We start from the raw sequence: 899,371 nt of genomic DNA, 5'->3' as shown, positions 1-899,371 counted from the left end.
CCCCGACCCAACGTCATCTGGTAGCCACATGCGATGTATCGGAAACCACAGGAACAACAGAATTCCCGCATGTCCATGGCATGATTGCTCAGACCCGGAAGAAGTGAAAGCAAATGCACACAAGAATTCGAATACCTTTACCTCAAGGAGCATACGGGTCTAGACTGGACTCTGACGTGGCGAGACGAGTTGAGGATTTAACACTCAAAGCTACAGAAGCGAGAAAGACCTCCCTCTTCTGACAGGTCACTTTGGACATAGTTTCAATGCCGAGTTTGCTCCGAGTGAGGGAAGCTACTGGCAGCGATTGAGTCAAAAGGATGAAGAGTCTAAATCAATAAGCAGTCGCCACGAAATGACGCAGAAGAGCTAAGATTAGAAGAGTGGATCACTTTCCCCGGATTCTTACGGTGCTCTTCATCCGGAATTTGTTCGATGTCTAGTTAAAAAGAAGCTGGGAAGGTCTAGATGCGGGTGAACCCGGCTGGTTCTCGGGAAGGACCGTCAGCGGTATGGGTTCTGAGTCAGCTGGCATTTGATGGCATACCGTAATGGAACGCTCGGATTGCGCGCCAGCGGGTGAGGAGAAAGTGGGATTGGGTGGATCGTAATATTATCAATGCACCATAGGAAGTTGAGTCATACGCTGATAGTTAGGTATGTTATGCGACATTGTACATACATACACCGAGTACATACTCGGCATATCTTGTAGATATGGAGTACTTTGGAGTATAGTTAAACAAGTAACAGTTCGTCGTCGAGATAAGAATCCCTGTCCATAGTGCAGATAATTAAGGCCTAGAAAAACGGAGGAACGCTTATTGAGAATCCCTTTCCTTCTGTCCGTCATTATTGTAGGGAGCTGGTTTAAAAAGAGAGCTTCATACCCACTGTAGGATCTCCATTGCAGATAATTCTTCCCCTCACAAGGCGTGTCGAGTGCTTCTCCTCACTAGCAGAAAACTCCCCCTCATTCTCCAACCCCCTACAGGAAAATCGATTATCCCACAGGGAAGAGTGTAAAAAAAAATTAAAAAATTTAGGGTCGGAACCGGACCCAGTTGATCGGGAGGGCGTCTGGCCCCGGCGGTATCCTCAGGCTGCAAATCCCTTTGGACCCAGTTTTTTTGCCCCATTCAGTGCTTTCACAGGACGCGGAAAAGCTCCTAATTGGGAAGGCATAAGCCCGGCGGAACTTGGAAAGAGTCGAAAAGACACCCGACTTCCAAGGCTCCAAGGCAGTACAAGTCATTGACACACCGATTCGCCCAAAACAGCTAATTTCTTATCGCGTCACTGATCCAGCGCCTCCGAAAACTTTTTTTTTTCTTTTTTCTTTTTTTTTTTATTTGGGTTTGACGAAATTGATTTGACTCAATTGTCAATTGGAATCCAGTTCAGTTTCCAGATTCTTTCTCTTTCTCTCCCCTCTCAACTCTCCTCTCCCTCTCCACTCCTCCCCCATTTGGGCGACCGCAACCGACAATGGTTGGAAGTGCGCTTGCTATCCGGTCCAAGATGGCCACGCCATCAGTCATGTCGTCGCTGTCGCGCAGGTCGCTCTCGACGCGCCCTCAGGTCCTTCGCTCCGCTCGTCCCTTGAGATCCAGCGGTTTCTCCCAGCAGCCCGTTCAGCGCACTGCTCGCCGTTCTTACGCTGACGCCGCGCCCGCGCCGAAGCCCAAGAAAGGATTCAGGTTCTTGCGCTGGACCTGGCGCTTGACCTTGCTCTCCGGTCTCGGTCTCACTGGTTATGTGGCATACAGCATCTATGAGCTCCGTCATCCAATTGAGCAGATTGCACCCGACCCCAAGAAGAAGACCCTGGTGATCCTGGGTAGGTTACCCCAAGTCCTGTTTCTTCGCCATTGATATGGTCACACAATGTGGACATGCGATTAACCCCGCGCAGGTACCGGATGGGGCTCTGTTTCCCTTCTGAAGAAGCTGGATACCGAGAACTACAATGTCGTCGTCATTTCCCCCCGTAACTACTTCCTTTTCACCCCTCTGTTGCCTTCCTGCACCACGGGTTTGGTCGAACACCGCTCGATTATGGAGCCGATCCGTAACATCACTCGCCAGAAAAATGCCTACGTCAAGTTCTACGAAGCCGAGGCGACCAAGATTGACTACGAGAAGCGTGTCGTGTACATCAGCGACGACTCCGAAATCAAGGGTGACATCTCCCAGACTGAGGTGCCTTTCGACATGCTTGTTGTTGGTGTCGGTGCTGAGAATGCAACCTTCGGTATGTAACTTACAGTAGCCCCAGTGAAGTAACCAACGCTGACTGCGTATCAATAGGCATCAAGGGTGTCAAGGAGCACTCTTGCTTCCTGAAGGAGGTCGGAGATGCCCAGAAGATCCGTACGCGTATCATGGACTGTGTCGAGACCGCTATCTTCAAGGATCAGACTGAGGATGAGATCAAGCGTCTTTTGCACATGGTTGTCGTCGGTGGTGGCCCCACTGGTGTTGAGTTCGCTGGTGAGATCCAGGACTTCTTCGAGGAGGATCTCAAGAAGTGGGTTCCTGAGATCAAGGAGAACTTCAAGGTCACCCTTGTTGAGGCTCTTCCCAACGTGCTTCCCATGTTCTCCAAGCAGCTTATTGACTACACCGAGTCGACCTTCAAGGAGGAAGCTATCACCATCCGCACCAAGACCATGGTCAAGAACGTGACCGATAAGTACATCGAGGCTGAGGTCACTAAGCCCGACGGAACCAAGGAATTGGAAACCATCCCTTACGGTCTCCTGGTTTGGGCTACCGGTAACGCCGTCCGCCCTGTTGTCCGGGACCTTATGAGCCAGCTCCCCGCCCAGAAGAACTCGCGCCGTGGTCTCGCTGTTAACGAATACCTGGTCGTCAACGGTGCCGAGAACGTTTGGGCCGTCGGTGACTGCGCTATCACCAACTATGCCCCCACTGCTCAGGTTGCTAGTCAGGAGGGTGCTTTCCTTGCTCGTCTCTTCAACACTATGGCTAAGACCGAGGCCATCGAGGATGACCTGAAGCAGCTGTCGGAGGCTCAAGCACAGGCCAAGAGCCCCGAGGAGCGCAACCAGATTTTCGATGAGATCCGCGAACGCCAGAAGCAATTGCGCAGAACCAAGCAGATTGGTCCCTTCCAGTATTCCCACCAGGGAAGTCTGGCGTACATCGGAAAGGAGCGTGCGGTTGCAGACATCAGCTGGCTGAGCGGCAACATCGCAAGTGGTGGTACCATGACCTATCTTTTCTGGCGCAGTGCTTACCTGAGCATGTGCTTCAGCAGTAAGTGATCCATTCACCACACCTATTAGAAAATGGTACCTGTGCTAACATACGTAACAGCTCGTAACCGTGTGCTGGTCGCCGTCGACTGGGTCAAGGCCAAAATGTTCGGCCGTGACGTCTCTCGGGAGTAAACCAATCTCTCGTAAGATAGATTTGGAACCAACTGTACCACCAAAAACAGCAGATATGTTACGTCTATGATTTCGGAGCGAGATTTTTTTGTGTTTTCCCCGGTTTATTCTACCATTCTACCTTTTGATGCCCCGTTCACATGACCCTTTACCATCTCTCTTTTCTCTTTTCTTTATACTCCCCATTGAAAAATGAATGGGACACTCATCATCCACTCCGCCAATGCCCATCTCCCTCTTTCCACATCTATCTAGAAGGTCCCACTTGATATTCCCACGAGACCCGCCTTGAAGGATATCCCCAAGGCATGTTGGAAATGGAAAAAGAAGAGAAGAACAAAAAGCATTAATCTTGATCTCTGTGTACGAAATAGATAGACCGGTTGTGGGGTTACTGTTTGTTTAGATTTGTTAGATCTGGCCATAATCATCCTATATTCTTTCTTTTGTTCATTTTATCTTCCTTTACTTTTCCTATCTTTGAATCGTTATTTGTCGTTGGTAGGGATGTGTATTATCTTGATTCATACATCGGTTCTTTCCACACTGACTGGGAATTTTATTTAGTATTTATGGGTTATTTTGAGCTATGTGGTAGGTTTGCATTATATGGAATGTAGATATTTCTATCGATGCTAGATAATTTTTCACATGAACGTCTGATAAGGGAGAGGTACAATGAAAGAATGGATAAACCAAGCACTCGCTGTGCTAACGCCTATCCTGAAGTGATTCTTGAGCTATAAACAGACCCTATTGGTGGTATGGTATACAGGAAGCTAGGTAAGAGGCGGAAAGAGAGGGAAATCGAAGGGAACGTGATGTAAGGTGTCGGGAGCAACGAAAGAGAGGAAAGAGAGGGAGCGAAGTAGTAGGTAGTGGAGGAAAGGATCTAATGAATTAAAACAGGTTCCATCCACGATTTCTCTGCTCTTTGGACAGCGGGCGGTCGGCGTTTCTATGCTTGCTGCGACCATCCAACTGGCGGATGCTTTCGATCTTTTGAAGGGCCAGTTCGAGGAGCTCCTTCTTCTTGATGACGTCGAGATGTCTCCGGATGCGAGGGTCCTCGCGTGCGAAGCGCTCTACTTCTGCGTCGGAGAGGTGACGGCCTAGTCTCATGTCCAGTTCTCGGGGGAAGTTGTAGTAGAACTCTGACAGGAGCTCGACGTTGAGGAATAGTACCGCGGTTGAGGTGAGCTTGTCTGCGACGACGTCGAGGAAGACTTCGGGGCAGTGGTACTTGTTCTTCTTGCTGGCACATTGCTTGGAGCGGACGGCGAGAAGTCTCATCTTGAGGAGATCAGCCCGATCGCGCAGGAAGGCGCTTTCCCGGCCTGTTTTTGATTAGCTTCGAGTCGTATGTTGGTAGCATGGGGGATGTAGACATACCTGTGGCTAGCAAGGCAGAACTGAATCCACCTGCACCACCAGCGCCATCGCCTTCCAAGACCACTTCGCCTTTTCTGACCTTGTCTATGAATGACATTACATCCTTGATCTTTCTCCTTCCAACGGAGTCCTCGACACGTTTTAGAGCCGCCTCGCACGCCTTAAGCTCATCTTTAAGCACTCTTGTTATGTTTTCCCTTCCCTTCGCCCACTCCGGGTCTTCAACTTCGATTTCGTATTTATAAGGCTTGATGCAGTTCTCGACTTGATCGCTGGTACTGAAGAACCGATCATTCAGGATGCTACTGCAAGCATCCACGATCTGCTTTTGAGCATACGGGTGAGAGGCGAAGGTAGAGTTGGCCAACAATGACTCAACATGGTTCTGGATTGCATTCGCAACAACAGTCGTAGCAAGTCTGCCGATTCCCAGTTTCGTCAATGAGGATGTGGACGCGTCGAGCTTACGGTGCCAATACATTGACTCCGGGTCGGCCTTAGGAAGGTCAATGAGGGGATCCAACTCAGGCATCGGAGGGTTTAAGTCGTCGATTGGCTTGTTCCAATATCTCTGAGCGAGAATGTCCATGACGCGTTGATCGAGTTCATTTTTCAGCATCTCGCGCACTTGGGGACGGCCAAAGTTCTCCGCGAATGCCTTGAAGGAGTGCTTGAAGCTGTCCAAGCTCTCGGCGAGATAAGACTCTGCGCTCAGCGGACGATCATTATATTGAACCTTGAACTCGTACGTCGCTTCTTCCAGTTCCTGGCTGATAGCGTCCCTAGTACCCGCTAGGCTAGATGCCATCGTCTGTTCAAGAACATGCATAAGCTTGGTTCGCAACGTTCCAACGCCAACCGATACCTCTGACTGAGGTCCAAACTCGGATGGATGAGAAGAGAAATAAGCATTTTCATTCTTGATGATCGCGCTCGTGATGTTGCCACTTCCTCGAGAGGAAAATAGAGCGGTCGTCTGAGGGATTCGTGAGACTACACCCACGTAGCCTAGGCGAAGAGGGTATTTCTTATCAGTAAGAATGCTGTAGCCACGTTCCGGGTCGACAAGATCCATCTTTGTGATGACACCGATCGTCCTTTCACCCCTAGGGTCTACCCTGCGACTTGCTCTCAATGCTGTCGAATTAGCAAGATCGACATCTGCCGCAGATATGGCTAAGATGACATTTGGCGCTTGGATGTACTTGTCACATAGATCAGAGATCTTTTGCTTCAACTGCGGAGGTTGACCTTGGCCGGACACCTGGATATAGCCTGGGAGATCAATGAGGGAAAGATCGGGGACATTAGGAGAATAGATGGTAAGTTGAATCGGGTCGTCACTGACACAATCCCTCTCAGGGACTGCCAAATTAAGGTCGGTCAAGGTGCGTTGGATCGAAGAAAAGTCGGTTATCTTTCCTAGACCGAGGGCCGGAAATTCTCCATATTCTGCTTGTGCGTGGGGAGTATTAACTAAAGTAAGTTCGATCGGCCGCCGGGTAACCATATTCGAGCCTTTGGGAAGAAATTCATGTCCGACGATGGCTTCGAGAACGGAGCTTTTGCCCGAAGACTGCGAACCAATGACAACAATCGATGGCAATGTGAGCGTGTTTGACTGGCCAACGGCTTGAAGTATGTTCCTGATCTCGATCATCTTACGAGTAAGGAGCATCATCTGGTCGTCCTCCGCATTCCTGGTCAATCGGGCGTGCTCATCACCTTGGTCGTACCCCAAAGCCGCCGCCCCAGCAGCTGCAGCGGCACCCGCCCGGCTTTCTCTTGGGGGTTGTCCTCCTCCTCCTCCTCCTCCTCCTCCGGAACCGTCGTTTTGGGAACCTTCACTGAAACCTAGAATGTTTTGCAACCATTCAGGAACTTCCACACTATCTGTAGTCCTTTGCCAGCCACGCTGTGTCTGTTCGGCCACATTTTGGATTTCGGAGAAAATGGATGAAGCAGCGTCACCGGCCGATTCCCCCGCGCGTTTCAACACATCAATAGCATAGTTTCCTGCCTCTATAGTAATCAAGAAAATTAGATTAGTAGGTCATGAACTTGGAGGATAGGAACGTACGCGTAGTTTGATATTGTATATAAGCTAATCCAGCTACTGTAGCCGTTCCAAGCATAGCGGGCACCTTCACTAATTTTAGTGCCAGCTTCGGAAGGATCCTCGCAAAAGAGATCCCCCGCACAGCGGGGACATTATGAATCGAGTTCGCACCGACAGGCCAGGCGCGTCCTCGAAGTGCGGCGCTGCCATCTGAACGTAGTAGACCTCCGGTCCTTGCACCAGCGTTATGGACATGGCGGGCCAAAAAGCCTGTCCGCAAGAGCGGAACAAGACGGTGGGAGAGAATTCTCCCGCTCATGGTTCTCGAAATCGCATACACATTAAGCGGATTGAAAGGATAGAATCGGTCATCTCCGGGCTAGAAGCCACGGCGGTAGACTTAGGCTGCTGGTGCGTCGAACAATAGCAGTAGCACAAAATAATCGGATGTCATCGATGGCGGTCCCACGCGAAGACGAACCGAACCCCCGGCACGGAGAACCTCGTGACCTGCGTTAATGGCCGCTTCGTCGTCCGTATAATTCCAGTGTGAGTCACGTGTGGATGAAATGGCGACATTGATGCCTTAGGTACTACTGAAGCACAGACGTACATATATTTATATGTCTGACTCCTGAAGATCCTTAATTATTCAATTGAATCAATTCTATACTTTAACAGTTTTCTTCTTGTTTCGTGGTTGTTGGGCTTTATCTTTGCCAATCGTGGAGCAAAACGCATCTTTAAACCTCGCAAGAAGCTGCGACTTCGGCCGCCGGGCAATAGCACTGCTACACCGTACTCCGGCTACGTAGCTATATCCCTTTCTTGAGCCAATTTATCGTTGTTTTCTTGGTCGCAAACATAGTAGCTCCTCTAGAGAGAGCTTCATCATTTCTCCCGTTATGTGCCGTTTTCTGGTAAATCAATCTATACTATTTTTATGCGTCATACAACTGACCGCTATTTTCACCAGGTATACAAGGGCCGACATGAGATACGTCTCAGCAAACTAGTAACAGAGCCCAGTCATTCAATTTTGACTCAATCCTATGATTCCCGTCTTAGACTGGTAAGTTACAACATGAAGCATAATCTGGAGACCTTACGCAGCACTTTTCTGTATAAATGAACCATAATTTAACTCGCTGATTACAGGATAACCGCCGTCCAGTAAACGGCGATGGCTTTGGAGTAGGGTTCTATACGGACCCCAAGCTCGGCCCAGAGCCATGTATCTTCACATCCACACTCCCAGCCTGGAACTGTGAGAATCTCGAGCGGTTAGCATCCAAAACCTGCTCCAATCTGATCTTCGCGCATGTGCGCGCAACCACAGAAGGAGCCTTATCAGATAACAACTGCCACCCGTTCCAACACAATACTTTGATGTGGATGCACAACGGTAACGTTGGTGGCTGGCAGTATATCAAGCGGCCGTTGGGCGATTCGCTCGCGGATCGCTGGTATCTGGGCGTGAAAGGTGGCACAGATAGCGAGTGGGCTTTTGCGTTGTTCCTTGACCTTTTGGAGAAGGAGGGCGTTGATCCGAGCTCGGATCCCGGACCGGAGGGTTTCGGACAGGCGCTCCTGCGACGGGTGATGGTTAAGACAATCGCAAAGATCAATGAATTTATTAGGGATATACCCAAGAGACATAATGTCTCTGGTATTGAGACCCGTAGCTTGCTCAATTTTGCTGTGACGGATGGCCACACGGTGGTTTGTACGCGGTATATCAGCAGCAAGACGGATGAACCTGCCAGCTTGTACTTCTCATCGGGTACCAAGTGGAAGGAAGGAAAGGTCAAAGGTCACTTCAAGATGGAACGTCACGATAAGGGAGCCGACATTGTTCTGGTGGCAAGCGAGCCGATTACGTTTGAGAGACGTAAGTTACAGCCTGCCTAGTCCACAAAATTGGAGGCTAACTTCTCTAGATAATTGGGTTTCGGTTCCCGCGAACTCGATTGTCACTATCCATAAGCAGACGGTCCTTCTACATCCCATCATGGATGAGTTTTACAGTGAGGACTTGAACCACGACCGCTCATCCTGCTATGCCGTGTCGAAGGGCCTCGTTAGCACGGCACCGGGTACAACAGTCCAACCTCAGAACACTGAGTCGAAGGCTCCTGCAATTAGCGTCAACGGTGCCAGAGTAGACGATCACGCTGGACTAGCCCAGCACCAACTAGAGCTCGCTAACAAATGTGCTATTTCACATTGAGGGCTTTCGCACGCTTCAAGGTATTAAGCCGGACTTAATGATTACCCAACACTTGTGGTCATTGGCGTTGGTATTGGTTGGGGTATTTTTCTTTCTTGTCTTTGATACGGGGTACATCATTTAATCTTAGCACACATAGCTTTCGTGACGGGGTCTCTTCGGGGTTATAGTTAGAAATTAGGTTATCACATTGGATGTCTTGAGTTTCAGATCTGGCATCGTGGCGTTTAAAACATTACAATACAAAGATAAAGGAATGGTCTTATACAAGAACAGTAGACATTATGTATCGTCACCCGATATATTGGCATGCTTGAAATATTTCATGCCCACCCATGCAACCACAACCCACACCCACGACATGACGGCTGTCAAGATGATCAGAGCAGGATAGTACCCAATGATGGGGAGTGTCGGGTCATCCTCAAGCTCCGGAGGCGCGTATGGAGTTTCTCCAACATCCCAAGCCCAGCTCCAGACACCAAAACAACTGCCCATTCCCACGACAAAAACAAGCCATGTCACTATCAGGATAATCCAGCCCCACCACTCCGTCTCCGAATAATCCCAGTTCATATCCTGACTACTGGTTATATCAACCGCATGCGTCGCAAGAGGAGACTTGGTACGATGCATAGATCGGTACGTAGAGTCCGCCGAAAGCGCATAATAGGAATCCGAGCTCGAAGAAGCGGACTGAAGATGTAAGCCCGCGGCGGCAGCAACGGCGGCATTTGTATTTTTCGCACGAGGAAAAGACACAACATCCTCATCATCAGTAGTTATCTCTCCGCCAAGGATACTATTTTGGGAGTGATTCTGCCGGTGATGCTGAGCGGATTGATCCAGCGACTTTGGCGACGCATTCATGAAACCTTCCCATACCATGTCGTCCTGATGACTATCTTGTTCCGCATTTCCGTGAGGTACGACAGCCTGGTCCAGGGAAACTGGGCCAGGCAACGGCTGTTGCATTCGCGACCCAGTGACAAGCTGTTGCTGTTGGTCCATCTGTTGCTGATGTCCAATGACATCTGCCCGTGGCATGTCGATCGGTGCTCGGGTGGCTTTTTTATCTCGATATTCGAATCGCGTGCCTAATAGGGCGGTTTTTCGTAGTGAGCCCCTCCTCCTTCGTGTTCTTCGCTGTTGTAGCGCGCTAGCCATTGCTCTGCCTCCCCGTGCACTGGAACCAAAACCATCGCCATCGTCACGGTCGATGCCGGAATGAGCCCGCTCCGGGGTGTTATGAGTCGCTTGTATCACGCGTAGGAAAGAGAGTTTGGATAGTAGTGAGCCGGACGAGCTGCGCTTGTGTCCGCTGCTTGCGCTCTCTGAGCGCGTCCGTCCGGAGAGCTGGTCATCGTTATCCAACGATAGTGCCTCTCTGCTGTTGTCGCTTGCATTTTCCATTGACGCAAGCTGGGCGTTATTAGCTCAGCTGGCCATTAGCCACCGACATCCAGATTTATGTTTCTAGGATTGTACTTCGTGGTTAGTGCTGGCAGATTCCATTAAGTAAGATGGTTATGGTGAGAGTAAGGAAGGGGGCGTGACGGGGCCCGAGCCAAGCCAGTCGAGCCGCCGAGGCGGTACCCTCATCTCTAGGTACTAATCATCCATGGGTTTCGGCTAGCTTATCCGAACCATTGCCAATGTATATATTCTACTCATACGGCAGACTTATCTTGAAGGCGACCGCTACTACTCAGAGAACTATCGTGGAAGAAAAAGGTCAAGTCATTATCCATACAGCAGTAGTTCTCAAATTGTACTTGTTGCCGATAGCTGTCATGTGTCTGCTAACTAAATGATCCAAGGCAGTAAAAGAGAAAAGATATCCGAAACTCCAGGGCATCAAGTCGTAATCTGGACCGAGAATAACAATGGTCTCAAGGATGGTATCATAAAGTAAGCATGAGAAAAAGTACCGTCGAGATGCAACGCATAGAAAGGCCTCGGGATTCCGGGGACGCGTTAAGCTTGTTAGCGAGGTATTGATAAACTTGAAACGAGAAAGGTCACTGAATAGATGAGCTGAGAAAGCAAGACCGCTATCAAACCAGAAAAGGAACTTGGCATGTGAGCGTAAAGACACAAGGGCCCATTCATAGGCCAGACATACATACTAAACGAATACGATATAAACTCATAGAAAGCGACTTATCAAGAAATAATAATCCAAGATAGATAGGGAGCCAGAGACATAAGGAAACAAGAATAGGTACTTTTAGTTTATTCCGCAGAACGCTTGAATGGAAAGTCCAAGAAGCTCCTAATAAAAGTAGCGCACATTCATGGAAAGCAAAGAGCATGAGAAAATTGACTCAACGAAGTGGACTCGGGGTATTGGGTGTACGATAACACACAAATTTCATTTCAAAGAGAAGCATTTGAGAATGGGAGATGCGCTTAGAAATCCACTTAGTAAGGAACAGTCATGAAAAAAGGGAGCACGATAAAAAAAAATAAAAGGTGAAGACAATGTAGTAGCACGAAAAAATTAAACGGGAAGGGAAAGGAGAGGAGAAAAGTAAAAAGGGAGAAGGAAAGAGCCTCTTCTTAACAAAGTTGTTGACACAGGCAGCCCTGTTTATGCTCGATTGTCCATCTAAGGAACGTTCGATAGGGCCGGCATGCAGCGAAGTATACTGGACGATAGGCTACGCTTGGTAGCCTCCAAAGCCATTCCCAAAATTAGCGTTGTTAGCCTGGTTCCAGCCAGAGGCAGGGGCAGCTTGTCCGCGGCCATAACCTGCATTTCCTGGGACCTGGCCATAGTTCTGACCGCCCATTCCGGACTGATCCCAGCCTCTTCCAGCTGGGTTCGGACCTACAGTTTATCACATTAGTCATAAACCGAAAGTTGGATAAGGATAGGAGCAAATTCACCTTGAGGGGTCATAGGTCCACCGGGTCCGCCGTACTGGGGGAAATACGGGGCTGGACTATTATTGAAGGGCGAATTGCCCTGTTGACCAGAGAAGTTGTCAAACTGGCCAGTAGGAGGACGATCCTTACCCCACTACGACAGTTAGCCAAACGACATCAAGGTAAGAGAAGTAGGGAAGACCATACGCTGCACTTCAAGGGACGCCCGTTAACATTATACCCGTTGAGCTGGCAGATAGCCATAGCGGCATTCTCGTGACTATCCATCTTGATGAACGCAAATCCGCGATCCGCTTGCAGACGAGTTTCCAGAACATAACCAAAGTTCTGGAACAGCGGGACAAGGTCGTTCTGCGTGGTGTAAGGGGTGAGATTACCCACATAGCACGTGGTCTGCCACTGTGGGGTTTGCTGGACAACCATGTCGTAGCTCTGAATGCCATGAGTAGGGAAATGATGATGACCAAAAGCCGTTGTCGGGGTCATTCCCATGGCTGCCATCGCTTGTTGCTGAGAAATGGAGGGTTGTCCTTTTTGATTCGCCCAGTTACAGCGAATAGCACGAGACCCGAGCCACTCGCCGTCCATCGATCCCAGTGCTTTATCTGCATCCGCACGGTCGCGGAAGGCAACAAAACCGTAGCCACGGGAACGACCAGTTTTCATGTCCCACATAACACGCGCCTCGGAAACCGAACCGAAGGCTGAGAAAGCCTGTTGCAGGATTTCGTCGTTAACTTCGTTGCTCAGATCTCCAACGAAAATGTGGAAGTGGTTCGAAGTATCTTCCTTGTTCGTGCTGTTGGACTGGTAAGCCCAGTTGACACGGATTTCCTGCAAATCCCGTCAGATGTGGTTCTAGAACGTATAGGTGGCTCGAATGACTATACCGATTGGTGAATACGGCGCCCGTTGAGAGTTTGCATGGCTCGTTCGGCAGCGCCAGGATCGTCAAACTCAACGAAGCCGTAGTTGTATCCTTTACTGTTGAACTTCTGCGAGAGTTAGTACATGAGTTGATGTACCTTGGGCTGTTGACAAATATGCCGAAGACGACGCACAGAACTCACGTTCTTATCAGGGATGATCTTCACGCTGACAACGTGTCCAGTAGTCTCAAAGATTTGTTTCAAGATATCCTCAGTGACCCGTTGGTCAAGACCGCCAACATAAAGAGCTCTTTTGTTTGGCTCTGGGGCAGCTCGGCGCACGTACCCGCCGGCGCTGGTTGGGGACATCATGTTCCCAGACATCGGAGATGTGATCGCCGTGGGAATAGGATTGGTATTCTGCGGAATCACAACCGGAGGACGAGGGGGCGGCGGCATATGAGAAGGATTGGCCTGGCCGTTACCCTGGGCTCCGTCGTACTGCTGACCTGGAGCAGCAGAGGTCTGCGGAGGCGGAGGGAGAGTCGAAGGAGTTTGGGCGGGTACGTTATCAGCCATTGTTGAAAGATCACAAGCCGCAATATACAAGGAAACTGATCACTGAAACAATATAATGCACAAGTCAATGAATGTTGCTAGCGCTTAATGGGTGAGGGTGAGTGATGAGAATCTTTTTGAGGACGGGGCGATGCAGAACGTTACGCAGTCACCGAATTGGTTTAAGGTCGAAAGGCGGAAAGCGACGCGGGGATCTAACGCCCAGAAGAACAAAAAAGGACAAAACAGGGAAGGGGAAAAAAGGGAAAAAAGGGAGAAGGAAAAGAAAAGGAAATTAGTGGAGCATACAAGGAAGCGCAGTCGTCAAAAATAACGACAGGAAAAAGAAAAGAAATTAGAAAGGGTGAGGCAACAGCTTCGTGACGGATGAAGAAGCGCTAGAATCCAGACGACTCAAAACACGGCTTTCTTCCCAACAAGTTAAACAGGAGGAAAAAAGCTTAAGATTCGGGGGGTTAGAACACGAGAGAGCTGGAGGAAATGGATGCAAAAAGAAATAGGAAAGAAAAGAGATAGGAAAGCAAAAAACAAAAGGGAAGAAAACCCCAATCACTCAGGTCTCGACGCCAGCGAAAAGTGCGATATGGACAGCGTGAGAGATGAAATGAAATGGAAATGGAAACAGGGGAAAAGAAAAGCTGCGATGATCTGACCTGACGGGAGTCTGAATGGAGAAAAGAACGAGGAGTTTGGATGGTCAAGAGCCGCTTGGGGTGAGGGGCGCACTAATCCCCTTTGCGTTAGTCCTCCCTTGACGGGTCGCTTTCCATTGATTCCATTCAGGTAAGGCGCTTAATTCCTCCACTGCTCATCGATTCGACCTATCGTTCGAAAACATCAGGCCAGGGTCCTTGGGTTCGCTCTTGTGGTAGGTAATGATATTCTTTGTCCTTTCGTGCAGAACGTCAAAATTGCCTACGATCTTACATCGTCATGATTGCGCTCCTCCTGGCCCTTTCATTGGTCTCATGTGGTCTCAGAAACCAGTGGTACCTACTCAGGTACCTGCCTGGCGGGAGTGCTATTGGAGTTGCTGCGTTTAATCTATCTCCCGTCTCATTCCAGGTTTTCAGGCACCCCTGTTACAACTTGCGTCAGCTGCGGACCTGACTTGATCAACTAACAGAACCCCTTAGCCTCGGAGTAGTTCGTATCTTTTGCTTTCATCCAGTCATCATCCTCCAGCAGATTACATCCAATACAGCGCGACACTGCCACAGTGGCTATGGCTACTTCGAATTTTTCAAATCCAGATTCTCTGGCTGTTTTAACGGCAATGGTCAATCAAACGGTAACATCCTCATGGACAAGTTTATTGTAGCACAAAAGCACTGATCCTCGTCAGCTTATCGAAACCGGCCGCTTTTTCCGATCAGGGGGCTCTACGCAATCCAGGGCCCAGCTCAAGCGCTCAATTCCAGTTGCTCATGAGCAATTTCAAAGCGCGCTGGACAACCTGTCCGAGCAGATTGTATGTCTTTTACAGTTCCGTAGACCAACGGAGGGCACATGGTTCGCTGATCTTACTGACCGACATTAGTTCATCGCTAAGACGTTCCTGGAGAGGGACTACGAGGCAATTGCAGCCCAAAAGGCCGCACTGCAACCAGCCGAAGATGTTGTTATGAGTCAATCAGAGACCATACAAGACCCCGAAACTGCGCCACAGGCGGAGGCAACAGCAGTTGACACAAATCAAATCCAATCAGAACCGTGCAAGGCTGACACCGTGCAATCACATACAAGCGTCGATGCTGGTCAGCAGAACTCCAGTGAAACCCTTGTGAAAGAAGAGAAACCAGCCGAATCTGCTGCACTTGGTCCCAATCAGTCTCAGTCTGGTCCCAATGATATCAATTTTGATTCAGTTCTCGATGATACTGGTGGGGCGAATGACTTTGATCTGAACTTAGACTTTGGGGATGACGACCTTGGGAACGAGAACTTCTTGTCGGGATCCAACCTTGGTACTACAAATACAGCTGGTGCCGCCGAGCAGGAGAAGGGGGTTGACCAGAGTGGGAACACGACTACTGAAGTCCCTGATATGGAGAATGGTGCGGCCAACATTCCTACTGGGGGAGATATGTTCGACCTAGAATTGCAGAAGACCGAGGCATTTTCCGCTCCGGCTGGGGCTCCAGAGGGGCAGCAAGGCAACACCACCGAAGATATTATGGGCCCGGGGGAATCTAGCTTTGATGACTTATTCATGGATAATGATAACTTTGGCAGTGGAGATGTTGGAGATCCCAGCATGCTGGAAGGCGATAGCTTGATGAACATGAACGAGCTTGATGACAGCTGGTTTACTTAGGGCTAACGCTTATCCTATGGACGACGGGGAGGGGTTTTGGCGGGGGTTTAACTACTCATGATAGCAACGATTATTGGTTATAGACAACGCTTCATGAAGGCAAACGAGAAAACTCTACTTTGTTACCGACCTTGATCTCCCCTCACTCGCCGAGACACATGGCAAGGTTCATGCAAGGGGTGGCCATCGTACCTGAGAACGTAACGATGCATGATAGTTCGTCACGATCTACCTGGTATGTAATATCAACTCTAAGTAAGATAAACTCTACCGGAGCCACAAGGCTGGGCAGACATGTTCGCTTGGGTCACAGGTCACGTAACATTGTTGGCCTTGTAGAACCGCCCCAAGGGGCTTCGTGTACGTTCGGACATGGGTAGCTTCGTGATGTTTTCCGAATTGAGCACTGCCATTGAGGGCTGAGGTTGGTGAGGTTGGCAAGGGGAGTAAAAACGTTGGGGGAAAAAGGAAAAAAAAAAGAAGACAAAGAAAGAAACTATTCCCAAAACGTGTGTTTGTTTTGGATTCCAAAAAGTAGGGACTTCAGGTATAAACTGCCCTGAGTTGGGCATGAACATTCTATGGACATTCGATGAGGTCATCGGCTCGTGGAAATCTCGTGGGAGATCAAACCAGATCAAACCGCTCTCGGCTTCTAGAAAACAGATTAACTCATCTTCGGAAAATAATTGCACGATCCTGGAATGGAATGCAATTCCTTCATTCCAATCTGGCGGAATTATGCGGTCTCATCTACGTCCCGTGTATCTTCTGGCTCGATATGTACTACTGTAAGTCAATGGATGTCTAAATCATCTTCAAATGGTCCAAAGCAAGGGACCTTATTCAGCAATTAACTAAAGCACTTGATCCACCGTATTAGACCATCAAGCATTTAATTCTAGCGTTCTTCTTTTGTCTTCTCTCTCTATAATTCATTTTTTTTCTTTAAATCTTTATTTCTTTATTTTTTTACATTTTAGTATTATTATTATTATTTTTTTTTTTACCTCTCCCTAAAACCCTACCTGGATTGCCCTACCAAAAGGTACCGACGATGTAACATAACTATCCAGACTCTCATAAGGTCCCAACGCGGTTTGATTTGCCATGACTAACGGGATCAGCACATCTGACAGTCACTAGACAAGCGATTAGTAAGGGACTACTAGCGTTAGTTAAGTACTAGTAGTTATGGTGACCGAGGCGTCCGAACGGCGAAATGAAAGCGATGCATCTCTTATGATATCACTGCTCGATTTGCGCTGCAGTTATGAATCACACGCCCACTGGAGACGCATCCCCGCACACACACGACAGGTCAAAGTACCGAAAATGCTTGACAGATGGACTCTCAGACCCTCTCCTCGCCCTGTCATGTTTTCTCTTTAAATTTTGTGTTCTTTCTTCCGCGGAAGTTAACAGTCTTCACATAGGCTCTTGGTCCCATGGTGCCGTAATATCCGCCATGGATGAATCTGGCCACCATCTGTGGTCTCTGCCTTCTCGGCACCGAGAAATCTACGGTTAGAAACGTCATCACCCTCCCACTTTTGAGGTTGTCAGAGGGACTTGGTTCACTCTTGGCTCCAACAGACTAGGGAAGAAAAGCCTAATCCAATACAGGAATGGGTTCGTCAAGTCGACCTGTGAGTTTTCTCTGTCAAAACTTTTGTGGAAGTATTACTCCGAGTTACCTGAGAGGAGTATGTAGTAGACTACTAGTAGCAAGTACTTAATTACATGAAGGATGCAGAGATCGCTGTCACATGCTCTTTTTAATTTCCCTGTCGCGTCATAGGAGATACAAGAACAAGAACAAGAACAAGATTGGAATATTGGATTGAGTTATATGGCTGTGACAAGACGCTGGTTAGAACCACGAGGCATCCATAGTATTACTATGATTACTCCGTGTACTTCCGTACACTCTCAATTAAAGAAGACAACAAAAGCTTCCTGGTTATTAACATGGAGATGAAAAATTTAATTCAAAATTGAAAAAATAAAAATAAAAATAAAAATACAACTCAAAGTGACTAACCGATAGGATTTCCCTTTAGCGTACCAGTAAAAGTCCAATGAGACGAAATAGGGAGAACGAGCTTCAAGGGAATCCGTCGTCAACGAACTCGGAATCGAGAGCAAAAGCAGTTTAAATCATTATCCACGGATCGCCGGCAACAACGAACCACTCCGCGTCATCGTCTGAAATCTTATTCAAATCATTCGTTCCCTGCACCTTTTCCCTCTGTAATTTGCTTTTCTCTTCCCCCTTCACCCTGTTTGAAGTTCTTATTGCTCGTGTCTTGTGCCCAAGGAATCAAAGCGCACCGCCTCATTCTTGTCGCCGGATCGGTGCCGTCATCAGTCGGTCTGGTCGCCCATTGGGTTTGGTAGGGCCATCGCATTGGCTTTGGGGGAATGATTCGTAGTATCAACAGACAAGGACAACGACTGAACATTTGCTCCCCGCACTTTGTCGGCCCTTCTGGACTGGTCCCTGGGTTGATCATTTGCTACGAACTGATCATCCTGTCATTCGTCTCCAATTATCAATTTATTCTTCTTGTCAACGGTACTCCATGAGTACTTCTCCTCTTTTCCTCACTCACAACACCCAAACTCTCCGCATTTTTCTTCCTCGTACTGCCCCGTGTGTCTGCTCCCTTGCGTTGGGCCGGTCGATCATCTGCCAAAACGGAAAAGATTGCAATAAAAACGAAGGACTGTAACCAAAAAAAGAGACAGAGAAAAAAAGAAAAAAAAAAAAAAAAATTGAAAGGCCCCCCAAGTTAGTCGCATTGAATGCGCGTCACGACTGCGCTTTTTTAACCTCTGCGACCTGAAAATATCTGGTACCTCATATTTACTTTTGGGTTTTGCTTTTTTTCGTTTTCAACCCTTGTTCTTATTGCGAGCCGCCGAGGACGGAGTACAGGGTAAGTCGTTCTTTTACTTACTCCCTGCCTGGCTCTTTCTCTCTTCGTTCCTTTTATGTCCTTTTTTCACCTTCAATCCGGTGTTTCTCTTTCTTTTAGCCCTGCTTCGCTTCCTTTCTTTTGAAACTGCTTCTAGAAAGTGAGGCTCGTTTCAGTTTAGCCCCATCGCTCCCTTCCCTTTCCGTTTTCACTTAAAAGGGACTGAGACGTCGATGATCCGAAATTGTTTCTTCGTTTGAAAAATAAAAACTTCCGATCAATTATGCTTCTGAATCGGCGTCTTCACAATGACAACCGCTCATATTACTCCTCTACAGCAGGACCTTTCGGTCACGACCACGAGTCCGGTTGTCCAACTACATTGTAGTCCCCCGGAATCTTTATCGTCCGGTCATACAAGTCCTAGCGCGGAACATCGTCGGTCAGTCGACCCATCGGCCGTCGTTGGCGCCAATTTCCCCAAACAGACCAATCGCCGCGCTTCAATTTTTAGGAAGTTGGCGGGTCCACGCGAGAACGCAAAGCGATTCCTCCGCCTGGGGGGTTCCGTCCGCGCTCAATCGCCACCATCGATCCGCTCAATGTCCCGTACACAGCGTCCCCGTCCGGTCTCCGAGATCGTATTGTCTCCCGAAGATGCACGAATGCTCGCCTCTACTAGTTTAGGAGCCGGTTTAGGAACGGGTAGAATGCGCTCCCACTCCTCTTCTACCGGATCGGTAAATCAGTCTTCTGCGGGGTCCGTAACGAGTGCGCCGTCATCGGACTCGATGGGACCGTTTCCGACGCTACGCCACGAGAAAATTGTTGCAACAGGAAGTGGTATCACGGTGGGCATTGCCCTCACGGAGCCTGTGCTATACCTGCAGGGATACGATCATAATGACCCGAGCACCAAGAAATTCGCCATTCTACGCGGTCAGTTGCATCTCAAGGTCACCAAAAGCGTCAAGATCAAGAAGATATCGATCTGCTTCCGTGGCCATGCACAAACCGATTGGCCTGAGGGTGGGTTTCCAACAACCATGGTTCATTTGATTTTCTAAGTGCGCACGCTGACTGGACTTTTTCCTCTCTGCAGGAATACCACCTAAAAAGGTACATTACCATGATAAGAAGGACCTGGTCACCCATGGTATGATGTATTTCAATCACGGTGATTCGGTTCTGCCGCAGAATGACTACGGAGCAAACTTTTATCAGCATGCTAAACCGGTCGCCTCCGTTACTGGCAAGGATGGTAGCCCAGTAACTATTACCCGCGAAATTTTCTCAAAATCTGGATCCTCAACCTCTCTCGGTAATGGCCACCCTACGAGCAAGGAGCTTAAACGCCTCTCTCTTCAATCCAATCACTCTCGCAGCTTCGGGAAGAACGATCCGCCCCCTAGCGTAGTCGCTCATCCACAGCGCAACTACCGCATGTTTCCCGTCGGTGATTACCTGTATAATTTCGAGTTCACGATCGATGGCTCCCTTCCAGAGACCATCAAGACAGATCTAGGTTATGTTCGGTATGATTTGGAAGCCATCGTGGAACGATCAGGCGCGTTCCGCCCTAATCTTCTAGGTAACCTTGAAGTGCCGGTCATTCGCACGCCGGCTGAGGGCTCCTTGGAACAGGTCGAGCCGATCGCTATTTCCCGCAACTGGGAAGACCAGTTGCACTATGACATCGTTATCTCAGGGAAATCCTTCCCATTAGGCAGCCAGGTCCCCATTGCATTTAAGTTAACACCGCTAGCCAAAGTCGAATGCCACCGGATTAAAGTCTATGTAACGGAAAACATACAGCATTGGACGGCAGACAAGAGCGTCCACCGCTTCCAGCCGGCCAAGAAGGTGCTACTGTTCGAGAAACGAGCTGATTCAGCCAGCACGAGTACATACCCAGGCAGCTCAATGCGCGTCACGGCAGGTGGTGGGATTGACTGGGATCATCGTGCAGCTGCTGCGAGGGGCGATGAGATTGTGGACCGGAACCGAACAAATCTCTTGGGAAATTTGGCTAGCGACTCCGGCGTGGGTCCGACCGAAATGGAGTTTAATGTCCAACTCCCGAGTTGTCATGAGATGAAAAACCGGGATGAGTCTCACAAGCTACACTTTGACACAACGTACGAAAACATACAGATCAATCATTGGATCAAGGTAAGATAGGCTTCCACCTGTTAGGTTCTGAAAGCAATATGACTAACGCAATTCGTCCAGATTGTCCTTCGTCTCTCTAAGGTGGACGAAAGAGATCCGACTAAGCGGAGACATTTCGAGATCTCTATCGATTCTCCATTTCACCTACTTTCGTGCAAGGCCACACAGGCCAACATTTATCTCCCAGCATATACCTCGCCAAATTCGGATCCTGCGCCGCCTGCCCAGGAATACGAATGTGGGTGTCCAGGAGCCGCCGCGCTCAATAGAGCCAGCTCGAACGGCCACTCTCCGTGCTCTGAGGCAGAGGAACCGCCGACTAGAGCAGTTAACCGAAGTTTCACGAATGGCTCTGGCGGCTTGGCACGACCTCCCCAGGCGCATTTGGCCCACGAGCCAAGCGACCGTGCAGATGAGCCTCCACCGCGTCCTATGCATCTTCTCCGCGCCCCGTCATTTGCTCCACCGGCATTTGAAGATGTTCCACCACCGCCACCTCTCATAACACCGCCTCCTGAATACACTTCTATAGTCGGCAATAACGACCGGGAGACGGTGCTGGAGGATTATTTCTCTCGGCTATCGTGTTATGAGGAAACTGCCGATGACCCACGGGGCCTCGGACGGGTTGATGTGCCTTTGACCCCTGGAGGGCGGGTGAACCGCAGTATGGACGTCCCTCGGGAGTGGGTTCGCCTGGACCAGTCGACCGTCTAAGCCGTTAGATGGTTCTCGGCTAGATATCAGTCATGGAGTTACGATGTCATGAATTAAATGTATTCTTTTCATCTTGAAGGGGATTCACGGGTGTTTGATCTTACACCTGAAAACTCCCCTTAACGGTATCATACGATTAGCGCTGTACGCTGACGGGTTATATTTGTTACAAATCGGGTTTACAGGGTTATAAGGCGCAGAAGGATAAGGATGATGGCCGGCGCTGGATTAAGGAAGGCATCATCAAGAGCGAACTTGATTGTTTTGGAGTTTCTTTTCTATGCTATACATTTCTCAAGTTCGTTATGTCTATGTCCCACAAACATATTTGAACTAGCGATTGATACAATTATTTTCAAACATTTACATGTTATCAAAGTATATAGACCGCTGTTTCATTATTACGATCTTGTAAGTACTTCATATGAACGCGTCGCTTCCAACAGCGCATCTACAGAGACTACAATCTGGCGGCTATCTCCATACACAGGTATCGATTGTTCCGGATAACTTTCACGTCAAATATTATGCAATCACAATTCTCTTACCGGGGAATCAATAGCATCAACAGGTACATATGAAGAAGCTATAGGCGTGTGATATGGGAACATCCCCTTCGAGATTGCCTCGGCACAATGACTGTGAAGGGAAAGTAGCAAATCTTATTCGAAGACGCACACTACTAGTGTTAAACTTTAGCCGGTGAGATGACAGTCCAGACTGAGCAGATTAAGATTTCCGGAACATATGCCGTTACAGACTTGGATGTCTGGTTATAATTGCCGGAAACCAAGCAATATTTACCTACGTGATAGGACGACGCTAACAGAGACCAACCCGACTAGATCAAGGGCCGTTCCGCTGACCTTCTATATGACCGACAAGAGAATCTTGTGGCCTAGAACATGCATGTTGGCTGTCAGGCCATGGCTGATGAGCCCAGTTCTCACCAGCCGAAGTTATCTTGTTTGGATATCAGTTTAACCGGGTAAAAATGTGGAGATTAAATTGCGAGGTTGCAGTCCCCGGTGGCTATACTAGCACGTGGTCTCCTGCATGTCAGACTGGAGACCATCACACTTGGATATGGCACCTCAACTCATTTCCCCAGTTTTCCTCTTAGATTAATTGAGGGGTCATGAACAGCCACCCAGCAGAACTGTGTGGCGGAAGCATAGCTACAGCTTAGATGATGATATCCGATTCAGTATGGAGGAGATGCCATGGGTGGAAATACCAACCTGTGGCCTTGCTCTCTGGCTTGAATCTCGATGGTTATGAAACAGGGCCGCTGTTTCTTGACGATTTCCTCTACCGCACGACGGATCATCTGATCGATCATCTAATAGACGCCTGGCCCAGAAGTGCGAGAAGTCCGTATGACTAGTCCATCCCAAGATTCCGCAACCTTTCCTATTACGATGAGGAGCAAGAGACTACGGGGCAAAGTGTCCAGATTCTGCACAACGTGAAGCTCGCCGCTAGGTCTTAGCCACTGGAAATACGAACCTGTTTAGGCTCAGTGCGAACTGATTTCCGCTCTTTTCTTTGCTTCAATAGAGGTTATTCTGTTTTCATCACGGAGAATGAGCTGCTTGTGTCTCCAAATATTGTTCCTCCAACGGACCGGCGGTCCTTCGATCCGGCGGAAAAATCCTCAAGTTTGCACGATACGATGATGTCTGAGCCGGGCAGGGCATCTATATAAGGATGACTTCTTTCTCGAGTTCTTCGATATCTCTCATGAAATCCAAGCACCGGCAAAGCTTTGTGGAGTCAAGATGGCTTCCCTTTCCCTCTCCAAGATCTGCCGCAATGCCCTCATCTTGTCCTCAGTTCTGTCAACTGCCCAGGGTCAGCAGGTTGGGACTTACCAGACCGAAACCCATCCCTCGATGACCTGGCAGACATGCGGTAACGGCGGTAGTTGCAGCACCAACCAAGGCTCCGTTGTCCTCGATGCCAACTGGCGTTGGGTCCACCAAACTGGAAGCTCTAGCAATTGTTACACCGGCAACAAGTGGGATACTTCCTACTGCAGTACCAATGACGCATGTGCCCAGAAATGTGCCCTGGATGGTGCCGACTACTCAAACACTTACGGCATCACCACCAGCGGCAGTGAGGTCCGTCTCAACTTTGTCACCAGCAACTCCAACGGAAAGAACGTCGGTTCCCGTGTCTACATGATGGCCGACGATACCCATTACGAGGTTTACAAGCTGCTGAACCAAGAGTTTACCTTTGATGTGGACGTCTCCAAGCTCCCATGTGGTCTTAATGGCGCTTTGTACTTCGTCGTAATGGATGCCGATGGAGGGGTTTCCAAATATCCAAACAACAAAGCGGGTGCTAAGTACGGTACTGGTTACTGTGACTCTCAATGCCCACGGGATCTCAAATTTATCCAGGGACAGGCCAATGTCGAAGGCTGGGTATCGTCAACCAACAATGCCAATACAGGCACTGGAAACCATGGCTCCTGCTGCGCGGAGCTGGACATATGGGAGTCCAACAGCATTTCGCAGGCTCTCACTCCTCACCCATGCGATACGCCGACCAACACTCTATGCACTGGGGATGCCTGCGGTGGCACATATAGTTCCGATCGCTACAGTGGCACGTGTGATCCTGACGGTTGCGACTTCAACCCATATCGTGTGGGCAACACCACCTTCTACGGCCCTGGCAAGACAATTGATACCAACAAACCGATCACAGTTGTGACCCAGTTCATCACCGACGACGGCACTTCCAGCGGCACCCTATCCGAGATTAAACGGTTCTACGTGCAAGATGGCGTCACGTACCCCCAGCCCAGCGCAGACGTTAGCGGTCTCAGCGGCAACACCATCAACTCTGAGTATTGCACCGCGGAGAATACCCTGTTCGAAGGCTCGGGCAGCTTCGCGAAACATGGTGGGCTCGCCGGTATGGGTGAAGCCATGTCGACTGGCATGGTGCTGGTTATGAGCTTGTGGGATGATTACTATGCCAACATGCTCTGGCTTGACAGCAACTACCCCACCAACGAGTCCACGAGCAAGCCCGGCGTGGCCCGTGGAACTTGTTCCACGTCGTCTGGCGTTCCTAGCGAGGTCGAAGCCTCCAACCCTAGCGCCTATGTGGCCTATTCCAACATTAAAGTTGGCCCTATCGGCTCCACCTTCAAGAGCTGATCTCCGGGGCGGATCTCCATACCTTGCAGGTGATGAACTTTATCTACTTTGAGTGCTTCTCGCTCACTGTGGGTGGTCGCTATGATCAAATGTGTTTCGCCATCGCTATGTTAGGAGGAATATCAAGTGTATTGAGAAGCAAGAGAAATGTACGGTGACGCTGTTGTAGCCAGGAGAATATGCAATGAATATGACGTCGTTGAGATCTAAAGTCCTTACCGCCCAGAACCCTGTGGAGAATCCCGCATAGAGCTTCCTTTTCGGATCATGCCGAGCGGATGCTTTCTCAGCTGCTGTCATTCAAAATGATCCAGTGACCACCGGCCAATTTACCTCAATTCTCGTAGATTTCTTTCCTTTGCCGTCGCCACATTTTCCTGCCGGGAATAGATCATACTGTACCTCAGAACAACCATATCTATCCTCACCCGGTAAGTCTATTCGCCCATAGGAAGTTCCCGACGCTCATCTGTATTTAAGGTTGGCACCCACACGAGTACAATTCAATAAACTCAAATCCATACTCCCTGTCACTATGACCGTGGAAGTTGTTCCCCTCACAGAAGCCGACATACCCGAGGCGATCGAAGTTATCCAACAAGCGTTCGCAGAGGACCCATATTTCCAATGGGTTTTCGATCCCTCCAAGGTGAGTTCTGATCAACGGACAAAACCACCATTTCCAGAGTCCCAAAACTCAAGCCCGGCTATCACAACACAAGGCAAGCAATCCCACCACAGAAACAATAGCTAACGAACAGCGGCCCATCAACGCGGTCGAGGTCAACCACCGACCGACGTGATGGACAAGCTATGCCTGGAACACAGTTCAACAAGCAAAGAAACTATGATTCTCTCGCAGCACGGTGCCTCTGGGGGATCAACAACGCCCTGTTCCACGTCGCCAAGGAAACCGGGGAGAATGGCGTCGACCGCGTGGTCGGCGTGTCCTGCTGGCTTCCGCCGCATGCCGCCTCCGAGCCGGAGAGCTGGTACAGCTGGTGTCAGGGGTGGGTGCTGAGCTGGCGACAGATGCTCAACAACGTGTGGCATCTGGGACGGGGCGGGCTCCGGACTAATCGGTACTGGATCTGGAAGGAGAGGCAGCAGGAGGCGCAGAGCGTAATCTGGGATGATCCGCGGGGGTACTATTTCTGCAACATTGTGGCTGTTAGTCCCAAGGCGCAGGGGGGTGGGATTGGGAGGAAGTTGTTCGAGGCAGTTACTGATATGGCGGATCGGGAGGGGGTGAAGTGCTATTTGGAGAGTTCGCGGAATGTGCCTAATGTGCAGATTTATGAGAAGATGGGGTTTAGGATGAAGAAGGAGATGGAGTGTCGGGATGGGGAGGATGTTTGCATGGTAGGTTTCTTTTCTCTTATCTTTGCTTTGCATCTTGAGAGATGGATGTCTGATAATGTGTTTGACAGCTTTATTGCATGGTTCGTGAGCCTAATTCGGAGAAGTGAGGGTTCGGGCGGTTTCTATCTGTTTTTACTGTATGCGGTATTTGATGGCGAATCGGGATGGCAGGGTTTACGGAGGCCTGCTGCTTTACAATTTCTTCGATTATGAAACGAGGGCATGATACTCATACATATATGTAGCATTCATTCATTAGCTAAATTATAAGCGACTGCTTCAACCCTATAACACATTCTATCCCACCCATAACAGTATGAAGGTAGTATACAACAGACACTACCACCACCCACCAACCAAAAATCCTCTAGACTAACAAAATCCTCTAGACCAAAAATAAGGGCGAAAGAAAAGATCAGAAATAATAATAAAAAAAAAAAAAAAAAAAAAAAAACCAATCCTCAAAATCCCCACTCTATCCATCACACCCCATCCCATCACAAACAATCACAATCACACCCATAGCCCAACCAGCAACATACACAACCAAAACAACCCAGAAAAAGGACACACGGAGCCTCTCCAACTCCCGATAGTACTACTAAAGCAACGACTACTATCTTAGTGACAAAGCTTAGTCCCAACCTAAACCACCTGACCGTTTCCCCCGCCAAGCAATTACTTAACCACTACCACGCTGGAAATTGAACGTCGGTTCTGGCCGACGACTTAGCAGGCCGTGTTATTATAACTCTTTCTGTTATAGGGGTGCCTTCGTCCGAAATGAGCATTGCATTGGTGAACTGGGTACCGTCTTAGATTTTGTGTTTTGGGTCGGGTTGGAGGGGGGTTTTGGGTTTGTCTTTTTCTGGTGTGTTCCGGGTAGGTCCAGTGTTAGTGGGGGGATTTGGGGATAGGGTCTGTGTTGTTCATGTGATGTGATACCTAGGAGCCATATGTATGGAGTATGTAGGTAGATAGACAAGGTAGGCAGTATATACAGACTGGTACTTTTGTCTATAGAGCATACAACATATAAATAACCGCCTAATCAAGCCCATCCATAAATAACATCCAACCACCAACCTACCATAACTCCGAAGTATTACTGTAAGCACAGTAAATCCAGTACCAACCTAATCTCCGCCCTCGCCACAAAGCCATAAGCACATGTATCAGAACCCTTAATCACCTACACTAACCCACTCTATCTATCCTAACCCCACCACAGGCACACGCACACAGCACAATAACAGCCCTAATAAGAACACGGATCGGGCCGGAGAAAAAAAGACTCGGGACAAGGGACCGATAAAATCAGTCCATAAGATGTTGTGATGCCGGGATCAACCGCCAGGGGAGCGGTTTAGAATCTGACGGGCGGGTGGATGTTACCTACTATATGTGCAGGTGATATTGATAGTAAGGGTGTTAATGGGGTGTGAGACGGAGATTGATTTCCGAATGGATTTGGTAATTGGTTGTGTGTTTTGGGGTTGGGGAGGGTTGGATTTGTTGGTTTGTGTTTGTTTTTATTGTGGACTTTTTTTTTTTTTTTTTGTTTGATGTACTTTTGGGGGATGTATGTGTTTTGTGTTTACTGTTGTGGGAGTTGGTATGTACGTATCTTGAGTCTGGAAATAGATACATGTTCTCTGGTTATGGTTGATATAAGTATCGGTATAGAATTTATCACCATATATAAAGGACATTGATAAGTAACCTTTGCACTGTCAGTGACTAATAACTGTAGTTATTCAATCAACGGTCTACACAGTATACAATCTGTAAATCGATGCATACAATGCCTATCCCTACTACATTCCACCAGTGAAGTATACCACCAAATATACCAAAACATAACCTCAAGTTCCTTACCACAACACCTAGTCAAAGCAAAACCCTTACTATTTCCGTCAAACTTACAACCCCAATTTGACATATCGTACATTCAACATAATGACATCAGGATATTGTCATACATTGAATACGTACACTCCGCGTCAGGTAGTAGTCTCAAGAGTTAGCATTTCGGTCTAGACTAACTCGGTGGTTTCGATACGAGCTTCTGAGGTAGATCAGTGGGTATGAAGCTAGGCCAACTGCCTTGAACTAAATCCAGAGATGATATACGAATCCATAGGGTCAAAAGGAAGGGGTCGTGGTGTGCTGTTTGAGAATCTACTTCAGTACTGAACTCGGTGAGATCGTTGTGAATCCATGTTACAAGGCTGTTTCTCTTTATTATCAGGATTTCAAAGATCCTTTTTTTTTTTTTTTTTTGGATATCCACATAGATAGTACTTCTAGATTAGTCAAGAGACCAGCACGTCGATCGATTTGATACAAATCAAAACTGCTACAACCACTTAGAAAGATGAACGTTACGAGAGCTCACTGGTCTATCAAAAGTACATGCATAGAACAAACCCAATCGATATATCTACACGAGCGCTTTCCAGAGCTTAGGGTAAATGGCCCCCTGTGCTGTATATTGAGCAAGTAGACTACGGTCATAGCTCCAGGACCGCTTCCCCACTAGTTGGTAACTAGCCAGGCACTGACTTGGTCTTGTCTTGGCAGTACTGCTGTCTCAAATATAAATCAATAAAGAATAAGCCAAGTTCAGACAAGAAACAGAACCGGAAAGACCAAAACGTAATGATGATATTCAATTCTTGGTAGAAAAAGCAAAGAGTCCAAGCTGACTCGATGGTCGTATTTTTCCACAAGTAGGGATCCTGAAGATTAATATATAGATCCATGGTTAGTGCGAAGAGTGAGGCGGCAGAGCTAATTTATCGCTAATTCGCGTTGTTGTTGCCGCTTACTCTGCCGAGCCAACGTAGCAGGGGGCTTATTGCTCCTCGAGACTGTACCTTTGCAAAGAGCGGGCCACTGGACAGGATCCTGTACATCCTAGTATTTGGCTGCATGCATGGTACTTCAGGGTAGAGTACAGTATTCTCATACTAATTAGGCAATTAACTCCTGAATCTCATTGAACTTTCTTTGATCGACTGTTTGGTCGGTTGCCCCTTTTCTTTTTCTTCTTCTTGGGAGGGAGGAATGTAATTAACTGTGGAGGAATGCTCGCATAGGGGAGTGCACGTGCCCTCGACCTACTATAACTGTGGGGATTTCTAAGGGTCTTTTGGCTTGAGGATGTCGGTTTGCTCTGTTTGCTCGTACTTTTGAAAATCTCGATGAAGTATACGTATATACTCGGTTGGAGGCCAGATCATACAGTTTACAGGGGTTGGTCGAGGAAACTGTTCCCCGACATCTCTTGGCAACTTTGATTAACTGGCGCCTCTACACACGTCCGCACCGTCAAAGGCGTTTTGAGGTGCGCAGTTGTGCCTCGAAAATCTGCATGGTCTGAGCGGTGATGGTTCAAGGCCACGTAAGAGTACTAAGTGCTTAGTGTAATCAACGACTAAGAACCAAATACTACGGAGTATAATATAGTATGTCCGAGTAATACTCCGTAGTGTGTGATAAGACAAGTTCGGCTTTCGTGTAAATAGCCCGGAATGGAAATGGACAACCTCATGTAAGGTTTTCATGATATGGTGAGATGCATCATAGTCTTGGGTCTTAATCTGTTAAATTTTTTCAAGTTTTCTGCTAACCTTGGGTGAACATGATCATCATAGTATCAGGCCATGACATGAGTGACATGTGCTACCCGGGCTTCGCTTGTACCCGCCCGAGCGTTAGTTAGCGAGGAGGTGATGCTCCGTAGGATATATGATGAGGATATCTCCATAGGGCCTCGGTTCGGTTCGGTTCGATCACCGAACTTTGACTGACCGTATGGTGCGATGAGGTGGAAAAGAGCTCGCATACGTGCCACTTCGATGATCCACGTCCCTGGCGTTAATGGTTCCCTCTCATTGGACCTCCGGATCTTCAGGGCGACTATCGAAGTGGTTGTGCAATGACTAGCTGTCACGCTTCTTCAGGTTTGACTCCTAGCCAATAGTGAGCGATGTATACAGAGGATATGACGACCACCTTGGATCCAGTCCTCCCCCTGAACTCTTTAGTGTAGCGAGTGGACCGGCTATGTTTTAAGCTTGCCCTGCAGGAATGCACATTCGGCCCGAAATTGGGCTTAGTCAGAAGGTAAAGTGGCCATACACAATGGTATCTCTCCGCGTTCCCTAGCAGGCATCGGAGATTAAATTATTAACCGTGGTGCGAGGGAGAAATGCTGCAGTTCAAATCCCTGGGCAAATGAGAAAGGATAGAATTGCGGGGATAATATAAGTTATGCAATATGCCTGTTCGATGGCCGCCATCCGAAAAATCCTCGGCCTCCCCACTCCCGGGAGAGAAGTTTGGCGACTAACCTTGGAGACCTCCACCCGTCCATGCAATTTCAGCACCAACTGATGGTTGTTTGGTGCTAATAGACTAACTAAACTAACGTCTACTCCATATTCTTGTGTCACTACACCACATGGAGAGGGGGACAGCGTTGATCACATTGCATCGGTCGTGTCGGTCACAGAGTGGCAGTCCCTTGGCAAGGTTCATAGGGGGGAAACAAGACCAGGGTAGAACAAAGAGAACCAGAAAAGAAAGTAGAGAACCAAGACCAAGCCGTTAATCCTTGTTCGTAACTCTCGAGCTTGTTGGGATTTTCCGTGTGACTGTCAACCGCCCATCGGGGAATAATGCAGGCCAGCCTCCGGTCTGACAACTAGCCGGCTCGAAGAACCACTAGAATCCACACCACTCGGCCGGTCGCTTTTACTTCGTCATAGGACGGGGGAGCACAGACTCTGTCTGGGCCTCCGTAGATGCAGGACGAGATATGCTTGGCAGGCAACGGTTCTGCTATCATGCACCGCATTGCGTCAAGTGCAATGACCACTGGTTGATAACAAGCGGTGGCTAGCGGTATAGCGTTATCCTCTACCCTCAAACCTGAGTACTGTTGATGCTAGTCTAAGAGAAGGTCAAGGCGGGCTCTTGTGCACTGTAGCGCTTTCCCCCCCTAGTTCCCGCTTCTCTGACTCGTCAAAGTGGTTCCCCTCGCAAGTCAGTCCGTTCCCACCTTGGGGTGAAGAAAAGAATAAAGCAGTTCGGAAAGTCGCCCCCATTTGGAAGCAATAGTAACCCCATCCAAATAGGCAACAATGGTGGTAAATTTAGTCTGTTTTCCTTCTTGTGACAAAAACAGAGTGGTGTATAATAACATGACTGAAGCAAAACATGAATGGAATCTAAACAGGGGAGAGGGAAGATAAAAGGCGTCAAATCAGATCAAATAAAATAAAATAAAAAAAGCCGACCCTCTTTTGTTGACTCCTTAAAGCGCCATACATGATATCCGTGCCAAATCCAATATACATGTGACAGAGAAATTTCGCCTGGAAATTCTGGAAGATGCAGAAAAGGATAATGAAAGAATAAATAATAAGAAAAGAAAAAAAAGGGGGGGAATTAGATAAACAGATAGGTCGGACAGAAAGACGACGAGAGAGTAAATAAGGCGTTCATGGAACAATCGAAGAATGATTAATGGTGGTTCTCGAAAAAATTCGTGAGATATGCCGTGAAGATATGCCGCCTTCTTAAGTTCGGAGGAGGCCGTTGAGGCCATATAGTGTTTGGTTGACGTCGATCCATATCAACTCAACGACAAAGTCGACACTTGCCGACCACCACAATAAATCGATCGTGGGGTCCGTCGTTACAGCGGTTTTCTTTGGATCCATCGATGGAGGTCCGGATGAAATGCACACTGGGCTCACGACAGGTGCTATATATGTAGTAATTTTTGAAGTAGTTGCACATTGCTGCCGCATCCACTGCCGCCAGAGAAGGAATGGTCTTGGAGGAAAGGAATGTCGTCTCAAATTTCGGAAGGATAGAGAAGTTCAATTGTGTGGATGGTTATGATAGTAGTATATCGAACAATGCCGACCTCGGATGTGAAGGTGGTCTAAGTAGGATCTGTAGGCACGAAGAGGGTCGAGGGATTTAAAAGAAGATATACTGAACAAGTCTGTATGAAGCAATGGTATCAAGATAGGCCATATGAGGCAGGGGAGGAAGAATAATAATATATGTCCGTTGCTCATGGAGGGCAACTACAGCATGGCTTGTTTGCTAGTAAGTTAGAAAGAACCACCAGGGTTGTGGCCCATCACAAGCCGGCAGCCGAAAGGTTAGACAGGGGAGTGAAGAAAATTAGAAATTCATTTATTTAGCATTATTTGAAGAAAAATCAACAAATACAAGGCAAATAAAAAAATAAATTGAGAAAATACTAAAAAGAAGGTAATGCCCGACGATCCATTTTCAGAGCGTTGGAGTAGTCCGGCATCAAGAACAAGAAAAATAAAAAAAAAAAAAAAAAAAAAAAAAAAAAAAAAGGAAGAAACACAAAAAAAAAAATATTAATCCCTGCACTGTGACCGGCCCATCTCCGTGAAGCGTCATTGGAACTGCAGCAATCGAGAAAATAGTGAAACTAAGGACGTAGACTAACGACGCGGCAGCTAACTTCTCTAGTAACATTAGAGGAAAGTGTCCCACGCGAGAGGAGAGAAGCCTCATCTGCTTTAGGACCGATCGGGGCAATGGGAGATCGACGTGGTCCCTCGCAGCCGTTGATGCTTCATCTACACGTGGCGCTAACTAGGATCTTCATGCATGACTGACGGTAAAGTCCTGGACGTGTCGTGGGTTAGACCACCAGTAAGTCTGGAGTAGGTCTACTTAAAGCAAACAACCTCGGTGGAGGTTAATCCGATCAGTAAGGTACCGATGTAACGGTACGAAACCGTTGGGATTGTCTTGCTCAATGTCGAAGACCCTCCTCCGCAGTTCCTCTCCTAGGGGGCTAAGACCACCCATAACCTTGGAAGGTAGATACCTGGAGGGTCATTCATTGTCAATAATGAGGAGGCAGTTGCTCAATTACATTATCATATCCGACAAAGCCTGTTGGTTCGACACTTAGGGTTCAAAATATTTCCGCAGAGGCGGTAGGTTTTCATTGGGTGAGTATCATAAGGTTCATGGTGCCTGACTCGGCGGATTTCATGTCCTATTCCTTCCGCTCCACAGCGTCATTTTCTGAGAAGAAAAAAAAAAAGAAAAGAAAAGAAAAGAAAAGAAAAGAAAAAGGGAATGAAAAAGAAAATAAGAAAAGGAAGGAAAAAGGAATAAAATTGTTGGGTACCCATATGCCTCCCTTTAATTAGACTCGACCCCTGATGAAGTGACTCGATTTAAGCTGAGCTGTATGCACATTCCCGTCTCCTTAGAGTCTTAGACCTACTACTACTACTACTACTACTACTACTACTACTACTACTACTTCGGCGCCGTAGTAACAGATCGGCTCGTACCCTAATCTGCTCCGCACAACCGGGAAAAGCACCTGGACGTACTCCCGTGACTTGAGTAATTTTTCTCCGGGTTTCACTAGAAGGATTTGGAGCCATGAAATTCACCGAATGGTACTAACTATAGCGTAGTGCCGTTCGGGCTCAAAGTTTAAACATCCGGTTGGTGCCTCAGGGTCTGAAATCCGTGGCTCGGAACTAAATCCGACCACTGGTTAAAATCCTATTATCCTCTTTTTTTTTATAAGAATTATAATTCTTACATAGTATTCCTAATCCCTTAGTTCCTGATATTATGATCTTAGCCCCATCGGACAAGAAACCATGATATCATAAGATAGTTGCATCTCTCTGCAGACGGGAAGAGAGTATGACCCGCCTGTTGGTGATTGATATCGCATACGTAAGCTGATTGAAGAAACAGTATGCCAAGAAAACCACGGTAGTTCTGCCTTGTCCTTTTGAAGTTTAGTAGAAAATATTGCAAAGTATACGGTAGGGGGGTCGAATCCGAATCAGCCTTCCTGAAGTATGTCGCGGGATCGTGGCCCACTCGGAGTACGGCATGTCTTGACAAGGTTACAACAGCCCTCCGTCGGGCTTTGACTACGGCTAACGAAGAATCGATCCACGGCTTCGAGAAAAGTTAAATCGTCCAATCGTCGAAGTGAGCATCGGATAATCAAGTCATCCAAGACTCAAAGTAGTTCTAGTCATAAGATTAACAATGGCATTATATCACCGAAATAGTAACCTCAACGAGTGACAAAGATGTGACTCACAGTCCGGGGACAATCGGAGGCTGCAGGAGACGGTAAGGGAGAAGGGAAAAAATAATAACAAAGAAAGAAGTATAATGCATGTGGGGTTCGATACCTGTAAAACCTAAGGGAAAGCTCGTTTCACTTTCTCCCACTCCGCAGATGTGATGTAATACATTTCAGGGATCTTTTTCATACTCACGCCCAACAGGCCGGGATCAGTAAAGCGGTATACTCATTCTAGAAGGTGCTAAGACCTCCAGCCCTGAAGTTGGTGGCCACTCAGATGCATTGTTGTGGCATTTTCCACCACCTGTGGCAGTGGATCGGCTTTCCTGACTTGGGTTCGGGCTAACATTGCTTTTTACGTCCACCGTCAATCATGTGCCAGAACAGTCTGTTGTGTTGGGCTTAGTAAAAAAAAAAAAAAAGAAAAGAAAAGATGGGCCCCTGTCAAAATGACTTTGTGCGCCTACAGGCTTAAAATTATTCCCCGATTTTGCAAATATGACGGTACGTACGATTCCAATGACGTTTTTTATCTTAAGGGTATAGCAGACGATCTGCAGAGATTGGTCTTCATCACAACCTATGTAATACCTTCTCCCGGCAAGTAGAATACATATGAACATACTAAGGCTCTTGGCAGCTTTTTCGAACAAGGGTCAAATGCTTCGTTGCCTACAGGCAATTATCGCAGGGAAAAACAAGGCCAATAACACGAGGAACTGTGCGCGGCACACACTCTTTGCCTAGATCACTCATGCGGCCACACTTGCATGGCCAGGCTTGTCTGTGACCTCCGGTGGCCTCATTCGACATCTCTGGAGAATGTGAACTTTGTATAGCTGGAAGGCTGCCCCAACCTAACCAGAGGCGGTTAGCATGCTGCTTTAGGGCCTCCAGCTCGGGCTAGATAAACACGTTACCAAGATGGGCTAGCGCGAAGGTGGCCTATCCGGGGAGACGCACTAATCCCAGAATAGCAACCTCGGACTAAGCTTATCTGGGCTAGCCTTGATCTGGATTTAGCGCACCTCGTGATTCTTGTTCCAGAAGCCTCAAACCAGGAGAAACAAGGCCAGAACCCCTCGTCGGACGCTAATTGTCGTTCGCCTCACTATCGGGATCTCACTCGTCTTGCTTCATTTCCCCGGAATACACCAGTCATTCGTTGCATACACTCCTGTGGACGCCGCGGAAGTCCTATCTGGATCATTGGAAACCCGTCTCCGTCCGTCGTTGTGGAGACGGCTCGGATCCGCTCATCTTGCGATATCATCGGACGACCCAAACAATCCCTCAGCTATACTACACCCAGCTTCAACGGGCGCTCGAAATGGGGTTCGGTGACTTCGACACGATCTGTCAGAAGGCAGCGCTGCCACTGTGCTCTCTGGTGGGCCCGGCCTCCTCGATATCAGGCGCAACCGGCATCATCCCCAATTGCTATGCGCGAAACATTGAACTGGCCAACACAATCATCTTCGAAGGCGCCGCATCCTTCGTTCATATCATAGCGCTGGCTATGACAGTCATTATGATTCTACACATTAGGTCCAAGTTCACCGCGGTCGGTACGTAAACCAAAAATCGCAATTTACTCAGAATGAGAGAACAACCACTAATCCCGTTCGCGACTATCCAGGTCGCAAGGAGATCATCACGTTCTTTTACATCTACATGCTCCTAACAATGTGCTCCCTGGTCATCGACGCCGGGGTGGTTCCGCCCAGGAGCGGCCCGTTCCCTTATTTCGTCGCTGTGCAAAACGGCCTAACCTCCGCCCTATGCACGAGTCTACTCGTCAACGGATTTGTGGGATTCCAGCTCTACGAAGATGGAACAGCGCTCTCAGTCTGGCTACTCCGTCTCACCTCCACAGCGATGTTCGCCATCTCATTCGTCATCTCCCTCCTGACGTTCAAGTCATGGGGCGGGCTCAGTCCCACCAACACCGTCGGCATGTTTGTAGTATTATACATCCTCAACGCGATCTGTATAGCAGTCTACCTCATCATGCAACTCCTATTGGTCATGAATACGCTCGAAGACCGTTGGCCACTCGGCCATATCGCGTTCGGCCTCCTGGTCTTCATCTGTGGTCAGGTGCTCCTCTACGCGTTCAGTGACACCATCTGCGAGAATGTCCAACATTACTTGGACGGTCTGTTCTTCACCACCATCTGTAATCTGCTCGCCGTCATGATGGTTTACAAGGTACGTTGGTCGCAGTTTCCGTTATCTAACCCCTACTCCACACTTAATGTATGCGGGTGCTGATCATCCCCAGTTCTGGGATTACATTACGAAAGAAGATCTCGAATTCTCCGTCGGTATCAAACCCAATACATGGGAGGTTAAGGAATTTCTTCCGGAAGAAGATCGTCGCGCAACAGTCTACCAGGACACAAATTCGGAGTACGCCGGAAGCATGTATCACCATCGAGCGTCGGCTTATAACAATCACAATTATTAGTCACTATTAGGTTTGATATATTTTGTGACGATCATATTCGCGGATTATCTATTTGATTTTTTCTAGTCTTTCAAAGTTAGTCATTGATTCGCGTTGTTGCGGCCTAACGAGTTAATGCCTGAGTTTGAGCGTGGCTGAATATCATTTTTTATTTTTCTGTTATTTTTTTTTATTCTTGTAACGTTTTGCCAGTCGTGTGTGGAACGTCGACTGTTACATTCTCAATGATGTTTTCTTTCAATTTCTCATGCGACGGTAGCGTTGATTCATACGACGTTTTCTTTGATATTCCTGACCACTTCTGTGTGATGTGTACAGTGGATAAGCCAACTCAGTTTTGTATCTAGACTAGTTACACGATTAAAGTGATCCAAGCTGTTCTTCAAACCTCCTGTTTGCTTTGAATCATTGAGAACATTTCACATGGCATATATAGCCTTTTGTACGAGACTGCCAACCATGCAGTGTAAGACGAAGAATAAATGCCATCGGTTAAAATCAACCCTGACGCTTGGCCGGGAATAAGGAATGGAGGGATGATTGTGGTGTCACTAATGTGCCTAGGAAAATAGTTCCGCGGCTGTCAGGAGCCTAGGACAATAATCGGTGGAGCAGGGGATCGATCTATGACCGTTCCTCAATCCCCACAGTTCGATCCCGTGATGGATTGGGTGGAAAACCCATGGCGATTTCGGAGACAGTCCGTGGCTAAATTAACAACATAATCTCAACCCCCCACCTTGTTATTGTATGGACTATTTATCGCACCATTCTTTGCCCCCTCAACCACCAAGGTGCGATCCGTACGGAATAGGGGGTGTAACACCGGAAAAGATGGAACCGTCATAAGCGATATCATGCGTCGGCTGTGCCGACTGGCATAATTAGCTCAAATTCAATCCTGCAGAGGCCGTGCAGGTGGTCCAAACGGTGGTCCTGCGTTCCCGAGAATAGGGCGCGTAAGCGAGTTACGCTCGAATTTGGAAAGAGTCGACGACCAATCGTAGCCTTTATTCCACAATTACGACATCGTCACCATCCATGAAGCCACTATCATGGTCGGCAGGGGTCCTGGCGGTCTCGGTCCGCGGCAGGTCGCCGTCAACTTCCTCTACAGGCCCCGTCGCGGTCGAATACCATCCCTGGTCGACCGACGCCACCACGATCTTGCACGCTTCATTGACCAGTTCATAAAAAGCAGGGTTTTCCTTTGGTAAAAACATGCTAACGTGCGCCTTAATTTCGTCTGCTGCCTTATCATTCACAGCTTTGACCCATCCGAGTCCTGCTTTCGGGTCGTACGCGGCATCTTCGTTTTCCACTTCAGGAGGGAGGGTGCAGAACGTGCGATATTTCGAGCGAATAATTCTTTGAGTCAGTGATGTCTTCCCTTGGCTCGAGGTCTCTACCAGCGACGTTGCATTCTTGCCCAAGGCTGTAAAAAAATTGGTACAGCCAATTCCCCGTTCCCTCTGTACCTCGGACAAGAGTGATATGCGGTGGCGAAGATCTGAGGGACGAGCCAAGCACCCAACAAATGCAAGATGAGATGAGACCCAACCCCATCCGTCGGTCAAGCGTTGGCGTTGAGAATACATTGCAGCCGCTCCTCCTGCTGCCACAGCCCCTGCGGCCCCTGCAAACATAGCATATCGACCCCACCGCTGCCAAGATGGTGTCGCCGCAGCATCTGAAGATGGACTGGCAGCACTAGCCTGCTGTGGAGGTAAGGATTTATTGCTTGTGGCCCCCTGATTGGCACTTGCTGCCTTGGTAGATGAGCCGCTGCTGTCCCCAAACCCGAACAGGCCTGCTACTTCCGTGATCGCATTGTACGCAGTCGTAACATTCTTATATTGTCCTTCTGCACCGTATGAGACGACTCCTGGGGCTATCCCCAAGAATGGTGTGTCGAATGCAAGTACTCCTTGAATATGAGGGAACATGAACGAGCCAGATTCAAGAATTTGCGAATTGGCGGCCGTTTCCGAGTTTGCGGGTGAGATTTTGGCAGGAATCGGCTGCTCTGAGGCTAGTAGAAGAAGCGTTTCTCCGGCGACAATGCCCCCCATCGAGTGCCCAACTAGAAAGACATGAACTGAAGGATCAACGGTAGGTGAGGCTGTTCGGTTGGCGACTTCTAGATCTATGACTTGGTCTTGTAACCTGTAGTGAAGAAACACTGTCAGTGATTTGGGATGCCACAAAAACAGCAAATCTATAGAGTACACAGCATGTAAATGGCACATACCATTCTCGAAAATGGCCCACACATTCTTTCAGGTCTCCTCTGGTTTGGTACTTAGGGTACACAACTGTAGCGACCGTTATAGCAGGAAGGGCACGACCGATGAGTGCACGTACATGCCCCGGGAAATTTCCGAAGGTATCGTCATCTCCCTATGACAGGTCTATCAGCGTCATGGCTCTACTGGTATGACAATCAATGTTGACACATGCGGGGTAGAACGATCCAATAGTTTAAAGTATGTAGTGAGGAATCGTACCTTGAAGCCGTGGATAAAAACAAGGAGCAATGTCTTTTTCATTTTAGTGATTCAGAGACAGTCCAAAAGGTACATCTTCAGTAAGTGAACTGGAAGTTGAAGATAAAGACAGATGGTTGTATCCGAGAGTCCAGACTCTCAAAGAAAATCAACAGATGCTCTTACGTCATATTCACGTGACTATCCTAACTAAGAAAAGCTATATTATTGGTCATCCACAGCTTAGTCATACCTATACTAATCTATAAAACAGACTCTTAATCCTTGTACTATACAGAGTATCTATAAAAATTATACGGAACTATCCGACCCACTGCGCCAAAGGTGTTTCCTGGTCCTGATATCTTTTATATACAGCCCACAAGATTCGTAAAACGGAAACGATATACAACCACAATGAGCGCTGACTGGATTTAAGATCCAAGGCTTCATGAGTGTTTAACCCACAGCAAAACTCCGGTCCACGATTTGAAGCCTTTTAAAATTCCGAAATTAACCATCTCTTCTGTTCCGATGGATCCATGGCTTTGAAATCATCTGCTTCCCTTCGTTTAATCATCAAATAGACTCGCACGAGCTGCTCATTAAGCAGGTCTATCAATTCTTGATCGCATTCCAAAGCTGCCAGGCTCTCTTCAAGTGACGCAGGAAGTACTTTATGAGCTCCTGTAGCATCCCGTTCGTCTGCTGACAGCTTGGCCGGGTCCATTCCATTCGCGACACCAGTGCCTAATGAGGCCTTGGTTTGTATTCCCAAAATTCCTGCGGCTAAGATAGAACTCAGGGCTAAATACGGGTTGGCAAGGCCATCCATCACTCGGATCTCAAATCGATTATCCCGCATGCGTCGAAGCGGGGTCTCCTTATTGTACCAGCCCCACGTCGCGTACACACCACAGGCACGGCAACCAGCTGCCACACGTTCGTAGCTGGCGACCTGTGACATGCAGAAGACTAGTATAGACGGAAGGTGGGCGATGACCCCGGCAAAGAATGCATCTGACAGAGGCTGGGTGGCCTGTGTTACTGGGTTCAGTGACATATGGACATGACTGCCCGTTGGCGATTTGCCAGTATGCGGCCGGGGGCTTAGGGTCGCGCGTAGCCCGAATGACTCGGCTACGCAAGTAATAGTATGTCGGGCCTTGGCAAGATCGTCGACAGCTTGCACTGGATCTGCTGGGGGCAGAACAAACTCCCACTGGCCCGGGGCGCACTCGGCATGGACATTGTCGACGAATAAGCCCACGGCGGATAATTCTCGCACAATGCACTCGATCATTTTCAAATATTCTCTATCATCTGCTGACATACTCCCCCAGGAGTGATCCTTGTTGATCATCTCAAATTCGCGATCAGTGCTGTCCCCCCGTTACAGGACGCATGAAAATAACTTCCACCTCGAGTCCTACGAGAGCTGAGAAGCCGGCAATATCCGAGATAACATGGCACAGCCGTCGCAGATTTGAGCGTGGACACAATGGAAGGGGATCTTGAACTTTGTCCACAAAGTCTGTGGCCAGTATGGCTCGAGTGCCATCAGAGCCAGTCTCAATATAAGCCGTGTCTAAGTCCGGCTTGAGATAGAATGGACCGAAGACATCCTTCACGGATCGGCCTTGTGCGGTCCAGTAGAGCGCGGCTAATGGCGCTGAAAGAAGCTGATCATGCTGGAGCATGTCTTGGAACTTTCTTGCCGGTATGATTTGGGTGAAGGTGTTGGCCGAATATCCCATGAATCGTAGCCAGATAAACTCAACTGCCCTATTTCCGACAGAAAGTCCCCTCAAGTGTCCCGTCCGGTTGCCATTTCCGTCAATTTCTTGACGAGGTTTGTGCCGTTTGAGAATGACAGCATGTTTTCTGTGGAAAGTTTATAGTCGATAGCAGCGTGTGTAGACTGTGCCTGCCCAGGTTCAGCAGATCGAGTGGAATATACTGTTTTGCCTCCTGGGTATATATGAAAACTTCCATTCCGGGTCCGACACCCCCAAAGGGCGATATAAAAACTTAAAAAATGAACGCTTCGCATGCCGAGAAGTCCTACCAACCAACGGATCTTACTTAGTTAGTCCAGTGCCATCAGATAATCTTCGGGCTGGCTGAGAATGTAAGTACAAATGCCTGCCGAGCCCACTTGTTGCTTTGCAGCGGGGATCAAGGATACGTGGCTAGCAGATCATATTGGATACAGCCGATATCGCACAGGATCTACGAAGGTCCAGCGGAGCTGAGCTGAGTTCTCCCCTTCATCAGCCAGCCGGGGAGTGGGCGGGCAATGTCCATGGAAGGAAATGATGGACACACAGACCACACGGGATCGGCACATTAGGGTAAACCTTCGGCCTAGCGCGTTCGACACCGACGAGATTCTATGCAGTAGTCGCATCTCTCGGGTGTTCAGGTCAAACCTCAGTACGTATCACGTAATGTTCTGTCTCCGAGAATTTTTCGGACGAAGACATAACAGCGAACCGGTATCAGAAAAATTCAAGCAAATTGTAAGAACATGTTGAGAACATGAGTCAGTCCAGGAAACTAACATCTGCCACAGCGCCGGATGCCTGCAACCCTGCAGTGTCTAACCTCTAAGCTAATAACTCATATAGGTGCCACACCTTAGCTACCAGAGCTTTGGAGTAAGGAATTGTCATGATCTCAGATCTTACTGCTGAAGTTGAGTATGTGATAAGGTCTACCCACAAACAAACCCTTATGTGTACCTACAGACCTGCAGCTAGGTTGCATCAGCCACCCATCATATTCATCGAGGCAAATAGGATCCTTTAGATGAGGGTTTGTCTCATCGGGAATCGAATGGCCACAATCGATCAGCTTTCTCCACTGTCAATTCATCACCCTTAGCCTCCACGTTTCTTGCTGTTTCCATCCACTCATTATAGGCAGCCCTATGTGCATCCTTGGCAGCCTCCCAGACATCATTCGGAACCCATCCGTCTGAGTCTGTTCCGAGAGAGTCTCTTAACCACATTTTAAGTCTTTGGACCGTCTCGAAATCTTCATACAGTTTTACATGAACGGCGACTTGCTGCTCATCTGGCAAATACGAACATGACCCTTGCATCCCCAAATCTGACCACCTAGTCGAAAGTTCCATCAGTTTCTGGCGGAAAGTGGTGGCGCTATCCCTCCATGTTGTATGACAGTAAAGGAAGGGTCGAAACAAGGCAGGGTCAAGTAGCATTGCTTGCCGTACTTTAGGGACAAGGCCTTTCAAACACACATCGTAGGTTTGGTGGCAAATTTTTGCATCATTTAATTTCTTTTTCTGGTCATCGGGTGCAGACTCATCGACCTCTGCCAACTGGCTCTCGCTGGGGAGTGAGGCGAAATCTGGTGTCTCATTACAGTAAGTAAATGCAGGCTCAACACTTGTTGACTGCCAGTCGATAACACCCGTTACCACTGTTGGGTCATCGGGTGAAACGTAAATATTGCGTTTGTGTAAATCCGCGTGTATCAGTGCGGGAGATGCAGCTTTCTGTATCCGAGGATCTTGAATTAGATAGTCCAGGACTTTCTGGCTTGTTTCCAGGAGCTCAGTGTGGTCTTGAATTGAACCTTGGTAGGGGAGCTGTTCGTCTTTGACCATATGGCCTTGGGGAATACGTGTATAACCTGACTTTATCAAGCCAAGGGAGTAACTTGAAAGATCCATCCCTATCATACCATTAACCTCATGGTTCGATGCGCATATAACTCGCTGAAAAGTAGACCAGGTAACTCACAGGGACCGCAGTCAACACTTGGTCCACCATAGGGTTCCAACTCGCCAGGGCTGGTATTCCAGAAGATAGGGCAGCTTGGACCAATACAAAAGCGTTCATCTTGGAGAGGGACTTTTTTCGACTGGCGACTCAGAGAAATATAAGCTCCCAAAAGCGGGAAAGTCAAGGGCTGCCATCCCTTTGATGAGAAAAGAGATAGCCTTGGTACAGAGCATATGCTAATAAATAGACATAGAAGGCCATGTTTCATGTAACTGGACGCCTTCTACATGTTCCTGGATAATGTATTCCGATCTGACCGGGTTCGAAGGATCGTCACTCCATGTTAAAACCTTTGGATTCGGGATTGAGGTCTTAAGCCGTACTATAACAATGCGTGTCAAGGAGTAGCTCAAGTTAACAGAGTTAATGACATACTTCGCATACAGTATCCCATGGTCGCTACCTCGGAATTGATTGTCAACCTTGAGTGGCGGGCGATCTTAGTTGGGAGTTTCGCCGCAAGGCGATGACCTGAGTCCAGTGTGAGAACGAAGACCCTGTTAAAGTCTCCTTCCTTTTTAATGCAGCTGACGACTTCAGTTGCCTCTGGATATTATTTGACGGCAGTATTGCAGAGCGCGGAAAAATCAAACTGGATGAAACGTGACTTTCGCTGCAGATCGTCACGATTAAGCCATCGTCCACTGGTGTAAGAATATGGGTCAACTGCTACTGATGTCAGATAAAGTACTATACTGACGAATGGTAACAGACTTACAGCTAACAGGTGATGAATTATTTGCACCGATTGTTTGATTATAGGCGGTGGGAAGGGACAAAGATCGTAAAAATTCGCGTACTGATGTAGCAGAACCAACAACTGAGGGTTGCAATATTGGCTTGAAAGGAGCGCGTTGTTTCGCTGGATTAATAAAGTTCAGGCTATGGTGTGAGAACCTGAGTTGCTTTATATGTTGCATGGTGGATGATTCTTGGACAAAAGACCCCTTGAGAACAAATAGATGCAGGTTATGACAGGAGCAGAGAGGTTTGGCATCCGTCGTTAGGAATACTTCTCTCAGATGTATCATGAGGTTGGAGTGTGGTGGTTGCGTGAAGTTGTCCTTTCTCTATGTAGCAAGTAACCCAACAGTGTAGTTAATGTAGGATTGCTACAATCGACATCACTTGGATGCTCTTTATTGAGTCTACTGGAAACAAATGCTAGAGCAAGAGACCAGCAAAACTTATACTCCTCTAGCAAGTGGAGAGGAATCAGAGGATATACACCTCTATGTTTAACGTGGTCACATGATGGGCGATATGCTGGCGCAGTCCCTAGGGGGAAATCATACGCAGGATATTCCCGATGCACAATTCGAGTCAAACGAAGACAAAAGAACGTAATTATATCCTATTCTATATGCAGAGCAAATCTATACTAGCCTCCTCAAGGTAATGTGATCTCCAAACCGAAGGCAATTTGAATGTATATATCCTCGGCATCTCCCGTCTCCACACCAATGATTTATGATCACAATAGCCGAGACAGGCTCCTTCAAAAGCATATCTCCATCACAGGCGACACAGACAGTCTGATATATTCAAATAATACCAAGATACACCAATACCAATAGTACCTATCAATCAAATCCACACTTTCAACCATGACCAGCGGCGAATTCTATAACATCGTGAAGCTCGTGCCTAAGCCGGGCAAATTCAACGAGGTATGAACAGCTTCTTCTCATTCTAATAAAAAACCATACTAACATATATCCAAGCTTCTGGAAGCTTTCAAATCATTCTCGGAGCATGTCCAGGCAAACGAGCCCAAGACGCAAATCTACTGTGCTCTTCGTCCTGACAAGACCGAGGAGTTGGTGTTTATTGAGAAGTGAGCTTTATGTAGATCGGGTCCTGAATGAAAGTTCGCTAACTAGCTTGTTTCAGGTATACCGATTTGGACAATCTGAAGGCCCATGGGACGTCCCCTGAGTTCAAGAAGTTCTCCAAGGCCATTGGGCCTTTGCTTGCAGGGGCTCCGGAGATGACGAAAGCTGACTTTGTTGGTGGGTTTGAGGGAAGATCGAAGCTTTAAGAGTACTTAGAGTCTGCTTGAGTGGTCTGGATTAAATGAGTATGATGAGTTGTACGGTAATCAAGACGATAGTTGACCGATGGGCTACGCTACTGCTTGAGTTGCGTCCTTTGAATGCATACTAGTTTTTCTATTCATCCATGTTGGTACAATGAAGACTGCGGAGACCATTAGGATGCAAATAGACATGTAAATATCATCACGAAACACTTGTATAAATAGTTCGCGCTGCATATGTATATACAGTGTATTGAATCTCTGCAGTCGGATACTCTATATTATATACAGGCCACATCATAACTTCCCTTCTCGGTCGTGTTTTCTGAGTCTCAACAGACTATCTTGATAACTGGTAGCCACCAGTTTTCCATCCGGGCTCCAGAGCCAGCTCTCATGAATCGCCCGGTTCTCACCAGAACGAGGTGTCCACCCCTCTTGCACGAACCACTTTTTCGGCAGATCCGTGCCATCGTGGCTCGACACTGCATCCCAATCAATCATCCTTAGAGCATTACCACGCTGGTGAAAGATCACTGTGAGAGTCAAGCTAGCCATTGCAGTCCAGTTCTTGTGCCCCAGAGCGCGCGGTATCAACAGCAAAGAGTTTCTGTCGCTCGCATACATATGTGCACATGCGTATAGGTTATCATATTCCCCTGACTGCTCTTTAACCTTCAGTTCTTCCCTGCTGACCGAAACCGTAGAATCTTGAGGCGATCCTTTGAGCGAGTACTGATGAAGTTGGCGATACTTCTCAGGGTTCTGCTTTATATCCTCGGTAAGGTTGTACCCCTGCATATCGGTCTTGCGCATATCTAACCCCGGGAACTCCCGCTCCGTGACACCCCCTTGTTCAACCACTTCGATCCACCAGTCGGCATCCACACTAGGACTGACGATTTGATCTTCCACGCGTTTCGCTTGGAGAATGGACTTGAAGCGCTCCTGTGCTGAAGGAGGCTGATGTGCAAACGTCTCTGGCCCTTCATCCCTTTTAAATGAGCATAAGCACGAGAAGCAAACTTTGCCTTCTTGCCGGGCGTCTACTGCACGAGTACAGTACATCTTGCCATCTCTCACATGGCGCACTGTGTACACATACGGAACATCTAACCGGCCCGCCAAGATGAATGTGCCAGTCATATCCTGATTAATGTCAGTCCGATCTGCCTTTAAGAATGGGCATGGGTAGCTAGGGACCTTACGTGGATCACAAAGCCTTTCTCTACAGTCTTTGATGCTGCGTATGCGGACTGCGCATAGACGTGTCCACCAAAGGCCATTTTGCCCTCACCCGGTGGATACGGGGATGCGAGCGATTGGAAGCGCTCAATCTTTTCAGGCTCATCAGAGGAGATACCGTGTAGGTGGCTGGGGCTATCGAGTTGCTTTAGAGCCATCAGCTCGGCAAATGTTGGTGGGGAGGCCACCAGCTGGGGATCGTCGTCGCTTCTATCGGGTAGCATGGTGGCAATCTGGTAGGAATTGAGGTAAGGGGGATTAGGGTGATGACCTCGAGGGATTGTTCCTCTGGATATCTATAAGCAGGAGAGTGGAATAGGGGATAAGCTAATCCGGCTTACAGTTGATGTGTTACTACTATATGTAAGTCCACAGATTGGTGCGACGCATGACCGCCTTACCCGATGCGACTATGGCGAACCTCGGCTGATCGGGTGGAGGTGTCGACTGCCTTCATGGCAATTCTCAATATATACATGGCTTTTGCCAACGTGTGGGGAATCAAAACTTATCAAGTAGCCACCCTGAGAATAAGCTGCACGTTCCAAGTGTAACATGGCATATTTACATCAGAAAGTGATTTGGCATAATGGAATCGGAAACCACTTCCGGAAAGCACATGTTGCCAACCAAATGACTTTCATGCGACGATCTCATAGAGGCGACAAACTAGCATAAAGTCTAATAAGCGAAAGTGAAGTCCTTTCAAACTGGGCCATGATGACACTGTTGTTTGAGACCTAGGATCCTAAGTCACGTGTCCTGTTGAGCAACCCGTAGAGAATCTGGACAGGTGTAGAATAGCACCTCAAAGTGAAACCCGATTAAGTGATATATATGTGCGCCTGCGATGCTGGTATGATAGTACAAAAATACAACCCTCAATCCCAATAATACAGTGAACTGTCAATGTCCATCAATGTCCGAATGCAAATCAACAACTTAGACGAGCTGTACAACGGCTCTTCTTCATCTCATCCATCCAATCCGTAACCAAAGAAGCGTCGACTTTTAGATAGACTCGGAGATGTTGCGTGCGTTGTTCCATTCAACCTTGCCCTGGACATCCTTTATGTCCTCAAGCTTGTCGCCCAGCTTGACCACCGAGAAGCGGACCATCCGGGGATCGAGGCCGAGGGTTCTGCGGACAGCCATCTGTACGGGGCCGGAAGCATCGAAGCGCATAATGAAGTGGTGACCTTCCGTGTATCTGGCCTGGTGCTTTGTGGTGGGCTTGGGGAGTCGGAAGGTGCCCCAGTTGGTGTATCCGCGGACTACGCCGCCGGAGCGCAGGACCTGAATGCCGGCATTACGGGCGATTCTGAAAAGAGTTAGTTATCCTCGTCGTTCAAACATGTTTCTCAGATGGTGAATTTATCAGATCCAGGGTGGTAAGGGAGGCGTCTCAGATGGACACGGAATCGCGGAAGGACATACTCTCGGACCTCGTGGAGGCTGCCCGGACGGACCTGTCAAAGAGTTCAATTAGCTTGTTTAACACAGACAATCAACTGAGGAAATCCGTAGGATATCATACAACGGCAATTAACTCGTACAACATGGCCGCAACCGGTGTGGGGGTAGATAGCGTCGGAGACGAACAACGGGATGGGGACGATGAGATTTTCCCGACTTGCGGCCAACGGATTGTAAAGGCGCTTATCAGCAGTCTTGGCGCGCCTATCAGTCCGGGAACTATGTAAGCTACTACTTTAACCTGCGCAATCTCTCCGCGGACTCCAACTTTCCCTCTTCTCTATCACTACTTCTTGCCTTCCCACACTTTCCCTTGACTCAATTCCTATTCATTTCACTCAAGACTCTTCAAAATGTCTGCCATCGCCAGATCCGTCCGCCCCTTCGCCTCTCGCGTGCTTTCCCAGAAGCTCCCTCTGGCCGCCGCATGCAGGGTTTCGCCCGCAACTGCTTTCCCGCGGGGAAGTGTTAGGAACTTCTCCCAAAGCCCATTCAGTAAGGATCTTTCCGAGTTTCCTTCAGAAGGGCATTGAGATGTCGTATATCAGTTACAAATACTAATATTTTATGAAATGTTGCAGTGGAGCTGAAGAAGTACACCGAGTCTCACGAATGGATTGAGTTGGCCGCTGACGGCAAGACTGGTGAGTTCATAAACGGCGACACATGGCACATTCTAGCCTCAATGCGCATGTTATGCTTACAATGAATGAATAGCCAAGGTCGGAATTACAGAGTACGCTGCCCATTCCTTGGGCGACGTTGTGTTCGTTGAGCTTCCTGAGGTCGACGCCGAGGTCAGCGCCGGGGAACCCGTTGGAGCTGTAGAGTCTGTCAAGTCGGCTTCCGACGTCAACTCTCCTGTCAGCGGTAAGGTGATCAACGTCAACTCAATTCTGGAGGATAAGGCCAAGTTCATCAACGAGAGCCCCGAGGGTGACGCCTGGATCGCTGAGATCGAGGTCAAGGACGCCTCAGAGCTTGACAACCTGCTTGATGCCAAGGCCTACAAGGAAACCCTTGGTGATGAGTAGGGGCGCATGCTCGGATAAGGAAGATGCGTAGATGCGATGGTATGTCAAAATGAAGCGCTCGGTGATCATGGTTTTTTTAATGTCGGATTGTTCTGTTTTACCAACGAGGAACCAAATTATTGTCTCTTTTGATGAAATGTTAGACTCGTGTATAAGCCGTCGACGGCTGGGCCTGTTATTCAACAACACTGGCCCGATGGAAATAATATACATGTTGCCAATGTCCTGTTTGGAAGCTTACCGATGACTCGGTGCAATTAACTAGGATCTAATGCTTATGGCATAGGGCGAAAGCCTGCTAAGGTACATGGCTGCCATTGTGCCTCCAAGTATCAAAGAAACACTTCTTAGTGGGAGAGTGGCTATGCTCAAAGCCGGGGACTTAGACTCCGACAGGGCTGCATACGACGATTCTTCTGCGTAGTAGTACCCGTCCTACGTTTCCATGATGACTGTGACTCAAATATATAATAAGATTAATACAGTCTAGCTTTGTGTACACTTTTCCCTGGGTATGTCCACCATCATATACGCTATACAGGAGGGATAGACTCTCGGCAAATAGGGCACTGGAGCCGGAGTCGCATCCAGCTCTCTAAGCATGTGCTGTGAAAGATATGTCGACAAGGAGTGACCATATACGCCCGACGGCTAAGGATACTCGTGGCTCCATCTGTCATGCTGCTGCCTCCAGCACCACCGGGCGCGGCGAGAACGGGCACCTCAATTTCCTGCATGCATATCGCACAGTCGAATACCGCTTTCTTCTTATCCTTCGGACGCTGCTTGTCATCCTCTTTGGTATCAAAATCCCTTTCATCTGCTCTCAATGCTCCAATTGGTAGAACTCCACCGGACTCAAGGTCAGCATCCGATCCGGCAGCATCTCGTACAATAGGGTGATAATCATAGGCCGGTGGTGCCCAGCCTCGAGGTACGAAGAAGCGCGGACCTAGAATGTCCTGGCTTGCCAATATCCAGACCTGTATCCACACCCACCCGGCCAGTGCCAGGGCTGTTGTCGTGTCGGGTCGAATGAATAGCACGTTGCCGGACACAGTCAAGAAATACATGAAAGGAAACAGACGCAGGAAACTTTGACCAACCACAAAATCCCAGCGCAGGGCCTTGCGGCAATTGCGCATAACGTTCCGATAAATCTGAGGGGTCCAGAATGACAGGTATACGAACCCGAGAGCTCGGGCATAGAGCGCTCCCAGGCGATTTGGCCATAGGAAAGACCAAATAGAAATGATGAGCATCACGAATAGGATAAAATAAAACCGTGCATACATGGCTCCTACATCACTGCGGGTCTCTCGGGCTGTCGGCGTGGTGCTACGATTTGGAGGCGGCTCATCTTCTTCCTCGGGAGGATCTTGGTCTGGTGTTAAAATGATAGGTGTTGCACCGGTGTCTCTAAGTCGTGTGGTGGCTGGCAATGGTAGAGTAGCCGGGCGAGCTGTTGTTGCCGAAGGGTTGGATCGGCGGTCCTGCTCTCGCCGTTCCGGTGCCTGAACCGCCCATATTTCCATCATGAATTTCATTCCGATATAGCTGACTGAAAGGAACGTGAGGAATGATGCGGTCGTCAAGAGTAAGAAAGAGACTGCTGGATACAGTTCCAGTAACATGAATACGAGCAGAAATGAGTCTCCAAAAGCCATCAATGCAATCGTATAAAAACTAATACGGCTCCTGGTGGAGGGCGTTGAAGCCTCCTTGACCTGCCGCATAAGTAGGGCAATTTGTGCAACGGAGATACCGCATATTACGAATATTAACCGAGCTGAGTATTTCCCGAGCTCCTCCAGCTTTGGCCCGGATAGATACAGTGCTTCAGTGGGTGGGTAATCAGGCGCACCCTTGGTCTCCAGGACGTACCCACAGTCGGGAGAAAATACAACAGCTGACATGACCATAAGTGGAGGGGAGGGAATTGGTGCGCCCATGGGGTATCTGAGCTCCTGTTCAATCTGTTCGATGACTTGCCTGTCCGCAAGGTAGTCATGGACGGCAATCGGATGCTGTTGTAGATAGACTATGTGCTCACACTTCGGCGCAGGGAACTCCACCTGCTCCGCCCCAACAAGCGAAGACCAGGGAAAAAGTGTAGGTGCCCGGTTCTGCTTCTCAGATATTGCATCCGAGAGAGACTTCATGAGAAGCTGGTGCGAAAGGTCGTATGCATCTGATGTAAGTGCCAAATGTGGCAAGGTAAAAATGCCACCGAACTTCTCGCTCGTTGTAGTCAGGATAATACCGCCCGTTTCAGGGAAATGGATACCGAATAAAGGAAGGTACCATGTATTTCCCCAAAAGTCGCCATTTTCCACAGCTAAAGTCGCTCGAATTTCACGAACGTGGCCATTGCGCAGCCGAAGCTCTTCGCCACCTCCCTCACGCAAGTCTAGATAGAAGGACCCCGTATTGCCAGTGACATTGTGGCTAAACTCGTGCGTAAAGTACTCATTCTCGAGTGCGATGGCAGTTGTATTCAATGGGCGATGAGCTTTTTCCAGCTTGCGCCGCACCCAGTCTCCGCGCAGTTTACCAGTCGCATTACGGTAGACGGGGAGAAGCAATTCCGTCAGGTTGAGCGCCTGCGATTCGGCCGGGTCGTCGAGACCCTTGGGAACCTCTAACCCAGCATTTGAAATAGCCGACCGTAGCTGATAGCGCGCCCTATCCTGAACTTCCGAAAGAAGCTCCCAAGCATAACTGTCGTTCTTCCTCACTCCCGGGAAAGGCAACCATCGATCAGTCGGTGGGTTGAAGTCCCCATACTTGGACTCATTCAGCAGACGAAGCGCATCCTTTTCCCTCGCGATTTCCCGCTGACGTTCCCGATCCTGAGAAATTAAAGGAGGATGAGACTGGGAGCTGAGGAGCAGGTAGAAAACGACCAAGAAGAAAAAGAAGGAACCGCGGTGATCCATAGATGCCGAGGAAATGCGGGCATCGGAGTTGGAGTCTCCTCAAATGGAACGGCGTACGTTGTGCTGCATTGCCAGTCCAGGACGTGGCGCAGCAATGGAGAATAAATATTATGTTGTGGAAGTAAACGCGACCAGGGTTCAGGACGTGAACAAGGCTGTCATGAATGACGACACGGACAGACTGGGAGTTGATGATGCGATGAGTGAGTCGAGGCCTCAGGCTTCCCCGGCACCAACCTCCCCGCCTTTCCGCCTCCTGATTTATCGATAACTCGGGAAGATCAGCCCGTGACCCTTCCCTATCTATCTCTTGCTCTGCGCGGCGGCTTGCTTTATCCTTTCTCCATCCCTGATCCACAGCACACTGTAACATTCCTCACTTGACCATATCCTTGGTTCGGCGCAGGCGCCATTGATTTGTTTGGTGCAAATGGCATCAAACCTTCCTATTCCTCTTCCTCCGCGCACCCCTACTCCACCCCCCGATGATCCTCCAAGCGCCCCCGACAACTCCTCCCGCCTTGATGCGCAGGACAAAGATTCCTTGTCACCATTGGTCGACAGTTTTCCCCCACAAAGGGGCTCCTTGAATACTGAAGGCTCTAATCGCCTGAGTCCTACACGAGCGTCCTTCACACTCAGCCCTTCCGATAATGTACCGCAGAACAGCCAGGGTGACAATGGCTCAGCTGGACCATTCAATTTCAAGACCACCACCATGGCGAAGAGCCCGGTGGTGAAGTCTGTAAGTCCCTCTGTTTTCTTCAGATGGAACTGCATAGGAAATGATGCTGATTGTTGCTCAATCGCATATAGAACATTGGCCAGCGACGTGGACATAAGTATAAGCATAGTAGTATATCGCACCAGATATTCCTTGAGCCACCACCCAGGGCCCCATTGGCCCTGCCTAATTCGTTGCCGATACCGACTTTCAAGGAGTGCCGTGCGAGTATGTCGAAAGAACAGAAAACGCGGTTTTGGTGGAGTGTGTGCCATATGTTTGTCGCCGCATATACTCTTTGGAGTGCGCACGGGTCCCTGGCTATGACGGCTTTGTCCCACCTCATACTGTTCGACTCTCTTGGAGCGTTGCTGTGTGTTTCGGTGGATGTATTGAGCAATTTCGAAGTATGGAAGCGATCCAGCGTTCGCCATCCGTTTGGGCTGGAACGGGCCGAAGTGCTCGCTGGTTTCGCAATGTGCGTGCTTCTGCTTTTTATGGGAATGGATCTTATCTCCCATAACTTGCAGCATTTTCTCGAATCATCTGGCCACGAGCCTCACCACTCTCATGCCCATGAACGTGTGTCTGTAGGCAGTGTAGATGTCACTGCTCTCTTGGCCATCTCATCCACGCTGATCTCTGCAATTGGTCTAAAGAACCATGGCCGGATAGGAAAGGCGATGCGATTCGGATACATTGAATCTCTTCCTTCAGTGCTCAGCAACCCGTCTCACTTTCTTACGCTTTCTTGCTCCACACTTCTCTTGCTGCTTCCCCTGGTATCCGTGCGCCTCTATAACTGGCTTGACGTTCTCTTGTCCAGTACGATTGCTATCTCCATGTGTGTCATCGGTGTGCGCTTGGTCAAGACACTTGGTTCTATGCTTCTCATGTCATATTCTGGCCCGGGAGTAAAGGACGTCATCCGGGATATTGAAGCTGACCCGTCCGTGTTCGGCGTCGACGACGCCAGGTTCTGGCAGGTCCACTACGGATTATGCATGGCAAACTTGAAGCTGCGTGTATCGGGCTCAGAAGAGAGTATCATTCGACTTCGAGAGCGTATCTCCAGCCTAATCAGAAACCGATTAGGTGGTGGATATGGGTCTGGTGGTCAGAGATGGGAAGTGTCCTTGCAATTTACGATAGAGAAGTCATGATTGCACGATACGGCCATGATGACGGAACTTCTTTCTTGAAACGTTATACTCAACTGTACATTAATGTAACACGTATATGGATTGTTCACTGTGTGAAAATTTCACTACTATATACTCGACTGTTTTTGGCTGCCCACTTTGGGCTAATTAGAAATCGTTCAAACCAACAACCTTGTCGGTGGCTGCGAAATGATCGAAGGTTTCACTGAGGAGTCAAAATTTGATTCTTGGTGTAAATGTATTGTAGATGCTAGCCATCTTAATCCACATCGTTTATGTGAAGCTTAGCTTGTATGATAACCGGGAAACAGAAACCCTTACCACAAATGACATCTCGCAAGATGACGGGAGCTACTGAGCAACGACATCAACATGCAGATACAATCAAAAAGCAAACGAAAATCTGCTATTGCAATGCGAACAGTGGAATAAAACAATTGAAAATAAACACATAATCTAGGTCTTGCTCATAGGCACTAAAGCCGTCATGCCTTCCCCTCTTTCGATAACAGGAGCCCGAGCATAACCGTTCGAATTTTGATACAAGAACGACTGGACCGTTGGCCAGTCAAGTCGACTAACACAGCCATCGTCTTCTAATCCTGTCCTTCAACCACCTTCTCCAGAACTCAAAATATCACATTCACGACGTCGCGGCAAGAGTGCCGGCCTCCTCAACCTTGCTCAATGTGCCCTGGTCACGTCTCCGACGCTTTTCGATGATAGCCTCGCGGCGCTGCGCAAGGATCTTGAGCTGTCTGTCCTCAACGCCCTGGAGCCAGTATCCGAAGCTGCTACCGACACCGGCAAAGAGAGGGTACACCCAGAGAGATTCCTTGGCGAGAATGGGACGCATTTCGATACCGAGCTGCCAGAGACGGACTGCGATGCCTGGATGTACTGTAAGTGGAAGGTCCGACAGCCCAATTCGGGACGGTGACATGTCCCAATGGGGGTTTATCATGGAGTAAATATGCAGTACATACCGAAGCCGCCCCAGAAGAGGACTTTGTGGACCATGATGATGGAGGGTGCGGAGTGCGCGGAACGGGAAAGGAGAACGTCGGAATAAGGGTCGATAAATAAGGGATTGGGACCGGGTCCGCTTCAATCGAGGATCAAGCGGTCACTGCGTAATCTGAGCTCCGAACCGGCGATTTGGTGAGCTTGTTGCGGGCGGAGATGAGGTTGATTCTCATGTTCTCCCACTCCGTCGAATCACGGGGCTGCAGTTCCCAATCTCGTCACGGAAGAACTGTTCCTCCGATCACAGGACCCCCGGCCAACAACTCGCGATTCTAGGATGCGGGCCGCGCGACATAGATCTGCGCTTCCTTTTTGGCCGACCTTGGAGGAACGTCAGAAATTCCTTGAAGTGGGGTTAGCTGAATTTTTTGATTATATCTTTCTGGCTTCTCGGCATGGCTGGTCCAGAGGAGATGCCGGATGTTCAACCTACTGACGTTAAACGGCCGTCGGTGGATATTGAAAGCTTGCAACGGAAGAAGTTCAAAACCGAAGAGTTACCGTTGTCCCCCACGCAGCATAGGACTATTGAGGACCTCCTACACGCTTTCAAGAAAAGGGGTGGCTTCGACACTACGCGAAAGAAATTATGGACGGAATTTGATGAAGGAGTATGTTTAGTAGTTAATTCATTCTACATTCTGGTTCTCAGTCGTACAAGATTGTTCCCTTGCTAATGCGCTCAAATGTAGGAAGGGAAGGTAGAGTTTACCAATCTATTAGTCGAATTAGCGGAATCTGAGATCACTCGCGAACCGGAATTACTTTCCCGTGAACGCGGAAAAGCTGCGACGTTGATTGAAGGAGCTGTGGATCGTAGCGACATCTATAAGACCGTCGAGGCATCGCTCGATGCGCTGGCTTCGAAACATCTTCCAGCTATCCTAGAGTCTATCCGAGAGATTCGCCGCGAGCAGATCGGCGAGGAAGCTGCCGCTCGCGAAGAGCAGGCTGGAAATAAGACGGACGAGGACTATGCCGCACATGTTAAAGCTAAGCGAGAGGAACGCGAGAAGGTGTGGCAAGAGACTTTGCGCAAACAGAAAGAAGCCGAAGAAGAGGAAGCGCGACGAAAGGCGGAAGAGAAGCGCAAGCAACGTGAGCTAGATCGGCAAAAGGAGGAGGAAGAAAGGGCAAGAAGAAGGGAGCGTGAGGAACAGCGTCGCGCAGAACAGCGAGCACAGGATGAGCAAAGAGAAAAGGAGCGGCAGGAACGATATGAACGACGACGACGGGAGGAACGTGAAAAATATCGTGATTGGCGTGACCGCAGTCGCACGAGAGATAGAGACTCCGAACGAGATCGGGATAGGGACCGCTCCCGCTATCGTCGTGACCGCTCGCTAGGCCATCGTTCTGATCGTGGGTTATCTCCCCGTTTACGCGATTCACGGCGGGATACGTCTGCAACACCAAAGGAGCCCACGCCAGCACCCCCGCCCCCGCCTCCGCCTCCTGTGGATGAGAAGTCATTAGAGGAAGCGGCTTTGCAGCTTCTCCTGAAAGAGGGTGAAGAACTTGCGGCTAAAGCTCGACAAAAACCCGAATTTGACTTCGAGGAGGCAGAAGCAATTGAAAATGGCCTTAAACCGCCACCGACCAAGCCGAAAGGTATCGCAGAATCAAAATTCTCTAATACGCCAACCAAGTCCGGAAGCCCAGCGGTAGAAACTGATCAGAGTCGGCGCCGTGGTTCGACTGCAGATGAGCGCAATCGCACTCGGAGACGGGATGACAGTCGTAGTCGTTCAAGGAGACGGTTTACGTCTCGATTTGACGAGGACCGCCGGAGCTCACGAGACATGTCCGCGCGGCCGCGAGACCGCGCTTCTGATGATAGACTAGCTATTCGTGATTTCCGGGAAGACCGGTATGGTGATCGAAGTTACCGGCCTAATCGTCGGAGTAGGAGTAGATCTACCACCCGTGGACAGGACCGGGATCGGGATCGGGACCGCAATCTGGACCGAACTCGTTCTAGGCCTCGATACCGGGAGAGAAGCACAGAGCGTGACAGAGAGCGAGATCCTGAATATCGCCGGAACCGCAGTCGCGACCGGGATAGGGAGAGAAGAGATAGGGACCGAGATCAGGACAGGGACAGGGACAGGGAAAGGGACCGGGAGAGAGACAGGGAGAGGGAGCGAGACAGAGAGCGAGATCGCGCTCGCGATGGTGACCGCGATGACTATCGTCGACGGCGTTATTCTCGGTCCCGCTCGCGCGCTAGATACCGATCGCGCTCTCGCTCTCGTCAGAGGCATCGGGAGCGCGAGCATGACCGTGACCGTGATCGTGATCGTGGTCGAGAGCGGGATAAAGAAAGTGATAGTAAACGTGAGCGAGATAAATCTGGCTCCCGTGTGTCCGCCTCCTCGCGGAGAGGGTCTCGCTCACGCCGGCGATCCCCGAGTGTCCTTGATATCGACCGTTATGTACCCCCAACTAGCAATCGAAGTCGTTCCCCTCGTCGGCGTGTCCGATCCCCAGAAAGAGCGGAGCGTGACGACCGACCGCGCTTTGTTGAGATTGATCGATATATACCCGGCGGAGAGCGAGACCGTGAACGTGAGAAAGATGCGGATCGAAGTCGTGAACCTAATGATCAGAGAACACGAAGGAAAAGTCCTACTAGGAGGAGCCGAAGTCGGTAGGTCTGCAGCATGTTAATAATATAAACAAACCGTGTACACTACTTCTAGACTTCAAAACGAAACATGTATCATAACAGAAGAACGGAAGGCAATAATGATAATCATGTAATGAACCTGTTATGGGCAACATCAAGATAATATAGACGCTCTAAAAGGAAGTTTTGCGGTTCAGGAGTTGGGCCAATCTTAAGCAGCGCTATGCCAGCAGCGCTTGAGTAAAGATGCCCCAAATTGCGCTTGAACCAGACAGGAGTGAGCAAGAGTATCAACTATTCTAGTACAACACAGCATATTCAACAAAGGAATCCCTCAATCCTTCAAGGCTGTTCGCTCAACCGCTTCTTGATATCCTTCGTTCTCATCGTGACGTTTATAGAAATACGCATTGGACCCCGTCCCAGTGGGTCGTAGTTCCGGCGACAATCGGTCGAGGATAGTTCTTTCCAATGCTTTGATGGAACGTTCGTTGGAGCCCAGCTTGTTCCAAACCGAGATCAGATGAGTGTTGAACCGGACTGAGGTTGAAACTCCGAGCACATGGTCATGTTCTATATATAGGCAAGTTAGCTATTAAAATAATATCTCGGGAGCCCCGGAAAAGTAGGAAAGAAACGAACCCTGCTCAAGGACAGCCTGAAACTCATTTGCCATGCAGAGAATAGCAATCTCATGAAAGAACTCCTGGGCTTTACTCTTCGGCACGCGGAATCTCCAACATCCTCCCTTCAGGTTTTCCTGGTCTTCCCAGACGGGACGAACCCCCTTGCGGAAGATATGCACCGTATCTCTGAGCCGGATCTTGTCCCATGGGTAGTTGTTGTAGACTCGGTAGAAGGTCGCAATGTCGGCGACGTCTTCGTGAAGGACGTACAGTCTATTATCGTAGTCGGTGGAGTCGGAGTGCTTGTCATACCAGACTGTCCAGTGATACTGGAAAGGCAGAGGACGGAGCTTCCCGAAGATGTTCTGATGCAGTGACTTTCTTGTTGGGGCAATTATTTGTGCCGATGGTCGCTTGTTGATGTCGCTGTCTTTTGGGTTGCTGTTCTCGGACAGGGGGCTTTTGTCATTGACATGGACTCTTGGAAGGGCCATGCTGAATTGTGGTTAAAGGCAAAATTGCGTGACTTTAGAAGAGTGGTACACCTCCTTAAGATGAGGATAGGAGATAGGTGCAAGAACTCATGCCAAATTCCTGAGTACCATGTAGTGAAAGGATGCCTTCCGTGGCGTACAGTCCCTGCAGGGTAGGGAGAGTCCGCTTCTCTTTCAGTGATTCGTGTTAAATAGGTAGATCTCTCAACCGCCTATTCCTCAAGTAAGCGAAAGTACACAGGTAATATATATGGATGAATTGGTAAGATGTGTAGAGCTGGTCTTGAACGGATGCGGGATATAGTTCACATATGGAAGCGATCAGGATTATTTGATAGTGATCGAGGCATCGTATATCTTGAGATTTAAAAGTTGTAGGTGTATATGCTTACCTAGAGGATAGAATCTTGTAAAAGCGACTGATACTTCAAGGATCAGGAGACAGCTTGCGAAAGACATCTGCAGGAGCCAAGCCTAGTGGTAAATAATATAAATCACCAGGCACGGACCGGGCAACCAAGGCAAAACCCAACGAGCGGGGTGTGAAACAACCTTGAAGAATTAAAGTATGAATAGAAGAGAAACAGAATAAGATCTTGAATGCAATACGAAAAGCGAGATCACATTATGGCCCCCATTGGCCCCCTCCGTCCAAAAATATCCCTGTCATGCTTCTTCAATGTCAGTGACAATCCGGCATGAGGGACGATGTTTGGTTCTTACTACTTTCTAGATTATCCTTAATCAACTAACCTCCGTCTTCAAACAACCCCCTAAATCCACTCTTCGCACCAATTATTGCCCACCCTTCCCCTGGGAAATCTAGTTGATTCCTTCGAGCCGCCCCCCCACATCCTGCGCGAAACGCCGTGAGGTGCAAAGGAGGGGAAAAGTGACTCTTTATTGGTAGGGCGCAATCATGGCTGATAGTGATCGGAAGCGCCCGCAGGCCGACGATCCCCAATCGCAACTTGCATGCGATGCTGGTTCTCCCTCTCAACGGTCAAAGAGCCATTCCAATCAGAATAATGGCGTTGGCGACGAGAGTGACGAGCGGCGCGTATTCTCGCTAGCCCTGCGTGACAACGCCCAAAAGGCACATGCTCGTCCCGACAAAATTGATGACGACAGTGACGATGACGATTACACCTCATCCTCCGGGAGTGATAGTGATGAGGACGACGTTGTTGACGATGACGAAGATGCCCAAGATCGTGATGTAAAAAGTGACAATGGTTCCGATCACTCTTTACCGCGCATACCTGCTCCACAAAAACCTCAGATACATCGTATCGAGAAAAATCCCGATCTCCTCTCCCGATTGTCTGCGTTTCTCCCACAAATGAAAAGTGCCAATGATAAACTACAGCAAGAGATAGAGGCTGGGAGGGGAAAGGATTTGAGGTTGGATGAGGTGGATGATGAAGCTGATGGTCAATTTATTGAAATGGTAGGCAAATCTTTCGCATTAGTTTCTATGTACTTGAGCTGATCGACGATTCCTCTACAGAATCTTGGCCTAGGCGTCCTCGAAGAGAAACGCCCCGCCGACGGCGTCGCCCCTAGTGCAAAGAGCGAGGGTTCGGACGAAGGCCCTGCATACAGCTACGCAGAATCACATCCTAATGCGCCATCCGAATCGAACGTTTTGGAAACACTGATGGGCAACAAAGATACTACATCGTCGAAAAAGCCAACAATTGAGGAAATGAACGAATAAGAGCCAGGAAACGTGGATTTGGGTTTCATGGACGGCGCTTACGGATGTGATATGTTTTCACCTACATATTGGATGAGCTTTCTGTACGATATATTGTCTGTTTGGCCTTTGGTTAGTCCTGTACGTGGGATCTAAAAGTTTTTGTTATTTCGTTTATAGAAGAATAGACTAGAGTAATTTTATAGCTTGTCTGAAAGATTATACTAGTATATGAATTCTAGCAGTATCCAGACATCAATTGCATTTCCATATCTTTTTGCTATACCACACAGGGAATTGGGCAAAGTCTAATAGCGACAGTAACAATCCATATAATCGACATGACACAAATCTAGCCATATTTGCAGGAAAAGAAAACAGATGTACACATGCCATCTGATGTGAGAAAAATTCAATACATCACCATATCGCCATATCCATCATATTTAAGAGACTTCCTTCACGCGGCAAGTCCATCCCGACTCTTGGCTTAGAAGAGGCAAGCTGTGATAGAATATTAGCACAATTTCAAACAAGATAAAGCGATGAAAACAGTTAAGGGGTTATTTACCTTGCGCCTAGACACCAGCCAAGTTCGTTGTTCTTGATCTTCTTGGCGATCTTGACTTCTCGGGACAATGGCATCTCGTAGCCAGAGTGCAGCAGTGCAAGCATGAAGTTCAAATCCAAGCACCACTCAGGACGGTCGCGTAGCTCGGCCATGGCTTCTCCCATGCCTTCGAAAATCTTCCATGACGATTCGCCGGCACAGACGGTGGATGTGAGCTGGTGCAACTCCTCCAGAGTGAAAGAGTCAGGCATGCCCAGGGGCTTAGTGCGGTCAAAGAAGTAGGAAAAGATATAAACGTCTTCTCTGGAAAATGTCTTCTCAAGCGAGGGCTGATGAACACCATTGAAAGAGCAAGGTGCAAGTTTGCATTCAGCGTCCTTCTTGAGAATCTTCTCCGCGAAGCCGCGGCACAGGGCAGGCGAAGAAGATCCATCCTGCGGGCCAACCATCTTGACAGTCACTTTTGATCCAAGTGGGTGTTCCTTGTCAAACTTCACCTCCACATCGCGCTCCATTCCAGGTGCAATACAAGGATTAGGGATGGGCTGATTCAACCAAGCCATATCGTTTCCACTGGAGGCCATTTTACCCTCAACGACAGCTTTGTGAATGGCTTCACGTGCAGCCATGAGACCATATCCAAGGTGGGAGTGCTGGTACAGGTCGAAGCCCCGTCCACCAAACTGGAGCTCATACTTGTGATCGCCGTCCGCTAAGCGTTCCGGCATACCACCCGACTTGCTCTTTTCGAATGTGGGCTGGAAGACAATTTGAGTAGAACCACCACCTAGGTCAAAGATCGCAGCAGTCGGCGTTTCGTCTGGACCGCCAATCTTTCCGAGAAGGTAGTTAGTTGTGATCCATGCGTAAACACCCTCGTCCGATCCATCCATAATCTCAACGCCTCCTTTCTCACGAGAGACGACGGGGAATGGATAGACAGTCTCCAGGCGATGCCTTACGGCTTCCAGGATGTTCTGGCTCATCTCTGGCCCGAGCATTCGCAAACCGGCGGTGGCTTTCACAGCGACTGGAGAGCAAGACTTGTACTCTTCGGGAACGGTCCTCATCGCAACCTGCATGAGAGGATCAAGACTCTTGGCCGCTCCTTCGGCATCTTCCTTATATGAGCTCAATCCAGAACCACCCTTCCTCTTCTCGGTCTGTTCAAATTCCTCGTGTTCAAGTTCGGGAGTAGGGCCGCAGTTATTGAACCGGTAGACATGGATCCGAGAGCCTTGACTACCAGCATCGATCATTAGAGCGTACTGAATCAACGGTTTCGAGGGGTCATGAGGCTTGGTGCATTTATCCGTTAGAGGAGCGACACCAGTGGGGGATTTCTCTACACGGCCTATTAGTTGACATAGATAGTCGACGAACAATTTTATGCAACATACCGCGGCCAAAGCCTGTCACTGCTGGCTTCGATGGAGAGAGCCAAAGAATCATCAAGAACAAGGCGCCTACGATGGCGCCGGTCTTTAGGTACCGGGACCTCTGGCTTTGTGCCATTATGTCGGTTGACGGACTTTGACAAGTGTCCGGTGAGTAGCTTGGTGTGTTATTCGCGGGTTGGGATGCCCGCGAATTGGAGCGTCTACTGACTCTAGAGCCTGGCTTCTGGATAGATGGCGCGTGGTTTATATGTCGACCGTCAAATCCAGTCGACATACAAGAAATAAGACAGAGGACGAGCTAGTGACGTTTCTTTCCGGGGAAACGCTGTTATAGTTTCGACCGAGTTGGAAAAGAAAGATAGGTTAACGGTCGAAATGAAGAGAAACCATAGATCCTCCAGGAGCCTCCGGACCAGCCCAAAAAGGATCGTGGATGGTAAAGCAAAACCAGCGAAACGAGGGTTGATAGATGTCAGGAGAAAAAAAGGGCGCAATCAAAAGGAGATAAATTGCAGGCGGCCTGTCCCAGGGTCTCGATCCCGCCCCCGTGAGTGTGTGGCGCACGTGTGGCTGGTTCGCCGCCGAATGCATCCGTTGAATGACGGGACGTACTACGGAGTACATACCTGGGGTTCATCATACATTCCAAGCTATATCTCTTTTGGGAGTGCCCCTCTCGATCCTTTCACGCCCGATTAGACCTACCTGGCGCTATTGTCAGTCGCTTCGAGAGCGATTTCATTTTTATTATTTTTGAATACCCACAGCTCCTGAACCTTCGATTGTGAGCTTCCCTCAAGTCCTTTACGCCGGACTACAGCTCAAGATGAAGCATATACGTGGTTTTATCTCAACCACACAAGCTTTGCGCCGTATATTTCTCGCACCTATTGAAACTCCTAGACCCCAGTGTCTTCGTCCCGCTTTTCTCCCAACCTTCACGCAATCCCGCCTTCTTTCCATCCGCCGCAAGCCTCAACAGCAAGATGCACAGCCCCAGGCAAGAGCAAGGCAGGTGAAAGATGAAGAAATCCGGTCAGAATATATCCAGCTTGTGAATGAAGATGGCAAACTGGATCCACCCGTAAGGCTTCATGATGCCTTGCTGACAATAGAGCGCCCGGACAATTTCATATTGCAAGTCTCCCCTGGCTTTCGCGGCCGCGCACCCGTTTGCAAAGTCGTGAATCGACTTGAGATACGAGAGCAAGAACGTGCGAAAGCAAAGGCTGCGCACGTCAACAAGAATTCGCTCAAACAGATCGAGCTGAACTGGGCTATTGATGCCCATGATCTCTCCCACCGACTGAAGCAATTGACAAACTTCCTCGACAAGGGCCGGAAAGTAGAGGTTATATTGACCAAAAAGAGAGGCAAGAGGTCACCCACTGTGGAGGAAGTCAAGCATGTGATGGATAGTGTGTTGCAGGCTACTAAGGATGCCAATGCGATGCAAGTGAAACCGATGGAAGGAGAACCTGGCAAACATGTGGTACTTGTTGTGAAGAGAAAGGATCTGGGTCAATGATTTCTTTATGCGACCTTCTTTGGTGTATATTATGGATACAAAGTGGCAGAGGACTCTGTAAATATAATGGATGTGCTTTCCCGAGCAGCTGCCGGCGCCATGATACTGTATTACATTGACCTCAACCTCAATTCCGTATGTGAATAAACAAGAACCGGTATCTGCTATCTGTCAAGGTCCTAGAACCGATCCTCGATAGTATAATATACATAAATACTATACGACATAAGTATAGTTGTTCCGCTAAATAATTATAGACATAAAGTAGTAGTACTCTCAGCGACGCTTACTCCGGACAGGTACCAATAGCTTCCCACCCAAGTTGATGTTCCATAATACTCCGTAGTTGGATGGGGAAAGCCTCCGCAATTCGGCACCTGTGATTGGACAACAGATGACTAAGCATCTCCCTAAATTTTTCGGGGGACTGGAGATCTTCTCGACCCTCAGACCAGCTCCGTTTCTTCCATTCCATCGCGTTTCCTCTGGTTCATCTTTCGTTTGTCATTACACTGCAGGGCAGTCAACATGTCTAGCATCTCCAGAACCGCCAACCTCCTCTTCCGCGCTAGCAGGGCCTCCCTGCTGCGCCCTCGCGCTGTCAACCCTGTGCAGCATGTTTTGGGTAAAGACAGACTGGCTGCCCGTGGTATGGCAACTGCCTTCGAGCGCTCCAAGCCTCACGTCAACATTGGTATGGGTTGATCTATTACAAAATCTTCTGCTACCATCAGGGCTATTGCTAATAACAGCTTACAGGTACCATTGGTCACGTCGATCACGGCAAGGTAAGCCGGAGACTGGATTTATTGTGTTTTTTCCCGAAGTAGCCCGGACTTTAACACGTTGCTGTTTAGACCACCTTGACTGCCGCTATCACCAAGCACCAGGCTTCCAAGGGCCTCGCTCAGTTCCTCGAGTATGGTGCTATTGATAAGGCCCCTGAGGAGCGTAAGCGTGGTATCACCATCTCGACTGCTCACATTGAGTTCTCCACCGAGGACAGGCACTATGCCCACGTCGACTGCCCCGGTCACGCCGATTACATCAAGAACATGATCACTGGTGCTGCTAACATGGACGGTGCTATTGTTGTCGTTGCTGCTTCGGATGGTCAGATGTATGGACAAGCCCTTTGCTACTGAATGGTTTCAAGATCTCGCGCTTACACGTATTATAATAGGCCCCAGACCCGGGAGCACTTGCTGCTTGCCCGTCAGGTCGGTGTCCAGAAGATCGTCGTTTTCGTCAACAAGATTGATGCCGTTGAGGACCCTGAGATGTTGGAGCTTGTCGAGTTGGAAATGCGCGAGCTCCTTAGCAGCTACGGCTTCGAGGGCGAAGAGACTCCCATCATCTTCGGTTCTGCTCTGTGTGCTTTGGAGGACCGTCGCCCCGACATTGGTGCCGAGCGTATCGACGAGCTCATGAAGGCTGTTGACACCTGGATCCCTACCCCTCAGCGTGATCTTGACAAGCCTTTCCTCATGTCTGTCGAGGAAGTCTTCTCCATCGCCGGTCGTGGTACCGTTGCCTCCGGCCGTGTCGAACGTGGTATCCTGAAGAAGGACAGCGAAGTCGAGATCATCGGAGGTAGCTTCGATGCTACCAAGACCAAGGTCACCGACATTGAGACCTTTAAGAAGTCTTGTGACGAGTCTCGCGCTGGTGACAACTCTGGCTTGCTTCTCCGTGGTATCCGTCGTGAAGACGTCCGCCGCGGAATGATCATTGCTGCTCCTGGCAGCACCAAGGCCCACGACCAGTTCTTGGTGTCCATGTACGTTCTCACTGAGGCTGAGGGTGGTCGTCGTACTGGCTTCGGCTCCAACTACCGCCCCCAGGTGTTCGTTCGCACTGCTGGTAAGTCAAGCCTTTTGCTCACTTAACGGTATTGATTAAGTTCTAACTGTTGTATCCTAGATGAGGCTGCTGACCTCAGCTTCCCCGACGGTGATGAGTCCCGGAGGGTGATGCCTGGTGACAACGTCGAGATGGTCCTCAAGACTCACCGCCCCATTGCTGCTGAGGCTGGCCAGCGCTTCAACATCCGTGAGGGTGGCCGTACTGTTGCCACTGGTCTCGTTACCCGTGTCATGGACGGAAAATAAATGCCAGCTCGTTACGGTGACTGATGAATTGGCAACCTTTGTACTATGAAAAATTTATGTCCGGATTTGTTTTTCTTGCAGCGCGGGAATCAGCGAAGGGATCCGGGAAACGTTGATACCGGAGTTCGTGAGTCATGCCATGTACCTGTATTGTATTTAACCATGTAGACTTTTTATTTTTCTCTTTTTTCTACAATTCTCCCCTCATCTATATCTAGGTATGTCGTTGAATATGAATCCGATGATTAATTTAATGTACAAAACTCAGTCCATGTACCGACTTCCAACGGGTAAAGTGTAGAACACCTTATCCACGGAGTATAAATCTAGTCCGGCTAGTGGCCATGCACTAGAGGTCTATAATTATCTCTCCAGCTCTAATCCTGCGGCCACTTGTGCCCTACTCTAGAGTTACTTTGCCTAGGCCTTGTCCCGGAGCTTTGATTTTGTTTTTCTTTGAGACCTGAGGACAGCTGTACAGCGTCCTAATGCCTACTACTCATAGGAGTTGTAAGAGACATACAGTACCTGACGGACAATAACCCAATTGGAAGCACATTAGCAACCCACTATCCTGACGTATCATGCACCCAAACGTAGCACATGCCACTTGTTGCAACTCTTAAGTTTGAGAGCTATTCATACGTTCCAGGGGTTATTGGGCAAACTAGGGTGGAATATGTTGCCCGATCTCGAGAGCGGTCATGATGTAGACACTGGTCGGAATTATGTTCAAGGTTAAGATATAGCAAGGTTATGCTGAGGTGGCTAGAAAGTGCATCGCACTTCTCACTGCCTGCCTTATTTTATTTATTTTGGTTTAATTTTTATAAGACTCCCCTTAATTATGTACTCCGTAAATAGGAGTGGGCCATTGTTTTCGGTATGTACTATGTAGAGGGGGCTCGCTGTTGTGTGTTCCACATGATAGATGGATCGATCGTCACTAAGCCCGAAGCAGCAGCGCCTAGGCACGCGGTGGATTCGGTGGTGTGGCCTGGCCGCTCAGGCGTCAAGGGTACTCCGGACGACCAACCGACAACCTCCCTATCCACAAGACCCCAGCCGACCCTCGGGCGTAGTCTCACAGGACCGTCTTAAAGTCTTGTGATTCTCCTTGCTTCTGGGTGATCTCCCTTTTATCTCATACTACATGTACTTAGTTGACGCTCGACCCGCCTCATACGGTTATTTGTCCCAACACTCGCCACCCTCCCCACACCCTGACGTTGTCCTTCCCACTTCCCCCAAGTGCGACATCATCCGCAAAACAAACACAGCGTTTAATATCTTAGAGCAACCCAATTCTCGCAACCATAGTCGGTGGAACTTACCTACACCAGACGGTCCGTTTGACCATGGCTACGAACGGTCATTTCGCCTCCATTGGCAATTCTGCCAGTGATACTACAGCGTATGAGCATGGAGTACAAGTAATAGATGAGAACAAGGAATTCAAGTACGTCTGCCCCTGTCCTCGGTGCTATTCGTCTATGCCTCAATTATAGCTTCCCATGCATACTCGCGTTGCGCCACGATGCGCCTCTTCACGGATCATGTGAAATGGGAGTATAGCTTCGAAAGCTAATGGTGATCCTAGCCCGAATCTGTCGCAGTACCTGAGCCTTGAAAATGTTACCCCCTCCGGCTTCAATTACCACCTTATTTCCGTCTTCGGATCGCAGTCGACGGGTAAATCTACGCTCCTTAATCACCTTTTCGGCACGCATTTCTCCGTCATGTCAGAGTTGGAGAGACGGCAGACGACAAAGGGAATCTGGATGTCAAAAAATAAAAATGAGAGCTCCTCTATGGCTAGCAACATCTTAGTTATGGATGTGGAGGGTACAGACGGCCGTGAGCGGGGTGAAGACCAGGACTTTGAGCGCAAGAGTGCCCTTTTCGCATTGGCGACCAGTGAGGTTCTTATTGTGAACATCTGGGAACACCAGGTCGGATTGTACCAGGGTGCAAATATGGGGCTTCTAAAGACTGTCTTCGAAGTCAACTTGCAGTTGTTCCTTAAAGATAAGAAGTATAAATCCCCAGCGCCGACTCCGGATTCTTCTCGTGCTAATCTTAACCGCTAGTACTACTCACCGATCGCTTTTGTTCTTCGTCATTCGTGACTATTCGGGAATGACGCCGCTCCAGAATTTGCAGAAGACCCTAATGGAAGATATGGCTCGCCTCTGGGATTCGATATCTAAGCCTGGTGGCCTGGAGAACTCGAACGTACATGATTACTTTGACTTCCAGTTCTACGGCCTGCCACACAAGGGCTACCAGCCGGAGAAGTTTGTGGAAGAGACACAGAAGCTCAGTCTTCGTTTCTGCGACGGTCAGAGGGACCCTAACCTAGATGCGCGGAAAGGCGAGTTCTCAGATGGCGGTGTTTTCCTCCCGGAGTATCACCGACGTATCCCTGCGGATGGCTTCTCGAGATACGCTGAAGGCATCTGGGACCAAATTGTCAACAACAAGGATCTAGACCTGCCCACACAACAAGAGTTGCTTGCACAGTTCAGGTGTGACGAGATTCTGAGGGAAGTGATGGTTGCCTTTGATGAGACTATCGTCCCCTTTGAAGATAAACAGTCGCAAGCCGCTCGCCTTGGAGAGCCGGAAATTCTTGGGGGTCTAGGAGCAGCGATGCGGTCGTCACGCACCAAGGCTGTCAAGGCTTTTGAGTCTGAGGCTAGTCGGTACCACAAAGGCGTCTACCAGCGCAAAAGGGCAGAGCTTGAAAGCAAAGCTGATACCCGTTTGAAGACCCTTTTCCAGGGTCAGCTGAATGCGGCGCACAAATCGGGGATCAGTGAGTTCAGCGAAGCAGTGACGGCCGCTGTGAAGTCCGGCCAGAAGAAGGGCACCGGCTACGATTTCGCAGAGATTGTCAACGAAGAGGCTAAGAAGGCCGTGGACAAGTTTGAGGAAGTCGCTCGTGCCACCGTGGTGGATGGTACTTCTTGGAGTGACTATAAGCAAGAGCTAGCCTTGTATGAAAAGGAGCTTGCGGAGGTTAGTGCGCGGCTTAGAAGGGACGAGATGAGACGTCTTGCCAGCCGGGTGGAACGATGGGTTCAGTCTCGACTGGGCGAATCTGTTGGACTTGAGTTCAACGCTCTCGGCTCTGGACGAGCTGGTGGTGGTGCACCGGAGAAGGGAGACCAGCCAACGGAAAAGAAATTCTGGGATCGCGTGTGGAATGTGTTTGTCGAGACAGTTCTGGATGCCGAGAGGCGATTTACAGACCGCGCTAGCAGTTTCGATGCCAGTCTTGAGGAAGTGGACGTCGGACTCTGGAGACTGCGGAGGAAGTCCTGGGGCGTTCTGCGCGCTAAGATTGATGAAGAGATGATCGAAGGCAACCTGCTGTTGAAGTTGCGCGAAAACTTCGAAGATAAATTCCGCTACGATGATGCTGGTGTTCCTCGGATCTGGCGCCCGACCGATGATATCGAAGGGATATACACTCGTGCTCGCGAATCAACCTTGACTCTCATCCCCCTTCTGTCCAAGTTCCGACTCGATGAGACGTCTGCCCCGCCTCCTCTGGATCGTTGGATCGGACACACGCCTAGCTCCGCAACCTCTGCTGATGAGGAAGACCTGGCTCCCATTGGCGGGGTGGACGAGGAGGAAGGCAAGAGCTTGGAAGAAGAAATGACTATTGTCAGTGATGCCAAGCGACAGGAGCTCACCGTTCGCTTTAAGAAGGCCGCGGATGGAGTGTATGTTGAGGCGAAACGGAGCGCCATTGGAGGCATGACTCAAGTACCCTTGTACTTCTACGGCCTTCTTCTCGCACTGGGATGGAATGAAATCATTGCCGGTGAGTATCACTTGAGTTGTTTTGCTTTTATACGATCCGTTGAAGACTAACACCTGGAGTAACAGTGCTCCGCAACCCGGCTTACTTCTTCCTCCTTTTCGTCTGTGCTGTTGGAGCTTATATAACCTACCAGCTCAATCTATGGGGTCCCATCATCAAGATGACAGAGGCAGCCTCGAACCAAGCAGTAACAGAAGGCAAGAAGCGGCTGCGTGAGTTCCTCGAGTCGTCCGACACAGGACGACAAGCCATCGCAATGTCAACTCCCGGAGGTTCTGGACGTGGGGGTGAGGAGCACGAAATGTCTCGTCTCAATCAGCAGGGTAAATCTGCAGCTGCCGATGAAGATGTGGATGACTTGTAAGCTGGATAAAGCTGTATTCTTATTTCTTTTTCCGTTTTCTGTATTTTTCATTGTTTGAATACACCATATTGTAGAAATTGCACAGTCAAGTCTTAACATCAGGAGCCTGCAAATAGCTGAGATGGGGTCTTTTGGCAGAGATCCACTCTTCCATGAGCAAGGATGTATCCAGTGTACAGTACAGTACACATGTATCCGAACGTGTCGGCGGGCTTCCTGTTCCAAACTTGGGCATCTCTTTACCTGTTTAATTCATCGCTCTCGGACATGGTCCGACCGATTGAGTTTCCCCACTTCTGCAATGCTATAAAGTCCAGAGGGGCATTCGCCCGCAGAGCGGTTGATCGTTAGATCGATACACTTTGACCAACCCCTCCCTTCACCAGCACCATGACAGTCGGTATCGACGATCTCCCCGAGAAATATGATGATCTGCCCAACAAGAGACAATACTGGCCGGCAGCCGCTGGATCCCCGGAAGAGGGACTAGGCATGCTTCGCATCCTCACCCCGGAGATTGTAGCAGACGCCGCGCGTACACAGATTCAAACCGGTTTGAGAGTCTGCTTAAACTGGGATTTGGAACAATTAAACCCACCAGGTAGGACTATCACCGGCATCAACCACGGAGAGTCTTATGTTGTGGCTGAGATGAGATCCAATAGTTTGCTCGGGGCGGTCCATTAACTAGCTTACAGGATTCGGCCGAAAGCCTTTCGAGCATCGCATCAAATGGGTGGCTCCCGGTATCGCATTCGACGACGAGTATCATTTCAACCCACAACAATCTTCTCAGTGGGATGGACTCCGACACCATAGTGCACCTGCCCCGACGCCCGAGGATCAAGCTCGCCGCGTATTCTACGGTGGTACTACAGCCGAAGAAATCCAGGACTCGAACTCCCCGCGGATCGGTATTGGATACTGGGCTAAGAAGGGAATCGCCGGTCGGGGCGTCTTGATTGACTACTTATCCTGGGCCGAGAAGAAGGGCATTACCGTCAATGGGCTCAGCCAGCATGTGGTACCTCTCGACGACGTGCTCGCCATCGCACGCGAATGCAACATCGAATTCCAACGAGGAGACATCTTCTTTCTCCGCGTGGGCCTCACCAAGACCTGGTCCTCCTTGAGCGACGCCCAAAAGCAGGAATACAGCCAGCAAACGGTGCCCAAGCATGCGGGACTCGAGCAGAGTGAGAACGTGCTCCGGTTTATGTGGGATAATCACTTTGCAGCGGTAGCATCCGACGCGGTTAGTTTCGAGGTCTTCCCCCCGCTCAACCCGGAGTTTGATCTGCACCATCATATGCTTGCCGGTTGGGGATTGCCGATCGGCGAGATGTTCGACCTGGAGGAGTTGGCGGAGACCTGCAAGCAACTGGGGCGCTGGACATTCTTTATTTCCAGTAGTCCGCTGAATTGTGCCAATGGCGTTTCGAGCCCGCCTAACTGCATGGCCATATTCTAGTTTTAGGCCGGAATCATCGCAATTTATGACTGTTATGATCCCATTCTTGGGACATTAGATAAGCTATACTTCGGTCCGTGCACGTGATATATGCCTCGGTTTCTATTTCCCAACGTTTCAACAAGCTGAGTGGGATTACTCCGTACTGCCGTAGCTGAAATGTGTAATCTTGGAGTTTAAAGTCCTTTAAACCCGTGTGCTGACTCGTTGCACGATTTAGTTTTGATTTTGTCGCGGTGTCGCTTGTACAACTGCAACCGGAACGGCGTTATCGATATCTCCTCCACACCCCTGCACTCCTTTTTATTCTATACACGCGGGTCCCGGGATTAAGAACAAAGATAGAGAACAACGACAAAGAATAAGCACCAAATAAGCTCTAACCCAACATGGGCCTACCCGTATCCCTGCGTGCGGATACAATCCGCGACCTCCTTCTAGGAGTCTCATCAATCATGACCTGGAAAACACTAGCACTCGTCCTGGCAGTCATCAATCTGAAAAACCTCCCACTAGTCTGGCACGTAAGTATACGCATCCTAAACCAAAACAACTACACCAAGAACCATCCCCAGAAAAACTCCACAAACCCCCTTGAAAAAATGTTACCCCGAACTAACCCCCGCGACAGCTCCGCATCCTCCACCACCTCTGGTGGAACATCCGGCGCAAGCCCGGAGACCCCCATTTCCCACGGGGCAAAGCACTAGTAACACACACGGGGAAACCCACACACCCAGTGTTCGTGCCATACGCGATCACATCCCGCACCCCCATTCTAGAAACAGACTACAACTTTCACAAGTCCAACAGCACATATTTCTCAGACCTGGACATCTCGCGGACGGCGCTCGTCACGCGACTCTACACGCCCGGTCTCCGAGTCGTGAGCAAGGAGCTCGATGTCGAGCTCGGTGAAGCTGCGCGCCGGGAGGGGAAGAAGCCGCCTGCGCACAAGAACATTTATGTTGCGCTGGGGTCGGTATTTTGTTCTTTCAAGAGAGAGATCAAGCCCTTTGAGCTTTATGAGATCGAGACCAAGGTGATTGCGTGGGATCAGAAGTGGATGTATGTCTTGAGTTTCTTTCTCAGGCCGGCGAAGGCCGGCGGGAAGAGGACGCTTTTTGCTACGGCGGTTAGTAAGTATGTTGTTAAGAAGGGACGGCTTACGGTTCCGCCTGAGAGAGTGCTCAGGGCCAGTGGGTTCTTGCCGGAGCGGCCGGAGGGCGATGTCTTAGTGGTTCCGGATAGTTCAGTCGAGGGGTCTGGGGTTGGGACGCCCGCTGGGGAGGGCATTACGGCTACGGCTGGGGTTGATGGGGCGTTGGTGAGGGAGGTTTTGAAGGTTAGTGAGAGTGATATTCTGGAGACGAAGTTGGAGGAGGAGAAGAAGGCGAATGCGGAGTCATGGAGTGCGGGTGACTGGACTTGGGAGATGATTGAAGAGGAGAGACGACGGGGGTTGGAGGTGGTGGAGGGCTATATTAATATGGATGTGAAGCTACATGATGAATGGGAGCGGTGATAAGTCGTCTTGATATAATGTTTTACGTTCTCGTCTTCCGGGGTTTCTTTGTATCATGTTTATGTTCTGTATAGGTCGCTCTCGCATAGACTAGAATGTATAGAACGCAGAAGATTCAACACACAAGCTAGTAATATATCAGAATGATCCATCATATCAACACTCTCTAACATCGTGATAACATACATCTCTCTCCAACCACCCATCCCTCCCAGATCCATTAAACCCCCTAGAATAGAACCCTCCCAGCTTAAACCTTCTGCTGACCACAAACAGACCTCTGGAAATCATAAGCAACTACCGATACAATTAGCCCAAAGTCCTGCGTTTGAAGCGCTTCTACGCGACGCCAAACCTACTGTCTTGGTCCCCCTTAGAGCACTTCCCACTGTTTCCATCATTCCCGCCCATACACTGTCTCATTGCCGCCTGGAAGTCCCCTCTTTTACAGAAACAGAAAATATCGATTCCTTTGCAAATTTTCACCTCTTGTACGCAGGCAGCCTGGATCCTTTAGTTAGTTTTCAATACTATGTACGATCTATAGGAACGAGGAAAGAAACATACGAGACACGGGGGAACATTCTGGGCCATGACGGCGGCCACCAGGGCTGTGAGAGAGACGGCGAGGGAAAGCTTCATTTTGGTATGGATATTTGTCGTGTCCTGCAGTACTCGCATTACAGGTGTGAAGCTGATCTTTATAGTTTGGGAAGCTGAGCCTTCCTTATTTTAAACCCTGGTATAGATAACCCTGGGGATAGGTTTACTTCTGACTATATGCCATGCGAACTGCCAGGGACGTGCCCTCCTAGCGTCTTGCGATGCCCAGTATGTATCGATAGGGAGACGTTTTTGTGGGGACATTGGGATGTAGCTGCAATAGTAGATGCGAAAAGCGTAATTTAAGGCTGCACGGATACCATGTATGGGTCGCTGTGCAATACATGTCACATTGTCAGGGTTTTCTGCAGGGGTGATTGCTGTCAGGACCTGTTTTTTTCTATGCACTGATAGAGCTGGAGGACTGCGAGGTAGATGATTGTTGTGTGTTATTTAATTATCTGATAAACATAGATAGCCATTATATAACTGTGCATCAGGTGACTCCCCAGATGACTGACATATACTGGGATGTTTGGTCACTGGTCTTTCATAAGGGGCCTTTTTGGTTGATTTGGGGGAGGAGGGATCTGCAAGGGATGCTTGTTCTATTGGTTTCTTTCTTTTCTTTTTTTGATCTTCATGTATCTGTAGGGTAGGGGTGTTAAGGTTCCATGGTGGTAGTAGTGGGTATGAGAACTAAATTGATTGTATATCGTAGAATTAATAAAGAACGAAATAAACCCCGAAATTTATGTTCAACAATAGCAGATGAAGAACAGTTTAACTCATAACTCCATAGAACCATAAACTAAGCTCAATCCATTCAGTTCTTCAGCCTGCCTTGTGAGTCTTTCCCGTTCAAAAAGCTGTTCAAGTATCCAATGCAAACCCTATAAATTCATGTCAGCCAAACCAGTGACGCAGAGGACAATATTCAAGTATAGGAGGGAACATACCCCGAGCGAGTCGTATCCGCAAAAGTTTCATGGTCAGGCATGACATTCTTCCTGAACTCCGGATCCTCCCAGACCTTCTTGAAATCCTCGACGTCCTTCATTACAAACTGAACGATATAGTCATGGTCGGAGAGCTTCTTCGACATCTGCAGGTATTCGGCATGTGGACGGGCGGCGCTGAAGTTATCGATCTGTGATATCAAAGTCACCTAGTTAGCATGCATATACTCATGCAACTCTCACAGAAGTCAAGAGAGGTGAATCATAAACTAACCACATTATATTCCAAAATACCATATTTCTCCAAAAAAGGCGAAGCCTTCGGCGCATGTACTTCACAGAGGTGATGATGGAGCTCTTCCTCCGTCAACCCAGGCTTGCGATAGCCATTGATAGTGATGACGATCAAACGCTGATTAGTCTCCGACATAGCTGGCCGTTGGTTCAAACAAAACTCTGCACAAACAAGTGATAGGTGATATGTCTGTCGGTCGGAACACCTAAGAATGTACGGACCGTCTGGGGAGGCTGGCCTTTTATTTAGGAGTCGTGCAGTAACTTCCCCCTTGCGTCACATATGTCCGTCCAATGGAATTACGACCACGATTCTGGACTCAATTTCAAATGTCTAAAATTCCCTTGTATTCGGTTTCGGGGTTGCATTCATAGACAGTCATTGGGGTCTTATCAATTGGTCGGACAAGTCCGTTCGAGCCAAGAGTGATTGTGGTTGCATCGGGACGACGCTTTCGGAAATACCTAGGTGCTAGCCAGCCACTTCTCGTTTTTATTGGGGCGATGGTGGGTGTTTTCTGGCTCTGTGAACAGTAATCGGGGAGATTGGGGCAATTGCCGATTCATAATTGCTCGTGTGGTGGTAATGCTGTTCATTATCTTGATGGATTGTGCATTGAGTAGAGGTGAGGTGGCGATGCGTTGCATGGACTTGTTGCTTGTATTAGATTTAGGCTTTGGGGTACCACGCTTTGGTTTACTTTCGTTCTTCTTCTCTTAAACTCTGATTATTGGTGGTATTTGCTTTTTAAAGGCCTGTTTTTGTTAGTATGTGTCGCATTGCATTGGTATAAATAAATTTATACAGCGAAGAGAAGTGGTCCGTTGTATACTGCCGCATTTGGAAAATGTACATGCATTTATGCATAACATTCATTAGGGCTCAGGTCGAGAATGTATGTCCAAAGTCAGTAAAATAGAGTAACTAGCGTCGGTATAGATATCTGCAAAACGCAGCAATCTAATATAGCAGGAATCCTATTCACCTCTACATAGCGTCCGATTACACCTGGACTTGATCAAGTAGCCATGAAGAGTATAATTTTGCGTACCATGCTACATAACCCAATTATCTTTAGAGACTCACATTTCCGCTTATGGCAGCGGTATTAACTAGACATAGTGACTACTTATAGGCATTATTCAAGTACCCAACTGGTACATTTCATTCACACACGGAATCTGACGGGTTATAACTGTCAAAGTCAAATTCATTTGGGCCACTTTCTAAAGAAATAGAATACCATCTACTAGAGAAATTTCTTGTAATGTGTCTTACCATTCCACAGTCACTGCAGCGTTGCAGAGCTTGTTGTCGACTGTTACATACCAGAGGAAGACCACTGCACCGACTAGTGTAAGGCACTAAAGTTTGAAGAAACCTGTTATCCATTCTAAACGTGTCATTATATACAATCAACAGCTATGCACATCATTCATATATTTCGTAACCTCACCTAATGCTCAAGACCAATCCGCAGACCACCATTGAAATCCCTAAAGTCGCCCCTCAGGATCTCAATACCATCGCGCCTGACTTCCTCCACTAGATCCTTAACTTTAGGCGCGATGCTCTCCGGTGAAAATCCGTAGTGCTCATATATCTCCTTTGAAGGAAGACTCTTCCCAAAGCTATTCATCGACACCGACGCATCAGCATAGCGTTCCCATCCGTAAGACGGATACGCCTCGATAACAACAGTGGGCTTTCCAGCACGCGGCTTCAAAACCGAATGCTTGTATTCGCGCGACTGCTGCTCGAAAAGCCTAATGCAAGGGAAGGAAACAACCCGTGATTTGATACCGTGTTCCTTGAAAAGCAACTCCCGAGTCTGCATTGCGAAGCCCATCTCGGACCCGACTCCGATTAAAGTCACATCGAAATCGTTGTCCTCGACGAAGACGTAGGCGCCCTTAAGTGTGCCCTCGCGCGAGGAGTATTGCGGGTACTGGGTCAGGCCTTGACGGGAGAGGGAGATAATAGTAGGCGTCTCAGTGGCCTGGATGGCGGCGATGTAGGCGCCAGCTACTTCTTCGGCGTCGCATGGACGGATGTAAAGAACATTGGGCATGGCGCGGTAAAGGGCAGCAACGGCGACGGGTTGGTGCGTAGGGCCATTCTCGCCAACACCGATGCTGTCGTGAGTGGCGATGTGGATTTGTTGGAGGCCTTGGAGCGCCGCCATGCGCACAGCGGCGGCGGCGTATAAGTGGAAGACAAAGTATGTGCTTGTCATGGGGATGAAGGTGCCTTTGTTGAAGGCAGCTAGTCCGTTGGAGATGGCGCACATGGCGTGCTCGCGGATACCGTAGTGGATGTATCGACCGCTGTAGTTTCCATTCAGGCCGCAGGCTGTTCGGAGTTCAGGCTAGGTTTCTACGTTAGTATCATTGCTTTGAGGAAAAAAGGGAAGACTGGATGTTGTATGCTCACAGATTGGAAGTCAACCTTGTTTTTGTATGCGACATTGACCGAGGGAGTCAGATCCGCTGTACCGACTAAGAATGAATTGATATTCTGTCCAAGGGCGTTGGTAATGACGCCGGCGGACTTTCGTGAGGCTGTGGATGCAGTAGGCTGCTCTTCTTTGCGAGGAATACATTTGGACCAATCCTCAGGCAATTTCCCCATGACACGGAGCTCGAATTCAGCGGCCAGTACGGGGTCTTCCTCATGATACTTCACCAGGGCCGCTTGCCAGCTCGCCTCGTGGGCTTCGCCACGGCCAGGGATGTCACTGAAGAAATCGTAGACGTCCTGGGGGATGTGGAAGTGCTCGTCGGGGTTGAGACCGAACGACCTCTTGACGTTGGCCACTTCATCGACTCCGAGGGCAGCTCCGTGTACGTCGGCCGTGCCGGCCAGAGCAGATCCGAAGCCAATCGTGGTGCGAATGTTGATAAAGGTTGGCTTGTCGCTCGATCGAGCGGCAACAAGGGCGTTTACGATGGCTGATGTGCGTTAGCAGAGCTGTTACCACCAAGGCAAAGGATCTCCGAGACCTACCAGCAACGTCCGAGTCTCCATTATACACATCTACCACGTTGTAACCAGTAGCCCGCATCTTGGTGTTGATATCCTCGGTGTTGGCAACGTCCGCGGTTCCGTCACACGTAACCGAGTTGTTGTCAAATATAACACAGAGATTGTTTAGCCTCCAGTGACCAGCGAGGGAGAGTGCCTCGAGACCAACACCTTCCTGAATACAAGCGTCACCGACCATGCACCACGTCATATTATTTACCACCTCGTGGCCAGGCTTGTTGTATGTCGCGGCAAGGTTTTTAGTGGCCATGGCAAGGCCAACTGCATTGGCGAGACCCTGACCGAGGGGCCCAGTTGTGACCTCTATGCCCTCATTCTCAATTTCGGGGTGGCCAGGACAGACCGAGTCGAGCTTCGTTGAGTGGTAAGACTTCAACTGCTCGAGTGTCATGCTCTTGACGCCAACAAGGTGCAGGAAAAGGTACTGCCACAAGCAGGCATGGCCTATCATGATTCCAGTTAAACTACATATCGCTCGGTGTCTATCGGTGCAGAGGACATACCGTTCGAAAGAACAAAGCGGTCCCGGTTGAAGTAGTTGCAGTTGTTTGGAGAGTACTTCATGACATACTTCCATAGGGCAATACCAATGGCAGCCATGCCCATGGGAGATCTGCGACGAGGTCTAGTTAGCGCACGCTGCGAACACTAGAATCCCGGAAGAGGATATCGGCTTACCCAGCGTGGCCTTCGCCATATTGCTGGCAGATATCAGCAATGAAGGCTCTGAAAACATTCATCACCCGTTGATGCTTCTCTGGGCTTTCTAGTTTGAGGTCATCGGCAGAATTCCCATTGCGGATGGCTGAGACTGCCTTGACCGGCAGATTCCCGGCAGGCTCCTCGAGGAGCTCCAGCGTAGGTGCCATGGTGCAAAGGTCGGTGCTGACTGTGAGATTGGAGAAGTTGTTTAAGAGTAGCGCTTCGTGATAACCAAGTTATAACTGACTGGAGGAAGAAGTCGAGCGGACTGCCGATTCTTATACCCAAGACATCATTCCATATCCACGGCATGTCCTGGAATCAACGCATTGCGTTGATACTGGATAGTGACGGTTCGAGATCGAGACGAAGCCATAGATGATCTAACTCTGGCAGTGTCAATAGCAGAGAATCAACTCTATAGAAAGGTGAGTCTGCAAAAAACTGCTATTGCAGTAGGGTGGATGTGGTGGTCACTCGCTTCGAGGCCAGTGGCCCTCGTATCGAGGTTCCACCAGCAACTCTTACAAGTTACAGTCAAATGTAATCTGCACAATTAGTTTGTTTGGTACCGCAGCTGCTGGAAGTGTAGTTGTAGGACTGTGTAGTTGGGATTTGATAAGTACAGCCATATATATCAGGCTAATCAATGCCATTATACAACTGGCGTTGCTTTGGTGCTGTTCTTGTTCCTGGTTGACACTTGCTTAAAGATAAGTATATAAAGGACTTAGATCTACAGCAGCCCGGTCAAAATGAAATTTTACAAATAATAGTAATGGGCATGCACTAGATAGTAGAACCATATATATAGTCCTTAATCTATACACAGTATATCTACCCTGTTTAACTACCTGGATTCGTTATCTAATAGATCAATTAGATTACCTAGATTGCCCAGACTGCACAGATTGCTTAGATTTCTTAGATTTCTTAGACTATCTATCAGGTTCACTGCCTCCTGTACCAGGTCCTAAGCCGGGTTTTGACCCCTAAGTCCGACCCCTTCCCCCCCAGCCCCAGGGTTCAGCACAGGTGTCAAAGGTAGGTCCCCGTACCACCTTACCTACCTCATCTACCTCAGTATCCTTAGTAATCTCAGTCATCACATACATCTCACTTATCTCTTACCTATCTCTTGTCTACCTCACCTTTCTAAATAGGCTAAATACACTGAATGACTTGAATTACTTAAGTAATTTAAGTAGACTGAGTACATTAAATGGATTTGTTGAGCGGGCGGTCGATTTAGACAGCCATAAGATCTATATAGAGTGAGTACCCTTGTTGGGATAGGCTTATTCATATAATTTTGACTATACATAACTCCACATGTGTGAGGGATATCACCAGGGCCCGATATACCACAAGACGAAAAGGCCACATAGTTCTGATTCTACCCTTCAGGATGCCCTGGAGTCACCTATATAGCTTCTCGCCGTTACACCATGGAATGAATTACCCTGGCTAAATTTACACACTTTATTGCTACAGCTCATTCCTGCCACACCTTTTTGAGTTCAGCAACAAGCCCCCTAGCAGGGAATTTACTAATCCTCAGCATCTTTTCCAAAATACGGAGCAACTCGCCCCGCATCTCGGGCGACCGAACGAACTGACCAACTTAGGTTTTGTCAGCCAGGACAGCAACGAAATCAAGGAGAGACGCTTGCGACTTACCTCCAAACAAAGCCTGTACATTAACAAAGGCCATTGCGGATTCATGGTCCTGACAGGCTTTGGCGATGCCGCAGACCATCTTGACACATTCGCTAAGCTGCTTATCACGGAGACAATAAGCGTTTAACCCCCCCATCGTGGGTTGGTTCAGCAACACAGTGGCTCTGGCGAAATTGTACATCTGCATAGCGCCTGCATGACTGGGCGGGTGAATCCATATAGGCGGGAACACAGTAGTATTTGAGGCAGTATCCGTGGCGACGGTGACAGGCTGGTATGAAGCAGGGAGGGCACGGTACCAATCGTCGAGTGCGTAGAGAAGTCGGTCTCCCTGCTCAATACTGTGTCTTGGATCATGATTTGACGTCTCATTAGAAGCGGCGTATGCGACGCACTTGCCGCAAATGTAGACTATCCTTGTCGCGAGTTCATCCGAGTCAAGCTCCTCGAGCCCCTTGCGAGCTCGCCAGAAAGTGAGGGTTGGTCGCCCTGCCCGGAATGCTGCCCAAATATCCTGCCTGAGCCATGCCCACCACACAGCTTGCCTCAAACCATCTACAGATTCGCCATCGTTGTCTTGAGACCGTTGTATCCAGAAGGAGCCTCGCAGGTGTTTCTCCCAGTCACCGCTGGTTGTGGCGCTGTCGGCGTCGAACATCTCGTACGTGCTGATCATGGTGGCTGTCGCCAGTATCTCGTGCGAGTCTGCATAGGAGGGATATAGTAGTGTCTGCGAGAGGTATTGGAGCGTTTCATAATAAAACTGTGTAGCCATGTGGGCTGGAGCAGGGTCTGGTTCTGATGGCAGGCCAGTCGCTGCTGCCAGCGAGGTTGGAGAATTCACATTTGGAGTCGCATGGTCGCCTGGCACATCTTCACCAGGCATATGCATGTGACCGAGCGACATGTGTTTAGCTCCAACTGCGAGTATTGACTTCAAGAGTCCTGTGTTTCGTAGTGCAAGATGGGGCACGACATTGCTGAAATGCCGAGCGGGATCAAACAAGTCTAGGATTGGCCCAACAACTTCGATGTAGTATCGAAAGAACTTGACGTCGGTTTCCGACAATTCTATCCTACTTGTTGTGTTCCAAGGTTCAAATACCTGTTGATAGTTCAGTAAAGGAGGTTCGATCTGCTGCTGCTGCTGCTCAGAGTGCCTATTGGATTGCTCAACGTGGGTCTCAGGGCATTCAGGAGCTGGTGACTGTCGACGAGAGAGGGCAATCTCGGGGAATTTCCATCGTGAATCGCCCGTTGATGCATCGTTCAGCCGATGAATGTTGCTGATAGCATCTCGTGCTAGCAGGTCGTACCACTCAAAAGGAGAGATGTTGAGTAGGGAGATCTGGCTAAGGGAAAGTGGAGAAGCCGAGAAGCAGGGATCAAGGCTGGACAGTCTCTGGTCACCGGCCTCGTTCAGACGGTCATTCTGTGGCGTCTCAATCGAGCCGTCAGGGTGTTCAGTAGGACCTGAGTAGGTCACCTGACGATAGTACGCCGCCGAACCAACACTCGGCAGTGCCTCCTGAGACCTAGCTTCCCTTGAATCCGATTGCACCTTTGGGGACTCATAGTCGGCTCCGGCTCCGGCTCCCGTTGCATGTCGCTCATCAGCGACCTGGGCATAGCGGCAGATTCGATCTGACTTGGAGCACCGAACGCATGTGGGTTTACCATCGTCGCATTTCACGCGTCTCTCCCTGCAAGTGAGACTGTCATGTCATGCGTGTAAGCGAGTTTGATGTTCGCTTAGGGTGCTTTTGGAATTGACTGAGCTCACCATCCTGTCCTGGTTCTCAAGCCACGGGCTCGCGACGGCCTAATGCGGCGACGCTTGGTCCCGGGGCCCGTGGTAATGCCGTCGGTTGTTAACTTTCGCGGCACGGCGTTAGGATTGTCCATTGAGGCTATAATGTTGTGTGGTTTCGTCTCGAGGGCACTGGCCTACTAAAATATTCTCGGCATTGATAAAATTACCCCCGCGTTAGCCAGACCCACTTCGAAGGTATGGGGTTAGCGTTAGCGGGGAAAATAGGACCACTAAAGCAGTTTGACTCGCACAGTCGGCTCATAGCGCAAAGGCTTCATCTGGACTGTTAAGCCAAGCGAGCTGAATGCCAATAGTAATGGGAAGGAGGTGCGTGGCTGAGTCCCGTTCAGAGTTAACTGGTCGATTTAGCTCCCCCTGACCCGTGGGTTTCCCTTGACTAGGGCTAAATGGGTATAGTGTTGATTGGTCAGCCTACCTGCCTGCCTCAAAGCTTATATATGTGAGCGCAGACTAGTACAAAGCCTTTGCCTTTGTATCCTAGTCTTTTGTTGACACTGTAGCGGTTAAAGCTCCTGAATGCGCCAGGGAACCTCCTTGTCACACTAGAACCCGAAACCTGAAACCCGGAGCGGGTTATGGTCAGCGGGGAAGCCGATCAACTCTAGTCCCGTTCACTGCCTGCATTTTAACCACGATCATTTGGATCTGATATTACTACAGTAGGTACTGTTGGTAAAGACATAGTAAGCCTGTACGCTGAGAGGATAGCATGTAAAGACAAGGCTAGAAAGATGGCGGACTCAGCGTGCTGAAATTATCCTCGCAGACAGCCTCGGGTCGCCTAAATTCTACCAAACGTAAACTCTCATGTTTAAATACATTCTCAGACTTTTTAAATCCCTCGGACGTGAAGAGAAAAACGAGCCAACAAGTCATTATCAAGCCAATACCTGCCATACATGTTGACAAACTGCGCAACGAGGCGAACGATACAGCAGGCTCGTCGGTCTGCGGTCTACCGTGATTCTATCACAATGAGTATACCGAAGACCGACAAAATCAGAATTAGCTAGAGAGTACTTCTAGGTAATGCCAGGCTGGACATAACAACCACTCAATGTTGCAATTACCTCATCTCATCAGGCCTTTGAAAGCTTCTTTTGAGTACTCAAGTTCCAGTTCTTTTCGAAGGGAGACTCGGGGCCAACAGACCCTTCGTTGACATGAGTCAAGGAGGTCCAAAAGTGCGAGTCGCTCATATGGAGTGTGTACACACAACCCCGCTACTGAATATCAGCATTATGCGATAAGCGGTGGTTCCAGGCTAACTTACCCCCAGATAAACAGTTTAACGAGGTCATGTTCGCTCCATAATCGTTCTCATCAACACACCTTGCAATTCCACAAATAGTGCTTACAGAAACTGCCAGCATATGCTGTGCTGCTCGATAGTCATCAATGCCACCGGAGGGACGATGCAATATGACAAGAATCAGGGCGAGACTATGGATTTGTAGAGCCGCAGCATAAGGCGGTGAATTCACCCAAATCGGTGGAAAGATTTCGATATTGGATACCGAAGGTAGAGGGCTATATTCTGGCGGCAATATTTCACGCCATTCCTGGAGTAGGGAGAGCAGCTTATTTGCCCAGTCTAGACGGTGTGCTAAGTTCGTAACTTTCTCTTCTTCTTCTTTCGATGCATAGTTGATACACTGGGAAAGTAAGTAGATGGCGCGCGTTGCGAGCTCTGAAGCTGTGAGAGAAGATACTGGTTTCCTAGGGTTCCAGAGACTAAAGACTCGACGTCGTTCTCGCATGGCGATCCAGATATCCTGTTGAAGCCAAGCCCACCAGACGGCTGACCGGAGTCCTCCGGATTCTCCATTGTTTTCCTGGAGTTTTTGGATCCAGAACACACCTTTTATGTGTCTTTTCCAATTTTGGTTTGAGCCATTGATCATTTCGTAGGTGCTGATGAGGACGACTGTCGCGATCATATCCAAGCTCCGCGCATAAAACGGGTACTGCCTTGCTTTATTTAGATAATAAAGAGCCTCCAAGTAGTATTCAACCGCAAGATTGCGGTCAACTATATCTTCTCGGCGGCCCGAAATGTCATCCTTATCAACTGATACGCGAACCAAATGCTCTTTCTCACTTTCCCCCAGCGTGATATGGCGCGCAGAAAGGGCTAACAATGCTTTCATCAAACCCGCATTCCGGAACGCTATGTGCGGAACCGTTGTTGCAAAATGCATTTCTGGGTCATAGAAATCCAGCAATTTGCTTGAAACGCGCACAAAATGCCTGAAAAGATAATGCTCTAGGTCCGAAAGAGGAATTGGGTCCTTTGAGGTCCATAACGAGGGCGCGTTAATCGCAACGGACGCAGTGTCGCTTGGTTGTGGGACGATTCCCTGTTCAATTTCTTTGTCTCTTTGGAGGGCAGCAATATGAAAGGTCTCCTGTTCTCTTAGTGTGCGAGAATGCAGGTTAGAGATGTTCCTCCGGTCTTCTCCATTCTCGGTCCGGTTGCGAGAGAGTTCCGACAGCGACAGTGGAAAGCCACCATCACCATCGGTGGAGTCCTTTGCCAAACACTCGAACCATATCGAGGGCGCAACCCGTGCTGTCACCGAGCTTTCTGTGTCTGGTGAGAGTACATAGCTGTCGGAAGATTTGGGAGTGGGAATTACAACATTTTCGCCCGTGCTTGCAGTGGGCGCCTGCTGTGCCTCCACGTGAGGGCTCCCTTGCCGAATAGGCTGCTGATCTTGGTGGCAAGAGTCCACCACAGCCTGTGGGGAGCTGGTACTAGGGTTGCTCCCGTCGTTCTGGTCTCCACTCACTTTTTCTAACGAAGACTCGAACATACCTGGCTGGCCAGCAACGTCACTACGATGCACTGAATACTGAGGCGCGTAGACACAAGGGCGCTGCCCCTTTGCACAGGGGCCGCATTGGGGATGAGCCTGGTCGAGTTAGATATATGTCCTCGCCGTACCAATTTGCGTATTCATGGAAGGGTACATACTTCATCGCACTTGACATGGCGGCGCTTGCAGATGAGACTAGGGTTAGGTGAGAAACCTGAAATGGTCCAAGATCTGGGGAAGGGAAAAGTACTAACCAACCAGTAGTAGCGCGAATCCCCCGCCCTCGGGGCTTGCGTTTTTGCCGAATTCCTCCCTCTACCTTGGCCATTACGCGAAGACAAGGAAGAAGGATCGAGTCGAGGCTGTGAAGTGAAGGTGTGGGGAAACTAAGGTTGAAGGCGAGAAGTGATTATGGCAGAAATTCGCGTGCCATCGGAGCCAAAATGTGGGAAAAGACGTGATACTCTGTCCCTGTACCCTACGATGTAAATTCTATAGCATGTAGATATCTACATCGCCAATAATGCTCGTCGCAATAGCCCGGCGTGGTCTCGATGCGAGGTTCCATTTAACCCCACGTTGAATCGCTTCGAGGGCCCACAGATCATCTTTGCCCCCTTGGCTGGTTGGTTGCATTATTGTCACGGCGCAAAAAGTGATCTGGAGTAGCAGTTCTCTATTACTACCCGATTCGTCAATGGACTCGCGCGACTCCAGTCTATGCAGACACTGCTGTATGCATTTCGGCGGCATCGGAGTCGTCCGGCAGGATATAAGGCCATGGTAGATCTAAAGAGGAACCCTCCCAGCCCAAAGGCTTCTCAATCCTTAAAACCTCCATAATTCTTGCACCACACAAACAGATCCTCAACAATGCCTCCAGAAATGCTCGACACCACCACCAGCAGCGGAAACAGCAGCAGTGCTGTAGCACCAGCCCAAACGACCTCCGATACGTCACCCACCTTCCTTAACACCCAGCCAGGCCCAGATCACGACTGGAGAATCACCTTGAAGGACAAGGTTATCGCCATCACCGGTGCCAACAGGGGCATCGGCCTAGCCCTTGCAGAGGTCTGTTTAGCCAATGAAGCTGCAGCCGTCTTTAGCCTGGACGTATTCGAACCTGGCGAGGAGTTTGCCGCCCTGCAGAAGGCCAACCCCAAGCGCTTATCATACGTCCACTGCGACGTCACCTCCGAGGAAAGCGTCAACACAGCGATCGATGCTGTCATCATCGCACGGGGTGCCATCCATGGCTTCATCGCAAACGCCGGCATGACAAAGCACCAGCCGGCATTCGACTTCACCCGCGCCCAGCTGGACCAACTATTCAATCTCAACGTCTTTGGTGCCTACTTCTGCGCTACTGCCGTTGCTCGCCGGTTTATTGAGCTGGGAATCAAGGGATCCATCGTCTTCACTGCTTCCATGACATCCTATCGCCCCAATCGGGCGGCGCCCTCGGCTCCCTATGGAGCTACCAAGGGTGCCGTGCGGAATATGACGCATACGCTGGCCATGGAGTGGGCCAAGCATGGTATTCGCGTCAACTCAATCTCGCCTGGTTTTATAAAGACTGCTATGACCTACTTTGTGGATCAGGCCCCGGACTGGGACCTCAAGATGCAATACTATGGCGGCATGCCGAGGTTAGCAGACCCCAAGGAGCTGGGTGGGGCGTATGTGTACTTGCTTTCTGATGGTGCTTCATACACGACTGGTATTGATATTCCAATTGCTGGTATTGTGGGAGCGTGGTAAGGGACTGTGATTATGATAATGATGAAAGATATCCATGGATAACGCGCATATCGCGATTTAGAGTCCAATTAGATGATGTTGATACTAACTTGTATTGATTCCCACTGGACATAGAGTAGATGCAGATGCAGCCGTCTAGCCTCTTCGAAGAACTCTGAAGGCCAAAAATGCCATTTCGAGAAGCACGTGGATCTCCATAACACGTGCTATCTGCTTGCGTAAAATTCACGCGGCCAGTCTGGAAGCTTTGTGTTAGGTTGGCCTGTCTGCAAATAGTGGATAGACTTCCTGCAAGCCAGATAATCCGCTACTGGCAGTGGTTGGGATGAGCGATAACTGCCTATTGGGAGAAGATAATCATCAAGCATTCAATTCTCGCCCAAGAAGTCTTTATCTCTTTGCAGATCCCTTAGGGGTTCGACGTCTATGTCTTTTGAGCCATCCTGCTTTATGTGCCACATTGGATCTAATTCGGGCTGGGGTGTAGCAAGTTCCTGCTCAATTAATCAATCAATCAAGATTGCAGTAACCTGTTACTACCTAACTATTGGACCTATTTTGCTACCCCTCAACCATCGCCTTCCACATCTGTTCCTGCGTTTGTTGTTCCTCTTGGTCCTAGCAATCCTCGCCGTCGTTATATAAATGACTCATATATTCATGATCCATACTGCCTTTCAACATCCAAAATGAACATTCAACACACTAGAGTATCGTTACATCACTGAATGATACCCTCCCGCAAACGGCGCCGAAACCAAATATGCAAGAACAAAAACACAACCACGCCCACTGCCAGCATCGCAGAAATAACTGAGAACCCCATGATATACTTAGGACTATCATCTTTCGGAAACAAATACTGTTGCAAATCCAGGTTAGCCTTGCACCCCCAAACAGGTATGCAACAAATTTAGTGAGATAACCTACCGATCCATAGATCTGCGCCAGATTACCCAGCGCATTCACCATAGCTAAGGCAACACCTCGAGCCTGTGGATGCATTCCTGCAAAGGCAGACGAGGCGTATGCTAGTGTACCTCCATTCGTGGCCCAGAGACCAGCTGCCATGATAACTAGGAGAATATATCGGGCTGTGAAGTTGTATATAGCACAGACGATAATGGAACATATCAGGGAGACTGTTAACCAGCTAGCAATGATTAAGCCACGCCACGTGGGGACTTTGTCGCTGTAATAGGATGTGATTCCGGTAGCGAAGAATGCTACGCCGTAAATTGGGACGGTTAGTAAGTTGACTTTCTTGGTGGATGCGTTTCCGAAAAGTCCTTCGACGAGGGTTGGGTAGAAGTAGGTCAGGGTGCTTGAACCGACGATGACCTGTGGCGGATGGTATGGTTAGTAACTGGGGATTGCAGATGTGAGCTAAGAAAGGAGGGCTTCGACGAACCATGTATCCGATTATGAACGCCCAGGTGCGCCAGTTTTGGCATGCCACCTTACAAGCTTCCAAGGGACTCAGGTGTTCAGTATCCTCCGTGGTGGCGGTGACATTCTCAGTGGCTAGACGTGCTACAGCGACTTGCTTTTCGCGCTCAGAGAAATGTCGCGACGTCGCGGGGAAGTCAGGAAGGATAAATAGGGAGATAATAGCGAAACCAACAGTGGCAGCGCCTTCAATAATAAATAGCCATCGCCAACCACGTATACCATGAACGCCTTCAAGGCCATCGACAATACCAGCGGCGATCAGGCCGCCAAAGGCACCCGATAGAACAGCCGCTGAGATAAACACACCGAATCTCTTTGACTGTTCGGTTTGTTTGTACCATGATGAAAGGACAAGTAGCACGCCGGGAGCAAAGCCAGCCTCCACACATCCGAGAATGACCCTAAGGACTACCAAGTGGGTGAAACTTTTGACAACAGCCATCACGCAAGTCAATGCGCCCCAGATTATCATGATTGACGGGAGGAATACAGAGGGTCGGGATCGGCCCAGAACGAGGCTGTAGAGAAGGACAATTAGTGATCGTGATGTTAGGCTGAGGGCTGAGTACTGATGATAGAATTGTCATACTTGCTAGGCACTTCAAATACCACGTATCCGATGAAGAAGACGACCAGGGCAATCGAATATTGGTTGGACGTCAATTCGAGATCTACCTCCATACCCGAGATCTTTGCATTGCCGATACTGTACACAAATGCCCGTTAGCCCTTAACAGAGGACACAGACTCTAGATTTAACATGCTGCCACTTACTTGGTTCTATCAAGGTAGGAAAGGAGGTACATGACCCAGATGGTGGGCAGAAGGGTGAGGTCAACCTTCCTCACCAACGCCTTCTCCTCCTCCTCGGTGAAGGAGGCTGCCTCGTTATTCACATGTTCAATCTCATGAGAGGAGATGTCCTTCATTTGGCCCTCAACGTCGGATAGGTCCATAATGGCTTGCTGGAAGGGCTGAGGGTTGAAGAAGTAAGGAGTAAAATTGTCGCTTGGACACGAGCCTCCTTACGGGTGTTTATGTTTCACCTCCCACCCAGGATATATGATGTTAGGGCTTCCAGTTTTGGAACAAGGACATTTTCGACTTTTAGCTCATCAGCCCAGCCGCCATGCTCCGGATTTACTACTCCGTATATCCACCTCCGCAACTTCTCCACAGTCTGGGAAACCTTGTGCGAATGTGGCGTTGGGGGACATCGCATCGAGGCCCATGTGGAGCTTCTTGCCAGCGCCAATCATGCCTCCCAGACCGCTTCTTAAATGACGAAGATACAAGCACCTCTCAACGATGACCATATCCTGTCAGAAGGGACTAGTGCCTCCGACCGAAACGGTAGTATTTATCGTCTTCAACAGCCGAAGTCCCAGGACGAAGATTCGACATCTATCTCCCACTTTCCACTTCACCTACACTTAACAGCTAGGCTGACCGATGGGATGGGGATATCCCATCGGGGGTGGATATAGGACTAAAAACAGGAGGAGATCTATGGGAGAGTGGACATCATAAAATCCCAACATATGCTAAGAAATGTATGAGTTCCTCTACATAGGTACCGATATTGTGGTAACTACAGAAAAGTTTTAGAACAAACAACGAAAGTGGAAAGCACATATCCAACGGCGATTTCCCACAGTTTAAATCGCTGCACAAACTGGACCTCCTAAACATAGCCTAGAAACTGATTCCATAAGCACCATATCTCAGAAGTCTTTATGCATCGTTACTTTTATTCTCAGCCAGATCAGCCGCCATTCCATGGATATACGACCGACTAAACATATCTGTGATTTGCTTCGGTACCGACAAGTCATAGCTCAGACTTCTCCAGGTATTCCAGTATGCTAGAGAAGATGAGTGATACCTCTATCGGCCCATCGGACCAATTTTCCAACTCTTCTAACAGCCACTCTTGATATGTAGGATTTACACTTGGCAAAACTACAGAGAGGATGTCACATATCTTGCCGTCGTCATACGGCATACAGTCCCAAAGCACGATATCGTCTAGGTCTACTGCAAGGATTGAATCGTCGCTGGTTGAGAGCCGTTTCAGGCACTCCTGGTAAGAGTCCTCAATAAGACTTAGCGTGAGTGTAGGAAAAGTGGCGTTCTCGTCTTCTCCGAAAACTGAAGCGATCCTGGCATCAGAGTCAAAGGGCACAGAGTTAACATCGAGCTGAAATTCGGACTTGATAGTGGAATTTTCAGGGGTCAATTTATCATCCGTCACCTCGATCAAGTCAGAGACAAGTTAGTCGCCGTTATTGATCTAAAGAAAATAACAGAGACTGAGATTAGCAAATATAAGTAAAGCCCTGAGCTGCCTACCTCGATGGCAAGTTCTTCGCAGCCAAAATTGATCAGAAACCGGTACATTTGGAAGTCTCAAGCGGGAGGTGGGATGTTTAGGTAGGTAATGGATGGTAATGCTGAGCGGGAGAAAGGAGAGGGAGGTGGAAGGGTCCATTAGGGCTCTTTCAAAAAAAAGGGCTCATTGTTACCTGGAGGATGTACTCACTGATATGAAAGTGAATGAATGACCCAACAGGATAGATATGACTGGCCTTTCTGCTCAGTGCTAAACATTTGAACATCCAGTGCACAAGATTGTAACAGGATAACCCACTCAATATGTTCTCAGATGCCTAAATGTAGTTTGTAAACATTAAGCCTACAATATAGAATTGCCCAGAATATTATACAGGACAATCTCAGTGTGATTTGTTCTTGAGCAAATTTAAATGTGTGTATAGATACAGGTGGTGAGTTACTCACTGGGCTTATTATTCCTCTTCAGACTACATTATATGGGTATCCTCCTTAATAGATGGTACTGATTGTTAAATTGAAGACCTCCTATATTCATAAGGGACTTGGTTATATTAGACAGTTGTAACATTAATTCAGGGTTGCAATAATACAGTAGCCTCTCCAGAATAGACACATCTATGACCGGATGAAACACTATACAATTAATCAGAACTTCACATAACTATCTATATAGCCTCACATACCCTCAACTTGCGGAAGGGGTTCTCCCCTCAACAGTACCAGCAGGAAAAGACGCACCCTCACTTCCAGGGACCTCACGCGCACGACTGAAGAAAGGGCTCGACACATAAAACGGCCTCTCCCCAGCCAAACCCTCATTTACACCCATGGAATCACTGACAGGAAGATTTCCCACAAGCGCCAACATCCGCTCCCTCAACGCCGAATTCTCCATCAACCTCCCCACAGGCTTCAACTCGCCCTTATCCACAAACCTCGCATCAGCTTCACCCTCAAGCACATGTTCCGGGCCCAGAATCCATGCCCTTCCAGTCCTTTCACACCGATCCTGCATAGCTGCAGCACTTAAATTGATCATCTCCTCCCAAAACTGCCCTTCTCCCGGTGGCACAAAACCTGCGTTTTCTAACATCTGAATAGCCCCCGCTACCCAATCTTGGCAATTGCCCACCCCGAATTCGGGGATACTGGTATCATCGCACCCGAAGTTAGTTAGGAGGCTTTCTGCTTGGTTCTTCTGCTCGACGGATGTGAAAGTAGTGAGTTCGCATCGGCCGCGTAATACAGGGTCGTCTTCCAGTGGTTGAGTGCGTGGATCGTAGATGAAGTCTGTGTCGCTGGGGTTGCGAATGTGGTGCATTGAGCAGGTGGGGGATCCGATCTTGTACACGGCGATGCCCATGTGTGACGGGCCATCGCCGAGTGTGGCGTCGCCGCGGCCGTAGATGTTGACCGACAGAGCATGAGTCGGAGTTGCCATATTGTAAGTAAATTTATGTATGGGCTGTGGTGTAGCAATGTAACTGTTTTTATAAAATTGGAGTGGACAGATAAGGCTGAAGTGAAGCACTTGGCCTGAAAGCGGCTACCTGCAGCTAAGACAAATGTGGCCTGAGAATACTAGTAGTAGGCCATTCGATTAACGTCCTGTCCTAATATTCGGTTGCCTGGCGTTGTATCAAACCACGTGGGGTTCTCAAACAAAAGGTATATACCCCAAGGCTACCATTAGAACTTATGGAACAAAGCAACGGTGATGGTAGGACGCGTAACAGGACTACAATGGTTTTGCAAAGTTCCATCGCGGAATCTACCTAAATAAAGGGTATTTGCCGCAGACATATTAATAACTGCAAGCGTTTAGCATAGAGTAGCGGAATACTCTGAAACAAGCAACGATGCGTTTCCTCTTAACTCCATGGCCACCCGGTTCGATACTTGTCTTTAGACGTACTGTCATGTTTATTCCTAGGTGGTTACCGTATTGACGACAATCTACCTACAGATGATCGCTCTGAACATTCCTTTCAGCACTATATAATCCCTCCTTGAACTATTCAATCAGTTCTCTTTACTCAACTCTTCTCAACAGAGACTGGGACTCTTATAATCAATCAAAAACTGAGCACGGACTACAAAAATTACACTATGACCGAACACAGCAATACCTGGTAAGAATACCAATCCGTAACACATGATCTATATCGCTAATAGTAGCAAGTTTGATGTCCTTCCAGGAGCGGCGAGGAGATAAGCATATCCATGGTGGTTGTGAGAGGCGCTCTAGTCCCCAAGGCCCCACAGCTTTGATATTCTATATCCTTGTTTATGTTCATTGTCCTCCAGATGGATATGAGTCTGACTACGAGGTGTGTTATAAGATGTGCGAGATACATTATGAGGCACCTCATGTGAATTATACTAGTGGAACAGGAGAGGAAGGAGAAGAATATGTCAGCCTTGATGAAATGGAGCAAACTTGGAAGATATATGAGGTCTATGAGATGGGTATTGGTAGACTGGGGATCGCAAGTTTGCATCAATGGAGTGACCTGCGCAAAGCTTGATTGTGGATCGTATGTGAAAGAGCAGGATAATGGGCCCAACGTACTGAATACTACTAGACAATGGTAACTGATGCCTAAGGTGGACATTATGTTAGCGCCAGGCATGCAGTAAATACCTCAGGTCATTCATTCACTTCTAACATTTGAACAACACTGTAGCTCAACTCTTGGTTTCTTGAACACATCTCGAAATTCATCTTTAAGCGTCGTACTAAACCTCTTAGTCATTGCAACGACAGCGATATCTTTAAACCCCGGAAAAGGTATGTGCAGATTGTCGTCTATCGTATCGCTGTTACAACCATGAAAGCTGATTTCCACCATGGGATCGATTCCCTCTACTAACACTCTGTGTCATCAGATCTTAATCAGTCCCCAAGACCTGAAGACCAAATCCCACACCACAATCTACCAATCCCTCGCTTTCAACAAACGTCTCAGAATTCAAGTAAGCATAACACCAAGTCTGCATAAACACCGCTAATGTCAAAAGCATGGTCACCTGGATGAAAGAACAGGACAACATCGATGTCCATTTTGGATTCGATGTGAATATGGGATACTTCCTCATTGTCTACGATATGCGCCTCGCTGCCTATATTCCCGACGGAACTGAATTCGACGACGTCCGTTATGCCGTATCCGCAGACGGTACCGGGGCCTATTTCACAGCTTATACTGGGACTCATAGACAGGGACGACGTGTCAGTGTTGAAACGATGAGAAAGCTTTGGAGGGCTTATGGCGTCTATGAAGAAGCGATGCGTGGGCTGGCAATGACTGATCTGGAAAATATTCATGGTATTGAAGATCGTATGTAATAGGATGAAGGAGATGAATGGTCTGCGGGTGCCGATCTATCTGCCTGAAACGATTTGTGCTCTGTCCCGAGTATAAAGGTTAGAAGGTTTTCTGCACATCATGCCATCCAACATTCTTCATTGGGTCATGAACTTTTTAGCCACGGGCAGGTTATGTTTCGATTCTAGTCTACACAAAATTGCATGTTCATTTTCTGACGGCATAAACAGCCCGGACCTCAAAGCTTTTCATCTCGTAAAATTCAAGCGCTTCGTCTAGCCCATCACAGGCCTTCTCTATCACTGAATTCATGGCGTTGTTGCTGTCACCTGCATTATGCTTCCACTCAAAGCAATCACGGTCGTTATTCCAGAATAGCATCGGTCCCTGAGTGCTCTGAAGCTCCCACCGCCGCTGCATCTTTAGGTCATTCATCTCAGACTGTATATCCGACTGCGCATCGGGAATTATGAAGACCTTTTCGAGACTGCAGTAGAAGTGAAAAAGATCCGATAGGGGGATATCATGCTGGAAAAATGCCTCGGGCACGGCGATGCGTGTAAAGGCCGGAGGGGCACAGTTATAATACCCGCTACCGTGGTCCGGTGGAAATACTATATCATAAGGCTCGTTGGAGAAGTCGTCCCAAGTTTTGAGCGAAATATATAATGTATCATGATCCGGGTCAAATGAGCGTATAACAATAGGGTTTTGTCTGTCTTCGCAGAAGCGTATCTTGAGACCTTGCCCTTGCATCCAGGTTAAGGCGACACCACGGGCTTCAGAGTTAACAAAGAGAAGCGGCACCTCAAATTTCATAGGGTCTAATAAATCGTGGCGGAATTCGTGACATATATTAAGCTGGTCGTTATCATGGCTATAGTCCTCGTCGTCTTCTGTTAGGCGTCGAGTCCGCCAGCAGCCCCGTTTGTAGAAGTATAAAGCTTGCCTGACTTTGTCAGGTAGAGTGTCTCGCCATATTTGGTTGCGGAGCTCTGGGGGAAGATTCGGGAAGAGAGTAAATACAGCTGTAGCCATGGTCTTTATATTTTAGGAAAATGGTTGAAGGGAGCCTTGGAGATTAGAGACCTCGTTTAAACTTGATAAGATTTAGAAAGTAGGCGGCAGCCTTGATTTATAGAGAATATGGAAATCACACGCTAGTACTACTAGGGGGCATAGCCATTAGACTCACGTGCCATCACTTTTGCTGTAATGTACCCGAGCAGCTGCAACCAGTACCTTGTTGTACGCATTAGTATTGCTTATATACTATTAAGTATTGACTACACGCATGGAATTGGCCACCTCGCTTAGTATGATCGGCGCAATGCTAGATGGTAGTGCAGGTGTGATGTCAACTTCATATTTACTATATGACAGCCTCCGAAACCGTCTCAGAGCAATGGTAGAGAGACGGACATAGACCACGATCAATGTCCAGGCATGCTCGTTCTCTGTTACCACCATTCGAATTGTGCAGTCGCCCTATAACCGTTTCATCTGAAGTCGCCTGAGAAGTAAGACCAAGGGGCTTTGGATGCTGCGATTGGGGATGATCTTGTCTCCTAGTTGTTGTATTCATTTGGCCGTCTAGAGTGTGTTTATAGATATGTTTCAATTGAGATTAGGTATGCTAATATTGTGAAAAGTTGCTACGCCCCAGCAGCAGCCACCAACTCCCCAAACCGACTCCCAGCCCCCCTTTCTTTCAGGGCCGCGGGATTACCAACCTCTACCACCTCCCCGCGATCCATCACCACCACTCGATCGAAATCTATGATCATCTCCAGCCGATGGCTGACCGCGATGATCGTGTAGTGTCTGAACTCCGCCCGAATGATCTCCTGCATCATCCGCTCGGTTTCCCGGTCCACGCTGGAGCTGACTTCGTCGAGGAGGAGAATCCCTCCTTGGTCTTGCTTGTCGTACCCCTCTTCCTCGGGGGAGGGAGACGTTGAACGCTGGCGTATCATCGCACGGAGCACCGCCCGCCCCAGCGAGAAGAGCTGCCTCTGCCCGGCACTCAAGGTCCCCGCTGTGACAGGCGCATGCAGCCCCTCCGCCCGCTCCTGGACGAATCCCCACAGCCGGACCGCTTCGAGGACCCGCTGGCACTCCGCCGGGGTTGCGGTGTTGGTCGGGTCGAGGTTCGCGCGGAAGGACGAGCCGTCGGGCAGGAAGACGGGGTCCTGGGGGACAGCGATGAGGCGTTGGCGGAGGGTTGCGCGGTGGATGCGGTGCAATGGGATGTTATCGATCAGGACCGGAGGTTCCTGGTTATGATTGTTGACTGTTGAGGGCAACGGATCGAGGAGTTTCAGCAGGAGTGCAAGGAAGCTGGATTTACCGCTGCCGGTACGGCCGCAGATGGCGACCTTTTCCCCCGGGTGGATGGTTAGAGTGATGTTCTTGAGAGCTAAGGGCGGCTCATTGGTGGCGCCAGAGACGACGGAGAGAGACTCAGACTCAGACACGGTGGTGGATTTGTACCGGGCGGATACACTGCGCAACTCGACCAGCCCCCGATCCGGCCAGTTCGTGCCTGGAACGGTGTCCTCCTCTCCGGGACCGTCGCGGTCCTCTGAAGTTACTGTCTCGTTAAAGGTTTTCAGTCTCGCGATCGCGCCGATGGAGGTCTCTAGCCTGGTGTAGTAAATCACGATCCCGGAAAGGCTCTCACCGAAGGTCATCAGCGAGTACAATGATGCACCGGCGAAGGCCGAGTTTGAATGCAACCGGATGGCCAGCGTCGTCAGGACCGCCGCGATGACCATCACGACGAGGTTGAGGACCAGGTTCAGCCACTCCTGGATCATGAGGAGGAGATACGCCGCGCGCTGGCTCGAGTCCACCAGACGCGCGTTCTTGTGTATATCATCCGGGATGAACCCGAAGGCGCGCAGCGTGGCAATTCCCTTGAGCGTGTCGAGGAAATGTGTGTAGAGCGGACTCTTGGCCTCCAGGTCGAGCAACCGCAGCTGCCGCGACGTGCGGAGGTAGAATTTCTGCACGAAGTAGAGCAAGGCGCCCAGAATCGGGTAGCTGATACCCAGGTAGACGGACGATGTGAGCATCACCGCTGCTTGCCCAATCGACTGAGATGCGCAAAAGAGGGTGTTGAGGGTAGCCTCGGGGAGTTCGGTGTCGATGAGGTTGAGATCCTGGGAGAAGAGGTTCGTGACCACCCCGGTGTCGGTATTCGTGAAGAAGGAGAGTGTTGCCCGAATCAGGGTGCGTAGGGCTTGCTGGTGGAGATTTGCACCGGCTTTCTTCACAGAGACGATGAAAAGCGTTATTCCCAGGAGGAGGAGGGCGATGATGGCGCAGATCTGCAGGAGGGCATAGATCCCCGCGTAGTAGGAGTTAGAGTGCGCAGGATGTACGGACTCGGTGGCGTCACTCCAGTATGTGAGCCAGATGGTTGGGTAATTGGTGAGCAGACCCCAGAGGGCCGCAAAGAACAGACCACAAGCCGCGACAAACCATCCCATGCTTTTGAGGTATAGCCTATAGACGGTGGTGTCACCAACCTGGCGGGCTGCGGCCACCGCTGGGGCAATTGGGGTGGGTCCTTGAGTGCTGTTAACAGTGATCGCAGGTTCGAGGTTCTTGCGAGCCCCAGTTTGGCCCTTGTGTTCGTAACAAGCACCAGGCTCATTGTCAGCAGTAGTATCCTCGCCCTCCTGCTTTAGTCTCACCTCCAGACGATGAACATAACCCGCACGGGTCGACAAATCGACAAAGGCACCCTGCTCTGCAATGCTGCCGTTTTCGAGAGCGATGATGTAGTCCGCAGTCGGGAGATGCCTGACACTATGTGTGCACAGAACCACCGTCGACCCCCGTCGTCGCAGGAGACCATTCGGTCCAAAGACCTGCCGAAAGACTTGCTCCTCGGTATCAGCATCCAACCCACTGAGCACATCGTCCAGGATCAAAAGGTCTGTAGGTAGGTATAGTGCTCGCGCAAGAGACAGGCGCTGCTTCTGCCCGCCCGACAACGCTACACCATCCGACCCGATATTCGTCTGATCTCCCTGGGATAGGGTGGCGAGGTCGAAGCGTAGGGAAGTGGCCTCAATGACTTGGTCATACCGCTTGCGGTCAAAGGGAGTGAATCCGACGATATTCTCTCTGATTGTACCGTTCCAAAGAAAGGCGGTTTGTTCGCAGAAACCGACGTGACGGGGGGAAGTGCTCGTCATGACGCTGCCTTGGCTGAAGGGAATTTCGCCTAGAAGAGCCTTGCAGAATGTGGATTTGCCGAGCCGACAGGACCGATGACCATCGTCAGGGACGAGGCGGGGACTCTGGTGTTGATATTGTTCAGGATGAACTTGTCTGCTTTCCATCCGAAGTTTGCATCTTGGATGAAGATACAATCCGTATGTTTCAGATCAAGCTGTTTGGAACTCTTCTCCATGCCGCAACTCTGGGTTTCGGCCAGGGACTGCCGATAGTCCTGACGAGGCTCCAATTCCAAAAATGCCTGAATCCGACTCAGGCAGGCTAGGCCCGAAACGAAGTCTGGGATTGACTGAAAAAGCTGCGACAACGGCTGAGTCAACAGAGTCAGGAACGACAGACTGGTAAACATGGTCGAAGCATTCAGCGTGCTCTGGGCGAAAGCGAACGTCAGCGGAGGGCTGATCAATTGAGGCAAGAATGCGAATATAGCGGCGATTATCATGATTCTGCGGTATCGGGCGCCAGCAGCGAGTTCGTCGACACGCAGCTGCTGCACGTACTCGGCCACGGGACCAGCGAGACCGGATATCTTCAGCGATTTCATGCTGGCGATGACGGTGGCTGTGAGCCCGACTCGTTTCTGGACCCCGGACATCCAGGATCGTTGCGAGTCACCGGTGAAGTTGATCAGGATCCCTAAGCCAACGAAGGAAACTACCACCACGCCAACGGGGGCAATGAACACGGCCCCGAGTTGCCGATAGAGCATCCAGGCGGCGAGGCCTGCCTGGATCATGCTCGCCCACGTCTCGTGCACGCAGCGAAGACCCATTTTGATGCGCTCCATGTCGGTGCTCATCAGTGTCAGCGCAGCGCTATCATCGCCTGATCCCAGCCGGGCTCTTGTGGCGGCTTTGAACGTCTCAGTGACTAGTATGGAGCGGACCATCGTCCGCAGTCGGTGGTGGCAGTACCTAGCGATCGTGTGAGTCACTGGAATATGCCGTAACAGCAGGTATATGCTTACCAGTACAAAGCATACGAGATTCCAATCCCCGAGTAGATGAGGATGGCAGCGCCGATTAGCCCATATCCCACATTGGGGTCTGGCTCCGAATGGGACAGATACGTCACGAGGCTCTCGATGAAAAGAGGTTGACAGATGTAGAACGCAATCAAGGCCGCCCTCGGAGGAATAGGCAGGAGCAGTTGCACCCACAATGTACGTACTAGCACCTTCAGAAGGCCGAATTTGTCTCCCTTCAGCTTGGTATAGTCCATTCTCTTTGCGAATTCCTCATGCTGGGCTTGTGCGCTAAAGGTGCTGTCGAGGGGGTAGAGGCTTTCGATTGTGAAGATGTGTCTATATCCAGCGAAGAAGAGCTTATTCAGCCAGAAGAAGACGCTTAGCGAAAATATCCCGCTCGTCTCCTCAGGACTATGTTTCGTTGCATCCCAGGTCACCCATCTCGTTTTTTGGCAGGCCTCTAATAACAAGATCGTGGTTTTCAGCCCGACCGATGCACAAAATATACTGCTGTAAACGATCTCGGAACCATGGTCCGACGACAGGAACAGAGTTCTTACCCGGGCGATATCGAGGAGAAGGGTGAGAAATAAGTAGCTGTTGAGCAGCATCGATGGTCTAGGGCTGCGGCTGTGATCCACCACACTCACTGTCAGCATGAAAAGGGCCGAGATAAGCTGCAGGACGGAGGAAGCGATCAATATGCGGCTAATGTTAAAGGGCCCGATCGCGGCTAGTATAAGGAGTGCAAGTTCCAAGCCCGCGTAAATTCCGATGGCACTCTAAGCAGTCAGTGGGCTAAAACTGTGCAATCGGGGATGGCATACATACTGTTTTGATGACTTGCAAGACGGGCGCCTTCACCACCACGGGCTTGCGCATTTGTGCCATAGTTCGCCATAGCAATGATGGAATAACCAGGACGGAGGGAATAATCGAGAAAAAGAGACTCTCAAATTGAAGATTGAAGTCAAACTGTTCTTGGTTTAGATGGAGTATGTTACCCTCCCCATTAGTGAAGGGCATTTTGAAACAGCGATTCCCGCTCCTCCGAGTCTCTATCTCTGGGGCAAAAGAAGTGAAGGAATAGTTTAAGATAAGGGCGAACAAGAAAGACGGGAAAGTTGCGTGATAAATACAATCATTAGCGCACGCACTATCGGGCTACAAGGCGCAATAACAGGGATTTCACTTGTCAGCAGCTGTTTTGGCTGTCAGCCGTGAGACTGGCACCTAAACTCAGATACACACGAGGATCTATAAAGACAATGGGACTATCCGTGGGATTGGCCATTGGACAATAGTGGAGATGACGTGATTACATCGCTTCATGACTAGGAAGCTTAGTTCTGGCAGTGTTGCTATTCCGATCGCTTCAATGTCTTGCTACAGCAGACAAACAGCAACCGAAATGATTCCACCCACTCAATCTAGATGTAAGCGCTACTACGAGCCCGACAGGTCATTAGTACTAGGTAGTTATCTTAGATCCCGATAAGAAACGAGTTAACGTAATCCACGGGCGAGCGGCCATCCCGGGCGAGCGGCCACCACACCAGAATTCTACGCACCTCCTAGAAATGAAGCTATTCAAAACACCGAAAAATGTGCATTTCTATAAAAAATTTAAATAGTCTGACAATTAGGACACTGAGTAATTTTATATTCTAGTATATTACAGCCAGAACACCTTGGTGGAGCACATATACGCTGGCTTTCTACCGGAGCGTCTATATCTACTGAGGCAGTAGTTATAGGCTCTACAGTAGAATTTCTGCCTTGTATAAGCTTCTGAGCTTCCTAAACTAAAGCGCCTGATTCTATAGGTAGCTGTCTAGTAGAGCGCTTTTTCTTTTTAAGCATTCTTTCATGCGCGGCGCGTAGTTCTCTGGCTTTCTACTTTGTAATAGTAGCTTCATTTAAAGCTCGTTCATAGCCTTTGAAAAGCTGCTTTATTATAATCTTAGTAGGCGAATCAGGGCTCTTTGTACGAGCTCTAAGCAGCTTCTTCAGTGTAGTTTCCTGTTTTTGTAGTTGCTTTAGATTATAAGGCGTTTTAGGTACTGAATTAGTAGACCTACTACTAGATCTACTACCTGGAGATGTTGCTTCTAGCTGAATATTTAGCTGAGATAATATACGCTCAGGATTGAAAGGAATAAGACCAGTAGCTGAGAAACCGCTGCAGATATTATTAGTAGTATATATCTGAGCTCTCGTCTGAGGAAAGGCTTCAAGAAAGTCAAGTTTATCGATGTGGTTGAAGCCTAATCTTATCTTATTCTCAACCAGCTGTCCGTACGCGCGTTTTAGGGGGCCAAAGCAGCCTACATTAAGCGGCTGAAGTAGGTGAGATGAGTGCGCAGGTATATAGAGTGGTATAATATCGTTTTGACTGCATATATTGTCGAACTGAGGTGTCAAATAACTATTGTGATTATCGAGTATTAAAAGCCGATATCGACCAACCGTACGGCTAGCAGTAAAAGGTATAAATAGCTGCTGCAGCCAACGTAGACCTATCTTATTGGTAGTCCAGCTATTTGCACTCGTTTCTATACGCTAGTCTGATGGTAGACCCATCTCGTACCAGCCCTCAATATAGACTTTGCCTTTGAAGATAAAACAAGGTGGAAGAGACCCCCTAGAGCTAATACACTCAATAGAAGTGATCCATTCCCGGTTCCCTGGCTATAGAAAAAAAGGTCTACCAGCTAACTCAGCTCGAGTAACTACTTTAGTAGTAGATATTAAGCCTATTGCAAAGCCAGTTTTATTAAAGTTGTAGATATCGTCCGGTTGAATGCTATATTATATTATAGTGATTTATACGCGCTCAAATCACTTACGTAAAAGCTTAGGATCCTCGCATTTAGCGCGCTGATAGTTATAGCGGCGAGAAAATTGAGTTTTTAACTTCTCACGGCGTTTAATAAAAGTATATATCTAGTTTTTACTAACAGTAGTAGGAGTATCACTAAAACCACGCTTTAAAAGTAAGATATTGGCTATTTCTTGTACATGAGTAGGTCGAGGAGGTGCTTCACGCTGATCTAGTGATAGAATCCAGTGTACCAGCGAATTCTCCTTATTTTGAGTTAATTTATGGCCATTGGCGCGCGTTTCGGCTCGAAAAGTATGGCTATTTAGGCGTCTCTGAAGGGTAGTACGTGGAATATTATAGATACGTGCTGCTTCAGCTATAGTGCGAATTTCTTATTTTTTAATAGTTGAAATTGCTAGTAGAATTCTATCTTCTTGTTTAATAGAATCTTTTAGTTTTCTAGCTGCTTTTGGTGGCATAGTTGGTGGTTGAAATATATAGATTCTTCAAGCGTGGTTGAAATTGGTTGACGTGGCCGCTCGCCCGGGATGGCCGCTCGCCCGTGGATTACGTTAACTTATGCCGGCTTACTCATCCAGTGCCTTAGCCAATAAGAGAGATTCATAGTTGCCTTGTGAATGGGCCCCACTTAACTTATGCACCCTTTATGCTCAATACAGAATTGAGTTGATGGTAGCAACAGTTGCCTACATTAAAACAGAGTAGACCTCTATAACGCTCACAGATTGCTCAGTCAATCTCTTCCTCTACCGCATCGAGGGCTGCCTGTACATCTTCAGGATGTCGGTATCTTGTGCCCTAGTTGACGGGCCGCCCCGTTGATCCCACCACACAACGCCGCACTGAGACCCGCCAGAGCACCTCCAAACTGTTCAACGAGGAGGCCAAGGCATCCAACTCCACCTCGCTTAGTGTCACAAAGGAAATTGTGAGACAATGGCATCGGGAACCGTAGATGCCGCGATTGCTGAGCTCTTGTCCACTTTCAATGAGCTTAACAGTCATGTTGTGGAGGAACTGAGCGAGGAACCAAGTCCTCTCGAGTTTATGCGCTTTGTGGCCCGCAACACGCCATTTGTGGTTCGGGGCGGCGCCTCCTCTTGGAAAGCTTGTCAAGAATGGAACTCGGCCTATCTTCTCAAGGCCCTTAAGGATCAGACCGTCAATGTCGCTGTCACCCCTTACGGGTAAGTGCGTTTCTTCATTCAAGACACGCGACGCTAAATCACGGACCATCTCCAAGTAACGCCGATGCTCCCACACGACATCCCGACCACGAGTCCCCTGTGTTTGCCAAACCCCACTACGAAGATCAACCATTTGACACGTTCCTAGAATATGTTGTCCGCCATGAAACGGACCCCAACTTTCCCCAGGATGCTGAAGTGAGATATGCTCAAACACGTAAGTTCCTCCGGTCTCATTCACTCTGTAGTTCACCACGCTAAGCTGATAATCATGCTAGAGAATGATAATCTTCGTGATGAATACATGTCCCTGTATTCGGATGTTCAGAAAGACATCCCATTTGCAAGAATTGCACTTGACAAAGCACCGGATGCTGTCAATTTGTGGATAGGCAACTCCAAATCTGTTACAGCCATGCACAAGGACAACTACGAGAACATCTATGTCCAAGTTCTCGGGAGGAAGCATTTTGTCTTGTTTCCCGCTCTCTGTTATCCTTTTGTCAATGAAAAACCCCTGCAGCCTGCAACGTATGTTCGCACCGAGGATGGACTCGTCCTCCAGATGGATGAGAACGATGAACCCGTTCCCTTTCCCATTTGGGACCCCGATCGGCCTTCCGAGAACACCACTCCATTCTCTCAGTATGCCCAGCCTCTCAGGGTCACTCTGAACCCGGGAGATATGCTATATCTACCAGCCATGTGGTAATCATCCCCTCTGCTGTCCATATATACGAGTACTCACCAGTTTATATCATAGGTACCACAAGGTCTCACAATCCTGTACGGAAGAAGATGAGGGCTTTGTGCTTGCTGTTAACTACTGGTGAGATTATACTCGATATCTGTTCCCTGAATGTTCTCCTAACCATTTTTAGGTATGACATGGAATTCAGTGGACCGCTTTTCCCCACGTCGGCGTTCATCCGTGATATCAGCTTAGCAAACACGTCACAAGCAACGCAGAGATCTGACGTATAATAAATAAAAAGCTTGTCCATTAAGTCTATGCCGCTGAACCCCCTGGGCCCATCATTTCGTCTTCCTCTGATTGTTAATTAGAATATAGTACTAGTAAGGATTACTTTCTTTCGTGGTCGTATAATTCAGTTCCACCCATATCCATGTGAGCGTCCAAGCTCACTCTTAAGGGGAGATGTGGACTGTCAGAGCAGCAACTACACTGATTCATATTACTTAAATATTATCATGATACCCTCTCTTCTTCTCGTGTTTATGCCACATGTTATGTTGATTAGGACTAAGTGGCCGGAATTTCAAGATCGTGTTTGTTGGACGTAATATCGAAATGAGTCAAGGTTGAAATACATGGATTGTTATATGATAGTATTAAGGTCTCGACATCGTCTATTTTTATCAATAATTGGCTGGTAGCACATTTGGTACCCCGCTAAGCCCCAAAAGCTTATGCACACCCTTCGCTTTCTCCTCAACTCCCAAGAAAGCCATGACCAGTCCACTAGTCAAGTCTCATGTCGATCTCGCTGGGCCCCACATCGTACATGGAAGGCCTTATGTAGACGTCCCAGTCATATCTCTGCATTATGTTAACATTCTGTGATGGAGGGGGTTGAATATCCCGTGTCTTGGCACGATAACATATACTATAAGTAAGACGGTGATACTTCGATCAATATTTAGGAAAAGGCTAAGAAGCCATCGCCAAGCTCATGCATCATGGTCTTGAAATACATTTTCTGGCTATGGATGGCTGCTACAGCAGTCGTCGCGAAGGAGGAAGCCGACAAGCCCAACTTTATTGTTATCCTCACCGATGATCAAGACCAGCAGTTGGATTCGATGAAATATATGCCCAAGGTGAAGAAGCTATTGACGGATGAGGGGGTCTACTTCAACCACCACTATGCGACAGTGGCGTTGTGCTGTCCTGCCCGGGCGAGTTTGTGGACAGGCAAAGCAGCACACAACACCAACGTGACCAACCTCAGACCCCCATATGGTGAGATCACAGCCTCAACTGGTCATCTGATTGCAATTTCACTAATATCGATAGGTGGATACCCCAAGTTTGTGGAAGAGGGATGGATATCCAAGTGGCTCCCAGTGTACATGCAGAAATCCGGCTACAAGACATACTTCACCGGCAAGCTGATGAACAATCATAATGCCAACAACTACATGAATGGGTTGAAAGAGATGGGGCTTGACGGACATGACTTCATGATCGAGCCAGGTGAGATTGTTTCCTTCAAAAGCTCTACCATCACTTATTGGAACAGGAACCTATCAATACACCAACACGACGATTCAACACAACTTTGAAAAGCCTAGGAGCTACCCCGGCGTGTACGCTACCGACCTCCTAGCTAATAAGTCAATGGCATGGATGGACGACGCAGCAAAGGAAAAGAAGCCATTCTTCCTCGCAATCAACCCGGTCAACCCGCACAACAACTACCAATGGGGCAAGGGTTGGACCAAACCAGTTCCAGCAAAGAGACACGAGGGAACATTCCCCGATGCCAAAGTTCCTAGAAGTGTTTCCTTCAACCCGGACAGGGTAAGTGATTCATCTCGCGGTTTCAATCGCATAACTAACTCAAGGTAGCCAAGCGGTGCGGCCTGGGTCCACGAGTTACCGCAACTGTCCGATGCCGTCATCAAGGACAATGATCTATATTACCGTCGTCGCTTACAAGCCCTCCAGGCTGTTGATGACCTGGTTGAGACAACCATTGACACTCTGAAACGCCATAAAATGCTGGATAATACCTACATCATCTACACCAGCGACAATGGCTTCCACATTAGCCAGCATCGATTGATGCCCGGGAAACGCTGCCCATACGAAGAAGATGTCAACGTCCCAATGATCATCCGTGGCCCGGGTATCCCCAAGGGCAAGACAGCCGACATCGTCACTTCCCACTTGGACATCGCTCCTACTATTGTGGAATGGGCAGGCGGCAAGGGACCGGGCGACTTTGACGGCTCTGTGATTCCAAAGGAAGGAACCACGACCCCCGACGAGCCATGGGAGCATGTCGAGGTTGAGCACTGGGGAGCTGTCTCGGATAAGAGAGATATTCCTCTGAGCGGAAAAGTAAATACCTACAAGGCTATCCGAGTGATTGGAGATACATATAACCTTTTCTACTCCGTATGGTGCGAGGGTGACCATGAAGTCTACGACATGTCGGTAAGTAATCACACACCTTTTTACTATCGAATGTATACCAACAAGCAACAGGCCGATCCCCATCAGATGAACAACCTGTACAATTCCACGGAGAAGATCCTTGGTGTCTCGATGAAGAAGCTTGAGCACCGTCTAGATGCGCTGACACTTGTCCTGAAGACATGCAAGGCCAAGACCTGCCAGAGTCCTTGGGAAGCATTGCATCCAGACGGGAAGGTAAAGACTCTTGTCGATGCGTTGGACTCTAAATACGACGAATTTTACAACAAGCAGAACAGGGTGAAATTTAATGAATGCTCCAGGGGATACATTGTCTCGAATGAATATCCGATCAAGTACCACATCTATGGAAATCATTCGTCTGTAGATGCTCGTGATGTAGAGGCATTTGGAAATTACGGAATGTTTTGATCAATGACTGGTTATTGGGAGGGTGGAGCATTTAATCAGTATAGTAAATCTTTTAAAAAATAAATTATATAACTTTAAAGATATTAGAAAAGTTCAATTTGAAGATATTAAATAATAAGACAACAAATAATCGGCTATATATATATAGGAAAGAAGGTAATAAATATAAAGCTTTTTGGTTTATTGATGCCCTAACTTGAAATCAACAGGTCTTATTGGTAGAATTCTGATCCCAGATATTTCGTTGTATAAAGCAGCAATGGAGCACAGGGCATGTATATATATAAAGACAACATTAAGGAGGCATATGATATCGCATTAGCAAATAGAATGGATCTCAGACAGATATACAAAGGACCAAGACCCAGAATTCTTTATCAATCAGGGAGTGATAGTTGAGATAACCCGTTCTTTCGTTGGAGAAATCCGAAGTAGTCAGAATAATACGAGTCTGCTCCTAAAGTTATGCTGTGAGAAACCCTGGCATATCTACTAGTGAATGGTCACGTACTGTATGCAGGCGCTGTCAAGACCGACGCCAATCAGACGCCGCCACACCTTCACCAGTAAAGTAAAAACAAAAGAAGAAAAAGTGAGGGGTGACACCTACTATATTACATTATCTTACCCCTGCTTCTACTAGGTATTCTCTCCTTGCCCTTATTGAGCAAAATAACACCTTCCAGAGTTGACAACGTGCACTAGGCAACAATGATGGACCAGCCAAGCCATATTATCGATCCAGATGGCGAAGTGATCATACTATTGCGCAATACGACTCTCCAAGGGCCTACTGTTGAAGAGGCTGTTGAAGAGGCTGTCGAAGTGCCTGTTGATGTGGCTGTCGATGTAGCTGCCGAAGAGCCTGTCCGAGCGCAAATCGAAACTGACCTCGTCCGTGAGTCGCTGGACGAGGCTTGTTTCCGCATCCAAGTCTCCGCGAAGCATCTAATTCTTGCGTCCCCTGTTTTCAAGAAAATACTTACCGGTGGTTGGAAGGAGAGTGTTACTTACCTGCAAAAAGGCTCAGTCGAGATAACTGCAGAAAGCTGGGATATTGAAGCACTCTTGATTCTCCTTCGTGCTATTCATGGTCAACAATACCATGTACCACAAAAACTCACTCTCGAAATGCTTGCCAAGGTCGCTGTCTTAGTTGACTTCTATGACTGCAAGGAGGCAGTGTATATTTGGACGACTATATGGATCGACGCTCTAGAGGAAAAGATTCCCAAAATCTATTCTCGAGATCTACTTCTGTGGCTATGGATCTCTTGGGTTTTCCAACTACAAGCCCAGTTCAAAGAATCAACATCGACTGTTATGTCTTGGAGTGACGGCTGGATCGACGATTTTGGGTTTCCTGTCCCTTTTAAGGTCATGGGTAAGGGTAGGCAGATCCTCAAGGTGCTTTATCTCTAATATGGTTATAGAAGCAATGAATAAATACAGAGAGGAGGCTATCAGTAACCTGGTCACGCTTCTTCATGACACACGCGAGGCATTCCTAAGCGGTACTCGAGGGTGTTGCTTTGAGTGCAGTTCAATCATGTATGGAGCCCTGACAAAGTATATGCGGTCAGTTGATCTATATTTGCCGAGACCTGAAGCACCATTTCCAGGTTTGAACTATAAAGACCTAGTGAAGAAGGTACTGTCATTCAAGGTGCTACGGTGGACTACTCCGAGTCAGGGTTATAGTTCCGGCTACCGGCACAGCTGTTCTGACTCGTCCTTTAAAGAACTCTTTGAGATGTTGTTGAGTGATACCATTCAAGGTCTTGATTTACATGATCTTATTCCTTGAAAGGAAGCGGTCTTTCAGTTGCTCGATTACTGATTCTAGAATCCCTAGTCGTTTAGGGCTTGGAAAGACCTATATAAAGAATGGGGGTGTTAGCCATCATTTTCAATATTAACTTTGTATGTCCTTATATTCTATGTATAATTTAGGCAGTTCCGGTGATTGTATGTTTGCCACTCTGGAGTGTTACATTTCCGTATATGTCTTTCTTGAATGGAGAACAAATAAAGAAGCCAAGAAGCCAAGAAGCCAACAGTGATATACCGGTACTTTCGACCAACATTTTTGGGACTTATCCATTTCCTGAAAACATAACAATAGGAACGTTGACAGGCTATATCAGGTGAACATCTCCTAGAACAAAAGAAAACAGTCATCTTCTCATATCAGCTGCTGGAAAATGGAAGGAAAGCAGGTACATACCGGATCCTTCAATCTCAACTTACAGGAATTCTGTATTCCCCGGCTGAATGTCTATGGAGACAACATCTCTGCCAATGACCCCAATACACGCAGAGCAACTAGAACGTAGATAGAGACTAGTTGTGCTTATTCCTTGTAGCTACGTGACGTATACAACATTCTTGGGAGAATAGCTACAGAGAAAACTATACAGTCAATGATGCTAGCTAATCTGTGGTGATACCCATTCAATAAGGGAGCTCTGTCCCATGATTCCGGATTATATCTGTAGACTTGGAATGTTACGCGAGAGACTGAGGGTTAGTTCCGTCATATATCCTCATGACAGGCCTGTCTTCACTATATATGGCTGGGTGAAAACCTGTGACCTTGCATGTATCACTATCTGGAACTGTGATGGTCGTTCACAGTACCATCTGATAACTTTGCAACTTGACCGGTCAGATTCGAAACGCAACTGATTCAGAATGTAAGTCTATATGAGTGGAGCTTGAAGCTCAAATCAGACAGAGACTTGATTGGTTGACGGTAGATACAGCTTGGACATCATCGAAATGACTGACAATCTTCAAAATGAGGACTCAAATGCTAGAAAGGCAGACATAGGTATTGTGCTAACCCGGGCCGAAATCGTGAGACTCAGCAACGCCGGCCAGAAGAGCAAAGACAAGAGGGTAGCGCTTGATCCTGGTCTGCAGGCAATGATGGCAGCTGGGGATTCTGCCAAGCAAAACAGGACGATAAAGCAATACGGAAAGGAGGATAGGATGAAGCAGCGTGAGGGAGAACAGGACTGCACAAAGCTCCTCCCGAAGGAAACTGGAGAGCTGAAAGGGCAGGGTTCTGAAAGAGGCGCTGACCCATAGCCTTTGTTGCTGAGCTTATTATAACCCTTTCCAACCCCTGACCATGTTGGATGCCATAGTCCTTCTTGTCTTCCAACCCCCGCTGTGAAATGCTCACAGTATCCTTATCCTAGAACGCATCTTGCTTCGCACTTCTCTCGGTGAATCTCGGTTGAAGACACTTGTCAAAGAGTGAACATAAAAAGCAATACCCATGATATGTGATAGTTTCAATGCCATCCGACGGTTATCACTGTAGCTATAATGTTGGTATTGCTTCTCCTCCGCTCTTCTGACCGACACTGCTGAGCCCCATGACCTCAGCCGGGGTTAGCACAATACCTATACCTGCCTCCCTAGCCTTTCGATCCTTCTTGTGTCATCAACCTCAAGCCTTTATATCGATTAAAGGCATCTTTCCCCTTGTGTCTTTTCATACCCAATCAATACGTTACAAGCACCAAGCCTTCCACCTCCTAATATCTCCCTTCTACCCTGGTGACGAGCATATCGCGGTGGGACCAGAAACTTAATATATGAGGGGCTCTTTTCGATCATAGTTGACTATAGAAGCAGGTCAGTCGCTGACAGCGGCAAGGATAGCAGGGATCCATCCAGCCTCGGCGGGGGACAAACCAAAACGTTAAAGTCGGGGATTGCAAGGTTCAGTCACTTCAATCCAGCTACTCTTGCTGTTGAGGAGAGTAGGAAATTAGGTTTTCTCCTGGTAGTGACTAAGTTGATGGAGGGTATTCGCTTCTCTCTCCTTGGTGGAATAGTATGCTAACTCTCCGCCAAAGGATGTCGTTATTTTTGACAAGAGGTGTCAGATTAAGGAGAAAAGAAGGTATTGTCTGTTGTGGGGAGAAGTGGGTTTTATAAAGGTACGAAACAAACCATAAATCTATGGCCCTTGTACAACCCCAACTGCCTCTGAGACTCGGCCTGCGAATCAGGTTCTTTTCTGAGAGAATGTAGTAGCTGCTATTCTGTCATTCACCTTTGACAGACATAGAATGGTGGGGATTGGAAGAGTGGGTGGAGAAGGAAACGCTTCTAAGCTCAGGTGGCCATGCTCTTTGTCAAAGAATAAGCACGGAGCTGGAGTCTTCAACGTCGTAAAATAATATAAATACCATTTGCCCACTTAGCAGAACTAGCTGCTATTATATGATGCTATTCATCAATCCACACAATGGATGCATGGATCCATCGTAGTACTTTCTTCAAAGCACTGCCCACCACATAGGAGCCTAACTGGAATCTAAAGCGGCAAACCTGACTCAAAGAACCATTTCTTCAACTGCTCAATACCCTCGTTATCCTTATACACCTTCTCTGCCTTGCCATCGAGGACCTCTTTCAAGTAGCTCCTGAAGCTCCTCGGTTCAAAATCCGGATACAACTCCCTGGCATCCAAGTAACCCAAATACTTCGCATACTCCGGCCGGTTATCACCCCGGATAGCTTTACTGAGGAAATATTGAAACATGGTCAGCGCAAGACGGGCGGGTATATTTTCTGGTTCCTTCTCGAGAGTCTCTTTAAAGGTCGCAATGGCCGTTTCAATTGTCTCAGCGGACATGTAAGTGCGTTCTATCTTTTCGCCGCTCATCTCCTCCATCATGTCAAAAATCTCGTTCTGAGTCAGCACGTCGGACCATGTGTAGACTGATCGATTGAGGGTGCGGGGGTCGGCGATAATGCGCGCGACGAAGGGGCCTATGTCACGAAGGTCGGTGAGGAGGTTTGGTGCGTTGCCGCCTGCGTGGATGGTTGTGTTGGGCGCATACATGGAGGCGTAGTCTACGCGGCCGGATGGAACAGTTGGAAAGGAGACCTGGTGCCAGAATCCGACGTCGATGATGGTGTAGGGGAGGTGAAGCTTGCGGATATGTTGGTATATCGCTTCTTTCTGTGGTATAGCTGTTAGCGACTTTCCTGTAATCCAGGTCGTTGATTGACACGAAAGGGGCTATCTTCCGTTGCTGGAGGCCAATCCTGAAGCTCAACATGGGTTAACTGGGTAGAAATACCTCATCTCTCAGACGGAACACACCACCCGGCGGACACACAGTGATAAATGCGCACGGCACAAACCGCTTCACGCCGGCCTGCTTCGCAGCGGTGACTAGATTCTCCTGAGCGTGCATGCTCAAGGCATCGATGGCACTAATCACAACATCGAAGTCACGGAGGATGCTAGCTAGATCATCCACCGGGCCGGTGATATCGGCAGCGATGATCTTCACATCCCGTTCGGCCACAGCCTTCACTTTCGGTGTTCCAGCTGACGAAGGACGAACCAACGCAGCGACTTCCTGAGTAGCGAAATGATGTTAGTGCTAGAAATAGACATGCCGGTTTGACTGATCTCTTCGCATACATATTCGCCGTGCTCAAGGAGTCCATTAAGGATAGAATTGCCTGTCTGGCCGGTGGCACCCAGGAGGAGTACGTGTTGGGACATTATATCGAACTGATTAATACGGAATGCTGTATTAGGCTTGGATATTTTCGATCAAGCGAATTTGAGTGTTATGACTTCCATGGCGACCAGATAGAAGCCCTTTTTATTGCCTCTATTTGGACGTTAGGAAGCATTTGTCAGTCGAATATCTGTTTTGGTAAGCAGATAACAAATCAAACCAGCGGATGAGTCTTGATATACTCTCGGTTTAGTTATGATACTTGATCCGAACCGAAGGACTGTTCGGATGCCGGATGCATAGATCCCGCGACACGGAATCCATCTACCGAGATCCCCGCATGAGCTATAGCTTTCATCTGAGGTTAGTCGAATCGCGCAATCTAAGTGGGTTTGCTGTCGGCAAGTTAACGATATAAGATACGGAAGAGATTCCATTTGCTCCGAGGCACAAAATGTGGCTAAATAAGGGTACGCAAAGCTTGACATAGCTCATACACCATAAGACAGGATAGAGACCCAGGTATCGGTGCTGTGGAATCTGCAAGATGATGAAGGAATAAAGAAAAGAAATTGAGTAAATAATTGAACATAAACAACGCGTTTATCAATCCAACGATGTGTTTCCTACTACATGACCCGCATATCAGGTGGAGAGCACAACATATACCTTTTCAGTTGATTGAGGATATATGCGTTCAACAACACACACTTCTGTATATCTTCCATAACTTACTCAGCGACAACAAAGCCAACTATTTCATTTGAAGTTATTCCAGTAAGGACAGTCAACGATATAGCCCTTAAAGGTACCGTACCTTAGGTATACTACAACCCGGAAGTGGGTCCTGAAGGGAGGGCCATAGCGTGTTAGGACAAGATCGTCTCGGTGGAGAGCATGGGATACCCGAAACAGCATTTGATCGATGCTCGACATCAGGAGTGGGTCAGGATACAAAATTCTTTGGAGAAGTGGGTACTGTCACGAAGTGAATAGGACATTTTATCCCGCTCCAACGCAAGAATTCTGTAGATCAGTGGTCCGCTAGTCTCAGGTACTGCAGGTCATAATTATACCAGAAACAATTGTTCATACCAAGTCGATGTTGTTTATCGATTTTAACGTGCCTAATCGTTCAGGAGTAGAAAGGACTTACTGGTCTTTCTCCCTTGAGGCGATAAAACAATGACGCGACTCTGAGTTCAGTGCCCGTGCCCAGACAAGTTGATCGCTATCCCATCAGGGTCCGTTGGGAGTGATCGACAGCTTAGTGTATGTGCCAAGGGGCCCGGATGTGGTGCAGGGCTCTACTATAACCAATTAAATGTGGACGGCCGGGTTGTTACGACTACTCGAGACGCGGTCATGGATCATAGTCAAGATTTATGCAAGGAGATACATTGTCGGACTTGGCTTTCGTCAGTCACTTGCAAAGTAACTTCCAAAAGATTATGATGTTTTCCCTTATGATGTGAACACTGCAGTTCAGAATAAGCTCCTTGCAGCCCTACTGTACGATTTATTTTGAAAGCATCAGTGAACCTTCATCAGTCAAAGAAAGCCAATGCATTATCAAACCTCCCCAGGTGCAATAGTGAAAGCCATGCTGAGGCTTTATTGGCGTTCAATAATCTTACCTGCCTGATTCTAGACTCTCAAGTGAAGCAAGAAGTACTTGAAGTATATACAGCGATGAAGAAACGTAATGTACACAAATGATGAGACGTCTATAAAAATGTCGTAGTGGAAGAAAGAAAATAGGAGTCGGCTGCGTGCAAAAGATAAGCCCTGTCGAGGGCGAAGTCACTTCTCTATTCCCCTTGTTGCCGAATGGTGAAGATATCTGTTGAATAGATCGTGTGAATAGGTGGGCTTATGCTACACCTCGTGCAGCTAGGCAATCGCTATACTTATGTCAATTGTGCAGACTTCGCCACCGCCCGCTAAAACGACCTCTGGCAGCTCGGTGAATCCCCTGCATCCGAGTATGATATTCCATCGACTGCCGTGGGGCTCTTTGTGACTTAACAATGGTCATCCTGGGATGTGGTATTGAGAAAGCCTTGCCCTCTGATTATGAGCAATGTTGACAGTTTGTGGATGGTCAGCCGAGTCGATCACGATCGACACATGCTAACAAGATTTTTCGCACGTGGCACATTGATTCCCGAGGTTTTACCTTCAGCCTGTTCTCCTGGTACCATCCAGTTGCTGATATGGCAGAGCTGTTTCTCCGACTCCCAGGTCCAAGCCAAACAAGACTTTGAGTAGTTCTGGCATATCTGGATACATCTCTGAGATGTTGAAACTTCATTGACGGTCATGGTTGATTCATCCAGGCCTCCGACGTGGTCCCAGTCCTTTCGGCCTGACTCGAGTACCGGCGAGTCCAGAGAAGGGGCACCGTAGATATCCCATAAGTCAATCCAAAGAAGAACTTCATCTGTATGCTGGAACCTCCGACCGACATTTATCATTTCTGAAGGAGTTAAACTATGGAAAGAGATGATCGGCGCGCACAAGCGGTCTTCTGTGACCCTTATGGCTCGAGGTGGGCCCCCATTGAAAAAGATGGCGTATCGTTCGTCGAGATAGATACCTAATTTGAGCAATGTCGTCGCGAGAAGTTTATCGCCCCACGTTTCTTCGAGAGACTCTAGATGGGCCGAGGTAACCACTTCGCGGTGCGAGAAAAGAAGACGCATTGTGGCTTGGGATAGGATCACGGAGGATCCTCCATGTGCAAAGCGGCCTTTGTAGTCCCCTACCGCGTTGCCAACGTATAGGGGTACTTCAGGATCAAGATGTTCTAGTAACAGCTTGAGGGCGGGCTGCATGAGATACGTATCGTCGTCGGCCATAATGTACCACTTTTTATCCGGCATCTGGTCATAGCATAATTCAAGGCCGGAGATAAACTATTACATGTCAGCCTTCCACGTCGACTAATGAGGTATCACATCGATGTGAGACGGAACGGAAGTTTAACAATCAGGGCTAGGTACCTTTAGAGCGTCCAGTTCCCACCCGAACGACTTCGATAGTTCCTTTGCGATGTCCACATCGCCGTTGGAGATGGCAGTGCTTAAGTTAGAATGCTTCATCAGTCGTGGGTGCGCCAGTTCTGCAGACAAGTATCCCTTTTCCAGCATCCAAGCCACGAGGTCAGAAACTGGTAGGCGCCGGCCATTGTAGTTAAAAAGTTGTCCTGAGGGTGTCGCGAAGTCGCCAACAAGAAGGAGGTTGTTGAATTTGTCGTGCTCGTGAGCTTCCAACCAAGCGGCAATGCGATCCTTTGTCCCAAATCCCGATTTCATCAACACAGCAACATCGTCCGATAGCACAATTGGGAAAGTTGAGCGTTCTGAGAACCACCAACGGCCCCCAAGGTAAGAGGTGAGGGCGGTACCAAAGGCTGTAACATTAAAGCGAGCCGATAGCCGGATAGGGTGGTCGTAGGGTAGAACGATCCACAGCAGAAGCACAAGTGCTAGGAGGTATAGGAGCACCCGCACGGGGCGAGACGCACGTTGCCGCCATATTTTCATACCGACGGACTTCAGGGGTGAAGTGTCATGAAGTGGAGGTAGGTAGGAATCAGGCAGCAGAACTGGGCGTTGATACCTACTCAAGTAGTAGTAGGACTAGCGAACAGCTGACTACGCAGACAGTGAAGGGTTGAATGCCTTGGTAGTGAGAAACCACAGCCAATCGTTATGACATAAAGATGAGTGGTTAACATCGAAGAGCTACTCCGTAAAAGAAAAATAGATTAAAAAGGCTTAAAAGAGAGACACTCGCCCCCCACTCGGATCTCCGTCGAGGGGAATTTGGAACAAGTCAAACAGTCAAACGATGGGTTAAATTTGAGACATTCCAGCTGTTTTCGCGTTAGCATTGTTGCAAGCGTCTTGGCTTTCCTCAGCCTCTCCGCTTCTATTTCTGGTTTTCTCCAGCATTGGATAAATACATGGTTGTCATCATAATGGGTTTTCTAGGGCATAAGCATCCAAAAGAAATTTTCTTTTGAACAAATAAAAAAGGGCCCAAGATCGACAAAAGGAAGGGAGAGCCACCCGTGTACCCGGGAACACGTTCAGGGCGATTCCAGTTCGTCTGGGTTTGGGTTTGGGACTAGTCCCCAAGTGGATCAGGGCAATGGATCGGTCACGGGGTTTTGTGGCTGGGCGTGGGAGACTGCGAGTATGGTTTGTTTGCACATATGACACCGCCATCTCTCAGAAACATGAATAAGCCGAACGGCAATCGTTCAGCCTCTAGGTCTTATAGACGGAGTACTCCGTATATATACATCTATTTGATAGGTCAAAGTTACACGACTCTTGTGCCTAGAGTGGTCTGATTGGAAACTATGTAAGCTTATCCTGCAAGTACTCTGCAATGTGTCAAATTGAGGTGTAACTCCGAATCTATCCTCCTTAGTAGGAGGCCATATCACAACCGAACGGTCTTGGCAAGTCATGTATCGCATTCCAGACCACTTGTCTGGGCAGGTATTCTTAGACCTGGAAAGTAGGTCAGGCCATGGATGCCCTGATTGGTGGGCCCCTTCCAAGCCGGATGGGGTAAATACCTTTACCACCTATGAAGTCATCGGGGGGCGCCGGGCTGTGCGCGAGTGATTTATGGGCTTATCACGTCCAACTCTCCGCTTGATTATAAACAAAGCTGCCTTCCCCGCAATCGCAGCACCTCAGAACGCAGGGCAGCCCAATTCCCCCTCCAACCGCCAGCAGCACAATGTCCACCACCTACGTACTACCACCCCTGCAAGCTCCGTTGGCTACCGGATGCTCTCCCCGGATTCGCAGAGTTCTGAAAGCTCCCCAGCGCCCGATCGCTCTTCGAAGAGAATATATGACCGAAGCTAAATCTCTCCTCACATTTCGACCCCAAGGTGACCCAAAATCTGCGATTGGTTATAGCATCCAAGACGATGACGGTATAGTTCTGTTCACAGCCTCCGGTCGGAAATTCAACGACCGCCCGTGTCGGGAGTTCAGAGATTCCTCGGGCCTCCCTTTGTTCGAGATCTACAGAAAGTCCTTTAGGAATTCCTGGTCCATCTCCCTGCCGGGGAGTAGTAGTGCGAAGATAGCCACCGTTAGTCCGCGACGAACGTCTGGTATATCTGGTTGGGGCGATTTCACCATCACATTCGACAACGTCGCAGCCTTCGAATCCAAGCGTAAGGAGGATAAGGAACTATCCCTAGAGGTCCAGAGTCGCGGGAATGTTTTAGCATTATATGATATTGTGGATGGTGATAGGAAGGTAGCGGAAGTACGCGAGAGTATACAACACAACGAGAAGTTGGCCTTGATGAAGCGCTTTCCTAGTTCTAAGCATGGCTATCGACCGGTCCTGGATATCATCATAACTGCGCACGTCGATCAATCACTAGTATGTAACTTGCGCAAACTTAGCGATGGAAAATTGGCTGACTGTGTCTCTAGATTGCGGCTGTTGCAGTTATCATATCCGACACGGTTTTCTCTGCGAATGTTTGATCGATGACTTTATGACAACGGGAATTGGAGACAACACTAACTCTGAAACTTCCTCCTTAATATATGGCTGCTACTGCCTTAAGGAGTCCAAAAAGCTGTGCGTAAATGGCGGCTACACCACCTGCTACCTGCTCAACACTTACTTCTGCCCAACCTGGCGACACTCATTAAACGCGATGACCTGAACTCACTGATGATTTCCCATATCTACTACAACATAAGTATGTTGGTTAGCTCCGTCTGTAACATTCCTATCATTTGCCTACACGAATGAGAGTTACTGCGTGAGATGAATATAAATAGTTAGCTCACTAAATGAATGATGACTGATATGACCAGCACACTGCTCGAGACTTTCGTTCTCTTTATCTTGACATAGGCTATAGTTCTATGCTTACTCAGGCTAACCATTACAAAGGATACTCAGAAATTTTCAAGAACGTCGTGAATGCATGGTACCATCGCCCTTATCAGGGTTGATGGTAGCTTGGAGCTCCCCTTAGATCTGGCGTTAGGCATACATGGTATTGATATATGACACGCTACAATACATATACGGAAAGAAAAACCAAAGGACAAAGAAATACAGGGAACACCATCAGCGGGGCACCTCCAAGACGGCTGGGACTAGACGTGTTTTTCTTAGCCCAAGTTACCGCTAAGTTTCCTTTGTTTATATCTCCTCCGTGGTATCTTGCTGGTATGTATGCCATCCGTCGTAATAATCAACCATCCAATCGGACAATATCTTCATACGTTAGCCACTTATAGCTAACCTTGGCTACCCTTTTTCTAAATTCCTTCCCGCTCATCAATATAATGACCTATAAGCTGTGTTCAGGTGCAACCGTAGGTAGTATGATGCCTCATCTATTGGCTTACTCGAGTGATTTCTTGTGTATCTTCCCTAAACAGTTATCTATCTATGCCATTCCAATTCATTTTAGTAGGACTTTTTGATGAACAGCCAGGCAGGAGTTGTATTGGTAGCTCGGCAGATGGTTGCCAACGAGGGCCTTCCAACTCTAATGGGGTTTACCCTTATTGTGTCATTATATATAGCAAATCCAGGTGCATGATATATTACTTTGATGTCAAGGAAAACCAGTCTTCTGGTTCTTGGGAATGTCGTTGCATATTAGGCCCTAGGACCATGATTACAATAACAGTTTAGGCTGGACATAGCTGGTCCACGCAGGTGATCACGGGTCAGAATTAGTAGGATCATTCACTGATATAGCCTCAAATCAATATCCCGCCTATTATTGAACGTCTTTTCTCGCTGTGTTACCTTGGGAGACCAACGATGCTGGTCCATACCAACACTTGCAACGTCAAACATAAGGTGTCTTCTTAATCGAAAGATGACTAGATAAAAACATTCCAAGAGTTCCAGGCCTTCTTTGTTGCATTCGGGGATCATGGACATTCTCAAAGTAGGCCTGATATCCGGAGAAACCTGACATTTGTATGATAGCTTGGCCACAAACTTCCCCAAGAGTGCGGAGAAACTTTAGACTGAGCATGATTCAAATACTGACTAGACCATCAGCGAGTAGCCGTCTCTAGGTTCCCATTCACCAAGCAGTGGCGTTTGCGTTACCTTCAACCTCCTAGATATGGAATTCAAACCAATTGTCAGGTCACGGGTAGACCTGGTATCTCTTCTCAATGGTCATAGCTCAATACCGGACGAAAGACTAGCCCGTATATCAACTTCAGGTATGACACAAAAGTGGTAGCAGATACTAAGTAGTAATCTGTCCCATCCCTGGCTATTCGTAGAAGAACACTGGCCGATGCCTAGAATTGGAATATTTCTCTCCAATTAAATGTAAGAGGCCCATCTGGTGAGAGTGAATTTCTATATAAAAGTTTATTCCAGACAGGCACGAGATTGACTGCCATCTTCCCCAGGCACTCGACCCATCCCCCTATCCTCTGCCGACTCTTCAACTCCCTTCTTCTTTTTCTCTTGTGTTTTATCCTTCGTTCGCCCGAAGCTTGCCCTCGCTGCCTCTTGGGTCTCTTTTTCTTCTTCTGGTTCTAGAGTCACTCTTGAGCCCCTCGCTTGGTAATCTTTATCATCTCATTTTATTCCTGAACCGTCCTGACCTTCTGCTCAGTATTGTTTACCAGTGCTTCGCCTTGTCACAACTATGAGCGACACCATTAGCCGAGGAAAGTCTAATGCTCTTGAGACACTCAAAGCTCCCCTCTCAGAGCAAGAGACTATAGTGCTTTCGGCGGCTCCCTCTCCGCATGATGACGGCTACGCAACCCCAACTGGAGAGGAACTGGAGTCTCTTCGTCGTGTCGCTGGAAGTGTTAAATGGACTGCATATACCATCGCCTTTGTTGAGCTGTGCGAACGGTTCTCCTACTATGGAACCACTGCTGTTTGTATGTAGTCCTTTCGGTCGCACGAGATATGAGAATGACCCTCTTCAGTTGTCAACTTTATCCAACAGCCTCTTCCACCCAACTCAAGTACTGGTGCCGGCCATGCAGGACAGTCTGGAGCTCTAGGCATGGGCCAGAGAGTCTCCACAGGCCTAACTACTCGTGAGCTCCCCAATTGCAACGCCTCCTAGTGTGCTGACAATACTCTGACATTCGAAGTCAATGTTTTCTGGTGTTACGTGACTCCTATTATTGGTGCCTGGGTGGCCGACGAGTTCTGGGGCCGCCTGAAGACGATTCAAGTTGCCATCGCCTTTGCCATGGTTGGACACATTGTGTTGATCATCGCATCTCTTCCCCAGGTGATTGTGCATCCCAACGGTGCGTTAGGTTGCTTCATAGTGGGTCTAGTACTCTTCGGAATTGGTGTGGGAGGTTTCAAGTACAGGCTGACCTTTCTGATTGTGAATACCTTTATTGACACATTAATAGGTCGAACGTCGCTCCTCTAATCGCAGAACAGCACAAAGAAACCAGACACTACATCAAAAGACTTCCAAAAACCGGAGAACGTGTCATCGTGGACCCGGCTCAGACGATCACCCGGATCTTCCTGTATTTCTACTTCATGATCAACGTTGGCTCCTTGCTTGGACAGATTGTCATGGTGTATGCAGAGAAATATGTTGGATTTTGGCTCTCCTTCGTCCTTCCCACCATCATGTTCGCCCTCTGTCCACTGGTGCTTTATGTCTGCCGCAAGAATTATGAGGTCACTCCCCCAACTGGTTCAGTGGTGGGAAGGGCGTTCAAGCTCTGGGCATTCGCGCTCAAGGGCAGGTGGTCATGGAATCCTATCAGATTGTCAGTGGAAACTATTTACTCCGCACTAACCAGCTTAGCTGATACTTTGCAAACAGTGTCCAGAACTGCCGAGCAAGTGACTTCTGGGAGAACGTGAAGCCCAGCAACGTTCAGAGAAAACCAGTGTGGATGACCTTCGACGACAAATGGGTAGACGAGGTGCGCAGAGCTCTCAAAGCATGCGCCGTCTTCCTCTGGTACCCCCTGTACTGTAAGTAACTCTGGTCAAGGTCTCCAGGCATGTCTGTCTAACCAAGCTTAGGGCTGGCCTACGGACAAATGACCAACAATCTCACCTCTCAGGCGGCCACCATGGAGCTTCACGGTGTCCCAAACGACATCATCATGAACCTGAATCCGGTGACCCTCATTATCTTCATACCTATCATGGACCAGGTTGTCTACCCTGGAATCCAGAGACTAGGCGTCCAGTTTACCCCTCTGAAGCGAATGTACGCGGGGTACATGCTCGCCGCTATATCCATGGTATCTGCCGCCGTGATACAGCACTATATCTACCAAACGGGTAAATGTGGCAAGTATCCGGGCGAGAAGAGCTGCAAGACTCCTGCGCCTATCAATGTCTGGGTGCAAGCTGTGCCGTACGTCTTGATTGCTTTTTCAGAGATTTTCACCTCGATCACTGGGTACGAGTATGCATTCACCAAGGCGCCGAAGAATATGAAGAGCTTAGGTATGTTCTATAGTATATGACGTTGATATCAAGTGTTCATTGCATCTACTAATCTAAATCTAACCGATAGTGCAATCTATTTATCTCTTCATGCACGCTTTCTCGTCTGCAATCCAACAAGGCCTAACTCTTCTATCTACTGACCCCCTTCTTGTGTGGAACTATGGTTTCGTCGCTGTACTTTCCTTTATCGGGGGCAATCTCTTTTGGATTACGCATCACAAGCTGGATAAGGAAGAGGATGAGCTCAACAGCCTCGAGGCGTCTTCATACTTGGGCCGTGGGCCACGCGCTCAGAGTGAGAAGACCGATGTCTAGCAATAGCAAGATCTTGCCTACGGAGTACGGCATCAAGGTACGGTGTTCATGCGGATGTACCCAATATGCATTGTGAACATAAGAGACGATATGGTGGTTGTTGACGGAACATGTCAGTGCACTGGTATGCACATAACTGATTGAAACAGACAAGAGGATTATTGACATTCCAGGAGCTCACATAGTAAACAAGACATGACGAGGCATCAATTGTAGAGGAGATTCATAGAATACAGTACAACCAGTGTACACACAGCCGCTGCAGCACCATGTGAGCCACCCAGCAGAGAACAACAACAATCAACAATCAACGCCCTGCGCCACCCACAAAACAAAATCAGGACAAGAATCTATAAGCCCAAAACAAAAGACTTTTCAGTCCCCGCAAAGCAATGAAGACCCCCGATAACGCTTCAACCAAAGACACAAAGCCAAGGAAAGAGCCAACCACAACAGACTCACTGCTGCGTCTTCTCCTCCTTAACCTCCTTAGCCTGCTGCTGCTGTTGCTGCTGACCCTCCTTATGCAACTCAGGATGTTCCCAAACACTCTGATGCTTCTTCTTCAACCGCTCCTCCTCAGCAGCAACCATATCCTTCCAGAGATCACCCTGCCCCTCATTCTGCTGATGCCTAACAGGCTCCTCCTCAACAACAACACCAGACTTCCCATCAGCAGCCTCCTTCTCCTCCAACTTCTTCTTCAAAATCCCCTTCCCCTTCCTCTGATCACTGATCTCAAACGCCGCAGAAGCAACCAGAACCGCAAGCGTCAAACCCTGCGCATAAACACGCGCCTGGACAATCTTCTGCTGTCCACTGAGGTACGGATTGCGTCCCACCAGCACAAAACTCCCAATCATAGACGCCACCCACGTCGCGGTAACAATCGTATACTTCTCCTTCCTCGCCCACGCCAGCGACCGCTCCATGAAACTCATCCCCTGCAGCGACTCCTCGCGCAGCCGCTGCTCCCGGTTCTGGTACCATTGCTGGTCGGCGTTGCGCTCAACTTCGAAGTTCCGGGATGAGTTGTCGGCTGCGATGATGCCGACGAAGGTACCCGAGGAGGTGACGAGGAAGGCTTTCATGGGGAGCGTTAGGTTGCGGATTGTGTGGTAGCGGCGGGATGCGGCGAGGACGCCGGCGTAGCCGCCTATTAGACCGAGGACGGTGCCGATTGTGCCGCCTTTTAGGACTGCTCTGTTTTTTTATTTTGTTAGTTTGTTTTTCCTTGGGGATGGGGTGGGATTGAGGGGAGTTTGGGATGATTTGGAGGTGGGTTGTATATTGGGGTTGTATGGTGTGGTGTGGTCTTACCTGTAGTGAGCGTCTTCTTCTTCCTTGGTGAGGAGCTTCATTATGTGTGTTTGTTTGTAGTGTAGTTTGTAAGCGATATATTAATCAATTAAATGTGTATAATCTTCAACTGAAGAGAGGAGTAACTCAATCTAAAAACCAGAATGGAGAGTGAGAAGAAAAGCTATGGCGCAACGACGGATTTAAATAGCAAAGCGCACGAAAAAGACCAGAGTCGGCGATTGAGCAAAGGCCGTGACGTACCGATGAAAAGCAATTTAGGTGTTCGGGGTCTGCCGGGCAAAGCTCGGAAGGCCATGGGCGCAGCGAACTAAACTCTTTACGTGCGCATGACGCCAGACTTTCTCGCGCGAGAAGAAGCGTCTGAGTCAGCCGTTGCGGGTAATTTTGGAGCTTTCCGGATGGCATGATTGGCAGGTTACTCCTACCGACTTCGGTATGGGCTTCCGGAAATTATTCTGTCATTTTTTTATGCAAATATTGTTGGTTTGTTCTAGACTAATGACTATGACTTATCAATCCCTTGACGCCGGCACCCGAACCGTAGGTAACACTTTGCGATACAATCGGATAAAAACATAAGAAAATGTGATCGGCAAGACGAGAAGAAAAAAGAGAATAAAGAGAAAAGAAAATGGAAGTAACCATGCATTCGACATGTGGCAACATAATATGCATGAAACCGAAACGATCCTATCGACGCGATCCCTTCGACGCCGCAATCTGTCGTGCACGCATCTTTCGGAATCGATCCTCTCCACTGGCACCCAGTGGCCGCGCGAACTTGCTCTCCTGCACCATCGTCGGACGAGGCACGACAGTGTAGCTGGTATGTGTGATCTCGGCGCGGGCACGGTTCGCCAGACGAGGAGGAAGCAGTTCGCGAGCGCGCGCTTCTGCCGCAGTGGCCTGGGCCGATTGTGTAGTACGTTGAACTTTTCTAGACAACCTAGAGTTAGTTTCTGTTCCAGGTCAACCAAACTAGAGGTATTGGGTCACATACCGAGGATCGAACTCCGCTTCCTGGTAGACTCGCTTGGAGTAATCATCGCTACGCTGGAGGATAGGGCGCGTCCATTCAGCAAGCAGACGCTCAGCCATACGCTTGATGCCGGCTTCGGGACGTTTACTCCGGGTGTAGAACACAATCACCTTGCCGATTCCACTCGCAACAAGCGCCTCCTTGTTGATCGGAAGCTTAGCCAGCGAGGTCATCAAATCACGCTGGATATTGTAGGCCGGCAGCGAGCCGTCATCCAAAGGCTCCAGGAAGAACTTCACCGCCTCAAGCAGGTTGATTTCGGGGTCAACCAGACTGTTGACATACTGGTTTCGATTGAGTAGAGAGACCACCTCAGGCAGCATTTTCAACTTATGCATAGCGGGCTTGCCCTCCCGACGACTAATAGCGTCCATCTGAGCAGCATGGGTCATGCGCTTGCGCATATCCTCAATCTCGGCATCGGCCATTTGTTCCAGATCCTAGCAATATCAATTAGCACCCAACCACACAGTAGACCCAAAACATTAAACATAAAACATACAATACCATCCGCCTTGCGAAAACGCCTCTTAGTAGGCTTCTTGAGCGCCTCATCCATAGCACGATCCAAAGCCCTACGACGACCTACACCAGTTAGCCCCAACATCCATCACCCCAACCCCACCCCATCTTAAGAGAAAGGGAAAGGGAAAAACATACGAGTAGCAGGATCCAACGTCTCATCATCCTCAGGAGTGGGCTCCCTCCTCTTCCTCTCCCTCTTTTTCGCCTTACCATCCCCATCATCACCCCCCTCCTCCAACTCCCTCATCCGCCGACTCTTCTTCTCCCTCCGCCCCTCCCTCTTGCGCGTCGACCGCTCCCCATCCTCAGTCCTCTTCCGCTTATGCCGTCCAATAAGCTTCAGATTATCCTCATCAATCGCCAACTGCGGCCGGTCCTCGACGTCGACATTCTCAGGATCAAAGTCCTCGAACTGCGCCTCGTCTACCTCCGACAGAATCGACTCGTCATCGGACCCGTTGTCCTTTTCATCTGCTGCGTCCAAGTCGGCAGCGGCTGTTTCCTCGACGCCCTGGGCTTCGTCATCGCCGGCGCCGGGGGTAGGCGCTTGCACGGGGTCTTCCTCGACCGGTTTGATCTCTGGACTGGCCGACATGTTGGCTCAGATTATGTGGGTGTGTAGCGCGTGTATGTGTCGTAGACAGTGAAGTAAGTCGATAGCGCAAGGCGCTCGCTCCGTTGCTATTGCGACGGGAGAAACAGATAGATCGATATCTTTAATCGACCCTCTCTTATCTTCCTTTTCTCTTTCACTTTCTCTCCTGGCCAATATCGATACAAAGAAGTATAATCAAGAATCCAGTAAAGAGAAAGCCAAAACCAAAGTAACTGCAACAGCAGAAAAAGAAAAAGTAATCTGGCGTTCAACAAGAACACAAGTGACGGGACCAAAGGTTAAGTAAGTAAAGTCGAGTTGACCGCAGAAATTCCGCCTCCGCTGATGGTCCGTGCATTGGCAGAATCGTAGCCTTTCTTGAACTCATCATCGAACCCTTAGCGTACCTCAACTTTCCTGGTCTTCCATTGTTGTCATTGTCTTCACGTCACCCAATCCATTTACTTAATTTACCCTTTCTTAGTACAAGATGTTCGCTCCTGGTATGTTCTGTTTTCTATAACTAATTTTATTGAGGAGTTTCGTGGGTTGTTGGGCTAATGTGTCTGTGGTTTAGGTCAGGAAACGCTCTCGAAGGAGCAGATTAGAGTATGATTCTTTTTTCTCTTTTCCTAGGGTTATGAGGATCATTGAATATGAATGGGAATGCTGATTGCATGGGACAGGCTGGTGAGCAGGAGGCTCAGCAGACTATCCGCTCTGCCATTACCGGTGGTATCCTTCTATATCTCTGTGAGTCTTGTCTTTCTGTCTTTCTTGTCGGGACATAGACGAGCTAACAAGGGCAGCTCCCTTCGCTATCGATTTCGTCAAGAAGTTCCTTTAAGCGGTCCATAATTCGTACGGTCTACGTTATGACGGGGATTCATTAGACGGCGTCACTTTGTCTGTTTGCTCCTGCCTAGCCAACGGCAGATGTATTATTATTGTACATTCGGGTTATCACTGCGGAAATATAGAATGAAGATGGGGAAATGACAAAGTGTCGGTTTTTTGGGGGATTTTCTTCTTCTTTATCTAAGGGTTTCCGAATCGGATCAATTGCAAGATTACCAGCTCCTATAACTCCTTGCTCCCGGACATTCAACCTAAGCCATGGATTCCCCCCGAGTGTCACGATCAATCATAGCGTAGCGAGCACAAGGCTAGTGATCTACCCGGCCTTGGAGCTTCTCTGCCTCGTCGAAGTCCTTCCTCACGGACTCCAGTTCCTTCTGCAGGTGCTTGATCTGGGTATGATAGTCGTCCAATATCTAGAGGCTGTTAGTAGGGATCGAATAAAAGTAGTAGTGGAGGTTTGGTGCTCACCTTCTTAGCAGTCTTCATAGTCTGTTCATCCAATTCGTCATCCGCCTGGGCAGCAGCACCCGGGCCAGCCTTCTCCATCTCCAGCTGCAGGCGTTTCGAGTGTTCCCGGATCGCCAGCATTCGGGCCCAGATCTCTTCTTCGCGTCCGTTCAAGGAGGGATCGAAGACTGAGCGTTCCAGCAGGGCGAGTTTCTTCTTCAGCTCCTCCTCCGCGTCGTCCATCGCGTAGCCCCGGTTGCGTAGGACTTGGGTCTTTGCCGCAAGCGCCAGACACCGCTTGCTCAGGACAAGGTGCTTCCGCCGGCAGTCGGCTATCCTGACGGAGATCTTAAGGTCGTGGCGGGAGAGCAATTCGGTGAGACAGTTATTGATCTCGTGGAGGCGAGTTTGCATCATGGTAAGGAAGTCCTTTTGCCGCTGGGCTCTCTTGCCCAGCTCGAAGAAGCCTCTCACAATAACAGGCACATAGCCAGGTGCGGGCCTCTTGCGCAACGCTTCCTCCCATTTCGATTCGTCGTCGTCCGGTCCGGGTTGGTAGAATGGTGCCGCCTCTTCGCCGACATGGTTATACAAGTACGCTCGGAACGGGGAATTGCGGCTGGCAGTGTCCCATTTATCCTTGACGATCGCGATCTGTGTCGGAACAGTCCGATGTACTACGAGAGTCAGCGCAATGCATCTTCAACAATAATTCGAACAAACAGAACTAACCTCCAGTGACGGCGCGACCAGGCGACCAAAGGCTCGACCCCGGCTGTTGCACCGACTGGCCCAATTGAGGCTGTTGTTGTTGCTGCTGGCCCTGTTGCTGTTGACCACCTAGTAGGGTGCCTCCAAATAAACTCTGCTGCTGCTGCGGTTGCTGCTGTGTCTGACCTAATCCACCTCCGAAAAGACCACCACCCTGTTGCGGCGCTTGTTGCTGCTGTGTCGTCTGTCCTAGTGTACCTCCAAACAGACTGCCCTGAGGCTTCTGCTGACCCAACGCACCCCCGAACAATCCACCGCCCGTCTGTTGCTGCTGCGGCTGCTGTTGCTGTGTCGACTGGCCCAATCCACCAAAGAGACCACCAGCGGGCTTCTGCTGGGTGGCAGTATTCCCGAAAAGTCCGCCCGTCTGCGGTTGATTCTGTGTCGTAGTGTTGCCGAAGAGACCACCGCTCTGCTGAGGCTGAGATGTCGCTGTCGACGAACCGAACAGCCCACCGCTAGCAGGAGCAGCACCTGTCGCGCCCTGGTTCTGTGTCTGTCCAAAGAGACCGCCGCTACTCTGCTGGGTTCCCGTTCCGGTGGTGTTCGAGCCAAAAAGGCTTCCTCCAGTGGCAGCGCCGCCAAAGGGGCTGGGCTTATTCGCGGTCGTTGATGACCCAAACAGTCCGCCGGACTGCTGGGTCTGAGTCTGATTTCCAAAGAGAGACATTACGGTACGTAGCGGAGTGCGAGTCGGGGAAACGTCAAGCGAACAGGTCGAAGAAAAGTGGCGTGTTCAATATTAACACCCAAAGGTAAATAAATTAAAAATAAAAACCAAAGCTCCGCACCAAGTCTTGTTCAAGCAGATGGAAAGTCGGTCGACAGAGAATCGCAGATTGTCACCGTCCTCCGCGAAAGCAAACTCAGTGTCGGACCAATATCTCCGAACCGCACGCTGCAGCAAAGCAGCAACTTCGTAAAGGGTCGGGGTGCAGAACCACTGCAATTGAAACTGGCTACTGCATTCAATTCACTCGTTCACTTGTCTCGGGAGCTGGTTTGTTTTTCGCCGTGTCACGTGAGACAGCTCCAGCAGCAACAGGTCTTTTTCCTGCCTGAGGCAAGAAATAATATGACCGCGTCGGATGCGGGATCGGACACCTCAGGCATGAATATTACATAACTTCCCGCAACGGACCAATGACAGACGAGCAAAAACCGACCTCCAAACTCCAGCATCACCCGGACTCGTCCATCAAAGGCCCTCCTCACTATACGGTCTCCCAATTCCCCAATTCACGCTTACGACCAGACAAAATGGCGGCCCGAGAACCTCAGTATGTTTTTTATTTTCTGCCCACGGCCCCAATTGACGACCGCTACCGGTTGTTTCCGTGTCCAATCGAACGAGACGCTAATGCGGTTTCCATGATAGGTTCAACCAACAGGTCCTGGTGGACACCACGCCCATGCCGGCGGACATTCCCAGTGTCCAGGAAGTCGGCGCGACCTCGGCACCCCTGACTAGTGCGGCGTACTTTATCGGCGACAGGTGCAAGGCCTTCAATGATGACTACATGAAGTGCAAGCAGGAGGCCAATGGAAGGGGGGAGTTCGATTGTCTGAAGGAGGGACGGAAGGTGACGAGATGTGCTGCTTCTGTGTATGTTTCTTCTCTTCTGGTTGCAGAGCTTCAGGGAAAGTGGGGTAGGGAGAGGGTCGGTTGCTAATTGCTTGCAGTATCAAAGATATCAACACCCACTGCCTGAAACAATTCACCGCGCACTGGGAGTGTCTTGAGAACAACAACCACCATCTGTGGGAGTGCCGGAAGCCCGAGATGGAGCTGAATAAGTGTGTCTTTGACAAGCTGGTTTGTCTTCCGTGTTGAATGTCGGTTTTATAAAAGGTGGTGTGACTAATGGATTCCTTGCAGGGCCTCAAGAAGACGATCCCCGGCGCCCCCGAGGGCCAGACCCCGGTTCATCTGCGTCCCAAGCAGATTTATGCTCAGTTCCCTGGTCCTCAGTATTAGGTTTTGTTTTATGTCTGTCTGGTCTGGTCTGGTTTGTGGACTGTTTGTATGTGTACATATTAGCATAGGAATTGAGTGTCCTGGTTTCTCGGTCTAGTGTCGTGACTACATCTTCGATATGGGTATTGTGAAGGACTTGAGTTATTTGGCAATTGCAACGCGACTTCTATGCTAGAATACAGGGAAGCCTTGACTCTAACCAACACCAATCCAACCTCCTGACATTAACATGGCATGACAAAAGAAATCAAAGAACGAAAGACAAGGGAATCTAATCAGGATATATGAAGAAAGAATATGTACTCGAAGAGAAAGCAAAAGGAAAGCCCACCAACTAGGGGCATTTATGTACCTTGGACACCCGTCGAAGCCCTTTCAACTTCGACAACCGCGTCTTCACCTCCGCCCACCCGACCTTGAGCTTACCCTCCAGCCGTCGGTCCCCGCGAATCCGCATCCAGATCAACAACATCCCCAGAATAGCCAGGTCAAAGATGACCTGTCGAAGCGTGACCCAGACGAGCCATTTCAGCCACGCCCAGACACTATTCCGGCGGTGATGAGCCACGGCACGGGCTTCCATCTGCTCCCTTACCGCAGCAATCTCAGCGGTCATCTTGGTCAAGGCCTGCTCGACTCTGCGCCGCCACCGCCGACTATCGACATCCGGGGGTTTCTTGCCACGACCGCTGCGTAGTACAGCCTCATCAACATCATGCTGACTACCATCCTCAGTAGTGGCATGGTTATAAGAGCCATCATCATTGTCATGAGCGTCATCATCTTCGTCAAGATTATCCTGCGCCTCAGCATACTCCTCTTCCTCCTCCTCATCTTCATCCTGCCCCCGATTTCCAAGAGACCCTCGCCGTCGCTGAAACACCTCCTCCGGTTGACTAACCGGACTAAGCACCCGTAACCTCGAATCCCCCCGCGCCGTAGCAACCAAATGCTCATAATCCGACCGAGCCAAGCGACCCCCAATACTCGCATAACTCGGCTGCGAGTGCGACAACGGCGGCGCAACCGCCTGCACAGGACTCCCACTAGACGCCGACGACACAGAGGTATTCATCTTCACCTGATCCCAAACAAACTCCAGCTCCGAAACCAATTCCCTAGCCTCAGGCGTCTGCGACGCATACCTATGCATCGTCTCAATGAGAGTCGAGATGTATCTCCGTTTCGCCTCGGTACGAGATAATCCGCGTTGCGCGAACCATGCATCCCTAGTTTCTCATTCAGTAATCGAGTTGCGACCATGGAAAAAGAACGGGAGAACATGACATGACATACCACTTCTCACACTCCGCATACACGTCCGCTGTATTCCCGACCGGTCGGTCCATTACCCCCTCCACGTCGCCTTCTGTTTTTCCCCTGGCCGTTAGTATATCCTTCTGAGATAGAATTATGGTATATCCGTACCCATGCTTTGTTTGTACAAGCCATAGAGCTTCAATCGCTCGGAGGCGGGTGGCCGGGCGGTACCGGTTCGGGGGATGCGTTTAACGGTGTTGAGGGCGTGGACGAAGACTCGATCTGTAACAAACATCAATAAATATCAATTCACCAAATATCAAACCTCGAAGTAAGAAAGAAGGGAAGAAAGGAAGAAACATACCCACAGAGTCCGACATGGTGCAAAAGCTATGTTAGTACCTGTACTCGCTTCATGAGAGCAAAAGATCAGGTCCAGATAAGCACCGTCATGGATAACGATAGTAAACCCCCCAAAACAACACTCAAAAAACGAACGTCAAGAAACGAAAATAAAAAAGAGAACCATATAATATACAACCTTTTTCACCGGGCCTAAAAAGTAAAATCAACCCAGTAAACAAGAAAAAAAAACTCAAGAAAGAAGAAGTAAGTCGGGAGAGGGAGTGCCCGAAGTTTACAAGCTTTCCCCGGATTTCCGGCCAGCCACAGAACCAGAAGGCGAATTGAGCGAGGTTGGTTTGGCTTATTGCGCGTCAATGAGGGAGGAATGTGGGAATTGTGATCTTGCCCCTTTTTTGAATTGTGTAGGGGAGGTCCTGTTGTAGGGAGGGAGGGAGGAAAGAGGCAGTTGGTTAGGTAGTTAGTTAGTTAGTAGATCGGTGGTGGCCGTGACTGGCTGGTGGTTGATTGCTTGTTCGTGGGTGGAAAACTAACCGCGGCTCTCGGAGGTCCCTTTGGTTGCGCTGGGGGGCATGACTGTGATTGTTCTCTATTTGCTTGTGTTGGGGTCGACGCAACGGATACTTATCGATCAGGCCATAGATTGATTCTATCTATTTTATTCTAGTCTATATTTGTATACAGTTGTTCCTAGACATTATTATATTCATTACTGTTGTTCAATATTGATTGACTGATTGTATTTATTTCCATCAACATCAAGTCTGGTATATACATGTGAAAGACTAAAAAACCGAACTATACAAAATCATCACATCGATCGTAATTAAAAAAAAAAAAATAAATAAATAAAAACAAGGGTTAATAATCACTTCTTCTCACCCATCGCAGCCTCATCCGGATACGCATTTTCGGCATCAACAGCCTTCCCCGGAATGACGTCGGCCACGTCGTCGCCCGTGACAGGCGGTCCCGTGAAATGTTTCCTCGCATACCCGACATACCAAGTGATGCTAATCGCCGCAAAGCCAGCAAAGACCACACTGGCATAATTCATACTCGACGCATCGACCGGCAGCGACACAGGCATACAGAAGAGCACCACGGACAGAACAATCCAGCAGATGGTGATGATGTTGATCGCATAGCCGAAGCGACCCAGCGAGAAGGTCGATTCTTTGACGGCCTGGCGGCCACGAATCACGTTGATGAGGATGGGTACCCCGTATGAAGTCGACAGGCAGATGGTGGCGACACCCGTGAAGGAGTTGAAGGCGGCCGTGGAGCCGAAGTAGATCAGACCCAGGAGACAGTCGATGACGGTGGAGAGGAGGATGGCGTATACGGGCACGTCGAGGCGGTCGTTGACCTTGCGCCACATGCGGAATCCAGGGATGGCGCCGTCGCGGGCGAAGGCATACGTGCATCGACTGGCGGCGGTTAGGGCTCCGATTCCTGCGAACATGAGGATGCCCAGGATTAGGAAGAGAAGGCCGAAGCCGCCCCCGGCGGATCCGGTCACGGTTTTGAAGATCAGGCCGATGGGCTGGCCGCTGGCGACGTTGAGTAGTGTCTTTACGTCGGGGAGTACGAATAGGATAGGGACTAGATAGACCACGCCTGTGATACCGGCTGCGACGACGGAGAGGACGATCGCTTTCGGGACCTCGCGGTGTGGGTTCTGTACCTCTTCGCACATAGCCGCTACCATGCCATACCCCGTTAGGGTATATGCTGCCTGAAGTAGGCCGACGAAGAAGGCCCATCCCGTTGGCCTGTGAGGTTGTCAGTATGTCTTCAAGGATGCCGAGACAACAAAGAAGTAAGGAAAGCGTACCATCCGCTCTGCGACGCATCATAATGACCAAAAACATATGCACCGTCGTTGCGATGGTCCGCCATGGACAGGAGCGTAATCAAGATGATGACCACGCTCGCCGCGGTCCAAAAGATGCACACCTTGTTGATGATATCCAGCCATCGGGAGAAGAAGATATTGACCATCGCGCAGAACCAAATCACCGCCCAGAACATGAGGATGGTCTGCCAAGCATTGGCCACGAAATCCTCGTTCCACAACGAGATAGCACTGAGAATCAACTGTCCCCCGGAGAAGGTAATGCTCAGGGTGACCGTCCAATTTCCCACCAGTGTCAGCCAGCCATCCACGAACGACATCATCGGGGCCCATTCCTTCGTCGATAACATGGCGCTCCAGTAGTAGACACCTCCAGCGGTCGGGTACACAGCGCAGATTTCGGCGAGGGAGGCGGCAATACCGATGGAAATTAATGTGACGAGGACCCAGCCCCAGATGATGCTCACACATTGGCCGTCGGTGAGTGTGATGTACAGGGTGGTACTGAGACCGAAGGGTGCAGCCATAATGGCGAAGGAGCTGAGAGATCGTGTTAGTTGTCATTGATGGCAGAGAAACATATCCAGAGCAGTTCAGGTTAGCACATACAGACCGAGGATACTCAGCATACTCAAGTTGCGTGGCAATTCACTCTTGTAGCCCATCCTGGCCAACGCCGCATCGGCGTTGGCATCGGTGGAATTTTGACGCATGATTGTGGGAGTTAAGAGCTCTGAGACACGGGGCAGGTATAGAAGGAATCCAGAGTCATCACGAAAGGGTCAATAGGGTTATAGATAAGACAGTAGGTTAGTAGTCAGACCAGCTCCTACTAGCACTGCTACCTCAACTATCCAGGCCAGGCTCGGACCGGGGAGCGGAGGCATATAAGTAGTGGTCCGTATAGCATCCATGACAGGCTTGCATCACCAAGAGTCCGGGGTACTACACGAGGACAGGAACCTTAAACACCTCCACTTGGAGTCTTGGATTGTCCCCTCACGAGCCTAAAACTGGTTGGATCGACTGATAAGCCAATCCGGTGTCGGACTAGCGATGGGCGGTCCGAGACCGCGCTGATAACCGTGGGATTTATGAAGCGTTCTGCACGAGGTTAGTTATCATTAGACCTGCTAAGCCCTATCCTTTGTGCTTATCTTGGATGGCCGGATAGCCAGATACCACCATGACGCATATCCCTCCTCCTATTCTTCACTAGAGAGCAGGTTAACGAAAAGGGGAACTTACCCCTAGCATCAGACCGAAACATCAAACTGATTTGTACGGTACATGTACCTTGGTCTGCCGCTCCACTGCATGACATGTCTTTGCATAATGTAACATTCCTCCGTCTGCAAGGAGACACCACCGTCGGGGCGTGACGAACGGTAACTTTAATTGACATCTTTCACCCTCGCATAGAACGTCAGGCTTGATCTGTTCCCATGTACTGCGTGTGGGTACCTACGTAGGGTCTGGACCAAATGACGTCCGATTGTTGGATGACAGTAAGCTACGTAACCTTTGGCCACCACAGCGACAGAGAGGAACCCCTCGTATTCAGGAGAAAGCTAAGGAACCAGCGTCCTGTGGTCCATGCGGTGGAGTACAACCCCAACCGAACCACTCTTGCCTCCCGAATTGCGGGGGATTCAAAAGGTGGTTCAGAAATGGTCCGTCACTAGAGCGGAACCCTCACTTGACTGCCAGTGCTTATATATATTTATCCTAAATATACGAGTCACTACAACCGGGCACCCCCATCTATATATTTTTAACATTCCATTCACAGCTATCATTCCAACATACATGTATCTGCGAGTGTCACTCTGAAAGTGACGGCTGCCACATCCGATGACTGTCCTGTCTGCTGTTCTCACTCGCGAGAACAGAGTGCCGTCCATCAGTTCATGGACCACTTGACCTTCAGTCCGAACGAGACCATGGTCGGGACAAAGACAAGGATGAGCGCCAGGGAAGAAGAGAAGAAAAGGTGGGGGGTTGTCCGGAAACGAAAGGAATGGGAGGACACCGTTGAGGGATATGGAAACATCCGAGCGTGGTGAAACACTGGGAAATTGGGGGGGTATCAAACAAGGGGCATGACGTGTATAGGATTATAGAAACAGGACTTGCTCGGGAATTTTGGAAATATGGCTTTTTTCTTTTTTTGCTTCTTTTGAATCTCTAGCGTACGGGAGGTCCGCAGTCCAGGGCGAAAGTAGGCCCAGTATCTTCGAGGAAAAGTCGAAGTCCCGAAATTCCACAAGGGAAAGCAAAGGGGGAGCGGACAGGGACAAAGCAAAGATAGACAGAGGGGGGAAGTAAGGAAGTGAGGAAGGAGGGGGAATGATGGGAGGTATCGTCAATAGCAGGCCGGGCGGGTCTTCTTGGGCGGGTAGTGGGCCAGTCTGGGCATCAACAACGGCCCTGCCACCTGGCGAGCGCTTCCCACCGCCACTTTGGAAGGATTCTCGACCTCCGTTATCCTGTACATCGGTCGCCTTCACCGTCAAGTAGGAAATAAATAGATAATATGACCACGGCCTCGTCGCAAGGTCTTAGCTGAGTCGTAACCAGCCAGCTATCGTCAAACTCCGTCGTGAAATAATAAGATCCAAGGGGGTCACAAAAGATGAAAATGAGAAAATGAAAACAAAAAAGCTGAAAACGCCCAGTCATGCAGTCGTCAATCAAATCGTTACATGGAGATGATGCTGTTATACCGGCTTGCAAGTACACAAAGTCGAGGAAGGTAGTTCGATTCAAGGACTAAGAACGTTACAGAGATCGTCTGTGGCGTCCATTCCAAACCCAGCCATGTCGACAGAATGCAAAGAGCCGGGACCTCGGCCCAAGGAGATGTCAGATGAGGCATAGTCGTGCTTCAACCGCTCGTGAGGTCCAAAAAATGGCCGAGTTTCTTCGTTAGGCGTATTGCCATCGCCTGCAGCCCAGGGCCCATGCTGCCAGAACCGTGTGTTGGCCTGCTGGTCGCCAAAGAGGTCATGATGGTCGTGATGTGTTTCTGGTCCGTGAGCGTTGTAATCGTTCGGGGATTGGAAGCGCAGGTGCGGACGACTGAAACTGGAACACGGAGAGTCCGCATGTAGTGGGAAATCCAGACCTGACAATGGCATGTCCTCGACTGTTGTTATGTCTATCGTTGGGTTCTCGGTTTGCTGGGCTAGTGCCGATGCGAGTCGGAGGTTAGATGCGGAGCTCTGGCGACTATGGCTTGCGGATCGCTCAATGGCCCGTTGGACAAAACTGCCACAGGTCTTTAGAATCTTTTCTTGGTCCTCCGGGGAAAGACTGGCGAAGTAGTCATTGGCCAGTGAGGGTTTAGGGAGCTCCGGCTCGCTTGGAGTCAGCCCAAACGTCTTCTGGGCATACTCGCTGAAGCCAGAAGGCATGTTGTACGGGGACTGATAGACGGTCGGTGACTGTTCCTGTTGCTGCTCTAGGTACGCAAACTTGCGAGGCAATTTGACAGCTGCAACACTGCCCTTGTGAGCACTCTCCTGCTTATTATTTTCCGTCTCCTTCTTCTGAAGCACATCGAGCCGGTCGCGGTGGCTGACAAGGGAGAACCGGAGCATCTGCAACAATCGGGTCACCTCTTCGGAACGCATATTGAGTGGCTGCAGGGGTAACAAGGTTCCGTCGGCGGCGCGAGGTTGGACCCGTTGTTGGGCCATGGCGAGTTCCAGCTTCTCGAGGCCAGTCGGCGGCGGCACGGAGCCCATGGGACCCAGGAGCGTCTCAACGACTAGCTCGGGGCTGACGATCGTATACCCGGCGAAGACATTGGCATGGTCGGTGATCTGGGCCAGGCGGCGACGAGCGATAAGCTCCCGAACATTGGCAAAGGTATTCGCGGGGAGATGGTGGCTGTGCTGCTGCTGCTGCTGCTGCTGTGATTGTTGCGGACTGTGTTGCTGCTGAGACAGGTGGTGTGATTGATGGGTCTTGGCGATCTGAGGGTACGGAGCATGGCGGGCAGATTGAGTGGGCAGGGAGCGATAGGCAGACGGCATCGCAGTACTAGCAGGAGGAGCAGCAGAGGAAGGAGTACGAGGAGGAGGGGCAAGAGTAGGTCGCTGCAGCAGGGAAGGGCGGGAGGCAGCAGCGGCGGCGGTGGCGGCAGCAGCAGCAGCAGGTGAAAGGTGGTGAGGAGGGGCAGTAGCATACTGAGGAAGATGGCGGTGGGGGTAAGAGGGGATCCGGGCCATCACGGCGCCAAGGGACTTCACGCTGTCCAGGAAATTCGACCGCGGGTTGTGGACGGGCACGCTAGGGTTGTGCGTATATTGAGCCCTACATTCGGTCGATGACTGGCCCAAATAATACCAGATCTGGTCACCTTTGTCCAACTTGACCTGCACCGGTGGTGGGGCAAAGCGGTGATTAGTCGTGTCGACCGTCTCGAATTCGGCCCACTGATACGGAGATCGCCCATCGCCAAATGGATTGCCAACCACCGGCAGGGCCGATTCCAACTCTTTCCGGGCCTCGGGTTTCCGTGCTAAGTGGGCAGGGAGTGGTTTTGTTCCTGGTGCCAGAGGCGAGAAGTTGCTCCGCCGTACCACAAGCATCCACCGGTACGGTAACTCAATTACATCTCTAAATCGTGGAACAGGGGTCAGCGTCATGATTTCCAAATCAGGAAAATTCTAAACAACCACAACAAAACAAGTGTGTGTGTCAAGAAAAAAAAATAATAAGAAAAGAAAAACTTACCCTCGTGGCAGCACTTTGACCAGCAACGTCCGTTCCGCTGGTCGGTTCTCCAGCACCACAGCCCCATTGATCTCCTTGTCGGCCTGGAATTGCACCAAATCCCCTGCCACCATCCGTTGAGCCGATTCGATGAGCTTGCGGTCAAAATCGGGAGAATCGCCGCCCGTCATCCAGCTTGGCTTCTTCTGACGGTGATATTTGCATTTGAGGTCCACACTGGGGATTGAGTAATGAATGCCGTCATCCGCGATCACAGCAATCTCACCCTGCTCCACCTGCACTCCGGCTAAAAGCGCACAGGTGGCATGGTATGATCGCGTGCATTTACCGAAATTACATTGGAAACAAGCCCCTCGCACCTCACGGCAAAAGAGGCACTTGAGTCCCATGCGAGCCTTCGGGATTTTGTCAATGTCACACACCACTTCCTTGCCAGTCTCGTCACGGAGGATACTAGTCTCTTCGGTGTAGAGGGCACAACGCCGATGGGCGTGATTTTTCCCATCTTCGGTGGGCAATAGGTCCTCATAATCCAGGTCGTTGGGACACAGGACGCAAGGAATCTTCCGTGGGACGTGGACATTGACCCGCATGCGTTTCGCCTTGGTTGTATCACCGTCATGCTTTCGTTTCCGGCCACGGTTACTCTTTTCTGGGACGCTCCGTGGTGGGGTAAGGAGGTCGGAAGCACCCTCGAATTCATCTAGGTCACTTTCGAATTCAGGGTAGTATTCTGGTGTCGCCTCGCCGCGCAGCTTACGCTCAATCTCATCGACATCGATCCAGACGCTATCAGATTCGCAGTGGCACTTCTTGGCGACACGGCCGTAATCCAACCACTTCTCGGTCGCAAAATTGACCGACTCGGCACAGTTGTAACCAAGATTGTATCCCGAGTGATATCCGTATGGATATGTGATCACGAACTCGCCCTCGTAGTGAACAAGCCTGTTAACGGTGATACCGTACTGCGACTTGAGGAGACTAGGAGAAACAAGGTAAGTCTTATGGCGGAGGAACTGATCACAGTTTTTGGCGTCGCTGGGCCAGATACCTGGCTTGGTAGTCAGCATTTATTCATGGGTCCTTCAGGGTATGTAAACGTACTCTTCATAGCCTGTTCAAACTTAGGAGCATCTTCTTGTGAAATGCTATACCACTGTTTGGGTGCACCGAAATGGATATAGTTGATACTGTACAGATCAACATCTTCCAAATGCCAGGCAAAAGTAGCTTTCCACATGCCCAGGTAGAGGTATGCGGTGTTAACACCAGGTACTTTCTGGCCCAAGACATCCAACAGATTGGGCAACCTGGCGACGTTCCAAGAGGTTGTGATGTTCTCGTCGAAAAGAGAGCCAGGCATATCCGCGCCATACAGCGGATTGTTAAACATCAAGGACTTCCAGTAGGCGGTTTCTAACTCCTCACACCGTTCCTGCGTATATTCCTCGTTGTCATGGATGCGATAATCAAAGTCTTTGAAAGCCTCCTCATCCACGTAGTCAATCGCATCGCCTTTGTTGTGTTTTCTTCGGGAGGTGACCGATTTAGGTTGTCGCCCTTTCGGCTTTGGAGCGGGGAGAGACTCGCCGTCGCTCAACTCTTCCGTCTTAGCCTCGACAGGGTTGGATTCAGGAGACACGGGTGTGGGAGGGCCTTCAGGCTTGATTTTATCAATAGTATCTTCTGCAGGCTCTTCTTTCACTTTCACCTGATTGGATCGTTTGGGTGGACGTCCCGGCCCCGGGCGACGTTTCTGAGAATCAGGTCGGGCTGTCTGGGCTCGGGAGGAAGGGGGAGCGCGAGTGATTCGCTCCTGGTTGCGGCGTCTCTCACCTCTGCGGGCAGGAGGCTGATGGCTACTTTCTTCGCACAATCCTTTCCACTGAGGGAGGTTGTATGATCTTTGTCGCTCGATGTTCGCCTGGGTATAGGTTCCATGTGATCCGTGGAATTCCTGCATAATCGGGTTCTTCACACGGATTTTCTTGACGGCTTCGTCGAGGGCTGGCAGGGAGTCGGTCCTAAAAAGAGTTGGTTGGCAATGGCCCTTGGAGAGATAATCATCGTAGAGAAGACATACCATTCCTTGGGAGGAATAACCTTGAGAATTCCAGACCGCATGCCATATTTCTCAACTTTATTAATGAATGATTGGAAGTCCCTGAATTGGTCCATCGTCTAGGCCCCATCGTCAGTGACATCATCAAAGCACAGTGACACTAGAAGAGGGCAGCACTCACCGGCTTGAACACAGGGATCTTGCCGCCGCCGTAATAGTGGTCTGGTTCGATGTCCTCCTCTTCCTCCTCTACCGATGCGGCCTCTGGCACACCCACAGCATTAGGATCGAGCTCCAGATCCGATAATTCAGAAGGAACACCATCCGGAACTTCTTTCTTGCCGTTGGCGCTATGGGGGGGAGTGATCGAGGCGGCGGCCGTCGCAGGACCCGCGACAGATTCGAAAAGGGGTTGATCAAGCGCTGTCGCCATCATCTCAAGCACGATGGAAAAGACGGAAAAACGACTGTTCGGATTTCGATATGGGTGCCGTCGTCGGAAAAAGCGACCGCTGATCGACGGCGAAAAAGAGATTCCCAGCGGTCGGGGAACAAGGCGCTAAGGAGAAATAGATGTCTGCTCTTCTGTGGCGATGTTATTATCGTGAAGCGCTTCCTTCTGATCAAGATTGTGCTTGGAAGGATTCACTTCAGAAGCAGCCGAAAGGAAAGGGGGACGGATAAGTGAATGGAATGTGTTCAGGCGGGAGTGATGTGATAGTTGATCCGAGCTTTTTAGAACGAATTGCCGGGTATATCAAAAGACAATCACTGTCGGAAAGTCATAAAAATGGATAGATCACGGGGAAATGATAGGTAACAAGCAGTTACATAGATAAAGGAGAAGATTGGCAAGTGGATGATGCGATCGATATCACCAGCATCGGGGAAGGTCAAGCAAGCAAGCAAGCCCCTCCTCCAGTTTGAGGGATTGGAACGAGAAGATTTACCGTGTTGCAGGACCAAGAAGCAGCAGATGCTCAGCAACGAGGGCGCTAGTTCGCCAGCGATGCAGAGGCAGGATCTTCTAGTGGGAAAGCGATGGGGACGCTAAAGGCAAGAGAGACGCAGAAGGGCAGGGACGGGCAGGACCAATACAGCGGCGCATCGGACGGTCGAGTGTGGACCCGGCCAAAGCACGATGGTCTGACTATGCGACGCTGTGGTAGGCTGCAGGAAGGGTGGACACCCTTTAAAACAGGTTGAGATGATTATTGGAAGGAAAGTGTAGGGTGATGGGCGGATGAGCAGCCTGAGCGCCTGAAAAGGACTTTTAAGGCACCAAGCTAGCCGATGGCCTGAGCCTTGAGAGTAACCTTGTCAAGTAAGGCCAATACCTCTTAAGGCTAAGGCAGGTAAAGGAGGTAATTTTTCCAGCCGCCGAGAGCAGATCACCGTACGTCTCCGGTCGTCGGAAATAAACACAACCAGTTGAAACAAAGAGAGAGAGAAAAAAAGTCACCCTCACTTACCAGTATCCAAATAAGCTGTGGAAGGATCGATGGTATGATTCCAATAATTTAAACGAGGAAGGATTTGACGATTCTCAAAAAGAAAAAAAAAGATAATTAACAAAGAAGATCCGTGACGCAAGGATCCATATACAAATGTTAGTTAGTTTGTAGGGAGCTGTCCAAGTGGATGGAACACTTCCGCCAAAGCGACGGAATCAGCGGTCGCCAGAGGGATCACGTGCGCCACATGACTTGACCGAAGAAGTAATAGTACTGGAGGAATGGTCAGATACTACGCGGGATCCAGACTACACTAGGCGGTAGCCAGCAGCACGGCAGAGGCTGTGCAATCAGAAAACATTCACAAATGATATCTATCGACTCAACCATCAATCAGTAACGTTTCGAATTTGGAAACTCGGATACCGGCGGACCGGCAAGGGAAACTTACCGCTAGATACATCGATGAGACAGTTAGAAACGCATTAGAAGGCGACTAAATCAGTTCGTCAAGGGGGGTCTGATCGGTTGGTGGAGGATATGATCTCACCGACTGATTCTTTGATTGGAGAGAGGTTAATTAGCCGGTGGTAAAAGCGGCTGGCTTTTTTTTTTTTTTTTTCTTTCTGGTCTTTTTCTTTTTTTGGCAAGATTGGCTGCATCGATAGGAAGACGATGGAGTACCTCATTGAAAATAAACAAATGAGTGGCCTGATAGCGAGACGCGTGCATAGAAGAAATTATTATTCCGGGAGTACATTCTCCCACAGCATCCAAACTAGATAATCTACTTGATACAAAATCTGATACCATCACCGGACCTGTGCCTGAGGCCATCTCAGAAACAACTCATAACCATTGACTTACAGTGACAAGTAATACTCGCTGTACTCCATACATACAGTATGTACAGTGACTTGCAGTTGCAGTAGCCGCATCTAACCCAAGGGGGAAAGAAAAGGAAAAAAAATATTAAAGTATAAAAGGGAAAAAAGACGTATCATGTACAACGCATCAATTCACTCACCAATAAGCCACTAAGCCTGCGGAGATCAACAGAACAACTCACGAAATGCCCGTTATATTTTCGATTGTCTATTCAATACCCCATATTGACCAAGACATATTACAAGTACATATATGCATATATCTCTAGTGTATGACTTGCACATGCATATTCGTGGCAGACGTGGAATGTTTATCCAAGGGCTAAGACAATATCAATGTTGTAATATATATATGTGGAATAGACGCCTTTTACAAGATCATGACTACAAAAACAACAACACCAAAAGTGTTATGTATTCTTTACCTACATATATTGATCATTATCTGGACTTGCCTTGCATGCTATACGCTATCTCCTAGATTGAAGCCATGACTGCACATATCGCTGGGTGGATACAAAGCAAGACACCACGTTAAGGTACCGCAAACAAAAAGTGGAAAAAGAAAAATAAAAGCAAGACTGCTTTCTGGTAATTACGAAGATGCTGTTATGTAAGTCCACGAATCTACGACGATTTCAATTGAACACTGCGATGGTCGTTTCCGACCATTGTCCGTTGGGCAGAAAATCGGTGGCGTGAACACAGCGGATGGAACTCCATGTTCCTCGACGTTTTCGGTATGCGGCAGGCCAAATTCTGGTTGGCTCATTCTTTATGATTAATAATATTACCTCGCAGAAAGTTTTCTCTCACAGTGCATTCCTGACAGTGCATTGAACTACGAGAAATGACTCAGAGCATGATATGATTCTGAACATACAACAGCTACTTCATCACATGATTAGCATCAAACAAAACTACGAGGACTAGTTTTGAAGAACAAGTAATCGCATTGGTATCTCGCTCTAAATGTGCATATCGTAGATTCTCAACAATACATAGCCAAAACTCCCAAGGCAGAAAGAATCAGTACTCATTTAGACGTAGTTTCTTGCCAACAAACCGACGTCGTTCGGGTTTCTCTCCGTTACGCTCTCGGTCTGTATTCAAGCCTTTGAGTGCATGCAATAGCATTCCGGCATCGAAGAACCCGTCTGATATACTGTTAGTATCTGTTAAATATTGATTGAGTCAGGAACTTACATCCACCCATGCCGTCGTCTTCTATTTCTCCGCTGTCGGTCGTTGGCGTATCGGCACCCCGGCGCACTGCCCCAGGATCTCCCCGGACGAGCCGGCCCCGACGGTGATCCCCTTGGAGCCGCTCGGCGATGATCTCCATTTCCCGAGCCCGACTGGTTCGCGGACTGGCCGTCGTACGGTTGGTGGCGCGTAGCAGCTTTCGGATTTCAAACAAATACGATTCGAGTGTGTACAAAAATCGAGCGGTCTGACGGTGCTTGGACGAGGCGCAGAACGAGATCGAGTCATCTTTGATGATATAGCCAATTCCGAAGCCATCCGCAGACGTTGGACCGAAGCCAAAATGCCGCAGACATGGATTTCCGCAGTTTGAGGTTGACAGTATAGTATTGTTGATCTTGTCCCAACCGGGGTCACTGAAGAGTGCTGGCGTGGGTGGCGCTGGGCGAATCGCACGCAAGCCATAGCTGGTCGTGGAGGAAACGCCGTCATCCGACAACGGAGACTTGGGTGAGTCAATGGTAGAGCCATTCTCAACAGGGCTAGAATAGCCGTTGGAACTGCTTACAACACTATTGCCGGAGGAGGAAGAGCCTTCCTCAAACGACCGCTGCCAGAGGCAATATAATGCATAGAGATGTCGATCCTGTCCCTGTCCCTTGGAGCACTCTTTTGTAGTAGCGGTGTGTTTTTCGGTCGCCTTCTTCAAAGCCTCTACCTTCTGCTCTGCTGGATTCTCTCCCCAGAATGTCTGTACAAAATTGGCGCATTCGTTGGTGACCGTCCGTATCGCCTCCGTCCGACCGTGCAAGAAGAATTTGGTCATCGCTGGCTCGTAGGTGTTCTCCAGACGGCCATACAGCCCGTAGTACGCAGCTTGAAATGCCATCTGCACGAACGCATCTGGCGAGAACCCCATCGACGTGATGAAATTCTTACCAAACCCTTCGAATTCAAGCACGCGGAACTCGTGCTGCTTGAGAAGGTCGGCGAGATGGGATTCGGCGAACCGCAGGGCAATACTCAGTTCAGGAAGCATGTCCCACTCTAGCTTGCGGGGCGTCGTGCTGACATTGCCAAAGCTTCGGGGATCACGCTTGGCCGGATCGGGGCTGTTGCTTGCCCACAGAGTGGGCGCTTGTCCATTGATAGTTTTTGCGAAGCGAAGTATCGTATCTGTGTAGACGTCACTGGCAAAACGCAGCACCGTATGGCCGTCCACACCGGTATGCTCAAAGTTGATACCGGCGCTGCCGTTCTGGCACACAATGATCTGGAGCTTGTCATACCACCGATTGGTACAAGTTCCGACCTGCACACCTTTCACCACTTCACTTGTACCGCATAGCATATTGGCACAGAGATCAGACGTATTGCTCGGCTCAGTATAATCTAGACAGAGAACAAAGAGCGCTGTATCAACAATGTTCAGACATTCTGCGTTGTTTGAGCCTTCGTCCTTCGTTAAGATATCCCGTAGCCCAGACCACACTTTGCGGTTTTCCGTACTGAGGACACCCAAAGCTCCCTTGGCAGCATCCTGGATTGGGGTCTGTTCCGCATCCCCAATGATCACCTGCAGGTTAAGGGCAATGTCCTTCTCAGTCATAATCAGATCATTGTTCTCGTCGAGGACATCAAACCAGTAGAACTGGCCCCGGCACATGACAACAATGTGCTTGGCGTGGGGGTCCTGACTGATAACGCATCCATTTTCGGTGGGCAGACGTGCTGTTCCGAATAGTCGAGAATATTGATACATGCATAGTGGCGTCCCTCTAACGGTGTCGGGCTCGAGTTCTTCCCTCCTCACCGCTCGGACAAAGCTGAGGGCCGATACAACAAGCGATGCTGCTCTAGTAACCTGGTGATTCCTGGCAGGTGTGGGGTCATCCTCCAGCAAGAAGAATGGGTTGAGATTCAAAACGACCGCTGTTAGAGTCAGTATGCTGGAACCCAGATAGTTTCTGTACAGGGCAATTCTTACGGCTGTCGTAGTTCAGGTAAGAATCATACCCTGAGTGGCAATATTAGTTCTCATCCGATTTAGCAATGTAACACCCTCGCTCCCTTCCCGGATACACTTACAAAATTGCTCAATATAGCTGGTCTTCGAAGACGCATAGTTCTTTAACTTCTCTTGAAGAATAGGGCCGTCCGACTTGAGAAAATCTTGTACAGAGGCCTTTGTTTCTTCCTGTTCCCTCGGCGTTTGTAATGCAGACAGGGCCTCAATGTATTTCTTGCATGTGCTCTCTAAATCCGGGATAGGAAGTTTCGGGAGAGAGTCTTGGTTAGCGAACGTGGACCCTTTCTTCTTCGGCTGTTCTGACGCGACGCCTTGGCCGTTCACGCCGTCCACGGAAGTAGGCTTGATCTTAGTCTCCATGGTAGGCTGAGAGCGAGGGGTGGCCATAGCGTCCAATAGTGGCTTTGGGGCCGTGAAGTGACGAACTGCGACAGACGAATAAGACATCGTGTCAGTAAGTGGTATTCAGTCCAGAATTGATCAACTAAGCGTAGCGACAAGCGAGGAAGGTAGGAATGGACAGTAGGCGCAAAGCGGTGCGATAGAAGTAGTGACAATCTTGCAGGCAATATGAGGGCATGGATTCTGGCTAGTAGCGCATGACCAACCCAATCACGGGATAGTAACTAACAGCAGGTCTTGACGAAGATAAAGGCAATTTAACAGTAACTAGTCTCAGAGAAACTATGGGTATGAACAGGAGCGAGGGGGAAATATAATATAAATAAGGACTATACAGGATAAGAGCACCCATTCTATAGCCCCGCTGTGCGGAAGAACGACAGGCGCGGGGAGAGCATGTGCTCGGGCGCCGGGCTAAGGGAAACCAGGGCCTATGGAATATGGACGGGGAAAGGGACGCGTACAAGGTACCAAAAAAGTAATGGCAAGAGGAACAGTCAAAGCTCTGCTAGCCGGATCAAGTACGGTAGACCGCTGTCGCAGGCGCAAGCGTCGGCTCGCTTGGGGCAAAGGTGGTATCGGAGGAACGGATGAAGAAGCTTAGTCGATATAGTAGCTCCGCGATGCGCCAAGAGATATATAGAACGAGTGGGTCGCAGTCGCACAGACGAGCGAACAATTGCCTAAAAACCACAAAGTTGAAATTAACACTAATCACCAGTTGAAGGCACTCGGTATATTCTTCTTCGATCCAATGCCTCCGATACGGTCGCCGTAATCTTCCTAAACCGGGTCTGTCGTCATACAAAAGACCCGAGTGGGGTTTGACCAGAGGCGGAGCGACAGAAGAGCTACTGTCTTGTCTCACAAACTAGGAACGGAATTGTGTATGTCGAGAATTGCGTGTATAGCCAATTGACACGCCACATATGACAGTTCTGCGACGGTGACAGTAGGCTATCACTGGCAAGTGAAGAGCTTGTAGATCTAAAGTGTCAGATTAATGATCCGTCCGAATTGACGTCGTATCGCCAGATTCCAATTCGAGTGGCAATCTTCAGCAGCCACCCTAGGGCCAAGGTTAGATAGGCTGCACCACTGGCGTCACAGTGGAAATAGGCTCTGAGGCGTGCTGCTGATTTGCAACCCGACTAAGACGGGGATACTCTGCCCGATGACGTTTCGGACGAAAGGAGCTGGCTGGGGAGGTCGAATGTGCAGCAGCTATACTTCTGGTTGCGGGGAACTTAATCTCCAACGGGCCGGTCACGTGGAGCTCGATTACTTCAGCCCAACCGTTCATTGGTTGCACTACATCTGTCAGTGCCATGGCCGCAATCGGCGATTCGAATGGGTTCTACAAGTACGGTCTACAATCCGCAGGAATCATACTCGTAGGAAGTCTCATCATTTAGTTTTTGGTCATCAAAAATGCTCCACCAAGACGCTCATATGCATACATGAAAGCACAAACGGAGAAGCGAAGAAAGATGAAGAATCGAACGATTCAAATGTTGCCATTGGTGTACCATGACGGGGCAAAAATCAATATTCACAGAGAAGGTAAATCAAAAATTCCACCACATCGCATGGCCTGCGCCTCAGTACCAACTTGACTGTTAGACTCCCGATGGCGGATACGATCATGAGCTTGGCGAGTGGGCGCAGACAAACGTGATGTGGTCTCGCAGAAAAACCGAAGGAGACAGGGAGAAAATTCAAATAGAAGCAAGAAACTGACAATTGCCAGGCGTATCTCCATTGGTGAGTTTCATAAGTTTCACATCTCGCGGACGGCTGGTACAGGAGAGCATCTGTGCACCCATTGATTTGGCAAAGTTCATCTAATCTGACCATAGAGCGGTTCCGCATACCCGACCCCATCGATTCAATCACTACCCTGGATCGGAATCTTTGCCGCTGCGTGCACAGACAGATCTCCCGTCACAGTCGAGGCGAAAACAACTCTCGAAATTTAAGAAACGACATACATGGCCTGTCCAAGGGGACGAAGGACATTGTCGGCATACTCGCCGGCATAGTTTCCTAAACTATTGTCAGGATTGCTGGGGTTCACAGACGGGATACAAGGGTGGCTATCACTTACCGGCCGGGCTGTAGTTGCAAACAGTGAAGGGGACTGCGACGGACGAGTCAACGTTACCAAGACTGTTGCAGGTCACGGTAGCGCAACCAACGTGGGTGGTACCCTTCCACACAATCTGGGAGAAGTGGCCCCAAGCATCGAAGTTGTCCATGCTGGGGTTAGCCTCGCCATACAGGGCCTCGAAGTAGCCCATCTCGTTGTTGTACATCAGGTTGGTGATCATCTCTCCAATCTTTTCCGAGGAGACACCATATCCAATGTTCTGGCCATACCCACCGCCATTAATGGTGCTAGAGAAACTGTTAGTACATTTAACACCTAAGAAAAAGCAGGGGTACTCTTACGTGTCATGCTGGTAGACGCATCTGGCGGCGAGGGTCTGGGCGCTAGCTTCCAAAGAGGCATCCCACTCAAGAGAGCTGGCGGAGTGGTTGCTGCGGTGAACATTGTGGTTGTACAAGACGGTTGACTGGTAAGCATTCGTGGCAGTAGCGCCGCTGGCACTGGAGGTGGTGCTAGCCAGAGTGGTGGGCTGGGCAGCAGAAGAGGTCCAGGACGAGGTCCACGCGGAGGTCCAAGCAGAGGTCCAGGCAGATCCTTGATCGGCCGCAGCAGCAGCGGTTGTTGGCTGCACCTCGGCGGTGGGCTCTGCAGGCGCAGGAGCGGAAGAAGTAGCCGGGACTTCAACAAAGACGGCGGACGAGCTCTGTTCAACCGGTGCCGGTGCAGGCTCCACACTCGCGACGGGTTCCTGGACGGGAACGTAGGTGGAAGAGGAAGCGGTAGCAGCAGGGGGCACAGGTGCGGTGATGGTAGTGGTCACCGTGACGACCGTCCAGTCTGTAGTGTAGGCCCGCTTGTCGAGAGGGTTGGCCATGGCACCGGCCGCGCAAAGAGCGCCCATCAGCAAGGAAGACCGCATGATGTTTGGTTGGGGACGATTGATTGGTCTTGTAGGTGGTTTGCGAGAGGTGTTTTCACAGGTCAACTGCGTTCGATCGAGAAAACGACTTCTCCGGGAAGCTATCCGACCGAGTAAATGAAATGAATGGAGAAAATACGTCCGACAACAGGCAGATCGACTGCGATTGGACTGAAGGGTCAGGGGGTTTGGAAAGGAAGGTTGTTTGGGAGTATGTACGCTTTTCCGCCTAGGTCAATATAGACAAAAGAGTGACAGCCTTGGGAGACACTTTTTGAAAGAGTGAAAAAAGTGTACCAGAGGCGAGGTAGATTTGGAAATGCGTTGAGAGACCAGCAATGGGGAACAAAAGAGAAGGGTGGCAAAGGATGTGGAGGAAAGAAGTGATAATATAGTGGTAGCGCGCGAGACGGCTGTGATGAAGCGGACTAAACAACCGTCGATGGGGACCTTAATCACGGAAAGGAGAGTCGAAGGCCCCTCAACGGGCGTGGTCGCTCTTTCCAAGTGGGGCCGCGCGATCTGGGATAATTAAACACAAATTAAATGGGCTGGAGAGAGAGCTTGGCTTTTTGCGATGGTGATTAAAGGAGAGTTCTAGATGGGATCGTAGTTGAGAAATATGTCTGAGGAATCCAACCCAGCATCCTTTTGACGTGTGATTAATGACCCCGGTGATGTTGTCTTTATTTCCTTTTCCTTTTTTTTTTTTTCTTCTTTATTTCTTTGAAGATCGGTAACGAATTATTAGAGTTTTTGATTTTAGTGGACAAGAAATTGAGGAAAGAGTCGGGGGTTTTCTTTATCCCCTGATTATCCTCCCAACCACCAAGTCCAATTCGTACATACCGGAGATCATCTGGAATAGTGTCCCGACCCATCATCCACGACGAAATACATTCCTGTCGACCTCCTGAAAGAATCTCCCAGCCATGGACAGGATGTAACATTTACCTATCAATTATGAAATGATTTGGTGATGGCTTCTGTCTAATCTAATAAGATTCTCTGCAGATATTAAAACGAGATGACGGTGAATTTCCCCGTAACGCACGATAGACGATGTGTTTCTGTACCCCTGGCACACTCTAACCCCGGTCTGGCCAATCACCATGCCGAGCGGGTCAGGCACTATCCACCATTGGCTAAATTACGGTGGAGATTGCAGGCACTCGACCCCTGTAACCTTGGAGCAGCCTCCCCCACTAGTCAGAAAATGGAAGACGAAGAGAAAAAAGAAAAAAAAAAGAAGTGGACAAACGTAAGATTGATTCGTACCTTCAGCCCAAAGCCATGGAAATCGTGTAATTCTCATTTTCTGGGCAGGGCGGATCTCTCGATAGATCCATTGTCCGGTGGTCAATGGCATTCAGAAATACAATGGACTGGATGAAACCCAACATACCACGACTGGAGAGAACAGGAAAACGAACCGGTATAAGACGTGAAATTTAAGAAATAATTACTCCGTACAATACAAAATAATATGAAAAAGATTGAAAAAAAATCAAATCAGAGTTTCAGATGGTCAAACCCGTGAAACTGCATCGCCTGACCAATCCGATGCGCCACCCACGAGGACGGGCAAATGAACGGACCACCCTAACCAGGGGTAATTCTACGATTCTGCCACTCGCTAATGTTTCATCTTGCTGCCTCCTCGGAGATTTGCCCCATCTGCCCATCTTCCCATGGATATGAACTGTCCAGTGACGACTCGTGCTTACGTCCTGTCCCATTGTCCATACCACCACAGTCCACCCGGTCTCACCGGCTTTTCCTTGTCCTCGCTGTCTCGAGCAGTCCAGAACGCCTTGGGCTGTCTAGCCTAACGGGTCCCAAGTACCGTTGCCGAGTCGAGCCTCGCGAATTGAGTAATTTAAACAATCACCGTGGTCTTGGCTGATCTGTCATGATCTGTCAAGTGGCCGGTCTCCCGAGACGTTAACTTAGCGTATTGGGAACTTTATACGATAAAGTATGCCCATCCAATTCTATCCCAATCGCATTGTTAACATTCCACGTGGACGACTGATAGAGACCATCTGCACCATTGTACATGGGTATAGCCTGTAAGTACATGTACATGTACATGTACATACATCCAAGTTGCATACCGCCGTTGCTGACCCGACAGATGACAACGTAACCGCCCGTGTAACCTTTGACTGTTAATTATAGACCTTCTCCCATCCGACATGCGTGGAGGGCGGACAACGAGACGGGAAAGGCCTTAACGCCATCGGACTTCGCTGGCGCCTCCACGCAGGGTTCTGGAGTCAAGAACAACGGTCAGCCTATGGGTACTCATCCCATCTTGTTTCACCTTTATCAATCTTTGTTTTTCATTCTGCTCTTCCTTTGGGTTCTCTAGCGGCAGCCGACATCGTGATACCACTCATTGTGGCGTTTGATACGAGCTGTAGCTTGACATTGAACATCAGCGTAGCGATATGAAAGGGGGATTATAGCAAGCTTGAATACAAGCATGACGGGAACATGTTTAAAACTAATATCGACACACGAATCAAGGCTAATGGACGTGAAAGGAAGCCTGGAGACGACCAACAAAGGGTCAGCGGTGAGCCGGTTGATAGATCCAATTCTTCTAGAGAAACTCTTGATCAGATGAGTTCGATCTGCACAGCTCCTATCCCGACTGTCTAATCCTTTAATACCGCCCCGGCTGAAGTAGATCATGTCTAGTTCAGTGTGGTCTCCTGGTCTCCTGATCTCCCGATTTCGCCAACAGACAATTGTGGCTATTCTATTCTCTTACTATGGTAATATCCACAGGGTGAGTCCGACAGTATACATTCTACCCCTTGGAAGATCAGTCTGTTTTATCGATCAATCCGAACCTGCTGGTTTGACAAAAGTCCCCCCTTACCGCCGGGACAACAATGAGTGAATGCTACTCTGTCCGTTTTGAGCAGTCCAAACATTCCAAACAGAAACAGCCTGCACGAGTCATGGCCGCATACCATCGATTGTTCCGGCGATACCCGTTATTCAGACCAACAGACTCCGTCGACAGATAACGGTCTATCCAACAAAACCAACTCTCAAGGGCATAGCTTCTTCAGATCTGGTCATCAATTCCCCCAAATACACCCAACCATTTTATGCTCCTACAACGCATGATTAATATATATCACCAAACCATTCAACTGGCTGTCCCACCCTCAATGCCTTAATCCCTCTTCACCAGCGCAAAATAAATCTCCAATGTGATATCAGAAGTGGTACCTAACATATTCTCCCTCGATAACTGCACATACGTTCGAAGGTCCCAACCGTTCCTACTAAATATGCTATTCCCATCAACCCAGCTGCTTAGTAAATTTCCTGAATTCGTTCAGAGTAATATGCTAGAGATATATCAACTCAATCCACTATATCTATCAAAACCTCCCTCTACTTCCTCAGTCTACCGTCCCTCTGACTCGATTATATCAACTACATCTACCCCTAACTAATCCACTAACTGGGATTGTCAATACTTATACCCCAAAACGTCACTCTTCAATATACCATTCCAATTCAAACCAAACAAGCAAACAAGCACAAAATGTAGCTAAACATACACAAGTATAAATTTGACCTCTCCGCCCTGACCCACAATCAAAATATATATTGAACACAAACATTACCCATAACCAAACTAAACACGCAAAAGAGCCCCATCTAGTACCCAGTCACTCACCCAAACTTCCAGACTGATCTAGGCATAAAATCCCTCATCTACGGTATAAGTAAGTAAATGTTTCACCCCTAAGATCCACACCTTTCAGCTTTACCCCCCCCCCCCAAAATATAAGACAAGATGATTAATCTGCAGAATCCACACGGGTTCGATATTGTCATTTACTAGTTAACGTAATCGGTAAGCGAGCGGCCACCGCAACCGAGCGGCCACACAACCGCTATATAGAAATTTAAAATGATCAAAACACTATGAATTCAGACTTCTATATAAAAATGAGTAGTTCTATCGATTCGGGCAGTGTCACAGAAATGATAACGATCATGCAAGGTGACTGTACAGTATACCCTGTCCCAGGTGCATGGACATCCCGGTGGCCGAACGGCGTCTTCGGTGTCTATATCCGTCACCTTTCTAATGACGTACAGTGGCCCCGTTAGGAGGATTGATCATTGTATACAGAGAATCTTAGGGGTCCTCGGCTATAAATTAGTACTGTAGTCATTAGTAGGAAATCAAGAATCAGTCTTCTGTCTCTAGTATCTACTGCCTAGTGCTTTGCCCACGTATCCTTACCTAGTTGACAGGTCCTCTACCCTGACTAGTAGATATTCCTCTGACAGGCAGTGCGTAATTTTATGACCCTGTATACTATAGTTAGAATATTTAGATAGAGCGCGCCTAGAAGCCGATTTAGTAGGTAGAGATCTATCTGCCTGTACGGCTTTATCTGCCTGATTTCGGCGTTTAATAAGGATTTGGGCTTTAGATATTGATATATCTTTTTTAAAAGTAATTTGTTTAGTAGAGCGCTTTTACTTTTTAAGCTGTTTTTTATACGCGGTCTGATATTGCTTTAATTAATATTTTAATATTATTGTAAGCGCTCTGCCGGCGTACTACTATCTATAGGCGGTAGGCCTACGGAGCGCAATCAGCCAATAGGCTTTAGAAAGACAGTACTAAAAAGCTTAAGATTATTTAGGATTATATAATAGTTTCTCTATCTAGTATAATAGAATAAATTACTTAAGGATCGGAATTCTCTACGCGATTCTAATATAAATATATTTATATATTATATAAGTTAATAACTCACTAGCGGCTTATCTACAGAAAATCTAGTTATCTAAGATAATTTACTATTATAACTATTCTCTCTTTAGAAAAATAAACTATTCTAATTTGTATTTAAATTTTAAGATACTTAACATCTTACTTCAATAAACCGCGTAATATAAAAATATATTTTATTTAAATATTTAATAATAGAATTATAGAGATTTAATATATTATTTTATAATAGTTTTAAATAGTTAAAATATTAATAGAACGCTTTTAAAATAATATTATAGAATTTTTTATTTCTATAAATTATAATATTTTTTATAGCTATATTTATTTTTTTAAATTACTTTAAAAATATAGACAGCGCAGTAAATTTTAACTTTTTTTTTTATAAAAATATTACTAAAGTTATAAATTAACAATATTTTTATTATTTTAAAAATAGATAAATATAAGAACACTATTTATAGAGTTATAAAAATCTTTTAAAAAATAAAGTAAATTTAATTAGCTCTATAAAACTTTATAAATACTTTTTTTTAAATATTTTTATCTTTTAAAAAGCTATCAATATATTTTTATAAAAAAATAGAGTTAATATATTTATTAGCTTTTTATACTTCCGCTTATACTTTTTTTTTTATTTTTTACTTTATTAGATTCTTTTTTTTTAAAGATAAGTATTCTTTAATCTAGCAGAAATATATTCTAATTAATTTAGATAATTTAGAATATATTATCCCGGCTTTTTTATAAAGATCTTAATAATCTTTTATTTTTAGCTTTTAAAAAAGACTCTCTTTTATTCTTCTAGAGATTACCTTCACTACTACCGCGGTTTCTATTATCTTTTTTAATATCTTCCAGTTTCTTTTTAATAAATAGATAATCTAAATCCAAATACAGTATAATAAAATAATATTAATAATTTATAGATATTCTATAGATACTATATTAAATTATTATTTATTAATACTTTTTTTAGTATTAAAAGACTCTTAATTTATATATTTTAAAATATTAGATAGTCCTATATATAGTATATATATTTAAAAAAACTATATCTTATATTACCGGGACCCGCGCGGACTAAAATCACTTATTTATAGATTTTACTACTAAGTCAAGAGACTATAAAAATTATAGATAATCTAATTAAATATATTAAAAAGACTACTAATTATTTTAGTAAATTAAATAAGATCTATTTATATCTAGCAGCGTTGCGGGATATAAATTATAATCTATTCTATTTAATAAATATTCAGCGGGAGCTTAATAATATAGAGCCTTTTTTTAAAAATAATTTAATAGACTAGAAGAGTTTATAGTAATTTATTTATTTAATTTTTTATTTATTTATTTAGAGCCCGCTAGTAGATAATCTATATTATATTTTTAAACTATTTTTTTATTTTTTTTTTTTAACTTAATAAAGTTATTTTACTTTTTTTATATAAATATTTTTATTAACAATATAGATATAGTAGCTTAAAATATTTTTATTAAATTTTAAAATCTTATAAATAAAAAAAAAGTAATATTATTATATTTTTTAAAAATATATTAAAATTCTATAAAAAAAAGATTATACTCTTTTCCATAATTAATAAAATATTTTTAATATTTTATTAGCTTTTTAATAAACTATAATAATTTTAGTAGTATTTTTAAGATTTTTCTTTAATTTTTACAAGTTTTTATAACTTAGCTATTTTTTTTATTTAATAAAATATTATAGTTTTTAATAGTATATTTAATAAATAAATACTTCTTCTATTTTTTATTTCTTTTAATTATTAATAATAATTAATTAAGCTTCTCTAGTCTCTATTTCTATATATTAATAGTATAGTTTTAATAGTAATATATAAAAAATAGAATAAATATAATTATATATTTTTAGTAGTTATAAATAGTATACTTATTTTCTAACAATCTTTATAATTATAAATAGATTATTATATTTTAAGTCCAGTTTTTTATTTAATTACTATAATTTAATATTTTTTATTAATAATAGAATTTCTTATTCTATATATAGCTGCGTAATCTTATAGTATTTATTATATTTTTCTATCTATTACTTTATTATTTTCTTTAGATTTTCTTTTAGTTTAGTCTAGATATTAATTAGATTTTTCAACCGTAGTTCTACTAATATATTTAATATTATTAATTTAATAATTTTAAGCCCGGGAATTATTAGTTTTATATCTTACTAAGCTATAAAAAATAAATATTTTATAAATACATTTTTAATATTATTATAAATAAATTTTATAATAGATAACTAATCTATTTAATTACTTTATTAGTAATTTATATATATCTATAAATATATTTTAAGTATTTAATTCTAATATTTAGTCTATCTATCTATCTATAGATAAAAAATAGTATTTAAATAGTCTTTTATATAAAGATTTTAATAAAATTATATCTAGTATATACTAGTAAAAAATAAATCTCTATTAATAATTAGATTTTTTAAAAATCTAGTTTTATAAACAATTTTATCTAGAAATATATTAGCTAGTTCTTTTATAATTATAGTTTTAATTATAAATAGATATCTTACAGTCTTTATATATTAATCTATTACTATAAGAATTATATTATATATATAGCTTTTTCAGCCTAATAATAGTAGATCAATTATAAAGTCTATTATTAGATCTTACTATAATTTTTTTAAAATAGTAAGAAAAACCAGTTTGCTCTATAATAGCTTTTCAAAAATCTTTATTTTTTAGTAAATAGAATAATTCTAGATATAGTTTTTAATATCTATACATAGACCATCTTAATAGAATTTTTTTTAATTAATTTAAAAGTCTTCTCTTAATTAAAGTAACCCGTAAATAGATTATTATAATATATTCTTAAAATCTTTTATTTAAATATAGAGTATAAAAATATATAAATAGTTTTTCTATAGTATAGTAATCTATTATTAATATACTATTACTTTATTAGATCGCCGCTTATTTTAATAATATTATTTTTATATCTATTCTTTTTTTTTCTTTATTAAATAGTAGTTTGCCGCAGATTTAACTAATAAAAATATTTTTTTATTAAATTTATAGAATTATATCTTAAAAAAAATATAATATTATTTTATAAATAATTTTTTTTTAGTAATTTTTTATACTATTATTCTAAAAGCTAAGAGTTCTAGATTTTTTAAACTTATAATTAAAATTTTTAATTTAATTATTAAAGATACTTTAATATTATTCTAATTATTTAATACTATCTATAATTTTCTCTAAAATATAGATAATAGTCTAATATTTCTTTATATATAGATATCTTTATAATCTTTCTACCGCGAAAGTATATTAACTAGATTTAGATATCTAGACTAATATTCTATCTAGAAATTATAAATTACTAGAAGCTCTATCTATTAGATTTAATATTTATTTAATTTTACTATTTTTTTTAAATAAAAGTATTATAAATTTTTATAGTCACTTTATACATAAATTATATATAGTATACTTTTAAAATAATATTTCTATACTTTAAAATATTTTATAATAATAAATAATTTTTAATTATAAATAAAATAACAATCTTCTATCTCCATTAACTTTTTTAAATAGAAAATAATTAGTTACTAGTTAAAATATTAATAGAGCTTTTTAATCTTATTAATAGATTATAGAAGAATACCCATAATAGCAAATTCTAAAATATTTATAATTAATTTAATTTATAATATAAAATTAAAATATTATAGAATTAAAAAGCCACTAAATATTACTTTTAATTTATTAAAAGTTTCTCGCGTTTTTATAGTAAAAATAAATAGTTTTATTTTTCTTCTCTTCTATATTCCTTTTAATATATTAGATAAAAACTTAATAATTTAGATATATTAATATATAAAATATCTAAAATATCTTATAAATTCTAAAAATATTTAAATATTATAAAAGAATTTTAATACTAGTTATTTATTAATAATATATATATATTCTAAATCAATGTATATACTATTATATTCTATAATAAATTTTAAAAATATTATTTTTTTTAGTAGAAATTATACTTAGATAGCTTAGTATATAGATTTATCTACTCTAGATATAATAATATCTTATTAATATACTATATATATTTTTTCTTAATCTATAAATAGATAAGAATATTATCTAAGTATATAATATAATAATTATCTAGAATTTCTTTTATAGCTTTATTAATATATATCTAAAAGATTATTAATATATTATATAGATTAAATAATATTACTATATATTTAAAATATCTATAATATATTTAAAATATTATTTTCTATTTATTATCTTTCTAAATATAAATTCAATAATATATATCTTTTAAATTAAATTTAATAAAATACTTTATTTCTATAAATTAATCTATTAGCTTATTAATATAAGATAATAGATATCTATTTTTTATAATTATAATATTTAGTTTTTAATAATTAATATATAGTCTTAATAAACTATTAAACTTTTAAATAAAAAATACCGGTACTCTAGCTACGCTAGTAGAATATTTAATCTATTTTTATTTAAATATTTTATTAAGATATTCCTATAATATCTATAATTTATATTATAAAAGATTATATAAAGATCTATATAGCAAAACTCTCTTTTCTATTAATAGTATTAAATATATAACCTTTTTATCCAGAAATTTAGCTACTTTTTTTTTAGAAAAAACATAGATCCACTTTCTATACTAAAATAATAGTTCTAATAATCTATTATTAGTATTTGGCTAGTATATAATTATTATAATAAAAATATAATATATTATCTTTATAAACTATTTAGAATTTTTAATAGAGATTTTTAGAGCTTTTTTTCAATAGTACTATATTTTTATTAAAAAAATAATATTAAAATCAACGTAGTATATCTATTTATATTTTAAAATAATCTAATAATTTAGATTTTAAAAATTAATAATATAGTATTTTATCTCGTACTTTTTTATCTAATTTTTTTAATTAATTACTTAAAATTTTATAATTAATTTATTATAGTATAGCACTGGAGTATCATCTATATATTATATATATATCAATAGTTAAAGATAATCTTTTAATACAATAATTCTATATTAAAATAAATATTAATAGAAAATAAAATTATTATTAATCCTAGAGTTTAATAATATCTTTACTATTTATATAGTATAATTTTATTTCTCTATTAATTTAATATTAGCGCTAATATTAAATAATTCTTATAGTTATAGCTTTATTATATTAAAAATAGAAAATACTATAGATTCTTTTAAATAATATAAAATTAAAAGCTCTAGAGACCGCAGTTTCTATTATTTATAGAAGACATCTTTCCCCGGTATACTATCAACAATTTTAAAATATTTTTAGATTCTATAGTCTATTTTATTATATTAAAAATAGCGTTCCTCTTTTTTCTACCAATTTTTTTTATATTTATAGACTGCCTGCGTATTATTATTCTATTAATAGATTTTAAAAGGCGGTTATCTAAACAAAAAGCAGCTATTACAGGGATATATAGTAGAAATTTTATTTTTATAAAAATATTTTTTATCTTTATTAAATCTAGCTAAACTCTAGTTTTTTTATTAATATACTTTTAGCTACTTTCTTCACTATCGCATAGACTATATTTATAATAAAATATTAACTAATATTAAATTATTATATTATATATTTTTTCTAAATTTTATAGCTAACAAGCCGCGCGAGTAATTTTTTTTTAGATTTTTTAATTAAATATTTAAATCTACATTTAAGCTATAAAAAAATTATTTAAAAAAATTTACTATATTTCTAAACTTCAAGTATACTATTCACGTATATTTCTTCCATTCTATTTCTTATTTATAAAACGATACGCGATATTTTGATATTAGTTTATTTTTAAATTAATAAATATATAAAAAAAGTTTTTTATCTTTTTTTAGCTTAGTTTTCTAAGACTTTTTCTTTTCAAGTACTATACTTATTTAATCTTTTTATTAAAATAATTAATAGTATATAAAACTTTATTCTTATTATTTTACTAAACTAATATACTCACAATAAAATAATTTTCTATATCTATAATATAATTCTATACTTTATATATAATTTTATCTTTAAAAAAAATAAATATAACTAGCTTAAGACTATTAAATCTATTATTTATAAAGCTAGTCTATATAATTATTTTTAATATCTTAGCTATCTATATAATCGCGTTAAATAATAATATTAATTTTTTGCTCTAGCACTCCAATATTAATTCTTTTTTAGAAATTTTATTTTTATTCTCTTTAATAATCAGTTCTATTAGAATATCAAAGATTCAAGTATTTTAAGCTACTAGGAACTTTCTCTAGAAGACTTTTTAGATTATAGATAATTAAATAGCCGTGTTGTTGACTTTCTAGAAATCTATTAATAGTAAAATATTTAAACTTCGTATACTAACTATTTTAAAATTATTAGATTAAAGCAATTTAAATTATAAGCGCTCTATTAATATACTATTATCTATAAATAATAGATCTACGGAGCGCAGTCAATCAATAGACTTTAAAAAAATAGTACTAAAAAGCTTAAGATTATTTAAAATTATATAACAGTTTCTCTATCTAGTATAATAGAATAAATTACTTAAGAATCGGAATCCTCTACGCGATTCTAATATAAATATATTTATATATTATATAAGCCAACGGTCTACTAGCGGCTCGCCTACAGGGGATCTAGTTGCCTGAGGCAACCCGCCGTTATAATTATTATATTATTTATAGCTTGTTTGGTATCTTTAATTAGTTAATTTAAACTGGTTTTAATAGGCAAATTAGGACTACAAGATCAATTTTTAAGCAATTTATTAAGCGTAGATTCTAATTTCTTTAACTACTTAACTGTATAAGGCGTTTTAGACACTGAGCTGCCCTGGCTGCTGGGTCTACTACCCAGAGGTATAGAGATCTTAAGCTGAACTGTCAGCTGAGAAAGAACGCGCTCAGGGCTTAGAGAAACTAGACTAATAGCTCTAAAAGTACTATAGATATTACTATTAATAAAGGCCTCTATATAGGTCTAAGAATAAGTCTCTAAAAAATTAAGTTTATTAATATAATTAAATCCACTATATATTTTAGATTTAATTAGGCCTCCATACAAGTCTTTTAATAGCAAGAAAATAGTAATATTAAGCGGTTAAAACTTATAAAAAGTATGTGCAGGTATATAGATTAATATAATATTATTCTTTATATAGATCTAATTAAATTAAGATATTAAATAACTATCGTGGCTATCTAAAATAAGTAAATAATATTTTTCTATAGATTAGCTAGTAGTATAAGATATAAAATAATTCTATAGCTAACGTAGACTAATTTTATTATTTATTTAGCTATTAGAACTGATCTTAATCTTTTAATTAAAAGAAATCTTATTATTCTTATACTAGATCTTTATATATATCTTATTTTTAAAAATAATATAGAAAAATAGAGTCTATTTATTAGAACTAATATATTCTATAGTAGTAATCTATTTTTAGTTTTTTAACTACAATAAAAATAGTTTCTTTAGTATATTAAACCTAGTAATAACTTTAGTTGTAGCTATTAGGCCTATTATAAATCCTATTTTATTAAAATTATATATATTATTTAAAACTATACTATATTTTTAAATAGTTTTATTTATCTACTTAAACTAAGTATCTAAAATCTTAGGATTCTCTACTTTAGTACACTAATAGTTGTAGCGACGTGTAAAGTAGGATTTAAGTCTAGATATACACCTGGTAAAGTTGTATATCCATTTCTTCTCTATAGTAGTAGGAAGGGAGGTAATATTACGCTTTAAAAGTAGGATATTGGCCATTTCTTATACATATATAGGCCGAGGAGATGCTCTATATTTATCTAGTAATAAAATCTATTTTTTAAGCAATTTCTCTTTACTAGTAGTTAATTTATAACAATTTGCGCGTATATCTAATCAAAATATATATTTTACTAGACGTCTCCAAAGCATTGTACGAGATATATTAAAAATACGGGATGCTTTATAAATAATAGCGATTTTATATTTTTTAATAGCTGATATAGCTAATAAGACCTTGTCTTTCTGTTCTATCTGAGATTTTGACGATTTAGGTATTTTTGGTGGTATGGCTGGTGGTTGAATAGCTTTAAAAAAATAGACGCGTAAAATTCCTACGCGTGTGGCCGCTCGGTTGCGGTGGCCGCTCGCTTACCGATTACGTTATATTAGATGCTTAGTTAAGTGGCTAGATGATCGGCGAGGGTTAATTACCGTGGTTAATCTAGGTGAAACACGGTGCTGGTAGTATTATAGTGGGTGTGGGTTTTGTTTGCTTTGATCTTTGATCTGTGTATCTTGTTTATTTGCTGTGGGAGTGGGTATACATACTCTTTAGGTCTGGAGGTGTGTCTGGACCTTTTTGTGTATCTTCTGCCTTGAGGATGATTGCTACTTACTGTTATCTCTTCTTGTGGTTACTATGGAAATTTGCAGTGTGGTTTACTATACCCGTGAGATGTAAGGGACGTGTTTTCTGTTCTATTTCTTGTTCTATGAAAAAGGAGTTTGTTTGTTTGTATGGAAGGTAGGTAGTATTTTGTTGCTAAATTTCCTATGAATGATACTGCGCGTCGGATTATGGCCATCCTGTCCAGACTCAAAAACAGACAACGAAACCAATTGCTAATGCAAAAAGCCTCCAAATTCATAAACGAGAAGAAAGTCGATAGCCCCAGTACCGAAAGTCATGAGAAAGGTCGGTCGCAGTAGCAAGACCTGCAGCATCATAGATCCACCATCTTGCAACTACCACCTTCGCATACAAGTATATAATTTTTCGCCGGTTCGGTCGGCTTCAAATCTTTGTATAGCTTATTCCGAGTCCGCAGCCAGAATGACTGATTACCGACGAAGTCTCCCACGTGGGAAGGCCGGATGTCAATGAGGGAAACGGTGGTTGTTGAGGTGGAGATCGCCTGACCGGCTTCTGCACGAAGTCTCTGCACAATGAGCTCGCGCACGGATGTTGGCTCGTCGGATCCGCTGCTAAGGCTGTCTGAAGATCCGGGCCCGGTCTGAGGAAGAAGCGTTGTAGAAAGAACGCCTGTGAAGTTCCGTGAACCAGCTTCCAGTCCGGCAATTGCATCAAGCAGTCCGACAAAGAGGAATGGGTGCTGCAGGATCTCGACTGCGAAAGAATGACATGTTTGGCGACAGAGCAGGCGGTAATCTTCGTCTTCGAGCAGGTTGGCGAGACGCAGCAGGTTGCGTGCAATGACTCCGTTAACAGATGGAGTGGCCGACTCAGTTCCGGTCTTTAAACGAAGCAGAGGACCCGGCATGTCTGATGTCATGTTGGACGGCGTACTGTAGTAACCTGCCGGAGTCGATCCCACATATGCAAGGAAATTCTCGTTAAGATATTCTGGTAGTATCGTTAGTACCTATAAGATGAGGTTTCGACAAAACACCTACTCTGAAGCTGCTCTGCGAACTGCAGATAGCTGTCATCAAATGTTGCCTCATACATATCTAACAAGCCGCTGATCAGATAAGCGTAATCGTCAGCAAAGCCTGGCGTATCGCCTCTGCCACCATCACGATAGATACGCCACAGTTGCCCGGTTGCTTTATCAAAGAGATTATTCTTGATAAAGCTAATCGCTTTTGCCGCTGCCTCCCTGCACTGTACTGCCTTAGAGCTTTCAATACGCTCAAACAGAGCACTGCATTTGGCAAGTGCCCCAATGACTAGCCCATTCCAGGCGACGATGATCTTGTCATCCAGGTCAGGGCGGACTCGCGTTCGTTCCCGATACTCGCGTAGTCTCTGCTTCGCTGAACGAATGATTCTTACTACTTCTTCTTCTCCTAAACCAAATTCTCTGGCCAGCTTGCTCGGGGTCACCTTTACGGAAAGCACATTCTGATTCATAAATTCGTCGTGTGGATCATTCTCGGGGGAGATATTACCGTCAGGGTGCACACCCCAGTGGCGAGCACAAACCCCAGCATCCCGTTGGCCGAGCACTTGTGTCAGCTCTTTCAATGTCCAGACATAGAAAGCTCCTTCGCGTTTTTCCGTGTCCTTCGGTGATGGCAGGCTATCCGCGTCTTCCGAAGAGTGAAAAGCGCCAGTGGGTGACTGAATAGGAGCGGTAGTCAGGTAAGTAGCTAAATCATACACGGCGCCCAGCAGTTCGGGATTGTGCGTTATCTTGAATGCATCCACATATACATCCAGGAGTTGTGCTTGGTCATAAAGCATCTTTTCAAAATGAGGTAGGCTCCAGTCAGCAGTGACACTGTATCTTGCGAAGCCATGTCCAATATGATCACGGATGCCACCACGTGCCATACTAATGAGCGTATGCACCGCCATGGCAGTTGCTTTCTCACATTCTTCTCGACCAACAATATCCGACACCGCATTTGGGTACGCCCCGAGCCGCAGTAGAAAGCTGAGGTTGGCGGGGGTGGGAAACTTAGGTGCTCTAGAAAAGCCTCCATGTACAGAATCATAGCGAGACACAAAATGTTGATAAGCCTCCTCCAGAAGTTCAATGTCCAGATCCTCATCCGCTTCCTTGTCTCCTTGGTACGAATGTGTTCCTTCTTCGGCGAATTCCCTGAGTTGCTTCGTGATCTCCTTCGCACTATCGAGACACCGTTGCTGTTGGGTCTGCCACACCTCCCGTAGCTTTTCCAAAATATCTACAAAGCCGATAGTCTCATTACCTAGTAGCGTTGACGAATTGGGACCAGGCCAGTAGGTACCGCCGAAGACCGGTTCTAGATCTGGAGTCAGGAATACGTTCAACGGCCAACCACCAGAGCCAGTGGTAGCTTGCACATAGTTCATGTAGATATCATCAATATCCGGTCGCTCCTCGCGGTCCACCTTGATCGGGATGAAAGATTCATTCAAGATGGTAGCCACCTCCGGCGACATGAAGGATTCCTTTTCCATGACGTGGCACCAGTGACAAGCCGAGTAGCCGATACTGAGAAACACCAGTCGGTTATAGCGTCTGGCGAGGTTGATCGCTTCTGCATCCCACAGTTGCCAGGCGACTGGGTTATTCATGTGGGCTCTAACATACGGTGACCGGCTGTCCCGTAATCGGTTGACCAGCTTCGGTCCCGCATCAGTTGCGCCATGATGAAGATGCGCATGCAAGCCTGATGAGGCCGCCATCTTGCGCCAATATGATCTCCGCGGAAAAGTGAATGACTGGTGGTGAGTAGTACACCGCCTGCTGTAGCGTAAAGACACCCCGGTCCAGCCGCGCGTCTGAGGGGCACCGTGAGCGACTAGGTCCCAACGAATATTTGCAGAGTAAACAGCCCGGAGGCTAGGCTATTGATGATCGAGACTCTGTAAGCACACGTGGATGATCAGGTAACAAAGGAGGGGAAATCAAGAAAGGAACAAGACGCGGAGAGAGTACGTGAGATGCCCTTCGATAGGCTGACCCGCATCCGGGAGATCGTCGCCCGTCCTGCGTCATCCATGCATCAAAGCGTGCACGTGACTGGGGTTGATTAGTCATCGATAGGATACATGTGACGAGATGTCTTCATGGTTATGCATGTTGGGGCACATGCCATCGGGGCTTGATTGAGTAATTTAAGCAATACGCGCCATACGTCTAAAATATTTACTGTGGATACTACACTGGGCGTCTGATACTGGCATTGCGTACTTAATATGAAGATGCTCGAGACTCCTAGCGATATAATGCCCTAACTTCCACCTCAACTCAGTACTTATGCCGTCATTCCTTTGGACGGATGCTGTCGCCGACGGACATAGTTACTTCTCGCTGCCCCTTTCTAGACTAGAGGGCGACCTGGGACTAGGTGTGGACAACTTATTCGAAAAACCAGTTTGATCTCCGGATGCGCACTCTTCCCGGTCATCACCATGCACTCGCTCCACCGCCATCCATACCAAATCCGAAACGGCCCCCCCGCCCATAATTAGCAGGGTCGGGGAGTCTACCTCTAGCTCGCTGAGGAACCACGCGCGAATATCCATTGCGACAAGGGAGTCGACGCCTTGTTCGTTCAGAGGGATGGACTCGTCGATCAGGTGGTCTGGTGGGAGACGCAGAACGCGTTTTAGATGCTTGACGAAGGAGTTGCAGACAACGGTGTATGTTGTCGTTGGCTCTCTGGGTATGTGAGATTGAAGCTGGACACGGAGTTGCTTAGTGGGATGAGCCTCGTTAGCGAGATGCGCTCGACCAGCTTGGGTATCAGGCGTGATGAAGTGAGCGAATTTCACGTCGCGGCGGTGCGTCAGTGGGCTATTCAGATTCGCGGCCGCGGTGATATAATCTATCCCCATAACAACCTGCGTGGTGCCATACGACGCGCGCAAGGGACACGGGCGTCCGGATAATATAGCTTCGGCGAAGAGGGTGTGCAAGTCCTCTTCCCCGATATTGACATGACCCAAGGACTGGAAGTAGGCGAAATCGAAGGTTCCCGAGCGGGCGGCGTGCCCAATACCGAGAATTGCGGGAATGTTCATTGTAGACCCGGCAACGCCGCGGTTGCGTCTTTGCGTGACGAGCGCGGTCATGAACTGGTTGGCGGCGGAGTAGTTGGCCTGGCCGCTCCAGCCTATGACGGAGGAGATGCTGGAGGCGACGATGAAAAAGTCGAGTGATGTGTCGCTGTAGAATAGCTCGTCAAGGAGCACTGTGCCTTGGACTTTGGGCATCGTTGCTGCGTCAAACTGCTCGTGGGTCATGCTGGTGAAGAGCGCGTCTTGAAGGACCATAGCTCCATTCAGGATACCGGCGATTGGGGGTAGTGTGGCCTGCATCATGGCGTGGACGGAGTAGAGTGATGTCCGAGAGGTAATGTCTAGTGCAATTGCAGTGACATTTGCACTGTATTTGTCATGCATCTCCTCCACAAACTTAGGCTGAAGCTTGGGTGTGCGGCTGCTGAGGACGATGTGCCGCGCTCCATGTGCGATCATCCAGCCCGCAAGGGACTGTCCCAGTTCACTCGCCATACCGACAAAGAGATATGTCCTATCGGCACGAAAGAGGGTACCGGTATCAATTGGCTGAACTCTGGCTGAAACAGCGGCAGTAGCATTCCAGTCCACGACAGAAAGCGGTTTCTGAAGTGGATCACATGAGGAAGCTTCACTAAGCGGAATGCATTCCATTGACAAGGATGTAGACGGGATACTACTAACTGCCTGCTGTAGAAGGTCTGATACATGTGCTATTTCCGCAGCATCAACCTCTTTCTCGGCCGTGTGGCTGACCAGTGCTGCTTTGTCCAGCCTGAGGCAGGCGGGAGGGAGGCATTCAACGACTTCCGGGATTACACCCTCCACGAAATTGACGAAGAGAGTGGTATTATTTGGAACCGTAGGCTTCCCACGCACGGAGAGTGGCGATTGCATGTGTTTCTGGCAGGCGTTCGTTGTAGTGAAAACAACATGCACGTTGTTGTCAGACGCCCTAGACTGGATCGCTCGCTGCAACGCTGCATCGGACCCATAAATCATGAGAGCTCCATTCCAGCAAGTAAAACTGAAAATACGGGTAGCAATGAGGTTCGCAGCCACATCCACAAGGGCTACTGGCGTGGGTGGCGTTGCAAAAGGAATGCACCACGTAGCAGGCACTCTGGTAGGCGATGTCTCACACGTCGACAAAGCCAACACTGTCTCGCCAGCGCTCATGTCGATTCCGATACACACTCGAAGAAAGCCCGCAGATCCTACAAACACAGCCTGGAGAACAGAATGGGTGACACGCAAGGTTCGGCATTCGGTCGAGGGACCCGGCAGCAATTGCAAAGGTGACAACTGGCGCAACTCAAGCATGCCGCCATCCCCAGCTGCGAGCTCTAACCTCGCGTTGGACGGATCGACAGTCGTCAGAAGAGACTTGTATTGGGAATTATATCTGTCGTTTTTCTCATGATCTGGAACCAACCGCGGGATGAGCTGCCGTCCATCTCGGATATATACCTCGGGCTCTGCCGTCCACAATAGCGACGCGTCATTACCCCAGCTATGAAGGGTGATCTGTTGAAGCAAGCTGTTGGCTAGGTCTACCGCCGTGGTAGGTTGGATGCAGCTGGCTAGGTTGGGATCCAGGTCGTACATCTGAACATGCATCGCTGGGTTCTCTGACTTGATGGTTCGAGTGATGCCTGTCATCATGTAGCTATAAGGCCTATCCTCCAGTGACCCGCACGTAACCCAAAGTAGGGTCCGTGCGCTGGTACATGCCTTGAGCGCCTCGAACTTTTCCCCTGTCATTTCTTCAAGGTAAGGACGGTCAAGGTCTGTCAGAGAGAGTATACTGACGCCGCCAGGGCCAGCCACCGAGCGAGCCAGCTCAGACACTGCATATTCCTCGATCGTATCAAACGCCAGTGTATCTCGAAACCGGCCTGCCACGAGTTTAAGTATGTCCTGGACAAGCTTGTGCACCGGCCACGTCGTCCCCCCGATGATGGCGAGCGTACCTATTCGCACACCCGGGGGCATTTGCTCAAACGATAGCGGGTCACGCAACCAGCTAATGCGGTAATCAACAGCCTGGGAAACAATTATATCCGCCCGCTGGGATGCCTTTATCTCTGTAGAGGCAGTGTCGATTCCCGAGAACCCAGTCATCTTCAGGACTGTGTCCCACTGGGCCAGAGTCAAAAGTGGTCCTCCGGACCGGGCGCTTCGAGTACCGCTAGACCACTCGGACATCGTGCCAATAGCCGCCATTTCTACAGCTGGAGACTTGACGGATGTCCCTCCAGAGGCAATGAGGAAACCACCAGGCTTCAATAAACGGCGAATGTTGGATAATGGTCCCCCAACACCTCCTAAGCCGGAGCGAATATTCAAAGCTATAATAACATCATAAGAGCACTCAGGAAAGCCCTGGCTCTGTGGATCACGTTCCACGTCAAAGGCCTTGAAGCTCATAGGACGCGTCTCCCGGTGGAAGCGCTCTTTGGCACTTTTAGCAAAATCGCAGGAGACATCAGTGAACGTATACGAGCCATATCGCCCATCCAAGGCTTTCAACACCGCTGAGGGCGTAGCGCCCGTTTCTCCGCATATTTCACATATATCAGCTTGAGGGTACCTGTGAGAGATAGCCAAGACGATACGACCAGCACAGTCATCAATGGGACAGGCTGAAACCCTCTTAGAAGGTGAACCCACCAAGTCAAACTCACCGGTGTCTCTCGACAGTGGGCAACCATCTCTAGGCATCAAAAGTCTTCCGCTAGTACTGACAAGCTGTGTATCAGGGACTGCCGATGCATATTTGAAGCGCGAAAAAATAGCCCTGTCGTCTTCCGAGGCTGCAGGAGAGATAGGAATGAGCTTGACCCCATCAAACTCCAAGAATGCATATTCCGCATCAGCAGTACGCATGGCAACGTCAGCAAGCACATCAGTTGGCTTTTTCCAATGGATGAGGGTCTCGGAGCACAGATACCGCTGCTTCCCACCCGGCCCAAGTGCACTAAAGTAGGGATTGATGACAATGGAAGCCACGGAAACGGGGGCATGGAGCGACCATAACTGCGTATCACCAGGGTAGGACCAGGCCGCGAAAATTGTCTGCAAGGCGGAGTCGAGCATTCCCGGATGGAGAGTAAGGTTGTCTTCCCATCTGGAGGCTGATTGGTCTACAACCGTGCTCACGCTGTATTTGGGTTTGCGTCGAATGCTAGACACGCCGCGGAACGGCGGTGCATAATTGTACCCTAGGTGAGAGAGATTGGAGTAAAAATCCGCATCCTTCACTGAAACCAGGCCGAATGATTCAGTTGTCTTGAAGGGTAGAGCTTCAGCACTGGGACTGCCAAACTGCGCAGACACGCAGCCTTTGGCGTTGAGTGTCATGCTGCTTGAGCTAGTACTCGAGTAGCACCTCCACTCAGCACGAACAGAGTATTCTGTTTTGGCGATCAGGAAAAGACTAAAAATTGTCTCTATAGCTGCATCGTCGGTATTGAAAACTATCGCCCGGCTGATTTCCAGATCGGTCAGTCTGAAAAGTCGTATGGAGTCATTTGGCCGAATATCGGCGAGCACGAGTTGTATGGCTTCAACAGACATGCTGACATACCCCATAGCAGGAAAGACTATCTGTCCTTGTAGTTGGTGGCCACTGAGCCAGCCTATTTCAGTTGGCTGGAGTATGTTGCGCCATTGGAAAGAACCAGGAGTCGCTGCTTCCAAGCAACGGAAACCGAGTATAGGGTTTGACAGATGTATCTGGGTTCTAGGCCGGAAGTGATCGCTAAGGCGGCTATGGTGCCAGTAATTTCGCCCATGGTCGAATGGATAAGGTGGCAAGTCCGAAAGCATGACTGGGCTCCGCGTAGTACTAGATAGCAACATATCTACCTCAGCAAATTGAACGCTGTTCGGGCCCAGCTGGGCCCATATATAGCCCAGTGCAGAACATAGAGCGTGTACGTCGTCTGTGCCTCGGCGCAGCAGGCTGATATATGGCATCTCGCGTACGCAATTCAGTAGGGATGAGGCTGGGCCTTTCAGCGCCGGGTGCGGACCAATCTCGATGACCAAATCAAACGGACCAATTTGCTCTACCGCGCGCGCAAGACCACCCCCGAACAGGACCGGTTTACACATATTGTCCACCCAGTATTGGTTTGCGACGGAACTAGCAGTCATTGTCTGGCCCTCGAAGACCGTTGAAAACCAGACAGGGTGTTTTGTATTTCCTTGCTGACAAGGCTCAATCCCGCAGGCATCCAGTGAAGCCAGGTACGGGCTAGCGCAAGGGGCCATATGGCAGCTGTGGTAGGCTGTGTTAATCTTCAGCAGACGCGCAAAGACCCCCTGCATATGAAAGAATTGTATCGCTTCGAGGGCCGCATCCTCGTCGCCGCTAAGCGTGACGCTAGAGGCGCAATTCTCTGCAGCAATCTCTAACCTTCCAGCGAATTGGGCCTTGCAAAACCTCTTCGCCTCCGCTGCTGGGATACCTACCGCTATCATAGCACCGCACGATACGCGAGAATTAGGGCTGGCGGCTTTATTGGCGTGCATACCACGAAGATAGGCAATGCGGATCGCATCTGTTGCAGATAGAAAGCCTGCGGCGTATGCAGCACCGATCTCGCCAGAGGAATGCCCAACAACGCCGCACAGAGAGATACCAGCAGCGCGAAGAATATCCACAATGATGATCTGCACGGCCAGACAGAGAGGTTGTGACACAGCAGCCTCAGTTAAGCGCGATGATTCTGGGCTGGCAACGATCTGGTCGTGAATTGTCCAACCGGGGCGGTGATCTGGATTTGGGAGGCTCTGAAGGGCTGCATCCAGCTCTGCGATTCTGGTGACAATAAAAGGAGATGTCTCGATGAGTCGGGCGCCCATCCGTGGCCATTGTGCGCCCTGGCCAGTGAAAATACCAAGGATTCTTGGTGGTTGGCGACTTGTACCATGTCGAACCCCGGAGTCTTCGAGCCCTACGTTTGCTAATGTGTCAATTGCGTCCTGAGTGTTCGGCGCGGCGACGGCTGTGCGATAGGGGAGGGTCGACCGCCGGTGCTGTAGAGTATATGCAAAATCTCGCATGTTAACACCTGGGTTATCCCGCAGGTAGGTGTGCGCTTCCAAGACCATTTGTTTCAGTGCGGTTCTCGATGCGGCTGAAAATATCAGAGGAGTAAAAAGGGTATGTGGGGTGGAATTGGCAGACTGTTCGCCGGTGGAAATATATTCCTCAAGAATACAATGGGCGTTTGTCCCCCCAAATCCAAAGCTATCCAGAATAATCAGCTGTCAGCCTGCAGAACACGAATCCCACACGGCACTCCATACCTGTTCACACTGGCTCGCCTTACTTGGCCAGTGGCAACCGGCCACGCAACCGCAGTAGTGGGAATTTCCAGCTGGTCCAAGAACGGCGCCACGCTCGGATTTGGAGTGTGGAAATGCAAATTGGGCGGGATAACCTTGCTCTTCAGCGCCAACGCAGTACTAATAATACTAGCTAGGCCTGCCGTCCCTTCTGTGTGGCAAATAACCGTTTTGACAGAACCCACTAAGAGTTTATGCGCCTCCCTAGCGGCCCGGGACCCTACCGGAAACAGTGCGAACGCAATGGCTTCAGCTTCCTGCGGATCGCCCGCTTGAGTCCCTGTACCATGCGCATGGCAGTACTGCGGACGGTCATTAATATTATTAGCAGGATCGAGCCCGGCGCGCCTGTAGCACTCAGAGATCAGGGCCGCCTGAGCACGGCTGCTGGGCATGGTTAGACCAGGCTTCCGACCATCTTGGTTAACAGCTGTTTCTCGGATAATGCACTGGATTGGGTCGTTGTCCGCCAGGGCTTGGGACAGTGTCTTGATAATGACAGCGGCCACGCCTTCACCGCGGGCATATCCGTCTGCTGCGATGTCCCACATAGCGCAACGGCCGCTCGTGGAGAGCATGCCCAGGTTACTCTCCGAGACATACATAGCTTGTGGGTAATACGGCCGTTAGCCTTTTGTACTGCCACTCCAGTCGTCACTAACTGATAGAGGAGTACGTACCGGGGCTGAGAATAAGATTGCTCCCAGCCGCAACTGCAACTTTACTCTTACCGCTCCTGAGCGCTTGTACCGCCAAGTCCAATGCAACCATGCTGCTCGAACACGCAGTGTCGATCGTCATGCTGGGCCCATGCCAGTCAAAGAAGTACGAAACCCGGTTCGCCATGATGCCCCTCTCCACGCCCGTAGCAGTATATCTCGGCAGAGCTTGCCAGTCGCGGCTCAGCATCATATGCCAATCATCGCACATCATGCCAACGTAGATAGCAGTGTCAGACCCGCGGAGCTGTTCCATGGGCTGTCCTGCGGCACAGAGTGCGTCGTAGATCACCTCCAGTAGGACGCGTTGCTGGGGATCCATGGCATCGGCTTCCCTGGATTGGATGTTGAAGAAGGCGGCGTCAAACTCGGCGATGTTTATGCGAGGGGAGTCATCGAGCCAGTAGGACTTAGTGGCATTTGTTGTACCGTGGTGGTTGCTGACGGGGTGGTAGAAGGGGTCTATGTCAAAACGGGAGGGAGGAGGGTTGCTTGCTATGTCGCGGGGGCTTTTGATCAAGGACCAGAGTTTCGATGGCGTGTCACATCCTCCCGGAAAGCGGAATCCGTATCCTATTATCGCGATAGACTCAGGCATGGTGTCTATGAACTTCGAGTAAATGGCCTCCAAAGTGCGTGAGATATCGAGCCAGGCACACGTGAATGTTGGCAAACAAAGCAGACAAGCCCTTCCTGTACAGTCAAGAAGAATATTGCAATACATGCAGAGCTGCGTGTATTTTAGAAACACCCGTAGAATTAAAGACACTCCTCAACTTCTTCGAGGAAAGCGCGTGGCAACGCTATTCGTCCTGTAGAGCTCTCCCACAGACACAATCAGTCACTAGGCATGTACACAGGATTCTACGCCTATCATTGTCGTTGAGTAGCCCTCTGACCAGCCGTATTGTGGATTGCCAATCAAACTTGTTCCAATGCAGCAGCCGGGGTAGCCCTGCGGTCAATCATCCAATGATGATTGTATGTCGATCCCTGATAGCCAGAGTACATTCCTATTTCGCTGATGTGCATCAGCAAATCCGCTTGTACAGGGGCTATGCCCTGGACCTGTGTAGTACAGTCCCGCTCATACCGCTGCCCTTGAGGCTGAAATATTGGGGGCCACTAGTGAAATAAAACACAAGGTTACATCCCTTGGAAGTCCAGAATAGTATTCACTCAGTGTGATACATATTGGCTGCATGTCAGATGTTACTGCATGTGTACCCAGCATTCCGCACACCAAGCGAACTATGCATAGGCCAATGGTACTCGAGATTCGATTATGGAGGGCACAGCATTCTCACGCTGGCGTTGGAGATGGGACGGGGCGTGTGCCATGGCGATCTGCTATTAAAGGCGAAACATTCAGCTCGAGTCCGGAAACACGACACAAGCTTCTTCTACTAAACCATTGAGCTTGGTGTTCTTATTCGCTATTTCTATTCAACCGCGTCGGCTGAAGTTTCCTTGCGCAACTCGACTTTCGCCATGTCTTCATCTGGCTTTTCTCCCGAGTATCTCGCTGAGGACTCTAGCGGAGCATCATTTGCACAGATTACTGCACTCCCAGCCTTAGCAACCTTGTTTGTGGTGTTACGAATTGGTGTTCACCTTTGGCGCAAAGTTGGCTTCCAGCTTGATGGCTGGTTGACCCTAGTGTCGATTGTAAGGGACCATCTTTATAACCTGGTGCTAGATTATGCTGATTGCTCTCACCTGTAAGCTATTTGCATGGGGACTTTATACTGTCTTCGCTCTCGGGTATAGGAACGTCCGTGTCGGCAGGCATGTGGCAGTCCTCAATAGGGATGAGATTACTATCATGCAGATGTACTTCTTCATATCCTATCACCTCTATGCAACGGTATTAGCTACGACCAAGTGGAGCATCCTGGCCATGTACTATCGCATGTTCCCCACCCGCTTCATGAGATGGAGTACCCTGGCAATAGGACTTGTAGTAACAGCGTGGTGGCTCGCATGTATCTTTGTATCGGTCTTTGGATGCCATCCCATCCGCCGAAACTGGGACCCATTCGTCGAGGGTTGGTGCATCGACAATGTCAAGGGTTTCATCGGAAAGGCAGTGCCCAACTTCACTACTGATTTTGTGATGCTCGCACTACCCATTATGGAGGTGCGAAAATTGCATATGAAGACCACGCAGAAAATTGCTCTTGGGACTGTGTTCTTGACGGGGGGGCTAGGGTGTGCCGCGAGCATTGTGCGATTCGCGCAAATCAGGGAGCTATCTAAGGATAACGCGGATCCGTCGTGTGAGCGACCCACTGTCCCTACCCCCGACTAGCCCCGCAAGCTGATTGTGTTGTTTGGTTCTAGACATACTCCCAGACAATATGCTCTGGACAATGGTTGAACCATGTGTGGGGATTATCGCAGCATGCCTGCCTCCGCTGCGTCCGCTTGTGACTGTGCTATTGAATCGCGCAGGGTTTGGGCGTTACTGGCCTAGCAGGAAGGAGAGGGGTAGTAGTAACAAACACGCTGGGATTCCAGAGATCGTCACGATTGGTGGCAGCGGTGGACGAAAGGGGTTGGTCAAGCTAGAAACAGTAGCATGCAGTGAGCATTCTGGATGATTTATCGAGAGCGGGGGGCAGTTGGAACGTCAGCTGACAGCCCGACAAACAAAGAAAACACTCTTTCCTTTGTGTTTGGACTCTTACTTTCCATACTACTAGTGGCTATCTGTTCCTACTTCAAATTCATTTCGCTTTTCATTCTCCTTCCTTCTTTATCCTTTTTTTGATTCCTCTTAACCCTACATATACTCTCCACTTTCTAGAACTCCATCTATCACTATGGAAGCGCTTGTGGCCCAGGCCATCAAGGACACCGCGACCTTTCGGAAGACGTCGGTGCCATGGACCTTGGACGAGCCTTATACCCAGACTTACTATGGTTTTGACCCCGCAACATCTACCTGGGTCTCCAAGTCGCCATCCGCCCTCGGAAGCTCGAGTAAGAATGATAATGATAGTCTAGCCACCACAGCTATTGCACTCTATACATGGAATATCGACTTCATGGTTCCCTTCGCTGCAGCCCGCATGCGACCAGCGCTTGCACATCTGTACCAACTCACGCGCCTTCTCCCTCTACATGTCGCCCCTGTTATCTTTCTCCAAGAATGCACCCCTTCTGACTTGGAAACAATTGCTGCGACTCCGTGGGTGCAAGCCAATTTCCATCTTACAGATATTGACACCACCAATTGGGCCACCACGCAGTATGGCACGACCGTCCTTGTCGGCAAGCATCTGCCTATTACGTCGGTTTTTCGGGTTCACTACTCCCACACGCGCATGGATCGCGATGCCCTTTTTGTGGACGTTTCTACTGAGCTTGAGGAGAAGCGAATCCGCCTCTGCAACACGCACCTAGAGTCCATGGCGCTTGACCCTCCATACCGCCCACCACAGATGCAGCTAGTCGCTCAGTATATGCATCACGATGGGGTACACGCAGCTCTCGTCGCCGGTGACTTCAACGCAATCCAGCCGTTTGACCGCACGTTGCATGTGGACAATAATCTCAAGGACGCATTCCTGGAACTAGGCGGAGCGGAGGACACCGAGGAAGGATATACATGGGGCCAACAAGCAACAACGAAGCAGCGCGCGCAGTTTGGGTGTTCCAGAATGGACAAGGTCTATTTTCGAGGGTCTGTCAAGTTACTGAAGTTTGAGAAATTCGGAGAAGGGATCCTGGCTGAGGGGGACGAAGAAAGGAGGCAGATCGTGGAGCTGGGATTCGAGAAGCCCTGGGTTACGGATCACCTGGGGGTTATGGCGGTGGTGGAGGTTCTGCCTAGCACGAAGGGGCAGCTTTGAGTGGACACTGTGGGATAGGTTTACTATTCCGTCTGTTATGGTACGTTTCTCTGCTCTTGGCAGAGTGGGTAGAAATCTACTGTGCTTTTTTCTGTCTTCTTTCCACATGCGTAAGTCGTTCTGGCTTTACCGAGGCCCAAAATCAAGCGAGCTTCACCTGGACGCCTGCAGCAATGCCTGTGGGGGCGGTAGTTGTTTGCTATTTGGCTTACCGGCGGGGCCTCGACACCTCTGACTTGGTCAGCTGATGGCATGGAGCCCTCATCGTACCACACTTACAGATGAATGAGTGGCCGCCGTTTGAAACCTATTCAGGGAACGTGCCAACCCTTGTAAATAATTTATGACTCTGTCTAGGGGTGATAGGCGCTTGCCAAGCCAAAGTATCAATTATGCATAGCTGGAGAAGATCGGCGATGGTCGCCGTCATTGCCCCGTACCCCAACGCTGGCGAGTAAAGCAGTAAAGATTGCTATTGACCTCAAATCAAGAACAATACCCCCCCTCCAAAGGCACAACCCAACACTCCACCCTTGCTCCCTTACCCCCAGGCTCTCTCCCCGGCTGCCCCACCAGAAAGGCCTCCTGCAATCTGGCATACACGCCGCCAACCTGAATGACAACTCTTGTGTTCTGCTTCCCCACCGACCCAATCCCTGCCTCCTCGATAAAGAACGGTGATCCGTCGTCCGCGTGCCCGTAGACGTAGATCCAGGGTAGCTTTGTGATCTGCGTTTCGCCGCTTTCGCTCCGAGCATCCAGGTGGATGGGGGCCGATAGCCCGCCATCAATCGTGCCGTTGAATCCGGCGCCTTGGATGGAGCCGCCGGTGATGGGTTGGAGGATCCGGGTGCCCCCGCCTAATAGTGGAATTGGGGGGAGGGAGGGGCCGAGGGTTACGCTTACGCTGCATAGGTGGCTTGGGGAGAGTTGGGGAGGGGGTTGAGACATTCTGATGAGTGATTTATGGCTAATGGTGATGGGGTGCTGCAGGAGTATATTTATGGCTATGAAATAGGATACGCTCACGTAAGTAATACTACTTTAGCCAGGTCACACATCTACAACCCTGCAAGTGATCAGCAAACAAGCATAAGCCAGCCCCGTTTTCAACGCCGACCACCACCACCCCAGCCCTAGAAACCCCATAAGCCTATTCAACAGCAAGAGCTTCGCCGCATAGAGTCTAGCCTCACGATCCCTTGCTGCCTGGCTTATTTCCCCGCTCCAGACCCTGTCCATCTGGAGACAATGACGCGCGGCCTGTTCTGAGGCCAGCCCCAGGTGCGACCTGAAAGTCGCAAACGCGTCGCCAACGAGCACAAGGCGACCGTCGAAATAGCTCGCGGCACTGGCTTCGAGTTCCCCGACTTTCGTTACGAACGGCCGACGCGTCTGTGAAACCACTTCCGCTAGGTGCGGTGTAGTGCCGTCAGAGATGTAGCGCCGTTTCTGCACCGACCAGACCTTCGGGTCGAGGAGGTCTCCCGGAACTGTACTATTATGCAAGACACCGTTGATATCGGTGAAGATGGTGTCCATGGCTACTGACCCTTCAGGGACCGGGTAGTACCAGACCCAATTGACGAGCCGCCTTCCTGGTTCGACAGACCCTGTCTCCGATGGAATGATATACGTGATGAAATACGACCCTGCGAGAAGCGTGAAGTTCAGACGATCTGAAAAATATCGCACCGTCTCCGGTGAGAGCTGGTCCTCACGCACAGTTCCCCGCCAGGCAATATACCCAGCGTAAGTCCATGTCGTAGGGACCTGTAGGAATCGTCGGATTGTCGAATGCACGCCGTCCGCGGCAATCACCATTTCAGCACGCTCTCTCTTGACCTCCATCCCCTGCCTTGAGCCCCTGCTCGCTTCAGCTTCCACATGTAAAACATTCATAGCCCCGTCTCCCCGATCAAACTCCACCCCCACTACCCTCCTTCCGGCTTTGTACTCCGCCGTCCCATCCCCCTTCCTCCCTGGGGGCGGATACGGTACGACATCCGAAGCGAACCCATCAACATTCGCCCTGAGGATCAAGTAGAGACTGCCCCAATTACTCATATCATGGTGCCAGGCTGTGTTCAGCACACGCGGGCGCGTTTGCCACGCAACACTGAGAAACCCTGCTGGAATAGCGGGTGGTGTGCCTGTGGCGTCGTATTTCTTGAGAAGGGCGAGCACGCTCGGTCCAATGGAGACGCCAGATTCATGGCTTGCTCGCGTTGGGGACGGATCTTGTTCGAGGATTAAGACATCAGTGCCGGCGCGTTTGAGTTGAAGGGCTTGGAGGAGGCCGGAGATTGAGCCGCCGATCTGGGAGAGGGTTAGGTCGAGATCGACATCAGAGGCTTTTTTTGGTTCTTTTTTCGTTTCTTTTCTTTTGTTTTCTTTTGAGATAGACTGGGAAGCGTTGGTTGATCCTTACAATAATTGCGGATTTGGGAGGGGTCATTGCTCTATCATACTCTGCTATTGCTCGGTATGCAGGGTGCGTTTCTTGGGAGAATGGCACGGGGTTAGACGGATGATTCCCTAAGGTAGTTATGTACAATATATAGCCGGCTCAGGGTAGGATTTACCCACGGGGAATATCTGTATAGGTGTATGTGGGCTGCAGCCACGGGCGAAGCAGCATTTTGAACCCGCCCGATGCAACATTGAACAGACGGGGGCTGTTCCTTCTGGCCCCGGTATGCAACGAGGTTTTTTTTTCCCTCCCTAACTTGAGCGGCAGGCCGGACATGGGTACTGCCTGACTTGTTATTGGCAATAAATGTCTCACACGAGGCTCTATGTAAAGTGATCGGCGGTGCTAATGTTGCCATAGCTTTCCCACCCGATGCTAGGAGCACATCGACCTAATTCAGGGCATGAAAAAGTGCGTTTTTATAACGCTATAGGTGTACTATTGAAACGTTCTCCAACAGCTAAGGCGTGAACCGAGGTCTATGGAGACATAATGTTCTACGTATTGGTAGCTACTGCAGGCTAAACACCATGGCCGCATTCACCACTGGCCAGGTGTACTGGTAGAGAGCTTGTAGCTGCAGTCCAGCCTTTGCAGCTAGCTCCTCCCACTGCCGCTGAGTCCGCTCCTTCGACCCCAGAGCACTCATAATGCAGATGTCCGTTCCGGTTTCTGCCCACCGCGCCCCCTTCTCCGGGGGAACCCCGTCATCAATCACAATGCGTGACTCGGCATCCATGGCGGGAACAATGTTATGGAGGATCTCGAGTGCCTGGTGGTCAGGGAAGTCGCGCAGAATGAGACGGAGAAAGTAGAACTTGGCCCCTTATGCTTCATAATCAGCTATGCAGCAGGCCCAAGCAGACGGAGCTCATGACGCACCTTGGACGGGTTGTGGAGTATGGAAATTGTGTGGCATCGATTCAATCCCTGACAGGGGCTGCGTCGCCTGCGCAGCTTGCAGTACTGGGGGCAGGTCCTGGAGAATCACGCGGCCTGGTTGGTTGGGATACTTCTCGCGAAGTCGGATGCATGCATGTCCCATTCCACCCCCGATGTCGACGAAGAGCGCCTTCTCGGGCTCTGCAGACCATGATCCGAGCTCCTTTTCTAGTGGGAACGTGGACAGGAAGTTTGGGGTGCGCTCGTCGGTGAGCAGGACCTTGAAGTTCGCAATTCGTGTTGGCTGGGTTGCTAGCCAGTGGAAGCAGTCCTGATCGGTGTTGAAGGCTTTTTGGAACGCAGTGTCTTTGGCATCCACGATGTCGGGATACTTGCGCTCGGCGAGGAAGTCGGGGAGGGCCATCAGGACTGGCCAGAGATTCTCGAATCTGGACGCTGGTTAAAACATGACATGCCTCGAATTGGGAGTGATCCGGGGGAAATAGGAAACGTACGCATGTCGCATTCCTGCTTCGAGCCCGGGGACGGCCAACGTCTGTGTGATGTTGCTCGATATGTATTTGATGTCGTCTGTTTGTTGTACCATGCGCACCGAGGCCATGTAGCGGAGGAGCCGAGCTATGTGACAGTCCTATTAGCTAGCGTGCTCGAAGGAGATAATCATTGTATATATACACATCAGTTCCCTCCCACAACCGAGATGATCGGCTAGTTCCTCAGCGCTCTGAGGAGATGCACACTGGCTGAGATGTTTAAACAGACCCAGGTCCGAGCCAATGCGGGCCACGGCGACTTGACACGTCTATTCAGCAAAGTTAGGAGAGCCGAGAAGATGAACAATAGAAAGATTACATCGAGCGACATCCGCATCACCGTATCGAACGGCGTCTCCAGCGAGTGTTGCAGCTCGCGGAGAGCGTCATTGATTTCCGCACGCCCAAACTGGTCTGTGGACTCGGCCAGCTGCTGGATGAGCGTCTTTATGGCAGCGACAGTCTCCATGGCAAGGTCCGAGATTCGATGGCTTGATCGGGCTAGCAATATAGCTCGCACGAGTGGAATCAATTTTATAGCAGTAATGAATAACGCTATCTCCGAGCCTCGTATTACACCGTCTTTACGGCCGTCGCCCAAGATGCAAGCCCCGACGCTGACGTCCGCCTCGGCCGAGGGGTCTGACACGACAGCTCATGGATGTGGCGGGTGTGGAATCTCTCAAAATTAGCCTGTTGCATCTTGTCTACCCGGTTGTTTGTCGTATTATCAATCTCTGCTCTAGGGAGGTATAGAATGACTGCCGCAGTTGCACCCACTTCGCCTGCCAACCCATCATCATGTTTACCCTAACAGAGTACTTCATCGCTGCCTGTGTCTGGCTCGTCCTCTACAAGGTTGGCAATTTACTGTGGAATCGACATCACTATTTCAAGCAGCAGAAGGCCCGCGGCTGCGGGGAGATCAAGCATTATCGCCATCGAGACCCGATCCTTGGACTAGACTTCGTCTACACGCTTTCCAAGGCCTTCAAGGAACACCGCTGGCTCCCATGGCAACAGGAGCTCTTCGCGGCCCAGGGCGTCAAGACCTTCCAGGCCAACTTTCTCGGGTCGCGAGCCATCTACACATCCGAGTCCGAGAACATGAAGGCCATGTCGACCACATACTGGCGCGAGTTTGGCCTGGAACCGCTTCGTCGGGGAAGCGGAGCCGCCGACCCTGTTGCTGGGCCCGGAGTCAGTACTGTTGACGGACCGATGTGGGATTTCAGTCGCAATATCATCAAGCCCTATTTCACACGCGACGGATACTCAAACCTCGCCCGTCTGGAGGTGTTTGTGAATCGTCTGCTGGACCTGGTGCCGACCGATGGTTCGACCTTTGACATGCAGCCGTTGCTGCAACGATGGGTAAGCTTCGTTCGTATGAGCTTTTCAGCATGTATAGTGGAACGCAGCATGGCTGACCAAACGGGAACCGTAGTTCCTTGATACCTCGAGCGAGTTCCTATTTGGCAAGACCGTCGACTCCCTCACCCATCCCGAGAATGTGAAGGTGGCCAAGGCCATGGTCGACACAATGCGAGGCATCCGCGTGCGTCTGACCATGTCAAAGCTGATGTTCCTCCACCGTGACCCAGTGTGGATGGAAAATGTGAAGATCGTCCGGGATTTCGTGGACGAGCGCATCGATGCCAGTCTGACGCAGCTGCAGGACGTTAAGAGCGGCAAGGGCACCTCATGCACGGAGAATCAGCCTGACGGTCGTACCGACCTGCTATGGGACATGGTACAGCAGCTGCAAGATAAGGAAGCTTTGCGGGGCCAAATTATGGCCGTCTTCATCCCCTCCAACGACACGACATCGATTCTCATCAGCAACGCTATTTACGCCCTGGCAAGACATCCCCATGTGTATCAAACACTGCGGGAGGAGGTGCTCGCCCTGGGAGACCAGGAGATTACGTTTGAGAAACTGCGTGGACTGCGCTACCTGCGATATGTCATCAACGAGAGTGAGTGCATGTCGGCCAATCCCCTTGGAAGGACTTCTCGACTAACCAGCTGGCAGCCCATCGTTTGTACCCGAACGGCATCCAGATGGTACGGATTGCTCTGGAAGACACTACGCTGCCGGTCGGAGGAGGCCCAGATCAAAGCCAACCCATCTTCATCCAAAAAGGAGACATCGTCCATGCCAACCGGTACCTCATGCACCGGGACCCAGACAACTGGGGCCCTGATGCCGAGGTCTTCCGCCCGGAGCGTTGGGGAGATGTCCGGCCTCTGTGGAAGTTCGTCCCCTTTGGAGGAGGCCCGCGCATCTGCCCTGCGCATGTGCTCGTCGATACGGAGGCATCATACGTGCTCCTGCGCTTTGTGCAGCGGTTTCGCACTCTGGAGCCCCGAGATGAGCGGCCATACAAGGCCATCATGCGGATTGGGCCGAGCAATTTGCATGGGGTGAATGTAGCTGTAAAGACTGCGTAAGGGAGGTAATCTAGGGACGTAGCGATGTTGAGCCATGGGCAATAGCTACAAGCTGAAGCGTCTAAAATACGAGAAATGGAATGTGGAAGGCTTGTCTGACAAATCCAAATCCAGCTTTGATTCAACACAGGCTGGGTCCTGCTGTACTTTATGCTGTTCCTACAACGGGAAGATACATACATTGCCTAGATTCTAGCTAGCTACAGCTATCTCAAACACAATAAACCAGCTTCACCCCAGTTACCTGATGTTTACGGCTCCGGTTAGCCCCCTCGATCACCCCTGGGAGTCCTCCAGTCTCGACTTGTAGTGGGTGGAGTTGCAGTTTGCCCTCGTCCAAGAGCCGCTGTGCCACGGGATACCACCTCTTTGCAAATTCGCGATCCTGGGGCTGCGCATCCCGCTTAAAAGGGTGCTTCCAGTTAATCGGACGGCCGTAGATAGTGTATCCGATAATCCAGCGCGCCTTGACATTCCGGCGCGTGTGGCCGCGGATAGGGAACGGATCAAGGGCGACGTACTGACCACCGGAGCTGCCGATAGCCGTATAGCAGCATTTCATGGAGTCGATGTTGGTGATGCAGTCCACGGCATATTTGATGGAGTTCTCCGTGTACTCGCGGATCTCGGAGCCGCAGCCCGGGGAGTGATAGTCGAAGGCTTCGGCGGCCCCAAGCTGCTTGACACGGTCAAAGCTTTTTGCCGAGCAGGTGGTGACGGGGATGTAGCCGGACCTGTGGACAGGACTTGGTCAGTCTCCTGTACTCTTGGGGATAAATGGCATAGAAGCCTTAAAACCTACAGCCGAAGAAGCTGGATCATGAAGCACCCGGACGCGGTTCCTCCGCCGTAGACTAGAACATACTGTGCGTCCTGGACAGGTTGATCGGGCCATGACAAACCGAGTGTTTGGTAGAGCGTCAGACCGGCCGTAGCCAAGCCCGTGCCTACCGTAGCTGCCTGCTCGAAGGACATGTCCGGAGGGATCTTGTACACCAGCTCGCCGGGAATGGCCACATACTCGGCGAAGGCTCCCTGGGTGGCATCCTCGGGGTTATTCCCAAAGGCCGCACCACAGACCGAATCACCCAGCGCAAAGCGGGATTGACAGGCTTCACCTACCACAACTACCTCTCCGGAGAAGTCCGTGCCCCAGGTGGCATCGAGGCTGGGCGAGAGATCGGCAGACTTCCAATCGACAGGGTTGAGAGCGACACAGACTACCCGCACCAGGATATCCTCAGGCTGACAAGCGGGAACCGGACATCCTTTCTCAACCGAGGCTTGCCCGGGGCCCTTAATCTTGATCGCCCGTTGAGTGGCCGAGATCTCAAAATGAATGGAGGCAGGCATGGTGTGGCGCGGACGAGGGGGTGAAAGTGTAGCAGGATTCTCTGAATACCAGCAAGAAGCTACCGCGCATGGTGATGACAAGAGAAGATTCGAATCATCCAATTTGTATCTGCTATGCTTCATAAAAGACGTAGATGGAGCATAAGAACTACAGCGGCCGAGTAACGTGGCGCACAAGGTCCGGAGACGGTGCGGAGAACGGGCTTATCTTACTCTAGCCCTAACGCAGACTCCACTAGAACAAAAAGTCAGCCCGACTGCAGTGGAGTCTCTTCTGTTTGATGGATTTTAGAGCATTCATACAACATCCCCCGGCGGGCGCCTGGTACTCTGAGTAATTTGTATCCTCAGCAGCCACCATGGTTTCCCTTAGAGAGATTCGTGCCCACAACGCAGGCCTCCGAGATGCCTGGGCGGGCCATCGCCATGTCTCGCTATTTGTTGGAGCGACCAAGGGGATTGGACTGGCCACCATCATGGAATTGATCCAGCGCATTGACGAACCGACCGTGTATATAGTTTGTCGGTCAACCGCCCAGTTCGCCCTGAGGATTGCGGAGTTGCAGCGACTCAACCGCAGAGCCAAGCTGGTGGCCATCTACGGGCAGATCTCATTGCTGTCCGAGGTAGACCGCATCTGCAACCTAGTGCTCCGCAAGGAATCCCAGCTGGACCTCTTGTTCATGAGTCCTGGCTACCTGCCTAACGGGCATCCGTCCTGTAAGAAAGGCATCCCTTGCATGCAGCTTTTACAATGCTGATCCGTGATCTGAAAGATACACCAGAGGGGCTGGAAGAGCTGACCTCCTTGGCATACTATGGTCGCCTACGATTCACGGTGAATCTCCTTCCACTTCTCGAGCGAACCGCCAAGACAAATTACCCGGATGAGCCGTCCAATCGACGACCTCGAGTCTTCAGCGTCTTAAACGGTGGCAATGAACGTGCCCTGCCCTTTGTGCCCGAAGATCTGCAGTCGGAGAAAAGCTACACCATGCTGAACCACGTTGCCCACACCACCCTAATGAACACCTTGGCGCTGGAACACCTGGCGCACAAGAAACCCTCCGTGGACTTTGTGCACGAGTCCCCCGGGAAAGTGCAGACGGAAATCGTGGCTAGTTTCCTTCAATCCCCGGAGCGCACTCGCTCGAGGCTGGTGCTCTGGAGATGGCTCAAAGGGATGCTCATGCTCGTCTTGCAGGCCGTCCTGCTGCCGGTGTTCTATGTGGTGGCCATGCCATTGGCTGAGTCTGGCGAGCGCCGACTCTACGAAGCAACCGTGGACTTGTCGCAACAATGGCAGAAGCAGTTGCAGAGCCCCCCACACAATGGGATCGTGGCTGCTCCGGGGTTCTATCGGATGAAGCACACGTCCGACATCGTGATGGACGACACCGTCCTTCAGGCGTACCGGGCGCTAGGCATGCCGGAGAGAGCCTGGGAACACACGATGGCGGTTTTCCGGAGCGTGCTGGACAAGGGTAGTGGCAAGAAGTAGCAGAGGAGGCGGTCTATTATTATGTAGGTTTGTTGGTTTTGCCAACAGTGTCTGGTGGCAGTATGGCAGAACATATCGTCGATTGCCCTACTCGTTGAACTTCACAACTAGACACCAGGAACACCTTGGATGTTAGTCGATCTGTTAGCTTCGCCCATGACCCCTTGCATGAGCGCGTCTTCGTTGGTTAGACGGTATCAAGACCGTCGTTGTTCTTGCTGCTTTCGTCACCGAATATTGGCGCTGGGTCCCCATTTCATTGCAAAGACTGTTTTAGAATTGCAAACATCTTCTCCATGCTCACTACGGTGGCTATTTCTTACATTGTAATGAAATGCTAGACGTTAGTCAGGGAACTTGCATAAGAGCAAAGGCTGGCTGATTTCTCCTGTGAATTGTGGACAGTGTCAAGACTTTCACAACGGAAGTAGGCCATATCTCTTCCCTCTTTCAGCTTCCTTTCCCTTCCCTTTCCGTTCCCTCCCTTTGCACGTATCGTTCCTTCGCGAGAGCCTAGCAACTTTGATTGCCTTCTAACCACTACGTTCTCGACAGGAGCAGCCTCCGTATTGTCCGGGGTGGTTTGAACCAAGACCCGCTCGGGGCAGAAGAGCTCTACACGCGATATAGACTTTGAAGAATGTGGTTGTTTGGGAATGAATCTGGTGTTCACTATCCATATAAACCTCAAGCTTTCAGATGAGAATATAACAATTCAACTTGCCCCTGAATCAGAACCAGGGACACAAGCCGACCAAGTATTCAGCAAATTCCAGTCCAGATCAGGGTATTCAACCTGCAGGGACCACTCAGCCTGTATGCAGTCAGAAGTAAGATCATATCGACTGTGACACATCACACACACCTGGCTCACATCGAAATCAGACCATGCCTCGCCTTCCCCCGTTTCGTTGATGTCCAAGATGTCATTGGAACCCTTACCCAGTCGACACGGCACATTAGACCCACCATATACCTGTAGAGGTTGAGGTGACTCCCGCGATTGTGCTAGGCTCTTGTACCTGTCGACAAGAACTATGTGGCACTTTTCCAGACTGTCCACTGCCGCCGATAGGACCGCATCGTCCTGAGGTGACCCAGTTTCGGCAGCTTTAATCTGGGCTATGATACACGATAACAACACATAGGTTTTGATATCTATTTGTGCGCCGTCTTTTAACCGGCATTCACTCAAGCCTACGTATTCTTCTAAAACTGTGCGAGGAACCTGCTGGCTTTTGTTGGGCGTAGACGACAGGTTGTTTGTGAGCGGGGAGACAGGTTGGCAGGAAAACCAATCGCCCTCTGTTACGCAGAGGATCTCGTGTCCCACAGTCACGGAGGCAAGTAAATATGGGTCTCTAAACAGCCCGCTAGAGTAGCGTTTCACATTCAAATAGTCGTTAACATTTTGTCCGGAAGGCGTTGTTGGGTGACCCGCCAGTATCTGGATTGCCGTCTCTAAGCAGACCCGGCGTGAAAAGTAATAGGCGAGGTTCTTCCGAGCTTTCATGGCAAACGGTTGATGGAGGCAAAGGAGAAATCTATAGGTTAGCAAGTTAAGGAGCTCCAGCTGGAACAGGGTCGGCTGCTCGTGGTCGGGAGACATAGATTTAATCATTTGCGTATTATAGTGACATGCTGCGGTGAGCTCTTCCCCAAGACGGAGCACTTCGCTGTACGAGGGATCTAGCTGGACGCTATTTAAGACCTTTGCCACTTGTACGCGAACCGGCAAGCATCTCATAAGGAGAATTGAGAAGGAGGTTTGTGTTAATATGTTACTTGGCTCAGGCTCGCTGGCTGTACCAAGATTCGTATCGTTTAGATTAGCAGGAGGTCTACAGTCGAATTCATCGCAAGATATGAGCGGTGGGGTCCCTGAGTCCGTACTAGACTGGAGAACTAGTTCGCAGACGGTGCACCATAGTCGGCGGCGAATCTCAGCCTGGAATACCGGCATTGCAGGGAAATGAGACGGGTCACGATGAAGTCCCAGTTGCTGCGCCTTCTGCAGGAGTGCGCCAGTGGATACATACACAAGACTTGCATCCACGGCGCATACTATTCGTGTAAGTAGGACAAGGCAGTAAAGTTGAATGCCATCCACACTAGCCTGCAGACTTTCCCCTGGGGCGTGCAGCCATTGCTGGGCCTCCTGGATCCAAGCCACGCAGCGGGAGGCCATGTCAGGCGTGCCAAGCATGTCTGATTGGTTTACCACACGGGCTCCGATGGCGATGACTAGCTGCAGTTTTAACAAGAACAGTCTGCTGGTCGGCTGTGAGCCTGTCCACATCTCATTGTATACTTGTCGGAAGGTGGGTACATGGAGAATTCGCAGCACGGATTCGAAAGTGCGACAGTATGCATTGACACAGACATCGCAGGCCTCCTGTGATGGCAGGCTGCCGTCCAAGGCCTGCAGAGAGGAAGCGCGCAGACTATATTGTTGCTGGATTGCTCGCGAGAGCCGCTGACATTTAACAAACAGAGCACGGAACTCCACATCATTATCCTGAAGTCGGTTATTTAGTGTATGCACAATTGTATCGAACTAGATTGGGTCAGCACTTGGTGATAGATACATCTATATATTTAGCTTACCTGCGCAAACCCCACCAGCCAGTGACTCTTGCCCAGAAGATTCGCCTGGCACACCGTGCGTCGTGCCTGCGGATGGCGCTGTTGAATATGGGGAGCTGCTAGAGAACTCTCTGGTTCTTGTTGGCTGAAGACCTTCTGCTCCAGCTGACGCACCCGTTGAATGAGCACCTGGACCTCTGTTGGCGCCTGTGCCGGTGTGTGCCTGGGTACGTGGCCCAGGCTCGCTGGGGTGCTAGCAGGATCGCGATGTTTGTGGGTGGAGATAGTGTTGTGGATCACAAAGAGTGGATCCCAGAAATCCCCGTACATCTCGCCCTCGCTCGGAATTGGCTCGACCTGGGCAGGAGGAGAGTGGCCGATGCCGCTGTCAGTGGGCACGCGGTCGTGCCCGTGGTTTGGATGTGAAGTAGCCATGTCCATGGCAGGATCTGTGGTGTCGAGCCCTGGCAGGTCCTCTTCGGGAAATGAGGAATTCGAGTTGGCCAGGTATGTACATGTGCTGGCATACCCGGTCCTAAGACAGTGACTGCAGGGGACCTTACGGTCGCACCGAATCTTTCGTCTCCGACATCGATCGCAGGCTAAGACTGGGCGTCGACGTTTACGCTGCGCGGTTTGGGGTAGTGGTCTGGAGCTTCCATCCATTGGCGTAGAGGTAAAGGGCAGAAGATCAATGGAAATAACCGATATAGAGGAGCAACGTGAATAATGCTACGCCAGAGCAGAGAGACAAGTAACCAGCATGAGTTCGTAAGATCCCAGCTGGAGGAGCGAGCCGCTTATTCTTAATGCCATCAGCAGGCTTATATGGGGCCAACCGAAACTAGGGCGATCAGTGGTGTTGCAGTTAACATGCTGTGGCGCTACCAAGCACGAAGCATCCATGGATGGCGTGGGAAATTGCCGAATCCGTGGTGCCTTCCTGTTGAAGCATTACTGTCGAAATACCTCCTTCTCCTTGACTTCTTTGAAAGCGAACTTAAGAATACGTTATCTGGCGAAGGGAACTGAGATTGGTTGATTGAGATGACTTGCAGAAATTCTGAGAGGGAACAATATCATATCTCTGGACATTTCTTCCCCGCTCTGTACCCTGGTGTATATGTCTTGGGCGTCTAGGCGTGCCTCATCACGTTGCACAGTCTGGTTATCTCGCATACGGCGTACAGTGGCGTTTTACCACATGGGCTGAAGGGGGGCCACTCTTGGCGTTTAACAGTGGACGTCCTATCATACTAGAATCACTCATCTCGTATTCTCTAAGCTATCCCAGCAACTTGGCCATCTGAAATATATCCATGGATACTTGGCGATGTAACCGTTCCAGTAGTTGCCTACCCCCAGTAATAGTAGTTCCTAACAGCAGATAGAATAAAACCACATGGTAAAAGAGAGCCTCCATGCAGGCGGATTTCAAATATATCCTGTTGGGAATAAGGCATTCAAGACGCGACCTTATTGACATATAGTTGTTTTGGTGAAGTGGGGTTGAGATATCCTTTGAAATTTAGAATACACGAAAAGAAAAAAAAAAAAAAAGAAAGTTTCCTGAGGCTATTGTTCGTATTTGATGTGGTATTTTTAATTAGGGTCCGGGTACGAGGCCCTTTTGACGTATTGTTGTTAAGATATTTTAGTCATGAAAAGAGCTAACTCATATGCCGTGCAGAGGTATTTTGTTTTGTTAGTTACGGTGCTTAATAGGACAGACTATGGGATTCAAAAAAAAAAAAAAATAATTAATTCAAACACTTCTGCGATGGTATATGAACCACATATTTAGGTGTTATTATTGTAAACACGATTCTGGGAGCACCTCCATGATCCGTAGCTGTAGACTTTAGCTATGCCTCACTTGAACAGGTCTCCAATGCCATCATTGTGGTGGCCTGGAGGGCGTTTTCCTTGGGCATATCTCTGAATACGCCTCTGACTGGTGTGAGACTGGGGCATCGCATCTGCAGCGTGAACTCGAGTCCCTCCCTGCTGACGGATCCCGCCAATATGATGAACCAATTATGGTCTTTACCAGAATACACGGCGAAATAATTAGATAGATACTTACTCAGCACGGTGTATTCATAATAAGACGTGTCAATGTGGTCTAATCTATCCTAGTAATCCCCTCTTGCGCCAAGCCAGCCAGGCAGGATTGAGGTCGCAGCAGGGGGGCTTGTTATTAGTGTATGATTTGTAAAAGTCCCATTTTAGAAACGAGCAGGACAGACGGAGCAAGCAAAACGACCAGGATCTTACACAGTCGCAGGCCATCTGGCCGAACTGCCTGTTATTCCACGAACAAGAAGAAAGACCGAAAGGACACAAATACCAGCTCGGCCGAGATTTCTAGGCCCTTCCGGCTAAATGGCCGATGCTCATCGTCCGCCCTTTTCTCGCCCCCAATGATAAGCACGAGAGACAATCATATTGCGATCGCTCTCACCCCGGTCGAAGGATTCCTCCCCCAGATCTACGTCTTCGCACGCCGGTAAATGCTCACCCCTAGCCTAGGATGGCAATCCTGTGACACACTATTACAACGCTACCACGGCCTTTTTCACCGGCAGGTGGGCTCGAGTGGTGGATAAAATCATGCGGACGGCCTTTAGGCTTCAAGTTCTGTAGCACAAACAATGGTTATTATGTTGAGTGGAAGCGAGGAATACGGGGCAGAACCACTGGTAGGTTTCGTGCGGGGGGAAAGCCCGGCTCACATAAGCCGGACATATTCCGTTCGGATGAGCTGAGGAGCGGTCGACGCTCGCAGAGAGAGCGGAGGTATGCGGGAGAAGTATGGCAACAAACACCTGGCATTCGTGGTCTATGAGTATAGCCTTCGTGGACATGAAGATTCAGTCCTGGACTATCGTCAACCAGTGAATTCCAAACTTGCGTACTCAACTCGTCTTCCAGGAAGGACAAAAAATGGCCTCGCCTATGAAGTCTGACTTCCTTGCCGGTAGCCATATGAAGCTGCCCAAGATAGGGATTGCCGCCGCGGTGGCGGTGGTGGCTAGTATTGTGATCTACCTGGCACTTTCAAACTTCTTCGTAGGAACAGATGTACGGAACATGCTTCTAATCGCTACCAGCATCAATCCAGTCACTAACGGAAAACTTGCGCCAGGAATTCAAGAATGATGAGAGCCAGAGCATCAAGGAATATCCGGACAATACGCGGTTCATGAGATTCACTCATGGGTATAGAGACCAATTGACTCTGGGCTATAGGAACCACACTGACATTATCCATGCAGGAAACAACTGTCAAAGGCTGGCGAGGACCTTGCCGGTTCAGAGCCATATCTCATTCATAACGGAAAATTGAAGGAGCTCGTTATTTTCGCACCAGAGCATCTCCAGGAATTCCACCGAAAGGACGCCAACTCGCATTACAAGCCTGAAAACATGAATATGGGTGACTATGCAGGGCAGTAAGTGGGACCTCACAAGTACAGTCTCCAACTTCTCATAACCACCATCATATGTAGACTTCTAGGACAATGTGTGGGACAGCTGGGAGGCACCAAGTGGAAGCTTGCGCGTAGTCATATGGACCCGGAATTTTCCTATCGAGCCAGCCGTTCCATGATGAAACGATTCTCTCAGGAGATTGACTCTTGGGTCAGTCATCTGTCAGAGAACCCAACCAGAAGGAGCACCCAGAAAGATGTGTTTGTGCAGGATGTGAAGAAGCGGTGCAAGGATCTGTCCCTGAGGTCCATCGCGATCAGCATCTATGGCGAGACGTTCAGTGAGGAAGTGTGTGGCCTGGAACATTGACAATTTGAATGCGGCTAACCATACGCAAAGAACTACGCCATTCTAAGTACTATGAACGAACTTCACGAGAAGATCATTTTCGTCGCGTTTCTCAACAAGCGAGTGATGTCCAAATGGTATAATAAATTGCCGACTGCTGAGAAGCGACTGATGGACTCGTTCCAGACGCAGTGGAAGGCTTTCAACCTCGCCCAGATCAAGCTTGCAAGAGAGGTACCGTCGTCCCAATGTTATATCCAGGAGTATCTGATAAGCCTGTAGAAAAAGCTCTCGTGTCCAGCAGAAAAGATATACGTAGGTGTCGAAGCCGGTGACATGAGCCTTCCGGAGGTAAGTCAAGCTCGAACACCCACTCGAATGTAACTAATGCCCTTCCAGTTTCTACAATCTCTGGATGAAATGCTTTTCACGAATATTGATATAACCGGATCTATCTTAGCGCTTATCTTTCAGCACTTGGCGAAGGACCAAGCCATGCAGAAAAAGCTCAGGGCTGAGATTTCCGCTCACAGAGCCCAACCCGGATATACGGTAGGGGACTATATTAGCAAACAGAACACCCTGCTGCATTTCTCGCTCCTGGAGTCGATCCGCGTTACCCCTGCTATGTGTACGTTCTTCATTTGCCGACCGACGCAGTGAGATACCCCGGATTCACTAACAGAGTCAGACTTTACCCTACCCGAATGTAACGCCAGCCCCAAGCGCATTGGGGGATTCCACATTCCTGCTCACACGCCAACGATCGTGGACGTGAACCGGCTGAACAAAAACGAAAGTATCTGGGGAACAGAGGCTGATGCTTTCCGCCCGGAGCGATTTTTCGGTCTGGACCCCGCGCGGTATCGCTTTGGATTTGTTCGCTGGGGGATCGGACGTGACAAGTGCCTAGGCAAGAATATGGCAGAGGTGATTCTGAAGCTAGCAATTCTGGCTGTGACGGACAAGTATACGTTGCATGTACCCCCTGCACTGCCTGATCAAGGAGAGAAATCGGAAGCTGGCTTCACGATCAACCGGGACGTGGAAGTAGAATTCAGACCCGCTATCTAGGTAGGGGAAAATACTTGAATGTTGATATCCGCTGTCAACACCGGATCCCTTTTCAATCAATCGATTTCTAAATTTTAATTCGTATGGAACGCTCTTCTTTCCGGAAGAGCCTTGGTTCACGACTGACCGCATTAGCCATCCATAATTGGTATGTTTTGTTGGTACCCGTGAGGCAGATCAATGAGAATTTTTTTTTTTTTTTTTTTTTCTATATACCCCACGGAACTCTTTTTAGGTAAAATAAATACCTGGAACCAAAATACCAATATTAGACGTCTACATGCGACCATCTCTAGGGCTCAGGATGTTTTCTTGCAGTAATTGCGGCTTGCAGGGATTGTGAATATATATAATATTTACGTGTATGGCCGAGTGCCGACAAACCTCATCTTACAACTGAAGACACGGATGACACAATGGCAAATCAGCTATTATATTATTTCTCTATTCCTAAAGTAGGGATTTGTTGTAGACACATCAAACAATAACACACGTAACAGATCCTGATCAAGCCATCGCATCCAAAAGCAAGGATTGACAGACCATTAGAAACGCAGAACAACCCACAGACGGAGCAAAGGTAGACGCAACGCCCACTTCCAGCTGCAGAAGAACAACTACACTTTTGCCATTAGCTTTGTGTTTTGGCGCAGCCGTGCGATCAGCACCAACCCTGCCCCAGCTAACAACGCCGCCCCCGAATACATCGAAAGGGCCAGATAGCCGTGCTTGAGCAGGCGCCCGCTGATGGGGGTGCCGACCAATCCGCTGTAGGAGTGAGTTAGTCGGCAAGAACGAGCTATTCGAGAGAAGAAGACGATACTTACGGAATTGCTGGCGCGACAAAGAGAATGCCGACGGCAGCCCCCCTCGACTCGGGCGTCGAGAGCTGGGCGGCACACGGGGTTTGGAGACTGAACATGGCCTGCAACCGCGGTGTTAGGACCCGGAGGGTTCTTCTTTAGATCAGACGGACTTACCCCGGACGTGTATCCGTAGGCTAGGGCAAAGAAGATGATGCCCACGGTGTTCGTGGCCTTGGTCCAGCACATGGCAATCAACCCAGAGGAGGCAATCGTCAAGAAGCACAGGTTGAAGTTCCCGTAGCGATCGGCCAGAAAGCCCGTGGAGACACGCCCGACCATGGAGGCGCCGTTGAGCATGGACACGAGGTAAAAGGCCAAGCTGACGGACAAACCTTGGTCGGTGGCGTAGGTGGAGATGAAGAAGAGAGGGCTGAAGAGGCCGAAGGTGGCTACCGAGAGACCGGCACAGAGGATGAGGAAGGTCGGGTTCTTGATAATCGCCGCCGGCCCTTCTGCCCCTTGCGCCTTGTGGTCGCTCTCTGACTCGCCGTGCGACAGCTCTATCCCCTCCCTGTCCGAATCGTGCAGTGTCTTGGGAGCCGGGCGGATGGTCGCGACCATGAAGAGACATAGGGGCAGCACCACGAAGCCGACGATGCGGAAGGTCCAGCCAAAGCTGACGCCGTCCTTGTTGAGCAGCTGATCGAGCATGATGGGCCAGATGATACCGCCGATGGAGGACCCGGCGATCATGATTCCGTTGGCGGCGCCGCGGTGGTGATCAAACAGACGGGTGACGGTAGCCATGGCCGGACAAAGCAGGAAGGCGTTGCCGATGCCTAGCAGTATACCTTGGGCTAGTAGGAACTGATACAGCTCCTTACATAGTGAGATCATGAAGGTTGCCAGGATAGTTGCAATGGCGCCGAAGGTGAGCAGCGGCTGCAGATGACGGGTGAGTGAATGCTACCTCTTGTTCTCGCCTAGAACGACTTACTGTGGGACCAACCCGGTCCACCAGGACGCCCGCAGGCGCTGCAAAGAAAAATATCATGAACGTCAATAGGGAGCCAATCCAGGCGATATCGAACTCGGAATGATCGCGTAGTATGGTGGCATGATAGAATGCCTGGAAGACCCCAAAGGCATTCTGGAACCCCAGGGTGCAGAAGAGGGCCATGAAGGCTCCAATCAGCGCAATTGTCGAGCGAAGCCTATCTCACAGAATCAGCGGTATTCAGAGGGAGGAAATAGACTGGCCCTTACGTGAACTCTTTCGGAGGGGAGGCGTTAGCCTCGGTGTTGTCCACTGTCGCGGACATGATGAGCGATCTAAGATCAGAGTTGACAGAACTGAGCAGAAGAGGCAGAAAGGCGTTGGAGAAGCAGCAGCAGAGAAAAATGACAGAAGCCGTGAGCCATATATACTCCCAAATCGGGCAAGTGCCGCTCAACCTCCATGGAGACTCCGTGGAGCCCCGTGGAGCTCCGGGCAGCCACGGAGATTAGGTAGGAATTTGCGAGATGCGTGCAGTCGCATAACAGTAATAAAAGATGAAGAGAACGACATAGGGAGAGCTGTTCCCTTTATAATTAGTAGGCACAAACGACTACCGGCGTAGGAACAGGAAGAGGACGATGATGAGCGTTCCTGAGCGCCGAGTGCCTGAGCGCCTGACCCACCACGCCCCACACACTGGATCTGGTTTAGCGACCGCTGTCGTTTGTTTCCCAATGGAGGATCAGGACCCGATCTGGCTTAGCGGCCCGCCAGAGTGACCCTCAACTTTTCTTTCATTCACCCTTTCTTTTCCATCAGCTACCATTGACCCTCGACATGACATTCCGTTCTGAGCTCTTCTGCTGTTGCTAGCCCGGCTACAGCTAATTTGATATCGTCGAGCTTGATGTCATCACTCTATCTTCACCACAGCGTCGGCATTTGATCGACCAATATGCAGCGACGACGTCGGAGGCAGCTTCCGGTCTCGTGTCAGCTCTGCCGGTCCATGAAGTTGAAATGTAGTCGCGACCAGCCCTGCTCTAACTGCGTCAGCCGCGGGGTCACCTGTGAGCGCGCATATCGGATGGAGCCGACCACCTCGTCCATCGCGTCTCCAATCACCACCAGCCCTGTGCAAGCGCAGACAACGTACTTGCAGCCGGGCTGGCCCGCCAATCCCAGTGCGGGCACTGGCACCGGCAGCAATACCGAGATCCTGTCGCGTCTACAGCGGCTGGAAGACATCATTCTTCGCACCCACGGTGCCGCTGCTCCGCGTCCCTCTACGGAGCCCTCATACATTTCCGAGGGCGAGGGGGACTCGAAATGGCTGGAAGGGGTCGGGACCCGTGACACTTCCGTGGTGAGTCTCTGATGTTGCCCTAGCTAGTACTCGATGTGCCATGTACTGACGGAGCCGCGCGTCCTGCCCACTTGTAGTTGTCATCCATGTCTAATGGCGTATCCGTCCGCGTACTCGCGGTCCAGCAGGCGTTAGAAACCGAGTTTTCACTGGTTGAGGCGTCCGGTAATCCCTCGTCCGTGGGCAGCTGTGTCGCCAGGGTGTGGTTGCCACCGAAGAATGAGGCAACCTGGCTGCTAAAGCGCTACGCTGAAGATGTAACCTATCTACACCACATCCTTCATCTCCCATCGGTGCGCCAGCAGATGGAGGATCTGTACAAACAACTATCCCTGGGGTTACGGATAGAGCCCTGCCATGTCGCATTGATTCTTAGTATTTTTGCCAGCACGGCCTACACGCTCACCCCTCTTACCGGCGGGGACGCGGTTTTTACCAACGAGCAAACAGCCGTCAAGTGTGCCTTCCTGTGGAGTAAGATGGCGTTGGATGTGCTGGAGCACTCCAGCCGCAGCACCCCCGGCTCAATCGAAGATATTCAGGCGACAATCATTCTTTCCTTTGTCATTTTCAACTTCGAGGGCTTCACCATGCGCTTCCGCGCGCTCAGCGCCAGCGCCCTAACCATGGCCCGCGATTTGTCTCTCCATCGCTTGGACGCGCGCCCGGACCGACTGCCCGGCCCCCACGCACCACTGGATAGTGACATAGGGCGGGAGATCAAACGCAGGGTGTGGTGGCATATGGTCTCGACTGACTGGTGAGTTTACCTTGTGACAGACCCCTTCTCCGGCCAGGGCCACCGGATCACTCTGGTAACGCGCCTCCCTCTTTCTCCCAGGATCCTGGCGCTGTCAGGCGGGCCCCAAGAAGGGACATACCTGATGCACCCAGCCCACATGCGCGTCAACTACCCGCGGAATCTCGATGATCGGGACCTCGATCGTTACAATCCGCAGTACAGTCGACCCCTATCGCAACCGACGGCGATGACTTACACGCTCCTACGCATCCAGTTGGCCGACATCTGCCGCAGCGCCATCGATGCGCTACCCCCGCCGTTTTCGGACTGGGGCGAGGTGAACTACGATCGGTTCATCTCGCTGGACCAGCGATTCGAAGCCTTCATCCGCAGTCTACCCGTCTTCTTCCGCCTCGACGAGGCCAGCCGCCATCAAAGCCGAGACGTCGAGCACCAGTACCCCCAGATCATCGTGCAGCGGTACATCCTCTGGTCGACCCTGCAGGGGCGCCGGTCGAAGTTAAATCAGCCGTTTCTCACGCGCGTGTCCATGAACCCACGCTATCAATACTCACGGAAGGTGTGCCTGCAGTCTGCGCGCTGCGTGATTGAGCTCAAGGCCCTCATGGATCATGACATGGCCTCGCTCGCCTCAGCCCATGTGCGGCTGGCCACCTTCCTCCACAACTACTTCCTGGCCACCGCGGTGCTGGTCATGGATCTGTGCCTCAATAAGGAGGGGGGAAGCAGCGAAGACCGCCGCCAGGAGATCGTCGACGCGTGTCGAGTCCTGCAGGAGGCCGAGGCGACGTCGCCCATGGCGAGCCGGTTTTTGAAGTCCCTCATGGATATATTGCAGAAATATCAAATCCAAGTCCTACCGGCCACCACGGTTCCGGATGTGCGACCACTGTCGGCCAACACCGGTGCCAGTGGCGTGCCTGATCCGAATCTGTCGGACAGGGACCTGGTGAACCCCAATCAGATTTTGCCAAGCACATACGATCCGTTGGAAAATGCGAACATTGATGATTTATGGCAGAACTTCATCAATCTGGATCAGAACTGCAGCCCGGGCAGCTGGGACCATTTGTTTTCGGCCTTGGACAGCAGAATTGTTTGAGATGAAAGGGAACGGGTTCTAGTGATCCGGATACTCTAATGGAGTACCACAATCCTTGGTTCTGCGTGATCTCCAATGATATTATAAGGAGATGCCTTGGCTTTGGTAGGCGCACATACTTCAACCTACCCTGAAACCCAAGATAGCCAAGTGCGCGCCACAGCACCAACGACCCACTCCAATAAAGCGACGTCGACATCTCCCATGGGCGGATTTGGAGTGAAGACGCTACACTTCGCTTCCTTTCTACATCCCACAGATGGACACGCCACATAAACTGTATTCTATACTGGCGAAGAGCTAGGACATGGCTACATTATAGGGGTCTTTTACTGTAAGCCTAAGCAACCTGAAAGAAATGTAGTTGGCTTTGTGGAATCTTGATAAATTAATTACTGGTCGACCTCCGGGTACTAGCCTTAACCTATATCTACTAATAGGTCGGTGAAGTAAACATACCCGAACCCAACCGTCCTAGTTTAGATCAGGTTACGGCACTCTAAATACTTCAAAATCGCCAACCTTCGCTCGTTTTCCCCAACACACCCGCCCCCCTACCGCCAGTCCCAGACAAGCGACGGGGAGGACTGCCCGAGCTCCGTCTCCCGTCATCCTGGGGTGCATTTTCCGTCTCGGCCGCAACTGTGCGTAGTAAGCGCGGGCTCATGTAAGCCACAAGGCGCCCGGTCCGCTGTTCCTTCACAGGGCCCACCATGGCCGGTCTAGTAGTCATATCCGTCTCGACATCATATCTCCGATACTCATTTCGCTTCCAAAGGATGGTCATCGGCTTGGCGGACTCGTCCATGTTCGTTCGCGAACATGGGCTGTCTTATTAAGCTATTGGTCCTAGCCACGAAGGATAGTGACAAGCAGTGAGACGGTAAGAGTCCAACGGAAAGCGCGTCGTTCCATCAGGCCTCTATGTATTTGTGGTGACACTTTCCTGCAACCTTTTTCGAACTGGTGAACCTAGGGAGCAGGCCTTTCTCTTGACGATCCCTCTTCATCAAGCTGTACCGGAAGAAGTCCAATCGGAGTGACATCATCCCACCGCTCTCATCTTCTCGACATAAAGCACTGGCAGCAAAGATGGGCAGCCTTTCTGATGTCCGCGTGGAGCCAATTGCCATTGTCGGTTCTGCGTGTCGATTCCCTGGGGGAGCCAACTCTCCATCCAAGCTTTGGGACCTTCTCCATTCTCCGAGGGATGTTTTGATGGACTTTCCACCAAGCCGTCTCCGGCTATCCAACTTCTATCACAAAGATGGAGAGCACCATGGTTCTACTAATGTCATAAACAAATCGTACCTTTTGGCTGAGGATCCGAATGTATTTGATGCGGCATTTTTCAATATCAATGGCCTTGAAGCGCAGGCCATGGATCCGCAACATCGGATCCTTCTCGAAACGGTCTATGAAGCGCTGGAGCGTGGCGGCTGTAGCCTAGACGATATCCAAGGGACCAAAACATCAGTTTTTGTCGGCGTGATGAACGCCGATTACTACGACATCCAGCTGCGGGACTCGGAGACCATGGCTCGGTATAACGCGACTGGAACGGCAAGAAGTATTATATCAAACCGAATTTCGTACTTTTTTGACTTGAAAGGGGCATCTATGACTATTGACACAGCCTGCTCGAGCTCACTCGTTGCCTTGCACCAGGCCGTTCTTTCGCTCCAAAATAGGGAGGCCGAGGCCTCCATTGTAGCTGGTGCAAACCTGCTTCTCGATCCCACCATGTATATTGCCGAGTCGAACCTGCATATGCTCTCCCCAGAGGCGCGATCACGGATGTGGGATAAGGATGCCAACGGGTATGCTCGTGGCGAAGGGTTCGCGGCCGTGTATCTCAAGCCCCTGTCAGCGGCCTTGAGGGATGGAGATGAGATCGAATGTATCATCAGAGGAACTGGTGTCAATTCTGATGGTCGAACGAAAGGCATCACCATGCCAAGCTCGGTCGCCCAGACTGAGTTGATCCGCGACACGTATCGACGGGCCGGCCTCGACCCGTCTGTGGATCGACCACAGTTCGTCGAATGCCACGGAACCGGAACTGCTGCCGGGGATCCGGTCGAGGCGCGGGCGGTCCATGACGCCTTTTTTCCCCCGTCCTCCAAGAGAGACAATGAGCGGCCTCTGTATGCTGGCTCCATTAAGACAATTATTGGTCATCTGGAAGGATGTGCTGGCCTTGCAGGGGTGCTCAAAGCCAGTCTGGCTCTGCAGAACCGCATCATCCCCCCGAACATGCATTTCAATGACTTGAGTCCTTCAGTCAAGCCATTCTACGGCATGATTCAGATTCCGAAACAGCCAATGCCGTGGCCTGAGTCGACCACATTCCGTGCGAGTGTCAATAGCTTTGGATTTGGCGGGACCAACGCCCATGTCATCCTCGAAGGGTATTACAAGGGGGGCGAGTGCCTTAACGGCGGCTGCCAGCAGGCAAGGCTAGACTCCTTCGTCGGTCCCATGTTGTTCTCTGGAAATACCCAAACAACATTGAGGGCTATGATCAAAGAGTACTTTGACTACCTCAGCGCGAACCCATCCTTGGATCTCGAAGGGCTGGCAAGGGCTCTTGCAGATCGTCGATCTATGTTTCCTGTCAGAGCCTTCTTCTCAGGATCTAACCGCGAAGCGCTTCTCAAGTACATGGGTCAAGCCCTGATATCCTCCGAGGGCTCCGACATTGGCACAAGGTCACTTGCATCATCCGACACTCCTGGGCTCTTGGGCATCTTCACCGGCCAGGGTGCGCAATGGGCAACCATGGGCAAGGCGTTGATCCACAGCTGCCTCCTTTTCCGAGTATCCATCGAAAACTGCGAAGAATCCCTATCAACGTTGCCAGACCCACCGTCCTGGTCGCTGATGCAGGAACTTTTGGCCGACGACAAGGAGTCCCGTATCGGGCAGGCGGCGTTCTCGCAGCCACTCTGCACGGCCTTGCAAATAGCCTTGGTGGATCTATGCTCCGCCGCGGCCATTACCTTTGATGCAGTGATTGGCCATTCGTCTGGCGAAATCGCTGCAGCCTATGCCGCGGGAATCCTGTCCGCGAAAGATGCCATCCGGATTGCATACTACAGGGGCCTATACGCCAAGCTGGCATCAGGGCCAGATGGACAGCCTGGTGCCATGATGGCCGTAGGCCTCTCCATGGAAGGTGCAATGTCATTCATTGCAGAGTGTGGCCTGTATGGGAAGGTGTGCTTGGCTGCCAGCAATTCTCCCTCCAGTGTCACCTTGTCGGGAGACAAAGATGCCATTCTTCAGGCAAAGGGATTCCTAGATGAGCGGAAGGTCTTCGCACGGCAGCTGCAAGTGGACACGGCCTACCATTCCCATCATATGCTTTCTTGCGCAGATGCCTACCTCAAGTCCTTGGAAGCATGCAATATTAAACCAAGTTTGCCACGTGCGGGCTGCGTATGGGTATCAAGCGTGCGGGGTGATATTGAGATTCTTGAAAAAGGGGATTTTACTAGTTTGAACAGCCAGTATTGGGTAGACAACATGGTCAAGCCCGTCCTGTTTTCTCAAGCCGTGGAATGTTCACTCTGGGCCGGAGGCCCCTTTGACATGGTGCTTGAGCTGGGCCCTCATCCCGCGTTGAAAGGACCCGCCACCCAGACATTGAAGTCGGCTCTTGGCACCTCACTTCCCTACGCCGGTATAATGCGTCGTGCCACAAACGAGGTCGAGGCATTCTCTGGGGCAATTGGCTACGTGTGGTCTCATCTTACTGACTACCACATTGACTTTGCTTCCTACCGCGAGTCATTCTTCAAGGAGGCCGATCGAGCTCCAGCTACCCTCAAAGACCTCCCATCGTATCCGTGGCAGCATGACAAAGCCTACTGGAAGGAGTCTCGCATTTCTAGACAATTCCGCCTACGGCATTCACCGTTGCACGAACTTCTGGGTAGGCGGGCCCCAGATGACTCAGACAGTGAGATGCGTTGGCGAAATGTTCTGCGGTTGTCGGAGTTAGAATGGATCCGCGGACACGAGTTTCAAGGCCAAGCCCTATTCCCAGCGATGGGGTACATTGCAATGGCTTTGGAAGCAGTTACAATTGCAACGAAAGGCCAACAAATCAGTCTCGTCGATATTGAGGACTTCCATGTCCTACAAGCAGTCGTTCTCGAAGAAGAACATCCTGGGGTGGAAATTGTGTTTAGTCTAAAGCAAACCGGTGACTGCAAATGGGACTTCAACTGCTATACCTGCTCTGATGAGTGGAAGGACCTGACCAAGACGAGCACCGGACGCCTCATTCTTTTTAAGGGTGAGGGCTCCGCTTCAGAGCTTCCATCGCGGCCAAAGAAACGGGCAAACCTATCACCGCTCGATCGCGAGATGTTCTACCGCAAGCTGTCTAGTCTCGGACTCAGCTACCATGGCCTGTTCAAACCTCAGAGCTCATTCCAGAGATCCCAATCTTATGCCACTGGAAGTGCCTCCTGGCCGCTGGATCAGCTGGGTCAGGAATACGTTGTTCATCCTGCCGTGATGGATGTTGCATTGCATTCCATATTTGTGGCATTCGCCTCCCCCGTGAGCCATGAGCTCTGGGCGACCTACCTGCCTGTCGCAATTGATCGGTTGTCCTTCAACCCAAATATTAGCCTCTATGGCACGGATGGGGCTCTGACGATCGAGATAGATACGTTCATAACGGAATCTTCATCTAGCACTATGAAGGGTGATGTGTATCTGTTGTCTCCAGATGCCACTCCAAGCATCCTTATTGAAGGTGTTCGTCTTCAATCGTTCACAGAGGCTAAGGCACTGAATGATCGACTGCTATTCTCCAAGATCGTTTGGGGTGCCGACATTGCCCATGGATTCTCGTCGCGTGCAGTCGAATGCGCGAACAAAGATCAATTCGAGCTCTGCGACGCAATGGAGCGTACCTCTCTCTTCTTCTTACAGCGTGCCTTCGCCGAGTTAGCCCCCTGTGAGATCGAGCAATCCGAGCCTCAGTTTCGACACCTGCATACCGCATTTCTGAAGGTTATCGAGCAGATTAAGGGCGGTTTACACAAAAGCATCCACAGCGAATGGCTAGGGGACTCTTGGAATGATGTAAACTCGCTTCGTCGTTCATTTGAGTCTTCGATAGACCTGGAAATGATGCATGCAATTGGCCAGTCTCTTCCTGACGTGATACGCGGCCGTAGGCCACTCTTGGAAGTTATGATGCGGGACAACCTCCTCAACCGATTCTACACAGATGGTCGACTATTTGTGCCCCTTAACCTCTATGTTGCCAAGACTGTCAAGGCCATGATACACAAGAACCCTCATATGAAGATCCTGGAGATTGGTGCAGGTACTGGTGCCACCACGAAAGCCATCCTTGACACCATTGGAGACACATTTGACTCATACACATACACCGATATCTCTCCCGGATTCTTTGCACAAGCCCAGGAAAGGTTCGCACTTCATAGGCAACAGATGCGATTTCAAACCTTGGACATCGAAAGGGACACTGTTGAACAAGGGTTTGAACGGCACAGCTATGACTTGGTGGTTGCCGCTAATGTTCTGCACGCGACATCTCATTTACAGGAAACAATGGGTCATGTCAGGTCCCTGCTTCGTCCTGGAGGCTACCTGCTCATAGTTGAGGTAACGGGTGAGACGCTGCAACTCATGTATGTTATGGGTGGCTTTCCGGGCTGGTGGTTGGGCGTGGACGATGGCCGAACGGACGGTCCGGGCATTCCTGCCGTCCAATGGGAGGGTCTGCTGCAAATGACGGGCTTTTCCGGGATCGAGGCAACCGTTTCTGATTTGCCAAGCGATGGTAAGCATTCATGCTCCGCCTTGGTCAGTCAGGCCATTGATGACAAGCTTGAATTGTTTCGCGACCCATTGCCTAGAGTTGGCGATGTCCCTATCCGGGATCCAATTCTCATCCTCGGAGGAGGCACACTCCCTGTCGCAAAGCTGGTGACCGGAGTGCGGAAGCTGTTAAGGCCTTTCCGTTGGAACATCCAACATGCGCCCAGCGTTGACCATTTGACGGTTCCTCTTGAGGGTAGTCGATCAGTCATTTGTCTCTCTGAGCTGGACAACCCTCTTCTTTCCGAGCCATTGACTGATACCCGACTTTCCAAGCTTCAAGCAGTCCTGGGTAGTGCGACAAACGTGCTTTGGATCACAAGAGACCGGCTTACAGACTATCCACATTCGAATATGATAACTGGGCTTGGCAGAACGCTACAGTTTGAGCTTCCCGATATCAATATTCAGTTCCTCGATATTAGATCCGGCATCTCGATCGGTGCGGATCAGGTTGTGACCAAGTTCCTCCAGCTTTGCCTGGTAAACTCGCCAGAGTATTTACAGGATGATGTGCCATGGAAGATCGAACCGGAGCTGTCGTTCGACGGCGGGGAATGGCAAATACCTCGTATTATCCCGTACAAAGCACTCAACGACCGGTACAACGCCACACGCCGCCAAATAATGAAACCGCTGGACGCTTCCAGGCAGTCAGTTGAGCTTGCGTGCTTCGATGGCCGTATCATTATCCGTGAAGGCAAACGCGTAACCGGCACATCTACAGGTTCGGTGCGTCTCAGGACCATCCTCGCAACTCGATTGGTCAGTAGTCGGCTAGCGTCATTCTTTCTTTGCATGGGAGTTGAAGCAGATAATGGAAGGACTGCAGTAGCCATTACCACCAGGATGGGGTCTCTAATGGACATCCCGTCGACAGATGCTTGGTTCCTTCCGCAACGTTCGCAGTGTGATCCAGCGTTGCTTTATTTCATTGCTGGACAGGTTCTTGCAGTCGCATTATCTTTTGCCTCACCGCGCTCAGGATCCGTTATTCTGTACGAGCCGACAGAGGCCCTTGCTGAGGCAATCATATTGAGTCGGTCCTGGGTGCAAGAACAACCATACTTCATCACATCCAGGTCTGGTACACTTCAGAAAGGCTGGACTTATATTCATCCCCGTGTATCGCATAACATAGCAAGAGATGTACTTCCCGGTGATACCGCAGCGCTCATAGATTGCTCGGATGATTGTCCGCATTGGGCTGTGCCTACCACGGTCGGGAAACTAATCCCTTTGGCGTCTTGCGTCGTGGAATACCTAACGCGCACACCTAGTACCTTCAGCAGTATCATCGAACACGCGTATTCCGAGTCACTGCTGGCTGCGTTGCCTTCGACAGCGCAACTTTCAGCGTCAATACTCTCAGTTGAAGACAGCGCGGGTCAATCCTCTTCTCTGCTGTCCTATCCTAACATCGTCAATTTCGACTGTAACAATGCGGTCTTAGCTACGGTAGCTCCACTAGACTGCACAGGATTGTTCTCATCTGCTAAGACATATTGGATGATCGGCCTCAACTCCGAGCTTGGTCTATCCATTTGTCGCTGGATGATTGTTCAGGGTGCCCGACACATTGCCATAACCAGCCGCAGTGGCAAGGTTGATGCACCGTGGCTTGACGAAATTCAATCCATGAACGGAAACATCAAAGTATACCCAATGGATGTCGCTGATCGTGAGGCAGTGCACTCTGTCCACCAAGAGATCTTGAGAACGATGCCCCCCATTGCTGGAGTTTGCAATGGCGCGATGGTTCTCTCCGATAAACTTTTCATGAACATGAAGGCAGAAGATATGAATAAGGTGTTGAAACCTAAAGTAGATGGTTCGATCTACTTGGACGAGCTCTTCTGTACCACGCAACTTGACTTCTTTATTCTTTTTTCGTCGCTCGCTAGTGTGGTAGGAAACGGCGGGCAGTGCAATTACCATGCCGCCAATATGTTCATGACAAGCCTTGTCTCTCAGAGGAGATCGCGTGGTTTGGCTGCTTCGGTGATCGACATTGGTCTAGTAGTGGATGTAGGCTACGTTGCTCGGGCTGGACAATCGTTGATAGACCATCTTGTGAACCTATTCTACACACCCCTGTCGGAGTCGGACATTCATAAGCTATTTGCTGAGGCCGTCATGGCAAGCCCTGTGGACTCCGGACTATGTCCTGACATTATCATGGGTGTTGAGCCAGTTCATGATATTTCTGCGTCCCTGAAGAAGCCACCTTGGTACAACAACCCGATCTTCTCGCATCTTCGACTCGGGACAGAAGCAAGCTCGCAAGACAGTGACCAATCCAACTCGACATCAGCTAGTATCAGGGACCAGGTGAGCAGTGCCAGCTCTGTCGAGGAAGGCACAGATGTCCTCCTGCGTTGCTTCGCGGCCAAGTTAGAGGCTATGCTATCTCTTGCCACCAACAGCGTTAACGTCAATATGCCATTGCTAGACATTGGAGTTGATTCTCTACTTGCAGTTGAGATCAGACAATGGTTCTTCACCAAGCTTTATGTTGACATTCCAGTGCTGAAGGTTCTTAGCGGAGATACAGTTGTTGAGATTTGCGCGGAGGCGATTCAAAAGTTCGCGCAGATGAGCCCAAGCGCATTCCAAGGAACGTCCAGCGCTGCTTCAAAGATCAAACAGGCAACGGCATCACCACCTGAGATAGGCAGAGAGGAGGCACAATCTACGTCGAGGGCCGGTATTTTGCCCACAGATCAGGACAATGACAATTCCTCAGACTCAGAGTCGCAACGGAAGTCAGGCGCCAGTTCCTCATCTGGATCAGGTACCAGGACTCCGACAAGCATAGATGAGTACTTTGAGACAAACGTGAATATGCTTTCTCGGTCGGGTCCTATGTCCTACGCACAATCTCGTCTATGGTTCCAGCAACAACTGGTTAAAGACCCCACTGCTTTGAATATTGTTGTTCGTTTCGATGTCAAAGGCTATCTAGATGTAGATAGACTTGCAGCGGCTGTGACCGCTACGGTTAACCGACACGATGCACTCCATTCTGCTTACTTTGCCCACCTGGATACCCAAGAGCCTCTTCAAGGGGTGATCGAAGCGCCCGGAGACATTTTTCAGCACGTCAAGGTACACGACGACAACGCTGCGAGCGCTATTTTTCTGGAGATGCAGAATAGACATTGGGACCTCGAAAGAGGCGATGTGTTCAAGGTCACTCTGTTGACATTCCCTACCAACGTACAGTCCTTGATTATTGCTTATCATCATATCGTCCTGGATGGGTTCAGCTGGCATGTGTATCTTCGCGATCTGAGCATGTCCTACCAGCAACAAGCACTGCCACCTGTAGGGCCACAAGCTCTGGACTTTGCTTTGATAGAGGCCCAGGAGACTAAAAATGAAGAGTATAATGCTCAGCTAGAATTTTGGAGGGAGGAGCTCTCGCCCGTTCCAGAGACTTTCCCACTTCTGCCATTTTCTAGCTCTAAAGTTCGACAAGACATGCAGAGCTTCCAGAGCACGACGGCGACACGTGAACTGCATTTCGATATCCTGGCGCGTGCCAAGGCCGCCAGCCAGAGACTGCGAGTGACGCCCTTTCACTTCCACCTTGCAATTGCTCAGGTCCTGTTGTACAAATTGACGAATATTGGCGATCTTTGTATAGGAGTGACAGATGTCAATCGGACCAATAGAAAGTTCGCTGAAACGGTTGGATTCTTCCTAAATTTGGTTCCCTTGCGCCTTCGCGTCAAACCGACCGACTCGTTTACTGAGGTGCTCCACCGGACATCGAAGAAGGCCCTGTCCGCAATGGAGCATTCTGGAGTGCCTATTGACGTAGTCCTTCGTGAACTGAACATCCGGCGATCGTCAGGCCACAGTCCGCTGTTCCAGGTTGTGTTCAACTACAGGGTTGGTGATATGCTTCAGGTCCCATTCGGAGGTGGCCGACTTGAACTTCATTCCAGCATAGAAGCTCGAAGTCCTTACGATGTCGTATTCAATGTCACCCAATGTCCTAGTGGAGCGAGCTACCTCCAGGTTACTTCTCGGGATGCTTTGTACGCCCCTGAGGTTTCGGGCGTGATATGCGACATGTATATTCGTCTCCTAGAGGATTTCGCTGGGGACACCTCTATGCAAATACAGGACGGTCTCCTTAACGACAAAAGCGAACCGGGGATAGGGCTTGGACCTCGCCTCGAATTTGGCTGGCCTCGAACTATGAGCGAGCTATTTTCTCAGCGTGCAGCAACTGACGCGAATAGTATTGCCGTGAAGGACTGCAGGGGGGCTGTGAGTTACGCAGAGCTACAGCAGCGGGTCGCCGACATCACACAGGACATATTGGGGTGCAACCCTCCGCCCAATGCACGGGTTGCTGTCTGCATTCACCCTTCGAGGGATACGATAGCTGCGATGCTGGCGACTCTTGCAGCTGGATGTGTGTATGTGCCTATCGATATAACATTACCTGAAGCTCGGCGAAGAGCTATCCTGGACAGCTGTCGACCCAGCGTCATATTGTGCGATAGCACGTCAGCAGACAGTATCGACCAATTCGCTCCACAAGAATGCAGGAAAGTTGATCTAGGCGATTCGCCAACACGTGCAACTACGACTGCAATGCCCGAACCAGTTGCGGATGATCCGGCCTTCTTGCTCTATAGTAGTGGATCAACCGGGATCCCGAAAGGGATTTTGCTTCCTCAGAAAGGCTACATGAACTACCTAGCATCGAAAGGTCACCACCTATGCTTGGGGCGAGAGGTTGTCCTGCAGCAGAGCTCAGTGGGCTTCGACATGTCTATTGCTCAGATCGGAAATGCCCTTGCTCATGGAGGCACTGTCGTGGTTGTCCCGCAGAGTGTCAGGGGCGATCCTGTTGCGACGGCACAGTTGATGCTTCAGGAGAAGGTTACTTTCATGATTGGGACGCCGTCTGAGTATCTGATGCTTCTTCAACATGGCGGTGACTACCTCCGTCAATACAGGGACTGGCGACATGCCTGTCTCGGTGGTGAGTCGGTGACGGAGCCACTAAAGCGCGAGTTCCGGCGCTTGTCTCCTAACTGTCCCAATGTGACTGATTGCTATGGACCAACTGAAATTTCCGCCGCTACTTCATTCAACACGCTTGACCTGGACCGGGGTGCAGCCAATGAATATTCAACGGTTGGAAGACCGATTCCCAATTCGACTATATACATCTTAGGTGACAATGGGGATATCGTCCCACCAGGCTTGGTTGGCGAAATATGCATTGGTGGTGTCGGGGTCGCCCTCGGGTACTGGAACCTGCCAGACCTTGAGAAGCAAAAGTTTATCCATGACCCTTTTGCATCTTCAGCAGACAGGCGCCGGGGCTGGACGAGGTTGTACAAGACCGGCGACCGTGGGAGGCTGGGGCCAGACGGGGGCCTGATATTTATGGGCCGACTCGATGGTGACACGCAGATCAAGCTACGTGGCTTACGGATCGACCTCGAAGAGGTGGCCAACAGCCTGCTTCAAGTCGCCGCCGGACTGCTTTCAGAAACGGTGGTCTCGGTACGGGGGGACCCAGAATTCCTTGTCGCTCATGCAGTACCCGCCAGGGGTCAAAAGGTGACGAATAGCGATCTCGAGTCGTTCAAGAGATCCCTGCCGCTACCCCAATACATGTGTCCGGCAGCTATAGTGTTACTTGATCGTCTTCCCACCACTCCAAATGGGAAGGTCGACCGGAAGGCTTTACAAGATAAGCCTCTGCCTACTGAGCCTGACTCGTCATTTCCCACCGAGGCTCTGAGTCTTGCAGAGGGGGAGCTACGCCTGGTGTGGCAAGATGTTCTGCAGCAGACCGCTCAGACCGGGCGAATTGATTCACGAACGGACTTCTTCATGGCGGGCGGCAACTCCCTTCTCCTGGTCAAGCTCCAGGGAGCGATCAAGAATGCATACGGCTTATCCATCGCCCTCAAAGATCTGTACCGGTGTTCTACGTTGGGACGGATGGCTACTCTGATTGACGCCGAGAAGAAGAACCAGCCTATCTTCGAGAAAATCGACTGGGAGGATGAGACACGCGTGCCCGGCAGCCTCGCACGTGGCCAACGGTTGCGAGAGCCCAAAAAGACTGATCTGCACATCGCCCTCACTGGATCCACCGGGTTTCTGGGGATGGAGATTTTGAAGGCCTTGCTAGAACAGCCGACCGTCAGCAAAGTCCATTGTCTTGCAGTAGATGCGCAGCACGGTCAGAGCCTCCCAAAATCCCATAAGATTGTTATCTACCCTGGATCCCTCAATGTTTCTGCGCTAGGGCTGAGCACCAGGGAAGTCGACTTTTTGAAGTCGACCGTAGACGCCTTGATCCATGCGGGTGCGAATGGACATTGCCTAAACAACTACTTCTCGCTGCGGATGCCCAATCTAGGATCAACTCGCTTCCTCACCGAGCTGGCGCTCTCGAGAGGCGTTCCCCTACACTACGTTTCTTCTAACCGGGTGACGTTACTCTCCGGCGATGTCGCGCTCCCTCCGGGGTCAATGTCGGCATTCCCGCCGCCCGAGACTGGCAGCGATGGTTTTACTGCGTCGAAATGGGCCAGCGAGCGATATCTGGAGAACGTTGCCGAGGCGACGGGGTTAGATGTGTGCATCCACCGACCTTGTGCGCTGACAGGCGACCAAGCGCCCAGCGAGGATGCCTTGAATGCGATCCTGCGGTTTTCTGTGCTGATGAAAGTCGTACCACAGTTTCCCAATGTAAGAGGATTCTTTGATTTTGAAAAGGTGGGAGTTGTGGCAACCAACATTGTGAAGAAGGCTTTGCAGAGTGTGCAGGTAACCAGGGTTCATGCCACATCGGTTGCATCATTCGCCCATCACTCCAGTGGGGTCAAGGTGCCGGTTGACAAGATCCAGGACCGTATGCAGGACCTTTATGGTGGGGTGTTCGGTCGTCTTGCGCTTGCAGATTGGGTGCAGAGGGCCCGCACTTTGGGAATCGAGCCCCTGGTAGCCAGCTACCTGGAGGCCATGGAGTCGCGAGGCGAGGAGATGGCGTTCCCCTTCCTAGGGATGCCAAGCGACTAAGAGTGTTGTAGTTGGGCTTCTTTGTCTAATATTCCGCGTTTTCCTATTTGTCCTCTTTTATTTCCTAGGTTTCTCATCTTTCGAGAGCATTCAACTTTTTACTATATTAATATATTTAAATCAACAGTCTTGAGCATGCACACGACAAAGGACAACATAATTCTACTGCATACATTGGCTAGCCTCCCAATTCAATCACGTTTTGTGTTTCCATCAGGCATAGGCCACATGGATATATATATATATATAAATATATTCATATTCTACCAATCCCAATATAAGAGACCACTGTATTTTCTCAATCCTGCGGAGAAGTACAGGTAGAGGCGAGGCGATGCATGAACATCCACCTAGCTAACTGGTATGCGTATCTCCTAGCAAAGGGGGGTCGATGACCTGTCAGCGGTGTGATGATACAATGGAGAAGCAAGGCAGCTGCTAAACGCGGCCCGAATTCGGGGTCGGGTGGCTGCCGGGGAAGCTAGCGTTTCCGCTCTACAGTCGGTCAGCCGGCAATCTCCGAGTCTCCCGAGTCCCGAGCGCGACCTCGCGAAAACTTACCCGAAAGGTGAACCTTTACCCACTTCAGGATACTCGTGTTACAGACCCTTGTCTAGTCCACTTCTTGAACGCGGATGCGAGTGGCAGAATCAGTGACACAACAAAGGAGCGACTAGTGAAGCGTACCTTCTTTCTGACCACGCCTAGGAGACTCTTTTTCGTATCGGTGCTCACAAAAAGAAACGAATGGCTGATGGCCTCAGATCTCCCGTTCCAGCTAATGCCTCAGAAGGTCTCATGAAATATGCCTGTACTGTCTGCAAAAGAAGGAAGGTCAAGTGTGATAGGCGAGAGCCATGCTCTACTTGTGTCAAAGACCATGCACCGTGCCAATATCGGGACCCCGTTCCACCTCGTCGGAGAAAGACGAAGCAAAAGACTGTCCTTAGAACCTTGAATGGCAATGATGACACCCAAAAGACTACAGTATCTCACCAGAACCAGGAGCCCTTGGCTAGTGATGATATCAGTACGAGGCTGCACTTTCTACAGAATAGTTCTAAAAGCCTACAGTCTGATACCAAGAGCGAAACTGGGCCTGGGAGATTGATTTCAAAAGGCGAGAGATCTATATATCTAGATAAGTTAGTTGCTCTTATCTGTATGGTGTTTGTTGTTAATAAGACTAACAACCTACAATAGCCATTTATGGAAGACAGCTAGCAATGAGGTTCGTGGCAATGATATCCTCACTAATCAGCCTTGTTCATATAGCTGTAGACTGATTACTCTTTAAAGGTTCAAGATGCGGAATCCATTCTTCCGGAGAGTTCAGGTGGTATATCTTACCAGATACCGAGAGCGCGGATTGAAGGCGAGCTTGAGCTGGATGAGGGAGCTCTTCTTTTCGGTGCAGCATCCACGCCCAACCTATCCGGGTTACATCCAAATCCAGTTCATATATTCAAGCTATGGCAGACTTTCCTTGAGAATGTTAACCCGCTAACAAAGATAATACATGTGCCTAGCTTACAGCAACACATTCTGAATGCGAGTGGTAATCTTGATTCTATGCCAAGTGAACTTGAGGCTCTCATGTTTACAATCTACTGCGCAGCTATTAGATCTCTGAGTGACGAAGAAGTCCTGCAAGGGTTTGGAAAGTCTAGAACAGCGCTGTTGGCTCAGTATCAACAGGCTTCCCAATCAGCTTTAATAAAGGCCGGATTGTTGAAGACATCCAACATGGTCGTCTTACAGGCATTTGTGATATTTATAGTGAGCTTTCCCTTCCTGTCCTACGGTTTCCCATTTATCTTATTCCCGTCCAGCTATCTGTCCGTGGGGAATATAACCCACACACTCTCTGGTCTCTAAGTGGCATTGCGGTACGGATCGCTCAACGAATCGGTCTTCATCGAGATGGGTCTCGTCTTGGTCTATCTATATTTGAAACCGAGATGCGTCGTCGACTTTGGTGGCAAATCACCGTTGTAGATGCTGCAATTAGCCGCATGTCTGGCTCAACCTCATCCCTATACCCTCTCGCGGATACCCGCATCCCGTTAAATGTCAATGATAGTGATCTGGATGTGAAAATGAAAGAGACTCCACCTGAGTCATCAAGTGCCACAGAGATGATCTTTTGTCTAATACGCTATGAGCTTGGTCAGTGGCTTGAGCGTCAATCTAGGTCAAAGCCGGCTGGGTTTGATGGATACTGGGAGAGCATAAGTGGAGGCTCTATTCCGATTGAAGAGAAAGACCGTATGATTGAAGAGCTTGAGGATGCCATTGAGAGAAAGTTCACTGTCCATTGTGACCCGTCTATCCCCCTTCATCTCATGACCATGATTGTTGCATGGTCAGTACCACTAATACTACGCCTGGCCGCCCACCACCCTCGCGTTTATCATGAGAAAGGCGAACTCCCAACCCAAGCCGAGAAAGATCTTGTCTTTAAGACCTGCCTCAGCGTGCTTGAGTATGGCAACATTTTGCTGACGACCGAGGAAATGCGAAAATATTTGTGGCATGTAGACAGCCAGTTCCCTTGGGACTCATTAATTTACATACTGGACGAGCTTCGACACCGAGCTATAGGAGACGAAACTGCAAAGGCCTGGCACTTGATTGACGTCACTTGTAGCCGCCAGTATCATCAGCCAGGGCCTAGAGCAAGGAGTCCGCTGCATTTTGCCCTGGCGAACTTAGCTGTCAAAGCATGGACAGCCCATGTAGCGGAGTGTGAGCGTCGGCACATGTCTACCATCCCACAGCCGAACATTATTCCAACCTTTATAGAATTAACGCAGCAGAAAATCCTGTACTCGCTTTCTGCTTCCACCCGAGCGGCTACCTCATCATCTCAGGACCAAGACCAGCGGAGTATTCCCGCTAGGGCTGCTACCTTGGATGCAAGTCCTTTTAGCGCTGTTCCACAGCTAAGGGAGGTCGTCCTACAGAGCACGAACCCAGTGGAAGATAATGCTCATTTTTCCTCTTCTGTGGGACTAGGTCCTGCGGAAAGCTCCCCCTTTGACTGGGCTCAATGGGATGCTTCGTTGCAGGAGTATCAACAGCGGTCAAACAGCTGTGGTTATTTTTGAAACTATTCAAACCTACACCATTTATCGGTTTCTATCATTTTGTGAAAATTTATGAACATCCATATGGTTGTGCTATATTTGTTTTAATATTATCCAATTACATACTCATACCTATCGCTTATTCATTTCTCTCAGGGGAAATAATGCTTAAAGGTTTGACGACCCGAATTTCCGAAGCACCTAGGATCGTGCATCTCTCCAAGAGAACTAGCTACCACCAATCACTCAAGTTTAAGGACTGTCACGTGGACATTTCCCAACGCTCCATTTCCTGGTTCCAATCACCCACTTCAACAAGACAAGAATTGTTCGTCTCCATAGCCTGAAAGGTGTTGGTGTTCGACTGATAAGGACTGTCGAAATGGAGGGTGGTAATCCTGGTGTCCCCGTCCATCAGTTCCAGGTAGCCTTCGGTGCCGACATCGATGCCATATCCGCCGCAAGCACACACAGACTTATTAGTCCTTGGCTCTATGGCAATCTGGCCGGCGCTAAGCTCCTGGTCTTTGTCGCTATGAACATGGAAATTGCCACTAGTCAGGAGTAAGGGTCAGAATGAAACAGTTGACAGACCTCCTTCAATGACTGAGTAGGTGATGCGCCGGGTTCTCTGGACAACTGCAGCATTGGCAACTGGTTTCGACATGATAAGCACTAGCCTTTCTGGATCAGTATAGAGATAGTTTTAGATATTTCAACTGGAAGTTGGTGGATGTGATGGACTGAATTCACAGCAGGAATCTTTATGGCAAATGGAGGTTGGTTGAGTATTTCAATCCGGGACCTAACAGCCCAATCTATGATACTCAGATGTCTATCAAAGGCAGAGTGAGAAACCTATTTAATAAGCAAGGAGATATGGAATATCTTACTGAAATGAAACAAGCAAAAAAGAAACCTAATATAGTGGCCCATGGCCGTCTACTGATAAGATATAATTAAGAACCAGTGGCTTTGACTCCAATAGTACATAAGGAAAAAGGAAGTAACGAAAGAGCTTGAGTGAATGCATTTATCTTTACATTAGGGTTCTATAGAATGATCCGGGATCAGTAGTGCAGTGGAGCAACTTAATAGATTCAGAACTTCACGCTGGATTGAATTGCACTAGACGCTTCAAGTCAGTTACACCAGAGGACCGTGACTATTGATGACGTAGGAAGGTCGGAGGTGGGAGGATTTCGGAGACGTTTTTTATAGAGTTGTATGGTTAACACCACTTTCTAGAGCAGGCTGATAGTGGCGTGAGTATGTCTTACACTTCCCATTGGACGCCTCCAGTGTAAACTGGTAACTGCTCATAACCTCTGTTACGATTGTCAGCAAGAAAACATTGCATCTGGAGTATCTTATCCAGTAGATATGGGACAAGCTTACAATAACGGAGAATCCTGAGGTAGAGACTTGAATAACCCGAGTGCGGATCGAGGCTGTAGGGCACGTTAGTCCATCAAAAAAGAAAGAAAGAAAAAAAAAAAAAAAAATTCCCGCGGGGTACTCTTGATCGCAAACTTCATTTACTAATCGTTTATCATATCTCTAGTTATGGTTCTCACTTCTCCAAACGCTACTGTGGTGATCAGGCGTTATTGTAGGTACTTGTACGTATGTTGCTCGGTCTTTCGGCGGGAATATAAGGCTAAGGCTCCCAAAGTGTGGGCCTCTGAAGATAGAGATGATCTTTGAGGTCTGTCCATGGATAGTATATCGCTGACGCTTGTTTCCCATGTTCTTATGTCTATGTGCGATGATATTGCTAATTCTGATGATCGCTCTAGGTCTGTTGACAATATAGACAAGACCAGAGGACCGACCGAACTATTCATTGGGACCCTATCATACAGATTATTTTGCCCTTGGTTTGGTTCTTTTCCAACAGCTGATGTGCTTCGACAATATCCTCAAACTGGAATACCTTCTCAATATGCACCTTGAACGACCTGTCGCAGAACTTTGGCAGGGCATAATCAACCAGCATGTCTCTCAACGTCTTTTGGTACTCCAGATCTCGACTTCGCAAGCCACTTGCCTCCAGCCGAAGCCTCTTATATAGCAATGGCGCAATGTTCACGCCCTCCGGTAACTTGGCCCCTCCCATGAGACCCAAGAGAATGATGCGGCCATCCCGTGCGGCAATGTCTAGATTATTCTGGAAGTATGGTGCCCCGATGAAGTCGACGACCAGGTTCACACCGGTAGTGAGCTTTTGAAGCTCCGCCGCCCATTTATCCGTTTTGTAGTTGAAGGCTTTCGTGACACCCAACTCCTGCTCGAGAAAGTGAATTTTCTCTGGTGAGCCAGCAGTAGCATAGATAGCGGAAGCGCCTCTGGCTTTAGCTAATTGAATGCCGGCAATAGAAACCGAGGAGGCGCCGGCATGCCATAAGACAGATTGTCCGGATTGAAACTCGCCGATTAACAGGAGGGCTTGCGTCGCTGTCATCCAGGTCTAACGAAGTCATTCATTAGTATTGAGGTTCGTATATACGACGCCGTGGCCGCGTAGGGCATATCCCTGGACTATCCAGAAGAAGGTCCCATACCTCCGGTATACCTGCAGCTTCCTCCCACGAAAGCTGCGCTGGCTTATGGAATAGGGTCTTGGTCGAGACCACGATATACTCGGCATAGGCACCTGTCCGACCACTGTAAGCTTTCTGGTTATGCTGCTGATTCCTAACAAACCCCCAACCCGACTTAGCCCAATGACAGAAGCCACTGGCGCCAGTACCATGACTGATATACGTACCTCCATATGCCAAGCCGAATACCTCATCCCCACATTTGAACCCGCTCTCCATCGCGGTGGCTTCATCCCCCAGTTGCTCAATAACACCGCTGAATTCGACACCCATAGTTTCCGGTGCATAGGATGGTAACGGATAGAGACCTTCCCGCTGAAGTATATCCATACGGTTAAGTCCGAAGGCGCGGATCTTGACCAGGACTTGACCGGGTATGGGAACTGGCCTGGCTATGTCGGTGACATACATGGCAGTGGCTGGGCCTTTACTGCCTTGGATAGCTGAAGGAATGTTAGGTCCGCCCTACTCCTGTACGAAGAAACGGCAGCAACAGAGCATTAAGATCTCATTGTGGGCGGCCTCTGACTGGGACTAGGATGATCACAGATAACGTACCGATCGCACGCATGGTAGCCATATCCACCGTTTAGAGTGATCGTAAGGCGGGTCTAAAGTGCAGATTTTATATTTTATTTGCAGGATATCATCTCTCTTTTGTATCCTAGCAGCTCAGCCTCCAAAACTAGGGGTCAAGAAGGTATGGAAAAGAGAGTCCGCGGGTGAAGCGGGAATTTGTGGGAGGCTCCACTAATATCAACGACTCGGCACATCGGAAGACATTTAAATGGCGGGGTCGATTTACCGATAAAGAAATAAAACCCGCCAAGCCCAAGAAGACCCAGAAGATATCCACAGACGATGGTGATTGCATAACGCTCCAGAATAAAGTACTATCAGTTTCACCTACTATGTCAGATTTCATGATGGGCCTCATACATATTTACCATATTTGCCGGACCATCACGGAATATTATCTGCTAAGTATATATTTATTTAGAGGATCAAATCCATTGCAGGCGACTGGGGACATAATCAGCAGCGGACTTTTGACCACTGCTACGAGAACAGGACAGTTTGCGTGACCATTAATGGTAGAGTAACGGAGGCAGCACCGTAAAATTTCATCTTGTCTTGCATGAAGAACGGGATGCTTTGGCAGATCATTGTGTGGAAAGCAAGAGCCTTCTCTCGACAATTCTGGGTTCCCGAGATATCCAGGCAGGTCCAGATCCAGTCCGTACGAGAAGCGAGAGCTTGATCGAAAGATAGCACCTGTGCTACTTGACTGAAACATACCGCGCGAAAGGCCCATAGGTAAGTCAATGCCGTTGCCATGGACAGACTGGGAAACCATATGCAGGACTTTGTGGTTTGAACGGTTCCCGGTGAGGTGGCAGATGCTGGGCTTGACCAGAAAAGGGGACCAGAAACCGTCGATTGCATGGATTGCTCCCACGCGTCAAGCTCTTGGAGAGTTACTATCAAGGCAGTTAGAATATCTCCCGCCATGGAGTCTTTCTCTGCGCCGGAAAGGAGCTGGAGCGATTGAGACTTCTGAAGTAAAGAAGGAAGAATCGAGCCATGGCCGAGGAGAATCTGCAGAGGGGAGGCTGCATGCGAGAGAAAAGGTATCACCCGCCACTCGTCAGCTGATAGAAACGTATCTTGACGGGACTGGCACGCCTCTACGAGCTACACTCGCGCGGTTAGTGGCCTGAAATTAGTGAATATATGCTGAGATAATGACATACGATCATTGGACGAAAGCCGAGGAATAGCTGGTGCGAGATGGGTTTATTGAATGTCCGAGGGCCGCAGAGTTCCATCATTCGACCAATACCTCTAACATGAGCGATCCAGCCGTCTCTGGAGGTGGGAATCAACAGCTTGCTGGTCTTAATGAAGAGTTCCTCAGGATTTTACAGGAAACGGCACCACATACCTCTGCCATGCTTAAGCACATGATCGCCGCAGCGGACTCGTCACACACGCCGGTACCTTCATTCAAATCATGCTTCAAGCAATGCACAGCCTTGGAATAATACTCCGCGCGAGAAATCTCCCACTGCGAGCGCGTGGAGCCATTGCCCCCTTTGGAGGCGATTGAATAACCTAGAGTTTTGAGTGAAGCAGAGAGCAGAGAAGCGCCTCGACTGGTGCTTCGACTGCGGTCTAGCAGCAAAGGAAGCACCTCCAACCAAGGGCTGGCGGTTGCTGACGGCGACTGGTCAACACGGAAATCCTGCCACCGGCCATGAGGCTCGGGAGCGAAATACTCGGTAACCAAAGCATAGACATCTTCGTCGGTAGACCACCAAGCATTGGACAGGTTGAGTGTCAGACCATTGGTGGACGACCTGACATGGACCATTGCCATTGCGGTTGAGGACAGAGTCTCTGGTTCTTTGGGTGGAGATTTGGAAGAGACAAGCCGTCGTGGCCCAGTCGTGTTTGGCGAAACAAACGTCACATCTTCATAACCTGGGCAACGTCTCTTGGTGGAAAGACATTGAGTACAGGCAGGACGCTTCCCGTCGCACTACACAAGACCGGATTCGTTTCGTTAGTACAAGTTGACTCTTGAGAATGACTCCTAAGTATTGCTAGCAGCGGCACAGAACCTACCCCATATTTCCTTTGTCGACAAGTCTGACATACTGCCCGACTCTTGACTTTCATGTTTGCACAGGCCGTAGTATGGGGGTCATGCAAGAAGGCCTGCTGCCCGCCAGCCAGCCAGCCAGGTCGATATAACAAAAGACCACAGGAGAGAGTGACAATTTTGAGTTGGAACAACGGGCAAAGTCTTGGCGGCTAATGCTACTGATTCTGGTTTAGTCTAATGGGTAACGATGGGTCTCATAGTTGTGGTTCGACCAGTTCATCACCGTCTGTGCGCTTAGCTTCCCCACCAGCTGCAATCCTGTCGACCTTGGATCCTTAGCACTTGTCCAAAGGAGGTCAAGTGCAGAATGCAGACCAATGAGAAAGAAAGACCGGAAGAGCCGAACAAAGAATAAAGGTGATCCTAAAAACATCCTACATACGTCCGGGTGTTGCCTCATCGGCAATGAAGTCTTCATTTCTCTTCTTTACTCTGATTGATCATGGCATTACGACAGAAGAAATCGAGGCACAATCCTCCATCTCCAAAGCTTTCTTTGATCTCAAGGTCCACCAAGGGCAGGATTACTCATAATCACAAGACCAACAATGGATGGGAGTATAAGGTGAGCTCAGCAACTACGACCCGGGAGAGGAGGTGGGGTCTCCAAGCGATTCCCGCTATCATAAACCGAGTAATAGTATTATGGCAGCCGGCAGAACTGCTCACAGAGACAGGTTTCCAAGTGTTGATAACGCGCCACCGTAGACCCGGATACGGTCCGCTTCCTTACCCGAACAATTACTTTATATTAATAAAGCTAAATTTGAAAATTCTTATTTATAAGGTTTAATTAATTTAGTAAGAAAATTATATAAAAAAATGTAGAATTTAATATTATTAATTTAGATAAACGGTTGAGAATTTCGAATAACCATAATTCCCATCCAGCGGAGTATATCTCATGAGAATGACGGGGCAGATTTATTCACCATAGTCGAGGCATGAGACCCAGACCTGGCTACATGAATATTCCCGTAGTGGGCTATTGATCTGTTGTTTTTTCATTCCAATTGTATCCAATCAGATCTTCCGCAATTTCTTCAATTATCATCATGCTTACAAGGTACCGTTCTAGCTCGATTGCGGACCATTCTAGGAACCAAATTCAATGTGCCCTTTTTCATTACCACTCAGGAAGTCAAACAGGCCGTCCGTCTCGGATGCAAGGGCTTCGCATTGACCATAGATCCTGTTCGTGCCGGAAAGATAGAACGTGATTTGCGAGTGAGAATGTCTAAGCGTTCTCCAAAGGGTACAAATCCCGATGATGATGAGGAGGAGGCTGATGGCTTTGCTGGAGAACCTTCGGTGGGACGACCGTGAGGAGCCGTCCCTATCCTTTCTGTTGTTAACCGTACTGAAGAACAACAGCGCCGTGCAATCCGGACATGACTGGACTTCTGCTATATATAAAATAGCTTCGAGAATCACTGAGTTGCCTATTGCCATCAAAGGTATACAGGGCTGGGAAGATGCAACGTTGTGCATGGAGTATGGCTTTCAAACCATGGAGGCCGGTAACTAGACTCTGCTCCTTGAGCGGGAGACAACCTCGTTTCCATGCGTCAGCACTGCCCAGAGGTTTGCGACAGTGGATGGTGGTATTACTCGAGGGGCGGATATTGTCAAAGCGATTGCCCTCGGTGCCAGGGCTGTCGGGTTGGGCAGGCCCTTTCTCTAGGGCGTACCGTAGCCTTCGGTGAAGCAGGTGCCAGTAAGGCCATACGTATCTTGAAAGACGAGATTGAGACGACCATGGCCGTGCTTGGCCTGACTTCACTTGATGGACTTGACTCTTCTTATCTCTTATGTCACACTAACTTGCCCACCTATAGATTGGTACCTCCTCTCTCCCTCTTGACTTTGTGAAAGGGTAAATGTTTTCCTTTTAAGCTAAGGAGATTGCCTCGAGACATAAGATCGACATTTCAAATTGTTTTCTAAGAGCCAGCTGGCCACAGAGAGCATTTGGGGGGGGGGGTGGGGTTCTTGGATCTGGGGTACTATAAGTAGGGCAGGAGGTTTGATAAACCGGATAAGCTAAGCTGGGGAAGACTCAAAAGGGGACTACTATGCAGCCCTCGCTGTCTTATAACGGGTTTCTGAACTGTATTTGCTCTGAAGATAATAAAGGTAACGCTCTTCTAGATTTGGGACTCGCGATTTTCCACTAAATCTCTCAATAATATACCAATATTGTAGGTCGGGGAAGAGTCCGAGAATCATGCTAAGTATAGTATCTCACGTAAAATTGCAGCTTTTCCGCTCAAGATCACTATATACAGTAAATGCTTTGTCATTATGGATTGATTAGCTTGGATAGTCGCACGTACCAAGACTACATAATCTCTTAGTCGAGGCAGATATGGCCAATAACAAAAAAAGTAAAAGTAAAAAATATACAAAGAGGACGAATAAACACGGACAGAAACGAATACAAACCAAGAAGAAAGGCTACAAAAAGAGAAAAAGTCATATCCATCTTAACCCATTATTCCGGTTAGATCTGGGCGATAAAGCATCACGCTACCTCTACTTAGAGCTCTTATCTCCTCCACCATCCTCGTGGGTTAGTGTCCGCTGAACATCTAGCAATGGAATTTCGCTGTCTTCATTTCGCCCTGGCAGCGTGACCTTTCGTAAGCCTATCTGCTGAAGCCACACGTCCGTAGACGCAAGAATATTCCCTTGATCTTCATGTAGCGCATGCCCGAGTATCCTACCCGGGGAGGTACGAGCGAGGTACGTTCGCATTTGTTTGAGGCCGACGCGCCTCAAAATAAGTAACCAAATACTCCATGCTCCCAGTGCAATGCAGAGGGCAAGTAATATAAAGGCAGGAATGGCGTACGGAAGTCGATATTCAATGTGTTGTGACCATAGTGTAACTGGCACATTTACCTCGCCGCTATCTCGCTTTGACAACCTTTCTCCATTCTTCGGCGAATGCCACCCTCGCGTACCTACCACAGTATTGGCCGCCATGTCAGTCCACATAAGTTTGAGCATGTGCTCAACGCCGGATGATGAGTTGGATAGCTCCAACCATTGACTATATAGAGCCAGATCGTTGAGTCCCGTATATCGTGACGTGGACTTCTCCATATTTCTGACCCCGAAAAGAGATAGCAGCCTGTCCATATAGAACTGGCTGCCAGGCATGTTTGCCTGTCCGGTGTAGAGGTCCGATACGGACGTATCTGGGTAACCAGGAAGCCAGAGATGGTCTCTTTCGACAGTGGAGATGTCGTCACGAGTGCCCACCTCAGGGGATACGATACCCCATAGAGGCCGTACGTTCCTTATCGTGTGATTGGCTAATCGCTCGACACCCCAGAGCTGAGGTTTAGATGAGCGCTCTATTCTTTCGATCTCAAGGTTATCCAGCTCCCCCGTTCCATTGAATCTAAATGTGACCTTGCGTATAGCCGCTTTTGCAGCAGCAGCACAGGAGTAGATTGGAGTGCTCCAAGTGCTATTTGTGTCGGGGATGAGTGGGTCTCCGTCAAGCCTCCCAGGTGCTGCGAAGACTGTGCCACAGGACACACCAACGAACGACAGGTTTGACAGATCTTCCATTGAAGGATAGTGACAGGCCTCCTGGGCAATTGCGTAGGTATCTTGTGCAGTGAGATTAACAGGGTTAGGACCCTCAGGTCTATCCCTCAGGGACGATGATGTTGACTGGTTAGGAAACGGGAGTTCAAGGAAGCCAGCATACCGGCTGTCCGTCTGAACAGTCACGGGGGCAATATAACTGCTCCCTATGCTGCGTAAATCAAACTTCTTTCCGACTTCCGAATTCATATAGGCGAAGGGTGCCAGGCCATCTGATCCGTTGGTCGTCACGTTGAAGAACTGCATCAATGCCATATTATGCCTCCAGGCAGCACTGTAGGCACGCTCATACAATGCTACATTGTTTTGGAAATTCGCCGTGTCTATCTCATAGACCGCATGGGGTAGGTTACTGAAGCCGCCGTGGTCAACCAGGACTGGGTCCCGTGTGTCTTCAAAGCTATCATACGTCTCACTGGACGGGTTGTACCTGTAGTCCACGGTCAAGTTGGTGTTCACGCAACGTGCTTCCGGTTCGATGAACAGTATATCTTCTGTCCACCTCGCACCCGTAGGAACATCCACAGGTACAGTATGGTTCCGGAAGCCTATACGTCCAGCTTTAGTATCAACGATCAAGCCCTCAACCGCTATGATTCCCTCCTCCATGATGAACTGCGAGATTTGCCGGTAATATCCTTCAGAGAATGCACTGCCGTTGACACCCAAGGCTACGTTGGTCGTCGACCGAAACGACCGCCACTGGATGTCAAAAAGGCTGGAAACAGTCGACGGTACCTTTCCACTCGTGAATAAATCAACACTACTCGGCCAGATTGAGTACGCCTCGGCAGGGTCTTCAATATCATTGATATTTGGCGGCGCACCAGGACATCCCTCATCGGTATTGGGGTCTTCATCTGCGTAACAGACCCTAAGTGATCTATATCCATCTCTCGAGCGGGTGGCCTTTCCAAACGCCGATGTATCAGAGGCATAACGGAATGGGATATTTGTTGGGGTATCATCAGGGCCAATAGTATCGTATAGGCCCAAAGGGGTTACAATTCCAGTAATTGCAACAAGCCCAAGCGCACCCAATTGTAGCCAGTTGCAAGCATTTATCGCTCTGCTGACTCCTGTACTGGCAGCAGTGTCGGAATTAAGTATCGTTGGCCAGTATGACGAATGAATCAGCCTGCTGACGACAGACCTAATAATGCGTCAATAGCAGCGCTGGAACTAGAGCGAAAAGCAATACCATGAGACAATTGTATTCTCCTCTGGGAGATGACCGATGACTACCAAACATATGACAGTAGGAACAAAGACCCGGACTGAGACATCTAAGTATTTTGTGTGGTACACCTTCACTATGCTCAGTTGAACCTACCCAAAAATACCGCGGCGGCAATGATACCAGACACATAGCCCACTGTGAGTTCTGCCATGAGATGAGCCAAAATGCTATTCAGAGTTTGGTGATGTACACTGATCAGTATATCTCCTACGGAGTACCTTATCTGTTATAACTTCAGGGCACACCCGGCCCAACCTGAGGTGGGGGTGCGACAACGAGGCTCTGCGTTCAAGCCAAGACACCCAATACGGGTCATGAATGGCAAACATACGAGGATATCTTGATGATCAGCGACTAATACGAGAGCTGCTTAGCTTTTTACGGAAATATGTCCTAGCCAAGCGCGGTCCGTCGGTCTCGGCGGGTGTCAATCACAGCAACCGAACCTCGTATTTACCCACAGGTCGATCAACTGGGGGCCATGCTCCAACATATGCTCATGAATCATGTCACAGCCTTCGCGGAATGACCACAATGCCATGAAACTATATTTCATTTCTGTGTTGACGAGGTGTGGCTGATAATGATCATCGTAGAAGGCAACGTGATCGGAGACTAGTCTTCACCTCGTCTTTCAACAAGATGCGAGACAATGCAATTTTGATTTCGTTCCCAGCGAAAGGGTGGCCAGGACAGGCGTGCACACCGTAGCGAAATGCGATCTGTTCAGGCGACGTCGCTATAAGCTGAGCTATATTCCGGTTCTTGGGACCTTCGCCCATTAGAAGGAAACGATATCCGTCCCATTTTGCTGGTGATGTAGGATGGACTTTGGAGTTCCACACCTTGCTCGAATCAACAGATAGATTCTGAATTGTTAAATGGGTGCATGTACCAAGACTTGCGAGGGACCTAGCGGACTTTGAGGACGCTCACGCGGTAATTCTGGAAAGTTGAACAAACTGCCTACAATCGATCTTCTACTGTGCAAATCCGGGTTTGTAGTATGAAGTGAACAGCTCCTATAAATTGATAACTCCTCACAGACACAATCTCCTTAGAACTAATTCGAGGATGGGATTCTCAGACCCGAATTCAGCTTCAAGCAATTCCAGCTCCTTGAGTATGTCCTCTTGCATGTCCTGGAGCAGCAAGAAAGTGGAGTCGAGGGCTCCTCCCTTTCTCATCTTTCCCAGTATCAGTCGTTTCATAGCCATCGGCATCTCTCCAACGCCTTTGTGCTGTAGTATACCCTTTATCATAGTCTGTTCGGGATCAGAGCCGGTGAGACAGTCGATGAGCGGCCACGAACTCTTGCCCTCATCCAGGTCCTCCCAAAAGCCTTTTTGAGAAGTGTACTGTTGCACGTTAGCTGTGCTTCCCAACACTATTAAATATTCAGCCTTACTTCGGCTGACGTGAGGTTCTGGTAATCGTCGCGGATTTGGAAATAGCGCCCAAGTAATGTGACGAATCGGCGCGCATCAATGTGCTCGGTCTTCCCGCTAGACTCGCCTTGCATCAGCCGAACACACAATCGAAAGGGACCGCCTGTCTTATGATCAATCATGGTCATGTACTCGTCAGCGGTGGGAACGTGAGTGTTATATTTCCAATACAGGTCCAGACCCTGTCCACAGTGTAGGTTCTTCAACTGCTCGATAAAGACCCCTATAGCGTTTGGGCTCTGAAGCTTCTGGAGTTCCTCGAAAGCACACACAAAAGTGTAGTTGGCTGAGTTTATTGTTTGTCCCACGCCAAACAAAGTATGAGCGGTAGGACTTCCTCTACGCGGAACTGAATTATCCTCAATGTCGTCGAGCATGAGAGATGAATGGTGGAGCATGCCGATAATAGATTTGATAGACGTTGAAGATGCCGCGGGGACTTCTAGCCAAGAGTTCAGGGCGTCGATGAAGGTCTCCCTAATATTTTTCGAGGGAAGGGTGTTAATGTAGTTGTAGGGAGCTTTGACAGCCTATCCATTGAGTTAGACTTCCTTCATTGGAGGGAAATGAGCTGATGCTTACATCGTCGGAAGGTTTTGCAACAGATGTTGAGTATCGTTGCTAATGCAGCCGTTTTCATGTTTTAAGCCATTGGCTCCACTCACCTTGTAATCAGTTATTTTGGCTGGTGGTGTCCCTACGGCTACAGCTCCATTGGCCTGAGACGACCTGACGCCATTTGCTGCCACTGCGACTTTCACAGGTACGGAAAAATTCTCTTCTTGGTGACCATTGGCCAGCGCATGTTTCCATTGGAAGACACCGTTGACCAGCACACATTCCGGTTCTTTCAAGTCTTCTTTGGTTGAGTAACGTGGAGGGAAGATACTCCAGAATTCTTGCAGATACTAATATCTGATAAGCATAAGTAGAGTTGTTAACAGGTCGGGTTTGGGTCAGAGATCTAGAACCCGTTCGGGACCCGCCCCCGCCATATTTCCAAATAGGTATAGCGAGGCTGACTAAGCTCGTAGTAGCTCTTACCTATGTAGTCCACGACGACTGCTCCAAGGCACGACTAGATAGATTCTCAAACAGCTGCATGATAAAGGCTCCACAATCCCAATAGCCTTCAGAAGCACCTAGAGTGAGTGTGGAAACATAAGGGAGATGCCGGGGTGCTGGGTGGCTGTGCAGCCTGTCTCTTAGGGCGTAGCGGGGTTCCGTGCACGCCTTACAGCCACAACCCACCTACTGGGGCTACGCAGAACTAGCTTAAGCACACACATCTGTGTCATTGGAGCTAGTGTCTACTATGATTGAAAGTAGTCGATTATTGTTTTTTATAAAAAGAACCCTTGGATAGTAGAGGTCTTCCTGCGGAATATGTGCACGAGCAGGCACTTTAGAGAGTTAAGCACACGCTAATGCAAGTAAGCCGCCACTCCAACCGCTAAGCGTCAGACTGATCATATCATATAGACCAGTATGTAAGCCCTAAATCCTGGGAAGTATAACTTTCCTTGTACAAATAGCTGTTACTCCCCGGTTTCCTCCCTCGTTTCTACTTATTTTCTGCCGACAGCATCTGCACAATCTCTGGCCATGGGAAATAACTCGGGCAACACCACCAACACGAGTGTAGCAACCTGTGTAAGCCCTTGCCAAACTATACATTGCCCCAACCTGACAAAACTAGTGCCTAGCCTTGATTGGCGCTCTCGGCAAAAAGGTCTCATTCCCAAACAGCCAACCCTACAACGACTCGATCAACACTTACTTCTCCCAACAAAACTCCAACCTCCACCCCCTTTGCATTGTTTCTCCAACGACAGCACAGGACGTGTCCACCGCCATCAAAATAATAAATTCAACCCCTGAAACTCCAAATTTCGCCATTCGCTCAGGCGGCCATGCCCCCTTCACCGGCGCATCCAACATCGCAAACGGAATCACTCTCGACCTCCGTGGCCTAAACAGTATCAAAGTAAGCCCCGATCGCACGACCGCCTCCATCGGCGTCGGCGCAACCTGGGGCGACGTCTATCCCCACCTCGACCAATTAGGCCTCTCAGTCGCAGGCGGTCGCGCAGGACAGGTAGGAGTTGGTGGCCTAACCACCGGCGGGGGGATCTCATATTTCTCTCCGCGGTACGGCTGGACCTGCGACACGGTGACTAACTTCGAAGTCGTCCTCGCTAACGGCACGATCGTCAATGCCAATGAGCATGAGAATCCAGAACTACTGATTGCGCTGCGTGGCGGATCAAATAACTTCGGAGTTGTCACGCGCGTAGACCTGAAGACTTTCGAACAGGGTCCTATCTGGGGCGGAACTGTATACCATTCTGTTGATACCTACCAAGAGCAGCTCGAGGCATTTGCGGGTGTGAATTCAGCAGAGGGGTATGATGAGTATGCGTCCCTGATCACCAGTTTCGGGTACTCGGCACAGGGCAAGGCCGTGGTGAATAGCATCGTGTATACGAAGGCCGAGGAGAATCCGGTGGTTTATCGCCCATTCATGGCGATCCCGAAGCTGTATAGTACGGTGAGGATTGCGGGGTTGCATGAGATTGCGATGGAGCAGGGATCGTTCTCGAAGGTTGGTAAGCGGTGAGTTTACGGATCTTGGGTTTCGTGATGAGTCTGGCTGACTCTGTTAAAGGCAGTTGACTGTAGTTACCACTCATGGGTCTACTCTTCCTATGTTGACTGCGGTTTACCAGCACTGGGATTCTAGTCTGAAGAGTGTTGAGGGTATTCGAGGTATGGTGTGGGCTATTTCTCTTGAGCCATTGCCGCCAGCTATCTATGCCCGTAATGCCTCGAGGAATGCATTGGGTCTAGCTGATGCGTCTGGTTCGCTGGTTGTAACACTTCTTAGCGCAACTTGGGACGACGAGTCAGATGACGAGGAAGTTGAGAAGGCTGCGCGCGAGCTTTTCGATAACATCGATAACGATGCACGCAAGTTAGGTGTCCACGAGCCATTCGTATACCTCAACTATGCGGCGCCATGGCAGGATCCAATCTCTAGCTATAAGAGTAAGAATGTGGAGCTATTGAAGCGCGTGAGCCAGGACGTCGATCCAAGGAGGGTGTTTCAGACCAATGTACCTGGAGGATTTAAGCTACCGAAGTAAGAGTTGAAGATACTATTCAGTTCCCAAGTACAGAGTAGATTTATTAAAGCGATCGCTCATCAAGATTTACAAACCTCGAAAGCAGCCACTGCCTGTACTTTCTAAATTGTTTTAGCTAGCCAATTTAACCTTTGTTTATTACTGCCCTATTCATTGAGTTGCACAGTTACAAATCATGTGATGACGGTAATCTCCAAACCCTAGACAAAGGGGATATATCACTTCCCTCCTCCACCACCTCTGCACGCAGAACATCAGCTTCAGTTACCACAGCTCCTCAATCAACACCAGAAAAGAGAAATCAGATAGCTTTATTCTCCAGATGGCGCTCCCACTTCACATTCCACCTTGCATCCAAAACCCCAGTCACAAACATCACCTCCCACCGCACGACCACCCGCTTCGAATCCAAATCGAAGGTCCCTTGATCGCCATTCAAAGACTCCTACCACACACGCCATGGCATCTAAATCCCCAAAGCCAAACATTCCCACAACCAGCAGGCCCAGAGCTAGCACGATTAACATATCAACAGTTATACAGACTAGGTCCTCGTCAAGAAGTCACAGGCGATCTAGTAGTGAGAGATGAATACGTGGGTTGGACGCCAGAGAAGTATCCGAATGAGTAAGCTTGCCTTAATCCTTATCTTACCTACTCACCCAGATATAAAATGCATAAGACTAACGTTTTCCAATGACCTGGTAAGGCAGATTGACTATTACGGTGTGACATTCGACCATCTTGTGCCAGCTGATGATCCCTACCCCGAGGTGTTACAGGTTAACATCATTGAGATTGAGGATGATAACCGCGTTTATGCAAATACCTGGCTTTTGTTCGCGGTTGACCCGGCTGACTTTATTGGGAAAAAGGTCCTGGCAGTTCCAAGATGTTGTCAGAAGAGAAAGGGGACAAAAGATCGTTGGCGAATTAATGCATTGGTGGACCAGAGGGTAAATGGGGGAGAACAGTTGAAGTCGGCTGAAGAATTGGAAAGGTGATAAATAAAAGTTTAAAACGACTGTGTGACATGCTTGAGGAGCTACACAGAAAAAGATCATTCAGTAAGTAAGGTATCATTTGAAAGCTATGGCAATGCTTGCAAAAACTTCGAGCTGGTGAGCCGGCGATGCTCTTCGTCCTCTAGTATCAACCGCTTGAGCTTGTGTAGTTGGGTGAAGCTACTGTAATACCTCACTAGATGAGGCCCCGGAAAGTGAGAAAGCCTTCTAAGTGATACTAGCTATAGTGGCGAATTCGATTTCCTATATAAATTCTTACTATCCCCCGAAAATTTGAGAATCTCACCTATAAATCCACTGGTCTATGTAAATTCTTATTAACCGGAGTCAGTTCAAATGTTCGAGCTTCGCATCCTAGACCCCCCTCCTCACCATGACAAAATATAGTTACACATATCATACACCAACTCTCATACTCTCAGGCGAGCCCAGCGCCGAGTCCTGATAACCCCCCATGTCCAAAACAATCTTTTGCAAGACCACACCTGGCTCAAGAAGCCACAGTGACAACTCATGCTCGCCCGTCCCAACCTCACCAGGGAGCTCGATCACCGATGTCCAGCCGTTTTCGATCACCGCCTGCTGCCAGGCCTGGCCTTCCTTGTAGGGCGGCACAGTAGACACCGGGCGGACGGTAACGGGCACCGATCCGTCCAGTGAATAGGCAAATTTGATCAACCGCGTGGGGTCATGGTTATGCGAGGCACCGAGACTAATGATGAGCCTTGCGCTGGGCGACGCGGTCGTAGTGTACAGGGAGTATCGCAACGCAGGCCCGGTGTTGGGATGTTGCGTCCCCATCGTCACCGGCCAGGGCATGACGGCAGAGAGGGTGCGTCCGTAATGCGGGATCTCGACATACGAGACGTTGCTTTTCGTCTCGGCACTGGTATAGTGGCTTGCTTCGATGGAGATGACGCCATTCGACTCGACAAAACCGGTAAAGTTTGTAGGGACGAAGGTGTTGTTGACAGGAAGTACGAGGGCGGCGGTAAACCCATCACCCGCTCGCACTTGCAGTTCGGTGTGTGATAAGCCCGGCTCTGCAGAAGCCCAATCAACCGTAATGGTGCTGCGCACGTCGGAGATATTACTAGATGCCGATACTGACCCACTTGCGTTTGAGACCGTGACATAGGAGGTGTTGGAGGAAATGGAGTACGTGACTGTGGTGTTTTTGCGAGCGAATATATCAATATACCGCGACTCTGACGGAGGCATGTAAGGGTCCATGGAGAGGAGGCGTAATGTTTTCTGCTCTGGGTAGGATGCTGCACTGCCCTGTACAGCGATTCCGATGCCCCCAGCACCCTGGGGTGCTGCTATATAGCTCAAAGCTGGCATGACGTTAGTGTTGTCCACGGGGTCGTCCCATGAACTGTAGCCAATGTGAACCTGATCCATGACCGGCCTCCATTTGCCTCCTTTGACACCGTGATATCGCTCCGTGATTGCGGAATCTTCAGTAAACAAATCATGCACTTTTTGGGCAAGGCGGTTTGTGCTGATCCGGCCTTGCTGGTGGTATAGTGCGTTGAATGCGGTCTTCGTGTAAAGATCCACAACGGTCTTTCCGGCCAGCACCGGGTGCAAAAACATTTCGAAAAAGGGAGTTCGGGTTGCCTGGTCAAGAGAACTGTAAACACTCTGCGTCTGGGCCAGTAGACTCTCCCATTGGGCCAGGTTGGCCTCTGCTTCGTCGTAGTAGATCGTGCTGAATGCAAATGGCAACTGGCTGAGGAGCTCGTACTTGCGGCGCGCAACAAGTGTTCCATAATGATTGAGAATATCGGCAGTACGGTCGGCAATCCGTTCGTTGAACTCCCGGGCAGCCCAGCGCTTCAGCCATTTTGTGGTAGAATCCGTACTGGTAAAGCGATCCATATCATACGCCATATCCATAAAGTGCGTCAATGGCACCTCGAGCCCCTTGATGTCTCCGACATTCGCAATCCATATTTGCCGGGCGCTTTTCTGGTAGGCTAGATGCATCTGCTCCCATGTCTTGACCAGCTGGATTGAGTTGATCCACTTGTAGCTCCGTGGACTGCCGACGTAGTCAAAATGATAGTACACGCCTGCGCCTGCTACCCGAGAAGTCTCATTGGCAATGGGCACACGGATGAGATTGCCCGAATTGTCATCGGTCCAAAGAAGGGTAACAGATTCTGGCACCTCCATTCCTGCCGCATAGTAATCACTGACCTCCTTCATGCGAGTCGTCAGAGACATTTCGTGTGACAAATAGTAAACGTTGACTCACCTTGTATAGCACCCAGGTCTGAGGAATGCTAGCGGGATCACTAGCGTTGAATGATTCCACTAATAACTTCTGCTGCGCATGAATCAACTCTTCAAGGTCGGCTGCTGTCAAGGTAGGTGATGCGACATCCCCTTCTCCGCGCATTCCCATGGTCCATATTGTGTCCCAGTGCTTGGCCCTGTCAATTCCCTGCTGGAAGAAGGTCGTGATGTTTGCCTGGTTCTCGTTCCAGTTCCACTCTCCATCCAGGTAAGTCTTTTGCTCCTGCTCGGACCGGGCCATCGGCTCGTGGTGGCTCGTGCCCATGATGATCCCGTATTCATGCGCCAGCTGCCCATTATCGACATCATCGACATAGAACATCTTGCCCCACATAGCCGGCCAGAGATAATTGCCCTTGAGTCGAAGGCAGAGCTCGAAGATATGCCGATAGAAGGCGCTATTAAACTTAGTCCCAAAGTTCTCGGCAACCCAACCTGATAGCGCCGGCGACTCATCGTTGATAAAGAACCCGCGATATTTAACGGATGGGGATTTCTGGAACGTGCCCTCCGGCGCGACCCAGATGCCGGTCTTAGTCTTCACGGGGACGTCCGCCCACCAGTACCACGGCGAAACCCCCATCTGCTCAGAAATGTCGTACAGACCATAGATTGTGCCCCGCCTGTCACTGCCAGCTACGACGAGGGACCATGTAACATTGGGGAAGGGGTTCTCGACGATCCGGGAGACGTATGATTCCCATTTGCCCTCAATCAGAGATACGTCGAGCTTCCCGTCGGAAACTAGCTGGTCGATGGGAGTAGACTGTCCCACCGTTCCGGTGATGATGACAGCCTTCCCAGGGGACTCCGAGATGTCGGTATCGAAGACATTAACGGTTCCGTTGACACCGAGCACGCGGCCAAAGTCATTGGCCAAATCGTGTGCGGCTCGGAGAACCCCAACAGGCTCATTCTGCGCGACCCATACAGCTGGTGCAGTTGTGTTACTCGCGAGTTGGTACTCACTTGTACCGGAACTGAATAGAAGGTACGGTTCGGCTGCCACCAGGGCCGTAAAGAGAAGAGACGTAGGCCAAATCAGCTTCATAACGACTGGAAGACGAGGGCCATATTTTGTATGTTTTGTGATTTTATTGGGGAAAAAAAGGGTCGCCTTTATGTACCACGGACGTCCCTATACAAAAGCAGGGACTTTAGCCTGCGCACTATCAATAATGTTTACATTTTTAGCCTGAAGTAATATCTGGGGAAATTGAGTTTCAAAATTATCCTCATTTCAATAGCCTATTTGCCGTGTCCTATTGCATGGAAGTTGTGGTCATGTGGGGCCAGCCTTAGCGCCATTCAGCAATAATGAATTTTCCACCAAATGTCTTTCGCTCATGGCTGTCTCCCTTGTAGACATGGGTATAGATCTATATTGTCCCCAGATAGAAGGTCTGCGGGGTGGATCGTAGGTACGGGGTTCAGTTCAGTTTGACGGCAGAGGGACGGGTCCTTTGTGTAATGCCAATGCGTTGTCGTGAGAGAAGAGGAGATTATGAAATAACTAATGAATGTCTAGGCATGGACTGTGGAGAAAGATTGGCTGTGAGAGACGTTTTTGTGGTTTATATAGCCTGGGTGACTATGATCATCCACATCTTCAGCGGTAGGTGTTAGCATCTAGCAAATCAACCTTCCCGATCCTCCTTCGACTATCATGGCCCACTCCTAATTTATTTACCTGATAACCTCCAAGAGCATGTACCCCTAGAAATACTGTATCAGGCAACATACCTAAGACCCAACCCAAAGAAAAAACGTCCCATTCAACCTCAAATCCCTCGAACTCCCCCCCACAAAGACCGTATACTTCCCCCCAGCAACCATCCACTGCTGAGTCTTCAGATTCCAATAAGAGATATCCCTCCGCCGCAAATTAAAAGTAACAACCGCTTCCTGCCCAGCTGAAAGTTCAACACGATCGAACCCCCTCAACTGACGAACGGGTTGATCTGCCGAATCGGGGAAGCCGAGATAGAGCTGAGGAACCTCTGCGCCGGAAAGGGTGCCGTTGTTGGCGATGCGGGCGGAGACGGTTCCTACGACGTCCCAGAGGTCGCTGGGGCCGCCGACGGTGAGGTTGCCTTTTGGTGCTTTCGTTATGGATGAGGGGGCTTTGATGGCTAGGGATGAGTAGTGGAAGGTGGTGTAGGAGAGGCCGTGGCCGAAGGGGTATCGGGGGGTGATGTTGTGGGCGTCGAAGTAGCGGTAGTCGAGGTAGACTCCTGTTTGTCGTTGGTTAGATTCGATGGGATGGATGGGTGAGGTGTGTGGTGGTGTGGATATTGAGGGATCAATAAGTTCGGCTTACCTTCGGTGAAGTTGCATTGGGCGGTATAGCAAAGTCCAACATTGTAGTCACTCTCGTTCTTGGCAATGGTGTGGACAAGACGGCCGGATGGGTTGACGTCGCCATAGAGAAGGTCCACGATTGAGTTACCCGATTCCTGTCCGAGGAGAGATCCATAGAGAACGGCTGTAACGTTATCGTGCTCGATCCACTGATCCAGCAGTCGCGGTCCAACAGTATTGACCACCGCGACTGTGTTGTTGCAGTTATCCGCAACCGTGTTCACCATAGCGTCTTGGTCTGCGTTATATAGCTCGGTTCGATCCGCACCTTCTCCAGCCAGGGCATTTATGAAGACCAGGCAGATATCCGATCCGGTGGCAAAGTTCTCAAAGGACGGCTCCACGGCAGTAGAGGACGTACTCGATGGAACTAGCGAAGAGCCTCCCCCAGAGCTGTAAGTATCGTTTAACACCCAACGCAACACTGTTCCGTCTTGGGCCGCCTTGTTAGTCAGGGCATCGTAGGGAGTGATCAAATAGGGCATAGATGCCATTCCGGATCCCGAGCCTGTGGCCAGGTGACCCTGATAGGTCGGACCGGAGCCCATGACATCGACATTACTATTCGGGCCGCCCATGATAGGGCCAGCGTGAGCTCCAAAGATACTCATAACATGGGGCTTGCTTAGCGGCAGCACACCCTCATTCTTCAACAACGCCATGGACTTCGCTCCGTTCTCTCGAATCAGCTTGGAATGGTTAGCTCTAACGTCCACATAGACATCTGTCGTTTGCCTTGTAGGCTGGCGGCCGTTGTCCAGGTTAACGTAATAGTAACCTATCAGATTCCTGATGGCCATATCGTTCAAGCGAGCCTCACTGAGGGTACCGTTCGACAAGAAACTTTCCATGGTCGAAGTACTCCAGATAGAACTCGATCCATAGTCCTCACCACCCAAAGCTGATCCCTTGGCGCTGTTTTGACCATTCATGTCAGGCCAGACCATACCCGGGAAGCCAAGTTCCGTCTTCAACATCTTCATCAGAAGATCCGAATTCTCGCAAGCCATGGTGCCGTTGACCTTGGTCATTGCGCACATCACCGCGCCAGCGCCATTCTTCACTGCATCGTAGAATGGCCACAGATATGTTTCATGGATGGTTTTGTCATCCGCATTGGAGGAGTAGGGAGAGCCTTCTCCGCTGCTTCCAAAACTGGAGGTCCTGTTGGTTTCTTGCTCGTATAAGAGGAAGTGCTATCGACACACGGATCGCATATAAGTAAATTACAAAGTGTCCGGGGATTAGGAAAGTATATCTCACCTTACCACCCGGTATCACTCCAGCATCAACATAGCCCTTGGTGGTGAGTCCAGTAGCCAAGCCATTGAGATAAGGATCCGGGCCAAACCCTTCGACGCCACGACCACCCCAAGGGGTACGCCCCAATGGCTGAGACGTGGGTCCAGCGACCACTTGAACACCCTTGTTATAGAACTCCGATCCGACAGCTTTAGCCTGCTCATAAATAGCGTCGCGATCCCAGGTCATCGCAAGAGCCGAGGACAAGCTGAAAGCAGAAACATAATAGAAGTCCTGAAGACCCATGTCTCCGTCGAGGAAGTAGAGGGGAGTGAAGTTTCCATTAGCCGACTCAACATTACTACCCGTGATCAAAGCCAGTTTCTGATCAGTGGTCAGGCCTGAGACAAAAGCGGATGCTTTCTCGTAGGCAGCTTCCCAGTTTCCGAGCGCAACTATTCGTATATTAGCCTGTTTATTCAGGTTTGCCTTATGTGAGGAAACTGACCACCATTGGCTTTGAGCAAGCCTACATTGGAAGAAATCGAGGAGGCGCCTGCAGCGCCTAGCAAGGCTGCCCCTACGGCAAGTGAGACGAACCTCATCTTACCAAAGAACGATATAAGAAAGCGAATGAACGACTCTAGTTAGGCAAAAATTGTATACACGATAGACTGAAATTAGGCAACTATTGATCATATCGTAACTGTTAGGGGGTGTATGCTCTATTTATACTTCGTGATTCAATAGTACCGAACTGCATTACATTTTGTGGGCGCTGATCTTCTACGGTAATAGAAAATGACGCTCCCACACCCGGGGATTGAGGATGGCCAAGCTTTTCCCTATGAAGTAATGGCTGATCGTAGTAGAACGGCATTCGTCGTAACCGGTCTACGACATCAGTGCCGGTCGGAAAACCCGAGGTGTTTGGGTGGTTTAAACGGCCTCAGAGTGGAGCTCTTCAGTATGACTATCGGGTTTCTCACGGCATCCCGGCCCCCTGGTGACGCGTCGCAACCGTACGCAAGAGAATTTCGCTTCTCACAGCCCCACTTTGGCAATATAGGGCTGCCTTATCTTCATGGATACTGGTGATTTGTTGAGAATACGCTGGTGGAATCTCGATCTCAGGTCTATATTGTTTCGAAATAAGGGATGGGGTGGAGTTAGGGCACATCGAATGAGAGACCTGGTTCCAATGTGTTAACCCTTGTACTAATGATCGGTTAAACAGTTTCAAGCTCGTGGCGCAGAAAAGCCAAGTTATTAGTTCAATGACTTGTCGATCCAGTTCCAGTCCCAAATGTAGACTACCTATAACCCACAGTTCCCATGATAGAATCCGGTGGTTTCGGATGTTCCCTTCTACACACCACGTCTCCTATGCACAATGTCCCATGGTTCAATCATGCATTGTTGTGGCCCAGCCATCCATAGTTTGCTTTGGAACGAATCTCATTCGATTCTTCTTTCCTTTTGTAATAGCACAATTGGCAACAAGATCAAAGTGGACACCGTGCCAAGCACTATTTTTGTCAGCCTCTGCTGTCTCCAGCTACTTTGGGGGTTAGATTGAACTTACATGGTACAAATTGAAACCCATACAGATAGCTCGATCGGACGATACTCTGGAGTCTTTCCGGTAAGCTCTCAGAGTATCTCAGATCATTAATGACTTTACCAATACACTATATCAAAATCATTAGCCTCAACATTGTTTCAGGTCAGTTATACGCACCTGTTTTTCTTCCAATCCTTCCAGACTTTCTGAAAGCCTATGGGCGAAGAGCCGCTGAACAACAGCGACCGAAGCGGCCGGACCGACAATGAACCCCAATTGCTGGGAGAGGTAGTATATCCCAATCGAAGTCGCCAGCCGCTCTTTAGGTGCCGCCAAAGACATGCCAATGAATTGCGTGGAGAAGAGTATGCCATTTGAAAGGCCCGAAGGGAAAAGATAAATTAGCTCCCAGGTATAGCAACCATCGCGGTAGCGAATGAAGATTAAAATAGACAGCAAGACAGTAGATACCACTGCTATTACAGTCATTGTTTTATATTGCTTCGTTCTGTCACCTTCATTAGTAGCGAACACCGGATATGTTGGCCTGCAACTCACCGTTTGATGATGGCACCTGAAATCAGGCCGCCGACTGAGACACCCACCGCAGTGACGACGTAGGTAAATGATGCCAGAAAATCAGTCACTTTTTCAATTCGGACGAAGTATGGTACCATATTACTGCTAAGCTATATACAAGTGATCTGTCAGTAGTGAAACAGGGTTGTTGCAACATTGTACTCACTGCCGAGCGACCTGTGATTAACAACAATTGCCCCACACAGTACCCTCCCAAGGAGCATTTTAGCAGGCTTAACGGTATCAATGGCTTTCTGGCCCAGTATGCTTCTGTGAGAACGAACACTGCAATGGCGATTGCGAAAGCAGGGGCTAATACGTAGGGCAGGCCGGGTTGATCATCTGTCGTGCTCAAGCTTTGGATCAAGAATAGCAGAATGAGGATTGCGGTAGCAAGACTGATAATACCTCCATAGTCGAGATCTGAAGCTCGAGATCGAGAATCATCTTGGTCGCTATCTGCCTTACTTTGGTTTAACGACGAGGGAAGACCGTAATATGCGACCAGAATACAAATAATGATGAGGGGGAGTTGCCCTAGAAAGGCCCTGGACTATAGTAAGCGTTGTAACGTCGCACCCAAGATGCTAACTAGAAACAAACCATCTCCACCCGAGTGTCGCGATCAGAAAGCCCCCAACTGGGGCTCCCAAGCTGCGGCCAGCCACATTGACTACATTAGCATATCCTCGAAACAGTGCCACCTCGTTAGAAGGCATCAAATCTATCAATTGTTAGGTCTAGGAATGTGCATCAGGTATGAACGTACCGGTAATGATAATGGACACCAGAGCAACCATACCACCGCCACTAATGCCAGCTAATACTCTAGCCAGAATGAGCTGGATCAAGGAGCCACTAGCGCCACTGCGTTGTATCCCCTTAGTAGCCTCCAGGGAGATGGATGGAACCCGGATGACTCACCATGCCAGACATCCCAAAGCGAACAGAAAGTAAGCCCAGAGGAGGACATTTTTCCGTCCATATATGTCGCTGAGCGTACCATACTAACCAAATTGCGTAAGTATCACAGAGTGGACCGTTTCTGAGCGACTTACCACCGGCAATGAGACGCAATAACCAAAATTATATGCGACTAGCAGCCATGACCCTTGAGACAGACGATTAAATTGCGACGCGATGGAGCTCCATGTTGAGATGACAAGTGACTCGTCGGCGGACGCAAGGAACACGCCTGAGAGTTGTCAGCACATTCCTGGCACCTTCTCATTTGTAAAACACTCACCGACAAAAGAACCATAGATGACCAATTTGTTGGCTCGATCAGACCTTCGTCTTCGTTCAAGGTCAGACACAGGTCTTTCTGGGGTGGGAGGTGACTGCAAAAACGGCGATTCTTCGTCAGCTGTCATGTTGCTCGATTTTTTGTGAGTCAATGAATAGCGGTCAAAACTGGGGCATTTATAGTCGCAGATTGGGGGGAGTATGAATACACGTAAAGAGTGTTATTGTCCCATTATGTCAAGTACATTCAATACCTGTGAGTCATTGTCGGATGCACTAAATAAAGAATGCAGGGGAGGAACAAAGATAGTAAAGGGATCGGTGGAACAAGGAAGATGAGGCCAATCGCTCTTAAGATGGCGTTATATATTGTCCCAACCACCAATTAGAATACAGTATCTGCCAACACTCTTTTCTTTTCTATCAAAGCCATTGGACAGTTGAATCCAACATACAGAACCATCTAAATAGGTATTATATCGTCAGTACTTGCAATAAGTGTTTTCTACTATATTTTTCTCTTATCCTAAGTAATAGACATCCATTTTCCTGTTTTGTCAGGGATTGCTGGTGACCCACCTAACTAGTCACCGGCGTGTAGTTTCTCTATAGTTATATCTAGAAGAGTGTCTCTAGGGTCACATTTGGGTGATATGCCTTGGACATAATTTCTATCATATTTCTACCCTTTATGCCTATGCGCCATATGGCCTCACAGTCCCAGATTTTACTCACGAAGTAATAATGAATATCAATTGCTCTATGAGAGTCTTGTATTCCACAAGAGTCTATATCGATAGTATTCATCCAAGTCATATGACTTTACCCCTCGGCAATTATATCCACTCTATGGCTATTGGCGAGGTATTTAGCCTTTTTCGTGTCGTTAAAGTCCAAGCCCTTAGTCTCGATGATTCTGTCGACGAAAACACCGCAAGCCCACGGAGGATTTCCTTCGCTTGAGCCTGGCTTGCGGGCTTGCCTACTAAGCAACAGGTTAGACGGTTCCATTCTGAGATTCGACAAAAAGATTGAGTAAGGAAAGTACTTTCCGTTCGCGGCGACGTGTTCCTCGTATTTCTCTGCAGCCTGGTAGGCAGCGGGAGCACCAATGAGCCCCTCGGACCATTCAACCTCGTGAGGGGCGTTGTTGACTTCATCCCAGGAGATGGATGGCCTGCTCGGAGTCATCGCCTATGAATGTTAGCCACATTCATAGCGAATATGAACAAGAAGGTAGGTGAATTTACTAAAATAACCCATTGTGAATATTGTGGTCAAAGGGAAATTGTGGAATTAGATAAAGAGGGTAGAGAATGTCTGGGGATGATCAATTCTCACGAGGGGGTAGGAAGTTTATTTATACCTCTCCGGCATCTATCTCCCCCGCTGTAGATCGGCAAAGGCGACTTCAGCTGAAAAGACCTTGGAAGTTAGACCACTAGTAGAAAGTCCCACTAGACATTGACAATGTCACTGGATTGGTTAGCGGTGCGGCACTAGGACTTGTATGAGGCTAGTGCCCAGAGTTTTGACTGACACTGATCTCGATCTCCACTTGGTAAGATCCGGAACAGCCTATCAGGCACGGTTTCGAACTCAGAATAAAGTATAATGAGGGCATGGGCTTCTACGCTTCCATCTGCTATAGCCACTGCTATGGGTCAACAGGGAAGAGCGAAGTGGTTTGCACAAACAAATCTGGAATCTGGCTAGAAAATATAGGATGACATGCAAATACAGGCCTTAGCTAATCACTCGAGCTTTATTAGAGCCTCTTACCAACGAGAGCCGAGGACATGTTAAAGGAAATAACAGGCAGAAAGAGTACCAATGAAGCCGTATATTATAGCTTTATATTGCAAGTATATATTTCATGCTTAATTCGCTCCCTCATTGGGGCGGAATACAACCTTCTCGCCAGAGACACCTTCTTTATTCTTCGCCAGCGCCTGTTCCACGGTGTTCAACCCTCCTTCAACCAAATGCACCCGGTTAGGAACAAAAACGTTCTTCGCGATATAACCATCCTCACCTCCGAGATGTTTCACCAGAGGCTCGCTAAGATAACGTAATGCTGGGGAGCTCCCCAATCCCAAGACCTGCTTAACCGCTACCTTCGGCTCCTTCGATTGACCAAGTGCAATAGCATCCGAGTCGGCACCCTGGACTGTCACGATCTTATCGGCGCCTTTGGTAGCCTGGACAATGCCCACACCCAATGCCTGCGTCTCTTTCACCGAGATAGCATCGAACACGAATTCCAGAGGCAACCCGCCGATCGCAGCCTTGAAATCCTCCGGGCTCGAAGGGGCTCGGTCCAGGACAACATGTGCGCCTAGCTTCTTAAGCCACTCGTGGTTTTGAGCACTTGCGTTGGTAACAATCTTTTCGAAACCCGACAGCTTAGCTAATTGAATAGCATATTGGCCCACAGATGAGGCGCCCCCGATGATCACTATGGCTTTGCCATTTCCGACCTGCGGGCCATTCGGGTCCCATGGTGGGGTTAACCCTTGGCCCGACTTGTCGTAGAATGCTGTCACGACAGCCACGGTCGCAAGACTTATTCCTGCGGCTTGGTCGTCGCTAATGTTACTAGGCGTCTTGGAGACCAGCGCGGCCGGCATCTTGCAGTATTGTTGGAAGGTGGAGGAGTCATATCTTCCAATGATACCCTGGAAGAATACCCGATCGCCCACAGCAAAGTTGGAGACGTCGGCCCCGACAGCAACAATCTCGCCGGCGGCATCCGATCCTAATACGGCAGGGTACTCTTTAATAAAGAAATTGTAGTCACGGATCTTCCAGTCAACGGGGTTAATGGCCGTGGCAGTAATTTTGATAGCGACTTCTCCCGATTCAAGTGGTTGCAAGGAGCGGTTGGAAACGACATGTTGGGCGTAGGGCTTGTTGACCGTAGCCGCTAGGAAGGTGTCGGGGACAGGCATCTTTATGGGTTTCTTAAGATGGTAGTTTAAGATATAATAATAGTGGATTATAATAAAGGTAAAGGTACCGATTGATAAATCACTGGAAATGAAGACATCATCCTCGAAGATGCTGACGAATCGCTGACTAATATCACTAATCCAATTATATCACAGAATTTCGATCACTAATCGTGTTCACTCACCTTTATTCTTAAGTTAACCGAGTTAATCTAGATGGATCTATCAAAAGTCCTGCTTCTTAGAACCAATAATGGCTAGCATAGGTTGAATCTAGTAATTTTTCTAACAACTATTGCGGTAATATCCGAGAAGACCTAACAATGCACGGACGTATTAACGATATATAATTGCTAACGAAGCCACTGCGTACGAAACTTTGGGCTGATTAACTGGAGCATAGATGCATATTCAGTTACAGTTGACATCGCTAACATTTCCCCCCAGTGGACACTGCAGCTGAAGGAACACTAAGTGTGTGTGCCATGGGCCAGGGAAATGAAATTCCTCAGTTCGTCGGTCTTGTGCTTTCGGAGGTTGTTTCTGAGGTTCTTCATCGGGTTCTTCCTCAAACTCTTCATCATCCTGAGTTTGGCCGTTGCGGTCCTTCCAGTACTCGTCGACGGAATAATTCCAGTCATTGCCCGAATCGTTGGAGTGCTCTCTAAGCACATCCTCCGCCTGTTGCACAAAAGACTCGATCGATGCCTCGTCCCACAAGTTCCAGTGTTCCAATCCAGCGCGAATCCAATTCATGTAGTCTCGGATGGCATTCCAGCCACCGCTTTTCACCGTATAGCTGCATCCACCTTCGGCTTGGGCATCAATGTGCTTAACGACCCAGCACTTATAACTTTCCCACTTTACACCAAGGTGTTGTTTGATATAAGTAAAGTTCGAGGAGCTTTGAGCTAAACCATACTCGGTCTCGCTTGACGCGCCAAGCATCACTTAGGTGTCGCTATGCTCGAAGTAGATGCGGATGCCATAGAGTTCGTCGTGGCCGTCCTCCAGAGGTGCCGCATACCAGTCGTGGTCAGGGTTTTCCGGGTCAGGCGTTGTACGGACATGTTGTGGTTGATTGATTGAAAGAGTAAATTGTAGTTGACTGCGACAATACAGGAGCTTCCGAGTACTTTAGCTGCACGATTCGCTAGGCTTAGTTGGCAAGGAAAGAGGACAGGATATTTGAAATTGAACCCTGAGGACAAGAAAGAGATATGTTTTCCGAGGGAGCTTCCACGCCTATTTATGTTCGTCGCCCCGAGTCCACCCTCTGTTAACACTCGCATTGATTCGGCAATTGCTTCCTGAGCACCAACCTAGATATAGATTAGTATAGAGTATAGGTCCCACTCCCACAGATCGCTCGTTCTATACCGACGCGCCGTTAAAGTGGTCAGCTGAAGGTAATTAAAGAGTATCATTTGCTACTAGGCTGAGCTGAGCAATCTTACAGGTTAAGGTGTCTCTCGAGACCTTTGCATGTTGGTGATGAGAACATACGCAAGGGAACGCTTCTAAAGGCCAAGTGCTCGGCTGATGTACATGGAATCATCATATTGTCCCACTCATAGGAATGTGCCGGTGTGACACTCACTGTCAGATCCTGTCCTTCACCAGCTTTGTGGCGTTTTGTCGAGACTAGCTACTCCATAAGTTCCGGGACCAACACCTAGCTCAGCCAACCACTCTTTGAGTACCAGTAAGAGAAACGTCTAATAGACTTTGTCTCCACTGTGGCCGGTGCAAGCTGAACTTTACGCAGCCACCGGCTAGATAAGCTGAATTTATCCCGCCATCGATAGGCATGAAGTCTCATACCGTTCGTTATCTTTGGCTTGATGTATACGTTCGCCGATTATACAATCACCGCAGCTAGCCAGAAGTTATGGTCTCTCTGCGCGGTGAAATTGGTGACTACTTGTTGCGTTGCACATTGCTGAGCGTATCCTATTAAGTTATAAGACCAATCGTCAATCTGGTGGCAGCTGAACTTATTCCGCCTTATCCCCACTGGAAATCTCTTCCGGAAAAGATAATGGGCTGTGCTATGCAATAGCCCCACTGCCGATCTGTAAGCGATCTGGTTCAAGTCTCTACTTTATGGATCTAGTCGGCAAATTCCTCCTGCTCCGTATGGCTTGCATGACTCGACACAGTGAGTGAAATAACCAAGACAGAGATGATTCCTTCTTACATATATCTCGAGTTGAAATCAAGCAGTTGTCGTACCAAAATTTGTGAGGAAGCTCGTTTAGTCTACTCTCACGTCTAATCCTTTATTTTCCGCTTAGCTGAACTGTCAGCATCATGTGCAGCATTGGATAATGGGCAACAAGTAATGTTCGATAATGTTGTCGCACTTCGGCGAAAAGGTGGGAAATGTTGCTAGAAACTTTCATAAATGCTATATAACAGGAAACGAAATCTAGTTAATCAATCCCGTTGTTCATTCAATTTAGAATTCTACATAACAAACGCTTGAATGTACTGCTGAAATATAAAATGGCAATATAGTAATGGGTTAATGCACGTACGGATTACACTTCACCCAAAACACTTTGGATCCGAGCAAACACCTCTCGTACAATATCCGCACTGATAAGCTGTCGGTTGCCTTCAAATTCTAAATGCAGCCTTCCGTTCCGTGGAGTGGCATAAACCTCTGGACGCCTTCGAGGAAGTAGATCATGCTCGTGGACAGTAATCGTGCTTCCGGAGTCTAGAAACGTGAACTCCATTTCATCCGCCTGTTGGAATGCTGTTCGCCAACCAAAGTCGACCACCTGCTCAGGCCAGTCGGTACAGTTCCGAATAATCTCCTCCATTCCTGCAGATTCGTGGAGGGAGTCATCAAGGAACTGGGCCTGCAATTGATTTGCGACAGTCACGATTGTGTCGTTCGGGCTGATGGATACGACGATCGGCACTTCAGTCATGGTAGGACCGACGACATTTTGTAGACTACCAGGAAGCATGGAGCGTCCCGTTACTAGACGACCAAAGACAACATCTTTTCGTCCGAATTGTTGAGAGAGGGCAATGGCACAGGCTGCGTGGAAAAAGGTCGCACTGGAGATCCCTTCATGGCGCTGGACGTTTGGCATTGGGAAAGATGTTGTTACTGTCATTCGGTCGGAAGTGCTGTATACCGTATCACTACAATTTGCTGGACTCCAGGTGGGATGGCAGGACTTCCGGAGCCTTGATGTCCAATATGAGAGACTTTGTTCTTTCTTGCGCTCGTTGAACGCTATGAATTGACGGAAAGTTGGCTGCATTGGAAGTGACTGTTGATAGTACAGGGCAGCCAAAGTTTGGATCATCGTGCTCCAGGTATATCCATCGAATTGGGCGTGTGCAATTCGGAAGACCAGACGATGCTTGCCACCTTGATGTCGAATAGCAACAAAGCGGATGAATGACTGTCCTAACTGACGCGATCTCTTGAGATCTTCCTCACAAAGTGTATGGGTGAAAGACTCCACATCGTCATCAACATCAAGAGTATCATAGATAGGCTTGAACCCATCCAGAAGAACTTGCCAGAACCGACCATCTGCTTGAATAAATACTACACGTAGTATATCAAAATGGTTGACAAGTGCTTTACACGCCCATTCTAGCCGGGCAAAATCGACGTTGTGGGGGAGCCCGAAGATCCAAATCGGCAGTCTCCCGGGGGGGTCCTGAAGGGCGTCTATGACTGCACATTTTTGAAAGTCGGTGCACGGAATGACGTCTTTGACAATACCTGTATCTTCGTATAAGAAGGGCTCGACATGATCTTGGAGGAATGTTTTGTGATCATTGGTCTTCAGAAGCGAAAATGCCGGCTGGGGTTGCGACGCTTCATCTTCCTCTGCCTTCTGTGTGACCAATAAGGCCATCTGAGATAGACGAGGGGCTTTGAAGATCTGTGCCACAGTGAGTGAAAGGCCCTGTAGCCGTGCAGCTGCAACGAGCCGCATAGCAGCGATAGATTCACCACCGATACGTAGGAAGTTGCTGTCGGCGCTGACACTCGCAGGTGCCACACCGAGCACAGAGGACCAGAGGACTTGCAGATTCTTCTCCATCTCGGTTGATGGCTCACGATGCTTCTTTCCATGAGATTGGAGTTCCGCTAGCCTCTCCAAACTCTGCGCATTGCCCAGGTCGCGAAGAGCTCGACGGTCGGTTTTGTTTGTTGTCGTCATTGGGATTTGTTCGACTGGAATATAAGCGCCGGGTATCATACTATTATTATGTTAATAATCGTATCTTTTGGATTAGAGAAGATGAGAGCAATGAAATCAACTTACTATTGAGGTAAGCGATGGATAAGCTTTTGCTCCAGGCTTTCCACGAGCTCGGTGAACGCGGATGGATTCTCTGATTTCCCCAGCCTATCAGTTAGGCTAACGAAGACGGCTAATAGTGGATTGCTATTCTGTGGTCTGATAATCTCGGCTGCAACCCCATCATAGACACTTGCATCTTCCAGGCAGACGCGAACATGGTATTCAACTTCTGCTAATTCGATTCGTTGACCTCTCAACTTGATCATTCCGTCTTTCCGACCAATAAAGTCGAATGACCCATCGGAGTTGTAGCGCAGAAGATCACCAGTCTTGTACAAAGTTCCCGATCGTCCTGGGTGCCCGGGCGTGCCTTGCAGGAGCCATGAGGGATCTTTGATATATGCTGCCGTGGTCTTCTCTAGATCTCCAAAATACCCTTTGCTGACTGTGGGGCCCTCAATGAGGAGCTCACCAATTGCCCCGATAGCGGCGAGGCGATCTGGACATCCTGGCTGGGCCAGCCACATATTTGCACCATATGGCAGTCCAACATGGCTATTATGACAATTACTATCGAGACGAACAAACGACAGTGCTTGGGCACACTCAGCCGGACCATATATACCAATTATGGCCTCTGCTTGAGTCCAACGCACCACCTCAGACCTTTGGATAGGCTCTCCTCCCATGGCGAGGCATTTGATTCCTGGCATTGATGATGGATCCAATGAGCGAGCAACAGACGGGGTAAAATATACATAGTCACACTTCATGCGATTGAAAGCGCCTGGGATATCATTCCTTCGTTCCGATTCCGACGGAATGCATAAACAGCCCCCGCAGATCAGGGTCTGCAGATGGTTTGACCATGAAACGTCAAAGTTGTATGAGACAAAATCAAATACCCTTGAAGTAGACCGAATATTCAAAATCTCCTGCTGATGCTTGGCAGCAGATGCAAAATTTCGATGAGTAGTGACTACACCCTTCGGGGTACCGGTTGAGCCACTGGTAAAAACAACTGTCCGAATGGGTCAGCATAGCTGTATGAAAGATACATACGAGACATACCGTATATTGTATCTGATGGATGCGCCTGTGGCAATGGAGCTGTACTGTGAACAACGGGAGAGTCAAGGAGGTGATAACGATCGACAATTAGCAGCGTTGCATCAGAGAGACTACGAGCGAGGTCGTAATTCTTAGAAGATGTAAGAAGGAAGTTTGGATGAACTTGTTCTACGATTGATCGGAGTCGCGATTCAGGCTGTGTTGAGTCCATCGCAACACATGCAGCGCCGGCTTTCATTACCCCTAAAGCGGCCACCGAGTGCCACATGGACTTTTCAAAGCAGAGTGGAATAATCGTCCCTGCTCCGGCCCCAAGGGCGACAAGTTGAGATGCTAAAGAAGTTGAAAGAATATCCAGCTCTCTATAAGAAAGCTGTCCGTCCCACGAGCATATAGCGGGGGATTCCGGTTGCTGTTTGACAGTGTCGTCGATAAGTTCATGAACACACCTTTCACTCGCATGAGGAACCGCCGCATTCCACTGCCACAGTTGCTTAATATCCTCTGGACTGACAACCTCAATGGACTCGACGGTGTCGGTGGTTAACATGGCTAGCTGACGCAGGACATGTTCAAACTGTGATGCAATCCGTTCCATCTGCTCCACGTCCACAACTCTTGAATCAAAGCTGACCTCCATAGTCAGACTATTGTCTTCGGTTAGCTGACATAGAATCATTACTGCATTCGGATTGTAATCATCCAAATCATCATTAGCAGAAACTATTTTTCTCTGGTCAAATGGGCCGTCGATTATTCTACTATCGCCGCTTTGCTGAGTAGGCTGGACTACCAGAAGGGTATTAAATCGACTGCCCTGTTCTGTATCAGTATTGATGCGTCGGGTATCTAGCAATTCCGACTGTTCATAGGCGATCATATCAATGGACTGCTGCTGAATGGAGTTGAGAAAGCTTTCCACGTCTTGCTCCGGGTCAAGCTTCACGCGTACTGGGACTGCGTTGATGAGAGGGGCGATCATTCGATCAAGGCCTTGCAAAGGGCCCTGCCGGCCAGTGACCAAGGCACCGAAAACCACATCGTCAGTATCTGTATAGCGAGCAGTCAGGATCGACCATGCGGCGCGTATAACTAGAGTTGCGTTAACAATCACAGATGGTGTCACAACCCAGTAGTCCGAAATTGCTTACTAGTTGAAGCCGTTGCATTCCGTTTAGGCCAGTGAAAGCCCACAAACTCACGCCTCACAGTGCTGTCGGCTTTGGGATGGTAGTCACCATAAGGTAGGGGTGGAAAGGGGACTGCTTCAGAGTTTGCAAATTGGTTCTTCCATCACTCTCGGGCCTTCTCCTGGTCGATGGCCATGATATGCTTAACAAAGGCCTGGAAGGGTGCAACGGGTGTGGGGTCTATCAGTCCTGCATACACTCTCGATACCTCCTGGATCAGAAGATTCAATGAATAACCGTCGTAAATCGCATGGTGCTGGGTAAGAAGACAGTAGGTGTCATGTTCCGCAGCATTTCCGACAATAGCTAGGCGAGTAAGAGAGGTTGAGAGGCCCATGGATCGTCGGTCTTGCTGGATGTATGATGACACCGTATCACCCGTTTCCCATTCCAAAGGCTCGTTTACCTCAACCTGCACCAGGCCTTCTGTAGGCGTATCCACAATGCGGTAACGGAGGATAGGAGCTTTTGTTTGACTGACTTTTTCCCATGCTCTCTGAAGGCGAGGTATGTCGATGTTCTTTGCCAATCGAAGGGCAAACCGGGCAATATACGAAGTGTGACTCTTTGCTGTCATAGATAACAAAGATTTTTGCACACCGGTACAGGGAAAGACATCCTGGATCTCCGACTTGCTGATATCACATTGTTGAGCGATATAGTTCAGGGTCATTTCTTTGTCTTCTGGATGCCTTAACAAGGAGAACGGGGTAACCTCTACCTGATCAGCATCATCTCGATTTGCATCCAAGGGAGCCATTGCCTGCACCATGTCGCATAGTCGGGGCTGATTCAAAATATTTTGGACAGTCAAAGAAATGCCTTGACTGCGAGCTAAGGAAGCTAATCTCATTGCAGAAATTGAGTCGCCGCCAAGTCGAATAAAACTACTATCGATAAATATTTGATTAGCTGGAACCCCAATCACTGATGTCCACCATTTCTGTAGCAAACATTCCCGTTCCGTAGCTGGAGGCCGGCCATTTGACTGCCGTCCTCCCCCAAGTTGCTCCAATGTGAATTGTGATACAATCTCTCGCAGACGCCTGCGATCTGTTTTGCCACTGGGAGTCAAGGGCATTGGATTGATCGGGACAAACGTAACTGGTACCATATACATGGGTACTCGTGCTGCCATCTCATTCTCCAGATCGCCCGCGATCTCGGAAATTCTCGTTGGGTCAGACTCGATAAAGGCTACAAGAGCAGCCCGTCCTGTCACTTCTGGGGTCGCCACTTCCGCAACAACGGCGGCCTCGATGGACATATCAATGAGGACCTGTTGGAGATTATGCTCAATCTCCCCCAGCTCTATCCGTTGCCCTCGGAGCTTGACCTGCGTATTCTTCCTTCCGATAAAGACCAATGTCCCATCAACTGGATCGTACTTGACTAGGTCTCCGGTCTTATATAACAGCCCATCTCTTCCAGGAACCCGACCGTTAGGAGATCCCCTGTGTAGCCAAGATGGGCTTTCAATGAATGCAGACGCAGTCTTTTCCTCATCCATGAAATAGCCCTGTCCAACCAGGGGACCCTCAAGGTATAGCTCCCCAACGGTTCCAAGGGGCGACAGGCGCTCGCTCGATTGTGGGTCGACAACCCATGTCGATACACCGTATCCTTTGCCAATTGGAATCTTGGATGGGATGGGACTCGGGACCTTCCAATAGAGGGTGCCAACGGAACATTCAGCTGGACCATAGCAATTGACAGTAGGAACATGGGGAGTCCACAACGCGAGATCATCATGTGTGGGGGATTCACCGCCAAGATATATATTCCGTAGCGTTGGGACACGACTAGGGTCAAGGCAGCGAGCTATAGATGGGGTTAAGAGGGTATCTGTCGCTCCGAAGCGGCGCAAACTCTCACTCAAATGGCTTTTTCTTTCCTCATCACTAGGTATGCATACTGTGCCTCCTGCTACAAGGGTAGGTAGCACGGCTCCGTAGGTTACATCAAACGAGGGTGCAGAAAAGTCGTACATTCTGGTCGAGGGGCCAAGGTTGAACACCGGTTGCTGATGGACGATGGCACTGCAGAAGTGGCGGTGCTGAATGAGAACGCCCTTGGGAGTTCCAGTGCTTCCACTTGTAAACACGGCATACAGCAGGTCCGATGGATGTACCGACGGTAGTGGGGTAGTCTTTCCACGTCCCTCAGATGCCAAGCGCATTGAATCATGGCTCACTACGATGACATGCTCTACCATGGAGCAGCCAAGTGTTTCATTCGATGGTGATACTAGCATTAAGATGGGTTTCACTTGTTGCACGATTGCGTGGAGTCGCGATACCGGGAGAGCAGGATCTAGAAATAGCCCAGCGGCTCCAGCCTTAACGACACCTAAAAAGGCAACGAAAGAGAATAGACATTTTTCAAAATACAACGGAATAATCATACCTCGACCAACACCCAGATCTACTAGCTGATGGGCGAGCTGCGTCGATAAGTAGTCAAGCGCTTTGTATGTCAATTCCCCATCCCAGGCTGAGATAGCAGTGGCTGTCGGCTGGGATTTTGCTGTATCTGAGATCAGATTATGGATACAGCGGTTGATGCTCTCATATCTGTGCGAGTTCCATTGCCAAATTTGGTTCAGGTCTTGTGTTGTGATCATTTCGAGATCGTTGGCAGCAACTTGATCGACCTCATGTGATGCCACTTTTCGCAAAAGATGTTCAAAATGGTGCGCCATTGTGCCAATCGTTGCACAATCAATCACCTTTGAGTCGAAAGTAAATTGCAGCTGGATTCCATTCTCCAACAGTGTGCAGCCCACTGAGAAGGCATAAGAGTTGAACCCACGGTAGCGATCTCTCTCACTTTGCGGTGACGACTCTTGGGGTGAGAATAAACCGCCCTCGTCCATTTTTGTTTCAGGTGGCTGGATCATTAGGAACGACTGGAATTGACAGGCCTGCCGTGCTTCGTCGTTGATCTTTTGAATCCTCGACAGCCCGCTCTGCTCATACGGAATCATCTGTGTTGCTTGATTTTGTAAACCAATCAACATTGCTCGGATATTTTCATGGTCCTTCAATTTCACGCGAATTGGGAGTGTGGCAATGGTGGGAGCGGCCAATCTATCAATCCCTTGAACTGGAGCATTGCGGCCGTTGACGACAGTCCCAAAAACAACATCCGATGAATCGGAATAGCGAGAGCACATCAAGGCGAATACGAGACGTACTGTCGTCGACGGAGTAATGCCATCTCCTCTCCAACGGATGTCGCGGATGGAATGTTCCAAATTTGAACTCGGATGAGGCTCGTAGGCTGAATATGGCAGCGTGGGAAACTGTGATGCTTCGAGACCGGCGAACTGCGAGGCCCAAAAGTCAGACTCGGCCTTCTTATCCTGCCTGTTGATGTATTGTACGAAAGGCTGGAATGTGCTTAATTCACGGGAGGTTGTATGATGGTAGAGCGAGTCAAGGGTTTCCAAGACTAAGCCTGTGCTTACACCATCGTAGATTGAGTGGTGCATAGTCAGCGCGAAGAAGAAACGACTGTTTTCCCCAGAAGATGTCGTGAATAAACTACATCGCATCAAAGGTGATCCCAGGGCGATCGGAATCTGCTTTTCTTTTTCGATATAGTCTTCAGCTCCTTTTGCCTCGGTCCACACGTTAGTTTCTTCGATTACTACCTGCACCAACCCTTGACCGGGAAGATCAACAATTCGCGTTCGCAAAATTGGAATCCTCGCCACTGTCTGCTCCCATGCGGCTTTGAACCGGCCAATGTCGACAGAAGAACGAAGCTCTAGGATGTTGCGACCTGTATAGTCCCCATCGTGCTTCGTCGTTAATGAGAGCAGGCCTTCTTGCAATGGTGTACATGGGAATATATCTTCGATGCTCTCTTCAGAGATGCCACACAGTGATGCGACTTGTTGTCGGGCCAATTGAATATCCACAGATTTATCCAGCAGAGTGAAGGGAGAGGCCTTCTCAACCATGTCATTCGTCGTACTCTGAATAACAGTAGCCATTTCAGCGAGTACGGGCTTCTCAAAGACCTGTCCCACTGTCAATAGTATGCCTTGATCGCGGGCGAGCCCAACGAAACGCATTGCTTCAATCGAGTTACCAAGCCGGAGGAAGCTATCGTTCGCAGAAATGTTGCTCACTTCAATCCCTAAAGCAATCGCCCACAGGCTCTGGAGTTTGACCTCTGCTGGAGTCGTGGGTTTTCTCTGTTGAATTTCGGATTGCACCCGCGGAGTAAACGCAGAACCAATCTCCCGCAGTTTCTTGCGATCGACCTTCCCAGTTGGTCCAGTGGGAATGGCCGGGACGGGGATGTAATAGGATGGAATAGCATAACGAGGGAGTGACTTTTGAAGTTTCTCATTCAGGCCATTTGTGATGGAACCCACCTCTTCTGTTACAATGAAGGCCACCAATGTAAGGTGGATGCCACCCTTCTCGATTATGCCATCCACGACGACTGGAAAGTCCGCTATATCCACACATTGACGAATATGGTGTTCAACTTCTTCTGGGGCTACTAGCTGGCCACGGATCTTGAGCTGTGCATCTTTGCGCCCGATGAATACCAGGTTGCCGTTGCTGTCATATCGAGCCAAATCGCCGGTTCGGTAGATCCTCCTCATTCGTCCTCTTTCATTTCCCCTCTGGCCATGGCAGAGAAACGTTGGGTTCTCACAAAACATCCTCTTGGTCAAACTTGGGTTCCCAATATAAGCCACTGCGCACCCTGGTCCCTCGAGAGCGATCTCCCCAATAGCTCCAAATGGCGTCAGACGATGATGATTGTACGGGTCAACCAGCCAGCAAAGAGGCAGATATTGAGAACCAATCAGTTCAGAAGGGCCCGCAATTACCCCCGTGTACCATGAAGGTAGAGTGGCAGGGGAAACTGAAGCTAAACTGCATTCAGCCGGTCCATACCAGTTGATAACATCGCACTTGCCACTCCACCTTTTCGCGTCTTCTTTGGTCAGGTTCTCCCCAGCTTGGACGAGTGTCGACAAAGTGGGTACCGCTTCAGGGCTAAGCAGTCTTCCAGTTGATGGGGTACAGTGAAGGACATTAGCTTTGAAACGATTGATCGCCCTGGGCATGTCGCTGAGTCGTTCGGATTCAGAGGGTATGCAGAGACAGCCCCCATAAGCCACCGTGGACAGCGTTTCCACCGTGGCAACATCGAAATCGTACGACGCAAACTGGAACAAACGGGACAACGAGCTCATTGAGAATACCTCACCAGCACCTTGGATGTTTGCGCTCAGTGTTCGATGACTCCAAAGAATCTGCTTAGGTTCGCCAGTACTGCCAGAAGATATCAAGACAATGGCAGGGTCAGCCATCCCTGGAGAAGGGAGTGGATTGTATAAGATAGGTGACTCCAGCACCTCCTCGATAGTGAGACATTTGGAAAAGTGCTTCATCACGCCAACTCGCGATGGTGAAGCTACAGCAAGCACCACGTCGAGGGTTTTGAGGACGGTGCCCACACGATGCTCTGGTACGGCGACAGACTGCAGCAAGCAAACAGCGCCAGACTTCAGGATGGCGAGCTGCATGATCGGAACCCACTTAGACTTTTCCATGCTTAGGGCGACTGTGGACCCTTTGACGATACCCAATCCAAGCAACCTATGGGCGAGGTCTGTCGACAGTTCATCAAGCTCCCTGTAAGATAGCTGTCCATCCCAGGCATCGATTGCAATCGAGTCAGGTTGCTTGCCCGCCACCAAAGAAATCTGATCAGGTACTGATGCCTGGGGCTCTGCTGGAGCCTTGGAATTATTTCCCCAAAACTGTGTAATGTCGAAATTAGATGCTGTTTGAACATCTTTGAGCTTTGTGGTTCCTGGGTCTGTGGTGCATAGCTGCTGAAGGACTGTCTCGAATTGAGAGGCGATGCGACGAATCTGCCTGTGGTCGAGAATATGATTATCAAAGCTGATGTGCAACTTCAGCCCCGACCCGATAAGCTCGCAAATCAACATCAACGGATACACATTAAATGGATCCGTTCCTCGAGTGTTAAGATTAGACGAGTAGTGTCATGCCTTAAATAGCAGACTGTCATCTTGTAGACTCTTTCCTTCAGCCACTGGTTGAATCACTAGCAAAGTCTGGAATAGCACAGAGTCAGTATTCTCTACAGCTCGCTGAATATTCTGCAGTCCACACTGCTCGTGGGGTATCATGTTGATGCTTTGTTGTTGTATCTGACCCAAGAATGTCTGGATTGTCTGGTCCCAATCGATAGAGGCTGCAATTGGTACTGTCGCAATTGTTGGACCACTACAGCGTTCGATGCCAGCCATATTCGCTTGCCGCCCACTCGTTGTGACTCCAAATACCACATTGTTGGAGGCCACATACTGCGCTTCAAGGATTGCCCAGGCTGATCGGAGGATGGTTGATGGCGTCATTCCAGCGCGCGGCCACTCGACTGAAATCGGATGATCCATCTCCTCGTTGGCCTGTGGTATGTAGGTTGAGGAGGGAAGGACAGGGAATTGCTGAAGCTCGGCGTTAGAAAGCTGGCCTTTCCAGAATTCTGTGCTGTCGTGGGGGTCAGTCTTTTGCAAATATTGGATAAAGTTGCGAAATGGTGTAAATTCTGCGCCACATTGACCAAGGTACTGATGTTCAAATTCATCCAGAACCATCTTTAGGGAGGCACCGTCGTAGGTACAATGGTGAATAGTGAGAATAAAGCTCCCTTCCACAATGGCCGCACGACAAAGTTGCGTCCCCATACCCATCGGCTCCTGTTCATCTTCTCGCACATAAGTAGCTATGTCGGTGCCAAAGCGCCAGGGAACATTGTCAAGTAAAACCTGGACCAACCCCTGACCCGGGAGGTCAATTATACGAGTTCTCAGGATAGGTAACTTCTGCAGGGTGGATACCCACGCTTGCCGTAGCCGGTCCGGGTTGACAGTGGATTGAATCTCAAGTACACTTCGCGATATATATTGGCCAGGGTCCTTTTCGCCTAATGCCAGAAGGCCTTCTTGAAGAGCGGTACAAGGATAGATGTCAAGGACCTGTTCCTCCGGTATCCTGCATTGGCGAGCAGCATACCTGCGACTATCCTCTTTGCCAACGCGTGGGCTCAAAAGAGAAAAAGGAGGAACCTCTTCAATATATTTGGTCCCTTTTACAAGCCGCTTTGACATATTCTCCAGTGTGGGGGCCTCGAATATGTCTGAAACTGTAAGCGCAGCTCCATCGTTGCGGGCTAGGGCAACGAGGCGCATCGCCATGATAGAATCGCCTCCCAGGCGGAAGAAATTGTCTGTTGCATAGATCGAGTCGACGGCTACACCAAAAACCTCTGCCCACAGTCCTTGAAGCTGTTTCTCATTTTCGCCGGAGGGCTGCCTTGCCTTCTGCCGAGATGGCTGCATTGCCGCTAGCTGCTCTGTAGTGAACGAGCTACCGATTTGACGCAGACGTCGGCGATCAGTCTTTCCCGTCTTACCGACGGGGATCGTGACCAGGGGAATGTACAGCTTTGGGATCATATAAGCTGGCAGCACTGTCGCCAGATACGCTTCAAGTTCGTCGACCGGCAACGCGGGTTTGCTTGCCATACCGCGGGAGCTAAAGAAGAGAGCCAAACTGTCCTTGTCGCTGAGTGATGGAGTAAAGATCTCTGCCACAGTTTTGACCTCATTTCTGCTCTTGAGAAACCCCTGCACTAAGCCCTCGATGTTCTCTAGATCAACACGTTGTCCTCGAAGCTTGCGTTGGGAATCCTGTTTTCGACCAACGAACAGAAGGGAACCACCAGAGGTATATTTGACGAGATCCCCCGTTCGATACAGGGTTCCGTCTCGCCCTGATACCTTCCAATGGCCTTGATGCAACCAGGAAGGAGAAATGAATTGCTTTTCATTCAGGGCAGCACCGCAGCTCCCTGCATAGCTGGCGACGATCGGACCCTCTATGAGTAGCTCGGCGATTGCCCCGACTGGAGCAAGAATATTAGGGTTTTTGGGATCAACTAGCCAGGTACAGGCTGCTTGACTTCGTCCAATGATCCCCGACTGCCAATTCCTGGGATCGAATTTATATGAAGTGGCTACGCACGCCTCGGCTGGCCCATACCAATTGTACACGACATCGAGATACTCAGACCATTGAGAAGCCGTCCTCTGTTGCAACCTTTCACCAGCAAACGTGATCTTCTTTAACAACGGCACATCCTTGGGCGTGATGGATTCTGCAACAGATGGCGTCAAACAAATCCAATTCGCATTGTAGTGAGCGATGCTTTCGGACAGTCTATTTGTTCGTTCGGATTCAGATGGGATGCAAACACAGCCACCTGCAACGAGGACCGAAAGCGTTTCGACCGTGCTGACATCAAAATCGTATCCTGCAAATTGGAAAGCCCTGCTATTAGAATCAATCCCAAAGCATGTTTGCGCTGCCGCAATGTTGCTTGATAGCGTTTCATGGCTCCATTGGATAGGTTTTGGTGTTCCAGTAGAGCCTGATGTAAAGAGTAAAAAAGCAGGATCAGAGGCACGGAGCTCAGGTAACGGTAGACCTGGGCTATTTTCGATGTGAGCTTTCATCAGCTCATCATGAGTAGTGACCGGCACCATGCCAGTAAACGGACAAAGGTGGGATGCGTTCGATGTTATGACAAGTGTGGGCTGCAAAGCATTGATAATTTGGCTAGCTCGTTGACTTGAAGTCGGTACAGAAACAGGCAACACGATGCATCCAAGTTGAAGAACAGCGATCATAGTGATAGGCAGCCAGGAAGACTTTTCGAAGCTGAGCACGACGATAGATCCGGGGGCAACCCCACGCTCTCGCATTCGGCACGCAAGAGCGGTCGATCTTTCCTGGAGCTGTCTGTATGTGTGCTCGTTATCCCATGCGCATATGGCAATTTTCCCGGGTTGAGTAGCAGCCCGCTGTTCAATAAGAGATGTTACCAACTCAGTAGCGGCAGCTGGTAGATTACGGTTCCATGCCCAAATATCGAGCAGGTCCTCGCTGGTCATGGGGCTTAGATCTCTGAGTTTGACTTGGGCAAACTGCTCTGAGCACATTTGTCGCAATACATGCTCAAACTGCCGGGCCAGCCGCTGCACTTCGTCTTCCTCAATAGCCCCAGAGTCAAAGTTGATCTTGAGCTCTGCACCAGATTCTTCCAGCTGACAGATAATCATCATCGCGTAAGAATTGTAGATCCCAATACTATCGCTCTGTCCATCCTTAGCAACTAGGACGGGTCCCCCTTGGCTGTGCGCGTCTAAAAGTCCTGGTAGCGCTACGCTGTGTGCGCGGGAGAAAAGACCGCCAGGCTGCTGACTCTTGCCATGGTGAGCTGGTTGGATGACCAGTAGGAGCTCAAACTGTGCGGCTGCCTCAATATCCTCATCAATCCTCCGAATTTGCTGTAAGCCAAACTGCTCATATTCCGTCGTTTCTACCATCTGTCTTTGGATTTGCTGCAGCAGGTCTTCGACGGTCTGGTCCCAGTTTAACTTCACTCGCACGGGAACTGTTGCAATAGTTGGTCCCGCGATGCGTTCGATATCTAGCACAGGGGCCTGTCGACCACTGACAGTAGCTCCATACTTTACATCGTCTTTATTAGTGAGCGATGCTAGCAGTATCGCGAGTGCAGACCGCACCACCGATGATGGAGTAGCACTGGTACGGGGCCACTGCACCCCACTAATAACATGGTTGAAATCCAGCTTTTTCCTGGGAGAGTATTGTGAAGACGGAAAAGCAGTTGCATCGGAGCCAATGAGCTGATCACGCCAAAACTCTATGGCCTTTGCGGTGTCCATAGCCACCACGTGCTTGACAAATAGCTGGAACGGAACGGGCGCTGAGAAAGCTCGAGTCTCCCGAAACGCCATTTCAACAGTATCCAAAATGAGCCTTGTGGTCCACCCATCGTATATCGAGTGATGGATCATTAATAATAGACGGGGAAATTCATCTTGAATTATCCCGGCCCGACACAGTGGTCTCCCCAAATGTGAAGCCTGAGAACTGGTGTTCATCAAGTCACGAATACACTCATATCGAAGCAGTGTCATCGGGGTCTTCACTACAACCTGAACAAGACCTTCTCCCCGTAACTCGACAATCCTAGTGCGCAGGATAGGCATTGCTGCAACGGTGTCTGTCCAGGCCCTCTCCAGCTGCGTCATATTAATGTCTTCTGGCAGGTCAAACACAGTGCGTGATGTATAGTCTGCGCTAGCTTCTCTTGCACTGATGGCCAGCATCCCTTGCTGTAGTGCAGTGCATGGATAAATATCCTCAATTTCGCCGACCTCTACCCCACACAGTGTGGCAGCTTCTTTACACAAGTCCTTCTTGCTTCTCCTCCCCGTCAACAGGGAGAATGGGAGCACAACCTCGCTCTGCACAACATTTTTGACCTTGGTTGCTAATTCGTTTAGAATGGGAAACCTGAACACATCTGCAACCGTTAAAGACAACCCTTCCTTTCGGGCTTCTGCAACCAAATACATAGCGGCAATCGAGTCTCCCCCGAGGCGCAGAAAACTATCACCTGTGCTGATTCGATTAACATCCAGCTCTAAAACTTGAGCCCAGATGTGCCGTAGCTGTCTTTCCGTGTCGGTTGTCGGCTCACGATAGTCGACGGCGGATACGATGGTTGATTGGAGCTTGACAATTTGGTTCCAGTCCAGAGCATTGCCCATTTCCCGTAGTCGCCGTCTATCAGCCTTGCCAGTTGAGGCCACAGGAATGACGTCGACCGGGAGATACACGGTGGGAATCATAAAGGAAGGTAAAACTTCACGCAATTTGCCTTCCAACTTGTCTATCTCACGCTTGACCCATTCTCGATTATCTGGTTGAGTCTGAACAAACAGAGCCAACGACGTGGTGTCGGACCCACGCGGCATAACTACGTCTGCAATCACGGAGATATCTTCTTGTAGACATGCACGGACATGATGCTCAACATCACCAATCTCCACCCTTTGGCCTCGAATTTTGAGTTGTGTGGCGTCTTTGCGGCCCATAAACATCAGCCGGCCGTCTGATTTGTATTTGACCAAATCCCCTGTTCTGTAAAGTCTGCCTCGTCGACCAGGAACATTGCTACTTCCTTCCAGAAGCCATGGAGGGTCATTGATAAATGCGGCAGCACTCTTTTCGGGGTCACCCAGATACCCCTGGCCGACTAGAGGCCCTTCTAGGAACAGCTCTCCTGTCGCCCCTGGGGTGGCCAATCTGTTGCTGTCATTGACATCGACAATCCATGTGCAATGACCAACTCCCCTGCCAATATCTGGTCGACCTTCAAAATGTGGACTAAGCAGGGAAAAGGCACATTTAAATGTGCATTCCGTTGGACCATATGTATTTAGCAATTTTACCTTGTCAGCCCAGCGAGTGATGTTGTCTCGGTATGGCATCTCCCCACTCAACAAAACCGTTTCGAGGGTAGTCGGAGTGGGGTTTATAGTGCGTAATACAGTAGGCGTCACATTAATCAATGTGGCTCTGAACGCATCAATTGCGGCGGACAGATCGTTAAGCATATCCTCCTCGTTCGCGATGCAAATGCATCCTCCAGCGCAGAGCGTGTGGAAAAAGTTACTCCATGCGACGTCGAATGAATAGGGAGCGAAGTCAAAAACCCGGGATTTTGAATCAAAACCCAGCTTCTTGCCTTGGTAATGGACGGCGCTACGTACATTCGCATGACTGATGCATGCGCCCTTTGGTAGACCTGTTGTTCCACTGTCGGAATCAGCGTTTCTTTCTCTCTATCGCATAACTTGGAAGATACATACGATGTAAAGGAGATATAAACTATATCAGATGGGAAAGCGACGGGGAGTTCGTCCGTTGGCTCCACAATCTCGTTGTCGAAAAACGCATCATCCAGCTGCAGGATGAGTGCGTCCGTCAGGCCAGATGCTCGGGTGGTATGCATTGGCGACGAGATAACGACTCTCGGTTGTGTCTGTTGCACAATCGATCGCAATCTCGTGTCTGGTTGCGTAGCATCCAGCGCAACGGCAGCACAACCCGCCTGGATGACGGCCAACATGGCCACGCAGGTCCATCGTGATTTGGAGAATAGCAAGGGAATACTGGACTGTCGAGGAATTTTCAAAGCAATCAGACGTTGAGCCACCCGGTGAGACAGCGCATTCAACTGAGAATACGTGAAATCGCCATCCCAGGCGCACACAGCCAAGGCATCCGGATGATGGACGGCAACAGTTGCAATCAGATCATGCACGCAGCCTGGGACAGTCTTCGGGACTTCAGCATTCCAACTCCAGATTTGATCAAGACCCAGGATATGCGACTTCATGGTGAAATGAGATTGTTTCTTGGAACAGGTAGAGGGAATTGGTCAAGGATTTCTGCGCCAATAACTAGTGCAGAAGAAAAGAAACCCAAAAGGTAAGAGCTGCTAGCGGAACCCATCGAGGCAGAAACTTACGTGTCAGTTTTACATACCATTAACCAACAAAAATGATAAATCGCTTACATTGTTTGCCAGATGCAAAAGCAACCTATAACTAGTTTGGAAAGACAATCTTCACCGTATTTCCTGAGTAATCAAGTCACCCCGTGCATGGCGTTTCACGGGAAACTATCCCCGGTATATATATCCTCACTCGCGTGTCCTAGAAACCAGCGTCCACATAGCAATTCCTCATGTTTCCGTCTTTGGATTTCTCTCGTTTCCACGATCCCTCTCAGCGGGAGGAGTTTTGTCGCCAATTTGTCTCAACATTGAAGGAGTATGGATTTGCCAAACTGATCAATCACGGGATTTCGTGTGCACAGATTGACCTGGCGTTTGCAGCAGTTTGTTTCCACTTTCCAATCCTCCGATACGTATAGACTTACTTGATCATAGGCCCGCCGCTTCTTCCAATTACCCTTGGAACAAAAGTTAAAATCACCTCATCCTGCCACCGCGCATCCACACCGAGGCTTCAGTCCGGTCGGGCTGGAGAACATTGGAGCTGTCTCCGACTATGGCAGCGCAGCTGGGTCTCCTTACCTCAAAGACATGAAGGTGATTGTGTCTCACCTCGAATGAATATTTTATTCTAACCCCTTTCTAGGAATCCTACGACATTGGATCCGAGTATGACCCACTTTACAAGAACATCTGGCCACCCAAGGGAGTGGATGATGCATTCCAACCGACCTTCACTGCATTCTTCGAAGCCGGCTATCGCGCCGAATTAACCATCCTGAAGGCGCTGTCAATCGGACTAGGTCTACCTGAGCATAAGCTTGGACAGCTCCACGCAGACCAGACCAATGAGCTGCGCATCACGCACTATCCTGCGGTCGCCCGAGGGGAATTTGCGCATTCGACACGTATCGCTACGCACACTGACTTTGGGACGATCACCCTGTTATTCCAAGACGCAGTCGGAGGATTACGTGAGTTTTTTTTTTTTTTTTTCGTGCATCTCTCGGGTCATGTTGGTCATGTTGTGGTGCTAATGCAGGTGGCAGAAATGGAGGTTCCACCGCATAGTGGGCAGTTCGCGGACATCGAGAGTGGAGGGCCATACGAATGTATTTTGAATGTGGGGGATTGCCTGCAGAAGTGGACTGGGTTGCACAGTGCGCGCCATCGAGTCCATCTTCCCGATCGGTCCAAGGAAGAGCAAATTAATGGGATAGTGCCGGAGCGCTTCTCGATCGCGTACTTTGCCAAACCTGACCGGGCTGCGATCCTCCGACCACTCCTGCTGGAAGGTGTCCCCGAGGAGAAATATCTGACAGCCAATGAGTTTCAACACATGCGGATTGCGGGAACATACTGAAGAAAAAATGAGCCTGATAAATATATATGATTGGGTATGGTTATGCAGAACCTCATCACATTCCATAGTTCAGCTGTGGTTCACCCAAGATTCAGCCAGCCGAGATCTACAGAAGTAAGCCAGAAGGGAATAGTGTATCAATAGTCCATACTCTGGCCTTGTTTTGAACAAACATGTGGGCCTCTCAAGCTGGAGACTCCACCATAACCTGCATGGTCTAGACATCCTCCTTACGCCAGCCACACAACAGAGTAACAATACGGTATGACCAACCAAAATATTCTGTTTGCCATTACCACTCGAAAAGTAGACTCTCCTCTCATCTCAGTTCCCATTCACAATCCAACAATGGAGCATCACACTTGGGCATTGTTTGTGGACAAATTAGACTATAAAGCAGTTTTCGGTCTTTTGTTGACCATTATTATCGCCGTCGTCACGACTCAAATCCTGCATGTTTATACCAAGTGCTGCCCTGGCATTCCCTCCATTCCTTTTCACATCTCGGTTTACGATGCATATCGCCGTGTGTCTGAAATAGGTTTCCACAACTCTCGTCTTCGCCCCGTGCTGGAAACCCATGGCGCCGTCAATATCTGGAACTCGGGTCAATGGGCGGTTCTGGTGACTAAACCAGAGTATGTGGTCCGTATTTTACGCAATGAGCGCGTTGTGGCCAAAGGTGGCTTCTATGGGAAAGTCCCTCATAGTACATTAGCGGGTCTGTTTGGCGAGAACATCATTGACTCTCATGGGGAGCTTTGGAAACAGTTCACAGGGGTCATGAAGCCTGGTATTCAGCGCCCTCATAGTATCTCCTCCCTCAAGGTGGCATCGTCTAAGCTTATAGCGACATTTAAACGAGAGCAACAGCATGCGCCGTCTGACCGCGGGGTGGTTATCGATGACATAATTGAACGATGGGCGATTGACGTGTTTGGGGAAAGCTTCTTTGACGTTGATTTTGGCGCCTTGAATGGCGGCACTGTTCGGGCTCAGGATGCCCTTCTGGCCATCCTCTGGAACCTGGGAGGACATCTCATTCACCATTTCCCAATGTTTGAAAGAATCGGCTGGCCTCTACGGCCAACAAGGCCCCACTGTTTTTCTATGATCCGAGAGCTCGAGGAGGCACTAATCGACATAACCGAGAAGCTCAAATACCCCGAAACACCGCCGGATCGATTTGAAAAGGTGATCTATCGGTTGAAGCGAGCCCGCGATGATGGGCTCATGACGGACTTCCATTATCGCTCGAATCTTAAAATGATGTTCTTTGCTGGCCACGAGAATGTCAAGTTTGCATTTATAGCAACCCTGTGGGAGCTTTCTCAAAACCCTCAAATGCAAGAAAAGTTATACCGGGAAATTGCAGCACATATCGCTTCTTCGTCTGACGGGGACGACCTCAAGAGCTTGCCCTATCTCACCGCTGTACTCGCCGAAACATTGCGCCTCTACCCCCCAGTAAGCCAGTTAATCAACCGCAAGACTTTGGAGCCAGTCTATCTAGGAAACGGCATAACCATTCCCCAAGGAATGTGGGTGGGATGGACGGCATATGGTGTCCATACCGATCCAAATACCTGGGGACCTACCGCCCATGAGTACCAGCCGGAGCGATGGGGGGATGATGTGCATGCCATCCAACGAGCGATTAGCCAGCAACAGGTTCGTGGGAGTTATATTCCATTTAACGCTTGGACTCGCAGCTGTATCGGGTCTGAGTTTGCATTGTTACAACTCCGGGTGACTCTTTATGAAATTGTCCGTCATTTCGAAATCACTAGTGCGCCAGATTATCGTTATTCGATTAAGGTGGTAAGTTCCAACCTGTGCACTTGAGGCAAAATATATTGGTATAATTACTTACCCGAAAGTAGAATGCTTCTCTGGAGCCCTATAATTGTCGATTGATTTTCAAGGATAGATTATAGACTATAGACGTTTCTTACCGCTTATAACCGATCAAGTTGCCCAACGATGTTGTCCATGTTTACCTGTTCTGGCATATGGAGAGGAAACGACACCGCTGGGGAACCCTTAGAATCTCAATAAAATCGTGCCAGGTAGTAAAAGGAGCACCATCTGGCCGTGGTTTCACCGGAACTGTAGAGTAAGTTTCGTGGCGCGCTGCCACTCTGCGATAAATACACTGCATTCTAGACTCTCCAGAACGTCAGAAGCATATTATGAGTTAAATTAGTCTGTAGACATTCCGCCACTCAAGAGAATGATACAAATGATGTGTCCACCTTGGCCCCGTTTAGCAAAGGGATATGTCATTTGACCATTCTACAAGGCTAAATACAACCGTCCTATGTGCACTCGCGGGCTGCAGAAACGTCACAAATACAGGGTAAAATAGGGGAGCCTCGGAGACTCATACTTCATCCCTGCTTTCACCTTTCCTTGCATGAAGGTATGCCAACCAGCCATGCTGCGGGTAAAAAGCAATATCCTGCATAATGCACATATAGACAGCCAATCGGTTCAATGTAGCTTGCAAACAATGATTGACCATACCATATATCTCGGTAAAGACATAAAACCCCACTTACTACCTGCAAAAGAACCAGCTGAACACCACATCTCAATCCATCAACCATGACTATTTCCACACAAGCTCCCATCCACCTCACCTTCGTTGGCGGAGGCCATTTGGCGCAAGCCATCATCAGTGGCATCCTCTCCTCTACTAATCCCTGGGCTCTAAAATGCAACATCGCAGTAACAGCCCGACGGGCTGAACATGTCCAAGAGCTGCAATCCCGATATCCCCAACTTCTGGTCACCGACAACAACCTGGATAAACGCATCTGGCAAGACGCCAGAAGATCACACCGAACTTCCACCCAAGACAGTACAACATCACCCATCCTCTTCATCTGCACACGCCCAGCAGATGTCCCCACCGTCTCAAAACAGCTAGCGCCCACCCTCGAGTCATTGGATCCGAGTGTCCGTCCTACCGTTGTGACAATGTGTCCTGGAATCACCGTCAGCCAGCTCCAAGACTGGCTACCGACAGGGACAGCGATTGTCCGGTCCATGCCCAACACACCCGTTGAGGTCAGGCAGGGTGCCACCGGTCTCTTCGCATCAGAAGATGCCACGGTTCGCGTCAATCATGTCAAAACCGTTCTGGAGGAGGTATCTCCCCTCGTCACTATTGTTCCGGAAGAGTCGATGCTAGATGTTGTCGCAGCTGTGTCCGGGTAAGACCTGTCCTCTGTTCCTTGCTATCTTATTCTATGGAAACCAATCAACAGTCCCATTAACGATGCATGATAGATCTGGTCCTGCGCATTTCTTCTTCGTCATCGAATCTATGGTCGCTGCAGCAGAGTCTATGGGTCTTCCGAGGGAGGCTGCTGAGCCCCTCGTTATTCAATCTTGTCTTGGTGCTGGGTATCTGGCTAGTGCGTCGTCGAAGTCCGTCGCTGATTTGCGGAAAGAAGTCTGTGTTCCTGGGGGAAGTACGGAAAAGGCGATTTCGCATTTGGATCAAAATGGGGTTCAGACATTGTTTAAAGTGGCGATTCAGAAGAGTTTGGATGCGAATTTGAAAATGCAGTTTTGTTAGCTTTTATAGTAAAAGTAGATAGGGGATAGCATTTGATACTGATGCTCAAGCCGTCCATGTTTTGATTAAATACGCCCTGGAGGCTCGTGGTGGGCTATTAGCTCAGAAGAGGTTGGATATCAATCAAACTGCCCCGGAATACAATGGAGTTTATTAGGTTAGAGGCTTTTGCTTGCTTGCTTATCTTGGACAGATGGTGCCTGGACCAGTTGTTCGTGCTCCACAGCATGGTTTGTGGGATACATCACAGTCACCTGTTGCATAATGCCATTTTACGCTCTTATACACGCTTCATTCCCCATACTCAGTGGAGTTCTCAATAATGGTTCATGATGACCTTTGATATCTGTTCAGTACATATATAATTCGTGTGAGTTTGTGCATCTAGCATGGTATTACTCTCAGTCCGCCCTGGCTGACTGTTTCAGGCATATTGTGAGCGATCCTTCCATCCAGGTCGAAGGTATTCGCCATCAAATAGAGGATCAAAAGCTGATCGATGCACGCCCATCACTTTCCAGGCTACATCAACCCGTCCTCCAGCTTCATCCATAGCCCACACGCTGAGACCAATAGTGTTGTTGCCATTATAGTCAAGGATGCCAGGAAATACTAGGGAGATTGTCAATTTCAATTTTGTTGCATATTAGAACTTCTTGGACTTACCAGGGAAAGTTGTTTCATTCGAAATGTAGGGCAAGGTTTTTGCAAACTGATAACCGTTGACATATAGTTGAGCCCGTAGCTTTGCCTTCTTCTCAGTGCTTAGCTGGAAAGCCAAGCTGGCGTCGTAACCTTCAGGAATATTCAACGGGACAACGGTACGGTAAAAGCGCGCATCAGCGCCGGTAAATCCGTCCGCAGGGGCACCTGACTCCCAATCATTGTCATCAAAGCCAGGGAGATGCCAGCCAAGGCGCTCTGCATGAAGGCCGCCTTCGTTGTACGTGCCACGTACTGGTTCAAGCAGATGGTTTCCGCCAGCATTTCCGGCCACTTTCCACGAGGTGAAATTAGTAGGCGAGCCATCTGCAGCAATCAATGTGGCATTAAGAATGCCTCGTGGGTCTGGCGCGGCATCACGCTGCTCCTTGCCCATTGTATCCTGAATGACAAATAGGATATTATCATCTCCTGTATTGAGCTTGACGTCCTTGAAAGATACCTCTAGCTCGCCCGTTTTGTTGGCCATTGAGCCCAGCCAGGACCCGAGGAATTCGCCGTTGACATACGCAGAAAAGCCGCTGGCAAGACCGCCAATGACACGAAGATAAGCACCCGAGGGCATACTCTCTTCCGAGGCGTCGAACCTTCCTCGCCAGAGAATGTTACCCGCTTGGTACCCATACTCGTCAGCAAACAGAACGGGGTAGGTATCGGGAGGAACGAAATGGGGAGTTGTCATATGGTTTGCATCTATGAGAGGTTAGTCAAAGAAGCTTAGATAAGAGTGACCGATCCATCACTCACCGGTCCATTTGGAGTTGTCATAATCCACCAACCTCTCCGGAAGATTCTCTGCTACCTTCCAGTTGGTAAGTGGCGGGAGCTCTGCGAGAAGGCTATCCGCCGTAACTTCAGGGGCGGGAAGGCTACCAACGAGAGTTCCATACTTAGACTTCGTGATCTTCAGCTTCGAGCCATTGAAGAAGACATTTTTTACGTTCTTCGGTGCCCAGATCTCAATGTCAGTTTCTTCGTCCCAGTCACCCGTGATATAGATGGTATCGCCGTCGATCTCGGCCGTGCGGACGAGATAGGGTCCGTGGACAAGGACTAATGCGCTTTGTTAGTACATTGGTATCGTACATTCTCGTAGCATGGGGGCACAGTTACCCGTAGAATTCTCCCATGCAAGTGGGTTATTATTCAACGTAGGAGCCCAGAACTTGTAAGCAGACTGGCGATCTACCACCACAGCTTGAACGTCATGGTTATAATCAATAACCGTCTTCTCATTTCCTGCACCAACGCTGGTCACAACACCATATCGAGTCGTCGTTACCGTCTTGTTATCTGCATTTCCGGTCATGACTTTGCCGGACTTTGCGTCTTTAAGTAGAAATTCCCCTTCTTCGCCCTCCGGAGCCCAGAATACGACTACCTGACGGTCTCCTAGGTCAGCTACCGTGAGGATCTCCAAGGTCGTGTAAGTGATCTTCTTTCCGGAGGAACCAATGGGGAAGTCCGTGACCAGGACTTTAGATTCCGTTCCATTGATAGTAATGGATCCTTTAGTTGGGACTGTGAGGTTTCCAATATCAGTGGAGACGTGCAGCCGGAACTTGGTCAGCTCTGTGGAAGGAGAGTACTCATGGCGGGTGACATAAAAGGCAGACCCGGTGTCTGGATTGCGGAGTTCAGTTGTGAAGATATCCTGGTCCGTAGCATACTGGGTGCTATTCCCCACTCGTTCCACCTTAGAGAAATTGCGGGCAACACGCATGAAAAGACCAAAGAGCTTGGCTTCATTGTACTTGTCGCCAATCAAACGAGTCTCGTGAATGGGCGCCGAGTAGTCATAACTGGTGCCAACTTCAGGGAAGCCGATATTACCCCAATTGGTTCCTCCATAAAGCATATAAACATTGACAGCTGTCATCTTCTGGGCCAGGTTGTGACGGAAGAAAAGGTTCACCCAGGCGGGCCCCGTAGCCAAGTTAAAGTTAAATTAAATTAACACGAAGGAAATCCCTCGTCCGTACTTTAGTAGCAGAATTGACAAACGTTCCCTGGGCACTAATAGGTATTAAAGAGAGAATACGCCTACTCGGTTTCATAAATCCGTCTACGCGCCAGAAACATTACTTATATTGACTTTAATTGCATGGCTAAACAGCACAAGACAGCATGGAGCTCGCTAGTACTCTCCTGATAACGGATGTGGAAATTATATCAGCTTAGAGATGACTTTCGTACATTCGGTACCCACGCCTCTATTAATATTAAACAGGAATCATAACGCTATGGAATAGGAGAAGGTTTAACCTCATGTTAGTGGACGGATGTAAAGGGATGTGGACGGATATGGACGGAAAAGCAGCAGATGGTTATCGGGGCTGAGTTATCCGATACTCAAGATACGGACTTGAACCCGGAACTAACCACTATTGTCTCCCTAATTACTGTTTATATTATCTTATTATCTCCATTTTCCCTGGCTCTACCACTACTGTACAACATCTCAAGTAGGTGAATCAATCATCATGGGCAAAATCGTGTCTATGGAATATTTTCGCGTTCCTCCGCGGTGGCTCTTTGTGAAAATCACAGACGAAACAGGCGCCTGTGGATGGGGGGAAGCTTCCCTCGAGGGGCACACTAATGCCGTAGAAGGCTGCCTAGATGCCTGGTTTGAGAGATACAAGGGATTAGACGCGGAGTCAGTGGGTTCCTTTGAGCGACCGTCCTTTATCACGCATTTTTTTTACCTGTTCTAAACATGGTTGTAGGGACATTGAAAATATTTGGCAGCTCTCGTGGCGCGGTAGCTTCTACCGTGGTGGGCCTGTGTTTATGAGTGCGCTGTCAGGAATTGATATAGCTCTATGGGATATGAAAGGTCTGTAGCAGCAGTCACAATCCTATTGGACTATCTGGGTCTGCCCGGGGTCTAACGAAGAGATATACAGGCTGACGCACAAGTAGCCAGAAAGCTTGGTGTGCCCATATATCACCTACTGGGTGGCAAGGTTAGGGATAAGATTCGAGTGTATGCATGGATTGGGGGTGACAGGCCCGACGATGTTCAGGTTCAAGCGTATGTCACCCGTTAACAATGCAGGAACGTACTTATGCTCATGTCCCATAGACAAGCTCGCAAACAGCAGGGGTTCCATGCTGTTAAGATGAATGGTACAGGAGACACAGCATGGTTAGACTCACCATCGGTTCTTCACGAGGTCGTCGGGAGGGTCAAAGCAGTAAAGGCAATGGGCATCGATGTTGCTATTGACTTCCACGGCCGAGTACATAAGCCCATGGCCAAGCGCCTTGCGAGGGCATTGGAACCCCACGAACCTCTGTTCGTCGAAGAACCGCTTCTTGTGGAACATATCGGCGGCATCAAACAAGTATCAGAGTTGACCACTGTTCCAATTGCTCTTGGTGAGCGACTTTATAGTCGCTGGGACGTACGACCATTCTTGGAAAGCAATTGTGTGGATATACTCCAACCGGATATTTGTCACATCGGCGGCATCTCCGAGATGAGACGCATCGCCGCCATGTGTGAGACTTATGATGTTGGTGTCGCTCCTCATTGTCCGCTAGGTCCCATTGCACTGGCGGCTTGTGTTCATGCGAACGCGACAATGGGGAATTTTGCCATCCAGGAGATGGGCATAGGCATGCACTACAATAACACTGGGCAAGATATCACAAGCTATATCACGAATCCAGAGGTTTGGGCTGTGCGGGATGGTCATATCGATGTCTTATCTGGTCCGGGCTTAGGGATTGAAATCAACGAAGCAGAAGTGAGGCAGATGTCGCAGAATACCAAAGCTTGGCCAACTCCGGAGTTTCGCGGTCCTTGTGGAGAGCTTCGAGAGTGGTAATACGACAGTGCAGCGGATAGAGATAGTTACTAGTAAGCTGTTCAAGAACCTACAATAGATGTACCTATTACGATCTTCATATATCAAAGTTTGCATATTTGATTATAGTAGTACTACTATCTACCAAACGATATATAATACTAGGGATGAGGTGTTCAAGGGCAGGATTGTCATGCCATATGCTTGCTTTAATGCGAGTGGAATTGATATATAATATCAGAGTCTAGGCTCACAGAGATACCGTTTCAATAACGCAGGGTAACGAAACATGTCGTTATGAACGTCGTATCGAGTAGCACAATCCATTCAAACCCAGGCTCCATCAACCGGGTAACAACTTCCGCTCACGAAAGAGCTTTCCGGCCCCAGCAAAAATACAACCACCTTAGCCACTTCCTCAGGAGTGCCCTGCCGTTTAAAAGCGATAGGGTCATCAAACGGCGCATCAGACGGTCGTTCGATTCGGTCATAAAACCCTTGCATCATTGGAGTATAGATTGGTCCCGGAGCAACTGCATTAACCCTAACTTCCCGGTGACCATTCTCCTTTGCAGCAACTCGAGTAAGACCCAAAACACCATGTTTACTCGCTGCATACGCACCATGGTTTGCCACGCCTAGTTCTTTCAGAAAGAGTTCCAGCCATTAAGAGAGGAGACTCACCCGTGGTGGCATGGATGGACGCCATATTGACGATTGAGCCACCGTCCACAATGTGGTTGAGCTCTGCCCGGAGGCAATACATCGTTCCTGTCAGATTCACACTGATGATTTTATTCCATTCGTCATCTTCCAATTCTGCCACCGTCTTGATCCCATGGTCCTTTCCGATAACACCGGCAATGTTGGCTGCCCCATCGAGCCGATGGTATTTCGTCTTAATGTCGGCAATCCAGTTCTCAACCTGTTGTTTGTTCGAAACATCGACTTGGGTGATCATGAATTCAACAGAGGGGCTTTTGGCAGAGAAGTACGACTCAACATTGCCGAGGCAATCTGCATTAACGTCGGCAATGCACACTGTTCCCCCGCGTTCCGAGATGAGTTTGGCTGTTGCAAAGCCTATGCCACTCGCACCGCCTGTAACAGCATACACCTTGCCCTGAAGTGACATTTTCTGTAAGCTTACCAAAAATAATAATTTGTGTCAAGTGGTTGAGCGGCTGCTCCAAGTTTCCATAGTGAACGTGGTCTACAACGTTCTTGTGGGATCTCAGACCGGAGTCTCCACATCAGGTGTTTTCCGTTGATAGGTGTTCTTAATTTCCATTGGTCAAAATTATCCGACGAGTTCTGCTCACTGACAGACTACCCCCTGACCGCGGTAGCGTGCTCGACTACGAAATCTCCATAATTAGTGCTTGGGCTAGAGAATCACCTGGATAAATGAAGGGAAATGGCAACCGTGGTTGTGCATGCAAGCTCGTGGCACTCTGGAGCAACAGGTCAACTTACGAAAACTTGTTCAAGCTTCCTGACGAACCCCCGTCTTAATTCTCTCCTAAATCATAATTAGAATATAATAATGAAAGAAATGACAATGATAATGACAAATGAGAAAGCAAAGGACAGCAAATTAAAAGAAAGAGCTACGGTAGTTAGTACTGCGCGGGACAAGCTCCGAAAAGGCTTATTTGCGAATCAGAAGAAATGACAATAATCTCATACAAAACTGATGATATCATAATACAAAGGTGGGTATCTTTCAGAAGAGGGGACTTGACAATGATACTGGTAGTTACAAATCCTAGAGATTGTTGAAGCCGGAGAAAACCTGCCGGTAGTCTTGATTAGCCGATTGATACCAGAATACCTTCTCGATTTCATGAGCGCTTACCATCGACTCAAATTGATCCCATCCAGTCAGGTCTTCCAGAGAAGCACTGGGACTGACATGAAAATCATCCAGCGGGCCCAGGCCTACCAGGTTTGGCGCTGCCATAGCAAATTCCGTTGCAAAATCCCCGACATTAGAAGTAAGGTTTTCTATATCCCCACTCCTCATCTCCATTGCATAGTGGGTTTGCGTTTGTTGATCCACAGAAGGCTGGACTGGGGTTATTTGCCGCACAGCCTCTGCATGCAGCTCTTCTAAAACCAGACAATACCTAGAAGTCAACGATCCCTCTTCGGCAATGTTCATAATCTGCTGCTGACAACGTTCTGCAGCTGCGAAGAACGGCCCGTATACGTCGCCAGGCTCCTTGCTGTGTTGTATGGTGTAGACGTACAAGATCACGGAAGCGGAGAAGGCAAAGTAAGGAGTGAACTATGGACTCTAGTATTAGCAAGCTCTCGAGGCATTACCATAATTCTTACCCAGAAACACCGAAAAAGTTGTTTGGCTTGGATTATCGCGTCCACAACAGTAACAATTTCCATTGCAGCATGGAGGCATTCAGAGATGCTTTCATCAATCTGTTCCCTTCGTTCATTTTGCTCCCGCAGCAACCTCCGTGTGATGTTCGTCAACCTGGCGAAATTGGTAAGCAAGAGCGGACGGTTGGTTAGAATCACCGTATGCCAGTATGCAAGATTCAGGACGTTTCTCTGTCTCTGATAAATTAAGACTAATGGGGCAGCGTTCAAACTAGGTCGGTCGAGAAAACCGGCCATTTCTCTGCGCCATGACTTCAGCTCACTCATATACTTCGCTGTGAGCGACAAACGCTCGGTAATAGACATAGGTTGAATAGAGTAAATATCGCTCAAAATACCACTCAAAATCCGAGATAACCTATTGAAACTCGTGTCAGATCGCGAAAGAATTACATTCCTAGGAGGATGTACTTTGCGTAGCTAACCGGGCCAAACATGGTTGATAGCCCTTGACTCGCATATGAGGCAGTTCCGTCCATGCTGTCCTGGACCTCTTCATCCTCCACGCAAGAAGGAAGCTTCTGATCAATGTCCTTGTCATTAAACGTCCTCGGCCTCCCAAGCGCCGTGCTTATATAGTTGTCGAGACAATAAGCACTCCAAAAGGTCCGGCGACGGCATTCAATTTCGAGCCGAGTGATGGAGCTGGAACTGGCATGTCGATTGCGATGTAGACCGAGGGCGAAAATCAGCCGAGCGACGGTCCCAAATAGACTCCAGCAGTGGTTGATGCGTGACTGTGAGAGAAGCCAAAGGCATTGGCACAGGCGAGCTTGAACACTTGCGAGTCGCACGGGACCCTGCTCTTTGGCCAGTTGTTGATTCGCTGCCCGGAAGTATCGAACACTGAAGCGTTTCTTAGCATCACTTGAATTTGCCGGACACCTGATGCTCGAAACAACATAGATAAACAGACCTCGTGTCGGCTTCTACTGTGGACGGCTTTGGGCTTGTATGTTCCTGTGCGATGGCGAAGATCATGAAAATCACAGCGATCTGTGCAGGTGCAGCATCTTGATCGCGCATCACACCTCGAGTCTCGTAGAACTCGTTCATCCATTGCTCGATCGTTGGTCGATGCACAAATCGATCTACGGGAACTGCAAAGTCAAAGTATCTATGAACAAGGCGAGTAGTGTCATCTCGGTTCAGCAGCAAACAGAATGTCGGGTCAAGATAGGATGGTGAAGGGTCCCCGGTACTAGAATCAGTATGATGGCAAGGCAATGGGGTGTCGCCAAAGTTGAAGACAGATAAGCTTCGGGGAAAGGATACAGATTGTTCGAGCCGCTTTTGAACTCGAGAGAGGAATGAGATACCGGAGGAAGGACCTACGTAGTGACCTTGAAGGTCGGTCTGCGCTGGCTCGGGTGAAGTGCGAGAGATGGGCTCGCCCAGCGGCATCGATCCCCTCTCCTGGGACACAACGCCCGGCGGTTCTTCAAGAACGCCTGAATTTCCGGGATGGCTTGCCGTTTGATTTACAACCCGTGGAGTCAGCGGAGACGCGGTCAGTTGAGCTAGAGGCCTCGAGCGAGTCAACCGAACGGCTGGGCGTCGCCCTCTGGAGTACGAGGCGTTATAGGAGCAAGCGGCGGATGCCTCGGTGCACACACGGCATGGCTGTTGGCCATTACACCGAACCTTCCTCCTAAAATCGGTCTAAGTCAGTAAGATGGGTATTAACAGTGAAGTTGATGGGGCAACTTACTTCTTGCAACGGTCGCAGGCACGCGTCACACGGATACGGCCGGACTGCCGAGGCCATCCGTCGGACGAATTTCGAGTGCTGGGTAAATCATTTTCCATGTCGCCAGTGGTGGTATTCCCGGCGGTGGATTCGTCTCCTGCATTCCTCGGATGAGGCGAGGTAGGAGTACGTAGTTGCGGATTACTTCGTTCTAACGGGGGTCCATCAGACACGCCAAACTCACTAATGGCCGCCTTTACGGCCGACTAATCAAGCGAACGGATAATTTTACCGATGCCTTGGCATCTTACATTAAGCCACGCACTTATTGTCTTTAGTCACAAGTGCTTTCACCTTCTATATCATCTATATAATAGGGTCCTAGAATACGCAATTCTATAATATGTAAACATTATTAGTGCGATTTACGCTTATAGCTTGAGCCTAGATTCTGTTGATCATAGTACTAACAGTAAAAAGTAATGATATAAATATCCTAGACACCACGGTTTTTAAGCTTAGGGACTACAATGCCGAAAGTTAGCGGCGGTAGTACCTAAGCTTAGGGACCACGATACCCAAGGATAACAGTTTTTAGAAGCGGCAAAACACTGCAGGGTTGAATTTCTTTAACACTACTTAATTGTGCTATTCACGATCCTAAATTTTGATACTAACGACTCAAAAACCTGTCTGGCAGCAACTTACAAAGTAGCTCCTGTTCCAGCGCCGACGTATTGTCTAAGATATCTCGCTTCCTAAATAATGACCATGCGAGCTCCAACCCCAGGTAGGAAAGGGATATTGTTCCGACATTTAATCCAATCTTGAGTTAGCAGAAATTGCTAAGACAGCCTTAGAGAAGCTCTTATAATGTGAGCTTCAATCGTAGTGAGTAGCTTCCATGGCATTAGACATAGATAGCAGCACCTTTCCCTGCCGACCCGGGGTGGCCTCGCACTCCAGCGCCTGCCGAATATCCGAAAGTGGGAACACAGCTGCCACCTTTGACGCCGCGGTACCATCCCTAACTAGCTCAAAAATGTCGTCTAACGCACGCTGTAGCTCATGGCGTTTGGCCGTGTGGATCCAGTCTCTGAGCCGATACAGTTCAATTCGAGCATCCGGGCACTCTTCACGCAAACGGTATGACAAGGGTATACCGGAGAGGAGTCCATAATGAACAAGGGTTCCGCCTGGGGCAAGACTGCGTACTAGATCATCTCCCTCGGTTCCGCCAACTGCGTCCCATGCGACTGCCAAGCCACGGCCACCGCTTAACTCACTTAGCTTACGCCGTAGTCCGGTTTCCGATGTGCAGATCACAGCCGACAGGTCAAGCTGATCCGAGAGTTGACGTTTGCCATCGGGCCGCCGAATGAGGGCTATCGGCTGTATACCAGCGCGATTAAGCATGCGGATAATCATCTGGCCGATAGCGGACGTGGCTGCGTTGACCGCCACGACTGCTGGTGGATTAGGCGCGTATTGTCGTACCATCATCCAAGCCGACATTGGATTGATATATGCCATGGCCGCTTGCTGATCGGTTAAGTCTGGTGGCACGGGGAAGCACCAGCGTTCTTCGGTAACCTTCATGTCCTGCCATGCGCCTGCACTCCCAAGTGGCAACACCCGCTGTCCCACATGCAACTCGGATACCCCTGCGCCCACTGATTCGATCACACCCACGCCTTCGAATCCCGGCATGAAAGGCAGCGGGATCCTCGATCTGTAAGCTCCGGATATCGTCACTAAATCTGACGGGTTGATGCAGGCCAAAAGCATACGGATGCGCACTTGACCGAGCCCAGGGACCTGTGGCTTATATGATTCATAGGCTACTACCTCCTTCGGAGGGCCAAAATCCCGTATAATCGTGCGGAATCTCATAGGCGCTTCAAGCTCGTGAGATATTGAAAGCCTGCCTGAAGCGGTTGAATCATCCCTCTTGGCTCCTTGGGAGTCTTCGTATCAAAATTAATTCTGCATTCTTTGAGTGTAAATATCAATGAGGGGAAGACAAGCCTTCATTTCGTGCCAGAGCAGTACATGTGTTATCTAAACGAGCCATCCTTTGTACGGGAGCGGTATGGACAAGACCAAGTCTGGAGGGAACGGGAATGAGGGGGATTAAGAGTATTAATAGTAACAGTCCTATGATAGGCAGCCCCACCTAGTCTACTACATCCCAACAATAATTCCCACCTCAACAATAAATTTAGAGAGTCCCTTCTCCTTATAATTTTAGATCGTGATATCTTTGAAAGGTTCCCTTCCCGACTTATCGGTAATGGATTGCGTGCCACGGCCCATTTCTTGGGTGTTCACATTGAGCTGAATGGTTGAATAAAGACACATTCACAAGCTCATCTTATGGAAGCCCTGACTGAGCCTATAATGGACTGCGGGTCTAAGAGATCTACTGAGTAGACTGCTAAGCCGATCTCCACAGTGACATAGAATCATTGCTTCATCCTCCGAAGCCCTTTCGTTCATATCACAATGCCCGTGTGAGGATAGCTATAGCAGGAAGGATGCTTAAGCAGTTCGGAGAAATTATTCGGAACTAGAGTACTCGAAGCTATCAATACCTCCAGCTGGCCGTGACGTCCAGCCGTCTACCTAATCCCAACATATAACCATCGACTCTTGTCAACGGATCGGTAGTGACCTGATGCATAGCCATACGATAAAAAGCTTCCTTTGTGTATCAGATAGTTGAAATAATCATCTTCCTCCATTCTACTATCTCTATCAACTCACATTCAACAAAACACCATTCCCAACTCTATCAGCACGGATATTTGGAAGATTCAGCTCACTGAGGCGATACCGCGACGAGCTGCAGTGGTATACCACATATCCATGAAAGACCTGTGTGGCCGAGGCGTGCAAAGTGCTGACAACGTCGCTTTGACATCATCAATGCACCTTGTCAAGTCCGTGGCCGTACTACGCAAGGACTCGACAGGAGTGATCCCATTTGATTTGGAATGGCTCTAAATATAGTTTAACTGCTCCTCTCTAAGGACGCAATCTTTATATAACGACAGCAAGTCGTTGGCAAGGTTTATATAGCGCTCAATGTCCGAAATCACGGGGAGATAGGCCGGCAGTGTTGTCTTCTCGGGTAAAAGTGTCTCCGGGAATGAGAAGAAGGCATACGCTTCTAACAACCCCGTCTTGTGTCGGAAGTAGTAAGGAAAGCCTCGTGTGGTTCATGATACAATGATCTTGCCGTGGTGTTCGTTCTCGACGACGCAGGTGCAGGCAAACTCAATGATTGATTTCCAGATCATGTCACTAGCGAAGGTTCCATAGAACTTTCGAATTTCCTCGCCGATGAAGCGCAGCTTGTGTTGGAGAAGTGGATTCGGCTGTGGTTTTCCGCCGCATAATCGAGCGAGGAAGCCCTTCAGGTCATCTGTGCTGACATTGGCGGTGTCATTGATACAAATAGCATACGAAGTATATATGGCAATCACTCGTTGGACCTCCGCGGAGAGAAAAGGATAGGTTGTTGTGGCAATGGTCCAGCTGGCTTCGATGGGTGGATAAGTTCTGGTGATGAATTCAGCACCGAAGCCCTGGGATTTGAAGTAGTCCACTACATCTTCCGCAGCGAGGGAAGCTGAAGGGCCATAATGGGTCTTCTCGAGCGAAGTTAATGATTTGGCAGAGAGATGTTCTGGCAACCGAGGTGTTGCTTAATAGTTCTCTGTCTTGGGGTTCTCCTTCGTTGGAGAGCATTGCTTAATCGGCCTTACAACACGTATTCCGCGAAATTGGGCTGTTTCTTTCTGAACGGGCTTTGGTGGATTCGACGAATATGTGATTTTCTCTTCCATGTTGGATGTGTGGGCATGCGATCTAAGGAATGAACTATTGCGAGCACGCAAGGAGCAAGACCATAGACTGTCAAATGAATATATATCTTCTGCATAAACAGAGATAAAGTCACTAACGGCCAACGTCTTCCTTAGTTCTCTGTGACGCGACATGATGCCCTTTGACCGTTCCGCGTTTGAACATATGTGATCGACTATTGATAGTCACCTCAATTTCTACTATCATTAGTTAGCCAAAGAAAGAGAATAATCTGCTATACTTTCAAGTTGTCGGCAGCCGCCGCTTCTGGTTATTGAACTAGACGGAGCTCTCCGATACACTCCCCATCCCCTCCAGTTAGATCCTTGATCCTACACTAACCTCTATCAGAGGTCCTGTTGATAACAATCAGGACATCCCCTCTCCTCCTATAGGAATATGGCTAGCTTGGAATATAATTAAATTCTATATCAACCAACTTCCACTGTGGGTAGCGCTAAAGATAACTAGGATATCTACTATAGATCTGCAGAGAGCACCTCCTATTAACTACCTTCTGCCTCCTGCCTTATCATTAGATCCTTGATTCTCGGCTACCCCCAATTGTGGGTCCTGTTAAAAAAATCAAAAGATTCCCTCTAGTCCTATAGGGTGCGCTGACGGCCCCATAGTCTAGTCAGATCCCTGATGCACTGACCACCACCGGAGCTGACCAAGGTATCCACTATGGGTCTGCGGGGAGTGTCTCCTGTCAACTGCCTCCTGTTTTCTGCTTCCTATTTTATAGTTGGGTTGGTTCGCCCTCTGCCGGCTCCAGTTATAGGTCCTATTAATAATAATTTGGATAGTCTCTTTGGGTTTTTATGGGTACAAGTACAATCCCTAGTCCACAACGGGCCTACGGGTAGCGCACGATTAGAAACGGTTGTCCCAACTTGGTGGCGTATAAAATTATAGGAAATAAGGGGTCTGATTGGATTACATATGTAATTCTGCGCTGATAATGGATCAATAGTAATATTGGCCTGCCTTTGCGCTACATGATCTGCGATTTCCTCGTATAATTCTTTCGTTGAAGGATATATCGAACCGTTGCTCGTTGAATTTGAAGTTCTTCACCAATCTTAGTAGGAGTAACACCGGCAGCTAATAATCCGCGTATGAAACCCCTAATATAAGGAGTCAATTCAGGTTCCCGTGTCCTATTCGGGTCAATAGGGTGCAGGGAGGTTCGTGGCATTCGTGATGGTTGAATAAAAAATATATACATAGGCACACGTCTGACGCCTTGAACTGCGTTTCGGCCAATACTGTTGCTGGAACCTATATATAAGAGCGATAACAGAATAGATATATTAACGATAGAGCGCGGCGGACATTTACGCCATTAAGACCCTGTGCGCGGCCCGTACTTTTGCTAACGGTGTTTTGGGGGGGGGGGGGGTGGAGGGTTATCATGGTTAGAGCGATATAGTATTATAGTTCTAGGCTTTAACTTGTACACACAGGATCCCTCCCAGCAAAACTCTCGCATCCGCAAGCCTGCTGCCGCCAACGTCCCAGGTGGTGGGAGAGTGAGATCACCGATAGCTGATAGACAACCTAAACAAACAAAGTGGATATCAAAGTCCAATTAGTCTAATATATTCTGCAGGGCTATCGTGCCTCGGATGTCCTGCCTCCACAATCTGCTGTAAGGGCGCATACAGCCCGTGCACAGCGCGCGCAGGGCGCGTTCAGAGACTATTCCAGTAATGCACGACCGTGAGAAGCTTGTTTAAAAACCGGGTAGTTAGGATGCAAATCAACGTGGAGGCTAGGAGACGGTGATGCTGGGTTAACGCTAAAAATCTCATTGACCTGCAGCGATCTCAGAGCTTTCCATAAAGCTCTTCGGCGGGAACATGCCAAAATTCTGATTTCCCTGTGCCTCGAAATAGTGGCCATCGGCGATTCTCTGACCACCCTCGCCGAGCAGATTATACTGGCGACTATAATCCCCATACTGTGCGACAGCACGGGGTTGCTCGGCCGGATCGGAGTCCGTGAGTGATGGAGACACTTTTGCTAGCGTCTCTCGAGCATTCTCTAACAACTCGACTTGCCTCTGCATGTCTGCCGAGAATATGTGGTGCGCCACAAGGGCTCCTAAATCCTGCAAAATGCCATCCGCCAGCGTTTCGACACGATGCTTGCCGTGCTGAATAACAATTGCCCGGTACACGGAAGAGCTGTATTGGCCATTTGTCTTCTTCACGATCTTCTTGAAAATCTCCAGTAGCCTATTAGCCTTCTCACTGCAGCTACACAGGGCTGTTTTCAGCGCCTCAGCGTCGTTGACGGACAGGATTCTCCTCCTCGGACGATTTGCATCTCGAAGAATTTGTCTGATAAAAGGGAGGAGGTTGTTCACTTCCTGGAAGGCTTCGGGTAGGCCACGGAGGTCTTTGATCGGGTTATACGCCTCGACGATGCCTTCTGTGACCTCGATGAGCCTAGTGATTTGGTGAGAGACATCCGAGTCTGCCATGGTGGACAGATGCTGGACGGAGGCGTAGCTAGACAAGAGTAGACTGGAATTGTTGCCGGGGAGTTCCATCACAAATATTCGGTGAACAGTGTATAAGCCCTTCTCGCCGCTGGTGGGCCGTACAGTATCAGAAGGAAAAGTAGTATAAAGTGCTGGACACGAAACAAGCAAGTTTAATTATATAATTTAAGGTCGGTACGGTGCACCCCAGTTTCCTTAACAATCTTGGGGTTGTTGTGAGGGAACTTTCATAACCACCGTGTGACGTCTTCTGTCGCTTAGGCCAGTACACGTCAACCGGGCGCTAAGGAACATGCAAATTGAATGTTGTAGCGAGCCTCCGTCGTTCTCTTCCACTCTTTGGAGTATGTTTTGCTTTTTCTTTTCTTTTTTTTTTAATGGTTGAGACTTCCCACCATGCAAGTTAGCCGCCCAGGGGGATGTGGGCTGCAGTTTGTAGTCGCTTCATTTGGTCCCCACCAAAATAAGCGCCCAAAGAATGACGTGGACTTCGGCCGATTGATTCGCCGATCCAGGGAAGAAAACGGAAAGCGGTCTGATCACGCTAGGGCTAGGCACTTATCACACTATTGCAGCAATGAGGCGGACTCTCCATGCATCATCGGGGTTTTGAGCTAATCAGCTCTTGTGTTTTTAACGCCCAGGTTCTTTTAGGATTCGCCAAGGGTGGGTAGTAGAGCGAACCAATTCCGGTAATTTAGGTGGGGCAAACAAGGGTAGAGAATGCACCTAAAATTATAATAGGGCCTTGTGGACAAAGTTCCATGTCGGAGATGCAAACGCGGAGCGGTCGTTCACACCAAGGGCGCCAATGGAGATTGCAATTTGCGTTTGATTTGTCCAAAGCTTCTGATCTTCGATTTGCCATGCTTATCATTTGACCGTCCGGGGTTTCAACCCATCCCCAGTCTGGGACAAAGTTGGAACTCTCTCCCTCTAGTACCTCCTATGCAAAAGCTTCGTCCCGCGAGATCGTGGGCGATACGTGGAGCGCTAAAGCTCCGCCGCTACTGAGGAGCTCCGGAGGACCTTCTCCGAGCCATTATTAGAGCACCGTGCAATGGATATGTGTTGCTATTTCAGGCTGGCGCTTAGATTGAGAGAGTACATTGCCCTCTTCAAGGGAAACCAGTCGTGGGGGCCGGGGATGCGTTGTCGCTTGACATTATTGGCATGGTTCCCAACTATTAATACCGCCTACCGGGATTACTTTTAATTTTAGTAAACAATATCCTTAGGATAGTAATTCTGATGTCCGAGGCAAGACACTATGATCTTGGACGTAGCCAGGACAAAGCGATTCTTCAGGCGACTGCGGCCTCGAGCCAAAGACCAGGACAATACACCCAAATGTCAGCCAAGAAAGGCCTTCCCTGCCGGACTCAAATTTCTCTGCGGCCCGAATGATGGGACGATTGAGTAGGTGCCCTCCCGAGATCAATAAAATGACTGCTGACGTTTCCCCCTCAGTATCGTCTTTGTCCACGGGCTGACCGGTGATCGTGATGCAACGTGGACTGCTCCAGGTGCGGAGGAACCTTGGCCCAAAACTCTCCTCCCATCGAAACTTCCGACAGCCCGCATCTTCACATTCGGATATGATGCCTATGTGGCAGACTGGCGAGGTGTCGTATCGCGGTCTCTTATCGCCAACCACGCATATAATCTGCTCGCATCTCTTTCCTCCTATCGAGAGAACGACGCCACGGTAGGGTGACCACCTCTACTGACGCCACAATTTGCATCGTTGACCGCCACGTAGAATGAACGACCGATTATATTTGTCTGTCATAGCTTAGGCGGACTAGTCTGTGAGGATGTACGCTCTCGCCTGGTTTTGGGGAGGGAATTGCACTAATTGCGCGTCACAGGCCTTGTTCACGTCGAAACAACGACCAGAGCCGCATCTCCACAACATCATTCAGTCCACCCGTGGGATTATATTCCTCGGCACGCCACACCATGGAGCTAGCCTGGCCAAATGGGCCGACTTTGTATGCCGATCAATTAGCCTTGTCAAGCAGACGAATCCCGAGATCGTCAAGGTTCTCAAGCGCGATTCTGAGGTCCTTGCGCGGATCCAAGACGGCTTTCACACCATGGTGCGAAGTGTAGGGCCACCACCGATCGAAGTGACTTGTTTCTATGAAGAGGTGCCCGTATTGGGAGTTGGTTTAGTAAGTCATGTAAAGGTCGGGGCCCGTTCCGCGGAATGCTGACATCTCCAACTATAGGTCGTACCACAAGATTCGGCCGTTCTGCCGGGTTATGTCCCTATTGGAATCCATAGTAATCATATGGATATGACCAAGTTCGCCAGTGTCGATGATCCTGGTTTTGTGGCTATTTGTGGGGAGCTGCGTCGGTGGAGCAAAGGCACGGGTGGTGCAACCAAAAGCTGCCCTGGCGATTCATCGCGTACTGCGCAGGCCGGACTTGCCCGCCAGTATGGAGCCAATAGTCAGCAATACAATCAGTTCGGCGGGGGCTCGCAGAATATTGTAGGCAGCCACCAGTATCAGGCGCAAGGGGATATGAATTTCGGCATGGTGCCGTCTAAATAGTCTGCAAAGGGCAAGATGGGGGAGGAGTTGCTAAGGAGAATGATTGGGAGAGTAATACTTAGACCTTTGAAGAGCATTAGCCCTTGGGATAGAGGCATTCTGAATGATAGTGGTGAATAAAAGACGCGTTGAAGCATAAATGGCGGTGTGACGAGGACTGCTCATGCATCGATTTCGATGCTTCATATGTCGTATCGACTCTGATCGCATTTTCGATACCTCCTATGGCGTTATTAAAGATCTCATTGCCCCGGGTCAACACTACCACTTTCGATACGTCCAAGTCTCTTTGAACCTTCTCGCTTCCCAAAGCAACAGTCGGATCATCATGCGGCCTCAAACAATCCAGACTTTCCTTGATTACCACCATTCGTCCGCCTTCGCCAGCGGGGAGATTACGGCGGGAACACTTAAATTCTGTCGGATAGCTCCCGACCGCCAACCGGTGCAAATCGAAGACGTGCGCGGGAGAAAAGAAGAATTCCGTCTGGACGAGCATGGGTTTCAGTTTCTACGACACGAAAGTCCCAGTTTCGCGTCTTTTCGAGACGAAGACCTAAGTACCGTGCAGCAGGAATCGGTGGAAATTCTCCAACGATTGTAAGTCGTCGACAATGATGTGTCCGTGAGTGTAAACTCCTTACATAATCATCTTCACTCAGGACAGGCGCAAGCAGCGTGCAAATATTCTCGACCTTGATCCGCAATCAGACGGACAAAGAATTATCCAAATTGATCGATTCCTCCGAACCCGATTCTTCCGTAGTTCCGTTTAACATGCCGTCCCGGAGAGTGCACGTCGACCAATCCGAGGCGGGCGCATACCTAAAATTGAAAGACAGCATGGCACCGGACCAGGTCGAGCGGGTTCTGCAAGGCCGCTGGGCCATCATCAACGTCTGGCGTCCATTGAAGCCCGTCCCATGTGACCCTCTCGCCGTAGCAGATGCCCGATCTGTTCCTGACGAGGACCTTTTCGAGGTCCATGTTGGGAAACCACAAAACGTCCAAGCCACCTTTTATAATCCTAAGACCTCCCGACAGGGTAGTGGAACACTGCTTGGGAAGTATGGACCGGGCCATAAATGGTACTACATGTCGGATATGACTCAGTACGACATCCTGTTACTCAAAATATTTGACTCGAAAGATGACGGCAAGACGGCGAGAAGAACACTCCACGCGGCATTCATCGACCCGCACACGAGCGAGGTACAGGAGGCACGAGAAAGTTTGGAAATCAGATGCTTAGTATGCTTTGGGGATGGGATCCCCGGATAAGGTGGTGTTTACCGGTTTCCTTCCAGAAAATACACCGCAGATAAAAGTTCATTGACCCTTGACGGACTACTTGGGGTTTGGGAGGAGGGTTTGAAAACAGATCAGTATGTGCAAAGGACGGAGGGGAATTTGGGTACTATTATGCGATCTGGGGACACGAATTGGTTAATATACTTCGCTTGGTATAATTCTGATAACCACTAACATGGCGTTATCATTTAATCAATCTTTAACTAGTACCGACCAATGGAATATATGGTGGCGCTTAGTAGTGGCTCCACTTCGAGTCTAGTCTGATAAAATGATAAAATACAATAAAGATAAAATAAAATAAAAGACCGAGGTATTTGTTTAGCTCCCGTAGTGGGGTCCATTCATGTATACATCAGTTGTTAAGATAATACTCGAGAATGTCGAGTGGAGAACGAAGAGGGAATGTACAAAGGTCAGAAAAAAACTGTCCCATTGGAATGCGTACGATGTAAGGTAAATATTGGTCCCACCCACCTAGGCCGCACTTTTGCATGGAACTGGCCAGCTGTCCGTCAGATTTATGCATATCCAAGTATCTCCTACAAATGCAATCGGAGACGAAAGGCTGCTCTCACTCCCGTTTTCGGTACGACTTACATCCATATGTAGTCACGGAACAAGAAGGCTTATCTTCCGTGGCCGCGCTCACATCCTCTTGCATACTACGCATACAAAGAAGCTTTTTTGGAGAGAACTAGTGGTGGTGCTACGGAGTATTTTCTCAGCAGATACTAGCTAGTAGCAAATTGGACGCTGACGATATGCCTAGTGAGAATCCCATTCGATATAAAAATGGTAACAATTCCTGTGCTCAGAATAACACGCAAACATGCAAGAACCAAAACGAAAACTAAAGTGTAAAAGTCGACAGATAGGGAAATTCCCTTTACCAGATTCAGCTGGTGATGAAGAATAGTTATCTCGGTCTCCCAAATTCACCGGTCCTATATACGTATCTCAGACGCTTGGGTACCTAGCTCCAGTATGGCTCATGCAACATCTTCACCATGGCCACGTTCTTCTTGTCGTCTTCCTTCTTTTTGTTCAACTTATTAAGCTGATAGGCTGAGAGCTTTCCCAGCGGCTTTGGTTCACGGAATGTGCCATCTGTCTTGTTGCCGAAAAACAAGGATAGATATCTTGAGTCGTATAATCCAGGAATATTGTTCGAGAGGCGTGCGGCGCTGATGAACTGTTTGAGACCACCCACAGTGCCGGGTGCCGTTTCAAGATTTTCCGGGCTGCCCAGCTGGACTGCCGCTTCGATAAATGACATAGCAATCTAATATAGACGAAAGCTTGCTGTGCTGACGTGCAGGCTGCGCCTCTCCGGAACTCTATGTTTCCATTAGGGCTGTTCAGGAGGTAAAGAAAATTCCACCCAAACATCTTGTCGTGATTCGGATTCATGAGGAGGATCAATTCTCTCATGCTGGAAGAGCGTTGAATTGCAGCAATGCTCTGCTTTCGAGAAAGATTCCGGTGGCCAAAGTTCGCGTTGTCTAGCCAGTTACTTCGCGCATATTCTTTGATAGTCGGTCCTCGGGCAACAGGGCCTCGAATGCGGGTTCAAAATGGATAATACTTTAACATATTTTCTTCAGGTCGGCGAGGCTATAGCCCCCCACCCGTGAAAGATGCACATGTCTAACAAAGCACCTAGAGTCGAAGCCAACATGGTTCTCTTCGATATCTCACGGAAGCCCTGGAAAGGTGAGAATGTTGGATATATCCCTCGGCTGCTTTCAAGACGGGCTATTTCCGTCGGATATAGGTCAGTGTTGAGCCCAAGGGTTACGCATACTGGTTTTTAAGCTGAAACACGCTAAGCATGAATTCATTTGAGGGAATTGGTCACCGGTTACCCATAATTCGTTTCAATGGTTGAGTAACAGGATAAACGAAGCATACAGCTGGTACTGGTCGATGCATCCACAACACTTCCATTGTACGATTTCATGGACCAGTAAGAATAACAACTTTTCGGACATCCATCTTACTCGTCAATTGAATGACAGCAACATCATTAACAGCAGCATGGCCCACAAGAATTCCTCTTAGCTCAGCAGGAGCCACCTGGAAACCTTTATACTCAATCAGTTCCTTCACTCGGTCAGTAATGAAGAAGTTGCCCTTGAAATCCTGATATCCAACATCACCAGTGCGGAACCAGCCATCTTTGGAGATCGAGTCTGCTGTCGCCGATGGATTCTTATGATAACCAAGAAAGATGTTGGGCCCACGGAGATATAGCTCGCCAACTTCTCCGGTTTGAACCTCGCGTGGGTCCGAACCATCGTCAGGTGTTGTCATATATTTTGCCTCCATCTTAGGGAGAAGTTTCCCAACAGAGCCAATACTCTCATGCCATTCAGGCCAAGGCTGTGCGTGTGTGACCGGGCTAGCTTCACTCAAACCATAGCCCTGCTTGATACCAATACCAAGACGGCTATGGACAGGGCTAAGAAACGAGTTCAATCAGAAGTCGGCAGTTCATCTAGCCGTTAACTGATTAACTTTTCTTTAAAGTTAGCAAGATCTTAAGTAGTAGCTCATACGAACTAAACTGTATATATCTACTAGTAAATTCACTGACTTCCCTAGTTGAGTCTGTACCCTGGTTAAGGCAATTTGCTAGTTTTATTGGCTTTTAAGGTAGAGTAAGAAAATATCATAACCTTCTGGAGTACGCTATAGAGCAGGAAATTACTTTGATCTACCAGAGATGGGGTCAATTGAGCTAATGATAGGTATAGTGCAAGCGCATATTATACAATTATACACGCTATGGAATAAGGCTAGTATCAAAGTTTCCATCAAATGCTGCAGCGAAAAGTCTTTGCACTACTAACAAGGCAAGGATAAATATTCTGGAGATACCTCCTGATATGGTTGTAGATTAGGGCCGGGTATCTATGCAAGTGTCTTCCTTCCTTCTTTCCTTCCTTCCTTTCTTTCTTTCTTTCTTTCTTCTCTCTTCTTTCTTCTCTCTTCTTTCTTCTCTCTTCTTTCTTCTTAGCTGTCTGTTCCCTTATCTTCTGATTTTTACAAAGAAAACCTTGCAGTTGAAGCAGCCTGCCAGGCTTAAAACCAGTGAGTGATAAAGACATCTATTGGGTTTCTAGACTAACAGCTCCACTGCCAGGGCGCATGTTGTCATCCGTTATCTTGGTCCTTCTCACGGGCCTGGGTTTCTTTTCCTCGGTGATTGCAGATATATGCTGCAGTGCTGATGTACCCTGTGAGATAGATGCTGTGGGGAAAACAATGTCTGTGGTCTTGGACCGGATTACTGTGCTGAAGATAAATGTATTAATAACTGTGATGCGAAGGCCGAGTGCAACCCCAGAGACTGGAATAACAAATATATCAATGCCACCACATGTCCGTTAAACGTCTGCTGTAGCAAATTCGGTTTTTGCGGAATCACTGAGGAGTTCTGTGGGAATAAAACAGTCTCCAGACCTTCGTGCGATGCTAGCTCTCAGTAAATTACCCGCGTTATCGGTTACTATAACTCGGCTGCTGCTAACCGCCCCTGCGGTGGCATGATCTCTCAGGCTATCCCACATGGTGTCTATTCGCATCTCTGCTTTGCTTTTGTTAGTATCGATCTGGATGCCTTTGAGGTTATTCCAGCCTCCGAGGGAGATACAATGCTCTATCTACATTTATATTAGTTGACTCGATAATCTCTAGACTATAATTCTATTAACACGGCTGTTATAGATCTATTAATTATATATAGTCTCGATAATTACCAGACTAATAGATCCAGTACCACCGCTCTCCATATAAAATTAATAAGTTTACGATAAACCCAGGCAGTCAAGTATCTTCTTAAACTTGAAGCGGACGCAACTACTTAAGATTTAGAAGGAAATACGCGTCTTTATAAACTTATGAAACGTCCGTACTTCTATAGAAAGAATATAACACTGGTACAAAAGATAGCAGCGCAGAACAAGATCACGGTGGCTCTATAGGAAGCTGGTAAGGTTAATTTGATAGGTCAACCAAATACTGCGGGGCAAACACCTTAATAGCTATATATAAAAATGCGGGCCAGGTGGCAGGAAGTAGAAGAGAAGAGAGTTAAACGAAATACTAGAGAGGTTCAAGGTCATAGCCACTGAATCCTAATGAATATGGGCACGCCTAGTCCGACTACAATATATAGAAATACTAGAGTTGTATAGGATGTAATGGCTTATAATCCAACAGGTACTGTAATGCAGTGCCATAATTTCCATGTTCCATAAGTAATCCGGTCAATGAGTTTCTTGTCCGATATCAACCCAAGTATTTATGTAGAGAGGGGGTTGTTCATTTGAAGATTGCTTCAATTAAGAGTAGACAGACTATTCCGGTCTTAAGTATAGGTACAGAATAAACAGCTTTCCCAGAAGGACTCCGGGAGCACGATGGGTGAGCATTTGGTGTGTGTCCCGGAGTGTTAGCTGACGTGCCCGGATCAATTCGTGCGCGATCCGTATGTTTCACGAGAGGCCGTCGTAAACCAGCGGCACTTGTAAAGGAAGAATAATGAATGCTACAGTAATACCACTAGTAGTAGGAGTGCTTGTACACTTCACACCAGGAAACGGCTACTACAGCAAGCAGTAGCAGCCAAGCTGAGACAAAGATTAAAACTACAAAAATACTCCCCAAGCTCACAAAGATCGCGCTATCTATTCTATATAAAGACAGTAACCAATATATATACATTACTAGACTGGAATTCTATAATCAAGACAGATCCTGCGAATCTATCGGCTATACGACCTCTAGTACTAGGACTATAACAGAAAACAATATAGCTTCACGAATCCAATATTCATAACTAAGTAGCTATTTATCCATAAGTAGATACATAAAGCTCTATCCACTTCAGGAGTTCTATTAATCACCGGGATCCTATATATTAAAAGATACAATATCACTGGTAGAATTTTAGATAGTAAAGATATTAAACAGCATCTATAAGCTTCTCCTGATATACTAGAGGCGGTTATCAAATCTAGACTTCTACTACAGCTACTCTAAGTATTATTTAAAAAGACTGTATATAGTCAAGTTGATATCTATTATCACTACGTCTAACGTGTATGTATATTAATTTCCCTCCAATCTCTTTTGAATAACTGATTCCTTTGCCTACAAGCTGCCGCAATCGCTGATACTCTCTCATAACGGCAGGCGAGAAAGATATTAGATCTTGGCATCAGAGGGCGTTTCAGGGATGGTCACCTCATACAGCGGTCGGAACAGGTATGAGGAGTTGAATGGTAATTCAGTGCTAAGCAAGGAAGATTGTTGAATATGAACCATAAAGCTACTTACTTCACCAGCTATTACTACGCTACATCTAGTTCATTCCTTTATGTATACTCAGCAGCCCATCAAGCAATGACTAAGAGCAACAATGAAAAAAGAGCGCTAGTAGCATCCCCCGAAGCACGCATGTATTTGTTGATTAGTATCCATCCCTAAGTCCCCCGTGGCAAACGTAAAGTAAATTACCACTATGCAAGATAGGCCTTTAAGACATATTGTTACAACCTGACCATTCCCAATGATATTATCTCCAGCATATTACAACAACTCAGTAGGCCTTTGCTCAATGTAACTCCATGCATGGGCATCTGGATAACAGCAAGTTCTGGCAATAGCAATGCTGATCAGATCGATCTATGACTGTGCATATATACTGGATAATGTCTAGAGTGTAGTACAGGTTCCCCATCATTTCGGGTTGCTACATTCACAATTACCTTTCGCCAGAAATATCAAATATTCAATTACATAAAAGAATCTAGCTGTTAAACCACCCATGGTTCCACAGGCCAACCATTAGGCTCCTACCTATTGCGGAGTTGACATCCATTAAATTTCAGTATTTAGGCTTTGACCACCCGGGATATCCGCAGCCCTATTGTGTCTCAGTACGTTCTAACCAGAGTTTGGACCTCACGTAAGACTAAGGCCTCCAGCTCCTTCTTGTGAGTACCAAATTGGTTCATGGGCACCTAATCAGGTGGTGACGGAGATCTCCGAAGAGACTGTTTCTAAGAGCCTGGTATATACAGAACCCCGCTTCGGCTTTCTTATTTTACGTCAGACGTAGCCTATGCTTTAGGCATCTCAGCCGTTTCCGGCTGGGATTGTGGCCCTCCCTGGGCGTAGCCAAACTGAAGATGGCCGAGGCTGGCCTGGTATAAGACATAAAGCTCCTAAAAGATGATGTCAGGTTAAATGTATGCCATGGGTCTTGTGCGTTACGACACGGGGTCGCCGTATTGACCATCAGCAATTGCTATATAATGACCGGTTAATTCGAACAAGAATGAATCTAACAAGAAATACTTTATTGGAATCACCCAAGGAATAGTCCCACATTCACCAAGCTTCAATTGCATTATATATCATTATACATTATGGCAGAGACACATAGCAAGAACAGAACCATGCGGTCGGTCGTTTTTGATGGCCAGCCGTTCGAGGTTTATGTCCGTGATATCCCGAAGGCAAAGGTCGTCAGGCGAACGGATGCTGTGGTTCAGGTCACTTCAGCAGCTATCTGCGGCTCTGACCTGCACAACTACCACGGCGTCTTTGGTAGCGACCAGGTGCCTTATTCTATTGGGCATGAGGCCATGGGTATTGTCAAGGAAGTTGGAGCAGATGTTGCATCCGTGAAGATTGGGGATCGCGTCATTATACCTGACTTCCCTGATGACGTCGGGCTGGATCTAGAACCAACGATTAACCCTGCAATTGCATTGTATGGAGAAGGCCATCAATTTGGTGATTTGGGAGGTTGCCAAGGTATGGTTGAGCACTGCAGAATCATCCTTTATTATCTCTTGAGAAACGAAACATGAGTCATTATTGAAAAAAATACATCTTTCTAACTGACAAACGCCATTTTCAATAGCCGAATTTGTGCGCGTCCCACTCGCGGACAAGTCCTTGATTGTTCTCGGTAAGGAATTCGATGGCATCAAGGATGAAGATCTAGTTCTTCTTTCAGACATCTTTCCTACTGCCTGGGCGGGAGTCACTTGGTCGGGCTTCGAGGCTGGAGATACGATCGCTATTTTTGGGGCAGGCCCAGTAGGACTACTAGCGGCTTATTCGGCAATTCTCCGTGGAGCCTCTCGAGTGTATTCCATCGACTCTGTTGAAGATCGACTGGAACTCGCAGCTTCTATTGGAGCCATTCCGATCAACTTCACGAAGGGCGAACCGTCGGCGCAGATTCTGGCCCGGGAATCAGGTGGCGTCCAGCGCACCGTAGACTGTGTTGGGGAGGAATGCGTCAACGAGAACTTAAAGCCCGATCAGTCCTTTGTTACCACACAGGCAATCAAGTGCACCAGTGTGGGTGGTGGCTTAGCGGTTATTGGGGTACACTTTGCTCAACCGAGTTCCCAAGGAGTTCAACGAGGAAGCACCATTTCACCATCGACCACGTTTCCCATGACGCTCTTCTGGGAAAAGAACATGACGATTCGTGGTGGAGCAGTGGACAGCAAATTATATGTTGAGCCACTGCTGGAACTGGTAAAAAGTGGCAGAGCTAAACCGGGCTTCGTCTTCTCCAGCATTATTGATATCGAAGAGGCGCCAAAGGCCTATCAACGGTTTTCTGATCATTTAGAGACGAAAGTCATGATCAGGTTCTCCTAGAAGAATATACCCTAGTACCTGCCGGATGAAGGGTACTCTCCAGATCCGGGGGTCTGATTGCCCCCTATTTGATATTTCTGTATGTTTCCATTATCAGGCGCCGTCCACATCGCCGAAGAACCTCACCTTCACAACACACTCCGGGAATTTGACCGACGCATTGTTGGGGGTAGTACAGCAGGAAATAGGGTGAGGTTCCGGGAAAAGGCCAGAGGACCACGATAGTATAAATTGCACAACTATGTACTAAACTTACACCTAACTAATTCAATTAGTAAGGGTCTCAACCTCATCAGAAATAACCGTTTCATTGTAGATGCCCTGGAGCATAAAAAACTCCCCAAGATGGACTTTCCTGGAACTACCAGCTGCACATTCAGAATCGTTGAGTAGCAATTTGTATCATGCCCAACTTCAATGCGTCCAACATGGTTCTGCCTAGGTCTCCTTCCGCGGTAGATCGACCAACATACGTACTCTGATCCCCGGATTTAGTGTCGTAAAATAATGATACCTGAAGTGTTGAGATTATCCCGTGGTGTAATCAAGCGGTCTTGCTTTTACAACGTCAATGCTAGCATTACTCGGAGAGCCAGACGGTAACCGCCCTCATTAAAGCGGCGGCAGACAGGGCAGGCGGACATTACCCTGTGTATATGGACGGAGTATATGCGCATTTATATTAGGCGCTCCACCAACCCCTCTTCATGCAGCTAAAATGAGGGGCAAATCCAGCCTCACTCTATAAAGCCTGAGCGCCGTGTCATCCTCTCCATTAACACCAATCTTAATCCCAGACTCCCCTGAACGAACACTCTTTCTCTCGCCAATCAATCACTTCCCAAGATCCAACACAATGACTCAATCTGGAAGTCTAACTAGCTTCCCTTTGCAACACATGGTAAGAAAGATATTTTTCAAAGCATCCAAAAGACCGACAGGTAAATGGAGCTGTGTCAATAAGTAGCTTTCTACCGATTCCGTAGGGTCTGTTCCCTTCCTAGACTCGTACAAAACCGTCATCTGTTAGGTAGTTCGATCTAGTTACTTCTGGCTAAGACCTGATATGTCAATCATGAACTCATGATGCTAAATCCGAGAGCATGCACACTCAAGATCCCATAGCGATCTCAGGTCGCGGATATACGGAAAGAAATATCCTTTGCGGGACGACAGGACGTAGGGCTGCGGGACGTGGGGAACGGGGAACGGGGGGAGCCTAGGGAGAGTAGACATATGAAAGAAGTCGATATTACCATAGAGATTGAACACACGACGGAAATCTATCTTTAGAGATTCATTCATTATGGCACTCGCGAATCACGGCGCTTCAATACCGGATCTCATCGCCATGGGAGATGAGCAGGAGAATGTCACTGACTGGCAACGACGATGCGGGATCAACAAGGACAGTCAGATTCGTTTAGTGAAGCTCACACATATGCGTTATCAACACCCTGATCTAGACCAGATAACGACCTTCCTGCAAGGTATGCTTCAGACTGGCCTTGCTATTCATGCCAAAACTCATTAAATGATTCCAGATTTTGGCATGACCGTTGCCAAAAGAACGGAAGATGGAGCCTGGTATCGCGGGTATGGCTAGGACCAGTATGTCTACTATGCGCGAAAGGCACGAAAGAGTTTCTGGGAGGTACCTTTGTCGTGGAATCATACGGCGACCTTGAAATGTAAGGATCAGATGTTTGTTGTGTCTAGAAACTTGCATTGATGTCGTGATAGAGCCTCCCAGCGTCCAACAGCCAGCGATATTCAGGAACTTTCCGATGTTGCAGGTGGTGGCTTTCTTGTTACACTGACGGATCCTGAAGAGTTTCCAGTGAATTTGATGTTCGGGCAAAAGCCCGCAGAAAAGGGTGCCATTCCAGAGAAGCTCACTATTAACTACGAAGAAGAAAAGCCCCGAATCCGGAAGTTCCAGGGATTTACTCCTGGTCCAGCGGCTGTACACAAAGTATGTCCTCTCTTTACGTTAATCGACTAAACTAATTTCCTTGGAATAGCTGGGCCACTTTGGGCTATGCACGGGGAAGTTCGAAGAACTGGTCCACTTCTATACTACGACATTCAATATTGTACCGACTGATTTTCTTTACGTGGAGAAGGATGGCCGGAGGAAGAATGTTGCATTATTCGCACATATTGACCGTGGCGATGATTATGTGGACCATCACAGTTTTTTTATGAGCACAAATGCCAGCAGTCATGTACATCACTGCTCGTTTGAAGTCCATGACTTTGATACTCAGAAGCTGGGGCACCAGTGGCTCACTGATAAGAAGTATAAGTCTGTGTGGGGCGTTGGACGCCATATCCTTGGATCTCAAATCTTTGATTACTGGTGGGATACAACAGGAAACATGATAGAGAATTATACAGATGGAGATCTGGTGAACAATCAGACTCCAATTGGTTATGGACCGGCTGGAGATGAGTCCCTAGCTGTCTGGGGACCTGAGGTGCCAGCTTGGTTCTTGAAATAGCAATTTGTCTCGCAGATAGTCAATCATTTCATCCCTGCCAACACTAAAAGTGCTTAAAGTTATATAACCATGTCTAGTGAAATAATAGGGCTATTTGTGGATGTGTCACAGAATGTCTTCATAGCTGGTAGGAGCATATGATCAGAAATTTTCTCGTGCTTGATTATCCGTGTGCCTGGTTGACTTTTCCATTAGACCTAGTATATACTTTACGTTGGCAAGACGTTAAGTAGTAGCTCGCAAACACGGAACAGCACGTAGATATGTTTGCAGTGCAAGCTGCCCAACACAGTGGTGGCTGGCATCCTCGCTAGTGCGGCAGGTTATCACAGTGTCATAAATCCAATAGCAATCCGGCAGGGTCTATCAAAGGGTCGTAAGGAAGGGGATCATATATATCGCCCGGCAAACTGCTCTACATGCTTATTGAAGCGTTGTATATGTTATTTCGAGCGATCTAGAGCGTCTTCCAGCACGTGGGAGGAGGGATTCTGGCAGCACACGGGAATGTCATCTGAGAAACCAAATTAATATCTTCCAAAAAAAAAGATGAAAACATACAACAGGAGGGATTCGCTGGTGGTCACCCACCCAACTACTAACCTCCCGGCGTGTGGCTTAAGTACGGCTGAGCGGACGGGAAGCCCTGTTCTCCACACCCTATGGTCGTATGTACTGGTTTTTTAATTATGCAACATTATATAGGCTTATTATTCCAGCTGAGTAATAAGTACAGAATCTGTTGGGAGGATCGGGAGCCTACTATGACCGGTCTTACAGACAACTTGCGAATTGCTGTAGTGTCTAGCCAAGCGCATGTTAATGAAGCAGTGCTTGAATTCAAATAATGCTTGCTTTGCTTCGCTTCGCTCCGCTGCGCAATGAGACCGGCACGGGTATAGGTTCGATCAAAGTGAGGCCTATCGATCATTTAGTCCCTCGGAATTTGAGGCTAGAGGTGCCAGCAAATTCACCACAGAGATAAATGGCTTGTGGCAGCTAAGCGTTCCTAGTGATGTTGCTTTTTGATCCTTCGATGTCGGCTCTTCCTATCATACCGATCGCCACATTGGATCCGTAACTTCGGGATAAGGATCGCCTCTAAGGACCGAGTTCGATGGACCTTGTGGATGCGCTAGAAGCATTACTATTGTATCTTGTGGCAAGTATGGGTAGCGATGACCTCAACATCAACAACCCCAGTTAGAACCATAGGAACACGCGTTGCTGTGTCGTTCACAAGATATAGAAGTGTTTAAAGTACAATTTTCAGAGCATCCGATTCATCTGCAACCAATCAAGCTACAGATGATGATCGTCTACTCACCGTTCCGCGTATTGAATTGGGGAGATCTGAAGAGATGGATATCACGCTGTGAGTCCGTGACAGGCAGTGTCGCCCACGTGTTTGTGACTACCGAAGCAGAATTCGGTATTAGACCCGACCCGAACCCGCCAAACCGGTTGAGTTTCAGGTGCGGGGTACCCGCTCGGGTACTCTGCCGAGAACCGAAACTGGCCACTCTAATTCCACAGTATTGTACCTCATAAGATTAGAAACCCTTCTTGGGGGGATTCTAACCGTTGGATCTATAAGAAGAAGTCGTCGTTGGAGTGGATGCTCTACCGATGGGTAAACAAGAGCTGTTGGGTGATAGCATTGGGTGACTGTCAATCACAACCCCATACAGTATTATATATATTTTATGTGGTGCAGTAGTGAAGCTATTGCCCTTGACATAGTTTAATGTTAATTAAAGAACTTGTTGAGAGCGCCTGAAGCTTACATGACGAGTCAAGCAGATAGTAACTAAGCCCCCGCTCAGAAGGAAGCAAAGTTTGAATCTTTATCTGTCATGACTTGTTGGACAGATCATTCAAACAGCATTCCTGATCCAGCCGGTTTATAGATTCCTGCCCGTGTTGAATGCTTACATAATAACGGTAACCTACCTATTTGGGACTAGGGGAATGTTGGTTTCTCACAATTTGGGCAACTCAACACCAAAGTTCCTCCCGAGTTTTATATCAATTTTTTGAGCTATGTATTGCTCAAATAAGCTAATATCAACAAGCAGCCCTTATAGCTCAGTGGTAGAGCGCATCACTCGTAGCCTGAGGCATCTAGATGACGTCTAGAAGCCTCTGAAGTTGTCATGATGAGGTCCGCGGTTCAAACCCGCGTGGGGGCACTACTTTTTGCATTTTGAGTGAGTTTTTGGCGGGTAATTTGTGTTAAAATGCTTTTCCCCGAAAGGCCGCGCAGGGATAGTATAGAATTTACTTTAAATTTCTCATAATCTGGGCCCTAACCTCTCCCTTCAGATTCTCAAGCATTTCTTGGACTCGTCGGCCGTTTGTCTCTTAGGGTACTTGAGAATTTTCCATGGGCCGCTCACCGACCCCGCCTTCCTAATTAAGATTTACAGCGGCAGAAAAGACTAGATACCTTGCTCTAATCCCGGTGGATTATCGACCTTATACTGCAGCTTTCTTATCGTAAAGTTAGATGCTTTAAATGACTTCTCTCTACCCAATTTGACTGCTCTACTTATATATACATATCAAATTGCAAGTACTACATACTTTGAGCCTCCGGCTGTTTGGTATATCCAATAATTCCATGTAGGGTTCTGACTCCTGTCCAGGGGATTCCCAACCCGTAGACCGGACCCTTGTGGGGGCCGTGATAGGCGATCAACGAGGCCATATATCCTCAATTTTACCACTGAGGAAGGGATCCACTATATAAATAGCGTTTAAATCGCTGGTGAAAGCGTATGAAGCATCCGAATGTCCTGGAACTTAGGGCTAAATTCTGCCGGTACTGCTGGTTTAGGCAGGCCGCTTTACCAAAAAAGGCTTCACGTGAGTCAAATCGGATTCTCATTGATATCAGAGCTGCTTCCTCATAAAATAGAAAGTCTTAGGAGCTTGTAGGTTATCCAACCAATGGCAACGTGACATGGGATATATGTGTCAAGATTGAACTTCGCGTAGATGCTAGGCGACCTGTTAAATTGCTGTAAGCCTGTAAGTGCTATGGCACATAGGCAGTTCGGTTCTGCATGGATATATTCTCGTGCGGTTTATTATGTAGCATGGAAGGAGTTTTGTATTGTGCGTAATGCTGTTTCTGTTTATTCTGCATGGCCTTTTCTTCTCCCACTTAGTCTAAACGTTATATTACTGATTGTGTATAGCGTTGTTCAGTAATTGTTGATAATTTCCAGGAATCCATATTCCATCAATATGGTCAGCAATTGACTAATGTTTAGTCATTAGATGTCTTGAATGTCTAAGGTGATGTATGTAGCACGAGTAATAGTGATTCTGCTGGTCCGGAGATCTAGCCACGTATAAATGGACCCCTAGAGCTTGAGGACACTCAGGATAGACATGCCGTTCTTTACTTCACTGTTGCGAGAATCTTTCAAAACTAAGACTACGGTTCCTACATTACTCGTCTTTTTTCTGCAATATTGACTTTACAAATAAGCGATGTTCTATGGCTAACAGCTGGCATACATGTTAATTCTTATTGGATATCAAAGCAGTTTGGTACAGTGGCGGTTTAGACTATGATAACTTTCAATGAAGGATTTGATTTCCAGACGTGCTTCTCATGCCACCACACGTATGCTTTCCCCATCGTCAAGTCAGTTTCGAATGTGCTTTACATCTGAAATTAATAGCTAGACTATGTTGCAACTAGTCCTTACATCTTCTCATACTGTCACCGTATTTCATAGCATTTACTGTTTTGTTTCGAATTCCTGTTTGCGGAGACATCTTATGAGTATTATCGTCTCTGAGAAGTCATCATGGGTACTTCAAGAAGTGCGAATGATAGGCGAAACTCGGTGATTTTGAAGTTGGTTACATGCCCAAGCTTTAAGACATCTGACATGAAATGCTAATAGCGTGTATATCCTGGTATTACTACATAGCCTTTGATGATATGACGGCTTAATTAGCATCCACCTTATCGTGCAAACCGAGATGGATAAAATGTCTTAATGTCTTGAGATTATCGGAGCTGCTCTTTTTGCTAAAAAATTCTGTTCTATTGAGCGACACTGTTTGTCCCCAGTGGTGGCACAAAGGCATAGTAGATATCTCGACATCACAGAGAGTATCTAGAATATTTTGCGTCTATTCATGAAATCCCACCATGGTTAAGTGCTTCAAGGATGACGAATTATGAAAACAACGGACAGAGGGAATCGCTGAGAAATGGGTGATCTTTTTCTCAAACGAAATCGTCGTTGCTGCGCAGAGTCTAAAGGTGCTGGTGGCCGTTTGTGGTAGTCAAGACATGCCATAAAGATATACACCTCTCATACAACTTACCATTTGCATACTAACTTATTCTTTCAATGAGTTTTTGATGTCATTGTCAAAGTTATACTGAGCCGGTGAGTTGAAGGAAATTTGTTAGGGTACCAACAGGTCAGTTGCATCTGACAACGTGACCCCACAATCTTCAACGATGCAACTCCTCACTATCACTTCAAATTGCCCCGATCAGCAACGCCACCCTGTCTTTAGGAACACAACTCTTGCCGCATTTAACTTACAGTCTAAGTGACACTGCCGTGCTTTCGCCAGCTGCAACTATTTCTTATACGAGGATGGACATGCCCGAATTGGCTCTTTTCGTTGCGAGGGCCTCCTCCGAAGAGGAAGGCTGGCAAGATTATCTACGTAACAGCCTCCTGTACACACGCAACGCGTACGTGAGACACTATGGACCACTTTCTGAGGAACTGCCTTTTCTCGTCTTTGCCCAATCCTCTAATAGGAGATTTCCTTCTGATCCTGTACCAAGAACCATCACCGCACTCCTGACCCGTGGTAGGGAGACTGGGCGGCCGGTTGTCTTGGTGATAAATGGATGGGATGGGCTCTCTACAAATCCGATCGTATTGGTGGATCTCTTTGAAGCATGGATTAATGAGGTGGATATAACTCTTCGGGTATTTGCGGGTAACCCGCGAAGATTCTTTGAGGTTTCCGTGGTGCATGCGATAGAGGCCATACGGGGGGATTATGAGGACGACGACGAAGCTCCCGTTCTTCCCTCGGACACGAAGATATTCGTTGATAAGGTACATGCATATTACCTCATGGGGATAACAAGGAATTCGAGCCCGCCAAGTGCCGCGGTGCCTAGGGGTGAATCACGGTTGAACGGTCTCTCTGAGGCGAGGAGCTCTCCATCAGAGATTGGTGATGGAGGATACAGTCCGTCAATGGAAGACCCGCTTTAGTTTAGAACCTGGATGAAATCATCTTAAGGGATCAAGCACACGGGCTTATGCTGGGCGATGTGCCATACAGCGAGGTAAGAATCCCTCGTTATTTGTGTGCATTTATTAGCTTTGAGCACCTAGTATTCTTCGAGTGTCTTATGAGGTGGCATTAGATGACGCATCCTTGAGTATGACTCTCAATCAAATCGAAAACGCCGTCTATCCTCATACACGAAACTCTGAAGTTTGATAGCATTCTCCGAAAGCAAGTGTCAGCAAACATAAAGGTGTGCTCCGGACAAAGACGGATATAACTGAGCCTCGAGGGAGTCTGGACATGGTAGGAACAGTTCGATGGGTTGGGACATGCGCTTGTACTGTGGTGTCCTTGGGCGACAGTTGGACGTTGTTCTTTCTTCCTTCGCAGGCATGGTCGCTCTGCCTTTGTATTATGATCATAGAGTCTATAAGGGCCCTGTCTACCCGGAAACTTATTACCAGAGAATGGTTATTCAATGCGCAATACGTGTCACACTCTACGGCAGCCATTAATATCGACATTGCTGCAAGATATGTGCTATCAAAGTATGTCATTTATTTTAGTGAACTAAGCAGACTCTTCTTTCGCAGCAGTCTCGCCTTGTCAGCCCAATTGGTCGAAAGTAAACCTCCATCTGTCCTTTTTCGCCCTCCTCCCTCTCCTAGTCTCTATATTCGTCTGCTTATATGACTTCGAGTGACCAGTATGTTCATACTTTCTTCATCTCTCTGCGTTTCCTCAGCGCTCCCGCACCTTGGTCCAGGAGGAGTGATCTGGGTTCTTCCATTGCCTGTGCCTGGAATCGTTTGTCTTGGGTATGACACATTGGTGTCCATTGTGAGCTAAGGAAACCTGTCGCAGTGCGGACTGCTCATCGCAAGAGACGGAGTCCACATTTCTGCGAAGAGATTTTCCACTGAGTCTTGGTGCTCGAGGGCTTGGAACTTCCGCAGTAGCGGCAGCAGAGCCCAATGATAAGGCTCGTGAGGTTCATAAGACACAACAAATAGTCTAATATCACTGCGCCTGATGATTGGCCACCTTTCAGATATCTAATGAGTATATGGCCACCACTCTAAACGGCCATCACAAGATTGCGATACTCGTGCTGAGCTTGGGAATCAGTACTCTACACAGCAATATTCACAGTCCGGAAATAGTGAAGCTACGATATCAGTATGGCTTGCGTTCTTAGTGAGAAACTGTCCCTTAGCACTTGTATTATATTTCCTAAAGTGACCATACAGCTACTTGCACTTATTATATTCTTATTACCTGTCTATATACTGGGCGTGAGGCCTCCGTGTATCTGTCTTGAGCTATACAGTAGTATAGATTGTCCTGGTAACTTTACTATGCCAAAGAATCCTTGTAAGCTACTTGTCGTAAGGTAATATTGGTATTGAAGGTTTAGATCCCAAGAGTACTTGACTGAGGAGTTATTGTCAGTGATACGGGACGGGTCTTGTGACCCCCTAGCTTTCTTAGAATTATCCTGTCTGTCTCCCCACGAACTCTTTTTTTTTTTTTTTTCCCTTCTCCAGATCCTCTCAGCCAGACGATCCCACTGCGCCTTGAAGACGTCTTGCGTACTTTCCTATCGAGCTTATCTCAACTACCACTAAACTTAGAAGGACAGAAGAGTCCAGCAAATCTTGTTGATCCATCAGTCTCCAACATCATGGTAAGTGACCTGATAACCCACGATGTCTATCCATTTTCCCCTTTTCCCAATAGTGTGTCTCTTGCCTTGGGTATCACCAAGATACTTGGAGATAACGGAGCAAGTACAAGATGCTCTGTGGCTATCCCCTGTCTCTTGACACACTGTTCCTGATGACTCGACGCCTGATTCCCGAGGGCACGACGCCATCAGTGTGAATCTATTACAAGATTGCTATGAGTCTAATGTTATCATGCAAACTCAACATCTAATGCCCGATATTGAAATGTATAGTAGTACTAATATGGACATAGTCTTTCGTCAGCTGCGAGTTTTGCCTGGGCGACCATCCGGTCGCCCTTTGCCCTCCCATGCATTACACTCAGGGCTTCGCTGCCGGGGTAAGTTTTCTATATATTATGTACTATACCCTTTATATTCATTGCTCTGGAAGTTTGCGTATGCGCTGCAACAACAGCAGCAGCAGCAGCAGCAGCAGCAGCAGCAGCAACCAGCCCAGAAGAGCAAGAAGCGTAAGAAGGTAAGTTAGCCATACAAGAGAGGGGTTTCGTCTTGCTAACATTATTTAACACAGAACGCTGCTGCTGCTGCTGCCGCCGCCACCGCCGCCACCACCACCACCGCCGCTGCCCCTGCTGCCGCCCCTGCTGCTGCCCCCGCTGCCCCCGCTGCTGCCCCCGCCCCCGATGCCGCTGCCGCCGAAGAACCCCTACTATATATCGTATAAGGGGCGGGGGCGCAGGACCATCAAGGCCTAGGAGAAGGAGCAGAAGGTATGAATGTACTTCTTCCTTAGAGGAATGTTATCAAGCTAATACAATGTCTATATGGCCCAGAAGGAAAATGAAAAGAAGGAGAAAGAGAAGGAGAAGGAGAGAGAGAGCGCGAGGAGGCGATGAGCCGATTGTCTATCGATGAGTAGTTAATAGTAGTTTATCGATCACACGGAGACCGTGAAAAGATACTTATTATATTCTTATTACCTGTCTATATACTGGGCGTGAGGCTTCCGCGTATCTGATAAGATAGATACTCTTCCTCCCTAGCCGTATGCTTTGCCATCCCTTTGTACAAGATCCCGTTTTATGTTCACAATTATCTCCTACAGCGATCTGTCAACCTGTGTACGAGTTATGTTCCCTTGCCCGCTGGGCGCACACTCTGCGGGTTGTGGAACACATCTTTCGGATCGATAGCAGCCTTGATTTCTTGCAGCTTTGGCAAGTTAGGGCCCCAATACGCCTCCTGGGCATTGGGTAAGAACGGATCGACGAATCCAGGGTAGACGTTCCTATCAGACCCTGGAACCGTCTCGTTGACAAGGTTATTAATCCCGTCAAGGAAGTCGACGGTTGTCTGTGACACGCGGCCCAGGAGGTTGATTCCAAAGGACTCCACATAAAACATGACATTCCGCTGGGCGTACGCGGTGGCATCGACAGGGACGTCGTTAGTTGCGCCGCCCGCTATACTGATTACCACAAACCAAGTTGCGGTCCCTTTGTCAGCCGTATCCAGATAGTGGAATAGCTCCTGCGCCGTCGAGTTCGACGGAAGCTTATCTGTCTCGAAGGACAACGACTTCTCGTAAAAGTTTATAGGTGTCCCTCCGACGATGCCAGTGGCCAATTTCTCGATATCATACCCTACACTAGCGAGCGGGTCGGTGAGCACGACCACATTCCCGGCATTTGAAGCGGGAAGGGCTTTGTCAAATCCCAGTTGTTCATACTCCTCTTTCGTCCCGTGGAACTGCGCCAGAATTATCATGGTACCTTGCGTAACGACCATCCGCGTGTCAAACTTGCGCGTCAGGTTCTTCTGCGCGCATAATTCCTGCCAGGCCATGTACAAGTTTGCCCGCTCGGCGGAACTGCCAATGCTAAACTCGTACTTGATCTGGACGGTTTCGCTGAGCGACGGATAAGTTTTCACTTTGAATTCGGTCACAATGCCAAAGCTCGCGGCCGCGCCTCTAATAGCAAAGAAGACGTCTGGGTAGGAGTCCTTGGAGGCGCGGACGATACTTGAGTTGGCCAGGACGACCTCTGCTTCCACAATATTATCCAGTGCTGAACCCCATAGACGCGAGTATGTACCGAGCCCACCGATGGTGAAATGGCCGCCGACGCCTATCTCGGGGACCTCGCCATACGGCATGGCTCTTCCCTCCGCACCGAGCTTCTGTGTCATGTCGCTGAGTCGCAGGCCCGGTCCGACAGTGGCAATGTAAGTTGAGTCATCGAGCGAGAACTGCCGGAAATTCTTCATATCAATCGCGACTTCACCGTCCACTCCGCCGAGACCTAATAACGCGCAGTTTAGTTAGCCCGAGGTGAGAGTTGGCTAGTCACAGCAGCGCACATACCGAAGTTCGCATAGCTACGACCTCCACTTTTTGCCTGGACCTTATAGTCATATTCCACGGCGCATTTCACGATGTCAGCAACCTGTTCGGAGGTTTTCGGGGATGCGACGACGGCCGGGTAGACGGGCCAGTTCAGGTTGTATGGGTTAGCAGCGGCCGACTCGTAAAAAGGCTGGCTCGGAAAGGCCACAAGGGACGAGTCGTTCCCGACGGCGGAGAGCAAGCATTGGTGAGCTGGTGAACTTGGTGCGTTTCCCATTTTGACGGAACTCTGAGGGGGAAATCTCAAAGAGTAGAAACTGATGGTCAGGGGCAGACCAATAAATGATATTCCCGAGCGACCCTGCTCTCATGTCCATGGTTGTCCATGGTTTTGTTGATCTCTTTGCAGGATCTGGTTACGGGCATACCAGATTTGGTTAGTGGGCCAATTAGGTGCTGGATTGTAGCTTTCGGGCCCATAATTAATTAACAAGATCAGCTAAAATCCGCTAAGCGAGGAACATGGTCAATAACAGACCCGCAGTGGATTGAGAAACTTGACTATCCATGGAAGGAAATCGGAAGATCTACTCAAGCCACAGCTGAAGAGCCGGAAATAGACGGCGTACCTGAGTGGCAAGTTGTTTCGTTTTGCATGATTCGTTCGTACTTACAGCCGAATGCATATTACCTGCAGTAGTACTGCGGAGTGCATTTGTCTGTCCAACAACTGGACGAACTGTGAACCCCTTTATTGATAGCTCCGCTACTGTAAGATCTCTATGTACCGTCAAACAAAGGCCAAGTATAGGGATAGTCCTATTTGAGCATTCTTGAACACGCAATCAAACCAAACTCCGGAAAAGAATTGTTCCAAGAGAACCTAAAGGGTACACCCGACTGGAATTCAGATCGACGGACATCTGCTCCGCATAGCTTGCTATAGACCTTTTGCATAATCCCCTCCCTTTGTCAATTCCCCATTTACTAAAATGCCTTCCTTGAAACAGAGAGTCCATTTTTCTTATTATCTACCGACATCAAATACAAAAGTGAGCCGTTGATCGGTCCTCGATAACTGGCATCTGGCTCCTTTTTATGATTCCCACTCTTAAGCTTTGCTGCCGGCTGGACTTAAAGCACGAGCAGCACCCATGGATCGATTTTGATATGCGATCTCGCGATCAAAATATGTTGTAGCAACAAGCCACAGTCTATTCCTCCAAGGACAATCTCCACATTATTTCCTCCCTTTCCTTCTCCTCTATCTCCTTATCCTTGGCCTTATAGACATTGTATTGGCCTGGCAAGATTAATTTAAGAAACAAGTACATTTATATCCCGTCTTCCTATTTCTGGGCCATGTGTCCCGTCGCTTTCTAGCCCTATATGAGTTTTATAGGGAGACAGAGGCAGCGTCCTGTGATAGATAATGTTAGCAAGGAAGAATCCCTCTCCTACAGAGTTGACTTACCTTCTTGCGTTATTTTGCCCTTCTGGGCTGGTTGCTGCTGCTGCTGCTGCCTTGCATACGTATACCTCAAGAGCAATAAGTATAATAGATATGGTATATAAGAGGTAGAAAACCTATTCCGGCCATAAAGCCCTGGTTATAGTGCATAGCAGGGCAAAGGGCAACCGAATGGTCGCTAAGGCAAAAGTCACACAGAGGAGTTGACTAAATTCTATGTTAGTATTACTATATAATTTGATGTCGGGCATTATATCTTGAGTTTGCATAATGATGTACAGGTTGAATCATCAGCAGACTTACCATGGTCTCCCTCGCGTGCCATAACAACCCTCCCATTCTGAACGTTGATAGGCATCTAATAATAACACTGTCAATATCTCTCTATATAGGAGTGCCATGTGAGCAAGCACTTACGAAGAATTGGGCTTGTCCCCCTGTAGATACTTAAGTCTTCAGAATCAGCACTTCAAGAGGGGGGTATCCTTAACCATTGCCCATGTAAACTGGGTAGTTTTCAATTTTTGAAAAGTCCCAGGACTTTGAAAAATAGCATAAGTAGCCTTCGGCTAATTAAGCCTCGAAAAGACTATGCCCTTCGAACCAAAGGGTCTTCATCTCTCCAAGAATAAACCTAGCCCCTACGCATGTCCTAAAGAACTATATACATCCGGGCGTCTGTGCACAAGTAAAAGATCAGTAGAAGAGTTATAGTTAGAAAAGATTAAGTCAGCTCCGGCGACTGAGCAGACGACCACAAGGGCATTTCTATATGCTTTCGCTATTGCGTCTCGGTAATCGTCGTTCATCGCCGACGTGCTCTTCTATAAGCTTCGGAAGCGATTCTGACACGCCAGTTTCAATGACCAGATTGAGGATGGGAAAGAAGATAATAATCGTGTATGAGGAAAGAGAGAGAAAGAGAGAGAAAGAGAAAGAGATCGTCAGTGCCTTGAGCTACTTATTTCTTAACTCTACGCTACTAAATCATTCCCACAACAGATCTATCATTGACTCATTGCCATTCAACGGGGATTACATAGTGAAAGTGTCACGCTTTTAGCAATGAATATAAACAGTGAAATAAGCTTCGTCAAAGGTATTCTTAAGAGTTAATAGATAGGAGCCTTGCTATGGGTGCTCTATGTGAAGAATGGTGTGTATGTATTCTCGGCAAGATTGCTCTTATTCTCCTCCTCTCACGCCATCACAGGGAACACTTTCACCATCGCCAACTTAATTCCAACAGACCTATGACCTCCTCTCATATCTGCCGTGCTCCACCAGCCGAGAGCAAGCCGCAGATGTCAGATGAGGGGTTATGCAAATTGTATGTATAAATCTACCATTTCCCCGCTGTCCGGGCCAGAGTTACGCCTGCAGTCTTCGTAAATACTTTGACCACATCTACACTTCCAGTGACCATGACTGAAGTAGCCCGCCAGCCCAGTGTTCCTGATGGAGCCAGTTCCTCCACCTTAAGACGATACGTCCATGTACCTGAAACGAAGCATGAGCGTATGTCATTTGCCGTCCACGGATTAATTCAATGCTAATTGTACAGTCGACTGGGCGGACCTGGTCACGCTTGATCTCTCCCAATTCGATATCCCAGGAGGGAAAGAAAAACTAGCAGCTCAATTAAAAGACGCAGTCCACAACATCGGTAAATATTCCCCAAGGTACATACAATACAAACCACCAACACAGACCAGGGTTCTTCTACGTAACCAACTTCGGACTCTCTCCCGAAGAAATCGACCGCCAATTCGCCATCGGCCAAGAACTGTTCGAACTTCCCGAGTCCGAAAAGCTGAAACACCGCGCCGACCTCGAAGCCGGCAACTACAACGGCTACCGACCACTCGGAGCAATCGAGATCCTGCCGGGCCTGCGCGACAACATCGAACTATACAATGTATTCAAGTTCATCCCCCGGTACGCACGGTCACACCCGGAAGTGATCCTGCGGCACTACGAGGAGATTGAGCGGTTTCACCGGTTCATCTACGACCACATCGTCACTAAGCTGTTCCGGTTGATTGCTATCCTTCTTGAGTTGCCAGAGGATTACCTTGTGAATGGCCATCCGTATGATGGACCCAGTGATTGTCACCTCCGGTACATGATCTACCGGGCACGCAGCGCCGAGGAGAATGCTCGGCATCAGAATCTCTGGTCGCGCGGACATACGGATTTCGGGAGCTTGACGTTGTTGTTCCGACAGCCTGTTGCGGCGTTACAGGTGAAGACGCCTGAGGGCGCTTGGAAATACGTGAAGCCTTATCCGAATAGTATCACGGTCAATATTGCGGATGCGTTGCAGTTCTGGACCAATGGGTATCTGAAGAGTAGCGTGCATCGTGTGATTGCGCCGCCCCCTGATCAGGCCCATATCGATCGACTGGGTGTCTTGTATTTTGTAAGGCCGGGTGATGGGCTCGATCTAAAGACGGTGGATAGCCCCTTGTTGAGACGTTTGGGTCTCAAAAAGGATGAAGGGGATGAGGCACAGGTATCCGCTGGGGAGTGGGTCAGGGCGAGGGTGAGGAGGAACTGGGATAAGCCTCCAAAGGCGAATGATGAGAATATTGAGCTTGGTGGTGTGAAGACCACGATCTTCCATGAATGATTGCATATGGCCCAATTTCTAATCCATACAAGCATAGTTACTGAAAATTGCTTCGCAGTGTATATGGAGCCGGTTCAAGAGCCTGATGGGTAATTTTTGTAGATATGATCATTGACTTTAGCTCTATGGTTAGATTTAATTGTTAAGGGACAGGCTAGCCCAATTACCTTTCTTCTGCCACCGTGTACTATTATTCTCGGAAATGTTTTATTCGGTGGATAATGTATAGGATATCATGAGTTCCAACCCAATCAGTCGTCTTCCAAAAGCTCAGCCAACTCGCGCTCTTCCTCCTCCGTAAGCATTGATCCCGGATTTGGCTCTGGTTCCTCATCGATTGATGTGTTCTTAGCCCTTTCTACAGCGACCTGGAGATCTTCAGGCCTCAAAGACCACCGACGGATGGTGGCATCGATACTGACGCTGACCAGCGTTGAGCCCAGGAGTACGAGTCCTGTGACCTCCTCGAAATGACCAGAGAAGGTATGGTAAAGTTGTCCGGTCTATTTATGTATTAGTAAGACATACCACACAGGCTAGAAGAGAACTCACCGAGCGATTCCATACGCGAACCTCTTCATCTCGACATGCTGTCACAACCCAGCCACCCTGCTCGTAGACAACTACGTCGCGGACAAAATCTGGATGGGTTAATGTCAAGTTTGGCTTCCAGCCCTCCTCTCTCACGAGACATTTTGCGGATTTGTCTGCGGAGGCAGTCCACAAATCGGCATCCCGGTCAAAGAAGAGCTTGTACACATTCGTATCATGGACTAGGATGGCGTCTGTGCCCGTCAGGTCTTTGCTACCACTGGCGATGTCGAAACGGCGAATCTCCCGATCGCTGCCAGAGCTGAAAACAACCAGCTCTTGGCTGTCAGAATCTAAAGAGACGGGATCTACAACAAGTCCTTGGATACCCTTGGCATGCCCCTTCATGACGGAGAGCCGCTCGCCACTGGCAATGTCGAACACCAAGATCTGCGCGTCAGCCCCGCCAGAGACGAGAACATCCTTGCCCTGGAGTCGGGTGGTGACCACCGCTCTTACAAAGTCGGTATGACCGTCGTATTTCTGTTTCACTTCCTTCGAAGCCACATCCCAGCACCAGACGTATTTGTCCCAGCAACCGGCGAAGAGTAATCGACCGTCGGGGCTAAAGCAGATGCTTGTGATGGGGGCCGTTGGTCCTTTGTAAAGAGCAGCCGTTTCACCTGTCTACAAGTGAACCGAGGCAGATGACGATTGGCTTAGTTACGTATCCAGCGAGGCATCCAACAAGAAGGACACCGTGCACCTACTTCGAGTATAATCTTTCGGACCGTGCCACCACTCTGCGCCACGAATACGGCGCCAGGATTCAGAGGGTCTGCCTCGACTGCCAAGATCTTACTTTGTAGCCTGATGGGGTCTCCATTTGTATTTTTAGATTTAGCGTCCTTTCGTTTCTGCTCGTCAAGCGCCGCCCTGGAATACGGGAAGGAAGATCAGCGACGGGAGAGCGAGACAAGAAAGAAGGGAAAGCTCTATGGAGGGTATATGACGAACGTAGTTTGAAAGAAATCATCCCGATGGGAAGAACGAGACATATTGAGCAGAGTGATCAATCACCGGTTGATAATTGTATGGCTAATTGGTTCACGTGGACTAGATTAATTGTCGCATGCAGAAGTGGAGGGGAAATCAAGTTGGAGAATGCGGAGTGGAGTTGTTATACTCTTGTTTCCGGCAAAAGAAACGAACGAACTGCACACTGAGCTTCTCCCGTCCGCCGTATCCCGAAAAGCTTTTCCCACCACAAAACCAGAAGTTCCACCTTTTCTTCTTCTTCTCTCTTCCTTCACTTTCCCTCCTTTTCCTCCTCTCAATTTCTCTCCTTTATAAACGACCGTCTTTCCCCTTTTTCCTTCCCTCTCATCGTTTCTTTCTTTTTCTCTTGCGCGATTGACGCGCATCTCTCCCTTCAATATGGATATGAACCATCTTATAGGGTCAGTCTTCAATGCCTACTGGTCTTGAACCAGGGTTTGTGCGGCTAGGCTGGAGTTAACACCTGGCAGTCAGCGGTTCAACCTGATCTCCAAGAGTGACATTCGGTATGTTCCATCGCTTCCTTGCCCCTTTGAATCGTCTACAATGGCCGTGCATCTTACTAACCGTCCAGCGCAGCTATGTGGGCACTTTACATGAGATCAACCCTGAAGCCTCCACAATAGCTCTTGAGAATGTCGTGTCCTTCGGTACCGAGGGCCGGCGAGGCAAGCCCGAAGATGAGCTTCCACCTGCCCCACATATCTATGAATACATTGTGTTCCGTGGCAGCGATGTAAAGGACATCAGTGTAGCCGAGGACAAGAAGGAAGATGCACCCCAAGAGCCTCAACAGGTGCCAGATGATCCAGCTATTCTCGGGGTAAGTCGAACCACAATATCAGAGATACTTCCCATAGTCGTAGCTCGTGTCTCAAGTCCACCGACCTTCGCGGTCGGTAAAGATGATCTTATGATGAACTATTTCGGATGTAAACACAGACCTGTTCCGAACAGCGCAAAAACCGTGTGGAGATTTCCGTTGCCTTCCTTCTGATCAGATCATGGACTTTCGTACCTTGCTTGCAAATTCGTCTTTAGACTCTACAAGGGATTTCGCTGACCTTGTAAAAATAGAGCATGTCTCGTCCAGGACCCGCCCCTCAAGGAATTCCCCCTCAATCCCAGACACCACAACAATCCCAGATGCCCCGTCCGCCGCCGCCTGGATATCCCCAACCACAGTTCCAGGGAGGCTTCTACCCTCCCTATGGACAACGCTTTGGTGGACCTGGTTTCCCTCCTGGTCCAGGGTTCCCTAATATGCCCTATGGAGCTCCCCCAGGATGGTTCCCTCCCCCCGGACAAGGGTTCCCCCCGCCAGGCCAATTTCCTCCCCAGATGCCAATGGGTCCTGGAGGCCAGCATCAGACCCCCCCTCCACCGCGGCCGATGCCCGGTGCGGGTCCCATGAACATGCCTAAGAACACATCCGAACTACCCTCTGATAAGCCCTCCAGTAAGCCTGGTAGCCGTAATGGCACGCCTGCACCTAGTAATGCGGCCCAAAATGCCCCCACGCCGCCCGTTGAGTCTAAGCCGCCAGTTTCGGAGGCTCTTCAAGCGGCGACTGGTCCTACTCAAGTTACGGCTGGCACTGCTAAGGCGCCACCCACTGGACCTAGAAGCGGACGTGTGCAGCCTGCCATACCTATTGCCGCCCCTGGTAAGCCGCCAGTTCCTCAGGTTCCTGGCCCCGCTGGTGTCCCACAAGGCCAGGCTCAGGCAGCGATCACTGAAGCTACTCGTGCTGCTACTGCCGCTGTAGCAGCTGCCATGGCTAAGTTGCCCCAACCCGGTGCGCAGAAAAAGCCCGGCGATGTCTCCGTGGAGGGTGTCACGAAGCAGATGGCTGAAATGAAGCCTTACGAGCACCGTGCACCCCGGGGTGGTCATCACCCTCGTGGCGGCCGAGGTGGGGGTCACCGTGGCCAACACCAGGGCAAGAAGATCGAGGTTCCGGAAACGGACTACGACTTCGAGACCGCCAATGCCAAGTTTAACAAGCAGGACTTGGTCAAGGAAGCTATTGCCACGGGCTCTCCTGTTCATGAGGTCGAGCCTCACATCCCCAATGGCGAACCGGAAACTCCGGATAGCTATGCTGCTGCCTACAACAAGTCCAGCTCGTTCTTTGACAATATCTCGAGTGAAGCTAAGGATCGCGAAGAAGGCTCTGCCGCTCGTGCCGGTGGCCGCGAGTGGCGTGGTGAAGAAGAGAAGCGTAACATTGAAACCTTCGGTCAAGGTAGCGTCGACGGCTATCGTGGCGGTTACCGGGGCCGTGGCAGAGGCAGAGGATATGGCCGTGGTCGCGGTGGCGGCTATGGTCGAGGCTACGGTGGCCGTGGCCGTGGTGGTATGCGTGGAGGCCGTAATATGTCTCAGTCCACTGGCGTCCCTGCCCAGAACTAGTGTCGTCTTCGGCATCCCGACCTGATTGATCTTCAGTCGTATTTCTTGAAGCGCTTAGCGTTGAATATTTCCTTTATTTTGCCTTTTCTGGAAGTGATGCGTCCTTCCACGGCCTGTTTCTGATATTACCCGGCGTCTGATGGTACCTTCTCACGAATACTTGGCATACAGTCAAGATCTCCTCATGTTTGGGATGTTTTATGGTTACGGTGGGGATTGGTGAATTACCTGCTGGGATGGTTTTGCGTTGCGCGGCGTCGAATTATGGCGTTCTACATATGTTGCATGGGTTGGTCATGGCCTCCATTGCATTGATCACATATCTTGATGATAATCATGTTTTGTCTTCCCGGCGCACTCGTGCAGTCCGGGCATGGCGGCATATTGGCTTGTTTCCCACTTGCTGTCTGCATATTTGATTCATGGAGATTTCTGGCCCCTGTCGAACACGGCTCCTGTTCAAGGAATACCGCTTGGAGTATCTCCGGAGATGCTCGCCGCGGAAGCTGGGTACGACTTGGGCTTTGATTCTCCTGTACCATAATCCAAGCGATCTGAGGATCGGACATGAATGAAAACGAGAAAAACGGAGGCCGTTTGGTCTACCATTATGTGTGCTCTGTTCGTAGTCTGTAATTATTTATGTATAACTCACGATGCATTCACCGTATTTGTGCATCTAGAAACTTTTGACTATGGATGCAGAAGCTTTGCATCACTGCGGCTGTTCATTTGCCGTCGGCTATCTTAACCCCTCACTCGGTATGGACCATAAAATGGGAACCGACTAAACTTTGAAAAGCTCCATGACAGTCCAGATTCAGTCTTTGATTTGTCAGTCTCGGTGGATTCTGGGTTGATCTGCACGAGGATTACTCAACATGCTGTCACTCCCCGCATCCAGTGGCCTCCACAACATGGCGTTCCAGGCTTCCTGCCTCGGTGAAATAGCTCATTCCGGATATGGATGGAGACTTTACCACCAAAACCACGGCACGTCCTTCGTGGAAATGCTATTCCCTCAAAATGGCTCGATTCGTCTTCCTCTGAGGCCCTTCACAGACCCGCCCTGATCCACGGTCCCACCGAATCCCCAGAATCACCTCGCTTACAGCGCAATCCTAAACTATATAGCTGGACTAGACCTCCAAGATGGCCAGCACCTCAAAACGACTCAGCAAAATAGCTGACCATCTGTCTACTTCACCTGCTTCCCCAAGTCCCAATCCAAACTTCAACATGACGACCCAACTCCCCGATAACCTCCCCTGGGATCCCAACTGCACACAGTTTCCCTCTCGAAAGGAACTCCCCAACATCCCGGGGGCGCCGGAAGGTGCAGCATGGGTGTGGGGGAAGGATGACCAGGTTTGTTTCTTCATCCTCATTCTGGACTTAGCCTTTTTGAACATGTCACGTTGACCAGTCGTAGATAGGACGTCTGAACCTGCTCACTCCGGCGAGAGTCAAAGCCGCAGCGGCGGAGGTGAAAACTGGCGAGATGTTTCGATTGGAGTGAGTTGCTTGCTCGTCTCATACAGAACTAGTCGAATCTAATGGATACGTCTAGTCTTCCAGTGAACGTCCCCGAGACACCGGCTTTCGGCCGCGAGACATTCCAGCATAGTATCAAAACGATCGCGAAGGATATAGCATATGATGATACTTATACTCTGAATACGCAGAGTGGGACTCAGTGGGATGGATTTCGTCATGTACATCTCCTATCCTCTTCTCCTCAGTCATTCTCTATATGAACCATGTTGTAATAGAACTAACAGACAAACCTAGTTCGGCCATATCGATAGCAAACTGTTCTATAATGGAGTATGTACACACCACACCAACCCCCATCCCCAAACAAACCCCATATATATACTACACTATACTAACAAAAAAACAGACAACATCAACCGACATCGAACCCGGCCCCAACAGCACAACCAAATGCGGCATCCACCACTGGGCAACCCACGGCATCGCAACCCGCGCCCTCCTCCTCGACTACCGCCACTACGCCAAAACCCACAACATCTCCTACGACCCCTACACCCGCCACCCCATAACCATGTCCTCACTCCACGCCTGCGCAAAAACCCAAGGCCTAGACCTCCGGCCCGCCTCGCAAGGCGGCGACGTCCGCGTCGGCGACATCCTCCTCATCCGCTCCGGCTTCGTGGAACGCTACAACGAGCTTTCTCCCGCGGAGAGACAAGCGGGTGCGACCCGTGCCCATGAGGATTTGACCTGGGCGGGCGTGAATCAGGAAGAGGAGATATTGGATTGGTTGCATGATTGTTATTTTGCGGGGGTGGCGGGGGATTCGCCGACGTTTGAGGCTTGGCCGCCGGAGAAGGAGGGCGGTTTTATTCATCAGAATATTTTGGCGCTTTGGGGGATGCCGTTGGGGGAGATGTGGGATTTGGAGGGCGTGGCGAGGAGATGTAGGGAACTTGGGAGGTGGACTTTCTTTTTGACGAGTGCGCCGGCGAATGTTGTCGGTGGGGTTGGGTCGCATGCTAATGCTACTGCTATTTTGTAGTTTATATATATACTTATATAACTGATTCTGGGGAGTGGTGTATGGGGGTTATATGGGTGCTTTATGTGTGGTTGTGTATGTTGAAATGGTCGTAACTTCGTTAGATTCGTGAGTATTGACATAGGAAATTCTCAACTACTCTTCTCTTCTCCTTTGGCGTGAGTGTACCGCAGTAAAGTGGACACTAGCCAGTATTTCTCCTCGATAGATTTCTTCAATGTATCCAACGTCCGGTCCTGTTATCCAGATGACGTCCTTCCAATACCAAAAGACTAGAAAATATCGTCAGGCCAACTGAACCCATCCTCGGTACCATTCGTCTTTCCCTGAGCCTTGGATTTGCGGTTCCGCTCGCGTCTCCCAATCTCCTTTGCTAGCCTTCTGTCCACTTTCGCGGCTGTCGCGGCTATATTCTTGGGCAACGGAGGCACAGGCGGGATATAGTTGTATGTGAACCGCTGGTCCTTTCTCTTCGCTGGGGATGAGTTAGGGCTTGGATCGGTTTGATTCAGATCAACGGAATCGGACTGCTGTTGGTCTTGGCGGGATTGGCTTGCGTGCTGGTTCTCTTTATCGTGATTGTCGATATCCATAGCCTGCGTACTGGCGGATCTCAGATCGGCACGTCCCTTCTTCAGGCGAAGTGACGGGGTGCCTCGGTTCCGAGAGTTGGATGCCCTTCTCCTCGCCGACGGTGATCGCTTGCTGTGTGACCGGAGCGGTTGCGAGGATCTTCTCCTTCGGCCGCGTTCTTCGCTGGGGGAACGTCTGGTGCTGTTCTCTTCCCGGTGTCGCGGGGGTTGTTTGCGTTCTACGGAGCCGGGACTATCGCCTCTGAATGTCTTTGGGAGTTTGGATCGGCGAGACGAGTCCGATTGGTTGCCTTCCTCGGTGTGGTTTGTTGCGCCTTCTTTCTGGGATTTTGGGGTATTTGCTGCACTGGCGGACTCGGGATCGGGCGATTTGCGCTTGAGGGATGGGCTGTCAACTGTCAATGACTGTGTTGTTCGTAGACTGGGCGATTTGGCTGGGGTTTTGATGGTGGACTCTGGCTCGATGGTTGTCATTTGTGTAGGATCCTGGCTTTGCATAGAACGTTGGATGTTCTCTAATAGCGACATCGGGGCTGAGTCGGATGTAGGCGAGATTGGGGATACTGGGTCATGGCTGTTGAGCAATCTCTCGGAGGGGAGTGTAGGGAGTGCACCGGGCACGAATTTCCTGGGGTGAGTTGACTCCTGACATTGAGATCTCTCCGGGACCGGGGGTGCATCGTCGCCCATGAGCTCCTGCAGCTCTCGCCGTGCCTTTTCAAGCTTCTCCTCCAGCGTGCTTACCCGTCTCAACAGCTTCTCTCTCTTCGATTTTTGCTTGCGCAATTGCGGCTGCTCGGTATCCTCTGATCGACGACCAAGGGGAATAAAACTCGAAGTGATGCCCAGTGACGACTTAGCACGGCGAATTTCCTGGAACGAATTGCGCAGCGAGCTACCCGACTCATGAACCTCGCCTGAATTCTGCCTCGAGTGGCGCCCCGTCGGCGCCTTGTAATCCATCTTCTCCTGAATTGACTTCCACGTCTGGTCCGCGAGGTTGTTACTGGACTGCGACCCAGCACCAGCCATATACTCCCCCTTGACGGCGCCCCGATAGCCAGCCTTCTTCAACTCAGCGTACGCCTTCTCGACACGCGCGATATCATCGTCCACAGGCTCCTTATTCGCCTCGGCAGACGGCGACCCCTTCCACACCGCAACACTCCCCCACCCACCGAACGGGTTAAACGCCGACGCAATGGCCTTACCGAAGCGAAAAATGCCCGAAGACCGATGCGTCGGGCCCTCCTGTCCATTGGCCGACTTGCCATCGCGCAGAAAGATACTGGGCGGTTTCTCACTGACACTATCGTTCATCATACCCTCGATGAACCGCGACCGGCGGCCTCGCCCGCTGGGACCCGCCTGACGTCCGTGCCGGCCCGAAGCGTTGCGCGGCGACCCATGGTCGGTCCTGGAATTATTCCTACTATGGAAGGGCGAGCGCCAGCGCGAGCCTGTCGACCCGGTCTCTTTCAGCGGCGGTGGCGGTAGCAGCTCCTCTACGGGCCAGTCGTTGGAGCGACGGCGCTTAGCGGAGTGCGTGGACCGGGGCGAGCTGGCCGGGTGGGCGGAGATGGCGTATTCTTCGTCTGCGTCGTCGAAGCGACCGGAGACATCGGAGGAATAGTCGGAGGAAAATTCATCGTCATCGTAGTCATTGTAGTCGTCGGTGCGCGAGTGTTTGCGTGACCCGTGCGTTGTGATGGGGTCGCGACGACGACAGGCTGATTCGAGCGTCTGGTGTAATTGGCGGTCGGCTTGGGTGTCGTCTGTCGACATCTGTGCTCGGAGCTGATGGGAATCGTCAGCAAGGGTTGGCCTGGTCGAGTTGATGAGGGGAGTGAAGAGCGCAAGGGGAGGAGAAAACGGGGCCTCCGAGCTGTCAGATTTAATTGTCAAGGATGGACGAACCTCGGCACCCAGCGTCATCCCTACACTCGCTTCTGTTTTTCACCTGGTCCCCACTTGTTTCTCCGACAATCACGACGCCGGTCACAATTCGATTGGGGTTCTCCAAGGCAGACAGAACGAAAACAGTTTGAACGGAAAGAAATATAGAAGAAATAGAAAAGCTGAGAGGAGAAATAAAAGAGGAGATGGAGTTTCTTGTTGTGATTGGGGTGAAATGAGGTCAATGTTTACCTTTTAGTTGGGATTGTTGTTGTTGTTGTTTTCTTGTTTGGAGAACTAAATATGGGCCAAGAAGGCCTTAGGCTGTCCCATCTTAATTAATCCCATTCAGCCTATTCAATGCAGTGCCTATTGTTTGTTATTCCGGTATGTTTCTCCGGGGAATCTATGTATGTCTCTTTATGGAATGAATGACATAACCTGATATTTTATCATATTTTACAATGTCCTGCCTTTGTCATAAAAAATAGATGCTATACAACGGGAATGCATTTAACCACCAATAAAATCACCCCCCTCAAACACTGAGCTGTAGATCCACAGCGACAGAATAAATGCAATATAGAACAAGAACCACGACTTATATATTATGCTCTATCCCTTGCATGCCCACAGCCATGGACTTGGTAAACAAAACGGCCGAGAATTCGAAAGTGACCTGTCGATGCATCGACTTCACTGACCGGCTTCAGGTACAGGAACCCTAAGCTTAGATCATCAATCGGCAGTAGCTCAACTCAATTAACAGACCAACTATATTTACCTTTTATGCATGTACAATGGTTTATATATTTCGTCTTTCTGTCTTTCTTCTCTCCCGTTCTCCCATTTACCTCGGGGTCTTGATATGGCGAATAGTGTGAGTCGGAGAATTATCTCTCTTGCTTATTCCTCTTCCCAGATTGTCTGGGAAGATGTCATTTGAATTGAATACATACTTTTTGATTAGAACACCTTTGTATCTCATTACATCCAAAGAAAAGAGAAAATAGAATGGATACATCCATTAAAACCCTTGTTCGAATTTTCTTTCAAGTAGTGGATCAAAGGATATACAATGGCTAGGAACGGCGCTAATATAGTAACAGGGACTATTGACTATAAGTAATCAAAGAAGATACGCAACAAGTATCAACCAACAAAGAAAGTGAAACCGATCAAAGTAGCAGGTAGATCATAACAGTAGGCACTATAGTCTGGGACGTTGAATCATAAAAATTCCACTGCTTGGTTATGTCAATTAGTCGTTGATAAGAGGTAAAGTAAACGCCTCTATGCTCTAGTGTCAGTGCATCATGAAAATGAACAAGGTTATGTAGATCTACATGTTTACTGATCCGTGCCAACTCATTTCTGGTGTCTCTTCCTGGAATGTTCCTCCGAATCCATGACCCTTCGATATTTCCTGTGAAATGACAATGACATGTCCAAGGAATGTACAATCTTACTCTGGTGGACATACCCTTTCTCGACATGGCTTCTTCTGTATGGGAGACAGCCAGGACATACTCTACAGCACATATATATACTTATACAACACTAAGAGAGAGTATTGACAATCGAATCAATTCGGATATATAAGGCAGATCGTCGATCTTATCTGTCGCATACGTCATTCTCGCATGCCAGTGGATGGGGCATGGTCATGGATAAACAAGGAAATGGTCGAAGGAGTGAATCAGACATGTCGCATGTCTAAGACCCCGTGATTGTCTCGGATCAATGCATCCAGGTTGCGCGTTCAGATCACCAAACTTTTGGACAATGTCACATTTGTATTGCTCACTCACTTCTATTCGCGGGAAGGGAGAGGCCCCAGGTCCAGCCGACCTGGAAACACAGCGGATAATAAACACGAGAGCGGCCGTATATAAACTGAAGACAAGAACAATCCGGGGAATATCTTGAAAACCACATGCAGAGCATCATGTACAATAATGCCAAAGATCGAGGAAAGAAGAAAAAGAACGGTGGTATAAACATCAAAAGTCTGGGTCGTTAAAAGAGTCCCTGAAGCCCATCACACCAGAGTACATTAGGAAAAGGAACAGATTACGGGAAAGAAATCAATCGACGACCGTTCGCCAAGACGCCGTCCTATATGAGCGGGAGGAAAAGCAGGAATCAACTTGTTTTACTGGAGTGCAGGGGATATCTTCGTGGCCATTCTCCCGTTGGCTCGTTTGTACGCCATTTCATCGCGCGTTTCGTTGTAGAAGTTCCGACTGGCATCTGACAGCCTCCGAGGATAACTTTCCGTATCGGGGCGCATGCCGTTGTAGAGTGGACGATCATCATGGCCAAACGAATCTTCGTACGACCGCTTGGACAGGCTGGCGCCCGTATCCCAGAAGAACTTCTTGCCAGCGCCGAGATCGTGACTGGGGCTCTGAGAGGTACTGCTGGATGATTGAGAGAGGTTGTTGGGATAATCCCCCGATAGAGCCTTGAGGGGCGGAAGGGAAGGCACCAGACTGGATGACGGTGTCTGAGACCGGGGTGCCGCCGATTGAGCCACGGAATGATATGCGTTCGGATCGGACGAGCGTGGCTCGCCGGATGGCATATTTAGTGGCTTAGGCGGTTCCAAGCGGAGCGGAGGCAAGCCATTCTTGGGATAGCTGGAACGTTCCGTTGACATCCGTGATGGCGGATAGGAGTAACCGGGCGTTTCATACTCGGCGCTCGTCGATGGATTCCGAGCATGAGAATACGATGGATGGGGCGAGTACGGAGCTGCCAATGTCGACGCGGTCTGTGGAGTTGGAGGCAGTTGGGGAGCTGGATATTGAGTTTGAGTCGAGCCAAAGGAAAGATGCGATTGATATCCAGGATTATGGGATGGTGGCGCGGGAGGAGCGGGAGGAGCGGGCGTGGAAACAGCGGCTGGTGCGGGACCGGGAGCAGGCGGCAATGGTCGTTGGTACGGCTGTGCACCCTGGAAACCATACTCGGTCGCGCCAGATGACCGGCGCTGAGCATCGACACCGTAGGGGAATGAGGGATCCACCGTGCTGGTACTGGTTGATCGAGGACGTTCAACGGGAGTGCCGGCGTACCCGTGGGTATCTGGGGTAGAGATTCGGTCAGAAGATCGGTAGACTCTCTCCTCATCGTAGTCGTAGTCATCGGTGCGCTTCTCTCCCCGACGTCTCATGCGGACATCACGTCGAATCCGCACACGACAACCTTGCTCCGCAATGACCCGACTCAGGGAGGTACTCGTGGCCAATCCTGGGAACTTCTTGGCGCTAAATACGGTGAACGGAACGGAAACGACCTCGAGACGAAACTCCAGGAATGACTTCGGCGCCATCGGCTTCGATGGCATTGGGTTGGACAGGGACTGGATCGGAGCATTCTCGTTCGCATCCTTGCTCTCCTTGGTTTCCTCGTACAGGTGGAAGTTCAATCGATATACACCTTCATGCCGCACGGAAAGATCGGGGAAGATGAAGTAACCGGCTTGAGAAGGGCGGTCCAAGTAAGCCACTCCAGCCACGGGCACACCGGTCAATACTGGGCAAGTCGGATTCGGGGCAAAACGGCCTTGGGCCATGGGACGAGCGGTTTCCAAAGTGGCGTACAGGAAGAAATTGGCGTTGTATGCGAAGGTGATGTCGGTCTTGTTGAGGTCGTCGTTGGGATCGGACTCGTACACTCGAAGTTCGACGACCGGTGGAGGATCGACTGGACGACGGTCCGCAGAGGCTATATAAAGTCAGAACCATCAGTTTGATGCTATCCGGTTATGGAGTGCTGGTTGGACGCATACACTTTGCACCTGCACCGCAGGCTCGCGCACGCTCAGGCTGTTGCATGACATTGAGTTTATAGGTGAGCTTCTTGCCCTCTCGAGTGATCCGGCTGACGGAGGCTTCCGTCTCGTTCGGCGGAGGCGCCAAAGGAGCTCGTGTCGCCATTTTGGAGACGCCTTGACTGTGATGCGAAAAACTGCCAGGATTAGCACAACAAGATTCGACGGGCGTAATTGACCACAATTTCATGGTCGAGATCAAATAATGACCAGCTAGCAATGAAGCTTGGGACTTACTTGGCAATCCCTCGGTCCAACCAAACAAAATCAACGCTATGGGAAAGTGCTTGCGTCAAGCAAGTAATCTATCCCCGTTTCCCGTGTGAATCTGGTTTTCTTCTAGTGTGCTGGTTATGTCGGGCGTGACTCCCACGAATGCAAGCCGTGAAACCGACCAGTCGGTCAAGGATGTTCTCGAAGTCGTCTGCGAAACGGAAAACGAGAGAGATTCCAACTGTCGACCAAAAGGGGAAAAGAAGGATAATGAAATTAAAAAAAAAAAAAAATTTAAACTGGGTCCGCTGCGCCGAGGCAGTACAACAGACAATCCAGCGATTGACCCGTCCAGGATGAGGAAAGAAGGTATGGGAGAGGAGTAACAAAAGTCAAGTTGGTGATACGGGGGGGACGAAGAATAATGAATGAGAGGGGGTGGAGCGAGCGAGGACGGGAAAAGTCAAAGGACGAGTCAGCCTGAGAATCGGCAGGTACACACACTATCGCAACCAACTATAACACCCTAACCGTCTCGTCTCCGGAGCCGTGGTACTGTAAGATTACCGACGGTGACGGTTTCCATCGGTTCCAAGTTCCAACAACATGGTGATCGGGCTGACGGCCCCATACATAACTTGCGTTCTTAAATATCCCGGTACCATGGGTCTACGGTCGCATTTCTGCGCTTCGAGCATTTTATTCGCTCTGAACTTGCTCTTTCTTATCGAGAGGGTCAATAGGAGATGTTTATCCGTTCTGACGACGGCAACCGGAATTACCCCGTAGATACATGGCGTATGTACAGTACCTTCTAATGGAGCTGGTATGTACGACGGCACTAACTCTGCACGACTGAGCCGATATGGTGGGTATTGGGTCAGCACGGATGGCACTAAAATGGGGGAAGGTGGATGGTGTCACAGAAGAGGGGGTAAAAAAAGAAGAATGGCCGATCCAGTGGGAACTCAGCCAGCTGGAGGTTAAGGGCAGGCGGTTACGGTCGTTGGGTCATGGCGACTGCGGCCGGCTTGGTCATTGGGTCCGGTGGGGTTTAGACATTGGCTGCATAACAAATAAGTTGTGAGAAAATTCAGACAAAAAGAAAATAATAATTAAAATACAAAAACCTAACAACTTGAACAGGCAGTTCGAGGGTGGAGAAGGCCCACTGCTTCGAGGTCCGTGATTCCAGAGTCCAGGGTTGTACTAGAATTACACACAAAGGAAGTTAATTTCCCCCGGTCTAGTCTACGACCGGTATAGCTGGCTTCTTTAAGGCACTGAATCCCTCGTCCTGAATGGCCGGAAAGCAGACCAAGCGGGGAGCCTAATCTCAGGAGGGATTGCCTGGCTGAACCTACTTGTTTGTGAATACCCCTCGAAGAATCATTTGCAGAAAGTAGGTTACGCTGTCGCTTTAAGGGCGACTGATCATCTGCTGATACGTCCTATAATTAGCCGTCTTTTTGGGCTCGGGGTTTGAAAATCTGATAGTTTATTAGTTTCATGCAATAAGAACAGCAGATCGAGAGCTGTATCAAGATGCAGAGTCAGGAAACTGTCCGGAGTGGGATCCTCCCGAGTCATTTTGGGGAGGGAAATTCTCCTATGATTATGGTTGTACAATCGATTGATCCTTGGTTATTGTCCCGTAAACCCCCCTTCCTGCCGGTTCGAGAAATGGGAGGGAAAAGACAACCTTAATTAACGCTGTGTGACGCTGTACAGCGTAAGGCATAATTTATTCTCCGGTGGACGGAGAGAGCGTCTTACATACGTTGGTGGTGTATGACTGTATGTATGTCAGAGTATGGATGTTCCCGGTCGCAGTATTCCTTGGTACCCAGTCCAACGGATCGCCCCAGAAGCCTGGGAATGAGGATGAGTTTAAAGGCCAACTAAGCTGGCCCGAGCTTGCCCCTTCTTTGTCTGCTCCTTTTCCCAAGTTCCCACCATCTTGCAGATTGCATTTTCTGCGCCGAGCCCGCTCCATCCGTTGCGAATAAAAACGTGTGCCACCGTCGTGGAACCGCATTCTTTGACTCGACTCGAATTTGACATCTCTCATTTTCCTCTTTGCCTGCCTTGCATAGCCTGACAGCAGTCAATTGGACTCTGGGCCATATGAGGGGAATAGCACAGCATCGCGTTGGAATTTCCGGCCTCCATACCTATCATGAAATCATGGATGAAATACGGATACCTATAGTACCGTCGAGTAATTTGGATACTCTATACATGGCAAGGTGGTAAAGCGATAAGGTAAACTAGTAGTCGCTCACTGCTGCAGTAGAGTGGATAGGCGATCGATCCCCCTTGTTGTGAAGAGAAGGACCGATCCGGTAATCCTGGATTGGAACAAAGGACTCCCGATCTATCTCGCAAAAGAAGCAACAAAGGAGTGTCAGGTCGAGTCCAAGGGACAATCTGGCGGTCAATCAATAGATCATTGAAGCGAGCGAAAGTAAAGTTCGAGTCAGAGACAATCCTTACCCGAAACGGCGCCGACCGGGATTTGGTTACACCAAAGCAATCCCCGGTACGGAGTACAAACGGTATGACGGTGGCAGTTGGACTTCTTCCAGACCCAACCTGTACTCCAGCCACTGTGCATGAAGACTGAATATCGAAATGAACTGGTTCGTTGAGTGCGAGGACCAACAACGCATTGTACTTTTTAGATCTACAAGAAAAATAATAGGGAAAAAAAAGAAATTATCCTATTTGGGTAAAATTACGATGTTCTCGATGAGCCTCTGCATACGCCTGAAGAGACGTGGTCATGACGCCAGCCATTCCCACTGCGGAATTGCTTCTAGGGTAAAAACGGGTAAGGCGGAAAAAGCCAAGAGAATCCCAGTCCCAGGTTTTCAACGCTGGGAAACTTTTTGAACGGACTCCACTCGGGCGGTCCGCACCGAATGGGGAGGCCCCATTCCAGCCATCTTGATTCTGGTTCTGTTCGGATCATCCGTCCGTCACCTTTTTATTTTTATTTATTTACAAAACCCGAATTGGACAGCTACCGCCAAGCTATGAGTCTTTTCGGGGCGAGAAATCCCCTCGAATTTTCTAGGGCAAAGAACCTAACATCGGATCGAATTACTCGACAGCTTCCTTTGACACAGTTCGTCACCTAATCTGCTAGGATCGAAAGCTGGGTCTGAAGAAGAAGGTGAGACGACAACACTGAATAAATCCACGGACGAGATTAAATCTCCCCCCCGGCCAAGCCCCACTGCAGAGAGAACCATGGTCTCACCCCTGTCTTCTCGGAAAACGGTCCTGAAAAGGGAACAGTGGCCATCCATGCCCATACCAGCCTTTCATAAGACAAGTTAATCGAAATTAAATCTCATAGCATGCAGTATTATTGCCCGAAGACGTGGTCGGATGATAACGAACGAAGGGTCATGAATTATGGAGGCGGCAGTGGCGATCTTTACCAAGGAGAACTTGAATCAATTGGATTCCTCTGAAAGGTACCTCCTTTTACAGTCTTTTGACGGAGGATGAGGCATCAAAGAAAGAGACTTGGTTACTCCGTTCTTCATATCAAATTTATCAGTACATTCCCCAAAAAGTGTAACCTAAACGGACTCCCAATCCGCTGACCGCTGTCATGTGGCATTCCGCCTTCGGTATTGGGAAGTCACGCCAGAGCCGAAGGAGGCCTTGAAACCTGCATATTCTGCGCCATGCATGACCAGATTGTCGGGTCTACCCGCATGGGATCTTCTTCTCCTGACACAACCAACAATGACGCCTTTTGGAAATTGACAAATCGTGCATTCCTCTCTCGAAATATGTCCACACTTACATCTCCAGACATAACACCCTTGTTATGATCGATTGAACGAATGGAATCCCAATTCTTCGAACTTGGTCAGCGTTGGCTGAGAAAGGATTAGTGATTCGTGTCCAATCGATAGTCCATCCATCATTGTATCACACTGCCACTAGGCAGAAGACCAGTACACCCTATTTTCTACCCTTGATTTTCATGGTGCTCCTCGTATCACCTCTTTCACCTCTTATCAGCATCCCCTTCGGCGAAGATACTCCGCTGAACCTCATGACGATACTCCGCAACGGGTGTTTCCGTCGGGGTATACACCCATATCCAGCGACTGGATGCCACCCCTTACTTACGGTCCCTTACGCCTGCATACATGGAACTCTCAAAATAATTACTCCGGGGTATTAAATATCTCATGCCGATATTTGCGACCAGCTCCTTTCTGTTGCATCTGGCGGATGATCCAGGTCAGGCGATGACATCATCCATTGATTCGAGCATTGTGTATCTCGAGAAGGGTTGTAGTGTGCTACAAGGTCGACTTCCTACCTGGTTTCTGTGTTGTCATCAAAGATCGCGGGGAAAGCCACTCGTGCTTCATGCACCCCTTTGATGCGGTGCAGATGTAACCTATACAGGACTCTGCGCGTTGTGACTTGCGACATGACTACGTTGTCGCGATTCAATGTTCTGTATTCTCTGGGCATGTTCAACTTTTGTGGTCTGAGTGAAGAGCTCAGATTCGTACAAGTAAACATGTTTGAGCCGCCTGCTCCTAGCCATCGGCAAAACCCCGGGGAAGCCTCAGGCCCATAATTGCTGAATCCGGGAAGTGATTGACACTTCTCAAGATCTAAGCCCCGAGTCCCTTTACATAGAGCCCTATTGTACAAAGAAGAGACTGTGTATTAAGGGAGGTTGACTGCCCAGGGAATAAGGAGACATCGTCCCCTAGTGTCCGCGTCACACCCGTCATTTCCCAGCCCTGTCCTGGCGTTAGGGCGATCGGAGCATCTCGGCCGACATCCTCAAGGTCTATGCCGCTGACGCTTGCCTGGCGACTTGTCGTTGGCTTTCAATTGATTGTCTGCAGACATACTTCAGCGCGCAAGGTTCCGATATCACTTCGATCTACCTCGGCGGTAGAACATATGTTCATGCAAGATAAGAAACACTGTTTCGGGAGTATACCATAGCATGAACTCTCATCTGACCCCTGGGTATACGGTAAGGATGCAACATGACTTGCAGCAACGTCGAAGGCACCTGATGTTGAAAAGAAGGCAACCCATGATCGCGATTAGCATGTAATGATCGCCAACTGGAGATCCCTTAGTGCACTATACTTTGCCATGTTTCGGACACGCGGCATGCTTCATCTTGGAAAGGGGGAAGCAAGATTCGGCTAGGTTAGACTTCCGAAAGGCCTGCAGATTATCTGAAGCTTTTCTTAGGAATGGGGCCAAGCCTCGACACGAGTCCGGCTGGGTCTTTCAGGTCGAGGATTGACTTGACAATGTAGGTTACAACGGCAGTTTCGCAGGTATCGCCTGTCGGCTCTCTCCCGAAGCCCTAAAAATGACGCCCTTGCGTTCACTTATCCATGCCTTACTTCATGCTATCTAGAGTACAGGTTGTTTCAAGTAATCTTAGATAGGAACCCGTCCGGAGAATATGCTAGCTAAAGTGTCCCCATTCACTTCGACCCCAGAGTCCTCGTCATCAGTGCCATGACGATCACTCTTGGAAAAACCAGTAAGCCCTAATTGACAGACACACTGGATTCTAAATTACTCGACTACTCACGTAGCACAATGCAGCCTCACTCATCCTAACCAATATACCACTTCCCATAAGCAGGATATACCCTACTTAACTCTAGTCCGCCACCATGGCAGTAGCTTAACCCCCCCCCAAAAAAAACCAAAAGACTAGCCACAACGCGCCATCCCCACGAACAACCAACACACCTATCTAGATGACACACGACGTATCAGAACCTAAAAAGCTGGTAGTAAACCTCACTAGTCCATACCAGATCTAGTCGACCGTTACGCTCGGATAGCGGCAAGAGAGTTTCATTTTTAAGCGAAGCTGGCATCTGCAGCTGTGGTCCCCGAAGGTGATCTATCACAAGCCTCCGTATTCTCAGTACGTATTCCCCTCATCGTTTATGGAGTAGTCTAGCGGGGAATCGCAACCATTAGCGTAAGTACTGTACCAGCATCGTATCAGTCTGTCTGTACGGAGTAATACTTAGGTACAGACAGAAATGATGCAAGAATGTAGATCGTGATCTCAATGGTCCTTCGGCTAGCTGATCAAGACCCTACTAGTATGTTCGTAAGTGTACCCAGGTAGCTAACAACTAGCAACTAGCAACTACGGAGTAGGAACTAGTAACAATTAGCACCCAGATCTACATAAATAGCCAGGATAAATAATCCCCATGCGAACTCATCACCGTTTCATATAATGTAAGTAAGAACGAAAATAATTAGGGTCTATTATGAATAAGCACGTTTTCACGAATCTCTCACGCAAGGGAGAGGGAAGAGAGCTTTTTATCCCTTTCACAACGGCACGGCAGTCGGCTTGTTCCGACCCCAGCTGAAACATGGATTGCAGGTATGCGGGTCAAGGTAAGGGAGGGTTGGTGATATGCGTAGGTGGAATTCCTCGGCTATGGATGCCTCGTGGTGCGGTTAGTTTGGTTTGTGTCTCGCGTGGCGGTTTGGGCGATGAGTTATTTACTGTGTATTTTGGGAAGATCTGTTGATTGGGTTATTGGGGATTGGTTCTGTTTAATGCAGCTTGTGTTTGGGGTAGGTGGGATATGTCATTGTGCAGGTTTGGGGTTATACGATGTTAGTATCCCCGCTTGATGACTAGCTGAGCTATCTTGATCTGTGTATATAGTGGCAATGAATAATCGTTAAAGAAAAAGACGGTATAAAATGTAGTTATAGCACGCTATATGTGAATATTACCATGAGTAAAGAAAGCAAAAAAAAAAAAAAAAAAAAAAAAAAAAAAAAAAAAAAAAAAAAAAAAAAGAGAGAGAGAGAGAGAAAGAGGAGCTACTATTGTTTATAAAGTAACCTCACGTGCCGAAAATATATAAGCAACAAAATGAGATACATGATATACAACACCTTAATATCTCCATGCTTTTCACACTACTTTCCATATGTGTCGTATCTCAAAGCAAAAGCACATGAAAATAGCTATTAAAGATTTGAAAAATGGTTAATTTACACCAGAAACTACTTGCGCTAAGGCCTTCGACGCGTAGGGTGCTGCGGCTCGGGAGATTTGTCCCAAGACCGTTCATTTCTGCCTCCACAGATCCATATGGAGGAGATGGCGTGCCAGCTCACTCCAGGATTTTGCTCGTGCGAGGTCTGAGCCCGGCGGCGACCAGTAGGGCGCAGACTTCGCTGGATACCACTCTTGACCTAGACTTGAACTACGTTTCCGGGCGGAGAATCCGCGGACGCTCCGAGAGGGAGGGACTATGGAGATGGAGTGGTGATATAACTGGTACTTTCGTGTAGCAAAGGCCCGAACATGTATTTCGTAGAGAAAGACTCTAGATTTATTGATTGTAATAGAAATAATGTTTGTAAATTTATGTAATTCATTCCAGAGACCCTTATGATCTGACTTGGGATGGCCTCTCATGGAAACATAGTTGCAAATGGCTAATAGATTATCTAATTTTGAGGAGGGAACTCTTAAAGAATGTATACTGGATATGTATGAACATGGTCTAGACTTTTGAGTATCAAGACCTCGTCATTTTGCCTGAATGTTATTATATGCTCGATTGAAGCCTCAATCTCCATCTTAACTTACCTATATTGGTGTTAGATGGGTGCATCAATCTATGCAATGCAAAGAAACACGTGACTCTCGATATGACTATCAACATGCAAAATGTGAAGATCCGTTACTAATAGATAACTGGCTTTCATTGGTTCAAAATACTGTACAAAACATGGTATTGCTAACGAGGATATATCCAATATGGATGAAACAGACCCGAGAAAGTATTATAGCAACTGCAAGGGTGATCACTGGATCCGAAGCACATGACTGCTGTGCTCAAACAATCCAACCTAAAAATACTGAATGGGCTACTGCCGTTACTGCGGTGAATGCATCGGGTTGGCTTTACCACCACAGATGATTCTTGCTGGAAAGTTCCATCAATCTCAGTGGTATCAATCAGTCTCAGCAAATCAAGGCAATAAAACGAGTCTTAATGAAATGGTAAGTCCCAATTCAGGTCTTGAATGGTGCAGTTTACATTTGGTTCTAATACTATTCCACGAACAAAAGGTCGATATCATTTGAAATCCTTGATGTCATGGCACACGCCAGTGAGCGATTTGCATGTCAGCTTAAATCCAACATTGCCTATAAGATAAGTCCTATATCAATCCTGGTTCAGCTTTAGGAGGAAATGGAGCTCCTCTTCCGCTTCCTTGTCTGTCTTGAAGACCCCTGTCCTGCAGCTTGTCGTTGTCATAGCACTGCTCTTCTGAACGCCTCTCATAACCATGCACATATGGGCTGACTCCATCACGACGGCGACCCCTTGGGGTTGTAGAAGTTCTTCGATGGCCTGAGAGATCTGCTTTGTGAGACGCTCTTGAACTTGCAGTCTGCGCGCGTAGATCTCTGCAATTCGAGCCAACTTTGACAGCCCTAAAACACGACCGTTGGGGATGTATGCAATATGAACCTATATCGCATTGTCAAACCATGGTGCATTGAACCCATGCATCAATGAAAGATTCATACCTTGCCTACAAATGGAATTAAATGATGCTCACACATACTGAACACTTCAATATCGCGAACCAGAACAATCTCGTTGTGGTTTATATTGAAGATGGCATCTTTTCCGATATCGTATGCACTTTCCTCATACCCTTTGGTGAAGAAGAGCAGAGCCTTGGCATATCGCTCAGGGGTTTTGAGGAGGCCGTCCCGATTGGGATCTTCTCCTATGTCTTCCAAGATGCTTCGTATACTGGCGGCCATTCTCGCCTCTCTGGATATTTTCATGTGTTCATCCAGACATAGTGAAACAACATTTCCTGGCTTTGCTTTAGCGGCTGGAATCCTAGTGAAGGATATACGTACCTGATTTGCTATCATGGTCATCGGTATTCACATGGTTAGTACCATTCATGGAGGCAACAGTTTCCTCAATGACTGGCCTCTCCGACGACACCGGTTTCCTATCGTCCTGTACAGGGCTAACAAGGACATCTGATTTTGAGCTTGTCATGGTTACTCTTCGTGACTATGTGATCTGACCAGGGGTGAATCCGATTCTTCAGGTCTCGTTGGTCGTGTGTGGCAGATAGTAGTGTACCCCAGTAAGGATAGCAATATCAGCGATAAATAGTCCTATTTCTCTGAACTAATTGGGATGATGTCTGCTAGATTCATTACTACCATGCCATTGTGAATTTACTTCGCAAAGTAATAACAGGGTGAATAATTGGGCAGCGATAACCAACAGTTCCTGCCGACTATGACACGGGGCATGGAGGGGAAAGAAATAGGAGTACAGACAAGCTACCTGCGCCAAATTCTATAAAAATTAATATAAACGAATAGCACGGGTGCATTGCAAATTACTAACCAGATATGCTAGAATAGTTGTTTTGCTGCAACTCCGATGTGTCCCAAAAGGGAAGTTATCACCTGGGGAGATTTTTAGTACCAAAATAGGAAGATATCGGGCATGTATACATATTAAGCCGGGCATATACTAAAGTCGTATTAGGCTCACATATTGAAAGATGTACATAAAAGGTGGGGTGGGGGACGATCAATGAGGCTGAGCTATTTTTCTACGGAAATTCACTTCCAGAGCAATCTATCATTTCTACTCTGCTCCACTACACTAGTTGGTCGCTGATCTCCATCTTCAGCTGATACACGACCAGCCTTGTGCCCCACTCCAAGAGGCGCCCTGTGGTTTTGCAGGTCGCATAAAGGACATCGTCGTGAGTTTCACTTCAACCATTCTTTTCGCTATCTACATCTTCATGCTGAACTGACATGGCTACCCTCAATTCCTTGAAGGAGGCCCTTGGGCAAAAAGCTGTAACTACGCCGTCATCCTCGAGGCAGCAGTTGTCCGACACACAGTACAGCGCTGGCTTCGATATCTTCGCTGGAGGGCCAGAATACCAAGACTTTATTATTCCTCAACTACCTCAGCTGCTAGCCCCTCTCTTCAACTCCCGTCTTCATGTCTCGGTGCTGGAAATTGGACCTGGCCCGAAGAGCGTGCTCGGGTATCTACCCCACAGTCTAAGAAAGAAGGTCAGAAGATACGCGGCATTTGAGCCTAACGAATTGTTCGCTACAAAGGTGGAGAAATGGCTCTGCACTTCTTTGGAGGCAGAGTTTCCGCTGCCCTGTCTGGCAAGCCCGCCCGGCATTCATCGACTCCCATTTGTTCTGAATAGCAACATAAACAGCGATGCCAGCACTAGTACAAATATTAGTGATGAAAGGTTCGATCTTGTCTTATTTTGCCACAGCATGTATGGTATGAAGCCCAAAGACAAGTTCATTGAACAGGCGCTGGAAATGCTTGTCGAGGCACCCCAAGGCGGAATGGTGGTAGTTTTTCATCGCGATGGAACCTTGAGCCTCAACGGATTAGTGTGCCATAGAACAGCTTGCTTCCCTACCGGGGCTATTCGCGTGCTAGATGAAGACGAGGTGTTAGACAATTTCGCTTCGTTCGTCGCGGGCTTTGTCATGGAGGACACAGAGGCGGACAAGGCTACTCGACTCGAGTGGCGTAAAGTGTGCCGCGCCTTGGGCCGTCGTGAAGAAGCCTATCCAGACCATCTCTTGTTCAGCTCTCCCAGCGTCATGGCGGCCTTTACCCAACATGCGACCACGTTGCCAGAGTTGACGGCGCAGGTACCGTTGGTGAAGGATAAGACGGTTAAGAACCGGGAGGCTTTCCACCATGGCTCTGCTTCAATTGTTAGACCTACAGAAGTCCAGCATGTCCAGCAGTGCGTTCAGTGGGCTCGGAAGCACGAGGTCGGTCTGACCGTCGTTGGTGGGGGTCACAGCGGCCAGTGTCTATGGCCCAACGTCGTCTCCGTCGATATGAGCGCCTTTGACCACATACACATTCTCACGGCTGGGAAAGATGGAGGAGAATCCAGCTCTGCTTCCGTGGTCATCGCTGGGGCTGGCTGCAAGACGGGGGATATCGTTCGCAAAACCATGGCGGCCGGCCTGACAGTGCCCTTGGGAGCTCGTCCAAGCGTAGGCGCGGGACTATGGCTACAAGGCGGTATCGGGCACCTGGCTAGGCTATATGGCCTCGCGTGCGACGCCATAATCGGTGCCGTGGTGGTCAGCGTCGACTCTGGCGAGGCTCTCTGCATTGGCCATGTACCAAGCCAACACCGGCCGGCCGGTGCGGTGCGCCCCAAAAATGAATATGATCTTTTATGGGCCATAAAAGGCGCTGGGAGCAACTTTGGTATCGTAGTCAGTATTACCTTCAAGGCATACGTGGCTCCGGTTCACTTGATTCGAAGCTGGGTTATCCCGCTGAGTGACAGCCTCGAGGCGCGGCGCAGGCTGAGCGATTCGGATAACCTCATCGCTAGCAAGCTTCCACGGAACTGTTCTGCAGATGCGTATCTATATTGGGAGTTCGGTCAGCTGCATCTTGGCATAACCATGTTTGAAGCTTCCACGACTAGGCTTATCTCTGATACATCCACGCCTACGCCCCCGCCTGTGGACGTAGACACAATTTTGGGACTAGATGGCAAAATTGATGTCGTGGATGGCATCGGTTTGTTCGATGCCGAGATGTACATGTCCCAGATGCACGGCGGACATGGCGGCTGCAAGACATCTGCGTTCAAGCGATGTGTATTCTTAAAAAATATCGGAGCAGTGAACGTCGCCGACATCTTAACGACGGCCGTTGGGACTCGTCCCACGCCACTCTGCTATCTCCATCTACTACACGGTGGCGGCGCGGTCAGCCAAGTGGCGTCCGGTGCTACTGCGTTTGGTTGTCGAGACTGGGATTATGCCTGCGTGATAACTGGTGTATGGCCCCGCGACCAGGATGGAACTGAGATCGCTCATGCTGTCGAGCGGTGGGTATATAATGTCGCCAGGGATTTATTACCCTTGAGTAGCGGAGTTTACGGCGCAGACCTTGGGCCAGACCCCAGAGACGCCATTCTGGCGGCCAAGGCTTTTGGCCCAAACCGGCCGCGCCTGGCTCGTCTCAAGCACTGTTCAGACCCGCATAATGTGCTGGCCTACGCCTGCCCACTCCCCAGAGTGTCGATGAAACAGAGACTCATCATTCTTGTTACGGGCGACAGCTGCGCTGGCAAGGACTATTGTGCCGACATCTGGGTCTCCGCATTACTCGCATATAACCACAAGGGCCTCACGGCACGCGCAGTCAGCATTAGCGATGCGACTAAGCGAGAGTACGCGACGGCCACTGGTGCCGACCTGAACCGTCTGCTTTCTGACCGTGCCTACAAGGAGCAACACCGGCCAGCATTGACGGCATTCTTCCAGGACCAGGTGCGTCACCGTCCTCGGCTGCCAGAGGAACATTTCCTGAATGTGGTGGACAGCGCTGCAGATGTGGACGTGCTGCTAATCACGGGTATGCGAGATGAGGCGCCGGTAGCAACCTTTTCACATCTGGTGCCAGACGCTAGACTGCTCGAAGTTCGCGTTCAAGCTGGTGAAGAGATGCGGCGGGCTCGCGGAGGGTGCCATGGCAGTGATGACGACTCTAATGACAACAAGAATAACGACAATGGCAGGTTGAATCTGACAGCCTTGGACCACCACCCCGACCTCATCTTCCACAATGATACGACCGGAGACAAAGCGGCAAAAGCGTTTGCCGACTACTACCTACTTCCCTTCTGCCATGAGGACCTGCAACGACTGACCGACATGGTGCGCCAGGTACCCGACTTTCCACGCTTGGGCATCGAGTTCCGCCATGTACTCGACATCTCCCAGCAGCCAGGCGGGCTGACTCTCTGCACATCTCTGCTGCAGTCTCACTTCACCGGTGACTGGGCCAAAGTTGATGCAGTAGCATGCTGTGAGGCCGGCGGCTTTGTCTATGCATCAGCGTTAGCTTCGCAGGTTGGTGTACCCTTGGCGTTGATTCGCGAAGCCGGTAAGCTTCCGCCGCCCACGATCTCTGTTGCCAAATCTCCATCGCATGTCTCGCTTTCGACATCCAATGGTATGAATGAGAAGAGGATCGAGATGGCCCGGGGTTTGATCCCCCGAGGCGGGTCAGTGGTGGTAGTGGACGATGTGCTTGCCACGGGGAACACACTTTGTGCGGTGCTGCAGCTCTTAGATGAAGCTGGTATCAGTAGTAAGGATGTTACTATTATGGTTGTGGCTGAATTTCCTCTTCACCGTGGCCGGGAATTTTTGCGGCAGCGTGGATTTGGCGGAGTTAAGATTCAAAGCCTTCTGGTCTTTGATGGTGCTTAGAAGAAGGGAAAGACGGAGAGGATCTTGGGGGTTTCGCTTCGGATTTAGATATCAAGATATTCTCTGTCTTTCATCTCTTAGAGCTGATCTGTTCTTTATGGATTCCGACGTATATTAGCAGATGTTTTGGAGTCTGGGATTTCATGGTTTTGCTTCATCCTGTCATGTCCCCTTGACATATTTTCATATCCGCGATTCTTTTTCTTTTAGTCTCTCTCTTTGACCCACAGACAGAAGACCAAATAGATTAAACAGGTCTCTGAAAGCGCATGAACAGTCTGTTGAGATAGCAGTCAAAATATTCTTCCAAGAGGATAGATACCTACAATGGCGACTGCAAATCCTCAAGAACTTAACCAACAGAAAAGAATATGCAGTGACACACCAATTGAGGGCTTCTCCCCTTTCCTTACCAGGGACTTGGGATATCTATTTCCACCGACGCGATTGCCATGGAATTGCATACGGATAACATAATTGTTTAAGGTGCGGTAATTCCAGGCGTGGCCATCCGGCTGAGTCTAGATGAGGTCGATATGATTGGACATGCTGCTGCAAAGGAGGTTACTTTGCCCTGGATATAGTGCTGGCCTTTAAAAGTACTATTAGTTAATAGTATAGTTTTTTTTTGGATTTAGAAATTCTGCTAGTATTTTCTGATTTGTTGAGATAATTATTCATACGGTCTAAAGTAGTCTCTTTCGGAGTATTTATCTCTAAAAGACCTTCCCAATAAATCGAATGGCATATTGAGCATCACACCACGACTCATGTGATGACCCGCTCCTTCAGCTCAATGCCAAATTTATCTTTTAGTTCGTCTCGCAACAGGCTGGCAATTTCCGCACTCGACCAAGGTGCCACCATCCCCGTCGCGGGAATGCGTCCCTCCAACACCGCCAGAACCCCTACAGCACAGGGAAGTCCTACCAGTTTCGCCATCGCACTACGATACCCCGGACCCAGAGGCTCCCCATATTCAACTAGAGTACTCGATCTCTTTTCCACCGAGCCATCCGCATGTTCGATATCAAAGATGTGCTGCAACACAATCATATCTCGTTCTCCAGGCTGGTAGGCCATTCGGGTCTCCAGCACGGCACAGAGCGTGTCAAGAGGTGTACCATGTCCCACAACCGGCGTGGGATCAAAGAGACCAATCCACCGTAGACCGGACAATGCACGATCGACATCGTCTTTGTCCGTAACGAACGCCTCAATTTTCCGCCTAACTGCATTTTGAACATCCTTCGGTGATGAGGACTCCGAAAGTCCAAGGAGGGAGGCAGTCAATTGCACCCAAGTTGTACCCGACCTCTCCAGCGCCGCCATTCGCTCCTGCGAGAAGTACCCGATGGACACCAATGCGCGAATGATCTCGGGAAACCCGGCATAACGTAGGGTGCCCCGAAAGACGGTGTGTGCTTCGGGGATGTTATAGAAATCGCGGAAACCGACGGAGTCTCGGTTCGGGTATCCCACCAGATTGAACCCCGGGAAAATGCGCTGTGGGGAAGCCGCAGCCATCAGATCCTTTCCGTCGACGGTTGCGATGTCATTATCGCGGTACCATTGTGCGGAGTTGAGAAGGGCAAGGAGACCTCCTCGAGGACTCCAGGAGAACTTGTAACCCAGCGGGTTGTCGGAGTGCTCTGGGGCAGGGAGAGCGCCACAGTAGCTCGTGAAGGCTTTCACTTGTCCGCCTGCTTTGTGGACCTCATCAATCGTCTTTACGGCGTAAAGGTGGTCGATGCCGGGGTCGAGACCGATCTCGTTGAGGACTGTTATACCCGCGGCCTTGGCTTGGTCGTCGAGTGCCCAGAGGGCGGGCGAGATGTAGCTCGTTGTCACGACTGGTTTGCTGTATTGTATGGCGGCTGAGATAACGAGGGCGTGGTGAACGTAAGGGATGAGAGAGATGACGATATCTGTTTGGGAGATGGCCGCGCGGAGGTTCTCCGGCTCGTTGGCTACATCGAGAGCGATAGCCGTCGTAGACTTGTAGTTTGCGGCGAGGGCCAGGGCGACACTTAGAGTGCGGCAGGCTACAGTGACCTGGACTCCTGCTTCGGAGAGCGCCTGGACGGCGGGCTCACAGACGAAGCCGGCACCTAACAGAAGGGCTTTTTTCCCGATTGCAGAAGACATCGTAATAATGTTTTCCTCATTCACTGTTACTGTATGAGAAGTACTGGATATGAACCGAATGAGAGGTGCAGACCATTGGCAGTGCGGGATGACAGATTATGACAGATGATGACAGGCGATGACTGTCTCCATGACAGATGATGACTATTCCTGTGGGGCACTCGATCGAGGCTAATCTCCAGACGTCTCTAGTGTCGTGCTAAGTAGGCCAAGCATCGCTAATTGAGGGGAGTTTCACTCCACCCCAGTTTGCCAGCCAATGATGGGATTATGTTGCTTTTGAGATATTTGAAGGGGATTCTATGAAGTCACGGCTACTTCCCGACGTACTTGATCAAAACTGATGGATTTACTATCTGTATATAGACCTTCAGAAGCATCAAACAATAATATTCTTGTCCAACTTCCGAAACATCAACCAAAACCCAGCCGTAATAGCGAGTTGGACGCCGGTCAAACACCCGTAGAAAATAGTCATATAAGGATCTTTTGCAGCCGGCGAGATCGCAATGCCCAATGCATAGCTGATCGAGGCCGTTCCCACAAATAATGCCTGCACGATAGACTTCATGCTCCGTGGGGCTTTCGAATAGCAGAACTCTGACCCAGTCGTCACGCAGAAGATCTCCCCAATCGCCATAAGCACGTAACACGGCACCTGCAGAAACACATTGATATGCTGCGGGATGGTGCCGTTCTTCGAATCCGGACAGGCCAGGGGATGGTCAGGACACGGCCCAGCGCGGTAGATAAAGGCCTGGAGACCCGTCGCCCAGGCCAACGAGGCACCCATGAGGAAGAAACCGACGGAAATACGAGCAATGGGGCGAAACGGAATTTTGCGGCGGTTGAGAAAGGGAAACAGACATTGTTGGATCAGCGGTCCTGCGATGATGCAGATAATCGGGTTAAAATTAGGCATCACGTCGTTGGGGATCCCGTAAGTTTCCATTTGACCGGCTTGTGAGATCAAGTTATTGTATGTTTGTCCCCAGCAGAGCCAGACAACTGGGAATGCGAGACTGGGGAAACGTTAGTTTGTGGAGAATGCACTGCAAATGAGGAACCTACCAGATTTGACACGCTATGAGGGCATTGCGGACTCCCTGTAGGAATTCATCATCCCACGGAACCTGGCGACCGTACTTCTCCTGTTGCACCGCTGGCTGGGCGGCGCTGAGCGACATCCCACCTCGAATCCCGAGCCAAATGACTCGCAACACTTTCGGAACCACTGAGCCTGCGGGAGGTGCTTTGTCTGTGAGGATCCATAAGTATATCATATTCTAGGAGAAAGTGATGCTTTCGCGTACAGTATTTATTTTTGAAGACCAACATAAGGACCAGTCCTACCCATAGAAAGCAGAAGCAGAGTAAAAAGGCAGACCAAAAGCTCGAATATTTTTCCATAAAGGTGGTGGCTATCCCGGACAGAGAGGCGACATTAATGAACCTGAATGCATATCCATTCTTAGCCTTCCTGCTTGCATACCTAGAATGATGGAGATATAGTTTTTTCGAACGCACCAGAAGTACCAATTGTACATGTATTGTATCGTGAGAGATCGGTCCACAACCACCCGTTCTCCGGATGGGAGCTCGCGAATGAATGGCTCATGATGGGGGTATTGATCTGCGATAAAGGGATAGATCGAGGCCTTCACGCCGCCTATGCCCAGCGCGATCAAGACGAGGGACACACCCAGCCCTGCGGCGGACGCGCCTGCTTGGTGTAGAGCCGAAGGCAGAGCTGTCGTAAAAAGAACGAGAGACCCCACGAGGTAGATGCTGCGGAAGAAGGGATGTCAGCAGATATCTTCCTATTAGCTTTTACATGAGCGAGATCATTTTCACCTACACTGTACTTAGCAAAATCAGCTTATATCGCCCCAGCCAACCGTCGGCCACCACCGCCAGCGGCACCGGTGCAAAGTTAACCAACACCATGAACGCATAGTTCACAGCCGTGGCGTTCGACTGCCCCATACCGAGTGCTCCAGGAACGAGATCATTTGGGCTGTTCTGCAAGTAGTTTTGCAGGCAGGTCGAGGCGCCATAGAAGACAAATCTCTCGGCTGATCCGACTAGAATGACCAGCCAAACTGGGTAGGGAACGTTGTCGGCGACATGAACAAGCTCTTTCAATTCTTGGTTCGTGGGCCGACATGATGTTTCATCGCCTGTGTGATTTATAGGAACAATATCTCCTGCCTGCTTTTCTGTCACGGTCAACGAAGGCGAGGAGCTTTCCACTTGGCTGTCTTTGGCCTGGGAAGCCATGTTGAGCTCTCATGTGTCAGAAATGTGGGACACTGAAGGGAAGAAGGAAATCTTTCAGTCCAACAGGGCCTAAAATCCCATACTAAGCATAATAGGTAAATTTTAAGATCGATCATCCTCCTGCCCTCCCAAAAAGAAACAAAATTAATAATATTTACACACTTTACCCGTTCGGTAACGAGCATGCATTGGCTTAGGACATTGGTCAGCAGTGTTCTCAGAAAATTGTCCACAAAGGACGGCATACTAGCGTTCCTTAAGCGGGTTTAGTGGGGTGGGCAAAGGCGTGCTATAACCTGTATTTTATTTCAATCGGTCCATACTTCGGTAGGTACAGTCATGTTTCATCCATATGACTATTTGTACCCTAGACCCCCTGTTGTTTGGATGACTCAGAGCCTATCATTGTGGATTTAACGTAACTGGCAGACGAGCTAGGACAGGGTCCATTATTATGTTATGGGAATGTAATAAATTACAACTCGATCTTCTCAACAACGTAGATACCTCTATAAAGAATATTTCCTTATAGCTCAGGGCTTTCTTTCCACGTGATATCTAGTCTAGCCACGTTAGGGGAATTATATTTCTAGCTCAAAACAACGTAATTTTTGATACCATAATAGTATTAATGCAGCTTCAGGGTTTCCTTGAAATAAATATCTAGTGTTGAGAAGTCGAGCTGCCTACAGCAGTGAAATGAAATAAAACTCGTGGTTGATTAGATATAATATGGTGCTTCGGGCTGCCCAGCTTGCTTACTGAATAAGTTCGGTATCTGGGTAGTGATGACTGTGCTTGGGTTACTGCCCGTCCTTAAATGGGTGACGGATCATTGGTTTGTGACCTCAATAGTCATGCCTAATAGTGCTAGGCTAAGCCCCCGCCGAGACCCTACGAGGCACCCAAGCTAAGGTCGTTTTGCCTCCGAGCCAATTCTTTGTGTTGTTGCAATGAAGTCTACCGCGATGGCTCCATGGACAGAACAATGTGAACCCCAATTGGGTCCTGACTCGATTATCGACTCCGATCCCCAAGACTACCGACACGCGGAGATTATACTCAACGCAGGATATTCTCAAGTTCGTCTGGCAGTACAGTATCGTGCCTTTGTGACATGTCACTGGTATCGAACGATCGATATTATCTTGGAGGGTAACCCGCATACCTTTTACCCGGGGTTGTGCCTCGCACCCACAGAGGAACAAAAGGCATTTGTGGGTGAGAAGGGTCCAGATGGGAAGGTTACGCAGTATGATCAAATCAGTGCAGCCAATCCAGCCATTGCATTGGTTCGGCTAGCTGCCTCGAGATCCAACACCCAGTCGGGTCTCAAGTTCATCCTGCCTGTGAACTCAGGATATCTACGCCGGGCGGATATTCTCGAAGAGCGCTTCCGGGGCTGCGATCAAGTGGAATGTGTCAATGGCTTTGCAGTGTCCACCGAGCAGCGCCTGAATGCTTGCAACGAAGTTGGGCGGCTATCGGATATCTTATTGTCCGCGTGCGGAGGCATCATTGTCAGAGAGCCACAGACCGGAACCACGATCGACACTGTTCTCAGCCAAGTAGAAAGCGAGATCCGACGGCGTCTATCATTCCAATGGCTATCGTCCGAGCCCGTTCGGCCCAAGCGGCTCGCCGTCGTCCAGGCCCGGAAGGAGCACCACACGATAGAGCGTTTCTACATGGCTGCAAGGTCGTTAAACATCAGCCTAATCGCCGTCGACTCGCCTGGCCACTGGTTAGAGGCCGATGATGGACCGAGTGCCTCATTACGAGAGGAGTTCATTCCCTTCGACATGACCGTTGATGAGACCTTCTCTATTCGACTGTACCATGCACTCAAAGATCACAACCTAGACGGAATCATCACCTCCAACGACCGACATCTAGTCGGAGTAGCTGAAGCAGCGGAAATGCTTGGATTGCCCACCATGCCTTCCAAGGGCCTGAAAGTCGCAACAGACAAGTACGCAACCAGAGCCGCCGAGGAGGCTGACACCCTGGTCCCCGCAAGTTTCCAGGTCCAGAGTCTAGAAGAGCTCGACGATCTGTTCACACGACCCAATGCACCAGCACTCACATTCCCTCTGATTGTGAAGCCTTGTCTGGGCTGGTCGAGCGACTGCGTCACACGGGTAACGACCATCGCTGAACTCCGTGACGCTGTACACCGCGCCTCTACCCGTCACTTAGGTTCAATGTCCACCAGTACCGGCGTGGTTATCGAGCCCTATATCGATGGACCTGAAGTAGATACCAATATAATCCTGCTCGACGGAGAGTGTCTGTTTTTCGAAATCTCCGATGATTTCCCTTGCACTGGAGACGCACCCGACGCAAACGCCCAGACGAGCAACTTTCAAGAGACTCAGATCATGTATCCCACTGCCCTCCCGGAAGCTGAACAGTGGACCTTACGAGAGAGCATCCAGAACAGTCTGATTCGGCTAGGACTCAAGACAGGTGTTTTCCACGTCGAGGCCAGGGTTCGAAATTCCGTGGCTAGTTATACCACCGATGAATCGGGGCTGTTTGATCTCCGCGTTGGTTCAGATAAGTCGGACCTCCAAGCTGAGCAGCCCAGCTGCTGGCTGATTGAAATCAACTCTCGGCCCCCGGGAGGATTCTCGGACTGGGCCACGGCCTACATACATGGCGTATGCTACCATGCGCAAGCTATTCTAGCCGCCGTTGGCGACCAAGAACGTTTCAAGGCGCTGGCTACCCCGTTTCAGCAACAGGGCGCGGCAACTGCTTGCCCAGAACCGCAATTCCACTGCATGTTGGTCTACCTCAGTCCCGAACGCTCGGGGATCTTGGCCAATTCGCCCTGCGAAGATACGCGAGCACAAGCACCGGATCTAATGAAACACGTATTACGTTCTCAGTGCTGGTATCGGCGTGGAGAAAAAGTATCTGGGCCGCAGGATCCAAGTTTGGGTTGGTTGTCAACGTATCTTGTTTTTGCCAGGGGGGAGGATTTTGGGCGTGAGGAAGTACTTCATCTGGGAGATCGGGTCCGGAAAGAGTTTCGTATGGAGATAGAATAATGATACTTTGAATGGGTGTTTATTTCGCTTTTTCTTGGTCTTTTAACCATTCCATATCAAGAGCAGATCTAAGAATAATGTCATTTGGAATCGAAGCTATCTAAGTATATGTCATCGACTAGATAATCACAGCCGAGGCGCAAGATGTTTCCAGCCATCACAATCCCTCAAATCGAACTTGAACCTCGCATTCCTCGTTTCTCTGTCCGGAAACACCCCCACACGATCTGGTCGCCAACGCCAGAGATCCTTCCACTCCGGATCCAGTTGCCCCTCAAGTGCCTGCACGACATATTTCCCGATGTTCGTGAGATTCTTGAAGGTATACCCACTTCCCCCGGTAGCGATGAATAACGAATCCGGCGCACTATCATGATACCCAACAATCCAATTGTCATCGTGCGTCTCTACATCCCAACAAACCTTGCTACTTTCAATCTTCGCATCCCCAAATTCCGGCAAGATATACCTTGCAAATTCCAAGGTCTTCTCGCGACCAACCCGCGGCTGCGAATCGGTCGGATGATACGCCTGGTCGCGCGGCAGACTGCGCACACCCCAGTCACAGCTAGGCTCCGGCCAGCGCTCCCGGTTCACGACGGTAATGTCCAGATTGCAGATCTTGAAGATCCGGTCCTCGTTCGGCGGGAAGCAGTACCCGCGACGGGCGATATTCAGCACCGGCAGATCCTTGTACCGCTGGTACTGCTCCTCCGTCATCCGGATATGCGAGACGCAGTAGCCTGAGGCGTGCAGCTGGCCCTGGAAATCCAGTAGCGTCTCGGAATAAGCGCCCACGGCGACTATCACCTTTTCAGCGCGCCAGATGGTCCCGTTGGCGGTGCGCACACCTACCACCTGGGCCGGGTTGGCCGGATCACGCACGAACTCGACGACGGCGCCGGACTCGCCGGCCACAAACTCCACCCCCAAGCGCTCGCACTCGCGCTTCAAGATCAACATCGCGTTCGTGGACTCGACCCAGCCGGCGTTGCCGTTGTAGATCCCGCGGAAGGTGGGCTTTTTGCCCTTCGGGGTTGATAGGCCGTCGGTGTAGATGCCTACCTGAGCCTGCCGACGGTCGTGTGCAAAGGCTAGACCGGGGTAGAGACGAAAGGCCGCATCCCAGTTTGGGAGCTCGACGATCTTGGATGGGTCCCCGAGCGCGTGTGTGTTCGAGACCGCAGTCAAGAAGGTCTTTTCGCGGTCCTGATCCTGTGAGCCGTCTGTGCCGTAGATCCAGCCGGTTGGGTGGAAGACATCTTTCCAGAGAGGATCGCGCCAGAGCTGGATCGCTTCCTGGGAGAGAATAGAGTATATATCGTCCGGGTATTCAGTGCGGATGATCTTGTTCCGATCGTAGCCAGCCGAGGATGGAGAGGGAACAGGCCACCGGTCTAGGACCTTGATGTTATGATAGCCGGCACGGGCGAGCCACCATGCCGAAGAGAGACCAAAGACCCCGGCACCCACGATGATGATTGGGGTGGAATGGTTAAGCTGGGTTGACATTTTGGGCTAATGGGAATGTGTACACCTCTGGAATGTTACCAGATGACCGTGTCACTGATTTCTTATGAGCTTATAAATCGAGACTATAATTCGTTTCTGTCGGCACGAATGGGCCATAACTGGTCTAGCCTGATGACAGGGACCTACAGTCATCTTCGTGCCTCCCCTAGGTGATATGCTCAGTCAAATCTCCCTATCCGGGTCCGAAGCGTGACTGTACACTTTATGACTTTAAATTTGAGTAATGACCTGCTTACCAGAGAGAGATCTCTGTTTTCAGTCTTTGCCTGTTTGATGTCCACAAGTCCAAGTGGAGCTGGGCTGTGACCTTCTGCCTGGGACGTTGAAGCTTACGCAAACCAAAATCTCGTAGCGCGTGACAGCGACGATGACTGTATGACTGTCTTCATCTTACGCTGTGACTGTCGATCAGATGCTGTACATTGATTAAATTGAAAATATCCTCCCCCCTAGCCTGACTTGCTGTAAACACTTCGTTGTATCATCACAGCATTACATGGACTGCCACAATCACCCTCACGAACTCCCCCACCTTGGTGTCGATGTCATTGACATACGATCTTCCTGTGGTACTGCCACTGGAAAGTCTATGAAGGAAGAGATTCTTGACTCGATCCGAGGGGGTGGGGATAAACATTGCGTAGTTGAAGAATCAGGTGGCCTCATTGAGTGGAGCCGTTCTATACCCACAGGAATCCTATACGAAGGATGTGGAATTGATCTCTATGAAAACATTACGCGAGATCCTTCATACTACCTTTATCGTGACGAGCTCTCCATATTCCAAGAGTATTCCCACGAAATTGTACGGTTTCATCCTTGAATGACGGAAAGTTGATATGCTGATGCACCATTCAGGCGATGCTGTTATTAGGGACAGCTGCTACTAGGAAGGGAACAAAGAGGGTTAGTAGTTCCAGACATGCAAAGAACATTCATCTCAGTCTCGTTGACCTTGGTAAGAATATATTTGCCGGTCTTTCAATGATTAGGGCATTTTCTGTTTGTTTTTCGAAACTGACAAGTTCAACCTCATAGGTGCTGGGTAAGGTTTCGCTGGTAGTCTTCTCATTCTTCTCATTACGAATCTAACGCCACACTGATGCCAGACGTCTTGATAAATCATCGTGCTTGCTCAATGGGATCTGCAGGCAGATTGAACTTGATCAAACACTCATGAAGGGGTCACGAGCGATTTCTACAACCTATTGCGCAGTACGTATAGACAAAAGACTACTGATACAGCAGCCATACTGATACAGAGATTCTCCGGTAGGTTGATCTTCAATACGAGCAGCTTCAATCACGAATCGAGCAGTTACTCCGGGAAAAGCCCGATCTAGTTAACGGTCGGCTGGAAGGCCAGCCTCATAGCGGCGTGTCTGTGCGGGGGGTGTGCGGATCATACTACGATACGATCCGATTCCTCCGTGACGGGGGGTTGGTTGACAATTCATCGGGCACCCCGATATATCTACACAATACGCAGTTTCGGAAGTGTCTGATGTGGCTCGGTTCTTCCTTCACGAATCTGAAGCCTGTCCAGGCAGCCAAATTCCTTCGGCAGTTCACTCAGGAAGGCGTGCTGCAGACGGGAGATTTCATGCTGATCGGGATTGACCGCTGCAGGGAGGTGGAAAAAGTGACGGCGGCATATAGCGACACGTCCGAGCGGTGGCAGCAATATATCCAAAACGGACTATACACTGCCGCACACACGGTGGGCGACGCATCGCTTGCGGAGGACTGGACATATGTTGCACGATGGGATGCCGAAGAAGGCCGCCATTTGGTCCGTCGACTTCCCCTTTTCCTCTTTAAGCTTTGCCCCTTCCTGCAGTGGTTGATCACCATATTGCATTTCCGACGCTAATGTCTGTCTATCACAGAGATTTGTTCGCAGTGACCGACATCGGACTGTTCTGCCAGACATCGAGATCTCTGCCGGCGAACACGTGCTTTTGGCCCAATCATACAAATACACGCGGCAGGATGCCCTCGCCGTGTTCGATCTGTCCGGGCTCACCGTCCGATACGAGTGGGTCAATCAACCCGACGACTGCTCGTTGTTTTTGCTGGAGAAGACGGGACGATGAGAAAACACGAGAAGTCCGTGGCGTTTCTGGAAATCTTTGCAACCGAGTGGCCCAAAAAACCCACCTTCCTGTCTACCCCGCTAAAGCTTCACTCAACGCCTTAACCATTAAGCCAGTATTAAAAAGCTCACATACACGCCCTTTGGTAGCCTAAGTTTCGCTTTCTATCAATACATCAAAGCAAATTTGGAAATCAAATAGTTCATGCTAAACAAGGTGTGATTAATCCATATGAAAGTTATCAATTTATCATATTTGGGATGGGTTTTGAGCCTGGCGACCTATTTGTGAAGTACGTTATTGGAAGACTTAATTGCGACAGAGAAAACGCGGTAAAAGCCGATGATCTATGTTCTGGTTGGTCACAGGACATATTTAGTTATTTCAACTAAACGGACTGCACCATGCAAGATATTGTTTTCGTCAGTTAGGCAACCAACCATGAAGATCCTGTACTTAGGGGCCGGAAGGATTCGGAGTTTTATGACATTGGGTTAGACCAAGCCTTTTGTCAGATCGATGGCTGGCGGAATTAGCCGAGCCAAGACCCTCTTTATATTGCTTGTTTCGAGAACCAATCGGGTCTTGCCCCGTGGGCAGATCTACCATGGAAAATAACCCACCTTGTACTGTACAGTATTACTGTCTTGTAATCTTCATGGCAGGTCTTGGGTTCAATAAAGAGTCCCAGGGCCCTAATTTTGCTGATTATCGATCAATTCGCATTCTTCCTGCGTCAGTTTGGTTCGTTATAGTTCTATGGTTCTGACTTTCTGAGGCTCTAATCTGCTACACGTCAATCATAAGCACCCCAGCCTTGGATATAAGGCAGGCCAAGCCCTTCATGACGGGCAATCAGGAAGCCAAGATTGCACGCCGTCGGGCTAAAAACCGAGAAGCACAACGCCGTCACCGTACTTTATTCCTTCCCAACAGACCCCTCCACTCAAAATACGTCAGGGAAAAGCTGATCAAAATTCCCAGGAGAGGCTACGAAAGCAAAACTCGCAGAGCTGGAGCGTCTCCGGCCACAGGTAGATTCGAAAAATACATTCTTGCCTTCGAGTCCCTACCAAGCGGCCTGGGGTTTAAACGAAACCCCCTCCGAATCACCACCAGCCAGTCTAGACTTCCAGGATTTCGACTTTGCTCTTCCAACAAACGAGGAGAATTCGGTCTTGGACCCACACCAATGGTACTCCCTTGGCGAAACTCTTGCACCCAACGCCAGCGGTGATTATAGTGGTACAACAGCATCCTCCGTGGAGGAAACGTCGCGGCGTCATCGAGCAAAGTCGACATCACTAAATCCACCCCATGCTCGATCAAAGTCCTCCGGTCGATCCGCTCTGCATCTGGCTGCAGCGTCCGGGAACATAGAATGCGTCCGGGCACTACTGACCCACAATGCTGATATGAACGCCACCGATGCGTTGGGCAGAACGCCTCTCCATGCATGTGCAGCGGCAGGTAATACGGCCGATCATGTTTCCGTGGCTCAAATGCTGATTGAAAATGGGGCAAGCCCGACACTGAAGGATCACACTGGCATGGGGCCGTTGCATATTGCTGCCGAGAGAGGGAATGATCGGGTGCTGGAGGCCTTGATTCGAATTGGAGTGGATGTAAATGATAGCATCGTGTCGGAAAAGCAATCCGTTCACATTCCTCTAGGGACATGAACTGTTGAATCGACAATGGAATCGAATACCGATCTGGTGAGAGGGTCTCGAAATTATCTCACCACGAAATCTTATGTCCGAAACGCATACTTTCAGCGCTACTCATTCCTTGCTCTCATGGAGATAATCTCCAATAAGCACCAACGCTCGCCAACATGATCCAACAAAAATAAAAACAAAAAGAAACAACATGTTGAGACAAGCGTGCTTGTGAGGAGCTTCGTGACATTGAGAAAGTGATATCGGACACCGGACTGACGATAAACGAAAGAAAATCAGTCCGAGGAACAGAAGAAGTCACGTATTGTGGATACAAGTACGAGTTAGGAAAATGTACATGCGGCAACGGGAAAGACATTCACTTCATTTTGACCAATGAGGAGCGCATTCTTAGCACTCATAGCGTCCCGAACCGTGGACATTTTACGCGCACAACCCCACCTCACGCAGGGGCCAGAATGAACGGCACTCCCTAGTTGGAAAGACGGGGCAGTGGATTGGCCTGGAATAGGAGGCAGAAATGAAAAGACGGGTCGGCAAGAGACAAGTGGGGGCAAGGAAGGGGAGAAACAAAGAAACACACTGGGGCTAGTCCGGATATTACTTCCACATTTAACATTAGATACACACACAATATTATCCACTGGAGAAGATACACTAGATCGTTTGACAAATTGATCCCTTGTCCCTCGGTCTTCCCGAGCAAGTGCCTCCGGGCCCTGCCGATCTCCCACCTGGCTTGATGGTATATTTTGCAAATTATTCCTTGGTGAGCCGGAAACACTCCGTTCAGCTTTCAGGGCATGGTCCCTGGGCGGCTGTGCTTCTCGCTGTTTCTTCCAGCACTGTCATCTTCGTCTCTCTGATCCATATCTGACTTCGTAGCGATACCCTTTCTGAATAAAGTACGACCTTGTACTTCCTGAAGTATGATATTCAAACACATCTACATATTGTGGGCCACTATTGGTTTCATAATACCAATGCCGCCCTCGGCCGGGATAGACCGTGATCGGAGTCACCGGACCCCTCGAACTTGTATACCACGGAACACCGGGGTGTGGGTCTTGAGAGCGGTTTTCTCGAGGCTGAACGCCTGGAAATCGAGGGGTTTGTGGCTGGCTGTAGAGACGAGGGTTCTGAGCTTGAATATTTTGATGTCGAGGATCTTGAGCCAGGGGGCTCTGAGTACGAGATTGATTATCAACAGTCAATTGGGCAGTGCGAGCTGTGATGTCTGCCATTGATTGTTCTCCGGCCTTTCGGCGAGGTTCATGACCCGTGGCAGGAGCTTGTTGTTTACCCACTCTAGGGTTTGACCCATGCTTGTCATCTCCCGACTCGCTGGAAGATGCCTGGGAGATATGGTCATCTTTAGGGACAGAACGGGATTTACCAACCCAGTTTCCAAACTGCATTGTGTTCTCAGCAAACTCATTGTGGTAAGCTTGTTGCACAAGGTAGAGAAAGCATTCTCTTAAGGACACCTTTCCTCGATAGAGAGCAGGATTATTAAAATCTTCCTCATTGCCTGAAATTTCCTGGGAGTGCGCTGTATGCCTGATCACAGGTGAATGCCAAAGCACCCACTTTCCAATCTTTTCTCGATGGGGCTCCTGCTTGAAAAAAATTGTTTGATCGTACGTTGTGAGAAAACCGTACTTCAAATTCGTGCTGTACATGTAACCGGAGATTTGGCCTTGATGTCATGCAGAATTAGCACACGTAGGGGCCTGGCAGGCAGATATTGAGAGAGGCTCACCAAGGTATTTTCTAAATGCCACATTGTCCAGCTCGTTCTTTATAATATCATGCTTCCATGGTGTTTTTGCTTCACCAACGAGCAACAAGTTATAGTTGTCATCCATAACAGCAATATCGGGAACTTTGTTGAATGTCACCTCAGGCGGCTTAACACATTTGTAGTCCCCAAAGCGCAGCTTGGTTCCCACACCTCCCCGAAGTACTGAAGTCATGACATGCCCAACATTCTGACCAAAACGGGCAACAACTGAATGCTCGTCTCCGCAGAGTAGTTGCTCCTTTTTGATATGGAATTCATGGTCATCCTCTTTCGCTGGAGCATAGTCGAGGACCTTGTTGCTGAACCCCACAGATCGAAAGTGTCTACGCGCCTCTAGCTCAAAACTGTCCCAATGACCTAGAGTTGATAGGAAGTAAAGGTCATGGGTCAATCGGAGTCAGTGTGGTATTTTGAGACCCGCAAATCTGGAATCGGTTCCATAACAATGTCTTTGGCAGTCAAGCTACGGGGAGCCATGATAAAATCCCAACGATGAATTAGGCAATAGGACAGTACAGGTAGCCTCAATAGGAAAGTAGTAAGAGATGGATGGTTTTCAGGAAGGGAAGATTCGAAGCAGATGGAGGTATGCCCATCCAAACTCTTAAATATATGGGACACGAATAGCACCCCTCAGGTGGATGAAAACATGTGCCAGTGGGAATCTTTCAAAGCGCTTAGCAAAACTCGAGTAGCCCCTCTGGCTATACCATTCATCTCCATCACGGCGGTAAATGAAAGGTCAGTGTGTTTGCGCATGATGAGCCGGCTCGGATCTCTTAAAATAGACGTGTTTAGCAACTCATTGAAACAAATGGTAATACTCCTCAAACATCTGCATCGAGTCAGGGGATAAGATACAATCAGGTTGAGAGAATGCCGCTTGTGGGGGTGAGGGAAGTGGTGGGCATTGTTTCCTGCAGTGGTCATATGTCTATCACACTTGGATGAGTAGTCCACAAAAAGGCCCTGTGCTATCCCGAGCGCTTAAAGAGTTGTTGGCTTATCATGCTGACATTCTAGTTTCTAAATCCGGTGTGAAAGCATAGTCTGGCTGGCATAAGGCTATATACGTTCCAGTGTATAGAGGCCATGCCATCGTGCAACGTTAAGCTTTATCTACTAGTTTTGCGCTTTTATCGCTCTAGAGCAGGGGCCTAGGAGGACTCGGACGTGCTATACATGTATACCCATCTCACATATATGAGCTGATATACTGTAAAGAGTCTTACGTTTGGTGAAAGATAATCTGCCCTGCAGCCCTAACAATATTATTGTCCGTTAAATCTAACATTAGTACGCCACGTTCGAAGTGACGTTTCGGGACAGCATTTAGTGAAATTCAAGGGATAAGCGCCCGCAAATTAGACTAAAGAAATTGAATGGAACAATGACCTCCTGTAATCTTCCATAGTACTAGCGCTTGTATATGGATTGCATTGAAGCGATTTAAGCGCCTTTGGAGTAAGGCATCTATTAATAACAGGAACCGGGGTCTTGGCATCACACGTGCAGTCCGTGCGCAGGCGCCAAACTCGCTGGCTGGCTATATCAAACAGTGGATCCAAGCTCCGCATCTCTCTAAGTACAATGAGCGGCAAAGTTCATTGTCCTTTAGCTGCCTGCGTAGGGCAGTATTTACTTTCATTGATCCTTACTTTTTTTTCAATGTCTATCCAGCAGTTATGGGTGGACCGCCTAGTTCAGGAATTAAGTGGCTCGATGATGACAAGTGGATAAGACGCGAGATAACGTTTGATGAACCTATCCCGTCAAGATGGAGGATTGTTCGAAAAATCCATGACGCGAGATTTTGCACCTTGAATGGGAGGTGAAAAAGAGGGACTGGAGGGCTGAAGGACGTGGTGTTTTCCTTTGTTCCGATACTCATGGCAAAAAGGCCGTAGTCAAAGTTCGGCTGCAGTAGGTTCTTCTCGTATATCTATACGCATGAGCTTGTGTGTTTCCTCTGGCCAACCGCTCCTAATACTTGACATAGGATCCCATATATGGGGACATATTTTTCCTCCTCTGAAGAGAGAGCCGAACAAGCCATACACGATATGGGCGAAAACACTCGGCTTGAAATTGACGCTCTACGATGTTTAACGCAAGCAGGCTGTTCATCAAGCCCAGCTTTGCTAGGTTGGAAGCGTGAAACACAAAGCAACACCGACTGGGTCCCTGGGGGGTATATAGAATATATCCTAATGGAGCGAATGCCAGGGGTCAGACCGCCACCTTATTGGCAACCCATGGCTCAGGAGGAGAGGGATCGGCTTCTAAAAGCATTTAAGGAGGCATATCTGTGAGTTTCTAATGGCCCTACTTACTTGTGGAGTGGTATTCAATACATCTTTTTGCAGCGAGTGTATGGCATGTGGCAGAGTACATCTCGACGAAGGGACCCGAAACCTCATTTGGGACGATAAAGCCGGGAAATGGTAAGTATATAGCGTTTCCCATTAGGTAATTCATGCAGCTTACTTACAGTGTCCATCCATTAGCTATATTATCGACTGGGAAGATTCGCTCGAGACTACCGCAGAGGATACCTGGGAAGATAGGCTCTACAGTAACTATCTCCTGCAATGGGACTGACGCCGGAGCAGAATCTGGCAGGCCCTTAAGAGCTTGACCAGGACCGGGAATCTCCTATGTTTATCTTTGCTTCATCGATACTATGAATATTTAGAGGATCATATCGTACGAACAATGCATCTAGTCCTTAGACAGCTATCCAGTACTATGCGATTCGTAGAGATTTAACGTTCGAATGGTTTGTGGGCCATAATGGCAACGATGACGCTTAGTTAACCATTGTTGTATCAGCTTATTGATGTAGAGTACGCATGATTAGGATTCATCATCCGCCAAGACCCGATTAGAAGTGAAAGCGTGAATGTAGAAAAGAACAAAGACACTACTTCTCTCCTAATATAATAGTTGGGCGTGTAGACTTCCTAAAAGCATCTTGACCCATGAATCTGAAACTTTTCACGCCATCATTTTGAGCCCCACTTTTGTTCATCGGTCTTGTTCGACTCGTCATTTGAGGTACTATATGTACAAGTATCTTCTGTCGTTCCTTCAGATCTCTGTGCCTGCGCTTCAATTTCGCGACACGAATGCGTGATCATCGATTCATCCGAGTCCTTCGACGATCGGGTCAAGTGGTCTGTCCTTGGCGGACTCTGGTGGATGATCGACTCGAGAGTCCAATTGAATATATGCTTGTCAGCCATGCGGATGAAGAATTATTTTCATCCGCTCACGGTACCTTAGTTGCATGCCAGTTCGAGAGGCCAGTAGGTATCGGACAGTGAGAAAGAACTTACTTTATTAATGCAGAAAGGTATTTCTTGACGTTCTCTTGATCCGGTGCCGGGTTTTTGGACCGTGTCAGACCTTGAACTGTTAGAGGGCCACGCATCTTATCATTCTTATTCACGGCTACTCAAGAAATAAGAAGTCTTTGCCTTAACAATCCCTACTTGAGCACCGAGCTGCAACTAGAGGATGTTCTAACAAGAAATGCTCCATAAGAGGCATTGAATCTCGCTTATTTTACGATAGCTATGACCTCGTGCGTGGAATGTCAGTGTCTCAGGTACGATCGCGAAAAATGTGAGTCGCTCGGAACCAAGGTCGTATACCTGATTGACATACTTCCAGAAAAAAGACCACAGCGATGTTTACGCATGAAGCTGTTTCGAACTGTTTCAGACTGGTCTTCCTGATGTGGCTCAGGCATGTCCTAACAATATGGAGTTTATCATCTGGAGACAGTATTCCTAGGCCCAAAATCGGGTGTCCCCCACAGCAACAATTTGCCCGACTCGCAACTCGGACGGATATTAAGCCGTAAGGTTGATCAAGTGGGTATTGCTTGCGAGATCCTCTCCCCACACAGTTCGCAAGATCTATTCCGCCGCATCTAGTGGATGTTTAGGGAATTAAATCGCTACTAGGGGCCTTATTGCTAGATAATTGCTCAAGGGCCTGGAGAAGGTCCAATGTATACTTTTCCTAGCTGAAGCCGAGGTGGTGATTAGTGATCTATTGTGCGAGTATTCAAGATTATAAGCTACTGGGGAGAAAAATGTAAAAACCGCCGCCTCCCTTCTAGAATAGGAGAGGGAAGACAGATATATTTCAATACCAAATATGGCTACCGCAGGGATCGAACGTCGTGTGGAGATCAAAATTGCTTCGTCCTCAGAGGACTTCATGTGTGGTTGGCTTTACTCGTCTCAGAAATTCACCGTATCAAACCTCGGGCCAGCCATTGTCTTAGCCCACGGCCTGGGTGGAACGAAAGAACTAAAGCTCGATGTTTATGCCGACAGTTTCAATCAGATGGGATACACATGTGTCGTCTTCGACTACCGTTGCACCGGTGGATCTGAGGGTCTGCCAAGAGGTCTGATTGACTGGCATCAGCAGCAAGAGGACTGGAAATCTGCCATCAAATACACGCGTCAGCTGGAGAACGTCGATCCGAACCAAGTCGGCCTTTTTGGAACATCTTTCAGCGGGGGACATGTCATTCAGCTGGCCGCTACTGATAGGAAACTCAACGCAGCCATCTCTCAATGTCCGTTTACTTCTGGCTGGCAGAGTACTCTTTGTACAGGGAGTGCTGCCACCCCGAGGCTTGCAGGGATTGGTCTACTGGACATACTCTTTGGCTCGGAAAGGAAGCCAATAACTGTACCGCTGACCGGGAGGCCAGGTGAGGGTAAGTGAACAACGGTTATACTCGGACAGATAATACCATGGAAGCTAAACTCCACAATAGCCGCTCTGATGAATGCCCCAGACATGCTCAGCACCTTTCCGTTACTTATCCCTAAAGGTCATCCGTTTCAGGAAAGAGTCCCTGCTCGCCTGACTTTGAAGCTGCCTCTCCTGAGATCTGGCTCTTATGCATCTAGGGTTGAATGTCCGATTTTGTTTGGTATATGTGGTAAAGACTCAGTTGCACCCGCAGACACAACGTTGGCATATGCGAAAACTGCGCCTAAAGGAGTGATCAAGTGGTATGACGTAGGCTATTTAGATATCTATTATGGTCAACCATTCGAACTCGCTATATAGGACTACAAGCAGTTCCTCCGAGAATATTTGCTAATTGAGCGCCAGGGAGAGACATAACCGATCAAACCTTACCTCGACAGGAAAAATATTGTTTGTGAGAGGGTACGAGGACAATGATATAGCCTCGTCCACAGTTATGGGATTGTTGGGGATCTATTATGCTTGGGAATTTGGAGTTCCTGATGACGGTGCTGGTCTCCTAGTGATGCCTGAGGCAGAATCCTCGATATAACCCTGCATTAAGATACCAATGGACATTGATATTCAGATTCATCACTCAATACGTAAGATAGATAGCTGCAAAAAGGAACTCTACATCTAATGACCTGGTTTCCTCATGATATGATGCTCTTTTTTTTTTAGCTTTTTGTTTTGCTTCCTTAGAGCTGATGGAGACGTGGGCACCGGGGGGTGGTAAATACTAGGTAAATATATTGCTAACCCTCAGTTTACGAAATCGCGAACGGAAACAGGAATGTTCGCCATGCAGGAGAACCGCTGTAGTGGGTTTAAATTGTATAATTTGTATGATATTCTCATAGTCTGATGATCTATAAATGGCCTCACCTGATTGGCCAGTCGGCCCAAGCGCATGTCTTCCCGCGTCTTTCCACTTGGACGACAATCTTGAGTATTGACTTGACCTCCACGCATATGGATCTTTTATCAGTCCTCCCGGACTTCCATACCAAACCGTATGCGCACATACTCCCACCTTTGGAGAGAAGCAAGATAAGCACGGTTGATCTCATAACTCTCGATACGCTTGAGATCGCGAAACGCGCCCACGTGCCTCCAGCCGATGTTCGTCGGTTGTGCGCCAGCATCACCAAGGCGCTCCACCATGATATCGGGTTCGAACACATCGAGGAGTCTGCGTCTGCCGAACCGAGCTCCAGTATCAACGATGACCCGCCGATTACCCTGGGGCCCACGACAAAGCTAGACTTGTCGCAGTGGAGCGCGATCAGCACTCTCGACACCGCATTAGATGAGCTGCTGGGCGGCGGAATACCAACTGGCTATGTGACGGAGGTGACTGGCGAGAGGTACGTGCGTGTATCTACATGAGCGGTAGCTTGAGTTGGACTGACCGGTATCGCGTCGTCAGTGGGAGTGGTAAGACACAATTTCTCCTCTCTCTGTTGCTGGCCGTCCAGCTTCCTTCACCCAAGGGCTTGGGGAAGAATGCCGTCTACATTTCTACAGAGGCTCCCTTGTCGACACCGCGACTCTCCCAGCTCATCAATTCCAACCCGTACCTCTCGACCCTGCCTCGGGATCGTGCCCCGACGTTGGAGAATATCCTATCCATCAATGCCATGGACCTCGAGTCTCAAGACCACATTCTCAACTATCAACTCCCCGTCGCGATTCAACGCTACAACGTCGGACTCGTTGTCATCGATTCCATAACCTCCAACTACAGAGCGGAACATACCTCCCACAATATCCTAGGTCTATCGACTCGGTCGGGGGAACTCACGAAACTAGGACAAATGCTACGCAATCTCGCGGTACAAGAGGACATTGCAATCGTAGTCGCGAACCAAGTCTCCGATCGATTCGACGCCATGGACAATCCATCAGTATTCCCAAGGATAGGAGGTGGTGCAGGAAACGGATCCCCGTCTACTCAACCCCAACAAATCCCATCCGCCCGCGAATCAGGCACTGCATCCCCCTTACCAAGGGTCCGGGCAACCGAGTCCGGCAACGTCGAACTATCCCAATATAACGCTATGCTTCCATCTTCTCCCTCCCATTTCCCATCTTCACCGTATACCACCGAAGAAGACCCGCAACGGCAACATTTCGACGGCTCATACCTGGTGGGGAATCCGGTGCGCAGTGAGATCCTCAGCCTGCTACATCAACAACGGTTTTTTACCGGATGGGGCGACTCGCCGCAGTCATTCCTCCCAAGTTCATATCCAGGTTTCCAGAGACCGGCGGAGAAAACACCAGCCCTCGGTCTTGTCTGGTCGACGCAAATCGCGTGTCGAATCGCCTTGAAGAAAGAGCGGCAAACGGCCATGGATCCGCTTCTCCCGGGGAGTACCCCTATCCCATCAACAGCGAAACTACTACCGGAACCGGAGGTACCTGGTTCCCTCGGCGAGCGAGAAAAGCCGGAACCAGATCCCCCCACAGAGACTGTCACAGAAGGGAAAGATGCAGAAGCCAAGGCTAGTTCCGAGACTGTTCCTGTCCCTGCTCCAATCTCTGAGAATAAACCGAGTAACTCACAGCTACCACCGCCCTCGTCTCAGACACCCGAGCGCCTTGTCCGGCGCACTATGAAACTCGTCTTTGCACCCTGGACCGCAGGGTCTGTAAACGAGCAAAACCAAATCCAAGACGAGGTCAGCTTTACGATCTGGAAGGGAGGTTTGAAGAGCTGTGAATAGAGTTAGGCTTCTTTCTCCTTTCTCCTATATACCCTCACTATGCTACCCTTCCCCTTGGTCTTACACTGCGTAAGGTGTAATTTGACGCACAAAGTGGAGTAAAGGATCCGAATACAGTACAGTACATTTAGAGCTCCAGCTTTTGGTATGTTTCTGCCTAGATCACTGCAGAAAGTAGGCTATGGGTCTGGCTTTAGTGCCTTTTTCGGCGGGTCGCGGAAGCTAAAATCCCCCGCAGTTCCAGAAATCTTAAACCGTTGCTTTTCCTCTTTCTTACTCTTGTTCTCGGTTCTTCAACGTACTGGTTCACGTTTTACACTATCCAGAGCCAGATCCAGAGATTCAATGCAGATATATTCGATAAGGGGTCTAGATATTCGGGTCACAAGGGCGGGAATTGTCCCATCAACCAGTCACAATGGGCTGGCCATGTCTAAACAGTGATGAGGAATGGAGAGGAACTTTTGACTGAGGTCTTGGATGAGAAACCAAAGGTTCTTTCGCTGGAAAAATGACAAAAGATGTTTGCCGTCAAGGATAACAGAGATGGTCTAGGTCGAACATACACCAAAAAGAAACAGACGCCCCACATTAATCGCAAGTAAAAAAGGTTCAACCATGTGATTTCACCAAGATCTCATGTCCCATATACGCCATCAAGTTGATCAATTAACTCGCAGTTGCTCTATGACGTGACGTGATGAGTGTCCAACTCGTGGCCACTCGATCCTGCGAGCACCACGCGGTAAATTTCAAAATAAACTCGTTCTATATCGACAAACGCATAATCTATTTGGAAAGCTTGGCCGGAGGAACTCCGATGCCGTTGGTATTACGGTAGAAGAGCACGCCTTCGCTCTCGCCCCTGGCACCCTCGGTCGGCTCAACCCAGTGGCAGACACGGGCGCTGGTGAAGAGAGCCTTGAAGAATCCCGTCCAGCCAGTGTGGGCCTCCGTGCGGTAGTGCGAGCCCATGACCTTCTGGATGGCCTCGCTGGCCTCGTCGGCGTGGTAGAAGGGGATGGTGCTGACGTAGTGGTGAAGGACGTGGGTCTCAATGATACCGTGCAAGATGTGACGACCAACAAAGCCGAAGTCACGGTCAATGGTGGCAGCGGCTCCACGGGCGAAGTTCCACACCTCGGGCTGGTAGTGAGGGAGAGTGGGGTCGGTGTGCTGGAGGTAAGTGATGGCAACTGTTGGCATCGTTAGCACATGTCTCGATAAGTGATATAAATTTCGAGGAAATCTTACCCAGCCAGTGGTTCACCCAGAGGTAAGGAATTCCATACCACACCAGGAGGTTGAGCCATCCATAGGTGGAACCGATGTAATAGAGGACGGATCCGGTGATGGCGAGACCCAGGTCACTCAGGACAATCAACTTAGCATCCTTGGCCTCGTACAGAGGGCTGCTAGGGTTGAAGTGGTTGACACCGCCGAAGTAGCCGTTGCGCTTTCCCTTTCCACGGCCCTCGGGCTGGCGCTCGTGGTTGTTGTGACCGGTCACGTTGGTCAGGAGGTACATGGGCCATCCGAAGAGCTGCTGGAGAATGAGGTTGGTGACAGTGGCGATGGGAGTCTCCTCCATCAATTCGTTCAGGTCGTGAATGGTCTTGCCGATGCGGGAAGCATATTCCTCGCGGGTCTTGGGGACAAACACCATGTCACGGGCGATGTTACCAGTGGCCTTGTGGTGCTTGCCGTGGGAGATCTTCCAGGAGAAGTACGGCACTAGCAGGGCGGAGTGGCAGATCCAGCCAACAGTGTCGTTCAGAACCTTGGAGGGGGAGAAGGCCTGGTGACCGCACTCGTGGGCCAAAACCCAGACACCAGTAGCGATCAGACCCTGGACGACGGTGTAAAGGGACCACAAAGCAACGCGAGCTGGGAAAGAGGGAACGGTCTCAGGCGTGACATAGTTGTGGAAGACATAGAAAATGGATCCCAGCATGGCTATATCACGGAACACATAGTACAAGCTGGTGAGAGCCTTCCGCTCGTAGCAGTGAGCGGGGATGGCGTCACGGATCTGCTTGATGGTGTAGTCGGGGATCTTGAACTCATTTCCATAGGTGTCCAACATCTTGCCCTTGTTCTCAGACTCGGACGCCAGCGACGAAAGGGAAGTCGAGGACGGAGAATGGCGAGGGCTGTCAAACGGAGACACCGAGACGCTGGGGACGGAGGAATCCGTGCCCGGGTTGCGGTTCAGCGCCATGCGCTTGGGGATAGCTGTGGAAGACATCTTTGTCTTTGACGTCCGGCGTATCCAACGAGGGGTCCGGAGATTGCTATATCTGGTGCTTCTCGTCAGTACATCGTACATTGGCATACGGTGTCAACCGATGGAGGGAAGGGATGGTAGATGTGCTTCTGCAGGCGGAAGCTATGCTGTGAACATACCAATGGGTCACTCCAAGGGTCGGAGGTTACACGATCTCAAAGGATCCTGAAGGATGAGAGCTCCCTGGCGACTGATATAGGGACGAGTGGGTATGGGGTGATGTTCAGCACCACTCCGGAATTACCCTGGCCGGAATTGAGGAGGGGAAGGTAAGGTATTAAACGAGCTGAAGAAAGCTGAATAGAGGCACAAAAAAAAAAAAAAAAAAGAAGAAGAAGAAAAGGAAAAAAAAGAAGAAGAAGAAAAGGAAAAAAAAGAAGAAGAAGAAAAGGGAAAAAAAGTTCAAGGTTATGAATCAGCTGAAGGACAATCGGCCCGGGGAAAAGGCGTGGAAAGGGAAGGGAAGGAAGGAGGCCGCCCCAAGCAAAGAAGAAAAAAAATTACGGACCAATCACAATGGATGAGAGAAAATCTAAATGGGTAAAAAAGGAAGAAAAAAAATCACAATAAGGTAAGGCACCCGAGTGGAAAGAAACCAAACATTGTTCTGGATGGCGGTCCCTTTCCATCTGGTAATTCTCGTCCTTTGGGGAGATCGACGCCGTATGGAGTCGTGCAGGAGACGGTAATTTTGTGTACCGTTGGGGTTCCATGATTGGTCAGGACTCCTGGATTTGGTTACCCGTGGTGGTATTTGGGGATACCGATATTACGTTTGCTGACAGCATCCCGTTTTCAATTCGCCTCCAGACTGAGCCTGTACCACCAGGACTCGATCGACAGGCAATTAGCCTGTTTTCTTTCCTTCTGTAAATCGCGCTGCCGAGGGTCGGGCACATTAGGTGCATGGTTCAGCTACGGCTAACTTCTCGTCGTCCATGCATATGAACGCGAGTTCCTCCCGTGACGAATGGCCGCTCAGGACGCCTACGTCGTTCCAAGTGTTTGCTGGGCAGGGCTGGCTGAGAGCTGAGGGGATCTCTCGTCACCTCTACTAATGAACTGGCCCAGTCTGGCAACCAGCCGAGCATTTGCAATCGTCCATCGAGGACTGGCCGTGAGGAAACACCCCAAGAATAGATCATTATTTGTTTATCTGGATCGATAACATGGTCTCGCGGCCATGTGGCGTTCAGCCTTCCCAGACTGAAAAATACACGGGGTGGCGTATTCTCATTACGCGCCGAATGCCAGGGACAGCAAAGAAGCTGGGGAGCGCTTACCGCCTTCTCCGGCCTGCATACCATCGGATCCACTCCGACTGCAATCGCTCTTGGCTTCTCAACAATCTTCGTCCGATCATCAGTCCACTCCTCTCTCTCGCGCGCTCGCTGGCGTTCGTTCCCAGTCAAATTAACCTTTTAGAGTTACTAAGGCAGGCAAGTCGAGACGCTGTCATCCCGAGGTATCATGTGCAATGGCAATTGGCCCCTCGCTGATTGGCACCGCCGTCCATGGCCGGTGGAGGTCGGAGATGATTCGGATCTTAAGTCGTCGAAAGATGTGGAGGTCGGAATGGATCCCATTACTTACCTTATTCAATCATGACTCGCCTCATCTGCCATGAGTCCATTGGACTGGGATTTATTTCGAAGAGGATTGAAGCGACAATTGCCATCATGACCACATTTATCTCAGACATAAACCCTAACTTTGATGGAGAGGGTGAATACCATGTGATGAACTCAATCCGACCAGATAAAACCAAATCAAGAATCCCCAAACTTTCTCAGAAGCCAATGTCAGGGAAGTGTGCTCCGTAACATGTCAAATATCTCTCATCCCAGACCGGATGGAAGTCTATCATATACACCCATCCAACCTGGAATGCTCTCACCACATATGTACATGTACATGTACAGTACCTGTAGACGCAAAAGCCCTATTCGTCCAGATGCCTAGGTACAAAGCACACCGTAGTCACAGCACATACCCAGACTACATACCACAAAATACCTCCACTGTCCATTCTAAACAATCAATCAGTTATAACTGGTAAACAACATTATCAAACAAAGCACCAACCAAAAAAAAGAAAAACAAGAGCACTGAAACAAGCGAAATAAGCTCTTAGAATGACAATGACCGTAGACCACTGATCAACTGTAGATAGACAATCCCTGATTGGTAGGTTGATCTTATCCTGGTCATTGGGCTAGTACGTACCGGGTAGGTGGTAGTTGACAACTTGTTCCTTACTTACTTTTACGAGGTATAATCTAGCTTTTCTTTCCTTTCTACATGTGATTCTGATCCCCTCAATTCTTTTCTGTTACTACTTTAATATAAAAGAGTTATTTGTTTATTCAGCGTTATTCTCAGCATAAAAATACAAACAAATAAATAACTAAACATTTAAAAAGGAAAGAGAAGAAGAAAAAAAATAACTAAACAAAACAATACAAAAAACCCAACCCCAAAATCACAAAGGACAAAAAAGAACAAAAAACAAAAAAAAAAAAAGAGAATACAAAATCACTGTGGCTAGTAAACCAACCTAAACTGTAAGGATCTTCACTTATTCTGTTGGGGGAGACACCAATTTTTGTTGAGGTTGGATCGAGTGGGGCTCTTGAAAGGATTGTCGGCGGCGCTAGAACATCTTGAGGGAAAAATCTAGTCGCTGGCCACTGGATGAACCACTGGATGGGCTTGGTGTTGCGGTATTTTGATTTTTCCTTATTTCTTTTTGCTTTTTGCTTTTTTGCAGTTTGTTTGGGGTGGGGTGTTTTTTTCAGTTGTCTTCTTTTTCTTTTCTTTTTTTTTTTTTTTTTGCCTCAGGTGGCCGCTTTAGAGTATGTATGTACATACTCTGGAGTATGTTTGACATGGGTTATCTTTGTAACAGTACTTTGTGGGATACCTACTCTTATATTTCATTCTCTTATCAAAGAGAAAGAATCTAATGTTATCAGCTTATGGATGATCAGCATAAATTGCAGTGGCTGACAACGTTATCGAAAACAACTATTGGAGCTTACGCAGCGCTATCTCAAGAATGCCAGGTTCACCATGTACTGTACATAAGTAATGTATGCGGCCCTATTCTAAGGGTAGTTTTGCCAGTTTAAAAGAGACAATTCATGGGAAGTCTTACTTCACTGACATCTTTGGAACACTGAAGTCTTCTGGGGATTCAGTGGATTATAGTCTTTCCATTGAAAACCCTAACGTCTACTGTGTTGATTGATAGCAGTGCATCAATTTGCGGGGATACGGCAGTTGAAGTGGAAGTTTGTAAGTTTGTGGATTCGCGAGTCTACAATGATAATTGGGCTGCCGCTATCATGTCAATTTGGAAAATTATCGCCGACTTCCATCTCCAGAGTGACAAGACCCCATTCGGAAAGGATGGCTCTACGGGTCTTACAGAGTGGGATTTCTCCCTGGAAGTAGATTCGCTGAGCAAGGTATACACGTCCCGAGATCAATCGCCTATGATACCACATTTCTATACCATTTACAAAAAAATAAAGCTTCACAATACATTCCGCTTCTTATCTCCTCATCAGCAGAAGCAACACCATCGACACCAACAACCCCCTCCCCCATCATCTCCAGCCCCGCCACAAACCCAGTATCTGCGTCCTTCCTTAGACTGTAAGGATGCTGCGGGAAGTGTAACAAGAAGAGCCAGACGTACTAAGCCAACCTAGTCGAGATTATCAGTATGGTTGGAGAGTAAGATTTCACCGGAGTGTCTAACCTGCGAGGTCAGGAGGACTTTCGAGATTCGGTCGATCGCAACAGGTTCACGCTCTAAATCTCGGCTGAGGATCTTCATCTCGGATATTAGATACCACACGCCAAAGGCAAACATGATTAGACAGCCCAGAGTGCTGTTCCATGTATTAGCTGCGAGACGTAGCCTGGACATACATTAAAGTAATGTCCTCCGTTTTTTAGATGGAGTGATTGGTTTGAGTTTACCGATTTGGTATCACTATTTACTGATTTTTCTTAAGTGTCTATGATTAAGTGTCATATTTACTCATCTATGTATTGGGTTTAAATATCATGCAAGAACCCTTCGTTCCGAATCGATCAACCACGCCGCGCCATGGTTTCCTCCCGACAGGCTGAGACTGACCGTCGTGCTTCGTAGATCCGGCAATACCAAGACGGTCTCCCCGTGATTGCGGTAGTCGACCTCACATGCAATCTGTCGTCTCTGCAGGACCGGCGCTGCTCCTGCGGGGCCAGTGGCAGGCGCAGGTGGCTTCGGCGGTGGGGTCGACGATACGGGCACGAAAGTCTTGATTTCGAGTCCTGGGAGAAGGAGATGTCCCGCCTTCTGCGGAAGAAGCATCACAGCAAAGGTCTTGGTCTCCCCTTCGTCCGCGGTGAAGTTACCTCGTCGACGACCGCCGACGAGCCAGAGCTCTGGGTTCGCGTGGATTTCGTACGAGAATTCGAGCGGGCCTCCCGCATTCTCGCGATTTTCGGGCGAACACCATCTGCGCGTATGACGTAGGCTGAGCTCGGCTGCGATCATCTGCCCGACCGCGGCGTGTGGGGGTTGGTCGGCGAGATTGCAGAGCCGCAGCTCGGCAGTATGCACCACCTGAATCTCGGGAATATCTACGGGGATGATGATGTGTCGGCGGGGGATTGATGGCTGTTCTGGAAGGCCGATGATAGGGTGATTCTGCGTACGCGTCGGGTCAGCACAAGTTCCTGTTACAAGGCATGGAAATCTTCAAATGGGTGTCAGGTGCACTTACTCGGTGCCACTCCTGGAGCCATGTTTTCAATCCGTCTAGTGGTTCCTTCAGCGCACTTAGAAGCATTTCCCACTTGACACTGGAATAGGGAAGTGTTTCCACCTCTCGGACGAGACCGATGACTTCCATGTCAGAAGTTGACAGCTGGGTGCGAAACGTGTCGACAATGTGCGATGTTAGGAGGGTACTATATTGCTGGTATTCACTGGCTGCGATGCTTTCTTTAAAGGTTCTCTCAACCGCGTTCAAACATTCGTCGTCCACGCAGGTAAAATCAACGCTGAGACGCAGTGAGCGTCTCGAACCAGGTGACATTACAGCTTCCTCCCGCTGTTGTATCTTGTAGAGTAAGGACGCGGGCTGTTTGGGAAAGATGTTCATCGCGACCGAGTCACCGATATTAGACTGGACTTGATAGACATCCGAACTCGGTATGCTGCATTTGAGGATGCGAAGAGGGATCATCATAGCCGGGCTGACCGTGAATCGAGAAAACAGTACCTGGTCCTTGAAGGTATCCTGAACGTTGACACTGATGGGTAAGCCTGACACGATGCTGTGTAGAGAGGAGTACGAGAACCGTCCGTTTGTCGTCTCATATCCGACCTCTGCACGTGCGGAGAGCGTCGGGTGATGCTCCTCCGTCGTGTACGGAATCCTGAACCGGACGAAAGAGTTAGGTCCTAATTGAGAGAACTCGATATACCCTGTTTCGCTGTTGGCACTAATCTTGATGTCGCCTTCCACTACTTCGGCTTCAGCGATCCGCAGGCGGAGCCCTGCAGTGGCGGGCCTCACTCGAAGAGTAGCGCTCTTGATGTCATTCCACCCACTACCGAGTTCTAGTTCAAGCGTCCGCATTTCTTCAAGATTCACAAGATGAGGCGACACGATTTTCGCTTGAAGTCCCTTGGGTGGGGGGTAGCAGTAGATATACGGTCGACTATCTTCTTCGGCGTCTACTGCTTCTCTGAATCCTAAGGGGAGGACTGAATGATTCCCACTCCCGGATGTGAAAAGGATGCTACCGGCTCGCATTTCAACCCGGTCAACGTAGTATTTCCCTTGCAGTGTCATCTAGATAAAGAGGTTATTCAATGTCACGAGGCTAAAGCGAGTTAACCGGAAACAGCGACAATCAGTACTTACTGAAGAATCGACCAGGATCTTCGTCGACGATGACTTGATAGTTGTCTTAGAGGATAACTCCAGCCAATGTTCATTGCTTTGACTGCCTTCGGTCCCGACGAGCCGGATTTTCATCGAGTCAACCTCAATTCGCTTTCCTAGGAGGAATCGTAATGAAAGCTGTAGCTGAAATCCGTCCTTATCGTTATAATGGATAATAGCAGGTTTAACATGCAAATCCGCGAAGAAATCAGTCAAAGGGGCCGTAACCTCTTTCTGTAGCGCATCGGAGGCCTCGAACAACTCCTCAATATATTGTGAGACTAATTCCTCTTCTGCAAATATTGACGACGCATCAAGGGTCTTCTGCCGCGTCGACAGACACGACTGCTTATGGGAGGCGAACTTCGCAAGGAGTCGAAGGGACATCCGAACATACTCCTCACTTCGTTGCAATTCCTTCAAGCATCGCGCGTACATCTCTAGCATCACACCCTCCAGGATAGTCCACCGTTTGCTGCCGTAAAAAGGAGTAATTTGGTGAAAATAGGAGGCTGCTGCACCGTAGTCGCTCTGCCGGAACCTCACGAGGGCCATGTCCGCAAGGGCCATTTGTGCGGAATACGTACGGTTTGCCGTGATGTGGTGGCGATACATATCATCCGTTAGCTCTTCGAAGTGTGAGCGGAAGGACTTTCTTGAGCGAAGAGCAGCCTTCAACCGGGGCAGTTCGATCCCCGAAAGATAATGGGTCGTTTGAGGCTTTTCTGCTGACTGCGATATCCCGTCATCTAGAGAGACTTCCGTCATATCACTATTGCCAGCACTTTCACTATCAAAGAGTAAGCCGAGATCATCCCACTTCTCCCTCCATCCACAACGCCCAGCAATCTCTTCCATCACTCGGCGAGCCATGAGCAGCAACTCCCCCCTGGCGGAAGCTAACTGTTCAGACCCGGTCTTCGGAGCCGGAGCGAGCGCGAGTTTTGCTATCCCTTGGCCTAGTCCAGAATGAACAGAAGACAGTGCATCTGGGGATAGAATATCCGTATTGGAGCGACCGGGACGGGTCTTGGGTGGGCTGACCAGTGAACTGCTGCGCCGGGGTAACTCTGGTCTGAAGTCTCGAGCAGTGTCTGCTGGGGAAGTGATAGCATGCAAAGATGACTCTGGGAGAGTGAGTGTCGGCGTGGATGTTTGTGATAAAATCTGCGATGCAGCAGCGTATGCCCAAGATGACACCAGATTATTGATAACCTCCGCTTTTCCGGCATTGTCTACATCGGCAAGCCCCGATTCTAGATCGCATCTGAGGTTGCGTGCAGAAAAGCTAATGAACTCCGTCGCTCTTTCGCAAATCTCTGAAAGAAGCATCAAGTTTTCGGGCTTCTTAATCGTATTGGCTCGTGTTTGACCGGCATCGGGCTCCTTATTGAGTAGCGAGGGAGCCTTCGCCGCCCTGAGGAGTAAAGTTAGTTGTCGCGAGAAAATGTATATACGGAAATCGAAAATAGAGATATTGCTTCCTAGGATCATCTCCCGGTAGGCCTTCTTGTTCGAGTCGATGGGGAAATCGTCCACGTCGAGCTCGGGAATCGGGGTTGGCTCTTCATCTTCCTCGTCCTTCGGAGCTACTGGGGATTCCAAGGCCGCCTTAGCCTTCTTCTGCCAATCCTCGGTGTGCATCAAAAAGGTACTACCGTGAGGCTCGCCGCTGCCCTCAAGTTGTTCATCAATCGCAGTATCCAGTCCGATAGAAAGTTCATCGTATCCCAGGAGCGCATCGTCAAACAACCCTACATTTTCGAAACCTCGCGCAAGACCCTCCTTCAAGATAAAAAAAGTGCAAAAGTTCCATCCGGGCAGACTTCTCTGGGAATCTTTCTCCTTGATATCCTCTTCGTATTGTGCCACGCGAAGATCGAAAGATGCGAGAATGCCATTCTTGATCTTCTCGATCAAGTCCTCCAGCTGGTCAGCCAAATCAGGTGGTTTCTGCGTGGTTCCCTGCTTAGGTAGACGCAACTGAGCTACCCGGTCCACGGCAGACTTCGAGGTGCCATTGAAATCAGCCTTGACCTTCTCCAGGACCGTCGTAGTGGCGCGACCCCACTTGGACGATGGCATAGCCTTTTCCGCGCCATCTCCGTCTTGCACAACATGTAAAATCAACCATTCACATGCGTCATGTTTCTCCTGGCTTGTGGTGGACTGCGACATCGAGGCATGAGATTTGATCCATTCGCGCAATGCCTTCCTGGAAGTCGATTTGTAGGTATCATTATCATCGCACCGTAAGAGGAAGATCTTTAAATAGGGAGTCTGACGGAGGCCGGGGATTTGGTGACGTCGATGCGGCACTGCGCTATCGCCGGAGGATTCGCGCTCGTTGGCCTCATTCTGGGCAGGGACAAAGCCGATGCGGAGGGACTCGATGGATCGAACGGGGCGGGTGGGCGACTTCCAGTGGAGGTTCTTCAGGGGTAGTTTGTTCGCAAGAACAGGTTGGACGAGAGGGAACAAGCCGGAGGGGTCGGTATATTCGACTGAAGATTCAGATCAGTCAGTAAGGGTTGCTAGGACCGTTGCGGTCTTCACACACCGGTGACACTGCTTGAGCCCGCCTGTGGTGAGGGATCCATGTTTCCCGAGGGCGTTTCGGGCTGTGACAGAAGACTAGCTTCCAAGAAGCATGCCGTTGGAGCAATCCCAATTTCCTAACCGGAAAAGTAGTATCTGGAAACGGCGAATAAAGTGAGTTTCGGGGGCAGGAACTAAAGGCTGTTTGTTCGAGAACGGAGACCGCCTTCTCCGCGTTGCGGCTCCCTCTTGGCATCCTACGGTGGTCTTTATATACACTTATTTATATCTATACGCAAAATAAACAGCATGACAAACTCGCAACGACACAGCTTATTGCAACCACGGTATCTTCAAGTATCTTCAAAGGCTCTATTTGAATTAATAGGGAACTATATACACAGTAGATATTCACCATCGCTTGATTGACTTCCCTCACAATCAGGATAACCCGATCATGTTAAAACCAACAGCTCTGTACAATATTTCAAATGAACAATGCTCACAGTGCAAAACACCTAATCGTATCCCATCATTATGTCGAAACAGCGAACCAAACAACAATATAAGAAAAACCGATGATGTCACCCGCCTAGAGGACATAACGCCCGAGCTTGAAATAACAGACCGCAAAAAGGAAAATTAAGGGGAAGGGAGGGAAGTATGGGGGAAATAGGGGGAAATAAAGGTAAAAAGAGAGGGAAAATGAGTTTCTAAGCCCCAAGATCCAAAGCGCGCTGCGCATAGCGGGTCTTCACAAACTCAACACCGCTCGAGAATCCTTGCCAAATGCCGGGAACATAGCTTCGAGCCCATGCACAGATAACCAGAACCAGAAGAGGAATCTAAAAGCAGTCAGTAACGGGAAACATAACGGAAACATGCGCTAGCAGTCCAACTTACCCAAATAAAGTACAGATTGCGATCACTACCAAGACCCTTCATCCTCTGTGCTTGCTGTTCACGGAGATGCTTTTGCTGCTCGCGAGAGATCACCCTTTTTCCAATACGGATATCCTTAAGATCCTCGTTCTCCTGCTTGGCAGTGACTGTGCGAGATGTGCTGGCTTGCGCACTGGCCTGTGCCTCAAAATGTTGATCCAAAACTGCATCTGTAGCCGCTTGTAACATGCTCGATTTTTTCATACGGGTCACATCTTCGCCACCCTGTTCATCCTGCTGCGGGTACAGCTCTTCGTAAGAAGGCAGGTCCGTGGCGTTGGGGGCAGAATTGCCCGTCAGGAGGTCCCACCAGCCTTCCTTAGCCGACCGGGCGGTGGAAGGCCGGTGTGGAACAAGGTTGGTAATGCGACGCATCATCGGGTGCGCTTGATAGTCAGGCAAAGCCGGCATGGGTGGCAATGCGGGAAGATTAGGGAACGCATTGGCCACGCTTTGCTGGAACTGATTGATTTGAGTCTGTAACTGATTCCGCCAAGCGACAAGGGCGGCGGGCGGAGAGAATGGTCGCGCGTCCTCAGGCGCCGAGGCTTGGTCGGCATTCGGGAGCGGTGCCGGCACGTCGTGATGCATGCTTGACCGCCGTGACACCGTAAACTCGAGGTCGTCACTGTCGTCCTCATCCAGATCAGACGAGTCATCGATGGCTTCATCGAACGAACCCGAGGAAGACTCCCACAGCGAATGAAGGGAGGCAGAGCTACTGTGTCTGCGTCGCGACGATGCCAATGACCCAACGCTTCGTGAGCGGCGATGCTGCGCTGGGACCAAAGCAGCTTGATGAGCGGGTAGGGTAGAAGCAATGTCAGCGGGAGTAAAACCGCGAATGCTACGGTTATTGACATTTGCTCCAGCCAGACGGAGCCTGTTGACGATATGGGCATGGCCGTTCAAGGCGGCCAGATGCATTGGCGTATTCCCAGTGTTGTCCTGCACGTCTGGGTTGGCACCTCTAGCAAGCAGTCCGGCGACAAACCGTGTCAGCCCCAAGGATGCTGCAAAGTGAAGCAGAGTCTGGCCCGTTGCGCAGCGTGAATTGTACTTGGGTGGGCGGGGGCTATCATCGAGATCGACAAATTCGAGGTAGGTCAACATCTTAGAGTCCATGTCACCTAATTTACCCTGTGACTCTAATCCGGGCACTTGCCGCTGATAGCCACCGCCAGAGCCTCCTTGGAAATCCTTTTGCAGGCCGAAGACGGATTTGGGGTCGCTACCCATGATCTGCTGAGCAGTTTGGAAAGCATCCGCCTGGCTGCCTAGTTTCTGTCCGAGTATACCCAGAGCGAGGCGATACATCTGGAGCTCCCGGTCATCCACATAACGGAAAAACTGTTGCTGTTTCGGCATCAAAGGTTGAGGCGTCTGCACCTGACCAAATGTGGGATGCTCATGCTTGAAGACAACGGCAACCAGTCCAGGCTGGAGTGCAGGTGGGGTCAAGCAGTTGAGGCATTTATCACCCCAAAAGGTCGTGGTTGTAGCCAAGGTGTCGCCGAAGACAACTTCCATACCGGGATAAAACCCACTTCCCAAGAGCGTCACTTCAGTTCCTCCCGTAATGGAGCCCTCGGCTGGAACCAACTTGTGAATGACAGAAGGCAACCGGTTTCCAGCATTCGTGAGAGGAGGCCACATTGGGGTTGACGTATTGGGGCCCAATGGAAGACTAAGGTTTTGCTCTTGAAAGTTGCTCCGCGTAGAGGGCCCGGGGGTTCCAGGACGACTCGGTTGAGCGGAATTTGGTGCCGACATCAATTGTTGTTGAATAAAACTATCCAGGCTTTGCTGTTGTTGTGAGTTAGGGTTGAAAAACGGATTGCTGTCGCCGCTATTAGGAGTCGGAGGACTGTTCGGGAATTGACCAGACATGGCTGAGGCTGTCACGAAAGGCCTTTCAACAGGCGATGCAAACCCACGCGGTGCGGAGAATGGCGGTTCATTGTTGAGAGCTGGAGTACCAGAGACACCAGTAGACGGCTGCGCATTGTCCAGTTTAGTCATGGTTAACTCGGATGGAAGTCTTCCGGAATTGCTGTGTTTACGTCTCTTGCTCATCGGGCCTTGGAAGTCGTTTGGTGACGTTTGACGTGAAAGATTGCGCGATGTAGACGAGGTCGAGGAATTCTGAGGCATCGCAAAAGACCCTGAGTTCAGTTGATACTGCGTGTTGAACCTCTGCTGGAGCCCTTGCAAATCTGTGGCAGATGATGGTTGCGATGAAGCAGATGACTTTCCACTGTCGAGGACCGGACCAGACGGAAACACACCAACACCCGGCAACTGTGTTCCATCAGGTAAGGAGGGCGAAGGGCCGGGGGCCGGAGGCGCAGGAGGGGCATGGGTTTTGTGATCATCTGTGATCATAATTGAATTCGTTATCGCCTGGGCAATAACATTGTCCTTATAGTCCTTGACTGTGAAGATGACCCTAGACAAGGATAGTTAGTCATATATCCGATAAATAACATATTGCTTAGCTTACTGAAATCCCAGCTTCTCGTTTTGATGTCTGCAGTAGCATGCAATTCGCATGGGTAGCTCTACCTGCATAGCTCCGGCAGGGACAGCTGGGATCGGGATGTCACCATAATTAGGCAAGGCGTTCTTAGAAGGCTCAGTCCAATCCTTGATCTCATTGGTGTTGAACACAATGACCCTCTTTTCTTCATCTTTCTGGAAGAGCTCATCCTCTTCTGGTTTCCTCTGCTTTTTACGAAAAGCTCGCTTCCGCTCCCGCTGTATGCATCCAGAGCAAATCTTTACCTCTCCTCCGTCCAAAGGTTTATCATCTTCCTGTACGTCATCGACAGGATGAGGACTCGAGCTGGAGGAACGGTAGCGCGGTTCTCCTCTTGCTCGTGCAAATGCCTTCTTCAACTTTTCCTGATCCTGCATTGCACTCGTACAAACAAGACTTGTGTGCAGCTCTACGGTGTCCGGGGCGCGGTCGGCCGACGCTGGGGCAAGGAATTTTGGCTTGGAGATGGTGTGACTTGGCAAACGTATTTTCTTCACGCCGGAAGGCAGAGGGAATAGAGTTAACCTGATGGGGATCTGTGTCTCCACGCGCGACTTGAGGGATGTAGGGTGAACCGTTAGAACATGACGCTGCGTTGTTTCCGACTTCATGTTGCTTTGCGGAGGAGAAGGTGCAAAGCTGAGGCCAAAGTTGGTGAAGTTGTTCGGGACAAAGTTCAAGTTGGAGTTCAGGGGCGAGCTGGCGTTCATATTGATACCCCCGAAACTCTCCTCTAGGAGCGAAGAAGGTGACCGGCCAGCCCATTGGTTCATGGGTGACTTGCCTTGACTAGGTAAAGCGGAGACTGTGAAAGGAGAGGGTTCTTTAGCATTGTGGCGGAGGTACGGTGATCCCGTCGAGTGAAACTGCTACAAAACGTTAGTGAAAGTGCTCTGTTATGGTATCGTGATTGAGAGATCTTACCGGAGAGGCGGATCGTTTTGATGCTGATGTACTGCGGAACTGTGTTGTGAAGCTCTTCTGCGGCTGCGGGGTAGATTCAATCTTCAACGGACTGGGACTACTAGCGGCACTTTCGAAATCGAAAGCTGCATCCATGGCCTTGTTACTCGACTCCAGGTCTGGGAAAGCGCCATCCATGCTGGCTATGGCAGAAGGGTCAAACCCAAACAGCGACTCTTCTTTGACTGAGCCTAACTCCTGGCTGAGCCAATCCTCTGATGTATATCCGAACGGCATGATATGACTTTCGCTCTGAATCGCCGATGCAGACGAGGCTACTGAGGCGTTCCGAAGATGATCCCGAGGTGACTCCGACGAGGAACTGCGGCTTGATGCTTCTGGGGACTCAGCCGGAGAATCTGCTTTCACAAGATTCGGCTGTCGCAATGTATCTTGATCTTGGTATGGCCGCTTAAGGGACAATTCCGAAGGCGACAAACACACAGACCCCGATTCTGTGACGGTGCGGGACGAGGTGGAATGGGCGAATAGATCGTCGAAATCCCGGCCAGCATTTTCAGAAGACATTTGCAATCGCGCAGAGTCAAGGAAGTCTAGATTGGTATCTTGATATGGGTTATCCATCTCGTTATCAACGACGATCGGATCCAGGGCAGGAAAAGTGGGTGAAGACGCAGCCTCCGCCGGTCCCATCCTCGAATCCCGTCAAGAACAGCAAGCACAAGACCAGGAGCTCGAGGTCTGTCGGTGTCCTCGATAGTATTTTGATGTGGTCCCACTCCACAGGGCGAATCCCTTCAGGTAATAGTTTCGTTTGGGCAGTAGGTACAAAGAAGCGAGGCGATAAATGATCGATCGACTAACACTAATCTCACACACGCGCGCGCTGTTCAACCTCTTCCACTACCGACAACTTTTATCCATCTAAGCGAATTGCAGAGCGATCCGTGGTCACTGAGTTGGCAATATGGGTTGTTGACTTCCTGTGGGCGAAAGTGTTGACGGTGAGACGGGGCGTAAAGAGCGGAGACGGAGGCGCGGCGCTTTCGTAAAGGGGAAAGTGAGAGTGGAAAACCAGACCGACTCTGGAGCGGCGAGTGTCCGAGGGGCGGTAGATATCGGAGGTCAACGGTACGGATACAGTGTTTCTGCAAAGACCCAGCGCTGGAGTAGGAGATCTGAACGAAGATCCAGCGTAAAGACCCAGGGTAAGTGCACGGGGAGATGGGGAAAGGGAGGGCCAAATGGCTGGTGTTATCGTGAATCAGAGTCTGTCCCGGGAACAAATGACAACTTCGCGGTGAGCCGGGCGGGTTGAGTGCCGCTAATCGCTTTGGGGCAATCAGCCACACAACTTAGCCCCAAGGTCAATTAGGTTGCCAAATTTTGATTGGCTGTTAGAGGCTTGCTTTTATAATTCCTTAGTAAGCTTCATCAGGAAATGAATGCCTCAGTCATGACTCGGGTTATCTCTCGTTGCCCCAGGAATTACAGATAGTGACTACTATGTTGTACAGATGTACGTCCGCTTGATACTCTCTCCATTGGCAGGTCTTCACATTTAATACATTATTCTCAAGACGCGAATTTATCTAAAATGTCTTAAGACACAAAGACAAATGCCAACACATAGAGCATGGGTCTCCATTACACGAATTCTTTCCTTTGTTTGGTGACGGGAAGAAATTAACCGCTCACTTAGCAGATATATATTGCTACTAGACTGCCGACATCGCCCTATATAATTTGACTTCCTCGCAGAGGAGCCACTCCAGCAGGTTCACGATCCAGAAAACTCTCAAAGACTCACCCTCGCGGGCTCAAGTCGACAAGAGTTAAGGTTCAAGTGTTGTAGATTGCTTCTGAGCAGCGATTAATTCCTGTGATGCTAGGTTATTATTACTACCGGGTAATATATCTAGACGGAGTAGACTGTCATTGTATCAACGCTAATGACAAAGACATGTATATGCAGTGCAACTGTGGCTAGTACGCCTTTGTCCTGTCATGGTTGGCATCATCAGAAGCAAACACGAGCATCGTCTTTTGGCAATCACGATCTACATATCACCTCGGTAAGTGATGATTCTCCTTACAGGAGCTCAGGTTTGGCTTCTGATACTCCTTAGAATATGTGCACAGTAATAACAGGGTTACCTGCTTACTCAGGAGTCAGGATGACCTTCGCCTCCTTTTACCTACCCGGAATACTCTAGTCATCGACATTACTTATTATGTGTGCATGCTATTCAAGAAGTCATCTGTCGAATTTATCCATCATACTCTTACTCACGAAACAAATCCCAGTTGTAATCGAACGGGTCAGTTTGTTTTCGGTTTGTTGTGTATCTCCTTTATCTATCAGACCTTCAGTTGTGTCTGTGCGGCGAGTTCAGGTGCTCCAGAGCTTTCAATGTACGATTGTCGGCACTAGATTATATTGTTATGGCCGGGTTCGCATCGATCTCATCCCTAGCTTATCTGGGGTTGCGCAGGGGGTTATAGGTTTCTCCGAAGCTGTGGAATGGTAATAACATCTTGGAAACGTACCCGAGGTAAGTCTGGACTACGAGCGTGAGGGTAGGGTGGAAGGAAAGACAGGAAGGAGAGAAAGAGGAAAAGAAGACGAAGGAAAAGCAGAGGAAGAGGAAAGGAAAAATAAGATCATAGAAGTAGAAACAGTACTAATTTCCACAATATCGAGTGCCATTCCACGAATTCATTGTTTGCAAGATACCAGAATAGGGTATCCTATGAAGTCTTTTTGAGGAAAAGCAAAAGGCCCATGGCAAGGAGGAGACGCCGAGGAGAAGAGGGAGAATGAAGATATATCGATTTGTAAGGAGTCGGCGATGGAATCCGACGAGTCTGTCGATGACTGCACAAAACGAGTACGAGATGTCCCCGAAGATGACCCGGCCAAGGTTCATGGACTAACCCATATAACTAAGTCCTTTATAACTCAGGAGTTTGCGATTGACTGCATAACGGAGAGCTTGCATGCACAGCCAGTCTCTGTACTGCGTAATCCCGCACATGCCGCGGATCAGGAACTCGGACGAAGGCACCAGAATCAGACATATCAGTATTCCCGGTCGTTAAGCGTTTCACCCTATGCATTACGGTCCCACTCCATTTATTAACAGCGTCCAGACCACAAGACAGTCTCCAGTGGCAGTCTCGATAAGGCCAAGCCAATAATACGGGAATGGCACAAGGAAGCGAAGGACATGCCCGTTTTCAATAGAGTAAAGACTTGATTTAGCTTTTTAAGTTGTGTCAATTTCGGAGTTGACTGGATAGCCCTAATTAGAAAAATTAGAGGTGCCTGACTCGGCGGTGATCCGTGCTGGAAAAATGGACCTCTCCTGCCTATAGTGGTATACTAACTGAAACTATATAAAATTATTGCCAAGGATTGATGAAGTGGCCCCTGCCATTTAATTTATACATTTCCTAATCCAGTAGCCAGGCGCGTACTTCGATGCCCTGCATCCGGTGGCAATGTGGTGACTGGGATGGTGCCATGCCCAATCTATTAAGGAGGTATAGTAGGGGTAGGGAGATGAGCTGTGCTTACTGCTTCCACAGTACGGCGGCATGTTTTCTACCGCAGTCCATGCGGTGGGAATAAAGTGATATATGAAGGGGCCAGAGACAGGATTCTGAAACGGCCTGTTAGTAGATGTCAACATCAAGAGATCATCATCGAGGCCTTCAAACACTGAAAGGCACGGCATAACACGTGGAAAAAGAAGACCTAAATGCCGAACGAACAGTAATTGCTCGAATGGCAAATAGAATCTCTTGGTAGCGTCACATCCGTGATTCCACATGGCATAGTAGAGACTGAGTATAGGTATAGCAGAGCAGGAAATTGCATCTCGTCATACGGAGGGGGAACTTAATTCTTGGCAGTCCAGAGATGGAGTTAAAATCCCGAAGTTGAAACCTAGACTGTCAGAGGCAAGCGCCTAGGGGACTCCGGAGAGGCCCCACGCCTCCACTTACGACCTAGTCGGTAGCCAAGCGTTAGGGTAAACACCCGAGCCCTACATCGTCTCTCTCGATTCCCTGGTATGGGTGACACTAGCTCCCAAATAGTCAATGTTCCTGGCGGAGCGTCTCGCCTTTGGACGCTAAGATCCATAGTCGTTGGTGGACCTGCATGCCAGTGCTTGTCTTTCATCAATCTCAGACTCTTTCACTGCACTATCGCTATCGAGGTGAATCCCCTCCTATCGGAAAAATAGACCGGTAGTGGAGCTGGGTGCTGGACTTAATCTATGTGTAGCAGAGCTATCGACAATGAACCTTGATAATTTCGACGCAGTCTGGTCTGAGCGTTAGCCCAGTCTCGACATCTTGAAGACTTGACCGACGGCATTATAAAAGCAGTCATTTCGCGATGATGGATAACGCATTCTTCTCTTCCTCATCAGCTTTACATTCCTTTCTTTCTTTAGGGTCTTAGAACCTGCCGTTCTCTCTTTCTCTTACACTGTCTTCATTGATTGAAGATCATTCTTTTCATTCCCTCCCACTTCGGTCCTTTTAAAACCACGAGAAACGCTGTGCGTTGATCAGTTTCAAAATTTCACATATCAAAATGTCTATCGCTAAGATTGCTGGTGTCGTCCTCGGCTCGGCCGCTTTGGTCGCCGGTCACGGTTACGTCTCTGGTGCCGTCGTTGACGGACAGTACTACTCTGGATATGACATGTCCTACCACTATATGTCCAACCCCCCTCAGGTCATTGGATGGTCGACCGATGCCACCGACCTCGGATTCGTTGACGGTAGCTCATATGCCGATGCCGACATTATCTGCCACAAGAACGCCAAAAACGGCGCTATCTCTGCTGAGATCGCTGCTGGCAAGCAGGTCGAGCTGCAGTGGACTGCCTGGCCCGAGAGTCACAAGGGTCCTGTCATCACCTACCTCGCCAACTGCAACGGCGACTGCGCCACCGTCGACAAGACCCAGCTCGAGTTCTTCAAGATCGATGAGAAGGGCCTCATCAGCGGCAGTGACAACACCTGGGCCTCCGACAATCTGATCTCCAGCAACAACAGCTGGACCGTGACCATCCCCAGCAGCATTGCTGCCGGCAACTATGTCATGCGTCACGAAATCATTGCCCTTCACTCCGCTGGTAACAAGGATGGTGCTCAGAACTACCCCCAGTGTCTCAACTTCAAGGTTACCGGCGGTGGTAGCGACAAGCCCGAGGGTACCCTCGGTACTGCTCTCTACAAGGACACCGACCCTGGTATTGAGATCAACATCTACCAGACCCTGTCCTCCTACACCATCCCCGGCCCTGCTCTCTACACTGGCAGCTCTTCCAGCGGCTCCTCCGGCTCCGGCAGCTCCAGCGCCGCTCCCTCCCCTACTGCCAGTGCTTCTGCTTCCGCCACTGCTGCCCCTGTCCAGACTAGCACCGCTACTGCCTACCAGACCTCCACTGCTGTTGCCAGCGTCACTGTTACTGGCTCTGCTCCTGCTCAGACCCACGTCCAGGCCACCAGCTCTTCAGCTGCTGCTTCCACTCCCACCGCTAGCTCTGGCGCCAGCACTGGCTCTGGCTCTGGCTCCAGCTCCAGCGACCTGACCAGCTACTTCAACTCCTTGAGCGCTGACGAGCTCCTGAACGTTATCAAGCAGACTCTGTCTTGGCTTGTCACCGACAAGATCCACGCTCGTGACATCTCTGCCTAAATTTGTCACCAAGAAGTGGTTTCGGACCGAATAGACATTCTTTAGACTTTATATTCGATCTTTCCACCGTTGAACAACTATTTTGCCTTGATGAGGATCCGGAATCCAAATTTGTGTAACTAGAAAAAATGTTATATTTTGCACTATGATAGTTGAACTCTAAGGTGTAAATCAATCATTCTTCTGGTACAAGATTAAAATAGTTGGTAGATAAATAGTATTCCTTTTTTTTTTTTAACATCTTTATCTACGCCTCACTAGCATAGTCTGTTATTCATAAGGTATAAACTCGGGCCTAGATTTTCGATAAAATTTCCTTGACTTTGTTATGGACAATGCATATAAACATCGCTGTAGAAGCTAAAACATGGTCGCTCAGGCATACCAAATAGGACCGCCATCATCCAAAATAAATGAGCATTCAAGCATGATAGGTCTATGGATTCAAGATTGGAAATCCACCCAGAAATCAATGGCCGAGCTCTAAGCGGCATTCGTAGGGCAAAAAGCGACAGGTGATTGTCGATGAATGGGGAATAGCGGCCGATTGTTATTGCGGGACAAACAAATGCATGGCTCCGTCATTCTTTACCACCAGCTCTTCCTCTCAAGCCCTGGCCGACGGTCGCATTTGCTATATTGCATGGTATCGGCCAATATATACCTGGTTTTGTCATATTCCCTAACCGCTCCCTTCTCATAATTCTCCACCATGTTTAAGAAAAAGCCTACGGTGAGTAACCCCTCCCCCGCATTGTTTCGCCGAAGCCTGTCCACAGCTCTGCCATGAACGGCGCAAGAAATTTCAGAAAGAGACCCAAGGCTGAACGGCAAGTAGATCAAGAACCTATCACCTTTACGGTCTTCTGACCGTCGAAAAATCGCCGACCAAATCATCAGCGACTATAAGATCGAGATCCCTTCCAGCGCGCCTGCCGGCGAAGATTCGACGCCGTCGAACCCCGCGCCGAACCTTTCATCTATTCGAAATGCCCTCCTTCCTGATAACTCCTTGTCAGCACGCTTTACAACGACTGCAGGTCCCCAGCTTCGAGAGGTACAGGGCACCGTATACGTGGGGACACATCCAGGAGGGGAGGAACGCATCTTATGGTTCAAGCTCGAACATGGGCCCGGCGCCGACGGCCGTCTCTACCCTACGGTCTATACCCTATGGAATAATCCCGATTTAGTACCGTTGCTATACACACCGGAGATGGTCATGCGTAAACTACACGGAGGAGCAGACTTGATGACCCCAGGCCTCGCGAACGAGCCGCCTTTCCCCAAGCGTGCGGTCGAGGGCGCTGTAGTTGCTGTTGCTAGCCTGGACCGACACACCGTGCCGCTTTTTGTCGGAGTCTGCGAGATTGATGTCTCGGCTTTAGGGGAGGTACAAGGCACCAAGGGTCATGCGGTTCGAGGTCTGCACTGGGAGGGTGACGAGTTATGGGCCTGGAGCTCGTCGTCGCGCCCCGGTCAACCAGCGCCGGAGTATCTTCCAGGCTGGGATGAGGAAGAGTTGGAAGGCGATGAGGAAGTAGAAGCGATCGAAGAGAAGGTTGACGAGCTGGCCCTGAATGAGGCAGGAAGCCCTCAAGCTGCGGGGAATGAAGAACCAGTTGAAGCTGCCGAGGCACCGCTCGACGAACCAGCTCCGATAGAGGAAAAGGAGCCGTCGACGAAAGGTAGGTCTTAATCAAAGCCCCCTTACCTTCCCAGATGGCTAATGTTGCACAGAAATCGATGAAGCCTTCACGAAGGCCTTCATCTACTCCCTATATAAGCTGAAGCAGGACAACCCGTCTGCTCCCAACCACGGCCTGTCCTTGCCCGTCCAGCCATCTTTCCTGATCTCGAATATGATTACACCCTACCTTCCCATCTTCTCCGCGCAGCAGGCCCAATACTATCAAATTAAGAAAACCAGTTGGAAGAATGTCAAGAAGTTTATCAAGTATCTTGATAAACAACAACTCGTCAAGTCCAAGGATCGGAGTGGCCAAGAGACCATTATCCTAGATGTGGACTTCAATGACCGCCTCGTTGAGCAGTTTGTCCCGTACCGACTTCCGTCCAAGTCTGCCCTTGAGAATGCGAAGAAGCCTGCCGCGGGTGCGAACAAGAAGCCCGAAGCCACGGGCGGTGACCCTGCTGTTGGTCAAACGCTCACAGTTCAGACACTGTACCGGCCCACGCAGAAACTGACCCCCACTATATTCCCAGCTTTGTCCAGCACCAACCCTCAGAACTACTACAAATACTCCGATGTGTCCAATCATCTAGACCAGTACCTCCAATCTCAAAACCCTCCCATCATCGACCAGCAGAACCGCCGTATCATATCCCTCAACCCCTTCCTTGCCAACACTATCTTCACTACCTCTTCCCCCGAGGATAAGAGCACCATTGCACGGGGAAAGACGACCCGCGATGGACTTCTGAAACGTATCGTGGAAGACAACAGCCTGATGACCGCACACTACGCCATTCTCCGAGCAGGGCAGACTCTAGCGGACGTGAAGCCCAAACCCGGCGCGACCCCGAAGGTAACGGTGATTCTCGAGCGCCGCACGGGCTCGAAGACCGTCACCAAGGTCTCGAACCTGGAGGTGTTCGGCATCATTCCCAGTCTGCTGGCTGAGGAGCTGCAGAAGAAGTGCGCCAGCAGCACCAGCGTAGCGCAGGCCAACGGCGCCCCGAAGGGCGTCATGGAAGTGCTAGTGCAGGGCGATCAGCGGCGTGCATTGGAAACGGCCCTTGTGCGACGAGGTTTGAAGACGCAATGGATTGACGTGGTGGACAAGACCAAGAAGAAGAAATAGACGTCGCCATATTGCCATGATTTCACGATCCCGATTGGAATAGCAATCTACTATTGGTCCACAGGACAACATATCCTACAAAATAGTAATAGTAACTTGATCTCGATCAAATAATAGTCACAAAATCAATGAAGATCAGATTAGATCCGTCCCCAAACCGCACTACCCGATCAACATCGGAGACGCGCCGAGGAATGATTCATCCCCGGACTTTCGTTCCCCGACTCCCCTCATTAAACCGATATAAGACCGCCATACCCCAACCTCACACACCCCTCTAACACTCACAACCCAAACCACCTCCTAAAACTAACACCAAAAGCACAAGAAAAATGCCAGTCTACCACATCGGTACGTCCCCACCACTCATACACTCCCGTCCAACCCAACCCAAACTCCAACCCCTCCTATCAGAACCAAACGCCACACCACGCCCCAAACCCCCCCCACAACTAACAAGCAAAACAAAACCCCAGTCCTCTTCCGCCTCAAGCAAGGCGTCACCCCCGCCCAACTAGCCAACTGGACCAAAATCTCCCAAGCAATGGTCGGCCAGATCCCCGGTCTGCGCTCCTTGAAGACTAACCCGCCTTTGCCGATCTCCGTGCCCCGCGCTAAGGGCTTCGATATGGGGCTTGTGGCTGTTTTGGATAAGAAGGAGGATGTTGCGGTTTATGCGGCGCATCCGGCGCATTTGGAGTATGTTTTCCCTCTTCCCTTCCTGTTCTCTCTCCTTTTAGATCTATTTTGGGGTGAGTATGGCTGTGCTGACTTTGGGTGGATAGGGTTCATAAGTTGAGGGAGGAGTTGTGTGAGGATACCTTGGCTTATGATCTTGAGTTTGAGGAGTGACTTCCCTTCCTTCATTTCTTTGGGTGGGTGCTTAGGGATAGAAAGGATATGAATATGGAGAATATTGGAACTTTTGTTTGTCTTATGAACAGCAATAATAGACTTGACACAACGCCATTATAAGTCCCACGTCAGAATCCTTTTTGAAATTCCAAGTGCCAGCAAATTGAAAGAAAAGAAAAATAAAAGGCCAGCCAAGTCAGTATGATACTTTATGCTTTACATCCCGTCAATGTGAAACGATTCTCTATCGAAAAAAAAAAACACAGATCAGTCGCATACCATTACTCCTTCGCGTCGACCTTCTTGGCCGGGTGGTCGCCGTTGGCTTCGTTCTCGCGAGCGCGCTTCTGGCCAGCGTCGGCGGTGCTCTGTACGACGGGGACACCGCTGTTCTTGGTTAGCTGGTTGGTCTTCTCTCGTTGGAGTAGGAATGTATGCTTACCGAGCGTCCTTTTGGATCTCGCGAGGCTCCTTGGACTCCTCCTTCTTGTCGCCGTTGAAACCGCGCTTCTGGTCCTCAGCGCGACGCTCCCTCCAGTCACGGTTGTCGTTCTGGCGACCACGGCCACGGCCCCGGAAACCACCACGGCCACGGGGGCGGTGACCGCTGGGCTTGATGCGGCCGGCCTCGATGTCGCGCACCTTCTCGTCGCAGTACTCTCTCTTGCTCTTGATGATCAGATCCTGGCCCTTCCACTGGGGCTTGGGCGCCAGGGCGAGGAACGCCTTCTGCTTCTCCTCGGACTCGAACTCAACGAAGACGCTGCCCTTGAAGGTCTTGTCGTTGGCACGGCGGAGACGGATGGCGTTGACGGGGCCGTGGGGGGCGAAGAACTCCTCAATCTCCAGCTGGGTGGTGGGACCCTCCTCACCGAATCCCTTAGCGTAGATACTGCGGTCCATAGCCTTATCCTCGAACACCTTAACAACATTGGGGTCATGGGCCTCGGTGACATTCTCGGGCAGAGGAGTCTTGCGGCGGACGGCAGTCTCGTTATCAACGAGGTCCAGAACCTCAGAAGTCTTCAGAGCCTCAACAATGGCGCTGAAAGGCTGAAAGCGACGCATGCGCTTGAAAGAGTGGAGGAGTTCCAGAGGAACAGCGCGGTTCTGGCTACCACCGACCTTGGAGAGCAGGAACTTGTCCATGGGGAGGTTAGAGTCGGAGAAGTAGAACTCGACCTGCTTGCGGATTTCGACAGGGTCGTCGGTCTCCTTCTGAGACGAAGGGTCGAACTTGGCGTTATTGCGACGGGGTCCACGACCGCGGTTCTCGCGCTCCTTGTCCTCCTCAGCCTTTGCGGACTTCTCGCCGAGCTGGGCGGCGGCCGCGACGATGCGGGCTTCCTCTGCGTCTTCGGTGGAGGGCTCCTCCTTCTTCTCGGCGCCGTTGGTCTCGGCTTCACCCTTCAATTCGGCCAGGACATTCTGGACGTCCTTCTCGGCCTCGGTGTTGGCAACGTTCTGTTCGGCAGACATTGTGAATGTGTGTTTTTGTCGTGCGACAAGGGAGATGAGGGGTCAACGGAGAAAAAAAGTGATACAGTCAAATGCGCGACTTCTAATTGTCAATTAATGGTTAGTGTAAACGTCGACACGCGTTTCGCAGAGCATTAATACGGTCTATGAGAGAGTAGACAAGGGTATAAAACAAGCATAAAGCGGAGTCATCTCTACACGTGAGTCAATCCGTTCCTTTGGACAAGGACAATGACTTGAGGTCCGCGCTAGAGCCATGCGGAGGATGCAGAATTAATTCAGCAGAAAGGGCAAATGTCCTACCTAGGATAGATGCAAGTAAATCTGGTGACCTGAGCGCAAAAACAGACCCTTAAGAATGAGACACTTGCAAGCAAATATCGTTCTTATCTCCGATGTGAGAAAGAAAAAAAAAAAAGTAGTCGGAGCAATGCGCGGCGAAAGAGGGGAAATTTTCTGGAGCTTCAGCCACTGTTAATGCCTCAGGCATTAGGAAAGCTTGGCGCTAGGACGGACTAGGAAATCCATTGGGACTAACCGGTTTAGGAAATATGAAAGCAAAGCCGCCTGGAGGCGCAGTCCATTCAAGACGCCTCTCACATCAGCTCCTCATGTTGTTAGCCTTCTCTGCTGATATTGATGTACCAGTCACACGTGGTATTACTGTATCCAGGGCTCTGCCGCTGGTGTAATGAAGTACTATCAAAGTATCATGATCCTTGTTGCATAGCAGATATTCAATTCTGCTTGAGTTTTGGAACAAATTATATTGCATAGCGAAGGGGCTCGTGGACGCTTCAATATGAAGAAAACAGCTACTGCTATGGGCACGAACAAACTAGCTACGTAAATAGCGTGTACATGGTTGGGATATGCGACCACCCCGAACAGGGCGATCAGTTGGAAAAAGATCGACTTCACCCAAAAAAGGGAATAACTAGAGTGTTTCCAAGGAGTGGAGCTGAGTTCTGCACCATCAGCTAGTCTCTGGTACAGGTAGCACCAATAGCAACGAAATAGTAGTCCGAATCCCGTGAACCATGAACCAAAGCATAGCTAAGCAGTCAGAAATGGAGGCCTATGCTCTGGGGAACTGCTGCTGAAAAGAGTATAATAGCAATTGTTCGTCAAAACGATCCTCTGAGTGGTGGGCATCGTTGTAGATCAGTATTCTGCCCTAGGTAAGGTATGGTCAGTCCCGTCTCACCCTGCTTCAAGTGAGTGGGGTGACTCACATATGCAACCTAACAGCTCGGCGAAGCTGGAGGCATGAAAGCCCATTGGGGGCTTTGGTAATTGACCTACTGTAAGTATCGTCCGGTGACTTTGGCCTTTCAAGGTTTCGGGCGTGTTATTGAACTTTAATCGTGACCAGTTACATAAAAACTTTGGACGAACTAACTAACGCCGGAGAAGGTCCGCTCTACCGCCCTTTGCATCTGCAATCTATATTTTTTTTCCTATCCGAAGGAACACGTTCTGCTTTTGAAATACTAAAAAAAAGTAGCCATAATATTCTAATACATAATACAAGTCTTTAGTGTATGCTTTTAATCCTGCTTGTATGGAAGAATGACGTGTCGTGTATCCAGCAAGTCATAAACGCTCTTTCAAGGCATTGCAATCATACGTTCATAAGTGGCGAGCACAGGGTGAAGGAAATGTACTTAACCGACATACACTCATAATGTATGCGTCGAGAAGGAAAGGGAAAAACAGTCAATGACGATGTGCTGACACTGCATAGGGGGTATCAAGGGTTGTGAAAAGAAGATCCACTACTGTGGATCAGGCATGTAAACGCAACCAAATTGTATGCTAAACCAGAATCATTCGTATATACCATATGCCATAACCGCCGTAATCGTCGGGTCGTATCCGCATACCATAAGCATGGACAGATCGATTTCTAATTTGGGTCTCCCTGGACAGGGAAGAACCATGCCGGAAAAAAATGTATTGAATTCTCGTCAGGAATATTGTATATTCCGACGGTGATGATCACGTCTAGCGTGAACGTGGTCGGAGAGATCCTCCGTTTAGTTGGAGCCCCGTCTCGCAGGGACCAGGATCGTGCTCAAGCGCTTCCACCGCTGTTGTGGCGACGATGGACCCTCCCGATATATCCGGTCTTTATCGAGACCCGCTTTGGTCGACGATTGCGTGGAGGAACGGGGCCGGCTGGCGAGCGCCTCTTGGTCCGCTAGGACATCTTCCAGCCGGACGTCGGCATCAGACATACGAAAATGAGAATCCTCGGGGTCGAGGATTTCTATAAATCTGGACGGCATGTCGCGCATGTTTATGACACGCGGGGATTAAGTTTCGGGGGATCCTTGAGAAAGTAAAATCTGACAGCCCGTGATGAAATGCCGGTCACGGGATGGGGAGGTAGACCCGTGACTCCGGTCACGAGAGGGAGAAAGGTGGAAGAACGAGCGGAAATTTTTAGAAGGTCAACGAGGGAGTCCGTGAGATTTTAAGAGGAGAAGCTCATCGGCGTCGGTGACGAAGCGTAGACGGATATTATTTCCGCAGAAGCAGAGACTGGACCGAGGAAGTGAAGAACGAACGGAGGGGTCGCATGTAGTGAGACCAGGATCCAAGCGAATGTGTGTTAGCCGCGGCACTATTATGTGCTCAGGGGTTTCGAATAGAGTAGTGATATCCGTGATGCAGGGGGATTGGATGACCTCTGGGAATAACAAACATGACTATGAGGAATTTTTAAAGAGAAGAGGTCAACTTGCTCGTGGGGTTATGGCTGTATTTATCCTGCCCCCCTTTTGATGTCTCGGGTAACGACAGAGTTTTGGTCCTGGGAGAAGACGAACTTGCAGATTATTCGCCAAGGATTCCCTGAGTCTCCTTCCAGTATGGATCCCCTGGTCATGGTGGCGGACGAGGCGTCTTGTGTGTGCGTGTGCGTGTGCGCAAGGGCAGATGCCACATCCGCGATATGCCTTCTGAAAAGGAAAAACGTCGATCGCTCTGATTGATGGAGACCCTGCGACGGAGTTCAAGGGAGGTTGGGCCCCGACGATGGTTCGTCGGTCACAAGCAAGAAGAAGTGGAGGTCTTGCGTGGGGTTTCTTCTTTTTGGCTCTTTTAAGTCTTCTGCACTTCCATCCAAATTTCCCAATTCGGTAATGCTAGGGCCTTCGCATCCTCGGGATTGGATTATTTTTCGGAAGACCCTACCGTAAGAACCGCGAATTCTCCCCAAGCGCAGATCGTGGTTGGCTCCCGAAATATTAGCCAATGACTTTGGCCGAGCTTAAAAAATTATTCTTGCTCCACATTCGAAGTTCACGGACGGAGATGACGTCGGAGGAAAGATCTATGGATTTTAATCCATTTACTTCATTGGGCGGGTGAGTTGTGAGATATCTCACCGTCAAAATGCCACACTTAGTAAAATTTAAATACGTTTAGTTTCTCGAGGACACTCCGCACCAGTGTCACGAGCTACCCCAAGTCTCTCTCTCATATGTCGCTGGCCATGAGGATGCATGAATGCACTCCACCAAATAGTGTCCTGCAAATGAAGGTCCTTACTGCACAACAATGTGATATCATAGCGTAAGGGTGTTAACGCGTACAGCCGCAGGAAGCCATGAATGTATGGGGTAAAGTATGTGCCAAAGAATTGTAGAGGGTTTATAAATAGATTTCAATTTAAATCGCGATAAGAATGAAAATTTGTTGAGGTGGCTGCCATGACGTCATGCCACCACATCACTTTCGTACCACTCTCCACCCTAAACACCCATACATCGCTCTGCCTGACCATACACCATCTGTTAAATTAAGTCAACATGCCTCCGAAACGCGTAAGGAAGACCGTTTCCACGACTCACAAGCCACCCTCCCCTCCACTCTCTGAGAAGAACGCCTCAGTGGCGGACGAGAATGCCGATGTTGAGCCACCTGAGGCACAGGACAAAGGCTCGATGGGCAGTCCACGAAGCCCTCGCCACGATGAAGGCAACGGGCCGCCCGTTATGATGGACGAAGACGAAGAAATGCCGGAAGAATCAGGAAATACCATCCAACATGCAAGACCGGAATATGCCGTAGGGGCGGGAGGTTATAACATGCTCAAATCCTACAAAGGACAGGTCTACTCGGGCATGGCGGTGGGAGGATCACATACTTGGAATTATGACCAAGGCGTGTGGAAGGAAACGAAGGAGGAGCCAGATCTATGGCGGATCGATTATCAGACCAATAAGAGACGAGCGAGGAAGGCACCGGAGGGTAGCGGTGCTCCTGTCGGAACGGAGTATCACTGGCTCATTGTAGCACATCAGGTACGTTTGTACTTTCCTTGACTTAGAGGCCAATGGCATGCAGAACCTGGGCCAAGGGTTCCTATCTCACTGTTCTTAGTTTGTCAAAAAGACTGACGCCAACACGTACGAGACAAACTTGACTGGGTCCAAGTATAAGTTGGCTTACAAGTCCGCCTCGTCCAACTCATGGTCCGTCCCAACGGTCAAGAAACAACGTGACCGAGAAGTTGAACTGCTAGAGGATGCAAAGCAGCGTGTGCAGGGCCTACCTCCGGTACTAGCATCAGAGAAGGTAAAAGTTGAGAAATCCGAGAAAGGACAGCAGAAACTGGATAGCATGTTTACCAAAGCTGCAAGTGGCGTTAGTAAGAAAAGGAAGCTAGCTGAAGATAGCGGAGGATGAGCCGGCTTCGAATGGTGTATCATACATCTTGATTGTAATTGTAAATTATATACTATGTCCCTGGGCGGTTTGATGGACATTTCCTATTTCCTCAGCCCTATTCACGTATTCATCTGATTCAATTCGGGGATTCCATCACTCATAAGTGCTGGTCATGAGTATCTACAGCCGGTGACACGAATACTTTGTATTGTCTACTCGGTGTGACCCATGTCAGCTATTCTGTTGAATGACACATCATCAGCAACGTGGTACATCTGATGCCACTAGGAAATAGCTGACGGAACGTGAAAGGTCAAGCCTGTCACACTATGCCTAATATACGCCAAGGCACCAACAGATATTCTGAGTTTATATAGACTCACGTGTTAGTCTAATGACTCTCTGGTATCACGTCCAACATGGACATCATTCGTATCACGCTGCGGCCCGAGACAATGCGATTCAAGACTGCGCTAGGAAACCGCGTATGACTCCCCTTTACGCACAATTACCACACAATATCTGGATACGCATTCATCGCTTGCGCCAGCAGTCATCGACTACCACTGCCTTTCCACTGGCATACTAGTCAGCCCCGTCATCATCCTGTTGTCTTCAGATCGTAACGATGTGATAGCTGCTGTTAGCCTGAGACTTCAGCCTCTCAATGACCTTCTTACCCTCATGGCATTACAAGCTTAGTGACCGAGTCTGTAGGATTTGAAGATATAACCATGATTCGAGTTTCCAGCATACTGTTCGTAGCAATATATTCTATCCCACATCTAAAAAGGCATCGCAGCAAGGGGAAGAAAGTTGCATTATAAGTTGAAGCCGACACATGCTGTCCTGTTGTGGCATCGAAATGACTAATTATCTTGAAGATTCTGTTTTCTGATTCAGTCACAGCATCTCCCTGGGTTCATGATTTATCTTAGTATTAACGTGCTTCTGGCTCGAGTCGATAACAAGTCGGGCTAGTGAAGAACGATACTCTCCATAAGCTGTTGAGTACTTCAGACGTCTTCAGGGAAATTCAAATCCTTCAAGGCCCTATTTAAGCGTTCTTTCGTGGTACAGTATTAGCAGATTGGTCTCGTACTCACGATACAAGGCATTTAATATATGTCGAGTCTATTATCCTCCCTTGGTATTCTGAAATGTAACGAAGATCTAAAAATTTCAAAGAGGTAATATGATCAGTTTATAAATTGGCCGAGTGTACATCATGTGAGTTATTGATACACCAAAGCCAATGTAGAAGAGAGAGAGCACATGAAACGAGGAGGATCAACTTTCACTTTTGAAGCAGACCACCGGGTTGAAAAAGTCATGACATTCCTCTATGCAAATGTAATCAAACATGCTACCGTATGTCCTTAATCAGACTCTTCAGTTGTAAGACTGAGAGCTATCGTCATAGATAATCAGACCTTTTGTACCCACGGATGGTTCGATCACTGAATAAGCATTAGTTCAGAAACATCCTTGAGCTAATCATGTCTGGTCCGTAAGCCAATGTTTTTCGTATAGACATTACTCTCGTACCATGAATTGTTGAAGTGAAGAGAATTCCATAGCATCTCCCCGGGAAATATGCCGATTAGAGCATAGAGAGAGTCTCTTAAGCTCAGTGAAAGTTCTAGGTAGCACCAAGATACGAACACCGCCCATCGGGACAATATATCGACTCAAGATCTCCCTAATCCTGGGACCCAGTTGTCCCAAATACAGACTCACTCTTCGTATTCGACGTATTCGTTGGCGAACAGTACTATTCAAACCGTTATTAGAGGTCATAACCCCAAGCTGAGGCATGGTATGGATGCTTACACCTCGGATATCAGTGAGATCAGGACCACCGTGTCGTGCGAAGCGTTTCAAACTGTCTTCATCCGTGGTAGAGATTGGATAGTGAGCAGCTGTTGGTGGCTTGGAGGATAAGGATTCGGACGTTAAATTGAATTTCTTGGGAACTTGTTGCGTGTGGCTCTCTGAGGAGACTTCTGGCCGTAGAGTGGTTTCTGGCTTTTGGACCATGTTGACCGATCTTGGTGGTTTGATATCCAGAGATCTAAGTACTGATTTTACGGGAAAGTATCGCACGACGGCATAAGACGAGAAATGCCGATGGATGTGCGCCGTGTGGCGCCTTAAGTCATCGTAGATAACAAAGGGTAGGGACTCAACACGATGTTGCGTTCTTTCTTCTTATGAAGGCTTTGTCTCTTTTCATCCATCTGGATTTTGTAAAGGTAAGTAGACAAAGTATGGTCTCAAAGAAGGCTTGCGGCTGTGATGGGTTTAATAGGGTTGTGTCGGTATCTAAGTGAGACTCGTGTCAACTGGGATATAGAGAATAGTCATATCAGAAGTAACCAAGTATTGAGTGATAATATAAGGGTGTATACTCTAGAGGCTATGGTTGAAATTATATCGCCGTCGGAATTTGTAGACCCTAACACCAGGGCAATGTGAGAACCATGGATGTCTTATTCATTCGTCTTTTGTGTGTTACACGTACCATTTGTCGTAATATTCTTCTAGTATGAGCATCGTTTTGCAGGTTAAAGGTATCAAGCAAAGCGCCTCCTAGTTTATAAACCGTCTAGGGGCTTGGATGTAATATACATTACTGTCCTGATGGTCTTGTCCACAAATCTTCTACCGTGTAAATAAGAGATGACTGTGTGCTGGTGTAACTGGAAACACGAAATATAAAGATTGCCAATCTGGCTGCATGAAGATATCCTGTAAGATCTCGTCCAACAGACTGAAGTCCAACTCGATCCCTGCTAACCCTCTCTCCCCCGCTTCACCTCCTCCCCGAAGCCCAGGTCCCCCTAATACTCTCCCCCATTCCACCCAGAAAGCCAACCATAGAATAATCCAACCCACATAAATCAAGAAACCCCCTGACCCACAATTCAACATGATTCACGAAAGTGCCTGAATCAAGTATTTTAGTCCAAATCCCAAGTCAGCCCATATCCCAACCCCCACCTATGGGGACGCCCCTCACTAATCTTTAGCCGATATTACTCCAAGCAGAAATTGCCACAGGCTTCCAGACTCCTTCCTTGGAATTATCTGATCATGTGCCGTGAAGAAAGCTGATTAACGCCGTTAGGCAATCTACTAATGCAGTCTGGTGGGGCTGTTTTGTAGGCTAAGTTTCGTGAATGAATTTTCCGTTACTATGAGGCTCTCCGACGGCCAAGATCCGTGGTGCTTGGTCTTATTTAGCGTGATAATGCTTGCTTGGATTTAGGAGAGGAAGTTGCGGTGTACGTACTTCATATCTTACCTACAGTGAGTCAGAAGGGGATACGATGGACAGGGGGCGTAGAGGTTGCCTTTTGGGGTTGGGGTTTGAAGTAGATCGTAAGACGGCTATTCTAGGTAACGAACATGGGTCGGGGAGGCCGACAGCCTCTCCTTAGCATACTGTAGGTCGAAAAGAAAAACCATCTGAGAAATAGACACGGCGAGATATGGTGTACTGTATTCGTATCTGCAAGGATTCTGTCTACTCCGATCCGTCCCGGTCGGTAAGGCCAAGAATTACGTTGAATATCACCCTGTATTACACCCAGATTTGGTGGTGGCTCAGCATTACTGACTTTTGACTATACCCGGATTCGGTATTCTGCAGTTCTCATCGATGATCTGCTCTGTTTTAGGCAGCTGGTAAGTCGATTGGATGTGTATTGTTCGGACTCTCGGCTGCTATCTCCGTTTCTCGCGCCGTCTTAGCTGAGATGGACTTTTTTGTGGTGACAATTCGACTTTGGGGTGGAATGTGGCAGTGTTGGGGAATGCTGTGGACTGTTCTTAGTTCGTAGGACGGGCCTCTAATATAATTGGTATTAGAGCTTGGAGAAGTCTTCAACTAGCTAGCGTTAATTTCCGATGGGATTTTGGAGTGAGTGATAGACTAAGGTTGGATATTTAAGCTTCTTTAGCAGAATAGTAGGATGCGTGCAAGATGCTAAGCTTCCAATACTATGCGTAGTTATGTTGGCATGACATATACCCGGTTAAAACTATCATTACCGAAAAGGAACAGGAGTATTATTGAGCCTGATATGTGGATGGGCCTTTGAGGTATAATAAATGTAGAGTTGCAAAGATCTTTTTAGATAATGGCTGATTGCCTTCGGCTTGTCATGATTTCGAAAGAAGGCAATATGTTGCGGACTTGGTAATATAATATTCAAATTCGAAACCGACTAAGGCGTTTGCGACAGGTCAATTGATACCTGTGGATTGCCCTAATATCGACATGTCTAGGGCTAGATCTCTAACATGGCATATGACAATCGAGAAATAAAATTGAGCTGACCAAGAATGAGAGGCATAGCTCGAGTAATTTGATCATAAGATGCAAGCGAGGTCGATCATGGCTTGTCTGGAGGATTTCGCTAAGCGAAATAGTTATGAACTCAGTTTACGATTGTTCTAAATTATGACAATATATGCAGTTGAATTACGTTTCACATAGACCATAGGTTTGTTATTAAGTGGGTATCGTAGCATCATTATAAAAAGGTAAGCCCCAGACTCCGAAGACTATACTTATATGCAAGCAAACGCCAACCGATGCAAAAACACAAAGCACTTTAGTCAAACAGCAATAGGCTTGCGGTGCATATCATCGGTCCACTTCTCAGGCAAATAGCCGTGCTCCAATAGTCGAGCCATGCGCTCCTTGACATGCTTCCCAGCGACCACTGCCTTGAACTTCTGCGTCCACTCAGCGGTAACGCATTCCTTCAGAGGCTCGACGACTGCGTCGCGGTTGGGGTGGCCAAACCAGGCAATGGCATATCTTGAAGGTATGACAGTGGTTGTACCATTTTCAGTCTCGCGGGTCTCCGCTGGAGGCTGAACGACCCGGTGTTGAGTGGATTTTAATTGACCGTTGAACCAGCGAGAGAGGAGGTCGCCCACTATTTCTCTTATTAATGTCCAGATCATTGAGTATATAAGTAAAGGGTAGTATCTTACCATTAACGATGGCATGACCGCGCATGGGAGGCGCATCGACCCATTGTCCTTCCTGATTCTTCACTTGCAGGCCGCCATTGCTATCATTGAACAGCAAGGTCAGGGTTCCGAAGTCGGTATGCGGCGCAGAACGCACGCGAGTATCAAAGCTCTCCAACGAAGTCTCGTAGTAGTGTAACAAGGCACTGTAGCAGTCCTTGGCTTTGACGGAAGGGATGAGAGACTCGCGGTCCAGGCCAACTTTCTCCGTCAATGCGCGCAGCAACTCTAGATGCATCTTGTAGCACTCCTCGTAGAAAGTTGTGAAGTCACGGCGGAACTCAGGCCAGTTGCTCGGCCAGCGGTTTGGCCTCGTTTCATCCTTGTCATTTCCCAAACCGAATGCTTCTTTCTGGTCGGCTTTCTCGGGGTTCTTGGCTGTACGAGCGGGAGCGAACCAGCCGCGGAAGGCTTGTTTTTCGCCGCCCTCGATGGCGAGCTTCTGTTCCTCCGGGAGAGAGAAGAACTTGTGGAGATGGGAGAAGAGGGTGTCGATGAACTCTGGGGGAAAGTTGAAGCCCTTGAGGTAGATAAAGCCGACGTCTTTGAAGGATTGGAACAGCTTGTCTTTCTCTTGGGCTGCGATCATAGGGTTGGAGGAGATGATGCGAGAGTAGTCGATGACGGGGAAGATTGGAGTAGACATTATGAATGTTGGATAATGTTAGCTTGGAAGATGATTTATATGATAGAGACTATAGTGACTCTTGTTGCTTTTCGGCTCTTGTGATTATGATTGTGATGCTTTGGCTGTTGATGATATTTACATACATCGAGACATCGAATGTGTTTTATAAGCATTCATGAGGTTGTATGTGAAGTCCATTTTCCTCCTGACATCCATCACCAAACACCATACTCCGCGAATACTCGTACGGACATCCGAAGTGTTGCCTATACCCTCCGGCCATGATGAATATGCAGAGGTTGATGGACAGGGCACAGACGATCCACTCCGCGCCGAAATCTTATGATATTGGAGCCGTAACAGTAAGGTGGCAGCCACGCGGAATAAACTTCAATTAGCTCTGATCCGGCACTGTGGATAGGGACGCTCGGGGCACATGGACACATGGTTGTCCTGCCATGTCCACCGTAGTCCGACTTGGAAATTAGTAGACACTGGTCCAGGGGTTCATCGTTTACGGGATGAGTTGCTGTCTGAGCTTTTATGGGAAGGTTTGGTATACCCTCCTTTGCAATATCCTAAAATATGATCATCAGGGCAAGTTGAGTTACTACTACCTCATCGCTTGGAGAATTTTGTTGATTGACAGTACCCCACAAGCGCAAGACAACGTAAACCAGAAGGGCTTGTCATGAAGCCATGGAGAATATCCAAGATTTTGTAAAATTAGTCATAGATACTACTGCAAAATTAAATATTCTCACAAGCCAAAGAAAAAACAAAAGCAAACAATGATTTTCATAATATGCCTCTGCTATGATCTCCCATTGACCGCAAGACAACATACCTCCGAGAGCACAGATCCCCACATACATCCTAACTCCGCCGAGGATTCTCGGCACACATTCGCTCAAGCCTCGACGCTATACTTGGCTCTATAGGCTAGGGAATGAATGAAACAAGCGCGGGATAATTTAGTCTAGTTCGGAGGCAGTTGCTCTACCGGAGAAAAAGTGCAAGTATGTACATTTCTTATCATTCTATAGAAAGTCTTTGTGCACATAAACCATAGCATCTAGACCACATATACCAACTCTGGATTCTCACGATCAGTCAAGTCTTTGAATTCTGACTTCTCTGCCTTTTCATATCCAGGCGCAGACCGAATCCTCGCCTTTTCAGCGTTCCGTTTACAATACAGATATCTAATCAAGAAAAGGTCAAGCAGACATGCTCCCCAGCAGCAGCAGATGCCAATCTCAGCCGGGATGTATCGAGGCGCATCACTTTGTTGGAAGGTCTGGGGCCCTATTTCTTGTGTCAGTATGTCGTTGCACACGGCGTTCAGCCTTGGTAGGCTTTTCTTACCTATGATGTTCCCAACGCAATATGCGACCATATAAATGGCTCCTACGGTAGTCTTCTTAGTTGCACCAGCTACATTCGTCGAGATAAAAGATAATAACGCGATAAATGCGGTCGGGCTGGCTTGCGTGAGAAAGTAAGCGGCCAATCGACCTGGACTGTTACTTAACGGCAACGCGGCCAAGAGAATGGCACCCAGCAGGCCAATGATCATGCCAACAAAACTGACATAAATGCGTTGTTGTAAGCGGTCACTGATAATCCCGTTCAGAATCACGACAATCGTCTGGAAAGCCCCTCCCGGCGTGGCGTAGAGCAAACTCTGCTGTGAGGTATACCCGGAATTGCGGATTATCTGTGAGAAGAACGTCGTGATACCCCCAAAGGGGATATTCACGGCAATGCCGAAGAACGCGAACGCCCAGGTTATGGGATCCGTCAGCGCCTCTTTGAACTGGTACATTTTGAAATGCCTGTTTCCGATTCCCTGTTGGTTGCCACGGATGCGTTGCACGGCTAAGACACGGTCTGCCGGACTCAGGAATCGACAGTTCCACTGGTTATCTGGTACATAATATAGAAATGCCATGCCGACGGCTATTGTGAATAGACCGAAGCTTAAGAATAGAATCCGCCATGGCTGTATAGAAGCCCCGTGTTGCTCTACGCCTCGGGATATCCCGTACGCGATTAGACCACCGACAACATTTGCAACCCCGTTGCAGCTGAACCAGAAGCCGACGCGGCGGCCTTGCTCATGTTTTGTGTACCATCGTGAAGTTAAGGTGGTGAATCCTGGCGTGACTACTGCTTCAAAGACCCCGAGGAAGAACCGGACCGTGGCAGCACCGGCAAAGTTGTTTACCGCAGCGAAGCAGGTAAGTGTCACTCCCCAGAGGATTATATTGAATGATGAGTATTTTGCCAGTGGGAACCGTTGCATAAGGTAACTACTAGGATACTCGACGAGTATATAACCTAACAGGATGAGTGAAATGTATGGCAGGTAACCAACAGCAAAACTCAGACCTACCAAAGTAGAATATACTCCCCAACCATTGATATTCGTTGCCTTGGAGGTTGAGGTCTGTCTGTAAACCCATCACGCTAGCATATGACAGCGTGGTTTCTGTCCACAGTAAACATCAGCATATCGATATGTCTACTGAGAAAACTGGGAGAGAAAGGGAATTCAAAAGGCCAGTCTTACTGTCCACAAAGTTGAGACCGTAGATCAAACATAATAACTACAAGGTAGGCGATAAACCCTTAGCAACAGCCAGAAGCCAAATTCCAGGGGATAAACACACGGGTAATAAGTTCTTATCGATAACTTTCAGCAACCTAGCATTAGTAGCATCATCTATGTCTCGAACGTCAAGGTCTCGCCCGTTATCGAACGCGCGCATCGCCTCATCTTCATTCGTGGAAAGTTTAGGGCAAACAACTACTTGTTCCGCCATGATATTGACGACCTCCGTCTCGGCGGGCTTCATTCAGGCGAAGAACCCACTAAGCTCAATTCAACGAGCATGTGCACCACACATCAGTCAGAGGAAAATTGAAACTCTATCATTCAGATGGACCACACTGAGATTTAACAGATCCATTGTCTGGCATGGCGGGGGCCTTCTTCGGACATTCCTGGGTGTCATGTACAGCCCTAGGTGGCAGCTGCTGATGAGATTTCCCTCGCGAAAAGCGATGTAATGGCACGGATCTTGGCCTAGATTCGGACTGGGCTTGCTTATTTGTCTCCTTAGACACTGTTATATTTTCTCCCTCTCCATTGGTCTGCCCCCCTGTCGTCATATTTTAGTTCATGCGCCGTTGTGGAGTCGGTTTCGCGGAAAAGGAAAATGGGTCCTGAGGGTTTCTTGGTGAGCCGCTGGCGGCTTGAGCCACTGGTAACCTAACTTGTAAAAAATTCAACATGATCGCTAAAATTAACTCGGCTAATGGCTATTTTACTGTAGTGATCATCATACTTTTCATGTAGGATTCTTTAGTCCGCCAGAGAACTGCAACGGTGAAGTTTATTTCGAGTAATAGCAACATTGGGAAAAGCATGTAAGACGTAAAAGCCTGTGAAGAAAATCCCATTATTGCACAAAAATAACCGATTCAAAGCGCTAGAAAGCCGAAATCAATACCGTTTGATTGTAAAGTAGTATGCGTTAGGTAGTACTCGTAACCGTGATTAATATCCAAGCTTTTCTTTCCTTTCCCAGCTGCGCACAAAATCCACAAACTGCCGAACTAGACTCAACGCTTGGACATGGGATAGGCGTGGGTCGCATAATGTGTGGTAATTACTGCTCAAATTGCTCTCTGTGTCTAAAGTATCGTCGTCTTGGCACTCAGTTACGAAATCTCCCGTCTGTTCGAGGTGCAACCCTCCCAGCAAAGAGTGGTTCTCTCGATGTGCTTGGTATGTCCCGATAGCTTCTAGTAGCATGCATCCTACATGGCGTGTCTTCAGACCTGCCTCCGAAGTCTGTGTATTCCCGTGGCAAGGATCACACATCCAGACGGGCGTGTGGCCGGCTTCCTGAACGGCTTTGATGAGAGGGGGAAGAACAGTAGTGACCTTATCTGCACCAAGCCGCGTGATGATCGTCACTCGACCAATGTTCTCTAACAGGTGCGGCTCAGGACAGATGGTATTGAGTAGCGCGATCAGTGTTGAACTGCCAGTGTTTGGCCCAATCTTGACCCCAATAGGATTACGCAGGCCACGGATGTATTCGACATGACCCCCGTCCAATTGCCGTGTGCGTTCACCGATCCAGATAAAACTGGCCGAGGTGTTGTAACGATCGCGGGTCATAGCACTTTCGTATGGAAGGTGAAGCGCTTCATGCGACGTGAAGATAGTCCCAGTTGGTGTCTCTAACGGGGTAACGTCTGTCTCTTCAGGGGTCAAGGGGAAGGAGCTCGGCGCCGGGACGAAAGTTTTACCCGTGGTAGAGGGCGTAGATTGAGTATGTCTGATCATTTCCAAGGTCGTCCTTGAATAAAAGTCTCCCAGAAGCAGACGATACGGGTCAGGGCGTCTCTCTTCCACACCAGGGCCGTTGATATTGTGCCCGCGAAAAGTGTGAGTTAAAGTACCGTCTTCCAAAGTCTCCAACGGAGACGACCGGGGCTTTGCGTACTGGCCAGCAATTCGTCCCACTGTTATGATGGGCAGATTAAGTCCTTGTCCAAGAAGATGAGACTGCTCCTGCAGGAGTTTGACCTTCTGTTGGATAGCATGCGGGTGTACGTCGTCGAAGCTTTCTGCACAGTCACCCCCTTGGATTATAAATGCCTTGCCTCGTGCTGCGGCTGCAAAGCTCTTGCGGGCAATTTCGATCTTCATCGGGTTGACAAGCGCAGGTAGGGTGGATAGGGTGTTAATGACCGATTCTAAAGCTTTTGGGTCATCGTACTCTACATCCTGAGCGACCACTGGCTTTCTGGACCAGGACTGAGGGGTCCAGGTGTCGTGTATATGATGTGTCATGGTAGCAAGATGGACAAGGCTGTTGACGTTTTGAGCTGTAGAGGTCAGGTTCCACAGTTACCTTCTGAGCCTTATTCAGAAATAACAATATGACCGCAGATGTAACTTTCATATATTGATTATTATTATAAGAGTTCTATGTATTCCTCGATCGCTATGGACTAGACAAAATATTGAGTGGTTCGCGAAGACCTTTATATGTATATCTAAAGTCCTTTGGACTGGTGTCCCAACGGTGTCAGTGGCGCCTTCTCGACCATTACAAATCTTGATAATGCTTATTGTGCTGTGGGTGAGTGCAGACAACACCGAACGTCGAGGTAAAATTAAAATAGTTTACAGAAAGTATAGTTATTCACAGGCTTCTTTCATGGTAAAACAAGAAGCTTCCCCCGAGTATCCAGATTTTCGCAACCATGTCCAGTTAATCAAACTCAAACATGTCATCGCCGAGTCTCAATTGTGGATAATCTCCGATCCAACATTTCTGGAATAAGCAACAGCTGAAACATTTGCTTGAAGTCAGCGAGTTGAATAGCCAGTCAGAGCACTATATTCATATAGTTCCTATAGACAGAGTGATACAATCCCTCCTCCATCTGTTTTCACATACAGTTCCGACACTTGTCGTTAGAAGGAAATCAGCACGTAGCGTGCATCCTTCGAATCCTTCAACATAGAGACTCAACTCAATTCGTTTGCTTGTTTTATAGTTCCTGCGCGGGGCGTTGCTGTCCCACTAACTATGCACGTCTCCCGCTTTGCTCCGGGTCCAACCTTTCTGCGATACCATGCCTGAAGACAGGATTAGGCTCCACTGGGCTATGCAAGATGCATCAAGATGCAATAATGCACCCTAAGTCCGACCCCTGGAAGTCGCGTGGATAATTAGGTTTGCATAGCGTTTATAACACCTTACGGGGCAACTAGTAAGAGATTAAGTCATAGATCTGCGTATTGTATGTAGGCGTGGGCAATACGCGCCGCATTTATTCTCCGGGGGACTACGATCTGTGGTCTCTAGTAACAGTTACATGAGCGACGCCCTAAATAAAATATACAAAATTTTGTCAGACACTTTGTTCTGCTAAACTGCATTCCTAATGTAAGAAGCATTTCCGGTTTTCGCAGTAAATCCCTTCCAACGGCCAGCCTATTGTGCAGCCAAGACACCAAATAGCCCCGCGGATGCGATGTAATTGCGCTAACCTCGCTAACCTTTCAGCGGAGGGTACTTTTATGTTCTTGAGGAATCTTTTATTGCCAGTAAGATAATCACCGGGGGCTTGATTTGTGCTTGATGCCATGTGGCGTATATCGACGCCATCCCAGGCCAACCGTATTGCTTGGTATACGCCTGACCAGCAGCGTGGATAATTTGCTTCGTATATCTACGATCGGACTCAACGGATCTTTGTCCTTCATTATCTGTGCGTACCCTGAGAGTTTATTTTCTGGGCGTGCAACAAATTTGACCATCCTCGAGCCCCATCGGTGCTTGACAAAGTGCCGGACCCGTGCTTTTCTTCCCCCCCCCCCCCCCCCCCACCTAGATCTTGTTTGAGCTGACATGACACTTGATCCCCCCGTTAGAAAGTACGTCCGTTCAATTGGTCTGGTTTCTCTGAACAGTGCCGATCTTTCTAGATACGGCCAAGTATATATCGGACCAATTTGGTCTCGAGAGCAACTCCGAGGACCTTTCTAGTGCTTCTCACGGGCTCACGAACAAATCCACAATGTCGGCCACAAGAGACGTTATCGGTCTTTCGGCGCGTGAAGTTGAAATGCTTGAAATGATGTGCCAAGCACTTGAGCATTCCCAACTATATTGTCAAGTATTCCCTCCTGGATTGGCGATCTTGCTTGGCAGTATCCCGTCTCCATCAATGTACATGCACACTCGGTTCGATTCGGGGATATTGTCAACCATACAGACATTCTCATGTATACTAGAATATCGAACTACGAGCCGAAACCAGCTGTTGGGTTGTTCTCATTCTCGATAACGTGATGGAGGGGCAGACACGTGCACTGAATGCGAGTCTTGCCTTATCGCTGGGAACGGGCTGACGATCGTATCCACGTCCACCAGACAGCGATGGGAGTAAACTGTCAATACATTACAGACGTCGATTTCGTCTTGTCAGTCCCACCTTGTGCGGGTTGGTCCGCCAGGTTCTTATCCACTAATGGCCCTTGAGCCTCGTACTCCGTATATCCCCTGTGCTGGATTGGCTCGTGCTGTGGCGCATCAGTTCCAGTGGACGTATCATGGATCGATTGTTCAACATGGTTGTTCGGCATGACACCGACAGGCGGCGTTATTGACCCAGCAATGCCTATTTCTGGAGATTGATGTCGATCGTCATTGGCCATGTAGGGCTAGACATAGAGGGGGGGATAACGATAGATGCAGTGGATGGCACTGCCGCTTACCCAAATCTTGGCAATGAATGTCGAGCCTTCCAAGCAATTTAGCCTACCAGATCGCTCCGAGTCTCTCATCTGCAGAGAAATGGGACCCCATAGCGGAGCTATTCTTGTCCAGGAATTATGTAGCGACAAGTCCAGTCAGTATCGGCATCTTCATTACGCTCTGGGGCGTCTTCCTCACGTGTGTTCACGCCACGCTGTCCAAATCGCTAGTCCTTCAACTCAGAGACTGGTTGGCATCGACAGTTTTTAAATTGCACGGCCAAGAATAAAACCCAATAAAATAAAAAAGGGGCAAGAGAAAATGCCGAGAGACACAAATTTTAAATTTTAATTCCGCCATTGACACAGTGGTTGGGTCCGGCCCTGCAGTCTCGACGCTAACGTTGACGGTTTTGATCTCTCACGTACAGTCCTGCAACCCATGGCAAACTGATCCTTGATTGCTGTTGCACCTGAGGGGTCAGCCTATCATACGGGTACATTGTAACGAGGGACGAGTCTCCGACACACTTCGTATCGCTTGGTTCTGGTTGCCTGAGGTTTTTCGGCCGGACGGACACATAAGTACTGCGTACTTGGAATAGAACAACCGGTCTCAACTTGTATCTGGCGGCCTAGCTGTATTGTCCGAGGTGTGGATCGCAGTTGGTTGCTGGATCCACTCGTGGGAAGAGTCCCACTTGATTTACTCCAGTATCTGCTACTTTAGGTCTTAGGGTTTCATCTGCTGCGGCTGGATCAACGGACGGATCATTCCGCACGTCGCTCTGCCCGTGTACATCCACGAATGATCAGTCCCCGATGTGCTCCCGCACTGATCCCCGTTCCTAAAATGCATCGGCGGGACATACTTTGCCTGAGAAGAAGGGTCGAAAGCGTATTGCGGCGATTGCCGTATAGCACGGGGCGTCCCGTTTTGGGTTGGTTCGGATTCCCGGCCCTAACCCGAGGTAACAATTTAATTCTCATGGGCCGAGAACAAAGAACACACAAGAACCACGGGAACGCCAGGTGCATAATGAAGAGAATTAAGAGCAGAATGAAGTGCCAGGAAGATAGCATCCCCGCCAGGGTCAACCCAACTGGGGGACACTGGAACCAGGAGCTGCCTCCTTGTCAACGTCCAGCGGGAGAAAAGATAACGCTTGCCGAGCTGCTAAATTATCGTCTTTTAGCGCAGGCGCTAATGGCCGTGCATTTCGACAGGTGAGCGAGAAGATTAACCAGCGAATAACGGTCGTCTCCTTCTTCCAGCCCCTTGTTCCCCCCTAGTATTAATTAGTTCTGGTCTTCTCCTACTTCTGTCTAGACTGATACGACTCTGGTTCAGCATGTGCAGGGATGTCGCAGTGGGTTTGCAACCTCGCTTACTCTTGCTGCCAGATAGATGGATGTTGCATTAGGGTTCCAGCTGAGAACAAAACAACAAAAGAAAAAGAAAGAAGAAGACGTCCCGACACTTTCACCACCACGAGTCTGTTGTCCTCACCGGTCAGGAGTGTAATTAAAGCCCTCGTTTATCGAGATCTCTCATCCTGCAACGCCGAGGATTCAAGCCAAGCGAGTAGATTGTCCGTTAGCGAGCATCAGCCGCGCATATCATCAAACGCCTCCGAAAGTCAAGAGGGGCAGCTGAAAGTCTAAACTCGGTAAAAAAAAAAAAAAAAAAAAAAAAAGAAGGAAAACATAATAAATGACGGATTAAAATTCGTAAGACGACAAAGAGGAAATTAACCTGATAGATCGTCTGGCGGCGTGCAGAATAATATTAATCATGATTAGCTTATGGTCAGCCCGAGAGAAGGATTGGAATCCTAAACCAGGATTGGGGTCAAACAGGCCATGCCAAAAGAAAAGCCTGACTGATTAAACTGTGCTGCTCAAGGTTAGATCCCGAGCTATCTTCTTCGCTGCCCATACTTATCCCCGCGCTCCCTCGTGTTTTTTCTCTATTAGACTTCCTTTGTCTCTTTGTCTCTTTCCCAAATTTCTCTTTTGCCTGAGGGTTCGACCTTAGTCTCGGCCTACTCCAACCGTATTTCATATCTCTTCCGAACTGCTTGGCATTTGGTCTCATATTCCCCTCCTTCCGCTGCCCAGACCAGTTGCGCTATTCGCGCACATGTACTGTTGCTTGCCACGCAAGGACCCTCAATGGTGGCTTTCGAAGAGGATCCAATGAGTTTTAAGCTTGAAATGCATTCGGTGGAGGAAACAATGTCAACCATCTCAAGTCCAGAAGGCCCAGCAACTACGTCACAGCTGCCGGAGAACGGCGTTGGACCGCAGTCGGGGGATTTTAGGTGCGGTATTTGCAACAAGACTTACAGTCGACGTACGCAGCCCTTCTAGAGCATACAATGTATAGAGAGACGCAGAGACATTGCGTTGTCTGTATTTCCAGTGGGCATAACTAACGGCACACAGGCGACCTGCGCGACCGACACCGACGACGGTGTATCAAGACTGCCGGACAAGAACGCCTATCGAAACGCAAATCCTGCGAAATATGCGCGCAGAAGAAGCTGCGGTGCTCGATGACTCGACCCGCGTGCGCTCGTTGCGTCCAAATGGGGACAGCATGCCACTATCCCCCGACATCCTTGCCTCCTCGGATCGCTGATCCTCAAGACACTCCTCCTACGTCATCCGCCTCGGTCGCTTCATCTAGATCAGGTCAATCGACAAATTCCCCAAACGTCATGGACCGGAATGGGATTTCGGATACCTCCTCGGCCATGGCGTTGGACGACGTACCTCATTCGGGCCCAAATGGCTCTCATCCGCTTTCCGTGACCGGACAACAATGCAATACCACCACACCTACCCACTTTGACCCAATGTCGGCAACAGGGTGGAACCCATTTGGGACCACAAGTATGGACTCTATGGTGCGGGCGTTGGACGGGTCTCTGTTTAGCCCCGGTGGTTCTCTTCCCTGGGGCGACGACTACACGCCGTTGACTGATCCCATGTCTGTCGGGAATACCTTCGCCGGCGCCATGGACGAGTCCACCAACCCAGGATCATCGTACTTCTTGCCCCTCCATGAGATCTCCAAGCCAGTGGGACCGTTAGATGCTCCCCAACCAGGGGCATTGACAGCAAATTCCTACAACGCCAACTCTCCTTACAATGTTCCATCCTTATCATCCTCTTCCTCAGATAGCCATTATCGGGACAGTTCCTCTCGTGGGGAGGAGAACGATCCTACACAGGGACTGCTCCGCGGTGACCATTCTCCGCGGTTGACTCTTGGCTACCACTTTGTCCCGAAGGTCGGTCCCTTTGCTATGCGAGATTACGATGAAACCTACCGAGATTTGTTCACGGTGCTCCGCGATTATCCGGGTATGATCCTAGAGCGGGAGTTCTGGTCGCCATTTGTACATCATCGTCTGTACCGTTGCTCGATGGGCGGCATGGCCGAACCCATGGGAATCGCTTTGGCCTGTGTATCGGCACATGCCAGTTCAGTCGAGTCGAGCTATGGGTTCGTAGATCGCATGATTAACGAAGAACGCGACAAGCTCGTTCGCAACTTCCACAAGCACGTCGACACCCCAGAGACATGTCTAGCCGCAGTACACGCAGTGTGCCTGTACCAGATTCTGGGCCTCTTTGGAGATAATTTCTTGCCCGCAGCTATTGTCCGGCCTCAAGTCCCGAAGGAGATCAATGACAAGCGCCGCGAGGAAAATGAGCGAGCGGCCGAGTTGCACAGTTCCTTTTTGATGAAGGTAAGCAGTCTATATAAATGTTCTCTCCACTTGTACTCGGGACTACTATGCTAACCAATCACAGATGGCTCGTCGGCTATACAAGATGCATCAGGAAAAGCTCTTGACCCACCACAACGACGAGACTGATTGGAACCGGTGGAAATATGCTGAATCTCTCCGTCGGAACTTCTTCTTTGTTAACATGATAAACATCCTCGGGGCAAAGGCCCGTTTACTCAATGAACAGTACTTTGAACCCCTTGGCGACGACATCGTCCTCCAACTCCCCCTTCCAGCCACGGAGCATATGTGGCGCTGTTGCGACGAAGAGGAGTGGGCGATAGCTCGTGAGCACGCAATGCGTCGGCCGGCCAACAGTCCTCCTGTGGCCCGAACATTGCGCGAGCTGTTAGAGCAAGACAAGGCAGGGACCTTGGATGCTTCTACGCTGTTGCCCGTTACTCGACTGATTTTCGCATGTGCTAAGGTTGCCCCGAAGGGTGATTCCCTTGGTGATTTATGATTTACGGCCGCAATATACTAGCTTTCTTTAGTTGTCTCGAATTTTGCATCATGGATATACACGGTTTCATCTGTACACAGATCGATGAATAGGGCGGGTTGTTGATACGCAATTTCTATAATAAGGGTATATTCATATGCTACCCTATTAGCTAGATTCCTACAAAACGTACTATGACTTTTCCGCTCCTTAATTAGTCCAATTACCTGTCCGTAAGACTGCCGTGGGTCAACTCGGACTCATATGGTCACCACGTGTGTCTGATTGAAGTGGTATAGTTTATCTTCTGCATAGACCGCGCCTATTGGCCACGGACATTTTTGGTCAAAGGAACGTGCCTTTCCGAGGGGTTTCATGGTGGTCAAGACGGGTGGGACATTGATCCGTATCTCTTGAAAATTTTTCAACGACTTGTAGTCCTTCCTATACTTGAACATTAGACCTGGCAGTCTTGTCTGAAAAAACATACACTCATCCAATTCAGACCTGCCCTTTTTTTTTTTTTTTTTTTTAAGGTGTCATAAAAATTTCAGACACACCGATCCTTCATATTCCCTCTACCAGTAGCACCAAGTAATAGCGGTAGCGACGGTTGCGATCTGCAGCGGCCATCCTGGGATCCGGATCCTAGGGCTCTGACCGTTACACTTGTGCTTCCTTGTCCACGTTTTCCGCTGTCAGCATGGCTAATTGCTGCTTATGCACGGAGTAATTATTACATACTAGATGACGAAGATTCTGACGGGATTGTGAGGAAGACTAATACTCAGCCTATACACATAGTCGGACTTTGACCGTGAGATCCAAAAGTGGTATATGGTGTTTATGCTTCTACAGCATGAACATATCTAAAAACAGAAGATAGATATGATACCACTTACCGCTACCTATATCTTTGTGGGATTGTTACCTAAGTGTATTGAGATATGTAGCATGCTTGTATGTCTTCCGAGACATATATATCGGGCACTACAATGTGCCAGGTTTTAGTCACTCTATGCCACTCTTATCAGCTACTACTAGAGTAGGCCGAATCCCTTAGCGTATATTCGTTCATTATCTACAGAAAGGACCTACCCACAAGATCCAAATTGATTAATATAACAAGGAAGTATATGACCAGGAAAAAGTCCCCCGGCCATTCTACCACATGTTTTACAGGGATATGACCAGCATGAGGATCCCAAACTAACCCACACGTGGGAAATGACGATTGGCAAGAGTCTTAATTTCCGCCCCCTTAGCAGACCCACGAACCGTTGATGTACGCAGGACATAAACTCCGACGTTAACTACTAGGGTTCTGCAACCCGGCACAACGGAGACGAATGTCCTGCATGGACGCCCCCAACGCCGAAACCCTGTCGAACTAGCCCCAAATTAGTGCCCTCAACACTGATTCTTGCAAAGGACGACCACATGGTTGAATACTACATCGTATCTATATGAGCTACTCACTAGTGCATGTTTCAGCTGTGCATATCGCTTTGACCGCGCCTGTATGTGAGGCATACGAGCGTCCCGTTTGTGCACTGTTCGCTTCTTTCATCCCCACTAAGTTCTAACCCGTGCTAAGGTTGATGAGTTGTTCTTGCGTGCTCGGTGATGATCATCGCTACCAGGTTATGCTTGGCTTAGATTTACGTAGGATGTCTCTTAGGTTTGGTTGACAAAGTCAATTCGAGTTTTCTGGCTCGTTTAATTTTATTTATGTGTCGGCTTGGGTTCGAGTATCTGTGCGTAGGTTTACTTGATCAGATGAAGATATCCTAATTATGACATATATAGAATTAATCATCACACTCAGCCGAAGGTAAGCGCTTGTATACTCATGAATCGAGCATTACTAGTGTTATCGTCCCCATTGTCGTCTAGGGTCCTACCACCAAGTGAACAGTAGAAAAGGTTAATCCAGTACCAGTAGATCCAACCCCAAGTACTACAGCGAATAGACGCGACAACAGTCACATAAAGGAAACCAACCACGTGTTCGCGCGTTTAAACAACAAATAACAATCAAATCAGCGAGCCACGAGGCACCCATGTGTCCCAGGCAACGCTTCGAAGATCTGAGGCGGTGCAGGGACACCTAAACCCCGACCTGACCGGGGAAAACACGTTTTCACACCTTGCACCGATAGTAATCTCGGCGCGATCTGGAGATCTAGACCCCGGAAACTGCATATCGTGGATCCTGATCGCGGATGGGGGCCAATCAGCTCGGCTTATGCTCGGACTTTCCTGGATCGGTCTCGTGTGTTTTGTGGCTGCAGGTCTTGGGATGCAGTGGAATTACCGTTGAGAGGCTTAGTTGCATGGTGAGATTGGCAAACGGGGGCGGTGGTTCATGGTCGCGGATGGAGTTGGGTGGTAGATAGGCAGGTGTAAAATGGGATTGTGGATGTTATATAACTTTGCGGGTTTCGAGGTTTGGGTTGTCAGTAGCAGCTTCAACTTTGACAATTGTTCACTTGAAAGTGATTTATATCAGATTGTTTGTATGAGCTGAGTGTTGGTTGAAGCAAGTTTCATCGCCATATTTTTATATCCTTCAAAATGATCTTCGAATCCAAGCTGCCTCTTCCCCCTGTCCCTTCGTGCGACGCCTTCAACTATATATTCCACCATGGTCGGAGGAATTATTCTACCGATCGGGTGTTGTATCGTGTCGATGGTACCGACGAGACCTTGACTTTCGAAGAGCTTGAGCAGAAGAGCAGGCAATTCGCCGATGCGATTCGCGAGTACTATGATATCATGCCGAATGATGTCGTCGCTATTCTTGCCAAGGACAAGGTATGGACTAGACCGAGCTACTGAAGCAATGCTGTATACTTAACGTGATACTTAGATCCAATACCCCATTGCCTACTACGGCATTCTTGCAGCCGGTGCTGTGGTTGCCCTGATCCCCGTACAGAAGGAGGTGTCGGAAACCGACGTGGCCGCTCGTCTCGAACAAGCCAAAGCCAAACTGGTCATCACAGATTCAGAGCTGCTCCGGCTTACTGAGGTCGCATCTATGCTGGCTGGTTGTATCTCAGTGATGACGTTGGATGCCAATGACCAAAACTGGCCTTGCGTTGACTCCCTCCTCCCCATGGGAAATCCTGATGCCCAGACTTTTGAATTGAAGACCCCACAAGAAGTCGACCAGCACAATGCCTTCATCAACCGAACCAGCGGTTCAACAGGCACAATGAAGTCCGTCCTTACCAGCCACGCCCACTACATCGCCACTATGGAGGCCACAGTGGGGACAATCCCCGCCGATACGAATCCGGACCGCGATGTATGGGTCTCTCCTCTGTCGCTGGGTTTCTTCATCAACGCAAAGCTTCACATGGGCCTGAACATTCTGCTTGGTATTCCAGTCGTGCTCATGAAGCAGACTCTTGACGAAACCACGGTCGACGTCGTCGCCCGTCACCACATCACTTTTCTCTTCATCACACCCCCCATTGCTGCCCGTCTTGCACGTGCCGATCTTCGTCACATTAATGTCTCAAGCGTCAAATGGCTCTTGACTGCCGGTGCTCCCATGCATGAGAATCTCCGCCGCACCGTCTCCCGCCAATTCGGTGGCGTGCACCTTACCCTCGAGTGGGCCACTTCCGAGACCATGCTCCTGGCCATGCAAGTAGACGAGTGCTCCAAACAACCTGGTTCCAGTGGCACACTGGTCAACGGCATCCAAGCGAAGGTGATCAACGTCGAGACGGGGCGCGAGTGCAGCTACGGCGAAGAGGGCGAGATCCTAGTACGCAACGCCATCGCCCGGTTCAAGGGGTACAAAGACAACGAAGTAGCGAACCGCGATTTCGACTCCGAAGGCTGGTTCCACACCGGTGACTACGGATACCTAGACCAAAACTGCAATGTGTACATCGTGGACCGCATCAAGGAACTCCTGAAAGTGGGTGAGGGCTACGGATCTCACGTGTCTGCCGCCGAGATCGAAGCAATCCTCTTCGAGCACCCGGCCGTGTCGAGCGTGGTGGTCGTTGGAGTGCGCAACACCGAGACTCAAGTCGATGAGCCTACGGCCTTTGTCATTCTCAGAACGGAATATCGCAGCAGGACTGCCCAAGTCACCCGCGACATCGAACGATATGCCCGGGCTAAACTCACCGGTCTGCGTCGCTTGACTGGTGGTGTCCACTGTATCTCTAGCTACCCTACAACTGGCTTCAAGATCAATAGAAGAGCTTTGAAGTCAATGGTTCCGTCTAAGATGCCCAAAATGCCGGTTGTCCCTTCCTGCTTACTGCCTACTATGTCTGCCATCTCGGCTATGCGGATGGTTTGAATGGTGTTGTTAAAAATTGTTTCTTTCTTTGGTCTCGTTCTGCGATGGCGTTGGTTGATATATAGACTAGATTTCCTCTCTTCTTACATTTTGATGTTACTTAGACATGTCGCTTATGATACCTATACGCGAAAGACATGAGTTACGAATAGACCAATTGATTTACCAACTTTTCTCCAGAGTATAGTCTTAAATAAGACCTAGCCATTCTCCATCTCAGGTGACTGGCATCCGCAGCTGGGGTTTTAGAAGCGACCGGATCAGGTCAACTTAGATCATGCACCAAAGAACATGGCGGATATCAAACTCTCTCTATCGGTGAACTGATTGATATGTACCGAAGCCACGATGCCACCGTTCGGCATGATAAAGTGTATGCGCTGCTGGGTTTGTGTGCCGATGACCCAAAAGCATCTGCCTTGGAACCAAACTATGGCCTCCCTTGGAGTGATGCCCTCAAGAAGGGCACTACTTACATCCTTGGAGGGAAGTGCTCGGTGCAAACATGGCCTGACACGGATATAGCAGTGATAAAAGGCAAGGGATGGATATTGGGCTATATCGCGCAGGTTCGACCGAGGAGTTCTGAAGATGACCAAGCGTATGTCAGCATTCAATTTAATCATACTGCTGAATGGGTGAATAAACCATTACAATGGAATAATAAATGGAGACTCAGAGCTCCTGAAGAATTAATCCAGGAGGGGGATATTATCTGTCTTCTACAAGGTACTGCAAAGCCGAGCATTATCAGACTGTGCAGAGACCATTTTGAGATGGTTATGACTACAGTAACACCACAGACCAGCAAAGAAGAGAGTTACGACTTGGAGCCTCAGAAGTGGCATCCTATAGGTGGTTTCCTCTACGATGTCTTCTTACATGGAGATTACCTTGGACCGGTGTAAAGAATGATATCGGGTTGCAAGATCCGGTAGAACTCATAAACATAGTACCGGAATACCAGGAATGCCCTTGCGAGGCGAAAACAAGGTTCAACAGCATGGTTCCCACTGTGACTAATATTACCCGAAATATAATAAAGTGCTGGGGATTATATGGCACGGAAGACTTGGAACACATCCTTGTTCGATGTACGTAGCAAATTTGCCATTCTCTGAAGATGTGGTCGAGGCAGCAGCATCGACATACTCTGGAGATAGAATTACTTATCCAGCACCATGGACAGAGCCTACCAATCACTGCAAACGTGGCCAAAGCAGCAGCATCAGCATTCGCCGGAGTAACAATGGTGGAACTACTTATCCGGTACCGTGGAGAGAGTCAACCCATCACTGAAGATGTGGTCAAAGCAGCAGCGATGAATTACGAGTCGTGCCATGAAGATTGGGGGCTTCAAACCATGGGGGTTCTCTTGAGACACCGCGCGAAGGACCTACCTATCTCTGACGATGTGGTCAGTGCAGCGGCAGCAAATACGAAGCGATATGGATATATATGCATGGCATTGCTGATCAAACATCGAGGAGATAGTTCTACCAATCGCTCGAGATATAAGTAAGGCAGCAAATGAGAATTGCAGACCTAAAGGTCCGCCGTTTTTCTTACAATATCGAGCATAGAGCATACCGAGATCCAAAGGAGGGGTAAAGGCAGCAGCAGCAGCAGCAAAAACAGACTCTGTTCCTTACTGGCCTGTGTCTAATAATCTTCGTCAAAGCCTTCCTGTCCTCGGTGAAAGTTCGAAGATCTAGACTGCTAAAGAGTATGGAATAGGGATGTTAGGCTTGGTACTTTGGAGTTGCCTGTATCTTGGTTTTACTGTATCTCATTGTCAACCAAATGCCTTGGATTACAATACATACTTTTCGACCACACCTCCCATTTCTTCTTTTCAAGTTTCCTGACTCTAACCTCTCGTTCACTCCATTTCTCCCACAAAGCCACTTATCTTCACGAAGTCAGCCAACCAAAAAAAAAAAAAAAAAAATAAGCAGCCCACCAGCCCGGGGAGCTACATCTCTACCCAAAGTACGTCGAGGTATACATACCGATCCCAAACAAGATATCCATCACCAAACCCCGCCCTGATTTGGGCAATCAGCGTACATTCACTGCTTGGCTCCAGATATATTGTAACTATGGTAGGTGGGATAGAAGGTTTATAGAACTTGGTAGTGAGGTAGTCCGTGAGGTATAGGTGGATTGGGTAGTACCCTTTGTCTTACGAGCTTTTGTTTGTTGTTTATACAGTTTTATGGGATGCGGTTGGGTCTATTATCGGTGGTTCTATAGGTGAGATACAGGCAGGTGGAGGACGGCGTGTTACTGTGTGCTTTTATCACTCTATGATGTGGTTCTGAACTATTTGTAAGCTGGTATCAATATCGGAATAGAATCTAGATATGGAAGAGAAGCAAGAAATGCCACCAATTAAGGGCAAAATGACGAGTGAAGAGAAAAGAAAAAGAGGGATGACGAGGGCAAAGATGGAGTAAAGTAATTGCATCTTAAAACACCCCCTTAAGACCACCTCTCTTGAACCCTCCCCAAATGACAAACTTCGCTTCCGAGTCCTCCCCAACATCATCTGTTTGTCCTAGTTGCTCATCATTCGGTAGAAGGATTACGTTTCGAGGGTACAACTTCCCCAACAAAGCCAAGGCAATCGTTGGATCGTCGACCGGTATGACATGGAATCCAGCCGTCTCCGCTGTGCTCAGTCCCCATCCCGGCTGGATGAGGATCTCGGACGCAGAGTGCAGGAAAACGGTATGGTTTGTCGTACTATCGCGTGTTTCTTCACGTGCCTCGTATGAGTGCCGTAGCCCGCGGGCGATTTGCCCGACGTCCACCCTTGCCGTGTCGCCACTCTTGAACTCCAGACGCAGCTCGAGGCCCCGGATGGCTGATGTCGAGGACCCTGCCTGAAGCCCTATGCCAGCTGTCTGGAGCTCCTCTTTTTGATTCGGAAGGTCGATTGGATAGCGGGTTAATATCGTCGGCGGTCCTGCCGGTATGTCTCCGCGCGGTGCCTCATGATAATCCGGGAAATGGTAGTCGAAGAGAACCTCCACTGCCGAGGAATCCATTTTCGAGGGAACATACCGCAACAAATGGTATGGAACCACCCCGCCTGCCAGTATGGCTGGGAGGATCAGACCATGTGTATACTGGAAGCCGTACCCGCCTGTCATTGTGACAGGGAGGTCCGGGGCAAGCACTGCCCGGGCTAAGGATACGACGGATGCCTGTGTGATGTGTCCGGCGAACACAGTGGTGAGAAACCTTTCCCGTGGTGCTTCGAGGTGGCGAATGCCGCGTGCCCTGCCGTCGACCGGGATCGGCACTGCGTAAAAGTTTTGGAAGGGAAGCAGCGCGTCGCGTAGGACGACCATCTGGCGCATGTATTCACTGAGAAGTTGCATGTGATGTGGCCGGGTGCAACGGGCATACATCAATGCTAGACTGGACTGGAGGAGAAGATGGCCATCGCCGGGACCGCGCAGGTACAGGTCCGGATCATACGGTTCGTCGGTGTATTCGCGGGCCCACTGGACGAGTACCTGACCTATCCGTCGGGCCTGGTCTCTTACTTCGCGGCGGCTGATGTCTGAGAGATCGTATAAGGGCAGTGAAGACTCCCGCGTGTCCGTGGATAGATTGGCGGCGACGTTGTCTAGCAGCACGATGCGTGCGGGCTTTGTATTTGGTGGATCAGGGCCCAGATGATGCACAACTGTATCTAGCAAGGGAGCGAAGCGTCGGACCAGCTCGCGAGCCGTGTATACTCCTGCGGGGATTGACCAGCATGCTGGTGAGCCACGTCGGCGGTCGGGAGGTGTTATAGCTGATTCCGGTTGACAAATCCCTGGTGGCCCGCAACTGTATATCGAGGCCTCAGAAAGGGAAGTATTCGCCATCCTGATGGTCATCGATGAAGGACGCAGTACCGTCCGAACAGCAGGAAAAAATCTCAACCTGGAGAGTTGAGAGCGGCACGGAGGCCGCTCTGGTGCGAGCAGGCCATTCTAATATGCGCGCGGAGAGAATTTGCTGGCCTCCGGGCATGGCAAAACTGACATACAAACGAAGTATTCCGAGGTGATTCAGTTCCAGGACCACCGGAGGAGAGTTGAATATGATCTCCCGGAGAAAGGTGGGTATGACCACGGATCTCCGAGAGATTATAATTTCTTACTATTTAAAGAGGGCGCATCGCCCACCCAAAGGTCATAAAAGGCACTAGAGTCCGTAGCGTAAGCCAGGTCACGTTTTTCCACCAAAACCCCTCCCCGTATCATTAGTAAACATGGCATGCCTTCTGTTTTTTCCAACAGAGAGTTCAAATCCTAACATCATAAGGAAATTAAAACAGAATCATATTTTTAAACCATGAGCACCCAGACGGAGGTTTTTACGGGCACGGAAGGCAGTTATCTTTTGCCTCACCATGTCACCGAGGCGGATCGTCTCCAACGTCAGCATCGCCATTTTGCAGCCGCCTCGGATGAGGCCTATTTTGGCTTCACTCTGCCACCGTCAACAGGGCGTCCACTGCGAATCCTCGATAGTGGATGTGCGGATGGTACGTAGCCAGCTTGTAAAATATGGACTAGGCTGAACAATGTAGGGGTCTGGTTGCACGACATGGCGAAGCGATATCCGGAACATTCCTGGGATCTCCACGGCGTGGATATCGCGTCCCATCTGTTCAATGACGGCGTAGATATTGACTTTCGCTATCACGACATACGACAGCCTTTCCCGTCGGACTGGAACTGGGAAGGCTCTTTCGATATTATCCATCAGAGGTTGCTAGTATGGGCTCTGAAAAAGGAGGAGTGGCCCCAAGTTGTACGAAATTTGCAAGCGTTATTAAAACTCGGTGGCACAATCCAACTCGTCGAATGTCAATGGCTCCGCCCGGAGTTCTGGGACACTCACCCCCAACAGCGTCTACTGGGGATGGTGCAAGTATGGGCGACGGAGGGGAACGGCATGGACATCCACCTCGCCGATAAACTAGAGCCGCTGCTGAAGGAGCTCGGGTTCGAAGATGTGACGACGGTCCGATACCCTCTACCATATGGCGCTAAGGTCAAAGACCCTGCCAACCGCGATAGATCGGCAGAGCTGTGGGTGGAGAGTTTTCGCCATTTGGCGAGGCTGATGGGAGGTAAATATTTCTTCTGTTCCTTGCACGGATGGACGCTAACTGGAGTAGACGAGGGGATTCCGGGCGTTGCCAAGACCCCAGAAGAATATTTCGCCTTTTTAGATCGCCTGGTGGTGGAGATGAAAGAAAAGGGCTACATACCGGAGCTGCGCTTAGTGTCTGGCCGGAAGGCGTAGCTATATTCAGGAAGGGTGGGAAGCAAAACAAGGAAGAAAAGGATCAGTCAAAAAGACTTTTATTCAATGTACAAATTATCTCCGATTGCATAAATTCACGCGGTGCGCGAAATGGAAAAATATGACACAATAACCATCCATCTCCGAGATGCCAAGCGGACCATTTACGTCCGACGTGAGATCCTCGTATGTCTCGGTCTTTCGTAGCCCCCTCTGTTTACCGAGAATATGCTTGAAAGGTCGATAGAAGGGAAGGAAGATTCCACCAAGCTCAGATAGATGAGTAGCACGCTCAAGTCCGCCAAATCTAATGCTTCGCTGGTAAATAGTGAACGGTTCTTGTTCAAGGGATAGAGATAATCTGGATATTCTGATAATCGGCATTTGTAAATAAATATGTTGCAATCATTCCTCTGGATATATAAAAAAATAAAATAAAATAAAATAAATTAGAGAGAGAGAGAGAACTAATGGATTGATACCAAGGAGTGGGGTTTATACGCCTTCATGGGTCTGGTCTGTTCCAGTTAAAATCTCTACTCCCACAGGCAGAAAAAGCTAAACTATCTAACCTCAATACAAGTATGTGATGATGTATGACACTTTCATATTTCTTGCAGTGATTGGATAACAACAATGAGCGAAAGAGTTGGGAATGAATGTCAATATCCAAGCGCAATGATAGAGATCACCTGATGCGTTGTGCTGGTTTCTCCCCGATTGAACCTCGTATACAAATAGTGGCCCTGACGACAGGTCTAGGAGCTAAACCCCTATTATAGCAGGGAAAACGCACTTACAAGGCGTTAAGAATGGCGTTGTAAGCGGATTTCGGTTGGTAATTGCCATCGAAAAGCAATGGGCTTTCGGCTGAACGCCAAGAGTTCTGAGGAAAATAAGTCTCTTGCATCGATTCGTGAAGTATGGCAAACAAACCTTGTCAGAAACACCCCAAACAGTAATTCCAACACACTTTGAGACTTCCAAACAGGCCTCCACAACCTGTGTCCAATTAGACAGTTCCGGGTAATACACAATTCCGCGACTTACGTTCACATAATCGTTAGAGCTAGCTCCGGCAATATCCAGCTCAGTAATAGCGACTTCAGATACGCCTGAGGCGGCAAGTGTGTTTAATGCAGTTTGGGTATGTTAGTCCTATTGTTGGCGAGTGGGCTTGTGAGACTTATCCTTTGACACCAGATGAACCACCAGCACTAAAGACATCATTAGTATATTTCGGACAATGCGGCCGTGGATCTTACCTAAGATGGGTTTGGGAACCTCGGAGATGTCAGTAAGAACGCGATTGAGTGAAGGCACCATCACTTACCGATCCCATCAATAGGGATGCCTTGGGCGATCCATTTCTTAACATGATTAGCCAGACCTGTGGTCTTGCCGTAGTTGGCAGAATCGAGGCTATGAAGTGTCAGCCAAGGCTAATGGAAGCTTTGCGCGCAAATGTCATTACTTATAGTCGTTGATGTAAAGTTTGGCCTGGGGGTCAGCCGCACGAGCCGTTTCAAACGCAATACGAACAAAGTCCTCCCCAAGGACATTGTAGAACACGCTGGACCGCAATGTGCCGTCTTCATTGAAGATTTCATTGACCACATCCTATAGGCGTCAGTGGGAACTCCAAGTCCACAAGACTCTCACCTACCCAGGCATAAACCTTGCCTTTGTAACGATTCATGACAGTGGTGATATGGTTCTTCAAAACGGAAGTCAACGTATTCTTGTCTGTAATGCCCTGAACCCATGATGGGAGTTGGGAATGCCACACTGTACTGATGAGTTTCTCTGCATACAACCGTTGCTGGGTCTGCAACATACCCAAGGTGTGTCCACGGATCAGCTTGTTGTTTGTGGCAGCATAGTTTACCTATGCCTGGTCAGCAATTCTATGCCTTATACGATTCCAATAGATACCTACCAAGTAATCTGCTCCGCTAAAGCTGAACTTGCCCTGCGATGCTAGAGATATGGTCAGAGGATACTATGTTGATAAGAGTGTGTCATTTATACTCACGCTCCGTAGCATCCCACTTCATGCTATTCTCCGGAGTTAGTTGGCCAAAATCAGCTTTGATAATGCCCGAATTGGTGCCATCAGACAATGTGCCCTGATCCGCACAGGTGCCAAAGTACTTCTTGCCCTTGGCTACGAAAGCATTGTTGATGCTTGCAGGGGCTTGTTGACTGCTAGCAATACAGAGCGAGGTGTACAGGAGAATGCCTGCGAGAGACTTGAGATGAACCATGTCTAGAGGTTGGATGTAAAAAACTTGTATGAAAGCAATAGCAGCTGTCGACTTGGCAATTTAAAATCTAACGGGAGAATACACCTTTAAATACCCCTCTTGATTAATATTAGGTCTAGTCCAAAATCAGCAGAATGGCTTCAGGCTGTGATGTATCCGGACTTTAACCGCGGGCTTCGGGCCGATAACAGAGACAAAGCAGCACTAGAATAAGATTGGTTTCAGACGCGCGACACAGTCCCTGTTACTATCATATCAAGAAATTAAGCCACCACCACATAATTGGGGACGGTTCCATGTTGGCCCATTCAGGCCGAAGCTAGTCTGATTCTGCAGCGGTGACGCTGCGGAAGATGACGGGCTAATTCCTGAGAAAGGCATGGTAGGCCTAAGAGACACGAAACGAGTAAATACTCTAGGGGCCCACCAATGTTCTCCCAGGGTCTAGATTAAGACTTGTTAAGCATGCTGCCGGCAGGACCAGCCCCATCGTACGGACTAAGTGCAGATATTCTTGCAATATTGTATCCCGTCGTTTCAGCCGTTCCTACACATCCAAAGAGTCTAGTCCTTTTCCAATGGTGGGTCTTAAAAGGGGTCCAAGTGCCCATGATGTTCCTTTCTCTTTATTCTTATTTTTTCTTAATGTTTTCCTTTTACGTTTTTTACCTTAATTTACTCTAGCAAGTGGCACCATTGGTAAATCATTCCAGGCTTCGGCTGTTCGACCCACTTCCGAGTACATCAATAAAATCCTAATCCTACCTGCCCAGAACGACTACCAATTCTAACTCAACTACAGATTAGGTCGTGATCCAAATGTAAAAACCAGGGAAAGGATTATGGTCGAACTGAAGCGTTGGACTGGCGAGGCAGGCAGTAGCACCTTTTGTAGTCCTGAGCAATTTTGCCCTAAGTCCAAATATAATGAAATTTGCAACAATATGCACAAGGACGTACTGCGAAGACTTATAAGCATAGGTATGTCAGTTTGTGCTTCTGGATTCTTAATCCTCCTAGGTCGTGGCTTCCCTTCGTGAAGCATGAAGGGCAGTTCATACAACAATCTAACTCATGAACTGGGGTGTATGGGCTGGTATGCTGTGGGAGGAAGATACCTGACAGCGCATAGCCTATACTAGAGTGTAGGTCGCAATCCAACGGGGCGCCACAATTGCAAATACCCGGGTGAAGTCGTGGTTTATTACGTACGAGAAAAATGTTATCAAGATAAAGGTATTTCATGCAGAGGTTCCCTTCTAGCAAGCGAAGGTCTATGGATGAAAGCTCTTAAAGTTATCCTCATGGGAGATCTATCGATATTTTATTTCCTTTAGCTTAATTGCTTCACACAACCAGCACTCCAAACATAGTCTGTGTATTTATCACCTTACAGGTTGGTTAGACCTGCTCCTACCATGTACAGGCTCCGCTTGCCATTCCAAAGTAGGTCACATGCGCGTCATTAACTCCTTGTCCTCCTTGCGCTTCGCAGCATTGAACTTCGTCTCCCAGACAGAGATACATGTTCTGGGGCCCGTGGGGTTCCACACTCCAGTATTCTGTACCGTGGTGAACGTAACCCTGCGAAGTGGGAGGCAGGTTGGGAATACCATCGTTAGTGTGAGTAACGCGATAGAACTTTGTTGCATCCGGGTTTGTAGCTTGGAAGGTCTCGTCAACATATGACGCGTAGGCCTGGTTACCAGTTCGAGGTTCACCAAATGTGTAGACGGTAATATTGTTGTATGTGGCAGAAAGCTGAGCCGCGGTGATTGCAGCCATCGAGGCACCCAGGCTAGTTTCCTTAAACGTTAGGCCAATGAAGGACTCTCAATAAAGGATGGGGGTTATGAGAAGATGGGGGCAGGTCACATACCTATGTCCAGTAACTACCAGACTATAGTCGGGATATTGACTCGCCTGCTGATGAATAAGGCCCTCGACCTGATCCTTCACAGATACCCAACCAACATAGTACCCTCCGTGAACAGCACACCCGCTACATTGAGGGAGCGTATCAAAAGGTGCCTGCGTATAGTTGGTGTCGAGCTGCAGGTTTGTGTCACTTCCCGTTCCACGGAAAACAGTGATTATTTCTTGACGGCTATCGTCTCGAAGAACCCACCCGTTGATATCCGTCTCTGCATTGTAGATCTTTCCCGCACTGGTGATTGCTGGTGGAATATTACACAGGTTTGCGTAGGCAGCTTGAGAGATGGTTGCCATTTCGACAATGCGACTATAAGTGCCCTCAGAGATCCCCTGAGTGATTGCAGCGAGGCCTGCTCCTGCTGAGCACGCGAGAAGGATTGCGTGCATTGAAAAAAAGTTCTTCATGGCGTTTATAAAATATGTGTAATGAACACGTAGTTGAACGAATGATATTGTGGCTTGAATAGTCCTTGTAGGCAGGCTGTCCTGTATTGGATACGAAACACTCAGCGCACTTATATAGGCAAGCCTAGGTAAAGCAGAAACGGGTGAAGTGAATCTTTCCGGGTAAAATAATTGTATCCCGTGAAGCACTATGTTCAGGCCCATTCGAAAGGGTACTTAATGGCATGACCTGCGGTGTGATAAACTTACCTGATACCGAGCTTAAGTCCCATACCCTGTTTACTTGAAACCTCGACGGGCAGAGGTATCGAAACCCAATGGCTAATGGGTTAGCACTTCAAGTGATCCCCGGTATGCATACCGGAAAAGGAAACCGGTCGATTTGGCTTAAGATTGAGGAGGCCGTGGCCAGTGGCAATCTTAGCTTAACTATCCGTACTACTCGGCCGGTGGACCCTGTAAGGATTAATCCGTGTCTCCTTTATCCTAATATGCTCCGCTAACTCGCAGGTCTTCTCCACATTCGAGACTGCGGAAGTCTCAAGGTTAGTCTGAATCTGGAATCTGCTCAAGATTGTAAAGAGGCAGAGAATAGCCTAAACCGAACGCAGCGGCAACATACTCCTTTGAATGCTAGGGCCATTGAGATGTACCAGGCTCTGACCGTCGATCCAAAAGAAAGCGCAGTTGATTGGCCAGCAACAGGCTACTAATATCCACATCCCTCAAACCCGGCAAATGTCTAACGTGACAGTTACCGAGGTTACGAACTTGGTTAACTACAGTGTATATGGATGGAACGGTTTGTCAATATAGTTGTCATATCCTTAGCCTAAAAAAGAAAAGTTATCATGAACGTGCCATAATTCCACAACACTACCCAGAATTAGTAAAAGTGCCGGGGGATTCTGAGTTCCCGATGCAGTAGCGCCTTCCACAGTAATATCTCTCTGCCTGCAAAGGTCGACGTGTTGGTCAGGTGCATTGGTGTAAATACTGGTCTGGAGAATGATCATCACAATCCTCAAATGTCCGGTGATTTCCCTTTCGGCTCATCTCCCATCTCGATTGCCGATATTGACCTTTCAGGCTTTCACCTGCCCTTCAACTCCATCGTTACCACACATGCAGGTGGGATTGGCGCATTACCTCAAAATGGACAAGACATGAGGACACTAGCTCCGTTTGATAAAGCTAGAACGGAGGAATTTCTTGTTCTTGGACTATTGATGCCGCACGGGGCCATATTACATGCCCCTCGACGTGTCCGCTCAACACATTATTCAAGTACTGTAATATGGTAAGGTACAAACATTTTCAGGGAAGAACTGTCATTTTCTGTACTGGTCCACCAGATAACTGATTTTACCCAATACTAGGCGACTAACAGATTCTACCGTGTGAACAGTACCTAAAGGGTTCAGGTGTCTATATCTATGGCTATTGATAAGTAGTTGGTAGATAATATAAGGCTAGAAATAAGACACTTCCATTATAACCGGTTATATTAAAACAGAATAGGCTGTAGCTATTATTAAATCCCTCACGTTCGCGGATTCTTATTCCTGGGGGTCCATCCTGGACCGATGAAGCTTAAACCCCGTCGATCATCGGGGCAACGACGTTAATAAGTATCATTATATTATAGAAGGTTAGTGTACGCGATATTCTTTTGGGGAGATTAAGCGATATGGATATACACTGTATGATTGTCTACACAATATAGGCAGAGGTGCCAGTACTCTTTATACACAAGTCCCAAACAAGATACCCATCGTTGTGTTTGTTAAGCTATTTTTGCCCTCGTGAATAGAGTTCTAGACTCAAGATTTCTTTCTGTAGGGGTTACCCACGGTGGGGAAAGGGTGGAAAAGCGCACTGGCGCTAGACCCATGTTTCACTCCAAAACCCAGAGATGCCGCTATCAACCCTATTGTATGCATGTCAAGTTCAAGTAAGGACAGCCTCTGAAATCCTTGGAAACGTATGATTTGCCTTCAGGTTTCTCGTCATCGGGAGATGTAAGAGCACATTCTCCAAACCTATCCAACAGTGACAAAACAAACCACAGTGAACAAAAGGTTTAGACTCGGGGTTCCCCGAAACGAGAGTTAAAGATTTCGGTCCACAACTTAACAATTTATTTTAGAGTTCTGAGACATTGTCTTGGATGTGCGGGCCAATGCCGGTGAGACCACAAATTTAAGTGGGTGTGCTCCGTACGTTTATCCCTATACTCAGTCTTATGAAGAAGTCTATCAAAATCTTATCTGACGTGACGCCCCGTTGAGTGTTGCCAGGAAGTAAATTGAAAAGGCCATGGTCAAAACGCGAAGAAATAGGCCCACAACAAATATCGCGTCGTATCAACGCGCCCAGAGGATCATATGTATTATCAGGTATCTAATTTATGACTTGTTCAGTAGCTGAAATAACTTTTATAAATACCTAATATTAAACAAAATCTGCTATATATATCTTAAACACTAAGTCTACGGTAGTAATTACTCTAAAGGTGGCTAGAGTAGTAGATATATATTTAAGAAGTACTTAGTAAATAATCTAGAGTACTCTTGGAGCATTTATGAATTATTTATGTAGTATTCTCACAACAGGAGCGGCACACGTATTAGACAGGTGTACAAGAACTGTTCACTATAGCACTTGTCACTTCGGCTATTTCTATCTACTATGTTGCGGAGTGAGCAACCCGGGGATTAATACGGAGTATCTCATCACTACCAAACTCCCTCCAAGTAAATCTGCAGTATAGATCCTCAGCTGAGATATCGTGAAAGTGATAAATCTAAACAGATTGACATTATCAGTCTATTTCATCCAAATATTTTAACACAAAAAAGCGCATCCCTACATTCCACTATTCCAATTATGATATGTCAACACATTAGTAGAGCAAGTGGTTATATCTCAAGAAGAAGAAACCTATAAATTACATCGGCTCTGTGCAGCAGGTATTGCTCTCTCCTCAATTCATCTCCGTCATTCAGGGATAGAAAACTGTCTCTTTGCCTAATTTTTATCAAATTACAAACGCTATTCTTCTTCAACTTCCCAAATTTACTGCCATGCAATTCTCCCTCTCCTTCGCCGCTTTCATTGCCCTAAGTGGCCAAACACTCGCTCAATCCGCAACAGGAAGCTACGTCATCACAGAAAGCGACAATATCTTGACTGCAAAGGGGACTAGTCCGGCAGTCTTCAGCCCATTCAATGGCTCATATGACCAGATCTGGAGCTTCAACGGCGTCGGCTTCGGCACTGTCGTCATTCAATGCCAGGATTCGCCAGACTACCTCAACTGTGACGAAGACGGATCTCCCTGCACCCCTTCCACCGAACCCCAGATTTTCGAGCCTATTAAGCGGGGTCAAGAATTGTACCAGATCTCGGATGATTCAGGGGACTTGTTCCTTGCCGAGTCGTCTGATAAGACGATCCATTTGGTGTACGATGTGCAGGATGATGAGAAGGCTTTGTTCACGTTGACTCGGCCTGCGGAGTGTGAGTACTACTCTATTCATGCATAGTTTTGATCAGATTCTAATTTATTAAACAGAATCTTCCCGTCTTGTGGTCTCAATGGCTGCCGGTAGGTGGTATGTCTGGTTGTTGTCTATGAATTTTTTTTGAGGCTAAGGAAATGGACTACAGTCAAGGAAACTTGAGATCTATATGTAGACTCCTGTCTTCCGGGGGAAGGAAATGAAAAGATATCTTCGACGGGCCCATAAGTTTTCATTAGACCTGAGTGCAGTCTTAGTCTATAAATGTAGAGCTTTTGACTGCACTCTACCTCTACTGGCAATGAGCATTTTACTTATTCCCAATTAACAACCTGTGCAATTAGATATTAGATTGTCGTAACGAGTCAGCCGATATGCCTCTTGGCTCTGTCTTCCAAGCTTCCTCTTTAGGATTGTAACTATCCCCGAGAATAAGTAGCAATACTAAATCAGGAGATGCTGTAAAGATTCTGGCCAACGGTACAAAGAAACCAGGAAAGTCCAGGGGAAATAACTTGGGTATGCTATTTGTTCTTAATGGATCTTTTAGCGAGAACCGTGGGCTCGTATCTTCACATATATATATATATTATCTTTACAGGAAAACCTAGTTGTATTGACGATGAATAACTCCACATTGTGCACCCGTGGTGGCCAAAATCATTTCGATAACATTAACCAAAAACCACACTCTGCAGCGAACAATGTTAAGATCTTTGCTCCAAGATAGCTGCCATACATCGCTAACGTTCACTCACACAAAGTTACTAACATCATCTCTTAATCCCACTCGACCAAAATGCCAATGACATCAAGGTCGCGCCTTGACTACCATATCCCCAAGATCATCCATGCTCAGCTGGCAGAGGTCTGTAAGAGTAACCATTAAGAAGACATGCAAGGGGGGGTGATTCATCAAAGGCGGTGAAGTGACAGTCCTATCGGGTATCGTTGTTAACATAGTCGTGTGAGCCAATCCTTAAGTATCGAAGACGATGTCGAGGCAAAATAAAGGTGGTGGACGCATGAAAGTGGAGGTTTGCGGTATACATCTGAGTTAATAACCCTCTATATTGGACCTCCTTCCGGCTGTTATGAAGTAAAGTCTCATATCAGGACGGAGGTCTCCGAAACTCCAAAGATGTTAGGGCTGCAGAAATGGGACCCTGACCTGGACAGTCCGAAAGGGGCAGGAGAATAAGGAGGGTACGCGATACGAAGATAACCAGAAAAACTTTTATCCGATGCCACGGGGTAAGGCCCACTTGCCGACATTTGGGGCATAAACTGCATAACTGGAGGATAAAAAGGGGAGTCAGTCGGGCATAACTCTGCATGCTCAGGTCACACCAGGACGAAATCACAATGGAGGCGTCCTCCAATCTCACACCAAGTGGGCAAAGCATTCGCCCGACGCCTTGGCTCACTTAGCTCGGTGATGTGATTGGCGGCCCATTATAGACCTGGGTGTTTAGATTTCTTTCTAAGGACCAGGTTCAATACGTTTGCGAGCAGGGAAACTACTATGCATTGTGCCCAAAGCCCCGTATATAAGCGGCCGATCCTCCGTCAGCAACATGCACTTGCCGTCTTACCTTCTGCTACGGCAAGCCGTCCGGTAAAGAATCTGTTATCAGGCCTCATGACAGAGCCTATACCAAGCGTTCTTGAGAAGGGGGGCAAGGCGGAGGAGTCAAATAGAAGCTCAGGAGAATACAACGACCTTGAAAATGTACCGAAAGAAGATGATACGACTCTAGTCGACTGGGATGGTCCCGATGACCCCGCGAACCCTTTTAACTGGTCGACTCCAAAAAAAGCACGGCAGTTAGTCTTCATGGCATTCAATACTTTTGTCAGGTAAGTGCATATGATGTAGATAAACAAGAAGAATAGGGCTGATGGAGAATAGCCCTCTAGCATCCTCCATGTTTGCCCCAGGCGTCCAATATGTCATGCGCGACTTTCACACCACCGACCAAATGTTGGGATCGTTTGTTGTTTCCGTCTACATCTTGGGATACATGCTAGGGCCCTTCCTCATCGCGCCCCTGTCAGAGATATATGGCCGTGTTCCGCTATACCATGCTTGCAATGTGATCTTTCTGGTGTTCACTATTGCTTGTGCAGTAGCGCAAACCTTACCCCAGTTGATCGTGTTCCGTTTATTCGCAGGTATCGCTGGCGTTTGCCCCATCACTATCGGCTCTGGAACGGTTGCCGACATGGTGCCGGTGGAGAAGAGAGCCGGTATTATGGCCATCTGGGCTCTAGGACCTATCTTGGGACCTGTTGTCGGACCCATTGCGGGTGGGTTCCTGGCCGAATCCGTGGGCTGGCGATGGGTGTTTTGGGTCCTTGCGATCGCGGTAGGTAGCTCTACTGCCGCTTGCCGATAGAGTAAGATGCTGACAATCCAGACCGGTGTCATGACGATCGGGTGTTTGCTGTCCTATCGTGAATCGTATGCCCCGGTGCTTCTACGACGGAAGACTGAGCGACTGCGCAAAGAGACCGGCAACCCCAATCTTCGCTCAGCCCGTGGCGACACCAAGATCACCAAAGAGCTGTTCATAACCGCACTTTCGCGACCTATGAAACTTCTCTTCCGTTCACCGATTGTATTCCTGCTCTCTCTGTTCGCAGCTGTCACGTACGGGTATTTATACCTGATGTTCACCACTTTGACCCCGATCTTCAGAAACACCTACGGCTTCTCATCGGGTCTGGCCGGCCTCGCCTACCTGGGCTTCGGTATCGGAAGTATTCTCGGTCTGGGAATCTGTGGAGTCGTTTCCAACCGCATCGCTGTTAGTCACACCGCACGCGGCTGTTTCAAACCAGAGTCACGTCTTACCCCAATGCTATTCGGAAGTTGGGCAATCCCAGCCGGCTTATTCTGGTATGGCTGGTCGGCGCAAGCCCATACTCATTGGATTGTGCCGATTCTTGGAACAGGAGTCTTTGCGATCGGGCTTATGGTCGTGTTCATGGCGTCGAATACGTACCTAGTGGACTCATACTTGAGGCATGCGGCATCCGTCACCGCTGCTGCCACGGTACTGCGTTCGTTAATCGGCGCAGTGCTCCCGCTGGCTGGTCCATCCATGTATGACGCGCTTGGCCTGGGATGGGGAAACTCATTGTTAGCATTTATTGCGCTCGCGATGTGTGCCTGTCCGTTGCTGTTTTGGAAGTATGGAGAGTTTATTCGGACTCATCCACGGTTTCAGATTGCTCTTTGAGGTGCCTTTTCGAGTTTCAAAAGTTCCCATATATATGTAATAGATTGCCCGGCATCCTCTCTTATCCAAAGTCTTCTTCGTTTCATTTTGTTCTTTTTCGGTTGTTAGTTTCAGAGATTCCCCTTTCTCCAGACAGGTTGAGCGACAGGAGTTAACATATAAATGACAATCCACAGTATTGATATATTTCAAGCCATCCCATGCTCGATCCAGCCACTGAATTATGGTAACCCTGCCTTTTCCTTGCGATCAGCCTGTTGGGCTTCACTCAAACCCTGTTTACCCACTTATTGCTTCGGCGAACCAGACATTCTAAATTTACATCATTACGGCGAAGTCGAAACAACAATAATCCGAAGTACGTGTGAATCAATAAAGTTCCTCACAACCAAGGAGACTTAACTGCAACCTGCCCCGCAGTCCGAACTCCGAATACGAGGCGATGACTCTAGAATTCTAGATCATATCATACCATACCACCTCAAATATCCTCCTCACCACGCCAACTCTGACAACAAACCAACCAACCTCCACACAAGTCGTGTACATAGTATACGATCAAAATGCTCATCGCCGTAGTTCCCGCTTCACCCAAAACAGGCCAGGCGGCAATCCGCGCCCTACTCAACTCAACCCAAACAACCACGCCTATCACCGTGAAAGGCGTATATAGGGATCTGTCTCGAGTACCAGAAGAATTTCTTTCGAACCCTCATTTCCAAGCATCGAAGGGCGATGTAAGTGACGCAACGAGCCTGGATCTCACCGGCGTCGACGCCGTTCTCGCGATCACCCCGCCGCGATACGATGGTTCGGACTTTCTGGCTTGTGCAAGGACAGCATCGGAAAATACGCGTCTCGCCATTCAGAAGTCTGGATCTGTTAAGCGTCTGGTCCTGCTTTCTAGTATGGGGGCTGAACATGAGTCGGGAACTGTGGGTTTCCTATCCGATTCATGAAGGAAGGGAGATACTAAACAGTTGATTAGGGGGAAATTATGACAAACCATATCGCCGAAACAATCTTGAAGGACGCAGCACCAGAGGTCGTCATATGTAGATGTGCCTATTTCATGGAGAACTGGGCTATGGGGGTTCAGACGGCAAAGTCTGAGCAGCCTCATCTCTATTCGTATATTACTCCTGCAGATTTCGAGGTCCCTATGGTTTGTTTCCTCTCTCTCTATGTTCAACACGAAATTCTTATGTTAATCAATCCCCTAAATCAGGTCGCCGTCAAAGACATGGGCCAAGCCTTTGCAACTTATTTACTCAAGCCCGACATTCCGGAACGACCCCATATTGTTGACGTCCATGGACCGAGATCCTATACGCCGAAGGATGTGCAAAAGGCCTTCGAAGAGGCTGTGGGCAAGGAAGTTGAACTCCGACTTGTCGAGAGAAAAGATCTATCGCAGTTCTTTGCGGGTTTCCTCCCAAAAAACGTGGCCGAGGCTTTCACTGAGATGACCGATGCCTTTTTGCCGGGAGGTATCATGGCGCCTGCTAATGCGGAAAATTCAAGTAGTGATCGAGTCTGGAGGGGAAAGACGGAGTTGAGGGAAGCTATTCGGGAGCTTTGTGAAGGGTCTGGGTAGGTGAAGGCTATACAGGAGGAAGTTAATCATTTACTCTAGGCTGCTATCGGGACTGAGTATATTCGCTTGTTTCCTACGCGTGTGAATTACCTGTGGATTGAATTGTACTATTGGTAAGAGTGATTCACAGGATTACTTAGTGTACAGGTATAAATTGAGTCAAAAGCCATCTTAGGATGCTTTTCTATTGAAACAGCTTATATGACTACCACTTCTCTTACTCTTAGAAATGGGATCGTCGTCCACCTTAATCAGTGTTCACATAGTAGCTTATATAGCTCGCTACACCCACTAGAGACTCTTGTGCTTGCGTGTCATCTCCCCCATGCGTCATCAACATCGAGTTTGCAGTATCTGGGGCAGGGGTCCGCGTTTCCTCTAACCTCGCTTCTGCTGGCTGGCGTGGCTCCGGTTTCGTTCTTTGTCAAAGAAAATAGCTACGACAATGAGTTTTCTACTAGTGCTGAATTGCCCGATAGCCTCTCGTTCTACCATTCTTCGTGGATAAAGGGATATTCCGCATAGCAGGGACCAAAGCTTCACCTCCAGGATACCGAAAGCTGGCCGTATGTACCCTATTGAATAGAGAATGGCCAAGCAAGATTTTCTTGGTCGCACTGTGGCCTCTGCAGAGGCAAAACGTGCTCGGCTGGCAGGGCGACTGCTTAGCAATCTTTCCTCAGTTGAATCCCATGATCTAAGTGTCTTGCCGTAAAGGATATACTTACCAGACTGAATTCGCCCAGCTCGCCCGGGTGAACGCCTATGAGTATTCCGTTCTGTATACAATCTCCGTCAGGGAGGGCTCAGAGCCCTTTCGGTGTGGTTATCAAGAGTTGATTTTGGGTTGTCAGAACCCCGTGATCCGCCTCCTTCTGCTGTCGCCGCGGCGGCTGTGACCCCCCAGTTCGTCTGAGGTATGTGTCTATCCCCTCGGAGAGAAGGCGTATACTAATCTACAAGGTGGCTTTAGTCGATGCCGCTGTCAATATCAGTACTGATTGACCGGCTCATTGGTCTATTTTACGGTCTACGTCTTCGTTGTCGAGTCATCGTGAGCCCGGTGGTGAACAGAGTGGGTCTGGTGATGGGATCCTGCCCTACTTCGACTCCTGTACACACAAGCCCAGGATATGGTGTTTCATGCACTCACAAACTCTGCGCACAAACCAGCAACTTTTCACATTGAAGGTGTGGCTGCGTTGCCGCAATGCGCTTGCTTCTGAGAACTTTGGCCTCGGCGAATTCGGGATGCTATTCCTATAGCCTCCAAGTCTTCTTTTTAGATTTGACAATAATATGTCGAACACTCTAGGACGCCTGAAGCAGGTCCTCTCCGCTCTTACAAGAGAGAAAGACGACGAGAGTAGATTGTGGTAACCATAACGAGCTCTGGACATCCCTAAATCCTCTCTCTATGTCAGTCATTCTAGACAACATCCTTGCAACCTTACTAGTGGACCTCCAATTCTTCAATCTAGAAGAGTATACCTCTACCACTTTCTTCCGGCCGTTGACAACCGATCAAGATACTGATCGCAGGCAAAGAGGTGCAATCAGCCAACCAGGGCCCGCAGTCGGCCATACCCGTGGTAAACAAGATCTGGAAACCGGCACGACGATATTCAGGCTTAGTGTTGTTGAAGTACTGACCCAAAAAGTGCAAGGGGGGGGGAGAGGACTACGACCTGGCTAGGAGGCAGGCTCGGAGCCAGCATATCGAGCAGTCCCAGAGCAGAGCGAGCTGGAGTAATATCATCATCGAGGACCGAGGTCACTAAAGTAGAATTACAGGACTATCTTCACTAGCTCTCTCGCCCTCTTATCCCCTTTGATAACATACTAATGTGAAGTCACAGGTGAATATTCATCTGATATCTGTCACCTGAAGTGCTTACTATACTTAGAAGCGAATGGATCTACTAGATCAGTCTTTATATGAACCATATCTCCTATCTCGATCCAGCGTCCTTTCCAGCTTTACATACACCCGATCTTCCAATCCGAATACCAAAGGATAATACAGTAGAAGTTATCCTATACTCACACTACTTGAATAATACTGGTCAGTATAGTATAACTCCAGCAATTCATAACTCTACCACCAAGTGGCCGAAGATTACGAAGAATGTGGTCCAAGCGTCAATGGAATTTCACCTGGCCCACGGGTGCCGTTCAATGACTTCCTTGATGACATCTTCGACTTCGAGGCTATGGCGGCAGCTTCAAAGAGAAAGCAGCCTACAAAGCCTGTAGCATGGATCGACGTGGATTATCCTCCTGAGAAGGACTACAATCCGGAGCCTGTCGCTGGCTGCTTTAACACCAATCGTGCGGCGCTCCTCGAGAAGGCTATTGATAGTGGGGTGCTCGTCCCTGTACTCCTTTGTGGGTAGTTACTGATCATTTTGCAGAATTCCGCCATCTATCTACTTCTGATCGCACCACAGTCCGCTTCCTCGATGAGGATCGTCGCAGCCGAAACTGATCGAGAGGATATCGTCGCAAGTCTCGGCAAGAGATGGAAGAGTCAACCTTACCTTGCCGTGCCCTGGATGCACGCATTACACTCCCTCATCTTCCCCACGGCTCGACCGGGACTTGCAAGGCAGATAGACGAACCACTCTGCCTTGGTTCGTTGCCATACAGGAAGATCATTCGGCTCACGAGGTACGAGAAGGGGGTACATGGGAGGAACTTGCTGCTGCGCACAGCGCACCTACCCCAGGGCCGTCATCCCCATATGGTCCTCTTCCTGAATATCTCTAGGCGAGTCATCTATCTACGCTTTGCTATGTTTATGGCTAGCACTGACGCCAGCGACTAATCCTGACGCATACTATTCCATCGCGTTTTACAGGGCGCATTAGCAATGCGTGTCTTATCCCCCTTAGACACTTATTAGAGTTGATCGACGTGGCAGCTAACCAGATCTACTCGGTAGGAAATTGTCATAGCAATATAAGAGCTCCAAAGAGAGGGCTACCCGCTGGCCAGCCGATTTTGAGATGAACGGCAATGTGTGCAAAACAAGAGTGCCGGTAGGTGCACCAGTGGTGGCCGACATTGATGGCCAACTCTGGACATTGGTGTTCAAAGGCTACTATGCTATTATCGGAGAGACGGAGGCACAAAAGAGGTCCTGGCTTGTGAATGTGGCCAAGGTCTTGGTTGCGATATCTGTCCTGATGACGCACTATATACTGTGAGCACCAAAGGTCCATTGCTCTGGTAGCAACAACGCTTAATATAGGTTCTGGCTCTGCTATGGTTACCGTTACTAAGCGTTGACTAGCTGAATGCCTTGAAACTGACAAACTGTACTCGGAAACCGTGTATAATGACATGTTTACGGGAAACTAGGCAGGTGTTAAGATCGCTCGCAAGAACACCAGGAGACCTTTAGAAGGGACCGAACTGGGGCAGATCAAGGCCAGAGTTGGGTGAGTTCTTGGGTCCTGCACTATCCCATAGTGCTGCCGTGCGAGTTTGAGAGCTGCCATTGGGTTAGAAAGGGTAAATCCGATTTCAATATGCATAATAGCGGAGGTGGCCGGGCAAACTGGACACGGACTCTGGGGCAACTGGAAGTCAACATAGTGTTATGACGAATATCCACATATGATGGGGGGGATCTGAGATAGATTTACCCAAATCCGATGAACTGTCGCGTTATGACTATGGGCTTTAATAACCCAGGCAGTCCAATTCGTAACGTTTTGCAAGAGACTCGTTGGAGAGCTTGTACCGTTAAGGTTACAACCAGCCGAAGTCAACTATTTCGAAGACGTGCCAAGAGCCGTTGGGGAGAGGTAACGGTCAGGTAGAATTATCTGAAAGTTAACCCTCGAAGAAGAGATGGCATGGGACTATAGATATACATTTTCGAAGGGTTCTGTTTGTCTTAGACTGCAAAATTACAAACACTCAAATCCTTTCTCCTCTACCATCCACCACATACTAACTTTTCATCTGCTTTCACAATATCGATTTTATAATGGCCCCTAATATGATTGCTGAAGAACCTTTGAGGCTGATCAGAAAGCCCCAACCTCCTCTTAACCAGAGAACTACCAGTACTAAGTGAAGTGCTTTACACCAAAAGTACTTGTTGAGTCCTTGGAGGAGTGACCCAATTTTGAGAGAGACACTCTAGGTGCAGTCCAAGCAGCTGTGCCTGCTCGTGGTACACCGGTTATCTCTTGGGTACACGGTTCACCCCTACCGCGGCGAATATAAATCGCGAGCATGTGGCGGTGGATCAAAAGTGGGTTATGGGTGTTAGGGCATCACAAAGTCGCTTAACTGGAAGACCTATTCAATGATGCTTAAGGAGCCCTACTTAAGGCAGCTACTACATGGTCGACTGAATCGACTCCAAACCCCTGATTTTAATATCCCACTGCTTGGGGAAGCAAAATCGACTGCATAAGCGTTTGAAGAGTTGCAACACTGCACCAGTACCCACCATGCCAATGGAAATAATTGCTGACAGTGACATGTCTGCTATCACTTCAGGTCGGGTTGATAATGATATGGCTGGTCAGAATGGCCCGGTGTTATGTACGCTCGATGGACTCCATCTGGGGATTTGTAAGGGTCCCATGTACACAGCTGAGCCCGATGGCTTTGCATAGGCGAGTGTCTGAATGGATTCAAACTCACAGATTATCCTGGTCACTGAGCACCTCAGCCGTAACAGATCACAGATCTGTGTGGTATACGTCACGCACCGTCTAGGTTTTATGTGCATATTATGCAGTTGAGCACAATAGCGCTGATGCAAAGGCCTTATGCTGTGTTATTCACCTACGGGTGGATCGTCTCAACGGCGTGTATCCTGACTGTGGGAATTATCCCTGGGACAACAGCAGCAGTGCTGAATCCTCATCGCATAGTCGGGTTCGATGGAGATTCAGATTGGCTAGATTGCTGTTGAAACATTTTTCTTGGTCATGACTTCCTGATGTCATCACCTCTTCTTTTATTCATTTGTATGTCATCGCTGTCTGCCTTCTCTGCCTTTTTTCTCTTTTCCCTACTCCTCATCATACAAGCCCAGCTAGTGCCTCTGGTGGACATTTTACTATGGCCTTTGCGGTCATTATATCTGTATCGTGCTCGGCACCAAAATCCCGGCAGCAGAGAATGCAGGAGAGCATGCAGCAAATATTCCCATCCGTGAATATCCTTCCCGGGGGGAAGACATCTGCAAGGAAATCGCATTGTACACTGGCCACCACCGGCAGATCTGTTAGCGACACTGCTCTAAATCGACCCCAACCCATATCACTTCATGAAGTGGAAACAAGCACAAAGGAGACGTTAAACGAGGCCATATATCGTTTTCAGGAAGGCGGATGCTAATGCTCTAACTCCTTGAAAAAAGCAAAACAAACTTACGACAACCTATCCAGCATGATAAGCCTTACTGAAGTTTGTTACCATCTTCTGTGAGGAATAAAAAGCATAGTGGACTTAACCGACACTTATTAGTTATTGGTGGTAAGTTGGACGTTAGAGATCATGTCTAGGCCTAAGGGCTTTTTGGCATCTGAGCCTGCTAAGGATTGGTTCAAGCACCTTTAGTTCCAACTAGAAGATGCCAGGCATCAGAGGCAGCAGATATCCCACAATTCGTCATGAAGGTACCGACAATAAAGCTCTGGCGTTGACTAGTTCCGATCTTCGTGCTCATCCCTCCGCATCACCAGAGTCTTCAAACAAGACTAATGCCGGAAGCTTATGCTGCAAGACGCGTCATATATCGAGTATTGCATATTCTCTGCAGCTGCGCCTTTGGATCGACCACTTCCCTGGATTTGGCCGGTTGCCAGTCAGAGTCAGAGCAGAAAATTACAGCACGGAGGGAACCAAGAGGGACCCTTCGGTTGCGTCTCGACAATCCTCGGCTACGGCCGACACCAACCGCACACCCTCCTCCTCTACGTCCAAGTTCACCTGGACGAAACGAAACAACTTCAACACCCCGGTAGCAGGGGTAGGACAGACCTCTCCCATACTTACGGGGGTGGAAGCTACGTTACATTCAAAGTGCCCGGAGGAATCGTGACTTGAACTGGACCCTGGTGGTCAGCGGTATCGCTGAACTGCTTAAGGCCCAGGGAGTCTCAGGATGTGCGAAATCGAGTTCATGATAAAAATTCTGCCACTGGACTTTAATTGCAACGGAGATATCAGACTGCCAAGGGGTACCCCGTGCCAAATCCGAGAGTACCATGGGTGGTGTGCAACCGGTGCCGCTGCTGCCCCCCTAACCTGCCCATCGACGCGACTGCGCCTCATATTAACACCTTCCTGCACACGCTCCACACTCGGGAGGTCCCCGGCACCGAATACTGCAACCCCATGTGCATCCACGAGTGACCTCGTTCCCATGGATAGAGGACAAGGTCCAGTTAGTGACGGGCCTGTCCCTGAAGGACCACGCCGTACGGGACATGTACTTGACGTTTCTCTCCACTGACATGCAGGGCCGCAGCGTACGGCTCGGTCTGGTAAACTCCTGGAACCCCAACTGGGTTGGAGACCCTGAAGATATGGTTGTGAGCAAATTTTCTCGCAGCTCCAGGAATAGAGTGCCCACAGCATAGGTGTAATCTTTTCAGCCCATCACTATCCACATGTCGCGATGAACTAGATGTGTTTATATGGCTCATTCCATCCATAAGAAGGTTCATACCAGGACCCACTTCGTTACCTTCCAGGTACATCTGGAGCCCGTTCCGGGTGTCGCTCAATATTATCGAAACTGAAACTGCATGGCAAGACGGAATCTCCACGAAGTTTTTACATGATACTTTGATCGAGAGATCGTTTATCGAACCCAGTCAATGAATACTGCTCGTGCTTTATTTCCAGACGGCAGCAAAACTTAGAAGTGCGAATTACAAAAAGAAACTACTAGTTATCACCCAAACCATCTCCCCACGAGAGAACCGATCAATGGCCCTCTCTTAGATTGGGGTATCGGTGGACGGAGAGCTTAACGTATCTCAGGCAAGCAAGATGCAGCATGGTAGATTGCACATAACAAAGGCGAAGTCAAAGCGGTCATTATCATGTCGATCAAGAAGCCCCTATAACATCATCATCAAGAGATATGCAGATGCACAATCACAGACCAGAACAAAGACAAGATACACCTCAGTAATAGAGCAAAGCATTACACTCTCTCGTGATTTAAAGGAGTCGTCATGACCATCGGCGATCCCTTAGACATACCATTCACGCAAGCCATGTGTTATGATATGTCACATAAATCATGAGCGTTGAGATCGAGAGTTTCAGATAGAGATATATAGCGTCTGCTCTTACAAGCGATGATGAAAATACTCATACTCATCCATCTGTGCTCAAGCTCAATTATGATAAAATCCCAGTGTCTAATAAGACGATATGATAAACTGCGACTCTGCGAGCAAGAAGCGGACGGTACGAGCGGACCGAGGAACGGTACGAATCCAAGGCAAGACTCCGCACGGACAATATGCACATCCCATGCATAGGGTCCAGGGATCGTCATCGTTCATACGTCAAAGTGCAGCCGAGTCCTCGGTGATTCTCGGCAATTGACAATCGTGGCAGTTTGCCTTTTATTCATGTTGGGAGGAACCTAGATGTTCACTTCCGTGGTTCCTTAAGCAATTCCCGATTTGACATTAATTAATCTACCTCGTTCATCCCTTGTTCATGGAGCCTCACATCGATCGCTACCTACTATTAGCTGATCATAAAAATGATGCAAGAGGCTTATGCCCTCGGTCGTCTTGGTTAGCTCTATTATGACATAGACAGCCGAGCTGGATGTTTTGTAGGGCTAATACTATTCCGAGTCATGTAAATAACACTACGACATTTTAGTTTGGTGTGTTAGATACTTTTGCCACAGCCTATATGTAAGATACGTATATAACTAAAACGGAAAAGGACGATAGGAATCAAACTGGTTGCCCACACATGAACGTGTTGACAGTGTCAGTTGTCACAGCTTATCAGAATATGCGGTCAACTCAGTTAACACTGCTCGCCTAAAATCTTATCTATCACACGGGCCTACAGTAAGCCACATGGCACGAGTTATGCCTGGATACTGGTCGTATTAAAAGCATATCTGGGATTCCCCCGCAGTTGGATTTCCCACCCGCGCGTCATTGTAACATCCGAGGTCCGTTCCGGGATAGCCACACACAAGGCTCAACTTAGTATTTATGCATTTATGCACTTGATTGGCCCTGCCGTCTCTACTAAGTGGCATTGGATGAACTGCCATCCATTCAGCGGTGAAGTAGTGACGACCCACTATGACAGCTGGAGCTCCCTGCCGTGTGGGGACGGCCCTATAACGTGGGTTAGTTATATATCCACCAGGATGTCCCAGTGGTGAAATCTATCGTGCGCTGCTTTTCCTGACTCTACCTGGTACTTTGACACGATGATCTTCGAACCGGCGTCGCGGGTGCCCTTGCCCACTACCGATGTTATCTCTTATATTTTTTCCGATCCTCCGTATGACCATGATCAACCGGTAGTTACCTCCTCGTCGTTAGAAATTGAGTATGTTCTAACTGGGGCAGATCTACATCGATGCGAGCGACTCCTCGCGGTCGATTTCCTACAATCAGGCTAAGGTTATCGTCCGAAAGCTGATTGCCGGCTTGCGCGCATGGGGCGTACAAAAAGGCGACTGTGTAGCCATCCATTCCTTCAATGATGTGTGTTTGATCCAGCCTGTACAGACCACCTCAATAATTCTAATGCGAAGTCTGTTGCATAGATCTACTATTCTATGTTGGTCCTGGCGATCAACGGCGCCGGCGGTGTTTACACCGGCACCAATCCCTCCTATACACCCATGGAGCTTGGACACCACATCCGAGCATCGCATGCTAAGTTCATCATCTCTGAGCCGGAGATCATCGCCCCGATCCAGGCGGCTATGAAGGAGACGGGTATCCCGGAGTCGAATTTGCTGGTCTTCGATGTCCAGGGTCAGACTGTTCCGGCCGGACTGAAGTCATGGAAAGGACTCTTTTCTGCTGGAGAGGAGGATTGGGTACGGTTTGATGATCTGAAGACCTGTGAAGAGACTGCCGCCGCCAGGTTGTTCAGCAGTGGAACTACGGGTCTGCCCAAGGCAACGACGCTCACGCATCGAAACTTCATTGCCCAGCATGAATTGGTGTTTGAGATCGAGAAGCGACCGTACCAGGTATTTCCCGATCAGTAGACTCCATAATGGAGCAAAAATGATGAATACGAGTCTTACTGACCACTATAGATCCGCCGACTCATGGCCCTACCCATGTTCCACGCCGCCGCCGCTCCTTCCACCCACTGGAGTCCTCTCAAGGGTGGTCACGTCGTACACGTCATGCGTCGCTTTGACCTGGTGAGTTTCATCACAAATGTCGAAAAGTATCAAATCACAGATCTTGCGGTAGTACCGCCCATCGCGGTGGCGCTTGTCATGAGTCCGCAGGTACAGGAGCGGCCATATCTGAAAAGTGTCCGTGTAGCTTCGTGCGGCGCTGCTCCGTTGAGCAAGGAAGTCCAAGAGAAGCTGCGTGTCATGCTGGCGGATGGTGCACCCTGCACACAGGTCTGGGGCATGACGGAGACATGTTGCATTGCGACGAGATTCGGGGCCTACGAACAGGATGATACGGGTAGTGTGGGGAGATTGATACCTAATGTAGAGGCTAAGTGTGTTTATACCCTTTTGTCAATGTTAGATGTTAGTGACTGACTGGAATCAGGCTGGTAGATGATGACGGAAACAATATCTCGGCGTATGGGGTTCGAGGCGAGATTTGTGTCCGAGGACCTACCGTTACACCGGGATACTTTGAAAATGCCGCTGCGAATGCTTCCTCCTTTGATCAGGATGGCTGGTACCACACCGGTGATATCGCATACTGCGACAAGGATACGCAGAAGTGGTACATCGTGGACCGCAAGAAAGAGTTGATCAAGGTTCGCGGGTTCCAGGTCGCTCCGCCTGAGCTGGAAGCTGTTCTGCTCTCGCATCCGCTCATCGTCGATGCGGCGGTCATTGGCTTGTCCGGTGTGCTTCCCGATAGTGAGCTTCCGAGGGCTTATGTGACTCGACGTCCTGGAACGGGTGACAAGCTTACAGAGAAGGAGGTGCAAGATTATCTTGGTCAGAGATTGGCGAAGTATAAGGCGCTGACCGGGGGTGTGAGATTTATGGATGCGATTCCGAAGAACGCCAGTGGAAAGATACTGAAAAGGGTCTTGAGGGAGGAGGCCCAGAAGGAGGTTAAGGCGGGCTTCCGGCCGAAGTTGTAATATTATTCTCCAAGATGCTCGTATGTCGCTAAAATACACTCTAGAAGTCGTTTTACATCTATGCTTGGTCATAGTAGCATCTACAACACCACATCCAGCCCATGCTATGGATATCCCACTCCCTGACATCCATGACACTTAGACCACATTCTGACTTGCCAAGTGGGATACTAACATATACCCAAGCTCCAACAGTAAAGACGTAAAGACAACCACTTACCCTCCACAAGACCTTCACCAACTAATACTAGTAGATTCCCTCCGCAGTCCACACCAAAACATGTATAATCACCTCCCACTACTTCTCTCCATCAACACTAACCATCCTCCCCTCCCTCTCATCCCACCTCCAAACTCCCCCATCCCCAACATTATACCGATAATAATTCTCCGTCCCCCCAGGAACCAAAGCCCTCCTAAACGTAACATTAATCCTCCCCCCACCCTCCCCCGCTCTCTTCGGAATACTATGTAACCAATTCCCCTGCGTCTCCCCCCTCATAACAACCATATCCCCACTCGCCAGCGGAAACTTCAACGGCTTCCCCGCCTCCACCCCCGGTTTATGTTTCAGGAGAAAGTCCCTCTTGGCTCCCAGAGACAAAGATGCGATGCTGGGATTCGGACCGAGGAATCGTTCGTCGTCGGAGTGGTAGCTTATGCTGTCTGTGTTTGTGGCGTAGTAGTTTATTAGGATGAAGTTGTAGTAGTCTGGAGGGGTGTTTGTGGTGGTTTGGATTGTTTGGAGGAGGTGCGTGAGGCAGGGGGGGATTGGTCGGGGTGTATGTTTGTATTTTGTTCTTGGTGGGATGGGAGTGTTGGTTTTGGCGTCGTGGAGGGTTTTTTCTTGGTCTGTTGTGAAGATTGAGGTGGCGTCTACGCCGAAGACGGTTGTGAAGCGCGGAGTGGTTATCTTTGTGGGTGTTTTTCCGCGGTGGATTGTATACTGGACTTTGTAGAAGGGGAGAGAGTTGCGGAGGAAGTGGAAGAGGGCATTGGCTGTTTGGGGTGGGAGGAGAGGTTGGAAGTAGAGGAGGTCCAGGTGGGGATGGTTGGTTATGGGTTTTGGGGCTTTGAGGGTGGTGGAGATGGTGGTCAGGGATTTGGATAGGTCTGGGGGGAGATTGGGGATTGGGAATGGGTAGGTTTGGTGGTTTGTTGGTGGTGGTTGTTGTTCTTCTTGGTTTTGTTCATGTTGTTGTTGTATATAGAGAGGGTCTGAGGGCTGGGATGGGTCAGGTGAGGAGGTTCCCACTTTGGGTTTCTTAGGAATGGGTTGGAAGAAGGATTGAATTCGTTTGGACATGGTTGCTTGTATTAGTTTCTTGTATTAATTTTGTCAAAAGGGACATGTATAGGATTTATATGAAGATGTAGGAATAGAGCATGATGTCATATGTGATCTCATTTATTCAATCTTAGGGCTTAGTGGTTCCTTGGTTCCTGATCAGCCTTATGGATATCATCAGATCGATCGGAATGCGGAATGTTACTCGTCAATCGGGAACACTTTAATTCACCCTATTTTATAGTTTATCTCGCCAGGGACTTTTAACTGTGCACGGTATGTGGTATGTAGGTCTTACTAAATCAATCTTTCGTATTACCTGAGTACCTCCAATGGGATACACTTTATTTTAACTTGGTGCAGAGCATTGATATCATCAAATGAGAGGAGCAGTCAACAATTCCAGGATATACGCTGATTAGGTCTGGAATATGCGATCTCCTCTGAGGAAGTTATCAGAGCGAATTTCCTTTTGGACAAGAGATATGGCAAAATTAAGTGCATTGATGGTGTCAGTATGAAGGTAACTGAACAACCATTTTGCAGAACAACCACTCATTACGGATCAAGCAACTTGGCCTGAGCCACCATGTTTTGCATGAAGCCATGGCCCATAAAACGCCAAAGCATGATTTCGAACTTTCAATGATCACAATTAACTCGCGGAAGAGCAAAATGCATCTAACTCCTTTCGAAAAATATCAAGAAACAATGAATTCTTCACCCTTCTCCATCCCCCCAGTCAAGATCCTATCGCTATTAGACTCATCATGGCTCAACCGAAACACACCATATTTCTCATCATGCCAATCTCTCGCACTGATCACCCGACCCTTACTATCCTTATACTGCACTACATCCTCCGCTCTCAGGAAATACGCAATACTATACCGATGCTCCTCCTGCCGACCAGACACATTCGGCGGCGCAACCCGATGAACGCATGACTTGAGTACATTGCCAGAGAGAAACCGCAACGAGTCCCCGACATTAACAACAGCATGGTCTTGCATCGGGGCGACAAAATTCCACTCCGATGTTTCAGGCGATAGCACCTGCAGGCCCCATTGCTCACTAAAGAGAAGTGTGAGGGTTCCGATGTCGGTGTGTTTATTGTGGCCGACCTTGTTATCTTGCGTTTCTTGCTTTGGGTATCGGAAGAGGGTCAGCGTACTTCGTGATTTTCCTCCTGGACGATGTTTGTCTTCGAAGCGTGAACCGGGGATCAGATTGAAGAGATCGGAAAGTCGGGCGAGAATTGTCGTGGTGATCGTATCGCAGGCTCGGAGGAAGCGGTCAAACAGCTCGAGATTGTCTTTGGCGGCTTGGGGGAGGGATGGTGCCTTTCCGTACATTTCGGAGCGGGCAATCTGCATTATATTAGCCTTCTGTATAAGGCTTCTTTCGGTGTGAATGCTCACCTTCAAGGTCTCGTAGAAGTCCAGTGTACCATGAATGGCCCCTGCCGAAGTTCCGCAAGGCTCATAGCTGCTTCTGTTAATTCAAGAATTAGATTGCCCATGGCCCAGCTTACCCGTAGGTATCACTGTGACGGTCATCTTCCATCTTTGTCATCAGATCCTGACTGAAGTATGTCTCCATGATGCGAAGAACCTGTTGCCAGTCATCTAGGATTGTCCCACTATTCTTGAGATTCAGGTAGAAGAATCCATGAGTTTTGCAAGCATCCAGAAGTCGCTGGGTTTCTTCAGTATCTTTCGCTTCGAGGCATGCATAGTCAATCATAGGCAGGGGGGCAACAAACAAGCCATTGTGGATTTCAGGGAAGCTTTGAACCGAAGACATAATGCAATTGTACTATACCTCTAGTTGATAGAAAAGGTGTATTGTTAGGATATCATTAGCACGTAGAAACCCCACCAGGAGGATGCATTTCTCTATTTGTGTGCTGGTATCGTAGTTCCGAGGTGACTCGATGTGACATCGACTGTTGCATCAGAGTCATAAGATCACTAATTGTAAGAGCCTCTTGCCGTGAAAACAAGTAGTAAGGTGCCTCGAGCCTTCGCCTTGTTCCACGGTGGCTCATAGAGTCACCGTACCCTGCCATAGAGATTTCTCGACCGTTATTGCTACCAACAGCGAGTCTTGGCGTATGGATTGGTGTCACTTTGATCTCCCGGTTGTCATGATCGGGGTGACAATGATTGTTTGCCATCGCACAAACTCCAACGTAGTGCTTACGTAGCTTGTGCATGTCATACCATCTCGAGGTCTGCCTTTCACTGTCTCTCTGAGGGAATAACATTGTACGAATCCCTAAACCAGTCTGGATGGAGGTTAGCCAGGCTGTGATTCAGAAAGAACTAGGCTCCACACAATCCAACATGTTGCTCTAAGAACAGCTTATTGTATCATTGCAGGCGTGGTAAAGTGACAGGGCCCGTGCGCACGTCAGTCTCAACAGTTTCAATAAGGGAAACTAAATATCACCGCTCTTCATGGTCTGGCCCAGCGGCAAACGCCGTTCGCAAGTTGACAATCCTCGAGCTGGCGTTTGGCCGTGATGCACCACTTGACAACACTAATTAGTCCAACCACATCCCAAACACTACTGCCAGCACTCGAGACCCAAACCGCCCAAGCGCCAGGGTCCAAGCAAACGCTATCTCAACTCAGTAGTAGTTCCTTTTTCGACCCTGTATAACCCCACCAGATCATGTACTAGCACGGAGTATTCGTTAGCTCCGTATGTACTGTGTACTATGTAGACTAGCATTTGTCAAAGCGCTCAGTCTCATAAGTGATACTAGCATGAACTAGTATATTCTTGCTCTAGGAGGAGATCGACAATACATAGTCGGCGATCAGGTCAAGCATCTGACTTATCGAAAGGATCATTAATCATTAATCAGGCCTCGTATTCGGAATGCGTCGACGATCAGACTAGGAGATTTATAAGGGCAGATCTTAATAGTATGAAGAAACCCAGTAATTAATTGAATCAATTAAGAATATGCAATATTCCCAATGCCAAGCTGATCAGCTTTCTAGGGCCGAATTTCAACCTACACAATCCCTGCCATAGTTAACCTTCATCGTGGATTCTAGATGAACTCTGTCCAGCATATCTCCTCGGGCAGCCACTATCTGCACTATTGTTAACTAGTCACACTTCACAGATTGAGTTTTTCCCTTGATTGTCTGATACTCATAGTATTAAATAAATTGAATACATTGAATAATATTAATAATTGTAACGAGAATCCAGAACACTCCCAAAACAAATACGAGGCGACCAGACCCACCGACCCAGGCCCGAAGAAAGACCGCCAGGGACACGATGCAAGCGCCGTAACAAATGACACCACCCACTAGTTTAGTTAGGGCTGTTGAAATCCGGATCTGTCGTTCATATGATTCCATGCGTAACAGAAGTAAATACCCAAGACTACTGTATGCGTAAGAATCATCACATAATGGCCGTGGTGGCAACCCCAACAGGCGACAACCACAATCGAATCTCAGATTAGGTCTTACTCGGAGGTCCTCCTGTCTCCGTTCTAGACCTTACTCAAAGGTCCTCCGCGGACACCCCCCGGGGGCCCAGAAAGAAATCCCAACTGTCAATGACATCAAGACAAATGCAAAATGTCGAAAGTCGTACGTACGTGGATCAGGCGGAATGAACCGCGGAGTTCCGAAGAACAAGTTCTCCGTTTCCACGTCGTCTCGCCAACAAAAAAGTGGAGACCCGAACTGAACATGCCGTCTTTCTCACGAAGAGGCCGGATATTGCTTGTATATTAAAGTACGGAATAAATTGCGAATTAATACCTTTAATTTTAATAATGATAATAAAAGTTTTCTCGAATGATTGCCACATGGCGTGCAATCAATTGCGTCGCATGCCGAATAAGCTCCACCGCTGATGATCTTCGTCGCTAGATCATCCTTCGTCCTGCATAGTCGACTGGTTTTGGGGGCCATTGGGGGTCATATGTGTTTGTTTTTTGAGATCGAGAGGTCTGTTCGCGTGGCGATCTTATGGAGCGATTCTTCTTTTTTCTTTCTTTTTCTTGGGGGATTTTATTCTGGTGCATTTGGGGGCTGGATTATGCAGATTTGTTCTGAAGATTCGGTGTCCTTCGGCTCGGCAATCCTGTTCATGAAGATCTTTTGCCTCCATCCCGAGGGGCAAAAAGTGATATATCATAATCGTATCTCTATTTGTACTGAGGGGATGTGTTTATAAACATTAGACACATCCAAAATGACATCACGAGGCCTCTGGAAGCCCAATCGAAGGTATCAAGCTTTGGACCTGTAAGAAATCCTGTAAAAAGCTCCACAAAAGAAAAGAAAATGGAAAAGAAAATGGGGAAAGTAAGTCGAATATGCGTACAAAATGCCCCACCAAGGATATCTATTATAGAACGAAAGAAAAAAAAAATAAATAAAGAAAAAGAAGGGAGCCGCGCTAAAACCGCATATGATGGTCGTCGGAATGGCTCGAGGACGCTTCTCCAGACAACACCTCCACTGTTTGCGATACGTCAACGGTCTTATGGATTCCGCCATCACCGGTGGCGTTCATGTCTACTGCTCCTGCGTACGAAATCAGATGGCTCTGGTCGGTGCCAAACTCGGGCTCGGTTCTGGAAGTCTTCGATCCGATGGTGGAGAATCCCTTGGCGTTGGCGCCTTTCATTTTGCTGAGGTGCATCGACGACTCGTCCCGGTAGTACTTGTTCGAGCCGTAGCTGTAGCCGGCTTTGCGGATTTTGTTGATCAAGATATTCATCGTCGGGAGACAGGCGCAGATGAGGCCGACTCCTCCTTCCGCGTTACTAGTAGAATGTTAATTTCGCTCGGATGGAATACTAAAATTGTGGAGACGTACCCTGAAAGAATCACACACATAAACATTACTGTCGCATTGGGCGAACTGCCGTCTTTCAAAACCAGGATCAGTCGGTATACACTGAAGGCCGTGGCGAGTCCTCCCGCGGACAACATGCCGATGACTCGGAGCTTCTTGCTCCGCGACATTTGTAGCGACCAGGTCAGCGGCAACGGCAGGACCAGGATCATAATATCGGTAACGACGCTAATAACCGAGTCGGCAATCAAGGCAGCTCGTTGATCGAGACAGTTGGCCGGTTCGCCCGTCCAGTATGCCGGGACAGGGTCGCACATGCGGATTTTGACAATTTCAGCGATGATGTAGTAGATGGTCAGGCATCCGAGGAGAACATAGATGAACATGATGCGGCCCCGGTATGGCGAGAAGATCCGAATCAAGATGGACAGCAAGGCATATTTCACGAAAAGACTCATGGGGCAGTAGAAGACTGTCGCGACGTAGCAGAACTAAGTAGTCGAGTCAAGGTCAGCATGGCCCAACGTCGTTCCATGATTGCGGCGTGGAATACCTTTCGAAAAGCAACCTGCATGTCCCCCGGGACTTCTAGATAATTTACACCACCGCCGTATCGGCCCACTGATGCTATCGTTAGTTTTGTGAATCATGGCATACCGATGGAAGATGCCGACTTACCGACAATGGCAATACCGCAGTATGCCATGAACAAAATCTGGGAACGGTTAATGGATGCCTTCTCCGTATGACATTTGGGTACTTGCCCATGCTAGAAAGCAGAATACTAGATTCAAGTCAAGTCAGTAACCGTGGGGTTTCACGAATTGCAAATCGCACATACCATCTTCGACGACAACGAACTGCTTATACCAAAAGCGGATGCCAAACCGCGTCGCCACGAAGATGGTGACGATCGGAATGCACAAACATTGTGTAACGAGATTAATCGTATTCAGGGAAGACCCAGGAAGCGTTTCTGTCATTGTCGATGCCAACAATGGAGCATTATGGAGGCTCAAATGGAGAGGAAAGAAGAACAGAAGTGATTCAATGTGGGCGAGTCCACAATATATCGATGGCCCTTAACCAAGAGCAAGAGGAGCGACTCCATCGATCGTTCTCCTGCATGAAATGTCCCGCTCTGATAGGCCACGCTGGGGGGAGGCGTCCAAGCGTTCGTACGGAGTAACAAATATTCGGGAAATGCTTGTGAACCTCCGGAATACTAACTGTTAAGGTGTGGTTGAAGACCCGCCACCGTGCTGCATTGGAAAAATCTACCTAGTCTCGGCAGGAGGCGAAATGGGGATGTACAACCAGATCGATCTTGATAGGTGCATCAACTTCCCCGGAAGACACCGGCAGACGACCTTCGAAGGGAAAATGATAGACGCCGAACCACGGTTGTTTCACTGAACTCCATCGAATACTACGTTGACTGTCGGCGGAAGGGCAAGACTGTTGTGTCAATTAGGCAAAACCATGGGGCCGGTGGGGCGCCTATTTCCCACTAATACTGCAGCGACAGCAAGACCAGCAGTCTGGTACGGGTTGAATTCCATTTTCCCCCTTTTACCTCCTTGGGGTTTAGCAGACTGGGTATAGTCGATTTCGATTTCGTTAGAATAGGTGATGGTAGTATTAGACTAAGTGGTCCTCGCAAGCATACAAGAAATTTCAGATGGCGCACACGCCACTACTCCACGAGTTCAACTAGGTAATTCGTGCATTGGCTTGCCTATCCGGTGGATGAGTTATTTTAACTAGTACCACATCGCTATATCCAGCGCTATTAGAAATGTTGTCTGCTACTATCGTGAAACTATGCAAGATAGGGATGCAAAGAACAGCGAGAGAAAAACGCAGGGATCAGCGAGAATGACACCACGACCGTTGGTAAGACCCAAGATCCAAACAGAATAAGGGATAAGCTGCCATTGGTGCTGTCGGCTGTTCAGTGGAAATGAAGCTGGCAAATGTGGTTCAGTGGCTAACCCTAACCGACCAACACTAAGGGAATTTTCTGGTCTCACTTTAACTTTGTCTCGGGTGGAGCACACGCGACATGCCAGTCAAGGTTTTTCCTCCCCTACTTCGAAGTTAGTACTCTTTCTCTGCCTTCTCTCTCGGCCTATGACAAATGCCGTGCTGTTTTGATTACGCCCGGATATTGTGCCGCCCAAAGTATTTGGTGTATAACTCTTAATGATCCCTCGGTTGTTGTTGTTGTTCCACCGTCAACATGGCATTAAAAAACTTGGCTGGCGCGACACCAGGGTCACTAGAGCCCTCCTCTAAACATCACCGTGACCAGCCCAGTTGACGTGATTGGGCCTCAGAGAGCCTTGGTCGACATACTAGCCTATGATAGTACAGTGCTGCCTCGGAAGTCTCTTCGTCTTCGAAGGTTCAACCCGTGGGCCCATAGTGTCATCGCCTCTCATTGGAGTCCCAAACAATGTCCGGGTCCATCTGTCAACCCATTTTGGTCATAAGCCGTTAGAGAGCAAGAAAAGGAGACTCGATCGACATTGCAAACGAAGGGGCGGAGAGGTTTCTTATCAGTCGCCAAATAAAATCCCTAGAAATAAGTATCCAGTCGTAGCTCAAATTTGGGTCGTTCCATTGTCATCGTCTTCTGTCTTCCACTTTTGCTTTTATCTTCCTTCCCCTTTTGACAGGGATCTCTGCTATATCTCCTTCCTATTACTGTCAAACTTTGTGACGTCTCTTTTGCTTGTTTCTTTTTTTAAATCCTTCGTGCCCCACCATGACCATCCGCAAGTTGGAAGGCGAAGGCTCCAAGCTCTTCCAGCCGCTGGACATCAGCAATGGCAAAATCAAGCTTAGCCATCGTGTAGTTCATGCGCCAATGACCCGCAATCGAGGCGTCCCAGTGAACGCCACCAGTACCCCTGAGAATCCCAATCGGACATGGTATCCGGGGGATCTCATGGTTGAGTACTATCGGCAGCGGGCGACCCCCGGCGGGCTGATCATTTCGGAAGGTATTCCGCCTTCACTCGAGGTATGCCCTAGTAGACGCTATGCACCTGCCTCCCACCGCCGATAGGTAGTGATAGTGGAAGTAACACATTCGCTGCCTTTCTAGAGTAATGGAATGCCCGGGGTTCCTGGTCTGTTCACCGAAGAGCAGATCGCTGGCTGGAAACGAGTGGTTGATGCAGTCCATGAGCAAGGGGGTTACATCTTCGCTCAACTGTGGCATGCAGGCCGTGCCACCATCCCCCAAATGACTGGATCCCCAGCCGTCTCCGCCTCGGCTACGGTCTGGGACTCGCCGACGGAGTGTTACTCTCATCCCCCCGTGGGATCGACAGAGCCTGTCCGCTATGCGGACCACCCGCCGATCGAATTAACCGTCCCACACATCAAACAGACCATCCAGGACTATTGTCAAGCCGCCGAATCAGCTATGAAGATTGGGTTCGATGGCGTCGAACTTCACGGTGGAAATGGATACCTTCCTGAGCAATTTTTGAGCTCCAACATTAACAAGCGCACGGATGAGTACGGTGGGTCGCCGGAAAAGCGATGCAAATTCGTCCTCGAATTGATGGACGAGTTGGCAAAGACGGTGGGCGAGGAGAACTTGGCCATTCGTCTCTCACCATTCGGATTGTTCAACCAAGCGCGCGGGGAGCAGCGTGTGGAAACCTGGACCTTCCTGTGCCAGACATTGAAGCAGGCCCACCCCAAGCTGTCGTATGTCAGCTTCATTGAACCTGTGAGTGTCATCCTCTGTCGCTAGACGACTAGTACTAAGAGATGTAGCGCTACGAACAAATCTTCAGCTACGAAGAGAAAGATGACTTCCTGCGCAGCTGGGGTCTCCTTGATGTGGACCTCACCAGCTTCCGCAAGATCTTCGGCGACACCCCCTTCTTCTCGGGCGGCGGGTGGAACCAAACCAACTCCTGGGGAGTCTTGGAAGAGGAGCGCTATGATGCCCTGCTGTATGGCCGGTACTTCACCAGTAACCCGGATCTGGTGCAGCGGTTAAAGAAGGGTATCCCCTTCAAGCCGTACGAGCGTAGCCGGTTCTACGGGCCGTTTGAGGATAATGCCGTGTGCTATGTCGACTATCCTCCTGCGGAAGCTCAGTAATCTTTGGTTTATGATTGAATGACCTGTTGTTCTCGAGCAGTGGGGACGCAGAGTTAGGTCTGTATACCCTGTTGACTTGGTGATACCCTGCATTGTTTGTGCTTCTTGCTGCAAGCGGATGTATATACGCGTTCAATTGTATAAACATTAATGGAACAGTGAATAAGGATGGTATAGGGCTGTGCTTGGTCGAGACCTGCGTAGATCTCCCCAGCAACTTCATCAGTGCGCAAGGTAAGCTTGACTAATGACAATGCAAATGCCCTAAAAATAATCCATGATCAACACACGTGATGCTGCCATGGGTTCTTTGTTCTTTCGTAAACAGTCTTGGAGCTCCTTGCACACCTTTGTGAAGCCTTGCTTATTTAAACCCCCATCATACCTCTGTCCTGGACAGATTTCTAATCAACTCAATACAATCATTTTGATCCTTTTTGAGCCTCTCATAACAAGCTCATTCCTCACTCTTTCATACCCTCCAGAATGCAGTGAGGTTCATGTCACATGCACCCACATGGTGGGTCAGGCTCATGAGTCTTAAAAATGAGACCTGGACTCATGCAACCTTAAGCAAGACTATGCATGCCCTAACCATTTAGAAATCGAATCAGACTCCAACCAGAATGGAGTGCCCCACGAGCATTTGAATGTATACATCCTCTATATACATGTGACACGAACTCAATGTCAAGGGGAACGATCCCCCGACCATGGTGTCACACATCTATAGAACACCATCATGAAAGCTCTAAGCTTCGTGAATGGTTATATGGATTTGGGTCGTTCCAACATGCACTAGAATGACCACTCTGGGAAACAGCAGTTAGGATAGAGATGCAGCCGTTCGGTTTGCATCTCATTCTCACTGGATGGGTTACCAAGGACAGATCCCCACAGCGCATCCCTTCCAATGCATAGGGTCTTAGACACTATTGCTACGCCCATGCACGTTTATGACAAAACTTTGCGAACTCGACGAAGGGAGATATCGCCAAGTGTGATAGTCTAACTTACGTTCAACTTCCCGAAATTGCGTCTTCTTCGTGGTGGATGTTTGGTCGCATGTGACGACTAGACTGGCCGAGTACTCCGTCACGTACTCAGGCACTACTCTCGACCTCCGAGCGATCAAAGCCCTGTGGACTACACATATAGAGCATCCAAACTAGAAGCGAGTCAGACGACACCTATCGCTATCCCACGCGATGAGACTCTGTTAGGAAGCTGTATATATACAATGCTTCCTGATGGCCTACGGTCAAGCACTTCAAGCTATCACATCGATTCTATAGATTGACGGGAATGACGAAGGTCATCAGTGCGGATAAGCTGAGGATGGTGATACTGCCATGAGCAACAACTCTGAGCCGCCAGGCGCCACTGCCAGTGGTCCTGCCATCACCGATGATAACGATGCCCGCAATGATAAACTCAGACTGCGTTGTCGCATGCTGGAAATGGAAGGTTTGCAGGATGATAATTCCCTGGGGCCTCAGGCCGGTCTATTGTTCAACAGGCTGATCTGCACGGGTATGTCGGCGCCAATGCTGCGGATACACCAGTCCAAGACGTTGCAAAGTCTATCGCCCTCGTCGATGCGCCCAAACTAGGGGCTGTGACCCCAGAGGTGAAGGAGGCTTTGGTTGGCCACTTGAACAAAGAACACCGTCTCGACGTTTGGGCCTTTGAAGATAGTCCTCTTGACCTCCAGATGCTCTCTAGAGCCGACAAGGCCATTGTCGTTGTGAGAGAGGAAGCCACTCGAAGCCAGCCAAGATGCCTAGGGAATGTTTAACACTTTATACAAGCCGAATTCATCGCTGATATGACCGCCTCCAATGACGGTAACCCTGTTGTGACGGACCTTCAATATTTCACTCACAGAGTACCGGAAGGGTATGGCACAGAACTTTCTCGAAAAACTGTCTTTCCCCTTTCATTAAGGAACTCATATTCTTCATCTCTCTACAAGCTCGAATGGTCCCCCGATGGATATATATAACCAGTGCTATACGGGGTTATGGATTCAAGTTACTTCCTTCTGAGACATATTTTGGGATATCCGACAAGAGACTCGGACTACGGCAAGAGGAGGCTTTCTCGAAATTTGGATTGCTTCACAATCACGTATTGAATCCAGGGCAACAGTCGATATTCAGAGATAGCATCTATTTAGTGAAACCATCATATCGACGTTTTCTGATTGTACGCAAGCCTTTCGTAATTTAAAGCGATAGGGGTCCATTTGGTCCTCTGCGTCCTCGTTGATCTCATAGAAACATGAAACTCAGCTGACCCATGGTAACCTCATTACTACCATGCACGCAATTCGCATCGTGTACTCTGTAACTAACGCGGCATATCCACCACGGGAAGAAATAAATATAAAATAAATTATTTCCCGGAATTCATCTGACAAAAAGTACCGAGTGGGGAAGAGAGGGTCAAGGTTACTCGTATTTCGAAACAAGGAGGCTTATCCTGCGAACCGTTCTGGAGCTTTTCTTTCTTGTCGAATAGAGAGCCAGTGGAAGGACCTTCCATATCTTCGCAAACCTTATTAGGCCGTACGGCTATTCTTTGTTCCATTTTAAGTGCATTCTAATGGGGGAGGTATACTTTGTTTCTGCATTCTGGTATCACGACCTCGGACTTCCCGATAGATGAAGTCTATATCAGACAGTTTGACATTAACACTTTTCAAGTCAATAGACCCGACTATCCCTACCGAATCAAAAAGGTTCCTAAATGCCGGGTTGTGAAGAAAAAGAAGCGAGACAGAAAGTTCGCTCTACCAGACATCTAATATAAGAAGGTTTGATCTGCAGATAGTACCATGAAAACGCGACCAACTACTTCGAAAGTAACTTCCCTAGCCTTCCTGCATATTCGCTAAAAGGTACAGTCAATTCTAGTATCTCTTCATTGGTTATCACCGTGACAGTTCCCAGAAGTCAAATAGAGTCCGACCCAAAGATCGAAGTGGGCCGACACCCACAATTAAACCAAAATACCAAACCATGGTAGTGTCTCGCTCTCGGTCGTAGCATTGTCCGTTTCAGGAAGTTTTCATTTTCCCCACCGTCGCCTATCTGAAGCTTTTGCTGTCTGTGCTCGGTACCAGATTCAAGGGCCGACGGCCCTAAATCGCAGCGTCTGGGTTTCCAAAAAGAATTACCTATCCGCTTCCCCGGATAAGACCGTACCTTGTATGTTTGCTCTGTTCTCTTAACGCGAAATAGGGAAGTCTGTTGTACGGGATTAGTGCCTTTGGCTCAGAATTGGAAGTCCACGTTAAGTGCTATGCAGGCTGGAGTATATAATATCTTTAAGAATATCCTATTTCCTACTCGACATCTTCATTGTTTATAACCTCCCGCCCTTCCATACAATAGCTGCAAATGCTCTCCAAGTTATAAGCGTTCAACGAATATTTGTAGCAATTTTCTCTCCTGATCTTGATTGAATCTGATCCTGAAGGTTTCCTGTCTGTAGTTTTGCCCGCTATCTTCCTATTGCAGGCATCTATCTCGACGTCCCCGGTGGGAGCTAAGTGACACTATCCGTGAGAGTATGACTTGAAGTTTGGGCATCGTCGATAGGGGCTGTCTTGATATGTCAGGCAGATTGACTGAATTGGTTAACTCAGCGAATCTATCGAACAATCTGAAGAATCATACTGGACATGATACATTTAATGAAAACAGATGCAGTGGATGACTTGAGTGCAATGAGGCTCAACAGGCAGAATGGATCTGCTCACGTGTGTAGTCACGTGGTTTTGTTTGTTACTTTACCGCTTATCCATTCCGCCTGCCTCAATAATCAGTAACCGGCAGAATTCCACAGCAAGGGCCAACGCGGTTATGTGTACAGAAAGTCCGACAACTGCTGGACCACAAGATGCTTCTGTCTATTAGTTAATGTGAGTTTATGAAGTATGGAATATCTTGAGAATTTGCTGGAATAAAATATTCTTTAACTATGTCTATCCGTGAGAAGCTGCAGGAATGTCTTTCCGATTGTAATGCCGGTTGAAGCAGATACTTTGAACAAATATATATCGAGTAGCAAGTACATGGTGCACACAGTACGTATATATATAGTATTGAAACCTGTTGAGTTTTGTGCCTAGTATCTTAGGTATTTCCTCCTAGAACAAGACCGAATTCTTCAAAGACAAGCTTTTAAAAATCTCAAGGCCGCCACCCAGTTCACGATCCTCTGTACAAGCTACTTCATTGTTGTACGCAGGACCTGAGGCATCGCAGGCGGATCCCGTGACTGCGGAACGGAAGAGCCGGAAGGATGAGTCAGCGCCTGAGTCAGCCACGCGGAGAGTGCGGGGATTGTTGTGGTTGATGCCTTTGGCCAGGTTCTGCCTATCGGTCAGTGAGTCGAAGTATTACGTAGAGGAAACGAATTCAATTGGAGTGTCAATGGATAGAATTTGGATATCAATATCTACAAAGCAAGAAAAGTCAAGACGATTGGTCCTAAAATCAGGGAATATATGAGATCGGATGTCGGTGACCGAATGGGAGGGAGGCTGGTTCCTGCCTCAGGTTCTCTCGGCCGCGTTCCTCATTTTCCCTTCCGCCCACGTCACGGTCTGACTGATCTTTTAACTAATCCGCCGTCTTTCTCTCCCTCCCTCATTTTTCTCTTAGTCAACGTCCCCATTTCACGGCTTCCCCCTGCTTACGAGATCATCCTCATCAGTCAGCAAAAATACACTTAGTTCCTAACAAAACTAAAACTATTTTGACAGCGGCTGAATCATCATCGCCTTGGCTAACCCCGATAGATAAACTAACCTACTGTACTGCTGCTGCTTACCTCATCGCGCGTCTCTCCATTCCAATTCCTCTACAAACCTCGTTGCTTGTCCACTGTGAAAGACCGTGGATCCAATCCGAACTATCTGATCCTCTCCTTGGTCGAGCTTGAGGGGACGTACGTGTTGCGGACTCTCTCAGCGCGTCTTCGTGTTTGAACCTCTATACTCTCCATGCAGCCGACATTAGCTCCAGCGCCGCATCCAAGCATGCAAACATCTGCTCAGGTAAGCAGCCTGCGGTTTGTCATCAGATCGCCTGTACCCCATTGCCCACCACTCTCATTTGAGAGACGTAATGGGATTTTAGCCATGTCTCACGACGTCTCTCGCCGCTGGTATCGCTTGTGTCCGCTCGCGGGAGCCGATCCGGCGTCATCCTACTTGTCGCTACGAGAAGCTCCTCCGCGGTCGCGTTCCCTCAAGAACCATACACACAGCTTATGAAATCATCGCATAGACTAATTGCATCTCTAGGACCATGCGGATCAGGGTAAGTGTCGCATTTGTATTGGTTATCAAGAGGCCCCCCGAAAACAAAGTAGAAGGCATAAAATCAAAGACGAAGATTGTGATCCGTGCATCGCGTGCTGTAAAGCAACCTTGATCATAGATCTTCAGCTTCAAATCTACTCCTCTTCCCTAGTACGTGCGCGGAAATGCTGACACGCGTTGGTTCCTGAATTTAGTGCTCCATGACCAGCTCCTAGCGGCCCATCAGCACCTATCGCATCCGCAGCAACCGCGTCCGCAACCCCCTGCCGCGCAGCCACCGCACATGCAGCCCAATACAACAAGTCCTCGCGACCAGAACAACATCGATCCCGCGATTTCAGGTGCTGCAATGCTCAGCGGCCCGCCACAGACACCCCCCCAGCCGGAGCCCACGGGCCAGGAGAGTCCGAAGACGTATGGCAAGCGACCGTTGTCGACCTCCAAGCGCGCTGCTCAGAATCGTGCCGCACAGGTATGTTGGGATTTACCATGCGACGGGGATTTTGCTGACTGGGGAATAGCGAGCATTCCGCCAGCGAAAAGAAAGTTACATTCGCAAATTGGAGGAGCAGGTGAAGGAGTTTGATACTATGTCGGAGGCTTTCAAGGCGCTGCAGGCAGAGAACTATCAGTTGCGCGAGTATATTATCAATCTTCAGTCGCGACTTCTGGAATCCCAAGGCGAGGTGCCCGAGCTCCCAGGAAACATCGACCTGAGCCAGCCACGAACCGACTTGAATGTACCGCAACCCGGTGCTGGGCCTGCAACAACGTCTTCGTCGGCGCCAGCGCCGCCCTCCGGAGCTCAACAAGCGCAGCCGCCTCAGGGGGCTGCGTCCAATGACGACATGAACTCCCTGAACCGGATAGCCGTGGCCGGCTTGGGGATGCGCAAGCATCCCAACGAAGAGGCTAACTACCTTGGCAACAACTTTACGGGTCGTCGAACGCGTCCTGACGAGACTCAAGCTGACTCGGAAGTGACAAAGACAGAGCAGGCCCCTCATGGACTTCCCATGGTCTCATGATCGCATTCAGCTGTTGTCTTTTTTTCACGCTCCTGACCCTTGTGCTACCTCCAGATACCGAAGTTGTCGCTTCTGATGCTGATTGTTTTTGTCTCGTACTCTTTTCTTTGTATTATCCCGCTTTTATGCTTGGGTGTATGGCGTGATGCTGCTACGTTTTATTTATCTAATGGCTTTGGAAGGGATGGTGTTCTGGATTTCAGACGCCCAGTCCGACGGGCAGAAGGCCGCCGTCTAATACTACTTTTGACCGGGTGTGGATTGACTCGATAAATACATTGACCAGTTGGACTACAAGTTCCTTTGTTTCTTTTATTCAAGTGTTCAACACATCTATCATATGCTTATGTACTACTCATCAATCGTACACGAACATATCACTTGAGCAAGGAAAAAAATAACGTCAAACCAGATACACCCAAGTAACAAGTTAAGATAAGTAAATAAGTATAGCCAAATCTAATCCTAAGATCAGGTACAAGCTATAATAAGCTTCAACTATCCCTATAAATTGTCAAGGAACGCCCCTAACCAAACAAAGAACAAAAATAAACCAAAGACCCAAACCCAGTGAAAATAAAGGAGACAAAAGCCCAAAAAGCCCAAAAAGAACCCCTGTCAAAACCCAGTCGCGACCATGAAAAGTGACCATGAAATCACGATAAGATAGACAGAACAGAATAACCAACCTATAACCGTTCATTGTTATTAAATTTACCCCACATACACGACGCACCACACAGCCTTACCTCTCTCTACTCCAACCAAACACCAGTCCCTCTTTCTGATTGTTTACTTCTCATCTTCTTTTCTGAATTTCACATACTCATGTTTGCATTTTAACTCATGATAGATATTCCCTCTGATTTACTTGGAGTTGTGGGTATCTAGATCTTTGGAATGTGTTTGTTCGTGAGTTGAGGGTTGGATTCTGTGTTTCGTGGAGTGAGAGCTTCCGGGTGCTTTGCACTGGTCTACTCTACATTTCTCACTCTATCTTACACTGCTCTACATCATACTGCACGATACTGCACTACGCTACGTTCATCGGGGACTATGGCTCAGCTGAATGGATCAAATGGGACTGGCTTGCTGTATAAACCACGGCAGTATCAGTATGAGATGTTTGAGGCTAGTTTGAAGGAGAATATCATTGTTGCTGTATGTTCTTCTTCTGTTCTTACTCTTTGGGGTTGTCTCTGAGGGAAACAGGCTGCTGACGAGGTCTGATAGATGGATACCGGGACGGGGAAGACGCAGATGTATGTTGATCTCTCTTTTCATCTTGTCTCTTTTCTTGTTTGTTTAAGGGAGTGGTGGCCGGTCCAGGGTTGAGGCTTGCTTTGCTTTTGTGTTTGGGTTGGTTTGATTGGATGGCTCTAGTGCGCTCTTACGGATCGCTCATCAGTTGGAGGGAGGTGGGCCACGGAAGGTGCGTTTCATTATCCCTATTGATATGACATGGACTGACTTTCTTGCTCTCTTTTGTTGTGAGTGCAGCTGACTTGGTTCTTGACTCCAACTGTGGCTTTGTGTCTTCAGCAATATGAGGTGATTCGGAGTCATCTTCCCGCTGTGAGAGCCTGTACAATCACAGGGCTGGACAAGGTTGAGCGCTGGAAGAGCCAGTATATTTGGGATGAGCTCTTGAAAGACAAGCAAGTGGTAGTGTCGACTCATGCGGTTTTGTTCGAGGCCTTGACTCATGGCTTTGTCCGGATATCCCAGTTGGGTCTGCTTATATTTGACGAAGGTTGGTAGTCGGTTTGTTCTTGAGATTTGACGTGGAGCTGAGATTGCTGATGGTGTAGCTCATCATTGCATGCGGCGGCATCCGGCGAACATGATCATGCTTGATTTTTATCATCCCACTTTGCGAAAGCATGGCAGAGACAGCGTTCCTTGCATATTGGGTCTAACGGCTAGCCCAGTGGTCAGGTCAAAGAGTCAGGAGATGAAGTAAGGGAAAAACACAGCCCCATCATTCTCTTTGCCCGGCCAGAGAACTAACCCCAATAACCTCTGCACAGAACCCTAGAATCGAATCTCGACTCGATCTGCAAAACTCCGCAAGTCCACAAACAAGAACTCACCACGTACGCCCACAGACCAGAGTTACTGCCCATCATCTGCAAAGCCATAGATGAAGGGCCTGGCGGCAGGGCCCTGCAAGCCCTGGAGCACGCCTGGGATACGGCGGACATTGACGGAGATCCAGACGCTATACCACAAAACGGCAGCCTGCTCAACGGGAGCGGGGAATACAAAGCGCTCATGGTACGAAAAACCCTCTGCAACGAGCAAATTAAACGCTTTGTGGACCGAAGCCGTCACATATTCGCAGAACTGGGAGAGTGGGCAGCAGACTACTACATTTGCACATCCGTAGAACAACTGCGCACTACGATTCGCGATCAGTCTTTGACCATGGACTGGGAAGACGAGGAGAGAGCCTACCTTTCAAACTTCTTGTCCAAGCTACCAGTCGCGGAGGTCCAGGCTAACCTCGCAGATCCGAACAACTTCACAATGTCGCCAAAGCTCGCAGCATTGATAAACTTCCTTGACAAATTCGACGACCCCGAGTTCTCGGGCTTGATCTTTGTAAAACAAAGAGTAACCGTAAGCGTACTGGCCAGGTTACTTTCTCTCCACCCCCAAACCAGGGACCGATTCCGATGCGCAGCTTATGTTGGCATGTCGGTTGGCAGTTGTCGTCAAGACATGGTGGGCGACTGGCATAATGCGAAGAAGCAGCGAGGTACCATGGACGACTTCCGAAGTGGGCGTAAAAATCTGATTGTCACGACCAGCGTTTTGGAAGAAGGTATCGACGTCACGGCCTGTCGTGTCGTCGTATGCTTTGACAAGCCCGCTAACTTAAAGTCCTTCATCCAAAGGCGCGGTCGAGCACGACAGCAAAAGTCAACATACGCTATCATGTTCTCCACAGCGGACGAGCACGGCGATTTGCGCAGGTGGCAGATTTTAGAGCAAGCTATGGTCGAAGCTTATCAAGACGAAGAGAGACGGCTCCGCGAGGCAGAAGCGCAAGAAGCAGTCGATGAAAATGTACCAGAGATGATCACCGTTGAAGCCACCGGGTACGGTCTCCGAATAATGATTCTTTGATCACTCCTAACATCGTCACAGCGCCGTCATAACACCCGATTCAGTCGTCACACATCTCTACCACTTCTGCGCCGTGCTTCCTGAGGAACGGTATGTCGACAACAGGCCGGAGTTCTCGTTCGAGAAGGACAGACAAGGTCTTATCAAAGGCACGGTGATCCTGCCCAGCTGCGTGCACCCGAAAGTCCGTCGCATCCAAGGCAAACTATGGTGGAAGAGTGAGCGTGCAGCAGTCAAAGAGACAGCTTTCCAGGCATACCGGGCCCTCTATGAGTTTGGCCTTTTGAACGATCATCTTCTCCCATTAACGAAAAACCCGGAGATGAGGCCGACTGATCACACCACTTTGCCCTCGCTATTAGATGTGTCTGAGCAGTATGATCCTTGGACAGACTGGGCAAACTCGTGGTCATGTCCAGATGTGCATCAGATGCGTATTGCCTTGGAAAGCAACGGACACCCAGCAGATGGGCTAATTATGAAGCTGATCGGACCGACGAACCTGCCACCACTGGCTCCAATAACTCTTTTCTGGGATCGCGATACTCGTCTCACATTGTCATTCGATGTACCAGAGCGTATCACAACAGTAACCGATAACTGCATCGCGAACATGCGGACAGTCACTGCACTTTACATTCAAGCGCCCCGTAGCCGAAACCTGTTAAATAATGATGACTTTGTGACCCTATTTGGGCCTGACCTACCGAGCACCGAGTTGGCCGATTGGCTCCTTCGAAACGCGGGATATGAAACTGCCCATGAGGCGTACTCACGGGGCACTATGCCCGGTGCGATGGGAATAATCCGGGACCTTTCGCGCTATGACGAGCCGTTCTTCTGCCATAGATGGATCGAGTCCGAAACCGGCTTAATTGAAATAGAATGCAGGCCTATCCCACGTCGGAGGAACTTTTTGCATCCGCCGGCCTTAGATAACGGGCAAGCTGATGCTATCGTTGAGTCGGAACATGGTTCTGCCAAGGTGCACATGGTGGCTGCCGAAAGCTGTACTGTGGACAAGTTACCAGTGTCCACAGCCATATTTGGCTTATTTATCCCACACATTGTTGACCGACTTGAGAGTACATTGATCGCAAACAGACTGTGCGCAACCATTCTGTGTGACGTCGGGTTCGCGGACATTCAGCATGTTATCACAGCCATCATGGCACCATCGGCTCAAGGGGTGACCAACTATCAGCGATATGAGTTTCTCGGGGACTCGATCCTAAAGTACATTGTTTCGTGTCAGCTTTTCTTTCAGAACCTTAACTGGCCGGAGGGCTTCCTCACCGAAGGTCGCACCACTATTGTCCAGAACCCTCGGCTCACCAGGGCTGCTCTTGACGCTGGATTGGATTCTTTCATTATCACAAAGGCGCTCACTCCTCGCCGGTGGATTGCACCACTGATATCCACAAGGGTGGGGGCTGCTCCTGTCAAGCGACAGATGTCAGCCAAGGTGTTGGCGGACGTCATCGAGGCTCTAATTGGAGCCGCCTATCTGGACGGTGGCCATTCCAAAGCCCAGATTTGCACGCATTGCTTCCTTCCGGAGGTCAACAGACAGCCCCTGGACATTCCATCTCTCATCACACAGACGGAGCATGGACGAACCGCGCGCCACATCATAGACGGTGACTTGCAAAGACACCTTGGCTACACCTTCAAGAACGAGGATCTCCTGATCGAGGCTCTCACCCACCCTTCCTGCCAGCACGACCAAACCACCCAGTCCTATCAGCGATTAGAGTTCCTCGGCGATGCTATCCTCGACATGGTCATTGTCCCCATCATCTTCCAATACTCTAACAAAATCTCACCAGGAGACATGACCCTCATCAAACATGCAGTAGTGAACGCGAACCTGCTTGGGTTTTTCTGCATGGAGTTTTCCATCGAACAAGACAAGACCAAAGTTGAAAAGACCCCTGACGGCCGATTCGCGGTCAAGTCCGAGACACAGCATGTGGAGCTGTGGCGCTTCATGAGATTCAATAGTCTCGATCTGCAAACCTCCCGCGATGCAGCTCTAGACCGTCATCGCAGACTCCGAAACAAAATTCTCACCTCCCTCTACCACGGCCCCAGTTATCCCTGGCAGAGTCTCTCCCAACTCTACGCAGACAAATTCTTCTCCGACATCGTTGAGAGCGTCCTCGGAGCCATTTATGTTGACTCAGGCGGGGACCTCTCTGCATGCGAACGCTTCCTCGAGCAGATTGGCTTGCTGTCTTATGTTAGACGCGTTCTGTTAGATGGTATCAACGTGACTCACCCTCGGAACATCGCACAGCGACTGTCAAAGGGGGACGCGCTTTTCAATTTGAGGCGTGTCTCGGATGAGAAAGGCCGCTCCATGTACCGGTGCACAGTTACTATGAACGATGCCCAGATTGTCCTTGTGGAGGGTTGTCAGTGTGGCGAAGAGGCCGAGGTGAGGGCTGCCAACGAAACGATTGAGTTCTTGCAGCGTCGCCAGGAAGTTGTTTGATCAGTCAACCAGCCAGTCAGGCCCGCTTGAGCGACTGACTGGTTGACTGGCTGAATGGCTGTAACGGCCGCTCCAAGGGACGACTGTATGTGTGGATGAGTGACAGGGAGACGCAGTTGATTGTGTGACTGGGAGAGCAGAGGATGTGTTGCACATACAGCGACACAACGGTTGGTGAATGAGTAAACGATGCGATAGTTATGTGACGATGTAATCGTTGTGCACCACTATGTGATACTTATGCGACAACAATGCGCTGCGATGACAATGCGATGTGAAGTGCTGCCATGCAATGTGACAATGATCACGATGTCATGATTGACTATGAGGACTGTGTTTGTATGCTCGGGTCTTTTCTTTAGCGAGTTTGGGTCGAATAACAGGTTAGATAGAAATGAGGATGATTTTCCCGACAGAAAGCAACAAACTCCGTTGCGAAATGAATTGGACATAGTAAAAATATGCACTACAAAGAATAAAAAAGCCCACCCGAAAGTTGGAAACTATGTAAACAGAACGCCAATGCTTATGCTTTCTTCCTGTTACTTCTTCGAACTGGCCTTGTCTTCGTTTCGGGCTCTGGCTGCTCTTCCTTGACCTGCTCTGGCTCCTTGTCTGCTGTATCAGCATCGGAGTCGTGCGACTCGACTTGGTCATCTTCACTGGTCGCTACCATAACACCTTCGTCGGTCGCATCGCTAACCGAGGACTGGTTCTCCGCATCCGTCTTCGAAACGGGTTCCCAAGCTCCATCTGCCGGCTGCGGTTCATTCCGGATGCCATCGAGGACCTTCTTGGCCTCGCTTTCGACTCCATTCCATGCACCGCAGCTTCCACACCGCCAGCGACCGAGTTCTTCCAACGATTTGATACCCGGAGGAGCTTGGCCGTTAACAAGCCGACAGGAGCTGCAAATCAAGACGATCCGGTTCTTCGGTTGAGTCTCATCCTCGCCGAGGAGGACATCCATGAGACGATCATACCAGTGTGACTGCTCGATATACTGTGGCGCACTTGGGAACGCGTTGGGCGCAAAGCCCGGCTCATCAAACGCAGGGCCTGGAGGAGGTACCGGCTGCTGTTGGATCTGGGGCTGAGGGGGATACGGAGAAGGCGGCGCAGGGAAATCGGGGGAGGGAGCACCAGGAGACTGGACGGGAGTCGGACGGCGAATATTTGCGGTCGGGGGAGGGGGAAGGCCAGTCCGTTGCACGGGCGGTTGTTGCTGCTGGGGGTTTGAGGATTTGCGCTTCGATTCCGACTTGCGCTTGTCGTCGCCGCCTTTCGACTTTGTTCGTTTGGGGACACCTCCGTATTTCTCTAGGAGTTGTTGGGTGGAATTGTATTTCGTTGCGACCTTGAGCTTCTCAATTGTTTCGTCTCGCTGCTTTTGGAGATCATCGAGGTATCGCTGATTGCTATTGATGCGGTATTCGAAGTACTTGCTGCCTGCGGTGCGAACGGCGTAGATCCTGTTCCCAAATTAGACCGTTGAAAAGGGGGGTTTCAGGATTATTCAGGGGTTTAGCGTACACGACGGGACCCCCTGCAATGGCGGCGTATTCGACCACGCCAAAATTTTGCCAGCCTAGCACCAGCGCGAGGATGATGGAGTAGAGGAGGTAGGCAAAGGTGGTGTATAGCGTCCACAGAGCTTTGAAGCGACGGGCGTTTTGGCGGTGAGTGTCAAGACGGGTGTTCGCGCGAGTGATTTTACCAGAGAGAGTTTCGAGCGCTCTTTCAAAGGAGGCCGGGGAGTTGTCTTCTCCCTGTTTGATGAGGGTTTCTTTGGTTAGTGGTTACTTGCGAACTGGGGGAACAGGCAGCCACATGGCGGACATACTTTGAAAGGCCACAGGGATACCATTGCGGCTGGAGGGTATTGGTTTCAGGGTGCGATTGAGATTGGCAGCATTAGTGTGAAGACATTGTCGACAATATTTGCAAGTCCAGTCAAGTATATCTGTCTCCGAGGGAGGTATAGTGTACGTGTAGAGGGGAAGTGGAATGCAAGCGATGAAAGTCAAGAGAATCTTTATTTGAATTGAAGCTCCCGGAAAACGTCACGTCACCTGCCGCGCACTGACCACGTGCTCCGTCGATCATTCATCTTTATTTAGTACACAACTTCATATCCATATATCGTCCAGATATGATCATCGAATTGCTTTCTACGCTTGATATTGAGACCAGAAGCCTGCTGTCTATTCATCAACAACTAAAGAAGGAAAATAAAAGTACGCCCGTTCGTCTACGTGACAAGCCAACAATTAGTAGGCTCTCTAAACATAGGGTTCTACGGAGATGGCTTTGTAGAAAGTTTGTTTTTGCCTTCACCTTTGTAGAAGAGAACTTCGTGCTATTGTAACGTTATTTAGATGACTTTGCCTTACATTCGGCGATATGTGTACAAGCCATAGGTACTATGTATACCAATTGTCTTGAGAACTCCAACGGCCTTTGTATGACGAATATCTCGAGGCATAATTCATGGTGCACCTTATCTACATATCTTGACACCTACACAGCCGTGGATGCTCAGTAGGGACTAAAGTTATCCAATATTCTCCAAAGATGGAGACATTATAATCCTCAAAATTGCGTCAGCCAAGTTGTTTATCAATTAGTGTTGACATCCCTATAGATCATATGTTATCAATTCTATGTCCTCAGCTATGATTCTGCGCAAGAAAGAGCTTGTAAATGCTGAGAAGGCTGTGTAGATCTTCTCGCCAAAGTATCATTGGATTTCCCTATCATGTTGGGTAAATGTTCGAAGACATGGGCTCTACCCTTGTTCCAACCACTGCCAAACTAGGCGAGATTGTGGGTGCATTTATCTAGTCTGGAACGCTTTCCAGATTATTGAGGCCTGAGTGAAAATAACAAAAGAGAGAAACAAAAAAGAGAAATCACTCTTCTAGATGGTGGTCATCTAAAGATACATGCTGTAGGTTTGGCACCACGGACGAGCTCAAAGTGAGAACATGCGTTGGAAAGATAATCATCTGATAATCTAGCTCAAGGTTCAGAACGGCAATGATGTCAGAAATAACTAGAGCTTGCCCGGACTAGTATAAGTGCATAGGTGCCAGTGTGCAGTTGTTAGTTGTGTCTAGCCATGCATCTCGCTAAACTTTTTAACTTTGTAGTGTCCGTCGATGTTCTAGACTTAGTTTTGAATGGAAAGGGTCGCCGGAATCACCGTATATTGCTTCTCCAAGATGATATCTGAAAAGGTTTCCATGCGTTCTGAATCAGAACTCGGTCAATGTGGTTCAATAGTACTGCAGGTCAAAGCAGATCACATGATTGACTGGTCTTTAATTATCTATCGCGTTCAGTTATAGCAACTTCTCTCACAACTTCAGGATGCCTCCCCTTATTCTCTCTTCTCTTTTTCTACTAGATCACGGACCCCACATGAACCGCAGCCAGCCACTACAACACCACCAACGCAAACGATAGTTACACGTCCAACGCACGTCCACCGCCACCCCTCTAAAAGCGGGGCAAGCTGCAGTAACACTTTGACGTATTTGCCGGGACACACGGAGGAAATATTACTGGTTGATAGCTTGGCATTAACAGAATAGAAAAACGGTTTATAGCGGCAGGTGAGATCAGAATTGACAATACCAATAAAACCCCGATATAAGCAATATACCCAATATAAGCAATCTACCAGGCTGTCTCCTATCATTTCCTATACAAAATTGCAGAAAACCTCGATATAGGGAACTTTCATTATTCTGCTCAGTCTACCATACAAAATTGCTTATAATAAGGTATAGTGGGTCCAGCTAACTATTAGAAAATTTACTATAATAAAAAAATTACGTGTAAATTTCTCAAATACTAATTTAGCTCTACCCCTACTACCTAACAATAACAAAAATATATGTAATTATACAGATTCTTTTACTCTATTTTACTATCAGTCTTTATACTAATGAACCATACTAAAAATACTATAGAATTGTATCACTATATACTATATCTATATTTTAGTAGATCTTATATAGTGATTTTGATATAAGCAATCCCTCGATATAAGCAATTTAGGCAGTCAGCTCATTCCCTTGCTTATATCGGGGTTTTACTGTAACAATCGGAGCGGGCCGTAATCCGAGTACAACTCATCATGCATAAATGCTGAAGACGGATGGGTCTTGGGTAAACAGTCCTGTGGAGAGGTCTGTCAAATAGCGGGGCTTCCGATTCTCGTATGACTGCAGCACTCCAGCACACCTTTTAGAACCGAGACTCTGGCTGTCTACACGACATTGTATATGTGGAATTATATAGAGGGTGGAACCGATTGGGAAAGAAGGAGCTCAGCTCTTGTGTGTGATGGTCTTAGCGTCTTGAAAAAAAAAAAAAAAAAAAAAAAAAAAGAAACCTAGCGTGGAGATGTGCATACTGGAGCTGATTAGATTTGGTGGAGACTCGATACAGCTCGTGTATCTAAGCAGCGCCAAATCAGAGAAAGGTCAAGCAAGGGTATAGATGTGTCTAGGCCTTGGCCAAGGTGCTCTAGCCTACGACAACAATAAGGATGTCGAGCGCTTTGCTCTATGCTGGTTTGACATCCCATCCCCAAAGACCAAGTCAAATTTGTTGAAGTTTGAACGTTCAATGAATTATATGAATTTTGTTAGTTTGGCTGGCTGGGTATTGAGCAATGATGTGACAACTCGACTAACAGGCCGATGGGTCCTATGGACAAGATCATGCAGCTCTTAGCCCAACTTGACCTTTGCATTCTGCAATTATTGCCCTAGGTAAATTTCGATGCACCTGCTGTTGGGGACATCTTATTCGTAGTGGGGAGCGTATGAATCTCGAATTCTATGACACACATTGCTCGCCGAGGAAGTCCACAAATGGACTCTGCATATGCAGGCCATGCCACGTAATTGAGTTCTCCTCTTCAGCCCTGCGTTAGAAAATAGAGCCAGAGAAAATCGGCTGCACGACGTGGCACGACGACAGGTAAAACCTACGAAAGTTAAATGAAACTTTCAACAAGAGCTCAACGACGAGACGTGAAACACAATAAGCACATCGCACGGTTGGAGTGAGTATGTAGTTAGGTTACATGATTTAGACAAGCAGTATTGGATGGCGCCGGCCACCAAGGATAGAACATACTTGTAGAATGGCGTTTTATATACTTTTAAGTAAATTATTAGACCATAGTATATCATAGCAATTGGTCTCTGTATCTGGCCATTGTAACCGAGAGTATCTCGACCAAGAGGTTGCATGTTCAGCCAGCCACTGGCATGCATTGCAGACATTCAACCAATTGAGTATTTGACGCATGCAACTAAGAGCCAGCTGCGGGGCTGAGGAAACACAGCTGCACGAGTGAGATGATGGACTCTATGTTTGTGGTGGAAGGCCAGCAGAGTAGGATACGGACAGAGGCAGAGAGGAATGAGCAAATGTTATAGTTGACATGTTATAATTGCTGTAATCCGTCTGACCTTGGTTGAATATAAGAAGCCCGGTTTATCCGTCTACTCAGAGAACTAAATCAAACCAACGAAACTCATACTTCAGAGAAACATAGTCTTAAGTATCAACGAAACTTTCACTTGCGGCAATGTCTACTCCTGGCGCCCAAGAAGTTCTTTTCCGTAAGTATAAGACCAGAGATACGACCTCTTTGATGTTAACAGAGAGACAGGTACCGGAATTGCTGCGGTGAACTCCACCAACCATCTCCGTGTCTACTTTCAGGACTCTCACGGTAGTATTCGCGAGAGTCTCTATGAGAGTGGGTGGGCGAATGGTACGGCAAAGAATGTTATCGCCAAGGCGAAGCTTGGTACCCCTCTCGCTGCGACATCTAAGGAACTGAAAAATGTAGGTCAGGCATTACGCTTATGATATCCTGAAAGCTAACGAACTTCAAGATTCGTGTCTACAGTCTTACCGAAGACAACGTCCTTCAGGAAGCTGCTTATGATAGTGGCAGCGGATGGTACAACGGCGCGCTGGCTGGCGCTAAATTCACAGTTGCTCCTTACTCTCGAATCGGGTCTGTCTTTCTGGCAGGAACGAATGCGTTGCAGTTGCGTATCTATGCCCAGAAAACTGATAACACGATACAGGAGTATATGTGGAATGGTAAGGCACTTCGAAATTCCCAATTTCGGTGATGGTTTCCTAACATCGCGACAGGAGACGGCTGGAAGGAAGGCACAAACCTTGGAGTTGCGCTTCCTGGCACTGGTATTGGAGTTACTTGCTGGCGCTACACCGATTACGATGGTCCAAGCATTAGGTACAGTCACCCCATCCCTATACGCTAAGTGAATGATCCATTAATACTTCTCCGGCTCATAGGGTCTGGTTCCAAACCGACAATTTGAAGCTTGTCCAGCGAGCATATGATCCCCATACCGGATGGTATAAGGAACTGACTACCATCTTTGACAAGGCTCCTCCTCGCTGTGCAATCGCAGCCACGAACTTTAACCCCGGTAAAAGTAGCATTTACATGCGGATCTATTTTGTCAACTCTGACAACACAATTTGGCAAGTGTGTTGGGATCATGGCCAAGGATACCATGACAAGAGAACCATTACACCAGTCATTCAGGGCTCGGAAATTGCGATCATTAGCTGGGAAGGGCCTGAGCTGCGTCTGTACTTTCAAAATGGCACATATGTCAGTGCCATTAGTGAGTGGACATGGGGCAAAGCACACGGATCGCAGCTGGGTCGCCGGGCTCTCCCTCCGGCTGAGTAGACTTTTCGTTGGGCACAGGAGGCAATTGGCCATATTCAGGTCTGTCTACTACCGACCGAATGCTTGGTTCAAGAATACAAATTGGTCATCGAGCCTCCATGTATGTACCAGCTACTCCTTAGCTTGAACGGTACATTGCTACTATCACACGTTAAACTGTTGATAGTTCACTATGTTGCTAGTTCTGACAGGCGTTCCGATATGTCACTGTTGTCATTGATCAAATGCTAGCCAAATTGTACTCGTCTCACATCACCTCGTTTGCCATACATAAACCTCAAATTAGCCCAGTGTCAAATTTTCGCTCAGTAGCCACTAGTTTGAGACATCAGTAGCAAGCTTTCTTACCCGAGTAATTTCAGGAACCCTCCTTTGTGTATTTACTATAGAAAGTCAAACACTGAGAAGACGGCATCGTCTCTCGTGGCAGAGAAGGGGTCCAGACCCTCAAGACGCGGAGTTCCATGAGAAGATCACATACGCGTTTTGGATGAGAATCAAGAATTCTGACAGTTCCACATAGAGTGACGCTGAATTGGGGAGAATAAGTAGCGAAAGTCAGGAGCCACTTCCCGGGGAGTAATTGTGAGCCAACCAGAAGTTTTCCTCTTTGCCACGCGGGTCCTGTCAGGGGTAGCTGAGCTATTCTGCTGGGATAGCACAATTCCTTTCACAGTGCAATGCTAACGAGAACAGGCCAAGGTTGGGCAGCACTGGCCAATATCTCAAATATAGAACTCGTTAGACAATGAGGTAGTAGAGGCAGCTGGATCGAATCTCACCGGGCAGCCCATCATCTGAAGTGCACGACCAAGGCAAGCTCCACAGTGGGTCCAAGCCTCGGGAAACAGAGGTACAGTACCTACTCATCTTGGTATGGGTTATATAACACCTAGGATCTAAAAGAGGTGGCGAATGAAAAGGATCAACATTCAACACCCCCGTGCTGTCCGTCATAAAATGACAATCAACTCACCTGCATATGCCTTGGTTTTGAATTTGGAATAATGCTCGGTGACCTAATCGACCCTCCATCGTGTCCGAAGAAACCCGATGGTCGAGCTGTCAAACTTAATTTCCACTTGTCTTTGTCTGATCAGCGATGAGGGTTAATGGCGGATGCAGCTTCCGGCACGCCGTCGGGGACTACGAAACGCCACATACCCAACGGCTAAAAGCCAAAATATGACCTATATGACAGTCCCCAACCTGCACTAGCTCCGTTCTCTTTGTTGTCGATGTTGCTAGCTGAGGCTTATTGGCGGCTGGGCCTAGTGGGTATTTTGTCAAGGGAGGAGCTGTACGAGATGGACCCTGCATGATCTATCTGTGAGCTTGTTCCAGCCAGGGTGACTCTCCGAGGAGCCTCTAATTAACCCAACACATGTATGCAAGATTCGCTAGGGTTAAAAAGGCTGTTGGCTTAGTCCTGCATGCATTAGCTCATATACTCATTCCTTCAAAGCAGTTGCTAGGTGCCAATCCATGAGCTATTTGGAATATGATGCATACCGACTAGAGCTATGTAGTACATAAACGGGGACTGTGTGACTGGTAACGTTTGAGGGCGTTCGGGGATGGTACTTTTGCCTCGGTAGAGCTTTTGAATAGCTTTAGGCAGCCTATGCTGAGTTCTAAGTTTCTCACAGGAAAGGATCATTTACCGGCGCTTCGCTCGGGATACTCTTTTAGGTCAGAGAACGGGGCACGGGATGTCCTGAGGGGTACGGAGTACAGGGAACCATTGCAAATAGGCTCAGACCGTGTTGCTTTGTGGAGGCGAACAATTGCTATGGTGTCCGATCGCCATGCAGCTGAGGGTCTTCGGGGTCCGGCCCTAAATTGGCCAAGTAAAACTTTGTCTGTCACAATCAGAGCCTCTTTGTCTTGCCCTATACTGCAGGCTTTTCTTGTTATTCTTTTACCTGCAGGTCTGCACTCAATCTTGATTTGATCACTCCTTCTTTGCCTTTTTAATGAGACTTGAGATAATTCACTGATCTCAATGCCTGACACTTCGAGGTGAAATGTCTGCGGTGACAGAGCCTCCGGTCTTTGACCGTGAAACTTCTCTGGCTGCCATTCCCCTCCTGGCTATTGCCGCCTACAACTCCGTGGAGCTGTTCTACTGGATATTCAGCTTCTTCAGACGCTACAATGGCTGCTATTTCTGGAGCCTCTTAGTGACCGCAATGGGGATCATCATATTCGTCACAGCTGTGGTGCTTTCGTTAGCGGACATGGGGCCTTCAGCCTTGATAAAAATCGCCTATAGTTTAGGGTTCCTCGTCATGGTCACAGGCAGCGCTACGGTTCTCTACGCTCGTCTTCACCTTGTTACCATGGACAAGACACCAGAACATGTCCTGTGTTTTATCATCTTTACCACCTGTACCCTACACCTCCCTCTAACTATTCTATACCTCGTTAGGGCGTTTATCGAATTTACCACAAGACCCGCCTTGGAGTCATTCTCCCGCAAATATGAGCACTTTGTTATAGCCTGTTCGTGTGCGCGCGAATTGGTCCTATCAGGCATCTATCTTTGGGTAGCATTCCGAAACCTCAAGCCTATTCTGGATGCCAAAGGCCAGGAGGGCTGCCGAGTGAAAAGCGAATTAATAGTCATGAATGCTTTTGTGCTCGCCTCGACTGTCTGCCTTGTGGTCCTGGATCATACCGATCATGATGCAATCAAACATGGCTACGGCTCCATGGCGACAAGTATTAAGCTGAAGATGGAATTTGCCATTCTGAATAAATTGGTTAATTTAGTTCAGAGCCCGCTGCATCTCAACCATATCTCAACGCTGCACCACTCCACCGACGACTATCCCTTTCGAATCAATGACCTGGAACACCCTGCCGATACCGATCAATGCCTACGATCTACCAACGACAAATCTTCTGGTCACTTTGCCACTGTTGTCAGGCCTATCTCGTGCCCTCCTCATGCGCTCTCTAGTGACCGTCTTCTTTACAGCAGTCCAGGACATAGTAACACTGAGGCGAGTTCGAGCCGAGGCAGAAGGCGATCCCCTTGGAGAAGAAGCCGATAACCTCCCTTATGTCCTCTCTGGTCGCTACCGGCGGGCTCGACACGGACAATTCAAACTGGCATATATTATCTATAATGAACTGAAGTACCTTCCCGGGCTGTGCCCAGTACATAGTTACGCTCCATGCCGTGTTATGCTATAGCACCAACTATCCCTACATTGTGCCGGGCCGCGCCTCGAAAATCGCATATTGCATTGATTACACCATGATACCCTACAGCTCCTCACTCACTACTGCTGTATAATTACTCTGCTGGCCTCGGGTGGCTCGATATGCTATCTCTTATACTGAATATTTTCCTTGACCCTTAGCCGGATAAGCTACATTGGGCTTTACCACACATTGTCACATTTCTTTTTCTTTTAGTAATAGCTCCAGCTGTCATTGGCTCGTGTCTTGGAAACGGAAGCCAAGCCATAATGTCCTTAGCATAGCAGTCTAGACCACAAGACACGGAATGTCACGCGAGAATACGTCCATGTCCCCAATGGCATCAAATGTCACTGTGGACCGGTGTTTTAGTGCTGACGTCTATCCACATCAACACGACCAATGGAGCGCTGTCAACCAAGGCTTAACCCTAATCTTATTAGTAGCTAAACTGTTGCAGAAAACCCCTCTCTCCCTGGTGATCTTGATCCTCGCTTGTGTTGTTCATAAGTGTTCCTTGAGTGCGTGATAGGGTCATGTCTTCGATAGCTGAAGCCTCGATATCGTCGAGATCTCTGGTGTTATCGGTACCTGAGGATGATAGACTGAGTTTGAGTTCTGATATACATAGTGAGTGATTCTCTCCTGGCTTGGTTGCGTAAGTGACAATTCTCTTAAGTAAGTTAATGAGTAGGTCACAGCTCTGCTACCAATGACCTATGCTTTATATGTCGTCACATAGATTTTGAATACGTTGGTTTCCACGATTCTGCGGAATATGCTAGTAACAACTACTTCTTCCAAAGGGAATTTCCTACTCTGCTGAGTAGCTCCAAGAGCTGTATTTTCTGCAGGAAGCTCGTCAGTATTATCAAGGATTGGTTTGCAGCGAATCCAGGAGATCGGACAAACGAACTCGATATCTCCAGAACTCATGTAGTGGTGTCCCTGGAGACTGACTGGCATACCGTGACTCGAAACAAAGATGGGCTTGTCGATGAAAAAGCACATTCTGATCGGATCAGAATCAACTGCTCGATTCCACGGCTTGATGACAATGATCCTGGACAATCCCAGCACCTGACTTTTTTTCTGCAAAGGTATGAAGAATCATCTGATGATGTATGCTATCATTGCCCTTCGGAAGATGCCATTTCTCCGAAACTACAACCATACGCTGGACGTCAAAGACCCATAGTAGCAGATTTGACGCTCTTCAAACGATGGAAAGAGATGTGTCAGGAGATACACGGGGCAAAGTGTTCTCAAATCTTCAAAGGGACACCGAATATCCGACCGCGGGTAATCGACGTTGAGCGCAGGTGCTTGACATTCGCCGAGGAGAATGACCAATGGGTCTGTTTAAGCTATGTCTGGGGAAAGGCGAAGACGCTGCGTCTCCTAAAGGAGAACATCCAGACGTTCTCACAGCCAGGGGCTCTTTCACCAGAGGTTCTTCCTAATATTACCGAGGACGCTCTGCAGGTTACCAAGGGACTTGGGGAGCGGTATCTCTGGGTCGACAGCCTTTGCATAGTACAAGATGATGACCAGGATAAAGCCCAGTTCATCTCACGAATGGACTCGATTTACACTTTAGCGACGGTCGTTATTATCTCCTCGACCTGCACTGATGCCAACACGCCCCTCGCCGGAGTTAAACCTGGCTCACGACGTCAGGAGCAAGAACCCTTCAAGATTCGGGACGTCATATTAGTACAATCTCTCGATCCCTCCCTCGGCGTCAAAGTAGATCTTCGCACAGGACGTGCCGCAGGATATCTGGGTGAAACTATCTGGGACACGCGAGCCTGGACTTTACAAGAGAGGTTTCTGGCTTCTCGGTCCCTTGTTTTCACAGCCGAGCAAGTCTTCTGGGAATGTGAAGAGGCCTTCTGGTGCGAGGACAGCTTCCGTGAGATCCCAAACATATCTCCCGACCCGCATCGGACTAGTCTGTGCGCAGGCGAGCTGAACCTCTCGTGGAACTCGGATATTGTTACCTTTGACCATTTCTACCGGGTCCTCCTCGAGGATTACTCCGGTCGGGCATTATCATTCGATAGCGATGGATTGAATGCTTTCCTTGGTATTATTGGGGCTTTGGAGAGGTCCACAGCCGAGAGATTCTTCTGGGGTATGCCGACAGCGTTTCTTGAATCTGCCCTTGCATGGGGTCATCGGAGCCATGCATTAAGAAGGAGACACGGTGTGCAGACCTTGTCTCAAGACCAGAGCCAATTTCCCAGCTGGTCATGGGTTGGTTGGACAAGTGATGGACAGACTAAACTGGCTAATCAGAATTTGACTATGGAGGCTCTGGGTCTTAGATTTTATCGTGTTTCTGATGACGGGTCTACAATGACGGAAATGAGACAGAATGCAAACTTCAACAGCGAAGTTGATCTGCTCGTTGAGGGATCCAAACTCCCAAATCGCTCCTCTAGACCACATGAAGTCTCTATGCAAGACCTCCCGACTAATCCGTCAATCAGCCCTTCCTCACTCCTCTGTTTCTGGACCGCTTCCGCCCATCTCACCGTGACAAGCCGGCACTCAGTCGATGATGCATCCGATTCATCTACCTGGGAAGCCACCCTATCTCAAGGATCCGATAGATTCATTCAGGTATCCTGGTCCCATACCGCACCATCGCTAAAGACAGGGGATAGTGTTGAGCTTGTGGCCGTCGCCCAAAATAGAGGTAACTGGGATGCTGGTCACATTGACAACGGGGCTATCGGGGTCATGCTTATCTCTTGGGATTCGAAGGGTGATATCGCGTCTCGGGAGGGGTTTGCGTGGATTGCGATTCGGGACTGGACTTCGTTACGGGAGAGGGAGTGGAAGTTGGTTGTGTTGGGGTAGAGTGTTTTAATTTACTATATTTAGCAGTGTGGCTCCTCCCTACTACGTTCTAGTATCATGAAAGTAAAGATGCCAGATATGTGATATATAGGTCGTCTACGATGATTCATACGAAAGAGGGACGTCAGGGCCGTCCCACTACCAGATAGCTTCTAGAGAGAATACATATACCAATACCATATTCGAACTAGCTGAATGCGACCAAAGAGTCACCCTGAAAAGACAAGTATCAAAAAGCAGTCATAAACGTGAATACTCATAAAATGGCTAACTACATCCTGCGTGTTGACGTACGAACAACTATCCACCACCTCACATTCCAAATTCACGCATCCAAAGAAACCCCATGATCAACAACCTCAATATTATTCCCCGCCGGATCCAACACAAAAGCAGCATAATACTTAGGATGATAAAACTCCCTTAAACTTGGCAGACCATTATCCTTCCCACCAGCCTCAATCGCCGCGGCATGGAAAGCGTCAACAGAAGCATGATCTAAAGGTATCGTAAGTCGAAGTCCAAGTTCTCTATTTATATATTCCTTTTTTTTTTTTTTTAAAAAAAAAGATTTGGTATACATACCGTGAGAGGTAAATGCGATATGAGCAGCACGCTCAGGTACAGTCTTTGTTCCGAAGACCCAGAAGTCGGCTCGTTTGTAACTATCCAGGTCTTCGTTTATGGATCCTAGTCCAACGACGAACTCGCCGTATTGATGGCGAACTTCATAGCCAAGTGGTTTGAGGGCTGAAAGGTAGAAGTTGAGGCATTCTTGGAATTTGGCTTCGGGGACGAATAGAGTGGTGTGGTCGATTGCCATTGAGGTGAGTTTGGACTGTTGAGCGTGATGTTGGGGATGGAGGACGTGCGGGGTGCAATACTTGGATTGGATATGAGCAAGAGGAAGTAAGCGGTATCTCTGAGGGGAAGGTTTGGCCACTGCAACGTCGGATTGAAGTATTCGCCGAACCGATAAGAAGTCTGGATCTCTTCTTACTAGGCAGAAAGATCTGCCTAGCAATCACCCATATCCCTACCATTATTTGCTCTTTGTTATATGTACCCCCAAATCAATAATACCTACTTTAATGTTTCATGGGCGTCGTTCATGCCCTAATTAACGAGCTGCATTAGTGTCTTAGAGAAAGCCACGTTGGGCATCAATGTTACTGTCAACTTTCCAAATAAACCTCGTTTGTGTAGGAGGTGGGAGAAACTCGTCTATTCAGGTATAAATCTATATAATACTAAATTAATCATAGTCTACAAAGCATATCGGAAAGACGGGTCGTTCTTATCCGTCATATCGGCTCCGTGTAGCCCGTTCTCCTCCAACATATCTCCGCTCATGTCAACACTGGCACCGGCCTTTGCCTCGCGTTGTTTGTTATCCTGCATACACAACAATCGGTAGACAATCACCGCAACGAATAAGAGACACCACGTAACAATAGACGTGATGACACCTTCAGTGTAGCGAGGTCTATTCGTCCACAACTGCGGAGATCCAATACATCCGGCGCAATACCCAATGAAGAACATTGTGTTGACGATGGCGCGTTTTGTGTTTCCCTTGACATTGGAAGCAGAGAGGGAGAGAAGAATGGACATGGAGGCTGTTATGCATGAGGCCTGGCGTGCTATCATTAGCATGATATTTCCTGGGTAAAAGGTTAAGGAGTCAACTTACCAACCAAGACATAGCAATCATACCCCACTCAGCGCTCAAGTCGAGCTTAAACAGAAAGACAGTGCCGACAAGAGGTGGGATAATGAGCATCAGCGCAACTAGTGTCCGCTGACGAGGGAGAATAGCGGCAAGCGCGACTCCGATCCATAGTAAGGCCATTTGAACGGCACCAGAGGGCGCCGTGTACAACATAGTGTCCAGCTTGCTGTAGCCAAGGGACTCGATGACGAGCGACGCAAAGGTCAGTACGGGGGACTGCATCGTGACCAGCACTCCGAACCAGAAGACCAACCATGCCTTGGGGTCCGTGAGTGCCTCTTTGAGTTGTGGGATCGAGAAAGACGTCTTATCGCCGCCTTCGTGGTCTTGCGCCATGCGCTGCCGTAAAACTTCCTTTTCACGGGCGTTAAGGAACCATGCGTCTTTGGGTCCGCTGGGCATGAGCACCAAGAAGCATACTCCTGCAGCCGAGGTCATGGCCCCGCATATTAAGAACAAAACGCGCCAGGGTGCAATGGATAGGGCTGTGTTTTTGCCGATGCCGTACATTAACAGGCAGCCGATGACTTGGGCCAGGCCATTCATGGAGATCCAGAGCGCAGTGCGGGTCGTATGCTCTTTTTGCCGGTACCAGATAGATGTGATCGTGACAAAGGCTGGCGAGACTGCGCCTTCGCTGAAGCCGAGAAGAAACCTGACGGCGGCAAATCCATTGTACGTCTTCGGTGCGGCAAGACACATACACATTCCACCCCAAACAATACTATCATATTTAGCAAAATGTCAGGTTGAGCAAGATTAGTGGAGGACAACATACACCGTAACTCCAACAAACTTGGTTAAAGGGAGTCGACTCATCAGGTAAATGAAGGGGTATTCAGAAACAAGCTGGCCAACATAGAATATAGAGCTGCACCAGGAATATTGCGAGCTCGTCAGGTTCAAGTCCCCCATCAAGCCGAATACACCAGCATAGCTGAGACTCTGTTTGTCTAGGTACTGTAGAAAAAAGACGAAGCAGAGCTTATAGCCCATAACCGTTGGTTATTGAACCCAAGAGCAATAGAAGTGGACAGGAAGGCTCCTTACAAACGGTAGAATGATCATGTCAATTTTCCGCACCACTGCCTTTTCCTCCTCATCGCTGTAGGATGCCGGAAGATTAACTAGCTCGCCAACTCGTCGTTCCTCATCTTTAATGTCCGCACAAGGGGATTTCGGAATATCCATGGGTGAAAGACTGAGCAACGAGTCGGGAGGGCGAGATTACTGCTGGCGCTTCTTAGCATGAAGAGGGATACACGGCCGAGCGATAGTGGAGTAGGCCATGTCATTATTATATGCGTGGTCGAGCAGCATGCAAAAACGCATGAATCATTTCCCCAGATCCACAATGCCTTATCATTTGTGGGGTAAGATAAGAAGTATCATAGCTGGTGGACAGCGATCCGACGCAGTCCACCAGGGCAGATATCCGAAAGCACCGTCCACTAAAGATAACATGTCAGTCACCTGATTGGTCGCCTAAGATCATGTGATCCACACGCGCCTGAGCAATGTAGGCAAACCCAATCGATCAATCAGCTTTCTTACTACGATCTTGGAGCTTAATAGCTCTCACATAACATGACCTTAGGTAACAAAACATGGGATATCGAGGGGTCATAGGTACAGCTTTGCATATGCGAGGCGAATCATTATGTTTATTTCCCCCAAAACCTAACAGCTGCTTTATAAAGCTGATGAAGATGCACATCGGTCCGTCGGGACGGAGGTCGGCAATCTGGCCCCGGTCAGGTCAGGGTCCCGACAAAACTCTAGCCTTTATCTGAAGAGGGGTATTTATGCGATATCAGTGGGGCTTGCGTATGAGCTTCAACTGCTGAGGTCCTCTTATAATATTAGTCCTACGTGCAAGATATTTTCCTACATCCCTCTTCTCCGCATCATTTCCTGCCTCCAAGAAGATCGCAGACATGACACAGACAACCCAAGTCCCAGGGACTGACATCAAGCCCTGGTTGCAGCCAGCACCGCAAAGCTACGTCTTTACCAACGCCAACATTGTCGACGTTGAAGCTGGCACGATCTTGGAAAATTCATCACTCGTGATCAGCGAAGGCAAGATTCAGTCAATCTCACAGGGAGAGCATCAACCGACCGACCTACATGTAATCGATTGTCAGGGTCGCTATATCTGCCCTGGATTATTTGATGCCCATGTTCACTTGTGCGCTGTGCCAGGGTTCACCGACCTGAGCAAAGCTTTTGGGAATCCCAACGATGTGCACCTGCTGCGCCAGCCTTATACAGCCGCTCAGATGCTGCACCGCGGCTTTACTAGCATCCGTGATTGCGGTGGAGCCCAACTCGCCTTGAAAGAGGCCATCGAAGATGGAGTCTTTCCAGGTCCTCGCATCTTCCTGTCCGGTCATGCCCTGTCACAATTCGGGGGACACGGCGATTTACGAAACTCGCATGAGCACGGCCAATGCTGCGGCGGAGTCCACAACCAAAACTCGCTCGGGCGCATGTGCAACGGCGTGCCCGAGTGCATGGCAGCTGTTCGCGAAGAGATCCGGTGCGGAGCCGATTTCATCAAGATCATGGGCTCGGGCGGTGTTGCATCTCCAACCGACAAGCTGGAGCACCTCCAATTCACGGACGCCGAGATCCAGGCGATGGTGGAGTGTGCAGCGAATGCGGGCACTTTTGTGACAGCTCATGCGTACACGGTCAAGGCGATCCGGCATTGTATTGATAATGGTGTTCGGGGCATCGAGCATGGGAACTTTGTCGATAAACCGACTGCTCAGCTGATGGCTGAAAAGGGCGTCTACCTGACCCCCACCCTCATCACTTATGCTCAGATGGCCAGTGATCGTTGGAAGGGTTACTTGTCTCCGGAATCTCAGACTAAAAATTCCCAGGTGCTTGAGTCCGGCTTGGGAGCTCTCAAGATCGCATCGGATGCAGGCGTTACCATGTGTTATGGCTCGGATCTCTTGGGCCCGTTGGGCGCTGCTCAAACACAGGAATTCCAATTGCGTTCGCAGGTACTCTCGCCGCTTGAGGTCCTGCGCAGTGCGACTATCAACCCGGCGAGGATGATGAGCTGCGATGATAGTCTCGGTCAGATTAAAGAGGGCTTTGAGGCCGATTTGCTGGTTTTAAGCAAAAACCCTTTGGAGAACGTAACTATCTTTGACAAGCCTGACGAACATGTTCTAGCTGTCATGAAGGCGGGACGTGTTTATAAGAGCCGGTGGGCTGCGCTCCCCGAGGATGGCGCAACTCCGGTGAGGCTATGATTGGGTTAAAGGGAGGTGGTCTTAATGACGACGAGTAAGAATTTCAATTGTACATATATCAATGAGTTATGAGGAAGTACCAGCCCCTATAATGCCATATACTATTTAAATCGTCTGTGCCATAAACACTGCCCTGACGGTAATCAGGGAAAAATGACAGCAGTAGCTATTCTCATGCTAGATTTTCCTTCTAGAAATTATTCGAGCGGGTTCGACAATCCAGAAACATCCAGCACTCCAAGGCCTGTTAGCTCCATCAAAAAGGTTTGCTCGTCATGATGTAGCGCAGGAAGGAACTCATAGTCAGCATCCTGTTCCTCTGGATACACTTGTGGCTCTTGCGCGAGATTCTGCATCGAAACGTAGGTTGGAGAAAACATTTGCCGCTCATAAGCGGCCCATGGAGGCCTCAAGCCTGCAGCAGAGTGTGTTGGTGGCCACTGCCCGACTTGCGAGAGTGGTGTCATGGTTTCAGGCACCACAGATAACGACGATGTCCTTTCACTGAATCCTTGGGACTGTTCCTGTTGCGCGAGCCATAAAGCCCATTGGGAGTACTCAGCTGTCGAAGAAATGCCACTATTACCCTGGGACGTTCTCCCAGCAGCATATGCGGACTGAGTGACTTTCTCCCGTGCTTCGTTGGTAATCAACTGTATTGCTTCCACAAACCGGACGCCCATTTTCGCTGTCGCGTTCCCAATGGCCATCTGTCGAAGGTGCTCCAGACCAGACGCAACCCGTGCCTCGTACCCCGAGTCACGTTCGGGGATCCCATCAAGCAAGGTGACGATTGTTGCGATGCTGCAGCCCTGGAAGTCTGTAAAGGAGAATCGGGTGATTTTATGTGACGTACTCACGGTTTCGAACAGTCCAAGAAGTTTCCGAGCTGCCTTTGCACAGGATCTCGATAGGTTTCTGGCCACTTTGCTGACCTGGGCAGGCTGGGACCCAGTTGCACAGGAGCGGAGTTTTGCTCGAACCACTGAGATCAGAGACGTTTTTCCTATGGTGATCCATGCATAGTAGTAATTGAGGTAGAGGTGGAAGATAGCGCGATATCTCGAGTCGTGGGGGTCAGTATCCTGAAGTTTGAATTCTAGAGGTAGGGACCTTTTCCATTCTTTGAGGTCCGATTCGTATTTTGCAAGGAGCGCAAGCTCGTCACCGGTGCTTCCCAGCCTATGCAAATTAGCACAGGGGTCTCCTTGAGAGAACGGAATTTTGACCTACTCAGGATCGGAAATATGGTCTAGGATTTGGACCAACCGCATATAGGCGAGTTGAAAGCTGAGGTTATCGAATTTCTGGCTTCGATCCAGTGCTGGGAGTCCTGATGGGATGGGTGTCGTGATAGCAGCAACGCTGATGGAACGTGGCCGGTTTAACTTGACCGTAGTACATCTGTAATGCCTTTAGATGAACTGTAGCTATTTGATATAACAAAGGGTACTAACCGCTCCAACGAGTAAAGTGACCACCATAGACGACGGCGGACCTCAATCTCGCGTTCATTCAATTTTTGGTCGTCTACATCTTGGTGGAGATCCAATGCCAATGCTTTCCGTAAAGCCAAACCAAGGTAGGCGTATGATGATCCAATTGCACTCGCAGGCATCAAGTATACCCCCAATACAAAGGGAGCCTGGACGGACCGTAGACAGGGTCGCTCAATTATGTCTGGTATCAGCATTCGAGCGTGATCGAAGAATACCCTACCCAGATCACTCCTTTCAAGACCGATGGTGGTCTGGTGTCCTTCTGGTTTCTCCAATGTCGTCCATTGGCTTGCCAGCGCAAAGGCTGCCATCGCGAGACAGACAAAACTAGAGTCGGACCTCAACGGCGAGGCTGGGTCAGTATAGAAATGATGGATCTCCGACGCGAATGCGGCCTGATCAACATAAAAGAATGTGTCGGTAGCATGTTTGATAAGGACCGACAGCAAAAAGGAGGCGATTGGCTGCGGAGGGAAGGCATGCACAGCCGATTCTAGACGCTCCAGCTCCGCGTGGTGGAGTGCTGTAGGATGGCTCATATGCTGTAATTCGTGAGTCGCAGGTACCTTATACATATGTCGACTCGTCTTACAGTCTGCCCTACGGCCATGCGCTGTTCTTCTAGGCCCCCTTGTGGGTCCAAGCAGAAAGCCTCTCGAAGCCGGGAAAGCACTTTGGGCCATGAGCCCCCGGCAGCCTCTCCTGCAAGAACACTACTAGCCAGTCGTGGAGACAACACTGGCGCTGGGGGTAGCGATCTATGATTATACGAGGTGCTCTGTGCGGTGACTTTCCCAGTATCCGTCGGTGTGACTAGTGTTGCATCTTGGGTCAACTCTGTCGAGCTATCTCCGCTTGGCGGAGGCGATTTGGGTCTATCTAAAGTGAGAATGTGGATTATGTGTTTACTTCATCTCTCCTTTCTCATAAACCTACCGTTGAAAGTTGCAGGGTAGGTTATTAACGACGCACCGCTGGCATCTGCCAGGGTTTGATTCAACACACTTGCTCTTTCTTGCCTTACAACGGTCGCACCTAAAATAGATTAGCTTGGGTGGTACTAATGGAGTAAATATGGCAGTAATTTAGATACGTACGCTCTGAAGGACCTCTTGCGGTTCTCCTCCGCTACGCGACGACGTCTCCTGCGTCTGATAGCAGCCGGGGAATCCATTGCCGAGAAGTATCTTGGGCAAGAGTGGAGCGCGCAAGTTGATGAGCCATTTTGCCGCTTGACACTTAGCCGAGAGGATCGGCAAATTGACACCAATCCACCGGCAGGCCATCACGGTATTTATTGGGTTATATCAGTTATAACAGCTTAGGTGGCCAATCAGGTGACCTGACCAGACTAATACATTGGTTTTCAGCACACTGTGCCTATGAATCTTCAATCTTCAATTAAAAAGTGGCCATAATAGTGGAGGAGCGTATAAAAATACATGACCGAAGAGTAGCAAAGTCGGAACACAAGGGTAAACGAAATAATGCCTTCAAGACACTGGTACGGTGCTTTTCCGGTCTGAAGTCAGCCTCACGGTGATGCATGCCTTTGTATCACCAAGTTTGTTGGACTGGTTGCCACTTGCTCCATCCACCTTGTAATATTTTCGATCATAATGATATACCTTTTGTAGAAAGTCATTGTTCTTGTCCGGCTCTTGTCGATAGCGTGCAATCCCATCCTTGTCCACTAAATAGGGAGTTGCAAAAAGTCGAAGTCCATTCTTCCCTTTGCATACGGTGGGAAAGCAAAATTATTTCTCGCTTTCGCTGATAGATTCAGGGTGATGGAATGACACACCGTAAGTTTCAATACCATTAGATTTCATAACCGAAAATGTTCTAGAGTTAGAAGGTAGCATAAAATCCGTAGAAGCGTCGGCGGCGTATAACCTACGCAGCTTTGGCGCGGCGGGGCATATGTTCAGCTGCAGAGACCCCCAGCTCTACCATGCGAAACCACCTAGTTAGATACTGTAGGGGAGTGCTGTGGTGCTTCTTTTGTCATTACCCGAAGCGATACGCTCAGCATCGAACCAGATGAGGCGTCCAAAAACGTCGTAGCTGAAGATGTTTTTATCCACCTCCAAGTCCCCCCAGGGCGCGCTGATATCGTACTCCGCCGAGTTGTTGGCCAAGTAGATCCGGCCATCCTTTCCGGAAACTAGAGTCGAGGTCTGACCAGCATCTTGAATCAGGGGGAAACCATTCGTCTTTAGAAGTTTTCGCAGCTTGTTCTTATCGTCTTTGCTGCTTTTTGACTGGAAGTGTTCGTCCTCATAGATAATGGGCCCAAGTTTGGTCAGGTTGAACGTTGTGTTGGAAGCAAGATTCTCTTGACCACCAAACGTGGCTGCAACATTGTTGAACAGTGTCGTGGTCGGCTCCACCTGCGTTGCATTCCATCCTTTGGCTCTACAAAGGTGTTAACGCGTTTCCTTGCGGTATTATGGCAAGGGATACTTACGAGAGACAGCCTAAACCCGTCTCGTAGAACGTGATGTCCAGTTCCTTGAACTCATATTCCATATGCCGAGTGCCGAACTGTAGATCCGATTTTTGGCCCCAGCACGAAGTTCAACCCTGTTGTTACAGGCATGCCCTTCACCGGAGGATACTCCCGCAGTGAAGTAAATAGAAGGCGCTGTATACACACCAACGGATTTCTTCCAGGTACCGCCAAGAATATCCAAAGCGACTTCAACACCTACAGGCAGTGCGAGATCCGCAGTAGCGACGACTTTCCCCTTGAGCTCGAAAATCGGTTCAATGTGCGGTGTAAAGCCCGAGGCTTTATTTCTCTGAGGCTCCATGGCATCCAAGATTACTTCCCCGCTCTCGATGGAAAATCTGTAGCACCAGCCCGGAATTCTCCATGCACATCAACGTAAAAACTGGCGGCGGTATTAACAACCGCTTGTGGTCCAATCGTGATGATCTTGGGAATCTTGATGGCGTAGAAAGGAAGGGCGAATAGCTCTTTCTCAATCGTCGTTTGGAAACCACCTTTGGCACTTCCCTCCTTGAATGCCTTCGCATCAACGGTTATCCCATATATGGCATCAAACACAAAGTCTTCATGGTTGATGAAGGAAACCTCTGCCCTATAGATACCCTTGCTGATGCTAAACGCCAATTCTCCACCAAAGCTGAAATTGGCCTTGGCCCCACAACGTTTGCATTCCATCTGTACGGCTGCGCCTGGTTTGGAAAGAGCAAAGCCAGTCTGAGTTCCCCCAAGTGCACTTCCTAGGTCTGTTGCCAACTTTCCCCCGCCTGTTCTATGATCGAAGTTGATATCTGGATGGTACCCTTGTTCGAATGGGACCGCCGAAGGGAACCATCAATAATTTGAGACTAACTTCTGCAATCGCGACTATGATCTTGACAGCTGTCTCAATAGCTTGGCGGGTTTTTTCGATAAGGTTGACGACTGCCTACAGTGGTCCATTGTTAGTCCAGCCAAATTCAATAATAATTCACATCTCGTTATGAGTACCTTGATGATGGCATTGATTCCCTCCACAATCCAGGAAAACAAGCCTCGCTTAACGAACTGGTCATATTCACTATCCGAAAGATAGTCAAGGCCTATCTCATATTCATACGGAATATCCGTATTGATTGAATCAGTTCCGACGAAATTTTTGACGGCCGCTGCGTCCTTCGTGAGGTCACTCATTCCCCCGGACGTGATATTTCTGGTTCCATTAAGCCTGTCGGAAGCCATCAAATCCCGCATCTGCATCTGCGGATCTGCTTTGGCAACTTTGACGTGTCCTAAAATCCGCTGACGCTTAGCAATATCTGGGCGTTGATATGTTCCCCAGTTCAGCTTGGCTTCCTGGATCTCTTCTTGCTCGTCCGTGAGCTCAGCGAGGACAGTCACACAGTTGTCCTCGAAGGTGGGCTGGGATGCAATGAAGAATGAGCGATACTCCCCTGTGAGGCGGCCACAGCCAACATGATTAGTGATGAGATTAAGCGATTCGTTTTCATATTCCTTCCATTCCGTTTCGATGGTTGCATAAGCCTCGGGAGCAGATCAGATCTCGATGTTTCCGTTACCACAATTGACGTCCTCAATATGGCTTGAGTGGTCCAGGACAACCGTAGGTCACGAGAAGGTTGCGTGCAACCGACCGTGTTTTGCGCCATGTAAGGCAGCTATGAAAATCAGTTAGATCGCGACGCACAGAATGAGCTACATGCATGGAGTATACTGACGTCGATGTCCTTCTTGACTGTAGTAGAGGTCTTGGGAATCTTCAGGGGTTAGATGGCGCAGATAATTGGGATCATGCTCAGGATGAAGAGCAGGGTACATGTGGATATCACCATACGCAAATGAAGGTGGGATCTGAAGAAGACCATGATGCGCTGCGTGCCGGCCGCTAGAAGCAGACACTGTGCTCAAACAAGCCAGAAAGGCTAGAAATTGAATTGCCCTCATGGTTGGTTTTGTTGTAGGAAGGGTTGGGTTTGGCAGAGTATTTAAATGCTTTAAAGCATCCATTCTCTGCATCGTAAAAGTACATCTCGATTGTTTAGATCGAGAGAACATGACATGTAAGGGCAATCTTAGTTACACAGCCACTATCTAAGATTGTGATCAGCTTCAAGTTTATCCCTGCATACCCAGGTACCCACTGATCACAATCCAAGTGTTAAAAAGAGATGGCGCGAAAGGGGTACAAGGCTACTTTGTAATAGCTCCTTTGGAGGAAGATATAGAATCAGAAAGACAGGACAAACGGCAACACCGTCTCTCATTCCTTGAATTAGGAGAATCCCCCACCCCTATTTTGTGGTATAGGGTAAGCTAGCGTGCACATCATTCTATCGTGTAGATACAACTTTGTGACAGAGCAGTTGCAACATGGTTAGTACATTCGGTCAAGATGACATGGCCATATTCGAATAGCTCCGGAGGTCTACGTCGGGTAAGTAGTGACTGAGTTGCCATGTATTCTGTACTTAAGAGGTACTCGAGCATTCTGAGATGGATTCAGAATAACCGCCAAATGATTAAGAAAATTTCAACCGCTTCCCTCACGGAGTATTTCTAAACTCTCAAGCGTATTGGCCAGAGTCTGCAGATGACTGAGAAGAAGAAGCAGGGGAGCTGCCTGCAGTAGTGCCTATCATCTGGTCTGCTGGGGAAATCGTCTCCGTAATTTTGCTACGAAAAGGGATGAGGGCCAACGTTATAGATATGATCAATTCATGGTGGGCCGTGACGAGGACATCTCCAATGGTCCATTTGTTCCTAGTAAGGACTGGGAGGCGGAGCCAGCTCTTGTTCACTGTCCTTTTCCTCAGTTTGATAGTATAGCGAATATAGTTCAAAAACCACCCGTGCTATATTTCTCAATTTTCACGTTAAATCAGTAGCGGAAAAGCCCAATGAGGAGGGAGAAGTATTACTGATGGTGTACATGACTAGGCGTGACCAGCCAATCGTTCTTATCATCTCGTAACGCCCCCTGGATTTTCAAGAATCAATTGTTCAGACAATCTAGTATGATTATCGGCCTACTCCTTTGCCATCTGTGCATTGCAGTCTCACCCACTAGCCATAACGGATGTCACATTTTAAGATCAATAATCACCCTGCATACCAAATATCATATATGAGAATTCTACAAATACGACTTCTACACCCCATATTCTCTGTTGTTACGCCGATCATTGAACACTTAGGGCATGAGGTCCCACAATCCCCGAGATCCGCCGAAAGTTCAATCCAGACAAGACAGAATGTTTTAGCTTGCGTAGCCGAAGTCCTCTTGCATATTTCCGGGGGGCTGGAGCAATAGGAGGGCTGCTGTGGAGCCATGAATTTCGGTAGTCCAACGATCGTCGGAATTATAGATCTATGTGAGCTGATCTCCCGTTGGACGATCTCGGTATCTTCCAAATGTCGCAGATGTAAGACGGGTTCCTCGCTGGACTCCCGAACTCATCCCGAACCTTAGAAAAGTCCATTTGAGCTTGCTTCATTTAAGCAAAATCTTAAATTTTAATTGTATTCGTTTTTTTATATACTGAAATAGTATATATATGACTTCATAGAAGCTCACATTGGCCCAAAGTGACCTTTCGATCAAAGAGATTTAAACTACACGCTCAAACAGAAAGCCCAGCCTGCGTTACCTCAACAGATTGGCCAGTGATATGCTGCTTAGGAAATTTGCTCGGTGGACAATGTCCAGTGTGTACTTTTTCAAGGATTATTCATCTTTATACGATGAACCTACATCTAGAGCCTCGAAATATAAATTTTGGGTGTACATCGAGATCGTATTCTACTCCGATCAACCCCATGAAAAACCGGCTCTCTATTACAGATCAATCAATTTCATATAGCTGACTGGATAAGGCCATGTTCAATTAGTTAATTGACTCCTCTATTCTTCTAGGATTCTGAAGCACACGCTTTTCGTATTTCCCGTGTCATATCTAAGTTATGCACAGATTGTGCATTATATGTTATGTAAAATGACTAAGCGACATAAAGTTGTGTTGACTAAGCAAATACAACCTTCATCGCTTTCCAGAGTCAATTCATCTACACACATACAAGTATGAGTACACTCTGAGATTTTACGGCAGAGGCTGTCATCGACCTGCAATCAGTGCAGGGCACGCAAAGTCCGCTGCATAAGTAAGACTTGACGGCACATGTAATCCCCGCTGCTAACGAACAGGATCCAATAGAGCCAAAAGACGGCGGTCCCGATGCAAAATGCCACAACTGCCAGGTAGCGTATCTCCAATTCCGTAATATGATAGAATGTACTGATGTGCTTGGCTCAGAAACGAGGTGATAAGTGCGTGTTTCAAGCATACAGAAGAAAGTTTCGGGATACCGCCAATCTTTCCTCCCCGAGCATGACTCCATCTTGCGACATCGGTGATGATGTTGGATCCCCCGAGTATCATGTCAAGCCAAACAGGCGTGAAATATCCACACGTACTCAGACCACTCTAGCACAAGATCCTCCCGACCCATTGCCTCTCTACGTGGACCAGCTGATTGAAGACCATCGCGTCCCCGGGAGGACTCGCTATCTGGAGACAATTGTCACGGTATGAGTTTCTTAAAAGTTGGAAACCCAATAGCTAATCTAACCTGGGCTCCATAGCATCACGATAGCTACAGTATGTTTATTTTTATTTTCGCTTTCCTTGGCTCTTTGTACTGTCCATGCTGCGTTTCACGAGATCCAAACTACTAACAGTTTCTTCGTTAAGTCGGGAGCGCAAGTATAGGGTACTTTTCTGAAAGTCGCATACGGGCACTCACTAATCGCTTGGGCCACACCGGAGTTGAATGCCTGTTGAATCGAATTTCCGCCGTTGTGAGTGATCGCTATGAACGTCACCATGAACAACCGGCTACCGACAAACTATGGCAGAAACCCGAAAGTTTACCTGAAGTGGACGGGACCACGATGAGGCTTTATGTTAGCTGTATGAGGCAAACCTCACTCCGGTGCTGTGGCATGATTTCTGACTACCCATTAGCATACTTTAGCCAGCTTCATCCGGTCTATCCATTTCTTGATCGATCAAAATTTGAACAAAGAATATCGAACGTCAGTTTAGCTGCTGATCTTGCAGGGGATATTCACTGGTCTGCATTGTATCATACTGTCCTGGCATTGGGTTGCCAGTACCATGGTGGCGGTGCCTTCGAACCTGGAAAAGGGAAAAGCTGGAAATTCTACCAGGTAGCTTTGGGATTTGCCTCCGATATATTTGTCGGTGCCGAATGCATGGGTGGATTACAGGTAGTGTAGCTCGCACAGACTTGGATGAGCGGTCAGCTAATGATATTACAGGCAATTACCGCAATGGTATGTACTATTCACATGTTGCATGATGCATAATTGATAAATATAGGCAATATTTGCGCTCAACTTTTCTTATATGCACCTGGATTCTCTTTTCATTAAGCAAGCTGCGTGTGTAGCACAGCGTATGAGATTGAACGCATCATCGGATGCAGCAGACCAACATTTCCGGTATCGAACTTTCTGGGTTATCTACTTCTTGGAGAAAACTCTTTCTTTTCATCACGGCAATACCTCGGTAAGCACAATACAAAGATTAATTGACACGTCTACTCATCATTTGCACTTTAGGTGATTATGGACTCCGACATAGGATGCCCCGTTCCCATCACTCCGGAGTCTGTGTTTGGTGACTATAATTGGCTGACTGCATGCGCTGGTCTTGCTCGCTTTTTATCAAGAGCATATGAATCTCTGTTTTCAATTAGTGCAACGTGGAATACAGAGGCATCTTACTACCGGAAGATAGACACCATGAACAGCGTACTCGAACGATGGCGGCAGTCTATACCAATGATTTTTCGGCCCGGGGAGCCATTCCGGGCACAATCATTCCACGGCTCCTGTGAGACGTTCATTGCTCTGCAAACTCATTTTTACTACCATAATGCGTGTATCGCGCTTTGCCGCTTGACCTTGCATTTGGGACGGCATTCCGATGGCCCTCGGCAGGTAGCCGCCAGAAAGGCTATTATGCAAGCGGCGCGATCGATTATTGAGTTACTGCGACATATTGACATGGAGGCTTACACGCCAGTTTAGTATGCATCCCTACCCCTGAGGCGAGGAACTCAGCTGACCTAGTGTGCAGCATCCTTGCTCATCTACCCTTATCAGCGTTGTTTATTCTCTTTGACCTCGTTATTCACAACCCGACTCATCCAGAAACGGCTAGCAATCTTGCTCTGCTGGAGGTAGCTGGAGGCCACTTTAGTAGGCTGGAGTATGCTACCGGCGGTTCATTACCAAGCTCTGTGCTTGCTGAGTTTGCATATATTGCCCGGACTTTCGTCCGTACATATCGCGTGGAGGGAAACGATGGAAGTACCATCGCAGTGCCGACTAATGTGAACATTGATCTACCACGTAGACAAGATGATAGCCTTCCCTCAGCCGCGTCTTTCTTGGAAAATGAAGTAAGTGTTCCGACATGAGATCCACTCCAGCGGTTACTTACTTTGGCTTCAGACGCATGACCACCAACCGCCCTTAGCCAGCCCAGACACCCTTCCGTTGTTCTTTCCTGCTATCGACGACATGGATGCTGGGGATGGATCTCTGACTGGGTTCGATGTAACGGACCTTTTCGGAACTTCCATCCCGTTTGACCAAAATCTACCTTTCTGGCCTAAGTGATGGACTCACATTCAATGTTTTGGTGTCGGTGTATTCATCGATTTTCTTAAACATCAACGCACAGGGTACTAACCTTCAACAGAACACAGAAGCTGGTGCCGGTTCCTGTTCCGAGTGAAATACTTAGAGAGACACTGAAGCGCTTTTGCTATCGGTTCCTGTTGCAGCTTGGATCTACCACAATGAAGACGTGCCCTTTTCAAGCGCCCGACCTTTCGGTATGTGGTAACACGGACGGTGGGACTAGCAGAGAACCGCTACGTATTTGCTGAAGCGCCTTCTTAATCGATTAAAGATGGATCTATTTTGTGACCTGCAGTTTACTTGCTGGATGGTGGGGGTTGGCAAGGTTGGCGGCATGTTGAAGACGATGTGCGCGGTATACCAAGATACCCAGAGGACGACGGTTATAAAGTCCCACCAAGTATACCACAATAGTTATGCAGTCTTGCTTCATCATCGATAAACAGTAGCCTTATTCGACTTTTAATCAAACTTGGTCTGTGTTGCCTTCGATGTTTCAAACATCGGCCTTCGGACCTCATCTCGCCAAGACCACTTCGGCGCTCGGTGGTCGGTCCACGACTATACAATTCTGTCGAATACCAGCATAGTATGGACCCAATTCCATCACGCTGGTGCCTAATTAGACACGGAAAGGGGCTCTCCTAGTTAGTTCATCGTCAAACTTTGAAGTATTCAATTTTCAGTCTTTCTGCAGCCCACTCTCTTTGGCGCATCCATATTTAATACCACTCTTCCCCTCACGAGGATGCGCAATCCGGTATCCTGTCTGCTCACTGAAACCAACATCATTGTGTTGACCTACATATAGCTGCCAATGATTGAGGATTATCTTCACAAAGGCTGCCATGCCCTGGTGAAGGGTGTGAACCCAGCATACGGGTACCAGCCCTCACTAGCAGCAGGCATCGTGTTCTGTGTGCTGTTTGGAACATCCATGGTGGCTCACACAGCACAGTCGTTTTGGTCTAGGAAGTGGTGGTGCTTACTATTTGCCATAGGATGCTTGAGTATGTCTCAGGGCGAAACATTTGACAGAGGTCATACACTGACCTATCGCAGCGGAGGTTTTAGGATGGGCAGCACGGACGTGGTCAGCAGAGTGCCCGTATCAAACGGACGCCTTCTTGATGCAAATATCAACGCTAATTATCGGTATGTCCTATACTCAATTCATCGCCTATAAATGCTGTCTGACAAATGGTTTCCTCCTTTAGGCCCGACATTTTTCACCGCCGGGATATACGTTCTTCTCGGCCAGCTCATCGCTCTTCTGGGTCCGGAAAGTTCTATCCTTCGCCCCAGCTGGTATCTCTGGATATTTTGCACATGTGACATCGTCTCGTTGGTTGTTCAGGCAGTGGGTGGTGGAATGGCCTCCTCCGCGGCAAGTGAAGTGGACGGAGACACTGCCCCGGGGACGAACACAATGGTGGCCGGTATCGTATTCCAGATGGCCGCCATCACAGCATTTGCCTTCTGCGGTATCGACTTTCTCGTTCGATGTCGTAGACCTCAACTTCGTGCCCGGTTCACCCCGCGAATGCGTCTGTTAGTGTTGGCGACGACATTCTTTGTGGTATGTATCTACGTGCGAAGTATCTACCGTACAATCGAACTGTTGGAAGGCTGGTCGGGATATCTGATCACACGGGAATGGTTCTTCATTGGCCTTGATGGGATCCCTATGGTACTTGCAGTTGTTGTGTTCAACATCTTTCATCCCTATTGGTTACTGCCCAGGGAGAAAGAGGCCAGAAAGGCGGAGTCGTGGGTTTCTCTAACACGTCCTGGTGAGAATGATGATATCTGAAGTCCCATTACCGGCCTCCCGGACTTTTATACAGAATTCAAATACAATTACTTCTTACACCACTCACCTTGTTCATTTCCGATCTCCTGTCATCCTCCTCCCTCTCAACATGAACAAAACCGTAAAGGTCTCAAGCCACACATCGCAGATCAGGACACGAAACGCATACGAATGATCGACACAGACCCTTCCTCAATCTCGGATAAACCACATGAAACCAACCCGAGTCGATCGCATGTATCAGAATGTCCCGAGCATCGGAAAGAGTGGATCCCGAGCCGTTAACGGTCCATATCCCGTGTCTTTATTCCGATAGAGCTACCGCTATATAGACAGTACAGTGAGTACACCATCCAATCCCGTCCTCAAATGAAGAATCACAAACAGTCACCCAGTCACTCAGAAAATGAATACCCAAGACCCCAATCCACCACCTCAAATCGGTATACAAGATATCCTAGCCCTAACAGTATTTCTCCTCATCTGGCTACCATACACTATCCTCAAAACGACACTACATCATCTTATAGGCACGCCAAACCGTCCACCATTATTAAAAGACCTCACTCGGTCTCTTATACGAGAGTAAGAATACCCCATCTTTTTATACATTTTCACTGCATACCCCTTCCTCCTCTCCCTAACTCACACTCACCTAAAGAACCAACCTAACAAAATCCACCCAAAAAACACAGAACCTTCTCAGCCCTCCCCCCCTCAATCCACAACACCTTCCCCAACAAAACAGGCTCCAAAGCCCTCCTCTCAACCCGCTACAGCACCCTCAAAGCCCACCTCTTCCACAAGATCCAAAGACCCAATTTCACAGGATACTGGGTATGTCGCGGCCTCCTCCCAACAACAGCACCAATAGACCCCAAAAAAGCAGACCTAGTCATCTACCACCTTCGCGGAAGCGGGTACGCACTCGGCCATCCGGCGGATACGCTCCCCGGATTATTATTCCTCGCTGAGATATTAGAGCAAAGGGGGATTAGAGTGTGTATCTTTACCCTGGATTATACGTTGGTTATGAATGGAAGTTTTCCGAAACAGATATGGGAGTGTTTTGCGGGGTATGAGTATCTTACTGGGGAGATTGGGGTTGGGGCTGAGAGGGTTTGTTTGATGGGGGAGTCGGCGGGGGGCCATCTTGCTTTGGCTTTTTTGGCTACTCTTGCTCGTGGTGTTGTGGGTTCTTTTTCTTTTTCTTCTTCTTCTTTGGATGGGGATGGGGATGAGGATTGGGGAAAGAAGGAGAGGGTGAAGGAGAAGAGAGAAGAGGGGCATCCACGACCGGGGTCTCTGATCCTCTTAAGTCCCTGGATTGATCTATCTCTTTCGTCTCCTGTGGTAGATATCCTCGAAAAGAAGGATTTCATGTCTAGGTCGTTCCTCCGGCGAATGGGTAGGGAGCTTCTACGCTCTGATCCTGGATTAAGCTCTCTATTTGGGGATTTTGCTTCACGGTCAATGGAGAGGGGGTCTTGGGGGCGTATACTCCCGTGTAAGACGTGGGTATCTGCTGGTGGGGATGAGATTTTCGTGGATGACATTGTGAGGTTTGTTGACTGTACGAGGGAGGATGATGTGGAGGTCGAGTTACGGGTTGAACCTGGGAAGTGTCACTCTTGGCAGAGTGGGGAGGCGTTTCTATCTGCGAGGAGGTTTTTGGATATATCTATCCAGTGCGAGGGGGTGGAGTTGATGCCTGGTTTAGTCGGGGTTGCGGGGGTTATTGCTGGGTTTGTTTGATTTGGATGTTTTGGTAAAGATTTTATAGATTGCTTGGTGATTTTAAAACTATAGATTATTTTGGGTCTAATGGGATTTTCGAGTTGGAAATAGCCTGTTTATGCTTAGATCCGTCACTGCTTTGGTTCAAGCGTTTGGTTCAGTGGCTGCGAAAGAATTATATCCGGACGTGGAAGGTTAGGGCTATCTTATATAATTATGGATATACATCTTAAATGCTATCATTGTCTGTGCTAAGAACAGTACATAGATCTCTCAATATATAAACATTGAGTTCATTCTGTATAACTAAAGCGATTGATGGGGTATATGACATGAATGCAGATGTGAAATACATAGAACTGTGGGCATTCTCCCTAACCAATGGATACTCATGCCATCAAAAACGTTGATCAAATACTAACGCAACGCTCATCGGAGGTGTCGGTGAAACCAGAGGAACAGCTTTTTCATCAGTTCAATAAATCATAGAAGTTGGGTTAACACAGAGATCAGGGCCGTTAGCGCCCTTGAAACCAGCCACCATTCTCCCATTTACCGGGTTGGTAGGTAGTGCTATTGCGGACGTCATCATCGCGGAGGCCGGCAAGAAGGGTGTTCAACCGTTCAAAGTTGATCGGCTTCATGATCCAGCCGTCGAAGCCTGCAGAAATGTATTTTTCTGCGTCCTTCTCAAAAAGCGACGCTGAGACGGCGAAAACGGGTATTCGGCCGTTCAATCTAGAGATTCTTGACAGTGATTCTGGCGGGGTTTCCTGCTCAAATTGACGGATCATCTTAGTGGACCCTATACCATCAACAATTGGCATCTACGCAGGACTGGTTAGCGCTGTTATAAGGGAAGCATGGTGAAAGCGACACCTACCTGTATGTCCATTAAGACCGCATCAAATTGAGCAGGGTCCGCACGGTAGGCGCTTGCACACTCTTCGCCATTAACGGTTAGGCGTACAGTGTGGCGTAGTTTAGTGAGTCGTTTCTGTATAATTTTGCTATTGATCGGGTCGTCTTCCGCGACCAGGACACAGAAAGTATCAGGTAGAGGAGACGGATCAGATTCCGAGGGAGGTTCTTTGATCGGGGATGTGGATTCCGTCTTCGTCTCTGAGGGCTGGTCAACTGGTGCAAGTGCCTGTGTTGGTAGGCCGTCGGTCTCTGGGTTAAGTTTGGATGTTTCATCCAGGCTTGGCTGTGACGTAGCAGGTTTCTGTGTAGCCTTCCCACTTTCGCTGTTGGTGTCACTTCCGCCATTGCTACGTCCCTCGGAGCGAGTATCAACCAACACAAACTCTTCTTTCGACTGTAACGGGGCCGTCGGTACAACGTTGTGAACAGGGATTTCGGACTCGTCTTTGGCAGAGGCGGCATCGGCCGGCAGAGGGAAATTCAGTGTGATCTGGAACCGGCTCCCTTTGCCTTCCTCCGAACGGACACTGAGTTGCCCTTGCATATTACGTACGACGCGAGAGACAGTCGCCAACCCCAATCCCAAAACCTGCTTTTCTGTCTCATCTACGACTTCGCGTAAAGTATCCTGTCCATCTCCCAGGCCACGGTTATCGCTCTCTGCGGAAACCTGTTCGAGCTCCTGGAACAAGGTCTCAAGTCGAGCTTGTGATATACCCGATCCCGTGTCAAGAACTGCAATTTGTATTGTTGCAGATCCGTCCTCTGAACGGCCCGGCTGGCGCCAGAGTTCGACAGTGATATCACCACCAGATGTATGCTGAATCGCGTTCGAAATAAGATTGGACATGGCCTGCCGCACACGTCTTTGATCCCCGATAACTTTTTGAGGGATGCCAGGGTGTGGCAAAACAGTATAGTTGATCCCTTTCCGTTCCACTTCGCTCTCAAACATGCCAGTCGCTTCCTTGAAGGTGGCCTCAAGGTCAAAGGGCTCGTCCTTGATGAGATCCTGGCCCTTTTCCGTGTTTGTCAGGTCGAGTAGGTCGTTAATAACGTAGATCAAGGACTTCGACGCGGAGTACGATTTTGTCAGATTATCCCTAGTTTCCTTATCCAGCGCACCTTCTAATGCAATCTCCAGATAATTAACGACCGCGTTCAAGGGAGTCCGCACCTCATGGGCGGAGTTTGCCAGAAGAAGCTTAGTCAACTGTGAGCCATGCATGGCCTCCTCGTTCTGACGCCATACTTTAATGAACTTGCCGTACACCAAACATAAAACGGCTGCGGTTTCCACATCTGAGTCCGTCCACTCTCGAGACTGATCCAGGACGGTTTCTTTCCAGATCTGAAAGCTCTGTCGTGGTTCGAGCCTACCGATCTTCTCCTTCTGTTCATAGGGATTGCCACCCCACTTGATTTCAGTCAGTCGGCCCCGCCGGAAAAAAGCCATGAAATCCGTGCCATCAGCGGACAGAGGAACATAAAGCAGTCCAGAGATACATTTGAACCCCGGGGGGTATTTAAGGTCGGTGAAATCTTTCCTGATGTTGTGCGACGCGAGCACAGAGTTAATCCGGCGCATTCGAAGATATTCCAGCAAAGCCAACATCTCCTGATGGGTCGACCCACCCAATATCTTGGTCTCGTCGCGGATCGATAGGGCACCAAAATCGGCATCAAACAGCTTAAGCAAATCGTCGGATGAAGCAACGATATACCCTGACGGATTGGCATCAGTTGGCACAGTGTTGATCAGTTTGCGGGCTTGCAGACGCGATGCATATGAGACACGCTCGATGTTGCGCGCCAATGTTTCCCCAATCAGTCGACACATCTTTCGGAGTGGGAACGAGACTCTCATGCCAGTGTCGTAGGAATGGCAAGAAATCAATCCCCACAGCTCGTTAGGGCCGTTGATGCTAATCGACATCGAGGCACGCACTTCCATATTGGCCAAATATTTCAGGTGAATTGGCGACATGGCACGCAGGTATGCGTGTGTCATATCTAGTGGTCGCTCCAAATCTTCCGTAGTGCGGCAAACCAAGCGTGCTGTCACTTGCTCGCGGTCATAAAGCAAGCGGACACGGTTGATCCGGTATAGATCTCGAGCTTGCTTGGGAATATCAGAGGCGGGAAAATGTAAGCCCTTGTACAGATCTACGGTGACCCTCGGATCAACCAATTCGGCCACCACAACGCCGTTACATTGGCTATCAAACTGATAAATTAGGATTCGATGAAATCCTGTCAGCTCTTTAACGATCCCCACAGTGGTGTTAAGCAGCAGATCCAATGTCTCGGCGCGATTCATCTGTTCCTGGACCTGGCTGACAATGCTGAAAACCTCCATTGCGGCGGCTTCGCCCTTTCGCCTACGCGCGTTCCGCAGCAACCGTAATGGCTGGCTGATGTTGATGGTGCTTTCCGCGAACTGTTCCGGGGTGAATTCAACACCCAGGGTATCAACTGGCACCGAGGGGGATGGCCCGCTGGAGCCGCTGATTGGATTGATACGATCATCCTCCAGCTCGAACTCGCAGATGATCAGGCCGGGATTAGCGGAATTGACATGGATGGCGCACCAGAGCCGCACCGCTTGGCCAGCTGGGTTAGTGACGGACATAATGAACACTTCGGGGCCATCGGCACTAGGGTCGTACGCTTCATCACGGATAAAGTCAACATGATCCAAGAGGGTTTCCGTCTGGTCCTCATCGAGGATGTCACAAAAGTTTTCCAATGCAAAGAGACTGTGGGGCGAGTAGCCAAGGATACTTTCTGAGTTCTCACTGACCACGCGAACTACTAGTTTTCCTTCCGACTCCTCGCGCAAGGCCAACATCGCACCAAAGGTTTGAATTGCGCCGGGGATGTGAATCGGTTCATCTTCGCAAGCCCGGAAGGAATCGACTGTTCTACCGGTGAGAACAGCGTGGCCATCGTCTGTTTCGACGTGCTTAAATCGAGTGGTAACCAAGTGCGACGTTCCGTTGTTCTCCGCTGGGCTACCGAGCGACGCGTTTGTGGGGGTGGCGGGGCTCTGGACAAGGGTTTCGCTACCGGAACCCGGTGCTTCCGTGGGCAGCAGTTGCGCCGCCTCGATCGAAGGCGCTATACCTTCTGTATCCGACTTGCGTTGTGACTGCAGTTGATCCCATGTTCGTGAATCGATGATCGAATACTGCCTGGCTCCCCTCACTGGTGAGATCGGATCGTCGGACGACGCAGTAGTCGACGAGGGATCGACGAAGACCATTGATCGAATTGGGTATACCCGTTCGGCGACACCGAGACTAACCTCGTTCTCTGAGCCATATTTTGCTGAAATGTCGGCAGCCGGTACCTCCTGGACCAACTGCGCAATCTCACAGGCACCCTCGCGAGAACCTTGCTTCACCGCGGGTGTGGGGTCAGCATTGGATTCCATTTCAACGTCTTAACGACTGGACTCAACCAAACCAAGCTCGATCACAATCTGTCACTAATAGCGTTATCGTGGCATGGGCAAATATCCCGAATTGGGCGATAGCAGCAAATCGGTGACGTTTAACGCGATCCGTCTTCCACCACGCTCAACAGGTGACACAATGCGGCCAGAGTGATGTCGAGGAGACTAATGATGCAGAATTGATCGATTGTACAAAGAAGCAACGGAAGATTCAAGGGATCGACTGCATGCGGAGGACGGTGAGGAGGGCTAAGGAAAATATCTCGGTTAGTGGCAACGCCCACCAAGGGATCGATGAGAAGCACCATACCGTGATGAAGAAGAGGGGAGTTATAAAAAAAGATTCTCCCAGGGTCGGTTCGAAAAAGATTTCAAGAATACGAGGAAATAGAGGTTATCAACCGTGTCCACACAGAAATTAAAAAGAGATGGAGGGGGAGAGGGAAAAAGGGAACCAGGTAAAAATTAGGTAGCGAAGATGGAGTAGGTAAGAGAGACGAGTTACAGTGAGTCCTCGGTATCGATGGATCGACGGCAATATTACCTCCATTCAGCTAGGCGGTCACCATCTCAGGGCCAGAAGTTGGCACTGACCAATCCAGTGCCGTGTTTTGGTCGACCCCTCCACTGCGAATGCCAAAAAAATCTCAAGATCGAGAACCCCACGATAAATCTTCCACTATACCCGCTCCTCACTAGTCTCAAGGGAAAATGATTCCATTTAGTCATACGTCGAAATAATAGGCGGTACCGACCCTCCGTCCTCTGGATCCTTTGTATATTAAGTTTCTACCTTTGCATTTCTGTCTCTGTTTGGAGTGATTTAGGTATTAGTTCCATCCCCAAGTAGCCGTCTTCATACCGTGGTAGGATGGTAAGCCCCTGACTAATAGATATGAACTGCCAGATATCTGGGGATTGAAATTGGAGACATACTTTTTACGTGTTGAGTGAAATCAGGCCATGTCTGAAATTTTGTATGGAGACCCGGTGCGTGACGTCATTTCCGCTGTCACAAAAGAATGGAAACCAACTGCTCGGGTCGATTGTGTACCTTCCTAAACTAAGCTGTGCGTCAAGGTCCACCTTCCTCTCTTAGTCCGCCATATTAATCTCCATTCGTTCCGCAGCTGATGTGTCATCTCCGCTGGGCACGTGATTCCGCGAGCTCTCGGATCAGCAGAAGAAAACAGTTGCTGATTGGCGGCACTGAGTACCGTCGCTTAAACCCTTGCGTCTCAATCGACATTCGGCTTGGTCCAAGCTTAGAGTCGTCCCGGATCCAATCTTTATATAGGCACACCATCCACATCAACCACAGCACTAGTAGTTCCTACTTGATATTGCATAGGCAATAATCGAGGATGTGACAGACATATCTCAAATTCATCTTGTAAAAGAGTCGGAGAAAAGAACAAGAAATTTCTGTTATTTCCCTATTCTAGAAGATACTCTCGACCAAATCCTGAAACATTCATAGATATATATTTATATTCGAAGCTAGTGATTTATCGGCGTGATCCGTACATTTTCCTGACTATAGAATTTAATGATCGCCATCAATTTCTGGATGAGGACGAAAACAATCCTTGGATTGAGAGTTCTAGTCCAATCCATAAATGCCAAATATTTCATGTGAATGTTGATAGTACATTTTCACGTCGCTATAATTGTGTGGGAATCCCCATGAGGCAGACATTGGTAGCCACCCGCGGCTGAGCCTCCGCCACGTATGGGGTGGTGGTTACGACGAACAACAGCTTGCGTGGTGACCTCAGCAGTAGTGCCAAGTGGCTGCTGTGGTGGTTCGCCACTTTCGTTTGATGTGGTCTAATCTCCCCTGTGCCCTGGAACCCTGATGACAATAGATGACATATTTTCGCGTCTTCGATATAAACAATCCGCCAATAGCTAATATACACGACGCCCTGTGGGCTAACCCTTGGCGTTAATTCTTTTGGTATATACCTTGATCTTTCATCTCAAGCGTACTATGTGCAGTCTCTTCAAGTGAGGAGGCGAAGCCTGATCTGCTCAACAGATGATGTGATTGTGCAGTCTGTTCTCACACGTGACCTACCAATATAGGATGACAAAGGAAGTGATATATACAACGCTATTCCGCCGTGGAACCACGTTATGCCCCTGGTCCGACAGCGTGATGACCTGGGAATCTGAAACCTGACAGGGCCGTCATTCGCCCTAATGCAGCCTCAGCAAAGGCCTCACCGAAGCGTACGCAGGACAAAGGCTATCAGCAAGACTGTGTCTACTAGTCTCGGGTGAAATGCCTTTCAGCCCGCTCGATATTGTCTAGTGTGATCGGTAGGCAAAGAGTGGGTGGGTAGATATGATGTCGGAAATAGCTTGGTAGTCGAGTTATGGCGGGCGTGTGGTCTCAGAAGAATATCCTCGGCGCTCCGACCGGTCCAAGCTGTCCATTGAGATGGCGCTCCATGGATACCGAGAACGAGTCCGGGCACGGACTGGTGCCGCATGCGTGATATCACCCGTCAGTTGCTCTGGATCCACGAAATTAGGATACTCTTCGTGGTCGGTGGAACTTGTGTCGGAGGGGCGAGTATTGACGAGCAAGACGAGCTTTCGCAACACAGCGAATTCCAGCTTCAGCTTCACACTGTAGACTGCAGCTTTAAGTGTGGTCTGAAGAGCGTAAAAACCGACGTATTCCAACACCAGAAGCGCTACATCTAGGAGCACGATGATTACGTTGATCGTAATCAATTCATACATGATCTTTCTCCGGCCGGGATCTTTGTCCGGCCGCAGCCGCAGAAGGTTGGTCGTCTCCCAAATATATATGCAAGAAATCAACATTTCCTGCGCACAAAACCAAGCCAATTGCATCCTTTCCATAACATTGTAGCCGCGGATTATAGGTTCGGTGCGCACGTAGATAGTGGTATAGGTGAGGATGGTCGTTGGAATCAGCAAAACGATGGTGTTGAAGATGATCATGTACCGAACTTGCCGAAGAACCTTGGGATTCTGCACGACCAAGTGAAGCCGAGAATAGAGGACGATCGACTGCCCGGGAACCATAAAATAGAAACCGATCGTGGCGAGGGTGACTGCGAACCACAGAGGCCCTTTCGCAAAGAATTCCAGCAAGAAGCCGACAGCATGGGGTATGACACCGAGTACATTGGACAACAGCATCGCCCAGAAGTACAGCCCTGCATACTGGTTGAAGACAAGGAAGATTAGAATGATGAGCTCGATGGCGTTATACAGAGCAATTGAGCTAAAGACGACCATCAGGATTTTCACCGCAAGGCCCCCTTGATAGCCACCAACGAGGCCCTCGGGCACCTGCGACAGCGAGTCGCCCATGACGCCCGGATGCGCAACCCTTTCTCACGATTAAAGGAGTTCAACTTTGAACCGATTATCTTTATCTTTCGAGCGGCAGTGGGCGACAACACTTGACGCCATATTCAGTCATGCCCAACTTTGCGATCCGTATCGATGGTATCGAGTATGATATTAAAAACGTTTCGTGAATCAATCTGGGTGTTGTTTCGTGGTGAAATGTACACGTTGGCGATAGACACAGGCGAGCGGTAGAACTAATATAGGCGATCCGGCACGACCATATCCAGGGAGGTATTTTTTGTGGTTCACAAGGTATTTAAAAGGAAGAAGTTGTGAAGCGATAGGATTTCGTGAATATATACACTAGGCGAGTCTAAAAGAACGTAGGAGGAGAATGAAGACGAAACAACAAAAGGAAATGAAACTAAATGACGGGCGGATGGGGGTGGTCTGAAACAGTGGAGATCTTGGTGGAGGAGGTATCCTGTCGGGAGTCCCCACGAGACTGGTGGTTGAAGAAGAAGAGGAAGAGGAAAAGAGAAAGAGGGAGTTGAATGGATGGAATGGAAGTGAACGGATGGGGTTTCGGCAAATATTGGGGGAAATATGTACGACACTAACGCTAAACTGGGGCTAGCGTGCAGCTAAGGTTTAGTGCCACATGATTTCCCCGGGCGCTCGGAGATTCGGAGCCTGAAATCTGAGGATGTGACCGTTGACCCTTTGTTGTTCTCTCGCCCGATAAAGTGCATATGTCATGCAACGGCTGACGAATAGTATTCGTCACGGTTGTTGAACGATTTGCTCTCTATGACATTTATCTCAAGGATCTGTATAGAGGATTGGGGTTGAATCTCAAATTGATTTCTTAATTTTCGGCCAGACGCTTGAACTCATTCTCCAGCATCGGGGTTCATTCGGGGTCCTTCCGTCCGTCAATTTCAATCATGTGATGTGGTGGCGACCACGCTGGACCTTACCAAAAGGAGGATGGCCCCCTATAGCAGGGCTGGGCTTTCAATCGGACGTTGACCCCTTACCTACTCCGTACCGGTCGTAGTCCCTCACATGCGTGTAAAATACAAAGTACAGCGGATCCACGCGTATCAGGTCTAGGCCCCGTGCTTAGGACTAGTTCACTTTTGGGCATACTAGTACACTTACAATCCCAAGCGAAGAGACTCGGTATCAACTTGGAAACCATCCCCACATTCCACATCTGAACTTCCATATCCACATACATTGTATGAATTAAGTTTTCACGTCATGAGTCTCACCGAGATCCATTTGCGACCGGCAGTGTCACAAGACCTTCCATCCATCGCGGAAGTAGCCGCACGATCCATGCTCGACGATGAGCTGTTTGCCTTTCTCTGCCCTCGGCGTAGGGAGTTTTACTCCGACTATCGTCAGAGTTTCCTGCGACGACTGCGGGCGAAGTTGATATCGCCAGGGTGGGTTGTCATTGTTGCGGTAGGTAATTCTGGAACACGTTCTGTGGATGCAGACTCATGGCCTATCCTTGGCTATTGTGTTTGGGAGGGCATCGGAGACACAGCGGACGAGTCCACCAAACGGTGGAAGGAGACCTCGAATGATAGCTGGTGGACTCGTGAGTAGCCATATATTGACGCCCCTATCTAGACCGATTAAACCATAGAAAGTATCTTTACTAAGAACTGCAGGCGTACAGGAACTTTTTGGGAATGTGAGCGAACATTTCGTGACTCGTCTGTACCCCGACCGAAGCGTAGATGCATCTCGCTTGGCTAGGTATAATGCTTTAACCGTCGAGTGTTTTCCGTACAACGACTTCCCAGAAATTTGGTTCCTGTCCACACTGGCAGTTCATCCGGCGTACCAGCGACAAGGGATCGGTCGCAGACTCATTGAATGGGGCCTCAAACAAGCCACGTGGGACGGAACCCCTGTTGGTCTTGAGGCTAGTGCCAAAGGAACCCATCTCTACCAATCCCTTGGGTTTCAGATAGTCAATGAAGTGCCATTGGTGGAGGGGGTCGCCCTGACAGCAATGCTGTGGCGACCGTCCTTTCGGGTGGCGCACCCTTGATGATAATGCATATCTACTATAATGTACAAACCTTTTTTTGTGGCCCTCTCTGGACTTTTATGGTGTGCATAGATAGCACATCTGCTTTTGCACTAGGAATGATAGAGCGGAATCCACCTTTTGTCGGTTTCCCTTATTCGGATAATTTTCTTGGTTGTGATCGACACGTGAGTTGTGGTCAGGTTTGCCCTCTGAGGGGACCTTATGTGTCTTTGCTGGAGCCAAAATATCCTATCATTGACGGGCTGACGCAATAAACCCAATTGCTGGCGGGACCCTTAAGCGACAGGAGGCCACGGTTACATCTTCACGAGCGCTGTAGGGGTTCGAGACTACATGGGAAACAAGGCTGAGACGCAAGAGCGCCAGAGAGGCTCGTGTCCATGATTCTACTAAACAGACCACCACAGTCGCGCCCAAATTATCGCAAGCATCATTTGTGCGGCTCCCAAAACTTGGAAACATCAGGTATCAAAAATGCAACTTTCGGAGATTTATCACCTGATAGACTCAAGCCAACATGTTGGACAACACGGCGCACCCATGAACAGCAGTTTCAGGCATTTGTGACGACTCCTCAGTGGACTTCTGACACAAGCATTATCTTAGGCAACGATGAAAGGATTGCGATAACATACTTGTGTCTTCCGTGAATGCGGTGCTCTCAGGACGGCTTGACGTGGTGTCAGGCTGGACGATTCTTGCGGTTAAATGTGCGGTGTGGTTTAATGGAGGCGACCGACAATCGTAAATTTGTCATTGGGCATGGCTGGGAATATGAAACATTGACTGAAGTCCCCATAAACCATCGTGGCCGTTAAGGAGAATCGTCCACACCAGTTTCCGTGGCGCGACGGGAGTGGATGCCGAGTGACGAATAACAACATTACATTTACATCGCCAGCTGGCGATGTATCACGCACCATCAGCAATGCACTTCCTCATTTTGTACCACTTTAAAAAGCCCTTATGTGATTGTTTCCCCGCATGGTACCCGACAGTTAAGTTTGACTTTCACTCTTAACGCTGCGATAGAGCGCCGATGCGACACGGGTCAGAAGTCCAATCGCACGAGCTGAATACATACTTAGGTACATTCAATGCACGAACTTTTTAACGTTATGTGAGATCTAATCAGACGTAGGGCAGACCTGATTGTCAGACAACAGAGTCATTGTCCGCATACGATGTCTACTGATACCCCTCCCGACTCCCCCCAGTCATTCACAACGGCCCTCCCGCCGTCGTCGCTCATGGCCGTCCACAAGGACCGTTTTGAAGCGGAATTCGGCAGGGAGAAACGGAGCGACCGTGCTCATAGAGCCCATGTCTATGAGGACACCCAATGGATCGAGGATGATCTTGAAGACCGGATCCAACTCATAGGGAGCTCCCTAAACCGTGACATGAATCGCCTTAACCTGTTGCTCCAAAAGGATCGTAGTGACGCCAGGCAAATCAGTGATTGGCAGGCCCATATCGACCATCTGGAACGAGAATTGAAAGCTTCTAATGCAGAGCGAGATGCATTACGCATAGCTCTTGAAGAGTCGCAAAACCGTTCGACCCAAGAGAAGGATATCGCACGTCATCACGAAACGCTACAAAAACAGCTCAGTGAGATGCAAAATGAAGTCCAGACCCTAAACAAAAAAGCGGAGTCCCAGGCGGCAATGCTCACGAAGAAGGATAGCCTACTTCAGAAGCACACAAAAGCCTCGAATTTGAAGGTACAAAAGGAAAAGACTCAACTGGAAGAGGCCCTTGAGAAAGCTAAGCGGCGGGCCGCTGATGCACAGAAAAAGGCCCGAATTGCTGAGAGCGAACGTGACGAAGCGCAGAAAACTCTGGAGGAAACCAGGAACAAACTTGTTTCATCACGGTATAAACGTTCGATTGTTGAAGAACAACGCAAGGCACTGGAGAAACAAGTCAAGGAATTGAAAGATGAACTGTCGAAGAAGAAGGACAAGAAACGCCGGTACTTTTGGTAGAGATTGAACGAGGTATTGGCGGAATACTCCCTTGCCCATCAATCCGACATCCACGGGAAAGGCGTCGGAAACAAGAGGTCAAAAGAGAGAGAGAGAAAAAAAAAAAAAAAAAAAAAAAGAGGCGGCCTTCGCCGTAATATGTCCTCTTCATGACAACACAACAAGTATCTCGGGTTTGATGACGGCCTTGTTTTATGTATATCCTATCTTCCATTTCTTTTGAAAATTGTTCACAATACACATCGCATATTGTACAATCGGATGTTGAACTAGTCTACGAATCGCAAGTACCAATTTGTACATTTTTGTTACCACTGCGCTATGCACATTACAGGCATCCCTTGGCGCTGTTTTATTAACAACTTAACCTTGAGGTATCCTCCCCCACACCCCTGATTGTGAACATGCCAGATTAACCTTGCAGCGATCGGTCGATCAATTTTACGCAACTAGGCAATCCCTTGCGGACGACCTGCAGAAGATCTGCAAGTCCGCCCTCACTTATAACAGGACTTGAGACAAGACTACAAGAGAAAAGGGTATATTTATTCATTCCATACATCAAACATACGCACAGACAATAACAACCAGTGTTAAAATGACCAAGGAGACCAGTATCTAATAGATATATCTGAAGTGAAGATTCTCCCGGTCCGTCCGGTCCTCAAAAGCGTGGTCAAGGTTGTCAGCCATGGCAGGGTTAACTCCAGCCTCCTGCAACATGCGGTCCTTCTTCTTATTCTGCGCCATGAGGTAAAAGCGAAGGAAAATCACGGCCAGGCACATGGCAGTGTAACATCCGAGATGGACACCGAAGGCAATGAAGTAGCGGGGCGCGTCGTTGGACAGGAAAACCTGCGGGCCTGATGACTCGAATGTTAGCTTTGCTGAGGCCTTTATAGGGGGTCTTGGGTGCTTACCAATGGCGTTGCCGACAGCCCAGGAGACAAAGGTGGCTGCGACTACGGTCGACTTTTTGGTTGCTCCTGCAATGTTCCGGGAGACCATGGAGAGACAGAGACCCTGGGCGGACCAGAACGACAGAGTGATGTAGTAGCTGATGAGGAGACCGGCCTTTGTGGCCAAGTTCTTATTTTCGACTGTCATTAGGACGATAGTGCCGACATATGATCTGGTAGGTGTTAGTGATACTCTTTAAAAGGAAGGTGGACAAGGGAATGGGACATACGGGATCATAAAGCCCAGCATGACAAGCAAGTTCTGCTGAGTCTTCTTCACCAACCATGCGGACGACATCAGGACGATAATGATATAGAAACCCAGGACCATAGCTAACAACTGAGTTTGCAGCTCGGTGAAGTTGAAGCCAGTGATAATAATGTTGGCAAAGGAACCCAGACCACTAGTGGGAAGCGTAGTGAAAACCTGGATCGCGCAGTAACACCACATTTGCGGATCACAGAAGGCTTCCCACATCTGGTAGCTCCGGAACTTCTTGTTTTGCATACCCGTTTGGTTGGCACGAACACGCTCGACCATCAAATGCTTTTCTTCTTCGGTGAAGCACTTGGCCCGCATAGGTGAATCGGGCATCCACCAGAGGACGAACAAACCCCAGAGTACTGAAAGGCATCCGTATGAAATGAAAAGCGCTTGCCATGAGTGAATGGCTTTGTCTTTACCGATCAAACCGAAACAGTATGCTAGCAGACCCCCGACAATCTGCTGACCTCCGTTCATCATGTACCTAGACGAAGGTTAGATTCGAACCAGTCAACCTAGCCGCCTCCCTGGAGGAGCGAGGTCGATGATTTAGGGATTACCCACCAGTATGTGACGGTGTCAGCTTGTTCCTCTCTCTTATACCACATTCCCGAGAGGATCACAAATGAAGGCTGGCAGACAGCTTCGAAGATACCTAAGAAGGTACGCACTGTGACTAGACCGGCAAAGTTGTGGCAAGCCGCGTGGAGTGCCAGAGTGGCACCCCAAAGGCAGATATTAATGCCAAGGTATTTGGCGATGGGGACTCGCTGGAGGATCCAGTTCGTTGGATACTCCACTATCAGGACAGCAATGTAGATACAGGTCGTCAACCAGGAGTACTTCAAAGGGAAAGTGTGTCAGCATCAAGGTTTCCTGCCCACTTTCTCACTCATGGTTCAGAGATACATACCTCCTGACCGCGTAGGTGAGTATCCTCGCGAATACCCATAATGGATGCGAAGGACATTGTGCCTTTATCCAGGGCTTGTAAGAAATATGTTATGATCATGATCACCAGTACGCGACGATCAATCTTGCGCCGCAGTTGTCGACTGGTGGCTTCATCGATTTCTACCCGCCCGCGGTTTGCATAATCCTGGAGCTCATTGTCGACACGGGAATAGTCCACGGCATCTTTGTCATTGGGAGAAAGCACCCGCTCGACGTGAGAGATGTCTTTCTTCAGGTCGTTCATCTCAGGGTTGGGAGAGGTGGCCTGGTGGACCTGGGGTTCACCAGCGGATGGGGGTCTTGCGTCTGTCATGGTGGAATGTGCAAGGGGAAAATGAAAACGTGAGCCACCACCTGCAGTATCGGATGAAACCTCCTAGCAGGATGGAAAGCGAACAGTGTCAGGAGGGTCAGAGAATGCCAGGAGGGGTGCTGGGACCTTTTATCGCCAGCAGTCTCTCCACGGGGTACGTAGTAAACAGTTAATTATTATTATTATTCATTTTTAAATTAATGGCGACACTACAGGAAGAACACACGAGCGGTCTAACCCCAAGGTCAACGAGTCATGGCGTATTTTTCCCCAGTTCTGCATTTTGGCCACCCCGTGGGTCAACTTCGTCCGGGGAAAAGGTTTTGCGGAGAGGAATAACCCGAGCTGGAAGCGAAGAGATCGGGTAAGTGCCGTTGGTCCACTGCGAAGCTTGGGACTCATGCATTCTCTCGTCAAATAAGCGAGCAGAGCCAAGAAAACCGGCGCAATGAAGTGCAATCTAGTACGCCTCCTCGGTTGGCGTTGACCCGAAGCTAAAAGCATCCCACGGACAAAGTGTTGAGAGTTTCTCCGCGTATCAACTTGTGGATCCCCTGCGGTGAGCGTTATTAGGGCGCTTGGTCCGTTCACTCTTACCCTGCTTTTCCTCTACCCCGATTCGCATTCCTTTGGGATTTTATTTTCTTAAAGTTTTGGCATATTCAAGTGTCTCTGTGCTTCACTATGTCGTCCAATACTTCCCCTCCGCAGGTGCGCGACACCGTCAACCGTCTCATTCATAACCTCGTCAACATCAAAGATGAGACCGGCCGATTCCTTATGCCGTTGGCAGACGGTCGCATTATCGATACCAAGTCCTGGCATGGCTGGGAATGGACCCACGGCATCGGGTTGTACGGTATCTGGAAATACTACGAACAGACCGGTGATCCTGAATTATTAAAAATTATTGAAGACTGGTTTGCCGCCCGGTTTGCCGAGGGCGGCACCACCAAGAATATCAACACTATGGCTGTGTTCCTCACACTGGCCTACGTCTATGAAAAGACCGGCAACATCACCTATCTCCCCTGGCTAGACGCCTGGGCCGAATGGGCCATGCACGACCTGCCTCGGACGCGCTACGGCGGTCTGCAGCACGCCACCTATCTCACAGACAACTACCAGCAGCTCTGGGATGACACCTTGATGATGACCGTCATGCCCCTCGCAAAGATCGGAAAGCTACTAAACCGCCCCGAGTACATCGCCGAAGCTAAGCGGCAATTCCTCCTCCACATCAAATACCTATTCGACACCAAGACCGGACTATTCTACCACGGATGGACCTTCGAAGACGGCGGCCACAACTTCGCGCAGGCGCGATGGGCCCGCGGTAACAGCTGGATCACCATCGTCATCCCAGAATTTATTGAGTTGCTCGAGCTTGAGCCCACAGACCCCATTCGGGTCCACCTCATCGACACGCTTGAAGCACAATGCGAGGCGCTCCAGCGTCTCCAGAACGAGTCTGGCTCCTGGCACACTCTCCTTGACCACTCAGACTCCTATGTCGAGTCATCTGCCACCGCCGGATTCGCATATGGTATCCTGAAGGCAGTGCGCAAGCGGTACATCTCCGCGGAATACAAGCCCGTCGCCGAAAAGGCGATCGCGGCTGTAGTAGGGCACGTGGATGGCGACGGCGAGTTGCAGAACACGAGTTTCGGGACGGGAATGGGTGATACCCTGCAGTTTTATAAGGATATCCCCCTCACGTCTATGCCGTATGGCCAGGCCATGGCTATTATGGCTCTCGGCGAGCATTTGCGCGGATTCCTGTGATGGGTTAGTAGTCTGATGATTGTTTGTACATAGATGTGCCATGATAGATATAGATTTTATGATTATGAGGTAGAATGAACCACTTCTGATCTGGTAATTACATGTTCTGGTTTATGTAAATGTCGTGATAGAGCGTCGGTCTAGTCGTCAATATGAACATTCTGATGCCTCAGAAGGCCTTTATGACAATAGCTTATATATAGAGAGAGAAGCATAAATAAAACGATGGAAGAAAATATTACTACTTGATTTATGTTCCTTGTTATTTATCAATTAATTTCTTTTGGTCACAGCTCGTATCTGCTAAGGTGAATGATGCGCTGACTTGCCAGTCATAATGGTAGACAAGCAATGGCTAGCTTGGACTTAAGAAATACATACCGATGCTTATAAAACCATTAGTGATGAATCATAGTTTCAAGACTTTTGACTAATTCGCCAACGGAATTGATTGTTGAGTAATGAAGATCGTCCCTCACCCTACTCCTATATCCCCTTGTACACAGTAAAATTATATATTCAGTCCTCACGAGGACATTACTAGCAAGTTACCAGCGCGACTGAGCTCAGATTAATAAAATTACTTTTCGAAAGAAAAACGAACAAAAATATATTGCCAAGTCTGTCCAGTCTAATACACTTTATAGTCTAAGTTCATAACAAAAAAAAAAAAAAAAAAAAAAAAAAAATGACATCTCAAGAAACACTAAAGAACCGAAACCTCCTCGCCTCCCTTCAACCAACAGACCTTATCACTGATACCCTCATCCTCAAAAGCCTGACGCAGCTCATCCCCAAACTGAGTAAAATGCCCCCAAGATTCATAGTGCATCGGAACAAGAACATCGGCCTTAAGGGCACGGAATAACCTAGCACCATCCTTGCCACCCATGGTAATCTGCATGAGTGGACCATTCGGATCCTCCTTGTTAGGAGCATGAGCATTCCCCAAGTTCATCACAGCAGCACAGACGTGATATCGATCCGCGATAGAGTCCAATTCTTCGATATAGACAGTATCACCCGTAAAGTAGATTGCGTTGGGGAGACCGTCATGGTGATGTCCAAAGTCTTCTCCGGTGATAATGAAGCCGGTGCATTCGTCTCCAGGGACGTGCTTGGTCGGGGTTGCAATTATCTTGAATTTCTTGCCGGCGATAATGCTGTCAATTTCTTCCCAGGGCTTCATGCCGTGCACGGCGGGACGAGGGGCGAGATTCTTAGCCCCGTCGACGGTGGTGAAGACGCGGCGTCCGTCTAGGAGTTGACGGCCCAGGTCGTCTAGGTTGTCGGGGTGATCTTCGTGGCTTAGAAGTACGGCGTCTATCACGGGGAGTTGGTTGAGGCGGAGGGCAGGGTCTTCTGTCACTTTCAGGACTGCAATGCCCAGGTCCCAGGTGGTACCGGCTGGAGAAAAGAAAGGGTCTGTCAGGAAGTTGACGCCGTTGATCTCGAGGATGGCTGTGGCTGTGCCGATGTGGGTGATGTTAAGAGTGGGAGCCATGGTGTCTATAGATCTGAGAAAGAAGTATGTATGAGGAAACAGAGGCTTGGTGAGTGACTTTTTGAATCTTTTGTAATGCACGATGATACTGGTTCTGGATTTGAATGAAGAATGTTGAGGAGCTACATGATCGGTGCCCGGTACTTATACCTCGAGTATGTAAATCAATTCAGTGACGGGATCCATTTGTAGGCCATTAGAAATCTAGATGACGTAAATCTTGACCTATCTCTAACACTATTTCAGCGGCATCCCTCCCATCGGCATCCCTCCTACCGGCATCCCGACTTTCGGTATCCCTCCTCGCATCTCAGCTTCGGATCCAAATGCCGGACTGTCAGCCCGTACGTAACCCACCAGGAGCGCCCCACACAAAGATGTAGGCCTTTGGCAACCAAACCCAGCTCCCATATTTCTAATAGATCAACTAAGCTGTTCATTAATGTTAGTTTTACGTTATCCAGGCGTGATGCGCCGGTCAATGCGAGATTACTAGCATCGGCATGACCACCTAGAGTTCTTGCCGAATCATACATGATAGCCCTATATACCGAGGCTACGAATATGACGCCCCTGTTACGACTTCGCCAGTAGGAGAAGCTACTCAGTCACATTCAAAACTTGTCTCGGATCTTAAGAATAAGTGGACATGGAATAGCATGTAAGGCTTGGGAAATAGTTAAGCTGTGACTAATAGCTTGATTGGTTCAAGCAGTATCTGCAGATAACCCAAAGAGATATATAAGTATAAGTTTAACATGGCTATTATAGCTTATTATATAGATCAATAAGGCTCGATCGTAGGTCGTAAGTATTCAATGCACTAAGCTGATATAGTCTCTAATCAGACACAGGAAACGAAAACAAAATGACTTGAAAGTCTAGATAACGTTCGGAAGAGTTAATACCGGTGATATTTATGTCGCAGCCTGCATCCTCTCCATCGCCTGAATCATGGGACTTGCCTTACGAATCCTACGCCCGTAGAAGTAGAAAACAACCGGAATAGAGATACACACCGTCTCCACAAGGCCAAGCAAAGTACTGGCCCAATTTAGCCCCAGGGCACTATACATCGACGGCCCCGCAAGCGGCAGACAAGCGCCCATAATACTGCGGAAGAACATGTTCCCCGCCAGCGCAGAAGCAGTGTAGATACCGTACGAGCGGGCCATGTAGCTAGTGGCGTAAATGAAAATGCATGCATTGCCGGACCCAAACGGGACGCCGGACAGAATTGGCACGATCCAATGCACATTTGGTGTACAAGTCCAGGCGAACCACAGCTGCCCAACGGCGAGGAGGATTGCACCAAGAATAACAACGCTGGCAATAGCCTCTGGAGGTATCTCACCGGTTTCAGGGTCCTTGCGGTGGCTATTGATGGCCTTGCGGAAGATGGGTTCGCATGCGATGGTGATGAGGACACCGGATCCGATGCCGATGAAGGAGAGTCCGCCGATTCCAGGTGACCAGCCTCGTTCTGTCTGAAAGGCGATCGGGTAGGCCACGAAACACAGATAAAGAATGCCGTAGGCGATTGCGATATAGCTGTTCCAGAATATGCTATAAGGGGTAAACGTCGGATCAGGGTTATACAGACACAGGGCATTCAGGAGAGGATGCTTACCAGATGGGCTCGGTCACAAGCATAATGAATGGCCGGCTGAGACCGATTTTAAGTCGTTTGGACAAATCATCTCCACCATCGTAGCGCGTCCACCACTTGGGATCTCCTGTTTCTTTCCGGATTTTCGCTGCTCGCTTTCGGAGGATCACCGGAGGGTATGTTTCCTTAATTAAACACATCAAAGCGAGAACTGCACCACCGATGATCAGAACAATCCAGTTCGTCCACCTCCAGCCCAGATACTGGAAAACGAAACCACCGATGATCGGACCATAGACGGGACCATTTGTAGGCCCAATCGACCAGATACTGAAAGCCAGAGCGCGATGTTGATCAGAGACAATATCGTTCACTGAGGCTGGAGAGTTGCCCATGATCGCACTGCCAAAGAGACCTCCGAAGAACCTGCTAATTAATATCGCTTCTATATTACGAGCCAAAGCGCTCGGAAGGATTAACAAGAGAAAAATGGTCATGGAGACTAAGTAAACCGGTCGTCGACCGACAACTTCGCTCAGTGGGGCGGTGATAATAGTTCCCAGCCCCATACCGAGAAGGTAGGTAAAGACACCGAGAAGACCGATAATTTTGGATATGTGAAATTCATCCTCCAGACCAGGGATTCCTGAAGTATATAAGGTGCTGAAAAGACTGACAACTGTTGCCCCAAGACTCATCGTTACAATACTGACACTTTTGTACCATAACGGCCAGAGACGAGGGTTTTCGGGATCCTCAGGTTCCCAGTAGACCTCATATCCCGAAGAGTTTTCCAAGCTAGGCAGCTTGGAGATGGCGGGTTCAAGCGCCTGAGCAGTGCAGCCTTCTGCATCTGCTGTATAGCTTCGAGTCAGCTCCGGCTCGTTGACGAATATGTCTGTTGCCTCGGAGTCACGAGCAAAACCCATAGTCGTAGGCCTCTTTCACCAAAACTGAGTAATGCAGTATTCAGAGGATAAAATCAGACACTATAACCACAAATGAGACTAGGACCCGAAATTATGAAAATACAAATAGAAGAATCACTCATACCTGCTATATAGTTTGACGAAGCGGGATTTGCCGAGCGGGATGCCGGCTGACCCATGGGCTTAGTAAACCAGATAGAAAAGGTGATGAGGGCACTCAACTTCCATCCCACTCGGCATCCCTCTCAACCATATACTCAACATCTTCCGGATAACGCGAAAGATGCCACAACGTAGGTATGCTAGAATGCCGCCACGCTTAGATGGCAGTTCTGCTCAACCAGCTTTTCAATGCAAATACCCCGGATGTAGCATGACTTATCAACGGAAAGAACACTTGAACCGACACATGGCAAATCATGAGCAAGGGGAGCGCTTCTCCTGTCCACACTGCGATAGTACCCTGGCTAGAAAGCATGTCCCATGATAATCGTTACAGTGACCTAATGTAGCAACTAACTATTGCTTAGCGATCTATTACGCCGCCATATCCGGAAATATCATCCAGAGAGAGAGCCCCCACAATCTCGGGCGCGGCAGGCCTGCGGAGCTTGCCATGCTCGAAAGGAACGTTGTGACGGTGGATACCCATGTAATCGATGTCAGCGGCGAGGGATCACCTGTCCACAGCCTCAGGAGGTGGCTCATGGCAAAAACAGACCCCAAGAGACACAAACGAGCTTGAACCCGGATATAGTGAATTCGGTGCCTGGCGAATCCCGGTGGATTGCTCAGGACTTCATTGATATTTACTTTCAAAATTTTCATCCGACTTGGCCGTTCCTACATCGGGGGACATTTGAGCTTTCGAAAGAGCCGTGTATCCTTCTACAATCGATGTTAATGATTGGGCTGTGGATCAAAGGCGACCAAGCGGCACGGGACTCGGCGATGAATTTCCATCGTAAGTTGCTTTCTGCGATTGAAGCTCAACGGGTATGAACCGATCCCTGACAAGAAAACCTAACTTTCTGCTGACGTTCTCTGTTCCTCAGAGTCAATGGTATATATCGAACTCGACGCCACGTTGCAGCAATGACACGCCCTGGCCCATGGCGACCTACCAGAGTATCCTTCTGCAGCTTATATTCGCTGTACTTGTAGCCAAACAAGAGGCTCCTCTTGATTTGAACCTGCGCTTTCAACTGCCGGACACCAAATATCAACTCCTTACATCTCTCGTGGAAACCTGTCGCGAGCTTGGTTTGTTCTCCTATCCGAATATGCTTGCTAAGCACCACTCCTCGGCGCCGATAGCACTCGTATGGGTGAACGTGGAAGAGATCAAGCGTTTCGGATTGGCGCTATATAAGATCTGTCGACTCTGTACTCGGAGTGCCTTGGCCGGCACGACCGACAGCGATAGTAGTGACATGAGAAGTGAGCTTCTAACTCTGTCAGACCTGGACTTTTGCATGCCGGATAGTGACGAAATGTGGAACGCTCCATCGAGTATTGGAGCTGAATCAATTCGAAGTGCTATTTTCCACCAGGCATGTAGGGATAATCGAGATACCGACAACTGGATATCCCAGACATCGGGGAAATTGTACGATTCTCGTGTCGGCCTTGACTGGATATAGCTCGCTACGTCAGTTAAGATCTAGCCCACAAGGGTGACTGAGGAGTAATAACCTGAATACCACGTATATTTTGTTGCGTATGTCTTCCTAAGAACCAATCCGCTGTGGGATCGATAGTTGGTTAATCACGGGTGATCGATCAATTTCAGATACATGCGGCCACTCCTTTTATACAGTAAAGCTTCGGGCAAAGAAGTATGCTCCAATTGAAATATATATTCCATATACATACAATGTTAATAAGATGTTTAATACTGGTTTAGAAACATTCTAGTCGTGAGCATGGGTCCAAACCTCAATACCATCAGACGTCTCGATCTATCCTCAAAGAGTGCAATTCCTTATATGTATAATTCCTATAGTAGAGGGTATAAGTACTCGTATTTGTATATACAGTTATAAAGGGCCCAAGGAAGTGGTGCATGAGTGAGGAAGAAACAGAACATATCTAAGAATATAAACATCGGTTTTTTTAATCTTGTTAGTGAGTATACCCTAGAAGTGCTGTTTCTAAAATATTACTCAGACTTATTAAGATTTACTTGCAATCCCCATAACTTCAACCTTAACTTTAAAGTTACCAGCCTTCGGGGCTGGATGGCCAAGGTCCCGTCCAACCCGGATATTGTCGATGGTGGTACCCACAAGTTTCATATCAACGAGACGAACGATTCTCGCTAGTGTTAAGTAGAGTTCAGCATAAGCCAAGCTAAATACCGTTAGTCTAGAAATAAGAAAATGGGAGGTAAAAGAAACAAACGTACTTCATCCCTAGACATTGCCTGCTTCCCTTGGAGAATGCAACAAGAAATCTGCTCAGATACTGTCCTTTCTCAGCGGCTTTGATCCATCTCTCAGGGTTAAAAGATTCCGGTTCCGGGAAAACCTGGGGATTCATATGAACAAAGTAGGCTGACTGGCTCACTGGTGTCTGATACATGAAGAATGTTAGCAGTTGACTGACCTCGTTATAGCTTTTGTGCCGCCTACTTACCCCAGGTGGAATCACGTATTCACCGTACGCTAATGATTCGATAGGTGAAACGCGAGGAGAGCGAGCCACCAGCCCAAATGAGAGCCGCAGGGACTCGTTAACTACTCCAGTCTAGCAGTACCCAATTAGCAACGAGCAATATCAACATTGTAGAAAGCACAATCATACCAAATACGGCAATTGTTCCAGCTCAGCCCAGGTTGGTCGACTGGCCGGAGAAAGCATGACTTGCTTGAGCTCGTCGCGTAGCTTGCGTATCATCGTCTCATCACTGATCAAATGAAACATGGCGACGGTCAAGGCTCTTGCGGTAGTTTCAATTCCAGCACCGAAGAGAGCCGCACCCTCCTCTTCAAGTCGACGCAGCGTCTTCTCCTGTGGTGCGACATCGGCGGCAGCTATAGCATCAAATACATTCTTAGACAGCATATTGGTGTCATGCGACAACCACTCCTTGTCAAGGGACTTCGCCGCCTGTCGACGAATCAGGTTCCTCACTCCGATTACATCGGCCATCTGAAGGCCCAACTTCTCCATAAGCCCGACCGGCACGCAGCGAAGAAGCTTGGGAATAATAGGGATAGACTTGTTGATATGACACATGGACATGACATAATTGACCGCATCGATCATCTGATTTTGAAAGACTTTCTGTTCCAGGTATCCTTGGCTAGCCCCGTAGCAGTACTCTGAGACGATATCTGCCGCAAGAGCTGCAAAGACACGCTGCAAGGGCAACACTGCATGACATTTAAAGGCGGAGTGGAAGCGTACAAGCAAGCGGTCTACCTTTTGGTCAATAATCAATTCGGCCTTCTTCAATGCTCGTCTCGAAAAGTAGCTGCTCAAGAGGCCACGGCGAATCCGATGGTGTTCATGACCAACTGTTGCAACCATCGGTAAAGGTGTCGTAAACACGCCAATGAATCTGGGATCTTTTTCTCGGATACGCGAGCTACCGGCATAGATTTGTTCGTAATAATAAGGATCATTAATATGGAGTTCACGCGGATTGATCCGTACGACTGGCCCTTTAGGGTTGTTAGCAAAACACAGACCTTGTACGCTGCTGGGTGGTTATTGGCCGTTTACCATATTTCTGATGCAGTTGTTCAATCTTGAAGAGATAAGAACCGTTATAAATCACATCGTAGTAGAACTCGTACAGATGAGAAATTGCCCCTAGTTTAGGGCCTGGAAACTTGCGAAGCGGGTGGAAAAACAGACGGTAAACACTCTGGATAATAAAGCCTACTACAAGCGAAAGTAAACAAAGGCTCCCCGCGGAAATTGTAAATTCATCCATTGCTTTTCTTTGCCACGTTGAACGGGCTCTGAGGTGGCCAAACGTGAGAAAAGGGAGGCTACCGCAAACCTCGACCTTCAGCTGGGGGGTTTTCGAAGATATATGTGACCGTCAATATCTGGTTCGCCGGCATAACACCCGCTCATTTTTACTCTACTCTATTAACGTGCCAATTGGAAGATGCCTAGCGAGAGAGAGAGGGAGAAACTAAAGCTGGAATGGGTTCTAAACACTGATATAGTAACTTTGTACAGTACGTAAAATACTAGTGCCACCAAGCAAACCTGGTGCTCCACAAGTAAATTACCGAGTTGAATTCTAATTGTTGGAAATTTCAATGATACGTCGTACGAAATAACAGAAAATTACTCACCGAATGAGATTTGGTAATATTTCCCCCGGGAGGGACTATTTATCTGGAATCAAGTGTAAACAGTAGAAGGCTGTTGCTCCCACTCCTCACGATACCAACTTGGCTCTCGATTAGAATCCCACGACCATGTCTGGTTCCACCACGATTGTGGGATTAAGCGTGGTCGCTATTCTCGCCTCCCTCCTGTTCACTCAGCGCGCCAAACTGGATCCCCGCGAGCCACCTCTTGTTTCAAGCACAATCCCACTGGTTGGCCACCTGATCTCCTTCCTTATATATGGAATTGGGTACTTTGCCACAGAAAGGTATTGAGCGGATTGTATCAAAAAAGGAGCGTAGGATGCTAATCATGTTCTTAGTGGGAAACACTCTCTGCCAATTTTCACCATGAGTATTCTCAAGCAAAGAGTTTATATCATTGCATCTCCAGACTTACTCCCTTCCGTGCGACAGAATCGCAGCACCATGTCATTCAACCCGCTCTTCACAGCTATGGCACAGCGGGCAGGGGGTATTCAAAAGCCTGGTCTGCAGCTTCTCCGGGAGGAAGAACTGGGAGGCCAGGGACTTGCCAAGAAAACGGTGGAAGTGATGCGTCCTGCGCTCCTCGGCAATAAGCTAGACCATTTAAATGAGCAGATGATCCATGCCCTTAAACACATAGTCCATCAAGTGGCCTCGAGTCCTACCCTGCCATTTGATTTATATGAATGGTGCAGCGACGCACTCACGGTTGCTAGTACGGATGCTATCTATGGCCCTTTGAATCCTTACAAATCCGAAGCTATCAGAAAAGCTTTCTGGTAATTATGCCTCCTTGGCTCTTCGTTTTGGCTTGTCTTATTGTCCAAAATAACGATGTATAGGGATTTTGAATCAAACCTAAGCCTGCTACTCGTCGACACCCTTCCCTGGCTTACATGCCGAAAAGCCTGGAAAGGTAGAGAACAGCTGGTACAGGCTTTTATTCAATTCTACCAAGCGGATGGCCATCTTTCTGCGTCTTCTTTAGCTTATTCTCGATGGAAGGCTCAGCAAGAGGCCGGCGCAAGCCTGGAGGACATTGCAAGATTAGAAATACTTACGGGGATTGGAATCCTGTCCAATACGGTCCCATCCTGTTTTTGGCTGCTCTTTGACATACTATCTCGCCCTGAGCTATTAAGCGCCATACAAGATGAGATTCATCAGAATGCGCTCTCCATCGACTCGACAGGAACCCATACCCTGGATTTAGCAGATATCCGGGGAAAGTGCCCGACACTTCTCTCGTCATTCCAGGAGACCCTTAGAACGCGATCTAATTCCGGTCAGGTCCGTGTGATATACCAAGATACACTATTAAATGATCGCTGGCTCTTGAAGGCAGGTTCAACCCTCCTGATTCCTGCGCCATCCATCAATAAGAATAACTCAACGTGGGGATCGGACGCCGGGGACTTTGACTCGCAGCGCTTTACCAAAATCGCTCACCAAACGCACAAGAAATCGAAAGCATCCGGGTTTTTATCCTTCGGTCTATCTCCACATATTTGCGCTGGGCGCCATTTTGCAACCGGAGAGATCTTGGCTCTCGTTGCGTTACTTCTTGTGCGATATGATATTCGTCCCATCCAGGGCTCTTGGACTGAACCTAAAACGAATGCGAAGGCAGTCGCTGCATCGCTTCCCCCGGCAGCTGAAAAGTTCATGGTGACTGCAGTCGAAAGACCGGAATATAAGGGGCTAGAATGGAGGACGACTGTGACTCCTGGGAAGGGGACGTATGGCCTGATAATTGGGTAATGATTGCGTATATTGCTCAACCAGTCATCATTATTATAGAGCAAAATCAGGGGGAGAATCAATGGAGGATCAACAGTGCTTTTCTATGCAGCCTTGATATCTATCTTCAACTGTCCAGCGGTTCGGAGAAGCATTTCCATTTTCTGTCACTCTAATATACACTCTGAAAATGGTAAATTACGTATGAAAAATACCACATCCACAAATTCGTGAAACTCTTTTGTTTTTAGTCGGTGAGGAAATGCGGAGGGGCTGACTGACCTCCATATTTAGGGTTAAACTTAAACGATATCTTCGGGCTAAGAGTGTGCCGTGTATGAAAGGGATGGGAGCTTCATCTCCACTATTTGCGTGGTGAGTTCCAAACGATAAGCCGAGCTGAGCCATGCAAGCTGAACTTCGTCTTTCCTCCCTCGGCTTATTTGACGGCATAATGAAAACTTTGATTAGGGGGATTTGCTCCTGTTTCGAATGAGATGAAGCTCGAAAGAATAGTTCATTACTCGACCACTCGTAAAACAAAAACTCCACAATCGCAAAAGCCTTGACGCTACTTGATCGACGGATAGCCCGTGCTATCGGGATCGCCTACGCGATCTACTACTAATGTGTACGTGGTCCTCCGGTGCCACACGGCCCTAGAACCTTTTCGATTTCCAAGGTACACAAACCGCCATTTGACTATGTCTGCAGGATCCTTGGAGTTGCAGAAGTATCAGACTGCCATAGTCATACTATTTGCATCACTGGCAGCATGGTATTGGAAGGCATGCAGTAGTGTATTCTTCGTTCTTAGAGGTGTTGACAGGGCAGAGATTTTGGCCCAACTTTTCAGCTGACTACCAAATGGGACAGGTTACCTGTGGGATTCCTCACTAAGGTCATCGGTTAAACCTAGATAGGTAAAGTACACATATAGCTACCCAACCGGCTGGGTTCGGGGTGGGTTGTGAAGATGTTTGACCCAACTCTCAGGTCAGCTGCAAAATCTAGACTGAGATAGGGTGCGAAAAGATCGTGTCGATCTCTGGTGGAGCGGCTCGCGTAAAGTTCGTCAGTGGAACTATCAGAATTCTTGTGCCAAGCGTGGCCCTATTATATTTTGTTTCCTCTGTACAGCTGGCCGTAAAAGGAAATGATATACATACAATCATCTCCACAGGAATCAGGGCGATGTTTTCACACCATGGTTGATTACCCGTGCGTTTTTCACGACGATGTTAATCTAGGTGCACCTAAATAAATACAATAGCATTTACACAAGGAGGATCACGTCCCGCCCTGATGATAACCCTATATCGAATACCGACATGAAGCCGCCGGTATTACCCGATTGAGTTGTTCTACTGACCAAATGGGACCGGCTTTGTGGATTCGATTGTTCAAAACGTGGTAGGCAATATTCCTCTCCTTTGTGAAGTTCTGATCGATCTCTCTTCTTCTCTGGTACATTGCATCTAGATAGCTCGCGGTCTAGGAGCATTTACTAAAATCAGAAATAATCATGAGACATCAGATTAGACATATGATCCATCATTATCTGATTATCTCCTTGGGCTCATACCTCGGCCGCCCCTGTTCCATATTTAGTATTACGGTTTAACCTTGAATATCTTACATTCAGTAATCTGCATGCGACGTAGAAATCGTATTTACGTGCAATATAGATTACGCTTGTAATTTAACTATTTTCTAGAGGTTTAACATCGAGCGAAATATATAACCAGTAGATACGTACAATAGCCTTAAAGCTCCTTATATGAAGTGTATGTCTTATTATGTTTTTATCATTACTTTGTATCTATGAATTATATGGTATTTGATGTTAAAGTGAGTACATGGAATACAAGGAGGCCGGACGAATCGCGATACGTTACCGTGTTATACCGTGTTTACCTCTGTATTCTTGTGGTATGTACCTGAAGTCAACCATTGAAAATATTTCCTGAGACTGAGTGGGGAGATGTACGGACTAGCAATCACGGTGGATACAACAATACCATGATACAGATCATGCCGACCTACGCCGATCAGGCCTTATTTAGATAAAGAGTTTCAAGCCCAATCTCTCCCTTGATCCCATTTGACCTTTAATTCTGCTTTTTCTCTTCACGATCTTCCCTTACTGCTCAAAATGGCCGCTGCACAGCTCATTGACGGGCTGTCCGGCTTTGCATCCGGAAAAGGCCATATTCAGAAAACAGTGATTACCGGTCAAAAGGCTCTCTGGGGCAGGCGAGCCAATGTTTCGGGCTTTTCTAGCCTTCCTAGTATGCTGTTGATGATCGGGGCGCCTCTCCTCGTGCTACTGATCTCTGTGGCTCTCACCCACTATGATGGCTCAATCGCAAGAGTGCTTGATGACTTGTATTCTCATGGCGCCCTCCCATTTCTCATGCGATATTGTCCATCTTTGACCACGCAGGGCATAATAGCGTACATCTCCTGGCTGGTCTTTCAAGCATTGTTATACCAAGTCCTCCCAGGGAGAATTGTGTCCGGTCCACCCACTCCCGGGGGATATTCTTTGCCATATAAAGTCAATGGATTATGGTCCTGGTTTGCAAGCCTAGCTGTATTTATTGGCCTTGTCAAAGCAGGCAGGCTGGACCCGACCTTTGTCGCAGTGCATCAGGGTGAACTTATTATTATTGCCAACATATATGGATTCTTGATCACGGCTGCGTCGGTGGCAAAGTCCCATTTATTGACCCAGAACACGAGGGATATTCGATTTAGCGGTATGTAATGAGACGCATTATCTTCCACAACGGAGAGAGCATTGGTTAAAATTAATAGGATCCATCATTCACGATTTCCTATCTGGAGTGGAACTTAACCCGCGCCTGGGCAAGTACTGGGACTTGAAACTTTTTCAGATTGGACGTGTTGGTATGAACAGCTGGGTACTTGTGTAAGCTGCCTGTTCTACTTCAGACTTCGTCTACAGACCCTAACTTGGAAACTATTAGTGACTTATCCTTTGCTGCTATGCAATACCAGAAATTTGGCTACCTCACAAATTCTATGATAGTAGTTAATTTGCTACATGCCTTGTATGTGGTCGACTTTTTCGTCAATGAGGACTGGTGAGTGTTTAACTAATATACAGTGACTTGGAACGATTGAATGATTGAACCTTTTCTTAGGTATCTAAGCACGATAGATATTGCCCTGGACCACTTCGGTTTCAACTTGGCATGGGGCTCCGCCGTCTGGCTCCCAGTTGTTTATACTACTCAAGCACACTATCTGGCTTATCACCCCGTACAGTTTTCCGGGTTACAATGCACACTACTTCTAGTAGCCGGAATTACAGGTTATGTGATATTCCGTTCTGCAAATCATCAAAAGTACCGCACGCGCCAGTCAAACGGAACCAACTTGATCTGGGGCCAAAAACCTTCACTCATTCAAGCAACTTACCAAACAGCCGATGGCTCGTCGCATTCGTCTATGCTTCTACATTCCGGTACGTTTCCATTCAACCCGGTCCTCCTTTAACTATATTGTGCTGATGAATACTCTGACAGGTTGGTGGGGATTGGTCCGTCATCCGAACTATATCGGAGATTTGATCTTCTCGTTTTGCACTTGTGCTGGATGTGGGTTTTCACATATAGTCCCTTGGACATATTTCTTCTTTATGGCTAGTCTGCTTATTCATCGGGCTTTGAGAGATGACGCCCGTTGCTCGTCAAAGTATGGTGATCGATGGAGTATCTACTGTAAGATTGTGCCGTGGAGGTTAATTCCGGGGATCTTTTGATGTATGAATATTGTCCCTGGAGGCTAACGGCCAGGTACTGGTCCTGGCCGCCCATTCCACTGGGAGTCCTCCCCTGGCTGGAATTGGCTCGCTGGCCTGAGTACCTGCCCGGGCAGAATCTGGCCGCAGTAGCCCTGCTGGGCTGCATGGGGCGTGGTTGATCAAAGTCGGCAGTGCAACTAAGTTAATGATTTGATGCGATCTGTGAACACGAGATCGAATGATTATATTGGTAATATTCGTTTTGTCTTATAGAAACATCATGTTTTGCTGGGCAATGTGTATAGACTTGGACAGAGCAAAATATCTAACATGATCATGATCTTTGTGGAGAACGAACTGAAGCCTACTTATGTTGCTATACGTTATCCTTCCTACATTTCGTTAATCTGATCTTTATTCGAGAGTAATTGACAGCAAGAAAGATTGATTGAGGTAGAAATAAACATTCTATCTATGATTAACTTCCGGGCAGACGAGTGTTTACACAAATATAAAACAACCGAACAGACACCAACTCCAACTCAAGCACCAGGCATCAAAACTAATCTCTTGGTCAAAGTGTCTTCGGATTCCCATGCAGACGCAACCTGACTCAGAGGAGCAGTGAAAATGGTGAATGGGATATGCATATGGGAAATCATCTTCATAATTTCCGGCAGTTCCTTCCTCCAATCCTCCACCGTAAAACACCCAATTCCAGTGCCCAGAATGCAAAGAGGCCTATGGTTGATGAGATAAGTAGGCATCACGTGAAACATGTGCGGTCTGTTTGCGATATTCCCCACTTGGACGTACTGCAGGTTTTCCCCATACGCACTCTGAGCTGTCTGCAGAATGCCCGAAGCTGCAGGACCATTACCAATGTAGTCCAGTATGATATGGACCGGCCCCACACTCGGGGGAAGGGCAAAATGCTCTCGAAGGACGACACGATCATCGAGCCCCTCCACGGCAGCGAGAGTTTCTTCATTGCGCGACATACCGATGATGCGAGTGGCACCCAGAGAGCACGCCACGATCGCCGCACACCTCCCACTAGCAGTCGTAGCCCCGATGATAAGCACCGTACGTCCCTGGCAGCCTCCAATGACACGGCATCGCAGGGTCATCCAGCTGCACGACACCGGATTTGCGAGTGCGGCTACCTTCACAGGGTCGTTTCGCTCGTCAAGCCTTATAACATGTCTCAGGTCGACATTCGTGCGCTCGGAAAAAGAGTGCCGCAAGTTGGGTGATGAAGTACATATCGCCTGTGATCTCGTCTATTGCGACTCCGTCAACGCTTGGGTCGTAGGGTGATGGCGTCTTGAAAGCTGTAGAGTGAGCGCTGGCCGCTCGGCTTCGGACAACCCGTGTCACGCTCGTAGTGAGTACTATGAGCTGCAGCTGTGTGGGTGCCGGCGGCGGAAGATCTGGGATTGAGATGTACTGTGGTGGCTTGCCCCAGGAGGTCACGAGAGCGGCTTTCATCGCGTGGTCGGGGTCGACGAGGACTGGCGATTTTCGGTACAAATCATGGATGGATTTCAGGGCGAATGTTGCCTTGAGGGTGTCCTTGAAACGACCTCTCAATTTGCTTCGGTCTTGAGGGGGGATTTGGTCTCCCATTGGGATGACGTTGGCGTCGTTTCTGGGACGTAAGATTGAAGGTCTTTCTACCCAACGACTTCAGCTCTGGCTCGGAAGCTGTCAAAAGTGCAGATAATTTGATGAAGAAGAAGTTGTGCTTAACGATGGCTCCCCTTAGCACGGCACATCCTTGGATTTTATCTAACTCCGCTTACTCGTATTCCAGGTAGCGACCCCCATTGCAGTAAGACACGAGGCAATAGAGGTCCTACAGGTCTCAGTATGAGGAACTTGTCGTATATCACCTTCTAGTGCCTCGTCGAGACTCACAACCACTATGTAAATATGGCGACACGCATCTTCCCAGCACTGGTCTTTAGAATGCAGCTGGCGTGGCTGAAGCCTATGCTGGTGAACCTATGACAGGCCATGAAGCCTTCTTTGAATTTTGCATTCGGGCCCCTGCATCTAACTGTCAGCATGACTCAAGGGTTTCAGTCCAAAAGGGCTCTGCAGACGGAAGGTACATGGAAAGTGGACGCTTGTCCATGACGCATCTTAATTTTCTTGACCGATGGAAATGGTTTAGAGTGACCCGGAGTCATGTTTCATTTATCACACTCTGGATGTGGGAGGAAGAGCATTGAGCCTTCCGTATCAGGATTTCCATATTGACCGATTTGCTGTCCGCGTATGCTTTGTAGGCGATCTAGTCCCGGTTGACTTTGTCTAGAAGACTCTAGAACATTTCTCGGTTCTTTTCACATTGACCGTTGCCTGAATCAGGGGGAGGCTTTTCCTCGCTAGGTGAAAAATGACTCTCTCAGGGGCTATTCTAGTGGTAGAATTGGCCTTCTGGGTTATGATAAGCGACATTTAATCTGTCGACTTCTTGCAGTAGCAAGGCTTTCAACAGTCGCGGCGGGTCTGCCATTTCCATCGTGGCATTGCTCAGGTACCCATTAAGTGGACTTGGTACAGTCCTTAACTCAATCCAGACCATTCGGCGATGTTACTACAGTGAATGCCACGGAGAGTAAGACATGCTTCTGTCGGCCGAGTTGAATTGAATCTTTATGCATCCAGAGTTTCTAGAACTTAAGCGAGCCTGGGTTAAAGAGACTCGTGGTTTCGGATAGAAATCATTAATACACTCATTGCTTTTTTCCATGAAACTTTCTTTCGTAAGTACGAGTCGTTGACTTCTAGACCGCTTTTTAGAGGTTTGCGGTTGAGTCTGGCAACTGAAACAGTTGGGGAAGCCATTCTGGTTGGCATGAGGCGAAGTAGTTGTTTGTTTCGGAAGGATGGTGGAAGCGTTCTGCGTATTATGAAGTTGAACGGAGAGGTCCTTGCTAACGTTGCTCATCCAGCAAAGCTACGCGAAATGTCTAGACCTTCACCCAGAGAACCATTGTCACTGGTCAACCCAACCCCAGCATTATAAATACGAGAATAAGGCCACACAACCAGCAAAGGGACAATTCTAACGCATTATTAATCCTGCAGTTTTAGCCCCAAACCCTGATATAACTAGGACACTTCCAACCAATCACATCCCTGACCTGGGCCAACACCGTCTTGGCTAAATGATTCCGAAGTAACCTTTACTCCACTCAACAGACGCATAGCAGATGTAACAGAACTTGCTAGAGCAGCAGGGGATATGGAAGGGATTATCAATCTTGTGATTAGCAATCATGGACAGGGCACATGTTCATAATATAAATATCTATTCAATTTCGGTAGGATACATGGCTACTCTTATCTTCCAGACAGACCCCAGCAGTGACCCAGGACATAATACGAGTATTACAAATACTCCAAACCAAACATGACCCTCAAATACCTCATCACGGGCGCAACAGGCGGCCTAGGACGATACGTCCTAGACTACTTCGTGGCCAACAAACCACTGCACGAATTCGCTGCCGCATCGTCGAGAGAGTCAAACCGAACGCAATTTGAGGATTGTGGCATTGCTTTCCGACAGGTTGATTATGATGATCCTGCTACGCTGGATAAGGCATTCCGGGATGTCGAGAATCTACTTTTTGTTAGTACTAATACGTTCGATAATGAGAAGCGTCGAAAGCAGCATCAGAATTTTGTTGATGCGGCGAGTAGGAATGGTGTGAAGCATGTATGGTCTTTCTTTCTTTTTATTTCATGGTATGTGATTACTTGTTTTGGGCATGGCTAATTGGCTTGTAGGTGTGGTATACATCTCTCGCTTTTGGAGGATTCAAGTCCGATTCCCAGGCCGCGGTGCAGACGGCGCATTTAGAAACTGAAGAAATGCTTAGGAAGTAAGACAACTATGATTGATCACGCCAGACCCGACCGAAGCTAACAAAAAACCCCCAGATCCGGAGTAACTTACACTTCCATCCGAGAAGGAATTTACACAGAAGCCTTCCCAGTTCTCCTCAACTGGTATCCCGATTCAACCACAGTGCCTCTCCCAGCCGACGGCCCAATGGCATTAACCCTACGCTCGGAGCTCGGCGAAGCGACAGCGCGATTGATGATCGCCGGAGGACATGAAAACGAGATCGTCCTGTTGACAGCCGAGGACACTATTCGGCCCTCGGAGATCGTGGATATCATCAACCAAACGACAGGTCGGGAAGTTAAGTTTGAGCGTGTATCTCCCGAGGGGTATATCCGGATCTACGGTGAAAATGATCGGGGCGGGAAGCCCAAGGCTTTCTTTCAGCAGACTTTGACGTGGTATGAGGGGATCGAGAAGGGTGAGTTGGCTACGACGCATTCATTGATGAGGGAACTTTTGGGTAGGGAGCCGACGAAGCCTCGTGATGCGATTCAGGGCTTGTTGTTGGAAAACCCTAATTACACGTGGCATCAGAATTATGTGAATTGATGTATAAATGTAGTCAAGTTAATATGACGCGGTTTCTGTGATTTAGCCTGGAATTGGTTATGGACTAAGTCGTCCTGAGACATTATTATTCATTCCCAAATGGAATATCTTTGCACGGGTTGTATTTGAGTAAAGCTAACGGCAGTACGATGATGGGAATGATATTTACTAGCAGAGCACCTGAAAGCAAAGGTCTGTCTTTTATGACAGGCCACATAAGTGGGCATCATTGCTCGGTGGCTATGCTTGCCATAATTGGTGAGCTATTTGTAAAAGAAGTCAACTTAGGCCTTCACGTCACATCGAAGTGAACCCCGATATGCAAGCAACATTATGGGGATCGATGTCGTTCGCTAAAAAATTAACTATACTTTTATGCACCCCGCCTCGAGCCAACGGCAGAAGATAAATTATCATCTAATTTGGTGATAAAATAGTAACTCTATCTGCAAATTAAAATCTTATCAATCGTGGAAACTTACGACGCCCCGCCCATCGGAGGTCTCCGTGTGGGGAACTCGGTCTATCGATAGCCGGAGTTTGTATATCAACCCTCTTAGAATACCGGGCGAATAATTATGGATACCCACAAGAAATCAAGAATTTGTCATCATGCTCTACACTCACGCTACAATCATCACCGTCGACTCCAACCGACGCATCATCGAGGACGGTGCCATTCGCGTGGAAAATGACTTAATCGCGGATATCGGCAAGACCGCAGCCCTGAAAACCAAATACACCGACGATGAGGAGTACGACCTCACCGGCCGGATAATCATCCCAGGCCTCATCTCGACACACATGCACACGGCTCAGACACTGCTTCGTGGTGCTGCCGATGACCTCGAGTTGGTTTCTTGGCTATGCGAGCGAATCTGGGTGCTGCAGGGAAATTTCACGGCCGAGGACGGATATGCCGCAGCGCGGTTGAGTATTGGGGAAATGCTGAAGTCGGGCACGACCTGCTTCTTGGAGAGTATGGTGTGTAAATTTGACAAGTGCCACCGTCTTGGGATTGGTCTAATCAAGGCAGTTCGCGGACCGGTATGGATTTGATGGTCTGGCGCGAGCAGTCGAGGAAAGTGGCATCCGGGGCTGTTTGGGTAAGATTGTTATGGACATCGCAAAGTATGCCAAGGATGATGCCTGGGCTATGCATCCTGGACTGGTCGAAGATCGGGAGACATCATTGTTGGGTACGGTGAAGATGTGGGAGAAGTGGAATGGGAAGGCTAACGACCGCATTCGCGTATGGTTCGGGGCTCGCACTCCTGGAGGGTGAGCAATTCCCAGGAATCAGCATTGGAACTTCCATTGACAGGATAATAGAGTATCAGACACACTGTACCGCGAGATGACCAGTATATCCCGCGAAAAAGGCATCCCAATCACCATGCACTGTGCCGAGGTGCGCGCAGACCGAGAGTTCTTCTCATCTGTCAACCACACCCCCATGTCGTACTGTGACTCAGTCGGTCTACTCTCGCCCTCGACAGTGTTAGTACACATGGTCCATCTAGACGACGACGACATCAAGCGCCTTGCAGGATCAGGAACGCACGTCGCACATTGTCCGACCTCCAACGCCAAACTCGCGTCTGGAATCTGTCGCGTGCCGGACTTGCAGCGCGCCGGCGTTAATATCGGCCTCGGCACCGACGGCGCTCCCTGCAATAATACCTGCGATCTTCTGCAGGAGATGAAGCTAGCGGGTATCATACATAAGAGCTTATCCTATGACCCGACCGCCGTACCGGCCGAATCTGTTCTCGAGATGGCGACTATCAATGGCGCCCGTGCCTTGGGATTGGAGGAGAGGATCGGTAGTTTAGAGGTTGGCAAGAAGGCTGACTTTGTGGCTATTGACACTCGTCGGATTCACTTGCAGCCTTGGTTTAACCCTGTCAGTGCGGTTGTCTACACGGCTACCGGTAGGGATGTTGATATCGTGGTTGTGGACGGGAAGATGCTGGTGCGTAATGGAGAGCTGTTAACCATGGATGAAGAGGAGATCGTGCGCGAGGCGCAGAGAAGAAGTGAAGAGGTGGTCGCCAGAGCTGGCTTGAAAGATCGCGTCAAGGCTCGGTGGCCGGTAGAATGAGAAGTCTACTATATGGGACTACCTGGGTGATATGTATGTACCAAGCAATGGACATTGAATCGTATTGTTGTCGCTTAAAATCCACTTCGACATATATGCAAGTCATATCCACTCATGCTTTCTTATTGAAATACAACGCCTGAGTGTTGCACCACCCAGTCAATCCAGTCACACCCCACTCAGAACCAATTCCACTCGACTTGTGTCCACCAAATGGTACATTAGGCTGCACCATAAAGTGTGTATTCACCCACACGTTACCGGCTTCAAGCTGGCGCGCAATTCGCTGACCGCGCTCGAAATCATTAGTCCAGACCGATGCTCCAAGTCCATACTCGGTGTCGTTCGCGCGTGCGATCACGTCCGCCTCCTCGGACCACTTGAGAATGGGCAGAATAGGCGCGAAGGGCTCCTCCTGGACAACGCGCGAGTTCTCGGGTGGGTTGTCGACGATAGTGGGCGGGACGAAGAAGCCCTTCGAATCCGGGATAGAACCTCCCAAAACGGAGTTCAGCCCTTCGGATGCAATGTGCTCGATGAGATTGCGGGCTTTGCCGAATTGCATGCTGTTCTGGAGGGGACCGAAGAAGACATCGGGCTCGGTGCCTTCGCCTAGCTTCAGGTTCTTCACAAATGCGACAAGCTTGTCACGGAATTCATCGTAGATCTTCTCGTGCACATAAAGACGCTTGATCATCATGCAGATTTGACTGGAGCACAGGAAGCTGAGAACACCGACCTGATAAAATTAGCCATAGTCGGTAAGATAGCAAAAAGACTATCTCTCTTACCTTCGGAATGATAGCATCGATGTCAACATCCTCACAGATAATGGAAGGGTCGTTGCCACCGAGTTCCAAAGTAACTCGCTTCAGCGTCTTGGCGCAACTGGCCATGACACGGCGACCGGTCAAACTAGAACCAGTGAAGCTGATCTTGTCGATACCTGGGTGCTCGGTGATCATTGGACCGAGGTCATCACCGCCGCTCAACACCTGCACCACACCTGGTGGGAAACAACGGGCAGCAAGCTCTCCGAGCTTCAGGTTGCAGTAAGGAGTGAAGGGCGACGGCTTAACAATGATGGTGTTACCAGTGTACACTGCAGGAATGATCTTTCCGACCGCCAACATGATGGGGAAGTTCCAGGGCACAATGGCACCTCCAACACCGATGGGAATGTGCCTCTGGATCACCTTGCGCTCTTCATTCTCCTCAATCACTGTCTCCGGGACCTCAATCTTAGGGATAGCTCGTGCCCAAATGACGGCGTTATCAACTTCACCAGATGCTTGGTCTAATGGCTTTCCTTGCTCCTGGGTCAGTAGCTTGGCCAGGGAATCCTTGTTCGCCTCGATAGCGTCAGCAAAAGCGCTCAGCGCCTTACGCCGCTCCTCCACTGATGTCCGGGACCATGACTTGAATGCCTGGCGAGCAGCGCTCACAGCCTTGTCCAGATCCGCGGCGGTCGAAACTGGGACCTCGGGGTTCGGTTGTTGATTAGCGGGGTTGATTCCATGGCGCGTTTCGGCGGTGGTGGTCAGTTCGTTATTAATAACGTTATAGAAGGTCTGTAGCTGAGTTAGAGAGAAGCATCACAGTAGTTCAGTCGCAAACGTTACAGTGATATCCAACGACATGATGAATTAATTTCGGACTAAGCCTCGTACAATTATTTTGAGTGCCGAGGGGTGGAGGGGTAACTGGGCACAACGGGCGACTCCGCACATTTTATATGGAGTCTAAGCCCCCCTAACATGTTACCGGTAGTTCGACTATCCTTAGTCTCCAGTCTGACAACAGGATGACACGAGGCCAAGCAGGCCGTGCGTCGACGGTTTAGCAGTCGAGAGGTGGGGCCCCCCACGAGACGGTTCAATAGTGGCTCTTTGGCAGATTACGTCGTAGACTGCAATAATCTTCGGTTGCATCCTTGCAGCATGGGTGGCATTCGTGATAGGTTGAAAGGTCAGTGGTGCAACTCTAATGCAGGCACTCCCCACGCACATTGCACATTGGGATTCTCCCGAGATATCTCCTTCAGCGTACATGAACACCACGCCACCATGACTCTATCTGAAGCTGCTGGCCATGTTTCTTGGCATTTTTCTGTTGAGGATGAAAACGGTCGCAATGTGGGGTCTCTGCCGCATTAACTAGAGTTGGGCTTTAACTACAGTTGGTATCTACTCCGGATTATGGCTTTCTGCGCCATGTGGAGTTCTTCAACTTTGAGTTCGTATTGCTCACCGCTAAGTTTCAGGCATCTCCAAAGCGTAATCTAGACCTAGTTGGATTTGGGGTCCATTTTAGAAAGATTACCTGGTAAAGTATTTATGCTAAGCGGCGGCTTTCCAAGATAACGTTTGAGGCTCTATATAAGGATAAGCCCCTCCATGTCTCACTATAAAACGCTTACCAGCACAAGTACAAGTCGGCCGAGAGGCTAGAGGATACATTTCTTCAGCTGGATACTGTATGCACCACAGTTCAACAAACTCCCAAAGTACCGAAATCCACTATAGAAAGTAGATTCAAATTAATTATATACCCTGCTCAGTGGAAAGCGATCCCGTATACTAATATCTTTAATAGATATCATAGCTGAAAAACCAATCTAGGGTGGTAAGGCTCAACCGCTATAGCCTAACCCCGACCCGAACCCAAGCCAAATCCCAGTCTGATTAAATTTATATATCTCTGCGATAGAAAATAAAGTTCCAGTAACAAATACTGACAGAATAGAAAAATAGTGATTAGATCTATTATATATATATTCAAAGTTATAAGAATTTATAGAAATTAAAAGAAAACTTTAAAAATATTATTAAAACTATTATAGTTTATTAAAAGACCAATGAAATATTAAAAATACTCTATTAATTATAAAAAAAAATAAAATCTTTTTTTAAAAAGTTTTAATATATTTTTAAATAATATAGTAATATTACTCTTTCTCTTTTATCTATAGAATTTTAAGATATAATAAAAATATTTTAAGCTACTATATATAGTATTAATAAGAATATTTTTATAAAAAAAAATTAAATAAATTTATTGAATTAAAAAAAAGAAAGTTAAAAAATTATTTAAAAATATAATATAAAATATCTACTAGTAGATTTTTCATAGATAAATAGAAAAAATAAATAGATAAATTACTATTAACCATTTTAGTTTTTTAAATTGTTTTTTTAAAAAAGACTCTTTATTATTAAATTTCTACTACTTATTTAATAAATAAAATAGATTATAATTTATATAATGCCATAGCGGATGACTACAGTTTGATCTATCTGCAGTCGGTTTTAACTTTTTGAATCTTATGTTAAGGTATTGAGTGGTATGTTAATGGCTAAATGGAAAGGTGCCGGTAAAAATATGGTATATAATTAGATATAAGGATACGCCTTGCTTAAGTAGATAGGTCACGATAACTTAACAAGAGGATATATGAAGTGAATCACCGATACCCTGATAGTTTTCCTGGCACAATGTGGTCACGTGTATACATATTCCGAAGTTGTTGTATGGATCACTTTAGATAAGGTGTGGTTGAGATATTGGATCTTTAAATGTGACTGTTTAGTATGAGATACGGAGGTGGCCTGCTCGTTGGTGTGGTCCGCTCACCAGTGAAATACGTTATAAGGAGAGATGTTTTGTTTTTGTCTTATTAGTCGGCGAAAGATTTGGTGGGTGGTCGGATCCATCACTGATACAGAAAGCTCCACCCCCGGCATCCCGCATGCATTAATAACACAGGACTCCTCTGTCACCACACAGAGTTCTGGATATATAAGACTCTTGGTAGTCGGTTCTCAACTTCACAAGACTGATATATCCGTCACTGTACTTTCCTCGCCTTCTAAAATACTTTGTTTCAAATCATGCAGTATGTCTTACCCCTTCCTACTTTCTGATTCTCTCCCTGACACCAAAGCAGAGATCAGGCTTATTTCAACCTCGGTTCACACCAGCGTCCAATCACGACATCGTCTAAAGATGCTCAGCTGTGGTTCAACCGCGGTCTAGTATGGGCGTACTCCTTCAATGTCGGGGAAGCAGAACGATGTTTCGAGCGAGCTGTTAAATACGACACCGACTGCGCAATGGGCTTATGGGGTATTGCCTATTCTGCCGGCCCCAACTACAACAAGGCATGGAGATACTTTGACCCTAAGGACCTCCGTGACTCGATTCAAAGAGCAAACGATGCTATCGCACGCGCTGCCGAGCTTTCTAATCAGGTCACTCCAGCCGAGAAAGCATTAGTAAAGGCAGTTGCCGCCCGGTTCCCGCCAACGGACAATATTCCGAACGACCTGAGCCCCTATGATCGTGCTTACGCAGACGCCATGCGTCCTGTCTACCGGGAATTCGGAACCGATCCGGACATCGCAGCGCTTTTCGCCGATGCCTTAATGTGTATAACGCCCCGTGGTTTATGGGACCTGGATACCGGAGAGCCCACGGGTCCGCACACGCTCGAGGCCCGGAAAGTGATCGAGACGGGGCTAGCATCAACTGTTGGTCGTGCGCACCCAGCACTTTGTCACCTGCATATTCACATCATGGAAATGTCCCCTAACCCGGAACTTGCTTTACCGGCTGCTGATCGACTGCGTTATCTGGTCCCGGATGGATCGCATATGCTGCATATGCCGACACATATCGACGCTGCGGTTGGCGACTACCGCCGCGCTATTGACTCAAACAGCGAGGCGATCATGGCGGATGATAAGTATTTCGCGCAGGAAAGCGGCACAATCTCCTATATCGGGTATCGGGTGCACTATATTTGCGCAAAGCTCTATGCAGCAATGATGTGCGGTCGCTTTACAGACGCCATGGCAGCAGCTATGAAGCTGGAGGAAGTTATTACGGACGATCTTCTTTCGATCGCCAGTCCTCCTGTGGCAGACTCCATTGAAAGCTTTCTCGGAAGCAAAGCCCATGTACTGATCCGCTTCGGCCGGTGGGAGGAGATCTTGCGCCTTGAACTTCCGGCCAATCGTCAGCTCAAGAGCGCAACGACGGCAATTATACTGTATTCCCGCGGCCTGGCATACAGTGCGCTCGGACGAATCGAAGAGGCAGAAACTACACAGCGAGAATTCGAACTCGCGCGCGCGGCTGTCCCAAAATCTCGTTTGAACAGTATCCCCTGCAGGCAAGTTGACGTCCTCCAAGTGTCATCCGCAATGTTACACGGCGAGTTGGAATACCGCAAAGGAAATCATGAAATCGCCTTCACTTCTTTGCGAGAGGCCATCCGGCGCGAAGATGCACTGCCGTATTCAGATCCTCCGCCTTGGATGCAGCCTGTCCGGCATGCACTGGGCGGCTTACTTCTGGAGCAGAACCGGGTAGAGGAAGCTGAAGTGTTGTTCAGGGAGGATCTTGGATTCGCAGAGGAATTTCCTCGGCGCAGAGCAAAGCTCAATAATGTATGGGGCCTCCATGGATTGCGTGAATGTTTGGTGCGTTTGGGTAAGACGAAAGACCTTGCTTTTGTCGAGCCTGCGCATGCGATTGCGGTTGCGTCCGCCGATGTTCCGATCACCGCTTCATGTTATTGTCGGTTATCCGCGGTGAAAGTGACACGTTGTTGCTCAGCAAAGTCCGGATGTTGCGAATAGATGTATTTTGTGTCCTTGAATGATGTACTCCCAATAGGTAGGAAAAAAAGAAAAAAGAAAAAGAAAAAAGAAAAAGAAAAAAGAGAAAAGAAAATTGAGTGTGCATGTTATCTATCAGTCTAGAGTGTACCAACCAAAATACATTTCGTTTGAGGAGATACCAGAACTTGATATCCTTTCCAATTCACTCGCCTCTGGGACAATGACGCCTAAACTTTACATCGTGCAAATATTCCTAGACATCAGTCACTGAGGTCTTTATATACTAGCTGCAAGACATGATGTGTCAATAGCGGTTCGTATGCGAACTTCAAATTCTGGAGGCCTTAGGGCGGAGGGTGATCTGGTCATTGTTGGTCCTGAGGCTTGCGCTATGAAGCTCTCTTGAGTTAAGCCAGGACTCACCATTCCAACTTGTTCTTGATCGCAAGGGTCAGGAAATTGCATGTTGACTGCGCCAGATTTGCTATATCTCTGTCTCCTTCTCTTTTCTCCCTCGCGCATTAGGGAACAACCCCTTTATGCGGCACGCAGTCTGGAAATGTTTTTAGCCGAACGTAATGGCACACAATAGACGGCTACCCCAGAATTGTCTCTCAATCAATAAGCAATCCAGGCAACTGCAGTGTGTTTGTCATCCTCATCGAAGCTTGAGCGGGATACCGGTTGAGTGTTCTAGTTTGGAACCAAGTGGGGGGATGAAACGCTCCACTTAGTAATCTGACAGTTGCAAAATAGTTAGTTAACTATCCATAGTTGAAAGTTAGTCAGCCAGAGCTCGCACACATACGGACAGTACATACGCTTGGTGGTAACGATAAGATAATCCCGTAAGTGCTGTGACGATGATGTCTGGGATGGTGACTAAAACTTATATTGACGTCAACGAGCGCACTAGAAACGACATGAGATGATTTTCGGGGGTGTCAACACTGCTTCGCCATCACCATGTCGCCTAGCACATACTCTTGCAATATCCCAGGATGTGGCGCAACGTATCTTCGCAAAGAGCATCTAAATCGACATAGCGCGCAGAGCCACCAGGATGCTAGTCGCTTCTCGTGTCCACACTTCCCTAGTACTTTGGCAAGGAGGCACGTCCTATGAATGGTCCATTTCTAGCTTAGATGATGAATAGGAAAACTGATCATGAAACTATAGCGATCTTTTACGCCGGCATATTAAGAACTTCCATCAAAAATATGAATTGCCGCAGTCACGAGTCCGGAAAGCCTGCAACGCCTGTCGCACTCGAAAGGAACGTTGTGATGGGAAGTCTCCATGCAGCTCGTGTGAGAGACGGGGAATATATTGCTCTCTTTCTCCTGATTCGGCGGCTCAGACTATGATCCAGACAAATACTCTAACACCCGCTGCAGTCATCATGGACACAAAGGACGCTGAAACTAGTATAACCGGGCCTGTCATTCAAAAGTATATTGATATCTACTTTAGAAACTTCCATCCTCATTGGCCATTCCTACACCCCAGTACATTTGATGCATCAAGGGAGCCATTCATTCTTGTTCAATCCGTTGTTATGATCGGGATGTGGATCACCGGTCATCTAGCAAAGCGGGATGTTGCACTAGAACTCCATTGCCGTCTGAGTGACGCGGTTCGAATGCAAGCGGTAAATCGACAAAACCTATTCTATCCTTTAGGGACTGATCTTGTTGCTAATACTGAGGTCATTACAACAGGAATCCTGGTCTATTCCTACATCAGGCTCGCAGCAAAATACTCGTGCTCTATGGCCCATGGCGACCTATCAGAGTATACTTCTCCAGATCATCATGGCATTGTTTCTCGCGAAAGGAAACAGCAGCACCGATATAAGTCTACGGCACCAACTCAGTGCAGACGACTCGTACACCCTGGTGACTCTGGTCCGCACTTGCCGAGCATCAGGCATGTTTCATTATCTGAAGATGATTGAACAGTACAGCCCAGCAACACCATTGGCAATGATTTGGGTCAACGTGGAAGAAATCAAACGGTTCGGATTGGCGCTTTATAAAGTCTGTCGATTGAGTAACTTGGCTGTTACGGCGAAAAAGAGTCGCAACACACGACAGGACCTGCTAGGCCTGGCAGACCTAAACTTTTGTATACCAGACAGCGACCGAATTTGGGGGGCTCCAGCGGTGATGGACGAGCAAGACCGCCAACTACTGATTGCGCTAGTGGAGCGGCGAGACAATTCAGACCAGAAGGTGTGGATCTCAAATGCGACGCGGATACTCTATGATGATCAGGTTGATTTTGAATGGGCCTAGAATGCTCGAGAATATTCATTGGCATAGTAGATTTCAAATCCTCTTGAGCAGTGTCGATTACAATTAAAGGTAAATTAGAAAGCCATCAAATTCACAAATACAAGTGGGATGTCCGAGACGTGGTTAAGAGGGATGCCGGTGGATTCTCGATTCATTGCCATCTCCGTCCTCACTTCGTCGAGGTGGGATGGTCCGTCTTTTGATGTAACCGAGCGGTTACCCGACTTGCGACATAATGGAGCCTAAAGACCACGAACAGACATATAAACCCGTCGCAAACCTACCGTAACCACTTTCTCTACTCCTGTTTCACGCGCTTATTTTATCCTTGACTACCAGCATTCGGTTATTCACCATGGCTCCTCAATCCAAGTCGAGTTTCACCATCACCCATCTCACCACCGCAACCGCGATCCTCAACATTGACGGAATCAACTTTCTGACTGACCCTTACTTTGGCGCTGAGGAAGGTACAGCATACGACGAAACTGCTGAATTAATCAATGCAGACCTCTCTCCTTTGGGCCTCACCTCCCCTCCGCCTCCGCCTCATCTCGTCAACCGAAAGGGCCCATCTGTCCGACTGCACGACCTGCCCCCAATCGACGCAGTGCTCCTCAGCCACGAAGACCATATCGATAACCTCGACCCAGAGGGCCGCAAGCTGCTTGATGGCCGCCGAGTCTTCACCACCATGGACGGGGCAAAGAATCTTTCTCCTCGTCCTGGAGTCATCGGCCTTCGCCCATGGCAAACTGTCACCTCCGTCATTGGCGGCAAGGAGTTTCGTATCACCGGTACGCCCTGCAAGCACTTTCCTGTTGGTGAGGTAACGGGTTTTGTTCTGGAAACGGATTCGTTCGGCAATAATGCTGAATCTGGGAAGCCTAATGCGATCTACTTCTCGGGAGACACCGTCTACATTGACGAGTTACAAGAGATCGGGAAGAGATGGCATATCACGGCGTCCCTGTTCAATCTAGGGAATGCGACATTTACCTTTCCAGTTGGGACCTTCCAGATCACGATGGATGGGAAGCAGGCTGTTCGATTGATGCGGGACATTGGGACTGAGGTCATGATTCCAATTCACTTCGAGTCATGGGACCACTTCCAGGAGGATCGGGAGGGTCTGGAGAAGGTTTTTACTGAGGAGGGTGTTATTGATCAGATTCGCTGGACTGAACCAGGTGTTCCGAAGAGGATCTATTAGCTAACACATGCGTTTACACTCAAACTAGCCGAGGGTCAGGCGGAAATGCTCGGATGACGATGGGTACTTATGGTTGCTATTACTGCTATCAGGCTCTATACTTTGTACGTCAAGGGGAAGACGAACAAATCGGTGGTTATTCTCGGAAATGGAGGCTCTGGTTGATAATAAAACCATATTGTTCTCACTCAACGACTTTAACTTCCAACATATTGGGTTGTATCAGTAGTCATAGCGCCATGGATGAATGTTTTCTTGTTCCTGTCCCATATTCATTCCTTTTAGCAGTCGAACGGGACCTCGTCCAAAGTTCTATTTTTAACAAGGTGCAATCTTACCTCATATTCTCTGTCATCGGCATCAGTGCGGTTTTCAGATATAGGAATGTACCCATAGCTCGAAATGAGAGAACTCGAGGCTAATATATTCGAGCATCCCAATAGCAAATGCTTATGCACTAGCTTCCCTCTTCGACTTCCTCCATCTCAATAGACCAGGAAACCTCGTTCCCACGAAATTCTGGGCTTGTATACCTAGACTTCCCATGGAATGCTTCCTTCAAGCTTCCATTGTTGCTTTTACTTAGTAATCCTTCCAAACAACAAGAAGCGCACCAATGGCGATAATATATGTTGCGATGGCAAGAGCAACAAAGGTGATAATGAACGGTGTCTGTGAAGCAGAGGAATCATCGTTAGGGTCAAAAGAGATGCATTTCAAAGAACGACTAGACGAATTAGCAAAGGCTGACAAGAATCCAAAGACTAGGGATGAGGCACCGTTACAAAGTCCTTTGGAAGATAAAACACGGTGACAACGGAGAAGACAACGATGTATCGGTTTTGTCGACAGCTGTTCTTGGCTAACTTGGTGCCCTTCGAGGCGTCCTTGGCAGATATTGCGTTGAAAAGCTGGAATCGAGATTACTGTCCAGGGCGTTTCGGAGGGCTAGGTGTAGTAGATACTATAGGTAGGAGAAACGTACGCCATCTCGGAGACCTTTCATCTCTTCAATCTTCCGCTCAATCCGATCGAGTAATGGCTGAAAGTACATTTTACTGTTGGCAAGGACATCGTCGCAAAGTGCTTTGAAGGAATCTAACGCCACATTTGATGCATCCGGTGGCCCTGAGAGTTCCATCTGGTTATTCTCGCAGATCCCTGCAATCCCGTCGTGTTCCCTTGATCCGATCAGTACACATATGCAGCGTCTGTACAGCTGTAGTGTACTGGTCGGATTTAAAAAGTTGTGGTCGTCAAACATCAGACTCTGCCGTTTTCACGAGTCATCTGGGCGAGCTACGGTACGGAATTATTAGCCTTGTTTGTTGTATAAACGGGTAGGTATGGCATGCGCTAATAGTACAACTAGTATTCAACATGAAATTCAGCCGATCTAGAGTCAAATCCCATTGCGCTGCAGCCCACTCTAGTGTCGCAGAGATGTAAAGAATTGACACTGCAGCGCCCATCAGTATGCCGCTCCCCAAAGTGTGTTTGCCGATATTGATCGATGTCGGCGGCTCTGCAGCATCGTCTGCATCTCCGGCCGGGCGCATTCTGGATATAATTTATTGGACGATGGGAATAGAGCAAGCGGATTGAAGGGAGTTCTAAGTGAGAACGTGAGTGGCGGCCGTCTGACAGGCTTTTACGACTCCCCATCCGCCAAGAGCAAACATGCCGTAGCCTTATTGGAGAGTGCATTGCAGTCTGTACTACCACAAAAGGCTCAGCTTGATACCGAGAGGGTTTCAGTGGTCGTTGTTTGGGTCGCTGGTGGTGCGGAAGTAAGGCGGGGGTGCCGTCACTTTGTTTGAAGAGGAAGCTACCTTGCCTTGCCCCGGGGACATCTGATGATAATTCTGGAGGAAGGTACTATCAAAACTGCCTTGAAAATACTAGAAATACAATTTCAACTGCATGTGTTCAGCAGGCAACGAGAGTCCGTAGTAGCGAGAGATTGTTAAGAGTGGTACCAAACTGTGTCCTTTTGCCACTATGAGACTAGCCTATATACACAGAAAATAAATAAAATACACAAGTCCACAATCCCTGCTTTAAATGCGAATTAGGAGCTATAGCGCCTATATTTATAGCCGAGACGACGTCCTTGGGATACGTCAAAATTATGTAGACCGCTCAAATTACGGAGTGAAGAAATGACTTTGTCACATGACCCAGATCCGATCCTTATACTCTGTAGCTCGATGGACTCTATTGAATCCTTAAATTGCTCAAAAAGATTGATAATACCATGGGAAGAGATACTCACATTGGCCAGGAACAGATATTGTAGGCGAACTCCGGGGCCAAGTTTCAGAGAATCAAGGCTAAAGTCATTTGTGCCACTAATCGATAGGGAAGTCAGGCTGATAGAAAGCTCAATGATCCTCAATATATGAGTGGCATGGGCATTCTGGTTGGTTTGCGCGTAGATATGCAATCCAAGATGACGAAGAAGCTTGAGGGTTTGTCCAATGGGGATCGGAAGGGTGCTATGACGGCCAGCAAACAGTGGGGCAAAATCATTTGCCATTGGGAGTTGGAGTTCAAGTTCGGTCAAATGCCGGGGAGGCATATAACACAACAATCTCAAGACGGTGTCAATTGATGACTTGAGGATTTCATGGGGTAAGCACATCAATGGTGGACCACAGAAGTTGAGAGATTTGAGATTGGGAAGTCGATTTAAGCAATACGACAACAACGCTGTAAGATCCTCAGCGTATGACATCGCCTCCTCTGTCTTGTATGAAAGCGGGCCATATCCGACGTCAACTTGAAGTACATATTGGGTATATGGACTGTTGCAAATGTTCACAAGCCTTGCTAGAGCTGGCAAAGTTATGTTTTGGCAAAACAGGCCGGCTATCGCCACAACGCGTCGGAAGAGAGCAGGCGAAGCGCTTTGGCAGAAGCTTTTGTTGACCAGACGGAGTTTCTTTAAATCGTCTCGGTTGATAGCGCTTGCTCTTTGGAAACCTCCCCTCGTCGATATATTCGCAGTAGGTTGTGAAGTAATGATCTCGGCATAGAGCGTGATCTGCAGAATAAAGGTTAGTGATGATACAGAATCGGACTGGTATCAATTGTACAAGTTGGATTATCTCGAATGGAAAATGCATATTAAATAACCATGGCAGCTGTCAGCCACGAGTCACAGTGCCTGGGTTAGAATGTAAAGGTAAATAGATACGATCATGTCGACACTATGATCCAGAGCTGGATTAACTAGCATATATTACCTAGTTAAGGACATAGAGATTGCTACCTGTTGTTTGGGTGATCACTCATATTCAGTTGCTATCGGCATCCCTCTTGGCAATTGTCTGAACCGGTATCCCTCCTGGACAATTACTAACTGGCTTGAACCGGCATCCCTCTTCACATTTACTAATTGGTTTGGTTATTGTTTACCCTTATGCGGCCATTGGTCACTCTGGGCAGCTTTAGTGGTTGGCAAATCTGACCCACAGGTATCCCTGGAAGATGATTGTTTACAAAAAAAGGCACCACTTAGAAGAACCACCTGAATCAAAGTCCACATCAAATGAGGAGCATACTCCATACGTCTCCACCGCTCCCAAGGTGTTCATGGTTATGTAGAAGTGTGATTCTCCGCGAGGACTAGTCATCCGCATGCTAAGAATCCTCGAGGGGCGCTTATTATGTTGCACAACATGGCGCTTCACAGGGAGAAATTTCCCATAAGGCCGAAACTTTCACAGGGTATGCAGGAATCGTAAAAGTGTGATTCACCATGGGAAAGCATGGCCCCCTTCCAGGGATTTGCACAGTGAAAATTATTATAATCAAAAAGCCGAAGGGGTATTAGAGTATTTATATAATCCTGATTTTAATAGCAAGAGCTATTATAAGTATAAAGATAGGGTGCAGATCGATGACAGCTATAGAGAAATATAGAGAAGAAATATATAAATTAGAGATAAACTTACCGAACGTTGCTATACTTAAATCTAAGTATATTAAAAAGATCTGTTTTAATAGACATTGAAGTTTATTAAACAAGGCCCTAGACATAGCTTTTAATTTAATTTTATTAATTAAACTAATGTTCTATTTAGTAACTTAGATATAGTATAATACTAGAAATCCAGAATATAAAGATAGTATTTGACAATATCATTTAAATTGTACGTTATAATGAGCGTAGGGACTAAATCAATGGAACTCAAAACGGCAACAAAAAACACGAGATAAGCATTCTTAACACACCGCAGGGGGAGTCTAAGAATTCCCTTCAAGGATACTCTTCGCGCTTTTGATGGCGAAGCACATTGCTGTCAAGGTAGGGTTGGACCCATTGGCACCAGGGATCACATTTAACCCACCCACGTACAGGTTGTGGATACCCCAGATCTTGGAGTTCTCATCGCAGCACGAGGTCTCTTTGGGATCAGGGTCACACTCTTTCTCCTTCTTCTGAGCTCTAGTGGTACCACAGACGTGCAGTGCAAGGCCAGGAGCTAGAAATTGAGGCTCCGACCCTGGGAGGTAGCCACCCAGAGCACCAGCGGCCTCTTCCATATCTTTCATCATCTGGTGCGACCGTTTGCGATCCTCATCGTTCAGCTTGTAGCGGAAGGTGGGCTGGGGCATGCCGTACGCATCCCTGATGTCGGTTTCAAAGGTCACATAGTTCTTCCAGTCCGGCTCAACCGTTCCGAAGAATCGGAGGTCAACAATGGTCCGCTTATCAATGGCTGGGGGTGCTGCGCCATAGGAGAAGGCATCGCGATGGATTTGGGTATGCCACGGATGGTGATAGTCCAAGGGTAGAGTAACCTGAGGGTCCAAATCATCGAACGGGAAGGGAATAGGGTCATTAAACCTTTTCATATGTTCCTGGACCCTTTCCTTCCACCCTTCCTTGAGCTTCTCCCACTTTTTGCGTTTCACCCCATCGCTTTGATAAGGGTTCTTTTTTGGATTAGCCACTGCCTCAATCCATTCTTTTTTCAGAACAATTTGGCAGAAGCACATGCTTTGCTCTGTCAGATAGCGTCCCTAACAGACTGTCAATTGATACACCACAAACAGTCGCGGCATATATCTTACTAGAGCAGGAAGCTTGAGATGCTCCAGAGTATCCGGTGGAGGTGGGATGCCTTTCTCGTCGTCTTCTAATGGTATTTGGGTTCTGGGATCCCTGTTGGGCTTTGTCGGCACGAAGCCCGAATTGAAAAGTAGCTGGGGTGTAAGTATAGGCCCCCCGCAAGCGATAAATACTTTCGCCTTAACTGTAATCAGTTTATCTGTGGCGAGTTTGCGGATTATAGCCTTGGTGACCTGTGGCCCGTTATCTGTTTCCTCGACTTTAAACTTCTCACAGTGGTGCTCGGGCCATAGTGTAAATTTCTTCTTACAGTTCATCGCGTCAAGGATAGTTGACGAGGATGACCAAGTGATGTAGGCCGTATTGCCATTCCTCTTTGCAGCCAAAGGTAGTGGTTCGGCTGATCGCTTCCCGTACTCGTCATTCAGAATCTCCATGACCAATTCTTGCCGGATCGAGTCATTCAGCACAGTCTTGCTGGTTCCGATCAACTTTTCTGCCTCCTTGTACAGGCTATCCCATTCGTCACCACTGAATATATCGCTGCGTTCAACCTTCTCTTTCTGTCGGGGAGTCGCACAAGTCCAGCTTGTCCAGGTCAGGATAACTGAAAATGATAAGAATAGGCTCGGGGCCATGCTTACTGGGTAGACATGCCGCCCACATTACGTGCCACACCATTGGCATCCAGGTTTACGTTTGGATCCTGGCGGGGATTCTGTCCGTTGAAAATTTGGCCGTTCCTTGTTTAGTGTTAGTGGTAGAGGAACCGTTGTAGACTTCACAGAGACGAACGCTTTCCAGGAGATCGGAGCCAGTGTAGGAACGGCGGCTTTGTTGGTCGGTACAGACGTGTAGTGTAGACTTCCCTGAAAGAGGAGAAGATCGAAAGTTAGAGAAATACACTCAAAGGTGCTAATTCTTGAGCTGATTACCTTAATGACACTGGGTACCGGAAAAAAATTAGCATCCACTCAATTCTGTTCCACAGAAGTACACTTACTGCACAAAGGCATCGATATCTTTCTGGTAGTTGATAGCATTCTTCTTATGCTCTCCAGCAATCTTACTTTCCCTTTAGCAGAATTAGCATTTTTTATTCCACCGGTCGCTTGGCTTAATAGACTTCGCTCCCGTGAACGACTTACTGGGTGCCAGTCTCAACCATGAGGACATCCTTGCCGGCGTCAGCTAGAATCTTGGCATAGGTGGCGCCGATGGGGCCGGACCCCACGACTAAGGTACGTTAATCGAGGATTGACACGCGAGTATATGATGGGCACCTTACTCAGAACATCGTACTCCGCACAAGCGGCCATTGTGTCGATGATAGTAGGCTGAGAGTGCCACTGCAAGGGAAAAGACGAGAGTGCTTGATCTGCTCATTCGAAAGGGTCTTGGGCGGATTAATATAGCTGTTATAGGACTGTCCACCAGATGAATGCGGTGGTGAGGGTCTTCGTTGATGTCAAGACTTTTGCAAGTCGTCCAGCTGATCGACAAATGGTTCCACGTAACAAGAGCTTACGACGATAGCGTAGAGCAGAGTAACTCACGATCCATTCCGCTCCCTATCCTTGGCTTAGAAACCTGGTGATTTGACGCGTGCAGTTAAACATGTCCGAGTTGACATTTCGTTACGGGCAGGGTGGAGCTGCAGCCATAACCGTCAACATCTGCGATGTGTCCCAATCCACACTCGAGAATGATACCCAGCTAGTCGAAAGGTATCTTTCAACTGTCGTTTTGCTCTTGTGACGTATTCTAGTCTTGATCATATACCACAAGAATTGTCTCCTTGTGAGAAATTACGGCCAAATAACTTTACGAGTGTTGTTGAAACGCAACACATGGTCCTGTCCCTTAGTCTCCCAACGTACTTCCTAGTTCAATAATCCAGCATAGTTTCCGTCACGCAGGTATTCCCAAGGCCATACAAGAACGTGGAAGGGCCAGATCTGATATCAAAAATCAATCATCCAGAAGCCGCAAAAGCTAAACTCGTCGAATGCCAACGTCGATGACCCAGTTACTACAAATGCTACCTGTAAGACTCAGAGAAGGCCAATGTTACCCTGCATCGTAGAGCCAAGTGTGAGAGTCGGTGAATTAGCCAACCAAAATGAATTTGTGGTATTTGAATCTCTGCACTCGGAAGTAAACGCTTGACGTCCTGATGTCATGGACATGATAGCTCACCATTGGATCGGTCACCAGAGCCTTGATTGTAGAATGTGGGTTCGCTGAAGACAACGTGTTCATTCCTAGGCTTTGTACTCTCTTCTCTTCTCTCTCTCTCTTTTTTTTTTTTTTTTTTTTTTTTTTTTTTTTTTTTTTTTCCTCCGTCCTCCGGTGTTTCATTCAGCTCTCCACTGCAGGGAATATGTAGATCGAATGTCCCTTGCGTCACAGCACCCCAACCATGATAGTGTCACGGTTGCATTAGAACTTCTACATGAAACGAATAACAGAATCCCAACACTGAGCTTAGTGGTAACTACATTCATTCGTACAGTACCTTCATTTCAGTTACTACTATGTTGAGCGCAACCGTGGTAAAAACGGGTATAAGACTTTCTGTTTTCAAGTAAATGTAACATTAACCGGTTTCGTAGAAGGGCTGCACAGCCAATGTTGCTTTCTAGTTGCTTTACGCTGTATGGCTTTCATAATAGAGTATGATAGAGTTTCGAGCACGGATTCTCTCTCGTTCGTCAACCCGGATATATATAATTGACCTGCGCTGAGACCAATCACCGAGTGTAGACTCATCGTAAAACAATCCACGTTTTTGCCTTGACTCGTCTTCAGACTTTATCTCAAATCATTGTCACTCTGAATCCACGATGCCCGTCAGTAGAGCCCCGGAGTTCTCGGAGAAGATAGCCATCCAGGACGGTCGCGAAGACGGCTACTGGGTGAGTTCCTTCAAGTTCGCTGAGACCGATAAGGTCCCGGGGGTGGTTGCGTAAGATTTCTCGCCACAATGCTACTATTGAGCGTTTTTGCTGAAACAAAAGCTATACAGGTCGGGCTTGAACTCTGGAAAGATCGAATTTCTGGACAACCCTAGGAACACAAGCGCAGATCCAAATGGTATGGCACTCTCAGGATGTTTAAAAAAGGTAAATACGCTAACCTTGTCATTGTCAAAGTTTGTGATGAATGTAAGCCATACGTGTATCCTAATGACTGTGAATGGAGGATGCTGACTATCCGCAGCATGGACGGTGTATCAGGTGGCTAAGCTAAATACCCCTGTGGCTGTGGTGCCCATGGATATCACACAGAATGGACTGATGGATATTGTGGTCTGCCATGACTTCGGAGACACCATGATCCAAGCCAATATGCAGGGCGGGCATATCAGCTGGTTTGAAAACCCCGGTCGCGATAAGCTTGAGCAGGACGTCAAGTGGACTCAGCATTATATCGGCCGATGGCCTGCAATGCATCGTCTGCAGGCAGGTTATTTCACGCAGAGGTAATGAAGTAGTTGTCTTTTGTGTTATCAAGGCTTAGCCAGAAGTCCCTTCTAACTATTCTCGAGGACATTCCCCGAGCTTATCGGAGCTCCAGTCGTGCACGGCCGGGAAGACAAGGTCGGTAATTACTTGTGCTGGTTGCAAATACATTGATTTTGTATAGCTTACCAAACTCAATGTTCCTCATAGACTACTCCTGTTCCCATCATCCGATTCCAGGCCCCTGAGAAGCCCCTTGACGCGTAAGTTTGGAAACAGCAGTTGCCTTGACTCTCACAAACCGATAATTCTCTGGTATAGCAAGGAATGGCGACGTGATATCGTGGACGACCAGCATTTTACCATCATCCATGAGATTTCTGCTCGAAGGTTCGTGATTATCCTATTCTCCTCGCGTATAGTATTCCCGTGTACATTTGACTGATCACAACGGAATAATAGGGCCAAAGGACCGGCTGGACTCGACTCTCTGCTGGTCTCTTCGAGAGAGGGTGTTTCTTGGCTTTACTACGATGATGGCCGATGGAAACGAGAACAGATTGGAACAGGAGAGCAGAGGCTTCCAGACCAGCTGGATGACTCCATCAGTCCCGGATCGGGAGATCACTGGGGAACCGGTAGCGCAGACATTGGCAAAATTGGTGGTGACACGTTTGCCTATGTTGCAGCTATGGAGCCCTTCCATTCGACGGCCATAACTGTTTATATCAAGGATAACCATCCGATATACGGACGGACGTGGAGGCGCCATGTGCTCGACAAGTATGGAACACCTACTCAGTTGCGGCATTGGGGGGATGGCCCGGGCCATTACATAACCTGTGCCGATGTTGACGGTGTGTATAAAGTAGTTGAGCAGCGAAGATGGTAGAGCTAATCGCGGTCAGGGGATGGTAACGACGAGATCCTGGTTTCTCTGTTCGGACCGCTGAATCGCGACGATGACGGTAAACCTACTGATGTCAGTAATCCCCTTCCAATGGTGCTTATCCTTTCGTTTACCTTTCTTTGACTTGTGTCATTTTCTCCGTTCCTTCTAATTACTTGTTCTTCGACTCATATTAACCAACCTGCAGCCACCGGAACAATCAGGTCGAAACCCCAACAAGGTAAGTCGTTGCTCTGATCGTTAGTAGTGAACAACAGAATAATAAACTGGAATTTTAGGGTATCTATTGTTACAAGCCCATCGACCTCGAGCATGGCGTGTTTGCCAAGTGGCATATTGCCAAGGAATCGTCGGGAAGGTCGGCGGTTGGGTAAGACAGATCATTGACCACCTTGCGTCGCTTAATTAAGGGGACTGACGATCTTTTACTTGGCAGGGATTTTTGTGGCAATGGTTGCAATGATCTTGTCTCCATCTCCTACAATGTGAAAGATTATTACCGCGAGGCAAACCCACAGGTGGCTTTGTACAAGAATGAAGTCCGCCAGCCACCTCCGCCGAGGGCCCGCATCGTCGGGACATTGTGGGGGAACGAAGGGATGGTATACCTTCCGGATCCGAAAAAAATGAAGAAAGATGACGATCCTGCCGGTCGAGATTTGATCATGGTTGCCAACTACAACATCCGGGTGGAGGTCCATCCCCCCGGGAGCAAATTCCGTCCCGACAACGAGGAAGGCATTAAGGTACTCTACGGCAGAGTTACCGATATTGATGGGGAATGGAAACCCCTAGGAAATAAAAAATTCCCAAAGAGGTACAGTTTGACTACGAAGGATAAGTATCTATCCGTGAGTGAGACTACCGGAGCCGTCATCCTCCGCCTTAAGCATAACGGTGAACTCAAAAGACAGTGGTGTCCCCAGGAAAACGTACCCGTCAAGAACTTATTTGACATGAATGATGTGGGTCTGGGTACGTTGGATCTCAAATTCATCCGGGTCAAGGACACCTGGTGGGGAGCAGACTTTAAAGATGCACACTTTTTCAACATGACTGGGTTTCATTTCCGGTTTCTGGAAAATAAGCAGAATATTGCACATATGCAATTTTGGATAGCAGGTACGCGCAGCCAGGCTTCAGCACGACCGCATGCACTCATTGACTGATACAACCAGGCCCAAATGTGGATTGCCGTCTGCATGACCATAGCGACAACTCCTTCAAAGAGCTGCACACATGCTTGTCTCAAGGAAGCTCTGAGCACAACGAAACTTGTCAGGGTGGCATGTGGGCCCCGAAAGAGATATATTATAATGAACCACTCGATGAGATCAAAAGACTCCGAGATAAGTGCAGCCGGGATCGTCATAAAGGTTGCCAAGGAGCCTGTTTGGAGGAATACCTGGAGCACTGTCCACTGCAACCTCTTCAGGAACACGGTCGTATCTGGCATGCTGATCACTATGGACAAACAGTCTACCGGAAGAACAAGACCGTGTCCTATCCTGGTCACACTTGGATTGCTGGTCCTGGTCCCTACGTGGATGTGTGGATGGCATTGGAGTTTGATGGTAAACTTCAGTTGTGAGCTGCCCGAGCGGATCTACTATGGTAGGTCACGGCTCTTGCTCTCTACCCCCGGACTTGGTACTCCCCGACCCCTAATGTACGTCGTTTACTGTCAATTCGAGTATTTAGTCTGATGTGGTTCCTTTCTAATTGGGACTTTGTGTGTCTCCACCTTGCTGTGTTCAACGTAATGGAATTCAATAAGTTCATGAAGTTGCATTCATGGTGGTCAACCAAGGAATGTATGCAGATACATACTGGAGAGAGGAAATCAGAACGACCTTCGTTTAAACCAAATGGGAAGAATGGCTGTGATACTGAATTTAGGACGCCTAGTTTAATGACGATCTTACCCACCCGGCTATGTGCTGCAAGCTTCAGTAATTCTAGGAAAATCCTCTTTCAGCTCAGCGACATATCCAGTGAAGTGGGTCATGTCGTCCTTGCCATAATTCTTTAAATGCCATACATACCCTTTCCGGAAATGAACCTCACTGCTGAACTTTGTTTCTTTCTTTGTTTTGCTTTTTTTTTTTTTTTTTTCTCTTTTCGATGCGAGGAGACAGTGTGGAGTTGCAAAACGTAGAAGGCCGTAGTCCACTTAAACTTTCTGCCATATCCCAAGGTCAAGTCAAATAAAACTCCTTAAGGTTGGCTCCGAAGTGTCAGAGACGGTAGTAAGATGTCAAGACCAATTTGACGTTGTTTACCACCAGCAGACTGACTACCTATCCAGATCGGCTTGGCAGACCCCAACAAAACCCGACTAGGATCAAATCCATCGATCAGTCAACAATTGATATGCAGAATCGATTCCGGACTGTTGATAATATAGATGAAAACAATAATTCTAAAACTAGAAAAATTCCAAACCGGCAGCCCCGAATCCAGGGAGGTCCCGCTAGCCATAGTTTAGAATACTGACATTACTTACGTGCGTGCATGTGGGTCATTCTGCGGCTGAGCTGATCGATTCATTCATAGCGGTCTTACGTTGCTGAATGGCACACAGTGCCGGTTCTCGGCAGAGGCCCAAAGTTAATGCAAAGCAGCCAATCGGAGGCTGGTATCGCTGCAGCGGGCAAGTTTGTCAGGAGTACATCCACCTACTCCGTATACCCTAGTAACTGGGGAATCAGAGTTAGAGTGGTACGGTTAAACCGCTATCCCCGACCCGAACACGCCCCAAACCCGCGATTCTGCAGGGGGAGTAGAATTGGTAGAAATATGGAGCTTTAAAAATTGGTCTAGGTAAGGTTTTATACTAGACTGGAATAGGCTAGTCGGTATACTAGGTAGGTAAGGTGCAGCTGACTAAGCAGTGCTAACCTATTAGGACTAGGGTTGCGAAACCCCGGGTCGGGTCGACCTCAATCTGCACGGGTTCGGGGCGGGTGCTAAAACCCGACCCGTTAACAACTATAATATAATATTAAATTAAGATTTTTAGTTTTCTACTTTAGAAGAATTTATATAATGATAGTGAAGGAACTAAGCGTTTGGAACGAACTGCCCTTAATGGTAGTATAAAGCTTCTTTCAATCGTTCTTGTCCACTTGCTGTTAAACTATGCATATTAAGGTACAACAAGGGATTACGACGGTTTATATATATCTGACCCGATCAAAGACATACAACCATATACATTCTATCACAACACAAGGAAAAGACCCATGGAAGTCCGCTAGCATACTTCATGGACTATCTGATATAAATCACCATGTCTACTCCGTAAACGCAGAGAAACCTTGGCATGAGGACCCGCGGGGAAAATAAATTATGTTATGAATTCGATTGCTATGAGCTGATAGGGTGATTAATCGCGGCCCAACCATTGGATTCCCGAGCGATGCCAAGCCCATGGTCGGTATATAATTTCTCAGGATGGCAAAATGAAGCCCTAACGTTCTACCCCTCGTCGACTGAAAATTATGACCAGTAAAGCTGCAGACAAGCAGACCACTCTGGTCCAAACTGTCCCGGCGTCGGCAATCGAGGATGCAGAGCTTTCATTTCTGTTTTCGAAGGATGAGCATAACCAGGACTTTTGGACCGCCATGCGGCTGCACTGGCCCGCGGTGGGGTGGGGTTTATTCATGAATCTGGTGAGAACGTTCCAACAACAGTACCTCCAAAACAATTTGCTCAAGACTATAGGCAACTATTCTTAAGGGGATCGATGGGGGTGTGGTGAAAGGTCTCGTCGGCCTGGATGCATTCAAAGAGACGTATGGCTACAATCACAACGGAACGTACATGATCGCCGCGCGGTGGCTTTCGGCCTTCAACTATGCCAATCTCCTGGGTGCTATCGTGGGTGCCCTCTGCTCTGGAGCCGCCTACAACCGCTTCGGGCCCCGTATCATGATCGCGATGTGTTCGTGCTTGTCCATCGCCTTCATCTTCATCCAGTTTTTCAGCCACACGCCCGCCCAGCTTTTTGTCGGTCAACTCGTCAACGGCGCAGTGATCGCATTCTATCCAATTTGCGCTTCGGCGTACGTCGGCGAAGTGACCCCACTCGTCCTGCGCGGGTTTGCCGCTACCATGACGAACCTGGCGTTTTCCATCGGCTCCCTGATCGCTTCGGGTATCTTGAAGGGGACTCAGTCTATGGAGAGCGAGCTGTCCTACAAAATCCCCATCGCCACTCAGTGGGCATTACCGTGCATCATGCTCTTCCTAGTATCTTTCTGCCCGGACCCACCATATTGGCTATGTCGTAAGGGCCGATACGACGCAGCACGCGCATCCCTACGTCGCCTGGCCACACCCAGCATAGACGTATCGCGAAAGCTAGCACATATTCGAGAGACACTCCGTCTAGAAGAGGAGTTCCAAGGCGACCGGCCCCACTACAGGGAATGCTTCCGCGGGCCCAACTTCCGCCGACTGATGATTTGCGTAATGGCATACAGTATGCAGGCGTTCACCGGCAATGTGTTTTTCATCAACTACGCCGTCCACTTCATGGAACTGGCTGGCCTCGACTCATCCGATGCCTTCTCAATGAACCTCGGTCTGACTGCCATCGGGCTCCTGGGAACTTGCATCTCTTGGTTCTTGCTATCATATGTCGGTCGGCGAACTATGTACCTTTTCGGCTGTTCTTCGCTAGCACTTCTGTTGTTTATAATCGGTGCCGTTGACCTCGCCCCGCGTCAAACGAACACAGTATGGGCGCAATGCGGTCTCATGTTGGTCTGCACATTTGTATATGACCTCAGTCTCGGGCCGTTCTGCTACGTGCTTCTGGCCGAAGTATCCTCCGCTGCTCTGCGAGGGTTCACGATCGCCTTGGCGACGGTAGCCTGCTTCGTGTGGTCGGTGGTCTTCGCGGTCGCTATCCCGTACGCTATGAATGAAGACGAAGCCGACTGGAAGGGGAAGATCGGCTTCCTCTTCTCTGGACTTAGTGTTCTGTGTGTTATATATGTTTACTGGTGTATGCCAGAAACCAAGGGCAGGACCTTTGAGGAGTTGGACATCCTTTTCGAAAGGAAGGTCCCTAGTCGGAAGTTCAAGTATTATAAGATTGACATTGATATTGACGGGCGGAGGCTTGAGGAATAGTCAAGTTTATGCATAATGACTTGGGAAATGAAGTTACGAGTGTTTATTTCCCGAATATCCGAGACATTCTTAGAGAACTGGGCTTATAGTATGTGATGATATTGTTGCTTAGAAATCCAGGCAACGTAACTAGGGTTAGTGACAGGGAGTGCTCTGGCCATCATGAATGGTTAGGTTTCGATCGAAAACTTGCCCGACCCAATCTTCTTCTCGATGGGGTAAATGCATGCGATCACATCATTTTACTGGTTTCAGAAGTGTCCTACGAAGACTGTGATTGTTTGGGTGCCGCCATAGCAATCTTCGGGCCATATGGCGCAATGATTTGCTGCGCCGTCATTTGATGATGTGATTGTATGCTGCGGGGTATGCAACGTCTTAGATTCGTAGATAAAACACAGTAGAACTACCTCTGTTTGAGTGTTTACTATAGCAAATCTACCGTGAATAAGATCTCCTACACGTAATCATGTCGGTCGCCGTGCAGACTCTCGTTCAGCCTGATATCCAATATCACCCAGACTACGAAAAGTATACGGCGCGAAAGGCGCGCAGACAGGCTACCGAGCAGCTTTCCAAGACCCTACCTGATGGGTTTCCGCAGAAATTAGACTCACCCCTGGTTTGGGAGGGAAAGGACGTCGAGAAGCGGGATGACTGGATCTACAGGTTGAATGATGCGCACAGGGAGGAAATTGATGCGGCGCTGAAGAGCTTTCAGGGTATACCTTACCGTTCCCATCTCATCCAGTAATGCGCTTCATCGAGATCATATACAGGGAGCGCATGGGCAGGAACTATGCTGATTCCCTATAGCCCAGAATTTGAGCCTGGGAAATATTAACCAGGACACATTCCCTTTGCCCACCCTTCGTCCAACCCTGCGATCACTCTCGAATGAAATTCATAACGGCCGGGGATTCTTCGTCCTCCGCGGACTCGATATCGATCGCTACACCCGTGAAGAAAATATCATCATCTATGCAGGTGTCTCATCACACATCGGGAATATCCGCGGCCGCCAGGAAGACAGACGGTATACGCCAGGCGGTGGCTCGGTGGTCCTGTCGCATATCAAGGATTTGACGCGCACGAGTGCAGCTAATGCGATCGGCGCACCGTCCAACACGGCAGATAAACAAGTGTTCCACACAGATTCCGGCGATATCATTTCCCTCCTCTGTCTCCACCCCGCAGCCGAAGGAGGCGAAAGCCAAATTTCGAGCAGTTGGTTGGTGTATAACATTCTCGCCAAAGAGAGGCCGGATTTGATCCGTACGTTGTCGGAGCCATGGCCGGTCGATGGGTAAGTCATCGTAGGTTCGTAGGAAATTGTCGGTCGCTAATCCGGGAATCATCAGATTCAATGACCCCGAAAAGCCCTATACCACTCGCCCCCTTCTTTACCACCAGAAGGCAACCGACACCACCCCCGAACGCGTTCTGATCCAATACGCTCGTCGATATTTCACCGGATTCCTTGCTCAACCACGGTCGACCAATATTCCCCCGATCTCTGAGGCCCAGGCCGAGGCGCTTGACGCGCTTCACTTTCTAGCCGAGGAACACAGCGCCGCATTGGATTTCCAAAAGGGCGACGTCCAGTATATTAACAACCTGAGTATTTTCCACGCGCGGAAGGGATTCCGGGACGAGCCTGACAAGGAGTAAGTGCTTCATTATCTCTTTTTTATAGTTTTATCGTGCTGACAGAAACGCAGACGCCATCTTCTGCGACTTTGGCTGCGCGATCCCGAGAACGCGTGGGCGACACCGGAGCCTCTGCGAGAACGCTGGGAAAACGTATATGGGAACGTCAAGGTGGAGGAACAGATTTTCCCTCTGGAGCCTAAATTGCGAAAGACCGTGGGTAGGTAAGCAGACGATGACGTGGTTTCGGAGACATTTGAGAAATCTCTTTGTTTTTTCCTTTTTCATTCGGCTTTGTGAGTCAACAATTTTGCGGTGGATTGGATTATTAACCATCCGTCTCCGAATTGGAGATGTGGGGAAGTTTTCTCCCCGAATGAGTTTTTCGTATCCTTGTCCGTATCTTGAGCCGCTGTAGCAGAGAAGAGTATTCTATACCACCTACAATAGCAATATACTAAGTTATGAGCAGGAGACAATGCTGTTGATCTATATAGCAGATGTGAGAAGTAGTATAAATCACGACGAACATAGCGAAAACAATGTAGTGGCTCACAAATTCAAATCCGGACGATATACTCCGGACGATAGGGCATACTCCGAACTAAGCGTGCGTCCAAGCTTCTCCAATTTCGCACCAAATTGGGTCATTTTCTCGGAAGGCGCAAAATCTAGGCCAGAAATGTAGATCATTATAAATTCAACAGCCCCCAGGCCAGAGTATGACACATTCAGCCCTGGTAGAAACACGATTTCCTACACCTGTAGCCATGGGACTGTCACGCCCCAGTCCTCATTCGAGCTCCGGCGAAACCATCTGTTCTACAGATGTCGACGTCGAACGCAAAGATGCCCTCCCAACACAGGAAATCGAATATCTTTATCTCGAGCTCGAAACGCCGCTACCGACGCCGCAGATCACATTGCCGCCCGGCCCTAACCAGTCCCCCGCGCCAGAATGTCCCGATATGAAGCAATACATTTCCCCGTTTCTCTGGCCCAAATGGAGAAAAACGATGATGACCTGGATTTCGTGCGGTGTGACTGCCCTCGCTGGTTATTCGGCAGGTGAAGTTAGTCCGGCCTCGACGGAGCTAACAGCGAAATGGGGCATAAGTGGTGTGGTATACAATTTGAGTATCACCATCTTTTGTATAGGGTTTGCCTTGGCACCCATGGTTTTGGCTCCGTTTTCGGAGCTCAATGGAAGACGGCCGATTTTCGTTGTTAGTGGTGTCGTTTTCACAGGTATGTAATCTCGAATGAACTATGTCGGACTGATTCTAACCTACCTTATGTAGCATGTATTCTCGCTTGTGGTGGAACGCATCTGTTTGCGGGACTGCTCGTAGCGAGATTCTTCCAAGGCGTTGGCGCGTGTATGTTGCTCCTTATATACTGTTAATTTTCATTATTTTGCTAATAAATGCAGCGACATTCTCAACCATGGTTGGTGGTGTCATCAGTGACATTTACCATGCGGAGGATCGCAACACTCCCATGGCTCTTTTCTCGGGTGCTGCACTGTTCGGTACTGGTCTTGCGCCATTATTGTGCAGCGTAATCGTCTATCATACTACATGGCGCTGGATCTACTACTCGCATGCGATCGTGTCGGCTGTCTTCGTTGTTATCATCTTCTTTTTCTTCAAAGAAACCCGTGGCAGCGTCATTCTTAGTCGCAAAGCGCAAGCACTGAACAAATACTACGAGGCGCTTGAAGATGCAGGTCATTTCGGCGTAATTATGGCGGATGAGTCTGGAGAGAAGCAGCTTACAAAACGAATCCGTTGGAAGGTCAAGAGCGATGAGCAACGAGCGTCTCTTGGACAAATGATCTCCATCTCCCTCTATCGGCCTTTTCGTATGTTCTGCCCTGGAAACCATCCACGAATACTTAAAGCTGACTATTGCCAGACATGCTTTTCACTGAACCGGTGGTTTTCTTCTTCTCCCTTTGGGCGGCTTTCAGCTGGGCCGTGCTGTATCTCCAGTTCGGCTCCGTCCCGTTAATCTTCCAGACGAACCATGGTTTCAACGTTGAACAATCAGGCGCTGTTTTCACATGTAGGTTACTCTTGCCTCATGCTGTTCAGAACAAAACTAACCCGATCAGCAATGTGTGTCGCCGTGATCATCGCCACCCTCATCAGTATCTACCAGGAAAGAGTCGTCAGCCGATTCGTGAAGCTTCCCAACACCCCAGAGAAACGTCTCTATTTCGCCTGTGTCCAGGCAGTGCTCATGCCCGCCGGCCTGTTCTGGTTCGGGTGGTCCTCGTATCCGTCTGTGCATTGGATCGCTCCGGCTTTGGCTGTCGGCTGTGCCACCATGGGCATCTTGTCCATTTATTTGGCGGTCTTTAACTATCTGGCTGATACGTATCATCGTTTTGCCAGTTCGGCGATTGCCGCACAGTCTTGCTGTAAGTACCATGTAGTATAGTGATAAGATACTATCTAACACAGTGTCCAGGTCGTAATCTCTTGGGTGGTGTCTTCCCCCTCGTGACCCATGCTTTGTTCACAAACCTGGGATATCCTGCTGCTTCTAGCTTGTTGGGTGGAATTGTAAGTTTATCCGAGCTTTGTGTTAATTCAGAACGTTGAGCTAATGTTTCTAGGGAGCCGCCCTGACACTTGTACCATGGGTCCTATCCTTCTATGGGGCCAAGATTAGAGCGAAGAGCAAGCTTGCCAGCGTAAGTGTTGATTTGCCCTGTTCTTATCTCTTATTCTTCTCCTAGATTATTAACAATCAACAGGAACTTGCGCATTGATTTTTGCATTAACTTGTTAAAAGTAACGTCTCATGACCGACTAATGTCTCATGAGCCAATTTCGGGATTTAATTGCATTGGGATAAAGAGCACATAGACAAAGACGTTCTTGATACCAGCTTGTATTTAGCATCATATACCCTTATTTTAAGCGTTTCTGGTATTTCTAGTGGATGAGGGATTAATGAAAATAATGGGGTTTAATATGGGGCAGTACCAGTCATCAATATCAATATAAGTGAGAAATCTAAAAGTTTAAATTCTATATAATAAACACACATCGCTTCATTTCAAATACACTACAATCAATCACTCATCCCCACCGGAGCCTCCCCCGCCGCCAAATTACACTGTCTAAACAGCCTCACCTCATCATCCCCAAACGCCCCCACCACCGAGTGCAACACACCCCGATTATGGAACAAGACGAGATCACCCTCTTCCCAATCATGCACGTAGACATGCTTCGGGCTGATCGCTGGCCGCTGTAACCGGTAGACAATCTCCCGGACACGGGCTAGATCATCAATAACGGATCCATCTTTCTGATGGATCTTCCGTACAGCGGAGGGGTGGATCTGTAGCGCTGGTTTTCCTGTAACAGGGTTCTTCCAAACCATGGGCAGGATCATGATCTTTGATTGGTCGATAGGCGGCAGCTCGGATTCGGATAATTCAAGACCTTCGGAGTAGAGGCCTAGTCCTGTTGGGAGGGAACGGGCAGGACTCATCCAGATGTATCTATATCTTGTTAGCTTATATCTGACCACCAATGTAGAGATCGAGAATGGGCATACGGATGAGGCGCATATTCAACCCTACTCCCCAAGACAAACTCCTTATCTTCATCAGACAACATCTCAAACATCCTCTCCCCATTAACAAAAGCTGTCGTTCCAAGAGGCACATCCAACGTCTCATCTGAGCCATCGTCATACCGAAGCGTCTGTCGTCGACCCTTTGGTACCTTCACCGCCAGTAACGTCGTCACCTTCGGTGGATAATACTCGTACAGCGCAGCATCAATATGCCATCTATAAAACCGAGTGAAATCATAATCCTCCTCCGGAGGGATGGCATCGCGGTGGAAGGTCTTGTGATGGGGATGTTTCAATTGGAAGTTGGATAGACCTTCGTAAGAGTCGATGGAGCCATGACCGATTATTTGCACCTGGGGTTGGTGCGGCACGGTCTTCAGGTCTGGGTGTAGGATGCTTCGCTTTGCGTCGATTGTTTTGCCGTGGCCGTATTGAGTGGATGAGGGGTCGAAGCGTTGGGTGAGGTGGTATTGGGCTTTGGGGGTGAGGTGGTGTTGATTTTTGAAAATTACTACTTGGTGGTTGTAGAGGGCGGAATGGATTGTGGAGAATGTTTCGTCTGGAGATTATGAGTTTCTTGTTAAAGTACATGAAATGGATGGAAGGATGGAAGGGCTAGAAGGGTTATACCAGTGATATTCTCGAGATCGACGTTGTCAATGACAGCGGCGAAGTTAATGTCGGATCCCGCTGGGGGAGTGAGTGGTTGAACAGTTGCTGGCATGATGATTCTGTATATGCGCTAAAGCAGTCCAAATTCATCGGATTGAAGCTGAGATGTCAACACGGACCACCACTTATACTCGCCGACACTCTCGGAGGCGGACAATCCCGGTCCACGGGCCATGCCGATTCCACACCTTATCAGTGATAAGCATAATTGTTATCGGATCTTATCGCGCCTTGTGTTATCGTTATCATTGCCGAGGTTGGACGAAAGGAAGGATTTCATTTGTTCTATAATGGGGTAATGGATACGAGATAATTAAACAATACCCTAAATGATGTATTCTTGCAAAATTGGGGTTCAATGCCAGTCTCTATAGCCTGTGCTCTCCAACAGAAAATCCCAACCATCACAGTAAGCTATGTAAACCCTTTCAACTTAGATCGTGTGTCAGTCCGCGGGTGTTAACTTATATCTCTTCGCCGATGTGTACCACTTTAAATGTGTCTCTGTAAACAGCAATTGTATGTCTGCAAAGCTAGACTCGGACGCATAATCAAGCTTCCCAATAACCCTCTGCTGGATTTTTGCACGTCTCTCCGATACACGCTCCATCAGTTGGTTATGCAAACGAGAGGTATTGTTTGTGGCAATTTGAAGGGCCGTTTCCTTCCCTGCGCACAGCACTCGACGATTACGAGCCCAGAGTATCAAAATACGTCGATCAGCTTTTCCAAGTAATTCATAAAAATGCCGGGAAGCCGAGAAATATCACCCAGTAGTTCACATATTTTTCCTTCGACGACATGATCGATCTTTCCTTCGGGAAATCATCTAACATGCTGGTCAATGGCAAGGAATCCTACGTCCTGGAAACCATCCGCACAGACATGGGTAGAATTGCTTATTTCAGTCACTTGGCTTAGCTTTTCCCGTTTAGAAAGAGACTCCCATTATTGAACAGCAACTTTCGCCGTTTTTGGAAATGGGTGGCTGACCAGATCTCGGAGAGGGCAAAGGTAGAGCTTGTCAATGACGAACTCCATTTGCTACGTGTACTGACTGTCCTACGACAGTGTGAACCCGAACGACCCGACGTCTTTTCTCGGATCCTCAACGCTTATCGCCAGGGACCACAGTCGTACTAAGCCACTCTTAATCTACACCGAGATGCTCATCTTATAGTCGTGGCAGGAAGGTATGTAGCGCCACGCCAACCATGTTTCAAAGACATATGGCCAAATTGAAGGCTTTATTTATCGGCCGAATGGCTAAAGCAAATTAGTGACACGGTAGCTTCGACACTCATCAACGTGTTCTGCCATCTAGCTTGTATTCCATCGATCACTAGAGAGCTTCAATCTCGCCTAGACGCACTCCCAGATCTAGAATCTGACTGGCTGGCCTGCAGATTGGCGATAAGTTTATTCCTGGGAACGTTGTTGTACAGGTCCAGATGTACACTGTGTATCGCGGTTAGTGATTGAAATAAAATACCCTCGTAATGGTATACCTGAACAATATTAATTCGTTCCCACCCCGACAATAGACAACCGCGTATTCGAGCACCCAGATGAATTCATTCCCGAACGATGAACAACTCGTCTGGAGCTTGTAAAGGATCGCTCTGCTTTTTTCCATTCAGCTCAGGTAATTCTCATTACCCTTCCCAGTTCACATAAATCCCCCTGTTAACGTTCGACAAGGACCCTACGCATGTGTTGGGAAACGCCTCGCTTTGATGGAACTGCGGCGTGTCATCACCGTGATACTCCGTGATTATTATATTGCTTTAGCACCAGGACAATCGGCCAAAGCCTTTTGTGAGGGACAGATGGACACTTTTACGCTGGTGGCGCCGTCGCTGGAACTGGTGTTTACGAAGAGGGATCACGCCTGATGCAACTAGAGCTAGTCCTGGTAGACCGCATGGGTATATTCTGAGGGCTCACCAATAATTAGCAGTATAATTCTGGGCAACGAGAACAATCCTGATCAAGTTTGACACAAGTACAAGTATATGACCGAATTCCTGGACCGTTGGTTTGGGTTGAACATGGCGAACTGAGTCGAGAGTCGGGACAATGGCAATTTCTAGCGCAACCACCTATCTGGATTGTAGGAGACGAACGCAATAAAGTAGGCGAGGTATTTAACGCCAAAAATGGCTTCCTAGGATATTTTGATACAACCCTATAAACAATCTCGCAACGCTAAACTGCTTGTAGGCTAGTTGGTGGGGGATCGACACTTGCCCATCTCTACTGTGGCTCCCTCTTCCCTCCCCTAGCCTTAGATGAATATAAACACATGACCGCTCTACATATTCAACCATATATTGCTGAGATGCCCTCCCCTGGCAAGCCCCTTATCAACGTTGGTACAATTGGTCATACTGATCATGGCAAGACAACCCTGACGGCTGCCATCACCGCCAAATTCGGCACCACCTGCATGGCCGACGACCAGACCGACAACACGCTCAAGGAGATAGCCCATGTCGAGTACGAGACCAAGGCTCGCCGATATAGACACATTGACTGGGCTGATCAAGCCGAATACACCAAAAACATGCTCAGCGGCGCAGCGCAGATGGACGGCGTGATCCTGGTCGTGTCGGCCGAGGACGGCCTGATGCCACAGACACGCGAGCAGATTCTGGTAGCGCGGCAAGCGGGAGTGTCGTACATCCTCGCATTCATAAACAAGTGTGACATGGTCGATGACACGGATCAGCTCGAGCTAGTAGAGCTAGAAGTGCGCGACCTGCTCAACAGTCACGGCTTCCAGGGCGACAACATGCCGATCATCAAGGACTCGGCGAGACAGGCGCTGGAAGGGGGGTTGGACGAGAGCGATCTGGGTGAGCGCGCCATCGTACACCTGGTGGAGGCCTTGGACGCGTACATCCCGGTGTCCGTGCCTGCGGTGGATCGCCCGTTTTTGATGCCGGTGGAGGACGTGTTCTCAGTCGCGGGTCGCGGCACAATAGTCACAGGTAGAGTGGAGCGCGGCATGATCCGGGTCGGCGACGATGTTGAAATCGTGGGCTTCGGCGCAGTGGTCCGGACGACGTGCAAAGGCGTGGAAATATTCCGCAAGTCCTTGGACCAAGGCCGGGTAGGGGAGACCGTGGGTGTCTTGCTACGTGCTATCAGGCCTGAGGATGTCATTCGCGGTCATGTGCTGGCCAAGCCGGCCCAGATCAGGATGTGCACGGATTTCACGGCGCATATGTACGTGCTGCGCAAGGAAGAGGGCGGTCGCCACACGCCGTTCTTCAATCACTATCAGGCGCAGTTCTTAATCCGCATGACGGAGATGACGGGCTCGATTATGTTGCCGGAGGGTATGGTAATGATAGTGCCAGGTGATAGCCCGTCTATCACGGTCAAATTGATCGCGCCAACCGCCATGGAGGAAGGCCTGCGCTTCACCATCCGTGAGAGTGGGAGGACAGTAGCCAGTGGTGTCATTACCTCTATCCTCGAGTAGATGTCTCCATCTAAGAATGCGCAGGTAACGCGTGCCAGGCCTCAAAGTGGACATGATCTTTCAGTTGTTCGCAGGTAGCTCGAGTCTCACGTCTATACTATTGTGTCACTCTAAGAGCACAACCTTCTGTATTATAAAAAAGTAAAAATAAAAATCAAACCACACATTCCCCAAAACATGACATTTACGCGCCTCTTCAACCCAAGTTATCCAAACCTGAACCAGGGAATGTCAAACGATCCTAAACATCCAGAGGTAAGCACAGTCGACCCCAAGTCACGGAACAAAGGGCACCAACTTACCATTAGCCAAGTCGGAAGAATGGTGTACATTATCCTTCCAATGGTTGCCATCGTTCCCCTCCAAATCACACCAGTCGCTCCACCGAGCACATCATCCGCAACCCTTTTGGCAAATTCGGCCGGGGCCATAGCTCCTTGGATCAATTTTCCATTAGCAATACCCACCATCTGTTTCGAGGCTGCTTTATATATGGAGTCGGGAGGGAGAGAGATTTCCTCTACAGGCCTGAAGATATTAGTTTGTACTGTCCCCGCAGTTACAGTGACGACTTTAACGCCAAAGGGGGCCAATTCCTGGCGGATAGTGTGTGTGTAAGCATCCACGGCTGCCTTGGAAGCGTTATAGAAACCTATCCGCATCAGCAAGATCAAATCCAAGAATGCGAATAAAGCAGAGACGAACTCAACCAAGGGGAACGGAAGAAGGCAGCAAGAGATGCCACATTGACGATTGTTCCTTTGGTTGCGAGGATCAAGGGCGAGAAGGCTTGCGTGACAGCAACCACGCCCCACAAATTGACATCGAACAATCTCTTGGCATCTTCAATGCTCGTATCCAAGGCTGGCAGGACGAGACTCTGACCTGAGTTGTTGATCAAATAGTTCAATTTGCCGCCTGTCTTGGCGGTCACGACCTCAACGGCAGATTCAATGCTCTTTGGGTCGGTCACGTCTAGTTCCAGGAGAGTAATGTTGGGTAGTTTCTCCAGGTGGGCCATCTTAGATGTCGATCGCGCCGTCGCGAAAACATGTAGTCCGCGTTCGTGGAATGTTTCGGCCAATGCGGAGCCGATTCCACCTGCACTACATCCGGTGATGAGGACCGACGGAAGGAAGCTTGTCTCAGTCGTCATTTTGGCTGATTTATGAAAGGTCAAGGTGATGTTCAGAATATCTCAGAGATGAAACAGGGGGCTCAAGTCCACTGAGGCTGACATGAATAAGCGCTAAGGGTTTAATTTGACATATGTAGATCGATCCCGTGACTAGATTGAGACCCACAGCAGACCATTTTCACGATCTTAATACTCGAAGCAGTGTATGAATCTGTAACCTCTATATTCAATTAGTGATGCTTCCTTATAATGGTCTAGAGTTGTCGCAATGTTTCCCTCCAAGGAGCAACTACCTTTGCCGCAAGTGCCCAGATACAGCAAACAATATATAATCCAACCGTTGATCCAAACATACATAGCTTACCTTATGACTAATTCTTGCTTCCAGTAACAACATTTGCAGAGACAAAGGACATGTCCAATTCACCTATATCTGGGGTTGTAACGAAGTGTTATATCCGAAGTGCTAGATCTAGCATATCGTGCATATAGCAGCAGTATGGGCCCGCTTCTGGGAGACGATAAGAAAAGAGCACGTTGTGCGTGGCCTTTGGCACAGAGTCTGTGGCCTTTTCACTCAGCAAAGCTGGCAGAACTTTGCTAGACCTAATTTGCTCTAGCCCCTGGGGGCAAAAGGTCTGCGTCCAAACATACAAACTAGACAGGCGCGTACAACTGGTACGCGAAAGGCTGCGAGTGGCTGTGCGAGTGCTGCTCGGCCAATGACACGCCCTCCGCGATACACAGCACATACTGCGGCCAGTCTTGCGCAGCCTTGTGCTCAGCAAGGCACAAACCTGGCCATTGAGTTAAGCCCGTCGCTGTAGAACAGCAAAAGCAAGAATTTATTTTAAATAAAAATAATAAACCTCTTCCGTTCTCCATTTACCACCAACCCAACATTCAGCCCGGCCTGGAAGAAACGCATACAGAATGGAACCTCTTAGTGCCCTTGGTCTAGCTACCGCTGTGATTCAGATTACCCAGTTCACCGGTCAACTGATACGTGGAACGAGCCATGCTTCTCAAGCCGCCGATGGCCTGCTGCTAACCAACGCGAATATCAAAGATGTCGCGGGAACGCTATTAAGCCTTACGGAACAGCTTGTGTTCCCCCCGTCTTTCGTGACCCTGAGTGGGGAGGAAAGGCTACTTCACGAAATTTGTTTGGAGTGTCGTAAAGTCAGCGAGAGTGTCCTTGATCGGCTGGGGAAACTCCAGCGACAGCAGCCCCTTAACCGATGGGACCAAGTGCGCCAAACGTTTGGCCAACTTCTGGGTCAGGGGGAAACGAACGCGCTTGCAACTAAACTCAGTAACATCAGAGAGCAGCTGAATACGGCACTGCTGATCTGTCTCCGGTAAGTGACCCAAACCCGTTCCCATGTTGGAATAGGAGACCTAACAATTAGACAGGAATCAGCTTTCTGAAGTTTTCTCAAGGCAGACAGACCCCGGCGCCCTACGATTCCTATCACAGATTCAGCAGGTATGGAATGCTGGCAAACCGTGGTACTCCGAGCTTCTTTTGGCCATTCACCGCAACGATTGGGATGCCCATAACCAACATGATCTCATAGACTTTGCTGCTGCCCTTGATAATGGAACAGAGGGGGACAGGGAATCGGACTTTTGCGTAGCCATTCTTACACTACTTAAGTTTCGAGGGCTCCCTGACCGGCATGAGGCAATCCCCGTCGCCCACAAGAACACATTCGAATGGACTTTTCACAATCAGGCGGAGTTTCCTAAATGGTTACTGCGAGGACAAAATGAAATCCCTTTCTGGATCACTGGGAAGCCAGGGTCGGGAAAGTCAACACTCATGAAGTTCTTGTACAATGAACCGCGAACACGAGGATACCTCAAAAGATGGGCCGGCTCCCAGCCTCTTATCATGGGTGGGTTCTTTTTCTGGAATTCTGGAACTGTCAATCAAATGTCACAAAGGGGCCTTCTCCAGTCGCTGTTGTTTCAGGTACTGCATGAACATCGTCAATATATACGACAAGTGTTTTCTGAGAGATGGCAGAGATACAACCATCTACGTCGAGGCTTACATGACTGGACTATTGCCGAGTTACAACAGGCGCTTGAAATGATCATCTCCGAGGAGCTGTTTCGATTTGCGTTCTTCCTCGACGGCCTGGACGAGTTTGACGGAAACCCCCAGGTTCTAGTTGAGTTCGTGGGACGCATTGCCGAAAAGGATAACGTTAAACTCTGTGTTGCTAGCCGTCCATGGAATCTCTTTCAGGATGCATTCGAGCAATCTCCGAGTCTTCGACTGGAACAACTAACGTACGGCGATATTCGGCTCTATGTTTCTGAGCGCTGTCGGCAGAACCGACGGTTCGTTAACCTCCTGCAGCGTGAACCGGATAGAGCGCGTGACCTTGAGACCGCCGTGGTCGATAAGGCCTCCGGCGTTTTTCTCTGGGTGTACTTAGTCGTGGGGTCGCTTCTCGCGGGGATCCAGAACGGTGACAGCATAGCAGATCTTCGCAAGAGGCTGGCTGCCTTGCCATCAGATCTGGAGCAACTTTTTGAGAAGTTACTGAATACTGTAGATGCGTTCTATTTTGAATCTCTGTGCCACCTGATGCAACTAGTCAGACATGCATACCAGCCATTGAACTTACTGACATTCTACTATACCGACGAGGCCGTGGAGAATGCACTCACAGATCCTATTCGACCCCTGGGCCCCGACCAGGTAATCGATTTCCACGAGGAGGCGCGGCGTCGTCTCAACAGCCGGTCTAAGGGCCTTCTTGAGGCTCCGTCTTCACCCAAGGGCACAATCCAATACCTTCACCGCACTGCGAAGGATTTCCTGCACTCCCCCAAGGTATGGGTTCGCATCACAGCCGGCAGCAACGCCCGCTTCGACGCCAACTATACCCTGGCTTCGGCTTATCTCCGCCACCTCAAGACCCTGAAATCGAGTAGAATGGGAACAGAAGAGTTCTGGATACCAGCGATCGGATGCCTAGAGCACTCTGTGCGAGCCATGTTACAAAGTGCAACAGGTGAACAACACAACCAGGTCCTTTTGTTGATGGAGCTAGACAGGTCCTCGCGGGCAATTTGGACAGCCACAACACCCGGAGATCAGTGTGCGCTGAATGGGCGCGTTCCACGTCGTGCAGAGAGATGGCCTTGCACGCTAGGGATCGACTACACATTCGACGCACTCTGCGTGCGGTTGAAGATCCTTCCCTTCGTCCGATATCAGCTCGAGCAGAATCACCCAGGCCAAGCTGCGTATGTTGCCTTGCTCCTTGCGGCACTGGGGTGTACCCCTCTTCCACCACATTTTGCCGCCGCACATACCCTGCTTGAGGTTCGCACTCAAGACCCGGACACTGTAGCTCTTATCCTAAGCTCCTGTCCAAACCCAGACTGGATACGCGATATACTGTGTGAATTCAAGAAGAATTGCAATAATAAAGAGCTACAAGCTGTGGTCTCAGCATACTTACGGAACACCCCAAAAGTTGATTCTCGATTAGGCCCGAAAGCGTGGGTCCAAGGCTTTACGAAAAAACGAGGCATGATGTAAATAATCCAGCTTCGACATTCACGTACGAAAGGCACTGCGCTACGCCTGTGAAATGGGTGCCCGGCCTGTCACCGCTGTGAGGATACCCAGAAAGCTGGGATATGTAGACAAAGAAAGTCATGACATGGCAGTGCATTAATCAAGGTTATCTGTCGCCTGTACGGCCAATCGTATTCGAGATGATAAGCATTGCTAACACACGGCGATCATCGGATCAAATAGGTATGTGCCGTTAATAGATTCACACATTTGGGTGGCTTTGGTCCTCGTCGTACTGATCACAAGTGTCTCGACTGATGTCTATGTAACCCTGTCAGCTTGGTAGCTATCCAGATGGGCAGGTAGATTATCGCCAAACGCATGGCGTGCAATTATAGTCCTCGCTTTGACAAATTGGATAGGAACCGCGTGTATTTTGGTTTGTTAGTGTCTTATATAGTCGAATAGCAGTACCATGGGAAGAGGTGTAAAAGCCTTTTGAGGAGGTTAAATTGTCTAACTATATGGTCAAGCTCTCATAGCAAAACAGTAAACCAACTACTTCCGCTGGACCCGAGTCTCCAGGACCGACTCATTTCCCCTTACTGAATGCCATATTTTCACGAGTTCTAGGCCAACAGTACGGAACAGGCTTTCCCACTGAGAAACTGTACGCTCCAACCCGGCAGTGTGAAGCCACATGAGAATGTCCATTTCTGCAGCCCTAAGTTCCGCCCCAGTGTCCGGCAGGACATAATCATCAATCAATAAGGTCGAATACTCAGGGTCCATAGCTTCAACAATCCGCGATAGGATTTGGGTGCTCTTGGCATCAGACCAGTTATGCAGCACATCGCGGAGGAAATATGCACGAGCTCCTATGAATCTGGCTTCAGCCACGGAATCGTCGTATCAGTGGACTTTCTTACATACCTTTCACCGGCTGCGGAGTAAAGAAGTCGTATTCCATCGGCTCAATGCCATCGGGCAATTTCTCAATGCGTTGAAGAGTTAACGGCAGGTCCTGAAGCACAAGACGACCGGGAATATCCGGGTGTCTCTCTTTAAAGCGGATCAGCTCCTGGCCTGGCCCTCCGCCAACATCAACCATTAAGGTAGCGTTGGGATCTTGATGGGCATCGGAAAACTTCTCCACAGCGGGATATATCTCGAACCATTGGGGCAAATTGGCCACTCGGCGTGATGCCATGTAGTCATCAAATGCCTGCTTCTGCTCAGGGTTCTTCTCTAATAGCCCGAAGATGACATCGGTGCCATGTGCATATTTGAACAGGGTAATTGCTCCGGGCTCATCGACGAATTGCTGGATGCCGGGACCTCTCATGTACTCGACAAGTCTACCACCCTACAGCGATTCAGTAAACCCATTCATGTCAAACAGTGGTTCAACCATATACATACCATTCCAAAGTCCAAATCAAAACTGCAACGGTTAGTCTCATAAGCCAACGGCGGATATCTGGAGATCAAGGCTCACATACTGATGCTTCTCAGCAGCTATAGATCCGGGCAAAATCTTGAAATGTGTTTTCTCATTGGCGGCGTAGGTCTCATTACCCACCTCATCACAGAGACCAATGGCTGTCAGGACGCGCATGACACGCACTGAACAAGTATAAGTCTGATCGGTCCCATCACTGCGAAATAGACCTAGTTTCTGATCTTACCTATAAGCAATAGATTCTCTCCAGTCTTGCTTGCAATCTCAGACGCAGTGATAGGCGCGCCATCTCGGGCTGCGATAATATGAAGAAATTGTTTCTCGATGGCGACACGTATCGAGATATTCTGCATGATCTGCACAGGGTCAGCGGAAATGTGGCGATTTGGCTTGCGCAGCACATACCTGGAAATTGAACCGAGAGGTCGTCTCTACGGGTGTTTCTACCGCTAGCTGTAACTGACGGATTGCTCTCAAAAGTTCGCCATGTGCATTCTTGTCGCCTGCTGCCTCGGCTGCTACAAGTCTCTGGACTTCAGCAAGTTCCCTGGATACTGCCATTATGGAATTTTATTGTGTTAATTGGGGTCTACAACAAAAGAATTGGGAAGGAGGAGAGAGTGCGGGGCGGATACGAGAACCGAAGTGAATTGCACTGCGGATTATAGGTCCAGCTTATATCACCCGTTGGCCTTCTATACGTCCCAGCTTCACTCCGTTCACACCAAGTACCATGGCGCTATGACGATATTAAGTGAGGTAATCCGGCCAATCCATCCTTTGCTTCGCCTCAAATGGGGTCCGAGTTCGGGTGACAGCTTAGCTAACCAGACTTCCGGATTAGAATAAAACGAAAGGAGATTCCGTAGTTCGTGACTATCATACCATTAAGTTATATTAAGTAGACGCGGGATGGGCGAGGTTCCATTGGGAAATGAGACTATTGCACAGTGGTGGGTAACCGGCACGAGTAATTCATATATCTCGAGTGGGGCTGGGTTATCAGACCCTTGTTCCAATGCTACCATTCATATAGTAGCGACAGGGTCTACTGAGACGTGCTGAGATCTTCGTTGTGTGACTCAAATTGCACATTATTTCATTGGTTATTCTCTTTCCTTCCTGCATATCCCTGCACAGCCGGAAAAAAAGTGCATTTGGAGCCTTACAGAAGTATCCTACCACGTAGTCGAAGCCGTGATTTTCTTAAGTGGCGTCCCTGAATCCCAATAATAGCAAGGGTTTATTCTGTATTTATCGAGTACGGAGTGAGCTGATTAGCTGCAAGGGAATAGACGTCATGCAATGAATAATCATCGAACGTTGTCTAGATTTAGAAGATCGCGCGATTCAAAACTCGCTGCATTCAGCCTTTTTATTCCTATGGATTGGTTTGCGTATCACTTATACATATTTTAAACACATCTAATTCTGAAGATCAATACTAACATCTCTCCGACTCAACGCTGGTATGCCTCGTCATCAAAATTTGTCTTCCTGACTGTTGCTGCCCAAAAGTACAATCGCCATTTTCTCCACGTTGTAGATATGAATCCGTTTTCGCATAGGTAGAAACAGGCGTCACATAAGTGCTATGTGACCTATCATCGAGCTGCATCCAAGACTCACGGTTGTTGCGGCCACTACACAGGTAATCGGAAGGATTGGTACGGCTTCGAGAATGACCATATCCGGCGGCACTTTTGATATCCTGTGTGAAACGCACGAAGAACGGGCGGAGGACTGGGATCGATCCAAATATGATAATAAACCACATTTCTGTGAGCACCCATGTGTTAAGCTTGTAGATCCCGTACGTCAGGTCATCGTGGGTAATGGAGGCGATTGCGATTGTTTTGTTGATACCGGCGATACCAGCTCTGGATACCTGTTAGTTTGAACAAGACAGAGAGAGAATGTTGAGATTATATCATACATGAGCCCTCCACTCATAATCAGACATAGTCCAATCTTAGTAGAAAGTTTCATTTGTTGCAGTCGGCCGATGATGTACACCGGATAAAAAGCAAGAAAAAGGTCAGCTGCTGCTCCGATGCCTAAACAACGATTGATCAATTTGAGTTGCGTGAACAATTTCTTTCTCGTTTACATACTGCCTTGTAGAAACCCGACCTGCGAACATATGAGGACTCGATCACACGTTCCCGCGATAGCTGGATTCCATAGCTTTTCTGTCGGATCGCATTGCTTTAAAATCAGGGCGACCTCGATCACGTTAATGATGCCTTGTACCGCGCCAACAGTATAGAGCACTATCCGTCCGATGCTGCTTGTGCGGCCCTGAAGGGATAAGAGGAATGCGATGACAGCGATCCGCGATATAACGAGGCAGAGGATGGCCACGATTTGTGCCATCCAACTCCACAGATTCGTTTGAACGATATTGTGCGCCGATAACAAACTTTGATGATCCCCAAGGCCATACATTACACTCACAGTCATGAAGCTTTGCGCACACAAAGCAAATGCCTTAACTCGATCAGCACTCTTTCGGCTCTAACATACATGGGACCATACCAGTGCAATGACAACCCAAATAAAGTCCCATCGTAAACCAAAAATACCGAATCCTGTTTGACCAGGCGGACAGAGGGAGGCAGTCTTCGCTCGTAATGCGAGTAAGACCAATGCGAGGCCTGCCTCAGCCCAGGTGACTCCGAGCACGAGTGACCCTTTCCCCCCGTGCTCTGGACCTGGTGGCTCTGTCATTGAAAGATGCGGCAGGTCCTTGACCCACGATAGGAAAAGAATACATGTACCAGTGTGCTATGCGCCACCTTTAAACAGAGTTCGTTGTCCCTGAGGGCACACAAGTTTATCTAAGAGACTCGGTACTGCTCGAATGCTTTCCTGGATTATAGTGTGTAATTTGCTATGTGTCTTCCCGAACAAGGATCATACATCGGTCTCGACCGGAGGCATCAATAGTAAAGCTCTAATAAAGATTACATAGGACGTGCACTCACAAATAAATGAATACGATGGCGTTTTATCCACCCGACATTTTACTAGGGCCAGCCGCTGGTTTCTTTGTTCGGCTTAGGGTTTGGCGCGGACCCATGCTTAGCACCTGCATCATCCCTGTTGGTCTAATATCCGACATTTATTAACACTTCATGTGAAAACGAAGAGGGAAAAACCAAAGAGACAAGGATGGAGGAGAATAGCAACTCCCCACTGCCCTTCCTGTACCCCTGCTTGTTACCTTCCCCGCCGGTGAAAGGTCACAGGTGCATGGCCGTTGTGCCAGGCGTAGAGGCCACGTCTGGCACCGTCAAGTGTTATCCCTGTCTAGGGATCGCCGCAGTACGGCTCGACTATTTAAATTGGAACTCACCGACACTGACTCGTGTTACGCACAGAATGGCGTGTTTTTCCCAATGTTGCAAATGATAGACGGGGCTGCCTTGGATTGGTTTACTGCGGCCTAGGGATCATCTTGCGCAGCGTATCGCTAGACGAAGCGAAGCTGCCCTTGCAAACTTGAATTCTTTGCATTTCCTAGCGTTCTCTGTTAAGACCACTTTCTCGTGAATTGATTTCGCCTGCTCATTCTTCTTGTTCCCTTGTTCCCTTGTTCCCTGATTTCCGTCCCTATTCCGAGTGGTTTTATTATCTTATTCATAGTAACACCATGCCACACCAGGATTTGGATGAGAAGCCGCCACTTCATGTCCAAGATGCTGAAATTGATGAGGAGGTAGAAGCTCTGGAAGGATATGTCGTTGATCCTAGCCAATATCCCGACAATGCAGCGCGCCTGAAAACTAGCCCAGACGGTCGCTTTGTTCTGATTCCGCAACCTCTCGATACACCCAATGATCCGCTAAATTGGCCGTCCCAGAAAAAATGGTTTCTTGTAGCAATAGTGGCTTATATCGCGCTGCTAGCCGATTACACCGGAGGCACCGCTATCATTACTGTTATTCCACAGTCGATGTAAGGTACCCACTCATTACTTATCGAGAATGTCCAGCTGACGCGATACTCAAGGCAGTGGGAGCTATCTCAAGCTACGGTACAGAGAGCAGTGGTCGGTAATCTGTTTACTATAGGCGCGTGTGGCCTCTTCGTAGTGCCTTTGGCGCATTACTTCGGGCGCCTACCGGTTACGCTTTTCTTCCAATGCGTCATGGTTGGCACCTGTGCATGGTCAGCCGCAGCCACCAGCTTTCCCTCTTATTTAGCCGCGCGCATTATCAACGGCTTCTTTTGTAGCGTTGGCCAAGGAGGAGCCCTAATGTGGATCAAAGACCTCTTCTTCTTCCACGAGCACCCCAAGGTAATCAATTATGTGGAGTTTTCCATTATCATGAGCCCGTACCTTGGCCCTTTGATCACCTCGTTCATCGTGTCTGGGGTCAGCTGGCGCTGGGCATTCTGGCTCTGCACAATCATGTCCGGAGTAGGCCTTATACTGATTCTCTTTCTTGATGAATCATTGTTTGACCGCAAGCACCCACCGTCCTCCCGAGGGTCCTATATCAGCCGTCTCACCGGTGCGCAGCAATCGAAGGACTGGAAACATAAAAGCCTCGTTCAGTGTTTGGCATTGCCTGTTATAGCCATAACTAAGATACCGGTGCTCACCATCCTCGTCTACTACTTCCTCAACTTCGCCTGGGTCATCGGTGTCAACACGACGATCGGGATCTGGTTAACCAATATATATGGTTTCTCGACGAGAGGAATAGGTGACTGACATCCCAAGCATTCCCTGCTATTATATAGAAACTGACTGCGTCCAGGATATTTCTACTTCTTCGGCATTGTCGGTGTCCTGGTTGGTTGGTTCGCCGGGCACTTCCTGCACGACGGAGTTGGGCAGTACTACATCAAACGACACAACGGACGACTAGACCCCGAAGCTCGATTAATTATCACGTACCCTGCGACGATTATCTGCTGTATTAGTTTGATCATTTTGGGTCTGGCATTCCAGTATCACTGGCACTATATGGTAATTGCAGTGTTCGCGGCTACTCAATGCATAGGTGTCATGATCGTCACGACGGCTATCAATGCCTATCTCCTTGACTCATATCCGGAGGGTTCGGGCGTTGTGGGTGCATGGGTAACGGCCAGTCGCAACTGGGCGGGCTTCATGGCTACTTATATCCAGATTGACTGGGTGACACGACTTGGACCTGCCAAGGCATTGGGTATCCAGGCTGCTATCACTTTTGCTTCGGTGTTTTGTATGGTTTTCTTGCAGGTTTATGGTAAACGACTGAGGCAATGGCAGGGCCGGATGGTGTTTAGCTGGGAAGGGAAGAAATAGTTGATGCGCGTCATTGGAAAAGCCTTGAATTTGCCAATTATTCAATACAGAGATATGTCCCTTGGCCTAGTGTCGGATTCCATGAGTACTTCACTAGGCTAGATGGAGACGTTGCTGGACGACGAATTCAGCGATCGTGATATACACTACGATTAATCATCCTTGTCTAGGATTCACGGCTTGAGACATACCTTTTATCAAAATTCACTTAGATGTATTATGCATTACTAACCTCTTCCATACTTCTCATCTCCTTCTGACGTGAGCTTAACCAAGATACCAATCCACTCTCAGAAACCACTCTAGACTTAATAGCGACAAATTACTATCACGATGCATTCCAAACTCCCCCGCTTTAGCATCCTGCTACAGACAGCGCTCACTCTCCTACTAACCGTCACTCATACACTCGCATACCGGCCCATATCCAACAAGACCCTAACTCACCTCCCCCGACCAAACACAGACTTCAACATCCACAATGGTACACTTCTCTCCCCTAACCTCCAAACCCGCGTCCCAGGAAGCCCAGGCTCTGAAGCAACGAGATCTCACTTCACTAACTTCTTCGCCAAAACACTCCCACACTGGAAAATCGAATTCCAAAACTCCACAGCCAAATCCGACACCAATGAAATACCTATCATAAACATCATCGCCACTCGTGATCCACCGGGTATCCCGGCAGGTAACATCAGCAGATTAACCCTAGTAGCTCATTACGACAGCATGAATTCCCCAGAAGGGTTCATCGGCGCAATAGATAGTGCAGCTCCCTGCGCGATAATCATGCATGCCGTACGAAGTATCGATGCAGCGTTGAGTCGCAAATGGGGTACGTTACCTACGGTACAGAAAGCGGAGGGTATACAAGTTATCTTCACAGATGGAGAGGAGGCAATTTATCCTGACTGGATGGAGATATTATTCGGGGCGCGATCATTAGCTGCGGAGTGGGAGAATACGCGGTATCCGCCGGCATCTAGGTATTCGAGTCGGTTAAAGGCTATCTCCTTATTTGTCTTGCTGGATCTCCTTGGGTCGAGGGAGCCGAAAATTGCATCGTATTTTAATACGACACACCATGTATATAAGCGGGCTGCTGTGCTTGAGAAGCGGTTAAGAGGGCTCAATCAGTTCAAGTCGACTGGCACCAGACCTTGGTTTGTTGATGTTGATAGAGATACAATTGGGGCGAACAGGTTTCCTATATATGATGATCAGGTGCCGTTCGAGGAACGGGGTGTGGATGTGCTGCATTTGATTGATGCCAATCCTGATACTGGGCGTTTTCCGAATGTGTGGCATACTTTGGAGGATACCGGGGAGAACTTGGATCTTGATGTTCTGGGGGACTGGAGTGTTTTGCTTATTGCTTTTATGGTTGAGTGGCTGGAGTCGGAGGGTTATATGATTTGAAGAAGATTACAGGAAGTCATCACTGTGCTACTGATGATAGTAATACGCAGGTGAAATACTCTAACTTTCAATTTTATTCATATCATATTGGATCTTTTGTGCAATATACTAGAGAATATTTTCTTTTTGTATCCGTCACATCTGAATCAGATTTGTTCAGCGATCAGGCAGTGGTGAAAGAAAGGCAAAGCGTTCATGAAGTATGTGGCCCATCTCCTCAAGCCATACAACATTAACACTATCACGTCGGAGATGTTGAGGTAGGAAGAGCCAAGTCTACTAACATTCCGTCTGTTATTCCTCCAGATTCAAGAAGCATTAGGACAATTCCCAACCTCGCCCCCTGGTGAGAAATACAGACTCTTCCCGATATGCAAGGTACAACTCAAGCTATCGTTCGTCAAACCGTTGGCCAAACGCCGGCGGACAATACAAAGTGACGACGTCGATTAGCGGGTTTCACTAGACCACAGTCACTCAGGTCTCACAAGGTATTCATCAAGTAATATAAAACACAAGGGAGAAACAAACCTTTGTTTTGGCTTCCTCAGTTCCTGCAAAAGCTTCTCATAACGCTCATACTGACTCCCAGGAACATCTTTGATATGCACCTCCCTATGTTTCCGGGTCCAGCCCTTCCCACTAGGGCCCAGCCTGGCAGCACCCTGCACAGCCCCTTCAGACATGGGATCGATATAATGACTGACTTCTAAATTCGCCGGGCTAACGAACAGCGGATGATGGCCTTTACCATCGAGTAAGGACTCTGCCTCGTCGGCCAGATACTCGCTCTCAGGTGTGGTTGTAGACGGATCATAGGAGCATTTATGGTGACCAACTTCATCGTCGGAGCCTGATTTACAGGTTTCTGTTCGTTCGGGGTTAAGTATTTGGCGTTCGAAGTCGATAGCCTGTTCCTTGGTCTCTTTCGATTGAAGGTTGATCACCGTTTGCATCGTCCGCAGGGAAGCTGGTAAAACCGGCTGGGTCATAGGATGGTATTGAGGAAGCAGTGAACGCCCTGCTCTGAGAGCTGTCTGGCCACTGTGTCGTCTGGCGAACATCATGTCTCTCTGCATGCAGGCTATTACAATCGTAGTATCAGGTTCAATGAGCTGACTGATAGGAAGCGTTGCAGGCCCGTAGGTATGTACATTGCAACAAGGTGACTTTGAGCCTCCGAGGAAGTCCATACATATATGAGAATAAGCTCAGTGGAATCCATGACGAATATGAGTGTCATTACCCTTCATGTCGCCAACCAAAGCACATAGATACTGGTGCCTCAGGCAATAGTAGTCTAGATGACGTCATTTCTCCGGTCTGGATCATCGAATGTATGGGTTGTAGGCCTGTCACTCGCGATGCGATCCATGGGTCGAAGCAAACTCTCGCAAGCAATGGAATTGTCTAACGGACATTTGTACCTTGGTTGGCAAATAATATCAGCATGATTGAGATATTGTTGATTGGCTCTGAGGTTGACATCCCTTTCCGTTTTGGGGGCGTGCCCTAACTGGCCTCACTGGAGATGAAGTGAATAGTCCGGCGATAGCCTCGATAAGATACACTTCTACACTTCTGACTGGGATCGATTTTCCCCTTAATGCCCGTGAGAATCTTCATCCTCATTATTCATCATGTGTATCCAAATCTTAAGGATGCCTCGGCAATTGAGGACTACTACCATTATTCCTGGTTTCTTTTGGGCACAGTATCAGGAAATACTTCGGTTTATTTTGCTCTCCTTTTCTCGTTGATTGAGAAAAAATGATATCTTGCCCAAAGCAAGTCCAATAATACCCATCCGGTGCTGCCTACTCACGTTACACTCACCAAGGCGGTTACACTACAGTAGCCTCCCAAACACGAATCCACAGTATTATTGGAAACAACAACCACGATAACCTTCTAATCCTGACCAGCCACAGTTTTTTTTTCAGTTGAACTCGAGCACCAATCCAAAAAGAAGTCTATAATCTGCACGCTGCCCGTTTCGGCCGATAGGAGAGTCAGCCCCGATTTCTGACATCCCAATTGAGTTTCCCAGCCTGCTTGTCATAGTATTTCTAGAAACGTGAGAATTATTGAATGAAATAGCCCTTCCTCTTATCTCTCTCTATTTATCCAGTCAGGCTATTTAGCCTTCTACGGTCACTGCTCATTGCACCTTTGGAGTGTGGAAATAGCCACGTTTTCTGGAGTGATCCAGGATAGAGAGCGAATATTCCTAGTTCAGGTCGGCGCCTGCAGGTATATACTACCCATTAGCTACTAATCGATACAGTATATAGCAATTAGATAATCTGATGGCTGTTTGCAGTATAATGTCACAGTACCTTCGCAGGTTGACAGGCTACCCATGGGAAGGTGACATTAAGATATCTCCGAGCGGCCCTAGTTGGACTTACCGAGGAATCTGCGCTATGGAGCTGATACGATTGACTCTAGTAATGTTGCATTACGCCATAGTCCGATACGTATGTACCTGGCCACACAGGACTATGCATGTCATAGCCTGACCTGCAAAACGATGGTAATATTCATGTCGGCCTGAACCTGGACCTGATTGTCACGTCCGTGTTGGAGCCCTAAAAATGCTTGTTGCCAGAGGGTTACAGCGAGGTTGCGTACGATATGTGGCTTGCAAGAGCGATGAACTACATTACCTGATCTGAGTCAGCTTACATACCCTAGTACGAGGTATCAGGAATATTTAGGATTAATACAAAGACAACCCAAGATATTTAAAATCAGTAATTCAGAATAAGTAAAAGGGAGCATCTAAAAGCTCTCTAGTATGCTTAGTCGATTCCGCCTAAGCTTCCAGAGCCTTGCGATAGTGCAATCAAAGAGCTTTTACGATTTTTAAGAAAGAGAAAAACAACGAATTCAGCGGATGCTTGGCTTCGGATATTTAGAACAACGTGGACGGCCCTATGGAGTGAGCTTTGACCTAGAAAGACCAGAGTAAAGACAGATGAGTTGGAGCCTGAAAAATTGGAGCTTGGGCAGCGAATATGAATATGTGTTTGATATTTTCCAAGCGGGGTTACTATTAAGGATCTATTATGAAACCATTCTACTGCAAGTCGCCAATGCTAGCTAACCTAAGGCACATCGCCAAGCTCCGTGTCGTGAGGGGAGAAGCCCTACTGGGCGGGGTAAGAAAATGTCAAGCCAAAGATCATAGCATTGATTCTCTATTAGTTCCATTCGACACCCCTCATACCACTCATCATTTTCAGAATCATATAATGGATATACTATATGTCATTTGTATGGAATAGGTGTTACTGTGGAACCCCTCAACAGATCACGGAAATATATGTGATGTACGCAACCAGTCAACAGGGGGCATCAAATCATTTTCTTCTATACAATTGCATGAAAGCCTCAATAGAGTTTCCTCAAGTCCCTCGCTTATAACGAAATTTTCCAATCCGTAGTGGGCTAATAGCAGGTACGTATCACCTGAATCTGACTCGCAATCCAATAGTTCAGTAATTAGTACGGAAGATCGTCCGGGACAGGCCCTAAAGGGGAAATGTCTCTGGAAAGATTCTTACGAGAGGATTCCCCGTGATCGGCGATCCGACGGAGTTTCTTCCTGAAGAGCCCTAATCGGCATATCTCATGACCTACAATTTTCCATACTCAACTCTAATGATAATATGCGAGATGAGCAGAACTGCTATGACTAGAGTGATGTGTTAATTAAAGTGCATTTGAATACACTCTGCATATGCCTCAGCAAACGACCGTCAGGTACACCTATCACGCAGCTGAGCCACAAACACGTTGGGGTCCCTTATCAGTGATAGGGCATGGTGGCAACCATCCGACACACTAACTATGCACATGGTCTATGCTGACGAAGCGCTATACTGAAAAGGAAATAGTATGTCTTGTGAGGGCACAATCAGCCAGCCATACAACCCTTGTATACCATCGCGTGCTCGGATATACTGCCTGTCAGGACAAGGGCCAAGGGGCGGGGTCATTGAACTGAATTATCATCCCTTATGTAGGGATAGTTAGAAAAATTTGGAAAAGAGGGGCTACAACAGGAGTATAAGATGGGCTGACTTCGCAAGGGATATTCGCGAAATGCATCTCGTCCTGCACGGCATTCAAAATGTTTAGTCTCGCGCGATTGGGGACCGTTGCAGGTCTATTTTTACTGGCTCAGGCTGCCCCGGCTTCACTGCGCAGAGGTATGTTTATTTTCTCCACAACTTGTAACACAGCATTCGCTTGAGCCAGACTGACGGATTTAGATGTCAGCTCTTCCCTTCTCAATAACCTGGATCTCTTTGCACAGTACAGCGCCGCCGCATACTGTGATGAGAACCTGAACTCTACGGGGACCAAGTTGACATGCTCTGTTGGCAACTGTCCTTTGGTAGAAGCGGCCTCTACCCAATCATTGGATGAATTCAACGAGTAAGTCACCGCAAATATACAATTCTAGTTCATAGGCAACTACTGACAACTCAGATCGTCATCCTACGGCAACCCCGCCGGGTACCTCGCCGCTGATGAGACTAACAAGCTCCTAGTCCTGTCCTTCCGGGGTAGCGCTGACTTGGCCAATTGGGTCGCCAACCTGAATTTTGGTCTCGAGGATGCCAGCGATCTGTGTTCTGGGTGCGAAGTGCACAGCGGCTTCTGGAAGGCATGGAGTGAAATCGCCGACACCATCACTTCCAAAGTGGAATCAGCTTTGTCGGATCATTCCGATTATTCCTTGGTCTTGACCGGACATAGTTACGGCGCTGCGCTGGCAGCCCTCGCAGCGACTGCTCTGCGGAACTCCGGCCATAGTGTTGAGCTGGTAAGTTATCCTCATTTTGTAAGTGACGGTGCGCCAAATCTGACCAAATAGTACAACTACGGTCAACCTCGACTTGGAAACGAGGCATTGGCAACATATATCACGGACCAAAACAAGGGTGGCAACTATCGCGTTACGCACACTAATGATATTGTGCCTAAACTGCCACCCACGCTGCTCGGGTATCACCACTTCAGCCCAGAGTACTATATCAGCAGCGCCGACGAGGCAACGGTGACCACCACTGATGTGACTGAGGTTACGGGAATCGATGCTACGGGCGGTAATGATGGAACCGACGGAACTAGCATCGATGCTCATCGGTGGTACTTTATTTATATTAGCGAATGTTCATAGTGGAAATCTTCGTGTATATAGTTCTGGCTTTGAGAAGGAGACTTCTGCCAGCCTTGAAAGGTCTTCCCAGATGAAGACTGTTATGTTGATAATGAAAAGTGCATGTTCCTCTATCATCAGTGACACGTACATACGAGTAGAGTCCTTTTTTTATATATACATTCTCGAATTGAGTAATGACATACGGATCGGTCTCAAATGAGTTGAAATATGAATAACAACGGTTTCTAATAGCCCTAGTACATACGCCGACCATCATATGTCAACCCTTGATCATCAAAACAAGACCATAGCTGGTATGTATTCATTGACGAGGCCAATATAATTTTCTAATCCTTTGATCAGCTAGATATTGATTTAGAGGATCTTACTCTAACCACTTAACATTGCAGTTACACAGTACTCCAACGGCGAGATTATAATCTTAGTACTTCACGATAAAATAACGCACCTCCTTCCCTACGTGGTTGTGGTTCTGGCCAATATCAACTCACTTAACGTCCATCCAGGTAATGCGGGCTGAAAGCTTGTGGCTGTGGATAAGACTGACTACTCGGGCGAGATCATCGTGCCCTGACCTTTAGGGAGGAAATCCATTTGTATTAAGGCATCTGGTAAATACATATGGGGCAGGTATGAGTGCCGTAGAAAGATGGTGTGACTATTTGGCCCCTCATTGTGGGGGGCCTCTCTTGCAATTAGTGGAGATAGTGCCTCAGTTTCAACATCTAATTGGATGTGCAAATTCTCCTTAAGTCATGAATGGAGGTAAAACGTCTGATTTTCCCATCTAATGGACTAGGACGTGGCTGTAAAGTAGGCTGTGCCTTAGGCCATACTAGATAAAGCTTAGTGGCTGGATAAGACAATCAAGCCAAAATACAGCGGGTTGTTCTGGTTCACACATCCCAACTTCAAATGCCCAAGATCCAATATACACAGCATGAAGGTTCGAACATTTAAATATGAGTCACTTCCTACTCCGACATCGATCCGAGTAGTCACACTACTCCATGGCGAGTCCGAAATTACCGTGTTTGGGGTACCCCTTATCCCACTATCTATACAAATTGTCGACCTCAACGACAACCCACGCTTCCAGGCTTTATCATATACTTGGGGATCACCATTTCCACCTGAACTGGAGAGGTCCAAGAATTATGGCCCAAAGAACAAATTCCCGGTTGCCATCAACGGACAACTATCCTTCTTGACTAGGAATTTATTCGAGTTTCTGCAGCGTCTGAAGACCGAGAAATTAAACGTGGATCGGCGTACCAAGCCATATAACAAAACCCGTCTAATCGAGGCAGCCGAAGCTGGCAGCGTGAATGATGTGTACTTTTGGATGGCCCGAGGCGCGGACCTGGCGGCGCAAGACATGTTTGGAGAAACGGCTCTACATTACGCCGCTGAGAATGGGTATTTTGAAGTCGTCAAGATACTTGTAGAGGCTGGTTCGGATGTGCAGCGACGGGACTCCTCCAGGCGGACACCTCTTGATTGTGCGAAGATGCGTAAGCGTCGAAAATATGCAGAGGTTATTGAATACTTGGAGCGACCTGATATCCACCAGATAGTTGGGAGTAAGCCACGGCCACTCTCTCCGATGGATAGTCAACAGTTTTGGATTGATGCGATATGTATTAATCAAGATGATATCGCGGAGCGTAACGCGCAAGTAGCCATCATGTCCATGATCTACACGAAATCATCGGGTGTATTTGTCTGGCTGGGTGTGGATGATGAGAGCACTATGCGCGCCGCCGAAGCCACACATCTTCCATCTCAGGAAGGTATGGACATGTGGTACAACGATGTGCTGAACAATCATGTTATGGAGGACCCGGAGACGCGCGTTGCAAAACAAGGATCTAATGAGGCTGCCTTAAAATACCAAGCGGTTGTGAATTTGTTCCGACGAACCTGGTTTCAGCGTGTGTGGATCATTCAAGAGATCGCGTTGGCCAAGCAGATTCGGATTTTCTGCGGTCGCGTCGAGTTTGAATACCACAAGTTATTTAATCTGTTTCACAATCCTAATTTCACTTCTCATGTTACCAGCCGGTCTCTGTCCCAAGCCCTTGAGTTGGCCCGGTGGAAGGGAATTGGAGGGAGTGAATTGAGTACCTTGACTGATATTCGACTCCGGACATCCAAACAAGTCTTTGAAAGACGGGTGATGGATGAGTATGTGAAGAAGAATGGCATCACGCTGGTCTCTACATGGGAGCACAAATTGAGTCTTTCGCTGCTGGCTAGTAAGGTTTGGTCTTTTCGAGCGACTGACCCGAGAGACAAAGTCTTCGCTTTAATAGGTATATCCCGGTTGCCAGATGACCCTAAAAAGAGGATAGTTGCCGATTACTCCAAGTCTACATCTGAAGTATTCATCCAATTTGCCAAAATATTCATGCAGGGAGCCCCCGATGAGCCGCTGCAGACGTGGCACACGGGGGAGTGTGAGGTTTTCGAGTGTCTTGAAGGCCTGTCCTTCGTACAGGAGAGTCCAGATGTCTCTCGTACTTTCAATGGTCAGGAATTGCCATCGTGGATCCCCAACTTCACTGCTCCTCTTATAACCACACGTCTGTGGTCACCACGCTTCCGAGCAGGTGTTAGCCCAGATACCCCAGCTGTGATTCTTCCCGACGACGACGCTCATACCCTGCGACTGAATGGTATCTTCCACGACGAGATAGTTAGTGTGGAACCTCAAATCGGCACATCAACAGCTACATCCTTCCGTCCGCCAAACTGGCTAGAACTGATCTTATCCTTGGACAAAACTTACCTCCCTACTGGGGATAACCGTGTTGAGGCACTTTGGCGTACCTTGATGACGAACAAGCTATCATCAACCTCAGACAACCCGGTCCAAGATGCCAGATCCTCCTTTCGCTTTTTTATACAAAAGGCTCTCTGGAGTCTCACGCATAAATCGGATAAAGACACCATCACTAATCTCAATCTCATCCGCGAAACCGATGATAACAACACATTACCGACTTGGGAGGAGGTTCAACAATACGGAGAAAAGGATGAAGTGGGAAAACCTCGGGGAAGGGTCAGGATTGATGACCGTGATTTTGACCAGACGTTTGTCCATTTCTATCGAGGACGATTGCTTTATCGAACTAAACGGGGGTACCTCGGGCTTGGTCCCTGGTCTGTGCAGCCTGGGGATGAGGTATGGGTGACTGCTGGGGCACGAACGCCGTTTATTTTGAGAAAGCCCTCGAGCGATGATTCTTCGAGGACAGAGAGACGAAGTTTGGTCGGGGAAACGTATGTTCATGGGATTATGGATGGAGAAGCGATTTCTGGCGGTCAGACCTTTCAGCCTGTCTCTCTTGTTTAGGTATAGATCTGAGGAGTTACAGTTTATACTTTGCCTGTATATGATGGGGGAGTTGCTTTCTCCGCCAGGTGTAGGGACTCGAGTGAAATTTCAAAACTTGTATAGATTTAACTTAGGTTTAAGAGGCTCGCAAACTAATTATGTACATCGATTCATCTTCCTGTAAAGCAGACATCACTGCTCAGCTACAGCATGCCACCTCTTACCCTGCCACTGCAGATACACAGTCGGAAGAAAGCTCACACCCATAACCAAAGCCGCAACCACCCCGGAGCTCTTAGCAATACCAACGGTCTCAAACATATCCGGGAACCTAACATTATTAGCCAATGACTTATACACGCAGCCAAGGAACATTCACATACCAGAAAGGTCCAATGAATCCCCAAGTCGATCGCACGAAGTTAATGAATACTCCGATACTCCCCGCATCCTGAGGATATGTATCCACCGCATAAGTAGTGAGCACAGTCGTGATAACCTGGTTGCCAAACGCCGCGATACCTGTGCCCACCACTGGAACCACGGTCCATGTACCCTCCGTAGCCTGTTCGGTGCAGACTAGGAACACGACACTTCCGGCGATCGTGAGCAGGTAACCAATGTAGCTCAGCCACAGGCGATATTCGGGTGCGGGCTTGTGTCCGATACGACGGGCGCGGGCGTTCATCCACATGTCGGACATGAAGCCGCCGAGTTGTTCGCCGAGTAGGGAGCCGATAATCAGGCCGAGGAATTGAAGGCCGAGTTGCTCCGCGTTGAGTCCGAACTTGCTCTGTAAGAGTTGTGGCACTTCCACTGAGTTCAGGACGGAGGCGAAGAGGAAGACCATGGCGTAGGCTACTGATGCAAGGAGCACGGGGATGTTAGTGAATAGGCTGAGGGGGTGAACGAATTCAGAAAACCGGAATGGCGTTGGATCGATTCGTCCGAAGGAGAGATACTCTCGTTTGAAAGGTGAGCCACCGGATTGTACTTCGGTGCCGATGTACCGGGTTTCTGGGCCGAAGAAGATGTATAGGAAGAACTGGCAGGCGTTTGTCTGATTTGATTACAAGTATTAGTGATGCGAAGCGTTGTAGTCACCCATGACTCACGATTGCCAGAACCCAGTAAATCCATCGATATCCCACGCGTTGGGCAACAAATCCGAAGATAAATGGGCCGACAGGTACACCCAATGTCACCATCACAGTCCAGATTCCCATGTATCGCGCTCGCTCCCGTCGGAAGAAGGTCTCTGTGACCACAGCGCTTCCGATGGCCATCGCTGGGCAGAGGAAGAATGATACCAGGGCTCGGCAAGCTGCCATCGAGGCATAATCTGGGCTCTTTGCGCAGCCGATGTTACAAACACAGCTAAGGATGAGGGACAAGAGGAAAATCGGGCGCCGTCCGAAGCGATGCGAAAGCGGTTTCCAGAATAACGGGGCACCTCCCAGAATGGCGATCTGAAGCGATGTCAGATAGCTGACTCTCTGTAGAGTGACGCCGAGGTCCTCGGAAATTGCTTCATAGGCGGGAATGATCGCAGCGGCTGTAAAAGTTCCCATGCAGGCATGGAAGGCCACCAAGCCCAGATTCGTAACTTTCTATTCGCTCACGTAGGTTAGCACTGGGAATAGCGATAAGAGAACGGCAGGGGACAACAGTAACACACCTTCCATAAAGGCCAATTGTATGGATCTGCCGGATCCATACTAGGGATGGGATCCAGATCTAAGGTGCCATGTCGTTGCAGCAGATAATCACGATGCTGATCGGACAGTAGACTGGTCGCATCGACACTTTGAATGTTTGCCTCCGACTTCTCGAAGAACTCTGACGATGCCTTCCCAGGCGTGTGCCCTTGAGACGTTGTCTTCTCCATTGACGACATGATAGATGTATAGAATGTATTCTCCAGAGACAGCAACTGGAGTACAGGAAAGGAGGATGTCAAGGGGCATTGACCAAGCTATAGGGGTTTTGAAGGTGTGGGCCCTAACGCAATGACGCGGACCCATCCTACTCTTTCTGCGACAGCCAGAAAGGTCGATCCACACGGGGAAAACGCGGGGTCCCCGTGATCATTTCCCGAGTGAACATACTTATTATTACTTAAGGATAGCGCCGTCTTAACGAGCCATTCGATGTCGCCCATGGGGTGGAGATAACGGCCCCACGGTAGTTGGGGAAAAAGACCATTGCCGGCTAGAACCCAACTCCTATCTCCGTCTGGATTATTAAGATGCGAATTGTTCCAACTGACTCAGTTCGGCGTGAAAATATACCGATGTGAGCTGGCTTGCACCGAGGCCGATTTGTTTTGGCGCTAAAACTGCCGAGCGACAATGCCGCGCCTCTGATAGATGGCAATATTCTACGCAAACTCTCCTGTTCATTGCTTAGTGTTGCTTATTCGCTGCCCAGAAAGTAAAAACGTCACAAGGCTGATTAAAGCCTATTTCTCGTATTGAAAGCATAATATCCTCAGTACTCTCAGGACACAGTACGGGGGGTTATCATGTCGACTTCAACAGCTTGCAGAAAGACGTACAGAGAGAGCAAAGGATGGCCAATAAGTGAAAATAAAGGGGGCCAAGATGCAGAAACACAATAGGCTCCAAGGGTCAAGACTTACTAATTAAACGGCCGGTACCTCTCATTCTTTCTAATTGCCGACAAACGGTGCTGGTCTAGACTATGTCCTTGGCGTTGGGAAATGACCCATAAGATCGCCTGGTAGTCCTTCGCTTATATTATGAGTCTTGTTTCCTATCAGCACGAGGAAACGCAATTCCAACAGAGTGTTACTCACAGGCCCGGAAAAGCCGTCTAGCTCTTGGGTACTATTGACGACTCTGACTACTGTAATGGGGGTTCAAAGGAAGGTAATACCACGGTCGCCTATTTCTACTAGATGGAGATGGACATTTTCAAGAGGCTCAACTACCATTCCGTCTAGGTCATAACAGAGTGGATAGCAAAGGATAGACAATAGAGTATCTTACGGTCGATAATCTGCAAATTATGTTCGGGATATGGTAGTCATGGCGCGACCTTGATGTCATTGGCATTTTAGTCAAGAGTGATTAAGGAATTATAGATCTTCAACTTTACTTTCTTGATATGGATATCACCGCCCACAGCACGCTTTTGCCTATTTGCCCTGCATTCATTTCTCGAGTCTCGACTAGTAAATAAGGCTAACTCCTGTATGTGTGTCGAATCAGTAACTCAGTCATTACCCCACCTCCATGGGCCAATAGCGTCAGCTTACGTTCGCATGCTGCCTTGGAATATGAGATGCGCTTCTCCACAACTTAATGTCAACTATTCCCTCAACACAGACCCTGATGGCAGACTACAAAGGCCAACCTCTACCAGAGCTAGGTACTCTGATTGTACTGGATGGTTTGCCGGTAGTTGACAAAGCCCACCGGCCTACCCTTATCAGATTTCTCCTCAGGAAATTAGACAGTCCTGGACCGACAGACACCAGAAAGGTGTACATGCCAGTGGATTCACAGCAGAGAACCATCGGGTATGTTATATTTAAAATAAGATAGAGCATAGTAGGCTTATATCTTCAAAGGTCTGCCATTATACGATACTTAGATGCTTCGCAAGCCGAGGACACAATTACACGATTCAACGGCTCTCATCTAGATAGCAACCACCAAATGACCTTGGAGAAGATTGAGGTTTCGGAGCGGTACAGGCACATGCAGAATATGGTTACTGGTATTGAGCAACAGTTGGGCCTCGTTTTCCCCATCGATATGGAGACGGAGCTATTTCAAGAGGGATGAATACATAGTAGAAACCAAAGGGTTTTTATTTGTCATCAAAACATGGTCCTTCTACCGTGTCCGTCTTCAATCAGGTACCTGTTAATAAGCTTCAAGGGGGACAATATCCCTACCTAAACTCTCTAATAACAGCGAGGTACTCATAAAAACTACAAACTAGCTATGACGACAACAGCAGAAACCCACGTCGAAACACAACATCATTAAACGCTTGTACTTCAGCCCTTTCAGAAGAACACGAAGCATCTTTCCAATGAATTGTAGGAAAGGGACGGTTATACGCCGCGCAGGTGGCGCACTGGAATGTGGTTGGTGTGCCCTTCACGAACGCAAGGGATGCCCTAACATCCAAAACAACAACTGGCCATTCTTAGCAAGGGATGCCACCTTAAAGACGCGACGAGTTAAAACCACTTGTCAGTCACCGAGAGACACTTGACATTTCCACCCAATTCTGACGAATTTCGAATTTCGCCAAATCTCATTCACCCACAATGTACGGACTCAAGCATATCGCTTTCCTGGGTTTGGCCTTGGCCATGGCGACAGGCAGCGCAGCAGGGACAGCCACTGTATGCGACCGATCACCGTGAGCAACGATCCTTACTAACTTCTCTGTTGTGCAGGTCGGCTTTCAGACGGCTGATTCAAGTTTTCACGTCGATAATATCCCACTAAAAACATGTTTTGATGTCCACGCAGAGTAAGTCTGGCTGATTATGATAGCTAAGCACGCGGAAGGTAACAATGTTATAGAGACGTTACATCCGTCTACGTTTCCGAATATTGCCGAGTTTTCATGTAAGTGCCCGACCGTGACGAGCTATAAACAATATATCCTGATCAAATTCAGGGGTCGCGGTTGTACCCATCGACAGGTTCTTCTGACCCCCGGCGAACACGAATCTGAGATCTCTATTCCCGTCATCGACAGTGTTTGGTGCGAAAATCGCGGCCCATTCCCAATGTCCTAAGCACGTCACGGGGAATTGGGACGGAACGAGCTTGGAAAGAAACACAGTATCCGAGGTGTTATTGAGTGTACAACAGACAACGAATACAAGGATTTTGCTTCTTAGCAGTCATAATCAGCGTTCATCTCCCACAATCTTATGGTGGCTGGTTCCATCTCTTCCGACCATAGACACTCCTCATCTTGATTGTACACATAGATCATTTCCTCACTACATTCAACTTCTTCCTTGAGATGTGCCCTCATAAAGTCGTTACTGCGCCACTAATAATGGCAATATTGTGGTTTATCTACAGCTTGGGAGATATGATATGGAGACCTCCTACATGCTACATGTAAACGGTAGACCTGGGGAATAAACAATCCACTCGCAGCGTAACGATATCTCCAGGAATACACATGTAATGTACAGTGTTTAATATGAACTATTTGAAGTTAGGGACAGGCTGACAAAGCTGACAAAGCTACGATAGAACCATGAGATCTATCCAAAAGAGAACATAAGCACATACTTTTTCTGCATTCCGGCAGCGAGTCCAGGAATGTGTCTTTCCCTTTCCGTAAAGCAGGTTCTAGTTCCGATCCCTATTTTTTCTCTTTACGAGTTTGGTTCACGGTTCCCGAAACTACATGTTGCTTATCGCGTGGCTCAGTCGTCATCAACTCTAGAATACTTGGCTCTTAGGCTTGTCTTCACTTTACGAGAGCACTTCCCACTTTCGATATGTCCATCGCAAGGGCGTAATTATATGGCAACAGATGTAGGACTGTTTCATGAAATGAGCGTCCAAGTGTTAGAGCAAGCTAGCGACAATGCTGAAATTACGTTGCTTGGCTACCTGTCTCAGGGCTTCTTTCACTACAGCGTGAGCTAACTACTTCGGTGAGTACGAGATGTGAATTGTTTTATCTCTAATAATTGCATCTACCATTACAAACAGAAAAGATAAGAAACAGCAAACTCTAGAAGTCCGCTTCAAAAGCACGGTCGCTCATAGTTCCCTCTACGGAGGTGGTGATCCCAGCAATCGGATTGTTGTATTCGCGATGAACATGCCTCGTTCCATCTCTGTGTAAATCAACATCCCGCAGTTGATAAATACCGTCGGCACTAAGCTTCTCGCGATGGTGATGCTCCGCATCGTCCGTGCCGTAGTCTAAAATCTCATCGTATGCTCCCGTGCTGGAGTTGTAGATCGTGCGCCCACGACCGTTCTCAAAGTTGGTTTTCTTGATTTTGGTGCCACTAGGGGCTTCATATTCGTGGATACTCATGTCAGTCGCCGTGCGCTTCTCGGTATTGAGGCGTTTAGCTCCTTGGACGCCATAGTTGGTCGTTGCGTCGGCATCGTAGGTGTCGTACGTTGTATCATTCGCCGCGCAGATGGGACTATCAGTACCTTCGAGCAGGTCATCTGAAGAGAAGGAGGAATGAGAATCGTTCCTGCGGCCGCTCATTTTGGGTTTACTTTGATCGGAGGTGGACACAAGTCCTGAAATCTGGAGATTTTGTTTGATAGTTCCTTCGGATGCTGTAGGCTTGGTTTACTCCAGTGCTTTTTATCATACTGTCACCGCGATGAGACACTGCCGAGCTTGACAACATTGATTCTGACTGGATATCACATCCCGGATAATGATTGAGCGTATCACGGCCGCGTATCGGGTGTTGCATCGACTGCATCAGCAGGCTATGTAGAAAGCCACGACATCATGGCTCTTTGCGGAGAAGAGATTGTCCCCGTCATATTCCATCGATCCATTGGTACATTAAAGGTAGTTCCCTTCCATGTGGAGCCCAGTTCCCCCTTGATGATTATATTGTGCATTGAATTCTGCTAAGGATCACGCGTGTTTATAATGATATATAAAATAGCAAGTCTGGGATGTGTCTTCTCTTATGAAAAGAGTTCGGTGTATTTGATCATTAATGATTCCAATGAGTGTATCCAGTACTTTAAGTTGTTTCGGGAAATTGGTTGGTATAGTATATATATATATATATACTTCTGGTGGACAGGCAGTTGAACTGAAAGCAATACCTTGTGAAATCCACTCTACTGGAAGATCAAATACATAGAGGGAAACCTTTAGAGGCAGCATATGACAGAAATATCTAGAAAGAGGGTGATCTTGGTCACAATCTCTTTTTCTAGATGTACGTGTGTCTCCGGATGGAAACATTGAGAGGCAAATGTTTCGTTGCAGGTGTCAATTGGATAAGCCGACAAATAAACATCAACTAGTCAGTGTGGCCGAGTGGTTAAGGCGATAGACTAGAAATCTATTGGGTTCGCCCGCACAGGTTCGAGTCCTGTCGCTGACGGTTCTTTTTGTTTTTTGTTTTGGTTGCCCGCCCGCCAGGATCTCCTAAACACCATTCGTTGTCATCACCTTTTAAAGGAAGGCTCAGTTATACTTCAACAATCGCGCTCTTTCTTCTTCTTCTGCGCGCGCATAGTCCCGTCGCGCAGCTCGTAACTGCCTGCATTTCAGGCTTTGACGTTTGATGGCGAATATCCGACCTAAGGTGATCGGGTGCCTACACTTGCTACGATGGTGGCAGCATAACCAGAAAAGCGTCACGAGTAATGCTTACTTGATCCGCCATCGCGTCCGAATAACTAAACGGATGTAAAGCGGCCTATGTCTGACCAACGCTATTTATCCTCACAGTGATCGTTTAAGCTAAGTGCAAAACTGTTGCTCGCCCCGAAAATAATTTCCTGGCTGCTTATCGCTTCCCTTCCACTAGACCATCATCATGCTACCCTCCACATCTTACTCGTTTGCTAGCTGACGAAGAGATGCCTGCATCTCATCTAACCGGTCCAGAACATATCGTCGAAAGGCTAGGTCGTCTGTCTCCCAAAGCCATTCGAGTTCCAAACAGAGAAACTGCCAGTCCAGGGTTTCATGCCAGATACTTTTGACCTCGGGAAATAGACTTGTTGGGACTCGTGTGCGCCAATAAGCATCGCCGAGGTAGTATTTCATGGCGATCTGCACGGCTTCGACGTCGTCGGGGGAAAGGTAATCCATGACTCTACAAAGTATCTCCACTGGAAGGTAGCACAAACGGTTGTGTTGACGATTGACACGGCCTCCAATGTGAAACCGCGCACGTGTCCTAATTCGAGCTCGCTTGATCAGAGACTGAACGCGTTTGATGTTGGAGGGATCTGGTTGGATAACAAACTTCGTTGAGCGCTGTCGAGATCGGTTGAACTACAACACAGAGAATACTTACCTTCCACAGGGCACATCCCATCGATATATTCCCAAGGGTCCGCAGGAAGTCCTTTAAGTTTCTCACAACTAAGACCAAGCTTTGCCTCGCAGCTTCACCAATCGTATGGTGTGTTAGTAACTCCCAACAACTGTCGTGGAGATGATAGCCGACAAGACCGTGAGTCCCTGTGTCATTGAACTGATCCAGCCCTATGGCTTGTACCAGACGATCCCTGTCCTCTTCGGGGTATCCAATAGCTCCCAACATCTCGTCCCATGGTACTGCTTCTAGCACCTGCCCGTCAACGGCTGCCATATTAGCTGTCACACCAGAGACTCGATATGTATTATTACAAGTATTGTGGAGGACTATTGTTACTGTTAGTTGAAGGGACGTTAGAATGCTTTATGAACAGAAATTACGACGTACTCACGCAGTAGACGCAGTGCCAGTCTAACCTCTCAACGAAAGGCATCTGTTGTAACTGATGTTTAGTGTAGAGCCCGGGCTGAGGGCGGAGATTTTCATCATCCCAATATATCTCATCGGGGCCGATATCGAAGTCCATACCGCATATGCAGCAGGGCAAACCGCCGCCAAAAATTCGCCTTTTCCTGTACACGAAGGAAACCATGTGTCCAGGTGATAATGCTAGCGGGACAGAGGAATCTTTCTCTTTTCTGTATACGGTTATCCGTTACCCCTGGATCCTCGACAAATTGATTTCGCTTCGGCTTCGATCCCCCCAAAGCCTTGGTTTTTCACTAGACCACACCTTAATGGCGTAGAAGGAAAGCGAGCTGAGACGTTTGGTGACTGTATCAAGATCGATGGAAAATTCATAGAAACACAAGAACAGGCATGCTTTGACTAACTGTTTTGTTGGTCGAGGGCCTTACATCCACTTTCCTCGTGGAACCCTTCAAAAGTTCACTTCATATTCTTCGGTTAGAGCTGCCGCATATCTTGTCATATGACTGACGTACCTGAGACGTATATCCGAATCGATCCTACGGCCCTTTTCTAGGTTGGATATCATTTATTCCTGCGTTAAAACTATCTCTTAATGTCAATTATGTAGCGAGTAGAAAACGATATGAAAATGGTAAAGCTAATCCTGAGGAGTATACTCCAGTTCCCAATCGATACCAAGCGCCTCATGGGCTCTCGAGATCCACATCTCCTCCATGGTATCATCCAACAGATGATCAAACACCCCTCTCCCTGCAGCAGAGCCCCATTCTGCCATGCTCATTGTTTTCCATAAGCGTGTATGGGTCGGGAATGGGAACCGCAAGTCCCTTGCAGTTAGTCTTGCATGCGTGTCTGCATCGTCGGCTCGCTTTCCAACCACGCTGGCTGCCCGGTAAACTCTGTATAGGGCCAAGTTGAATCGCTTGGTTTCTTCAATTCCCAACCAAATATATGGACGGGAATCGCGTTGGGAATATCGGGCAAGTATACTTGGATAGTATAGCATGTCCAGTCTTTTGCAACTCCCAACAAGCGAGTTAAGAAGGTCGGTGTTGGTACGGGAGAGAGATGGCTTCAAGTCGATGCCGAGGTTCCCCGCGCCTGCATTCACGAGAGCGAAGATTATATGCAGTAAGATGCCCTGGTACGTCGGGATCGGCCAGGAGGCACCATCTATGTCCTCTTTGGCAGAAACATCCCATGCTTCCTAGCAGCATCTTGTCAGTACAGTAGGTCTCCAACAACGCGGAGTTCTACTCACTCTCTGCTGACCGATGGCCGAGGCCAGCGTGTTGTGGAGGTCAATCGCTGCTGACCGTGCATTAGGTTCGTCGCTCATCCACATACCAATGACAATCATAGCTTGGACAAGGAAGGGCGCCTCAATGTCCTCGTCGAACGAGCCTCGATGGATGAGGAGCCAGTACGGGTTGAACTTTTCAAAGTACAGATTGAGAAAGCGACGTCTCGGCTCAGAGCGGCCTGCACTCGAAGGTGGAATATTCAGTCCGCTTGTTGGGGGACTGAGAGCTTCAACCTGTCTGTCCAGAGAACAGTGAATCCCTCGACGTAAGCACTCGCTGCATGGTGGGTCTCCCTGACAACGGGACTTCGTCTTCCGACAATGGGCACAGGCATGTTTGATGTGAGTTGGCCTGTTTACTCCATGGATCTGACGCATATGTCGCCGAAGAGTGTCACTGCTCTAGCATTAGAAGCTCCGGCTACCCCTGAGAAGGACTTCTTTCTCACGTTCGACCAAACTCTCGATTGCAGGTTGGACACGGAAAAGACTTGCGTTGGCTGTGTTGGGCTTCGTGGCGAATGAGATTTTCTTTACGTGAGTAGCCTGCCCTGCAACCGGGGAATCGACAAACAAATTCTCTCGGGGGCATCCTCGCGTGTGATTGATGCTCAGCATGTAAGACCGAGGCTGATGCGCTTGATTGATCTATGCTCCTTGTTTCGACCTGGGTGGTTTCAGCTTTAAGTTGCGTTTGCTTAATAATAAATCTAAATTCGGCTTGGCCCTTGGCTACCGCTTGACGTCATTTATGATTTACCTGAATCGACTTCATATTTGACTACTCCCTACTTGCTAGCCCTAGGCAGAACACCGTTTACCCCTTAGACTTGATGATGCTGTTCACATCATCCCGAAATGCCTGGGTCCAGGCTTCGTCTCCCTTCACCGGATTCCACCCAAGATTCCGCGCAATAGTAGCGACCGTTATCTCGTTACTGGAGAACATCTCCGCAGCCGATTTTAAATCTTCCTCCGCAAACACCTCCTTAGCAAAATCGAGGTGCGGTATTAGGGTCGCTACCGCTTCCTCTAAGCTGAGATGGGTGACCTTCTTCTCCAATATAAGACCCCGTTCGTAGCAAGCATCCGCCACCAATTGCGAATACTCCAGCCACGAATGCCGTCCATTGGCGCTGAAAATGATCCCCTTCTTCCCAGTGGGTAGACTTTTACCTTGCCGCTCCAGGATATCCAGTACGACAAGCCGGTACAAGTTAGCTAGATCCTCTATATGAACGTGGTCCCATAGGCCAGTCCCGTCACCCACCACTACCGCATGTCCAATCTGCAGCATCGCTTTCATGTACCCGGTGTGGATGCTGTTCCTGTTGAACAAGCCAGTACCGTTTCCATAGATAATGGGACTCATAATGACAAGTGTCTTGACGCCCAGCTCGAGGCCTGTGTCAATAACGCCCAGCTCCGTGGTCCGCTGTGCATAAGGCTCTGCCGCCTCGAGCGCCTTTTCGTGGGCGTATATAGCGTCGACCAGATCGTCGAACTCCCTTACTCCAACTGGCTTGGCAATTGGCTTATCGCCGATATTGGATGTACCAGACGTGTGAATCAGCCAGACGTCACGGCCGGTTTGGGCCTTTCGCTGCGCCAGGCCGCGGAGGAGCGCTTTTGTGGATGCAGAGTGATAGCCCAGGGTGGTGTTGATGACGACGTCGTGCTGTGCGGCCACGGCGGTGGTAGTCTCCAGGTCATCGAGGCCCCCGTAGACGGTGGGCTTGACGCGCTCACCGTAGGTGGAGGTAAGGAGAGCTGCGCGGTCGGCACCTCGCATCAGGCACGTTATAGGGCCGGATTGGAGCGACGACGCAGACGACTGGAGCAGCGCAGTGAGGACACTGCCCCCGATGAAGCCTGTAGCACCAGTGAGGAGGATCTTGGCGTCAGATGTCATGTTGTTGGACGGGAAAATTCGACGGCAGAAAGGTTGCTTTTCAGATAGCGTCGGATGAGTACGGCTCTGGTGGTAGAGGCAATTGGTACGTCGGTCTGCGTAGGCGCCTTAGGAGTTTCTAGCTTCTAAGTTGAGATTGCATTCTGATGGGCAGGCAGGGCATCGTGGCCCGCTTAAGTAGAAAAAAATCAGGTGGCTCTGGGTAGGGCAACGATTATAAATCAGTCCAGAAGAGAGGGTCAATATAGTATGATATAGTCTTAAAATGCATTCGAGATTATTCAGCAGCCCAAGCAAATAGTTAGGGTTTTATCGGGGACGCGATGGACGGCGTACGGCGCCTCCACCGGAGCTTCCACCGGAGCTTCCACTTTCTTGGCTGCTGGCACCAAAGATGGCTAGTACACTACCAAATTGTTAAGGCAATGAGAGATATATGTGTGGTCTAATATTAAGGCCTTGTTCTACGGCTCGTAGCTACCTACATAACGCTTTCTACACTGGTTGATAACGAAAATTTACCGAATCGTAGACAAAACTGGTATGCTCCGTTTCTCTGCCACATATCTTTTTGTTGCTCTATAAAGAAGTGCTAAACTCTTTGCTATCCTATATCATTAGGTGGCTATCTAATAACGTTATCTACGATATAGTCTAGGATTGCTGGTCTCAACAGTCCGTACAATTCTGCCTGAGACACTCTGTCCTTCATGATCGAGTTACGTGCCTCATCTCCAACAGCCCTCCAGGGACTCTAGATATAATTTTACAACACGCTTGACGGGTCTAACGCAATGAACATCGCCTCGAAGGCTAAGAGGCACATGTCCGTGGCATACTATAATGGCTTTATTGATGCGACGACACAGGAAGAGTCTCACAAGGATGACAAGGTGGTGATTGAGATGTGAAGAGGGCCTCGCATTCACCCTAATCATGGGGCCTTTTCAAAACTTCACTTGGGAACTTCACTTCATTCTCTTCGGTTGGAGATGCCGCATATACTGTTATGGAACTGACGTCCTTGAGGCGTATATTCCAACCGGGCCTATGGAACCCTTCACGTTTCATAATATCCTGTGTTATAATACTAGCCTTCTATAGTATCCCCTTATTATAACTGTATACCAATGCAATTTATTGCCTACCGAGAAGAAATAAATTCGATTTGTATTCACAAGATGCATAAAATAAAAATACCAAGTTAAGAATGTCGAAAACACAACTCTAGTTCATGTAGTGAAGTACTAACGAAAGATATATAGTTGTAATTAGTCTTAGAGACCAGATTTGCTCTATAGTTCTTGTCTCGATCAACGGGACAAAACGTACCACCAGACCGAACGCCTAGTTGATTTTCTATGGTTCCTAGAAGAGCAAAGTATCTCGCAATTTCAAAGGTTCATATGGATCGTATCTAAGTACACACATGTCCGAACAGAGAACGGGAACAATATAGGAACCGACTTTAACGTGGGAGAAACTCAACAAGCGAGATTATAACTCTCATTCAATCCGTAGGGGGACAACTTCGGATGAGAACTTGCCCCGTTGGGCATCCCCGAGGCGCTCCAGCTTTTCCGCAGTAACGTTTTCGCGAGGACCCTCCCACACCGAATGCCAGTTTCCATTTGCCTGGACGGAATACTCGTGTCCCATGGTGAGTGGAACGTGGGGCAGTGTAACCTCCTTCTCGACCGAACTGCCCGCGGGAATTTCTACCAGATCATCAACCGAGGGTGGCATCCGACGGGATATTTTGATGGTTGGCAGGGTCACCGGCTGATTTTCGGTTGTATCACGGAGCTCAAAGATACTCAGGACATTAGCGCTAGGGTCCAGCGGGGTACCCCAGTTGAGCACTGTGATCGGCGTGTCCGAGGGATTATGCACGGACACTTGTATAGGCACTGTTGGTGGCTCGGAGAAGGCTGGAATGATGGGTGGAGTGATGGTAACTTGCAGATAAACTGAAGCGCTCATCTCTGCTGTTCAACTGCTGTACAAAGAGTGTAATAGCGACTGTTGAAGGTGGTTTCGAGGAGAGACTATATTGCGGAAGTTGTGGGATGGAGGGATATGCAACCACCTACTCTGTTCTAGAATCACAGCTGCCTGATAAGGGACAATCCGGAATGCGCCGGTGAACTACGGCTTTCTAATATTCGGCATTCAACATCGTAGCAGGCCAATGATAATGATAACCCTGCATCGTGTGACGCTGGCCAACAGGGAATGAAATTCCCCACAGTCCAACGAACTAGGGAGCAAGCGCTTTGATTGACGGGAATTACCACTAATATTAAAAAGCCGAGGTCTTGCATGTCTTGGGTTACATTCTTCAAGGGTTTTAAATTGCCCTAAAACCACTCGGCATTTTCTGGACAGCGACTAAGCATTATAGTGCCGGGCCCGAGCACTAGTTGATATGACACCATCCTGCAACCTGCTGACCCTTCCAAGATGAATGAAAAGGTTCCTCGTTACGGGCATAAATGATTTACACGGTTATTAGTGTTGAGTATACACATACATCTGTCTATGTCTATCAAAACTTCGAACCTTAAAAGTCTAATTTTGACTACTACAGTGCCCCATGAAAAGCCACCTTATACACCACCACCTCTATCTGATAAGAAGTCCCGAGAATACAGTGACTCCCTAATGCGCCAAGAAAGTCTTAGACTCCCGCCAAGAACGGAAGCCGGGAGATGCGACGGGATAAAGTCCTTCTTATCAAGTACTTGATGAAACACCATCAAGCCACAGCTTGGCTTTGCTCCCCGATTGTACCAGAAGTGGTAAACTTCAATATGGACCTTCCTAAATCTATATAGCTTGCAGCGGTTCTCCGCCGGGCCAAGGAATCTTTCTGTTATAGACCATTGCTGAATCACTCGTTCTATTACAGCGTCTTCGAGCAGAGCCAATGGAAAGCATCAATCGATTGTTGCTTCGATTTCCTGTGCTTGAACACGATGAAGCCATGCTCCCGGAAGATGCTAACAGTGCCAGGGACAGAGTAACTATCTCCGTAGTCCATGACACTGCAGCATCAGGACGGAAAAGTGAGGGGTGACTGAAAGCCAATTCAACGTCGTACGGAGCGTAACACTCATCTATAAAAGGGCCTGTGATGACCAGCTTCTACTGCATCACAAACAGGCCATTCGAGTTCAAAAGCCATTTCCAGTACTTCAAGTCCTTCAAGCTTCAAGATGCGTTTCATTTCTGTCTCCTCTCTTCTTTTAGCCCTGGCACCGGCTCTCAATGCCGTTCCTGTAGAGGTTGCCGGTAGTGCCCAAGGACTTGATGTGACTCTTAGCCAGGTGGGAAATACTCGGATCAAGGCCGTGGTAAAGAACACTGGCAGCGAGGATGTCACCTTTGTGCACCTCAACTTCTTCAAGGATGCCGCTCCGGTGCAGAAGGTGTCTCTGTTCCGCAATGGTATGCTTTCAAACCTTAATCTTGCAAGCGCATTCTGACATGGTCTAGCGACCGAGGTTCAATTCCAGGGTATCAAGCAGCGTCTTATCACCGAAGGCTTGTCCGATGATGCTTTGACAACTCTTGCCCCTGGTGCTACTATCGAGGACGAGTTCGATATCGCAAGTACTAGTGACCTGTCCGAGGGTGGTACCATCACGATCAACAGCAACGGTTTAGTACCTATTACCACCGATAACAAGGTCACTGGATACATTCCATTCACCTCGAACGAGCTCTCCATTGATGTAGATGCAGCTGAGGCCGCGAGTGTTACTCAAGCAGTTAAGATCCTGGAACGCCGCACCAAGGTCACTTCCTGCTCTGGCAGCAGATTGTCGGCCCTTCAGACTGCTCTGAGAAACACAGTCTCTTTGGCACGTGCAGCTGCTACTGCCGCGCAGTCGGGATCTTCCTCCCGTTTCCAGGAGTATTTCAAGACGACATCCAGCTCCACCCGTAGCACGGTTGCTGCTCGCCTGAACGCCGTTGCTAACGAGGCCGCGTCGACCTCTTCGGGAAGTACCACGTACTACTGCAGCGACGTGTATGGATACTGCAGCTCCAACGTGCTTGCGTATACCCTTCCGTCTTATAACATCATCGCCAACTGCGACCTCTACTATTCCTATCTTCCGGCACTGACTAGCACCTGCCATGCTCAGGACCAGGCCACCACCACCCTGCATGAGTTCACTCACGCCCCCGGTGTGTACAGCCCTGGCACTGACGACCTTGGCTATGGATACTCGGCTGCCACCGCCTTGAGTGCCAGTCAGGCTCTGCTGAATGCCGACACCTATGCCTTGTTTGCCAACGGTACGTACTCTTCTTTACTCAGCTTTGTCAATCCGTTACTGACTCCTGATAATAGCTGTCAACCTCAACTGTTAGACGCACGTACTTGCAATCGGCAATTTGGAAGGAGTACTTCCTGCAAGGTGTATTGGAAAGCTGTAGAGTGAATATATGATTGGTGCTGATGGCATTAAAGTTTATACAATGAGATACAATGGAGCCATTCACCTGATCACTTGTCATTAACAACTAAGTAAACTACCATAACCTTCCATGAATATAAGTCTGTAAATTCCGGGACAATAGATCACATAACTACACTACGCATGATAAGCCATCATTCTCCCTCAACCCTGACCACCCTTGCTTCAAAAGAGCACTGCCCTTTTCTCCGTTTTAACTCTGCGACAAAGGCCATCAATACACTTATTCTTATAACAGCAGTTCTCATCAGCCAAGCAAACACCGAGATCCTCCGAGCAACCGGGCCATTTCGGGTCCGTCGGACGGCACTTCGTAGCTGCACAATAGGTAGAGCAGCATATTGGGCCTCCACCACCAGAGACACAATTCGCTTGACATGGTTACTATAGTAGGTCCGTGTTCAATAGATAATACTACTTACAATAGACCCCTAAGCAAGTCGGCGTGGGAACACAAGTTGTAATAGTCGTCGCTGTGGGAGTGGTGAAGGTGGCAGTTGTGCAATATTCAGTCCCAACGCAGGCATCAGCATCGCCGCAACCACCGGCTGCTGCTAGGCCCCCAAGGGCAAAGGGGGTGGAAAGGAGAAAGAGACCTTTGGAGATATACATTGTACCGAATAAGTTCTTTTGATTCTGGTAGTTTGTTTTATGAGCGAAATTGAGAAACGTCCTGACGATTGCCAGATCCTCTTATATCTTTAGCCAGATGTTCCTCCACTCCCTATGTTTCAGTCAGCATGACAATGATTGGCCAAGGGATTGCAGATGACTAGTGAATACGAAGGACACCGCATCATTGTGACAGTTCTACCACAGGACTCAATCTGTGATCCTCTCACAAGAAGTCAGTGCCACGGCTTGCTCCCCGCAATTTTGGACCTTGGTTCAAAACCTATCAGACCGCTGATTGAGATCTTGGGTATGTGAAGATCGTGTATCGATCCGATTAGGTCGTCGGAGCAAGGTGGGTGAATCCTTGGTTCGGTGCTTGGCCGTTGCCACCTAAATACGAGCCCGTTGATAACCTTGTGAGTTTTCCACTAGGACGAGGAACCTTCATTTGCTCTTTACTCTGCATCTGCATAATTGATAGTAGCTCTACGTGGGAAGGTAATCAGAGCCAATGATGTTGGTTAGTGCTATGTCATGCCAAGATAGGAGGCGGAATATCGATGCTGGGTTAAAATTAGAAACTGACCTTGAGAATTAAGGGTATGACTTCATTGAAAAAGGGCCTTTTATTTGAGCATATCTCATTTTATTTTAAACTGGAAGGGTATTTCCTTTTTCAAGATGCAAGGACGAGGCGTCTAGCTGCTTATTGTGTTATGCGACATGGACTCCCTGGAAGACCACTATGGGCACTTTTCCACATAAGTCTCACTCGAATCTCACCAGAGTTTTGATCCCGCATATTCCCAGTTTTAATAAAACCTGATGATTATGAGTTGCACTCAAGGCCTTGCACACCGGCGTTCTCGCACAGAACACTCTTCCCGCTATACGACTCAGGCAGTTTGATATCCACATCTTCGAATGTAATATCGGTACATGGTGCCTCCTTCGAACAGATCATGGATACTGCGAATGTAATATTTCTGCCTGTGTAGTTAGTGGGAGTAGCAAGCCCATTTCCACTAATGTTTCTGAAATGTAGATCGTCGAATCGAAATGTGGATGTATCGCAGTACTGAGTAACATTTTGATCGAATAGGTAGCTCAGGCTAGGTTCTGTTAGCCTGTGTGTTGCAGTCCGTTGGGCATTGCTTACCATGTGTCGATGTATATCGGTAACTGTACATCTTTGAATGTGATATCCTCGACAGTCACATTGCGCACATAGCCATGGCCGTTTCCACCTCCGTTCGGAGGGACACCGAAGTTGACACCGATCCTGGATAAGATTAGTTAATACGATATATTGTGGAATGCAGGACTTACCAGCTCTTGAAGTATATTCCGGAGTTCATCGCTCGTTGGGAGGACGGTTGAAACTGCTTATATTAGTGCTTTCATCTTGAAGCATTTCGTCTCTCCGACTCACATTGGCATTCTTCACAGTTATATTTTCGACAATATCATACCTGTCAGGATACTGTCCCAGCGAACCAAATGCAATCCCTGGTCCTCCATATACTGTCACATTCTCAACATGAATGTTGGTCGAGTTCGGTTTGAATGCCACCGCATCATCCCCACCCTCATACACCCAGTTGGTGATCGTAACATGATCAGATCTGTACGTATCAATCCCATCCGTATTTTGAATCCAAACTGTATCCTCAGTGGCATTAGGGTCTGAATTAGTCGCATTGACATAGAAATTATCCAACTCAACATGCGACGAAGATTCAACCAACACAGCCCAAAACTGCGGCTGACGAATCGCGATATTGCGAAGGACCGCCCGGGTCGAATTTAAGACATGCAGTGGCATAGGCCGACCAAACACATTGCTCCCTCCCTTCGCCCAAGTATACCACAGTTGACCATTTCCGTCAATTCCACCTCTCTCCGGACCTCCGTCAACCACATAATCATGACCGGTTATCCGCCAGGCTGTTGATTGATTCTGGAAGTCGATCCGGTAGGAATTGTTTACCCAGTATGTAATGTCGTCGCTGAAGAGCAACATCCCACCTACTTCAAGGGTTGAGCTTTCGAGATGTGTTGTCATTCGTTGATTAATGCGATACGTGTAAGGGGCTGGAAGGGAAATCCTTCCTCCTGGCGTTTGGCCACATTTTTCCACCGCGTGGAGAATGTTGGGGACATCATCTTGGCCGTGGCCGAGAGGCTTCACGGTGCAATTCTTGCCCTGTACATGGACCAACGGCGATGCATGACCTAGGAGGCCGAAACCTAGAAGCAGCAGGGCACTTGATCCGGATAGCTTCATACTTGTTTGGTACTTCCGCTATTTTTCTTCAAACCGTTACAGGATCTCGGAAGGCATTTATGAGGGGCTCACTTGTCCAGAATGCATGCGGGTGGATAATAATCCGGTCGAAGGATATCGGTGGATTTTATACCGACATGGAGATCGACATCGAAACCCCGCAAAGCTTGGCCTCTCTTGACTTGAGGCAGTTCTGGGCCCATATTCCAGCCCATCAGGATCGTATGTTGGCGCACCTGGTGTGTTGGCCGCAGTGACCTTGCAGAGTCTGACATCATAATCTTTTTTCCCCTCCATTTTACCGTGTTTCTAGATGTCATTTGCCATGGCATTATTAATGAGAACAAGGACAATCCTATTGCCGACGGCTATTGAACAAATGTCGGGCTTTGAGGTCTGTTCCCTTGGCTACTTATAGTATCATTAGCAGATCCTTATTCTGTATTTGCACGACTGAAGATGTTATTTAGATCAATTAACGTAAGTAGCGGGAAGCGTAGCAGGATCACAGGTATCTATTCCCGCAAGCTGGGGCTTTTGCTCTATATCTTTCTTCTGCAAGAAAAATGATAACCCGTGCAATCGCTCATCTTCTTAGATCATGACTAGACTTTGTATGTGGTATATAAGCATAGCCGGACACCTTTGGGCAAGATAGTTGACTGATGTTCTCCTTCCATCCTTAATCCCCGGATTCAAACTTGTGATGTCTCACTTTTTGCCCTTTCCGCTAACGTTTCATGATACATGTCTTTAATGTCCTCACAAACCATCCAAATCCTCCTTCTATTTGCAAGTCCGGGAATATAATCGACTTTGTCACTCCTATACTGACTCTTCCCTTCCAGCTCAACAATTGTCTTGGATAGCCTAGCCTCCAGCTTCTGCGAGCCAGTCAGATCAATACCATGAACTTCCCAGAGCCAAGGGAGATCGTATTCCAGCCTTGCTTTCCAGCTTTTCTCTGGAAGTTGGGTCGTGTGCATCGACCAAGACGCTGCTCTAAGAGCCAACACAGACGACAAAGGAAGCAGGCTGAATATTTGTTGCCGCAGTTCATAGGGAAGTGTATTGAATATGTCGAAGCTCTGTGGGACTTCTTGGGGCTCAGATGTATCCTTTTCACTATTGGCTATGTCCCGAATCTCATCAAGATACTTCGTCAATGGAGAGATTTCCACTGGGTTCGTCACTAGCAGCTGTAGTACTATCATGTCAATCGATGTTTCACTTCTGATACGGTTGAATTACCTCTTCGCCCTTCCTGCATTCCCAGTATTGCTCACAATTGGGCAAGGGATCTCCATAATCTAAAAGAAGACTATTGTGAGAGAAATCATTGACTAGTTCCTTACAGAGGGAATAAAGAACGTCTCCATTTATTGTTTCATCCTTAAAGCACCGAAGGAGAATCTCCTCGTAGCACAACTTATGAAAAGGGAAAACAGGTATATGTTCCTGATCCCCATCATGCCAGAGCCTAGATAATTTTAGCAAGGCAGTAAGAGGTAAATGGATAACACTCTAAAGATTTATGGGCAAATCACATACATATAGGCGTAGAAGCGATCCTGCGGTTGACTGTTTGGACCAACGGGAACGTTTGGATCTTCTTTATGTTAGAACGTAGGAACAATTTGATAGGTATATCAAAAACCACCTTCACCTGCGTCGGCATTGATAGCACCCTGTCTTCTATGTTAGAACGTCTTCCTGTTGGTTTAAACTAAATGTAACTTACTGCATCATCATAGTATCCATCTCCAGTAAGAAAAGATCTATATTTGTTAGAACAATAGGTCAGATCATAAAATAACATCCAACCCACTTTCTCTCTCCAACAGCGTCTGGGTTGAAGCCCAGGGCGCGGAGATCATCCAGCCATCCCAGATCACTGTCTCCAATAACCTCTCCAGAGTAAGTGTGATCACCCATTTCATCGTCAGAATCAATTGATATAAATGACCTGCTGGAAAAGGTTGAGCCACATATCGCGCAGTATACGTGAAAGCCACCCATCTTCTCTAATGGCTCTATGGCATGAACTGAAGCAGTTGCGATAGGTTTGTGTGCGGGTGAGGTTCGTATTCGTAGCAATCAGTAAGTTAAATATCAGTCAGCGGAAATTAGGCTACCGTCGGGAGGGCCTAAGGCTCCACAGTCCCTGTTTCTTGGATAGGCTGACGATGCCCGCTAAAGGCTCCACCAGCTCTGTCCGTTTGAACTCTATGGAAACTCTTAATGATTAATACGAAATAAGCGTCCACTAGCTCATGTTTGTGTGAAAAAAGGGGTCAATGTGGTATTTTCCATCAGATAACGATGTGAGCTCGTATTGGCAGACATCCTAAGAGGTACAGTAGACTAAGTTTGATCAACGTATACGTAGTAAGGTGGAAGTAAGATTTTTGATTTCTAACTAATGTATAGTTATATTTTTCAGTCTATAATGGACATATATTCAGCTTAAACAAGTATCCTAATAACAAGGCCGTTGGAGCGGCAGTTGAAGCTGGACATGTTAAAGCATGGTAAGAATATTATCTTGAATTAGGTACTAGATATAAAGCTTTTCTACATCTATCCTTTGTGCGACCGTTCGATTGCTTCCATCTCTTTCCCTGCTTCGAAAGCTACTTGGTATGCATTACCCTCAAGATGTCCACTTAGTTCACTAAACCGCCGCTTCCAGAATTCCCAACGTTCTAGACACAACATACTCCTCCCCTCATAAAATAGACCGTTGGCAGCTTCGAGGATGTCGGTGTCTTCGCCCGTACTGACAGCAAGGGCATAGAGAATATGACCGGCATGCTTGATCCACACCATTGCCACAACTACGTTGCACTCGAGAGCCTGCCCCTCACACGGTTCTTCTAGCGCTACTCGAAGTTCCCAAACTGCAAATTCAGTCCACGAGATCGCATCAAGATTTAGGAGCCTGGCAGCAAAGGCGTTAAGGTTGATCCACTCCACTGCCTCCTCGCTCGTGGGTCTGCTATTGTTGTGTGTTGGTGCTACGCAAATGGAAAGTGGTTAGATATTCAGATGACAGGGTGAGCGATTGATGCTCCATAAAGGTCGACTCACAGATCCATGCCTCTCTCATACTGGGCCCTAGGAGCGGTAAATCGGTCCAGAGACACGTTTTCGACTGCAGGGTGTAAATATCAGCTCAAGCGCACGTCTTCAGATTAAATATATATTGATCAAGCTTACCTCCCAAAGCTCCACGGTCACTGGGGGTATCTCTGTCAAAGCACTGACTAGCTCCACGAGCCTGTCTTGAAGGGGGTGGTCATGGAGAATCTCGCGGGCGCCTTGGATGACAATATCCCACAGCTGCCAGAGGAAGGTCTCAAGGTCTTCTGCATTCCCATTTCCCCTTTCTTCGATATACTTCATGCGAATGAGTCGGTCGATGGTATCTGCCGCAACTCGTGCAGATTCCGCATTTGAATCTGCAAGGGCTCTCCCAACAGCTCGGACTATGTTCTGTTCCATCTGGTCCATTTCGTCATGGATGTTTGTCACACGGAGGCCTAAGGACATGGTGCTTCTCGTGGGCTGGCTAGCAGATATGAAAGAGTTCAAGGAAAGAAATCGAGGATACCACCAAGAAAATATCCTTGACGAGATCCTCGGTGACGTGATTTTCACTTGCCGATCTCCAGGCTGTATCTGAGATTGAGAAGTGCCAAGGACCGTTGGGATCGTCTAGGTCTTGGCCTTTGGGCCAGACCGGGCTAAAAAAAAGGAATCCAAATAATTTGTTTCATCATAATCTGATAACATGCCACATAAGGTTGACACTAGTCTGTCGATCATCGTTTACGTGCCATTTCCACGAGGACAAAAAGACAAGCCTTATTATAGAAGGCAAGGGAGATCCACATGTAACCCAAGAACCAGGACGGTCGTGGTTGAGTGGCGGGTTATAAGGTAAACCCTTCCTGCTTCATCTTGACACATCTCCGCGGAAGCTTGTTATACTTTATGCGCTGATATAGCTACCGTTAAGTATGTATGTATGCTTATCCAGAGCGAACGATATACTTGCGTGATTGATGGATATGACCATAATTTCAGCCGCAGCGAGTATCCTGAGGGACTCCCGATGTTGCCTCATGTTTCACCTGGAGATAGGTGATCCTGATCGAAGGGATAATCATACATTAGAGTAAAGCCGTACAGAGTGGAGAAACACAATGCGACGTTCTCCGTGCGGTGCCATCAGTCGCCAGTTTGAAGCCAAGACGGGACGTTTATTTGGCTCAAATTGGACAAACACTATGACCAGCGATCCACATTAATGTACTGCATGAGCGAATAGGCCTAGACGACCTAGGACCAAAAGGATGGACAATTCAGGTAGGTTTGGCAGAGGTCCTTTCTGAAGTTGCTCCCAAGTCTCGCCCTAGGTGTCACGCATATCTTTGTGTGCTGTGTGACTTTGGTCCTGTATTCAAGGTATTCAGAAGCATTATGTATATCGTCGTGCTATCTCTGGGAAGGGACCTGGAGTGACCCATTAAATGGAAGTACATGGTAGGTTTCAGTTGCTTCACTATAGTCAGATGGGGTGGTGCATCTCTATCAGAGGCATTTGTGGATCCAGTTTACTTCATACTTTATCCATTTTCCTCAATCTACATCGTGACTTACTGCTCTCTCAACCATGACAAGGTCTAGATCTACACAGCCTGGATTCTAAGCCCAGCATAGTACTCGTAGCGCAAGTATTCGATCATACCACGAAACGCCAAGCTTGCCCATCCTTTGATCTATTGACAGACAGTTCAGCCTGTGCATTCCGTCGTCACATCGCCAACCCAGCTCACCATACGTGTTGGATGCTAAGGTACTCAGGAGGATGTCAATCCGGCTGGCATAGAACATAAATAGGCGTCATGCCCCTGCAAAAGTGACCTATATCCCTTGTCATCAACATAAACAGATCTATTTCAACATAGGATTGAACAGTGCGCACATATTACGGCAAATGTTGTTGTTTCTTGTTGCAGCCCTCTTCGGCCTTGCGGCTGGGCTTCCTCACCGCGATGCCACACCTGGCCCTTCGTTGACCGCACCGCAAAATGCATGCACGGATGGTGACGTGTGTGTTATGAGTAGCGTGTCGCAGTTGATTGAACCACGGCAGCAGGTCGCGTACGAAAAGCGTCAGGCGTACTCTGATGATATCGATAGTGTGACCGTGCAGATGCATGTGGCTGACTCCTACTATGCCGGCACGGACTACCGTATCTTCTTTGCCTTTGGCGATGCGGAAAGCACATTTGGAGGCGTCTGGAGTCAGATATCCACGATCTGGGAGTTTTCTGATAAAGGCGTGCAACAGTATAACAATATACTCAAGGTCTTTGACGGACCTTCCCGAGGTGATCGGGCAGAGGTCAAGCTCGACTTGAAGAAAGCCTTTCAGAAAGACCGCGTCTCGGTGAACGACCTGAGCAATGTTAGTATTGCTGTACTGCCGCCTCATAACCCTTCGATAGACACACAGTGGTCAGCTGTCCTGCAGGGAGGGTTTAAAATCCAGGGTGAATCCTACTTCCAGTCTTTTTCAGGTCCTATATCACTGACCCGAGCCATCGCACACAGATATCACAGTCACAGCTCATCATGTCGGTCTAGGGCGCGACTTGCAGAACAAACAATTCAATGGGTTGAATGAATGGTTGACCCCAAAGCTACAGTGGACACCAGGTATTGGGCAGATCGTGTGGAAAGGGGAGCTGGGGCTGGACAAATGGCTTGACCAAGACCAGAAACCTTTGAGTATTGACGAGCCAAGCAGTGGAGTAGGTTCCTGCCCCCGATTCATCGGAAAGGGGGGTACTATTGGCAAGCGGCAGAATGATGATGAGAACACACCACCCGAGTGGGATGTCTGGGGGGCGTTTGAAGAGGCCAAGAAGCATCTTGAGGCCAATACCCAAGTAGGGCGTGAGTGATAGAATTCCTAGGCAGTATCGATTTTCGACTAACTCCGCATCCCTATATACAGGAAATCGTTACCCACATCAGTTCAACAATCGCGAGGCGTTGCAGATACCCGAGGAGTTTAGGAACCGACGTCTGCAGGAATTTCCTATCCTGCGTGGACAGATTTACTCCGGCCAGGCTCCGGGAGCGATGCGTGTAATGTAAGTGCCTGTCTCCTTTTTAGTTTAGCAACGCTGATATGCTGACCCGAATCTCCCAGCCTCGCTCAGGTGGGTAATAATTGGCTGCTTGCGGGAGTTATGAGACATCCAACAGGCCGTGGGAATGCATTTGAACTGTGCCAGGAATGGGGCAATGCTTATATGGCACAATGCTGGCCAAACGGACTTGACACTCTTCAGCATTTGGAGTATCCCGGTTGCGATCGTGCCTAAGGGGCCCTTTTTGTCAACCTCAATAGTATGATGCTACATCTGCTTGTCGGGCACACAAAGGCAAGGAACATATTGTCGGTCAAGACCGAATCAGAGTAGTCCAGGCGGTTAGAGGTGTCTAATTTTTATTTGTTTATGTAGCTGACAACTACCTTTGGAAAGCTTTTCAATGGCATATCCTCTTCCAGGGTTTGGAGTAGTTGTTTTCTCGGCATCCATTCGCATGTCTTTTTTAATTGAATGCTTGAAGCCTGGATTCACTCAAGCCTTAGATCCCCTAGTCCTAGTGTAATAAACGTTACTATCATTTTCTAATTTACAACGTTAAGAATATCAAATAAATGGCTAGTCTACAGCACCAATGGTGATATGGGTGGATTTCCATCATGATTTCGGATCTATCCGATCGTGTTCGTAGACCTCGGGTAAGCCGAATTGCTCGCATGGGTTTTCACCTAATAGTATCTGCAACCATATCAGATCCCAAGAATTTCTGATCATGCATACCTCGTAGATGCACTTCTTCCTATTAACAGGTTTCTGTTTGGAATTGCTATTCAAGCCATCATGCGAATTGGAGTTCTCAAAGGCAACGGAATCGGGCCCGAGATCACAGCGGCCACTATCCGCGTCATTGAAGCAACTGGCATCCAGCCAGAATGGGACTTCATCCCTATCGCAGATGAGGCGGTTAGGCTGTATGGACATGCTTTGCCACCTCAAGTCATTCAACGCATAAAGGACGTGAAATTTTGTATCAAAGCTCCACTGCTAGCAGAAAAGCTTCATGGCCGTATCAGTTGTACGCAGACGGATGGCTCCGTGGTGACATATCCCTCAATCAATAATGCCATCCGGCGGGAGTTGAACTTATTCGTCAATCCGCGACCGATTAGAGGATATGTGGGTATCTCTGGGCGTCATGAGAAGATGGATATGGTCATCATGCGCGAGATCACTGAAGATACCTATATCGGGTGGGAAAAACCACTCGAGGATGGTGCAGCAGCCGAAGCGATCAAACGGGTGACCCGGAGTGCGTCATGGAAGGTGTCTCAATATGCATTTGAATATGCACGGAAGCATGGTCGAAAGAAGGTCTCATGCTTGCACAAGGCAAATGTCCTCCATGAAACGGATGGACTTTTCCTACGGACGTTTCAAGAAGTTGCTCGGCTTTACCCCGATATTGTGGGTGATGATATGATGATCGATGCCGCTTGTTATTCTGTCGTTCGCGATCCTTGTTGGTTTGATGTTGTGGTCACTGTAAATCAATATGGTGATATTTTCTCTGATCTGGCTGCTGGGTTGGCAGGGTCACTTGGTCTGGCTCCTGGTGCGAATATAGGTGATAGTGCTTCGACCTTTGAAGCTGCACATGGGGCTGCACCCGATATTGCGGGAACAGGGGCAGCTAATCCTATTGCACTGATTCTATCAGGGGCAGAACTACTGGCTCATGCTGGGTACGGGAAAGGATCTGAGGCGATACGGGAGGCAGTTACTCGAGTGATTGAAGCTGGAAGGACCTTGACTCCAGATCTAGGAGGACGCTCTACGACAGAGCAGGTAGCGGATGCTATTTCAGTGGAGGTCAGGGCAATCCTTGGACATTGATAGTTGGAGTGGATCAAGAGCTCAGTACGATGGCTAATCTTGCATCTATTAAAATATCTCTCCCCCAGCGTGCGCCAATAGAGGTACATAGTAACATACGTGATGGTCTACTGATATCGGACGCCGGCTCCCATGCAGCGCTTGTTTAAACGTCACACATCAACTACAAAGTTACTTAACAATAATCCATATGATTTTATTGGCTGTAGTGATCTATTCATGATAATCATATAGCGTAGCCGGGTTTTCCACCCACAAAAGCTGCCATTCATCCTCCGACATCCACTTGCTCAAAGACTCAATCCAGGCCTTATCGTCAATCTGAAGAAAAGCCTCCTCACTACTCGAGCTTTTACCGACCCGATCCTTATGTCGCTGTGTGTGGGGCCAATCGCTTCCCCAAACCACTCGCCTCGGGTTAGCATCCACAAAACGCCTCACCAACCACCGGAGGTCATCATAGCCTGGCGCCAGATTTGAACATCGGTAAGGAGCGGAGATCTTCATCCATAGATTACCGTTTCGGAGTGTCTCACAAAGCGCTGCAAGATCAATACGTTCACCTTCTGCTAGATAGGAACCATCCTGTATATTGGTGACATAGTCATTGACTCGGTAGCTACTACCAGCAATCAAGGCACAATGATCCACCACAACCGGCACCGGAGACCTGTCCACCACGTCTCGTAGACGAGGCCAGAACTCAAGATGGGGTTGCTGAATCTGAATGCTCCATCCTGGCTTTCCCCATTTTGCCAGCCGTTGGGCCGTAGCTTCCATCAACTCCGCTTGAATCTGGACGTTGTCCATGGCCTTGTGGCGGAAAAAGTCGAGCCGAACTGAGCGCACACCCGCCGCGTGATATTCGTCTAGAAGCTCATTTGAAACAGTGTCCAAGTCTAACACGCAAATTCCCCGTGCCTGGCCCTGAAATTGTTTCAGGTAGTAGAGAAGGGACTTGCAGTCAGGTCCGTAGGAGAGGCCGTGGGCAATACAGACATGATCGACTCCGATTGACTTTTCGAACTTCTGCAAATCCTCTAGCGAGGCGCGTGCTGGTGTGAAGTGTCGACCTTCTGCGAAGGGGAAGCGGTCCGGCTCGAAGATATGGTGATGGGTGTCCCATGCACCTGATGGGACGGGCTTCTTTGGGAAGCTGCTCTTGTGCTCGGTGGTTATGCTGCCCATGCTGACAGTATTCGGGCTCCCAATGATACACGCGTAACTTTATGGCTACTGATTTAAAGCCTAGACAGATATAGATCAGCTATATTTGTCGTATAACTGTACGTTCTGCCTGTCTTATATTGTTTTTCATCGAAGCTATCGTCCGATGTGGGAACTTACTGGAGAGTAATTTCTTTCAAAATCCAGCTTTCAGACACGTAGCACTAGTGGTCTAATGGCCTTCAGTTACGATGCTCATGCTGTCTTAATTCCACTGCTGTTGTACATTAGTCAATAGCTATACACAGCAGCGGGCATATCCGAAGGCGTCGGCAAATGACCGAGCCGAGAGTCGGAGTCGGACACCGTCCCTTCGCGTCCCAACCGTGCCGTTATCGCATTGGTATCACATCGTCATCGAAGCTAGCCGGCATGAAAGACTAATAATTGTGGCTCATTTCCGCTTTGTGACGACCAGACTCACTTGGATCTGAACAAATCAATTGGCTGAATTGCCCGACAATCCAGCACGTTACAATGTCATCCGACCCGAAAGATATCATCGCGCGTCTGCAGCAGTGGGGTGCCTGCGATGTGAGTATACACTTTCTAGATCACAACGAAGATTACATTTCATTATAATGTTTCAAGTTCGCTGCCTCAGATCAAACAAACATAGCTAATAAGGTCTACCAGGTTGCCGATGGCCTATCAAAGCTCAAGTACCCCAATGGCGGTTTCCTTGAAGGTCTGACCATGTACTCCCCACAATTCCAAGCCGGGGAGACCAAGATCGTCGGCCAAGCAATGACCGTCAAGTTTGTCCCCAAGTCAGACGTTTCGTCCCCGAAAGTGCAGGGCAACTATGTACATAACACCCATCTTCTAGTAAAGTCTGTGAACAGTACTAACCACTTCTTAGATCGACAAAATCCCCGAAGGCGCTGTAGTCTTCATCTCTCAGCCTCTTCCTCATGTCAATGCTGTCTACGGCGGTCTCATGACTCTGCGTGCTCAAGCCCTCAACGCAACCGGTGTCGTAATCGACGGGCGTGTCCGTGATCTGAACGAACACCGCGCTCTCAACTTCCCTCTCTTTGCGAAGTCAGTGGGTACAACCGCTGGAGGCGAAGTATGTCGTCCCTCGGAAGTGAATGTTCCCGTTCGTCTCAATTCTGAAAACCAAGATGCGTGGATCAACCCCGGTGACTATATTATCGCCGATCTTAATGGCGTTGTACGGCTTCCTCAGGAGCTTGCTGAACAGGTTCTTGATGCTATTCCCGCTATTGCTGATGCTGATGCAAAGTGTGCGGAGGCTATTAAGGCGGGCCGTTCTGTGGAGGATGCTTTTAGGGAATTTCGTGGTCGTTAATGTAGCTATGATTTGATAATATAACTGCCACTTTCTCCTGTCCAGTAACATCAAGAAAAATGCAAGCTAAATCAATCATCCACATCTTGCTCAGCCGAATACTGAAATGAATGTGTATCTCCGATGGTAAATAGCCAACAAGCATCAATTATATGATACCGTTATACTAAATGGCACCATTACATATAAGATATGAGAATCTCCAGCCCTTCCACTTTCAGTTATAAGGCACGCAACAACAATCCACTCCGTGGCACATTGAATGTACTTCGATGACCACAGCAGGCAACGTATACCACATGGCAAAGCCTTCCATTTCATCCCCTATTCCACTGTACATGTAGAACGGTCAAGAAACAGCCATCAGTAGCTCTCATAGGATCGGACTTCACCCCCTATGCAATGAAGCGGAAGTCTTCGCGACGGATAGCACGCTCCTCCTCAGTAACCCCCGGCACCATAGCTTGACTTCCACCCTTCATTTCTTGTTCCACTGTTGTTTCTCCACGAGCGAGACGTTTGTTTGCACGAAGCAGAACTGTTCGCATAAACAATGTAAGGATAATGACTGCCAAGCTGAATGCAGCGTTTACCGACATAGCGAGGACATATCGCGGTGCCGAATCATCAGGGTATAGGTAGGAAGAGAAGATCTATGATTGTGGAAGCATGTTAGTTGGGAATTTTCTTACTTGGGAATCCATGAAAGTTGGCACGAATAGTTGACTTACTTGAGAAAGATTGCCGACTGCATTCACGAAAGCTACAGCCGATGCACGTTTTATACGCGGCCGAAGCATTGTCTTTTGAACCCATGCAAGAAGTACGGCGTTTGACCCGTGGCCTCCTGCCACCATGGCAATCATCGCAAAGTATCTTGCACCGGTGTTTAATGATGCAGCAGCGATGACGAATCCAACGATGGCTAGGGCAAGTGGCCAGATGATATGAAAGGAAGAGTTTTGAAGTCGGTCAGCCGACCAGTTGTTTCCTATCGAAATTAGCAGCGCCACGATATAGGGCGGGACGGTCAGTAGAAGCGTATTGACGCGGTTAAAACCTAACGTCTGAACGACGGACGGGAAGAAGTTGGACGTGGCGCTCGACACTTGTATACACAGGAAGGTCAGTGCAAATACGTATAACCGCCAGTCAGCCAAGGCACGCTTAAACCCATAGCTCCAGCGTCCATCATCTTCATCTACCTGGCCAGCATCTGCAATAAGACGCCACTCAGCAACTGCGCGCTCGGTCGGACTAAGCCACCGAGTATTACTAGGCCAGTCAGGGAGAATGAACGCCGCACAAATGGCAATAAACACAGTAGCTGAGCCTTCTATGATGAAGATCCAGCGCCATGACTCGAGGCCACGTACTCCGTTCATGCCGCTCTCGATGCCGGCTGCGATGAGACCAGAAAAGGCACTTCCTAGCTGAGATCCGGAGAACAGAAATGCACTGCGTACACCCATCTCATCACGACGGTACCATGATGATATTAAGAACAACGCGCCGGCTGATATATGTCAATAGGTAAGAAATAATGGTAAGATAGGGGATTATTGGAAGTGGAGCACACACGATAGAATGCAGCTTCCACAAAGCCTAGAAGAAAACGGAGGGCATATAATCCACCGGCGTTGTGGGTCACACCAACTAGGGCCGAAAGCATACCCCAGATGGTCATAACACCTGGAAGGTACCAAGATGGACGCATCTGGGCTAGAAAGATGTTCGAAGGGAGTTGCATAAGCACGTAACCGGCGAATAGAATAGCCACTGCCGTAGCATATTGCTCGCTTGTCATGTTCAATGACTTGGCAATACCAGCTACTTTGGCCGCAGCGATATTGTTCTGTAAACGGGGATTGCAATCGTTAGTTGGAAGCAAAGTGAAACTTCGAACGGGGGAACGAGTTGTGTCTTAAACAATAAGAATGGAGTATCATTAAGTATATTATTTAGCTATTCAGGAGCGCTCACCCGGTCAAGGTAGTTCATCACGAACATAATCCACACAGAGAGCAAGAGGCGGGCGTCGAGCTTACGCTTCAAGCTTTTCTCGGCGGCGGCAAACTCTTCTGCGCTCATTTGCTGCGCGGCAGCCACTCGGTTGCTCATCCCCTTCTCTGTAGGAACGGCTTCCTCATCATGTTGAAGCGAGTGTTTCACTTTGTCGGACATGATTTAGTACAGAATGGACTTGAGGGAAAGCAAAGAATGAGAGAACTTCTTATAAGGAATGTGTCAGGAAGAACACGTACGGACTGTGTCCAAAACAACCAGAAACTACGAGGCTTATATAGGTACGGTACGACTGATCCTTCCACTTTGCCATATGTACCCCATGCTTAGCAAAATGCGGGGAAGTCGAAGTACGGAGATGGGCATTACCTAGCTTCGTAAGCCTAGCCAGTCTGAAAAGGGATGTGAGTCCGTGATCGTCTGCTTGGTTGACGGCCGCTCGCAAGTTATGATATCGGCGTCTAACGGGAAAGGCTTGTAAGTTGCAACTCTTTCATGTTTGATCCACTAATAGAGGCAGAAGAATATTTGGACTACAACACGGGTTTATTCTCTACCCTTTCCATCTCTAAGGTCATACTATGGCTCACTGCAGAAATATGTTTAAATGCTAAATCAGCAAATATTCTCATTGGCTCCCTGCGGTACGCTCGATTTCGCCAAACAGATTTGAGTAAACCGTCTAGCAGTTGTATTGCCTCATGACCAAAGCACCATTTATACACTTGCATCCAGAAATACATGGCTTTCGAAAGGGTTTATGCGAGAGTCGACAGCTACATGCCATGGTATTGAGAGCTTGCGAAAGGGGTTACACTTATACAAGCCGGCACAGTTGTACGGATACTTCGGGGCTAAAAGCCAGCCTAATCACTAGTTTCTATCCGATTAACTTAATTTGTAACTTTATGCAATGCCTACAGGTGGTCATATGGGAAGGAACGTTGCCATGGCGGAACGGCGACGAACCGAAGCATTGCCGGGCTTAACCGCCATATCCCCCACGACGGCTACAGCCCGAGACACGCTGGGACCCAGTTATTAGCTAATGTACACTGCGCCGGAGACATATTCTTATACTTGATAGAGCCCATGTACAGTGAAATCTAGACAGTGATTCGCCGTCATCAATCTCTGCTTTGCCCTAACTTGCCAGAAGCTAGTTTCTTCAGCGCCGGACATTGTACCTAAGTCAATTTCTGAACACCGCATTCTGTCTGCGTTGCGCATCTGTACCTTGTTTATATCAAAAACGCGCAACATGACAATTGTTCACATGGGTAAGTCATACTACCATGTTGACTCTTCGCGAGAGACACTTGGTTCTCCTCTAACACTGTAATATCAGTGATGTTCAAGTTCCGTCCTGAGGTGACGCAGGAGCACAAGGACACATTTGTCCGAGAGCTCAGGAAGTTGAAAGAACTCGATTGTGTGAAAGGACACCGTCTAGTAGTTGGAGGGCCCTCTGTGACGGACCCTATTGAGAGAACTAAAGGCTTCGAAATTGCGCTTCTCAGCTTCCACGAGAATCTGGGAGAGCTGGAGAAATATCAAGCTAGCAAAGAGCATCATTGGTACGTGAGACCCTTTCAGAACGATGTAACGTTATTTGAGATATATTGCTTATTCAAATTCATGGCCACAGGGTCACCAGTACATACATGTTCCCCTATAAGGAGGACCTGGTGCGCTTTGATTTTGAAGTTGCTCCTGAAGATGAATATATGTGGCACTTCTTGCCTGTGAAGGGAATGAATGGGGCTAACGGCGTCAACGGTCATGAAACCCAGTGAGATGTGTTAAACATTCATGTTAATACTTAGATTTTGTGTGTTGAGCTACGCATTGGGTTGGCATATGTTACCTATACAGACAAACACTTCTTCGCATGCCATTAGGTGATTTTAATGTAAATGAATGGTAAAGTCACGTGGGCTCTCGACTTTTTGAGACAAAAGGTACATCGAAACTAGAAATCTATTCATCCTTCAAAGTAATTAAGGTTGAGATAATGTCTAATTGAGCTAAAATGGACTACGATAGTCACGGAAAGCACTAAGACGCTGTGCGCTGGCCAGAATCTTCTGCAGCAGAGTTCCATAGTCCCAACCGATAGCAGCCGCTGCCATGGCAGTCAAGCTGGCCTGGTCCTCGCGACCGGGACGGCCAGGGCCAGTCATGTTCTGTGTTTTAAAGATCACAGTCAGCCGTCACGCGTAATTCCATACGCAAAAACTGTGTTACTCCAGGGTGTCTTACCGGCTTCATGTTAATATCAAAAAGCGCAAACTCCGAGCCCTCCCGGAAACGTCGCACGTCAATCCGGATTGGCGCAGTTGCTCCAATGAGCTTAGCAACACCTTGGCATTCTTCCATTACCTTTCCATACGCTGGATCCTTCATCTCGTCGTTCGTCACAACTCGGGAGTTTGCCGTCTGCATGGTTGAACCTTGTCACAGGCAGCATACTCCAGTGCTCAGACCGTTCCGGTGATGGCGGCATAACCGTGATGGTAGCTTCCTCGCCAGATAAGTACTCTTCTACCATAATTAAAGGCGACTCCCCAAGAAGGGCCTCGATATGTTGCTTAAGCTGGGCGGGGCTATGACATAGCTTTACGCCGTGGCTTCCGCGTCCGCGAACAGGCTTGCCCACGACAGGGAAGCTCTTCATCGAACCGACAAACTCGTCAAGGTTATGAGAATCTGTCACTAACCATGACCGCGGCAGAGTGTAGCCGCCTAGTGCGCGGAGCTTATCGTTTAGGAAGGCCTTGTCGTCGCAGTTTTCTACCAGACCAGGCGGCTGGCCCACGACATATAGGTCCGAGGCATAGGGAGTTAATTTCTGAGATTGTTGCAGCGGATGTGAATCAAATAGGATCGTATTAGCCCATAGGTGTGTAGCGCCGTTGTTCACGGCGGAGACGATGCCTTCCTCTGTATCCGAGAAGCACCAGCCTTCGTGTTTGAACACTTGTGGTGAAGGGTCCGGAGTCGTAATGTTGATACCCTTTGACTGCAGTGTGTAGGCGATATCTGCTCCCGAGTCTTGATAGCCTGCAGGAGTTGCATTAGCCTAGGAAGATCTTCGTTGCCCGTGCCAATCAAGATAATATTGGGTAAGAGCAAGAGAGGCAAAATAAGAAAAAATAAAATAAAAAAAGTCCAAGGGTAGCAAGAATCTACTGCAAGAAACAATCATGCACTCACCACCCGGTTTACGAGGTTTACGAACCCCGTTAATGACTGGAGGATCAATATCCTGGAATAGGACGGCCACTGTTGGGCGGTGGTTGCTGTAAAGTCGCCGGCTGACGATTCGTCCGAAGCGCTGTGGGTGCAGAGATCGCAGAGGTGTGGCACACTTAGCAGCCATATTTGATGAGAAGTTGATAGACCGATAATCAATCTCAATGACTGGTCCAAATTCGAGAAAGGGTAGGAAATGGATCGGAATGTTTGCAATGACACCATCCAGGAAATTAATGAATCGGTGGATCATCGGCTAAGGTCCGACGGCAAAAATATGTGGAGTCGATTCGGCTTCGGTCCGCCACCGTCTACGGTCTTCCCCTCATATCCGAGTTCGCTACTTTTTACTTTCTCCTCAGTATATACCAATTCCTACTTATAGGATGCTACTTAAGCTCTTGAACCTGAACATAGTCAGGGCATGTTAACTCCAATCAGAAATCCCTACCTATACAACTACTGCACAATGGCCTCCGTAAGTTGTCCGAAGTTTCGGATGATCCGATATACTAACGTCTTTGGGCTACGAAGGCTCGCTACTATGCCGATCCCACAGCCGCTGGAAAGTTTGCCTCAGAGCTACTTGTGAAGGCGGGACTTTCTCCGGAAGATGCCAAGTCAATGGCCGATTGTTTGGTGATGGCGGATGTTCGGGGCGTGGTAAGTCCGACTACTGTGGCTCTTCGACTCTTTTCGCACCGTGACTCGTGGCACTGCTAACTATGCCATAGGATACTCATGGATTGGCTCGGCTACCTCAATACTTGGATCGTGTCAGCAATGGCCGCGTCAAGGCAAATCCAGAGTTCAAGCTGACCGAGAAGACACCCGTTGTGGCTCAACTAGACGGTGACAATGGCTTTGGCTTCGTGGTCGCCACCAGAGCAATGGAGGAAGCTGTGAAGCGTGCTGAAATATATGGCATTGGAATGGTTACTGTCAATCACTCGAACCATTTTGGCATGGCCGCCACCTATGTGATCCAGGCCCTGGAGAAGAACATGATCTCACTTGTTTTCACCAACTCCGCCAAGCAGATGCCTCCTTTTGGTGGTAAGGAGACTCTTCTGGGCATCTCACCCTTCGCGGCAGGTGCTCCTTCTAACAACGAGGTGCCTTACATCCTCGATATGGCGCCTTCAGTTGTCGCCAAGGGAAAGATTCGTCGCGCCGCCCGTCGTGGTGAATCCATCCCACTTGGCTGGGCCTTGGACGCGGACGGCAACCCAACCACCGATGCCAATATCGCCTTGAATGGAAGCATGGCGCCAATTGGTGGCCCCAAGGGCTCTGGGATTGCTATCCTGATGGATGTGATGTCAGGTGTCTTGACAGGCGCAGCCTTCGGTGGTGAAGTCGGAGACCAATACAAGGATACCAAGCCGCAAAATGTCGGTCATTGCTTCATTGCCATCAAGCCTGATATCTTCATGACCACGGATCAATTCAAGGCTCGTATGGACACTTTGGTGCAACGTGTCCATGGTGTTACTCCCGCCCCGGGTTTCAATGAAGTGCTCTTCCCCGGAGAGCCGGAGCACCGTCTCGGCATGCAGCGTCGTAAGGAAGGGATTCCATATGCGGATGCTGAAAAGCAGATGTTCCTTGAGGCTGCTAAACAGTACGGTGTTTCTGAGCTTCCACTATCCGAAAGCCCTCTTTCCTTGTCCTGAGTTATTATTCTGTATATATAATAAAAATATACAAATAATACAAATATACCCGTTCTATATTAAACTAATGGAAGATGACCTTCTACTGTGTCTTCTACTTTGTACCACAATAGACTTCAACCTACTACACCAAGCCAGGCCTACACTGTGTAGCACATAATGTTATATTGAATCTCGACTAGTTGTATGCGGATGCAATTGACAGATATTTCCATCGCAAGATCAGCATGCCCTATTGACGGACTGTCTAGACTTAGAAAAAACAGCATGATATGCTATTCATTACTCATCACGACAAAAGCAGGATTATGGCTTCATTTGGTCCGACTCATGTTTCTCACAGTGGGTCAAGGCCGGTTGAAAACCGGGACCAGGAACCGGGCCGAAGCCGACGGGCATGAAGCGATAATTAACAAGCGAATATATGCCGCGGATGAGATATACAGTTCCCTGTATGCTAATATGTGATATAGGAAAGGTCTGTTTATTATTATTTCATGATTTCGCACGACTACCACCCTGCAATTGCTTCCCGGTACTCATAGTGCAATCACTTATAAGACATTCCAACATGGGTAGCGATAACAGCACATACCCTGCCAGCAACTTAACTTGGCAGATTCTCAACCATGCCAATGAGAACAATTACGCCGTGGGTGCATATAATTGGTAAGTGAAGTCATCTACGTATAGCTACAATACCAGGTCTAACACGCATCCAGCTACAACAATGACGGAATAATGGCCGTGATTCGCGCTGCCGAGCGCAAGCGTTCACCTGCCATCATCCAACTATTTCCCTGGACCATGTATTTCCAAGGGCCGGAGTTCATTCGCTACGTTGTAAGAGCTGCACATGCGGCCGCCGTGCCAATCGCAGTTCACCTAGACCACTGCATCAAGTCAGAGGATGTGGAACTGGCTCTTTCCCTGCCTTTGGATTCCATCATGGTGGATGCCTCTACGCTCGACGAAGAGGCCAATATCCGCTACTGCAAAGAGATCGTAGATCGGGCAGGGGCTCTCAACATCACCATCGAAGCGGAAATGGGCCGTATTGAGGGCGGCGAGGATGGGTTGCCAACTGTGGACATGGAAGCTGTTATGACCCGTCCTGAAGACGCTGAGACGTTTGTGCGTCGGACCGGCGTCCATTTCCTTGCTCCTTCTTTTGGGAATATTCATGGTGGTTATCCGGCTGGCGGGGCAGAGAAAGCATGGGATCTTGAGCGGTATGTACAGAACTACTTCTTTCTCAGAAGACCTCTTGCAATCTATGCTTTGGAACTTTTCCACATACATGCAGATCGGCTAACCTTCGTCTGGTGTGATTCCAGTCTTGCGGCCATTGGGAAGCTAGTTTCAGGAACTACACCACTCGCCCTTCATGGGACACATCCGGTATCTGACGAGCTTTTCCAACGGACGATTACATGTGGTGTGCGGAAGATTAATCTTAACCGCACCGTGCGTGATGACTACACGGACTTTGTGGCTAAAAAGGCTAGTTCACTTGAGTTGACGGCCCTCAAGGTTCAGGCTGTTGAGATCTACGCTAAATCGATTGAAAGGATGATGGATGTTCTGGGATCGTCGGGACGCTATTAGATCTGGGATGTATCAGACAATATACTCCACTGGTAAGAGGGTCGAATGATCATGCGACATTATATATATATATATACTTTCGAGTTCTAACTAAATCCCTTTCATAAAAGCAACGTTTGACAGATGATCGAAAGGCATTATTATTCCAGTATTCGTCCTTGTACGATAACAAGCTTCATCCGAAAATGGGTACTGTCATAGAATATGAACATTTGGTAGTATTTGATGTAGGGTATGTTGAAAAATAGGCGCACGGGATTTAGCCGAACACCGTGCCGCCGGAGACGCGGTCCGATATCATCGGAGCGGTAACCGATAACTCCAGTTGAATCTCATCATGTTCCCATCGAATGTATTGTTAGACAATCTATGATCCTCATGCTACAGGTATCTTGCTCGTTGACTCCACATGTCTGCTTCATTCAATTCGCCCCTCCGACGCCGTCCACTAGCATGTATGCGATGCCGGCGGCGAAAAGTCCGGTGCGACGGAGGCACACCCGCGTGTTCGAATTGCGCCCGAGCCGGAGTGGAATGTTTCGAAGGAACTCCCGGATCAGCGGTCTCTAAGAGGTAAGATCACTACTGGACTCAAACTTGGCATAACGTTTCAGGTGTGCTTATTTTCCATAGTCGACTGCAGTATCTGGAGAATCGCGTGCGAGAACTGGAGGCCCGCGAAGAGACCGAGACGTCGGCAAATATCCGAGCACAGTCGACACCATGGCGCCAAGAACAGCACCACCACGCCTCTCCCACACGTCTCCCACAACAAGGTGTCCACTCCCTAGGTCCTACGAGGACTATTCATCCGGTTGATGTTCAGTCACCTCTGAGTCGGACGGCACAAACAGACGATACGTCTGGGGCCTCCCCGGCGGTCTCGTCCTCTAGTCGAATCACTCGGGACCAACCGCTGGCCCACGAAGTGGGATTACTCTCTTTGACCAACGCCAGCGATCCCAAGTATTTGGGTCCGTCATCCGGAGTCACTTTTGCTCGTCTGATCTACGAGAGCGTACCCCAATCGCAAGGACTGCCATTGGCCTACTCGCGACAGAATGATCAGGATCAAGGGCTAAACGACCCAGGTCAGTGTCCTGTGCTATGCGAAGCCTTGCAGGTCGACCTGCCTTCCATGGCAGAGTGTCAGCAGTATGCCGAGATGTATTTTGCTGCGTCGACATTCTACCCTTTCATATCCCAGGGTGTTTTCTATACCCTTCTCGGGCAGGTGTTTCACCTCAGCAAGACGTCGACCTGGGAGAGTAGACTCCCAGTGAAGCTAGCGCTGGCTCAGGTATTCCTGGTCCTTTCTCTCGGTGCAAGGTCTCTTGAAATCAAGCTATCTGGAACCTTTGGCTCTCGGGAGTTATTTACGACTGGGATGTCTTACGGCACGCAGATCAAGCTTCATGATAGCATTGAGGGAGTGCAGATTCTGTTGCTACTGGTGCAACATAGCTTTTATAGCCCGGAGGGCCTTAATGCGTGGTATCTATTGCATACTATACTCGCAAGCTGTCTTGACCTTGGCCTACAACGCCGTGATAATAGTGAGTTACTCTTCACGTCCTAGAACCTTTCACTTGGGCCGAGCTACTCCGTTTCAAAGGGTTCGACGAACAGTAACTAACATAACCATAGGTAGTAAGGAGAATGAGTCTCCCTACCAGCGCAATATACGGCATCTGCGAAGTGCGATCTTCTGGTCAGCATACTCCATGGATCGAACCCTGACTACGATACTCGGTCGCCCACTCACATTGCGAGATGAAGCGATTGATAGGGAGTTCCCTGGATTCGACAGCAACGATGAAGTCGAAGAAGCGGCCACATACTGGGATCGGAATCCTAACTCTCAAGAAGAAGCACCGATCTCGAGAAGGGCCCCAACCTCGTACATTGCCTGCATCTACTCACTGCGCTTTGACCGGATTGTCGCAGAGATTAAGCTAATGCTGTACCGAGTATCCCGGTCACCTAGTCGGTTTCCTTGGCCGGCAGACGTAGGTGCATGGCAACGGGAAGCACAAAGAGCTTGCGTTGCTCTACTGCAAGAGGTGCAAGATCAACAACCGGGCCGTCTGCAGAGTGGTTCCAGCCCGCTATCTGGGGTTGCCGTTCAACGACTGGAACTCAAATATCACCAATGCATTATGCTTCTCTATCGTCCGAGTCCGCAGATGCCTCGTCCTAGCCTAGATGCCGTCCAAGAGTGCTTCACCAGCGCCATGGAGATTATCGCCATCTATGCTGACCTGCATCGATTTTTGAATATGGAATGCTCATGGCTGTCCGCGCATTCTATATTCGTGGCTTCAATTACAGTGCTTTATTGCGTCTGGACATACCCGGTGGTCCGCGGCACAACACCCATGGATGTCTGTCTGAAGCGAGCGGAATTAGCACTCCAGTTACTTTCATTCCTGGGACAGACGTGGACCGTGGCACAAGAGGCCGGCCAGAAGTTAGCGAAGCTGATTAAATCTACTAGTGAGGCATACGATGTTTTGACCGGCGCTCCTGTTGATCCTCAATCACTCGATAATAATGTCTGGACTGGTAATGATTCGACGGGATTCGCGCAAAGACCAAACGCAGACAGAACGTATTCGAACCAAGAGGGGTCTGCTACGAACGCACCACCTGCTGATGGGAAGAGCTTTCTAATCGATGAGCTTGGAATCCTGCGCGATCTTTTTGATCTCGGGTGGTTAGATGACGTGCCCGATGGGAACCAATCATTCTTTGGACTTCAGACGGATATGGCATGAGCACTTGGTTGTGCGCATTATCTCTTATTTAGGACGTCTGTCAATAGGTCGCGTCATAATACTCCCAAGTGACTCGCGTTCGATAATTCTCGTGAGCGTGCCACATGCGGAGCTGTGTTGGCCTTTGGCTGCGGTCTCATTCACCTTTCGGAGATGCGTTCGCTTCCGTCTACAAGATGATTGAATCAGATCTGGCTACGGCTCTAGAAATATTTTGATTGGTTTCCTGATATCTGATGTTAGCCCAAAGCGCAGAAACCTGAGTCTCCCCTCGACGGTTCTACACTCAGACAAACGCGCAGCTAGCCTTGAGCTGATTGTCCGATACACCCTGCCCGACTAGCGGGTATCTGTGAATGAAGCCTCGCAGACATATTGGCTCCAAACCATGAAACACTTCCAAGTGGAGCTTGGATCGGGCATATCTACACCGATAAAACATTGTTCATCGTCCCTAGCTAGTAGTGCCGCAACGAACATACCCTGCGGAATGAATGTGCGACCTTTCCAGCATGTCAGACATTCTAAAGAAGACCACCAAGCTATCACAATACCTACCTATCGTCATTCTGGTTGCCGGTGGTGGTGAATACTACTGGCGGAGAGTTCCAAAGTATGCATGGAACGTGCAGATTTTTCTATTTATCTTTAAGATCTTTATGATTAGATGATGAGTAATGAGCATCAATTAGCATTAAGCCACATTAGCCAAGCAACCATTAACAACCAAACCCATGGATAGAACCTCCACTAATTACTCGTAAAATAATTAACCGCCAAGACCTTACCAAGCCCAATCTCCTTCTCCCACGCATCAAGATCATACCGCATGCGATACCAATTACTCAAGTTCTGGCCATTCGGCGGCGCATACCTCCTCCCATCAAACCCCTCGGGCTGCTCATACAGAAAGAAGATATACCGGTGCGGCGAACTACCCGGCGGCGGCGCGGGTCCGATATAGTTCGCGACAAACGGCTCAGTGACTTCCAGCTGGCCGTTTCTGGCTTTGAGTCCCGGTTGGATCCAGTGGAGGATTGGTCCCAGCACGCCGAAGGAGGGGAATGGGGCGTCGATGTCAAGACTAACGACCATGTACGTTGCTGATGGGGAGGCGGCGTCGAAGGAGAGTGTGGGGTGGGATTGAGCCTCTGGTTTTTGTATTGTTAGTTTTGTATTAGGGTTTGTCTGGGTAGTGGGTTAAGTGTACCTGCTTTAGGAATGTATTGTCCTGGTTTTACATCTGCGTGAGGCCCTACTGTCATGCCAAGAATCTTGGTAGGGTCCTCGATTAGGGCGAGTGCGGCTTTGACGCTTCGGTTCTCAGGCATGGTGGAAATAGATGACAGATCTTGAAGCTCCTAAAGTGGGACAAAGCTTGGCGACAAGGGTTATGTATATGAAAAGAAGAATGATGGAGACGCCATGGAACAGCCAAGTGTAGGGCATGCATCGGAGGTAAGATCACCGTTAAGTCCATCAAGCTGGCCGGAGATAAGATCTGTGGAGGCCTAAGTCCGAGTGCCTTTTTACAGCTCGTCACAGTGCACACTGCTTGTCTATATGATTTTCCCGAGCATATTCACAATTCAATTCGAAGGTCTATACAAAGTAAGATATGTACATGTACTAAATCGAAGTCATTGCCCGGGCTGGTCAATCCTATAGATGACCTTAGCCGTATTCAACCAGGCCTCATATTCTACCACTTCCGCTGTCGTATCATAGTGATAATGTCCACCCATTCCATGCGTCGAGAAACAATGCGTGTGTTCCATCCGTAAATCCCAACTCTCGGAGTCCACCGAGTGGAAGACTGTGAGGCAGATCAACGGCGCCGACGAGTCATAATACTTAAACCATTCGTGGTCGGGACCGGGACAAGGATCGGGACTGAAGTCCGTCATGACATGGAGTTTGGTCGTTCCACTACGAACAAGAAAGATGCCGCCAAGGCTGATGGGTCGCTCGCCGTATTCTGCTTTCAGAGCGTCTTGGATCGCTTCCGTGAAGTTCATGTCGCCTGTCCGGTGCTTCACCCGAATATGAATGACATCTCCCGGAAGGCCGTCCGAAGCAAACAGGTTGGCCATTAGGCCGAAGTCTTTGGAGTCGTCGGGAACCTTATCCAGATGACATTGTCCCTCTTCATTGACCTTTGCGTAGTGCGTCTCGTTCTGCCACTCGCCGTCCTGCCCGCGGGCCAGATTCGGCATGAGTTCGGAATTCTGTCCGATTACGTGAAATGGACCCGCGGCTGCGCCTAAAACAAAGCTTTGCTGCCGCATTTCGATCATTTTCATTATACTGGGTAGCGAATACTTTTTGTCCAGGCGGGGAGAGGGCCGTAGGTGTGGAGGCCCACCGACGTCGCCAATGCGTTCGTTGCCACAGAGGCCTTCGCCAGCTAGATGGAAGGGTGGCTGACGCAGATCGGGACAGGGAACAACATTGGCGGCGACATGACCGAAGTGCCTGCTCAGTCGCTCACCAATGACTTGGCTCAACTCGGAGAGAGGAGGCGGGTCGAGTTCTAAAATTTTAACTGGAAGATTGGTATTCATTTCGTTGGGTGTGAGTTGGATTGGTGAGCCTTGAGCATTTACAAAGGAGGTGAAAGATGTCGAAAAGATGGCGGTTATACTCCGTTAGTATCGGAAAACCCCGCACGCTGCTTTCCCTACGTAGGCCTAGCGCCTGAGTCTAGCGCTATGTGTATTATAAGTGGCGAGTCCTTTCGCCTAGATATATATGACTGAACTTGACCAGGGCATACTTATGCTGGTGAATTCCGTGTCCATGAAGGTTATTAGTCGCTATAGGTACGGCGGACTAATCTGGCAAAAACATAATCTAGAGATTCTATGCGAGAATGGGTCCCTCGTACCTCTTCAGGAGTCACCCTGGCGTCCAAGAAGATAACCAGAATGATGAGTACACGTGGTGAAGAGGGTAGTGAGGGAAGCGTGGAGGTGAGAGCCATTCTTTGGGTCGGGAGGCTACGAAAGTTCTCAAGGCGCCGACTACAAGTCTTGTGAGGGGCCTTCACGATGGAGGACAAGACGGCCCAAGTCTAGGGGGGTGAAATAAGAGTATTCTATATGGAACGTTTAACTGGGCGGGGTTTCGAAGATACATTGACATGGACTGTACATATGCACCTAGTGTCCGCCAATCATCTCACGCTAAGGATGCGTGAATGAAGTCGTCCTGTCCAAATATCAGGCGCGATAAGCATCGTCCACTTCGGCACGCTTTCCATCGGCCACCCTGCGGTAGTCATCGCTGCCACCGCGGGCAGGAGCGTCATAGAACGTACCCTCAGTCTTATGCAGGGCAACTTCCACTTTTACCTCCGCCTCAGCCTATTTCAAAGAATGAGCAGGGTGCCTCGTTATCACTTCACCAAGGAACGCTTACCTTGCCCTGACTATTCACCACGACGTAACGCGGTGTTGGAACCTCGCCTTTGTTCTGCTTTTTGTAGTAGTGGACTGCCAATCTGGCTGGAAGCTGGGACACAGACAAAACACCCTCTTGCTCTTGCTGAGCGCACTTGTCACAGTTACTGTCCTCAAGGCTGCCGCTGAAGTTGAAGACACTGCCCACAAAATTCTGCGATCTGGCGTCGTAGAAGTCCTTGCCATCCACGTCACCGAAGAAGATGTTGATCTGGAACGGCTTGCCTCCCAATGCATACCTGAGCCCCGGTCAGCGACAAGTCTCGACTGTCTTGAGGAGTCGTCCTAGAGGTACACCTACCGGCTGTACCGGATGCTGAGAATATAGTCTTCCTCGCCGAAGTCCTTGTACACCTCTTTTGTTCTTTGCCCGTACAGGTCGGAAATCTCTTTCCTAATTCTGCTCGCATCTTTAGTGATAGCGTAATCATAATTCAAGGATCGCCAATCCTTCACATCGTCAGACCTGAAAAACACAACCTTCCTGGTTTTTTCACAAAACCTGTGGAAGGGACGCAGGTCGTCATCTTTAGATACTTTGCTCTTATCGTCATTAAACCAGCTGCCAGAGTTTACGGTCTGCCAGATTGCAGTGAGCCTGTCGATATTGCTGCACCCCTCCGCGTTATTATCGTTGTTCTACTGCGCAGAAATATGGGAGCGCTTACCAATGGTGCAGCCAGAAAATCGGATCAAACGCGGCCACTGGAACACTGCTCATATGGCCAGCACCCCAGAGTTTCAAGTCGTGTCGTCCTGGACGGCTGAACATGAATCCTCCCACCCAGTTCTGTAAAACATTAGCTATATAACTCTCTTGACCCGGGATACTGCGTACGTACATGGACGTTGTTGTGAATAGCTTCTAAGTTCATCCAGTTCTTAGGGGCTTGTTCATTATTCTTGGGCTGGGCTTCTTCTTTCTTGTCATCGTACCGAGTGCTGGAAAATTCCCCCCAGTTAAGACCTCCAGTTGTCAGCAGGCGGAACGTCATATCTTGTAAGGTTGGAACCGAGGCCCAGCCATCTAGGTTCTGGTACCAGGGATGCTCGTTCAATGCCAGGTTAGCCCGCAGCCAGTTCTGGCCACCGTCCGCCCAGACGTCGGCGTTGTAGTTTTCCAGAAGACCATACTTGGTGGTGGACTGGCATTTGTCGAACTGAAACCAACGTGAGAATCAGGACTAAGGAATAAGGAAAAGTGAAACCCACCGGCAGATCGAAAGACCAGCCGTGTTCTTCGGTCTTTTGACTCGTGATCGCGTATGGGCGTTCCAAGGTCCCCATGAGGGTTTGCATTTGAAACCTGTAAAGGGGATTGGGCTTGCTTAGCTGCTTGCCTGGTTGCCCCGGCACGAGGACCTTGACCATGGGCATCGTGACCAGAATGGGCAATCGAAGTTCATCGCCTTGGGTATTGTCGTGTCCATGCCGGGCGAACCGGGCAAAGTCCCAGTAAGGGAGACGCCATTGCTTGGCTTCATTCTCCCAGTCAGCTTTCCCATTCTGTGGCACATTTTGCTTGATGAAGTCAAGCATGGCTTCATAAATCACTTGCTAAATTTCTGTTAGTATACAAATACCAATAAGTCTAGAATCACATGAGGTCTGATGAGAGACAAGCGCACCTCGTACAAGGTCACATACACCCGATGCCATGTCGGAAAGGTGTAATTGTTATGCACGCAGAACCCCGTCGGATTTCCTTTGGAGTCCTTTTGACCACCAGGCACCCCGTCCCACTCTGTCCAGGGAGCGCCATGGATACCGGCCAGACGGAAGTACGACAGCTGGTCATTCAAAGGGCGGTTTTGGATCACGGTCAAGGCTTCCACAAATAGAGTGAGCTGGATGCGGTTACTTCCCGCACTGGTCTGCTCGAGATACCAGTCATCAATATCTTTTCGGATGGGAAGAGGGTGCTTAGGATCCTTTGGGATACCGGTGATGAGGTAGGGCATTTTGGCCGGCGCGAATGGTACTCAGATGGAGTGGAGCTGAATCTGATGTTGGAGTGTATATGGCAGGTCTTCTACACATCCCTGAAGTATTATGGATCTGTGACCCATTATATATAAAAGTATAGGCTTGATGGAAGAAGGCATCCAAAGGTCCGCATCACCAGCGTTGCCCGGAGGGGGCAGTTCCCGTCTTAGGATGAACTCAGTTGGCTGCAGCATGCTTTCAACTACTGCAATGACAACACTGTTTCGTTCTCTCGTATTTAGCGGGATGGTGTATCGCACATTGCCTTCATTGGGGCGGCGAGATCTGACGCCGCGCCAGGTGTCGTAAACCACTTCTCATGCCTGAAGTAAAGGACTGGACAATGATGTCAGTTGAATTATCGTTGTTATTACCCCGCCTGTAGACGTGGCATTCATGCTTCTACTAAGGATAGTGCACCTTACGAGGCAGCTACCTGCAGCATGTCAATATTGATCGTCCACTTTAGTGGTGTATTGCGCGTTGCCTTCATTGGTGCAGATGCGGCTCCGAGTACCCACACCGGAGGTCTTCAGCCCAGGCACCATCTCTGAATTATCACCCCTCCCGTAGACGTGGCACGCATCTATTTCCTGAGGATATGTATGCTCGTGGTTCAGATTCCAATGTTCTGCAGGCCGCAGATCTGTATATAATCTAGTTGACTGCCCAAATGCAAAGAACCCCGCATTGGGTTGCGCGCCGGAAGCCGAGGCGCTAGAGGAACGATGAATGATCCGACTAGCTAGGTTGCGTATAGGATGCCATATCCCCCTTAGACTCCGGAGTGAGTGATCAGGCTGGGGGCCGTGTCTTTTTGCTCGAGTAGTTAATTGTCATAGGGCGCCTCGACATATTCAACCCCTCCAACAGCTGCGAGTCGCGACTATCCTGCATGGTCTTTACCTATTCTGGCTGCATTAGTTTGCTGTCTGAGTTGTCCCTGCACTGGCTCCCTCCATAATGCCCTTCATAGATTGACTGTCTGTGCGGTGGTCTGGTGAATTTGCACAGGTAATCTGTGTAGTCTTCTTATCCAGACAGCCGCTTATCATTCCGAAGGTTCTGCTGCAAAGGGTGACCTCATCCTACAGTACATCATCCGATCATTACTCTATGCAAACAATCCTGGACCACGTCTAACCCTGCAACAGCTGTACTTGTCTCCATACCTAAGACACCAGGAATGGGCGACCTCACATCCGTGCGCAGCGAAGTTGAACAGGTCGCCGCCGTCCAGCCATCCACTAAGCCAACCACCTCTCCTGTCCATCTAAGCGTGTTGTCCTTGAAGACCCATCCAGTTGTACTACTTCCTACTTCGCAGGCCATGGCAAGGTGGACACCACCGATGATTCGGCTACTTCGCGCAATTTCGTGATAAACTCATTAGCTTCGGCGGTACCGCGACATCTAAGGGTGCTCTCCGTACAGTATCAAATAATACTTGTTATTTTTGCCTCTCTCTGACTCACAAATAGTAGCACTATTATCCACTAAAGAGTACAAAACAACAGACACATATTAGGGAGACAGCCAGCTATATTGCTTCAGTTCCAGATGGTCAATTGACCAGTTATGTACAGACGGTGAGGCTTGAGTTGGCTCTTCGCTAGCCTTGAAAGCGTGAGGAAGCCCAGGTTTAAGACATAGCACTCTAGGGCACAACTAGATAGATTCGCGCAGGAAATCGACGAGCCTGGGTACTGTCGCATTCGTATGGTCGTACAAATCGAAATGAGTGGCGTTGGGTACGACGAATTCCTCCTTAGGCTCTAGAGCATTTGCATAGGCTCGCTGTGAGAAGTACCCGGTATCCGCACGAGATCCGTAGATGATCAAGACAGGCCGCGGGGAAACAAGCCGCATGTTGTCGAAGGAGTCGTAGGTAGCCATTAACTCCTCGCTTCGGGTAACGTAGACATTTGGGGCACGAGGATGCATGCCACGGGCGGTGCGATAGTAATCGTACGCCTCCCGGAACATCAAAGGCAGGTCTGGAGTGACTTCCTCGGGACTCATGGGGGCACTAAAGACTAACTCGACATCACCGGTGGCTGCTTCGCGCGTTCGTCGCTCACTAGCCGCAGCGAACAGATCGTTAAGAGCGGTATAGTTCACCTCACCACCACCCCAAGGCTCCCGATGGTATTGACCGACGTCAAAGGCACTCACAGTCGCCAACGCCTTGATACGCTTGTCGGTCTGGGCAGCATAGGAAACATAGCCTCCCGAAGCGCAAATCCCCAATCCAGCGATTCGTTCAGGGTCCACGAGACCGGACAGAGTAGTCAGGTACGAGACAGCATTCTTCACGTCTTCGGTCCTCTAGTGAGGGTCTTCGAGATAGCGAGGCAATCCGCCGCTCTCGCCCTGGTATGCTGCATCAAAGGCTAGCGTCGCGAAGCCATACTCTGCCAGGCTTTCGGCATAGAGACCAGCAGTTTGTTCTTTCACTCCTGTCCACGGATGGCCAACAACAACAGCAGGCAGGGATGCATTGGTGGCGGTTAGATCCACCCCATCAGGAAGAAACAAATTCCCAACCAAGTTGATACCGTTGCTGTCGAACTCGACCCGGTGAGTGGTGGCCGCTTCTATGCGCTGGATAGTGGCGAGAAGTAGTATCAGAGTGGTCGAGAGCCTCATCATGGTTGAGTTAACGAAATCAAAAAAATGAGAATAAGCACAAAGGAAAGAGCCTGGATTTAGCTGATTAGTTCAGGAAGTCAATGATTCAGTGAAAGTGGTGAAAGCAGCTGAAATCCAGGGTTTATATATATATATGTTTTGTTACTCTCTGGATGCCACCCGGGCTGGGCGGTATCCCGAATCCCTATCGGCCAAGGACCCCCGTAAGCCGCCAAGCTGCCAAGCTCGGCTGCAATGAAACTACTCAGGCAAACGGTTATGGTGATATGGGCATTAAGAGTCCGAGGTTGTTCCATATATGGATCCTGGAGAACGGTGACGTATAGTAAGCAAGTTGATTGTTGCTGCTGCCAAGAGAGGTTGAGGAAGATCTAGACTCTGGATTCGTACGGCGGACTACATCTATTTAGTGGTAGTAGTACTTAAACTTAGGGATTATAGTGTCTGGCGATATAGTAAAGTCCTTATATCTCAAAAAGCGGTAAAATATATGCTTTCGGAGCCGGGATGGTCCACATACTTCAACTATTATAATTGGTAGATATTATAGTGGAACTAGGCTAATAGATTTAATTGGTTCTTATTCAAAAGTCAATAGAAATCATTGGTTGATCATAAGCTACTAGTAGATTTAGTCGATGCACCCTGCTTACTATACGTCATCCACTCCACTCCATAACCGCTGCCTTCAAACTGGTAGTCAAGCTACAAGACTATTTCCAACGTATGTGAAGCACTTTCGGAATCGTAATCCTACCTAATATTGCTAACAGTGCTAATACATCCGATGGAGACATGGGCCGCATACCGGAGCTGTCTGAAGTGCGTTCGGCTGAAGAAAATTGGTCTGGTCTCACAGATCCTGCCCTGCGGCGAAAATTGCAGAATCGTTTGCACCAGAGGATCTACCGTATGGTCTTTCTGATTAGTTAGTGTGGGAGCGGGCTGACCTTGAACGGGGCCCTTAGGTCGACGAAGACGAGCAAAGCCTGCTGAAAATACTCCTGAATCAGACACAACTCTTGCCATATCGAAGCGGCCAAGGAGCTCATCAGCTACAGCAGATAAGTGTAAAGGGAAGGAGCAGGAACACACCAATGCAGGTGCAAGTAGCAAGAGCAGCGAAAAAGATACATCTTCGCCTACCTTGAGTATCCAAACACCAAGATCCATCCATGAAGTAAATCGGACAAATATCCAACAGATCATGGCACAATACGAGGCTTCGGTGCGCAAAGACTACGCATTGGGCTCTCCAAGAGTGGATCAACTCCTAACTCTAATCCAGTTCAATGTTTTTCGAGCACTTGTTGATAACACGTCCATACTAAGATTTACCATGGACTGGCTAGAAGAAGAAGAAGCTATTTCCCCCTGGTGTACCAGTGGATTTGAATCTGAAATCAGCCTTTGCCCAACGAGCCTCCGTCCTACTTTGTTACAACAGGAGATTCCCCACCACCCGTGGATAGACCTGTTTCCTATCCCCCAAATGAGGGACAATTTGCTCCAGAGATACGGAGACTTCGATGAAACGGCTCTTTGCAATGACCTTGTTGATTTCTATGATGTTTCAAACGACGAGACTGGTTTAATTGTGTGGAGAACGCCATGGCATCCGACAGGGTGGGAGGTTAGTGAGACTTTCTTGCGTAAATGGAGCTGGGTCGTCAGGGGATGTGATGATCTTGCCAACTCAACAAATTACTGGCGCGGATTACGTGGAGAAGAGCCGTTGGTGTTCGATACTGGCCTGTGATTAAACCAATCTACAAATGCCTACACTTCTTAACCGTGCATGAATTAGTGTCATGGAATGAACGAGAAAGTGGGGTTTCCCTATGTGTTCGTCTGTGGTTTTGGTAAACTTATAGTTACGCATTACGGATTTAAGGCTTATGTTCACTGACATCCGTAGTCATCCCCTTGCTTCAGCTTCATGACTTTGCTTATCATACGTCACGAGGTGTGGGGCCGTGAGATATCTCGAATTCACAGCTCAATGGTGTGATTTTAAAGGGATTGGCTGCCGCCCGAAGATATATATCGAGACCTCTTTCCCTTGCGACTTGCACTGCTTTGCATTCACATTGACACTTCGCCAGTAGACTACCATCATGCCGCTTCCCGTTCACCCTCCCCCTCGCTCGCCTCTGGACCGCCATCGCCAGTTGGCTCCGTCCGCTTCTGTCCGGGTTACTCCCCTTTGCCTCGGTGCCATGAACTTCGGTGACGCGTGGAAGGACAGCCTCAGGGAATGCCCAAAGGAAACGGCATTCAAAATTCTCGATTATTTCGTCAGTCAAGGAGGCAATTTCATCGGCACCGCCAACAACTACCAGAACGAAGAATCCGATAAATGGATTGGGGAATAGATTACCCAGAGACAAAATCGTGATCAACTTGTCCTGGCCAGCAAGTTCTCGAGCAGCTACAAAAACCATGAGAGTGACAAGCTTCAATCAACCTATGGCGGCAACGGCGGCAAATCTATGCGTGTGTCCTTAGAGCTCTCGCTGCAGAAACTGCAAACGAGCTACATCCACCTTTTCTATCTCCATTGGTCGGACTATACTGTTTCCATCCCGGAATTGATGCACACCCTACCAATTTGGTGGTCAGCGGCAAGGTCATTTACCTCGGGATTTCTGATTACCCGGCCTGGGTGGTTGCTAAGGCCAATCAATACGTTCGTGATCACGGTTTACGCCAATTCTCCGTGTACCAAGGTCGTTTCCTTCCGGGGCTTTGAGCGAGAGATACTCCCGATGTACCGCGACGAGAACATGGGCGAGGTGCTGTGGGGAACCCTGAGCCAGGGCCAATTTCATACGGAGGCAGGGTACAAGGAAAGGGAGCAGAACAATCCCGGGGGCAAGGGAAGACACCCTCAGATGGCGAGAGAAGTGTTTCTAAGGTCCTCGAAACAATTGCAAACTCAAAGCAGACGGATCTTACCAGTATAGCCCTCGCCTATGTCCGCCATAAAGCGCCTTATGTCTTCCCGGTTGTCGGCGGTAGGAAGGTTGAGCATCTCCGAGGCAACATTGCAGCATTAGACTTGTCCCTCAGTGTCGAGGAGATGGCGCAGATTGAGGCAGCCTATCCCTTTGACCATGGTTTTCCCCATACCTTTCTCAGCGGGACCCTTTTCGATGGTAGCACTCCACGTACTCCCGATGGCCCTGGGGCGTGCGGCTAACGAAGTTGATGGGTAACTTTGATTGGGTCAAGCCAGGACCGCCGATTGAGTGCACCAAATAGCTTTTGAAGAATATCGTGACTGTTCAGTTGTTAATACAACCTGGTAGATAGCCCTCGAGAAATGTGTGTGAATCTATATTTTCTAGAATTCTTTTATAGGTCTAGGTCCATATAGGTGAAATGTCGATTCAATATGTATGAAAAACTGATTTAAGATTTTAAGTTAAACCTATCTAGGTAAGGTTCCTGCTGACTAAGCAGCACCTGACCTAGATAGGTTAATAGAAAATTGCGCCGCGGAAAAAAGAACCGTGACCAATAGGTTAGACCAGGTGACATTACTGTTAAGACTCTTAAGATATCCAGAAATAAAGACTTATAACAAGAATCCTCAAGCTTATAAAGAGGATCAGTAACTAGAATAGTTGGGAAACAGAAAATTTAGCTTATTCATGAATACTTCTCAAGGTGAGCTTGTGCCGAGGAGCATCTCTGCAGGGTTATATATAGTTCTGGTCGACTACACTCTGATAACAGTGCTGTAGTGATACAGCCTATGCCCACAAAGACTGAACCTCTTCAATATCAACGGGATCAACTTCCTTTAGGCAACCAAAAACAATATCAGGTTCGTTGAAATGGTTGTGGGGCGTATTAGATAAACGCAAAACACCTCGGCTTCCTTTTTCATTAAGGTTACATCGACCAGCGCGCTTAATCCCCACCGTTGGAAAATGCGGGATTAAATCTCGTTCAAGAGCAGTTAAAGATCAGCATTGTGGTTGATTCGGTCCGCGATGAGGGTCCACCAATGCAAGATACTCTGCTAGGTCAAAGCCGAACAATTTTTCGGCGAGCCACTGTTCGCCAACAGACGCTTCCGTCATTGCTACTGTCTATTGCCTTCGCGAAGAACGTTGGTAGAATGGACCTGCACCTTTTGCAAGAGACTCCTGGCTACAGCGGGCTGATTAACTGACGCTCTTGGATCAGGAACAATGGAAGCATGCCCTACCGAACCAAGGATCCTGGACCACACCCATGAACAGGATGCCCCACTGTCGGGTTAAACGTACAATGACTTTCATTTACTCACAGGAGCTTGGTATTCACTAAAAGGTCCACCTAGATTTCCGCCGACCTTCCAAACTAGGTAGTTGGACCATGCTGCTAACAACTCCGCATCTCGCGGATTATGGAGATACACTCACAAGGCTTCTATCTGATCCAATGCCGGCGCGGTTACTTTGGTCGTTGTTTCCCCGGACATTGACCGACGGAGTGACATGGCAACTCTAGTTGCATACTTGTGCATGTGCGGATGATTGACCGTCGGGTCTAGAGGAAGCCGCCGGACCATATCCCGGGATGATGAAGCTGTGACTAGCATCGAATCTACAAAAGCTTGGGGAATTCTGTGCGGCAATTGCCGTCATGGGGATCATTCCCTGCCCTGCATTTTCCTTATTGGACTTGACTATTACAGCTTGTGAGCAGCTTACTGGTTTGTTAACTTTGGCACTAAAGTAATCGCAAGAAGTAGCGCTCTTTTTTTCCTGTTTTTCCACCTTCCCCGTGGGAGGCGTTTTTCTATGCAACTCCCCACAATTTCTGGTAGCAAATGTCGGTGGTATCCACATCGCATGCATCCATCGTCATTGCCCAATATCTTACGGACGCGGGATTCTTTCCTTCTCGTGATTTTTGGGTTTATCTTACATGAAAGAAAAGCTCGTGAAGAGATCCTTTGGTGGGGCAAAGATGCGATTGGACAGCAGATTATGTCGTGGAACCTGCTGCCACGGTCAGCGCATCCCCCAGTATCCCAGATCAAAGGCCGTACAACATGTAAAATTGCACTGAGAGTAATCAGTAGAGAGCTTCAAATCAGCTACCGCGCACGCGACATGTGCTGCATAACGGCCAACCACGTTTTCTCCCGTTCCTGTAGCCAAGAAGTTGCCAAGTTGCCAAGGGAATCCCCTGGTACCTCCCGAACGTGTGAGAGATCTTCCTTGCGGCACGCGGAGAAGCTGAGTGGGGCCCTTATCAGATATGGGAAGCAAGGGACGGAATTGTGATATGCTCCAACCTCGTGAACCGGGCCGACAGAGGCTTCCGGTTCGAGGATAAATAGGAGCTTTGTTCCCTGAAAAGAATGATCGTCGCTCTCTTTTTGTGCTCTTCTTGCTCGGGTAGCTGGTCTATACTATCTCTGTCACGCTTGCTGGATTGCCATCATGCATCTTACTTCCTTGATAGTGACCGCCGGCGTGGTGGCTGCTGCTCCATCGTTCAGTCGTCGTGGTGCTGCCTCTCATAAGCCCAATGTGACCAACATCCAGGTCGGTCCCCGGCCGTATTTCCTCGTGGATGACATGGATGAGGGTCCCTTGAAAAGCAAGCTGGAGTCCTGCGCAGAGACGCCCATTCGTCATGCTCCCCAATTTTCCATCGCCCATCGGGGTGGCCCGCTGCAAATCCCTGAGCACAGTCGCCAAGGTATGATGGCCGCTGCTCGCATGGGTGCTGGCATCATCGAGTGCGACGTCGCCTTCACCAAGGACCGAGAGCTCGTTTGCCGTCACTCGCAGTGTGATCTCCACACAACCACCAACATCTTGACCATCCCTGAGCTGGCCGCTAAGTGCACTGTTCCCTTCCAGCCGGCGACAGACAGCACGCCAGCCAAGGCCAAGTGCTGCACATCCGATATCACATTGGCTGAGTTCAAGTCGCTCTGCGCCAAGATGGATTCCAGCAACTCGTCGGCCACAACCCCGGAGGAATACCAGTATGGCGGACCAGCCTGGCGCACAGAGCTCTATGACACCTGTGGCACCCCCGTGGCACACCATGAGTACATTGAGCTGATCGAGTCCCTGGGCCTGCAGTTCTCGCCCGAGCTGAAGACCCCTCAAGTTACCATGCCGTTCCAGGGTAACTACACCCAGGAGATGTACGCTCAACAGCTCATCAACGATTACAAGCGCCATCACATCAGCCCATCCCGCGTGTGGCCCCAGTCCTTCCTTGATAAGGACATCTTCTACTGGATCCAGCATGAACCGGCGTTCGGCAAGCAGGCCATTTACCTCGACGAACGCACCGACACCGAAGAGGGTTACAAAGCTGCTGTTGCCAGCTTGCCCGAGCTTGCCGAGAAGGGCGTCAAGATCATGGCTCCCGCGATCTATGCACTGTTGAACGCGACCGAGGATGGCGAGCTTGTGCCCTCCGAGTATGCCGTGGCCGCCAAGGAAGCCGGCTTCGACATCATCACCTGGTCCCTTGAGCGGTTCCCTCCCTTGGCGCAAGCTGCTGCCGAAAAAGACTACTATGTTCAGTCGTTCACTTCGGCTGTTGGCAAGGATGGCGACATGTATCGTATTGTTGATGCGCTCGCGCAGAAGGTCGGCGTGCGTGGTATCTTCTCCGACTGGCCTGCCACGGTCACCTACTATGCCAGCTGTATGGGATTGAACTAGGGATATCTTGTCTCCATTGACGGTCGGCGACGTGGATAGTGTACGATTAATGTATAGACTTATGAGTGAGAACAGAATGTCTGTTACACGACAAATGTACAGTTTAGTACTCATGTTTTCTCAATTTAATAAAAATCCCTGATTATACTGAAGCTTCCCACAGCTACTCTCCAAATCCGGACTCCGCGTGGCGTGATCTATACTCACAGAACGAGTCCAGACTTGCTTATGGGACCTGTCATCGATTGCGAAGGGAATATGTTCCATGGTAACCTCGCAACCCCTCAACCTTATGATTCTGACATCGGTAAACTAGGGTTGGAGCTACCATTACCCAATTCGGTAACCCTCTAGCCACTGACATCATCACAACGCTCACCCTTATAAACGCCGTCTGACTCCTCATCTAAATCCCTTCAATATCCATATCCCAAAATCAATCACAAAGAACAGCAATAACCATGTCTTTCAATATCGCCAGAAACACCCTCATCCGCACCCGCCCTCTCCTCCGCACCTCCACCCTAACAAGAACATACCAAATCCAAGCCCACCCTGAAGCATACAGCTCCAAAAACCAAGAATGTCAGCCTAGCCACCTCGCATAGTTCACCCATGAATCATTACAGAGAAAGAACCTAGGAACTAACAAGAATAGTTTTCATCGCCGCCTCCTTCCCAGATGACTTTGAATCGCCCACGTTGACGGAAAAGCGCGGCGTTCCGACGGAATCGTGGGATGAGCTTCATGCTACCTTGAGTGAAGCCTCGGTATGTCTCTCGATGTTTGTGTTGGTTGGGACAGTGGCTGATTGTTGGTGATAGGTGAAAGCTGATCGGGGGGAGGTGAAGATGCAGCAGTTGACGTCGAGGGAGGAGCTGGAGAGGATGTTGCAGCCGGATAAGATGGATCCGAAGATTGATGAGATGTGATCTGTTTCTCACGGACTCACAGGGGATAGGTATTGGTGGTGTTGGTTATGATTGTATGGTCTTTTGTGAGGGAGATTGTCATGAGATGGATTATATGTGTTTGTAATTTGACGATCGCTATGTCATTTACTTGAGTCCGTAATTATAAAATAATATATGGTTTGGTTGTATCGATCTCAGCAAGGTGTTTAATTCATCTGCACTTTGGTTTGTAGGACATCGTTGATTGAAGAATATGCATAATTTCATAGCATCTATTTGATAAGTGCAAACGTAAAGTCTATGGAGTACACAGTGACTACCTTCTATCCCAGTAGTATACAGACAATATCCCAGGGTATATAGTATCCGCCGTCTAGCTCACATCTTCGACCTGCTGCACCACGCCTTCCACCTTCTCATTGACTCGTGTCTCCTGAGCATGCTGGCCAGGCATGACTGTGCGTCCACCTTTGGAACTGTAGACACCTCCGGTAATGCCACCCTTGGTGAATAGCAATGGAATATCTTCCAGCTCCAGTCCCTTCGTCTCAGGGTAGAAGAAGTATACCATAGGGATGAACGCCGCGTTCAACACGGCGAAGATCACAAAGGTCTTCCATTTGATGTTGTCTACTCTCGTTAGCTTGAATCTTAGTAAAAAGAAAAAGGACTGTGACCTACCGAAGGCAATCGGAGTGATCTTAACGACCGCAAATACCGCCATCCAATTCCATCCTGACGCGATAGCCGACATCCTTGTTCTCACACGCGTCGTGTTAATCTCAGACGGATAGAACCACGGCACCGGGAGCCAGCCCACGCCGTAGAAAATTTGGAAAATAAAGATAAACGCAGTCGCACCGTAGGCACAATCCATCCGGTTTAGCGAAAGGAGAATAGAAACCATGACAAAGCATAGACAAAGACCGGCGGAGCAGATAATCAAAAGCGTCCGACGACCGAAGCGGTCCATGAGAAAGACCGGAATTGCCGAGCCGACCAGATATGTGCACTGGATACAGCCACCCAGGATCATCGCCATGTTTCGGTCCATGCCCATTGTTTCTTGGAACATGACAGGTCCGTAGTAGTTGATCATGTTGGATCCGGTGAATTGTTGACCCAACTCGATTGAGATGGTGATCAGCATCCGGCGCAGATTCTGTACCTCGCCCCAGGTGAAGAGTTCCTTGAAGCTAAAGGGTCCGCCTCTTTGTTCTTCTTCTAAGCCGACTTGGATGTCGAGGATAGTTTTGGATACAAGTGCGTCGTCGAGGGGACGGTCTTCGATCGCGGCGACGACGGCGCGCGCTTCTTCGTGACGGTCGTGTTGGACCAGCCAACGGGGGGTCTCCGGCAATCCGATGACTTGGAGGATGAGGAGAATGGCGAAGACGGCTTGAAAGGAGAGCGGGAAACGCCACTGAAAGGATGATTCATAGAAGCTTGTGCCGTAGTCCATCCTATCGAGAGTCCATGGTCAGTATCTCGGTTTCACCTGGCAACGAATATAGGAGGGAAGACGAGATGGCGTACCAGTAGGCAATAACCACTCCCAGAATGGTCACTGTGCCCTGCAGGGTCAACAAAGTACCGCGATATGACGCAGGCGAGCATTCACTCTGATAAACTGGCGCCGTTGAAGAGTTCATGCCATTCCCCACTCCCGTGACGATACGGCCGACGATCAACTGCGCAACAGTGTTTGAAGTGGCGAGGATGATTGTACCAATCACCATGATAAAGCCACCGAGCATAAGCATCGTCCGACGGCCCATTCTTTCTCCAATAAAGTAGGATACAATCGAACCGATCACACAGCCAATATCGTACAAAGCCGTGATGTTGCCCTGCATGTTGGCATCGGGATTGTTGAAGTCCCTCCCGAATCGATTGTCCGCACCGACGAGTCCTGACATGACGCCTGCAATCATTAGTAGAACATTCTTTGGTATGATGATTGTCTAGTAGCACCTTGATCAAATCCCAACAGCAAGAACGCCTGGCAGGACGCCATGGTGATGGCCATAATCAGCGTCCTGCCTCTAAAATCATGTTTCCAGAGTTGCATCTTGTCCTTGAAGCCCAGCTTCTGTAGGGACCGTAAGAAATCTATGATAACAATAACAGATAGTTTTGACAAACAAAACTTCGGCCCATCAGCCACGGGGCTCCGTGTATCTAATACTCTGCCGAAAGGCTTCGGCTGCGTACGCCTCCCCAGCGGCAAGTGTGGAGATTATCTACCCGTGCCCTTTTACCCCGAGGGGGTTTCCGGGGTCTCCACATATAATGTGATTAACTGAGGATTTTATTCGACCGTTGACATCAGAGTTGACGAGCCCCCAGAGCTCCTGAGCTGGAGTTCGGGGGATCATCGCCCCGAGAATGCGGAGAAATGCCCCATGCTGAGCGGATATTCCGAGTTGGGTAGACCGGTATTGCGTTGACTTGTTGCTCTACTATCCTTTCCCCTATATTCTACTTATGATTTGTATACGGGTACGTTCTGGTGAGATAGGCGTCAGGCTCGGAGTGGCGTTTAGAGTAAAGCTTGTTCGATAGTTCAACTATCTTCGGGGGTGGATGACGGCATTCCTAACTGCTAGGGTATAGTTCGTTGCTTCTAGATTAATTATAGATTGTTCGCAGGATGCTTTAGGTTGCGCCACGTTATTAACCGGTGGGATTCCATTGGATGCTCATATTTATGCAGCAGGAGAGCAAAATTCAGTAGAATATTTGGCGGAATTACCGATATTATCTGATTCCCCTTCGTGTGTCTGTGTACTCTAGATATTCTATCGTATATCCCTATGACTTGTAAAGAACTGTTAGAGTCCCTTCATAGCGGAATCAACCTCGGGGATAATACAGAAATCTAGGGTTATATAGGGTTGTGATCTGATATATGTAAAGTGGTGGTGTCATTATGGAGCTTGTTGGCGTCATCGATCACTGGGGGGAAATGGGAAATGTCTGAACATCTTCCATTTTCCTCTTTCACTACATCTAAGTGGTCGTGTTCCCAGCTATGTACCCTAAATGAAGTTTTCTATACTCTCGCGGATGTTGAGATAGTTTACCCATTGCTGCCAATTGACACGATGCCCTCCCAAGCCATATGCGACCACAACCCCGACACAAACCACCGAAATAGTCAGATTACGGACCGCCGAGGCGACACATTTGTCTACATTGTTGTTAAAAGCACCCAGAGTATTGTCCACGGTATTGCCGTTGGGAAACGCTTCTGCCGGGACGTCTTTCTCTAGGAACCTAACCCACACCTTCAGCTACGGTCGCATTTGCGAAAATCACGACATATCGCAAACTCACCGGCATAGAGGCTCCCAGCCATCCTCTACAGTCCACTCAAGAAAGCGATCTGAACGTACCGATCCTCTGATGGTGGCACTGTGCTGCTCATAGACCCATTTTCCGTGCCGTTCCCACGACCCGTGAAAGAAAGGCTTCAGGCAACATTGAACATACTGCGCTTCCCAATACAAGTCGGCATTGAACCAGGGCAGCACATGATAAAACACCCCAGTCGTTATCGGGCGGAGAACAGTGCAAAGGCTGGGATACCAGGTATCGACGTCGCGACGGTTAAGAATCACTTTGGCTTCGGGATAAGCGGAAATCAATTCCGGGGCGAAGAGTGTACCTGGCTGGTCGGTGATAGCCTCGCAATGGCCGAATAAGTTGTCGAAATCCTCCCTCGTAATGTTGGACCTTCCACCAGCAGTACCAGCATTGCCCCATTTCCGTCGTCCTAGCATCGTCCACGACCTCCAGAGCATTGGTGTACTTTCCCACATTTCGAAGCCGTGGAAGACATGATCGTACCCGAGGATGCGGAGGGCACGCGAGAGAGACTCTGTCCCCGACCGGGACATACCCAGTGCGAGCACCTTCATCGGTTTCTCGCGCGTCCGTTTTGGCGGCGTCGGGGGGTTGTATACACATCGTTCGATCAGTTCCATGGTGCGAGGTATGTGATTGCAAGAGTGTTTATTAGTAGTCAATGCATGCTTGACCCCGCACCGATGATGGTGAACTTTTATAACCATCAGGCGCTTTGGGCACTGCCTAGCCTTTCGGAAAAGACTTTAGGACTTCATTAACGTGTTGCGTGTCATTGCGGACTCGCGTGGGTGGCCTGAGAACGGTTCGGCTCCTTAGAGCTAGGAACAAGTGACTGAACGTTGTGGGAAGCTTTGCCATTGGAAGATATGCTACAGATGGTTGGTTTTAATCTAATCGATCGACAGCATTAATGCTTTGCTTGGATATTGAACGTGTATGTCCTCTGTTCTCCGCTCGTATTTGGTGGACTTAATTGGGGTCCGATCCGTTAGTGTCCACACTAATCAGCAAAGACTTTTAACGCAAGGAGAACTGGGCTTGTGAAAGCATGGATTTCTCTGACGAAAGGGCCAAGAAAGGACAAATGTGACTATGTACACGGCGACACCAGAAAGAGACACCAATTACGGGATCTCCGGCAGTTGACAAGAAGAATATAAACCCGGAATCCGAGTCCATATGAAGGGAAAAATATCCACGGCGGATCACCCTACAAAGCAAGTTGACCACGGTATCCCGCAACTAAAGACAACCCCATTTACTCAACAGTGATAGTGGCAGACCCGCTGCTCTTGTAGCCCTCGGTGGCAAGGATCATGTAGTTATGGGTACCCAACTGCAAACCAACGTTGGCCCAGGCATCGAAGTGGTTCTGAGCAGTGATGGTGCCACCAACACGGCCGCTCTGGCGGACCGACCAGTACTGGTTGAAGGTCGAGGTGCCCTCAATGGAGGGAGCGTTTTCACGAGTAGTCTTGTAGATCTTGTAGGTGCCGCCATCGCTCTCGACGGTGCCAAGCTCGGTAGCGCCGGTGGAGGGATCGTAGTCGCCGTACTTGTCAACGATGTAGTATTCGACGAGGGGGTTCTGGGTCCAGCCGTAGAGAGAGACGTAGCTGTTGCTGTTGCTCTCCCACTCACCGCTGTAGGTCACAGTCCTAGTAACACACTGCTGTTAGTGTCTGTGGGCTTGGATGGGATCTTTCGAGGGGTATCATACTTCGCACTGCCGGGGTTCCATCCCTTTCCGGCGACAAAGTTGTCGCAGTTGGTCCATTTGACGCTGTACTGGCCGCCGTTGCCATTGGTGTATTCGACATCACCACCGCCGTTGGTCCAGAAGGAGTAGTAGTAGCCGTTGTTGGTGCCTGTCTCGGAGCTGGTGATAGCGCGCTTGGCGAGCTCAACAAGAGTGGAATCGCCAGGGGCAGCCAAAGCGCCGGAGACAGCGGAAACGGCAAGGAGGAGAGAAGAGAAGCTAACCATGGCGACGGTGTTGGTCTTGTGGTGTGTAAGCTGGAAGAATCACTGATGACCACTGTCAATGGCAAGGAAACAGAGTCCCCTTTATAGCTACCGCATCGACCTTCTGCATGTCTATCCGAAACGACTAAATGGCCTAGAATAGAGTTTATTGTTTCAAGAATCAAGCCTTGTGGCTCCTGGACACCTAGGGCTTTCCGGAACAATATCCACCTAAATTGCCGGACGGACTTTTGTTTCATCTCACGATCCAAACCCGCAATTTATCCGGCCACCGCCCAATGCGCATTCCCAGCGGCATATTCTTAACTCGCATGTGGCCATGTTTTATCCCCTATTGGCTCCTGGCGGGTCCGAGCCAAGTGCTATGTGGGTATGGGCTATCGGACCGCATTCCCTATGCTGAAGTCTCCCGGCTCTAGTTTTGCTCCACTTTTCGACAAGAGGTCTCTGCCAAGCTCAGGGTAGCGTGTCGGTAGTCGACTGAAGCATGGGCCAAACCACCAGCATTTCATGCCTGACTCGCCGTAACGGAATATCCTGGGAGTTAGGATGGAGTATGTCCTGCAATTAAAAAAATACGAGGCCGACGGGATAGTGATCATGGTATTTGTAAAATGGTTTGGTAAATCCCCCCTCATCTTCTACCTTGTTCCACCAACTCAACAGTTGTCTACATAGGTAGGCATCTCGAAAAGTGTATATTGTACTTGATTAGCATAGGTTGCGCTGACGCTAAGTAGAAGGTCATAAGGTTCGCATAAGCATTACATAGTTCGCCTGCCAGCATGCCAAGCAGATATGATCAAGCCAAGGTTAAATGGTCTGACTCTGTAACCCCCCAATACGGCACACAGCTGCATGCCGAGTTCTAGACCATGATCTATAAGATGAAGTTTCCATGATAGAGAGTAGCATTACATGACTGCCAGAGTCAGGAACATTTTTCATATCTCGCGAAGCCCGATAATGATCTAAGTCGGTGTCGGGATTCCCCCGAAAGCTACCCCTGAAACAGTAGATCTTCAAACACACTAGTAGAGACATGCTAAATACAATGTCCCGAATTGAACTCAAATCAGATCTTCTGCCTGAATTGAACCATCCAATAAAGTCCGGTAAGGCTCTGGTCCCAACCTGACTCTTTGTAGCCTGCCCGCCCAACCTATAGCCGATTTGAATCTGTTGCAGAAGGGAAGCCAATTTAGCCGAAACCAACGATTCCAGAAAGATAGCTCTGTTGATTACTTGAAGTGTTACTGGATCACAGGTGGGCCGGCAGTATTCGAGCTTAGCACCACCGATGATTGCTCCCTTCTGAGATATAGCCTATTACGTTATCTACGGATGTTCTTGAGGCTGGGCGGTATACAAAACGTACAGGCAAATTGCATTGTTTTTACGCCAGAATAAAACGCTACTAGAAGGGTTGGTAGGGTCAATAGGCAACCCTGGATAGGCAAACATTTAGGAAAAGCGGAATTCCTCAATGCACTGGCCTGGACGAATAGCAGATTGGACTCTGGTGAAGCTTGAAACCTCTCCATGTATACGGAATGAGCCACCTGAGCATTCAGAAAATGTCAAATATTATAAGATGATTATAATAACATAATTCCTTCGTATGTAGTGTCCAGCACAATACCCCATTATCATTTTGTGTTTTGTTCTCTTTTTCTCCATGTCAAATGACTCCAATCGCCAACGTATAGTGAGTGAGGATGTAGTCATTCGTTGTGACGTTTTTGTCTTCCACCTTCTGAGGTAGGCCACGATGGTCCCAAATTTGTATCTAGCCTTGCGGGACACGCTAAATGTATCTCAGACGCCGGAACGAACGTAACATCAAATAAACACCTTCCAAGGTAGCAACCATTCCGCCTCCTGCAAGAGCCCAGGCAGGGCCCTGTCTGCGCAACAGGGATGGGTTGATTTGCGTTCGGTTGGATGAATTATCGTTATGTGAAGGCTAGCATATCAGTTAGAGGCCGTCAAAAAGATACAGCATGGCGTACTGTCCCGGCTCTCCTGGCCACGGTGCTGATCTGTCGCCCGGAACGACCAATAATTTGTTGGTACATTATGAGAAGTAGTTAAGTAATAGATCAATGTATATTTGATTGCACTGACTGTTATGATATGTATGAGGCAGATCTGGGGCAGAGGCCGTTTATAAGAGTTTCAAGTCCCGAGCCACTCTGACATCATCTTTTGGCTAGAGCTTGGGTTGCTGTCATGTCTCCCGCAATCGCCAATGAATAATATCATTGTACCATGGTTTTCGAGGATATTCTGAAAGCTCGTGGTTGAGCTTGTGCTTGTTGGGGGATAGTGGCCACGGTTACTTTTAGTGGCGAACAATATTTGATAGGAGCATTGTATATAAACTTTCCGATATACCCCACTAACTGGGTACAACCTGTTACAATTCGTGAAGTATAGCGGCTGTGAGCAATAACTTATAGTAGAAAATGAGGCTCTTCGCCATGCATCCCGACAGGACACATAACCAAAGTGAGTTATCCTGACTAGTTTACAAAGGACAGTAGTTAGGTGTACCGCTCGTTGCCTCAGGCAACAATTACCCCGCCGCGGGGCATTGAATTCTCTTCCATAGTCGTCCAGATGCTTATAAAAGAACTTATTGCGTACTCTAAACTAGGATCATATTCCTCTATAATAAACGGATAACCTTGTTGACCAAAGGTTCAGAAGAAGACAATTTATGCCAGCAGGGCTTTCACACTGTTCTGAACACCACCAGGGTTGGCACCGCGGATGGTTAACTCTTTGATTTGCTGGCCGTCCTTAAAGAACACGAAGGTAGGCATGGCGGCAATACCCAAGTCGGCCGCGACCGTGTTAAGCCCATCAACGTCTACCTTGTAGAACTTGACGCCCTGGTTCTCATTACTGAGCCTTTCGATGGCTGGGGTAATCATCCTGCAAGGACCGCACCAGGTAGCGAAGAAATCGACAACGACAGGCTCGTTGGAGTCGATGACCTTTTCCTGGAATTCAGCAGGACTGACCAGAGAGAATTAATTGGTTAGTCACCGAAAGAAGGAAGTGAGACACAGTCCGCACAAAACAATCAACATACGTCTTGATCTCAGTGACACCCATCTTGTCAGAAGTGGATGGAAAGCTGGTTGTATGGATAGAAGATCGGAGGAACACGCAAGTGTGAAGCAAAGGAGATCAGAGATACAGTTGAAAGCAATGCTAATGGGAGAAACCTGAAGAGGAGAGGAACAAGAAGAATGACAAAGAGAGACCGCGGTTGATCACTTCCAAACTGTGGATTTTCATTACTTGCTCTAATAGGATAGCGGGGTAATTTGGAGTAAGAATTATACTGCGCAACCTGTCCGGAATATCATTAGTCCGTGTCCGACGATATTTACTGGCGCCAAATCATTTTACAGCTCCGGAGTAAGCAAGAGACTTAATTCTATTTTCAAGCACCGTGTCCCTAATGATGTTTAGGTACTACCCCGCTAACTTTAGGCATTGCAGCCACTAAGCTTAAGCCCGAGTCTCAGGATATCTATATGTACAACTACCACTATTACTATTCCCACTACTACTACCATAATAATAATTAGTAAGATCCTATCATGAGAATTAGAATAGTGTATTGTAGAATCATCTAGTCCAGTACTGTACAATATAGATGAATTATAATGAAGAACTAAAGACTAGAATGTGTTTTGGGGCGCGTTGTTAAAGGGCCAAGCTGCAACTGGCCCAAAATGTAGATAGATTTAAGTCTGTATTATTATTTATTTTTACCACCTTATTACCAAAATTACCGCCACTATATAGCTATAGGAATTCAGAATAGTATTTGAGATAGTTTCGACATCCTAGTACTTTTACATTGAGAATAACAATCCAGATTGGGGTTAGTGAACCTGTAGCTGTGCAGTAGGAGGCTCTAACGGCATCCCCCAGGTCCTAGAGTATAGACAATTCTGAAGGGGGAAACCAGAGTGATCAATGTTACACTCTCACATTCCTCCACCACAAAGATATTATATGGTGTAGCGAAACCCAGGTATCTGCCTATCAGTTTTCCTGTTCTGCTCCTCGACAAGATCATGAACATCAAGCCCTTCGTTCATCACCCCATGTTGCCGATCCCGTCTCTTGTTCTCCCAAATATAGTAGACGAATAAACAGCCTAGGAAGAATACGCCGAGAACCAGCCCGCATAAAGTCGCTTCGATCCCACTCTATTATGTAAATTGATGAGTGAAGAGCACAATATAATCTGAGATGGCTAGAGCACATACTGAGTAAACTGGCTCCTGTGAAGCGTAATAAAACTGTGGCCCCACAATGTTGCCCACGCAGTAAGCGATGAAAAGACTAACACTGAGCATGCTCCGCTTGGTCGTTCCCGCGACATTCGAGGTGATGATACTCAGACTCAGTGGGATATTAGCAGCGAATGTAGCAACAAAGCACAGGCCGACCAGTTTGACAACCTTTTGGGAGTCATCGAGCGTGTAAATTAGAACGACTCCAATGACGGAAACTACTACGTTCAAAATCATGGACATTATACGCGAGGATCGGATGTAGGTTGCGATGAGTGCGGTCAGTATCAAGAATATAAGTTGACAAAGTCCCATGGGCATCTGCAGCAACAGGGACTCAAAGTTCGAGTACCCAAAGCCTGCGATGATAATAGTGGAGAACTAGAGTTATGTCAGTCATGGGTTTTGGGGTCTCCTGGCACCGAGTCAACACACGCTTGTAAGTCCACCATTCGCCAGATTCACGCAGAAGGTGTACAGGATGAGGAGCCAGGCCTGGGGGTCCAGTATAGCGTCGATCACTTGATCCCAAAGGAATTCTTCCGTCACCGCTGCAGAACCAGTCTTGTTCTGGAGTGTTCGCTGTACTGCAATTGTTCGTTCGGACTCCGAGAGGAAAGATGCTTTGGCGGGGGAGTCGGGGAGAATGAAGAAGAGGATGAGGGCATAACCCGAGGTGATGCCTCCAAGCACGAGAAACAAAAGGCGCCAGCTTTGCAGTCCCGACGCCGAATTTCCAATTCCCCATGCGACGACACCGCCGATAATGTTCGCGATACAGTTACCGATGAACCAGGCTGCTTGTCTACAGAAAGGAGTGTCAAATCAGTGACCCATATTCTCTACTATCGGGTACTCTGAGAGGTGAACCATTACCGTGCTGGCTGCTCTTCTCTCTTGTAAAACATTCCTGTGATGAGACCAAAGCCTGGAGCAACTGCAGCCTCACCAACGCCAAGGAAAAATCTAGCAGTAACTAATCCTCCGTAGTTCTGGCAGGCTGCATGGCACATGAGGATTCCACCCCACAGAAATCTGAATATCGTCAGGTCTGTTCTGCGACCGCCTCAATAGTTCATGAAACTCACACCGATGTAGACACGTATTTCCCTAGAGGAAGACGCACCATCAAGTAGGATGTAGGTATACTCCCTGCAAGATAACCGAAGTAGAAGACGACGGAGCACCAAGTATATTGGTTGCCAATAAGACCCTGCCAGGCTGTTAACAAGGAGAGTAGAATACCACCCTCAGCCTACTGACAAGATCTTGTCGCAAATTCAAAAGAGTTGCCTGACTAAGTGCGAGTTTATCCATATATTGCAGCATGTAGCAAATGCCCATTGTTGGAAGCATACTGATTTGTCTTAGAACGTGAAGCTTCGGATCTGGGAGTGATTCATAACCATTCATCACTTACAAAAGATCTAGCTTCCAGAGCAGCCGACGCTCTGCTTCCGGGGACACTTGGAAGTCAGTACATTCTTCTGTACTCAAATCTTGTTCTGTCTCCTGTGTCGCATAGACAGCCTTTTCGTCGTCATTGTGCGGTTCTTTCTCAGTACCCATCTTGACAGCAGACCTCAAAACAATGGTAAGTGCTGAAATTTTTGATAATACTTTTAGGCTTTTGCCAAAGAAGAGCCAGAGGTAGAGCAATCAATTGGATTATATCCAGACCTTCAGAAATAATGGTTCACATCTAAAGTGCTCACAAAGTTCAGTAGTCCATCAACAATCTTATCGCCACCATATTACCTATTGTTGAGATAACAAAACAATTCCCAGCCGTCTTTGGCATCTGCGGTACTCGCGAATTAGCTTTACAGATAGTAGCAACAAGAATAGATCCTAATCCTATAGATCCTATAGATCCTATAGATACACATAAGCTTCCCTCGATATCTTGAAGGGTTTCCCTATCGAATGTGTATGTTCCCGCGGAGCACCTGGAGAGCCACTGGAAACAACAGTTCTTCAGCCACAGATCTGATATCGGCAAAATGCACCCTATCGATTGGTCTCAATCTTGGTGCTCGGACCTAAATGGGAGCAGTCGGCAAATATGGGGGGCTCTGATTGGGCTAAGGTCTACATCTCTGATAAGCACAACTTATTCACAAATCTTGTACTGATTGCACTATTTTCCCAGCCAATGGCGGATACATTTCGCGAACTCACCTCTCGTCCACTGTTTCCTATTGGTCGTTGAATACACCACTGACTCTTCTACTTTATGTACACTGATTTAGAGGTCTAGTTTTCTGTCCTCTATTGATTAATGCCATGCTATGCCGCAGACTCGTGGAAAAGCTCACATTTCCGAGTGCTAGAGGAACATGCCAAACAAAAAGTGTGGAGACTGATCAGACCGCAGCAATTGTGCTAGGGACTTCGGCTAGCTCTTCCAGATTTATGCCACGATCATTGAATTATGCAGCACTGTATACAGGGAGCCGATTCTAAATGTGTCACCCTTTTGCAATGACGAAGACATCACAGTAGTATAAAAAGACCACGTCAGCGCTCAATACATATGCTCATCTCCATCAGGATGCATCTCACAAAACCCTGTCATCTCATATTCTTTCATTGTTCTACTGCTACAGCTCTAAAAGTTGTGATCTCAGAAGAAAACGACTATCATTCCTGCAACCACATTCTCGAGCAAAGAGGTCCGGTCTGTTATCGACAGCGTCCTTGAGGACGTCTCAAAGCAACTCCATGAGCTAAACCACTACGTATAAACATTCCCCGTTTCATGCCAAAGTAGCAAACTGTAAGAAGTTCATCTGGCTAACATTGTACATTCCCATAGACATGGTCAAATCCAGAACTGGCTTATGAAGAGCACAAGGCACATGATGCGATCTGTGACTTCCTTGAAGGCCAGGGATTCACAGTCACCCGACACGCCTATGGAGTCGATACGTCCTTCGAATGCATCAGCGGTACTGAAGGACGACTTATCAACCTAAACGCGGAGTACGATGCGTTGCCTGATATCGGTCATGCTTGTGGCCATACCCTTAATGCCACCAGTAGCATTGCAGCCTTCTTGGCGTTAAGCCAGCTTCAAAAGAAATCCGGGATCAAAGGCAGAATCCAACTTCTCGGTACCCCAGCGGAGGAAGATGGTGGAGGCAAGGCGAAACTGATTGACGCCGGTGCTTTTCAGGGGGTGGATATCTCTCTGATGGCGTGAGTACCAGATCCTGGCTGCTGTGTTGTGGCTTCAAGAATGGGTTGATGTTCTAACATTCCTCTCTCAAAGTCACCGTGGACCAGAGAATTTAGGTGGCCCCACTGGCGATGGAGTTGCTGGGGTCTTGATGAACGCTCGGAAAGAGCTACATGTGGAGTATTTCGGCAAGAACGCTCACGCCGGAGGCAATCCATGGGACGGTGTGAATGCACTGGATGCCCTGGTTCAAGCATACAATGGGATATCGACTTTGAGAAAGCAAATCTTGCCGGAGGAGCGAATCCATGGCGCCTTCCTCGATGTCCCAAAGGTTGCAAATGTGATCCCGGCTTACACCAACTCTTACTGGCAGGTCCGGAGCCCCACATTACAGGGACTCAATAAACTCATTGCGCAAGTCAGGCAATGTATCGAGGGGGCGGCTGTTGTCACTGGCTGTACAGCCAAAATCGATGAGTGAGTTACCAAGCAAAGCATCTTCCCTATGAGCTGCTGGTAATAATGGAGCCACATTCTCTAGGGACGGCCTATATGCCGATATCATATTGAACGAAACTTTGTGTGAACGGTTCACAAGGCCCATGGCAGCTTACGGGAAGAAATTCGTTCAGAAGCTCGACCAGGTGCTAACCGGTTCCTCTGATGTTGGTGGGTTTTGTAAGGCTACTATTTCAATTCTTTTGAACCGTGTCACTAATATCCTTCAAGGCAATGTGAGCTACGTAGTTCCAACACTTCAAGCTATGTTCGCAATCTCAACATCTAATGGGAGCTTTCCACACCACCCGGACTTCACCGCTTGTGCTGGGACTGATGAAGCACACGACGCAGCCGTATTGACTGGGAAGGGTCTGGCCCTTCTGGGCTGGAATATGTTGACCGATGATACTCTTTATACGTCAGCCAGAGTGCAGTGTGAGGGCCAGATCCCCAAAGAGGCCGCCCATTAGGACATATACTCTTACCCTTTGGCATTTAAAATTAATCACTCTTCACCCTATAATCCTCAATATGTAACATGATAAGCGATAATGGTTCATTCAAGTAAGGCAAAAACAACACAAGCTGACAGAAACTATGGGCACGCTTTGGCGTCAGAAGACCTATTTCATGAGCCAATGGCTTGGTTTCGGTTAGTAGGCTCAGTCTCTCTGAGTGAATGGTTAAAGCTCCATAGGAGTGTTTGAGAAATAACAAGAAGGCTATAGCTACAAAAGCATTATTGCTCTTCAACCGATGCACCTCCCGCTGTCAGCTATGCTGCATTCCGTGAAGGAAGGTTGATTCATAGGGATAGGCTGCTGCCTCCATTTGAGGCGTCATAAACAGCGTACTAGTCCTTCAGACGAAGTATTATCTAATGATAATAATAAGTCTTTAATACTCCCATGCACGAAGAAAAAGCCTAATATCTAAAACTTAAAGTGCAAAATTGTGATAGCTTATGGCATACGAAGATCCGCGGAATCAGAAGTGAATTTGATAATGATAGAAATGTTCATTAAGGTTAGATGAATGAATAAAAGCCAGCGTAATAGAAGGCGCGGTCGAGGAACAAAAAGAACGTAGAAAGGTGATGAGTGCAAGGTAATATTTCAATGGAATGCATTCAGGGTAGCCATGAACACTTAATAGTTCAAGCTTGACTCTGAATTTGAACATTGCTGAAACCACCACAGCCGTAGCTGCCAAACAATCCCGCCAGACCCCGTCCCAAAACATTATCAGTGACTGACAAGTTCGTCATCGCCCCTCCACCTCTGGTCACGGTGGCAAAAAGGCTGGCAGACTTAACGGAGAGGGACAGACGATATGTTTGATTCACCTTGATGCCACCAGGAACAGGCTTTGAGCTCAAGATAGTCGTTCATTCTGGTTCTTTTCCTCGCCCGAACCTTATGGCGTTTGGGCTGTCCCCTCCTCGGTACTCCGCTTCGTACCCCGTATCTGTTGGGCGTCATATACTATGCATGACTAGGCCTTCGCCTTAGGCCCTATGTACCTCTGGCCACTTCCCGAAGAAGCAGCCAATATTTATCCACTGCTGTAGCCTTACTGAGCAAAAGCCGGCCCTCCTCTAGTCCTATCCTGGAAAAGGAAGCCGCAAAGGGTCCCACAGAAAAAGAGTACGATAGTGTAGGAATATGTGTGATATCCAACGACTTGATTGTGCTACAGGTGACGCGAAAATAAGAACAAAAAGGCACGTAAAACAATATGTTTAATACAGATTCTCTGGAGATACATCAACCAAAGCCTCAAGATTAGCACTCAATATTTCAACTAAGAGTATTGAATCTGGACAGAACCATCTCGATCTCTGCAGGCGAAGCAGGGAAGCTTTGTAACATATAATCACCAAGTTCAATCTGCGCCTCCACAATCTTCCTTTCGGTAGGATTGAGGTTCCCCTTCTTGATACTTTTATAAATACCCATAGCTGGGTACGCCATGAGGCCGAACATCGCTATAGGGAAATATTAATATGAGAATAACGAGCCCATAAATTTGAACTGCTTACCTGCACCAGGCTTTGAGAAGAGTTCGACACTGCCCTTGGCAAAACCCTTTGCAAATCCTGCAGCACCATCAGTTTTTGCCTCCCGATACGGCTTCGTAACAAAGCCGGTCAGTCCATCAGCGAAACCGGTATATAAACTCTGTACGAGGCAGATCATAAGATTAGCATCCGACTACAATCTGCTCATGATGCCTCCCTTGTTGTGAGGGTTGTGAGGCTGCTGTCATAGACTGGCGTCCAAACAAAGAGCGACGGCAGGGAAAGTTACATCAAGTTTGATATTCATGGTTCACGGCTTACCTTTCCCGCATGCGTCATGCCACTTTTCCAGCCTTCTATAGGCACTGGCTTTTCTGGCCTCTCCCCGTACAACCTGGGAACATTGCGCAAGCCTTCGGCCAAAGCAGTCGGAGCGTTCACCAAAGTCCCCTTGACCAAGCTGGATGTCATTTGGGTCATGCCTTTGGTTGGGCTGGTGCTCAACTTGCCTAGCCCTACTGTGAAGTCTGTCATGGTATTGAGAACAGCGGCCGATGTTGAACTAAAGGGGTCGGTATATATCTTTTCAATTCTCATTTCCTTGGCTCGATACCTGGTGCATTGTGGAATTAGTCATCAGTTTCATATAGCCTCAGCTGACCAAAACACGTACGGTTTTAGATGCTGCATGTCGATCTGCTTATGCTGGGAGAGGATCACCATGGCCTTGTGGGAGAGCTTCAGTCCACGCTTTTTATCAACGAGCCAGGCTGCGGCTTCCGAGGGTAGAAGGTCACATTTCACATCCTTCCAAGGTATGTGTCGGTGGAAGCTCGCAGCTGCATTCGATACTCCATCTTCAGACTTCATCCTAGCAGCAATGGACGCAGCCGCTTGCTGTGCGTTTCTAGTCAAGCAGAATGCAACGGCTTCTGAAAGCAGTTTTACCGTAAGCACTTTGTGGTCAATGGGTGACGGTCCAGCGCCGGCAGCTGCAACCATTTTACCCCAGAAAGGCTGACTAGTCATCGTCAGCTTTTTGCTGGCTAGGAGGACCATATAAAACCAGGATTAGAGAGGGACATACTCTCCAAAGAACGGTACAATGGCAGTTGGACAGCCGTTGAGTAACCCACATGCAGTAGTTCCTGCACCACCGTGGTGAACCACCGCTGCTACATGCTTGAACAACCACTCTGTCACATATATCGATTAGCAAACTGTTGTTCACATACGATCGAAAGGCGCATCGAACCGTGGGGACAATCGTCGATGAATAGAATATTAGGATCGTTGCATCCTTGACCTAATTTACTCCATCCTTTGGAGACGATCGCGCGGATGCCCAATTCTTGACAGGCTCCTTGAATCATCGCAGTCATAGCCGCTGGATCATCCATCACTATGCTGCCAAATCCAATATATACCGGCATAGATCCGCGATTTATGAATTCTTGTATCTCCGGGGAAGTGTACAAAGGCTCATCTCGAAAGAAGAATCCACAAACATCTATGGAAGGGCACAGGTCAGTCAGAGCATAGCAAGAGGGAGAAGGATTATGAACCAATATATGATGGCCAATCTAAAGGCTTTGGGATCAGGGCGGGAGACCAGCAATAGGTGTGGGGTACTTGCATGGCTTCCATCAATCCGGCAGCGGTCCTCGGCGACAGTTCCTCCAGATTTAGAGCTTTCACACGCCACCGATTGATGATGTCGGCCAGTCTGACACTCACCGTTAGTACTGCATGAAACAAAATGCCGTGTTAGGGACCTGGCGCTAGAAGTCTTACCCACTCCATGTCAGCAGCTCCACCATGCTGTAAGACATATAGTTACGGAGAGAAGCATCCGTGCCGGAACCTTTCACGTTTGCCAACGGATGTGGAAATTCCTTGGTAGGACTCCAGGGCATTGTGAACATCATATGGAGGGGCACACCCAGAGCCTGGGCGCAATGTATGTGAGCGAAACTTGGTGGATTTGCGATAATAGCATCTGCAACAAAAGGTATCTTCGTCTCCGGGTCAGGTTCGACACAAGACCGCCAGCATCCATCCAGCATTTCGGCAATCATTTGGCGTTTCCGACCAATCTCGCCGCCGGCAATGGTTGACATTTTCGGTATGATTCCTGGGTTTTTCACCATAAACTATGTAGATGACATCAGACCTAGTACTTTATCGCGATCTAGGGTCAAGAAAATACTCACCGACATCAGCTCCTCAGGGTTACCCCCAATAGGGTAGAACTCTATCCCTGCCTTGTGAACAAAGTCCCTGAAGTTCCCGTGGGTCGCAAGACGAACTCGGTGTCCATTCTTTTGTAGACGGGTGCCAAGAGCAATGAAGGGCTGGACATCCCCTGTGCGTAGTATATATGATACGATTAGAAAAAGAAGACAACTAACTATGACACACACGTCCACAGTGTGGCGGTTACCAACCTCTGCTTCCCACTATTTGAATGACAATATTCAACGGTGTTATTGCGCTCAGCGGTACATCAGGTAGCGGGCGCGTTTCTGTGGGTAGATTCGAAGGCAGAAAATCGTTTAGGCCTGCCTGCTTGGCCACAACAGTTACATCGACACGACCGTCATCTGCAATGTACTCAGATATCATTCGTTAGACTCATCAGACCACGGTAAAATACTGACTGCGGACCAACGTCGAAGCATCCATGCAGTCACCAGACACTGCGACATCGTACGAGGGAGGTGGTTCATCATAGAGATGTGAGTCCATGATTGATATATTGTCAGCTGTAGAGATCTTGGTTCAATAGGATGGGTGTTGCCTTCCTTCTCCTATCAGAGAAGTAGAAGCATAGGTTCTTGGCTACAAGGTGATCGGCAGCCCTATGGAAAACTTAAAATACCGGAGTACATACGGTCCAAGGTCCGCTGAACTTTAAACATGGGTGGACCCTTCGTGCCGGTGAATACGAGCATACGAGCATACGAGGAAAGAAGACAGACATTATACAAGCTGGCAGGATATTTTTCAAGAATTTTTTGGAATTATTGTGAATCTTTAGCTCTTATAAGGTGGCCAATGGACGTTGTAGCCGGGCATCGTCCACAATTATACTACCAAGACTGCTCCACTATTTATTATGTTTTCCTTTTCCTGTGTTTTTTTTTTTTTTTTTTTTCTTTCTTGTTCCTCGACTCTCAAGTCTGATCGCCATGCCATGCCTTGCCAGGAGTATCATCATATTAAAAGCCCAGTCCATTGAAGCCGAAAGCATTGTGATGGAGAATGTTGAGAAGTAAAACCATGATTACCGAAGACTAGAAAGAGAGACAGCAAGAGAATGCGGACCCACTTCAAGCGGTGAGGACAGGATTCCCAACCTATTCGTATAATCGTACACTCGTACAGTCGTATAGTCGCATAGTTAGACAGAACCTTAGTGGAATTATCCTTGAATATGGAAAAGGGTAAACTGCCCTATAGTTTAACCACCACTGTACATCCCAAGCCATTCACGAACCATTTCTTAAGTTCCCATTTTTCAAACTAATGATTCAATGCCGTATTGGGCATTTTGACCATCTTGTATCTTCGTATTATGCGAATTGTTAATTTCAACTAACGTCTTCTGTTTTCGTACACATTGAGCATGGAAACCGACTGCGGCACCAAAGTCAAGATGGAACAAGAGACTGAGTGGGGCTCTATGTGAACCGGTGGTTGTGCCTATCGAACGCCTGTACTGTGTATGGATCTTCACTACAGTAAATCATGCCTGGGTAAATCTCGATTTTGTGTATAATCTATCCGCTATTGTTAACCATCTGGTAAGGAATGGCCTGAGAAACAATTGCCTTCGCCCACCTAGAGCCGGAGACTCTATATTAGGTCTCTATGAAGCCAGCCCCTTTTCAGTGTGCCCATTTCTGTTCCGAATCTTCTCTTAAGCTTTCATTTTTGTTGCCTTATTCTACAATATGCCAATCGAGAGTCAGTGCCTCGAGCTGCTGTCCATCGACGGCTCCGCGAAATTGAATAAAGAGAACAGCCAAAGTGGTCCCCCATTATTTTCCTTAGGTCATGTTGCTAGTAACAACTCGAGTGACGAAATGGGTAATATGAGTGAAATTGCAAACACTTCTAGTGTCACTTCCCTGAACTCAGAAAACCTCGTAAGTGCTGTTCCCTTCTTCCCAGCCCCAGTTATCGTCCATCAGTAGTGCTGTTGTTGATTTAGACCACTCATATGACACAGTTTAATTCTCCCACAGATGGGGCATCTCCCAGCACAGTCAGAACGGGATTGAAATGCTTCTGGAACTGGCTCAAGACACCTCTGGGAATGTTGACCACAATATATGGACTCAACGTGATTGCTTGGGGTGGCATGCTTTTCCTCCTCATCTGTAACGCTGCGCCTGCTATGTGTCGCCCGACCTGTGATGACATCCATTCTGCTCGCAAGAAGTGGATCGAAATAGATTCACAAATCCTCAATGCCCTTTTCTGCGTCCCTGGTTTTGACTTGGCGCCATGGCGTATCCGCGATCTCTATTTCTGGGTCAAATGGAGATTAGCCGGAGAACAGATTGCTCTCGCACGGTTGTGCGACATCCATCGCTCATGGTTCTACCGTAGACCGAAAGGTATTGATGTGGAACAGGTATCTACTACGACTTTATGTGTTACAATGAGCCCATCGTGGAAACTGGATCTGGTGATATGGTGCAACGGTTCGAATACGATGTTTCAGGCATGCCTGGCAGGATGTATGTGGGGGATGGACCGATTCAACCGTCCCAGTTGGACAACAGGCTTATTTGTGGCCTTGGCTTGTGGCATTGCCGGCTTGGGGGGTTGGGTATCATATGCCGAAGGCCGAAGGACTAGAATGCTGAGAGAGGTAGTTTGACATTGTTCCTCTGCGATTATGTTTAAGATTTGATAGAGCTATATAGACCATGCGGCATGAAAGTGGTATATACATCATTCAATCACATCCTAGGGTCAACCTAGAAGACAGACTACACAACTATAAGAGGATAACCTCGAGCTGAAAGCCCTAATAGTTGCCAGGAAAGTAGCCTGGTAACAACCTTCCAACGAACGTGGATTTTAACCCATAAAGGTGTCACTATTGCCAGAGAAACATTTAGGACCCACCAACGATATTCAGGACCTTAAGTGCCGGGTATAAGTGAAGTGGAGTACGAGTCAAATAACGATGGGCCGAATGAACGTTTTTTGCCCCCTCGTATTCTCGTAATTCCATCGGCCCGCTCGGCACTACCTCTAACAGGACCCGCTTTTTAAAGCCCTTACCACAGAAACGCTTTGGAACAGATCTCTTCTCGTTCTCGTTCCCAGGGAGTAAAGAGAGACGTTTAGTAAAATCGAAACAATCCAAATATAGTAAAAGAGTCGCTCTTTAGATTACGTCATGAACCTAAGCCAATATATATACTTGCATTGACGTTCGAGTAATTTGCAACACTGTTCAGAGTAAAGTTTTAACCAACATATACTTTTCCTTAGGTCAGGATCCGGGGTCCAGATGAGACTCAATCGCCATGTGGCCCTTTTGGGTCTGTTACATGCAACAGGGGGAGCTGTATATGGCTCCCCAGCACCAGCCCTAGCCTACACAGCTAAGACATACACTAGTTCCGAGGGAACACCTATGATTTTCGACGAAGGTACTCTTATCAAGTTATCCTGCAATGGTACCACTCCCTCGGTTGTTATCCTTGATTATGGACGCAATGTCGAAGGATATGCTACCTTCCATGTCTCTAAAAGGTCTGGTGACACTTCTGCCTTCGAAATGACGTACAGCGAGACTCGTGCTCTTCTGGATTCTGACATGGTGAGTACTCTCTGATCTACTGATTCGATGGGAACAAATACTGATCCTTACTAGGGGGACGGTCCGATTCCGTTCGCTGCTGCCATGGATACCTATCGAATCAACCGATACAACATTACCGAACACAAGACCTATACCAACCGCCTGATCCAAGGGGGTTTGCGATACCAGAAGCTGAATCTGTCTAGTGCAGGCGAAGTCGAGCTGTCCGGTATCGGTTTTAAACCTACTGTTTCTAGCACACCTATCGCTGCTCTCCCGGGCTCTTTCAGCTGTTCTGACCCTGTTTTGAACCGTATCTGGCAGGTCGGTGCACGCACAACGCAACTGACAGAAATCCCTGCCAATAGCCTGCCTGACTTCTGGGTTATTACTGATGAGGAAGCCTTTATCGAGAGCTTGGCACCCCAGCCATTAAACGCCGACTTTGCCACGAGCATGACTGCCTACGATCTGGAATTTTCTGTCAGGCCTATAATGAATGGGTTTGGTTTCACTGTCTTAAGCGACACCATTGCTAGCGGGGTTTATATCTTTGTTAACGCTGCCAATTCTTCAATCTCTGCACACGCTGGATCGACTGAGCGTTCAAAGCCTATTGCGTCTGCCAAATTGACATCAAATATCACTCTAAATCAATGGCACACAGTCCATAGCACAGTGAAAATGGCTGATATCTCAGTTCGTATCGATGGTGTGCCTGTCTTCAGCTTTTCCCAATCCGCCGCATTTTACGGATCCTTTGGGTTGGGCGCATCCCTAGGTCATTCAGCCCTTTTCACCAATGTTTCTTTAGGTGTTTCTGGAAAAAAGATGTACAATTCGCCCTTGAATGATTCATCTGTGTTGCAGGACTTTCTCCTCGGCACAAATCCCTTGCCTGTAAGCGTTGACGGCTCTCGGCGTGATCGTATTGCCTATATGGGGGACTTGGATATAGCTACTGCCACATCCTTCGCTAGTACATACGGCCGTGAATACATCAACGGTACTATAGAGCTGCTGGGCTCGTTCCAGATGCCGCCCGGCTTTTTTGTCCCAACAGCTAAGGTCCAACAAGCTCCTCGCGCGACTGAGATTAACGCTAATATCACTGGTTTGATTGGATATTCGTTCAGTATTGTCAGCGCCATGGCACGCTTCTATGAACAGACCGGTGATACCGATTTCCTGAGTCATTGGGCACCTAAAACAGCTCGCATGCTTGATTGGGCTCATTCCCAGACACTCCCCAACGGTCTGTTTAATATATCTAATCCAGCTCTTGGTGGTGATTGGAACCACTATGATCCTGCGTTAGACGGAGTGGTCAGCAAGTTTAACCTGATTTACGCTTATGCCCTCAAACAGTGGCTTCCATTTATGGATAATGCAGGTTTAAATACTACTCTGTATGCAGAACGTCTTGACAACCTACAAAATGCCATCAACACGCATCTTTGGAGCCATACACTGCAGGCGTACTACGTATCCGATTCTCACAAAGACTTTCTATCCCAGGAAGCAAACGCCCTTGCCGTGCTCGCTGACACAGCCACTTATGGAAATCGAACCTCTGCAACAGTTCTTTCAACCCTGTCCCGCGAGCTTTACGTACCATCGGGTGCTCTTGCCTTCTCCAATAAGAGTGTTGCAAGTGGATGGGCACAGAAAATAAGCCCTTATGCGTCTGGATATCATTTGAAAGCGGCCTTCCATGCCAATGACAGTGTCAATGCCAACTATCTTCTTCATAGTGTATGGGGTCCTATGAGCGATCCATTACATACCAACTATACTGGCTGCATGTGGGAAGTGATCGCGGCCGATGGTACTCCTGGGCTTGGCTCTGGTACATCCTTGTGTCATGTTTGGAGCTCAGGCCCTACCGCTGATTTGAGTCGCTATGTCCTTGGCGTCCAACCTGTGACCCCGGGCTTCAAGGAGTGGAAGATTGTTCCCCAATCATTAGACCTCAACTGGGCTAAGGGAGCCTACCCAGTTCCGGGTGGTAGGATTTACGTGGACTGGTCGTTTGACAGCAGTGATCTGCTACACATGAATGTGACTGCCCCTAACGGTACGAAAGGCACGGTCTATCTCCCTACCCCACTGAGGAAGTCTCTGAATAAATACAATGCCACCGGCTTCCTTTCGAATGAGAAGGGTTCCTTTACCGTGCAAGGTGGTGAGACATTCTCAATCCATCAGACGAACTAGGCTGCACTGTTGGAGTATATATTCTCTAGCATCTACGCGACGGGAATATGTGAAAGAAGTGTTAGGGGATCACTCATTGAAGCATCCTCCGTATCTCTGAGTACCACGCTTCATTTTCTTTTTTTCTTTTTTTTTTTTTTTATTTCACTGTAATACTCTTATACTTCTGGATCTTGTTAAACCTTACTTTTGATTATATCCAAGTTAATAACTCTTGCCAATAAAACCCCTGTGATCATTATCTTGCCTCCTCTCTGGTACATGGAAAGGTTATGATGGATATACTTAACTATACTTAATATAACAAATAGCAGTGCGGTATCGCCATCGTACGTCGACGTATTCCCTCCACACAGGCTTAGTCTTCGGGGAAATTATCGGAGCCGAAACATTGAGCTATATAAGAAATATGTTGAGATCCATTTCCTGATTACTATTAATTTTTCAGAGCGAGTATTGCGTAGACTTCCTGCTTTCTTGTTCGGGTTGCCCTTCGAATACCTGGCAGTCAGTTATTACAACTCGGTTACTGCAGACGCATTGCAAATGATCGCTCACACAATAAATCCAAGTGAAGGGGAATATCTTGATAATGGTTCGAACGGTACCTGTGTTTTGGGTCTACTAAAGGTAAATACATTTCGGAAGTTGACCTGTAGTTTGATATAAATGTGTATAGGTTATTTTCACAAGAAACAAGTGCTAAAATGGCTGTCGACACCATAATGCGAATTTACGTCACTCAGGGACTTGGATTCTCCTTCTGCGTCAAGATGCTTCAGGGTCACCGATTGAGAGTGGATTTCCTGCATTTTTCTGCTGTCACATTGTTGCTGAATTTTTTACTTGCAGGAGAGTAACATCGAGTTCCTCACTCGATCACACCCACATACAACACTTCCATGACTGATACGATAGTAAGTACAGGCCTTCACTAGGATACGTTGTGGCTTGGATCTTTTACTGTATTTGCTATATGAATGGTTGTCGAGTCCTGACTTGATGTCTGTCATACAATCTCAGTTATTGGATAAACGACCGTGTGTTTAAGAGTCTGACATCCCAGCCATATCACGTACAGGGGCGCCCGGGAATTAACATCCTTAATAAAGTGTCTTCAGGGGTGAACACAAGAATAGAGTGACAATGCTACTTCCCTATCTGCTGACCAGTTAGGCGTTAGACCAGTACAACTTCCGCGTCGCAGACGGACTGCCGAGCGAATATGAAACAGGCAAGGACTTCCTGAAGGCCGCGATAGCATATGAGGAAGGGCTTTCCTATTGGTTTTTGTCGCCGATTGTGCCCATAATAGCCCGAGTATTGGGCCGAATGGCTCCGCGGGGGTATGAAACCGATCGCTCGTGGCTTTAGGAATGTCGGTAGGTGTACTCGGCTTCTGGCCGACCATGTCTTACGCACTAGAGCATTCTATGGCGTTGTTGTTACTACCCGTTCTTGTCTTACTAGTGAACCTATGCTATCCTTTGCCACTGGTTCTCGGTGAGGTCATTAGGATAAGTTTCTGGCCGATCACCTCGACGTCCCAAGTGTGGTAGTGCATGATTGTCATGTCTTCGCTATGGGTGGATATTGACTATGTCTCAAATACTACGTAAACAGAGGCAAACTTGAAACCTTGATTATTGTATAATTTGAACAAGCAGGGCAATTTTACTAACGATGTTCCTTGGTTGCATACGTCTAGTTACACCTGACGCCCATTGCCCTGAAAGAAGCAGTACACCCGTAGTCGTAAATATCATAAAGTTTTCAACGCTCATGTTCTCGAAAAGGATCATGCGGAAATAAAGTGATCCAAGGATACTGGTACAGTAGGAAGAGAAAGCACTAGGCAGTGTTCGCACATGAAAAGCTTTGGCTACTGGGATTGTCATGAATAGCCTTGCCAGAGCTGTACAGACCAAGTCCACACTAAATATCGTTAATGAGATAAAAGTCACAGGACACTGGTATAAATTAATCGCACTCACCATTATAACCCCGATGCAGATACACAATGTATTAAATAGCGTCAAGAGGATCTTCTTAGGTGACGAAAACCAGAGGTTCTTGTTCATATACAACCAAAAGGCACCCGGAAGACCGAAACTGAACCAACTAGCGAATAAGGCAGTCTAGAGATTATGGTCAGTATAGAACTGGTCGCGTTTTTTACAAGCAGGGAAAACACACCATCAAGCTGAGCAGGTCACTGAAGACTGGAATGGCCGAAGCAATAACCCAGGCAACAACCCATAGTGCTACAGCGATTCCAATCCAGGAGCCCACAGCAACGAAATCACGCTTATGCATGCGATCGGTTCCGGCAAATACGCGGGTATATATAGATTTGCAGGCGATATGGCCGTTAATGACACCAGCAATCAGGATCTGAAACTGTTAGCTGGCGAGGTCCATACGTAATAGAGCTCAACCATTTGCTAATGGATCTTACCGTAGGCAAAGCAATGCCGTAAGCAATCTTTCCAACCATTGGGCCAGCTGAACCAAGTGCTGGAGATTCAACACCTTCGCCAGCATAGCGGTAAATCACAACACCACAAACGAGATAGAGGGAAATGTCGATACATTGTAAGAGTGACAGCGCCTTTGGAAAGTCTTTGGGGTCTTTCAATTCGGCGATAATGTTAAAGAATGCGTTATGGCTCGCTATGTTTGGTCAGACTTGACTTCCTCTGGTGGCTGGGTCCAATGGCCACTTTGTGTCCATTGTATTCCGTGTTGAGTTTGACTCACCATAGGATAGGGCGATATTCAAGGCCGAAGTCACTCCGGTTACCAGGCTCGGGTGATTGACAGCAGTAGTAACAGCTCCTGGTTTCTGAATGCCGATCGCGATCATAGCAATCATAACCGCGCTGAAGATACTTATAAACGCTGGTATCTGATCAGTAGGTGTAATGGTTTGCTAGAAGGATGGAACTTACAGGCCAATGAGAGCCAGGACATCTTTGCCAACGTCCGCGACAGCGACATCAAGAGCGAAACAATAAGCCCAACTATACCAAAGACAATAGAGCAGGTGCCGTGGTTGGTAAGGGTGTTCATGGCGACCGTAAAAGTCAGGATATGACTTGCCATGAGGAAAACCAGAAAGAGCATCTGGCCGACAAACAGCAGTTCCCGGCCGAGTGGACCCATAAGCATTTCGCCGGCATCGGCCATGCTAGAGATGTGAGGATATCTCCATTTAAACTGCCCGATCACGTAGCCTGTATAAGATGCTATGAGACCTAATGAGATGAGGATAATTATTGCGGGGACGAAGCCAAGGTTCGCAATAGCCGCTGGTAATGATAGGATGCCCAAGGATATAGTCTCTGCAACCATCAACAGGCCACATTGCCTGAAGTCATCGTGCCCATTAGCATCTTCACTCATTTCTATAATCTCACACGTCTTCTTACCACCATTTCAAGACCTTATACTTCACCTCCGCATGCGTCTCGTCACCAAAGGCATCCTGGCGGGTTGGTGTAGGCTCTATCTTTTTTTCGTCGGCGTGAATTGCATCTGACATTTCATTCCGTTGCTCCTCCAATTCTGATACGATACTACCTGACGGAGAAATGTCCACAATCTGAGAGCTTGACGTTACTCGAGGCATCGGTTAATATGTCGGTTCTCTCTGGGTTTGTTTGACGGGGTTCAATCGGAGGCCAAAGACCTGAAAGCTGCGGAAATCGGGGTAACGTGAATTAAGAGTGGCTAGAAGGAATGGAAAACTCAGAAGGAAGGTAGAAAGTCATATAAGCGCCATTGAGCGCCAGTTCCTACATATATGAGCGGGTGGTGGAACGTGTGGAAGGCCACGGCTAGCGGCCACAGAATTGTTTGCGGGGAACATGCTATGTGTACTCCAATGAACAATAGACGAAAGAACGGCAAAGTATACAGAGCACGATGGAGCAAAGTGGATCTGAATGGGGATCTGGGGGTAATGTGGACTATGATAGGGGCTGATGCCAGATACCGTTGATACGAGATAGTGATTTGCTGATATTTGCCGCACACCCTTACACAATTAGAATTGGAATCTTTGCTAATACGGTTCTAGTATGTACGTCAGATGCCAACTTGTAATTCTTCTGGAGCAGAATCTTTATTTCAGGACCCATACTCGTAGTGCTATGGTAGTACCCCAGGTTTTCGATGAACCCGGGGTCATAGCAATCTGGGGAATAAAACAATTGATCGCATTACTCACAGGTTGCAAACACAACATCCTTCGCCACTGGACGCACAAACGACGTATCAGATATGTATCTGGGATCATCCCCAGCCTTGCGTGGTGCTCCATCGTGAAGACTCCCTCCAAGATATTTTTCCGGGAGTCACCTGCCTATTGCGGCCGGTAAGCAGTCTAAATTTGAGGCCTTTTCCAAATAGGTACAAGATGCAGAATAAAGTATGCTCCGTGGCACGTCAATCCAGGCCTATTAGACCCTCGGTTCCGGAATTGCCTTCCTAATGCGGTTTCTTATCTTCCTCGGGAAACACCACAATCCGGATCCCTTTATACAAAGCCTAGACCTGAGAATAACTGTCTCATGCAGCTTATCTTAGTCCGTCATCTTTCCAGTCGCATAATGCAGGCTGTGTTTAAAGGTTAAATCTCTAGGTTTATTGACGATTTGCGAAAAACGGATTTGGGGTAGGGGAGTCTTGAACATAGCAGGCAGCGACAAAGAAATTCTGTTTATTAAAGTAACCCACAGTAAGCTAAATTCAACAATATACACTTTAAGGCCACTACTATGTATATCCGATGACGTTCATCCGCCGCCAAAACCTGTCGCGTTGGCCGAAATGAGGAGAACCGCTGGTATTCTGCGTCAACAGCTCCCGGGTATCATTCTAGGGAATATGGTGCACCCGTTGTAGCTCACTCCTCTCAATAGAATATTGGCTCGGATTGCCTGTCCAGTAGATAGTGGCAAAAGTTCAGGCATCGAGACGGGAGGTGGTGGTTTCAAATGTAGAAGTTCACTCCGTTCACCCGATCCCAACAAGCCCTTATAAGTACTTGCAAAGGCCGTTTAGTATTTGTCCATTATTGTAACAAAAGGATTCCAATCAGGAAAGGCAGAATAATACACCAAGCGGACTCACTGCCCCTTCTGTTGCCTAAACCCATGACGCTCATCTTCATCAAGGAGAAGCACCCTGTGGCCCGTACCCTTGGAGAAAGTGATTGATATCTCCTTTCCAGGTTCGGATCAACTCCCAGAGCCAACCTTCGTTATATCGTGGATCTATTTACCTCTTAGCTTTGCAGTGAAGACCAAACTGGCCCAATCCTTCTTGTTAGCGCGCACCGAGAACCTTTTAACAAACAAGTCTGTATCTTTTTTTTTCTCTTTCTTCTTACGCTTCTTCTTGTGCCTATTCAAGGACTGGTTGGATATCGATATCGATATCAATGTTTATGGCAAGGATTGAGAATCGCTGTGGTGAGTATAATGTAGTAATCCTCTTTGATAGCGAGCGTCAATGTTTTATATAATATAGTAAAGGCCCTCAGTGGACCTCCGGGTTCTACTGTAGGTGACGGTGAGCAAGGTTCCCTGTCAAGTGTGATTGAGATCGACAAATCTCATTATCGTATAAGTAACAAAAAGCCAATGTGCATCATCTGGCACATCTTGAGCTTGGATAAGCACTGACAATTTAAACTTTGGTCCCATAAGTTTCCTCAAATTGGTCCAGACAGTCTATCATCGTATTGGGGTGCTCTCAAATACCATTTGCATATCGCCAGTCCGTAGACTTGTGTTAGCGCTTCCTGCCGGTTCAATCAGCTCAGTAGCTTCCCCTAGTTTGCCGAGAGGTATAAAGAACTTAGCAAGACTCGGAGAGGATATGGCTCGGCACATCGACCAAACGGCTTTCCATAGACGACAGGAGTTGAGTATCAACGAAACCATAGTAATATTAAAGCCTGATCCAATTCAAAGGATTCCAATACTTCTAACCTTGTGCTCCTCTTTCACTTGCATTTGCTTCTGGTCAAGGCTCCAAGTCTGATCTCTCTTGATTTCCTCACATAGCTTGTTCTTCATCCAGCAAGCTTTAAAGGCTCAGAACAGATTATATAGTACAGGGCCCGGTCGAGCACAAGGCTCCAGGACCCTGTGGCAGCTTTGCTTGCCCTATGCCCCGCCGAACTAGCCCCGAGGAAAAACTTTGAACCTTCCCCTGGCGCCTCTTGACAACAAACGCAGCGGGCGTACTGCATATTACAGAGCACCATTGGCCGTACACCGCTGTAAACGGTAGATAGAAGTTGCGCTCCAAGAATTCACATCATTCTGTCGGTATCTTAAATGCCGAAACCTCGATACTCTTGCCGGAGGTATTGATGGCCATCCCGGATTGGTGGGAAGCACGATGAATGTGCTATCTTGGGCGCTGTGCTGTAGCGACGTATTCCTCTCCACTGGGAAGACTTTTGACAGGTTCAGTGTGTAAGTATAAGCAGCTTGGAGGTTGAGTTGACCGTTGATGGCCATCCTAGTATTCGTCATCGTTATTCTACCTCACATACAAACAACGTTGTGAGTGTATGAAGGTTTAGTGCGTTACATGGGTGTACGACAGAAGAAAGGACCTCAAAGCCTCCAAGGACGTGGTATTGAATGCTATCACGGTGGCTACCATCTACCACCTAATTAAATGAGCAATCATTCACTCATTGTCATCTTCATCGTTGTAATCCTCAGCTGGCTCAACTTCCTTCACTTTCAAAGCTTTCTCCCCCTTTGTGACCATGGTGCGGAGTATGGCCATCACTCCTACAGGCTTGGTGATTTGCCAGACCATGTCATCCATCTCGTTCCAAATGTAGCATCGCTTGCCTGACTGGAACATACACTGAGGAGTACCCGTTTCCCGCTTGGAGGTCATGACAACCTGAGGGTTTGATAAGCCGAACCTCCTCGCCATTATCTGTCCTTGACTGTTTTCGCCTTTCCATATCAGGTCAAGTTGAATTTCGGCGGGATCGGTAGTCCATTCGTCTGGGATGCTCTTGCGCTGATGCTATCACGTCAGAATACCTTATGTCCTTTGTCCCTTCAAAACATAAGTCAACCCTTGACTTATAGGGAGGTCCATCATGCTATGATTGTATATTGCGGCTGTGGAGGAGAGATGCCCTGGGGTCATTAATCAAAAGGTTTTGAATGACAAATGTCATAATGATGTCCCGAGCGAAGGCTCACGTGGTTGGGAAGTAACCAGCGGACTATTGTTATAGTAGCTTAACAAGTCTTGGTCACTCACTGTAGTTGTCCATGTATGTCTGGACTATCGTGTCTAGTTGGCCCTAGGATCAATACTCTGTTTTTTCTTCGTTTTGAATTATGGTGAATGAACATACCTGTCTTTCGTGCTTTCGCCATTTTTGCAAGTATAGGATTAGTTTTATTTTTGATTTCTTGACATTTTCCAACACCATCGCATGCATGTTATGTGTGTAGTAAGTTTCCTGTAGGAATTGCTGTCAAACATTCCTTATTATAGAGCACTAAGAATTGAATACAGTCGGGTATATAATAAGTGCAGCACGAAAATGTGCCGAGTGCATCAAGAATGGGCGTCCGAGAAAGTGCACTTCGTTTCCGTGAAGATTTCGTTCATCGTCACTGAGCTTGTTCTTATCCTTGGCTTTCAGTAGTATTCCCGCTGTTCTCGAGCGGAATATGTGGTCTACACGTGTTTCAGCTCATTTTCCTGCGAGTGAGATCAATTAATCGGCATCCTGAGCTCTTCATCGTAGACACCAGAGATTTACATTATCCATGCTACTGGGCCGGGCCTTCCCTCCGCGCTATATATATACAGAGCGGTAGCCAGTACCTCGCAGGCATGTATGACCAAAACGGTCACTGTTAGTATGTTGATGAGCTGTGAAGAAGATGATCTACAGTGGGACCTTGTATTAATAACTCGACATGATTTTCCATAGTAAACCAGTTGAGCCCTATCCATGCACTGTCAACGTGGCAGGCGCGGGGTCACGAGATGTGAGAAAGAGTTAGTGGTGATAACGTAATCCACCCCGACCAATCACCACTCGTCGGTCCCTCAATGTCGGTCACGTTTTCGGACGCCACTGGTTGAAAGCAGAGGGTCCCACGTGATACCCGCAAGCGTAAATATAGCAACATTTCATCAATTTGTCAAGAACCCCTCCTACCGGTCTTTCCAAGCTAATAGTCATAGCCCTTCAGTGAAATAAGGAGAAAGTAAGCAAGAAACATAGAAGGAACGAAGAAAATGGCTTCTCCTTCCGCCTCCGATCCTCTTCGCTGTCACCTCACTTATGAGCCGGTGCCCCTGAAATTTGGTACCAGCGGCCGCCGTGGCAAAGTGGTTGATTTGACACAGCTGGAAATTTACACTAATGTACTGGCTGAGATTCGCTATCTCCAGTCCCTCGACCAACAGGAGGGTGGTATCAAGCGCGGCGATGACTTTTATTTTGCGTATGACCTTCGTCCCAGCTCCACAAGCTATGTTGAGGAGGGTCGCGGAGGACTCTCTCAAGCGGTAGAGCAGGCGTTGAAGGATGAAGGCATGCATCCCATCAACCTAGGCGCTATCCCTACGCCGGCATTGACCTACTATGCCCTGAAACATGGTAAGGGCAGTATTATGGTTACCGGAAGCCACATTCCGTTCGATCGCAACGGATACAAGCTCAACACTTCGAAAGGAGAGCTCCTGAAGAAGGACGAACAGCCTATTAACAACAATGTCCAAGTCACTCGGGAAGAACTACTGTCACAGCCATACGCCGAGTCTCTTTTCAATCAACAGGGCATGCTTCGCAGCGCCCCGTCCAACCTCCCACCCGTTGCCCCTGAAGGGAGAGCTGCGTACATCCAGCGCTACACGGATTTCTTCCGGGGCGAAACACTTAAAGGCAAGAAGCTTCTTGTCTACCAGCACTCTGCCGTTGGCCGTGACGTCCTAGTGGAGATCCTCGAAAAGCTTGGAGCTGAAGTCGTGACTGCTGGCCGAAGTGATACATTCGTACCGATTGACACTGAAGCTATCGATCAAGCCCAACTTGACACTGTTCAGAACCTCTACGACAGCACTGGACAGCAATTTGACGCGGTAGTCTCTACTGATGGGGACAGCGATCGCCCTCTCATCCTAGCCCCTGAAGGAGGCAAGCTCCGCTTCTTCGGTGGTGACCTGTTGGGCATGACTGTCGCCGAATTTCTCGGTGCCGACTCCGTCGTGGTGCCTATCAGCACTAACGATGCCATGGATCGTGGCTCGCTTGCTAGTGTCACCGAACCTAAGACGAAGATTGGAAGTCCTTACGTGATCGCTGGTATGCAGCACTCCCTCTCCAAGGGACGCCGTCGCGTCTGTGGATGGGAAGCCAACGGTGGTTTCCTCACTGGCTCTGACATTGAGCGTAATAATAATATCCTCACCGCACTCCCCACTCGTGATGCTGTTTTGCCCCTGCTCTGCGCTTTGTTTGCAGCGGGCAACCGTGGCATCACCCTACCCGAACTGTTCGCCACGCTGCCCAAGCGTGCAAGCCGTGCCGCTTTGATTCGGAACTTCCCTCGCGCAACTAGCTTGAAGATTATCGACCGTTTCTCCCCACCAGAGTCCACGATACAGGAGGTATCCTATCAGGCCGATCATGTTGTCGCTTACAACGGCAGCCGTGCCCAGCTCGAGGTTACGGAGTCTCATGCCAAGAAACTCGAGCAGATCCGCCAAGAGCTCGAGACTGTGTTTTCCCCAGAATATGGTTTCTCTTCCATTGCCCGTCTGAACTACACGGATGGAGTTAGAATCATCTTCGCCAGCGGCGATGTCGCTCACTTCCGCCCCTCGGGCAATGCTGATGAACTCCGTATCTACGCCGTTGCTGACACGCAGGAGCGTGCCGATGCAATCGCTTCCCAGGGTGTTGCTGAACCGAATGGTCTTCTGAGGAGTCTGGAGCGCACGGTTTGAGTGGCAGGTAGTTTGTTACGGCTAGCACATTTCTTTCGTCAGTTCCCTACATTCGGTGCGATGACCGCATGCCTTTGAGGCGAATGGCATTGCATTCACACCCGATCACTGTCTAGATTACACACACATTATAATCAACACTTCCTGATGAAAACGTTTCAACGTATCCTAATTTAATCTGAACGGCTTCCTTCCGAGCAAATGTTCTGAGCTTTACTTAGAGGCCATTCTTACAAGGAAATTGTCTTACCTCTCTCCACTGCTCCTACAGCTTCACAACAAAGGACATTTGATAATCCAATAACCTTCACAATCTATGTGATAAGGTAGCTCCGAATAGCGATAGCCACACTAGAGTGTTCTACTTGAGAATTCAGTTTATCAATGCTAAACTGTTGTATCAGGGCAACCATCTGGGAGATACTTCGAATACACCGCCTGCCTAATCTGGATGATAGGCCCTTGTACTATAATAAAAGAGTCAAGACATATATCGAACTTCCATTGGTAGCTGGCGCCGTAGCTGGCAGAATGAGGCTGAAACTACGAAGACTAACTTACGGCCAAGGACGTTGACCCCTATCCCTACCACCTCACTATCCAACCTTCGCTGATGTGCTGCTAATCATTTCCTAGCGACGCCAGGCCTCAACAACTATTGAACAACGTTTTCGGAGATACTGTACTGTCCAAGGCAATGGGTAAGGCTAGCCTACTGTGACCTGAGGCAAGGTCGCTCTGTCGCTAACCTTCCACCTATAGGGTACACAGAGGTGCGATTGATCCATGTGAAGCTATCCTTCGCCGCATGGTGTTCAGTTTCCACTCTGACCAGTCCAGCTTCTAGTATGTGTGTGTCCTCTGTGGAGTTAGTTTCAACATCGCTCGCATCAGGACACCTGACGAGCCCCCCAACTGTGCATGGGCGCACATTGGTGGTAGCCAGGACTGGGTCGATGCTTGGTGCGACGGTAAGGGGTGCTCCACTGAGAATACTGGATGTTTTTACCTTCTCCGGCAGTATGACGAAGTCGACAACGCAGAAGCTCCTCGCACTGAAACTTATCTCTTCTTCGATTTTGGGGAGGGAAAACCCCCTGTGTTGGGTCAGCAACTCCCAATCACTCGAGATATGGGGAGAAGACATGGTAGGATTGCCATAGACAAATGCGATGTGGAACATGTTGGTGGTCCACACTGTCAGGCATACGGAGGCTATCTCGGCCATCGGATATCTGCCCCAGAGATGCGGGGCTGTCGGACTTTCCAGAGTCTTGTTCCTAGGCTTGATAGCCACATTCAAGAGCCGGATGATCTTGATATTGAGCGCCGGAGCAAGATCATCCTGACGGGCATTGACGATGCATCATTGCCAGAACGTGACGACTCCAATCACACTCCCACCCCCGTTGATTGGTTACCGGCAAGACATGCCGTGAGTAATGGTCGTATTGTTAACCCGTTTGTCGATGTATGAATTTTCCCTTCTACAAAAGAGAGAAGCGAAGTAGAAGAATGACCTCTAACTGCCGCTAACGTCAACGTACCAGGATTACAATATCTCCGATGCTGAATTCGCCTTTCATCCCTGGTGTTTCGGAACCTATATGCAACTCTCGCGGCTTCGCCTTGGCTATATAGAGGTTGACCGCTTACCGAGCTTTTTCCAGAATATAGGCCGCTACCCTCGTGACTTCTATTACTCTCCTGGATCTGACGTGGAGGAGGCTTGGTTTGTCGATATGTGGTCGTGTAATGCTGGCTCCGAATGGCTGGCTGCAAATCCATATCATGTGCCTAAACTACGGGAGCTCCTGGACAGAGCCATGACCACCGACGCATCGTTCAATTTACAGGCCGGTGTCTTTAATTCCCAAGCTGCTCTGAGGAACACAGTGAATGGGCCAGCCGTCACTCCCGATAACTTCTGTCGACTTCCGCAAGAAATAAGGAACATGATTCTCAGTTATCTGAATTCACGAGACATCGCGACCTTGCGGTTAGTTTCTCGAACCTTTTATCGGTTGCCGGTCTTTCTTTGGTATCGACTACTGAAAGAAGAGATGCCATGGCTGTGGGAGATCTGGAGTGATGAATCCCCTTATTTCTGGGCCACGGTGACCGGGGAGGACATCAAAAATAACGGACATAGGGTCCTGGATTCTCATACGTCACATCCCACCATCGTGTCACATACCATCGATGTTCAGGAACATCTGTCGCAGTGGACTCTACCAAAGCCTCCCTATGGACGGACAAATTGGTATATGCTGTACCTTGATATCAAGCGCAACTGGAAGGAATTAAGAGGATTACGGAATCGGGAAAGAATCTGGAATTACCAGGAGAAGATGCTGGTATCTCTGAAGATGCATATCCAGGATGTTGCCATCTGATACACGTTGTACCTCGGACGCCGCATCGCCATGATTGGCTTTGCCGTTATGAGGTACCAATTTCGACACCCGTTGGCTAATATGGACATCATAACATTATTTCATTATGCGCATAGTGTATCTGAATTGCTACTTGACACGCTATCTATTACAAGGTTCATGCATAGGTACAAACATATCAAGTAGAAATCGTCTGGTTAGTAGTCTGGATCAGCACCCGACGGTAAGTTGTCAAGGGATGAATGCCATTATCCTTGACCTCCAGAACCAAATGCAGCAACCAACAACCAGACGGGTTATCTCCCTTTCCATTGCAGCTGTCCTCGGAAGCGGGAATCTTGACCTGTACTTGTTGGCCATTTTGTACTGTAGTCAAGTTCAGTGCAGGGACCTGTCCTGCCACGTTCCAATCATCGGACCCCGGTTCTTCGTACTGGAACCAGTTGTACGACAACTTATCGCCATCGGGATCATAAGTCCCAGCGGTATCGAGGTTAATCGTCGAGCCTGCTGCAGCCGTCACCTTGAAGGCAGCCAATTCCTTGCTTCCATTAACAGAGACAACGGGGTGATGGTTCGCCATGCTACTGTTCGCCGGGAGAGTCCATTGCATGCGAGCGGCGAAATCGTTCTGGTAAGCGTCACGCCATCTCCAAATAGTAGCATAGTTGGAGCTGAAGGTCTTGTTGTTGCAACCGACCACGCGATCTGCTGCATCGCTGTAGTGGTTATAGTCGACGGCCGTGGATGGATCTACCTTGGTATATCTTCCACCCCAAGATCCATATCCGGGGTTCTCGGAGTCACCCAGACCATTCTGGATCAGGTACAGGAAAGTTGGGGTATCGCCTTCCATGATAAACTTGAAATCGGGATAAGCCACACTCCCGTAGGGTCCAATCTGGATGTTGTCGCGGAGCCACTCATGGGTCACGGTGGTTGAATTTGGAACACCCTCGTCCTTATTGTAGTACGTCTCGCCGGAGATGGCGATCCAGGTGGCCATACCATATTGATTCCATCCATGCGTAGACGAAATGTAGAAGATGTCTGGGTAGTTGCGACGGATCCAGGGACCTGTGTCGTCTTGGTCGGAGATGGCATACACACGCAGCTTGGAACGCATGGCAGCCGCGTCTTCGGACGAGTAGTTCTGGTGGATCTTGTACAACACCTGGGCCAGAACGTTCGTACCACCCCAGGCGAGGACCCAGAGGGGCGTCTCGGATTGGGACTGAAGACGTTCTAGAAGGAGCTTTCCACCGTCGCTGAGTGTCACGTTGCCTCCCACTGCTTTCATGCCGTAGGTCTAAGACGAGTCAGGGTTTGTGTGATTACAGGCTGTGGGAAACGGGTGGCTTACCGCTGCGCCACTGCGCAGGATACTCCGGAAGTAATCTCCAGAGGCATACTGGGCGTTGGGAGGAGCATGCTTGTTGAGGTTATCGGTGACGTTTCCATAGGCGTTGATCACTTGCAGCATGTCTTCTGGGTGCACTGCATCTCGGAGCCAAGTGGATGTCGATGCGACAAGACCCTCGGTCTTGAATTGGTTAGAGTAAAGGAGGTACCGTGTCAAAGACTCTTGGTCATCTGGTTCATTCGAGATATCCGATAGGATGAACACCCGCGGTTTGTCTTGGTAGCTCAAGAGGGACGATGTATTGACAGTCTTGCAGGCGGCCTGGACTGCCAGAGTCCCTAGGACCGTAAGTCTCAATAAGGATGCCACCATTTTGTATAGCTAAATGGGCGACAAATGATATGAGAAAAGGACGGCTCGAGAGGAGAGATCAACGGGAGAACCGTGTTTTTATATATCCCGTCCAGGATCCGACTCTGGATCCGAGATGGCCCCGGGATTGAAGACGCAGTTCCTAATTGACCGATCACGGCATGCCTGAACAATTCTCGGTTCCCTACCGTCATACCCCATTTCCTCCATATTTCCATGAAAGTCCGACAATTCCGATTGAAGAACCCCACATTCCTCAAGAACCATGTGGGATAAAGTGGAGAAAATACTCCACGGGCAACGGCGGGCTCGCCTCTGACTGGTCAATTCCTTGAGAAAATTGGGATGAGATCCCGTTCATATAGCCCGAACAGGAAATTCTAAGCACTGCGTAGCAAATTCTGCGCTGTTCTTTGACTCTCAGCACACCGTACAGCCTGAGTAGGGTCTTGGATGATGTCAGTCAACATGTTTTATATCATCCCGGCTGAACGTTTTATCGGTGATGATTCATGACAATTGTTTAGTACCCATAGCTATATATCTAGTACGGCATGTGAAGCCAATCTAGTGAGTGATTTTCGCAACATAGGCCCCATGTCTCCCACACTCTGTAAACAAATTTGCCGCCTCTAAGGGCCGCTTAGGTAATAACTCCGGTCTTCTGCTTTCGGGATCCCGCCACCGCAGGGTCCTTAGTTTATTCATTTTGAGTCCATTGCAAACTTTCACCAGCGGGCCCTAGACTCAAAAATAAGGTTGGCATAGATCGATGATAATGGTGAAAATATGAGTGGGAGAAGCTTTGCGAGATATTTATGTTCTTGGTTGTCGCTCTATGTTGGAAGATTCGTCGTTAGCCTACTAGCGGGTAGATGAAGGAATATATATCAACGTGCAACTAGCTTGAATGGCGAAATACTGTGTAAAAGGTTCTACATTGTGGAACTTGTAGTTGAAGAAGGAAGGAAAATGGTTAGTAAAACATACTGGATGAGTGTTTCCGAACTTTTAGTTAGGTAAATGCAAATTTATATCACGATAGAGCTCGGCAAGTCGAACCGCAACCACGGTAGCTGCACACGAAGTATTGAGCTTGATGTTTACAATGTTAGGCGCATACTAACACGGAAAGCGCCGCGAGCAATTCGAGTCACCCGTGGTAACTCAAGAAGATATTGTAATCGTTATAGGCTAAGACGTGTCACTACTCTAGAGGACATGGAGACAAACTGGGGTCAAACGCAGGAGTAACAAAAGCCCTAGATTGTTAGCCTGATGTACTCTGAACTTGCGCCAGTTGAGCATATATCAAGATTATCTTCATGTCGAACTGTCTCTAAAGGAGACAAGATTTTGTCTTCTACAATATCTACGGGAAATCGGAGCAGGATATCGTAGGCCCTAGGGAACATTCTATCCTTTTTATGAAGTAATGGACTTTGCCAAAGATCTGTGAGAAACACATACTCAATCAGGTTCAAGAATTTCCACATTTGCACTAATTACAAAATAACCCAACAACAAATAGAATTTGACAAGAAGATAAAAAAAAGTCAGGATAAACAAATCAGCAGTCTCCACCTCCATTTAATCCTGAAGGTTGTTGAATCAGGTGCACGACTCAGCAATCAGTTGCACGTGCAAACCTTCTGGTCAGAGCACTGGCCACCGGGCTTTCCAATGTAGGCGCAGTGGTTTTCGCAGATAAGTCCACCAAAAGGATCGGGGAAGTTGCAGGAAATGCTGCGCTTCTCCCTTGCATTCAGCTCTTTCTCAGCCCCTCCATCTATTCCAAAGTCCTTCAGGACCTCACGGATAGAGGCATCGCCATCGATCACCCCGTCGCTGCGCTTGCTCTGCGGGTAACAAGCACAGATGTCATTGCCAGGACAGCCATCACGGGGGAGACAGCGACCACCATTAGGGTTGCCCTGTCTCACACAGACGTTGTTGCAAACATTGTCACCTCCCACCATGCAAGAGATCGAGTCGTGGCAGAAGGCATCGGCCAAAGAGGAGCAGACGACGAAGGTCGCGATAACACCGCCGAAGAAACGCATTTTGGAGGGTGCCTATAGTGCAACTTGGTTAATTCTCCGTGTGGACAGTTTAGCTTGATTGGAATGCTCATTCCCCTTACAATTTGGAGTTTGAAAACAAAGATCACGTCAAGTGGATGGGATAGGATTTCTTGTTGCTCTGATAGGCAATCGATTTGTGGTTCTTGGATTGTTGAAGATTCCCAAACCAGCAGGCTCGTAGGCCGTATTTATAACCATCTTTCCCCTAAAGCTGTGTATTTCTGGCCTTGTTGATCTCTTGTTCCTTCTCGTGTTCAGCCTCCAACGAGATAACCCTAAATTCCTACCAATGTGGCCACCACGCCAGGAATTCTGCTGAACGGTAGAGATCTTCACGGAACACGAGAAGAGTGTGTCATGAAAAAGAGCCTTTTGAGGCAGGCAGTAATGGTGATCCGATGCCAATGATCCTATACTATTTTCTTGGCTAGTCCAGCCTGTATCCTTACGTATTTCAACGCTCGTATTTTGACTTGGTCGTCTCGGCACGCGGATCCACTAAAGCCACTCCCGACCCCGGACGATGAGGCTGGCAAGGATCGACGCCTGGCTGAAGCTTTTTTTCCAGAATAGAAGCCTCGTATCTTTGATGTTCCATCGTGATGCTCTCCAGCTCAAATGATAGGCATGCTCATACGAGGTACACGAACGCCAACCCCACGAAGCGAAGATCACTATCAAATCCTGCCAATCTGCTATCATCAGTAAAAGCCCGATTCGATTAGAAAAGTTTAACTCTCTGCAGTTTTCCAACGACAATCAGGATCTGCAGGGCTATTCAGGGAACAGAATTTTAGGGTTAGTACAGCTAGCCCGAGTAGGTAAAGACAGAAGCAAATGCCCAATGAGCCTCCGGCTACACAACATGAGCGAGCCCTGAACAACGTCTGGTTTACCTGAATAGGTTGTATTTTACGATTGGCTCCTCAGGTGGACATTTTGTCGACCTACTAAACAAGCTCCTTTCTCATTTTGAGTCGTCCAGCAACCTTGGGCGTTAGGACAGCGTTGCACTTCCAGACCAACCCTTACATTCGGCCGACATATGCTCGAGAAAGACGGTACGTAAGAAGATCATACAACAGATGAATGTCGACGCAGGAGTGGTTGAGTGGCAGTGTTTTGTTTTGCTGGGAGTGACAAAAATAGACAGGTCTAGTTGAACAGACTCGCAAACTCGTGAATTTGCATTCCTTCGTATGCGTTCGTTTCGTATTGACTTCCTTTCCTTTCTCCAGTCAGCCCTAGGTGCTCAGCAGAAACTACTGACCCTCCTAGTAAATAACTAGCAAGGATTTGCCGTGTGACTGACCTTTGTAGACTTCAAATTAAGGGTTTTAAGGCTTTCAAATTATAGGGTGTAGTCGCAGAGTAAAGTAGTTAGAACGGGGTACGATCACACCCAGCCTTCCATATAGTATCAAGTATTTGAAACGCTAACTCACCCCATACCCGTAACTTTCTAAATACTAGGAAAAGGATAAAAACAAGACAAGGCGAGGCTTACAGATTAGCCTCTGGTGCCTTACAAGGAGGCTGTGTATCCAATACGAGACTATCTACTGCTAATTCAAGGAGAAGGAAAGAGAGAAAACAGAAGCAAAAAATAAAGAAAAAGAAAAGAAAAAGGGAGAAAGGAAGTCAGTCCCGAGCACGATTTCCTATTACCATTAACTAATGGTGCATTCGCGGCTTATAGCCCGGAAAGGACAGCTATCGAGACTAGGTGCCACGATATATGTTTACTGGTTCTAAGAACATGATAAAAATTGCTTGCGTAAAGCGAAATAAACAAACTGGAGCGCACAGATATTTGTGTACACACGGGCTTTACTTCAATATCTTGGAAGAATAGGCGACATGCTTCTCTAAAAGTCTACACAACACGCCGGACTCTGTCCGCGGTTATCCATGTCTTGTGGTAGTACGCCGTTCGTGCTCTTTCTAAGTAGATGACCATGGAAGTACTTCCTCATATAAGCGACACACCAAGTGTACATCATGGTGTGAGCCAAACACAGCACACACGCAACCCTGACCCAAATATCAACCACAATAGAAACAACTGTATTTTCACAAGGTCGTTCAACAGACACCCAAATTTATGGCCCCATTGAACTAGTACCAAGTTGAGTAACAGTATGTATTTCCTACGTTCTTTGTTATCAAATCCAGAAGTATTTACGAAAATCCCTCTTAACGATGACTCCTGCCCTTCGCTAATTGTTTATGGTCACGCACTAAGGGATAATACCGATGAATTAACCGAGTACCACCATCGGGAAAAGAGTTGGAGACAACAAGCATCAATCCAGCTGCATTGCAAGGCCGTGAAATTTGCCGAAGACACGGGGACGGCGGATGTTACAGCACCTACGCATGCTAAAAGCTAACACTGGCTGGCCTCGCAAGTGGATGACTGTCAGTAAGAGATATAAACGCCGATCTATGATTGAATTACTTCAACTGTGCCCCATCCTTCTTCGCGTTCATACCTGCCTCCACAGCAATTGTTGGATACTACTGGTATATCGATACAGTCAGCTCCAAAAATATTTCGATTTGCATGATTAAACAATTGACAAGAAGGTACCCTATACCATGAATGAGGACAGGCTCCTAGAATAATTCCGAGTCTCGTATCAAGGGAGCTAGCTAGGGTACCATCTAAATGCCTGCACTGCACAAAAGTCTGTCTGCGCTATTTTTAGATCAAAGCTGCCTCAGGCAAAGTTATCACAGAACCGTGGCCACATGACCACTAACCTCGGCAACGGAATTACTATTTCCCTGATATGGCCTCCACTCCTTCATTCACCAAAGACCGCAATCCTTGGCGGATGGATGTAGGATTTACGCCCATTTGTCGCCCTGCAACAGTATGTATATACAATAGCTACCAAATTGTAGTGTCCCTAATTCCATATTTAGCAACCACGGACCTATGGTTGAGCCACTCCCCTTCCAAGCCAAACTCCGCCATGGCCCATGTTGGAGTAGCCAGCCAATTTAAAGCTACTTGAAAGCGAAAACGACCCGCAGTCCAATTTTTGGGCCAGTGAGTATATCTTGCAGCAGATCGTACGAGGGTCGAAAGGACACAAAATAGTGTTCACACACAGTGACCTTCATGAGGGTAACATGCCGGTCCGATCTGATAGTACTGTCGTGCTATTGGACTGGGGACTATCTGGGGTTTGGCCTGAATATTGGGAGTCTTATCGTGCCATATTTAATCCGCCATGGAGGACATCGTGGGATGGTATGGTTGAAAGATTTATTCCCCCATACTATCCATACTATGTGGAATACGACGTGATGAAGAAGATGTTCGGAACTATTTGGTATTGAAGGCATTTGGTGGACACATACCTGCTTACAACGTGTTTTGGCAAACGCATTCATAATGACATTGTACACCACGTGATATTCATGAGTTGTTATACTGGAGCAGAGTCGTGTATGAGTCATGTACAATCTGAAACTGGCTGTAGTACAGTTGTCAGAAGATGATTGCCTGATGATAATATCGGTGGGATGTCTTGTACGTTCGCCTACCATCCTATTCCTCCCTCTGATGTTGCATATTGTACAGATCATAAGAAGTGCTTCGATCACTAGACAGTTGATATTGTATTAGATTCGGAAAAGCACTTGTTCTGACACGTTGGCGTGGTGACTTAGCCGCCGAGCAACCATGCAGCCTATTACGCGCCGGGTGATCTTTGCTAGTCTCGCAAATCACAGCGCAATACATGTCAGATCCGTTGGAGCGCATCAAAATGCCACGTCCGACAATTATTTTTATATTATTCTGCGACCCGGTTCTATGTAAGGTTGTAGCTAAGGAACCGCGCTATTGTTCCTTACTACCATTCGGAGAAATTACCCGCACTTTGATATTAACACTACACATCGACATCGACCAGGATACCCACACGGTCGCTCACAGACATTGCGGCTCAACATCAACCTTCAAGAGAGGCAAAAGCTCTGTCACACGAGATTCTGTCTGGCGTTGAACCGCCCGGATTGCCGTTGAGATGGGTGAATCTACACCACCCAGTGACAGCGAGTTTACGATCTGCTGGGTCTGTACGCTTTTGAAAGAATACATTGCTTCGCGCCAAGTTCTGGACGACATCTACGATGAAACCACTCCCGCGTCCAAGGGAATTTGTAACTACTACACACTAGGACGTATCGGAGGCCACAAAGTCGTGATCTGCTGCTGCTTGCCTGCCGATCAGTCCGCAATGGTATCTGTTCCCAGAGTGATGGAATACATGCAGAAAAGATTTACCTCCATGCGTTTCGTTTTCAATGTCGGTATTGCCGGTGGCGCACCAAGTTCAAAGTATGATGTGCGCCTCGGAGATGTGATCATTGGAACTCGGGTAGTTCAGCATCGCTTCAGAAAGGGAACATCTGATGGATACATATTTGCTGGACATTCGCTGTCCCCTCCGCGTGCTCTTCTTCATGCAGTAACTGCGCTGAAGACGCGTCTTTTCTATGGGCTTGACCTTAGTGAAAGCTTTGAGAATGCCTATACTAGGTCCCCGACCATCGAAGCGACATTCAGGCGTCCCGAAGCACGAACGGACCGTCTCTACAAATCTCAGTTTGTCCACACTAATGGATGCGATTGCCTCAAGGAGTGCCCTCGGCAGTCATCTGAGATAATAGAACGACAAGCCCGGCAAGACCATCGAATCGAGGTTCACGATGGAGTGATCGCATTGGTAGAAAAGGACATCAAAGATGCTGTTGCAAGGGATCAACTCACGAGCGAGCTAGATGCACTGTGCTTCGATAGGGAAACATCAGAACTATGTGATTCTGTCAGTTGTATTCCTATTCGCGGTATCTGTAGTTATTCCGATTCGCACGGTAACGAACAGTGGAATGGCTACGCCGCCGCCGCTGCCGCCGTTTGCGCCAGGGAGTTACTCCTGACCATCCCCCCGGTTCAGTTGACGAGCATGGAGTCAGTGAATGAACCAGAGCAATGGGCATTTAACTTCCCTGATTTCACACAGTTGCTTGAAAAGGTTCCCTCTAGAATAGCGACGACCATGCACAGTGCCCTTATCGGTATCTGCGTCTTACTGGCAATCTTTGGGCAATTGATCTGGTCCTTCTATGTCTGGATGTTATCAGTGGCAGCGGACATTCGTTCGCCCGCCTTTAACCCTCCAGTGAAAGCAGCTCAGCTCGTGGAGGGTCATACGCAAAAGCTCGAGGGCGCACCCATACATATCAATATCTATGTCGACCAGCAAGCCGTGTCTCACGCACGAAGGCAAAGCGAAGCGAACTGGATAGATTCTCCACATCAGTGTCCAACGGAGTTTTCTAAGGTCCAGTGGAACGGCGCTGGGAGAGACAAGGTGTCTGGCAGTACCGCAGAACTTCTACAAGGGGTCCGAGCCCTGATCGGCAAAGAGATCAGCAGAAACATCTCGATCAGTATCCCACACGATATTGGCGATCCACTTTCGCCTATCGACTCAAGCTGCGACCCACTTGAGAGGGTACCGATTGAGAGGACGGAGTCTGTATCGAGTGCATCCAAGCCTCCGGTACCCCCACGTTCCAAGAAACCACGCGGCTACATCTCGAGACGTAACACACAGATTCCAGTTCCCAATTCCATGGCGAAGAGGAACAAACTTTCTGCTGAAAATGAAAATCATAAATTGTCCGAGTCTGGTGAGGAAGTTCCAGAAATTGTGGCTCTAATCAATGAATTTCGAGGACGGGCGTCCGTATGAAATCGGATCTAATCCATCATTGAATGTTTAACGACGAAATTTAGCTGCACGAATTACGCAAGGCCTTCTTTTATATTTATATTCTTTGTGTGATATTTTCCTCATGTTTATTTGATTATTTCTCCTAGCACGGTGGCTAACACATCAACAAATATGTATATACTCTAGTAACCATAATGACAATAAAACGTTCTACCATCAATCAATAAAGGAAACGCAGTCTCCCGCTCCTCAATAAGAAATGTGATCATGAGAGACGGATAGGTCATGACCTAAGCATCCTTATATATCATATCACACTTTTTATATATATATTTTGCTTACTCCGATCTGAACTGTAAGGTGTCCGAGCGCTAGTAAAGGATAACCAACACATGCAGATTCCTCCAGTAAATTGAGGCCAACGAGGGGTTAGAGCGTCCTCTCGTGTACGATCTGAATCGCAACGCACGCCATCGGACAGGTGGAGCTAGCGAAAGGAATGATCATCGGAGAGGATCATGGCATGGTCAATAAGAATTCTCTACGTGGCGGCGATGCCCACGCGGGTTCCCTTCAACCTCATCCATCGCGGCAAAGACTTCCGCCGGTGAGCTTGCTGTCGATCCCAGCGGGGTGTTGCTGTTAGTACTAGCGTCCAGCAGAGAATATGCCATTGCATGAGCACGACATTGCAAGTTCTCAGCGCTCAGACTCTGTACCCCTCCTTTTGGTCTGAAGCCGTAAATATATATATACAGATCCCTTGCTCCTGGCCATCAAGCAGCATATCCAACCATCATCCCACAAGTCCTGCTCCATACCTCAATTTAAAGGCAACTGCCCTCCTCTCAATTCAAAGTAATACCTGCCTGCAAGTCATGAATACTTCGGTCATCCTCCATTCTCAAACGTTGAAAAAGTTTCCCTAACGTTCTGAATAGATGTCTGCACAAGGCAGCTTCCAAGGTGCCGGCCAAGCCTTTCAGGGCTTTTTCATTGCCGAAGACCGTCAAATTCTGGCTTCTGCTTCATTCAACCCACCTCTTGTGCAGTATGGGGCACCAAATTTGACCCTCGCATACGGCAACTTGGCAGAATTATCTGGCAATTACCAAGTTGATCCCGGGCCTCATATGTTGGCCCCACCGATGTGAACATCACGGCTGAGGATGACAATGGAAACACCGTTTCGCTCCATGGTGTTCTCGTTCCGCCAGCTCCTTCAAGGGAGCAAGTTAGTGGTTTTATCCGCTTCAGTCTTGATCAGTAAGATTCCGTCGACTCGCGAGAATACCATCATAAGAATCGGCTGGAAGGTGGGTGAGGATGGAGATGGCTGGAACAGAAACGGCACGGTTCCAAGCACAGCAGATTCTAGTTAAGGATAATCTTAAACCGGCGCATAGTATGACTCTACTGCTAGAGAAAGAGAGAGAAAACAAAGGATAAAAGATCTCACTAAAAGCTTTTGCCGTAAGGTGATGTTCTAAACTCAGCTAAAATGCGGACAACCAACATACCGTTCACAGTCAAGGAGAAGGTGTTTACAGACAATCACAGATTAAACATTGCACCAGTGGCCCAGTAAATGATTACCAACGTAATATGATACTATACCGTGCTTAGTAACTCCCAGCTACCGAGATATGCAGCCTACTATAGATGGTCCTCTCATTACATCCCGGAGGACATGGTTCCGATATTCTCACCACGTGGATTATTCTCGCCATCCTCCATTCCACGACCGCGACAGTAGAATTGAACACGGGAAACCAGGGACCTCTCGGTTTGGTTTGGACAGTCAGTGCTTACATTAGCCTCTTTGCTTCGGATGGGTCTTGGTCTAGCCGGGTCTAGACAGATTTTTTCAGGTACAGGCGCTATCTATCTGATGAGTTTTCCCCTCTACCAGGGTAGCAAGCTATCTGCATCAACCTCTTCCAGAGATAGGTATTATTGATTAAATTACTAACCCACTGAAAAGACGGGACAGACTCATCTTGGACTTCAATTTCCTGTGATGTGTACACCCTTACACATGATTATCAAGAAACTACCTCGTAGTATTCATGAGTAATGGACAGACGCTAAGAAGACACTAATCTCCAACAGTGGATAAAACCAGGGTAGTATCGTAGATTCCTCCGAGAGCTCTAGTACCCCAGACCGTTAAGTGTCAACTATTCACAAATTAGGGCAGTAGTTAATTTCTCATGCCGTGGTGTTATTGGTCGGCAAAAACTTTCATCCGTTAAAAAGCCATATTAGGGAAGGGTCGGCCCGCCAAGAAGGGCTTGTCAGAATTGTATAATCACTGGTCAGCGATGAGAGTCCCACTATAACTTGCATGCCAAGACATGCGGGATCATTCTGAACGCTGACGAAGGATTATACAAGAGTTGCTAAGGGACATTTCTTCAAAATTACCAATTCGGGAAATTGCTGTCAATGCTATACACATATGTTGCAGGTTCAATCTAGCGTTGGGATGCAATTTCAGCACACTATATAAACAGAAGATATCTCCTTGACATGGAGGTTCTTTTACCAGGCAGCAGCAGATCCAGTGAGCAACAATAGCTTTCCAGCATCTCTCAAGACAAAACCAGCAAAATGCAGCTCAGCAAGATCTTCCAGACCATCGCGCTCCTTGGAGCCTCTGTCCCCGCTCTGGCGTGGAACAGAATTGACAAGGACAACGCTGTATGCCTCATTGCTCCCCATGAGTAATCCTACCTGTCCTGCTCATACTAACTTTGCATGTCAGGCCCTGCTCGTCATCGATCACCAGGTCGGTCTCGCCCAGTTGGTGCGTGACTATAGTACCAATGACTTCCGCAACAACATGCTGGCCCACGCCGCCATCGGAAACGTCTTTGACCTCCCCACTGTCTTGACCACCTCCTCTGACACCGGCCCCAACGGTCTCCTGCTCAAGGAAATCCGGGATATGCACCCCAACGCCACCCTTGTCCAGCGCCAGGGTGAGGTCAACGCCTGGGACAACGAGGAGTTCCGTGCTGCCGTCCGCGCCACTGGCAAGAAACAGCTGATCATTGGTGGTATCGTGACTGAAGTTTGTAAGTTGGTCTTTTTTACATGTCAATCGATCATTGGCACTTACTAAAGGTTCATTGAACAGGCACTGCATTCCTTGCCCTTTCTCTCGTCGATGAAGGATACGAGGTCTTCGCCAACACCGAGGCCAGCGGTACTTTCGATGCCCGTCTCGCTGAGGATGCCAACCGTCGTATGGAGAAGGCCGGCGTTACTCTGATGGGCATCTTCGGTATCGTTACCGATCTCATGAGGGACTGGAGAAACACCCCTGGCTTGACCGAGGTGCTTCCTATGCTTGACAAGTATGTGTCCATAACTCTATGGTTGCTGTTGCAAAGTACTAACGTGGATCTTCTCCAGGTACCAATTCGCTTACGGACTGGTTGCCCGCCACCATGCTGGTGCTATTGAGAATGGCACTCTGGCTACCGTCGAGTCTACCTTGATCTAAGCTAGGTCTTACAAGGTCAACCGGGAAACAAGTCAAGACACGATCATTACAATAGACCAATTGGTCTGGTTGCAATGTATATGCAGTATCCATTATTCATGGGTTGTTAATAGGATAGATGGGTACAGGGTATAGATAGACCGAGACAGGCTTAGGAAATCTAATTTAATAGGACCATTCCCGGTACGTTGAGGTCCAGCTTCTATACCCAATAAACCTTCAATATCGCAATCAAAAAATCCCTCTCCTATCCCTCTATATAACTACTTTGTCTCGTCATCGCGTGTAGAGTTTTGTGGGAGAGAATTCCTCCTCCGCATTCCATTATCCTCAAAGTCACCATACACCTCAAGCTTGCTCAACAAATCGAGCGAAGGGTCCCAAGATGATTTTCTTCTACATTTGATGGACACACGAGACAAACTTGCAGTTATTGCTTTCATTTTCACCGGTAAAATTTAATTAGAACGCCTAGCCCTGAGTAACGCCATCATGCTATCGAGAATAACAATCCATCTTCATTACACCATGCAAAACAAGCCCGTTCCATGCCTTTCCTTTTCTTCCAAAAGCGGACTCCGTAAAGCAGTACGCAAATTCAAAACACAAAAGATACCATGCCCATATACATCACGAGGTATAAGTGATTTTGCGATCACCGTTTCAGTTATCCTTCTTCCAACCCTCCCATCTAGCAAAATCAGCCGTATCCAGATCAAACAGATCCAACATGCGCCCAACACTCTGATCCACAAGTTCATCCACAGACGCCGCCTTGATATAGTACGCCGGCACAGGCGGGAAGATAATAGCCCCAGCCTGAGACACAGAAAGCATATTGCGAAGATGAATATCACTAAGAGGCGTTTCCCTAGCAACAAGAACCAGCTTCCTGCGCTCCTTGAGCATGACGTCTGCAGTCCGGGAGATGAGATCTTCACAGAACCCGGAGTTGATAGCGGCGAGTGTTTTCATGGAACATGGGACGACGATCATGCCGTCGGTCTTGAAGGACCCGCTGGATATGGGTGCCGCCATGTCGTTTATGTTGTGGACGTAGTCGGCTAGGGCACGAACATTCCGCGGGTGATAGTCTGTTTCGTATTTTATGGTTGCTTCGGCCCATTTGCTGATTACGAGGTGGGTTTCGATGTTGAGGCGGCGAAGGGCGATGAGGACTTTGATTCCCAGGATTGAGCCGGTGGCTCCGGTCATGGCTACGACGATTCGTTTGCGTCGACCTTTGGTTGGGACTGGTGGCATTGCGGTGGATATGTGCTCGAGTGGTGCGGACTGTGTGGTTGATTGTGTTTCGGATGCATTGTCGGGGCTGTGATGACCGGAGTTTGATGTGTTGGTGCCGGAAGGAAGGAAGGAGGAGAGCATTATGATTCTGGTTAACAGTGCTGAGACAATAAGCAGGTCGAAATTAGGAGTGCGTCAACAGAAGACTTGATATTGGGTTAAGTAGTGGTTGCGTTTGTCTTTGATTTTTTACTGATGTGATGATGATCGGAATGTACTGAGCGGCCTGTATATTTATAGCAAACATCGGATACCAGTTGCCGTAAAGGAAAATCTGGAAACGGATCGGGATGATCTTCTACCTGTCAATCAATGCTCAATGATGTCGGCATCCCGGATATCCTGCATCAAACATGGGCCACCGAGCCACCGAGTACCGAGACTGTGGATAGAGTTCGAGTGAGGCGTTTCCAGTGTTTTGGTTCCATACATTATTACATCACTGGTGGGTATGCCCTGGGACGATTTCCGAGGCTCCGAGGGGCTGCGAGCTTAGCTTGATGAGCATCGTTAAAATTCTAGGAGTTTGAGAAGTTCGATAATCTAGGTTGATTAAGCAGGCAGACCAGCATCTAAGCAACCTTGGAAATTTAAGCCATATATGTAATCTGAATAATCTGGGCAATTCATGTAGTACAAGCATTCGGGGCAATGCAGGCAACCCGAACAATCCAAAGCATCTACGAAATCTGTGCCTTCCCACAATGCAAGGTAATCTCACAAGATAGAAAGGTATAATCTACTGCGTTTGTCGTAGTTACACTTCGTAACTCGCTGTTAGTATCATATGAAAAGACTTCATTGTGACTGGCTTGCAGCTATAGTCCACTGTGTGATTTCCGAAGCTCCGAGCAGCTGCGAGCTTAATGAGCCTTGCCCTGCTCCGAGGTCCCGAACATGGTTCGGCAAGATTGAACAAGCATTGGAGAAGATTCCATGCATGAGTCTAGAAGACGTACCATTACCTGCCTATTCGGGTGATTTGCAGATGCCGGTCATCCGTACTGAGCGAGATGTAGCCATATATAAGAAGTCGAGGAAGCATCCTAACAGGAATCCACACGCCAACACACACCATAATATCACATCCCACAGCTTAAATTTGATTCCTGCCATCAAACCCAGCAATTAGTGCCAACATGGCCGCGATTAACGAAGTCGATCATTCCTTCCGCGCCTTTGTCGAAGCCCTCAAGGCCGACGATGACTTGGTCGAGATCAACACCGAGATCGACTCTAACCTGGAAGCCGCCGCGATCACTCGTCTTGTCTGCGAGACCGATGACAAAGCCCCCCTCTTCAATAACCTCAAAGGCATGGGAAAGAATGGCCTCTTCCGTATCCTGGGCGCTCCGGGCTCTCTCAGAAAGTCCAAACGTGACCGCTACGGCCGGCTCGCCCGCCACCTGGCGCTGCCTCCTACTGCCAGCATGAAGGAAATCCTTGACAAGATGCTCTCCGCCTCTCAGCTACCTCCCATTGACCCTAAGATTGTAGAGACTGGTCCTGTGAAGGACAATTCCCTTGAAGGCGACGAAATCGACCTCACTGCGCTCCCAGTGCCCATGGTGCACAAGTCTGACGGCGGCAAATATCTACAAACATACGGAATGCATGTCGTGCAGTCTCCTGATGGAAAGTGGACGAACTGGTCTATCGCCCGTGCGATGGTCAAGGACAAGAACCATTTGACAGGCCTGGTTATTGAGCCCCAGCATATTTGGCAAATCCACCAGATGTGGAAAAAGGAGGGAAAGGATGTCCCGTGGGCTCTATGCTTCGGAGTTCCTCCTGCCGCTATCATGGCATCATCGATGCCCATCCCGGATGGTGTAACTGAGGCTGGCTACGTTGGTGCCATGACTGGTCGCGCCTTGGAGCTCGTCAAGTGCGACACCAACCATCTCTACGTCCCTGCCAATGCGGAGATTGTCCTCGAGGGTACCCTCTCCATCACTGAAACCGCCGATGAAGGCCCCTTCGGTGAGATGCACGGCTACGTCTTCCCCGGCGATAGCCACAAGTGTCCCGTTTACAAAGTTAACAAGATCACCTACCGCACCGATGCTATCCTGCCCATGTCCGCCTGCGGTCGTCTTACCGACGAGACCCATACTATGATTGGCTCGTTGGCTGCCGCTGAGATTCGTAAAATTTGCCAACTGGCCGGCCTCCCCATCACCGACACCTTTTCTCCCTTCGAGGCACAGGTTACCTGGGTGGCTCTCAAAGTTGACACCGCAAAGCTTCGTCAAATGAAGCTAGCCCCTAAAGAGCTTCAGAAATGGGTCGGAGACGTGGTCTTTAACCACAAGGCTGGGTACACTATCCACCGCCTGGTCCTGGTTGGCGATGATATTGACCCGTATGAGTGGAAGGATGTCATGTGGGCTTTCGCAACACGGTGTCGACCCAATGCTGATGAAATGTTCTTTGAAGACGTCCGTGGTTTCCCCCTTATCCCGTATATGGGTCACGGCACGGGGTCGCCCACCAAGGGTGGTAAGGTGGTTTCCGACGCTCTGATGCCCACAGAGTATACCACAGGTGCTGATTGGGAAGCTGCTGACTTTGAGCACTCCTATCCGGAGGAGATCAAGGCCAAGGTGAGGGCCAACTGGGAGGCTTTGGGATTCAGAAAACAGGATTAAATTATGTGTTCATTAGATTGTACATATAAACAGCAGTTGCGCTTATTAGTACGATGATTAAATGATAATAGTTTGTTTCACAGAAAGCGGAATCATATGTGAACACAGTTCTTCGATGCAATGTGTTCAAGAAGTAAACGCATCGCGCAGCAAACCTGTTCCGAAACCTCGGAAGGGAAATTGTGTTGACTGGCGAAAAGAACTGCAGTGATTTATAGGTCGTACGACCGTACCGGACGGTTGACATCTACCATCGGAATGGAAACCCTCGCACCGTGTAAGTCGTTAGTTCCATTTTTTGCGGGTAATATAAGACCCGGTGACTTGCTGTTTAGGATGAAGACATAACGTCTGGTATTCTCAAGTGTGCATAAGTTTGATTCGGCTAGTTGGCAGAATAGCAATAGGGTGCGTTAATAGTATCAGTATTCAGGAGTCAGTACTGAATTTGAAGGTCGCGATTAAAACAGGCTATTGTAAGAATGCATTATCTTCGGAGATATTGAATAATGGAACTTTAACGATGTCAGCACATGATACCTGAGACTCATGGGGACACCTACCGTTCATAATGGAGTCCAGGTAAGTCAACGGAGAGATGTTTGTTGTATTGTCGAGTACGCCTTCCGGGAAACTGTCTTTCATCAATATCCAGATCACACAAACGAGATGGAACCGACTTACTAGTTTCCATCCCCTGTCGTCAAACCTCCGCCCAGGTCGAATCCAGGCATAAACATTGGGTCTTGCGCTACAAGTTCATTTACAGTGGGGTTCAAGGGAGGATATGTAGTTTGGCCTTCCCCTTGAGATCCATTACCGTCTTGGCCAGCTGCATTGAGCGGCGCATTGCGCACTGCATTTCTTAGGGCTACAAGGGCACGGATATGTCGCGCGGACAGCCACTGTCCGTCGTCCGATCCACTGATAGTGTCCTTCCTCGCGGGGTCTGCCGTTGAGAACACCGTGATCACTCTCTGCTGCAGGTCTCGACATTCATTGTCATTTCGAGTTTCCTGCCAGATACAGAGGAGCAACGTGGAGCTCAGAACTGTATGTACCATTGACCAGGTTCGCAAGGGCACGATGCTCAAAGTTTGAAAATCTAAGAACGCATTCGATGCACTCACAAGGCTATCCTTGGCTCGGAGTCGTAGGCGACTATAATGAGGGTCATCCAAGCGGCTTGGAGAACTTCGGATGGTCGGCCGACAGAGCACTGACACGCAAAATGACATGTGCATCCGTAGGGCAAGATGCTCCTGGTGCTCCTGTAGGCAATGGCAATGCTCTCGAGAGAGTAGATGAGGCTGGGCACGACTGTAAACATTATCTAACGCACTCAATAGCTCAGTGGCGCGCGTCAAATCCCAATGCTCAGGCTCCTGAACCTTGGCAATATCGAGGCCCAGCTGACAAAGGAAATGCATCACATCCGTAAATGACAATGCGAGTGCAGGTGTGGGGCCAATGCTCTGCTGCCAACCCGAGATGGAGACCACTGGTGGACGGTCATAACAGAGGCTCAATAAGCAGTCCTGCCAAACAGTCATGGACCTAGATGGGTTAGCGCATCGAACTTAATGTCACTGGCTCAAGACCTACCATAGCTTCTTGGCCTTCGAACGGACACTTTCTGGTAAATGTGAAGTGCCGCGTTCGGTGTGTAAGCCGAGAGCTTGGGCTAAGCGGACGGTAGTCCCCAGCAAAGCCCAGGCTGCGTCAGATTGGCCATTGTTCTGCAACATGTTCCCCAAAATGAGCATGGCTTGCACAATGTCCAAAGACGGCCGGAAAAGGAAATTTGCCAATCTCAGAGCCTGGAATGATCGACGTGCTGTTCACCGTTAGCGATTGGCTCCAGCAGAACATGGATGCAGCACCATACCGAGATCCTGGCATACTTCCGAGCGTTGTGGGTTTTCAAGATCCGAGAAGTGAGCACCGGAAGCCAAGGTCGCCAAAAGGAGACTGATATGGCCAATGGACTTGTCGGAAGACCAGCGCTCCGAGATTTTGTTTGGGTTACTCAATTCCCCGGATGCAACAGACTCCAGATAGGTGCATATGGCGGATTCAACCCCATCAATATCTACCAAGATCGGATTGAAAGGGTGTGCAGACAAGCGATAGTGATGAAAAAATCTATTCCTCGTTAATGTCATTCGTTCTTTTGTCCACTAATGAAGATCGAGCCTACTTTAAGATCTCCGTCCTCTGAGGAAGTATGTCCAGAAGTGCACACCAACGGTCTGTGGGAGTCTTGATGTCAAGGAACGGATAATACTCGTATGTGTTCTGCAGGCCCAACACAGACCCTGCCTCTCGCGCGATAGACCCGTCGGGGTCTTGCAGCCGAAGGATGGAAACCACAGAGTTCTTCCCAGAGAAGACATAATCAGACGAGCGATCACGGCTAGTCGACCCCGAACGTGGAGCGGCTCCCGATGGTGAAGGCCCATCCAGCGGTTGCGCTCGCTCGGTCTCCGCTCCATTAAGTGCCGACGGTGATGGAGTCAGCGGGGAAGCAATGCCGGCTGGTCGATGTGACGGTGATGCATGAACGGGATCCACCCTCCCCGACCGGGGGAATGAGTGTCGCGACGAGTCCTTCGACACATCATAAGCACAGATGTGTGGATGGCCACGCTTTTGACATGTTCTGCAAGGATGACCACTATCGCACTTGACTTTGCGCTGGCGACAAGGATAACAGGCCTTAGCCTCGCGCTGCTTCCGCTTTAGTTGCAGCACACGGTCGATCTCTTGGCGCTGCACATCGGGACTGCGGTGATTCATGTCACTTGTGCATTCATTGATTCATTCAGTTGGTCATAGATTCGTTCACTGGATAATTGAGATTGAAAACTGAAGAAGAGTTCGCAGTGTCTATTCATGTCGGAGCCATGCTTAACTCTAAAGACTGGGGATCCACTCCCGATCCGGAAACTCGGCATTCATATCGGGATCCCGTGACATCACATGGCGATAAGATAAAATCCTGGGTGTTTGCCATGTTTGCACTTTCCTGCAAATGCCATCAGTGAGAAGCACAGGATACAACATTACACTACATTACCCACTGACAGTACACGAGAAACTAGAGAAAAGCACTCTAACTCTTGGATACAGCTTTAAGATGTTGCGATCGATTGTCATTGCCGCGACGTCATTGGAGCATCGAGTTTCATTGACCCGCACTATTAGCGGCAATGACGTCAGGGACCGCCAGTTGCGATGCGACGCCTTTATAATCAAACGCACTCGCCGCGTCTCTAAGAATTCTCAACCCACCATCTTCGTGAAGCTCACTCTCGCTTTTATTGAGCCTCACAGTTGATCACCCAAGATGGCCTGGTCGATAGCACTTCCCCGAGAGGTCTTCACCTCTCCAATCCTTTCCGTCACAACGCCTACCACGGTCGGCATGTTGGTCGGCTATCTGGTCAATCGTGAGTTACATCTAAGGAGATAGTAATAATAAAGGGACCGAACACGTCATAACTGTATGCAGGCGCGGGAGGAACCAAACAAACCTACAAATCACTCCAAAAGCCGGCCTTCTACCCGCCGGCATGGCTCTTCGCCCCAATGTGGACTGTCCTCTACGGGGTCATGGGATATGCCGCTCACCACGCGACAGTGGCCGGATATAGCGCCCTGACTTCCTCCACCGCTGCACAGAGCTTGGGTACGAATTGGGAAACGCTGTATACAACACAGCTAGCACTCAACTACCTCTGGATGCCCCTCTTCTTCGGCATCCGTCGCCCTGCCTGGGCGTTGGCGGATATACTACTCTTGGGTGGGAACGTGGCGGCGCTGATGCAGACCTGGTGGAAGACAGATCGGACCGCCTTCTGGCTCATGGTCCCCTACGCCGGGTGGCTCGGATTTGCGACATATCTCAATGCCGGTGTGGGTGTATTGAACAAGTGGACTATCGGAGAAAAGCCGAAGGATCAGTAAATAGATTTATGGCTCTGCATTTTTACTAATTTGACGTTTGCATCTCTCCTGACTACGTTTCTCACTGTATCTTTCCCATCCTGGCTACATGAATTAATGCAGATCTGTTATGTAAAGCTAGGCAATGCTAAAAACAAGAATGAACGATGCGCTATGCTAGACTTCAACTAAAGTAGTATACTCCAAGCGACTCACTGCATTGTCCTCTTCATTCGCAGAAAAGACCGACACGTGCCGTACCTTTTCCTCAAATTCTGCAATCGTCTCAGCGGCACATCCCCCATCGAAGTCGCGCTGATAGTCATCCAGCGCCTTTTCCACCGTAGCCCGGATGATCTTGTCCGCAGTGCCCACTCTCGCTGTCAACAAGCAGACCAGCATGTAAAAGGACCCCAAGGGACGAAATGCGACCTGAGTATCCGACAAAAGGACAATCTCCTGCGCGAAATAAGTCGATTCCACGGGAAGCGTAGGGTCGTCTGGGTCCAATGCCCGGGCCAAACAGTTCAGGATAATAGCCACAGTAAGACCAAGGCCGTACATGCGTTGATACTGGGCATGAAGCAGTGTGCACATACGATACATGGACCCGGTGGCAAGCGGGGTCTCGATCGAAGTCGTTCTAGCTTGTAATGCCGTCAGGATTGGTTGATAGCTCTCGTAGAGGGCCCGAGTTTCGTGTCGTAGTGATTCAAACTCAGCATCACCCGGCATCGTCGATGCGATGCGGTCTCGGATCCCTGGCACTCGGGCAAGACAACGCATCATATGCCCGTCTGGTGTGCCCGCATCAAGGTCGCTTTCAACCAGACTTTCATACTCCTCGCCGCTAAGGTCAATGCTGCTGACGAATAGACCTTCGAAGAGCTGTTTCTCGATTCAGTAATCAACCCCAGCTTTTTACTCATGGGAGCCATACCACAGGACCACGCAGCGTCAGCAGTAGCTTTGCCTCGAAGTCATCTCGGGGTCGGAAATTCTTCCGTGCCTTCAGAATCTGTGCAGCCCCCTCTGCATGGCCCGACTGCACTTTACCCTGACCGGGGAGGAAACCCTACCAATCATCAGCAACAGACTCATCCCACAGTCTCAGGAATGACGAACCTGGCAGAGCAAGAGTATCGTGACCGCGCATAGCGTGTCGGTGCTGGCCGCCTTGACCGGGTCATCCAGATAGGTATGGAGGGTATTTAAAGCACGACCATACTTACTGAGCCCCTTAACAGACACCTTCCGGGAGGTACAGAACTCCCTATGCATACAGATCACTGCATCCGCGGCGGTGTCCAGGGCCTCGTTTGTGCCCAGTCGAGCAGGCACATCCCGCAGAAAACCTCCATACATCCACGCAAGATTCCATCGGATGTCCGTTGACGGGTGTATAGCTTGGACAAACGCTTGGGTTAATACCGTCAGGGCACTGCTTGGGTGTGGGGACACCCGGGACACTTCTGTACGCTCCTCGTCGCTGCTAGAGCTTGTCTGATCCTTGGGCGACTGTCCCTTGATCTTTCCTTTCTTCACCATTATCGGGATGGTATACTCCTGCTGGAACTTGAATCTCCGCTGTCCCGATCCAATACATGGTATGTTTAATCGGAGACATCGTCCACAGGTTGGTTGTTTCTCATCACACTAGAAGCAAGGCATAAGCCACATCGATGCAATATCAGAAGATACATGCACCACATACCTTCTTCTTCTGGCGACGACAGCCTTCACACGCTCTTCCTGATGGTACTCCTGGCATGATGTTCGCTGTCAGCTGCGCATCGTTGGGGGGAAATAGCTCGTTATCGGGCTGATAAGATATAACAGATGCCAAGCCTTCGCCCGTCTCTTGGCAAGGCTGGCATTGAGGCTGTGAGTGCAGATCTTTCAGCTCATAAACTGTAAGATTTTAGGATCATTGACCGTTAGCCAATAGGACCGTCCACGGGGCAAAATAATAAGAACAAGCCAAGTTAAGGTGTTTTTTCAGTCTTAAATTTTGCATTCAATTGGTCTCCGTTTAAATCATGCTGAAGTTCTTGATACATGAGCCAGGGTATTTTGTTCCAATCATAATCTAACATGCCATACAGTTTGTTCGCCAATTTATTCAAACCCAAGAAAAACACTTGAAACGCAAAAGAACAGGAGAAAAAAGGGGATTTGGTAAAAAAGAAAAGAAAAGAAATGCGGCGCTAGACAGAAAGGAAATAAATATGCCAATCTAAAGAAAAACGATCACCACAACACCACAAGTTCCATCGATGGTAGAGAGTGATGATGGCTTAGGCAGTGACAGCGACAGTGGTGTTCCGCGTATGGCTTAGATATTGGTAATACATAAAGGACACGCCCGTGAGCATCAGTTCATCCATAGCGGCTCCGCTGGTAGCCTGCGGGAGCAGAATGTCCAATTGACCGAACTTGCGCATAGAGCAAGAAGAAGCCGGCGTGAACCTGGCAACGGTGACCTTGTTCTGGTCCACACATTCAAAACTGAGGAACTTCCAGGCACTAGTGGTCTTCCATGTAAAAGACATGGTGGGAAACGCGATTGAGTGATACGTTGTCTCGGGTTTCATGGAGCGGTGGACGCGAAGATGAATATCACGACCATGGAGCTTGATGTCCATTTCTGGCTTCAAAGACCGCATATGCACCGTGGCGATGGTATTGTTCGTTGCGACATTCTTGAATTCCATCTGTGGGTTTCGGTTGTGTAGGTCGACCGTATAGAGCAACGAGCCTTGCCCGACATCATTGATTGCTAGGTGTCTTGATGTCCAACTGGAGAACTCGATTTTCAGGGAGCGCATTGCACTCTGGGTGTGATGCGGCTGAGGAGGGTACTGGGGATTGCCCATCATTGGTTGTGGATGACTGGCATACGGCTGGGGAGGGTATCCATATTGAGGGTTTGGTGGCATCGGCTGATATTGTCCAGTATACGGAGGTGGTGCTGGTGCATTGTGACTAGGATAGTGTTGCTGTTGCTGTGACATCTTGAATTTGTGAGATGAGTATATCGGGTGCGAGAACCCTCTGGTTTTCTCCTCGGTTGAATCAAAAGACATTGTGGTATCTTTGTAGAGTATTGAAAGAGTATAGACAGTGAAGTAAAACTTCTTGTAGTAGTGTAGTAGTGTAGAAGAGTAATTGTTGACTGAAGATGAACTTGAGACCGTCGTCGTTCTCCATGTTTATATCTACTTTGGGGTCCAATCTCACCCTACAGCCACACTAACCTCTTTTGGCGCAACCCAGCGCTCCAACACGCAGGCAGTGCCTGATTGGTTGTCGATCCCGTGGCTTAGACCCATGTCTGCAGTGTGATTGGCTTTCTTTCCGCTAAGCATGCATTCTGATCTTTTTTTATCCCCATTCGGACAGGGTTCCCCTCAGCCACCTGTCACGTTTAGCCCTATGACGCGGTGGAGGGCGATGCAAGGCTATCACACCATAGAGACACGGGTGAAAGAAAGACCTCTCAGTAGGTTCGTCCGTCTCTAGCTCAATCAAACAAGGCCTACTGATAAGACCATGGCCCATTGGAAGTCCTCTCAAGTCAGCGGACAATCTACAATTTAAATCCCAAGATAAACTGGAAGTTGACAATTTACAACATAACCAACGGAAAGTGTTGTCTGCCATAATCTCTAGCTACATAGATATTAAAACAGATGAGTGGGCTTTTGAAAGAAGCTTTTATGCTTACACCGCTGAACCGTAACCAGCATTCCATGGCTCACTGGACATCAACATCTCAAGAGTATGCCCCACAGGGCGGCAAGGCTCAGCCCACGACCCCTGCTCGGCTGGACCCAGAAGCCAAGACTTTCACTAATCCAGTATTCGAGGCCGTCTCGCCAGGAGGGTACCGTCGTGTGTTCTCTCTTGGCTATCTCATATTATGTACTCTGTAAAAGAGAGACAAATATAGTGGAGTGAATAAGAAAGTGAGAGATCGAGTCATGTTAGAATGAGATTATTTCAAGATATGCGTGTTGTTTACCAAATAGGGTATATTTGTTGTGTTTGTTCTTTGTCAACATTCTAGCCCGAAAGAGGCTTAGCTTAGACCCAGACGTTGCTTAGTAACGCTGACCAAAGGGTTCAACTAGGGTTCAACTATGTACACACGCGAGCTACCCGCAAGGTCGCGCGAGTCTATCCCTTGAGGCATCATGGTTGCGTCGGATGAAGTATATGACTGGCCGGAATACATGGCGGGTGGATATTGGGCTCAATACAGTCACGCTGGCCCGTCATAAGGCTAGTGATCTATCTCATGAAGGTCACGGTTTCTATTGAATCAAGCCGTCAATTCTCACTATGATATATAATCTAGATTCATGCTGTCTGCCTAGTGGCTAAGATCATTTCAATCCCCCTGTGCTAACATCCATAAATGAAACCCATCAAAGTATTTACCATGATCAGTAACGCGGAACCACCCCGTACAAAGTCTTCTCTATAGCCCTAAGTAACCTTGACCTTCCTCCCGTCCTGGGATATAGATCGTCGACGTTTCCACTCCTCCACCAACCCCGCATAATCCTTCGGCTGATGCGGAACAAACAAATTTTTCCACCACGACCCCTTCCTTGCAGACTTCAAGCCCAAATCCCCAAGCAAGAGATCCAAATACGGCATGATTTCAAAGACAAAGTCCGCAGTCCGCACCCCATGGCCCGCCGGGGAGCGCAGCGCACAGAACTCTGTGTGTAGTGCTGTTTCGTTGATTATTGACTCCTTGCCTTGATGATGATGGTGAAGCTCAGAGCCATGGTTAAGGTAGACTAGTGCCCACAGGGCTTGCACTTCGGCAACCAAGGGCGTGTTGAACGTGGTTACGGTTCCTAGGAAGGCGATGCAATGGTCGTCCCATAGTCCTGGGGGGACAATGAAGCGCGCGAGACGGAAGGGGTGCAGAATGGTTTCATTGGTGTGTGTTTGACCCTCCGCGTCCTTCGTGTGGTAGGTCCTTCTCTCTGGGCCGCTGTGGAGCATGGGCAGACGCGTGTATATGTCTTTGCGGGCCTGCCTAACGAGCTCCTGATCAATTGGGTCCGCAGCCCACGGGAAGCCCATCTCTTGTTCGGTTCCACCCGGCAAGAACCGAATCCCTGGAGATACTTTCCAGCCTGTGCACAGGATAAGTGCCCTCGTGTCCAGCATGTCGCCGCCGTTGGACAGAACGACCTTATAAGGCTGTAGCCGCTCAATATCGGCAATATGCACCTTCACTAGTCCCCGCCGGATCAATCTAAAGATATCACCCGGGAAATTGATAATACTCACCGCGGTTCCGATCCAGATAGGCTTAAACCAGGGTCTTAGCTTCGCCGTCTCCTCGTGATCGCTGTAACGATTGACCCGAACCATATCCCACTCCAGGGAGGCCCAGAACAGACGCACAATAATACTGCCCAGCCATGTCCCATGTAAGAAGTTGCGTATCGGGTGGCTCACCCAGGCGCAGGGGCTGAACCAGCCCAAGGCACGCACAACAGGGAGGCTTTCGAGGAGGAGGTTGATGGGCGAGAAAACAGCGGCTGGGCTCACCCACGCGGGCCCAGTCCCAGACGGTCTAATGACCCAGTTGACGCGGTGTCCTTTTGATGCGCAGGCGTAGACAGTGTCCCACGCGGACTTGCTTCCGCCGAGTACCGTTATTGGTCTGTGGTCGTCACTAGCGCCTTCATGTTGGTCGCCTGTGTTGTCATTGCTGGGTTTAGCGAAGAGGGTGCCTTGGTAACGGGCGAATTCTTTTGCGTGGAACAATGGCGCGCCAAAAGATTGCTGGCCAGAGAATGTAGGAATACGCGGCTGCGAGGTAAGGCCCGTAGCAAGTATCAGTTTCCGCGTCCGTATGGTATTGCTCTTCTCGTGTCCTGGTTCTGTTGTTGTTGTGCATTTAATGACCCACTCCTTTCCCCCTCCATCACCTCTCTCGCAGTATTCCACGCTGTCAACCTTGCAATTCAACTTGATTTTGTCGCGGATCCCGAAGTGGGCAGCGTACGCTTTCAGATATTCATGCATCGCTCTGCCTGCCATATGCTCACCGGGTTTCACCAAACCGGGAATGATGTCCCTCATAGGAAAGTCACCATATTCGTATGATCCCAGTCGGTTGTTCGTCCTGAGTTCCGCATATAAGCGTTCCTCTGCCCAGACACCCCCCACTGAAGCGGCGGAATCCAGAACCACCAGATTGACACTGGGATCGAGCGCGAGGGCTGTTTTGGCGGCCGCGAGACCGTGCCAGCCTGTCGCGATCAATTTTTATAGGGCAAAAGAGTCTATGAATATGAGAGAGGTGAATTTACCAGCACCAATTATGGCCAGATCAGCTAGTGGCGTTTCCATTATCATGACTGGACCTAACCGCTTGGTTTTCGCTACTTGACGGTCCTTATCTTGGCATTTGTTGGAGTGAGTAGGGCGTTGGTTGGTTATTACAGAAGAGAGATTTCCACCGTCCTTATATAAGGAGTACTCTGCTTAAGGCGCCCAGTGCTCAGTACCAGTCAGCTGTGCCAATGTCTGGCGGCATCGAATACGACGCGCTAGATAAGGAAACCAACCAACCAGGGAGCCAGACGCGTCCGCGACCAAAGCGCCCCAATTAAATATAGGGACAAAGGTCTCTCTTGCTGGCGAGTGGAATTTATTGTCATACGTACCCCGCTCCTTCCAGTCGTCAGCAGAGTGGTAGATATGCGCCCAGGGATCTCCAGCCAGTGCGCTCTAGACACCGGCAGTCCGTGATTGGAAAAATATGTTAGGGGGACTCATCCTGCGACTGTGTTACTTGACGAACAGGAAGAGGTCAACTTGTGATGGCCGGCCGTCTTGATGTCCACTGGCTCCTAAAGAGTCACTAGCGGATTCCGTTCGCTGTCTCTCAGAAGCCACAACGGATCTTACCAAGTGTTCTGGAATGAATTTGGACATGAAGGTTGTCGAGCGCGAACAGCGAGGAGTAGGGTCTAGCTGACCTGCAACCACTCTGATCTGTGGGTAGCCATGCTCTCTATGCGTCTATGTCCATACGACAATTTTTCTCGTGAACGAATCTCACATTTTTCGATTGAGACAGATCCTAGACCCCCTACAATGGTATGTGCATACTAGATGCGCCAAAAGCTCGCGAACGGCCTGTCTACCTGCTGGAGGCGCTAGTCTCAGAGACGAGTTTCTACTTCTTCATTTGAAGCATCTCTAGTGAATACGGCCAAGTAACGCAACTGTTGTCATGAATGGCAGTAAGGTACAGTGGGTAAAAGGTTAAACATAGGTTGAGAATGCAAAACAGTTGGATACACATAAAAAGGAATGAACCCACATCAAGAGTGCAGTCATTATAAGACATAGTCGCTCACAGCACGATCATGCCAGCACCAGTCACCATCGCCGTCACCAGGTAAGCCCCGATCTGCCAAGCACCAGCCTGAACTGATCGTGGTGCTATCATGAGGCCGGCAGCAGAGTCTGATGTGGAGGAGCTGCTACCGCCACTGCCACTACCGGTTGGCTTGGACGAGACCGTGCCAGTACCAGCAGAACCAGCTTGTCCCAGCAGCGACGAGCAGGTACCCGTGGGCTTGCTCGCCTTTTTGGTGGAGGCAGCTCCCTTGAAGTCGCACGCCGAAGCCTGGTTTTCCTTGCTCTGTTGTTGATAATATTGGTTCAGAACAAATGAGAGCTGCTGTCGGGCGCTGCACATGCCATATGCACCGAAGTTCCCCTTGATCGCATCACGGGCGAGTCCATCACAGACGCCCTCGTTGCCGCAGATCATCCCAAAAAGTTTTCCATACTCCTGTTCCGACACCGAGTCCTTGACCACACAAGTGAGGCCTTCTTCCATACACTTGCAGAGATCTGCATTAGGGGTTGGTGGAAGGTCTTTGGCGTTGGCCTGCCAATCGTCACCCACCTTGGGGCAAGTCCGAGCACTGGCAGTAGGGCGATAGTCGGCACTTTTCACGCCCGTTGCGGTCGCCTTTTGAATTTGAGACGACAAGCTGTTGAAGTCCGACAAGGTACTGATTTTCGATTTATCCAGGGTGACCAGACCATAGTCGTTGTCCTCCTGGAAGTACATGTACACGATGCCGCCGCTCCAGACATCATTCATTTGGTCGCTATAGAGCACTGGTACATCATTAAATGGCCGAGGTCGAGGATTATTGCATCCATATTCCGAGAAGAAGGCGGGAACGGGGTAATTGGAGAATTCCTTGGTACGTTCCTCGTAGCCAGACTCCTTGAAGGAAGACTTCCCACACCATTCATAGATATTATACCCGAACATATCAATCTGGCTGTCCTTGTCTCCACAGACCAAGTAGTTTGCAACATCGGCACGCATCCACTGATCGTCATCGGTAGAGTATCCGATCGCCAATGAGTCGCGGTACTTCTTCTGCTTGATATAGGCCTTCATATCCCGGACTGCTGCCCTGACGAAGGCGATTGCCGCAGTATTATTCTTGGCATTGGCAACCTCATTTCCGGAGAAAAATCCAATAACGTTATCATACTTTGCGAACGCGTCAATCACATCTGTATACCGTTTGTAGAGATCAAGATCCCATTTGGGGTTTTCCCGCTCGATGGATTCGGTCGGAGAGGAAAGATCAGAGATGAGGTAGATGCCAGCATCAGCGAGTTTCTTCATACACTCATCGTGGTTCTTCGATGGGTCAACGGCATACGTCCGAATTACATTGGTGCGCAGCTTGGTGAAGTAAGGGACGTCGCGCTCGCAAGCCGCTGGATCCGCAAGGGGGTCGGTGTATTTCATGTCGCCTGCGCCCGTGTGTTCCTCTGATGATGGCGACTATGGTTAATGAGATAACACAAGGCACACAGAGAGGAAGTGGCCACGTACGCTGGTAAGCAATGCCGCGAATGAAGCTGAGAATCAACCAGTCAGTAGGAGCCAAACATTCAAGGAGGAACTGTATACTCACAACTGAGTGCCATTGTTGCTGTAGAAAAACTTGGATCCCTAACAAGCGCGACTGTCAGCGTTGCTGTACGACAGTTACAATCCTCCATTCAGCGCCCACCTTCGCGACAATAGTTGGCACATCAGCCAAGGCTGTCCCCAACACAGTGCCCAGCAAGACAATGGACAGCTTCATGATGAGACTTTGTTGTCGTAGAGTCGTAAAAAGGATAATCTAGGGCTGTTGACGATAATTATTGTTGTACCGAAAACACTGTGGTGGTTACTCTGCGGTTGCTGGGGGGCAATAAGAAAGGCAAAGTGAGGAGAAGTGAATGATGAGAAAAAGAGAAAGAGAAACAGATCACACAAGGAACGACAGGCTGACAGTAAGCCCACCTCTGACTGCTAATGAACCACCAGGAGAGCAGGAACGACTGGAGAAATTGAACGATTGACATAGTAGGCAAGACCAAGTGAGGGAAAGACAGTCAAACGAGAAAGAGGGCTACACCAGGTCACATTATCTGACAGCCCTCCCAAAGCGACGGTCATTGTCAGGGTTGAATCCCAACACCCATATTCCACTTTCAACCATGTCATCCAGGGCGACTTTGGTATTTATCACTCCTCCCTAGTTCTGTCTAGAGCGGCATGGAAAGTTTCTATACATCCAAGAGGGTCTTTACTGAAACTGTGGCAATAACAAGCAGCCCTGCTAAGGAGCCCCTACGCACAACCCTCGTTTTCTATCAAGGGTGGTACTTATTTAGAGCTTGTTGACACCCAATGCCAAATAGTCCGAGTGGCTAGGCTTGCATGGTCATTTTCTGGGTCGAGTAGGGATCGCTGGAATTATTGATATCTTGACCGGTGGCTGGGTGTTGGGAAGAAGCACCATAGCAACAACATTAGCGATATTCCAGTTTTCTTCGTCGTCTTTCTTTCTTTATCTGTTTTCCATCGGTCGCATGTTACACGGAGAGCTCCTGCCACCTCACCGTCGCAGTTATTTATGTCGTACGAAAACATCCTGTCATCCCACTGTTTGTGAAGCCTGACGCAAGTGCAGGCAAGGTTATTGTCTAACTTCTGTTTCTCCCCAAATTGGAAGTACTACCGCCGTGGCCGACGTTTGACAGCAACCTATGGACAATCAGAGTAATACGACTGAGGTTACATTAGGCCTTGGTCTCATCCCTAGAGGTCTTTTTCTGAGTTTCGCTGGAAGCGTGGCTGCGTTGTCCCCACAGCATCGCCAACAATATCCCTTCCATGGCTTATGCCTAGAGCCATCAGTACCTCACTTCCGAGGTCAAGGAAAATGACCCTGAATCCGAGATTTCGAGCAACAGCGTGTCCCTAGGCCTATGACCAATCCATGTGGTTGCCCTCGATTTAGATCTTGTTTACCTTTCGAACGACGTACCTCTATTCCGTATCCGCTTGTCACTAAGAATGATTCGCATCCCGACGGCATTATAGACAAAGCCCTAACTAACCTTAGTCGACAAAACTACTGGGTAGAGCTCTGATAATGGTAGGCAGCACCTACATTGTACCGGTTCCTACCATGTACGGAATCCTATGTCATCGAGCTTATGAAGACCACTGCAGCTGTATGCTTGCATAGCTTTCTTCACTCTTCTGCCGGTGAGGTGGTTACTTCGATGTCTAGTATATTGAATTTCTCATTGATGTATTCCCATCGTCGCCATATTGATTAGATGACATAGCAATCATATGAGAATGCAATGCTGGAGGCCAGATGTACAGCATATCCGGTCCAAGGAAGCATCACAAGCGGTGTCTGTAGTGAATCACCGAAACAATACCGCTTCAGTACCGCTGAGACTTGGATATTCGGGGTGCCTTTGTGGCCAGTATAAGGGAGGAAGTGTGAAGATTCGAGCCTGTAGGGGAATCACTTGTTCATAGCTGTGCACAAAGCCCATGTAGTTATGCCTAAATGCTTCATGAGGGAATGTATAAATCGTTTAATCATCATAGCTGTGCTATCTGTACAAGTCTGAGGACGAAGTAGAGCAATTCCGCGATAGACCTGCAATAGGAAGCTTTAAACGTCAATGCATGTCGCCGGTGCGAGGTCGTGGGTACACTAGTGGAGCCGAAAAAGCCCCGACACAGAGAGAACAGGCGAATGCGACACTGTGCAGGCGTATCCTGTCACGCGTAAAACGACCGTTTTGGTGCGACATGTTTTCGAGTAATCAAAATACCTAAGACAACGATGGATGTAACCGTGGAACGTTATTCTGGCGTGCCGAACGGACATTGAATATGATGTCAGAAAGCCTATAAGAATCTCCCCGAGCTCCAACACGATATCTTTCTTTATCCCATCAAGAAACTGAAGACCTAGCTATCTTGGAAAGAATCAGTAATACCTAGCTGGCTCCAGATGAAGCCCTACTACGTGCTTCTCACTATGTTTGTTGGTTTTAGTGTCGCTGCTCCGAGAACTGAGTCAGTAGACAACCTGAATGAAGGAATGCGTCCGGTACGTGTTCCATGATCTGGCGACTAGTCTTTCGCTTGAAAATATTAACAAAAGAAACCATGATCACAGCCTTGTGGGATGCAGTATAATTCTTGCGGACTACAGAACCAGCCCCGTTGCTGTACTGGCCTTTTCTGCGATCGAGGCACTTGCATGTTTAAATTTTGAAGCATCGTGGGGGTTCCCAAAGTCTTGTCGAGAGACTGAGGCGTACATAAGTCAAGACGCAGGTTGCTAATGTATCACAAATCAACATTTGGCATGAAGGGCTATGGTAAAGGAGGCAATCGCTGGTCGCTGGGGGTAGGCATCACCATTGGTGGCACCTGCATCGATGGCCTAGCTTCTTGCAGCACCCCTCGTGCCCAATATCGAGATGCTGTCCAATTTATCTCAATATTTTCTAAGCAATCGGAAAACTTGCGTTTGCGCATTATGTCTGGTGACAATTCAATATGATTCTGTAACGTCTGTGTGTACAGACGTCGCAGGCAAACCTTCTCCCAGTCCTTTCGTATTTCACGGAGTTCGGGCTCGATAGTCCCTGGTATCCGGGGCGGTGGCGGTTCTTGCACGTCAATACCTCTCAGGAAGAAGGGATACTCTGTCGCTTCAGATGCAGGATGGATGGAGACGCATTCCTAGTCAACTATACCGGTAACATGATATGACACCGGATCCACAAGGAGGTTGAAAGCTGAAAGGTCATCATGGTAAAGCAATTCATCTTCATACTGTTCACACGGTGGGGGGAAGATATAAGACACAAACTCCTCTAGACTGTAGCACGTATCCAAAACATCGTCTTGCTCCTCTGCAAGAACTTCGTCCGTCTCTGAATAAAAGTCATCTGTAGGGAGAGGGGAAATGTGTTTGATCCGCTCGATCTGCATTTGTGTTTTCGCCATCATGAATTGATGTGAAGATGGGAAAGGACCACGATCGGCAGAGAGGGATAGGCGCTTGTCTCTAAAGAACCAAAGGGAAACAGCACGGCCGATCACAAAATCTGTGTTAATGCCGCAGTCAAGTGTTGTATTGGTTGGTATAGCCTGCAGCGTACCACCGAAGTCTCTAGTGCCGACTCGTTCCCTAACTAAAGAAAAATAAAGACTCCCAATTTTTATAAATTGAAGATCCTGGTGACTTTTGAGGTATCCACAGATCTCTGTAGGCAAGCTTTCCTTTGCCTCAACTGGCATCTCGTCCCAAATATCTGACAAGGGAACACCCCCAATCTTCTCCATCAGAATCCATTCAAACCCAAGCTCGCTCTCTGATGATGAACAAAATGCTAGTACCTTGGGCACAGGGATCGATGTGTATTTGCGGATGTATGCAAGCGTAGCGACCTCGCTCTCCCTATTAAAAAAGGGGTCCACCGGCAATGCGACACGTATGAGGTAGTCCTGTGGAAGGTGTGGCGAAGAGACGCAGTATAACTTATTGAAGGAACCTTCCGCGAAAAATGCAACATCCATAGTATCATAGCTTCCGGGCAGATGCTTCATTGCGAGGGATCTGATGACAGAGATATCGGGCGAGCTTGTCCCTGTATGGACAAGCTCGCCCATTTCGTCTTCTTTCCAACAGAGACCCTTCTGAGCCATTACTACCTTGGTCAATATCTTCCAACTTTTCTATAGTGATGAAGGAGAGTGGGTAATGATATGAGGCAGCTTTGAGTCAGGATACCTATGAAGGATTTTAGTACAACAACAATAGGGGATGTAGTGGTGTAAGTAGAGTGTGAAAGACTAGCCAAGAGCTGCATCTAGACGAAGCTCGCGTCGTAAAGCAGGCGATAAATAAAGAAAAAGAACCCAATTGAAGCCTTAGGCATTCCTTGCGGCAGTTGACAAAGACCAAAACAAAAAAGAAATTCCGGTACGGGGAATCGAACCCCGATCTCCTGTGTGAAAGACAGGTATGATAGCCGTTACACTATACCGGATCTTGCTTGTAAGCGGTCGTTTAATATTTTCAAATGTGTGTTAAGAAGTGACCGTCCATACGACTTGAGTTTGGGAATCCAGTTTGACCCCGACATAGTTTTGTCAGATTCCATTTTGAGGCTTCTATATGTTGCCCTGCTAAATAATTCATCATTCATACTTCCCCGGTGTATCTTGAATCAGGGTTGGTTTTTTTTCTGTCTTCTATATTAGGGGGGGGGGTGCTCTGTGTCAAGCTCCCTAAGAATATATATATTTTCGCCTTTCCGACTCCTAGGGTAGAAGTTCAAAGAACCCTGGTGAATGGCACTGCCTTCATATGGAGATTGACATTATTCTAATATTGACTTTTTAAATACTACTATTATCCGGTGTACTTGGTCTATATTTATTCATTAAGTCATTCATTCTACGAGTGTAGATTTATTTTATTTTATTTTAGTTTTAGTTTATTGATTGCCCTTCCGTGTGGAAGGGTTACATATGTATCCCCATGGGAACGCGCAAATATATATCTTTAGATCTCTCTCGATTCATTGCCACATTATTCACATACAACTCTATGAATCGTGTGCTTAATTCACTTAAAGCAAAAATACACCGTTTATCAGCAGAGAGGATCGCCGCTCACTCTACATTCGTGGTTATTATGCAAGGTAGTTTTCCGATATACATACTGCCAAAGTTGCATTGAGCTTTCCTAGCGATGTAATCTAATATTTCAATTTCCACACCTCGGACCTAGGACAATCCGTGTACACCTAGATGCTGGAAGAAGACTGTCACCGCCCAACCGTAGTAAGACATATCCATTTACCGAGTCGCGCATCACTCCCCCACCGGACATCGCCCGTGTATCGTTACTCGCGGTGGTGAAATGCGATGAACTTAGAGCTGGATGGTGAGACAGTTCAGGAGTCCCTGCAGGTATGAAGTTAGGTTCCGTATCACAAACCAAGATAAAGGAAATCACTCACTCCATTGGCCTCGCAGCAGGCGGCCTGGTTGTTGCAGTTGGCAAGAAGAGCTAATATGGGATTATAGATGAACATAAAAATTATCAAGATTCAAAACTTACGAAGACACAGGGCCGGCAGGATGCCGAGGTTCAGGCCTTGGGTGAGACCGGTGCAGCACTTCAGTTCTTGGTTAGGGCTGCACTTGCCAGAGTCACCAGAGTCGCCAGAGTTGCCACCATCACAGCTGTCACAGGGAGCAGCGGTGACGGCAGTAGCGAAAGCCACAAGGGCGATAACGGAGCGGAATTGCATTTTGATAGATGACGACTTCGACGTGGAAGAGGACGAGAAGTGTAGAAGTGTGTTGTTCTTTGAGAAGGAAGACGAAGCGGAAAAGGAAGCTGTGTGTCTGATGAAGAAGACAATGGATTCAGTAGGATCACAGGGAGTATTTATAGCTGCTCTGATTCAGAGGGATGCTCGTGGTATTTCATTTGCATTCTGCCTGACTTGATGCATTCCGCCTGCTTGAGCCAACGTATTGCTATTCCAGGTGCCGGTTCCTCACCCTCGGGCACAAAAGTACGATAGGTGGCCAAACTGTTGCAGGGAAACATGCCACTCAGTGAGGCCTAGAACTGGGTGGGTCAGCGCATTGGATGCCTCTGGTTGGCAGATCACTCGAACACCCCGGACGGGTGTTTTACTTCCATCCAGGACTTGCATGAGCTAAACGCCAGATCGTGCTGTTGCATTGGCTCGATGCATGTTTGGCACCTGCTTCTCCCGTCCATCTGGGGGGAGTCAGTCCCGCCCGCGTGTGGGCCAATTCCCACCATGCATCTCGCCCCCGGAGGCAACCAAAACTGCAAAAAGTGGACTCAGGGGCTATCTGCATGCATCGAACTTCTTGAGGAACTTCAGGCTGGAAACAAAATATTCCGCATCCATCTTATCTTGAGTCTTGTGAAGAGAATCCGATCAAGTTACAGAGTCTGTCGGATCTCATGGCTCATGTTTCTTGCACACCGTATGCATAATCTCCAAGCAAATCCATCGTTGAAGGATCTTCCGTATCCCATTGTCGGCTAAAGTTGCGCTTCCCGACTGGGATGTCATCATTAATTACTAATTTATGCATTGAAAACAGGGAATTGTGTCTTAAGGCAATACACTATAGTACGAAAACGCTTCAAGGATTGACAATCCGTTGGGTTTAGTTTTGCAACCTGCATGTAGCCGTCCTGATGATCTGGAGGTGCTCCAGCGGCACTGAAGCCACGAACAGCAGGCTGGTCACCCAGTTCGACGTATAGGATCGACAGTATATACACTAATGCGGAAGTGCTAAGCGTGAACTAGTTGAGGTCCACTCTTCGGAGATTGGTGAGATTCTTCCTAGGGGCAGTTCATACCGCCGGCCCTTATCAGAGCAATTGAACAACAAGCCCAGGTGAGCTTTTTCTCTCTGTAATGCAGCCTGTGGAAATAGGTTCAATTTAGAAATCAAACTGTGGCCAGTGCTTTCTGAGTCTCGCACAACCTCACCGTGATTCTTGCCATGCCAAGATGCTTATCAACCGGGAAACCCTGCATGTAATATAACTTTCAAGCGCCAGGAAGCTCCACATATGCGGAGATAGCTCCAATTGACCTTGTTTTGTCACCTGGACAGATGGGGACAGATATATTTAGCGAGCCAATGAAGTCATACTGAGTCAAACAATTCGATAGCGTACAATTGAGCTGACTTCGGGGTTTGATATTTTCACGGATGAAGAGGATCTTCATCGATCGTCCCTCGAATCAGACACATTTATGGGGAGATCGCACCGGAAAGAATACGAAGGTGAACATCGCAGATCGAACTGCTTATTGGGTCACGCCGTTTATGCCGCCCGATTATAATGTGCCCTGCGTACGTTGGTAATTTGGAGTAACATCCATAGCCTTAAGATAGAACACCTTGATTTCATTCCAGTGCGCTTCACCAACAGAACTTTGAAATCGGTCGCGATAGGTTGTAAGGAACAGCCACAAGCAGCCACAGGATTGCCTCGTATAGAAAAAGTAGTGAGGCTATTAAGTCGGCTTGACCCGAAAGATGAACCACTTGGATCCCTGTGTTCATTGACGCACGTATCTGCCTAGGCGTAGGTCGCTATTTGGATCGTGTATTGTACCAGTTCATGGGTAATGGTTTGTTTGCTCTTGCTCCTGGGCTTACCAGGAAATAAAGATCTGCATTGCTTGTCTCAAGTTACCAGCGCGAATGTCGTACGGAATGTGTCTCCCCGAAGTAATCACAGCAAGATCTGCATCGGCGTGCTGACCACCATCCATAAATGTAGCTTTATATTCAGGAAAAGTCATATCATAGGTATTTAATTGGCACGACAGGAATATTGAGCATGATCACCGCTACCCCAGTGCAATAGCCCATACTATTACATCCTGGGAACAACCCTAGCACTGTGGTAGTGCCAATGCTTATTACCAAGCCTTTTCATGTCTCGATGTTTTTAGCCGATATGTGGTGCGATGTGCTCACCGCAGTGTCTATCACTGTATATGTGGATAGTCCTGAGCTGCACGAGAAAAGGGATGAGGCACCGTTTTTAATAGTGCATATTAAAATGATGGAAGAGGCAGTCTAATTACGTGACCCCTGAGACTGGAGACTGATTGTATCCTTCTATCCTTTCTTTTGATCCGTCTCTCTCTTTCTTCTGATTTCCATTTCTGGGAGTGTCTCATTCCCCATGGTGTCTTTCGTTCAGAAGACTAGTTCAATTACTCTTCCTGCAGAGAGTCTCACTCGATGACAACGTAGATTACTGGATGAAAGTCTCCATCCCGTATTCGTCTGATCATTTCCTCGGGTCTTACGCACTAGCCAAGCAACACGAGTCCCTAGCGCGCGTTTTCCATCAAGCCACACACTTCTGTAGTACGGCAAAACAAAGTGGACTATTACGGGAGTTAATGTATGTCAGCAGTAGAACAGGGCTTTCAAGGCAATCGCTAAGTTCTATCTGATCCGTATCTAGACCTAGCAATTTGCGGATGCATCAAAAGAATACATACAGGCCATAATACCGGAGTATGAGTGAGATCTCGGAGCCATTGTTTTGAATTATGATTTTGCGTGTACTTAGATCAGATATGATATACGACCCATGCAAATACTCGCCGTATTCAATAATTCGTGATTATGAAAGGCTGCGAGGGTGGCGCATCTCCGTAGATCCGATTTGGCTGCCCGAGAATTACTTCCACTACTCCGTACTGAATGAAGTGGTCGATCTTGACCGCAACTCCAATTGCACCCTCTGCTTCAAGACGTCTGGTTTGCCTAGACCCTCATAGACCTCTACCGTAACAGCCATCTGCGCCATGCTTTCGGATAACCGCATCAATTCACACTAATGGAACGAGTACGTACTCCGTACTCTATTCTATTCTCAACAGCAGAAAGCGGGCCGCAACCAGTGGTTGTTGTCATTGGGGATTGCCTGAAATAAACGCACGTTTAAGGAGTAAAATCGGATTGGATACCTCAGTATAGTATCTAGTTGTCGAGTCTCCGATAAGTCAGATGTGGGTCGATATTATCTTAGTTTAGGAAGTATACCCTGCGGTGTAGCAGATGTTTCTGGAATAATTCCTGGTTCAAGTGATTATGAAGATACTGAACCGGGAAAACCAGAGACAGACAACCATGAACCGATTTTCTGGATACAGTTGCAGATGTCCATGAAACGAGCAGTCGCTATACTACCTGTATCTTTATGAGAAATAAACATCATATTAGTCTCTATGCAGAGTCCAGATTGCAAAATTAACATGTGGCGGACAATGGATCCAGGGAAACCCCTCGGCGGGATGCCTACAATATACTCCTACCACAGGCAGGATTCTGAACTGATAGCCTCCAATCTGGTTAAATATGCACTACGATGGTTCACCTTTCGAAAATGTTGGAATAGTGCCAAGGTTCAACGGCCTGAACCAGGCTACACTGTGCCAAAGTGTCCATCTGTGACGTAACCATATAATTCTTGCTCATGCTTTTTATAAAAGCATCTCGGGGGGTTCATGAAGTAAGGAATTATGAACCTGTGAAGAGGCACCTGAGCTACTACAGAGCCGTATAGTGGTGAGATCCATCACGACCTGAAAGCAAAACCTCCTTCCTCGTCCATTTTCCTCAGTATGATACCTCAAATGAAGAAGCAGCACGTTCTTCTGACAGGCGCGAATGGCTTTGCGGCATCTCATATTTTGTCTAATTTACTTGAGGTGACATGTCGCTTTGCCTCGGAGAGACGTCCCATCTGACTGTTAACAGCGTGGATATGCCGTCACTGCAACTGTCCGGTCACAGGAGAAAGCAGCAGCCATTATCAGATCACACCCATCTTGGGAGGGTAGAGTAAAGTTTGTAATAGTTCCTGACTTTACCAAAAGCCAGCCATTCGATGAAGTATTTAAGAGTGCGGAAGTACCTTTCGCCTTCGTGATTCACACAGCGTCACCGGTCACGCTCCAAGCGGAGGACATGCAGAAGCTTGTAATTGAGACTGCTGTAGTGGGGTGAGAAATGGAATACTTTCATCTGCAAAGTATCTGGATAACTATTAACATAGTTAAGTGTCACTAAGATCCTCGGAAGTGCTCACCGACATGGTGGAATGGACCTGAAGCGGTTCGTCCTTCTGGGTAGTGCTGTTATAGTCTTGAATTCATTTGAGGATCCCGCGCGACCAGGACCTCCATACACAGAAGAGGAGTGGAACCCTGTGAGGATATGGCATCGACAATTTCCGGCAGTGAGCAGCGGCTAATGAATGCGGAAGATCACTGCACAGCAGGCACTTGAGTGTGGCGATGGCGTCTTAGGATATATGGTCTCTAAGGTGCAGGCGGAAAGAGCAGCTTGGGAGTTTATGAAAATGAACTCCCCTGCGTTTGAGCTCACATTGATGAACCCACACATCATCACAGGACCAATGATTCATCCGATCTCGGGGATGAGCTCTATCAATGCAACGAACTATTTTGTGATTGCGAAGTTTATCGACAGCGTCCACAAAGATGAGCTCAAGGATATGCGCTTTCCATTTTACCACTTCGTATGTGTCCACTTAATCATGCGTTTGTGATCAGAAGCGCTGATGATACTTAGGTGGATGTCCGTGACGTTGCCAGAAGCCATGTAGATGCTTTGACGAACCCTGCAGCAGCTGGTCGACGAGTTTATCTTATTTCCGAACTCACGACACCCCAACTGGTACTCAATATTATTCGGAAACATTTTCCGTCCCTCAGAGAAAGAGTACCGGAAGGCAATCCTGCACAAACTCTGCCTGATGGGGTCCATCCAACTGGATGGGATACGCGCATTAGCCAGGACATCTTGGCCAAGGGAGCTGTCGACGGGCAATGGGGCTATATTAGTCTTGAGAAAAGTGTTCTTGATACGGTTCAGTTTATGATTGATAACAATCTAATATAAATGCATCCCTGGAAGTTACGGCATGTTGGTTTGGTCATAGTGCTTCTCGGTAGGTTGTCCTATGCCTCTAATTTGTACTTAACAGAATACCATACAGTCTACAGGTTGTTGGCCTGTGGTACAATGACTAACTAGTACCAAGCAGGGGTTCCAGTGTTCTAGATGCATGTCCCTTATGAAGTGTAATATCATTTTTGCTTCTAGTTGCCCACATCGATTTCATGAAGGTAGCAGAACGACCTAAATTTTCAATCTCCGATAACAGTTCCCATAAAGCTCATTACAACGTTGGCTATAGGGCCCCTGTTTCCACCATGAGCTCATAAGAAAGTCCTGGGGGGAGATTGCGATATTTTCACGTCATAGAGCCATTCCACCAACATGAAGTTACAAGAGAACTATTGCACGGTTAGGTCACTGGTACGCATGCACAAGCTCATGTACATTCTGTCGCTATGTTTCGTGCGGGGAGACACACTCTCACGCATGTACTTTTCTAGACATTACAACCTGCTCACCCCCAGAGTACTAGTGCTATTCCTGTCCTTGGAGCCGCCCTTGCAGCAGCTTTGCAGTTATCCGCTGTATCCTTGAGCTGTTATTGTGACGCATGACTGATCGGAGGACAACTGCAAACGAGAATTTGCTGTCGTACTGCTATGGACGGCGACTCGTCAGAAAACCTCCTGGCAGCCTCTCTATCTTCACGTCTAGAGTTGCCCCTCATGTTGCTCGACCTGTACCTCGTTAAATGTTTTTTTGTGCCCTCATATTCCTATCCTTACCCTCGGTCTGCTGCTGGTGTACTACGTCACGGGATATCTTAAGCGGTGGCATCTCCGTGATATTCCAGGACCTTTTATCGCTGGCTTCAGCAGGATCTGGCTTATTGTACAGGTCCGTCAGGGGTATCGCTCCCTGGTCGTTCACGATTTACACAGACGGTACGGCAAGATAGTCCGCCTGGCTCCGAACCATATCTCTATTGCAGACGAGTCAGCCATTCAAGCCATATATGGACATGGCAATGGATTCCTCGAGACGTGAATCCACTACAAGCTACACTTTCCTTGCTGCCAATCTGACGGAACTTTCGCAGCGACTTTTACAATGCATTTCTTAACGTTGATTGGAGCATCTTCACAACGCGTAGTCGTGCCGAACACACTCGCAAGCGCAAGATCGTTTCTCACGCGTTCAGCGCGAGGTCTTTAGCTCAGGTCGAACAGCACGCGCACAACAATATGGAGCATCTGGTCAGACAGTGGCGGAAGATGATTGATTCAGAAGAAGGCCTAGATGATCCGTATGCAGTGATTGATGCACGTGTTTGGTGCAATTATTTAACCTTTGATATCATCGGTGATTTGGCATTTGGTGCACCGTTTGGAATGTTGGAGAGGGAGAATGCTACCGTGTCTATGCGGAAAGCGCCAGAGAATCCAGAAGTCACCCTGGATGCTGTGGAAGTTCTTAATCATCGTGGTGATGTCTCTGCTGCTTTTGGGATTTGCCCGGATCTTATTCCCTACGCCAAGTGGTTGCCTGATCCCTTCTTCCGCCAAGGCGCGGAGGCTATCGCCAATCTGGCTGGTGTAGCCGGAGCGGCAGTCGATAGGCGTCTAAAGATGGATACGTCAATGACGGAGAAACGTGGGGATCTTCTCGCGCTTTTGATCGACGCGGAAGACCAAGCTGGTGCAAAACTGGGTCATCGTGAGCTCACTGGCGAGGCAGTGACCCTGATAGCAGCTGGATCCGATACCAGTTCCAGCACGTTATGTGCTCTGTTGTATTGGGTCTCATCCACCCCACGCGTATTGTGGAAGCTACAGAACGTTTTGGATGAAGTTATTCCTGTTGACATCGAGGTTCCATATCTGGCAATGGTGAAGAAAATCACTTAGTAAGTCCAAGCCGCTTTCTTTTGGCCTATGTTGTTTCCTATCTTCAGTCTTAGACCATATCTTCTTCAGATGAGACAACTGCACATATGATTATTGCTAACTGCCCAGTCTCCAATGGGTTATCTGGGAGGCGCTGCGCATCCACAGCACCTTTGGCCAAGGCCTTCCACGCGAGGTTCCTCCCGAGAGAGGACCCGTCGAGATATGCGGCCATACTTTCTATCCGGGTGACGTTCTCTCTGTCCCGGGATACACTATGCACCACTCAGCGGATATTTGGGGTATTGATGTGGAAGACTTCGTTCCAGAACGTTGGGACCCACGTCGCCTCACCCAGAGACAGAAGGACTCGTTCATTCCTTTCAGTGAAGGTCCTCGAGCTTGCATTGGTCGCAACCTGGCTGAGATGGAATTGTTTGTCGGTTGCGCAACATTATTCCGTTTGTTTGAATTTCGCGTGGAGGGACAAGGGCCATTGAAAGTTCGGGAAAGATGGCTCCGTAAGCCTGTCAGTTTGCAGGTTGGCATAAGGCGCAGGTACCTTGACGCACGCTCAAGTTAACCTCGAGAGTGATCTGCGTCATATGGTACGGAGTTGGGGAGAAATTGCTCTGTGATTACAGGCTACGAAGTCTCTCAAGTATGACGATGACCATCCGAAATATTCGTATGAAATTGATATAGAGCATCGAGGTTTGACTACGTTATCATGCAAAATCAAGATTGGAACTTATGACTTTTCTTGGGATCTAGCAGTAGGTGGTAACACTCAATAAGATAGTATCTGTGAAAAGCAGATTGACTAGAATGAGATATAGGTACATCGCTCCTGTTCGAGAGTACGAAACATAGGAATATAAACCGCCTGCGCTGACGTTGCCGAACTACATATTGGCGCTTGCTTTTTCACCGGATATCGATCTGCATGTCCTGGTCATTGCACGCATGATTTAGTGGTATAATATCATGAATACAGAAAGGTCCTCCGGCTCGGTGGACCTATACAAGTTGGCCCATATAGCGAAGTTAGAAGCGTCAAAGATGGGTTCATCGCCTAGAATATTCTGACCAAAGGATTTGGTTGTAGAAGTAACGAAGCTCTCTGACAGCCCGTATCAAGTAAAGGTTACCGTGTACTGAAGGCTGGCTATCCACCTTGGTCATTAGAGAACACCGAATTATTCAGATATTGATCAACCTCTAGATACAAGACGATGAGGTAGTGCTCAGGCTCACCTACACCGTGTCCCCAGGTCTCTTGGACCTACGTCCAATGACTGTTGCTGACATCACAAGTTACCCAATGTTTCTTAAAATTATAGTATCCGGCGTTCTTCATCCCCAAAGTACAGAAGGCATCAGAACATGTGGATATTCTGGGAGGGGTGGTACATCATCGGAAACCGCTGTCTTTCTTCACCCATAGCTTTGACTGCGCCACGGAGGATGGGAGGGACCTTTCGAATGGCATCCTCATGGATCTTTGTCTGTAGATAGCTGGCAAACACCAAGTAAGGAGTGCCAGCTATTGCGGGACGGATGGAATTGAAGAGGAGACCAGCCTCAGTTATAGTTGACTTGGAGATCAGTTCCTTGACTAATTTGGCGGGCAAATCTTTCTCTCTGACGTTCTTGAAGGCTTCCCCCCATCGCTCGTCTACCTTTTCTTCTAATTTCCTCAAAGCTTCATCTGTTTCATGTAGATGTTGCTTACCTTTCAGGGATGAAATTAAGAAGCTGCACATGAGACGCTTCTGCTCTGCCATGTAATCCTGCCAAATGTCGATTAGCCCTGCCTCTGGAATGCCATTTTCAAAGGTAAAGGCATCGGTAGCAATCCGACGGGCATAGAACTCATCGCCAGAACCCAGCTCGAAACGGCACAGGAACCAGTCTGCCCCCTCTACATCTGAGAACCGAGCCAGTACCCACTCGCCAGCAATTGCGCGCAGGTTATCTTCTTGGACAAACTGCACCATCCGGTACAAATGCCTTCGCGTTGGCTCTTCTGATGTTGACCATTCCTCGAGGTCGTCGGCTGCCTTGTCCGAAGTATCTTCCTGGTTGGGCTTAACAGGGCTTGGGTTATCGTTTGCCCCTGGCTGGGTTGACTGGGCGTTCTTTTCTCGACCGGTACCCTTGCGCGTTTTGGATAACTGGCGCTCAATCACCTCTGTTATGTCCAGCTGCTCCTCTAGTATTTCCTTCTCGCACGTAAAGCTGACGAAAACACGGCTGAAGCCTGTACTAATTGTACAGCAACCTTCAATCATTTCCCCATCGACTGCCTGGTGAACTTTGGCACGGAGTGTCAGTGGACTTTCCATCTGGACAACCACGCGTTGGACATCAAAGACCCCACGAACCCCAGCGGATGTCACAATAATTGGATTAGGACACACCATCTTCCGGTCTGGCTTTTGTGAGGGCTCTTTGCCCTCTGCAGCGGGCTGCATGTTTTGATGGTTTTCCTGCTGTTCTTGTTTCGGTTGTTTTAGACGCTTCATAAAATCTTCGAGGCTTTGACGTAGCCCATCCCATTCAACAGGTTCCAATTTCTCCGACGGAGATGATGGGTTGGGGGGATCTTGACTGGCTTCATTTTTTCCTCCATAAGGGTCGTAGAGGATTCCCCTGGGGAGCCTCTTTGACATCGACCGGCCGATTCCCATCACTGACGATGGCACAACCTTCTTCAGTTTCTGGCCCTGTTCCTGGACCGTTTCCCGCAATCTCGCACTGACCTTCTCTACCTGTTCGTCGCGCTGTGCTTGTCGAAGATCTTTGATCCTGGTAGCATTCGCTTTCTCGCGGTTGATATTTGTTTCCAGTTCCTCCCTTATATTTATCATGTCATTCACACAGTCCACCATCGCTTCAAAGGGTGCATTCTTAATACATTCAAAAAGTTGTTGTAATTTTTCCAGGATACGGCATCCTCTGTCTATGCTGGTTGTCGTGTCCATCAGCTCTCGTAGGCGCACCAGCACGGATTTTGTTACTCTGCCACGTTTCAAACGTTCACCCCTGAGGTACTGAGCGATGCTTGCTCGGACCTCCGTTATGGCAGCGTCCGTCTGGTGAAAGGCTTCGATGCTCCGGGGGTACAATGATCGCCCGCGGATGGGACTCCCCAGATACCTACCACTCCAATTAAAGACGGAGACATCGTTAGAGGTCACCACAACTTCGTCAATCAATCGGCAGAGTGCTTTGGGGATGTCTTCGGCGGGAAACACCGGAAACCGCACGCCCAAGATGCCCATGAGAGAATACACCTGGTCGACAGGAACCGTTACGTTCCGTTCGGATGCTATCGCTATGATGCTCCGTGCAGATGAATTCACCGGGTCAGTTCCGTCCCACCAGTTTTGGAGCCGGGATAGTCGTCCAATCTTTCGGACATGCTCCCGGTCGGCCTCAATCGCCGGCTTTAGGTGGGCAACGATATCCCCGAGGACAGAGTTCAGTGCATCAATTCTGGCTGTAACCTTTGACATATCCAGATGGGGACACAATGTTTGTAGAGCACCTCGTCCATCCTCAGCCATCTTCTCCGCGGCCAGGTTAACCATCCGACCGATTTGGCCCCTTGCAGTCGTTTTTTGCAGATTCATAGGTACCTCCAGCCCAATATCGCCCAATTTCGAGATCAATTCCCGAGCCTTTTGAATACCATCTTGTAAATTTACATCTCCCTTCACCTTAGGCGAGGTAGAAGGCCGTCGTAGATATTGTTCGATAAACGGGACCAGATAGTAGTATGGGCCGATGGCATCAACATCCCGACGTAGAGGCTCCCAATTCTCATTAAAGTAATATGTCACTCGGCTCAGGACGAGCTCCTGCAATGTCCAGCCACGGGTGGCCCATTCGATCTTTAGCTTCGTTTTGTTCCATAGCCCTTCGTATGTCTTCACGACACTCGACTGAGCAGAGTCACCGGGCCTCTCCCCGTTTGGCAGGAGGATCTGATTGCACTCTTGGATCCATTCGGTATCCGATCGTGGGGTATCAATATGGACCAGGCAGAAGGCAGCATTCGCATACCATTCTCCCATACGCGCCAAAGCCTCGGTCAATTCGCCTGCGTCGGACTTTTTGATGCAGCAGTTATCCAGCCAAACGTACCGTCGGCCGCCACTCTTGGAGGACCAACACTCGTCAAAAATCCCTTTCGCTTTGTTCACAGTTTGTTGGAGCTTCCGGGCAGATTTGCGATAGTACAGTGCTCGCAGCAGCTTTTCGATCGCGTACACGAGTTCCCGATTGATCCTGAAGAAATCTTTGATCGCAGCACACTCGGACAGCGTTCCTTGTGCCGTATCGTAGTCTTTAGATACTGCATATTGTCTTTGCTCTGCATCCGACAGGAGATGGTCGATCACAGCCTTTAGCTCTCTGGGAAGACTGTTCCTATCCTGCTCGTTAGTATTATGTTGATCGGGATGTGACGATGACTTTCCACCCAGCGATTTCCAATTTGATTTGTAGTAACTGGCCTCCCATGATGCACTGACGTAGTAGTCCAGGACTTGTTGGACTTCTTTAGAAGTCCTTGCATGGTCCCTCTCCGCGGCTTGTACTTGGAAGTATTTCTGTAAGACCACATCCACACTGGGGTTCTCCAGGAAATCCAACCCAGGGACCTTGAGATCCATGGGCTTCCGGCAGGTCGCGATACATTTCTGGAGCCTTTCAAGTGCCTTGTAAGCCTTTTTATCGCTCCTAGCACTGACCGCCTCAATATCGCTTCTGTCCTTGGCCACTTCAATATCTCCCTCGCTCGACTGGCTTTTAAAGTTTGACTTTTTCGCCTTAACCAGATAATCCCAAGTAATCTCGTCGCCTTTCCATGTATGGGACAGAATACAATACTGATCGAGCGGGCCGCAGCTCGTGGTATTCACCAAATCGCCGGTGTCGACATCAATCATACGCAGCGGGGTACTCGGCGCTGGCGCAGGCATGACATGCCATTTCTCGCGGTCGGGGATCTCAGCCGTCTGCCAACGCTGGATCTTGGAGTCATTGAAAATCTCGAAGTCGGAGCCGACCGTCGGGGCGATATAGTGGGCCAGCATCCGATGCAACTTTGCCTGACGATCATCTTTCTCACCCTCCTCGGGGTTGGATTTCAGCTCGCTCATGATATTGTCGAGTTCCTCTTTAGTGAACTCTATTGCCGCTACTGCCTCCTTGTAGAGGGTAAGCCGTTTCACCTCGTCCTCAACCCAGTGAGGGGCCTTGAATTTCGCTTCTGCGTCCTTGTAGAAGGAAAAGCGCCTAGCCTCGTCCGGCATCCCTTGGGGGGGCTTGACGTTGGGGATTTCTGATGCCATTTTAGACGAGCTTAGCCCGTACAGGAAGGTATATCTGGAGAGATCTGGTATCGAATGAACTAGCTGTTGTGCAACAAATGAGATAGGTAAAACGACCAGGGTAGCAGGTTTGGCCTGGCAAATTGATAGAGGACTTGCATTGCATATATACCTTTGGGATAGTGAGTAAGGAGACTCAGAATACTGTTGACCGCCATGCCGGATGTCCCAGTCGATGTGATGGATCAGCAGTTGGAAACCTGCGTTGATACCCAAACCTAGAAAAAGAAAATAGATGGTAGACAAATAGGAATAACGGAAATGACCTAACCTGGTGCATCTGAGGCAACGTATCAGATCGTGGCCAGCGTGGGCTCGGGCCATGTTCCACTTGCAGACCTCGCAATTCGCTATAATCCTTTCCTTTTCGTAACAAATGACATTGATCAGCTCGACATATAAGAAGTCGGCAGTTTCTCTATCGCCTTAGAATTATTCTCACCCGTTTTTCAAAGGACTGAAAGCTTTCTACCTGAGCAGCCATGGCCTCCTATCACCGGGTTCTAGAGGTCTTCGACCGATCAGTCGACGACAAAACCATAGAATGCGACTGGTAAGAGCCGACAACGTTCCTGTCCGTGATAGAATCAATCTAATCGGAGACAGTGACATTCACCCATGGGAGATCACCATCGATGGAGAAACTTGGCCAGGCCGGATCCGGCTGATTGCCTTTGTGGATGTGTTTTTTATCATTTCTTACTCCTCCAACGACCGCTTCATGAAAGGGGTTATTATCTACAGTTTGCCTACCCTGTGACTATCGTTCTCTACGATTTGGTTCTATCTAACCACTAATCTACCTAATAGAAGATGAGATTGCGCTGCGCGAATTGAATAAACTGCTGCCGCCGAATCAGAACCTCCAAGGGAAGGGCGATGCCCCGGCCAGCCAGAAGCCCCAAGAGAAGGGTGGTTCCCCGCCCAGCCAGAGTAGTAATGTTGCAGTCAACGGTACGAAATTACCTTTCATCTTCATCTCTCCTGCAGATAGAGCGGAGTGAACTCATAGACTCGCCAGGTGAGGAACCAGATGGATTCAAGTTCAAGAAAGGCAGCGTCTTCGTTGTCGAAAGCTTAGGCCACGAGATTGGCATGCGAACCACCTTCCCCACGAGCCTTGTCAGGAAATATACTATCGAAATTAATCGACCGGTCAACTGGGCATTGGGTCGTAAGTTACACCATTGCTGTTGCTTCATTCTGTTCTGCATGTCACTCGCTGGCCAACGTGTAAATGATGGATTGATTAACGCCGGAATTAGGGCGTATGAACCGGGGACTCAAACGTCATACCCTGACTCGTATGGTGCAGGATGTCGTTCGATGCGGCCTCATTACCAAGGGCCAATTGGCTGGCCATGTGGTGGGCTCACTGGTAGCAGGTGGCCGCTGGAATGACACGATTTCCAGGAGTATTACGTCCATCGGATCGGGTAGCAGTGCACAACGCCAGGCATTAGCTAACGAAAGGATCTAGGATGGGATCTTTGGACCTCTTACGGAACAGTTTGTAGTGATAGCCTACATAATGCAATGCGAGTATCTATGGAGCCTGCGTACTCTATAGACAGAAATACGTGGCCATGTCAATGAATATAATGCGTCTAATTCACTCAGCTGCCCATCAGCACCTCGATAAACACCGGCGGAATGCGCGCAGTAGGCTGAACCTGGCGAGGCCGGAAAAAGAACAAAGGATCAGATCTATCCAACGATCGGCGTCTCCTGGCTCAGCCAGCCATAATTCTCTACCATTGACTAATGTGCACGTTAAGGTCAGCTGAACATACCCATTGATGTATCCTATAGGAGCCAACTACGGAGTACGAATGTGCAATGCCCCACGAAGCGTCCGCCTAACCTTCACAGAGACAGGCACCGGGGAAAATTATTCCGCGCCCTAGAAGTGGGGCGACTCTGCAGTAGATCGCATATATATTAACCATGAGTGGCCAATTCATATGCTAACACGTCCGCTTTCAGAGCCGAGTCTCCCATTTGTTGCTTGGGCTTATCATCCATGTCTGGCTGCACTTTCGCGCCACGGCATGAGTCAGACAAGCTCTTACCTGTTCCTGCCAGTCTTGGGGAAATCACGGCCGCGAAAAGACTGCAGTAGCTCAAAACCATTTCCACCACTAATATACCTGTGCATAGATAGAATGTGCCCAGGACGAATCAAATAGTAATTCGTAAAGATGATGCTTGTTCTTAGGTGCATCGGACTCCTCACCCGCCGCCTCCATTCGACATCGTAAATCCGATACTTCCGTTGGTGTGCATATGTGTGTCGAATCATTGGCTTTTCATCGGATACCGCTATGGCGCCTCACGTAGGTAGTTGCCTCTTATGATATCTCAGATGCTTCCTACCCTGCAGATGCTTGTGTTGTTGTCCGACCCCCAAGTACAAGGATTGTAGTGGTGTATTTTGGATACCTTGTGGTTGAGCCTTCCGGGGTTGCATAGGAAACCATGCTCCATATGATCACTTAGAGTCCGTTGGACATCAATTATTTGTGTATGACTCGTTAGCCACATGAGCAAGGGAATCGAATTATGTAACATGTACATAGCACCTGAGCAAATCCTTTTCTTTAAATAAAATTCATACAAGCATTTCCCGGGGCAGACAGCATTCGGGAGGATAATTCACAATGAGAGCAAGCAGCTTCCAGTGTCGGTTTATTTTGGTAATACTACTACGTTTCTAGTATGAGTGGAAAATATTTTTAAGAGAGATATATCTTAATATAAAACGTGTTGATGGATCTAGACTCTCTAGCCGCGTAACTCGTCACTTTGAGGGCATTCTCGCAAACGACATTTGTTGAACTGATCATATGCAAGTGGCCTTCAGCTGATAGACTACTCTACTGTGTATGACAAGTACAACCCTTTCCTCACCGACATGCTATCGGTCCGAAAGAGGTAGCTTTCTGGCAAAAGATGATTGCTATGTTCAGTCGAGTGCACCTCCAAGCGGGGCAGCGAAGACTAGCTTTCGTACTGTTACTGTAGGACCTTCATAGATCGAGAATTCCAAAAGTTCGTGGCAGTCGTAGCAGGATGTAAAACAGTGGAATTTCAATAAGACTGCTCAAACTCCTTTGTATTTGTCTGTTGCCTCGATTTTAGTGCGGCTGTAGAAGTTCAACCACGTTAAGTCATAGACCTCATCATCGACTCTATAACTGCCAGGATTATATAAGACTAACATTCTCTATTTTCACTGAGCATTGCAAGGGTACGCATTCACGCTACAAAAGTCTCTATGGTCTCGAAATTGAATCGTATAGTCTTAATTTCAAACAATGAATAGCATCAGGTAAACAGTCGTGAGTACTAAGCACCAGGCAACGGCTCATGGAAACACACCAAAGCCAGTGGATGGTACCGATCAAAGTGATGGATGAAACAAAAGCAGATATATCTGTCCCGAAGAATAGCCTTGGCCAGCAGATCACCAAGGAGTTCAACAAGGGCAAAAATGTCTAACAGGATCATTTGCACAAACATACTCTGTCTATTTACCTGGCTTGAATTCATCACAAATAGTCGATTCATCAACGGTCATTACTGGTCTCTCAAAAATGGGAGAGGAGCACGCCGTCTCTTTCCTAGTACACGGATATTGATTGATTGATCTATTATGATTACTCCGCAGTAGAAAGAAGTGTATATGAGGATATTGGTTCATGTATCTAGTTTGGTTGTTCATGATTTATTCACATATCACTAGTTGAAGCTGCCTAAACAAGCCTGGCGCTGTCATTCTTGAGTGATTATGTTGATGCGTTCAAACAAGATCAATGATCACCAAGAGAAATTGAAGCAGTTTCTTCCCTCAACATATGATAACCTTGTATATATCATATTAAATCTCCATCAAGAGGGCTGACTCGCAATCAGATCCAACCAAGCCGCCAGCCGATACCCAGCCTTCGCGATGAGTTCCTCAAAGACTGGCTGGGACTTGTCGTAGTACTCGCCAGACAGGTCTGTGGAGTTAATATATGCCAGTCCGTCATCCAAAACCGTACTGCAGACGTAGGTATTGGCGTCGGCCGCCCAGATCATTGAGGTCGACACAGGGTCTTTGATATCAATTCCGTCTGTCCATGAGTCCTTCTTAGACGAGTAGGTACCGGTTTTGATGCGCTCAGTAAGAAGGTCAGCATAGGTCTTTGCGACCGACAGACTGTAGCCACCTGCGGCTTCCTCGGGCATGTTGGTGTCCCAGATATGATGGAGATTGGTGGTTTCTCCATCATACGTCACATCAATACCGTTACCACCGGCCTCGAGATTCTCGTCGTGTAAGGGCTGGTGAATATCTCCGATGATCTGCGACATGTTAGGAAATCGGATTAAACCGGTCAAGCAACGTGACGAACATGAACCACGAATTTCAGGGCATTCAACGCCTCCGAGCCATTGGGAGATTCCAAGAGAATATTGGTCTAAGTAGGATGAGCATCCTATATCGTTATAAACTCTAAAGTAACTCACGTAGTTCTGGATCGCGCTGATACTGCACCCAGCGCTACCACAATCCCGATCGTAATCTACTCCACAGCTCTGCGGCGGGTTGTCTTGCGCATCAATAAAATGGTAGGGCTTGGAGAATTCTCCGGCGTCGGTGTACTTGTACGTATCGGCCCATGTGGCGACGTTGGCCAAGTAGGAGGTGGAGTCATCGCCCAGAATATTCTGACAAAAGGATTCGGTTGACGAAGCAACGAAGCTCTGGGCAATGTAGGCAACCGTCTCGTGACCTAAGTTGCCCCAACCATAAGTGAGTTGGGCCAGCGCCAGAGTAGCCGCCGAAATGGGGAGTAAGCGCGGCATGATCGATGAATGGTCTGTATACAACGCTGAAAAATGACACCAAGGTCCTCAATTATGTTTGTGCTGCATGCTATATATAGTCGAGCCCCTTAGCAAATGCCCCTCACATTTGCTCGGGGTTCAGATGTAACTCTGCAATCAAAACGTTGACCAATCAATAATTCACGTTCCGGTCTCCACAACTCTGCATAAACTCGCCCTGAATTTCTTTTCCGTCGGACTTCCGCTATCTTATCTGCCCATATGGTTCTGTCTGAGTCTCGTATTGGTCGGGGTAGGTGGGGGTTCCTGAGATCGCCCTTGCTATCCGAAGGAACGTGCGTTGTTATCTGGTAGATATTGATTCAATTCCCAGACCTGTCGGCATTTCTGCCTTCCCCGGCAGGTTAAGATCCACTGTTGACGGGTCGGCGCGTCTCAGTTTAATCGTCTTGATATTATTATACACGCCTTCCCAGTGGTGGGACTGGATGGTATATTAAACTAGGTCTTCGGTAAAATGAAGCACATGATTGCGATGAGCATTGAATCGTTTTCTACTAGCACGTGCACACCTGATATGCTCGTAGCAGTCCTGAAATATACCAAAGTGCTATGGAAAATAAGTGTTCACAAGGACAATTTAACCGGTTCTTGATTCATTTCTCCAGGCGGGATTAGAGAGACTGATAGTGTCAGAGGCAGGCGAGCGCGCTCAAAGAATCATGGCCTGCCAATGGGCGGCTGGTAGTAACAGATGTGATGGTAAGATCAACGATATGTGGTGAGTAGCCGCGCATCTATTTCGCTATATTCATTCCTGACTGCCCAACAGAATCATTCCAACTACCCCAATAATCTTGCAATAGAAATGAGGTTTTGAAAGGTAACAACTCAAATGAGTAAGGAAAAGTGTAATTCAAGTTCGAGAAATCCCGAATTGTCAGCAAATCAATCCCTCTTAATTTCAATCACTTTAACACTCCTCATCCCCCCAAAGCTCACAGCTACCGAGACAAACCCCAACCCACAGTTGTACCACCATCCAGCCTCATATCCCTTCAACATGGCAGTAGCACTCTCTGCATGATCCATCTGCGAGGTTATTTGCCGTGCAATAAGTGCCGATGTTGCGATGCCCACGCTCTTCCCGACTTGAGCGAGCATGTTAAAAACACCACCAGCTAGCGCCTGCGTCTTGGCTGGAAATGAGTCTGTTATCACTAGTTTTGCGATTGTATAAACGAGGTCTGCGCCCAGTGAGTTCAGAGCCATGGCTTGGAAGACGCCACGCCAATACCCTGGCCCGTCGACGCCGCAGAGGGTTGCTAGCAAGAGTGGTGCGATGCCGCTCAGAAGGCAGCCTGCGGGCACAGCGATTGAGGACTTCAAGTATGGGAATGAAAGACCGATGGCTGCATTCATTAGCAGGCCACAGACCGGGGCCAGCATAAAATATAAGGACGCTGTCAAAGTCGATGTACCCCGGACGTCTTGGAGATACAAGACTGTGAGCTGCTCACTCGCATTGAGGGTTCCCCAGACAAGGAACACAGTAATACAAACAGCTGTAAAGGTTTGGTCCAAAGCGAGTTTGGAATCAGCGCCGGGCGACTAAATCGAACTTGTCGCCGCATCCATAAGGCAAATACAGGTATTAATGCCAATGCTGAGCGGAGGAGGACAATGTAGAGTGGCTGGCGCATACTCTGATCCGCGTCTGATCCGGTAGCGACGGCTAGTTCGTAGAGAAACGCAAGGCAAGCGCTGATGAGTAGAGCGCCAATCCAGTCGACATCCCGGTGGACACGCGTGAGCGATGCCTTCCCCAGCGGACCACCATCTGCACTTTTTAAATTGCCCACAGTGCCAGGGCCAGCACTGCGCTGTTGAGGATCGCGGTAACAAAAAACCCCCAATGCCAGCCAATTGTGTCCGAAAACACGCCGCCCAGCGCGAGGCCCAATCCAAAGCCAACAGCCCGACCACCACCATGGCCGCGAAGGTGATGCTGCGACGGCGCGGGCTGCTATTGGCAGGGAAGACGTGAGCCGTGACGCCGACAGCACTGGCAAGCAGAAAGATGCGGCAAGGCCCACAATCACCTGCAGAGCGATGAGTTGGGTTCCTGTCGCCGATAGTCCAGCGCCAGGGCGCTGGCGGTCTGAAGCAATCCACCAAGCAGACAGGCGCGCCGGCACCCTAACACATCAGCTGCAGCTCCACAAGGGAGCAGCACGCAGCCACAGGCGAGTGCAAATGTTGTGGTTGGTCAAAGCTGGAGTGCCAGAGGAATGTGGAGGTCAGCCGCAATGACTGGAATTCACACAGTGTGCAGCCCGGCAAGCAGATTGCCGATACCGGTGATACAGGTGATGCTGGTGATGATAGCAACCGTTTGGGTCATCGGGACAAGTACTTCGGCCTCCTCCACTCCGTCAAATGAGGGCGTACCTTCCAGCCCTTGATCGATATACGAAGCCGGCTTTGTTGGCGGAGAGGAAGGGGGAGCCATGCTGGTGGAGCCTCTATGAGGATCTAACATGATCGCTTCTCAGTAAAATACGTTCCCCGTTGGTTGGCAGAATCTATTCCGTATACTTCTTGAACACCCGGGCATTTTATGTCTCCTTATTATTAGGAATGTTGGGTCTGTTAGTATATGGACACGTGGCAGGACAATGTCTAGGATAAACGTTTAACATCCCGTTCATTTGATATTGAGGAACTGCAAGCAATAGTCTACCCTTTGTGACAATCCCGCTTCGAAACGTAAGACTATATAAAAGACGCTGCAGATGCGTCTGTCAATGATAGGAGAGAAAACAGAAAAAGGAAAACAGGAGAGTAAAGTAATCATCTTACCTGCACCGGATTTATACAGTGCGTAGCTTGGATATAGAAGTGAGCATATTAATAAGTTTGCAAAGAAACAAATATCAATTGGTCCTACTACTACTTCTATTCCAAATGGGAAGGTGAATCTCATGCTATAAAGTGCTTATTTAATACCACGGGAATCAACATAAGTCTCTTCATTAGGCGGTTTTCGCAGTCTATTTGCATGAAAGAGGAATCATTACTGCTTATTAGTGGGAGGTCAGCAGATTATATGGACCTATACAATCTTTGAACATACCGTTGCCGACATACACGCTAATTGTAGACGAGACCAAGGCGACTCTAGACCATTTCCTATGCTGAGTCTTCTCAGCGTGTTAGGGTGGGAAGTGGCTGTTGGTCATCGTCCGACATGCTGGCTCCAAGAAGCAAGACCATACTTGCGCAGCGGCATTATAAAGGCAACTAGTAAAAAAGCCGATAAGGACAGCAAATGCATAGCACCTACACTTACGGAGTTAAGTTCTACTCTGCCAGAAAGAACGAGAAACACGAGGTGACCATGTTATGGAAGTTTGATGCTCTCTTGGGTGCCACGGAGCACTAGTCATTGGACTCATAAACCCCAATTTCACCTGTCAGGCCTCACTAGATGTGAATCTGATAGTTCTTGCCTTCTCTTGAGCATACTATCCTATCCTGTTAACAAACAAGCGCAAGATAGAGAATATACACCGCAATGCCGTATGCGGCAGTGGATTTCCCCGTTTGCAACACCGCGTTACAGATTTAGCAAACTCGCATCGAGCATGCGTCCTAATGAGACTAATGCTATCACTATCACAAGCCTTGCATGAACTAGCTGTCAATGGAGAGAATGTGTCGCTGTTAAAGTGGATATATCCCCACTGATTAGCCGCCTTTGTAACCTGAGCCGACCAGCAATGACACACTCTCTAAGACTCTTGACCTCATATAGAAGTGACGCCGGGCCAATGCCAAAATTGAAGCTTTTACGAAGACTAACCTCGGATTTTTTCTTGGCAGAGCTTGACCTCGTATTGCGTCAATTGCGACAATTATCGCTTTCCTGGAAAATATCGCATATTGAAGAAGTGGCATGTATTGCTGTTAGTGAGTTTGGATACGTATCAAAATACTCCTAATAACCAGCAACCAAAAGAAAATGTGAGCACTGGTGGAACCGAATTGTGTTATGGCAGGATAGAATTGAGAATGGGTTTCTTCAGCGGGGGATCCTCCGATGATAACCTTCTGAGAGCTATTTTTAGAATCAAGGGTCTTCCAGCTTGACGATCATCTTGGCATACACAAGCACTACAGCTGCACGACGATGGGGCTTTACGAGTCACGAAGGTAACCCAAGATTCTTCACTGAGTCTTGGCATGCGAGCCATGCTCGTACCTGGATCCCTTTTGTCTGGAATTTACTATTATTGGATACGATAATGCCTTGATCCAGGGTCCTTTTAGAACCAATAGGCCACTAAAGCTTACCCGAGGCCAATTTATCCTTCGAAGTGAATATGCTCGGTGCATTTCAGGTTCTGCAGATCCTGAAGCCCTTTACCGTATCCTGAATGGTCTTCTCTTCTTCTCCAATAATACGTCGAGGGCTTTAATTATGTTCGTGTTGAGAACTCGTAAAGAAAGACAAATAGGTTCTTGGCGAGAGGGGATAGAATGCATCACGTCCACAATGCGGCACAGGGAATGTGCCAGACGATACAGCAGAATGGGGGCGGAGCGAGACGTAGTTTACCGAGTACGAAATAGCCTCGTTCAAGGAGACAGTCCATGGCAACCATAAGAGTCATTCGCGAGTATAAAGGGCAGGTCAACTCCTGTCATGTAGCTCTCTACAGAATCATCAACAATCTCCTCTCGCAAGCATCACATCTACTTCTTATTGCCTATTCTGTCCGAGTGCTAGCCACTTATCATCATGAAGAACATCTTCGTTGCCACTTTGGGCCTGTTCGCCGCAGTTTCGTCTGCCTTGCCCTACACAACCCCTGTCAATGACAATCCCATCTCTGCTTTACAAGCACGCGCGACAACATGCTCGGCCAAGGCCACGGATAACCTCATCTTCAAGGTCTCCATGAAGACCTTCCAGAAGGCGCGCAAGGCCAAGAACCCCTCCAAGTGCAACTGGTCATCGGACAACTGCTCCAAGTCACCCGATAAGCCCGATGGATACAACTTCATCCCCAGCTGCCAAAGACACGATTTCGGCTACCGGAACACGAAGAAGCAGAAGCGCTTCACAAAGGCCATGAAGAAGCGCATTGACGACAACTTCAAGAAGGATCTCTACAAGTACTGCAGCCAATTCTCGGGCTGGAGCTCATGGAAGGGAGTGGAGTGCCGTCGCCTTGCGGATGTCTACTATACTGCTGTCCGCCACTTTGGCAAGCGTGATGAAGCGCTTGAGTTTGACCCTGAGGTTGAGTTCGAGAAGCGTGATGAGGTGGCCGATGTCCAGCCTGACGAATTTGATAACTTTGACGGTTCTGAAGTTGACCCTGATATCGAGGGCCAGGTCATTCCCGAAGTTCTTGAAGATGATGGAGTGGATGTGGAGAACCTCGACGATATTGAAAACCTGTAGGTTTTCGGCATTGGCTCTACACTTTGCAAATGGGTCGTCATAATCCATTGGAAGCCGGAGGAGGAGGGAAATCAAGGCATCTTTTGGTTGTCAGTAACTTTGAGTGCCTAGTTTGTGAATTGTTTTTTGAGGTTCTATTTGAATTCTGCTTTTGTTCAATCTTATAGCTTCCTACGTTGTTGTCATTTAAAAATGGACAGGAGTATCTGTGAGATTTTTGACTTGAAATCAGTAGCAGTCAACCAATAAAAGAATAGCAAATGCTTCTACCAATCTTTGGATCTAGTACATAAGTAGACATGTATTCTTTGTCATGATAAAGATAGTCCCATAGCAGCTACTCTAGCCACTACCCGGATTCACATCCAGTTTTATTAACTCTTTGGCGATGCATCTTTCGAGTCAAATCAGATATTGACAGCGTAAGTGTAGAAATCATTGAGACCAGAGAATGTTCCAGTATGATAAATTTAGATCTGTTTTTAGATTGGATGCCAGTGACTTTACAAAGCATATCTATCCGCGTATGATAGAATATGTTTACAGCTACAGGTGTAATGATATATATTCGAGGATTGAGAACCTCTAGAGGAAGGGAGATACATTCTCTCAATCCCCCTCAAAACGCCACTTGCATCAAGATCGCGCCTCAAACACCTTATCCGCAGCACATTATACGACGGTCTCAATCTGGGTTGTCTATGCAGAGATATAGAATCTTTCCTCAAGTCGGGAACGCCGGGTGCTTAGTACTGATTACGTGATCAACGGACCAATTAAATTCGCAATGGATCTCTAAAGTGGGTCAATATTTTTATCCTTGCTGACCAAAAACCTGCCGATCCAAACGTGTGTCGTTGAAGAATCCAATCTCTTGCTCGCTTATTAACATTCCGACAAAATGGCTGAACATCCTTCCTTTACTCTTGCTGCTCTTTGTAAGTTCTCAATGGCTATGTGGAATCATCGCAGGTAGTTGCTGATAGTTCGCGACCAAATCTAGTGCCTGTAGGGGGCGTTGCCGGATATCTGCGGACGCGCTCAGCACCTTCTTTGATCGCGGGAGTTGGGCTGGGAATTTCCTATGCGTGCTCAGGTAAGTGCCCTTGAAGGAGTGTGCATGCGAAATAGTAAGGTTTAAGATATAAGCTGACCGCATCATCAGGCTATCTGATCAAGCAAAATAAGGACTATGGCACCGAACTTGCCGTGGGAAACAGTCTAGTCCTGCTGGGCGCTGGTGTCTCCCGGACCATCAAGACTAGGGCGAAGTCGCCTATACCTATGGCCCTTGGTGCTACTGGCCTATTGGCGTCCTATTACTACCAGAAAAAGGTCCGGGAATTTAGGTACGGGGTCTAAATCATGGCATATTCCTGACCGACGCTGCAAGAACTGGTGATCCGTTACTTTGAGTTTGAAGGTCGAGTCGGAGCAACAACCACGAATGTGGGCTCCCTTTGTATATCTAATTGAAATTTAATTCACGCTACTCTTGGCAAGCCAGCTCGTTTGAACGGGTACTGAAATCTAACCACGGTCTAAATCCCGTATACTATATGGAGTTGGGGCACAAGGATATCAATATTCGTCCTGTATAGAAGCTACAAAGCGGAAATCCCACCAAGTTTCCAATCTGCTGTAAGGGGAAATGAAAATCCTTCAAGACCCTGACCTTACACGGCTACTTCTGCACCGATTAATTGTGGACCCCCCAGAAATGATCCCGCTTATTCAGCGGCGAGACCGATAAACTGCTACAGATGCTTGAAAACCTGCAAAACTCCCTTGGGTGTCTCGGTGAAGATATTTTATATTCTTGTTATGGGACTTGCCGTTTGGCACCAGATCAATTCATATTACGGCTGATGGTTAGGGCAAGAATCGGAATCATATCTCGAGGTCCTATTCCCGGACCCGACTACGTGGAGCATCCAAGAGCGTCATATCTACCCAGTCTGTAGATGAATTGGCGACCGTTGACGCTGAAGTATAAATACATAACTATAGACTCATCTACAAACATATGCATAGTTCCGAAGCTACCGAGTTCCCATTGAGTGATTTAACCTAACTAGACAGCTTCATGAATATAGAATGTCGGCAGGTGCGACTACAATATACGACTACACCTCGTGTACCCTTTGCTGAAAATACGCAAATCGGTCTGTACAGAAGATCAGTGCGAGAGCTTGCTTAGGCCATGAGAGTCTACTTCGATTCGTTCTAGAAAGCCCCCAACTCTGTGACTTGAACATGACGACTATTACTATCGGATAGGCTTTCGGATCCTTAGAAAGCTATACCACCGTTTAGTACATATACACAGAGAGATTTCGCTATTCTCCAGATACGTATCGGCGTCAACACTCTACTTCAATTTACTGAAGCCCTAGGGGCCTGGGAAAACAAAGACAAGAAAGTAAGATTAAACGTAATTCAAGGCTCTCGAATTTATTAGTGGTATCAAGATTTCATATAACTTGGCACATTCTCTTATCGCACGGACACATTTTCAATGTAAGCCACCCATCCTATTAATACGGTCTTCAGACTTCATGACCTGCTTTGCGCTTTGCTGGCTACTGATGACTTGTCTTGCCACAGATATATCATATATAAATACAATCCTGGAATCCTGATAGACAAACAGCTAGGCCTGTTCCTGAACACAGTGAAGAGGGTTAGATGTGCAAAGAATTAACTGTGATAGACGATTGTTGAAGACTCCAGTCAACAAAGGGCGATATCTTTGCCTCAGGCATCTGGTTGGGGGCACGGAATGCTCTTTATTTGCATAAGTGATCATCTTGCGCCCGACGGTCTATAAACATCTTGCATTAATATCCATCCTTTGCCACAAAATATACGCTCAGCCTTGCTTGAGCTCGCCTGAAGCATGAAATAGGTTTACCGAATTGTGTAAGGACAATCTCACCAAGATAGCATACTCTTAATTCAGTTTGTATTAAGATTACGCGTGACACCCATTGGAAATTAGACAGAGTCGGGCGTTAGTCCGGGTTAGTGAACAAAAAGCCGTAATTAATAGTAGTTATATTGTCCTTCTTTGATTCTTACAGCTTTTGTTCTCATTCGTCGGAAGGAGTCACCTAAAATAATTTCAAGGACTTGGTACCGATATGAAGAACTAATATGTACCATTCATGCCCTAAAGAAGAAGCGCCCGAAACGAAAAATAACAGAACAAAGACCTCTAGGAGCAGGGCAACGAGCCAATGACTACATATAGGGAGCAGTTGCAACATAAATAACGTAAACAAGAACTCCAGAAATCTCTCTGTATATTCCGCGCACCTCTTCCCAATATCTACCACTATTCATAGACGCCCCGAAAAGATGCAACTGCCCCAGGCAATCGCTATCCTGACTCTGGTAGCCTCCGCCTCCGCTCATGCCATCCGTCGGGAAGAAGACAAGCCAAAGGCCGATTTTTCGAGGACCTGCGACAAGATTTCCGTTCCAAAGGGTGGCAACCACCTGGAAGCAGAGTGTACTAGGTCAAACGGGGAAGTTCTGAAAAGCTCTCTGGACCTGAACTTCTGCATCCAGCATACATATGGGGGTATGGAATTTCACGAGGAGTACGTATATCTATTGCACTTGTAGTTCGGCTGCGACTAACGTGGTGTAGCGGCCATTTCTATGGAAACCCCGGATGTACTGGTTGTCAAGTTCTCAAAGATTCGCCAAATATGTTACAGTGCGTGTGTGGGACTTCACAGGTCGGTGCCTTCAAGAAGGCAGAGCTGGACTTGGGTAAGCTCTCTTTACATATAACATCATGGTTGAGCTCTAACTGAAGTATCAAAGATATCATGGTGTGGAACAATGATGGTCTCCTGCAGTGCTATAGTCGCCGCGCGGACTCTGTCTGAGCTTGTGACGAAGGGTTTCCCCAGATATTGTCAAGGCATATACATAACCCTGCTCATTATTTCAACTACCTGTACGTATCAATGGGTGCAGATGTTGTGGATGTGATTATAGCCAGTGGTGGCAGGTTTGGTTACTATGGAAATTCCAATATATGCTGAGGCTTTGTTCGTGTTGAGACACTTGAACCGCCCACCCCCAATGTGGTCTCTATGAAATGCCCCTTTTCATTTAATTCCAAACTATAATAAGTACTGCCAAGCGTTGTCACTCTTGTGGAGTATCGAATGTACAATAGAACGAGGGAGAGAAGCGGCTGCGGGCAACAAATTTTCTTTGTGTTAACCTAATTTCGTTGCCACGACATGGCCAAAATCCTTCGTTCTTTCTATTAAGGAAAGTACCAAATTATACCAGGGAATCCCCTGACACTAATGGGAAGAAAACCTGTGTTATTACTGTAAAGTACAGGACTGAGGAGGGTTAATCCCATCACGTGGTACCTACTGACCTACCGAGTCTTGATCAATGCTGCTTACCCTTCGAAACCTGGAAAATTCTGAAAAGTTACTTTTAGAGGTTTTGCATTGCATTTCATTATTCCTATCGCTTCAAAGAGAGGCAAAGCTACCAGAGGCCAAGAGTTGTTCAATCAACTATATGACGGCTAGGCTACATGTGTTAGCACAAAACAATAACCGTACAAGATAGTTCTAATTTCTTCGCGCTTGCAAGTATCTGGTGATTTGTCTCTGCATCTGTGCAATAATCAAGATGAAATCTTTGCTGGTATGATGTCGATATGGTGAAACCGTATCTCCATTCAGAAACGAGTATACAAATACATAGTATCGAAGAAGTAAGATTAATCTTTAACACAGCATAGCCGTGTTCAAACAAAAAGACATTGTTCGTCTCCCGGAGCAGCAGGTACGGACACCGTAGTAGTGATCGTCACGACCTTTGCTTCGCCAGTGACCACACTAGGTGCAGCAGTCACCACTGCCGAAGATGTATCGTGTCCAGCGTCATTGGGGCCAGCCGGTACCGCGGTCGGTGTTGGGACCTTGTCCAAGGTCACGGGGTGGGAGTAGTCTGAGCACCAACCAATAGTCTTAGGCACGATTCCGGGCTTCACGTATTTTGAAGAGGCAGTGACAGTGGAGGAGGGAGCAGGAAGGGCGTGTGTGGATTGCGGGAGGTGGCTGGAAGGAAGGCCGAGGGAGGAATGATGAATCAGACGGGAACTGGAACCGGTAGGGCTCACCGTGACATAAACAGTCGACACCGCGTTGGTGGGACCGCAGGTGGAAGCTGGGGGTGGCGTGACGGGGTCAGAACAGCTGGTGCCATTTACAGGATCTGAGACCGTGAACCGGTCACCCTGCGCGTAGATAATGTAGACATTGGTCCCGTTGATGGCGCTGATCTGATAACCCCATTCGGGGTTGGTGTCGCAGGGGATCTGCACCGAGTATGACTGATCGGCAGTGGGCACATTCTGAGCCAGAGGAACGTAAGACGGAGGCCAGGAAACAAAGTTCCACAGGTACAGGCTGATTTCGGTGGGGTCAGTGTCCACTGTACTCCAGTTGACCGTTACGGTAGATCCGGCGGCGTAGGTCGAGTTGGCGCCCGGCTTGTTGATGCTCAGGGCGGAAGCCAGGGGGGTGAGCCCAATGGCAAAGGGGAGCAGAAAACGCATTTTTCTTGTCTTTCTTTTGGGGTTCCTTTACGGTAATTCCTTTTGTGGCTTGGTGGTATCCGGCCCCTGAATCAATTGACACAAAAGGAGTTTAGGAAGAAAAAAGAGAGTACTAAATGAATGACCGGTAAAAAAAGAGCGACTGATATTAGGATAGCTGGACAAACGAATGACAGATAGTTAGGATAAAAGGAATGTATTTCCACCCAAGAATATAGATATCAGGAAAGGGACTGGAGGGAATTAAGTAAGTAGTGGTTCCATTTGCCGGAAATTAAAGATAGGGCAGACGAACCCATGAACTCTAAGGGAAATGATAGTCAATCAAACTAACGGTTTTTGCTCCGCCCGTAAGCTTCCTTGGGCTCGTGGCTTCCTCATTAATTGGTGAGGTTTGAAAGGGCAATGAAACCCAACGGTCTGTGCTCGCCTAGCGCCTTGGCTTTGGCTCCAAAATAGATGGTTCGAGGCTCATGAAATTGGGCACAACCAGTGCCACTTCATTCTTGAATTGCTTCGTATGTAACCTTGGACGGACATAAGCAAGCATTAGTTATAAATCGCGCAGGCTTCACTGTTAATTGGTTGTAAAGCGATATGTAGACCACCCTAGCGAAGAACTAGGTCGAAGTCGGTCACGTGATCCCTTTCGCTGTTTTTCTTTTGGCCCCAAAGAGATTAATAACAGCGGGTTCCTCAGCACCAGTATCCAAGGTGACATTTCCAGTTGTCAACTTTTGTGTCATGCACTGGAATTTGAACTTTTAAAACACAATTATGCTGATACGGGCGTTAAGATAGGTTGGGCAACTGGTTGGAAGAGTATGATCTTACCATCACGCGTGTCAGGGATCGCCATCTGCTGAATATAATCAAGAGGAGGCAGATTGTGACAGATATATGGATTATGATACCGCTGATCTAATGAGAGATGTTATTTGCCTTCGTTCAAGGCGGACGATGATAACGGCATTTTGCATATTCAGAACCTCCGGGTAACTCTTGAGACTGCATAAACAATTAAAAAGCCCCTCATGCTGTTTCTCATTCTCCATAGCTACTGTGTCTGCATGTGGATGTAAGCTCCCACGTTCCTTAGAATGCAGATTCGATGTAGCAAAAAGGCCTCCTTGGGGCAGTTCCAGGTAATGATGAACACAATGATTGAGCTAGGGATGAATAAAGGAAGATGATGAGTGGAGAAGAGATTTCTAAAATCTCCACTGTAAGATCCCTATGGAGTACGCAGAGGTGGGATAGGCTCTGACGTGGTCCATGAATGCACCAAGATAAATATGACCGACACTTTTGAAAGATACCACACGCCGTTTCTTTTTCTGTCTTTCTATTGTATATTGCAAGAGGGTTACAATGTCTTGAACTTTCAGGGTAAATACCTTACGGTATCTGCCTGAAGAAACTTGGAATCAGGAATTGATCTGTGGTCGTGCCGTTCTGACCGACAGACTAAGGTGAAAAGCTTAGATATGTCACTTTTCATTCATGTAGATCATCACTGCATATTGAGCTCCGACATTAGTGTACGCCTGTCAACTATGCCTCTCAACCTGATGGAGGTGTGGTTACATACTCAACCCAAACGTGGGGACAGCTGCTATTGTTCAACGAATGAGCTGAATGCCACGTATCATGTCTGTGAAACTGCACAAGTGCTAAAGAGCGGCATTTTTCCTTAGATGCATGAGAATATTAGAGACCACATGATGTCATGTGCTATTGCCAGAAAGACTCTCCCGCTTTCATGCGAAATAAGCCTGGTGTTATAAACACCCTCTCAAGACATCGATTCTTCCCTTTTGTTTCCCGAGAAATTGTATAAAAGGATGACTGGCTCGGCATCATGGAAGGGACAATTCGAAAAATGAGAATATTCTATGAAGAGGGAACTTATGGGTTGAGGTTCCTAATCCCATCACATTTCATCAGTCGATTCCGTTTCCTAATCTCGCAAACTTATGATTCGCAAACTGCGACACAATATCAATCTACAGGTGACATGCGGGCACAGCTGTAAATCTTCACGCAGGAGGCAAAAGGTCTTGTCCAGTACCCCCACCAACAGAATGGTTAACTTTTCCCAACTGCCATTCCGTGATACCAAAGGAAGTGTTTCCAGCCTGGTAGTACATTCTGACCTCTGTTCCGGACCAGCATATAGCCGCTAGATCAATGCCTTGGATCGTCTTCCCGTTCATTGCCCTCTTTGGGTGTACAGGGGCGTACTGTCATAGCACCAGTGCCAGAAGTCGGTGTTATGGCCAGTCCAGTAGATACGGAGGTGAACTTCGCCACCACTACCAAATTGTGTAGCTGTGATAGCACAGCCACTAGGTGCGTTGGATCCACGACATTATCCATTGACCACCAGCCCTGTCCCACACTCCAGCATTTCTGGACAATATCCTTGTTGCCGTGCTGCACATAGACACTACATGGGAACGTGAGTCAACCACTCATATTCAACTGGGATACTGATTCAAACCCACCGGATTTCGTGACCAGCACCCGGTCCCTCGGAGGCTGTCACTCCGATTGATGTTCCAGGAAGCGCTTTCCCCAGGTTTCCGCCTGCGGACCAACCGCCACCCGCTTCAAGAGATATATGTAAGCAAAAGTAAAAATATCAGTCACGGTGGAGAGTATTGAACTCACACCAAACCATTTCTTGAATGTCATTATTTGGCAACTGGTAGAAGAGGTGAATCTCGCCAGTTCCTGGAAGATACGTGGCTCCAATTTTGGTGTACGGCGCAGCGCCTTGATTACATTAACGGATCCTTGCCCCCATGCGTTCGTTCCGGGATTATAGCCGCGACTTCTGACACCATCATTAGTATCGAGGAAGAAAAGACTGATCTAGGATATCAATATCATCAGTATTGATTCTGCTTTTGGATTTCACGTTAACTCGCTTGCACGAATAGTGCTACCCACATTTCTATATCCAATAACAAAATAGAGGAAGCCCCTGGGAGTCTACGTAGGGTGCGGTAGCATCGAAAAGATAGAAAGTAACCAAAGGGATAAAACTTGGATCGGTAATGGAACAGTACAATTGATATCATTAATATACCAACACTTACAATCCATAGAAGGTCGTATAGAATATATCTTCTTACCCTTATCTGTAATTTACTTACATGTATAGAATCTAATAGCTGGTCTCCTCGAGAGTACTATAGAAACTATTTCTTTCTTTAGGAGCTAGCTATTACCCTGGAGACGATAATCAGCAAAGCAGACAGATGGTGTAAAATAGCAGTTTGTATATTACCCAAGAGTCTTTTATTTGGGATTTAGTCATCGAGTGGAATATAAGTCTGAAACGTAATGCCAATTGCTTAACCATGCTATTCTATATCGGAAGGCCGAAGACCTAGTGTGCACGGACCAAGAAACTACAGTTAGTCCACGACCCACGAGGATGATTAGTAAAAACCTAACATAAATACAAAATTAAAGCTAAGTGAGGAAAACATGTACTATATCCTTTGTATATTGTCCGGCTCGCCCGGGATTGCCGGCAACAGTATGATGGCATTACGGCATTAGCAGTCGGCCAAAAGAGTTCAGGCTAAATAGACGAGATTATCCGGCAAAATGTCGGGTTTTGCATAAAATTGATATGCGGAGAAATTCCCCATGGATGACGGCTCAGGCCGAATGTGGGGTGTGGAGGCGATATAATTGGCAGATGTGCTACGAAACACTGGCAAGTTCATGAGAAGAGATATACATTAATAATCCAATAGTAAGCACTCTTAGCGACACCAGCTACTTGACACACATCACGCCATCTTACGTAGTTTAACCACCGGTAGGAACTCGGTAGCTAGACCACTTACAACACTACTCCGACACATTATCCACATGGGTAGGCTTCTCCATCACCTTCTCATCGGTTGGATGCTCCGGTTCCTCACCTAACAGAGCCAAGAGCCCAATCTCACGCTCAATCCGTCGCTTCCGGGCCTCATCTTCGGCGGCCATACCCCCAGAGCCAAAGAGTTCGTCCATCTCTTCCAAGGTACGGCCCTTGGTTTCGGGGACCAGGAACCACACCCAGAATACACCGATGGTGGTGATACATCCGAAGAAGATAAATGTACCGTAGTTCGATGCACTCAGGAAGGGGGAGGTAGAAAGACCCACGGCGAAGTTGTTGAGCTGAAAACGGAACGATCAGAATTATGGTGCCAAATCATAGATTGGAGGAATAACTCACCCAGTTGCTGCTTCCACCGATACTAACACCCTTGGCACGCATACTCAGGGGGTAGACTTCAGAAACCACGATCCAGGCAACAGGACCTATGACAGTTAGTCAAAGCCGAGGGATGTCAGACGTGGTTCGACTCACCCCATGAATAGGCAAAGTTGATAATGAAAATCCACACAAATACTACAGCAACCCATCCAGGAGCCTTGTGCTCGGCAAAGGTATGTTGGTATGATCCAATAATACCAGCCACAATAAAGTGGCAAACAGCCATACCAATGCCACCCGCAATGAGGATCTTCTTGCGACCAATATTGTCGACCCAGAGAACGGCTGGAATAGTGAAGACGAACTCGAAGATACCAGCTACTCCAGTGGCCAGCAATGAAGTAGTGGTACCGCCGAGCTCCAGATCCTTAAAGATTTGTGGGCTATGAACGATTAGAAGTGTCCATCTGGTGCAGCGAAAGACTTACGCATAGTAGTTGATCCTAGACGTGGTTAGTACACGTTATATAATCTCAACGGTGGGGACTTACGCATTGATACCATTCCACTGCTGAAAGACCATAATCAAACACTACAGTTGTCAGCGATCGCCAAGGAAAGCTTTCTCGAGTAACATACGGCAACAGTGGTCCTCTTGAACAGGGATTTATCCGTAATGAGGGACATGTAATCATGTACCCCAATCATGAAACGGCTCTTGAATGACCCATCCTGATACTGCGGATACTTCTTCCGCGCTGTCTCTTCCTCAAACATGCGGAGCGCCTTCATCTCCAAGAATTCGATGCGCACGAGCATATCATCGACAGAGGCGTCGCGCAGACGCGCTACGGTCTGTAGACACTCCTCTTCACGGCCCTGATTCATTAAATGACGCGGCGACTGAGGCATGAACAGCATCATGCCAACCGCCAGAACGAGCGCGGGAAGAATTTGGATGCACACCGGAATCTCCCAGGCGGCAATAGATTGACCCTCTCCCGTTCCGCCGATGAAGTTTGTGCCATATCCAATCTGTCAAATTAGCTCAGCCACGAGATGAAAGGGCAGTATGGTACTTACCCAGAAACTGACCATGATACCGAACGTAATAGCCAATTGCTGAACGGCGACTAGAGATCCTCGGATTTCGGGAGGAGCCTGCTCAGGTGAGACAACGTCATCCGAATGGGAGTTATATTCAACAAACCAGCTCGGCGTTGTAAAGCGGGACAATCATACTCAGGTTACCGACTCCCAGACCGGTGACGAACCGACCAGCATAAACGAAGTCTGGGTTCGTAGTGCACGCCTGAACAATGACTCCCACACAGAACACGACCACGGCCACAACCACGGTCACACGGCGACCCAACGCGTCGGCCAAATATCCATTTGCGAGTGTTCCCAACCAGGCACCTAGCTCAAGAATGGAGGTGAGCATACCCTGAGCGGTACCTGTGTGTTCTGCATATCCTTGGGTCTGTATCATATCAGCAGGTGTTATGGGGCGCAAAGGGCTACTGCGCGCATACCGCATCAATGAAGGACCGCATGGTAAGAATTTGGGCAAACATTCCCTGGTTATCTGTAGGAGATTAATCTTCTCATCACGAAGTGTTTTGGAACCAGGCGGTACATACATCCGTAGACCAAACCACCCAGCGAGGCGAACAGCGCAATACCAAACGCTTTCTTGCTGCTGACCAGCCCGCGCCATCCGACTCTGCCTCCAGCAAGCTCTGCGCGCTTGGCAGAGATGCCTTGAGAGGCCATTCCACCCGCCATATTGGCGATACAAAGAAGGAGTCGTCGATATTCGGTATAAAACTTGCCCTATGGAGGTCGAAAGGGCTATATGAGAGTAGCTGCTGTAGAGAATAGAGTTGAAGTTGAGTAAGGAAACAGTCGCGACCGTCGTAAAGATGCCGATCAGAAACCCTCTCAGGGGAAAAGGTCCTGGGATCCCGGCTCATAACGGCCTTTTGTCTTCTTATCCATGAGCCAGAGCAGCTCCTGCGACTGCTGCTCCGACCTCCGCAGGCTTTCCAATTTCCGGTAAGGATCGCTGGTCTAATTTAGCCAGAGTTTCCCACTGACGTGTTACGGTGTTATCCCCGGCTATTTACCCCCGTGGGGGCTGATAAGTAAGGGCTGATAAATCTATTCGGATTGTCCACCCGTGCCGAGGTGTGGGAATCATTCCTCTTTGCACTATTAAGCTTCGTGGCTACGCCTTCGGTATGTTAATTAGTCTTGGCTAGACGGCATGCCGTAGAGAATTGGCATTAGGCTAGATGTTGCTAGTATTATTTCTAGTGGAAGAGAGAGAAGAACCTCACCAAAAAAAAAAAAAAAAACTGCATGCCAGGTCCGGGTGCAAACAACGTGGCATGGGCCATAGCTCTCATAACTCTGTACTTTCCTACAGGATAATGTGGACTGATGTGGGTTAAATCCGGGGGAATATCCCGTAAGCAAAGAACAGACTGTGGAGAGATGGAGCATCGGATGAGATTTTATCCGATTAATCTCGGCGCAAACGGGGCGGAATATCCCTCGAACCCCCCCGGATGTCTCTGGAATATATGCGAGTTTGATAGGAGTTCTCTCGAGAGGATCTTTCCTTTTAGAATCAAGTAAGCACGACTGATCTTTGTTCCTTTCCTAGTAACCCTCACCTCCCAAAACGCTGCAACACCAGCATTCTTTATGTATGCCAAAATCGATTTGCCAAGGCCTGCGGTGCCCTAACAAGCATCAAACTACTAGCGAGTCAGCTAGTCCATAACGAGGTATTTAATGCAACATCGCTTACTTAGCCGCTACAGTAAATGCCGATAATTGCCCCTCCACAAGGAGCTTACGTGGTTTTCCCCCTGTTCCGCTCTCATCACTCTCTGCGGGTGTGCTTCCGTCGGCTTTAAGTCTCCTCAATTATACTAACGGCAATGAGAGACGTGCCCGATTCGAGTGCGCCTAAGAGGATGCGCATAGCCCGAGCTCCTAGGTCAAAATCCGGATGCCGCACATGCCGGTTCGTAGATAACGCCGAAGCTTCCAGACGGTACACTAATTTCCTTGGCTAGAATACGGCATGTCAAATGCGACGAATCACCCGATAGGTGCTTGAACTGTGAGTCAACTGGGCGCCAATGTGACGGCTACGATCTTGATCGACTGCCTTCAAAGAAAGGACCCGCCAGCAGCACAGCCCTCGGCCTCCATCAAATGCGCTTGGTGCTCCCAGATCAAACATCCGACGAGAGGCGATGTTTCTCATATTTCCAATGCTCTACTATCCCGATGATAAATGTCTGGTTCGATCACCAGATGTGGGAACGGCTTACACTCCAGATGAGTCACGCTGAGCCGGCCATCTGCCATGCGGTCGTCGCGGTGAGCGCCTTGCAGCAGCTAGTAGAAACAACTGGTATACCCGTGTTACCCGAGGATATGACGAATCGCTACCACCGCTTCGCTTTGGGTCAGTACAACCGAGCGGTCACGCATCTGATCTCCCGGATGAACTCCAATGACCCCAGCGTGAAGAATATGGCCTTGGTGTGCTGTTTACTGTTCGTGGTCTTCGAGTTGACTCGTGGGCGGTATGACCTAGCGATCGTTCATCTTCAAAACGGAGTTAAACTGCTGGGTGCCGATGCTCAAAGACCGAATTATAGCTCCCTATACCATGCCCATCCCTCTTTAGCCCTAGAGCGGCAGATAGATCCATCTTTCGCCGCTGCAATAATGCACCTGGACCTGCAAAGCGCACATTTTGGAGTCTCCAAACTACATGACGGGCTGGATCTAGAAATGTTCGCGCACCAAGTCGAAAGCGCACCGGCAATTGATGATTTCCGGACTATCCAGGACGCGTGGATCGTCCGTGACCGTATCTTCATTCAGTTCTGCATGTTTGGTTCTCTCTGTGAGTCGTTCTCTGCAGATGAGATATCCGCGAACTATAGCGTATTATGTACGGAGCAGAGGAAACAGCAGGCGCAGCTGGCTGGTTTTGCGGCGGCGCTGGATCGCTTTGAGGAGGCGAGCCTTCGTCACAGATGTCTTACGCCGAAGGAGCAAAGGGCCATGGCAATCCTACGTATGCATCATGCGGCGCTTTCCGTCGTTACGGATATATGCTTGATAAAGTGTAGCGAAACTATCCGTAGTATCTCCACGGAACGCTTCAATAATGTTGTCGATCAAGCGAAGAGCATCACGACCAGTTTGAAGGAGATTGCACCCCGAAGCACACCTCGCCGTCCCACACTTCTGATGGAGACAGGTACCATAGCACCCCTGTTCTTCGTCATCGCAAAATGTGATAATCCGGGAGTTCGCCAGAGAGCACTGAAGGTCCTGAAGTCATGGCCGCACCGAGAAGGCTTGTGGGATTCCCAACTGGCCGCAACGTTGGCTCGTCAGATGATGTTTGCCGAGGCACGGTAGACCAGAAGAATGTATCTTCTCATTATTTGTTGTGCTGTACTTCGGGCATGCATAGTGTCGACGTGGAAAAGAAGTACAGCGGTCACCTGATTCACATTCAATGAGATTCAGCCGTGACAACGCACAACTAGCATTCACGTGTCAGAAGTATTACCTGTCGTTGTGGCTACAGGCAAATATGCATAGTAGTATTGTACGGTGACTCTTTGCTTGTAGGGCTTTACCCCGCCTGTGATCTTCGGACCGAGGAGGGTTACCATTCCGGATTCGGCATAGGAAGGGCAGTTATGTTGCGCATAGAAGAGCGTTTATGCTGCATCGTGTTCACTCAGTTTCTATTCTTATAGCCTAAGAGCGGGGTCCTGCTGTTCTATTTCTTAGCAGAAGAACCTCGATCTGACGTAACTAAAGCCATGTGAAACCCTGACTTTTCCAGCTAGAATCATGGGGCCTGATGATCTGCAAGTTAGTTATACAACACCATGAGTCTCACTGTTCAGGAGGACTTCCATATCTCGTGCTTCCGACATAAGATGTATTTAATTATGCCGACCTCGGTCCGCGGAGAGCTAACTTATAGAAATCACCATACTCAGCAAATCGTATATATTATTCTTCGATAGTAGGACTTCATGATGTCTTGCACCATGTACCATATTATAATTTGCAATAATGTCTACTACCAAGAACGCGAAAGGAAATCGAGTCGAGTACCACTACTGGGACTATAGTTTCGAGTGGACTGATGAGCATCGCCCTGCGAGCGAGTTCGAGTCTTGGATTCACAGTTGCGATGGCCTTGCCGATGAGTGCAATCAGATCTTGAACGACTTACCTGCCCCTGTCGACGATGAAGGTGGCAATGTTTCCAAGCGAGACCGATATGCACTTTTGACAGGGAATCGTGAAAAAGACCCGAAGCTCGAGGAACTGTGGAACCAGATCAATACGGTTCCCGAGTGGGTGAACTGGGCACAGATTCAACGTGGCCAAGATGTATATTGGCGATATATGCTTCCTATCATGAACTCGGTATGACTCTCTTGTACCTTGGAGAGAGACACTGCTAACTCTATCACGTTTAGCTCACATATAATAGCTTACTCGGTGGAATGTATGATTTTCTCTCTAGTTTCGTTTACCTACTACTTAATGCGTTCACGCTCTAATCACAGCAACATATAGGGGAGCCATTCGTGTGGGAGAAACATTATCACGGACTGGCGGGTTCAGCGCCACTGTCGTTCGTCGCCGACTACTAGAGACCGCCCAACATGCATTCCAAGTGAACAGCTCTGTGGACAGCATGAAGCCAGGAGGAGCCGGGCATCTCGCGTGTGTTCGAGTCCGGCTCCTTCATTCAACCGTCCGTCTCAAGATCATGAGCCTGGTGGAGCGAGACCCAAGTTACTACGATGTCCAAAAATACGGCTTGCCCATCAACGACCTGGACGCCTTTGCTACTATCAATACGTATAGCAGCACCGTTATCTGGCTAGGGCTTCCGCGTCAGGGGATACACCTCAGCAACCAAGAAATGGAGGATTACATCGCTTTATGGCGCCTGGTAGCCTGGTATATGGGCGCCCCAGCCGAGCCCTTTGAAAGTGCAGCCAAGGCAAAAATCTGGTCCGAGTCTCTGCTCATCAATGAATTTGCCCCGACCGATACTGGAAGGATCCTTGCAAAGAACATCGTAATAGGAATGGAAAATACCGCTCCTACATATGCCTCGAAAGAATTCATGGACGCCTTAGCCCGGTTACTGAACGGCGATCAGCTTTCGGATGAGCTCCATATTCCGCAAACGAGTCTGTACTATCGTATGCTGATGTGGGGATACTGTCTTTCGGTGAAGTTACAGGCCAAAGCACTACCAAACATTGGCTTTATTGAGAAATATGTTTTTGAAGTATGGAACCCCTTCCTCCATTTCCCATTGCCCCCGCAGGATACTGACCGTGAATCTCAACTACAGTCTCGCCGTCGGATGATGTGGAAGGGTCTTATGGATGAAAAACACGGCCTCGGAAAGGAAACAATCTTCGACTTTAAATTCGTCCCAAGCCTCAACCGAACTACACACGAGGGGAAGCGGAAATCCTATAGGTTTAAGAGGCCCGGTCTTGAGGTCCTGTCCTATATGGGTCTCCTTACTGCCTTTGGGAGTGTTGCCGCCCTCAGTACCGCACTTTATCTGGCAGCAGCAAAGGTTTTGCTTGGGAGTCAAGTTGTGCCAGACTTGAGTTACCTTATACGTGCTTAGTTGGACTCCTGGGGCGCGGTATGTTCTGATCTATGATTTGGCAGTTGTGTGATTCGTGTTAGACAAGAATGGCTTTGGTATCTTCACCCTCTGCATCGCGATAATCATGTATTCCAAATATTCAGTTAAAATTATGTATAGCCGTACTGATTGATCTCTCTTATTTTACCATAATACTACTTGTCTAGTAATGGTAGCTTGGATTGCATTCTCTGTATAGCGTGACTGCAATGCTTAAGTATATCTTAGGTTTGACAGACATAAACTATACACATTCCCAAGCGTTCTCATCCGTATACGAACCTGGCCCGACATATCGATTGCGCTTGGGATACTTGCAGTGCTTCCGACGATACTCCACAGTCGAGCCATTCAGCTTAGCACCCCGGACAAAATCAGGAGCGACACCTTCTTCCACCCACTGAACCATGGCAAGAAGAACATTATCCTGTGGATTATTTCCTGCAAATGTTCCAGTCCCCTGGCCGATCGCCGAGGGCCCATCTGCATTTGCGCAGTGAGCCATGCCGCTGATTGGGAAGAAACGGTAGAAGCTGTCGAGTTCAGAGGGGCTGAGATTCATGGTGTCGGCAACGTGCTTATAGTAGACTTTAGAGCTCTCGGAGGAAATGATCGCATCTTCCATGCCGTGGTAATGAAGGACCTTGCCGCCTTTCTTCTGGAAGGGAGAGAGATCGCCGTTCCAGGTGGAGATTTGATACGGGTCCTGAGCGTTGGCAATGGCGGCGTCTTGCACGGTCCAGGTTGCTACGTCCCAGTTGGTATTGTTGAATACCACGTAGCGATACCAATCTTCGGCATAAGCGAAAGGTGTCCCGCTGTAGTAACTGGAGTAGGCTGCTAGCTCGGATCCGGGCTGCATCCGCGGATAGAGGAACGAGCCATTCAGCCCATAGGTTGCACTGAAGACACCATTGACTGTCTTGACCTGCGCTCCAGTGAGACACGTGCCGGATGTGGAGGATTGGGTCGCATTGCATAGCAGAGCTTCAATGATCGGCTGACAAAGATCTGGATCCTCAATGATGCCGTCCTTCGCGCCGTCGAGGGAATCACATTGTCTGATGATCTCATTGTGTACCGCAGTCCATTGTGTTTCTGTCACGAATGTCTCTGCGCTGGAGTCGCCCGTGAGGGTGAGGAATCGGGCACCCCAGCTGGTCAGATTAATGAAATTGAAAGCAGGTGCACCAGCCACAACACCGTCAAAGTCGTCTGGGAACGTCTGGACGGACTTCCATCCCTGTCGTCCTCCAGTCGAGCAACCGAGGTAGTATGACTTGTTATAGCCTTGAGGATAGAAGTTTTTCGTCAATTCTTTCCCGACAACGACGCCGGTATGGAGGGCACGGTAAGCAAAATCCTCAACCACCTCGGTGTTTTGATAGAAGGAGACACCATTGTTACCAAAGTGTCCGTTATTTGTGCCAACCGTGGCAAATCCATACCCAGCGGCATAGGCCATGTCATCATACTTGACACCTATACGTCATGGTTTAGTTAAGGTGGAACTGGTCAAGGCAAAAAGGTCACATACAGCCACCAAGACCGCCATTTCCTGTGCTCAAAAACCGACCGGAGTAGTTGCTGGGCAGCCAGGCTTCCATGAAGATTTGACTCTTGCTGGAGGTCGTTACATTGAGGGCAATGCGACAGAATGCAAATGTGCTGGTTATTGGGTCCTCATCTCCGCCGCAAATGGACGGATTATCGGCCATGGAGATGTTGACACCGGCCGGGACATAGGTTACCGAATGAACATTCGCATTAGTTACGTTGATCTTTGCTTTGAATGATTCACATTCAGCCTGGAATGAGGAGCCATGGTGGTCGGAGCCATTAGAAGAGGAAGTTGAATCTATAGCAGCAGCCGCAGCTGCGGTTGAAGCTAGAAAAGGCAATAAGAGTTGCATGACAAGCATGGAAGAATAATGCTACATTGCGATTGACATTTCCCGAGCTACATGCTTGATTTTATAAGTTTTTGCCGTCCTGTACCCAGGGGATGATTTCATCTAGAAGTGAAGTATCAGATAATAATACCCCTGAGTCGGGACCCCACAAACGGCAAAAGTGAAGGATGGAAAATAAGCACCAAATACCGGGGTAAGACTGTAAAATACAGGACCTCTAGATGCCTCGGCGATACTTTGGATCGAGCAGGTCGAAAGCATTGGAGATCGGCATTTATACGTCCCGTGCAAGTTTGAGTGGAGAAGAATCCGCCATTTCCCCGCACTCCATGATTTTCTCCGCGATCCAGACGCGTCTCCGCCTTCAACAAAACACGGCTGGGATTCGGCAATTGATCTGACGATTAGCTGCCGGTATATATCTCAAACATATGGTGTATCCCGAACGTGTTCAACACGGGCTCTTTGTAGGTTTTGACATACTGGTTATTTGTGACCACCAGGGTTGTTTTGTCAAGGAGGATTGACCATTGAGCCCCTTGCCAATGTACAGAAGTGTTCGTTCTCTGTCCATCCACGACCACAATAATTATTTGCTGACCAAAGAGAGGTGAAATGAAGTCTCCTTCATTCGGTATGATCTGCTCTCGGTGGTCCAAAGACCCCTTCCTGTTAGGGGTCCCGTCTCATTTCGCGTTCCACAGTCAATAACGGTGTCCGCTGATTCGTGGTGGCTTTCAAGTTTGTCGTCAAGTTTTAATACTGGTGGGTCTATCTAGCGAGCATCAAATGAGACATGTTGCCAGAATGGACAGGGAACCTCGGAGTAGTTATAGATGGAGTACTTACCCTGTCACTGGCCTTCACTCGGCCCGAGGAAGCCTGGATGAGAACGTCGGGAAAGTTAGCGATCGGCTTTGATCTTATACCGTACGCCAATACTCTCAGCGACTTCTTGCTATATGTGATAACCATATATGCTCCAAATCATTGACTTAAGACCGTACTGTATCCACGAAGGGTCGCCTGTTGGCTTAGTCAAAGTGTTGATGTCCTGGAAAATCAGAATGGGGGCAAAAGTGGACACCGGATTGTAGTCAGGTTTTATTCCTTGACGGGACACCTATCTAGATATGAAGGATTTGGTTTAGTCCTTGTCTCTCATTGTCAACTCGGTCGCTGTAGTGTTTTGGGGCATGTCACCGTAGGTCGGCAACCACGGTTGGTTATTCTCAAAATCAACATAAACATATCGACCCGTTCGTAATTAGCTCTTGGTGTGCTTCCACACTATCCTGTTGATTCTTTTCTCTAAACAGATATGGTGGCTAGATGAGAACGTTAAGTCCAGAGATTCGGGTGCAAAGTGTCTACAGCCTAGGGCAAATGCATAGCCCGGTTTAGGCGCATCGGACAGGACATGACTAAGTAGGCAGAGACATTTCCTGGTCGGGAAGCACGCGACAAACCCTTAGTAATTGACATAGTAACAGATATAGCGCAACTAGGGACAGCACCATGGTCAGTTCACATTTACTCATGTCGGACAGATTCCGACGCATCTGATTAGATTAGATTCCCTCGGATCAGCTCCTAATTGGCTGCTCTGGCCGGGAGCCAAGAGGTCAGTAACCAAAAGTAGAATATGGATCCCATGACCTAAGCATTTCCAAAGGCACCCAGCGTTAGCATATTAGAGAGAGTAGGAATGATGATTGGTATCAACCGTGCTGACATCTCCACATGTCCTTGATTTGCTGGACCTAGTCCTATGCTTGTTCAAGTACGGTGGTGCGACGCGGTCCAGTCTCCATCTACGGTGAGACGGGAAGGCCAGAAAGTTGGGAATCTAGGAACTACTTATTGCAAAGGAAAAATAATTAGTAAAGTTAATACAAAAGATCGTACCACAGGATCTTATCAGATTGAAAATATAAATGACTGAGGAGGGAAAAAATGGTTCCTTGCTCAATCAATTTCTGGTCCAAGGCCAAACGTGTACTCACTCGCCAGAAATATATACCCTGTCCATCGTTTTATGAGGACTTCAAAGCTACCAAAATCCCATCATGTCACCGAGCGATCAAATCACCCAGGTCACAGGGCTTGACAAAAATTATGAGCTCACTTTGAAGCCCACAATTGGGGATCCCCAACAGTCGCAGGGAGTCACTCGAATGGAAGCCGTCTATCGCGAAGCCAAGTCGGATCGGAAGACATTGTGGCTCATCGGAGTATCAGTGCTCGTCTGTGCGTGGGCCTACTCGCTCGACTCGTCTACTACGTCCTACTACTCAGTCGATGCCTCCTCGTATTTTAAACAGCACAGCTCGGTGCTCTCCACTCTATCAATTGCAACAAGTATCATCAGTGCAGTGAGCAAACCCTTTATCGCGAAGATCTCCGACATCACATCCCGTCCATACACATACACGTTGGTCCTGTTCTTTTATGTACTCGGGTATATCATTGTTGCCACCTGTAGGACCATCGCCGGCTACGTCGTTGGAGAAGTCTTTGTCGCCATCGGGAGCTCCGGGCTTGACTTGACCAACGACATCATCGTCGCCGACCTGACGCCGCTCGAATGGCGCGGATTCGCGAGCTCCATGCTCTCCACACCCTTCATAATTAATACCTGGTTTGCGGGTAAGATTGTGGATGCCATTGATAGTAAAGGGCAGTGGCGCTGGGGATACGGCATGTTTGCCATCATTATGCCCGTCGCCCTCGGACCAGCCGTCGCCACACTCATCTACCTCGATCGCAAAGCCAAGAAGAACGGCATCGTGAACATCGCCTCCTCTAATGCCGCCCGTCGAGCCGCTGGGAATCTTTCTGAGAGAGAGGGCCGTGACATACCCCATGGTACGGTCTCAGCACGAGCGGCTGGGCCTTCAGAGCCTTGGATGCGGTCTGCCAGGCGCATCCTGGACGAAATTGATGCATTGGGCCTGGTCTTGCTGGGGTTCGGCTGGTCGCTCTTGCTACTACCATTTTCTCTTAAGACCTACGCCGATGGTGGATGGCGGAACCAATCCCTTATCGCCATGATGATCGTTGGTGGCCTCCTCCTGATCGCCTATGTTATCTACGAGGTGAAATGGGCCCCCGTACCTAGTGCACCTCGTCGACTGGTATTCAATAAAACTTTCACAATGGCCATCATTATCGATAGCTTCTACATGCGTGAGTTCTTCCCACCCTGCTATTTCGCTTATTCATTATTACTGAGCTATTGCGCACAACATCAGTTGCCGGAAGTGTTCGCGGTCTCTACTGGGACTCATATGTCTACATTGCTAAGCCCTGGAGCTACCAGAACTGGGTCTACTACGGCAATACCCTCACCCTCGCCCTCTGCATTGCCGGACCTTTTGTCGGCCTCCTACAACGATGGACACATCGGTACAAAGCCATTCAGATCGCCGGTCTAGTGATCAAAATAATCGGTATGGGAATCATCTTGGATGGGAACATGGCAACTGCCAACACCGGAGCCATGGTGATGGCGATGATCCTCGTCGGATTCGGTGGTTCTATGTCTGTGGTCGGATCGCGCGTTGCGTCGCAAGCATCCGTCCCGCATCAGGATGTCGCGCTGGCTATTTCACTGTTAGCATTATGGTCGAAAATTGGTAGAGCTATTGGATCGGCGATTGTTGCTGTGATCTGGGCAGATCAGATGCCGAAGCAGTTGCGAAAGTACTTGCCATCCAATGCCACCGAAGCCGATGTGAAAAAGCTGTTTGGTAGTCCCACGTCTATTCGGAAGTTATACGGCTTTGATGATCCGATGCGTGTGGGAGCGGTGCTGGCATATCGGCACGCGTTATATTATTGTCTGGCTACTGCGCTGGGACTCGCGTTTATCCCTCTTATCGCTTCGCTGTTTCAGCACAATTACTTCCTGGGCAAGTCGCAAAATGCTGTCACAAATGTCGGAAATGATGGGCTGCCCCTCGCTGAAACTCGTCGGTCGGAGCTGGAGCCTCCCAAGAACAAGAAGGAGGCGTTCCTGCGCTTCTGGGCCGGTAAGTAAATCGGACGGACATCGTGTGAGCGTATGAATGCTGTTTGAGATGGAGGGAGGTCAGATGTCTGTGTATTGCAGGATGGCCTTACTATACACGTATTAGCAATATTCTAATGAGATAAGCAAGACCTGACATGGTTGGTTAACTTGGCTTGAAGACGGCAAATATGTAGTGCGGATGGCGTGCCCCAGCCCCGGCATAACATCACTTTATTGAGTCGTTATTACTTCCGTAAGCCAATGATGGGGACTTGTAGCACCAACGCCCGACTCGAGACGCGTGGTAAAGCTTGCGTGCTTTCTCACATTATTGGTAATCATCGGAAGGCGCATAATGCGGGGTTGAAGTGTTATATAGCGTTCATCTTCAGGGTGGCCTATTGCTTGTATTCTTGTCGCCATCTTGTCTTCTCACAGGTGCTCTTCAATAATCAAGACTCTTTTATTCAATATGCCTGCCAAGCTCATTGATAGATATGATCACGTTCCAGTGACGAAGGAGAACCGTGAGTAACAATACTCACCCACTTTAGTCGTCCAATGAAACTGATGACACAGTTGACTGGGCTGAGCTCGTCACCCTTGACCTCAGCCAATATGACCAACCTGGAGGAAAAGAAGACCTTGTGAAGCAATTGGATCACGCTGTGCGGCACGTGGGTGAGTATCCTGATCCACATGTATCGCGTTGTCTAATATTGTTGGAAATAGGTTTCTTCTATGTCAAAAACTTCAACATCAGCCAAGATGAAATCGATCGCCAATTTGCCCTCGGTCGCGAGTTCTATGCACTTCCTCTAGAAGAAAAGCTCAAGTACCACAGCGCCTCTGACCTCGAAAAGGGGGAATATAACGGATATAGACCTGCGGGACACCGGGCGTAAGACCTCTACTACAGCTGCTCAGAAAATAGACTAACCTCGGGAGTCTTGGAAACGGAGTCAAAGACAATGTACAGGTTTACAATATTCCAAAGTTCGACGGCTATCACCAACGCCAGCAGCCGCCAATTCTCGGGGATCATCTGGAAGAGATTGAGGCATTTAGTCGGGTATGTACTACCAGTTTATACCGCACCTGACCACCCCCATAGTAATGATGAATACAGAAATGCCACACAGAAGTAGTAGAGAAGCTTCTCCGTCTGTTCGCCATCCTCCTTGAACTTCCCGACGAGGACCAACTTGTCAAGGACCATCAATACGATGTGAAAGGCGAGGACCATCTTCGGTACATGCACTACGCAGCCCGCGGGGCCGAAGAGAACAAGATAGTGGGCGGTATGTACGTACCTGGACATACGGATCTGGGGACAGTCACTCTACTCTTTCGCCAACCAGTTGCGGCATTGCAAATCCTCAATTCCCAGGGTCAGTGGAAATGGGTGCGTCCACAAGATGGAACCATCACGGTCAATACCTGTGATGCCTTGACTGCTCTTACGGGTGGTCTAATCAAGTCAAGCATTCATCGTGTACATGTGCCACCAGCTGACCAGGCTCATGTGGATCGATTAGGAGTATTGTACTTTGCACGGTGAGTTTGTTATTGAGGGTCGGAGCATAACAAATACTTACTCCTTATGTAGGCCGAATAACCATGTTGTGCTGGACCCGATTCAAAACAGCCCCCTGCTCAACCGACTTGGGCTTACGCAGAATGTCTTCACGGAACTGGGTCAGCATTTGACCACTGAGCAATGGGTCAAGGTCAGACAGACTCAGCAGCAAAGACGCACACGGGATGCGAAGATTTCAGAGGATGGGAAGTACACTTATCAGCCGAAGGATCTTGAGATAATCCCTGGTCTGCACGCCAAGGTATACAATTAGGTTATAGCACAGAGTATAGTAGTGTCATATATCTCACTAAGAAATCCGATCAATTTTAAACATACCACCTTAGAGCAAACTGTATGGTCTAGATTGTTACTGCTTGGCGGAGTACTGCGCCACTCATACGGGGCTCCTAAATCCTTAGGCACAATTCCAATTTCCTTGGCTAATATTAATGTAAACAACGAAGACTGGGAAAAGAAGACAGAAGCGGAAAATTCCACCATTTACCATCATGCTATCGTGGCTTATCTGCAGCTAAATTTAAAGTTGCGGGGTGTTATTCGTGGGGTTTTCTGCGGGAGGAGGAGGCGATAATTCATCCGTTTCTTGGCTGAAGAGCTCCTGTATGGGGTAGAGATACCCGAGGCTAGGGTATATAAAAGATGTAAAGTACATAGACAGCTACTGATGACAGAAAGAGCAGGATTAGCTATCATACTAGTCTAATCACCTCTCCTCAAGATGCGATCATCTATAGCCCTCCTCGCCGCGACGGCAGGTACAACACTGGCGTCCAGCAACAACTACACAGAATGGATGGCTTCATCTTGGTTGTCCAAATCGGTGCCCGTATCCCGGAACTACGCTTACGGTGTACTCTATCGTGGCATTGAACTCGCTCACAACAAAACCAACAACGCCGAATATCTAGACTTCATTGAGTCTCAACTCTCGGGCGTCGTGAGCGATTCAGGCGAATTGATCGACTATAACCTCACCGACAAAATCTCCCTTGACGATCTACGGATCGGTACAAACTTCCTGGCTGCTTGGGCCGCCACTGGTCAGGAGAAGTTCAAGCTAGGAGCCGATACTCTCCGCCGACAGATTGATATAACGCCCCGCAATGAGGGAGGTGGGCTATGGCATCGTGATCCTACCTATCCCAACCAGATGTGGCTGGATGGGATTTACATGTCGACTAATTTCTACGCGCTGTACACTGCATGGTTCGATGCAGATAACAGCACTGCGTGGGATGATATTATGCTCCAGTTTGACTTGATCGAGGAGCATTGCTTGCGTGAGGATGGGCTGCTTGTCCATGGATTTGATTACAGTAAAGCTGCTGTTTGGGCTGGTATGTCATCTACATCTCACAAATCGCTGTTTCATCCCCTTCCATTATCCTCAAGTTTGATCAAACAAGAAAGTAACAAAAGCTTGCAGATCCTGAAACAGGTGCTGCTCCACTCGTCTGGAATCGCGCCCTGGGCTGGTATTTCATGTCCCTTCTGGATATCCTGGATTACTTTCCCAAATCCCACCCAGGCTGGGAGACCAACTTGAGCCGATTCCAGAAACTAGCGCAAGCGCTTAAACAAGCTCAGGATGAAAGTGGTGGGTGGTATTTGATCATGAACGATCAATACCCGAGCGACCCCAGGAACTACATTGAGAGTAGTGGGTCTGCCATGTTCACATATGGATTCTTAAAGGGTATTCGGAACGGATTCCTAGAGGAAAGTGAATATTCTCAGGTGGCCGACAAGGGGTATAAGCTGCTTGTCGACAGGTTCGTGAGTAAAAATGACAACGGGACGTTGAACTGGGAGGGAACGGTGGAGGTGGGAAGTCTAAGCAGCAACGGGAGCTTCGAGGTAAGCCCTGATGTTTACTGAGCACCATATCATTGCACCAAGGCTTTACTAACTGTATGCAGTATTACATATCTGTTCCCGTGGTGCAGAATGATGTTAAGGGCGCGGGGCCGTTTATGTATGCGAGCTATGAATTGGAGGCCTTTTGATATAGGGTGACCAAGGAAAGGCCACGATGAGGATGGATCATACTCAGCAAACAAGAGCTCTAGCTAAGAGCTTATGCGCTTGCGTTTTACGTTCCCTGTACAGAGAGACACAGAATGATACAATTTGGACTGTTAGATATCAACATTTGTTATTGACCAAACTTCGATTGGTTATCCCAATTGTCTCTCGCGCTTGCTGTCTAGTTTTGACGTACATATCTGACACGGACCAGAGCTCCACAGACTAAACCGAACAGAGTCATAAGAATCACACCTCACTCATGATGCCGGCGGGTGTACAACGCTTGGTTTCCTACCATATAGGGACATCTCCTTAACTGTAATCCAAGTCAAAGTGCCGCGAATAACTGTATGGATAGCCCAAAGCGTTTATTGACTTTGTCCGTGAACACAATGCAGTCTTGACAAGGACGTGAGCTGATCAATATGACCGCCTCGACCAATGAAGCCGGTGGTGGCGCACTAGCCATCTCAGTCAGGTCAGCATGTCTGTCTAGTCGCTTATTCAGAACCTTTAGTTGGCTTTCTAGCTTTAAGAGTGGTCGTGCTTGGGAGTCAGCGATTAGCAGATTTAGGGCTGTTTCAACAGATTTGAGCTCCAAATTTAGTGCCTTGATCTCATCATGCTTGCCGACGAGCTTTTCGTCCCCATCAAATATCTGATGTTTTAGATCCTCCTTTCTCTTTCTCAGGGACGCCACCTTGCGGCCTATTTCAGTGCCAGACAGGAATTCCTGAAGCTCATCCTCTATACATTCGATCCTTTTTTCCAGTTCCGAGTCCGGGTCAGCGTCGCGTGGAAGGAAAACATGGCGATCGATGAAGTATGCTATCAACTGCTTTTCGGCGTGACATGCATTGTATCGTCCGTCCTTACCCTGATCACAGCTGTGAGAAGCTAAGGCATGGCCCGCTACATTCGAGATGTAAAAGACATCATCCGTCCACTGTCGGCCATCAACCCTGAGGGACTGCACCGAACCATGTGCCCATCCGCTCATAGCGCCAATGGATGGGAATTTTCCGCCTCGTTCCAACCGCGCCACCGTCTTATAGCTGCTGCTGATTGGATACTCTTCTATCGGGCCGTGTAATACTAGCGAGTCCTGCCTCGGAGAGGGTGTGAAAGAGTAGGACTTAGACCCTGATAACGTGGGAGGGCTCCCAAAAACAATCTTTGATTTTCGGTTCTCTCCGCTGAAAAGCCGTACGATATCCTGACGATCAATGTCCCTTTTGAATGTGTCTTCGTGACGGCCTGGCAGTCGATTGGATGAAGATATCAGGTTGCCTCCGGTGCGCTCGTATCTCTCTCTTCGATTCTTGTAATGGTCTCGAGCGAAATCAATAGCCATTCTGTTATCGCTATCCCGAGTGTTTTTGTCTGCACCGTTTTGCAAGAGAACCTTTGCATTTTCGGCCCGACCAAAGAGTGCTGCCTCCATAAGGGCACTCCTTCCGCGCTTGTCAACAGCATTGACCTCAGCCCCGTGTTTAATAAGAAGCGACACCATCTCCGAGCTCGGCTCAGCTGCAGCGCTGATGAGAGTTGTTTTGCCATCGTAGTCTCGCCCTCGAATGAACAGCTGGGCCTCACTAGAAGTCTCCAGGTATCTCTCCACCGCTCTTGTATCCCCGTTAACACAGTCGCCTATTGGTTCAAAAATTCTCTTTTGTTCAAACGGCTCAATGCCGTGCCCTGGATCGATGGTGACAATTTCCTTCGCATCTTCATTGATATCCGCATATGTATCCGCCCTCTGCGCTGCAATCGTAGCCTTCTGAGCCAACTCAATCGCCAGATGATCAACATCGTCATCCTCAGTATCACTATCAGGCGATACACAAATATTGGTACATCGGCCTCGTCTCTTGTCAATTTCATACGCAACCTGACCTTGATCGCCAATGGGGAAGCAGCAAAGGTAAGTCTCCATCTTCTCGCAATGTGAAATCCTCAACGTGTTCGTCTTCCAGTTTATGCCGTGGTGATGAACCTCTTCGCAGAACGGACAACGAACGTAGTAGGAGCTCGCATTCTACCAGATAACGTCCGCTTCAGGGAAGGTTGTCATTGTGGGAGAATACTAATGCACGGTGGACTATGGCAGGTATATTCGATGTGATGGTGTTGGTGATGAAATATGCTTGGTAATTTTAGATAAATGAAGAATATGAGCTCCCTAATAAAATGTAGAATTCTTGAATTCTTAATGATTTATAGGCAAAGTAAGACCTTTTATATCGGCCTACAATCACGTGGTTGCAGACAAAGAGCCTTTGTTCTAACAAAGAACCCTTTAGGCGAACAAAGAGCTTTTAGGCAACTACAGTAATAAGTATACAGGCGACGTATATGTCAATGGATCTGCTGACCTGAAGGACTTGAGGAAGTAGCCGGAGAGGGTGGTGGGAGATATGATGTTACACCCACAGCCTTGTCATTGCGCTTACCACCACAAGGCTGTGTAGCCGCCCGGGTAGTGTATGAGGCTCGTATTGGACATTCTTACTCCTTCAAGGAGTAGCCGTTATTGGTTAGATTTATAGTCTTCCAAGCTTCTCAAGAAGCGAGATGATATGGAACACGATGCTCTGATACATACTGTAAAGCATGGATTGTATTTTTCTCTTTGAGTCCACATGTGCCTTTACTGTTTTAATTGTTTTCACTGTCATATCTGAGGCAATCCTCAAACTAGGAAGAGGCATGGCACGTGGTGTAAGATGAGAACAAGAGCTGCTTTTCCAAGCCGGGGCTGACCTGAACGCCGAGGATCACGGCTGCTACAAGCAGCTCAGATCTTGAACTTAGCCAGAGACAGAAGAAAATTGCCTTGCTATTGAGCTGGTCGGAACTCGAGCTCTTTTCTAGGGCTGGGTGGTTCCGTATCTTGAGATGCATGTGGCACCTCTGTAAGGGAACTTGGATGTGTCGGGTTTTGTTGATATATTGAGTGGGATGATGGAATGAAAAAGCCCGCGAGCAGGTAACAGAGGTACGCATAGCATGTGCAACTTAATGACAGCCCTCCATGTCTCTTTTATCTTGTATCCAAATGGAAGCTGTAGGCAGGGCATCCTCACAACCCCGTTTGATGGCTCCTATATGGAAAGCTCTGACAACCGATCGCGTTCTCCACAACACCCGTGACAGAAAGCCGAGTGAGACAAATCTCCCGTGTATGATGGTTATATTGAGCGGCTTTAAAACGTATTACCGTTATCAAATTAGCGGAAGAGCAAAAAAAGAGTCTACGCGACAAGAGATTTTCTCGCTGAGACACTTTCAACATGCCCATAAACCCTTACAGTCCAGTTATGTTCGTTTCATAATTGGAACCAGGCGCAGGCGAACACCTTGTCATGCTGCAGAGTATGATGGTGAATATCCTCCATAGCAGTATTAGGGTTCTGATTCAAGGCCTTCACGTCGGAAATTGAGTCCGAGAAAGACAGGCAACCAAAGCGATGTCTGCCTGATTATTTTCGTGACCTCCGACGTGTGATTGGTTATTATTTGCCAAGATGTTTAGTCTGACCTCCGCTCCTGCCGGGTTACCCGATGAGGTAACCCGTGGGATGACCGAGGCTTGGCCCTCGTGTTCCGCCGTCCGAGATTATATCGTGTTTTTCCACGTCAAAAGCATCGCCGTTTTCACTTTACCCAATAGACAATCGTGTTCAGAAAACGCATCAAAGAAATTATATATCGTGCCATGCGGGATACTTTCCGAATTTGTAAGCCGACTCTCGTAAAAAGTGCCACGGTTGGATCGTAGCAATACCTGTTAATGGAAAGGCTCAGGATGCGCTGACTCGCGTGTTCCCTAGTGCATATTGCAGGGATTTTATAAAGCCAGATGCCAGGTGGGTCTAAGCGTATAAGCCACTATACTGTGAGCCCCAGGCCACACGAGACGGAACAAAACGGTACGATGGTTCGGTTATATCGGATGTAAGGCCATGGATGCTTGCTAGGCTCCAATATTATCTATCGTACAACCTCATTATTTCCTTTTTCATCAACCCTTTTTTTTCCAATTTCTTTTTGTTTGTCATGCCAAGTCGGCTCCAACACTCGGACCGCACCGCCAAGCCTCCGTAGCTTTGTTTGTCCCGCACGGCCAACGCCATAGGGCCTGAGCACTGGATTATCCATTCGGAACACTCTGTCTCATTAATCCTGGCAAGCATTAATCTATACCGTTCAGTGAGACTCCAATCAAGTCATCCACAAACACAACAGCTCTAAGAACCGACACTATGGCCCCTGGACCCGGCTGGGGCTGCGATGGGAAGGAATATGACTTGCAGCGTGGCTACAGTTAAATTTAATATTTCCGATGAGAATCAGTGTGCTACACCCTTGGCAGTAGGCTTGTTTGCGCCATCACGAACTTGGCTCGTCACAGATACTCCTTGGTCGGCGCCGCGGCTGTGAAGTTCTATACACCATGAATAGGGAGACATATCCACGGAAAGAGTCGGGTTCGCAAGAAGCAGTATTACTGTGGGAAGTTCGCCATGATCAGTCTCAGGATATCATTAGATTTCGAGTATAATTGCGGGAAATCTGTAGACTTCTGGTAACCTGAATTCAACCAAAGGAAGGACAAAGAAAAAGCAGAGTGTTAAAAGCTGACTTGGGAAAAAAGCAACCCAAAGGAAATCACATTGGGCCGCCGGGTATAGGTGATATACATGCAACCAACTCGACGTCTATTACATATCTCTCCTCTTCATCACTCAAGCCTTGACTTCAGTGGTACTGTCGTCGCTCTCAAAGGGCTTGACGGGGGCCGGGGCCGTAACGCTCTCGCGACGGATGGCCTCCTCGAGGTACTCCGGCTTCAGCTGGCCGTGTTTGTCGTAGCGGTAAGGTTCTTTGATTGAGATGGTCACCGCGTTGAAAACGTTCGTGGACTTCTTGAAGATGTTGTCCATCTCTTCCAGGGAACGGTAGCGGGTTTCCGGGAAGAAGAAATACACGCAGGGGAACATAAATGCGTTTCTGGTTTTGTCAGCGAAAAATCAATCTTACTGGTACATGGAGTTCTTACATGACAGCGAAGATGACATAGGTCTTGTAACCGATATTGGTGAATGAGACCGGAGTAATCATCACGACCATGAAGTTGAAGATCCAGTTTGCGCTGGAAATACGTTAGCCTGGCTTAAACCTGGGGCCTGTATGGATGATGCTTATATGCTCTTACCTGGTTGCCAGTGCATTAGTTGGTGCACGAATTCGCAGTGGGACGATCTCCGCCGGGTATAACCAGGTCATTCCAAGCCAACCGATGGCGAAGAACGTGTTGAAGACGAAGAGGAACACGGCCTGTCCGATACCGGCCTGGCTATCACCGAGATGCGTCAACCGGTAGTTGGTTCCCGCCAGGACAGCCATGGAGATAGACATGCCCGCGGCCTGGGAACAATTTGTGTTAGCAGCGGCAAAGCTACAAGAAATAGATAGAGTGTGGACTAAGTACCCCAAAGAGCATGAGTGGCCGACGTCCAGCCTTTTCGATAATGAAAATCGGGATAAATGCAGCCATGAGGTATTCGGTGCCGTTGCAGGCGGCTAACAACTTTGGCAGATTGCCTTCGCCCAGACCGATTTCGGCGTACAGAGAGGGAGCCTGGCAAACCGTGTTAGTACTGTGTAGCGAAACCAGGAGCACGGGGAATATCTCACATAGTACGTGATGAGATTAATTCCGGAAATTTGCTGGAACATCTGATTGACATAGGCGAGTGCGACGCGATGGAATTCTCGGTACTCGCTCATATCAAACAAACTTCGGTAAGAACCCTTGGACATTTCCTTAACGGTCTCCTGAATAGATCTAAACTCATTGATAACATAGGGGTCGTCACGCGGTTTCTCATTAAGGTATTCGAGAATCTCCAATGCCTCATCGTTGCGGCCCTGCATCACTAGCCATCGCGGAGACTCGGGCAGATTCATAATTGAGATGAAAATGACTACGGCGAAGAGAATCTGAAAGGCTAGGGGAAAGCGCCATGCCACCTCACTGTTGGGGATAAACGAAAATCCTAGCCAACAGTCATCAGTAATTCTTCTGTTGTATGGCAGTGAAGTGGGTGGAACTCACCGTAATTGATCCAGTAACTGAGTGTAATGCCTCCCGTGATAAGCATACCCTCAATCATGACCAATTTTCCACGATCATGGGCTTTAGATGACTCTGACTGCCATGTGGGCACTGTACTTGTGTTCATACCATTCCCGATACCAGTGATAATCCGACCGACAATAAAATGTGGCAAATGAAACGCGGTTGATTGCAATAAAGCCCCAGTCGCCATAGTACAACAGCCGATAAAGATGGTTTTTCGTCGACCGAGCGGATTTCCGATAAAGATAGTCAAGATGGCGCCAACAAAGCATCCCAAATTGTAAGATGCGACGGCAATACCCTGGTTCAAACTGCGCTGCGATTTCAAAGCTTGGTCGATGCCCTCAGCCTTGTCATTGATATCGGGGAAGTATTTGATGAACGACGGGAGGTCCAGCAGACCACCGGTGACGCCCTGATCATATCCGAAAAGCCTGTGTGCGACACCTATCAGTAGCGAGACCGGAGATTATTCGACAGAGCCGGCGCCGTACAAGAAATCAAGACTGCCCAGGGAGCTAATGGCTAAGTTCAAGGCTCTGCCTCTAAATCCGAAGAACCTTGGTAACCCAAACATGTTGTTCAAGCACAGCGCAATGGCGCGAATCGAATTTTAGACAGAAAAATGGGACCATGCGAGGTCGCGAGCAGCTATCAGAAGTTATTTAAATGTAGTATTGACCCCCCTCTCCGCGCTCTCGGCTTGATCAATGCGGTAATCCGAGCCCACTGAATTTCTCCAGGGCATAAGAACGGCCAAGATATGGGGAAACACGCTATGCTTTGCGGGGATTGGACGTGCGATTGTGGCCGTCCTGGGGAAGTGGCTTGTCGGCTAAATCGTACTTAGACCAAAAGAGTAGTTCGTACTTCTTGGAATCACAATTAGGACCAACTATCCATGACGTACAAACCCTTGGCAATGGTGAGAAATCCTTGGCGGAAGGAACGTGGTAATATAACTCTCTCCTATCATTAGTCGAAGGCAGTCTTAGGGCTTGGGGGCTAATTACGAGCGAGTCTCGGCACCCGCGAAATGGCTTGCCAAGAATGCAATGGCCTCAGACAACCGACACCTATCAATTGACACCTTATGCCGTTGGGAGAGGATCTTCCCACACGAAGTCCTTGCCCAACGGCAAAGGTAATGAAACTAGTCCCACAAGGGCTCAGCTTACGGTCTGCATGCATTCAGGTTGCTTCGTTGGAGCTAATCGTATCTATGTCCCAGTGGTGCACCAATCCCCTGGTCCCCGGCGCTGCACGGCACGCTGAGCCACTCTCCAGAATCTGACACCTTGGCGGGGTGTGAGGCTACGCAAACGATAGGACCATCTGATATGGAAGAACCGGTCAGATTACGCCGTGGAGGTGAACATACAGGACATGCGATAAGGTGAGCGTTGTTAAGCATGAAACGTGAGGCAGTTGCGTATCCATACTTTCCAATAGCAAAAAGATATAGAGAGTTTAGGCGTCCCATGTATAGATTTGACTTTCCGGACGAGAACCTTTGTGGCTTATATCCATTTCTCGATAGCTTGACCATAGCCTACAACAAGCTTCCCTTGATTGAAAGACCCTCAATTCTCAATAGTCTCTGCATCTTTGAGGCTCCAAAAGAGTATCACGGGGTTTCGCTCTCTTTGACTTTTTCACTCCTTCATAACATTATCCAGACCATCTCAAGGAGCATATCGAAACCCTGGCACGCCCTCCAAGTCACCTCGCTTGTTTTCGTCCACAAGGCGGTTTTGTCGCTTAAGGTAAAACGAAAAGATCACCGTCACAACGGTATATAGCATTTGCATCGCAATCGTGGCCCACATTCCAGGGAGGTACCTCTGCAAAAACAACATCAGTGCCAATTTGGGAAAAGAGTAAAGCGCCAAAAGGGCACTCACCGGCGCATCCTGCGTCCTAAAAATCGTGGACCCCGCAATACCCCCAGCAGCACCCACAGATATCATAGCTGCCGCGATAACACCACGTTTCTCCACAGTCGGAATCTGACTTTGGCCATATGATAGCGTCCCAGGGATATTGGCCTGTGTCCCGAACACGGCGATGAATAGACCAAAGTACCGAACGCCTGGTGGTCCGCTGTAAAGTGTGATGAGGAGCCCAACGACAGCGGAAAGCGATTGGACCACTAGAATAGCCCAGCGGATTTTATACTTATCGGACAGCCAGGCCATAACCAGAGACATTATTACGGCGAATACATACGGTGGTGAGGAGAGTATTTGGGACAGAGCGTAGCTGAAGCCCATCCCTTCTCGGAGAATGATGGTCTTGAAGTAGGCAATTGAATAGACACTTGAAGCGGCGATAAAGTACTGAATTGAACTATGTTCATTATTTCAAATGAGTATATACCAACAAGGCGCGGGGGTCAGGGCTGGGAGCGCCTTACTAAACGATAACCTTCCAATCCCAGATCATCACCATCGCCTCCCTAAAACTAGGGTGTTTATACTCTTTCTCCTGTTTATCAACGGATAGCCGAGCGATCGCAATCTGCTTCTGCCGGGCCGTCAACCAGCGTGCTTTATCGGGAACTTTATGAGGTCAGCCTTAATTCGTTGAGGGCTCCACGGTGAGGGTAGAGCATACATTCCACGACAAAAAACGCGGCAGCAATCCCAGCCACAATGGTCGCAATGCCCTCGACGATAAAGATCCACCGCCAGCCCTGGGCGTATATTCCATCCCCTACTCGAATCAAGGAAAATACGTAAGCGAGGATCGGCCCGAATCCAGACGCAATCAGCGCCGCCGTATAGAAAAGCGATATCCTAGTAGCTGTCTCATACTGTCGGTACCACGATCCGATGATGAAGACTGCACCGGGGAAGACTGGCCACATGTTAACTTATGTAGGTCACAATTGGGAGTAGAGTCATACGTCCAGCCTCGAAGATCCCGAGCAACGCACGACACACGGTTAGAGACTGCCAGCTTCGAACGAAGCCCATCCCGAGGACGCAAGCGCCCCATGATATAATCAGGAAGCTTAGCCATGCTCTGGCACCGATGCGGCGGATGACGAGGTTCGATGGGATTTCGAATAAGCCATATCCTGACGTCGATTAGACTTATTTAGCACCCCATGAAGACATGTTGAGCCTACCTATGAAAAAGACAAGCAGGGCGATGTTGTATCGTGGCCTTCGAACGTTAGGATCAAACAATTGTGTAGGGCATCAGTATAACCTACCCTTGCGAAAGTTGAATATCAGTTCCGAGGCCGGCAATGTATGCAGACGATATGTTTGTGCGGTCTAATAGGGAGAGCCCGAAGATGGTGCATAGCATTGGGAACACGCGCCAGTCAATGGTTCGCCTGGGCAGTTATTAGTCCATCTATGAACAAGAGCAGCAAGTCACATACGTACACCAGCTTTTTCTCCTCCTCATTCGTCCACTGTTGAACGCTCTCAGCGTCTCCGCCATTGACCAAACCTAAGGCCTGAAGTGGTTTAGAACCAGCCTCCTCGATCTCCTCTGCTGCATTATCTTTTTCGTTCATTCTGGCAGAGGATGGACAGGAGCCCTATGCGGATCTTGGGTCAAAGAGAAAAATGAACAAGCCTTAGGTGTCTTTGCTTTGGTGGGTGATCGGCGCTTGAAGTAGTCCCGCCTCCCCCATGGTATTGAAGACCTGCATAGGTACCCTCGGCTCAGCGGCTATATCTCCTCATTGATACTGCGCTGAGGACATATAACAGCTGCCATGAACAAAGAGCCTACTGAGTAACCCCTCCATGTTAGGTTCGACCCCGTTTACCCCACGGGGTAGATAACCGAATCTGTGGAGCTGAGTAGCGCGAGTCATTTAGTGCCAATCAAGACATTGACCAGGCCTAGGCCTTCTTGACGATCTTGATAAGAAGAACCCCGCACAAAATTCCAGCGCCTAGTATAGAGATACACAAATGAATGACGAATTGTAAGTCAATCGCTGCAGGCTCACTACCCCAGGAATGCGGGGTAGAGCCAAGCCTCGAGAAGTTTATGCACAGAGCACCTAGGGTCTTAGGGCGGATTATCGTCAAGGACTACTACCACATACCCCGTTAGTTCCATATAACCCTGCCCAGTAGAATGAAGTAAGTGTACCTTATCTGTAATTTGTTTTGGCGCCCACAAAAGCACTTGTTGGCTCTGTTCTCGCGTCATGCTTCGCATGAGGGCCTACGGATACAACTTCAGCTGCGAAGCACAAGCAGTAGAGGAGAACAACATTCATCAATAAGGAAGCTACAAAGATACTTCGAGCAACAGCTCATGTGAGCACCCTATACCAGCAGGTATCAAACATGCCAAGTTTTGACCTCCACTCCTACCTTTCTCATTTGCTCCGTTTTCCGCTACAACCATAGTTGACTTCTGCCCAGGAACTATAAAACGCGCGTCCGGACCATTGTTACAGAGTAGCCGCTATGGGCCTCCGTGCCCAGAGAACGAAGTAGGCGTCTCAAAACCATATAACCTCGGAAACGTTACGTCTCGTAGAACATCCGGCTTCTTTACCTGCATCAAAATCACCACCACAAATGCATTGGCTCATGAACGATAGGATCAGAGCCCAAAATGGCGACCCCCGAAGCCCCACCACCTCTCCACCTCCCTCCACCTGGCTCTCTGATCTTTGGCCCTCTCCTAGTGTACGGTTACTGAGCACTATATCAGGAGATTAGACCATTGCTTGCCTCACTCCTGAGCTGTATGAATATTCTACAGCCTTTCCTCCCTGGTTTATATGTCAGAGCAGTTGGAAGAAACTTTTATATCAAATCAGGCAAAGTGTCTAGATTTGAAGCATGATCTATATTCTATTTTCTAAGAAGCCGAATACTTCAAGCATTTACTATGATAAGCAGATAGGATGAGCTAATCTGCCTTATCTTATGAATTCTTTAGTGCAGTGCAGCCCAGCTGTTGCGCTGTGCACATAGTGGAGCAGGAGCCAATCTCAGGTTTGACGATACCTGTTCCCTACAATATCATCCATGTGTATCACAAAGTTTGTCTTAATCTCTATTCAATTCATAGGTTTGAGAAGACTTGGACATTTTCTAGATCGAATATGACAAGAAATTCTCCCCACCGCAAACACCCCAGGGACACACTGGAGACTACAGTCTGGTGGTAAAAAGAAGTGAAAATTCATCGGGCATGGATTCGATTCAAATTATCCAGATACCGTACGTAAGAAATGTCACTTCCTTATTTCCCAATGGCACCGCATTATGACTTGAAGGCTCAGGATCCTGGAGAGAAAGTCGACAATGTTTAGCCCTCGGTTGTGAAATCAAGGCTTCTAGGCACTTATGTCTTCTAAATAAATTGTAGGAAAATAGAACTGTTTACTGATAGTATGGTTTTTCGGAGATGCTGAACATACTAGTGAAATATATAATATGATAGTCCTTGACTAGAGGACCAGGCTCAAAACAGAGTATAGCTCTCTTGTTAAAAAAATGAACAGAGTTTTCTGAGGCTCCATAGTTAACTGAGCACGAGCCATGCGCGGAGTACTTGATTCGAGGCTCCCTTAGAGTGACTCTTTGATGCTTCCTAACCTTGGTCTGTTCTTCCGAGAGCATCGGAAATTTGTCGACCGACCCCGAGACGCTGACTTATCATTGACCGGGATGTACAAAGCACGTGCTGATGCCTGAGGCCGTCGGCTGCACGACTCAAGTATTACTAGTTAGTGCTAGGCCAAAGACCTGCCAAAGACGTGCGCAGCGATCTAATCACATGACCTTCAATTACTATCTAAATTAGTAAGCGGGCAAGCGGCCAATAGTTAATGTCCCGGATGAATTGAGGACCAATGACAAGCCAGATACATGAACAAAGCACAGACTAAATATGGACCAATCAGAGCGCAGAGGCTGGCCAATCAGAGTCGAGAAGGTGAAAACCTGTCCTGTATATTGCTAGCTCCGCTGCGCAATCATTAAAACTTTAGTTCGAATTGTATGTATAACCGACTGACATGACGTTGTATTCTAATTCGCACCCAACTGACGACTCTGAGGGGTTCATGATTAAGCTAACGTGAATGGTATGACAATATTTCGGCTTGATTAGACTACGGTATCTCAGACTTGGATTCGTAGTATAGAAGCAGGGATACTATACACTAGTACATATATCATACTGGTAAGGACTCTGACGATCAATGCTGCACGCTAAAAACACTCTTGATTACAGAACATTTGCTCTACCTAGCACTATTCTCCATCACATTTACAAATTAGAGAGCTCACATCCACGCTCACCAATCAGCACACATGCCGGTATACTTATCATACACAGTTCCTTCAGGACATTCCTCGGCGCCGGTAGAAGGGCCACCGGTAGTAAGGCCGCCGTTGGAAAGACCGCCCATAACAGGACAGTACTCGAAGCTCATACAGTCACCAGATGCCAGGGCACAGTTCTTTCCATTGAAGACCTGACCGGGGGGACACTGAGGGGGCTCAACAGCCACACATTCCTTCGTCTTCTTGTCGAAGGTGGTGCCAGACTGGCAAGAAGGCGGCTTCTCAGCTACACACTTCTTGCCGTTGAACTTCATTCCAGCGGGACAAGCAGGTTCCTCGGGATGGGCACAGTCCTCCCCATCAAAGACAAGTCCCTCGGGACAGTTGGGTACGTCACCAACACATTCCTGACCGTTGAAAGTGGTTCCTGGGGCACACTCTGGCTTACTGTCGGAGACACATTCGCCATTGACCAAGGCGTAGCCAGGCTCACATTCCACGGTAACTAGGTTGAGACACTTTCCGTTGCTCCACTTGTGGTCTGGGGGACATTCGGGATCCTTGGGACTGATGCACTGCTTGGAGTCCCAAACTGTGCCCTTGGGGCAGGCAGGAACGCCAACGACGCAGCCACCACCAAGCAAAGTAGATCCTGGAGGGCATTGAGGGACGGAGGTTGTCAGACAGTCGCCCTGACCATTGTGGACAGAGCCGGATGGGCAGGAAGGAGAGATGGTGGAAACACAACGGGTACCATCGAAGGCTGTATTTTCAGGGCAGGTGGGCATGAGCGGAATGAGACATTCCTCACCGTCTAAAGTGTGGCCCTCCTCAGGACAAATGGGGATGTGGGTGGTGGAGACGCAGTTAGTGCCGTCAAAAACGAATCCGTCCTCACAGGTGGGTGGGGTGACGCTGGTGCAAACACCCTTCTCGAACCTGGTTCCAGCCGGGCAGCTAATTTCAACGGTCGAAATGCAGTTGCCCCCGGACAGTGTTAAACCAGGGGGACATTCCGGCTTCTCGATCATAACACAAGTGGATCCTTCGAGGATGTGACCTGGAGGGCATTCAGGAAGCTCCGTCAGAACACAGCGGCTACCATCCAGCTTCGCGCCAGGAGGGCATTGGGGAATCTTGGTAGCTTGCTTGTGGCAGTACTTGCCCACCTGAGTGAGGCCAGGGGGGCATTTGCCGCTCGAATCAGTTTCGAAGAGACAGACGTCACCATTCCAAGCCATACCATTAGGACAGCAACGGGCAACACCAGAAGCAAGATCAGTAGAGAGGACGCTACCGGGAGGACAGTCAGCCTCCTCACTAAGCACACACTTCTGAGAGTGTAGATCCAGTTCGGAGCCAGGAGGGCATGTCGGTTTCTCGGCGGAGGTACATTTCGCTGTGGTAGGGTTGAAATTCCCGCCCTCGGGACAGGATGGTGGAGTATCAGACACGCACTCGCCGTTCTTGAGTTGACTTCCTTCATCGCACCCAGGCTCAACGACAGAGGCACACAGTCCAAGGTTTTCGTTGTACTCTGCGCCAGCAGGGCAGACCGGAGAGCCGACACTGATACACTTCCCGTCGCCAAGCTTCAGTCCCTCAGGACATTGAGGCTTCTTGACACTGACACAGGTCTTGCCATTGAAGGTGTAGTCTGTAGGGCACGCCGGGAGTTGCTTCGATTGACATACCTTGCCGTTGTACTCAAGGCCAGAAGGGCAGGTTGGTGGTCCAGCCACACACGAGTTACCCTTTAGGGTGGTAGGGGGCGGGCAAGTGGGGAGTCCATCAGACACACAAAGGTTGCCGTCATATTCGCTTCCATCGGGGCAGATAGGCTTGAACTTCGAGACACACTTGTTATCCTTGCGAATGAAGTCCTCCGGACAGGTAGGTACACCAAGGACACAGGCCTGACCGTCGAATTCGGTTCCCTCCGGGCAACACTTAACAAGACCGGAGCTCGGGTCCGTCAAAGGAAGGATATTATCGAGGGTGTACTTGGTTTTACCACGGGAGGAGCCTCGGGCTTCTACATGGTATGCAGAAATGCCAACGAGGAGGGCCAACAGGCCATTGGCTTTGACCATGATGACCGATTTGAAGGAGAAATGGATGGTGGTGCGAAGTAGGGAATAAAAGGACAGGGAGGTAATGTTATTTATATTCGCATTGGCCACTGCCGTATGCTGCGAAGCTGAATGCGAAGCTGAAGAGATTGAGATTCCACCGTGTTGGCGCCTGGCTCCGTCCAGAATGGCAGACGCCTTTTCCAAGATCCACAGAATGGACCATCTTCTCTCTTTGCGTCGTCGCCATGAACTTAAAATCGACGATCACCGCGACGGAAGGGCAAAAAAGATGTGTGGCGAGCTGAGCTTGAATTCATGAGAGCTATATCCTTGTAGATCTCAGAATAGACTTCAGTCGTGCGGTGGAATCCGGGGTAGGACTTTGAAGTGAGGAAGAGAGTTGATAGGACAGTGTATTCGTCGAGATTCCATAAACGGCAATGATATGCAGATGAACTAGGGGCATTGACCTTGCTATCTCACAATATCGATCAAGAGATCCCACCTCAGCTTCGAGCCAATTTGGTTGGTTGATGGACGATCTCGCTTAAAGTCTTTCCGTCATTAAATATAATATGCCACTCACGAAGATATATCAAATCTCCACTCACTCAAGTACCAGTATAATACTATCACTAACTGAATTCCAGAGCTTTCAAGAGACTTCCCCACGGCACGGTGAACCGATCTTGATTCGACCGCCGGGAATCTCGGGGCTGAGGTCGCGATGATCCTGGATGGCTCCACTTGGCTGTGGGGGAGCTGAACTCGCTTCGGTGACTAGCTTGCATGATTAGCTTCCAAGGTGGAACACTGTAGCCCAAAAAAGAAAGCTGAAGACTGAACATGCCGAAGCTAACGCCGCCAGAAGATGCTGCACCGTCTGGTACCGACGGCTGAAAGGTCTGAGGGATTCTTCTCTCGGCATACTTTTCCACTACTTACGCTGCTAGCGAGAATATGTAATCTAGTTGAACCTTGTGCAATTCGCGTGGAAAGTCCTGATTTTCTTAAAACGGGAGTCAGCCTATTTTGCGCCTGGTTGGTCCCAAGAAAACCCACCAAAACACATTGGAACGAGCTCAAAACACTCTACAGAGTTTGATGGACGGTCTCTTCTACGTACCCGCGTGAGCTCTAGCTGTGTCCATGATTGTGGTGGTCCATGCGACGTGGAGATCAGCTTCCTAGTTCCCCACGCGAAACAAACCCTTGTTCCCTGATCGATAAATACAGAAGCCACTTCAGGAATATTTCCCATATTCCATTCTGCTATCGGACTACTGAGTGATATTTCGGGCCACACGTAGAGGAGTAACTCGGAGGGCGCACCCAAACCATGTGTCAGTGGAAAATGCCTTGTTTGCTCGACCTCAGAGCTGTCTTTCCTCTATGCATATCGGAGTTATCCCGCGAGGCGCACTGTGGAGCAGCTGAACCTCGCGCCAGCTGGCATTTCAAAGGGTAGCAGTTCATAGAAGATCCGCAGATCTGAGTTTGAATGTACCTATCACACACACGCGGCCTAGGCAACTAGACCCACTGCCGTGCAAACTATTGCACAGCTACGACTAATACAGCAAGCTGTGTGCTAAAAGTAAGTCCATAACACCCTGTATTTGTTGTGGATTCGATATTGGAAACAAATAGCCATCGGCGTATATTTTCCGCCCTATTCTCACTTGGGTATTTCCACCCACCCACTTGAAACCCCAATATCTAGATCTGATTCTTTTTATTTCGGTTTAGCCATTAGTACCTCTTTTCGTGAGGCGCAAGAGGACCATGATGTTTAGCCAACCCTTCCTCTTTGCATTCCTGTCTGCGGGTGCAGCATGGGCTACTCAGGCCCCCTTGGGCTCTGCAAGTGGAAATGGTTGTCTTTCCTTGTCCAGCGGCAACCACCGAACAGCTTATGATACCTGCTGCTCCGGGGGAAGCACATCCGGCAAAGGATCTGTCAACGGGGTCGAGTTCACGTACTCCTGTGGAAAATGGGCCACTGGATCTAATAAATCACCAATCAAAGGTGTAGATGCTCGTGAGTGCGCTAAGCACTGTGCTGCCGACACTAATTGTTTCGCAACTTCATGGACTCCCAGAGGCCAGTGCTTTTTAGTGACCACTCAGGGCTATAGCACCGCCTCGGGTAGTAACTTCTTGTTGATTGAAAAAACTGGCGGTATAGTCGATGAGCCGGAACCGGAGAGCGGCTGCGGAAAGCCCGTCGAGGCAGCTAAGACTCAATGTGAAAAGGATGCTGCAGCCAGGTGTGAAGTGGAGAAGGCCGCGCTCAGTCAAGCGGAGAAAGTCGAATGCGAAAAGGAGATCACCGAGAAGTGCAATGACGCTGCTGTCGCTGTCGAAGCGTCGAAGGCTCAATGTGAACAGGAGAAGGCTACTCTCGGTCACGCTGCGAAGGCCGAGTGCGACAAAAGGATCGCTGAGACTGCGAGTGCTGCTGAAACATCAAACGCTCAGTGTGAAGCGCAGAAGGCTGCAGTCGCTCGGATAGAGAAAGCTGAATGTGAAAGGAGGACGGCGGAGAAGTGCAAGACCCACACTTCCAGTGCTGTCGAAGCCTTAAAGGCTCAATTCGAACGGACGAAGGCTGATATCACCAAAGATATGGAAAACAAGTGTGAAGTGGAGAAGTCAAACCAGGCTAAGGAATGGGAAATTGCTAAGGCTAAACTCGAAGCTGAGAAAGCAGAGCTTCAGAAAGCACTTGACGCGCTAAAGGTGACAGGCGTTGGAGGAACTGCGTCGCATGAGCATGACGGTAGCGATGTTGCTAGACGGTTGGCGGAGGTCGGCCCTACACCACAATATAACATCTGCCCCCAGTTTGGTGGAAGAGAATTCACGACGGCCACGTCGTCTGGCAACACTGCCAGGTGGCGCGTCAACTGTAATATGTTCGTCAAGGGCCATTGGTATGTTGATCGACATTGCCCACCTGGTTCGATTGTTCAGATTCTACGTGAGAGACAGGAAAACAGGGAATATAAGGGTCTCTTCTGGAATCATGTCAACATCTGTCATGAAGTTATTCCAACTCCCGGTACTGGAGGGATGTACCTAATCAAGACTCCGAACTTCCCTAATCATGCGTTTATTGAACGTATTGACTAGGCAGATTAGATGAGGGATGTGAATACAAGGACATCGTTAGCCGTTTTTTATCTGGTGATTTCTGATATAGCATCAAAGATAAGATGGTGATGCTCCTCAAAGGGGCATATCTATATCTTTGAGATATATAAGAGCGACCTGCCTGCTCTCGTCTAACATAAAGAACTTATCACGCAGACGTACCCCGTCGATCTTGGTTTCTAATATACAGTCTTGTACCTTCCCCAGAGATGCACCCACGCGGCTAGTGACAGCTTTGCAGTACCATAACCCTAGAACATCAAATATTAGCTAATCCCTCTATTGCTAAGTCCGGTACGATGCGCGGTATCATTGACGTCCCTCTTTCTAAGGCTAAGTCGGGGCCTTTAGTCAGAAGAATGGGTAAAACCGTCGGCCATCTTCATGACCTGAAAGCTCCTCACTTGGTTTTATTTTTCTTAAATGATTAATAGTGCTATATAAAAGTACCACACGAATATTACGTGTCCAAAGCCCCCCTTGGTTGATTGACAAGGATCTTCCTGCATAACGGCCAGTGAAGCTTCAAGATGTTGTCTAATAAGTGGGTTCATCTCGAGAATAGTAGCAAGGCGAGCTCCACTCCCCGACATTTGTAATTAATCAATGCATCTGGAATGTGATAGAAAAGATTCTCCAGGTCTTGATTGTCTCCCCCTGTTGTTCCTTCCCAAATGTTATATCCTGTTACCTTTTTCCAGTGTTAGTTTGCTCTCCTCCACTAACACTAGATTTTGTCTGCAGATTGGAGCCTCCCTTTCTGACTTGTAGCCATGGAACAGTCTGTGGCTGTTTAGGATACACTCCTCGCCAAAAATGATCGCGTCGAGTTTGTCTGGCAGCAGTTCCAATCCCTCATGTATAGTCCTCTCGTCCACATGATTCCGAGAGAAAGGTTCACCGACATGCTCAAGCACGGTCAGCTCCTCTTGATGACCAGTGCTATTCTTCGTCTGCTTCCGGGCGATCGGCTGGTTGAGGGAGCCAGCCCCACGAGGAAACTCCACCTCTGGCCAGATCTCAGCACGGCCTACTGAAAAGAGGTATATTCGACCAATCGTTTAGTGTTCACGCGGTGGGTTCTCCAGCTCCTAGAAGAGTTATGGGTAGTTCACGATACTGGAATGACACACATCACGTGGCTAGGGTTAATGCTGAAGAAGAACTGGAGGTTAAGGGTGGGCTGAGTACTTGCAGCAGTTTTGGAATCATAGCAGTATTGTTGACACTCCGAATTCCTGGTCCGATGCTTTTCTAAAGGAATAATATATAATCAACGATTCCAGAACCGCATGACTCTCGGCCAAAAACTGTTGGTCAAATTCTCCGTGAACTAGGTAGACCCGCCGTCTGCACCACCACTTCCATCCACTAGAGGATATAAGCTTTGGGTGGTAGGGGGCTCCATTATTCAAGCCGTCTAAACGAAGAAATTGTCATGTAGCAGACAACTATGGACACACACAGACGATGATTCGGGTAACGCCAGGGATACCCAGGTTTCGCCCTCGGGTGAACAGCAAGGGGTGATCAAGAAGGCAGAGATCGATCTCAACGGCGTTGCGAAGACTCTCCTTGTCACTCTTATTGCCCGAGCCCATGACTTCCGCACCCCTCGCCCAATTCTCGGCGATCCATACGCTCAACATATTTTAGATCGGCTTGACTTCGATGTTACCAAGATGACTATGGCACCCAATCAGATGGCAAGCATCGCTGTTCGAACAAGCAATTTCGACCGATGGACTTCAGACTTCCTCCAACACAACCCAGACACCACTGTTCTACATCTGGCATGTGGCCTCGATAGTCGAATGGACCGCGTGAACTGGGGCGACAACACTCGGTGGATGGACATTGACCTTCCTGAGGTCATTGAGCTTCGAAGAAAAGTTCAGCCTACATCCTTGCCTGGTCGAGATTACTCCCTTCTCGGAATTGACGTTCTCGATGAGTATTGGATGCATGAGCTTTCCACTGACGGGCCAGTACTTGTCGTGATGGAGGGATTGCTGTGCTATCTGCCAGAAGATGATGTGAAACGGCTGTTACAACGACTCTGTCAAACCTTTCGCCGAGGAGAACTGCTTTTTGAGTGTATCAATTCTATGACTCTACAGGCCTTGAATGGGACAAAGCCAATACAGCCAGTCAGTGGTATCGGCGCTGAGTTCCATTCATATGTGGACGATCCTAAGACCTTAGAACTCCTCCATCCTGGCTTGAAATTGATGGAATCAATTCGTTTAGCAGAAGCTCCCGGTGTCGAAATGCTCCCCCTTGGCTTTCGTGCGCTCATGTATCTACGTTCCTGGATCCCTGGTGTACGCGACGCTGCAAGATTCCTGCGCTTCCAATTTGGAGAAATTGGTGAAGTTGCAAATGAATAGCGGGCGCTTATGTAGAGTTCTGTAAGGCCTTAAGAAATCGGGATAACGAGGCCACAGAGCAGCATTATCCTTGACCATCCAAAAAGGATACTTTACAATAAATATCATCATAACAGGAACAAGGATTATCGTATGGAATGTATATCCTCCTCCTCCTCCACCAACAAGGAGGGTGTTGTGTTAATATGACTGGGTGCATAGTCTCTACTAGCTCGAAGGTCCGTTCATTTCCTAATACCCTGCCATCCCCCAAAGCCTTGGAGGTTTTCTGGGTCGAAAAAAATAAAATATCATAAAGTACAATCCCATTCACGACAACATATCTGCACGCGCAAAATTAAGTCTTGCTTCCACCAAGAGTACATGTACGTTTGGAGATAGGGCAGGAGAGGTGGACCTCCCTTACGAAGTTGCCTGAAATTACCAAGTGGCAGGCATGATAACGTGGAGCGACCCGACACAACCCTTCTTGGCTACTGGATCATTTATTTTGTAGTCAGTAAAGGGCTTCTGCAGAAGGACATGGGATTCTTTGGAAACTGGGTGGGCCATCAATGCCCCACTATTTGCTAAATTACGAGACATATGATAGGAACTGGACTACTTGAATGTTATGAGTGGATATTCAATGTCAAGTGGCGCTGTGAATGGAGTGCTTAGGAAGCTAATAAGCAGACTCAACTATCCTTTATATAGCCTTTGATGTTATCAAGGTGTTCTACTATCTCTTAACTTAACGTTCAGGGGGGGTATTGCGCAGCGGAGCGAAGCGTTTATATACTTGCGGGAACCTATCGCGTGCTATGGCGTTTTGCAAGATATGTCGCCGTTGTTAGTCAACGAGCTAGATTTTCACAGTTCCATCTGGCCCATTTATTACTTTCCTTCGCAACTCATGAACCTCCGAACCAAGAAAGAAGAAACCAGAGACAAATAGTTACTATGTTAGCGTGCAGCCGACTTGGAGATTTGGGGGCCGAGAAGACTTCGTAAGTGGGTCATCTTCAGCAAAGAACCTTCCATTCAGCTTTAACCAGTGATTGAAGCAGCAACCTGAATTGCCATGCAACTATGGTGTTCGCGGCCCGCAGGGAAAATAAGCCCAGTGTGCATGGCTTGATCAACAGGGGAGTCAGGGTTCTAGGATAATCAGGGATCCGTTGCTGGAAGCCATCGGTGAACAGGATTTCCATATTGCCCCACTTTCAGCGATATTGTTGCAAAATCAACCCACAAAAAACCGGAAATTGTGCGAGGAATTCTCCGAATTGGTATATTGGGCCGTTAAGCGCGTCTTGGCGGTTGACCGTGTGAATCTCCTCAGAGTTGGTGGAGTATCTTCGGCATTGTGTCCAGACCTTCACAAAACTGGCGCCGGGTTGTGAAGACAATTTGGGGAAGGTGCTTGGCTCCCAAGGCATCACAGTTGGACTCAGTCAACTAGTTCCAGGCTGTTACGGAGTCTCAGCTCACTCGATAAATGCAGTTGTCATGCTTCCTACGGAAGGGTCTTCCAGATCAGCCAAGACCCAACATGGGCAAAACTGTCATCAAACCATCCTCTTCTATTCGATGAACCTTAGGTGGATCTCCTAGCGAGCAATTTTGGATGTCTTATATTGTCGTCCAATTGCTTTTTCTGAATCCTTTGTTGGTCATTTTGGGGGCGAGTAAATGGAGTCAAGGTGTCTGAAAGAGAAGCCATCGTGGGTTTTCAGGAATTGCAGTGGAGCTGCATGAAGAACCGAAATTTAGAGCATATAGCAATCGTCCAGATATAAAAGGGAGGAATGTTCTCACATATGTGGATTCATTCAGCAGAATTCATCCTCATTCCTTCTGACAACTGATTTTCGAATTGAGATATCTTGTCGCTACTATGAAATTGACACAATTTGCTTCTATCCTCACCGCGGGGTTTGTAGCAGCCGTAAGTCCTTCGAATCGGGAAGAGCACGGCAACTTGGAACATTTCCTAACCCTTTTCACAGGCTCAAGCACTGGATGAGTCTCCAATCCCTGGATATGGTATTCAAGAGCCCTCATGGGAGGTTGAGACAACCCCAGGAGGACCCAAGGTTATCCTCAACGGAACCGTCCAGCAGGTGCATGCGCAGCTTTTAGAGATCAACCCCAACTACGATGACGACTTTGCCACAGTGTTGGACAAGAGAGACGCGACAGTATTTGGCAAGCGGGACGACATCAAGTGCAACAACTTCCCACAGGCGCGCCGTGGTGATATTGAAGCCGGGATTAAGCACTTGCGCGGGGTCTCGGGACAGCCTTCCAACGGACCTGGACCTGGCAACTGTGGGCGAGTCAGCTGCTCATGGGGCACGGCCATCTGGTGGTGCAATGATGTGAGGATTGTAGCAGATTATATCAAGGACATTTACTGACATCATGAACAGAACACATTCACTAAGGTCCTTCCGAGCTTCAACAACATCGCCGATGGCGCCCAGGTCATTCTCAACAACTGCCAAAGAGGAGGAGTGAAGCTTTCCGGGCAAGACTTCCATTCGGACAACTGGAACGTGATTGTTAGGGGGGACAGTTGCTAGAGAGGAAAGGCCGGCGTTAAATCCATCAGAGAGCTTTAAGTATGCCAGCTCAGCACATCCATGTTACCCTGTTAGTTGTTGTAAATAGCGTTACTGTTCGGAGACCTCAACTCTGCCTTAGGCACTACGCCAAGACAGAGTCTTCAATCACATGACTTTGTCTAACCTCGATACAGTAGTCACCATGCACTGCTTAGTCATTTGTGTATAGTTCTTGTGCATAACAATGTACATAGTCTTCAGTCAGTCACAAACCCTGAGTAGTCACACAGTGCACACAAAAAGAACCCTGGTTCATACTAGAACCATATATACAAGAGCTTACCCACAATCCCAAAATGAATCTACACTTTCGATCCAATTAGACACCACTGGCTTACCCGCTAAACATCTAACCAGGGTAGGCTACACTTTCGTAGGCCACTCAACAGATTCATTTACGTACAAATCCCTATCACTTGTGGACCTTTACATAGATAACCACGTAGCAACTACGTACCGAGTCTCGGCGATTCGATGATCTGAAGCTAAGTGTATGTCGATCCGTCCTGGCAGCCCCGCAGTCTCGGCCGGGAGCGCAAATCATCACTCGATTGTGCTTCCAGTGTATGATATGTCTCAAAGGTATCATCCCGCTTCTCTCAGTATGAAATTACCCACGTAGGCAAGACGTGGTGTGGAATGATTAGGCATGCAGCAAGCTGACGAGAGCTATTCGATTTATGAAGTGAGAGTCTCCATGTCAAGTGCCAATCTCTGCAAGATCTCATGTTGAATTCCCCGGGCGATCCATAAAGTTTTTGTGCTCCACTTAACGGATCAATCCTGAGATTCTGCAAGAGAGCCAGTATCCACACGGTCCACAGAGAAGCTGAAATAATATTCAGCTTTCGAAAATCATTGCCACATGGGGCTAGTCGCAGAAATTCGTTGAGGATAATGAGAAAGAAGAGGAGCCCAAGTAGCATTCCTGCCGACGACCTTGCCCCTGCTTAAGATCTCATGGACCCTCTTCGGACCAAAGTTCGGGTTTTCCATCTCAAAAGGCTTCAAGGAAACCCCATTTACTCAACCTAATCTTGAAATCTTCCGGTGGGAACGTCAAAACAAGACCACAATGGGTGAAGGTGATAGTACGACAGCCCGTCCGTTTGTTCGCTTCGCCTTGGCTAACGAAAGTCTATTTCAATAGTTACCCTTACCCTGCAAAAGTATGACCTCAAGTCTAGGGGGGCCACTCCGACATCAAGGGCTATAGTTCCAAAAACCTTCCGGGAAGCTGCACTACAGCATCTGCGATGGTACTTGGTCCAGAACAAGCGGTTGCCGAAAGAATAGTAGGTGGTACACCACACAATCTAATCACTCATATCGTCTAACCGATTCATAGCGTGAACCAGAGGTTCTGTGATAAGGACGGCGCCGATGTACCGGACGACACCACCTTTGACGTGTATACCAAGCTGAACAAGGAGTCGGAGGAGGTAGGCCTTGTTCCGTTAACTGTTACCATGTCCGAAGGCTGACCAATTTAGGATTCGTTCAACGTTTACTTCATAGCGCCTGGCGAGCAGGAATCGATTTGGACAGGCATGGACGATGGCACAGCTGCCTTTCTGAAGGAAGGGCTTGACCTCAAAACGGTATTTAATCCTGATCAACAGCCTCTTGGTCACTTTGCTAATGTCAGCACAGTCCCAGCAGATGGCCTTCCTGAACCCGTCTCTGAACAAGCTCACATCTTCAATTAAAAAGGACGACTGGAAGGCTTCCGCTGGCAAGGCAGACACGTAAGTAGATCTCTTGCTCTTACCATGTTAGTCTAGCTGATGTGTAAAGTCACGCGGCCGATATGAATGAGCGGCAATGGGGAATTGTGATGCGAAACAACGACCTGCTCAACGGTAAATTCTTCGAGGGGGGGAATACCAATTCAAAAATAGCTGTCCCTACTAGCATCAGTCGAGCTAGATATACCGGTGGGTCAACTTCGCTTTATAGATGAAGATTAAGTATCGTTATTGACGTTACCTTGACCAGCATTTGCCCTGAAGGAAAGATCCATTCCTGACTACGACGTCACTTTCGAGGCCCCTAAAGATATTCCAGGCAATACGAAGAAGCCTGAAGTATGCCACTGCCATTTAGCACCAGGACTTCATTCTTACCACAAGGCTAATTGTTCCAGATCAAATTTCGGATCCCACGTTTTCAAATCTGCGATAGCTCCAGAGTTGAAGTGTTCGAGACCAAGAGTGCAATTGCTGATTCAATGGCGTCGAACGCCTTCAGTCAGACGACGGTCGAAGCCTCTGTGTGAGTACAAGAAGCCCCACCACCTTTTCAACAGGGAAATAATTAATTCGATGCCGGGTACAGAGGTGGCGGAGCATTCGGAGTTAGCGTTGGAGTCAAAGCTGGTGCCACGACCTCTGGGTCTAGCTCCTTTGCACAGTCGTCCTCTAAGGACGAAAGTCGTATGCATGTAGCTTACTTGGTCAGATCTTACCATACCTACTTAAAGGAACGGGGTATCTAACTTACTCTTTAGTTTCCCCGAGTCGAGATTTTCCTTGATGTTGATGACCTCGAAGTAACCGAGGAGTGCAAGAAGTACTTGGATAAGATCCGAGACCCAAAGGCAAAGAAGGAAGACGCGGACACTTTCTTCCAGAAGTTTGGTGAGCTATCAATCTTCCCTTGCTCACTAAAAGATACGAACGAAGCTTATATCTTCTAGGACATGTTTTCGTCCCCCATGTACAATTGGGTGGTCGGCTTCACTCGGTGGAATCTACTACAAGTATCGCCGGAGCCACCACGGAAGAGAAGGCGTCAGCACTTAAGGCAGCTGCGAGTGCCTCCGTCTCGGGCTGGGGATTCCAGGCTTCCGTGAGTGCCAGCCATGAGACTACAAGTAACTCAAAAACGGAAAAATCTCATAGTAGCTCAAATCATTCGATCACATGGCATGCCGATGGAGGAGACACCTTGTTGTGCAACAAGTGAGTACATCGTTAGTGCCCATAACTCTATATGAGAGCAAGCACTGATATAACACTTACTGCACAGCCCCCCTGCTTGGTGCCCCACTGTTCACTCCTTCTACAATTGGCGGGTGATGAATGTGAGTCTACCATGAGGAATATAAACGGTCTGGGAAGGAAATCTCTAATTCTAGTAGCAAATTGGCATGGTCGATATCATCGAGCTTATCGGTAAAATCAAGGGCTACGAAGACATTCCTCTGCGGATACAGGAGATATACTTCGCCAATGTCCAATTCAAGATCATTAAGCACGACGACCACCCAGCGGCCCAGCCATACCTGGGAATGGTTAGCAATGGTCAGTGATGGAATATAGTCTTAGGCTCCCTAAAGAATATACTAACAAGCTCCACAGAGGAGCTCCTTGAACGACCCGAGGCTGGAGGAGGGAATTTCTCCAGACGCGCCATGCGCCATGTACTGACCAAATCACACTCTCGCGAAGAACATCTGGATAGCAGTCTCGAGGTCCTTGCACTCAAGAACCAGCTGGTGTGGGAAGGTTCAAATGGAACCACTGCCAGGGTAAGAGATACTTTGCTTGGCGGTCACTATGGATAAGAAACTAAAGGACATTGCGAAGGCTGACACGTTGATAGTTCAAATTCGGAACCTTGTATCCAATGCGCTTCTCCGTCTGGAACAGACAGACAGATGAAAGAGCTTTGTATGCCGTTCGGCGGACTACGACAGCAGAGCATTACCAGAATGAAAATGTCTTATATGCCGGCATGAATGAAGAGCCGAATGTGCTTGTGAGGTTCTCGAAACTCAAGAACGAGAAGAAGCCGAATGGTGTTTCCTTCCAAATGGATTTCGACGCTGCCACACGAGCAGACAAAATTGGAGCGCATGATTGGGTTCGGATGGACTTCTATGATATCCAAACTAAAGAAAATGTTGGCTGGTTGCAAAATAATGGGGGAATTGCTAAACTGAACGAACTGGGGGATTTGCAGATGGATGCCAGCGTATTCAAATTCATGTATCTCTAAGATGTGTTGTCGGCCCGGGCTTTCGCATCTAACCTAGTTAGACCAAATATATTTTTGGCATGACTTTTTTCAGCTCCAGGAGCAGTCCCGCGTAGGGAAAGATATGGGCCTCCGCTGTCAACAGGTCTGGGAGAATCTTCCTCTAAACCTCTCTGATCAATAGCCCCTTCCCAGAGTACCTTGCAATACCAATTGAGATTGAGGTGTTCCTTCTGACTCTCTGCAGGAATCCTTGCTGGCATGACTTCCAGACGTTCTTCACTGTATTTATGTGCGTATATACGACAGATGTGTCACTCTCCACAAATCAATCACTGCCCCCTTCGGCCTAACCTCAAGCCAAATCATCTAGTCTGCTGATGTGGCTTTTGGACGCAAAGGATATTCAGGTACATGAGCGTCATATGGTAGATGAAGCGGTATGTAGGTTCGTCGTGCCTTGTTGATGTTCTTTTTGTGGTCCGACATGCTAAGATCATGGCCGAGAAACAATGCAACAGCGCCGTAAGAGGAAAAACGGGCGTCAAATAGACGTCGACGAACCCAAAGGCTGAAGCCAGAACCCACATTCCTCCACAGCAAATAAATATCGCCGTAGCAATTCGGAGCCTTGTGCGTCCAACGGGCCCGAGGACTAGTGGCAGAGTTCTTCTAGCGCTGATACGATCCCCTTGGATGTCATGAAATTATTGCAGGTGAATTGTAGACATGACCCAGCACAGGACGATAATATCAAGGCCAGCTCCGACACTCAGCTCAGGAACTTGTTGGTAGACACAGATGTTTACTAGCCGGGAAATCGTGAAGCTAGCAATTGCAGCAAATGCGTTCCGGAAGAACCAATGATTCGGTTTGGGGTACCCTATACGGCTTGTTTGCTCTATCCTCCGCTACCGAGGTAGTTTGATTCGCAATGTCAAAACAATACGTATTACAAAGGCAACACAGTGACAAGCTTGGGGTTATTACTAAAAGACCTTATGTCGAGACGGATCGCCCGATAAATCTTACAAGTACTCCAGCCATATGGCAGATGAATATTGAGGGGGCATTGGATATTAGCAGGCGGTATCTTTCCTTATAGGATCAATTGCACAAGTAACATAGCTGTCTATGAAGTCCAGATTGGTGACCTATCCTGAAAGGTGTACATTTACAGAACCATCTGTCTCTCTCACGGGTGTCTCTCAGCGCTTGTCACTGATTTTGACAACTCGTTAAACCCCTGTCCACTACTCATAATGCGATCCTGCAGCTCCAGTTAGCACCGCCAATAAGTATATACAATGGGTCAGGCATACAGTCGACCACGAAAAGGGAGAAAGACGAACCAAAAGCCAGGTGGGACACCAGCGAGAAACGAACTGAACGGCAGCACTATTGGGCCCCTTCCACACCAATCCGCCTGTGCTGCCCAGTACATCGTCGACAGTAGAGGCGGCGAACTCATCGGCCGAGCAACCTTTGGGCCCGGCTCGTCCGGTCGCCCAGTCGGAGATGGTCTGTCGGATGGCTGCATACCGCGAGGTCGGCAGCAAGACCACCTCGGGCTCATTGGCATGAAATGCGGTGGTGATGGTGCCCGCCATCAGGCAAACCACGGTGACTCCCCAGGGAGCCAGTTCCAGGCGAAGAGTCTCGGACAGCTGTGTGACCGCGGCCTTGGATGAAGAATAAACGCCTATCCAGTGTTAATCTAGTTCGAAGAGGGAACAAGAGCCAACTCCGCGCCTTAGCAAATACATCTCCGATCGGAATAGAAGATGATTACAAAGAAAAGCAGCTTACCAATCCAGGGCGTATTGACAACGGCCCCCACGCTGCTCATATTAATGATGCGTCCCTTGGAAGTGATGAGCAGGTCACTGCATGCTTGAACCAGCCGTAACAGACCCCACACATTCGCCTCGTACACTTGCTTCGCCTGATCCAGGTCAGCATCCAGTAGAGGCATGGTATACCCAGCCCCGGCATTGTTGATTAGAATATCGAGTCCATGGCCACGCTCCGTCACCGCACACACAGCGTCGGAAATTGTGGTAGGGTCTGTAACATCCAGCGGGAGTGGATGTACATTCGCCAGGGAAGTTATGCTCTCTGGAATTTTCCTGATCGTTCGGGCCGTGGCGAAGATAAAGTGACCCTGCTCGGCGAGTTTGATGGCCAGGGCTGCTCCGATCCCGTGGGCGGAGCAGCCGGTAATTAAAATGGTTTTAGGGCTAGAGGGCATTTCACGGGGAAGGAATTTTGCTAGAGTGAAATGGTAGAGAGGATGGTCTGTATTTATGCGGACAACACGCAGAAGGGAAACGATAGGAGTCTCCCTCTCGTCTTTCTTCTCCTTGTCTGGGTAGGGGCCAAAATACGCACTAGCAGGGGAATGTGACTAGTTAGTCCGTATTTTCAGACTGACTACTCAATCAGATCCCTCCAAAGCTGAGGAATTCTTGGACTGGGGCGTACGAATAGCCAACTAACAGACAAACTATTTCCAGCTTATGTAACGCGCCACGTACGACCAATGCTAATAGGTGCTGTCATATAATGGGCAAGAGTAGGATGTAAATCGAGATTAAGACAATCAAACTTAGCATTGGAAGCACAATATAATAGAAGTATCATGTATAGTCTGAGATCCCCTCTGAGCTGGTCCTATGCGAGAATGGAATTTTGTCTTCGTATAGACGAGCAAGTGTCCTGTCGCCTTGGAGCACTGACAGATGTCTTCGTAATATATCTTCAACTGTCCGACAACTGGGGCTAGTTAGCAACCCACAAAATTATGGAAATCATGGTTCACGAGCCCGGCTAATGCCGTCGTTGTCTGTACACCGTTAGAAGCTTTTCATTGGCAGCCTCCCTCAAGTCTTTGATACAGAAACCGCGTTGAAAGAATGCTGGCAGTCGATTTGCCGTACTGAGAGTCAAGAGATAGTTCTATATTAAGTAAGCAGTTGGTGGAGATGTAACCACCAGGAATTGTCAGCCTTGGAGACAAAGAGTAGATGGTTGGATTTGGGCACAATAAGGTAAAAATGTGCGTCCGAACCTAGCTACATATCTATTCAAATGATATCCTAATCACTCTCTCTTCCGAATCTAAAATGTATCAGCCCACCAATCCAACAAGGCTAAATTCTACCCAGTAGGTGCGTTCACCTCCGATGTGGGATATGACTATTCTGTAGAACAGTACACATCAGGCTATGCGACTCGCTGAAAGATGCAGAGCTACCCAGCCGCTTAAGCAGTGAGGACTTATACTTACAACCCCCAGCACCTGTCTATGATGCGCAGTGATATACGTAAATGGTATGTGTGGCTGGTACAGGAAACCGGCTCATGACGTCGATCGCGAAGAGCCGCAGCCCATTGCGGCATGTTAAAGATCTGCTCTATGACAAGAAACCGTTGATGGAAGCCGTCGTAGATGCATTGTAACACTTCGTCTACAGGTTACCAATATCGAAGATAGGTGCAACAGGAGCTTTGATCTGCTTGAGGGTGTGATCCTCAGCTGTGTTGAAGATGGCCTGTAATGCGCCACCATCTAGGAATCCTGGCGGAGGTCCTGCTCCTCTTTACACTCATAAACTACGTATTGGTGTCTGCATAGCAAATGCAAAGCATGTGAGTATTTAATGGATTTCGGAGGGCCACGAATAGGAAAGAACCATGCTTCGGTTGTCAACACACCAACACACCAGCCAGGTCTCTCGGTACTCCAAATGCATCTGCATTGCGCCTTGAGTGTTTCCTGGTAATAGCCAAGATTTAGATACATATATCCATTGACGTCTTGTATTACAGGCCTCAAAGCAACCGTCATGTATTCTCCATCATGTTTAACCAAAGCACCAGCACACCCGCCTGTGTTCCAAGCCCCTTTCCACCATAAACCGTGTCGGGTGCTATTCGATTCGATAAAAGAGCTTTCCATTCCGAAGGATGATCCGTTCAGCAGTCAACACATCCTGCTTGACCGTACTCCTCATTCCCCACGGCGCCCAACCATTCTGTGGCTCCGTAGGCAATAGCCTCATGAACCAAAAAGCTTCCTTCCTCAGCTCCATGCCAGTGAGTAACTCCCCGAGGACACCAAGCAGTATCGCCAACTCTTAAATGTCGGGGACTAGCCCCTTTATCGCAAACCCATCCTGATCCAGCGATGACGCGTAGCAGTTGTCCTTTTTCATGAGTGTGCCAATGAGTTCGTGCGGAAGGTGTAAACAAAACGTTGCCAATCCAGATCTCATTGTCCGCGTGGCTGGCATCGATATATGCATCTCCAGTAAAGGTATCACCGAGAACTACCCTAGTTTCGTTTGCTGGGGAAGGGCGGGCGATTATAGCAACAGGTCCAGAGGAGGACGCAGTTTGAAGCAGGGGGACGACGGGTAGTAGATGATTGAGTAATCTCATTCTTTCGATGCGATGTTTGGAAGGCCGTCTGTACGATTATATTGTGTTTGAAGCAAACGCCTATCTGGAATGCAGATATTAAATATATACGGTAGCCGGTTGATGCCGTCATGAGTCCGAGTATAGCTCACGAGACTTTTGTAGATCTTTCATTCAGATGGATATATGCCAAGGGTTTGTTGTACGTATGCATCCTTGGCAACATCTGCAAAGTATGATTGAATTTGAGTTTCATATAGAGACTTTGAGAAGGCCACAGGTGACCCTATTCTCATACTGAGTCCCCCTTTTCATTCTTTTCTTTCTTCTCTGTTGCCTCGTTTCCATATATCATCATGTTGCCAAGACTTCCTGGTGTCAGCGACTGGCATTAGACGGGCCAAGGCGCCAAGTGTAAGCTAATTGCAGCTCGGCAGACAGAACAATGGGTTAAGCGGCCGCAGCAGGAGATTATGGCGCTACATGGGATTTTTGATAAACTTGTACGACAATTGCGGTGCTGCTACCAACTGCACCGTGGTTATTCACCAAAGCAAACATCTGTCCAGCTGTCCAGGGCTGTGTATGTTGTGGCACCACAGCCTGGTCTGATGCCTTGATCCTCGGATTCAGTATCCTAAAGCTCGTCTGCTTGGGAATGGTTCTCTTCTGCATCATCAAAAGAGCTTTGGTTGACCCTTTAGCGCTCGAGGCAGCTCCTGTGTGTCAAATATTATCTTTGGGAGGTCTTAATAGATTGTCTTTGTTTCCAGGACTAGCCAGAGCTAACCGGAGGCGTTTGTACTCAATTAGACCCCTGACTTGCGTTCCTAGTGACGTCTCAGCCTTTGTTGTGCCAGGGAGGTATTCGTAATGCATATCACCTACCAGTGCCGTGCGCCTCCATATAAGTTATCTCCCAGGGATCAATTTGACCTAAAGAAAGAGCACGGCTATACAACGCGTTCTATCAGTGAGAGTCTGGAACAGTGATGGAGCTACAATCCGAGCCCTGGTTCACAACAGACCTGGACATGACTCCATCATTGGCCACGACAGCTTTGAAGATGGTCCAGCCAAAGGAATGGCTCATGCGACCCCTGATAAAGGCCCTCAAGGCCAGCCTGGAGGATGAAGGTAATCATGATAATGATGGTTCACAAAGCATCTCTGTCTGAATATGTCGGTCCCCATGCTATGAAGTAATACTTAGGGCATCCAACTAGACACCCCGTGTTAGTAAAGCAAAGAATCCCTGTCGACGGAGTTACGACCTTAACCCGTGGCTCCGCTAGTAAAGTCCGCTATCTCCGTTATAGCTTCCCTTATAAATTCAGTCTATTTATCCTTTGCGACGATTACGGTCATACAATCAACGACAATTGATTTTCCACATTCATTATGGGCTCTCACAAACTCACCTGGCTCATCACCGGCTGCTCCTCCGGCTTTGGCCTCTCCTTAACTCGCGCCGCTCAGGCTGGTGGCCATAAGGTCATCGCCACCTCGCGCAACCCTTCCCGCACCCCCGATCTGGTTGCAGAAATCGAGGGAAAGGGGGGCAAATGGGTCCAGCTCGATGTTGAGAGCCCCCAGAGCGGCAATGTGATTTCTGAGCTTGAGAAGGGCGGAGAACAGATTGACATTCTTGTGAACAACGCCGGGGGTTCTATCTACGCGCCCATTGAGACCAGTACCGAGGAGGAGATTCGCGCCCAGATGGAGACGATGTACTTTGGCCCCCTGCGCCTTATCCGTACGGTTCTCCCTTACATGCGTCAACGCCGATCAGGTATAATTGTCAACATGAGCAGCGGCGCTTCCCTCGATGGAATTCCCACAATGGGAGTCTACGGAGGCGCTAAGGCTGGTCTGGACGGTATGTCTGATTTTACAATAGCGTACCTTCTCTTCCTCTATCTTCCAAGTAGCTGACAGTGACTGAATAGCCCTCACCAAGGTCCTCGCTAAGGAGGTTGCTCCTTTTAACATTCGTACCCTGACCGTCGTCCTGGGAACTTTCAACACCAATATGCTCAACTCTGTCGTGCTGGGCAAGACTCCTCTCCCTGACGACTACAAGGGTACCTTCACAGAGCAGGTGCAAGGGCTTCTGCTGAATGGGAAGATCAAGCCGAACGGCGACAAAGACAAGGCCATGCAAGCCCTCTATCAGGTTGTGGTTGGCGAAGGTGTGGGCGAGGGGCACCAGGAGGAGAAGCTGTTGGCTTTGGGAAGTGACATGACTCCTCGCCTCAAGGGAACTCAAGACTATCTTGGCCACGCGCTGGAGGTGTTCGGCTCCGTGACCAACGGTGTAGATCTGGATAAATAGATTCGTACATATTGTAGCCCTTTAATTCTCAGACGTCTGAAGCCGATAGCTTAGATTCATATACTTCACCTAACTTAAAAGGCCAACAGAGCCTCCCTCTCTAAGACTTGAGGCATGAAGGGTACCTCGACCTGTATTTCATGCCGGCAGCGCAAATCAAAAAATATATTTGCCCCCGTGAAGCCAATGGCAATTTTGGTCAATGGCGGAACGTTACTTACACCCATCCACAAACTACAGCCCTCCTTGTCTTATCTCGTTTCCTCTCGCTCACTTTTAGTCATTCTGATCCCCCTTGTGAGGTTTGAGAGGAACCATAATTAATAACGTCAAAATTTGACAATTCTCTCTTTCGGACTTATAGAAATGCAGTGATGGCGATCCTCGCACTTTATAGAGAAACTTTTAGATTGAGTGCATTTATCCGACGCATGGATCCCCACATAACATTACAGTGGGCAAGAGGGATTCGTTGCAGCCCTCCCCTCCAATGAACGGCATAATAACCAACTCAGGTACATTGTACGGTGAGGAAGAAGACAGCAATGTCAAAGGAACAGTTCAACAGCTCCGGAGAGCACATGGTCTGGATGATTCAAGTGTTTTTTTGGCCCAGGAGCAGCAACGCAACATTAACGGAAGCTACGCCAATGTTCGTTTTTGCCTGGCCTCGAGGGCATAAATATATAGTAAACCAGCTGACATTTGGATGACGCACTCAAGAAGAACAAGCAATCAAATATGCACTGTTCGTCTATCCCGTTACGAACTGTAGATCAAGAGTGGATACAACTCGCTCAAACCCGACCAGAAGAATGAAAGAGACCCGCCACCAGAAACAGACACAGGGTAGTTCCTAAAAGTGCCACTGCCAGCAGGAAAACTGACGTGCCGGGAATAACCGCCTGCCATGCCCCCAGGACGAAAGGGGATAACAACCCTCCCACGCTTTCCATGAAGGTCAGCGCAGATATAGCCTGTGGTGCGTCCGGCATGAACGAGACAAAGTGGGCCTTGAAGAAAGCCGGGACTGCCAGCCCAGCGGATGAGAGAGCAACTGCTAGATACAGCTGAACGGGGCTGCGGACTTGGGTAATTGCTGACAGGGCAACCATTTGCAACAGAAGTGCGCCGACTACGGCATTGTGATCCTGATGCCGCACCCTCGAGGCATCCTGAGCTCCCCATCCGAATCGATGACTGAGCCGCACCAGCATTGGAGCTACATAAATCTGGAGGGAAATCTGGAATGCGGCACAAATGGCGGCTGTGGAAACGATCAGACCGTTCTCGAGAGTACCGAAGTGAAATCTAATGGAGGCGAAAACCATAATCACTGGAAATAAATGCCCTTGTACGGCGGTATATAATAGGAGCGACAGTCCGTAAGGTATGACCTTCCGATTGGTATAGAACGGCCGTAGAGGCGAAAGCAACACTCCTAGTGGAGATTTGTGCCACCCTGGTTGGGCAGATTCATTCGACAAAGTGCCAGTACCATGGCTTACAGGCTGACGCACAAAGATGACCAGGTAGGCCATCGTGAGAGCGAAGATGACCAACGATGTCGTGAAGCTCGCCGTGTAGCTTCTGAAAACTGTGACTGCAATAGGTGCCACGGCGGTGCCTAACATATAGAGCGCCAAAGATGCTGCGATCGGACGTGAAGCTTCCTTGCGTGTGGGGGAAGCTACAGACACGTAAATAGTATTCAGATTGAAGTGCAACAAATTGTCCGATGCCAGTCCTTCAAAGACACGACCCGATACTGCAATCGGCACACTCCGGAGGGCGACTGTTTCATGTCGTCAGCCGTAGTTCATGATGGTCAATTATGTCTAGGGCATTCACCTCCGAGAACCAGACATACTACGCTCGCCGCCCTGCAGATAATCCACATAAAGAGTCCAGCCTTGAGGTACTTGCTCGCCAAATGTTGTAAAGGTCCCAGAATGAGGATGGCTACGGTATGAGCGATGCCGTTTGCTATGGCAACAACTGCGGCGTAGGCGCTTTGTTCGGTGTCTTCACAGGCAGTGGGGTCAGTGCAAAGTAGGTCTGCATAAGCATAGATAGTTGTAGCTACTGTTGCCGCCATCCCCAGCGAAGCCAGCAACGAAACGGGGAGAAATTGGGATGCCGTAACATGGTGCTGTGAGGGGGCCTCGTTGTGGATAGGTGGATTGTCCGTCGACACACGTTCAGAGAGAAGTGGTGCTGTTTCACTGTCAGAGTCCATGGTGTTCTTTGACTGGAATTAGTTCTATTCGTGGCGTTCCCTGCTTACCAGTGCGAGATGAATGATTACATTAGGGTTAATTGCACGGAGCTTCGGTGGCCGGAGTTGGTTTGTGCGGAGCCCGGAAGTAACTCAAGAGGCCATTCGCCCCCGTTTCATATCGCCAATGCTTCAATTACTCAGCTAAAAGCCATTGATCTGCTCTTTTTGATTGACTTCAGTATTTCGAAAATAATGGAATCATTGTTGCAACTCGAGACCGCCCTGCGAGCTGTCGTGGAAGAAACTAAGCGACCGAATGCGGCGGCGGCCTTCGCATCACTCCGACGAGCAGATCCAAACAATGATCCAGCACTCACAGCAGTGGCCAGTCGTGTAGTTGACCTAGCTTCAGAAGTTACCCAGTTGCTTGAGCCAGCGTATCTGGCCCTTGCCGATCACCTATTCGGTGCGTTTCAGCTCACCCATGAAGTATGCAGGTTCTAACAGACTATTCTAGGTTACCAGCACACACAATGTCTGGCAGCGGTAGTGGAACTACGAATTCCGGACTATCTGGCATCCGGTCCTCAGACCTTCGAACAATTATCCATTTCGAGTGGCACCAGACGCGACCGGTTGCGTCAGGTCCTCCGCTTATTGTACAATAATGGCGTTTTCTCCTACGACGCGGAGAGTGACTCTGTCCGAAACAATGAAGCCTCCGAAATGCTGAAGCAGGATCATTGGACTCAATGGCATCGGTGGGCGAGTGTGTGCAGCAAGCAATTTTATCAGATGGCCCAGGGGCTTCCTCGCGCCATGTCGGCTGGTGTAACTCGTAAGTCTCTCATTCGCATGCATTTCTGACAGTAATATCCATACTGAAGCGGAACTGTCAGGCTCTCCAGCGCAGGTCCATTACGATACAGATGAAAGCATGTTCAGCTACCTTGAGCGTAATGGTACCATGGTGCAGTTGCGAGAATGCATGGGCGCTGCTGCTATCGCCCAGACCCCCGGCATGATCACCGGCTACCCATGGGCTGAATTGTCTAATCACACGTTGTTCGATCTGGGTGGTGGAGATGGCTCGTTGATAGCCGGGCTCCTTCGCGCGATTCCCACCCTCCAGGGTGGAATCATGGATACGCCTCGGGTCCTTCCTTTTCTCCAAGAAGCATTTCACCACCCGTCCAGCAAGTACGCTGATGTGGCCTTGCGCATCCCTCCGGAACGTGTCATTGCGGGAGACTTTCTTCAGGAGGTTATCCCGTCCGAAGCATATGTGATGCGCTGGTGTTTACATGATTGGAACGATGAGCAGGCATGTCAGATCCTACGGAACATCCGCCGGAGCATCATCAACAGTCCTGTCAGTCGTCTCATCGTACTTGAGTCGGTGCTGGCTGACGGCCGATGGGGACGCATGTCTCGGTTGGGAGATATTAATGTCATGGTGACCGCGGAGCATGGCCAGGAGCGCACCGAGACGCAGTGGAGACAGTTAGCAGCCTGTACAGGCTGGAAGGTAGTCAGTATTACTCAACTCCCGGGTGCCTGGCCTTCAGCCATAGATATGCGACCTGTGGAGAGGCCGGAAAATGTGTAACTAGACTATATTTATATGCTAAGACTTTCTACAAAACGTTCTATTTAGACGCTCGAATTTTCCCCCCTCTAGATTGAATATTCATCACTAATGGAGGCTTGGTTGATTTGCACAGATGTCCACACAGCCCTTCTCTCTCGTTCAATCTTGGGAAGAACTACACAATTCTTCGTCTAGCAGTAATGGAAAGAATGCACACGACAAATTAGGCTACTAGAAACCAGGACTGGCGTTCAATAGGTAGGATTGCCCTTATGACTATCTAGTCGTAGCGGTATGACGTGCACTGCCCGGACTCGGCACTTCTCAAGATGGCGTCCACCATGCGATACCGAACCACAGCTTCATCTAGGGTTACGATCCGCTCAGTGTCGTTGTCCAACCAAGCCTGATATTCTGCCCCTGACACTATGGTGTTCTCTAGGGAGATCTCCTCCCAGCAGACAGTCTCCGACCCAAAGGAGGTCATCATTAGCTTTGGAGGAATGGCGTGAATCATCAAACTTGGTCCCTCCATCTTCAACGATCCTTTCTCACCGGTGATAACCCATTGAAAGAGATTTGGAGTAGTCGGGGGATGTGAATACATGCACACCGACACCGGAACCTCAGAAATGCCAATCTTACCGTGCATAGTGAAGGTGTCTGGAGAATCATTGAACTGACCAGTCTTGAGGTTGCCGTCGGTATCGCACAAGACAGGCTTTGGGAACAACATGCTAGTGTGTGCATGGAGGGTGGTGAACTCGCCCAGGAGGAAGGCCATGGCATCGAGTAAGTGACCACCGGCAATTGTGACAATATTCGCTCCTATAAGTAGAGGTGTTAACTGTCTGTCGCATGTGCGTAATTTAGGGGTTCATCATGTACCATTCGTCTTATCGTGAGAATGTCTTTTGTCGGCATGGAATTTCAGAAACAGGTCGTCTGTCACGAGTAGATTGGTGGCCAGGATGCGTCCCAGGGATCCGGACCGAAGAATCTCTTTCATCTGGTGCAGAGGCATTATTGATCAGCTTCCGTACAGGCTATAGACGAATCGACCTTACCTTCAAGACCTGCGGTGCCAGCCTCGTGGGCAAGCCTACCATGCTCTTCACTTGCCGTTCGCGCGCACGCTGTGCCAACGCTTCGGCCGCGGCCAAATTCGAGGCAAATGGCCATTCAACATAGACATCTTTACCAGCCTCGATAGCAGCCATAGCCAACTCCGCGCGGCGAGGAACTTTGACCGAGACGACGACCAGGTCCACATCAGGGTCTTTGGCTAGTGACTCCACACTATGATATCCTCTCTCTCGCGGTAGGCCGTGCGCAATGGCTGCCGCCTCGGCCTTCTCTGGGGATGACATAGATACTGCCGTAATCTCATATTTTTCTTTCAAAGGTGTTGTTGTCAAGGGAATCTTGTGAATGTAGTTGGTGCAATGACTGGGGTCAGCCGAAAGGCCGACGATTCCTAGGCGAATCCGCTTTGACATATTTACTGGCTGTGTGTCACTTATCTAAAGTGAGTGATAGTTAATAAATTGCTCTCACAATACTGTGGTGAGGTGCTGTTTATGGGGCGTGGGTGGTTATATGGAATCTGGACACCGAGCGAGGATGTCGGCCACCGGGAGATTCTCCACTCAGCCCTAGGAATATTTTCTCTCCATTTTTCTTGGCTTCATCCCCTCATGAAGACATCAACTCTTTGTTCAATCTACAGGTGGAGTACACAAAATCATGACCACCGTGATACGGTACGGCACGAGGTTGGAACACCTTCACGAAGCAGTAAAGCTATCCCCTCACGGCCAGACAGCGCTGTCGGTATGGATCAACGATGATATTCGCCCCCTCCCACCAAGCCGGCGCACCTGGTCCACCATGACGTTTATCGGATGGTGGTCGGTCTGGCAGCTCAGTCTCACTAATTGGCAACTGGGAGGGTCGCTCGTGGCGTCGTCGTTGTCGGTATGGCAGACCATGGTGGCGGTGGTTCTGGGACGGACAATCGCCGCCATCGTTGCGATTCTGATCGGATATATTGGAGCCGAGTGGCATATCGGGTTTCCAGTGTATTCGCGAGCCATCTGGGGAGTCTTTGTAAGTGATTGAAAGCCTTATTCATGTCATCGGACCGTACCCAGACAGTCTAACGTGGGTGTGATTCTCAAGGGCGCATTTTTCCCAACTCTACTCCGTATTGGGCTCACAGTCGTCGGATTCGCCTTCCAGTCCTACACCGGTGGCCTTTGCGTGACAGCAATTCTTTCTGGGATTTTTCCTACCTTCTTTCGAATGTCGAATACTTTGCCCGCATCCGCGCATGTCACAACTCAGCAGATTATCGGCTGGGCCATCTTTAACATCATTTCGATTCCCGTCCTTTATCGCCGACCCGAGAGAAGCGAGAAGTTGATGATAGGAATGAATATTATGTCCTTTGCAGCCTTACTAGGCATCATGATCTGGTCCTTGTCGCATGCTCACGGCGCAGGAGATTTGATTCATCAACCGTCGCAACTCCAGACCAGCGATTCCTTGGGATTTGGAATCATGCAAGGCATCACTACGGTGGTCGGAACTCTTTCCATCGCTCTGAGTAGGTCACCGTTCGTTTATCCCTATTTAAAATATGTTTCTGACCTCGATTCAGCGAGCCAGATGGACTTCTCTCGATTTGCTAGAAAGCCGAGTGATCAAGTCTTCGGCCAATGGTTCACATTCATCATCATTGGTTCCATCATGCCCCTGTTTGGCTGTTTGACGAGTTCTGCAACGCAGGCAATCTATGGCGAGGCACTTTGGAATCCTCCTACCATCCTCGCCATGTAGTTACAGAGAGACTACAGCTCCACCTCGCGCGCGGCTGCTGTATTTGCTGGAATCGGCCTGGTCAGCTCGCAACTAGCACTCAATGTGGTGGATAACGGCAAGTCATCTCCTAGCCAGTCAGTAAAAGGCTTTTCTAACTATCCGGTAGGATATTCGGTGGGTATGGACCTCTCTGGGCTCCTCCCCAAGTACATCAACATCCGACGTGGTTGTTACGTCGGACTCATTCTCGGGATGGCACTTTGTCCATGGGAGCTGCTAGCTTCAGCAACCACCTTTGTCAGTGTGATATCGTCGTTCTCGATCTTCATGGCCCCGTTCTGTGGGATCCATATCAGCGACTACTGGTTTATCCGGCAAAGACGGCTTAAGCTCTCCGATCTCTACCACGCCCGGCCGGAGGGAATCTATTTCTACACCATGGGCTTCAACTGGCGGGGTGTCCTGCCTTGGCTTGTCGGATGGGTTCCTCTGCTTCCTGGATTCATGCACAGTATCAATCCAGCTATTAAGGTGTCTGTTGGCGCTGATCATCTTTATGCGCTCGGGTTCCCATATGGGCTGCTGTCTTCTATGGCCATCCACACTCTTGTTAACAAGTGCTTTCCACCACCAGGCATCGGAGAGATTGACCGGGACGATACCTACGGAACGTTTACGGTCGAGGAGGCTGCAAAATTAGGCGTCAACAAAGATTCCACGGAGGAGGACAGTGACAGGTCTCTCAGGCGTGAGAGTCGAGAAGTTGTTGAAACCAAGGTTTAGAATGTTGTCTATATACGAGAACACGGCTTTAAAACCAAGACAGAGAATGTGAATATTTTATATACATGCACACTTGAGTCTCTTCGGAAGTCTCCCACTTATTATATGTCAATATGACTTCATAATCTGACTACGTAACCTTCTGCTGGATGATAACCAATCACTTAAATGCTAAACTGAGAGGTCAAACAGACACCAGTAACATGTCACCATCAATGTGAACGCATCAGCTACGCTCGCCCTCTCAGTGACTTCTGGTCTCATTGCCCAACTAATGGTTCGCACAAGAGCCCCTCCTTGCATGAAATGTTGTACGATGCATCAAACCCTGTCTTATGTGCTCGACATGTTCCTGCTACCTGTACTTGCAAACCTGGTCATGGGGTGTTTGCATTCTACTGGCAAGAAATGGGAGTCAGATTGCATAGTAGGGCTTGATGCGAAGGTTCGATAAGGAAAGGAACAATCATTGCCATACTTTGCCTTCCATTCGCTTGAACATGATTTTGAAGCTGATAGAAAGCTTATTTGTTAACCAGGGTGAATATAATGGCTATCCCTAAGATCAACGAAGAGCCTCCTAGCAAGACTTCTCTTATACCCTGAAGCAGCCTGCCTACTGATTACTGGCCCAACCTACCGAGGAAGTATCATTTGGGAACATTAAGGCTTCCGGGGCACAGCCACGGACGTCTTTATTGATAAAAGCCCTAATTTTCCCGGTCCACGGCGATCCTTCCGGCTCTTCCCCTAGGGGCTTAGCCGGTAGTAGGCCTATACTCGGCTACCGAACTGCACATCTTTATGCCTCTATCGGGATGGCCGAAGGGTGGCTATGAGGTGAGATTGTGGTATGTCCATGTTCCTGAGCGCTATTTCATATATATGGCAGCGGATTGGAACCCTCGTCACGCTCCGATCAATATCGGATATCCATCACGAACAACAATGAACCCTTCCTCGCAATTGCTGGTGCAGCAGTTAGCTGCTGTATTAGAGGTTGATACGGCAGAGCTGGATCTCAATTCTGGTTTCGTGCACAATGGTGGCAATTCTCTCAGCGCCGTGGAGTTTGTCTCCCGAAGCAAAAGCCTAGGAGTCTCGCTGTCAATAGCCTCTATCCTATCCTCCACAAACCTCAGAGCTCTATTCACTGATTTGCTGTCCTCCGAGTCCAATCTTATTCCGATCCCAGATCCATCCGATGACAGTGACGATCTATCAAACCCCTCCTCCTCAACTGGAGGCTCCCCACGGGTAGCCACGCCAATCTCCAGCAATGTATCCACTGCGGCCGAGGACGATTATCTGACACAAGGAAGCGTCCTAACCCAATATGCCACCCAGAGCCTAAGCGAAATGCAAGCGTCCCTCTTGCACGGCTCCCTCAAAAGCCCCGGAACCAATATCATATATCACTACGAGACTTACCAAACTGACGTGATTCCCGTCCTAAAAAGGGCGTGGAAGACAGTCATCGAAGGCGAGCCGATATTTCATTCCTCCCTTCTTGATGGATCAGCCCGGAACCAAGAATACTTCACTTGGTCAGAAGTAACGGTGGAGACGGAAGCGGAGTATCGCGAGCAACTACAAACCCTTTGGCTCAAATCAGTATCGTCGTCTTTCAAAGTAGTCCACTGGAAGCGATCCCCTCCCGCTAGCAGTCAAAGCACGGTGATCTGGGCTGTCCATCATGCGCTGGTCGATGGTTATTCTGCTATGCTGCTCTTTTGCAAAGTCCGTCGTGCTATTAAGGGCTTACCGATTGTGCCCGGCCCATCGTTTTCCGACGTCGAGAAGCGGATTCGCGTGTGGCGTCAGGAGCACAAGAGTCAAGGCGATGAGTATTGGGCAGGCCACGCAGCCCAGCTTGACCAAGCCCAGGGGGAGCTCCTCCTTCCGGCCCCGACACCAGAAGGAACTTCCTCGGCAATCACTGAAAGTGAGGAAGTCTACGTGGCACCCAGTGTTTCCAACACACAACTGCACTGTGTAGCCAAACGGTTAGGGGTGACTCTCTCCACTTGTTACTATGCGGCCTGGTCATTAGTCCTCAGTCTGTATGCGGATTCAGCCTCGGTGGTGTTTGGTGCCGTCTTGGCTGGTCGGAATCTTCCCTTGGAGGGAGTCGATGAAGTGGTTGGACCTCTGGTCAATACACTCCCCCTCTGTCTCACTCTGTCTCGACAACAGTCGGCTCAAGACTTTCTCAAGAATTTATTCTCTCGGATGGTGGAGCTGGCTGAGTACCAATGGACCACACCCGATAATGGCTACACGAGGAACTTCTCCTCTGCTATGGCCATGCAGGTTCCGGGGCCTGAATGCAAAGATGGCGTATCCCCTATAGAGCCCCCATATACGCGACAGACGACTGATGTACCACTGAGCATCAATATCCTAACCGATGGCGCAGCTCGCTTTGTCTACCACACCAGTCAATATAGTCGGGCGGATATTGTTCGTCTTGGGAAGTATTTCCAACGGGCGCTGCAGCTCCTCCTTCGGCCACACCGACCTATAGAGGAATGCCTTCAGGGGCTCTTGGGATGTGTCGATCTTCAAACCCTGATGGGCTTTGGCAATTGTAGCTCCTCTCTTACCACAACTGTCGCCATTAAAGAAGATTTGGTGACGCTATTCGAGTCCGCGGTGTCTCGTAACCCAATGGACGTTGCGGTTCAAAAGGGCAACTGCCACCTTACATACCAGGAGCTTGATACTCACGCAGGTCGCGTTGCCGCTACACTGAGGGGTTATATCCAGGATGGAGATGTGGTCTGTCTCCATGCAGATCGGTCAGTTAATTGGATTGTTGGGATCATGGGCATCTTAAAGGCAGGAGGTGTCTACTGTGCTCTAGACAAGGCCTTGCCCCAAGAGGCCCGTGAAACCATCTTCTCGGCCTCTGGATCGCGTCTGTTCCTGGTCCCTTCATTGTCCGACCAATCTTTCTGCCCGACCGATTGCGATCGTCTGCTGGTTGTGGAAGACCTGGTGAAGGATGACAATGTCCCAATCACCCATCGTGACTCGCCTCGACCACAAACCGATGCTTACCTGTGCTTTACGTCCGGGTCGACTGGCAAGCCTAAGGGTGTGATGTGTCTCCATCAGGGACTGGTTGCATTCCAGCGTGACCTCGAAGTTCGGCTGTTTGCACAACCTGGTCGCCGGGTCGCTCAGATCATGTCCGTGGCCTTCGATGGCAGCATCCACGAGATCTTCTCAGCGCTCAGCTACGGTGCAGCTCTGGTTCTTCAAAGTGGGGATGATCCGTTTGCACACTTGAGCGACGTGGATTCGGCTATTCTCACTCCATCCATGGCGCGTGTCCTCAATCCGGCTGACTTTGAGCGGCTTAGTACCGTGAGTACCAAAGTTTACTCCCTCTTATATTGTGCAGTTCACTGACACTCAGTTACCTTAGGTTTACCTCGTCGGTGAACCTGTCACGCAGGATGTCTGTGACCGATGGTCTGAACAAAAGACGCTCTACAATATGTACGGCCCTACAGAAGGGACCTGCGGCGCGACTATCAAACAGTTGCATCCCAGGCAGAGGGTGACCATTGGGCCCCCGAATCCCTCCACCCGCATCTACATCATGAATCAACATCAAGAGTTAGTCCCGCCGGGTGTCATTGGCGAGATCTACATTGCAGGAGTCCAGGTGGCACGCCATTACATCGGCATGCCCGAACAAACCGCACAACGGTTCGTGGCCGATCCGATCATCCGCATTGGGGAGCGTATGTATAAGACCGGAGATCGAGGGTACTGGTCAGAAGATGGGGAAGTCGTCTGTCTGGGACGAACTGATCGCCAGATCAAACTGCGCGGCTTCCGCCTCGACTTGGATGACTTGGAGACGCGCATGATACGAGCCTTCCCAGCAGTCACTGCGGTTGCACTTACTCGTCAGGGGAACCATCTCATTGCCGCTATTCTTCCTGCCTCGACCGATGTGGATGCATTCTCGGCGCGGGTGGCGCAGGTCTTGCCCCCTTATGCGACACCACGCAAGATATTGGCCCTGGATGAATTTCCCACCACCAAGGCCGGCAAGCGAGACTACCTAGCGATTGCAAAACTCAGCGCACAGGCACCTGTCTCAACCGGTCGGACGTTGACCAGTCCAATGGAGAAGCTCGTCGGCGACGCGTTCCGTGATATCCTCCAACTGGGCAAAGATGTCGCACTGCATACACATTCCAGCTTCCGGGAGCTCGGAGGCCATTCGCTTCTGCAGTTACTGTTGGCCACTCGGATTAGTCAAGGGGTCAATCGACAGGTTCCTCTCTATGTAGTCGCCCAGCATGATCGCATCGACCACCTTGCCGCTGCCATTGACAGCGGGCTGGGCTTGCAACAGCTGGTAACGACCGATCCAATGGGTCTGGGTGAATCAGCCATCGCCCCGATTGAGAGAGAATGGTGGCATAAGTACCAAATCAACGAGAGTACCTCCAGCTTCAATGTGAACTTCATGGCTAAGATTGATGACTGTCTGGTGGATCGTGCGCGACTAGTCCATGCTTGTAATGAGGTTATGGCCCGGCATCGCGTCCTGCGCTCTCGGTATATCTTCAGTCGAGCAGCAGGGCGTGTGGTGCGCCAGTACAGCCCGTTGGCACCTCGAGTGCAGGCAGTCAAGACTGTGAACCCATGGGTGGAAGTCAATCGGCCCTTCTCTCTCTCTCGGTCTGCTCCCATCCGTGCCGTCGTGTCAGATTCTTACTTTATTCTCACCATCAGCCACATTGTGGCCGACTTGACCACCTTACAAATCCTCCTCCGTGAGATTTCTTCGCATTACCAGGGAGGTAGTCTGCCGAGCATTCCACACACGTACATGAATAGTACCCTCTGGTACGAAAAGCCTACATCCTGCGATCTCGACTTCTGGTCCGATTGCCTTGGCCAACTCCCGGACACTACACATCTGTTAGGGCATGGTGGCTATCGACGCGGTTATCGTGGCCGGTCTGCACTCTGTGAAGTCCCCCCGACGACCTACCAGAGTATGCGACACTTCCTTCGCCAGTCATCCATCACCGCTCAGCAATTGTCGCTGGCCACCATCGCGCTCTGCCTCGATGATCCGTCCGTCCCGATGCCAACAGAGACCGACATCGTCTTGGGAATTCCATACATCAACCGCAAATCCCAAGAAGACTTAGACGTCGTCGGTCTCTTCCTTGAACCTTTACCAGTTCGCATCAGCTTCGGCCAGGAGACACATAATCACGAGAAGGCATCATATCTCGACACTGTGCAACGGTCCGTCCGATCATCCGTGGGCCACGCCGTCCACTGGGATCAACTCCTCGAGCATCTTCAGGTGTCTACCACACCTCCAGACCACCCTCTGTTCGATGTCGTGGTCACCTTCCACAGTCAGAGCCATTCCAATGGGCTAGAGCTCTCTGCCCCGGGACTCCGGACCTGCTACACATACGCCGAAGGAGCCAAATTCCGGCTGCTGTGCGAGTTCAGCGCGCTATCGGAGGACCGGCTGCTGTTGAGATTGGAGTACGATACCGATTGCTTTACGGAAGAGAATATACAGCTTCTGCAGGCGCGCATTCCGCTGGCCCTTTCTCTTTTGGTGCAGAATGTGCCGTATGATATGATCCGGCAAACACTGGCTTGTCCACCGGAGACACAGCCGGTTAAGGTGTTGAAACCGGATGTGGTATTTGGGACCCCTCTCTCTGATATTTAGTGATAGATATTATGATTAGAATGTTCGGTTGCAGTTGTCTATAGTGTGGTGTTCTCTGTTTATAGCGTTCAACAGTTACAGGTGTACTATCTGAATAACTTCTATATTGAATCGAATTGCTTCCAGTTACAAAAACTACACTTTCACTCAGCGGTTAGTTTGCTAATCTTTGAAATGATAGTGTATTTTAAGTTAGATCTATCATAGGACAACTCTTGGTGTCATGAGATTTTGTACGCTTCACAGAGTAAGATGTATTTAAAATCAGTCGAGTTCATTAGTCCGTAATCCTAGGCCCATATCTACTCAAAGAAAGGTTTAACATCATCCTCCAGCGGCAACGTGTCTGCCAGACTCCTAGCGACATGTTCAACATCGCCCAAAACGCGAAGCACATTACCGCCCGTTACTCCGACCAAATCATCGACGCTGACCCCACGGTCCAGCAACTCCTGAATGAGATCCGGATACTTAGATACATCCTCTAGTCCCTTTGGTCCATGCGACATTCCATCAAAGTCGCTCCCCAATCCGACATGGCGGTACCCGATCAGGTTGCCGACGTACTGGATGTGATCGGCCACATCTGCGAGTGAGGCGGCGTCTGCATCCTGGCAGTTAGTGTATTCTGGATAGAGACTAATCATAACAATTCCATCGTTCTCCTTGAGCATTTGGAGAAGATCATCGGGCACGTTCCGAGAGTGTGGGCAAAGGGCGTACGCCGAAGAGTGTGAATACATGACCGGTGCCCGAGTCACGTTGAAGACGGCGCGTTGAGTTGCCAAACTCGTGTGGGAGAGATCGACAATCATCCCCATTCGATTCATTTCTGCGACAATCGCCTCTCCGGCGGTGGAGAGTCCGCCATGCCGGGGCTCCTCCGGAGCTTCGCTGTCGGCATATTCATTGTGACAAGTATGCGTGAGGGAAGCATACCGCACCCCAAGCTCATGGTACATGCGCAGAACACTAGCGCTGCCGCCGATCTGATGTAAGCCTTCAATGCCCAGGAGACTGGAAATGCGCCCTGGGGAGTGGTAGAAGTTGTGGTGGACATCGGCGACCGAGGATGCCGGGACGAGAAAATCCGGAAAGTGGTTGATCATCCGGTGCACGAGGTCAATCTGCTGGAAGGTGTCCCGCACAATTTCGTACTGAACTCCAGGCTCATTGGGATTGCGTGCACTGGATGGAGCCTGTTAGCACTGGTATACGTCCCTGTTGTCATAGTCTTACCATTCGACGTAGACACTCCAAAACTGCGCCCCCAATCTTCCCTTCCGCAGTCGAGGAAAATCAACCTGCCCGTAAAGCTCATCATGGTCGGTGAAATTGGCTCGATAGATATGATTTTGGTAGAAAGCACGAGTCCAAATCGCAAAGTCGTTATGTCCGTCTAAGCCACATTGGTCAGAATCCGAGTCACATAACGGCGTCGAGAACATACCAGTCAGCGGCACTCGGGTCAGCACCTGCTCGAGGGGAGATTTGTGTAGACCCTTTCTCACTAGAAAGGAGGGGAAGGCTTCAGGGCGTAGAGCGAATGTAAAGAATAGAGCGACAAGCGTTAGAGTCACGGAGTAGGCAAGACTTCGTTGACGGTTGCGCCAATGGACTGGCTCAGGCCGTGGTGGCATCCACTCAAGATCACCCTTTTTGTCCATAGCCATAGTGAGACTATCCGTATTGATCCTGGCCATGAAGCCTTTCAGCGGGGTGCATTATATGCTCTTGGTCAAGGACATCCGTGGCGTCGCCCGTAATGCTGCCCATGGCAATATTGCCCAACGGAGACCGATGGTGTCACGGTTGCCGGTAAAGCCCTCAGCTGCACCAGTCAGATTATGGATATAGTGGCAATAGTATACGCGCATGGTCTGCAGTCGCAAAGCCTCAATTCAGTCTAGACACCTTCGATCATCAGAATGGATTGCTTCTCTCTAGATGGACAGATGCTGTGGATCCTCGTGGCAGTGGTAGTTATCGTTGGAATCTCTTCTCCGTTTACAAGACGGATTACTATCGAGATCTTGTCTACTATTCTTGACGTAGGTAATCCAGATACCCAAGCCGTCTTCGTTCTAATCATAGCCAGCGATACCTCCGTTCACGCTTTCCGATCTTCTCGGTGGACGGCAGTCGCACTCTGCCGACATGCCCATACAAATGGCCCAATGGACAAGGCGATGTGGCGAAGTTCCTCCAAGGCATTGAGAACCGCGACCTCTGGGAAAAAGAACATGGACAGATCTATCGCATTTGGTCGGGCATGAAGTCGGAGGTGTAAGTGATGTCCAACTCGTCTCATTCATCATGATATTAACGAAGGACAGGGTCCTCACACAGCCGAGCCATCTACAGGCGGTTTTCAGGGATTCCAACAAACACTCCAAGGCCGAGAACAATAATTCTGGCTATCTCATGAGTGAGCTCCTGGGTCAATGTGTGGGACTAGTGAGCCGCGAACGATGGCGGACTCTTCGCGCCGTCACAGAAATCCCATTCCAGCATGATAAGATGCCCTCCTACCTGGAGCTCATACAACGACATACGCGACACCATTTCGATCGCCTTCTTGCTTCGGGTGACCTGAGGCAGGAAAGGATCCACCCGGCTCAGGACCTGAAGATGCTGCCCTTCTGGGTTGTCGCCGAGATCTTCTACGGGGAATGTGATGCAGAGATGAAAACCGAGCTCCAGCAGCTCTGTGTGCTCCGGGAAGACCTCTTCAAGCGAATGATTCAGGGCGGAATCGTGCGTTGGCAATGGTCCAAGTATCTTCCTACGGCGACAAACCGAGCTCTAGCCGAGTTCCAGCGCCGATGGAGGGCCTTCAATCAGCGAGCCTATGACCGCGCATGTCAGCAACAGCGTATACTGCCCATCGTCCTCATGATCGAGGCTGCCAGGGAGGGATCAACCTCAGTTGAGCAGATCTACCAGACCATTGACGAAGCGCTCTTCGCCAACCTCGACGTCACCACCGGAGGAATCTCCTGGAACCTCGTCTTCTTCGCCGCCCATTCGGACATCCAGGAACGCGTTCGACAAGAGGTTTTGTCTGCCACGGACCATGACGCGTATCTGCTATCTTCCTCCACCCTGCTCGCCGCCTGCATCTCCGAATCTGCCCGTCTGAAACCTCTTGCCGCATTCACCGTTCCGCAATCCGCCCCGACTGACCGTATTATCGGGGGTTATAACATCCCAGCTGGGACAAATCTGGTCGTGGACACATATGCGCTCAACATCCGCAACGGGTTCTGGGGTGCAGACAGTCAGTGCTACCGGCCCGATCGCTTCTTGGAACACCGGGCGACGGAGTTACGGTACCAGTACTGGCGATTCGGATTTGGGCCCCGACAATGTATGGGCCGATATGTTGCCGATTTGGTGATTCGGACACTGCTGGCCCATCTCGTAGCTCATTACGAGCTGGGCTGGGTGGAACCGGACCCGGGCAAGAATAGCACATGGCAACGAGACTTGGAGTCGTGGATTACGATCCCGGATTTGCAGTTGAGGTGTGTTCAACGTAGAAACGATTAAGTGGGAGGTGACACTCAAATAGCAGCCAATATTATTGTGTCACTACAGATATCTTTCACAGTTGCTAGGGCCATAGGGATATTGCAGTAGACAAGCAACATACAATTGATTTCAAGTTGTACAATACTATTCAATGTCCGAGAGTCGGAGCGCGCTGTAGAACCCTTGCTACCGCAGGCCGACTAAGCATCCTTTCGCTCCAGCGTTGAATATGCGGCCAATCCTTGATATCCACGCCCAGGAAGGTGAACATCCACGGCATGGCAAAGGGAAAGTAGGAGAGGTCCGCCAATGTGGGCCGATCCTTCAGCGCAATGTACTGCTGCCCAGGCTCCTTCAACCTCTTCTCCAGGATATCCCACTGTCTGAGGGTATTTGCGTGTAGTCTATTACAAGTAGTCAGAGTCGTATCCACAACGACCATCAACAGTGAGAGAAAACCTACTTTTCGATTGTCCGAGGGAGTTGAACGGGGTTGGCCCGCGTGGGATAACCTCGCTTGAAGTATAGCCAGTACTTGGCCGTCGGTCTGTGACATGGAATGGTTAGAACACATCGCGTTTCTAGTCACAGGCCGGATGTCCTTACCCAAGGGCGGCAGTTTGGTATGCCGTCCATGATAGAACGGCTCCCTTCTCGGCCACGGTTCGCCCACTCCATGTGCCGTCGGTGTCGAAGCGATCGACCAGGTACTGCAGACAGGCCGTGCTCTCAAAGACGATCACCTTCTCTCCGGTGACCGGGTCTTGGTCTTTCAGGGATGGCACCATCCGCTCTGGATGAATACTGTAAAACCATTCATCACGGGTGTCAATCACCGAGAGGACATGCGGGAATTGTATTTCTTCGGCCAGGATCAAGGGCTTGATATAGTTGATGTAGGAGGTTTCGTCCGCTGCCGTCCGGTTAATAGGATGCGTGCTGGACAGAGATGGCTACCTTACCTTTGATAATGTAGAGAATCACTCGGCCATCGTATTCCATATCCCCCATGACGACGGCCCCATTAGGATCTGACGAGATGGTGTTGCTAGACATCTTTCTTTACAGAACGGGATTACGCGTCCAGTCGGCTGGAGATAAAAGTTACAAACAAGTATAAAGGGTAGGAAGACCAGGAGCAATAAGGCAAGTTAAAGGGATAATGTCAGTTATATCTAATAGGTGGACTAAGGAATTCAGCTATGTTTTCGGTCCCCGGACTCTGAAGCGGATGGCCGAAGATCGATAGCACAAACCCATGCGCGCCGCATGGGATAGATCCGGGAAACCTCCCAACCAGATGCCGCAGCCAACGCCCTCCATTGCTCCTCGGATCGTTCTTGACCGTTTGCGGTCATCATCATATTGATATCGCCGTAACGCGACAGACGTCCCATCTGACCATCCGAGAGGTTGGATTCGAGAATCACCAATCGACTGTCGGGTCCGGGAATCAAGGAGGCGCGAATACAGCGCAGAATCGTAAGAACGTCCGGATCCTTCCAGTCATGCAGCACCCACTTCATCGTATAGATCTCAAACGCCGGGACTGCTTTCAGGAAATCTCCCGCAATGAGGTTTTCGCGGGGCACCCGCTCGCGCAAGTCAAAGTATGGTCCTTGTGGTTCATGGAAAAGGGTGCACGCGTGTTCAATGGTACGCGGAAGGTCCAGAATCCCCCCTCGCATCTGGGGATACTCCCGGAGCAGGGACGCGAGAAATCCACCACCACCACCGCCGACATCGAGGACGGTCCGGGAGCCGATCTCGTGCCAGGGATAGTCGGCAACGATGCCGGGCGCTTGGGCAATAGCACCTCCGCCGAGGGTCCGGTGCAGACGCGGCAACCAGCCTTGTGCCTGGAAATAGGTGAACATATCGTCATTGGTATCAAAATTTATTTGGGCGGCCCATCGCGCCTCCTCGCGCCGGATAGAACGAGGGATCCCCCGAGCAATATCGTAAAACTCATTTCCATAAAGGTCTACCCAGTTGTGCCACTGCGTCCAATGCTCCGAGTGCAGCAGCGCCGACACCCGGTTGTTGCGGTACCTGTGGGAGACCGCGTCGTAATCAAAGATGTTATCGTTGCGCAAGACTCGCAGCACCTGTTGCAGCCGATCTGGGTGTGCACCACTGGCATCAGCTAGTTCGTCTACAGTCATACCCGCCTCGTCGGCGTCGGCGAGGATGTCGACCAGCTTCAGCTCCACGGCTGCACAGAGACATTTGGTGCTCACGTAACCTATTCGGTCCCTGTTAGTGACTCCTCTGGAGGCCGACACAGGGTATTGCCCGACCTAGGAAATGATCTGCAAGGACCAGATGGCCAGGTTCGAGCAGCTGTTGGGTTTCATGAAGAAGGTTGATGGTCTTGCCGGCCAGGGCTTCCAGGGCGGGGTCTGGCAGCTCCTGGTCGGTATGGAGTGTCTGAAGCAGTGCCTTTTGGCTATTGCTCCGGAGGATATTGCGTGTTGCTTCCACCTGTCGGTTCAAAGCTTCCAGGCTGGTTTGGAGCGCAGTTCGTTCGGCGTCGGTCAAGGGGGCATCCATGATCGTGGTTCTTTCCGTAGAGGAGATATATGGTGGTTGTAAAAGGTTGGCGGACGATGGATAAGGGAGCACTTTGTCCATGTTATATCCCATCGCGCCACGATTGATGACGCTCGATAGCGGCCATTCGGCCCTTAATCGGCGACCGACGACGGACACTACGCCAGACAGGCTGCAACAACCATATATCCAAAAGGGAACGACAAGCTTTCCCTGACTCGTCGAAGTATTTTGCAAATCATTCTCCATCTTCTGTTTCCGCTATGTGTGATTCTTCTCAGTCGACTGCGGACGTGCTGATCATCGGCGGTGGTCCTGCTGGTTCAAATGCGGCGTGGGAGTTAGGACAAGCCCACCACCGTGTGATTCTGTTCAATGCATCCATTGACCGTCTCCGCGATCCAGACGTGAACACGGCTTCCACGCGACCGGCTCTGGACCTCCTTCTCCATTCCCGACGTAAGACTCCCGATGTCTTCCGCCCCTTTCGACAAGAGATCGGTAAGGAAAGCTCCGAGGTCAGTGTACACAATCAACGGATTACTCAGGTGCAACGACTACCGAACGGGTTCTTTCAAGCGGAGGACGATGTTGGTCATGTCTGGACGGCAAAAGTCCTAGTTCTGGCCGACGGCGCTGAGGAGATCTTGCCTGATATTGACGGGTACGACACATGTTGGGAACAACAGCGCATGTAAGTCGTCCTCTGCACATGGGATGTTCTCATACCACTGACAGATAAAGTAGATTGACGCACCCCGCTGAAGATGAGCCGCGCTCTCTCATCTCTAGTTGTCTGGCCGTGTTGGCGGTCGGCGACCTGGCGGAGTTGACGATGGCGCTGCATACGGTGTGGCAGGCACGACAGTTCGCGGCGTCGGTCCGTGTCTACACCCATGGTGATGAGGATCTCGCCCGAGCCCTGGAGACGCGGATTTCCCCAGACGCACGAATCGCCATTCAGACGACCCCCATCCAGTCCTTACAACCCGGGAGCGATTCCCCATCTCAGGTCGTGGTTCACCTTGCGGATGGCAGCTCGATCGTTGAGTCCCATGTCTATCATCGTCCCGCATCTCAACTGCAAGGGCCATTTGCCCGTCAGTTGAATTTGGAATTAACCGAATCGGGTGCCATTCGCATCTCGGCGCGTGTCCCTTACATGACCAGTCTGGACGGTGTGTACGCGGGGGGGGATTGCGCGTCCCTCGGACAACGCACGTTGTTCAAAGCATTAGCCATGGGCCAGGGGCTGGCGGCGGCTGTGGCAGCGCGGCTAGAGCGGGGGAACTGGGGGAATGCCGTGGAGGAACAGGACTGAATCTGGAGTCTCGACTTGGGTGTCCTCGTGTTGTAGTTGTTATTTTGAGTGTGCACTACATTTATTGTTTGTCAATCAGACAAACATTCCCAATGTGGCTTGGTGCTCTGGTTACGGGTTCAACCCAAACAAACAAACTTGAGATGGAAGTCACGATTCTGATCGAGAACGAGAGCTTTAATCTTCTTCGAGGACGGCGTGATAGAGCTGATCAGCACTCTCTGCCTTTTGGCACTGTATACAGTAATTTATGAAGTTTTAATCTGAATCGTTGAGGCCAGTTCCTGACCACCGGACTCATGTTCTGCGCAGTATGCGCGGGAGAAGAATATATATTTTTACCACACACCCAATGCGACATTGTATCTTCAGCCAACGTACGATCAATTACCATCCAAGTATCGCATGAGCTACATCATCTTTTCCCTTACACTCTGTGACACGTATATACCAATTTACTACGAGCATAGACTCCAATTGAATGATTTCGAGCTCTGGAAAAAAAAGTCGTGACGCGTTTCCATTGATGGGAAAGGTCAATAATCTACCGCTTATAGCAGGCGGTCAAAAGCTCTTTCTGATGTTGAATCCTCAGGCATCGATTCCGTCCATTTTCCCCTTGTCTTTCGCTATTTTTAATCTTTCTCTGCTTTCCAGTCTAGCCAGTGGGTCAACTCCACTCACCATGGCACGAAGGTAAGCACTAAGGACACTGGGATCGACATCCGTGGGAAGGCTCCCCGCGCTAAAAGACAAAGATCCACAGGGGATGCACAAATGGCCTCGGCGACATTTCGCCCCAAAAGTCTCCGGCTTCAAATCACAGAGATGTCGGTGACCGGGCACAGGTTGGCTTTGGGGAGAAGATGGAAGAAAATTTAAAGGGCGTTCCGCCTCCAGAGCTAATCCTGCGGTTCATCATACCCCATCAATCTCAGTGTTATCCTCTTCTCTTCCCATACCATGGCTGCTCCGCTCTTTGATTGTTTGATTGTCGGCGGGGGTCCCGCTGGCCTGGCTGCTGCCCTCGGTCTCTGTCGCGCGATCCGCACGGCGGTTGTCTTTGACTCCAAGAGTTACCGCAACCCGACTGAGCATATGCACAATGTGTCCACCTGGGATCATGCCAATCCCCATGACTACCGGCTCGCCGCGCGCAAAGAGCTGACCGAGGGCCGATACAACACCGTGACGCTGGCCGACGTGGCCTTGCGCAAGATCTGGAAGCTCGACTCCGGTGAGTTCGAGGCCACCGATGCTGTGGGCAAGGTCTGGAAGGGGCGGAAATTAATCCTGGCCACCGGGGTGAAGGATGAGATCCCGGAGCTGCCAGGATATGCCGACTGCTGGCCCAAGTCAATGTAAGTCATGATGATCTGATGCGCGCAGCTTCCATTCTCATATGCTAGCATAGCTACCACTGCCTCTTCTGCCACGGATTCGAAGAGCGCGGTGCCCCATCTGTCGGCGTCCTGGCCATTGGCCCAGTCGCCAACCCCAAACCCGCCGAACATCTCTCGCGACTCGCCCACAACCTCGCCAAGACTGTCACCATCTATACCAATGGCAACGAGGAGCTCGCAGCGCAGCTCCGCCCCTCGATCGAGAAGGACCAATGGTTGACCCTGGACAACCGGGTCATCAAGCAACTCCATAAGACCGATGGCATTCCCGTCCGGGTGGAGCTGGACGATGGCACTACGAAGGAGGAAGGCTTCTTGGTTCATGCCATGAAGACGACGCCGCGCCTGGACTTCGAGCATAACCTGAACTTGGAGCTCTCGGCGCAGGGCACGGAATTCGTGGCGAGTCCCCCCTTCAGTGAGACGACCACACCAGGCTGCTTCGCCACGGGCGACTGCGGTATGGCCATCAAGGCGGCCAGCATGTCCATGAGTAATGGATCGCTGGCGGCGGTGGGTGTGGTCTCGCAGCTGGCGTTTGATGAGAAGGCGAAATAAATGTGATATCCATGACAGTAGTTAATGAGCGAATCTTTTGTTATAATACTTTTTTATCCAATGATCCTGTGTCGGAGTAGACTCTGTAATCTTATCTGTATCATTGTGTCAAGACAGCATGTAGGGCTCAGTGGCTTGAAGATGATTGAAGAATCTTTAGAACACTCATCTCCGGGAGGTATGTTGTGGCCTCAATTACAATCACTCAAACTGACGAATGCATAAATAGCTCAAGCCATGATGTCCATCTAAAGTCCTCGAAGTCCAAGATTGCACAACTCGCATCCAGACTCATTCACAACTCAAAGCCTACGACGAATGTTGTGTAAATTCAAAAGAAAACCAGTTGCCATTGAAACCATAACCGAGCTAATACTACAAATCTTGCTGTTGTCCTTTTAAGACGCTTCGCTCCGTCGAGACTTCCTACTCCTGGTTCTCATAGAAGACCAGACATCGCACTTCAACACTTTCACGCAGGGGAGCATCCACCGGGGTATTGGGATGCTGGAAAGCGCAATGGGCACACACTGTAAGGCACGGTTAGCCTCCGTCGCAGGGCAAAGTCCAACGAAGTGAGCATACTATGTCCCGAAATACCTTCCTTACTGTCCCAGATCTTGATCAAAGTGCATTCGTCGGTTTGTTGTCCATCAAGGTAGTACCAGCGTTGGCTTTCGTCGTGACTGATGCTGACGGTCTCACCACGGAGCTCGAACCGGTTGCGATACAGCTTGGTCGGATGGATATGTGCTTGGGCTAATGTACTGCAGTCCATTACAGCTAGGGGCCAGTCTTGGACGGGGCCTCGGAGAGGACGCCAGACACTGTAGTCAACACCATGAGATTGGAGTCTTAGACAGGGAACGAATTACATACTTGACGATTTGCGCCCGACCTTTGAGGAGCCGGTCGGCTTCTTCGGGAAGATGCTGGTAGACGCGACGTCGGGCTCCCAGGGGAGACCTGCAAAATAGGGTTAATAAGGCACATGATAAACCGGCGTATGCCGCTTACTGATCGCAGTGAACCTGACACTAATTAGTCACGGGCCAGTCTCATACGGACGAGAATGCTTACTGTGCTTGCAGGCTGCTCGCGGCCATTGGGATTCTTGCCAGCCAAGGAGACCTCGCGCCGTCGCACGGTGTGATCGAAGATAACCACGCGTGATGCGCCTGTTTGCCGCTTGATGATCTGCTCCACGAGGGGATAGTAGACCTCGCGGACCGCCTCCTTGTCGCCGGAGCGAATAGTCTCAAGAATTTCGGGGCGGTTGCCGTCAGAATCCACGGCGAAAGCAAATCCATGCGTATCAAGCTGGAAGGAATCGCGGAGTGGGCGAGCATCGTGGACCGAGACATTGTGTGGTTGCTGGGTGAAGTTGCATACCTCGAAGCCCTCATCTGCAGCTGATCGATAGAAAGGGGGCTCATCCGATGCCAGACGGGGAGCGATGAAGCTCATCTGAGCCGGATAGTGAGCGAGGGAAGTCATGTTTGAATCAGTCGACGATTAGATTGCGTGAAAAGATGTTTGTGCTAACAAGTTCAGTGAGATATGGCTTCTCCTCCCTGGCTCGCGACATGTTATGTACTTCTTCGCAACCCCGGGCTGCGTCTACCAGTTGGGAAGCCGATCGGTGACCGGAAGTGGCTATAGTGGCCTATGTATATCATGGCCGATGGGATGTCCATCTGTGTATCAGACCACTCATCTTGCCATCATCCGAACAAGTTTTACCAATAAGCGCTACGCCACAGCTTGCCATAATGGCTTCTGAATCCTCGATCCCTCTCTACGACTGCTTGATCATCGGCGGCGGCATTGCGGGCTTGTCGTCCGCACTAAGTCTGGTGCGTACGCTTCACACAGCCGTCGTCTTCGATGAAGGCATCCATCGTAATGACCAGGCGCCTCATCTCGCCACCGTTCCGACCTGGGACAGCCAGGACCCGAAACGCTTCCGTGACGCCGCCAAACTCAACATTCTTTCCAAGTACAGCACAGTTGAATTTGCAAATGTCAAACTAGAAAAGGTGAATCAGCTCACCGATGGACCCTACAAAGGCTATTTCTGTGTCTGGGACACCAAACAGCGACAGTGGTTGGGAAGGAAAGTGATCTTGGCCATGGGAGTGGAGGATCTTCTTCCTACGATCGACGGGTTTGCGGAATGCTGGACTAAGGGAATGTACGTATTGCATGGATATGCAAGTCAAGTTACTCTTTAATGTCACTAACACCCATATAGCTTCCATTGCCTCGTCCATCGGGGCTATGAAGAGCGTGGAAGCGCATCTGGGGGCGTTCTGGCTATCGACGGCGATGCCACCTTCTTCGCAGCACGGCATCTCGCTTTCCAGGCGCGGAACCTCACTGATCATGTTGTTATCTACACCCATGGAAATGACGAATTGGCACAAGAGGTAGAGTCGCAGTTGGGACCTTGCGGCTTCCGGGCTGAGTCGAGACGGATTGAAAAGCTCGTGCAGCACCCTGAACGGGCGCAGATGGAGGTTCACTTCGAGGACGGTCAGTCAGAAACTGTTGGTTTCATCGTGCATCGGCCTCGGACCAGCATTCGTGGGCCATTTGCGGAGCAATTAGGCGTGGAGATGACCCCAGAAGGTCATATCAAGACGCAATTTCCTTTCAATGAGACGACCGTGTCCGGCGTCTTTGTCGCGGGAGACGCCGGGTCGCAATTCAAGATCGGGACGCAGGCGGTGGTGATGGGAGCCTTTGCAGCCGGTGGTGTGCAGATGCAAGTTAATGCGGAGAAATGGTCGCAGCCACTGAATTCGGTGGTATCTCAGTAATAATGTTGCGTATGGGGGGTAGAAGGGAATGTTTAGCTCTATCTCGATGTTGTATTATCTCGGGCTCCGAGACCGACGAGTCGCCGGCTCAGCCCACAGTAGCCCTAATCCACAGTCATGAATCTATATAATCTCTGGGCCAGCCACTATCATCTTCTACATTCAGTATACAGCTCTGCTAAACCTATAATGTCTCTCCTCAGCTCTGCATGGGCCGCCGTCACGGTGGGCCTCTGTGTGGCGATCGCTCTTTTGTCCGGGCGCAGTGCCCATGGATTCCCACGCATGGGAAAGTCGCGCCTATGGACCTGGATCACTTGGCAGAAACCGACACGATTCGATCTCCCCCGATATGCTAAAGCCGGCTACGAGCAAGTGAGTGACTGGCTCAGTCGTGTGTTGGAGGCAGAAACTGACAATGGACAGTTCAACAAAGCATTGGGTAAGCCTTTCCTCACGAAAGTATTCGGCCACGACTACGTGGTTCTGCCGTCCAAGTACTTCGATGATATCAAGCGAGCGAGCCCACAGAGCTTGAGCTTCTTCCAAGCTCTGAGCGATGTATGACCCCGAACGTTTAGTGAGTGTGACAATGTCCGGCTGATGGAATCGACGAATAGGGCCTGAATATGGAGGCTTCAGTCGGCCATCTCTACGCTAGCACGACGGAGATTGACGTGGTTGTCAAGCATTTGAATCCCCGACTTAGTATGCTCACCTTTTTGTCATGGAGAGAAAGGTATACTGATACTCCTTAGCCCAACTGACACCATTGCTCTGCGATGAGGCGGAATATGCCATCGAGAGGGAAGTAGGAGCTCTACCCGGTAAGTACTTATCCATCCAACCTTCCATAGAAGCCTTAGCATAAGTTTATAGCTGAATGGTGCATGTAGACTGGAAAAAGTTCAATGTTTCCAACCTCATCGCCGCCATCGTGCACCGGACTACCAACCGCATCCTCGTGGGAAAAGAACTCTGTCGGAACGAAGAATACCTTGCGATTACCACCAAATTCTCACGATCGCTATTCATCAGCGGTATCTTCTGGAACTTTGTCCGGCTGGGTCCGTTACGTAAACTAGTCGCTTGGTTGACCATCGGACTTCATCTGAGGGACCGTAATGCCGCTGCAAAGGTCCTCCTGCCCCATGTTCTTGCTAGACGACAGGAGAAGGAAGCCGGCGTCGACGTGGCCACCAAGTACCCCGATGCGCTGCAATGGACCATTGATACGGCTCCGTCCTTTCCCGGCGACGATGAGCCCTTACATCAAGTCTACCATATGTTGCATCTGACCTTTGCAGCGAGCAGTGCGTCAGGTGTTGGCGTCACGCAGTGCCTGCTCAATGTGCTGGCGTATCCAGAGTATTTGGAGCCACTTCGCGATGAGATCTCTACCGTGGTTGCGAGACATGGTGGCTGGACTGACAAAGCTCTGTCGCAGATGGCCTTACTCGACAGCTTCATCCGGGAAACCATGCGACTACACCCGGCGGGTTCTTGTGAGTGCCACAGCCGTCCCAGCACCTGATAGTAAACTGACAAGGCGTCACTAGTGACTGTGGCTCGAACAGTCATGGATGACCATTTCCGATTTCATGACGGTCTAACCTTGCCCAAAGGCACAAACATTATCGCACCGGCGCTGGCGATCCACTATGACCCCGACAACTACGAGGACGCCCACCGATTCGACGGATTCCGGTTTGCTAGATATCGTCAGAAGCAAGGAGAGAACCACCGATGGCTTGCGTCAACTATTGACCAGAAGTTCCTTCAGTAAGTGTCTCTATTCATGATTTTATCCTTCGAGTAACTAATGAGATACAGATTCGGCTATGGTAACCATGCTTGTCCGGGCAGATTCTACGCCATTCGCAAGATCAAACTGGTACTGGCGAAGCTGATCATGGATTATGACTTCAAGTGGGCCCAACCGCGCCCTGTTCATGATCGTCCTGAGGACTTCGCCATTGAGGCGCAGTTGGTGGCCGCCCCGGATGCCGAAATCTTGATACGTAGCCGTAACCTGTCTAATTAAGATTGAATATAGGAATATAGATGAGGAGATTTCGAATTAAGCTCCTTAAACTGTGATCTCAGGTTATGATCTACTTTAATGTTTTCCTCTAGAAAAGTAGTTGAAGCCACATAGACCAGGGCATCATATCTATTCTATTCAACATTGACTGCGTAGACGTAAACACTTGGATGAGGCAATATGTACACCGTGGCTTATGGGACCGGGATCATTTGCACAAGAGGAGCAACGACAGTAAATGGCAGAGGAGGCACCTCCCCCATCTTCAAATGGCACAGGGAATCGCCAGGCCATGGCAGCGCAATCCAAAAGGTGACTATGACCCACAGATACCCGACGACTGGCGCCCATCGAGGCTGATAGGAACCATACCATTGCTTCCAGAGCCAAATGACAAAATCCTCCGTCGTAATCACTAGTGCCTGCCACGGGAAGAACAGGAATATACCGACAGCGATTTCGCTGGTGGTGACATTCCCAGGGCGGGGCATCAGAAGCTGCGAGAGAGCGTGCATCATGCCGGAGATGGTAAACGCGAGCCAGAGTTGCGTGTAGGACGATGCGTTGGTCCCACGGCGGATTCCGACGACGTCGACGAAGGCGCCGGTGATGGTGCTTAGGGACTATTCAATGACACTGGTGAGCTTTGCATGGGGGAGTAATCATGGGAAAGGACATACCTTGCGGAGCATTTGGTGCCAGAAGGTTCCCCAGAAGTTGCGTACGGTCGTAGCCTCCTTCAATTTGCCGAACAAAGGTGGCCAGTCCTACAAAGTGTTAGCATGGCTGTCTATTGCTCCTGCGTGGTGGACAGGAGCCTACCTCAGGCCGACTAATCCCCATGGCTACTGCCAGGATGGATACCACCAAGTACTGCATGTTGATAAAAAAGTATGGACCCAGTCCAAATGTCAATGCTTTCAGAAGACTCCAACCCCAACGAGCATCGCGGATGGTGATATACTTAGAATCCAGATTTCCCAAAGCTCCCGCAGCATCCGTGAAGAAGAAACGAAGCATCATTTGGGAGACCAGATCCGTCATCAGCAAGACCCATACCAACTCGCCTAGTCGCCACCGCAGGAACTGACCACGCGTCATGCGCTCTGGCATTTTAGGTACGTTTTTGACTTGGAAGCTCCAGCGGATGCCTCGCAGGTTCAACAAGAGAGTCACGGCCCATTTTACCTTTCGCCATCCGAACACAGGCCAGGACATTGCCTCGCGAGGGACACGGTCTACTCTCCATAAGTCTGCTTCAGGTCCCTCGGGGGAGGCAAAGACAATCTTCTCCACGGCGGAGAGCCAATGCGGCCAGGCCAGTGCGAACAGATTGGCGACTCCAGGGTTATTGGTGAATCGGTTGTATTGCGCAATGGCTGCTAGACTCAGGATCGTTGTCGCAGCAAGAGTCCGTCGACCGTGAAAATGTGGGCCACTGAGGAATAGGATTTGGGCCCCGACAAGCAGAAGATGGGGAGTAATGGAACCATTGGTGGGATACAAGTCCCAGTTACTGAGGGACGATGTGAATGCCGTGCTCGACATCCTGACAGCACAACCAGGTTGATACTCACTGATCGGGTGAAAGATTAATCAAGACGGTGAAACGATAGAGAACTCCATTGATATACCCTAACTATTTGTAAAGACCGAAAGCCATTCGGCGACCGAGGCTTCCTCATTCTCACAGCCACTGAATTTACTGCTTCCCTAGAACCGTTTCCATGCGCTTGATTGCTTCCTCTGCCCGGGATGTTTCCAGCGCAAATGTTAACCGCGCCCAACCTTTCTGATCTTCATTTACGTGATACGCCTTGCCTCCACTGACATTAACACCGGCTTCCTTCAGTTGGGCGATTACGGCTTTCTCGTCCTCCCAGGTCTGAGCCTGTGGGGCCACACGGGCAAAGAGGAAGGGGGCAGAATTTGCGGGGATATATTCAATCTGATGCTTTTTCAGGAAGTTGGTCATAAGACAATATGCTTCCTGCAGTCTTTGTGCATTCAATTGGAGAAGCTCTGGGAGTCGAGGAGATGTGAGGAGGGCTGTCGATGCGACCGCACTGAGACTGGATGATTCAGTGTTGGACGCGAGAGCTAGTGCGACGTGCATTGCCTCGTTGGCCTGTGTGATGCTACATCCCTATATTCAGGTCGTTAGCAGGTATGATTAATGACGCGTAACCCTAGGACGAATTACCACACGGAAGCCACTGGAGCCAAAGTCCTTGCTGGTACTCCAGAATGTATGCACTCGAGAAAGATCACAACCAATTCCTTTGACATCAATTTGTAACGCAGAGACGAATGGTGGTGCATCTGGAAGCTCGGGATTCTCAAAATTGGATAGCGCGTACACCTCGTCGGAGATGTAATGAATGCCTTTGGAGTGACAGAAGCGAATACAATCCTCCATGACGGACCGGGGATAGCATTGCCCGTACGGATTCTGTGGATTTGTGAGTAGAAGACCCCGGATCGGAATTTTAGACTCTTCGTAAGCCTTTTCCAGTGCTGGAATCAACTTCGCCGTCAGAGTGTCTGCACTTCTTTCGACATGAACCATCACCGGCACGGCTGATGATCGGGCCGTGAAGAGCCAGTCAAAGCCATCTGCAAGAGAAATGTCAGTCCAGGCAAAGCTCTTACTTATCAGAATGTGATACATACTCCAGAAGGGCGCAGGGACGAGAATGCCTTCCCCAGGCTCACAGAGATTGTACAGGAAAGTATTCAAGCATGTCGCCGCACCAGGCGCTGTTGCGATATGGTCTGGCTCTACCGGGATATGGGGATGGAAGTATTCATTGACGAATGCTGCCAGAGCCTTAATCAAGTCGGCATCTCCAGCGAACTCATTCGGGTATGACAGGTGCTGTGCGTCTCCTATCAGCACGAACGAGTATTCAAGAAGGGGAGTGGAGGTGTACATGAGGCTTCAGCCCATCTCGTATGGCATCTTTGGTCAACTCAATGACCTCATTTCGCAACAACCAGTTCTCGGCAGTCGATAGATCAATGCGCGGTACAGTCGGTCGAGTGCGCTCCAGCAAGGCAGCGCGGATACCAGGCATGATCGCATCAACATTCGACGCACCACGCTTCGACAGTCCAGCGCCAGCAGAAGCCATCTTGTTCCGTTATGATATTTCACCACGAAGAATCGTTACCTTTGCTTGGTGCCACGTTATGGGAAGTGCAGGTAATTTCTATGAGTATAAGATCCGGCGTGGTGATCGTCGGTGCCCCCAGTTTCGGGGGCCGAACAGGGCTGAGGCGCCATCTATCTACTACTTATCAACGACCCTCGAGGTGCCAACGTTGTCTTAACTAACTCCTGTGAGCTGCTACACTATCAATAATCGCAAAATGCAGCTGGCAGTGCTGACACTGGCCCTGTGCTGGGCATATCCAGTGACTATTTACATTTCCTATCTCCTTTCAAGGTTAGGGATTGCCTTGTACCGGAAGCACAAAGATAGCACCACAGGCGCCTGGTATGAAAAGCATCGGAAAGCTGCGTTTACGGCCATCTTCTGGCTGCAGCTCGTACAATGTTTCGACCTGGTCAGTGGCAAAGTTCTTCTATCGGATGTGTTGATTAATCGTGAGCGTTGGGTAGGCAATTTCCATTACCATCACTGGATATGCAATGAATATCAGTCCTCAGGTGGAGGCTTGGTGGGTTGACAAAGAGTTCTTGGTATGTCTCTGCAGGTTTCCTCAATGCTCTGAGGCACTGACAAGTGCAGGCATCGAATATCGCGGTGTTCATGTTCCTGGCCGCAGGCTTGCTTCCAGATCCCGACGTGCCGTTTTCACCATCTCTGTCGCATTCTCATGCATGGATTGCAGGGATTATCATGGAGGCGCTTCAATTGGCGATGTTCTGTAACCAACAAAGTCCAGTCTCTGTTCTCTCGAGAGTTGAGTACCTTCAACTGGGACTGGTCATGGTGCGACTGGTCCTGTTCGTCGCCATGGTTGCATTGTACTTCCAGCCCATGTACGCATGGTCGCGGATCCAGCTGGATGAAACCGAGCCATTACTGGGGGAAGTGGATTCGAAGCCGGTCCGAGATGCGCAGCATGGTGGATGGCTGGACTATGTCGTTGGGTTCAGCACATTGTTCCCATTCTTATGGTCAGTCGTCTTCGTTGTCTCGGTAGGATGTTTACTAAACCGGGAGATAGGCCATCTGATTCCCGACGCTTGCAACTAAGAGCCATCTTCTGTTTCGTTCTGCTCGTCATTCAACGGGTGGTGAATATCCTGGTTCCCCATCAACTCGGAATTGTCGTGGCCCACCTGGGTTCCGGCACGATCCCGTACCAGAAGATTGCCATCTACATTGCCTTGCGCGCACTTCAAGGACAGCAAGGAGTGATTGGATCCATTCGTGCCCTTCTGTGGATCCCCGTCAGCCAGTCGACGTACCGACGACTCACCTCCTCTGCGTTCGAGCATGTTCTTTCGTTATCCCTCGAATTCCACCTGGGCAAGCGCATCGGAGAGGTCATGAGCGCACTGAGCAAAGGAAGTGCGCTCAATACCTTCCTTGACGGACTGGTATTCCAGCTGTTTCCCATGGTCGCCGATCTGTGGATTGCTGCGCTGTACTTCTTGATCCAGTTCGACGCCTTCTACTCTCTGATTGTAATTACCGTGACTTGGCTCTACCTCTTTGTAACGATCTATATGGCCAAGTATCGTGGCCGCGCGCGCCGAGAGATGGTGAACCGGGAGCGTGAGATGGAGGCAGCGAAGTAAGTTCTTTCTACGACTTATTAAGAAACGATCACCGGTATATTAACCGAAGATAGGACGGATGCCCTGATGTCCTATGAGACAGTTCATCACAATTCGGCCGTTCCCCATGAGATCAACCGCTTTAACCGCCTCGTGCAAGCTTTCCAAAAAGCCGAGTACTTCGTCTTCTTCTCCCTCAACCTGCTCAACGCCACCCAGAACTTGCTCTTCACGGCAGGAGTGGCGATCGTCTGCTTACTGTGCGCGTATCAGATCTCCGCAGACATGCAGCAAGTCGCCATGTTTGTCACGCTACTCACCTACTTGGCTCAACTCCAAGCTCCATTGAACTTCTTCGGAAGCTTCTACACCCAGGTCCAGAATAATCTTGTCGACGCTGAGCGAATGCTTGCCTTGGTAAGTCTTGTCTCTCATTGTAAGCACCGATGATTGAACACTGACCAAGCTTTATAGTTCAAAGAAAAGCCTCTGGTCCAGGATCGCGATGGTGCGATTGACCTCAACACTTGCGCCGGTCGCGTGGAGTTCACCCATGTGAACTTTGCATACGATGAGCGCCGTCCGGCATTGCAGGATGTGAGTTTCACCGTCGAGCCTGGAACATCCACCGCTATCGTAGGAGAGAGTGGGAGCGGCAAGTCCACGATCTTGAAGCTCTTGTTCCGGTTTTATGATGTCGCCGCGGGCTCCGTTCGATTTGACGGCGTCGATGCCCGGGATATGACCATCGCCAGCTTGAGAAGCCACCTCGGCGTTGTCCCACAGGACACAATTCTCTTCAATGATACGTTGCTATACAACTTACTGTATGCTCGACCTCAGGCGACGATGGAAGAAGTCTATGCGGCGTGTCGTGCAGCCAGCATCCACGACCGGATCATGAGCTTCCCCGACGGTTATGAGACCAAGGTTGGCGAGCGAGGATTGCGACTGTCCGGTGGAGAGAAACAGAGAGTCAGTTATACTATAGTTTACTACTACCTGGATAGTTACTAACAGTTGATACTTCAGATCGCGATTGCCCGGACATTCCTCCGCTCGCCGCAAATTCTGCTTCTCGATGAAGCGACGGCCTCGTTGGACTCACAAACCGAACGTCAGATTCAGGGGGCATTGGATAATATTGCGAAGGGTAGGACGACTATTACTATTGCGTAAGTCATTTACTGCATCTCTAGGAAGTGTGGGTGTACATCTAACTTCGTCCAGCCATCGCCTCTCCACCATCACCAAGGCCAACCAGATTATCGTCTTGCACCAGGGACGTATTGTCGAGAAAGGAACGCATGAAGAGCTGTTAGCAGCGAATGGGATGTATAGTCAAATGTGGGCGAAGCAGACGAAAGCGAAGGAGAAAAAGGATTCCAATGCGACTCTTGTGGAAGTTGCTTGATTTATGTGTATAGTTTATTTTTAGATATTGAATTGACCCATGAATTTGCAATTGAATATATGGCTTCAATAAAGTAGAACTACGATAACGAACAAAGTCACAACTCCTGGGAGGAAATATATACCTTTCTACCGTGCAGTATAAAGCACTAAAGTGACAAAGTCAATGAAGATTCTCGCCAAGTCGGAATGTGTTGAGTAATCGGAGCATGGAAATATATTGAAGGATACACGCAATGATGGAAAATTGGGATTAAAATATATATTCAGGAGGAAAGGTTAGGAGACAATGACAGCGGGTTATAGTAAATAGTATAATCGTATATGACTTCCACTGTAATATGTGTCTAACAGATAGAAACACTATCAGAGTACACAGCAGTCCATTGAATCTATTGAGATGCAAGGCTAAGCTCTCTGACACCACCACTCGAAAGTCTGTTAAAATGATACAAGTTCCGGAGTACGAGTTGACGCAATCTATTTCTGGATTACTGTGAAATTGTCATATTGATATCACTTGTTTTTTCATATCCGTGTCTATCATACAGATGCATATCACGTAGTGGTTCTACCTCAATCATAAGAAGACAAAAAACGTCTATTGAGCCTTCGAGACCGGACCAGTCTCTACCCCTTCGACTGATGTCGCCGCACGATTCTCCGACCCCTCGAGGCCAAAGTCCGTTTCCAGCGTCGTGCGCAGTTCGATGTGCTTCTCCACCACGACCAAGGCGAATCCGAGCAAGGCAAACGCCATCCCAACCTGCCAAACTGTCCGTAAGCTATCCGTGTAGGTACTTCGAACAGCGTCTGCTTCATCACCCAGCTGGGAAAGGAATGAAGTACCCGCCAAGGAATACGCGCCGCCGTGGGCGAGTTTGTTGCGCACAGTCGCATCGTGGACACGGCTTATGAAACGGTCCACCTGGCCGTTGAAGACGACGGCCGGGATCTCGACACCCCAGACGAAGCCGAAACTGCGGAGAAAGGCATAGGCACTCGTTGCAGCGGCATTGTCAGACTCCGGGAGCGCAGCTTGAATGGCAGGGAGAACACTTGTCAAGAGCAATCCATGTCCGAGACCCACGAGACATTGCAAGATCACCCACTCGGCCCGAGGAGTGCCTGCGTCCCAGGTGCTAAACACACCCATACAGATGGAGAGGAGGGCAAATCCTGCCCAGTGCAACGGACGATAGACGCCTGTTTTGCTCATGATAGCGCCACCCACGATAGCGGAGGGAATCATGAACCCCGTGAAGGGGATGACGTCTACACCGGACATGGTGGTGGATTGTCCTTTGACCGTCTGGAAGAACAGGGTCAAGAAGTACACTACCCATTGCATCAGCATTGCGGCGAGGAAGGCCAGAACGTATGCAGTCATGGAGGTTCGGTTGCGAAACAGCCGTGGGGGCATCGTCGGTTCGAGGCAATAGGGCGAGGCCTCAAAAATGTGAAAGAGTACCCAACCGAATGCACCGAGGACCAGAGGAACTAACACTTGGTACGATGACCATGGGTGGACTGATCCGCCGATGACCAGAGCGTACATAATGGCGCAAATGGCCGCAATGAAGATCGTATTTCCCACCCAGTCCACTCGGGCCAACGCGCGTCCCCAGCTGACCTCCCGTTTATGCTGCACATTCAAACACAGAACCAGAGCCACAAGGGCCACACCAGCACAGGGAAGATTGATGTAGAAGACCCATCGCCAAGTAGCATGCTGAACCAAGGCGCCTCCCACCAGCGGGCCGAGTGAGATCCCCAAGGCGCATGTCGACAACGCAATCCCAACATATTGTGCACGTTCGCGCAACGGTACCAGGTCGCACACGATGACCTCCAGCAACAGAAGAATTCCCCCGGCTCCTAGGCCCTGGACGGTGCGACCGGCGATCATCATTCCTGTGGACGTCGCGCCGCCACAGATGCCGCTTCCCAGCGCGAACAAGCACATGAGGATGATCATGGGATTCCGACGGCCCACGATGTTGGAGATCTGTCCGATCAGGGGCTGCACGACGGCCGACGCCAGCGTGTATGAGTTGGCAATCCACACATAGTTCTCGCCGCCATCTAGCTCGCGTGTAACGGTGGGCAATGCAGTGGTGATAGCGGTGATGTCGAGCGAGGCCACGAAGGATGCAAAGCACAAGGAGACGAACACCGCCCAGAAACGCGTGCCACGGGTGCCAGTTGACTGCCTCTCGGGTTGACTGTCCTCTGCCGACGGCGATGGTTGGTCCATGACAAGTCGACTGTGCTCGGTCCGTCGGAGCAGGTATGAATGAGCCTTACTGGAGACCGATAAGCCACTATCTCTAAAGTTGCACCAGGAACGAATAGTAAAGGCAGTGCAATGCTTCAAGTTTTCGAACCGGTGACACTATCCCCAGACTTTGTGTCTCTCAGTCTGCCAAGGAGAGTCAAAAGGGTGGATCTCTAAGCCCGGTGGCCGAAGAAAGGGGCCATCAGCCTCCACGAAATCAATAGTTTCACGCCTCCCTCGGCGCCATTTGTCATTCGGGGGCCGTTTTGGGACCATCGAGGGTTTAAGGCTAGTTTCGAGGCATAGGTTTTGCAGAGCCTTCATTTTTGTTGCATTTTTGTTGCATGAGAAGTTTTCTCTGAGTGGGATTTTCTCTTTTCTTGTCTTCTTTTCCTCTAGGGGTGTTGGTGCAAACAAGTTTTCACTGCCAATTTCCTCTTCCAGTATGGCTAGTTCGTTAGAGCTCCCTAAATTTGAGCCAGACCGAGACCGACTGGTCTGGTACTTGGCATATGGATCCAACCTCTCGTCGCAGACCTTTCGTGAGGATCGACAGATCACACCTCAAGCGGCTGTTACTATTACGGTCCCCGGTTGGCGTTTAACCCTATCTAGCGCTGGCTTTCCTTATCGTGAGCCCTCATTCGCGTCCATCGTAAATGTTGGCTCAGCAGGACCCACCGACGAAAAACATGATGGACCGTGCGAGCTGCCCCTGCACGGGACGGCCTATCTGATCACTTGGAGCCAGTGGATAAAGATCGTCGCCTCTGAAGGGGGCGGGATTGTTTACAAGGAGGCTCTGTTACGGGGACAGCCCATCCAGCCACAGGATCAACAGCGTTGGGGTGCAGAACTCTCTGTGTTGACGCTGGTCAGCACGATGGAACGGTGGCCGGAGCCTCGACCGAGCCAGCGCTACATGGTTCGTATTATCTTTGTGCCGAAATTGAGGCTGTTCGCCCCCGTCGATGGTGAAGTTAATTTCTCATCCTTGTTTAGGGTCTCATTCTTGACGGTGCCCGAGCTGCAGACTTTCCGGCCAGTTACATTGCCCAGATTCGTCACAAACATCCCTGTTATCAGCCTCCGTCTACGACGTGGGAACGCATCGGTGCCACCCTCTTTCTGGGGTTCTGGACTCCGGTTCTAACGCTTCTCAGTCTCCTGACTCATGCCGCTGCTCGTGCTGGGCCTGGTGATGACGGCCACGTGCCGGAAGGGGTGCGCGCTCTGGTGCGATTTGCCATGTTCACTATGTGGTGGGTTCACGACCTGATCTGGTCGAGAATTTGGGGTCGTGGTGACGGACTCTTTCCGGGCGCAATGCAACTCAATGGATAAATGTGGAGTTGTGCTCCTGGTCTAGCCGGGCAAGTCGAGACACATCATAGTTTAGCTGCAGGTTTAGTCACTTTGGTATGCGAGAGGAAATGAAAAACAGTTCTAAATTAAAATTGTCAAATAGTTCAGGAATGCCTCGCGACGCGTCAAGGATCAGCAAAAACCAACACAATGATGACCGATTGTGAGCTTTGGATTTGTTATCCCACAAGCTCCTTCAGAACCCTCTTTTCTAGAACATTAGCGGCATGGACGATCAATTGTTTGGAGCGAGGCGAAGTCGTTTCCCCCACTGACTGGTGTCCGGCGATCTGCAACGCTAAAGTAGGGTTAGGGTTTAGGGTCGGGACGCTCGTGTGGATTACTGCTTCCAGTCGGATGCAGGAGAACTCTGAAGCTAGGGGGAACCTATTGCATATTAACTAGCAGGAATTGAGATTAGCCCAACACTGCGGTCTGGTGATGAGGAGAAGTCGTTTAATCGTGGTGGAAGTTCCATCCGCATCTCTCTGGACTCATGTGGGCCAACATATTTTTATATCGGGATGGCCCGTCCCGACGAATCAGAGCCAGCGATGATATTGTCCGGCAGCTACGAGCGTATTACGAAATCATTATTGCAGGATTAGAGTGAAGAGCGGATCCCTGATGAAACAGAACTGTATTAGAATCGCTTACGGCGGGGTAGCTTCACAGGCGTGGGGAGCAGTCCCGGAATCATTGCTTTCTAGCATTATCACGCTCTTAGGTAGCCGATTAGATAGAAGGCAGCCATACTACGTATCCGATGGAGAGCTTCTAACCTAGTCTTCTTATTCAACATTGATGGAAGCAGTTTGTTAAGAAACTTGTATGGAGGTGAGAAAATAGCAGAATGCTGGCCCACCGGCTAAACCACCGACTTCAGCCGGCGTGCATATCCCTGACAGATCCACCAGACTCCTTCCGACGAACCTTTTCAGACCTAGAACATGCATGGCATGGGGGCCAAATCGTCTCTAAGGCCCCCCGTGAGTTGATATCGGTAGTCCCAACTCAACTACAGGCTGACAGGAACGCTAGCATCGGCCTCCTGTGGTGGTAGAGGCATGGCGCGGTAATTGTCACGATGACCCGGCCAAAAGAGGAATATCCTCTAGATCTGTCAGCTCGTTGGCTGTGCTGTTAGCAACTGCTGATTTGGGAAAATACAGACGGTCCTTCGGCGCATCCTTCTGGTGAAGCTTATCCTGTGAAATATAAGGAATGAGCTTCATTCCTGTGGAACATATTGCGTGCTCAACAGCGAAACTTCCATCATCCAGATGTCCTCTACTACTTCTACAACCGAACGGTTAGTTTTCTAGAACAGGGTTCCCCGCACAATGTACTGACTCTGCTGGACCCGAAGACCAGGTTCATCCACCAAGCCGGTACGATGGCGATCTGCCTGCAATCAGTGTCATGCAGCTAAGGTACGATCTACCAGGGATGTTACGCAGAAGGATACTGACTGACTGGATGGACAGGTACGATGTAGCGGGGAGCGCACCGGCTGTGACCGATGTAACAACCTCCAATACCAGTGCGTCTATGCCATCTCGCGAGTAGGAAAGGTGCCAGGAGTGCGGGCACGCGGCAACAAAGCCGTCCGCACGACGACAGAGGCACTACAGCGGCCGGCAACTGCGAGTACACTGCCAGACGCAGACAGCACCGGGGAGTTCCAGACAGACCAGCGATCGGAGAACGATCCCCTCAGCCGCTCAGACTTCGGAGAGCAAGATGCGGCCCACGATGCCCTCTCGCCCAAGTCTCACAGCGCGCTGTTCCCCGACTGGACGGAAGCCAGCGACAAAAGTTTGAACGCTTACGAGACGGCCGATCTCTTCATTCTCCCCAGCCAGTTGATGTCCTCGGATCAAGATCCAAGTCGATCGCGAGGCCACTCATTGCAGGCACCGAGCCACAGTGGCCACAGCATCGCAGACTCTCATACAGCCGCCATGCCAGATGGCGGATTATTCTGCCCATTTAATAAGCCTACAACGCCAATCCCTGCGCTTCCTGACCTTGATCTACACATCCAGGATTTCCATCCGATGGACGTTCCCGTCAGCCCGCTCGACAACGGGCCACCGGTCAAACGACGCCCGTATTCAGATGCATCCTGTGGGCACTCCGGTCACAGTAGCAAGGGATACATGAGTTCAACGTTCCCCTACAGTGAACTACTCTCTCAGATAGGATGCCAAACAGACTGCGGTCGCCAACCCCATCACTACAATTACCGAAGCTGGACAGTTCTCATTTGTAACCGCATAGTGGAATTCCTCGAACACCGCATCCAAGGCGGCGTTGTAGCCCTGGACGTGGTTATGCAAACGAACAAAGTTACCCTCGGAGAAATATCTCGTATCCTGAGCAAAGGGGCTCATAAAGAGGGCTCCAACTGCGCCATGTTGTTGCTGATCGCTATCGATCAGATCGTAACCTTGTTCGAGTGTGGTGTGAAGCAGGGCAGCCCCGGCGACAGCGATCGAGCGAGCATCGGAGGCCGAGACTTGTCTGCCCTTGGGGATGACCTGACGGGGGGAAATGTCTTGCCCAACCTTCGCTTTGGACTGTTCCAGATCAACCAAGACGAGCAGCTGGCCCTGCGTTCGTATCTCTTGCAAAGAGAGCTCCAGCGATGCTTACAGGTATTAACTAACTTGCGAGATGCGATCCCCTTGGAGCCCAATCCATGTACGGCGCTAGAAGCGCGAGTGAAGAAACTTTGCTCTGCAATTGCAGACTCTCATTGACCCATGTATATCACGAATTTCTTTTGCTATGTATATAAAATCGCTAGACAGTCTATGCAACAACTATCCCACGACCGGCCTTCCATATCTAATCCACTATTGTTCAATGCCTTAATGGCTTTAACCGAACCTTCAAATCTCCCTTGTCCCACATCATCCAGACCTTCTGCTTCGCATGCCAATCCTTCGACTCCTCTAACAGATCGAACTCAAAATTCCATAATAACCGCGTGAGAACGAGACGCATTTCAGCATATGCCAGGCTGGGACCCGGTTAGTATAGTCACCCTAACAAGCTTCAAGAGTAAACTCACTTCTTCCCTAGACAGTTCCGAGGTCCGTACGAAAAGGGCTGGTAGGCCTTGCGAGAGTCCTCCTGGTATCGCTCATCGCCGCACCACCGCTCTGGGATAAATTTCAAAGGGTCCTTGAAGTTCTTCTCTGAAGTCATGGCAGCCAGCTGGTTGACTCCCACGATATATCCCCCCGGAACAAATCTACCACAAACCATCGCCCCGCCAGGGGGAGTGGTCCGAGGGAACGTACAGGGGACCGGGGGATAGACGCGCATTGCCTCCTGCAGAACAGCATGCAAATATTCCATGGATTGGGTGGAGCGCATGGTAATCTCTGCTTCAGCTTGGAAGGTGGCATGGATTTCCTGGCGGAGTTTCTGCATGGCCATTGAGTTTTTCAGCAGATAGAACAGGGTTCCTAAACGGCACGGCCGCATTCTTGTTAGACATATTCAGCATCGCTTTTGCCACCAATCGGAGAGAGCATACCGGAGAGAGCTGAGGCCGTGGTTTCACTGCCAGCCATGATGAGGATCTGCGCATTGGCTTCAATTTCCTCCGGCGTCATGCCCTTTTCTTCCGTTGCACGGAGAATGTATGTCACTATGGACAGTTAACAAGACGCATACAGTGGCTGTCATAGACGACTTACTAAAATCTGGCCGGGTGGTCTCTTTCGTATATCGCTCGCGGGCCTTCTTCTGACAAAACATGAATTGCTCCTGCAGGTCTTGCTTCTGCTGCAGTCCGGCAATAGTAAGGATGAGCGAAAAGAGACCGGGGATGCGCCGGATAATCTGCATATCCATGACGGATTTGATGGACGTGAAAATGAGCTCAATCCATGGGTGCATCAGACCGCTGCCCAGACAGCCGAACGACTCGCCGAACGCTAAGTCTCCGAGGATGTCGAAGGAGGTAAAATTGAACCAGCGGACCATATCGACCACCTCAGACCTTTCGCTGCGTTGGCGGAGTTCGTGAATCAATTGGTCGACATAACCAGTGATGATCTCTTGTTGGCTTCCCAGCGCCTTATCGGACATGGGGTGAGACAGGAGACGTCTGAATCGTCTGTGGACATCGTCTTTGGCGACGATCTACCGCGTTGCACGGTTAACGCGGACCCCTACACCATTGAGGGCATACCAATACGTACAATAGAATCGACTCCATTCGGAGCAGGTGGGAAGAAGGTCAAATCCTTTTCAAAGCTTTCGGTTCGTTGGCCGGTTCGGTGACCTGATTCCACATTGAGATCTGTTAGCCTTTGCTATCAGAGCCATCGAACTGTCTTACCGCAGATATCCTCCCATGCCTCTGCCGTGTTATACGACAGTTCATCCGGGGCAATCCGAACACAAGGCCCGTATTGATCGTGCAATTCCTTTGTCTTTTGCGGCAGAAGGCCGATTTTGACATAGTAAGAGTAATACCAGCGAGTGGCGCGAGCCAGCAAAGGGCCGGGATAAGAGCGAAGAGGGTGGAGGTACAGATTGTAAATTGTCTTTGCTACGACAAAGATAACCAGCTAGTGATAGGTGTTTTAGTTATTCGTTTCGCACTTGCAAGGGAATGGTGGACGTACACCGTAGACGATCGTCAAAGGTCCCAAGGAGAACAGCATGGTGCCGGAGTCTTTTTTCGGCTGCTAAGATCGAGAAGCACTCAGAAGTAAGCCGAATGGGATGGAGGTGCTCTCCTTGACATATATAGTTCCGTCGTCGGAACGCCTGCTCGACGTTCGGGCGCCGAGAAATTAGAACAGGCATAAAACGCCACAGTTTACGGCCATTGCTTCTGCTGTGCTCTAAGCAGTCACAATCAAAGATAGACATTATGGTGAACGAAGTAGGAACTGTGTATTGGCCGTACGTGGCAGCGCTGGCTGTTATTCTCATGGTAGCTCATCGCGCTCGCCGCCAGCATACGATTCCAGCCGTGGGTGACGCCAATGACTCTAACCTTCTGGAAGCCCTGAAGGAGGGTTCACAGCGTGTTAGTCGCTATTTTATACTGTCACGAGAGGAACATGCTAAGTCAAGATAGTATCCCGAGTCGTGTTTCCAAATTGCGACTAAAGACATCCCAACCGTGATTGTGCCCCTCAAATGTCTCTCTACCATAGCATACGCTCCGGAAGAGAAGCTGAGCTTGGGCCGCGAAGTATATGAACGCCTCATGGGACGCTATACTAGGATGGTGAAGAGTGACCATCTGGCGGAGTTTGTGCGAGCTGGATTGATGAAAAACGCTGGAAACAGTGTCGCTCTACTGCAAGAAGAAGCCGAACGGACGGTCTCATCGCAAATTGGTCATTGTCCTGGTAAGTCCTCATCGTTCCAGTGCGAGCCAAATATCTGACTGCCCTACAGACTGGAAGTCGGTCGCACTGTTCCCTACCATGGTCAAGCTGGTGTCCTTACACATCAGTCGATCGTTCATTCAGTCACCGCTGTCTCGCAACCAGGAATGGGTAAGCAGGTAGCTATCGCTCTTGTTCCCACGGATAGCTCGCTAATGACCACAGATCGACCTCACTCTCGACTATGCTATCTCAACTGTGACAGTCGCGGGAAAGATGTCGAACACTCATTGGGCACTGCGACCCTTTAAAGGACATTTCCTGCCCGAAACAGCAGATATGAGCCGTCAATTCACACGCGCGAGGGAGCTGTTACGACCGACACTAGAAGCCCGTCTACAGCAGAGAGATAAGGTGCCCAACGACCTCATGCAATGGATTATCAATAACTATCCGGACCAAGAGGATGATTTGACCCTCCATACACGGCTGCAGCTGGAGGCCGTTCAAGCGGCGACCTATAATCTTGCCTTCCAGGTACGAGTGACTTAAAAAGCGCATATACGGTGACATGACTAACAGGATGTTGTCTGGTATAGCTTGTTCATTTCTTCTACGATCTGCTGGCCCACCCGGAATATCTTCAGCCCTTGAGGGATGAAATCCTATCGGTATCAGAATCATGCAACGGCCACTGGACTCCAGCCGCGTTGTCGAACTTGCGGAAATGCGACAGCTTCTTGAAGGAGTCGCAAAGATTGAACCCGATCGGGATTGGTATGTCTTCCCTCGAGTCAAAACGGTGGATGGTCACTAATAGGCAACTCTCATGCGCAGTGAGCGTGAGTCGCTTTGCACTGTCACCATTCCGACTCCCCGGTGGAAGCACAGTGCCGGCTGGTGTCTCCGTCTCGGCACCATCTATGATGGTAAATTTAGATGACTCGCTTTGGACCGATCCGACATCCTTTGACGGCTACCGATTCGAGAAGTTGCGCACGATCAAGGGTAATGAGCTGAAATTTCAGTATGCGTCGACGAGGTAGGATTCCGGTTTCCAGGGTGATAACTACAGCTATAGACTAATTGCAATGCAGTACATCGGAGTTGAACTGGGGTTACGGCACTCATGCATGCCCTGGCCGTCACTATGCCAGCAATCAGATCAAGCTCATGATTGTGTCCTTGCTTTCCAGATACGAATTTCAGTTTGATCATGAACAAACGGATAAGAAAGCCATAGTTGAGAGGCCTCCGAATGTGGTGGATGGAGTTCGCATCATGCCAAACCCTCAAACGCTGGTGATGGTTCGGTCGCTGGGCAACGTTAATGAGGGTTGTGAATAGTTGTACGGAGTAACCTTTGGATTTATGGGGAGAACATGTAGTCGGAATCGAATCAAGATCCCTAAGCTATTCATTCAAGACAGAGAGAGAGAGAGTAGAGTAGCATGTCAGTGGTATGCCGGAGACCGGTCTCTTCGTCGGTTCCCGGGGTTAGGGGCGAAGCGAAGAATACCGCCGCGAGAGTTATATTAACCCAGACCTATGCCACCTCGGTACCCCAGATCCATATCACCAAGCTCAGTAACAATAATCACAATGTCTATTCCAAACCGGTGCACAGTGCTTGTCGTGGGAGGCGGTCCAGCTGGCTCTTACGCCGCGGCGGCGTTGGCCCGTGAGGGAGTGGACACCGTCCTCCTGGAAGCCGATGTGTTTCCCAGATACCATATTGGCGAGAGCATGTTGCCATCAATCCGACACTTCCTTCGTTTTATTGACCTGGACTCCAAGTTCGACAGCTATGGCTTTGTGAACAAGGTTGGTTTCACCTCTTTTATGGCCTACTTGAGATAGCCAACATAACCAATGTTCTATAGAATGGCGCTGCTTTTAAACTCAACTCCAAGCCGGAAGCTTGTAAGGAATCCCGCCAGAAGTCGGAAAGTGGTGGTTGCATTAACAAGCTATAGACACCGACTTCATCGCCGCCGGGGGTCCGGGGAGCCATGCATGGAACGTCGTGCGGTCCGAAGCCGATCACCTCATGTTCAAGCATGCAGGGGAGAACGGCGCCCAAGTGTTCGATGGAGTGAAGGTGAACAGCATTGAATTTGAACAGATTGACGGACTGACTGTCGACCCATCACTGTCTGAGCTGGGACGTCCCGTTTCCGCAACTTGGTCGTGCAAGGCCACGGGCGGAAAGGGATCGATCACCTTCGAATATCTGATTGATGCCACTGGACGGGCTGGCCTGGTTAGCACCAAGTATATGAAGAATCGCAGGTACAACCAGGGTCTCAAGAACGTCGCCAGCTGGGGTTATTGGAGCAACGCGGGTTCGTACGGAGTCGGAACTCCTCGTGAAGGGGATCCGTACTTTGAGGCTATCGAAGGTATGTACACTGTCAAACCAGTGGTATCTTTTCAGTCGGCTTAGCTCACGATGACCTTGTAGATGGAAGCGGATGGGTCTGGCTCATTCCCTTGCACAATGGCACGACGTCCATCGGCGTCGTTATGAACCAGGAAGCTGCAACCGCAAAAAAGCGCGAGACTGGCGCAACAACAAAGGATCTTTACTTGAACACTATCAAAAACACCCCCGGAGTCTGGCAGCTTCTCGATAAGGCCGAGTTACAGTCAGACCTCAAGTCAGCATCCGACTGGTCCTACAACGCTTCGAGCTACGCCAGTCCTTACCTACGAATTGTGGGTGATGCCGGTTGCTTCATTGACCCTTTCTTCTCATCCGGAGTCCACCTAGCCCTTGCTAGTGGACTATCAGCCGCCCTGACTATCCGAGCTGCCCAGCGAGGTGATTGCGACGAACAGGCTGCCGTCAGCTGGCACTCTAAAAAGGTGGCCGAGGGCTATACCCGTTTTCTGCTGGTGGTCATGAGTGCACTGAAACAGATCTCTGACCGTGAGAAGCCTGTGTTGACCGACTTCGACGAGGACAGCTTCAATCGTGCATTTGACTTCTTCCGACCAAGTAAGCTCTTGTCCCGTACTGTCCTTTGAAACCGTACACTAACTCGGTGAATAGTCATCCAAGGCACAGCCGACGTGGACAAGAATCTCACCCAAGCTGAGATCGCCCAGACAATCGAGTTCTGCGTGCAGGCGTTCCAAACCGCTAGTACCGACGAGCAAGACGCCGTGATGACGAAGGTGGCCGCGATCAACTCGCAGAATGGCACTGAGGGCGCACTGAGGGAGCTCCATGCCAGCTTATCGGCCGACGAACGACGCACTCTCACCACCATCCAGGCTCGCCAGATCATTCGGTCCGAGGACCAGATGAACATCGACAACTTTACAATCGACGTGATCGACGGCATGGTGCCTCGGCTGGAACGCAGCTCACTGGGGCTGGCACGATTTGTGCCCAAGGCGCAGACGAGTCGCGAGGATGGCCTGCGGGCGACTTTGGGCTTGCCGGAAAAGCAGAAATCCATATTTTCCTATTAGCGTGGTGTTCTTGTAGTTTCATGGGGGTCTGGTTTGGGGCTTGGATTTGTTCTCTAGTTGCGCTTTTGTCTGTTGTTACTTTGGCGCTATACGCTTTCTTTATTAAATGGCGATGCCTTCACACCGTGGCCAAAGTTGAATCCACATTCAAAGTATACTCATCTCTTACCTCTTCATGGGATAAGTCTACGTATCCGAGCGTTGATCTCGATTTGATGCATTCCCCTGCCCACCTAGATAACCAAGTAAATCAGGGAATCAGAGCAGATCGACAAACCTAAACCAGACTGGTCACATACATAGCGCTTTTTAACCTAATCGACGTTTCGCCACAGGCTAGAGTGACCTGTTCGAGAATCACAGGCAAGCAGACCTGGATAGTGGTCCGGGTTCCATATCTGGTTGCTGACATGACCAGATACAAATGAAAGTGAGATGTAGGAGGCACACTCTCTTAGCACAGCTCTGTACCAGGTAAAGATCTTCCTAAGAAGCTGTGTGATATCCTCTTGCATGAAAAGAAAACGATGAACTGCCTATTTGGGGCATGCTTATGGTGGACCATCTGGCACTCATCTTGCGCCATATCCCACAATATCGATGTTGTCAATGAACTCTCTGCTACTGAAATATCCCTGAGGGACTATAATTGAACCTGAAAGGGAAAATACTGTCTAAGTTTCGACACTAAATCACCATCTATACGGCTGATGATCTTGTAATCGTCCGATATAAAAGAAGGAACAAAACCTATCTTCTCAACATCACTGGTCTACACCTTATCGTCCACTAGACCATATAGCGCTAAAAGGGATTCGAAAATACTACCCCTGATATCTGGATCCATGGTTGTAGGAAGCTGGCAGCGATGTCTGGCTGTAGATGTGCATCCCTGGGACATCAGAACATCCCACGCTCGGGGTAAGTTTAGAACGGCATGGTTCCTTATAACTGCTGGCTTTCACTTCCATTGACCTTTTCATTGATCAGTATCCTGTTCTATGTATCCTCCAGCATCCTCATGAAGGCCTGGTTCTTGTTAAACCAGTCCCAAAGTTGAGCTCCCGAGTAATCCATCTCGATGTCAATGTCACCAAATGCCGTGTTTTGTAATTCCATAGGCTCGACCAGCCCATCTACAAGCCCCACTCTGTCCCCGTTGGCTTTGTCATGAGACGCCATGGGACCAGATGCATCTGCAGGATTCATGGTCCCTAGGGCTCCCACAGTTTCCCCAGAGCCCAATGTACTAAACCCCAGACCGTTCGAGGTCGCGCTGGCGAATGCATCGGCATACTGCTGCCGAGTCACCGACCAAGACATCCCCCCTCGCCCACCGTTCGCGCGGGATCTGATTTCGACGTACTGGGCTGCGACGTCGTACAACGCCCGGAAGAGGCGACGTTGCTTGCTGCATGTGCTATGGACGCGTGAGTTCGATGCAGACTCGAGCGTCTCGACGAGACCTTTCATGTGCTGGAGGTCTGCGGCCTCAGACGTCTCGATGATGTGGCAAAACAGGATGATGAAGGGAATGAACGGCGATTGAGTGATGGTCCTGCATCTGCATGTCAGACCAAACTAGACGCAAATGGAACGAGGCATCACCGTTGACGAACCAGTTGATGTATGCTTCAAGAAACACCGTCTTCCCCCGCGCTCTGGTAATCAAGGCGACGCACAGATCGTGTTCACGGAGGGTATCCCTGGCGGCATCGATGCATTCTTGACAAAATGCGGACATCGATGGCTTCTCCGGGGGGATGCTTCGGTAGATGAGCGTAAGCATGGAAAGGCCGATGACTCGGTCGGAACGTCTGGCTATTTCGTGGAAATCCAGCCCCAACACGTGCCCTTTGTTCGCCCCGTACTGATTCTGCGGGCAGTCAGCCGTCAGCGTTGCCTCGAGGAGTGATCGGGACAACTCCATGATTCTGGGCAGATAGTCAGGACGAACTCACGTGGATGTCTTGCGACTGTTGCATGACAGTTCTCAACTCGGCTGCAAGGGCCCGGGCACGAGACGTCCGGACGTCCGGAGGTTGCCGGAGGGCTCCTGGACTGTAGATGTCGTCGTATATCCGGCCCTGTATACTCGCCATGTTGATCCAACCGGGGGCCAATTCGGCCAAGAAAGAACCACTGGGACGCTCCATACCAAAATGGCTCAGGGTGATGTCCTGGTCTCGGAAGGTAGATGGACGACCTAGGCGTAGGGACAGCATCTTCTCAGTCACATATATGGTGGAAAACAGGTGCCTCTTTTGGGCCTTTGTTTCTGGCCCCTCTGTGCCTGCAGGAACATCATGTTGCAAGCCAAGAGCCTGTACCATATGCGAGGCTGACCTGATAAAGCTCCACGCGGCAGATGGCTTGTTCTTCTGAAGGCAGTACAACGACTAGTACGTACGGTCAGTGGGAATGGAGCCCTTGGATGGAGTCTTACAAGAAGCCAGCAAAGTGCTTACCGCCATGCCCATCGCATATGCGAAGTCTAGATCTGTCGGCTGATGAAAGCGAAGGTTTGCAAGGACCGTCTCGAGGTTCGCTGCGCATAGGAAAGCCTGCGCGTCGTAATCTCGCTTCGTGTCTTCGTCGGGGACGGCTTTGGAGCATTCGCAAAACAGCCAGTAAAGACCGCAATGAACGATGATCATGTCGGCTTCAGTAGCGGAACCAGGCGATGCGATCTTGATAAAATAGTCGTTGAACTGGCTGGGTCTAATATAGTCCCCCAACCATAGCGTGGCCACTTGCGGGCATTCTCTGGCCATACGCAAGCACATGAACACCTTGTCCATAGATGGTAGAGGGAGGTTGCGGGTCGTCGAGCCGGATGGGATCGCCTTAGCATGAGGATAGAGGGTACCGAGCGTATGGGACTGTTGGTTCCCAGAATGAACGGCAGTCTTGAGGCCGTCCAGGGCGGCTTGCATCTCCTGCGCGAGCTCGGGGTTAGTCGTACTGTCAATGGCATTCTGCAGAAAACGACTAGCGAAGACGGCGTGAGCGAAAAGCAACGATTCGCCCTCATACTCTGCTTCAGAAGAGCTGTCATGCACTTCATGAACACCTGCGCTGGTAGGATTGTACGGCAGGGTGCCTTGGTGTGGCGTAGAGCTGAGTGAGGGAGTTGATGGCGTTGGTCCGAACAAAGGGGGCGAGCAGGACTCCTCCTGGCTGGTATTTATAGAATGTATGAAGTCGAAGGCTTTAGAGGGTCTACTTTTGGTCGGTTCATGACTCAACTGGCTCACCCTCTGGCTGAGCTCGTCGATTTTGTTGGATATTTCGTCCAATTTGGCATCACTTGACGAATTTCAGCCCGGCATCCTGCCTCACTCGGGCTTAGTATTTGTAGATACTTACTAAGTCTTCGAGACCATGACCCTCTGTCGCCTTTCTCTCGGCTTGGGGCCGCTTGCGTATGAGCATTGTGTCCCAGCTTTGACACAGTGACTACACGGGCTTGCCCGGTCGCATTTTACCTGAGCGCGAAATTAAACACTAAAACCCACCAAAGGATGGAGACCTTGTCTTCACCTTGCGTTGACGGCAGCGATAACACTGATTTATCGCAGAAGCTGATCAGCGACGTGATTTGGTTTCACATACAGCGGTCAGCTCACTGCTAACTTCTCGGTCCCGCTAGGATTCTGTTCCTCGTCTTCCCCAGTCCGCAGGAGCGAGACATCGGGACTTTCTTCCATCGAGAGTGCGAAGGTGGGTGTTAGTGTTAGTTTGTTCGTATACTAGACAGCAGAGGCATCGGAGCGTAAAAGTAAAGGTTGGGATCCGAAGGCGATTTAATTGGGGAAGGCTTGGCGCTGGTCTTCGGGTCCTCGGAGGCTCCGAGACTCCGCCGTCTCCCATACTTTCCTCTCCGAGAAATACTGCAGTACTTTCACCATCTTCATACCCAGGTGATGGCCCACCGGACATGGTAGCCTCCAGGCCCCCGAGGCCTTTAGAACGGTGCGGCTGTCCTTAAGCCAAAGATTCAGGGATGTCTTCCCTTGTACCCTAAACGCCTCCCGTTCTTGTTCTCCTTATATATATCTTTACTTCAGGATTCTCTCGAATTTCCCAATTACCTTCGTTCATCCAGTCGGCCAAGCTCAACATACCACTCTACTGATTTCCCGCTCCTTTCTTCCTTTTCATTTCAACACGGATCATGATAGTTCGTATAAATCAGCGGGAGGCTGAGGGAGCTGTCGGGGTGGGCAACGATACTGAAATCTTAATCGAACCGGAGAAAGAGGACGTGCCCGCTGGGAAGAAAGGTGGCACAAATGGCTTCCTGGTAAGTCTGGCCGGAAAGGTGATGACGGAATACCTAATGGTACGAGTGGTGGCTGACGAGCTGGGACGGTCTACCCTTCAGAGAGTTTTAACCTTCGGTGAGACGAAACTCTACGTCCTAGAAGGTATTGCTTTCATCGCTGCTATTACTTCTGGTGTTGCTGTTGCCATGGTCAACCTGGTCATGGGAAACTTCTTGACTCTGTTGAGCGACTTCAGCTTCTCTGACGCGCGCTCAATGCCGGAAAACCTCATGTCAGCGGTGCGAACGTCGGCGTAAGAGCATTGTCCCCCTTGTGCTTTGAAGACGGTAAAAAACATACGCTAATGAAACTGAAGTCTGTACTTCATTTACATAGGTATCGTCCGTCTCATGGCTACATACATCTACGCATCTCTATTCACCTATGTCGCGTACCACTTAACCCGTAACGTCCGTCAAAGCTATCTACGGGCTGCCTTGAGCCAAGAAATTGCATACTATGACCGAGGCGCCACCGGATCTATATCTCAACAAGCGACCACGAACGGCAAACTCATTCAATCCGGCATCGCAGAGAAACTTGGCATCGCCATCCAAGCGACGGCCACTTTCGTGGCAGCCTTCATAGTTGCGTTTGTAACACAATGGAAGCTGACTTTGATCCTCATCTTCATTGTGCCAACTCTGCTCATTGTAGTCGGCATGGTAGGGGGCATCGATGCTACGATTGAGACCAAGATCTTGCAGATCTACGCCCACGCCAGTAGCTATGCCGAGAGCGTCTTCGGAGGGGTCCGGACCATTCAAGCATTCAGCCTTCAACCAAGGGTGTTAGCCAAGTACGACTCGTACCTCCAGCATGCGTACACCCAAGGAATGAGAAAGAACAAGCTGTACGGCATGGTGTTCGGAGGGCAGTATTTCGTCGTCTACGCCGGCATGGGCCTGGCGTTCTGGCAGGGCATTGCCATGTTCGACCGTGGCGAGATCCCTGATCTAGGAACCGTATTTACGTGCGTCTCCATCCCCCTGCCGGCGAGCCGGCAACTAGGCTGCCATTCCTTCATATAGATCCTTGAACTAATTACGACGGCAGTGTTCTGTTCTCCGTCATCATGGCTGCAAATACAGTCACGCAAATCGCACCGCACATGGTAACCTTCAGCCGTGCGGCAACTGCGGCTTCGGAGCTGTTCGCTCTCATTGATAGGCAATCCGAAATCAACCCCTTCGATGAACTGGGATACCAACCGGACAAAACGACCGGCTTTATTGATTTGTATGGTGTCAGATTCAGCTATCCTACGCGTCAAGATGTCTCGGTCTTGGAGGACTTCACATTAAACATCCCCGCAGGCAAGGTCACGGCGTTGGTGGTGAGTAGTCTCTGATCAATATTTGTCCAAGAAGCCTCTAATGAAACTGTGCTAAAAAGGGACCTTCCGGCTCAGGAAAAAGTACGGTTATCGGCTTGCTTGAAAGATGGTATAACCCCCAAGCAGGCAGCATCTGTTTGGATGGCAAGGACATCGGTCAGCTTAACCTCAAGTGGTTGCGGACCAATATCCGCCTAGTGCAACAGGCAAGGCACCTAAAGTTCGTACTAGAGAATTGCAAGACACCACTCGCTAACGAGTCCAGGAACCGGTGCTCTTCAACGCCAGTGTATTCGAGACCATCGCCAACGGCCTGGTTGGCACCCAATGGGAGGCAGCATCGCAAGAGGAGCAAATGCAGCGCGTCCAAGTAGCCGCGAAGCTCGCCTTCGCGCATGAGTTCATTCAGACCCTGCCGCAAGGGTACCACACGCGCATCGGCGAGAGAGGCGGCCTGCTCTCGGGCGGACAGAAGCAGCGGATCGCCATTGCCCGTAGCGTGATCTCGGAGCCCAAAGTCCTGCTCCTCGACGAAGCGACCAGCGCGCTGGACCCATATGCCGAGGGCATCGTCCAGAAGGCCCTTGAAAACGCCTCCAAGAACCGGACGACCATCGTGATCGCTCACAAGCTCGCCACCATTCGCAACGCCGATAACATCGTGGTCATGTCTAAGGGTAAGATCATCGAACAGGGACGTCACGAAGAGCTGGTGTCCAGGAACGGTATCTACGCCACACTCGTCAAGGCCCAGGACCTCGCGCCGGCCAACATCGAGAATGAGGATAGGCTGGAGAGTAGCAAGACTTCTGATAGGATTTCAGAAAAGGAGAACTATCACGTCGGTCGCATTCAGTCTCTTGCCAGGATGCGGACGCCCAAGACGCAACAATTGGCGGCACTAAGCAATCCAGAGGATCATGACTTGTACGACAAGACGGACATCATCCGCAATATTTGGAAGCTTCTGAGGGGGACACGCGATATCTGGCTTTGGTTCGCGGTCACAATAGCCACGTGCATCGGAGGAGGTTAGTGGTCTTCATTTGAGTATGGCTCCCAGGATCCAGCCCTGGAGAGTGCGCTGCTGCCGTTACACCTACTCACCACCATATCACTCACAGCGGTCATCAATCCTGGACAAGCGCTCTTGCTAGGCAATATAATGAGCGTCTTTACCTCCTCTAACGTGGTCACTCGCGGCAACTTCATCTCGTTAATGTTCTTCGTGATGTCGCTCGGCATTCTAGTCATATACTTCGTTATGGGCTGGTCGACCAATACTATCGCACATGTAAGAGCTTCCATGTCCTCGGTGCGGGAAGGAAAGTCCCATTCCCAGTCTCGCATCACCGTACTGACTCCGAGCGTACCGTGTCCCAGAGACTCAGCAGGAAGATGCGACGGGAAATTCTGGAGTCCTTCCTCCGGCAGGACCTTCGGTTCTTCGACCGGCCAGAAAACACGGTGGGCGCACTCATAAGTCGCCTCGATTCATACCCGCAGGCCATTCTGGAGTTGATGGGCTTCACCGTTGCTATCGTCTTCATGTCCGTATTGAACATCCTCGTGTCTAGTATTCTTGCAATTGTCGTGTCTTGGAAGCTAGGGCTGGTTGGCGTCCTCGTCGGCCTACCGCCCATGATGCTAGGGGGATATGTGCGCGTCCGGATTGAGGCCGATATGGACGACAAAATGGATAAGAGGCTATCGGCCAGTGCTTCGGTGGCTTCGGAGACAATTACGGCGATCCGCACCGTCTCTTCGCTGGCCCTTGAGAGCACCGTGCTGAGGAAGTACGTCTATGAGCTCGACCTAGCGATATATCAGATGCGCAGACCCATGTTCCACATGATGATCTGGTTCTCTCTCACCCAGTCTGTCGAATATTTCGTGCTAGCCTTGGGGTTTTGGTGGGTGTTCACTTCCTGGCTTTGCCTCGTCATGTGAAGCGACTCGGATGATTAACTGTGCGAGCAGGTGGGGATCAAAGCTAATCAACGACGAGGAAATCAGCTTGTATCAGTTCATCGTATCGTTTATGGGTGTTTACTTCTCCGGCCAAGCCACCGCGTTGGCTTTCAGCTTCGCCAGCAGTGAGTCCAATGGAGGCTCGAAGTTTGCTTGTATCGAGTTACTGACAGTTTCCAGGCTTAACAAAGGCGAACCAAGCTAGCAACTACTACTTCTGGCTCGACAGCCTCCACGGAACCATCCGTGAGACTGGTGGCAAGCGCGAAGAGGGGCCCAAGCACGGGTGCCGCTCCTACGACTTCCATGACGTGCATTTTTCGTACCCCCTCGCGCCCGACCACCGGGTACTCAAGGGCGTGTCTCTGTCGGTAAGTCCCTACTGTGCTGGTGTCTGCTCTCTGGGCGGAGTTTAGCTTGTGACTCAGGAGTGCTCTCTGACATTAACCCTGCCTAGATTCAACGAGGTGACTTCGTGGCCTTCGTGGGTGCATCAGGTTGTGGAAAGAGCACAATGATCTCGCTCCTAGAGCGCTTCTACGACCCGGTAAGCGGCGCCATCACCATTGACACGTCTGCGCCGTTATCGAGCATCAACCCGCTTCTATACCGCAAGCACGTCGCCCTGGTGCAGCAAGAGCCGACACTCTTCCCTGGTACGATTCGTGAGAATATCTCGCAGGGCCTGCCGGACCTCGGCGTAACGGAGGCAGCGTCGGACGAGGCGCTGGAGGAGGCGTGTCGGGCGGCCAATGTATGGGACTTCATATTATCGCTGCCCGAGGGCCTCGACACGCCGTGTGGGACCAGCGGCAGCCAGCTCTCCGGGGGTCAGCGGCAGCGCATCGCCATCGCTCGGGCGCTGGTACGCAAGCCCAACGTGGTCCTTCTTGATGAAGCGACGAGCGCGCTCGACACCGAGTCGGAGAAACTTGTCCAGGGCGCGCTGGTGGGGGCAGCGTCATCCAGAGACCGTATCACCATCGCGGTGGCGCACCGCCTTTCGACGGTCCGCGATGCTAAGTGCATCTTCGTCTTCTACGCAGGCAAGATTGTGGAGGCCGGGACGCACAGCGAATTGGTTGCCAGGGGGGGCATGTATGCTAAGATGTGCGAGGCTCAGAAGCTTGAAGGTGCTGCATGAGGTTTTCGCCTAATGCAAGTGGTTACTGAACTATTTGATATTTAATTTTACCATAACCTCCCAATGGTTTGGAATGACCCTACGATCTCGGGGATTATATTGATATCGATCCTAGTGCTTTCGGCTATTCCTAGAAGGTCTGGCTTGACCACACTTGCCAGTAAACGTAGACGAGTGACTCATTCTCCATACAAATGAACGAAATCCGCCTACTACCGATACAAAAAATTGACCACAGGCTTGCTGTACCACGGTTGGACCTGCCAATCGTAACTTAACTTATCGCGGAACGAATGATTGATTGACTTTGGACCCGCCCTCCGCAGTGGCGAGCTGAAGCCTCTCAAGATCGGAAGGATCGGTCCTAGATGATAAGGTGAGCGCGGCGTGTAGATGTAATCCGGGGGTGCTGACGTTTACAGAACAATTGCGAAGTCCGCATTGTTCCCAATGTTCCTCCACGCGATGACAATGACTCATGGGAACGATACGGCAACATGCAGAACACCAGTAAGAGCGCCCTTTGAAGTGGATATAGAGGACTGAGCGGAGTGGAGGGAGGAGAATGATGAGGATTGTACAAGAGCATGGGAGTTAGCGGACGAGTTCATCACCCGGTATGGCCCAACGGGTTTCTACGACTAAACGCAGATAATCCCGATACCTGGAATTCAGTCCTAGCTGTATTTATCCAGAGTATTACGAGCTACTACGGCACCTAGTGTGTTCTTCGTTCTGCTTCTGCTTTCATGAAATTTATATCGGTCATCCCGTTTCTAACGTCGCGACCGTCGTCTTGTTTGCTTTCTATCTAGTCTATTGAAAGCTATGGAACGTCTATCCTACAAGATATATCTAATCCCCGACTGGCTGCTCTCCTGGGCCAGGTCGAGACGCTTATTCATCTGGGAATGGACCATGCGAATGACCAAGGCTAGGATCGCAACCAGGAACGCGATTGCAGCCGTCGCACCACCACCGGCGATGTACCGCGGACCGGAGGACGATGGCCACATGTAACTGCCATAGATGGAGGCCGTGTTGCCAATCATATTCGCCGTCGCGATCGCCGCAGACCGTTTGACCAGGGGCCGGGGGAAGGAGTTGGCCACCCATGCAATAATAATTTGATAAGCGGAAACGGCACCCATCGGCATTCTAAACGGTCAGTCCGGTCAGAGGGAAATGGACAGAGATACGTACAGAAACATGCCGAAGAACCTGGCACCGATGTTCGTGGTCGCGGTGCAGATCACGCATCCAACCACACTCACGAGCATCAGCGAGATGATGTGCAGACTGCGATCGTTCGTGCGACCCGACGACCATGTCACCAGAAGGGAAACCATAAAGGTGGCAATCCAAACCGGCGCCGTGATCAGCAAAGTCTCGATATTCCCATAACCGAGTGTCTGAACGATCGTCGGGAAGAAGTACTGGAAGTTCTGCGACAGCAGCGAGGAGTGCTGGAGCAGGATGAACAGATAGATGCGCTTGTCGGAAAAGACCAACCATAACGCCTCACGGAGACTGTTCGACCTGGCCTCGTCGGCTTCTCCCGCGTCCTGGATGAGACGCCATTGCGCATACAACTTCTCCGTCTCATCTAGCCACGATGTGGTTGCGGGATAATTCGGCAGAAGCAGACTGGATCATTAGCATTGCCTTTCAGAGGGAGCCTCATGCACCTACATGGACATCAGCGATATTCCCACTGTAATACAACCTTCGATGATGAATAACCATCGCCATCCTGAGATGCCATGAGCACCGTCTAGATTGCCCAGGACCCCGGCACCGATCAAACCGCCAAAGGCATTGGCCAGTGAGCTTCCGGCATAAAACCAGGCAATTCGATGGCTCAGCTAAACACGAGTCAGCATGCGCGCCAGATCTGGGGCCGATGAGCATTGAAGCATACCTCTTGGCGGGTGTACCAACTCGACCTGATCTGGTCAGCATGATCCGACTCGTGGCAGATTCCGACTTACATCAGCATGATGGCCCCCGGAAAAAACGGCGCCTCCACAAAACCGAGGAAGAATCGAGAGAGGACCAACCCGGTGAACGATTGGGTGGCAGCCTGACAAGCTGATATCACCCCCCAGATCGCCATTGTGATTCCCAGAAATAACGAGGGCCGCACGCGTGTGAGGAGGAGATTCGACGGTAACTGCATGAGTAGGTATCCCACAAATAGGATGCTGGTCGCGAGGTTGTAGTCGGTGCCTTTCATCTTTAAATCCTTCTCCAAGGTGCCCAGTCGTGCTTGAGACAAATTACTACTTTGTCAGTTTCGCTGCAATTGCTGAGGGACGAGATATACATACTTCCGGTCCAGAAAGTTCAACAAGTACATCACGATCAGACATGGTAGAAGATGGAAATCCACCTTCCGGAGGAGCTGTTTGGTCATCTTCCGATGCCATTCCGGACTTTGGGACGCGTAAGTCTGATAGATCACATCCTGCTCCGACTGCTCGACCTTTTGGACATGCTCATGATATTCGGCTTGGGCCTCAGGCTTTGTCATATTGAGTGCTTGGATGGGTGGGAGAACCCTATCAAGCGGATTGACGGTGGTTTTATAGCTGTGCATGGCGTTGCCACTCGTCAATCGGCGCATCTCCGATTCCCCCGCGTTTGCAACTGCGGGGGAAGCTTGCTCGGGGTAGCTTTGCCCCGGATTGAATCCAACCCTACCCGAGCTTTTGTGGGGTTCTCTCATGCCAGCTCAACTTATCAGTCTTTTCTTCATGGAAGAGGCCATATAGTAACAGTCTAGTCTGTGGGACTATCTTCCAAGAAGTCTTTTATGAGCCACGAGACAGGCCTGTGCTAGGTAGTCCGGAACAGCAACGAATAATCCAGTCTGGCTATGATACTTTTATATCCTGGCGTTCATACACTTTAGGCTGGCTATAATTGCCAGCGCTTGTATAAGTAGAAAGTCGCCAAGCGGCGCTAAACCATTGATAGCAGGAAGCTACCGTATCTCGGTCTAAAACCGAACACAGAACCAATACCAGTGGCTGCTCAACTGTGGAGATCATCTTCGTTGGCCAAAAAGCATCTGGCTTGCATCCACAACCGAATCGGGCAATTCCGCACCAGGATCATTTCGGCAGTCATTTGGTGAACCTGCTGGACGACGAGTAACAGTTTGTGTCGCAAGCGTGTACCACGATAATAAGAACAACAATACCCTCACGGCTCCAATACCAAGGTATATCGCTTCCTGACCTATCCGTTGCGCAAGATCTGCGGACAATGTTGGTAGCTATGGATTTCAGTACACTTATCCTCATGGAAGAGACCCAAGGGTTTCCCGTCCTGACGCGAGACGATAATACGCCCATCTCTCATCTGCTACAAACGTCTGAGGCATACAACCAAGGTACAATTTTAAAGTTCCACTTAATGTTTACTGGTCTTTCCGTGATACAGGAAGAGGGACATCATGGTTTTAATATCACACATGCGCTGCGGAACAACGAGATAGGTCATAGCGTCATGAACGAGCAATCTCGCGCGGAGTTTCTCCTTATCTCTGCCCTGCAACTTTAACAACTCTGGAGCATGTCCCTATTGATTCGGGTTCGAAATCTATCTATCATACGCTCTGCCTTTCTATGGTCACTAGCCTCAGATGTGACCCATGCAGCATTTGCACAATGCCGTATGGATAGCATTGGCTCTCACCGAAGATCAGCCACAGTATATATCAGCGCACTCATGTGCCCCAAATACATTCATAATGCAATCGATGTTGGAGGTATCCAGAGCGAGACATCCTGTCTGTGTCCGACTCAGTAACCTCCAAGTGACTCCTCCCCGTTGAGCGGGTCAGAGTACACTACGGCTTGAGGGCCCTAGGGCTGGAGTATGATACCCAGCAACGAGGTCGTTCTGATGTTCATTGGGTTGTTGTTTGTAAAAGAACTGGACTTGAAGTGATATTTTGATAACAAGAGTCAATTACCAGACTGGGGTGGTCAATAAATCGGGTCCAGATTGTGAACATCAACCCTCCCCTGACCTAGCGTTAAGCTTATAAGAGGCCACCAATAGATTGAAACGACATAGGCCGCATCGGTTCTGAAGGCTTACGTTCAGGATTTGGAGGATAACCTACAAAACACCTCGGCAGCTAGAGAGAGTATTATTCCTTACTACAGGTGTCCATGTTGAATTAGTATATCAACACCTTTTCCGTTTATATTGCTTTGCGCAACGACTTGCTTCAAACCTACAACCGCAAGATTGTGTTAAGTATTCAGTACATTATTTCTACTTCACATTACCCGAGTAGAGGGGCCCTCGCCTAGTATTCTGGCACCGCGATACCCGAGGGCCTTGTTGAGACTTTCACTTGCCAGTCACATGCAGCCGTAAGCAATCGATCCCGAGGTTGGTGGAAGGAGTCGATATTAGTGCTGACGGCCGTTACAAAGCCCAATCCCATTGCGATAGTCTCATGTCAATGTTCAAACTAGGTTACGGCGTTGATTCATCTAATCTTTGTTGTAAGGTCCCTTTTGACCCCATGGTACTTCCATCATTGACTGACTAGGAATTTGCTATACGTTCAAGTATAGAATCTACGGTTCATGTAAAGGTCCTAACTATTTACTAAGTCACGAAGGATCTTCGACAAAGATGTCACGGGATGGTTTTCCATCAATGATATTTTTCGATGTCTTGGGAACAATTGTGGAATGGAGAAGCTGCATCGGAAACGAACTGAATGCCACAGCAAGAAAGGCATTGCAAGATCAAGATCGACATTTGAGTGCCGATGTGCGAGCACGGGTGTCTGATATGTCGACTTCGAGCTGGCAGGAGATCGCCGAAGAGTGGCATCGCTCATATATGAACTTCGGAGACACCTACGATAGCTCTAAGCCCTTTATCTCGGTAGATGAGTACAACCGCCTCTCGTTGGAAAAGATTCTCATCAAACAGCGTCTCCGAGATTTGTTCAACGACGACGACCTCAAGCATATGACTCTCGCTTGGCATCGACTTGACTCATACTCTGACAGTGTGCCAGGCCTGTCGTTGCTGAACACCAAATTCGAGACGTCTACATTATCCAATGGTAACGTCAAACTCCTCGAAGACCTTCAAGAACACAATTCTCTGCCTTTCAAGCACATCACCAGTGCAGAGCACTTTGGTGCTTATAAGCCGTCGCCTGAGGTCTATCATGGTGCTGCTCGCAGATTCGGCTTTAGGAGCTCGCAATGTTGTCTCGTCGCAGCCCATCTCGAGGACTTGCAGGCCGCCAAAAAATGTGGCTTTCAGACAGTCTATCTAGAGAGACATTTGGAAGAAGCTTGGGATAGTAGAGAGATTGCACGAGCCAAAGAAGAGGGGTTTGTTGATCTCTGGGTCGAAGTTGGAGGCTCTGGTCTGATTGAAGTTGCTCGACATTTTGGAATTGAACCTGAATTCTGAATTATCGTCCCCCCGAATCCTGAATTGCGAGATCCAAACTCTTAGTCTGCTTTGGAATCTCATTTCGGCACAACGATAGTCTTTGTTTACCTTCTGCTTAGCTTATCAATACCACAAGGACCATGGTCAGGTGGCAAATTAACCTGTAAGCGAGATATTCATTTAGATGCCTAGTGAATCCAATGTCCAAATAGGGCAAAAACCAATTACCACCAGCAGGTCTACCCTACTTCTAATGTTACATTGTTATCACTTTGATATAACAGCCTCCAGAGCAATACCAAACACAAGAAACCACCAGCCTCAGCGCATGAAGCATACTCTATTTATATTTGAATATGGAAAAAGATATACAAGGATTATGGGTCAAATGTACTTCTGGACGAGGTAACAGGTATATGGGGCATTAGGTCTCATATAACTTGGAGACATAATAACAGGGGTTACAATAGTACATATAATTTTTTATAAAACCCAGAGCTAGACTGCCTAGATTCTTGGTCTAGATTTCCATGTATCGTTCACACGATAAGCAACCCTAAGCCACACTTCCCAGATAAGCTGCATGCATAACCTGAGCAGAGAGCCGCCTAAACGTGTTACGGCAGTATTAACTACCTGCCGGTAAATTCTAATCACTTGGATATGCTTTATATGACGACCGAATATACCCGGTAGATAATACTGTAGCATAAGCCGAGGAGGTAAGAAACACTCTCATGTTACTGAAGACTTGTCGGAGATTGGATGAGACAGTAAGACCGAAGCCGGGGATAGCAGCGCTACGGCCTTGATCGGTGCCATTTATTTGACCCGCGCTAATGCACTGTGACTGGCAAGGTTCCATCGCGGTCAGCACTAGCTGGTGGGCTTATGAATCTAAAGCTTAGGTTTTGTGCAAATGGCTGGTCTGTGAATAACTCCACAGTACGTCGTACTTTTGCACCGTGCAGCCTACCAGGACATTCAAGGAGCCTACCGTGGATGCGGGTATTTCCGTGGCATCGAAGTAAAATCCACCAATGAGTCTGCCCTAACTTCTAACGTCGATCCGTTTCCTCATTGGGGACATATTATTCCCTGTTATGCTGATTCAAAGGATATCCGGGCTTTTTTCAACGGTGTCTAGACTCAATATCAGCCGCATGTGTGGTCTTATCCATCATACCGGCAAGCACCGCGGCCAACTATATAGCAACTACCGAATCAATCATTGCTGCCAGCAAGTCAGATCAGGTTAGAGAGGGAAGGGGAAACCGCGCTTGTTCAAACTGGTTAAGAAATCAACCACCGGAGTCCGACGGGGGCTGTTATCCTTCTCAGAGATATCGCCTAGTACTTAAAATGGGTGGGTGAGGCGCCATATAGTCAACGGCCTTCTGATTCCGACTTTGCATAACAAGTGCTTATGCCACACCTGGGTCAAGGAAGCCGACATTCCGACGCCAAATAACGCCAGACCCTGACTAATAATATTCGTCACAGCGTTGCACTGCAAGCAATTCCTTGCCTGCAGCTAAGACCAATTAAGGCTCGACTGGGCGCCGTGGCGGTGGATCTGCTGCAATGCCCTCGGTTCCAGGCGTCCCCAACATGTCAGACCACGCCTGACTGGAGAGATGGACAGAGGAGGCAATATGGGCCTTCTACGATTGGTCTTGCCCGTTACTCCAAGCTAGCCAGTCAGCGAAATAGCACCGAATACTCACCTTTCTTGCGTATGATGTGTTTATAAGATTGATACGACACTGCACTTGGTCGCCAACAGGTACTAGTGCTCATGTGCGAACGGCGAATCCGGTTGCTATTCGTTGGTCTATATATGCAAGGGAAGGGGCCAGTAGATTACGATTGGTATGGAGGGAAATATCAATGGATGAATGCTGCAGTCATCATCCGTCGCTGATCTCGCCAAAGGTCGAATCCTTTCATGTCAAGTAGCGCTCTATGAGATGATAAGTTGCCACGAAGGATCAGTAGTTACTCGATTGTGCCTCTCTCTTATCATTTAAATTCCCCTGCGCCCTGTACCAGGATGTAGTAAGCCTCGCAGTAGCAGTAAGCCCCCGCATTGCATCGCACTTTATGGAACCAGATACAACGAGGCGAAGCGCCTGTGATCGATGCAGAGGTCAGAAGCTGCGATGTGTCCGGCTCCCAGGACCAGCCAGGGAGGATTCACCCCGGTCGGCCAGGTCCGTCAATCAACCCTGTGAACGCTGCAAACGGGCCAAGGTGGTATGCTATACGACAAAGCCGGTGTCTCGCCGGTTACCCCAGAGTTATACTCGAAGAAGAAGCACGGCATACGCAGACGACGTTATGCACAGCGAATTGGACTTAGATGAAGGCATGATTGGATCGAACAGACTTCGAGATGAACCGACCATTAAAAGAACGCCACCAGCCATTGCCGACCGATTAGCCCATGACCCATTCCCGACGGAACTATGGTCAGGGCTGGATATCTCACATGCATCATTGGATTCCAGCGCTGTCCTTTCCCATGTACCAGACCCTGGTAATATGGTGGAGAGTGCTGCTGCGCAAAGAGCGAATAGCAACACATTGCCATCACACCAGCATGGATGGCCAGAAGATCCCCACGGTGCCCTGAATTATTTTGAAGAGAGGGCGCACGATCTTCCCGATGTGATGAGCGTATCTAGTCCGACCGATGTTAGATTGGGTTTGGACACAGTAGATCGCAGGCCAGCAGCGGCGACTTCACGGACCAACCAGGCCATTCATTCTGATACTGTTAACATGCATTCCCAGGCCCCTGGATCAGGTGAAACAAGCGAGCGTGGTTTATATTCGAGGGCCAGCAACACGGTCGCGGATGCTGCACAGCTTTGCACGACACAGCTTTCAGAGCTCAACATGCGATTGATGAAAGACATAGAGAGCACTACATCATTTCGACAAGGTATGAGCGCAGCTTCGGACCCAAATTATCCTGCTTCCGGGCTGGGAGAAACAAGCCCGTCTTCCTCCATGGTAAAATTCACGAATACCATGTTGGCAAACTGCCAAAGCTTTCTCGACATATTACAGCGTCTGCGGTCCCCAACCGTGGAATTACGAGGAAGCTCCAACTCCGAATGTTCTTATGGTGATCTCGAGTATAGCTCCAATGAATACTCCTGCTCCCGATCGCAATCCCGAAACCACAGCACGTCAGCCTCGAGCCGAAGCAAGGACGGCCGTATATCCGCGGGTGGAGGCCTACAGAGTGTCCTAAACAGCGATACTATAGGGCTTTCACCATCACTAGACCCTATCAAGGCCGACTCCAGTGCTCTGGACTTTTCAGCCTTCCTATCAATTCTCTCCTGCTACACACACATTCTTCGAGCTTACGATGCCTTGTTCACTGAGATTCTCGAAATGCTCATGGAAAGTTCTTGTATCCAGCTTGATTTGAAAATTCACAACTTAGTCCCCGAGGTTTCCTTGGGAGGGTTCCGTCTGAGTGGCCATGGCGACTTGCAGATCAAATGTCTTCTTCACATGAGCTTCATCATACTAGAGAAGATCGAGAGCATGCTGGGGGTCAATGCTCCTGAAAAGGATCCCTATGGATCGAATGGTGGTCTGTTGAACAACAGTCAGCTCAGAGGACTTCTGGAGGCTTTGTACCATCAGAAGGAGTTTGATTATATCAGAGCCGATGGGACACGGGCAGCTCGTGTCAAGAAAACCATGAAAAGTATCCAGCGTATTTTAGACTCCATCTAGCTTCGTGAAAGACTAGAGATTATGATGCCCCTCGCGGGGTCTGTTCGTTGAGTTTCCATCTACCAGTTATATAAACTCTGTGCGTTTCATGTAATCGGTCAGATAGCAACTTATGTTTACCAACAAATCTTTGGAATAGAAGTCCCTCAGATGCGGTGCACCTAAGAAACAACTAATTACTTCACTTCTTAGTCCCTTTGACTAGTAATATCATCCCTATCGACCTCATCAGATGTGTCAAAGTCGGGCTTCAAGTGCCACGAATACTGTTACCTCTTTTGCTGTACTCTCTGTAGCCACAATGCTCCCTTTGAATATTACATATAGATGAGTTTGTAACAGTGGTTCATACACAATCTTGTGACATCAATTCGGCGAACAACGAAGCAAGGATTCGCCAGGCAGCCAGACATACAAATGAACCATTCACCCCTCCACACCATGCAGAATACGTGTTTTGAGCTGCTGATACTGTAGCGCCGTCATATCCTCAAATGCCGCGGGCCGGTCCTCAGTAACAAACTCAGGAAGTGGTCCAACCGACGTATCCCGCCCAGCCTTAAAGAAAAAAACACTCGAACAGCGAGCCGGAAGCATATCAACCCCATTCGACAGCTTCGCAGCATCTGGCGCAGTGACCTGGTGCAACCCAGCCCGTATAACATTGTTTGTCCACCGCTGGAGCGAATCTGACGTGTTGACAATCATCTCATTCGGCGATACTCGCTTGACAGGAATAAAAGATCTGGGTTTGCCTGCGGCCCGGTCTTCGACTTCCAGCCCGCCCACCATATCCTGGAACAGGAGCGTTATGATACCTAAATCGGTGTGTGGCCAGGCACGCTTCTTGAGCCCCTCGTCGAAGAGATTCTTTGTGGTGGGTGGATAGTACAGAAGACGGATTTCACTGGCAGCCGGCTGGCAACATTGTGTCAAGCGGCCTGCTTGGAGGCCGAGGCCGAGCTCGATGGCGGATATAATTTGGAAGCAGGTGCGTTGGCAGATTTGGTAGCTTTCCTGTACAAATGGTTGGAAGTCGGGCATGCTTTCTGGCCATTTGTTTGGGTATTGCTCGTCACCGAGAGGGCCTGCATCGAAATGCTCCTGTGTTGCACGCATCAGTCTGCCAGTCGGTAGTGCTGCAGGGGAAGCCTCATTGCCTGGCCAGGGTTGTGTGCGTGTCACCAACCTTTTTATCGCTCACTTCGCGGCCAGCCGCTTCGGCAAGATTCTCCTCGCGAAGCTTGGCAGTTTGCTCCATTCCTATGCGGCTCCAGCCTCGCTGCGGATGTGGACCCGGATCGTTTGCGATCTTGACTTTTTCGCTTGTCGGTAACGTGAAGAACCGCTTTGACTGGATATCAGTCACAATAGGGGCTGTTAGTTGTTTGGACTCAGTGTGCTTCGTGGGTGCCTGGCCGTACCTGTTCGAGGAGACCCTCTATGGTTTTCTCCGGCACCTCATGGTTGATCAACCGCACGAAGCCTAATGATTTTAAACAATCTACGAGCTCGGCGGCAACCTGCCGCCTCTGCTCTTCGGTGCCATGCAGGAAGCCTGAGAAATCAACTGTGCGGAGGGTCATCGTATGCAGTGACTTTCTAGACACAATCTTAGATATGCCTTTATCTGACTGCCTGTGAGGTTTAATATGGTGCAGTCCAGCTGCGGCGGCTCGAGACGATGATACTTACTTGTATGGCAAGGGACTTTGTTCTTCTTGCCTGCTCCGAGGGAAGCCGAGCTTTCCTATCCGTACTTGTGGGATATCGTAAGATGTCCCCTTTTCGGGATCCGTTTCGTTCCTCGGTGTCGGTAAGCTAGGTCTGTTGAATTCGGATCGGTAAGGATGGCTGCCGACTCCGAGACCGAATGTGCTGCTTCTTATGTTAGCAAAGATCTAGCCCTGACAGATGTATTCCTCCTGATACTTGGCGTCAGACTTGTGACTTCCTTTCTTCTAGCATCCTTTATAACGTGGCGAAGAAGATGCAAGGCAACGAAGACATATGCGGAAACTGTCTATTGTGTCTAAAGGCGTGTTATTGGATGAGCTGGCTGGATCCAACCTCATTCCGCCATTTTAGATGAAAAGAAAATCGAGGCATGGAATGGTCTATTTTGACGAGAGCCGCAAGAAAACTGCTACTTTCTTGAACAAACCCAAATAAACAAATGGCTCTAGTATAATGTTCGTGGTCACGCACAGGATATCTCGTAGAGGACGAAGAAATCAAGTAGCCGACGCCAAAAAGCAGCAATCTCGAATCACGCAAATTGTAAATATCTTGGTATCAGGCCGGGAAAATCCAAAGAAAAGCACCAGCTAGAAAGTTCTCCACCCCGAGAGTGAAATACATCCATGGCAGCTTTGGATCGACTGTTAGTGGCGACACAGTGATTGCTATCAGTGCCCCAGCCGATACAGCAGACAAGTACACGGCCATAATCAGGGATTTCATTGACTTGGGAGCTTGCGTGTAGGCATATTCGACACCTGCCACAGACGCTAGTATCTCTGAGATTGCGACTAAGACGTACGCAGGCGATTGGAGGAATACAGAAACCCGATTCGGGACCTGCCCGCCCATGCAGTCTGGAGCTCTTGGGTGGTCGTAGCAAGGAGGGGCAGCGTAAATAGTTCGTTGAACAAAGGCAGCATACAACATTGAGATGCCACACACCAGGAACCCTATTGTAATTCTATCCACGTGGCGAACAGGAACCCCCTGCCTTCGTAGGAAAGGAAATACAATGCGGTCTAGAACAGGAAGAAGAATTAGGACTGTTATAGGGTCTATATTTGTCATAATATCATTAGGCACTCCGTGTGTCTCCATAGTTGCGGCCTGGGAGATAAAATTCGTTAGGAATTGTGAATAGGCTGCCCAATAGATTGGATATAGGATGAAGATTTTGCATGAAGCGATAGCACGCCGTAAGTCGTCAATGAAGGAATCGTCCCAGGAGAGCCTCCTGGTTGCTGCTTGTTCTGTCTGATAGCTTGGTCTTGCATAGTCCAGATTGCCCTTATGCTTAATAGCTATCCAAAATGCCTTGCAGGCGTTGAAGATGATAGAGCTATCAGGGTCCCGGCTGATGTATAGATGTCTGCTGACCAGGACTATTATAAATCCAATGGAAAAGGTTATAGCTGACAGAGAAAATGCTGCTGAAAAGCCGTACTCTTTCTCAATTATTGTTATGAGTAGAGGTGAGAAAGATCCAATATTGATATATAAGAAAAACGTTGTGAATATCCTTATCACAATATTAGCATTCAATGGAATGTAAGCAATCAAGGTCAGAATAGATACCTCTGAATAGTGAGATCTCTATCGACTATAACTTCCTCGCCTGACTTTAGAATACGTCTGGACTCCTTAGGACCAGTATATTGCTCTGCTATTAGCGAACTGACGTTTGTTTTTATACCACCAGTGCCGATACCGATTAAGAATAAAGACACTAGTAATCCAGGTAGAGATATTCCCATCGCATATGCAGTTGGCAATGAAGATAGAAATAGAGTTACCAATCCACAGAGGTAGACTGACGAGGAATAAATGATAGTTTTCACTCTTCCAATATACTGTTCTGCAACCACGGCCCCAAGTACAGGAGTGATATAACACCACAGCATGAACGCCTGGTTCACCATGGTCGCAGATGCCTGTCCCAGCCCTACGCAGGTTAGACTGCGGGATAAATCATGGTAGATGCCGTCTTACCAATTCCGCCCGGTCGTAATGGATCATTCCTGGGATTTTGGATATAATTTTGCATCGGTGCGATGGTCCCAAAATAGGCAAATCGTTCGCACAGCTCGATGGTGGAAATGAGCCAGACAGAAAGCGGCAGCGAATCCGCGATTCTCCTCACCCCGTCATTATGCTTCGAGATCGTCACAGTAGTCCCTCCATCATCTGCTGCCCCACCGGACCCATTGGAGAGAAGTGGAGTGCGTTCACTTGGAGACGGTGTCATTGTTGTGGGCTCTCCACTCGACATGATGAATCTTGCAAAGTGGCTGGAGAGTTGTTTAAGGAGGCAAAAGAGGGTCCTCGAGATTGAACACAAGTCAAGGGATTGATTGCTTATGTAGCCTCAGGCATCCATTCTCGAAAAATACCGCTAGGGCAGCAGAACAATTCCGTGACCAACCCTAACCCTAACGGGTAAGTTTATTCCTTGAGCGACATAAGGAGACTTGTCCACTAGGATGCAGCCACCGATGGAGGGCGCCCGGGCTTATCATCTGAGAGTTGATTACTACGGTATGCGAACCTGCCGAAGGAAGATGTCGCTGCAGTCAAGTCGAGGGATAAAGAATATCCGAATGAGTAGGCAAGGCTCCAAGAAACAAGGAGTATAAAGGGAGAAACGTATCTTTCTCTCTATTACACCATAGTATTTAACGTAGGAAACGTTAAATTCCAATTCAGAGTTACAAGATGCCCGCACCAAAGTCGATCATCATTGTTGGATCTGGGGTTTTTGGGTGTACGTACGGAGTAACCCTACGAAAGCGAGCTAGCGACGAAGAATAATATTAACCAATTCTTTGATTTTTGAAAGTATCCACGGCCCATGCAATGTCCCAGAATAACGAATTCGCGAGTAGCAAGATCACCCTAATTGACAGTTGGAACTTCGAGCCATCCGGGCCCTCCGCCTCAGCCCCTAATCCCAGCGCCGCGAATTTCGATACTTCCCGCATCATTCGCAGCGATTACTCGCACAGAATCTACGCCACACTCGCCCGCGAAGCACAGCAGAAGTGGAAAGCAGAATGGGGCGCGGATGGACGTTACCGCAACCAGAGCATTGTCATGATCGGGGAAGGTCACTCCATGAAGCAGCCGATGAAAGCGTTGGAGAGCATCAACTATGTCAAGCACGCCTATGCCCAAAGTTACGAGCGAGCGGGGCGAAACAGTGACATTGTGCACATCCTGGATTCGGAGTCAGCCGTATGGGAGGCACTCGGACTCGGTACTCCAGATGAGGCTAGTAAGGCTGGCCCTAACGCGTCGGAGTTGAGGGGATACCGAAACCACAATTGCGGATGGGCGGAAAGTGGAGCCACGATGGCTTGGCTGCGTCAAAAAACCATTCATTCGGACCGCATCGACATCCATATTGGTCAAGTCGTGGGTTTGCGGGTCTGTTCGGACTCGCCGTCCGAATCTCACGTCAACGCCGAGCCCCGAGTCTGCGGTGTCATCCTCGACGATGGAAGCCAATTGACCGCCGATTTGACCGTATTGGCTGCCGGCGCTATGACGCCCCGGCTGCTGGGATCTCCCACCCTATGTGATGTCTACAGTGAGACGGTGGCCTACGTGCAGTTAACGGAGATGGAACGCCGAGAACTAGTTCGGAGAGAGTTCCCTCTCATTGTTAATGTCGCAAGAAAGATCTTTGCCATCGGACCCGATAATCAGGGATTCTTGAAGTTGGCTCGCTTCTCCTGGAGCGGCTATCGGGACGTCCAAAAATTCGCAGGAGTGGATGTTGGCCCCCGATCTCAGGCTGCACCTCAAGGGGAGGACGGTTATGGGGCTTGTGGTGATCTTGATCAGACAAAACTGAGTCCGGATGTGGAATCGACATTGCAGGATTACCGGGGGTTTCTGAGGGAACTCTTCCGGTCAAGGGATGGAGGAGACTTGGGGTGCTTGCGTAATATTGCAACTAGACCCTTTGCTCAGGTTCGCAGATGTTGGTATGCGGACACCGTTTCTACTGACTTCATCGTCGACTACCATCCGGCCTATGGGAAGAGCCTCTTCATCGCTACTGGGGGCTCAGACCATGCTTTCAAGTTTCTCCCAGTCTTGGGGGAGAGAATCTGCGAGCTGATCTTGCAGAGTTATAACGGTAAAGCGGGACCAAGTGAATCCATTCAGGAATTGCAACGTCTATGGAAGTTTCCAGGCGGGGATAGTCACGCAAAACTGTAGATATTCAAATCAAAGCACAGTTGAGCCTACGGCGGTGACTGATTCAATCAATAATAGTATGCGTACCACATACCGAAGGAATGGACCACTTCGCGTCCGAATACGGGCCGAGCAAGGCATAAATTCGGCGATCTATAGAACCTGTGAAAATCTTTCGTAGAGTTAAGCTTCCCGAACATGTTAAATGGTTAGATCACCCCCGCCATCAACTCTGGGAGGGAACACTTTTCCAGTTGTCCAACTGCCCGAGCGTTAGAAGTGAAACATGACCGCCACCACCACCACCACCAGCCAGATATTCGTGAGCGAAGACTATAACCAAGATCCAAATTGGTACGCGGTGGACAATTACACCCTATCGCATTTACAACCTCCGACTCGCCCAAACCATGCCTCTTTACACCAGACGCTCGCGAACTCCGCCAAGCGCGGACTCGAGGACATCTCCGCCTTTCCCACGCAAGCAAAGTTCATGGCCCTTCAGTGCCAGCTTGGTGGTGTGAAGCACGCCTTGGAAGTGGGTACATTGGGTGGCTACACGGCAATCTACATCGCGAGTCTCAATCCGGACATTCGGATTGTCAGCATTGAAATAGATCCGAAAAGCGCAGAAGTTGCGAAAGAGAATATTGCTGCAGCAGGGTATCAGGACAGAATTGAAGTTCTGGTCGGCGCAGCCATTGACCTGCTTCCAATTCTTCAAGCAAAGGTGGAAAGTGGAGAGCAGGAACGTTTTGGTTTCACCTTCATTGACGCCAATAAAGATAACGGGTGGGATTACTTTGACTATGCTGTGAAGATGAGTCGCCCAAGGGCCAGTATTATCGTGGATAATGTGGTGCGAGCTGGAAAGCTCGTGCAGGAAGACTATATCAAGAATGATATCAATGTGCGGGGATCTCGCAGGACGGTCGAGAATGTAGGCAAGGACGACCGGGTTGATGCTGTTGTTTTGCAGACTCTGAGTGAGAAGAGCTACGACGGGTTTCTGATGGCAGTGGTGAAGTGATGTACTTAGCGTAGTTAAATGTATGGTACAACATATCTTGACAGAGTCAGCATTTTCAAAGTTCAAATATAGATGGCTGTGAGGCATAATATATGGTAGTATCGTGGTAGATCTTGGTTACTGGTATACACTACAATGAAGAGAGTCAAGTCATGGTTGCTCTATAGAAGAGTCCTTCAGGGATAGTCACGTAGCCCGCTGACCCATATAACTTGCAAAATGGATACGAAATCCAATGCCTACATGGTCCAATACATATATATATTCAACTGGAAATTCATGTCGTAGTGTCGATTATAAAACTTGCTTGGTACGTAGTCTTAAATCCAATGCAGCAAATGCACATAACAAAACCTTCCATCCCGCCCCCTTCATAGCTGTACTTGAAGTTGATCTTGGCAAAGCAGATAGAGTCCTACCTCCAGAATTAGCAACTAGATCCTCTCGAGTAAACTTGTGTGACCCTCTTACCATAAGAACCTTCCTCATCCGTCCATCCCTTCAGAACCTTTATGCCTGCCGATTGACAAATGCTCGTGACTTTATCCTTCGGCCATTTCCCACTGGTAATGGCCCGGATCTTTTCCCCAGCGTGGACGTGGAACCTCTCATTGCCAATATCCAAGCTCATAGGCTTCTTTGCGACGTAAAAGCTTTCATGCATGGATTTGACTGGATTCCACTTCCCCTCAAATGTCCAATGCTGGGGCCTAAACACCTCAGACCCAAGAATTTGATTTGCATGCGACAGTCCGTTAAAAACGAACTTCTGGGATAGTTTGTTCGGCATGTCATACGCTTCGAGAATCTGCTCCACATCCTGACAACCATCCACTGCAATGATCATTTGTGGGGAGTGAGACGGGGATGCCTTGGTCTGAAGGAAGTCTGCCAGGATGCTTGTTGCGTCTTCTGGCTCGAAGTTGGCGATGCTATTTCCCAGCCAGAGAAAGGTTGTGCGCACGGTGGCTCCGCTCTGCTTCAACCATGAAGCGCAGTCGTTGTATGTACCCAGGAGCCCGCGGATGGTGACATATGAGGCAAATGGAAGTTGTGCTTTGAGCTCAGTGATGCTGGCCTGCAAGGCAGCATGACTGACATCTAGTGCACAGTATTCCACATGTTTTCTACTCTGCTCCAGGCAGCGCAGTACTGACACCGTCTTTTGGAGGTTGCTATAACTTGTCAGTACGTGTTCATATTGAAGCTTCATAGGTCTTTAGGCACTTACCCCGCACCGAGCTCTATTAATCTTTCGCCGGACGAGATTGAGCGCGTGAATTCATTGACATGCGTCTGGAGCAACTGCGTTTCCCGCCGACGTGGATAGTACTCATCGCTATTCAGTATCTCACTAAAGAGGTCCAAGCCCCGGTCATTCCATAGTAGAAGAGAAGGCAATTCTTTATCTTTAGCCCGGAGCCCAGCCAAGATTTCATGATACAGGTCTATCCGAGACGTCCGCTTGCGAATATCGAGAATTTGAGTGGGACGTGCCTTTGGATAAGATACAGGAGAAATGATTGGCGGATGGTCATATGTGACAGTCGCGCTGCCGATGCTCACGACAGGTCCTTGTGCCTCAGTCATCATGTCAATATGAGCATGCAAGATGCCTGATGAACCGATTGAAGGGTTAGGCCACGATGGAAATTCATCATATAGTAAGCTATACTTGGTACCAAATCTCTTCCCTGTGATCTCTCGGCTTGAAATCGGTCGTGTCACACAGGATGACCGAAGTCTTGACCATCGACGAAGTGCCGAATCCGATTGTTGGTCTCGACTGTCCGAGCCGAAACCGACCTTTCGTCATACGAATGGTGCAATCGGCAATGCGAAAGATTTCACATCTGGAGAGGAAGAATCAAGGTGTAAGTGATGTCTACTGTGGCTCTCTCAGGCGTGTCCAGTCACCTCTTCATTCTAAAGCGATGTCGTTCTCAGTTTCATGATTCTCAGAGGTATACCCTGGTTTGTATATTTCACACTTCTCTAACATCTGGGAGCTATGGTTTAATCGACGAAGCACTGTATGATAATGCTGGAGTATTCCGATACTACAATAGAACTATTATCCGTGAGACAATGCAGGCTATTGACAGTTCCCTGATCCTTGTACCAGACCGTTAAGCTGCTTCCTCAACCTTCAACTGCTGTCCCGTGTAGACCAGATCAGTCCTTCGCTTTTGAAACTCCAGGGCAGTGATATCGTCATACAACGCGGGTCTCTCCGGCGTAACAAACGCCGGTAAAGGACCAGCATGTGCCATCTTATGTGCTTTGAAGAAGTATGCAGCTGACCATCGTTCTGGTACAACTGCATCCTCAACGTGCTTTCCCTCGGGCGTAATGTTCACCCGGTGCACGGCCGCCTTGATTACCCCATTCATCCATCTTTCAAAAGTGGCGCTCACATTGACAATCATCTCGTAGGGTTGTTCTCTAGCGACCTCGATATAATGACCTTGTTGAAGAGGGTCTTCGACCTCCAAGCCCCCAACACCGTCTTGGAACAGCAAGGTAATGAGCCCGAAGTCAGTATGTGGCCAAATCCGAGCGGTATCGCCCGTTCGTAGCTCTGCAGCCGGTATCTCAGGATAGTGGAGTAGTCGGAGCTCACTTCCATCGGGGATGCACATGCTACGGAGGGTGTTTTTCGGTAGCTCGAGGCCAATTTCCAACGCTTCCATGAGGTCAAGGCAAAAGCTTTGCCCTCTGGCATAGTATGATTCCATGAAAGCACGCCATCCGGGGATGTCTTGCTCATCTGGCCATCTGGTCGGAAATTGGGTGTCGGTGGGCGGTCCGATATCGTAATGTTCCTTCATATGCGTTAGTTCCCTGCTTGATTTAGAAGAAGAGAAATCAGTGCCGACTTTTGCATCTTTGAGCTTCCCAGATGGTCTTTCGGTTTGCTCTCCGTACAGCTTCGAGGTTGACTCCACACCTATTCCACTCCATCCTCGCTGAGGATTAGGCCCGGGGGGATGAGCAGCTTTCTGTTTCAACTCATCCGGCAACCGATAAAAGCGCTTGACCTGTTGAACGTCAACATTTCCTACATCGCCAGTTGAATATTACACTAGGAGAGAATGCCTGCTTACTTCAGCAAATAGTTGCTGGATCAACTCATCGGAGAGACCATGGTTGACTAGCTTGACGAATCCGAATCTCTTGAAGCCTTGTACTAGGCCCTGAGCAAGTTTAAGCCGCTGGTCAGTGTCTCCTTCGGCAAAGTCCGCCCAGTCGAGTGTAGGGATCTTTGGAAGGTCACTGAGCATTGTCATTCTTGGAATGGAGATATCGCGGTGCCTTGGGTAGCGCAAAACAGGTCGAGCGACAAACGCAACGGTGAAAACGGCATTGCTGGGGCAATTTCTACTGTCTGGATGTCGAAAAAACCCATGACCGAATTGGCGGAGCTCTGAGGAAGTGTCATTCGGAGACTGGTCAGATCAATTGATTCGGAGACGGCGATATGGGGCCACAGGCTCACTTGGATGGATTTTAGTTGGACAGGTCGGAGTGCCGTGTCCGCCTCAGTCCGAACCACCAAACTCTTCACGATGGGTACAGCTCCTTATATATCTGGGTGCATTGGCAAACGTCACACTTCACCATGGAGACGACAGATGATGATAACTATTTTGCCAGTAACATAGCGTGTCATGCTTAAATTAGATCGTAAGACTGCGAATCTAATGTATTTAATACCCCAACCCAGCTATTCCGGTAGTTGACCCATTAGGGCAAATCCCATTCCGAATTCCGAAAACGCGTGACTTGGCTCACAGCAAACCTCTTACCGTCACATCTTCGCCGCATATTTAACAATGTTGCTCTGTGATTCCTTCCGAAGTGTAAGCCTGGTATTTCGATCTACGTACAATAGCCATCGCAATCCGGGCGGTCCATCCTTCAGCAATAACCATGACCGCGCCAGCCGGCTCGACAGAAAAGTCGGAGACGTCGGAGACAACGACCCTACAGACAACGGAGGTTTCTACGGTGGATGTCGATCCTGACCTGCCTCGTGTTCTAGCGAAGGTCCCAGGAACTGTATGGGTAGTGGCTTTCATTGCTGCAGCGGAACGATTCACATACTGGGGCATCACAACTCCCTGGCGTGAGTGAAGGAGGACAATATCTCGTGGGTCTCATATTGATGTACTAGACAGAGAACTACATGCAAAACCCCCCTGGGCATCAGAGTTTGCCCGGTGCATTAGGCCTCGGCGAAGCGAAAGCATCCACGATATACAATGTCTTCATGTTTTTCTCCTATTTAACACCAATTCCTTTCGCGATAATCTCGGACGTCTATCTCGGTCGTTATCGGACATTGCGCCTGAGTTTGATGTGAGTTTCAAGGCTGTCTTTCCGTCTTCGAACACTTTTTGATCATTTGAAAGCTTCTATTTAATCGGATGCGTCATTTTAATTGCGACTTCGGTGAGCTCCGCCACAGAGTATCGGGTCACTTTTGGCGGGCTAATTGCAGCCATGGTTCTCATTGGATTGGCGGTAGGGGGTGTGAGGGCGACAGTGACACCTCTGATGAGTGAGTCCGGCCATCTCTAAAGTGATACCTTGCTCACCATCTTGGAATCAGTGGACCAGTATGCGCCGACCGAAGTCAAAGTGACAACATTACCCAACGGCAAGCAGGTTGTATATGATCGTGGCCTAACAACGCAGTACATATATAACGCACAATACTGGTAGATACCTTCGTCCTTTTCATTGTCTCCTCTGCTAAGGTACATAAGGCTCGTCAACATTGCAAGTCTGTCCGCGATCCCGACGACTTTTATAGAGAAGAACGTTTCTTTTTGGGCAGCATATCTTCTCCCCAGCTGCTTTCTTGCCGCAGGACTTGTCTTGCTTATCATAGGACAGAAACGGTTTCGTAGGTTGCTCAACCATCTAAACTTTACCAGCTGATACTAATCTTCCGGGTAGGCAAACTCCCGCCAACCGGTAATATTCTACCGAAAGCAGGAAGTGTGCTCTCTTGTGCCATCCGTGGCCGCTTCCAGCTTGATGCTGCCATGCCATCTTATCAGCGCGAGCATTTCGCCAAAGAGGTTTCATGGGACGAAACCTTTGTGAACGAGATACGACGCGGACTCGTGGCTTGTCGAGTCATGTAAGTGATGTGTTGCTGAACAAGTGCGTCCGATCAAGCTTCAACTAACACATCCGCTGCAGACTGGGGTTCATTCTATTCTTCACCTGCCTCAGTCAAGCATCCAATAACCTGATTTCTCAAGCGGGGCAGATGAAAACGTATGGAATCCCGAACGACACGATCACTGCGATGAATCCCATATTTTGCGTCATAATGGGCCCAGTTATCCAAAAGGGATTGTACCCCTTGCTGAACAAGAACAATGTGAAATTCCAGTCCATCACACGCATGGCAACGGGATTCATCATGATGAGCGCATCAATGGCATTCGCTGCCGGGGTCCAAAAGATTATCTACGACACTGGACCCTGTTATGATCGGCCTCTTACGTGCCCCGGGGCTGAGAATGGTCGGATTCCAAACCAGGTCAACGTCTTTCTTCAGACTCCAACATATATCATCCTTGCGGTGGCAGAGATCTTCTCTTTCGTGACCCTGTCGGAATACACCTATACAAAGGCCCCGACAGACATGAAAGCTGTGGTCCAAGCGCTCGGTCAACTGGGTGCGGCGGCAGGATCAGCCATTGGTATCGCGATCACTCCGTTAGCTCATGATCCCAGCCTGATATGGATGTATACTGGGCTAGCGGTAGCTATGTTCTTGGTAGCGGTTGTTTTTTGGATCTTGTTCAAGAAATATAATGCGATCGATCGGGAGGATAAATGAGGAAGGAGAATCTGTGTATAGCATGTTTGTTGTACTTATAGAGATATGTCTACAATGCATCCTTTTGTACAGACTGAGGCGTATACCGGGTTCTATGTATAACTGGTTGAGAGTTATATGCTTGTGATAGAAGGCTTAGTGGTAACGGTAGCTATGCTCTAATATATATGTAGACATTTCGGGGAATATAGATAGCTGTTCTTTCTGTATTATGTCATCACAACTATTGAATGTTATTGCCAGGACAATCGCGTGAGAAAGGCTACAAATATCCATATCACATATCTCTTATCACATCTACAATGCTGATTGTTGATACAACAGAAAGAGCACTTAATTTGGGTTTGGAAAGTGATGATCGATTCGTGGTTTTCTGCCGACCACACTGTTCTTTCTGCCCAAGGCGGTGGATGTGGAGTCGCGCGTTCAACGCGTCCAGCCTTTGGAGTTTGAACTCGAGACTCACACACCGCACCGTGCATTTCATGATTTAGAGTCGTGGTCTCACCGACTTAATGGGCTGGAGTGCGTCAAAGAAAGATGTGATCGCTCCAGTATTTTCTAACTCGCAGACAACGCTGATATATCCGTCTGGGCGCACCACTACCACACAATCGTGATTTCGGCCGAGCCCACACCGTTGATATGCCTCTCCGTGACCATCATGATAGCTTTCATCGTCCGCATAAATGTTCCAGTAGTTCCATCCCCACCTGGAACTCCATGGATGGAGGGCTTCATGGAAATCTTCGAGCTCGACATCAGCGCGTCGGGCAGCGTGGACGGTTATGGTCTCAATAAAGAACTCTTCTGATCCCCCATCCGAGTGGGACACCTCGACGTCTAATTGGGACCTAGCCAGCCAGGCACCGAACTGGTTGAGTCTCGACATGGCGTGTTCTTGAGAAACGTCGCCAGGAAACACAACAATGCGAAACTTCCCATCAGCTCTCAATCGTTGGTGGATGCGGATAGGCACCCCGTCAGATTGGTTTACTACCTGGAAATCCGGGAGACGCAGACCAGGGACCAACCCTCCGTGTAATGACCGGGCATCAACATCCTCGGAAATCAGGAGGGAAGGAGGATATCTGATGCCTATTCCTGTGGTGAATTTCTGCCCTTTCAGGTAGGCATCGAGAAACTCCGCGTGGTTGGAGGCATGTTGTTTTGCAAAGTGCTTTAGATAGTCACGGTCGAAGTTGATCAAAGCTTCTGCAACTGGCTTACGTTCGCCCTCATAAGTTGCTAGAATTTCTCGACCACAGTGGTGTTCTGCGCACGCTCGAAGCTTCCAACCAATGTTGTATGCTTTGGAGACTGTTAGTTAGCACGCCTGTTTGCTCTATGGTACCATAGGAATGCGGGTCCTCGCGCCAACCATCGGTTAGGGGACTTTGACATACCGTCTTGAATGCTTGTATTCATCCCCTGACCGGCCTTTGGAGAGTGGGTGTCTGTAAAGCTTAGCGGTCGCTCATTGGCAACGAATCACTTCTAGACAATACTCACGAACCGAGTCGCCCGCCAGGAAGATCCGACCATGGCGGGCAAACTCATTGGCAACCCGCTGCCCAACGCGATAGGCCGACCACCAAGCGCATTCTGCAGCCTCCATAGTATAGGGGAACATGATCGCGCGTGCAGCATCAAGCAGATCCTCCACCTTCAGGTCACGTCGCGCCAATCCAGATGCTGCATTTGGATTGACAGCGTCAATCTGAATATAGAATCGGACAAGTTTGTCTTCACGAGGCACAGACATGACGGTACCCTTCGAGGAATGGATGACGGCCACCTTGCGGATATCTGGGAAGCTTGTCTTGGGGACTATGTCCATTACGCCTAGCACGGTTTTCGAAGTCAGGGTCGCCTGATAGTTGGTGGCTCGCTTCGTTACGTACCCCACGTTGAATCAGTTAGATCCCCAATAAATGACACACCGAGACGTTGGCGAATCCAGCTGCGTGCCCCATCACATCCCAAGACGTACTTAGCGTGGATGGTCTCTTTCACGATCTCCGGGCGTCTTATCTTTTCTGTATTAGCTCTGGAACTACTGTAGACTGAGAGTACTTACACTATCTCGCTCGGCATGCATGGGTTGCCACAACAGTCCTGGATCTGAGCCATCTTCCGAAGTTTCAACTGATACCGTGATAGGGTATGCCTCTGGGTTGTCTACTTGATCGAGGTCGATGTCCATATGCACCGGCTGCTTTCTCCACTCCACTTCGATAGTGCTCCGCTTGCGCAGATTCTCGATCATATGGTGTTCAATCCTACCTGTATTGATGGAAGTTCCATGAGCAAATTCGGTCCTCTCTTCGGCTGGGACCGGGAATCAATGATCAGGATGGATTCATACCTTGATGCAAAGAGACTTCCCGAGGCTTGCCAAGCTCAGGTATGCGGTCCGGGATTATACAAGCCCTGGAAAGACCCCCAGCTGGGTCAGAATTCCAAAGGGTAATTTCCTCGACTCTATGGGCCTCATTGCGAATACCATCGCCAATTCCAAAGCTGTCCAGGACCTCCAGGGAAATGCTTTTCAATCCATCGGCTTTACCTGCCTCTACAATTCCATTCTTTTTGTCGATAATGCGGACATTCAGTCGACTTCCAAGAAAACAATTTGCCGCGGTGAGACTTGACGCCGAGGGGATTAGTTCAGCCAAATCTGGGTACATAACGCCAACTTACCCAGCTGGGCCTGCTCCGATGATAAGTACATCAACGTAGTTCGATCGCGAACCCATCTTGTGATGTCTGTAAGCTTCGATATGTTTCAGAGGCTTGCTGACATCATCTGCGGGAAAAGTTTGTTGAATTGCGTTTTTATATGTTAGTAACCTGTCGGGGTCAACTCTTGCTGAATGGATCCTGCTCCGAAATAGTTCGGGCCGACTGTCGGACTTCTCCCCTTAACAGTTTTCGGCGACATTTTGTCTGCCCCGAGGCACGTCGCATTGGGAGCAAATCATCGCAGGCTATTTACACTTCTCACTTGGCTGTGGATGGTTTATTCGAGCGTTTGATTGATTCCCTTCCCTTCCTATTCGCCTCATTTTGCGTTATCAATCGCGTCCATACACATTGTTACAGAAAATTACGTATTCTGGTAGATACCACCAATAGCGTGTATTTGTCCCAGAAGTATTTACATTGCTATAACCCGAACCCTCAAGATGTTGTCTCCTGCCGTCTGTTATCACACAGACGAAGGGAAGAACGGATACACGTTTCCGAATCTTGAGACACCGAAGAATGGGGTGGTCCAGACTCCGGTGCAGTATCTCATCCAGACCGCTCCACTGCATGACTTCTGTAGTCACCAAATGGTTGATCTACGTACGCTTCTGCAATGTGCGTGGTCGCGGGTGATTGCCCAATTGGATTCTACAACAGATCTCAAAGCAGATGCGATCTATGGTACAAAGTCAAAATCGCTACTGGAAGGTTTTATTTCCGAGGTGAAGAAGTCACAACAATCTACCCAGCTAGAGAACGAAAGGATATTGACGGAAAAATTATTACTCCCACTCAATCCCAGGGGGACCTCCTCCTTAAGCTGGCTGCAAAATGATCTGTTATGCGCGACGGGAGGGGAACATGGCGAGCAGGTGCGTTATACCCAGAGCCTCTTCCTTGGGCGTCCATGGATTTATTCAGGTCCACATACTAAGAACATTTAGAGTACGGGGGGATTTGAGCTTGCACAATGTGGCAGCTGGATTGCAATTTCTGCAAGTTTCAACCCACTCATCGATTCAACAAGATGGGTAAATGACTACATTGAAGTGTTTCGCTCATTCCTAGTAGCACTTGTTGTCGGAGATGATGAATTGTCTGCTCCTGAAAACTATCTCACGCCGGAGGACTGCGCCCGGATCCGGAATTGGAACAGTGCTGTTCCCCCCGAAATCAATGCTTCAATACTTGATGTGTTCTCTGAGCAAGTTAAGGCGCACCCTGGATCAACAGCAGTTAGTGGATGGGACGCTAGTTTTACCTATCACGAACTTGAAGATTGTGCAGACCAACTGGCCTACCAGCTACAGTCTCGTGGAGTCGGGCCAGGGATGTTAATTCCCTTGTGTTTCGAAAAATCGGCATGGACTGTGGTGGCTATCATTGCGGTCATTAGTACTGGGGCTGCATTTGTTCTGCTGGATGCTTCTCAGCCCGAGGCGCGCTTGCGTTCAATCGTGATGCAAACCAGGGCGACTTTGATGATCACATCATCTCAGAAAAAGGACCTTGGACGAAGATTGGCGCCGGAAGTGGTGTCGGTACAGCCTACAAAGTCCACAAAAAATTCTGAACGATCTAGAACTTTGAGACCGGTAATTAAGCCGGATTCACTTCTATACGTGGTATTTACCTCTGGAAGTACCGGCCAGCCCAAGGGAGCTATGATTTCACACTCAAACTTCGTCTCCGCAGTTCATTATCGCAGGTCCGAGCTCTACACTGTCACTCCGCGGGTGCTCGACTTTGCTTCTTATAGCTTTGATATTAGCATCGAGTCTACTCTGGCACCATTACTGCTAGGAGGATGTGTTTGCGTACCGTCTGATGCATCTCGAGAGGCCGATCCTAGTGATGCGATCAAAGTATTCAATGTGAACCAAGTAATGCTCACGCCGTCAGTGGCCCGGCTAGTGGAACCAGAAAATGTGCCGTCCCTGCGTCTGTTACATCTGGGAGGGGAGCAAATTTCGAGATTCGACATCGAAAGATGGCCTAGTACGGTGAAGCTCATCAATGGCTATGGCCCAGCTGAATGCACCGTCGTAACAACAGCGAACACCGTCTCGCCCTCGTCACCTGAAGCACATACCATTGGCCGAGGCCTAGGGGCAGTTACTTGGGTTGTTGATCCCGCAGATACTGGGCGCTTGGTACCAGTAGGGGCTGTCGGCGAGCTTGTTATAGAGGGGCCGCTTGTTGGGTCTGGATACCTTCATGACGAGGGGCGGACCTTAGCAGCGTTCATCGTAGATCCACCATGGCTGCGAGCTTTCGGCAGGCGGGGCCGCCTGTACAGAACTGGTGACCTCGTCTCTTACAATTCCAACGGAACACTCACGTTCATTGGTCGCAAAGACACGCAGGTCAAGGTAAATGGTCAGCGTGTTGAGCTCGGGGAGATTGAGCATAATCTACAGCAAGAAATTTACAATCAAGGGAACTGCGTGGTCGATGTCGTAGTGGATCTCATTTCCGTCAACAGCAATTCTGGAAAGCAGTCTATTTTGCTGGCTTTCCTAGGCCTCGAGCGAGCTGCACAAGAGCGATTTGCAGCATCCGGAACTCCCAGTGTACAGGAGTTAACGTCCGCGATGTGGGAGATCCTCGAGCCCATTAATCTCTTCAAGGTTCTACCGCGTTATATGGTCCCCTCTATCTATATTCCATTATGGCGTATGCCACTTCTTCCCTCTGGCAAAATAAACCGGTTGAAGTTGCGTTCGATGGGAGAGTCATTGTCGGTCGATGACTTGGCAGCCTTTAGAAAGCCGCAGGTTGCAACAGTGGATACACAAGGACGAATTACGCCACAGGAAAAATTATTGCAAAGTCTATGGGGGCAAATATTTCCCCATCGTGCAGGTAGTATTCAACCTGATGATAATTTCTTTTCCCTCGGCGGAGATTCTCTTACCGCAATGAAGCTCGTCGGGCTTATTAGAAAGCATGGCATTGAGAATAAGCACTCAGAGACGATACGTATCGCGGACATCCTTCAATGGCCACGGCTTGCTGATATGGCACGTTGTATTACGCGGGTAGATGATAAACAAGGTGATGTCCAGGATGCTCTCTTTGATCTTTTGCCGGATCATATAGCTCCTTCGAACGCCCGACAGATAGCTGCTCCACAGTGCGACGTTCAGCCAGAACAAATCGTCGATATCTACCCCTGTACTCCCCTTCAAGAAGGGCTGATGGCTCTATCAGCTGAGCGCTCTGGAGCGTATATCGCACAAAATATTTTCGAGTTAAGTGATAGGACCAACATTGATACCTTGCGGATGGCTTGGACTCATATCGTTGTGTCAAGCGTGATATTCCGAACGCGAATCGTTCAGCTAGATTCTCAAACACTGGCACAGGCAGTTGTGACTGTTCCGATTGAATGGGAGTGCTATGATGGAAAGCTGAATGATTTCGTGGCAATAGACCGTCATAGACCCATGGGAATCGGGAAAGCTCTCATGCGCTTGACTGTTGTCACCGAGCGCAGCGAGGAGTCGTTATTGAAATGCTTTCTTGTCTGGACAGCTCATCATGCTGTGTTCGATGATTGGATATTAAACCTTATAACAAGCCTCGTGGGAAAGATGTACCATGGGAGGCCACCGTCTTCATTTCATTTGACTCCATATAAGCGGTTTATTCGCCACCTTCAAGAGCTGAACCGTGAATCGTTTAGTAACTATTGGCGGCAGGAGCTTGAAGGGACTAATGCCGCGATCTTCCCACACTTGCCTTCGGCCGTGGACAAGCCGGTAGCGGATGCAACGGCAAATTTTGCATTCAGCTTGAACGATTCCAAACTGAATGTTCATGCTTCCTTACCGACCATACTGCGCGCGGCTTGGAGTATCCTTGTGTCACGGCATACTCAAACAGACGACGTGATTTTTGGAGAGACATTGACTGGTCGCAATGCACCTGTCGCCGGCGTCGAAGAGATGGATGGTCCGACTTTAACAACGATCCCCCGACGAGTAAAAGTCCAGAATGAGATGAGAGTGGCTGAATTCTTGGAGGAGATTAGACGACATGAGATCAATAGCATCCCCTACGAAGGATTTGGACTGCAAAACATACAGAAGCTGAGCGACGATGCTCGTACTGCGTGTCAATTTGCGACACTCCTCGTAATTCAACGGGACCCAGAAGTCTCGTTTGACAGCCCCATGATCAATGTGACTGAGAAGGTTTTGCACGAGGACTGTGGAGAGGATGGCAAGCCTTATGCATCCTTCTTCACGACCTACCCTCTCATGGTAACCATCTCAATCAAGGACAATCAAATCAACATTTATGCGAGCTTTGATTCTAGGATAATTGAGCGTAGCCAGATGCAAGTACTCATGCATCAGCTAGAGGTCATCACGCGGCAAGTGATTCAAGAACCACACGAAGTTGTTGGAGGTATCAATTGTCTAACACGGAAAGAGCTTCACCAGATCTGGAGCTGGAATCGCCTGCCATGGGTACCTGTTTCAGGTTCTGTCCATGATTCGATCGCTGAGGTATCCAATACCAGGCCCACCGCCCCTGCAGTTTGCGCTTGGAACGGTTCTCTAACCTACGGCGAATTGGATAACCTGTCTACGCGCCTTGGATCCTACCTCTTCAAAGTTGGCGTCGAAGCCGAGTCACTAGTTCCTCTCTGCTTTGAAAAGTCCGTTTGGACTATCGTATCAATGCTTGCAGTTATCAAGGCTGGTGGAGCTTTTGTTCTACTTGATCCTACCCAGCCCAAACAACGGCTGGGTGAGATTATTGTAAGAGCAAAAGCGAACTATGTCCTCACCTCCCCGTTGCAGTACGACATGGTCTCTGACCTGGCATCTGAGTTCAACTTGACAATAGTTCTCGTTTCAAAGTCACCGCTCGACGCATTGACCGATGATGCCACCGTTACTGACCGAATGCCACAGCACCTTGATTCCGATAGACCGCTTTTTGTCACTTTCACATCCGGTAGCACTGGGAAGCCGAAAGGTGTAATCAGTACCCATGGCAGCTATCTATCTGGCGTTAATTATCGAAGATCAATCCTACAACTGCCGAATCTGGACATGAGGGTGTTTGATTTCGCATCCTACAGTTTCGACGTCAGCACCGATGTGATTCTTTCCACACTTCTCACGGGCGGCTGTGTGTGTGTCCCATCGGACTTTGATCGCAAGAACAACATTCCAGGAGCGATCAATGCCTTGAGAGTCAATGCGGCAGATCTTACCCCTTCTGTCTCACGTTTACTCTCACCTGAATCGGTTCCTGGGCTTAAGGTTTTGAAATTGGGAGGAGAAGCTAATACTGCAGCTGATCATGCCTTGTGGCTGGGAAAGACGACGCTTGTCAACATATACGGCCCCTCGGAATGCCTGGTTGTCACTGCAAAGACGGTTCTTCCCGGTACCGACCCATGCAATATTGGTCGAGGTCTTGGAGCTAACACGTGGGTGGCTGATCCTACCAATCATGACAGGTTAGCCCCAATTGGCAGCATTGGAGAGCTCCTCGTTGAAGGCCCAATCCTCGGGCGAGGCTATTTAGACGATCAAAAGCAAACGGACGCCGTATTCATACATAATCCAACATGGCTCGTAAAAGGGTTACCCGGGTTTCAACCTGGTCGTGAAGGACGTGTGTATAAAACCGGAGACCTAGTCCGGTACAACCCCGACGGCACTTTACACTATATTGGCCGCAAAGATAGGCAATTGAAAGTTCGTGGACAGCGTGTCGAGCCGGCTGAGATTGAAGGGGCAATAAAGAGGCATATACAATCGAAGCTAGGAATGACAATCGACGTGGTGGCGGACTTAGTCACCTCAAACCGTGATCAGCGGAAACGCCTAATTGCATTTCTTGGTCTGAATCAGGTTTTGGAGTCAAGGGGTTACTCAGAGAAAGATCACCTAGGGGATACAGTCCTGCGTGACATCATGTGGGAAGTCACAGCTGGTCTTGAAGTGTTACTTTCGCAGACTCTACCTCCGTACATGGTCCCATCCGTTTATGTACCATTACGCCACATACCATTGTTGCCATCAGGGAAAACCGATCGCAGAAAGCTCCAATCTGCCGCTGCCAGTCTATCGCCAGAAGACTTGTCATTCTTCAGAGAACGGCCGAAAGCCCAGAACCGAGCAATAGCCACGCCGAAGGAAGAGAAGCTGCAGAAGATATGGGCTGATGCGCTTGGCGTGAAATCAATTCAGGCCGAAGACAATTTCTTTACTATCGGAGGGGATTCGATCGCTGCAATGAGGTTGGTAGGCTTAGCAAGAGATCAAGGGCTTTTGCTAAGCGTCGCCGATATCTTCCAACGCCCCAGGTTATATGAGATGGCCGAGAAAGCAGCCGAGACCGGGACCGAATTACTTGACATACCCGCCTTTTCTCTTCTTCCTGGTGCCAATCCATACGTGATTGATGAGAGGGAGGTAGCTGCGGCGCAGTGCGGTTGTTCCATTGAACTAATAGAGGATATATATCCCTGCACCCCACTGCAGGAGGGGTTGATGGCGCTCTCAACAAAGACCCCTGGAGCGTATATATCTCAGAATGTTTTTCAAATGGGCAATGCAACCAATACTGATCTAATGAAAGAAGCCTGGGATTATGTTGTGCGATCAAATCCAATCATGCGCACACGAGTGATACTGTCAGCTCGGCAGGATCTTGTGCAAGTTACTGTACAGGAAGGCATTCACTGGGCGAGTCATGACTCTCTAGACTGTTACCTCAAGTATGACCGTAACACATCAATGGGACTTGGGATGCCGTTAACGAGACTTGCATGGGTTGACGATGAAATGACTAAGAGAAGTTTCCTAGTCTGGACCGCACATCATGCTATCTTTGACGGCTGGGTATTGTCATTGGTGATGGAGAATGTCATCCGGGTATATCATGGTAAGTCTCTTCACGTTGGACCGCCATTTAAAGGTTTCATCAAATATCTCAAAGAGCTTGAGCGGGCCGAAATGGATACATTTTGGCAAGATGAGTTTTCGGGAATAACTGCGACACCTTTCCCGGCCTTGCCATCCTCGACGTATCAACCGAAAGCGGATGTTGAGACGAAGCTTGAAATGTCATTCACTTGGTCGACGACGTCCAACGTGACATCCTCAACATTTCTTAGGCTAGCTTGGGCAGTCTTGGTCGCGCGCTTGACAGCATCCTCAGATGTTATTTTCGGTGAAACCCTTAATGGCCGCAATGCACCTATCCCGGGTATCGAAAGAATGATTGGCCCGACTTTAACAACACTACCCAGACGCATAGTGCTTGAAGACGGCCTTCCTGTTGCCGACCTTTTGCACCGCCTCAAAGATCATGAGATCGCAATGATGCCTTTTGAACATGTAGGCCTCCAGCACCTCCAGGAGCTATCAGCGGACTGCCAAGCTGCTTGCAAATTCCAGACATTATTTGTCGTTCAGCGTGGGATGGACCATGACATGAGTGAAATGTCACTGACCATAAGCGGGGACGTGTCCAACTTCAATTCCTACGCTTTAATGCTGACATGCGCCCCTGAATCTGATAAGATTTTGTTTCATGCTAGCCATGATTCGAACGTCATTTCACCAGAAAAAATGCAAGATGTACTAAACCAACTGCAGAATGTGGTTATGCAACTATCGAAGAAAATGGATAGACCGCTGAGAGAGATTAACTGTCTGAGCGAAATTGATACCCAGCAGATATGGAAGTGGAACCACCAGCTTCCGGAAAGCATCAGTATACCAGTTCATGAGATCATTGCGCAGCAGGCACGGGAGCATCCTGCAACGGAAGCTGTGTGTGCATGGGATGGCACCTTCACATACCGGGAACTAGATACTCTCGCTGGTCAGCTTGCATACCATCTCAAAGAGCTCGGGGCTGTATCCACACCCGGTTACCATATTCCATTATGCTTTGAGAAGTCAGCATGGACGGTGATTTCTATCCTTGCTGTCATGAAGGCTGGAGGGTCTTTCGTCTTGCTTGATGTGTCCCAACCACAAGACAGACTACAACACATTGTCTCCCATATCAAAGCCAACTACATTCTATCATCGCCACGGCAAAGCGACCTGGCCTCTAGCCTTGCCGCGAACGTTGTAGTGGTATCTTCTGACTTTGTTCGGTCACTGAGGCAGCTGCATACGCCGGGTCCACTCAACCCTAATTCGGCACTTTATGTGGTATTTACCTCTGGTAGTACAGGCAAGCCCAAAGGCGTCATTATCACGCATCTGAACTTTGCCTCCGGTGTACATTATCGGCAGAACGTCATGCATATGCCGGGCTTTCGGCTGCTAGACTTCCCCTCGTATAGCTTTGATGCCAGTGTGGAATCGAATCTCGTTCCTCTTATGATCGGTGGCTGTGTTTGCATCGCTTCTGACGAACTATGTCAAAACAACCTTTCTGCCGCTATTAGCTCCACGAATGCTAACGCTGTTATGTTGACCCCATCATCAGCGACCTTGATCTCCCCTGAGAATGCCCATTCATTGAAACAGCTACATCTCGGTGGAGAGAAGCTGACGGCCGCCAACATAGAAACGTGGGCAGATAAACTCAAGCTGGTGGTCGGTTATGGTCCAGCTGAGTGCGCAGTTACAACAACCGGAAGAATCGTCAAAGGCATGGTACCGCAAAAGGAGAATATCGGGCCTGCATTTGGAGCTGTGACATGGCTGGTAGATCCCGCGAGCCACGACCGGCTCGTCCCCTTAGGCACGATTGGCGAGTTATTGATTGAAGGCCCCATTGTGGGTCAGGGGTACGTGAATGATCCGGAAAGAACGGCCGCTGCATTCATTGAAAACCCTCCTTGGCTCTTAGCGGGCGGAGGAATGTTCGCTGGTAGGCAAGGCCGTCTTTACAAAACAGGTGATCTGGCTCGTTACGATTCAGACGGGACACTCATATTTATTGGACGGAAAGATACCCAAGTCAAAATACGGGGTCAACGAGTCGAGTTGCAAGAGATTGAACATCATGTCTATCAATATCTTCGCGATCTCACTGGTCTGGGGCTAAGCATTGTAGCCGATCTCATTTCAACCTGTTCCGATATTGCCAACCCCACTTTAGTAGTTTTCATCGAGCTGGAGGCGGTCATGACGCAGAAAGGTCATCTCCCAGATCCTGGGCCTGCAGTGCTGTACAACGAGATGAAGTCTATGGTACCCGGATTAGATGAAGCGCTTCGAAATGCCCTCCCACGGTACATGATTCCGTCTGCATACGTTCCGCGCTGGAAATTGCCAATGATGCCATCTGGCAAACTCAACCGAAAGCAATTGCGTAGTGACGCCGAGTCATTGACGGCAGAACAGTGGAATCATTTCCGAAGTTTAATAAGCGCGGTTAGCCCAGCTGCCAGGGGACGGGAGGTTGCTACTAACGACGAGGCCGCGGTCCAACGCCTATGGGCAGATATTCTCCGTATTGCAGAGAAACAAATTAAGGCAGATGATAGCTTTTTCACCCTCGGGGGAAACTCAATAACCGCGATGAAATTGGTAGAGCTCGCACGCCGGCGTGGAATTCTATTCAATGTTGCCGATGTTTTTGCACACCCTGTTCTCAGTGATCTCGCGTCCCGTATTGGGCGAGTAGAGACTACGCCCCTGAATCAGGATGATCTAGCATACGCCCCACTACAGCGGTTGATGAGCTCAAATCCAACGTTGATACAAGGCCAGAGCAGCAATATTCCACTTGTCATGATTCACGATGGAGGAGGTACAACTTACGCATATCACCGTATGGGCCCTGTCAATCGGCCCCTATATGGTATTCATTTTCCCGGATATGCATCAGGAACCGCTTGGAAAGGAGGAATTAAAAGTCTAGGTCGCCACTATGCAGATCTCATCCAGAAAAGTCTGTTGTCAGGTCCGATTATACTTGGAGGTGAGTTTTATCATTTTTAGCTAAATAATAAAGCCGCCATATCATAACCTGAATTTCTTTGGTTCTTACTACTGTCTAGGTTGGTCGTCTGGTGGCCTCATATCTTTGGAGGTGGCTCTATGTCTCAAGAGTGGCCCTTTCGAGGTGAAGGGGGTCATCATGGTAGATTCCGTATTCCCTGCACCCTCGTTGGTGGATGAAACTTTCCTCGCCCCCTCTTCCTCGGAGACCAATGACACCGCTATGGCAGCGGATGGCACCCTTGCCAAAATGAATATGTTCCAGTTCAACAGCATGTTGAAGGAGTATTCCCCACCGAGATTCGAAGATCTTTTCCAAGACCTGGACGCTAGCAAGGCTGGTTTGTGCCATGAACAGCGGAGCAATGTAAATCCTATCACGGAGGACACCCACCCTGCAGAAAGATTCCCTGTTCATCTTTTGCGTGCCAGCTCTACAAAAGCCTCTATCGGTGAGCTCGACGAGAATATGAAGTCTTTCCTTGACGCGACTTTAGGCTGGGAACACTATCGACCGAGACTAGTCAGTGAAGTCGACCTTATTGATGCCGAGCATTATTCTCTGTTCTCTGCTAATACTGTAAGTCCCCTCTAAAACCCCTAATGCTGATCATTGATGTCTAATTGAGGTTTTTGGTATTAGGTTGCAGAGACTACCCGACATATTCGGGACTTCTGTGATCGGATTACAAAGAGCAGGAAGGTCTAACCAGAGGAGACAAAGGTAGTACAACCATGAGGAAGGAACGTTGGAATGATTTCACCTATATATAATGGTCATAAAACAGTGGCCTTCGAAGATGTGGCTTATTTAGTATTCAGCTCTAAAGATCCTAACTTACACTTGAAATCCTCGTGCATTTTTCCTTTGCCATTTCATTATCACGGAAACACCTTATTATAAGTGCCCTATACCCTAGTACCCGGTGAGTGTAGTTAGTTCGTTAGGGGAATTACAGCAATTCAGATTTATTGATATCCTATTGGTACACCCAATGGTCAACAGAGCGATATACAACCATCGGTCTGTCAGGACTCATTTTGTCCTGACTCCGGACTCATTCTGGTCTCAACCCCTTCGGCGGCACCAACAGTGGTGGTAATGGCGAGCCAAAAGGAAACGCTGCTTCGATGTGTTTTGGTTTTGCTCAATGGGTCGAATTAGCTCACTGAATTACAGAGAAGTCTTTGAGAAAGAAATTGAGCTGCGAAGACAGGCAGAGGGAGAGAAAGACAGGCTGAAGAACAATACATCCAGTTGATCCCAAAGAATTTTTTGGTACATCCAATAATTGATGCCTGGGAATGGATAGCAATTGTTGTGATTCACAAAGCTCATCATATAAAACGCCTTATCACCCACGTTGAAAAGGGAGGGGTTTAGAGGGCCATCAAGACGTGCCAGAACACCCCGGAGGCAAGCTCTTAAGAAGCTGGAAGCATTTCCTTCTGGACTGAATGTCCTGTACGGTCCGATAATTGATCAGGTTTGTGATTCGGAAGATGCCGAGCTTGCAAGCGAATACTGGCTGTTATGTTAATTGTGTATTGGCCTATTACGCTTGATGAGCTGACCTGCTCTATTAGAATACCGGATGATCTCTCTAATAACAATGAAACCCTATCAGAGATCATAGCTATTTGTGGATCTATTTTGACTTTGCGTGAAGACAATATTGTTTTTGTCTATCAGTACACAGGATTTTCTCCTGCGTGAGGTGCGAAAAAATATTTTTCTGAGGGCCGAAAAGCTATATGTTATGAGATTTTCTTTAGGGTCAACATTATCACTTGATTCTCTTGTACATCATCACCCTCATCCACCATCACTTCCACAAGCCTTGCTGCAAGAGGTGAGATGATCTTTTCCCCACCCTCCCTGATCTCCCTCCGATGCTTCGTGCGTCTCTGCGAGGCATTGGAAGGAGACAGTCCTGTGGCTGAAGCTCGAATCGGGCCCAGGCTCTTTTCAGAAATGTTACAGGAAGGATCTGCCAAGACCTTCGACTGAAAGACGCTGTGTAGCTAAGAAACTAATCTCCCTAGATATCCAAGGCAATCGACTCACTTAGGATGGGTTAAGCGAACAGCCTCGTAGATAATACGCCGAGCCATGCCACAGGGCAACATTTTGCGTCTTGTCCTGATCGTAGTGATCTAATATAGGAGTCCGAGAGCAGGAACTCGACAGCCGGCGAGACCTAGCAATCTCTTGTTCGCCGCAATGGCCGCTAGGGCGCCAGCGCTGGTGTACTACCTATCCTCAAGCAGCTTGTCAAGCTCACTGTCCATTCTCAATCTGGTCTCACCCACTCTCACTTCAGTTTATGACCCCAGCCTCCTCCTGGTGCGTTCACCCTTCTCGTTGTTGCTCGCTCATGAGATCACCTTTTTCCAAACTCCTCGGCTGACTGTATACCCCACTCCTTGCGAATTCGCTGCAGCCACTCATTGACCGACAGAATCTCTTCGCCGACCTTGACATTGCCGTCGCCAATTCTCCGTCGCTCCATTGGATCATAGGCCGGAACGTGCAGCATCTCGTGATCTTTATTACAAATTCTCCCCTCGGCCGTGCAGTTCCGCAGATTGTCCAAGCATCGTTGGTCAAACTTGATGTAGTTACACTCCTTGCAGAGGAAAAAGTTGTTTGCGAACGTCCAGTAGGTGCCGCAGTCACCGTCGCAGATGTCTCTCAAGGGTCCCTCGATTTTACGCTCGCTTGTGTCAGATGTAGTGGGAGTTTCAGTGTTTTCCGTAGTATCATTGGGAGTTATTAATGACCAAGCGGCTAGAGCGTCGGCATCATGGCCTGCGAACATAAAATGCATCGCTAGGCCATTGTATCCTTGCCAGTCATTGAGTGGATCATCATCTGACAGAAGATCAAGGTTCAGCTTGATGTAGCGTCGTAGGACATTTTTTATTTTCTGTTCATCGCCGTGCAGGGCGTGGTACCGAGCAAGAAGCCGCGCTGGATATGTACCATGAATAGTATCATCCCCGAGTTTGAGCGCTACGACATTTTCTAGGTGCTCCAGGTAAATTGCAGCAGTGTCTGGGTACTGTCGAGCTTTCTCAAAGCAGACGATAGCAAGCTCTGAAGCGGTACGTGCTTGTCTATCGGCAACAATCCAGTCATCGCTTGCATTCATATGCAGGATTTGTAGCCACTGATTGATAGCCAATTCCACCCGGTTGAGGTCTCCGGCGCTGTTGTCGTAGTACAGAAGTGCAAGATGATACATCAGATCAATCTGGCAGATTTGTGCCCTCCACTCCTCTTCAGGCCTGCTGGCCTTTTTTCCCTGCGCGACTCGTATTTTGGCAGCATTAATAGCTGCCTCGTAGCTTTTGAGGACGATGTTAAACTCTTGGTCGCTGCGAATAGATGCGAAGAGAGCTTCATGGTATTCTGGCCGATCATAGTGCGTATGGAAATTCTGGATCTGCCGATCGAAACCACTGCTCTCGTCTGTAGAATTTTTCATTGACTGGAGAAACTCAAGCAAACGCTGGTAGTTCCCCTGCTTGTGCAACAGCGTCATGAGTGCAAGAGCCGTGTCGTAGTCATGAGGGGCTTCTTGTAGTAGCTTCTCGTAAATATCAAGAGTTATTTCACTTCGGCCAGCTCCCTTGTTCCATTCAGCTAAGTCTCGAATCATCTCCGCTAGCTCATCTTTGAGCTCTTCAGCATTTCCTATCACTCCACTCTCAATGCCTTTCTTTGTAGCCTCTAAGATTTCGATAGCGGTGGTAAACTCCTTCCGGCCGGCATAACAGTCTGCTAGTCCCCACTGTGAGCACCAGTTATCCTGCGCGAGTGTAGATGTAAGTTTGAAATGTTCTATAGCCTCGTCGTACTTGTCAAAGACTCGCAGAGTACGTGCTAGATTACAATTCTCCTCATAGCCTAGAGTATCGAGTCCAATCTGCGCCTGAGCCCATTGTGCTGCATCTAATATTTGGGAGGCTTCTACTTGCTCAGCGTCCGGGTCGTTGATTAATCTTTCGATCTTAGGGTCTTTACGGTTCTCAATCTGAAAAGGAGTCAGCCATTGATCTTTGCCAGGGAGCGGATGGTTATGGAATACCTTGGTGATGTACCCACGCACAGCATTGAACACATCTGCAATGTCCCTTGGACCGTACTGGAGCCACTTGCGAGCACAGACTCTGCCAATATGCTCAAGGAGATCTGCATCGAGCTCGGATTTGGAACTCAGACTCTTGACCCACTTTCTCTCCTCCTCGGAGATATTTTTGGTGACGGCAGAGTCCTGCAGCCATTTCAACGTGACCTCTACATGGTCATCGTGATAGATCCATAGGACCCGGAGTCGGTAGCTGCTCGCCCTCCACCATCGGTCGATGACCTCGTCATCCGTAAAGATCTTCACCAACTGCGGGCCTATTGCTATCTTCTGATGCGGTTGTGTTAATGAAGGGTCCGCTTGCTTGAGATGGTAGCCCAGATTGTTCTCCGCATACCGAAGCAAAGGATTCAGATCTAGCGATGCTTTGGAACAAATAATCTCCAGACACGCTGACACGATCATCAGATGTGCCGTCTCAGCGTCTACCGCAATCCGAACGGTTTTTCGTTTCATTTTGCGTTTGAAGAATTCATCGAATCCGAATTTGTTGAAGAGTTCCGGGTCGCACACGGACTCAAGAAATCGTTTCACGATTCTTACTTCGGCCTCACTGACATCGCCGACGGTATCCAAATCCTGGTGGTCTCTAGTGCCTTCTGAATCCGATTTCGTACGGAAAAAGTCCTTCATCGAACTGGAGACAAGATAAACGTGTACGCCTTCAATGCACAGCAAGGAAGAATACTGATCTTTTATGGTCTCTGCTAGAGGTCGGAGAGAAGGCTCGCGAGATTTAAGGAAGAGCGCAGCTTCCAGCTGCCCGAGGGTGAGTGGATATTCTGCAAACACGACCCACGTAAGCAAATAATTGAGATCGGAGATATCGTCATCGCTGAGCGTGTCGCTGAGCATTTCAATCTTTCTAGCAATCGTGTCGGATCGATTTTCTCCCGACCGCGCCAAAATGTCGCGGATCTCTCTAGGGCGTTTCTTGCGGCTGATTTCGTCTAAGAGCAGTCCGACGTTGACAAAATCGCCCTTGGTCTCCTTCGTCAGGGTCTCCACAATATCGCCGCGTAGCGCAGCCACTTGGTCCGACGATCCACCGAGAATCTCCATCTTGTTCATTCGGTCGTTGATGAAGTTGATCATATCATCACGGTTCGCAGACGCCACATCGATGACTGAAATTTCGTCTTCGATTTGAGCGTTGATCTTGTTCATCGTCTCCGTCCGTCCAATTAAGAGAATACGAAGAGTGAACCGAGGCCATGTGCAAGCCGTACTCTGCCATTCCTCTAGAAGCTGCACGAACTCCTTCAGGTGTTGCTTGTCCATCTGGTCGATTCCATCGAACAAGAGAAAGAATGTGGAGTCGGTCTTGTAGCATTTGCCAAAGAGTTGCCTGCAAAGGCTCCCAATCTGGTTACTACCGGCGGTCTTGACTGAGCCCAACTCCTTGCGATACACCATATCCACTTTGGCAATTTGCCAGGCCAGGACTTCCAGGGCCTGGATCAGCGATGGGTCCTTCAACTCTTGTTGATCGAATATATAGTAGGAAATGGCGGTGCATGTCATATCCTCTGTAGCCTCCGCGTACAGTTCCTGCAAGTGCTTGACGATGGCCGCAAACAGGAACGATTTGCCAACGCCCTCACCTCCCGCGACCCCCAAAATGGAAAACTGGGACCGCCGGATATCTGCCCACGCCGTGTATAAAGGATCATGTTGAAGCCATTCTCCACTGCCTGAAATTTGGTCATTCAAGCGACATTTGTAAAGCGCCTGGATGGCCTTGTAAGTCTCACTGGGTGTGCCGAGATTTGTATCAATGTTGCTTAGGAGCCGCTGCGCCGCATTGTCCGCGTCTCTCTTCCTCTCGAAGGTGAGCAGCTTGTCAACCGAGGCATTGACCTTCTGAGTTCCATCTCGGGTTTCGATGACCGCTCTTTCGCTGGTCTTCTGTGACTCAAATCCCAGAGTTGCTCGCATCTCAGATTCACGTTCCACCAGCAAAGCCAGACGATCCAATTGGCCGCTGACCCCTTCATCGCTATCGAAGGCAAACACCTTAAGGGCAGTGAGGATCTTGTTGCCCTTGAGCACCTTAATGGACAGCGCACAAATGTCAACAAAACACACCAACTCCTCGTTAATGATCTTGCGAAGGGAAATGTCCACGGCATCTGCTGGTAAGCGCATATAGATCTTGCAGCGCTCCAATACATCGGAGATCCGTCGGAAGAGCTCAGCTAGACTACTGAAAATGCGCTTGTATTTAGCCCCGGTGGCAATCAGATACGACACCGCATTGAAGCAAAGGCTACTAGGTGCGAAGACCTACATTACGGGTTTCAGTTATGAGGACTGACCTCTCCGTTTATCAGTCTACTCACCATGCTAGCACCTTGAGCCGCTATACCCCCAAGGACGGTGATCAATGTCAGTGTCTTGCCTATTACATCCTTGGCAGTCTTGAACTTTTTGTTTTTTTCGTCGCCTTCATCTTGCTTGATCCGAATCTGGTCCAGGACCTCGTCGACGGTGAACTGCGGAGACGTAGTGAGATCGACCTTGGTCGTCTGCGCAAATGCCCCACAAGCCCTTTCCCACGCCTCCTGGATGTTATAATCGTCCTCGACGTCAACGGCAGACATCTGGACGATTCAAAATGCCACTTGTTTTTTAAACAAAACACTCGATGGGACGCAATGACGGATTATGGATTGTCTCTTGGTTGCCAGCACTCTTGGTAAAAGGACTTGTGGTTCAGCTGTTCGGATTGCACCATGAAAGGAAAATCATCTCCGCGGCGGATTTCCGGGTGTTTTATCCTTCGCGCCGCGGTGAAAACATTTAAATTAAATGATTGCAACAGGCAGAGTGGGGAGAGTTTCTTCTGCCCAAGGTGGGGGCCGTGGCGTTCTTCCCCAGATGACGATAGGGCATGGCCAAGGCGTGCCAGATGTATTTACAATACGATCCTTCGGCACCATGCCCCAGGCTTCCCCAGGCCTCCACAGGCTGTCTTCTGCCTCAGGCTCTTTAATATACTACCAACACATTCACTGGAACTCCCGTGTCAGCTTCTCAGCCCTTTCCTCGAGGCCCTTTGCATAGTTAGTTGCATCGAGACTATTGTTTCTCTCAGTCATCGCGTGCAGCAGATCGCCTCTCGGATTCGGATGCCACTGTCCAACAGGAATCACATAGCGCCCGCCGTCGCGGACTGTGATATCCTTACTACACCCCGCCCATAGAAAGGTATGCGCGCCATCCCGAACGGTAGCAAAGAAGGGCATAGCCAGCCAGATAGCTAACCTGGGCGCGTTATCATAGATACCCGTGCGTACCGTGGCCGGATTTGCTGTGATGCTCACTACACGCTTCTCGGAAGCCGAACTGTCAGATGTTCCCACAGACGCCGGATTGAAGCGCTTTGCAAAGCGATCGGCGAGGAACCAGTTTCCAGTTTTGCTGATCGTGTAATTTCGAATCGCGTCCTCACTTGGCTTCTCCAGATCACCCGGCGGAACTCCTTCAGATAGTGCCGAGGTGTCGACGAGCAGGCTGCTGGACCAGATCACTCGCACACTGTTGGGGGCCGTGTCAGATGCTGCGGCTATACGGACCAAAATATCCGACAATAAAGAGGTCAACAAGTAAGGGCCCACACAGTTGGTGCCCATGTGCGGCTCCAGTCCCTGGACAGTGCGCTGGGACAGTGGATATGCAAGCAACACCGGCGTTGTTGTAGAGGATATCGAGCCGTGATTCCTGTGAGAAAAAGGCAGTGACGAAAGGCTTCACGGTACGGAGATCGGAGAGATCGATGGCAAGGAATTTGATCGTTCCGGGAAGGTCTGAAGTGCTGGTAGTGGTGCTGGCTTGAATGGCAGCATAAGCTCATCCATGCAGACCTAACGATTCTCCCGCAGTCAGGTGACAATCCTCTCACAAAGAGCACTCAGAGTCTTTGCACTGCTCACGTCTAATGTAGTAATGGTCACCTTTAATTCCTGACGCAACCAGTTGCAAAAGTCTACAGCCGCCAACGAGTCTAGTCCGTAAACTGACAGGGACTTGGCTGACTCCATCCTCTCCGTCAGTCCCAGACTACGCATAAAATGTCTATTAACCACCTCAATGGTGGCCGTCAGTTGCTCCGAGATATCCGCCGCAGAACGCACCAGCAAGAGCAGCGCCTGTCTGTTCTGCGATGGACCAGCAGTCTCTGCATCCAGCATATCATCACTCGGCGGTAGCGTCAAGGTTGTGAGTTGAGGATCCTGAAGTAAGACGGCCTTATCCATATCCAGCAGCAGTTCGGGCCCAGGCTGTGCGCTTTCCTGGATTGACTCCCTCAAGCTGCTGAGATCATTCGAGATTGCACTCACCGCACCTAAATCGGTCAACAATAACCAATACTCGGATGAAAAGAAAACAGGGCTCACCCAGGAGAGTCTCCAGATTGCTAATGGAAGCAGCTGGTTGATTCTTCATATTTTGCCCCGCTAGGAAGTTCTGCCCATACATTATGTACTACCCTTGAGCGCAATAAAAGTATAAACAGTACTTACCTGAATCTTAATAAGCCCAGCCAGATCATGCTGGAGTTCCTCTTCACTGTAAAGTATACCACGTAAAGTATACCACGCAGCTTATTTTGAATCTCGGGAGAGCTCAGCTCATCGGAAAGAGTCCGAAGCTTCAATTGATAATCAATGGTCTGGAACGTGCCCTCTTTAATACCATCCGTCGTACCCTGAGCTGCATGTGCTAGGAGAGTGATGTTGTCCATGCGACATTTGATCGTGGTATCCACTCGATCCTGAAGTGTTTGGTTCCCGGGACCATTGATAATCTCTTCTAGATCGTTGAATATCACGTCTACAGATTACCCCCGTGAGCTGTCTGTCCGAGAATTCAGGGTTATACTCACCATAATCAGCCTCCGCCGTCGAAGCTACAGTCAATGTCTGATCGCACACAGTAAGAATGTCTTGATAATATACCTGGGCCCCAGATACCTCAGAAATATTCTTCAATGGTACCTCACGATAGGCATACCCTCAACATGCCAGTTGATGCTTGTATCTATAGATCATGCAATAAGTAGCCACACTTTGACTGGAGGTGAACAACATACTTTGTGACATTTCTCCGCAATCTGCCCCAGCTTCTACATTATCTTTCCTTCTGTCAGCGAAGGCCTGGTAATTGCGTTCAATTATAATTGATGCCTACCGTCAGTCCACCGAGATCTGAGAGCTCGCCCATCTTGGCTATTCGCTCCCCTGTCATCGGTAGCTTTTGTACAACCAGGAGCGCATTATACAGATCTTGAACCGAGGTCTCCTCGCAGCAGAAATGGTCCTCGACGAGTAGAGTACAAGGGGTGAGGAATGTTTGATTGTTTGACATTGCCATCTGTCTGTGTTGAGACTTCTGTTAGACTTGTTGCTGTTACTAGAGCAAACCGAAAAGATAGGGAAGAGAGAGCGATACATAGGGATGTATATATAGTGCAGCGAGACATATTTACGCAATGAACGCAATGATAGCAAAGAGACACTCAAGAACGTCGCCGTGCCAAGTACCTGTTAAATGAAAAAGTTCAGCTGGGGCTGAAAAATCATCTCAGGTAACTGGGCCCCGCAGCCTACCTATTGTAGGCTTGGGCTGGGGTTGGGCCTGTGCCAGGATGGGCCGTGAAGAAGCCTAATACCATGTCGCCATATCCCAAACACCATCACACACATCTATAATCTACCATGATGCACTCTAAGCCCCTCTCTCCTCTAGCACGCTCCTCAACACCAGCTGTAACTCATTCACATACTTCGCTCCCAACATATCCGCATGCCTCCCTACACACTGATGCACCACCATCCCTTTCTTCGACAACTTGTTCCACTGCCCCAAATACCTCTCTACCCAACAGACCCGATCATCTGTAACTGTCAACAACGGATCCACCGCAAACACATCCACCGGCACCTCCACACTCCCCCGGGGAGCATATCCCTTCGCGGCGCTCGAGAACCCCGCAATAACATCCGTAACATGTTTCAATCCCGCCCTATCCAATCTCAACACCTTCAGTCTCTCCTTATCCGCCTCACCCAGAATCACATCCAGCGCGAGCTCAGCATCCACATCCCGCAACTGCCGCATAAGCGCCACGCACCTCGGCTCGTCGATAAGTTCATAGAAATACCCGACCATCACCAGTCCCTCGTTCCAGGTTAGTCGACCAACCAAGTCCGCGATATCGGGCGGCCCGTCAAGCGCGCCCAGGAATCGCACTTCCTCACCGGCGGACTCAAGCCGTTTGGCGATCTCGAAGGCTATGCTGCTGCCTAGCGAGTACCCGGCGATGGCGTACGGGCCGGAGGGCTGCGTGCGCCTCATGGCGGCCGCGTACGTGTCTGCCATCTCGGTGATGGTGGCAAAGAGGGACTCGCCGGGCTGTACGCCGCGGGAGCGGAAGGCGTAGATGGGACGCTCGTGGAAGGCTCGGGCTAGGTTGGTGAAGATGAGGACGTTGCCAGAGGCGGGGTGGACGAGCCATAAGGGGGCTTTGGGGCCGGAGAGTTGCAGGGGCACGACGGGATCATATTCATTGGTGGTGTCTGATACCAGAGAGAGGGCAGGGATAGGGCTGGCTTGTTGTTTGGAGGCAAGGCGTCGGGCAAGACCGGTGACGGTTGGGTCCATGAGGAGGTCCGGGACGGTGAAGACAACCTCAAAAGTCTGCTGCAGATCCTGGGTGACGGTGTAGAAGTCGAGCGAGGAGAGACCTAGGCTGAAGAGGTTGGTAGTCACACTGACAGAGTCTGGATCTATGTTGAGGCGCCTGCAGACGAGGGTGAGGATGGTTTGCTCGGTGGGCGAGGAGGGAGCCTGGCGGTGCGCTTGGCGGTGCGCGTGGATGCTGGTCTCATGCGCTTCCCGCTCGGAGTCGAGAGCCCCCGACTCGAAGATGCGCCGGAAGTGTGCTCGGGAGAGCTTGCCGAGGGAAGTTCTCTCAAAGTAATTGTGTGGCAGGGGGAGTATAGCGATGGGCTTGACGTGCACGGCCAGGCTGGCGATGCGCTCGATGGCTTCGTTGGTGGCGACCCGAGCTGCAGCGTCGTCTAGGGCGTAGCTGGGCAGGTATACCACACAGTAGGACTCGGTAACGGCGCCAGCAGGCCGGTGGGCAAAAGCCAGCGTGAAGCCTGGGGTCAGACCGGGGATACGCGCCTGCTCGAGGCTGTGCTCGACCTCGACCGCGAAGATGGTCAGCCCATTGAGTAGGAGCGTGTCCTTGGTGCGGCCAGTGACGTACAGCTGGCCATGTACGTCCAGGTAGGCGTTGTCGCCCGTGATGAACCAGCCGTCGGACGTGAAGGCTGCACGCGTGGCAGCTGGATCACGGTAGTATTGGCTGAACAGCACGGTTCCGCGTAGTTGCAGCATGCCCTCTTCGCCGGTTGCCGCCTCACTCTTGTCGGTCTCACGCAGCACGCGCATCTCCACCCCGGGAATGGGCCGGCCGCAGGACATAAACTCGCTAGTCGCGTCGCGGAGGTCATCCAAAGTCCGGTCAACCAGGTCCCAAGCCATGCCCGCGCATGACTCAGTCAAGCCGTAGCCGGCGCGGATGAAGGTCTGGGCGCCGTAGGGCTCCAGGGCACGAATGAGCTGCACCGTCATTTGTCGCACGGTAGCCTCGCCACCGGAAAAGACGCAGCGCAGACAGGAGAGGTCCCAGGTCGGGGCAGGCTTGGCCTTCTGCTCCGGTGTGGGGTAACAGACGAGATCGCGCAGCAGAGCCAGGAAGAAGTTGGGGGCAAAGGTGACAGAAATCCGATGGCGATCGACAAGGTCGAGGAAGCGGCGCGGCTCGGCCACCATCAGATCCGTAGCTACTTGGATCTGCTCGGCCCCAAGCCGCATGGCTTGGAGGTGGATCTCAACCAGGTTGACGGCGTGGTCGAGTGCGACCCAGCTCATGAAGACGTCCTGTGAGGTCGCCCTGCAGTGCGCAGTTTTACCAGCCGCTGCAGCCAGCATTTGTGGCTGGCGGAGACACACAGCTTTGGAAAAGCCGGTACTGCCAGAGGTAAGCATCAGTGCTCCGAGATCATCGGCCCGTTGGTTGCGACCCATCGGAAGCCGAATGGAGGCGGAGGAGGAGGAGGAGGTGGTGGTGGAAGTCAATGCGGATTCCTGATCCATACGATACAAACGTGGTGTGTCGACGCCCTGAAAGGCACATGCCATGCGGCTGTTGCTGAGCACTACCGGATCATCCAGCATCTGGAGAATGTGTTTGGCCTGGGCAATGCGACGGTCGGTCGAAACTGCAAGCTTGGGGACAATACAAGGCAAGTATCCCGCGACTGTGCAGGCCCAGAACCAGCGGATGTTTTCCTCATGGGTGTCAAAATGCAGCAGGAACACCGTGTCCCGCTTTAGGTTCGGCATGGAGGTTTGCAGCCAGTGTGCATCGTGGCGGGCCTGGTCAAGCAGCTGGTAATAGGAGAGACGCTCTCCCGCCTCTGTATCTGATGGTGAGGTCTTGTAAAAGGTTACTCCTGCAGACGTGGTTGCAGCTCGCTGCAGAAGCTCAAGCAGGCTGGTGGCCTCGCCGTGGGGCCGGGTCTCATGGATGCTTTCTGGACTGTTGCTCTGAAGTTGGTCTTTGCTCATCCTGAAAGCGGCAGGCGAAGGAACAGGATGCAGAACATGATAATGAGAGGGGTTTCGGGATGCTTTTTTTTTTTTGTTTTTCGACAATCCCTATGGCGCTTGAGTACATTTTTATGGGCGGGCTGCAGAGCTAAGCACTGCCATTGCGGATTTACGAGGCTTGTCTTAGCAGAGGAGGCATACTAGACAGGGGGCAATAAATCTGATGAATCTTACTTGTGCAGGAGTTAGGGCCACTGCAGGGGCGGAAATGTGGACTGGTTGTTCTCCTAAACTCTGGTCCTTCCCCTCTTCGTTTCCCATGAAGATTGGAACTAATGTACCGTCCAGCACAGTATCCCTGTCACCATAATCAATCTGACCACAGTCAGGGGGCAGTGAGAGTTATTTATCAGTGGCCAAATTCCTCTGTTCTGACAATGGGCTTCGTTGGGTTGTCAAAGAGGGCCTGATAACCTGGCAAAATTGTCCTCCCATCCCAGCTCCATCAATTGTCATATTCTTATCTTTTGTTACCTACATGACTCGATCGCCGTCGCCATGTCGGAGAGAATGTCCTCGTCGTCCTCTGCCCACTTTTCCACGCTAACCGCGGCAGAGCTGGTGGCATGGTCGCAGTCCCTCAAGCCGGTAGTGCTGGGTCTCTGTATCACTATGTTGGCACTTGGCAATTTGGGGGTGATTCTACGTATCTGGGCCCAATGGCGCATTCAGAAGCGGCCCATGCAGGAGGACTACTGGCTAGTTATGGCCGTCGTATGTTTCTCTCTTCTTCCGCCGCTCTGCATACACGAACTCGGCTACGTTCACTAACCCCTCCTTCTCTGCCTTTAGCTCTTCGCCAACGTGGTCTCCATCGCCACTATAGTCGCAGTGCACTATGGACTAGGGTACCACATCTTCCGCGTTGAATCTGAAGATCCGTCGCGACAGGCGTTGAAGTGGATATTCCTCTGCGTGTGGCTCACTGCCGCTTTCAACGGGCCCTCGATGCTGGCCACCAAGGTTGCCCTGCTCCTGTACTACCGCCGGCTGTTCATCGTAGCGCAGATCTGGCTGCGCATCTTCTGGTGGACTAACATGGTGTATGTTGTTCTGTGGGGCATTGGCTCGACTATCACATACGTGCTCTCGTGCGTGCCGCCCAGCTTCTACTGGGAGCGCTTCGACTCGCAGTCGACCATGCACGGCACCTGCCACAACACCACCATCGCCGACGGCCTGCCGCTGATTCTGGACCTGGTCTCTGATGTCGCGATCTTGATCCTGCCCATTGCCACCATCGCTACTCTGCAGATGCCGCTCGCCCGCAAATCAGGGCTCATGATTGTGTTCTCGGTCGGATTCATGTAAATTCCCTCTTCTCTGCCTGAATCTCCTTATATCCATAACCTAATCTTACTCCACAGCGCCATCGTATCCGCTGTCGCTCGCGTGGTCGTTCTCTACAAGGAGACGAACCTGCACTCGGACTTTACCTACGCCGCCGCGCCCTTCGAGCTGCTGGACGTGATCCAACTCAACATGGCCATCGTGTGCGCGACCGCCGTGCCCATTGCCTCGGGATTCCGTGTGGCTTTTAGCAAGAAGTTTCGCAGCTCCAAGAGCTGGACGGCGGGGGGCGTGGGCGGGAATACGTACCACAGCCGCGTCTCGACGGGAGCGGCGCGGGCCGCACGCCTGCGGCGCGAGGAGGAGGCCAGCAGCAGCACCGAGCAGCTGCATATGGGCCACTTCACCACCAGCTGTGCCTCGAAGGACCCGGAAGATCGGGCACGGGCCGGAGCTCTTGTGTCCGCCAACGGGATCGTGGTGAAAATAGATGTGGATATCCGGTAGTATATACTGTACAGTACATAAGAAGTACAGGCAGGCAGTGGAAACATATACCCTAATAGTACCCATATTGCTTACTATTATTTCCCTGCCCGGTTCATACTCATACCTCATACTAATAATCCTATTCCCACCTTGACACTCCCTAACAAGTCAACTCACTCCACCCTGGTAGCACACCACCAGATGACTCTGGTATTATCATCCATAAACTTCGCCTTATCCCGCATATTAGTTGTCGTTTCCCCGATCTCCAACTCCGCCTGTACCTCCCACTTACTCCCCGTCCTCACACCCACCTCCTTCCAAAACTCCACCAAACTCTCCACATTATGCCTATAATGTAACATCGTCTTATCCGTCAACCCATTCAAATCATACACCCCGGCCACTGTACTCCCCATCTGCCGTCCACAGACGATCGACCCGGGCTCTCCCCTCGTCAACCCGATCAACCTTTCCACGCCGCGTAGCTGCCCCTCATACTCCCAAAAGTGCAACAACGAGCCCGCCCAAACCACATCTATTTTACCCTTCATCGTACCCACGATCTCCGCCTTCTCCCAATCCTCATCTGACCCACCTAGATCCGCGCCCACGAAGGTAGCGGGGAAGGCATCCGCATTGTCGCGGAAGAGCTTATAGCCGAGCTCGAAGAACCCCGCTTCTAGATCGAACCCATATAATTGGGATCCGGGAATAGAGGCTGCGTAGACCAAATGCCGAAGCTCCTGGCCGACACAGCAGCCTGCGTCGAGGAAACCGTTGGCAGGGGATACGCGCAAACGGGCAAGCACGTGCTGGTAGAATGGCAGGCGGGATAGGTGACAGCTCAGGAAGCGCATTTGGCCGATGCAGGGGTAGGGGAAAATTTGAAAGGCTTCATCTCTCTTGGTAATTGCAAGGGGTTTCAGTTAGGGGGGGAAAGATGAGTGCTTCGAAGCAGGGGGTTGTGTCTGTGCCTACCAGGGTTAAGACATGGGGAATGACCTCTTCGGGTTTGAGCCCGCTGTAATTCTCCAGCATGGACTGCGCGGCAGGGTCGATTGCCGTGACACTGGTTTGGTACCAGGCTGGTTTGGTGGTGGGAGTGGCCATGGTGGCTAAGATTTCGCCTTGGCTGGAAACTCAATGTCGGTTTGATAAATGGGCTGGAGAAATGAATCTGGACATGTTCGCCGTTCAGTTTAATTGGAGGGGAAGGTTCTTGATTAAAAAAAAAGCCAAGATGCCTAATCTCAATTGCATTTCCCCTACCACAGCCTGTCTTGCCTCGACCACCAGGGGCTAAAATAGTGGTATTATGGTTCACCACCAGTTTTTGTATGGTAAAGCATATGGGTCAACATTAGGGTCAACATTAGGGTCAACATTAGGGTCAACATTAGGGTCAACATTAGGGTCAACATTAGGGTCAGGGTCAACATTAGGGTCAACATTAGGGTCA

The 899,371-nt window shown here is 48.7% G+C and overlaps 319 protein-coding genes and 3 non-coding genes across 322 annotated transcripts, besides 1 other annotated feature; 157 read left to right on the top strand and 165 right to left on the bottom strand.

Moving 5' to 3' along the window:
• Positions 1-1,521: 1,521 nt before the first annotated feature.
• On the top strand, positions 1,522-3,416 carry AO090001000358 (alternative NADH-dehydrogenase; the record flags this gene model as incomplete). Its single annotated transcript, XM_001818835.3, has 4 exons — positions 1,522-1,840; positions 1,916-2,254; positions 2,311-3,282; positions 3,343-3,416. The coding sequence occupies 4 exons, from the start codon at positions 1,522-1,524 to the stop codon at positions 3,414-3,416; spliced, it is 1,704 nt and encodes a 567-aa protein (XP_001818887.3).
• A 900-nt stretch (positions 3,417-4,316) lies between these two features.
• On the bottom strand, positions 4,317-7,186 carry AO090001000357 (dynamin-related GTPase MGM1; the record flags this gene model as incomplete). The annotated part of the gene is made up of 3 exons (XM_001818834.3): positions 4,317-4,753; positions 4,809-6,830; positions 6,889-7,186. 3 exons carry the CDS (start codon positions 7,184-7,186, stop codon positions 4,317-4,319), a joined length of 2,757 nt encoding a protein of 918 aa, XP_001818886.1.
• Positions 7,187-7,772: 586 nt separating this feature from the next.
• Positions 7,773-9,097, top strand: AO090001000356 (glutamine amidotransferase subunit DUG3; the record flags this gene model as incomplete). Its single annotated transcript, XM_001818833.3, has 4 exons — positions 7,773-7,787; positions 7,844-7,939; positions 8,026-8,758; positions 8,808-9,097. The coding sequence occupies 4 exons, from the start codon at positions 7,773-7,775 to the stop codon at positions 9,095-9,097; spliced, it is 1,134 nt and encodes a 377-aa protein (XP_001818885.1).
• A 282-nt stretch (positions 9,098-9,379) lies between these two features.
• On the bottom strand, positions 9,380-10,510 carry AO090001000355 (PIG-Y family protein; the record flags this gene model as incomplete). Its single annotated transcript, XM_023234511.1, has 1 exon — positions 9,380-10,510. The coding sequence occupies one exon, from the start codon at positions 10,508-10,510 to the stop codon at positions 9,380-9,382; it is 1,131 nt and encodes a 376-aa protein (XP_023089629.1).
• Positions 10,511-10,801: 291 nt separating this feature from the next.
• On the bottom strand, positions 10,802-11,396 carry AO090001000354 (uncharacterized protein; the record flags this gene model as incomplete). The annotated part of the gene is made up of 3 exons (XM_023234510.1): positions 10,802-10,813; positions 10,905-11,225; positions 11,391-11,396. The coding sequence occupies 3 exons, from the start codon at positions 11,394-11,396 to the stop codon at positions 10,802-10,804; spliced, it is 339 nt and encodes a 112-aa protein (XP_023089628.1).
• A 364-nt stretch (positions 11,397-11,760) lies between these two features.
• On the bottom strand, positions 11,761-13,437 carry AO090001000353 (nuclear and cytoplasmic polyadenylated RNA-binding protein pub1; the record flags this gene model as incomplete). Its single annotated transcript, XM_001818830.3, has 5 exons — positions 11,761-11,930; positions 11,990-12,122; positions 12,176-12,823; positions 12,880-12,984; positions 13,060-13,437. 5 exons carry the CDS (start codon positions 13,435-13,437, stop codon positions 11,761-11,763), a joined length of 1,434 nt encoding a protein of 477 aa, XP_001818882.1.
• Positions 13,438-14,662: 1,225 nt separating this feature from the next.
• Positions 14,663-15,754, top strand: AO090001000352 (uncharacterized protein; the record flags this gene model as incomplete). The annotated part of the gene is made up of 3 exons (XM_001818829.3): positions 14,663-14,728; positions 14,783-14,908; positions 14,978-15,754. The coding sequence occupies 3 exons, from the start codon at positions 14,663-14,665 to the stop codon at positions 15,752-15,754; spliced, it is 969 nt and encodes a 322-aa protein (XP_001818881.1).
• Positions 15,755-18,983: 3,229 nt separating this feature from the next.
• Positions 18,984-21,564, top strand: AO090001000350 (arrestin family protein; the record flags this gene model as incomplete). Its single annotated transcript, XM_001818828.3, has 3 exons — positions 18,984-19,704; positions 19,778-20,847; positions 20,908-21,564. The coding sequence occupies 3 exons, from the start codon at positions 18,984-18,986 to the stop codon at positions 21,562-21,564; spliced, it is 2,448 nt and encodes an 815-aa protein (XP_001818880.1).
• A 1,781-nt stretch (positions 21,565-23,345) lies between these two features.
• AO090001000348 (glycoside hydrolase family 7 protein) lies at positions 23,346-24,743 on the top strand (the record flags this gene model as incomplete). The annotated part of the gene is made up of 1 exon (XM_001818827.1): positions 23,346-24,743. The coding sequence occupies one exon, from the start codon at positions 23,346-23,348 to the stop codon at positions 24,741-24,743; it is 1,398 nt and encodes a 465-aa protein (XP_001818879.1).
• Positions 24,744-25,556: 813 nt separating this feature from the next.
• On the top strand, positions 25,557-26,318 carry AO090001000345 (uncharacterized protein; the record flags this gene model as incomplete). Its single annotated transcript, XM_023234509.1, has 1 exon — positions 25,557-26,318. One exon carries the CDS (start codon positions 25,557-25,559, stop codon positions 26,316-26,318), a length of 762 nt encoding a protein of 253 aa, XP_023089627.1.
• Positions 26,319-35,575: 9,257 nt separating this feature from the next.
• On the top strand, positions 35,576-36,715 carry AO090001000344 (chitin synthase export chaperone; the record flags this gene model as incomplete). Its single annotated transcript, XM_001818825.3, has 3 exons — positions 35,576-35,813; positions 35,885-36,456; positions 36,530-36,715. 3 exons carry the CDS (start codon positions 35,576-35,578, stop codon positions 36,713-36,715), a joined length of 996 nt encoding a protein of 331 aa, XP_001818877.1.
• Positions 36,716-37,725: 1,010 nt separating this feature from the next.
• AO090001000343 (uncharacterized protein) lies at positions 37,726-39,264 on the bottom strand (the record flags this gene model as incomplete). The annotated part of the gene is made up of 3 exons (XM_001818824.3): positions 37,726-38,881; positions 38,967-39,115; positions 39,223-39,264. The coding sequence occupies 3 exons, from the start codon at positions 39,262-39,264 to the stop codon at positions 37,726-37,728; spliced, it is 1,347 nt and encodes a 448-aa protein (XP_001818876.1).
• A 436-nt stretch (positions 39,265-39,700) lies between these two features.
• On the bottom strand, positions 39,701-40,504 carry AO090001000342 (uncharacterized protein; the record flags this gene model as incomplete). Its single annotated transcript, XM_023234507.1, has 1 exon — positions 39,701-40,504. One exon carries the CDS (start codon positions 40,502-40,504, stop codon positions 39,701-39,703), a length of 804 nt encoding a protein of 267 aa, XP_023089626.1.
• Positions 40,505-40,577: 73 nt separating this feature from the next.
• AO090001000341 (uncharacterized protein) lies at positions 40,578-41,196 on the bottom strand (the record flags this gene model as incomplete). Its single annotated transcript, XM_023234506.1, has 2 exons — positions 40,578-41,085; positions 41,162-41,196. 2 exons carry the CDS (start codon positions 41,194-41,196, stop codon positions 40,578-40,580), a joined length of 543 nt encoding a protein of 180 aa, XP_023089625.1.
• A 3,424-nt stretch (positions 41,197-44,620) lies between these two features.
• Positions 44,621-45,054, top strand: AO090001000340 (putative quinol monooxygenase; the record flags this gene model as incomplete). The annotated part of the gene is made up of 3 exons (XM_001818821.1): positions 44,621-44,683; positions 44,738-44,850; positions 44,907-45,054. 3 exons carry the CDS (start codon positions 44,621-44,623, stop codon positions 45,052-45,054), a joined length of 324 nt encoding a protein of 107 aa, XP_001818873.1.
• A 294-nt stretch (positions 45,055-45,348) lies between these two features.
• AO090001000339 (acyl-CoA thioesterase) lies at positions 45,349-46,520 on the bottom strand (the record flags this gene model as incomplete). Its single annotated transcript, XM_001818820.1, has 2 exons — positions 45,349-46,200; positions 46,260-46,520. 2 exons carry the CDS (start codon positions 46,518-46,520, stop codon positions 45,349-45,351), a joined length of 1,113 nt encoding a protein of 370 aa, XP_001818872.1.
• Positions 46,521-47,307: 787 nt separating this feature from the next.
• AO090001000338 (mitochondrial 37S ribosomal protein bS6m) lies at positions 47,308-47,857 on the bottom strand (the record flags this gene model as incomplete). Its single annotated transcript, XM_001818819.3, has 3 exons — positions 47,308-47,617; positions 47,734-47,765; positions 47,834-47,857. 3 exons carry the CDS (start codon positions 47,855-47,857, stop codon positions 47,308-47,310), a joined length of 366 nt encoding a protein of 121 aa, XP_001818871.3.
• Positions 47,858-48,125: 268 nt separating this feature from the next.
• Positions 48,126-48,806, top strand: AO090001000337 (glycine decarboxylase subunit H; the record flags this gene model as incomplete). Its single annotated transcript, XM_001818818.3, has 3 exons — positions 48,126-48,267; positions 48,354-48,416; positions 48,490-48,806. The coding sequence occupies 3 exons, from the start codon at positions 48,126-48,128 to the stop codon at positions 48,804-48,806; spliced, it is 522 nt and encodes a 173-aa protein (XP_001818870.1).
• Positions 48,807-49,339: 533 nt separating this feature from the next.
• dscA (ubiquitin-protein ligase dscA) lies at positions 49,340-51,745 on the bottom strand (the record flags this gene model as incomplete). Its single annotated transcript, XM_001818817.1, has 1 exon — positions 49,340-51,745. One exon carries the CDS (start codon positions 51,743-51,745, stop codon positions 49,340-49,342), a length of 2,406 nt encoding a protein of 801 aa, XP_001818869.1.
• Positions 51,746-51,839: 94 nt separating this feature from the next.
• Positions 51,840-53,632, top strand: AO090001000335 (cation efflux family protein family; the record flags this gene model as incomplete). The annotated part of the gene is made up of 3 exons (XM_023234505.1): positions 51,840-51,948; positions 52,435-52,490; positions 52,562-53,632. The coding sequence occupies 3 exons, from the start codon at positions 51,840-51,842 to the stop codon at positions 53,630-53,632; spliced, it is 1,236 nt and encodes a 411-aa protein (XP_023089624.1).
• Positions 53,633-55,053: 1,421 nt separating this feature from the next.
• Positions 55,054-57,312, top strand: AO090001000333 (BOD1/SHG1 domain-containing protein; the record flags this gene model as incomplete). The annotated part of the gene is made up of 2 exons (XM_023234504.1): positions 55,054-55,302; positions 55,351-57,312. The coding sequence occupies 2 exons, from the start codon at positions 55,054-55,056 to the stop codon at positions 57,310-57,312; spliced, it is 2,211 nt and encodes a 736-aa protein (XP_023089623.1).
• A 309-nt stretch (positions 57,313-57,621) lies between these two features.
• On the bottom strand, positions 57,622-58,407 carry AO090001000332 (eukaryotic translation initiation factor 4E; the record flags this gene model as incomplete). Its single annotated transcript, XM_001818814.3, has 2 exons — positions 57,622-57,860; positions 57,930-58,407. 2 exons carry the CDS (start codon positions 58,405-58,407, stop codon positions 57,622-57,624), a joined length of 717 nt encoding a protein of 238 aa, XP_001818866.1.
• A 919-nt stretch (positions 58,408-59,326) lies between these two features.
• AO090001000330 (NOPCHAP1/New4 family protein) lies at positions 59,327-60,127 on the top strand (the record flags this gene model as incomplete). Its single annotated transcript, XM_001818813.3, has 2 exons — positions 59,327-59,857; positions 59,918-60,127. 2 exons carry the CDS (start codon positions 59,327-59,329, stop codon positions 60,125-60,127), a joined length of 741 nt encoding a protein of 246 aa, XP_001818865.1.
• Positions 60,128-60,552: 425 nt separating this feature from the next.
• AO090001000329 (guanosine diphosphatase) lies at positions 60,553-62,351 on the bottom strand (the record flags this gene model as incomplete). The annotated part of the gene is made up of 3 exons (XM_001818812.3): positions 60,553-60,610; positions 60,678-62,022; positions 62,078-62,351. The coding sequence occupies 3 exons, from the start codon at positions 62,349-62,351 to the stop codon at positions 60,553-60,555; spliced, it is 1,677 nt and encodes a 558-aa protein (XP_001818864.3).
• Positions 62,352-62,903: 552 nt separating this feature from the next.
• On the top strand, positions 62,904-63,605 carry AO090001000328 (putative translation initiation factor IF3; the record flags this gene model as incomplete). The annotated part of the gene is made up of 1 exon (XM_001818811.3): positions 62,904-63,605. One exon carries the CDS (start codon positions 62,904-62,906, stop codon positions 63,603-63,605), a length of 702 nt encoding a protein of 233 aa, XP_001818863.1.
• A 528-nt stretch (positions 63,606-64,133) lies between these two features.
• AO090001000327 (translation elongation factor Tu) lies at positions 64,134-65,716 on the top strand (the record flags this gene model as incomplete). The annotated part of the gene is made up of 5 exons (XM_023234503.1): positions 64,134-64,254; positions 64,365-64,393; positions 64,463-64,725; positions 64,789-65,468; positions 65,529-65,716. 5 exons carry the CDS (start codon positions 64,134-64,136, stop codon positions 65,714-65,716), a joined length of 1,281 nt encoding a protein of 426 aa, XP_023089622.1.
• A 1,358-nt stretch (positions 65,717-67,074) lies between these two features.
• On the top strand, positions 67,075-69,915 carry sey1 (dynamin-like GTPase SEY1; the record flags this gene model as incomplete). Its single annotated transcript, XM_023234502.1, has 5 exons — positions 67,075-67,179; positions 67,225-67,274; positions 67,317-67,751; positions 67,807-69,551; positions 69,617-69,915. The coding sequence occupies 5 exons, from the start codon at positions 67,075-67,077 to the stop codon at positions 69,913-69,915; spliced, it is 2,634 nt and encodes an 877-aa protein (XP_023089621.1).
• Positions 69,916-70,305: 390 nt separating this feature from the next.
• On the top strand, positions 70,306-71,386 carry AO090001000325 (uncharacterized protein; the record flags this gene model as incomplete). The annotated part of the gene is made up of 2 exons (XM_001818808.1): positions 70,306-70,516; positions 70,614-71,386. The coding sequence occupies 2 exons, from the start codon at positions 70,306-70,308 to the stop codon at positions 71,384-71,386; spliced, it is 984 nt and encodes a 327-aa protein (XP_001818860.1).
• A 389-nt stretch (positions 71,387-71,775) lies between these two features.
• Positions 71,776-72,911, top strand: AO090001000324 (acyl-CoA thioesterase; the record flags this gene model as incomplete). The annotated part of the gene is made up of 2 exons (XM_023234501.1): positions 71,776-71,910; positions 72,060-72,911. The coding sequence occupies 2 exons, from the start codon at positions 71,776-71,778 to the stop codon at positions 72,909-72,911; spliced, it is 987 nt and encodes a 328-aa protein (XP_023089620.1).
• Positions 72,912-74,340: 1,429 nt separating this feature from the next.
• Positions 74,341-74,903, bottom strand: AO090001000323 (EthD domain-containing protein; the record flags this gene model as incomplete). The annotated part of the gene is made up of 3 exons (XM_001818806.3): positions 74,341-74,407; positions 74,474-74,664; positions 74,748-74,903. The coding sequence occupies 3 exons, from the start codon at positions 74,901-74,903 to the stop codon at positions 74,341-74,343; spliced, it is 414 nt and encodes a 137-aa protein (XP_001818858.1).
• A 1,321-nt stretch (positions 74,904-76,224) lies between these two features.
• Positions 76,225-78,682, bottom strand: AO090001000322 (transketolase family protein; the record flags this gene model as incomplete). Its single annotated transcript, XM_001818805.1, has 5 exons — positions 76,225-77,136; positions 77,202-77,719; positions 77,775-78,257; positions 78,317-78,426; positions 78,492-78,682. The coding sequence occupies 5 exons, from the start codon at positions 78,680-78,682 to the stop codon at positions 76,225-76,227; spliced, it is 2,214 nt and encodes a 737-aa protein (XP_001818857.1).
• A 1,321-nt stretch (positions 78,683-80,003) lies between these two features.
• On the bottom strand, positions 80,004-82,100 carry AO090001000321 (Zn(II)2Cys6 transcription factor; the record flags this gene model as incomplete). The annotated part of the gene is made up of 3 exons (XM_023234500.1): positions 80,004-80,050; positions 80,196-81,910; positions 81,979-82,100. 3 exons carry the CDS (start codon positions 82,098-82,100, stop codon positions 80,004-80,006), a joined length of 1,884 nt encoding a protein of 627 aa, XP_023089619.1.
• A 2,371-nt stretch (positions 82,101-84,471) lies between these two features.
• Positions 84,472-86,612, top strand: AO090001000320 (uncharacterized protein; the record flags this gene model as incomplete). Its single annotated transcript, XM_023234498.1, has 2 exons — positions 84,472-84,625; positions 85,732-86,612. The coding sequence occupies 2 exons, from the start codon at positions 84,472-84,474 to the stop codon at positions 86,610-86,612; spliced, it is 1,035 nt and encodes a 344-aa protein (XP_023089618.1).
• Positions 86,613-86,864: 252 nt separating this feature from the next.
• AO090001000319 (uncharacterized protein) lies at positions 86,865-89,020 on the bottom strand (the record flags this gene model as incomplete). The annotated part of the gene is made up of 4 exons (XM_023234497.1): positions 86,865-86,900; positions 88,024-88,582; positions 88,654-88,770; positions 88,839-89,020. The coding sequence occupies 4 exons, from the start codon at positions 89,018-89,020 to the stop codon at positions 86,865-86,867; spliced, it is 894 nt and encodes a 297-aa protein (XP_023089617.1).
• Positions 89,021-89,798: 778 nt separating this feature from the next.
• AO090001000318 (uncharacterized protein) lies at positions 89,799-90,555 on the bottom strand (the record flags this gene model as incomplete). The annotated part of the gene is made up of 3 exons (XM_023234496.1): positions 89,799-89,929; positions 90,072-90,215; positions 90,417-90,555. The coding sequence occupies 3 exons, from the start codon at positions 90,553-90,555 to the stop codon at positions 89,799-89,801; spliced, it is 414 nt and encodes a 137-aa protein (XP_023089616.1).
• Positions 90,556-91,104: 549 nt separating this feature from the next.
• AO090001000317 (uncharacterized protein) lies at positions 91,105-91,860 on the bottom strand (the record flags this gene model as incomplete). Its single annotated transcript, XM_001818800.1, has 1 exon — positions 91,105-91,860. One exon carries the CDS (start codon positions 91,858-91,860, stop codon positions 91,105-91,107), a length of 756 nt encoding a protein of 251 aa, XP_001818852.1.
• Positions 91,861-93,441: 1,581 nt separating this feature from the next.
• Positions 93,442-93,776, top strand: AO090001000315 (uncharacterized protein; the record flags this gene model as incomplete). The annotated part of the gene is given in 2 exon segments (XM_023234495.1): positions 93,442-93,760; positions 93,772-93,776. 2 exon segments carry the CDS (start codon positions 93,442-93,444, stop codon positions 93,774-93,776), a joined length of 324 nt encoding a protein of 107 aa, XP_023089615.1.
• A 179-nt stretch (positions 93,777-93,955) lies between these two features.
• Positions 93,956-94,786, bottom strand: AO090001000314 (2EXR domain-containing protein; the record flags this gene model as incomplete). Its single annotated transcript, XM_001818798.1, has 1 exon — positions 93,956-94,786. One exon carries the CDS (start codon positions 94,784-94,786, stop codon positions 93,956-93,958), a length of 831 nt encoding a protein of 276 aa, XP_001818850.1.
• Positions 94,787-95,403: 617 nt separating this feature from the next.
• AO090001000313 (putative ABC multidrug transporter) lies at positions 95,404-99,220 on the bottom strand (the record flags this gene model as incomplete). The annotated part of the gene is made up of 3 exons (XM_023234494.1): positions 95,404-98,059; positions 98,089-98,913; positions 98,967-99,220. 3 exons carry the CDS (start codon positions 99,218-99,220, stop codon positions 95,404-95,406), a joined length of 3,735 nt encoding a protein of 1,244 aa, XP_023089614.1.
• A 3,527-nt stretch (positions 99,221-102,747) lies between these two features.
• Positions 102,748-103,982, top strand: AO090001000312 (cupin-like domain-containing protein; the record flags this gene model as incomplete). The annotated part of the gene is made up of 4 exons (XM_023234493.1): positions 102,748-102,998; positions 103,055-103,215; positions 103,277-103,706; positions 103,880-103,982. The coding sequence occupies 4 exons, from the start codon at positions 102,748-102,750 to the stop codon at positions 103,980-103,982; spliced, it is 945 nt and encodes a 314-aa protein (XP_023089613.1).
• A 717-nt stretch (positions 103,983-104,699) lies between these two features.
• On the top strand, positions 104,700-108,400 carry AO090001000311 (sulfatase family protein; the record flags this gene model as incomplete). The annotated part of the gene is made up of 6 exons (XM_023234492.1): positions 104,700-104,982; positions 105,037-105,216; positions 105,263-105,543; positions 105,592-106,182; positions 106,234-106,541; positions 108,196-108,400. 6 exons carry the CDS (start codon positions 104,700-104,702, stop codon positions 108,398-108,400), a joined length of 1,848 nt encoding a protein of 615 aa, XP_023089612.1.
• A 2,529-nt stretch (positions 108,401-110,929) lies between these two features.
• AO090001000310 (uncharacterized protein) lies at positions 110,930-112,135 on the bottom strand (the record flags this gene model as incomplete). Its single annotated transcript, XM_023234491.1, has 3 exons — positions 110,930-111,606; positions 111,725-111,986; positions 112,052-112,135. 3 exons carry the CDS (start codon positions 112,133-112,135, stop codon positions 110,930-110,932), a joined length of 1,023 nt encoding a protein of 340 aa, XP_023089611.1.
• Positions 112,136-114,211: 2,076 nt separating this feature from the next.
• AO090001000308 (uncharacterized protein) lies at positions 114,212-115,642 on the bottom strand (the record flags this gene model as incomplete). The annotated part of the gene is made up of 2 exons (XM_001818793.3): positions 114,212-115,012; positions 115,100-115,642. 2 exons carry the CDS (start codon positions 115,640-115,642, stop codon positions 114,212-114,214), a joined length of 1,344 nt encoding a protein of 447 aa, XP_001818845.1.
• A 1,213-nt stretch (positions 115,643-116,855) lies between these two features.
• AO090001000307 (uncharacterized protein) lies at positions 116,856-117,625 on the top strand (the record flags this gene model as incomplete). Its single annotated transcript, XM_001818792.3, has 2 exons — positions 116,856-117,518; positions 117,572-117,625. 2 exons carry the CDS (start codon positions 116,856-116,858, stop codon positions 117,623-117,625), a joined length of 717 nt encoding a protein of 238 aa, XP_001818844.1.
• A 2,159-nt stretch (positions 117,626-119,784) lies between these two features.
• Positions 119,785-122,103, top strand: AO090001000305 (putative MFS peptide transporter; the record flags this gene model as incomplete). Its single annotated transcript, XM_023234490.1, has 8 exons — positions 119,785-120,028; positions 120,077-120,190; positions 120,248-120,492; positions 120,552-120,871; positions 120,970-121,103; positions 121,155-121,586; positions 121,657-121,884; positions 122,054-122,103. 8 exons carry the CDS (start codon positions 119,785-119,787, stop codon positions 122,101-122,103), a joined length of 1,767 nt encoding a protein of 588 aa, XP_023089610.1.
• Positions 122,104-122,362: 259 nt separating this feature from the next.
• Positions 122,363-123,265, bottom strand: AO090001000304 (HIG1 domain-containing protein; the record flags this gene model as incomplete). Its single annotated transcript, XM_001818790.3, has 2 exons — positions 122,363-123,107; positions 123,225-123,265. 2 exons carry the CDS (start codon positions 123,263-123,265, stop codon positions 122,363-122,365), a joined length of 786 nt encoding a protein of 261 aa, XP_001818842.1.
• Positions 123,266-123,917: 652 nt separating this feature from the next.
• Positions 123,918-125,386, bottom strand: AO090001000303 (transcription factor SPN1; the record flags this gene model as incomplete). The annotated part of the gene is made up of 4 exons (XM_023234489.1): positions 123,918-124,173; positions 124,228-124,706; positions 124,769-124,851; positions 124,927-125,386. 4 exons carry the CDS (start codon positions 125,384-125,386, stop codon positions 123,918-123,920), a joined length of 1,278 nt encoding a protein of 425 aa, XP_023089609.1.
• A 1,166-nt stretch (positions 125,387-126,552) lies between these two features.
• AO090001000301 (putative nucleoporin) lies at positions 126,553-128,135 on the bottom strand (the record flags this gene model as incomplete). The annotated part of the gene is made up of 4 exons (XM_023234488.1): positions 126,553-126,660; positions 126,716-127,394; positions 127,427-127,496; positions 127,664-128,135. The coding sequence occupies 4 exons, from the start codon at positions 128,133-128,135 to the stop codon at positions 126,553-126,555; spliced, it is 1,329 nt and encodes a 442-aa protein (XP_023089608.1).
• Positions 128,136-128,725: 590 nt separating this feature from the next.
• Positions 128,726-129,443, top strand: AO090001000300 (coiled-coil-helix-coiled-coil-helix domain-containing protein; the record flags this gene model as incomplete). Its single annotated transcript, XM_001818787.3, has 4 exons — positions 128,726-128,745; positions 128,844-129,071; positions 129,149-129,281; positions 129,345-129,443. 4 exons carry the CDS (start codon positions 128,726-128,728, stop codon positions 129,441-129,443), a joined length of 480 nt encoding a protein of 159 aa, XP_001818839.1.
• Positions 129,444-129,777: 334 nt separating this feature from the next.
• Positions 129,778-131,083, bottom strand: AO090001000299 (acyl-CoA-binding domain-containing protein; the record flags this gene model as incomplete). Its single annotated transcript, XM_001818786.3, has 4 exons — positions 129,778-130,672; positions 130,740-130,812; positions 130,872-130,985; positions 131,068-131,083. The coding sequence occupies 4 exons, from the start codon at positions 131,081-131,083 to the stop codon at positions 129,778-129,780; spliced, it is 1,098 nt and encodes a 365-aa protein (XP_001818838.1).
• An 851-nt stretch (positions 131,084-131,934) lies between these two features.
• Positions 131,935-133,637, bottom strand: AO090001000298 (putative GABA permease; the record flags this gene model as incomplete). Its single annotated transcript, XM_001818785.1, has 3 exons — positions 131,935-132,841; positions 132,904-133,464; positions 133,534-133,637. The coding sequence occupies 3 exons, from the start codon at positions 133,635-133,637 to the stop codon at positions 131,935-131,937; spliced, it is 1,572 nt and encodes a 523-aa protein (XP_001818837.1).
• A 2,052-nt stretch (positions 133,638-135,689) lies between these two features.
• AO090001000297 (uncharacterized protein) lies at positions 135,690-137,579 on the bottom strand (the record flags this gene model as incomplete). Its single annotated transcript, XM_023234487.1, has 1 exon — positions 135,690-137,579. One exon carries the CDS (start codon positions 137,577-137,579, stop codon positions 135,690-135,692), a length of 1,890 nt encoding a protein of 629 aa, XP_023089607.1.
• Positions 137,580-137,663: 84 nt separating this feature from the next.
• Positions 137,664-140,165, bottom strand: AO090001000296 (putative jumonji family transcription factor; the record flags this gene model as incomplete). Its single annotated transcript, XM_023234486.1, has 5 exons — positions 137,664-138,721; positions 138,775-139,353; positions 139,507-139,694; positions 139,754-139,851; positions 139,914-140,165. The coding sequence occupies 5 exons, from the start codon at positions 140,163-140,165 to the stop codon at positions 137,664-137,666; spliced, it is 2,175 nt and encodes a 724-aa protein (XP_023089606.1).
• A 2,937-nt stretch (positions 140,166-143,102) lies between these two features.
• On the bottom strand, positions 143,103-145,695 carry AO090001000295 (choline/carnitine O-acyltransferase; the record flags this gene model as incomplete). The annotated part of the gene is made up of 4 exons (XM_001818782.3): positions 143,103-143,230; positions 143,280-145,211; positions 145,267-145,296; positions 145,368-145,695. 4 exons carry the CDS (start codon positions 145,693-145,695, stop codon positions 143,103-143,105), a joined length of 2,418 nt encoding a protein of 805 aa, XP_001818834.3.
• A 1,990-nt stretch (positions 145,696-147,685) lies between these two features.
• AO090001000294 (CAP domain-containing protein) lies at positions 147,686-149,620 on the bottom strand (the record flags this gene model as incomplete). Its single annotated transcript, XM_023234485.1, has 4 exons — positions 147,686-147,756; positions 147,818-148,107; positions 148,162-148,251; positions 149,589-149,620. 4 exons carry the CDS (start codon positions 149,618-149,620, stop codon positions 147,686-147,688), a joined length of 483 nt encoding a protein of 160 aa, XP_023089605.1.
• A 15,748-nt stretch (positions 149,621-165,368) lies between these two features.
• AO090001000293 (type I polyketide synthase) lies at positions 165,369-172,889 on the bottom strand (the record flags this gene model as incomplete). Its single annotated transcript, XM_023234484.1, has 3 exons — positions 165,369-171,365; positions 171,431-172,053; positions 172,109-172,889. The coding sequence occupies 3 exons, from the start codon at positions 172,887-172,889 to the stop codon at positions 165,369-165,371; spliced, it is 7,401 nt and encodes a 2,466-aa protein (XP_023089604.1).
• A 767-nt stretch (positions 172,890-173,656) lies between these two features.
• On the top strand, positions 173,657-174,476 carry AO090001000292 (uncharacterized protein; the record flags this gene model as incomplete). Its single annotated transcript, XM_023234483.1, has 2 exons — positions 173,657-173,886; positions 173,936-174,476. 2 exons carry the CDS (start codon positions 173,657-173,659, stop codon positions 174,474-174,476), a joined length of 771 nt encoding a protein of 256 aa, XP_023089603.1.
• Positions 174,477-174,990: 514 nt separating this feature from the next.
• AO090001000291 (endonuclease/exonuclease/phosphatase family protein) lies at positions 174,991-176,022 on the top strand (the record flags this gene model as incomplete). The annotated part of the gene is made up of 1 exon (XM_001818778.3): positions 174,991-176,022. One exon carries the CDS (start codon positions 174,991-174,993, stop codon positions 176,020-176,022), a length of 1,032 nt encoding a protein of 343 aa, XP_001818830.1.
• A 970-nt stretch (positions 176,023-176,992) lies between these two features.
• On the bottom strand, positions 176,993-178,480 carry AO090001000290 (uncharacterized protein; the record flags this gene model as incomplete). The annotated part of the gene is made up of 3 exons (XM_023234482.1): positions 176,993-177,009; positions 177,111-178,341; positions 178,454-178,480. 3 exons carry the CDS (start codon positions 178,478-178,480, stop codon positions 176,993-176,995), a joined length of 1,275 nt encoding a protein of 424 aa, XP_023089602.1.
• Positions 178,481-179,006: 526 nt separating this feature from the next.
• Positions 179,007-180,400, bottom strand: AO090001000289 (uncharacterized protein; the record flags this gene model as incomplete). The annotated part of the gene is made up of 5 exons (XM_001818776.3): positions 179,007-179,320; positions 179,378-179,826; positions 179,893-180,016; positions 180,074-180,200; positions 180,251-180,400. The coding sequence occupies 5 exons, from the start codon at positions 180,398-180,400 to the stop codon at positions 179,007-179,009; spliced, it is 1,164 nt and encodes a 387-aa protein (XP_001818828.1).
• Positions 180,401-180,476: 76 nt separating this feature from the next.
• AO090001000288 (uncharacterized protein) lies at positions 180,477-182,362 on the top strand (the record flags this gene model as incomplete). Its single annotated transcript, XM_023234481.1, has 3 exons — positions 180,477-180,601; positions 180,702-181,305; positions 181,379-182,362. 3 exons carry the CDS (start codon positions 180,477-180,479, stop codon positions 182,360-182,362), a joined length of 1,713 nt encoding a protein of 570 aa, XP_023089601.1.
• Positions 182,363-182,596: 234 nt separating this feature from the next.
• Positions 182,597-183,738, bottom strand: AO090001000287 (zinc-binding alcohol dehydrogenase family protein; the record flags this gene model as incomplete). The annotated part of the gene is made up of 2 exons (XM_023234480.1): positions 182,597-183,119; positions 183,251-183,738. The coding sequence occupies 2 exons, from the start codon at positions 183,736-183,738 to the stop codon at positions 182,597-182,599; spliced, it is 1,011 nt and encodes a 336-aa protein (XP_023089600.1).
• A 754-nt stretch (positions 183,739-184,492) lies between these two features.
• On the top strand, positions 184,493-185,239 carry AO090001000286 (uncharacterized protein; the record flags this gene model as incomplete). The annotated part of the gene is made up of 1 exon (XM_001818773.3): positions 184,493-185,239. The coding sequence occupies one exon, from the start codon at positions 184,493-184,495 to the stop codon at positions 185,237-185,239; it is 747 nt and encodes a 248-aa protein (XP_001818825.3).
• A 715-nt stretch (positions 185,240-185,954) lies between these two features.
• Positions 185,955-188,266, bottom strand: AO090001000285 (fungal specific transcription factor domain-containing protein; the record flags this gene model as incomplete). Its single annotated transcript, XM_023234478.1, has 3 exons — positions 185,955-186,053; positions 186,105-187,757; positions 187,847-188,266. 3 exons carry the CDS (start codon positions 188,264-188,266, stop codon positions 185,955-185,957), a joined length of 2,172 nt encoding a protein of 723 aa, XP_023089599.1.
• A 2,505-nt stretch (positions 188,267-190,771) lies between these two features.
• On the top strand, positions 190,772-191,890 carry AO090001000284 (uncharacterized protein; the record flags this gene model as incomplete). Its single annotated transcript, XM_023234477.1, is given in 6 exon segments — positions 190,772-190,897; positions 190,974-191,047; positions 191,104-191,280; positions 191,338-191,470; positions 191,476-191,600; positions 191,677-191,890. Coding segments are annotated over 6 exon segments (849 nt in total).
• A 105-nt stretch (positions 191,891-191,995) lies between these two features.
• Positions 191,996-192,386, top strand: AO090001000283 (uncharacterized protein; the record flags this gene model as incomplete). Its single annotated transcript, XM_023234476.1, has 2 exons — positions 191,996-192,239; positions 192,328-192,386. 2 exons carry the CDS (start codon positions 191,996-191,998, stop codon positions 192,384-192,386), a joined length of 303 nt encoding a protein of 100 aa, XP_023089597.1.
• Positions 192,387-193,299: 913 nt separating this feature from the next.
• On the bottom strand, positions 193,300-194,810 carry AO090001000282 (MCT family MFS transporter; the record flags this gene model as incomplete). Its single annotated transcript, XM_023234475.1, has 3 exons — positions 193,300-194,430; positions 194,486-194,702; positions 194,755-194,810. The coding sequence occupies 3 exons, from the start codon at positions 194,808-194,810 to the stop codon at positions 193,300-193,302; spliced, it is 1,404 nt and encodes a 467-aa protein (XP_023089596.1).
• A 633-nt stretch (positions 194,811-195,443) lies between these two features.
• AO090001000281 (Zn(II)2Cys6 transcription factor domain-containing protein) lies at positions 195,444-195,866 on the top strand (the record flags this gene model as incomplete). The annotated part of the gene is made up of 1 exon (XM_023234474.1): positions 195,444-195,866. The coding sequence occupies one exon, from the start codon at positions 195,444-195,446 to the stop codon at positions 195,864-195,866; it is 423 nt and encodes a 140-aa protein (XP_023089595.1).
• Positions 195,867-195,940: 74 nt separating this feature from the next.
• AO090001000280 (fungal specific transcription factor domain-containing protein) lies at positions 195,941-196,618 on the top strand (the record flags this gene model as incomplete). Its single annotated transcript, XM_001818766.3, has 1 exon — positions 195,941-196,618. The coding sequence occupies one exon, from the start codon at positions 195,941-195,943 to the stop codon at positions 196,616-196,618; it is 678 nt and encodes a 225-aa protein (XP_001818818.3).
• A 135-nt stretch (positions 196,619-196,753) lies between these two features.
• Positions 196,754-197,719, top strand: AO090001000279 (fungal specific transcription factor domain-containing protein; the record flags this gene model as incomplete). The annotated part of the gene is made up of 1 exon (XM_023234473.1): positions 196,754-197,719. The coding sequence occupies one exon, from the start codon at positions 196,754-196,756 to the stop codon at positions 197,717-197,719; it is 966 nt and encodes a 321-aa protein (XP_023089594.1).
• A 329-nt stretch (positions 197,720-198,048) lies between these two features.
• On the bottom strand, positions 198,049-198,527 carry AO090001000278 (uncharacterized protein; the record flags this gene model as incomplete). Its single annotated transcript, XM_023234472.1, has 2 exons — positions 198,049-198,068; positions 198,242-198,527. 2 exons carry the CDS (start codon positions 198,525-198,527, stop codon positions 198,049-198,051), a joined length of 306 nt encoding a protein of 101 aa, XP_023089593.1.
• A 284-nt stretch (positions 198,528-198,811) lies between these two features.
• Positions 198,812-210,652, top strand: AO090001000277 (uncharacterized protein; the record flags this gene model as incomplete). The annotated part of the gene is made up of 1 exon (XM_023234471.1): positions 198,812-210,652. One exon carries the CDS (start codon positions 198,812-198,814, stop codon positions 210,650-210,652), a length of 11,841 nt encoding a protein of 3,946 aa, XP_023089592.1.
• Positions 210,653-211,958: 1,306 nt separating this feature from the next.
• Positions 211,959-213,762, top strand: AO090001000275 (fungal specific transcription factor domain-containing protein; the record flags this gene model as incomplete). Its single annotated transcript, XM_023234468.1, is given in 3 exon segments — positions 211,959-211,991; positions 212,006-212,431; positions 212,485-213,762. 3 exon segments carry the CDS (start codon positions 211,959-211,961, stop codon positions 213,760-213,762), a joined length of 1,737 nt encoding a protein of 578 aa, XP_023089591.1.
• A 1,822-nt stretch (positions 213,763-215,584) lies between these two features.
• AO090001000273 (NAD(P)H-quinone oxidoreductase) lies at positions 215,585-216,924 on the bottom strand (the record flags this gene model as incomplete). The annotated part of the gene is made up of 4 exons (XM_001818762.3): positions 215,585-216,211; positions 216,306-216,397; positions 216,512-216,787; positions 216,903-216,924. 4 exons carry the CDS (start codon positions 216,922-216,924, stop codon positions 215,585-215,587), a joined length of 1,017 nt encoding a protein of 338 aa, XP_001818814.1.
• A 479-nt stretch (positions 216,925-217,403) lies between these two features.
• AO090001000272 (uncharacterized protein) lies at positions 217,404-217,856 on the bottom strand (the record flags this gene model as incomplete). The annotated part of the gene is made up of 1 exon (XM_023234467.1): positions 217,404-217,856. The coding sequence occupies one exon, from the start codon at positions 217,854-217,856 to the stop codon at positions 217,404-217,406; it is 453 nt and encodes a 150-aa protein (XP_023089590.1).
• A 333-nt stretch (positions 217,857-218,189) lies between these two features.
• AO090001000271 (uncharacterized protein) lies at positions 218,190-218,724 on the bottom strand (the record flags this gene model as incomplete). The annotated part of the gene is made up of 2 exons (XM_023234466.1): positions 218,190-218,237; positions 218,290-218,724. 2 exons carry the CDS (start codon positions 218,722-218,724, stop codon positions 218,190-218,192), a joined length of 483 nt encoding a protein of 160 aa, XP_023089589.1.
• Positions 218,725-219,454: 730 nt separating this feature from the next.
• Positions 219,455-220,449, top strand: AO090001000270 (uncharacterized protein; the record flags this gene model as incomplete). Its single annotated transcript, XM_023234465.1, has 3 exons — positions 219,455-219,731; positions 220,112-220,334; positions 220,434-220,449. The coding sequence occupies 3 exons, from the start codon at positions 219,455-219,457 to the stop codon at positions 220,447-220,449; spliced, it is 516 nt and encodes a 171-aa protein (XP_023089588.1).
• Positions 220,450-221,547: 1,098 nt separating this feature from the next.
• AO090001000269 (uncharacterized protein) lies at positions 221,548-224,024 on the bottom strand (the record flags this gene model as incomplete). Its single annotated transcript, XM_023234464.1, has 3 exons — positions 221,548-223,786; positions 223,835-223,874; positions 223,967-224,024. 3 exons carry the CDS (start codon positions 224,022-224,024, stop codon positions 221,548-221,550), a joined length of 2,337 nt encoding a protein of 778 aa, XP_023089587.1.
• Positions 224,025-224,913: 889 nt separating this feature from the next.
• AO090001000268 (FPP/GGPP synthase family protein) lies at positions 224,914-227,702 on the bottom strand (the record flags this gene model as incomplete). Its single annotated transcript, XM_023234463.1, has 4 exons — positions 224,914-225,231; positions 225,282-225,851; positions 225,987-226,168; positions 227,684-227,702. The coding sequence occupies 4 exons, from the start codon at positions 227,700-227,702 to the stop codon at positions 224,914-224,916; spliced, it is 1,089 nt and encodes a 362-aa protein (XP_023089586.1).
• Positions 227,703-228,633: 931 nt separating this feature from the next.
• AO090001000267 (glycoside hydrolase family 115 protein) lies at positions 228,634-232,847 on the bottom strand (the record flags this gene model as incomplete). The annotated part of the gene is made up of 3 exons (XM_023234462.1): positions 228,634-228,743; positions 229,909-231,700; positions 231,756-232,847. 3 exons carry the CDS (start codon positions 232,845-232,847, stop codon positions 228,634-228,636), a joined length of 2,994 nt encoding a protein of 997 aa, XP_023089585.1.
• Positions 232,848-233,539: 692 nt separating this feature from the next.
• Positions 233,540-236,004, bottom strand: AO090001000266 (uncharacterized protein; the record flags this gene model as incomplete). Its single annotated transcript, XM_023234461.1, has 4 exons — positions 233,540-234,030; positions 234,117-235,353; positions 235,421-235,854; positions 235,908-236,004. 4 exons carry the CDS (start codon positions 236,002-236,004, stop codon positions 233,540-233,542), a joined length of 2,259 nt encoding a protein of 752 aa, XP_023089584.1.
• An 853-nt stretch (positions 236,005-236,857) lies between these two features.
• On the bottom strand, positions 236,858-239,978 carry AO090001000265 (uncharacterized protein; the record flags this gene model as incomplete). Its single annotated transcript, XM_023234460.1, has 10 exons — positions 236,858-236,928; positions 236,985-237,090; positions 237,141-237,471; positions 237,522-237,652; positions 237,709-238,090; positions 238,146-238,266; positions 238,312-238,409; positions 238,467-238,549; positions 238,601-238,737; positions 239,774-239,978. The coding sequence occupies 10 exons, from the start codon at positions 239,976-239,978 to the stop codon at positions 236,858-236,860; spliced, it is 1,665 nt and encodes a 554-aa protein (XP_023089583.1).
• Positions 239,979-240,667: 689 nt separating this feature from the next.
• On the bottom strand, positions 240,668-241,738 carry AO090001000264 (zinc-binding alcohol dehydrogenase family protein; the record flags this gene model as incomplete). The annotated part of the gene is made up of 1 exon (XM_001818753.1): positions 240,668-241,738. The coding sequence occupies one exon, from the start codon at positions 241,736-241,738 to the stop codon at positions 240,668-240,670; it is 1,071 nt and encodes a 356-aa protein (XP_001818805.1).
• Positions 241,739-242,149: 411 nt separating this feature from the next.
• Positions 242,150-242,686, bottom strand: AO090001000263 (uncharacterized protein; the record flags this gene model as incomplete). Its single annotated transcript, XM_023234459.1, has 1 exon — positions 242,150-242,686. One exon carries the CDS (start codon positions 242,684-242,686, stop codon positions 242,150-242,152), a length of 537 nt encoding a protein of 178 aa, XP_023089582.1.
• A 1,595-nt stretch (positions 242,687-244,281) lies between these two features.
• Positions 244,282-260,624, bottom strand: AO090001000262 (uncharacterized protein; the record flags this gene model as incomplete). The annotated part of the gene is made up of 7 exons (XM_023234458.1): positions 244,282-245,980; positions 246,103-247,045; positions 247,096-248,187; positions 248,247-248,308; positions 248,393-254,300; positions 254,349-260,041; positions 260,095-260,624. 7 exons carry the CDS (start codon positions 260,622-260,624, stop codon positions 244,282-244,284), a joined length of 15,927 nt encoding a protein of 5,308 aa, XP_023089581.1.
• Positions 260,625-260,974: 350 nt separating this feature from the next.
• Positions 260,975-262,107, top strand: AO090001000261 (uncharacterized protein; the record flags this gene model as incomplete). The annotated part of the gene is made up of 3 exons (XM_023234457.1): positions 260,975-261,127; positions 261,180-261,341; positions 261,433-262,107. 3 exons carry the CDS (start codon positions 260,975-260,977, stop codon positions 262,105-262,107), a joined length of 990 nt encoding a protein of 329 aa, XP_023089580.1.
• Positions 262,108-262,455: 348 nt separating this feature from the next.
• On the top strand, positions 262,456-265,485 carry AO090001000260 (cytochrome P450; the record flags this gene model as incomplete). The annotated part of the gene is made up of 2 exons (XM_023234456.1): positions 262,456-263,928; positions 265,402-265,485. The coding sequence occupies 2 exons, from the start codon at positions 262,456-262,458 to the stop codon at positions 265,483-265,485; spliced, it is 1,557 nt and encodes a 518-aa protein (XP_023089579.1).
• A 632-nt stretch (positions 265,486-266,117) lies between these two features.
• AO090001000259 (glycoside hydrolase family 35 protein) lies at positions 266,118-268,295 on the bottom strand (the record flags this gene model as incomplete). The annotated part of the gene is made up of 4 exons (XM_023234455.1): positions 266,118-266,305; positions 266,360-267,109; positions 267,164-267,469; positions 267,503-268,295. The coding sequence occupies 4 exons, from the start codon at positions 268,293-268,295 to the stop codon at positions 266,118-266,120; spliced, it is 2,037 nt and encodes a 678-aa protein (XP_023089578.1).
• Positions 268,296-268,899: 604 nt separating this feature from the next.
• On the top strand, positions 268,900-270,252 carry AO090001000258 (uncharacterized protein; the record flags this gene model as incomplete). The annotated part of the gene is made up of 4 exons (XM_023234454.1): positions 268,900-269,099; positions 269,146-269,255; positions 269,318-269,453; positions 269,478-270,252. The coding sequence occupies 4 exons, from the start codon at positions 268,900-268,902 to the stop codon at positions 270,250-270,252; spliced, it is 1,221 nt and encodes a 406-aa protein (XP_023089577.1).
• A 306-nt stretch (positions 270,253-270,558) lies between these two features.
• On the bottom strand, positions 270,559-271,366 carry AO090001000257 (SDR family NAD(P)-dependent oxidoreductase; the record flags this gene model as incomplete). The annotated part of the gene is made up of 2 exons (XM_001818746.1): positions 270,559-270,869; positions 270,916-271,366. The coding sequence occupies 2 exons, from the start codon at positions 271,364-271,366 to the stop codon at positions 270,559-270,561; spliced, it is 762 nt and encodes a 253-aa protein (XP_001818798.1).
• A 633-nt stretch (positions 271,367-271,999) lies between these two features.
• AO090001000256 (fungal specific transcription factor domain-containing protein) lies at positions 272,000-272,937 on the bottom strand (the record flags this gene model as incomplete). Its single annotated transcript, XM_023234453.1, has 2 exons — positions 272,000-272,521; positions 272,572-272,937. 2 exons carry the CDS (start codon positions 272,935-272,937, stop codon positions 272,000-272,002), a joined length of 888 nt encoding a protein of 295 aa, XP_023089576.1.
• Positions 272,938-275,203: 2,266 nt separating this feature from the next.
• On the bottom strand, positions 275,204-276,031 carry AO090001000255 (zinc-dependent alcohol dehydrogenase family protein; the record flags this gene model as incomplete). Its single annotated transcript, XM_001818744.3, has 1 exon — positions 275,204-276,031. The coding sequence occupies one exon, from the start codon at positions 276,029-276,031 to the stop codon at positions 275,204-275,206; it is 828 nt and encodes a 275-aa protein (XP_001818796.3).
• Positions 276,032-276,880: 849 nt separating this feature from the next.
• AO090001000254 (uncharacterized protein) lies at positions 276,881-278,189 on the bottom strand (the record flags this gene model as incomplete). Its single annotated transcript, XM_023234452.1, has 5 exons — positions 276,881-276,946; positions 277,088-277,235; positions 277,601-277,753; positions 277,790-277,885; positions 278,092-278,189. The coding sequence occupies 5 exons, from the start codon at positions 278,187-278,189 to the stop codon at positions 276,881-276,883; spliced, it is 561 nt and encodes a 186-aa protein (XP_023089575.1).
• Positions 278,190-280,004: 1,815 nt separating this feature from the next.
• On the bottom strand, positions 280,005-280,682 carry AO090001000253 (uncharacterized protein; the record flags this gene model as incomplete). Its single annotated transcript, XM_001818742.3, has 1 exon — positions 280,005-280,682. The coding sequence occupies one exon, from the start codon at positions 280,680-280,682 to the stop codon at positions 280,005-280,007; it is 678 nt and encodes a 225-aa protein (XP_001818794.3).
• A 1,291-nt stretch (positions 280,683-281,973) lies between these two features.
• Positions 281,974-283,267, top strand: AO090001000252 (uncharacterized protein; the record flags this gene model as incomplete). Its single annotated transcript, XM_023234451.1, has 4 exons — positions 281,974-282,122; positions 282,174-282,411; positions 282,512-282,880; positions 282,938-283,267. 4 exons carry the CDS (start codon positions 281,974-281,976, stop codon positions 283,265-283,267), a joined length of 1,086 nt encoding a protein of 361 aa, XP_023089574.1.
• A 328-nt stretch (positions 283,268-283,595) lies between these two features.
• On the top strand, positions 283,596-284,043 carry AO090001000251 (uncharacterized protein; the record flags this gene model as incomplete). Its single annotated transcript, XM_023234450.1, has 2 exons — positions 283,596-283,867; positions 283,935-284,043. 2 exons carry the CDS (start codon positions 283,596-283,598, stop codon positions 284,041-284,043), a joined length of 381 nt encoding a protein of 126 aa, XP_023089573.1.
• Positions 284,044-284,110: 67 nt separating this feature from the next.
• AO090001000250 (uncharacterized protein) lies at positions 284,111-284,592 on the top strand (the record flags this gene model as incomplete). The annotated part of the gene is made up of 2 exons (XM_023234449.1): positions 284,111-284,518; positions 284,575-284,592. The coding sequence occupies 2 exons, from the start codon at positions 284,111-284,113 to the stop codon at positions 284,590-284,592; spliced, it is 426 nt and encodes a 141-aa protein (XP_023089572.1).
• Positions 284,593-286,537: 1,945 nt separating this feature from the next.
• Positions 286,538-287,691, bottom strand: AO090001000249 (uncharacterized protein; the record flags this gene model as incomplete). Its single annotated transcript, XM_023234448.1, is given in 3 exon segments — positions 286,538-287,042; positions 287,292-287,425; positions 287,434-287,691. Coding segments are annotated over 3 exon segments (897 nt in total).
• Positions 287,692-291,018: 3,327 nt separating this feature from the next.
• AO090001000248 (uncharacterized protein) lies at positions 291,019-291,881 on the top strand (the record flags this gene model as incomplete). The annotated part of the gene is made up of 3 exons (XM_023234447.1): positions 291,019-291,409; positions 291,519-291,697; positions 291,789-291,881. 3 exons carry the CDS (start codon positions 291,019-291,021, stop codon positions 291,879-291,881), a joined length of 663 nt encoding a protein of 220 aa, XP_023089570.1.
• A 1,698-nt stretch (positions 291,882-293,579) lies between these two features.
• Positions 293,580-294,777, top strand: AO090001000246 (VOC family protein; the record flags this gene model as incomplete). The annotated part of the gene is made up of 3 exons (XM_023234446.1): positions 293,580-293,763; positions 294,070-294,248; positions 294,298-294,777. The coding sequence occupies 3 exons, from the start codon at positions 293,580-293,582 to the stop codon at positions 294,775-294,777; spliced, it is 843 nt and encodes a 280-aa protein (XP_023089569.1).
• Positions 294,778-296,854: 2,077 nt separating this feature from the next.
• On the top strand, positions 296,855-296,969 carry AO090001t00003. The gene has a single exon. It is a non-coding gene; the product is annotated as a tRNA-Thr (tRNA).
• A 3,808-nt stretch (positions 296,970-300,777) lies between these two features.
• On the top strand, positions 300,778-302,483 carry AO090001000244 (uncharacterized protein; the record flags this gene model as incomplete). Its single annotated transcript, XM_023234445.1, has 7 exons — positions 300,778-300,887; positions 300,934-301,055; positions 301,309-301,443; positions 301,522-301,569; positions 301,617-301,808; positions 302,050-302,276; positions 302,331-302,483. The coding sequence occupies 7 exons, from the start codon at positions 300,778-300,780 to the stop codon at positions 302,481-302,483; spliced, it is 987 nt and encodes a 328-aa protein (XP_023089568.1).
• A 404-nt stretch (positions 302,484-302,887) lies between these two features.
• On the bottom strand, positions 302,888-304,383 carry AO090001000243 (FAD-binding oxidoreductase; the record flags this gene model as incomplete). Its single annotated transcript, XM_001818734.1, has 2 exons — positions 302,888-304,062; positions 304,125-304,383. 2 exons carry the CDS (start codon positions 304,381-304,383, stop codon positions 302,888-302,890), a joined length of 1,434 nt encoding a protein of 477 aa, XP_001818786.1.
• A 2,447-nt stretch (positions 304,384-306,830) lies between these two features.
• AO090001000242 (uncharacterized protein) lies at positions 306,831-308,209 on the top strand (the record flags this gene model as incomplete). The annotated part of the gene is made up of 2 exons (XM_023234443.1): positions 306,831-306,907; positions 307,288-308,209. The coding sequence occupies 2 exons, from the start codon at positions 306,831-306,833 to the stop codon at positions 308,207-308,209; spliced, it is 999 nt and encodes a 332-aa protein (XP_023089567.1).
• A 251-nt stretch (positions 308,210-308,460) lies between these two features.
• On the bottom strand, positions 308,461-309,798 carry AO090001000241 (WD40 repeat domain-containing protein; the record flags this gene model as incomplete). The annotated part of the gene is made up of 4 exons (XM_001818732.1): positions 308,461-308,712; positions 308,762-309,427; positions 309,511-309,676; positions 309,758-309,798. The coding sequence occupies 4 exons, from the start codon at positions 309,796-309,798 to the stop codon at positions 308,461-308,463; spliced, it is 1,125 nt and encodes a 374-aa protein (XP_001818784.1).
• Positions 309,799-310,177: 379 nt separating this feature from the next.
• Positions 310,178-312,214, top strand: AO090001000240 (putative G2/M phase checkpoint control protein Sum2; the record flags this gene model as incomplete). The annotated part of the gene is made up of 4 exons (XM_023234442.1): positions 310,178-310,200; positions 310,270-310,305; positions 310,379-310,698; positions 310,893-312,214. 4 exons carry the CDS (start codon positions 310,178-310,180, stop codon positions 312,212-312,214), a joined length of 1,701 nt encoding a protein of 566 aa, XP_023089566.1.
• A 1,822-nt stretch (positions 312,215-314,036) lies between these two features.
• AO090001000239 (uncharacterized protein) lies at positions 314,037-314,756 on the top strand (the record flags this gene model as incomplete). Its single annotated transcript, XM_023234441.1, has 1 exon — positions 314,037-314,756. The coding sequence occupies one exon, from the start codon at positions 314,037-314,039 to the stop codon at positions 314,754-314,756; it is 720 nt and encodes a 239-aa protein (XP_023089565.1).
• A 272-nt stretch (positions 314,757-315,028) lies between these two features.
• AO090001000238 (putative nuclear RNA binding protein) lies at positions 315,029-317,134 on the bottom strand (the record flags this gene model as incomplete). The annotated part of the gene is made up of 1 exon (XM_001818729.3): positions 315,029-317,134. One exon carries the CDS (start codon positions 317,132-317,134, stop codon positions 315,029-315,031), a length of 2,106 nt encoding a protein of 701 aa, XP_001818781.3.
• Positions 317,135-319,400: 2,266 nt separating this feature from the next.
• On the bottom strand, positions 319,401-321,189 carry veA (sexual development activator VeA; the record flags this gene model as incomplete). The annotated part of the gene is made up of 2 exons (XM_001818728.3): positions 319,401-320,977; positions 321,042-321,189. 2 exons carry the CDS (start codon positions 321,187-321,189, stop codon positions 319,401-319,403), a joined length of 1,725 nt encoding a protein of 574 aa, XP_001818780.1.
• Positions 321,190-329,539: 8,350 nt separating this feature from the next.
• AO090001000235 (GTP cyclohydrolase I) lies at positions 329,540-330,400 on the bottom strand (the record flags this gene model as incomplete). The annotated part of the gene is made up of 3 exons (XM_023234440.1): positions 329,540-329,848; positions 329,908-330,160; positions 330,249-330,400. 3 exons carry the CDS (start codon positions 330,398-330,400, stop codon positions 329,540-329,542), a joined length of 714 nt encoding a protein of 237 aa, XP_023089564.1.
• Positions 330,401-331,182: 782 nt separating this feature from the next.
• Positions 331,183-334,662, top strand: AO090001000234 (uncharacterized protein; the record flags this gene model as incomplete). The annotated part of the gene is made up of 1 exon (XM_001818726.1): positions 331,183-334,662. The coding sequence occupies one exon, from the start codon at positions 331,183-331,185 to the stop codon at positions 334,660-334,662; it is 3,480 nt and encodes a 1,159-aa protein (XP_001818778.1).
• A 768-nt stretch (positions 334,663-335,430) lies between these two features.
• Positions 335,431-336,810, bottom strand: AO090001000233 (uncharacterized protein; the record flags this gene model as incomplete). Its single annotated transcript, XM_001818725.1, has 1 exon — positions 335,431-336,810. The coding sequence occupies one exon, from the start codon at positions 336,808-336,810 to the stop codon at positions 335,431-335,433; it is 1,380 nt and encodes a 459-aa protein (XP_001818777.1).
• A 379-nt stretch (positions 336,811-337,189) lies between these two features.
• On the bottom strand, positions 337,190-339,090 carry AO090001000232 (uncharacterized protein; the record flags this gene model as incomplete). The annotated part of the gene is made up of 5 exons (XM_001818724.1): positions 337,190-337,832; positions 337,882-338,068; positions 338,124-338,263; positions 338,338-338,598; positions 338,669-339,090. The coding sequence occupies 5 exons, from the start codon at positions 339,088-339,090 to the stop codon at positions 337,190-337,192; spliced, it is 1,653 nt and encodes a 550-aa protein (XP_001818776.1).
• A 968-nt stretch (positions 339,091-340,058) lies between these two features.
• AO090001000231 (uncharacterized protein) lies at positions 340,059-342,146 on the top strand (the record flags this gene model as incomplete). The annotated part of the gene is made up of 1 exon (XM_023234438.1): positions 340,059-342,146. The coding sequence occupies one exon, from the start codon at positions 340,059-340,061 to the stop codon at positions 342,144-342,146; it is 2,088 nt and encodes a 695-aa protein (XP_023089563.1).
• A 126-nt stretch (positions 342,147-342,272) lies between these two features.
• Positions 342,273-343,658, bottom strand: AO090001000230 (NAD(P)/FAD-dependent oxidoreductase; the record flags this gene model as incomplete). Its single annotated transcript, XM_001818722.1, has 1 exon — positions 342,273-343,658. The coding sequence occupies one exon, from the start codon at positions 343,656-343,658 to the stop codon at positions 342,273-342,275; it is 1,386 nt and encodes a 461-aa protein (XP_001818774.1).
• A 1,525-nt stretch (positions 343,659-345,183) lies between these two features.
• AO090001000229 (uncharacterized protein) lies at positions 345,184-345,775 on the top strand (the record flags this gene model as incomplete). The annotated part of the gene is made up of 2 exons (XM_001818721.3): positions 345,184-345,471; positions 345,569-345,775. 2 exons carry the CDS (start codon positions 345,184-345,186, stop codon positions 345,773-345,775), a joined length of 495 nt encoding a protein of 164 aa, XP_001818773.1.
• Positions 345,776-349,258: 3,483 nt separating this feature from the next.
• On the bottom strand, positions 349,259-350,191 carry AO090001000228 (uncharacterized protein; the record flags this gene model as incomplete). Its single annotated transcript, XM_023234437.1, has 3 exons — positions 349,259-349,288; positions 349,359-349,618; positions 350,095-350,191. The coding sequence occupies 3 exons, from the start codon at positions 350,189-350,191 to the stop codon at positions 349,259-349,261; spliced, it is 387 nt and encodes a 128-aa protein (XP_023089562.1).
• Positions 350,192-353,428: 3,237 nt separating this feature from the next.
• Positions 353,429-354,564, top strand: AO090001000226 (alpha/beta hydrolase; the record flags this gene model as incomplete). Its single annotated transcript, XM_023234436.1, has 3 exons — positions 353,429-354,002; positions 354,063-354,310; positions 354,496-354,564. 3 exons carry the CDS (start codon positions 353,429-353,431, stop codon positions 354,562-354,564), a joined length of 891 nt encoding a protein of 296 aa, XP_023089561.1.
• A 47-nt stretch (positions 354,565-354,611) lies between these two features.
• On the top strand, positions 354,612-356,772 carry AO090001000225 (putative DNA repair protein (Rad57); the record flags this gene model as incomplete). The annotated part of the gene is made up of 5 exons (XM_023234435.1): positions 354,612-354,645; positions 354,746-354,775; positions 354,835-354,886; positions 354,994-355,410; positions 355,473-356,772. 5 exons carry the CDS (start codon positions 354,612-354,614, stop codon positions 356,770-356,772), a joined length of 1,833 nt encoding a protein of 610 aa, XP_023089560.1.
• Positions 356,773-357,561: 789 nt separating this feature from the next.
• AO090001000224 (oleate delta-12 desaturase odeA) lies at positions 357,562-359,020 on the bottom strand (the record flags this gene model as incomplete). Its single annotated transcript, XM_001818717.3, has 2 exons — positions 357,562-357,968; positions 358,027-359,020. 2 exons carry the CDS (start codon positions 359,018-359,020, stop codon positions 357,562-357,564), a joined length of 1,401 nt encoding a protein of 466 aa, XP_001818769.1.
• A 4,114-nt stretch (positions 359,021-363,134) lies between these two features.
• AO090001000223 (putative TMEM1 family protein) lies at positions 363,135-367,613 on the bottom strand (the record flags this gene model as incomplete). The annotated part of the gene is made up of 4 exons (XM_001818716.3): positions 363,135-363,767; positions 363,844-364,920; positions 364,993-367,517; positions 367,574-367,613. 4 exons carry the CDS (start codon positions 367,611-367,613, stop codon positions 363,135-363,137), a joined length of 4,275 nt encoding a protein of 1,424 aa, XP_001818768.1.
• A 651-nt stretch (positions 367,614-368,264) lies between these two features.
• Positions 368,265-372,133, bottom strand: AO090001000222 (putative membrane-tethered transcription factor (SPT23); the record flags this gene model as incomplete). The annotated part of the gene is made up of 5 exons (XM_023234434.1): positions 368,265-368,396; positions 368,455-370,942; positions 370,997-371,837; positions 371,957-371,995; positions 372,049-372,133. 5 exons carry the CDS (start codon positions 372,131-372,133, stop codon positions 368,265-368,267), a joined length of 3,585 nt encoding a protein of 1,194 aa, XP_023089559.1.
• A 4,432-nt stretch (positions 372,134-376,565) lies between these two features.
• On the top strand, positions 376,566-377,678 carry AO090001000221 (lytic polysaccharide monooxygenase auxiliary activity family 9 protein; the record flags this gene model as incomplete). Its single annotated transcript, XM_001818714.1, has 1 exon — positions 376,566-377,678. One exon carries the CDS (start codon positions 376,566-376,568, stop codon positions 377,676-377,678), a length of 1,113 nt encoding a protein of 370 aa, XP_001818766.1.
• Positions 377,679-378,390: 712 nt separating this feature from the next.
• Positions 378,391-380,503, top strand: AO090001000220 (putative RNA binding protein Ligatin/Tma64; the record flags this gene model as incomplete). The annotated part of the gene is made up of 3 exons (XM_001818713.3): positions 378,391-378,411; positions 378,517-379,366; positions 379,419-380,503. The coding sequence occupies 3 exons, from the start codon at positions 378,391-378,393 to the stop codon at positions 380,501-380,503; spliced, it is 1,956 nt and encodes a 651-aa protein (XP_001818765.1).
• A 332-nt stretch (positions 380,504-380,835) lies between these two features.
• On the top strand, positions 380,836-381,302 carry AO090001000219 (uncharacterized protein; the record flags this gene model as incomplete). The annotated part of the gene is made up of 3 exons (XM_023234432.1): positions 380,836-380,854; positions 380,980-381,255; positions 381,289-381,302. The coding sequence occupies 3 exons, from the start codon at positions 380,836-380,838 to the stop codon at positions 381,300-381,302; spliced, it is 309 nt and encodes a 102-aa protein (XP_023089558.1).
• Positions 381,303-381,639: 337 nt separating this feature from the next.
• Positions 381,640-382,837, bottom strand: AO090001000218 (tRNA maturation protein LHP1; the record flags this gene model as incomplete). The annotated part of the gene is made up of 2 exons (XM_001818711.3): positions 381,640-381,745; positions 381,801-382,837. 2 exons carry the CDS (start codon positions 382,835-382,837, stop codon positions 381,640-381,642), a joined length of 1,143 nt encoding a protein of 380 aa, XP_001818763.1.
• A 3,818-nt stretch (positions 382,838-386,655) lies between these two features.
• Positions 386,656-387,812, top strand: AO090001000217 (uncharacterized protein; the record flags this gene model as incomplete). The annotated part of the gene is made up of 2 exons (XM_023234431.1): positions 386,656-387,150; positions 387,780-387,812. 2 exons carry the CDS (start codon positions 386,656-386,658, stop codon positions 387,810-387,812), a joined length of 528 nt encoding a protein of 175 aa, XP_023089557.1.
• Positions 387,813-392,143: 4,331 nt separating this feature from the next.
• Positions 392,144-393,212, bottom strand: AO090001000216 (isopenicillin N synthase family dioxygenase; the record flags this gene model as incomplete). Its single annotated transcript, XM_001818709.1, has 2 exons — positions 392,144-392,469; positions 392,528-393,212. 2 exons carry the CDS (start codon positions 393,210-393,212, stop codon positions 392,144-392,146), a joined length of 1,011 nt encoding a protein of 336 aa, XP_001818761.1.
• A 1,057-nt stretch (positions 393,213-394,269) lies between these two features.
• AO090001000215 (allantoate permease family MFS transporter) lies at positions 394,270-396,055 on the bottom strand (the record flags this gene model as incomplete). Its single annotated transcript, XM_001818708.3, has 5 exons — positions 394,270-394,502; positions 394,563-395,537; positions 395,593-395,688; positions 395,770-395,806; positions 395,870-396,055. The coding sequence occupies 5 exons, from the start codon at positions 396,053-396,055 to the stop codon at positions 394,270-394,272; spliced, it is 1,527 nt and encodes a 508-aa protein (XP_001818760.1).
• Positions 396,056-396,759: 704 nt separating this feature from the next.
• Positions 396,760-398,067, bottom strand: AO090001000214 (class II DAHP synthetase family protein; the record flags this gene model as incomplete). The annotated part of the gene is made up of 1 exon (XM_001818707.1): positions 396,760-398,067. The coding sequence occupies one exon, from the start codon at positions 398,065-398,067 to the stop codon at positions 396,760-396,762; it is 1,308 nt and encodes a 435-aa protein (XP_001818759.1).
• A 5,141-nt stretch (positions 398,068-403,208) lies between these two features.
• Positions 403,209-404,751, top strand: AO090001000213 (uncharacterized protein; the record flags this gene model as incomplete). The annotated part of the gene is made up of 2 exons (XM_001818706.3): positions 403,209-404,246; positions 404,311-404,751. 2 exons carry the CDS (start codon positions 403,209-403,211, stop codon positions 404,749-404,751), a joined length of 1,479 nt encoding a protein of 492 aa, XP_001818758.3.
• A 2,556-nt stretch (positions 404,752-407,307) lies between these two features.
• AO090001000212 (AMP-binding enzyme domain protein) lies at positions 407,308-409,060 on the top strand (the record flags this gene model as incomplete). Its single annotated transcript, XM_001818705.1, has 2 exons — positions 407,308-407,547; positions 407,603-409,060. The coding sequence occupies 2 exons, from the start codon at positions 407,308-407,310 to the stop codon at positions 409,058-409,060; spliced, it is 1,698 nt and encodes a 565-aa protein (XP_001818757.1).
• Positions 409,061-409,392: 332 nt separating this feature from the next.
• On the top strand, positions 409,393-409,748 carry AO090001000211 (uncharacterized protein; the record flags this gene model as incomplete). Its single annotated transcript, XM_023234430.1, has 2 exons — positions 409,393-409,698; positions 409,740-409,748. 2 exons carry the CDS (start codon positions 409,393-409,395, stop codon positions 409,746-409,748), a joined length of 315 nt encoding a protein of 104 aa, XP_023089556.1.
• A 1,783-nt stretch (positions 409,749-411,531) lies between these two features.
• Positions 411,532-412,956, bottom strand: AO090001000210 (uncharacterized protein; the record flags this gene model as incomplete). The annotated part of the gene is made up of 1 exon (XM_001818703.3): positions 411,532-412,956. The coding sequence occupies one exon, from the start codon at positions 412,954-412,956 to the stop codon at positions 411,532-411,534; it is 1,425 nt and encodes a 474-aa protein (XP_001818755.3).
• A 460-nt stretch (positions 412,957-413,416) lies between these two features.
• Positions 413,417-414,376, top strand: AO090001000209 (class I SAM-dependent methyltransferase; the record flags this gene model as incomplete). Its single annotated transcript, XM_023234428.1, has 2 exons — positions 413,417-413,609; positions 413,655-414,376. The coding sequence occupies 2 exons, from the start codon at positions 413,417-413,419 to the stop codon at positions 414,374-414,376; spliced, it is 915 nt and encodes a 304-aa protein (XP_023089555.1).
• Positions 414,377-415,172: 796 nt separating this feature from the next.
• On the bottom strand, positions 415,173-416,643 carry AO090001000208 (endo-1,4-beta-xylanase; the record flags this gene model as incomplete). Its single annotated transcript, XM_023234427.1, has 9 exons — positions 415,173-415,262; positions 415,313-415,491; positions 415,577-415,593; positions 415,642-415,660; positions 415,710-415,798; positions 415,851-415,996; positions 416,043-416,264; positions 416,316-416,356; positions 416,412-416,643. The coding sequence occupies 9 exons, from the start codon at positions 416,641-416,643 to the stop codon at positions 415,173-415,175; spliced, it is 1,035 nt and encodes a 344-aa protein (XP_023089554.1).
• A 1,413-nt stretch (positions 416,644-418,056) lies between these two features.
• AO090001000207 (lipase family protein) lies at positions 418,057-418,983 on the bottom strand (the record flags this gene model as incomplete). The annotated part of the gene is made up of 2 exons (XM_001818700.1): positions 418,057-418,441; positions 418,523-418,983. 2 exons carry the CDS (start codon positions 418,981-418,983, stop codon positions 418,057-418,059), a joined length of 846 nt encoding a protein of 281 aa, XP_001818752.1.
• Positions 418,984-422,069: 3,086 nt separating this feature from the next.
• AO090001000205 (uncharacterized protein) lies at positions 422,070-422,669 on the top strand (the record flags this gene model as incomplete). The annotated part of the gene is made up of 2 exons (XM_023234426.1): positions 422,070-422,505; positions 422,656-422,669. The coding sequence occupies 2 exons, from the start codon at positions 422,070-422,072 to the stop codon at positions 422,667-422,669; spliced, it is 450 nt and encodes a 149-aa protein (XP_023089553.1).
• Positions 422,670-424,149: 1,480 nt separating this feature from the next.
• AO090001000204 (MFS transporter) lies at positions 424,150-425,752 on the top strand (the record flags this gene model as incomplete). The annotated part of the gene is made up of 3 exons (XM_001818698.3): positions 424,150-424,367; positions 424,420-424,876; positions 424,928-425,752. 3 exons carry the CDS (start codon positions 424,150-424,152, stop codon positions 425,750-425,752), a joined length of 1,500 nt encoding a protein of 499 aa, XP_001818750.3.
• Positions 425,753-426,315: 563 nt separating this feature from the next.
• Positions 426,316-427,524, top strand: AO090001000203 (uncharacterized protein; the record flags this gene model as incomplete). Its single annotated transcript, XM_023234425.1, has 3 exons — positions 426,316-426,687; positions 426,741-427,345; positions 427,497-427,524. The coding sequence occupies 3 exons, from the start codon at positions 426,316-426,318 to the stop codon at positions 427,522-427,524; spliced, it is 1,005 nt and encodes a 334-aa protein (XP_023089552.1).
• Positions 427,525-435,589: 8,065 nt separating this feature from the next.
• Positions 435,590-437,682, top strand: AO090001000200 (acyl--CoA ligase; the record flags this gene model as incomplete). Its single annotated transcript, XM_023234424.1, has 5 exons — positions 435,590-435,721; positions 435,948-436,085; positions 436,148-436,582; positions 436,652-437,076; positions 437,130-437,682. The coding sequence occupies 5 exons, from the start codon at positions 435,590-435,592 to the stop codon at positions 437,680-437,682; spliced, it is 1,683 nt and encodes a 560-aa protein (XP_023089551.1).
• Positions 437,683-437,980: 298 nt separating this feature from the next.
• On the bottom strand, positions 437,981-438,988 carry AO090001000199 (alpha-ketoglutarate-dependent dioxygenase AlkB family protein; the record flags this gene model as incomplete). Its single annotated transcript, XM_001818695.1, has 1 exon — positions 437,981-438,988. One exon carries the CDS (start codon positions 438,986-438,988, stop codon positions 437,981-437,983), a length of 1,008 nt encoding a protein of 335 aa, XP_001818747.1.
• Positions 438,989-443,411: 4,423 nt separating this feature from the next.
• Positions 443,412-444,271, bottom strand: AO090001000197 (uncharacterized protein; the record flags this gene model as incomplete). Its single annotated transcript, XM_001818694.3, has 2 exons — positions 443,412-443,781; positions 443,835-444,271. The coding sequence occupies 2 exons, from the start codon at positions 444,269-444,271 to the stop codon at positions 443,412-443,414; spliced, it is 807 nt and encodes a 268-aa protein (XP_001818746.3).
• A 1,607-nt stretch (positions 444,272-445,878) lies between these two features.
• On the top strand, positions 445,879-447,941 carry AO090001000196 (alkene reductase; the record flags this gene model as incomplete). Its single annotated transcript, XM_023234422.1, has 4 exons — positions 445,879-445,912; positions 446,612-446,841; positions 446,926-447,561; positions 447,609-447,941. 4 exons carry the CDS (start codon positions 445,879-445,881, stop codon positions 447,939-447,941), a joined length of 1,233 nt encoding a protein of 410 aa, XP_023089550.1.
• A 4,156-nt stretch (positions 447,942-452,097) lies between these two features.
• On the bottom strand, positions 452,098-452,993 carry AO090001000195 (uncharacterized protein; the record flags this gene model as incomplete). The annotated part of the gene is made up of 3 exons (XM_023234421.1): positions 452,098-452,326; positions 452,784-452,813; positions 452,905-452,993. The coding sequence occupies 3 exons, from the start codon at positions 452,991-452,993 to the stop codon at positions 452,098-452,100; spliced, it is 348 nt and encodes a 115-aa protein (XP_023089549.1).
• A 566-nt stretch (positions 452,994-453,559) lies between these two features.
• On the top strand, positions 453,560-454,304 carry AO090001000194 (uncharacterized protein; the record flags this gene model as incomplete). The annotated part of the gene is made up of 2 exons (XM_001818691.3): positions 453,560-453,748; positions 453,798-454,304. The coding sequence occupies 2 exons, from the start codon at positions 453,560-453,562 to the stop codon at positions 454,302-454,304; spliced, it is 696 nt and encodes a 231-aa protein (XP_001818743.3).
• A 1,056-nt stretch (positions 454,305-455,360) lies between these two features.
• Positions 455,361-459,933, top strand: AO090001000193 (putative RNA helicase/RNAse III; the record flags this gene model as incomplete). Its single annotated transcript, XM_001818690.1, has 7 exons — positions 455,361-455,465; positions 455,538-455,566; positions 455,688-455,736; positions 455,805-456,057; positions 456,116-456,263; positions 456,335-457,408; positions 457,458-459,933. The coding sequence occupies 7 exons, from the start codon at positions 455,361-455,363 to the stop codon at positions 459,931-459,933; spliced, it is 4,134 nt and encodes a 1,377-aa protein (XP_001818742.1).
• A 526-nt stretch (positions 459,934-460,459) lies between these two features.
• Positions 460,460-461,800, bottom strand: AO090001000192 (uncharacterized protein; the record flags this gene model as incomplete). Its single annotated transcript, XM_001818689.3, has 3 exons — positions 460,460-461,405; positions 461,467-461,702; positions 461,777-461,800. 3 exons carry the CDS (start codon positions 461,798-461,800, stop codon positions 460,460-460,462), a joined length of 1,206 nt encoding a protein of 401 aa, XP_001818741.1.
• A 285-nt stretch (positions 461,801-462,085) lies between these two features.
• On the top strand, positions 462,086-462,656 carry AO090001000191 (uncharacterized protein; the record flags this gene model as incomplete). Its single annotated transcript, XM_023234420.1, has 4 exons — positions 462,086-462,206; positions 462,312-462,395; positions 462,508-462,535; positions 462,578-462,656. 4 exons carry the CDS (start codon positions 462,086-462,088, stop codon positions 462,654-462,656), a joined length of 312 nt encoding a protein of 103 aa, XP_023089548.1.
• Positions 462,657-465,544: 2,888 nt separating this feature from the next.
• Positions 465,545-466,696, top strand: fleA (fucose-specific lectin FleA; the record flags this gene model as incomplete). Its single annotated transcript, XM_001818687.3, has 5 exons — positions 465,545-465,578; positions 465,629-465,807; positions 465,858-466,071; positions 466,126-466,228; positions 466,291-466,696. 5 exons carry the CDS (start codon positions 465,545-465,547, stop codon positions 466,694-466,696), a joined length of 936 nt encoding a protein of 311 aa, XP_001818739.1.
• A 2,027-nt stretch (positions 466,697-468,723) lies between these two features.
• On the top strand, positions 468,724-469,897 carry AO090001000188 (uncharacterized protein; the record flags this gene model as incomplete). Its single annotated transcript, XM_023234419.1, is given in 2 exon segments — positions 468,724-469,461; positions 469,472-469,897. The coding sequence occupies 2 exon segments, from the start codon at positions 468,724-468,726 to the stop codon at positions 469,895-469,897; spliced, it is 1,164 nt and encodes a 387-aa protein (XP_023089547.1).
• Positions 469,898-470,442: 545 nt separating this feature from the next.
• Positions 470,443-472,774, top strand: AO090001000187 (HET domain-containing protein; the record flags this gene model as incomplete). The annotated part of the gene is made up of 2 exons (XM_023234418.1): positions 470,443-470,536; positions 470,649-472,774. The coding sequence occupies 2 exons, from the start codon at positions 470,443-470,445 to the stop codon at positions 472,772-472,774; spliced, it is 2,220 nt and encodes a 739-aa protein (XP_023089546.1).
• A 325-nt stretch (positions 472,775-473,099) lies between these two features.
• AO090001000186 (VOC family protein) lies at positions 473,100-473,597 on the bottom strand (the record flags this gene model as incomplete). Its single annotated transcript, XM_001818684.3, has 2 exons — positions 473,100-473,272; positions 473,360-473,597. 2 exons carry the CDS (start codon positions 473,595-473,597, stop codon positions 473,100-473,102), a joined length of 411 nt encoding a protein of 136 aa, XP_001818736.1.
• A 443-nt stretch (positions 473,598-474,040) lies between these two features.
• Positions 474,041-475,697, bottom strand: AO090001000185 (uncharacterized protein; the record flags this gene model as incomplete). Its single annotated transcript, XM_023234417.1, has 4 exons — positions 474,041-474,409; positions 474,468-475,230; positions 475,285-475,490; positions 475,557-475,697. The coding sequence occupies 4 exons, from the start codon at positions 475,695-475,697 to the stop codon at positions 474,041-474,043; spliced, it is 1,479 nt and encodes a 492-aa protein (XP_023089545.1).
• A 746-nt stretch (positions 475,698-476,443) lies between these two features.
• AO090001000184 (uncharacterized protein) lies at positions 476,444-477,778 on the top strand (the record flags this gene model as incomplete). Its single annotated transcript, XM_001818682.1, has 1 exon — positions 476,444-477,778. The coding sequence occupies one exon, from the start codon at positions 476,444-476,446 to the stop codon at positions 477,776-477,778; it is 1,335 nt and encodes a 444-aa protein (XP_001818734.1).
• Positions 477,779-477,975: 197 nt separating this feature from the next.
• On the bottom strand, positions 477,976-480,563 carry AO090001000183 (fungal specific transcription factor domain-containing protein; the record flags this gene model as incomplete). The annotated part of the gene is made up of 7 exons (XM_023234416.1): positions 477,976-478,960; positions 479,012-479,182; positions 479,236-479,819; positions 479,870-479,990; positions 480,048-480,156; positions 480,214-480,312; positions 480,371-480,563. 7 exons carry the CDS (start codon positions 480,561-480,563, stop codon positions 477,976-477,978), a joined length of 2,262 nt encoding a protein of 753 aa, XP_023089544.1.
• Positions 480,564-481,877: 1,314 nt separating this feature from the next.
• On the top strand, positions 481,878-483,248 carry AO090001000182 (uncharacterized protein; the record flags this gene model as incomplete). The annotated part of the gene is made up of 4 exons (XM_023234415.1): positions 481,878-482,132; positions 482,391-482,454; positions 482,914-482,948; positions 483,111-483,248. 4 exons carry the CDS (start codon positions 481,878-481,880, stop codon positions 483,246-483,248), a joined length of 492 nt encoding a protein of 163 aa, XP_023089543.1.
• Positions 483,249-487,288: 4,040 nt separating this feature from the next.
• On the top strand, positions 487,289-488,613 carry AO090001000180 (uncharacterized protein; the record flags this gene model as incomplete). Its single annotated transcript, XM_023234414.1, has 3 exons — positions 487,289-487,377; positions 487,951-488,275; positions 488,578-488,613. The coding sequence occupies 3 exons, from the start codon at positions 487,289-487,291 to the stop codon at positions 488,611-488,613; spliced, it is 450 nt and encodes a 149-aa protein (XP_023089542.1).
• Positions 488,614-489,336: 723 nt separating this feature from the next.
• AO090001000179 (RTA1 domain-containing protein) lies at positions 489,337-492,353 on the top strand (the record flags this gene model as incomplete). Its single annotated transcript, XM_023234413.1, has 6 exons — positions 489,337-489,529; positions 489,582-489,674; positions 489,737-490,312; positions 490,736-490,801; positions 490,863-490,917; positions 492,338-492,353. 6 exons carry the CDS (start codon positions 489,337-489,339, stop codon positions 492,351-492,353), a joined length of 999 nt encoding a protein of 332 aa, XP_023089541.1.
• A 234-nt stretch (positions 492,354-492,587) lies between these two features.
• fphA (putative sensor histidine kinase/response regulator) lies at positions 492,588-496,429 on the bottom strand (the record flags this gene model as incomplete). Its single annotated transcript, XM_001818677.3, has 2 exons — positions 492,588-492,896; positions 492,953-496,429. 2 exons carry the CDS (start codon positions 496,427-496,429, stop codon positions 492,588-492,590), a joined length of 3,786 nt encoding a protein of 1,261 aa, XP_001818729.3.
• A 2,400-nt stretch (positions 496,430-498,829) lies between these two features.
• AO090001000177 (uncharacterized protein) lies at positions 498,830-499,804 on the bottom strand (the record flags this gene model as incomplete). The annotated part of the gene is made up of 1 exon (XM_001818676.1): positions 498,830-499,804. The coding sequence occupies one exon, from the start codon at positions 499,802-499,804 to the stop codon at positions 498,830-498,832; it is 975 nt and encodes a 324-aa protein (XP_001818728.1).
• A 3,240-nt stretch (positions 499,805-503,044) lies between these two features.
• On the top strand, positions 503,045-503,851 carry AO090001000176 (uncharacterized protein; the record flags this gene model as incomplete). Its single annotated transcript, XM_001818675.1, has 1 exon — positions 503,045-503,851. The coding sequence occupies one exon, from the start codon at positions 503,045-503,047 to the stop codon at positions 503,849-503,851; it is 807 nt and encodes a 268-aa protein (XP_001818727.1).
• A 618-nt stretch (positions 503,852-504,469) lies between these two features.
• On the bottom strand, positions 504,470-506,342 carry AO090001000175 (putative 2-ketogluconate transporter; the record flags this gene model as incomplete). The annotated part of the gene is made up of 5 exons (XM_001818674.1): positions 504,470-504,714; positions 504,772-504,983; positions 505,041-505,559; positions 505,640-505,917; positions 505,989-506,342. 5 exons carry the CDS (start codon positions 506,340-506,342, stop codon positions 504,470-504,472), a joined length of 1,608 nt encoding a protein of 535 aa, XP_001818726.1.
• A 684-nt stretch (positions 506,343-507,026) lies between these two features.
• On the top strand, positions 507,027-508,127 carry AO090001000174 (glycoside hydrolase family 88/105 protein; the record flags this gene model as incomplete). The annotated part of the gene is made up of 1 exon (XM_001818673.1): positions 507,027-508,127. The coding sequence occupies one exon, from the start codon at positions 507,027-507,029 to the stop codon at positions 508,125-508,127; it is 1,101 nt and encodes a 366-aa protein (XP_001818725.1).
• Positions 508,128-508,833: 706 nt separating this feature from the next.
• On the bottom strand, positions 508,834-509,631 carry AO090001000173 (MBL fold metallo-hydrolase; the record flags this gene model as incomplete). Its single annotated transcript, XM_001818672.1, has 1 exon — positions 508,834-509,631. The coding sequence occupies one exon, from the start codon at positions 509,629-509,631 to the stop codon at positions 508,834-508,836; it is 798 nt and encodes a 265-aa protein (XP_001818724.1).
• Positions 509,632-510,548: 917 nt separating this feature from the next.
• AO090001000172 (MFS transporter) lies at positions 510,549-512,169 on the bottom strand (the record flags this gene model as incomplete). The annotated part of the gene is made up of 2 exons (XM_001818671.1): positions 510,549-511,197; positions 511,262-512,169. The coding sequence occupies 2 exons, from the start codon at positions 512,167-512,169 to the stop codon at positions 510,549-510,551; spliced, it is 1,557 nt and encodes a 518-aa protein (XP_001818723.1).
• Positions 512,170-513,072: 903 nt separating this feature from the next.
• Positions 513,073-513,812, top strand: AO090001000171 (uncharacterized protein; the record flags this gene model as incomplete). Its single annotated transcript, XM_001818670.3, has 2 exons — positions 513,073-513,165; positions 513,225-513,812. 2 exons carry the CDS (start codon positions 513,073-513,075, stop codon positions 513,810-513,812), a joined length of 681 nt encoding a protein of 226 aa, XP_001818722.3.
• A 531-nt stretch (positions 513,813-514,343) lies between these two features.
• AO090001000170 (cytochrome P450) lies at positions 514,344-516,112 on the bottom strand (the record flags this gene model as incomplete). The annotated part of the gene is made up of 4 exons (XM_023234412.1): positions 514,344-514,521; positions 514,577-514,917; positions 514,975-515,872; positions 515,973-516,112. The coding sequence occupies 4 exons, from the start codon at positions 516,110-516,112 to the stop codon at positions 514,344-514,346; spliced, it is 1,557 nt and encodes a 518-aa protein (XP_023089540.1).
• Positions 516,113-516,611: 499 nt separating this feature from the next.
• On the top strand, positions 516,612-517,102 carry AO090001000169 (uncharacterized protein; the record flags this gene model as incomplete). The annotated part of the gene is made up of 2 exons (XM_023234411.1): positions 516,612-516,734; positions 516,845-517,102. 2 exons carry the CDS (start codon positions 516,612-516,614, stop codon positions 517,100-517,102), a joined length of 381 nt encoding a protein of 126 aa, XP_023089539.1.
• A 241-nt stretch (positions 517,103-517,343) lies between these two features.
• AO090001000168 (cytochrome P450) lies at positions 517,344-518,526 on the top strand (the record flags this gene model as incomplete). The annotated part of the gene is made up of 3 exons (XM_023234410.1): positions 517,344-518,266; positions 518,362-518,390; positions 518,501-518,526. 3 exons carry the CDS (start codon positions 517,344-517,346, stop codon positions 518,524-518,526), a joined length of 978 nt encoding a protein of 325 aa, XP_023089538.1.
• A 1,878-nt stretch (positions 518,527-520,404) lies between these two features.
• AO090001000167 (uncharacterized protein) lies at positions 520,405-522,039 on the top strand (the record flags this gene model as incomplete). The annotated part of the gene is made up of 5 exons (XM_001818666.1): positions 520,405-521,011; positions 521,070-521,184; positions 521,243-521,359; positions 521,420-521,742; positions 521,804-522,039. The coding sequence occupies 5 exons, from the start codon at positions 520,405-520,407 to the stop codon at positions 522,037-522,039; spliced, it is 1,398 nt and encodes a 465-aa protein (XP_001818718.1).
• A 524-nt stretch (positions 522,040-522,563) lies between these two features.
• Positions 522,564-523,151, bottom strand: AO090001000166 (uncharacterized protein; the record flags this gene model as incomplete). Its single annotated transcript, XM_001818665.3, has 2 exons — positions 522,564-522,762; positions 522,838-523,151. The coding sequence occupies 2 exons, from the start codon at positions 523,149-523,151 to the stop codon at positions 522,564-522,566; spliced, it is 513 nt and encodes a 170-aa protein (XP_001818717.3).
• A 58-nt stretch (positions 523,152-523,209) lies between these two features.
• On the bottom strand, positions 523,210-523,650 carry AO090001000165 (uncharacterized protein; the record flags this gene model as incomplete). The annotated part of the gene is made up of 1 exon (XM_023234409.1): positions 523,210-523,650. The coding sequence occupies one exon, from the start codon at positions 523,648-523,650 to the stop codon at positions 523,210-523,212; it is 441 nt and encodes a 146-aa protein (XP_023089537.1).
• A 2,259-nt stretch (positions 523,651-525,909) lies between these two features.
• Positions 525,910-526,495, top strand: AO090001000164 (putative NmrA-like family protein; the record flags this gene model as incomplete). The annotated part of the gene is made up of 2 exons (XM_003189336.2): positions 525,910-525,920; positions 525,979-526,495. The coding sequence occupies 2 exons, from the start codon at positions 525,910-525,912 to the stop codon at positions 526,493-526,495; spliced, it is 528 nt and encodes a 175-aa protein (XP_003189384.2).
• A 612-nt stretch (positions 526,496-527,107) lies between these two features.
• Positions 527,108-528,599, top strand: AO090001000163 (amidohydrolase; the record flags this gene model as incomplete). Its single annotated transcript, XM_001818662.1, has 3 exons — positions 527,108-527,479; positions 527,532-527,776; positions 527,828-528,599. 3 exons carry the CDS (start codon positions 527,108-527,110, stop codon positions 528,597-528,599), a joined length of 1,389 nt encoding a protein of 462 aa, XP_001818714.1.
• Positions 528,600-528,711: 112 nt separating this feature from the next.
• On the bottom strand, positions 528,712-530,239 carry AO090001000162 (aldehyde dehydrogenase family protein; the record flags this gene model as incomplete). The annotated part of the gene is made up of 3 exons (XM_001818661.3): positions 528,712-529,338; positions 529,391-530,170; positions 530,222-530,239. The coding sequence occupies 3 exons, from the start codon at positions 530,237-530,239 to the stop codon at positions 528,712-528,714; spliced, it is 1,425 nt and encodes a 474-aa protein (XP_001818713.1).
• Positions 530,240-532,489: 2,250 nt separating this feature from the next.
• Positions 532,490-534,241, top strand: AO090001000161 (uncharacterized protein; the record flags this gene model as incomplete). The annotated part of the gene is made up of 2 exons (XM_001818660.1): positions 532,490-532,494; positions 532,546-534,241. The coding sequence occupies 2 exons, from the start codon at positions 532,490-532,492 to the stop codon at positions 534,239-534,241; spliced, it is 1,701 nt and encodes a 566-aa protein (XP_001818712.1).
• Positions 534,242-536,037: 1,796 nt separating this feature from the next.
• On the top strand, positions 536,038-536,520 carry AO090001000160 (uncharacterized protein; the record flags this gene model as incomplete). Its single annotated transcript, XM_001818659.3, has 1 exon — positions 536,038-536,520. The coding sequence occupies one exon, from the start codon at positions 536,038-536,040 to the stop codon at positions 536,518-536,520; it is 483 nt and encodes a 160-aa protein (XP_001818711.3).
• Positions 536,521-536,875: 355 nt separating this feature from the next.
• On the top strand, positions 536,876-537,733 carry AO090001000159 (MBL fold metallo-hydrolase; the record flags this gene model as incomplete). The annotated part of the gene is made up of 1 exon (XM_001818658.1): positions 536,876-537,733. The coding sequence occupies one exon, from the start codon at positions 536,876-536,878 to the stop codon at positions 537,731-537,733; it is 858 nt and encodes a 285-aa protein (XP_001818710.1).
• Positions 537,734-541,984: 4,251 nt separating this feature from the next.
• AO090001000158 (uncharacterized protein) lies at positions 541,985-545,002 on the bottom strand (the record flags this gene model as incomplete). The annotated part of the gene is made up of 7 exons (XM_023234407.1): positions 541,985-542,764; positions 542,816-543,401; positions 543,458-543,556; positions 543,609-543,758; positions 543,817-543,888; positions 543,962-544,049; positions 544,888-545,002. The coding sequence occupies 7 exons, from the start codon at positions 545,000-545,002 to the stop codon at positions 541,985-541,987; spliced, it is 1,890 nt and encodes a 629-aa protein (XP_023089536.1).
• A 657-nt stretch (positions 545,003-545,659) lies between these two features.
• Positions 545,660-546,301, top strand: AO090001000157 (uncharacterized protein; the record flags this gene model as incomplete). The annotated part of the gene is made up of 3 exons (XM_023234406.1): positions 545,660-545,781; positions 545,842-545,909; positions 546,036-546,301. The coding sequence occupies 3 exons, from the start codon at positions 545,660-545,662 to the stop codon at positions 546,299-546,301; spliced, it is 456 nt and encodes a 151-aa protein (XP_023089535.1).
• Positions 546,302-546,648: 347 nt separating this feature from the next.
• On the top strand, positions 546,649-547,310 carry AO090001000156 (uncharacterized protein; the record flags this gene model as incomplete). Its single annotated transcript, XM_023234405.1, has 3 exons — positions 546,649-546,667; positions 546,740-546,949; positions 547,186-547,310. The coding sequence occupies 3 exons, from the start codon at positions 546,649-546,651 to the stop codon at positions 547,308-547,310; spliced, it is 354 nt and encodes a 117-aa protein (XP_023089534.1).
• A 476-nt stretch (positions 547,311-547,786) lies between these two features.
• Positions 547,787-548,893, top strand: AO090001000155 (uncharacterized protein; the record flags this gene model as incomplete). The annotated part of the gene is made up of 3 exons (XM_023234404.1): positions 547,787-548,309; positions 548,366-548,761; positions 548,889-548,893. The coding sequence occupies 3 exons, from the start codon at positions 547,787-547,789 to the stop codon at positions 548,891-548,893; spliced, it is 924 nt and encodes a 307-aa protein (XP_023089533.1).
• Positions 548,894-550,690: 1,797 nt separating this feature from the next.
• AO090001000154 (putative MFS alpha-glucoside transporter) lies at positions 550,691-552,332 on the top strand (the record flags this gene model as incomplete). Its single annotated transcript, XM_001818653.1, has 2 exons — positions 550,691-550,864; positions 550,917-552,332. 2 exons carry the CDS (start codon positions 550,691-550,693, stop codon positions 552,330-552,332), a joined length of 1,590 nt encoding a protein of 529 aa, XP_001818705.1.
• A 469-nt stretch (positions 552,333-552,801) lies between these two features.
• On the top strand, positions 552,802-555,213 carry AO090001000153 (TauD/TfdA family dioxygenase; the record flags this gene model as incomplete). Its single annotated transcript, XM_023234403.1, has 5 exons — positions 552,802-553,054; positions 553,149-553,638; positions 553,694-553,999; positions 554,054-554,206; positions 555,141-555,213. 5 exons carry the CDS (start codon positions 552,802-552,804, stop codon positions 555,211-555,213), a joined length of 1,275 nt encoding a protein of 424 aa, XP_023089532.1.
• A 1,853-nt stretch (positions 555,214-557,066) lies between these two features.
• AO090001000152 (TauD/TfdA family dioxygenase) lies at positions 557,067-558,303 on the bottom strand (the record flags this gene model as incomplete). Its single annotated transcript, XM_023234402.1, has 3 exons — positions 557,067-557,502; positions 557,559-558,138; positions 558,210-558,303. 3 exons carry the CDS (start codon positions 558,301-558,303, stop codon positions 557,067-557,069), a joined length of 1,110 nt encoding a protein of 369 aa, XP_023089531.1.
• Positions 558,304-560,592: 2,289 nt separating this feature from the next.
• On the top strand, positions 560,593-561,741 carry AO090001000151 (uncharacterized protein; the record flags this gene model as incomplete). Its single annotated transcript, XM_001818650.3, has 1 exon — positions 560,593-561,741. The coding sequence occupies one exon, from the start codon at positions 560,593-560,595 to the stop codon at positions 561,739-561,741; it is 1,149 nt and encodes a 382-aa protein (XP_001818702.3).
• A 206-nt stretch (positions 561,742-561,947) lies between these two features.
• On the bottom strand, positions 561,948-562,897 carry AO090001000150 (SDR family oxidoreductase; the record flags this gene model as incomplete). The annotated part of the gene is made up of 2 exons (XM_023234401.1): positions 561,948-562,393; positions 562,447-562,897. The coding sequence occupies 2 exons, from the start codon at positions 562,895-562,897 to the stop codon at positions 561,948-561,950; spliced, it is 897 nt and encodes a 298-aa protein (XP_023089530.1).
• A 915-nt stretch (positions 562,898-563,812) lies between these two features.
• On the top strand, positions 563,813-566,444 carry AO090001000149 (uncharacterized protein; the record flags this gene model as incomplete). The annotated part of the gene is made up of 2 exons (XM_023234400.1): positions 563,813-564,240; positions 564,296-566,444. 2 exons carry the CDS (start codon positions 563,813-563,815, stop codon positions 566,442-566,444), a joined length of 2,577 nt encoding a protein of 858 aa, XP_023089529.1.
• A 537-nt stretch (positions 566,445-566,981) lies between these two features.
• On the bottom strand, positions 566,982-568,446 carry AO090001000148 (O-methyltransferase; the record flags this gene model as incomplete). The annotated part of the gene is made up of 5 exons (XM_023234399.1): positions 566,982-567,301; positions 567,357-567,789; positions 567,922-568,049; positions 568,112-568,241; positions 568,291-568,446. The coding sequence occupies 5 exons, from the start codon at positions 568,444-568,446 to the stop codon at positions 566,982-566,984; spliced, it is 1,167 nt and encodes a 388-aa protein (XP_023089528.1).
• Positions 568,447-569,329: 883 nt separating this feature from the next.
• Positions 569,330-569,838, bottom strand: AO090001000147 (uncharacterized protein; the record flags this gene model as incomplete). Its single annotated transcript, XM_023234398.1, has 2 exons — positions 569,330-569,765; positions 569,822-569,838. The coding sequence occupies 2 exons, from the start codon at positions 569,836-569,838 to the stop codon at positions 569,330-569,332; spliced, it is 453 nt and encodes a 150-aa protein (XP_023089527.1).
• A 1,702-nt stretch (positions 569,839-571,540) lies between these two features.
• Positions 571,541-573,187, top strand: AO090001000146 (putative MFS transporter; the record flags this gene model as incomplete). The annotated part of the gene is made up of 3 exons (XM_023234397.1): positions 571,541-571,845; positions 571,900-572,600; positions 572,655-573,187. The coding sequence occupies 3 exons, from the start codon at positions 571,541-571,543 to the stop codon at positions 573,185-573,187; spliced, it is 1,539 nt and encodes a 512-aa protein (XP_023089526.1).
• A 333-nt stretch (positions 573,188-573,520) lies between these two features.
• AO090001000145 (glutaminyl-peptide cyclotransferase family protein) lies at positions 573,521-574,606 on the top strand (the record flags this gene model as incomplete). The annotated part of the gene is made up of 1 exon (XM_001818644.1): positions 573,521-574,606. The coding sequence occupies one exon, from the start codon at positions 573,521-573,523 to the stop codon at positions 574,604-574,606; it is 1,086 nt and encodes a 361-aa protein (XP_001818696.1).
• A 449-nt stretch (positions 574,607-575,055) lies between these two features.
• Positions 575,056-575,685, bottom strand: AO090001000144 (uncharacterized protein; the record flags this gene model as incomplete). The annotated part of the gene is made up of 2 exons (XM_001818643.3): positions 575,056-575,068; positions 575,138-575,685. The coding sequence occupies 2 exons, from the start codon at positions 575,683-575,685 to the stop codon at positions 575,056-575,058; spliced, it is 561 nt and encodes a 186-aa protein (XP_001818695.3).
• A 3,059-nt stretch (positions 575,686-578,744) lies between these two features.
• On the top strand, positions 578,745-579,800 carry AO090001000143 (lipase family protein; the record flags this gene model as incomplete). The annotated part of the gene is made up of 4 exons (XM_001818642.1): positions 578,745-578,823; positions 578,887-579,052; positions 579,107-579,443; positions 579,495-579,800. 4 exons carry the CDS (start codon positions 578,745-578,747, stop codon positions 579,798-579,800), a joined length of 888 nt encoding a protein of 295 aa, XP_001818694.1.
• A 943-nt stretch (positions 579,801-580,743) lies between these two features.
• Positions 580,744-583,161, top strand: AO090001000142 (uncharacterized protein; the record flags this gene model as incomplete). Its single annotated transcript, XM_001818641.1, has 1 exon — positions 580,744-583,161. The coding sequence occupies one exon, from the start codon at positions 580,744-580,746 to the stop codon at positions 583,159-583,161; it is 2,418 nt and encodes an 805-aa protein (XP_001818693.1).
• Positions 583,162-583,495: 334 nt separating this feature from the next.
• Positions 583,496-585,040, bottom strand: AO090001000141 (uncharacterized protein; the record flags this gene model as incomplete). Its single annotated transcript, XM_001818640.3, has 3 exons — positions 583,496-584,203; positions 584,259-584,753; positions 584,822-585,040. The coding sequence occupies 3 exons, from the start codon at positions 585,038-585,040 to the stop codon at positions 583,496-583,498; spliced, it is 1,422 nt and encodes a 473-aa protein (XP_001818692.3).
• Positions 585,041-586,469: 1,429 nt separating this feature from the next.
• On the top strand, positions 586,470-586,955 carry AO090001000140 (eukaryotic translation initiation factor 3 subunit B; the record flags this gene model as incomplete). The annotated part of the gene is made up of 2 exons (XM_001818639.1): positions 586,470-586,687; positions 586,739-586,955. The coding sequence occupies 2 exons, from the start codon at positions 586,470-586,472 to the stop codon at positions 586,953-586,955; spliced, it is 435 nt and encodes a 144-aa protein (XP_001818691.1).
• Positions 586,956-590,173: 3,218 nt separating this feature from the next.
• On the top strand, positions 590,174-590,254 carry AO090001t00002. The gene has a single exon. It is a non-coding gene; the product is annotated as a tRNA-Ser (tRNA).
• Positions 590,255-590,709: 455 nt separating this feature from the next.
• On the bottom strand, positions 590,710-591,475 carry AO090001000138 (uncharacterized protein; the record flags this gene model as incomplete). Its single annotated transcript, XM_023234396.1, has 3 exons — positions 590,710-590,974; positions 591,009-591,058; positions 591,128-591,475. 3 exons carry the CDS (start codon positions 591,473-591,475, stop codon positions 590,710-590,712), a joined length of 663 nt encoding a protein of 220 aa, XP_023089525.1.
• Positions 591,476-592,095: 620 nt separating this feature from the next.
• On the bottom strand, positions 592,096-593,315 carry AO090001000137 (Zn(II)2Cys6 transcription factor; the record flags this gene model as incomplete). Its single annotated transcript, XM_023234395.1, has 4 exons — positions 592,096-592,114; positions 592,147-592,170; positions 592,291-592,841; positions 592,896-593,315. 4 exons carry the CDS (start codon positions 593,313-593,315, stop codon positions 592,096-592,098), a joined length of 1,014 nt encoding a protein of 337 aa, XP_023089524.1.
• A 439-nt stretch (positions 593,316-593,754) lies between these two features.
• AO090001000136 (uncharacterized protein) lies at positions 593,755-594,849 on the bottom strand (the record flags this gene model as incomplete). Its single annotated transcript, XM_001818636.1, has 1 exon — positions 593,755-594,849. One exon carries the CDS (start codon positions 594,847-594,849, stop codon positions 593,755-593,757), a length of 1,095 nt encoding a protein of 364 aa, XP_001818688.1.
• A 3,218-nt stretch (positions 594,850-598,067) lies between these two features.
• Positions 598,068-599,232, top strand: AO090001000135 (uncharacterized protein; the record flags this gene model as incomplete). The annotated part of the gene is made up of 3 exons (XM_001818635.3): positions 598,068-598,299; positions 598,348-599,157; positions 599,213-599,232. 3 exons carry the CDS (start codon positions 598,068-598,070, stop codon positions 599,230-599,232), a joined length of 1,062 nt encoding a protein of 353 aa, XP_001818687.1.
• A 272-nt stretch (positions 599,233-599,504) lies between these two features.
• Positions 599,505-599,951, bottom strand: AO090001000134 (uncharacterized protein; the record flags this gene model as incomplete). The annotated part of the gene is made up of 2 exons (XM_023234394.1): positions 599,505-599,656; positions 599,762-599,951. The coding sequence occupies 2 exons, from the start codon at positions 599,949-599,951 to the stop codon at positions 599,505-599,507; spliced, it is 342 nt and encodes a 113-aa protein (XP_023089523.1).
• An 832-nt stretch (positions 599,952-600,783) lies between these two features.
• Positions 600,784-602,241, bottom strand: AO090001000133 (uncharacterized protein; the record flags this gene model as incomplete). The annotated part of the gene is made up of 4 exons (XM_001818633.1): positions 600,784-601,066; positions 601,114-601,236; positions 601,284-601,336; positions 601,387-602,241. 4 exons carry the CDS (start codon positions 602,239-602,241, stop codon positions 600,784-600,786), a joined length of 1,314 nt encoding a protein of 437 aa, XP_001818685.1.
• A 605-nt stretch (positions 602,242-602,846) lies between these two features.
• AO090001000131 (uncharacterized protein) lies at positions 602,847-603,455 on the bottom strand (the record flags this gene model as incomplete). Its single annotated transcript, XM_023234392.1, has 2 exons — positions 602,847-602,851; positions 602,957-603,455. 2 exons carry the CDS (start codon positions 603,453-603,455, stop codon positions 602,847-602,849), a joined length of 504 nt encoding a protein of 167 aa, XP_023089522.1.
• A 165-nt stretch (positions 603,456-603,620) lies between these two features.
• AO090001000130 (uncharacterized protein) lies at positions 603,621-604,260 on the bottom strand (the record flags this gene model as incomplete). Its single annotated transcript, XM_023234391.1, has 3 exons — positions 603,621-603,721; positions 603,793-603,929; positions 604,070-604,260. 3 exons carry the CDS (start codon positions 604,258-604,260, stop codon positions 603,621-603,623), a joined length of 429 nt encoding a protein of 142 aa, XP_023089521.1.
• A 561-nt stretch (positions 604,261-604,821) lies between these two features.
• AO090001000129 (DUF3632 domain-containing protein) lies at positions 604,822-605,793 on the bottom strand (the record flags this gene model as incomplete). The annotated part of the gene is made up of 3 exons (XM_001818630.1): positions 604,822-605,258; positions 605,332-605,395; positions 605,461-605,793. 3 exons carry the CDS (start codon positions 605,791-605,793, stop codon positions 604,822-604,824), a joined length of 834 nt encoding a protein of 277 aa, XP_001818682.1.
• Positions 605,794-607,523: 1,730 nt separating this feature from the next.
• Positions 607,524-608,642, top strand: AO090001000128 (uncharacterized protein; the record flags this gene model as incomplete). The annotated part of the gene is made up of 5 exons (XM_023234390.1): positions 607,524-607,553; positions 607,619-607,802; positions 607,873-608,208; positions 608,270-608,408; positions 608,468-608,642. 5 exons carry the CDS (start codon positions 607,524-607,526, stop codon positions 608,640-608,642), a joined length of 864 nt encoding a protein of 287 aa, XP_023089520.1.
• A 567-nt stretch (positions 608,643-609,209) lies between these two features.
• AO090001000127 (isocitrate/isopropylmalate dehydrogenase family protein) lies at positions 609,210-610,262 on the top strand (the record flags this gene model as incomplete). The annotated part of the gene is made up of 1 exon (XM_001818628.1): positions 609,210-610,262. The coding sequence occupies one exon, from the start codon at positions 609,210-609,212 to the stop codon at positions 610,260-610,262; it is 1,053 nt and encodes a 350-aa protein (XP_001818680.1).
• A 213-nt stretch (positions 610,263-610,475) lies between these two features.
• Positions 610,476-611,450, bottom strand: AO090001000126 (amidohydrolase family protein; the record flags this gene model as incomplete). The annotated part of the gene is made up of 1 exon (XM_001818627.1): positions 610,476-611,450. One exon carries the CDS (start codon positions 611,448-611,450, stop codon positions 610,476-610,478), a length of 975 nt encoding a protein of 324 aa, XP_001818679.1.
• Positions 611,451-611,966: 516 nt separating this feature from the next.
• AO090001000125 (RraA family protein) lies at positions 611,967-612,804 on the top strand (the record flags this gene model as incomplete). The annotated part of the gene is made up of 3 exons (XM_001818626.1): positions 611,967-612,023; positions 612,126-612,296; positions 612,352-612,804. The coding sequence occupies 3 exons, from the start codon at positions 611,967-611,969 to the stop codon at positions 612,802-612,804; spliced, it is 681 nt and encodes a 226-aa protein (XP_001818678.1).
• A 395-nt stretch (positions 612,805-613,199) lies between these two features.
• On the bottom strand, positions 613,200-614,988 carry AO090001000124 (uncharacterized protein; the record flags this gene model as incomplete). Its single annotated transcript, XM_001818625.1, has 4 exons — positions 613,200-613,457; positions 613,536-614,320; positions 614,386-614,659; positions 614,788-614,988. The coding sequence occupies 4 exons, from the start codon at positions 614,986-614,988 to the stop codon at positions 613,200-613,202; spliced, it is 1,518 nt and encodes a 505-aa protein (XP_001818677.1).
• Positions 614,989-616,179: 1,191 nt separating this feature from the next.
• Positions 616,180-616,625, top strand: AO090001000123 (Dabb family protein; the record flags this gene model as incomplete). Its single annotated transcript, XM_001818624.3, has 2 exons — positions 616,180-616,406; positions 616,478-616,625. 2 exons carry the CDS (start codon positions 616,180-616,182, stop codon positions 616,623-616,625), a joined length of 375 nt encoding a protein of 124 aa, XP_001818676.3.
• A 925-nt stretch (positions 616,626-617,550) lies between these two features.
• Positions 617,551-619,760, top strand: AO090001000121 (Ldh family oxidoreductase; the record flags this gene model as incomplete). Its single annotated transcript, XM_023234388.1, has 4 exons — positions 617,551-617,577; positions 618,526-618,562; positions 618,644-618,747; positions 618,819-619,760. 4 exons carry the CDS (start codon positions 617,551-617,553, stop codon positions 619,758-619,760), a joined length of 1,110 nt encoding a protein of 369 aa, XP_023089519.1.
• Positions 619,761-620,331: 571 nt separating this feature from the next.
• Positions 620,332-621,368, top strand: AO090001000120 (class II fructose-bisphosphate aldolase; the record flags this gene model as incomplete). Its single annotated transcript, XM_023234387.1, has 2 exons — positions 620,332-620,429; positions 620,483-621,368. The coding sequence occupies 2 exons, from the start codon at positions 620,332-620,334 to the stop codon at positions 621,366-621,368; spliced, it is 984 nt and encodes a 327-aa protein (XP_023089518.1).
• Positions 621,369-621,777: 409 nt separating this feature from the next.
• Positions 621,778-624,145, top strand: AO090001000119 (uncharacterized protein; the record flags this gene model as incomplete). Its single annotated transcript, XM_023234386.1, has 3 exons — positions 621,778-621,941; positions 622,002-622,924; positions 623,016-624,145. The coding sequence occupies 3 exons, from the start codon at positions 621,778-621,780 to the stop codon at positions 624,143-624,145; spliced, it is 2,217 nt and encodes a 738-aa protein (XP_023089517.1).
• Positions 624,146-624,895: 750 nt separating this feature from the next.
• Positions 624,896-625,476, bottom strand: AO090001000118 (YbhB/YbcL family Raf kinase inhibitor-like protein; the record flags this gene model as incomplete). The annotated part of the gene is made up of 2 exons (XM_001818620.1): positions 624,896-625,296; positions 625,356-625,476. 2 exons carry the CDS (start codon positions 625,474-625,476, stop codon positions 624,896-624,898), a joined length of 522 nt encoding a protein of 173 aa, XP_001818672.1.
• A 309-nt stretch (positions 625,477-625,785) lies between these two features.
• AO090001000117 (uncharacterized protein) lies at positions 625,786-629,567 on the bottom strand (the record flags this gene model as incomplete). The annotated part of the gene is made up of 8 exons (XM_023234385.1): positions 625,786-625,961; positions 627,465-627,510; positions 627,566-627,845; positions 627,908-628,204; positions 628,275-628,396; positions 628,449-628,766; positions 628,819-629,163; positions 629,235-629,567. The coding sequence occupies 8 exons, from the start codon at positions 629,565-629,567 to the stop codon at positions 625,786-625,788; spliced, it is 1,917 nt and encodes a 638-aa protein (XP_023089516.1).
• A 4,016-nt stretch (positions 629,568-633,583) lies between these two features.
• Positions 633,584-634,003, top strand: AO090001000116 (DUF3425 domain-containing protein; the record flags this gene model as incomplete). Its single annotated transcript, XM_001818618.3, has 1 exon — positions 633,584-634,003. The coding sequence occupies one exon, from the start codon at positions 633,584-633,586 to the stop codon at positions 634,001-634,003; it is 420 nt and encodes a 139-aa protein (XP_001818670.3).
• A 358-nt stretch (positions 634,004-634,361) lies between these two features.
• AO090001000115 (uncharacterized protein) lies at positions 634,362-635,446 on the top strand (the record flags this gene model as incomplete). The annotated part of the gene is given in 3 exon segments (XM_023234384.1): positions 634,362-634,541; positions 634,620-635,150; positions 635,162-635,446. The coding sequence occupies 3 exon segments, from the start codon at positions 634,362-634,364 to the stop codon at positions 635,444-635,446; spliced, it is 996 nt and encodes a 331-aa protein (XP_023089515.1).
• Positions 635,447-637,688: 2,242 nt separating this feature from the next.
• On the top strand, positions 637,689-638,936 carry AO090001000113 (glycerophosphodiester phosphodiesterase family protein; the record flags this gene model as incomplete). The annotated part of the gene is made up of 1 exon (XM_001818616.1): positions 637,689-638,936. One exon carries the CDS (start codon positions 637,689-637,691, stop codon positions 638,934-638,936), a length of 1,248 nt encoding a protein of 415 aa, XP_001818668.1.
• Positions 638,937-640,224: 1,288 nt separating this feature from the next.
• Positions 640,225-643,840, bottom strand: AO090001000112 (uncharacterized protein; the record flags this gene model as incomplete). Its single annotated transcript, XM_023234383.1, has 4 exons — positions 640,225-640,481; positions 640,533-641,314; positions 641,388-641,775; positions 643,666-643,840. 4 exons carry the CDS (start codon positions 643,838-643,840, stop codon positions 640,225-640,227), a joined length of 1,602 nt encoding a protein of 533 aa, XP_023089514.1.
• A 641-nt stretch (positions 643,841-644,481) lies between these two features.
• Positions 644,482-645,209, bottom strand: AO090001000111 (glycoside hydrolase family 11 protein; the record flags this gene model as incomplete). Its single annotated transcript, XM_001818614.3, has 2 exons — positions 644,482-644,881; positions 644,944-645,209. 2 exons carry the CDS (start codon positions 645,207-645,209, stop codon positions 644,482-644,484), a joined length of 666 nt encoding a protein of 221 aa, XP_001818666.1.
• Positions 645,210-647,929: 2,720 nt separating this feature from the next.
• On the bottom strand, positions 647,930-648,332 carry AO090001000110 (thioredoxin family protein; the record flags this gene model as incomplete). Its single annotated transcript, XM_001818613.3, has 2 exons — positions 647,930-648,233; positions 648,310-648,332. The coding sequence occupies 2 exons, from the start codon at positions 648,330-648,332 to the stop codon at positions 647,930-647,932; spliced, it is 327 nt and encodes a 108-aa protein (XP_001818665.1).
• A 911-nt stretch (positions 648,333-649,243) lies between these two features.
• On the bottom strand, positions 649,244-651,100 carry AO090001000109 (uncharacterized protein; the record flags this gene model as incomplete). The annotated part of the gene is made up of 7 exons (XM_023234382.1): positions 649,244-649,444; positions 649,505-649,912; positions 649,967-650,336; positions 650,408-650,566; positions 650,620-650,752; positions 650,791-650,897; positions 650,952-651,100. 7 exons carry the CDS (start codon positions 651,098-651,100, stop codon positions 649,244-649,246), a joined length of 1,527 nt encoding a protein of 508 aa, XP_023089513.1.
• Positions 651,101-652,085: 985 nt separating this feature from the next.
• AO090001000108 (M20 family metallopeptidase) lies at positions 652,086-653,686 on the top strand (the record flags this gene model as incomplete). The annotated part of the gene is made up of 4 exons (XM_023234381.1): positions 652,086-652,211; positions 652,350-652,732; positions 652,806-653,192; positions 653,257-653,686. 4 exons carry the CDS (start codon positions 652,086-652,088, stop codon positions 653,684-653,686), a joined length of 1,326 nt encoding a protein of 441 aa, XP_023089512.1.
• Positions 653,687-655,015: 1,329 nt separating this feature from the next.
• On the bottom strand, positions 655,016-655,414 carry AO090001000107 (uncharacterized protein; the record flags this gene model as incomplete). The annotated part of the gene is made up of 2 exons (XM_023234380.1): positions 655,016-655,203; positions 655,258-655,414. 2 exons carry the CDS (start codon positions 655,412-655,414, stop codon positions 655,016-655,018), a joined length of 345 nt encoding a protein of 114 aa, XP_023089511.1.
• Positions 655,415-655,539: 125 nt separating this feature from the next.
• AO090001000106 (glycosyltransferase) lies at positions 655,540-657,984 on the bottom strand (the record flags this gene model as incomplete). The annotated part of the gene is made up of 9 exons (XM_023234379.1): positions 655,540-655,849; positions 655,910-656,278; positions 656,324-656,432; positions 656,492-656,819; positions 656,869-656,962; positions 657,031-657,389; positions 657,417-657,601; positions 657,684-657,839; positions 657,897-657,984. 9 exons carry the CDS (start codon positions 657,982-657,984, stop codon positions 655,540-655,542), a joined length of 1,998 nt encoding a protein of 665 aa, XP_023089510.1.
• Positions 657,985-660,769: 2,785 nt separating this feature from the next.
• Positions 660,770-663,280, top strand: AO090001000105 (putative alpha-L-rhamnosidase C; the record flags this gene model as incomplete). The annotated part of the gene is made up of 2 exons (XM_023234378.1): positions 660,770-661,081; positions 661,253-663,280. The coding sequence occupies 2 exons, from the start codon at positions 660,770-660,772 to the stop codon at positions 663,278-663,280; spliced, it is 2,340 nt and encodes a 779-aa protein (XP_023089509.1).
• Positions 663,281-665,943: 2,663 nt separating this feature from the next.
• On the bottom strand, positions 665,944-666,469 carry AO090001000103 (uncharacterized protein; the record flags this gene model as incomplete). The annotated part of the gene is made up of 4 exons (XM_023234377.1): positions 665,944-665,986; positions 666,041-666,181; positions 666,232-666,303; positions 666,420-666,469. 4 exons carry the CDS (start codon positions 666,467-666,469, stop codon positions 665,944-665,946), a joined length of 306 nt encoding a protein of 101 aa, XP_023089508.1.
• Positions 666,470-669,394: 2,925 nt separating this feature from the next.
• On the bottom strand, positions 669,395-670,249 carry AO090001000102 (uncharacterized protein; the record flags this gene model as incomplete). Its single annotated transcript, XM_023234376.1, has 2 exons — positions 669,395-669,536; positions 669,996-670,249. The coding sequence occupies 2 exons, from the start codon at positions 670,247-670,249 to the stop codon at positions 669,395-669,397; spliced, it is 396 nt and encodes a 131-aa protein (XP_023089507.1).
• Positions 670,250-671,584: 1,335 nt separating this feature from the next.
• Positions 671,585-673,297, top strand: AO090001000101 (phosphomannomutase; the record flags this gene model as incomplete). Its single annotated transcript, XM_001818605.1, has 1 exon — positions 671,585-673,297. One exon carries the CDS (start codon positions 671,585-671,587, stop codon positions 673,295-673,297), a length of 1,713 nt encoding a protein of 570 aa, XP_001818657.1.
• A 1,246-nt stretch (positions 673,298-674,543) lies between these two features.
• Positions 674,544-675,693, top strand: AO090001000100 (F-box protein; the record flags this gene model as incomplete). The annotated part of the gene is made up of 2 exons (XM_001818604.3): positions 674,544-674,768; positions 674,848-675,693. The coding sequence occupies 2 exons, from the start codon at positions 674,544-674,546 to the stop codon at positions 675,691-675,693; spliced, it is 1,071 nt and encodes a 356-aa protein (XP_001818656.3).
• A 178-nt stretch (positions 675,694-675,871) lies between these two features.
• AO090001000099 (uncharacterized protein) lies at positions 675,872-676,993 on the bottom strand (the record flags this gene model as incomplete). The annotated part of the gene is made up of 1 exon (XM_001818603.3): positions 675,872-676,993. One exon carries the CDS (start codon positions 676,991-676,993, stop codon positions 675,872-675,874), a length of 1,122 nt encoding a protein of 373 aa, XP_001818655.3.
• Positions 676,994-679,059: 2,066 nt separating this feature from the next.
• Positions 679,060-679,491, bottom strand: AfusinC (Defensin domain protein; the record flags this gene model as incomplete). Its single annotated transcript, XM_001818602.1, has 1 exon — positions 679,060-679,491. The coding sequence occupies one exon, from the start codon at positions 679,489-679,491 to the stop codon at positions 679,060-679,062; it is 432 nt and encodes a 143-aa protein (XP_001818654.1).
• Positions 679,492-683,555: 4,064 nt separating this feature from the next.
• Positions 683,556-685,289, top strand: AO090001000097 (uncharacterized protein; the record flags this gene model as incomplete). The annotated part of the gene is made up of 1 exon (XM_001818601.3): positions 683,556-685,289. The coding sequence occupies one exon, from the start codon at positions 683,556-683,558 to the stop codon at positions 685,287-685,289; it is 1,734 nt and encodes a 577-aa protein (XP_001818653.3).
• A 2,595-nt stretch (positions 685,290-687,884) lies between these two features.
• AO090001000095 (putative isochorismatase family hydrolase) lies at positions 687,885-688,782 on the top strand (the record flags this gene model as incomplete). The annotated part of the gene is made up of 4 exons (XM_001818600.1): positions 687,885-687,974; positions 688,039-688,351; positions 688,414-688,633; positions 688,692-688,782. The coding sequence occupies 4 exons, from the start codon at positions 687,885-687,887 to the stop codon at positions 688,780-688,782; spliced, it is 714 nt and encodes a 237-aa protein (XP_001818652.1).
• Positions 688,783-689,445: 663 nt separating this feature from the next.
• Positions 689,446-690,168, bottom strand: AO090001000094 (UbiX family flavin prenyltransferase; the record flags this gene model as incomplete). The annotated part of the gene is made up of 1 exon (XM_001818599.1): positions 689,446-690,168. The coding sequence occupies one exon, from the start codon at positions 690,166-690,168 to the stop codon at positions 689,446-689,448; it is 723 nt and encodes a 240-aa protein (XP_001818651.1).
• A 1,058-nt stretch (positions 690,169-691,226) lies between these two features.
• On the top strand, positions 691,227-692,738 carry AO090001000093 (UbiD family decarboxylase; the record flags this gene model as incomplete). Its single annotated transcript, XM_001818598.1, has 1 exon — positions 691,227-692,738. The coding sequence occupies one exon, from the start codon at positions 691,227-691,229 to the stop codon at positions 692,736-692,738; it is 1,512 nt and encodes a 503-aa protein (XP_001818650.1).
• Positions 692,739-693,828: 1,090 nt separating this feature from the next.
• AO090001000092 (Zn(II)2Cys6 transcription factor) lies at positions 693,829-695,537 on the bottom strand (the record flags this gene model as incomplete). Its single annotated transcript, XM_023234374.1, has 5 exons — positions 693,829-693,843; positions 693,869-694,295; positions 694,344-694,455; positions 694,627-694,883; positions 694,939-695,537. 5 exons carry the CDS (start codon positions 695,535-695,537, stop codon positions 693,829-693,831), a joined length of 1,410 nt encoding a protein of 469 aa, XP_023089506.1.
• Positions 695,538-696,087: 550 nt separating this feature from the next.
• Positions 696,088-696,707, top strand: AO090001000091 (TspO/MBR family protein; the record flags this gene model as incomplete). The annotated part of the gene is made up of 2 exons (XM_001818596.3): positions 696,088-696,190; positions 696,253-696,707. 2 exons carry the CDS (start codon positions 696,088-696,090, stop codon positions 696,705-696,707), a joined length of 558 nt encoding a protein of 185 aa, XP_001818648.1.
• A 156-nt stretch (positions 696,708-696,863) lies between these two features.
• AO090001000090 (Zn(II)2Cys6 transcription factor domain-containing protein) lies at positions 696,864-698,457 on the bottom strand (the record flags this gene model as incomplete). Its single annotated transcript, XM_001818595.3, has 4 exons — positions 696,864-697,574; positions 697,627-697,761; positions 697,812-698,342; positions 698,401-698,457. The coding sequence occupies 4 exons, from the start codon at positions 698,455-698,457 to the stop codon at positions 696,864-696,866; spliced, it is 1,434 nt and encodes a 477-aa protein (XP_001818647.1).
• Positions 698,458-698,983: 526 nt separating this feature from the next.
• On the bottom strand, positions 698,984-699,772 carry AO090001000089 (uncharacterized protein; the record flags this gene model as incomplete). Its single annotated transcript, XM_001818594.3, has 1 exon — positions 698,984-699,772. One exon carries the CDS (start codon positions 699,770-699,772, stop codon positions 698,984-698,986), a length of 789 nt encoding a protein of 262 aa, XP_001818646.1.
• A 606-nt stretch (positions 699,773-700,378) lies between these two features.
• Positions 700,379-700,793, top strand: AO090001000088 (uncharacterized protein; the record flags this gene model as incomplete). Its single annotated transcript, XM_023234372.1, has 2 exons — positions 700,379-700,617; positions 700,718-700,793. 2 exons carry the CDS (start codon positions 700,379-700,381, stop codon positions 700,791-700,793), a joined length of 315 nt encoding a protein of 104 aa, XP_023089505.1.
• Positions 700,794-701,177: 384 nt separating this feature from the next.
• AO090001000087 (uncharacterized protein) lies at positions 701,178-703,070 on the bottom strand (the record flags this gene model as incomplete). The annotated part of the gene is made up of 2 exons (XM_001818592.1): positions 701,178-702,970; positions 703,031-703,070. The coding sequence occupies 2 exons, from the start codon at positions 703,068-703,070 to the stop codon at positions 701,178-701,180; spliced, it is 1,833 nt and encodes a 610-aa protein (XP_001818644.1).
• A 1,012-nt stretch (positions 703,071-704,082) lies between these two features.
• AO090001000086 (glycoside hydrolase family 72 protein) lies at positions 704,083-705,856 on the bottom strand (the record flags this gene model as incomplete). The annotated part of the gene is made up of 4 exons (XM_001818591.1): positions 704,083-705,536; positions 705,601-705,626; positions 705,683-705,720; positions 705,782-705,856. The coding sequence occupies 4 exons, from the start codon at positions 705,854-705,856 to the stop codon at positions 704,083-704,085; spliced, it is 1,593 nt and encodes a 530-aa protein (XP_001818643.1).
• A 3,232-nt stretch (positions 705,857-709,088) lies between these two features.
• Positions 709,089-709,791, bottom strand: AO090001000084 (uncharacterized protein; the record flags this gene model as incomplete). Its single annotated transcript, XM_023234371.1, has 2 exons — positions 709,089-709,150; positions 709,245-709,791. 2 exons carry the CDS (start codon positions 709,789-709,791, stop codon positions 709,089-709,091), a joined length of 609 nt encoding a protein of 202 aa, XP_023089504.1.
• A 272-nt stretch (positions 709,792-710,063) lies between these two features.
• On the bottom strand, positions 710,064-710,135 carry AO090001t00001. The gene has a single exon. It is a non-coding gene; the product is annotated as a tRNA-Glu (tRNA).
• A 722-nt stretch (positions 710,136-710,857) lies between these two features.
• Positions 710,858-711,407, bottom strand: AO090001000083 (uncharacterized protein; the record flags this gene model as incomplete). Its single annotated transcript, XM_023234370.1, has 2 exons — positions 710,858-711,057; positions 711,215-711,407. The coding sequence occupies 2 exons, from the start codon at positions 711,405-711,407 to the stop codon at positions 710,858-710,860; spliced, it is 393 nt and encodes a 130-aa protein (XP_023089503.1).
• Positions 711,408-715,310: 3,903 nt separating this feature from the next.
• AO090001000080 (uncharacterized protein) lies at positions 715,311-716,613 on the top strand (the record flags this gene model as incomplete). The annotated part of the gene is made up of 5 exons (XM_023234369.1): positions 715,311-715,397; positions 715,447-715,686; positions 715,745-715,927; positions 715,970-716,230; positions 716,284-716,613. The coding sequence occupies 5 exons, from the start codon at positions 715,311-715,313 to the stop codon at positions 716,611-716,613; spliced, it is 1,101 nt and encodes a 366-aa protein (XP_023089502.1).
• A 659-nt stretch (positions 716,614-717,272) lies between these two features.
• On the top strand, positions 717,273-719,082 carry AO090001000079 (cytochrome P450; the record flags this gene model as incomplete). The annotated part of the gene is made up of 4 exons (XM_023234368.1): positions 717,273-717,286; positions 717,330-717,656; positions 717,713-718,519; positions 718,629-719,082. The coding sequence occupies 4 exons, from the start codon at positions 717,273-717,275 to the stop codon at positions 719,080-719,082; spliced, it is 1,602 nt and encodes a 533-aa protein (XP_023089501.1).
• Positions 719,083-719,878: 796 nt separating this feature from the next.
• On the bottom strand, positions 719,879-723,862 carry AO090001000078 (uncharacterized protein; the record flags this gene model as incomplete). Its single annotated transcript, XM_001818586.1, has 1 exon — positions 719,879-723,862. One exon carries the CDS (start codon positions 723,860-723,862, stop codon positions 719,879-719,881), a length of 3,984 nt encoding a protein of 1,327 aa, XP_001818638.1.
• A 978-nt stretch (positions 723,863-724,840) lies between these two features.
• Positions 724,841-725,381, top strand: AO090001000077 (uncharacterized protein; the record flags this gene model as incomplete). The annotated part of the gene is made up of 2 exons (XM_023234367.1): positions 724,841-725,075; positions 725,167-725,381. The coding sequence occupies 2 exons, from the start codon at positions 724,841-724,843 to the stop codon at positions 725,379-725,381; spliced, it is 450 nt and encodes a 149-aa protein (XP_023089500.1).
• A 2,411-nt stretch (positions 725,382-727,792) lies between these two features.
• On the bottom strand, positions 727,793-728,755 carry AO090001000075 (S1/P1 nuclease; the record flags this gene model as incomplete). Its single annotated transcript, XM_001818584.3, has 3 exons — positions 727,793-728,251; positions 728,302-728,367; positions 728,417-728,755. 3 exons carry the CDS (start codon positions 728,753-728,755, stop codon positions 727,793-727,795), a joined length of 864 nt encoding a protein of 287 aa, XP_001818636.1.
• A 930-nt stretch (positions 728,756-729,685) lies between these two features.
• On the bottom strand, positions 729,686-731,448 carry AO090001000074 (uncharacterized protein; the record flags this gene model as incomplete). The annotated part of the gene is made up of 4 exons (XM_023234366.1): positions 729,686-730,302; positions 730,443-730,839; positions 731,189-731,272; positions 731,431-731,448. 4 exons carry the CDS (start codon positions 731,446-731,448, stop codon positions 729,686-729,688), a joined length of 1,116 nt encoding a protein of 371 aa, XP_023089499.1.
• Positions 731,449-733,541: 2,093 nt separating this feature from the next.
• Positions 733,542-734,459, top strand: AO090001000073 (phospholipase; the record flags this gene model as incomplete). Its single annotated transcript, XM_023234365.1, has 2 exons — positions 733,542-734,206; positions 734,378-734,459. The coding sequence occupies 2 exons, from the start codon at positions 733,542-733,544 to the stop codon at positions 734,457-734,459; spliced, it is 747 nt and encodes a 248-aa protein (XP_023089498.1).
• A 3,111-nt stretch (positions 734,460-737,570) lies between these two features.
• Positions 737,571-738,109, top strand: AO090001000071 (CVNH domain-containing protein; the record flags this gene model as incomplete). Its single annotated transcript, XM_023234364.1, has 3 exons — positions 737,571-737,815; positions 737,866-737,990; positions 738,045-738,109. 3 exons carry the CDS (start codon positions 737,571-737,573, stop codon positions 738,107-738,109), a joined length of 435 nt encoding a protein of 144 aa, XP_023089497.1.
• Positions 738,110-738,999: 890 nt separating this feature from the next.
• Positions 739,000-739,812, bottom strand: AO090001000070 (uncharacterized protein; the record flags this gene model as incomplete). The annotated part of the gene is made up of 1 exon (XM_001818580.3): positions 739,000-739,812. The coding sequence occupies one exon, from the start codon at positions 739,810-739,812 to the stop codon at positions 739,000-739,002; it is 813 nt and encodes a 270-aa protein (XP_001818632.1).
• Positions 739,813-742,309: 2,497 nt separating this feature from the next.
• AO090001000069 (putative MFS monosaccharide transporter) lies at positions 742,310-745,828 on the bottom strand (the record flags this gene model as incomplete). The annotated part of the gene is made up of 10 exons (XM_023234363.1): positions 742,310-742,422; positions 743,757-744,000; positions 744,059-744,144; positions 744,194-744,483; positions 744,592-744,632; positions 744,680-745,075; positions 745,124-745,201; positions 745,251-745,523; positions 745,576-745,628; positions 745,684-745,828. The coding sequence occupies 10 exons, from the start codon at positions 745,826-745,828 to the stop codon at positions 742,310-742,312; spliced, it is 1,719 nt and encodes a 572-aa protein (XP_023089496.1).
• A 1,965-nt stretch (positions 745,829-747,793) lies between these two features.
• On the top strand, positions 747,794-748,498 carry AO090001000068 (uncharacterized protein; the record flags this gene model as incomplete). The annotated part of the gene is made up of 1 exon (XM_001818578.3): positions 747,794-748,498. One exon carries the CDS (start codon positions 747,794-747,796, stop codon positions 748,496-748,498), a length of 705 nt encoding a protein of 234 aa, XP_001818630.3.
• Positions 748,499-749,170: 672 nt separating this feature from the next.
• AO090001000067 (uncharacterized protein) lies at positions 749,171-750,764 on the top strand (the record flags this gene model as incomplete). Its single annotated transcript, XM_001818577.1, has 4 exons — positions 749,171-749,530; positions 749,584-749,612; positions 749,684-750,410; positions 750,477-750,764. 4 exons carry the CDS (start codon positions 749,171-749,173, stop codon positions 750,762-750,764), a joined length of 1,404 nt encoding a protein of 467 aa, XP_001818629.1.
• A 265-nt stretch (positions 750,765-751,029) lies between these two features.
• On the bottom strand, positions 751,030-752,707 carry faeB-1 (putative feruloyl esterase; the record flags this gene model as incomplete). Its single annotated transcript, XM_001818576.3, has 2 exons — positions 751,030-752,267; positions 752,323-752,707. 2 exons carry the CDS (start codon positions 752,705-752,707, stop codon positions 751,030-751,032), a joined length of 1,623 nt encoding a protein of 540 aa, XP_001818628.3.
• A 2,060-nt stretch (positions 752,708-754,767) lies between these two features.
• Positions 754,768-756,740, top strand: AO090001000065 (uncharacterized protein; the record flags this gene model as incomplete). The annotated part of the gene is made up of 2 exons (XM_001818575.1): positions 754,768-755,887; positions 755,953-756,740. The coding sequence occupies 2 exons, from the start codon at positions 754,768-754,770 to the stop codon at positions 756,738-756,740; spliced, it is 1,908 nt and encodes a 635-aa protein (XP_001818627.1).
• Positions 756,741-757,185: 445 nt separating this feature from the next.
• On the top strand, positions 757,186-758,566 carry AO090001000064 (uncharacterized protein; the record flags this gene model as incomplete). Its single annotated transcript, XM_001818574.3, has 6 exons — positions 757,186-757,240; positions 757,293-757,394; positions 757,446-757,614; positions 757,662-757,785; positions 757,843-758,270; positions 758,323-758,566. The coding sequence occupies 6 exons, from the start codon at positions 757,186-757,188 to the stop codon at positions 758,564-758,566; spliced, it is 1,122 nt and encodes a 373-aa protein (XP_001818626.1).
• A 468-nt stretch (positions 758,567-759,034) lies between these two features.
• AO090001000063 (glycoside hydrolase family 88/105 protein) lies at positions 759,035-760,194 on the top strand (the record flags this gene model as incomplete). Its single annotated transcript, XM_001818573.3, has 2 exons — positions 759,035-759,653; positions 759,743-760,194. The coding sequence occupies 2 exons, from the start codon at positions 759,035-759,037 to the stop codon at positions 760,192-760,194; spliced, it is 1,071 nt and encodes a 356-aa protein (XP_001818625.3).
• Positions 760,195-760,672: 478 nt separating this feature from the next.
• AO090001000062 (ankyrin repeat domain-containing protein) lies at positions 760,673-762,280 on the bottom strand (the record flags this gene model as incomplete). Its single annotated transcript, XM_001818572.1, has 1 exon — positions 760,673-762,280. One exon carries the CDS (start codon positions 762,278-762,280, stop codon positions 760,673-760,675), a length of 1,608 nt encoding a protein of 535 aa, XP_001818624.1.
• Positions 762,281-765,092: 2,812 nt separating this feature from the next.
• On the bottom strand, positions 765,093-768,401 carry AO090001000061 (sugar porter family MFS transporter; the record flags this gene model as incomplete). Its single annotated transcript, XM_023234361.1, has 8 exons — positions 765,093-765,357; positions 765,407-765,499; positions 765,563-765,774; positions 765,839-765,988; positions 766,045-766,406; positions 766,466-766,923; positions 766,984-767,049; positions 768,394-768,401. The coding sequence occupies 8 exons, from the start codon at positions 768,399-768,401 to the stop codon at positions 765,093-765,095; spliced, it is 1,614 nt and encodes a 537-aa protein (XP_023089495.1).
• A 4,380-nt stretch (positions 768,402-772,781) lies between these two features.
• Positions 772,782-774,863, bottom strand: AO090001000058 (uncharacterized protein; the record flags this gene model as incomplete). The annotated part of the gene is made up of 1 exon (XM_001818570.1): positions 772,782-774,863. The coding sequence occupies one exon, from the start codon at positions 774,861-774,863 to the stop codon at positions 772,782-772,784; it is 2,082 nt and encodes a 693-aa protein (XP_001818622.1).
• A 1,770-nt stretch (positions 774,864-776,633) lies between these two features.
• On the top strand, positions 776,634-777,980 carry AO090001000057 (uncharacterized protein; the record flags this gene model as incomplete). Its single annotated transcript, XM_023234360.1, has 1 exon — positions 776,634-777,980. The coding sequence occupies one exon, from the start codon at positions 776,634-776,636 to the stop codon at positions 777,978-777,980; it is 1,347 nt and encodes a 448-aa protein (XP_023089494.1).
• Positions 777,981-779,471: 1,491 nt separating this feature from the next.
• AO090001000056 (class I SAM-dependent methyltransferase) lies at positions 779,472-780,391 on the top strand (the record flags this gene model as incomplete). Its single annotated transcript, XM_023234359.1, has 2 exons — positions 779,472-779,513; positions 779,570-780,391. The coding sequence occupies 2 exons, from the start codon at positions 779,472-779,474 to the stop codon at positions 780,389-780,391; spliced, it is 864 nt and encodes a 287-aa protein (XP_023089493.1).
• A 1,879-nt stretch (positions 780,392-782,270) lies between these two features.
• Positions 782,271-782,978, top strand: AO090001000055 (uncharacterized protein; the record flags this gene model as incomplete). The annotated part of the gene is made up of 3 exons (XM_023234358.1): positions 782,271-782,321; positions 782,383-782,754; positions 782,943-782,978. 3 exons carry the CDS (start codon positions 782,271-782,273, stop codon positions 782,976-782,978), a joined length of 459 nt encoding a protein of 152 aa, XP_023089492.1.
• Positions 782,979-784,810: 1,832 nt separating this feature from the next.
• AO090001000053 (uncharacterized protein) lies at positions 784,811-785,497 on the top strand (the record flags this gene model as incomplete). The annotated part of the gene is made up of 4 exons (XM_001818565.3): positions 784,811-784,937; positions 784,999-785,087; positions 785,147-785,274; positions 785,338-785,497. The coding sequence occupies 4 exons, from the start codon at positions 784,811-784,813 to the stop codon at positions 785,495-785,497; spliced, it is 504 nt and encodes a 167-aa protein (XP_001818617.3).
• A 654-nt stretch (positions 785,498-786,151) lies between these two features.
• Positions 786,152-787,002, top strand: AO090001000052 (uncharacterized protein; the record flags this gene model as incomplete). Its single annotated transcript, XM_023234357.1, has 3 exons — positions 786,152-786,305; positions 786,363-786,532; positions 786,607-787,002. 3 exons carry the CDS (start codon positions 786,152-786,154, stop codon positions 787,000-787,002), a joined length of 720 nt encoding a protein of 239 aa, XP_023089491.1.
• A 1,174-nt stretch (positions 787,003-788,176) lies between these two features.
• AO090001000051 (SDR family oxidoreductase) lies at positions 788,177-789,232 on the bottom strand (the record flags this gene model as incomplete). Its single annotated transcript, XM_001818564.1, has 3 exons — positions 788,177-788,251; positions 788,334-788,683; positions 788,791-789,232. 3 exons carry the CDS (start codon positions 789,230-789,232, stop codon positions 788,177-788,179), a joined length of 867 nt encoding a protein of 288 aa, XP_001818616.1.
• Positions 789,233-790,959: 1,727 nt separating this feature from the next.
• AO090001000050 (cupin domain-containing protein) lies at positions 790,960-791,424 on the bottom strand (the record flags this gene model as incomplete). Its single annotated transcript, XM_023234355.1, has 1 exon — positions 790,960-791,424. One exon carries the CDS (start codon positions 791,422-791,424, stop codon positions 790,960-790,962), a length of 465 nt encoding a protein of 154 aa, XP_023089490.1.
• Positions 791,425-792,804: 1,380 nt separating this feature from the next.
• On the top strand, positions 792,805-793,738 carry AO090001000049 (SDR family oxidoreductase; the record flags this gene model as incomplete). Its single annotated transcript, XM_001818562.1, has 2 exons — positions 792,805-793,282; positions 793,353-793,738. The coding sequence occupies 2 exons, from the start codon at positions 792,805-792,807 to the stop codon at positions 793,736-793,738; spliced, it is 864 nt and encodes a 287-aa protein (XP_001818614.1).
• A 797-nt stretch (positions 793,739-794,535) lies between these two features.
• AO090001000048 (uncharacterized protein) lies at positions 794,536-795,372 on the bottom strand (the record flags this gene model as incomplete). The annotated part of the gene is made up of 1 exon (XM_023234354.1): positions 794,536-795,372. The coding sequence occupies one exon, from the start codon at positions 795,370-795,372 to the stop codon at positions 794,536-794,538; it is 837 nt and encodes a 278-aa protein (XP_023089489.1).
• A 77-nt stretch (positions 795,373-795,449) lies between these two features.
• Positions 795,450-795,977, bottom strand: AO090001000047 (uncharacterized protein; the record flags this gene model as incomplete). The annotated part of the gene is made up of 2 exons (XM_023234353.1): positions 795,450-795,533; positions 795,609-795,977. 2 exons carry the CDS (start codon positions 795,975-795,977, stop codon positions 795,450-795,452), a joined length of 453 nt encoding a protein of 150 aa, XP_023089488.1.
• Positions 795,978-796,034: 57 nt separating this feature from the next.
• On the top strand, positions 796,035-797,568 carry AO090001000046 (uncharacterized protein; the record flags this gene model as incomplete). The annotated part of the gene is made up of 3 exons (XM_023234352.1): positions 796,035-796,425; positions 796,477-796,797; positions 796,859-797,568. The coding sequence occupies 3 exons, from the start codon at positions 796,035-796,037 to the stop codon at positions 797,566-797,568; spliced, it is 1,422 nt and encodes a 473-aa protein (XP_023089487.1).
• Positions 797,569-797,830: 262 nt separating this feature from the next.
• On the bottom strand, positions 797,831-799,049 carry AO090001000045 (Gfo/Idh/MocA family protein; the record flags this gene model as incomplete). The annotated part of the gene is made up of 3 exons (XM_001818558.3): positions 797,831-798,378; positions 798,439-798,559; positions 798,618-799,049. The coding sequence occupies 3 exons, from the start codon at positions 799,047-799,049 to the stop codon at positions 797,831-797,833; spliced, it is 1,101 nt and encodes a 366-aa protein (XP_001818610.1).
• A 247-nt stretch (positions 799,050-799,296) lies between these two features.
• On the top strand, positions 799,297-801,156 carry AO090001000044 (nucleobase cation symporter-1 family protein; the record flags this gene model as incomplete). The annotated part of the gene is given in 3 exon segments (XM_023234351.1): positions 799,297-799,659; positions 799,675-800,387; positions 800,409-801,156. 3 exon segments carry the CDS (start codon positions 799,297-799,299, stop codon positions 801,154-801,156), a joined length of 1,824 nt encoding a protein of 607 aa, XP_023089486.1.
• Positions 801,157-801,960: 804 nt separating this feature from the next.
• gliP (nonribosomal peptide synthetase gliP) lies at positions 801,961-806,887 on the top strand (the record flags this gene model as incomplete). Its single annotated transcript, XM_023234350.1, has 2 exons — positions 801,961-804,540; positions 804,590-806,887. The coding sequence occupies 2 exons, from the start codon at positions 801,961-801,963 to the stop codon at positions 806,885-806,887; spliced, it is 4,878 nt and encodes a 1,625-aa protein (XP_023089485.1).
• Positions 806,888-807,189: 302 nt separating this feature from the next.
• gliJ (dipeptidase gliJ) lies at positions 807,190-808,560 on the bottom strand (the record flags this gene model as incomplete). Its single annotated transcript, XM_001818555.1, has 3 exons — positions 807,190-808,075; positions 808,127-808,286; positions 808,338-808,560. 3 exons carry the CDS (start codon positions 808,558-808,560, stop codon positions 807,190-807,192), a joined length of 1,269 nt encoding a protein of 422 aa, XP_001818607.1.
• Positions 808,561-808,652: 92 nt separating this feature from the next.
• gliC (cytochrome P450 monooxygenase gliC) lies at positions 808,653-810,439 on the top strand (the record flags this gene model as incomplete). Its single annotated transcript, XM_023234349.1, has 3 exons — positions 808,653-808,705; positions 808,982-809,173; positions 809,224-810,439. 3 exons carry the CDS (start codon positions 808,653-808,655, stop codon positions 810,437-810,439), a joined length of 1,461 nt encoding a protein of 486 aa, XP_023089484.1.
• A 130-nt stretch (positions 810,440-810,569) lies between these two features.
• Positions 810,570-811,423, bottom strand: gliG (glutathione S-transferase gliG; the record flags this gene model as incomplete). Its single annotated transcript, XM_023234347.1, has 4 exons — positions 810,570-810,804; positions 810,885-810,968; positions 811,028-811,334; positions 811,384-811,423. The coding sequence occupies 4 exons, from the start codon at positions 811,421-811,423 to the stop codon at positions 810,570-810,572; spliced, it is 666 nt and encodes a 221-aa protein (XP_023089483.1).
• Positions 811,424-811,617: 194 nt separating this feature from the next.
• On the bottom strand, positions 811,618-812,974 carry gliM (O-methyltransferase gliM; the record flags this gene model as incomplete). Its single annotated transcript, XM_023234346.1, has 2 exons — positions 811,618-812,666; positions 812,722-812,974. 2 exons carry the CDS (start codon positions 812,972-812,974, stop codon positions 811,618-811,620), a joined length of 1,302 nt encoding a protein of 433 aa, XP_023089482.1.
• Positions 812,975-813,237: 263 nt separating this feature from the next.
• On the top strand, positions 813,238-814,295 carry AO090001000038 (uncharacterized protein; the record flags this gene model as incomplete). The annotated part of the gene is made up of 2 exons (XM_001818551.1): positions 813,238-813,668; positions 813,722-814,295. The coding sequence occupies 2 exons, from the start codon at positions 813,238-813,240 to the stop codon at positions 814,293-814,295; spliced, it is 1,005 nt and encodes a 334-aa protein (XP_001818603.1).
• Positions 814,296-815,258: 963 nt separating this feature from the next.
• On the top strand, positions 815,259-816,256 carry AO090001000037 (uncharacterized protein; the record flags this gene model as incomplete). The annotated part of the gene is made up of 2 exons (XM_001818550.3): positions 815,259-815,656; positions 815,710-816,256. 2 exons carry the CDS (start codon positions 815,259-815,261, stop codon positions 816,254-816,256), a joined length of 945 nt encoding a protein of 314 aa, XP_001818602.1.
• A 426-nt stretch (positions 816,257-816,682) lies between these two features.
• AO090001000036 (uncharacterized protein) lies at positions 816,683-817,620 on the bottom strand (the record flags this gene model as incomplete). The annotated part of the gene is made up of 4 exons (XM_023234345.1): positions 816,683-816,786; positions 816,842-817,083; positions 817,136-817,222; positions 817,337-817,620. 4 exons carry the CDS (start codon positions 817,618-817,620, stop codon positions 816,683-816,685), a joined length of 717 nt encoding a protein of 238 aa, XP_023089481.1.
• A 408-nt stretch (positions 817,621-818,028) lies between these two features.
• On the top strand, positions 818,029-821,122 carry AO090001000035 (uncharacterized protein; the record flags this gene model as incomplete). The annotated part of the gene is made up of 7 exons (XM_023234344.1): positions 818,029-818,295; positions 819,505-819,639; positions 819,699-819,786; positions 819,837-819,905; positions 819,975-820,583; positions 820,656-820,860; positions 820,912-821,122. The coding sequence occupies 7 exons, from the start codon at positions 818,029-818,031 to the stop codon at positions 821,120-821,122; spliced, it is 1,584 nt and encodes a 527-aa protein (XP_023089480.1).
• Positions 821,123-821,899: 777 nt separating this feature from the next.
• Positions 821,900-822,670, bottom strand: AO090001000034 (uncharacterized protein; the record flags this gene model as incomplete). Its single annotated transcript, XM_001818547.3, has 1 exon — positions 821,900-822,670. One exon carries the CDS (start codon positions 822,668-822,670, stop codon positions 821,900-821,902), a length of 771 nt encoding a protein of 256 aa, XP_001818599.3.
• Positions 822,671-822,824: 154 nt separating this feature from the next.
• On the bottom strand, positions 822,825-824,256 carry gliI (aminotransferase gliI; the record flags this gene model as incomplete). Its single annotated transcript, XM_001818546.1, has 4 exons — positions 822,825-823,268; positions 823,326-823,738; positions 823,796-824,000; positions 824,056-824,256. 4 exons carry the CDS (start codon positions 824,254-824,256, stop codon positions 822,825-822,827), a joined length of 1,263 nt encoding a protein of 420 aa, XP_001818598.1.
• Positions 824,257-824,494: 238 nt separating this feature from the next.
• On the top strand, positions 824,495-827,289 carry AO090001000032 (uncharacterized protein; the record flags this gene model as incomplete). Its single annotated transcript, XM_001818545.1, has 8 exons — positions 824,495-824,692; positions 824,748-824,828; positions 824,878-825,269; positions 825,320-825,892; positions 825,950-826,292; positions 826,350-826,850; positions 826,908-827,050; positions 827,106-827,289. 8 exons carry the CDS (start codon positions 824,495-824,497, stop codon positions 827,287-827,289), a joined length of 2,415 nt encoding a protein of 804 aa, XP_001818597.1.
• Positions 827,290-827,889: 600 nt separating this feature from the next.
• AO090001000031 (uncharacterized protein) lies at positions 827,890-829,545 on the bottom strand (the record flags this gene model as incomplete). Its single annotated transcript, XM_001818544.1, has 1 exon — positions 827,890-829,545. The coding sequence occupies one exon, from the start codon at positions 829,543-829,545 to the stop codon at positions 827,890-827,892; it is 1,656 nt and encodes a 551-aa protein (XP_001818596.1).
• Positions 829,546-830,011: 466 nt separating this feature from the next.
• On the top strand, positions 830,012-830,910 carry gliK (gamma-glutamyl cyclotransferase gliK; the record flags this gene model as incomplete). Its single annotated transcript, XM_001818543.1, has 2 exons — positions 830,012-830,491; positions 830,569-830,910. 2 exons carry the CDS (start codon positions 830,012-830,014, stop codon positions 830,908-830,910), a joined length of 822 nt encoding a protein of 273 aa, XP_001818595.1.
• A 1,245-nt stretch (positions 830,911-832,155) lies between these two features.
• AO090001000029 (Zn(II)2Cys6 transcription factor domain-containing protein) lies at positions 832,156-833,696 on the top strand (the record flags this gene model as incomplete). The annotated part of the gene is made up of 3 exons (XM_023234343.1): positions 832,156-832,243; positions 832,306-832,364; positions 832,419-833,696. 3 exons carry the CDS (start codon positions 832,156-832,158, stop codon positions 833,694-833,696), a joined length of 1,425 nt encoding a protein of 474 aa, XP_023089479.1.
• A 103-nt stretch (positions 833,697-833,799) lies between these two features.
• On the bottom strand, positions 833,800-835,619 carry AO090001000028 (cytochrome P450; the record flags this gene model as incomplete). Its single annotated transcript, XM_023234342.1, has 7 exons — positions 833,800-833,959; positions 834,011-834,410; positions 834,482-834,595; positions 834,645-835,079; positions 835,142-835,234; positions 835,292-835,523; positions 835,581-835,619. The coding sequence occupies 7 exons, from the start codon at positions 835,617-835,619 to the stop codon at positions 833,800-833,802; spliced, it is 1,473 nt and encodes a 490-aa protein (XP_023089478.1).
• A 777-nt stretch (positions 835,620-836,396) lies between these two features.
• On the top strand, positions 836,397-836,849 carry AO090001000026 (uncharacterized protein; the record flags this gene model as incomplete). The annotated part of the gene is made up of 2 exons (XM_001818540.3): positions 836,397-836,468; positions 836,523-836,849. The coding sequence occupies 2 exons, from the start codon at positions 836,397-836,399 to the stop codon at positions 836,847-836,849; spliced, it is 399 nt and encodes a 132-aa protein (XP_001818592.3).
• A 130-nt stretch (positions 836,850-836,979) lies between these two features.
• On the top strand, positions 836,980-837,644 carry AO090001000025 (uncharacterized protein; the record flags this gene model as incomplete). Its single annotated transcript, XM_023234341.1, is given in 4 exon segments — positions 836,980-837,074; positions 837,135-837,226; positions 837,237-837,339; positions 837,395-837,644. 4 exon segments carry the CDS (start codon positions 836,980-836,982, stop codon positions 837,642-837,644), a joined length of 540 nt encoding a protein of 179 aa, XP_023089477.1.
• Positions 837,645-837,899: 255 nt separating this feature from the next.
• On the top strand, positions 837,900-839,777 carry AO090001000024 (NAD(P)/FAD-dependent oxidoreductase; the record flags this gene model as incomplete). Its single annotated transcript, XM_001818538.3, has 5 exons — positions 837,900-838,121; positions 838,181-838,220; positions 838,274-838,699; positions 838,762-839,298; positions 839,353-839,777. 5 exons carry the CDS (start codon positions 837,900-837,902, stop codon positions 839,775-839,777), a joined length of 1,650 nt encoding a protein of 549 aa, XP_001818590.1.
• Positions 839,778-840,776: 999 nt separating this feature from the next.
• On the bottom strand, positions 840,777-841,707 carry AO090001000023 (fungal specific transcription factor domain-containing protein; the record flags this gene model as incomplete). The annotated part of the gene is made up of 2 exons (XM_001818537.3): positions 840,777-841,335; positions 841,397-841,707. 2 exons carry the CDS (start codon positions 841,705-841,707, stop codon positions 840,777-840,779), a joined length of 870 nt encoding a protein of 289 aa, XP_001818589.3.
• Positions 841,708-842,081: 374 nt separating this feature from the next.
• AO090001000022 (uncharacterized protein) lies at positions 842,082-843,084 on the bottom strand (the record flags this gene model as incomplete). Its single annotated transcript, XM_023234340.1, has 3 exons — positions 842,082-842,101; positions 842,188-842,957; positions 843,035-843,084. 3 exons carry the CDS (start codon positions 843,082-843,084, stop codon positions 842,082-842,084), a joined length of 840 nt encoding a protein of 279 aa, XP_023089476.1.
• An 870-nt stretch (positions 843,085-843,954) lies between these two features.
• Positions 843,955-848,556, top strand: AO090001000021 (ABC transporter ATP-binding protein; the record flags this gene model as incomplete). The annotated part of the gene is made up of 10 exons (XM_023234339.1): positions 843,955-844,358; positions 844,422-845,078; positions 845,162-845,441; positions 845,501-845,661; positions 845,730-846,472; positions 846,566-846,735; positions 846,825-847,354; positions 847,422-847,537; positions 847,593-847,783; positions 847,870-848,556. The coding sequence occupies 10 exons, from the start codon at positions 843,955-843,957 to the stop codon at positions 848,554-848,556; spliced, it is 3,939 nt and encodes a 1,312-aa protein (XP_023089475.1).
• Positions 848,557-849,398: 842 nt separating this feature from the next.
• On the bottom strand, positions 849,399-851,182 carry AO090001000020 (putative MFS transporter; the record flags this gene model as incomplete). Its single annotated transcript, XM_023234338.1, has 6 exons — positions 849,399-849,714; positions 849,760-850,203; positions 850,249-850,421; positions 850,478-850,502; positions 850,548-850,841; positions 850,887-851,182. The coding sequence occupies 6 exons, from the start codon at positions 851,180-851,182 to the stop codon at positions 849,399-849,401; spliced, it is 1,548 nt and encodes a 515-aa protein (XP_023089474.1).
• A 2,033-nt stretch (positions 851,183-853,215) lies between these two features.
• AO090001000019 (uncharacterized protein) lies at positions 853,216-854,016 on the top strand (the record flags this gene model as incomplete). The annotated part of the gene is made up of 1 exon (XM_001818533.1): positions 853,216-854,016. The coding sequence occupies one exon, from the start codon at positions 853,216-853,218 to the stop codon at positions 854,014-854,016; it is 801 nt and encodes a 266-aa protein (XP_001818585.1).
• A 2,085-nt stretch (positions 854,017-856,101) lies between these two features.
• fmpR (Zn(II)2Cys6 domain-containing transcription factor fsqA) lies at positions 856,102-857,757 on the top strand (the record flags this gene model as incomplete). Its single annotated transcript, XM_023234337.1, has 1 exon — positions 856,102-857,757. One exon carries the CDS (start codon positions 856,102-856,104, stop codon positions 857,755-857,757), a length of 1,656 nt encoding a protein of 551 aa, XP_023089473.1.
• A 426-nt stretch (positions 857,758-858,183) lies between these two features.
• Positions 858,184-859,343, bottom strand: AO090001000017 (isopenicillin N synthase family dioxygenase; the record flags this gene model as incomplete). The annotated part of the gene is made up of 3 exons (XM_023234336.1): positions 858,184-858,828; positions 858,962-859,111; positions 859,182-859,343. The coding sequence occupies 3 exons, from the start codon at positions 859,341-859,343 to the stop codon at positions 858,184-858,186; spliced, it is 957 nt and encodes a 318-aa protein (XP_023089472.1).
• A 709-nt stretch (positions 859,344-860,052) lies between these two features.
• AO090001000016 (uncharacterized protein) lies at positions 860,053-861,769 on the bottom strand (the record flags this gene model as incomplete). The annotated part of the gene is made up of 3 exons (XM_001818530.1): positions 860,053-861,019; positions 861,076-861,442; positions 861,490-861,769. The coding sequence occupies 3 exons, from the start codon at positions 861,767-861,769 to the stop codon at positions 860,053-860,055; spliced, it is 1,614 nt and encodes a 537-aa protein (XP_001818582.1).
• Positions 861,770-862,212: 443 nt separating this feature from the next.
• fmpA (fructosyl amino acid oxidase fsqB) lies at positions 862,213-863,724 on the top strand (the record flags this gene model as incomplete). The annotated part of the gene is made up of 2 exons (XM_001818529.1): positions 862,213-862,261; positions 862,337-863,724. 2 exons carry the CDS (start codon positions 862,213-862,215, stop codon positions 863,722-863,724), a joined length of 1,437 nt encoding a protein of 478 aa, XP_001818581.1.
• Positions 863,725-864,121: 397 nt separating this feature from the next.
• AO090001000014 (uncharacterized protein) lies at positions 864,122-864,820 on the bottom strand (the record flags this gene model as incomplete). Its single annotated transcript, XM_023234335.1, has 1 exon — positions 864,122-864,820. The coding sequence occupies one exon, from the start codon at positions 864,818-864,820 to the stop codon at positions 864,122-864,124; it is 699 nt and encodes a 232-aa protein (XP_023089471.1).
• A 207-nt stretch (positions 864,821-865,027) lies between these two features.
• Positions 865,028-866,326, bottom strand: fmpB (N-methyltransferase fsqC; the record flags this gene model as incomplete). The annotated part of the gene is made up of 3 exons (XM_023234334.1): positions 865,028-865,110; positions 865,205-865,908; positions 865,965-866,326. 3 exons carry the CDS (start codon positions 866,324-866,326, stop codon positions 865,028-865,030), a joined length of 1,149 nt encoding a protein of 382 aa, XP_023089470.1.
• Positions 866,327-866,862: 536 nt separating this feature from the next.
• Positions 866,863-868,017, bottom strand: AO090001000012 (isopenicillin N synthase family dioxygenase; the record flags this gene model as incomplete). Its single annotated transcript, XM_023234333.1, has 2 exons — positions 866,863-867,774; positions 867,820-868,017. The coding sequence occupies 2 exons, from the start codon at positions 868,015-868,017 to the stop codon at positions 866,863-866,865; spliced, it is 1,110 nt and encodes a 369-aa protein (XP_023089469.1).
• Positions 868,018-868,666: 649 nt separating this feature from the next.
• Positions 868,667-870,596, top strand: AO090001000011 (uncharacterized protein; the record flags this gene model as incomplete). Its single annotated transcript, XM_023234332.1, is given in 7 exon segments — positions 868,667-868,862; positions 868,915-869,095; positions 869,149-869,301; positions 869,320-869,457; positions 869,497-869,645; positions 869,699-869,885; positions 869,948-870,596. The coding sequence occupies 7 exon segments, from the start codon at positions 868,667-868,669 to the stop codon at positions 870,594-870,596; spliced, it is 1,653 nt and encodes a 550-aa protein (XP_023089468.1).
• A 490-nt stretch (positions 870,597-871,086) lies between these two features.
• Positions 871,087-873,355, bottom strand: fmpF (phenol 2-monooxygenase fsqG; the record flags this gene model as incomplete). Its single annotated transcript, XM_023234331.1, has 7 exons — positions 871,087-871,907; positions 872,003-872,053; positions 872,109-872,426; positions 872,501-872,630; positions 872,677-872,882; positions 872,965-873,245; positions 873,300-873,355. 7 exons carry the CDS (start codon positions 873,353-873,355, stop codon positions 871,087-871,089), a joined length of 1,863 nt encoding a protein of 620 aa, XP_023089467.1.
• A 429-nt stretch (positions 873,356-873,784) lies between these two features.
• AO090001000009 (uncharacterized protein) lies at positions 873,785-883,288 on the top strand (the record flags this gene model as incomplete). Its single annotated transcript, XM_023234329.1, has 2 exons — positions 873,785-874,219; positions 874,292-883,288. 2 exons carry the CDS (start codon positions 873,785-873,787, stop codon positions 883,286-883,288), a joined length of 9,432 nt encoding a protein of 3,143 aa, XP_023089466.1.
• Positions 883,289-885,356: 2,068 nt separating this feature from the next.
• Positions 885,357-886,536, bottom strand: AO090001000008 (uncharacterized protein; the record flags this gene model as incomplete). Its single annotated transcript, XM_023234328.1, has 2 exons — positions 885,357-885,489; positions 885,947-886,536. 2 exons carry the CDS (start codon positions 886,534-886,536, stop codon positions 885,357-885,359), a joined length of 723 nt encoding a protein of 240 aa, XP_023089465.1.
• A 539-nt stretch (positions 886,537-887,075) lies between these two features.
• AO090001000007 (uncharacterized protein) lies at positions 887,076-888,966 on the bottom strand (the record flags this gene model as incomplete). Its single annotated transcript, XM_023234327.1, has 2 exons — positions 887,076-887,103; positions 887,528-888,966. The coding sequence occupies 2 exons, from the start codon at positions 888,964-888,966 to the stop codon at positions 887,076-887,078; spliced, it is 1,467 nt and encodes a 488-aa protein (XP_023089464.1).
• A 260-nt stretch (positions 888,967-889,226) lies between these two features.
• Positions 889,227-890,045, bottom strand: AO090001000006 (uncharacterized protein; the record flags this gene model as incomplete). The annotated part of the gene is made up of 3 exons (XM_023234326.1): positions 889,227-889,433; positions 889,531-889,728; positions 889,785-890,045. The coding sequence occupies 3 exons, from the start codon at positions 890,043-890,045 to the stop codon at positions 889,227-889,229; spliced, it is 666 nt and encodes a 221-aa protein (XP_023089463.1).
• Positions 890,046-893,172: 3,127 nt separating this feature from the next.
• Positions 893,173-896,088, bottom strand: AO090001000003 (uncharacterized protein; the record flags this gene model as incomplete). The annotated part of the gene is made up of 1 exon (XM_001818519.1): positions 893,173-896,088. One exon carries the CDS (start codon positions 896,086-896,088, stop codon positions 893,173-893,175), a length of 2,916 nt encoding a protein of 971 aa, XP_001818571.1.
• Positions 896,089-896,640: 552 nt separating this feature from the next.
• On the top strand, positions 896,641-897,927 carry AO090001000002 (uncharacterized protein; the record flags this gene model as incomplete). Its single annotated transcript, XM_001818518.3, has 3 exons — positions 896,641-896,844; positions 896,923-897,437; positions 897,498-897,927. 3 exons carry the CDS (start codon positions 896,641-896,643, stop codon positions 897,925-897,927), a joined length of 1,149 nt encoding a protein of 382 aa, XP_001818570.3.
• Positions 897,928-898,082: 155 nt separating this feature from the next.
• AO090001000001 (class I SAM-dependent methyltransferase) lies at positions 898,083-899,022 on the bottom strand (the record flags this gene model as incomplete). The annotated part of the gene is made up of 2 exons (XM_001818517.1): positions 898,083-898,814; positions 898,891-899,022. 2 exons carry the CDS (start codon positions 899,020-899,022, stop codon positions 898,083-898,085), a joined length of 864 nt encoding a protein of 287 aa, XP_001818569.1.
• A 326-nt stretch (positions 899,023-899,348) lies between these two features.
• Positions 899,349-899,371: a repeat region (II left telomeric region).

Source organism: Aspergillus oryzae, chromosome 2 (genome assembly GCF_000184455.2).
Source record: "Aspergillus oryzae RIB40 DNA, chromosome 2".
Taxonomy (NCBI): Eukaryota; Fungi; Ascomycota; class Eurotiomycetes; order Eurotiales; family Aspergillaceae; genus Aspergillus; species Aspergillus oryzae.
Note: the sequence above shows the minus strand (reverse complement) of the source record. Positions and strands in the feature narration are given on the sequence as shown.